Genomic DNA, 1153433 nt, shown 5'->3' with positions numbered 1-1153433 from the left:
CAAGTGACACTGCCTTCCATGTTTTCCAAAAGTCTGGTGTCACCTTTTCACCAATATCCCAGATGCTTGGTGATATATATATATACTTGTCACTATACCTTGCATTTAATGTTTATAGCCTGAGGTGTTGGCAATTCACCTACTATCAATACTGACCCACTAGAAACTATGGTCTGATGTATTAAGGGTTTTTACCCATTCTCTGTGGGTAAATGTGATGGACATATTAGGAAAGATTTTTATGAAACTAGCCATTTTACCTATCAGTGAACGAATTAAATACAGCCAAAATATCAAATATGAGTTTGATATGTCCTGATTCTCTACAGTTTATACAATAATTAAACTAGACCTAAAACATGAAACTAAACCCTGCATCTTTAGACCAAAGGCCATAAAACTGAAAAAAGTAAAAGGAAGAAGAAACAATATTTTAGTGGCATCCCTAAAGAACAAAACTCAAGCAGAATAATGTTAGCCAGTCTTTCTTAATGCTAGCTTGTATAACAAAGTTACATTTTATTGACGCCTTCAGTAAGAACAAAATTACTTTTTCACTTTCTTTTTCCTTTCTTTGAATGGCATTTTGTTTGTGGTTGTGCAGGTGTTTTTTCAGTGTTTATATGTTTTCACCGGTGAGGGCTATTTTTCTTTCAGTGGAGTTTTATCAGTTATTATAGGTTTAAACCTACAACCCCACAGTCTACTTATATTGTTACATATTAAACTCTGTTGCCTGACAGTCTTTATCCATAATGTCTGATATAACATTTAATGGATGTTAACTTTAAAAGGCAGAAGATTATTATATGTGTTTAATTGAAATACAATTACATGTGGCAGTATGAATTAATAAAAAGGTTATACTTTACACCACAAGTCACTCTAGTGTGTCAGGACGTGCTATTAGAGTAAGAATATTTAGCACAACAAATAAGTGCTGGCCAAAAGGAATGATAGGTGATGAGTGGTGTAGCCTAATAACAGAACATAACTGGATTTTGTGTTATTGACAGTAATTACCTGCTATATCTAAAAACAATAAAAATGAGTTTGGGAGATGCTCCAAAAGCAGCACAACTCTTTTTCACGCTTTTGGATGACCGTAGCAGCCTCCAGAACAGTGGGTACAAATAGTCAATGAATGTGAGTGGCCTAGGGCTGATGCTGTGGAGAAACAGTGCTGCATAAATAAGAAGAAATACTTAAACTATCTAGGCACTAAATGGTCAGAATTAGTATAGGGACTCATCATCTCACCATTGTACATTTCCCTTTGGTAATCACATAACTGCCAACATTTCTTCTCCCCTACTTTTGAACAATTACTGAAACACTCCAGTGACACCATCATTACCCCTTCATACCATCCACCCAGTCCTGCTCGCTCTGGTGCCATCTAGTGCTGTTTACTCATGTGTTTCCCCAGGGCTCTTGACACCACATTCTTTCTATCATATGCTGCCCCATGTTGTGACTTCCAGCGCTGTCACTGCTGATGTCCCATGGAGCTGTCAACCTGACATGCCTCTCCTTGTGCTGACAATTGACTCCTGCTACAACAATCCCACCTTCCACTCAAGCAAACCATTGACTTAAGTACTCACCGACCGGTGAGGTCTGGATAAACCTGTTAATGAAGAGGTTTCCAGCTAGTTTAGACCTGGCAATGGCTCTAGAGCCTATCAAGATTTCTTTTTTCTTGCGTTGCAGCTTTCAGACAATGGCTGCAGCTCTATTTTTCGTAGTTCCAACAACTTGGAGAGGGACAGTGGAGTAAATGTGGTGGCCATTTTGGAAGTGCCAAATTGTCCATGATTAGAATTGGCATGATATTTGCTGCCCAAGGTGTGCCATCCCATGTTGCATAATTGAGACTTCTTTTGGGTAAAATTCCCATTGCAGGAACGAAACAAATGAATAGTACATGGAGGACTGTTGTTTACATCACATGCAGTTTTGGAATATAGTTTTAATAGGAACTGCGTTCTTGCACCAAAAATAGAAGTTAGAACACATTTCATTCGAAAATATATTGCTAAATGATGAAACCAAAATTAGTATAGTAACATGTCCTCTTGCATATTTTTGGGGGGAATTTCGCATCATTTCTGAAAAAAGAAAATTAGCCGATTTTTGCCATGCCTATCTGATAAGTGTTACATTCTTTCTTCTACGTAGGGACTCCATTGCAATGAATGTGGTATACTATTTTTAGCACAGGTGTTGGGGAGTAGTATCCAAACTAACAAACCATCTTGGAAAGAAGGCTTCCCTGAAAGAAACACATTCTTCATAATAACTAAGGGCCTAATTACTAACCCTGGGCAGGTAACTCCGCTCCGCCAGCGGAGTTTGGGGAGATTTGCCTACGCCGCGCTCCGTGGTAAACGCGAATAGGAAAAAACTCTCCCTCCATGGTGGTGTGGAGTTGCTGCTCCCTCTCCCCTCCCAAAGTCTTTAAAATGTTAAAGAAGCCACACAGTGTTTTTTTTATTACAGAAGGGGAGGCGAGGACCGAGAGCGGCCAGCAAGGGGAGGCGGCAGACAACAGGTAAGTGGTTTCTTTTACATTTTTAAAGACTTTGGGAGGGGGGAGGGAGCGTAGCGTATTTCCACAGAGTTTTTTAAAAATCTGTGGAAATACATGTAGAGGCACTCTGCACTCTACGCCTAGGGTTACTCATTACGCTGGTGGTGGGATGGCCACTGTCAGCCCGTTGGTGCTGGTCTCACTGTCATCGGCCAAGTTCTAAATCGGGCTCTCGGTCTGTTTTTTGGAGGTCAAAAACCTCCACTGGACGAGGCTGAATGCTTCTGTCTGTCTGCATGAACAATGCAGAGGTGACAAGTCCTATGTGTGAAGGCAGAGTACAGCCTACTCAGTTGCAACTGGGGCAATGCCCAGCCCCCATCCTGCCAGTTAATGGCCCATCCACGCTCACGTAATTTTCTAATGTGTGGGTGCGTGGGAGGAATAAACAAAGGCCAACTTCACCCAGGCATGTAATCCAGTAACTGGCTGTAGGCATCAAACAGGGAAGGAAAATGATAACTTTATAAAAGTGGCATTTCAATATTGTAACCTAAAATAAAACGTTATTATTAAACAGGATTTTTAAATTACAATCTATCACACACCAAACATGAGAGGTTGACCATTCCAAAACAAACACTATCACGTATTAAATGTAATAAGGCAAACCAATGTTATTCTATCGGAGAGGTAGGCCTCACAGTAGAGAAAAATGAATGTAGGAGTTTTTCAAAATCAGGACATGTAAAAAATAAGGTACATGTCCATCCTTTTTAATTACAATGCGCCCTGCCCTATGTTCTATGTAAGGCTTACCTTAGGGGTGAAATACACTATAAAAGGGTAGTTTAAGGCTTGACAAAAAGGTTTATGTTTATATTGCCAAATCGAATTGGCAGTTTAAAACTGCATTCAGGCATCAATGGCAGGCCTGGGACATGTTTTCAGGGGCTACGTAAGTGGGTGGTACAATAACTGCTGCAGGCCAACTAGCAGCATTTCATTTACAGGCTCTAGACAAATGCTATACCTCTCTACAAGGGTTTTATAAGTAAATATAATATACCAACAGATGCATGCCAATTTGGCCAAGGTGGGAGTACACCCACTTGAGCACTGGTTAGCAATGATACATTGCACAGAGTCGCAGAGCCAATAAAAACGAATTTCAGCTGGTACCAAGGCACTGGATACCACTGGCTCAAATTAAGCACTGAAAGACAGACAACAAGCTCATAAAACTGCAACCTTTTAGATAAATATTTCAAATGAACCATTTTCCTTTTACTAAGTCATCCTTTTAGCACATCTTTAAACTGATCTATCAGGATAAATATGGCGAAGTATTCAGTAGCTATGAATACATTATGCTTTCACTCTATTAGGGAAGAAAGCTTTTCAAATATTTTCATAATATGCACTAAGTATCAGGTAAATCACAAAGGACATGACATAGCGCGAGTCAGAACTATTTTGTGATCACGCCCTGGGACTTAACTTAGAGCTCTCAATGTGGTTTTGATGAGATTTGGCCCTGTATCTTAAATTAGCACTTGCAGTATTCACTTTATGTGATAAAACCCACTGAGTCTACACAAACGGTGACTTTATTGCATGAAGTGGCCCTGGATTACATTTCCCTGAATTTTATTAGTCTGTGTAGAAATTACAAAAGGTGACAGTCTTCTTTGGCCGAAATTGAGAAATGACAAATCAGCTCTGATAGATAGCGTGCTGAGGGTAGATTTATGATCCTGGGCTGACATTTTTCATTTTTCCACCAGTTACTTGATTGATACGTTGTGTACGATAAATGCTGAAACTCAAGTGGCTAGGGGCAGCTTGTGTCCCCAGTAGCCTTTTCGCTGGTGACACCAGCAGCACAGTTCAAACTGAAAATAATTCACCTGGGGTGATTCAAGAGTGATTACACCAAAATAGATTTCATTACTAATCATCTCAGATGATCACCACACGGGTTTTTGATAAAAAATATAAGATGTAATGTTTCTATTAGTAATTTTGTTTTATTTACGAAAACACTGCTGAACCACGGTTGTACAAAGAATACAGACACAGCAATTTTTCAAAGAGATGCACAAGATTAATTCAACATTTAATGAATCATACAATAGGTAATTTACAGCACTTAACTGAGATGAAACCTGGAATATAATACTCATAAAGGTATGGAAACAAATGGCATTTGATAAAATATTTCTTTAACCCCTTGGGCGCGGCCCGATTCTGCGCCTGTGCGGCGTTTTTCAAAGTGGGCGGGTTCATGACGGCCCCCAGCCGTCATCAGCACACGCCCACCGCGGTGCATGACGGACGGGGGCCGTCATCAGCACCGAAGGGGTTAAAAAGTTTGATTTACTTTGAAGGTTCATTGGATTTGGGGGTTGGGGTTTATGTGTTGATTTATTTATTTTACTAAAACAAATTGAAACTTTACATTTTAAAACTGAATGTATTTATCCAATATGCTTTTAGATTGGTACCTCTGTAGCAGAGGTGACCAACATGAAGACGCGTGTTTCTCAGGGCGCCCTTACATGGTTTGAATTGTTCTCTGTTCTCTAACCCAGCAGCGACCCTTCCATATGGGTTATGGGGCCATGCCTCCCACCTTTTTCCCAGCAAGAAGATTGTCTGTCAAACTGAACAAAGGTCAGTCTAACAGACACTTGTCATGTTCAGATCATAAAGTCAGGAGCTGCACATATGTTGGATGCCCATGCTTCTGACTGCCTGGCTGAACTTTGCCAGGCTGAGGTTTTCACAGCCCTGTGAGAGTGACCTCCTCTCCCTGAAAAAAGTGCCTTGAAGGCCTCTCCCATGTGATGAGGGACTGTTTCTTTAATTGCCGTAAACATGGGTCCTGAAGTGCCCAGGACCGTGTCAATCAGTGACATCTTGTCACAGAGTGGGGCAGGGTGCGGTAAACAGTCTCACTGATCCCATCCCACTCTGTTATGAGCGAGAGACTACTGCCTTCCCTCACTGGCTGACCTTAGGGCAGCCAATGTGTGAAGGCATCAGTCCCAACCCTCCTGGGACCTCTGCGGCTTTCCTCTCTACAGTGAAGGTGAGTTTAATGTTTTTTATGTATGTTTGGTGTGTGCATGGGAGTATGATTGTATGTGAATTTGCTAGTGAGTGTTGAGAATGGGAGTATGTGCGTGTGTGAATGCATGGGGTGAGTGAGTGAGTATGTGTCCGTGTGTGACCCCCCTCCCTGGTAAAATACCAGCCACCACTGGTCTGACCGTGACCCAGGAGCAGGCTTGAATCCACTGTTCCAACACTGGTTTTGTTTCATACTTCCTCCATACATGCCCCTGCCTCATTTAGGGACATGTATGGGGTACTGAAAGTCTGGGAAGAGGCTTGGGCTTGATTCACAAACGGGAAAGTTTTTTTTTGTGCAAGTTAACTTTTTTTTGTTTTCACAAACTACGATTTCATAGCAAGCTTTTGACTTCAGAGAATTCTGCACCTAATAAAGATAGGGCTGCCCTATTGGGCCTCCAAAGTCACTCTTCAGAAAACTCCTAGACCTGTGGAAGGTACAGAAGAAGGACTACCCTGCTGCAAGAGACTGCCATGCAGTTTGAAGAACTGCTTTGCTGTCTGGGAAGTAAGATTGGACCTGCTTGCCTTCATCCAAGACTACCCAGAGTGATTTCAAGGGTCAGTTGACTGACCTCCGGTGTGAGTTGAAGGGACACAACAAGCTTCAGAGACCTCTCTTCAATTGTCCAGCAGATCTAAGGCAACTAAACCTCGTGGACCTGCAACTCCACCTGCCCAAGCCCCTCCTGCTGGACCCTGCTGGAATGAGTCCTGATTCCCAAGAGGCACCTCGCCATTAGTTCAGCATATCGCTGTGTTAAGGACTGTTCTTTTACTGTGCCTAGTTTAAAAACAAGGAGAAGTTTTTAACTTACTGCCTGCAACTGTATGTGTTTTAAATTTGGAGGTTGATCACGAGCTGTGTTGAAGGCTCGAGGGGGTAATTTTGAACGTGCAGAAATTCGGGTCAGCAGTCTAGTTGGAGACGCTGACGTCACCAATCGGCTTTATATTCTGCCGATGACGCTCCCTCGTTTGGCACCTCGCCATTAGTTCAGCATATTGCTGTGTTAAGGACTGTTCTTTTACTGTGCCTAGTTTAAAAACAAGGAGAAGTTTTTAACTTACTGCCAGCAACAGTATGTGTTTTAAATTTGTGGGGGGATCACGAGCTGTGTTGAAGGCTCGAGAGGGTAATTTTGAACGTGCAGCAATTTGGTTCAGCGTTCTAGTTGGAGACGATGATGCCACCAATAGGCTTTATATTCTGTGATGACGCTTCGGTGCAGCGGGTGTGCCGAAGGCAAGCCCGTCTGTGCCTGTCCGCGTCAGACCGGGCCCAGGGGCCAGGACCCCTGCCCAATCCCCCTCCTTCAGCCTTACGTATACTAGGAAACAGCTCGTTAAACTCAGAAGTAAGCCCAAAATTAAGTGTGTCCATGGTATTTCACCAGATAACTTGAGTGCTTCGTGCACTCACTGTGATTTTAAACTCTGTCCTACCCTTACACCGCGTGGAAGTACGAATGATGACAACAAAGTGAAAATGTTACTTGTGAACTGTCATCTCTACCTAAACATGCCACTGAGATATACTTACTAATTGAGGATAAAAGCCCGGACATACTGTTTCTCACCGAAACTTGGCTAAATATGGAATCTGATTACACCATTGTCCGAGCTCTGCCACCAAACTATGTCATCATTAGGCAAGACCAAGATAGCGGAAGAGGGGGGTATTGCTATTATTTATAAAAATACTTTCAGATGCAGGACCACCAATAATCCCCTATCTGACTGTAAGAGCTTAGCCTTCTCAATTAGTTTTTCCCCTACCAATACTTTTTCAGGCATTTTAATTTACCACCACCCGGGGCCTCTTCTCATTTTTGTAATAATCTCCCAGCTATTGTAGCCAATTTGGCAAGCCCGCTATCTAAGTTTACTATCCTGGGTGATCTTAATATACATTTCAATGATTTGTCGTCTAACTCTACTCTTGATTTTATTGAAGGCCTGGACACATTTAAATTTAAACAAAAGGTGACTGGCCCCACCCATGACCATGGCCATCTGCTTGACCCTATTTTTACCAATGCACAGAACCTTACGGTGGCTGACCCTATTCCGATCCAGTGGTCAGATCATTTTCTAATCCAATGACATGGACGCTATTTGACCCACTGCTGCCATCTGTAAAAACTAGAAAATAAAGTTGTATTTGGTATAAATTTTCTGTAGGAAAGTGGGTTACGGAGACAAATAACTCCGTCACAGTCCCCCAGGCCGCCCCTATTCTTTCCAATAATAACTTTAACAATTGGCTTGAATGTTCACTAGACAAGGTGCTTCCTAGGAAAGAATTCCTTCATCAAGTGGGAATTAATAAAAAAGCCTGGCATTCCCAGAATTTGAGGGAACTCAAACAATCGTGCAAAAAAACTCGAAAGAAAATGGAGAATGGACTATGCCGCAGAAAAAAGAGTTAAATACTGAGAGACAATTAAACTGTACAAAAAAACTTAAGACTGCTCAATCGAGGTATTATCATGAGAAGATTGTTTCTGAAGCTAATTCCCCTCACAAAATATTTAAAATAACAAAATCTCTTCTCACACTCCCTAGCCCCATTTCGGCCCTCGATAATCCTCAGCTGCGATGTGAGAAAATTGCAGAATATTTTTCATCTAAAGTACAAAAGATTTATAAGACTTTATCACATCCAAACCCTACTAATGATAGTGCTACTTTGAAACAGTTCATTCTTCTGGATCAGTTTCCCCTTCTCACCATATCCTCTACGCAGGAACTTGTTGTACAATTGAAATCGGGCTCGCCTTCGGACTCTGCCCCGGCGTCCATTTTAAATTTAATTCCTGAAATAATATCTCCAGTTGTACAGGATGTGATAAATTCCTCCCTTCTTAGTGGAGTGGTGCCCCCTCTCTGGAAACAGGCGAGGGTCAAGGCACTCCTGAAAAAGGCGAATCTCGACCCTGAGGACTGGGCCAATTATCAGCCCATCTCTCTGCTGTCTGGAATTAGTAAGTTGGCCGAAAAACATGTTAATTCAGTTTTGTCTTCATTTTTGGAAGACAATAAGTGACTGCACCCCTCTCAGACAGGCTTTAGATGCCAACAGGGCACTGAGGCAGCCCTCATAGTAGTAATAGAAGAGACCAGGAAGATCATGGATGACGGAGGTTGCCCTGCCCTGTTATTGTTAGACCTCAGCGCAGCCTTCGACACTGTCAACAATCAACTTATGATTCAGAGACTTACGGCCACATGCATCATTGTTGCCGTTTGCGATTTCTTAATTGCGAAAATTAAGGAATCGCAATTAAGAAATCGCAAAAGGCTATGCATTAAAAAATCGCAATTTTTTTGCGATTTCTTAAAATTCCTTAATTGCGATTCACAATTGCCTAGAGGCCCATAGGAATGAATGGGAAGTCATTCTCAATTTGCAATTAGCAATTTGCGAATCGCCAATTGAGAATGCAATTTCAAGGGTGCACCCCGCTGCACCCCTGAAATATAACTTTAAGTGCATTTTTCACACATACATGCCCCAAGGGCATGGTAACTTCATGGTAATTTACCTCTCCCTATTTGCGAATTCGCAAATTTAAAATGTTCATGCATTGCATTTAAGAAATCTAAAATTGTGATTTCTTAAATGCAATGGCAATTTTAGAAATCGCAACATGATTGCGATTTCTAAAATTGCGAAAAACATGATGCATCCCAATTTTGTCAATTGCATTTGCAAACGGCCGAAAATTGCGATTCGCACCGTTTGTGAATGCAATTGACAATGATGCATGTGTCCGTTAGGGAGGTCGGGGTAGCAGGAACTGCACTGCAATGGTTCCAGTCCTTTCTTGACAACCGCTGCTTCTGCGTTTATGAAGACAAAGCTGCAACAGGGTGCATCCCTCTGCAGTGTGGTGTCCCCCAAGGATCATTACTAAGTCCCACCAAGTTTAATATCTACATGAGTTCGCTAGCTGACTTGGTATGTCCTTGGGGGATCAAAATCATCACTTACGCCGACGATACGCAGCTAGTGGTCTCCCTTAGTCAGAAGGATAAGTCAGAGCCTGGTCTTCTTTCATGCTTGGGGAAGATCTCTGAATGGATGGATGAGTCATTCTTAAAGCTAAAGGGAGCTAAAACAGAACTAATGCTTTGGGACATACTGTCCCGATCAGCATTGACTCCTCATGGCCTAGTTGTTTGGGCCCGCTACCTGCCCCAAAGAATAAAATCAAGAGCATGGGAATCTGGCTGGACTGTAAGCTTGATCTGAAAGAACAGGCTTATAAAGTCGCAGCTAGTTGTTATGGGCTAATAAAGATTATAAGGAAGATTCTCCCTCTTCTTCCTTTCGCTGCTGATACTTTTGTGACTGAACTATGCAAATGCAGCATACCTTGGAGCTCCCCAGGAAACCACCAAGAGGTTACAAATTGTTCAGGACTGTGCAACCCACCTACTATTTAACATCCCGAAACGCAGTTCGGCCAGAACAGCTCTCATAAGTCTGCACTGGCTTCCCATTCAGGCCAGCATTAGCTTCAAAGCATTGTGCATCGTTCACAAAGCCATCTCTTGAAAAGGCTCCCTTCTGATACAGGTGATGGTTCAACTTTATCATCCTATCAGGTTGCTGAGATCTATGCACAAACGCTTACTCGTAGTGCCCATAATTAAACGGGTTCGAACAGGAGGTCGGCAGTTTTCATACAATGCAGCCAAACTATGGAACTGGATTCCTGAACATATTCGCCTGGAACCCAATTACCTTAGTTTTAGGAAACAGTTGAAAACTTTTCTTTTCGTCTGAAATGTGCTTATTGAGTGAGGTGTCACACCAAGAGCTGGGATGCCCTTGGGTAGCCATGCGCTATACAAATTAGTATTCATTCATTCATTCATACCCCAGGTCCCAGACCCATGGATGTTCTCAGCAGAAATAATCCTTGCATAACTGAAGGTTCCATCAAACCTGGTGCAAAGCCCCACAAAGCCTGGAAGCCTAGCTGAAAGCATCATCGGAACCAATGCAGAGCATTATGAAGCCCTGCAAAACCTTATCAAACAGCTAAAATCTTTATTGGAACGGACCCCAAGCAACGTGAAGCTTTAGAAAGTCTGACCGCACAGCTGATAGCTTAATCATAATGAACGCAGAGTGATGGTAGGCCTTGTAAAGCAGTGCTGGGCACACCTCCCTTCTGAGACATAAATAGCACCTCCCAGTGGACAGAAATTGGTCCTGTGCCCAACCTGCTCTACTTCACGGTCGGCCTGAATTTATGACTTTATCGTGGTCCAGGGCGACCAGATACCCATAGCTGGTGATTTCTGCTTCTTGCTGCTATTTTTACTAACAATTTTAAAATTCAATATCTCTGGTTCTACTGATTGGATTTTTGTTGTTCTTGTAACATTGTATTTAGTAAAATGTACTCTATTTTGCTAAATTGGTTTCTATTGTAGTGTTTAGTCGAGTACTCTGTACATGCTAATCTGCAGCAAAATCACAGGAATACCATTTGTCTATTGTCTTGCATTAGAAATTGAGTCTCTAGTTGGAAGAGGTATGCACCCTGTCCAACAAGTAGGGGCCACAATTCTAGCCAGGGTAAGTCACATACACACCCTAAATTAAGCAGTGTGTACCTTCTGGTAGCTTGGCATGGTTACATTAAGAGTCCATTAGGAGTCCATGTGTAAAGTAATCGTGCAACACTTAAAACAAAAAAACAGTGAAAGCAGCACCCAAAAGTATACAACACCTGGATAGAACAATAAAACATAATTTATTGAACAGAACAAGATCAAAACAACAAAACTCCAATCAGTAGGACCGGAGTTATGAATTTTTTAAGGATATCGACAAATATAGTGCTTAAAAGTATAAGGCCCCAACTGGGGACATCTTGCCTCTCTTGACTACGGTAAATCCAAGGGTTCAGGCTGACCGCGATAGAGCATGGCTCAGAAACAGGGACCAACCTTGTCCCAATGAAAAAGTACCTTTGGATGGGGGGTGCATCGATGTTGAACACCTGATGTGAGAACAGAGGAAGCGATACGTCGTTTCAATCCAGTTGGATATAGACAATGCATTGGTTCCGATCCACACAGTCGGTGATGCATCATTACCACACTCTTTACAATGAAGGCGATGCATCATCATCGAGCCGTGCAGCCGGCGATTGGATGTCTTTGTCCTCAGCGGCAATGCATCAGAGTCAAGAGGAGATGCGTTGGTTCCGACCAGCACAATGACGGCAATGCATGGACCTTGCAAAAAACAGCAGAAACCCAGTTCCAATGGCCCACGACTGGAATGGCACCACTGGGCAGGGCAGGACTCATAGTTGGTAGAGTTCAGAGGCTGTGGCAGGGTTGGTTGAAGTATTTGTTGTCCCTGAGACTTCAGAACAGAAGGCAAGCCAGACATCCCTTCAAGTCACTTTGGTTCTGGGGATATAGAGATGCAGTCCTTCTCATTCCTAGGCAAGGAGGGCAGTAGGCAGCAGGGCAGGTAACACCCCTTTGTGTGTGACTGTCTCGAGGAAATGTAGAAATAAATTCCAGCAGCCACCCACCCCAGATGTGTATTTAGAGACAAGCAGAAGGTACAGAATAGTTAAGTAATAAAATGTCAACTGTCTAAAGGAGGCATTTTGAGACTTACAACTTAAAATCCAACTTTACCATATGTTTGAATTTTAAATTGTCTGGAAACACCAAACTTGAAATATCCATCTTTTTCCAATTAGAAATTGCATTTATAAAATGTGATACGGTAATCCCAATGTTAACGTAAGGGAGAGATAGGCCTTACAGTAGCGAAAAACAAATTTATTCGGTTTTCACTACCAGGACATGGAAAACTTAAAAATGCATGTCCTCATTATTTTAAATACACAGTACCCTGCCATTTGAGCTGTCTTGGGCCTACCATGGGGGTGACTCATATGTATTAAAAAAGAAGGTTTGGGCCTGGCAAGAGGATTAACTTGGCAAAAACAAAGAGAGGAGTATCCACTATGATTTTGAAGAACAGACGTATCTGGAGGACCGGTTCTTGGCAAAAAGAAGGAAATTCATCCTTTTGATAGAAACCCCTCACTCACCACCTAGTGGTGACATGCTTCATCATCGGGGTCCACCTTGGCGTCCTAGCGACACCAAGGTGTGCTGCAACACCTGGACTACAGTGGAGCGGGTTGTGGCTGTAGGTGCAAAAAAATGTTAAAAATTGTCCTGGTTGTACTCAGAAAAAGTAGTTTTATTTTTAGAGCAACTGAACAATGTTTTAAAATTAATACTGGCGAGATCCTGGTAGGGAGGGTTACGACCAAGGGATCTCTATATGTGTTGAGTGGTCAACATGTTTCTACCATAAGGGCTATTGCCCGGTATTCGTCAGGACCAGAAAAAAACAGGTGGACAGGGGGTGCGTGCTCCCTAAAAAGCACACCCGTCCTTGATCCCCTGTGTGCCTACTGGCAAAAATTGCCAGTGGTGAGTGCCGCTCAATAAAATAAGTGAGCTGGCGGGTAAAAAAGAGACCTGTAAGGAGAGAAGGGTGGATAAAGAACAATCAGGTATTGAGTGATAGACTTACTCTCCTGTAACGTCGTGCAGTCTCTCAGTGCAATTGATATATAGTGCCAAATGAAAAGGGGGGGGGGGGTGGTTCTCCAGATATACGTAATACCGAGGTGGAGGGGTGATACTAGTCAACATCTATGGCAAAGGGTAGGTGCACGCAAGTTGCATGCAGTGCTAGCACGACCCAGGGGGGATTGAGTATTGGGTTTAAGATACTTGTGCTACACGGAACAGGTCTGTCACGTGGTGCCTAGGCTACTCGCAGGATATTTAATGACAGGGCGGAACCTATTCCATTACAGTTGAATGTACGGTGAAGTGAATTAGGGCATAGATGTAACTCGGTAGTGCTATATACATTTGTCAGCAACCGACTCAAACGTGTAAGTGAATAACATTAAATTAACAAACAAAAACAAACATACATGTAACACTGAAGGACACACTTAAGTTCAGAATGACTTGGGAATATGCTTACTCAAATGTGAGTGCTCTGCGCTTCAACGGGCAGGGCGTAGGGTCAATGCCTGTATAATAACAAATTCTGTAAGAGACAAACAGAGCGCGAGCGTTGTAAATCTCTGCGCCGCTCAGGACGCTGTGTGGGTGGTGGGCGGCGCCCTCGTGGACCCGGTACATGGATGTGTACCCGGGGCCTGGTATCATGAATCTACTTACAGTTTCAGGCAGGTAAGATCAGAGTCGACCTACTCCTCGCGTCCACTGCTCGGCTAGTAATTTCGAGGGCAGCTGGACGCGGTAAAGAGGAGTCGGCCGCTTCCGGGATTGGGCGCGGCCTGGGCGTGTAGGGGGCGGGGCTAACAGTACGCGGTGGCGTGCTGTCGGTAGCTAGGCTACCGTGAAGATACAGCCAGCAGGTTAGGTTGTATAACAACACATAGCAGGGTCGGTTGGCTCGCGGGGTTGCTCCGCAATGCTGGAAAGAAATGAAAACGAAGCGTGAGGTTCACGCCAGGACTTACATAGTAGAAACAGTTATTTACACAGCAAGTAGTTGTGGACATTATAATTTACACTGCGTTTGGACTGGAGACCAGTGTCTGATCACTGGTAAGTGAGGTGTCACAGTGTCAAAAGGAGCCTTATTGCAAGGTTTCTGAGGGTAATACATTTTAATAAATAAATAAACAAATTTACATTACTGGATCATGTGGGAAAAAGGCCCAACGCAGGGGCGTCAGAGCGGCTCAGTGGGGCCAAGGTGATTCATGCTATGGTATTTAGTAGTGTGAGGAACAATACGTTAAGCGCTCAGTAGAGCCAAGCCAAGCTGAGAACAAAGCCACAACCGACTTGAAAAATGACGATTCAATCATAATTAAACCAGCCGACAAGGGCGGGGGGCTGGTAATAATGAATAAGGCAGACTACGACACCGAATGCCAACGCCTTCTGGGAGACAACACCAACTACAGAAGACTCACAGCCGACCCCACTGACGACCTAAGGGTGGAAATAACCAATATGGTGGAAGCAGCAGAGGCATCAGGCCAAATTTCAAAACAAGAAGCGGACTACCTCTGCAAAACGGAGGGTAAGATCCCCTATTTCTACATAGTCCCCAAGATGCACAAAGGCAAGATCCCACCACCTGGCAGACCAATCGTGTCAGGCATAGGCTCGCTTCTGGAACCCCTGTCACGCTTCTGTGATTATTTCCTGAAAACCATTGTACAAAATACTGCAACCTATCTGAAGGACACAAAAAGCCTACTGACAATGCTGGAAGACATCAGGATTGAACCGGACCACATCCTTGTGAGTCTAGACATAGAGAGCCTGTACACTAACATACCCCAAGACGCCACCATCACAGTACTAAAACAAACACTGGACAACTCCACATGGGACCATACAACACCAACAGAGTTCATTGTAGAATGTGCAACTCTTGCTCTTAAAAGAAACTTCTTTGAACATGATGGAAAGCTATACCTCCAAATAGGCGGGACATCAATGGGCAGTGTCTTTGCTCCCAGCGTAGCGGGCCTCTATGTGTATGACTTCGAGAAAAAATATGTCATTACCCCCAATAACCCTTACAACACCCACATCAAATTTTGGAGGCGGTACATAGATGACGTCTTCACCATCTGGCAAGGACCGCAAGAAACACTAATGGAGTTCATCAGGTGGCTTAACACGTGTGACCCTAACCTGAGGTTCACACATAGTGTGGACAAAGACAAAATGGTCTTCCTTGATATTGAGATCGAAAGAGACACTGACAAGCTCAAGACTAAAACCCACTTTAAGCCCACCGCTAAGAACAACCTGCTGAGATTTGACAGTTTCCATCCTCGCCCCCTGAGGGAAAATTTACCTTACGGCCAGTATCTCAGACTTAGGAGGAACTGCAGCGAGTTGCAGGACTACAAAACACAGGCAGCAGACCTGACGGAGAAACTAACCAACCGAGGATACCCTGAGAAAATCACAAGGAGATGTCAGAAAAGGGCCAGAAATCAGCCAAGACAAGCCCTGCTAGAGGACACACCAAGAACAAAGGAAGAGATTCCACTTACATGCGTGACCACATACAATGCGGTGTCAAACCAGGTCAGTAAAAGTATCAGAAAACATTGGCAAATACTGAACACTGGAAATCACAATTGGGACAAACCACTTTTTTCTTACAAAAAAGCACGGAGCCTAAAAGACACCTTGGTCAACACCAGACCAAGAATGGACATGGTGACAACCGACAAAACCATCACCAACGCTTGGGGCCTTCCCCCAGTGACCGGACATTCCAGATGTGGTGACTGCAGCGTCTGTCACCTCACGAACAACACTAAAACTCTGAACCTTGAGGAAGGCAAAATCTGGCAACAAAGATCACACACTAACTGTAACAGCACATTTGTGATCTACCTTATCCGATGTAGCTGTGACAAGCCCTATGTGGGCATGACGACAAGAAAGGTCAAGCAACGAATAGCGGAACATCGTAGCACAATTCGATGCAAAAAAACGAACACCAGGCTCACTGACCACTTTCTCACAGCCCATCACACACCCAACGACATGAGATGGACGGTGATTGAGCAAATCCAACCAGGTCCCAATGCACAAGCACGACTGTTTGAAAAAGAGCAGCGATGGATCTATCGTCTTTCCTCCCACAAAATTGGGCTCAACGACAATATCCCATGGAACTCGGTCCTGAAATGAGACTCTATCCCTATGGTCACCAAGACCAAGAATTAACAACAGAGCTTTGCCACCTGATACTCTTAATATATTCCAAAGCTTTGCTCTACTGAGCGCTTAACGTATTGTTCCTCACACTACTAAATACCATAGCATGAATCACCTTGGCCCCACGGAGCCGCTCTGACGCCCCTGCGTTGGGCCTTTTTCCCACATGATCCAGTAATGTAAATTTGTTTATTTATTTATTAAAATGTATTACCCTCAGAAACCTTGCAATAAGGCTCCTTTTGACACTGTGACACCTCACTTACCAGTGATCAGACACTGGTCTCCAGTCCAAACGCAGTGTAAATTATAATGTCCACAACTACTTGCTGTGTAAATAACTGTTTCTACTATGTAAGTCCTGGCGTGAACCTCACGCTTCGTTTTCATTTCTTTCCAGCATTGCGGAGCAACCCCGCGAGCCAACCGACCCTGCTATGTGTTGTTATACAACCTAACCTGCTGGCTGTATCTTCACGGTAGCCTAGCTACCGACAGCACGCCACCGCGTACTGTTAGCCCCGCCCCCTACACGCCCAGGCCGCGCCCAATCCCGGAAGCGGCCGACTCCTCTTTACCGCGTCCAGCTGCCCTCGAAATTACTAGCCGAGCAGTGGACGCGAGGAGTAGGTCGACTCTGATCTTACCTGCCTGAAACTGTAAGTAGATTCATGATACCAGGCCCCGGGTACACATCCATGTACCGGGTCCACGAGGGCGCCGCCCACCACCCACACAGCGTCCTGAGCGGCGCAGAGATTTACAACGCTCGCGCTCTGTTTGTCTCTTACAGAATTTGTTATTATACAGGCATTGACCCTACGCCCTGCCCGTTGAAGCGCAGAGCACTCACATTTGAGTAAGCATATTCCCAAGTCATTCTGAACTTAAGTGTGTCCTTCAGTGTTACATGTATGTTTGTTTTTGTTTGTTAATTTAATGTTATTCACTTACACGTTTGAGTCGGTTGCTGACAAATGTATATAGCACTACCGAGTTACATCTATGCCCTAATTCACTTCACCGTACATTCAACTGTAATGGAATAGGTTCCGCCCTGTCATTAAATATCCTGCGAGTAGCCTAGGCACCACGTGACAGACCTGTTCCGTGTAGCACAAGTATCTTAAACCCAATACTCAATCCCCCCTGGGTCGTGCTAGCACTGCATGCAACTTGCGTGCACCTACCCTTTGCCATAGATGTTGACTAGTATCACCCCTCCACCTCGGTATTACGTATATCTGGAGAACCACCCCCCCCCCCTTTTCATTTGGCACTATATATCAATTGCACTGAGAGACTGCACGACGTTACAGGAGAGTAAGTCTATCACTCAATACCTGATTGTTCTTTATCCACCCTTCTCTCCTTACAGGTCTCTTTTTTACCCGCCAGCTCACTTATTTTATTGAGCGGCACTCACCACTGGCAATTTTTGCCAGTAGGCACACAGGGGATCAAGGACGGGTGTGCTTTTTAGGGAGCACGCACCCCCTGTCCACCTGTTTTTTTCTGGTCCTGACGAATACCGGGCAATAGCCCTTATGGTAGAAACATGTTGACCACTCAACACATATAGAGATCCCTTGGTCGTAACCCTCCCTACCAGGATCTCGCCAGTATTAATTTTAAAACATTGTTCAGTTGCTCTAAAAATAAAACTACTTTTTCTGAGTACAACCAGGACAATTTTTAACATTTTTTTGCACCTACAGCCACAACCCGCTCCACTGTAGTCCAGGTGTTGCAGCACACCTTGGTGTCGCTAGGACGCCAAGGTGGACCCCGATGATGAAGCATGTCACCACTAGGTGGTGAGTGAGGGGTTTCTATCAAAAGGATGAATTTCCTTCTTTTTGCCAAGAACCGGTCCTCCAGATACGTCTGTTCTTCAAAATCATAGTGGATACTCCTCTCTTTGTTTTTGCCATATCTCCTCCCAGGGGAATAGGAGAAGTCTCTAGTTCACTTTTGGGTGAACGAACTCCCTTACTCTCTTCTTTGTTTGGAACAAGAGGATTAACTTACCTGGTCAACATGGCAGTTTAAAACTGCACACACAGGCTCTGCAATGGCAGATCTGAACCAGGTTTGAAGGGCTACTGAAGTGGGTGGCACAATGAGTGCTGCACGCCACTAGCAGCAATCAAGTTACAGGCCCTGGGCATACATAGTGCACTTTACTAGGGAGATATAAGTAAATTAAATATGCCAATTGTTGATAAGTCAATGTTACTATATTTTTAGGGAAAGAGCACATGCACTTGAGCACTAGTCAGCAGTGATAAAGTACCCAACGTCCTCAAGCCAGCCAAATTTAAGTCAGCCAAACAGGAGGCCAGAAGGCAAAAAGTCAGGAGAAACCATGCCAAGGATGCCAGGTCTAACAGCATGCATTGGATCAGCAACAAATAAAGCTTACAATTAATGGTTCACTCAACTAAACAGATTGTTTTACACATTTGTGTAGCTCCTGGCAGTGTACCTTTAGATAACACTTGAGTATCATTTGAGTAAGATTTTGTATATTGCTCTGACCTTCTTTCAATAACATAACACTTTCAGCCAATTTCCTTTGGTCCAGAAGATAAGATTTCCCAGTCAGCAGAAGACCTATCGCAAAACATGGCAGTGCTCCTAGATTGGGGAGAATACATTGCATATCACCGAAGCCATGGTCTACAATATACTCTTCCTAGAAAGTATGGGCCTAGGAGAATGCATCAGGATCAATCCCCTCTGGTGGGTCACATGGTCATCTGTCAAAAGCCATACATGGGGAAACGTTGGCTGCAAGGTCGTACTGTGAAAGACTGACACTACACTCCCAAAAAGACAATGAGCAAAATGTTGGACACTGAGGAAAGCACACAGGCTTACTTTCCTGAGTTTGATGCAACTTGGAGAATTTGGAGGTCTAGGGCCCTCACAGGGAATGAAGAAAGTGATTTGGAATATATATTTTCTGATATCAAAAGAAAAAGATGATGGAGCTTCTTATCCCATTTGATACATGACCTGAGGGAGGTCTTATGGCATTGCTGCCAGTGGGTCTTGGAAAGCTACTCCACATGTAGGACTAACTGATTGGTATGGCAGGCCATCTGAAGACGTGTTCAATAAGTCAATAAGTGATGTCTGGGAGCATTCACCTAGCAGCATGCCCCAAACCTTTTTATTGGCCGCATCTGGAGCTGTGAATGATACTGTCCAAAAGGGCCCTTTCCCTTAAGCACCAAAGTATTTATGCCTAAAATAGAATAATTATGAAAACAGAAATGAAGAAACCAATTATGTGCAATACATTACAATTGAGCAAGAGGGTATATATATATATATATATATATATATATATATATATATATATATATATATTACCTACTGGCGGTCGCCAGTAGGTATATATAGTTAGGATTTTTTCTCTATGGGATTTTTGAAAATTCTATGTCTAATAACTTTGGCGTTTGTGGACGGAATTGGCTGAAATTTTCAGGAAAATGGAAAATTTTGTTTCTGAGCAGCCCTTGAAAATTTGGGGGGTGTTCGTCAAAGGGGGGCTGAGAAAAAAGGGGGGTCCCAAAACGTGTTTTTAACATTGAGTTTTCCATAGGGCGGTTGGCCTCACTTTTAGCCCGAACGGCTGAATGGATTTGCATGAAACTTGGCAAAATTGTAGGGACTGGTAGCCCGATGTGCCTTTTGTAGGTCTCAATATATGTGCTACAGTGGATTTTGAGAAATTAACGTTTAAAAAAAGATATATATCTGTAACAGCGGACCGGGCAGCGCTCCAGGACGCGTACTTTTCGCGCAACGGAGCTTTGTGAAGCGAAGCTGATTGGTTCTCCGGCGTCTGTCAACATTCCAAACAGTCCGTAGCGGCCGCCATCTTGTCTCTCGGTAGGATCGAGAGACAAGAGGAGGCCAAAGCGAAGGGGCAAATGACCATAAGGGGGAATAGTAGATCCTCGCTGACCCCGTAGGTTTGATGTGGAGGTTTTAAAAGTGCCCCGCGGGGCAAAAAAAAAAAATAATAATAATAATCGAACGGCTGAATGGATTTGCACGAAACTTGGCAAAATTGTAGGGACTGGTAGCCCGATGTGCCTTTGCTAGGTCTCAATATATGTGCTTCAGTGGATTTTGAGAAATTAACGTTCAAAAAAAGATATATATCTGTAACAGCGCACCGCTTCGCGTACTTTTCGCGTTACGGAGCTTTGCGAAGCGAAGCTGATTGGCTCTCCGGTGTCTGTAAACATTCCAAACAGTACGTAGCGGCCGCCATCTTGTCTCTCGGTAGGATCGAGAGACAAGAGGAGGCCAAAGCGAAGGGGCAAATGACCATAAGGGGGCATAGTAGATCCTCGCTGACCTCCTAAGTTTGATGTGGAGGTTTTAAAAGGGCCCCGCGGGGCAAAAAAAAAAAATAATAATAATAATCGAACGGCTGAATGGATTTGCACGAAACTTGGTAAAATATTAGGGACTGGTAGCCCGATGTGCCTTTGCTAGGTCTCAATATATGTGCTTCAGTGCATTTTGAGAAATTAACGTTCAAAAACAAGATATATATCTGTAACAGCGCTCCGCTTCGCGGAGATAAAATTATATCTGTATTACCTAGCTGTTGCTAACACCAGTTAGCGACGGCTAGTAGGAGATAGCGACCATCTTGGGCCCCACTTTGCATGTGAGTGATGTTTATCACTAATGACATGCAAAGTGGGCATGCCAAGATGTTAGCGACTGGAAACAGTCGCTAACATCGCTATCTCCTATTATCAACTTTTGGAAATATTCGAGATAAGCGCGAATATCTCCAAAAAGTAACAGCTGCCCTGAGCAGTTCTTAGCCATGTTATCCAATGGGAGGTGGATAACATGGCTAAGAGCATTAGCTCGGTAATGCATGAATATCGCGGAGTTTTCAGCGATATTAATGCATTGCGGTCGTTTTTTATCGTATTTGCGATAAACCTTGATAATAGCAAGGTTTATCTGCGATAATTTCTGACGGTAAAAAAATCTTTGCAATGCATCGTTAGGGATAAATATCGTTTAACTTTGGTAATATGCCCCAACGTCTGTTAACGTTCGATTCGAAGGAAATCAGGAAGTGTTGAAAAACATTGTCTGCGCCATCTTGTCTTTTTTCAAATGCCACACTTTTGTCGTGCACGGCAGCCATTTTAGATGCCTTGACCAGACCCACTCTGTGCACGCTGTCGATCCTTAGCATGGCTCCCCACCCTCGCAAGCATCTCACCCAGGCAGTGGTCACCCCCGCTGTCTGTGTTATGCATGGGTAATAAACCTCCCCCCATCTGCGCTGCTCTTCCCTGAGAATCACACCCTGTGCCCGCCCGACACCTCCCTTTCGCCCTATTCACTACCGCACCCTCTGACACTCCTTTTCCTCTGTGTCCAATTGTCCAGGCCGGTCCTAGGCTATCAGCTAGCCCTGCAGATGTAGTTTATGGCCACAGCTGTAAAGAATCACCCCTCTTCAAAGGAGTTATAGTAGATCAAAGTCCACACTCGATGAGATCCGTCACAGCAGAAGCGTTGCTATTATCTGAAAACCATCCTGTATTGTGATTGGGGAGGGGACCGAGCGTGAAGCGGAAGATTCCAGGGATGACTCTTTGTACATCAAAGTTTTTACAATTATGTGTCACATTAAAAATATATAGCACTCCGACAAAGTAGTAAGATTATAAAACTTTAATAATTTATAAATATATACAAGAAAACAAAAATAGTAATAACATATAAACATTTTTAGGGAAAAACAACGAAGTAGCGGTCGGCTGTGCGAATAGTCCCAACGCAGCACAACGTCCAGATTTCCGGCGTGGGGCGTCGCGGGGGGTGGGTCATCAGTAGCAAACTGTTGTGCGAATAGTTCCAAGGCAGCAGAACGCGCCGAAATCTAGATGACACGAAAGTGATGTCTAGTAAGTTGCCACCCAGCAAATAACGGCGTGGGGCGTCGCGGGGGGTGGGTCATCAGTAGCAAACTGTTGTGCGAATAGTTCCAAGGCAGCAGAACAATGGCACCAAGGTGATGTCCAGTAAGTTGCCGCACTGGTTTTGGTATCCTACAATGCTGCTCCGAATAACGGCGTGGGGCGCCCCGGGGGAGGCGGCGTGAACGGGCCTCTCCAGGTGGAGTCTCATCTGTTGTAGTGGGGCGCCCCTTTACCGTTTCAGTTGCCATTCCGTCCGTTTTTGGTCCACTGTGTCAAAAGCCGCAATTCAGCTGAGTTGCGCCCACTCTTGCGGTGCAGCGATAGGCGGCTGTCACAGGACTCTCAAAATGGCGGCAGGCTCTTTCCTTTTTGGGCCTGGTGCACTGAAATGGCCCTGGGACACCTTGGAAATCGGACGTTTGTCTGCTAGGTCTTGGACCCCATTCTCGAAAGCATCCCCTCCGCCTTGAGAATTCATCAAAAGTTTTGGGGGCCCCGACTCCTGCAGGCTTCTGGTGGGGAGCGGCTGCCATGATTGCTCGCGGAATGACCACGACGGAGCTACGAGATGGTGGTGCTCTCATGCTGACGCCAGTTTAGTCTGAAACATCCAGAAACAAGGTGGGGCTTTCATCGTTTGGGGGAAAAAAAAAGTTTTCATCCAATGAAAAGTGTTGTTTTTAGGTCATATGATCAAGCCTTCCATCATTAGGAAACCAAAAGTAAAATGAACCAATGAAAAGTTTTATAAACAAGTCACATGACCTGTTATGCGGCATAGGGTATAAAATGCGGAGAAAATACGTTGGCACGTCAGGCGGCGTCAGTAGCGGACCGATGTGCGAATAGGCCGAAGGCAATACAACGCGTCAAGATCCGGATGGCACCGAGGTGGTGTCCAGCAAGTTGCAGCACTGGTGTGGCCATCCTACAATGCTGAAAGTCGGCGTGGGGCGCCCCGTTGGCCTGTGAGTTTGCGTCAGTAGCGGACCGATGTGCCAATAGGCCGAAGGCAGCACAACGCGCCAAGATCCGGATGGCACCGAGGTGGTGTCTAGTAAGTTGTCGCACTTCTGTGGCCATCCTACAATGTTGAAAGTCGGCGTGGGGCGCCCCGTTGGCCTGTGAGATGGCGTCAGTAGCGGACCGATGTGCGAATGGGGCCAAAGGCAGCGCAACAATATTTTCTGACTGACACCACAAGGCGCTGAGATGCCAAGATCCGGATGGCACCGAGGTGATGTCTAAGTTGCGGACTGATGTGCGAATGGGGCCATAGGCAGCGTAACAATATTTTTTGTATGGAAGATACCACTAGGCGTTGAGATGCCAAGATTCGGATGGCACCGAGGTGATGTCTAGCAAGTTGCTGTACTGGTGTGGTCATCCTACAATGCTGAAACTCGGCGTGGGTCGCCCCATTAGCCTGTGAGATGGCGTCAGTAGCGGACCGATGTGCGAATAGGCCGAAGGCAGCACAACGCGCCAAGATCCGGATGTCACCGTGGTGGTTTCATAGTTGAGAGGCACTTCATCTGCAGTGGGGCGCCGAGATCCGGATGGCACCGAGGTGATGTCTAGCAAGTTGCTGTACTGGTGTGGTCATTCTACAATGCTGAAAGTCGGCGTGGGGCGCCCCATTAGCCTGTGAGATGGCGTCAGTAGCGGACTGATGTGCGAATGGGGCCAAAGGCAGCGCAACAATATTTTCTGAAGAGAAGACACCAAAAGGTGCTGACATTCCAAGATCCGGATGGCACCGAGGTGGTGTCTAGCAAGCTATGCAGTTGAGTTGTGTGCGCACTTGCGGAGAATAGGTCGAAGGCAGCATAACAATGTTTTCTGAATAGAAGACACCACAAGGCGTTGAGATTCGGTTACCACCGAGGTGATGTCTAGCAAGTTGCCGCACTGGTGTGGCCATCCTACAATACTGCTCCGAATAACGGCGTGGGGTGCCCGAAGGGGGGGGGAGCCGGCGTGAATGGGCCTTCCTAGGTGGAGGCTCGTCTGCTGTAGTGGGGCGCCCCTTTACTGTTTCAGTTGCCATTCAGCTGAGTTTTGGCTGCTCTTGATGCTACAGCGACAGGCGGCTGCAAGAGGACTCTCAAAATGGCGGCCTGTTCTTTGGATTTGGGCCTGGTCCACTAAAATGGCCCTGGGACACCTTAGAACTCGGACGCTCGATTTTATTTTCCTTTCCTGTACATGCAAAAAAAGGTAAATGCCCGGTACGTTACACGCTTCATCTGCCACGATGAACTCTCCAGAGGAACCGAAAAAAAATATAGTTGTGGTAACTATAACATGCATCGTCATATGGAGAGGTGGCACCAATTAATTATAGTGCTGCATAAAAGAGAGATTTGGAGGAGAACCCCTGACCTGCTAGTACATTCATCAAAGAAGTGGCACTGAGAGCTTCAGAGGCAAGGGAAACGGTCCCAAATATTTAGAAGAACTTTGGAAAGATTAAAATGACATGTTTAGATTGTGGCAAATTAATTTCATGTGGACAGATGAGTGTTACTCTAATAAATACAGCATATGAACATCATCATAGTCGATCGTTGGCAGAGACATTTTGACTATATCCTGGACCTGCCCGTCCTCGCCCAAAATGGCGCCGGAATAAATGGGACTCGTAACTCCTTGTTGTGTACTGGTTGCAGAACCTTGAAATCACGAGATACGTATGCAGTTTTGAAGCACATGGCGGGCGGGGACGAGAATTGATTGAATATTTCGACATCCCTATTGATATTAAGTTCTGATGTGTTATTGATTACTGTACTGTTGAAAGTTCGAATTAACGTCACCCATGGTACTTGCCCGCAAATGTATATCTAGATAATTTTATTGTAACTGGCCCTGTCGTATTTTAATTATAAAATGTACGTCCACCGATTCCGTAACTGTTAGACACCTTAGTTCTTGCAACCTAATGGCCCGCCCGTTACGTTCCTCTACAGTGTAAATGTCTATTCATCATATACGATTACAGTTTGCTCTGTGGCAGGCCCACGTGGTTATAGGCAAGTATTTGTATAATGAAATTTTCACAATAAAGGTTTTTAAAAGAAAACATGGTAGTAGTATATACATTGGTAAAGTTTTTAATAATAGTGACTGTTTTAGAATCATTAAAAGGCAAGTGAAATAAAGCAGACCAATTACATGAAGGGTAAAAGGTATAATACGAAGGAACGCAGTAAAGATAAATGGTCAAGGGCTGTTGTGTTTTCTATTCCTGCAACATAAAGTGATCGATAAGAATCTCATATTCAGGCGTATCGGCGACTAAGACAGCAGGTCGACCCTCTTTTGCTCAACGGCTCCGTCATGGGACGAAGAAACGCTCTTTTTCTCGAAAAAAGAATATATTTTACTTGCAGGACAGTTGTAAAATTTCCGGGAAAGTACATTAGCCTGGAACATTATAACATATATATAAGAAAAAATAATGTTCGGAAGTAATGAAAAGCGTAATTTTTAGGTCATATGACCAAGCCTTTCATCATTACAATAAGAAAAGTAAAATGAACCAATGAAAAGTTTTATTAACAAGTCACATGACTTGTTATGCTTACGTTACGCGCTGCGCGCCCCGGATGACTTCCGGATGCGCTAACGCGGCGCGTCATATGACGCATTACGCGACAACGCAGGTACAGAATATAGTCAAAATGTCTCCACCAACCAGCGGTCGGAACACAACCCCTTTCAGCAGGCTAAATAGTTCTGTTAAATGACAACAGAAGGGACAGGCAACAAGAACCATCAGTCAAAGAGGGGAGGGCTAGTTCTTCTCTACCGGGTTACATTGGGGCGCTACCGGAACTGATCGAATTGGTAGTCTACAGTGTTTCTGGATGTTTCAGACTGAAGCTGGGGTTAGCATGAGAGCAGCACCATTTTGTAGCTCCGTCGTGGTCATTCCGCAACCAATCATGGCAGCCGTTCTTTATCGTTATTTTGGGCGGGGTGGGTGGCGGAGCCGAGCTGTTTTGCAGCCATCATTGTGTGGAGTTCAGTTCATCTCACTAGTTTTGTATTTGTCATGAGGGGTTGTTCCTAATGTTTCTATTTTAGCGAGGTCAAAAAGAGATCCCATTAGTGGCCTACTGATTTTGCTCGATTCCTTTTCTTTTTTTTTACACGATTTTTCGTTATCTGCAAAGACTAAACAGAGTATTGCGACTCTGTGTTTGTTTGTAAATAGAGAATGAACCAAAGAGAACTAATTCTAAAACAGTAAATACTTGGATAACAATCAATCAAATGGAGAGAGAAGCAGGCACGACGGATTACAACGGGGGCAAAGGCCTGCGTTAACTACCTTTCACTATCTGCAAAGAGAGAGTACTCCTAATAGAAATGAGGGGGGGGGGGGCACCATTCAAAGCAGATCAGTGTGCATAAACGCGAAAATGTTTTCACTTACCACGTACTTGACATTCGACAGCTTATGATATTTGCTATTAAAAAACCATTGAAATTCACTGAAAAAACCATAGGTTATAGACCATATATAGTTAGGAATTAGCATTTACAAAACCTTGAAAATTCACTGAAAAAACCATAGGTTATAGACCATATATAGTTAGGAATTAGCATTTAAAAAACCTTATTTTACTCACACAAAACCATTGAAATTCCATATATAGTTAGTTGCACTAACTATATATCGCGCACCCGCAATCCACTGCTGATCATGTCACATATTACATCATTCATGACATGGTCAGTGACATCACTGATGACATCTCAAATGACATCATTCTTGTGCTAATACGATAAACCTCTTCAGACTCTAATATAACCTTAGATACACTCAGTGTATACAGACACTCACACACTGCCACTCATCCATGGAGTTACTCACACACCCAGTCAGTCATGCAAAGAAACAATCTCACCTCCATTTCTTCAACTATACAGTTAAACACACCTTACTTATTGAAACATATACTAACACATATTTACTCTCTTATACAATCCCTGATACAAGTTCACAATGATCGATACAACCACTCACTCATTCAGTGGCTCTCATGCACAGTTATTTATATATGCCAACTCTCACATGTACTGTGTTTTACATATGTACTTACTATGACATGTAGCATTGAGATATCCATTCACTCATGCACACAGTCAACTGCCTATGTAGCTGTTTCCACATGCACTCTTGAACTCATACACCTAGTGAATAAACTGCTCACACATCTATGCATAGAGTCACACACCTTCCAGCCACCCCCACACAAACTCAATCTCCCATATAAATACTTGGGCAACCAATTAATAACACATATAGCCTCTCGTATAGCTAATGATCAACACATGCAGCAGTTTACAGAACAACAGACATAATGATGCACAAATTAAGACAGTTTAGTCACTAACCCATGCATTCAGTGAGACACATTTAATCACTCACTCATACAGTCAGTCACGCACCTACTAAATCCTTCATCCAGACACTTATACATCCACTCATTCTTCAATATGTAAGACATATTTTAACTTTACAGAAACATACAGTCACTGGATGTTGTCATCAGTGATGTCATCAGTGATGTCATTTGAGATGTCATCAGTGATGTCATCAGTGATGTCACTGACCATGTCATGAATGATGTAATATGTGACATGATCAGCAGTGGATTGCGGGTGCGCGATATATAGTTAGTGCAACTAACTATATATGGAATTTCAATGGTTTTGTGTGAGTAAAATAAGGTTTTTTAAATGCTAATTCCTAACTATATATGGTCTATAACCTATGGTTTTTTCAGTGAATATATATATATATATATCAATCCGGTTTCTGCCTGGGCAGAGTATCTCCCGCACTCCCGGTTTCAAGTACGACTACAAGGCAATTATAGTCGTTTCAATTTTCATTTATTTTACAGCTCGTTACCAGCATACTCCTCATTTGAGGAGTATGCTGGTAACGAGCTGTAAAATAAATGAAACCGGATTGATTTTTTGGCAGCGGGGCCCTGCTGCACTCTTTCACGCACCGCCATGAGAGCACTCGGAAGCCCCTGTCTGGGCCATTTCAGTTGGATATATATATATATATATAAAATCCAAACCTGTTGCAGGAACCCATTCGGGGAGCAGTCACACATGAAATGGATCCAAATACTTGATTCTTCAGCTTGCTTGCAGGTTTTCAACACTCCTGTCCTCACAGGAATGCTGCCAAACGCGTTTTGAGAGACCAGGCCCTCTTCGTCAGTGGCAAAGTTCATCAATCACTGAAGCTGCCCCATATGTAATGAGTCCCCGCCCCCTGGGCGTGTACAATCAGGGCGGCGTTTCTGGGATCTGTAGTCCTCTGTTCTAGGAGAGGGGCTTTTGCTTGAGGTAATGTTGAATAAAAACCACAGTGGGTGTGAAAGTACATCTGTGTTGTCTGCAGGAAACCTGCTCTCTCTTTCAAAAATCAAAGCCGATTGCTTTTCTGTATGGGGAGCAGCATGTTAGCTGGGATGGGGTCCCCGGGGCTGGAATTGGCTACGGGAGGGGGGCCATGCAGCTTCCATCCCGAGTTAAAAAAAAATAATAATTGGGGGCAGGCCCTGGGGGATGGAGTCCCCAGGGCCAAAAAAATGCATACTGGGGGTCCCTGGGGGCCAACTAGCCCACCAGGAACCTCCAGTAAGGGCTAGGGGGCTCCCTTCCAGAGACGTGTAAAGAGGCCACACCCCTTTTTACACCTCTCTGCAATGGAGCCCCCAGTATGCAAGGGGAATTAGTTCCCCCCTGCAAACGCGCCAGGGGGCTGCATTGCAGAGAGGTGTAAAAAGGGGCATGGCCTCATTACACCTCTCTGCAACCCAGCCCCCTGGTGCATACTGGAGGTTCCTGGTGGGCTAGTTGGCCCCCAGGGACCTCCAGTATGCAAGGGGAATTAGTTCCCCCTCTGCAAATGCGCCAGGGGGCTGCGTTGCAGAGAGGTATAAAAAGGGGCGTGGCTTCATTACACCTCTCTGCAACTCAGCCCCCTGGCGCATACTGGAGGTTCCTGGTGGGCTAGTTGGCCCCCCAGGGACCTCCAGTATGCAAGGGGAATTAGTTCCCCCTTTGCAAACGCGCGAGGAGGCTGCATTGCAGAGAGATGTAATGAGGCAACGCCCCTTTTTACACCTCTCTGCAACGTAGCACCCTAGCGCATACTGGAGGTTCCTGGTGTGCTAGTTGGCCCCCAGGGACCCCCAGTATGCAAGGAGACTTAATCCCCCAACTAAGAACGCGTTACGGGGCATGTTTGCACAGTGGTGAAAGTAGCGGGCGGGCCTTGAGGTGAGATGTGTGCAAACACGCCCTGTGGCGCGTTTTAGGCTGGGGAATATATTCCTCTTCAATCCAGAGGTCCCCTAGGGGCCAACTAGTCCAACAGGTATCTCCATGAAGCGCCACGGAGCTGCGTTGCAGAGTGTTGTAAAAAGGGGGCGTGCCCTCTGAACACCTCTCTACAACGCAGCTCCCTGGCGCAAACAGGAGGTACCTGATGGGCTAGTTGGCTCACAGGTGACCTCAGGATTGAAGAGGAATATATTCCCCGTCCTAAAACGCACCACAGGGCGTGTTTGCACACATGTGTCCTCAGGCCCCGCCCCCTTCCTTCACTATTGAGCGAAATATTCCTCTAAAATCAGCCGAAGTGCGAATTCACATTTACTCACCTGTTATCATGAGAGATGTCAGTGCTGCATCTTTGAACCATGGACCGACCCTGAAAAGTCAATGTAACCATACTTACAGTAACTTGAATTTCCTTCCATAGGCTACCATTGACTGGTTTCACATGGAAATTTTTCTAAGTGTGGAGCTTTGGAAGTTTAAAAAATTCCTGTAAAATCAGCCGAACTACGAATTCCGATTTACTCACCTGTTATCAAGAGAGACCTCAGTGCTGCATCTTTCAGCCCACTACTGATCCTGAAAAGTAATTCTAATCGTAGTTACAGTAACTTGAATTTCCTTCCATAGGCTAACATTGACATGTTTTATTTGGAAATTCTTCTAAGTGTGGAGTTTTGGAACTTTAAGAAATTCCACTAAAATCAGTCGAACTACGAATTGCGATTTACTCCCCTGTTATCAGGAGAGACCTCATTGCTGCATCTTTTAGCCCACTACTGATCCTGAAAAGTAATTCTAATCGTAGTTACAGTAACTTAAATTTCCTTCCATAGGCTAACATTGACATGTTTTATTTGGAAATTCTTCTGAGTGTGGAGTTTTGGAACTTTAAAAAAATTCCTCAAAAATCAGCCGAACTACAAATTCCGATTTACTCAGCTGTTTTCAGGAGAGACCTCAGTGCTGCATCTTTCAGCTCACTACTGTTCCTGAAAAGTAAATGTAACTGTACTTACCAGTAACTTGAATTTCTTCCATAGGATATCATTGCCTGCTATATAAAATATATTTAAATGAACAAAATATATATTAAAAAATATTACAATTTCAATATTTTTAAAAACATTTATTTTTCAATTTATATAAAAAATATGTAATGTAATTTAAAAATAAAATATCTACAAATAAAGAATTTAAAATAATGTAGTAAATCAGTATAAAAAACATATAACAATACATTTAAAAATGATCATTTACAAAACCTTTGAAATTCACTGAAAAAACCATAGGTTTTAGCCACGTTATAGTTAAAACTTAGCATTTAAAAAACTTTAGAAATTCACTGAAAAAACCATAGGTTTCTCCCGTGTTATAGTTAAAAATTAGCATTTAACAAACCTTAGAAATTCACTGAAAAAACCATAGGTTTCACACATGTTATAGTTAAAAATTAGCACTTAAAAAACTTAGAAATTCACTGAAAAACCATAGGTTTCACACATGTTATAGTTAGCTGGACATTTCACTCATACAAACCATTGAAATTCCCCCGTTATAGTTAACTATAACTCGCGCGCCCGCAATGCACTGCTGACGATGTCACTTATTACATCACTCATGACATGGTCCGTGACATCACTCATGACATCACTGATGATATCTCAAATTACATCACTGATGACATCACTGATGACATCACTGATGACATCATCCTTGTGAAAGAGTGACAGATCTCTCAGCGTAATAGCGTAATATAACCCTTGATACACACATTCAAAAATAGAAACTAAAATTTTCAAAAAAAAATTGAAATACCAATTCCAGTTAGAACAACCTATTCAGTAATTCTAAAATCGACATACACATCCAGTCATTCACTAACAGTTCTATATGTAAATGTAAATGTAAATGTATGTATACTTGTAAAGCGCACTATCACCTTTCAGGCATCCTGGCGCTGTATACCGCTGTGGAACCTTCCAGGCTTTCCCTGTGAGATGCCCCCTAGTGGGCACCCCCAAGGTGAAGCCAGGCATCCTAGCGCTTTCGGGGCATTTGTATATAGGCACTCATACATGTATTCACTCATCATATGTACTCATACACCTATACATCTTATTACACACTGACACTCATCTATAGAGTTACTCACACACAAACTCACACATGCAAATAAACTATCAAACATCCATTTACTTGCATATGCAGCTATACACCCACCACTACACTTACTTCTACAGAATCGTACACATACTTGCTCTCTTAAACAATCACTTATATAAACACATACTTATTTATACAGGAACTCTTACAATCTCTCGCTCTCACATATACTCACTTATATACATCACTTATATACATCAATACTCACATATACTAGTTTAAAACATATGTAGTTACTCATAAAGATACTATTGAGACAGTGATTCACTCACTAACACACCCATACACACACTCATCCACTCATACAGTCCTGCACACATGCTGTCTTCAAAACACATACAAACAGTGAGTCACCCATTCATGCATCTATGCGGTAAGTAATACCTCCACCAAACCATACAGACACTCATACTGATACTCTAAAAACCAACTAATAACCCATATCAACACTCATGTAGCTAGTCACCAACCCATGCAGCCACTTATACACAAAGTGAGACACTGATACAGATATTTACATGTTTAAACATTACTCGCTAATACATGTATTCACTAAGATACACTTAATAAGTCAGTTATACAATCATTTTTACATGAAAAAACATCCATTTAGACACTTATTTACACATTTATTTTTCCATCGACCTTTAGATATATATATATAAAACATATTTATTTTTCAGACAGACACACATTCACAGGATGATGTCATCAATGATGTCATCAGTGATGTCATTTGAGATGTCATGAGTGATGCCATGAGTGATGTCACTGACCATGTCATGAGTGATGTAATATGTGACGTCATCAGCAGTGCATTGTGGGGGCGCACTTATAGTTAACTATAACGGGGGAATTTCAATGGTTTTGTATAAGTGAAATGTCCAGCTAACTATAACATGTGTGAAACCTATGTTTTTTCAGTAAATTTCTAATGTTTTTTAAATGCTCATTTTTAACTATAACGTGTGTGAAACCTATGTTTTTTTCAGTATATATATATATATATATATATATATATTTGTGATCAATTCAAAATAAAGTTAATATACACTAAAAAACAAACACTCTAATTAGCCTCTACCATAAACAGTCATAAGATTAGAGCAGTTTATATGGTTTTGTTTGTAAACCGCAAATGAACTGACCACAACATGAAAATAGACGCAGCGCATGCGAAATCTAGTTAAAGGGAAGCATAAATTGAGCCAAAAAGAGGCATTTCAAAAGAATTTCTTTTTGGTCCCAGCTGTGGAAAACCGTAGTGATATTTATTATATTGTATAATGCCACAGCTGCCTTTGAGAGGTTGATGGATAGAATAATATGGCCTTCATGGTAGGCCTAATTTATCTTGATGGCATTTTGTTTCACTTGCAAATGTCACAAAATTCTATCATCGTTTCTCAGGGGAGTTTCATTAGTATGCTAGCAGACGAAACTGAGCGAACCTGTAGCAGAAAAAGACACGGATAGCGACGGTAGTCATGGCTTTCTAATTACTGAGGAATTGCACGATACACTAATGTTTTCAAGATTAGCAAGTAAATAATTTGGATGTGCTATTTTGCATACTTTAGAAAGAATGACTAAAAAGGGAAATATTGTGTGATGGCTGATTAGAACTGTGAAAGGGGCTAGACAACGAAGAACCGGGCTCCAACACCAAAATATGAAATCACTTTCCTAGGGAAGCATGAATGAAAACCAGAATCCCCTTTAAGGTTGCCTATCCCATCCAAAAACATCATCCATGGTAAGGTCCTTAAATATCGCAGCAAACAAACACAGCGGCAGATTTATGTTGCCTGACGGATCTCTGCAAATCAGCAGAGATGCACCAGGAAAGATACGGCACACAAGTTTATCCTTGCGCCACCCATGATGCGCCGTATTTACAATGCGGCGCACCATGGCGCAGGAATGTCGCATCTAGGGCGTGAAGTTGGCGCAGTGCTGAAGTTGTGTTGCGTGCGGCACGCAACTCCAGCACTTTTCCAACTTGCCCTATCTCTAACGTGGTGCGTCAAGCCTTACGCCTGCTGCGCAGGGTTTTGACGCATCAGCGTTGGTAAAGTGACTCCGTGAAATCTTGTAGATTTCACTGAGTCACTTTTCAGGTGTGTTCCTGCGACGGAACGCCCCCCCTGCGTGGAAACACCCACATGAAACCTGAGACAGGTTTCATGTGGCGCAGGGCCTTACACCGTGACGCATCTCAATGGATGCGTCACGATGTAAGTGTGTCGCAACGTGGCTCAGGGTTTACGCCACCGCTGCTTCACAGAAGTGACGCAATGGCAGCCCAAAAGTGACGCAAGTCCGACATAAATCTGCCCCCAAGTACTTAAAACTTGGGGGCATGTTTACATGGGCATTTTGCCACAGGAACGTCAGTTTTAATTACGATACTGTGGCGCAATGCCCTGCTTCATACGTACAAAGTGGCGTGTAGTCACTTTTTGTGGCTTAACCCTGCTTTGAAAATATGGTACCCTTTCACACCGGTAGCTTTGTGAAGGGGGCATGCAATGGGTGAGGCTGTGGGCATTCCACTGCAACACCCATTGCTTTATGACGCTGCCCCAGATTTACAACGATCTGTATATCTGAGGTAGCACAAAAAACTAACCCCATGCAAGAGCAGGCGTTAGAAGAGCGAAACGAGGAGAAATACTTTTATTTCTCCTTGTTTTTGCTCTTTTATATATTTGCTGCATTCTGCACATAAAAAATCATTACATAATGACAATTTGCTAATCCTACATGTGCTGCTTTCTGCAGCACGCATAGAAGTAACAAATCAGCATTATTGATTGTTTATTTGCAGGAAGGGTCACCTTCCTGCTCACAAATAATCATTTCTTACAACGCAGCTTAGCTTGCACTATGGTGCAAGGGTGCCTGCATTGCCTCTAGGCAGCTCATTTTAGAGCCACTGCTACGGAAACACAGAGGTGCGATGTGTTGTTGCAAATACGGTGCATCCATGCATTATGGAACTGTTGGAACGCGGCGCTGACAATTTCGTCTCAGCTCCGCACTCCGACATTTCCTACACATAACCCTTGGCCTTTCTCTGCAATCATGTAGTAAAACCCTTCTCCAAATCCCATGAGATTGGGACACACATCGAGGGGTGATCCAGACCAACCAAGACACCTTCAGAAACTAGGGGGAAGATTAATCAACTGAGGGGCATATTACCAAGGGCCTTATCGCCGCTAAAGGAGCGATAATTTTATCGCCCTATTACCTAGCTGTCGCTAAGACCAGTTAGCGACAGCTAATAGGCGATAGCGGGCATTTAGGGGCCCACTATGCATGTCACCGATAATTATCGCTAATGAAATGCAAAGTGGGCGTGCCAAGATGTTAGCGACTGGAAACAGTCGCTAACATCGCTATCCCCTATTACCAACTTTTGGAAATAATCGCGCTAAGCGCGATTATCTCCAAAAGCTAACGCCTGCCCAGAGCAGTTCTTAGCCATGTTATCCAATGGAAGGTGAATAACATGGCTAAGAGCATTTGCTCGGTAATGCATGAATATCGCGGACTTTTCAGTGATATTCATGCATTTCAGCCGATTTTTATCGCTTAGGAGATAAACCTTGATAATATCAAGGCTCCTAAGCGATAAAAATAGGCGATACTCGGCGACCGCTAACCAAGCTGAGCGATATTTTTCGCTTATGCTTGGTAATATGCCCCAATGTTTGCCACTGCAAAGTCACACAAAGTTATGCATAGCAGCGCAATGTGTTTAGTTTCCAGGTGATAATTGTTTTGCACTGAAAAGTAACCCTTAGCGCCTTGCAAATAGAGGCTTGAGGTACATTGTACTATTTTGCACCAAGGAAGTATCACATAGGTGGTACATGGGCGTTCCTGTGCTATCACCCATGGCTTTGATGCAAAGCTCTAATTACGGAAATTGGTTGTCAGGCCATCAAAGAATAAAGCCGGTTTGAGGCACCACTAAAAAGGAGAAACGTTTTTTTTTCTCCTATCTTTACTCAAATTTTATGTGTGCTGTGAAAAGTTTGAAAGTTAGTCTAAGCATAGTATTTTATACAGTAAGTGCACCCTTCCAGTAAAAAACATATGCTCGACTTCATGCAGACACCTGTGTCGGATGGAGTAATGGTGTGTGCATGGCATTAGGCAGTGCTGGGACGAGAGCAGCAACTCTATATTTTAGTGTAAGACTCTGCAATGCTCTCTCCCCCAACATTGCTGTTCTGAGTTACACTATTTTTTCATAAATTTCCCCTATGTTCTTCAGAATCCCCTTTACACTCATTTATCTCAACCAGGACTCCCATCCGGAAAGTTGATTCAATTTGCAAAGCCAGGTTAGACAAGTATATTTACCCAAGTATGAAATCATATGGTGTGCACTAGGGGGGTGTAAGGGAGTTTAGAAAATAAAATAAAATAAAATAAAACAATACCAAATAAAATAACGTACCTGCCGCCTCGCTGGTCTTCTGCTCCTCCGATTTCACTGCTTCACAGGTTGAGGCCACCAGACTTCCCTACTTCCAATCCAGATGCTGCTCTCATGCTGCAGGCCACATGAGAGAACCACCAGGTTTGGCCTGAGGGGCTGGATTTGCACTCCCACAGGAGTTGGAGCCTGTGCCTGCTGTATCCAACTCAGCAACACAGCCCAGGTTGGAGACATCTCAGTGCGCATGTCAGTTTGGCTGTCCTAAGACAGCCGGCCAAACCCACTTGCACACTTGCTGGAGTGCCCACCACTCCTTCTCCATGCCTGTCGTCATGATGGCCCCACCCCCAAGATGGCTCTGTGCAGAAAAATAAAATGAAAAAAAACGCAGTTTAGAGTACTAACATGACCAAGTTTTACAATTGTGAACATTACCAAATCTCTCATACCCCCTAACCCTTTCCTCCCTACCCATAGTAACCACTACACGTATGTCAGACTGATTTGTATGTTGTTGATAATTCAACTAGGAAATGTGGCTTTATCAAGATGCGTAAGATGGTCTGAGTGTGAAGAATGGGAAGTGTCCCACAACTAGTTGTGGGATCTTGAATCATCTTTGTTGCATAGGGTGTCAGTAAGTAAACAGATTTAGGGCTCAAAGTTTTAGTTGGCAGGATAGGATATGGTCGGGATACCTGTTGACAGAGAGGATCGAAGTGGACAGTTTCAAAATCTCTATGTTGGGCAACCATGAGTCTTTCCCATTGCCATCAAGGTCTGCAATCTCCAATGACAATGAAGGACAAACAGTGGATTTTCTTTCTTCACTTTGCCACCAGAGTGATTTTGTGCCCTCCAGGTAGTTCCACATCAGTATATGATCACTCATACTTTGGTGCTCTAGGATGGCAATTAGAGGGAAAGCAGGATGAAGATGATATTGGCAAAGAGAGGGTAGCATTACATTGTTTACATATCTAAAACAATTTCTGTCCAGAAGATCTGGATGGCGGAGCTGCCCCACTGGTTATGTCAGAAATCACCAAGAAGGCCATATCAACTACAACAGTGAATCGCCATGGCCATTTTATTAAGCCTGGAACAAATCTCATTTTATGAAGTACTTTAAAAAGGAATCAGTAGTCCATGAGGTTAAAAGGCTTTCGGGCATGAAGTGATATCATTGCCAGTATATACTTTATCGTGACTTTTTCAACCAGATGGACCATGTGACGGATGTTGTAATGCTTAGCAGTGTCGAGTGATAAGTGAAATTCGCATATTTTCCCTTTGTATAACTATGAGGAATTTTGGGAAAATTAAGCACAATTATATGTAGTTTTTAAAAATGCAAATCCGTCAGTGATATTTTTTAATATAGCATGTGCTCTCACAACAATTTTTTATGTAAGGACACAAAAAACACAAATGGCTCCTGCAGCAGTTGCTCCTGTTGTGGTCATTCATGTTTCCGTGGTCGCTCCTGTTAATTTGACTTCAAATGGAGCCTAATTATGCAGCATGGTATAATGGCTTAGTTTTGGGAATTTCAAGTAACAAGAGTAATACCTGAATTATGCCGATATTATTTTTTCACATAGGGGCGTAGTAGGCATAGTGGGGCTACGCGAAGCTATGCGAAGTGGGCAAGAAACTACGTCCACCTATGCACTTCGCGTAGCCCCACTACGCGCCACCCGCCTCCCTCCCGCCCTCCCTAAATACTACCCGCCTCCCTCCCGACCTCCCTAAATACTTAAATAACCTTCTTAAAAAGAATAAAAAGAACTTACCTTGTCCGCTGCGTCTCCAGGGCTCCCCCTCGTAAGCGCGCCGCCATCTTGGATACTAATGCGCATGCGCAGCCCCCCGCGCATGCGCTTGTCTCGTGAGAAATGCGCATGCGCGGGCGGCCGCGCTTGCGCATTAGTGTCCGAGACGGCGGCGCGAATAAGAGAGGGAGCCCCGGGGACGCAGCCGACAAGGTAAGTGGTTTTTATTCTTTTTAAAAGTGTTATTTAAGTATTTAGGGAGGGCGGGAGGGAGGCGGGTGGCGGGCAACTTCGCTACGCCCACGGAGTGGGCGTAGTGTTGCCTGCTACGCCTACTTTGCAAATGGCGAAGTAGGCAACACTACGCCCACTCCATGGCCGTAGCGAAGTACTACGCCCAGGGTTACTTGTCATGTCTTTTCCAAATCCCAATTAACCTGGCGTGGTTGGGAGGAATTAAGTCTGGGAGAAGGGTATATATAATTTCTTCATGAGTGCAATTGTTCAAGTGAAGGCACACAGTTTAGGATTTTTTTATCCCGATTTAATATTTACTAGTCGATATTTTTGCCATCAAAGTTTTGCCCACAATCATTTTCTACCACAATATGTTTATGCCGGATACTTTGTCATGCAAAAATATAACAGTCTGCCTAAATATTTAGCATGCTCTAATTCTCACCTTGTTGATGTGGAGTTCCTTTGCCTAGTGAGTCCTGCCTGTTGACTTTACCAGTGCTCTGAAACTGGAAGCAATTACTATCTAACTTGTTAGATTAAAAAGCTGCTGGTTAACCTTTCCCATATTCCACCCAGAAATTCCCCTAAAGGAAACAGATTTTCTACCAAAAGATATAGGATGGATCCACGTAAATGAACCTGGAACGAGCAACACAAATATAAAAAAGACAAAGACTAAAAACCTCCACACCAATTCTTCACTGACAATACAAGGCAATACCTAAAATGCTCATACAAAAAGGAAGAATACATAAAAAACAAGTGAATTGTGGTGCACATGGCAATGATTGGTACAGAGTCAAACTTGTGAAACATTGAGCCACACTGCATTCAGGTAGTACATTTAAAGAGTGGCCCATCTTTACATCTCCAAAAATGGCACAGAATGCATATTTACTATCAAAAAATGGGCCCATATTGTGCTGTAGAGTAGGCTATTTTTGTTTTGGTTTAACTTGAATCAAGACTGAATGCTGTGGAAACTTTTCTTCATTCTTCTGCATATTGTTCCTCTTAGCAAAGACTTTATGAGCCCTGGTGTCACTTTCATGCCGCCGGTATGTCACTTTTTGTGACGCACCGGCGGCATAAAAAATGCACCATGTTGTGCCTTATTTACAAAGTAAAACACACAAGACGATGGACAAAATGTTGAACATTGGCAAAACATTCACCCCCAGTCACAGATCTAGCTTTAATCCATTGTTATTTTGCTCACCAAGCCACCCCAGTTCAGACATGGCCATATACAAATCAGTCTTCACCCTGTGCCTCATGGGAGCAGTCTAGCCCGAACTGCCAAGCCATGTCATCCCTGGACCAGAATCAAGCATCCTAGGACCGATTTCGGGGTTTCACCCCTCTTCAGCCAGAATAGCTTGACTCCAGTGGCTTAGTGGCTTAGTCCCTTGCTCACTTTGCCACTGGAGTCAAGCTAGCCTGGCTAATGATGGCTGATTAGCCAGGAACCAGTCCCAGGATGCTTGTTTCCGGTCCAGGGAAGACATGGCTTGGCAGTTCGGGCTGGACTGTTCCCATGAGGCACAGGGTCAGACTGATTTGCATATGGCCATGTCTGAACTGGGGTAGCGGAGTGAGCTAAAGAATGATGATGGATTAAACCCAGATCTGTTGACTGGGTGTGACTGCTTGCAATGTTCAACACTACATCCATCATCCCCTTTAGTTTTGCTTATTTACAAAGTGATGCATCTAGGCCGATGTGTCACTTTGTAAACCCCTGCGCCACATTATACCTGTGCCAGGTATAACATATGCAGGGTGGGCGTTCCTCCTGGAAAAAAGTCTTGTAGAAGTGATGCATTGAAATCTATAATTTTTAAATGTGCCACTTCTAGGACGCCATTGCGTCAATTTCTTATGCCTGCTTCTCAGCAGGCGTAAGACTGATGCAGACCCTTTCACATGTGGCTTGCCCCATGTGAAAGGACACATTGCTGGAGTTGTGTCTGTTTTCAGACACACCCTAGCAATGTGTCAGTTTTGTGCTGACAGATACGTCAGTCATACTGACTTATCTGTTCTTCCTTGCAACCTGATGCGTCAGACAGTAAATATGATGCATCCATCATGTCTTAAGGAGGGCGCAATGAAAACTGTTGCATTGCTGTTTTCACGTAGCGGTGCAGCAGTTTTCATAAATAAGCCCCCGAGTGTCTTGCTGTTCTTCTATACTGAACCTTGGGCAAAGCCATGACAGCAATCCTGTGCAAGGTGTAACCGGTCTTAAATGTGAGACTCCATTCTCCTCAAAGGTCGTAGGATTCAACCAAGCAAATGCAAAATCAGCATTCTAAAACTGAGATCCCCCATAATGTAAATTGGCAATGAGCACCTAGGCGATAAACCACACATGCTCTGGAGAGACAACTATGTCCAGTGGGCAACCTGGAGATTGCCTGTAGGATTCCATACATGGATGTATAGTGGTAGATCCCGAGCGATCACCACAGATGCAGACAGGGTGCAAACAAAAGAGAGGGACTGGGAACATTCAACCACATGCAGATATCGACGGATCTGGGTCCTTATGCTATAACATTAGCTCCTTGGACTAATGCTTGTTTTTTTCAATCTTTAAGTTTTGTAAAGTCTGATAAACTTATCACATCTTTTATCAGCATTTGAAAGTCTATATAAACCAACTTGGCATGATGATGCAAGCCACTAGAATGTATTTTGTACACTGTTCTCAAATGTCCTAGTACAAAAATTATTCTTTACTTGCTAATCCACTGTTAAGCCACAAGGACCACATTACCATTCTGACTCTAGCCTTCCTTAAGGTTCTCAAGGCCTCATTTATGAGAAGTGTTGCATCGCTGTGTGAAAGTAGAGATGCAATACTTCTCAGTGTGCCCTCCTTGCAAAATGATGGATGCGTCATATTTACTGTATGACGCATCATGTCACAAGGAATGACAGATACCTCAATATTACTGAGGTATCTGTCGGTGCGAAAGAGGCGCATTACTGGCTTATGACTGAAAACAGATGCAACTCCAGCAATGTGTCCTTTCACGTGAGGCAAGCCACATGTGAAAGGGCCAGCGTCACCCTTACGCCTGCCATGAGCCATGCGTAAGGTTTTGACGCATTGGCGTCCTAGAAGTGGCACAGTGAAATATGATAGATTTCACTGCGCCACACCTATGACCCTTCCTTGTGGGGGAATGCCCACCCTACGGACATGATACCTGATGTAGGTATAATGTAGCGCAGAGGTTTATGAAGTGACACATCTGCCTTGATGCATCACTTCGTAAATATGGCACAACATGGCACATTATTTAAGCCACCGCAGTGTCACAAAAAGTGACACAACAATGGCATTAAGGTGATGCAGGGCTTCATAAATAAGGCCCTCAGTCTTTAGCGTCTATTAGCCTAGTTTTTTTAGTAGTGCATAAACACAAAAAAAGGAAATGAAAATAAATGAAAAAAATACCTTTCACGAGGGGCATAAGAGTAACAGATTCATCAACTTTTAAAACATGTCACAGCAGAGAAATAGGCTTATATCATTAGTGTCACACTTTACCAAGTGAGGTTTGTCAGACTTGTCAGCCTTAGAGTGGTCATTCCCCAAACCTTTTGCCTTTACCCTTCACTTTTTGCTGGAATTAGTTTTTGTTAGTTCTAAGAATCTGTGCGCTTTACCACTGCTTACCAGCGATAAAGTGATTGTGCTCTTCACTCTAAGCATGGCACAATTGGCTCGCAACAGATTGGCATATTTAATTTGTATAGTGGTATACCATATACCCAGGGCCTATAAAGTAAATGCTACTAGTGGGCCTGCAGCAACTATTGTACCACCCACTTAAGTAGCCCCTTAAACATGTCCCAGGTCTGCCATTGTAACCTGAATGCAGTTTTAAACTTCCAAATCAACTTGGCAATATAATAGAATTGCTAAGCCTTAAGCTCCCCTTTTACTGCATATGTCACCCCTATTGTAGGTATTATGAAGCCCATATGACAAGGGGCATTGTGTAATTAAAAGGTTGGACGTGTACTGTTAAGTTTTACATGTCCCCCCCAATTAATTTTTCACTACAGTGAGGCTTACTTCTCCCATAGGATAATGTTGGGTTGCCTTAATACATTTAATAAGTACCAACGTTTGATTGGGAACAGGTAAACATTTCATATTTGGTGTCTGAGAAATTGTAATTAACAATCGTCTTTAATGTTAAAGGTGGTTTTTAAATCACAATTTTGAAATTGTCCCTTTTAGAAAATTTGAATTATTTCGTGCCCTAATTATTTGGTGCCTGCAGCCTGTCCTCGGTCAAATGACTGGGTGTAGTTGCAAATTGGACTTTGTTTATTCCACCCAGATAGCAACACAATAGAGGAATTTTTTGAGCCTGGATTGGTTATTAACCGACAGGAAAACGTTTTGGGGGGAAGATAGGCACAGCCCCACCTGCAACTAAGTAGGCTGTTTTCTGCCTTCTCAAACACACAATGCTTTTTACCCCTTCATTGTTCATGCAACAAACTTGGAACCAGGGCAGGGGAAGCAGGAAATTTCAAACACTTCAAAGGGAACTCCCTGGAAACTTCTCCAACTACAAAGAAAGAGAAGGCATCAGCTATACAAAAAGGACACTCAGACCCACTCTTCAGTTAACTTTCTGGGCTTGTGGTAGGGCTCTTTGAGGACTATGTGCTGCTGTGGTCTGCTGTATACTCTACAAGACTGCTTTGCTGCACCTGTAAGGACTGTAGGACTGCTTTGCTGCCTTCCTGAAACCTCCAGAGGCCTGCCCTGCTGATTGAGCACTGTTTCATCTCTTGAACCACATCACTAACAGATTAACACCAAGAGTTAGTTGACTGGCCTCCTGATCAGAGCCTCAGGGACAAAAAATGGCTCCAACTATCTTCAACCTGCACCTGGACCCAGCTTGAGTGAGTCCCCACAAGTGGTGCCCCTCCAGCCTCTTGCTTCTTCCTGTTGGAGTTTTTCAACTTCCAAAAAAGAGGCTAATCCTGAATGTAGAACTCTGCACCATCATTTTATCCTAGGGCTCCCTGACGATGATGCTTCCCCCTCCTCAGACACCGCCTGGAGCCTGAACTTAACCAAGTAAGATCGAACAAGACCCAATCCACTTCTTGTATCTGAATCATGCTCCATCACGGGCAGTCATATTTTTTGGCTCTGACCCCATCTCGCACAACTAGATGTCCTTGGTTGGCGCTTTGATCTTTTAGGCATTATATTTTCTTTAAAATTTTAAAATGTATAACTCTGGTTCTACTGATTACATTTTTGTTGTTTTTCTGTCAAAAATGTTTTAAAAATGTACTTTGGTTTTGTAAATTGTAGTGGGCTTTTTCTTCTGTTGTTTAAAAAATAAAATCTGATTGTGAGCTGCATAAATACTTTACACATTGCCTCTAAATTAAGCCTGACTAATTTGTTTGCCAAACTACCGGAGGGTTACGCACAGGTTAATCTAGTGAGTATTGTGGTTCAACCTGACAGGAATTGTGTTTGTTCCATGAACAGAGTTCACTCCCCATTCAACCAACAACCCAACTGCTCACAAGGTTGTATATATTCTTAAGGTTTAGTTACATCACACTAGGCAATGCTCTTAGATAGATGGCATATCTCAGTAGATAAATAATTATTTGTTCTTTGAAGCTAAATCAAGTGGTAATTTCTGTGTGCCATTCATGCTAGTTAGAGATCTTTTCAATGACTCGCTAGTATAAGTCTTCCTTCATATATTTATTTGTTAGGTAAATCCAACATGATGAAAGTGGGGGTAAATTCATCTAGAGTCCCATATGCAATTGCCAAAAATTTTTCCCCAAAAATTCAATGTGCTTGTGACAGTGTTCAGGGCTAGACATCGACCTGTGATCCCGTCTGGGTCTTCTGCTGTTCTATGAATGGGTGACTGTTTCTGAAAGCCACAATGTCAACACACACTAGAATATGTGTTAGGCAAGTGCCATTGAAAAGTTTTTACTTTCTCAGGCATAAAATAATCCTTGCTGGACAAACCCTGGATAGGATTAAAAAAAACTAGGAATCTGGAATCTGATAGTGGAATTCTTCATGCGCGGGGAGTCAGGATCAGCAAGTGAAGGCAACATGGAAACAAGTGAAGGAACACAGCTTTATTGTGATGCACCCTCCAGATATCCTGAATCATTTTTATTGTAAAAGAATAGAATAAGGAAACCTCACATGACAGGAAACACAAAATATTGGGAAAATCAAAATGGAATAATGTAAGAAACAGCCAAGATTGAAAAAACAGAAAAAAACACAAATAAAAACTTTAACTGGCCAAGCTGTGGAGAAGATTTAAAAACGCAGCTAGAAACCCTTAGGCAGGTGACATCCATATTTGACCCAAAGGAGGAACGGACAGCAGCTAGGAGGCCAGGAGCATGATTTGAGGCAGACCCAGGTGAGTGAAGCAACTGCAGGATTCCTGTGGCTATTTCTGACACCCGGGAATCGCAGAACCACACAAGGTACCTCGAATCTCATATGCCTAGGTGGTAGAGATGCTATTGTTTCAATAAAAAGATAGCAAACAAATGCTCTCAACTCTCTCCCACCACTTCCCGCATCTGCAGCAGCCAAACTTTAGGTTACCAAATGTATTCCATTAAGAAGCTTTATGGAGGGTTATGTAGAAGTCAAATATTTTCTTATAGAATTGGATTGCTTACTTATCTACCAAGTACTGAGTAGTGATTTGACTTATTAGGGCTGGACAGGCCTTTTATTCTACTGAAGATTTTCTTGGTGGGCTATAGCCCTTCAAAGTTGGATTTAAAAGCTCAGTGCCACTCCTGGAGCTAATGTCACTTTCCTAGGAGATGCATTGCTGAAGGTATGAGGAGGCTTCAAGAAAGTCAGAAAAGGAGAGAGTCAAACAGGAGGTAGTGTGAGAGCAATCAGAGGGAAAATAGAGTGAGGAGAGAGAATGGATGTATGGAAGATTGAGATAGCACAAAGAGATGAAGGGAGCCAGGTTGTTTTGAGCATTTTTGCCAGGGATGCTTTTAGTTACCAAGTCCGACTATGAGACTTATCAATTCATTAATCCTATCTTCAGAAAAAAGTGTTCCCCTACCCATCTTGTCCATTTCTCTGAGCATCATGCAATATCAGATTGCAGTGTTACCAAAAACAGCAGATAGAATTTATTTTCCGATTCTGAGTGCTTTGGTGCACTGTAACAGCTCATATAAATTTGGACTAAACAAATCCCATCACACCTCTTGTCGTTGTGATTTAGTATAAACAATTCTGAAGCTGTAAATATCTAAAAAATGGCTGCCTTGGGATGCTGAATTCATTTTGAAGAACACTGAAGGCTTGGAAACCATTGCAATCAATTAACTCAATTTAGCATTGTAAGTCCCTTGTGCTAATACTGGAAGACTGTAACAATATTTCTTGCATTTTGTTTACCCTTTTTTCTAGGATGTGGAAATCCATGATTTCCGATACTGGTTCACTTTCTTTCCTTCACATGTTACCTGCTTCAGATACCGGAAGGATTTTTTGCTGCAAAATGTCAGTCTCAATGGGGGAGTCAGTTATTGGAATACCCATAACCAAGAGTCAATTCTTTTGACTCAAGAGATGTGCTGGAATGTAAGGACGAGTGAGTAGGCATGGGTTGAAAAAATAGACAAAGAGTTAAAATGACAGGCATTCTTGCAAGTTGTGGAGTTACATGAGGCCTCATTAGTCAGGCAGCTAGTCCTCTGAGAATTAATTTCTGCACACTTTTTTTCCTATTTCACAGTGAATTTGCAAGCAAGTTTGACATTTTCTGAATGAAGGTTAGACAATATCCCTCTTCTAAAGATTTTTGTGTATTCTTCTGGACAATGATAGTTTCTTGCCAGTGTTGGTGGGCTCAGTTTGAAAGCAACACCAGTTCTAGAACTCTTTGTATGAAGTGTCACCCCAAGCAAGTGGAGTCAGGCATTTCTTACCCTCACTCTTCAGCGCAGGGCACATCTGCAAATTGCTTTTCCTTCTTTTGTTTGGCAGGGTAGCAGCAGTGTCCACATTTGGGTATCTGGGTGTTTTTTGGTGCAGGGTTGTTCATGTATCACTATCATGTCACAAGGTCCCCCCGCGGATGCAGAGGGGTGACTTGTACCCATGGCGGGATCACCTATGGCCAACCCGCTCATCTTGGCGTGTGTACTCCAATCAGTATCTGCTTCTGAAGTTGGGTGCTTAGGTCATTGCTGCTAATAGGTAGCAGCAATCTCCTAGATTCTTCCAAACTCTCTTCCACACACTCAATTTCTGAGCTAATGGCCAGCATTGCGGTGGTAAGGTAATTAGTGATTGCCCCAGCCCCCAAATAATTGTTTGCAGAGGCTGTCATAGTACTTGCATTTCTCTTACCCATTATGCTGGTCAAACGAAGGTTTCTTGCTGTGGAAGGGTGTTGGATAACCAAGTCTGGGCTTCTACCGTACACAGGCGGAACCTCAATAGGCGCTTTATAGCGCAGGAGTGAATCAGAGCAGGTGTGATGATGATCGGCCCGCCTCCTGGCCCTCAGGATCTTGGGATAAGCAGTCCCTGTGGTTTGCCTCCTCAATACAGCACTCCCACGCTGTGGGACCTCAATCGACACTTTGTAGCACAGCAGTGTGTTATTACACATAATTTTGCTGAAATTCCACATAATTACACAAAAGCACATTTTGTACACCCCTACATGTAATGGTATATTCAACACTCACCTGGTTATGTTCAGATTGGTGTTTGGACAAAATATTAAATAAAAAATATTGTGATGCAAAAACATTGTGTCTCGAATATCGGGATGTCAAAAATATCAGTGAGAGGCGACCCAGTTCAATGAGACGGAGATCTGGTTACTGGCACTCCCACTGCATTAACTGTTTTGCCGCTCTTCTGACAAACTTAGTGAACTGGATATTGAGCATCGGGCTCTCTGGGTTCATGGCTGGTAAGATGGCTTGGCGGCAAGAGCGAACACCAAGTTTGTTCCATTCACCACGTAGCAGCATCCTTCGATCGTTAAGTTGGGCAGTGCAAACACACGTCACGTACTCAATCGACTCCAAAGTACACCCACACGCCCTGCAGATTGTAATGTTGTTTGAGTGGCACCAATCTGATAGATGGTGCAAGGAAGGCCATTCACCCATCCTGAGGGCCCAAAATCTTTTTTTCCATGCTACTCTATAGGTGCACGATATATTTGGCACCACGGTCCCTGGCTTGAACCCTGATGAAACCGTCCAGGCGTGTTTGCGTTTTGCCAGTTGTTAATTCCCCAGATTTCTATTGCTTACAGCATTTGCAATCAATGTTCTAGGTGGCAGCGGTGTTTTCGTACCACTTGGCTGGTTGATATTTCTAGCATTGCCTTCAGACTTCCTTTGCTTGAAATGCAGTTTGTTTCACAGCTTGATAAAAGTGTCGGCCCCAAACCCCTATGTTGTAAAAGGCCAAACTCAAGTCTTATCTGGGCTGGGGATGAGGATTTTGGTAGACTCCATACTCGCTTGAAAATTCTTTAATTATCTTGTTCACCAGACAGGAGTCTTTCCCCAGCATAATCACCCGGCCATATTATAATTAATTGGATGTTTTAGCTTTCATGAGCGTTAGAAGAAGGGACAGATAACAGCCTCATAAGCTTTGTTAGCGCTACTTCGATTGACAGAGCCTTTGCACCGACCACTTCCTTCTGTTTGGAAAAAGTGCCCTTTGAGTCCATATAAACCCCAGATATTTTTAAGAGGCGGTGCTTTCAATGCTTTTGCCGTTCATTTGCCACCCTCAACTTTGCAGCTTCCTTTTCCCAAAGGTAATAGTCTTTGTCTTTGATAGATTTAATTCCAGCACATTGCAGGTTGTGTAGCAGCTGTTCAAGAATCCTCTGCAAGCCGACCCTTGTGTGGCAAAGCAAGACAAGATCATCTCCATATAGCAGACTGCTGACACGAGTACCGCCAAGTTTTGGTGGGTTTGAATTAACATCGTCAAGTAACTGTGGTAAACCTGAGATAAAGGGTTAAAAAGAAGGGGTGCCAACATGCACCCTTGTTTTACACCACAGGATGTTTTTGTTTTCCTTGAGATGTGGGATCCATCTCCCAATTTTTATGGATCCAGATGTTAGAGTGAAGCTGGATTATGGCCTTTCGGAGGACAGGAGGGATCCCCCATTTCTGCAGTTTAAGCCATAGAAGGCCCCTGAGCACCAGGTCTAAGGCTGCCCTGAAGTCAACAAAGCAATAATGGAGTGGCAGTCTTGGGACCGATGCTTTCTCCGTCAGTACTGATAGTGTAAGCAGATATGTTGTGGCTCCTGATTTTGCCATAAAGCCATTCTGATTAAAGGGTAAGAGGTGAATGTCAGCGGCCCAAGATGACAGCTCTTTGAGCAACAGGCTCGCATAATATTTGGAATTCAACATCCAAAAGGGCTATCATCCAGTAGTTTTTAGGGTCTGATCGCCTACCCCTTTAAAGTTTGGATGGATGATGGCTCCACAGCAGGACTCTGGAATATGCTGACTAGACCAACAGTAGGAGAATAGGGGTACCGGATGTTTGTCCCACAACTTGATATCCATCTTTTACAAGGCCTGATGAAGGTCATTTGGCCCGTGGGCCCCATCTGATCGGCCGCTGCTTATAATTCGTGCTTTTCTCGTTATCAGTGCTTCAGGTGCCTTTAATGCCTGGAACAGAAGCTCATCTTGCTGGTACGGGCTATTGATAATAGTTACGGCTTGTATCTGTGCGCCTGTGTATGTTAGTTGCTCTGGTGTTCCGGGGCGTGTTGTGCCCAAGGGGAGCTGTGAATAGTTAGGGATGGTCGAGAAGGCAGATGGTATAGGTTTAGCAGATTGTCCCTCTTGATTTTTGGTCACTTTGAAATGATCTATAAAAAACTGATACCCATTTGTTTTCGCGTTTATTAGAACTACTTTGCCCTCATGGGCCGTGTGTCCTCTAATTCACAAGAGAACAGAATACCTTTGGATTAGGGTTTTTACTTGCGGGGATTAATTTTAACCAAAACTGGTCAGAGCTTTTTCGTTTATCTCAGAATATTGTTTGCCTGAATGCTTTCTGGGCTTGCTTATAGTTGGTGAATAGCTGTGCATCCCCCGGGCGCTTCCGGGCATGTCATATAGCTGAGTTACGTAAGGTTTTTAGTGTTTGGTCTCTGCAGAAGTTAATAATAGGCTCCTAGTTGTAGTTTTTTGTGAGGGGGACAGGAATTTATTGAGCAATTAACTTGAAAATTACTCCCATGCTGCAGTGGACATAATATCGACAGAGCTCCTTCCACCTAGCAGGCCTTTGCACTTTATCATTATAGTCGTTATGGAAGAGTCTAACCGTTTTAACCTTTTGAGGTTCTCTGTGTAGATTCCGCTTGTTGTAGAACTTGTTGTCACGTGCCGGGCAACACTGGAAAACAGAATACTTGGGGGTAATGGTCTCTTTCTCCTCGTGCCATGATAGTATAATTTGGGACAGATGTAGGAGGTGAAATACCGAACGCAAATGCAGAAATTCGCAGAATTTCTACATTTGTTATCGCAAAAGAGCCCTGGGAAATGTGGAGCGGGAAAAAGCCAAGCGCAAAATAAGGATATGCTAAAAAAGAGAAGTCAATTAGCGATTCCTTATCTTGCGAATTTGACCCACCGACTCCCAAATTGCACCTCGCAATTTGCGAATCGCAAAAGAAATCACAGACCAATGTTAGAAAAATCGCAAATAGCGATTTTTTGCAAAATCGCTATTTGCGAGTCGTAAATGACTACCAACTCAAAGCAGCTGGGAACCAGGTGCACTGCATATAAACAGCCCCAGAATGCATCAGTTTCAACAAAATGGCGGCTCTCTATGTCATTGCAAGGCGGATGCGCATGCAAGCAGCAGCACAGAGGATGAGGAGGTGACAGGAACGCATGTACAGAATGCGCATTACCCTTTTCCAACTCACAGAAGAAGAAATTCATTTGACTTACAGGCTTTACCCCACTACCATCCTAGACCTGATACGTGACCTGCACCCAATCCTGGAGCACCAGACATGCAGGGCACACACAATCCCACCACATGTGCAGGTCCTTTGTTGCCTGCACCTACTTGCATCAGGTAGTTACCAGGGGGTGATAGCTGTGGATGGAGGTGTCTCCCAAAGTTGCCTGTCACGCTTCTTCAACACCTTCTGGATGCCATGCTTCAAAGAATACACCATAATATCCGGTTTCCCACCACGCAAATGGAACTACATAAGACCAAGATGGATTTCGATCAGATGGCCCAGTTCTCACATGTCATAGGGTGCATCGATGGGACGCATATTTCAATCTGCCCCCCCCTCTGCTACTAAGCACATATATTGAAACAGGAAATCATATCATTCAATCAACGTTCAGGTCATTTGTGATGCGTCTCACATCATAACTGATATTGCAGCGAAAGTCCCAGGGAGCACGCATGACTCCTACATTTTCAGGCACAGTGGAATCTATACACGGCTGGCTGGGCGAGAATTTGGAGAAGCATACCTGCTAGGTAAATGCATGTGGCACACCATGATGTATACCTTGGATGTATCTGTTGTTGCCTGTGATTGATGTTTCATCCTTTCCCACTTAGGTGACAGCGCATATGCAGTGCGTGCATTCATACTCACCCCATTCCTCAATCCATCTACCCCAAGTGAGAGGAGATACAATGCTGCCCATAAGTCTTCGCGGAATATGGTGGAGCGGACATTTGAACTCCTGAAGAGCAGGTTCTGCTGCCTCCACAAAACAGGAGGTGCACAGCAGTACTGCCCCGAGATATGCTGCAAAATCATTGCTACCTGTGCCATGCTACACAACCTGACCACAAAGAAGGGAACCCCAATTTAAATCACCAATTCAGACTCAGAGGATGAGGAATGTCCATGGCCACTGCACAGTGCAGCAGGTGTTGTAGGAGCAGCAGATGGGAGACACAGACATGCTGAGATCACACACAACTATTCCTAAGTAAGTAATGACATAAATCAGTTAATGACAATTGTTTAACGGTGTTTTATTGTCCTTACATCAGACAATATGAATGCACACCGCCTCACCATATTGCCCTCTGTGTGCCTTGAGTTGTGCAGCGTGGCATTACCACACTGCATGCACATTGTCATCCACTCTCACTGGGTCACATGGGTTACCTCACCCATCAGAGAATATCAGCAGCAGCATGGACTCATTTCCTGTGGCCACGCACAGCAGTGCTTCGCTCAGTGTGCACACTTCCCTCCCTTGAGGGCTGTTCTGCTGCTGGCCCTTGCCTTGCACTACGCCATCTGGGCTCAGCAACAGGTGGAGTTATGCTACTGCGGCTGCTGACCTGCACCAACCCCCTTGCATAATCCTAGCTGCAGTGGGCCATTTCCAACTGCATGGCCACTGTGCATCTGCTCAGGACAGATGTGGCAGTGCATAGGAAGTTGACCGCCTTTGTGTATCCCTCCATGCGCTGTTTTTTCCTGCGCCTTGCGCCACGTTCACTTTCCAATTTACTGCACAACAGCCTTACTGCATCAGTCATGTCCCGCATGCCCTCAGCAACAGTGGTGTTCAGTCCATTGATGCCCTCATTAATGTCCCTCATGTTCTTGTTCATGGACACCATCTGCCGATGCATTAATCGCATTGTCTTCCATTGCAGCCGCTACACCTTCACCATGGTGCCCTCAAGACGTGCGAAGACACTGGAATCATCACCCTGCTCAGATGGACTGTGTGCCCTTGGTCTGTGTCAGATACCACTGCTGTGGCTCAGCTGCATGGGTGACTGTGTTTCAGGAGACTGTGCTGGCTGTTCGGGCATGGTCTGTGAAGCTCCGTGCTCTCCTACTCTGCCCCCTCCATCTCCTGTAGGGTTCCCATTATGTGCCTCCTAGGTCTGGGTGGTGGTGGTGGTGTGACATCTGTGGGTATCTGGGACTCTTCCTCCTGAATCTGTTGATGCCCAGGTGCATAATATGTCTCCCTCTCTTCTGTCTGGGGTGCAGGTTCACCTGTGGATACAGAATGTCATTTACTGACTTGCCTTGCAGCAATTGTGATACATTAAATTACATGAGTTGTTGTTCACACTAACAGTCCTCCGCTTGGTTATTGACTAATGTGAGGCCCCTGCAATTCTGTTCAGAAATCTCACTGATATGCTATATGGATTTTGGGACTACATCTCCCATGATGCTTTACTGGTTGTTTGCAAAGTATGAACTGTAGTGGAATTCGGACTTGCTCAGGGGGATTAGGAATTGGGAATTGGGGGGGGGGTTCAGGCCATGCAGTGCATGCATCTTACCTTGTCTGGTGTTGTCTTGGATTGAGCTGTCCATGTCTCCTATGCCACTGATGGTCTCAAGCTGGAGGGTGGACTCCACAAAATCATCCAGTGGTGTGGTTGCAGGCGCTGTGGATGGTCCGCCACCTGTCTTGTTTGCTTGTTTCAGCCTGTTAGCTACCCCCTCCTTCGCCCTGGAGCGCAGGTCATACCAGCTCTTCTTCAGGTCGTCGATGGTGTGCTGGGTGACACCAATAACATTGATCTTGCCTTGTATTTCCAGCCAGATCTTTCTCTTCTGGGATTCAGGGACATGCAGGAATTTCTTTCCAAATAACTGGTCATGAGTCTTCACCACCTCTTCAATTAGGACCTCCTACTCCTTCTCACTAAATTTCTGCTTCCTTTTCCTATCTTCAGGCTCCTTTTCCTTCTCCTGTGTGTCCATTCTGTAGGCTGGTGTCTGCCTGAAAACTCCTGTGCAGCTTCTGGGTGTGTGCTCCTGCTCTCTGCCTCTCCCACAGCCTCAGCCAGCATGGGTGTGGCCACTTCCTGTGTTTGATGTCATCAGGGTTCATCTGGATGGCAGATTCGCAAAATTGTGATTTTTTAAAATTGCGATTACACTAATTCCGATTCGGTATGGGGGTTTGCGAGTTTTACTGACTCACAATTATATGAAATATTTTATGATTTTTTTTATCTACATGGCGGTTTGTGAGTTCGGTAAAAATCGCCATTAAGAACTCGCAAATTTCTTTTTACCTACATCTGCCCCTTTGTTGTTACATGAAGTGTAATCTAAGAATGATTGAGTGTGTCCATTTGCTCTTGTCCAGTTTGGGGGTTGATCCAAGGAAAAATGGCTGTTCAGTCTTGTATAACCCAAGCAGCTGTATTGTAGGACTATGTATTCTCCTTGTTTGCTATATCTGCTGCCGGTGGGCTTTGTTTGAGCCATGATATGTTGTTTTGCCCCCCGGATATATATCGTCAAGCTCTTCTGGGGCATCTTCAAAGAGGTTTATGTTAAAGTTGCCTGAAATTAGACAGAGTGTGGTTCCATGTTCACTTGTTAAGTTGCACTTGATCCAGAACTGATGTTCCAATTTAGACCTTTTCTCCCTGGCATTTAGTGAGATTTATACATTAATCAGGAGCATTTGTTTGATGGGAATGAAGCTCCTGATCCTGATGCTGGTGATCCAGTCTTGTTCAAATGCAATCTGTTTGATATTTATGTTTAGCTTGCTGTCAACATATATCGAAATACCACCCCTGTGTCTACAATATTTGCGTAGTCTAAAGGCGGGGGACTGGAATTCCAAATAACCTTCTGTTGGGATACTTGCCTCTGAGCATGTTTCCTGGAGGAGTATGATGTCATCATTTTTTTAAACTTTATCGTGTCGGGTGATTCGAATTTCGCAGTAAAGCAGTTAATGTTTCAGGAACATACTGTGAGGCCACGATGAGTGCTATTTCAATCATGGATACCCCCAAAGAGTGCAGCAGACAGCCAGGCCCAGTTGAAGTCATCATGTCTAAATTCTCTGTTGCTAGTTGATCATTTACTTCGTGGACTTGACTTTGGGCTGATTTTAGTATTGAGAAGGGTGGTTTACCATGGTTGCGGGGGGGGGGGGGGGGTCCGGGGTTTTACGAGTACCGACAGATACCGTGTTCCAATTGGGGGAAATATTTTAATGCCCCAGCTGTTAAATTGATTAGCCCTTGATGATACCAGCTCCTTTATTGCCTCTGATGAAAATGTGATTAGTGTAGTTTCAGTTATTTGATTGCCTTCAAATGGGTTTACATTCGATAGATGTTATGTCATTGGATTCCAGGTTACACAATTCCGGAATGAATTTGAAAAATTTGAGGATATTCACTCTATTTAATATGTCGTGCGGACCTTGAGTGACGTACTCCAGAGTGAATAACAATTTAGAGGGGAGGCTTGTTGTAGCCGGGACCCGCCGTGGGGCCATGAAGGTGCTCTTGACCTTTTTCTGTGTTTGGTCAGTTCTGCGGTGGAAAGTGAGTGGTCATTGCTGGGACCCTTCAGGTTCACCATCAGGGTGAGGGATCGCCTTATTGGGGACAATTTTACACATGTTTGCTGTGTCAGAGTTCTTTACGAGTGTTATTCGAAGTTTTCCTTGCCTCCTGGGTTTGATTCATCATGGGGTTGCTCTGTGACAACCGTTCACTGTTTTAACTTAGTCTTGCTTGCTGGGGTCAGGGGAAGTGTTGGAACTTAAAATCCTGTTGCTAGAGGGTTCAGAGCAAACATTGGCTTGGGGTCTATTTCTTGCTCTGCTAAGGGCTGAAGTTGTCGTTTCTTAGTTGTGGCTTCCCAAATGGCAAACTTCACAGGAGGCTGCCATGGAGCAACAAGAAGAGAGCAGCAGACCCAACTACCTCAGCACTAGCCAGGTTGTCCAGACTACCTGGGGAATAGGAAGGTCAACTTCAGTAAGGAGGAGAAATAGATCCTGCTCACTGAGGTGGCAGATCACTTGTAAAAGCTATTTGTAACCTCAAAATTCCCACCTAGAAAAAAAAAAGGCTATTTGGCAGTCCATAGTGGATAAGGTCAACAACATGGGACAAGTGAAGAGGACAGTCACTGACTTGAAAAAACGCTGGAACGACATAAAGCGCGTGACGAAGGAGAAATTAGCCAACAACCTGAAGGTAGCAATGCAAACTGGAGGAGGACGTCCAAGGCAACAGGAGGAGCTGGATGCCTTGGACGAGATGATAGCAGTTGTCATCTCAGAGAAGTTGATGGCAGGAGTTTCAGGACAAGACAGTGCAGCCCATGAGGAACAACAAAACCTACAGGGCAAGTGGTGACAAGGGACAATGTGGACAAAAAGGTCATGTTGTGCAGACAGGCTTGCTAAGTACCAGAGCTCCACTGCAGCATTTGCAGGGGGAAGGGCAGGTATATGGGTTTTGTACCATTAGACATCACATAAATGTAAGTCACACTGCCCAGTTACATGTTGCACAGCTCACTTCATCTCTGGCATGTTTCTCCCTTCCATGTGTGAAGTGCAGCACCAATCCACCATCACCTCTGTAAACTTACACTTATATCAAATGTACAACATGAGTCACACGAACTACAAGTCTCACAGTACCAAGTAAAATACATGGGGCCTCAGTCACAAGAGGACTGTACTTCCTGACCCTCACTTTTAACAGCACTGCGGTGGCCCAGGCCTCTCTATAATATCAATGAGGTAAGTAATAGCCACCCTGGGTGAAATTGAATGGCCTCATAGGTATGGATTAAGGAAAAGAAGTGCAAAGAGATGCCTTGCCTCGTATGGCCTCCCAGAAATTGGTCTGCATAGTAAGCCTCTTGTACATGAAGAAAAGTGACGTTCTGTGGCACACTGGGCTTGTAAATAAGCACCTCAGTGTGGTGGTGAATGTAAGTGATGCTCAACAGAAGACCATGTGTGTTGAAACTAAGGGGCTTATTTACAATACCCTATTGCCACCACAACATCTGTTTTACGGATGTTGTGGTGGCAATAGGGACTTTGCCTTATTTACAAGGCAGTTTTAAGCCATGTGAATCCTCAACTTGATGCCTACTGCTTACCCTTTTGATAACTTCCTGTATGTGAGGTGACGAGCCGACTCCAGGTCCATGCTGCCCTTGCCCATCCAAAATTGTGACCCATGTACCTGAAGGCCTTGGCTACGTGGTGGATGTGCCTGAATCTCTTCAGGATTATCCAAAACCCTTTTCCTGCCCTGGGGTTATGTTGTCTATTGGAGAGAAATGACACATGAATCAGATCAAGAAAATGTGTCACAAGTGTCAACATTTACATGCATTAATTACTATTAGCAGCACACGTGGCATGGCCTGACAACAACAATTGCATGTATTTACAAATCATTACCAACCATTCTGAGAAGCATGTCTTTCCCAAAGATAACAATGGTAAATACACATGATTTTAGCCTTGTAGGTACAGGAAACTGCAGTGTCTGACTCCACTACCATGGACCCATGTGCATATCAATTTAATTTTGTAACCAATGATCTGTCCCTAGGATGTTTAACTACTGTGAGATAAGGTTCAGTGCCAGCAAAGGACTTCAGGAGCAGGTAGGATCTGTTGGAGTATTTCTCCAGTGCTCTAGTTTCCCTTTCATCTTTACATCTATTTAACATGCATTCCTTAAAAAGACCCCAGTCACCCTTTTTAAGAAGATGTGGCCTGTTAAAAACATCCATGCAGGTTAGGGTGATGGGCAGCGGTTTTAATATAATTTATCCAGAGCATCTTTTAGCCATAGGTACACTCCAAACAGTCCTCAATCACGCTCTTGTTGAACCACAGTCTCTCATCAACCCAAACTGAGATCCAAAGTAACAGTGGAGCCAGGTTGAACAGGTCCTCCACATAGTCTAGGCCCAATTCCTCATGGGTGGAGAAAGAGGCACTAGTTGGACCCACTCCGGTAATTTTCTACATAATCGGTCCTCTTCTTGCTTGATCACTCTACACTATGGTACCCACAAATGGCTGCACTGTATGTCAAGACTGTGAGACATTTCATTCTGTAAATTTGCAACAGGGCAAAATAGGCTTGTTACCCACCGATAGAGAGAATATAAACAGAGCTCAACAGGCTTGTGTACATTTGGAGCAATGATTGGAAATGCAAGAAAGCCACCTGTTCTGTTGGTCGAATGATACACCCAAATAGGGAAAAGTGGGAACCCTAGTCATTTTTTGCCCCTTGATGTCAATAGGTCTAATTTGTGCGGACTTTCTCCCACAATCCATTTAATAGATATTTGTTACTAGATCCAGATCGTCCATGAAATTGATAAACCCGTCAACCAGAAGCTTTAACCCACTTGCCGTTCTGGCCATCAATACAGCGTCATCGCCATAAAGCAGGGTCGACACACTGACAGACTTTACCTTAGGCAGATCAACCCTTTATTCTATCAAGCAGGTGTTCAGGGTATTTATATATAACAAAACCAAGATTAGTGCCATCACATATCCCTGCCTGACCCCCCCGTGGGAGCCTAAATGATTTGTTGTCTTCCCCTCCATGCTTTATCTGACACAAGCATTTACGTTTGTGTGTAAGGCCCTAAGGAAATTAATCAGCTGAGCTGGCAATCCCAGTACCCCAAGAATATCCCGGATCTTAGACCTGTTAACACAGTCAAAAGCGCTACTGAAGTACATAAATGCAAGAAAAATGGGCCCCTGTTTCGCCACTACATATTTCCCTATTATAAGATTGAGGTTCAGGTACCCATCCTTTCCCTAAATCCATATTGGATGGGGCAGATAATATTGTTCGCCTGGGCCCAAGCTTCCACTCTCTGTAGGACAATATGACCTGCCACCTTTACAACTGAATTTAGCAGGGAAATTGGTCCATAGCAGGTGGAGTCTTGCTGGTTCCCCTTCTTAAACACTGGGACTATAGTAGCAGAATTGGGTCACAGCATTAAGAATGTTGGTCAGTAATGCAGCCCAGAGGTGTGGTTCTGCCTTGTATAAATCCATTGCTATCCCATCTGGGCCAGGAGCTTTATCAGACGGGCTGCCCATAATTGCTTCATAAATCTGCTCATAATCAAACCTGATCTCGAGTGGGTACAGGTTAACAGCATTACCCTTACACATGTTTCGGCAGTGCCCCCTTCTTGATGGTTTCTGGAATGATGTGGGTAAGACACTAAATGGAGTATTAGGAAGACATCTGAATGTAAGTATTGATTTGGTTATTTTTGGGGTAATGGGTTTCAATATTTCAGAAAGATTATCCAAGCTGCAAGAAAACTTACTATTCTTAATAATATAATTGGCCAGAAAAGAAATCTGTGTGAAGTGGGTAAGTCCAGTCCCTCCTCTACATGGAGAATGGCTGGCCTCAGTATTAAAAATTTACAAATTGGATAAAATGAAACCGCCTAGTAAAAAGTCCAAATTCTGGGAGATATGGGAAAACTATCAATTAAGTTAATATGCCTAAGGGTTTGGTAATTTGAAATGATAATGGTCGGTTCAACTTTCTTTCAGTCCAATGATTATGTAATAGCAATATGAAATCAGGTGAAGGCCTGTTAGAGTAGCCAGGATGGCTAGCTCAACCCATATCGGTAAAACCTTCAGAATAGTATTGGAAATAAGGGGTGCCCTCCTTCTTTAAAATCAAAGGGAAACTGCCTAAACACAGATCCAAGGCAGAGACGGAATAGGACTAAGAAGAAACGGGCCCCCGACAACTCCTTACTAACACTATTGCAAAATGAGGACAAAAAATAAATAAATAACAGCATTAACCTGGTTTATGGGAAGGTCTTTTCCAATTGTAGACCTTGTGGTAGTGGGTGAACCAGAGGGCTTCTTTGAGATCAGATTTCCACTTCCCTAAGGCTAATTTGTACGCCCTTCCAGCATCATTGATAACATCCTGATTTTGAGGTTTAGTGCTAATGGCCTCTAGCAGATGTTTACCCATTGAGCTGCGTGCTTCATTGAACCACCCCTGGGTTTACTCGCCATATCTCTTACGATGGCAATAGTAACGCTGTTTAACTGGTTAAGTGCTTTTACAGTTCATATAGGTGATGTTTTGAGAGCTAACAATGGGTCCATAATAATACCAACATTCAGACTAACTACAAGTTTATTCAGTTTTGCGATTGGGTGGTTGCGCCACTTTACCGTAAGTCCCCCTTCTTTCGTGGTTAAGCCAGTCAGGACTGGATCAGGATTTGCCGACCAGCAATTTAAACATCGCCCCGGGCATGGGTGCGGCGATGATTCGGCTCCTGCTGTGGTGCTGGTTGGGGCTGGTGGTCTGGTCTGCCCCCTGCCTTAAAGAAACATCCAAGGACTCCCACACAGCTGGAGCCGACAAGCAATTTAAACAGCCCCTCCTGGCGTGGATGTATGACGTTACAACGCATACTTTTACAACGCCTCCCTTTACCACGCAATTTTTACAACGCAGGATCCATTACAACGAACTACCATTACAACGCATGTTTTTACATCGCAGATGCCTTTACAACGCATGCCATTACAACGTAAGTATTGGTAAGTATATAATATTTTTAAAAATGTAAATTAATTAAAATTAATATAATTTAATTTAATTTAAATTTAATTTTACTTTATTTTTACCTTGTACCCCTGTACCCCAAAACCCAAACCTAGCCCTGAACCCTAAAAAGACCCCTTTACCCCAAAACCCAAACCTAGCCCTGAACCCTAAAAATACCCCTGTACCCAAAAACCCAAACCTAGCCCTGAACCCTAAAAATAACCCTGTACCCAAAAACCCAAACCTGGCCCTGAACCCTAAAAATACCCCTTTACCCCAAAACCCAAACCTAGCCCTGAACCCTAAAAATACCCCTGTACCCAAAAAACCAAACCTAGCCCTGAACCCTAAAAATACCCCAGTACCCAAAAACCCAAACCTAGCACTGAACCCTAAAAATACCCCTGTACCCAAAAACCCAAACCTAGCCCTGAACCCTAAAAATACCCCTGTACCCAAAAACCCAAACCTAGCCCTGAACCCTAAAAATACCCCTTTACCCAAAAACCCAAACCTAGCCCTGAACCCTAAAAATACCCCTTTACCCAAAAACCCAAACCTAGCCCTGAACCCTAAAAATACCCCTTTACCCAAAAACCCAAACCTATAACATTTTTAATAAAATTATATACTTACCAATACTTACGTTGTAATGGCATGCGTTGTAAAGGCATCTGCGATGTAAAAACATGCGTTGTAATGGTAGTTCGTTGTAATGGATCCTGCGTTGTAAAAATTGCGTGGTAAAGGTAGTTCGTTGTAAAGGTTGCGTGGTAAAGGTTGTATACCCCTGGCGTGGGTGCAGCGATGACACTGCTCCTGCTGCGGTGCTGGTTGGGGCTTGTAGTCTGGTCTGGCCTCCTTCCTTAAAGAAACTGCAAAGGACTCCTGTTTTGAGCTGTATCTTGCAGGTCATTGGCCAAAAATGGTTTAATAGAGAGAAATCCTGGGTATAAAGTATGGGTAACTACAGTATTTGAACGGTCTGTATGCTGACAACACAGTGCATACATGCCTGTGGAACTTTACGCATTGACCTTATGTCTCACAAAACACTACAAAGGTATGCAAATGTGTCTATTACAGGCCATTGGATATATTCGGCAGGAGTCAGGCATGCAACAGCGTTGCCATGTATGGGATCTTGGCATTTCCCAGATCCACTCATACGTATTCAGTTTACACTGGTGTAGGATTCATCACACTATAAAGTCAAGAAATCTCCCTTTGGGGTAAAATAAAACACACTTATGTATCTGCAATCAAACTCTCAAACATCCACTGTGAAGGTCTCACACGTCATTCCATAGAAACCCCAACACTAATCGGGTCAACTACCACTGAACTATCGAATCTTTAATATCCAATGTTCACACATAAGATAAAAACAACAAGCCAAGTCATGTGCAAAAATGGCAGGTAATCTCTATAAAATCATCAATTAAACCATTAAAAAGTGGTCACACTTCATACACATAAAATGTTTGTTTTGTTATATGCAAATGAATATAAATCAAGAATTAGGACATGTGTTCACCTTAGAGCCAGGTGCACAGTCCTCCTGCTTTTCACTTGTTAATCTCTCACAAGTGCATACTTTTATAGTGAAATTTGCATTTTCACTGAAAATATCCTGTTCTGATAGATATCATTTATATGCACCAGATTTTTGCTACCCCTTTTGTTTTTATACAATCCTGTGAGACTCTCGCGTGATCGTAAAGCACCTCATGGGAGTCCAATAATTTTTCATGCGAGTCTCGTCGGATGCTCACAAGATTGAACAATCCCCATTATAGTTATCCATCAACTCAACACAGTACTTATCTCTCACACACTTTCTCTCAAAAACAAGCGCCACAATATGCATTTATACTAAGGGAGTTTATGAAGAACTTGTCTACCCCTTTTTTACTCTTCACGATCCTGCAAGATCGTAAAATGTAGTTAAAAACCATATACTTTTATTTTCTGTACAATAGTTATCCCTTAGATGCCTCCCTTCTAAACTTTGAGGGACACCATGCCTTTCTATTGCCCCCTTATTTAGCTTTTTTACTTAATTTCCACAATACCTCCAATTTTTCACAGAAAACAGTAATGGTGGCCATTTCATTTCAAATATTCCAACAGCCAGATAATCTGAGTGGTCGCTCCCATGGGATTCACAGAAGCCTCTGGCTCTGGTGAGAGTGTGATGGCTCACAGGAAAAACTGGCCTCTCAACTAAGTATGGGCGAAATTTGCGAATTCGCGTTCGGCGAATTCGCGTTTGGCGAATTCACGCAAAATCGAATTCGCAATCTGCAAAATCCACGAATTCGTGCGAATGTGCGGATTTTTGGTATTTTGCGTGTTCGCGGGGTTTTTTGCGTGTTTGCGGGTTTTTTGCGTGTTCGCGGGGTTTTTTGCGTGTTTGCGGGCCGCTTGCATGGCGAAGTTACTCATGCGGTCGTGTATGGGCACAGCACCCTCTGGTTCATCACTGTCACCCTCTGGTTCACCACTGCCACCCTCTGCTTCACCCCTGCCACCCTCTGGTTCACCCCTGCCACCCTCTGGTTCACCACTGCCACCCTCTGGTTCAGCACTGCCACTCTCTGGTTCACCCCTGCCACCCTCTGGGTCAGCACTGTCACCCTCTGGTTCACCACTGCCACCCTCTGGTTCACGACTGCCACCCTCTGGTTCATCACAGCACCTCTGGTTCACCACTGCCACCCTCTGGTTAACCACTGTCACCCTCTGGTTCAGGACTGCCACCCTCTGGTTCACCCCTGCCACCCTCTGGTTCACCACTGCCACCCTCTGGTTCACCACTGCCACCCCCTGGTTCACCCCTGCTACCCTCTGGTTCACCACTGCCACCCTCTGGTTCATCACAGCACCCTCTGGTTCACCCCTGCCACCCTCTGGTACAGCACTGTCACCCTCTGGTTCACCACTGCCACCCTCTGGTTCATGACTGCCACCCTCTGGTTCATAACAGCACCTCTGGTTCACCCCTGCGACCCTCTGGTTCACCCCTGCCACCCTCTGGTTCACCACTGCCACCCTCTGGTTCACCACTGCCACTCTCTGGTTCACCCCTGCCACCCTCTGGTTCAGCACTGTCACCCTCTGGTTCACCACTGCCACCCTCTGGTTCACGACTGCCACCCTCTGGTTCATCACAGCACCTCTGGTTCACCACTGCCACCCTCTGGTTAACCACTGTCACCCTCTGGTTCAGCACTGCCACCCTCTGGTTCACCACTGCCACCCTCTGGTTCACCCCTGCTACCCTCTGGTTCACCACTGCCACCCTCTGGTTCATCACAGCACCCTCTGGTTCACCCCTGCCACCCTCTGGTACAGCACTGTCACCCTCTGGTTCACCACTGCCACCCTCTGGTTCACGACTGCCACCCTCTGGTTCATCACAGCACCTCTGGTTCACCACTGCCACCCTCTGGTTAACCACTGTCATCCTCTGGTTCAGCACTGCCACCCTCTGGTTCACCACTGCCACCGTCTGTTTCACCCCTGCCACCCTCTGGTTCACCACTGCCACCCTCTGGTTCATCACAGCACCCTCTGGTTCACCCCTGCCACCCTCTGGTACAGCACTGTCACCCTCTGGTTCACCACTGCCACCCTTTGGTTCACGACTGCCACCCTCTGGTACATCACAGCACCTCTGGTTCACCACTGCCGCCCTCTGGTTAACCACTGTCACCCTCTGGTTCAGCACTGCCACCCTCTGGTTCACCACTGCCACCCTCTGGTTCACCCCTGCCACCCTCTGGTTCACCACTGCCACCCTCTGGTTCACCCCTGCCACCATCTGGTTCATGACTACCACCCTCTGGTTCACGCCCTGCCACCCTCTGGTTCAGCACTGCCACCATCTGGTTCAGCACTGTCATCCTCTGGTTCACCCCTGCCACCCTCTGGTTCATCACTGTCACCCTTTGGTTCATCACTGCCACCCTCTGGTTCACCACCGCCACCCTCTACCGAGACCTTTTGTGACGCAGCGGTAGCACAAAAGATGCGCCATGGTGCTGGGTATTAACAACGTGACACATCTGAGAGCTGCATCACGGTGTAAAGCCCTGCGCCATCAGGAGGTGTTCCGGCGCAGGGGAGGGCGTTCCTGCGCAGGAACGCCTCCTAAAAGTAGCTGAGTGAAATCTACAAGAATTCACTCAGTCACTTTCAGGCCAATGCTGCGTCAAAACCCTGCGCCTGCTTGAAGCAGGTGCAAGGCTTGATGCAGCATTGGGGAGATAGGGCCCCCCAGAGCATTGCTGGAGCTGCGTCGCAAGCGTGACACAGCTCCAGCAATGCACTGCTTTTACGGCACAGATGCGTGACGCATCTGTGCTGTTTTTGCCACATGGTGCGCCGCATTGTAAATGCGGCGCACCTTGGGTGGCGGAGCTGCGGCGCACAATACCTGGCGCATCCCTGGGGATGCGCTAGTTATTGTAAATCTGCCCCTATACATTTAGCCAACGAGGGAGCACTTACTGATTAGACAGTAGAAAGTACTCCAGTTGAGTAGAGGTATTGCACATAAAGGTGGCATCTTCGTGGACAAACACTCACGGCGGGATTCATTCTGCCTCCTGTGAGATTCGTTTTTTGTGCCCTTCTGCCCTCTGTTAGACTCGTTTTTCCCTTGTTTTTGTGCCCTTCTGCCCTCTGTTAGACTCGTTTTTCCCTTGTTTTTCTGCCCTTCTGCCCTTTGTTAGACTCGTGTTTTGTGCCCTTCTGCCCTCTGTTATTCCCTTGTTTTTGTGCCCTTCTGCCTTCTGTTAGACTCGTTTTTTGTGCCCTTCTGCCCTCTGTTAGACTCGTTTTTGTGCCTTTCTGTCCCGTTAGACTCGTTTTTTGTGCCCTTCTGCCCTCTGTTAGACTCGTTTTTCCCTTGTTTTTCTGCCCTTCGTTTTTCCCTTGTTTTTCTGCCCTTCTGTCCTCTGTCACTCAGCACTCAGCACCACCACAGCATCATTCAGCACCACCACAGCACCAATCAGCACCACCACAGCACCACTCAGCGCCACCACAGCATCACTCAGCACCACCACAGCATCACTCAGCACCCCCACATTATCACTCAGCACCACCACAGCACCACTCAGCACCACCACAGCATCACTCAGCACCACCACAGCATCACTCAGCACCACCACAGCACCACTCAGCACCCCCCCAGCATCACTCAGCACCATCCCAGTATCACTCAGCACCACCACAGCACCACTCAGCATCACCACAGCACCACTCAGCACCACCACAGCACCACTCAGCGCCACCCCAGCATCAATCTGCGCAACCATTCAACACCAACTGATTCAAATATGTTCTCTCAATGTTTCAAACTTTATTACAAATGTCACAAAGAGATGTTAATATTTTACTTCTGCTCTTGGATTTTCGTCACAATAAAATACACTGAACATAATCTTCACAAAAGTTATTTACAAAAGTTCAAGCTATTGCCATTATAAATTAAAATCACTTTTATTTAAGTATTGATTATTTTAAAAAAATAAAAGCCATTGTAATTTGTAATATCAATACAGCTAAGTCACGTAAATACAAAACATGTTGCATTAGAAATGCTATAGGTGTCACATTTGCGAAAGTTATAACTATTGGCATTTACAAGACCAATAGCTCAAACTTTCCTAATGCGAGACCAATTGCATTGCAGATGCTTGTTTTTATATCTGTCAGTGCTTCCTGTTGAGGTTTAATTTTCGTGACAGGTGCCTCATTGCCTACTTGTAACTATTCTCTGACCCTGCTTCAAGGGTCAGAGCAGGGTCAGAGAATAGTTGCAAGTAGGCAACGAGGCGCCAGGAAGCACTTACAGGCTTACAGCAGCAGGTGCCCAAGTTGAAGTTAATTTCTTTGTAACCCTTTTGTAAAAGCTTACAAAAAATTAGCTTCAACATTTGCACCTGCTGCTGTAACCCTGTAAGTGCTTGGCTGAAAATTCCTCCCCGCTGATTCGCTGATTTTACCGCGATTTCGCGAGATTCGCGGATCGCGAAATCGTGGAAAATCCGCAAATTCCGCGAGCGGAACAAATTTTCAGCCCATGCTTACTCTCAACCAATAACAGGGCTCCATGTCTGATTCACGCTCTGATGGGACCCCTGCGTGGCTCTCCTGAACCCAAGTACCAAAATATACAATTATATTTAACCCTTAATATCTCAAACACTACTGAATGAATTACCCCAAATCACATAAAAGCATAATCTGCGGACGAAGATCTAGCTTCCTGCTGAATGTGGTGCAATTCCATTCAGCAGTTTTTGCTGTAACCATGTCTAAAGAAGTCTATACCTTTTGGGACCCCCCTTTTTTCTCAGCCCCTGTCCGAGAGATCAGTCCAAAGAAGCTGAGTTGAATGAAGTTATGTTTTAGAAAGTTTTATGGAGATTCGTCAAACGAAAAAGTAGACCTAATTATAACTATCTATCGGTGACCACTAGTAGGTAATATATATATATATATATATATATATATATATATATATATATATATATATATATATATATATATATATATATATATTCACTGAAAAAACCATAGGTTTCACACCAGTTATAGTTAGCTGAACATTTTACTCATACAAAACCATTGAAATTCCCATGTTATAGTTAGTTGGACACACTATAACTCGCGCGCCCGCAATCCACTGCTGATGATGTCACATATACATCATTCATGACATGGTCAGTGACATCACTGATGACATCACTGATGACATCTCAAAGGACATCACTGATGACACTGATGGATATCTCAGTGCTACATGTCCAAGTAAGTACATATGTAAAACACAGTGCATGTGAGAGTTGGCATATATAAATGACTATACATGAGAGCCTGTGATTGCGTAAGTGACTGTATGGATCAATATGTACTTGTATCAGTGATTGTAAAAGAGAGTAAGTATGTGTTAGTCTATGTTTGAATAAGTAAGGTTTTGTGTGTATAACTGTATAGATGAGGAAATGGGAGTGTGATTGATTCTTTGCATGACTGACTAGGTGTGTGAGTAACTCCCTGAATGAGTGGCAGTGTGTGAGTGTCTGTATAGGTGTATGAGTGCATATAATAGTGTTGTATTGATGAGTGACTGTATGTATGAGTGATTGTATGGGTGCATGAGTGGATGTGTGTGTAGACTTAGGAATCAGTGAGTGCGTATGTAGTAACTGGTATTGCTGTGTCAATGGTTTCTGGAATGGTAGTCTGTATTTAACACTGGGTATATCAAAGGTTAGATTAGAGTGTGAGGAGGTGCATCGTATTATCACATCAATGATGTCATCAGTGATGTCATTTGAGATGTCATCAGTGATGTCATCAGTGATGTCATTTGAGATGTCATCAGTGATGTCATCAGTGATGTCACTGACCATGTCATGAATGAGGTAATAACATCATCAGCAGTGGATTGCGGGCGCGCGAGTTATAGTGAGTCCAACTAACTTGAAGAACTGAAATCTTCCTTCTCAGGGGTCTCACTAATACAAAAGAACTTGGCACAGAAGCTGAAATATCAAAATACATCTATATTAAATTTAATAAGTGAGGCCACGCCACACAGAAGCCGTAGCAAGTGAATGAGGTAGTCTAAAGAATACAGAACACAGAGGTCTTTTATATGCTTAGGATTTACAAACTCAGCATAAAAGAAAGGGGCAGTCCTAGCTTCTGCAAGCATACAAAATACCTAATATGGACATACAAGATCTGCAAAATATTAGCCAATAGAAATACATCATGTAACCAGAATGTCCCCCTTACGTCGTGTTTCTGCCCAACCCATAAGTCAATCAATTACAGCACTTATAAGTCAATCAGTAATGGCAGAACATTTCTGTATGCAGTTAGGCCAGCTAGTGTCTGAGATTGCTTTCAAAGCAAGGACAGAGGGGGGTTTTCTACACACTGCAGTCCAAAGGGCAGAAACACTTCATGAATAGAGCAGTCTGTGTAAAGGCAACACAAATTGATGACAAATGTAAGATGGAGTCAAAATTAAAGAACCTCAGACCTCCCTTTTGCCATTACACAGGCAAATCCTAAAATTATTTTGCAAACATTATGTATTTCAGTGACTATTGACAATGCCAATAAAACAATAAGAATCAGTCTCCAAACACCAATTCCATGCAATCGCACGGGAAATACCCAGAGTCCGTCGAAGCCTCTCTGGCAGACTTCTATTGTCCATCAAAATCCTGTTTCTGTTGTTTTCTTCCGCATGGGCCTTTACATTCAGGCCTTTCATGAAAATGATGTTACTCAGTATCCGTTGGAGTGCCTTCCTGGCAAACACTCACAGCTCACTTGAAAGTCTCAATGTCTCAATGCAGGCCACCAATATTTCTTGTGCTGCAGGCACTACAGATAGTGTGCTCTTCATTGATCAAGGGCACAGATCATCTCATGCAGACCCAAGTACTATTAATCGGGAAAGAGCAACAGACTGTCACTCTCAGCAACACTTTCAGGCTCCAACACTCTCTATTCAGTGTCAGAGGATGCTCGGGCTGCTCTTTCATGGGCACCATAATGTAGTGCCTTTTGCCAATCTCAAATCCTCCGGTGCACTGTACTTCCGTTGGAGGCAAAGGAAAAGGGGTTGTGTGGCCAAAACTCAGTCCAAGGGGCTCAAGGGACTGCACACTGTCAGAGGTTAACCAGCACATGACAGGTGGGTGGAAAACTGAAGCCTCAAACAACAGGAATCCTTCTCTTTCGCTCTTTGCACTGAAATTCTGGTTCTGTGGCAAAACCATATCCTCCTTCTTTTCTGATGTTCAACGCCTTCTGATGAAGCAAGTACAATAGTTGTAGATATCACTGATGGCACGCTGGCGATCGCTGTCCAATCTTGCTACTTTTCTGGGTGCTGGGACTTTTCATCTGTTAACGGTCACTGATGGGATTGTGGGTGAGTTCCGCAGGTTATCATGATTTAATCCCGCAGAACCTAGTGACGTAGGAAATGTGACACAGTTGTTTCATTCAATTAAGTACAAAAACAGTTCATTGTACAACAAGGGACTGCAAGCAAGTGGCCTGCAATCTTTAAAGGAGTGGCCATACGTCATGGGACATTTCTGGTCTAGAACATACTGTTATTCTGAAAGAATACAAAAACAAAGGCAATAAGCAAAACAGTGCCTCTGATTTCTTCAATTGGGTTTCCATATGAGAGCATATCCTCTACCATCAAAGGGTAGATAGCGACATGGGAATTCTATCTGAATGGATGTCCTCACACATTGTGGCATTGTCTAATGGGGCAAACACATTTTTGTTCTCAATGATTACATATAGGTGTTCCTAAATTCCTTATCTAGAACACCTCAAAAGAGAGATCACATCATACATATTATCAGGGACATGTAGATACCTCCCTTTAATAATTGTGCATCAGGAAGACTATGCAATACAAAAGCTAATAATCAAAATGTGGAAACAAAAGAGAGGAACTAGAGAGTCCTGGTATTTCCATTATTTAAAATACATCTGGTCCATCAAAAATTAAAGCAGCAGAAAAAAGGACCTAAAAACCAAATTAGAATAGGCATTGAATTTGTCATATTCAAAAAAACTTAAAGTGTCTCCTATTGAGGTGGAAAACTTGTCTTACTATAGTATTGAGTCAGTTAACCAGTCCATCACTACCCTAACAGTCAGACTAAAAAAACATCAGAGTAGGCCTAAAGAACATTTTTGAAAACCAGACTGGTCATACAAAAGGGAATTATACATAATATGGGGTCTCTGGTACATTACTGCAGTCTGGAAGTGTGAACCTGAGCAATACACCAACTGGTGAAAGGAATTTTGAAAAGGGAAATGGGACTAGGAAAAAAAATGAAGCCTTGTTTCCTTTATGGCACAAAGCCATACACTACTTAGGAAGCAGAACAAAACTGACTAAGGTAATATAGAAATTAGGTCACCATGTACAAGAGTCACAAATCTATAATTTATCCTTACATCCAATCAGGATACATAATTTTAGGGCTGCCTGTTCCTTAAAGGAAGAGGCAGTACGTGACTAACAGCATGTGACACAGTTTGATTCTGTATATCTCTTTTTTATTTTCCTTCAAATACCATTAAAGCCAAATTTGACATACACTGGTGAAGTGTTGTCTTTTTTTGTTCACAGCACGAAAAATCATATCTGGGAAATATAGTATCAGCGCAAAAAAAAACCAAAAAACACACATATGCCAAGCCATCAGATATACGCACTGTATATCAAGCACAAAAAAGCATAGACAAAACAATAGCATATGTAAATAAGCGGTAACACACAACACTATTGCATGCACTTTTATGCACTGTGAACCTGCAGCCCAAAACAGAATATTCAGGCCTGCTTAATTTGTCAGGCTGCTTCTGACACACAGGACCAGCAGGAACAATTCATAAAAGGATAAAATGCAAAAATATGTAAAACGCACGAACATTTCTGCACATAACACACAAAATATCAACAGTAACAACCATCTTTTGAAAACATGCTAAACCTTTTTAACTTTCCAAAAACTTTTTCACAGACACTCTGCGTGTCCCGTGCGCCAACACCCTTTGAGGCCCTGCTTTTCCAAGCAATAATTTCTCCATCTCTTTACACTTACTCCTATCCTACCTCACTGACCTTAAGGTCAAAATCTGCCTTGCGGGCTCCTCAGCCCTCAATCTCTTCTCCACTCTAAGGCTGAAAAAAAGACAAAAAACCTTCCCAACTCTTTCTAACCTGCAATAACCAACCCTATTTAAAAACACATGATATAGATATTACTCCTGTTAGGGGCTACAATTTATTTCTATACTTAGATTATTAAAACAGTTACTGTGAATAATTCGCAGAACATAATAACACACATACCAGTTTTTAGAACAAATGGTTGTTTGCAATGGTACTCATTTCATCTTCCTTAAATGGATGAAGGCTCAGTTAGGTCCAGCAAAAGTTAAAACCTTCCACCCTGATATTAAACTCAAACCTCTGCACCAGGCACATTGTCTCACAGACCTATTTAAAAGGAAACCCAAATGGGAATAACCTGCACATTTGTATTATACCTAAATGTATGCATTTACTGAAGCCTAAAGCACTTTTAAAGCTATTGTAAATGGCAAAAATGCCCAAATTTTACCCAAATTCGACTTTGAAATTTGGGGCACTTAAAAATAAATATCCTATAATAATGTTACATATTAATCATCCTCAGAATGTTCTTTACAAATTGCAGAGATTGGGCATTAAACATATCTCCTGCAAATCCTGAGAAAAATGAGTTTTTCACACCTGCGTCAAGGGAAATTCTATATGCTAATTTCCTCATTATGCAGTATACCATAACTTAAATTAAATTATAATGCTAGGAGGTCACAGTATAAGTATTAAGCTTCATGAATAGTAAAAAATGAATTTTGTAGTACTTATTTTTATAACCCAATCAGTTTTGATGATTCCACATATTAAGGCTCTGTAATTCCTTGAATCTGACTTCATTTTTGCCATATAGGCCTGCAAAGAACAAAGTGGCCTGACCTCCCCAGGTCATTTACACATTAACCAGTTTGAACTGTAAGAAACTAGTTTTCGTCACCCGAAACTGACCTGCAAAGCCAATTTCCCTGATTGATCTTTATCTGAGATTGCCAATCAATGTTCAAGACATCGTTAACTTTTTAGTTTCCTTGCACTTGCCTTATCTTGTTTCAGCATCTGTTACGGTTTCTTTCTTTTTAACTGTTTCTTCATTACATGGGTTAATTATTATTTAGCAACTAAGCCAAGAATATACTTACAGAAATGCTTAAAGAAAGGAAAACCCTTAATTGAAATGTCTTCCGATAATACAAAATAATGAACCTTAGTTTTAGAACCTTTTTAAAACAACATTCTGAAATGCAAAATTTTCACCTGTGCAACTGAGGGGAAAATCATGGCTAAATAAATATTCCTGTTTATTTTAGCTTGTCTCTAAGTGCTTATAACAAGCTGGCAGTCTTTTTCAAACTAAAACATATCAATGCGTGTTCAATATTATTTTGAGTTCAGCAGGAATTTACTTCGACTGATCTGTTTGCCTGTTAATACCTAACACAATGTATCTAAGGAAAATGCTGTAAGTTTATTTTTTTTTTTTTTTGCAAAACACCCAATTTTGTTTTTGGGGGCTTTTTATTCCCAGTGAATGTGAATTTTAATTTTATCTTTAAAGCATTGTACATGTGCATAATTGCTTACTCTATAAATTAAATAGCAACATATAGCTATTTTAGCATATCACATGGTTCATTTCTGGATTTTTATTTCATTTCTGATTAATATTAAATAACTAACATTTTGCATAACAGACTGAAAACATCAAGAAAAAAACCACAAACACACATTGAGCTCATTTCAGACAAACAGAAAGGGGTCAAACACTCAGGACACACAATACGGCGCGCTTTTAGCCATGCATTTCGTGAATAGCGCCAACGCTATGTACTTACAGAAATTGCACTAATGGGAAAACCACATAGACATTTAAACACACATTTAACCCACAAACCAATACTCAGGACAGAAATAAAGGACAGCCCACAGACTGTACTTAAACCAAACCATTTGTAAATACTAGTTGTAAGTCATATTTACAAGAAACGCTTCTCAATTGTGTTCCAAAAGACTGCAAAAACAGCCCAACAGACTGATGTATGTCCAAGAAGCGAAAATACACTCAATTCACTAGCTTTGACAAGCAGAACACCAAAAATTGCTCTGCATATCTTCATTCATAAAATTGCACAGAACAAAGGATCCTTGTATGTATTCCCTGGGGATACAAAATCACCAAGGAAGAAATATGTTTGTAAATCTAAACCTATTTAGATATTCCCTCTAGGGAAGCCGGCTAATTTACTTCACATCACAACATGATACCTTCCAAAATAAAGCAACACATTCTTCTTATATGAGCTTTCAAACAGGCATGCCCAAAAATATTGCAAAATATACAATATTATAATCAAAATAGTGCTTAATGTATTTTTCGTACGTGCACCGTTCAACTAAACCAAATAGAGAAAATTCTCTTCATTACCTGTCTACACAAATTGCAATTCGCATATACAAACCTATACAAATCCAAAAGTTGGCCAACACAAATTCCAAAGTTCCAAAGCTACAGTAAGCGTTACTAAACTACCTTACTCTTCCAAAGCTACAGTAAAGGTTACTAAACTACCTTACTCTTACCAATCAAAAAGGTTATCCAAATTCTAACTGTCAAGTTCTAAATGACCTAACGGTCTCTTTGTTTTTTTTTAATACTCACGCCAAAAAGGGTTCTCAGTCAGGAGTGACATCATGTGGAGGATCAAAATCAGGAAGAGCAGAAATACACTGGGCTGCAGAGACGAAGAATCCCCAGAATCCCTGTGCACAGAGTACCTTCTTAGTAGAATCCTGTCTTGTCCTCCTCAGTAGCTTTCTGTCTCCTGACAAGATCACTCCCACAGAAAGTCACTTCTCTAATGAAGCCCGCGTTGGCCGTGCCATCTGAAGAACTGAAATCTTCATTCTCAGGGGTCTCACTAATACAAAAGAACTTGGCACAGAAGCTGAAATATCAAAAGACATCTTTATTAAATTTAATAAGTGAAGCCACGTCACACAGAAGCCGTAGCAAGTGAATGAGGTAGTCTAAAGAATACAGAACACAGAGGTCTTTTATATGCTTAGGATTTACAAACTCAGCATAAAAGAAAGGGGCAGTCCTAGCTTCTGCAAGCATACAAAATACCTAATATGGACATACAAGATCTGCAAAATATTAGCCAATAGAAATACATCATGTAACCAGAATGTCCCCCTTACGTCGTGTTTCGGCCCAACCCATAAGTCAATCAATTACAGCACTTATAAATCAATCAATAATGGCTGAACATTTCTGTATGCAGTTAGGCCAGCAGTGTCTGAGATTGCTTTCAAAGCAAGGACAGAGGGGGATTTTCTACACGTTGCAGTCCAAAGGGCAGAAACACTTCATGAATAGAGCAGTCTGTGTAAAGGCAACACAAATTGATGACAAATGTAAGATGGAGTCAAAATTTAAGAACCTCAAACTATAACGTGGGGATTTCAATGGTTTTGTATGAGTAAAATGTTTATCTAACTATAACTGGTGTGAAATCTATGGTTTTTTCAGTGAATTTCAAAGGTTTTTTAAATGATAATTCCTAACTATAACGATTGTGAAACCTCTGTTTTTTTCAGTGAATTTCAAAGGTTTTTTAAAAGAAAATTACTTTGTATATCGAGTTTGTAACTTACGATTTTTAGAGGTTTTTTTATTAGCTGTTTTTCATAACTATTATTATTAATAATTGTTTTTAAAAAAATTATTTGTTTAATGTATTTTTCTTTTTTTTAAATATTTTTTTCCTGGGGCGCTCAGGGTGCGTGCACCGGTAAGCTTACCCGTATCATTTTGTCTTGGAGCGCTCAGGGTGCGCGCACCGGTAAGCTCTCCTGAGAGTGCAGCGAGAGCGCTATTTCTGCGTTCGTAAAAAAAAATATGTATGAAAACTAAATAATAATGCAAGACATTCAGTACCATACTTATGAAAGTAGTATTTTTGATTTTCAGAATGAAAATGATTTTGCATTTCCGTAAAGCTAGCAAAACGTCATTTAGGCGCTGCGTAAGCGCCCACGAAAGCGCCCACGTTCGTGCTGCGTAAGCGCCCCCGGAAGCGCTCCGGTGCGCGCAGCGTAAGCGCGTCAAGTCATGTGACCTTAAAATAACAATTGTCATTGGTTGCTAACAGTTTTTTTTTACAAAGAATGAAAACCCCACCCATTTCCTTCACTTCTTCTTTCACTTTTGTGACTGCAAGACCTATTTTTTTCTGCTGAACCCTATAGGGATTAAAATGGCTGCTATACCCACCAGTAGCAGTGAGGACTCGGATGGGTTCATAGAGGAAGAGGCTCCTCAGCCCAGGGTAAAGGAGCACTTCATTTGGAAGTTTTTTTCCATACCAGCTGATAAAAAAAAGGTGAATGCTCCAAAGGTGGAGTGCAGAATTTGTCAAACTGTCCTTTCACGGGGTGACCCTACAAGGAAATACAGTTTTGGCAATTCGACGATGATTCGGCACGTTCAGAGAAGGCACCCCCAGAACTATGCCCGGGTGAATGTCAGGGCTCTGGCACGAGATGCTCCAAGGGATGGTGCTTCAACTTCGACTGGAGGACCAACTTCATCATCGGTGAGGGGGAGACCTGAACAGCTGATTCCTAATATTCAGCCTGTTTTTAATGGCATCACCATCAAATGTAAAGACTGTGATGAACTACTTTGTTACGGTGAACAAAGTATTATGAACATTGTCCGAACAAGAGAAAACCACTGCTGCCGTCCCTACCCCTAATTTTTACTCTTTTTTTTTGCTCCTGTTGAGCAGTTTGACATTCCCTGTTTTTGTTTTTGTTCACTAAAAAAACCTAAAAAGAAGAAAAAAATCTGTTCTTTTTAGAACTACCTCCAATTCTCCAAAAAGAGCTGTATTCTAAACAAATACAAAAGAAGTGAGTGAAGTGGAGTGCAGTGAGAAAGGGAAGGAAAATCAGTGAGGGAGGAAAAAAAGGGACGAGAGGGGAAGGGAAGTGAAGTAGGGGTATTGAAAGAAGGTGAGTGTGGGAGTATGGCTGATTTATAGGGTGTGAGTGTGACAGAAGAGGAGTGAGAGACTAAGGGGATGGATAGAATGAGGCTAACAGAAAGAGAATGACGGAAGGGGAGTGTAGAACTAAGAGGACAGAGGGAAAAAGAGAAGGAGTTAGTGAAATGGAGTTAGGAGAGTAAGGAAAGGGAAAAGAGTGAAGGAGCAAAAGAAGGGAAGAGACAGGATGGATAGTAAAGGAAAAGGTTTGAAAGAACGTGAGTGTGGGAGTATGGCTGAATTATACGGTGTGAGTGTGACAGAAGAGGAGTGAGAGACTAAGGGGATGGAGAGAATGAGGCTAACAGAGAGAGAATGAGGGAAGGGGAGTGTAGAACTAAGAGGACAGAGGGAGTAAAACAAGGAGTTAGTAAAGTGTAGTAAGAAGAGTAAGGGAAGGGAAAAGAGTGAAGGAGTGAAAGAAGGGAAGAGAGAGGGTGAAAAGTAAAGGAGAATGTCTGAAAGAAGGTGAGTATGGGAGTATGGCTGAGTTATAGGCAGTGAGCGTGATAGAAGAGCAGTGGGAGACTAAGAGGACAGAGACAATGAGGCTAACAGAGAGAGAATGAGGGAAAGGGAGTGTACAACTAAGAGGACAGAGGCAGTAAGAGAAAGAGTTACTGTAGTGGAGTAAGGACAGTTAGAGAAGGGAAAAGAGTGAAGGAGTGAAAGAAGGGAAGAGAGAGAAAGGAAAGTGAAGGAGAAGGTCTGAAAGAAGTTGAGTGTGGGAGTATGTCTGAGTTATACAGAGTGAGTGTGACAGAAGAGGACTGAGGGACTAAGGGGACGGAAAGAATGAGGCTAACAGAGAGAGAATGAGGGAAGGGGAGTGTAGAACTAAGAGGACCGAGGGAGTAAGAGAAGGAGTTAGTGAAGTGGAGTAAGGAAAGTAAGGAAAGGGAAAAGAGTGAAGGAGCGAAGGAAGGGAATAGAGAGGAAGGGAAGTAAAGGAGAAGGTTTGAAAGAAGGTGACTGTGGGAGTATGGCTGAGTTATAGGGAGCGAGCGTGACAGAAGAGGAGTGAGAGACTAAAGGGACGGAGAGAATGAGGCTAACAGAGAGAGAATGAGGGAAGGGGAGTGTAGAAGTAAGAGGACAGAGGGAGTAAGAGAAGGAATTAGTGAAGTGGAGTAAGGAGAGTAAGGGAAGGGAAAAGAGTGAAGGAGTGAAGGAAGCGAAGAGAGAGGAAGGAAAGTAAAGGAGAAGGTTTGAAAGAAGGTGACTGTGGGAGTATGGCTGAGTTATAGGGAGTGAGCGTGACAGAAGAGGAGTGAGAGACTAAAGGGACGGAGAGAATGAGACTAACAGAGAGAGAATGAGGGAAGGGGAGTGTAGAAGTAAGAGGACAGAGGGAGTAAGAGAAGGAATTAGTGAAGTGGAGTAAGGGGAGTAAGGGAAGGGAAAAGAGTGAAGGAGCGAAGGATGGGAAGAGAGAGGAAGGAAAGTAAAGGAGAAGGTCTGAAAGAACGTGAGTGTGGGAGTATGGCTGAGTTATAGTTGTACATTTCAACACTTTGAAACTCACATAGTATTCACCCATACCCCCAGTGCTCATTCCCCTGTAACCATGTTAACTCCCTCTTAACCCAGCACACAGTTCAGAAGTTCATCATACTATGTTGCAAAAGAATCCATCAAGGGTGTTTGACCTCTCAATGTACTAGCTAATCAAATGCAATGTTTCTTTAAATGACTTTTTCTCAACCATTGAAATGACTTCTTTCAACAAAAAAAAAGCATCCACCCTAATATTCAGTGGAGATTTTTAAGAAAGCACCAATCATTTCTGGTTTTTCAAGTGCACTGAATCTCACTCACTTTTTTTATCTTAATCAAAGTGCCATTTCATTTCCACAACTCATCTGAATACAAGCACATCTACCCTCAAGATGCCAAAAGTCTGGTTTGTGGGTCATAGCTTTGTCTTCTGAAGTGAAAAATGTCCAAGCAACAGAGGAATTTACAACCTTGATTTACCAAATGTGGACATTGTGTGGATTGGACAGAGAGGATTAAGATGCCACCAATTGATACCATTGGTAAAATCCTTTATGCATCTTTCACAGCCTGGCCTTATAATTGTGCACTGTGATGGAAATGACCTAGGCACTTTGACTGGGGTAGGTCTGGAAATGCTTTTAAAGGACCTCTTTGGGCAATTGATGTCACTTTTTCCCAAAACTGCCTTGGTATTTTCTAATATATGCCAAAGGCAAAAATGGAACTGGTCCAACCAATTTTGTCCACAGATTGAGAAAGCAAGGAAACATGTAAATAAATCTGTTTCTGCTTTCCTCAGAGACTATGGTATGGGTTCCATTTACCACAACAACTTGCGTTACAACATGCAAGGCATCTATAGGAGAGATGGTGTGCATTTTACAGATGAGGGGAAAAGAGTTTTCCTCTTGAATATGAGACTCTGCATTGGTACCTACTTGTAGGTCCAAAAAACACCCACATAACACAACAGCTCTTTTCAGAGCTACCCTACCTCTAAACACTCGAAATTATTTTTTTACTATAATTTTATACACTGTTTTTCCCTGTGGTGCGCTCAGGGTGCGCGTACCGGAGAGCGCACCTGGGAACGCACCCAGCGCTTACCCCACGAAAATTACAAAAAAAAAAATGTTTTGCCCTTCAGGGTCCTTCTAGACTCCCCTCAGAAAACCTAGGGGGTCAGGGGGTGTCTACTCTGCCCCCTTTTAATTATTTCCCCCTTTCTTTTTCACCTCTTGTGTCTCGATTCTACCGTGACACAAGATGGCGGACTCTCCGGACTGTTTAGAATGTTGACAGACATCCGACAGCCAATCAGCTTTCCGCTCGCGCACTCCCGTAGCGCGCCGGGTGCACTCCCCAGTACGCGTACCGGTGAGCGCTCGGAGCACGCCTATAGATATATATGTGTTTTTGAAGTTAATTTTCAAAAAAAACACTGGAGCAATTTTCACCAAATATAGCAAAGGCACATCTGCGTACCAGTCCCTACAATTTTGCCAAGTTTGGCGTAATTCCGTTCAGCGGTTCGGGCTGTAGACTTGTCTGACCATCCTATGGAAATTAACATGGGGAAAACACGTTTTGGGACCCCCCTTTTTTCTCAGCCCCCACTTCATGAATCCCCCCGAAACTTTCAGGGAAGCAGCAGAGCGGAGCTGGCCAAACAAAATTTTGGAAAATTACACGCAAATTCCTCAACCGGCGCCAAAGTTATTCCCAATAGAATGTTGCGGATTTCCTATGGTAGCTAGGTCCTAACTATAACTACCTACTGGCGACCGCCAGTAGGTAATATATATATATATATATATATATATATATATATATATATATATATATATATATATATATATATATATATATATATATATATATATATATATATATATCCTTCACATATATCATCCACAATCCAGAATGACGAAGGTGCACACCGAGTGATTGCACCAATTTATTGTGCAAAACAACATGTTTCAGCTATAGAGCCTTTGTCAAGTTTACACAATGTGCTCTCCTCACCGAAGAAATACACAGTCAAGCCATGGCCATTAAAAAAGACTTTACTTTGGATTAACAACTTAATTTTTTAGAAGAAATGTTTTCTATGTTGCTCGCATATTGGAAAAAATATTCAAAGTACATATTGACACAATTACAATAGCACAACTACGTTGTGACCTAGATAATTCAATTGATAATGCACATTTATAACCAGGCATGGTACGGAGTGTGACACAGTGTGTAATACGATCATTATATGGTATGTATGTACAAGTGATGGCACCAAGATATGGGAATGCAACTTAATGCATACACATATAAATTAAACAACAAATATAATGTTGAACAGGCAGATAGGCAATGGTCAGAACCACTTGAGATTACTAGAGCTCTAGACTCGAACAACGAAGGGAAACTTGATTCAAAGTGCCAAGGGTAGACAAACGTCCACTTGAGCAGACCCATCGATTGCATAAATATGCAAACTTTTGACCATGCCTACAGCGGCTTGCCTAAATATCAGAGGACTGCTACTGTCTTAAACATCAATGTAATCATTTTCAAAATATCGGACAAGTGCCCAATTTTTGATGCAACGCATAATGCTGCTGATTTAAAAAGTGCCAGTCACTGCAATGAATTGTGAGTGAACATTGTAAGTTACAGGGAAAAAGGGCTTGTAAGGGATAAAGAATGCTCTGATGTAAACCAATGTGAGTTGTTAACTCTTCGCTGCTATTCATTCCATACAGTGTTTTTGTATCCAGATCAATTATGTATCTAAATTCGAGGGTACGTAACATTTTTTCTCTGTCACCCCCTCTGATATATTTGGCAATACAGTTAATCCCAAAAACTTTCAGGTACGTGTTGTTACTGTTGCGTGATGTTTGGAAGTGACGAGCTACTGGATAGTTAAAATCATTGTTGGTAATAGCTTGCATGTGTTGTAAGATCCTCATCTTAAGTGGGAATTTGGTACTACCCATGTATCTCAGCCCACATGGACATCCCAAAATATATAAAGCAAATTCCGTAGTACAGTTAACATATTTGCGAATATATTTTGTTCTTCCATTCTTCATGATATAGCTTCTGCAGACCTGACTGTTTTTACATGCTTTGCATGAATTGCACGGGAAGAAACCTTCTCATTGTGTGCCCAACTAGCAAGTTGTTGTAGTGGGCTCCTGAAAACTATGTACCAGATGATCCCTCAGGGATCGTGGTCGACTGTAGATAATCTGGGGGGCATTTCCTAGCAAACTGCCAATTACTGGATCGGCTGTTAGAAGACTCCATTGTTTTCTTAGAGCTTTCTTCAAATTGAAAGATCTATTGTAGGTGGTAATTACTCTAGGTTTGTTGTCACTCATTCTCACTCTTCCTGTTTCTTTTTTTTTGAAGAGGACATCTACCTGTTTTACACCCTCCAGTTTTTTGCTGGCTTGTGTTAGTATATTTTGAGAGTAACCCCGTTTAGTAAAACGTTGTTTCATATTCTCCTGTTCTTTTTTAAAATGTTGTCCCTACTACGATTACGGCATGCCCTAAAGAACTCTCCATAGGGTATGCTGTGAACCAGTGGGGCGGGATGGTGACTGGATGCATGTGAGGTGCTTTTGCCGGCCATATCTTTTCGAATGATAGGTGTTGTTAATTCATCATTTTCAATGTGCATGGCTACATCTAGGAATTCACAGTGAGTTCTGCTTGTAGTGTATGTCAAATCATTACTTTATATATATATATATATGTATGGTATATCTCTCTCTCTCTCAATATATATATATATATATATATATATATATATATATATATATATATATATATATGTATATATTACCTACTGGCGGTCGCCACCGCCAGCACCAATAATGAAATATTGTCACAAGGAGGAGATGACTTGAATGATTCCACTACATTGATTGAAATTGACAGCACCAATAATGAAATATTGTCACAAGGAGGCGATGACTTGAATGATTTTTTTGATCAATCTGTTGATGGCGAATTTATCGAATGTTTGGAGACCATAGAGTTACAAGAATCATCATTGCAGACTTTTCATGAGGAAATTGCTGATGAGGACATGTTACTAGTTCTTTCAAATTTAGAAAATTCTGAAGAATAAATTTATATTTAGAAATCAAAAATTGTTTGAGACATTATTCATTTCTATTTTTAATTTATGAGGTTGTAGCGAAGTGATTGTAGTATAAAATGAGACTTATAGTATAGAGTGCAACATTTTTATGTTACATGGTAAGTTTACTCATATTTACTTCCCTTCTGCCACTATATTATCTCCAATGTGTATTTGACATCTCTTCTTCATCTCCGGCCTCCTTTCTCTCACTGTGTGTCTCCGATGCATCTTATCGCTGCTATTTTGTGTAATTACAGAAGAGAGTAAAATAAAATAGTTCGGAACGTGAAAAGGGGGCAAAGTAGAGTACCCCTCACCCCCTAGGCCTTTTCAGGCGGTCCCAAAAGGATCAGTTTCTGCTTTCCTGAGAGATTATGGTATGAGTTCCATATACCACAATAATTTGCATTACAACATGCAAGATATCTATCTCCTATTACCAACTTTTGGAGATATTCGCGCTAAGCGCGAATATCTCCAAAAAGTAACACCTGCCCTGAGCAGTTCTTAGCCATGTTATCCAATGGGAGGTGGATAACATGGCTAAGAGCATTAGCTCGGTAATGCATGAATATCGCTGACTTTTTAGCGATATTCATGCATTGCGGCCGTTTATTATCGCATTTGCGATAAACCTTGATAATAGCAAGGTTTATCTTCGATAATTTCTGACGATGCTTAGCGGTAAAAAATTCGTTGGTAAGCATCGTTAGCGATAAATATCGCTTAACTTTGGTAATATGCACCAACGTCTGTTAACGTTCGATTCGAAGGAAATGAGGAAGTGTTGAAAAACATTGTTTGCGCCATCTTGCCTTTTTTGAAATGCCACACTTTTGTCGTGCACGGCAGCCATTTTAGATGCCTTGACCAGACCCACTCTCTGCACGCTGTCGATTCGTAGCATGGCTCCCCACCCTCGCAAGCATCTTCCCCAGGCACTGGTCACCCCCGCTCTCTGTCTTATGCATTGGCAATAAACCTCCCCCCATCTGCGCTGCTCTTCCCTGAGAATCACACTCTGTGCCAGCCCGACACCTCCCTTTCGCCCTATTCACTACCGCACCCTCTGACACTCCTCTTCCTCTGTGTCCGATTGTCCAGGCTATCAGCTAGCCCTGCAGATGTAGTTTATGGCTCCAGCTGTAAAGAATCACCCCTCTTCAAAGGAGTTATAGTAGATCAAGGCCCACACCCGATGAGATCCGTCACACCACACGTGTTCCTACTATCTGAAAACCATCCTGTATTGTGATTGGGGAGGGGACCGAGCCTGAAGCGGAAGATTCCAGGAATGACTCTTTGTACATCAAAGTTTTTACAATTATGTGTCACATTAAAAATATATAGCACTCCAACAAAGTAGTAGGAATATAAAACTTTAATAACATATAAATATATACAACAAAACAAAAACAGTAAAAACATTTAAACAACGAAGAGACCGTGGCAATTTCTTTTGAATTCCTGATGAGGACATGTTACTAGTTCTTTCAAATTATGAAAATTCAGAAGATGTTGCCTGGGGGTGGGTCGTCAGTAGCAGTCTGTTGTGCGAATAGTTCCAAGGCAGCAGAACGCGCTGAAATCTAGATGGCACGAAAGTGATGTCTAGTAAGTTGCCGCCCAGCAAATAACGGCGTGGGGCGCCGCGGGGGTGAGTGAGTCCAGTAGGCACCACAGCTATTCTTACCGGCATTGCAGAATTACTGCTGGGGACAATGCCTGTGCTGTAGCAGGGTCACAGCAGAAACAAAAAGGATTCTGTTGAAGATGTTGTTGGTTTTCAATTTGAAAACAGTTCTGGTGTCAACTGCTATGCTAATGTAGTGGTTAATGTTTTGTTTTCTCTAGAAAATGTAAAAGAGGGGGAGGCAGTCCAAAGTTCCGTTAAAAGGGCAAAGGAAAGGATCGGTGGTTTGAACTATCAGTCAAAAAGGGGAGGGGGTGCAACAATTTTTCCTACCGGGTCACACTGTGCTTTCACCGGAACTGAGGTCTGCAGGATTCTAGTAATTCAAAGTGAGGCTGGCGCCAGCATGGGAGCGCCGACGTCCCGCGGATACAGTTTCGTCACTCCACGGGCGATCATGGCAGTCATTCCCCATCGGGGGTCGGAGACTCCCGCGGCTCCTCTAGAATCTTCAAGGTCGTGGAGGACTACGGTGGTGGAGTCAACCAGTGACCGAGCCATTTCTTTATGCTGGGCCCGCTCTTGCCAGGTCGACCGCCATTTTGAGAGTTCGGTAGCTACTGGCGATCGCGGGGTCAAATGAGCGGACGGGCTCCACCCTGCCGGGCGAGACGTTGCAGCATGGCCACAGTGGAAGAACCCTTTTCCGGGCGCCTGGAGCGCTGAGGGTGCAGCTGGGAAGCCTCCACCTGGGAAGGCGGGAGAGGCCTGTTCGCACCGTCTCTCCCTCCCAGTGCACCCCACGGCGTCTCGCTTGAGATTTGTTATGGCCGGACCAGGCGATGAGGACGAGGGGGGGGGTCGGAGGCATGTGCAAGACATCCCCCCCCAGTGTTGTCGCAGCCATTATTCAAGAAAGAAGAAGTGTCCCGTCCTTCTTCGGGCCGGGCTTCCGGTGGATGTCGGCCGGACGCCCCGGGCTCTGGCCCCATGAACGGGTTCCTTGGTTTATCGGCTGCAGCCGGATCCCGTCGGCCTCGGCCCCCCGACCGTTGGTGGCCGGACCAGAAGAGCATGTGGCGGGACTACCTGAAACTGTCAAGGGCCACCGCGGCCGGACTGGGAGAGAGAGGGGAGGGTCGAGGAGATATTCCCCCCCTGCAACTCTTCAGCGTTGTAAAGGCAATCCCCTGGCCGGGTCCCGCTGGCCTCGGCCTCCCCTCCGGCTACACCCTACGTTAGGATCTCCTGGCCGAGGCGTGGCAGCAGGACCCGCCTTATATGGGCTGCTCCCGGCTGGGCGTAGCCGCAACCCTGCCCCACCTTGGAAGTTTCCAGAGTGGGGGCGGATGTTCTACTGACTTGCATTTTCCCTAGTCTATCGATTTTTTTGGCGTGGCAGGCGGTGGGACAGCGAGGGGTGATTTGGTTTCTCTTACTGTTTTTCTGGTCTCTCACCACTGGCATATTTTAACGTTTTCTTGTTTCTAGGACATTAATAGGTTTTATCATTACGTTATGTTATCGTTTCTTTGTTCGTTGTTTAATAAAAGTTCATGTTCATCAGTGGCCTACTGATTTTCGTTTTCCTATTCTTTTCTTTCCAGGTTGTTTCATGCTAAAGTTTCTGTTAACAGGATACAGTGATCACTTCGTTATTATTGCATATGTCCTTTTCACTAGGGGTGCTCTCTGGTCGGGCCAGATGACGTATCTCTAGTAAATGGTCCGGGTGAAACAGGTGCATCAATCAGTGGGGAGTAGATAGGCATGACAGATTACAACGGGGGAGAAAGGTCCGCATTACGTACCCTTTCACTATTTGCAAAGATTTTCCTACGTATATTTGCAAACAGGGAATACCTCCAAAAAGAACTAATTCCCAAACAGTCAATGTTTGGGGAAACAATCAATCAATGAGGAACGAAATAGGCACGACGTGTTAAAGGTTTGCGTTACCTACCCTTCACTATCTGCAAAGGGAGAGAGAATATTCCTATTCTTCCTCGTTTGCAGGCAGAGAAGATTCTTAAGAGAACCAACTTCGAACAATTCAATGCTCGATTCAAACAATCAACAAGGGGTACTGTGAACACAAATGAACGCCGCTTATGTACATACACATTGGTATTATCAACAGGTTGTTCCTAATGTTTCTATTTTAGGGAGGTCAAAAAGAGATCCCATTAGTGGCCTACTGATTTTGCTCGATTCCTTTTGTTTTTTTACACGATTTTTCGCTATCTGCAAAGACTAAACAGAGTATTGCGACTCTGTGCTTGTTTGTAAATAGAGAATGAACCAAAGAGAACAATCAATCAAATGGAGAGAGAAGCAGGCACGACGGATTACAACGGGGGCAAAGGCCTGCGTTAACTACCCTTCACTATCTGCAAAGAGAGAGTACTCCTAATAGAAATGAGGGGTGGGGGGCAGCATTCAAAGCAGATCAGTGTGCATAAACACGAAAATGTTTTTACTTACCACGTACTTGACATTCGACAGCTTATGATATTTGCTATTAAAAAACCATTGAAATTCACTGAAAAAACCATAGGTTATAGACCATATATAGTTAGGAATTAGCATTTAAAAAACCTTATTTTCCTCACACAAAACCATTGAAATTCCATATATAGTTAGTTGCACTAACTATATATCGCGCACCCGCAATCCACTGCTGATCATGTCACATATTACATCATTCATGACATGGTCAGTGACATCACTGATGACATCACTGATGACATCTCAAATGACATCACTGATGACATCACTGATGACATCTCATTTGACATCATTCTTGTGCTAATACGATAAACCTCTTCAGACTCTAATATAACCTTAGATACACTCAGTGTATACAGACACTCACACACTGCCACTCATCCATGGAGTTACTCACACACCCAGTCAGTCATGCAAAGAAACAATCTCACCTCCATTTCTTCAACTATACAGTTAAACACACCTTACTTATTGAAACATATACTAACACATATTTACTCTCTTATACAATCCCTGATACAAGTTCACAATGATCGATACAACCACTCACTCATTCAGTGGCTCTCATGCACAGTTATTTATATATGCCAACTCTCACATTTACTGTGTTTTACATATGTACTTACTATGACATGTAGCATTGAGATATCCATTCACTCATCAATACACTCATGCACACAGTCAACTGCCCATGTAGCTGTTTCCACATGCACTCTTGAACTCATACACCTAGTGAATAAACTGCTCACACATCTATGCATAGAGTCACACACCTTCCAGCCACCCCCACACAAACTCAATCTCCCATAGAAATACTTGGGCAACCAATTAATAACACATATAGCCTCTCGTATAGCTAATGATCAACACATGCAGCAGTTTACATCACAACAGACATAATGATGCACAAATTAAGACAGTTTAGTCACTAACCCATGCATTCAGTGAGACACATTTAATCACTCACTCATACAGTCAGTCACGCACCTACTAAATCCTTCATCCAGACACTTATACATCCACTCATTCTTCAATATGTAAGACATATTTTAACTTTACAGAAACATACAGTCACTGGATGTTGTCATCAGTGATGTCATCAGTGATGTCATTTGAGATGTCATCAGTGATGTCATCAGTGATGTCACTGACCATGTCATGAATGATGTAATATGTGACATGATCAGCAGTGGATTGCGGGTGCGCGATATATAGTTAGTGCAACTAACTATATATGGAATTTCAATGGTTTTGTGTGAGTAAAATAAGGTTTTTTAAATGCTAATTCCTAACTATATATGGTCTATAACCTATGGTTTTTTCAGTGAATATATATATATATATATATAGAGAGAGAGAGAGTTGTATAAATGTTTGCAGTTATTGCAAAATGTTTTATGGTTATATTGGTATGAATTTCGTTCTGTATTTTATTGAGGTGAGTTGTAATATTTTGGAGTGAATAGCTGTAGGTCTACAAGTCCCAACATCCTCAGGCCCATGGAGGTAGCCCTGTGTTCCAGCCTGATTGCTTGAAGCTGAGTGGTGCTGCTTAGCGCTATAAAGCTCTACTCATTGTACCGCTGCATGGGATGAACCCGGGCAAAGGGCGGGCCCGTCCTGGACCTATTAGCACCAGGAAGAGGCAGTGCAGTGCCCTCTTAAGATCGGTATTTGGGAACCTACAGCTCGCTTAATGGTAAGCCTTCTTCTTATTAAGGCAAAGAGGGAAATGTTTGCCCAGCATTGATTCGTTTTATTCCATTATATTTTATGCTGTCGGTTAAAGGAGTAGCAAGAACCAGTGTAGGAGCACTGATTGCCATTCGTGTAACCCAAGAAGCTATCAGGAGCATTTGGGCTGACAATGGGCTCTCAACGTGATTGTATAATACCTGCAAAAAGACTAGTTTCCTAAGTATCTTTCCCCTTTTTAACTCCTACATAGCACCTTGTGAAGGGCAGCTAACGGTGTAATCTCTGGTTCTACTCCTTCTGTTTTGTGTTTCTCCCGGGTCAAATAACTTTAACTTACTCGTTGCCCCTGTCTTTTTCTAACACAACAATTGGGAAAAGGATGACCCTTGGTAGTCCCCAGAGAAAGTGAAAAGCAAGAAGGTTGCCCGACTGTCTGCCGATAACTCTACAATTGAGGAGATAGATGACCTCATTGCGGTGCTGAAACCAATTTTAAAAAACAAAAATTGAATCTCCCACATCTGGGCCCAAGGGTTGCAGGAATATTTAAAAATGATCATAAGACTAAGGCACCAAACATCTTTCGAAATTCAAAAAGGGTTTTGGCAGAAAAACTGAAAGAGTAGTCTGATGAAAATGACCCCAGTTTAGTGACATAGATCATGGTGTGTAGCTGAGTCATGGGGTTCAAAATGGTAGTAAAAATATTGTTGTTATTTCTGATGTATGATTCTCCAATCGTAATGAACCTTTGGCCAGGGCCGCAAGTAAGGATCAACCTGAGAATGCAGTACGAGTAATGTCATCATTTATCACCTTGAACGGCTGAGAGTGGGGAAAGAGTTTAAAGGCTGTCAGAGAAACTAATTATACAAATGGAGGATGAAATACAGAATTTGAAAATACAGGTATCCCTATTGGTAGAAAAAGTGGAAAAAATAGAAATGGAGTTAGGTGTGCAAAAGTGGAAATCTGCAGTGGTGAAAAGAGTGAGACCATGAATAAGGCCTGCTGGGATGGGGGTAAAAGTAGGTGACATGTGGCCGCTTACTCGAGACAAGGATGGAACACTGTCACAGGAATCATCCAGGAGAGGTAATCAATATGGTACAGATTGTGAGAAATCAGTGAAAATGCCCCACAATTCCCTACACAGGGACCCAAAAGTGGGAGGAAGAGCTCAGAGGGGGGAAGTGATCTACCTGATACCCAACAAATGGGCCTGAAAGCTGGCACCAAAAGGAAGCTCATTTGGAGTTAACACCTAGACAAAAAATAAGGTAATCCCCCTCCAAGGAACAGCTAATCTAATTACTCCACCAGAAGGATATTCATCACTAATGTTCCCAGGCTACCTGAAGGAACCAGGGCAGATAGTGAGTCACTAAAAATAAGGTAACTTACTGGATAAGGAACAACAGGCACTGCTGATCTATAATAAGGTCAGACCTCATAATTTTGAAACATTGCTCTATGCATGATGGGAGGTTTGATTATATAGCCGTTGAGATAAGGAAAGAGGAATACACATATGGCCAAGTCAACTTAGACCTGACATCCTAAACTCCGTGTATGCACCTCCAATGAAACCATATCAGCCACCTAGAACAAAGAATCCATAATGGGCCCAAACGAGCCAAACGTGAGCCATCTAGATAAGGCGTAGAGGCAATTGACAGACTCGAGAAGAGACCTCGGTTTGTGAAACTAGCAAGACATCAACCTTTTTCTTTACAACAAGAACACACAGCACAAATAGTACACACAAACATGACCATAGAAGGGGGAAACACGTCATTTGGGAGGAGCAGTAGCACAGCTAACTCCTGTGCAGAGCATAGTGAAGTACTGTTGGATGGGTCTGTATTACCAGGAATGTACCTGCCTGACTCTACACAAATGTATAAAAGGTTGATTAATGTGGGGAAACAATAATACAATAGGCAGGAACACCTTTAACATCAATTCCTGCACAGCAAATAAGGAATAAATCACAAGTTAAACTGCTTAGTCGGAATGTAGAAGGACTAAGATCTAAAGCTGAGTGGGGAACTTACACTGATAATTTTCATATTTGTGTTTTTCAGGAGACATGGGCACTCCAACCTATATTTAGGGGAGTAAATGTAAATTGTAGCATAGAGGCAGAGCAATCCTCAAAGGGACGGCCATGAGGAGACCTTGAGATATGGGTCAAAACATTAATAGTGTGTAGGATAAAAAGGCTAAGCTCCAAAACTAAGGATATTCTTAGCTTTGATATCAGTATTAAACACAGCACAAAATACAACATTTGAACCCCTGGATGTTATCCTAAATCTTAATCAAACGGAGGATGAGAATAAGGGTATGCATAAGTTACAAAATCCCAAAAGAACAGTTGATGAACAGAATGCAGAACAATATCATACATTCACCCCAGTACAGAGATCTGGGCCTAAATCCATCACTTTCTTGCTCAGCATTCCTTTCCAGTTTGGACCCAGCTATATGCAAATCAGTCTTGACCCTGCACCCAATTGGAACAGTCCAGCCTGAACTGCCAGGCCAGGCCCTACCTGGACTGGAAACAAGCATCCTAGGACAAGTTTCGGGATTTCAGCCCTCATCAGCCAGTATAGCTTGACTCCAATGGCATGGAGAGCACGGGACCCACGTCTGGGCACACCCATCCCACTCGCTGCCGTGGCTGCTCCCGAACTTCTCCTGCTAGAACTTTGGACATAGTCCCATCAACAACCTAAAACGAGAAGGTGAACTTCGTAAAAGCAATGCCTGATATTATGTGCCTTTTTCCTACTTTTCCCATTGATTCCTATGGTGTGTAATTGCGCACAAAAGAGATATATTTTCCAAACTTTTAAAAATATTACCTCCAAAAGAAATTTAAAACCAAGAAATCTTTTTTTGGTTCAAAAAAGTACATAAAAATTGACTTTATATTTACAAATTGGTCTCCGATTTATTCTTGAGTGTCTGTCTCATTTGTTTCCTTTATGCGTATAACAATGCTTAGCTCTATTTTCTGATAAACCAAACTGCTTGCATACACTACCACAAAAAGACAATTAGACTTATCTGCTTTTAACACTGGTTCCAACTGGGGATTCCCTGGACTCTCTACACTGTGTACTTCTTTTAAGTACACTATATAGAGAGGCAGTTTCCTAAACGATGTGTAATGTACAATCTTAAGAGACCGAGTGGGTGGCTTACTTAGTATCCAGGGGGCAGATTTACAAGCCCCTTGTGACATTTTTACACCGCTGTTGCGTCACTTTTGTGACGCAGCGGCGGCGTAAACCATGCTCCAAATTGCGACTTGTATACGGCAGATGCGCCACGTTGTAAAGCCCTGCGCCACATGAAACCTGCGTCAGGTTTCATGTGGGCGTTCTGTCGCAGGGTGGGCATTCCCTCGCAGGAAGCCCCTTAAAACTGACGCAGTGAAATCTACGAGATTTCACTGAGTCAGCTTTACGACGCTGCTGCGCCAAATCCTTACGACTGCTTGAAGAAGGCGTAAGGATTGAGGCACCATGTTGAGTATGGGCAGCCCCTGTGCATTGCAGGAGTTGCGTCGCTCTTGCGACGCGACTCCAGCAATGCGCCGCCCGTGCGCCTCAAGATGCGTCACGCTTCTGCCCCTCCTTGCACCATGGTGCCCCGCATTGTAAATGCGACGCATCTGTGGTGGCGCAAGGGGGGGGTTACGTGACGCATCTGTTCTGGCGCATCCCTGCTGATTTGCAGAGATGCGCCAGAAGTCGTAAATATGCCCCCCAGTATTTATTGCAGGACTAGTACATAAGGGTGAATATCATGAGTAATATCTAAAATGACTTTAGCGATATATAAGCAGGTGCAGAATATGCCTAAAATCGTTTACAGAGCAACCAGAGATTTACCCCAGTGAATAGTTATGAAATATGAGAGCGCTTTATGAAGGACAGTTAATGATATTGATCATAATTTTAATGAATCGTAATGTATTTTTATTGTATTTGTATATATTATAAATGACGTGATATGTACTATACCAGACTACTATGGAAAATTTATTTTTTAGACATGTGATGATATTTTTATGTGATGCTTTATGGTCAAAATGACAAAATAAACATATTCTGAGAAATATTGTGGTGATATAATATATTTATTTTAACTCAAACATGTATAACCAATGTTTGTTTAAATTATTGTTCATCGTAAAAAGTGCTTTTTTACATCTATTGATGATACTATAAATATTTGGGCGATGTTGTTGTAGTCCATATTGTGTGAATTGATTTTTTTGACATAGTTTATATTTATTTAATGATGAGAATATTTTCTGGTTCCAATATTTGTGTTTTCGATGTAAGTAAAAATTGATATTTTTAACAATGATATTTGTGTTCTTGATATTTGTGGTTTTATTAGTTAAGTATAGAAAGGCAATCAGTTAACAATAACTATTGTTTCAATATTGTATGCATCAATATTATGTCAGTGATCCATTCAGATAACCAGTAGCCTAGGTGCAACCGACAAATCTTTTGATTCATAGCATTTTTATTGTTCCAGCTGATTACATTTAGTTGAGATTCCTGCAGTACCAAGTAGCATTTTTTTCAGAACTATGGTGCTCACAGTTTTCATCTCAAATTATTACATAACTAATGGAACCTTACACCACATTTACACCATGAGTGAGAGAGAGAGAGAGAGAGAGAGAGAACAAATAAAGAGAAACAGTGTTGCGTGTGTGTGTTATTTTGTCTTCTGTCTCCTTTCATTAAGTCTAAATGTCTATTTGTGCCGAAGCAAATGATTGCGGTAATGGTAAATGAAAACGTGATAAATGATAAACACAATGTCACATAATAAACAGAAATAACGACATAATGTGATACACAATACTAATTTCCATGAGAAGGGTGAGACAACTTGCAGCACAACCTACCTACTTTTTGCTCTGAGCTTAAAATAATGTACTTGGATTGAAACCATTTAGTGGAGCTATAACTTACTAACCGTCAACATCACAATGGCGATTATAACACTGTTTGGTTGGTGAAAAAAAACATTATTGCGGTAAAAAAAATATTTTTTAATCCAAATCCAGTCAATGACATGCCATGAAAAGAAAGGTCTAAACTGGGACTTATATGAAAGGAGTTAATGCCAAGGCAATTGTAATCAGCTCAAAAACCTGTTTGAGGACCATTTGTCTCCAGACACTGACATCTACAGTTACTAACTCTTCTATGGACAATATCTGTTTCAATACCTTTATGGGCCATTATGAGATCCAATACATGAAAAATTGATTGATTTGAGAATCATTACTGAGTAGTGTGAATTAATACTATGCCCTGGACGGAGGAAAAAAAATATGTATGCAATGCAACTGCTACTTTGGGGTCGATTCCGATCCGGTAAAAAAAAACATTCATATGAATCATATCCGGAGCCCTCTCCGTACGACTCGTACACACGCCGTACGACCCGACGAGTACGATGCGGACCGGGGCATCAGGACGCGATCCGTACGGTCCACGTCAGGTAAGGGCGATTCGTATGGAAAAATGTACAATCACATACACACCGTACAGTGCGTACCCCCCATGATGCCAGGGGTATGCCCCGTATACCCAGCTTACATGGGGTACGGTGCATACCCCCCATGATCGAGGGGTACGCACCGTACACCCAGCGTACATGGGGTACGGTGCATACCCCTGTGATCATGGGGGATCCGCACCGTAACCCATGTACACTGGGTATACGGGGCATACCCCTGCGATCATGGGGGGTACACACCGTACCTGCGGGGGGCGTTCCGTATCGGTTTCGGTGCGAACTCTGCTTTTACGGCTGTCTTCAGCTCCCGTAAAAAAAGGGTCGTACGGTGCGTACCCGACACGTATCGTACTTGCTGGGTCGTATAAACCAGCCGCAAGCCGTACAGATGTCGCGTACAGCGGGTTCCAATGGAGACTTGTACGGGGATTCGAGTCGCACGGTCTCTGTACGATTCGTATGGAGTCCGGCTCCTGGTACGAATCGTACTTCTACGTACGTACGCGGGATGTTGCAGGATACGATTCGTACAGGAAAAACGCTCCGAATAGCTATTCGGAGCAGTTTTTCCCGAATCGGAATCGACTACTTTATGTTGTTGGCAGCTGCATATCACCAGCATTGCACATGGTCAAAAGAAGCATCAGCGTACAGCACTCATGTGGTGAAAGTAATGGTGACCTTCCTGCACAAAAACAATTGTGAGAGGTAATTTCCTCTTTCTATGTGTCCTGCAGAATGCCACATAAGTCTAAATCTAACTTAGTGTAGGAAGCTGGTGCTGTATATATGGTATACCACTAGGTGGTTAGACCATGCACAGAGTCCAGAGAGTCCCCCAGAAGTGTACAGGGTTCAACGGAAACCCAAAGTGCTCTTAGGCCAAAACAGAGGACATTTGTTGTGCACACAAAGACCAATAAATGACACACGACTCAAGAAAGAGATCCACACCATTTTTAGAAAACTAAGCTTTGCTCGCGATTTATTTTAAGACCAAGATCTTTTCAAAAAGGTAAGTACATTTTTAAATAGAAATTCGTTTCAGTTTCAAAAGTGGACACTGCAATTTTCAGTCTTTGCAATGTTAACCTATGAGGAAAACAATAATGCGGTTTTAGAGTTAAGTGAACAACTCACAAAACCAGTCTTCGGCTGGTCGGGTCTGCAGAGAGCAAGGTTCAGGTAGGCTCAAACACTGCACCACCAGTGGCACAGGGATGGTCGGGTGCAGAGGTCAAAGGTGAAAATCAGGTCCAATGTTACTCAATGAAGACTTGGGTGCTTGAAGACACACTGCTTGCAGGTAAGTAAATCAGTTGGAGGGGTCAAGCTTCGGAGGTTAAAACAAGTACAGGGAAGGACACAGGGCTGCACCAAACATACACCTCCAGCGGCACAGGGGCAGTGTGCAAACACAGTGTCAGGCACACAATGCAATTCAATTGAGAAACTCAGTTTGGGAATTAGGTTGCAGGCAACAAACTGGCAGCTGCATGAAGGACCCCAGGCACAGCAGATGTTAGTGTGGATGCTGTAGGTTGTAGGGACGCTATCGGTTGAGCTTCTCAAGGCCCAGGGCTTTGGGTGCAGGGATGTCCTTTGACGTCGGGTTTCTATTACCGGAGCTGGTCAGGGTTGGGGGGAGCATTTGGATTCACACTGCAGGAATCATTGTGGATTCCAGTGGGGGTCAGCCAATGCTTGACTTGGACTTAGGATAACTGAGAAACCTTTTCTGGATCTGAAAATCCAGATGTCACCAAAGTCCTTTATGTTGCTTTCTTTTGGAGAGAGCTGCTGTCCTTCATCAAAGGCAGGCAGACCTCCCAGGGGTTGTGGAGGTCGCAGACTGCAGGACAGATCTTATTTCTTCACGAGATCTTCGTAGGCTACAGACAGGCCTGTAGGACTAGGGCCAAGTCAGTGGGCATTGACAGTCTTCACTGCATGGTGCCTTCTTTGTCCTTTTTCTTCTCACGTCAGCAGGACCTAGTTTTAGGTTCTGGGGAGCCACCTAAATACTAAATTTAGGGGCCTTTTAAGGGAGTAATTGGTTGAACCAATGGGCACCTTACCTGGGGTGTCTACACCCTCAATTATGCCACCCTTCTATCAGAGGAGACATAGGCCTAGTCCTGTTTGGAGCAGTCATCATATTTTCAAGATGGCTGGGACTGAAAGATGTGCTTCACCTCACCCCCCGCCCCTTAGGGGGAGAGTTGGCAGAGGTGGTTCTTCCTAGTTTTTCCCGCTGATTTGTCTGGCTAAAGTGGGGGTCTAAACCAGAGGCTGCACTCAGCTGCTAGCAGTAAAGTCTGGGGATCGCATTACAAAGGTGCCAGGCCTTTGAAGCTTCCCTCTTGAGCACTGTACCCATCCTGGCAGAGGATCTGTGACACCTCCACCCAGAATGTGCTTTGTTCCCCGGTCCCAGAGCGTGGGCTCTCGACCCAGGGGTCCAGAAACATGTCCAGTGTTGCCAGGCTGCCTAATGCCAGTCTGTGACCACACCAGGGTTAGTAGGTTTTCAGGGGGGGCACCTCTAAGGAGTCCACTTGCACCAGTGTGGGTTTATTGAGAGGAGTAATTTGGTACCAAATGCTCCAGTGTACAGAGAAGCCATCATGGCGCTTTGGAAATCAAGTTGTCGAGTTTCCAGCTCATGTACTTTCTATGGCTTCCATGGCACTTACCAATATTAGGGAATAGACCAAATATTCTGGGGGCATATCTGCTCATACAGATATGCCCACACCTGAGATATAGTGTACCCTGCATGAGGCTGCCAGGCCTGCGAGAGGGGTTGCTTACCTATACCTAAGGCAGTGCTGGTTGACATGGCACACAGGCAGTGTGCCATTTCAACTTTGTCATTTTTCTCTGCACCAAGGCATGCAGGCTGCAGTGGCAGTTTGCATGGCCTTGGTGAGTGGTCTCTAGGGGACCCTCTTCTGCCCCAAAACCCTAGGTACCAGGGTACCATGTATTAGGGACTTACAAGGGGGGTCTGCAGTGAAAATCATGGTACAGTTTTAAAGAAAGAACACTGGTACATGGGAACCTGGACAATAGGGACCAAGTACTGTACAGCCAAAGTTGCAGCAGATACCTGCAAAAGTGGGGGTACTGCAACAGAACCCCATTTTCTCAAACTTAGGTTTTGTGTCACCCTTGCACCACCTTAGGCAGTGCACGGGTGACGCAAAACATTGATAAATATGGGTCAAAATGTCCACCAGCTTTAGATTCTCAGTCATTCTTCAGTAACATGGGCAAATACCCTATGGTTATAAGATAACATTGGCCCTGATTGTGAGTGGCTGAATGAAAAACACTATGATGTATGCAGAAAGCAAAAGATTCAGGGCCAGATGTAGGTAAATCATATTTACCGACTCTTAAATACCGAATTTTACCGATTCGGTATTTAAGAGTCGGTAAATATGAAGTACCGAGATGTAGGTAAATCCAGATGTGGATTTACCGATTCTTTAAAAGTCGGTATTTACCGATTCGGTAAATACCGACCGGTAATGCTCCATTCATTCCTATGGGCTTTGAAGCCCATAGGAATGAATGGGGCATTACCGGTCGGTATTTACCGATCGGTAAATACCGATTTTTGGCAAGGGTGCAGGGGGTGTCACTTTGACACCCTCTAGCACCCCCAAAAAAGGTTCGGGGGCCATATGGCAGGCATACCTGCCCTAAGGGCAGGTCTGCCTGTCATATGGCACAGGTGTGCATGCACACATGTGCATGCACACCTGAATCGGTATTTCACCATCAAATTGAATTTGATGGTAAAATACCGATTTCTTAGGCCTTGTGGGACTCATAAGAGTCCCACCTACATATCGATTTTACAGATTCTGTAAATATACCGGTCGGTAAATTTACCGACCGGTATATTTACAGATTCGGTAAAATTACCGATCGGTAAATTTACCGAACGGTAAATTTACCGATTCTGCCCCCTACATCTCAAATTCCTTTTACCGGTCGGTAACGGCCGAATTCGGCTGTTACCGACCGGTAAAACCCTACCTACATCTGGCCCTTCGTGCAGAATTCACTGACTACTTTTCTTCACCACAGGGGAAGCAAACAATTCCTTTTGTGGATTATCCTCTATTACTTATATAACGTGCAAACACATGTCTATTTCAAATGTCACTTTCATAATTAAGGTGGACTAGTTACTGTAAACCAATAAAAAGAAGATTAACACCCACATGCATCATTGTTCCATTTTGCAATTCCTTAATTGCGAAAATTAAGGAATCGCAATTAAGGAATTGCAAAATGCAATTCATTAAGAAATTCGCAAAAAAATAGCGATTTCTTAAAATTCCTTAATTGCGATTCTCTAATTGAGAATCGCAATTAAGGAATTTCTACACATTCATTCCTATGGGCCTAGAGGCCCATAGGAATGAATGGGAGGGCATTCTCAATTTGCAATTCATCATTGTGAATTCGCAAATTGAGAATGCAATTTCAAGGGTGCAGGGGTGTCCAAAAGACACCTTGTTGCACCCCTGAAATTTGCTTTTGGATACATCTTACACACACACATGCCCCAAGGGCACGTGTGTGTGTAACATGTATGCATTTAAAAGCATTTTTCTAGATTTTCGCAAATTACCATGAAGGTCAACTTCATGGTAATTTGCATTTCTAATTTCCAAATTCGCAATTTCTAAAAGTATGATGAATTGCATTTAAGGAATCTCAAATTGAGATTCCTTAAATGCATTCGCAATTTAAGAAATTTCTTAAATTGCGAATTTCTGAAAAAGGTTGGTGCATCCCAAATCAGGAAATTGCATTCGCAAACGACCGAAAAATGCGATTCGCACCGTTTCCGAATGCAAATTACCTTGATGCATGTGGGCGTAAGTGATTCTTTCCTGTAATGTTGTTTAACTATTTGCGTGCTCGTGATGGAACCGTTCCGTCACGAGCCTCGGGTGGGCTGTGCTGGTGACGGAACGGTTCCGTCACGGCCCGCTCGCCGCGCCTGCGCTGACATTCTAAAGAGCGGGCAGGGCCGTGACGGAACCGTTCCGTCACAAGCACAGCTCACCCGAGGGCCGTGACGGAGCGGTTCCGTCATGAGTACGGGAGCGCCGCGTGGCCCCGCCTCCCCCTTAGCGCTGCAGCGGAATAGCCGCCGCAGCTAAGGGGTTAACAACACTTCCATGTACTTTTATGTCAATTAGTTTTTTGTCAGCATGCACTACTTCACTCCTCCTTCATGAAGCTGAGGCCATGCAATTAGAAATACTTGGCTATGTCCCAGATTTGGCACCTTTTATGAAAGATTATTAACACAACGAGTTCTCAGACACAAATGAGTCAAAACTATTGTGACTAATGGACAATGTGCTGTGACACTGGATGCCCCAGCATTAATCACATAATTATGCCATGCCTGTCCATTTTATTTTGGTAATCTGTTTTTAGAATGTTCAGACAAACTCATTTTATGATTCAGGCTGAGTGATAACTCTGTCTGACCAACATTACAGTGATGACGCTGTTCTCAGCATCTTGGCTTTAAAATGGTGCACTTAGGGGCATAATCACAAGGACCGGCTATACCTATCGCAAACACCAGTTAGCTGCATTTTTCTTATCACCACCTAACCCTGAAAACTATTGGCATGTTAGTGGCCTATTAACTAGCCATCGCCTCATGGCGATAGTATCAGGGAACGGCAGTGAATACTGCAGCTAACGTCAGCGCGATGGCGTTAAGAAATCTGGCGTTAGCGGGCATACCTAACCATAGGCCCATTAGTGGCAGAAAGGTCCCTTTTTATCACCCCTACAGGTCTTTGACAAACAGATGCCTGTCATACAGGAGTCTGAAGGGCAGAAAGGATCAGTCATCTTTCTTCATCTTCAATCACCAGAAGTTGTGCATCGCTGAGCTTTTCAGACCTGAGCTCTTGGTTCAGTGGCAAGAGTTCATTTTTTGTGCGGTTTTCTGGATTGCATCTAAAAGCTGTGACCCACCTCTGGTCCAGTTACTAAGGTTGGTGTCATGCCAGCAGAGTCTCGTCATTTGGTTGTTTTTCTTCATCAGCGTCATTGTGTTGCTCAGAATAACCTGCTGCACTAAGTGCCTGTTAGACCTGGTACCATTGGTGTGGGTCTCCCTTCTGTATTTTGCTTTTGCCTCCTGTGTTTTTGCCATATTTTTGATGGTCTAGATGCTTTGGGAACTTTATCACTGCTATTCAGTGCCCAAGTGCAAGTGCGCCCTATTGTAAAGTATTGTGATGGATTAGTTGGTTTACTTGTCAGACCCTAGTACAGTGCACCGCTTGTGCCCAGGGCCTGTAAATCAAATGCTGCTGGTGGGCTTACAGCACTAATTGTGCCACCCACCGGAGCAGCTTGTAAGCTATGGTTCAGGCCTGCCATTGCCGAGCCTGTGTGCATCCTGGGGCTGCCATGTCGACTTGGCAAGTGCAATCACTTGCCAGTCCCTAAAACTTCCCTTTTCTACATGTTAGTCACACCGAAGGAAGGCCCAAGGTACCCCCATGAGCAGGGTGCATTGTATGAAAAAGGTAGGACATACCCTGATGTGTGTGGCCTGTCCTGATAGTGAATTACAGACAATTTTGTTTTTCACTATTGCAAGGCTACCTGTTCCCATAGACCAGATGGGTAGTTGTATTATAAAATCTTATAATTATAACTGACTTAGGAACCAGGAAGGAATCCGAGTTTAGTATGCCTGAACTCAGAATGATAAAATACATCTTTAAGATTCTGTGTTTGAAAATACCACTTTTAGAAAGTAGGTATTTTCTTGCCTAACCTTCCAATCCTGCCTCTGCAATGGTTGTGTATTCCATGTCTGATTTGTGAGTGACAGGGGCTGGGGTGGCTCCAGGAGACAGGGTGAGTCAGCACAAGGCTGAATAGACCTATCTGCATTGGGAGAGGAGGGAGGAGTAGCACCTGAGCCTGAATAGGGCTGTGTCTGCCTTCCACAATGCTGGCTCTGCCTCCTGTGGTGAGTCTGATGACCCTGGCCCACACTGACAAAGGAAGAAGTTGTGCACTGGCAGAATGCCTCTAAAACCGGTTTGGACAAGGGGCAGACACTCTCTGCCTTCAGAGACAACATATTTGTGTGTGTATAAAAAGGGGGAACTAGACCCCAGAACTTTACATCACTTCTGGGAATTAAGACAACCCTTTACTGAGGAGAAGAACCAGCGAAACTGAAGGAGGAGATTACCACTGTGTTGTGTGCTGTTTGGGGGTTGACCTGTAGTGGTTGCTTCAATGCCAAAGAAAGGAGAAAAAGGACTTAGTGTGCTTTCATCATCTTGAATAAGAATCTCCAAAGGCTTAAACTGTACGTGCCTCCTGCCTGAAGTCTCAGGGATACAAGACTTCACCACCAGCTCCCCCCTGAATTCCCTTGCTGGAAATTGATGTGCCTGCTGTTGTTCTGTACAAAAGGGGGTGGTGATGGACGGAGCATCTGAATCAATCAAATACTCACACCCAGTCAAAAGATCTGGGTTTAATCCATCACCGTTCTTTAGCCAACTCTGCCAACCCAGTTCAGACATGGCTATAGGCAAATCAGTCTGACCCTGTGCCTCATGGGAACAGTCCAGCCCGAACTGCCAAGCCATGTCTTCCCTGGACCGGAAACAAGCTTCTGAGGACCGGTTTCTGGCATTCCAGCCGTCTTCAGCCCGGCTTGCTTGAATCCAGTGGCAAAGTGAGCAAGGGACTCACGTCTGAGCATACCCTGCCACACTTATGGCGGCCAAAAGCGGTACAAAAGGGGGTGGTGATGGACGGAGCATCTGAATCAATCAAACACTCACACCCAGTCAAAAGATCTGGGTTTAATCCATCACCGTTCTTTAGCCCACTCTGCCACCCCAGTTCAGACATGGCTATATGCAAATCAGTCTGACCCTGTGCCTCATGGGAACAGTCCAGCCCGAACTGCCAAGCTGCTAAAGAACGGTGATGGATTAAACTCAGATCTTTTGACTGGGTGTGAGTCTTTGATTGATTCAGATGCTCTGTCCATCACCACCCCCTTTTGTACTGCTGTTGTTCTGGGCCTTCTAAGAGACCGCGTGTCGCTGGGAGCTGGAAGCTCAAACTCAACGAAGAGAAGCGTGTCGCCGCTGCAGCAGTTGATGTTGCATCACCAGAGAAGCATGTTGGAGGGCCTGTTGCGGTTTAGAAGTTCATCGAGCCCACCAACAAACTAAAATAAGCCAATGAGCGTCACAATGTCACAAAAAACCAATACATAAATACATGCTGATAATATTGCTCAAGAACCTCTATTTGGAGTGTATTGTTTGTCATCCCTGGTTCTTGTTCTAGGGTCGCCCTTGTGGTTAGTCACTTAGAAGTTCATTGAGTCGCCGCATAGCCGTCGGGCGCGTACACATCGCATTTACGTTGTCACACCGTAATCAAGACGCCATTTTGTCGCATTGCATCGGAGCGTCATCGCAGTAAGAAACCGGCGCGTCAACTCCCCACACAGTAAGGAAGCGAGCCTCAACTCCCCTGCGCAGCAGTAAGGAACTGATGCATCCACTCCCCTGAGTGTAAGGAACGGCGCATCAACTTACTGTGACCCTTTTGTTTGTTTTGTGTAAGGCATTCCAGGTACTGTGAGAGCAATCTAAAGTGAACTAAGCTATTTCTACCATTTTAAAGACGTATTTGGATTACAGTATTGTGGATTTTTGTCATTTGGTCTTGTGTTAAGTCTAGTAAAGACAACATTTTTTTCTAAATGGGTGTGGTGTTCATTTGTAGTGTTTTCATTGTATTACTGCGTGTGTTCACAAATGCTTTACACACTGCCTCTGAGATAAGCCTGTCTGCTCGTGCCCAGCTAGCAAGGGGGTGATCAGGGGTTATTTCGGGAGTGTATCCCCCTTTCCCTGACTAGAAGCAAGGGTCCCTATTTGGACAAAGTTACCTACCTCTGCCAACAAGAGACCCCCAAATCTAACAGTGGCTATGAACTAGTTGAATGGTGCAGAAGTAGTGAAGATATTTGTTGTCATTTCTCAAACATAACAATTTGTGGTCACTCACTGCTTTGTCTGACTTTCATTTTCTGTGACATTTATTTGCAACTGGTGAATGCTTTCAGCCCAAGAGGCCCCATCGATTTTCTGCCTTGCAGTTTTCTTATCCTTCATAGACTGTTTATCATTGTATTGTTTTCAAATAAAAATATGACAGTTATTTATTTGCACACCATAGAAGGAACACGCAGTGGGGTTAACTTAAAATCCTGGACTCCCCTTCCCTCCACAGAATAGGATGAGGAGGCCCTGAGTTCCCAAATCCCTTAGATATTCATAGCCTTAGGCTGCATGGGAGCTGCTTGAAGCTTGTCTTATGTCCCTGGATACAGAGCCTTATGCACAAAGGTACTTCCCACTGGCAAAAGCAATGTAGCTACCTGTCTAAACGTACCAATCTGCAGTTCACAGAACTGCACTGCCTGGCAATACACTGCATACCCTCACCAACCCCCTGTGGAAGGGACAGGAAACCCTTTACTACTCAAAGGGGTATGAACAAATGTCTTGTGTCTGCTCCTGCAGCCACAAAGTATGGTGTCACCAGATGCCAAGGCCACAGGTTAACCTTTCGAAAAGTGTAAGCTGTCACTTTCTAGCAGCTTACTCTCGTGTCGAAGCTACATGCATTGGGAGGAGGAGACAGCAGTTCCACACATCCCTGAACACTCTTCCCGATGTCGAAGTCTTAATGGACAAGTATTGGTTGCATTGTGACCCCAGTTCCTTTGAGAGGGTGAGCTTTAAGGATTTGGCCCATTGTGAATTTAAAATAGACAACTGCTTCCAATTTAATCTTATAAACTCAGAAATTTGCACCATAATGTCCAGAGTCCGCGTGCACAGCTCACGATTACTGGACATTTCCTTTGCAAATGATGGGCTGCTGGCAGCCCAATCCAAGGCCTTGTGTTGTCCCTCAGATGTTTCAGAGAAGGCTATTCTCATGCATTTTATTGTTTCATTGGTTCGTCCATTTGTTGGTGCTAGTTGTAGCAAAGCATGTTTATATTATTAAAAAACGGAAATTTGAGAAGGCTGCAATCTCTGCATCTGACACACAGCCCCCAGTTATTACGTAGGCAACTCCTGCCAAAAACATCATTTGTACAGAGGTCCTAATTATTGCATGTCAATACAATTCTAACCGATTAGTGGATGTTAAGATTCACTGACAGACAGGTGTGTCAATAATTGCCCAGATTTTATTGCAAGTAGCGCAGAAGGTGAATGCAGCTCAGCGTATGCTTGGCCTGCCTTACTATCCATTGTAGTATATATGAGGGCTTTACAATGTACAATACTGCCAGTGCTAATGCTTCTCCTTCTCGACTCAGCGTGCTGGTCTGCTTCTTTGACATATCAGAACATTGCACTATGGTCCCATTTGAAGTTTATGACAAGGCTGAGAAGGTATCCAGCAGAATATTGTGTGCTGTTAGGTCAAGAGGCTCCACTGCCTCAAGCAGTGCAGAAGAGGAACAATCAACACAGGATGATAACTAACTGATGTAATCATGCTATGTATCCTCAGGGGGTGGAAGGGCGGATAGGACTGCTCCAAGCCGGGCATGGGCAGATTGGCATGCCCACTCAAGTGCGCAGTGACTGTTTGGTCAGCCCACCCAGGCTGCCCAAAGCAGTTATGCACACTTCCCTGTTCGCAATGCAGGCTGCATTACAGCCTGCATGGAGAACATGCCCACCCCTCCGGCCCTGGCTGCATGACTTGTCCCATTGCCAATTACCAATCCCACCCCCGCATTCCAGCGTTGTGATTGACTCAGAGGAGGGAGCCTGGAAGCAGATGCAGGAGAGCAAGAGCTATGAAGACACGGGACTCAGCTTTGAGGTAGGACTTTGTTCATAAACTTTTTACAACACACGCTCACACACACACATCCCCGCATCCATGCCCCATCCAGTGTTCTTTCCGGCGTTTACCACCTCACAGCTGTCCAGCCCCCCAGCACTTGTGTGCCCATGCACAGTGGGCGTACCACTCGTGTGCCAAAGGCACATACATAGTTGCGACGCATGCCATAACATTGCAGTCCATTCCAATGCATACTAATACTAGGCACATTGCAATCGTAGAGTAGGTGTTGCATAGTAGAGACGCAAATATCACTATTCCCACTTCAGTGAGTGCAACCCAAAACTAACCTTTGCACCCCAAACCCAACCGTGAACTCTGGAATACCTTTTTGAGCCACCAAAACACACCCAAAAATCAAAATATACCCAAAAACACCATTCCATTGTAAACCTCATTGCACCCCAGGGTCTCCCATCCACCGACGGCATCCTATTCGGTGAACTCAAGTTCCACCTGAACAACCCCAGTGACCAGAATACCACCCCCTCCTGGGGAAGGCCCCTACATCAGGCACAAGCAGCAAGTTACCTCAACAAGCCACATAGCAGAACACACGGTCGAGCACGTCCCCTCTGCAAGCGGGAACTTCAACTACAGCCACAACACTGGACTCTCCTGGACCGACCATCATTTGTAACATCTCGTCTTCACCATGCCCACCGGATGCCACCACCATCATCGCACCCCCTCGCAGCTGGATCAACACCACCGGAGAACGTCACGTCAACTCCCTCTGCACCAACACTCCACCAATGCTTCCAAACAATTACACCGCAGCATGCAACCAACATCAATGAATCTCCAACAGCGCCGACATTCGGGCACCCCTCATGAACGGCACTGCATCAGTACCTTCCGCCTGCCTGATGGCATGCGTGAGGGTGACGCAGTGCCACAGGGATAGGCTGTCCCCATGTATTGATGGAGTTGTGTCATGGTTGTGACACAACTGCAGCAGTGCATGACTTTAGCACAGACAGATATGTCAGGATTCCTGACTTATCCGTCATTACTTGCATCATGGAGTGCTGTCCAGTGAATACAGTGCATCCATGCTGTCGCAAGAATGGCATAGTGAGAAGTGTTGCAATGCTGTCTTGTTGCAGTGTTGCAACACTTTTCATGACAGGGTCCCAGGAATGCGCACTATCTTATTGATGGTGCGCATTCCTGCACTGTAGTTTTGTCGCAGGGTAGCACTGGAACATTGCTTCCAGCGCTGTCCAGCACCAACATCTGCTGAGATGAGGCCCCCAGTGTTATCCCCATTTTTAAGACCAGCTATTTTCTGGTCTTAAGTAACTAGCTCTAACTGCAGTTAGAGACAGTTTTTTTGGTCTTCAGAACTTTAAGTATTCCCTTGTGAATATGGAGAAGTGGGGTTTGCGGACGTTTTTGCACTGAAATGCCACATCTGCATATAATTATCGCTAACAGAAGTGGCGATCTTTACAACGGACGTTTTCGCTTAAAGACTATCACTATCGGCTGTTAGCGACAGCATGGTAATAGGGCAATAAAATTATCGCCACATTAGCGGCAGAAAAGGGCAGCTAACGCAGCGATAAATCCTTGAGAATATGCCCCATTATGCCTTACGTACAGCAGTGATTACTTTTAAATTATTTTGTTGAAGCCCAACAGTGAAATTTGTAAACATTATTGTTATTCACCTGATTTCTTCTTAAAGGAAAATGAATGAACGCCCTACTGTGTATGCCAAAATAAAAAGACTGCATTTTAATAATCCAGCAATTCTAGGATTTAAGTGGGAAACGATTTACATCTTAAAATGAATATCTAACAGGAAATTGACTTTTGTCTGAGAGCTTTTTTTAGCGGATGCGAAAACAGGCTGAAAGAGATACCGTCTTGGAAATCAAGCTGAAGATATAGGTAATCCTTTCAATCCTGCTAATATATAAATCAAGATGGGGAGGACAAGGAGATTAAAGAGAAGTGAAAGCTCTTAACAGCCAATCCAACACCCCCCTTAAAAACAGTAGAAACAAGGGCCGGACTGGGAACCAAATCGACCCTGGCAAAGTGCTCGGCCGGCCCCCGGGGGGGTAGGGGGTATGCGACTGAGCTCTTTGCCGGGGCTGGTTTTCGGCCCATTTTGGAGCTATGCTGCAAATACGGCCCTGTAACAAAAACGGCCCCCAGTGGCCCAAAACCAGCCCCTCACCTTTGCGGCGCACCGGGGGATTGCCCAGTGCCCGCAACGGCCAATCCGGCCCTGAGTAGAACTGTGGCCCATGAGTTAGAAATTTTGGATGCAGCTAATTTACATGATGCTGGCCCAGAAGGGGAAATCACTTTACAGAATGAGCTCATGATAGTCCTGATGTCCTGATGTACCAGGGTACCATGTATTAGGGATTTACAGGGGGGGCTGAAGTGCAAATCATGACACTTTTTTAAGGAAAGAACACTGGTAGTGGGAAGCTGGACAACAGGGACCCAGTACTGTACAGCCAAAGTTGCAGCAGATACCAGGCAAAAAGTGTGGGGTACTGCAACAGAACCCCATTTTCTCATACTTAGGTTTAGTGTCGCCCTTGCGCCCCCTTAGGCAGTGCACGTGTGACGCAAAACATTGATAAATATGGTTTGAAGTGTCAACCAGCTTTAGATTCTCATACATGTGCAAATACCCAATGGGTATAAGATAACATTGGCCCTGATTGTGAGGTGGCTAAATGAAAAACTCTCTGATGTATGGAGAAAGCAAAATATTCAAAGCAGAATTCACCAGCTAATTTTCTTCACCACAAGGGGTAGCAAACAGTTCCTTTTGTGGATTATCCTCTGTTACTTATAACGTGCAAACACATGCCTATTTCAAATGTCACTTTCATAATTAGGGTGGAATATTTACTGCCAACCAATAAAAAGTGGATTAAGTGATTCTTCCCTGTAATGCTGTTTAACTACACTTCCATGTACTTTTATGGCAATGAGGAGATTTTTGTCAGCATGCACTGATTCACTCCTTTCATGAAACTGAGGCCATGCAATTAGAAATACTTGGCTATGTCCCAGATTTGGCACCTTTTATGAAAGATTATTAACACAACGAGTTCTCTGACACAAATGAGTCAAAACTATTGTGACTAATGGACAATGTGCTGTGACACGGGATGCCCCAGCATTAATCACATAAATTATGCCATGCCTGTGCATTTTATTTTGGTAATCAGTTTTTAGAATGTTCAGACAAACTCATTTTATATTTCAGCCTGAGCGATAACTCTGTCTGACCTACATTATATTGATGACGCTGTTCTCAGCATCTTGGCTTTAAAACGGGGCACTTAATGCCTTACGTACAGCAGTGATTCCTTTTAAATGATTTTGTTGCAGCCCAACATTGAAATTGTTAAAGATTTGTGTTATTCTCCTGATTTCTTTTTAAAGCAAAATTAATGAACGTCCTACTGTGTATGCCAAAATAAAAAGACTGCATTTTAATAATCCAGCAATTCTAGGATTTAAGTGGGAAACGATTTACATCTTAAAATGAATATCTAACAGGGAATTGACTTTTGTCTGAGAGCTTTTTTTAGGGGATGTGTAAATAGGCTGAAAGAGGTACCGTCTTGGAAATCAAGCTGAAGATATGGGTAATCCTTTCAATTCTGTTCATATATAAATCAATATTGGGATGAAAAGGAGATTAAAGAGAAGTGAAAGCTCTAAACAGCCAATCCAACACCCCTCCCAACACCCCCTTAAAAACAGTAGAACTGGGGCGCATGATTTACAAATTTTTCGTGCAGCTAATTTAGATAATGCTGTTCCAAAAGAGAAAAACACTTTGGAGAATGAACTCCTGATAGTCCTGATGCTGATTTAATACCAAGAGGTGGTGCATCATACTCAACATCACTTTCATGGTGTGTGCTGTCCAGTGTAGGATGTGTACTGGAAGCATGCTCTTCAAGTGCAAAGGGGTAAGATGCATTGGATGGGTGCTGTGCACTACAGAACATATGCAATGCTTTGCTTATTAGGTGAACTTTGATACATTGTCCCTTATGTGCATATGATTCTAGAAGGCGTTACTTTTTTACGCAAAGCAAGCCCAGTCTGGCTTTCTTAGCATATCAGGCTCTGCGTAGAGCATGTGGGTGCATGAGGTGATCTGCTCACAGTAATGAATCATTGATGCAAATTGGTTTTGGTGAGGAGGCCACCTTAGAGGTGCAAAATACCTTTGGTGTAGATAGTAGATACCTTTAGTAAATCTGGCCCAATATTTGGATGGTTACTGTGGGCAAAAGTAGGGAAGCAAACCCTTTCTCTGGTGTAAAGTAAAGCAACATGGTGGTACATTTAGGAACCTAGCCAGGCCCCCACTAGACCACAGGAAACGGTGTGCACACTGGGAAATGGAAAGTGGTTTCATGCAGAGAGTAGTAAAGGGTACAGAGACGGATCAATGGCAAACTGTCCAAGCTGGGAAATCGTAAAGGAATGCATGCAGAAAACTGTTATGGGTGTGGTACAGGGGATCTTGCAAGTGTGCAAAATAACAGATGAATAGTGTCTGAAAAAAAAACTAGCAAGGATATGCAACCATGAAACTGAGGAATGGTAAAGGTATACAAAATGAGAAATGGCAGGTCTGTGCAAAATGGGAATTGCAAGTGAAAACAAGCAGTAAAATCTCAGGAAGAGCTTAAACCGGAAATGGTGAGCAACACCTGAACTGGCAAAAGTGAGTTACTTTTGAGATGTCAAGGATGCAAAAAATGTAATCTTTCAGGGGTGGGCAAATTGGAAATTGTCAAGATGTGTACATGGAAAAGTAGTAAAAGGTGTGCAAGCCCTGATCTAGCTTTTGTGTGCAAATTTTGAATTGGCAAACTTGAGTGCACTGTGATGGAGCGAGATAGAAAACAAAATTTTGTTTAAACTCGCAAAGTCACATTTCCATAACATGAATAAAATTATTAATGATTTGTGATATGTCGTGCTAATACAACCTAGATTAAACTTTACACGTGGGGGGACTAAAATGTGTGCTCATAAACGTGCATATTTGTTGCATCTTTTTGTTCGTGTAAAATAATAAAATAATTTATTGTTTTCGTTTTTGTCATTACTAACTGCTGCAAACTTAAAAGAAGCATGTGCTTGTTTTGCTTTTCCTTGTCTGCGTGATGTCATTTCTACTATTCTAGGTGCATATGGGTCTCATAGAAAAACGGAGACTGGTAAATATAAACGCTGCTTTATTTGTTTGCAATGGCTAGGTAACATTTTGATTAATCGGGTGGGTTAATTAATTAGTAAACCATGGGGTGGATACAGAATATACTTTATTTCTTACATTAATACTTTTCTTGTGTTTGTTTTATACTAGAAAACATAAGTTGCCTGCTTTTGGGCCTAGATATTTGAGCCGCTGAAAAAGAGCTGATCTATAATTCTGCAGAAAGTCACGAGACGCCCATTCTGAATTTAGACGTTTATTGAAGCTGCGTTCACAAAGCAAAAACTGATGAGCTGACATCATTCTGTCGGACATGGCCAAGGTCGAAAGTGAACTTTTTGTCAGTCCTTAACTTGGCATCCGCGGAAGTTATACTGAGAGACTATGGAAGCTGCGAGGATGACTTAATACAAAGTTGCAATCGCAGGAAGCTTCTGGCTTCACGTGGAAGAGACAATGGTCTTTGTAAGACATGATTTTGTGGAACTTTTTAAGAATCGGGTGACATGTCACTTGTCACTCTCAACCAATGGGACGTCGTAGATTTCTGAAAACTTTCCTTTGCTAGTTTAGTTAGCGTAGAAGGGTATAAAAAGTCATGCCCTTAGGGTTGGGCTGGCTGCTGCTTTCTGACTTTCCGATGAGGGTGATGTGCTGCTGGACTTTGCGTGGAGCACGTAAGAATCCTCAAAGATCTTTACTTTAATTTCTGTCTATTTAGCTCAGTTAGGGAAATAGGTTTTAGAAATGCTAAACTTTATATAATTTCTTTAAATTTGATTCAATTGCTTAAATTGTATTTTTCTCATATTTCTTACCATCATGCTTGCTTTATTGCAAATAAATTTCATTTATAAAACTTACAACATATATACCATAATTTAGAAAATAAAATCTTACTTTTGACAAACAAGCTGGTCTTGATTATTTAGAAGTATAGGTTACCATTAGCTAGATCACGTCACCTATGGTGGTCGTTTAAATGGTTGGGTTTTATTCTAATGACAATATTCTTTCTGCAAATGTATAAAAATATATATAGTTTGTAGATAATGTGTATATAGATTTATTCTGACCACCTGATTCAGTAGGCCCAAAAATATATCAGGTTTATAAATGGGTTCATATTTAGTATAGAATTTTGTTTATAGGTTATGAAGTTGGGTAGCGTAGTTTATGATATATTTTCTATAGCCCGCTGGATCAATTCTCTGGTAGCAGAAATTGATGGTTGCTAAGAGGTAACCAAGGTAATATGTTGGTTGCTAAGGGTTACGTCATGGTATGAAATAGGATCGATGTTTTAACACATGTTAAGTTCGTTTTTCGTGCCTATCTGTAAGCTATACCGGTATAGATTGTGTGGCGAGAAATTAGTCACGCAAGCCATCTGTTCAGTTTGTAGTGATATCGCCGAGTATCACAAGAGGTATCGCCGTGTACCATAGTGTTGTCGCCGAGCAGCACAGTTTTAGGGCTAGGTCTGAATCTTGTATAGTGAGGATTTTCTAAGAAATCAAAGCAGCATGAGAATAGGGACAAAGCGCCTTCCATAAAACTCACTGTGATGAGAGTATTAGTTATATCCGAGCTTGAGTGAAGGGTAAAATTAACGTCGGTACATGATTATCTATAAACAGGTTAGAGTCCTGTACAGGTACATGTTTCATATCTATAAACAGATGAGAGCCCTGTACGGATAACGTCGTTGTTTTGCTAACGGTGCATGAATTCTATAAACAGGTGAGAGTCCTGTACGGATTTCATGTGTGTTTGAATTTAGGGAATTTTCCGTGTAAAAGTGCGAGTTTGAATTGTATTTTATGTTCAAGTGGAACTCTTAGAACTTTCACTTCGCGGTGGGTTCAGAGCAAAGCGAGTTCATAATTATACGTGTTAGAAGGGTGGGGTAAGGTTACTCTACCGACAATTGAATATTAACCTTAGTGTGAATAGCGCCGTCTATTCCGAAGTGTGGATACTTGAATGTATGTAAACTATCCTAATTAGTGAAACGAACAGATGTTGTCTTTATAGTCATTGTTAAGAATTAATTTACACTGAAAAGTGTCCTTAAAATGGCGCTGTGAAAAGATTTTGTGAAGGAGGGGTAAGCGCCAGGAGTGAGAAGCGAGAAATCGCAGCTGCTGTGTACGTCACAGAGCCGCGCTGGGATTGGGTGACCTACGTCACAAACAGTATTCTGATTGGCTCCTGAGTCTCTGACAGCCTGTGAGCTGATTGGTCCTTCGGAAAATCTCCAAATTTATTGGTCGAGCTGAAAAGTGACGCAGCTCAACTGCCATTGGCCTGTTGGTGTGTTTCGCGCACGGATTGGTTGTTTTGCGGAACATCCCGGAAATATTTTACGAACGATTTTGTGAATTAAATTTAACTCTCAAAAATGAGTTATCATTTTAAACATGTTGAGAAAAAGACAACATTATTTCAGAAATTTAAGAATTTATTTTCACCTGACAAGAAAATCGAAACGCGAGGTGGTAAACTACTTCATAAGTATAAAACACCTGCAGCATACATGGAAGGTGAATACGGATATCATACTGTCTTATGGTTCGACAGTTGGAAACGTTATACTAAAAATGACGGTGTTTTAGCTTGGCCTGATGATGGTTCATTTAATGTAAGAGTTTTAAGAAATTTACGAGAAAAAATGAATGCTCTTGTTCCAAAACCGAGACCAACTCAATTTGAAGCTTTAGTTGAGTGGGAAGACGAGATGTATCAGTTACAAAGAGAAGCTAGTGGAATTAAAAGACCTTCTAAAAATCCATCATGGAAAAGAGAAACTCATGAAGATAGATTGCGAATGTGGAGACAGGGAAATATGAGTGAAGGATTATATTTAATTCATGAAATGGTAATGGGTTCTCCTACAGGGAAATCTATGGAAAGTGAATCTGAGGATGCAGTTATGGAAGAAATATATACAACTGCTAGAAAGAAACAGCCTAATCAGCCTTTGAGACCTCCTAGATCATGGTCTACTCCGGTGGTTTCTACTGAAACTTCACCGAGTGCACCTCCAATTAGTGAAGCTCCTAAACTTTATCCAAATAATTGTGAAATCACTGAAACTCCTAGAAGATCAGAATTCGAGAATGCTCGAAATGAAGGTAGACATTTTTCAATGACTCCAAGAACAAGGGAACCTCCAAAAGATTATGCAAGAGAGACAAGAAATGTTGAGGATGTTGATTATAATGAATATTTAAGGTCTAAAGAAGAATTAATTAAAAGAATGACAAAAGGCATGGAAGCTGTCACAGTTCCAGTAACAATAGGTCCTGTTCAACCTGTATTTGATCAGAGAGATACAAACAAAATTGGATTAACTATTCCTTTAAATACAGAAATTCAAAAGCCTGCTGAAAAATTTTATTCAGACTTGACTGAATTAAACACTTCTAGATCGAGAATGCCTGATTTAACCTTTAATGAGGATTTATCTCCAAAAACACCAATGGGTGCTATGTCAGATGTAGGAAGTCCTGAAGTCAGGGTAACCACACCAAAACTTGATGTGGCCAAATTAAAAGCGAATATAGAAGAATTAATAATTGGAACAATTGGCCCAGATAGTTTAAATTACTATCGGGATGATGAACTACTATTCATTTGCAAAAGTATTCAGTGGAAAACGAAAAATAAATATGATCAATTAGAGGATTTAGCTGCAGAACTTGAAATCGATGTAAGTAAACAAAAGAATTTTGCAAAGCATTACAGATTAGATTTTTCAGAAAGTGACATTGAGAGTTTAAACTCAATGGGAAGAATAGTTCACATTAAAGATTTGATTGTCTATATCAAAAAGCTAGGAGAACTGAACAAATGGAGAGTGAAATGGACCAAAAGGAAGGAAGATGAAAGATTGGAAAAATTGTCAAAACAATTTCCAATGAGGGAAGTTGCAGGTGGAGGATATGTTCATGTCCCATGGTCAAGACAAGACATTCTGTTATTCACAAATGACTTTCCAAAATTGAGGGAGAAACCTGTTGAGTGGTACAGGCAAGTCGATAGATTTATCAAAGTGTCAAAAGTTCTGTGGATTGATTTAGATGGATTTTTTGACATTGTAGTTCCATCTGATCTTTGGACAGAATGTAAAATATCTATTAGTTGGCCAAAAGCAGAACCTGAACGAATCAAAGAAACAGGTGCCCCAAATCCACTTGTAATGGATTTCTATGAGAAAGTAATTGTTTGGATGAAAAACAAAATTCCACCCAAAGAAGTTGATTGGGTTAAAATAGAAAGAACAGAACAGGAAACAAAAGAATCAGTTCATTCTTTTTATGAAAGACTGTTGTTAATCTTTAAACAATACAGTGGTTATGAAAAATTAGATGAAAAAGACATGAGTCATTTTATCTATAGATTTGTTTATGGACTAAAACCTGAAATTGGAGAAATGATCAGAACTAGTATTGTCGGATGGCAAGCACTATCTGTAGATGATATTCTAAGAAAAGCAAAATATTGTAGTGATGAATTAGAAGTAAAACAGAAGAAGCTGAAGGAGAAAGCCATGTGGGCTCAGGTAAAGGTGGCTGAGCAACAGATTGCCAGCATGGGAAACAAGAACACTAATTTTGTTCAAACTGGAAATGCAAACCAGATACAAGGAAAGTTTAAAGGTAATAATTTCCCAAAGAAATTTAGCCCAAAGATAGAAGAGCTGAAACAAAGATTACCTTGTTTTAATTGTGGCGAAATTGGACATTGGAGGGACGAGTGTCCTCATCCTCCTAGAAACTCAAAGAATCCCTTATTGAATCCACAGATGCAGAATGGTGTTAACCTGCAGCAACAGCTACAGATGCAACAGGGGTTAAATGAATTTAATATTCAGCGACAGTTACAACAACAGCAACAACAACAGGTGAATAATCGTCAAGACCAATTACCACAACCACCTTTTCCGAATTGTGGGGGAGTTCAAAAATATAATCCAAACGTGGGATTTCAGGGATGTGAACAGGTAATAAAACCACAAAAACAGCAAAAGCAGCAAAAGGTTCAAATGCAAAACGCTTCACAACAATTTTTATTAACAGAAAGTCAAGACAGTGATTCTGATGATTATTGCTGACGGTGCCCGAGAGAGGAGGAAGAGTGTGTTGTTGGAGCCACTCTTGAGGTTGACCAGTCTGGTCCTTATGTAAACGGGAAAGTTAATGATGTAGACATCACTTTTCTAGTGGACACTGGTGCTACCCGTTCTACTGTTAGATCAGTGGAAATTGAAAACCTACCTCTCTCTGGGGATACCATCCAAGTTGTGGGAGTAAGTAATCAGCAAATTAAAACAGACTTAACTGATCCAGTACCAGTTGAAATTGGAAATTACAGAGACAAACACAGATTTGTGGTTTGTAACAGTAGTCCAGTAAATCTATTAGGCAGAGACATCCTATGTAAAATGAATTGCAGAATATATTGTTCTCCTGAAGGAGTTGAATTACAAACAATGGAGGAAGATGGTTTGTACAGAATGACAATGATGATGATGGAAGCAGAAGAAACAAAATTGTTTCCTGCATTCGAAGAAAAGGATTTACCTGAAGAGCTAAAAGAAACAGTGAAATCGGAAATATGGGATTTTACTGGGAATGAGATGGGTCTGATGAAAAACGTAGATCCTGTAAAAATTGCATTGAAACAGGGAATAGAATTTCCAAACACTCCACAGTATAAAATGAAAACAGAGACAATTGAAGGTATTACACCTATAATTGAAAAGTTAATCAAGCAAGGTGTATTAAAAGAAATGAAGAGTAGCTCTTGTAATTCACCAATTATGGGAGTTAAAAAGTCTAACGGAACATTTAGGATCGTACAAGATTTGAGAAAGGTTAATCAAATTGTCATCCCATGTTGTCCTGTGGTTCCAAATCCAGCAGTAATTCTATTTCAGATTCCACATGATGCTGAATGGTACACCTTTGCAATGCATTCTTTACTGTTCCCTTACATCCAGACAGTTATGAAATTTTTGCTTTCAGATTCCAAGGTAAGACCCTTGGATGGACAAGAATCCCTCAGGGCTATACAGAAAGTCCTTCAATCTTTAATGAATTGTTAAAAAGATCATTAGAAGATTTAGACTTACCAGGTAGGTCTACGATGGTGCAGTATATCGATGATTTGTTAATAGCTGCAAAGACAAGAGAAAATTGTGTAACAGACACAATAATTCTGTTAAATCGCCTTGCAGAAGAAGGACATAAAGTGTCCCCAGCAAAACTACAGTTTTGCAAACAAGAAGTAAAATATCTTGGTCACAGAATTGCAAAAGGAAAAAGACAAGTAACAATAGAGAGAATAAAAATGATTCAAGCAATGTTACCGCCAAGAACACAAAGACAGGTCAGAATGTTCTTGGGAATGGTAGGTTACTGTCGACAATGGATAAGTGGATTTTCAGTAATTGCAAAACCACTACAAAGATTGACCAAATCAGATGTAAAAGATCCAATTATTCTCAATGACGCTGAGATGGAATCTTTTGAGAACCTGAAAAAGAGCTTATGCCAAGCTCCTGCTTTGGGTATGCCAAATTATGAGAAAGATTTTGAACTGTATTGCAGTGAGAGAGAAGGATGTGCATTATCTGTATTAATACAGAGACATGGAAATCTAAAGAAACCTATTGCATACTTCTCTGCAGTTCTTGATCCAATTGCAAAAGCATTACCAGGATGTTTGAAAGCAGTTGCAGCTACAAGTATCAGCCTTGAACAAAGTGAAGGAATCATTATGGGATTTCCTGTGAAAGTTTTTGTGCCTCATTCAGTTGAAATATTACTGACAAGAGGTAAGACTCAACATTTAACAAGTAGCAGATTGACAAAGTATGAGAAAATCATACTGGGAGCAGATAATGTTTCGATTTCAAGATGTTTGAATCTGAATCCTTCTACATTACTGCCTGATTCTGAAATTGTTGATGACATTGAGACAGAACATGAATGTTTAGATGTCATGGAATTCTGCACAAAACCAAGAAAAGACATCAAAGACAGACCTTTGTCTGAATCGGATTTTGTCTACTTTGTAGATGGCTCATGCTTAAGATCCGAAGGAGGTGTCTTGAAAGCTTCATACTCAGTTTGTACAGTTGTAGATGTTGAAGAAGCATCATGTCTTGAAGGAGTTCGTTCAGCACAAGTGGCTGAATTGATTGCTTTAATTCGTGCATGTGAAATATCAAAAGATATTAGAGTTACCATCATTACTGATAGTCAGTATGGGTACGGAGTTGTGCATGATTATGGACAACTCTGGTCACAGAGAGGATACATGACATCGACAGGATCAACAATTAAAAATGCAGTTTTCATAAGAAGATTAATTGAAGCAATACAATTGCCAAAAGAAATTGCCATAGTCAAGTGTGCAGCGCACACTAGAGGAACTGATTATATTTCCAAGGGAAATGCCTTCGCAGACGAAACAGCAAAGTACTGCGCAAGGAAAAATTATTCATACAATCGGGAGAGGAGTAAAGAAACTGATTCAAATTCATTAATGCTAACAACTGTTGTAGAAACATGGCATGAGATTAGAGATTTACAAAACGAAGCAGATGATGAAGAAAAAGACCTATGGTTAAGATCAGATTGTAGACCACGTGAAGAAGATGGAGTGTGGGTTTACAAAGATGGCAGAATAGTCTTACCAAATTGCTTGATTGCTGACATGGCCAGATTATATCATGGTCCTGCACATTTAGGAAGAGATTCTATGGTCAGACTTTTTAGAGAAACATGGTTCAATACCAAATTTAGAACCATTGCAGAATCTTTTTGTCAAAGGTGTTTATCATGCCAACAAATGAATCCAAATAGAAAATCAGTGGTGGGGACAGGAATAATTGGTCGAGAGGGTGGTCCCTTTACCAGGTTACAAATAGATTTCATTGAAATGCCCTTACACAACTGTTTGAAATATGTACTTGTAATTGTATGCTTATTCTCAAGATGGGTAGAGGCTTTCCCTACACGACATTGTGATTCAATTACTGTAGCAAAACTAATGCTCAGAGAAATCATCCCAAGGTACGGTTTTCCAGTCACTATTGAGAGTGATGGAGGAAGCCATTTTGATAACAAACTGTTGAAGTTAATTTGTGAAGCTTTGAGCATTGAGCAGAAAATACACTGTGCATACAGACCAGAGGCATCAGGTGTAGTTGAACAAATAAATGGAACTATCAAAAACAGAATTGGAAAAATGTGTCTAGAGACAGGTGTTAAGTGGACTGATGCTCTTCCACTTGTTTTGATGTCATTAAGAAGTACACCAGATAAAAAGACAGGTCTGAGTCCTCATGAAATTTTAATGGGAAGAGTTATGAGGCAAGCTTTTGTACCTGTAGGTAAACTGTTGAGCATAAATGACAGTGCAATTTTGGATTACTGTAAAAGGTTATCTGATATGGTAACTTCTGTGTCTAATCAGGTGGGAACTGAAGCTCAATCAAATGAAAAAGTTTTGACTCATGATCTGAGACCTGGCGATTGGGTCAGAACGAAAGTACATCGGAGGAGGAATTGTCTATCTCCTAGATGGCAGAAACCTAGGCAGGTAATCTTGATCACTACTAATGCTGTAAAGTGCAGAGGATTGAAGCGCTGGATTCATCCAAGTCATACTATTCCCGTACCAACTCCTGAGAATTCTGATGTTGAAAGTGATACCACAGATGATTCTGATTCTGAAGCAGAAGACAGAACAGAAGGTGAAATAATTCCAGATTCTGAAGATCGACAAGAAAGTCGACATCTGGAAATTGTGCCAGTGAATGGAAATCTGACAAGAAAAGACTTAGAAATAATTGAAATAGATTCTGAAGGTGAAGAGAATCTATTAAAAGGAAAGATAACTGAGGATTCAGTTGTCTCTATTGAAGACAAAGAAGCTGAACCAAAAGAAGTTTCAGACCAGGAGAGTACCGAAAGGCAGAGAACAAGCTCTGAAGTAAGGAACAGAAATCCGAAATCTGGGAAGCTAGAGGTAATTGAGGAAGAGGAGGAGAACGAATTACCGAGTACCAGTGATGGAAGACAAAGTGAAGTTCCTGAAGGAGTGAAATTGCCGAATAGAGAAGTTCCTGAGTCAATTGAAATTTCAGACTACGAAACTGAAGAAAGTGACGTGGAAGGTGGAAGTGAAAACGGAAAGAAAAGGACTTGGAAGTCAGAATCAAATAATTCTGAACCAAAGAAGAAGTACGTGAGAAAAGCAGACTACTGGCCTGGTGGAAGATTGAGAGTCAGATTGATCAAAAAGCCAATAGAACAAGTTGAAGAAATAAGTAGTCAAAAGAGTCCAGGAAAAGAAGTTGGAGTTGGAAGAAAAATTGAAGTGATATCGAGAAAAGGGAAGAGAATAATTAAACCAAACCAGAAATACAAGTCTCCTGAGTGGACTTACTTAGTAATTCCACCTGTTATAGACATATATGATAGTAGTGAAGAAGAAAACGAAATCCAAGAAATTAGTGACAATGATTGAAGTACAAAATTATTAATTTGGCAAAAGGCTGAAGAAATCCTGTTAGTTGACACAAGGTCGAAGAAAAACTGTTTAGTAGAAGAAAACTTATGTATGACATAAGGTCGAAGAAATCTTGTTTAGGGTTATAAAAGAAAAATATATTTTAAAAGGGGGGTGTATATAAATTTTAAAATTTATTTTTATTTTATTTTTGAGGCTAAAACTAACCTAAAAATGCCTTACGTTAAGGAGAGCACTTCAAAGTGTTCTGTTTTTAAAAGATGCTGTAAGATGACTCTGGTGTGTCTGCTCATTTTAGTTCTGCTCTGGTTGGTACTAGCTGTGATTATACCTTTAGAAATGAATAGAGAATTACACAAAGTTAACATAACAAGCAAAGCTCTGGTTAGCCAAACTAAACATAGTGCATCTGCAAAAGTAATTGATCATCAGCCTAACATTCATCAAGATAAATCAATAGGTGATTTTTCAAGCAATACATTTACAAAGCTTTTGAGTGAATATGTAAAGGTAATGGATGCAAAGGACTGTTATGTCCGCGTTAAGTTACCTGCTTCTGTTTCTGAGGGAGTAACATATAATATGCTTCCTCTCACTTATGCTGTTACATGTAGTGTATTAACTAGTTTATTTTATCAAACTGGTCGTTTAGAATATTACTATTCAAATTATGATGAGATTTTTGCTAATGTTAAGATTGATAATGTTTTAAATAAGCATAAGAAAGCAAAACAAATGAGAGAATATTTCCTTGTTACTAACGAACTCACTTATGAGTATGCTTACAAGAATAATCTAACATGTAAATTAAGTGCTGAAGGAAAGAAATTTTTGAATATGGTTGAGGAGAGAAGAGCAATTTATAAGAGAAATGAATTAGTCAAACAGACTAAGTCTTCCTTCTGGCAAAAAGAGGATGAGAAATTAAATGGCAAAATGCTTGAAAATATTGCAATTCACATAGACAAACCTGTTAATGGAAAGCTTTGCATTAGAAGAGATAATACACTTTTTGACAATTATTTTGTAGGTGCAAGCAACTGTGAAGATACTTATCAGATTATGGGAGGTTGGGGATTTAAAGGTGGAAAAGATCCTATCTTTCCTGGAATTTATTTTGTTTGTGGTGACAAAGCTTACTATAACCTTCCAGACCATTGGTATGGAACTTGTTATGTGGGAATTGTTTTTCCTAAAGTGTTTCATGTTGACAGAGATTCAGAAGGATTGTTTAAAATTCATAATTATGTAAATAGAGCTAAAAGAGAAACTTTTACTGAAGTTCTGGGAGATATTTTCCAAGCTGTAATACCTTTTGTTGGTATAACCCTAAATGCAGGGAGAATCAGAAAATTGTCCACTATAGTTGATAGATTATCAACTGACACTGCTGATGGGTTTCAATTAGTGAATGTTGAAGTTATTGCAATTAGATCCATGGTAATTCAAGATCGTCTTGCTTTAGACATACTCCTAGCAAAAGAGGGAGGAGTCTGTGGCATTTTACATGTCCAACATTGCTGTACATATATTCCTGATGAAAGTAAGAATATTGAAATGTATATTAAGAATATTACACAAATGCATTCAGAGATAATTCCTTTAGAAGAAGAAGATTTTACAGGGAAACTTTCAAAAAGGTTTCAAGCAATTAAAAACTGGTTTCATAATATCGGAAGTTCAATTCTTGGCAAGATTCTGGCACCTTTGATTATAATAGTATTCATTTTTATTTTGACTAAAGTAGGTTGTTTGTTACATAAAAGAAAGAAACATTTGAAGGAAAAGAAGAGAATCTATAAACTCAGAAAAGAAGAGGAAAGGGAGATCGAGTTACAGGAGTTACATAGAGAGCGTCATGTTAATTGCAAAGATTATGCTGAAACAGACTTTTAGGTTTACTAATACAATTGAATTTGAATCGATTTCTTAAATTTAATTTTCCAAAATTTTGAGTGCTGGTGTGGTGATTTGTTAATCACCAGATGAGGGAGTTGATGGAGCGAGATAGAAAACAAAATTTTGTTTAAACTCGCAAAGTCACATTTCCATAACATGAATAAAATTATTAATGATTTGTGATATGTCGTGCTAATACAACCTAGATTAAACTTTACACGTGGGGGGACTAAAATGTGTGCTCATAAACGTGCATATTTGTTGCATCTTTTTGTTCGTGTAAAATAATAAAATAATTTATTGTTTTCGTTTTTGTCATTACTAACTGCTGCAAACTTAAAAGAAGCATGTGCTTGTTTTGCTTTTCCTTGTCTGCGTGATGTCATTTCTACTATTCTAGGTGCATATGGGTCTCATAGAAAAACGGAGACTGGTAAATATAAACGCTGCTTTATTTGTTTGCAATGGCTAGGTAACATTTTGATTAATCGGGTGGGTTAATTAATTAGTAAACCATGGGGTGGATACAGAATATACTTTATTTCTTACATTAATACTTTTCTTGTGTTTGTTTTATACTAGAAAACATAAGTTGCCTGCTTTTGGGCCTAGATATTTGAGCCGCTGAAAAAGAGCTGATCTATAATTCTGCAGAAAGTCACGAGACGCCCATTCTGAATTTAGACGTTTATTGAAGCTGCGTTCACAAAGCAAAAACTGATGAGCTGACATCATTCTGTCGGACATGGCCAAGGTCGAAAGTGAACTTTTTGTCAGTCCTTAACTTGGCATCCGCGGAAGTTATACTGAGAGACTATGGAAGCTGCGAGGATGACTTAATACAAAGTTGCAATCGCAGGAAGCTTCTGGCTTCACGTGGAAGAGACAATGGTCTTTGTAAGACATGATTTTGTGGAACTTTTTAAGAATCGGGTGACATGTCACTTGTCACTCTCAACCAATGGGACGTCGTAGATTTCTGAAAACTTTCCTTTGCTAGTTTAGTTAGCGTAGAAAGGTATAAAAAGTCATGCCCTTAGGGTTGGGCTGGCTGCTGCTTTCTGACTTTCCGATGAGGGTGATGTGCTGCTGGACTTTGCGTGGAGCACGTAAGAATCCTCAAAGATCTTTACTTTAATTTCTGTCTATTTAGCTCAGTTAGGGAAATAGGTTTTAGAAATGCTAAACTTTATATAATTTCTTTAAATTTGATTCAATTGCTTAAATTGTATTTTTCTCATATTTCTTACCATCATGCTTGCTTTATTGCAAATAAATTTCATTTATAAAACTTACAACATATATACCATAATTTAGAAAATAAAATCTTACTTTTGACAAACAAGCTGGTCTTGATTATTTAGAAGTATAGGTTACCATTAGCTAGATCACGTCACCTATGGTGGTCGTTTAAATGGTTGGGTTTTATTCTAATGACAATATTCTTTCTGCAAATGTATAAAAATATATATAGTTTGTAGATAATGTGTATATAGATTTATTCTGACCACCTGATTCAGTAGGCCCAAAAATATATCAGGTTTATAAATGGGTTCATATTTAGTATAGAATTTTGTTTATAGGTTATGAAGTTGGGTAGCGTAGTTTATGATATATTTTCTATAGCCCGCTGGATCAACTGTGAGCTATCAAATGTGTACATGCCAAGGCTATACAATCTGGAGACTGAAAGGAATGGGTAAACTGGGAATTTGTGGTTGTGTGCACACTGGTAATTAGTAAGGGTATAGTAATTTGGGAATAGGAAGGTTGTGCAAAGTCTGAGTCATGAGGGTATGATCTCTATGATGTGGCAACAATGCACAAACTGAAAACTGGAAAGGGAAGGCATGGGCAAAGAGAAAATTGAGAAGGGTGAACAAACTGCGAACTGTGTGGGGCCTATTCACAAAGGTAAACCTGCATGTGTAGGATTAGTAAAAGTACATTTGCTCTTACTCCTCTTACTACTTTGGCTTTTCACTATTTAAGAGTGCAAAGTCATCAAGCGTGCAGACTTACATGTCCCCACTGCCTGAAACACCGGGTGGATTCAGTAAAAATATCAAATATGCCAGTAAATCTAATACTAGTAGTGACTTAACCACTGTATTTGACATCCTGCTCACTTGGAGGAGACTTGGATTAGACCTCTTCATCAACTACCCAGCCACCGCCAGAACCAACCTACACGAAGAGATGAAAGACGTAGCCGAGTGGATGATGAACAGCCGCCTGAAACTGAACTCAGACAAGACGGAAGTCCTTATCCTTGGATCATCACCTTTTGCCTGGGACGACTCCTGGTGGCCCCCTGCCCTGGGCAGCGCACCCAAACCAACAGACCACGCACGCAACCTGGGCTTCATCCTGGACTCCTCCCTCCCCATCCACCTCCGTATTACCCAAGACCACCTCTCCTTCAGGAAGCAACTCAAGACCTGGCTGTTCGTGCTGTAGCGGACCCCTCTCCCCCAAGCGCCTTGAGACCCTCCGGGTGAGTAGCGCGCTATACAAATTTCTTGATTGATTGATTGATTGATTGATTGATGGTGAGTTAATGGTCCCAGAGTGCCTGGCAGAGAGTGATTAAGGTTAGTCAGTCAGTCAGTTTCATCCAGGGCAGATAATAGATTGAATCTGTTAAAAGTTGGGACACCAAAATAGTCATCCTGGGATTGTGTTAGATATTTAAACTTTAGGTCATAAGGGTGCCGGATTTTTGGCAGATAAAAAAATCAGAGTGGGAGGACGCTAATCCCTGTTTCACTTACAAAGTCATTTCCCGCCTCCCGACGAATCTTTCTAACCAATAGCGGGGATCTAAATCTTACAACAACACAGTCTCCGCGCAGGGACTTTCCGGAGTTTCCCACCCACTTCACCCGTCTTGCCATCTTAAATTCTTCAAACAGTGGGTTAGTCAGCCCTGTCCTCCCTGCCAACCAGTGAAGTGATTTGTTTCTGATCGTCTCCCAAGATTAGTCCTCTATGGTGCCAGTTCTTGGAACGTTTGCCAAAATGATTACATAGGGAGTTGCCTCTGGGGGAAGATGGAGTGATGGGCCTGAGCTGGAATTAATTCGAGAATGGCCTGACCGGGTGTCTGGAGTCTGATATAACGTGGGTGGGGGACAGGTTGGTAAGGATGCTACTTCTAGAATGATCTGTAAACTCTCGCTCCGAGAGTTGAGTCTTGTGGGGAGCATGTTTGCCTTATGAAGTGTGTGTGGAACTGGCCTTATTTCATTGCTCTCTGATCTTAATGGTTCTAAACCCTCCCTTTGAGAGTCCTTGTTTTTAGTTTTTGGGTGGGCTCTTTCCAGGGAAGTTAAAATACCCTGTTCTAAGCCATTGCAGCCAACCTCCCTCTTGGGTTCTTGATTGTCTGCGTTAGTGCCACCATTCTGAGTATTGTTACTACTAGTTACATGATTTTCTATGAGGGTTAACCTCCCCCTTAGTTGGTCTATATTGACTCTGAGACATAGGTCCAATCTTTCCACTAAGGTGGTTAAGTTCTTGATATCGTTAGTAAGTGAATCAAGAGTTTTGCCATTCTGATCTTTGGCTCTTTCTGGGGCCTTTCTTATTGCTGAGCTCATTTGACCTTTCTTAGTGGATTTCATTAATTTAGCCCGCCCTGGGATATTCCTTCCCGCCAATCCTGCCACTTTTGTAGGGTGTGGGGTCACCACCAGAGGAGGGTTCTTTTGTTTTTTCTGGGGTGGTTGCAGTGGGGACTCTGGATCACTTGTAAATATTTCTTCAGTGATATGTTGTATGGAGTAGTATACAAAGGGGGGACAATGTGGACAATATTTATCGGGGTCCAATGTACGTGTCCAGTGAGCAATATACAACAATAGTACAAAGTTCCCCAGGGGAGAAAAGCAGCCACTCTCAAGAGTGTATAACAGGGAATCAAGTAAACCCTTTACGGAATAAGGATGCCTCACACAATTAGAAGGTTGGACAACAATAGCCGTCCGTCCAAGTAACCGTATCGCGTCATCATTGGCCTCCTGCTCCAACGACAAGCTGGGGGTGCAATGCCTGCCGGGTAACACGTAGTGTTACTCTTTTGGTGGAGATCTTTTATTCCTGGCCAATGGGTGCATGTGTGTGAGGGACCTAGAAAGTGCAATTGTGAGCGTGAGTGAAAGTTAAAAGTAAGTCAGTAGAGTCCATTTGAACATTTTTAATAGGATGGCTCACTGCTTAATTAAAATTGCATGCACACACGAACGCCACACATTGTAGAGAACACTTTTCGTGCCGGGAGTCAGAATATGGATTTGGTGTTCTGTCTGAATTTTTGGTACTTACCAGCATAGCCCGCGCTGGTCAAACAGCAGCGTCATATATACCTTTTCCCGGTTCTGTCTGAATTTTTGGTACTTACCAGCATAGCCCGCGCTGGTCAAACAGCAGCGTCATATATACCTTTTCCCGGCAGCCGGGACGGAATTATAACCGGCGGAGAGCACAATAAAATCTTGCAGTGCATTAAGTGGCAAAGTCGGCCCGATTGGGGGACTCCCCGCCGCTCAGGCTTCCCAGGGACAGTCGGTGGGGCCCGACCATCAAAGGGTTTAGGGCAAGAACCAACGCAGTAACACTTGCTGTCTTGTAACACAGGTTGTATACTGAAGTTTCTTCAATTTGGGGGATACTTCACACTAATTGATGAGCAACCCTAGGTCCTGAAGAATCGCCATAACTGGCGTGAAACATGTCGACCACATCATAGGCGAGGGTTGAACGAAGCCGCATCACCCTTATTGTTGTGCTTCGCTACCCCTCCCTTTACCAATTTTAATTAAGCAGTGAGCCATCCTATTAAAAATGTTCAAATGGACTCTACTGACTTACTTTTAACTTTCACTCACGCTCACAATTGCACTTTCTAGGTCCCTCACACACATGCACCCATTGGCCAGGAATAAAAGATCTCCACCAAAAGAGTAACACTACGTGTTACCCGGCAGGCATTGCACCGCCAGCTTGTCGTTGGAGCAGGAGGCCAATGATGACGCGATACGGTTACTTGGACGGACGGCTATTGTTGTCCAACCTTCTAATTGTGTGAGGCATCCTTATTCCGTAAAGGGTTTACTTGATTCCCTGTTATACACTCTTGAGAGTGGCTGCTTTTCTCCCCTGGGGAACTTTGTACTATTGTTGTGTATATGTTGTATGGACCCATTTGTAATAGAGGCAGGAGCAGTAGCCTGAGTTGAAAGCACCTGTACTTCATGAGAAATTGGTACTAATATGGGCTGTGATGAGACCGCCTCTATTGATTCCTCTACCGAGGAAATTTGTTTGTTCAAGGCCCTCATGGCCCCGGTTAAATAATTTAAAAGAGATTGTTGTGAGTCTGTAGAGCTTCTTTTTGACGCGCTCAGCTTTGGGCTGATTGTTTTCCTTTTACCCATTTCTAAATGTACGATTGTTATATTTGTTATGTAAACAGTTTAATGGCACTGTTCTACCCAAACAATTTCAAGCACTATTCTTTAAGAAGATCTTTTAACAAAGCGAGCTAAAGTTAAATGGGAAGGTTACTAAGCAATTAGATCTTACTTCCAGTCCTTTCGTTGGGCGTTTTAGTCCTCAGTGCAAAGTCCAAGAGAGAGGGCCCGGCCTGGCCTCACACATGCACAGACGGGCAAGGACAGGCCCACCCTTGGCCCGGGCTTCGCCCGGGTGAGCCCACGCGAGTCCCGTGCCGTGGGAGCCCTCTGTGAGTTTTATCCCCTTGTGACAGCTGGGGCAGAGAAGATCACGCCGCACCTCTCGCGGGACTGCACTGCCTGATGGTAGATGGAGTCTCTTGGCAGTCGCGGTCCCGAGGTCGGCAGCAGCAGTAAACAGGCCAGTCAGCCCCCAAGGTCCCAAGCGCAGAAAGAAGGCAATCCGGCAGCGCAGAGTGATCACAGACGGTAAGCAAGGGCGAAAGGAATCAGTGCTGCGGGACGTATTGAGGTTTATAACCAATTTGGGTGAGAAAATTACTCTGCGCAGTGAGGTACCAAAAGAGGTGATGCGTGCGTGGGCGGTATTAAATTATTCAGTATAATAAAGAAAAACGGAAACGGTCGGATGACTATTAGCGTACTAGGCCCAATAAATGGAGGTTTTAAGAACCGGATCTAACAGTGACTTGGCGCAGTATTAATTTATTCAGCATAATAAAGAAAACCGGAAAAGGCCGGATGGCTCTGCATCAAAAAATAAAAAATAAACATACTTGGCCTAATACTTTGAAGGTTTTAAGAACCGGATTTAACAGTGACTTGGCACAGTGAGGGGAGGAAGTTTGAAGCACCTTAGGAAGTCAGTGCTGCGAGGGACGTATATACGTTTAAAACTAGTGATCATGAAAGATTGAAAAAATGAAAAAATTACTCGGCGCCATGAGGTGACAAAGAGAGCACAATGTGTTCGCTGGATGTGGAATCACTCTATACTAATATCCCACAGATAGAGTCATTACGTGTCATTGAACAAGTCCTTAATAAACGCCCATGTCCACACACTGTACCTACTTTGTTTATATTACAACTCTTGGAAATCTGCCTGACTAAGAACGTTTTTCTGTTCGAGGATCAATTTTAAGGTCAGGTACGGGGTACTTTGATGGGAGCTATTTTTGCTCCCAACCTATCTATCCTGACATTATCCTTGTGATAGAGTGGCAGACCTCCGTTCACTCTAATATAACCTTTGATACACACACCCAAAAATACAAACTAACATTTTCAAAACAATGGACATACCAATACCAGTTACAACACACCTATTCAGTAATTCCAAGATCTACACACACATCCACTTTTTCACCAACAGTCACTCATACATGTACTCACTCATCATATGTACTCATACACCTATACATCCTGTTACACACTGCCACTCATCCATAGAGTTACTCACACACATAGCCATACATGCAAAGTATCAAACATCCATTTATTTGCATATACAGTTATACACAGGCTACCACACTGACTTCTACAGAAACTTACACATACTTACTCTGTTAAACAATCACTTATAGAAACACCTACTTATTTGTACAGGAACTCTTCCAATCTCTCACTCTCACATATACTCACTTATATACACCAAAACTCACATATACTAGTTTAAACCATATGTAGATACTCATAAAGACACTATTGAGACAGTCATTCACTCACTAACTCAACCATACACACACTCATCCACCTATACAGTCCTGCACGCATGCTTTCTTGAACACATACAAACAGTGAGTCACTCATTCATCCATCTACAGACCAAACCATACAGACACTCAGACACTCAGACACTCATATTGATACTCAAAAAACCAACTAATAACCCATATAGATACTCATGTAGCTACTCACCAACCCATGTAGCCACTTATACACAAAGTGAGAGACTGATACAGATATTTACATATTTAAACATTACTCACTAACCCATGTATTCACTAAGATACACTTAATCAGTCAGTTATACAATCAATTTCACAAAAATATCATCCATTTAGACTCTTAAATACCTTTTTATTCTTCCATCGACCTTGAGATATACATATATAAAACATATTTAATTTTCAGAAAAACACACTGTAGACCGGGCTTGCGGATCAGGGCTGACTGGAATAGGGGGGTTTGGGTCTGGATCAGGTCTAATGGCTGTACCAGGTTGCACAGTAGGGAGTAGAAGAACACCAGGTCTTGCAGGTAAAGAGGGTTTTATTGGGATCACACGTTTTGTATTGAGCATCAAAGTTCTCCTGGTTCTAAACGAGAGTCTTTCCCTGGCAAACTGACTGGGATCCGTTTTGGCAGCGCGGGTGTCCTCTTCTGGGTCTTCGGGTTTCAGGGCTTGTCCTCAAGGTCTGGTCAGGGAGGTAGCTCGCCGCTCCGGAGCCCATGTAAAGGAAGACCAACAGAGAGGGAACCGTTAGTTCTACTGTCTTCCGGGGAGTGCACCTTTGGGGCCGTGTGAGGTGAGGCGGGGAGGAGTTCACCAGTGTACAACGTGCATGTAAACCACTGTCGGTGACGTGGGGGAGGCTTACAGACGGTGAGGGTTAAACGCGGGGTAAAGGAAACAGAAGGAAGGGAAAGACGCGGGATACAAACACGGGTCTATTTACACTATTTACACGCTCTTTCTTCCCGCCCACACCGCCATACGCTGCCGTACCTGGGTCAGCCACGCTCCTCCCCTGGGAGAGTGGCACGGCGGCTCACGGGGTCGTTGGCCTCCTGGCACTCCGTAGGTCTCGCCTCCTCCTCCTCCTCCGGGATGTTCTTCGGGGTTCCCTCGTTGTCCTCCGTGATCTCCTTCTCCGCTCCGTCCAAAACGCTCTCCGACACCGCTCCTCGCCTTCTCCTCCTCCGGGGTGATGTCACACACCTCGTACCTTGCTTCCGGGGGTTTATCCAGTCCGGGCTCGCCGACGTATGCAGGGGGAGTGGTCTCCTCCTCCTCCGAGAACGCCCACTTAAAGGCACCGTGTTCCTCATCCAGTTCGTCGAGTCCTGTATCCCAGGGGTCCGTCTGTAAGGAAGGAGGCACAACAGGGTCATTTCCGGGAGCCCACCACTCCTCGGTATTACTCCGCCTCACTTCGTTACACACACATTCACTGGATGATGTCATCAGTGATGTCATTTGAGATGTCATCAGTGATGTCATGAGTGATGTCACTGACCATGTCATCAATATTGTAATATATGACATCATCAGCAGTGCATTGCAGGCGCGCGAGTTATAGTTAGCTGAACTAACTATAACCGGGGAATTTCTATGGTTTTGTACGAGTGAAATGTCCAACTATCAATAACGCCCCTGAAACCTATGTTTTTTTCAGTGAATTTGTAAGGTTTTTTAAATGCTAAATTCGAACTATAACGTCCCGGAAACCTATGATTTTTCAGTAAAATTTTAAGATTTTTTAAATGCTCATTTCTAACTATAACGTGCCGGAAACCTATGTTTTTTTCAGTTAATATACATATATTTATTATATAATGTATACATGTGAAAATGTCTCGGTCCGCCTGTTTGCCTCGGTGGCATGGAAAAAATGGGTGGAACTGACGTCAGCACGCCGACGAGGTCCTCTTAGGACTCCGATTACGTCATACGGTGTTGCGAGTGGAGCCCTGCTATTATGACGTCCTCGTTAATGTGAGAGAGCTAGGAAAGAATTTTCGTGGAATGCTGGTGCAGGGGATATTCACCTAAGTGTTCAGGCTAGTCCTTTGGGAGCAACTGTTTATGTTGCCACTCCAGAAACCGAAACCAGTGACCCGAGGGTAGAGGCTCTGCAGATGGGACATGAGGTGGGGTGCCCAGTTGTGTGAACTGGTGGGGCAGTGAAGTGACAAGCATCACAACCAACCAAATGCCCTAGTACCAAAATGTAGAATTAGTGCTACAACGGTCTTCAAGAGGACCTGTGATGCCGCTACTGCCTCCCGTACCCTGGAGGCGGCACATGGGTCACGCGGTACTGTCATACTGTGGTGGGACGCACACTCGCGTTAACCTCTCATGGCACTGCTCCACACTTCAGGGAGGATGCTCTCCATTAGCTATGTTTTCTGATGACGTATCGCATGGCCTCGTCCAACAACAGAACTCCTTTAGATCCAAACAGATTTTTCCACTCTCTCACCGGAAGTGAAACCAGGCCACGGGGACACTTTCACAATACAACAGACGGGAATGCACTTTTCGGTAAAAAAAACACATTCCTTCCTCCTAATTAATCAAATAAATGTCTCACTGAATAACAGGGGCCAGCTTCGATCGGTAAACAGCCGTTACAACAACTTTTTTACTTTGCGATACCATTACAATGAATACATTACCAGGCATGCGTTGTACATAGCGAAGTCATTACTACACATTTTCTTAGAACGCATGGCCATTTACCACGCATGCCTTTACAATGAATTTTGTTGTAAAGGTATGTATGGTAAATGACCATGCGTTCTAAAAATGATCCACGTCGTTATAAGGAAACTGAGGCAGTACCTTTTCCTCACAACGACGTGCACCGCCCCTCAGAGACGACGTGAAGCAAGAACCACGAGTAGAGAGGAACCACAAGGAGTGAGAGGTAAAGAGGATTGGGCATGGGGTGTGGGTTTCCCTTCTAGGGTTTAGGGTAGTGCAGTGGTGTGTGGGTAGTGTAGGGGTAATGTTTTAAGGTTTAGGGTAGATCAGTGGTGTTTGGGTAGTGTAGGGGGTCATGCTGGGGGTAGGGTTTTAGGGTTTAGGGTAGTGCAGTAGTTTAGGGGTCATGCTGGGGGTAGTGTTTTAGGGTTTAGGGTAGTGCAGTGGTCTATGAGTAGTGTAGGGGGTCGTGCTGAGGTAGTGTTTTATGGTTTAGGGTAGTACAGTGGTGTTTAAGTAGTGTAGGGGGTCATGCTGGTGGTAGTGTTTTAGGGTTTAGGGTAGTGCAGTGGTGTTTGTGTAGTGTAGGGGGTCGTGCTGGGGTAGTGTTTTATGTTTTAGGGTAGTACAGTGGTGTTTGGGTAGTGTAGGAGGTCATGCTGGGGGTAGATCTAGGGTTTTAGGGATTAGGGTAGTGTAGTGGTGTTTGGGTAGTGTAGGGGGTCGTGCTGGGGGTAGTGTTTTAGAGTTTAGGGTAGTGCAGTGGTGTTTCTGTAGTGTAGGGGGTCATGCTGGGGGTAGTGTTTTAGGGTTTAGGGTCGTGCAGTGGTGTTTGTGTAGTGTAGGGGGTAGTGTTTTAGGGTGTAGGGTAGTGCAGTGGTGTTTGGGTAGTGTAGGGGTAGTGCTAGGGTATAGTTTTGGTTTTATGGTAGTGCAGTGGTGTTTGTGTAGTGTAGGGGGTCATGCTGGGTTCTATAGTTTTACGGTTTAGGGTAGTGCAGTGGTGTTTTTGTAGTGTAGGGTGTCGTGCTGGGGGTAGTGTTTTTTGGTATAAGGTAGTGCAGTTGTGTTTGGGTAGTGAAGGGGGTCGTGCTGGGGGTAGTGTTTTAGGGTTTAGGGTAGTGCAGTTGTGTTTAAGTAGTGAAGGGGGTCATGCTGAGGATAGTGTTTTAGCGTTTAACGTAGTGCAGTGGTGTTTGTGTAATGTAAGGAGTCATGCTGGGGGTAGGTTTAGTGTTTAAGGTAGTGCAGTTGTGTTTGTGTAGTGTAGGGGGTTGTGCTCTGGGTAGTGTTTTAGGGTTTAAGGCAGTGCAGTGGTGTTTGTGTAGTGAAGGGGGTCCTGCTGGGCTACTGTTTTAGTGTTTAGGGTAGTGCAGTGGTGTTTGTGTAGTGTAGGGGGTTGTGCTGGGGGTAGATTTAGGGTTTAGGGTAGTGCAGTGGTGTTTGGGTAGTGTAGGGAGTCGTGCTGATGGTAGTGGTTTAGGGTAGTGCAGTTATGTTTGGGTAGTGTAGGGTGTCGTGTTGGGGGTAGTGTTTTAGGCTTTAGGGTAGTGCAGTGCTGTTTGGGTAGTGGAGGGGGTAGTATTTTAGAGTTTAGGGTAGTGCGCCCAACCAGCCACAATATCTGTGGACAAAGGGGATCCTGACTTTTGAACGCTCCGCCAATTGAATCATTTGGGTCAAGGGCCCTACCACATCCAAGACCTATCAATTAAGAATGGGCGTAAAATCCGCTCCGATCGCGGATTTTTCGGATTTTCGGCAAATTCGCAATCCGCGAACGCTCGCGAATTTGTCGAAAATCCGTGAATCCGCTCGCGGCGGATTTTTTGCTTGGTTGCGGCGCGCGGCGTGGTGCACGGCGTTCACTTTCCGTCATTTAGCGTTTGCCGAGTTGTTTTTCTTTGCGAGTGACGCGCCATTTTAGATCTTGCTGCGTGTTCCCGCGGGAGTTTGGCGCCCGCGAATACGTAATCGCGGCTTGCCACCTTGCACAGCACACCTCGCGAGAGTTCGCAATTGCGAACACGTAGTTGCGGCGGAAAGGAACAATCTCGCACTTGCGAAATAGAGATTTTGCAATTTCGCACAAGAAAATCACCAGCAAACAGGATAAACCTTCAGAAAATTATGATTTTTATCAGAATCACTCCTCAGGTTGACATTTGCATGGCCTTTTTTTTTGCAAGGAGTCCATTTTGGGGGGGGGGGGAGGAAGGAAGTGCCCCACAGTCTCCAACTTCCTGTTCCTGTCCAGCAGGCTCCTCCCAGTGCTTTGTCCATCTCCTGGTCACTTTCATTTGGATCTGGAGCTGGAAGGATTACTTTTTGTGGGTGCTGCTGGATATTTGGATTTGAGGCCTTTTTGACTGTCTTTGGATCACTTTTGGATTAGAAATCAACTTTCACAAGTAAGTTTGTTTGGGGCATTACAGTTGCTGCAAGTAAAATTTTGAACTTTTTCAGAACATTAAATACATTATATTGTGGGTAGCCACAGTATCCAGTAGGACCAGGGTTGGTTAGGGGTGCATGATACAACTGTTTTGTTGAATTTAAACACCATTGAGGCCATGGATGGGCTGGGATTGTGCTGATTTTTGTCCTTTTTTTGGGCCTGCTGGTGGGGCCCTTTGCCCAGGGGTGGTGAGTGTTGCATGGGCCTAGTCTTTCTGTGGGGTGTCTTCTTGAATTTAAACATAATTGAGGCCATGGATGGGCTGGGATTGTGCTTATTTTATTGTTTTTTTTGTCGTTTTTGGGGGGCTGCTGGTGTGGCCTTTTGCCCAGGGGTGGTGGTGCATGGACTGAGTGTGCCTGTGGTGTGGTCTCACTCTCTTTAATGTAAACATCATGGATGGCATTGGATTGTGGTGATTTCTGGCTGTTTTTCTGTTTTTTGGGGGTGTACTGTTGATGTGGACTGGCCATGTGGGTGGTGGTGGTGGCCATCTTGAGTGCTGGCTGGTACAGGCAACATGTGCTTGGGGTGTAAGGGGCCATTTTGAGGAGAGGCAGTGTCTGAGGCCTGCACTTATTTTGCCTACTTTTCATCCATTATGCCAGGGGTAGTGAGTGTTGCATGGGCCTAGTGTTTCTGAGGGGTGTCTTCCTGAATTTAAACACCATTGAGGCCATGGATGGGCTGGGATTGTGCTGATTTTATTGTTTTTTGTCGTTTTTTTGGGCCTGCTGGTGGGGCCCTTTGCCCAGGGGTGGTGAGTGTTGCATGGGCCTAGTCTTTCTGTGGGGTGTCTTCTTGAATTTAAACATAATTGAGGCCATGGATGGGCTGGGATTGTGCTTATTTTATAGTTTTTTGTCGTTTTTGGGGGGCTGCTGGTGTGGCCTTTTGCCCAGGGGTGGTGGTGCATGGACTGAGTGTGCCTGTGGTGTGGTCTCACTCTCTTTAATGTAAACATCATGGATGGCATTGGATTGTGGTGATTTCTGGCTGTTTTTCTGTTTTTTGGGGGTGTACTGTTGATGTGGACTGGCCATGTGGGTGGTGGTGGTGGCCATCTTGAGTGCTGGCTGGTACAGGCAACATGTGCTTGGGGTGTAAGGGGCCATTTTGAGGAGAGGCAGTGTCTGAGGCCTGCACTTATTTTGCCTACTTTTCATCCATTATGCCCAGGGGTAGTGAGTGTTGCATGGGCCTAGTGTTTCTGAGGGGTGTCTTCTTGAATTTAAACACCATTGAGGCCATGGATGGGCTGGGATTGTGCTGATTTTATTGTTTTTGTCGTTTTTTTGGGCCTGCTGGTGGGGCCCTTTGCCCAGGGTGGTGAGTGTTGCATGGGCCTAGTCTTTCTGTGGGGTGTCTTCTTGAATTTAAACATAATTGAGGCCATGGATGGGCTGGGATTGTGCTTATTTTATTGTTTTTTGTCGTTTTTGGGGGGCTGCTGGTGTGGCCTTTTGCCCAGGGGTGGTGGTGCATGGACTGAGTGTGCCTGTGGTGTGGTCTCACTCTCTTTAATGTAAACATCATGGATGGCATTGGATTGTGGTGATTTCTGGCTGTTTTTCTGTTTTTTGGGGGTGTACTGTTGATGTGGACTGGCCATGTGGGTGGTGGTGATGGCCATCTTGAGTGCTGGCTGGTACAGGCAACATGTGCTTGGGGTGTAAGGGGCCATTTTGAGGAGAGGCAGTGTCTGAAGCCTGCACTTATTTTGCCTACTTTTCATCCATTATGCCCAGGGGTAGTGAGTGTTGCATACTTGCATGTCCCTAGTCTTCTGTGGGGTGTCTTCAATGTAAACATCATGGATGGCATGGGATTGTGCTCATTTTTCTGTGTTTTGACGATTTTTTGGGGTGTATAACTGAACTGATGTTACTCTGTCTTCCATTGCTTTTAGGTGCACAAGAAGACTCAAGAGAACCACCAGTGCCAGGAAGAAGTCCTGCAGCGGTGTGTGTGTGCAGCATAACGTCACGCGACGTCACGTCTGGACACAGAACCCTCTGCAACTCGTGCAACTGCTGCCTGCTGACCTGCTCTGAAGAAGATGGCCCCAAAAAAAGTAACCCGTAGCTCCTCTAGCAAGAAAGGTGCCAGTAAGGAGCAGAAGAAGCAAGTTACCAAGGACACTGGTGTGCCGCCCGCCCCTTTTTTTGGGAGTAAAAAAAAAGTATGCCTGCAGCAGCAGCAGCGGGATCTGCTGGGGACCAAGCTGGCAGCAGCACCCCCGCTCCATTGGGCTCAGTGCCACCACCACCACCACGCCAACTTAAGTCCAAGCCCTTGAGTGCTGCAGAGGCAGCCAGTATAGTTCTTCAATCACCATCGACCAGTGATGTTGGCTCATCGCAAGAAAGCAGCAGCAATGTCCCTCAATCAACACAGGTTGTTGTAGCTCATCTGACGAGTGTTGAACAACCACAGCCGCAACAACAATCACATGTGCAAGTACAAGCCCAAGTACATGTGGCAGGAGAGGCAGCGCAAGGAGATGCGCAAGCAGAGGTGCATGGAGGGTCACAAGTGCCCACAATAGTTGTTCCTCCCGAAGTAGGGGCACATCAGGAAATCGACAATCAAGGCGAGGTATCATTTGAGGAAGCCACTCCTCCTGATGATCCTTCATTGTCTTCCACACCCCTAGCAAGGAAGAGATCAAGGGTGGTGTCTACATCCTCTTCAAGCACACCTCCTTCTGATGATACGGATCAAACTTGGGAACCAGCACCACAGCCGTCTGAGAGTGAGGCACACCATGATCCAACAAAGGTAGTTAAGCGTAAAAGGAAGCTCGTCCAAAGTCTCAGAGTTATGGAGTGTGATGAGGCTCAACAAGAAGTGGCGGATACTGCTGCTGATGAAGACTCTGCCAACGACGACCCAGTCATCATAAAGGTCACTGCAGCCCCAGCGGGCATGCAGCAAACAGACATTTTGACCCTAGCCCGAAGAGCTGCTGAGCGTGATGATGATGATGATGATGTTGTCGATGAGGAGGCAGTGGAAACACCACAATCATTGGAGTTAAGTAGTACACCAACTCGTCCCGCTTCCATATTTCTTTCTGGCAAGAAGAGACCTCCGTCAACCTCGACCTTAATTAGTGGCGGTGAAAGTGCAAAACGTACAAAAGTTGGGCAATCCAGATCCTCCACTTCATCTGGCATTAGCTTCATGACCACCACCACCAGTATCGCCGCCTCCTCCAGGTCCCACAGACACTTCAAGTCCCCAGTTTGGGACTTCTTTACTGTTTGTCCCAAAAATCCAAAGTTTGCCATTTGTACCCTATGTAAGCTTGCAGTTAGTCGTGGTAAGTCAGGTACCAACTATGGTACCGGCGGCCAGAGAGGTCATCTTGAGAGAAAGCACACTGTCAAATGGTTTGCGCACCTAGATGCGATCAAGAAAGGCCAAATTCAAGGAAACGTTGATGTTTCATCTGATGATGACGAGCAGGAAGAAGACGTGTCAAACACTTCCCTTACACCCAGTACCCCTGTCAGCAGCACACCCAATGTGAGGCACACTAAGAGTGTTGGAGCGAGTGAGACACCAACGCACAAAAGTTCACCAGCGAGCAAAATTGGGTCAACGAAGTCATTATCAGCCCGTAAATGCTTGGTCCAGGGCAACATTAGAACAATGCTTACTTCAGACGTGCCATATGAACGCAACCACCCACTGACGCGTCTGTATAACACTAAGCTGGCTAAAATGCTAGCTGTGGACCTTCTACCTTTTTCTTTTGTAGAAGCGGTAGGTTTTCTTGAATTAGTGGCAACGCTCTGCCCTAAATGGAAGGTTCCGAGCCGGTTCTATTTTGCCAGAGTTGCGGTTCCAGCACTACATGAAGATGTGCTGGAGGCGATTGGGGCAGCTTTGCAGAAGAGTGCTGTTCACACAATACATCTGACAACAGACATGTGGACCAGTGGCGCAGGCGCTGATTACATGTGCATCACTGCACACTGGGTCTCTTTTTCAGGTGTTAAAGCAAAGCTAAACGCAGGTGTTGACCCGGACAAAGTTTTCAAAGCTGCTCGGAAACATGCAACACTAGCCATGTTTGGCTTGGAGAAAAGTCAAACAGCAGAAAACCTTTTGGAAGAGTTTAACAAAAAGGTCTTGAAAATGCTATCCCCCTAAAACGCAAGATTGGTTATGTTTCCACGGATAATGGCGCCAATGTAGTTAAGGCCATGTTGAAGGGTGACCATTTTAGAGTGCCGTGTTTGGCGCACTGTATCAACCTGGTAGTTCAAAAATTCTTGAGTGATAAACAGAGTCCAGCGTTCGAGGTAATGGCCACCTGCTGCAAAATGTGCAACGATTTCAGCCATTCTTTTAAGGCCCGAAAGCTTCTGTGGAGACTGCTACTTCAACGTGGAATGCCAGTGAAAGCACTCATCCAGGAGGTGGCAACACGTTGGAACTCAACCTTCTACATGCTTGAGCGTCTGTATGAGCAGTATACGGTACTCGATCACTATTTCTTCACAGAGGCTACATCTCAGAAGGAGGACATGCGGATGGGTGCGGCGCAATGGGACAAAGTTAAAAGCCTGACAGACATGCTTCGTCCTTTTGAGTTCTTCACGCGTGCAGTCAGCCAGGAGGACTGTAATTTGGGTAAAGCTATCCCATTGTTGTGCATGCTGGAGCACCAACTGATGGCGGTGTCTTCTGAGTTTGAAAAAGATGAAAAAAAAAGACCATTTTATTTTGTCTGAGAAATTATTAGAGCGCCTACGTGGTGATGAACGTCTTAAAATGATCAACTCAGAACAGCATTACATTTGTGCTACTATTCTGGATCCACGCTACAAAAAGGCGCTGGCAGGCGAAGCATTCTTTCCTTTTGCTGATGCAGATGTTCAAAAGTACAAACATTGGTTAGCCTGGTCAGCCAAGAGGTTTGAAAAAGAACGGCAGGTTATTGAAGGAGAAGCCAGTACATCAGCATCAGCATCAGCAGGCCATCCCCAGTCACAAGAATCCACTTCTGCACCTGTGGCTGGGGCACAAGTGACCTCTCAGCCGTTAAAGACACCGGCAACTGGATCATCTGCACCACACACAACACTAACAGTGGCTGCTGAGGAGGATTGGCTAAGTTTGCTTGGGTATGGTTCTCGAAAAAATGTCAAAGGCACAGCAAAAAGTAAGCAAAGTGGAGGAACCGTTGATGACCTTGAGTCGATGGTGCAGGACTATATGAATGACTCAACAGAGGTCTTTCTTAATGATGAGCCATTGCAGTATTGGCATGGCAAAAAACAATTGTGGCCACAGCTGTCCAACCTGGCTATAAACTATTTGTCTTGCCCACTCGCAAGTGTGTCTTCTGAACGTGTTTTCAGTGCTGCTGGTGGCATTGTAACTCCCAAAGGGAGCCGCCGCTCGCCCAAAAATGTGGAGCGGCTGAAAATGATCAAGATGAATCAGCACCTCATACCACCAGATTACAAAGTACGAGAAAGCACGCCGCATGAAGACGAGGAGGACGGCAACGTAGATGAGGGGATTTGTTCTCTGTTCGGTGGCACTGACCTCATCCAGCCTGAATTCGCAGAGTATGATGACGAAATCTTGTTCTTATTCCCTGACACCGAGCCCTGAAAATGAGACAATCAATCAAGAACTTTCTTTTTCGTCCTTATTCACTTTTATTCCTGTGTGCTTTGTGTCTCTCTTTCTTTGTTTTGCACAGTTAATTTAATTCAAACTTTAATCACCTAATCCCAAAAACAAGACCATCATCAGAACTGTCTTCACTTGTTTGCTTATTGATTTGAAGGTGCCGCAGTCTACATTCCTCAGGTTCACAAGTTCTTAAGAACATGCTCCTCTATCCTCCTCCTCCAGACTGCGATTTCCCTCAAAGCAGAGTGTTGGATTACGCCCAATGAAGAAAGACTCAGCACTTGTGGGGGTGTTGTACTTCTTTGCGGGTGAGTTGACGGATTTGGGACCATTGCTGTGAAGATCTAATAATGGACAAAAGTGTTTTGGACCAAATATGAGGTGGAAATTTCTTGCCGTTTTTTCTGACTTGCTTGCCTTTGAGGTGCTCTTTGGCGGGGTTCCGGGTGTTTGTGGGTAATTTTTGGTGTCTGGGAGCACTGCTGCGACAGTCTAATCTTGATTGCATTTGCTTTTCATGAAATCCGTGGTGGAAAACAGGAGTTATGATGATTGATGATGATGAATGATGACCTAGCTGCACAGCGCCGCGTTTGGACCGAAGGCCGAGAGATATTGTAAGTATGAGATTTAGCTTTTTCGCTGTTTGGGGGTGTTGTCGGGTGGTTTTTTCCGGGTGGGTTGGCGGGTCTTGCCTGGGGCATTCCTGGGAAGGTCTAATACCGGATAGAAGTGTTTTGGACAAAATCCTGAAGGAACAGCCTTTTTTTTGGTATTTCTTCTGTCATCTTGCTCAATGTAGCATTTTGGGGGGCTTCCTGCTGTTCGTGGGTGGGTTGCGGCCGGGGTCTCTGTCGAAGCACTGCTGCGACAATCTAATCTTGATTGCATTTGCTTTTCAGGAAATCCGTGGTGGAAAACAGGAGTTATGATGATTGATGATGATGATGACCTAGCTGCACAGCGCCGCGTTTGGACCGAAGGCCGAGAGATATTGTAAGTATGAGATTTAGCTTTTTCGCTGTTTGGGGGTGTTGTCGGGTGTTTTTTTCCGGGTGGGTTGGCGGGTCTTGCCTGGGGCATTCCTGGGAAGGTCTAATACCGGATAGAAGTGTTTTGGACAAAATCCTGAAGGAACAGCCTTTTTTTTGCTATTTCTTCTGTCATCTTGCTCAATGTAGCGTTTTGGGGGGCTTCCTGCTGTTCGTGGGTGGGTTGCGGCCGGGGTCTTTGTCGAAGCACTGCTGCGACAATCTAATCTTGATTGCATTTGCTTTTCAGGAAATCCGTGGTGGAAAACAGGAGTTATGATGATTGATGATGATGATGACCTAGCTGCACAGCGCCGCGTTTGGACCGAAGGCCGAGAGATATTGTAAGTATGAGATTTAGCTTTTTCGCTGTTTGGGGGTGTTGTCGGGTGGTTTTTTCCGGGTGGGTTGGCGGGTCTTGCCTGGGGCATTCCTGGGAAGGTCTAATACCGGATAGAAGTGTTTTGGACAAAATCCTGAAGGAAACACCAGTTTTGGCACTTTTTGTAAGTTAGGGTTCGTTAGGGTTAGCCCTAGCAGCAGGATTGCATGTGTTTCTGGGGGTTCTATTGCAACGCAGTTCTGGTGTTGTAGAGCACTGTTAAAGCGATGCTGGCTATGGATACTTTTGCTTGCTTGCAAGTGGTTTGAATACAATCCACGGTCTGTATTTGGGCCTACTGTTACTTTCAAAGTACGTTTTGTAACCATTTTTCTGCTAGGCATCGTTTTTGGAGATCTGATTGGGGTTCTTCTACATTTTCGTCTTGGTGGGAGCATTGCTGGGAAGGTCAAATTTTGTTCTAAAACACAGTTTACAGTACACCTACCTTGAGGGGAAAGATCCGCTATAATATTTTGGCCATACTTATTTATCCTTAAAAAGGTGACTCAGACAGAGCACGCAATTTCAAAAATATTGTACTGTCTATTAGGGAAATCAAAGTGTCACATTTTGAACCACACAGCGTACATACCTTTATTTATTTATCAGTGGTATTGTAATAGCACTTCCTGTTTTCCGTTCAATAATTACAGGCCGGGTTTCAGTCAACATCCGCCAGGCAGGCAGTGGACAGGGTGTCTTCTGTCAGTGGTCACCAACATTGATGGACGAAGCGTCAGCTGGAATGGAGGAGTGCCGCCAATAAGAGGAATTGTTTGCTGCATGCAACTTACTTACCAAATTCAAGGACAACTCCAACAACATACGCAATACAGATACAGTATCCATTGTTTTATTCTATGAGTGTGACTGCATGTGCTTAGCTTTAGTTTGTAACCAAAGATTGTCTTTATCTTCAATTATTGTTTGTCCATGCTCTGCTTTTTTTTCTTCTCTCAACAAAACCTACCCAAAAAGAAACCCCCATTCCCATCCATTTTACAAACCCTAACCCTCTTCCCCCGGGCTGTGTTGTTTTGCTTGATGTCTGACTAAAATGACATCAATAATTCCACACACTTGCTGTGGAGGATAAGGTCATAGCAACAGGCTGGTGAAGGAATACGAGGATATCTTCTAGACTTACTCAGCTTCAGTACTATATCTTCTAGTAGTAGTAGCCAATGTCAAATAAATTCAACGCAAGTACTAGTTATACTTGCAAGCAAATACTTTACCATTTGTTAGGCTACATTATGGCACTGTTCTGTCTGTCACCTGCTATATTCTCGATCGTACCGTAACCGTTGTAATGCTACAGTAAGGACAAACAAGGTTTCGTTTTCTTTTTTTCCATAGGCATGCAACTGCCACTGTGTCACACCACTAGTACCACCGCAATGAGGAAATGTCACCCGCCCAGGATTGACAACGTTAATCCCCATTTCACGTGGAGCCAGCCCTGGGCCTAGCCCTAATTTCTAACACAAATTACAGGTAAGATAAGCGTTTGGTGGGAGGTAGTATAATGGAGTATTATTTCGGAGTAGACAAGAGATTGACGGTTGTACTACTAAAGTCCTACGACTGTTCAGGAAAACAAAGTTACTGTTACACCCCCGCCCCCCACCCACCAGACTGAAAAGCAGTAAAAAACAGGTATGGTCAGATAAAGTTTAAAAATATATTTATGTAGCCCTAACAAAATAATCTCCCTCACCCACCCTAACCCCAACGATTGTCTTTGAAACGTCCCAAAACGATCCCAACTCCCAAATCCCACCCCCCAAAAGTCTATAAAAAAAGGGCAAGGGACACTCCACTACTGGAGGGTGCTGGTGCTGGTGCCTTTTGCGGCATGGGCATCATACTCCTTGCGGAGGGTGGCAAGCTCGGAGCGGAGGCCCTTAACCAAGTTCTTATACTTCAGGACCTCCTGCTCCAGGTTGGACATTCGGACTCGTAGGCGGCGTTGGCGTTCCTTGCAGCTCCTGTGGGGGGCAGCTGGTATTTCTGCTGCTTGGCGGTGGCGGTTGTCTTTGTTAGCCCGGCTCGGTCCCGCTGGCTTAGTCAGGGAGGGGGATGCAGCGGTCCCAGTCGAGGATGTTGTTGTTGCCCCGCTCGACTGCGTGTCCTCCTCCTCCTCCAGGGCCACCAGCCGCCGATATTCGGCGACAGTGGCCTCCAGCCTCCGTTGCCGGGCCATTCTAGCCTGCTCCCTCCGTGTTGTTGATTTGGAAGGAGCAACTATATGAAGAAAGAAAGACATAGTCTGTAACCAATGCTCCTTAGCATTAATAACACAAAGTGATTGAGCCGAAAGTTGGGTCACAGTACAAGTAGCAAATTGAAAGCACAGTACATAACTATTGAGGACAGTATCTATGTAACCTCCCACTTCTGCATCCTTGCTCTAACATTAGTGGTAGTTTAATGAACAAATTCTACGACCACTATGGACTTCCATTACAGTCGACTATGACAGTACACCAGTCTTATTCTTCTTCTTCTCTCTTGTTTAGGGAAATTGGTACGTTATCTTATGCAAGCCGGCAGAATGACATGGACAGCACAGTGAACTTGCACCCGAGAAAAAAAGTTGCACACCATGATGAGTGAGACAGACTTGCGTTACTGTACCGGTCCAGTACATGCAGGTGATGAAGCTATTACTTTTCTATTACGGGTGGCACTGAGAATACTCTGTTACAAGGGCTACTGCTTAATTAATTTACCTTTCACCCTACAGTGCAAATGAGTACTAGAAAAGGAAAATGAAGAAGCTAACTAATTTGATTATCTATCACTTCACATGGGACGTATTTGATGACATATGGGATGACTTTAGGTGCTTTGCTTAATATTGAGTGAACAGTGATACACCCACACATGAATGACGTACTACAAGTAAACTAAAGTTATTAAGAGAGGTACGGAGTGTCCACCGTAATAACCAGATATATGCTGTGATTGCAGACGCAATACAAAGTACTGCTACTATTCATGGTAGTATTGGACACATTTACAATTTCTTTTCCTTGCCTTCCCTGCACTGGAACGGACGTGCGGGTGCGGTGGTACATGCTCTTCAAGGTATCACTTACTTCATCTGGCGACCATCTACTCTCTCTAGATACACATGTGCTATCTAAGAGTCAGAGAATACCATGCTCCAGGCATCCATTCAGTCAAAGTATACGCACACATACAGTTTCTGTTTCACCCACCCAGGCTGCTGTCCTTCCACCCATCCTTGCTTCATCATTGACCCAGCCATGCACCATACCATATTCTTTCCTTCCCAGCCACCTCGGGGGCCAAGCAAACACATATCGTTCTTCTTTGCCAGCCATCATACAAGTTCGCGCCCCACTTACTTACACCCTTCTTTCGCTTTTCGTTCATCCCATCCATCACGTTCGTCTAAGAACTTATTGGGATTCTTCTCACCAAAAACTTCACAGCTAAGTCGAAGTACATTTCGAGGAGGCTACTACCTGGTTGATTTGTAATACACCCGTGCAGAAAGCACACTATGCAGTCTTCAATCTCAATAAGTAAGGAATATATAGCTTACCTGTTTCCGCCACCACCGTTTGAACCCCCACAGGACCATCCGCCGGCTCTTGCACCGCCTCCTCCCCAGAGTCCTCCGAGTCCTCGCCCAACACAGCCACCTCCGCGCTGGCCCCGTCACCAGATGTTACACCTACAAAGTACATTTAAGAATGTTAGAATACACCACTCACTACTATATAATATTTGGTCTAGGAGAAATGTTAAAAAAACTGAATACAATGTAATAATTTGTGACTGTCTACTCCAAAGTAAAAATGTCCCATTTTCCAGGGAAGGCTGTTGTCTTGCTGCACTTTTATGCACAACTGATGAATGCTTGCTTTTGATTTTTAACACGCACCACTTTTTCTCCTAACAGACAGAAGCTTGACTCCTAAGAACACGACCAGGATCAAGTTCAAACCAGGTGAGAGCTCGGCTCGACCACAAGAAATGTGTCCAATTAATCGTCAGCACTAACCACTTTTCCGTTTTCAGTTAAATAGTTTTATGACAAAGTAGATTTTAATAAATGTGTTTACTTTTAATAAAGCTTTTAAACTTAAATAGACTCTGTGGTTTTTGTTCCTCCAGACTAGAGTGGATGAGCTAAAGGTTTTGGAATTTTTGCAAGCATGAGTGCCTCTGACACTTCTTGACTGTGCTGTGACTCCGTACTCTCTTGTCCTGCGTACGATAATCTAGAGATCATTGGGGATCAATAATCGGTGACTTCGGGAGCTGAATGACTCTGCCACACTATCTAGTCAGTAAGGAGACAGTGCATAGAGCTATTGCTGAATAGAATGGGAGTCCAATGGAATTGCCAAATGTCCAATCTTAGTTAGCTACACAGACAGACTAATAAGAATAGTCTAGTAATACCACAGGGAGTCATATTCGAGGCAGGATAAGAATTTATATCCAGTCTACAAGAAGATCAAAGACGATTTAGAAAAAATCGAATGAGGAACGCTAGGAAAAAATAGGTACTCTTTATTAAAATGTAAACTTACTGGGGCCAGCAAAGGAGCCCTCGCCTGCCCGATCCTGGCCTGCATCCTCAGCACCCTCCTCCTGTGTCCTCTTGCCCTTGGGGTGAGCTGATGTACAACATGAAAGAAAGAAAGACCAGAAAACATGGATGAGATTTTTCAACCAAATCAAACATTTCAAAAGAACAATAACAAAATATTTTGGAGAAATAGCAAATAGATAGACAACTATTCCACGGGATCTATCTCATGTGGTATACTACGTTATTCGTATTGCCTGATTTGCGGAACGTTGACTTAGAAAGTTCCTATGTAACTCAATAAACAGACTACTAAAGAGGTTTGCCTAGGCCTGGCACTGCAGGCAGCAGTCCGCAGCACGCGAAGTGACAGACAAAGTCCATCCTGCTTGCAGATCAGTGAATACTCAAACTATCAATCCACCCACCACCGCCACTATTTCTTCTTATAGCCATGTGTCTAAAGGAAGGACTGGACTTCAGTCTGTTGGGGCTGATTTAGAAGTCCCTTGCGGCTCATTTTCCTCCATTGTTGCGTGCCTTTTGTGACGCAGCGGCAGAACAAAAGACTCGCCATGGTGTTGGTGCGGCGTATATATTAAAAAAAAACACATATGGGCATATGGGCGATGCATCACGTTGTAAAGCCCTGCGCCATCAGGGGGCGTTCCGGCGCAAGGGAGGGCGTACCTGCGCAGGAACGAATCCTAAAAGTGGCTGAGGGAAATCTACAAGATGTCAATCAGTCACTTTTAGGACAATGATGCATGACTCAAACCCTGCGCGCTTGAAGCCGACGTACGGCTTGATGCAGCATTGGGGAGATAGGGTACCCCAGAGCATTGCTGGAGCTGCGCCATCGTTGGCACGCAACTCCAGCAATGCGCTGCCTTTACGGCACAGATGCGTAAGGCTTCTGTGACGTTTTGGGCCAATGGGTGGTGGTGGCATGGCACACAATTACTGCCGCATCCCTGCTACTTTGCAGGGATGCGTCGGTAATTGAAAATATGACCCTTAGTGTCTAGCATTACGCAGTTCTTATCTTTACACTACACTCATACATAATTTCTCAGGCCAATGAAATGCTTCTGAACACAACATACAAAACAAAGAAGCATAGTAGCAAGCAAGGCTACTGAGAAGGAGAGCAGTGCACCTGAAATGCATAGAAGATTTTGAAATATAATTTACCTCAATGTAATCGGCAGCATTATTGCTCTTGGTAAAGAACAAAGATTTGCAAATAACAGAGCTGGATAAAACAGAGTAGTAAATGAATAGCTACTACTACTCACCAAGCCCGGGGACCTCTACGCCGAGCGCGTCCAGCAAGTCCCGTTCCCGGTCCATGACATCGGTCCAGCGGTGGGTGGCCTGGTTATATGTGCGCCGGACCCCAGAGAGCTTATACATGGCCCGGCACACCTTCTCCCACCGCTTGCGGCGCTCCCGGATGCCATAGCCAGTCGCGATCTTGCCGCCTCCCAGGATCGTCTTGGTGAGGCGGCGCTGGACGTGGAAGATGAGTGCCGCCACTTCCTCCGCGCTGAAGATCTCCCGCGGCACCACTTGCTCCCACCTCAAACGCCCGCACGGGAGCCGGGCACGGGGTGCGGGACCCTTCCCCTTCTCAGGGTGCTTCCCGGCTCCCTTTACCATGGTCTGGGCAGAAATACAGTTAAATGATAAACAAGAAATAGAATAGTGAAGAAGAAAAGAAAAGAGTTTAAAAAAGTAGTTTAAAAGTAACTAAAAGCAGCAGAAAACATAAAAATATAGAGCTAGAAAAATAGAGGGATAGATAATAAGTAAAATTAGATCAAATAAACTTCAAACAAGCAAAGGATGGCAGAGATTGAGAGAGGATAGAGAAAACATGCCCAGAACCATAGCAATGAATGAGAAACAAGATGGCCACGCCCGTTCACGACCGCGTGGGTAAGTTCGCGCGAGATTTTCCTCGCGAGCACGCGCAAAATTGTACTAGCGAGCAGCACACTTTGCGAGATTACACATAGCGGCCGGAAACGGAATTACGTCACGCAAACAAGATGGCCGCGCCCGTGTACGACCGATAGGGTAACTTGGCAAACGTATAGCTAGAAGCGCCTCGCGAACATACACGTCGCAAAAAAAACAATTTCGTATTCGCACGTATTCGCGGCTTCCGAAATCGATCTCGCACGGATTTGCGCCCCAAAAAACGCGCGAAATTGCAGAAAAAACGATTTTAGCTAAACTGAAAGCAATGAGCAGGTGCAAAAGTTCAAACTTAACATTAGTAACATTCAAGGTAGTGCTTCCTGAGGGGCCCCTCCAGAGTTTGCAACTATTCTATGACCCTGCTATGACCCAAACAGCAGGCTCATAGAATAGCTACAAGTAGACCATAAAGGTCCTGTGAAAAAAAATTTCACTGCAACAAAAAGCAAATTACAGATAAGGAAGGAAGCAGGTGCCAGCCAGACTGGAAGTTTCAAAATTACTGACACATTAATGACCCACAAATTAATTGATGGCAGTTGAAGAAGGGCAGGTGTGCTTGCTTTTTTCAACCACCATAATCTACAGTGATAAATAAACCTAATGGGTGGCAGTGAGGATGTACCAGAGGGTGGCATGGGTGTCCCAGAGGGTGGCAGTGGTGAAACAGAGGGTGCTGTGAACCTGTGATGATAAACCAGACGTAGAAACAACATTGTCGCGGCCGTTGCGAGCCGAAAAGTAAGTTCGCAATTGCGAACTTGTCCCAAAATCGGCGCGAACGCGCGCCAACACAAAAAACGGGAAAATCCGCAAATCCGCGAGAGTTCGCGTATCTTCGCGGATTGCGAATCCGTAAATCCGCAATTTCGCGTACGCGAGATCCGCTAGATCCGCCCATGCTTACTATCAATCCCTTTCTTGGGATCCCTCATATACTTGGAGAAAAATGTACATAGTTTCTCATCAATTTCAGGTGTGTGTGCTACCTTCCCCTTCAGTGAGGGTCTGGTGCATTTTCCCCTCATCCTATTTCTGACCTCCCTTTTTAAGGGGTTGATGGATTTTCCCCACCACATACTCTGCCACTTTGGTGTCAGGGGTCCACTCCGCAAAACTAGGATGGTAAATTTGGGTAGGCTCGAACATGTCCGAGTGGACCCCGTCCCCAACCGGGGACTGAGGGGAGTGGGACTCTGGACGCCAGGGACGCCCCGAGTCCTTATCCTCATCGGAGGAGAAATCGTCCTCCAATACACCCTCTCCCTCTAAGGGAAATCAGCCGTTAGGCTCTACAATAGTGGTGACAGCATTGCAATTTTCTCCAGGCTCCTCCTCCTCCCGGCAGGGTGCATGTTTTAGCATTCGCGCACTCTTGAGGAAGGTCTCCGTAAGTTTATCAAATCCTTATAGTGCCCCGCGTTATGCTTAACGGCCCTTTTATTCCCCATCTGGGAGCTACTTGACCCGCCACCACCAGATCTGGGTCACTAAACACCCCAGGGATGCTTTCCGACAGCTTATCAGCCTGATCCCTAAGAAGAGCCAGCGCCCTAGAAATAGCCAGAGAGAGGGCTTGGTCCACTGCTGGAGGGAGAAGTTGGGGGGCCATTCCCCCTCCACTTCCTGGTAGGAGGAGTAAAAATGGTATTCTGGAAAATACATGATAGCAGAGGGTGTGAGCACAGAACAAATGCCCTTAAAATCTTTAAAGAGAAAACAACACAGGGTTTGGCTTATGCGCAGCAAGGCCACGCCAAAATATTAATAAACGGTTCAAAAAAGGTGCAGTACTGGCGGTCTGTTATGTTTATTCTTAAAATGCTTAAGGCAGCCCCTCTCGCCGGTGCTCCAACAGCTGGGCTTTCCCCGAAGCTGTTATAAGAATAGACTTAGGCGCCATACCAATTACCACCACCAGGTGGCACTGGTCACTAACGTGGCCGTGATGGGAAATCACCGCGTAGCAGTGTCAAAATTAGGCGAGGGTTGGTCAGGAATCAAGCGGACACTAAAGGAGTGACCGGATTCCCAAACGCGCGTAAAGACCAGCGGGAGTGCTCGACGGAGCTGCCTCGCTTGGACCAGACGCGCCTGATAGGATCTCACCGCACACAGAGTGCACAGCGGGAGAAACTGCGAGGGGGAGAACGTGCTCAGGCAAGAGCCTGCTGCACAGGGAATATGAAACAATACCAAGGCAATAATGCTAATATCGTGCACAGGAAACTGCTATACAAACAGCAACGACGTCAGATTAAGCCAAGAATGTAGGATATGCACTTAACTGATGAGCAGTGAAGAAAGAGGAAGCGGAAGGGACGCCACAATATTATATACAATGGACTGTGATATGATTGGACTATAGTTGCCTTGGAGACTACCCCCTAATGGTTCATTGGTTGTGTAGTCGTTTTGTTTAATGATTGTTGTGTTACGTTTTCTTTGAACTGCTATGCAAATAAAGTGAGGAAAGATATGCATAATCCTCGCCTCCGTCCTGCCATAGAATTCATTAAACCTTATTCAATCTGATTTAGAAACATAGATCATATAAGTGTACAAAAAAAACTGTAAATCCTCTTTCCTAATACAATACAGTGAGAATTAATTAAAACCAGTAGGTAAAAATGGGTGTTACAAAGCCCGGTACAGAGCAACTTCAGGTTAACAGATTCGTAAAGTTCAATGTTTCGCAAGATCAATCTCATGTACTTCGTGCAAAATACGCAAAAAGGGGTCCAAGTAAGATGTAACGCTCTAATACCTGACCAGTCTGCTCTATATAAAACTGCAGAAAAACTTATTTGTTATGAAGTTTCCTAATTTCCTCATTTACTGCAGTCTCCTCAGTAAGAAATGCTTTCAGTTTTTTAATTTGATTCCATCAAAAAGGCATTCAGATGTGTCACACATTTGCCATAAATTCAGAATGTTAGCACTCTAGTTGTTCATTAGATCAATGTAGTAAAGCTACTGCTCTCCAGGGAGTTAACTGGAAGTCTACTGCTGGTATTGAAAGTGATTGTTTCAGTCTGCATGTCAAAATTCTCTAATGAAATAGAAGAGGATTTGAGATCGCACTTAAAACATGCCCTACATTTTCTTTCTGCAGCACTAACCATAATTTCTATGGCAAAATGAACCCCCTCATTTTGTTCTTTTTTAAATAAATGTTTTAAGTGTTACCAGTTTATTCCAATCAAGATGGCTTCAGGTGTGCCATCATTTTGTCATAAGTAAGACGGTTAGCTGTCTAGTTGTTCTTTAGAACACTCTGGGAAGCTGCAGTAGAACACAAAGGCATCAACTGACAGGATGCTCGTGTTGAAATATAACAGTAAGATATTTGAGATCATACTTGAAACATGTCCTAATTTTTCTTTCTACAGCACTAACCATAATTTCTATTACAAAAGGAACCCTATCATGTTGTTCCATTTTAAATTAAATGTTTTAAGTGTTACCAGCTTATTCCAATCAAGATGGCTTCAGGTGTGCCATACTTTTGTCATAAGTAAGGCGGTTAGCGCTCTAGTTGTTCTTTTGAACACTCGGGGAAGCTGCAGTAGAACACAAAGGAATCAACTGACAGTCTCTACCCTTGTTGGATGTACATGTTTTACTGAGAATGTCAGACTTCATTCTCACATGACTGAGAAAGATAATGTGAATTTACAGAAAATATGCTCTCATTTTAGCTTCTGGAGCACCATCCAAAACTCTATGGGACAAGCATGTGAAAATAGTTTTCTCTCAAACATGATTCATGATATCCCAGCAGAAGGTTTTTCACAGGGTAAAATCAACTTAGAACACACCGCATTTCCTGACATTAGTGTGGTACCATCAACAAATGAATTCTAATGTAAGTAAAGTCTGTTATCACCCTTTATAGTTCTCCTTTTGGTAACCATCAAAATCTTCGATTCACTACAATGCATTTTAATGGGGTACTATCATGTATATTGGTCCCAAGATGGCTGCCAGTAATTCCCTGGATGAAGTGCTGACAGCCAATCAGATCTCACTATGAAATCTGTGGTTAGGCTCCGCCCAGATATCAATATTTTTTTCTTTTTCAAATGTCTCAGGAACTACTGAATGGATTTACACTATTTAACAATAAGAGTTCTTTCTGAACCAAGGGCTAAATTTTTGCCAAATTTGGTGTAATTCCGTTCAGCAGTTCAGGCTGTAGCTGCGGCTAAAGATTCCTATCGCAAATTGCAAGGGGACCCCCCTTTTTCTCGGACCCCCTTTGACAAATCACCCTGAAACTTTCCAGATAGGAGCTGACCGGAGCGGGCCATACGTTTTCAAAACTTTGTGAAGATTCGTCAATCGGCGCCAAAGTTATTGTGAATAGAATGTTGCAATTTTCCTATGGTAACTAGTTCCTAACTATAACTACCTACTGGTGACTGCCAGTAGGTAATACACACACACACACACATATATATATATATATATTACCTACTGGCGGTCGCCAGTAGGTATATATAGTTAGGATTTTTTCTCTATGGGTTTTTTGAAAATTCTATGTCTAATAACTTTGGCGTTTGTGGACGGAATTGGCTGAAATTTTCAGGAAAATGGCACATTTTGTTTCTGAGCAGCCCCTGAAAATTTTGGGGGGGTTCGTCAAGGGGGGGCCGAGAAAAAAGGGGGGTCCCAAAACGCGTTTTTCCCATGTTAATTTCCATAGGGCGGTTGGCCTCACTTTTAGCCCGAACGGCTGAATGGATTTGCACGAAACTTGGCAAAATTGTAGGGACTGGTAGCCCGATGTGCCTTTTGTAGGTCTCAATATATGTGCTGCAGTGGATTTTGAGAAATTAACGTTTAAAAAAAGATATATATCTGTAACAGCGGACTGGGCAGCGGCCCAGGACGCGGACTTTTCGCGCAACGGAGCTTTGTGAAGCGAAGCTGATTGGTTCTCCGGCGTCTGTCAACATTCCAAACAGTCCGTAGCGGCCGCCATCTTGTCTCTCGGTAGGATCGAGAGACAAGAGGAGGTCAAAACAAAGGGGAAATAACTATAAGGGGGCATAGTAGATCCTCGCTGACCCCCTAGGTTTGATGTGGAGGTTTTAAAAGGGCCCCGCGGGGCAAAAAAAAAAAATAATAATAATAATCGAACGGCTGAATGGATTTGCACGAAACTTGGCAAAATATTAGGGACTGGTAGCCCGATGTGCCTTTGCTAGGTCTCAATATATGTGCTCCAGTGGATTTTGAGAAATTAACGTTCAAAAAAAGATATATATCTGTAACAGCGCTCCGCTTCGCGTAACGGAGGTTTGCGAAGCTGATTGGTCATTCTGTCACTGGGCTATAGTTGGGCTACATCTGGCTGATATTTGGGCTACATTTGTTTTTTTGTGTGTCTGGCGGCCATCTTTGGGCTACATTGGGCTACATTGGGCTTCATTGGGCTACATTCGGCTAATTAGCAAATAGCTCATCGCAAACTAGGAATGGTAAAGAATCGCTATTTATTCCTTAAAGTTCGCTATTTAGGAAATGCAAAAAACTTTGATGATACATATGGCGGTTCATCTCTAACAAGATAAGAAGCATAGGGATACATTTATGATGACTGGCGCATCACCAGGGATGTGTTAGTCATTCTGTGCCGCTGTTCCGTCACCTATGGTGTGCTGCATTTACAATGCGGCGCATCATGGGGCAAAAACAGCACAGATGCGTGATGTATCTGTGCCGTAAAGGTGGCGCATTGCTGGAGTTGTATCGCAAGTGTGATGAAGCTCCAGCAAGGGTCGGGGGTGCCCCTGTCGCAGGGTTTCTGTTCTCACACAGAACTGTGGGCAGAGGATTGGAACCTCGGCGAATGCATTGCTGGAGTTGTATCGCAAGTGTGATGAAGCTCCAGCAAGGGTCGGGGGTGCCCCTGTCGCAGGGTTTCTGTTCTCACACAGAACTGTGGACAGAGGATTGGAACCTCGGCGAATTAGGGTGTCCCAAAACTCACGTTAGTAATCAAAAACTCCTTAGCAAGCTAGGTACAGTGTCACATTGGATATAACAAACTCTCAATGTTTAGACAATCCAGAATATGAACTTATAGTACCTCAGGATACGTGGAACTCATGAACAGTCGGTCGTTATAGATTTCTTAGAAACCAGAACATGGAGTTAAGAAGAACAGATGTGTATTTGAAATGTTTATTTACTAATGCCGTCTTCTCAGGCGTAGTACCTTAGATAATAAAAGTACACATATTATCAGTAGCAAAATTACCAGCATAGTTACTAGTACATAAAAAGTGAATGGTGATAGTATGTTAACATGCTGTAAATGAATAAGAGTTAGCAACACTTATAAGCAGCCGCGGGCCGTGGAGGGAGTTACGGTGAGGCAGGGAGGCGGGGAGGGGGAGAAGCAGGGTGGAGAATACAAGTACACATATTATCAGTAGCAAAATTACCAGCATAGTTACTAGTACATAAAAAGCGAATGGTGACAGTATGTTAACATGCTGTAAATGAATAAGAGTTAGCAACACTTATAAGCAGCCGCGGGCCGTGGAGGGAGTTACGGTGGGGCAGGGAGGCGGGGAGGGGGAGGGGCAAGGTAGAGAGGGCTCCACCCTGCTTCTCCCCCTCCCCGCCTCCCTGCCCCATCGTAACTCCCTCCACGGCCCGCGGCTGCTTATATCTCACCCTCCCTAATACACATATTATATTATTTGCTAAGAAGGTCTCTTTGTGTTGGTTTAGGGCGTGCCCATACTTTAGTGTCTTAGATTTGAAGGAATCACATCAGCATACACCAGCTCTCTCTTCATGTGAACCGCATCAACTGTTGTGTATGTGTGTTCGGCAAAGCAATATAAAACCCGCCTCATGCCCAGAATTGGCAGAAGTTGCACTTATGTTATGAGTATGAAGTCGTGGAGATCAGACCTCATAACAATTCTGTATCGTGTTGTTCTTGAAACTTTAGCACTCGCTGTACAGATATAGTTTAACAAGTAAAGCAGATAGTAGACCAATAACATATTATTCTCATGTAAACCACGATGAACTACTAGGTGGAAAGCTAAAGCAACAACTAAGTGTCTTGTGCAGAAGTTGCAAAAAAGGAAAAATGGCGTTTAAACCGGTAATGAGCCCATGCTAACTTAACACGGTGTAAAGATATCCAGGACCTAGATGACACCTCCCCATGATCCGGAAACGAACTGAAAAGATAATAGAAGTGCCATCTCATGAGAGCAGATTGCAAGTTTATATGTGGACGGTCCGCAAGGTAAAGCATTAAAAACTAGGAAAATTTAATGCTAAAGAAAAATAAAACAGCCAAGTACTTTATCGAGTCTTAAGCCAATAGGCAAGGTAAATAATAAAAACTTGACAAATAAGTCAATGAATTGTCAATGAAATGCTAGTACTCAGCATATCAAACATGAAAAAGGTCTATGACATAACTGTGTATGCAAAATAAGCTGCAACAGCCTCCAATAGGAAGTCACCGTCTTCATCCGAAAACAGTTCAGCCATCCAATTTAAAAGCGGAAAAGAACATACGTGCTCTCTATCACCATCAGAGGACAGCTCGGTGGGTTTTCAAGAAAGCTCTGTTCCAAGAAAGACTGTGCTGCCGCCAGTAAATTCCAGGGACCAAGTAGTCCATGCATCAATGCCACAGCCATAATCCTTTCGCCAGGACAAACCAACTCGTGAGTAATGATAGGAGTCATCAGCTGATTAAAGTCGACGTCAGGAGAAACCGGTCCGCAGAGACACAAATCAATGGCCCAATCGAAATCACAGGTCAGGCAGTGAAATACAGGCTGGACACAGGTGAAGTAGGAGAATCGAAAAGATAATCCATATGCCGTGCTTAATATCGCCAACGGCATTGTGCCATAATATTCTAGCATGCGATTGCGGAACAGTGTCAGCAGCTGCAGGGTGTGAGGTTGCATAGGAGGGACATCCATATTTAAAAATGTAAAAAAGCACAAGAGCGTCCGCTGGTAATGCAAGTAAAAATGCCAATCCACGAACCAGAGTGGAGAAAATGGAATGAAAGGAAGCAGGGATGACTCCAAAGATTTTCTCAAATGAAGTCACGAGACCACTGGTAACAACTTTAAAAAAGTGCGCCAGGGACTTTGTGGAGGATGCGTTAAAGATAGTCGGAAACATGTTGCTGAAATTGAAAGGCAAATCTTAATTGAAAAGGGTGTGCACCTCTGTACGGGTGTTCGCTATGTGAAGTACGAAAGTTTCACGGGCCGAACTCAAGGCCACCTCTCTCTGAGACAAAAGAGCTCTTATTCTTGCCATGCCGTTGAAACGTGTCCCAAGGTTGGTATTTGTGGCCAGATTGAAAACTCCCTATGTTCATGTGTGGGAGGAAATAGAACATTTCTGCAGCAAATAACCCGTTCACTTACTGTTACGATAAAGGAATACTTTTAATTAACTCAGAACAATCTTCATTATTGAGCATCAAATAACTACCATTTTCCAACAACTTGACGTGGGGATGATAGCAGGAACTGGCGTGCCTTGCAACACGCAAGCCATATTTGGTCGGTGTTTGTTGCATGAACCGTGTAACTGTATGTGCCTACACATTAGTGAATGATCTGGCGTCTCAGTGCATTCCTCTCCATTCAGATAAACTTCTTGATCATCTTTGAAACATCTGTATGTGTATGGAATCGACCAGACCTCATGAAGAAAAGCACTACCTAAAGGTTCATAACGACCTATTGGTATATATTTCATACAATTTGAAAACTTATATAAAGCAAAAGGCAGCGTTATTAAACCGTGGATAAGGCATGTTGCCAAAAAACCCGCAATCCTCTGCTGATGATGTCACTGAGCATGTCATGAATGATGTAATATGTGACATCATCAGCAGTGGATTACGGGTAATAGTATCTCTAGTTTACTCCCCTATAGCTGTCTTTCTTTTAACATAAGTGTCTGTTTCCTTCCCTTATACTTACTGTTTTTGGTTCGCTTCCGGTTCGCGTACCGGCGAGCGAACTGGGAAGCGAACTAAGAGAAATAGAGGTTGGCACAGTTCCAAATATTGTACCAATTTTTTAATAACGGGGAGGTAGTTCTGAAAAGAACTTTTTTTTTTTTTTCTGAACATTTTTTTACTGTTTTTGAATTTTTCGGAACAGTTTTATATTTTTTTGGGTTTTTCTTGGAGGGGGCAATGAAAACGATTCATTGTAAAGGGCTCAACAGGAGCAACAAAACAAAAAAAAGAAGTATTTATTATTTTGGGCGTTTCGGACAAACATGAGCATGATTGTCAATAGCTCTGTTGATCAGAGTGATGCTTTTTTCTCCGTAGGAAATGAATCCATCGCAAAATACGCAGATGTGTTTTACATCACCAAATCTCATTTGTATATTTGGCACCATCTCCCTGCCCTCTGGTCCCGTTACTTCCGGTACAACAGATCTTCTGGCCATAATAGGGAGATTATCTAGGTCGTTCCGAAACTGTGCAGCACTGTAGTTGTTAGGATGCCACCTAGTCATATGGCGATGCATTGTGTAGTTTCCGAAACTGTATTTCTTGTCGGTCCCTCTGGACAGTCTATCTTGACATATAAGGCAAGTTACGTATCTTGCATTTACTTTTTTCTGACCTTTGGGAATTTTAAAAAATTGCCAAATGAAGTTTTCTTTCCGGTGAGACGTCCTGGGCTGCTCAGGCAAAAACTGACTCTCTTCGTGCTCGTCCTCCTGTTCCTCTTCTTCTTCTTCTTGTTGAATTATAACTTGAGCAGGTGGTTGTCAAAGCAAACCACGTCGTCCCTTACCTTGTCTTGGCTGAAGCCCTCTTGGACGACGTGGACGATTTCGCAGAGACGCAAGGGACCAACTTCCCTAATCTCTAATCTAAACTTACTGAATTCTGAAGTACACAGCAAGTATTAAACTAGGAACCAGGGAGGAGGGCCGGTACTGGACGTTGAAGAGAAGACTTTGATTCTTGCTGTCGACCTGCGAAGCAACAAGCACCAAAGACTTTAGTATTTAGGTCAGAAGGTTTTCTCTTCTAACTATGCTAAGGCTTCTTTACAACTCTATCTGTCTATGAGAATACCTAAAATCAGAGTGGCGATTTTTGCGAATCCCCTACCTGCGATCAGGAAGTTGTTGGCCTTCGTCCAGTATTTCTTTGATTGGTTAGGGTGACGAAGTCGTCAGACGTCCTCTAGGATTGGTGGTCAGCTGGTGAGATGTCGACTGGTAGGTCTAGAAAGTGACGCAAAATTAGGAAGGATTACTTTACATTCTTTTTAAAGACCCTTGCAAGTCGTCCTCCTATCTACACCTAAACTTACTTGATATTAACTTCTTGCTTCTTGGTCTGGGGGGTTCGTGTCGTTGTCTCTAGAAAGAACTATAAAGACAAACATAGACCAAGAGAACACCCAATCCTAAAAGTCTTTCCTCTAACACCCTTTTCTTTTTAGCAGCAGAAATTCAAACCATCATGATTATTAAAGCAGTTCTCAGTTTTTACAATTCAAGAAATGAATAGACAAATGTTCTTCAAAATACTAAGATGCATAAAATGTCCCAACAGTTCTCAGTTTAACAATTCAAGAAATGAATAGACAAATGTTCTTCAAAATACTAAGATGCATAAAATGTCCCAAGTCTTCTTCTTGCATAATCTTCTGCAAAAGAATGTTCCAAAAATTCTGTTGACCTTTCTTGCGAAGGGCGCCTTAAATCAAGTAAAGTACTTAGCTTTCAAATTTGGTTCCAGATGCTTGCTCCGGGAAATGAGAAGAGCCGCCGTGAAGACTTGCCAGGATCAGATGTACCTTCCGGTGAGTCACTCCAGCAGACGCGACCTTCTCCGTAAGAAATCTGAAGGCAAAGCGCCTTCCAGAAGGCTGGGTGCGGTTTAAATACTGGACCGCACCCAGCCGCTCCCAGCTACGCACTAGAACGTGCGCGAAGACGTTGCCTGCAATCCCGCTTGGATGCGCACCAAAAAGGAGCGTGCAGGGATGGGGGGACAGGAGGCATGCTGCCTGCAATCCCCCTTGGACGCGCACCAAAAGGGAGCGTGCAGGGATGCGGGGACAGGAGGCAGGAGACCTTCACAGGGGCCTCGTCTCACAGAGCAATATGCGAAGGGTAGAACTCGGATACTCAGAGTTCACAAGCCCCAAACCAATGCCACACAGCATAAAAGTGAACAACAGGTACAAAGAAACCTATGAGGTGAAAGGTATGACTAGACAAGATAAAAGTACACTAAATCACACTGACTTTTGAAGCGTGCGGGGAGCACGGGACAGGGGTGGGTTTTAATAAGGGAATAAACTCTGCACATGACTTCGGGACGGGATGTGTGGAGCACATCATGAGGCTGGGGACGCAGAACCATGACAGTACTCCCTCCTCAAGATCCCCCCAAGAACAGTGGAAATGGGCCTAGATTTCTCAGGGTGTCTTAGATGGAAGGATCGGACTATTCTAGGAGAGTTTTTCAGATGTTCCAAAGGTTCCCATGATCTTTCCTCTGGGCCATACCCTTTCCAATCAACGAGGTAAAAAAGTTTTCCCCTAACTCTTTTGGAATCTAAGATGGTCTTGACCTCAAATTCGGGGTGATCCTCAATCATGATGGAAGGCGGAGATTTAGAAACACGAGTCTGGGGATGGAATGGTTTGACCAGAGAGACATGAAAAACCGGGTGTATCAAGTATTTGCGGGGAAGAGTTAGCCTCACACAAACTGGGTTAAGTATCTTCTCAATGGGAAAGGGGCCAATAAATTTTGGATTGAATTTCCTGTTTCCCTTTAACTTTAAATTTTTAGTACTCAACCACACTTTATCACCAACAGTATATTGAGGTTGCTCAGTTCGATGTTTATCCTTGGCTTCCTTTTGACATTCTTTTGCTTTAGCCAAGTTGAATTTAGCTTCTTCCTGAATGGAGAATACCTTGGATACATAATCAGAAATTGCAGGTACAGAATCACAGGTTTTAGAAATTTCGGGAATGCTTTTGGGATGAAATCCAAAATTACAAAAGAACGGAGACACTTTGATAGAAGAATGTTCGGAGTTGTTATAGGCAAACTCTAAGGGGCTTAAAAGATCTGACCATTCTTCAGGAACACTAGGCAACATACAACGGAGATATTGTTCGATAGTTTGATTAGTCCGTTCGGTTAAACCATCAGTTTGGGGATGATAACTAGAAGATAAACGAACATCCATATGTAACAATGAACCCAGTTTTTGCCAAACCTTTGAAATAAATTGTGAGCCTCTGTCCGAAATAACCACAGAAGGAATTCCGTGTAATCTTATCACCTGAGTCATAATTACATGAGCTAGTTCTAAGGCAGTGGGAAGCTTTTTTAAAGGAATAAAATGGGCCATACGCGTGAACTGATCTACAACAGTTAGAATGGTATTAAATCCCTTCTTGGTTTCAGGTAGTTCAACGATAAAATCTAACGATATAGTATGCCAGGGTTGAGGTGGAATTGGCAGGGGCATTAACAATCCACTAGGAGGTTGATGAGAAGTCTTGTGTTGAATGCAAATACTGCAAGTTTCAACAAATTGCTGAACGTCTTTGACCATAAGAGGCCACCAAAAGGTTCGTTTAATAAGTTCCATAGTTTTCAAGATACTGGGGTGAGCGGACAACATTGTGTCATGGTGAAGATGGATTATGGATTTTTGGATCCTTTCAGTGGGAACGAAAATCAAGTCATGAACCATCAACAAGTTATCTTTCATATATAGAAAAGGATGATCTTTTTTCCACATCTCAACATCCTTTTCTTTCAAAGCCTCTTTGATGTCATTGACAATATCACTCATGGATATACTTCCCTGAAAACAAGAAGTTGGGATTACAGGGTGGACAATTTCAGGTAGTTCTGGGCCTTTGTCTCCAATTCTAGATAAAGCATCCGCTTTTAAGTTTTCTTTCCCAGGACGATAAGTTATTACAAAATTATAGTCATTGAAGAACATAGACCAGCGTAGCTGTCTAGCAGTCAGGGCTTTTACAGATCTTAGAGCTTGAAGGTTTCTGTGGTCCGTATAGATAGTTACTGGATGACGAGCCCCTAACAGGTAGTGGCGCCATTCTTCAAACACAGCCTTTATTGCCAATAATTCTTTATCAGCGATTGCATAATTCTGTTCAGCTTCAGACAATTTTCTTGAGAAGTATGCTATCGGGTGCATTTGGCCAGTATCAGAATTTCGTTGTGAAAGAATGCCTCCTAACGCATATTGAGATGCGTCTGCTTCTACGATAAACGGTTGGTTAGGATCTGGATGACATAAGATTGGGGCCATGGTAAACCTTTTTTTTAGGATTTGAAAGGCTTCATCAGCATCAGAGGTCCATAAAAATTTCACTCCTTTTCTCAATAACTTGGTTATAGGTGTAATGATTTGAGAAAAGTTTTGAATAAACCTTCGGTAAAAGTTTGCAAAGCCTAAGAAACTTTGAATTTGTTTCACAGTAGTGGGGCTTGGCCAAGTTGTTACTGCATCTACCTTTTTTGGGTCCATCTCTATTCCTTCGGGACTAATAATGTAACCCAGGAAGTCTACCTTGGAAACATGAAATAGACTTTTTTCCAATTTCACATAAAGTGAGTTCGAAAGCAGTTTTTGAAGAATGGCGCGGACCTGTTGTACATGTTCTTTCTCTGAGTCAGAGTAGATGAGAATATCATCTATATAGACTACGCAACAGATGTCTATAAATTCGTGCAAAACTTCGTTTATAAAAAACTGGAAGGCGGCAGGAGCGTTACATAGACCAAAAGGCATGACTTGGTATTCAAAGAGACCGAACTTAGTGCGGAAGGCAGTCTTCCATTCGTCTCCTTTTCTTACTCTGACTAAATGGTAAGCTCCTCGCAAATCCAGTTTAGTATAAATCTTAGCTTTCTTAATTTGGTCCAAAAGAGTAGGAATCAAAGGTAAGGGGTACCTGTTCTTAATCGTGACATTGTTTATCGCCCTATAATCTATACACGTACGCAATTCCCCCCCCTTTTTTGGAATGAAAAAAAGAGCTGAGGAGACTGGAGATTTAGAATGCCGAATGAAGCCGTTTGCGAGGTACTCATCAAGGTACTCCCTCAAATGAGAGTTTTCAGCTTCGGTAAGAGCGTAAATGCGACTGCAGGGCAGGGTTACTCCAGGCATTAGATCAATTCTACAGTCGAAATCTCTATGTGGGGGAAGAGTATTGGCTCTTTTCTTGTCAAACACATCAGACAAGTCCTTATAATCTGATGGAACCCCATCCAAAAGCAGTACATTGGGTGATTCGATTCCAAAATCAAAACCTTGAACCACATCCGTAGATCTGTCTAAGAGGAAACAATGTTCAGTACAAGTTGACGACTTAAAGGTGATTACCTTGGTTACCCAATCTATAGTTGGGTTATGTTTTACTAACCAGGGTATACCTAGAATCATCTTAAATTGGGGAGCGTCAATTATGTCGAATTGTATCCTTTCTCGATGTATAGGAGAACAATCCATTTCTAAAGGTTCAGTCTGTCTATTTACAAGCCCTGAAGTCAACTCCTTACCATCAACTGCTCTGACCGTTTCTGGGTGAGCCTTAATTACTGATGTAAAACCTAACTGTAGGAAGAACTGGGAATCTATAAAATTACCTGTAGCCCCAGAATCTATAATAGCTTCAACCTTTCTTGTGTGAGATTCAGGAAGCAGACCTCGGAGTTCTACAAGGATAGAAAAGTGTCTAAAACCAATGGGAGGAAGAGTTGAGGCCAAACTAGAAAAACTACCCGATAAACTGACCTCTCCTTTTACCGAGTTTTCTAGTTTTCCGACTTTTCCTGAGTAATGGCTACATCAGAGAATTTGGTTTTAAACTTATTTGGTCGAGTGGGGCATTCCTTTACAAAGTGTCCTGTCTTTCCGCAATATAGGCACTGATTTAAACGTCGCCTCTTTTCCTTTTCCTCCTTCGATAAAGGACCTCGGATAGAACCTATTTGCATGGGTTCTACCGAATCTGGTTTTGCACCAGTTTCTCGATTTGGAGCAGATCTTTCCTTAAAGAAAACTACCTTATGCTTTGACTTCCCTCTTTCTCCCTTTCTCTCAGAAATGCGATGATTAAGCTTAACCACTAAATCAATGAAGGCACTTATGTCCTCTGGGGGGTCTAGGATCTGGGTTATCATGTCTTTTAATTCCTCCCTTAAACCTCTGTAAAAGATAGAGACTCTTTTATCATATGGCCAAGCAGCCTCTAAAACCAATCGGTTGAAGGTAGATATATAATGTAAAAGATCAGAAGATCCTTGCTTTAAACCTAAAAGCTCATTGTCTGCCGATTGAACAAAAAGGTGTTTTGCAAACATCTTTTTTAAGGCCCTCTCGAAATCCTTAAAATTATACAAAATTCGATCATCATTCTCTACTAAAGGAACTGACCATAGAGCTGCATCTCCACCCATGTAGGATAACATAAATGCAACTCTGGAGGAATCATCTGGAAAAGCTGTGGTCTTAGCTATAAAATGTAAGTGGCATTGTTGTAAAAACACCGAGAATTTGTTACAATCCCCATAAAACCTCTCAGGAGGGGCTAAGGGGGTGGGGAACGGAGTCACCACTTGGATTCGTGTCGTGGAATCAGAACTGGAAGATGGACTCTGAAAAGTGGTTGGGTTCAAGACTGACTTCTGCTGGATTGAGTCTTGGAGAGAGGACACGTCCCTACGTAAGGCTGCGTTATCCTGCCTAATTGCCTCTAATACTGCGGCCAAATCCTGCATATTCACGTGGTCCATTGCGTCCGGGCGAAATTATCTACGTGGGCTTTGCCTTCTGTCAAAGCAAACCACGTCGTCCCTTACCTTGTCTTGGCTGAAGCCCTCTTGGACGACGTGGACGATTTCGCAGAGACGCAAGGGACCAACTTCCCTAATCTCTAATCTAAACTTACTGAATTCTGAAGTACACAGCAAGTATTAAACTAGGAACCAGGGAGGAGGGCCGGTACTGGACGTTGAAGAGAAGACTTTGATTCTTGCTGTCGACCTGCGAAGCAACAAGCACCAAAGACTTTAGTATTTAGGTCAGAAGGTTTTCTCTTCTAACTATGCTAAGGCTTCTTTACAACTCTATCTGTCTATGAGAATACCTAAAATCAGAGTGGCGATTTTTGCGAATCCCCTACCTGCGATCAGGAAGTTGTTGGCCTTCGTCCAGTATTTCTTTGATTGGTTGGGGTGACGAAGTCGTCAGACGTCCTCTAGGATTGGTGGTCAGCTGGTGAGATGTCGACTGGTAGGTCTAGAAAGTGACGCAAAATTAGGAAGGATTACTTTACATTCTTTTTAAAGACCCTTGCAAGTCGTCCTCCTATCTACACCTAAACTTACTTGATATTAACTTCTTGCTTCTTGGTCTGGGGGGTTCGTGTCGTTGTCTCTAGAAAGAACTATAAAGACAAACATAGACCAAGAGAACACCCAATCCTAAAAGTCTTTCCTCTAACACCCTTTTCTTTTTAGCAGCAGAAATTCAAACCATCATGATTATTAAAGCAGTTCTCAGTTTTTACAATTCAAGAAATGAATAGACAAATGTTCTTCAAAATACTAAGATGCATAAAATGTCCCAACAGTTCTCAGTTTAACAATTCAAGAAATGAATAGACAAATGTTCTTCAAAATACTAAGATGCATAAAATGTCCCAAGTCTTCTTCTTGCATAATCTTCTGCAAAAGAATGTTCCAAAAATTCTGTTGACCTTTCTTGCGAAGGGCGCCTTAAATCAAGTAAAGTACTTAGCTTTCAAATTTGGTTCCAGATGCTTGCTCCGGGAAATGAGAAGAGCCGCCGTGAAGACTTGCCAGGATCAGATGTACCTTCCGGTGAGTCACTCCAGCAGACGCGACCTTCTCCGTAAGAAATCTGAAGGCAAAGCGCCTTCCAGAAGGCTGGGTGCGGTTTAAATACTGGACCGCACCCAGCCGCTCCCAGCTACGCACTAGAACGTGCGCGAAGACGTTGCCTGCAATCCCGCTTGGATGCGCACCAAAAAGGAGCGTGCAGGGATGCGGGGACAGGAGGCATGCTGCCTGCAATCCCCCTTGGACGCGCACCAAAAGGGAGCGTGCAGGGATGCGGGGACAGGAGGCAGGAGACCTTCACAGGGGCCTCGTCTCACAGAGCAATATGCGAAGGGTAGAACTCGGATACTCAGAGTTCACAAGCCCCAAACCAATGCCACACAGCATAAAAGTGAACAACAGGTACAAAGAAACCTATGAGGTGAAAGGTATGACTAGACAAGATAAAAGTACACTAAATCACACTGACTTTTGAAGCGTGCGGGGAGCACGGGACAGGGGTGGGTTTTAATAAGGGAATAAACTCTGCACATGACTTCGGGACGGGATGTGTGGAGCACATCATGAGGCTGGGGACGCAGAACCATGACAGTGGTCCACTCTTCCTTGGATGTGGTGGAGGTGGTGGGGAAGCACCAGCTGAAGCTACTAAAGAAGCCATTGCTCAGTGATCACAAAGGGTCTTTCTCTCACAATGATGAAAGTCAGAGTGAGGAAAGAAGGAGGGATTTTCATCATTTGGGAAAAACAAGAGTTCTCAACCAATCAAAAGTGTTCATTTTAGATTATATGACCTAGTCTTACATCATTAGGAAACCAAAAGTGAAATGAACCAATGAAAAGTGTTATTACCAAGTCACATGACTTGCTGTGTTTACGTTAAGCGCTTTGCAGGGCCTCCCGGTTTGCTTCCAGAAACCTGCGCTTTGCGACTCGCTTCGCGTACCAGTTCGCTAACGTAGTACGTCATATGACGTATCACGCGACAACGTGAAACGTCATGCGGACGGGAGGCGTCACGATGTTGTTTTGTAACGCGGCACTTGCGGTAAAGAAACGTTTACCGGCTCGCGGTCTATTTCGCGGCATCAAGGTTAGCTAACGGGAAGCTTCCCGATTTGCGAAGCGGGAACGAAGAAAAAAAAAATTATTCATAAACATATAAAATATATTTTTGGATTTAAAGAAGAATACATTTTACAGCTACAGATATTAGCTGTTAAAAAACCAATGAAATTCACAGAAAAAACCATAGGTTATGGACCATATATAGTTAGGAATTAGCATTTACAAAACCTTGAAAATTCACTGAAAAAACCATAGGTTATAGACCATATATAGTTAGGAATTAGCATTTACAAAACCTTGAAAATTCACTGAAAAAACCATAGGTTATAGACCATATATAGTTAGGAATTAGCATTTAAAAAACCTTATTTTACTCACACAAAACCATTGAAATTCCATATATAGTTAGTTGCACTAACTATATATCGCGCACCCGCAATCCACTGCTGATCATGTCACATATTACATCATTCATGACATGGTCAGTGACATCACTGATGACATCACTGATGACATCTCAAATGACATCACTGATGACATCACTGATGATGTCATCCAGTGACTGTATAATTCTGTAAAGTTAAAATATGTCTTACATATTGAAGAATGAATGGATGTATAAGTGTCTTGATGAAGGATTTAGTAGGGGCATGGCTGACTGTATGAGTGACTGATTAAATGTGTCTCACTGAGTGCATGGGTTAGTGACTAAACTGTCTTAATTTGTGCATCATTATGTCTGTTGTTCTGTAAACTGCAGCATGTGTTGATCATTAGCTATATGATTAACTGTATGGGTTATTGATTGGTTGCCCAAGCATTTGTATGGGAGACTGAGTGTGTGTGTGGGTGGCTGGGAGGTGTATGACTCTCTGCATAGATGTGTGAGCAGTTGATTGACTGGATGTATGGGTTCAAAAGTGCATGTGGAAACAGCTGTATGGGCGGTTGACTGTGTGCACGAGTGTATTGGTGAGTGAATGGATATCTCAGTGCTACATGTCAAAGTAAGTACATATGTAAAACACAGTACATGTGAGAGTTACCATATATAAATAACTGTGCATAAGAGCCAGTGAATGTGTGAGTGGCTGTATGGATCATTGTGAACTTGTATCCAGGATTGTATAAGTGAGTAAATATGTTTTAGTATATGTTTGAATAAGTAAGGTGTGTATAACTGTATAGTTGAGGAAATGGAGGTGTGATTGATTCTTTGCATGACTGACTAAGTGTCTGAGTAACTCCATGGATGAGTGACAGTCTATGAGTGTCTGTTTACACTGAGTGTATCTAAGGTTATATTAGAGTCTGAAGAGGTTTATCGTATTATCACATGAATGATGTCATCAGTGATGTGATCAGTAATGTCAAATGAGATGTCATCAGTGATGTCATCAGTGATGTCATTTGAGATGTCATCAGTGATGTCATCAGTGATGTCACTGACCATGTCATGAATGATGTAATATGTGACATGATCAGCAGTGGATTGCGGGTGCGCGATATATAGTTAGTGCAACTAACTATATATGGAATTTCAATGGTTTTGTGTGAGTAAAATAAGGTTTTTTAAATGCTAATTCCTAACTATATATGGTCTATAACCTATGGTTTTTTCAGTGAATATATATATATATATATATGTATATATATATAGTAGAGCAAATTGCGCAAGCGCTTCGGGAGGGCTCACTGCTTCATCCGACCCTCCGGTCTGTATTTGGCTCGTCTGTAATGTTCACAGATTCCCCTGAGTTAAAATTGGGTCCGACGCGTTTCGGGGCCACAAACGCCCCTTCCTCATGGACTGTGCGCAGTTCAACACCATGTTCTCTTCACGCTAGTCAAACGCGTCTTAGTTTGAGCAGCTGGCGTCGTCCTCCCTGAGTGGGTGGAGTTTGGCAACACCGGGACTTCTGGTCAACGTAGTCCTGTGAAGTGAAACAAAATAGTAACCTTGAGTAGGTTGGCGTGTCTGCACTTTCATTACTGTCATTAAGATCCTTAAGTAGGATGGTGGGGAAGCTGCGGGCATCACGTTATTATTCAAATGGATGTTGCACTGACAGGCGAGTGTGTGTGTTTTCGCCTCAGTCTCTTAGGACAAGATACAAGTTCCGCCATCAGAGTGGAGCTCCTTCCGCGACCAAGGCTGGCCACCTGAAAATAGTAGAGCAAATTGCGCAAGCGCTTCGGGAGGGCTCACCGCTTCATCCGACCCTCCGGTCTGTATTTGGCTCCTCTGCAATGTTCACAGATTCCCCTTAGTTAAAATTGGGTCCGACGCGTTTCGGGGCCACAAACTCCCCTTCCTCATGGACTGTGCGCAGGTCAACACCATGTTCTCTTCACGCTAGTCAAACGCTTCTTAGTTTGAGCAGCTGGCGTCGTCCTCCCTGAGTGGGTGGAGTTTGGCAACACCGGGACTTCTGGTCAACGTAGTCCTGTGAAGTGAAACAAAATAGTAACCTTGAGTAGGTTGGCGTGTCTGCACTTTCATTACTGTCATTAAGATCCTTAAGTAGGATGGTAGGGAAGCTGCGGGCATCACGTTATTATTCAAATGGATGTTGCGCTGACAGGCGAGTGTGTGTGTTTTCGCCTCACCATGTTCTCTTCACGCTAGTCAAATGCGTCTTAGTTTGAGCAGCTGGCGTCGTCCTCCCTGAGTGGGTGGAGTTTGGCAACACTGGAACTTCTGGTCAACGTAGTCCTGTGAAGGCGGCCAGCCTCGGTCGCGGAAGGAGCTCCACTCTGATGGCAGAACTTGTATCTTGTCCTAAGAGACTGAGGCGAGATCAAACACACTCGCCTGTCAGCGCAACATCCATTTGATTAATAACGTGATGCCCGCAGCTTCCCTACCATCCTACTTATGGATCTTAATGACAGTAATGAAAGTGCAGACACGCCAACCTACTCAAGGTTACTATTTTGTTTCACTTCACAGAACTACGTTGACCAGAAGTCCCGGTGTTGCCAAACTCCACCCACTCAGGGAGGACGACGCCAGCTGCTCAAACTAAAATGCGTTTGACTAGCGTGAAGCGAACATGGTGTTGAACTGCGCACAGTCCATGAGGAAGGGGCGTTTGTGGCCCCGAAACGCGTCGGACCCAATTTTAATTCAGGGGAACCTGTGAACATTGCAGAGGAGCCAAATACAGACCGGAGGGTCGGATGAAGCAGTGAGCCCTCCCGAAGCGCTTGCGCAATTTGCTCTACAATATTCAGGCGGCCAACCTCGGTCGCGGAAGGAGCTCCACTCTGATGGCAGAACTTGTATCTTATCCTAAGAGACTGAGGCGAGATCAAACACACTCGCCTGTCAGCGCAACATCCATTTGATTAATAACGTGATGCCCGCAGCTTCCCTACCATCCTACTTAAGGATCTTAATGACAGTAATGAAAGTGCAGACACGCCAACCTACTCAAGGTTACTATTTTGTTTCACTTCACAGGACTACGTTGATCAGAAGTCCCGGTGTTGCCAAACTCCACCCACTCAGGGAGGACGACGCCAGCAGCTCAAACTAAAATGCGTTTGACTAGCGTGAAGAGAACATGGTGTTGAACTGCACACAGTCCATGAGGAAGGGGCGTTTGTGGCCCGAAACGCGTCGGACCCAATTTTAATTCAGGGGAACCTGTGAACATTGCAGAGGAGCCAAATACAGACCGGAGGGTCGGATGAAGCGATGAGCCCTCCCGAAGCGCTTGCGCAATTTGCTCTACAATATTCAGGCGGCCAGCCTCGGTCGCGGAAGGAGCTCCACTCTGATGGCAGAACTTGTATCTTGTCCTAAGAGACTGAGGCGAGATCAAACACACTCGCCTGTCAGCGCAACATCCATTTGATTAATAACGTGATGCCGGCAGCTTCCCTACCATCCTACTTAAGGATCTTAATGACAGTAATGAAAGTGCAGACATGCCAACCTACTCAAGGTTACTATTTTGTTTCACTTCACAGGACTACGTTGACCAGAAGTCCCGGTGTTGCCAAACTCCACCCACTCAGGGAGGACGACGCCAGCTGCTCAAACTAAAATGCGTTTGACTAGCATGAAGAGAACATGGTGTTGAACTGCGCACAGTCCATGAGGAAGTGGCGTTTGTGGCCCCGAAACGCGTCGGACCCAATTTTAATTCAGGGGAACCTGTGAACATTGCAGAGGAGCCAAATACAGACCGGAGGGTCGGATAAAGCGGTGAGCCCTCCCGAAGCACTTGCGCAATTTGCTCTACAATATATATATATATATATATATATATATATATATATATATATATATATATATCCCAAAACAATGTGATCCAGCAGGATTTGAGAGCGCTCCACAGCGTGTGCTTGCTCAGAGGTCGGATCCAGACCCAATATTTATTTTTAAACAAATGGAGCAGCACATCCAGGATTTTTCAAAGCTACTTTATTGAAGCTTCACCCCACCAACGCGTTTCAGCCTCAACAGGCTTTGTTCACGCCTGTTGAGGCTGAAACGCGTTGGTGGGGTGAAGCTTCAATAAAGTAGCTTTGAAAAATCCTGGATGTGCTGCTCCATTTGTTTAAAAATATATATATATATATATATATATATATATATATATATATATATATATATTTATGTTCCCAAAAAATGCCCTGCATATAGAGACGCACTCCACCAGCTATTGAATTACCAATTCCTTTATTCAAGAGGGAGCAGGGTTGCTTTCCTGATTATTTCTGTTCCGCCTGCCTGACGCGTTTCAGAGCCTTTGCGCTCCTCTTCAGAGGCAGTTTGATTGCACACAAGTTCAGGACATCCCACAAGGCTCTGCAGCATTTCATTATTCAAAAGGTTTCCGGTGTCCCTAATTAGCATATTTTCAATTAAAGTGCATGCTGGGCCCTGTGGTCTTTTTCCGTCCAAATTTCGTACCTCCAGTGGTGTGTGTCCAATTCAAAACTTTACAAGAACCAGTGACAGCCCTCCAGTGGGCTACAGGAAAGGAAGCCTGTTCCGTTGGTTTGCAGAAATAGCTGCGCCGTCATTCATCCCCGAACAGGTTCCGGTAAGACGAACCCTCATTTTGGGTGAAAGGGCAGTGCGACCTCCGACGGCTGGACCTGCCGTATGTTAATGTTCCCAAAAAATGCCCTGCATATAGAGACGCACTCCACCAGCTATTGAATTACCAATTCCTTTATTCAAGAGGGAGCAGGGTTGCTTTCCTGATTATTTCTGTTCCGCCTGCCTGACGCGTTTCAGAGCCTTTGCGCTCCTCTTCAGAGGCAGTTTGATTGCACACAAGTTCAGGACATTCCACAAGGCTCTGCAGCATTTCATTATTCAAAAGGTTTCCGGTGTCCCTAATTAGCATATTTTCAATTAAAGTGCATGCTGGGCCCTGTGGTCTTTTTCCGTCCAAATTTCGTACCTCCAGTGGTGTGTGTCCAATTCAAAACTTTACAAGAACCAGTGACAGCCCTCCAGTGGGCTACAGGAAAGGAAGCCTGTTCCGTCGGTTTGCAGAAAAAGCTGCGCCGTCATTCATCCCCGAACAGGTTCAGGTAAGACGAACCCTCATTTTGGGTGAAAGGGCGGTGCGACCTCCGACGGCTGGACCTGCCGTATGTTAATGTTCCCAAAAAATGCCCTGCATATAGAGACGCACTCCACCAGCTATTGAATTACCAATTCCTTTATTCAAGAGGGAGCAGGGTTGCTTTCCTGATTATTTCTGTTCCGCCTGCCTGACGCGTTTCAGAGCCTTTGCGCTCCTCTTCAGAGGCAGTTTGATTGCACACAAGTTCAGGACATCCCACAAGGCTCTGCAGCATTTCATTATTCAAAAGGTTTCCGGTGTCCCTAATTAGCATATTTTCAATTAAAGTGCATGCTGGCCCCTGTGGTCTTTTTCCGTCCAAATTTCGTACCTCCAGTGGTGTGTGTCCAATTCAAAACTTTACAAGAACCAGTGACAGCCCTCCAGTGGGCTACAGGAAAGGAAGCCTGTTCCGTCGGTTTGCAGAAATAGCTGCGCCGTCATTCATCCCCGAACAGGTTCAGGTAAGACGAACCCTCATTTTGGGTGAAAGGGCGGTGCGACCTCTGACGGCTGGACCTGCCGTATGTTAATGTTCCCAAAAAATGCCCTGCATATAGAGACGCACTCCACCAGCTATTGAATTACCAATTCCTTTATTCAAGAGGGAGCAGGGTTGCTTTCCTGATTATTTCTGTTCCGCCTGCCTGACGCGTTTCTGAGCCTTTGCGCTCCTCTTCAGAGGCAGTTTGATTGCACACAAGTTCAGGACATCCCACAAGGCTCTGCAGCATTTCATTATTCAAAAGGTTTCCGGTGTCCCTAATTAGCATATTTTCAATTAAAGTGCATGCTGGGCCCTGTGGTCTTTTTCCGTCCAAATTTCGTACCTCCAGTGGTGTGTGTCCAATTCAAAACTTTACAAGAACCATTGACAGCCCTCCAGTGGGCTACAGGAAAGGAAGCCTGTTCCGTCGGTTTGCAGAAATAGCTGCGCCGTCATTCATCCCCGAACAGGTTCAGGTAAGACGAACCCTCATTTTGGGTGAAAGGGCGGTGCGACCTCCGACGGCTGGACCTGCCGTATGTTAATGTTCCCAAAAAATGCCCTGCATATAGAGACGCACTCCACCAGCTATTGAATTACCAATTCCTTTATTCAAGAGGGAGCAGGGTTGCTTTCCTGATTATTTCTGTTCCGCCTGCCTGACGCGTTTCAGAGCCGTTGCGCTCCTCTTCAGAGGAAGTTTGATTGCACACAAGTTCAGGACATCCCACAAGGCTCTGCAGCATTTCATTATTCAAAAGGTTTCCGGTGTCCCTAATTAGCATATTTTCAATTAAAGTGCATGCTGGGCCCTGTGGTCTTTTTCCGTCTAAATTTCATACCTCCAGTGGTGTGTGTCCAATTCAAAACTTTACAAGAACCAGTGACAGCCCTCCAGTGGGCTACAGGAAAGGAAGCCTGTTCCGTCGGTTTGCAGAAATAGCTGCGCCGTCATTCATCCCCAAACAGGTTCAGGTAAGACGAACCCTCATTTTGCGTGAAAGGGCGGTGCGACCTCCGACGGCTGGACCTGCCGTATGTTAATGTTCCCAAAAAATGCCCTGCATATAGAGACGCACTCCACCAGCTATTGAATTACCAATTCCTTTATTCAAGAGGGAGCAGGGTTGCTTTCCTGATTATTTCTGTTCCGCCTGCCTGACGCGTTTCAGAGCCTTTGCGCTCCTCTTCAGAGGCAGTTTGATTGCACACAAGTTCAGGACATCCCACAAGGCTCTGCAGCATTTCATTATTCAAAAGGTTTCCGGTGTCCCTAATTAGCATATTTTCAATTAAAGTGCATGCTGGGCCCTGTGGTCTTTTTCCGTCCAAATTTCGTACCTCCAGTGGTGTGTGTCCAATTCAAAACTTTACAAGAACCAGTGACAGCCCTCCAGTGGGCTACAGGAAAGGAAGCCTGTTCCGTCGGTTTGCAGAAATAGCTGCGCCGTCATTCATCCCCGAACAGGTTCAGGTAAGACGAACCCTCATTTTGGGTGAAAGGGCGGTGTGTATATATGTATATGTATATATGTATATGTATATGTATGTATAGGTTTGTAGTTCACAGGTTTATTTCAAAAGGCCATTGCCAGTAACAGCTCTCTCTTCCACCTACGCGATTCGACCGGCAGGTCTTGGTCACAGTGTTAAACATTTGTCCTACTTTAGTTTCAGTATTTATACCAGAGACTCCTATTAGCACATTATGTTTCATTATGGGTCTGGTAGTTTAAAAACGTTTCATTAACGCCCCCCTGTGCCGGAACACCCACAAGTGGCGCTGGGCCTTACAACGTGACGCATCTGTGACCGTCCGGACCTGCTCCAGAACGGCCGCTCCCCCACGCTCCCTGACCCCATAGTCTCATCGTGCCTAACATCGCCTGCTGCTCGCATCGCACACAGCTGAATCGAATTGCTGCCGGATCTGGTATCGTTCACTCTGCCAACTGTAACTTTTCTATCGTTTTGGTGTTTAACATCGCAGCTTTAATTAAATGTAATTTGCGAAAATCAAAGTCTCATAATCTGGCGCTTTGAGACGCAGCGCCGCACTCTCTGCTCTGCATAGCGCATCATTTCTCAGGCTCATATTTACACGCTGGTAACATTGACTGCACACTCGGTGCTATTGCACATTTGCTTCCCCTGTTTAAATTTACCTCTGACCTCCATTTTGTTGTTGTGGTTTCTCTTGGCCTGCCTCTCCTTCCCCGATACCGCCTCCCAGCTGCCCCTCCCACCCGCGAATAGAGGGCTCACCTTCTCCACAGCCTAGCTGTGACCGTCCGGACCTGCTCCAGAACGGCCGCTCCCCCACGCTCCCTGACCCCATATTCTCATCGTGCCTAACATCGCCTGCTGCTCGCATCGCACACAGCTGAATCGAATTGCTGCCGGATCTGGTATCGTTCACTCTGCCAACTGTAACTTTTCTATCGTTTTGGTGTTTAACATCGCAGCTTTAATTAAATGTAATTTGCGAAACTCAAAGTCTCATAATCTAGCGCTTTGAGACGCAGCGCCGCACTCTCTGCTCTGCATAGCGCATCATTTCTCAGGCTCATATTTACACGCTGGTAACATTGACTGCACACTCGGTGCTATTGCACATTTGCTGCCCCTGTTTAAATTTACCTCTGACCTCCATTTTGTTGTTGTGGTTTCCCTTGGCCCGCCTCTCCTTCCCCGATACCGCCTCCCAGCTGCCCCTCCCACCCGCGAATAGAGGGCTCACCTTCTCCACAGCCTAGCTGTGACCGTCCGGACCTGCTCCAGAACGGCCGCTCCCCCACGCTCCCTGACCCCATATTCTCATCGTGCCTAACATCGCCTGCTGCTCGCATCGCACACAGCTGAATCGAATTGCTGCCGGATCTGGTATCGTTCACTCTGCCAACTGTAACTTTTCTATCGTTTTGGTGTTTAACATCGCAGCTTTAATTAAATGTAATTTGCGAAAATCAAAGTCTCATAATCTAGCGCTTTGAGACGCAGCGCCGCACTCTCTGCTCTGCATAGCGCATCATTTCTCAGGCTCATATTTACACGCTGGTAACATTGACTGCACACTCGGTGCTATTGCACATTTGCTGCCCCTGTTTAAATTTACCTTTGACCTCCATTTTGTTGTTGTGGTCTCCCTTGGCCCGCCTCTCCTTCCCCGATACCGCCTCCCAGCTGCCCCTCCCACCCGCGAATAGAGGGCTCACCTTCTCCACAGCCTAGCTGTGACCGTCCGGACCTGCTCCAGAACGGCCGCTCCCCCACGCTCCCTGACCCCATATTCTCATCGTGCCTAACATCGCCTGCTGCTCGCATCGCACACAGCTGAATCGAATTTCTGCCGGATCTGTTATCGTTCACTCTGCCAACTGTAACTTTTCTATCGTTTTGGTGTTTAACATCGCAGCTTTAATTAAATGTAATTTGCGAAAATCAAAGTCTCATAATCTAGCGCTTTGAGACGCAGCGCCGCACTCTCTGCTCTGCATAGCGCATCATTTCTCAGGCTCATATTTACACGCTGGTAACATTGACTGCACACTCGGTGCTATTGCACATTTGCTGCCCCTGTTTAAATTTACCTCTGACCTCCATTTTGTTGTTGTGGTTTCCCTTGGCCCGCCTCTCCTTCCCCGATACCGCCTCCCAGCTGCCCCTCCCAAGCTCCGCCCCCCTCCACTATCCATTTGAGGCAGATGTCCCATTGCGCAGCGTCCACGCGCTACGGCCGCGCCGAAGGTGCGCCAAAGGTAAGCCCGTCTACGCCCGTCCGCGCCTTGACCGCGCCCAGCGCCATACCCCCTGGTCCCCGCACCACCCACCCCTCCCGCATTACATACAACGCCTCCACCCTCCTAGCACTAAACCCCGGCCGACTCCCCAACTGCGCCCAAGCCGCACCTGGACACACCCATGGACCCTTCACATGCAATTCCTGCAAGTATGACGGCACCAAGACCAACTCCACATCCACAAACAACAAACAGAGATCCGACACTAACCACCTAAAATGCATCCTGCTCAACACCCGCTCGGTCCACAGACATGCCATCGACCTATGGAATCTACTAGACACCATTTCTCCGGACGTCGCCTTCCTAACAGAAACCTGGATGAACGCCTCTTCAGCTCCGGACATCACCATAGCCATCCCCGAAGCCTACAAGATCATCCGAAAGGACCGCACTAACCAAACAGGAGGAGGCATCGCCATCGTCCATAGGAACTCCATCCGCATCTCAACCAACTCTGACGACAACCTCACTAGCGCCGAACACCTTCACTTCCAGATCCACACCAACCCCAAGACCACACTCAGAGGCACACTCCTCTACAGGCCACCAGGACCCCGTGCACAATTCAGTGAAGACATCACTGACTTCATCACCCCACACGCCCTCCCCTCCGAGGACTACATTCTACTGGGAGACCTCAATTTTCACCTGGAAAAGAGTAACGACAGCAACACCACCACCCTTCTGGACAATCTCGCCAACCTCGGACTCAAACAACTATTTAACACCCCCACCCACAACGCAGGACACACTCTCGACCCTATCTTCACCTCCAGCAAACACATCTCCTTCAGTCACACTTCAGTTCTCCATTGGACGGACCACAGCTGCGTTCACTTTGTCTACAAAAAGACCACAACCCACAACCATCCTCAACCTACTCTGCAAAGAAACTGGAACAAAATCACCATCGACCAGATCTCCTCATCGCTTCTTCAAAACCCCCCTGCCCACTCATCGAACGCCAACCAAGCAGCCATTAACCTCACTAAAAAGACCCAAACACCAGCACCAGAGACGCCTTCAAAAACGCCACCCGCATACACCACCAACTGATCCGAACTGCCAAGAAAGCTGCATTCAAAGACCGACTAGACAACAACGCCCACAACAGCAAGGAACTATTCAACATCGTCAAAGAGTTTACCAACCCCACTGCCAACTCCAACGACATCACTCCCTCTCAAACCCTTTGCGACTCCCTAGCTCCGTTCTTCCACGACAAAATCGCAGACATCCACAACAGCTTCGACAACCAACCCGGAGACCAACCCACCCAACCTTCCACCGTACCTTCACCCCCCTTGAACATCCTTAATGACTGGAACCCAATCTCCACAGAGGACACCATCCGCCTGATGAACTCCATCCACTCAGGATCCTCCACAGACCCATGTCCTCACCACATCTTCAACAAAGCAGACTCCATCATAGCACCCTATCTCCAAGACGTCATCAATTGCTCCTTCAAATCCGCCACCTTCCCGGAAAGCTGAAAACACGCCGAACTCAGCGCCCTCCTGAAAAAACCCACAGCTGATCCCACCGAACTCAAAAACTACCGCCCCATTTCGCTCCTACCATTCCCGGCCAAAGTCATCGAGAAAGCAGTCAACAACCAGCTTGCCGCCTTCTTTGAAACCAACAAATCCCTCGACTCATCACAGTCCGGCTTCCGAGCCAAACACAGCACTGAGACCGCCCTCATCGCAGCAACAGATGACATTCGAACACTACTAGACAATGGAGACACAGTCGCCCTCATCCTCCTTGACCTCTCCGCAGCCTTCGACACAGTCTGCCACAGCACCCTTTTACAACGCCTCAACAACATCGGAATCCAAGGAAAAGCACTGGACTGGATCACCTCGTTCCTCGCCGCAAGAACTCAGAAAGTCCGCCTCCCACCGTTCAAGTCGGAGGCCACCGAAGTCACCTGCGGCGTGCCACAACGCTCTTCACTCAGCCCCACCCTCTTCAACGTATACATGAGCCCCCTCGCGGCCATCGCACGCCAACACAACCTCAACATCATCTCCTACGCTGATGACACTCAGCTGATCCTCTCCCTCACCAAAGACCCAAACACCGCTAAAACCAACCTACATGAAGGAATGAAAGAAGTAGCCGAGTGGATGAAGCACAGCCGTCTTAAACTGAACTCAGACAAAACAGAAGTCCTCATCCTAGGTACTTCCCCTTCCGCCTGGGACGATTCTTGGTGGCCAGCTGCCCTAGGAAAAGCACCCATTCCAACGGACCACGCACGGAACCTGGGCGTCATCCTGGACTCCTCTCTCTCGATGACCAGACAAGTCAACGCAGTTTCTTCATCTTGCTTCAACATCCTCCGCATGCTCAAAAAAACATTTCGCTGGATCCCCACCGAAACTAGAAAAACGGTCACCCACGCACTAGTTACAAGCCGCCTGGACTACGGAAACACCCTATACGCCGGTGCCACCGCTAAACTTCAGAGAAAACTCCAACGCATCCAAAACGCATCAGCCAGACTCATACTAGACATCCCGCGTAAAGACCACATTTCCGGTCACCTAAAAGACCTCCACTGGCTCCCTATCAATAAGAGGATAACGTTCCGCCTCCTCACTCAAGCACACAAAGCACTCTACGAACTTGGACCAGAATGCCTCAACACGCGATTATCCTTCTACTCCCCCCCCCGCCAGCTACGTTCCTCCAACCAAGCCCTCGCTGCGGTTCCACGCATAAACAAATACACCATGGGGGGAAGATCATTCTCCTACCTAGCGGCTAAAACATGGAACTCCCTTCCCATTCACCTCCGCCTCACTCAAAACCACCCAGCCTTCAGAAAGCAGCTCAAAACCTGGATTTTCGACAAATAATTCCCCACCCTTCCTCAAGCGCCTTGAGACCCTCTGGGTATGTAGTGCGCTATATAAATTATTTGACTTGACTTGACTGGCATCTCCCAGATGCGTCACGTTGTAAATACCCCGCAGCATGGCGCTGGCTTTGCGCCGCCGCTGCTGCGTCACAAAAGTGACGCAATGGCGGCGCAAATGTGGTGTACAGGGCTTGTAAATCTGCCCCTCTGTATGTAAGAGCAAAGTAACATAATGCTGCTATTGCACAAAGAAGTCTGACCCTAAAGTTGTGTTGACTGAACAGGTAAATTACAAGTCAAGTTTCAAGAGACCTTTATTGGAATTTCATAAAATTCATAAAAGCGACACATACAATAAAACAGTCCCATGATCTCTTTACAAGTCTATTTACAGTGGTCAGAATTTAAGATTGTTGCAGCTCTCGTACATCAAGTTTTCAAGGGTTTTCCATCATTTTACGGACACGACTTATCAGTCTCAAAAAGGTGCTAGTACGAAAAACCAGTTCATCAGTGTCCAAAGAAAGCAACATTGAATAAGATTCCCTTAAGGAAAGGGGTCTTCATTTTCTAAAATATGATGATATAAACCATTTAATATATTTTAAATAAAATTTACTGAAAAATAAGAAATGCAAATCATTTTGTGTGCTTATTCGTCACAAGGGCAGGGTTTGAGATGTGATGACTGATAATATCTCAGAGGGAAACACAATAGAAATTTTACAGTACCAGCCCCTAGGCGAAACAGCAACGATTTTTCCCAGTTGGTCATAGGGAGGGTGAGATATAATGGAAATGGTTGCCTAATCAATTCATTACCCATATAGGTCACAACTGATTGTTTAAGTGTTTCCTTTTCCATTATTTCTGAATTATAAAGTGCATATAGTGCGTGTTTTAACTCGTTTTTGTTTTTATACTCTATTCTGGATGGGTGAGAAAAGAGGTCTCCCCTACCCACAGCACACAGGGTCTTAAGGACTCCCGCGAGCCAGGGAATTGCTAAACCTTTTTTGCAACTGAGACAATCATTTATAATATCCTGCGTTAGGGCAGCCGAGTTAATCTTCCAGATCCTAAGCCAGAATAGGGCTGGTCTAGTCCTGATAAATTCACATATATAGGGCAAGTTTAGTTCCTTGTGACAAATGAACTCGGAGTAAGAGATTGGGGCACCCAAAATCTTTCTGCAAAAGCGATTTTCTTCTAGTTGTATGCTCGGGGTTTTTCCCAATCCCCATACCTCTGCCCCATACGTGACTACTGGTGCGCACTGTAGTTTAAAATAGCTTTGGTAGCGCCTATTTTCTTTGGGCAGGGCAAGCTCAAGATGAAATTGATGGCTTTTGAGAACTTGCCCGTGGAGTGGGCCAAATGCCCACTCCACGAGCCATTCGCAGCAAAAGCCATCCCCAAGTATGGGAATGTACTCACAGAATCTAACTTGTCAGTCCCCACATAAATGGTGTTGAGCTTCCGTTTCCCTGGGCCATATGGCATAATAAAAGATTTTTTAAAATTCACACGCAGATCTAAAGCCTTCATATATTGTGCAAAGGTTTTAACAAGTAGGCGTAACGCATTTGGGGTGTGGCCCATAAGGACCGTATCGTCTGCCTTTAATAAGAACCGGTAACGGTTGCCCTTTAATTTTCGGGACATTTGAAGTCACTTGTTTTAGAGAGTTGCTTAGCCCATTGATGTAAATGATAAAAAGCAGGGGTGCTAAAATGCACCCCTGTCTGACCCCTCTTCCTACTTTGATTGCCCCAGAGACTTTCCCACCCATCCCAATTCTAACTTCCGCTTTGAGGTCAGTATGGAGATAAGCCAAAAAGTTTACAAGGGCCTCGTCTAGTCCATACTCCAAGAGAATAGACCAGAGTTTAGACCTGTTAACTAAGTCGAAAGCGGACGAAAGATCCATGAATGCAAGATAAATCGGGGACGATTGAGCGATGTTATACTTGTCAATCACTAATTTCAAGCTTAAACATTGCTCCACCGTACCCACCGTGCTTCTAAATCCCATCTGACAAGACTCCAGCAATCCACAGTCTTCCGTCCACTCCAACACCCTATTATAGAGTACTCCCCCAAGGATCTTTAAAGTATTGTCTAAGAGCGAGATTGGTCTGTAATTAATCAGGTCTGACCTGTCACCCTTTTTAAATATTGGTACAATAGTGCTAGTGGACCAGGTGTTGGGCATGGGCACTAGGGGCAAACTGTTAAAAACATTAAGTAAAATCGGTGCCCATAGATCCGGGCTCCACTTAATAACGTCTATTGGGAGTCCATCGGGACCAGGAGCCTTGTTTCAAAGGCTCTGTCTGATGGCCACTTCTACCTCCTGGAGACCAATCTGCAGGCAGCACAATTGCCCGGGGACAAAACTTATTGTTTCCTCAGTTGAGGTGGCATATATTTTAGAGAAATGGTCCTCCCAGGCACTACTAGTTATAGTGCAGCTGATTGTTGTTAATTGTTTGCCAATATCTCGCATATTTCTAACGGCAGGCCAGAAGGAATCACTACTCTTCTGAGAGTTGCACAGTCGACCAGTGCTTCCCACTGCTCCGTCAGTAGTGCGGCTTTCCGCTCTGCAGTTTTAGTTTTATACATTTTTCTTGCTGCCTGTAAGTCTGCTGTGCATCTAGGTTTTGTGGATAATGCCTTGCGCAGTGCCCTATTTGCTGTCGAGCAGTCGTGGTCGAACCACCTGGGGTCTTTCTCTATCTTTGATATGGGAACTGACAGGCAGGATTTTATTACAGAGCATAATCTGCAAAAATCCGTAATTATCCTTAAACAGTTCCCATCAGTGGATAGGCAGGAGTTTATCAGGTGGGAGTGTTCCTTTGGCACAGTTTCTAGTATAACACCACTATCGACTCCCCTCCATTTCAGTCGCAAGCCATCTCCTGAAGGGGTGATGACTCTAGCTCCATGAGATTTAACATATATAGGGCTGGGGCCTAGTCGTAGGATGGCTATAAGAGGGTTATGATCTCCAAATGATGTTTCCAAAACTTTAGTCATTAGTATAAGATCTATTAGACGAGGGGATATGAAAATAAAATCAATGGTCGAAGAACAGTCTCTGCCTCTAAAAGTAGGGACATAGAAATTACTAGGGGTATATCCTGCTTCCATTGCGTAACTGAGAATATGCTCAGTTATCAGGTGATCTAGTTCTAAACCCCTTTGTTCAGCTTGGTCTAATTGAGATTTGTCCTTAGTCCAATGGTTCTTTGGGATTTTCGCGTTGAAATCCCCCCCATGAGGATCCCTATCTCCTCCTCTGTATCTATATTTTGTTCCAGATTTAGTAAAACATTGGAGAGCTCTATGAAATTCTTATTTGGGAGGAGAGGAAATCATTATTATAAAAGTTTATTAAATAAATCCGGGTCTGTCTCTTGTACTCTAAAACCTGTACGTTCGGGCTCATAGTTGGTATATCCCTGATGGTGCCACCAGCGGATATTCTAATCCCGATAAGTAGGCCGCCTACTGCGCGACCAAAATCAGGCTTGGTTGCTGTCACACTAAAACAGTGATAACCCTCAATATGTAAATTAACTGTGGCCCATGTCTCCTGGAACATGATAATATGTTTACCGGCCAGTATCTGTGCCCAATGCGGGTCTAACAGTCTTGGCTCTAGCCCGGCAACGTTCCAACTGAGAATTGTGAGATCGGATTTGCCAGTAAGTGGTTTTAAAATAGGTGCCTTCCTTCTTTCACCTTTATCTGTAACTAACTCAACATTTGTCAGCATGGGATGTCCATTCCCTTGTGTTGCTATAGATAAGGGAGTATGGTCATGAGCTGCTATCCCCTTAGCCAGTTTTATTTGGGTGAGTGATGAGTATTCCCCTGTTGGGCTTACCTCCTGAGTTTTTGTACCAACCATCTTACTTTTAAGTTAATCTTGATCGGCCAGGTTTGAAGACACTAATTCAAACCGATTGTGCGTTGGGATGTTATATGCATACCTCTCCTCACCTCGGGACATATTTTGATTGCTCTTGGTGTTACGCATATCTCTTAGTTCGAGCTGGGGACTACAATAGAAAAAAACCTAAGGGGAGGATAGGAACCCCTTCCCTATTCATTTCTGTGGTCCCTGCTCTCTCTAGGATAGTTCTAACTAAATTCGGGGAGGCGAAATTAAGTACTATACAGTCACCCCTTAGGCCCTTGTTTGAGGTGCCTTTCCAAGGCACTCTGCGCGCCATTTTAAAATCTCAGAATCGATGGTTGCCTAGTCCGGTCCTAACATTTAATAGGTGCAGTGCTCTGTTCTTTAGGGACGACCAGTGCTCTTCAGATTTAGACATAAGCGATGGGACATCCGCGAGCACCACTGTATATGGTGTCGATTCTGGTGGCAACTAAGGTGTCCCTTTTTGTTACTTAAGTCGAGCTCGGGGTTTCTCCGCTTTCGATCCTCCGTACCCTTACTACTGCCACGGTTTGTCCCAGCCCATAATGACTCACCCTCTACTTGTTGGGCAGGTACTTTGTTTATGTGCGGGTCTTGTTGAACCTTTCCAGTTGTTTGTTCCTTTCCTTAGTGGTTATATTTGCCTCATGCAGAGTACGTAGTTCTAAATCATTTCGGGGTGTCGGCCCACTAATTAATTTTTGGTTTGTATTCAAAGGAGGGGAAAGGGATTGTTCTATTACAGTCAGACGCGTATTAATAGCTAGTAATTTATCTAGTAAGGGCTGTAATAGTGCACTTATCTTCCCCTCTATTTTTGATACAATAATGTCATCGGAATCCTCTTGAGAATACCCAGTGATGTTATTTATTGTTGTCAGCTTAGGGGAAGTCATGTCTGCCATTACTTCTATGACCGGATTTTTTCTACTAGGCACATTCACCTTTGTTTTAGCTACTTTACGTGTGTGTTGTGTTGTTAGGGGGGCGCCCCCTGCTTTCCTTTTTCTAATTGGTACTGGGTCGATATCGCTCCTGGCTTTATACTGAGATTGCCTTGTAATTATAGCCGTGACCAGAGGTGGGGGCAATATTAATGATGTAGTTATTAGGGTCGTGTCTTTAGTATGGGATGGGGGTGGCATCTCTGATATCACTACTAACCGCTCTAGAGGCTGAGGTGGTGCTAGGAGTTCCTTAATTGAGCTGGAGCTCTTAGGTTTATCAGAAATTATTTCAGTGGTATCTATGAGGGCAGGCCCTGATAAATTGGGTCCCATAGAGGTCCTACGTATTTCAATGGAGAGTCTTCTTTGGGTGTATTCAATCTCCTTTATCAGGGCCGATTCTGCTCTACTGAAAAAGGCATCAATAGTGCCTGCCACTCCTTGAGCCCCTATTCGCTTACGCGTGCCCATGCCCTAATCTACGACAAGTGTCAACAATTTACACATACAGTATGGAAGAATGAGCGGGTAAACGTATTACAGTCACTAACCGATAGTCCAAGTCCTTAGTCGGATTTCAATATTTCCGATGTTACGTCCGTGGCCCAGCCCAGCCTCGGCCAGCCGCAGACGGCCACAGACGGCCCGCCCTTAGCCAGGCACGGCAAACGCGCAGTCCCACGACACGGAGACTTCTGGTGATTTTAAGCGCCTCCGGGCGCAGGATGTAGGCTGTCAGCTGCCGCCCGCAAAGGTAGTTGGGAGGTGTAGTCCCCCCTCCTCTCAGTGGCCGCGCTAAGGTGGAAGGCAGCAGCGGCGGCGGGAGGGAGAGCCACACGAGTCACGATGCTGGCGGCAGGTAAGGGAGCAGCGTCTAGGTTTGCCCCCAAGTCAATTTTGATTCTGCACTCCCTGAACAGGTAAATTACAAGTCATGGAGCTTGGGATGAATGAAGAGGTGGGTATCTGTCACACAAAAGAGACTGATATAGGTTTGTTCAAAGGAAGGTGACTCATTCGATTCACTGGTGAAGCCAAATGGGTTCATGCCTTGTATGTTGAATTGTATGAGCTATTTTGGAGTAGAATTATTTACTTAACGTAGCCTATACGTTTTGCTTCCTTCCAGACCTTCACAAGAATGAGATGATTGTACTTTGGCTGGAGGTTTGTGGTATTGTGTCATCGTTGTGACTCTGTGCACAATGATTCTGTATCCTTTCAGCCTGTTGCAGTTCGGCATTTTCCTCTATTATTCAAATTTCTATCCCATGAACACATGATAGAAGAATATACTGATTACTACAAGAAGTTTCTCTGGTTTAGCTCCTCATACACAAACCTCATTTGCTCTCAACAAAACTAAAATAATGTCTACAAATTTACTTTCTAGGATACTGCACAATTTAATATTCATTCAAACCCAATTATACATAACTTGGGTTATTGCACATAGTGCAAGGCGTTAAACGTATTTTTGAGGTGTTGCATTGGTGTATACATACTTGTTATTCAAAGACTACCTCTAGAACTCATGGCTCATGCCATTGTTTGCTTAGAGATAGTGGGGCCTCACCAAACTGTTAGCCCTGTTATTGAAAGGCATTCTGAATGTATGTCATACATCTTCTCACCAAACATAAACATTTAGTGAAATAATCTAATATCTACTTTGATTGTGCACTAGTTACATAGGTTCAAAAGCCATCACATCTTTACTTTATGTAAATGTGGCTTTCATAGGTGTAGCTTGGTTACCAATAAACAATAATTTGTCTGTGATTATGTCAACTGATATTTTAGTGTTAAATAGCCTCGCCAGAAGAAGCAGAGTCAACCAGTACCAATACATGAAGAAAATGATTGGCATTGTTTCAAATTATGATCTTCATTAGAAACAAAGCTAACGAGCCACATGCATTTATATTGTAAGGAAGACATTTTTGTTCCCAGTCCTTATGTTCTTTCAAATTCAGTAGGGGATGACTCCGTTGCTGGTTCCTCATAAGTCTTATAGTATGCAAAATATGCACTTGACATGAAATACCACAATTCAAGCATGGACCAAGATAACATTCGTTCTTCTGAATGACAACTCTTGGCCTGCCTATTTGTACAGGCTTTTCGAAAGGCATATCAATGAGCACCATTATTATTGTCTTTTGAAAGGTAAAATATCTAGGAATAGTGGAATACAAGTATCCCTGTGTTACAGTAGGCAGCATAAGTGCAGCATGGATGCCTAGAGGTATGTCTCATGAGTACAGTGCCATTATACTCAAACTGCCCCTTACTGATGAGGTATATGAAGGCTAAAAACTGTCTGGGTGTTGCTTGAGCTTCCTTTGGGAAAGGGGCCTGGCCTGGCAGATTGGCCTGTACTGTTCCTGTAAGAGGAGGAACAAAGCCATGTCTCAATGATCACAATAAGGTGCATTCTTGTGGTTCGCCCTGAACAAAAGGTGTACACTTGCACTTGGAAAAATGTTGGGAGTCAAAATCCTTCTTCTGCTCATTGCTGGAAGGGACAGCCAAGCAGGAAACTCTAAGACCTATACTCTTCGTAGGTGTGAAAAAGCGGGCCCATTTCCAATATGTAAATGCCAAGAATGAGTATTTTTTAGGAAAACTTTGCCCATGTCCTCATCCTCAAGAGATGCTTTTTTATGTGTCATTTGAAAATATTACTTTTAAACTTTCCTTCAGATGGTAGAAAAGTTTACAAACTTTCTAAAAAAAATGTAGGCCACCATCTATTGGTTGCAGAATGATTCCCCAAAACACAATTGCAGGTGTACAACAAAATGCTAAACTACAAGTTTTTCCAGGTAATCATCTGTGACAGTAGAGAGTCCTGTTTTTCTGTGGGGATGCAGCCATAGCTTCTGCACATCTCTCTAGCTCCTTAAATCACACCCAAATCTAGGCTCGTACTCCCACCAAAGATCGCCAAGATACTCCAGCTTCTAGCCACTATCTATTCCTCCTCTTATGCTGGGACCTTTTCCACTATTTTGAAGTGGGTCTCCTATCTTAAAATACATTTTGAATTGGCGATACCTTTCCTATGGAAATGTGATCTGGGAGGCAAGGGGTTTTTAGAAAGTCCTTTCTGAACCGTCTTTAGTGGCTTTCCTTTGAAGCCAGACTAGAGAAGATTAGTCTTGAAAGTGAAGATAGATGACCAGGAGGGGGCTAGCCAGAATGAGAATCAATTGTTTGCAGAGTACTGCAGTTAATCTTCTGCCTAGCAATCCTTTAAAATTGGGATTAATATTAGAAGTAATCGAAATCTAATGGTTTAAATAATGTTGGCATACTGGATTACCTATACACAGGGCCACTGCAAGTACACGGTTGTGCGTCAGTGGCGAATTTCACATAATTATAGATTTGCTATATTTGCCACACAATTCATCATCTGCCACATAATCTGCTGATTTTAACAATAACAAATGTTTTTAGATGAAAAGGTTAAAAAGTTGCAAAAAATGCAGCAACATATGGTGCCGCGCACTAAAAGTCCCTTTGAAAAGCTGGACTTGTCACTTTTATATTGCTTACTACTATATTTGGATATTAAAATGGTACTAATGAGGTGCAACCAATGCCCAAACAGTGTTACCAAGTTTAAATACAAGCATTTGCAATGCAATTGGTCTGGCCTTTGGGACTTTATATGTATTTAGCTATGAAGCACATTAGCCTGGGTGCTGAAACATCTACTGTTCTTTAACACAGAGGGAAAGTAAGCACCAAACTGCATGACACAGCAGGTATGGTAACACATGGAGAGAAATATTGCCTTTCAGCAGGAAATGGTATAGCCCAAAGCACTGTTTTTAATATAAAATCAGTGCCTTCGGTAGTCATATCACTGAAAATACAAGATTTGAAAAAACATATTGTCCATGTGTGCTCGTGGAAGACAATTTCTATGGACTGGAATCTAGAGAATGCTAAAGTGATTCTGGTATTTTACTGACCTCTGCTTGTCGTTTTCTATCGGTCTACAGAGCCCAAAAAGTACATACACATATAAGTATATAATAAGTATATACTAATGCTTGACCTAATAATGAAATAGTGAGGAAATGCTATTATAAAATATGCAGCATTAGGTGACATAATTCGCCTTTTGTTGCTGCCTAATTTAATCAGCCCTGCCACATAATTCGACCCTCTCCTACCTCCTAATTCTGAGGGCCCTGAATATGTATTATACATTTTACTTGTGTAGCATTCAGAAATTAGAATATCAGGCCCTTATTACATGTGGCACTGAAAATGGGCAGGTATTTGTCCAGCCGTGGAGCTTTTTATCACTGGTAACACAAGTAGCGCCTCTGCAAGACACGAGGCAGCTGATACTGTACAGCAGATTGCAAGCAAAGAATAAGATTGCAGTGTAGGAGAAGGATAAAGTGACAGGTTTGATGTTAGTAAGATGGCTGAGGCTATAAGGCAGGGGGAGGAAAAGATTCCTCCAAACTAGAAGGAAGATGTTCAGAAATGTTACAGTGATGCCAGAGATGTCACACGGGTTTCCAAATCGAATCAATACTTCACCTCAAAAATAAGAAAATGTTGAGACAGCAATGTGGGATTTTTGGTATGTATTTTTTTCCGAGTGGTGATCCAGTGAATCATTGGGCTGAAGAAAAATATGCTATAACACAGGCGGGGAAAAGATAATGAGGGCAAGACATGGGTATTCTGATTTGTGATCTAGAAAACCTGAAGATTAAATCACTATTGGCCACAGGTATCAAATTTGGAAATAGCGATTACAAAAATGCGATTTGCTGAGAATCGCAATTAGGTAATCGCTATTTCCAATGTATGAAACTCCATGAGTTTCGAATAGCAATTCCTAGTGGGTCGCAAATCGACCTACCTCATTAATATTGATGAGGTAGGTTGCAATTTGCAAATTCCTAGGAACCGCTAAAATTACAGGGATGGTGGCCTGCTGGGGTCAGCAGACCACCATGTCCGTGATTACTTTTAAATAAAGCATTTATTTTTTAAATGCAGCCTGTTTTCCTTAACGGAAAACGGGTTGCGTTTAAAAAACAAAATTGGGCCACTGCTCTAAAAAAACGTTTTACCAACCAATCCCAAAGGGGAATGGGTCCCTTGGGGACCCCTTCCTATTTGTGAATGGGCTACCATCAACTTGAAGAAATGCGAATGTTTTGCAACCGCATTCACAGTCACAAAACATTCATACATACCGTTCGGATTCGGTATTTTGAAGGGACGCCAAGCCCCTTCCAAATACCAAATCGCAAACCAATTTTGCAATTCGGTAACAGGCTACTGAATTGCAAAAAAGGGTTTGATACAAGTAAAAAGCCTTTTTTGCATTTGCAAACGGGCCGATTCGCAGAATCGTCCTGTTTGTGAAAGCAAAATTGGTTGATACATGTGGCCCTATGAGTCAAACGAGGTACTTGGAGAACCTTTTTCGAAGCAGCGCAGAGAAACTTTCCGCCACAATTGCGCAGAACACCTGCTTTAACAACACCAAACATGACACCAAAGGTGCATACAACATTTGCATCCACAATGTGAGTGGTGGAAAGCAAGCAGGGATATTCCACACTTTATCACTAAAGCAATATTTGGGACAATCTCATCCAATGTTTCTTACTATAAGAAAATCCGAGACATAAGATACAATATGTCAGTCAACTGTAAAGATAGTGAACGATCACAATGAGAACACCTGAAGGCAGCAGATCAGGGAAGATCAACATCACGTGTCTCATTCAGAAAGAAATATGCTTTTCAGGACATGCAGAATGTAGCATGTCAGTAGCTTTTCAAGGGCAGCAGGCAAGCATGACTGAGTAGGACACCTTCTCTGCTTTAAAACAAATAAATATATATCTACCGAAATTATTCAATTAATTGCAAAACAAATCACCCACGATATAAAGCCATTCCAAGGTGTAACAAGCATTGGTAAAACTAATTGATCTCACTTTGTCTATTCAGAATGAGTGATGTAAGTGGCTTTGAAAAGGCGGACGGGCTATATTAAAAGTACAGAAAAACTTTTTCTGTACTTTCAAGACAGCTACATTGTGTGATGCGGGGTATTAGAACAGGGTTAACCCATGGTAAGTCACTGAGACCTGGGTATACGTAGTACTGAAAGGAAGGGGTCTCAGTGAGAGAACAAATATAATTATAACTCTACAAAAAGATTTAAACAATACTAAATGAATTCAACACTGTTTTAATTCACAATGAGGAACAATGTATCAAATACATTAACATTTTGATGCATAGAATAGGTTGTACGGTGCCCAAGAAGGGGGGAGGGAGGAAGTGACAGTGTGAGGATGGCGTGATAGAAAATTGTGACAATAAAAACAAGAAATATCCAAAAGTCTTTGCTACAATCGTGTTTTCATTTCATTGCACAAAGAATGAGTCACTTTGGCGATATATACATGAACAATGTCATACTCCAATACAGCAATTACTGGCAAAAATGTGGGGAAGGAGTTGACTATATGGCTGATGTCGACGTTTCGACCCTCTGAATGGCGCAGGGTTGGTTGAGCCCTTGCAGTGGGGTCTTCTTCAGGACAGGGAAACGGGCGGGCAACCTGATAGATACGTATATATAGAGGATTTCATTAGTAATGACAAGGCGTGATGTATCAATTAATATAAAGGCAGTATGTTAAAATCACTATCGCACACATGGAAGAGCATACCGTTGTACTTGGCGCTCTATCTGATCTCTGCAGTCGTTTTCCAAGCGATTAGACGAACTGCAGATACGAGAGAGAAAGAGGGAACTTGGCTTAGACTAGAATGTAGGTGCATAAGGCACTACACGGGAATCATGGTAATTAAGATCAAATCTCACCGATGGTATCAGTTGTCCATAATTCATTCGAGATACATGGTAGAGAGTTGGAGAGCGGCCGACCGCGGGGCGGGGACACGGTTATATTCTGAAAAGACGATATGCATGTGTTTAGGATAGTAGGTACTATGCATAAAGTCAGTAGGTGCTGTTAATACAATGACATACGGGGTTTCAGCTTACCGGTGTCCTGATCGGATTAATCGGTAATGGTGCGTCCCCTCAGTGTAAGTCAAGATCTGGAAACGGGTAAAGACGGGCTTAGACAATAGTAGTTGCCACAAATGGTTACATTGCAAAATTCACCGGGCATACGGGATTGAACATGCATCGTTCAAATGCCAGATTTACCGGGCATACGGACTCACCAAATAGTTCAACTTTGACGGTGTGGAATGAGGCGCACCCTAGAATCGGTGGATGACCTGCGGAGGGAAATTGCACACCGTCAACCCTAGGGCAACAAAGCCTATCTGGTAAAGGATCAAATACAATATAGAGGCATTTGCAGCCTAACCTGCTGCGGCTTACCTCAAAAGCCGACCGAATCGGACCACGGGGACGCTGGCGTCTAGCGAGACGTTGCCGATTTCCTGGTTACTGACATAACCATGGAAACGGGTCGCGTGACCCGCGCGCTTGCTAATGGAGCGCGAGGACAGACTACGGTGGAACCGGGTGAGAGCCCAAATGAGCAATACTGATGAAATTAAATTCCGTCTGGGCTATAAAAACATTTACTCGCAGTTGACGGGCATTGGCCTCAATTGCAGCCGTGCTGCTATTATTAGTTTGGACTCAACGCACAAAGCAATATCCTCTTGTGGTTGCCATGGAGACCGACGCTGTGTTGAGCGGCCGGAGGCAATCACCACATCGCGGAGATACAATTTTGGACTTGTCATGATACATCGCGGGGCAGACATATCATTAATAATACAGTGCTTCAATTGAGATCCAACATACTATTGCTGGCGGCATCTTATAGCGCTGGTTCATCGCACCGGATGTGGCCATTTGGACATTATTATTACTTAAAGGAGTACCTCTCTGCAAGAGGGTATAGTCCCACTTAAAATATGTAAAACTCGTTGATAAAGTACATTTAGACGTTAATGGTAGCTGAGGGAGTACCTCTCTGCAAGAGGGTATAATCCCCTCGAGTATACATTAGACCATAAGCCCCACCACGATATCAATCACTCAAAAAGTGCGCTGTTGATCACTGAGCAATACATGTCACTGAAGGGCGTACCTCTCACAAGAGGGTAAAGGCCCTTCATGTTTACAGGACTCTTAATACCAAGGGTTAGAGACTACATATCACGTCATTGTTGCTAGCTGCGAAAATGAACTGTCGAATTCATTCAACCCATTTGCAATCGAATCAAAGTGAAGCATCCATTTGATTTCCCGGACATTTAGAATATTGGTGATGTTACCGCCCCGGGGACCCAATGTTGCCTTCTCCAGAATCACCCATTTTAGACTTTCAGGGGAGTGGGCTGCGGATTTGAAGTGATCTACTAAGGGCGCCCCTTGTACATCACACCTGATCCTACTCATGTGCTGAAGAATCCGCACCTTGGCTTTCTGTTGTGTTTGGCCTATGTATATTAGTCCACAGGGACAGACAATGGCGTAAATTACATTGGATGTATTGCAATTACTGTGGAACTTCAATGGAATTGTATGTTGATGATGGACAAAATCCTTGGTTTGGATCGTGGTGTCGCATGCCTTACAACTTCCACATCTGAAGTGGCCCAGGATCGGTGGAAGATTCCATAGAGAGGTGATGGTGGGTTCGTCAGGAGTAGATAGAAAAGAACGAACCACCTTGTCTTTAACACTCCTGGCTCGTTTGAATGCATGAAGAGGCGTTCCTTTTTGATTGAGGTCATCTGCAATCAATTGCCAATGTTTGTTGATTATCTGTTTGATTTGATTACTCTTGGTAGAGAATGTTGTTACACATACTATTCTTTGTTCTTCAGCTGGTGTCCTTTCTTTGGGGGTAAGTAACTCATCCCTAGGGTAGTACCAGGCGCGCTTTCTTGATTTTTTCACCAAGCGCTTCGGATACCCCCGCTGGTGAAGACGGTTGGTCAACTGTTCTGATTCTAGCAAATAGTTTTCTTTGTTCGAGCAATTACGACGGATTCGGAGAAACTGTCCGAAGGGTAAGTTATCCCGGAGGGCACGGGGGTGGTGGCTGTTATATTGTAGCAATGAATTGCGCTCTGCCGGTTTCCTGTACAATGTAGTTTGGAGAATGCCTGACTCTTCATAAATAGTGATATCTAGAAAGTTGATCCGCTGGTTGTCTGATTCACTGGTGAATTTTAGATGTGGTGATTGCAGATTGAGCCACTCAAGGAAAGTCGCCAGTTCCTCAGAACTGCCCCTCCAGATCAGGAGAATATCATCTATGTATCTTATCCATAGATTCAGTTGGTCTCTAAATGGATTCAGATCATTGTGTACAATATTCTTCTCAACCGTGTCCCCGCCCCGCGGTCGGCCGCTCTCCAACTCTCTACCATGTATCTCGAATGAATTATGGACAACTGATACCATCGGTGAGATTTGATCTTAATTACCATGATTCCCGTGTAGTGCCTTATGCACCTACATTCTAGTCTAAGCCAAGTTCCCTCTTTCTCTCTCGTATCTGCAGTTCGTCTAATCGCTTGGAAAACGACTGCAGAGATCAGATAGAGCGCCAAGTACAACGGTATGCTCTTCCATGTGTGCGATAGTGATTTTAACATACTGCCTTTATATTAATTGATACATCACGCCTTGTCATTACTAATGAAATCCTCTATATATACGTATCTATCAGGTTGCCCGCCCGTTTCCCTGTCCTGAAGAAGACCCCACTGCAAGGGCTCAACCAACCCTGCGCCATTCAGAGGGTCGAAACGTCGACATCAGCCATATAGTCAACTCCTTCCCCACATTTTTGCCAGTAATTGCTGTATTGGAGTATGACATTGTTCATGTATATATCGCCAAAGTGACTCATTCTTTGTGCAATGAAATGAAAACACGATTGTAGCAAAGACTTTTGGATATTTCTTGTTTTTATTGTCACAATTTTCTATCACGCCATCCTCACACTGTCACTTCCTCCCTCCCCCCTTCTTGGGCACCGTACAACCTATTCTATGCATCAAAATGTTAATGTATTTGATACATTGTTCCTCATTGTGAATTAAAACAGTGTTGAATTCATTTAGTATTGTTTAAATCTTTTTGTAGAGTTATAATTATATTTGTTCTCTCACTGAGACCCCTTCCTTTCAGTACATTGTGTGATGCAACATGACAAGCTAACTCAGATCACATCACACAATGTGTCGACCATTTTGAAAGTTTAGAAAATACTATCTTATCTTCAAGGCTCATCAAACCAATGCATAGACATTTGTGGCTGCATTATAGAGTAGACAGTAACTAAGTGGCACTGGTAATGGCGTAAGTATTGAGTATTTCAGAGTAACATTTACCACCCCATTGTACAAATGTCATGTGGACTGAGTCTCTGCCCCTGATTGGTGGTGGCCAAGCATCCTGGTGTAACAATATTTGCATGGGGCATATCAATGAAAAGTTTGACCACCAGTTCAAAAGAGATAGTAATGTTGGGCTAGTGGCCAGGTTGCGCCAGGGCATAGATCCTTATTTGGATGGGATCTTCTCCATGCAAATGGGGCCCTTTCCACATTGAATGAATGAATGAATGAAATAAAACTTATAAAGCGCGTACTTTGCCCAAAGGCATCAAGGCGCCTACAAAAAGGATCATAAAAGGCAAAACCAAAGAACTAGTGGTAAGCTTTGACAAAGAGCCATGTCTTCAGGGCCTTTCTGAAAGTTTGTATTGAAGGCCGAGTCCTAATTTCCTGGGGTACAATATTCCACCATCTAGGAGCAAAGCTGGAAAAGGCTCTACCTCCCCACTTGGCCCTTCGTACTCGGGGGACTGATAGAAAAAACTTGTTCGACAAGCGAAGATTTCTAGAGGGGGCATAGGGAATCAAGAGATCTTTTACTTCTCCAGTCTGTTTTCTGTTCAGGGCTCCATAGACCAAACAAAGAACTTTAAAGGAAATCCTGGCATCAATTGGAAGCCAGTGCAAGGATTTCCTGGCGAAAGTTGCTGATGACCTCCTGGGTAGGTCGAGTACAAACTTCGCCGCAGCGTTTTGCACGGTTTGAAGTCTTTGCAGCAAGCATTTATTGGCTCCAGCGTATAGGGCATTGCAATAATCAAGCCGAGAACCTATCAGTGCTACCACAGTTCGTTGCCTGGCTTGAACGGACAGATAGTGCTTGATTTTACGCAAGATCTCAATAATGCCCCAACAGGTCGAGATGGTCCTATTGACTTGATGACCCATGTCAAGGGCCGGATCGATCATGACCCCCAGGTTTCGTGCTACTAGGGTTGGACCCCGGCAGGTCCCCAGAGATGCGGGCCACCATTCCGGCGACCAGATATCTTCCTTTTCGCCGAACACAAGGATCTCCGTCTTTTCGCCATTTAGCCTCAATGAATTGTCAATCATCCATTGCGCGACTGCCTCCATACAGTGTCTAAATTTGGAGGCAGAAGAGCTAATAGGCTGGGCGAGAGACAGCAGGATTTGAGTGTCGTCGGCGTAGGAAACTACCTCCATCCCAAAAGATCTGATAAGCCTGGCCAGGGGGGTCACATAGATGTTAAACAGGATTGGGCTTAACGCCGACCCCTGTGGGACCCCACACTTCACCGGCAGGGATGGAGATAGGAACTCCCCCAGCTTTACTCTCTGTTCCCTCTGGTCCAAGAAGGAGGCCAACAAGCTCAAAGCAGGCCCCTCCACCCCTATCTCCCTCAGTCGAGATGTTAAGACGAATGGAGACAGGGTATCAAACGCAGCTGTGAGATCTAACAGGATCAGCAGGGTACTTGCACCCTTATCGACTGTGGTGCGGATGTTATCGAGCACCACAGTCAGGGCCGATTCCGTGCTATGACCCTTTCGAAATCCGTGCTCCGAGTGATCCAAAAGACCAGAGGTTTCCAGAAAGGATGAAAGATGCTGGTTAAGGTGGATTTCCAGCATCTTTGCTGGGGCTGGAAGCAACGAAATGGGGCGGAAGTTTTTAAGCACCTCCGGGTCCAAGGTAGGCTTTTTCAATAGGGGTTTCACAACGGCATTCTTCCATTGGGAAGGAAAAATGCCATCCCTCATGACCCTGTTCATGATCTGGAGTAAAGGGGGCAAAAGAATATCCTTACATTGCTTAAGGAGATTGAGAGGACAGGGATCAAGGGGTGAACCCGACCTAGTCTTAGCCAAGAGGACATCCAGTTCCTGCAGGGAGAGAGGAGGAAAGCTAGACAGAGGAACCAAATTGGGAGATCTAACAAACCCTGGGAGGGGAGGGACCTGAGGGGTGGAAACAGATGTTGAGGCCCTTTGTAGCTCTAGGGCCGAAACAATCTCAGCAATTTTGACATGGATGTATTGGGCGATATTGTCACACAGCTGTTGCGTGCACGTAACAGGGTCGGGGATCTTCAAGGTGGTCAATGAATCCACGATGTTAAATAGCTCTTTCGGCGAGGTAAGAGAGATAGTGAGATTCGAAAAGTATTCCTGCTTAGCTCTTAGGACCTCACCCCTATATTTCCTCAAAAGCCCTTTATGGGTTTCCCTATCCCGTGTGTCCCAACTAGTCCTCCAGAGTCGTTCCTGCTTTCTGCAGCCTTGTCTTAATAGTCTTAACGACTCCGAGTACCAGGAGCCCGACGGCCTTTTTCTGGCTACGTAGCGTAGGGAGACAGGTGCTAGCTCATCCATGGCAGCAGAGGTGGCATTTTCGAACCTCCGAACCGCTGATACAACTTCCTCCTCCATAGAAATAGCCATGGTGGGAATTAGGGGAGCTAGTAACTCATTGGTTATCCTCCTCAAATTTCGCCTGCATTCCATTCTACTAGGGCCGTTCGGAATATTATTAATAGGAGTGGTGTCCAGTTTCAGCGGGACAGCAAAGTGGTCTGACCAAGTGAGCGGGATAGGGGCATCAGTAGTCAGACGCCTATCATTCGAGAAGACCCCATCTAGCGTATGGCCCGCCTGGTGAGTAGCACCTTTAACTAATTGCTGCAGGCCACAGGCCGATAGGGTGTCCAGGAGAGAAAGGGTTTCATTAACCTCTAAATTATCTAAATGAAAATTCATATCTCCCAAAACTGTGACATACTCACAGCCAAAGTAGGGTTCTAAAAGACTAAGCAAATGCTGACCAAATTCTGCTCTAGGCCCAGGAGGTCTATATATAAGAATACCCATAAATGGGACAGCATAAGATGCATTAATAGAAAAGTGCAGGGCCTGAATGACTTCGTGGGGGGCTGATAAAGGGGTAATGCGACACAAGTGGGAATCCCTATACAAAATAGCTAACCCTCCACCTACGTGTCCTACTCTATCCTGTCTAACTAAGGTATAGCCGTCTGGTACTGCCTCTACCAAGTCCGGCCCAGAGGATTCTTTAGCCCACGTTTCGGTAATGAAGCCCAAGAGGGTCTCCTTTCCAAAACGAAATCCTTAAAGGAAACATTATTCTTAATTAGGGATCTCGCGTTAACCAGAAAGCCATGATCTCTACTAGTGCTATTTCCAAACTTATCTAAGAGACCTACGCTTGGGGGCCGGAGAGGTAGCTCAACTCCTGCACAACATGAGCCAAAACATGTGCAAGCGGGCGCGCTATGGAGAGCCTCGGGGGTGGACGAATAGTGGCAAGGTAACCGGGGAGGTTTGAGATCCAACAGGACCGGGTAGGAATACCTGGTATGACCACGTCCACTCTCAGTAGAGCAGTACGCCCCCTCCTCCAGCTCGTCCTTAGCGCGGACGGGCGAAGACGGGCTGGACTCTGGCGTGACTCCGGCGTTACTGCGGCACACCCGCCGTGCGCAAGCGCCCTTCGCTAACATGTTCCTGTTAAAATAGAGCTCAAGCCAGTCAACCTGACTGCTGGAGCGCTAACCTACTATGGCGTCCAGCGTCCCTTTCTGACCCCTAAGATGGCGTGTAGGCTGCCGAGGAGCGCACAGAAGAGCCGCTGAAACCGCGGTGTGGGCACAATTACGGTGCAAGAGTGTGGAATCCGTTAAAAACAAGGCATACAGTTAAAGCAAAAATTTTAAATCAAATACCAAAAACGGGATAATTAAAATATAGCACAGCGCTTTAAGCACAGCGTTACACGCAGCAGTGGGTTGCCTTCTCAAGGCTGACCTACCCTTCGTTCAGCCTTTAAATGCACTTCGCGCTCGCCTCAAGCCAGTCAACCTGACTGCTGGAGCGCTAACCTACTATGGCGTCCAGCGTCCCTTTCTGACCCCTAAGATGGCATGTAGGCTGCCAAGGAGCGCACAGGAGAGCCGCTGAAACCGCGGTGTGGGCACAATTATGGTGCAAGAGTGTGGAATCCATTAAAAACAAGGCATACAGTTAAAGCAAAAATTTTAAATCAAATACCAAAAACGGGATAATTAAAATATAGCACAGCACTTTAAGCACATTAATAGCTGTTCTGATTTGGAACATTACATTGTAAACCTAGGTGGCCTCACTGATCCTCCACTGAATGATGGCTACTCATGCAATTGAGGTCCTGTCTCTATTGCCATACGGATCCACCAGTTTTGGAAGGAAGGTTCAGAAGTGGAAGATAGCACACTATTCCCATTGGTCTGGTCTGGTCTGTTCTAAAGTGGTGTGTACGGAGACACCTCTAAGTCTCACTCAAGTCTACTGGGGTATTCTGAATTCTGGGGAGGATAAAAGCATCCTGACAACTTGGGGAGGTGGCTGTATTGGCCCCTAAAGTGAAGGAGGACACCCCAAGACCCCTTGTTGCGGAATGAGCCATGCCGGGCAGGCATTCTATTGGAGAGGTGGGTGTGAGCAGATAAAACTCACACAATATTCCTACCTTCACATGCAGAGATATACACTTTTTTAGTCAGTCAGTGGATCTTTGTACGCACAACACACCCATATGTATAGATATCCTAAATGGCCCAACATTTGCAGAACTTGATCAGGCAATAACACCAAGGTGTTTTTCTACCCTTCCTCTAAAAAACGCATGATGAGATATATCTTGTCAAATGATATGTTCACTTCCTTTACATCTTTCCTATTTCTCCCTTCAAATAAGTTTTATATAATTTACTTTTGTGTTGATTCATGCCAAAATAGGTCTCATTTTCCAGTCAGGAACATTGAAACAGCCATGCACGGTGTAACCCTTGTAAGTGAAGATTGTCATTTGAAGGGCTTCATTCTGAACACCCCACACTCCTAGCTCTTAATGGTGAAACCAGTAAAGACGCATAGCACAGATGTGGGACAATGTACCAATCGCACAGATTTAATTCATTGTAAAATGTTTGGAATGGTAATGGGTGTGCCAAATTGTATCCATATCTTAAAAATAAGTTTATCACATTTAAGGGACATGTGTGTAAAATCCAGTACCATAGCAACATGGTAAACCTCATTTGTCTTTCACATTGAGACTGTTAAACTAAAATCAGCGAAGTGCTCAAAGCTACCACCAATCTTTTACTTTAACAAATTTGACTGTCTGCATTTAGCAATTCGAATGTATACAACAGTTTCCTTTCTGAAGCCAGTAGAATAACTGATATATTCTGGTTAAATAATTGCTTAAGCAATGTGAAGCCGCATTAATTTTTTCTTCTCATTTTTGTTCTTTTTTTAACACTATTTTTACCTCCCTTTCAGAATCATATGCTAATGTGGATGGTGTCCAGATTAGATGTGGGTGGCTTCATTACTGTGAAAAGTTCCCAGTACTGAAAATTCTCTGTAAAGCCTGCTCCTAGCTCTATGCTTTGCAAATAAAGAACTGGCATCCAGTATTATAATTACATTTTGGCAAGAAAAGAGGAAAACAGTAGGACAGAAATGAATAAACTAATGATTAGGAAGCCAGTGTAAATCAATGCCTTCTAATCAAACAATCCTCCTAAGAGAAGACAGGATTGCAATGGCAAACAAAATACATATGTATATTGCACTCTTTGGAAACTCCTACTTCAAAGATACAGCAGCACTACTCTTACATCTAACTAGATTAAGGATCAGATGTTAGAGATGCAACATGAAACTATGCACCAAGGATTACAAGAGACAGTACACATGTATGCCATATAAGAAATACAGTGTTTAGTATTCAAAACAATCAGCAATAAATAGTCCAGAAAAATGTAAGGCATGATGTAAATTTGTATCTTATAAATTACTAGAAATATATTGGACCTACATTTCCCACAGAGCCACCATAGATAATAAAGCATTAATGAATAGCAGGGGGTGTGGCTTGACCACTTGTAAGGTAGCAGCTAGAACTCGGCACCCTGTAGTGTTCCGTTCTCCTCAGGGAGAGTTATTGTTACTGCATCCATCTCAATGAATTTATTTTGATGCCCTTCAGATGCTGAGCTAATGAGAAGCAGTGCAGTTGGTTTCTTTTACAACCCTGTCCGCTAATGTCTATATATTTTATCCTGCTTGCCACTCCTTCTAAACAACGTTGCACCCGCAATTTCTGTACTCGGTGAGCATGTATTTTATTCAGCACTCTTCAAAATATACATGGCGCTGTATATGGGCCTTCTTACTTACTTCTAATAACTGGGACTGATGGATGCTGGATGTTGAATAGATGTGTGCAGTGCTGTTAGTACTCTTCAGATCCCTGTCAGCCTTTAAGAGGTAGGCTCCTTTCCACTCTCCTTCAGACAATTGCAATGCGGACACCATTTTATATGCGGGTTGTGCTGTTTCGCTGATTCCACAGAAGGCATTCTACTCACACCTACATGTGAAAGCTTTTTGTTTCTCTTCATCACCTTTTAATGGGATAACCTAATTCAAATCAGCACTAGTGACTTTGAGGTACATTATTGAAGCTGCACCTTTCACAAAGACTAAAATTCATAGTTTACCTATCAGTATAAGATGGAATCATTGAGATTTTTATTGGCTCCTCTTCTCCAATGAAGCTTTGTTTAAACGCAGTACCTGCAAACCAGAATACATTACTTTCATAACATTCCTTCTCATAGTTGTGTATCGTTGTGTATAGGCAAAATCAAACCTTCATATCACAGGATTCTCTCACGGAAAGTCAACATAGCGGATGCTGTGGGATCAATGTCTGATAATGTGACTGGAATTCCTGAATCGGCTAGGACCACTTTATAATTACAACTTTCATACTCTTGGCCCTGGAAGTTCAAAAGAGACTAAAAAAAGGATCCTACTTCATAAACAAAACCACCACCACTTCTGACACTTGAGGATGTGATGGATGAGCTTAGAAATTTAAAGGCATTTGTAGTCTATACCAAAGCTATCATACAACAAATTGAAGATAAATCACTGACCCTCAATACAAGACTTGCTGAGGTGGAACCAAGCATCAGTGATGCTCAAGGTGTTGTTGCCAAAGCTCACTAAAGAAAAATTCTAAATACTACAGAGAATGTGGAAAATAGAAATTGGAGAAAGGATCTGTATATTTATGGAATTCCTGAAGGTGCTGAGAGATCAACCATGCTCTCTTTTTTACAATACAATCTTTCTAAACTTGTTGGCCTGTCATTAGGTACTATCTTCAACATACAAAGTGCTCATCACATTGGTTCAAGGTCTTCATCTTCCATTACTACTTCAAAAGCAAGAGGCATTATTGTCTTTTTTCTACCATACACATATATTATGTTTATTCTACAAGGTGTTAAACAAGGAAAATAAATATGGCTGGGTCAAAGAGTTTTCATTTCTCAAGATGTTTCTTGAGGTACAGTGGTTAGAAGAAAAGCGTATCCCGACATATGCGCCCTTTTTACTTGCACTTTGAGCTAGGAAGATTTGTTTAAGTTTGGTATACCGATGTTTTTCAAAGTCACTAAGAAGGACAAAACTAATACTTATGATTCTTACAGTAAACATCGCACACTCACAAAAGTATGAAGCATGGAGAATCAATGGAAATGTTGATATCTTGAGTAATTTGATCCATTTGTTCACAGTCATCTGGTTTACAAATGTCATGTTGTGTTGTAATAAGTTCTTTGGTTTGCCTCTTTTATGGTCTCCATCATATCCAAACACTGCATAAATACTAAATATCATACATGGTTTATGTATTACTACCTGGAATGGCAAGTGCTTATGTAGTTCCATTGAAAGGCAGAGAGTGATTTCACAGTTATCCCAGATGAAATGCCGTTTTTCTGCGATGCATATTTTTGGGGTTGATCAGATACTTTGCTTTCCAGCTCCTGGGAAAAGGAATGAGGTGGTCATTCTGTTTCATAAGTCATCACATTTGAAAGTTATAAATACTGAACGATCCCTTCTTGGATAGAAAATGCACTTCCAAACAAATAACGTGCAAAAAATGATCTATTTCCAATAGGAAATTTGTGGATGCCTGGAGGATTGTAAATCCATACCTTTTATGCCCCTGCACATCAGTCCACTTGAAGGATAGGTTATTGTTTTCTTTGTAAAAATGTATCCACATCTTTACTGAATGCTGAGACTAGTACTATTTTGATGTCCGATCAAGCCCAGTGACTATTGATCTAGATCTTAATTTACACAACCCTTCCTTAAATAGGAGGGCACTTCAAAACGTCTTCACTTTCTGAAAAATCGCTCATTGAACATTTTGAAGTGTTTGCTGAACATGTTTTTTCCTTCTTAAATAAGCCAGAGACTCCTCTATTCAAACTTGATTTTGATTTGATTTTTAGCATTTATAGAGCGCCTGGCTACACATAGAACAGTGAGTCCCCGCGCTAATTACTGATAAATTCTACCTATGGCCTGAGAAACAGGATTATAAAGTGGGGAAGAGGAGTGTTTTTAATTTCCTCCGGAATCCTATTTCAGATGGCTCCATTCTCATGTTCAGAGGTAGAGCATTCCAGTATTTAGGGGCTAGGTGCCTAAATGAGCGGCCGCCCATTCTGGCCCTAAGAATACGGGGAGTTTTAAACAACATCGCACCAGAGGATCTTAGATTGCGAATAGGGCGATGTATGGCCAGGAGGTTTTTGAGATAATCCGGGCCTTTGTTCTGGGCTATGCGATGAGTGTAGCAGAGGGCTTTAAATTTAATACGCTCCCTGACGGGAAGCCAGTGGAGTTTAGCCAAGGCAGACTTTCCTGAAGCTCTGCGCGGAAGGCCAAGCACTAAACGTGCGGCGGCATTCTGCACGCACTGGAGTTGGTGTAGTGCTTTTTGGCTTAGCCCCAACAGCATGGCATTGCCGTAATCAAGGTGTGGAGTTACTAGGGCGTGAACAATAGTTTTTCTGGCTACAGCAGGCAAGAGGTCCAAGACCTTTTGAAGAACCTTGAGTAGGCCAAAGCATCTCCCTGTGACTTTATTGACGTGGATCTTATACGAGAGGTCGGTGTCCAACATAACACCAAGGTTACGTACCGACTCCCTCGGAATGGGGGGGTCCCCAAGTTCACTGGGCCACCATAGTCTTGACCATGTAGATGTTGCTCTTCCGACCACCAACAGCTCTGTCTTTTCGCCATTGAGGCGAAGGCAGTTGTCATTCATCCACACTGCTACTGCTGACATACAGTTCGAGAAGTTGATGGCATCTTGACTGCGGTCGGGTGAGAGTTTAAACACCAACTGGGTGTCGTCAGCGTAGCTAACAATGTCCACCCCAAAAGTCTCCACAACGCGAGCCAGGGGTTCCATATAGATGTTAAATAAGGTGGGGCTCAAACTTGACCCCTGAGGAACCCCATGGCTTACCCTGCGTGGAGACGATTTGAAGGGGGGACAGTGTAGCTGAAAGCTTCTGTCAGCCAGGTAAGATTTCAGCCAGGCTAGCGCAGACCCCGTCACCCCCATCTCCATCAGGCGAGACAGCAGCGTGGAGTGCAGCACGGTGTCAAACGCTGCACTCAGATCTAGTAAGACTAAAGCTGCTGTCTCGCCTTCATCCACTATCTGCCTTATGCGCTCAGTGGAAAATAGAACTGCTGACTCCGTCGAGTAGCCGGTTCTAAACCCAGATTGAGATGAGTGGAGGTGGGTTTGTTCTTCTAGATGTTGCATGAGCTGTTTATTTGCAATTTTCTCCACAATCTTTGCGCAGAAAGGAAGAAGGGAGATAGGGCGAAGGTTTTGCAATTGTGAGATGGGGATGTTGGTTTTTTTTTTTAAGGGGAATGACCTGGGCAGTCTTCCATGCTTCCAGTACATGACACTCTTGAAAGGACAGAGTGATCATATGGCTAATATGGTCGATTAGCGTGCTCTCCATAACATCTTTGCACCGCGCCACTGGGCACGTGTCAGATGGAGATCCGGATTGTATGCTTTTAACAATATCCAGAAGTTCTTTTCTTTCTGGCGTTGTAAAGCATAATAGCCGAGATTTAGTTGTGGAGACAGCTACATTAGTTCCAGGACTGGTAGGAGGATTATTACTGGCTGTAAAGGTGACATGAATTTTGTCCACCTTATCTACAAAATAATCGGCTATAAGCTCGCATAGCTCATTAGAGTAGACGTCTTGAGCCTCAAGCCTGGACGGGGTCGTGAGTTCTCTGTATATTCCAAAGAGTTCTTTGGTGGGGTTGACTGCTGATTCAATTCTGTTTTTGAAATAGATGCCCTTTTCTGACCTTAATAGTTTGTGGTACTTTTTTATCTCTGTTTTATATTCTTCTTTGAGTTCAGGGGCATAATTCAGCCTCCACCTCCGTTCAAACGTTTTACACTTGGCTTTAGCCAGTCTGAGTTTTTCAGAGAACCATGCAGCTGTTTTGGATTGCCTGGTCAGGGGTTTAGAAACCCATGGTGCTACTTCGTCCAGAGCCCTGGACATCCAGCTCTCATAGCTGTTCCATGTTTCCTGAAGCGTGTTGCATTGGGACATGGAGTGGTTGAGTAAGGCGCGTTCGAAACGATCATGGGAAAATTTCTTCCAGACCCTACGCTTAACAGGTAATGGTCTTATAGATTTCGTTGGCGGGAGGGTTTCTTCTATTTCGAACGGAACAATGCAATGGTCTGACCAGACCACCTGGACTGGGGGTAGGACCTCAACACCGTCCCAATTAGAAAAGATGGGGTCCAGTGTGTGGCCCAGCTGATGTGTAGGAGCCGTACATAGAAGCCCAAGCCCGACCGAGTTTAGAGCTGTTATCACGGTTTGAGCCTCTTTACACTCTTTGTCTTCACAATGGAGATTAAGATCTCCCAAGACCAGGAATTTTTTGTGTCTAATTACAGGTTGATGTACTAGGTCCAAGAGTTGGTTTGCGAAATTAGCTGCACTGCCTGGAGGGCGATATATCAGTAGACCATTAAGCGTATTTTTGGGGTGTGTTTTAAGGGTGAACATACCGCACTCTGTATTAGGTATGGTAGCTTTAGTGAGAGAACAATCTAGTTCTTGTTTGTATATTATAGCTAATCCCCCACCGCGTTGTTTTTGTCTGTCTAGTCTCAATAGACTATACCCCGGGGGGATAGCTTCAAGAACCTCCGGGGAGGATGTATCATCCAACCATGTTTCGGTAAGAAACAGGGCATCCGTTTGCCTATTTTGCAGTAAGTCGTAAATCTCGACTTTATGCCTCCTCATAGATCTACAATTGAGTAGTAGGAGCTTTAATTTCGCTAATTCCTTAATCTCTCCTTTGAACAATGATAGTGTAGAATTACACGTTTTACAATGGGGAGGTAGAGAATTGGCCATAAATGTGTGGGAACAGCTTAGGCCCGATTTCTGGTTGAGTGACAGCAACTCTGAAGTAGTATAGCACAAATGATGGTTAGACTTATTTAACAGTGACTCACTGTTGGCTGGATCAGGGAGTCCTGCCCCTTGCCCCGTCCGTTCGCGGACGGGCGCAGACGGGCAGGACTCTGGCTTGACTCCGGCGCGCAACCGGCGCGCCCGCTGTACGCGTCCGCTGCGCGGAGCCATCGAAGTATGTTTTTATATGGCGCCTGAGGGGCAAAGTAGGAAAGCCCTCACAAAGATGGCCGCCACTGAGCACTTGTCCCAGTCCCTCAGAGATGCCGGCCCTAACTCGGCCAGTACGTGCATGCAGAGGCAAGTAGTCTGCCAAATGCAAAATCTATTTTAAAAGTATTTATGGGCGAGGATTCTGCACCCCGAAATCGGTGCGAGATAATAGCGCCTCATTGGGACACATTCAAAGCCGGTTTCATTATTCACCATGTAGCCTAACAAAAAGAAAAAAAGAAGCCAAAGACCTTTAACAGCAGAACAAATATTTAGAGATTCAATACTATTCTTCAAACCATATTGCCTCCAAAATACAATTGTCCAAAGTGAAGCTTGAATTTAATATGAAGTATATAGAACACGCAGCTTACAATTAAAGCAAAATAATATGTTGGGAAGAATAGATCAGATAATATGTTAGCCAATTATTTACTAATTGAAAAACAAAAATCTGATACAGCCTTGATAACTGACAAATAGGGTTACTCATTTTATAATGCTCAAGATATTTTACACTTTGTCGTTGATGTTTATAAAACTCTACTGACTCATCAGGTTCCTTTTTTAATTCCATTCAGGAATGGCCATGATCAAACAAAGGATTTATATTTATTGGAACAAGTCATTGAATGTAATGAGCTTCTTGAACAACAGCTCAACTTCGAAAAGGTAAAGGCTCCTGGTCCTGATAAATTTCCATTCAAATTTTATCTCCAACTCTCAAACGTTCTCGATCTCAAACGTCTTACCCTTTTTCACAACTTTCATTCTTTCAGGCAGGGTGGTGGGTCATTCTTAGAAGCCAAGCTTTGTTTCATTCCCAAGAAGCCAAGGAGCGAGAAGGGTGAGCGGAGGCCACATCAGCTTGCACACGCGATATCGACCCAAGGGCGAACACGCAAACCCACTTATGGATAAAGGGGGTTCTTCTAACAGCAATTTCTTCTACGGGAGCCTGGTATGCACCTCAACATAAGGCTACCTGGTACAATAAAGGGAGAAAATCGATGATACGTGCAAGAAGTACGCTGACCCTAACACAACCCTGATGAAATCGCCGGTAATGTATAATGCGGCGATGAAACATGTTGGTTTTTTATTAGAACAGGCACACGGCAAAGAATAAAATGGAAAGTGCTAGTGGAGCCCAGTTCTTCTTAACTGAATAGGTCCTATAACTCACAAGTTGGAGGTTAGGCCCTATCACTTAGGTGGGGCATTCACATCACTACACAGAGTTTCTTTTCTGAGCACAGTTTTTTATCCCCTTTATTTTCAAGGTTGGCAACTGCTGATGATGATATAGTGGGGAGTCAAGCGAGAACCAGTTTGACACATCCTCCTTGGTGGTTGCTCCCGTGAGGCGTTGCCAACATCCCCCTCCCCTTTTTTCACTAGAGAAGGGTTGAGCAACAGGGAAGTACAGCACAAGGGACTAATTGGTACACACACACGTGTTTTTAGACATGCATAGGTAAAGACAGAGTGACATGAGACACTGTAAGCAGTAGTAGGAGTAAAATACACCCACTACTTTGATGTTTCAAAAAACTGAAGTAAAGGGAAAGTTCACCTTGTTGTAAGGGCAGGCACATTGGTTTGAGTCATTCCCAAGAAAGGCCAAAATGTATCTTCTTGTGCAAATTATTGCCCAATTTCTCAACACTGATGCTAAAATCTATTCTAAAATATTAGTAATGCGAATTGTTGCATTTGCCTCCAAATTAATAGGTGTTGAACAATCTGGATGTGTAAAAGGCAGTTTTATTACTGATAATTCATGACCTTTCTTAAATATTGTCCATGGTGCATTCTGGTGCATTCACCCTAGCCATAGCTTCTCTAAATGACAAGAAGGCTTTTGACAGAGTTAAGTAAGATTTCATCATTAGAGCACTGCAATGGCATGGTTCGACCCAAATATTTTACAATATGTTAACAGTTTTTGCGCATCTCCTAAAAGTTCTATTTTTATTACTAATACTTAATCACCCTTTTAATCTCTTCAAGTTGCCCTACGTCTATCTAGCTTTTTATTTTATCTTTTGATCCTTTTCTAGAAAAACGTTGTTGTTCTCAGCAGATTTTAGTTTTTAATTATTCAAGGGGCGAAATAACGTTTTCTGCATATGCTGATGATCCATTGTTGTGTGTCTCTAATCCTGAACCTTCCATCCCCAAGTTATTTACAGAGCTAAATTATTTCTCTAAAGCTTGTGGTTTTACATATAACTTAAATATTGACAAATCAGAAATCATGTCTCTTAACAAGCGTTGTTTTCATGATATATTTAAGGACAATAACTTTTCATGGAAAACTACTAATATTAAAAGTCTTGGACTTTGGGTCTCCAATTCTTTTGAACAAACTCTTTGCAGTATTATGGATGCACATAAAACTAAACTTAGTATTCTTCCCAAAGAAAGGTCTCCTTTACTTTTATCTTGGTGGGGGAAGTTGGATAGTAATAAAAGGATTTGCCTCATTAATATTAGTTAGCATCTGTCTTTCTACTGGTTAAGTTATTATATTTTTTCAACACATTGACTGCATTTTATCTAAACTTTTATGAAATATGGCAAGAGCCTGAATTTCTCTCATAATACTCAAACAACCCAACCTAAGTGGCGAAGTAAACTTCCCTGATCTTACTAATTATTATGCAGCCTTTATGGGCCATTCTTTTTGATGATACTTCACATATCAAGACAATATGGAAACTCTTACAAAGTTCATCCTTCTCACCCTTTACGTGTAATACTATTATTCTAATGTCACAAAAAAATAAATGTCTCACATCTCCTTTAAAAACTATTCTTGTAAGATTGCTAAATCTTTGCATTTTAATATTGAAGTTGGTAGTCAAGATGTCATGCATTCTCCTATTTGGTACAATAGTAAACTGCATCTTCACAATACAATTCCTCATAGAGGAGAATGCATTGGCTATTCAATACTATTTATAGTTATCAATTATTTCTAGATGATTCAATTATTTCCTTTTATGAATTACAAACACAATATAGTATTTCCAGTGATTGCCATCCTAAATTTGATATATTAACAGTCAATATTTCCCACATTAGGTCGGAGTTTTCCGATATTGATCGATAATCTTTCACATATCCTCAATACTCTAATGATTTTGATACAACTCTTAGAATTGTCTTCTATATCACATATTTACTTTCCATACTACTGACAGAGCAAAAACATACTTTGGATTACAATGGGAACAGATTTAGGTTCTTCTACGTCCACTTGGGACAAGATATGGGCAAAAATGAATTCAGCTTCCCGTTTTGCTAGCACCACCCACATTTTAAATATTTTTTTTAAACAGACTATTCTTAACACCTTAAATCCACATAACATGAAGTTCATCATGGATCATAAATGTTGGTCTGTGGTGCACTGCATAGTCACTTGTTACATATGTTTTTCAAATCCCTGTTAGGTAGATCCTTTTGGACACAAGTTTGGAATAAGATTCTGGCATTTTATTCATTTTATTTTACTTTCCCCAAGGCATATATATTATTAGGTAGTGTCAGAAATCGGATTGTTGTTTAAGAAGGGTTGGGGCCCTTCTAAAGTAACAGCCACAATTTCCATCAGGGTGATCCACTAGAGTCACCATCTTAACCTTTGCTCAACACTCTGGTGGCTTGGCTCAAAAGCAGCCAGATTTGATTAGAAACAATGTGAAAGTTGACTACAAAGGTAATCTTGCTCCCTGAGGCGGAAAGCCGGGGATTAGAACAGGCTGCATCATTTTAATAAATGTCATATATCGTTGCTTATTGCACAATTGCACTTTTACCGGTTTCGCTCACCTTACCACCTCCTCCTCTCCACCCTCGAACCCTGGTCCCCGCAGACGATTAGGTGCTACGGTGGGACGCTCCGGGGGACAGCGGACATCTTGAGAGGACGGCAGGGAGCGGACTAGGCGGACTAGCTGTCTCACATTCCCCGCCCTCCTGGGTATAAATGTCATCAGCTACTCGACCGCGCAGCGGGCGCGCCGAAGCCCGTCTGTGCCCGTCCGTGCCAGACCACTGCCAGGCGCCAGGCACTATGGCAGCGTCTCACACAATGGCGCTCCCAACCTTGTGGGTACAATGAACCTTAACTACACAAGGCAAGAGCTTCTAGATCTCGCTCGCCATAATAATAGTCAGGAAAATTCTGACATCTTGCCCATCTGTTGTAAACACCAGTTTCCCACAATCCTTGAAGGACCCATCGCTTGTCGCCATTGTAAATTCCACAGTTTCAACGAAGGCACTAGTGTTCCCTGCCCTGTCACCCCAGTCACGGAAGAAACGCAGATTGATCATAGATGGACAGCCTTTTTGGCTAATGTGCGTTCCCTCCCTAAGCATGCGACCCACATTTGGGATTCGTCAACCTCATTGAAACCAGAGCTTGGGTTTCTACCAGAAACATTGATCAAAACCAACTCCGCCCCAGGAATTGCTACAGCCCTGCCGGAAGGTTATAGAATCCTGAAATTAGATAGACCCAAGACAAGCGGCGGCGGGATAGCAATCGTATACAAGGATCCCATCAAGGCAACCATCCTAGACCAATACATGAACACAGACTTAGAAGTCATTGTATTTAGGTTGGATCTTCATCCTCAACTCAGTTGGAAAGGCGCACTTGTATATCGCCCTCCGGGCCCTATTGCCACATCGCTTAATACTCTTTCAGAACTTATTGCACCCCATGTTATGTCCTCTAATAAATTAACTTATTGGGAGATTTTAACATTCACAGCGAAGACAGCCTTGACTCGGAGACCATACATTTCGTTGGAGAAATCTGTTCCCTGGGTCTGATCAAGAAAAATAATGGGCCTACACATAGCGCAGGACACACCCTTGATTAAATACTAACAAATTCTTCCGACCTAATATATAAAGAAACTTTACCATTAACCTGGTCGGACCACTATATGATTACTTTTGATTTAGCAGGGCCAAGAGCGAATTTACCGAACAAAAAACCTGGAGTACGTAGGTATAGGCATTGGTACAAACTCTCTCCAGTGTCCTTCTCAGAGGCATTTCATGCCTCCTTACTTCCCGCTGACAGAACAGTGGAGGAGCATCTCAACTCACTACATGAGGCCACCATTACTACGCTAGACGCTATTATTCTGATAAAAAAGACGGCCACTGTGGCACGCCGGCCCCAAGCTGCCTGGTATACGAAAGAATTGAAAGCAGGAAAAAGTATTTGTAGAACATTGGAAAGAACTTGGCGACGAACTAAAGCAATTTTAGACAGGGATAGCTTCAAAGAGAGACAGAGGATATACCACAAGAACATTAGAAATACTCGGAAGAAACACATTGCTACACAATTGGAACAAGCTGACAATACTTCTAAAACACTGTTCCAGATCCTCAATTCTCTTGTGAACCCTAAAGCCTGTCACCCCGAAGATGAGCCGTCGCAACTACTTTGCGATAACATTGCCAACTTCTTAACAAACAAAGTTGATGATATCTATGCTAAATTTCCCCTGTGCAGCTTCCGGGATTTAGAAACAGATACTTTTTTACCGAATCCTTTGGAAAACGCCAAGCCTTCCCTAAAAACATTTCCCCTCCATACTTTAGGAGAAACAGAAACCCTGCTCATATCTGCCAAGTCAGGTTCCCCCAAAGATCTCATCCCGGGAAAAATTGCAAAAACACTTGCGTCCACTTTGGCCGGACCATTGGAAGTAGTTTTTAACAGCTCCATTAATGCTGGTAAACTTCCAAGAGAATGGAAAGATGCACAAGTTATGCCAATAGGAAGAATCAAAAACTTCCACCGGACGTGATTACTAATTACCGTCCCATCTCCTTGCTTCCACTCTATAGCAAACTATTGGAGAAACATATTAACAAGCACCTCTCCTCCTTTGTTGAGATTTCCAACTGCTTGGACTATTCCCAGTCAGGATTTCGACCTAGGTACAGTACCAAGACTGCCTTGGTCAAGGTATTGGACGATATTAGATTGCAAGCAGACGGGGGTCGAGCAGTCATTTTGGTACTGCTCGACCTATCCGCTGCATTTGATACCATATCGCATTCGATTCTTCTGGATAGATTGAGTAAAATAGGCATTCAGGATAAAGCCTTGGAATGGCTGACTGACTCTCTCAAGGATCGGACCCAAACAGTTAACTTGGGCCCATTTAAAGCTAATACCACCTTGGTCACTAAGGGAGTCCCCCAGGGCTCCTGTCTCAGCCCTACGCTTTTTAATATTTACATTGCTCCATTGGCTGCTCTGCTTAGAGAGATTGGGTTTATCCCAGTCTCCTACGCAGAGACACACAGCTGCTCCTGGCCTATGATACTAATGCTCCTAACATCCGTGAAATTTTTTCGGAAGGCATGCTTAAAACCAAGGCATGGATGAATCGAAATTTTCTCCAGCTTAATACAACTAAGACGGAAATCATGCTATTTACCGAGGCAATTACCAGCTGGTCTCCGAGCTGGTGGCCGGAAGAACTAGGTGCGGCTCCAACCCCCAAATCAGTTGTAAAAAATCTAGGGGTTCTTGTTGATAACAAGTTAAACATGGAGGAGCACATAGCATCTATGAGACGATCTTGCTTTCATGCCCTCAGCCTCTTACGGAAAGTTTTCCACTTCCTACCCCTCACTACCCGTAAGACCCTGATACATGCTCTGGTCCTAAGCCGGCTGGACTTTAGTAATGCACTTCTCATTTCAGCTACAGACTCTGCCCTACGTTCTTTGCAGGTGATTCAGAACACAGCAGCCCGACTGGCCACCAATGCCTCTCGCTGCACTCCTTCCTTGCCCCTCCTTCACAAATTACATTGGCTCCCGGTCCGCAAACGAATCCACTTCAAAATATGCGTTCTAGTCTTTAAGAGTCTTCATCAACTGGGCCCGTCATATTTATCAAACAAATTGACAGTGTACACGCCTTCACGCAGGCTTCGTTCGGAAGGCAAAGGCCTCCTAGTTACTCCCCGTTTTAAGAAAACAAAATGGGGAGGTAGAGCCTTCTCTCATCTTGCGCCCAAGCTATGGAATCAGCTCCCTGAGACGCTGCGACTAAATCATAATTACCTTAGCTTTAGGAAGCAGCTGAAAACATTCTTGTTCTGAGTCAACTGATACTACCTCACTAGTCTTTAGCACGGAGATACCCCATGTGGGGCGATTCATGCGCTTTACAAATGAGCAAAATAAAATAAATAAAGTGTTTATGCAGTACACGGTTCAGATTAAAAAAAGAGGATTAGGCTCAGTCTCCGCTTACCTACGGACTTAGAAGAATTCTGTAGAAAAATGTCTAAGAAGATAAGGTTCAGCGGGGAAGGTAGCCTGGTGGGATCTGAGGAGGAGATATCGCCTTCGGGGAAGCGTGGGACAAAGTCACAGAGAATATTTTTACATTTTTGGAAGTCAAAATCTCAAATAGGACAAAGATGCAGGATGTACATGATGAGTGCTCCATGAGGCTCCTGCTACGAGGAGGCGATGAACAGGATTTGCTGCTGCAGAGAAAAATATAGCGGAAACTGCTGCAAAGTAAGTCCCAACTGGTAATGTACCTTAAGCATATCGACAAGCAGGTAGGTCCTGGCTTCCTCTCGGTTCTAAGTACCATTTTTTTCTATTTGGGCTATCTGAGCACCTTTAGCCCCACTTCTAAAGGTTCAGAAAAGGCACCACATGGAGGGTCAGGACTCACTCAAGCAGGGTCTAGGTGTATGTTCTTGATGGATGGAGCCTTTTCTCCCTTGCTGCTTTGATTAGGAGGCCAGCCAATGAGCCCTTGGAGCCACTTCTGGAAGTCCTGTATTCAAGGAAAAGAACAGGGCTCAAGCAAAGCAATCCCCCTGAAGTACACAGCAGGCCACAACAGCATGCAGTCCTCTGAGAGTTAAGGCAAAGTCTGTCTAGTGTTCGAGATGGGCAGGGAGAGAAGAGCTTTGGAATGGAACAGGGCAGGTAAGAGGGGTTCAGAGTAGTTTTTAGGGGCTGGGGGTTTGATGTAGTTTTTAGGGGGTGGTGGTGGGCTCGGGGTAGTTTTTAGGGACTGGGGGTTCAGGGTAGTTTTTAGTGGGTGGGGGTTTCGGGGTAGTTGGAGAGGTTTGTGGTAGTTTCTAGGAGGTGGGGGTTGGGGTAGTTTCTAGGAGGCTGAGTGGTATTTTTAGGGATCCAGGGTAGAGGGAGAGTGGTGGTAACCTTAGGCACAGATAGGCGTTTACCATGCATGCCTTTACCAAGAAAATATGTGGTAAATGAATGCATGGTACTGCAATTCGTGGTTAAGACGCGGTCATTGTAGAGACTGCGTTGTAACGGAAGGGGGGTAGAGGAAGTAATTGTTGTGACATACAACCCTTCTTTGAAGTTGGAGATACTTCTGAAGGCTTACACCTCAGAAGTGTTTCACCCCTCATCAGCCAGGATAGCTTGATTCCAGTGGCACAATGAGCCCAGGACACATGTCTGGGCATACCTGGCGCACATAGGGCGAGAAAGCAAAAGACACACAATTGATGGACGGAACCCCCAGTCAATGGATCTGGGTTAAATTCATCATTCATTTGCTCACCATGCCACCCCAGTTTAGACCTGGCCATATGCAAATCAGTCTTGACCCTGTGCCTCATGGGTACAGCCCAGATCTGTGACTGGGGGTGAGTGTTTGAAAAGTTTCAGCGCTCCATCCATCATTTCCTTGTGTTTGCTTTGTTTGCCCTAAGTTGGCAGGGTATGTGCAGACGTGGGTCCCTTGCTCACTTTGCCACTGGATTCAAGCTAGCCTGGCGGATGAAGGATGTTACCCAGAAACCGGTCCCAGGATGCTTGTTTCCGGTTCAGGGAAGACCTGGCTTGGCAGTTCGGGTTGGACTGTTCCCATGGGGCACAGGGTCAAGACTGATTTGCATATAGCTGGGTCTGAACTGAGGTGGCGAAGTGAGCTAAAGAATGATGATGGATTCAACCCAGATCTGTGACTGGGGGTGAGTGTTTGAAAAGTTTCAGCACTCCGTCCATCATCTCCTTGTGTTAACTTTATAAAAATGGCATTTTCAGAATTCTGACCTACAAGCTGACTTTACCATTAAAGATAATTTTGAATTACTATGCCTCAGCTACCAAACATGAGTCTCCTACCTGTTTCCCATCAAACGTTAGCACTTATTTAATGTAATAATGTAACCCAATGTTATCCTAAGGGAGATGTTGGCCTCACAGTAGTGAAAAATGAGTTTGTGTTTTTTTCTCTACCAGGAAACGTAAAACTTAAAAGTCCAACTATTTAAGTGGGCTGTTTAGCGTCTACCTTCGGGGTGATGTATTTGCAATAAAACAGACTTGGCTAGTTAGTTATATTGCAAAGTCGAATTGGCAGTTTAAAACTGCTGATGGGCTGCCATGGTAGGACTTTACAGGGTTACTTAAGTGTGTGGCACAATGAGTGCTGCAGGACCACTAGCAGTATTTGATGTCAGGCCCTGGTCATATGATTTACCACTTTACTAGGGACTTTTAGACAGAAAAAATATGCCAATCAGAGTAAACTAATTTCACCAGGTTTTAGGGAGTCAAGACAAGACTTTTTTGATCCTCCATAAATATGCAAGCACGTTAATTCTTCAAAGACCCATTTGCCTCTATGTTCTGTTCATAAGTTATTTGCCATCTTGTATACCATATAAGCCTTTCGTTAGACTTCATTGTTTCTCTCTCAATATATGTTTTACAAAGCAGTCTTTTTATAATCTAGATCTTACTTGTTCATTAGATTAGAGAAATGTATTAAAGTCTTTCTCAATTCACTTTTCGTTACCTCACACTAAAATGATAAAATTGCTCTTTCGTATTGTATAATATATTTTCTTATAACAGACCATCTACTGCTGTGTTTCTTTTACTGTGCATTTAATTACTCGGTTGATTACCTTGGATTGTTTGAGATGGTTCTGGTAAACATTTCCAATAAAGCATTTTTCAAATAAAAAACCCCCCATCAAAGAATAGATAAGACAATTTTATATTTTTTCTTGCTCAGAATACAAACTGAATTGTATTTCTATCGCTTGAGGATTTGTAAAAATTATGGGGTATATTACCAAGGGTGGCGATAGGCAATTATCGCCGGTTTAGCGTCCGTTTTCGGCCGCTAAGCGGCGATAATTCTATTGCTCTATTAGCAAGCTGTAGCTACCTGATGTTAGCGACAGCTTTTAGGCGATAGCGAGCGGTTTGGGGCCCGCTTTGCATGTTAGCGATATTTATCGCTAATGATATGCAAAGTGGTCATACCCAACCTGTTAGCGACTGAAAACAGTCACTAACGTCGCTATCGCCTATTAGCAAGGCAGGCGTAGTGATGGAAATATTCCCGCTATCGCCAAAAACCAACGCCTGCTCAGACCAGTGCTTAGCCATGTTATCCAACGGGAGGTGGATAACATGGCTAAGAGCATTTTGTCGCTAATGCGTGAATATCGCTGTATTCTCAGCGATATACACGCATTTCACTGCTATCGCTGGATATTTTAGCACAATGGAGAAAAACGTTGCTAATAGCATGTTTTCTCCGCTAGCATATCCAGCGATAGGCAGCGATAAAAAAATCGTCGCTAAGCCTATTTAGCGATAAATATCGCTACTTGTTGGTAATATGCCCCTATGTTACTATACGAACACAAGTTTTGTGGTCCCTAGACTGCAATCCGTGCACTTGACAAAATACCAATTGCGCTGGGTTAGGTATTTACAGAGTCCAAGCTTGCATGCCTCGTAATAGAAAACATTGTAACAGTAGTGCATGTTATTCTGAGTTCTGGACTTTTCGCAGATTTTACTTGGGTGAAAATCGAATATGCCAAAACCCCTGTGACACGCAGAGGTTATAACACCGAGTCAGGTAAACAGGAGTTTGCGCCCAACTTAGTATTATTTGCCCAGCAATCGAGCTTAGGTCCTTACTATTAATAATGTCCAAAACGATGGCGCTGCTTTAATGATTTGCGGATAGATGAAAGGCTGCGATTTCTCTTCCTGGGTTCTAACCTGCTAGATAATGTTGCACGTAGATCGCTGCAGGGGACACTTCTGAACTTTCTTTCTGCTACATTTCCTGTGCTTTCTAATATGGAAATCATTCTCTAATTTAGCAGAAAGCTCCCAGCATGTTCTGCGTGTCACCAAACCTCTCCTTCACCCAGACCTTTGCCCCACTCTGTCACCTCTTTCTTCCTTTTAAGCTTTTTTTAAACCTTTTTTTTCTGAGAAACTCTGTAGCAAATTCAGTACTTGTCAGAAGAATCGGGGACTGAAGAAAGTTTCAAAGAGTCTGGAATGTTTGCACAGAAAAATAAACTATCTTGAGTTCTGGGAAACGTTTACAAATCTCTCAGTAGCTTATATTCAGCTTCACTTATTTTATATGGGGCCAAATATATAAAGGGACAGGTCACAAATAGAGGTCACAAACGGTACGCTGGGGGCCTCATTTATCAGGACCCTTGCGCCGTTGGAACGTCACTTTTTGTGATGTTCCCTAGCGCAGAAGGCCCCGCCGGTGCGTCACTTTTAACATGGGAAAAAGTGACGCACCGGCGGCGCAGGGCCTTCATAAATCTGCCCCCATATTTTTATGGTAGCACAAAACCACTATTTTGGCTTAATGCTGCCTCCTTTAACCCCTTGGCCGCAGGGGTAATTCCCTGCTGTGCTGGGGAATGGGGGGGGCGTGCACAGCGCCCCGGTGCTCATGATGAGCTCGGCTCGTCATGCAGCACGGTGGCGCTGTGCTCATGACAAACTGAGCTCGTTAGGACCACACCCTTTTTCGTGGAACACTCAGCACAGCAGGAGAATTATCCCCACGTGTGAGCGCCACAGCGGTTATGACGAGCTCAGCTCGTCATGAGCACAGCGCAACCGTGCCTGATGACGAGCTCAGCTCGTCATGAGCATGGGAGGGGTTAATGCAGTTTTCTGCGTTAGAGAGGGCGTGCAATGGGTGTTGCTGGGGGCGTTCCCAGCAACACCCATGGCATTTTGACACTGCCACAGATTTACGAGAAATCGTAAATCTGAGGCAGCGGCAACAACATACGCCTCCCCAGGGGAGGAGTAAGGGAAGGCACATTGAGGAGAAATATCTTTATTTTATGATTTAGAAAAAGGAAAAAGCCTCTTGTAATTGTTTTTGTGCAGGAAGGCTTCCCTACCTGCACAAAAACAATCACCCCCTCAAAGCAGGCACACTTGCACCATTGTGCAGCGGTGCCACCTTGGCGCACGGCAATCCATTGGGCACTGGCGCTGGGGAAAAGGACAGGAATGTGCAATATCTCATAGAAACAGGGCATTCCTGCCCTTTTCTTTTGCCGTAGGGCAGCACAGCAGCAAGGCCTGCGGTGCTGCCCTATGTCAAAAATTCATAAACGAGGCCCTGTATTTTTACAACATATCTCTAATTTAGTGATGCAACATATGTGCTAATACGTAGCTTTGGGAAATCTCCAATCACTGGGGTTTGTAAATCCACCAGCCTAATGATTTTTTTTCTGCAGCCCTAGTGATCGGTTACCAACTCAACAATGGTGGCATGGTAGTTATCCCCCTTGAAAACTGCCTGCTGCTACCTAAGTCACCCAACACAAGTATCAAAGCAGAATGGGCTCCTCAGAGGACCCCTTCCCTTTGCAAATTATTTTGAGGCTATTCAGTTTAAATTAAACAATTTTGTGAGTCGGAAATACATTTATCACTTGTGAAATGGATTTAGTACATTGTTAAAAAGCAGTTTGTAGTTACAGACCGTTATTCTTTGTTGCACATTTTTGTATAGCACTGAGGCAACCCAAGGGTCACTTCTAAGCCTTTAAAGAGAGATGCTAAAGAGAACAGGCAGTAGGATAAGATAAGAAGATGTGACAAAGTCAAACTAGTCTAACACAGATCACAGTTAAGTTATTTGAGCTAATATAGTAATGCCACTGCTGAGTCTAAGCATTGACTCATGCCAAAATTCCAAAGTCAGAAAAACAGCATTCTACAAATCCCTAATCCTGTGGAAATTGTACTCCAAACAAAAGGATCCAGACAGCAATTTGCAAAGTACTGCACCACAAAAATGAATTGATCTACCACCAAAGCACTTGAATCTTGCAGGTGAATGGTGAGACTGTTTTTTGTATTCGACCTTCGTCCTTTGGTCAGTCACTAAGGCATCAGCAATCTATTAACACAGAATTGCATTGAGTCAAGAAAGTCCTGATGTACAAGGAAACATTTACTGAATTGAGGGGCATATTATCAAAGGGATTTATCTCCGCTTTTTTGGCTTTAAAAGCCAAGAAAGCGGAGATAAAATTATCTCCCTATTACCTAGCTGTCGCTAACACCAGTTAGCGACAGCTAGTAGGAGATAGCGACCATCTTGGGCCCCAATTTGCATGTCAGTGATATTTATCACTAATGACATGCAAAGTGGGCGTTCCAAGATGTTAGCGACTGGAAACAGTCGCTAACATCGCTATCTCCTATTACCAACTTTTGGAGATATTCGTGCTAAGCGCGAATATCTCCAAAAGCTAACACCTGCCCTGAGCAGTTCTTAGCCATGTTATCCAATGGGAGGTGGATAACATGGCTAAGAGCATTAGCTCGGTAATGCATGAATATCGCGGACTTTTCAGCGATATTCATGCATTGCGGCCGTTTTCTATCGCATTTGCGATAAACCTTGGTAATACCAAGGTTTATCTGCGATAAAAATCGCCGCAGCTCAGCGGTAAATGTTTGTCTCTAACCAAGCAATAGCGATAATTATCGCTATTGCTTGGTAATATCCCCTCAATCATTTGTTAAGTGGAAGTCATTGGAGCAAAATCAGAGTGGTTGTTATCTGATCTAAGGGGCATATTTACAAGGGCTTTATCTCTGCTTTTTTGGCTTAAAAAGCCAAAAAAGCAGAGATAAAACTATCACCCTATTTACAAGAGTGTGCTAACATGCATAATTGCATGTTAGCACCCATTTTCCCAAAGCCTCCCTTTGCATCTCTAATGAGATGCAAAGTGGGCGTCACTGGGCGTAAACCGGCTGGACAACCTTGCAAATATCGCTGATGTTCACATCGCGATATTGACAAGGCTGCCCCAACGAGAAATAGTTAGTTGAGCTAACTATAACTCGCACCCCCGCAATGCACTGCTGATGACGTCACATATTACATCATTCATGACATGGTCAGTGACATCACTGATGACATCACTGATGACATCTCAAATGACATCACTGATGACATCATCCAGTGAATGTGTGTTTCTGTAAAGTTTAAATATGTTTTATATATATTCCAAGGTGTATTGAAGAATAAGTGTCTGGATGAAGGATTTAGTAGGTGCGTGACTGTATAAGTGAGCGATTATATGTGTCTTACTGAATGCATGGGTTAGTGACTAAACTGTCTGAATGTCTGTATCAGTATATCTGTTGTGTAAGCTGCTGCATGTGTTGGTCAGGAGCTACATGAGTGTCTATATGGGTTATTGATCTGTTGCCTGAGTATTTGTATGGGAGACTGAGTGTGTGTGTGTGGGTAGGTGCGAGGTGTGCGACTGTGCATAGATGTGTGAGTGGTAATTTACTGGGTGTATGACTTTAAAAGAAACAGCTGTATGGGCGGGTGAGTGTGTTTTGCTGACAGATTGGATTGGATGTCTCAATGTCCAAGTAACGACACATGTAAAAGGCTGTGTATGTGAGAGTTGGAGTATATATATGACTATATGTGAGAATCAGTGATTATGAGTGTGGCTGCATGGATGAGTTTATACCAGTATTAGTGATTATGTAAGAGAGTAAGTATGCATTAGTATCGGTATAAATAAATGAGATGGTGTGTGTATAACTGTGTAGGTGAGTAAATGGAACTATGATTGATTCTTTGCATGACTGACTACAATGAGTGCATGACTGACTAGGATGAGTGGAGGTGTGTGAGTGTCTGTATAGGTGTATGAGTGCATGTGATAGTGTTGTATTGATCAGTGACTACATGTATGAATGGTTGTATTAGTGAATAAGTGCATGTGTATTTAGACCTAGGAATTAGTGAGTGCGTTTGTAGTAACTGGTATTGGTGTCTCGATGGTTCTGAAAATGGTACTCTGTATTTTACAGGGGGTGTATCAAATTTTATATTAGGGTGTGAGGAGGTGCATCAGATTGTCATGTGGATGATGTCATCAGTGATGTCATTTGAGATGTCATCAGTGATGTCATCAGTGATGTCAATGACCATGTCATGAATGATGTAATATGTGACATCATCAGCAGTGCATTGCGGGGGCGCGAGTTATAATTGGCTCAACTAACTATAACAGTGGACTTTCTATGGTTTTGTCTAAGTGAAATGTCCAACTAACTATAACGTCCCTGAAACCTATAGTTATTTCAGTGAACTTCAAAGGTTTTTTAAATGCTAATTTGTAACTATAACATCCCTGAAACCTATGTTTTTTTCAATGAATTTCAAAGGTTTTTTAAATGCTAATTTGTTACTATAAAGTCCCTGAATACTATGGTCCTTTCAGTGAATTTCAATGTTTTTAAATGCTAATTTCTAATTATTTTCTTCTTTAAAACTATAGTTTTTTCAGTGATTTTAAATTATCACTTTATTGTCAACCTAGTAAAAACAGCCAATATCTCCAATTTTCCAGCAATAGCTTCCACAAAAAATGAATTCCTCACAAATGGGAACAGCAACTAACGGTAATAATATACAGAGTAGATGTACCCGTACAAAAATTAACACAAAAGCACCTGTTCCCGATATTTTCAAGGAGCAGCCAAATCTGGGGTACAATCCAAAAACAGGGAATAAGCCACATTTGCAGTATGAATCTAACATCTGCATTTTACTGGAAGACTACCTACAATGTGAAAGGCATCGTAGCCTAGAATCACATCTGAAGCGCAACATATTTCATAGAGTTACTGATCACGCAGCTCAAACACCCATGAAGGCCACAACACGTACTGCCAGCAGCCTCCAGACGTCCCCCTGGACCACCCCCCTCCCTACTACCACCGAGGCAGTGCAGAACAGGACAGCCGACCTTCAGCCACACAATACTTGAATGTTGCCAGATCTGGCAACCAAGTATATGTGAAGGACGCAACTCACCCATCAATAATAACAATACATACAATACCAACTGTAGCGGTGATGTGTTGGACAGACCTCATTATACAGATTATAAATCTCTGCACCTGTATATATACTGCTGGTGATTGTAGTGTACAGAACAGATGCAACCATGTTACCTCAGGCAGTGGGAAAGTTCTTGGACATGTATCCATGTTGTCCTCCTCTGGAAGCAGAAGCACAGTGGGCTCGTCCAACGTATGCCAGTCCAGTGTAAGAATATGACTAAATAAAACGGGGCTCTAGGCGTGGTTCACTTGTGACCTGTGAAGGCCAACACTTCTGCCAGAGCGGTGGGCCTCACCCTGCCACGTAGCTGCCGCCATGACCGCGGGCCTCCTCGACACAGGCCCCCTGCGAACCAAGCAGCACAGCACTGCAGACATATGTCTGTACAGACTACTGCCTTTGATCTATACTGCGGACAGCAGGCCTCACATTTCAGATGGAGTAGCGATTGCAGATGACGCAGAGCAGTACCAAGATAAATTGCTCCCAGTGCGGCCACAGCGGACCACGCTTCATCGCAGGTTACGTGCACGCTCAGTGCCAAAGTTACTACTAACTCAGTGCACGATAAGTCATTGCCACGTGGCCGTATTGAGGCAGAATTCAATAGACAAAAGACATTGCTCCGAGTGCGGTCCCCCCTGGACCCGCATCATCGCAGGGTACGTACACGGTGAGTGCCAAAGGTACTACTAACTCACTGCACCATAACTCATCGCCATGTGGCCTTATTAAGGCAGAATTCAATGGACAAAAGACATTGGTCCGTGTGCGGCCCCCCAGACCATGCACCATCGCAAGGTACGTACACGCTAAGTGCCAAAGGTACTTCTTTTTTTTTTGTCCTCATACATGCCATCGGTAAACTCTCAAGATGAAAAATTCTCCACTTCCTTTATCCAAGCTCGTTATCAGAGACCGCCCTGATGGTGAGCCTAAAGGAGAGATAAAGTCCTTCCAGAGGTAGGGCTGTATCCTAGTCCCACTCCCGTTCACACCATCTGAGCTTGTTACTAGGGAGGACCGGACCGACAGACCCTCGGCATAATCATAGGACTGGTCTTACTTCTCTCCCTTCATTACTTCTCTTTCCAAGTCTCTAGAGCTCCCCAGATCTTATCGACACTAGAGGCATCACAAGCCATATCCGATTGACTTATCATAATAATTTTCTTTAGGCAGTCCGCAAAGGAGGGAGGTGCGTCCAGCTTCCAAGCTCTACAAATTTCCCTCCTTGCGATGATTACTACGTACAATGCAAATTTCGAAGCAGGAGCATTCAGACTATACTCTGACAAGAGACCAAAAAAGATTAACTTTGCACTTACTTCAATCTGCAGGCCCAGAACGTCCTCCAGGAAACCGCATACCTCCAACGAAAAGTGACCGATATTCAGGCACCCCATAAACATATGCATATCGTCAGTAGCAGGGTATTTACATCTGGGGCAAATATAGGTTGTTGTGGACATTTTGGAGAATTTACCTGGAGTCCAATACACCCTATAGGCGGTGTATAAAAGGTTTCTTCTAAGATTGGCTGGTTTAATCACTGCCGGCAACATAGAGAAGGAGTCACACCAGAGTTTCCGCAGGTCGTCCCCGTTTACAGAAAACACACTGGCCAAAGGTACTTCTAACTCACTGCTGACATAAAACTGTTCACTCTTCCTTCTGATGACTTATGGTACACTGAGCCAAAGGTACTTCTAACTCAGTGGACCATAAGTCATCAGAAGGAAGAGTGAACAGTTTTATGTCAGCAGTGAGGCATACCATCACTCGTAAATCACCCAAAAATACTTATAATATAAAAAGAACAGAACAATCGAAGTACATTAATATGTTGCAGATAACTGAATTGCTATATCACGTCATATATTACCAAATCTGAGAAGACAGAATTGAAAGAAATTTCACAGGAGAAGACACTTGACAAAAAATTTTACAGCTTCAGCTTGAAGATGCTTTCACATTGAGAAATTTGATCCTACGAATGTTTGCATCGATATACATCTGCAAGTTTATATTTAAAGTCAAGAGGAATCATCTGGATAAGTCTAAGTCTTGCTACGGCACAAAATCGAGTTTTAATATAAATGATATAAAAAAGCCTGTGATGATATAGAGTTACGTTTCTTTGGTAGTCAAGAGAAGTGTAGAGAAAATAACAGTTTGATAAGTTTACTTGGTGAAGAAGAGATGGAAAATAATAGTGATGTGAAGTTTCAAAAATAAATAAAGTTTAAAGTAGTTTCTGGTGAAAATCCCAACTAAGTATAATGTCCCTCAAATCTACACAACATCCTTTTAGTATCCTTGCTTCAAAAACTTGTTTTATGCCAGTTATAACTTTACTATAATGACCACATTCATCTTGCAAGTCCAAAGGAACACTGAATGGCAGTCTACACTGCGGACAGCAGAGCTCACAATTTGAACTATAACGTCCCTGAAACCTAAATATTTCAACAGTGTATTTCATAAATGTTTAATCTTTTGTTCCATCCACTTACACTGCGAACAGCAGGGCTCACAATTCACATCGAGTCGCAATGGCAGATGACGCAGTCCAATAGGCAAGAGACATTGCTCCCAGTGCGGCCCCCCCAGACCACGCATCATCGCTGACTGCGCACATGCTGAATGCTTCTGATGCCCCTACCTCAGTGCAGCACAACTCATGCACCATTTCTGATACAATATTTTGTGTATAATTTTAAATCTGCTATCATATGTCAGTGTATCACAAGTCATGAACCCTTTACCAGAGAATCGTTTCTGTATGATTCCATATCTGGTACCCGTACCTTAATGCAGCACAAATCATTGACCCTTTATGATTGAATCTCTGTCTGATCCAATGATTACTGTTGTACTTGTTGCCACCACCAACCATTCCTGGAGGGTTGGCTTACAATCACCCCACACGCATCCACCACAGACGTCACAGGACATGTGACCCTGTTAATAAAAAGGAGTCGAGCGCACATGCCCATACCCAGTTCCACTATCTATCTGTGTCCATGTGTTCATAATGTATCAAACATTCTGCCCCTAGGCCCTACCATATTACATAGTGCTCTGGACAGCGTATTCAACCATCTTACCTTTGACAGTGGGGGAAAACTTTAGTTATGTAACTTTGTCTCGGTCATTGTACATGTACGTACATAGAGACTGCATCATTAGAGTACTGCAAGAAGAGTGTATACTGAATTTATAAGTGCGTGAGGATCATCAGAGTGATTGTATAAGAACATATGTTGGTGCAGCCTAACTCCGATAACGACCTTGTCTCTAATTGGCTGCCCTCCATGTGCCAAAAACTGAAACTTCGACTTTCCATGGCCCTGTTTTGCTACAGCTGCAACACTCCACTGAATCTGCAATACACATTCATATCCACACAGATGTCTCATGTCCACCATCTTTCTTGTGTGGAACTACAGATGAATATAGGGTCAGTAATTCCCCGTACCTTCCATGTTGGCCATATTGTGGGACTTGGCTCACAGAGTGACACTTTAGTTTTGAAACCCGGGTGACGGTAGCACTCCAACACGGACACCCGCATCCAGTGTTGTCAGATTGTTTAAGGTTTCTATAGCCCAAAGCCAACTAAAAAGTAGCCCAAACTAACCCAATACTGCTACTTTAGGGAAAGAAGGGCAGGGACAGCGTCAAGCAGGCGGTGAATGCCTTGGAATTGATGTTGCAGCAGTATGCCAAGTAAATCTTTGTCTAATAAAGCACTTTAACATACTACTTTTGCTGAAGCGCTGTATATATATTTATAATCTGGCAACTAGCACAAACCAAAATTGCCCCCGGAATCTTTCTTTTATATTTTCACTCGATGCGAGGCACAAGATGGCTGCTAACACTTCCTGGTTTCAAGTGTTAGCAGCCAATCAGAGTACACTTTCTGCTTTGAAGAGTTAGCAGCCAATCAGAGGCAAGCTCGTGCTCAAGAGTAAGGCACCGACCAGATATATATATATTTTTCCCTTTAATACCTCAAAAACTACTGAATGGATTTACACCATTTCAACAAAACCGCGCTTTCTGGACCAAAACCTTTCTCCCTACTTGACTTGACTTTCTCCCTACCAAATGTGGCGTAATTCAGTTCAGCAGTTTGACCTGTAGCCTTGTCTAAAGTTTCCTATGGAAAATCCATTGGGAAAACACGTTTTCACACCCCCCTTTTTTTTCAGCCCCCCTTGACCAACCACCCCTAAACTTTCAAGATAGGAGCTGATCAAAAAAGAGAAACTTTCTAGACAATTTTGTAAAGAATCGTCAAACGGCGCCAAAGTTATAAGCAGCTCCAGGAGGGGGGTAGAGCAAACCCCTCCCAACATGAGTGAAGCCCCGAGGGCAGCCCCAGTGAGCCCCCATGATTACTTTTTAAGAAATGCCCGGGACCTACCCACCCGGGGTCTCATTAAAATAAAACACGGGAACTCGCAACCCCAGCGCGTATTACGCCGATTAAAAAAAAAAAGTACGTAGTCTCTCCAAAGTGTCCCGAATCCTACCATGGAAATAAATGCTTTAAAAATGCAAATCCATTAGAAATCCACTTAGGGATCATAACAGGGTTCTCTTTTGGCACTACGATTCCCAGCATGCAGTACAAGGCTGCACTATGTAAATCTCACTTAGGGTAATTGAATAATCATGCGTACCTTAAATTAGAAACAAAAGAGAGCCTCTTCTTCTGGGGTGTGAGAAGCAAGCCTCTGATGAGATGCAAGCCACATCGAAACGTGTCAGGCAGCAATTTGTTTTAGGAACACGGCGGAGCGCAGGAAATATAAACCGAATAGTGGACTTTCAGCAGAGTGCCCTCCCGAATAGCTTTCCGGCATTTGTTTGACAAAATATATGTATATATATGCAAACGCACTCCCTGGCACGCTCTTAGATGGGGATTGAATTCCCCTTCGCTGCTGGGGGTCCTTTAGGGGCCAACTAGCCTACCTCTTCCCTCAAGTAAGCCCCACACAGTGGGATTGCTGAGAGGCGGACAAAGGCCTTGCTCCCTTTCCCCACCACTCTGCAAACGCGCCTCCTGGCACGTTCTAAGTTGGAGTATTAAGTCCCTTTCGTTTCTGAGGGTCCCTGGGGGCCAATTAGCCCACCATGTATCTCCAGTAAGCGCCACACACATGGATTGCTGAGAGTGGTCTGAGGCCATGTCCCCTTTTTACACCACTCTGCAAACGTGGCTCCCAGCGCAATGCTGCTCAAGGGATGAAGTCAACTTGTGTCCTGTGGTTCTCATGACAAAAGAGGACCTCATCGCCCCACCAGCAGTTGCACGTTTGCAGAGTGGTGTAAAAAGGAGCATGGCCTCGGATCACCTGTATGCAATCCAGCTGTGTGGTGCATACTAGAGGTACCTGGAGGGCTAGTTGACTTAATTCTCCAACTTAGATCACGCCAGGGTGCGTGTTTGCAGAGTGTTGCAGGAAGGTAGCGGGCCTCCAGCGAGATGCAGTCTTTTAAAAATATATATCTTTAGAAGGGGGGCTGTGTGTTAGTATTTTTGGGGCCCTGGGGACCCCATCCCACAGGGCCTGACCTTTGTAAAAAATAAATAATAAAAAACGGATTGGGAACCCATCCCCCGGGTCATGGGGTCATGGTCTCCGTTTTATAAATATATTTATAGGGAAGGGAGACCGCGTGGCCCCCCCTTCCATGGGCATCATTTGGCCCCAGGGACCCCATCCCCCGGGGCATGGCCTCTACTTTTTAAAATATTTACAGGGAGGGTGGGCTGCGTGGCCCTACTTCCCTGGGCCACTGTTGGCCCCGGGGACCCCATCCACCGGAGCCCGTCCATTCTTTTATTTAAGAAAACCCAGCGCGTTCACACTAAGGGGCTGCGCTAAGAGACGTGCACCCTTGGTATTCACACTAGGGGGCCGTTCTGATAGACATGCACCCTTCATGTTCACACTAGGGGTCCGCTCTAGGGTCGTGAGTTCAAACTTTTTTGAAAAAAAAGAAATAATAGCGTTCACTTTAATTAATTTTCATTTGCCTTGGGGACCCCATCACCCAAGGTATGGCCACATCTACAATTTGTTTTTCTTTTCAAAGGGGCGGGAGTCATGAGGCCCCCCTCCTGGGGCACTCCTGGCCCCAGGGACCCCATGCCCTGGGGCCAGCACTTTGCGTTGGGGATGGTGGGGGGATCCCCATTGCCCCTCCTCCTGCGGGAGCCAGCATTGCTTTTGAGCAAGGGGAGCATGCAGCTCACCTTGCTCAAAAGCAATCCTGCTTTGCTTCGTTGAAGCAAGAGCAGGTTTTCCTGTTCTCACTTCAACGAGCCAAAGCAGGGTTTGCTATGGGAGGGTGGGAGCCATGCTCCCGCTCTGCCATAGCCAACAGCAATGACTCCTGTATTTAAATATTCAATGCCCCGGGGAGGTGGTGGTCCCTGGGGAAGTGTGGGGCTCGAGCCTCACCACGCAAATTATGTATCTGAGCCCCAGGGAGGTGGCAGTCCACGAGGCCCCCACCCTATTTTAATAAGCCCCAGGGAGGTGGCGGTCCCTGGGGCTAGTGGGGACCTGTGAGGCCCCCGTCATTATTGTCATAAAGCCCTGGGGAGCTGGGGGTCGCCGGGGCTGCGGTGGGCCCAGGGGCCCCCGCAAATTAATTTGGCATTACCCCCGGGACCTGGCCAACCCGGGAGCTTTAAGAAACAAAGTGCAGGAGCCAGCGCGTAATTTTGAAAAATTGTTTTCAGCCGGATTTGGGCACCCAGTTTGAAAAAAATAAATAATGTTTTGGCCCTGCAGCCCTAGGGGGTCAAGGTGTTTCTACCCTGCCCCCTTTTCTTAATTTTTCACTTTTTTTCCCCTTTTTCTTGTGACACAGTAACCGAGTCACAAGATGGCTGCCAACACTTCCTGGTTTGGAGTGTTGGCAGCCAATCAGAAGTCCTCTTGTGCTCGGGAGGAGTCACAACTCCTCCTCTGTGCTCAGATATCGATATTTTTCTTTTTTTAATTTCTCAAAGAATACTGAAAGGATTTACACTGTTTAAAATAAAGGTCACTTTCTGGAACAAGACCTACCTTTTTGCCAAATTTGGTGCAATTCCGTTCAGCAGTTCGGGCTGTAACCTGTTTCAAAATTCCTATGGAAATTAACGAGTTTTGGAACCCCCCATTTTGCTCGGCCCCCGCTTGAAGAATCATCCTAAAAACATCAAGACACGAGCTGACCGGAGCGCCCCATTCGTTTTCAAAATTTTGTAAAGATTCGTCAAACGGCACCAGAGATATTGGCAAATCAATAAACGCTTTTCCTATGGATAATAGGTCCTAACTATAACTACCTGGCAACCTGGCAACCGCCAGTAGGAAATATATATATATATGCATAACTTCTACGAGCAGCCGCCAATAAATAGTTATAGTTAGGACCTATTTTCCATAAGACAAGTGTTTTTGACATGCCCATAACTTTTGTGCCGTTTGGTGAATCTTCACGAAAAAAAAGTGCTCCGGGAGTCTTATTGCATATGGACAGTTATGGGGGATTCATGAAGCGAGTGCTGAAATCGCGACACATGCGTTGAAAGGAACGCAGTTCGAGAAATGGATGTGTTAATGAGGCAAGTTATGTGTCCAAAATTGATTTTTTTTTTTGCACGCACGATATTTGTGATGATAAAGCAATCGCTACCACGCCCCCATGTAATGTTGCAGCCACATCGCAACTATCGTGTTGTTGGGGGGCGGAGCATGCCACGGCCGATGGCGGACGCGTGATAGAGACCCTCCGCACTAACGCCCCAATTATCCTTTAAGATATCCAGCTGGTGAGAGCCTACTCGGGTCCAGGAAGCGGCCGCACACAACAGGAGGCCTCCGCTGCTGTAATCCGGGGAAACGGTGCCGCGGCGGCTATTTGCAACGAGTGAAGGTGTGCTCGTGAACTAGGCCGCGCATCCACAGCCTAGGGTTGCCTCAGCGGCCTCTTTACGTGCTAGGGCGTGCGGCCGGTCGCGGCGACCTTGGCCCGGCGGGGGGGCAAAGTGCCGCGAAAGGCGGTGAAGACATCGCGGCCCACCTGCGGAGCGGCGGGAGGCGACAACTCGGCCTTCGCGACCGCTTGCCAACTAGCGGAGCCTCCCAGCTATCCCAGCTGACCCATTCCTGGAGCGTGACACAGGAGCCCTGGGGCCTGACTTCACGGAGACTCTGCAGCAGCCACTCACACAGAGGGCCCCAACAGAACTAACCTGAAGTGCCCCAACCTAAAGAACCAAGCAAGTGGAGAGAGGCTTTGGGACCCCCTGGAAACTGGTTACTGGTGGTGACCTGGGACGCCCTTACTGGTGCGGTCGCTGCGGTGGCATAGCGGTGCGCACCTCCGGCAACGCGGGCCTGCAAGTGGTGAGAGGCCCCTACTTCCATAAGATAACAGTCACTGGCGCTGTGGCTGACCGGGTAACAAGACGGAGTTGGGAACTGGCAGGGTGACGCTTGCAGCCTTGGCGGCCTGGATAGGGAGATCCCGGTCTGAGGTGGCTGTGTAGTGGGAGGCCGAACGACATAATCACACCGCATTGCACCACCGAGATATAGCGGGGGTGCGCAGAGGGTGTCACCCGAAGACTTGAGAGCAGAATGGGCAAGGGCGACAAGACCCAGACCAAGTTGCCATTCGAACAACGTCGCGCCAGGGTCCCGGAGGCGCAGATGATGGAGTCGGTCCCGCAGGCGAAAGGATCTGAAGGCACGTTCTGCGCAGACATTAAAACGCTGTTGGTGTCGATGGAAAAGGGCCTCCAAGAAAGCATCGCATCGTTAGGCTCTAAAATAGATGCCTTGTCTTACCGCATGGACCGCATGACCAAGAGAGTAGATAAGCATTCAGAGAGACTGGACATGGCGGAGAGGCGCATAACTGAAGTCGAAGAGGCACAAACGGAACAAGATAAATTCCAAAAGCAACACAACAGAATACTGCAAGTCATACAAGACAAGGCGGAGGACTTGGAGGCCCGCTCTCGAAGATCGAACATTCGGATCACGGGAGTGCCGGAGACCACGCACACAGGAACAATGGAGCTCTTTGTTGAGAAACTGCTGACGACGCTGCTGGGAACGGAGGTGTTCTCCCCGATGTTCATAGTAGAACGAGCACACCGCATGCTGGGCCTGCGCCCGAAGCCGGGAGCACCCCCCGAGGCCTATCATAGCCAAACTACTAAATTACAGAGATAGAGACACGGCCTTACGGTTAGCCCGAGAGAAAGGAACTCTACAATACGAAGGCTCAGATATCTCTCTATACCCGGATTTTACCGCGAGGGTGCAACAAGAACGCAAACAATTTGCTCCGTATAAGAGACAGCTCCGTGACCTGGGATTGGACTATGCTATGCTTTATCCAGCAAAATTAAGAATCAACCGACAAGGCCACTCACACATTTTTACGGATCCCAAAGACCTACACAAGGCGCTGAAAGTTTGGACGAAGGAACGCAAAGGCAGCCCCAGGAGTCAGAACGATGAAGAGGACGCAGGCAGCCAGCTGGACAAACTGTACTGAAACGACTGCACCGACCAGTGGTTCTGCTAAATATGGGTCATCTGGCAGATGGCGGCGTGCTTCGCCGCAACCAGGAGCCCTGGCATAGCCATTTGGACCGCGTGGACACTAGAGTATTTCCAATCTACGCCTCTGTGAGCAGTGCTAACATCTCCTGATGATTCACGATATTGGTGAGACTGTTCTCATTTGCATCTTCCCGCTGCGCTTAGAGCTTACACGTTTAACTGTTTCTTGTATATGTGCAGAGATTCAGGGCAGCAATTGACTTACTCGAACTGGATATCCTATTGTTAAGGGAAGCGCTGAGCTATGTGCATGTTATAGCGACCCGTCTGTCCCCTGATGGCTCGCACTGGCGACACCCGCAATGGGCGTCGGCGGCAGGGGTGGCAACTGAGTAGTCACTGCAGGGAGTAAGCGGCCGGCCCACCTGGCAACCTTGGCCCCCGCGCTGTGTGCACTGTTGATCCCACTACGGGACTGTTTGAGAGTGACTGAGGCAAATTGGGAGGGGGACATTACCATGCTAGGCCATGTTGGGGTTGGTCTGCTGTGGGAAGGGGGTGGAGGGGTATGGGGAACTCTTTAGCAATGATATTGCAATTTGCAGAAGTCTGTGAAGTTATGTTGGGGGAATTGTATGATCTGACTGTGCACAATAAGACCAGGTTATGTATGGTTGCTCATATACACGCTCACTATCCACCACTAAGCAGTAATGGATGACACCAGCACGGATGGGTATTCACCGCACTCACCTAAATTGACTGTTCTTACCTGGAATGTCCACGGCCTTAACGACCACCGTAAAGTCAGGAAGGTAGTTAGCTATCTGCAGCGCCAACACATTGACGTAGCTTTGCTGCAGGAGACACATCTCCCGACACATAGCTGCATGCTCCGTCACAGAGGGTTAGAGGGCCACATTGCAGTAGCGGGGTTCACCACTAGCGCTAGAGGGGTCTTGACGTGGGTTAACCCAAAATCAAAACTGCAGATCCATACACTGGAAGCGGACCCTGATGGGAGATTCTTTATATCTAGGTGCTACGGCCCAGTGACGGACATGGTAGTAGTCAATACATATGGCCCTAATTTTGACTCACCGGACTTTTACAAGACTCTTACGGTCAAGATCAGACACTTGAACCATACAAGCCTACTGTTATGGGGGGGAGATTTCAATCTCACTATGGACCCTACTTTAGACAGATCCTCTGGTCCTCCTCTGGACAGATCCGCTGCTGCCCTGGAGCTGCAGAGCACAATTACCTGCCTCGATCTGGGAGATGTGTGGCGGTCCAGGAATCTGCAAAAGGGAGGGTACACACACTTCTCTGCCTTCCATAATCTCCACACTAGGATAGATTACTTGCTGGCTTCCTCCTCCCTACTGAACCTAGTGAAAGACTGCAGAGTCTTGCCTAGAACCCTGTCGGACCACTCTCCGGTCCTCATGGACTTTTAAACACCAGGCAAACTCATACCGCCATTTACTTGGAGATTCCCACTAAAATTCACTGCTAGATCCGGTGTTTAAGGGAGAACTAGCCGAGGCCATAGACCTGTTTTTTTAAAGGAATATAGGTTCAGTCGATAGCTTCCAGGTGGTATGGGATGCCTTTAATGTTTATATTCGGGGAGTAGCAATGTCAAAGCATTCGGGCATTGTTAAAGCTCTAAGACAGAGACTGGCGGTCCTAGAGGGGAAGCTAGAAGTATTGAAACGCAGACAGTGCCTCTACGCAGATGACGCAGTGAGCGCTGAAATAAAGACACTATTGGAGGAGTACCATGAGGAGGCGGACAGGGAGATCTGCCACATGAGCAAATTCTCCACTGCTCGGGTGTACGGGGAGGGGGAGCGCCCGAGCCCGGTATTGGCCAACCTTGTGAAAGGGATGCGGCGGCGCCAACACATTCCTATGGTCCACACTGCTGCGGGAATTCCTACTACTTATGAGAGAGAAATAGCTGAGACTTTCCAATCTTACTATTCGCACTTGTATTCCTCGAAAGTGGGGGATATGGACGAGGAGATTGATGACTATCTCAGTCATATAGATATTCCTTCACTGGCCGATCATGACAGGGAATTCCTTATGCAACAGATTGATAAAGACGAGATACTGGACGCGCTAGCTGGTATGAAATCGGGCAGCGCACCAGGAGTTGACGGCCTGACGGCGGGCTTCTACAAAACCTTCAAAGATCAACTATTACCACACCTATCGGCTCTCTTCGACGACATATGCGTGGAGGGCAGCATGCCACACTCAATGAGGGAATTTACAACAAGGGGTGGTGATGGACAGAGTCTCTGAATTAAGCAGAGTACTCTCACCCAGTCAAGAGATCAGGGCTAGATCCAACACCGTTTTTTAGCTCATTGCACCATCCCAGTTTCAGAACCTGGCTGTATGCAAATTAGTCTGTCCCTGGCCCAGTGCATCATGGGAACAGGGCAGACCAGACTACAAAAGCCAATTCTTACACTGGGAAGGAAACAAGCTTCCGGGGACCGGTTTCTGCCACTTCAGGCGTCTTCGGCCTGGCTTGCTTGAATCCTGATGGTGCAATGAGCAAGGGACTCACATCTGAGTATACCCTTCCACGCTTAGGGTGGACAAAATAATTTACAACAAGGGGTGGTGATGGACAGAGTCTCTGAATTAAGCAGAATACTCTCACCCAGTCAAGAGATCAGGGCTAGATCCAACACCGTTTTTTAGCTCATTGCACCATCCCAGTTTCAGAACCTGGCTGTATGCAAATTAGTCTGTCCCTGGCCCAGTGCATCATGGGAACAGGGCAGACCAGACTACAAAAGCCAATTCTTACACTGGGAAGGAAACAAGCTTCCGGGGACCGGTTTCTGCCATTTCAGGCGTCTTCGGCCCGGCTTGCTTGAATCCTGATGGTGCAATGAGCAAGGGACTCACATCTGAGTATACCCTTCCACGCTTAGGATGGACAAAATAATTTACAACAAGGGGTGGTGATGGACAGAGTCTCTGAATTAAGCAGAGTACTCTCACCCAGTCAAGAGATCAGGGCTAGATCCAACACCGTTTTTTAGCTCATTGCACCATCCCAGTTTCAGAACCTGGCTGTATGCAAATTAGTCTGTCCCTGGCCCAGTGCATCATGGGAACAGGGCAGACCAGACTACACTCAATGAGGGAGGCGCTTCTGGTTACCATCCTGAAGCCGGGAAAACCCCAGGAGGAGTGCAGCTCCTATAGGCCTCTGTCGCTGCTTAATGTTGATGCTAAGCTGTTCGCAAAGGTCCTGGACACTCGCTTGGCCCTACTCGTGGACGGTCTAGTTGCCCCAGAACAGGCGGGATTTGTCCAAGGCAGAAACTTAGTTTATAACATACGTACCGTCTTGGGAGTGATTCAACATGTCAGGCCAGACGTGAAAGCGCTAGCTGTCTTCCTTGATATGGAGAGGGCCTTCGACTCTGTGGAATGGCCCTTCATGCGCAAGGTGCTGCAATGTATGGGCTTGGGACAGCCTTTTTTGCAAATGCTGGGGGCACTATCATGGGCCGAAAGCGCGGCTCCGCATGGGGGATCTGGTTACGGACCCATTTCCTGTTAGCAGAGGCACCAGACAGGGATGTCCTCTCTCCCCCCTCCTATATGCCCTGGTGGCTGAGCCGCTGGCCTGCGCCTTGCGGGAATACCACGGAAATGAAGGTATAGGCTTCCCTGGCTATAGGATCATAGTTTCGATGTACGCCGATGATACCTTGCTATACATTCATGACCCAGACAAGAACTTATCGTCAGTGCCCCGAGAGGTGGTGCGATTCGCAGCACTCTCGGGGCTTCGGGTCAACTGGACCAAGTCGCTCGCTTTTCCGCTCACACCGCTCACGCAACAAACGCAAATGGAATACCCTCTCCATTGGACCACAGATACGGTTCGATATCTGGGGATACATTTACACACTGATTCGGAAATTCTCTTTAGAGCCAACTACGGCACGACGATGAGTAGATTGGAGGATGATGTGGCGCAGTGGAGCAAACTTCCACTATCTCTTATGGGACGCATATCCTTAATGAAAATGGTCGTGCTCCCGAGATTCCTGTTCTTGTTCCTTACCCTACCAATAGTCCTCCTCAAATCATTTTTTTCACGCCTACAACAACAAATGACGAAGCTGGCTTGGGCGGGCGGCCAACCACGCGTCAAATGGACAACACTTATTATGCCGTACGAAATGGGAGGACTGGGAGCCCCAGACATGGAAGCGTACTACAGAGCAGCACAGGCGTCACACTTACACACATGGCTACACGGCGACAGAAACATACCTCATGTGCGAATGGAGGCAATTTTTTCACGACCAGATAGACTCCCTCACACTGTTTTCAGGGTTACTGATCGTAGAACAGGCATCCTTGATTCCCTGACAGCTACCAATCATGCATGGCACAGCCTATTGCGGATGCAGGGTGGGGTACTGCTATACTCACCGACTATGCCAGTAGATTGGGCCAGGTGGCTCCCACCGCTCATGGAGAAGGGAGTGATTGCAGCGCTGCACACCCTGAACATACACACGGCGGGAGACTTATTTGTAGATGGAGTGGTTAAGACATGGGAACAGGTATTGGGCTCCAGCGCACCTCCTCCGCTGCTGACGCGCTTCCAGTTTCACAGGGTGCGCAACGCTTTGGGTGACCTATTAGGTGAAGACATGGCGGAGCCCCCAGAGGTCCTTGAGCTTACACATGTGCTCAAAACCACAACACCTAGAGGGCTGCTGTCCAGTATATACAAACTCACACAAACGCCTACCCATACACCAAGGCGCGGCTGGCGTGGCAGAATGACCTGGGCCTAGCATTAGATGATGACACATGGCGCTACTGCTGCACAATCACTAAGAAGGTCTCTTTGAATGGCAGGCATAGATTAATCCACTTCAAATTCCTAAACAGAGTATATTATACCCCGGTGCGGCTTTTCAAATATGGCCTGCGGAATTCGGCATGTTGTGAAAGGTGCAGTGCCACTGAGGCGGATTTCCTACACCTCGCTTGGCAGTGTCCGGGAGTCTGGGGCTTCTGGGAGAAAATCTTTGCCGAACTAAGTTCACTAACGGAGGTTGAGATTACACCTGATCCCCTGATGGCTGTATTGGGTTACACTAAAAAACTACCTAGAGCGGTTAGGCGACTGGTTGATATGGGCCTTCTGATGGCCCACAGAGTGCTGGCTTGCTGCTGGATGAGGGGCCCATTACCAACGCCAAAATGCTGGGCACACGACATGCTATATTGTTGTACTCAATCCGAAAACTATAGTGAACTGCAGCCCCCCACCAGCAGGCCCAAAAATGTTTGGAGTCTCTACCACACATACTTGATGAGCAAGCGAGACGGTGACGCGCCCGCACCGCCACAGGGAGTGGGGTGATGTGAGGTGTGAAAGGGCTGGGACAGTTCTAGCAGTTGCTATCATGTTATAATTGCACGTATATTACGGTCTATCTTACCAACTAGGAGATACATAATTGTGGGAAAGCGCCGCCTGCCCTTGCTAAGGGTTGTTGGCTGTTTGGCTGTGTATGTTGGCGACCTATCTACCGTAATAGTGAGAAATGTACGTCGATTGACGGCTATAGTCAGATGGGGGGGAGGAGGGTCTTTGTTGGGGATTGAGATTGCACATGGATGTAATTTTACTGGAAATGCAATAGAGAATTAAAAAAAAAAAAGCTATTGTGTTGTTGTCACAAATATGGTGAAAATAAAAAAATATATATACATTCACACACACACCCTACTTTTTCTTACATACTGATAAACAAACGCACACAGGCTCTCATGCACCTACTAATACGCACCCAGTCAAGGACTTGTACACCTGCTCACAATAACACTTCACCACTAATCTATGTACTCAAACACTCATGCGCTCATTCGTTGATCCAATCAGAGACTCATACTCATACATACAGAGCCATTCAGAGACTTGTCCACCCATGTACAGACCCACTCAGAGACTGATACACCTACTCACAGACCCAGTGGGAAGATTATGGACCTACTCACACATTTAGTGAGACATTGATGAACATACTAGCAGACCCACACATACTGATACACTCATTGAATTATCCCATGAATGACTTAGGCACCCAGTTACAATCCCTCTCACATATGCATGTACCCATTTGCAGACCCAGTCAGAAACTCATGCAGCCATTTTTTGACCCACTCAGACAATCATACAATTATATACAGACCCATTAACAGACTCAATCAGAGATTCACAAATCTACTGACTGACCCACTTAGAAACTGAGGCACCTATTCACAAACCCACTCAGGACTCATGCACCCACTCACACATCTACTCAGATACTGATGCACCCACTAACAGACCCACAGATACACTGATGCATTCATTGACATACCTATAAAAAAGACCAAGACCCCTAGTTACAAACCCACTCACAAACTCATGCACCCATTTGCTGACCCACTCAAAGACTCATGAGCCCACTTGGAGACCTATTCAGACACTCATACATCCATGTACAGACCCAATTAGAGAATCACATACCTGCTCACAGACCCACTCACAGACTAACAGACCCACTGCTCTCAACGAATCACCCAGGCAACACTCATGCACTCATCGAGGCACTACTCGTACACTCATGTAATCAGCCAGGCACTACTTATGCACTCATCCAATCACCCAGGCACTACTCATAAACACATCCAGTCACCCAGGCACTACTCGTGCACTCATCCAGTCACCCATTTAGCTGTTGGTGTTAAATCACCAAGACAAAAGGCTATGGTGATAAATTGAATTCAATACATATTAAGTACTTCAAATGGAACAATGTCGAGGGACAGTATTTTCTTTTTAAATTAGGGGGTGGCTATCCTGCTTGAATAAGTGTCTGATATATTTGACATGACATATTCTGCTAATTTATCCCCTATAATGTAAACCATCACATACAAAGATCCTTATGAAATGATTTTGGATAACAAAAAACTCTAAGTGAAAAAAGAAATGTGGGCAGTATAACCATTTGGATTACAATTCATCTGCCCAAATGAAGGCAATGGTAGAGAACCACAAATCCTTAACTGAATATTTTAACAATATGTACCTGCAGCTTTGTCAGCAACCTATAAAAATTATAATTGAGTAACAATATATTCGTTTTTATAGCATTTTTTTATATCCTTTTTAAATAAAGTGGAATCAACTGCATCTAAGTTAATTTTTATGGTCTGCTTTGGCATAGGAACAACACTCTTGCCATTCATTCACTGCTATAGATCACAGAAAAAAGAAAAAAGGAAGAGATGGCAAAGGTAATTTTTCCTACTCCCCTGGTCATTATGATGAAACAATTAGGGCCTTCATTTGAAATTACTTCAGCGCCTAATCCTTGATAAATAATTTTAAACGATCTTTCAAATCAAATATAAAATACTGCTCATAGACGGTCAAAATAAAGTATTGAATTCACAGAATGTCTCTATAAAGTGCCTCAATATGAATATTTTGTATACATTAATAATTATAATTGCATATTTTAATCCCTTTAGTATTCATTGATGATTGTCGCAAATTGTATTATCTCTGAGGTGGCAATACGTGTTTTTAATTTCTGCATTAACAATTCATGTGTTCAAGGTATTTTGTTCTTCTTTGGGGCTCAATCTTAGTGCTTTCAACACTGGTGGCATGGTGGGAAAAATAACAATGGATTAAACTCAGGTCTGCTGACAGGGGGTGAATGTTTGCATTGTGCACAATTCTATTCATCATCTATTCTTTTTTCTTTTGGCTAAAGAGAGGTGATACCCCATAACCGGTCCCAGAATGTTTGTCTCAGGTCCAGGGAGGTCCTGACTTGGCAGGGTGGGCTGGACTGTTCCCATGAGGAGCAAGGTCAAGACTGATTTGCATATGGTAGGGTCAAAACTGGAGTTACATGGTGGACAAAAAAACAATGGACTAAACCCAGATGCACTGATTGGGGGTGAATGTTTGCATTGTTCAGCGTTCTATCTGTTCTTTTTGCTTTCAACATATTTATGACACAAAATAGACTGGGTTATCAGTTTAAATAAACAGCAATTTTGTAGGCAAAAGAGGATTGCGTAATGGTGGATACAGCATGACATGCAGAACAGCATTGTTCATGAACTAAGTTTGCTTGCATATTGAATGTAGGTACAAGGTTTATATTACTGGTTTCAAATATTGTGAAATCAATCATTAGCTGCTGCTTTCTTTTCTAATTATATGTTGGCAACTGTAGAAATTACTCCTCATGAAAAGGTAAATCTCCTTGAAGCGCATAAAAAACATGTATTGTTACTGTGGAAGTTAAAAGCACCTCAATTCTCTTTGAGGTGATTAAAACATTTTGCAATCATTGACTTATTGTGAAAAATGCAAAATAAATATGCAATGGCATAATGTTAAAAAACATATTAAACCACTATAATATTTAATAAACTACATTCACTATTGGGAATAGTATATGAGGCATTATTTTGTTTGCATTTCTACAACAAATAGGAAGGTGTTAGGACTGAATGGTATTGGACCCCTGACTAATGATACTTGAGACAAAGCACCACCGAACATCAAGAGAATAAATGCAGATAAACAAATGCTATTCATTTAAAGAACAAGTGTCCAAATAGATACTGCTATTTCTAGCAAAGACAGAACTCTCACATGACCAATCTCTATTCAAAGACATTCCTAGATCAATGCTTTATCACTATTTAGAAGGGCTGAGGCCAAGCCCAAGAAGAAGGCAGACCCCTAATTCCACCCTGTAGACAGATATCTGTTCCCCAAAATGCATTGAGGGGATCATGTGATGGGACAGACGTCCAGGACTGTGGAGGATGTCTGATATATTACATCATCCCATAGGAACAACAAGAGGAGCACATACATCCAGGTTGGCTGCTCTCAAAGATAACAGCTCCACCTGACCTTAGAAAGATAATGGCCGGCATCTCTGGTTTCCATCTACAGACATCACTGCACCCTCTGTGACAGGAGGCTTACGCTTAGCACCGAGCCTGAGTAGATAACTAAGGAGCTCTGATCCAACCCAGAGGATGACTTTTGGCACCCAAGGACCTATGAAAAGCTCTGGCAATGTTTGGACTTGGTGGTGTCCCTCCAAGGCCCATTGTAAGGCTTAGAAGCACACTCATGGAAGCAAAGTCGAAAAGTATGGGGCTAGTACCCCACCAAGAAATGAGAGATCAAGGGAGACCATTGGACTGATTGAGCAAATGAGGTTTGGCCTGGGCAGTCCCTACTTGAAACCCACTACCTCTGCAGAGAGTGATCCCATAAAGATCAGTAGGGTTGGGTTGACAGTGTGTGGTGATGTGGTGTGTGGAAAAAGCCAAGGGACAGCTGAAGCCCACTGCTAAAGGAGGCACTGAGATGTAGAGAAAGCCCCAAGGAAAGCAGAGGGCACCCACTGGAATCTTTATAGACCAGTAGGGAAGAAGAGACCCAGATCAAAAGAGATGAGGAGGTGGGCCTCAACCCCCAGAAAAATAAGTGAGACCCAGAGGAACTAAGCATACACACCTTGATGGGGAAGGACAGGAAACTCATGCACTAATACTAGCCTTAAGAACCAATAAGAGACATGCAGACAATTGGTCCTCCCAATGGCTTAGCACCAATCTCTGACAGAGAGTTAACTAGAAGGCAATTGACCTGGAAAAAACACTCTCCACATTACAACGAATCTTCACCCCGTCAATCCCTTACACCTGCTTGTGCAGGAAAAGAAAGGGGGGTGTAGGTTCACGAAATGCAACTACAAATCATCTAGTGATTCAAGATATTAACCTTATTCAATAAATGCCCTGATCCTCATTTTGAAAAGAAAACCCCAGGTTTCCCCTCAACCTTTAAGATCATAAGTGATATAGGAGCGGCACACTGTGGAGGCACTCAACCAAATACATATTTTGGATAAATGTTCTTTACATTCTTACTTTGCTGCTGTATATATCAGAAACTTAACAGCAGCCCATGGGTCCTCGATCCTCAACATCATCCCTCTGTTTTTACTGGTCACAGAAATATCTAAGCACAGTGATCTACTCTATAATTCATATCTCATTGTTAAGCAACCATATCTCGATTCCAACCTAGAATCTGTAGTCAAAAGGAAATTCCTGCAATTCAGACATCTTTAATTCACTTTGGCTCAGTTTGAGAAATCATGGAATCCTACTCTCATGAATAAGAGCTCTTGCAATTTATGTGGTTATAAACAAGAAGCAATATATCAAGTTTTATGCATCAGTCCTATTTTTTAAACCCGAATTTCTATCTACAAATTTGTTTTATTGAGGCAAATGTTAGAACAACTAAAGAAGCAGTTGAATTTTGTTTTTCCAATCAAGTCCATTTATTTGTAAATGCACTAATGAGATTTTTATACTTGCCTTATAAATGTTCAACTTACAAAAACTCTGACGGGGCATGCAATGGTTGTTGCTGCGGGCGTTCCTCCGCAACACCCATTGATTTTTGACGCTGCCCCAGATTAACAAGGATGTGTAAATCAGAGGAAGTGCCAAAAACTAACACCATACAATAGCAGACATTAGAATGGTGAAATGAGAAAAAATAGATTTACTTCTCATCGTTTTGGCTTTTTCCATGTATGTTGCATTCTGAAAGAGCTAAACGTCAATAATGATTGTTTATGTGCAAGACGGTGTCCCTTGCTGCACATAAACAATCATTAAATAATGCAGCACACATAGAAGTAACAAATCACCAATATGTATTGTTTATGTGCAGGAAGGAACACCTTCCTGCACATAAACAAACATTCCCAATGGTGCAAGCTTGTGTGTGTTGGCGCTAGGCAGCTTATTTAGCACCATCGCTATGGAAAACAGAGTGGCACACTGTATTCTTGTAAATATGGCACATTCCTGTGTTTTGGAAATGTTGGAGCATGTCGCAGCCAAATTTGGCGCAACTCCCCAATATGAGAGCAGTAAAGAGCAAAATATGAGAGTAGTGAAGTATTGCGCCACACAGTAAAATGTTCTTATAGGTTGTTTGGAATGCTGATCATGGTTCACATAGTTAGGGATGGCATGAACTACAGGACACCAAAATCACATTAAACTCAACAGTCCATAAATAAATTGAAAAGTTTTCTCTGATAATTTCATAGAACTGAACATCCCTGTAAAATGCCTAAGAACCTTCAAGGGGCAACCAATCTGGAGGCCACTATAAGCTGTGTACTGGAGACTCATATCCTTTGGAAAGGTGAGAAAAGGGTGAGCTTGCCTCTGGGCAGAACTAAGAATGATGTGATACAGAGAGGGAAATTGGTTGTGATAGAGGGGCACTGGAGTGGACAACCTATACCAATACCAATTACATCAATTTTTTCCCCAAACCAAAGGCAAGAAAAATGTCTTCGGCATGCCACTTTAGAAGTTGTGTTCTGCGCTACTGGCCCAACAATAATGGGATGAAATCTGATGTTCGTAATACATGTGCAGAAGAAAGATCCCAAAAGAGAATGTGAAGGATCCCTGCACCATTGCTGGACAAAAATCATTGAGCACCCAGACCTTCCTAACTGGGCGAAAGAGAACAAACCGTTGATAACTGGAGATGCTGCCACGGATAACCTTAGCTATGAGAGATGGATGAGATCTATAGGGGAGAAATTGACTTCTGGGGGAGCCAGAAAATCTAAATTCAAACAAGGGAAAGTTTCAGCTCCTTGGTTCACTAATGAATTAAAAAATACATTACGAACAGTTCGTAGACTAGAACGAAAATGGCGTAAGCATTATAACAATGACGATCAGGATAATTTTAAAACAGCAAGACGGAATTACCATGCATTAATTAAACGTACCAAAATAAATTACTTTACAAACAGGATAGAAGCCTCACAGAACAACCAAAAGGAAATTTTCCATATTGCTAAAAGTTTTCGAAATCCTAAATTCCTATCACAGGAAATACCACCCTCACAGATTTTTTGCAAATTACTTTGAACAAAAAATTGTTAGTCTTACCAAAAATTTCCCACCTATCCCTTTAAACAATGAAAACACGGTACAAAGTAAAAACCACGGGATCACCAGATGGAACACCTTCCCTATAATTGATCTGGCAGACTCCTCACAAACGATGTCAAAAATTAAATCTGGTTCGCCGCTTGACCCTTGTCCCCCCTCACTGATCCAGGCAATTAAAGATGAAGTGAACCCCATGATTAATACCATTGTCAATGCATCACTCCAATCTGGAGAAGTTCCCATCACCTGGAAGACTGCGATAGTAAAACCACTGCAAAAAAAGACCTTACACGATCCCTCTGTTCTAACTAATCTGCGACCCATCTCTCAACTCCCCGCTCTATGTAAATGTGCTGAAACCCTGGTTAATAAACAGCTCTCAACATTCTTGGAGGCAAATAATATTCTACATCCAAATCAGGCAGGTTTTAGAGCAAACCACTCTACAGAATCAGCACTACTATCAACAACAGAAACCATAAGAGCTGCATTAGATCAAGGGAGGAAGGCAGTTTTAATCCTCGTCGACCTATCTGCAGCATTCGACACGGTGTCCCATGCCATTCTATTACATCGCCTGGTTGAGGCTGGCATAGGGGGCACCGTGTTGAAATGGTTCAAAAATGTTCTGCTGCATAGAAAACAGATAACTATGTTAGGACAGTTCCACTCGGAGGAGAAAGAGACTGGCTCAGGGGTGCCTCAGGGCTCAAGTCTGAGCCCTACTCTTTTCAATCTTTATATGGCGCCCCTGATCAATCTCATTGCTTCCTATGATGTGAGTACTATTGCATACGCAGACGATACTCAATTGGTCCTGGTTCTGGATGATGATACAGAAAAAGCCGAACAGGTTCTGAAAGAGTGTCTGACTGCGACTTTCAATTGGATGCATGACAATCACCTCAAATGCAACTCTGCTAAAACAGAGATCCTACCATTTGGGAAAAACAATCTCTTTTCTCCACACACTGGTTGGCCATCTGATGCGGAAGCCCCCCCAAATACCATCAGTGCAACTCGAAATTTGGGCATAAAATTTGATCACATGCTTTCTTTTAAGCAACAATCTAAAGAAGTAGCTGCCGTCTGTTTCAACATCATAAAAGGCCTACGTACATTTTTTGAGAACCTGCCTTTGTTTGCCCGCCGTACAGTAGCAATTGCTTTAGTAACATCAAGAATTGATTACTGTAATAGCCTGTATGCAGGAGTGGCAAAATCGACCCTGCATAAATTACAGATGGTTCAGAACTCGGCGGCGCGGCTGGTCCTGAGGTGGCCCAGAAAATCATCAGCATCAGCCGCTCTAGACAAGTTGCACTGGCTTCCCATTCAGAAACGCATACTATTTAAAATCCTTGTGATTACATTTAGATCTTTCCACAAACGCGGTCCAAAATATCTGTCCAACAAATTTCAAAGATACCACCCCACCAGAGAACTCAGGTCAGCCACGGCTAACTTGATGACTGTCCCCAAGTTCAGACTTGCCACTAAGGGTGGAAAATCACTGGCAGTTCTAGGAGCCAAAGCCTGGAACACACTCCCTGCTCACCTTCGCTTAATCACATCAGAACAGATCTTTAAAAAATCCTTAAAAACATGGATTTACAGATTAGCCGAATCAATTTGCAAATCTCTTGTCTAAATTGCATATAACATCTCCAACTCAGCCAAAAAACCCTGCTAATCCACTAGCAATGAAATCGCAGCGCCAAGATGCTCCTTGGAGTGACAGTGCGCTATATAAAAACCCCCAACATCAACATCAACATAGACAGGAAGGGAAAACTAAAGGAATTAGGTTCAATAAACACATGGGGACATTTGAGTTTAGGCTACACACACTTCTCTGTGGCACACAATATCTATGTGAGAATAGATGAAATTCTATTTTAACAGACAAACATCTTTTGAATGCACTGGACAAGGATGAGAAATGCTAACAGATGTTGTCTGATTACAGATGGGTCATGGGGATATTCAACTGCCCATCAGCTAGAGGGGAAAAGCAGGGAGGTTAAACAACTCTATGTGAAGTGATGTCATTTTATTTTACACAGTGAAAGAAAGAAATAGCAGAATACATTGGCCCTGATCCACAAACTGCATTGTGTATTATGTAAATAAACACCACAGTAGTACTACTAATGAAAACATGCAATTTACAAACTTACAAGAGGAAATCTCCAGCTCCACCTATCCTATCATTTCGATGCAGAGTTCTTCACAATTGTATGATTACCACATAGTCGTAAATATGGGAGGGAATAAGGGTATGGCTGAAAAATGTGGAATACCTACTACTTTTGTAAATAATGAAATTAATTTAATTTAGTCTATATATCAGTTTGTAATTTTGTATATATATTTTAATATAAGCAGTTTAATTTTGGTGGATATTTTAATGCATCTTTAAAAAATAATTTTAGTTTAACACATTTAGATTAATTAAATATTTAATTCCAAATTAAGTTGCTAGTGTTGTCTAATTTTTTTTAATTTGGCCTACATTTAAACTAAATATATACCATTAATTTACATTAAGACCTAACATAAAAAAAAAGAAAATTCTAAAGTGTAACAAACTTTTTATATTTCCCACTCCCTAAAGTGGCAGAGAACTCAGCCTACATATGAAAAGTGACTAGAAGTAACGTTATACTCATAGATTTAGCTCCACCCCCTGTTTCAGGAGGTGGAGACATGTGGGTCTAGTTTTAGTAGTCAATTTGCACATGGAAATCATGAATATCCAAAAGAAGTAAAATTACTACAAAGTGTAATAGTAAATTAACAGTTGTAGATTTACTCATGTTTAAGTTTATCTTTGTGAGTAAGCCTCTTTACCTTCTGAGACATAGACATCCTAGACAAGGAGGCATAGAGCAGGGAAAACTCACAGGCTTCCTCACATTACAACAAATCTTAAACGGAGTGGAGGAACCTGATCCTCTACTCAGACTTACAGTCCACACAAATGAAACTGGATTCATATGAGGGGTATATATATATATATATATATATATATATATATATATATATATATATATATATATATATATACATATATATATATATATTCACTGAAAAAACCATAGGTTATAGACCATATATAGTTAGGAATTAGCATTTAAAAAACCTTATTTTACTCACACAAAACCATTGAAATTCCATATATAGTTAGTTGCACTGACTATATATCGCGCACCCGCAATCCACTGCTGATCATGTCACATATTACATAATTCATGACATGGTCAGTGACATCACTGATGACATCACTGATGACATCTCAAATGACATCACTGATGACATCACTGATGACAACATCCAGTGACTGTATGTTTCTGTAAAGTTAAAATATGTCTTACATATTGAAGAATGAGTGGATGTATAAGTGTCTGGATGAAGGATTTAGTAGGTGCGTGACTGACTGTATGAGTGAGTGATTAAATGTGTCTCACTGAATGCATGGGTTAGTGACTAAACTGTCTTAATTTGTGCATCATTATGTCTGTTGTGATGTAAACTGCTGCATGTGTTGATCATTAGCTATACGAGAGGCTATATGTGTTATTAATTGGTTGCCCAAGTATTTCTATGGGAGATTGAGTTTGTGTGGGGGTGGCTGGAAGGTGTGTGACTCTATGCATAGATGTGTGAGCAGTTTATTCACTAGGTGTATGAGTTCAAGACTGCATGTGGAAACAGCTACATGGGCAGTTGACTGTGTGCATGAGTGTATTGATGAGTGAATGGATATCTCAATGCTACATGTCATAGTAAGTACATATGTTAAACACAGTACATGTGAGAGTTGGCATATATAAATAACTGTGCATGAGAGCCACTGAATGAGTGAGTGGTTGTATCGATCATTGTGAACTTGTATCAGGGATTGTATAAGAGAGTAAATATGTGTTAGTATATGTTTCAATAAGTAAGGTGTGTTTAACTGTATAGTTGAAGAAATGGAGGTGAGATTGTTTCTTTGCATGACTGACTGGGTGTGTGAGTAACTCCATGGATGAGTGGCAGTGTGTGAGTGTCTGTATACACTGAGTGTATCTAAGGTTATATTAGAGTCTGAAGAGGTTCGTATTAGCACAAGAATGATGTCAAATGAGATGTCATCAGTGATGTCATCAGTGATGTCATTTGAGATGTCATCAGTGATGTCATCAGTGATGTCACTGACCATGTCATGAATGATGTAATATGTGACATGATCAGCAGTGGATTGCGGGTGCGCGATATATAGTTAGTGCAACTAACTATATATGGAATTTCAATGGTTTTGTGTGAGTAAAATAAGGTTTTTTAAATGCTAATTCCTAACTATATATGGTCTATAACCTATGGTTTTTTCAGTGAATTTCAATGGTTTTTTAATAGCAAATATCATAAGCTGTCGAATGTCAAGTACGTGGTAAGTAAAAACATTTTCGTGTTTATGCACACTGATCTGCTTTGAATGCTGCCCCCCAGCCCTCATTTCTATTAGGAGTACTCTCTCTTTGCAGATAGTGAAGGGTAGTTAACGCAGGCCTTTGCCCCGTTGCCCCCGTTGTAATCCGTCGTGCCTGCTTCTCTCTCCATTTGATTGATTGTTCTCTTTGGTTCATTCTCTATTTACAAACAAGCACAGAGTCGCAATACTCTGTTTAGTCTTTGCAGATAGCGAAAAATCGTGTAAAAAAACAAAAGGAATCGAGCAAAATCAGTAGGCCACTAATGGGATCTCTTTTTGACCTCCCTAAAATAGAAACATTAGGAACAACCTGTTGATAATACCAATGTGTATGTACATAAGCGGCGTTCATTTGTGTTCACAGTACCCCTTGTTGATTGTTTGAATCGAGCATTGAATTGTTCGAAGTTGATTCTCTTAAGAATCTTCTCTGCCTGCAAACGAGGAAGAATAGGAATATTCTCTCTCCCTTTGCAGATAGTGAAGGGTAGGTAACGCAAACCTTTAACACGTCGTGCCTATTTCGTTCCTCATTGATTGATTGTTTCCCCAAACATTGACTGTTTGGGAATTGGTTCTTTTTGGAGGTATTCCCTGTTTGCAAATATACGTAGGAAAATCTTTGCAAATAGTGAAAGGGTACGTAATGCGGACCTTTCTCCCCCGTTGTAATCTGTCATGCCTATCTACTCCCCACTGATTGATGCACCTGTTTCACCCGGACCATTTACTAGAGATACGTCATCTGGCCCGACCAGAGAGCACCCCTAGTGAAAAGGACATATGCAATAATAACGAAGTGATCACTGTATCCTGTTAACAGAAACTTTAGCATGAAACAACCTGGAAAGAAAAGAATAGGAAAACGAAAATCAGTAGGCCACTGATGAACATGAACTTTTATTAAACAACGAACAAAGAAACGATAACATAACGTAATGATAAAACCTATTAATGTCCTAGAAACAAGAAAACGTTAAAATATGCCAGTGGTGAGAGACCAGAAAAACAGTAAGAGAAACCAAATCACCCCTCGCTGTCCCACCGCCTGCCACGCCAAAAAAATCGATAGACTAGGGAAAATGCAAGTCAGTAGAACATCCGCCCCCACTCTGGAAACTTCCAAGGTGGGGCAGGGTTGCGGCTACGCCCAGCCGGGAGCAGCCCATATAAGGCGGGTCCTGCTGCCACGCCTCGGCCAGGAGATCCTAACGTAGGGTGTAGCCGGAGGAGAGGCCGAGGCCAGCGGGACCCGGCCAGGGGATTGCCTTTACAACGCTGAAGAGTTGCAGGGGGGGGGAATATCTCCTCGACCCTCCCCTCTCTCTCCCAGTCCGGCCGCGGTGGCCCTTGACAGTTTCAGGTAGTCCCGCCACATGCTCTTCCGGTCCGGCCACCAACGGTCGGGGGGCCGAGGCCGACGGGATCCGGCTGCAGCCGATAAACCAAGAAACCCGTTCATGGGGCCAGAGCCAGGGGCGTCCGGCCGACATCTACCGGAAGCCCGGCCCGAAGACGGACGGGACACTTCTTCTTTCTTGAATAATGGCTGCGACAACACTGGGGGGGATGTCTTGCACATGCCTCCGACCCCCCCCCCCCTCGTCCTCATCGCCTGGTCCGGCCATAACAAATCTCAAGCGAGACGCCGTGGGGTGCACTGGGAGGGAGAGACGGTGCGAACAGGCCTCTCCCGCCTCCCCAGGTGGAGGCTTCCCAGCTGCACCCTCAGCGCTCCAGGCGCCCGGAAAAGGGTTCTTCCACTGTGGCCATGCTGCAACGTCTCGCCCGGCAGGGTGGAGCCCGTCCGCTCATTTGACCCCGCGATCGCCAGTAGCTACCGAACTCTCAAAATGGCGGTCGACCTGGCAAGAGCGGGCCCAGCATAAAGAAATGGCCCGGTCACTGGTTGACTCCACCACCGTAGTCCTCCACGACCTTGAAGATTCTAGAGGAGCCGCGGGAGTCTCCGACCCCCGATGGGGAATGACTGCCATGATCGCCCGTGGAGTGACGAAACTGTATCCGCGGGACGTCGGCGCTCCCATGCTGGCGCCAGCCTCACTTTGAATTACTAGAATCCTGCAGACCTCAGTTCCGGTGAAAGCACAGTGTGACCCGGTAGGAAAAATTGTTGCACCCCCTCCCCTTTTTGACTGATAGTTCAAACCACCGATCCTTTCCTTTGCCCTTTTAACGGAACTTTGGACTGCCTCCCCCTCTTTTACATTTTCTAGAGAAAACAAAACATTAACCACTACATTAGCATAGCAGTTGACACCAGAACTGTTTTCAAATTGAAAACCAACAACATCTTCAACAGAATCCTTTTTGTTTCTGCTGTGACCCTGCTACAGCACAGGCATTGTCCCCAGCAGTAATTCTGCAATGCCGGTAAGAATAGCTGTGGTGCCTACTGGACTCACTCACCCCCGCGGCGCCCCACGCCGTTATTTGCTGGGCGGCAACTTACTAGACATCACTTTCGTGCCATCTAGATTTCAGCGCGTTCTGCTGCCTTGGAACTATTCGCACAACAGACTGCTACTGACGACCCACCCCCAGGCAACATCTTCTGAATTTTCATAATTTGAAAGAACTAGTAACATGTCCTCATCAGGAATTCAAAAGAAATTGCCACGGTCTCTTCGTTGTTTAAATGTTTTTACTGTTTTTGTTTTGTTGTATATATTTATATGTTATTAAAGTTTTATATTCCTACTACTTTGTTGGAGTGCTATATATTTTTAATGTGACACATAATTGTAAAAACTTTGATGTACAAAGAGTCATTCCTGGAATCTTCCGCTTCAGGCTCGGTCCCCTCCCCAATCACAATACAGGATGGTTTTCAGATAGTAGGAACACGTGTGGTGTGACGGATCTCATCGGGTGTGGGCCTTGATCTACTATAACTCCTTTGAAGAGGGGTGATTCTTTACAGCTGGGGCCATAAACTACATCTGCAGGGCTAGGTGATAGCCTGGACAATCGGACACAGAGGAAGAGGAGTGTCAGAGGGTGCGGTAGTGAATAGGGCGAAAGGGAGGTGTCGGGCGGGCACAGAGTGTGATTTTCAGGGAAGAGCAGCGCAGATGGGGGGAGGTTTATTGCCGATGCATAAGACCGAGAGCGGGGGTGACCAGTGCCTGGGGAAGATGCTTGCGAGGGTGGGGAGCCATGCTACGAATCGACAGCGTGCAGAGAGTGGGTCTGGTCAAGGCATCTAAAATGGCTGCCGTGCACGACAAAAGTGTGGCATTTCAAAAAAGGCAAGATGGCGCAGACAATGTTTTTCAACACTTCCTCATTTCCTTCGAATCGAACGTTAACAGACGTTGGTGCATATTACCAAAGTTAAGCGATATTTATCGCTAACGATGCTTACCAACGAATTTTTTACCGCTAAGCATCGTCAGAAATTATCGAAGATAAACCTTGCTATTATCAAGGTTTATCGCAAATGCGATAATAAACGGCCGCAATGCATGAATATCGCTAAAAAGTCAGCGATATTCATGCATTACCGAGCTAATGCTCTTAGCCATGTTATCCACCTCCCATTGGATAACATGGCTAAGAACTGCTCTGGGCAGGTGTTAGCTTTTGGAGATAATCGCGCTTAGCGCGAATATCTCCAAAAGTTGGTAATAGGAGATAGATATCTTGCATGTTGTAATGCAAATTATTGTGGTATATGGAACTCATACCATAATCTCTCAGGAAAGCAAAAACTGATCCTTTTGGGACCGCCTAAAAAGGCCTAGGGGGTGAGGGGTACTCTACTTTGCCCCCTTTTCACGTTCCGAACTATTTTATATTACTCTCTTCTGTAATTACACAAAATAGCAGCGATAAGATGCATCGGAGACACACAGTGAGAGAAAGGAGGCCGGAGATGAAGAAGAGATGTCAAATACACATTGGAGATAATATAGTGGCAGAAGGGAAGTAAATATGAGTAAACTTACCATGTAACATAAAAATGTTGCACTCTATACTATAAGTCTCATTTTATACTACAATCACTTCGCTACAACCTCATAAATTAAAAATAAAAATGAATAATGTCTCAAACAATTTTTGATTTCTAAATATAAATTTATTCTTCAGAATTTTCTAAATTTGAAAGAACTAGTAACATGTCCTCATCAGCAATTTCCTCATGAAAAGTCTGCAATGATGATTCTTGTAACTCTATGGTCTCCAAACATTCGATAAATTCGCCATCAACAGATTGATCAAAAAAATCATTCAAGTCATCTCCTCCTTGTGACAATATTTCATTATTGGTGCTGTCAATTTCAATCAATGTAGTGGAATCATTCAAGTCATCTCCTCGTGACAATATTTCATTATTGGTGCTCTCAATTTCAATCAATGTAGTGGAATCATTCAAGTCATCTCCTCCTTGTGACAATATTTCATTATTGGTGCTGTCCATTTCAATCAATCTAATGGAATCATACAAGTCATCTCCTCCTTGTGACAATATTTCATTATTGGTGCTCTCAATTTCAATCAATGTAGTGGAATCATTCAAGTCATCTCCTTGTGACAATATTTCATTATTGGTGCTGTCCATTTCAATCAATCTAATGGAATCATACAAGTCATCTCCTCCTTGTGACAATATTTCATTATTGGTGCTCTCAATTTCAATCAATGTAGTGGACAATTCAAAAGAAATTGCCACGGTCTCTTCATTGTGAGCCATTTTATTTTGAAATTGCTTGCTGTAAATTGCAGAAAAAAATAATCACTTTCATTTATCGTTTTTAGTAATACATAATATAAAACTAACTTTATCAAGTATTTAGTATAACAGAAGGACTGCAAATAAATAACCGAAAACATTTTTCAAATTATCTTCAAGTGTACAACATAGTTCCCCTTACAAATTAACAACTCACCTTTTTAAAAGTAGGAGAAGTGTTAGTACTGTGTAAATCAAACACCAGAAATTCACCACCAAAAATTCCTCACAAATGTACCTCAGACAGTAGTATCACAAAATGGCTGTGGTTTCCTCTCATTTGACATATATACATAACCAATTAACTTTCATTACACACAAATACAAAACCAAAGTAACATTTTAATTGGTTCTAAATTTCAACACTTTCAAATGTGTTTTCCCCATGCAATTTTCCATAGGACATTTACATACGTCTACAGCCTGAATGGCTGAACGGAATTACACCAAACTTGGCAAAATGGTACATGAAACCTAAGAGGTCAGGAAGGATCTACTATGCCCCCTTATGGTCATTTCCCCCTTCGCTTTGGCCTCCTCTTGTCTCTCAATCCTACCGAGAGACAAGATGGCGGCCGCTACGGACTGTTTGGAATGTTGACAGACGCCGGAGAACCAATCAGCTTCGCAAAGCTCCGTAACGCGAAAAGTACGCGAAGCGGAGCGCTGTTACAGATATATATCTTTTTTTGAACGTTAATTTCTCAAAATCCACTGGAGCACATATATTGAGACCTAGCAAAGGCACATCGGGCTACCAGTCCCTAATATTTTGCCAAGTTTCGTGCAAATCCATTCAGCCGTTCGATAATTATTATTATTTTTTTTTTTGCCCCGCGGGGCCCTTTTAAAACCTCCACATCAAACCTAGGGGGTCAGCGAGGACCTACTATGCCCCCTTATGGTCATTTGCCCCTTCGCTTTGGCCTCCTCTTGTCTCTCGATCCTACCGAGAGACAAGATGGCGGCCGCTACGGACTGTTTGGAATGTTTACAGACGCCGGAGAACCAATCAGCTTCGCTTCACAAAGCTCCGTTGCGCGAAAAGTACGCGAACTGGAGCGCTGCCCGGTCCGCTGTTACAGATATATATCTTTTTTTGAACGTTAATTTCTCAAAATCCACTGAAGCACATATATTGAGACCTACAAAAGGCACATCGGGCTACCAGTCCCTACAATTTTGCCAAGTTTCGTGCAAATCCATTCAGCCGTTCGGGCTAAAAGTGAGGCCAACCGCCCTATGGAAAACTCAATGTTAAAAACACGTTTTGGGACCCCCCTTTTTTCTCGGCCCCCCCTTGACGAACCCCCCCCAAATTTTCGAGGGCTGCTCAGAAACAAAATGTGCCATTTTCCTGAAAATTTCAGCCAATTCCGTCCACAAACGCCAAAGTTATTAGACATAGAATTTTCAAAAATCCCATAGGGAAAAAATCCTAACTATATATACCTACTGGCGACCGCCAGTAGGTAATATATATATATATATATATATATATATATATATATATATATATATATATATATATATATATATATATATATATATATATATACATACATGCATGTATGCCTGTATATATTTCTATAGTACAAACCTAGCCAAAAGGCAGGGGAATGCTGTACATCACTGTAGACAAGATTAAATTGAACTAGAAAGAGGAGAGGAAGCTGGGTTATGAATGGTACAGATTTGTGAGGTAGCGTTCTTTAAAGAGGTGACTCTTCTAGTCTTTCCTAAATTGTAACAACATTGCAGCTATCTTGATAGATATGGAGATGTTGCTCCAGATCCTGGTTGAATAGATAGAAAAGCGATGCTGTTTTTTTTTCTTGTTTTATTATTACACTTCTATGTCTGCAATTTGATGGTGTCCTGGCTGAGATTGTTCTCAGATCCACCGGAGATGGTGAGCTTGTCTGCAAGATAAGCGGGGGTGCTGGTCATGAGAGCTTTATAAATCTGGAAGTGTGTCACTGGACCTTCTCCAGGCATTCAATACACTGGACTGCGGCTATTTGTTTAAGGCACTGGCCAAATTTGGGCTACCGGAAGATTATCCTAAATGGCTCCGTCTATTATACCAAGCCCCTATGGCTCGGGACCGCACTGGGGGCCATATATCGGATGCTTACCCGTTTTTCCATGGGACCAGACAGGGGTGCCCATTATCGCCACTTTTACTTATACTGGCGCTGGAACCCCTGGCTATTAAACTGAGGGCAGAGGTACAGGACCTATGTATCCTGATCGGAAACACTATACATCTTTTTTTAGCCTACGCGGATGACATAATCCTATATGTCAAAGTTCTCTGCTCAGACTCAACGCCCATGGGGTAGATATTCGCTGTCTTTGAAACCATATCGGGCTGGCCATTAACTCGGCGAAATCTCACGCTTTTTTCTTCCGGGAACAGCTGTTTTCCATGATAATTCCCTTCGGACCAGTGGAGATACAAGTTGCCCCACAGACTTTTAAATACCTGGGAATACAGATGTACCGGGCACCCACTGATTTATTGGATGGCAACTTACACAGGGCAATTAGAGCCCTCCGCACTAGTACTGCCTTCTGGATTATATTGCCATTGTCAGTAATAGGTAGGATAGCCATTACTAAGATGGTGGTCCTCCCGAGACTCCTCTATTACTTTACAAATTTGCCGATACTGCTCCCACAACGTACTTTCAAACTTTTAAATACTTTATGGATTGATCTAATTTGGGGGACCGGCAGACGGAGGATTAGCCTCAAGAAGCTTCAACTCAGCACAGCCAAGGGGGGACTCGGGGTTCCTGATTTTAGGGCCTACTATTATGCCTGCCAATTGCAATGGCTCTCCTTCTAGACGGCCGGACGTAACCTCCAGGAGATAGGTTACACCGAGCGCGACATAGCAATGGGAGCCTTGCACACGCTGTTACTACCATGTTGTAAACGCCCCCATCAGCTCCCTGCCTTATTACGTACGGCACTGCAGTTTTGAGTTACATATAAATTAAACGAATGTATTAATCTTTTTAATCCTATCATGGTTTGACTCAATAAAATGCTATCATCAGCATACTGTAGGTATTTAATTTCTTTACCCATTACAGCAGGAGAATGCGACATTACATCATTAAAATGGGATGGGAGATCAGACATGAATAAATTAAAAAGACAAGGAGCGGGCACACATCCTTGCTTTAACCCGACATTCGTTTCAAGACGCCGAGTAGTGTGTCTACCGTCGCCAATTTTGACCTGAACCCAGGTTTTGGAGTACAATAATTTAATCATTTTTATAAGAGTTTCTGATATACCCCACTTCATTAACTTAGACCAAAGAATATTTCTGGGAACCGAGTCAAAAGCGGCTTTTAAGTCGATAAAACATATGTACAATTTCTGTTTCCTACATATCGCTCTTTCTCCTAGTAAAGACAATAATATCAAGTTAGTAAGAGTCGATTCTCCCTTCCTAAAACCTGTTTGAAAAATAGGGATCAGTTCTTCTTTTTCCACCCAAGTTTCCAACTCCTCCAACAGACAGCTTGCAAATATTTTCGCATCTACTTCTGTGAGGGTAATTCATCGATAATTTGCAGGGTTCTCCTGGGGCCCACTTTTATATATTGGCTGTATAATGCTGCCCTTCCATGAATCCGGAATACAGCCTGAGATAAGAATGTCATTAAAAAGGAGCTTAATAATTCTGCCCAGTACCTGATTTTAGCCTTAAAAATAGCATTCGGAATTCCATTAGGGCCGGGTGCTCCATTTAATCTAATTTTAAGAAGAACTTTTTTAACTTTGTCCACCGACCATAACTCAGTATTCATAGGGGTCGATTCCGATTCGGGAAAAACCGCTCCGAATAGTTGTTCGGAGCGTTTTTCCCATACGAATCGTACCCTGCAACGTCCCCCGTATGTACGACAAAGTACGATTCGTACCAGGAGCCGTACTCCGTACGAGTCGTACAAGACACCGTACGACTCTAATCTCTGTACGATTCGCCCTCGGAACCCGCTGTACGCGACATCTGTACGGTTCGCGGCTGGTTTTTACGACCCAGCAAGTACGATACGTGTTGGGTACGCACCGTAAGACCCTTTTTCTACGGGAGCTGAAAACAGCCGTAAAAGCAGAGTTCGCGCCGAAACAGGTACGGAACGCTCCCCCCGGGTACAGTGCGTACCCCCCATGATCGCAGGGGTACGCACCGTACCCCTGCGATCATGGGGTGTACGAGCCGTACCTCATTGTACGATCGGTGTACGAGCCGTACCCCCATTGTATGATCGGTGTACGAGCCATACCCCATGTACGATGGGTGTACGAGCCGTACGCCCATTGTACGATCGGTGTACGAGCCGTACCCCCATTGTACGATCGGTGTCCGAGCCGTACCCCCATTGTACGATCGGTGTATGAGCGTTACCCCATGTACGATGGGTGTACAAGCCGTACCCCCATTGTACGATCGGTGCACGAGCCGTACCCCCATTGTACGATCGGTGTACGAGCCGAACCCCATGTACGATGGGTGTATGAGCCGTACCCCCATTGTACGATCGGTGTACGAGCCGTACACCCATCGTACATGGGGTACGGCTCGTACACCGATCGTACAATGGGAGTACGGCTCGTACACCGATCGTACACCAATCGTACAATGGGGGTACGGCTCGTACACCGATCGTACAATGGGGGTACGGCTTGTACACCGATCGTACAATGGGGGTACGGATCGTACACCAATCGTACAATGGGGTATGTCTCTCGTACACCGATCGTACAATGGGGGTACGGCTCGAACACCCATCGTACATGGGGTACGGCTCGTACACCGATCATACAATGGGGGTACTGCTCGTACACCGATCGTACAATGGGGGTACGGCTTGTACACCCATCGTACATGGGGTACAGCTCGTACACCGATCGTACAATGGGGGTACGGCTCGTACACCGATCGTACAATGGGGGTACGGCTCGTACACCCCATGATCTCAGGGGTACAGTGGGTACCCCCGTGATCATGGGGGGTTCGGACCGTACGGTGTGTATGTGTTTGTGTGCTTTTCCGTACGACTCGCCCTTACCTGACATGGACCGTACAAATCGCGTCCTCATACCCCGGTCCGGATCGTACTCGTCGGGTCATACGGCATGTGTACGAGTCGTACGGTATGTGTACGAGTCGCACGGTTCACGGTTTCAGCCTTGCAATACGTACGGATCGCGACGATTCGGACGGATTGACGGAATACGGATTGTACTTCGCGACTCGGACGGATGGGTACGATTCGTACGGAGAGGGCTCCGGATACAAATCGTACGGACGGTTTTTTCCCCGAATCGGAATCGACCCCATAGTGTCTGGTGTATCCTTAATATCAAAGCGGTCCCACCCTTCACATGGCTCCATTTTACATTGGTGGACAAGACATTCAGACACCTCAGTAAGTTGGCTTAGGGGGGTTATTTTCGTATTAAAAAAATGTATCCAACTAAGTTCATCTATATTGGCACTTGTATTCCTAAAATTTCCATTTTCTAAGTTATTAATAAAGCCCCAAAACAGTCGCAAATCCTTCGATTTACATGCATGGTGGAGTTTGGCCCAAGTTTCTTCATAATATAATTGTTTAGCCCTCCAAATTTCATTCTTGTAACCCCTCTTTAGGTCTTTAATCTTCAGTGATATTGCGAAATAATTATTCCCATTTGCTTTTCTATATAATGATCTTATTGTTTTGTTAAGGGACCGTTTCAAATATAATAAACAGTGACAAAACCAACCCCGGTTCTTAGGAATTAGGGTTACACCCCTAGTTGGTTCCCTATTAGGGAATTTATTCAATAAGGAGTCACACAGAGTGGGCCAAATAGCAACCATTGAAGTCCCTTCAGAGTGAACTGTCCGGCCATCAAGAATTAAAAACGAGAGAAAATCAATAATATCTTTCTTAGATTTCTCACTCCATATTAACCTTTTTAGGTTAAAAGCGACCGGGGCTGTTCTTAATATTCTGGTTTCTGATAAATACTTTCTTAATTTGATTTCTATTTTGCTTTTGAGTATGACTGTGATGGTATTTAAAAAAGAAACTCTTAATCGATGGTTGAGCGTTGATATTTGGCATTTTGTTAGACTTCCCAGGGATAATGGGAGATAGGGGGGATGCATTCACCTCAACCGACTCGGTCGAGCAGTCCCTTGTTAAAACCTCCCTCTCCGTTTTTTCCATTTGTTTTTAACTGTGGCCCCACTTTGGATAATGCATCCGATCTCTGGCGTTGTTTTAATTTCAGCAGAGCGCCGCGTTGACGACCGGATCTCATCATCAACTAGCTCCTAAACGGGGCAACGAGTTTTGGGAGTGGGTATAGCTTCCAGCAGCGATTTTTTCCCCTGGCGCACAGGTTCTATCTGTCTGCGTCAAACTAGTTTTCAATGGCGTCGGTATGATTACTGACCAGCACTCTGCAACAGCCAGATCTCTGCGGCACGGTGGCAATCGTTCTACAAAAGGTTCACCAGGGGGTCTACTCAGGTCCGCTCATGACCGCTCGAGACCAATCCCCTGCTCATTACGCCTTACCACGCCTGCACCCCTCCCCCCCTCGCTCTTCTCTCAATGCTCGCTACTTGAGGGCGCCCTGGGGACGGCCGCCAAAAGCGCGGGGGAAAGTGCAAGGGGTGAGTGTGGGGAGCGAGCAGAGAGTTGTGGCCAGATTGCAGTAAAAGCCTGGGCGACCTCTGCACTCTCAATGTTTCAGCGTGTTTTTTTTGTTTGTTTGTTTGTTTTTTGTTAATCCCAGCAGTCCCCTGCGGGTCTCCTGCAGGTGGAGGGGCTGCGTCAGGGCTGCGTCGGTCTCGTGAGGCAAAGAAAGCTCGAGGGAGGACTGACCCGCGCTGCCACACTCGTCCTTATCTCCCCCTCGCAACACCTCAACTCGCCTCACTGCCTCGTGGTGCGTGCTTATCCATCTCCCAGGAACCGTCCTGCAATGCAACCAGAACCTCCACTTGCCACTCTCTCGTTCGCCGGCCACCGACTTTCTTCACCTCGGCTAGCTGTGCGGCTCGGCTCAGCTCGGCTCGGCTACAGCTACGGCTTTTTGGGCAACTCCGCTCCTCTCCTCCGATCTGCTATACCCTCAGCCTCACAATCTCCTGTTGCTACTCAGCACTGGAAGCGTACTCGTGGCTCCTGCCGCACTGGAAGGCAATTTGAGACTCCCGCTGCACTGTGGGGCAACTTGCGGCAACTCGCGGCTCTCCGCCGTGCTGTGGGTCAACTCTCGGCTCACCACGGTGCTCAGATGTGCCCGGCGTTCTGTGGGGCAAATTGTGGCTCTCCGCCGCACTGTGGGGCCACTCGAGGCTCTCCCAGCTCTCCGCCGTGCTCAAACGTGCCATGCGGCTTTTACCGCGTTTAAAATGTGATTCACGGCTCCTTTGAAGAGGATTAGCGCGTCCTACCGCGTTGAGAAGTCCGGCTCACGGGGCTCACGGCTCACGGGAGAGCACTCCTGCCTTCAGCAGCAACGGCGGTGGCTTCTGGCGTTCTGGCGTTCTGGCGAAGTCGAAGTAGAAAGAGGACCACTGAGGTGTTTCTGGGACTCGGTGAGAAGGCTCATTTCTGCTGTGATACAACGTGAGATCACCAATACTATGGAGGAATGCATTTTAGGCCTACATAAATCCCCCTCGACGCACAAAGTACAGTTCTGATTTTCCAACCTGTCATTGATCCTAGCAGTAAGGGTCATCACATGCGGTGGAAATCTATGAAACCACCCCCTACATATGTGGCATGGTGAAGTGTTCAGATGGGGAAGTGCGTAAAGGTCAGTTTTAAGGCGTGAGGAGGCCAGAGGCCTACGTAAAACCCCAATAGAGTTGGAGTGGCGTACAACTCTAGAATCCTTAAAAACACAAGAGGTGGATGTGGTGGAACCTCGTTTCAACTTACAGTAACAACCACGGACCCCATGAACCTATATAGTACACGTTACTGATATGTATGTTTTTCTTTCATTGCTAGATCCATATACTAAAAATCTCTACGAGGGATATGTATCTTCAATTACTTATACCACTGTTGGTATTAGACTGCATACATCAGTTAACTCTGTGTAGATGGCCTATTTTCTAGGTTATTTACATGTTCTGAATGGACTGGAGTGCGGGGGGAGGGACTTATTTTTTGGGGAAGTTTTGTTTTATTAATGCAGACAATGTCAATTTATGGTGACATATGCAAGCCAATTTGGAGGACATGAATAATTGAACACTGCCATGTATGTCCTGGACGTTTTTCCTTTATCGAACCATACCCTTATCCACCCACCGGTGCAGATAGTAATGTTGTGAATACTAGTGTAAGGGGTGTGGCATCCTATTTTGCGGCACAAATATAAAGAATATATGTAATTGCTACAGCCACGAGTTGGGGAACCCATCCTGTATGTCTGTGATGGATGATACTGTGTTGTGTTGTACAATATATAAAAACTGCTAATAAAACTCTGTTTCGCAAAAAAAAATGAGAGCTTTATAAATAATGCAGCTGGTTTAAAAAATCATACATATTGGCAAGGAGAGCCAAGGAATTTCTATCAGGATGGGGTAGTGCAAATGACAATAGAAGAAAGCCCCGCCATTTGATTGAGATCGCAAGGAAGCAGATGATAGAAACAGTTCTCATGTTAATAGATACGGATAAGGCATTTGGCCCTGTGAACTGGGAAATAGTGTCAGATATTCTACAATATATGAGGGTTGGATCACTCTTTCTAGGTGGGATATATACAAACTGTAAATTGCCATTGCTAGAGTTATATTTAATTGACAGGTTACAAGTAACATCCAGATTCAGTGAGGGACAACAGTAGGATACCCTCATCCCCTTGCTTTTTACTCACCCATGATGACAATCCATAAAAACAGACAAGTTAAGGCTAATATTTTAGAGCTGCCACATTCAATCTAACTTCATTCACTGATGACCTCTTTTGTCACTAATAGACCTCGTTAACAGACCCTTGATATAGCTGTCAAACTGCTGTAGGATTTTCAGGGTTTCGTAATAAATCGCAGAGTCTTATACTAGACCCCTTATGTTGAGTATATGATTATTCCCCACCTGTGACTGTGTGCTATGGAGAGGTATACGACCATTAGAATCAAAGTGGATGATTATGGTTTTACAAAATATACTTTGTTAGTTACTGGGCCTAACTGCCAATGCCCCAGTGAAGAAATGCTTTCCCCGTTAGCTGAAGGAAATATGCAATAATTTCATTTAGGCCACTAGACACCAAAGGTTAAACAGGAAACAATGCAAAAACACTTTAGGAAGGGTGGTCTGAGGGTCCTTCATATTTTGCCAAACTGTCAAGCATCTCAACCTAGCTATTTTGTGGAGTGGCTGTATGGCAAATCTGATCAACTCTGGTACTATATCGACCAGAACCTACCCAACTATCTTCTTGGAGAGGTACCTTGGGTGCCTCTGGGCCAATGAAAACAGAATCTATATATATATCAAAAGCCACAAGCGTTACATTAGCCACACTGGACCACTTGACACACAGGGCATAGCTAACCTCTCACCCTGGACTCCTTACCCTGCTGTTTCAAAATGAGAATTTTGCTGCGAGGAAAGTTTGCTCCCAGTTTGAACCAGGGAATAGAGAAGGTTTCTTTAGGGTGACTGACCTTTTTATGAGGGGCACTATAAAAACCTTTGCAGAATTTATGGAAACCTACAGCCTCCCTGAAAATGAATGCTTCCACTAAATAGAACAATGGAGGTGAAAAAGGGAACAACACAAGATCTTACTGAATATGAGATGTCCTACAAAAACTCACTAACATCTAACTCTTACATTCAAAGACATATTCTATTTTAAAGACCTACCCCAGCAGAGACAAACATTTTGTCAGAAACAATGGGAAAAAGAGATATGGATTAGGCTTGACAGTATATAGGAAGATGTTTTAATTAGGGCAAGTGACTTTTCCAGGAATTCAAATACAAAGGGACAAAATACAATATAGGTGGTATTACAAGCTACATAGTTTACTCACAATAGACTGTGGAAAGTCACGAGAATTCTGAAGAGGGTGTGAGTACATATTCTCTGGAAATGCCCAAAATCATGCACATTTTAGACAGGTGTATTAGATGCCATTAGAGAAGTAATGGAATGAAATTGGAAGATGTCCAGAAATTGTATTTCTAGGCAAAGAGAAATCATGGCTATAACCATTACATTCCATCTAAGGCAACATTATTTCACAGCTCCTTCTTGTAGCAAAACATACAGAGACTTTGGATGTCAATTAGACATGGGAAATTGAACTATTATTGCATAGGTCTCAAAAGAATATTCCACAAGCTATGACTAGCAGTACTGAAGGATGTTAGATGTCCAACCTGTCCCAGAGTCTTAGAGTATTAAGATTATTTGATACCTATAAGTATGGGGACTAATTAACAGGCCATGACAAGATGCTTATATCATCAGAGGACGATCATGGACTTGTCACATATTGCAGTGGAAGAGCAGGAGGATCTTGGGGTTGGGAGGTGGCATGTATGAAGGGCGTCAATCATAGGGGGTTCAGTTCTGATTGAAATATAAAGTGATATTAAGTTAGGGAATCTTTTTTTCCACCTACTAGATTACAAGAATCAGGGTTCAACTGGATTTCCACAAATAATTCTGTCCCCAATACAATGCTAATGATTCTCTGTAATGGTCCAAAATTATTTTTAATAAATATTTTATTGTCTGAAGTAAACATTGTGTTTGGGTGAACAGAATACTATTGCTGGGCATGTTTTTAAAGTTTTAGAGAAGCAGAGAACACACAGTTATTGAAAATGGTTCAAGTTATATGCTAAAACATGTAATTAAGCAAGCAATTCATTCATAAATGTAATGTACTGGTCCTTCAACATTGTACTTATTGGTCAACGAAGCTGTGTAATTTACTCTAGCATGAGCTGCTGGCCTGAAGTCCAGCAGTAGTAGAGAAAGAGTGACTGATCACCGCTTCATACCTAATGCTGCTTCTTAAAATGCCAGCTAAGTTGAGCTATTCATTTTTGGAGAAGGCAAACTGCTCTAGAAAGTGTGTGGGAGGGTTTCTGAATCCCTCACATTGCAGTTCTCCACTACATAGCTGCTACAAGTGTTTATCATTGCTGACATCTTCTGGCTTCTTCCTATCATCCTCTGGTGCTCCAGGATGCTGGTCTTGCAGTATGACCCAATATACTAAGGTACCAGTGGGGGACTTCATAAAGTGTGATGATCACAAGGCTAAGGAGAGTCACAGAGGTCTTCAATAGTGGTTCCCAGTTATTTAGTAGGTCACAAAGATTTAAGGAGACCTGTCAAGGCCTAGAGACACTGAATGTTAATTATGACCTGGTGACTCACATTTGTTGTGGTAGGTACTAGATTGAGTGTGGGCCATTCAAATGACCTGCATATCTAAGATATCCATGATCCCCATTCCCCCTCATAACACCTTTGTTTAACCAGATGTTGAGAACTGTGTACACAAGTATAGGGAAGAACAGTAGGAATATTGGTGCGGTTTGAAATGTAGGCTGGTCAGGCACCCCATTGATCTCAATTTTGTCTCTAAAAGGCAACATTATGGGAAGCAATGCAGCAACAGCAAGACTTGGTGGCAACGTTTTTGTTTGGCTTCTGGGCATTGCTAGGGCAGAACACATTCTATCTTCCTTTTCTACAGCAGTTCCAGAGTGGCTCTAATTTCCTGAGTAGGTTTATGGACCTGGTCCTTCGCATTCAAATTATGAGGTAAGGCACTGAGGCAAGGCAATGACAATGACAGTGGGAGACACAACTCGGAGAATGTCTTTAAGTGGCCTCAAATCACTCCATTATGACCTTAAAGCAACATCACTAACATTTTAATCTAGCAACGTCTGTTGACTCCTGTGGATCAGAAGAGTGTACTATAGTGGACTTGATATCATCAGTTTATTTTCTGTTCTGGCACTTACAGATTATTATTTTGTTTCAAGGGCTTGGCCCAATGCGTACGAATTGGTACGAATTGGTAGTGACCAACCAGAATGATGTCCTCATATATAAACCCATTCCTACCCATAACAAATCTCTCGCATGACCCATAACTGTACAAAGAATTTACTAGTTCAGTGGGTCCTAAGCCATTCTACCTCCACACATGTGATCAGGTCAGGGAACTTGGTTTCTTGTATGTACTGGATACCAGAATAAGGAAACCGGGGTCAGATCATTTGAATTCCCAGACTGAACCTTTTCAGGTGAGTTTCTAGAATACTTTATGACCCTAACTAAGTGTCCAACAGAAATATTAAGAAGTGTTTTATTGACTAAATAAATAATTTGATGTGCAATAAAAGCCACACTGCTGGGTGCCTTTTGAAGTTTTAGACAAATACAAAACACCCCAAAAGTGTCAAGTTATGTGCTCAAACATATATGTATGCAGAAATAACAATTGATGGACAGAATGCAGAACAATGTCATACATTCACCCCAGTACAGAGATCTGGGCTTAAATCTATAGTTTTTTGCTCACCAGACCATTCCAGCTTGGACCCAGCCATATGTAAATCAGTCTTGACCCTGCGCCCAATGGGAGCAGTCCAGCCCGAACTGCCAGGCCAGGTCCTCCCTGGACTGGAAACAAGCATCCTAGGACCGGTTTCGGGCTTTCAGCCCTCATCAGCCAGGAAAGCTGGACTTCAGTGGCATGGAGAGCATGGCACAAACATATATCTAAGCAGTGTATTCACAATTGTTACTGAATACTACATAACAAAATATAAATATATCACATCAGAGTGGAGGCAGGGGAAAAACATGGCGGCCGGCTAGGTAGCGGGTCGCGGGTGTCAAGAGAGTGGCGGTGCGGTTGGAAAAGTGCTGCGCGTTTGGTGCTGGTAGACATTTATCTGTTGAAACTCTTACCTTGGTGAGCGGCTTCGAGTTATGTTGGTGACTTAAAACACCCCCGCTGAAGCTCGGCTGCGGCTGCGGCGGCTCCGATATTTTGTTTGTTTGGCTGCCGCGCTCCCGCTAGGAGGCAGTGGGAGAGAGCAATCAGCCGCGGACAGCCTGTCGAGTGTCGGGCAGCAGTGGAAGTCTCGCCTGGGGCTTGGATCCGGCTCTGCTATCGTGCTTGTTGTTCTGCCGAATACCGGCAGCTGCTGCAGAGGTCCCGAGGAGAGGAGAGGAGGAGAGGAGGAGCCGTGAACTGCTCGACACGGATCGGCTCTGTAAGCTGTGCTGTTTTCTTGTTTTCTTGTTTGACCAGTAGCCGGTTGCTGGTTGCTGGTTGCTGGTTGCTGGTTGAGGCTGACGGCTTAATGCCCTAATGCCCACTGCTTAGGAAAACAGCCACAGTCACAGTCACAGTATTGTCACCCCTGTAACGGGGGCTTGGGAAGTCAGGAGTAGCAGTTTGTAGCTGCTTGGTTGTCAGATTGGATTTTCAGCGGCGGCGGAGGACTTACTGGGAGGTATTGGAGGTACTGAGGCACTGAGAGGAGGTATAGACTTACGGAGCACACTATCTGATAAATTGGATGTGGTTTGTTCTGTGGCCACAGCGTTTCTCTCACTTTTCTCTCCCTGTTGTTCAGTACGTATCTCATATTGGTTTTGTTATTGCCGTTGCCATTACTGTTACCGCTGTGATCCAGCGGTTTAGACTCTCTGCCGTGTGTCGCATGGCGGAGACTGAAGGATCTGCACAGCTTTGGGAGGAGCTGGATGAAGATGAAAGTGTCCAACACCCTGTAACATCTACCCGGTCTGCTACTTGGAGAAGAGCAGCATTAGAGCTGAATAGAGGTCTCTGGAAGGGCTGTCATTTAAGCTAGCTGACACTAGGAATTTGGCAGACAAGACGGGGGGAGCTGAAAGGGAGCTCGAGGTGGAACAAAAAGTAGATAGTGGGAAGAATAAAGTAACAAACAGAGCAGAATCCTCCCGGTACCCGTTAAGAAGCATTAAGAGAGTCGAGTTGGGGGTCCCCTCAGATAAGCTGAAAGATCCGCAGAAGGTGGTCGACCGGGGAGAGGAGAAGTGGGAGGTGCCTGTTAAAAAAAAGAGCTGGAAAAAGAGGCTTAATCATCAGTTAGTAACGACACCTTCCCTCACTACTTTCTTTAAACCTGTTCCAAAAATTCTGGTTTTAAAACCGCAAGACACTCAAGATAATCAGCAAAAGTCCCAACTTGACTCAGAAGAGGACTTCAGTTTAGCAAATAACTTAGAGAATATAGTAGCTCAAGACTGGTCACGACATACAACTCCCAATAGATTTCAGGTCTTCACTATGGAGGGGGAAGGTGAGCTGGTGCAAGCAGCCGGCACGGTCAACCTGGATATGCCAATAGAGTCAAGCGTAGTCTCAGGAGCGGACATAATTGAGATCTCACCGCAGTTAAGTGTGGGATTAACTGCTGGAGCAAGTTCACAGGGTGAGATAGCGGGAGGGGGCGTTGATTTAATCAACACAGATTCAGAGAAGGGTCACGTGGATCCTGAACTTGATACATCGGATCTCTCGGTAGTGGCGCTCCTCAGGAAGTTGGAGAGGGATATTCATGAGGGGTTTGAGGCGTCGAATAGAAGTTTTGAAGACTCAAAGAAAAACCAGGAGAGTATTAGAGCCTCTTGTAGCCTACTTGATACTAAGTTTGATATTTTGCGTGCCCGCACAGAAGTTCTGGAATCAGAGGCAAAAGTGAGGAGGGAGAGGGTCTTTGATAACCACAAAGAGATTCTTGCCATTAAGTCGAAAGAAAGTGAGACAGAAGATAGAGTTGAAAGGCTAGAAAATATGCAGAGAACGAATAATCTGAAAATCTTAAAATTACCCGAAGGAAAGGAGGGCTCTGATATCAAGACTTATATAGTACACTTGTTAAAAACAGAGTTAGAGCTGGAAGAGACAGAAGAAAGTTTACTTAAAGATATACAGAGGATTCACCGAGATCCCCTCCGGTTGAACCCAAACCGCTCCAAACCTAGGAAGATCTTGGTTAATTTCTTGACTTACAATCTGAAGGAAAAGATCTTAGCATTGGCTCTAAAAAGGAAAAGTAAACAATAGATGGAATTTCTGTAGATGTTAGATCAGACCTATCACCTGCTACAGCAAATAGACAGTGGGAGTTGGGAAAGCGCATCGAACCGCTTAGAGCACTGGGGGCCACAGTTCAATTGAAGTTCCCAGCCTATTTGAAAGTTATGTGGCAGAATAAAATGTTTACATTTCGGAGTACTGAGGAGGTAGATGACTTCTTGGAGCAGTGCCAAGGAGAATAGCGAGCTCAGCACTGTTGATAAACTAGAATTTTTGTTGGTGATGAAGCACCGCCACTCGAGGGCATCCAATGGGCCTACTGGCCTTGGATGTTTTGGTTGGGTTTTTCCAGGGGAGGGGTTAGGTTTTGGTTGAGGGAAGGAGGGGGGGTTGGGGGTGGGGGGTTGGGGTGATGACTGGGAGGCGGAGGAGAGGGTGAGGAGGGAGAAAAATGAAAAAACATCCTCAGGAGCATTCTTATCACCAGTCTAAGGAAAAGATGGGATGGCAGGGATGAATGGGGTTAAGCCTGTGGAGCTAAGGTTCCTTACATGGAATATTAATGGTTTGCGAGTGAAGTCTAGGAGGCAGCTGATTTTGAAGTATCTTGTAGATTCCCAAGCACATGTAATAATTTTACAGGAGACGCCCCTGTCTGCAAATGAGAGTAAGGACATCTTTTCTTCTCAGCGGTGGATTGCTAATGCTTTCTATACTCCCCAAGAGATAGTGACAAAAGGTGTCGCGATATTGGTTAGAAAGGGGGTTAATATTTCTATGGAAGAAAAGGTGGCGGATAAGAGTGGAAGATGGGCGATAGTGAAATTGAGGATGGCCGGGAAACAGCTAGTTGTTGTTGGTTATTATGGGCCAAATGTAGATGATGAAACCTCTCTGGATGAGGTAGCTGCAGAACTGCTGGATTTCTCTGGTAAAATAATCATGGCGGGAGATTTCAATGTTGTGTTAGATCATAAATTAGATAAGTCAAATAATAGCAGGGCAATAGTAAATAGCAAAATGGCAGCTAGGATAAAACTTCTTATTGCTCAGCAGGGTCTGTGCGATATTTGGAGAATAAAAGCAGGGAAGAAGGTAGGATACACTTTTCATAATAAGAAATATAACCACAAGTCTCTTATAGACTATTTTTTGCTTGATACAAGATTGAAGGATGAGGTTGCAGAAGTGGAACATCTGGGGGCGCACCTCTCTGACCACTCGGCTGTGGCTTTGAAGTTAATATTAGGAGCGGAGGGTTCGTCTTCAACTTGGAGGCTGGATCGGACAGTCCTCTTAGATATGGAATATGTAGGTATCTTGAGGAGTGAGGTACAAGCATTTTTTTAGGTTAATGAGGGCTCGGCTAAAGTGGAAGTTGTCTGGGACACCTGTAAGGCTTTTTTGAGAGGGAGGTTGGGAGCACAGGGCGCCAAGAGGAGAAGATTATACCGGTGGAAAGTTCTGGATTTGGAGACGGAAATTCGCACATGGGAGGAGGCAGGTGTAGGCTCAGGGAGGGGAACGCTGGGTGAGGAGGAGGCAAAGAACAAGTTGTTTGAGTTAAAGCTAGAATTAACATCTATATTATCACAAAGAGTTAAGGAAAAATGGGAGGCTAGTCAGCTAGCGCATTTTTCATATGGTGAAGGGTGCGGTAAATTGTTAGCTTGGAAAGCTAAGAAGGACTTGCTTCGGAATCAAATTAAGGGGGTTAAGATTTCAGCTACAGGGTCTTTGATTACTGATAGCAAAGGGATAGCAGAAGCCTTCCACACATTTTTTGAGGATATATTAAGGGAGAGTTTACACCCGAGGCTAGAGGAGATAGAGGGATGGCTGCTGGAGATAGAGCCACTTGCCGAGGATCTGAAGGTGGTGCTAAATAACGACATAACGATAGAAGAGGTGGTTAAGTTTATTAAGGAGAGTAAAAGGGGGAAGGCAGCAGGACCAGATGGCCTCCCCTCTGAAGTCTATAAGGCCCTAGTAGAAGAAGTGGCTCCTGTATTGTGTAACTTATTTAATCAAATCTTTATGGGTGGAGCAGCTATACCGAGTACATGGAATGAGGCCATTATTTCTTTGCTACTTAAACCTGGCAAGTCCCCAAGATCGTTAGATTCGTACAGACCTATATCACTCCTTAATTGTGTTTATAAGATCTTCACAAAGATTCTCGCTGATAGGTTAAGTCTAGTGATTCCTAAATTGATAGATCAAGATCAAAAAGGCTTCATTAGGGGTCGCTATCTAAAAGAACTAACTTTCGCTCTCATAGGCATTATAGACATGGCAGTTACAAACAATCTTCCCTTGGCGGTAATCGCTTTAGATGCCGCCAATGCCTTTGATCGAGTTAATTTTGTTTTTCTAAAAAATCTCTTACAACATCTTAATTTGGGAAAGAGATTCACTGACTCTATCTTTTCGCTCTATGACTCCCCGACATCCAGGGTTCTGGTTAATGGATTATTAACTCCACCCGTGCAAATTATGCGCGGGACGAGACAAGGGTGTCCTTTGTCACCATTACTGTTTAATTTATATATAGAACCACTGGCTGGCAGAATAAGGAGCTCAAACAGGATTCCGCCTTTTGGGGTCGCAAATTGGTCAAAAAAAATAGGCCTCTATGCAGATGATATTGTTATTTTCTCCTCAAATTTGCAGGATTCTTTGGATGCCCTGACAGATATCACCAAGGACTTTGGAGCTGTCTCTGGTTACAAGATCAACTAGGAAAAAACTGAGATTATGGCTTGGAACTTGTCCACAGAGGGGTTAGTCACTAAGGCGGATATGAGATACCTGGGAGTGAGGGTTACTCACAAGATTGCGGATTTGGCGAAAACGAATTTCTTTAGAGTTAAACAAGAAGTTTCGGCCATGCTTAAAGGATGGATGAATTTACCTTTGTCGTTATATGGCAGAACCAATTTAGTGAAGATGATGATCTTGCCAAAGGTAACTTTTCTGTTTGAGGTTATTCCGCTTGGATTTCGAAAGGAGTGGTTAGCTAAGCTCCAGAGCGAGATAGCTTCTTTTATCTGGGCATCAAAGGGGTCACGACTTTCGTGGAAAAAAATAAGAAGGAGGCTTTGTAAAGGAGGATTGGCTGCCCCGGACTTGCAAATGTATGCGTGGGCTGTTGGGTTGAAAAATTGTAGGATGCTATTGGGTACCCGCTTTCAGTCACCAATAGGAGACTTATTTGGTGTGATGTTAAAGAATGGTGGTTATACAGACTTTGGTTTTTTGTATAAGTTCTCAGATCCTAAGTTTTTTAAAAAGGTTAGGTTGAAAGTTCTATATGATTTGGCGGAGATGTGGTACAAGATTAGGAAATTCTTAAAGATACCATATTTGAGTTGTATGGCTCCAATATGGGACTCACCAGGTTCTCCGCCTTGGACAAAGGATTTATTGGCAATTCCATTAAAGAGAGAAGGCTCAGTTCGAAGATGGATTGACCTGTTTCAGGAGGGGAATCTGTTGGCATGGAGTGAATGCCAACAACGGTGGGGGCAAGTCTTTTCAAGGTATAAATACTTGCAGATTCAGAGCTGGGTGAAGGGCGTTGAAAATCGAATTGGAATACAAAATGACTTTGAGGCAAAATTGGCGATGGAGGGGTCTTTTAAGAAGAAGGTGGCCTTGTGGTATTGGTCAATTTTGGAGATGGAAGATGGCCCCTTCTTACTTCCGGAGGTCCTGTGGGAGCAAAGCTTGCCAAAGATTGCAACGGAAAACCAATGGCAAGTATCTATGGCTATACTATACAGAGTGGTTAAACCTGCGAATTTAAGGAGAAACCTGCTGTTCACAATCCACAGGGCCTACTGGACTCCGCGCAGATTGATGAAATTTAAATCAAGCAGAGTGTTGGAGTGCGCAAAATGTAAGACCCCCAACGCCGATGACGTCCATATGTTTGTCTTTTGCCCAGAGATAAGAGGCTTTTGGCAAGATGTGAGTAACTGTTTATCTCAAGCTCTGAACCTGCAAATAGAGGTAAGCCCCGAACTTATAATTACTGGGAGGAATGACCTAGAGGAAGATAGAATTTTATGCTATATTACTGGCATGTAGAGAACTTTGCAAGTTGTGGGTCTCTCCCATCTCTCCAAATGTTTTGGATTGGATAAAGTCAATGAGATATACAGCGAAATTAGATATGTTGAATCACACCAGGAAAAAACTAGCATTTTGGGTACCGTTTCTTTTACGTTTTGGGTGATTGGGCATGTGGGGGAAATTTTGAATTATTTATTGAACAAAGCAACATCAATCATATGATTAAGCCCTAAGCCTTTCTCTCTAGTATTTGGGTTGACACTCAGGCTCCAGGAATGAGGATGAGATGGGCACATCGGATGGGTCAAATGGCATCAAGGGTCTGGATAATGCGCTGGCCGGTCTCTGTGGAGGTGAGCCCGATGCCTCTCCCTTGATACACTAGCATATGAGATACAAAAAACCCAGCAGGTGGAACAGTTAGTAAACTGGGTGGTGAGTTGGCTAATGAGGATAAAAAAAAAAAAAAAAAAAATATATATATATATATATCCCATCAAAGTTCAAGACAGTTGGTACACAAAATACATCCAAATCCAAGGTGTGCATTTCTTGAGGTGATTTCTCTTTATTTTTCTTAAAATAATTTTCTGTATTTTCCCAAAGGCAAAGAGACACAGCCAACGCGTTTCGTCTCCCAAAAGAGACTTCTCTAGGGCGTCACAATGTATTATTGCAAAATTTCATGCGGTGTTTATATACTTAAATAGTTCAGAGAATTCCAATATTCAGAAGGCTTCAGTAAGTTTTAAAATTTCAGCAAAGGCATAAAAACCCGCTCCATGTGTAAACCTTGTGTTTCAGTTAGATAAGCTGGTAATGTGGCAGTAGGGTCATTGACAGCTGATTGAGCTCCTAGCATGAGGCCCACCAGTTTACAAGTCTCAATAATATCATCTTTGTTACTGGTAATGCTGTCTCAGTTATACTATTCAGTCTTTGTGAGGGCATGGTGCTCTGGCATGACTGTTGTTCAGATCCCCTTCACATTGGTCCCTGGTGGCACCTCTTCAGGCATCATCCTGCAAGACATGGGAGGTACACATACAGATGAGCATTTCCTTTTAATGTCTCAGCCCAATGAGCTTGAAGTTGTGATGATCGCCAGCCGGATTGGCTAGTCCAGAATGTAATTTCTAGCAGAATGTGGGTCATTAAAGATAGAAAAGGCATGTGGATGATGCCACACTTCTTTTCACAATTAAGTCTACTGAGCCTGGGAATGCAATTGCTGTAACAGCCTTGATGAATCAGGTTGCTAGTCATCATGATGTAGGGGTACTTTTGTTTTTTAATCTATTTTATTGGCATTTTTAAAATAAACAACCATCACAATCATTGGCATTAAGTATCAGCAGTAGATATACAGACTGTGTTCATAAAAACAATGTTAGGAATTCATTGGTAAAGAGCATCACTTATACATGACAAAACTTCAGGACCACAACACCGTACATCGGGGAACCCATCCATTGAGAATTAGCTGACAACCTCCCTACCATCCGGGGGCCCTACTAACTACTCCACCAGAGTCTAATCTTAATCTTCCTTCCAGCCCATAGTGCGTCAGTGGTGATCAGGCGGTGAGGTGGCGTCTACGTCCCCAGTCAGGACTCCTCCATTCGTTGGGCTATTTGCGTCCTCATCCTCCGTAGCATCGCGTACATATCGTCTATCTAGAAACAGGGACCAAACGTTTTTGGGTCTATTACAAGGGGGCAGTAAGTCGCTATGGAGCTCCATCTGCGTACTACAATATGTCATTTCCCTGGTGCACTGTGCTAGCATAGGGGCTGGGCCTCGCATCCATGTGAGGGCAACACATCTTTTAGCGAGAAGGAAGGCCATATTGACCAGTCTTCTGTGTACCTGGCATAAGGGTTTGGAATAGCCCAGTATGGCTAATAATGGGTCAGGTGTCACTGTCAGCTGCGTGATCTCGTTCACTTCTTTGTACACTGAGTGCCAAAATGTTAGGATATCCGGGCAAGACCAAGCAACGTGTAAAAAGTCAGCAAGATGGTCCCCACATCTCTCGCAATTAGGGCTGTCCCTCAATCCGTATCTATGTAATCTTTCAGGGGTGTAGTAAGTACTGTTTAGGTATTTAAAGTGCAGCAGCCTATGGCAGCCGTTCAAAGATACCCTACTCGTACTCGTACAGCAGTACTGCCATGTCTCTTCCCCTAGGTCAATCTGTAGATCGGCTTGCCATGCTAGCCTCGGCTTGGCGTATTCCGCTCCTCCTCTCAGAGAGAGCTATACGGTACAAGTTGGTTATTAATTTAGATGGGGTCTTAGCATTGACGACGTAATCAAAAGCTGCAACTACCGTGGGTTCCTCCATGTCTTCCCCTAACAGGTCCCTGAGAGCGTGTCTCACTCTGTGGAACTGGAAGCGCGATAGCAGTGAATGAGAATTGCCGTCTGTTTCGATCTCACTCCAGCTGCGGGCCCTGCCCTCTGCAAACAAATCACCCATGGTATCTATATGCAGCACACTCAGAGCATCTATGACCCCCTTATCCATGCATGGGGCAGCCAGGTGCACCAAGCTATGGGCGCCTTCGGGGTGTAAAGTAGACTGCACGCTTGAGTGTCAATCATGTGGTGCCACGCGTGAGTGACTGCATTCAGAGAATCGAGGAAACCCGTTCTTCGATCTCGGGGTCTGGCTAACAGCGCGGGCAGGGGCGTCGGGTCCGCCACAATCAATTTGATGCGTATGTGTGGAATATCCACTGGGACATGAATCCAGTGATAAGCGTGTGCGCTTTGCGCCGCACGATCATATAGCTCCAGATCAAGGGCATTCAATCCTCCCGTCGCGTATGGACGCACCAGTATTTTGGATGACACTCTAGGCTGTTTCCCCGCCCATGCCAGCCGGACCATTAACGATTGCAGTTGACGGAAGAAGTGGCTCGATAACACCATCGGGAGGTTGCTGAATGAGAACAAAAAACGCGGCAGCACGATAATTTTCATAAGTGAGATCTGCCCCAGCAGCGATAGTGGCAGGGCAATCCATTTTTCGACATCCTCCTCCAGTTTAGAGACGGCCTTCCCATAGTTCTCCCGGAGGACTACCTCCGAGTCCGTGTGTAGTCGGTTCTCCAAGTACCGTACCGCGTCCGTAGTACATTGGATGGGGTATTCCAGGTCAAAGGGCCACGTAACTGGCGTAAGTGGGAACATAGGGGACTTCTTCCCATTTACATGGATGCCTGAGAGAGGGCTGAATAGGACCACCTCACGGAGCACCGCCGACGGGTCTCTGACATTTAAGAGGGTATCGTCCGCGTACGTTGACAAATTAGATGTGGGGAATCGAATGCCCCTATGACTGTGGTACTCGTGCAGAGCGCAGGCAAGTGGTTCTGCTGCCAATGCATATAGGATAGGGGAAAGGGGGCACCCCTGCCTCGTGCCTCTCCCTATCTGTATGGGGTACATGATGAGAGAACCTATTCGTATACGAGCCGTACGTAGCGTGGCTAGCAGCTGTAGAAACAGCTCTCCCACACCCATGCGACTTAAGACCTGTCTCAGGAAAGGCCATTCAGCAGAGTCGAAGGCCTTTTCCATGTCGAGGAAGACCGCAATCACAGAGACTTCCAGCGTGTATGCTGGAACGCCGCGAAGACCGTCCTAAGGTTATACGTGAGATTAATAGTGGGGACAAATCCAGCCTGTTCTGTGGCCACCAGTGAAGCTACCATGGGGCTGAGCCGGTTGGAGATCAATTTAGTGAAAATCTTTGCGTTCACGTTTAATAGCGACAGGGGGCGGTACGAAGCGCAGTCCCCTGGATCCGTTCCCGGTTTGAGAATAGCAACCAGTATTGCTTCTCGCGGAGTAGGCGGCATAGTGCCCGTATCTGCCATATCCTCAAAAAGGGTTAGCAGATGGGGTATCAGTAGATCAGAGTATGCCTTGTAGAAGGCAACAGTGAGGCTGTCACTTCCCGGCGCGCTACCAGACTTCATTGCCGACAATGCCCACACTATTTCCCCCCTTTCGATCGGGCGCGCCAAGTACTCGCGGTGTGTATTGGAAAGCCAGGGAAGCTATATGTGAGTAAGATAATCAACTATGCGTTCCTCTGGAGCGGTGCCTCGTGAGGCATACAGTGTCACATAATACTCCCGGAAACTCTCCGCAACTTGTGCGTCCGAAAGCAATTCTTCGGTCGTTGGGGACCTCATTACAGGTGTTGTCATTCTGTCCCGGCCCCCCAAGGGCAGAGCTCAAAGCCCCTTACTCGTGGAGGGGGCAGATGGATACTCGCAAGGCCACAAAAAGTTCCAGGATCAGCAGCAGGGCACCAATGACACGTGGGGTATCTTCCAGCCGCAGTCGCTGTGGCCTTATGGGAAGTAAAAAACACAGTTGATGGACAGAATGTAGAACAATGTCATACATTCACCCCAGTACAAGGATCTGGGCCTAAATCCATCGTTTATTTGCACTCCACACCACCCTGGGTTAGACACTGGCTATATGCAAATCAGCTCTGACCCTGTGCCTCATGGGAACAGTCCAGTCCGAACTACCAAGCCATGTCTGTCCCAGACCGGAATCAAGCATCCAAGGACCGGTTTCTGGCTATCAGCCTTCATTCAGCCTGGATAGCTTGACTCCAGTGGTGTGGAGAGCCTGGGACTCACGTCTGAGCATACCCAGCCCACTCGGGCGAAAATTGCAAAAAACACAGTTGATGGACAGAATGTAGAACAATGTCATACATTCACCCCAGTACAAGGATCTGGGCCTAAATCCATCGTTTTTTTGCACTCCACACCACCCTGGGTTAGACACTGGCTATATGCAAATCAGCTCTGACCCTGTGCCTCATGGGAACAGTCCAGTCCGAACTACCAAGCCATGTCTTTCCCAGACCGGAATCAAGCATCCAAGGCCCGGTTTCTGGCTATCAGCCTTCATTCAGCCTGGATAGCTTGACTCCAGTGGTGTGGAGAGCCTGGGACTCACGTCTGAGCATACCCAGCCCACTCGGGGTGAAAATTCCCAAAAACACAGTTGATGGACAGAATGTAGAACAATGTCATACATTCACCCCAGTACAAGGATCTGGGCCTAAATCCATCGTTTTTTTGCACTCCACACCACCCTGGGTTAGACACTGGCTATATGCAAATCAGCTCTGACCCTGTGCCTCATGGGAACAGTCCAGTCCGAACTACCAAGCCATGTCTTTCCCAGACCGGAATCAAGCATCCAAGGACCGGTTTCTGGCTATCAGCCTTCATTCAGCCAGGATAGCTTGACTCCAGTGGTGTGGAGAGCCTGGGACTCACGTCTGAGCATACCCAGCCCACTCGGGGTGAAAATTGCAAAAAACACAGTTGATGGACAGAATGTAGAACAATGTCATACATTCACCCCAGTACAAGGATCTGGGCCTAAATTCATCGTTTTTTTGCACTCCACACCACCCTGGGTTAGACACTCGCTATATGCAAATCACTGAGAAAGAGGGGTCCCAGTAAACACACACAATCTTATTTACAAACCACAACAGATAGTTCAAATAAATCAATACAAAAACAAATCAGCTCCCATTGTTTTAATTCCAATGAAGCAAAGCCAAAAAATTGGATGACATTAAATTGTATAGAGATAAAAACTTTTTAGTTACCGTGCCCTGGGGAGGGGGGTGGAATAGTGCAGTGAGTAATGGGAAGGGTAGTGACATAGAAAACAGAGGGCCAAGAGGCCACACAATAGTAGATAACCAGTACTACAATTTAGATATAGATGACCAAAGGTTCAAATATAACATAAAAGACCACAGGCTTCATGGGTTTAATGAATAACACAAATATTGGAATGAAGCTGGAAACAAAGGGAAATGGTCGACATTTCGACCCCTTTACAAAAGCAGGCTTCAATTGATCCCTTGCAGCGGGGTCTTCATCAGGACAGAAGACAGGGACACAGACCTGTTTAATACATTAATTGATACATTAGGGTCAACTCCCAGAGCAATGATTCCTAGAACAATTAAGCACATCAAAATAACCGAAAACAAGACATACCATTGATGCTCATTTTCAAAAGGCGAAGAAAGAACTGCCAATCGTACAGGGCGTAGGAACTGGACAATAAAAACAACCTCTAGTCTCTCAACTGTTACAGTGAATAGTAGGTCAATGGTAATTAGGAGTAGTGTCATTCTGGAAGGAAAGGAAGGGGGATTAAAGAGAGCCATTCTCTGACAATTAATATAGCTAAAGGCATGCCTGAATAAGAGTCAGTAGACTTACACACTGACCGGACATCACTACTTGCACAAGCGTGCAAGACCCAGGGTTAATCTAACATTACAACACAAAGACCACAAGGAGACAAGCCTACCAGTAGCCAGAAGAATCAGGAAAGTCCCAGGCTCTCCACACCACTGGAGTCAAGCTATCCAGGCTGAATGAAGGCTGATAGCCAGAAACCGGTCCTTGGATGCTTGATTCCGGTCTGGGAAAGACATGGCTTGGTAGTTCGGACTGGACTGTTCCCAGGAGGCAGAGGTTCAGAGCTGATTTGCATATAGCCAGTGTCTAACCCAGGGTGGTGTGGAGTGCAAAAAAACTATGGATTTAGGCCCAGATCCTTGTACTGGGTGAATGTATGACATTGTTCTACATTCTGTCCATCAACTGTGTTTTTTGCAATTTTCACCCCGAGTGGGCTGGGTATGCTCAGACGTGAGTCCCAGGCTCTCCACACCACTGGAGTCAAGCTATCCAGGCTGAATGAAGGCTGATAGCCAGAAACCGGTCCTTGGATGCTTGATTCCGGTCTGGGAAAGACATGGCTTGGTAGTTTGGACTGGACTGTTTCCATGAGGCACAGGGTCAGAGCTGATTTGCATATAGCCAGTGTCTAACCCAGGGTGGTGTGGAGTGCAAAAAAACGATGGATTTAGGCCCAGATCCTTGTACTGGGGTGAATGTATGACATTGTTCTACATTCTGTCCATCAACTGTGTTTTTTGCAATTTTCACCCCGAGTGGGCTGGGTATGCTCAGACGTGAGTCCCAGGCTCTCCACACCACTGGAGTCAAACTATCCAGGCTGAATGAAGGCTGATAGCCAGAAACCGGTCCTTGAATGCTTGATTCCGGTCTGGGAAAGACAAGGCTTGGTAGTTCGGACTGGACTGTTCCCATGAGGCACAGGGTCACAGCTGATTTGCATATAGCCAGTGTCTAACCCAGGGTGGTGTGGAGTCCAAAAAAACGATGGATTTAGGCCCAGATCCTTGTACTGGGGTGAATGTATGACATTGTTCTACATTCTGTCCATCAACTGTGTTTTTTGCAATTTTCACCCGAGTGGGCTGGGTATGCTCAGACGTGAGTCCCAGGCTCTCCACACCACTGGAGTCAAGCTATCCAGGCTGAATGAAGACTGATAGCCAGAAACCGGTCCTTGGATGCTTGATTCCGGTCTGGGAAAGACATGGCTTGGTAGTTCGGACTGGACTGTTCCCATGAGGCACAGGGTCAGAGCTGATTTGCATATAGCCAGTGTCTAACCCAGGGTGGTGTGGAGTGCAAAAAAACGATGGATTTAGGCCCAGATCCTTGTACTGGGGTGAATGTATGACATTGTTCTACATTCTGTCCATCAACTGTGTTTTTTGCAATTTTCACACCGAGTGGGCTGGGTATGCTCAGACGTGAGTTCCAGGCTCTCCACACCACTGGAGTCAAACTATCCAGGCTGAATGAAGGCTGATAGCCAGAAACCGGTCCTTGGATGCTTGATTCCGGTCTGGGAAAGACATGGCTTGGTAGTTCGGACTGGACTGTTCCCATGAGGCACAGGGTCAGAGCTGATTTGCATATAGCCAGTGTCTAACCCAGGGTGGTGTGGAGTGCAAAAAAACAATGGATTTAGGCCCAGATCCTTGTACTGGGGTGAATGTATGACATTGTTCTACATTCTGTCCATCAACTGTGTTTTTTGCAATTTTCACCCCGAGTGGGCTGGGTATGCTCAGACGTGAGTCCCAGGCTCTCCACACCACTGGAGTCAAGCTATCCAGGCTGAATGAAGGCTGATAGCCAGAAACCGGTCCTTGGATGCTTGATTCCGGTCTGGGAAAGACATGGCTTGGTAGTTCGGACTGGACTGTTCCCATGAGGCACAGGGTCAGAGCTGATTTGCATATAGCCAGTGTCTAACCCACGGTGGTGTGGAGTGCAAAAAAACGATGGATTTAGGCCCAGATCCTTGTACTGGGGTGAATGTATGACATTGTTCTACATTCTGTCCATCAACTGTGTTTTTCGCAATTTTCACTCAGAGTGGGCTGGGTATGCTCAGACGTGAGTCCCAGACTCTCCACACCACTGGAGTCAAGCTATCCAGGCTGAATGAAGCTGATAGCCAGAAACCGGTCCTTGGATGCTTGATTCCGGTCTGGGAACGACATGGCTTGGTATTTCGGACTGGACTGTTCCCATGAGGCACAGGGTCAGAGCTGATTTGCATATAGCCAGTGTCTAACCCAGGGTGGTGTAGAGTGCATAAAACGATGGATTTAGGCCCAGATCCTTGTACTGGGGTGAATGTATGACATTGTTCTACATTCTGTCCATCAACTGTGTTTTTTGCAATTTTCACCCCGAGTGGGCTGGGTATGCTCAGACGTGAGTCCCAGGCTCTCCACACCACTGGAGTCAAGCTATCCAGGCTGAATGAAGGCTGATAGCCAGAAACCGGTCCTTGGATGCTTGATTCCGGTCTGGGAAAGACATGGCTTGGTAGTTCGGACTGGACTGTTCCCATGAGGCACAGGGTCAGAGCTGATTTGCATATAGCCAGTGTCTAACCCAGGGTGGTGTGGAGTGCATAAAAACGATGGATTTAGGCCCAGATCCTTGTACTGGGGTGAATGTATGATATTGTTCTACATTCTGTCCATCAACTGTGGTTTTTGCAATTTTCACCCAGAGTGGGCTGGGTATGCTCAGACGTGAGTCCCAGGCTCTCCACACCACTGGAGTCAAGCTATCCAGGCTGAATGAAGGCTGATAGCCAGAAACCGGTCCTTGGATGCTTGATGCCGGTCTGGGAAAGACATGGCTTGGTAGTTCGGACTGGACTGTTCCCATGAGGCACAGGGTCAGAGCTGATTTGCATATAGCCAGTGTCTAACCCAGGGTGGTGTGGAGTGCACAAAAACGATGGATTTAGGCCCAGATCCTTGTACTGGGGTGAATGTATGACATTGTTCTACATTCTGTCCATCAACTGTGTTTTTTGCAATCTTATGTGTAGTAAGCACTCCGCCGCGTCGCACTACTGTCAGTATGGCCACCGGTACCGCTGCGCCAGGCACTCAACACCGCTCAAGGCTCCAGTGCTGGCCAAGTGCACCACAGCTCCGTCGGCTCTCCTCAGCCCCATCTGGGACCTCAACTGCACATGTGAGTGCCCAGCACCATCTCACACAGCCACAACAGAAGTCCCAGGGCTCCCGTAGGCGTGAGGGGCACTTGCAGACCACAGCCGGGGCCGCAGAGCCCCTTCCAGGACCACAGGCCGCGTTGTGCCGCCCTCCACCACCGCTCTCGCGCCCAGGCTCACCTTCACCATGCGCGGCAGACGAGAGGTGCCACACAGGCTGTCTCTGCTCTCAGGCCGTGGTCACGGCCCAATCCTCCATGCCGGGTGGTCCACTCCGGGCCCTGGGTGCTCGTCCACCACCTCCCAGCACGGGAGGCGTCGCCTGTCTCAGTGGCGTACAACTCAGCTCCTGCACGGACTTTCGGCCCAGAGGGCAAAGGCTTCAAAGTCCACCGCAGCAAGCTCTCTTCCGTAGCGGCAGGAGCCCCTCCGGCAGGTGTGGGGAGAAGGTCTCTCCGAGGATCCTTGACTGCCGAGGCCCCCTCCGCAGACTCAGGCAGATGCTGCCGCGCCGCTCATGTCGGCCCGCCTCCTCCGCCCAGGACGCAGGTCGCAGTCGCCCTTCGTGCCGCTAGGCCCCAGTGTCCGCTACTATGCCAGCAGCGGGGAGCAGGGGTCAAACTCGCTCCCTCCAATGTCCGCGGGAGTCCAGCATTGTGGGGCCGTGACTAGGGGTCCTCCAAAGCAGATTAACACGCAGGATTATTGCAGGATAGTTGATGAGACGGGGGAGTTCTCGGCTCAAGCAGCCATCTTGGTTGCGAGCTAGCTTCACCCCCTGATGTAGGGGTACTTACCTTGTTTTGCCAACTCCAAGTCATGCCATGGCATTCTACAAGTGCTTTATAAAAATATAAAGGCAACCGATCCATGAAGCCATTCTTAGATCCTGCTTTAGAGTTTGGGTGTAATGGAAAACTGAACGATTTCAGGGGTAAAAATCTAGAGGGGAAATCACCAGTAAAATTCCTCCACAGTGGGTAATTCCATATGGGGTTTGCCTCCAAATGTAATGCTACCTCAAGAAATCACAGGGTTTTTCTATTATGACCCCATTCTAAATCATGCCTTTAAAATCTATTTTCATGACTATATATCCCTATCGGGTGAGTAAGGGAGGTTGAACCTCAAGTGTATCCTCCAAAAGCTACACAACAAAAACAACGTCACATGAGGGTATTAAAGTTAACATGAACTTATTGGGTTTTTTGTACTTTGTCAAGATGAGGGTCATCAAAAACATTTTGAGAGCTCAACTTATCGAGGCATGCTTCATCATTTGGCAATCTCTCACACCGGTGGACTCAACCGAGGTAAGCTAATTTGACCTGGGTAGTTCCTATTAATCTATGCTCAGAACAAAACACTTGGTCCTGTTTTTGTGGGCAAGAAAGGACATATTTAAAATATACCTAGAGGAATACTCAAAGTTTTTTCATACGACAAATATATCTGGAATGTTTAAAAACACTAAAAGAATGTCGTTGCATGGTGAAATACAATAAATCACCTGACCTGGGATCTTTGCATTACCAACATGTGTCGACCAGTATTCAAGACTAAAAGGTCTAGGGACTTCTTCAGAGTAATAAAGAAATGGTATGCATTTAGACCATGCAAAAAGGGTAAAAACTAAAGCCCTACTGGTCCCTCTGTTAATTCAGCTACACCACAATCTTATGAACATATGGGCTATATGGCAAATTGTGGGGGATGCCTTCTCCATAGTCACACATTCATCAGAAGGAAAGGCATGAGGGAATCACCTATCAGGCCCTGTCACTGCCGTAATGTACATTGTACATTTTCAAAATAAGGCAGGATCTAAATGCACCATTGAGAAAGTTCTGATGGTTTGCAATCACTGCCTGGTATGCAAAAATCTGCAGATCAGATTCCAGAAACTTGTTGGCTGAGGAAGTCTTTTCCTGGAATGTAAACTCCCTGGGTAATGTCGCTGATATCATTAATAATATTGATTCTAAAGTACTGTATAGCAAAAATTGTTATCAAAGATGTCATCTTCGTTTTTTCAGGATGCAGGAAGGAGCCAAAATCTTTGATAACTGATTGTTTGTGATGCAATTACCCAAGCAGGCAGTGACAATTTGGTCTGAGTTTCCTTTTGTACATGACATTCATAAAGTTCTTTCACTCTTAAACAGAGTAAAAAACATAATTTCCCCGGGTCCAAATGCTCATATTCTTCAACCTCTCTTTCAGAGAGTGTATCTATGTTATGGTACATGCAAGCACATCTGTATGGCTGTACATCCACATGAATTTGAGAACAAACATTCTTCTTCAATTTGGCTTTAGAAAAGAAAATGTTTGAGAAAAGATACAAAATAAAATAAAGTATCAGGCCACTGATGCATTGGAGTGCCAAATTACACCTTCCACTGATGACAGCCCTAACATTATACATTCAGGCCATATCTAGTTTTGTGTAATCTAAGCTCAAACAGAAGACCAATTAAATGAGTTACAGAGTAAATGCTCAAAACTGCTAATACCTCTTTGACCCTTACTGATGAACACCATCTCAGTTAGGCTAAGCTTGCTCCTTTATAATGTGCCTGCCAAGCTTTGCCAGGGTAGACCTGGTAGTGGTTGAGGAGAATTGGTCTCTTCTTTGCAAGACTTAAGATAAACAGAGTAACTATCTTGAGATAGGCAATATTTATCTTTAACCTTTAAGTGTTAAACAATATGATGGTGTTGCATGGTGGACAATCAAAGTTTAATGTCTTAGGGCCATATGTATCAAGCTAATTAGCATTCGCAAAGGCTGAAATTCTGCGAATTTCGGCCTTTGCGAATGCTAATTAGCAAAGTGGTATGTATGTAACATTTTTGATGCAAAATAAGGAATCGCAAAAATTGCTATTCCTTATTTTGCGATTGCACTTAAGGAATCACAAATTTTGCGATTCCTTAAATGCAATGTATCAAAGAAAAAAAAATGGAAAAATGCCCATATGTATTCGCAAATTACCACCAACTTCTAGTTGGTGGTAAGTTGCGAATTCTTTTCAAAAAGCTTTTTTACAAAAAAATAAAGGTTCCATATGACGCCCATACGTGCCCTTAGGGCATGTATGTGCGCCATATGCCCCCAAATGTCTTTTTCAGGGGTGCAGCAGAGTGTTCTTGAGACACCCCTGCACCCTTGAAAAAATTCCTAATTTGCGATTAGCAAATTGCTAATCGCAAATTAGGAATGCTAAGGAATCGCTATTGAAAAGCGATTTTGTACATACATACCGTTTTGCATTTCCTAAATAGCGATTCCTTAAAATTCGCTATTTAGGAAATGCAAAATAGTTTAATGATACATATGGCCCTATCTATCTAAATAAGGTATCTATGAAGTACTTTTCCTTATCATCTTTGATAATAGGACAACAGGTGTGGGGAGTGTGGACCTTCTATGGAGTATGGGACTGTATGGTGGCTGCTAAGGAATGGATATTTACTGCCTTCACCATGAATCAAGCAGCAGTGGTGGCAGCATACACTAAATTGATGGGTAGGAGTGAACAGATTCATTTTATTTTGTGTCACTGCAGTGAGGACTACTGCTCACTCCTTTTGAAAGTTCTGCTGCTGTGTGTTCAATTCACCCTCAGCCTAAATTGGTTTGCTGTGAAGTGTTGTGCAGCGGAGGAGTAGTGTATCTGCACTGGGTTATGTGTGCCTGGGAAGGGAACATTACAGGGATAATGCAGCACTGATCAGTGAGTGAATGAGCTGGGTGTATGTATGTCCATGAGTGATACAATACATGGAGGATGTAGTGCTGTGCAGACCGTGCATGTAAATGCATTTACTGGATATGTGTGTGCGTATGAGTGGTTCAGTACATAAAGGATGCAGTGCGGTGCAGTGCATGCATGTTAACTGCATATTCTGGAGGTTTTCAACCATTACAACGAAACTTTTACCACGCAGTGCTGTTACAACGCAGGTTTTACCACGCATACCATTACAACGCATTACACTGGGGGGCGCTCTAGGATAGGGAATACGTTTAATTTACTATCCAACACCTTCTCTACTATCCACGGGGACTGGAGTTGGAATAGTAAATTAAACTATTCACTATCCAGCCCCCCCAAGTGTAATGCGTTGTAACGGTATGCGTGGTAAAACCTGCGTTGTAACAGCATGCGTGGTAAAAGCATGCGTTGTAACGTCATACATTCATTCTGGATGCATGTGTGCCTATGATGGCTCCAGTACATAAAGGATACAGTGCTGTGCAGTGTCTGTATGTTATATAAATGAACTAGGTGCAAGTATGCTTGAGGAAGGTACGATACATAGAGAGCCCTGAGTTCCATTTTGGGAGACTCAGGTTTGCATGATGAAACATGGAAAGAAGATAGAGAAATCCCCCAGACACATTTGTGTAATGCTTTATTTCAGTAAGATGGGTGAGGCCGACTCTTGTCAGGGGAGAACCTGGTCCCCCTGTACACTTTAAATCATGCTTTTTAAATAAGTGAGCTGTCACTAGGAAGGGGTCTAGGTTCATCTCAGAAATCAGATCGGGCTGAAAAGAGATTCATAAAGAGTAGAGCTGGGGCCCTGGGCGAACCGTATGATGCACACATCACTGTGGCTGACATCCAGGTGTCAGCTCTAGCCACTACAATTGCTTTTGTTGTGTGGCTATCAGTTGTGGGTTCAATCCTGCAGTGAAAGACTGCTTTTCAGAAGAAAAGAGAGGAGAGGAGAGGAGTGTACACTTTAAAGGAAGCAGACCCGCAACAAAAAACCTTCAGAACTCAGACTCTAAATCACATTTGGGCACTGGAAATGGACTACAAGAAGGGGAGTTTGGGACCCTAAAGGTTTTGCCTGTAGTTAGACCTGGGGTCCAAGGCCTCCTAATCGCCCTGCTGGGTGAGAGGAAATGACTCAGGGAATCTAAGAACACTTTTCCTGGAGCCTGGAGCACCCGTGCCCTCCTGTTTGTCAAGACCAGAGTGCCCTGTGAGGAAGAGGAAAGCTTTGGAGGGATTGAGGTCCATTGGGGAGGCCTGTTGAGTAGGCGGCCTTTGTGAGGTGTGAGGAGATGGCTGCTGTACCAATTGGGTCATTGCTCATGGGCAGCACACAGTCAGCGACCCACCATATCCTAGAGGAGGGCTGCCATGAATTGAACTATGGGTTGTGGTCCGCGAATCAGGCTGGTGGCGCACATAGTGCCAAGCCAGCGAGAAGAGACACCCTGAAAAAACTGCTGTGTGGTAGCGGCCGCGGCATTCTGTCCTTAGAAGCTGCTGCCAAGGACTTCACTGTGCTGATCGGGCAGGAGCTGAGTACTGCAAGGATATGATGATCCCTGTATGCCAGAGGGGGTAACAGGGAGCATCAAGAACTGCGACCTGGCCTGCCATCACCGCTGGAGAAGTGAGCACCTGAGCACCGTCACCCAGACAAAAAACCCACATCAGGATCATTGCAATGACTTACACAGAAGACAGATCGAATACCGTTGGAGGAACCGCTAAGTAGCTCTTTGTGAGGGTGGCGGCATTAGAGGACGTCTCTACCTGCTGATTGCAGCGCACTGGGACCACGTGCGGTGAACTCACCTGAACTCAGATGCTGCCCATGGTCAGGGTATGCTCAGGCACTCCAGACTCTTCACACCTAATGGTGGGGTTAAGACTGATTTTGGGCTTGTCGTCTCTGGGGGAAGTTACTGCTAGTTAGCACTGCAGCCCTGGATACTGTTGATTTTTAATTAGAGTCAAAATGGACTATTGAGACTCGGTGTACTAGTGAGACATACCCTGAATCTTATCTATAGTAAATGGGGAATAACCAATATCGCTAGAGCTAGGAGGGACTGGGACAGGAAATCACCAAATAAACACGAGAGCCCTGACCTCAGTTAGTACTGTGAGATTGTTTGCAAATGTCATATTTTTCCTTTGCGTTGGTTATTTTAGAGACCATTTGTATCCAATCGCTGATTTTGCCTATGTATGGAAAGAACTCCAACAATTGATCGCAATAATGCACTACACAGCACAACATTTTTACTTTATAGAAATATTTTTGCTTCACCACTTTCTTCTTTGAATAAGGAAAGGTGCTCCCAAAATCCTGTATTCAGAATAAAAAATATAGATGAAAATTGCTAGAGCAACTAGCTAAGTCTAGAAAACAGTATTATAAGCTGGTTCTCTAGCTACTGATGCCCAGGCAATTCTCTAACAGTTTCTCCTTACATGGTTTTACCAACTCAGATTGAGAATCTCATTGACCGTCGACACTGCATGATTTAATTAATTAATGGGATCACATTCGTCCGTACTAGCAATGTGACCAGTCTAGATGGAATTCCCTGTGAGCTTTATAAACTGTTGGGAGTATCCTACAATTATTCATCACCAAAATACATGCCAGAGCAAGCATGCCTTGATTTTAGTATATCACCAAGGCATTCATTATAAAAAATGTAGCACTGAACCTCTGTGTCCGCTAGAACCAATGACTTCACTGAGCACTGATGCTATTGATGCTAATGTAAATTTCCATCTCTTTCTAGTTTCACCGTGGCGATATAGGTTTATCCTAGGGCAGGATAGAAGTCAATACAACAATAACTGTATCACTTATGGACTGGGAGGTAAATCAGTGTTTTTCTTATGATGGACACTAAGAAAGATTCTCACCACAGCGGGTGTTGATGAGTATTGGATGTCATAGGCAACCTGGAAATACATGCCACATTTATCAACATGGTTGTATGGACAATGTACCAGTCTTCTAAACCCATGTGTCTGTTAAAGTCTAATGATCTACTACATTTTTCATACTCTGTGCTTTGTATTTGGATCCCTTTTCTGGTACTTGCTCCTCAATTATCTAAGGCGCCCTCAAAACAATGTTGTAAATACTTCCCAAATGATCAGCATTTGTGAAGGAATAGCACATTCATATTGCCAGCCCAATTGTAGTTTATCAGTGAAATAGAGTGTTTTATATCAAAATTTCTATAATTCAAAGACGATGAAACACCAATTTTCTTGATGGGGATAACCAACTACAAGATACATAGGTTGCAAACAACATCAGCTAATCGGGTATTATACTTACTGTTGGCCCTGGCACCATTGGCGTGGGTCACCCTTCCATTTTTTGTTGTTGCCTCCTGTGTTTTTGCTCTGTGTTGGACTCCTTTTTGCTGGTCTAGATGCTTTGGGCACTTTGCCACTGCTGTTCAGTGTCACAGTGCAAGTGCTCCCTTTGTAAATTGTTGTTATGGATTAGTGATTCCATGATTGGCATATTTGATTTACTTGTCAGACCCTAGTGTAGTGCACTGTGTGTGCCCAGGGCCTGTAAATCAAATGCTTCTACTGGGCTGCATCACTGATTGACCACACACAGAAGCAGCCTATAAAATGTACCTTTGGTCTGCAATTGCAGAGCCTATGTGCATTCTAGGACTGCCATGTTGACTTGGCAAGTGAACACACTTGCCAGTCCCTAGACCTTCCCTTTTCTACATATTGGCACCCCTAAGGTAGGCCCAAGGGACCCCTGTGGGCAGGGTGCATTATATATGAAATTTAGGACATGCCCTGATTTGTGTGGCATGTCCTGATAGTGAACTACTGCCAAGTTCGTTTTTCACTATTGCAAGGCTACCTGTTCCCATAGGACAGTATGGGGAGTTTGTTTATAACAACTTACAAACATAACTGGCCCTGGGTACAAGGTGGAAAAATAAAGTTTAGTACGCCTGAACTCAGAATGTTAAAATGCATCTTTTAGTGAGGGTGATTTTTACATTCTGTGTTTGAAAATACCACTTTTGGAAAGTAGGTATTTTCTTGCCCAACCATCAAGCGTGCCTCTGCTAGGTTTGTGTATTGCATGTCTGGATTTTGAATGACAGGGGCTGGAGAAGAGCAGCAGCTCCAGAAGTCTGATGAGTCAGGGCTGGGCTGAATTTAGAGTAGGGGGAGGAAATTACCTTTCACCTGCATGGGCCTGGTCTGCATTCAACACTGCTGTCTCCACCTCCTGCTAGGAATCTGCACCAGTGAGAGAACTGGTTTTGCCTCGGTACAGACACTCTCTGCCTTCAGAGAACTAAAAATGTTGGTGTTTAAAAAGAGTGGCCCAGACCCCAGGCTTTTAGATCACTACTGGGAAATCAAGATGAATACTGCCCCGCTGCTGTTTGTTGTCTGGAGTGGCCTGCAGTGTCTGCATGCTACCAAGGAAAGGAGAAAAGGACTTTTGCTGTTTACTTTGTCACCTGCGTGAAGCTGAGCTTGCCTCCTGTTCTGAAGTCTCAGGGGCACAAAGACTTCCCCACCAGATCCTCTGAATTTCCTTGCTGGGAATTGTACCGAATCGACGCATCGCATAGAAGTGCCAAGACTGTCGCATTGTTGGGGGCCGAAGTAAGAAACAGATGCATCAACTCCCCACGCAGTGAAAAATCAACGCATCACCACCTCTCCAGTAAGGAATCAATGCATCACCTCCCCTGCACTGCAGTAAGGAACAGGCGCATCACCTCCCCCAGAGCAAGGAATCGACGCATCACGTTCCCTAAGTGTAAGGAACAGATGCATCGCCTTCTCTGCGGCTATTTTGTTTGCTTTGCATGACGCATCCAAGGTACTTTATGAGAAAATTGCTGCATCTGCAATTTACTTTGACCTGAACTATTTCTACCATTTAAAAGTCATATTTGTATTACTGTATTGTGGATTTTTATCGCTTGGTCTTGTTTTGGTTTAGATAAGGATTACTTATTTTTCTAAACTGGTGAGATGTCCATTTGTAGTGTTTTCACTGTGTTACTGTATGTGTTTACAAATGCTTTGCACACTGCCTCTGAGATAAGGCAGTGCAAAGCTACCAAAGGGGTGAACAGGTCTTATTTTAGAAGTGTATCCCCCTTACCCTGACTAAAAGCAAGGGTCCATATTTGGAAAAAGGTACCTACCTTTGTCAACTAGAGACCCCCATTTTAGTACACTTACTAACAAACACACCAAGTTGGTTTGATTATATTTTTACCTAGTGTTCAAGGAATTTGTAAATGCTTTAGGAAAAGGGGAGCATTTAATTTTGTTAACTAGGGTGAACCTTAGAAAAAGGGTTAGCCCTTTCTGTGTCCATCACATGTTCAGTGCACTTCAAATTTGTAGCTGCCTTATTTTTACTACACCCATAACTGTAATAATTCACATCATAGGATGCCCAACTGGGCAGTTGGCTTTTCCAACTCTCACTTGCTTGGGGTGGTTGAACACAGCCCAATTTTCACTTCTATGTTTATTATGCTGTTGAACATAGGATGCTCCTCCTCAGTTATAAAACCTGAGCTAAACCCTCCTTTGCTAATATTCATTTATCTTCATGAAATCCTTTGCTTGTGTTATAATTTACTTATCCCCATACCATCAAACATGGATTAGCTTCAAGTTAGTGCATTATATTTATTGTATATTTCGGGATATGTTTAGGTATTTCAAATTTGCAAAATGTTTTTATTTTAATACTGTCTGTGAGAACCATTACTGTATGTTTTTTTTCCAGTTTTAATGCATGTCAGCTCCTGTGTCACACTTACTTGCAAGCTATTTCCTAGCTTCATGATGAAGAAACAGGTAAGTAATATACTAACTTGCAGTCCCTTGGCAGCGATGTTTTTAAATTTACACTTTTGGCTTTATTTCCTCACCCCCTAGTAGATCATGGCCAGAATAATTTGATCCTCTGGTTGAACTAGTTTTTTTAAGTCAGGATATTTGACTTCCATCAATTACCGTTATCTTTTATCAAGGATGGGACCAGTGACTGATAATCAAATTGACTCATTTTAAACTCACAGAAGACACTAGACATGAATGCATTGATATCTAGATATCGAAAGTGTTACACCACTAACACACTCTAGAAAAGTTCATCACCTAGATAGAAGAGCAACAGCGGCAGATCACTGCAGATGCCCTTGTGGGATACATATATCATAAGTCACCTTTAGCAAATTGTATATCTGTACATCGCTGGAATTGAGCTTTCCCTACCCTACAGAATGACAAAAGAAATCTTAATTGTGAATCTATCTTGAAAATGAGTGTGTTTTACCAGTGCAGGATTGAGTATGTTTACAAAGCCCATTTTCAGAATTTGCAGGATTGTACAAGGGCCTAGCTTCCAGGGTCACTTGAGGCATGCACGTCCACTATTGTGTTTTATTTACAAGTTTGATGTCTGTGTATTTGTGTCGCGCCTCTTGTACCATTGGTGTAAAATCTGGAAAGATCTCCATAGTTGATCCCTGATAAGTGAGCAAACCACGCTCCCGGGCCAGTCTCAGCACAGCATCACGTTCTTGATAGTTAAAGATTCTGGCAATTATTAATCATGGAGTCGCACCCGGCGCTGGTTGCGGCCCTAGTGTACGATGCACCCTCTCTACTGCAAAGGTGCTTAAGAAGGCATCTCTGCCGGGGGTCCTTCCAGCAACAAAATTCAACTTGCCTGTTTGGGGTCTGTGTGGCCTATTGTGCCCAGTTGCACCCTGTCGGGTGCCTGAAATAGCAAATCTGTAGGTCTCCACAGGAATCTACATAGGTGAGTGACGTGAGAGCAGCACCCGTGCATTCAGTGATGGTAAATGCCCCTCCCATGCCTGCGTAGCACCCCCTCCCCCCGGGAGCCAAGGAGGGAGCCTGTTCCACAGTCAAGTCAGCAGTCACCGCCGCTGCACCAAGTATTTCAGAGGGAGCAGGTACATGGAGACAGCCCCCACGTGTTATATTTATTTATTATTATAAGTCTCTCCTAAATTCGATTTTCCACCTACCCCTCTTTTTTACTGCTTTATACACCAATTGCGCATGTAGCAACCATGTGTGGTGTCCCCCTGCCATGTCCGCTGCAGCAGACGTGTTGGGAAGGCCGGGTCATGCTATCCTGGTTGGTAGGTGTTAGAGACCGGGAACAAGGCCACCCAAATAGCTGGGATACAATTCGCACACTTACATATTAGCGCGTTGGATCGCCTACAGAGATCTTGTCACACCGCCGGCCGCTTCCATAATTGCTCCGTATCTCCCAACGGTGCAGCCAGCGGGACCGTGTGCAAGGCCTTGCCGCCCACTGTGATGTAGCGGTCTAGTTATCCGCTCGCGCGTCACGCCATGACATCAGCGGATATCCTGTTGCGGCCATTTTTGCCATTGGCGTGCGAACCCCTGAAAGGTTAGGAGCGCGAGTCCGGCGCTCCCAGAGAGTTATATTTGAAATTAAAATAAACAAGTTTATCAACGAACCTGGCTAGGAGTGGTCTGTGCAGGGCAGCGTGGGGCAGCTCAGCAACTTTACAATGGCACGAGGCAGTGAGAGAGCCAGCCGGCCGGTTGGCCTCAGAACCAACCACAAGGCATTGGAGTCTACGAGCCCAACGTCCCTACCACTCGCCCGCACTAGCGGCATCCGAACCCACCGGCCAGACAAGATACTACCGGGAGCGTGACAGAGACACTGCAACCACGCAGCCAATCCACCGATCCACGTGCGAGGACCGCCAGCTGGCACCACGAACCCTGACACGCGGGAGAGTCATTGAAGGAGTGACTCCTGCGAGCCCCCGGGTGAGCTGGCGCACCGAGGCGACCATCGGGAGGGGACTGAAGGTCAGCCCCAGGAGGGCGGAGAGACAGCGGAGCACACACACCGTGACACTAGCCCCCTGAGCGGTGAAAACGTCCTGGAACCACAGGCCAACGACGCCAGGATCATGAGTGCGCAGACAAGTTCTCTGACGAACCCGGTGCCCTTCTTGCCCAAAGTGGGGGAACCGGAGATGCCCTGGGAGGACTGGAAACCATATTTCCTCAACTACCTGTCGGCATTAGAAGATGAAGGGGAAGAGGAGTTCTCAAGCGCACGACACAAGAAAATACTACTACATAACCTAGGCCCGGCGGGCCAGCGTCAATACCTCCATCTTGTCAAAAAGGAAAGGCCAGCCACGGACATGGACGTATTTCAACACGCCTTGGAAGATTTAGACGCACACCACCGGCCTGTCGTCTGCACAGCAATAGACCGATACAATTTCTTCCAGAGAAAACAGGCGAAAGGGGAAACAGTAGACGAATATGTGGCAGCACTACACAAGCTATCCATCACTTGCAAGTTTGGCGCACTGCAAGAGGAACTAATAAGAGACCAGATAATTATGCATACGGTCAACACATCCGTGCAAGAAAAAGTGTGGGTGAATGGCGACGCACCCCTAAAAGAAGTCGTGGCCTTAGTGAAGAAGGTAGAGATGTTGAAAAGGTGCGCAGAAGCAGCCAAGCAAGAACACATCAAGCAGCAGTGTACAGGGTAGTAGACAAGAAAGCAACGGATATAAGGCAAGCCATGGGACAGACAGGAGCACGTGCCAAGCAAAGATTCACACCCAAACCGAACAGACCGCAAGGATTCAGGACTTGGAACAAGGACGCATGCTACAGGTGCGAAAGCAGCACACACGCGCCCAATGACAAAGGGTGCCTGGCGTTCGGGGCCAAATGTTCATACTGCGGTATCGTGGGGCACTACGAGAAGGTGTGCAGGAGGAAGGCATCGAGGAGCGAAGTCCGTATATTGCTTCAGAGTCACGCAACAAGAATGAAGAGGAGGAGGCAGAGGAAGACGATGAAATCCTGATGGTAGGAGAGCAAATCCTTGGAGTGGAATGTCACACAGATACGAAGCCCAAGTGTGAGATGATGATAGGAGAGATACCAATCACCATGGTGGCCGACTCTGTATCACCATACACGATAGTTCAGAGAAGCGTATGGGAGAGGGAGTTCGCAACCAAGACCAACCAGCACCTACTACCGTCCGACATCAATCCAGTGACATTCACGGGCGAACCCATCCCAATGGTGGGATACTGCCGGATGCCATTTGAATTTAAAGGCAGAACTACAAGCGGAAAACTATACGTGGCTGAGAAGGGGCCGTCAGTGTTGGGATGGAGAGACCAAGGAGCCCTCGTAATAAAACTAAACCCGGGATGACGCACACAGTTCCTCATGACTACCGAGGCGCAGGACAACGGTGTGCAGAGATGGCGGGAAGAATATCCAGCCGTGTTCCAGGAAACCATAGGACGGATGCCGAAATTCACGCACAAAATCTGCTTGAAGGAGGGGGCGCAACCCTCATGCCATAAAGTTCGCAACATCCCGTTCAGATGCAGAACCGCAGTACAAGAGGAACTACAGAGGTTGGAAGAGAACGGAGTGATAGAAGCAATCGACAGCGCCGAGTGGTTGGTGCCCTTGGTGGTTGCTCAGAAGCCAAATGGAAAGGTGAGGTTATGCGTGGACCTCCGCGAACTAAACAAGAACATTATCGCGGACAAGTTCCCCCTTCCCAAAATTCACGAAATGCTGGCGAAAACTAAGTGAGTGCGATGGTTCACCACGATTGACCTGACGTCAGCATGCCACCAGGTAGCGTTACACAAATCGTGCAATCACCTCACAGCGTTCATTACTCCATTCGACTGTTACAAATTTTTAAGGATGCCATTTGGGCTGGCCTCAGCGGCAGCGGTTTTCCAAAAATTGATGTATCGCCTGTTTCACAAAATAGAAGGTATCCAGTTCTTCCAAGATGACATTTTGGTGATGGGGACAACCAGAGAAGATCACGACAGAAAAGTGAGAACAGTTCTAACCATGCTAATGCAGAATGGTCTAACAGCCCAGTGGGAGAAATGCAGATTCGGGGTTAATTCCATCACGTACTTAGGGCACGAAATCAGCGATCGAGGGATCGAACCAAAAGCCTCAAACGTGGCGGCCATCAGAGACTCTCCCACTCCAGTGAACAAAGAAGACATCCGAACCTTCCTGGGGATGGCAGAGTTCTATAGTAAGTTTGTGCCCTACTTTGCCTCAAAAACTCACGTCATGCGACAACTGTTGAAGGACAAGTGAACGTTCAAGTGGACCGAAGCGAAACAGAGGGAGTTCGAGGAGATGAAACTGAGTATATGCGATGCTGTGCCCATACAAGGGTTTGACCAAGACGCCCTTACCATATTGACCACAGATGCCAGCGACCGAGGACTAGGAGCAGTGCTGACGCAGCGCACAGACGATGGAGGAAATGCCACAATCAGCTTTGCATCAAGGGCCCTGGCCCCGAATGAACAGAAGTTTAGCGTCATAGAAAAAGAAATGCTGGCGGCTGTGTGGGGCATGGAGAGGTTTCGGCAGTTTCTGTGGGGCGGAAAATCTTTACTACGCACTGATCACAAACCCTTAGTGAGAGTGCTCACGTCAAGCGGACACGACCATGCGACACCCAGGATAGCTAAAATGACGCTAAGGCTATTAGACTATGTGTATGTAGTAGAATACATACCGGGCCACAAAAACAAAGTAGCAGACTTTCTGAGCAGAACAGCATCCAAAGAGAGAGCCGAGGACCAAGCCCTCAGTGAGTGGGAAGATTACGCCATAGCGAACACCGGTGACCCTAATAGAGCCATACGCGCCCTGAGTGGGAAGCGGAGTATGCTAAGGACAGTACGCTCAATGCTGTGAAGTCATACGTGACCACGGGGTGGCCGGACAAAAGGCTGCAAGGTGGTGAAGTGAAACAATATTGGGAAGTCCGTGAGGAGCTCTCCATTGGCGACAATCCGTGTTTCCTCCTGAGGGGCGCCAAAGTAGTTCCACCACAGTCTTTGACGAACCAACTCTTAGCCATAGGACATGAAGGCCATCTTGGCATTGTCAAGACCAAATGGAGAATGAAAGAAGACTACTGGTGGCCAGGGATGGACCTACAGATTGAGAAGTATGTCCGCGCTTGCGAGCAAGGCAGCAATGCAGACAAGACCCAAAGGATGCTATGCCCCCCCTCAGGATGTACGACTGCCCAGAAGACCCGTGGGAAGAGATATCCATAGACATTCTGGGGCCAATTCTAGACGGACAAGGAACACCGAAGTACATCACTGTCCTTATAGACAGGTACTCGAAGTGGCCGGAAGTGGCCATTACAGAGAACACAGAGACAGAAACGATACTGGCTTTCCTTACCGACACCTTCATAAGAGAGGGCATACCAAAAGGAATACTAAGTGAAAACAGGCCACAGTTCGTCTCTACTAAATGGGATGCGTACATGGAGAGGAATGGCATAGCCGTGAGGCGCACACCTATATACCACCCCGCGGGTAACGCCCTTGTGGAACGATTCAACCGGGTAATCATGGGATTGGTCCAGGCAGCCATCAGCCAGGGCAAGGATTGGGAAAAGGAAATAAAGAGACTAATGTGGGCGTACCGCATCACGCCTACAGCCACGGGGTACAGCCTGTTCAGGGTTTTGAGAGGACATGAACTGTTCACCAAGGACAATGTTGCGTGGAAACGCCTAACAGTTCAAAGCCATTGGTCACCGGCTGTAGTCCGGAAGAACCTAGAGAAAGCTCAGGCGGTGTATGCAGAACATTATGACAAGAAGCACAATACCAGGGAAACAACATTGGAGAGAGGAGAATGGGTGAGAGTAAGGAATCCCACAGTAAGGAAGAAGGGGGACAGCAAGTTTACTCCGCCTTTGCAAGTCATGGAACCGTACTCAAGATCAGCACTCCTCAGTGACGGCAAGGAGTGGTCCCAAGACCGGATGGCGAAGTGCAACCGCGTCGAGAGTCGAAACGGCGAAGAGGAGGCGAGGATGGACGCAACAAAGAAAGGGGAGTTCCCAGGGAACAACAGAGAAAGTGATGTCACCATGTAGAGCAGGAACGACGAGGAGGCGAGTGCAGGACAGGAAAAAGAGACTGAGCAAGAGATCCAGGACCCTGGGGACGCACAAATGTATGAACCTATACAACAGTCTCCGGTCAAGGGGACCCACAGCATACAGACACGCAGAGGCAGGGAGATTCACCTCCCCCGAAGATTTGAAGCGTATGACATGGCCTACAAGTAAGACTGTTCCTTTTCATTGTTATTTGCTGAAGGGGGGAGATGTGATGTAGCGGTCTACTTATCCGCTCGCGCGTCACGCCGTGACGTCAGCGGATATCCGGTTGCGGCTATTTTTGTCATTGGCGCGCAAACCCCTGAAAGGTTAGGAGCGCGAGTCCGGCGCTCCCAGAGAGTTATATTTGAAATTAAAATAAACAAGTTTATCAACAAACCTGGCTAGGAGTGGTCTGTGCAGGACAGCGTGGGGCAGCACAGCAACTTTACACCCACTCGGAGCCCCTCCCTCAGGCTCACCCGAGAACTCTGTCGTCTTGGGCCTCTGAGGGCCGGGTCAAGCCCTACAGCGCGCAAGCCCGATCACTTTATTATGGGCACCGATCAAGTCCGAGGTCAGCGCATTCCACAGCCGCCTGCCCACGCTATCTGCACCCGCTCGGCTCGGCTCCTCAGCCACCGGTTATGTAGGCCTCTGGTGGAGTAACGCTGACGAAGGCTCTGGAGATTTGGAGTCAGGCAGCCATCTTGGTCACTGGCTCGGCCACGCCTGTTTTTTATTTACAAGTTAAACAAAGGGGCAGCAATCCCAGAGTGCAAACATGCATTAGTCAAATATGCAGCCTGGCTGGGGAGTCACACATAGTGGATTTATTATTTATTTACTTCTATCACATAATGACATTGATTGGATGTCAGGCTTCCCTGCTCTGGTGTGGATGATTTCCTGATGGATCAGATGTCAGTTCCCTACTACATATCACAGGGGCTCCCATCCGTCATTCAAGGCGGTTATCAGAGTTTCCCTCTACTAGCAGTCATTTACTTGCAAAGTGGTACAAGGCTTCACAGTTGTCTTTGTTGGTGGGTTTTAGAGATTCCCACGTGTTGATTTTGACAGATGCAAATGATAAAACTTAGCAATTCATTTAATTTAACTTGAAATATATATGTGGCATAACATACATATATTTTAGAAATGTCATCACTGGACTTAAGGGGCTGTAAGTTAGTGATCTTGCATAAGTACTTTCGAATTGTTGCACTGTTCTAAGACAGTTGTTATACTACCTCAAAGTACATAATGGAGTTATGTGTGAAATTTATCTCACTACATGGGCAAAGCTGCTGTCCTTTACAAAAGTATCAAAGTATCACTCAAAGTGTCAACAATGAGGCACTGGAATGTCACATATAAACCCTCAGAAGATGAAAACATGTCACACATAAGCAAACTCAAATCTTTGCAGTTGTATTGATCCTACTTTCAAAGAAGGTTCGGTGTATGTTTTATTTGCACTTCTTGGTCATTGTGAAAAACAGCATACTTCGAAAGAATTACATTGATCCAATATTTGAGCTGTGAGCTACTCAAATTTCAAGGTAACCTAAAACTTCTAACCTGAAATGGTAGAAAAATCAAAACATCCCAGGTAAACTGTCTTGAATTTTAACATTGTGAAGCTTGATATTAACGTAATAATATATAGTTGAGAGTTGCTGACTGGATGCATTCATCATAAAGGCCCTGATGTACGACACTGGCAGGGTGCAAACTCTGCACACGTAATTATTATCATCATGCATTAACACCCCACCAGTTGCATGCAATTATAAATTAATCCCCATGTGTTGGGTAATAACTATGCCGCCATGGTAATAAAGGGTGGAACTCCAAATTATATTCCCTTTCCTGAGGGTTAGGTCTGGCAGTGGGAGCACTGGGTGCTCCCTCCATGTCAGGTACAAAAGTTAGGGTGGAGCTAGCGATGAGATGTGGCTGTTATTGCAGCCGATGTATCCTGCAATTTAACTGGTTAGGCTTATCGACTAGTAAAATCAGGCCCCCCTTCCTGCACATAAACAATCAATTGAAGAAAATGCAGTTTTAAAACTTCTATGTGTGCTGCATTAAACTTCCGGCTTCCTGCACATAAACAATCTTCCCCTCAACACAAGCACCCTTGCACCATGGTGCAAGGGTGCCTGCATTGGCGATAGGCAGCTAAATATAGTGCCACTGCAGGAGGGAGCGCAGGGTTGCACCATATTCTTGAAAATATGGTGCAGCCCTGTGTTTCTAAAGTGACAAAGTGTGTTGTTAGCCTTCTTGGTTATTGACATGCTTCGCCACTTTCTCATAAATATGCCCATAGTATGTTACTTAGCTTTTGGAAAACTGACAGCAACATTTAGATGCTGCCCTGTAGATAACTTTAGTTATTTAGTTCCCATAAAAGAGCATTGCGATCAGCACATTCTGAACAGTGTTTCAATATATCTGTGGCAATCGACAAAACAGTGTGCAGACAGAATATTGAGATGGAAAAGTCGACTTACACAAATCTTGAATTGGAAATATCGTGACACAGAAATATCGACAGCAAGAATATCGTGGTCAAGAATATCAACTTTAAGGTAAGAAATATTGTCTTTAAAAATATCGGTCATTAATATTGTTTGCAAAAAATATAGTTGCTGCGAAAAGTATACCAGAGTGTGTGTTGTTTGTATGTGTGGGGGGACATACCCCACAATCCTAGAAAATCATTAGTCCGAAATCAAAGAAAAGTGAAATCAACATGATGGCATGTAAAAATGTGCCATCTCTAACTAATAGGGAATTCTGTATAGTGTTCAATGTAAAATATTACATTAAGATCTAGAGTTCATAAGTATGTTAAGTGGTTCAAAATGTTGTTAATGTTGGTTCGTGGTTGTTAGCATTCTTGAATATAGTAGTGTATATTTGTGGGTATTTGGTAACTGTGTCACATTTTCAGAAACAGAGAACATCTTGGCAATGTTGGATCTTATACAGAAACTGAATTTTACAATATCAATCACTAAAAATGACACAGTAGTCACACGATAACCATTTTGGCTCCTTTAATGAGCAAAGATCATGTATTCTAGCAGTGGAATAATACTTTTTGTCCAGATTATTTTTATTCACTTAGCGGCCAGTTGTCTTGCCCAGAAGTACAAAGTATTTATTTCCATCAAGTAGTATACAATTGATTGTGTGTAATAAGCTTTCATTCTTGAAAAAGAGTAACTGAAAAGAAATGTTTCTGTTACTGCAGTTAGTTTGTCAGAGAAAGTTCTTCGCATTATCTTACAAACTATCAAAATTGCTAGTAGTCTGAAAAAAATGTAAAAAAAATCACATAACTGTAGTCAAATAGAAATATAGTACAGGTAAGAGAGAAAGTAATTTTCAGGGATGTGCTCTTAATCCACCTCAATTCTTTTTATATAAATGTACATCTGATTACATATACAAACATTTTGAAAGGACTGTGAGATATACATTTACTGGTAAACAACAGGAGAATGAAGAATTGTTGGTGATTTTAGAACATTCATTTAAAATCACACAAATATATAAGACCTTATTTTAACGTTTCCAGTTGTTGGCACTCTTTTTTTTGTTGTGTAGCCTCTGTATCTACATATGTATATATCTCCTCACTGGAGTCAAGTGATTTCAAAGTCAATGCTGGCAACAATATGTAGTTTGAAAGGAGAAATACATTTTTGACCAAGATACTGTTTAAAATGTTTTTGACATGCAGAATGAGTGAAAGTAAAATATTCGGATCTGTAATCAGAGTTGGTTGCATCAGCCAGGGAAGAGGGGGGCATCTTTGTAAATACTGTTGCAAGTAAATCTTTGGACACACTTGACCTAATACCAAAAGTAACTAATATCATTGTAACTAAACCACAGCAAAGTATAGTTCCTTGAACACAATTTCCATTAACGTTTTAAGTCTACAAATGATTTCAGTGGGCCAAAGAAACACAATTCAGAATTCAGAACTATTTTTCTCTGGGATTCCGATTAGTGATATTTCACCACTACACCTATGATCACAAACCACCAGCAACTAGTTCTTTTACCATTGAAGCTATTGTGAACAAAATTACTTCTGCCCCATACAAATTATCTTTCAGATTTGCCAATTGATAATGTAAGCTTCTCTTCAAAACTCCAATGGGAGGAGAAGATTTTATTTTATTACGGCTCTTAATTAGCAGCACAGCCACCAAGCATATAAATTATCATGCACTTCGTGCTAAAATATCCAGTTTGTTTCACCCCATCAACTTACACGCACAGCACTTGTGTGATAATGTTGTATCTGCGTGCCTGTAACCTCTTTATCTTGCTGGTAGACCTCAGCATGGGGCCTCTACTAAGACCTTGACAGCATTGGTGCTTTGTGTACTTATATTCAAATATGTAAATATGATCTACACAATAAAACAGTTAAAAAATGGTGTAATTTATTTGACATTCCATTGGTGTGTCTCTTGTGCATATTTATAGAATTTTGTTTAAAATTTGTAGCCAAAGTTCTTTCCTGTTTGTGTTGCACATGCCTAATTTTGTAACGTAACTTAAAACTTCAAAAAATGAACTCTTGAATATGAATGAAAAGTATCATTCAGAGCAGTTGCTTCAAGCAACAACTGTAATTTGTTCCTTTTTGAATCCATTTGTGTCTGTACAATATTTTTTCAAAACTTCCAAAGTTCTTGATATGTATATGCACATAATAGTTCTTCATATTTAAATAGTGCGAGTCTCATAGGGTAAATACCAAGAAATACTCAGTAAAGTCACCTGTGGTAATTCATCAAAAATATAGTCTGTAGTTGCTTTTTTCTGGCTATACCCTGGTCGTTGAATGTGAATGGGGGTGCGGGTGAGGATGGGGATGGGGCAAGGTATTATTTTGTCCTCCAGTAAAAGTATTGAATGTGTGTATCGGCTGAATCCCGGGTATAGTGCTAGGAATCATTGTGATGGTGTTAGGGGTCATCAATGGGATGTCATCTGGTGACCTTCTCATAGCTAGGGTGTAGTCTGGGGGGCAGGCGGTCCGAAGCACCACCTCATGTGGATGGATTGATTCACATTCATGATCCAAATCTGTGTGCTTCATTTGGAGGGACATTATTTCCTCTTCTTGTGCATGAGCAATATCATTGGTCGTGGTGCGCTGGGGACTACACCTCCTGTGAACGTCATGTCTCCTCTTGTCTTTCTTGTAGTATAATGCTGCAAATGCCAGAATGTTCAGGAACAGCAATGATGCTCCTACAGCAATAGTAACACTCAACTCTGTTGAATAATCCCGTTGATCAACTGAAAATGGACTCGGTTCTTGCTTGTCATCCTGTTTAACTGTGGGAAAGGCTGATGTAACCGGCACTGGATGCTTTCGCGTAGGCCGAAAAGTAATATCCATTGATGGCACTTTTGTTGTTGTTGAGGTATACTGAGATATATCATTTAGGTTGTGCAGATGAGGCACTAGTTCTAACCATAAGTTTACTTTGTTGGCCCGATAATGTTCTTTCACGCGTGGTTTTAATCCAATGTGAAGATACAGTTGATCCTTTTGATTATACCTGGTCCATGCCACTTCTTCAAAACGATTTGGCTTTGTGTGGATGAATTTTGTATCTTGAGGAACTGGTTGATTTGGGTCCCTGCAAAAATAATGAGAAATATTTACATTAGCGAGAATGGTATTGACTCTCCTTTATATTTGCTTTCTAATAGACTTTTTTGTCACCTTTTCAACATTATTCAAATTTTTTTAATATTGATAAAAAAATCGAAGTTATTTGTATATACTCTAAGAAGATTGTACTTGGAAACATTACTACACATGTAGAAAACCTGTGCTACATCTGTGAATATTGGTAACTGAGGTTCAGTTTATCTCTACCCTCAAATCCGGAAGCAAAGTAATTTAGGTAAGCCTGTTGTTTTGTTGCGGTAGGTCAATTTGAAAAAGGGACCGATAATGAATAATCTAGTGCTAGAGAAACCATATTGAATGTAGATATAAAAAGAACATAAGGTCTAATATTGCAAATATTAATGTATATTGTATATTGTTTCTCTCAAGATCAGACTCCTCACAGAACATCATCAGTTTTAAACTATAACACCTCAAACAATAAATTAAAAATATAGTAATATGTCTGTTCCAGCATCATAATGATTTGAGTAATCTTGCTAGTCCATGCACACTCCTTGGTACTGATTTTATCTGCCCTGTTGTTCCCTCAAAACACATTTACAAAGAAGGGAAACGTCTTTTCGGGATTTATAACTAGGAATCTTACATTATAAACATGACAAACTAATGAAAAGCCTTACGTTGTAAATATAAATGTTGCTCAAATATGTTTAGTATATTTTTATTTAAAAAAGGGGTAATATAGTGGAAGCATGTAATTAGATATAAGCGTAATAACCTCTGACCCAAAGAATGAATTTTTTTATTTCAACCTTGTCTTGGCCATTAACAGTTTGAGTACTCATCCTTTAAACTGCATTCAAACAGCATTCTGTGATTTAAAACTAATGTTGCAAAAATTAGGTACAGCCACAACCATAATGCTCCAAGAGACCTAGAACACTCCAAGTGGGTTTCATGCAAAGAACCTAACATTTTAGATTAAAGAGTCTTTCCTCAAGCTTTATTTATTGAATTTTATAAGGCAAATATCCATACATTGACAGTATTACAGCTATAGGTTACCATGGATATACATTTTAAGATCTATTGCACAACATAGTTTCAGCCACTGAATGGTCTCCTAGATACAAACATAGTATTTCAGTGATCAATTCATTCTACTACAAAATTCAAGTCATCGTTGCCCAATAAGATCCCGCATCCCCAAATATCTCAAACACCAATACATGAATGGTGATTTGAAAGCTGCATGCTACATATATGGAACAGAGCTAACTAGTAGCAGGCGGGGCTTTGGGACGGAGTATCGGGTATGGACGGGCCAGTCAACGGCTCCCTGCAGCTTTAAATCTGAAAGAGATGGAGCGCTCGAGAATGAGTGGGTCATGTAAAGCATGGCAGGCCTGGCGAGAGGAACCGCACTAATGGGCCTCAGATATATTTGAAGTTTCTGTAACTGTTCAAAAGAATATCCGCCATCCTTTCCATAGTTATGGCTTCCCATAGTCATGCATGCCACTGGGATATCGAGGGCATTTCTGTCTTCTTCCATGAAGCCGCCAAGGCCATCTTAGCTGCTCTGAGACAAACCCACAGAATCGACTGATCGCCAGAGGGTTGGTATTTAAGGGGGAAACATCCATTACCACGCGGGCATTGCATCGCAATGCCTTTACATCACTGGTATTAGAATGCAAGTTGTTACAACGACTTGCGCTGGATGGTGCTCTAATCTAAGGAATAGAATGACTATTCCAACACCTTCCCTACTGTACGTAGACTGGTGTTGGAATAGTAAATCATACTATTCCTAAATCCAGCGCACTCCAGCGCAAGTCGTTGCAATGACTTGCGTTGTAAAAACTGCGATGTAACGTACCTCGATCATTTTGATCCCGTTGTAACGTCACTTAATCGCTTAAGGGTCTCATCCCACAGTCCAAAAAGGGAAAATCCTGGTGCAGCTGGGACCGGATACCCCAAAATATCCTTGAACTGAGCTAGTATTTGAGACCAAAAGGTTGAAGGACCGGGGAAAATCCCCCATGTAATTTGAAAATCCCCAAGTAACCTGCATCCCCTTTTACAGGGATCAGAAATGTTTGGATACATTTTTTTAAGTTTGGTAGGGTACAGATACCAGTCAAAAGCACTTTATAATGTGCTTTCCTCTTCCTAACAGAATGAATAAATCAGGGAATATCTCTCCATAGTTTCCACATTTTCTCATCAGTGATCGTCTCCTCAAGTGTTTGTTCCCAAACAGCTATGTGGCAAGGCCTAGATGTAGAGGTGGAGGTTATCAATAGTGAATAGAAGAAGCAAATGCAAATGTGAGGATGTCCCATCCATGAAATAGATCAGATATGGTAAGGCAACCCCCTTTCCTCCAGAGGTAGAAAGGGCCGGGTGTAAGCACAGGTGTAAATGCTGGGTTAAAGCTTATAGGGGTAAAGGGTTAGAAGAAAGTAGCCTACTCAGTGGATCAGTTCACTGCATCCCACACCTTAAGGGCTGTCTTAGTGGGTGCATTAAGATTGGCATTAGGGGGCAATTTGACTTCTGCTTCCATTGAATATCTCCTAGGTATGGGCCCATTCCAACTCTGTCCATGTGTAGCTAGTGTTTCACCGATTCTCATAGGGATCATTCTGAAATCACCTGCAATTGGGCAGATATGTAGAAAAGTTGGAAGTCAGGTGGAGCCAGTTCGTCAGCATCTTTTGGGAATGTAAGCAATTTATAGGTATGGGTTACCAGGGAGTAAAGAGCAGGGCAGAAGTGACCCTCCAACTCAATGAGGAGCCCTTGGAAAAGGTACGGCAACCAAGGTAATACAGTTATTTGTATTACATTGATATACATGGACGCCCACCCCTTAAAATCTGTCTTAAGTTGTAGGAGCAGAGGATAATTTGCTCTGTAATGTTCAGCCACTCTGGGGGTGCTCTTGATGTCCAGGTAGGTGAGGTCTATTTAGCCCAGTGTAAAGGGGTGGAGTTAACTAGTTCCTCCTTCTTGTGGGTGGACAGCGTCCGGTTAAGAAGGAATGACGTATGTAGGTGAATGTAAAATCCTGCCACCCTCTCATATGATTTCAGTTCAAGTTGCAGGGCAGACCGAAATGTCTGAATGGATGTAAGTGAAAGCAATACGTCATCTGCGAACGTTGAGATTTTATGTTCTACAGATCCAAATGGGAGGCCTTGAATTGGTTGTATGGCTTGCACCTTGACAGCTCGGGGTTCAATACTGAGGGTAAATAAAAGTGAGGATAATGAACACCCTGTCTTGTGACTTACTCTAGAATGAAAAAATCTGAGCCCACCCCATTTACCAGTACCTGCAACTGCATATTGGCGTTTTTGGCTTATACTATGGGTATAAACTGTTCACTAAAGACACAGCTGCAAAGTGTATGGGAGAGGGACAGCAAATCCACCTGAAATGAACTCTATTTTGGAATCTAGTGCCAGAGGTACTGCCGGAATGCTTCTTTTAGGAGCTTTTCTGACCCGGTGGACCACCCTCAATTGTCATGTGCTTTCCACCCTAAAAACAAACCAGGACTGATCCAGATGTATCAGGTCTGGCATAATTTCTTCCAATTTATTGCCCAATGTCTTGTTGTAAAGTTGTTCTGGATTGTTCTGGAGAGTTAGAGAGGACATTGTTTGTTTTAAAACACAGGCTTTTGTTTCAGGTACATAGCGGATATAAATGTATTAAATTGTTTTGTTTTTTATATACACAGATTTATGATTTCACGTAAATAGCGCATATAAATTAGAGAGTTGTTCATACTTTTAGGGTTTAGTATAGGATAATTTTGGTTCGTTAGAAACTGCGTGGCTCCAACAGGGGGTTGAATGCTGACAGTATAGGTAATTATTTTGGTAATCAGCTTGCATAGTAACACGGGGCGAGCACCATAGGGTTAAGTTGTAGCGTATATAAGCACTCTTATTTTCGAGCAATTTGTACAGTGTACCTCATTGTATTTTTCAGAAACCTCTGAGGAAGAGCGTAAGGCTCGAAATGCATCCGGTTGTATGAACAGGGTCCACCTCGAAGTTTATTTTACTGCACGTGTTGTTGCTTAAAAAACCTGGATGGGATAGCAGCAACATTTGAAAATGCTAAATGAACATCAAAATTGGAATTTCCGCTGTCTCCGATTGTTTCTACAGAGTAACTATGGATTAATATTTGTGATTACAATGTTGAAGTTTTGAAAAATATGGATGAAAAAGTAACATTGCAAAGGGCAAAAGGTCCCATAAGCAGCAGTGCATCAGCTTTTGGCGCGTCAGTCACGCGCCTTCATTTTCTCTATTTATCTAATAGTGACCGGGGACGAGTCACTCAACTGTTTGCACGTAACCTAAGAATATGCTCGATTATATGGATTACCAGCAAGGGAAGGAGTGCACCCTGACTAACTTTCTTGTTGTTGTAAAGTTTGGCATCTTGGTTCAGTAATGCAATGGACCTGAAGCACATAGGTGAAGATCGTTCCTGAGTGTTGGGATGACCGAAATCAGTGTCTCACCCATTGTACGCATCACCCTGCGAGCATCGGTTATGTAATTAAAAAGGGTAGTCAAATGAGGCATCAGATTAGAGTTAGAGGTGTTATAAACTTGGGCTGTGAACCCATCTTACCCCGACGATTTGTGAACCTTAAGGCAGTCAATGGCTGCCTTAACTTCATAATCTCTGATGGGACGCCCCATAATCTAATTTTAGTCAGCAATCACCTGAGGAAGTTTTACTCAAGTCAGATAGTCCAGATGTGCAGTGTCCTACGTGGGCTAAGAAGAATAGAGACATATATAAAAATCACGGAAAGCTCCCACTTTACCTACCTCTGAAGTAGCTATCTCTTCAGTCTCCAAATTAATCTGACCAGTGTATTCCTTCTCATGTTTGGCCCTGAGTTGCTGCTCTCGATTAGATCCCATCTTCTTTCCCTCATTTGCATATATTGCCTGCAGCTTCCCAGTAGCACCATGGATTTCTGTTGTAGTCACACGGTCGGGGAGTCCTTATGATCCCGCTCTGCCAATTGAAGTTCAGATTCAATGGCTAGTCAGTCCTGAGATTTCTGTTTAATTAGGGTAGACAACAATGAGGTACATTTCCCCCTTAAAAGCGTCCCATGTGGTGGAAGGCATAAGATCGTTCATTTGAAAGAACTCCTTTCTGGTTTTCTGTAGTTTGTTGTGAAAGAGGAGTTCCCTAGCAGGAGACCCCAGAAAAAATCACCAGCGAAATTGGCGCTATCTTGCATCCCACTCTAGTGTAAGCTCTACAGGGGCATGATCAGAGAGTGTGATAGGGTACAATCTGGTCTCCATGATAGAATATTCTAAAGATTTACTTATGAAGGTATAGTCAAGTCAAGTGGACATGCCGTTGAAGTGTGATAGGAATGTATAGTCCCAGGTCATAGGGTGAGTGGTCCTTCAAGCATCTATCAGACCTACGTCCAGGATGGCCTGTTTCAGGGGTTTAAGAAAACTCCTAGCATGGGATCTATGTCAATGTGAGCTATCTAACACTGGGTCCCACATAAGATAAAAATCCCCCATCATAATGACCTCCCCTTCTGCAAACCCCATAAGGGCTATAAACGACTATAGGGGCATATACCGCAGATATTGTATACATCCGACCAACAATGGTTCCTTTAAGCAACATTATTCTTCCTCTTTGTCAGACTTACACCCCACTGGTTTAAACATTGAAAGAGAAATGGAATAATAGAGCCACCCTATTGTGCTTAGTGGGAGCAGCAGATCTATAGATCAAGGGACATGCCTTGTGGCAAAGTCTCTGATTGTCACTACGCTTGAGATGTGTTTCTCGTAAAGCTACTATATCAAGTATCTACTCAAGGAGGTATTTCCAGGGTTTATGATGCTTGGCTTAAGTATTTAGACCTTTGATATTCCATATCACGGTAGTTAAGACCATAGTATCTCCTAATAAACATGCTCGCCTAATAGTCGTAGACTGGACACTGACTGTAGTCCCCTTCTGCCCCTGCCCCGAACACATAAGGAATGTAACATCACTCCAAAATCTCCCTCGCCCCTCACACTGCCTCCCACCCCGGGCAAAGTAATGCTCTCCCACTCATGTAACATAAAGAAGAACAACAAAAAGATAACACTCGGGAACCTACTTCCCCAACAAAAATGAGTTTTTACTTCAGGTTTCATAGGCTCAGGCATTTAGGTAATTCTACCATGTGCATCTCAAGTTCAAGGCATGCTGGTGTTAAATAGTCAATTGCACCATGTAGATAAGTGTTAGAAATAGGGGTCTCTATTTGACAGTGGTATGCACTCTGCCCAAATAATGAACCTTCCTTCTAGTCAGGGTAAGTAAGTTAAACACCCAAGATAAACCCTGCTCCACCCCCTTGGTAGCTTGGCATGAGCAGTCAGGCCTATCTCAGAGGCAATGTGTAAAGCATTTGAACATAGACACACGGTAATACAGTAGAAATACTACAACTGGACACCACACCAATTTAGAAACATAACCAACCTTTATCTACACCAAACAAGACAAAAATTACAAATATCCAACATACAGAACTCAAGATATCACTTTTTAATGGGTTTAAATTCTGTCCATAGAACTGTATGGATGCATTGATTGAGCACAAAGTACCTTTGGTGCATCAAAATCCAAGTTGAAAAACAGCTGCAGAGGAGGGAAGCAGCAGAAAACACAGCAATGTGCTGATTCTAGAGTTCCAGGGGAATGGAGGCGTCAGTTCTGCGGCACGCAAGAGAAGTGTTGCATCGATTCCTTACTGCGAGGAGAAGCAATGTCTCAAAATCCAAAAGGACTTCCTTTCTGAAGGGCAATGCACTGGGACTTTTGCCGCTCAAGTGTGATGCGAGGAAAGTCTTGATGTGCTGGGGTTGATGCGGCTGCAGCAAAACAGGCGCCGCGTCAATTCTTCCGGTACAAAACGGAGTGGTGATGGACAGAGCATCTGAACCAATCAAACACTCACACCCAGTCAACAGATCTGGGTTTAATCCATCACTGTTCTTTAGCCCATTCTGCCACTCCAGTTCAGACATGCAAATCAGTCTGACCCTGTGCCTCATGGGAACAGTTCAGCCCGAACTGCCAAGCCATGTTTTCCCTGGACCGGAAACAAGCATCCTGATGCGGCGCGTCAATTCTTCCAGCAGCGGACCGGGGATGCCTTGATTCTTTCAGCCGTACAGCAGCGCCTGCGTCAGAGTCAGACAGGAGGTCTCTGACGTTATAGACACGGTGCTCTGGACTCAAAATGCAGCAGTTCTTCTGGTCGCAAATAGGCGCTGTGTCTATTTTTCAGCTGCACCGCATCAATGCATTGGTTTTGCATTCGCAATGGGATTTTACGCTGAAAAAACTTCTCTGGAAGGGCAATGCAAGGATATTTAGTCTTTAAAGCAGCCAAACCAAGGGCCCAGAACTGGAATTGGGACTACTTGGCACGACAGAACATCCAGCAAAGGAGTTCAGGGGGGCTGCAGATGGTGTCTTTGATGGACTTGAAACTTCTTAACAGGAGGCAAGCACACACAAGCCCTTGGAGAATCTTCTCAAGCAGGATACCAAAGCAAAGTCCAGTCCTCGTCCTCTCCAAAACAGAAGCAGCAACTCAAGGCCAACCCAGCAAAGCAACACAGCACAGTGACAGTACTCCCCCCTGACAGCTCGTCAGCTCTTCCTCTTTGCGTCTCCTCTTGCTCCTGAAGCGTTCTAAAAGTCTGGGGTTACAGCTCCAATACTAATACCCCTTTTGGCCTTTGAAGTAGGCATACTTGAAAGGATAGTCTTTGCATTGTACAGATCCGGCCTTGCCATGTCCTGGCTCCAAAAACACTACAGGGGAGTGGAGAGAGCATTGTGAGAAGCCAGGCACAGCCATATTCAGGTGTCAGTGACAACTCCTCCTATCGCTCTTGCTTGGTGATGGGCAATCAGGATATGCAAGGCACACTTCAGCTCTTAAGTGACTGCCTAGAGTGAATGCACTAACATCCCAGCTGTCAGTCTAAACCAGACACTGATTTCACACGCTGGCAGAGGCACAGGATGGTAAAGCAAGAAAATGCCCACTTTCTAAAAGTGGCATTTCAAACACACAACTTAAAAACAACCTTTACTAAAAGATGTATTTTTAAATCCTGAGCCCAGGGAGCTCAAACTTTAAATCTGTAGCTCTTCCCAATTGAAAGTTACACTTGTAAGATGTTGCAAGGCAGCTCTAATGATATCTGATTGGAGAGCTAGTTCTTGCAATAGTGAAAAACAATATTGGCATTCTTCCACTATCACGACATGTAAAACACATCAGTACATGTCCTACATTTCACATACACTGCACCCTGCCTACTGGGTTATCTAGGGTCTACCTTAGGTGTGCCTTATACACAGAAAAAGAGATGATTTGGGTGCCAAGTCAACATGACAGTTTAAACCTGCACTCACAGACACTGCAATGACAGGTCAGAAACACGTTTACCGGGCTACTCATCTGGGTGTCACAACCAGTGCTACAAGCCCACAAGTAGCAATTGATTTACAGGCCCTGGGCACACACTGTGTAATTTACTAGGGACTTACCAGTGAATGAAATATGCCAATCATGGATAACCAATCATAATCATAATTTACACAGGGAGCACTGCTCAGCAGTGGTAAAGAGCCCCAGAGTACACAAGCCAGTAACAATAACGTCCATCTTACAGTCAAAAATGCAGGAGGTAGAGGCAAAAAGCCTGGGGAAACCATGCAAAGGATGCCAGGTCTAATGGTAAGCACCTACCATCATGCATCTTAGAGGTCTGCCCCTAGAGGTCAGCACAAAACTGCAGGGAAGTACATGATGGTAACTTCACTCACAAGTTTGCTGGTCTGGTAAGGCCTTTCAACAAGACAAGCATAATTTGTGTATTATAACTAGTTCTCACGGAGATCACAGAAAATATTGTATAAGTTCCGCTGTGGCATGCCAGCTTTAGGCCCTAAATTTCCCTTGACACTTTATCCATCACTGGGATTGCCATTACCCCTTGTCTGCTCCACTTGCTTGGCTCGTAGCTGGTCTGTACGCGTCACCTTCGGATCCTTGGTGCTCAGGGGCTGACACTTCCAAGGTCTGTGAATTGATGGGTCTTTTTCTGATAATCGAAGGAGAGGTCAAACATTTAGATCCATCTTATTTGATGTGTTCATGGTGGAGCTTGTCTGTGAAAGCTTAAATTGTAGTAGACGGACCAGTGTATCAGGGCTGATATCTTAAAATAGTGAGCACCTGGTGCCTTGGAATTTCCGCTTTCCGAGCAGCTTGTAATAGCGAGTCCTTCACTTTAAAGGAATGGAGTTTCATCGATACATTCTCGGGCCGTCAGTGGACCCACTCTTTGAACTTGGTCCAATTTAACCTTGGTTCGATCGTCACCCAGGAGCAAAAGAACATGCCCACAACAAAGGCCTCTAGATCAGGACCCTCTGCCCCCTTCACCAAATTCCAAATTCTGATGTTGCCTCGTCATGAAGAATTTTCCAGGTTTTTGCATTTCTACAGGGTGTTTTGTAATTGGGTCCTAAGTAGGTCTGAGGTGTTCTCTATCTAGCCAACTCGGTGTTCCAGTCCATGACCCTTAGTGTCGAGATCCAGGGTGCGGGTGCCCACTGAGTCAACATCTTGTTGTAAGCCAGTGATTTTGGAGTTGATATCAGACTTGGGAGCCTCAAAGGAGAGATCCGCCTTCAGTTCTTCTCATAGTTCCCTTTTGATGTCATGGAGGGAGGAAAGGAGGTCTTCTTTGATTAGTGCCAGAGTCACCTCGGGAGATGGAGGAGAGTGAGTCTCTGGCCCTCACTGGTGTAAAGTAGCTTGGTACCCTGTTGAATTGTGCCTTTTGTTCTGGGGCATAAAGGATGTAGATGGGCACAAAATAGTGGTCCCTAGGGAGAGTAATGTTAGAGAATGCCTCTCCAGAGGTCATGTTGAGGATAGACGATCGCCGTACTTTCTACCGCTACCAAAGCCCCACGGGAGAGGGAATTGTTGGGTGGTTGGATCCCAGAGGCAAATTGGAATATTGTAGGGTTCAAGGTCTCCTCGCCACATCTCCCACCATTATAGCTAACAATATCATGCGGTGTGGGCCCAGGCATGAGTAATGCAGTGGCAATCTTCTAAGGAGCAGGGAGGGTGACCATGGTGCTCCTCATTGATACCCCTTCCATAGCAGCCAGGCTCCAGTCTTCCAACCCTGAAGTTAGCCCCTTGCTCAGGAGAGGTGATGCGTCTGCAGCGACAAAATCACCTGGCGCTGTGGGCCCAGTGATAATAGTTGCACAAAAAATTCAGGGGGTCTTTGCATTCACCCAATCACGAGTGTTAGCTCATGTTGTTCCTGCCATGCTCCAAGATGCAGTGGCCGGGCCCGAGTATTCCATCTATGCAGAAGGTGGTACACTGCCGGCATGCTGCTGAAATGAGCACAAATCGCTCCGCCGCAGATCTGCCCTGTGGCGCAGTCACCATATTAGGGTCAGGCAACCATGTATGCATCTACCTCCTAGGCCATTCCCATAGGCCTTTTAGTCCTCAGCTTACCACCATCAATCCAATAGGCAGGGTCTTTGTGCCAGATCAGTAACTTGCAGTCTCTTTAGTGTCCACCAGGTGAATCACCGACTCCAAGCAGCCTATCTTGTCTTAGTCGATGAGTGTCACAGGCTGAATTTGGCATTGCTGTTTGTCTGATCAATGTTAGTGCTTGTAAAGTGGTCCCCACTGTGCAGCCAACATCCTTACCAGTGGGGCATGTTGAATTGGAGCTATTTGAGGGGATAATAAGCATTCACCTCGATTTAGTGATGAATGCAGCTGAGCACTGGTGGATTACTTCCACTTGGCCTTGACGTTTGGCCACACCCCGTCTTGTCCTATTTTTTTATTGTCTAAAGAGACCTTCTGGAAAAATTTTCTAACCATCCATTGTCACATGTCCCCTTAGTTTCAAAACGTTCTAACGTGTGTTTTAAGTTTGGGACAGTATTGTTCAAGCAGCTCACTGTTAGTTCAAACACGGGGACAGTGCCTATGCTGTGGCTCTCTGATATTCATTGAGCCTAGTGGGTACAGGTTTAACTTTGATTTTGAATGTCCAGTTGGTATGGCTGGGCTCCAATCTATTGGTTTACAAAAAAGGACACAAAATGGTGCCCTCGTTGACTTCTATAACTATAAAAGGAGTGAGAACCTCAAGGTGTACAACATTGGGAGCTAGCTAGTAAGCTACAAAGAAATCTTTTTTGCTGCTGATGCACTAGTCAGATTCTGTGCACTTATTCAACACAACACTAATAATCATAGTAGTACTAAGCATGTTTACAGACTACTACTACTAGTACAAACAAAAATAATATCAACTTGATTACCTACACGACTTCCTACAACAGATTTGCCATTTTGAAACCATGCAAATTGGTATTATTCATCTTATTATCACTCAATGTATTGATTTTAGAATGATGACTGACCAAGTCAACCATTTCAAAATATAAACTGGACTGCATGTTGCAGATCTCACAGTGACCACTTAGTTTGTTTCTCCTGAAAAACATAGAAAAGCATGAAAATATATTTATAAATTCAAAAACAAGAATATTTACTATTGTCCTCAAATATTTGTGATTACTGCATTTTCGGGCACACTTATGGCCTTAGCAGGCCGTGAGAATATAAATATAGGCATGTTAGTGAGGAGGCATGCAGTGCACCTGTCTGTTCAATGGGGGTTAAAGGGGTGTGAAAGGTAGCTTCAACATATGAACACTGCCATTCTTGAATTGTTGCATGCTGTACCTGAAGCTGTACTGGTACATCACTCAATGAACAGCGATTTCAGAAATGTTATATGATCATTAAAAACGGCGTGGATCTGAACATATTTTAACATCAGGGACGTTTTCCTAATAAGGGGCTTACACGGGATTGAGAAACAGAAAAAATATGTGGAGTGTATTGCACTTTGACAAACTTGATTTTTTTTTAAATTGTTGAATGTTTCATTAGACTCTACTCCTAGTAGAGTACTCCAAGCAACATTCTCTTATCATCTTTTATTTTTCATCCCATTTAAAATGGCTTTCTGTAGCCACTAGTAATGTCATCCATCTGCTACTCTTTTTTAAAATCATAGATTTTTGCATGGACATTTGTTCGTTTTCACAGCTTCCACCATTCTGTCTCAGGCTGACATCTACTGAGGAGACAGCAGATACCAATGCATTTTATCCATTGGGGGAGGCTGGTTTACTCAAGAGGTTTCCAAAGCCCAAGATTCTCTCACATGCAATCTATAAACAGAAGGCAAAGCGGTACTGGCGTAGCCAGTGCTAAATGTATGCAGGTGGTGAGCACCAACACACATTTTTGATTTAAAAAACATATGTTTTCATAATCCAACTTAGAGGCAGAGCTAGAGAGAACAATGTGGAAAATCAAAACGATGGAGGCATTAAAAAGATGGGAAAACAGTGACAAACATAAAAAGAAGGTACAAATTACCTTGAGAGAGGAAGATTACAGGCCATATTTATCAAGGGTTTGGACCTGTGCAGTCACAAAAAGTGTCATTCAGTATGAAAATGTCTGCAATTCATTCTTAATGCTTTATTAAAAGTAATTTACTGATGGAAAGTTGCTTTAGACCATTCAAAACTTTAGTTTTATTAAAATATCATTGGCAAACGGGCGTATTTGTCTCTAAGAAGGATCAGGAATTCTGAGCTACCAATTAATAAAATCATGCACATTTACAGAATAACCTACAATATGTAAGCAATTGCATCAGGCATTTAAATATCCAGATTTGCCCCCCATATGTGTTCTCTGAAGATATCTTGGTATAGTGACTCACTGTTACTATGTAGTGGCTCAACAAACTCAACCCTAGCACTATGCTCTGCGATTGGTGTTAGGAAAAAAAGAATGTAATAATAAATAGTAAAAGACACTTAGTTAAACCTTAGAAATTATCATGGTAATTTCACTTATTTCTTTGCTAGTAGTTTGATAAAAATAACTCACACAGTTTTTGAGCCAGGCCATTTAGTGATTGAGACATCAGCTAATTGTTAACAGCCCTCTGTGGTTCTGTCATAACAAACTAAACAACTCTTCACCTTCAGAGGAAGCAGGGAAATAACAGTTTTGGGTAAGCGGGGTCAGGCTAACCACAATATAACCCTCTTAGTGGATCCAATATGCCAGATTCTTTTTTTTTTTTTTTTTTTATCTGTTTTCATTGATTTTACACAACAATCAGCGTAGGCATCTTAACATGATACAGTAACATAGTTGTACATGGCAGAATGACATATATTTGCAATCAGTGTCGAAGAATACACAGCTATCGTGCCAAAGCATTATGAGAATCCTCGCAAGGCACTGTTTAATAATCTGTCATCAGTAAGTAAATCTCCGGTTGCAAACTAGTACGGATAATTTCCAGCTTTTGTTCCTATAGCAGGAGTCTAATAATACATACCATGAGTAAACACATCAAGTAATGTTCAATGCGTTGACAGCAACTCAACTAACAACTTACCGGCCCTCCCTCCCCCTCCACGCATGTCCGGCAATAAGCATCTACAATAGCATTTTTCACATTTCCACCGTTAGCCTCATGTGTATCTCGGTTCCACAATCTGACTCAGATATATTGTGCAATCTTGTGAATTATACAATGTAACAACCCATGGATTTTTTGTTTTAGCTGTCCCTTTTCTGTCTTACCTCTTTCTGTTGTGTTATGTTTCTCCTTGTCTATGCGCCGGGACGCTCCTTGGCTGGAGCAGCTGTGCGCACAATAAATCATTATAACATAACATAACATAACATAACATAACATAATGTAAGGAGCCCCTGCGTCATATAACAGCGGTCCAGTCCCTCAAACTAGAATGTCTGTGTACTCTAGTAGGATAATATATCTATTGCGGCATACTCCTCCATCATTGTATTCCAGCTCGGCGAGATAGGTCTTTTCCTTAGCCCCCTATACTCCTCTGTTTTTACTTCAGCCCCTTCAGCCCTTCTCCATCTCACCACTTCTGCATGCCAGTCCTGTATGGATGGGTCTCTAGCTGCTTTACATTGTGTGGTTATAGCTCTTTCAGCCAGGAGGAGCGCAAGATTAGCAAATTGGGAGGCTGGGTTGCCCTTCTTTCCACGAGGCCCTAGTCCCAGTATGCAATATTCCAAGGTGACTGCATGGTGCACCGGGACTACATCAGCTAGTAGTTTGCACACTGTCACCCAGTAATACCCTAGTCGGGGGCAATCCACACCATGTGCACCAATCCCACATTGGGTGCATGATAGCGCGGGCAGGCATCAGTGGCTCCAAGAAACATAGTTTTCAATCTGTGTGGTGTTAAATAAGCTCTGCGTAGCAACATCAATTGGATACATTTAAATCTAGGATTGCGAGACACCTTCCTGGGGTAACCCACTATAATATCCCATTCCTTAACTGTAAACTCACGGTCTACATCCCCTTCCCATCCGTCACGTATTAGTCGTAAGGAGATCGCCGTCTCAGTACGAATACCGTGGGTGAGCCATTTAGTCAGTCATGCTCCATGTCCCATTAGATATTGCATGGCAAGTAGGGCATTCGTGGTTGATTCAGTATCACCCGGCGGCCATGTGATGCGTATATATCTGGATGTGTGGAAGATTGTATCTGGGGCACCGTGTATGTACACAAATGTTTCATGCGGCATTAGGACACCCTCCGAATAGACCTTCCCAATCGTGGTGACTCCCGCATCCGTCCACGCCCGCAGATAATGATTAGTAGTCAATCCCGGTCTTGTAGGGATGCCCAGTAGCGGGATAGTGGGGGCATACGGTATTATCCGTACAGTGTATCTCACCGCACTCCTCCAATAAGTAATGGCCAACTTCAATAAGTGGGACGTCGCTGCCGGTAAGGGGGCCTGAGGTAGAAAAAGCCTGTAAATAATCCCCTTGTCCCTGCTCATAGTGTCATGTCCAGTTCTTGCAAGTTAAGTCCTGCAAGCCAATAGGCTAGCCATTGCAACTGGCCAGAATAACAATAAGGGCGTAGATCTGGTACTCCCATCCTTCCTTGTTTCATAGTTAATTGCAATTTTGCTAGGCTGATACGTCTTTGCCCATTGCCCCACACCAAATCTATCACCAGAGAGTTCAGTACCTTAAAGATCCTCAAGGGGACTAGGATAGGTAGGTTGGTAAAATAATAAAGAAGCCGCGGTAGCAGCACCATTTTCATGATGGTCACTCTGCCCGCTACTAAAAGGGGAAGTGAGACCCAAAATTGGATTTGAGATTTGAGCGCAGCGATCGCTCGTGTTAAATTGCCATCTAAGAGGTCCGTGGTATTGCAATAAATCTGTATTCCAAGGTATTTAAACGTATTAGGCGCTATTTGAAATGTCCAGGGGCCGAATTGAAAGGGACCATTCCGCGCCGATCCATCAAAGAAATACGCATATGACTTTTCAGCATTAATAGCCAGTCCAGAAAGATCTTGAAACGACTTGAATATGGAAGGTATTGGGTGCGGGTCAACCTCCATGTCTTTGATATAAAGAATAAGATCATCTGTGTATGCTGAGACAGTGTGAGATGTGCGACCCCGCGTTATTCCCTTACAGGTTGTAAAGGCACAGAGTCTGTGCAAAAGTGGTTCAAGAGCCAGGATAAACAACAACGGCGACAAGGGGCAGCTCTGCCTGGTTCCCCGGGCCACCCCATATTGTCTGGAGATGTGCCGGCCTGTATGCGCCCGTGAGGTGGGGTTCGTGTAAAGTAGTCGCACCCATGCTATATATTCATCTGGTATACCAAATCGTGCAAGGGCATAGAACATATAGTCCCAGCGCAAAGAGTTGAATTCCAGTCTTAGATCAAGGGAAATACATCCCTCTTTGGTACCTGTGTCAAGTGTGCCCAGCATGACCCGGTGGAGTCGTCTGATATTAAGCGCCGTATTTCTAACCGGTACGAACCCACATTGATCAGTGTGTATTAATGTAGGAATAAACTGACCGAGGCGGGAAGCAAACAATTTGCTCAGAATCTTATAGTCCGTGTTCAGAAGTGATAGAGGTCTGTAACTTGAGATAAGTAAACCGTCCTTCCCTGGTTTTAATAAGGAGACCACCAGCGCCTGTAGGGCAGAAGCAGGCAGCCCACCCACTTCCAACGACTCTTGATATATACATTGCAAGCAGGGAATCAGCAGGTCAGCATACACCGCATAAAATTCATCCGGTAAGCCATCACTCCCTGGATTTTTATTATGGGGTAGAGCTGTAAATACCTGACAAATTTCCGCCCCCGTTATTGGCCTCATCAGCTCGTCTCGCTGTTGCTGTGTAAGTTGTGGTAGGTGTAGCCCGTTGAAAAAGGGTTCACAATCAACATCAGTAAGTCCAGGAAGTGGACCATAAAGTCGTTCATAATAGTCCCTGAACGCATTATTGATGTCTAATTGCGTATCCACTACAGTACCTACGCTGTTTTGAACTTCCAATATGGGTGTCGGGGGAGGTGTATTACGAACCAATCATGCCAGCAGCGGCCCTGACCTGTCTGCCTGTGTGTGTTGTTTCTGTATATATAGTCGGTAGTCGACTACACGTAGTTCCTCAAATAGTTCAGCGTTTTGAATGTTGGCCTCCCCCAGTTGTGTCAGCTGCTCACCTGTCACGTGGGTCTCCCCTTCCAGTGCCGCCAAGGTGACCCTCTAGTTTTGTGAGCCGTTCAATTAGCGCAATTCTAATACCTTTCTTAGTGCCTATTGCCACTCCCCTGATGACCATTTTAAAGGCATCCCATTCCGTTTGGCGATTGCTAGCAGATCCTGCATTGCCATTTTCCCAAAAATATTGATCAATCGCTTCCGACAAGGCACGGCGGAAGACCGGGTCTTACAGCATAATGGGCTGCAGCTTCCAAGTCAGAACTGGAGTTGGGACCTTACCCCAATGCACAGTTAACTCCACTGGGTTATGGTCCGAGAGGGTTTTACCGATATGCAGTACAGAAGCAATAGACCCCAACAGGGCCCCGGAACAGAGGAACCGATCTATCCATGTGTGCAGCCTGTGTGGTGGTGAGTAAAAGGAATACTCCCTGAATTCTGGGTATTTAGCCCACCATGCGTCCCGAAGGTCCCAACCCTCTGCCCATCTCTTAAGTGCCTCGGCCTGCTTTTTGCTTTCCGTAGCGTGCAATGGGGGGTGGGACCTGTCAAGTCGACATCTAAAACAGCATTAAAGTCGCCTCCTATCACCCAAGGATACTCAGTCCAGTCTGCCAATGCTGCGCTTAGTGTGGTTAGGTACTTGTCTTGATCAGTGTTTGGTGCATATACACAACCTATGACCACATGAGCCCCGTCCAACAGTCCATGAACACATATGTGACATTTATGTCTATTTTCTACTCTAGGAGTCTGAAAGGGACATTGCTCCGCATCCACACCGCTGCCCCCCTGGAGAAAGCTGAGTACGTAGCAGCAAACAGTTGCCCCCTCCACTTCTTCTGCAGTTTGGCTACCTCATCAACATTAAGGTGAATTTCTTGCAAATAGGCTACAGCAACTTTCCTTCTATTTAGTAGAGCCAATACTCGGCGCCTTTTATGGACAGAGCCCATGTCCCTCACATTCCAGGTGCAATAAGTGTATTCGTTATTCAATGCCATCACAGAGCAGAAAGTGAAGTAGCCATGCAGCATGTGGATACCAAAGTTCTGTAAAAATAAGCTGACTGTGCGACGAACATGCATTAACATATACATTACCCAATACTAGGTTCCCCCGTAGAACATCAGAGGACCAAACCTGAAACAAAAATCCAACATGGATTCCAAACAATAAATGCCTAATCGCAATCGCCTGGGGGGTGAGGCCAGAAGTGCGCCAGTTCGTAGAGGCAATGTATCGCCCATTTGAAAATGTCCTGGATACATTAGTATATTTCCCTATACAGCTTAGTTATACTAGACCCATTACAGCAGTCACCAACAGTAGCATATATTGTGCATTGCTCTATATACGTTACCACTCCCGGACCACAGGACCACAGCATCAGAAGGCCTTGGCAACCTGTGCCGTAATTGAAGGGAATAGCATTATGATAGTTTCTGCATCAGAGCGCACCGTGTCCCCATCCGAAGAACGCCCAGAAGTCTCTGCAGTCTAAGCATCGTGAGCAGCTAGCGCCGCCGCCGTCAGGAGTGCATCTTTCTGGCTGTTCGTGATCTGTTCCAAAGTTGGGCCAGCGTCCATTGTGTTCCGAGAGCTGCCAGATCCCAGTCTGGGCAGCACAGTAGAGTGTATCGGAGAGGCCCACCGTATCTGTCCTGACGGAAGTGATGTCTGAGAAGTCCCAGGTGTAAAAGTTATTTTGAGCCAGTCCACCGCCTCCTCTGGGTTTTCAAAGAAATATGATTCTTGTCTGTGAACAACTTTCAGTCTAGCAGGGAAGAGCAGCATGTATTTCAAGTTACAGGCGCGTAGGGTCTTCTTGGCTCCCAAAAAAGAAGCTCTCGCTTTCTGGACCGCAGGGGTAAAATCCGGGTAGAGAGAGATAGTCTTGTTCTCGAAGCGTATGGGAGCATTTTCTCTAGCAGCTCGTAGGATAGTGTTGCGGTCTTTCTAATGTAGTATGCCCGCTATCAGCAGGCGGGGCGGTGCGCCTGGTTGGGAAGGTCTGGGAGGCACCCGATGGGCCCTCTCCACACTGTACAGGGACGTGAGGCCTTCCGTCGCTACATGATCCCTTAGCCAGTCTTCAACGAACTGTGTAGGGTTGGATCCCTTGCTGCGCTCTGATATACAAAGGATGCGGACATTATTGCGTCAGGACCTCCCTTCCGCATCATCCACTCTGTCCTGCAGGTCTTTTCATTGACGTTGGAATTGTTGGAGTTGAGCAGAGTGCATGGTCTGCTAGGGGTATATAATCATCTAGCGCTAGTTTATTGGACTTGACCTTATCTACTAGTTTCTTGTGATCTGCCTGGAGTAGGCTGAGGCTGGCGGACATTGTTCCCATACACGTCTCTAGAGCCGTTCGCGAATCCGGTATTTCCTTTAAGATTAATTCTAGTTTTGCATCATGCGGATCTGTGCCTGTGGGAGGTATCACTTCATTGTCTGAGGCATTGGAGGGGTCACTGCTAATTGGGAGCTGAGTTTCGATGCCAGCGGTCGCATCTGCCTGCTTGCTCTTGGTGGTGCGTCCCATCTCGCCTCGCCGTCCGCCTGTCCGCCTCTGCTCCAGTATGGTAATCTGATGGACCACCAGGGCGTTATATCCCACAGTGCGGCACACACCAACCAGTTCCAGTCTTCGTCGCCCAACAGGCCGTCCACAGCAAAAAGTCCAGCAGGTCACAGGTCCTGGATCTTGACCATGTGCTGAGTCTGCACCCCTCGCGCTCAATGCCAGAAATAGCGGCCCCCGTGCCTTCACTGAGCAGTAAAATAGCCCCAGCAAGGACAGTTTCCACTTAGTCACTGCCTGACCCCTATAGAACACCACACTCAGGGCAGCATCATCAATAGGACATCACCAATCTTTGTTTTTGTGGTCATTATCCTGGGGGCAGGAGCACAAGCAGGCAGGGGGGTGGCAGAAGAGCACTCTATTCCATGCCCACAGGGTCAATATCCACAGCAAATGGAGGCAGCGAGCACAGCACTCTACAGTATGGCCTCATGTACCTCGTGGCCTCCCGTATGCAGCGGGACGCCGCAACGCCCGACTCTGCACCAGAGCAGCTCCACCACACTGCCTCTCGGTCGTGGTCACCGCAATCCGCCGAGTTATGCCATAAGCAGGGGGGAGGGAGGGTTAGTGCGGCCACCGACCTCGCGCTCCGCAGCGCCAGTCCCGCACTTGCTCCCACACCTACTGGCACGCTTCACCGCCTCGCCTGCGTTAATGCCGGCTCAGGTCCGTCCCGCCCACAGCCACCCTGTTTGTTGCCGCAGGTTTTAATCTTGCTTTGTGAGCCGGTGGAGCAGGCGGGCACTACAGGCCACCACCACCCCACCCGCGATCAACCCGATGGCAGTAATCTTCGTGATGACACCACCCACGGCCCCCATATACACCGCGGTGATCACAGCAGGGCAGCGGGTCAGTCTCGCTGGGGACATGGCTCCTCCCCTCTGTGCTCCTCGGCTCCGCCGTTCAGGATCTGCACATTTCGCCAACAGGATTCAGCTACCGCATGGCGGTCAGGAACACAGCCGCCAGGTCCAGGAGTGCTCCACCACGACAGGATGGGCGACCCAGCCGTGCAGGTCCAGTATATGTCAGGATAGTTTGCTATTGTCAGGGTAGGGGACGGAGCTCTTTCAGCTCACGTCCTCCATGCCTGGTAGTTGGCCACGCCCCATATGCCAGATTCTTTGTGGTGTAAATTTAAAAGCACGTATGAGTAAGGAAAAGGATTTGGAAATGCTTATTCATATCTACACATTTCACAGGCAATTTCTGGATCTAATCCAGCAACTCCTCCCTGAAGTATAACAATGACTGAAATATTTTTATACATTTAATAGACCCTCCTCATATGTAAGTGACATCTCTTTAAAAAAATCAGTGACGATCATAGGCTTGTGAATCAGCTTCATATTTCGCACAGATGTCCAATTGAGACCTTAATTCAATAAATTATATGTAAATACAGACAAGGAAAAAAACATTAATTACAGGAAGTCCTCATTAATCGTTATGTTTATATAATTGTCTAACAGTACTAACATGTACAAACTGTAATGAAAAGAGCAACCATTGATATTTTTATTGGAAGAATTTTTAAGGAGGTACTCACCCTGTCTTAGCAAAATTTGTCCAGTATGTCATTACCACTGCACTTAGCATGACATCATTTTTGGAAAAATTACAAGGAAACAATTCAGTAGGTCCAATCATCGGAATCCCAAACACATAGGGAACTTCATCTCCATGAGCTGCGTCAGCCCAACCAGGCACCTGGTCAGTTTGGCAATGATGGTAAAAGGCATAGAAATATGTGGGAGAACCAAAGTTTGAGTGAAGGTCCGCTGTTGCCACTGCTGGAGCCACCCACTGATGATCTGTAAACAAAGCTAACAAGGTCTTTCTTCTCGTTTCAGGATTATGCCGGTCCGCCCAATCCGTATACATAAATTTGATGGTTTCCCTCATAATATCTTTCCCTTCTGTGTATCCATATAGGTTGTCCACAAAATTTGAAACAGTAAAGTCAAAATCGCTTGCTGAAATGCCATCCTCATGGTCAACAATACTTTCCACAAATTTTAAGCCTTCTCCTTGGTTAACTCCAAGCATGATATCGTAATTGAGGAATTCCCCTTGTTCCATCAGAATCTGAGGGTCGTCAGGTATCACATCTCCATCAATCACGGGTCCAAAGGCTATGTGGTATCGTGCAGGTTGAATGTCCTGGTCAACAAGCTCTCTATAAGGCCTTTTCTGTAGACATTCTATTAATTCTATAGTATCTGACATGTTACATCCAACTTTTGTTGCCAACATCCTGGCATATTTGGCAGGCTGGAAACTAACTGCCCAGCTGGAAAGAGCAGTTCCACTTTGAGCGATGGCCCTTTGAAAGAGTCCTGTGGGAAAATAATAAATAGAAACATTGATACAATGATTTACAACTCAAGTTAAAATAGCATGTACTTTGATATGAAACAGAAAAGATTATAGGGACATATTGTTGCTTCCATAATGTCTATCTCCCATGCTATATTATTGTAGAAGATATAAGCATTTTCCCAATACATTCTACTCTAAGAAGGTTTGACTGTACCTCACTCTCTATATTGCTTGTAGAATAGGCTTAGTAGACACATCTTTTTTGCATTACCATAAGCCTAATAAGAGCATGTATTCATTGGTACTGAAATTATATTAGCTTTAAATTTAGTAAGCGTAGGAGGGATTTATGGGCAGGTTTTGTCTCATTTCCATTACGTGTATGCATGTCACATCATATTGTTTTATTTATTGCAATTGTGTGTGTGTGTGTGTGTGTGTGTGTGTGTGTATGTGTGTGTGCATGTGGAGTGGTGTGGCTCACTGGTTAGAGGCGGCAGACCCGGAAGCAGAGAACGACCCGGGACCAGGGTTCAATTCCCGACGCGGCAGGGTCGTGGACCAGGGTCAGCGAACTCGACAATTCTCGCCTCGGTGCCTACTCTAACCAGGGATCACACTCGGCAACTCTGGGCATTAAGCTTGCCTCATCTCTACAACGGCCCCCCACAGACGCCGGGGATGCCTGGTTTCACCTTGGAGATACCCAGAAGGGACCATCTCACAGGGAAAGCCAGGACGGGTTCCCCAGCGGTCTCCAGCGCTGGGACGCTTACGGGCAGCTGTGCGCTTTACAAGTCCAACACATTTACATTTACATGTGATTAGAATCATAGATACATGCATTAGAGAGAGCATGTGTGCGACAAAGACAAATAATTAAAGAACCATAGCCTTTACTAATAATTATGTAATTTGGGGAGATACTCAAATTCTCAATATGCAGTAATACTTAAGTACTGTCAAGTTTCAAATGATTGCCATTGTTAATGGCCTATAATTTATTTGTGAACCAAGCTCTTGACCTAAGAACAGTTACTACTACATGCAAGTAGTGTTCAAGAGAATAGTCAAACAAAATCAATCTACACAGTTACATCCCAAAAAAAGAGACATATATTGCACAGATGAACATCTAGTCTGTGCTACATAGGTATGTGATAGTTAAAACCGGACCAATGGTCAGTTATTTGTACTTCCAACATGGCTACCGAGATTGTACATAGTTTAGGTAGAAGGTTGCAGGGGATTAGTAGTCTATGTTTTATTAGGGTACCTCATGGAATTGCCAAATAATACTGAGGATGGTGCAGGGGAGATAATATGATGGTATTTACTCTGTTCAAGGTCACCTCCTGAAAAGAGGGTCCTCACTTAGAAATATACTTTAGAAGGAATAATTCGACTTTCATGGGCATTTTTCTAGCGAGTGTCACGGTTGGCTAGCAATTTATAATTAGGAAGTTCACCATTTTTAAAAATCACTTATCGTGCCTAGAAAACAAGCTAATGAACTGCAAACAATTTGTGTGGTTCATTGACAAAAACAATTGGCACACATGACAAATATATTGAAAAACAACAGGGAATTAATGATTCACTCTGTGAGAGGTAATTGTGAAAAGTCCCTGTGAGAAGGTCCAGGAGCAGTCAATAAGGTATAGGGCCTGAATTGTAAGGCCTGTGGTCTTTCCTCTCTGGTGTCCTGGAGACTCCTTACTGTGGACCCCCAGAGTGAAAACCAGGTACCTCTTTTTAGCCCATGATCATAAGGGTAGCAAGGCAGAGCTAGGCACGAATATAATACACACATAATCGAATACCTACAGACTGAAACATGGAAATGTGTGGGATCATCATTTCTATGCCATGCATTCTCCCCTTAGTTATGCGTCCCCTGCTGGTCAGCATCTGTGAGTGTGAGGTATTAGAATGCTGATGTGCGCCTAGTGGGGTGAATTTCAGTTAGAGTGCATGGGCTGAGCAGCAAGGATGCTGCTCCCATGGGGGCTTTCCTGATACCTTGTTACGATCTGCTACCTGTAACCCAGTGGCAGCTCCTCCGCTAAGTCAGAGGAGTGTCACCCCACTGCTCAAAAGGAAAAATAAAATTATAATAACATATCGTTATTATCATTTTATTTTTCCTATTGCAGTCAGTGCCAAGGCAGAGCTGGCCAGAGTAGGGGGAGGAGTGGTTTGCACTCCCTAAGTGCTGGGCAAACATTAATGCGCACTTTGCATGCTCTCCGCCAGGCTACAATACACAGCCTGGTGAGGAACATGCACAGGCTTCCTGTCCCTGTCTGAGCGCTGATCCATGGCACTCAGACCAATCACATTGATGTACTGCAGGCTCAGGGAAGCCTGTGTGCCTGGGTGCTTCCTGCTGTCAGCCGGGACTGGAGACAGGAAGATAGAAGATTAAGAGGACGGAGAAGAGACAGTGCCGGCTGCTCCAGGTAAGCCCTTTTTTACTTTGTTTTCCATTCCGAAAGAATAACAGCCTGCAGTCTTGGGTGTTCAACCTTCATTTCACCTATTTATTCTAGCACACACCTTCTAACAAGCAAAGCAGCAGATGGACAGCCCATCTGACTGTCAGCAGTCTACTCAAGTTAGGTGTGCCTGGCTTATTGGACCCGGTTCAACTAAATGCTGTCTCTAGAGTGTACAATGAACGCACTCTTCTGCATTTCTCAACTGAGGGGTGAAGGAGTACGCCTCAAAACTCTGCCAAACCCCTGGATATTTGGATGCTTCTCAGAACTGTAAACAAGTGCCTCCTTAACACATGAGGAGGAGCCAAGAGAAGTGAGTATTTGTGCATTTTTTTAAATTCACACAGCTGTGAGTGCATTTTTTTAACGTTTTGTGTCAGAGTCTCATTTATGCCCTAACAACATCAGAGGGCCTAACAACAATGGGGCATATTATCAAGCCTGGGCGATAAAATTATCGCAGCTTTATCGGCAGAAAACTGCCATCTGATGTTGAGAGATGTTTTGAACTGCCCTCTGGACTGCATAGTGATTCTCTTAGCCCAGCAGGGTAGTTCAGAAACCAAATCTCATGGCTCAGGGAAATAGAATACATGCCAAGTAACTCAAGCTGAGCAATGTTGGAAAATTTATATTTTATATACACGTGACCCTTTTGAACATGGAAATATTCATGTCAATCAATTTTCTACATTGAGATAGTCTAAAGTTGTATTATGCAAAGTTTTCATCCAAAGTGCAAATACACGTAGGTACTAGAGACTTACACTTTTGTCAAAAAGAAATATTCTTTTTGGAGGCCCAATTAAATTATAAGGCCTGTATCATAACCAAACAATTCTATGTTCCATTTGCAATAGGTGTGTGTAGATACCAGGCATCAGACATCAGTTGTCGTAGCTCAGCCTTCACATGTGTACACACATGTTCATATATAACCAGTTCACCCATGTTTCGCAGCAGCGAAAGTTACTTTAAAAGGCAGGCACTTGAGGTTATATCTCAAAATCACTATAACAAAACTTACAGTGGGGGAGACGCCATTTAAGTGCCACATTCAAGGTATAGAGCTCAAAAACGAGCAAGTCCAAAATTGAAAAATATGGAGGGAGTTTACAGTTCTAATTTCACTTTTTCACAGGATAGGATATTGTTTAAAAAAATCTTTTAAGGCATTTAGATATTGGCCACAATTGGAATGAGCAAATGATCATGTGTTTATGAGCTTATGGAGCCAACTATTTTTAAAGACAATAGGACAGAGCACTACACAGTACTGAAGATGAAAAGTGGGTTCTAATTGTTTTAGATCTAAAGAAATGCTGGATCCCTGTAGAACCTTAGATTATGACATACAGTTGTATAAAACAAAATATCTCATTAGGTTTGCTATATCAGATCAATATGGTTTGTGATAAACATCTGTTAAATAGCTATGCACACCTTTTCAATTACATATCAGTGTTGAACACATGTGCAAGGACAGAATTACCAGGAGCCATGTTAATGACCCATTTGAGTAATGAAGTGAATTAGGTTTTCCAATTAATTTACTTGTGGGCTTAGGAGGAGCAAAGATGAACATTTCTAAGAGCCTTAACCGAATTGGTTCTTTGTCCCTGCAGACTAATGATAGGCTTTAAGGTCTGCAACCAAAATGGCAAAATAAAATATTACCTTTGTCTTTTGGGAATTCAGCTAACCTTGCTTCATACACATCTACCAAAACTTGTGGAGGTAATTACATTGACCCCTGAGAGATGTTGAACAATTTTAGCATCATCTTCATGAGAATGGAATTTGACATTGAATAACTGCTATATGGTCATGAGTGGCACTGTATTAAAAGTACAGCGAAGCAGAAAGGACTCTTGTTTTATTTAACTCAATCAATCAATCAATCAGTCATGCCATTTGTATAGCGCACTACCCACCCGGGAGGGTCTCAAGGCGCTTGGGGGGGAGGGGTATGCTACTGCTCGAACAGCCAGGTCTTGAGTTGTTTCCTGAAGGCGAGATGGTCCTGGGTCAGCCGAAGGTGGATGGGGAGGGAGTTCCAAGTCTTGGCAGCCAGGTAAGAGAAGGATCTTCCTCCGGCGGTGGCTTTTTGGATGCGTGGTACGGCTGCGAGGGCGAGGCTGGTGGACCGTAGCTGGCGGGTGGGCGTGTAGAAGGTCAGGCGGTCGTTGAGGTACTTGGGGCCCAGGTCGTGAAGAGACTTGTGTGCGTGGGTGAGGAGCCGGAACGTGATCCTCTTGTCGACAGGGAGCCAGTGCAGGTTCCTCAGGTGGCTGGAGATGTGGCTGCGTCGGGGGACATCCAGGATGAGTCGGGCGGAGGCGTTCTGGATGCGCTGGAGTCTTTTCTGGAGCTTGGCTGTGGTTCCGGCGTAGAGGGCGTTTCCGTAGTCCAGTCGGCTGGTGACGAGTGCCTGGGTGACAGTCTTCCTGGTCTCGGTCGGGATCCAGCGGAAGATCTTGCGAAGCATACGCAGGGTGTTGAAGCACGATGAGGAGACGGCGTTGACTTGTCTGGTCATCGAGAGGGAGGGGTCCAGGATGAAGCCCAGGTTGCGTGCGTGGTCGGTTGGCTTGGGTGCGGTGCCCAGGGCTGGGGGCCACCAGGAGTCGTCCCAGGCGGAGGGCGAAGATCCCAGGATGAGGACTTCCGTCTTGTCAGAGTTCAGTTTCAGGCGGCTGTCCTTCATCCACTCGGCGACGTCTTTCATCCCTTCGTGTAGGCAGGTTCTGGCGGTGTCGGGGTCTCTGGTGAGGGAGAGGATCAGCTGGGTGTCGTCGGCGTAAGAGATGATGTTGAGGTTGTGCTGGCGTGCGATGGCTGCGAGAGGTTTCATGTAGATGTTGAAGAGGGTGGGGCTGAGTGAAGATCCTTGCGGGACGCGGCAGATGATTTCGGTGGCCTCGGAGCGAAACGGGGGGAGGCGAACTCTTTGTGTTCTTCCGGCAAGGAACGAGATGGTCCACTCCAGTGCCTTCTCTTGGATACCGATGTTGCTGAGGCGCTGGACTAGGGTGCGGTGGCAGACCGTGTCGAACGCAGCGGAGAGGTCCAGGAGGATGAGGGCCACTGTTTCCCCCTTGTCGAGCAGAGTCCGGATGTCGTCGGTGGCTGCGATGAGGGCGGTCTCGTGCTGTGGTTGGCTCTGAAGCCGGACTGCGAGGGGTCGAGGGATCCGTTCTTCTCGAGGAAGGCAGTCAGCTGTCTGTTGACGATCTTCTCGATGACTTTAGCAGGAAAAGGGAGGAGCGAGATGGGGTGGAAGTTTTTGAGATCGGTGGGGTCCGCTGTGGGTTTCTTCAGGAGGGCGCTGATCTCGGCGTGCTTCCAGCTCTCTGGGAAGGTGGCGGTGTTGAAGGAGGCGTTGATGATGTTCCGGAGTTGGGGTGCGATGGTGGAGTCGACCTTGTTGAAGACGTGGTGTGGGCAGGGGTCGGCCGGTGATCCGGAGTGGATGGTGTTCATCGTGCGGGCTGTGTCTTCGGTGGTCACCGTGGTCCAGGTGCGAAGGATGGCGGTGGGGGGCGTTGGTTCGACGGTTGGGTGCGTGGGTGGGGCGCCGAAGCTGTTGTGGATGTCGGCGATCTTGCGGTGGAAGAACGAGGCGAGGGAGTCGCAGAGGTCTTGTGACGGAGTGATGTCGTTGGTGCCGGTGCTGGGGTTGGAGAACTCCTTGACGATAGTGAAGAGCTCTTTGATGTCGTGGGCGTTGTTGTCCAGTCGTTCCTTCAGGGATTTCTTCTTGGTGGTGCGGATGCGCTGGTGGTGCTTGCGGGTAGCGTGTTTGAGGGCGGTCATGTTGTCGGTGGTCCGGTCGAGGAGCCAGGCTTTCTCGAGGGTGCGGCAGGTCTTCTTGGAGTCCTTGAGGTCGTCGGTGAACCAGGATGCCTTCTTGCTTCTGGGTCTGCTGGGAGGGTTCTTTAGTGGCGCGAGGTCATCGGCGCAGGCGGTCAGCCACTGTGTGAAGTTGCGGGCTGCTTCGTTGGGGTCCGTTGTGTTGGCGGGTGGGCTCTGGCTGAGGGAGGTGGTGAGCTGGTCTGCGGTGATCTTGCTCCAATTCCTGTGAGGTACCTGTTGCGGGTGGTGGTGAGTCGTGGATCTTTTGAAGCTGAAGTGGACGCAGCTGTGGTCGGTCCAGTGGAGTCCGGTGGCGTGGCTGAAGGTGATGTACTTGCTGGAAGAGAAGACAGGATCAAGCGTGTGGCCGGCGTAGTGGGTAGGGGTGTTGACCAGTTGCTTGAGTCCGAGGTTGGCGAGGTTTTCCAGCAGGGCGGTGGTGTTGCGGTCCTTGTTGTTCTCCAGGTGGAAGTTGAGGTCCCCAGGAGGATGTAGTCAGTGGAGGGGAGGGCGTGCGGGCTGATGAAGTCTGTGATGTCTTCGCTGAATTGTGTGCGTGTTCCCGGGCGTCTGTAGACGAGGGTGCCTCTGAGGGTCGTCTTAGGGTCGGTGTGAATCTGGAAGTGGAGATGTTCGGCTGCGGCGAAGGAGTCGTTGGCGTCGGTCGTGATGCGGATGGTGTTCCTGTGGACGATGGCGATGCCACCTCCGGTCTGGTTGATGCGGTCCCTCCTGATGATCTTGTACCCGTCCGGGATGGCGATGTCGGGTGCAGAGGAGGCATTCATCCAGGTTTCCGTGAGGAAGGCGACGTCCGGTGATGTAGCGTCGAGGAGGTTCCAGAGTTCCACGGCGTGTCTGTGGATGGAGCGGGTGTTGATCAGGATGCACTTGAGGTGGTTGCTGCTGGTGTTTGTCTTGGCGGGTGCGGGGCAGGGTCGGAGGCAGGTGAACTTGCAGGTGCAGCAGGTGAAAGGTCCATGGGTGCGTCTCGGGGTGGCTCGGCAGCAGGCGTGGGTCCGGCCGGCATTGAGTGCGTTGAGAGTGGCGGCGTCGTAGGTCAGTCGGGTCGTCTTGCCTTGGCGGGGAGGGCCAGGGGTCCTGGCGCTGGGCGCGGGCCAGGCGCGGACGGGCGCAGACGGGCCCGAGCCAGGTTTATGGCTCTCTCTGTTTGAAGATTGTATTTAGAAATCTATTTGAACTGAACTGGTGCCTCCTTTTGTGACGATGTAGAAGATTAACTAGAGTTGCAGAGGGAATGATCAGTGCAAGTTTGTTTATATATGTCCAAGTCACCCAGCTCTACAAATAAATAACAAAAGGTTTGACCCTGCCCATATCAATAACCAGATCAAATTCAAGCACTGTCTTTTCCCCTCAATCCTCTACATCAGAGGTTACTGATGCCAATCCTCTGAGAAAGAGGACCCAGGATATCATTGGCCATGGCTCGCCCATCTTTAAATGGCTCTGCTGCACTTCACCCATCACCCAACAGGATGCAGATGACACCCTACATTCCATTATTTGTAGGCAGTCACACTCTGGTGGCCATTGTGACCTTAGGTGTCCTGCTCTTTGAAACCGAGCTATCACTTTGCCTTGTGGAAAAACGCCTATCATCTCTCACACTGCTGCCAGAAAGGCAAGGTCCAACACTAATACTTCCAGCAGCCATAGTTGTACTGTTGGATGACTTCCGTTTTGTTGCCTCACTATAAAAGGGGATCACACATAGAAGCAATTCCAGGGGTTACTCTTTGGGTTTCCCTTTAATTATGTTTCCAGCACAGGGGGTTTTCATTTCCTACTTCCTGCTTATAGGTCTCGACAGGGAACACAATGGAAGCAATGCAAAAGCAAGGGGCACTGAACTGGCACTGGACCATAGCCGCATCTTGTTATGGTTCTACATACTGCCCTATAACTCTCCTGGTTAACACATATTTGCTTGCAAATCTTCTAAATCTACGGTGGAATATGAATAGTAAATCACATGTGAGGGAATGTGCAACTTTAGGCTCCAAGAGGGTTCCCGGTCACTTTATTTGCACCAGCTTAAGAAGCAAAGTTGTATCGCCATTGTGGTGTCTAACATAATAGGGCCACGATTTAGAACTGTTAAGGAATCACAGCTAGCAGAACAAAGTTTCTTGATTGATAGTTTGGAGACCCCTGACATCAATTTTATGGGCCTAGACTTACAAATCCAATGAGCATGGTAGATGCTACAGAAGTTACATCCTTACAGTACCAGTCACCATACCTCTCTGAGTAAAGGATCTGCAGAACCGCACAAATACATGTTTGTACAAACCTATCCTCGCACTCTATGGCACCTGAATGATTTACTACCTTCTTATTTCACTTTTCAGAGGCATGCTGCCTTTCTGGAGTCTAGCTCACACACAAGATGTTTCCACTTCTCTTTTCCTTTTGTGTCTCCACTGGGAATAGTATTTAGCAATGAGTGCTAGTATTTGCCCCAAAGCAGTGATCTATAAGTTTCTAATAACCACATATACTTCCAATTGCATGTCATTTTGCCATTCCTATTTGTACAGTGTAAAGAAAAGTCTTAGATTGAATGGAATATTTTATATGTTTCTAGTTAAATACTACAATTGTCATTCACAGGAGAAAATTCTCAGTTCAACTACACCACACTGCTGATAATATAGTGTTGCTAGATAAACAAACTCATGCCAGGTCTTATATTGAGAAAGGACTGTTATCTACAAGTGCATGCTCCAAAGTGACCGTATTTCATTAACCAACTCTTAGTCTCAAATCCACTCCAACTGTGGTCAATGTTGATGTGTTTTGATTTTGATAATAGAAGGACCTGTCCACCTCAGCAGGCCACGCATGTTTCAGGACCATCACAGGTAATAGTTCATATGAGCCATGAGCTGCCATCAGGAACAGGCATTTCATAAACCCCTAAAATTTACACTTCATAAGAGAAACCTATCACAGATACCAATGTTTGCCAAAGACTCAAAAGCATCAGTATCTCCCAGCTGAATGTAGGTAGGACACAACACACATGAGCCTCAGCCTGTGAAATGGGTACAGCACAAGAAATAGTTAATCACAGTCACTGGTGCAAGCAGGCACAGTTTCTAGAAGCAGATTGGCAGATATTCAGTAAGGGATTGTTTCGGTTTCAGTGCTGGCATTGATCATGGTCTGTGCTAGGCGTTTTACTGGCATGGTTTGCATCTCATTATATCAGGTTTGTTCCAGGTTTTAGCCCCTCCTTTAATAGGAAATGTACCTTCAGTTTCTAAAGAAGTATCAAAGTTCTACCATCATACTCTGAAAATATTCTGTATAAAATAGTATATCCCATTGCAATTACTTTATGAGTAATGCTATCTTTTGGTAGAGAGGAAAAATATAACTTCCAATACCCTCTGCACGTTGTGAAGTTCCACGACGTGAGGAGGGCATTGAACATGCGGTGTGACTACAGGGAACCCCTCCCGTGCCATTTTGAGCACACACAATGATGAAAATCGATACCACTGAGGTGTGTTTTGTATAAAAACCCTGATTGAAGGGCTGAGTTAAGGTATATTTGCATGGGATCAAGGGTCCTGAAGAAACCCGTATAGACCCCTTGGAGGGCTAATCAAAAGGCTTAAACATGTTGACAAGTATGCAGCAAGGAAGTATGAGGGGCTACTAAAATTCCCTAACACCACCATCCCAATTTCTCTTTTTATTCCTGGATTATCCAGGGATAAAGGAAAAAGGGCAGATCAATCCGAGCTAGTTTTAGACTTCACAACCTGCACATTTAATTTCCGTGTAACCCTCTATTGATTTTTTCAGTGTTTGTTTTGTCTTCCGCTACCCTTAGCTCCACCCCAGGCATTAGTCTGTACAGGGGTGTTAGTTAGCAAGCCCAATGATGAAGCATGCCTCAATTTGTGGTTGAGGTTGAGGGCAGTTTTTGAAAACAGGGCACATGCCACTTAAACGTATTGAATGTGTAAACTACAGTCCTACCTCCTTTTGTGTGTATACAAGTTTATCCAGGGGAGATTGGGTAGGATTTTACTCTCTCCCCCTTCTAGAAGCGTGTTAGACTAAATTTCATATTGCCAAATGCACTTCTTAGGATGACAAATATTTAAGCAGATAATCACATCCAATAAAACCAAAGCAAGGAAAAATGAGGGAGCAGAAAAATAAAAACATTTATTAACCATGAACTAGCATAGGTTGTTGCAATGTATAAAGTAATGTACCGAGCTAAAAAGTGTATATAAAAAATATAGAAGTAAGAAAGACAAAGAAGATCGATGGGAGGAAGAAGGGATCATTGAAGGAGCCAAAAACACAACAAAGACAGGTAGAGCAGAATGCAAGGTATGAGGGAAGAAAAAGGGAAGGAAAGATGGAAAGAACGAAAGAAAAAGGGAAGAAAAGATGAAAAGAAAGAAAGGATGAAAGATGAAAGAAAGGAAGAAAAAGAAAGAAAGAAGTGAGTGAAGTAATAGGTAGAAAATTATTGGGGTGGAGTACTAAAATGACTACAAGAACTTACACTGTGAAAAAAAATGCGTCATGCTTGGAAATCATTGAGATATTTTCTGCCACTGACACCTTTTGAGATGTTTTCTTCAACTTATATTTCAGAAAAGAGGTATACTGCAAATATAGCTAGGACTGTGCGCAGGTGTTATCATACAAATGTAATACTGGGTTAATCAAAACTCATAATTTCTGGAGACCTTTTAGGCATGAACCTATCACTTTTCTTTGAGTTCAAGTAGAATATTTCTCGTGGGAACTGTATGCCGCGTGTGCAGCACTAGCAATGCTCACGGTGTGATTTACAGAATATAAATGGCCCTAGGTACCTCACGAGTTATACTGTAGCGGAATGCCTCGTGATGGAATGCACAGTGTATGGGAAATCTATGTGAGATCATTTCTACTTGCTAGCAAAATGCGAAAAAACGCATTCTAGATTTTGACACAGACACATACCTCTGCATAATATATGCTTAAAACCTATAATTCGCAAGGAATTACAACTACTGTACAAAGAAAAAAGTCATGCAATTTCATTCACCCATGCATTTAACTTAGATAAATATTGCTATATTTATTCCTAGGAGTATTACTACATTTTTTAGAAGACAGAAAATTGCATGCTGTCATTGCAATAATATTATGACTGCAATCATTTTAGTTGTTCACTCAAAACAAACTGAAAATTACACACAGTTAACTTCACATTGCACAAAGGATAGAGGCATGCAGACACCAAAATATTCAAAATGTGCATCCTGCCGAATACCTTTGGTTGAATTACTCCAGCGGTTACCTTCAGAGTAATGGGACAAAGTCAACAAATTGACACAAGAAGCACCAGCACCAGATCCAAAAACAGTGATCCTTAAGGGATCACCGCCAAAGAACCCAATGTTTTCACTAGTCCATCGTAGAGCCTGAATTAGATCGAGGAGGCCGTAGTTTCCTTTTGCAGCTTGATCACCAGTGCTCAAAAAACCTAGAAAGCAGGAGACAAAAATATGACGAATTAATAGACATCTTGTCTTCCCAACTATGACATGATAAAGGTATACATTTCAATACATTCTTGGCATGTGCAACATGTGCAGTTTGTTTGGCTTTACATCTGGTCCAAATTGGACTTAGATCTTGTCCAAATTGGACTACATTGGTTAAAACCACATGACCTTCAGCATCCATTACATTACTAATCATGTTGTGGGTGGTGCATAGGTGCCTCCAATATTACTGCAAGGAGCACAGAGACACCTATCAAAAGGAGTACAGAAAATCAGCAAGGCATCAATTTGTTGTTCAGGGGTGACAAAATATTTTACACTATTTTTCTCATTTGAATGATCTGTGCAAAGTACTGTGCAAATTTATTTCCAGTTTACTTTGGTTTTGCTAATGCAGATCAAATAGGGATTGTAACATTAATATTTTCATATTTATCACTGTCCTTTCTTCCTTTTCAAATTCAGACGTCTCATACCGTTCTCATCTCTCGATATGTTCTACAATGAAGAATCTATATATTTCATTTGTATGTTTGCAATGACAAGGCATTTGCTTGAATATCACACAAAGAAAGAATTGAAACACTGCAAAATACTTCTCCCTCAATCAAAATATTTATTTTGTATTAATGCAAGGAAATATGGAATTTGTGGTAAATGGATACACTCCACTTTACTAAATGTGTAAGGTGGTCAATTGAAAATGAAAATGAGACCCCAAAAATCCAAGCTAAATCAGGGAACTTTAACTTCTTTATTGTCATTATCCCTTTATCCTTCTACTCGAACATTCAGGAGATTACATTGATGCCACTCTTCCTTTTTTTCTTAAACATTACTTTTTCATGCATCTTCCACTATTTCTCCTTCAGTTTATTTCAACTGTAGATTTAAAATGTTAAAACTGTGCTAACAAATCATGCTATTATTTCCCTTTGCCAACCCTTCTTGCCTACTCCCTTTTAGTGCGTGATCTCTCATCCCTCTTTGATTGTTTGGGTGCTTCAAATTTCTCTACTCATCTTTGGTAACTCCGAACTCACCACCCAGTAGATGTCTTTCTGCCAATTTCCTGCCTCAAAACGATGGACTGGAATATTTGCGACTGGCAGTAGCTAAGATGTTTCAAGCATTTCAACCATCACCTACTGTTGTGTTAATACCTTCCCAAAATGTCCCTCGCCACTTGGTCAACATCACTAATAAAGACAAATTGCAAAACTTCAAAGAAGTTGTTCCAAAGATTTTGCATTTCAATATTTTCCTTTCAATGCCTAGAAAGCAAACTAGACTGATCTGGCAGGTGTTCCTGTGACGGTCAGACAGTGGCGGTCTGTTAGGCTCATAGAAGAGCTTAACATGCAGACCGCTGCTGTCAGAGTGCTGACAACACCTACTTGTATGGTGGGGCATATATGCCACACCATGCAGAAAATAGGGGTGCAAATCCAGGGGGCACTACAAGTGCCCCCCTGCATGCACCCCCCAGGCCCAGGAGCGACAGGGCCCCCTTAGTTGCATCACCACCACATGTGACGGTCTGACAGTGGCGGTCTGTTAGGCTCATAGAAGAGCTTAACATGCAGACCGCTGCTGTCAGAGTGCTGACTACACCTACTTGCATGGTGGGGCATACATGCCACACCATGCAGAACATAGGGGTGCAAATCCAGGGGGCACTACAAGTGCCCCACTGCATGCACCCTCAGGCCCAGGAGCGACAGGGCCCTCTTAGTTGCATCACCACCATGCTTTTCATAGCAGGCTCGCCACCATGGAAAAGGTGGTGGTTTGGCAATTCCTGATATGCCTGGCTGTGTCGCAGCTGACCTGTTGAAATATTACTATGCCTGACGGCTACGTGACCACAGCATCCTTGATCCCCTGCAGTCACATCGGTCCTGTGTCGGTCCGACAGTTGCAATTGTAATACTGCAGGCAAGCCTGCATTGCGGCGGTGGCTACCCTGCCACCACGGGTTTGGCGGTCCTATGGACCGTCAAACTTGCAATAAGGCCCTTTATAAGAATTATAAAAATCACTTGGCCAATGCAATGATTGGAATCATTGCAATTACACAGCCATCTTAAGAAAATTTGATCTAAGTAAAATTTGGCTGAAAAAGTTGCCTTTCAATAATAGAGCACAGGTAGTAAGTAAATGAAGTAAGAAAGAAAGAAATTATATTAAAATTATTTTATTTCATTTTATGCATACTTCACAGGTAACAGTAAAACATTTTCCAAATTTCAACGTTCCTTGTGAAACATGGCTTTTAATACCACTGCATTTATTAGTGATAATACAACCCATATACTCAACTCATTGTGCCACTGGACAAACTATCTACCAAAGCTGAACTCAACCTGAAACAGTGCCTGACCGAAGTATTTCGTTGGATGGACACGAACCACCTGAAATGCAATTCAAACAAAACAGAGATCCTCCCTATTGGCACAAATATCTCCTTTTGTCCAGCATTATGGTGGCCGGAAAATTCTGTTGCCCCCCCCCAGACTGTGTCATCGGCCAGGAACCTCGGCGTAATCTTTGATTCTGACCTGTCCTTTGATCAACATGTCAGAACCGTCGCAGGCAAATGCTTCGGAATGATCAGATCCCTGAGAAAGTTCTTCGACTTCCTCCCCATTGATGCCAGAAAGACGGTGACAGTCGCACTCATAATCTCGCGACTAGACTACTGCAACGGTTTGCTTGCAGGAGTCAAAAAAAGCACCCTCCTAAAACTGCAGAGCGTACTTCACACAGCTGCTCGTCTCGTCCTGGGCCTACCCCGCAGATCCTCCATCTCCGCAGCACTTCATTCACTTCACTGGCTCCCCCTTCACAAAAGGATTCTATTCAAAATCCTGATTATAGCCTTTCGTGCCTACAATAAGACTGGCCCTAAATACCTAACCAGGCGCTTTCCCCACTACGTGCCCAGCCGTCACCTTCGTTCAACTGATGACAACCTCATCCTTATTCCGAAACACAATCTGAAAACGAAAGGTGAAAAGACCCTCAGCTTCCTTGCATCTAAAGCCTGGAACAAACTGCCCAAAACCCTCAGACATCAAACCCAGGAAAAATCCTTTAGAAAGCTGCTAAAAACATGGATCTTCAAACTCCCGGACGCTTATTCCAAAGCTTCCATCTAAACCTCCTGGACTGGTTCACTTAGGTTCCCAAGCGCCAAGATGCTCCCTCCGGAGCGAACGTCGCGCTCTAGAAATACCACACAAATATCACAAATATCAAATATATATTATGCTTAGAGCGCAAAAACCGGGCAATGTCCTAATGTTAGCATTCATTTATCAAGTAAATAATTGAGAAAGATATTGGTGTAACTTAATTTTCATTTAACAGATATTAAATATGGATGAATACCGTAGGATGACAGAAATGTTAAAAATATATATACCATAAAACTGGGAGTCCTAGGTATAATGTTATAATTTACTCTGCTCTTCGCTCAATTAACCGATTTAGGTCCTAGGGTCGTCTTTATGAAGACTGAATTAACTGATGTCTTAACAGAGCACGGTGCCCCTGCTAAAATGTCACTCACATGTGCAGACACAATGCTTGTGGCATGGAAATTCCATACACTCACACATCCCACAACTCAGAAACAGATCTGCAATGAAGGAATCAGGATCAAGAAATAGAAACAAAGTTGAGGTTAGCAGTATCAGGAAGGCATCCTACGACACAAAAACTGAAGATAAAGAAAGGAGCACTTTGAAATGTTGTAAACAAATTAAGAAATGGAAGCAGATGCAGTTAGGTGTGGCAAGACTGAATAAATTGTGATGGGGTGCATACAAAACCATACAGAGAGGAACTACTGCAGAGAATAAATGGATTGCACAAGCAATAGGTAACCCTCCAGGTAGTGTTAAAAAAGCAAATGTGTGTAGTTGGAGTGTCACTGCTGTGGATTTTGAAGCAGTGATGGAAGGCATACAAAAGCTCCTTTATAATTCGTTATTTTCAGGGGCTGTACAGTTTTGCATGCTGGAATACACCATGCCATCTGCAGGAGATGGAAATGTAGCTCGTTAAGGAGATAATGTACATTCTAGTTTTGGGTCTCAAAATCCTCTACAGGGGTCAGGCCTGGGTGTAGTTCACTGGGTTTTGCTACGCAGAACTCAGCAAAGGGACAAACAAATTCTGCGAAATTCCGCAAGTGGCGGAGTGTAGTGCGAACTGCTATACGCACTGATCTTCCTGCCACTCGGGTAGAAATTCTACCCGACTGGCAGCTCACGCTCGCGACCTTACCTTTCGTGATCACGAGCAGGGGAAAAACTCCTCTGCACCACGTGTAGCGAGTTTTTGGCACTCCGTGAGCTCCGTGGAGCTCGGAGTGCCGAAAACTCCAGAAACGGAGTGGAGTTCACCCCCCAGGATTAACCGGAGTAGGTTGGAAGCTGTAGTCAGGTAGGGCTTTACTGGCCTAGATAGTTTACTGTGAAGGCCCACTAAGCCCTTTTGCAGTGCAAGAAATAGTTCTGAGACGAGTTATACTTGGGAACCACTGGTGTGATCTCCCTCACAAAGCAGCAGAATTTTTCTACAGTTCTCTTTAGCCAGAAAGAATGACCAATGTCTGTCAATTTATTTGTGATGCTGGAATAGATTCAGGGGGCAGTGAAAAAGAAAGGTAGCCACTGGACCTCTGGAGAGCAATTCCAATAACAGGAGTAACTGTAGTCCCTCTCTTCCAGAAGTGTCGTCTTTTTTTCAGGTGTGAACTTCCCAGGTCCAAGAGTGTACTGAGAAGGTGGTGTTGAGGAGAGGTTATCCTATGCAATGGCCAAGTGCTTGGAAAGGTCCATAACCCAATCCCATCTACTTACTCATCACTTTTCTGTTAAATAATCCCAGAGTCCCGACATCTAAAAGGGCTATTCCCGTCTATCATCTGAAGGCAGTCTGACTCCCCCTTAGCCACCCCCTAAATCACCCATACCCTGAGGTACCTCCCTTCTGTTAGGGTCAACATTTGGCTCTCTCTCCTGCTGCAGTTTGAGTCAGAACGTCTAGGAGGCACCATGAAATGAAAGGGATCCTGCAAGCTCCAATTGGCATCGCAAAGTCAAAAGAGGAAATGTAAAGGATGTTCTTTGTGCTAACTGTGGACCCTGCCTCCCTTGTAGATATGTAGTTTGTTGTACTCAAAAGGATGATGGACTCTTCATGGTAAAGTAGATCAAGATACTTTATTTAAGTTAGTTAGTTAAGATAATAAGTTAAGATGTTAACCCCATCAGGAGCAGCTGTCCTGCTGCTCAGCCCTCACTCAACTGACATTCCTAGTACAGTAACATTCCAATCATCCAACAATCTATATGACATACTTACTAGCTGAGCAGCAGGGAACTTAAGTTATAACATAGTTCCTCTGAAGTATCCAGTAATTGACAAGAGTCCTGCCATTTTAGGCTAAGAGACCAAACCACTGTTCTTTTAGAGTAGCCAGGAATGTGTATTGAGTGGGACTAGGTGACAAACTGGTTCTAAACCAGTTTTGGTTCAGGCAGCACGGAGTACACTTTTGCAAATGTACTTTTGTACTAAGGTTATCAAAATCTACATTCACAATTAAATTTAAAACTATGAAGAAAATAATTTTGAATAGTTTTCTAGTATTTTGCCAGGTGAAGATGTGAAATAAAGATTTTAATAAGACCTAGGCCTGTTCAAGAAAAACATAGCCTTACCTCTACAGTGAAAACATCTTTGTGATGTTTATTCAATGTGAAGACACATGATTTCAATAATGAGGGTGCCACTTTATCGCAAAGTCACTTTTACTTTCCAAGTGTCACCGCATTTTCATCTTCAGTCCAGCCAGAGCACAATGGTACTTCTGGTAGCCATACATTCTTGTCATATCTGTGGGTGGTGTGAAAACAGGCTGCATCCCAGCTAGGAGATTGATCTTCCATGCCACTGGTGTAATTCCTGCACTAACTTATAGTGGCCTTACTGGACAATTGTCTGAAGCCAATTTTCCAGTAAGTTTTTTGTGGGCAGACCACATGCACTGTGGCACTGGGTTAGCATTATCAGCACACACAGTCCTTCTAATAGCAAAACAAGGGTCCAGAAAAAGGTTAAAAATACCAGTTTGGTCAAATGAAAAAGACTGATTTCTGGCAGACCTCATGCCGATCTCATACCATGCTTGAAACTGGGACTGATTGCCATTACCGTTTTTCATGCTCTACAGAATGAAAAGAAATCTGCAGTGGAATCATGGTGGGAGAGTTGAGGCACCCCGGCCAGATCAGCTGACTCCGGAGTGCTAGGATCCTGGTTCGGTCACTGGCATCAGCTCAGCTTAGCATCATGTGACTCTATGCAATAGCTCGCTTAATCTACGCAACTGCCCCCAACTCCTTGAAACCCTTGAGGGTTAATATGTTCGTGCTTTACAAATACAAAATACAAATTACTTTCATGATATTGATTTTCTATAGAGCTATCCTTGCTCCAGTTGATAATGGAAGTCTCACCTCTGCTCTTTCGTGGCATATAATTCTTGAGTTTCTCTGAAGAGGGATGCAATTTTTGAGTTTAACAGAGGTTTGTATAATTGTAGAATGCATCAAAATAACTAAAGTACTGGAAGCAAACATACTTCTAATACTCACCTGCAGATACCCTGCTGCCAAGGTTTGCACTGTTTGTGGGCTAAGTTTGTATCTAAATCAAAATATAAGAGTTTTTAGGGTGCATGCTGAGACTAGTCAGCGAGAAGTTAACCAGAAAGACCATGGGGAATGACTGATGATCAGTGCAGGGAGATGGTATGGATGAGTCTGCATGCAAATTTCCTTGCTTGTGGGTTGTGGTCACACACAGGACAACTACAATATGTTAACGAATAGGAGAATTTCAAACAATACTGGTGCATGAGGACATTTGTGCTGGATCCTAGTAAATAACAAGGGAGGGCAGGAGGTTCACTATCTGAAAGATGAAAATATATTGCTCTTTTCCTCTAATTTTAAATCCTCTATGTCATATGTCTCTTCTTTTGAAATCTAAATTTCTGTTTACTGCTGTCCTTTTGCATCTACATATATAAATGTAATTAATTAGATTCATACCAGATGGGATATTGAATGTATTGACACAAATTTAGAATATATATAATATGCCAGTCTCTCCTTCAAATACACTTAAGTCAATAACTTGAATTTGAATGGGACAATATTTATTTGCAAATTGATACTGGCAGTGGTAATGTTTATAAATTAACATTGAATCCAAGTGACATACGTCTGTCAACAGACAAAGTCATATTTATTGACTCATACATTATTAAACATAGCAGTCATCCTTCTACTCATAGCAGCCAGTCATTTACAACATATCTTCCAAGATTTCTTTCATGTGTAACTATTGTTAAATAGGGTATTCTGTTGTAAGGCACACATTCAGACATAGGGGCACCCCATTAATGCGGATGGAGGGGGCGCAGCTTCATCAGGTGTGGAGGAAGTCGGAGGACGAGAATGACAGGCTGGTCTGTTGCCCTTCTACTTCCAATCTATGCCTTTAGAAGGGCAGCAGAACATTAGGCAGATACAAACTGGATATGCAAGGGGGCAACTTCAGTTTCCCTCAAATGTCATATGTCCAGTGTGCCTCTTAAAGGCAGTAATAAGGTAGCCAGCAAAGAATTGACATACTTCTCTGTGAGTTTACTAACAGTGGGCAGAAGAGAGATGGGGCGATAGTTTGCCCAGTCTTCGGGGTTAAGTTTTTTTTTTTTTAACAAGGCCTTAACTTTGGCCTGCTTCCAGGTTGGCGGCACCAGGCCTGAGGTCAACAAGGCATTGATCACTTCCTGAATGACTGGGGCCACAGTGTCTGACACCAGATTTAATTTGGTAGGGGGTGCAGGGTCATTCGGAGAGCCTGATTTTAAGTTTCTTAAGAGACTCTGAGTAGTAGAGAGATCTATAGGAAGGAATTCATTAAGTTGGATTTGGGCCATATGAGAAGCTAGGGGGGGTCCAATGGGAGAGGGCTGAAAGGAGGAATATATGGTAGCAACTTTGTTGAGGAAGAATTTGGCGAGTTCCTCACAACGTGCCTGGGCAAGTCCTGGGTCTTCAATAGGTGTAGGAGGGGTGACCAAAGATTTAAAAATTTTACAAATTTCTCGAGGTGAGTTGGCAGCCATGCTAATTTTGGTCTGAAAATAATTAGATTGGGTAATTTTAATCTCCTCCTTATACTTTTTTAGGGCAAGTTTATAGTTAACTTTGTCATTTTCGGAGTAGTGTTTTCTCCACTTCCTTTCTTGTTGCTTGCAAGCGAGCTTCAATAGTTTCAGGTCCTGGGTATACCAGGCCTTCTTGTTCTTACCACTTCTGTGGGAGAGTTCCACCTTTGGAAGAGAAAGATCCAAAGATGCCTCCACCCATCGATTAAAGGACATATCGGCTTCCACCGGCTCCGATGGAATTTTAGGAAGGGTATTTTTTAGATTAATATCCCAAATTTCGATAGGGAGTTTGGACCATCTCCGACATAACTGCTTCGTGAGTTTAGTGTGTTCGGGTTGATTCTGAAAAGGCAGGGAGAACAGTAATAGCGAATGGTCAGACCAAGGGATCCGAATCGCATCGTCATAGCTAAGGGACTCAACGTTGGTATAACAATGATCAAGAATGTGTCCTGCAGAATGTGTTGGATCGGTAACTAGTTGTTTTAGATGGAGAACTTCCAGACCAGTACTCAGTTTTATAGAGGCCGGTGCATCTGCTTCGTCTGCATGGATATTAAAATCCCCCAGAATAGTAAAGTTGGGAAAAGTACTAGCATAGTTAATAGCTGTGCAGGAAAGATCTTCACAGAATTGACCATAAGGGCCAGGGGGTCTATAGATCAGGATTCCCGAAAGAGTATTAGTAGGAGAAAAGGAGATAGCAAATTTGAGGCTTTCAGCTCCAGAGATGGAAAGATTTTCTATTCGGCATCCGAGGGCATTCCTATAAATAATAGCAATTCCACCCCCCCGATCATAAGATCGATCTTGTCTATGTATGGCATAGTTGGGAGGTAGAGCCCGCACAAGATCTGGTTAGGAGCTGTCATTTGTCCACGTTTCCGTGAGGAAGAGTATATCTAGGTCTCGTTCCTCCACTAACATGGCGAGCTCAGTCGCGTGTTTAGGTAGGGAGCGGAAATTGAGTAATGCCAAACGGTATATGTCAACACCGGCTCTCGTACGATGGTGATTTTCAAGGTGAAGATTATATCTGCATCCAGAGCAGATATTAGGGGCAGAGGTGTGAGCACCCAACAAGGTACAGTTCCCAGACACATGATTATTAAAGGACAGCAGCTCATTGCGGCTGTAGGAAAGAACAGGTCTAACCTGTATTGAGGAAGATAGCATCCTGGCCCCTGAGCCCGGTCTGGCCCGGACGGGCACAGACGGGCTTTCCTTAGGCGCTCCTTTGGCGCGGTGTTGGCGCATCCGCAAAGCGCGTCCGCTGCGCGGAGGAAGTACGTATGGTTAAGTACTAGCGCTGAGTGCCTTGCGCCTCAGAAGCTAGACTGCACCCTGCTCAGCAACCTGGGAGATCCCTCCCTAAGATGGCCGCCGCGTTCCTATACTTGCCTCCGAGATCGAGGCTGGACTGAGCCCTCAATCGGCGCAGTCAGTAAAGTAAGGAAAGTATTATTTATTTAAAAAAATGCCACCAAGGCTAAAGGAATAGAATAACACAAGAAATAACGATTTTTAAAAAACGAACTGGTATAAGTTTCCAAAGTGTGCTGAGGTGGTGTGTGTCTCCCGGCTTCCGCCTCAGGAGAATGAGCGTGTCTCGCGAGCTGAAACAAATTCCTGGTTAAGTACTAGCGCCGAGTGCCTTGTGCCTCAGAAGCTAGACTGCGCCCTGCTCAGTGGCAACAAAAAAACACACTGGCACTACATATCAAGGTAACACAGGAAACCAACATGAAACCACCAAAGCACAACACCAACCACACTAACTATAGTTGGCACTTAGGTGCTATTTTTAATTCAAACATTTAAATTCATATTTCCGGTTAAACTCTTGATATGGTGTCATTTCTTTATTAAAATTGACATTTTTCTACATTGGTTTGGAATTTTTCTTGTGTCGCATTTTCACTTTGTTATTGTTTGAGTACTGCATAAGAGCTTTACACATTGCCTCTAAGTAAAGCCTGAGACTTTTGTGGTTCACCCTGACAAGGATTGTGATTATAAATTGAGGTGGGTTCTCACCCACTCAACTAATATGCCAATTTATTACAGTCATGTGCACTCAAATCACTGCATGCGTGCATTGAAATGTAGTTGAAATGAAATACTCTTGGTGATTCTAAATGGAACAGAAGATCTCTTGTTCTATATCCCACTGGCTTCAGACCACTTTATGCTGAGATAGGACAGATTACACTCTCTCTATATGATAACAAATATGGACAGACTTTTGAGAAGTGATGACCAGGAAACCTCAAACCTCAGAAATGGAACGAATTCCAATAGGAACATCATATAGGTTCCATTAGAATTACCAGTCCAATCAATGGTCAGATGAGGATTGTTTGCTATATCTTTGATCCTGTGGTCTTAGATGCTATAAATACATCAACTCTGTAGGGATGCTATAGCTGAAAGGCTTGAATATGTATTGATGTATGTTCTCACTACTGCTTTGATTTGTGGCCCCATTAGTGAGGCGTTGCCCTGTTAGAACTACCTCCTTCAAGCCCATCATTTCCAGCATGAAGTTTAAATCTCGGAACATTTTACTTTTGAATGTACAGCTGGATTGTATTGTTTGATCTTGAATATGAACAAGAGCAAGTCAGGAACTTCTCAGAGTACATTGTACTACCAGCTTAAATAACCAGCAAAGGCAAAGCTCAAGGTTGACCTAAGAGAAAGTTTCACCTCATGGCCTTAAGGGGGCAGTGAGCTTCACAGGCTCACTACCTTCCTCTAAATTGGAATGTCGATTGTATTTCAGTTGAATTTGCTTCAGGTGAACTAAACTTTGGTGCCATATGTCAGGGTTGACAGTACCAAGTAGCCCTTCTTATAGATCAAGCTCCAGAATCCTCCATGTTTGCAATAAAACACAAGTGGCTTCTGGACAAGAATGGCAATAGATATTTTTTCTCAGAAATAATTGGGCTCTAGTTCAATTTATTATTGATTGTCAGTTCATGGGAATTATATAAATTGACCAGCTTTTCTTTTGCTCTTATCTAACCTCCACCGACGCTTGACTCTGTCAATGAACCAACTCTTGGTTTTATTTATAAAGACCTTAAAGTTATTTGGTGGTCAAGTCCACATTGTAGGCTGGGAGGTGTCCAATCCATTAGCACCACGTTGAAAATTTAGAACAGTGAGTTAATGTGCTCCCTTACAAGTACTGATGAAAACATGGAGTAACACTCCTCCATGGCTTGATCGCCTATGTAAATGTTAAAGAGGGTTGCACACAGCACACAACCCTGTTTGACGCACCTCATATAAATTGTTGTATACATTAGGCCCAGGCTGAAGGGTTCAACATGGCCCATGTGTCCTTATACATCTCACCACTGATATCTTTTTCCACAGAATGATTTTTCTGGTGTCAAATACGACTGACAAGACACAGATGCACAATCTCTTTCATATACGGCACAGTTCAACAAAAATACCATGGCCTCAGTATTGTGCCTTGTTGAAGGCCCGACTCTAAACCCGGTTTGAACATAGGGGACTATACCACAATTGTCATGCCACTCCAATAAATTAGTCATCGAGATATTGCAAAAGGCTTTCATACAGGGGGAAAGCATGTATATCAGAGAAAGGTTTGAAGGGAAAAGTAATAAGTTTGGGGGGATGGGAATTAATATGGCCCCTTGCCATATTGGGGACTTGATCCCTGCCCTGAGCAAGATGTTCAGTACAACAGCCCATCAAGCAACATGCCTTTTAAAAGATTGTGGGACCATAACCAATCTAGGCCAACAGCATTTTCAGGCCCAAAATTATAGCAACAGTAGCATCAGTGGTAATGTGGAACAGAGAAGGCTTATAGAAGACTTTCAGGAATGAAACAGGGACTTTATAAATCTGATCCAAGTTGAATTGGGGATATCTCTATCATGGTGGCCACTGGTGGTTTGATATGTCCCTTTGACCATTGCTTTCCAGAGTAGCTGGGGCTTTCCATTTTTCGTGTAGTTGTAGGGGTTTTTACATCCCTGCCTTTCCTTCTGAATCTAGACCCTATAAAAGCACGAAACTAACTTGAGTATCTCCTGACTTGGTGGATTTTGTGAAAGGGCTTCCTGCAGGCAACCCTTAATTCGCTATTAAAGTGGGTTACGATTTACCACGTTTCAACCTAAGCCACTTACCTGTATTTGTAACAGCCTTCTACTAATGGCTAACAGTAAATCATATTGTGTTATTCTATCATATGCCTTTACATTTGGAATGACATGAGTGTGCCATTGCTTGCTCAAAGAGTAGGAATATACAATTTTCAAGTTTGTTGCTTACCATCATGTCTCCATCAATTTCCAGCTTGGTGCCTGAATACTTTGTTGCATCACACTCTTGGCTAGGGGTCAGTAATGAGATTACTATGATTGCTCTCAGTTGGGACAGGTGACACATTTTCTTTAAATAAAAAAAGAGGACAATGGACCTGATACCAATGTATAATTAATGATTGAGGCAGAAATTCCAAGAGGCTTCCATTTTGCTCATTGCGTGCAGTTCTTGTTGTGTAAGTTTGAGTTGTTATTGTGTTGTATTTTGTGGATGTCATTGTTGTGCTGCATTTATCATTAGAGTAGTTTTGTTGTGCCGTGTTGTGTTCTAAGATCTACTTATCTGTTTTTGTCCTATTACTGGGCTGAGCTTTTTGTGTTGTGTTGTGCTGTTTTGTATTGCAATGCATGTTTATTTTTTGTGTTGGGATTTGTGATTGTGTTGTATTTTAGTGTTAGTTTGATATTTTATGATATTGTGATCTGTTTTATACACTGTATATTAGTTGTTTTTGTTTCCATTATTTTAATGTTTTTCTTTATTTTTATGTTGTGTGTTCTGCAGTGCTTGCAGGCTTTGATAAATTCAGCTGCTTTGCAGCCGAAAGCAGCATATTCTGTTAAGGTTTCACTGAAAAACAAACATTTAAAACTGCTAAGAAAAGTAACTACCGTTTAATTTACCATATGCATTTCAGGTAATTTAAACCTTTTTCTTCTGACAAGGATTTTAAAGCATACTATTTTTTCTTCCATTAAAAAAGTAGAGATTGGCATAGTTATTTGTTACAAAATTGATTTTGTCAGCGCTTTTTAAATTGGGCTGTCACCTTACCTACAAAGACTTCTCCAGAGGCTGCTAAGTCTTAAGAGAAGTGAGCCAAAAACATGATCATTTGGGACTCTTTATCAAAGCAGTTTACTGCACTTGTTAAGGTCAGGGCAATCTGAGGTTTTGTGTGTCACAATTAAATGCAATTGTATTTTATCTGAATTTTTATGGGAGAAAATTGATCGCTTACTCCCTGACACTGCTTAAGATTGTTAATTTATGTTAAAGAAAGTTAACTAGACGTGTTTATTTGAGTCCAATGAACCACTTCATGGGACTACCATCCCTATATATGGCCTGGCTTGACAGTGCAGCTGTTGCCAGACAATTAAGTGAGGACCACCAGAGAGGGGCTTTGGCTCCGCCCACACGTTTGGAGCCAGGAGTAAAAATTTTTGACTGGGCATAAGTTGTGTGCTTCTACAAAAAAAGTGCTTGCTCTCCAACCAGCTGTGATCATTTTGTTTATTGATCCAGCTACCTGAGCTTGAACTTTTTGGGGCACACACATGACATTGTAAAGCTAATAAAATGTCTTAGATAATGTTTTTCTTTGAGCAGTAGGAAAGATGGAGGTTGGGCTGTCATGTTTGTTCAGGTCTGGCTTGAACATTTAACTGTCACCTGACCTTTTGACCTTAACCAAAATGTATCCACAGTTCTTGGCTTCCGCACAAATACATATCCGTTCCCATGCCATCTACTTGTAATGTTTCAGATTACCATACAACCTTCCTTTCAAGCCAGACCTATTGGCATTGCCAATGTTTGTTATTTAATTCCTTCCCCACTATGGAATTTCAGCATGGCACTAAAAGGTTCATATTCTGTTAAAATGTGGAGAGTGAACATTTGCTTTGCTAATAGATGTCCTAACCACACTTAGACCTACAGATTCGTGAAAGTAAAGGCAAGTTAGCCGAAGTACTCATGTTAACTCCAACTTATGTCGTTTTGCATGACTTTTGTTTGTGACTCTCCTTAACTTCAGGAACCTTCTAAAATTGCATGAGGTAATCTATGAAGAACACATTTCTGGATAAAAGTTGTGACTGGGCCACACAGTTATACCGTCTGTAAACCTATATGAATCTAATATGGTTTCTAAGGAATTTACACAGGAGAAATAACGACCACAATATTAACAAATGTATTTAGGCCGACTGATGACTTTTATCACAGAAATCACAATAATTGAAAATGCTAATGAGAAACTGACAGCTAACTATATTCTTCTTCGTGCAGTAAATGAAGTTAGCTTTAATATGTGTGCTATAAAACGCAAGTGATGAGAGAAAAACATGTACAGAAGACCATACAAGAAGTAATGTAAAATGTAAAATACAAATGTGAAAAAAAAGGTTTGACCTTGGAGGGCAAATACAAACTGAGCGAAGTGACATGAATAGTAAGTATTTCATTAACATCATATCATTATTACTGACATTAGCATTGCTTCAAGTAACATTATAAATGATGGATCCTTAAAATATTCATAAAATAAGGGAAGCAATTGTATTGCCATATTTTACAATTAAATATAAAGTCAAAATGGGTAACCATTGAATGGCATTTACATTGGCAGTCATCACAGTAGCATAAATCACAAAAATGTATTGATTTAACAATTATGCTATATTTATGCAATCTGTATAATATTCTACCCGAACGCCTTGGCAATAAAAAATACATATGCATAAATGAGGGAATATATTCCCAGGTTTTTGAGACATTCATCCAAATTCTGCATAAGAGAAGAAATGCAACAAATCTGGGACATAAATGCAGGCCCAGCAAAACACCATAGGAATCTGTACTGGATGAGGGTGGTAACATGTCTGTAAACATGTCTGGGCGTGGGGTGTGAAGACTTCTTGAAGAGATGCTTGTCCAACTTCTCTCTGAAAGAAAGGAGGACCTGATCAGTTCTGATGTCAATGGATGATCCAGATAACAAGAGTATCTTTAGCTTCTTGCATCTTTTAGCCTCAAATCTCGTGCTCTTCTGGCTCTGCTGTGGTTAGGTTCTTGGTCAGATGTGTTGGAGTGTTGTTGACGATGGCCTTGTAAGTAATGCACCTGGTCTTGAAAATGACAAAAACCTGGATGTGGACTCTGTGCCCTACTCACGAATCTATCCAGGCATCCAAATGTGTGTTGAATGCCTTTTAGGGGTGTCAGTGTTATGTCTCGGAGTTGAGCAGAGTAATGCCTACATGAAGGTGAGGACTTCAAGAGGAAAAGCTGGCGGCATGTACTCATTTATTATGTTATATGGAATGGATTGAATTCCAGATTGTAGTCTTGGACTGGGGCAAGTAAATGGATTTCACACTATGGGCCACATGTACCAATATTAGGATAGCGATTACTTAATTGCAATTTTCTGCGAATCACAATTAGGTTATCTCTATTCCTAATGTATGAAACTCCAAGAGTTTCATTTAGCGAATCCCAGGGGTCTCAAATCAGTCTGCCTTATGAATATTAATGAGGTAGGTTGCTATTTGCGACCCATTAGGAATTGCTAAATTCATGGGGATGGTGGCTCCAGGGGTCAGCAGAACACCATGTCTGTGCTTGCTTTTCAATAAAGCAATGATTTTTTCTTGAAATGCAGCCAAGGAAAACGTACTGCTTTAAAAAAAAAAAGAAAATATTTCTTTACATTTTTTAAGAGCAGGCAGAGGGTCGTAGGACCACTGCCTGCTTTGAAAACAATGTTTGTACATCATTCACAAAGTGGAAAAGGACCCTTGGGAACCCCTCCCCATTTGCGAAGGGTATCACCAACTTCTAGTCGGTCGAAAAACATTTTTACATACCACTGTGATTCAGTATTAGGCAGGGACGACCTCAACATGCTCCTTCCTCACATTGAATCGCAAACCCTATTTGTGATTCGGTAATAGGTAACCAAATCTTAAACAGGGTTTTGGTACATAGGAAAAGCCATTTGAGACCTTACAAAAGGTACATACATATTGTCCTATTTGTGGCGTGTTTACATAATTGGAAGTGCAGAGAAAGCAAAATGAGTCTGCACAAATTGTTATTACACAAGAATCAACAATATGACAAAATCATCCTGCTTAATTTTATTTTCCCAAAACATTATTCAAGGGCTAAGATGTATTCCTCATTACACACTGGGAATGGTTTGAAAGCACAATTTATGATTTACCTCTTTGAACTTCTCTAATATGGACTGACGTAAAAACTGCTTTCCTCATTCCATGTAACAAAATAAGCACAGCTGTGCAAGTGGATTTGCCCTGCTGTTGCACCAGTTTATTGTTTAAGATTGTGCCCATAGACCGATGTTAGAATGTGCACATGTGGAGCAGAGAGAGAGAGAGAGAGAGAGAGAGAAATAAAGAGAGAAAGAGGTTGCTTTGGCTTCTACCCTCCCTTCAGCAAATGTGAAGGCTTCTGCACTAAATTATGACATAAATCCTAGTGCCTACTGTTAGTCTCATTTGGAATGTATAGCTAATTTCACTCTAGCCATTCACTTTTTGAGGAGGTCATCTTACATTAGGCAATACTTAATGATTCCATTTGAATGACAATCTAAGACAGATGCCTTAACCTAATGTGTGATAGCCACAAAAACAGGCCAGTCAGATGAGGAACACCACAAGAGGACTGATTAGGAGTCTCAGTGCTTAATGTGACCTATGATTCCCGCTAAGGCTACCACACTTATTTTTAGGGACCGGCATGAGAGAACACAGAAATCAGAAAGATGGAGAAAGAGACAGATGGAAAACTATTATAAAGGCAGCAAGCAGGAACCTGCAAGGGTGAGAAAAAGGGGAAAGGAGTGTCTCTTAGTGGATTAAAGAAGCATGAGTTGGACTAAAGATTACCAGCCTTGGTATTCAGCAAGCCACAGCCGCAGGCTTTTAAGTGGCGCTTAGGACACCAGCACTCATTGTTTTACAAATTAGACACTGAGTGTAGGACACTGGCTCTCTATCTAGTGCAATAAAATGAACTATGCTGTGCAGAGAGTCCAGTGAGACCCATATTGGTATACAGAGAAAAAAATAGATAACACTAACTTCTGGTAGAGTGGGTGAGCAATTAGGCTTATCAGAGGATAGTGCTAAGCATGTGTTGTACTCGCAGAGCCAATAAAAGAAACACACATTCAAAAATAAATCTGAGACCAATTATACAAATAACACAGATTTGTTTGTTATTTTTCAGGCCAAGAACATTGTTCTACAGTAAGTACGTGTTAGAATATCTGTTTTCAAAGTTTGAAAAATGAATTGCTTTTGTGGTCAATTACGCACAATTGAAGTCAATGCGAAGAAATAAGAAAATGCATATATAATTATGGAGCTGGATTAAAAGGTTCACCTTTGGGATTTAAGTAAGTAGCAAAGCCAGGCCCAATGGTCCACCAGTTAATGTTAATGTTATGGGTGTCTTATATAGCGCTCGGCTACTCCGAGGAGTGTCCCGGTGCTTTCAAACCCACAGCAGACTAACAAAAGACAGAAAGAAGAAAGAAAAGAAACATCAGATCATTGTCCATAGAGCCACGTCTTCAGACCTTTTCTAAAGGCCAGCAGATTCGAGGTACCGCGAGCGACAAAGGGAGGGCATTCCACAGCTTGGGAGCCAGGTGTTTAAAAGAACGCCCCCCCACCCTTGCTTTCCTAACAGAAGGAACAGTGGCCAGACCAAGAGATTCCGATCTTAGGGATCTAGCTGGCTTGTAGAAAGCAAGGCGTTTCTGAATATATTCAGCTCCCACAGCATGGAGTGCCTTATGCGCCAGCGTAAGAGTTTTAAAAACAATCCGCTTACGAATAGGGAGCCAGTGTAGGGAATGTAAAAGGTCCGAGGCTTTCACGCGACGAGGCAGACCAAAGACTGCCCGAGCCGCCGAGTTCTGGACCACCTGAAGTTTTTGTAATAGATAGTCCGGAAGACCCAAATACAAAACATTTGAGTAGTCCAGCCTAGAACAGATGAGAGCCTGGACAGTAGTCTTCCTATGCGCAAGCGGGAGCAGGGGAAGAAACTTGCGCAACATTTTAAGGAGACCATAGGAAGTACCCGTCAGACCAAGGATCTGGGACTTAAGTGACAGGCAGTTATCAATTTTGACCCCCAGATTCTTAGCAGCCAGAGAAGAGGACGTGGGCGGGGACATGCACCAGTGTATTCTCGAGCACTCCACATTCACCCAGGAGCAGGGTGCTGAGGTCGTTGGTAGCTAGGGCTCTACGAAGAAGGGGGCCACCTTAAAACACCCTTCACAAGAAGACTTAAAGGTAAGTCAGAGGGGAGCACAGCTGGTTTGATGGTGCCCAGGCCGTGAACATTAACAGGAACAGGCAGCTTAGAGAGATAATTTCAGGACAGCTGGGCCAATCATGAAGTGGGTCTCAGGGGTCTCGACATCCTTCAATGAATGCTTGCTTCCTGGGTAGTTGGAGTCCAGATTGGACTCTTCAGCTTGATGAATGCTGCAAAGGGTCCGCTACCACGGGTATTAGAGTGGCACAGCTCTGGTATGACCGATTGTCTCCAAAATTGGGGGTAGACAAATCTGACCCTCTGGAGCTAGCGTACCTCTTTTGGTTTGGGCACTGCGTTGAAGAACCCGGGGAGCACCAAGTCGATAAAACCGGATTCTGTGGTTAGTTGTCTGCAGGATGCAGGGAAGTGGTACCGCCACTGTAAGGGACTTATTTGGTGATTTGTAGAAGGCTGGAGGAGCTCTCGGGTTCTTGGAGGGCTCACGGCTGCAGGACGAGACAGCACACCATATCTGTCAAGTCCTTACGGCAGCAGGCAGTGTTTAGAGCTAATTTTCTGCAGCAGGGCTTCACTCCTCAGGTTAGCATCTTTTCTTTCCCTTTTTCTTCTGTGTGTGTGTCGAATCTGAATTCAGGGTCCCAGGATACCACCTAAATACTAAATTTAGGGGTGTTAAAGGGGGAGACAGGTGGTAGCCAATGGGCTACCTAACTTTAGGGTGTCTACCTTCTAAGTGACCACTTCCTGTGGGATGAGGCACTACCCTAACCATAATTGGCCAATTCCCTCACAAACCAAAATGGAGGGAAATGAAAAGTGGGGTCCACATCACCTGCCCACCTTAGGGGTGATGCTGGCTGAATATGGCCCCAGAGTCTAATGTACATAATTTTCCTGCCTGTCCTCCTGCCAGATGAGGAGCAGGAAAGCGGGTTTGCTATCGTCCCACTAGCTGGAGTTGTCTGGATCTCATTTCAAAGGCAGCATCACCTTTGAAGCTTTCTGACTTTGAAGCCTAGCCACTCCTGGGGAGGTGTCACGCACATTTGCCCATAGCAGGCTTTGTTTCTGGCCTCTAAGAGCGCTGGCCCTCACCCCATGAGGTCAGAAGCATGTCTGGTGGTGGCAGACTGGCTAAGACTAGTCAGACACCACACCGGTGCTTGGTAGGTTTTCAGGGAACCCTCTAAAGGGTCTCATGTGTGCATTTATTAATAAATCCAACACTGGCAGCAGTAAGGATTTATTAAGACAAGATGTTTGGCACCAAACATCTTAGGGTACAGTGAAGCCATCATGGATCTAGGAAACTTGTAATGACAAGTATCCAGCCCATGTACTCTCTATGGACTCCCTGTACACCTACAATATCCAAGAATGAACTTGATATTGTAGGGTCATATCTGCTCATGCAGATGCGTTCACACATGGGATGTAGTGTACCATGCCTTAGGGCTGTAAGTCCTGCAGTAGTGTTAACTTACCTATACCTCATGCAGTGTATGGGGGCATGGCACAAAGGGCTGTGTGTCATGTTGACTCTTTGGTTTTCTCTGCACCAAGATATACAGGCTACAATGGCAACTTGCATAGTCTTGGTGAGGGTTCTCTGGGGTGGAACAGTTGGCACTGTAGCCCCAGTGGGCCCTTTCAGGCCCAATGCCCTAGGTACCAGCGTACGATTTACCAGGGCTTTACAGGGGTGGCTGAAGTTGTGCCAATCCAGGTACAGTTTTAGGAAAGAGATCTGACACTGGAAACTTGGTTGGCAGTGACACTGTCTTTAAGTTCGAAATCACATCATACACTAGGCAAAACGTGGGGCTAACCATGTCAAGAGACACTTTCCTACACTGAGAATACTTGTGTAATTGCTAAATGGAGTGTGCCCTCATTCATTGTTGGATCATCAGGTATTAACAACAGTCAGTCCTGTCATTTGAATCCTGTGCAGATGCCGCTTCAATTGCAACATATCAACATTAGCAAAAGGGGAAGCCTTTTTCAAACCGGGTTCAGTTCTAGTTCCATGCAGCCATCCCTTTCAGGAGTGTCACTCAAAGGTATTCATAAATTAGACCACGTTCTTCGAGACAACAGATTAGTACCATTCCCCTTTTTATAAGCTGAATGTGGTGTACTTCCATTGTATCAATGGTGCTATATCATATGCAACTAGAACATAGAATGGAAAGTGCCCTGAGAAGATTTCACAGGATTAAAAACACCACCTATTGCTCGGTATTTGAAACTCTGGGGGACAATGAAAAGGATTAGTGTTTTCCCTGTATAATACCATAATACCCCCATTATACTCCTACAACACAAAAGGGACAGCAAGGATATACTGGCAAAATAATTTGAAGAAGAAATACACTCTGGGAGACTGAAATCTATTGCTGGCCAATCAAGATAAGTCCTTTCAGAGGCAAAGCTTACATTTTTAAATTTCAAACTATTTCACAACTCATAATGGACCCCTAAGAAACTGTACCGTCCTAGGTAACTCCTGTGTGTAATACAAGTGTGCCATATACCATGTCCGATAGTATTGTATAGCTATAAAACTGGGTTGAAGAATGAATTGGTGTAAATTAAGGGAAATAATGCATTAAGAGTTTGAACCCACCCCGCAATTAGTCCTTTTGCATGACACAATCTGACCATGTAGTAGTATCATTCATAGGCACCGATGGACAGTCATTTCATTGGCAACAGCTAGGTTATATATATTGAGGCACTGATCAACCCCACTCCCCACCAAAACACGAATGGCTGCTGGAATTGCAACAAGTAGTACAAGGACAAAAAGGGAAAATAAATCTATTCATCAACTAGACATTTAGTTTGAAATTTGGAATGACTGATTGAATTATAGGACCACTGGTTAGTGATTGATACTTGTAACTTTGTATACCTAAGTATGTATTAGACCTCCCTTTTTCACCCTCTTTTTTTCTGCACACATGCTAACAGACGACAGAGTGAGGGTTCCTTATCCCTAACTATCCGCACCACCTCTCACTATCACTCTGATTCCTTTCACCCTTATTCGGATTGATAACCTACCTCCTTTCCTCCTTCCTCATTTGTCATCTACTGTTTTGTAATATAATGCAGTCACAAACTTGTATTACAGATTTGCATTCCTAATACTAATTAGCACAATGTTGACTTTCATAAATTGGATGAGGCTGAATCTGTAGTATAGTGTTGCCAAGCTGCCTTTGAAATGTAGGAGGATAATACTTAAGCCAGTAATAGGGCCCACCAATAGGTTGATTAATGATTCTATTAGAGGCTTTTTTTAAATCAAAATCAGTGTTAAAGCTGGTGGAACAAACTTTAAAATAAATCAAGAGTGATTCAAATCAGTGGCCATTCATGGGAAGTCAAGTGTTGTGGTAGACTGCTGTGGTGTATGTTTATGAAACACTTTGGCCTCTTTTGTAGATTAGCAGAACACAAAACAATGAAACTGCAATCTCTGTGTTGGTTATTGTATAACTGCTATTGGCAGAGTTCTTGGAATTCCTATTCAGAGGCTTAATTCCTCCACAAGAATAAGATGTATGACCTAGTAATCTACCCCCCAACTATTGGAGTGCAATGTGTGCCCTTGATTATTGCCACATGCCTAGAAATCTCAATTTTACCAGCATGTAATTCCATAACCTTCAAAGTAATAGCTTATCATGCTATGTGAACAGATTTCTCTTCTGTACTTATGTGAGAATTAATGAATTTGTGTTACAGCAAAGAAGGAGACATCTGTGTGATTAGCCTAATAGACTGAACTTGCAAATATGCGTGATGTGAGTATTTTCTCATGCGGTGAGATTATCTGAACTATGGCATTAGCCTTCACTGCAAGGCAGGGAGTCAGAATTAAAAAGAAAAATAAGACCTGCGTGCTTTAGAAATAGTAAGTGAGCATTTATAACACAGAGCTGTTTGACAAGACAATATGCATTTGAAGAATATATTGTACAACAAATACATTTTACACGTGGACTCTGATTGCTTCAGATTGTTTATTTACCCAATTACCCTGGTTGCTACATTAACAAAGTGATGTAATACTGTATCTTCAGAGTCTATAAAATCAGTCGGTACGCAGACAAAGGAGTCTTGAGAAGCAATCTAGCTGTCAAAAACTGAACACTGACAGCACGGATGTAAAGGTATTTAAGCCCACATCAAAACTAATAGAATACCCATAGACTCAGTCAATGTCACAGCATAAAGCCATTTCATTAATGAAGAAAAACATTGTGCACAAAAGCATTTCCTCACATTCATACGCAAATAAAATTTTCACTAGGGGATCACAGAGATTTTGCATTACATTTTGATTTAGCTATAAAGTGGGGCATAATCAGTGCAAATATTGTTCCACTTTTTAGGTGACCTTTTTATCACTCTTTCATTAGATTTTTTTATCACCTTCTTACTGATGGGGAAAATAGTGCAAACATCAAAGTATAACAGTTGATAGTAGAGTAAATGGTGCAAAAGACATTTGCACCCAATCAAGGAGTAACACAAATCTCTGACGGCTAGAGTTTCAAAATGTTTTGTGCACTTAAGTTCAACTTAGGAGTGCAAATAAATATATTTATGAGTGTAAGCTCACATTTCGTTGATTTTGCTTACATGTAATATCACAACAAATATATGTCAAGGTGTTTGTTGTAGTCATGCCAGGGCGAGGATATACGATTGATTGAGCAGGTGAATATCATATACCAGTGAGTTTCGGGTATTCTAAAATTAGTGTCAGGTGAATTCATACTCTGTATGCTGTTAGAGAATGACTCCTTTCAAGGAGAGTATTTAGGGGCACATTATCAAGAACGGCGTTAAAAAAATCGCTGGTTTAGCGGCAGTTTTATACCGCTAAACTGGCGATAATTTTTAACGCTGTTCTTGATAATATGCCCCTTAGTCCTTTTCGAAGATGGGAATGTGAAGGGATCGCCCACAAAAATCGTGGGGCTTATTTGAAGGTGTTTTCTTATTGTCTTATTGCGAAAACAAGTTTTATAACAGGAGTTCACTTTTCCAAAATATTTACACATGTGAAAATGTACACCTTATTATATACACGTGAACATGTTTTTCTCAATGTGCAACTTTGAATTTTTAAAGAATACCAGAACTATATCTGCAAAGCTGCAACAGTCACAACGTCTAAGGAGCAAGGAGGGAATTCTCTATGAATTTCAAGAAAGTAGGAATTTTACTCAAAAGAAAGATGTAAGTGTAGTGCAGAGAATTGTAGACTTTTTGAGAAACTGGCTCTTAACAGCACTTGAGGCTGCAGAAGTATTGTAAATCAGCCTACAGAAGCATTCCTGTCCAAATCTTGGATCACATATTTGATAGGAAGAGAAAAGGCATACATTTACATAATAGGCAATATATTTAAAGCTTCCTTAACCACTTGGCTGCTAAGGTACATCCCCCTCTTCCCATTGACTTTCCATTGAAATCAATGGAAACTCCATGACGAGTTACCCTTGTCATTAGCACTGAAGGGGTTAATTGAGAAGTTGCCAGATGAGGAGAGCCCTGTAACAATAAAGTTAACACCAAGAAATTTAAACCATTGAAACACTAACATTTATCAATTAACTCACTATGGCGTGCAACCAAAAAAGATCAGCGAAATGTCTACTCAATCAATAATGTTGATTTTCAAAGCCAGGCTTTCCTTCAACTACAGGTTGCTATGTAGAAAGTCCTGGCATTATTTACTAACTAATTTGTACATAGTCCACATTGGAAATGGTTATGTACAAATAGGAAGTGTTGAATTATCCTAATAACTGAAAAAGGAAAGAAAGTTGTCACATCACGGTCACCCAATCAATGTTACAGTCTAAAGCAGGAGAGTTTAGAGTCGGTCAATGTCAGCCAAACCGGTGCCTGATTTTCATGCGATTCGCAGAAGATACACATGCATACTATGGGGCCAAGTCACAAAAGCATTTATGAGTATGGAATATAGCATTTAACATGCTTTTGTGAATTAAACTTTGTGAATAGTACACAAAACTCCCAGCTCCCTATTAGTAAAAGTGCAAAGAAGGCAGACCCAATTCTCTCTTTGCTATTATTTGAATATGTCCATGTTATTCCCATTTAAAATTGTGTTAGGAAATTCACAAAGACCTTTAAGAGTACACAAAAGAGTACTAAAGGGTCATTTCTGTACATTCTCTTACTTAAAAGGCCCCAAAGTCTCTGATAGACATTATTTACATATATGGTAATTATCCCGAAGATCTCAACTAGATCCTGCATTACCTAACCCACCTTGGATACCATGGTCTAAAGATGGTATTAAAATTATCACTTCACAATACATTAGAAAGACTAGTACACACTTTAATCCACAAATAGCATTAAGTAGGTAGTACTGAAATACTGCAATTAGTCTAATATTTGACTACATCTAGCACAAAGTAATGACTCCCTTGTATTTGCCGAGTTTTAGTGGAGAAGAATATGTAATTCCGAGTATTTGTGGCGAAGAATATGTAATTCAAATCAATATTTTGAAGGTGGGGATTTCAGAGGAATCAAAAATGGTGGTATATGAATTTCATATCATTACATTTAAAAAAGGTGCACCTTTGCACAGATCACCCTTTTAAATTCTCAAAAAGCAAAGGGAGTTCTATAATATGGGTTGTGCTGGTGCTTCTACATACTTTGCAATTTTATATTGAGACTGGAGGCTTTCATGATGCTAAGTAAATCATCGCAATGCTTTGTGCTGCTTTGAGCCATGGGCACCATCCTTGGCTAATAACCCACAAGGTTGTTTCTGAAATGCACACTTACGAATTGATAGATCTTGTGGAGAGTTCTGAATTTGATGCTTTGTTTTTGCAAACCATTATAACCAAAATCATTTGAGCAGTAAATGTGACATGACATGAATTTTCACCTTGATGACTTCAGATAGAGGTGAATGCACATGACTTTTGACCCGGGTGACAAGCTATTGCACCTCTATTTGATAATTATCTGTAAAATAGAGGAGGTAGCAACACACCTTGCAGATCTATACCAGTGAGTGGTAACAGATACAGACAACAAGCACAAACCACAGCAATACTTCATTTTAAATGGTTATTGACGAGATTGGTTAAATCACAGAGACTACAACGTAATCCACAAGAGTTGCAAACAGCAACATAAGGTAAAACATTGCTGGTCCGGGTCACTCCAAAATGATGACCCTACACTTACATTTTTAAGATCCCTAATTCACAGAACAACTGTACCTGATTGGAAAACGTCACCACCGGTGGGTAGCCATGTGTGCAGAGTATGACTGCACAAGTTGCTACATAGTTACAAATTACACCTTGTGCTGCAAGATAGGGTATATTTGTTGGGTAGTGAACGATGCAAATATTGTGAACTCCTGCAATGATGTAAATATATTGATATTCACAAATATTTACAGTGCATTTTCAACAAATCTTTGCAGTTCTAAACTTAAACCTATTAAATTCAGAGAGAATGATGCAAAGTGTGTGGGGTAACACACACCAATCCACCTTCTTAGAAAGGAATCCGTGAGAAGAAAGACCCAGTAAGTAAGCCTACAAATGCAAATGTTCTAAATGAAGTAAACAGGTCAACGCACTACATGTATTTGGATATCATACATTTAAATACGAAATTCAAAAGCTTTCAGCCAATACTCTTTTAAGCCTGGTACACTGGTCACTAGGTAGAAAAGTATTTTGCATATCTTTACACCTATATATGTTTGTGCTTTTTTTCACATGAATTGGGCCCTGATCCCATCAATGTGCAAATGACAGTACATGAAAAAGTACCCAGCTTATGTCCAATGCAGGAAAAGTGCCAGTCTGTGTGAGGGTGGGAAGGAGCACAGGTAACCATGATGGAGTGGCTGGTTCTCCCGCCAGTGTATTAGGGTATGCGGATGACCATTGCAACTTCTGAAGTTTTACACCTTCGCGAGACTACTCATTCCCTTCCTCTTAAGTGTCTCAGTGCAGAATGCCCATGTACAATCCTACCAAGGGGGCCTGGCCCTCCATTGCTTATCCTGGTTTCACATGTGAAGACCCAACCATGAAAAAGTGTCAGAGCTCCCAAATGAAAGCAGATATGGGATTATATATTTTACCTTTAGCCCTCATAAAGGTTCCACTAAGAGGAGGCCTTCCAAAAGTGGCAACATGGAGCTGTGCCACATATCTTCAAATGCATAAGAGGTAGGCATTCCTCCATTTTCCCATTGGTCTCTAATCGTTTGTGCATGATTTCTGAATGGAAAGTTTTGCAAGCGAGAATAAGGATCCATCCTTTTCATGAGTCATGATGTTATGTAAATGAGGAAACACCTCTTTAGGATTGTGCAAGTTCTTAGTTTGTTCACATGCTCTTGTGGAAGTTGTACTGTAAAAGAGGTTGCTCGCGCTTAGTTGGCATCTTTTTTACCATCATTCAGGGCAAGGAGGAAAAAGCCTCGCACTCCTGCCAATTTTTAGTTCATATGGTCCCAGAAATATACTTTGTAACATATGCATTTTTTAGTTGACTTTTTGTTGTTTCTTTCATATTACATACTACACAATGTATCACTGCTACATTTGCTGTAATATTATTGATCAGAAAACTTTACATGATGGGGGAGCGAGTTCCTGTTACCTTAGGGCACAAGTTACATTAACTTGAGATAATTCTAACTGTAACTGTTATTTTTCTATAGTTTTGTGTCTGTAAAATCTTAGCCCAAGTGTAACGTCCCTGTAACCATTGGTGTGTGTCTGTGTGTGTGTGTGTGTGTATAAAATATCTGTATATATATATAGATATATATCCACTATGTTTCAGAGGGAGAAAATAGTCAGAGACACTTCCTAAAGGGTGGAAAGACAGGAAAGCTTGGATGGTTATGTCACCAGCCCACAGTCATTGACTGGAACAAAAGCAATTAACCTTCATAACAAAATAAAAGGGTTCATACATCCCATAACTTTTAAACATCTTCCTTAAGCCAAAAGCCTCCAAGATTGAGTTGATTTTCGATTTGCAGTTTCGCAAAGCGTGGACACTGCATTATTAAAAGTTGAAGTTAAATAAAAATATATATTTTGCACCAATGATATTTATAAAACGTTTAGTTTCTGTGAAATGCTGGAATTGGCTAGCCCCTATTTAGATAAATACAGAAGGTCAAACCCGGAGTCCCCATATCGGCGAAAAAGGCTACAATTGCGCCCAAGTTAATTGCGGCTCGCATCATTCCAGCTACATCTGTGGCAATTTCAAATAGGTGCACTTCAATTAAGGAATAATAGGACTGCAAAGTAATTTATACTCATGGATTAGATGTCGTCAGTGAAAAATTACTGATTAACTCAAAGTGGACCTCTGGAGTCCTGATAAAGCTATTTAATGGTGGTCTCAGTTTCACGGCCTCTCTTCAATTCCATTCAGAGGACACAGCCATTACTCTGTGAATTCATATTTTAAATTAAAAAATATGCTTATTTTGCACTTAATGTGCATTGCTTTCCGAAATGCCTTTATAAATGCTTTGGCAATGCTGTATCACTGAGTTAGGAAGTGCTGTTGTGCTAGGTGATTCGAGTCCCTGTTCCTTATGACTTCTGCAGAATGCCTGCATACTGCTAATTAACACTAAATTATATTTTGGTCAGAGGTTCTTCATGAAGATAGCAAGCATGTGTAAAGGTTTTTAGCGCCTTATCAATATTGCACCAAACGTCATTTCCATGGAATTATAATTCAATTTTAACATAGTGCTTACTGCAACCGATGTACTGTTTCAAGGCATTTTAAATGACAAGTGTTCCTAAAACTGATTTATTGGCCCTCAGTTTATCAAAACCAGACAAATGAAAAGCTAAGGTGGCCCTGTGATGGTGCATTGCCATCAGCGAGCACTAAAGTAACTCAACCATCTAACCATTCTTACCTCAGAGATGTCAATGTGATTGTAGCCACAATTGGCACTCATTGGCCAGCTGATAAGAAGCCTACAGAGAAGCTGGAAATGTTTTGCTGTGACATGATGCTCAGACTGGTCTCATACAAGTACCTCGCATAACTTTCCTATGAACTCGCCTAGGACTAGTCACTTGCAATATCATGCACAAATATTTTACAAGCCTTGAGTAAATTCACATATTTACCTGAAATTTTGGGGAGTCAGGCAGATTATGCACAGCCCTTCTTCTGTAAGTTATGTTATATTGATTTGTATAGTGCACTAAGCACCCAAGAGGGAAAACATCGTTTACAACGCATGCGTTACAACACGTTTCATTACAACGCATTTTTACATCACAAAATCGATGACAACGCATGTCATTACATCGCATAATCCATTTCAAAGCATTCCCCAAAGTAACCCCGCAGCAGAGTTAGAATAGTAATGGCGTTGTAATTGATTATGCGTTGTAACAACATGCGTTGTAACGACATGCGTTGTAATGTATTTTGCGATATAAAAAATGTGTTGTAATGACATGAGTTGTAACACGTGCATTGTAAAGTGTCATATTCTTAGCTTTCTGGCGGAGCTCAAGAAGTGAGGCGCATCCGATGAGTTCTGGGCCTGTATTAGTTTTAATGATATATTATGAATATATCAGCCTGTTGAGTTACCTAGGTCTGTTCAGAGCTCAAAAAATGATACTTTGCTTATTCTTATTTTCATCGTGCCTAAAACAGATTCCGCTAGTATAGTTTTGAAATGCATGTTTTTAGAATAATTTAGCATCAATATTTGATGATCGTGGAACGTGATGCAAGCAGGGATTTGCATCCACCCCTTGGCGTCAGCCTACAAAAGAAAAATGTGGGCCTAATTTTGGATTTTGGCGGAGGGGTACTCCTTCATAAATGTGACGAATATCCTGTCTGTATCTGTTAATTTTATGACACTGCACCCACCTGCCAACCTCTGAATCGGGCCCTTTCTTTGGGAGACATCAGTAAAATGCCTTTCAAAGTTTGAAATGAATGCCTTTAGAATTTTACAGATAAGAAAAACAAATAAATACTTCATAATAACTTTGCCTGGCTATTTCTTTATTCTGGGTGAGGGATTCAGTCGGATGTATGACGTTACAACGCATACTTTTACAACGTCTACCTTTACATCGCAAGTTTTACAACGCATACCATTACAACGCATAATGCTTTTGGGCGCTGGATAGTGAATAGTTTAATTTACTATTCCAACTCCAGTCCCCGTGGATAGTAGGGAAGGTGTTGGATAGTACATTAATCTATTCCCTATCCTAGAGCGCCCCCCAGCGCTATGCGTTGTAATGATTTGCGTTGTAAAAGTGGTGTTGCAATGGTAGTTTGTGGTAAAAGTTTTGTTGTAAAGGCTGTATACCGATTCAGTCACATGGCAAACCCTTCTATCCCTCCACTATCATTTTCAACCCAAATAATAGACTCCTATGTGCACTGCTCAAATTAAATTTGCATTTCCCTATACTGATTCACCACTCATCCTTTTTGGGTTCCGGAGTAGCGCGCTATTCGCCGAAAAAGCGATTCGCCGCCTCATCTGGGATAGCACGAGTTGTACAAATGCAATAAATGCAATTACAATTACATTCTTGTCTAAGAAATGGCCACTATACTTATATATCAAGCTATTATAATGAACAAGAATCAAGGAGTCATTTTCAAAATAACTTCAAATGGACTGAAAGAGGTGATTTTAAAACGCAGAAAACACCTTGGGGCAGATGTATCAAGATACCATTTTGCGAATCTCAAATAGCGATTTTTAAAGAATCGCTATTTGAGAAGTGCAGAATGGTATGTATGTAGAAAATCGCTATTAAGGAATAATTTCCCATTCATTTCTCTGGGCCAGGAGGCCCATAGGAATGAATGTGAAATTATTTGCAATTTGCGATTCGCAATTTGCTAATCGCAAATTGAGAATAATTTCAAGGGTGCAGGGGTGTCTTAAGGACACCCTGCTGCACCTCTGAATTTGACATGTGTGTGCATATGGCGCACATACATGCCCAAAGGGCATGTATGAGCGTCACATGGCAGTTTTAGAATTTTAAAAAAGTGCATTTTGAAAAGAATTCGCAAATTACCACCAACTACATGTTGGTGGTAATTTGCGATTTCTTAGTCAAAAATCGCAAAACTGAAATGCTTAATACATTTCAAATAAGAAATCGCAATTTGCCATTTCTTAAATGCTGACGCAATATTAAGGAATCGCAAAATTTGCGATTCCTTAATATTACGAGGCTTTTTGCATGATACATTCCAAATCCCGTTTTTTTTTGTCGCAAACGCTGCTATTTTGCGAATCGCAGCATTTGCGAGAAAAAAAACGGATGATACATCTGCCCCCCTTTTATCTTATTGTAACTTAAAGAGCTCGACCTGCAAATGATGTCTGCCATTTGACCATTATGAGCATCTTAGAAGCAGGTTACATGTCTGGCTGTGCTCCTACGTGCCTGGGTAAATCAAGTTACAAATAATTTTGATTAGACATAGAAATAGGACTCTAGACTTGGGCATATGCACGCATTTAAAACTCTTCTTTGTACTAGAAGGAACAAGTTGGCCATATTTAATGAATTTCGAACCAACCTCGTCACGTGTTTTTTTTTTCACAATCTAAAAACATCTGTGGGGAATGCCCAACGGGACAATATTAGTAAAGGAAGTAGAGCGTAAGGAGGAGGAGGTGTTTGACTGAACACAATGAAAGTCTCGCGAAATAAATCTAGTTCACTAAGAAAGAAAATCTTTAAAATACAGCCCAATGCTGGCCTCACCTGGGGAAAAAGCAAAATGTTTTAACAGAAGAAGTCATTTTGTTCCTGGATGTAAAAAGGGAAGTACAGAGAAATACATGTTCAGGCTGTTACAGGCTGCAGGCACATATGTGATGTAGCAGAAATGACCAGAGAATTAATTCTACTGCAAGGCTACATTGGGAGCGAAAATCTGCGATGCACTGAGCATGCGCGAAGTGGCGAGTGAACATTTTTAAATCTTGCTTACAGGATGTCCCCCTTCTATGAAAGTTTAATTACAGAAATGGGACTCACTGTTTCAATTTTTAGCACAATATTTCAAATTTACTACCGTAAAAGCCATAATATTAATGTATAGAATATATTCAATTATTTCAGGGTCAGGTCTAGTGTGCAGGTGACACATTTCTTTTTTGCAGCAAATTGAGCAGGGACTGTAATATTGAGGTGTGAGGGGAGATTAGAAGGGGCTTTGGATAGATATGTCTACGACATTGGTAGGAAAATGAGTGAGGAAATTAAATATGATTTTGGAGCAGCAAAATAGTGCCATTTCACTGAGAGACCTGGAAATAGAAATTGACTCTATTTGTTTTGCAAAGAAATTCATGGCCACGTCCACCTGGTGATGGTGTCCTAGTGGTGTGGTTATTTGTGGTGGCTGGAAAACCATTGGCAACATTGAGCATCCCTAAGTGGATTCTGACTTGCAAGTGCAGTAGAAGGAAGGGGGGGCTGAGGGTAATGGGTGAGTAGCAAGGCATCATTTACCAGCTAATGATGCATTCCGTTTTCTTCATTCAAAGCATCAGATCTGAATTAAGCCTTGGGGGAGTTTGCGGAATTCTGCTACGTGGAACACCACAAAGTATCCAAAAGACCCTGCGACACAGAATTCCTAAAGTTGCATAGTGCTGTATATCTGCACATTTTTAGCACCAGGAGTTTGTCCTGCACTGTAAAATCAGCACGAACGACACTTCAGTGTCGCCCAAGAGGTCGCTGCTACTTTCTGCCACTCAAGTAGATATTCTACTTGAGTGGCTGCTTCCACAATATGAGCGGCAGCTTTCACAATGCAATTGGTCGTGAGCTATTGCACCTCAGTGCACCACAGGCCCTCGCATCCACCGACTACATCCTACTTGGAGACCTCAGCTTCCACCTGGACAACCAAAATGATCCAGACACCTCCTCCCTCCTTGATAACATCATCAAAGTAGGATGTAAACAGATAGTCATTACTCCCATGAACACTGCAGGACACACACTCAACATCGTCTTCGCCACATGAAACTGCATCTCCTACAGCCACACAACCGAACTCCTCTGGACCGACCACCACTGCATACACTTCACTTTCAACAAATCAACCGCACACCAGCACTCCCACCGTTTACCCCACAGAAGTTGGAACAGAGTCACAGAAGTCCAATTCACCACCTTCCTCAACAACACATCACCACCGATATCCTCAGACATCAACACCACAGTATGCAACCTCCACAAAATAATCGTAAACTGCGTTGACACCCTTGCCCCCTCAAGAAAGCCACTGACAAACAACACGTCAAGAAAGCAAGCTTGTTCAAACAATGAGTTAGACTCCCCCTGTACCTCTGATAACCAATAGAGATCAGCTCTGGAGTACCCCAGGGCTCCTCCCCAACCCCACCCTCATCAACATCTGCATGGCCCCCACAAACTCAACATCTTCTCCTCCATCGACGACACCCAGCTGATCCTCTCCCTCACCAAAGAACCCACTGTCTCCCAGAACAACTTCGATGAAGGAATGAAAGCCGACCCTGCTTGAATGAAGGACAGCTGCCTGAAGCTCAACTCGGACAAGACTGAAGTCCTCATCCTGGAAGCCTCCCCTCTACTTGGAATGACTCCTGGTGGACCTCTGCTCTAGGAAGCTCCACCCCCATGAACCACGCACGAAACCTCAGCATCGTACCAGACTCCTTGACCACAATGGACCGCAAGATAAACACAGTCTTTTTCGACTGCTTCAAAATACTCCGCCTGCTTTGGAAGACCTTCAGATGGATCCCCACGGAATACAGGAAGACAGTAACTCATGCTGGCATCACCCAGAAACTCCTCTGAAGACTCCAGAATGTCCAGAATGCCACACCAAGGCTAATCCTCAACATCCCCGGCACAGCCACATCAATCAACACCTCCATGAGCTCCACTGGCTCCCAGTCGACAGAAGAATAACCTTCAAACTCCTCATCCATGGATACGAGGCTCTTCACAATGCGGGACCCGGATACCTGAATCACTGCCTCACATTCCACATACCGAACAGACACCTTTGCTCTGCCCAGCTTTCCCTGGCTAACGTTCCAGGAATTTGCAAGACCAGAACTAGAGGAATGTCCCTACTTCCCCTCCACCCTGCCTATCTGCCCATCCACCTCAGGAAATCACCCTCACTGATGCAATTCAGGAAGGCCCTCAAGACCTGGCTCGTCGGATGAACTCAGCACTTAGTCTGATCTGCTGCACTCCCCACACAGCGCCTTGAGACCCTCAGGGGTGAGTAGGCTCGCTTTACAAACCCTGATTGAATGGCAACTCAAACTATTTAACTGAGCGATCAGGCAGTTCTATATAACAAGTTTAAAAAAGAGGGAATTTTGGAGTTTGGTGGAGTGAAGCTCCAGCATTTACTACCACACACCACAAGCTTACCATTCATTTGTGCCTACAGAGCAGTTGCCTCACCACTAGACACAGAGATCCCGGTCAAGCATGCAAGTATCTCTAAATATATTGGGTGATATCCTCTATGGAGTGTTGAGGGTGAGGCCTTCTCTCACTTAGGAGGGTGGTGGACTAACCGCCAGGGCCGAAATGAGCCCAATGTCACTTTTCCCTTGAAATTCAGAACTGGGGGATTTGTGAAATGTTAAGGCCTGCAAGAGGAAATCACCGTATTTGTATTCTAATATTGTATTGTTGATAGTAAATTCCATGTTCCAGAGACAATTGACCCTACAATTTAGCTGCTTTTTCCCTATATTGCACATTTTAAATCCAGAGATGGTTACTTCATCTTGGAAAAGGCAGCTATGAGCACCTCTAGGTACACTTCTAAGCATGGCATTATTTACGTTGCTGTTATAGCTAGAAATAAATTGAATACTGTGCAAAAATATGGGTGGCACACAAGAAGGGGGAAGTGAGCCAAAGGTAGAGGGTGAAGTTGTGTCAAAGGGTGAAGTAGTAGGGTATGCAGGTAGTAATAACCAAAGAAGCATCATTGATATTCCCCACTACACTACATGTTCCTACCCACAGACGACCCTTCAGTTAGCCCTCCTTCAACAAATACTCTCTTTGCTCTGTTTTCATACATTCTTTGCATCCATAAAGATTTGTATTTGTATTTTTCCTTAATAGTTTTACACTATGCATTTCAAAGCCAAATGGCAGAATAAAATAACACCCTGAATGTATGATAACCGCGAAATAGGGTGTATAGCTTGTATTGATGAACAATTTGAATTTATCTTTTAGAAAACAGAGTATACCTTTGAAATGAAACCTCTGTGAACCCATGACTCACAGTTTATGAGTCTTTTCAACATTGGATACATTTCAAGACTATGGGTGACAGAAATCTCTTAGGATCATTGCAGACTTACGCTCCTGTATGTTCCCTCTGATGAAGACACAGAGGCAGATTTATAAGCCCTTATTGCCACCGGATCACCACTTTTCTGAACCCTCTTGTGTCCTAGAGCAATTTCCCATATTTAGAAGGTGGTGCTAAGCCACTTAACATGGCTTAACGCCACCTTGTAAATATGCCCCTTTTTCACGCAGTCCTCTGCCGCAAAGGGTCGTGCAATGGGTGTTGCAGTGGGCGTTCCACTGCAACACCCATTGCTTTTTGACACTGCCCCAGATTTACAACACTGAGGTAGGGCCAAAAACAAACGCCAGGCAATACCTGGTCTTAGTATGGCAATACGAGGAGAAATTATTAATTTCTCCTGGCTCGTTTGTTGCTCTTTCTATGTGTGCTGCATTCCGCGGCAGGATGCCTGCTCTGGCGCTTGGCAGCTTATTTTCCTCCATTGCCAGGGGACACACAGAGATGTGCCGTATTCTTCTGAATACGGCACATCCCTGCATTTAAAAAATGTCAGAGCCTGGCTTGGCCAAACTTGCCATAGCACTGCACTCTGACATTTTTTTTGTAAATGTGCCCCACAGTCTAAATGTTGTTACTTTATTAAATAAATAAATAAATAAATAATAAATAAATAAATTGTGTTTAATTTTCTTTTTAAAGGAGAGCGTGTGAATATGATTGCATCGATGAAGGACAGTGAATTCTTACACTAAAGATAATGGCTGAAAATAGGCTTGTTTTTTATGCCTATTTTAAAGAACAGATCACTTTTATCTGATATCTGTAAAAATCCAAGAGGTGGAGTATAAGTTACCCATGCTTTATTAACAATGGCGTGCATTGAATTTCAAAATGATGTCCAGAAGACACAAGCGAATAAATTAAAATTCTGAGAAAATCCCTTGATAATGCATTTCATTAAAAAAAATATTTTGGAAAATGTATGCTGTGGTCTTGCATTTATTTTTTACATTCATATTTTTTAAACTGAAGTTAGGAAAATGTCCAGTTAAATTCGGCTCTTGGGGCCTTCGGATTTGCATCGATTTAGTATAAAGAAAAAATATGTGCCAATGCTTTTTGAAGTCATTGCATTCTAAGATGATGCATTGGCATCTCCCTAAAGATTTTAAAGTTATTCTAGCTTCTTTAACTTAGTTAAATCTATTTTCTGACAATGACCTAATAATATTCATTAACATTTTAGCAACTCATTCCATTGCACACATAAAAGTCATATCCATTCTAATATTATAAAGAGAGAGCCCAAACCTTTGAGGCGGGTAATCTCAGTAACCACAGCACCAATCACAACACCCAATACAGCGTTGGAAAGGGCATTTGCAGAAGAAGGACATAGGCTATGCAGATGGCCACCATATACATTTAAAAGGTAAAAGAACCGTGCCAGCAAAGTAGTCCCTTATGGGCATGTCTGCGTTGTGCTGTGGGCATGGGCTGGGGGCGTGACTAACGCTGGGGGCGTGTGGTATGGCCATCATATCAGCTGATCCAAAAGCTGCTCGCGCTTTCTCAGGTCCTTGCCTGCTGCCGCCATCACCAGCGGCGTGCACGCTAACTCCGCCCCCTTGGAGGCCACGCCCCCTTACCCGCCCTACAAATGTGCATGCATAGGACGCGCAGCGGACGAGCGCAGCGGGAGCGCCGTTTGCGCGCCGAAGGCGCGCCTAAGGCAAGCCCGTCTGCGCCCGTCCGCGCCAAGACCGCGACAGGCGCAGGTAACTCTGCCCAACTCACTTCCCGCATCTCCTACCAACCCAGCGATCTTCTTCAACTACAGCCCTCTAGGCATTGTCCATGCATACTTGACCCAACCGCACTTTTAGGCCTTCTCAGTTGCAAACTCTGCCACTGGTCCGCTGAGCTCCACTCAGCCGTCCCATCAGCCAATTTACTTCAGGCCCCTCTACCCTCCTTCAAAGGTGGCCTGATCAACGCTCGCTCCATGTGCAAGCACAACCAAGACATACACGACCTCATCTCGGAGTCCGACCTCGACTGCCTCATGATAACTGAGACATGGCTTACAGCAGATAGTAACCCCGATATTGCTGTTGCTCTTCCCCTGGGCTACTCCCTCTTTCGGGAAGATAGAGCCAAGGGCCGAGGTGGAGGTGTTGCAATTATCCTTAAAGATTCCTTCCACTGCCACATCTTTAGTCTAGAGCCTTTGAGAAAAACTGAAGGACTAGGTTTCTCTATAAAACTGAACGAACACACTTCGTTCTCTGGCGGACTTATCTACCGCCCACCGGGCAATGCATCTGAGTTTCTCGACTCTCTGTACGATTCCTTAGGACAACTCTCCCTTAGATACCCTTTCTTCACCCTCCTTGGTGATTTTAACCTCCATCTAGAATCGAATACAGATACCCATACCATTAATTTCTTACAAACCCTCGAGATGTTCAACTTTAGGCAACTCATCACCTCACCCACCCACTCTCTAGGTCATACCCTTGATGGAATCTGCTCTAATTTCCCTTCCTTGATCACCCTTTCCCCTCTGCCCCAGATTTGGTCTGATCACTCCCTGATCCCATTCCATATCCTGAACAAAATCCTACCCAATCGTGACAAAGTTGCCTTCAACCCTGATAATCATATCAATTGGAAAAAGGTCCAGGATAACATTGCTCTTAATCCTTCAATGCTAACTCAAGTTCCCACTCTTTCCGGCAATGTCGACACTGATGCCGATCTTTTCCAAAACTGGATTACTCAAGAAATTAAATCCAGAATCCCGCCTTCACGCCCCTGTACCTCCCGGCGCAAAACCAAAACTAAAATTAATGCCCCCTGGTTCACACCAGACCTTGCAAAAATGCATCTTCTATGTAAAAAAGCAGAAAGAAAATGGCGGAAGACATACGAGGCTACTAACCGCTCCTCCTATATTACAACAAGGAAAAACTACCTCTCGGAAATCAAACTGGCAAAAAAAAAACACTATGTCAATGCCATAAAAAACGCAGGCCAAAAACAAAAAGTTCTGTTTTCGATCGTCAAATCATTCACGCATCCAAAGGCACTCCAGCCAGAAATTCCCCCTTCCCAGAAATTTTGCGATCAAATTTCTGATTACTTCGAGGAAAAGATTGCCTCGCTCCAAATCAATTTCCCCCCCCCCATTGCCCCCCCAGTGTCCCCTCCATTGGCCCCCCCAGGCCCTGCACTAAGTCATTTCCCCACTGTCACTTTTGAACAGTCGAAAAAAGCCATCCTGGCCTGCAAATCTGGTGCCCCGTCCGACCCTTGTCCCCCCATGATACTTCATCAACTTATTGATGAGGTCAACCCGACCATCAACAGCCTAATCAACTCCTCGCTTAGCTCAGGATCAGTACCCAACCGTTGGAAAAAAGGGATCGTCAAACCCCTTATGAAGAAAGCAAATAAACCCTTGACGGATCTCACCAACTTCTGCCCTATTACGCTACTCCCGGCCTTGGGTAAAATTACGGAACACCTAGTCCACAACGAGCTGAAACGTTACCTGGATGACAACAACCTTCTCCATCCCCAACAATCCGGATTCCGCCCCAAACACTCGACAGAAACTGCTCTCATTGAACTGTCCGACACCATAAAAACTCTACAAGATCAGAGAAAGAATTGCATCCTTATCCTTCTCGACCTAACGGCGGCGTTTGACACCGTCTCCCACACCATTCTCATTAGTAGACTCAGGGACATTGGTATCTCCGACACCGCCCTATCCTGGATTACGTCTTTTCTCTCGGACCGTTCCCAAACCGTCACGCTGGGCCCATTCCACTCCAAAAACAAACTTGTCCCCTCAGGTGTCCCGCAAGGTTCTATCCTAAGCCCCCTCCTTTTTAATGTATACCTCATTCCCCTCCTCAACTTGATAGAATCATTCGGCATACCTGTCACTTCGTATGCCGATGATACACAACTCATTGTGCCACTTGACAAACTATCTACCAGAGCTGAACTCAACCTAAAAAACTGCCTGACCGAAGTATTCCGATGGATGGACAATAACCATCTGAAATGCAACTCAAGCAAAACAGAGATCCTCCCGATTGGCACAAATATCTCTTTCTGTCCAGCACTATGGTGGCCAGATAAATCTGTTGCCCCCCCCCAGACGGTGTCGTCAGCCAGGAACCTCGGCGTAATTTTCGACTCTGAACTCTCCTTTGACCAGCATGCCAGAACCACCGCAGGCAAATGCTTCGGAACGATCAGATCTCTCAGAAAGTTCTTCGACTTTCTCCCCATCAATGCCAGAAAGACGGTGACAGTCGCACTCATAATCTCGCGACTGGATTACTGTAACGGCATGCTTGCAGGAGTCAAAAAGAGCACCCTCCTTAAATTGCAGAGTGTACTTCACACAGCTGCCCGTCTCGTCCTGGGCTTACCCCGCAGATCCTCCATCTCTGCAGCGCTTCACTCACTCCACTGGCTCCCCCTTCACAAAAGGATTCTCTTTAAAATCCTGATTATAGCCTTCCGCGCCTATAACAAGACAGGCCCCAAATACCTCACCAGGCGTTTTCCCCACTACGCGCCCAGCCGTCACCTTCGCTCAACCAATGACAACCTCATCTTTCTCCCTAAATACAATCTGAAAACGAAGGGTGAGAAAACCCTCAGCTTCCTTGCATCTAAAGCCTGGAACAAACTCCCTAAAACTCTCAGACAACAAACCCAGGAAAAACCCTTTAGAAAGCGTCTAAAAACATGGATTTTTAATCTTCCGGACGAGTACTCCAAAGCTTCCATCTAACCCCCTGGACTGGTTCATTTAGGTTTCTTAGCGCCAAGATGCTCCCTCCGGAGCGAACGTTGCGCTCTACAAATACCCCTCAAATATCAAATATCAAATATCATATCGTGGGCTGTGGGCGTGTGCTGGGGGCGTGACAAACGCTGGGGGCGTGTGTCCGCCCTTCATGCCATGTGAGTCATACATAGAAGCGCCAATTACGTTGCTGCGCAGCATCAAGGGGCAAGCTGGGGACCTGACACACTGGGGGTGTGAGAAACGCTGGGGGCGTGTGTCCGGCCTTCATGCCATGTGAACGCAATTGCGCCGCATCAAGGGGCACGCTGGGGGCCTGTGAGACGCTGGGGGCGTGTGATACGTTCCGCCTTCATGCCATGTGCGTCGTACATTAATCAGAAGATTGTCTGCTGTGGCCGTGTGCTGGGGGCGTGACAAACGCGTTCAGCTGGAGGCGTTACTGAAATCTCTCATTCAACAAAATTACAGGCGCCTGCTACCATCAACCAGGGCTCTAGCCGGGCTCAGGCGGCGGATCAGTAAACTAATTACACGCGCCTGATAACATCAACCAGGGCTACAGCTGGGCCTCAAGCGGGGGAACACGCACCTGCTAACATCTAACAGGCCTGCATCTGGGCCTCAAGCGGGGGAACATGGAAATGAGCGTGTCTCCGGGGACAAATACTGCAGCCTCTCCTACTCACTGTCACTCAATTCTCTCATTAAACGGATTTACCCGCGGCTGATAACTCTCTCATTCAACAACATTACACGCGCCTGCTAACATCAACCAGGGCTGTAGCCGGGCTCAGGCGGCGGATCACTACACCAATTACACGCGCCTGCTAACATCAACCAGGGTTGCAGATGTTGTCTAACGCGAGATTTTAAAATGAATTGCCCTTGCCAAATACACACATTACACACATTCTATTTCATACCAGGACAACGTCGGGACGGGCTGCTAGTAGATAATATAAAAGTGAATGCGAATTTTATCATTTCTGTCCACACAGGAAATTCTATACATTACTTCATTCAAAATATGTGATTGTAAACTAATATATTTCAAAGAGCACTGCAGTGGAAACTAAGACCTCTAGTCGGTGATAGTGAGTCTCAGCTATTGAAACAAATTTAATTGAGAATTACAATCAATTTTAAAGTTAAAAGATGGAGAGCCATGTATGGAATGGGATAAATAACATCCTGTTGTTCAATCCATTACTATTGCCAGTCACAATGGAATTCCATCAACATATAGAGGAGCAGGCCTATAGACCCCATGTACCCTCTAAAGCCACATGTCTTTGTGGGGGCATGCAATATGTTTCTTAGATTTAACAAACTGGAATCATATGCAACAAGAAGAAGTGAAGCAGGCCTAGCTTGACAACTTAAAAGTTTAGTGAAATGCATGTCTGAGGGATAGAAAGTTTAGCTATTGCACCATGCTAATGTAGTATATGCCGTTTTCATTTAAACCAATTATTTTGTTATCACATAACATATTTTGGCACCAGACATTTGCGGCAGTATTATGTCTGAGAGGGTGTGAGTGTGCGTGTGGCCACCTGACAATCAGGCTTCTGCGGCATGCGCTTTTTGCCTGTCACTCAAAGGGTCTAGGACTATACCACGGAGGCAGTACTGTACAACTAAAGTCTCATATATTGACTGGCAAAATCAAGTGTGATTGCACTTAAACATAAGTAGAAACAGGAAGACAAAAAGCATACAGTGATGTTTTCTCTTTCTGATTCCGGAACATGCTTCTATCGGGTTATGTTCTGTAGCAAGCTTAGAAACCCCATGTTCATGTTCATACCCACAGTAGCTTCCTTAAATGTTGACCAGACACCTGTGAACCAATGATAGTCATTTACAGTTACGTCTTCAAGACAAACGCAGCATGGTTGGATGCCCTTACACTCACAAGTCCATAGAAGATCCCTACCCAGGCTCATCCATACAGGCACTACAGATATTTGAAGGCCCACCTCTTCAATACATCTAATGCACAACCTTCCAAGTGCATTTTTTCCTTCTCAGTACCCTTGTAATTTTAGCAGTGGAGAACAAACTTGCTTGTCTAGGTAAATATATGTTGAGATATGGGGATGTGAAGAAGGTGATCTATTCCAACAGACAAGAATCCCTCATGTGACCTTGTATGGACCAACACGAAGCTCACAGGGCCTGCTCATCAGCAGCACCTCCATTCCAAACAATATATAGTTTTTCCCTGAAAGAATAGTTCAGGCTTAAATGACATGCTAAGGTTTAATTTAATTTTGTTCATAACGCCCACACCAAAAATCCTTTTGGATGGTCATTTACTGTCTAGAAGTTCTGTCCAACCTGACGGAGTCAAAAGTGTTTTTTTCTCCTACTGCAGCTGGACCAGATTGTCTAGGAGGGTCCTCTTGAAAAATTGGAGAATCCATTCATGGCACCTCCAAGAATAAAGTCATATCAAAAGATAGTGCTAAAGCTGCCTTTTGTTCTTGAAACTATTTTTTAGGAACAAACCCACATAACTAATCTCTTCTAAGTTGGTCAGAAGGTAACATGCATTGGCCCTTCCTGGGTTTAGAGGCAAGCTATAGTTACCTCACCGAGGGTCCTTAAGTCTCCCAGCAAAGAATGTGAATACCAGTTTTGAAGTGATGAGTGGCAGAACTGGTTTTCAATCAGTCTCAACACAGGCAGTCTAAAGTACATTTTTACAAAGCTACTTTAATGATTAAGGTATAAAAAATCTGATATTGCCATTAAGTTGTATTTAAAAAAATAAGTAAGAAATTCATTTGAATAATTTTCATAGCCCTTTTATAAATAGTCTGCAAAAAAATCCCAGCGAGGCTTATAAGAAAAAGTATAGCAGGCCTAGACAGTGAGATAACCTTTGGGTTCACTATGAGAGCACACTAACCCCAACATGTAGTGTGCCAAATTCATACAAATTCATACAAATGAGCCCTGTAGGCTTACCTGACACACATTAGGGGTGATTTATTAATATAAATCAATTGGCTTTTCCTACATGGCAAAGGCAATTTTCTCTACAATATGTTCACTGAGGTCCAAATAAAATGAAGCCTAGACAGAGCAAGGCAGAGATTCAGTCAGTAATACATTTTAGTCACAAATATAGGTGGTGTAAATATGTACTGTAACCACATGTAACATTTAACTTTCCATGCCGTAGGTGCACTTTAAGTATCATTTACAGTGGACTGATTGGGAAGTTAAATAGGCTAAATAGAGAGTTCCACTTGACTACTGGTTAGAAATGATAATGTACACAGAGTCCTGCAACAAGTAAAATTAGGGTCCAGAAATGGGCAAAAAAAATCAGGTGCGACCTTGCAGAAATGGAGTAATTGCTACACTAATCTAATGCTGTTCAGTACTAACAAACTACAAAAAATAAGTTTTGATGCATATCTCTTTTGTAAAGATCTGTTTTTCTAAAAATAATTTCCCACTAAAAAATAACTACTTTTGTGATAGAATAATGTATTTTCAGGCAGGTCATATATTTTGGTCTGACACATAAAATAATGCAGAAGTTGATTTATAGCTGTGTAGTTCATCACTATTCAGAGATAATAGACATAATACGTCTAGACTATGGCAGTACAACTGAATGCACTTTAGCCATCAGATTTCAAATGTATGTAGCATGTTGTTGTACCCTACTATTGTCTTAAGCAATCAAAATATGGTTGAAACCTTGTGAAACAAACCCTGCTTGATATCAAGCCGATAAGATTTTCCAGTTATGGAAAAAAGTCACGCACGTCATTGACATACTCTCTCTAAAACAAATGTAAAGGTTTTCGACCTCTGATAAAAAGGATAAAACGATTTTTTTATGGTTTTAGCGACTTATAACAGAAGAGGTTTCTGGGTGCGTTCTTTTTTAAACTAAAAGAGAAATTATTATTTCACATGATAATGAAGAAAAATGTAGACTTTTGTTGCATATTTATTTTAGTAAAAAAAGCAAGTCAAGTTGACCAACGAAGCCCTTTAAATAAAAAGCAGATAAACAAATTATAAAACAGCCCAGCGTATCCATCGTTGTAAAACATACCTGACTTCTAAATGCAATCGAATTCTATTCATTCCAACAGATTGCAAAAAAGGACTTTCATTTAGGTTATATTTTTGTTTATTGAACTGAAAACAATTTTCCTCCTTTGCTAGGTGTTTTATCTTCCCTCGGGGTACTACTGCTGGTGCTTTTATTTATCTGAAGCATCTCATGTTTTGATATAAGGAGGTCAAACACGGTTTTCAAATTTAGCCAGTGGCAAAGAGCAAACAAAATGTCACGGCGGTCATTTAGGTCCTTTAACTGAAAGCACTGGCCCTGTTATCCTTATTTAACTTTGTGATAAAATGATTGGCTAGAAAATGATTTCCTTACAGAATTTTATTATTTTTAAGAGGGCTCATAGAAAATGGATTTCGAAAGAAATTTCATTGTTGAGTAATCCAAACTTTAATATAGTTCGAATGGACTTCGAGAGATTAGGAGTCTTTCTGGGACAAGTTCAAATCAAATTTGTTTGGGAACAGACAAGCTATCTGAGCGCCTTTTTTAATTCCCTCATCTTTCTCACAATAGTACTTACCGTGCATGCAACAAACACTATATATATGTCAGGGTCATAAATGGTGTTTTATCTTTCCCCCCTGCTATCCTTTCAAGTTGCGTTGGCAAAGCAAAGAGCTCTGAGCAGAATAAAATGAAATCATAAAGTTTAAATAGGAGGCAATAATATTTTTTGCAGCCCTGCAATGCCGATTAAAAGATGCGACAGACTCCTTGCATTTCTAATTGGTTTTATATGTGTTGTGTTCTGTCCTCAGGGTTCCACATTGATAAATCTTGTTTTGGCTGTTCATTTATTCTACACGAGTGCCTCTACATAATGAACTTATCATTAACAGCACAGCCATGTTTATATTGCCACAGAGCTTAATTTCACTGCTCTGTGGAGTCCACAGGTGCATTACAGATCCAAAAAACACAAGGTAATATTGTACCACTAATTGCTGTCTAAATATGTCTTCATTGTGTACTAGCTGGATGTGTCAACATAACTCAAATACTCAGTTGGTGTAAGACTGTTGTTAGCTGTTGACTTCATAAAACATTAATGGAAAAGTGCCAATGTCTTAGGGAAAATGGACTACGACACTGACACTTTGTTATGGTAAATGCTAAAAAAGAGCTGCTGGTACTTTGTTGGTTTACATACTCTCTTTGAATTACACTGATGTGTTGACTCCAGAAGAATGAATGCCTTACGCCTTTTACAGTGCGGCAAAGCAAGCTCACATATAAGGGACAATTACTCCACTCGCAATAATTTTAATAATGTATCTTAGGTTTTTTGCCACACCAGTAACCCTAGACTAGGCACAGTGGTTTTAAGGGTTCCCTGTAGCGGATACACGTAAAGGCCAAATTCATCGTTTCCATGCTTTGGGAAAGGGCTATTGTTTCTCATCACTCTATTAAAACAGTCTCATGGTTCTTAAAAAATGTTGTCCTAGAACACTGAAAACATCCTAATAAAGTTCAGCTAAAATATGTTTAGATTTCTATGCAGAAACATGAAAAAAACAAAATCAGTGGGTTATGGTGAGAAATGCAACCATACCTTTGGCAATGTACTGCCCATGACCTCATACATAATGTCCTAGATGACACCACACGATTTACATCATAATTCTGAAGTGATGTTAGAGTTAGGTCATGTATAATAAAAACAAACTGCATTTAAAAAGCAAAACACCACTCAAGTTTCTGACCTGCTTATGATCTCACAAATTGCATCACTCATGACATGTTAAATGACATCACTGATGACATTACTGATGATGTCTCAAATGGCATAATTGATGACATAACTGATCATATCACTGATGCTGATTTTTCATGTCAAGCAGGTATAGATAATGCTATATGCCTATTTCCAGACCAATTGGGTTAAATCCATGTATTTGGGATATTCTGCACAGGTGTTTTTCTTCATTGTCATTCTAAAATCCATTCTATGAGGCTTGAAGCAGATTTTTTCTCATGTCAGTTTCACTGCACTATGGTTATAACATGGAATGTACACTTTGCCCATTAGCAACACATTTAGAACTATGTGCTAATTGTATACTTACTTTAAATACCATGGGCCCTATTATGATGTTGGGGAGAGTTTCCTTTGCCCGACATCGGCGGCGGTCCAGACCGACTAATTAGGATTTGACCGACCACTGTCCGGTCACATTCCTATACTTTACAATGAGAGCATGTATTCCGGCCGGAATACATGCTCCTATTGTAAAATAGGAGGTGCAGTTCATCCCTGCACCCCGTGGCAGGCAGTTCTAGGTTCCTGCCACAGGGTGCAACAATCATCAGGCGGGCACCATAGGTGCCCCTATGGCCACCAACATGCTGTGGGCCCCCAAAGTCGAGTTCCAACAGCCTTTCTGTGTAGGAAAGGCAGGCACTGAAAGGCTGCCAAAATCTGACATATTTAGTCCCTCGGGCAGAAAGTGCTGCCCTGGGGATTGCTGACAGCATTCCGACTGGCGGACAGGGCTCTCCGAGGCCATCGGAAGCCAATCGGAAAGACCGGTCGGATTCCTTTCTGACCGCCTTTATTGTAATGAGACGGGGCAAAGGAATCCGACTGGCGCATTACAATGCTGTCGAAAAGGATCCAACCAACATTCAGGACCTTTTCTGACAGCATCTCAAACGGCCCTCATTTGTGGCCTATTTATTTTTGCTTCCCTGGAAAAAAAATTATAAAATGTATAAAGTGATTTTTGTATTTGTTTTCTTCCTATGTACTAGGTAATGAAAGATAAAAACACATTGGAAACAGCAAATTGGGATTGGGCAAGTGCAGATGCTTTTTGATCCCTAGATTTACGTCTTTTAAATCAATTGAAGTGCTGAAGTTCATTTATTACATATTTGAATAATGTCACTATGAAAATTGCCTACAGCATGCTAACCAAGAGTGTTACACCCACTTCAATTGAACATGATCCCAAGTGGGGTCTGTTCTCATTTATGCAATCCCTTCGGTGAAAAAGTCACCTACTTGCAAATTGGCTCCCCTCCCAGTGCAATATCTTGCAATGCGTCTGTAAAACAATTCTAATGTTAAAATGGAGACAACTGACCTAGAATTCGCCCTAGAGGGCTGCTCTCCTATATCCACAGTCAACTTTTCCTCGTTCTCTCATTTGTTAGGTTTTGCAACATCAGTTTTCCTATGGCCACTACTTTATCCTGTCCAAGTGGTTGCTGAATTTTAATGAACTGTCTCCCTTTGACAAATGAGTTGTTGTTTAAAGTAATGCATTCCGCATGTTCAGATTAAGTACTCCGGAATACCAGAAGGCTGCTTACAACTATCTACATAATACTATGGTATTAATGTTTGAGCCCTCTCATTTTCAAAGAAATATGGGATGCAAGAAATACACCCTTTAGCATTTTGTTTCTTAAGAGGCCATTGAACAGTGCTATCTAAAATGGAACGATGTGCCAAACTACAAATTCCCACTTTTATTTCTTAATTGGGCATTTTAGCACACATCTGAAAATTATGTGATGTGAAATTACTAATCTACAATAGCTCAGGATTAGCATAAAATAACGGATTTGCTGCATTCTGAATTTTGTATCATTATGTGTCTGAGACTAGTTAGAACATTATACAAAATTAATCTTGGGGTTCAAAACTTTCACACTTTTTTTGAAACTTGATGGCATTTCTCACATTGCTTAGTTTTCTGAATAGGTTTACCAGTCATGAATCTGCTGTCAGTCACATTTTTAGAGGGATAGAAATAAAAGAGAAAAAACAAAAACAACTACCGCGTAATAGTGCTATAATGTCAAGGGGTGAAGTCAGGTTTTTTTCCTTCAATTGAGGGACCTACCTGATTTTAGATTCACCTACTATCTACAAGTTTTCTCTCAAACCCTCTTTTTTTGTTCATTTTCACTACATTTTAAGTAATTTGTACAATTTGATTGTAATATATTCTATCTAGGACACATTGTATACCTTTTAAACATCTGTAAAGCCTGTCAAGTCTCAAACAGACCACTTTATTTTTTCCCATCACCTACTCTGCTCATCAAGTGCGTCTGGTTTTTAGGTGATCATTGGCCTCCTATAGTTGGAATCATAGTAAGGTTCTAGTCTTTTGGTTTGTTTTATATTTTCAAATGCACTCTTATGGTAGTAAAATCAGAAATGTATGTTCAAAGGGCACTACAAGTGTTAACATATATGAGGTAAAATGGGCATGACAATGCCGGTTATTATTTAAGGTGGCTGGTTGCCAACCTCAAGGAATAATAGCAATAATCTGAATGCTAAATGTCACTAAATTAACCTCAGCTCAAATAATCTTTTGGCTATGGTACAGAGCAGACAGGCTTAACTTAAGGCAATGTGTAAAGTATGCAGTACCAAAACATTAATAAAATTAAAATATAGAAACCAAAAAAATCCTAAACTGAATTATAAAAATGTTATACATTTAATTAAAAACAAAATACTCCACAACGACAAAAATACAATTAGGGGAACTGATATCTAAGTATTTAAATGTTTAAGTAAAAATAGTGTTACTAGCAGTTTATGGAAGGAGTAGATCGATATCAGGCCGACTGTAGTGGAGCATGCGTCAGACACACCAAGCGGATTCAAAGATTTTACCTTTGAATTTATTTGCCTGAAGCTGTATCCAGTGGGACTTGTATCAGAACCGGAGCCTTTGCCCAAGATCCAACTCTTGGAACTCCCTACTTTTCATGTTTCCTAGAACAGCTCCTCTGGCTCAATTTTTGGCTCATAGGAACTCGGGCAGAACACCTCAGCATCAGGGCTCACTCCAGCAGAGACCACAGTAGGGTCAAGTACAGGTCCAACTGGTACTGGAAAAGTGGTTAGTTCAGGAAAAAGGCCTCTTACAGCTTGTTGTGCCCATGAAGCTACATAGGAGGTCAACAACTGACACTTTGCATTCACTTTACTGGGTTCAAGAGGGAGCAGGTCAAGTTCCTTCACGGTTCTCTTCAGGTTGCAGCAAACAAGGTCTAGCTCTCTTACGATATTCATCCATTCCAGAAAGTCTCCTTAGGAGGGGTTCCATTGGGTTAACTGCCTGTGTAGAGTCTTTATTTCCATCCAGATGTGTTGCCTGGGAAATGAGCATTCCACTCCCCTGTGTCCACTCCAAATTAGTTTGAGGGGTACTTTGCCTCCCACTGGCTTTAGAGCAAGCCTGGCTAGTGTGAATATGTAGAGCAACGGTTTGCCCTTCTGCAGGTCTCACTTTAAATTAACCTATGAATGGGCAAGACTCATCTCTGCTCCCTTCAAGTTAGAGAAGCTCCTGGACCATCAACACATGTCTTTTCTGAGCTGAAAGGGATCACATGCCCCACACTCAGCCCATCCTTTCACCAGGCATTGGCATGTGTCAGTTTCTGGAAAGAAAATTCAAACTTCATTAAGTTTATACAATGGCCAGGCAGTTGCTGGCAGGCTAATGCAAATTAACTGAGAGGCACTTCACCTACATATTCCCGGACCTTGAAATTGTTGACACTGAACCAGTGTTCTGTTTATCTCTTACAGTACGCACACGTCGTCTTTTTGAGTCCTGGGCACTGCCGGGTCGGAAGTATCACCGGTGGAGCGACTTCCCCAGAGATATCTCTTCTCACCATAGCCCTGAGGAGTCGCGGGAGGACAATCCCATATGCGACGAAACACGTGTTGGCTGGATTGCTCTTAAGAACATTAAAACATCATACTTCTCATGAACCATATGACGAATTGTTTGTTTATCCAAAGGTTTTGTTTCTAAATGTACTAGTGTCCACACTGACACATTTCTCTATACATAACTGTTGTTTGCAAGGGTATTTTGTTGCGAGTTTCCTGTGTGCTGGCCCTGGCTGACACACAATTGGGGGTTTTAGGGCTCATCCCCTCACTGCACCACATTCCCACCCAGATATAATTGCGTCTACTTTTAGCAGTGGGCCCTTTCTCTCCCTAACTAAAAACCCTTTTGAAACTTTTTGCCCTGCTGTTTGAGCCCAGTTCCACTGCTTAAATCAGGACTAACAGAGTGACTCCTTGGGCTAGTTGGCAGGCCTCATGATAAGATCCCCAGGAACAGAAAGGAAGGCTCCAACCTTCTTTAACCTGCACTTTGATCCAGCCTGGGTGAGTCTTAATCCCCAAGTGGTGCCCCTCCAGTCCTGAACTCGAACTCATGGTAGTTGTAATGAAGGAGACCAGATAGCCAAAAACTCAATCTTGGGACTTAGAATCTTTTTTTTGCTGAAAACTAAGAACCAAAACAACATTGGAGAGGACATTGGAACAAACCGGTCAGACTCACTTCTTGGAATCTATTGCAATGTTCTTCTCCACAGTGGTGGTGTTGAAGGTGCCCTGCTAGCCACAACACAAATCTTAGAACTTAGAAATGTTTTGGCTAAAAACTGGGAACCAAGAGGACACCAGAACCAACATAATCGTCTATCTGCCCAAGGAGCATCGCCAGCCGACCTGTCTTCACAGCAGATGTCGCTACGTTATTCTCCACAGCAGTAAATTCTGTGAAGTGGTGATTTGCCAAAAAGGTATCCAGCTGTCTAGAACTCTCATTGCGTACAGCGTCTGGCCTTGCCCCGCTGGAGATTTTTGACTTCCAAGGCAACTTCGTCCATCGGCTCATCGAAAATGCTGCCCCCTCCCCGGACACTCCTGCAAATTGCCCCACTACACTTCTACCTATTGTAAATTAGTTCTGCTTCCAAAGGTAATCGCCAACAGGCTGAACCCGCTCTTTGAATTTGACTTGCGCTTCATTGTGGTCAGCCGTATTTTTCTACTTTGACCTAGTCTCACATGACTAGATGCCTGCGTTTGTCACTTTGATCTTTTAGGCGCTAGTTTTTACCTTAAAGTTTCGAAAATTGATAACTCTAATCCTACTGAGTGGGTGTTTGTCATTTTGGTTTCAAATAATTTATAAAAATGTACTCTATATGTCTAGATTGTTTTGGAAATTTTCTTGTATTATGTTTTCACTTCATTACTGTTTGTGTGCTGCATAAATACTTTACACATTGCCTTTAAGTTAAGCCTGACTGCTTTATGCCAAGCTACCATAGGGTTAAGCACAGGTTAATTTAGTGACTTTAGTGGTTTACCCTGACAGACATTGTGGCTATTGCCTGAGCAGGGTTATAACTCCACTCAACCAATAATGCAAATGCTCACACATACAATTGATCGTGGTTGTTTCTTTGGGTAAATCTACCCTTCTTCAGCACAGCACACATGTCCTACCTATTTCTTCACAATCTGTCAATATAATTCGACCTATTTTATATTTATGTTGGTTTAAATGAGGAATAGGCAGAGCCTATATTATAAACACTCATTATATATAAAAAAAAATGGTATTATTATATCGAAGGCCATTGTATGTTAGAGCGTTTGCATTAGAGTTGCTAAGCAGCGTAAAATGTAATGTTTGTATTCTATATCTTAGTTACGTACTTTTATTGAATTGAATTCAGTCAACAAGGAGCTATTGTACAATAGTGCTTAAAACAAAGTAATTCCATTTGCTATATTGGCTGCTAATTATTCATTGGTGTGAAGAGATTAATGTTTGCATTTACATATTGATTAATATTTATGAAGCGGAAGCCATCATAAGACAGCATAAGTAATCATGATGTTTTATTTATGGGCAACATGAAAGCATCTGATGAATATCAACGCTCTAATGAATGAGATAGAAATTTCATAAGCATTTTTATTGAAACATATTCACGTATGATACAAATGACATGATTTCCATACTATACAATGTATTTCTCAGAAAGTGAAATACATGTGTAAGAATACAAGACCTACTAACTTGGGAATTTTGTGTAAGCTTGTTTATACATTTTAATACTTACATAATTGGAAGATAAGGTTTTCAAACACACGTTTTTTGTTATTTTTTTCATCAAAATTACAAAAAGTATTATTGAACTCTGTAAATCTTTGGTTTCATAGAGCAAGGATATTTTACATACCACTAATTTAGAGTAGCAAGTCTAATTCATGTTGTAAAAGGATTTCCATCCAAAATATGGACGTTATTCTTACAATGGACAGATGCAATTTAAAAGGCGGCTAATTGTCTATAAAGTGTTAACAGAAATAAACAGTCAACGCTTGCGTTAAACAGTGTGAAACCATGGGCAAAGAAGCTCGGGCAATCTTGCTCTACTCTGCCACCATAGACTTTGGCATGGCCATAACCAGGGTACAGACCCACTCCTTGAACCTGGCAATGGGCTGCCAAATAGATTGGGTAAGGGAAAGTGTGGACTTTCAATAAAGGTAGCTGGCAAAATTGTCAGTGGTTGGCCATGGTCAGCAACACAAAACAGTCCAGTAGACATATAGCTATTGGGGAGAGGATATGGCCTAACGGCTAAGGTGGTCAATCAAAAATTTGGGGAACCAGGTTCGAGTCTCGGCAGTGACACTCAACATTATGTGATTCTGGGCAAATCACTTAATCTCCCTGTGCCTAACAAAAATGAATGAGTCCTTGTGTAACATAACTGGTGCTCATGTAAAGAGCTCTGATACCTTTGGGTCAAGTTCAGGCTATATAAAACTCAGAGAAAAAAAATATGTATATATATATCTGAAGAAAATAAGGAAAGCTTTTAAAATTTGAAACCATTTCGAATCCCTGTGTCAGCGTCCGATTTCTGGAAGGAGACCGGAGTTTTTGTATATGTTTATATTTATATATATATATGTTAGTTTACGCTCCAAGACGCTTGCAGGCACCAAATGGAGAAAAACAGAATAAGCTGTTCTGCTGTTGTGGATATTGTGCTTTATTAAATTAAATAGTGCAAACGGTCATTACGGGTTTCGCCCAACGCAGTGGCCTTGATCACATGAGCGCTGATCAGGTGAGTGCGACATTTTTGAATAGCACCAGAGTATCATGTGACCAGCTGTCAGCTGATGTAATGAACAAGAAAAAATACTGCACATGATATAAGTGCCAAGTATCACATCCAAATTGAAAAAACCTTAAAACATCATAGCTGCTCAAATGCTAAAACCAGGTGCAATATTTCCAATTTACAAGTGATAATGCAATGTATAAGTCCAATTCGAAGTAGACAATAGATTGAATGATATAATTGGATATATCATCAACCCCAAAGGTCAGTAATGTGATCACTATGCTTAAATGCATATTTAATCAAAAAAACATACACATGTAAATATTACCACAGAATTTCAAAAAAATCGATCAATGTTAAAAACATTCTGTGAGCACCTGGAAAATATGTGCAAAAAGCAATATTGACAGTACAAATACATGTTTCAATAGAGCAGCAAATCTGTTATCTATATAAAATATATAAAGCACCTACAATTTCTGTCCATCTCCACTACAACTATAGCTATGCATTGCCTCTCCCTATTATGAATCTTGGACTGGATAGATAGGGGTCAGTGTAAAAAGTCTTATCATTCCTAGTTTTACACTTCTTTGTAGATTAATAATCTTCTGGCGCACAATTTACATTCAAAGCATGTTTTTTGATTACGGCTTCTGTGTATAATAATCTAGTCAATTCAACTGTAGGAGAATATTTGCTCTTATCTTCAGTAATTACATTGCATTTCACCTGTGCCATCACGTATGCTGTTCTAGAAATGGTGGATGAATATGAGGACAATTCTCACAGTCACTCTCACATACTCATTAACCAATTATAAGACTCGAGTATGTTAGAAATCAGGATTGGCTGTCAGTAAATATTGTCCTGGTATAGAATACTTGTGATTTAGCTTAGCTTTTAGGTCTTGCATGCAAGCAGTTTTCTTTGTAAGATGATGTCACCTCTGGGAAGATACATCAATAAATGGACAGGGTAGCAGTTCACTTTTCCATCAGAGTACACATCACAAATCGGCAAAATAAATAGCATATAGTTTAAAAGAGTGTGTTTCTCCAGAAGTCAAACCATAAGTTTTCAATCTTCAGAACAATAACGTGAGGTTCTCTTCAAAATATGGCATTATTATTACCCACTCCCAGATCATTGACAGTTCTTTCATTGGATCAGGAGGAAAATGTGTTACATTTCTTGGTGTAAAATGGAATCTCCAATGTGTAAAATTCGTACTCTCATGAACATTTTATTAAAGTCATTACAAGTCTAAAAATTGAACTACCCTGCAATGAGAGAGATTAAAATTCATGCAGTATTATTGGTTTCGATCTATCTGATTTTAGCAATTAAACTGTGTTTTACATTTTTAGCAAAGGTACACAACCAATTCCCTTTTATGCTGTGGTCAATCCTGTATCTTACAGAATTGAATTTCAACAATTGGCCAAAATGCAATACCGTGATAATAAAAGAAATGACATAAAAATACACATGTAACCTAGTCTTCATTAGCAATAGCCACATCTTTCATACTGTCCAGTTGTAATTCCCAAAGTGTGAAAGTGCACTGTGAATAACATTTGCAGTCTCCACCAAGTCTCTTAAGACTTTGTTAAAGGAATGAACTCACTCCCTAGATATCTGTCAACCCCAGAATATGAGGCAAACGTGGATCATGTTTTTACCATGAGCTGTTCCTTTGCCAATTTGACTTAGGACAAAACACCACTACCTCAGGCTTACATTATTAATCTACAGAGCAGTTTTTGATATGAGACACCATCCAGGCTTCACTAATATCAAGGGAATGGCATTATTCCTCTGATGAGTTCCAAAGAGACAGAAACACACACGCGAGGAGGGCCCAAAGCAGCATGGATGTCAGGCAGAGAGCAGGATTTCTTTTGATAATAACCCAAGAAGACCTCCTAACAGATGTTGGGTTTTCTTTATAGCGGCTGATGAGGTACAGCACTCACAGGTTCAGATTCTGCCAGGTGAACCTGCAGCATTATCAGCAAGTACCTTTAGCATTGCGGTGTGATGCAAGAGCACTGGAATATGTCAGAGCAGACATTTACTTTCATTCAACAAGAAATTAGTAATAGTGAACATTTGCCAAAAATTATCCCTGATATAAATAAATGCAATATTCGCCTCTTTTTTGATGTAAAATAATGCTATTAACATAATGCTAAAACTCTTTCTTTCTAATAGCAAACTTGAAAACAGAACCTGTTCTGATTTTATTAAAAGAAAAAGAAAAGGTGGTTAGTTTTGCCGTGCATAAAAGGTTGTTGCTGCTTCATATTGGTTACTTTTTTCTTTTTTTCAATTAAAATTAACTTTTTACCATTACAGTGATCTCAAGGAACTGGTGGAATTCAATATCTCTAACAGGTGTTCACAGTGTGATTATTATAAATAAGATTAATAGTGCTACAAAGTACAGTAAATTATATAGGTATTCTTTACCATTATCAGTTTATGGTCGTCGATTACGACTAATTTAATGATTTTTAATGAACTAATATGCCCCCTTTATTATTGTATTCAACATGATTTACAAAATGTTAGCACCACAAGCAAATGAAGGTCCATGACGGAGCTTGTGTCTCTGAATGAAGTGGGCTCTATGCACAGGCAGCTCACTGAGTGCTAACTGCCTGTAGTAGGAGCTTCTCCAACCAAATCGGGCTAGGATCTCTGGAGGAACTGTGCTCCATGCACAGTCTGAACACTGAGCTCTGACTCTGCGTAGTAGGGGCCTGGCAGATAAAAGTGCTTGCCTACTGCTAGGCCCTGCAGGCAACCTTTCACCCCCGCCATGCACAGCCTTTGTCCCCCGAAACTCATTTTCTTAAAAAAAATATTTTTTTCTCCTGCGGAGGTCGGTCCCACAGGATCATACAGGGGGCTGTGCTGGCTCCCACAGAATTGCTATGAATCAGTGATGATCCCGCAATTTATTTAAAAGATTTTGGTCCCTTGGGGGGTGCCCTCTTAGAACCCAAACCAGTGGCTAGGGGTCATGGTATCCCTAGCCTGGCCTTTTCTATATGCTGTTGTTAGACCTGACAGCCTTAGGGGGGTCTTTCCCACAACGTTTTGCCTGCCTCCCTCCATTTTTCTGATATTAGGACTCTGCACAGCTTACCACTGCTAACCAGTGCTAAAGTGCTTGTGCTTGTGCTCTCTCCCCTAAACAAGGTGATTATGCTTCATCCCCAAGTGACATATTTCATTTACTTATAAGTCCCTAGTAAAGTTGGACCTCTTGTACTCAGGGCCTGTAATTTAAATGCTACTAGTGGGCCGGCAGTGCTGGTTGTGCTAACCACTCAAGTAGCCCTTTAACCATGTCTCAGGCCTGCCACTGCAGAGCCTGCGTGTGCAGTTTACACTAGCCAGGCGACCTGGCAAAACAACCTTATTGGCAGGCCCAAACCTTTCCTTTCTATACATATAAGTCACCCTTAAGGTAGGCCACGTATAACCCACAGGGCAAAGTGCATTTTTTTTTTTAAAAAAGCAGGACATGTACTTTAGGTTTTACATGCCTTGGTAATGAAAAACTCCCAAAGTTGTTTTTCACTTTTGCAAGACCTATTCCTCCAATAAGATAACATGGAGATTACCTTATTACATTAAGAGATAAGACCCCCCTGGGTCTGGTGTCTCTGGAATCACAATTTAAATCACAACTTATGGTGAAGTTGGATTCTAAATTGCAATTCTGAAAATGACACTTTTAGAAAGTTGCCATTTTTGTTACTTTAGCCATTTGGTACCTGATGCTGGTATTTGTGTATTCCCTCTAGACAGCCACATACAAAGGGAGCTTAGGTGTGACTTGATGGGCCATCCTGGGAGATGGGAGGGAGGAGATTGACACAGCCTCACACTTACATCTGACTAGCCTGTGCCCTATCCACACAAAAAGGGCTGCAAACCCCCTGTAGTGAGTCTAGGGTCAGGACAGGAAGGGAGGATCTCTGTGCACTTCATAGACCCTTTTTTGAAGTTTCCCCCACTACAAAGGCACAACTGGGTATAAGTACTAGATCTCTGACCCCATGCCTTCTGAACCTGTGACCACCGTGCCAGGAAGAAGATCTACTGTAATGCTAAAGGACTGCCACTCTGCTGGACTGGTGTATGCTGGACTCCTGTCTTGCTGTGTTTCCCTGCAGCTTGCTGTTCGCACTTACCTGGCTGAGAAGGACTGGAACTGCACCACTTGAACCCAGAGTGACTCCAAGGGCTGACTGGCCTGATGAGCTGACGTCTCAGGGACATAAAAGATTTCCAACCAGCCTGCTCCAACACTTGGGCACTGTAATCTGTGAGTCTCCCCTGCCAAGTAGCGTCACCCCAATCCTGGCCCCTTGGAAGTACCACACAGTTTGAAAGAAACAACTTCTGAAGTGTATTACAAACATAAAATCAATTAAGGCCTCCCTAACAAGTAAGCAAATGACATTTAGTCCACACCAAGCTGACCAATTAATCATAGGGCTATGAACATCATACCACACAATACTAACTCTCTCACTACTTATATAGCTCTACATGTTCCGCAACATAATCCACATTACTCTATATGATTTACAGCCCCATATCATGCTAGTTGTAAAAAAAGCTACCAATTATTCATTTTCTACACCCCCAAAAAGTGAAGTTCACTTTCCTTGTGTAAGACAGGAAAGTCCAGATATAAATATGGAGTGCCATATTCACAAAGGTAAGCTTGCCTGTGCAGATATACACAAGCAGATCTACTTCTACACCTAGGTATAAATGTTCACTTTTTTGCTATTCACTATTTCTCAGTTTGCATAGATTGTTACCAGCAAGAATGGTTGGGCGAAATGTAAACAAATCCAGAAATAATGTTTGAACGCCATGTTACTTCCCATGTTTATCCCCTTCCATGCACACAGTAGTCACTACAACTGACCATATAATATGTTGAACTAATAATGTTTTGGCCTTTTCATTGTTTTGCTATGTATTGTATCTCTGAGCAGCACTAATGCCACCTTTGTTATTTACCAGCTACTACCCATATTTATCAATATTTCATGCCAAACAATGCAGAAAGCCACCTGACTGTGCTGCATGAAAGGGAAAAGGCAGGAAGGAGCCATATTTAATATTAAACAGCACATTCTTGCTCATAAACTGCTGCCTAGTGCCAACACAGGCACACTTACACCATGGTGCAAGGGTGCCTGCATTGTAAGGTGGATAGTTTTTGTGCATGAAGAAGAACCTTCCTGCAAGACAACAATCCCCAGAGCCATTTTCATCTTTGTAAATGTGTTGCTGAATGCAGTACACTTAGAAAGAGGAAACAACAAGACATTTCTCCCCATTGCTCCTCTGGCGGCGAGGCATACATTTTGATGCAGTTCCAGGTCTACCAGTGTTGGTAAATCTGGGAATGTGTCAGAATGTATGGGTGAATGCATGGGAACACCCACGCTCCACCCGTGGCATGCCTGCCTGCTGCAGAGTAATGCAAGAAAATGATTTGCACTGCCTGCAATTACTATAGATTTATCAAGCCACACAATGCCACGCAAGGTAGCCTTGCATGGCTTGATAAATCTCATTAGGCTCAGCGTCGGCCTTGCGTCCCCTTGCGTCGGCAAGGGCAGTGCAAAACCTAGATAAACATGGGCCTAGATCCCATTTGTTTGTGCTATAAAATGATCAAATAGTGGAAGGTGATTTAGACACAATGTAAATTGATACTTGTATAAATAATAGTACAATAGAAACAAAACAACAATACAAAGAAAAAATAATATTAGGAGAAATATTATAGTAGGAGAAACACATTATGCAGCCACTACAAAATAGTAAATACATTGCAAAATAATTGCCAGTTTTATGTATGTTGATAAGTCGATAAAACGTCCTATATGTTTATCAGTAAGAGTGGCAAGACTATGCTATGATCAGGCTTAGCAATCTTCAATCATCTTAATGAATTATTAACAGTATTTACAAACAGAACATAAATAGGGAGCTCTGAGTACACTCTTTCATTTCATTTGAAAGAGTGTTTTATTCATGGCAAATTACATAATTTAAATAATTAATCTCTATATCAACATAAAGTGTATAACATAGACTATGGATAAATGATAGCAAACAATCACATTAAAGAAATGAATATGTATTGAAAAATGCTCACTTGATATCTAGAGGAATAGGAAAAGCATGTTCCACAGAGACCATGCAAGCATTATAAGTAATTATGAAAAGACTTAAGGGCATATTTACAAGCTCTGTTCCATCGCAGTTGCACCACGCAGTGTGGTGCAAGAGTGACACATCACAAAAAAGAGATTTAGGAAGTCACTTAATGTCACTTTGCTTGGCCCTGAGTGGCTCCAGGAATCTGGAGAAATGCAACACAGCGTAAATGCTACATTGCGTTTCTCTGCCCTGGGAAGCAATTCCATGGGCATTGAATGTTTTATCCCATGCCACTCTCAAGGGTTTGGGTGCCTTCCCAGATTTACAAGTACTCATAAAACTGGGAATGTGCTGAAAAGATACGCCTCCCCAGGCGAGGTGTAACAAGGATAAATGTCTTTATTCCTCTTTGTTACTTCCTCTTTCTGTAGGGGCTGAATTATGAAGCACATATAGAAAGAGGAATATGCCTATCAGGATCATTTTTGTGCAGGAATGTCCTTTTGTGCACAGAAACAATCCTGCACGCAACACAGGCACCCTTGCACATGGTGCACAGGCACTCTTGCACCATAGTGCAAGGGTGCATGTGTTGGCGCTAGACAGCCCATTGTGTGCCAGTACGGCGGGAAGTCCGGAATGTGCCACATGCCTTAAATATGGTGCATTCCTGCCCTTTCCCAGTGACGCAGCACAGCAAGGTGACTTGCCGCACTGCCCTGCACCACTATTTCATAAATATGCCCCTTAGTCATTAGTTTACTATCTATTTTGAATTTTAGAACTGAGATTGAGCCCCTCTATTCACATCAACTCCTTTCACTGTGGGAGATTCATTCTAGATCTACCCAACAGCAGGACCTGAGACTGACACTCATTCTCCATGCCCTGGTAACATGATGCAGTGATATGGATTCAATGTTCATACTAAAGACTTTGGGGCATATTAGCAAGAACCTCGTTAAAATTATCACTGTTTTAGCAGAAGTTTCCTGCCGCTAAAACGGCGATAATGGGCTTGCTAATTTGCGTAATAGAATTCCAATAGAAGCCCAGGTTAGATGTGCAGGACATCTAACCTGGGCTTCTATTGGAATTCTATAACGCATATTAGCAAGCCCACTATCGCCATTTGTGATAGTTTTAGCGAGGTTCTTGCTAATTTGCCCCTTTGTTTTTATCTGTGTGAGGTTTGGCAGTATCATTACAAGTACCAGAGGAAGTAACAGAGATTAGATGGTAAGATGCATGCTCTCTCCTGTTCCGAGCTGCAAAACCTAAAATATTGTTGTTTTTCTGGGCACCGATTTCACCAGGTTTTAACCCACAAATTTGTACCTGGAAAACACCCAGGTCAATACAATACTACTGCACAAACGGCGGTCCTAACAGAGATGCAAACTCCCAATTGAACCTGAAAACATGGAGGCCATAGTGTGATACTTAAGGTATCCGAAAACTAACACAATAGACTATTTTCAAATATGTTATATACAGTTTCGTTTGCAGCCTTCACATTTAGTTATACTATAGTTGGCATACAGGCCATAACCAAAAGACAGACAGACACACATACACACTCTCCCCCCTCTCTGTGGTAAAGGTATCCTTGAATTTTATGCTGATCTGTCATATTTATAGGGCTTCTTACAGTTCAGTGCAGTTTTTTTGTTTTCTAAAAAGCACCAATTCCAGACGGATGTATGACAATACATCGCATGCCTTTACAACGCGGTATTTACAACGAATACCATTACAACGCATAGTGCTTTTAGGCGCTGGATAGTGATTTATTTAATTTACTATTCCAACTCCAGTCCCCGTGGATAGTAGGGAAGGTGTTGGATAGTAAATTAAATATATTCCCTATCCTAGAGCGCCCCCCAGCGCAATGCATTGTAATGGTTTGCGTTGTAAAAGTTGCGTCGTAAAGGCACTGCATGGTAAAAGTTGCGTTGTAAAGGTTGTACACCATTCCAGACAGATCGAGGTTCAATGCCTACACACTGTATAAGGATTTTGCAACATAGAAAGGCACTACTTCTAATGATCAGACTGACATAGTGATCAATAACAAAAAACATTTTCTTCAATTGGCTTAACAGTGACGAATTGAAGTGTGATACTTAGAGAAAAATATTTGAAAATGTTCTTGTAAAAATTACGCAAAGATTTTAAATTTCGAAGTGGCTCTGTATGGAGGTAGAAATGTGTCTTTGAATGTATACATTTATCTTCGTAAGCGTAGGAGAATGATACATCGTCATAACATTGATAACACACTTTAGAATATTAGTATTTAATATAAAGGCACTTGTTAACATGATTCTATAAATGTTATAGAGGCTTTCTTTTAAAAATCAGAGTGCTAACATTCCATAACAATGACAATAGATGTTGAAATCTCTACTGAGTCGTAGTACCGGGCCTTTTGAACATCCTGGGACAAATTTACCAAGATTTGCACACCAAAATACTGTAACAAAATGTCCTGCATTGTCAGATTGCCCAAAATGTGTGCTGCATCATATGCACAATGTGTTTCGGACCAATGATGTCATTAGCATACGAAAATATATCTGTGCTTGAATGACACTAAACCGAATGGATCATTATGCCAGGGTACAAAGGCCGATCTGTAATATTCCCTTCACACAAATAACTGCTTAATGGTTAATTATGAGATAATTCATTTTCCCAATCATTACATACTATTGGCCTTATCAGGTACTTAGGGTGGCGGTCCGAACACTGCCACCACCGAGGCCCCAACTATAGTATTTTGAGTGCAGCAGTTGGACTGCCACAGGACCACCGCCTCCACCGGGACCTAGGATCCCCTGGCAGTGGGCAGCAGTCAGGAGCAGTAATAAACTGGCTGTGCTGCTGTGGTACCGCCGAGCATATTATGAGTTGCCTGTCCACTGCCTATTTCATGGCAGTGAGCCTGCCATAAAAAGGGTGGTGGAGAGACAACCCCTACCACTCCTGGGCCTGGGAGAGCATGCAGGGGGGCACATGTTAACCCCCTGGAATTGCACCCCTGTTCCTGAAAGCTGTGGCATGCATGACATGGTGTATGCCACACCATGCAGGTATGTGCAGTCGGTGCTCTCATGATGGCGTTCAGCATGTTAGGCTCCACTAGGAGCCCTACAGACCCCCACAATGAGACCAACGCAGCACTCTCCCGTCTGCCTTGGATTACACTCATGCACACTATGGGCTTTGCGGACTTTCCTATTGGCACTGTGGTTGCGGGCCAACCGGAGGACCATCAAACTCCTAATAAGGCCCTATGTGTTGAAATCTCAGATTCCGGCTTTCTCTTTTGGCAACAGTTTCTCCATCTTTCTTTTCCATTGTGAGTGTTTACTCTGTTGCTCTTGGTGAATGTCTGATGAGGAAAAATAAGCGCTGGTCTAAATAAATTAGTGACGGGGCCCACAGGCAACCACCTCCTCAAATTAGGCACTGTATGGAAACCATGAGTAGTCAGTAGTCACATAGACATACCCATCTTTAACCCCAGCAAACCCAAGACTTGCATTTTTTACTGAATTTAGTTTCAACAGTTTAGTTCTTTTTTATGAACTGTATTATTGCTTGATTGGCTTTTTGCATACAACATGTTTGGCATTATTCTCCAGGGAATGCACTGCTGTCCAAGCAAAGATACACTATCCTTACCATTTTGGAGCATTGGTGTATGTATTTGGGTCTGTCAGAGTGGTGTTGAAACTCAGATACTGCCAACATCAGGGTTCTCCTAATTTGCATTATAGCCGCCTAATTAGTTTGTTACACTGCACCAGTCAGAATCAGAATCAATGCGATTTTATTACGGGCAGAATACGACCATAAAAAGACATCATATAGATTCCATTAAAAACAAATACATACAATAATCATGAAACAATATAAAAAGAACTGCAGAAAATGTGCAAACTCAGCAGACCTTTCAAAGCTCCCATCTAATTACATACATCATACAGTACAAACAAAATTAAAAAAAGAGAAAGCAGATTGCCATGTGCAGCACAATCAAAGTAAGGCTCTTATTCTAATATGCAGAGCACTTTTTTCAATGAAGTTTACAATTGCAAAACATATCTCTACAGAGCCCAGTTGTTGTAAATAGATCAGGGAGCTTCTGTGTTGTCTAATATTTAGCCGTTTTAACACTGGTATTAAAAACCACTTCCAGGGGATATACAAAGAACAGAAAAATATCAAATGTATAAAACCTTGTGGAGTACAATTATCCCACGGGAAATTGGGAAAGAATTTGAACCCAGTGCCCTGGATCGGAAAAGCACAAAGGAAATGGAGTGTACTCAACCTGTATATGTATAGGCATTCTTATAGAGCGCTATCACTGTCACCCACCGGGCATCCTGGCGCTTTAGACTGTTATGACACAGAGCGAGATTTTACCAACTTCTGATCTATTTACATTGTTCTGGGGAACAGGTGGGTCTTTAGCTCTTTTTTAAAGATGGAGAAAACGTCCAGGCCCCTAAGTCCCAGCGGTAAAGAATTCCACAGCCGTGCTGCGGCAATCCTAAAGGAGCGTCCACCCATCCGGGTCCTCCGAAACTTGGGTACCACAACCAAGTGAGCCGATGCTGATCGGAGTGTTCCTGAGGGGATATACCATGAGAAAAGGTCCTGCAGAGGGGCCGGGCCTTGACTGTGTAAAGCTCTAAATACAATACACAGAGCCTTGAAGTTCACCCGTTGAGAAATTGGGAGCCAATGAAGGTCCCTGAGTGCCTTGGTGGAAGAGTCCGAGCGACGTCGTGAGAGTGCCAGTTTAGCGGCACAATTCTGAATCCGCTGGAGTTTTCCTAGCACAGTAGTTGGAGCCCCCAGTAGCAGTGCGTTGCAGTAGTCAAGACGACTGAGGATTATGCTCCGCACTACTTCTGGTCTTGCCTGCGCCGGTAGCAGGGGTAGGATCTTTCTCAAGGATCCAAGTAAAGCCATGCACGTAGCCACCGTTTTATTTACTGAGGTGTCCAGTTGTAGATCGGAACTAAACATGACCCCTAGATTCCGAACCGAGTCAGCAGGCAAGCTAGTGCCTAGGAAATCAGGAGGCCAAAAACCCTGTGGTAGGGGTCTAGGGAACCGGTCCGAGGAGCAGTGTAGTACCTCGGTTTTCGAGCTGTTGAATTGGAGGGAGTTTTTCCCTAACCATTCTGCCGTGGCCCTCATGCATTGATGGAAAACCTCCTGTGACACCCCGCCCTTACCCTCAAACGAGAAGATAAGTTGGGTGTCGTCAGTGTAGTTGGTAACTGTTATACCAAACGACTTGATCAGTGTGATCAGGGGACGGAGGTACAGGTTAAAAAGAATAGGGCTGATGGCCGAGCCCTGGGGTACTCCCTGTCCCACCCTCTTGATGTTAGATTGGTAGGGCAATAGTGCAACTACCTGGTGTCTTTGCTCGAGATATGACACCAACCATTCAAGGGCTGAGGAGCCTGACACCCCCGCCTCTGTCAATCTCCTGATCAAAGTAGCATGGTTGACCGTGTCGAACGCGGCCGACATGTCGAGCAGCACTAAAAAGGCTGCCTGCCCCATGTCGGCCCGCGTCCGAAGGTCTTCAAGAACAGTCACCAAAGCTGACTCTGTCCCGTGTGCTGGTCGAAACCCAAACCTCAAGCTAATCAAAAAGAATCTGTGTTAAGTATTCCAGAAAAATGCAAGATACAGTTCAAAGTCACTAGATTGTCCCAAGTCTAGTAAGCTCTTGCTGTAGGCATATTGTAAACTTTCTCAAGTCTCTTTGTAGAAATAAAATCATAGTATTAATATTTAATCAATTCCTTACTATGATGGGTTATCATCATGGGTTTAGCTTAAAGATCTTTGGGATCCACGTAAAACAATCAGGGGATCCTAATGACTGCATACAATGCAAGGCAGTCCCTAAGAATCAATCTCAAAAATGCTTTTACCGGGGAGGACCAGACCTTAACTTACGAGAGTAAAGGTGAAAAATGGACCGCATCTTCCAAATAGTTTAGGCCTAAGTCAAGGTGGCCAATAAAAGAGGCTATTGAGGTGGGGGTTCAAAGCAGAAGGTTTACAAATTTCTTTTCCAGAGTCTGAAGAAATTTCACTGCCATATGACCGCATACTCCCACGCCATAAAGCCCCATCTAAATACATTTACTTTTACACAAAAGCAACATTTCTGTTGTTATGTTTGCACCCAACGTTAAGGAAAATTAGAAAATTGCCTCAATGTCACCCTGAAATTAATGTGCTCTGATTCTAAGCAAGTGCATCCAGTTTAAAGAGATGTTGAAAGGTATACCTAGAGTGTTAAAAGTTGGAACTCTCAGAATAGTAACCCTCCTCCACCATGTGTAACCTGGATTTCGTCTTTCTGGGTCCCGTAATCATCATGAAAGATTTTGCAAAATTGCTCATAAAGGTAGTAGAAGATTCCAAGAGACTCTGCAAACTGTTAGATGTTTGCCCTATAAGTACAGCGTAATCTGCATAAAGGAGACAGGGAACCTTCCGTACATCCACTACTGTAAAATCTTTTCCAGCCTTGGTCAAGTATAATTCCAGACATTAATGTAAAGGTGGAAATGAAAAGGGCCAACATGCATCCTTGGCTAGCATCACTACTCAATTTTTTTAGAAGGGCAGTAAATTCATCAATTTGGCCAAAACGGGCTTTGATGGTGGTGTTAAAGTGCAGCCTTTTCAGGACATCGACTAAGGCCCTGTCTCCTCCCATAGATTCCATCATAGTACATAACTTGGTACAGTTTACATCATCAAAAGCACAGGAGAGGTTCATAAATACTAAGTGTAAGGCACCTTTCCTGGTTTTGACATACTTCTCAGTGCCTAAGCTTAGGCATTGTTCCACTGTGCCCACCCCTGGACGGGAACCAAACTGAAGTAGTGGAAGAATGTTTTTAGACTGAGCCCACTGTTCCTATTGTTTTTTTTTTTTTGTAAATATTTTTTTATTGCAGCAATTTTATTATATAATATTAATTTATAATAAAATATAAATCCAAATAGTTTAGGCCTAAGTCAAGGTGGCCAATAAAAGAGGTTATTGATTATATTATTTTTATTTATTATTTTTTGTTATATAGTTGGATATATTAATTAATATAAAACCACTGTTCCTATTGTGTGAGAAGAACTTGAACCAAAATCTTAGAGGTGGTATCCAATAAAGATATGGATCTATATCAAGCTGGGTCTGATTTGTCCTCTTTTTAAAAATAGGGACACATGCAAAAACATTTTAAATGAGTGGGGCCCATAGGTCAATATTCGATTTAAAAGGTTTGATAAGAACTCCATCCAGGTCTGGGGCTATATGAGACAAGCTCTGTTGTATATCCGCTTCCACCTTCTTATAGTCTATAGAGAAGCTTAAAGCAGTAAGGGCCCTCAAATCAGTAGGGGGACTGAAGGGCTCAACCCCAATAGTAACCAAGTCATGTTTCTGGGTAAAATGTTTAGAATAATGATAATGAGCAACTCAGGAATGAGATGGTATTACACAATCATTCTTAGCCAACTTGCACTCTGAAGAAAATGACGGTTAACAATTTCCCAGAAGCTAGAATAGTCCTTAGTCTGAATTGCTACTTCTAGTTTATCCCAAGCTGTTTTTGTATGTATGCCCTTCTAGCAGCTAGGCTATCTTTTTTATAATTTGCTGGCCAAGTAGATTAGGGGCTCATGCTGCTGGGAGACTTCTAATGCTCATTTCAATTTACAGTGAGCAACACTATAAGGCTTGTTAAACCATCCACAAGCATGGTTATTTCACCGAGGCTTTTTATCAATAAATATATTGGAGACCCTTAAAACAAAGTGTCCCAAACCCGGTCATAATCACTCTTGATCAGCATCGGAGGACAGGCAGGTAGTTAGTGCCAACTGCTCTCCTGACATTTACTTTGTCCCATTTTAATCTGCAGCCATAGTTGGTTGGGAAAGTCAGTTCACTCCTGTCTTTTCTTTGTTGCCATCCACATCCAAATTCATTTTTTATATCAATAGACTATGATCACTCACACAATTATACCTAATTGAAGAATCATCAATTAATGGTGCAAGATTGCTCATGACTGCACCAGGCATGTCCTAGGAGTTCCATGCCCTTCTAAAGAGCCTCGACCTTCAGCCTCATTCCTCTATATGGTCTTGGGACTCCTCTGTGGCTTGCAATATCCTTATCATGTATGTCAGGGTTGTACTTTATCCTATATATATTTGAAATGATTAATTTGCTCCACATGTGGTTCTTTGATCATCAACCCACCTTTGTCATATTGACAATTAGTTTTTTAATATATCACAATATACATTTTTTTAGAATTGTAAGTAGCTTTGGCATTTGTGCAGCACTGTGCTTTATTGGGGACACAATACATACATAGGTGACTTTTATAAACAAGTGAATAAATAAAATAAAGAGGTTAGAATTGAACACAGTGTCTTGTATTACGCAGAGACAATGAAGTAAGAAATGCGGATAAGAGCCAATTCGGTGGCCAGTGACTTGTAGGAGACTTCTGTTGAAATTCAGTCATTCATCCGATATAGCCATGAAGTCATATTGGCTTGTAAGCATGACTGAAAAACAAAGGCATCACAGACTTTTCTTTATGAGGATAAACAATACCCAATTGCTATTTTGAGACACCAAGAGTAGACGTTTTTCTCTACTACACTACTATATTTGACACACTCTAAGATGCAGACTTTTGGTGGAATTCTAGCCTACTGCATCTCTCTAAAATGATGAATATCCCACATGACGGTTATAGTCAGTTTCAATCAGTAGCAAAAACACAAATTAATTTGCGATTAAGCAAAACTCGAGATTTCGATGAGCTCATAAAGCAAGTTAGGTTTTGGGGTATGAATGTATCCACCTAAGATGAACTTTCTGCTAATGGTCCTAGACTTTCTCTAATTAATGTGCCCCATGCCTCAACACTGATTATACATTCTTGGGGGGACCCGCTGATGGCTGATGGCTAATGGCTGACTGTATTAAAGTTAGTGTGTGGTCAATATTAAGCTTATCTACATGATTTGCCTACCTGAAATGTAAGATTCCCTTATGCAAAGGTGGCTTCCTAGATAGGGCCTTATTAAGAGTTTGGCGGTCTTCCTATAGGACTCAGGAAGTCCGCCAAGCCCATGGTGGACCCACCTGCCCGATTCTGAGTTAAATCCAGGGTGGGCAGGTGGTATCATGGTGGCGGGTATGTTAGGCTCATAGGAGAGCCTAAATAGAATACCACCGGAATGACAGCGTCTTCAGCAGGCTTTTGCATGGTGCGGCATGCACCAAGTCGTGAATGCCACACAGTGCAGACATGACCATGCACGTTTAGGGCACATGCACCCCTATAGGCAGATGCGCCATGGGCCCCTGTTGAGGGCCCCTTTCCATGCCTTTCTGTCAAGCATTTCATAGAGGGGTCCTGGCCATGAAATGCTTGGTGGAAAAGCAGGTTGGAATCTGCTGGGAGCGCCGGCATCCACACTGCCATGATTTTCGCCTGCTTTCCACACTGCCACCACCGTGGGATCCTGGGTCCTTTCGTGGCGGTAGTCTTGTGCTGGTCCCACTGCCTCCATAGTAGTATGGCAGTCGGACCGCGACAGCAAGTACCATACTCGTAGTCAGGCCCATAGCCATAACACATTGTAGTGCCTTACACCCCTAAGCCTTGGGTAGGAGAGTTTTTTTCTACAAAAACACTAGTGTAATTTGGTTGTTTGGTAGCGTTCTCACATATTCAGAGCTCAAATTCATCTTTTAAACTCTGTAAATGTTACAAGCTCAGTGTTAATTCCTGCTGCTAGAATTTCAACTCTGTAATTTTGTGTATTGGTTATGTTTTCCAAAGGGACATGATTGTGTCCAATAGATGTGTACAAAAGACGTACATGTGCAGCCGCGGCCGGTAGTGGGAGTACCGGCCGGGCTGTGATGTGGGAAGGGGGAGGGGCAGGGTGGGGGGTAGTAATGTATGGATTGCGGATCTTAAAAGGTAAGTAAACATAAAAATAAATAAAACGAATTTCGTTGCACACACTGCATCCCCAAATGCGATGCAGTGTGTGCAAAGAAATTCTTTTATTTATTTTTATGTTTACTTACCTTTTAAAGTCCGTAATCCATACATTACTACCCCCCCCACCCTGCCCCTCCCCCTCCCCACGTCACCGCCCGGCCGGTACTTCCACTACCGGCCGCTGCTGTAACATGTGTCCCAAGTGCAAATTATGGAACCATCTCAGATTATAGTTTGCATTCAGTACATTGCTTTCGCCCGAAGGTTCTCAAAGAGTCAAAAGGGTCCTGTATTTGTTTCCTCCTTGACTGAAAACATCCTGTGCTTCTAAGCTCTGCATGGTCATTTCAAATGATAATTTAAATTGTGTGCGCTTGTTAAAAATAATTCATTATTACACCACCTGTAAAAGATTCACATACCAACTTTGTTAGAATGAACACATTTGATTCCAAATGAGGCTCAAATTAATCTCAAAGGAAAACTGTTGGAGATACAACATATATTCTTCCTACTTGTCCTATGGCTGAGGTTTCCTTGAAGAAGTGATTTGATCTGATGTCCATAACCTTAAGCGAGGAAATTGTGATGTCTACCACAAACTGTACTTTTGTGTACATAAATGCGATAAGTACGGAAAGTGATTTGTCGAGAAGTTGCTGCACGCCTGGACTCTTATAATTTGGTTGATTTGGCTATCAAAAAAAGCTAAACCATGTATATCCAGTCACCCGCTCACTGTAAAGAATTGAAACTTGTATCTATAGCCTCCTGAAATATAGCAGTTTCTCTGGAGCATGCTTCAACCAGTGCTTAATTTGTGCAAGTGTTTAGTGGAGCTCAGCACCGGGACTTTTTTCATAATACCAGTGCATATTTGTGACCGTATACCACATGGTGAGGCATTCTGACTATTTGTAAAAAGAGCAGATCTGCAAAGTGTTTACAAATTCAATCCATATTTACAAAACCTAATACAATTAGCACGTCCAGGCTATTCTTACAACTTTGAGTGACTTGGAAAAGTCCAATATGTCACATTTGTAGGATTATGATGGTTAACAGTTAGCATACTGGTATTTAGCAGTGCTGGTAGGAACAGTGAGTGATGAAAGTTGCAGCAGCCTCCTGAGAAATATTTCCGGCCCTGGATCTTATTTATTTTTATTTTTTGGTGTGCAAATAATCCACTGGCTGAAATTCATTTTCAAAACTTATAAACATTTGTTAAAAACCATCCATCACATCGTGCAATAGCTTGAGCACATGTAAACTTTATTATTAGCTTAATGATTTAATTTTTTTCCTCGAACAAGATCAAACAACCACATTAGACTGCAAGGGAATAGATTAAACACATTTGGAAATCTCCAAAATGTGTCCATATCCACAAAACAAGATGGAGAAAATTTAGCATGGTTTTACAAAAGGATTAAGCAATTAACTTGACTGATTGTTACTTAACTAGGTCAGGAAATTCCTCAAAGGCCAAAATAGAGCACATACAGTCAAGATGATTTTCTCCTGAAGGATAAATGGGTAGAAAAAGTGGAGACATTCAGAAAAGAATGTCACACTTTTAAATGTGATGTACAGGCAGACTGAATGCATCAATGTGTGTGGTAGGGATATGCACTGTTCTGGAACTGTGGTGAGTCACTGTATATCTACACACCTCCTTGGAGAAGATTATCTTCTTTAAAAAAGGTAATAGCTCATATGCTGTTTGACTACTGTGTAAATGATGGTTTTCCCTGTTTTAATAAAAAAATATATACACCATTGTGCATGCCTTTGCTGTAACCCCTAGCCAATCAGATGCAACAATCATGCCAATTAATTAAAGATCTGGCAATTTGAGAACATGCTGAAAATGTGTGTGCCAGCTCACTGGCGGTAAAGATCTAAGATTCCTGCAAGTTGGCAGCAGGAGCTGAAAATGTCAAACAGCTCCTGCTTTAACCCCAGAGCAAGAGAAATGCTAGTATCCTTGTTACTGCACAGTTAATGGTCGCATCAGCACAGCTGTGAATGGACCACTCGCAGTGGCAAGAAATAACAGCCGAGCATTGACAACAGTGAATGAATTAAGCATTGGAAGCTTGGCAACAGAATAGTTACTATTCCACATAGCAGTGTGCAAGATTATAATTGTGTTAGTTCCATTTGATTCCATTTATTTTGATTTAACTTATGGAAGTATCCATAAAAATGAAGAATATTGCCCTACCCTTTCTTAGGTTCCCCAGGGTGGCAAATTAGCCCCATGTCATCAAGAACACCTTCAGCCAGTCCTGCTTTTTAGGAAACAGCATACAGACACTGGGGTTTGTTGGCCCAGATTTAGTAGGATACACACAATTGGAAGTACCAGAATGAAGAGAGTAAAAAAAAATTGGAATGGCTCAAGCTGCTTCTAAAAACACAGGGCATTAGTTAACACTTGTAACGTATTTGTTACAGTATCAGCATTTACTGAATATCTGTATGACCGTATGCAGCACTTCAATAGCAGTATGTAAGGCAGCAGTTTTAAGGTACCGCCTAGCGGTGGCACTGAAATACTACAGGAGGAAGAAAACAGCCATTATGTAGCATAAAGAGCAAAATTACACTTTGCCCCAAGTGGTGAAAATCCTTGCACTGTTACTGTTTATAACTACATAATTGGTCATGACATGAGCAGGGGCAGGAGGAACAGGACAAGAAAGACCAGGACCCAAGAGACCAGGACCAAGGGAACAAGATTAAGAAGTAGCACCTTCACAGGGATTAGGGCTAATAAAAATCAGGTGAAGCAACAGGAGCAGGACCAGGGCCTAGAGGACCGGAAATAGAATCAGGATATTTGGGTGGGTAGCAGGATCAAGACCAAAAGGGCTTGGACCCACATGGTCAGACCCATGAGGACAAGCAGGGCAAAAACCATTAGGACCAAGGTCATCACCAGGAGACTCCAGAGGACTAGGATCAGGAGGACCAAAACTAAAAAAGTCTTAAAGGACCAGCATAAAAAACTAAGGACCACTGACCAATGATCAGAAAGGGTTAAGAGAAGGTGGATCAAGTGGACAAGGGTTAGGTGGACTCATACCAAGAGTACCAGAGGAACCGAGGGGCTGGACCAGAAGACTAATAGGGACCAGGGTTGGTAGGGAGACGACGAGCGAAATAAGAAGGACCCAGAACAGGACCACGGTCAAGGGCTGGAGGAGAATTAAGATCAGATGATTTTTTAGATTCAAGTATCTATATTTTCTGTCAAACATAGTCAATGCTCATCCTTGAGATAATAGCTTAGGCTATTCATGATTGGCTCTGCAGTGCTTACTTTGTGCCAGTATTTTATGTGGTTTTCTAGCACTCATTTTTAGAAGCTAGGACTTATTTTTCTTAATGACACTTTGAATCAGAGCAAGAGAGTGACAGTGAAAATTGAGAATGAAGGTAGAGTAAAATAGTTAAAGAGGGACAAATGGAAAAGGGTAAGGAGAGAGGTAACAGACAAGAACAATATGGTAGTCCAAGAAACAGGCATGAAATGGAACCAAGACTCATTTGACAAATGTAAATTTCTAAAATATTTGTGACAAGAAATACAAGTTGCAGATGCTGATTACTTTTATATATATTTCTGATTGTTAAACATATTGGACTCAATTGAAATCGTTTGATATGTACGTAAGCAATACCTATTTGCAGAAAAACTGATCTGAGGGCATAAATTCACCAATCCTGCGTCAAACAATGAGGGGACATTTATGCTCCTAGATTGGAATTTACAAGCTATGAACCAGTATGGCTAATTGCCCGCAGTCATGAGTGAAGGGGTAGGTGTGAGAAAGTGGGTATTCTGCAGGCATCTATGTGAAATGTAGTGAGCACCCACAAATCAATTCGTTTCTGTGTATTCACAAGCATTTTGTGAAATGCTCCCCAAACTGGAAAACACTTACAAACATACTCCTGCTAAAAGGTGACATAATGCCTTTCCAGAGTGGGAAAAATATAATGCAAAACATGGCATTATTTTCAAAAGTGAATTATTCTTTGTGTAGATAATCCACATAAGAACATACAGTGGACAGTGAGCACAAATGAAAATTTCTGATTTACATATATTTCCATACATACTCTTATTGTGTTTTGTTAATCACATTCAAATATGTAAATCTATAGAATTCAGAGATGGACATCTGTGATGCTTAGTTTTACACAATCTTTGTGAATTAAGATCATCATAAACAGGGCATGTAAATTGTTCAACCAAACTAATGAACAGAAGTATTTCCCTGCATTAAGCACCTTGTGCAATCAACTGTGTTTAATTTGCCTGGTATAAAGGAGCCTTTTAGCCAAAGCTGCTGACTTTTGGATACATCCAATGTAGCTATAACCCCAACTGTCTGTTTTATTGCAAGGCTCTGTTTATCAGACATACTGCCTCCAACTACAATTGTAGACTTTTTAGACTCATCCTATCACTGGCATAGCTAGATCTTTGGCCGCCTGTGGCGGTCCCTGCATTTGCCGCCCTGAGGTGGCTGCATGTAAGTGGGGGGGGCTGGTGATTCCTGCATTTGCCGCCCCGCAACGGCAGCAGGTGAGAGCTGGGGGGGTCCCACCCCCAAAACTCATACCACCTGGAGCGGACCCCCCCCCCCTTTGCTACACCACTGCATCTTACTTAGAGATGTCGGTCTATTCTGCAAACTAACTGTATATATTGTAATATATTAGAACCTACATTATCAAACTATAACATAAATAAATAGTAATCTACCTGCTCAAGTTGTAACCAACATGCTTAACTGCTAATGTCATGCTTAAAGTGCTTCATACCTGTAAATACTCTGGTACTCTGTATTCTGCATGTTTATCTTACTCTGCACAGCACTCTAAAACTCTTGGGTCATTGTCTCGCTTTATAAAGCTCACAACTAAATAAATAATTAAACTGAGGAACTAGGTTTGAATCCCCAAATACAGTCAGCATCCTGTGATTCTGGGCAAAACACTTAGGGCCAGATGTACAACCCACCAATTTGCGACTTGCAAATTGTGTTGCATTTGTGACTCCCAATCTGCGACTCCCAAATTGAGATGTACAACAGTGTCTCAGACACTGTTTGCGATTTCTTAATGGGGTCACAAATTGAATGCCTCCATAATATTAATGAGGCAGGTTCAATTTGCAACCCCAATAAGAATGGCTAGCACTCACTGATGATGGCCTGCTGGGGTCAGCAGACCACCATGGCTGTGACTGCTTTTAAATAAAGCAGTTTTTTTTTTAAATACACGGGATGCATTTAAAAAAGAATTTAAATTAAACTTTTCAGTTTTTATTTTTTAAGGGCAGGCAGTGGTCCCTGAGATCACTGTCTGCCCTTAATAAATATTTATTGAGCCATTCAAAAAGGGTAAGTGGTCCCCTGGAGACCCCTTACCGTTTGCAAATGGTTCACCACCTACTTGAAGTAGGTGGTAAATTGCGAGTGTTTTGCGACCACATACAAATGCGAGTCGCTATTTGGAAGGGACACTCTTGGCACGCCCCTTCCTAATAGCGAGTTGTAAACCTCATTTTGCGAATCAGTAAAATTGACTGATTCGCAAAATGAGGTTTGTACATGGCCATGCCCTAAATTGCAATCGCAAACGGGCCGATTGCCCATTTGCGACCGCAATTTAGGGTCGTACATCTGGCCCTTAATCTCCTTATGGCCAACAATTGTGCACCATAATCTGGTGCTCATGTAAATCGCTCTAATTCCTGTGGGGCCATGTCCATGCGATTTAAAAATGCAAAAAATAAAAATAAAATAAATGCCCTATCCAAAGGTTTGGTGACATAGTCATTACATGAAATTTTGGACAATTCACACCTTGCTTGAGAATTCAACCAGTCAGCAATTCTTTGCTTGCTCTCTCAAAGCTATGCCACTGCAGGTGCCAAAAAGCTGATGTCTGCAGGGACCACTTCCACACAGCTAACAGCACCTGCATGAACAGGCACTAATTAATGAATGCTTTGTGTTTACACCAGCAGCTGCAAAGAATTCCTGCATCTCATTGCAAACGGCATGAGGGAAATGCATGTCCTGAATGCATTTCATATTTACTGGCAATGAGTCACCTGGGGGTCTTTGCAAGCTGCCAAGTCTGTTGCAGATGCCAACAAGTGTTTAAAACATTGTACATTCCTGATTTTCAGGTATTCCAATCTGCTAAATTACATAAATGTGTATTTGGATTTATTCACATCATCTCAAAGTTTAAACTCCACAAGTCAGCAAAGGATTGTAGATTTTCACACAATGAGCTAATTTTATTTTTCTGGTTTTGCAGACCAGGTTTAGAGGCTTCAAAGCACATTAAATAATTAAATGAAATATAAGAGCATTGATGAATTTGAGTTACAGAGGAAAGTAAAACACTACTTAGTTACAAAAAAAGAAATACAATTGTAATGTATCATAGATTCCGACATCTGCCCCCAAATGGTGTTAATAAAGTTTTTACAAACTCTTCTGCATGAGTATGACTCAAAAGTTAGCAAACAGAAATATTGCAAAAAAGTAAGAAAAGGTTACCACAAGTTTCAAAGATGGATTGCATTAAGTATTTCAGAACAGATCTACCAAACAAGCCCATGGCATTTAAGAGAGAGTAAAAAGGATCTACACAGTGGGAACCCCAGAATAAAAGTAGCTGTGAGGAGGCAGGCTGTTAAGAATAGCAGATAAAAGGACTTAACGTGTTTATGCTTGGCAATATCAGTTCAGTAGAAAATGTTATCCCTTTCCGGAATAGAGAACAAAGAGGAATTAATCAGAGAAGAGTAGAAATGGAAGCCCATTCAGTGAAGGCCTGAACCATGGCATATTGTTTTTTAAATGATGGTGCCTCCAAGAAAAATGTCTCATCACACTCAGTTCTGCTGGGACCTCAGTTGGGCTGACAGAGCACTTTTAGGCCCACTTCCAAGGGCCCACTTCCAAGGGCCCAGGACTAGGGTGGCACTACATGGGAGGGGAAGTGTCTCACAACTGGGTCCTGGTGCTGGGTACAAGTTTGTTGGAGCCTCATTTGTTCCTAAGTCTCTGATCAGTAGGCCACACAAGTAGCCATTGGATTCATTCTGGTGGTCCTGGGTTTGAGATGCAGGTCCAGTCCTTCTCACTCACGCAGAACGGCAGAGGGGCAGCAGAGTAGGGCAGCAGCGTGGCAGTCCTTCTTGAGCAAAGCATCATGGCAGGTATTCTTCTGAGTCTTCCACAGGGCCAGATGTGTACTGAAGAGATGGTTCTAAGGATCCAATATTTACACCTGGTGCCCACTCTGAAGTAGGGAAAGGTTTTGGAGGTGTCCACCCCCCAAGGTGTTTGGCATTTTCTGTCACCCTGCCTGGGGTCACATTAGACTGGTGTAAAACCTTTTGTGAGTGTGTTCATGCAAAGCTCTTGTGATGTCCACAGGTGTTAGATATCAGCTTCTGTCCATTATCGAGTCAGAGATGGTCCATCCTGTCAACATATTTGGCCCTTTATCTCACTATCTGAGAGCAATACACAAAGACCAGCTGCCAGCTATACCTAGTCATTTGACCCACGGACAGGCTGCAGGCACCAAATGGTTAGGATAAAACAATGCCCCCTTTCTGAAAGTGAAGGTTTCAGCCTTGTAACTTGAAATCAACTTTACCATTAAAGTATGCTTTTAATTAAAAATATTTAGATATCAAACTTGACTTGTCCACCTGCTCTCAATGGAAAATGATGACTTAATAATGTAATAAGGAAGCTGAATGTTATCCTATGGGAGAGGTAGGTCTTGCAGTAGTAAAAAATTTATGAAAGAGTTTTTCACTACCACTACAGGGATATGTAAAACTTAGAAGCACAAACCCAACCTTTTAAATACACTACACTTTGCCCTATGGATTATTTAGGGCCTTACCTAGGAGTAACTTAAATGTATTAAAAAGGAAAGGTTAGGCCTGGCAAGAGCTTTATTTTACCAGGTCAAAATGACAGTTTAATATTGGACACACAGGTTGTAATGGCAGGGTTAGACATATTTTACAAGGCTACTTAGTTTGGTGGCACAATCAGTGCTTCAAGTCCGCTAGTAGGATTTAATGGACAGGCCCTGGGTATGAGGGTACCACTTTACTAGGAACTTATGAGTAAATCAACTGTGCCATTTGGTTACAATACAATTCAACTATGGTTATGGGAGAGCCACAAGCACTTTAGCACTGGTTAGCAGTGGGTAAGTGCACAGGGTCCTAAGGTCAACAAAAACAAAATCAGCAAATATATGAGTGGTCAAGGGAAAATGCTTGTGGGAAGACCACCTTAAGGCTGACAGGTCGAACACCCTTTGTGTATTCTTCCCACCCAGTACCACAATAGAGGGCCTGAAGTTGACAGGATGGCCAATTCATGACTTGATATTAGGGTGGGGCTGTCATCTGCCGAACTTGCGCTTCAATAACTCTGCTTCAGCTCACACACAGAAAATTTCATACTAGCCTATTGGGCCTGCAGGCAGACTGGGGCCAGTGCAGGGAGGTAGGAAATGTCAGGTACCTCTATAGGGAAAAGGTTCCAGAAGTTTCTTCCACTTCAAAGTTGTCACCCGGTATTAAAAGGGGATCCTTAGACCCGCTCTTCAGTACACTCCTGGACTGTGGCTACTACAGAAGGACTGCCCATCCAGCCTGCTGCCCTGGATATACCTGACCTGCAGCTGAACCTGCCTGAGGCCTGCCCCGCTCTCTGGGATGGAAGACTGGACCTGCACCCTGCATCCCAGGCTGAGATGACTCCAAGAGTGAGCTGATTGACCTCTGTTCTGCACTACAGGGAAACAACAAGCTCCAGAGGTCTTCCTTCAACTGCCTAGCTGACGACCTGCTGCACTGGGCATGCCTGAGGCATGCTGGAATGAGTTCCTGATCCCGAAAAGGTGTCTCCCAGGCCCTATAGTACTTCATGTGGCATCAGTCAAGCTTCTCCATGAAGAAAATAAGAAATTGTGAAGTTTTGGGATTTTAGCAACCACAAACGGGCCATTTGTGTAAGAGCTTGCCTCCCACACTGACAGCCAAGGCGAAATGCCAGTGAACCAGACTTTTCACACTACAGCAACCAGCAGCAACAACCGGCAATGCAAAATCTGCATTTCGCTCTACAGCACTGAGAGCCTCCAGTAACTACCAGCTCCAGCAATGGCCGTCCATGATGCCTGACAGGATCTTTACCCTATAGCAAGGATCATCTGCGATGCCTGGCCTACTATTCCTGCTACAGTCAAAACCATCCGCAACACTCTCCCTGCTCCTTGCGGTCTCCTCCACTGTGAACAGACCTCTTCTAGCTGGACAATAAGAGGGTGGCTTTTTCAGCAGGACTAACCTTGTCACTGTATCTGGCCTACATTCCAATGTGGTGGTCTGGAACTTACGACTTTCACCCGGTCTCGCACCACCAGATAGCCCCGAGTGGCGCTTTGAAAAGGATAATGGCCGTTGCTTGAGTAGGGTTTTACCCACCCCTCAACCAACAGCACAATTTCTCACATGGGGTTACTAGAAGACAACGCTTAACTACTGGCTGTAAGCTCTAAAATACTCTTCTCAAAGTAGAAACTCAAATGAAAGAATTGTTGAAATTCAGGGGACAATGGGATGTGGTATACAATTGTTGCACAGCTACCTAAAATCTCAAGGGAGAACCTCAAAAAAGAGTGAAGCAGTAATTCATGTATGTCATTCTCTTTCACAGACAGTCATTAGAGATGTGACCATACTAAATATCCTTAGCAATCTTCTTCTATACAGAGGTTTAGAAAAATAAAAACAAGAGATATAATAGTGTTCCTAACATTCATTTATAGGCATAGCAATTATATGTACATTGTATGAAGTAAATCCTTGATTTACAAATATTTGTAGTTAAATGACCTACAAATCAACCAGTTGTGCCACTGACCAATTATAAACGTATGCAAAAAGAACAATTAATGGACAGAATGGTGAACAATGTCAAACATTCACCCCAGTACAGAGATCTGGGCCTAAATCCATCATTTTTGTGCATCCCATGCCATTCCAGTTTAAACCTAGCCATACGCAAATCAGTCTTGACCCGGCTACCCATGGGAACGGTCCAGCCCGAACTGCCATGCCAGGTCCTTGCTCAATGTGCCACTGGATTCAAGTTAGCTTAGCTGATTGGCAGATTACACCCTGAACTCTACCACTCTGCAAACACGCCTACTGGCACACTACTATTTGGGGGATGAAGTTTCCTTGGTTGTTGAGGGCAAACTACCCCTCCGGTTGCCTCCAGCAAGTCCCACATAGTGAGTCTGCTAAGAGGTCTTCGGAAGCTACTCCCCCTTTCTGCACCACTCTGCAGACGCTTCTCCTGGCATACTACTGGTTGGGGAATGAAGTTCTCTTGTATGCTAAGGGCCCTTGGAGACCAAGAAGCCCTCCTAGTACTTTCTGTAAGTCCTACACAGCAGGATTCCTGAGCTGGTCAGAGGCCCCAACTCCTTTCCTCACCACTATGCAAACACCATTGCTACTTAAAAAAACATAACAATTCACTGAAAAAAAACCCATACTGTGACATATGTTCGGTATTCTTTTTCCTTATTGAAAAAGAAGGGTCACATTTTGATTTATTTCCTGTACCTTGTAACCATTGTTTTGTTACAATAGCACACTTAAGCCAACACTCAACTCCCTTCATGTGTAAGTATTTGAGTCAAAATTTGATAATGCTTCCATTAATAGATGCAAAACGTTTTATGAGCGACGACATGCGCATATTGCACGTGCACTGTGGTGATTGCGTATTATTTTCTACAGAGTTAATATCAATTTCCATGTTTATTGTATGATTGGCCTATAATTCATAGATAAAATGCTGCACTTTTTTCCTAACAACTTACACTGGCAGATTTGGATAATTTTGTCTATGTGGCTGTCCATGGAGTGTAGCCTAAGTGGTGAATTATAGGTGCCCAAACCTTTAGGACCCCAATCCCAAAATCTGTCCACAGAGGGGGTAGCTATTACAAGAGGCATGGAGTTGACCACACATGGTAACTACTGGTGAAATAAAGTCTGAACCCTAAGGTTTTCCCCTGTTAAATTTAGGCAGGTCAAATCTGGAAACGTTTAAATGTTGGAGAAGGCTTGGTAAACACCGGCACATGCAGATATTTGTAATTAAAAATGTACTTTGTGCTCTGAAGTAAGCATTTCTCAAACATCTATAACAAACTCTGGCTATAAATGGAGAGGATTTCTGTTAAATTGAATTTGCTAAATTCTATCACTAAGCTTTCAAGTTGTGTGCCATTGGCGTGGTTAAGAAATTGTATCCAAGCTCCTTCAGGAGACTCTGTAAATGCGAAGTATTCATTCATGCAGACTCAATAAAGGTGGCAGTGGCGTAGCTAGACATACCGCCCCCTAAACTTGCTGCCTGGGTGTCGGTAATGGGTGGTGGCAGCCGGTGGTCGACCTGGTCCCGTGTGTGGGGGAAGGGCGACGGACAACTTATTCTCGGGGATGGTGGCAGTCTCACCACCACCCAAAACAGTGCCTCCCGGGGTGGACCGCACCCCCTCTAGCAGCGCAACTGAAAGGCAGTGATCAACCAATCACTGAAGTACTTTGGGATACATATACCGAACCAAAGCACAGTTAATCAAATCTTTCTTTTAAATAGTATCACATTAACACATGAAAAATATGTGCAAACATTATTGGAACATGCATAAGTATTGTAATTGTGCATGTAAGACAGTTGATTAAACTCATGGACCACTTTTAAAGAAAAAGCAAAGCATACAATTCATCACGATTATGGTTCCCACGATATTTGTGGGCTAAAATTCTACCATGAATTCCTGATAAAGAAAGATTTATAGGCCAATCATACAATAAACATGGAAATTGGTATTAACTCTGTAGAAAATAATACGCAATCACCACAGTGCACGTGCAGTAAGCGCATGTCGTCGCTCATAAAACGTTGTACATCAAACTGGTAACTCACTGGCTGAGCACCAGCCTAGAGCTGTTCAGGTCATCCAGGGATTACTCAACCTTGGCTCATCCTGAGGTTGGTAACATGAGCATAATTGAACTGGGCGACGAAAATAGCTATTCAATTCTGTTGTTATTATGCACATCCTAAATAATCATTAATGAATACACAAATATCCAGAATAATGTGCCATATAGAAACACACACAATTGCTGATTACCAAGAATTGACAATAAAGGAAAAGTTGGATTCCAGAGATGCAGGGTTTTCAACAAATGGTTCCCAGGCTATGGAAAAACTTGCCAAATCCATGTAGAAGTCCACTTCAAGGCTCCAGTTTTATAAAGATCTATAGCAACTTCTGCACCTAATTTAGATTCTATCTCAACCTTGCACAATAATTAGATCTTTTTAAAGTCAGACACTATGCCCGTTACTCACTATGGGCCAGATGTAGGTAAATACTATTTACCTATTCTTAAATACCGAATCATACCGATTCGGTATTTAAGAATAGGTAAATAGTATGTAGGTAATTTTTCAGAAAATTTTACCGAATCTGTAAAATTCGGTATTTACTGAATCGGTATTTACCGATTCGGTAATTGTCTTTCATTCCTATGGGCCTGGAGGCCCATAGGAATGCATATCAATTACCGAATCGGTAAATACCGATTCGGTAAAAGGGGGAAAACATTGAAGGGTGGCAGGGTGTCACTTTGACACCCTGTTGCACCCCTCAATTGTGCATGGGTGCACATGTTGCAGACATACATGCCCTAAGGGCATGTATGTCTGCAACATGGCACTGAGGCAATTTGCATAAAATTGCCTTTTGTTTTTTTTTCGTCAACTTGTAGTTGGTGGTAAATAACGAATCCTAACATGGGATAAGCACTCATTTAAGTGCTCCCTACATTAGGAATTCGGTAATTTACCGAATCGGTATTTAAGAAATCGGTAATTTACCGATTCCTTAAATTACCGATTCGCTAAATTACCGAATCCTTATTTTCGGCACCTACATCAGAAAAGCCTATAACCGGTCTGTAATGGCCAACATTCGTTAATTTCGGCCGTTACCGACCGGTAATAGCCTTCCTACATCTGGCCCTATCTCATTTATTTATAAATATAATGCATTCCAAATTTAAATAATAAAAACACTCTATCCAGACTACTATAAGTTCCTGTTCCTAACATATATGTACTACACAATATGCATGATAGATAATATTTAGGATCGCCAGAGTCTTCAGGTGTGAAGTGTCTCCTTATTCAGTTTGCTGCAGATCATTTCACAATCGGTCATACAATTAAGCAGAGAATTACACACAATGTGAACATGTTCCCTGTCCCTCCTTATCACAAATCGAGGTCTCTGTCACCACAGTGTTCTTTAAGTAACGTTTTTGAATGGAAAATTCCATGAAGTCAGGCACAAGTGACTGTGACTGCTGCAAATGACCCTTTCAACCTGCCTCTTGCTGCAGCTCCCTCCATGCCCCAGTGAGCCACTGGCTGAAAATTAAATGCTTTCAAAACCTGCAGCCCCGAGCAATGCCGGCAGAGGCTCAAGGTCGAATTAGTTCCCTGCCTTTCATGGTGATAGCTGTAATCTGCTTCTGATTGTAAAGAATCATTTGCAATTTGGAAAATTATGAGCAAATGCTCAACCTTGACAGAAACTGCTTTTATTATTCATTATTTACTTATTAGATAGAAGCCCTGTTGTATTAAGGTTGCCGCGAAATAAAACCCAAGAACTCAATTCTGTTACAGAAATGTGCAAGTGATTACTTTTAAATGGGGAAGAGAGAGAGTCAGAGGAAGGCCGTGGAATCAAAAGAGTTATGCATGAAAATGAGCTGTGATAAGATAATACTAGAAATAAAATCAAGGCAAGCAATATTGCAATCTGTACACTGTAAGGTATTCTAATTTTGTATTTAAATTGTATTTAGTTGTTACTCAATACTTGGAAAAATCTATCTCTCTATCTACCAACCTACCCACCCATCCATCTATCTATCTATCTATCTATCTATCTATCTATCTATCTATCTATCTATCTATCTATCTATCTATCTATCTATCTATCTATCTATCTATCTATCTATCTATCTATCTATCTATCTATCTATCTATCTATCTATCTATCTATCTATCTATCTATCTATCTATCTATCTATCTATCTATCTATCTATCTATCTGTCTGTCTGTCTGTCTGTCTGTCTGTCTGTCTGTCTGTCTGTCTGTCTGTCTGTCTGTCTGTCGATCTATCTATCTATCTATCTATCTATCTATCTATCTCTATCTGTCTATCTATATATCTATCATCTATCTGTCTGTCTGTCTGTCTTTAACCGCTTTGATGCGGCGCACATTTCCCGCTGTGCGGACAAATTCTATGTGTGCGAAATCAGACAGCCGTCCGACGCACACGCCCACCTTGACATCAGACGACCGGAGGCCGTCCGACTCATGGAAGAGGATATATATATCTGTCTGTCTGTCTTTCTGCCAGTCTGTCTGTCTGTCAGTCTGTCTGCCTTTCTTTATTTTGCAACTGTAGAACACACAATTACCCATAAACTATAGACTCTGAACAATGGGGTAGTTCATTACTTTCATTGCTTCCCATTCAGAAGATTTGTAAAGCCTGAGGCTTCGTAGTCAATATATGTGGATGTCTATATATTGGCCGACATTGATACCACAGTCCTGGACCATCCACCGAGGTCTAAAATTCCACCACTGTACTGACAAGCACCAAGACACTGCTGTCTCATCAATGGGATATCCACAAACCTCACACAGTGCTCCTTTATTTTGCTTTATTCAGAACATTGTCAGTCCCAAGTATTTCAACCCAAAACAGGCACTGATTTCCCACTACTGAGACTTCTTTAGTGCTTTGACAATGCAGCAGTGATGTCTGGTGAGCTTTAATAAAGGAGGGGCATAAGTACCTGTTCCAAACTGCACAGAATAAACAAGTCCAACTTCTTCTAAGGGGTTTCCCTCCATAGCATTTTTAAATATTTGGCGCTAAAAAGTGCAATGTACACGCACTTTTCATTAGATCTGCTCTGCAACATCAATGCTCCCACTTTAGGTCCAGCCGCACTTCAGCTCTGCTTCACGTTTTGGCCCACTCCATGTCCATCAGCTCCACTTTTTCATTACTCAATAATAGAGTTCCCACACTCACTTTGTGCTTAACCATTGATAACTTGCTACATGACCAAGAATCAAATTGCTAATGTATGGAGTTTGTCACCTTGTCATTTGCCTTTCATTTTCAAAACATTGTATTAGTGTACAAGCCAAATGTTGCTTGCAAATTAATTGTAATTTGGTTCATGACCCTGGGTGTATATCCACCCAACATGCCCAGAAACCACTTCTGTGCCCATTACACCTGGTAAGTTTGAGTAATTGAAAGATAAGTCATCAGTGGAAAAGGCCTCCAGCTATCGACTCAACAGGGACGTCTACTACCACCAGTCTTGAGGTGCAATTAGATTCCAATGCAAAGCTAACATTCTTCATCACCTCCACCACTACTGTGTCAAGATCCAGATATCAAACAGTTGGAAAATATACCACTTGTCACAGCACTAAATCACAAATGCACACTTTCATAAAGAGGAACCTAGACTACTATACCAGGCTCTAATCAGCCAGATTCCATAAAACACTAACAAGCTGGATGTGGATCAACTAAACACAAGAATCTATCAACACTAGATCATGTGGAAATACATATTGTTCCCTTCTTCCCCCTTCTCCATGCCCCAAACATCTGGTATTTGACATTTTAATTTCCTGAAGTCATGTGACCAGGTCCTATCAATCTGTACTCTTTTTAAAGAAAAAAATGTTTGCTGTAAAGTTGCCATGGCTAGCAAGTTGGCATGTCAGCAGTAAATGAGTGGAATCGTTTTGTGCTGTTACACAAATTGAGTTATTGTGAACAAGAGTAATAAACATACGCCCAGATGCATGAAGCTATAAACCGCTCGCAAAGGGGCAGATTCTCAGAATCTGCCCCTTTGCGACAGGTATTTTGCATTTGGGATGCATCATCCCAAATACAAAAATCGCAAATTGAGAATTCACTAAATTGCGATTACTTGCATTTAAGGAATCTCGAATTGAGATTCCTTAAATGCAATGCATTAAAGTTTAAAAAATAGCGATTTCGCTAATAGGGCTCGCAAATTACCATAAAGTACAACTTCATGGTAATTTGCAAACACTTTGAAAAATGCACTAAAGTGCATTTTTCAAAGTTTCATGTTACGCACACACATGCCCTACATATGTGCACAGATCAATTTCAGGGGTGCAATAGTCCTTTGGACACCCCTGCACCCTTGAAATCGCAATCTCATTTTGCGATTCGCTAATTGCGATTCGCAAATTGAAAATTCTTCCCATTCATTCCTATGGGCCTCTAGTGGTATTCCTTAGTTGCGACTCGCAATTTGCGAATCGCAATTAAGGAATTTTAAGAAATCGCTATTTTTAAAGTGATTTCTTCTTGCATAGCATTTTGCTATTCCTTATTTGCGATTCCTTGTTTTTCGCTAATAAGGAATCGCAAAATGGATGCTTGATGCATCTGGGGGACAGTTTTTCTTGTTCTCTCTTATTTTCATGTGGTGGAAGCATTGTAATATGCCCGGTGGTGCAGGTGGTGGTGTAGAGTTTGGTGGGCACCTAAGAGAAGCTAAGCCAGTGTTTTTCTGCACTGATGATATTACAAATGTATGTTATAGATGTGGACTTGTGGGCTAAGAAATAGCTAAGATATCTATAATGATGATGACAATTTACTTGTACTGATGAAGAGTATTCACCTGTCCTCCTTGTAGGCTTGATAGGTCTCACTCAACAAGTTGAAGTGGTACATGATGGTAAACTTTCATACTGATTTCACGTAAATGAGAAAACTATTGCTTCCTAGAACTTCTCACATGACTCTTGGCTATTATTTAGCTATATGCCCTAGACATATAGTATGATTTCCACTCTTTATGGGATATGACCCAAATAACTGAATACATTTTGTACACCCATTTATGCATTATAAATTGCCAGATAAAAAAAAATCTTCCTTTAGAGTTAATGTTTTCAACTTTTTGATGTTACCTTATTCTGTCCAGAAATAGGGTTCACCCCAATGTAAACACCTACTAAATTCTTTATCTATAAGGTGGTTTGCTTGATCAATTACTTTAATTGATTAGATAAACATTAAACATTAAAGTTGAAGTAGGAAAAAAATCTGACTCCACTGAGTCACTTTTCTTCACCTAACAATCAAAAGCACCAAAGATATATAACATAAACCTGACAATTTTGAATGAATGACTTAACTGCTCACTCTGCCTATGCCTGGAGCAAGATCCATCCACATGACATTCAGGCACAATAGTAATGCTGCATTAAGCGGCATGAAGAATGACTGCATCATAAAGGAAACATTCCTTTATTTGATAGGATTAACCTAAAATTGTATTTTTGAAAATACTTATTGACAATGCTATAAGAAGAGAGTTTTGTAGTATAAAATATTGTGTTACCTTAATATCATAGCCAAATAAATGAGGAACATATATTGACCCGTAAGTGCCCAGCTGGAGGTATAGATTGAGGGGCAGATTTACAAGCCCCTTCTGCCACTTTTGCGTCACATTTCCGATGTTAAAAATGACGCAAAACTGGTGCAAAGCCTTGTAAATTTGCCCCTTAGTATTCTGAACTTCACTTCTACATACTTTGAAAAAAAATAATATGTGTATATATATATATATATATATATATATATATATATATATATATATATATATATATATATCTTTACTGTAAATTTATGTGGAGTATGGTACAGAATCTATTCACACTCACAATTCCATACCAGAACTGAAAGGGTAAGAGTGCCAAATAAAATTATCAATCCATATGTCTAGCCATCTATCCATTCAATACCTACATCCAATCCATCCATCCATCCATGCATCAATCATCCATCTTTTTAAACAGGAGCACCAGTAAACAGATATCAATACATTACAGCGGTTGTTAATTTCTAAGGGGTGCAGGGCACTCATGGAGCACGGTACATTTTTTAGTGCTGTCAGCACATAGGCTGCTAAGTAAAATGCTAAGTATATTGACACAATACTCTGAATCGGTTTGCGCACCTGAGCACTGTAGTAATTATCCAGTGAAATGGGGACACCAGGTTGCTGTGGCAGCTATTACAATATGTGTTCTTTGTCATTTTAGAATTATGTATGTTAGGCACAACCTGTTGCTGCCTTTGATGTTTCACTTACACATACAACCACATGTCAAGTGTCCATGTTCTGATTTCTATTCCTAACCCATCAATGACCCATAACTTTGTAACTTATTTATGCATAAGAAGCATTAGTCTAAAATGTTATCTTAACACACTGTGAATAGGAGCTTTTCCCTAAGTGAGTCATAACATATCGCAGATGGGAGTGACTCATCCTACCAGCCCAGTTATTTAAAATAGAATTCTGAAGACAGACAAGCCGGATGTATGTGCAAATTTCCAAAAATATCGTTCTTGACTTAGCACTATTGGTTTTCCGGAGGAATTTAGTAGTTCACCGGTCTCAAAGGCTGCCGGAAACAGAAGGCACACTGTCTTGTTCCTTTTGCATCACTCTCGAGGAGATGACCAGGAGTGATTTGGTATGTGAGGTCATAACTAGTACATTAGGGGGGGTGAATTATACTTAGCTCAGGTAATTATAACTCTTACATTTCTATGGTTTTGTACGAGTGAGATCTGAGCCTAACTATAATGCTCCTGTAACCTTTGTATTTTTTGGTGACTTTCTAAGGTTTTTTAATTCTATTTCGCAAATATAACATCCCAGTAACCTTCATTTTTTGTTTTTTTCATTGAATTTAATTTACATGCTATTACCTAACTGTAACCTGTAAATTTTGAGAATGGGTGTGTGAGTGGATATATAGGTCAGTGAATGGATGTATGAGTGGCTGTATGGGTCTGTGAGTGCTTCTGTAGGTGTGTGAGTGGGTGTGCGAGTGGCTTTGTGGGTCTGTGAGTGGGTGTCAGACTGCCTGTGTGCGTCTGTGAGTGGGTATGTGAGTGCCTGTGTGTGTCTGTGAGTAGGTGTGTGAGTGGCACTATGGATTTTGGGAATTTGCATAATTAGGGTATTTAAAAGGAAGACCCATGGACTCCACTCTCACCATGACACAACAAGAAAGAAACCACTCATCACAGTCACTACATATCAGATTGCGCTCCATTAGATCAAAGATGCATTTACATCCATTAAAGATTTCAGATGATTTTCTAATGTGGAATACAAGAGGAAATACATTTGATTTGCCTTCACCAAGCCCACAAAGTTATGAATATTTGTGTTTTACTGAGGTGGACCTTCAACTGAGGCACCTGCTATGTTTATATTTGTGATTGTTTTCCATTGAGGTATAATTTCTGTGAAATATGCCCCAGGGCCAGAATGGAACGGCCTTTTTTCCAAGAAAAATCCCCGGTTTTTCCCAAGAAATTTACCCAACTGGAGTAGTTTCATCTGGTTAAGTAGTAAGCGCTACCTCGTTGGGTAAATGTCTTGTGCATATTCTGCACTACAGCTGCGTAAAGGACTACATGGTAATGTTTCCAATGACCTTGTGTGAATGTAATGTCGGCAATGTGATTATACATTTAGCGTCTTCACCCAAAATTCTGTGATAATGTGAATCCTCAACAAGAGAAGGTGACAAGACTGTAAAGAGGTGTGTCTCAACCAAACAGGGGTATTTCCCTTTTACTAAATTAAGTAAATGCTTCTTTGGTGGATATGCCCTCGTATTCCTCTGCATCTATAACGTGTCACCAAATTCAGGAGGAAATACGATTGGGGGCCTTTTGTTAAGCTGGCCATCAATGTGGGAAAATGTGGGAAGAACTGTGCATGCTAGTAACTTATATGGGGAGGGGGGCTGGGTGCCCCCTTCCCCAGTCTGATTTCGGCCCTGGGGACCACATCCGCGGGGCCTGACTACAATTAAATGGGAGAGGCTAAGACTCCCTGGGTGCCCTGGAGCTTACCCAGGCACCCAGTGTGCTATTGGACTATGGAGGAGCCTCAAGGCCCCTGGTGTCCCAGCCAGCTCCCCGCCTCATGCAGGAGCCGGCATTGAAGTTGCACATAGGAAGCTGCTGGAAATGCAGCTCCCTGCATGCTAGAGTAATAGTTTCATCTCTTTCCCTGCCCACATATCTGCAGGCAATGAAAAAGATGAAAACTCTGCTCCCAGCAAGTGGGTGCACTTTGATAACTTCCCCTTGCTGGAAGCGTAGTGTTTTTCATGCAAAATCAAACAGCTATCTCCCGAGTGTGGGCACCTCTGGAGATAGCAGGAGATGGCCCTGGGAGGTGGTGGTCTCCAGGTCCGTTAATGGCTCTAGAAGGGGGGCTGCGTGGGCCCCTCCTTTGTTGTGCATGGTCCCCAGGGAGGTGGTGGTCCCCGGAGCCCGGGGGTTCAAGCAGCCCCTTTCTACCTATTTTTGTATGCATAGCCCCAGGGAGTTGGTGGTTCCCAGAGCCTGGGGTGTCAGCATGGCTCCCCCGCAATAATATGGTCATGAGCACCGGGGAGGTGGTGGTCCCCGGGTAATTATTAAGCCCTTGAAGGGGGGAAATGTGTTGCTCCCGCTATTTTTATAATTAAACTCTGTATGTCCAAGGGACGTGGCCCACCCTGGAGCTACAATTATAAAACTGTGGGAGACCAAGCTTGTTATTTATTTTATTTTTTTAACTCATGATGATTCGTGCAGTTTTCAGTAAATGTAAACGAAAATGCATTTTTGCCCTGGCGGGGTCCCTCTGTGACACGAAGACCAAGGCTAGGGGGATTGGGTATTTGTACCCTGTCCCATTTTCTTTTTTTTGCATTTTTTTAGGGGACTATGGTGAAGCTGAGTCACAAGATGACTGCCAACACTTGATGGTTGAAGTGTTGGCAGCCAATCCAAGCTCTGCACAGCTTGTGATTAATCGTGAATGCTTCGCAATTGTAGACATACAAATTTGGATTTTCTTTAATAGCTTGCAGACTACTAAGCTGATTTACAGAAAATAACTGAAAGCATAATGTGTAGACCAAAAGCTACATTTCTGCCAAATTTGGTCTAATTGCTTCCAGCTTTTCAGGCTGCAGACGTGTGTAAAAAGTCAAGGGAAATTAACATAGGAAACACACTTTTGTTTGATCCCCCTTTTTCTCTACCCCAGCTTCATGGATCACCCCAAAACTTTCCATGCACAACTAGAATTAGCTGTGCACTATTTAAAAATAAATATACTGAAGATTCGTCAAAGGCACCAAAGATATGGCAAGACAAAAACGCCTTTTCTATATATACTAATACATATATATATATATATATATATATATATATATATATATATATATATATAATATATATATATATATATATATATATATATATATATATATATATATATATATATATATATATATATCACTCCACCAATGCCAGTACGAGCGTTGCTGCTGTCACGAGCGGTCCAGGTCAGGTCACCGGCAGACCTAAATATTTACTCCGAATCAGCTCTCATGCAAAGAAGTTCACCTGGACACTCAGCGCTTGCTAATAATCCTTTATTTCGACAAGAGAAAAGTCACGACGCTAGACATTTCTTGGACATACACATGCAGGATCAAACTATGATGCGTATGGTGGTCATAGATTGTGTTGACCTGGGAGTAAGAGGAGGCAACTATGAGTTATCATTAAGAAAACTCGAATCTAAGTACATCATTGATTTTCAATGCATGTCCCCGATGGGGTTAAATATGAGTGAAGAATTATCAGTCCACCTACATGAATGAGAAATGTACAATATATTATAAGATGTAGGAGGTTAAGTCAGCCATCTGTTTTGATTTTATTATTTTAATCTTTTTAGATAGCATTGGAGAACTAGGTGACAGTTCGTATGATATCATCGGGATGACATTGACCTGCTTTGAGGTCTGGTTCTGGAAAATTATGCCCACTGGGACAAGAACTTTATGTGGAACCTTATGAATCATCATATTGGTATTATTAATGTTGCAATTATACAATATTGGGGGCCCACTGGGGCGTGATCCAAACGTTGTGAATATTGTGAATATTGTAAATATGTAAATATGATGAATATACCGACTCCCCCACTTGGGCAAAATCCATGTTTTATGACGATGAAGTTGGAAATACCTAATGATCAAAGGAGTTATATGTACAATATGCTTATCATCGAACTACCCCGTATTAAATGTCACTGTGTTAATACTCTTAATATCGGTACAATATGAACACTGTCAGTCGGTATATCTGAATTAAGTGTACGTAATCAAAAAACTTGAACAATATTGAAATGTATTTTCTACAAATTATAGAATCACATAAGCTATAATCATTACATGAGGATTAATATTTATGCAGGAAAATACAGCATAAGTTGTGTATATTGAAATATTCTCGATGCATTACACTGTTCAGTTAGGTAATTGACTCGACAAAGATGTCCTCCATGCCTACACTGTTTGTCACATGATCTGCACTTAGGGTGTGTTTTGGAATTTTAAAAATGGCTGTTGTTGTCGGCCTGACGAGCGCGATCAAGCCGTAATGGTGAAACACGTCGTGACTTTTCTCTTGTCGAAATAAAGGATTATTAGCAAGCGCTGAGTGTCCAGGTGAACTTCTTTGCATGAGAGGTGATTCGGAGTAAATATATATATATATATATATATATATATATACAAACACCCACACACACCCACACACACATATTATGGTCCCTCCCTACTCTCAAAAATGGTAATAAATAGTACAGTACCATATATCATATATATAGTATCATTGCATGCATGCCTTACCTTCTTGCTTTTTGCAGAAATAAATCAAAGGTTTTGCAAGGTCCAGAATGAAAAACCTAAACTGTGCCCACTGGTTGTACAATTGTTTAGGCAGTAATGTATTTGTTTTTCCCTTATTCACATCCTTCTGAGACCTTTTCTTAAGCTACCTGCTTATTAAAAATACTAGATTTTTTCTCATTGAATATAGAACCAGTCGCCTCCAATGACATTTTTTACCGATATTTTATTTCTGGGAAGATGCTGAATTGATAAAGAGGTTTAATTGTCTGTCAGTGTACCTTATGGTGCAGTTGCCTCATTTACTTCAAGCTCGAATCTCATTAACAGACCAATTCTCCCGGCTTCCCTCCGTCTTGAGGTGGGCGCTTAATTAGTACAGTCTCTGCAATTCAAGCAAATACAGCACACTTTCTCTCCCTGTCCTCCTGACAAATCTAATAGACTATTGATTTTCCATCCTCAAAGAGATCAGGCTCCACTTTTACCATTCAATCATGATATTAGCTGTCCATTAACTTGAATTCCCTACCCTGACAGCTTGTCGACACCTCAAGGGCTGCCCACTCAGCCAATCAACACCCCGAGAAAGCCTGCAATAATGTATCCCTGGGAGATTCTGCGCCAAGGCCATTGTTTCTATCTTGGACATTTCTAATCTTTTATTCATTCCTCTCCTTAGCATTCATATACAATCAGATGAAAGCGCCTGCCTTGCTGAATGCATAAGTACATGTTTGTGATGTTCTAGGAAGAAGGATGTCACTGCTGGAATTTGAACTTTAAAAAAAAAAAGTAAATTGTAGATTACCTGACACATATACGTTTCATTCATTTTATCTTTGCGGTTCTTTTCCAAATTGTTTTGCCGATCTGCAATTTGGAACTTGCAAAAATAAATTTAGATCACTTTATTAAGTAAGACTTGTTGCAGTAAGTTAAGGTAAATAATGTTAAAATATGTGCTTTTTAAATTGACTTTATAAACCACTACAGTATTATGCTGACACACTTCTACTTTAATGAGGGTTGTAACTCCATGAGCATTCACCATCATTTGAACAGGTCAGTACATTTATAATTAACCCTTCATTTTGCTTTGGACACTGCGACACACATTTATTCAGATCTTGGATAAGGACGAGACCTGGTGCAGATGTATCAAGGTCATTTTTAGTCGCAAACACTGCGATTCGCAAAAAAGCAGTGTTTGCGACTAAAAATTCGCAATTTGGAATATATTAAGCAAAATGCATAGCAAAATTAAGGAATTGCAAAATTTGCGATTCCTTAATTTTGCGTAAGCATTTAAGGAATCGCAAATTGCGATTCCTTAAATGCTATGCATCAAGCATTTCAATTTAGCGATTTGCCCTTAAGAAATCACAAATTACCAACAACTTTTAGTTGGTGTTAATTTGCGAATTCTTTTACAAATGCACTTTTTGGCATTTGTAAAGGTGACATGTGGCGATCATACATGCCCTTAGGGTATTTATGTGCGCCATATGTGCACACATGTAAATGTGAGGGGTGCAGCAGGGTGTCCTCAAGACACCCTTGCACCCTTGAAATTATTCTCAATTTGCGATTAGCAAATTGCGAATCGCAAATTGCGAATAACTTCCCATTCCTTCCTATGGGCCTGCTGGCCCATAGAAATGAATGGGAAATTATTCCTTAATTGCGATTAGCAATTTGCTAATCGCAATTAAGGAATTATAAGAAATCGCTCGAAAAATTGCGATTTTCTACATACATCCCAAATTGCAATTCTCAAATAGCTATTTCTAAAAAATCGCTATTTGGGAATCGCAAATGATGGTGATGATACATCTGCCCCCTGGTTCTATGTGGCAGTGGAGTGATTTGGAGTGTACATTTTGTATGATCCTCAATGTCAGTTCGAACATGAGGTTCTGTACATAGAGCACTTGTGTCGAGGGTGTCCAACTGAGGCTGGACTAAATAAATCATCCTATAATTGGGAAGGGAATGGGATGATGCTATTTAGGTGATTGGAACACATCATGGCCTTCTAGTGGCTGGCCAAAGTCTGGAAATGTCCTTAGAATTAATGATGCACACAAACCCCTTTAAACCATTACTGAAACTCTATAGATACAAATGTAGTTTATTCCTTTTCTTGCTATTTAGAAAGAGTCCAGTGTATCTAAGTTCGATGGTGAGCAATTTGACCAATCAACTACATTTCATCCTTGTTTGTGAACTCAGTTTGCTAATTATTGGATTAACCTTCAAAATATTAAAGAAAATCAGGCAGAAGGAATAGCAAGATGATCTAATGGCATTTTTAGTGCAAGAGATAATAGAAGATGCTCTCTTTAACTGGGCAATTAGAGCTCTCCCACAGTATGATCTATGAATGTATGTTTTATTTATACATATGTTTAAAAGTTTATGGTCTCACACTTTTGATAGAATCCTCTGGAACGGAACATTCTACAGTCTCTTTGTTGTTTTGAAGCTTCCACTTAAATATGCACTGATTAGCTCCTTGGGTGACATATCAATTTTTGGTTTAATTTATCAGTTTTCCACAACATGTATTTATTAGGTCTCTATTAGATACCTACCGAGTTGATCGAAGTCATCTTTGTACAAAACATCCAGAGAAATTCTTACATATTTCATGTCTTTGTACCAAAGCACTTGACATCCACCAGCTGCGTGTATAATTTCCTTTTTTACATAACAGAATTTGCAGAGTTACAACAGCTTAGAAAATGACTGATTGTAGAGTGCATGGAAGTAGTCCTATCTTGTCATAATGTAATTCACTTTTAATCAACATTTATTGGGAATTTCCCTTAATAATTTTTGAATTTTATAGGAATTCCTTTTGCGCAGACCAGGCCCTAATGGCTGTGTGAACACAACATACCAACTGCTTACAACACAACAAAATAACATTGCAATAATGCACCACAACACACGCAACACGAAAAACAACAGTAGACATACCCACTACAACAATATACCACCAATTAAATATACGTAAACAGTCATGATCACGTTACCACCTCCAAAGCCTGCACTCATATCAGAGTGGTAAAAGAAACTTTGATGAAGCATTGCCTTAATGACCCACCAAAGATATAAAATAGTCTTTGGCCGGAATACACAGTTTGTCTTAGGCCTGCCACTGCATCTTGTTTTTCAGTTTTAAACCGCCATTTAACCTGGCAAAATAAACCTTTTTCCAGGTGTAAACTTTCCTTTTTAATACATTTAAGTCAACCTAAGCTATGCCCTAAAGGCCCATAGAGGGATGTGCATTGTATTTAAAAAGCAGGACACGTGGGTTTACGTTTAACATATTCTGGTAGTGAAAAACTATGTTTTTCACTTCTGTAAGGCATACCTCTCCCATTGGATTACATTGGTTTACCTAATTAGATTTGGTAAGTGCTAACATTTGATTAGTAGCAGGCATATCTTGTTTAGACTCAAATGAATTGGAATTTAAAATCCTTTTCAATGGTAACGTCACATTTTAAGACACAATTCTGAAAATGCCACTTTTAGAAAAAGTTAGCATTTTCCTGCCCTAATAATTTATGTGTCTCTACCAGTGTCCTGGGTCACATGATTGTGAATTGCTCTGCTGTTTTGGTGTGTATTCCTGCCTGACAGTAAGATAAAGCAGACTGGGTGAGGGCAGTATGGGCCATCCTGCCTTGGTCTCTGGGGGCTGAGCTGTTCCCTGCCTCGCTTACACTTCAAAGGGTGTGCCTCCAGCATGCTCAATGGAACTTGACACACACCTTTTGTAACCTTAGACTTCATGGAGCCTGGAAGTGGAATTAAAGAGTTTTCCAGAAACCAGATGTGGGGGTAGCCCAAGATGTACCTCCATATCAAACGCTGGTGCCAACTATTAATACTGGTCCCCCCAGAACATCTCTTCAATTCAATCCTGAACCTGTGGATATTAAAGAAGAAGGACTGACTTGCTCTACAGGGGACTGCCCTACTACTTGCAGAGGGCTGCCCTGCTGCATGAGGACTGCTTTGACCCACAGGATGCTGCTCTGCTGCTTACGAACTGTCCTGATCTCCGAGAGGGATGACTACTGGACCTGCCACTACCTACATCCCAGGGTACCTGAGTGACACAAGGGTTAGTTGGCTGACCTGTCCAAACAACAGGTACACAACAAGCTCCAGAGGACTGATGTGCTGCTTGAAGCCTGCCTTATTCCCCAGAGGACTGGCCTACTGCTTGAGGCCAGTCCTGGTCCCCAAAGGAATGTCCTGCTACTTGAGGCCTGCATTGACCCCCAGAGGGCTAGCCTGCTGATTGAGGACTACCCTGTTCTCTGAGAAGGAAGGCTGGACCTGTTCCATTCATCCCAGGCTGCCAGAGTGACACAAGGGTTAATTTTCTGACCTACTGTCTGAACTTCAGGTACACAACAAGCTCCAGAGGACTGCTGTTCTGCTTGAGGCCTACCTTGTTCCCCAGAAGAATACCCTGCTGTTTCTGGCCTGTCTTGTTCTTCAGAGGACTACCCTGCTGCTAGAGGCCTGCCTTGTTCCCCAGAGGCCTGCCCTGCGGCCTGTCCTGTTCCACATAGGAATGTCCTGGTGCTTGAGGCCTGCATTGACTCCCAAAGGGCTGGCCTGCTGACGGAGGACTGCCCTGCTCTCTGAGAAGCAGCACTGGACTGCTCTCCCCATACCAGGATAACTGAGTGATTCCAAGGGTCAGTTGACTGGCCTCCTGTCTGAGCTACTGGGACACAACAAGCTCCAGAGGCCTCCATCCAACTGCCCAGCTGACCTGCTGCATTGGACATGCCCGCATCAGTAACTGGACCTGCCTCTGCTGGAGTGAGTTCCTGATACTCTAGGGGTTCCTCCCCAGGTCCTGGACCCTTGGCTGGCATTAGTTGAACTCCTCCAGTGAAGAAAGGAAAAATCCTTAAGTTTTGACCCAGTTGCACCAAGACTCAGTCACCTATAAACAGCCGCCGCTGCTGCAGGTAAGAGTGGTTGGACGGTGGGGCCATCTGGGGGGGGTGATTTTGAGGGACGACCGCCAGGTAGAATTAAATAAATAATTAGTTTTCCCTCATGATCGTCTCTCGAAATCCACCCCAGCCAGCCCGACCGCTCTTACCTGCAGCGGCCGCAGCGGCCGCAGCTGCCTATAAATCTGACTTGTTGCACTGCAGCAACCACCAGCGAAGACTGGCAACACAAGATTTGCACCACCGCTATTGCAAATACAGCTCACAGTGACCGTCAAAGCTAAGCTCCCTCAAAGTCCATCATAGACACCAGGCCTGCAGTTCACACTACAGCGCCAACCATACATGACGCTCTCCTTGCACCTCGTGGCCTCTTCCATTGCAGACAGAACGTTTCGTGCGAGACTTTGAGGAGGTAACTTATTCAGTGGTACTACTCTGGTCCCAGTATCTGGCCATGCTGCTTTGCTGTCAGCCTTAACTTCTAACCTTCCCCTGCTATAGCATAACTTGAACCGTGAATGGCACTTTGTACTTTTAGGTGCTATATCTACCTAAAATGTTGAAATAGCTTATCTTATGTCCGACTTATTGGATTTATGTAATTCTTGTAACATTTTATTTATTTCCATTTGAACGATATTTCTAATTTGGTTTGGGATCTTTCTTGTGTTGTGTTTTCACTTTATTACATTTGTGTGCTGCATAATTATTTTACACAGCGCCTCTAAGTTGTACCTGACTGCTCAGTGACAAGCAAACAAAGGGTTAAGCACAGGTTAATTTAGTGACTCTTTCTGCTTCACTCTGACAAGGATTTCAGTTGTTGCCTGATAGGGGCTTCCCCCACCTTCAACCAATAACCTGATTTCTTACATCTAGAATTGTGAAGTTCCCACCAAATTGTGCAAATGCTATTTGATAGCTTGACTGAACAGTCTATGGCCCTCATTACGAGCTGGTCCGAATAGGTGGGTTATTTGCCAGTCGTGGTGAATATCCTTACCTCAGGACTAGATATTTACCAAGCCTGGTAAATTCCTCCTATTACAAGTTTTGAGAGAAAAATTGTGCGTAATATGAAGAATCTGTCTAACCACAGCAAATTCCACCAGTTTTGCCTTTTTACTGGCCCATGGCCCGTAGATAAATTTCACCAAGTTTGACCTCCCAGAATTAACGAGAGGGGGGGACTATGAGGATATCTTAATTATCACTCAACCCGTAATCCCAGGGATTGAAATTTAGCCCTTAACTTGTAATAAGGGCCTTTGTGTTTAATATGAACCACATTTGCCCACATTTGAACAATGTGTCTTAGATATCTTACTTCAGTTATTGAAATGTTGAAAGGTCTTACCAGTAAACCATTTGAGTACAAAAAAGTCAATGATGCCATTTATGTACTTCTGTTGAGTCAGAACTAAAATTCTCATCAGTAGGTCCCATGTCTCCCTGAAGACTCAAGGCGGTGGTACATCCAACTCATTTTATGATAGCCAAATGTCATAAACACTGCTACTTATTTAATTAATCATATCATTGTAAGCACTGTGTCACGTAGTATGGCAGTGTTAACCCTTGGGTTGGGGCTACAGATCAAAGGATTTTAATATAGCACTTTTAAAATCATCAAATATTTTCTTTTGCAACTCCTGCTGAATCATACAATGTATTTTGACCCTGCTGTTACCAAGAAAAATCAGCAAGCACCCTCAGACCTACTATTAAGGAACAGCATTTTAAGGACACAGACTGAAGTACAGGTTATTTTCTTCAAAAAAAATCCATGTGAACAGTACTGAATTAAATGCTCAGGATTTTCTAGCTCTATGCAATGACATATAATCATACATATAATAAATGTAGAAAAAACATAGTAGCTGCCGCAGGGAGACTTCTTTTCATTTACCTCTTGTAACAGAAGTCACTGCTTGCATCCATAATACGTTCCCAGGCTGTATAATCTTACCACTCAAACTGTCGTGGGTTTGAAAGTTATTGATTTTTTTTCTAAAAAGGAGACGGTATTCCATTCGTATTGCCTGACCAAGATTTATTTCAAATCTGCCATAGAAGTTCACCTCAATTTCATTGGATGATTTAACCAACGTTTATTGCTCAGTGATACGTTTTCCCAGTAAAGCCTGTGGTGTAACTTTTTATTTTTCAGAGTAAAGACACAGCCCTTGCCTGCTAGATATTGAGATTTTCTGTAGCTATCTGACAAATCTGTTAAATTAGCTTTCCACGCATTATGTGCAATAAAGAGAACAAAGAATGCAAGCAAAGCTTCCATGAAGTCCATATTTCCATAAAGTACTTTCAACAAAAGTTACAGATGCTCAAAAAAACAACCAGCAAAATACGCTGTTGTACAGCAAGACATTTAACTGGTGGTAGCTACTTTGTACCTTCACAATCACTTTAATTCTTTATATTTTATAATGTAACTTAATAAGAGGGAACGCACACTCTTACTAAATGACACTAAGTATTTCGTGTGTCAAGCTGTAAAATAGTGTTGATTGTGTTTTGCTACCATTGTTAACATTGAACAACCCGCATGCAGGTTTTTCATTGGAAGGTATTCAAATACTTAATTCATGCATACGACAACCGTGCAATGTTTGTGCTTTCCATCTAGTTTTTTGGTGTGACTTTTCAGTCAATACATTTATTGAGTTGTATTTGAAACAGACTAACAGATTTGACTAGCAAACAATGTTTATAAAATGTTAATTTGTAGGTAGGTATGCTGTCACTGAACACATAAATGTGGCAAATTCACCCTGCTGCTTGGGCACCGCAGATCTGTCACCTTTTGCTAGACCATATTTTTATATTATCAGGCCTCCGTGCGCTGTGGCACTGCAAACGATTGCCACCGGGTGTGTGCTCAAGCCCTAAAACTGGTAATAGTAAAACTGAATTCCCCCAATTGGTCTATTTAATCTTCCTATCATTCCATTCTAAGTGGGACAGAAAATACACAATGGCATGGTAGTTACATCATATGTGGCCTGCAGTGTGTATTTACACCACCCACAAATACGACAAAAATATATAGCTGCGGGGTAAAGTCAGGTCTTGGCCCAAGATGGGTGCTTTTCTCCTGAAACCACCTGGTGAGAAAGCAATGCCTACGCTGCTGCCACCTTGTCCACAGAGTGGTTGCAGAATACAATGAGGTCCGTGCTTTCGCATCTCCGGGGCTAACGCAAGCCTTGCAAACCCGGAGAAACATACTGCCTGCTGCAACGTCCTCTCCTGTTCCCAGCCAGGACCCGGCATTACAGCATGAGTTGCCCTCTACTGACCGAGGCGCTCGCACCACCTCATATGCCGGAGCCCCCCAGATGTTCCTCCTACATGACCCACTCCAGGGCCAGAGGACACTGCGGGGTCTTTTCACCGGCAACAGTTTCTCTCCCCAGAGATTGGGTTGCTGTCCAGGCCACTGGTGCACATAGCCAAAACCTACTACTCACTATTGGTGGCTCCTGCTTGACCCCTGAATGCGTGAACACCGGCCGCTTCTGCTCTAAAGAGGATCCTGGCTCTGGAGTTGAGCGCAGCTGTGATCGGGGAGTCCCTCTTTCTTCTAACCCCTCTGGGAAGCCTCTATTATGCCTGTCTTTGCCTTTCCTGGCCTGCTAGCCATCCCTCCCTGATCACTGTGGAAACTGATACACATTCCAGACAACTCCTCTTCACTGATGTGATGGGCTGCTGCAAACAAAGCCCCACTGCTGGGCCACCAGCGGCCCCCACCATACCAGACACACCCCTCGATAATATCCTCATGGAAATTGCCTCTATTGGTACCCACCTCTCCACCACGGACATGAAAATCACAGATTTTACCCAGGAACTATGGTGTATCAAAACTGACTTTGGGCTTTTCCATGCCAGAGTGGACTCATGGGATCAATGCCTCACTACTGTGGAGGGGAAGATAATGAGACCGTCCATCAGGATGTTAGGCACATCAAACAAAAACTCATTGACCTGTAGAACCGGTCTCGCAAGACAATATGTTTTTATGAAATTCCTGAGAAACTTGAAGTACCAGCTAGGAGTGCTTGCGTGATCTCATTCTGAAACTGAGTGAATTGTCCTTTTCCCGTCTCTTGAGATCCAATGAGTGCACAGGATATGGGCCAGCTGACCACCTACACCCGGCACCACCTGGCCCTACCCCATCATTGACTGCCGTCTACAGTATTCCCATACTCAAAAGATCCTTTTCGTATGGATGGATACCGGATCCATATTGCAGCTGACTTTTCCTCAGATACCCATGCCAAGTAGTGGGCCTTCTTTGCACTTAGCTCCCAACAGAAAAAGGTAGACATCAAGTAGGGCCTGTTGGAGCCTGCTGTCATGTGGATCACCAGGGATGGATGCTCAAAACCTTTTCATGATCCACAGGACTTGGCCTATTTTCTGGACTCCCCGTGTGAGTCCAGCATGGATACCTCACTCTCCCTACCCTTGCCTGTGGATTCCTCTGCTGCTCCTCCACATGATATGCATTGTCAAGGACACCAGCAGGACCAGCCTTTATAGAAGTTCAAAGAATGAGAGAAATTGGTAAAACAGTTGGGGAACTGGGGACAGAGCCAAATCTTGGTCCCCTTTGAAGCTGACTTCCTCTTTAAGCAACTACACCCATGAACTGCATCTGAGACTCATCCTCAACAACGGAACTTTTGAACTTCAATAGAGATGATTTGCATTTAAAGGGAATGTCTATGCTGTGATCCTTCGTATTTATGTTAACCATCTGTGATAGCACTTCCTAGTTCCCCTCACCTCCCCACCCACCATATATACCCCTCACCCTGTGCAGATCTCTCCCCATGCCCGGCACAACAGAGCTTTCCTCCGAGCTCACCCCACCCCCTCATGACCTAAAGCCTGCCCTCTTTGTTCTTATCCACTTGAGAAATCTTAATGCTGTTGTGTTGAGCAAGATGCCCTTTGAGATCTCTTCAGTTTTCCATGTTTCTTATGTATGCTTTTGCCCTACATGTTTGAAATGGTTTGTACTGCTTATCTTTGTGTTACATCATGTAGCTACAAACTGTGATATAGGAGACAGTCTGGGCAGCCTTCTCTATTCCCATCCCGGCACTACCCTCGATCATTTGCCCCCCATCTGGCTGTATGACACCCACCATTTTGCTAGCGAGCACTTCCCTCCCTGACTTTTCCCCATACCCTAGCCCCTCTGGCACTCAATATCTCCTTCTTCCAAAATCACATTGATGTCTCATCCCCTTCTCACTGACGCCCTAATAGACTTTACTACTCACATATATTTTCCTCCCCGCCCGCTTTGCTGGGATTCAGCACCTCATATCCACCTATGAAGGCAGTTCCGTGGGACCCCATTACACTCCTCTCCCCCAGACCCTGTGCCAGTTCATCATGGAGATCACCAGGACCACGGGTGCTGCTGTGACCCATAATCTGTACCTACTATGTTCTTCCTGTCTGGCCACGCTCCTCCATGCCAATTGAATTGTATTGTAATGTACTGTGCCAATTGTACTCTGAATTGTATACTGCCAATTGTATCTTGTCTGTTGCATTTTACCAATTGTATTTCAACACTTACATCTGGCCGCACCTCCACCTTCTAATGTTCTGGCTTATACCACCATCTGTATTTGTATTCTTGTACAATTCCCTCTCCCTTGCCATACTCGCTTCCCTCCGCCATCCATTCAGCCAAGGCAGATGCACATTTCATTGTTACATAATATAGTTATCATCACCCGCCAGCACTCGACCATCTCTCCGGATGGCCGTGTAATAATCTGAAAGCCTAGACCAACCAAAGACAGTTAAGTGAGTGGTATACACATTCCCTCTGTAACTGCATTGAGTGCCTCTCACATGATAACCACACACTCCCTCCCCAACTGGTCTTCGACCCCCATAAAAAGGCCACCCCTAACTCACTATCCACTAACTGCCACCCCTCCCTCTCCTTCGACTCCTTTACCCCTATCTCTTCCCCCTCCTGATTGTTTCGCCTTTCATCTACCTCTCCTCTCCATTTTCCACTCGTCTCTATGCCAGATGGTGGTGAGTCGGCAATTGATCACCCCGACTACATCAACGACGCTCACAAGCATACTGCACCCCACCATCTTTCTGTTCCAACAATGAAGTCACCTCCCCTCAGTATTGTTTCGTTCAATGTGAACAGACTGATGAACAACGTGAAGCATAAAAAGTACTGTCCTACCTATCCTTGCAAAAGGCAGACATTGCCTTCCTACAAGAAACCCACCTCCCCCCCAAAGAGACCGATAAACTTAGGAAGGACTGGGTGGAGAAGATCATTTTTTGCTGGAACTCGCCTGATGCTTCTCCATGTCATCTTCCGATACAACCCCACCCCAGATCACGATGGAATGTGGCATGGCCATCCTTATACATAAGGTTTTGTATGCTGCTTCAGACTTGAACAGATGATGGAGGCCACTATGCCATAGAAACACTGAAACTGGCTCTAGGATTATGTGGATCAGCTCAGTCTATTCCACCACAGGCCCTAAGTTCCCATTCCTGTCCCACCTCAATTGGCTGTTAACTGTGCTTTCCGCCCTCATAAATTGTTTGGAGTGGACTAGAATTTGCCTCCAGATCGCATTCCAGACTGACGGGCACCACAGATAAACTAATGAAGCGGACAGAGCCCTCATATGCGAACCTTGAAATGATCATGGTCTTTGTGACATTTGGCACCTCTTGCACCCGATGAACAAGGAATATTCCGTGTAAATTAAATGTAAATCTGTATTTGTAAAGCACAAACTAATCACCGTTACGGGTCTCAAGGCGCTGGGGGCCATTGTGGAAATTAAGTGAGCTATTGCTCAGAGTCACATGGCGCTGAGCTGCCACCAGAGCCGGGGATCAAACCGTGAACCATGTGCTGTGAAGTCAGCTGCCCTAGCCGCTGCACCACACCTCTCCAACTCTCCTTCCTTTCTGCAGTCCATGGTATGCAATCTCGGATAGACTACTTACTTGTCTCCCACCTTGCCTCGCCCACCATCCAAGACTGTACCATAATGGGGAGCTTATAATCTGACCACTCCCCGGTTTGACTGACTATTGACTGTAACATACAGTTTCCAATACATATACCCTGTCATTTTAATGTAGGACACTATAGATCCCCTCAAGAGAAACAATGTCTATGATCCCACAAGACTTCACATCTTCCTGAATACCGGGGGACTGTCTCCCCCACAGGCCCTTTGGGGTGTAGCCATGGAAACACTGCGTGGACAACTGATGAGGGTTGCGGCAATGGCTAACAAACTATGAGCTCAACACCAACTTCTTTTGGAATGTGACATTACAACCCACACCAGGGCATACACTCTAATGCCTTCAGTACAGAACAGATGTGCCCTAGAAAGGGCCAAGATGGAGCTCATTTCGCTCTATAAATCCAAAGCAGGATATGACGTTTACAGGCTTAAGGCCTGTCACTATAAACAAGGGGAGTAGGCAGGGCCACTACTGGTGGCACAACTACTTCAAAGGGAAGCCCGACTGCTATTCCAGCCATCAAGAACACTGCTGGTCATACAATTTGTAACCTGGAGTGCATAACAGACACTTTCGGGGGATTTTATATCAACTTATATAGTTCTAGACTTCATGACCATGCAAACTGGACGGAAACTTTCTTAGTCAATCTAAATCTTCACTGCCTCAATGACGAAAGCAGCAGCCTCCTCAACTGGGAGATCCCTAAGGAGGAAGTGACACAAACCATTTCCAATTTACATTATAATAAAGCCTCTGGTGATGATGGTTTCCCGGGGAAATTCTACAGATGGCTCAAAGATGATGCGCTGGGCTTGCTTCATAAGATCTTCTGGGAGGTGGAGCTGACCAACTCTCTCCCCCTCAGGGCCAATATGGAAATGATCACAGTTCTACCTAAGCTGGGCAAGGACCGATGCTGTGTAGGAGTTACCACCGAATCTCTTGTTTGAACACTGACATGAAATGTTTTGAGAGTATTCTGGTGACATGACTGAAGCATGTTATTCTGAGCTCAGTCCATGATACCCCAGTGGGTTTCATCACAGGTAGGTCTTTGTGCAATCATTTACATACTATGGCCCACCTTCCCAGGCTCTCCAGAGGCTTGATGCAGAGATGGCATTTCATTGAATAGAATGGGTATACTTATTCAAAGTGTTACACCGTCTGGGCACGGCGGACACTTTCTTCACGAAAGTACATTGGCAATATACTAACCTGATGGCTCAGGTCAACTGTAGGGACTGCCTATCAGACACCTTCCCCCTTCACAGGGAGGAACAGGCAGGGTTGCCCATTTTCTCCGCTACTGTTCCTGTTGGCCATGGGTCCTCTGGCAGCTGCCATCCTTTATTCCCTCCAGATAATGGGTATCTCGACCATTGCAGGTACTACCAAGATCATTTTATATGCAGATGTAAATGTAAATGTATGTGTCTTGTAAAGCGCACTGCTGCCCTGAGGCGTCGTGGCGCTGTAGACCGCTGGGGAACCCGTCCTGGCTAACCCCGTGAGATGGTCCCTACTGGGGGATGTATGACATTATGACGCATACTTTTACAACGCCTACCTTTACAACGCAATTTTTACAACGCAGGATCCTTTACAACAAATGTCTTTACAACGCATGATATTACATCGCAGATGCCTTTACAACGCATGCCATTACAACGAAAGTATAGGTAAGTATATAATATTATTAATAAATGTAATTAATTAGAATTAATTTAATTTAATTTAATTTAATTTTAATTTTACTTTAATTTTCTTATTTTTAAATATGTATATATATTTTTAAAATAATGTAGGTGTTTTAAAATAATATTCTAACTCCATAGGGGAGTAATACTAGGGTAAGTGCTGGATAGTGTAGGGGTAAAAATTACTATTCTTACTCCAGGGGGGTGTAATAGTAGGGTAAGTGCTGGATAGTTTAGCGGTAAAAATTACTATTCTAACTCCAGGGGGGTGTAATAGTAGGGTAAGTGCTGGATAGTGTAGGGGTAAAAATTACTATTCTAACTCCAGGGGATTGTAATAGTAGGGTAAGTGCTGGATAGTGTAGGGGTAAACATTACTATTCTAACTCCAGGGGGGTGAAATAGTAGGGTAAGTGCTGGATAGTGTAGGGGTAAAAATTACTATTCTAACTCCAGGGGGGTGTAATAGTAGGGTAAGTGCTGGATAGTGTAGGGGTAAAAATTACTATTCTAATTCCAGGGGGGTGAAATAGTAGGGTAGTGCTGGATAGTGTAGGGGTAACATTTTTAATTAATAATAAAATTACTTAAATACATTCTTTAAATAAATGATATATTTTTTAAATGTATTAAATATTGAATATTTAATCAATTATAACAAAAATAAAAAACATTTTTTATTATAATTATATAATTACCTATACTTACGTTGTAATGGCATGCGTTGTAAAGGCATCTGCGATGTAATATCATGCGTTGTAAAGGTAGTTCGTGGTAAAAGTTGCGTTGAAACGGTTGTTCCCCCTACTGGGTATCTCCAAGGTGAAACCAGGCATCCCCGGCGAATGTGGGGGGCCGTTGTAGAGATGAGGCAAGCTAATGTCAGAGTTGCCGAGTGTGATCCCTGGTTAGAGTAGGCACCGAGGCGAGAATTATCGAGTCCGCTGACCCTGGTCCACGACCCTGCCGCGTCAGGAATTGAACCCTGGTCCCGGGCCGTTCTCTGCTTCCGGGTCTGCCGCCTCTAACCAGTGAGCCACACCACTCCAGACAATATTCTATTTACCCTCTCAGACATCAACAGATCTCTACCAGCCCTAATGTCCCTCATCGCCTTCTTCTCCGCGCTATTAGGCTGTAGGATCAATTGGGACAAGAGTGAAGTGTCGCCCATGTTGTGCATCACAGTGAAGGTGGCTATAGCCGTATTCTCATTTCAATAGAAGCAATGGCGACTTGAATACCTTGGTATCCTTATCAATAGAGGCTTGAAAGACATGGAATTGGATAATCTAGAACCCCTTGTAGCCAAAATTAAGGCAGATTACCAGAAATGGACACATCTCAACTTTTCGCTTTGGGACAAACTACAAGTGAGTGAGATGGTCTAGCCCCCATCCTTACATATGTTCTGGGTATGCTGCCCCTTCTGGTCCATACCCCCACCCCCCGTGCAACAGACAAAGATATCAAATAATCACTAATTGCAGTGAATGTTTGTGTTTACATTACGTCTGTGATCCATGCATATTGAACTATGTGCTTCTGTTGGTACTTGCCCACACTGTATTTCTCTTGACCGAAAAGGTCTGCGCTCCACACAAATTGAACGTAGTGTTGTCACTGTTACTTCCCCTGATTTCAATTTACTCAAAACATCAGTCAGTCCCATGTACGCCTTACTGTAAATATCCCCGGTTACGTTATGCCTGTGATTCATGCACATTTCACCAATATCTTCATCCAAATCCTGCTCACAAGTTAATGCTTTGTTATGTCGATTTCGTCATGTCCGCTCACACAGACGAGCAAACCTCTCTAGTCTTCCATTCCCCCACGTGACACTTCCTACCCGGAAGTCTTATCCTAGATCCCTATGCCCGATTGTTCTGGTAAGCTGCACACAAACGTGGCGGTCTCACCCCGATTGAAACGCCAGCATACCGCACGCGACTGTGGCGGTGACACATTCACTGCAGCTCCGAACCTCCGCAATTAAGGTAAGCATCCACAGGTCAACTACTTCCCTTTTGATTGGCTCTTCGCCCCACCACCACTAATTGCAGCATTTTTCGCCCATAGAACGAACCCGCTCAGGAGATTATCTCCATTGCCGATGCTCCGACATGACATGGCCTTTTCCGACACGCATACCTTGGATACCCCTTTTACCAAGGTAACGCCCGCCCCTGACACTGGTTCCCCTCCCTCTCTCTCTTCTCTGGCACGCTCTTACGCGGTTTATTCAATCCCCTTAGGACTTCATAAATATTCCAGATGCTTGATTGCTTCAGCAAACGACGCTACTCCTGAAGATGGGACTAGCATATGTTTTTCCTCCTCGCCACACAGCTCCTGACAAATCTCCCCCACTGCATCTATTGATAGCCCTCGTTAATGCTTTCTTTCCCACTCCGGCTTCTCACCCAGGTGGTCACCTGACTCCTCCCCCAACATCATTCTTCCCCTCACTACCTCCCCTTGCAGATCCACACGTCAAGTCTGAGATGCTGCATGTCGTCTTTCAATTCATTTGATAAATCTCTGTACCTTCTTAACCTATCCCTGAGGCTCCAAAGCCGTCATTATCGCTTGCTCCCAGTCCCCCCTAACTCCCGACCCCTCTCCTTTTTCCTTATACAGCACTGAGACAATCACACAACCCTGTCCTGATGATGATCCTCAGTAACTGGATCGAAATGTAGTCGACTCTTCAGCACAACTAAAGGCGCAGCCTCGGTGGTTCCACGGAATCATTGTAATTTCTTCTCACATTTGTTAATCTATGGAACCACCTTATTCACTGTATATATTTGCTCACATTAGCACATAGCGCTGTTCTCGTCCGCTGACCACAAATTGTCACTTGCGTCGCCATTATTTGTGTCACCTACACAACCAAGCACCAAGTTCAATTTGGGTTGTTCACGCATTCTTGCTTACAGTGCTGTTATAATTGCATGTTTACTTAGGTTCATTTCTGTTCTTAAATACATGATGCTGAATGCACATTCCTTAAAAAATCAGCCCAGAGTCTCCCGGTCTCTCCTTTCATGTAAATTACTGTACTTGCATGCCTAACCGTCCTCCTTAACTATACCAGTTGAGATATTGTTGTTTACTTTACATACCTGCCCTAATCTCAACACGGTTTACGGGTTACACTCCTGTTGTTAAAGACAAGACTAGTGGGCCTGCGGCAGGGATTATGTCCCTCACATGGGTAGCCCTGCAAACATGTCTCAGGCCTGCCAGAGCAGAGTCTGCAAGTGCAGTTTTAAACTGCCATGTCTACCTGGCAAGTGCATCCACCAAACCTTCCCTATTATTGCATTTAACAAACCCCTAAGGTAGGCCCAAGGTAGCCCAATGGGCAGGGTGCAGTGTATGAGAAAGGTAGGATATTTACTGGTGTGTTTTACATGTCTTGATAGTGAAATACTGCCCATTTCATTTTTCGCTATTGTAAGGAGTATCTCTCACATAGGCTATCATTGGAGCTGCATTGTAACATCTTACAGGTGTAACTTTGAATTGGGAAGAGATAGATATTTGTAGTCTGGATTCCCTGAACTCATCTTTCTGTGAACGTGGTTTTTAAATTTGGTTTAGACTGACAGTTGGGCTGTTTAAACATTCACTCTGGACAGTCACACAAAGGGATCTGAGGCGTGCCCTGCATATCCTGATTTCCCATCACCTGGCTGAGCTATGGGTGGTGATAGGAGTTGTCACTAACACCTGAATAGGGCTGTTCTATTTCTACCCCCTGAGTGTGTCTGGAGCTAGAACAGGGCAAGGCAGGATCTGTGCACTACAAAGACTATCCTTTAAAGTATTGCTACTTCATAGGTAGAAAGGGGTATAAGTATTGGACCTGTTACCCCACATGTTTACAACATTTCCGGACTGAGGAAACTGCCAGGAAGAAGAGGAGTTGCAGAGCTGTTAGGAGGAGTACTTACCCTTTGCTGTGCTGCTTTGCTGGCTTCGCCTGCAGTTGCTACTTTAGTCTGTGAGCAGTGAAAGATCTGGTCTTTGCTTTCTGAAATCCCAATTTTAAAGTTTTCCAAGGGCTTGTGTGTGCTTGCCTCTTGTTGGAAGTCTCAGGCCCATCAAATACTTCATCTGTAGCACCCCTGAACTCCTCTGCTGGGAGTTCTGACCTGTCAAGTGGTGCCATTGCCAGTTCTGGGCCCTTGGAGGTGGTTTTGCTGCGTCAAGAGCTGAAACTCTATGCATCGCCCTTCAGCTCTGTTTTTCCAATCTATAGAGTTCTATGGACTGAATTGCGTAAACCTGTAAAAAGTGATATCTTGAGTTGTGTATGTTGGATTTTTGTCGTTTTTTTGGTAAGATAAAGATTTGTTATTTTTCTAAACTGGTGTGGTGTTCATTTGTAGTGTTTTCACTGTGTTACTGTGTGGTTTATGTTCAAATGCTTTACACATTGCCTCTGTGATAAGCCTGTTCATGCCAAGCTACCAAGGGGATGAGCAAGGGTTATCTTGGGTGTGTAAGTCCCTTACCCTGACTAGAAGGTAGGGTCCCTACTTGGACAGGGTGCATACCACTGCCAACTAGAGACCCCCATTTCTCATAATCTACCAACTTTTTTTTGCACAAATGCCAATAAAATCACTACATAACTTAATTGACTGCTGATGATATGTGTGTCGTAGCTGGAGTTTGCAGGTGTTAATCACTGCAGTGATAATCCAAATTCTGTTAGAGGGCACTAAATGAGCATTTTTTTTAGCTAGGAATGTAATTCTAGTATTTTGCTATAGAGGGTAATAAAATAATAAATACATCTTAAAAGTTTACCTAAAATATGTTCTATACTAATATCCCCAGCAAACAAGAATATTATTTTGTCATTTATCTAGGAGATTGGTGAAGAACATGCACATATTTCTTTGGAGGCAAAGATTCTGTGGCTGCCTGTTTCTACTATTATGCATACGTTTGTATTAATCTTTTAGAACGGGGAACGTAATGTTTACCTTTCAATACAATTATTCCTAATACAACAGCCGAATGTGAGCAACCTGAATGAAAAAGAAGACGATCCACAATTCCCAGTAGGTCCTCATGAGAGTGATTGTACATTTAAGAGTAAGAGAAATACAAAGCCAGCAGCAATATCATGTTTCATTGTGTTCAGCGGCAGCCTGTGTTTGTTAGTTGAACCAATCCTCCTGTGAACAGTGTTTTGTGGTTCACCCATTCAGTGGCATTATTAATGAACACAAACAGATCATAGAGTCAGGAAATTGGCAGTGCCTGTCGGCCAGAACAAGCTGTATGGGTCTGACATGGATATGCCTGGTGCCTTCATCCTCTGACACTTTGTTGTAGTCGGGTTGCTGAGAAAATCATTTAGCTGTCAGTCATCCTCTAGGACTTGCTACTTCTTGTGATACCCATTAATTGAAATTCTTTTTGAATTATAGTCCCACACTGCTTAATTATTTCTCTATGCTGTGAGGAAACCATCATTTGGAAACTGTGAGATTAGTTTTCATCAAAGGGTCATTTTTCTTGTGAAATATAAAATGTACTGTTTGTTGTTAAGTCTTTCATGTGACTGTGTTGATGCCATTATTAGTACTAGATGATGTGCTGCTTTTTCTGATGCAGCTTACAGTCTGCCCTTTCCCATTACCCCACTCCACAACTCATTGAATAAACTATTTAACTGATGCCTCCATCAATCTGTGATGATAGGTAAACGTTACCCCTTGTAACGGATTCGGGCACATTGATGTATGCATTATTCTACAGTTACCATTGCTCTATATAGACACACTTGCAGACATATGAATTGCATATTTGTGTTCAGTGACATTATTTTTATTGTTCAAACAGTTTATAAATGCTTGTGCTCTGTATGTCACCCAGTCTGAACAGAATTCATGTAAGTGAAATAGGTGCCCATTCCAAATTAATTCCCAAAATCTCCAGTAACCAACAGTCATTTGTGCTTAGGATTTTTTAATTTAACTATTTGAGGAGCCAAACCTTTTTTGCTTGAACAAGGTGTATGTTCAACATATTCAAGAGTTTAGTGATGTTCTTATGAAGAAACAATTAATGTCTGCTTTTATATTTCTTGTGCTGGAAGCCATCTTTGTAAGAGTAAAGTCGGATTTAAAATTTTACTTCCTATAAGGACGGATGCTTATCAATAACTTCTCTTTTGTCAAGAGGATGTACTTTCTACTAAATAAGGAACTACTGAGGTGAGATATGGACCATAACTTCTTTCTGCAGAGTGATACCTTAAAAGAAATAACCAAGCAAATAGGAAGATTTATCAGGAAAACATATACATGGGAAGAAAATATATTTATGGCACATATATAAACATCTGGGTCATGCAGATGGGCTGAGTAAGCTTACATCTGACTGTGAATGACTATTGTTTGTTTTTATTTGCTCCATTTTGTTCTATTTTTTTACAAAAATCATACTGTCTTTGTGCAAAAGGCAGCTTTGCTTGCAAAACGCTCCTGCTAAATAAGTTTTAAAATTCTTTGCCCAAGAAAAATATATAGCCACTGGTAATAAGAAGCTCGTGTTTTGAGATCTTGTTTCAAATGTCTATGTAAGTACCTTTGGTATTAAATCCACAATAATAAAATGGTTTAAAGTATATTGAGCAATTGCAAATGTTGAAGTTATCTAGTATATTGGAAGAAATACAAACTATAATTTCAATTTCTGAAAGAATTATGAGTAGAACATTTGGTTAAATAGTTAATTCACATTCTTCCATTCCATCTTGCATCTTTTTGCCACAATTAATTTGCCTTGAAATAAGCATATGTTGGTTGCAAACTCTTGGATATTACTAGAAATCCAAATTGATATACTTTTTCAACTTCAAATGAAGTAACAATTAAGTATCTACTCTTTGCAGTTTCTGAAATAAAAGAAAAATGGCAATGCGTAACAAAGAGGTGGCACTGGTGCAAACTTCTGGCATGGTTCATAACCTATGAAGCACTTATGCTCAAGAAGTACCCCTACTGATTCACTGACTTTTCTTTCATGGTTCCAATTTTACATTTGTTCCTTAAGGTATTTACACTGAAGAGCAGTACAAACAACAAATCAAAAACAATCAATGATAAAAAGAAAACTGTAAAGTGCCAGGTTGCTTGTATCTATAAATTATATTTTGTACATGAAAAAGTAAAAAACCTATCAATGGCTGTACATGCCAGTGACGTTTTCAAAAGGAGTCAAGAAGGGGAGGGTATGGAGGAGTAATGAATATCAGAAAAGAGTGACTTCTTTTATTGAGGGACCTGCAAGAGAGGAGCGTGGATAGGAATTAACATGTATATTTGACAGAGCATGAGGGATGGTTGCTTAGTATGTTCTGCAAATGTTATTGTTGGAAAGAAAAATGGTATATGAACACCATTGTTCACCATTGTAACATCACACTGTTTCACAATAAAAGCCATTTTTAAGAGCATTTCTTTAAAATGTAGAGATAAACAACAATTTGTATTGCCACAACTATTGTCAATAGCTGATAGCCCCTGTTTATGGCTGTAATGTCTGCATCTTCTCCTTGTGTAAGCCATCTTTTCCAAGTCTCAAGCTTGAAATAAAGCTCTGTACTGCTACGTGATGCTAAACTCTTTCACAGATAAAGTGACAAGTAGCCTGTTTTGTGCATAAGGAGGTAAGGAAAAGACAAGAGGAGTAGGAGGTCTGGTCTCTGTAGAGACCACATATTTGCATGTGTCTGAGATGGATGTACAGTCCTTTGGTGTGTTTGGATCTTTGTTACACATGCTCTATCACATTCATGCAATGCATTTCTATCAACCTCGGGCTAGACCTTGTTTACTTTCTCAATCTTCTACTTTTTCCTGCATGCATTAAGGCCTTCAATCTTCCCTCAGTCTACTACTTTGAAGATCTTCCCCCCAGTGGCAGCATTGCTATATGCAGCTGAGTCCATTCTCATTGCCAACATTCCAAAAGTGTAGAAGTGCAGTTAACAAATACAGGCAAAAGACTGTGAAAAAATGGCTTGAAGTTAAACACCCAGAAGACACAAATAATGACCTTCTGGAAAAATCTGGGTCAAAACCTCCAACTTCAGGGCATGAAACGTTTAAGAATGTGAACTCCACCACCTACCTGGGTCTAACGAAGACTAGTAACATGAACTGGAGCGCACCATTGGAAAGGCGATTAAAAAATCAGAGGCATCATTTAATGCTATCCTGAAGCTAATGATCACTGACATTAAATGTTTGCATATAATATCGAAACACATACATTTCGACTTCCTATGCTTAACTAAAAGAAGCAAAAAATACCAAGAACACAATTATCGCTGTCAAAAATATAGATTTTTACCTATCGGTAACAGGAATGTTGTTACCTTTACATATATTATATCAAAAATATTGATTTAAACAATATCAACTACAATATTATCACCACAATAATTGAACAACCACTCATAAATAGAAAAATAAACACTTTTTTACAGAAAATAAACCCAAAATGTGTTACACATATATTTTCATTAAATTAAAATATATTGCATCAACAAAATATTTACCATTCACCACCACAAATGCTATATCCAATTTCTTAACAATACAAACCCCCAAATAAATTACATTTACATAAACATTTAAAAATCACCTTAAATCTTAATCTTAATAAATATATGTACAAATAAATTTAAGTCCAGAAATATCAAACTATATATCACTATATATTATACATCAAATATAAAACCTAAATTAGTGTTTACTATGGAAGCACTCAACTGATATAAAAAAATCTTATTAATCTAAACCAACCAGTACAATAAACCAACTTAAACCAATAAAAGGCGCACTCATTTAAACAACTAAATATTTCAAAAATGACACACTCTGCAAGATGAAGAAACTGCTGGATTCTCTCACCAGACCATTAACTGAAAATGATATACATCTCAATGACTGCCCAACCAAGTAAGTAAAACTTACATTATATTTCAACTAAAAGATAACTGTTTTTAAACTTAAGAATGTATAATAGCAAATAAATATAAGCACACTCTCAGACTTCTTTCTCTTTACATTCTTAATGAAAAAAATCTACGACTTGAAAACCAATAAACTGCCAGAAAATAACAACTATAACAAACCAGCAAAAAGATATGAAAAGTAGCTGTGCATAAATTAATACAAAAGTATAAAACTCCTAAATAACAAGCAAAAGTAAACCTAAATACCTCAAAAAAGTCACCAGTGAGACCCCTCCTGTGCCTAGAAGATATCAAAACATACAAATACTTGAACATTTAACAACAGCTCACAATGAGGAACCTTTCCTTTTACATGACAACCTAAATAATGAGACACAAATCCTAATATTCTCTACAGCTGACAACCTAATAAAATTTGCCAATGTCAACCTGGATAATTTATGGAACCTTTAAAATGTGTCCCAAACCATTCAATCAAATGTTTGTGATACATGGTGAATATCAAAACACAGATATCCCATGTATATATTCCCTAATACCAAATAAACAAAGCAGCACTTACTACAAACTCTTAAACCATAAGACATAAAACAAATAACTACTATCCCCAAAAAATAATCATGGAGTTTTAACAAGCAATGATTCAAACCATGGTGAAAATGTACCCCCTTAAAATGCTGTTTCTATCATTTAAATCAAAGTACATGAAGACACCCCAAAATTCTGCGCTAATTGTAGAATATTCCAGAAACAGACAATTTGCCTTTGAAATTACAAAAATGATATTACAAGCCTATATCTCTGTCAAGAAGTAGCTAGCCACTACCATTTACTAATAGAAAGCCCTTCATACCAAAAAAATGAAGACAAACATATTCCCCTAATGGACTATTTAGGAGACACAGGATTGGCAGACTGCATCAATCTGAGCACAGATGTTAATCCGAATTCCAAATACTATGGCGGAATGTCTATGACAGCACCTTGGCACAGGAAGCCAAAACAAACAAGGCAGTGGAAAGATGGCACAATGTCATCCAATGTAGGCAGAACTCAACCTACACTCTACACATTTATAGAAACTTTATCAAAAAACTAAAGCTACCAAGAACTACGAATGAAGCAATCTGTTAGCTGAATTGCCCCCCTAAACTTAGCAAACAAACTAAAAGAATGTATGGCATGCTACAATTTTGAGTCAAACTCTTTGTAAATAACAAAACACTACGTTACCTAGAAATCATGGCCAAAAGCATATTATAAAAAAAAATATGAACCTACCAAAATCTTGAAAAGCTATGACAAAATCTAAACTAAGATATCAAACTTTTTTTGAAAATAAATATAATATTTTATTAGATCAGCCAAACAGTTATTTAAACTGAAAAATACATAACACATAAACCAAACTATTCCATATAACAATCAGAACATTTTGACATAAACAATATATTATCACATTTCCAATCCAAAAGAAAACTTACTGTTCTATAGCTGCAGACATATCCATGTAATACAAAAATAGAAATTCACCAAAAAAGAAGTAAATAATATCCATAGATCCCCCTCCAAAAATGCAAAAATATAATTACTCCAGTAGAAATCACTTGAAGTAAATCATTGTATCTAAGTTCCATTAAAAAAAACAGAATAAGTATTTTCAAAATAGAAATGCTCCAGGAAACCCCCAAAAAGGAAATCAAAGGAAAAACCATGAGTTTATTATAAACCAAAACATATCAAACAATGTTATAAAAAGAATTAATACATAGTAACGTATAAAATTAAATATTATTATAAAATATATACAATTAATGTGTACTAATGTAACATATGGAAAAATTATGTTGAGCATATGTATATAAAAAAGCTAAGAAATGTTAAACATTTCTTAAAGAATGGGAAAAAAAGTTGAAAATGTACAACGTGCAAATGAAGATAAATATAATTAAAACATTTACATAATAAAAAAATTGGTATGTACTTACTTAATATGTAATGGTTTTCACTGGAAGTATATATGATTATAAATGTAAATCTATACACTAAATATAAATTGAAAACATAAATACAAATAGAAAAATGTGTGACGTCTTTTTGGGAACAAAAGAAATGTAAATAATATTATTATTAGTTACACACGTATAACTGACCGTTTGATATTGCTACTCACCAACAAAAATACTAAAATAAAACAAAGCATTTCTGCTAAAGACAAATAAAAGTATAATAAATATTTTTCAAACTCAAATTTAAATTATTCCAAAAATGTGTTTGACACTACAGGAGTGACACTTACTATTCCCACTCCAGTATACCCATATTGGGGAAGTTGCTGGACACAAAAGGAGTGACATTTACTATTCTGACTCCAATCTAAACCAATTTGGGAAAGGTGTTGGACACTGAAAGGGTGATAATTACTAGTCCCACTCAAATTTAAGTATATCAGGGGAATGTGTTGGACACTAAATGGGTTACGTTTACTATTTCTACTCCAATATAAACCAATTTTTGGAAAGTGTTGGACACTAAAAGGATGACATTTACTATTCCCACTCCCATCGAAAGCAGTTTGGGGAATGTGTGGGACACTTAAGGGGCGACATTTACTATTCCCACTCAAATCTAAAGTGATTTGGGAAGGTGTTGGACACTAAAAGAGTGACATTTACCATTGCCTCTCCAATTTTACCATATTGGGGGAAGGTGTTGACTAATAAAGGGTTGAAACTTGCTATTCCCAATCAAATCTAAATGAATTTGGGGAAGGTGTTGGACACTAAAGTGATGGAATTTACTGTTCCCACTCCAATCTAAGTATATTAGGGGAAGGTTTTGGACACTAAAGTGTTGACATTTACTATTCCCAATGCAATCTATACCAATTTGGGTAAGGTGTTGGACACTGAAGGGGTGACATTTACTATTCCCACTCAAACCTAAAGGAATTTGGGAAAGGTGTTGGACACTGAAGCGGTGGCATTTACCATTCCCTCTCCAATCTAACCATATTGTGGTAAGGTGTTGAATACTAAAGGATTGAAACTTGAAATATAAACCAATTTGAGGAAAGCATTGGACACTGAAGTGGTAGAATTTACTATTCCCACTCTAATCTAACCATTTTGGGGAAAGGTGTTGAAAACTAAAGGGTTGAAACCGCGAAATCTAAACGAATTTGAGGAAAGCGTTGGACACTAGGGGGTCGATTAGGATGGCGCCTGTCTGGGGCAGGTACCGTCCGCCACAAGGGCGGAGGAACCGTGCCCCCAATTAGGATGCACCTGCCACAGTGGCGGGTGCATCCCGCATTTTTAACATTGCTGCGGACGGTGCTTAAAGCACCGCCCGCCGCAATGCTAAAAAGGCATGCTGTGCGTTACAAAGCATAACATGACAGGCACCGCGCGGTGCCTGGCATGTTGTACTTGGAAACGCAGGGGGTGCCATAGGTAGCCCCACGTGCACCCCCCACCCCCCCTTTACCCTGGGGCCCGCAACGGGCCCCCAAACCAAAGACCGTATGCCTTTCTGTGGCAGGCATACACCACAGCCCATCGCAATATGGCAGGCGGTGTCCACCGCCACCATATTAGAGCTTCACCGCCACGTTTGCAAGCCGACCGCGGCGGAAAAGCAGCGGACGGTGTTTCTGACCGCTGCTGTCCTCCACGCCATTGTAATATGGCGGGGGGAAATTGAGAGGGGACGGGCACGGATGGCCGACAGATCGCCACCGCCTGCATGGCGGTGGCGATCCGTCCGCCATCCTAATCGGCCCCTAAATTGGTTGAATTTACTATTACCACTCCAATCTAACCATTTTGGGGAAGGCATTGGACACTAAAAGGGTGACATTTACTATTCGCATTCCAATTTGAATATAAACCAATGTGGGGAAGGTGTTGGGAGCAAAAGAGGAGAATTTCAATATCCCCTTTTACATAAGGTAATACAAATGTTAACATTTTATATACACCATCATTTCTCCATAATCACACAATTATTTCTTATATACAATTATCTAAAATGTTATATAGAACACTAAACTACATAGCTTTATATATATAGTTAATTTTTAATATATTAAATTAGTATTTTATTGACTATTAAAAATACGTATATTGTTGAAAATACATATTAACATTTTAAAGAAAATCATAACACAAAATGAACAATCATACAATAAAAAAATATTTTAATACATTTTATGTATTAAAAAATTAAAATAAAGAATTTGAAAATGTCTATCATTTTGATTTGTTAATTTTTTTTACAATATTAAAATATATACATATTTTATAAATCAATGAATATAACATAAAAATATATAGTAATATAAATCAATATATAAATATATTATAAAATATAAATATATAAAATGTAGCAAACAAACAAATCAAACAAACTAAACCAATAGGCTGTTATACAATTAAATGCATTTAAAATTAGACACTTTAAATTAAAAGCTACAAGAAAGTCACAGAAATAAAAACAATATAAACATAGCAAAATGTGACATGGGAAATGAATGTTCACAAAAAAGTATTAGGCCTCACTGAGACACATGGGGTTCATATGAAATCAGACACTCTGGGGTCGATTAGGATCGCGGACGGACTTGAGCCCGTCCGCGACCCCTGAGGAGGAGGGAACGTCCGCATGGGCTGCGGCGTTCCCTCCGATCTGATTAGGATGTGACCGCCAGGGTGGCGGTCACATCCTCTATCTCTAACATTGCGGCGGGTGCAGCTTCAAGCTGCACCCACCCCAATGTAAAAAATGCATGCACAGCATTTGCGTGCACAAAGCGGCAGGCACCGCGTGGTGCCTGCTGCATTGTGCACGCAAATGCAGGGGGGTACCATAGGTACCCCCTTGTGCACCCCCCACCACCCCTTCACCCAGATGCCCGCAACGGGCCCCCGAAGTGAAGGTCCGTATGCTTTTTCACGGCGGAAAAGCCGCCGTGGAAATGCATAGAATTGCAGACATCCTAATATGCCTGGCGGTGTCTGATAGACACCGCCAGCCATGTTAGTGCTTTTCCGCCTTGGTCGCCTTCCGACCGCGGCGGAAAAGCGGCGGACAGATTGTGAGACCCACCAGCCATCCTGATTTGGCGGTGGGTCTTTCAGGCCTCCTCGGCGGATTTCCCGCATACTCCGGGCCGGCGGTGGCTTCCGCCGGCCCGGAGTATGCGGAAAATCCGCCATCATAATGACCCCCTCTGTTTGGAGGATTGCTTTTGTCAGGGGTAAAATATAAGTTTTCCGGTAAGTTTGTCACTGGATTACTTTCATTTGCTAGTTGCTTTTTGATTGACGCCACAAACATGGACTGCTTGAAGAAAGTTATAGCTGGAGGTCCAGTCCCTTGAAGGAACTTCAAAAACTCCTCCAATCCTTTAGTTAATTCAAATTCCTTCAAACATGCAACAAGCATCCAATGTTGCAAGAGGGTTTGCCCTTATCGACGAGGTAACAAGTTAATTGGGAGAAGCGTGGCTCAGTGGTTAGAGGCGGCAGACCCAGAAGCTGAGATTGACCGTGGACCAGGGTTCAATTCCCCGCTTCGGCGGGTCTCGGGCTCAAAAGTTCCACGGACTCGACAATTCTCGCTCCGGTGCCTACTCGAATCACGGGGTCACACTCTGCAACTCTGGGCAATAGCTTGCTTAATCTCCACTACGGCCCCTTGCGGCGGGATGCCTGGCTTTCACCTTGTGGACACCCTGCCGGGGTTTCCCACAGGGGAATACCAGGACGGGTTCCCTAAGCAAGCGCCAGGATGCCCTTTGGGTGACAGGTTTGCGCTATATAAGTACACCTACATTTACATTTAATTGCAGAGATCCACAACAGACCAAACTACAGACCTTACAGACCACATTTCACCACAAAACTTAAGTTATAGAGTGTTCTCAGATTCCAAGCCCAAATACTTCCATGAGAGAAGTTCAACTGCAACAAAGTAATTTGCGAACAGTGAAGTCCAAAATACTTCAGAAAACCAAGTCCTTCTAGCAGAGTCTTAAGTTGGAGGCCTAAACAAGAGTAACTTCAGGATAAAATTATTTTCAATTGCATAAATATCATGAAAAAGACTGAATATGTGAAATAGATTTTCAGAACATATAAATAATGTGCCTACGGTGTGAATATGTTCGAACACGGCAAGCACGAGAAAGTAACATTTATTTGAAAAAAATGTACTATGTAACCTATACAATCCTTTGATGATGTAGTGCCAGCAAAGGAGTTCAATTTATTTAGTATATATTTAAAGTCAATTTATGTATTTACTTCCAGAAATGGAACACTGTAGGTAGATGACCTGATCATTGACCTGCTAAAACTGAATAAAAACTATTGTATTTAGCATTCCTTTATTCATTTTTATGATTATTTAATAGGAAACACTGTTGCATTAGCTTGGTGTAACAATCTTATAATTTAATTCATCCATCCTAATGGTTTTCAGTTCCACACCAGTATCTGTTCAGTCAAGCGAATACAGTTTATTTGTGGTTCCTCATATTCCAAATATTAACATTACCATGGCAAGATATGTAACATGGAGAACGCCTCACTTTAAACGGCTTACAAAAATGCATCTATGCGGCAGCAAATTTCTATCCTGGAACCTAGGTAATTAGTTCTGGAAATGTTAATATGGTCAAAGTAATTTCAAGCACAACAATATCAGTCTATTTAATTAATGATACATAAACTGTTGTCAAGCTTGATTCAACAACACTGATGTCTATCTGAATACAAGCATCTTATAACATCTTAATTTCTGAATTGCTGGGAAGTGGCAGTGTTTAAGAACATTATAACAGATGTTGATATGTTCATTGAAAACAGAGATCTTTTAGAAATGCACAAGTATGAGTCATAGCTTAGAGGGTGTCCATACATATTTCATATGGATACAGTTGAATCAGAGAGCCATTAGTAGCCTGCATGTCCTTGATCCGTAAGAACATCATTGAAAACAACATCTATGATTTTAATCACATCTGTGATTTTAATGACCATATTGTCACCGGATAACCATTTTTCAATTTCATTGAGACTGTTTATGACTGCAACTACTTGGCATCACCTGAATATCAAGTGTGGTGAGACAGGATTCAGTCTAGACTTTCAGAGTAACCAATTGCTATGTACATGAGCTCAATCAGATGCATTATGTATTTGCATATCCTGAAACTTTTGCAAGGATCTAGCCTTTTTTTGCCTTATTTTGTAGACAGGAAACCATTTTATTTATTTATATAGTGCCTGAATCAACCCCCGAAGGGGTATCTCTGTGCTGCAGACAGGTTGCAAAAAACGGATGAACAGAATCAGAATACATTAGTGAAATTACTCACAGAATGGTGCAGATAAATCTATGTATCCACAGAATTGGGAATAATATTAACTGACATTGTGATGTGAAACAAGGCTGTGTCCTTGCACTTCTGTTGTTTAATCTCTATCTTTGCGATTAAATTCACAATTGTCTGCCTGGTGTTTCATTCCATCCTATGTGTTGTATTTCTCTGAACCAAAACATCTGCTACTCCAATAACACTATCCTGCTATATTGCACTCTTCTGGGCTTACAGAGGACCCTCAGTGTTGTCTTTAAACATGCTGGCCTCAATGCAGTGACAGTAAATTTACTAAAGACCTGGGTGATGTGCATCAGTAAAGGGCCAAGTAGAAAACTGAGTATGAAGTTAAGCTACTGTATGTTTTGAGTTAGGAATACTTGGACATTTTTGGTGAATAGAACTCATTTGAGGACTAATTATAGGCTGCAGAAAAATAATGTAAATACTAATGGTAATGCAGCTTGACGTTTCAACATTAAACATTCTGGCCTGAAAAAAAATAATGTGTTAAAATGTTATTCAATTAAACAGTTTACTTCTTTCGACTATATCTTGCTAATATTTGATTGCCAAAGTGGATGGAGGAGCTCTCAGAATATTCTTCCACCTGTCATAGTCTGTTTCCAATGTGTGTTGCAGATAGAATTCAATATTATCTCAGTGTGATGGTTTTCTGTGATAACCACATTTAGCTGGGTGGTAAAGTTGCTACAGCTGTTGTGAATTATTTCTTAGGCCTAACTTACCTGGATTTCTCTGACAACATGACACTAAATTCAGTTTCTTTGCATCCTTTTTGCGCAAAGTGGTGGACAGATTTTGAGCATGATGCTATGTCTGGCAACTAAGGTGTGATAGGTGAAAGTTTGTAAATGTAAGTAAACTGAGCCTACATGCCGAGGGCACAGACGTACATCAATGAGAGCTATTGTCAAAAAGTGGGTATGATCTATACAGTTACTTGGCTGACAACCAACTTTAGCCCTACTAGCAAACGCACCACATGTTGTTGACCTAAGCCTTACCAAAATGCAAAGCCAATGGGATCCTTTAAAGGAATTCCTTGAGATGATAGGTTCCTGGCTCACATGAGAATAAATCTGAAGTACACATCCAGCGATTTTGCCTCTTTTGAGATCAGTGTTAGTTTTTGCACAACATGTAATGATGATCTTGGTAACACATATTCTATTTATAAGTATATAATGAATACTAATGAAATGATAATCATTAGTGCAATATGTAAAGATTTGGAGTATTTCCTATGATTTTTTGGAATGGATTACAAATTTTGTTTTTACCTTTGTCTTTAATTGTTGAATAAATTGTGTTAATTTGCGTTGATGAAAATATGGTTTTTCAAAGTTTTGTTATCTTGAATCTTCCACAGGATTAGGGTTGTATGTACTGTAAAACTAGCATGCATAGACAACTACATGTAACTGTATGGTGAAACAAAGGAATCCGGTGTAAAGTGTGTTGCAACACAAGGCTAACCTAGGAACATACACTGGTTAAAATTGGACATGTAGGCAATTGTCACAATGGAACTTGGATACCACATTTGCCTAAATGAACAACAAGCTCAATAAATCATGATTTCACATAAGAGGCCCAATGCCACTGAAACAGAACCCAACCATGCACTAAGAGTAAACATGGACACATTAAACAAAACAAAAAACAACTTCAATGCACAAAACCTGGAAAAAAGATTCAAACAATTAGGCAGGTATCAAAGATAAAATATAATCACAAACAAAAAATATTTATAACATATATCTGTATTAATATCCACTTTTTTATTCCTTTAAGCTAAATTGCAATGACATACAATCACCTGTACACACTCCTCTGCCAGAAGCTGCTTATTAGTTACTCTCAAACCAAATGGAAGAGTAAAAGCTGCAGTCTCTTTTCAGTAACTGTGTCCCACATCTTTAAAAACACTCCCATGGATATCTTCAAGACCCATTGCCTAATTTGTATGGTGCCAGGGCCCTTGTCAGGAAGCGACTGCAGCATGTACCACTCTCCCCTGCAGCACTGACTGCCAGTGCCATACCAAAACAACTACTGACTATCCCACTCACAATTTCAGACTATTCCATGCCCTAAAAGCAAAACCAATTACTTGGGCAGCAGATATTAGTGATTTGCTCTGGATAATTAATTAATAAACTACTGTTGTTGTGCTCAGTGTTAAAATCCGGTTTTGACAATTAAGTGCTAGTGTCGAGCAATGGAAAACACCGGCTCAAATTAAGCATTGGCAAGTCCCCTACAATTGTGCTTTCGAAACCAGATTGAAAGCACATCTCTCTTAATAATATAAATTGGATCATGTAAAAGATATCAAGTACACACAAAGGAAACTCAATGCTGCCACACATGAAATGCCTGATCATAAAAATGTAATTGCCCGCTTTCAGGAATCACAATCCCTTAATGTCTCCATCGTCATGGGTAGGATAGATTGTTCTCTCCCTAGTTCCTACCCTAAATGTATAAAGTAAATGTTTGTCTCATTCAATGTGGTCATTTCGATTTTCACTTGTCAAGATATATAAATAGCACTTCTGATTTTTTTTCTTGTCAAGATGCATGAATTGAATTTCATAATTTGTGAAAGCTTTCAAATGGAGTCCACAGTGATCTGACACTGTTCTGTGCATTCATGATGCATTAATCCATAGCACCACGTGCTTTCATTGCCAATTAGTGTACTTTGTGTAGATCAAACAAGTGAAGTCCCAAGTCAAGAGGGTGAATGTCAAACAATGTTGCTTTTTTTGCCAACAACCATAAGAATATTGTAACTTTGCAAAGGAATTTTAATCTGCAGGACCTGGCATGCTTAAAGCCGAAAAAATAGGACTGGCTGAAAGTCACCGCCATGACATAGGGCGGGTTCACAGTGGTGCACTAATACTTGGCAACTATAAAATATAGCCAACAAGTGTAAAACAAGTAAACTCACCAAATTGTATATTCTACAAGCCGGCATTAATCATAATTTGAAAAGTGCCTTGAAGTGCTTTTTTTTTTAAAGAATCCCACCTCTACTTAACCACGTCCATAAAAATAATGCTGTCACATTCAAGATCTCATAAATAACTATATAAAATACATTTCATTTGAAACCATGAATTAGAGTAACACCTACTAGGGATGTCCATCACTGAATCTTTCAGTGGAGACCAAAAATAGAAATACCACCCACACGAAGTATAATGGTGTGCATATTTCCGGATAGGAAGAAAGATGGCACAGATGTAATGTGTTGTCCAAGTGAGTATACAGCAGTTAGAACAAACACACAGCAGACTTTTAAATCAGTTGGTTTGTGATCGTTGCACGAATGTGGACATTTAGAATACACCATGGAAAGATCAGACTTGTACTTCATTAGCTACCAGATGAGTCAGAGTGCCGCCTCATCGGTCACATCCTCTATTTTTAACATTGCGGCAGGTGCGGCTTCAAGCTGCACCCGCTGCAATGTTAAAAACACATGCATTGCATTTACATGCACAAAGCGGCAGGCACCGCGCGGTGCCTGCCGCTTTCTGCATGTAAATGCAGGGGGGTACCATAGGTACCCCCCATGTTCAACCCCCCACTTCCCTTCACCCAGGGGGCCCGCAAGGGGCCCCCAGAGTGAAGATCCGTATGCTTTTCCACGGCGGAGAACCCGCCGCGGAAAAGCATCTATTTTACGCCATCCTAATATGTCTGGCGGTGTCTGAGAGACACCGCCACCATATTAGAACTTTTCCGCCGCGGTTGTAAGCCGACCGCGGCGGAAAAGCGGCAGACTGAAACCAAGACCCACCAGCCATCCTGATGTGGCGGTGGGTCTTTGGTGGGTCCTCAGCGGATTTTCCGCATCCTCCGGGCCGGTGGTGGCTTCCGCCGGCCCGGAGGATGCAGAAAATCCGCGATCCTAATCAACCCCTAAGTTTGAAAAAATAGAGTTTTAACTGAAAAATGTGCTAAGTAGCAAGATAGGCAGATTAGTAGATGGATAAGACAAAAAGAAAAATGAATCAGAACAAGACAGATAGAGAAAGATGGATAGAAAGAGGCAGATAGAGGCAGATGGCTAGGGACAGATAGGGATAAGTAGGGACAAACAGAAGTTATAGACAAATAGAGACTGAGACAAAGAAAGAAAAAGACAGAAATAGACAGCAAGAAACATACTAAAGATAGTGTGATGTGTATGGGTTAGGCCTGGGAAGAAACACTGCCATTTTACATGCACTTGTTTCTTAGGTTGCCTTCTTTTCCCGTGAATGGCTTTTGACACACATTTGCTTGTGTGACAGTGTAGGATTACTTTATTCAAAACCATATTGCTTACATTTCTCCTTCATAAGTACACTCTCACAACACCGTGAACATTTAGTTCAAGGCCCAAAGTCCATTGTGCAAATGTTGTAGCTGGTTGTTTGTCTGTAAAGCGACACAGGTATCAAAAGAGGATAAACAATGACAGTCTGGCTGAGGTCTTGAAAAAGAAGCATGAATGTGGTAATTATATCTACACATGCATTTCTGTGTCCAAATCAGAGGACCTCTCTGCTGTCACTGTGAGATTGCTGTTTGTCAGATTCTCAGCCCAGCTCATTCCTGTTTTCCCTGTGCGAGGAGGGATGTCCAACTTGTGACGAAGACGGGACCCGAACACATTCACCCATACGTAGTGGGGAGTTAGATCATCCAGTAGGGGATTTTGGCAGATCACCCAACCAAGGTAATTAGGTTAGAAAGATCATAGAATAAGCACACAATACACCGCAATTGTATGTCTGCATCTATATACTGCTTTAGCACAATGGTGGAATAGTTTATCATTTATACTGTTCTCACTTTGCTAATCGCTTTCATCTGCTTCTGTCTATTATTTATTGCAGTGCATATATTTTACACAAGAATCACAGAGGTTCAATACATATTAAAACTCCTCTGTGCATTTCTTGTGTATCTCTCTGGGTATGCACAAGTGACAGAGCGAAAAGGTTCTAGATCTGTTACCATGATTCCTTGGGGAGTCAGGGTTGTCATGATCTGAGGTTGTCACATTCATTTGTCACCCTCTTAGGATTAGGGGTCTTATGGAGGCTCTGTGAGCAGCAGGACTATAGGCCAACATATCCTGAGGGGGTGCATAGAATCAGTAGTGAACCATACCAACATTTATGCTGTCCCACAAACGCACAGTTTCAACTGAAATAGTTGAAATCGTACGTTAATAGAGACATACATAAAGAGAGAGACAGAATGAAACAAAAGGAGTTAGAGAGTGATGTACTGATAAAGATGGAATGTAGAAATAGAGGCAGCTGGACAGTTGTGTTGTTGTTTATATAGTGCAAACTAGACCCGAAGGTATCAGAGCTCATTACATAAGTAACAGTTTCATTCCAGACAAAATACTTCTTTTTCTGTTAGGCACGGGGGATTAAGTGATTTGCGCAGAATCACAGGATGTTGATCGTCCCTGCCAAGACTCAAACCCGGTTCCTCAGCTTTGAGGACATCCACCCTAGCCATTAGGCCACATCCTAGAGACAGATGGTTAGAACTAGAGTGAGACAAAGATATAGACAGATAAAAACAAAGGGGCTGATTCACAAAGGTAAACTGAGACAAAATTCAAACTTTATGACTTTAGGTAGTTCCAAAGGGCATTTACGAGTAGTAAAGTTAGACTTTTGTCTCAGTTAAACTTACATTTTGGACTTAAGTTTAACTGAGACCGTAACTGAGACAAAAGTCTTACTTTACAACTCGTAAATGCCCTTTGTGAATACCAAAAGTCATAAAGATGGACTTTCGTACCAGTTTACCTGGGTGAATTGGGCCTAAAGGCATTTAGAGGCGGATTACAAACAGATACAGTTAGAGACAGTAGGAGATGGAGACAGACAGAATTAAAGTCAGAGAGGAATAGATAAAGATAAAAACGGATGGGCAGAAGCTAGATACAGAGACAGATAAGACAGGGGCAGATGGAAAAAGAGGATGATACATAGAGAGTTACAGATCGAAACAGATTGAGATAGGGAGACCATGATAGAGGCAGAAAGGGATAGAGACAGTTTGAGATAGAGACAAATACAAACAAACAGACTGATATATACAGGCAAAATAGATTGAATTAGAGACAAATATGAAAGATAAAAGAAAGGCAGATATCTAGAAATTGACATATAAACAGCTAGATATGAATATAGACATATGAAGACAAAGGTGGGCAGAGACAAACTAAGAGAGACATGTATCTTTCAACTCGTAATGACACATAGAGATACAGACACATTAAGAAATAGAGACAGATTCAGACAAGCTGGAGAATGATAGCAATCAACTATGCCATGGTTAGAGAAAGATAGCAATTGACAGAGGCAGGCAGAGATAGACCCAGAAATAGAAGCAGGCAGACACATAAAGACAGATACAGGAGACCGACAAAAGTAGATAAACAGAGAAAGATAGTGGTAGAGACAGATAAGTACAGAGAAATGGATAAATGCAAACGTGGAGAAACTAATAGATATAAACTGATGAAAAACAGATAAACACAACAAGAAGCGGAAAGAAGGATAGAGAGACAGATACATAAGTACAGAGGCAAATAGAGATAAATAGGGAGAAAATAAAAACAAGAGTAGATGCACAAAGACAGACAGTGAAACCAAATCAGCTGCCCATAAAACAACACAAAGGCAGGTGGATTGTAAAAAAATATAATGTTTTTAAATGATCTGGAATGGACAAAGCACAAAGTTACCTAAGAAAAAATAGTATAAACACATAAGTGAAAAATGTTAACATCTTCTAGGACAAAACCCTCTGCTAGAAATTGAAAGCAAATTACAGTTTCACAAAAAATGGCTCTGAGTCCACAGGCAAGAACACATCATTGCCAACCAATGAAATATAATTCTCAGGTACATAGGCCAAATGCTCTCGCCCACCTCTACTGACAAGCAAATTAGTTAATGGCTCACATATTAACAGAAGAGACGTAGAGCTAAGAATACCAAGAATACAAATGGCTCAAAGAGGCAGAAATAGTCCCACATTCTATCTATAGCCTTGGAGGCTGATCCAACTTTGCGAGACAAACTAATCAATGGCAAGTAACGGCTGACCCAATCGCAACTTTCTCTATGTACGATTATAGTTTCCAGTGCTAAAGTGCTTGTTGTCTCTCCTTTAAACATGGTCAAATTGGCTTTCACCTGATTGGCATCGTTAATTCACTTCTAAGTCCCTTGTAGAGTGGCATACCATATACCCATGGCTAGTAAATTAAATGCTACTAGTAGGCCTACAGCACTCATTGTGCCACCCACTTAAGTGGCCCTTTAAAACATATCCCAGGCCTGCCATTGTATCCTGAATGTAGTTTGAAACTGCCAATTCAAATTGGCAATATAACCCCCCTTGTAATGCCTTAAACTCCCATTGTATTGCATATACGTCACCCCTAAGGTAGGCACTAGGTAGCCTACAGTACTGGGTGCATTGTAATTAAAAAGGTTGGACATGTGCTTTTAAGTTTTACATGTCATAGTAGTGAAAACTCTTAAATTGGTTTTTCACTACTGTGAGGCCAACCTCTAAAAATACAATAACAGTGGGTTGCTTTATTAGATTTAATGATAACTTTTGCTTGAGAATCGGAAAGCATTTCATGTTTGGTCTCTGAGAAATTGTAATAAAACATCCTCTTTATTGGTAATGTTGAATTTTAAGTTACAATTGTGAAAATGGCAATTTTAGAAAGTTGGCAGTTTCCTACCCTCAACTATTTGGGGCCTGAAGCCTCTTCTGGATCACATGACTGTGTGTAGTTGGCAGTTGGACTTTGTTCATTCCTCCCAGAGAGCCACACATTATTGGGATTAGGTGTGCCTATATAGCCGATGAATTGGCAGGATGGAGGGGCAGAACTGGACACTGCCCCCTTTGAAATTAAATAGGTTGCGCGCCACCTTGACACAAAGGACTTGTCACCACAGCATTGTTCATGCAGTCAGGAGCCAGAGCAGGGGAGTCAGGAAACTTCAAACACTTCAGAGGGAATGCTCTAGAAACTTGTTCTACTTTAAAGAAGTCACCATGTATAAAGATGGGAACCTGAGATACACTCTTCAGTTCACATTCTGGACCTGCGGGATGACTCTAAGAGGATTGCCTGTTGGTGTGGCTTGCTGTGGACACCACAGGACTGCTTTGCTCCACCTGGAAGCAGTGCTTTGCTCTCTGGAGTCTCCTTTAAACTCTCTGAGGCCTCCCCTGCTGCTTGAGTCTTGCTTCATCATTTGAACCCAGGACTACCAGAGTGAATTCAAGAGCTAGTTTGCTGGTCTCCTGATCACAGCCACAGAGACATTTAATGGCACCCACAATCTTGAACCTGCCCCAGGACCCAGCCTTAGTGAGTCCTGAGTCCCCAAGGTGATATATATAAGTTTGCTTCCAAGAGGTGCTCCTCCAGTCCTGGACCATAGGTTGTGGTGTTAAGTGTGCCCAGATAGCCAAAAGCCAAAAAGAACCAAGTGATTGGTTTAGCAGCATTACGAAACATTAGTGGCATTGCCTCAGTCGAACCCCCAGGCTAAGGGTTAGTCACAAAAAAATAGGATAGGTGAGATTCAGCACAGGATCAGCAAGAAGTGGAGAGCAGATGCCACTTGTGACCACAGCGTGCTAGTTAAACTCACCTAGCAGGCTATCCTTAATATCATTCAATAATAAGAACGCAGGCATTAAATACCCAGCCTCATGAAGCAAGTTTGTTCTATATACTCATTCAGGAATAACGATCCTACGGTCCAGTAAGGGTTGGAGGTGGGGCTAGGCTTCTTAACATTTTATCCAACTTGTCCACAAATGTTATCCCTCCAGAGATTGCTTTGTAGTGAGAATCATTCAGAAAAAAGTTCACAGCTGCCTGAATTGACAGAGTCCCTTTTTTAACCAATGGGTGATGAATAATCTTCTGTGGTCATCAATTAGCTCAGGGTAAACACAATCAGATGGGATAAGGACTACTGAAATAGTCCACAAATATGGCACTTGTTACTAGAAGGACAAATAGACCATTGAGAAAGAAGATCTAAAGAAAAGAAGCTGCCTATTCGGATAGAACAAAACTTAGTTTGGTAATACAAGGAGAATGTATTATTATGTATTTTTGCACTCCTCTTTTGCCGTAGCTCTCCAATACAAGGTCCACATGCTTTCTGCCCTTAAAAGACCAGCAATACTTTTTAAAGATTCCTTATGGAGCACTATGTTTAAGGAACATTTGAAGCACTGGTGCAGAAGAATTTTATTCCAGTACGTTTTTGAGCTTCAAGGCATCAGAAAGGGCGAGCTTCCAGGGATTTTGAGGTACTGAGTTGCTCTATGATTATGATTCCAGCCAAATTAAGTTCTTCAGATTGCCATCTTTTGCTACATGTGCTCAATGCAGATATTTAGGAAGGCTGTTTTTCTCTGCTAAAGATTGATTGCACAACATTAATTGCAGCCTGATCTGAGCTGCATAGGTATGGTGAGGGAGCTTGAACAACGATCTTAAAACAGAACTCTGGGTCGAGTTTAAAAAGGTTCCCAGTTTCCCCAGAAACGCTTCCAAGTCATAACCTAGTATGCAAATAAGTTCATGTTTTCTATCTTCAGCAGGGGTTCCAAAGTAGGCTGTTTTGTTTGTTTGAAGATGGTATGCAAAGCAATTTTAAGTGAGACGGCATTGGGTTTTGGTGAATTTAAGTGTCCGCCTTTGTCGTTCAGCCAGCATCCCAGGTATATTTATCTTGATGCTGCAATCGGATGGTGATTACTTACATTAGATGTCCGCAGTTGGCGCTTTGATCTTTTAGAAGCTATATTTTACTAAAACCTTTAGAAATTCATTACTCCGGTTCTACTGATTGGATGTTTGTTGCTTTCCTGTCAAACAATTTAATAAGATTTACTTTATATTTCTAAATTGGTGTGAGCTTTTTCATATGTCACTTAATTGCGGTTTTTATGCTGCATACATTCTTTAAACATTGCCTCTAAGTTAAGCCAGGCTACTTTTGTACCAAGCTACCAGAGGGTTAAGCACAGGTTAATTTAGTGAATTTTGTAAATTTTGTGGTTCGCCGTTACAGGGATTGTGGCGGTTGTTTGAACATGGGTCACTCCCCTCCCCCAACTAACAACGCAATTTCGAACACAATTTATGTCCCAATTGGTAATCTTATGCTAAATAAATGTGAATACATGTTCCTTCTTGAGTGAGCATGATTAGACTGAAAGTTCTCTTACTATGCAGTGAAAAGATATTTGTGTGACTGAAATCAAACTTTAATGGGGGAACTTTGCTTACTAAGTCCCAAATTCCAAGTAAGGCAACTAGGACTTACTGTATGGAAATCAACCAGTGTTCCAGTACCCAGTTTCCTAGTTGCATGAACACTGCACCCAGTTTTACCAGTCTGAAAGAATAGCAGATAAAATCACTTGAGTCCTTGGCTGCAACGGCACTCAAGTCTCTGTCCTGTCCTTGCAAATCTTTGTTTTAGGGAAGTGAGGGAGCTACCTGCTCCACCTGGCCATAGCATTGTTTTGCTCCACCCCACCCTCTGAACCTTTTCCCTCCACCCCCAACTAACAGGGTGTTGGACTTGGCCCTTTTTGCAGGTTCATGCCTGAACTTTTTGCCTTCCTCCTGTATTTTGTCTGACCTGTTTTTGTTGGTTTTTATGACTCTGGGCACTTTACCACTGCTGATCAGTGCTAAAGTGCATCTGCTCTCCCTATAGTATTTTAATGTATGGATTAGAGATTCCATGACTGGCTTGTTTGGTGTACTTGTCAGACCCTTGTACAGTGCACCAAGTGTTCCCAGGGCTTGTAAACCAAATGCTGCTAGTGGGCTTGCAGCCCTGGTTGTGCCACACATAGAAGCAGCCTGTAAAAGTGTGTCTCAGGTCTGCCATTGCAGAGCCTGTGTGTAGTCTGGTACTGCCATGCTGACTGGGTAAGTGCACCCACTTACCAGTCCCTAAACCTTCCCTTTGCTTCATATCAGACACCCCTATGGTAGGCCCAAGGGCAGGGTGCATTGCAAGTATACGGTAGGACAAGCCCTGATATATGTGGCATGTCCTAATAGTGAATTACAGCCATTTTCGTTTTTGCACTGTTTCAAGGCTAACTATTCCCCATAGGGCAGAATGGGCAGTTAGATTATTACATCTTATACTCCTAACTGACTCAGGGAACATGGTAGAAATTTGAGTTCAGTATGCCTGAACTCAGAATGATAAAATACATATTTTACTGAAGTTGATTTTAACATTCTGTGTTTGAAAATACCACTTTTAGAAAGCAGGTACTTTCTTGTCTAACTATCCAAGCCTCCCTCTGCTAGATTGTGTATTCATTGTCTGGAGTTTGAGTGACAGGGGCTAAGGAATTCCAGGAGACAGGGTGAGTCAGCGCAGTCAGCCCAGTGGTGAATAGAGAGATCTGCATCTAGATGGGAGGGAGGAGCGTGATGCATCGTAAGGTACATTGACTCAAGTGTCGCCTTTTAAGATCTAAAAGAGATCTCAGCTAATTCTACCATTTTAAGTACAGTATTGTGGATTTTTGTCGCTTGTGGTCTTGTGTTAAATCTATATAAAGACTTCTTATTTTTAATATACAACTTGTGTGGTGTCCATCTGTAGTTCTGTCACTGGATTACTGTATGTGTTCACAAATGTTTTACACACTGCCTCTGAGATAAGCCTGTCGGCTTGTGCTAAGCTACCACGTGGGTGAGCAGGGGTTATTTTAGGAGTGTACCCCCTTACCCTGACTAGAGGCAAGGGTCCCTATTTGGCACAAGTACCTACCTGTGCCAACTAGTGACCCCCAAATCTAACACAGGGCATGGAATCTGCAATCCGCCAGTCCCATGTAACAAACATAAGTGCCTTTTTGGACAAAAATCAAGAACTTCACACACCTTTGTTGTTGTAAATAAACCTTGTGTACCCTAGTCAAAATATGTTGATCTATTTTGCCCTGGTTTAAATATTTTATGTAATGCAAACACCAATAACATCCATTTGTTAAATTCCTTACCAGGGTAGCAAAGCTGGTGAAAAAATAGTCTGTCCTACTTTTACATAAGTGTAAAGGTTCCAGATCAGTCCAAAGTAAGTTTTAACACAGAAATAAAGGGTTGCAGTCTGAAGATTCAACAATCTAATACAAGAAGAAGTCTCAAACAGAAACATAAAAAATATTTAAAGGGCTAAAGTAAAAAAAAAGGCAATGTAAGCTGTTAGACGGTGGTTGCTTTAAGGCATTTGACTCGGATTATAGTTCATAATATTTTATAATAAAAACGTGCATGCAAATACACAGAAAAACAGGATTCAATTCCACTGCAAAAACATAAGAATACCATTTCCAATGCAGTGATCTATGGTTATTTTCATATACGTTAGCTGGCATTCATTTCAAAATAATCACCTTTTTGTCCAAAGCCATATTGCTTTTAAATAGTATCCGCTCTGATGTGAGCACTTCCTTTAAATGGAACAACACACTCCCCTACCTCAATCAACCAAGATAATATCTCTTCTATGCTTTTGATTGATCTACTTCTCTACTCAAATGCACAGAGATGCTTTATGGGTAATGTTTTCTTTAATTATAAACTAAAGCCTCCACACACAAGATACCGTACATAGCAACCATCATAAACCATTATTTCTATATGAATTAATGAATTAATGAGAGGCATACAAGTGAGTTCAGAGGAAAGCCGAAATGTGACTTCATCATTGGAAAAATTATGAGAACAATAAAGGAGAATGAAATCTGAACATGCCATCTGCTAATGTAAACATCGTGCTTAATACCATCACTGATGCACATTTCAGAATTCAAGTGCTGATTATGGGATGTATTGAAACTCGTTTTTAGGTCTCATCTGCAGACAGCTATAAGCTGTCTGTTGTTCAAGACTTATTGTGTCCGCTTTGGGTCAGCCCATTGCTAATCACTGATTGACCTTCTTGTCAGTCTCATATGTGTGTGCCACTTTTTTGATGACATATCTTCCACTTAATATGTTATTGTCCCTCCCTGGAGCATAGCTTCTTTACCATCTTTTTAAATGGATAAGTTGTAATTTCACAAGGCTGACATTATTGCCCTACTTTTTTCTTTTTGCCTCAGCTCTTCATGGGAGTACCTGTTCTTGTTTGGCTCTCCCTCAATGTGCTGCTTCCCCTTCACATCCAACCCCATGAGCTTGGTATTGCTCTCCCTGTATCATCTGTTTCTTCCTGCAATCTACCTTGCACCACCAGGTCTATTTCCTCTCAATCTCTCATCTACAGCATTGGCAATAGGCATTACTTAATCCGAAAGGTCAGCTAACACCTTTCAAATGTGACCCATGCTTTGCCAATGCTTGTTCTCAAGCAGTAGTTCAGGTGGGTGCTCAGCGTTTGACTGGCATTTAAAAAATTTCAGTGCGGTACAAGGCGGTGATTGCAATGCATACAAAAGTATGAGCCACTGACAAATCACTCATGACTGCATTCCACTCCAAGGTTGTTTGTCACTCATTCCTACGGCCGGTTTTAGTGCTGGTGGCGCCAAATGCGACAATCATTTTTGGCGCCCCACACCACTAAACCGCCTCCTCCAATTCTCTCACTTCCACAGGGCAAATGTGCCCCATATCTCTCCAATGATTAATTATTGCTAAACACAGAGCCCCCACCTGAGGCCAACGCCCCCTCCACAGGGAAGCGCCCAGCACAGCCGCACCGGTCACACTGCCCTAAAGCCAGCCCTGCTCATGCCTCTTCACTCAGAGACCTGTATAATGCAAATTAGGCTTGATCCATCTCTGATAGGAACAGTAGAGCCACATTTGCTTTATTTGCTATGCCCTGTCCCCTTTGAACGTAAATACAAGCAACCCTGGACAATTTGTTGCCTAGTTAGCCTCATCAGTGAGCTATAACTTGAGTCCTGTGGCAGAGTGAGCACAAGACCCATGTGTAGGCATACCCAATGCATGTAAGGTATGTCATTGGCAAAAACACAGAAGCAATAGGGGCTGCCTAAGTAGCTGGCAATTGCTCGGGAAAACATTCCAGTTCATCATTTTGCACCCACTGTTTACTTCCGACAGAGCCCAGAGTGATTGCCAATCGATGCAACTTATGAAAGAATTCCACTGATCACCTTTGTGTTCTCCTTGTCTCCAAAGTTTCAACAAATGATAGATGTGTCACTTAGTTTGTAGGAGGAGAGTTTGTATGCAAGACTTTAGAGTGACAAGAGTGAAAATGCTGATGCTGATTTACAGTTTTGTAAGTGGGGTCCTCCATCACATACGTGGCGGAGTACCTTGACTGTCGGTCTAATGTTCCACCTGCACTATTTAGGCTTAGTAGGCCAACCACCTTTCTCTCAACGGAGCCCCAGACAGAAAGCTTTCCTAATGGTGGTATGGAGTAGGGTCTGTTGGAAGAATGGCATTTAACTGCCCCCTGTATTTAGGGTGGACTGTGTGGTGCCCTTTTTTGTGTCCATCACGCCAGGTAAAAACTGGCATTGAGAGACAGAAACAACAAAGAATTACCCCAACACCTAAGGAAAAAGCTCCCTCTGTGTGAGCATCATTAGGTATTTGTTTTTCAGTAACATACTTCCACTCTTGTTTTAAACATACATTTTAAAAACATTGGTAAAGTTTGTGAATGGCCATCAAAACCAACTGTGGCTGTCCACTTTACCTGTTGAGCTTGACAGGAAACCCCAATAACAGCGATTCCTATTAAGGTACAAAAATCACTGCTGCTGTCCCGGCAGTGATATTTAAATTGGGCGGACTGTGTCGCGTCAGAGTGGCGAATGTAATGTTCTTCAAACACCGTGAGAGACTGTAATCCAACCTACAAACTTTAGATAAGGCCCTAAGTTTCTATTCTATACAGAATTAATAGATGTAATGTCACAGACCAAATAAGGACATAATAAAAATAACTGTTGAGGTGTAGCTACCATTAATGCAACAGTTGCAGTGCCAGGGGGGGGGGGGCAGAGCTATCCAGGGACTGCAGTTGTTTCTGTCAACTTTTCCAATCAGGAATAGTTATGGCTGACTTCCAGGCGACTCTTGCTACACCGTCACAAAACTCTGAATATGGAAAAGATATTCAGTTACAAATTGCACAAGCATTGTATGAGATTATAGGCATAGTTAATTCCAATGATACTCACTCTGCAAGTTTTCAAGTTTGTTCTGTTATTTTACTTAAGTAACTCAGGCTTAAGTTGAGTCTGTAAAAGCACCTAAAATAATGCATGAATTGAGTACTGAAGGGAAAACCAGAGGTCATTAAAGAGAATCAGAAAATAACCACCAGATTTGGCAAGAAACACAAATGATGCAAGTGATAGAAGCTTGAGTAACTGGGCTGTAGAGAGAAAGAAAGTAAAAGTATCTAACCTTGAGGTTTTCCTGCAAATGACTGTGTGATGACATTCTGATACCCAGTGGAATTACAAAATGGACAATTAGCTTGTAAAGCTCACCCACTGAAGCACAGTGTGGTGTTAACACAATCCCAGCAGGCCATGGGCCATTTGACCCATTCTAATAGGAATATCCAGTCTGAGGAGCCAAAACCCTTAGTAAAACAATGCACCCACCCCTAAACTTGAAAATTGAAACATCTGCCTCACTATATGCCACTTAGTACTTCTTCTTGAATTTACCTTGTCTTTCAGCCCTTTCTTGAATATTTTGTGCAAGCCAAGCTAACGTCACACTAAAATAGCAGTAAATCTGCATTTATAACTACATCAGAGCAGTTTACCCCTTTTTCCCATTAACAAAAATGTACAGTAGTACGCTTAGAAAGCAGCACCAGTCACAGGTTTCTAAGCATTACAACTAATATCATGTGACATTTTAGGATCAGGCTGTTTCCCCTGCGTGGAACTGCAAGTAAAGTACAATTCAACACTGGCAAATGGCTACCTTTCATTCCAATTGCATCTTTTATGATTTTCATATTTTTTCTTGAGGAACATTTTTTCCCAATGAGAAAACTCTCTTTCTACACCTTCACTATGGTTGAGGGTGTTTTCTGTAGCACTCCTATACTAAGAAGAGATTTTCTATTTTGCTGGTGCAAATCTCGGACCATTTACATTGTTGGAAAAGGTCAAAAATGTGTTAATGAAAGCTCACAAACGCATTGGCTTGGGGGCAATCATAAACTCTAAAGACAAACCACTCCTTATTCCACCCACCCCTCCACCCCATTCCATGGTCCCTAGCACAGCATAATTGTATGTAGTCACAATGCAATTATGCATTTGTAAATGTCTTTTCACTTCTTTGCCATGGAACCATTTGCATCGTTCCTTTATGGCCAAAAAGGGCATTGACAATTTTGGTTACTTTTGCTAAACCTTTCCATACTGCTTCCTGACTGCTGCAGAATCATTATGCACAGATGAAAAACACAGTTAGCACAATTAACACGAAAAACTGCCAGTTCTGAGTGCCCCTCACATTGGCTGTTGTGACATCCAACATAATCCCTTTTATAGAGATTCGAATTTGTTTCTGGAACATTGTATATTATGATTTTATAAATTCTTTATCACTCATATGAACATCAAAATATCTGTTCATTTACTGCAACACATATTCTGTTTCTAGAACTTTTAGTTTCCTAATTGTTGTCAATGTCAACATATTGAGATGTATGCATGGCCTATAGGTCTATTATTTCATCAAGGGACAAATCAGGAGAAAGAGCTGATTCCTGGGGATGAGCTGGTATCCACTGGAACAAAAATCGTCTCTGAAAGTGCAGCACGTGCAGAGGTAATGATTATGGATGGCAGTCCATTGCAAATGCTTACTTAACTGTATCAAGACATTAGTATGATCTTAGTGCACAGATTATTACCCCTGAAAGGTGTCTGATTGAGAGTAATGTAAACATGAATATTTAATTTGTCTGTGGAACATAGAACTGTTTATCTTCATAAATAATCTCATTATTTATTCAAGCCATTTCTCCTAGGAAGAAATGTGTACCTGCTATAATAGGTTAGAAGAGAAAGTGATTAGATAGCAACATTTTATTGTTTAAGCTAGTGTCTTAACCTAACTGTGAATTTACTCTGCACTCAATCAATACTGTTTCCACTAATACCGTAATATCCTGCCCAGGCAGGAACTGGGTATGATTTAAATAAAGATTAAGATGGCAAGAACAGTTGATGGTCTCTTGCCAAACATTTCACTATCTCGATTTTTTCCTGTAAAAGGGAGATTAGCTCTGAATGTTCTGCTTGCAAAGGTGAAGGACTCAGTGGCTGTGCAAAATTGCAATGTTATCCCTGCAAGAGAATGCACATTAATTGTATTGATCCCTGTCTGCAGGTCATATTTTGAAATGTGAACAGGTCGTTTAGAAATTGAGAAATTCCAAAACAGACCTTGCCCCTAGCAAGGACGGTCACTTGATTAGCGGCACCTTCAGAATGATATCTCAGTATCAAGTCTGCTTTATCATTTAATTTCCTGAATGAAACAAACAGGTTATTATCTGAACATATTTTGTGGATTTTGTGGATACATAAGCTGTGTGTTGCAACAAAATTAGTTGAGTGCATACTGGTATGCGACTGGTAAATAGCAATGTGGTTTGCACTATAATGACATTGTTGGTCAACATAAAGAAATGAAAGAATCTTTAGTGATGCTGCTCAGATCCAGCTTGGGGCAGGGGGGGCGTGGCGGTAAGGATGTATGACGGTACAGTGCTTTTACAACGCGTACCGTTACGACGCAGGTTTTACAACGCATGTCGTTACAACGACTTGCGTTGGGGGGCGCTGGATAGTGAATAGTTTAATTTACAATTCCAACTCCAGTCCCCGTGGATAGTAGGGAAGGTGTTGGATAGTAATTAAACTATTACCTATCCTAGAGCGCCCTCCAGCGAAGGTCGTTGTAATGACTTTCGTTGTTAAACCTGCGTCGTAACGGTACTTCGTTGTAAAAGTTCCGTTGTAAAGGACGTTCCCCGGCAGTAATAGTGAAGAGCTTCTATGGATGAGAAATGGACTCAGTGAGCAAGGTCCAAGCATGGAGTAGAAATGTGGATCAGAATGGAACTGTTGTGGTCAAATGCAGTAGATCTTAAATGTACCTCTCTGTTTCACAGAATTTAGTTCCAGGTTCAACAGTGTGTGGTGAGGGGGAGTTGGTGTTCCACATTCAAACAAGTATTCAGAATAGTCACATTAACAAAGCCCTAACAAAGTTGTGGGCAGTGAAATCGAGCATAATAAACTGAGTCTTTTGTTTGAGCAGGTCATTTAGCAAGCAGGCTCTTAGTTTCAAGCAACTACTTTGTTTTCTTTGCAATTCGCCTGTCCTCACAGATGTCACCGGGAACCACCTGTCCGGTGAATTGATGTTTGGGGTTCTAAACAGTAAGAAGGCATGGACACTCATCTTAGCATTTTTTCCTTGTGGTGCAGGGAAATCAGTAACATTGCTTTAACAACTTTGCAATTCAATGTGCATCAATGAAGTATATTACTTGTGTGCAGAAGGGGAGAAACTACTGTACCTGGTGCCAGTGGCATGTTGGTGGTTCAATAACACCAAAATGGGCCTTTCTGATATTCAGCCTAGGCTATGGGTTTCCCAGTGATATTCATTAGAATTTAGTTCAGTTTTCTCACAAAATGTAAAAAATTTAGAAATGTGTATTATGAGCGGCTGAAGTAAAGCAGAAGTTCTAAACCTTCATAAAATATACATTTGGTAAAAAATATCAGAAAGGCCAGCTCCAAGTAAGTGGCTATATACTGACATCATTTTATCTTCTAAATGTGGGTAAGATCTTTGCTTCCACAACATATGCAGGCCGGCTGTGGATGATGTGCAGGCTAAAAAAGCGCAAAAGCAAGAAGTGTCTAATGTGAACATTTCCATCCATATTTTTAAATTTGCATAGTGATAGGTGAGGATATCTGTTCTTACACATAAGTGTTAATATAAAGTTACATGGGAAAGACAAGTATACAAAGCCAAACTAGTCATCTTACCAATATGGTTGTACCCTGAACAAGAGTAGAGTCCAACAACAACAGTTGCATATGCCAATCTGCTGAAGTGGAGAAATAAACACTGTGCCTGATGGCAGTGACTGACAGGTGTTTTACTCTCCGGAGGTCTGTGATGGTCATGGCAGCCCTATTAATATATATTATAAACACATGTCAAGAAAACCTGCCTTTGCCATGTAGAAAAGATGACTTTTATATATCGATTTAGTAGTCCCTATAGTGTGCCTTGTAGACCAACAAATCTAGGTGCCTGAAAATTAAAAATGATGCATGATAGATATTGGAAATAGTTGCTTAAACAGTGATAAGCTGCAAAAGTCTGTTTGTCACTGTGAAGGTAGAGCTGTGTTTTCCATGAATATACTTGAGTGATCAATAAAGTTATTTTCCAAAGTATTTTTAATAACTTTAGTGAATATGTAACTTCATAGAACTTTAGTTTGTTCTGTTTGAGAGTACACTGGTTAAGAACAGGTTTCCCTCACCACCTTGCTCTAGAGCAGTCGCCAGAATGAAACTTACTGACTGGCTGTGAACATCCCTCCTCCTGGAAGCCAATGGCATGGCCCTCGGCAGTAGGATCACTTAAGTGATGTTAACAGTATCCCCTTAGTAAGGATTAACCCTCTGGATGTGGGAAAGGATACACTGACAACATAAAAGGCAGCTTTCACAAGTCTTGATTTTAGGAGCTACCAGGGACTTTCTTCATATGTCCCAGCAGGGTGGAATCCAGTTCTAACATTAATAGAGGAAAGGACACCTGGCCTCCACAGGGAAGTGTCTAGAAGGAATAACTAGGCTGTTTTGGTTGGACAAAAGCACTGGCAATATGTATGAGGATTCCGGGAATGTTTGAAGTAAACTGACTGACTGTAGCTATGATTGGGTGTAAGGAATTCTCCATTCACAGACCCATGCACAAGATAAGGTTGGCTCCTCAACCCTACCTTCTCAGACAATGGCACCTTGGAGAACAATATCCTGAATAGAGAAGTATCTGTCTGCCTGCTGGAATAAAGAAACCCAAGGACTCCAGATGTCTGATGGCATCCAGGGACAAGAACTGCTACAGGAACACACACAAACAGAGGTATTACTCCCTACAAGAGGGCCCACACACACACAAACAGAGGCATTACTCCCTACAAGGGGGCCCAGCTGACCACTGAAAACTGGACTCTACAGGCTGGGGAGATTTCAGTGGCTTGCAGCTTTCCCTGAGGATATGAGGCTTGCAGAGAGGACTGGAGTATGTTTCCCACCAGGTGGAGAAAAATGGCTCTTTGTCACTTTTCACTTCAGAAGAACCAGAAAAAGGTGCAGAAGCTTCCCCTGGGAGGGCATGTCCCAACTTTGAGCTTATGGCCGGAAAGACAAAGCCTTCAGCAGAACTCATAGCAAAAGTAGCTGACGTTATAGAGCCCTGTTGGCTTCAGCTTCCAGCCTTACTCTGCTGGTGTGTTTCAAAAAAGTTTAAAAGTAAAACCTTGGATAGTTTGAGGGGGCTAATCTACTGCACTAGTATAGCAACCATGGGGGCTACAGAATCATACTTTGTTGAGCGATGAACTTTTGGTGCTAAAATTAAAGGTTTCAGTGGGAGCTAAACAACAACATATTGGACTTCTTGATTTGTGCATCTGACAGGCTTGGATTTGCAAAATTGTTCTAAGTCCGAAGGTAAAAACTGTACTGTCCCCTTGCTTACTCATTGTTCTTTTCATCACAGCTGCCATGAAATCACACATATTGGCTGGACAACTGCAAACTCTGAGTTCTAATAGTCACTTTGATTTTACAAGCCACATGTTGCCTAAAAACTCATATCTCTAGAGCCCATTTTTGGATTTTAATATTTTGCTTCCTATTTACTTATTAGGTTTCACTTGGTTTTTGTTTGCCTGACTTTACAATTGCTTGGAACTGCTTGATGTTTACATGCATAGCTTCTGGGCATTACCTGATGCTTGTGTTATTTGTACCAGGGATTTCACTGAGATTCTCGTAGAGCTCTGTTGTGACCTATACAAGGCAGTGTTTTAGGTTGTTAGGAGAACCTCCCTATGAAATTAATAACCCAATTTCTCATAATACATCCTCCATCGTGTTAACTTGGGGGGAGGGTGAAATCCTGAACCCTGTACCTAATCACTCATAATGAGTAATTAGGTAGTGGTGATTTCTTGTAATAGATCACTCTGAATAGATCCCAAAGTATATTGGTTCTACTTCTTAACTACTTTTACTTATGGAAATATATTGCTTTTTCATTCATTATCATTCTTATATTGATCTTTACAGTACATTGAAATGAGTGTAAGTTCAGGGTCCTGACACCCTTTTGTGCCTAGTCCCTGCTATATCTGCTGCATAAATCTTCAAATAAACATAAATAAATAAATGAAAAATAATAAAACAAGTAAATTAATAAATGATATCTCAACATATTCAGCTTGAGATTTAGCACAATTCTTCTGAAAAAATGAAGTCATCATTAACCTTTGGGATATTTCAATCAAAGGTTCTGCATTTAAAGCACATTGCTTTTTCCAGTAGCGTCAATATGATGACATTCAGTGTCGGCTAACTACTAAAAAGTATTAAGGCATTAGGTGCAGCCTGCTACTTGCACTAACCTTTGTCTCATTCATTTATCATGAGCTGTGAAATTTTTGGCTTCCCATAAAATACACTTACAAAGTGGGTTGCGAGGGTAAGATATATGTAAAATATATAGGGGCTTATCAAGAGTTTGGCGGTTTGTGAACCGCCGTACTTATGTTCATGGTCCGACCACCGCGAGTTTGGCAGTGTGACCACCATATTACGGGCGGATTGCTATTGAACCACTGATACCACCAGCACACGACAGACCGCTGGGGCCACAGTCGGGAAAAAGCAGCTGCCATAGGGCAGTACGGAGCAGTTTATACGTATTACGAGATGGCTTTCTGGCGAGAAGACCACGGCGGTGGGACTACCAGCTTCAAGTTGGCGAAAAATTAGTGTTTTGGGGTGCGAATTCCCCTCTTTCCTGTTCTTCCCATCGGAGTTCTACACTGAGCCCTTTCTTCAGGTCCCCATTCACCGCAGCAGCTTCAACCATGAGGATTAGGACCCTGTTCGCAGCGATACAAAGGTAAGTCCTTTTTGTGCTATATACCCCTTGTCTGGACTGTCCACATATGGGCCAGACTTCAGCAATGGGGGCGGGGGTATTTTTCCATAAGTATCATGCATATGTGGGCATTAGACACATATGCAGGTGAAATGTTCACACAGGCATCGATACATATGGAAAAATAATCTCCGTAGCCACCCTGCTGGTACTGTGGAAAACTCATAACATACTGTGGTCCACTGGTGGAATTTGCGTTCGGGTGGTCTGACTGCCAAACTTGTGATCAGGCCTATCGTGTATAAGCGAACATAAATTTCTAAAATAGACATTCCAGCTGCCACATATTCATCTGTTTCTAAAACTTTGTGAAGAAATGGCATTGGCTGCAATGGATGTCACCTAATCCAACAGCAGATGCACTAATAGATTCCCTGACAAAATTAGATAGCAGCATGCATTTCAAACCCCAGAAACTATATTTCTTGGATTGGTTAAACCATCATTGCTTCTGAATTGCACTGAACACTCTGGCTAAACTCACATAAAATATCTGAAATTCTCTAATCCTACACATCAGTGGCCTGAGTCATGGAAATATTGTAATGTCTGCACCTGCAGGTTAACAATGTTACCTGAATGCATATTTCTGAATGTTTGGATTTCACAAAGATTTCCCAGGTTACACATAGAGTCATGTGGCAGTTGCAGATTTCCAGACATACTATTTGAAAGTCTTTCTTCAAAATTTTCTTTTGCAAATACTCACATGAATGTCTGCAAAGACAGGCGTACACATAGTACAATTGCATGGGAGGAAATATTAGATCAGGTCAATGTCACCTTGTTTTGCCATTCAGAAACCATGGGGCATATTACCAAGGCAGCCGATATTTTCATCGCCCTATTAGCAAGCTGTTGCTAACATCAGTTAGCGACAGCTTTTAGGTGATAGTGAGCGGTTTGGGGCCCGCTTTGCATGTCAGCGATATTTATCGCTAATGACATGCAAAGTGGGCGTACCCAACCTGTTAGTGACTGAAAGCAGTCGCTAACATCGCTATCGCCTATTATCAACGCAGGCGTAGCGATGAAAAAATTCACGCTAAGCGCGAATATCGCTGAAAACTAACGCCTGCTCAGACCACTTATTAACCTGCATATCCAATGGGAGTTGGATATTCAGGTTAAGACCCTATTGGTGTTAATGCCTGAATATCGCTGGATTCCCAGCGATATTCACGTATTTTGCCGCTATCGCCGGATATTTTATCGCATTGGAGATAAACGTTGCTAATAGCATGTTATCTCTGCGATAAAATCCGGCGATGCGTGGCGATAAAAAAAAATGTCGCTAAGATTATTTAGCGATAAATATCGCTAGTTGGTGATAATATGCCCCCATATTCTTCCACAAGCAACCTCTTCCCCGGCAACTCCACTAATGATGGGGTCTGTCATAAAGTAGATTTTTATTTTGTGAAGGAGGGACAATTTCCAAACTAATATTCACAGCCTGGTTAGGTCTGAAACCTGTCCTCGGCGAAACTCTGCACAGTCCATTTTGGCAATGGGACCAGAGAAACTCTGCACAGTCCATTTTGGCAATGGGACGAGTAGCAAGTGATTCCTTACAAAAGTTGAAGGTAAGTGAAAGCAGCACCAATACTTTTAAAGACAAGGAAACAATACAATAACATTCCATAATCAATTTAAAAAGAAAGAGAAAATGTTAAAAAAAATGCTAAATTATCAAAACCAGATAGATAGGGGCCCCGGAGATATAATATTTGTAAGTTTCTATGGCAAAAAGTGCAAAGAAAACAAAGCACCAATGAAAAAAGTCAATTTACAGTTAACCGGGACCTAGGTGAAATTTCAGGGTGACCAAAAGGAGCAGTGGCTAGATATGCCTAGTGGGTCATGTTGGTTAAAGGTTTTGCATTTTATCTAACTGTACTCTATAAACATATCAAACTCTTTTAACGACGCAAGGTCCAAGTGGAAGCTGGGTAGGGGCCTTCAAAGTCAGATATGCTGTTGTGGAGCTCCTATTGAAGCTATTGGTTTTAGCGCTAAAAGCTCATAGCGGGGCAAAGCTGAACTTCGTAGCCAGCGAGGATGCTTTCCCACAGGGATAAATTTGCCACCTTGCTCCAATCCAAGCTTTTACCTTCGGTGTTTGTACCGGCAATGTGCAGCAGGTGTTGTTTGGTTAAAATTATGGTAGCAAAGAACATGTTGGGCCTGATTGACAAAGGTAAAGTTACACTAAGTGTAAGTTCATGTTTTTTGGGAACTCACAAAGGAATTTTAAGAGTAGTGGCTTAACGAGTGAGGGGCCTCTGCACTCGTGTTGGAGACTTCGCACACTTGGAAGAGACTCCACACATGAAAAGATCGGCAGTCGTAAAGATACTACTCAAAAAATTCGTTTGTAAATTAATAAAATCATAAACCTGCACTAACATGTAAGTTTAACTTTGTGAATCCGGGCCTCAGACTTTTTTGATGCGCTAAATTGGAAAATACTTTGCACTATTAGCAAGTATTACCCCAAAACGCATACTCAGGTGCTAACTGCTCACCCAAAAGTTGTAAACACCGGGCAATCACAAAGTATAGACTACACAATAACCACCTTATTTTAGTAGATTATTGGTGGTTGGCCCATAAATGGGGAGCATTTATATATTTGGTGTGGCTCACTGGTTAGAAGCGGCAGACCTTGAAGCAGAGATCGGCCCGGGACCAGGGTTCAATTCCCGACGCGGCAGGGTCTTGGGTCAATGTCCGCGGACTCGATAATTCTCGCCGAGGTGCCTACGCTAACCATGGGTCCCACTCTGCAACTCTGGGCAATAGCTTGCTTAATCTCCACAACGGCCCCATCAACGCCGGGGATGCCTGGCTTCACCTTGGAGGTGCCTAGAGCAACCATCTCACAGGGAAAGCCAGGACGGGTTTCCCGAGCTGTATACAGCTCCAGGACACTCCGAGATGGAGTAACAGTGCGCTTTACAAGTATACTTACCTACCTATCTACCTTTTCATCAGAAAATCTGGTGTGCCTATAGGATCAACCCTGGACTCATTGAAAAGCTGACAAAGAGAAATAGAAAGAAGAAATTTGGGGAAGCCTAATAAGAATTGCAAACATTTGTAATACAAAACCTGGGAATGTGGAAATATTTGCAAATAATTCCGTCAGCACAAGGGAGGTGCGTTGCTAATTCACAGTTCCTATTGAAGTTTGATGAACATAAGTAGAAGTAGGAGAGGAGCGAGTGTTATAAATAAGCATGGGCCATAAACTCCACTCGTATCTCATTTTTATATCAAAAACATTCCATATCATAATACTTTTGAATGTTGAAGAGTTGCATATTCATTTTAATCCAACCAGTCAGATTCACCCTGCAGAATACATGCTTTACACCTAATAATCTATGCTAATCTTGAATTGAGAATTTAAATTGATAAATCACTGGAGTGAAGCCAACTTTCAGGAGCCAGTTATGGTTGTCAAGAAGGCGCATTAGTCCAGAGGAAAATCTACCCTTTTCAATTTTTCATCCTTGCAGTCTAATCTAGGGGGGAATGTAATAATTTATGTTAAAACTTTAATTGAGAGCAGTTATTTGCCCATTAGTTTGCTTTCCATTTGATTAGCTGTGCATCGTGCATGCCTGTGGATCTGTGAATGTCAGATGCTGTGTATGCAACACAGCCACAGCCCTGTTTGTCTTTTGCTTTTCCATCTACAATGCATTTACAGGTTTCTGTGGCTTCCCTGCGAGGGTAATGACTTTTCCTGTACTCCACTAAAAATATATCCCCACAAATCAAGCAAAAGCCGGTCATAGACTAAGTGGCTGGGAAGATTTACATTCTACAGCTAACCCAGTTATTACTCTGTAGAAAACCCCGCAGCATCAATATAATGAATCCCTCAACCTCTGCCGCAAGCGCCATTTTTCTTCCCAACCTCATTGGTTCCCAACATTCTGCTTGACCTTTTACAATCTGTGTGCCGCAGAACTTCATTACAGCCTTTTAATGATGCACAGAATGGCGCACAACACCAAGGTCGCAGCAGATTGCCTAGCGTGAACCTCGTCGCCGACACCGGAATATTCCGCGAGCCTTCGTTTAGAGCGGCGGAGAGATCCACTGAAGAAAGGAGGCCTTTGATGCCATGGAAGTCTCGCGGGGATGTGACTATATTAAAACAGGAGCCATTTGTTCTAAGAGGATTTAATAGCTACAATGCAGTGCCTTAGGTCCCATTGCTTATAAATAGATCAAAGGCATGGAACCCAAAACTTTCAATTTATAAATATTAAAAAATAGTTCAATTTTAGAAAATTACAAGAAAGTGAGGGAAGGAGGAAAAGGAAATCGTCAATGGTTTTTCAGTCTCCCATATGCACATGAATTTTAGGGTCAGTGTGGGGCATGGACCGCCTGCTATCAGCAAGAATATAAGCCATCTTCCCCACAATAAAGCTTATGGGAATCAAAATAGAGCAAACCGAAACCAACATCTGCACTTTCAGCCTGATTCATCAAGCCGAAATCGGCTCGCAAAGGGCCAGATTCTGAGAATCTGGGCCTTTGCGAGCGCTATTTTTGCATTTGGGATTCGTCATCCCAAATGCAAAAATCGGTAATAGCAATTTCGCTATTTTGCGAGGAATTACATTAAAGGAATCTCTATTTGAGATTCCTTAAATGCAATTCATCATCCATTTAAAAATTGCGAATTCGCAATTTTGGCCCGCTATTTACCGCGAGGTCAAACCTCGTGGTAAATAGCGAAAACTTAGATAAATGCTTTTAAAAGCATTTTTCTAAGTTGCATGTTGCACACACACATGTCCTTTGGACATGTGTGTGCGCAACACCTGTTTCAATTTGCATTTAAGGGGTGCTACAGGGTGTCCTTTGGACACCCCTGGCACCCTTTAAATCGCTATCTTATTTGCGATTAGCTAATTGCTAATCGCAAATAAGGAATGTGTAGGAATCGCATTTCTTTATGCAATTCCTACATGAATCCCGTTTTGCAAGTCCTTAATAGCGATTCGTTATGAATCGCTATTAGGGGCTCGCAAAACGGGAGATTGATGAATCAGGCTGTTTGTCTTTCAGAATGAATCCCCCTGTGCACTCTTTTCTATTTCATGCTGTGCAGCAAACATACATTCAATTCCATTCTTAATATACGTGATGTACTGCACAGGGCAGCTGTAATGGATGCAGAAGTACCAGAATGTTGCTGTATGTATTGTAAGGACATCTGCAGACCCTGCCATCATTAGTAAAATAACCGTGCCAATGCTCTAAAGCCTATGTATTACACTTAACAAGCCACATTGGGATGCTGTGCTGACACAAATGGCCCCTTATGTTGAGTAGTAGTGAGTATCGAGAATGTATGTGCTCTCTAATGTAACCAATTGGAGATCAAATAAATCCATAGGGAACATTTGTCATTTTTTTTAAAGTATACATCTCGTCATGTGTGCTTCACAGGTACAGGAGAAACAGAAAAATATGCAATTGGGACTTTATTTTCATTGCCCCACTTTGTCTCCCATCCTGGTCAATTTGGAGCCTTTGAGGTTAGACATTTGGGCACAGAAAGAACAGTAAAGTTGTACTATATAGAGCATTACAATGATTTAGCTAAGGTGCATCGTATTAGATTGGTGCTTTTGTAGATAGATGGCAAAACACTTGCCATGAAATGTTAGCTGATTTCAAATGTGTTTGCAGTGTCTTCGATCTTCATAAGTTAACTTATTAACTCGAATAAATCTAAAGTAAGAATGCTTACTTTTAGTGTTATCATTCTCACATTAGAAAGATTCATCAAAAACCAGTCAGGTTGTAATAGCTGTGTTACTGCTCATCCGCTCATAGGATAATCTCATCCTTAGTTATATCAATTTAATGTGTGCTTTATAGTATGTTTGGTTTATTTATGCAGGGAATTCAATTCACCTTTCCATCATCAGCTATAAACACATTATCACACTGAATGATTAGTTTAAAGGAGCTTGAAGACATTGACTCACGTCTAATCCACAATAGAAAGCAAAGAAAGAAATCAGTAACTAAATCTTCATCTAATATGCTGCATTCATCCCATGCTTATCAAGGTCCTTCAAAAGCTAGGATCTGATAACAAACTAAGTGGATGTACAAATTGGAGGAATTCAACAATTGAACAGAATTGAGTAACTTGATGACAGCCACAACATGTAGGGGCAAATTATGATGCGGGCGGAATCACTTCCGTCCAACACCGACTCGGTCATGGGACCGACTGACAACAAGTCGGCGGTCCCAACCGCCTCATTAGGATGCTACCGAACACTGTTCGGTTGCATTCCCATATTTCACTAAGGGAGCATGTATTATAGCCATAAACTGGCCGTACGGCATGCTCCCAAAGTGAAATGGAAGGTACGGTGCATCCCTGCACCCTGTGGCAGGCACCGCAAGGTGCTTGCCACAAGGTGCAGGGATCAACAGGGGAGCACTATAGTTGTCCACTCGCCTCCAACTGAAGGCTGTGCACCCAAAGGGGCCCTGCTTGGGACCCCCAAACAAGCTTTTTGACATCTTTTCCATGTCAGATAGACTGGCATGGAAACCATGTCGGAAACTGTGATCGTAATCTCGAGGGCAGAAAGACCCGGCCTTGAGATTACTTGCCGGCTTCTGACTGCGGATGGGCTCTCCAAGCCCATCGGAAGCCACCCGGAATGACTGGCCCGAGTCCTTTCACCGCCTTCAACATAATGAGGCAGTCAGAAAGGAAACCAACATGCTAATTTCGATGCAGCCCTAAAGCCTCCAACCAAAGGCTGGAGCCTTTTATGGGCCGTACCGTAATCGCCCCCCATGTGCTGAATCGGCAAAATACCGTCTTTATTCTTCTGAAGTTCCTTGGGGAATATGTGCTTCCCACTGTACGTTTCCTACGGCAATTTTTATCTAGAGAAATCTTAGAGTGCCGAATGTTCATCTAGAACAAGAGCTATATTTGTGGCAGCACAGAGGGCCGCCTTTATGACGGGTACCGGTAGAGATGGGATACTATTGTAGGAAAGCTTTAAGAGGAGCTCACTGTGTATCCAGACACTTGACATTAGCAAGCCGCCCCACCCAAAATTAGAGTGGGGCATTCCACTCACCATTAGGAAGTGGTAGGTGATGGCACCTCTCTGAATGTATGCTCATGCTCAGGTGAACAGGAAGCCATTCAAACACTTTCAATTAGTCCCCCAAGCAGGTCCCACTTCAAGCAATGATTCCCCTAATACGAGGCACAATTAGTCCCAGGCTAATTTGGCCCATGTCTGGTGGAGTATACTGTCAAGTGAAGCTGATGTGCCTCTACCTAAGAGTCCTTTAGAACTAACCGTTATTATGCAATTTCACAGTCCACATCTGAGTAAAAACAAACTAAAAAAATCATTGTTCTTACATTAATGCTCGTGGCATAGGTTTTTTGCTCAATTTCCAACATGGATATGATGCTTGAAATAATGATATCATTTTTAAAGTCTGAAAATTCTAAAATTCCTACAGTTGTGAAAAGGTTAATATGTGTCATTCTCTCTCTTTTTCTTTTGTCCCATTAAAAAACTTGTATCGAGTTTAGATGTGACCGAACTGAAGTATGTGTCTCAAAAAAAGTTTTGGACATTTATGAAATCCTGCTTCCTATTAAAACTGCTATTAAGGTTATTAATAATCAAAATGTAAAGGCTCTAGATAAGGGTCTTCCACATTATGAAAAGTGAAACCCTAATGACATGTCACAGCTCTCCAATGTGTGTACACACATCCCCTGGCTCTACCTGATAGTGTTGTCACATTTCAATCCACACTCTCATGAATAACCCCCCTGTGTCTCTCTTCTTTAGACATAGTTTACATTTAATTTTGAATTATTATTTCAAGTTCTAATGGCACGGATTATTTGATTAGAAGTGTTTTTTATTTACGTAGTTGCTATTTTCTTTATGTTGTGGCATAAATGTACTCCTTGAAATGCTTTTCTATTGTAAAAAGACCCTCTTACAATTCTTTATTAAATAATGATTTTCAGTTAGCCATTATTGAAACTATTTATAGAAGATTTGTAGTCAGTGTCAAACTGAAACCATATCTCCACAATGTTTCACTGCATAATCCTTAGAACTCTAACATTAACGTAATGGATACCCTCCCTGTGTATGTTCACAGCATTTAAAAAGAGGATATGAGAAAAGAAAGAACATAAATGCTGTATTTCAAGAGCTTTGTTATCGTTGATATTTTAACCAAGGGTCCCTTAGGGGGCACTAATGGAAGCATTAGCAACATGACTTTTAGCCAATAGAACCAAGAATTGTTAATATCTAATCTTAATTGGAAGTATTTTACTATGAAAAAGAATGAATGCAATAACAAGAAAGAAGTGTATGTTGCAATCACCTCTTTCACCATTCAATCAATCAATCAAACATTCATAGAGCTTGCTACTCACCCGTGAGAGTCTCAAGGGGCTAAGGGGATGGGGAAGCAGCTACTGGTCGAACAGCCAGGTCTTGAGAAGTCTACTGAAGGTCAACAGGTCCTGGGTCTGAAACAGGTGGGCAGGGAGGGTGTTCCATATCTTGGCGGCAAGGTGGGAGAATGATCTGCCAATAGTGGTCATTCGGCGGATGCGTGGGACTAGGGCGAGGTTGGCGGAGCGTAGCTTGCGGTTCGGGGTGTTGAAGGACAGTCGTTCGTTGAGGTATGCTGGTCCGGCATTGTGAAGTGCTTTGTAAGCATGGGTGAGGAGCTTGAAGGTGATCCTCTTGTTGACCGAGAGCCAATGCAGGTCTCCCAGGTGGGTGGTGATGTGGCTGTGGCGAAGCAGTCCGAGGATGAGGCATGCGGAGGCGTTTTGTATGCGTTGGAGTCTCTTCGGGAGTCAATAGAACTTGATTATCAGACAATATGACCTTTTTCTGAGAATTAAATGTATTTTCTTAGTAGTTGCTCTTTTCAAAGGACACGTTTTTTTAATTGACCCAACCAAAGATTGGATTGTGGAAACTCAGAATATTTCCAGTGATTAGCTATCAGCATGCAAAGTCAATGTTCTCTAGTACAGTGAAACATCACGTTGGAAGTTGGCTTTCCATAAATATTCCTACCAAAGTCACGAATGAATGCATACACAGGCCAGACGACAGTCAGTGAATGAACAAAACTGTTTATTACTTCTAAAGAAACAATTAAATTCACTTTATAAAAAGTCCTTTGATGACCATATTTGATTATAAAATGCACTATAACTCTCCTCTCATTCTTTCAAAAGTCATTGACTTGTGTCAATTGTAGCATTCAGGAACATATTTTACCCAGAGATACCACAGGAATGGGCCTCCACTCTACGATACTCAAAGGTATTGACAGTTCAACTTCAAATCTGCTGTTCAATCCTTCATAAAACTGCAGTATGCCTTAGCAAGAACTTGAAAAAAATGGTCTCATGTCTCTCACCCTGCTGGAACTAAACTAGCTCCCCTTACAGTCCCACCTCACAACTGGCCCTCCAAAGGCTGTCAGCACACACTCAGTCAGGACGCAATTAATGTTAAGACAAAGAAGCTGAAAAAAGGTACAGAAAACAATGCAACAGGCTCCAATTTAGGAAAGAGCTGAAGACATACCTCTTTAACCCCTTGCGCGCTAGCGGTTTTCCCGCTGTGCGCTGGGTTTTTAAAAAAAACGCGTTACATGAAGAGCTCAGCTCGTCATGAGCGTGCGACAGGCGTAACTCATGACGAGCTGAGCTCGTCATGAGCGTGGAAGGGGTTAAAGAGCACTAAATCTCGATGAATTTACAGTGCACTTCCACAGTCACCACCCAACTACCACTTCTCTCACTCGTTGACTTTATCATTAACTTTGACCATGTGCGGTTCGGTTTGTGCGGTTCCAACATGCATATATACATCCGCTTAAGCAACATATACACATTGACTTGGACTGCATGAATTACCATGCATACACCATAAGTATGAAGTGTCATCCTTACAACTAACCTCTCTCACTAAACAAGCAAGATGCTTACCGTGTCCACCCTGAATCAGCCTCTATGGGCCAGTCCACTGATGAATGCATGCTTCTCAAGAACAAACATTCCACATATGTAAGCGAGAACCTAGATCCAGAATGCCTTAGCAAAAAAGGATAATCAGGGTTTGAAATCTCTCAGGGGGGCATTGAAGACTTCACTCCAGAGGTGGTCCCTTCTGTGACACACCCATGCTAGATGTTGTATTAATCACTTGCCTGCTGCACCAAAGCAACTTCTCCTGTACACTGCACTACAGCACAGAGCCTCTCCTCTCCAGAACAGTAAGATGCATCTGGAAATGCTCTGCAAAAATTATTTAAGTGCATTTGTTTTTCTGTACCTTTGTTATGTGTTGGCCACCTATACTACATGTGGTACTTTTTTGTTTTGATTTAATCGCTTTTGTGCATCCAATACAGTCCCAGCACAGTTTCCTATTATCAGTATTGTGAGATTGTGTTTTATTGCCGCTGGCGTGCAGTGCCCTGCAGTTTTCCATGGATTGTTTACACAGTCAGTAATTAGCTCTCTAAATAATAAAGGGCTTGAAATCTCTTGCTGCATCCACTGCCTCCTGTGGATCAGCCATCTGTGTTTTTCTTGATGTATTTCCTGCCCTTGGGAAGTTGCAATGGTTGAGTTATTTGATTTATGGGGAATTCCGTTTTATTATATTGTTACTGATCTGCCAGGAGCTTTCCTTTGTTTTTTGCTGCATATAGACTTATTACTCACTGGATGTAGTTCCTGCTGGCCATTTTTGTTCTATGTAGTTGTGCTATCTCGTTTTATATATATCAGAATCCGCTGATATATATTTGAATTAATACTACCCTGAATCAGTGTTTTGCAGCATTGTTTCCTTTCACCACTCTAGTATCATGTAAATTCAGGATTTTTAGGTACTTGATAGACAGCCAATGCTTTGTATTTTCCTTCCCCAAAGCTGGAAATGTTTGATTGTTGTGTTTTGTTCTGTGAATTGTGCTGTTCTGCAGGTAAGAGGGTGTCCCTGAGTGAATTTATAGGAAGCGTTCCATAGCACAGCAGGTAAAATATAGCTGCTTTTGCAGGGTGGTTGGTGATACTTTGCTGCATTGAGAACAATGTTTGGTGCAGATGTAAATCAGTTGTTAGCTGTGACGACTGCCAAATATTCTGCAGTCGAGCAACCAGACTACAGCCAAAACAGTAGCATCAGGTTTAGAGCACCAGCTTGAGTCTATGCCGCATGAGTGATCAGGGATGTATGACGTTACAACGCGATATATTACAACGCACTCCGTTACAACGCATTTTTTACAACGCAGGATCCATTACATCGCATGCCTTTACAACGCATGACATTACATAGCAGATGCTATTACAACGCATGCCATTACAATGTAAGTATAGGTAAGTATATATATTTTTTTTTAAATGTAAGTAATTTAAATTTAATTAATTAAATAAATTTAATTGTTTTTAAATAATTATTTAGTACATATATTACTTTAAGTGTATTTTTAAAAGAACTTTTAATAATAAAGAACTATTTTTAATAAATAATAAAATTATTAAAATTAATTTTTTTAATTAAAATAAAAGATTGTATTTTAAAACTAAACCCTAAAAAAACCTGTACCCCAAAACCCAAACCCAGCCCTGAACCCTAAAAATACCCCTGTACCCCAAAACCCAAACCCAGCCCTGAAACCTAAAAATACCCCTGTACCCCAAAACCCAAACCCAACCCTGAAACCTAAAAATACCCCTGTACCCCAAAACCCAAACCCAACTCTGAAACCTAAAAATACCCCTGTTCCCCAAAACCCAAACCCAGCCCTGAAACCTAAAAATACCCATGTACCCCAAAACTCAAACCCAGCCCTGATACCTAAAAATACCCCTGTACCCCAAAACCCAAACCCAACCCTGAAACCTAAAAATACCCCTGTACCCCAAAACCCAAACCCAGCCCTGAAACCTAAAAATACCCCTGTACCCCAAAACTCAAACCCAACCCTGAAACCTAAAAATACGCCTGTACCCCAAAACCCAAACCCAACCCTGAAACCTAAAAATACCCCTGTACCCCAAAACCCAAACCCAACCCTGAAACCTAAAAAAAACCCTGTACCCCAAAACCCAAACCCAACCCTGAAACCTAAAAATACCCCTGTACCCCAAAACCCAAACCCAACCCTGAAACCTACAAATACCCATGTACCCCAAAACCCAAACCCAACCCTGAAACCTAAAAATACCCCTGTACCCCAAAACCCAAACCCAATATATTTATTTATTTTTAATATTAAATAAAATAATTAAATAATGTTAAATAAAATATAAAATAAAATTATATACTTACCTATACTTACGTTGTAATGGCATGCGTTGTAATAGCATCTGCTATGTAATGTCATGCGTTGTAAAGGCATGCGATGTAATGGATCCAGCGTTGTAAAAGTTGCGTTGTAATAGAAGTGCGTTGTAAAAGTTGCGATGTAACGGCTGTTTCCCGTGATCAGCATAGGTTTGATGCACATCTTTTAGAACCCGCTGAACAGGAGCGGCCCGTGCAGGTAAGAACGGTGTGCTGGATTGGGGGGAGATTCGAGAGACGACCATGAGGGAAAATGAAATAAATAATTAATTTTCACTCATCGTTTTCTGTCGAAATCCCCCCAACCTGGCACCACTGCCCTACCACTCTTACCCGCACGAGCCGCTCCTGCCAGTGGAATGGCTGCAACTGATGGCCCTGTGGCCATTAACCGAAAGAAGGAGATGATTGAGGTCCAAAAGGCAGACAGACCTGCTGTGTAGTCAATCGTCATCAAATGCACAAAAATGTACTGCTTTAGAAAGGATAGAAGGCCGCTAACATCTGAATATCCAAAATGAATGAGTGAGCAAAACAATCAGGCGTGCTTGTTTTGTCGCAGTGACCCTGGCACCCTAATAGGGCATATATTAATATTTCAATGTTGACAGTGTTTGGGGTGATTTCTTGATGGTTATGATATAAATGCTGAGATGGTGCTCATCAAGGGGATTTGTAATTGTCTATTACAAAGCTAAAGGTCGAAGTGGAAAATGTAACCTCAGACACACACCTAAACATTAATAAGAACAGATTTATATGCAAAATGCCACTGTTGTTCCCTTCCTTTTGTCAGCATTGAATGCGTTGCCAGAGTTCAAACAGCTGAGTCACTGGTACTTTCTGAGATGGTCAGCTAGTTGTGAAAATCTGGAGATCTCATTGTTTGTGAGTGCGACCGAGGTGTTATTGGCTGTCATTGACTAAATCCATTCTGATGGTGTTTGAGACGCATTCTGAAGTTAAACCCGATATTATTTGTAAAGCGCGAACTAATCACTCCTAGAGTCTCAAGGCTCTGGGGACAGTAGGGGAGATTAAGTGAGCTATTGCCCAGAGTCACATGATGCTGAGCTGATCTGCTGCCAGTGATCGAACCGTGAGCCCGTGCTCTGGAGTCAGTTGCCCTGGCCACTGCGACACACCTCTCCAAGAGGTTAGAAAGCTTGTGGTGCCAGAAAACGTCAGCTTTATTGCCTAGTGTTGCTAAAAGTGTCAGGTAAGGGGCCCTTGCTTCCCTGGTTCTATCTGAATTACTTGGGTTGCAATATTTGGACACCTGGCCCAGTTTCTCTCCAAAGAGTGGTTTGTAAAAAAAAAAGTAACATAATCATTCAGTCTAAGTCTTCTAGTAAGACACAGAACATCCCACTACGAATGTTATTTGAGGAAAGGGGTCTAAATATGGGTGACCTTGGAGCATATTATCAAGGGGGTTTATCTCAGCTTTTTTGGCTTTAAAAGCCAAGAAAGCTGAGAAAAAATGATCTCCCTATTACCTAGCTATCGCTAACACCAGTTAGTGACAGCTAGTAGGAGATAGCGACCATCTTGGGCCCCACTTTGCATGTCAGAGTAATTTATCACTAATGACATGCAAAGTGGGCGTGCCAAGATGTTAGCGACTGGAAACAGTCGCTAACATCGCTATCTCCTATTACCAACTTTTGGAGATATTCGCGCTAAGCGCGAATATCTCCAAAAGCTAACACCTGCCCTGAGCAGTTCTTAGCCATGTTATCCAATGCGAGGTGGATAACATGGCTAAGAGCATTAGCTCGGTAATGCCTGAATACCACTAACTTTTCTGCGATATTCATGCATTGCGGCCGATTTTTATCGCATTTGCGATAAACCTTGGTAATACCAAGGTTTATCTGCGATAAAAATCGCCGCAGGTCGGCGATACATTTTTGTCTCTAACCAAGCAATAGCGATAATTATCGCTATTGCTTGGTAATATGCCCCCAGATTCGGTAAGTAATTTGCGTTAGAACAATATAAAAGCAACAGCAGAGATAGTTCAGTGTGACTAACATTTGAAAATACAAAATACACTCTGCAGCATTTACTTGAAGTATGTATTGCATGTGTGTAGCGATTTGGTTGGGTGTACTTTACTGCAGTCTGCTCGGTGATCTCTACAGCAAACCCTCAACCCCCTGAGCGGGCTTGGGGTTTGTAGAATCTCCCTGTAGTTCCACCTCATGTGTATATCCTCATATGTGCAACCATAAGATGCTGCTTAAAGGGACCCTTGTGAGTACGAGAGAATTCTTTCTGACACACATGGTTGTTACTGAAAATAATCCACCTATCAAACTAAAAATAAGCATTTTGTATTTAGATCAACTAAATATAAAATGCTTTTTTTAATCTGAAATGCTTCCTACTTGAGAGAAGGCTTTGAAATGGACATATATAGTCATGCTGAAAGTGATCAGCATGCTTTTCAGCCGGGTGTACCAACAATTCGTGGGAAATGAGATTGATTCTTTTTAAAAATTAAAAAAATAAACCTTCACTGTAACGTAAGAATTTTGCTAATTCGCCCGAAAAGAAACTCAAGTCTAGACTCACAGATACATGCACGGAGTTATATACGACAACATGCAGAGACATAGAAACACCAAATGATGCAGAAACAGATACAAACAGATAAACAGTGACACAAACCAACATTCATAGCCACACACAAACACATACACACAAAGATATGGAATTACATACTCATACACTAACCATGACAAACAGGAAGGTTCACAATTACTCTACCAAAATGCTTGCAAACAATTACTTTTTGATGCAGCGCTTGAACTAGAAAATATATAATTACACTCAATTAAAAAAAACACATTCTTAGGGCAAGAAACTCCTTTCACCCTCTCAATTGGGACATGAAGGTTTGCTTACAGAGGCTAAGTTTCTGCGCCTCACCACTTTCAAAGTTCACCAGCCGCCACGACTAACTATCTATCTATCTATCTATCTATCTATCTATCTATCTATCTATCTATCTATCTATCTATCTATCTATCTATCTATCTATCTATCTATCTATCTATCTATCTATCTATCTATCTATCTGTCTGTCTGTCTGTCTGTCTGTCTGTCTGTCTGTCTGTCTGTCTGTCTGTCTGTCTGTCTGTCTGTCTATCTATCTATCTATCTATCTATCTATCTATCTATCTATCTATCTATCACAACCAGTGCTGCCATTCAAACACTTTTAAGTTTGTGACTTGAACTATCACGTTGCAGAAAAGTGCACTGACACCTTAGTATAGCTGTGCTATATAAAATGCGAAATCATTTTTTTTAAAAATCTAAATTGGTGTCACCTCTTGAAATTGTAATTTTGCTGTAACATTGGGGCAAGAGGGGGCCTGCAGTTACCGAGAAAGTAGGATAAAGTCAGCATCTCTGTCTATGACGTGTAAACGTGAAAGGCCACAAAGGCAATCGCTAAGTGAGGCTTTGCTAGAGCTAAAAGAGGAAGGGAAAATCTATTTGACCACAGAGACAAATGCAACTTCACAGGAACTAATCAGGGGCGACTAAGAAGTGAAGGGGGAGATAGGATACTGCCCGTGCCAGTGAAAATCCATTTTTAAGCCACAAGCCTATTGAGAATTTCTGAACATGGCAGCTGTTACTTTAATCTCCGACAGCTCCTTTTTTAAGATGTTTACCAGCAGCTCAAGCTACAGTACTCTCACGAAGCGTGAAATACATGTATTTCTGCAAAAATGACAGAATTGTTAGATTCAGAGATAGGATTCAGTCAGATATCAGGACTTACTAAGAATGATGGATGTTATTGATTGCACTTCTCCAGAACTCTCAAAAGCAGATGACAAAGGCATTGCACAAAGAAATAAAATAGGATGCATTTCCACTCCCTAAATAACCTGTCAGTCCTGACCCTTTCCTTTTGGATTCAACAGCAGATATTGTATTCAATGTGGGCATAGAGAGGAATAGATTACCTGTGTGCTGCTAAATGGGGATTTTGAGCAGAGGGGAAAGAAAACTAGACAGTTGGAAATTGATTAGCACAGAAAATGCATAGAGCCAAAACAACATACTTTTTTTTCATTTCCACTGAATGTCTGCAAAATTCAGGTAACATGCAATTTTCAATGTGGTGTCTTCAAATCTAATGTATTTTTCAATTTTTAGGTAATGTAATGCAAAGTGTGGAAAACACACTAATCGCATAACACCCACATTGGTCAAAATGCTGCCAACTATGCATCAAAAGGCACAGGAAACAATGAAAACAGTAGTGAAGAAGAAAAATAGATATCATGAAAACATCCTGTGACATATAAAGAGAAGCAGGATGACTTTAGATTGTACTGGTCAAATAATGTCATTGAAAGTCAGATGATTAATCATTAATTAGGCTAATGGAACACCCAAGGTTTTGAGGCCAACTGTTGGAGAGAGTGGATGTGTGCTTCTGTGCATCAGGGTGCAGCTGAAACAAGTAAACATTGCAGGGCTGAGAAAAGGATACCTGGTACATGTAAAAGAAATGAGTAAAAAAAAAAAGGTTGGAGCGCCAAGCTCTTCTCTGTCTGATGAATGTGTGGGACTGTGAAAGGTAATTCAGCTGCATGACATCCCCAATGAGATGAATAGAATAGAAATTATTAATTTGAATGATAGCTGTGAAAAAATATTACATAGAAATTCTGAGAAATTCCATCTGATACCAGTTTGTAAACTTTTTTAGAGTACTTGTTTTCTCATGTTTTCTGACATTTGATTTTCAGGCATAAACCATAAATTAACAAAGCATAACAATGACTAACTTTCTTCTAAAGCATCTTCTGTTAACAAACTGACCTGATATTGTTGCTCACCAGCCTGACAGTCAGTGGTGTGCAATAATAATAATATCCAGCACATATAATTGTAATGGGATAGAGGACCAACCATGTCCAGAGACATATGGCTGTAGAGAAGGATAATGTGCCCCACTTACAAATGTGTATCATCGTTATCTCGTTGAAATATATAATGAAAATGTAATTGTAATCTTGATGATGATGAATAAAAAATCTTTAAAAAAAAAATAAAAAAAAATGTGTATCATGTGGTCTTGGAGTGCCACAAAAGTAGCCAACACCCTTTATTATTCTGTTTATAAATGAACCATGGGGGTATGCGTTTTATAAATAGTTATGCAAGAATTACCATTCTTTAACCTTTATTTTGACCACTCAATGTACATGTAATGCAAATGCCTGTACTTTTGTTAGCCCTAATCAGGACTGGCGTGAAGGTTTATGTAATTTGTGCTACCAAACCCAAATCCATACAACGGTTTCAACCAGTTCAATCCGTTTAATATTGTTTGAAAGGGTTTGTATTTTTTGCTTCAAATTAGTAAGAACAAATTGATGGCTATTCACATTTTTAGGCCATCAAGTGAGACTGCTGGCCTGATTTAGAGAAGGACAATCTTCACTCTGTGCATCTGGGTAATGGAGAGCATTACATCTGCCAGCCTGATGAATAGAAGTCTCCCATAGTTAGAGATCCCAGCGATACCTGTACTTCAGAGTACCTGCCAATTCAGTGGTTATTCCAAAGCAGGAGACATTTGATGGATGACTGCCTTCTGCTAGGAGGGCATTCACCAAAATATTTTGTTTTTCAGAAACAAACTCCCTCTTGTTTCTGATAAACGAAAAACAGATGAACCCAACCCCTAGATAGTTTTCTCTCAGGGTGTGAGAGTCATCATTGTTTGATCTGTCCATGGCTACCAGGTTTTCCTGGTGGCGACAGGCAGAAAAATAAAGAAAACAGATTGTCATCTCTAAAAAGGTCAAGCGGCTTGACGTCCTTACTCAACCAGCCCCTACAATGTCAGAGTAAGTTTTCCAATGAAGGATCCATCAGGAACACTGCTGTTGGAAAACGTACAGTCTACCCAACTCAGAATAGAGCATGCAGACCAATGGTCACATTTGTATTGATATCATTAGTGGCACTTATCAATGACATGAACCCATGATGAGAGCACAGCTCCATAGTTCAAGCCAAACAAATGATCAATAAATAAGACATTTCTCAGCTTTTTTGTAGTTGCAAGATCCCTAATTAAATCACTGTAGAAAATGCCAGGGGAGATGTTGTTACCATGGTAAAGTGGCTGAAAAACTGGGAATACTTACTTCAAAATGAGTGGGGCTAAGGGAGGAATAAGGAGGGTTTTATGCAGGGGGATGGAGGGGATTAGGGAGGTATATGCACCCATCCGCAAAAGAATAATCCCTTTGCTCATCATAAATGCACTTTCATAGTTACTACAGCAAAAAATGACCCAGAAGAGTGGTACATTTACAGCAACTTTCTCCTTTTGAAAATAAAGGAGCGAGATTAAAATATAAACTGATAGGAACTGAAGTTAAATTAAATTCTTTTATTTAACCTTTCAAAAATATAAATAGATTTAATTAATGTTAAAAAATATATGTAAATGAGACATTGTCTTTTTTAAATGTTTACATGAATTACATCAATTTAAATGAGTTCTGTAAATACCTTTCAATAATGTTTAATACATAGTCTATAAATATTCATTTTATAAGTGGAAAACCTTGTTTCATCCCCTGAATTCAGTGGGTGGTGACATACAAGTCTACAATTTTGAGTAACTTTACACTTGAATGATGACCATCAAAAAGTTGTAAAACTATTTAAACGTGTAAGAGTAAGTTTACTTGTAGTAAATATAATTGTATACATTTAGCATGGTGACTAGGGTTCACTGAGTTTTAAATGCATACATTCAATTTTTATGTTTAGGGCCTCATTCACAAACGCTTTTTATGAGTACATTAAGAAGTACTCCTACAGTACTCTTTTATGCACTTTGTGAATTGTCCCAAAATATTAAAAATGGAAATGAAATAGGAATAGTCAAGGAATTGTCACATACAATTAGTACAAAAACAAATTACTGTGCTCTCTTTGCACTTTGACTAATAGGGATTTGGATGCTTCAGCAGCAGTTTTACACTAAGGCATGTAGGAGTATATAAAAGAGTACTATTGTTGTACTGCTTCCTACTACTTCCTACTACTCCTTCCCATATTCACAGTTAATTTTGTAATACGAGGTTACATATTCTGATATACCAAAATCAAATGGGTAGCACAAAGTGGCTATGTTATTACTTCACTACAGCTGGGTAATAATATTTGCAAGTAATGGTGAGACTGCAACAAATAATTAACAAGCATCAGAATAACAACTAAAACTAGCAACAGCTACCATTATTCCCAATCTGAAAATAAATACATTCTTGGTGACAAATCCCAGCTTTAATAAAATATTTGCTCTGGTGGTCAGAAATCTGACAGTATTAAGATTACATGTTTCAGGAAGAACTACCTAATACCAAACATGATCACATCACAGTATTTCAGCATTGATTTAATCTTAGGTGGCAGATTCCCTAATTATCAGTGCTATTTACCACCAACTATACAACTATAATCACCAATTATCACAGCACCTCAATTTTGTAATATGGCTCTAGTGGTCAGACTAATTAAATAAAAAGTGTTGCTGGGTAGTGCTAACAGTCCAAAATTGTGTTCATGATTCCTATCCTAACAATCACTTTCTCCCTTTGGCCGAAGCTTTCCTTTTTTAAAACAAATATTGAAGAAATAAAGAAAACAACAAGGGAAAAAGGAAGAAAGAAAGAAAAAGAAAGAAAGAAAGAAAGAAAGAAAGAAAGAAAGAAAGAAAGAAAGAAAGAAAGAAAGAAAGAAAGAAATATACACCCTTATAGTTAAAACTGCTAATGTGGAACATGCTTTGTGAATGGCACTGTGAAATATTTTAAGGGTGTTATTGAAATCCTGTTTTTTTTTTTAAATAAAACAGATACTGCAACTATCTATTCTGTAATGATATGATGTTCTTTTATATTGTGCACAACCAGTTGTTAGTCTAGCCACTCACCACTGTCAGCATTCTTGGGGTGAGTGTCTTAGCGAGTGATTCTGAGGTGAAATTAAGCCACATATTTATAAGTGCAACACAGAAAATTGTGAAGGGTCACAATAGATTTAGCGCATATACATTTAGGAGGCATTTGGAACTATTTGGGGATTGTCCTAGTTTTGTGCATGTATATACTGAGAGCAGTTAACCAGTGAGTTTTCATCCTGGAGAAATACCAATTGTGAGACCAGCTGACCTTTAGATCAGAAAATTATATTACCCACATTTTCCACTGACCTCCCCCGTGCCCCCCACCCACCATCTATCATTCTGCAATAATAAGCATCTATTATCCGGCATACACCTTTTGTTGCATAGCAGCTTCATGCCTGGATCCTGCATTATTAAAGGGTTAACTCCCCGAGGACAATCTTTCAATGCCTGATTCTACTCGTTGCATCATCCCTGCGCTCTCTCATGTCAAGTGGCAATTTTATGAAGATAAGCCCCGCTGCCAGCGATGAGCCTCCGCTGTGACTGGCTGATCAGCGGCTCCTGGTGAGCCAGGAAAATGCTTATCATAATTCTCACTGACCCATGAGATAGAAATTTCCTGTTGCAGTGTACAGGTTTTGATTTTGTTTTTTTTTGGCCATTTATTTGTTTTACATATAGATAAGCAAGCTAAAACAAAGTGAATATTTTTTTTAAGTGGCACACACAAAGTGTAGCAGTTTCTGCTTAATATAGCTATTTTTCTTAGATAAACTGTTTTTATAAAGCCCTTAACATCATATTGTTGCTGTTTCCAAGTGTTATCATTTACAGGTTTTACTTGTAAAGAATAATTAGATCACTGGAATGTTGGGAGCTCCATTGAAGACAATGGAGTGCTGCGTGCTTCTAATGGCTGGTCGAAGTCCGGAGCATCAAGATGCTATTGTTGTGAACAGGGCCTCATGGACCGAGGGGATTTCAACCACCTTGGGCTCCACAAGGCCTTTGTTTTACTATGTAGACCATGGGGCAGAATTTTCTAATACCCTTATAGCCCTCCGTATCAGGCTATACCGGCCATTAAAGGCCCCCTCCCTTCTTACCTTCGGGTCATCCATTTAGCGTTGAAGCAGGATGGTATAGCCCTCTACAGAGGGCTATAAGGCTATAATGAAACCTGAAACTCATTAAATGTTAATAGTTTAATTTATTGTAAACTAGCAATGTGGTAAAATGTGATTTTTAAAAACCTTAAAATGTTTCCATCCAAAATTTAATATCACATGCATTTTTTCTTCAAAATATGTTTCATATTTAAATACATATTGTCGATAAGTCATCCCTTTTGTCATGATCACCCTCCTTTTTTGACCGACTGACTCAGCTAACCAGGCCAGGGACAGTGTTCTATCCTTCCAATGTATATGGTAATTGGTGTAATTACAATTGGGTCAGACAACGCAAATGTAAGTCCGTAGTATATGGTAATGCATGTAGGTTTATAGACTTCAGTGGCTTAATGCACTTAAGTGTGTACTGCTGTTGGGTCTGGTCTAATTTTAAAGTCAGCCTTTCCTACCCTTGTAGGCTGGTTTCAAAATAAACCTGTTTCCGAATTCGACTTAGCCATTAAAAGTACTTCTAAAGTCCAAAATTTGTATTACATATGTCACCACTAGGGTCTGTCATTGATGCCCCAAGGGTAGGTTACCTCATTGCAAAAGCAGGGACAATTTAAAATATGTTTTATATGCCCTGGTGAGGAAAAAAACAGCCAAGGTCATTTTTCCCCATTGTAGGGCTGCTAGCTCCATAGGCTAACATGGGAAGGCGTTATTAATCTTTAATAAAGTGTAATCTCTGACAGGAGCCAGCTAGCAACTTAATTTAAAGTATCAAAATATTAGTTACAATACATCCAACAACTTGCTATGGTTAGATCTATTATAACTATTGCAGGGAAGTAGTTTTAGAACTTACTTTCCTAAAGCCACATAAAGCAGCCCAGTAGCAGCCACTCCTGAATAGCCAGCCTCTGACAGCCTGAGCCAAGCTACTCCCTGATTAGGCTGGAAGGGGAGTGTAGGGAAAAGTTAGCCACACCTGTGGGTTTGGTTATCCAGACCTCAATGCCAAGGAGAGACAGCCTCAATTTTGATTTTTAAAAAGATGTGCATTCTGGGACAAACATATGCCACACATTCCAAGAAGTTGCAGAGAGTGGCAAATTAAACCACTTAAACCCCTTGGTTGGGGTGTCTCCTCCTCTTGGCATCCCGGAATGGGGAACAAATATGGGAGAGCTGCAAGAGCACCTCAGATCACTGCCTGAAACATCTGAAGAAGAAAGACTGCCCTACTGGACCCTTGGGCTGCACAACCGAAGACTGAACTCAGAAGGACTGCACCTGCTGCACTTTAAAGGATCCACACTTAAATATCTTTGCCGCACTTCAAAGATAAGGAGCAAACTCTCTGACCAGCAATGGGTAGAGCAGTGCTGGACAAAGCAACATCCATTATAAGGACTACTCCAGCTGACCAGCTTCATCTGGATTTCTCTGCACTGACAAGGATCATTGTGGGAGTTGGAGTCCTAGACCCCCAAGAGGCAAAACAGAGCTTCAGAATATTGACTGGTGTTGTGCACCTTTTCTCACACTCAAGGAACATTTCAGAAGAAGATGTGTAAGTTTGAGAACTCTTTGCAAACTTTAATGAGAAAGCTTCAGAAGAAGGCTAGGCTTATCGGGTGAGTGAATGGGTGTGTAAGTGGCTGTATGGTTGAATACATTTTTGTTTAATAGATGTATAGGTGAGTGTGTGGCTGTGTGAGTGTTTGTATGGGTGGGTAACTGGGTGTATGAGTAGCTGTATGGATGAGTGAGTGGATGTGTGAGTGCCTCTATGGATGAGTGAGTGGTTGTAGGAGTACTTGTATTGGCCTGTGAATGGATATGTGAGTAGTATGGGTGTGTGAGTGCGTGTATGAGAGGTTGTATAGGGGCTTGGGTGAGTGGTACTATGGAGGATGTGATCAGTGACGTCATTTGAAATGTCATCTGTGATGTCATGAGTGATTTCACTGACCATGTCATGAGTGATGCAATATGTGAGGTCATAAGGAGTGCACTGCCGTGATGTGAGTTGTAATTTGCTCAGGTAACTATAACTTCTAAATTTCAATCAGTCTGTGAATGAGTGTGAGATTATATGAGTGGTTCTGTAAGTGGGTTAATGATTGTCTGTGTGGATATGTGAGCAGGTGTACATATGTGAGTGGGCCTGTCAGTGGTTGCATGAGTGTCTGAATGGGTCTGTGAGTGTCTGTGAGAGTGTCTGAGTGGTTCTGTGAGTGCGTGCATGAGTGGGTTTGGGAGTGGGTGTGAGATTGAGTGTGCATGGGAGTGGGTGCATGAGTTTCTGAGTGGGTCTATGAGTGTGTATGAGAGTGTCTGAGTAGGTGTGTGAGAAGGTCTGTACGTGGGTGTTAGAAATGTGGGTCTGAGGCAAAAATACAGGGGACAACTACACCAAGGATGCCAGGTCTAACAATGGGTGTGTGAGTGATTGAGTGTGTCTATGAGTGGGTGTATCAGTGTCTGAGTGGAACTGTCAGTGAGTGTGTGACTGGGTGAGTGGGTGTCTGGGTGGATATGTCAGTAGCTGTGTCAGTGACTGAGCCAAAACGGAACTGCACCTGCCCCTTTATCCAAAAATAGTCCACAGTTTTGCACAAAATATCTACCCAAGTTAAGTACTTTCGACTGGTTAATTGCTAAGTGCTACCACCTTCGATAAATTTCCAGTACGTATTCTGCACTACAGCTGCGTAATGGAGCACAAGGAAATGTCACCAGGGACCTTTTGTGCGTTTTGGAAATGTGAGTGTTCTCCCTGTTTCTTTATCCAGAAATATGTGATAACATGAACTTTCCTATAGAGAAGATGACAAAGAGGTAAATCTCCTCCAAAGAAGGGTCCTTCCTCCTAACTATATGAAATAAGTGCTTCTTTTTTTAATTGAGATGTCCTCATATTTCCCAGCAATAACAATGTGTCACCAAAACTGGCGGGAAAAGCGTTGGGGCCTTTCGTTAGGCTACCCATCAACCTGGCAAAAGGCGGGAAGACCATTGCATACTACTAAGGTGGATGGGCGGTCCAAATGGGCGGACCTTCAGGTGATTTTGCACATTTGTATACTTGTAGTGATTTAAAGGGAGAACCATGGACTCTGCTTTCACCAGATAAGGGCCAGAAAACACCGTACTCATCACAGTCCCTACACATTGCTCTCCAATAGATCAACAATGCATTCATCTCCACAAAGCATTTCAGATCGTCTTTCAGTTTGGGATTGCTGAGAAAACACACTTGCTTTGCCTTTGTCATACCCAGTAGGTCAAGATCATTTGTTCTTTACAGAAGTGAAGTTTCAGTTTTGGCACCTGCTATGTTTATATATCTAAGTGTTTACCATTGAGGTTTAATTTCTGTCACTATTTAGCAGGTCTTCATGCCAACTCTCCCTGCAGCAGTTCTTTCCAGCTTGCCCGCAGTTTGCTACCCTCTGCTGCCTGTGCACCTGATGCCCTCTGTTTGTGCCTCCTGCTCGTTTCTTGCTTTGTTTTGCATTTCCTGCTAGTTTTTCTGCCCTCCATTTTGCCTTTTCTGCATGTTTTTCGGCCCTCTGTTTTGCCTTTTTTTGCTTACTTTTCTGCCCTCTGTTTTGCCTTTACTGCTTATTTTTTTGCCATCAGTTTTGGCATTTCTGCTTGTTTTTATGCTCCCTGTTTCCCCCTATTCTGCTCTGTTTTGCCTTTTTTACTCGTTTTTTTCTGCCATGCCTTTCCTGCTCATTTTTCAGCCCTCTGTTTTGCCTTTTCTGCTTGCTTTATTGCCCTCCATTTTGCCTTCTGCTCATTTTTCTACTCTGTGTTATGTCCTCTTCTGCTCTGTTTTACCTTTTTCTGCTCATTTTTCTGCCCTCTGTTTTGCCTTTTCTGATTGTTTTACTTCCCTTTGCTTTGCCCTCTTCAGCTCTGTTTTTCCTTGTTTGCTTGTTTTTCTGCCCTCTATTTTGCCTTTAGTGCAATGTGGGATTTCAGCCCCAGGGACCCCAGTCTGGCCAAAATTCAAAGAAGGAGGGGGACCATGCCGCCCCCTACCTGGACTAATTTCAGCCCCGGGGACATCCTTTCCAGGGGCCTGGCCACATCTACCAGGGTGCCCTGGCCCCGCCTAGGGTATCCAGAGTGCTTTGATGGAGACAATGGGGAGAAACCGCAATGCCCTGCGGTCCAAGTCAGCTCCCCATCTCCTGTGGGAGGCAGCATGGCTCCCACACACAGGGAGCTGCTAAATCTTCAGCTCCCTTCATGTGGGTGCAATTCTTTCATCTGTTTCCCTACCTGTATGACAGCAGGCAGTTAAACAGGTGGGAATTCCATTCCCAGCAAGCAGAAGCAGTTTGACAGCTGTTAGTGTTCGCTTTCACTTGGTGGGAGCTGTCACAGCTCCTGGCAAGTGAAAGCAAACTGCTATCCCCTGAGGGTGGACACCTCAGGAGACAGCAGGAGGTGACCCTTGGGGGTCATGGTTCCCAGGGCCATTAATGGCTTCCCTTCTTTAGTATGCACAGGCTGGCGCCGGACAGGTGGTGCTCCCATCTGGACTGTATATGGCCCAGGAGAGGATGGCATGGCCCCCTCCCTTTCTCAAATATGCATTGGCCACCGTAGAGGTGGTTGTCACAGGGGCACAGGGGTCCACAGGTCCCCCAAGCAGTATTTATTTAGCCCCAGGGAGGTAGGGCATGCGGCATATGTAAGCCCCAGGAGAAGGGTTCCATGCAGCCTCCCTGCTCTGTTTAAAATGAAGCCCTGGGGAGGTGGCGGTCCCTGGGGCTCTTAGAGCCAAATTGATTCAGCCCTGGTCAGGTGGGGGTTCAATGGGGATCATAAGACCCTCAGGAGGGGGCCCCATGCACCTTCCTCCTTTATTTGTTTTAATCTATGTGCATGCCTTGGACCTGGCCCACCTGGGGGATTTTTAAAAACAAGCATGGGAGGCCACACTTATTTTTTTGCCACAAATTTGTAAATCCATCATAATTCATCTTTTTATTGGGAATTAGACTTGAAAACATTTATATAGAACTTCATGCATGACCCACACAAATGGATTATAAAGAAATTCCGCACTGTCACTCTCACAGCTGAAAAACCATCAGCATTCTCTTTTCTCTAAAATGTTTCCTAATTATTGACAATAGTACAGCATCTCATGAATTTCTCTACCTACCATGGAACATCCATATCTAGGTCATGCATTGCAGTTAGTTCTGAGTCTGTCCTTTTCTTAGTCTCATGGCTAGTAACAACCACATCCAGATTCTTGATCTAGCGAGGCAAATTCTTCTGACACCCCTTCTGAATTATATTGATTGACATTAGTGGCACAACTGAAACTATGGGGCAGTAGCTTCATGCTATTAAGCCTAACTTTGAAGATTCAAATTCCCATGTGTTTACTTTAGAAGCCGCAAGTCGTGGTGCACCCCAACAAATGAGATATTCCATTCCATTGACACAGCAAGATACCTTCGTGGAAATGAGTGCTTGGTCTCTCCACCAGAGGGAGGTGCCCCCACCATCCCTGACTGACTGCTAGTTCATCAAGCTAATATGTGCAGAGCACCTAAAGGCTCTGCAAACAGTGGCAACAATACTCCACCCTCCATGCAACCAGTTGGCTGACATTAAATTAAACATGTAAGTGTCTATGTGCAAAGCGATAGTCATTGTGAGCACCGCTTTTGCCTTTATATATCCAGAATAGGATTTCACACATCATTGGTATAAAATATTTAAATATTTTTTGTCATGGTATAGGCATGGAAAAATAGAGGTGTCAAAACAAGAAAGTCTTTTACATGAAAGTACGTCTGTTTATGTAGAGATAACCAAAAAGAGCAAAATATGTTTAAAAATATTTTTCCACACTGATTAATAAAAAAGTTTGCCATCTCAAAGGTATCATAAAATGCTATATTTGCCTTTTCCAATGAAGTGGCAATGATACATGACTGCCTGTCATCCACAAGTAATATTGTTGTCAGAAACTTGATAAATGGCATTTCTCACAGACCACTGCTCCATCCAGACTTGTAACAAATCATCCCCCATTTTTCATAGCGGCAATGAGGGGACAAGGAGAAAAATAACTTGAAGAAAAAATTTTGGCTTCTGGATTTCTTTTACAAACTATATCAAACAACTTAAATGCTATGGCAAGTAGTGGATATTACATGCATGATATTGGGCACCAGGAACATAAAAGGTTCTCCTAGTTACATCTTCAGGGCTTTCTTCTTCAACAATTTCACCTCAGATATTTAATGTATGGTGTTATATACCATGAACAATGGGTGCTTCTTTGTCATGTAACACATGGCCCTTAAGCCCTTCGCTGCGGGGGTAATTCCCCCACGGTGCGGGGGGTCTGCGGCACCGCTGTGCTCGTGACAAGCCCAGCTCGTCATGACTCACAGTGGAGCTGTGCTCATGATGAGCTGGGCTCGTCACAACTCCGCCCACTGAATAATTCTCCCGCACAGGCAGGGAATTAACCGAGTGTGGGCGGACTGTGGCCGTTATGACGAGCTGAGCTCGTCATGAGCACAGCTCCACTGTGACTCATGACGAGCTGAGCTCGTCATGAGCACCAAAGGATTAATTAAAAAGTGAAGGAAATCTACTCCTATATTGTTACTACTATGTTCACAACTTTGTAGCAATTCACAAATATTCCGAGTAGAACTTCAGAAATGATTCAATATATTTAAATATCTGAAAACTCCAAACTCCAAAATGTATGCATGTCGAACCTCCACAAGGCTAAATATTCAGCACAAGTAATTAATTCTGAAATATTCACTTTCACATGTTACATGTCCCCCATTAAACATGAGGGTGTTCCATCTTCTTTCTAACCCTGGGAAAGTACTTACTGCTGCTTATCTCCTAAGTAAATGTGCATATATTTCTAAGGTCAGAAGCAACATATAAAATGATGTCCACAAGCCTATACATCTTTAACTGTTTACGTCAATTTGCAAGGCACAGACCCTGGATAATGCCTGCACTGTCAATTGCTGTGTAACCTGCAGAATGAAAATTCCATGTACTATAGATTTGTGACACTCCCAAAAGCACTTTACACATAAATGCTGCCAATGTTTATTTTGTACCTCAGGGTATAGAATGCATATATTCGTAAAATGGTATTTGAAACACATTGGTGCTCAAACCTTTTGTGAATAATGTCTCCTGTTTCTGTCTTCAACCTTGTCCAGCAGAATATCAGAACAACAACTGTAAGTATTGGCAATGTGTTTATCTTAATGTAGTCATCCAAAATCAGATTTATCTTATAGAGTCAGAAAATCTTTACAAACAACCATGTTCATGGAATAGTTGTACCCTTTATTTGCAGCTCTACAATTAATATGTGTCTATGTGTTGGGGTGCTTGTGTCTGTGCTCCCAATCTGGTGTTCATTGAATATGTCTCAACTGTGGGCCAATTCACAATAACATCCATAAGCAAAGGAAGTAGTACTACATGAATATTCTTTTATGTACTCTAACATGCCTTGGTGAAAATGCCCCAAAATGCTGCACCTAATAAAAAAGCAAAGAGAGTGAAGTCTATTTTATTTATACGAACCGTATGTAAATTAATATGGAATATTCCCTTTCTATTTCTATTTTAAGATGTTTTGGGGCCAATTAACAAAGGCATACAAAATAATGTAAAAGAGCATTTCAGGTGTATATCTTTAGGTACTCCAAAATGCCCTTGACCCCACAATTTCAATCAGTATGAGAGTTTGCTGGCACATATGCATGCAAGCAGATAGCTGCATGTGTTTTTTTTAAGGAGTCCTACATATGTTCTATAAGATCTAAAATACAATAGATTTTGAAATGCTGTTCCGAATGCTTAATTTCTGGCTTACTGGAACAGTCAAATCCCCCACACACCATGATTCAACACAGAGTCGCTTTGCAACAAAAACAATCTGACAGTTTCTGAATAACAGGACAGAAACCATCAAGACACTCAAATCACGTGGGTGAAATTGATCATTCCTTAATCAGTGGAAACATCAGACCTGTCAAATCATATAGTATGCTATTTGTCAAGGTGAAATGACAAACTGGAGAGTCAATGAAAATAAAATTTAGTTTTTCTTTTATTGAAAATGTGGTGCTGTTGTGTAAAATATACTTCTGGAATTAGTATCACTTAGGGAGAATGTGTCTCCTTAGCACAAACAAAAACACTGTGTGTTCCTATAGGACACTGCATGTTCACTGAATGTCTGTTTTGGGTCTCACCACATCCTGAAAACTTATACAGGGCTAGAAGCAATCCCAGACTTCAATTGTTCTTCTGGGGTCCCTGAAAGTTCCCTTGACTGCTGGGTTGCAAGGTGAGCATTCACACAATATGTTTGCACTACCTGCTTTATTGATATAGTGATCACATGGCTATCCATGACATCTGATTGGAACGGGAACTTTGACTGTCCTGGACGGCCAAAGGGCCCCCCCATGTCCTTACCAAAAAAATACTTTGGTCTCCTTAATGTCTTGTTGCATAGAAGAAAGAGTAATAAGAACTGTCAGCCATCAGACACCCTCCCAGGTCAATGTCACATATGGTCTGCTAAATGTTTGCCTCTTTCTGAATGTCAGGCATGTAGGCTTCTCCAGCATGGCCTGTGTGCTTCTGAATACACTTCTGCACTTGGAGCATACAACAGGTATTCACTCAATTGTGTGAGGGCATGTTCATATGCAAAAAAGCATGTCCACGTTGTAACCTTGTAGAGGTTTATCCTTTAATTTCAAAAGTAATGCCGCTCCAAATGCACAATGTGACTTATGTGAACAGAACACACGTTTCTTATGACAGCATCTGGTCATCCTCTTAGTCCAGGTGAATGCAAGCTTTTGATGTTCAAAGTTAAAGCAAAATCGATATTTGGACAAGCAATCTTAAGTTCTAGCATAATGGAAAATCTGGATTTATGCAAAAAAGTTACCATAACTGTTTGGGCATTATTTAGACTGAGGTAATATGCCTATTATACCGAGAGTCAATAACTGCAGTGCATGTGCAACCTCTTAGAAAATGCTTCAGAGATTAAGCTTCAGAAACAAAGAAGGGAAAATAGAAATATGATAGGATCAAAGAAATCCATTAGCAAATCAAATATTGTACAAGAGACATTATTTTCCTGTTCCATAGTTCCCTGCAACTAGAGAGATCAGTATGGAAATGATGTAGAAGGGTAATACCAGGATTTGCTTCTACCTCATTTCAAAGAAAAACAAAAAAATGTTGAATTCAAACCTGATGTCCCAGACATTTGAAATTCCATTCTTCTGAATTTCCAAGATGAGTTCCTTGAGTGATCAAGAAATTTCAAAATACAAATAATAGAAATTGGGTTTCTGGTTGGCAGGGCTATGCACCTTGTCCAATCAGGAACCACAGTCCTACTCAGGATAAGCCAATAACTCACTCTAAAATAACCTGTGCTCACCCTCTGGTAGCTGGCAGAGCAGTCAGGCTTAACTAAGAGACAATGTGTAAATAATTTATGCACACAACATAGAGTTTCACAGTAAAACAAAACTAAAACAACAAAAAAACAATAAGCATAAGTCAAGATATGAATTTTTAAAGAATAAACTGTTGTATAGTGCTTGTAAACAAATAGCGCAAACCAATGCTATCTGGCCGCGCTTCACTGGGGCAAATTCAAAAGTTCAGGATGACTGCAATGGAGTGCAGGCCGGATACAGGGACCAGCTTTTGCCCTCTAAACAGTACCTTGGATGCTTCGACTCAGAGGGCGATACGTCGCTGTTGATCTTGAAGATGGGGCGATGCATTGGCTCTGAGCTGAGCAAAATCGGGGATGCGCCGAGAGTCAAGCTGAGATGAACACCGGGACTGTCGGTGATGTGGTGTCGGCGGTTCATGCAGCAGCAGCAGCGATGCAGCGGTTTCCAAGGAAATGCACTGGTTACGATCAGTGCAGCATCACCGATTTGTGGATTTTCTGGGTTGCAGCACTGGAAACTCACTTCCAAGGGCCGAGGACTGGACTGGCACCACTTAGCAGAGCAAGTGCTGGTTGCAGAATGAAGTCTTTGATATCCATGAGACTTCAGAAATAGGAGGCGAAGCCAAAAGCCCATGGAGATACCTAGGTTCTAGGATGTAGAGATGCAGGCCCAGTCCTTCTCACTCCCACGCAAGAAGCAACTGGCTGCAGTCCCTCATGGCAGCACAGCAGCCCTTCTTCCTGGTAGAATGCCCTCAGTTCCAGAAGTGTTTTGATTTGGTGGTGCCAGAGGGCCAGTACTTATACCCATTTGGGCCTTTGAAGTAGGGAGACTTCAAGGAGATGTTTTGAAGTGCACAATACACTGCCTTTCCTGTCCTGGCTCCAGGCTCACTCTAGGAGGTGTGCAATCCTTTGTGTGGGGCAGGATACAGCCCTTTCAGGTGTGACGTTTCTGCTCCTCCCCCCCCCATCCTGCCCAGAATGACCCATCACCATGCAGATGGCTACTCAATTACCACCTATCCTTCCGTTGAGTGGGGCTGTCTACAGGGAATGAATGAAGTCAGCTGTCACCCATCCCAAACGTGTATTCCAAGACACTGGCAGAGGGCAACGGTGGTCTAAGCAGGAAAATGCCAACTTTCTAAAAGTGGGATTTAATTACTGCAATTTGAAATACAAATTCACATCAGTTGTGTCCCCATCTCTTCCCAATTGGAAAATACACTTATAAAATATTAATAAAGCAATCCCATTGTTATCCTATGAGAGTTTAAGAGTATTTCACTATTAGGACATGCAAAATTGAAAAGTACATGCCCTACTTTTTAAATACACTACACCCTGCCCATGGGCTGTGCAGGGCCTACCTTAGGTGTGGCGTATGTGTAATAAAAAGGAAGGTTTAGGCCAGGTAAGTAAATTAACTTACCAGGATGACATGGCAGTTTAACAGTGTACTTACAGGCTCTGCTGTGGCAGGTCTGAGACACGTTTAACATGTTACTTAAGTGGGTGGCACAATTAGTACTGCAAGGCCACTAACATTTCATTTACTGGCCCTAGTGACATGGAGTGCACTTTACTAGGGACTTATATGAATGAAATAGGATAATTGTGGGTAAGCCATGTTCACCCACATACACTTTGCCACTGGTTAGCATTGTCAAAGTGCCCAGATTCCGAAAAGCCAGCAAAAACGAATTCAGCACAACAGGCAAAAACAGGAGGTCAGAAGGAAAACCACACCAAAGATGCCAGGTCTAAGAAAAAACATAATAAAATTGGGGCACATAAGATACGAAAAATGTGGTCAGAAGAAAACAGGTAAGTGGAAAAAGTAGGAATAATAAAAAGAGGTTAGAGCAAGAAGTTCTAAGATATATGCAGGGGAAAATATATGAGGGTAAAAGTAAAGTTGTGGTGGTAAGGCATCGACAGGGGTTGAAATTAATAGGGTTAAGTAGGTGTAGAAATACGAAAATATAGTTACTAGGAAGCATAGAAGTTGAGGTGAAAGAATATGAGGAGCAATACAGATTGAACATTAGAGGTAGGGGAGCTGGGCTGGTGTAGGGTAGAGTTTCAAGGCTATAAGCAATGGTAGATATACCAGGGCATAGTTAGGTATAGGGGTACTAGACTATACATGGTATTATTGGCACAATGGAGATCGTAGAGGTAAGTCTAGGGTATAGACAGTCTCAGAGCTTCTAGGATAAGTGTGTTTGTAAACATAAGAGTATAGGCAGGTGTACATGTGTTAAGTTGTAAGGAGAGGTACTAGTGTAAAGGTATGGGCAGAGGTACGAAGGAATAGGGTTATAACATATTGTTTCATTCTTATATTGTGTCTTATTCTCCAGAATCACATACTAGTCTCACCCAATATATTTTGAAGGAAGTGTGGTGCATGCAAAAATCATTTTAGAAAATGTGGTGAAACATACACGTCAAATGGATTTACGAAGGAGCTGTAACACACAGAGTGGATTTCTTTTTTTACAGAGAACACAAAGGTACACGAGGAGACCAAGCAGGATCTGTGTACTCAGAGATGACAGGAAAATTGTCGTACTGCAGGGGTCTGGCAGTTCGTTTCTGCCACCAAAATCAATTTCTAATTTGACTACCAAATGACTGCAGGTTACACAGCATACATTTCGACTGGTATGTCCAATTAAAGTCCAAAAGGACCATATGGCTGTCAGATTTTCAGGATAACACTGACTTTGTAATGATTTCCATTTATATTCCTTGCATGATCATATGTATTTTGGATGTAGCATCAAAATCTCCCATACATCCAACCATATCGGATTTACGGTTCACAGCCCTGTGTGGGTTGTATTGATTTATTCATGTTTCAGGCACGTGTGTGAATAGTGCTTGGTAAAGAATTTGTAAGCTTTTTTCTTAATGTAAATCTGTAGTGAGATATTTGTTAGTTAGTAGAAGAGCGAAGAACCCAATTTTGCCCATTTCTCATCCTTATGCAAAAGTGGTCTGTTCCAAAATAATTTTAGCAGCGTCCTTCCCTGTTGCCAAAGAACTAAATATAGGTGTTTGAGAAATGTGTTTACTAGTATCTCTAAGGGTATGCAGTGATTATAAAAACGAAATACTAGCATATATGGGAAATGAAAAGTGGGAGAAAGATGTAGGTACTAGCAAGTAGGATGGATACAAATGTATTATGGTAAAATTGCTCGAAATTCTAAAATTAGGTGACGAAACTGAGAGGAGGCAGTGCAACCAGAGAGCAAAGGAAGACAAATTGTTGGACTGTCTTTTTAACAATGCAAATTGGTGAAGTGTTTGCTAGGAGAAAAAAAATAGCAAACTGATCTGAAGGATTGTATCAATAATTAAAATGAAGGTCCATAGAAGATATGTAGGAACTAAGAAAAAAAATGTGCCTCCCCCCACCAAAGCTCACTTTGTCATTTGGTGATGCCAAGGTTCTGTTAGCAGGAAAAGAGTGATGACAGCGTGAATGGCTGAGTCATGAATATATGTATATTTATTGACTATGGAACAATGATTCTATAGTGTACAGCTGGACTTAAACAAAGGACGTAAGGAGCCACAAGGGACAGGCATTAAACGAGGTGACAGGATGATTGGTTTCAAGGACTCGTAAGCGGAAGTGTGCAAGGCTGCGGAGAGGGGCTTGCGCTAAGAATTAAGGCAGAAACAGCTGAGGGCTTGATTTCAATGGAAATTCCTGGATTTAGGAAAGAAGTAACAAAGTAATTGCTCTATGATTAGTTAAAAACATTTATGAGTTTTTAAATAAAGTAAAAAGCGTGCAGCGGTACATTAAAAATGTGTTCATCTTCCCTCCCTCTTCGTTACAAAAATGTTTGATATTCTTCAGAATGATCTAAACATGTCACATTAATGAAGACGAGCTCCATATAAATGCAGCCCTTGGCTTATTTATGGCATAGTGTCCACTCCAAATGCACTCCATTTTTCATTCCAGTTAGTTTCCGAAGGTTATGTCAGCAGAAAATCAAAAAGCAAATATATATATATATATATACACATATGAGCAAAAAACAAACAGAAGACTGTCACAGACAGTGCTTAATTTGAGCCGGGGGTTTCTGTTGCTCAGCACTTGCACTTTATTGTCAACAATGGCGCTTTTAAGAGTCTGCCACATGGTGGCACTCTTTGTTTAAGACAAGCACAATAACAGTTGTTTATTAATTCAATATGCATTAAAAATGATTAATACCTGCTGCTAAAGCCATTCTTATAGTTTTGGGGGCCTGGTCGGAATGGTCACAACTGTGGGAGTGTGATGGTTTGTAATTGTGTTGTTAATGTAGTTGGCATCGCTGACAGTGGCAATGGGCAATGCCGGTGGATGTGACCTCCTGATGGGGGCACTGGCACTTATTGTTTTTTACAAATTAAGTACTGGACAGGGAGAGACTTAGTTCACACTCATCTTCAGTTCTTTACTATGCCCAAAAGTCATTTTGACATTAATTGATAAGGGCACATTTGTGCTGCACCAGATTTTCAATTTGAAAACTGCCTCCTGACATTTTTATTTCTTACATTCCTATCCAGTCCCCTGCAAGCCTGCAAGCCTCGGACTTTAGCAGCTATGACTTCCCTATTAGCTCCTATTGTAAGGATTAAGTCCAAGATGTTAGATTGTTATGTTCCTGAAATGTGTCATGAACGGCCTTGACACACAGCACAGTGTCAGGATTTGATAACTGCACCTTCTCTCTTCCATTTTGTGGGGGAAATACATAAATGACAGCTGTAATACACTGGAGAACAGGCTGTAACACTATCGGAATGTCCATTCATATATGGCAGAAGGATGTATGACATTACAACGCATGCTTTTACATCGCATGCCTTTACAACGCTTGCCTTTACAACGCATAGTGCTTTGGGGCGCTGGATAGTGAATAGTTTAATTTACTATTCCAACTCCAGTCCCCGTGGATAGTAGGGAAGGTGTTGGATAGTAAATTGAACCTATTCCCTATCCTAGAGCGCCCCCCAGCGCAATGCGTTGTAATGGTTTGCATTGTAAAAGTTGCGTCGTAAAAGCACTGCGTGGTAAAAGTTGCGTTGTAAAGGATGTTTCCCATGGCAGAATGTTCTAATATGGCCTTATAGCCAACGTCTGTTAATCCTGACGGTCCTGAATCCTAGTTATAGTTCTGAGCTAAAGATGAGGGCCTACAAAAATGCAAAGGTCTATAACTACTCTATGCCAGCAGTCAGAAACCCTCGTTCTTTGCTCGTTTCCTCAGTCCTATATTGTCTTTCAACTCTTCCAGCTTTTTAGCTGCCATCTGATTAAAACAGGCCTACTTTCTTTCACTTTCGTTTTTCCTCTTCCTTCACAGCCAAACAATTTTCCACTGTCATCTGTGTTTTGCTTGTTTTTTCACCTACCTTTCTAACAATGCAAATGTTCTTCGGATCTGGTTCTACTGTCTCCTCTAAGACTGCTCAAGACTCAATCACTGGATCCTTGCTGAGCCACTTTTACAGATTTCCTCAATTCTACAATCACAGATTTTAGCTTTTCATTCCATTTGTAGTCAGAACACAATATGGGTATCAGTATCTCTGCTAGAAGGTTGATGGCCTAATTCACAAAGGTAAACTTACACTTTTGTGCAAGGTCACTCTTTTTCAGTATTCACAAATATTTTAATAGTAACTTTACGACTGCGGAGAGTCTGCAGTTGGGGTGACGAACTCCGCACATAACAAGATAGGTCAGGCCTATCTTTTTATGTGCACTACCCTCCACCCCAACCGCAGTTACTATTAAATTGTTTGTCTGTGAATACCAAAAAGAGTAAATTTACACAGATGTGTAAGTTTTACCTATGTGAATTGGTCCCGACATCTTTTTCTAAATTGCTCTTTCATTTCACTTCCTCCGCCCTACCTTTGCAAAACTATAAAACTTGAACAGCCACTGTCTCCTCTCATCCTAGCTATTATTTTCCACCACTGACCATACTATTCCCTTACACGTTTACTCTCAAAAACAACCTAGCAGTTCAAGATACAGGCCCGGACTGGCCGTAGCGGGCACCGGGCAATCCCCCGGTGCGCCGCACGGGTGGGGCCGGTTTTGGGCCCCCGGGGGCCGATTTTGGTACAGGGTGCAAAATCGGGCCTGTACAAAAATCTGCCAAAAACCGGCCCCGGCAAAGAGCTCGGCAACACCTCCAACACCCCACCCCCCCCAAAGTGGTGAGGGGGGCCGGCCAAGCACTTTTCCAGGGCTGTTTGTGGTTCCCAGACTGGCCCTGTCAAGATATATTTGGATATGTTTGGCTTTCTTTCACCAAGTGTACAGAGAAGAGAATAAATTATGACATGGAATGCACCAACAGTAATTTGAAGACGTTCACACTGAATACCGCATTTGACCTTGCTCTTTTGTACTGTGTATTGTTAAATTCTCCTCTTAATTCGGATGTCATCCATATTTGCACTTACAACCACACAATACCCTCTCAATGATAACTGTTCATTCAAAATTGTGCCTTTTCTGTTTTAGTTTTGACACTTGTGATATCCCCAATTCTATTAATCCTTTGCTTCAACACTATTTCCCTAAATGCCATCAAAGTTCTCACCCTCTTTATGACTTCGCTGTTAGGGCATATGTGTGTGTGTTTGTATGTGTATATAGAAATGTTTTTTCTGACACTTTTAGAGCATAGCGTCAATCACTTAAAAATAGCGGTTTAGTGAAAGTATTGTATAAGATAAATAAAATAATAAAATGCTTAGAATGGGTGAGGTACAGCAGCATAATGTATATTTAAATGTTTCTATTAACTTGACACTTAAATTCCCCCTGAGCATTCGTCAAACAATTAGTCACCAAATATTTGTTAAGTAGATATGTGGAAAACTGTTTTGCTTACATAAATATGATTAGTCTGCACAAAACATTCTCTCTAGAGACATTTTTCTTTAGAGACTTTGACAGGGCTCCAATGTAAAACAATTTCCACTATACTTTTAATAAGCCTAGTAAGAAATATGACTGCATACAACAATTACAGCACACAGTAATTATCAACAGTTACATATCAATTACAATATTTGTTTCATAAATAGGAATGATGCCCTGAGCCTCGCTACAATTACCAAACTGCACAACGTTCTAGAAGGCGTAAATGATTATACATCACTTCACATATATTTTTAATGTATATGAAGACATTTATATTTTGCAGGTAGTGCTACAGGAAGTAGGTTACTGCCGAATTTACTGACAAATGTTTTACAATGGTGCACACCAGAGGCATTGTCAGAAAGAACAAGTTATATATGCTACACCAGTGAATAAAGCTGCCTACCTTGCTCCGTTGTGTCCCTTCCCATCCTTTCGTGAGTGAAAAGATGTTTCTTGGTGATATTTAGCGCGTCTTGCCTATGGCGCGCAGGAGGGACCCTTCCACAAAGCGTCTGCAGCTTCATAGGCACCAGTGGCAACACTATTTTCTTTCCGAGTGATCGGCTACTGCAGACCGCCACCCGACCCACGAGAGGAATTTCACTGCTGTTTGTGACAGTCCTGCACTGTTAGGAGAGGCATGGACACTGTGCCGGTGCCTCCGGTGATGCCCGATGTGGGTATGTGTGGCTGGAAGTAGGGGCAAGCAAGGCAGTGTGGTTTACATCTGGGTTGCCCGCCACACTTGACCTACGCTCAGTATTTGCCGTGACACTGTGTGGACTTGAAAATCCAGGCCATTCTCATTTCCTGCCCCAGCAAGACAACGTGCTGCATTGTGGTTATTGCAGTCTTTCTACCTCAGCTGCAGTGGATATGAGTGAGCACACGAGGGCCAGGTGTGCGCAATTCCTACGAAGGAGGGGCTGGACTGTTGAAAAGCACCAAAGCAGTCTGCACTAACATTTGTAAACGCTGGGCATTTGATAAAGGAAGATGTTACTTCCGAAACGCGTCATGCTAAACCAGTGAATAAAGCTGCCTACCTTGCTCCGTTGTGTCCCTTCCCATCCTTTCGTGAGTGAAAAGATGTTTCTTGGTGATATTTAGCGCGTCTTGCCTATGGCGCGCAGGAGGGACCCTTCCACAAAGCGTCTGCAGCTTCATAGGCACCAGTGGCAACACTATTTTCTTTCCGAGTGATCGGCTACTGCAGACCGCCACCCGACCCACGAGAGGAATTTCACTGCTGTTTGTGACAGTCCTGCACTGTTAGGAGAGGCATGGACACTGTGCCGGTGCCTCCGGTGATGCCCGATGTGGGTATGTGTGGCTGGAAGTAGGGGCAAGCAAGGCAGTGTGGTTTCATCTGGGTTGCCCGCCACACTTGACCTACGCTCAGTATTGGCCGTGACACTGTGTGGACTTGAAAATCCAGGCCATTCTCATTTCCTGCCCCAGCAAGACAACGTGCTGCATTGTGGTTATTGCAGTCTTTCTACCTCAGCTGCAGTGGATATGAGTGAGCACACGAGGGCCAGGTGTGCGCAATTCCTACGAAGGAGGGGCTGGACTGTTGAAAAGCACCAAAGCAGTCTGCACTAACATTTGTAAACGCTGGGCATTTGATAAAGGAAGATGTTACTTCCGAAACGCGTCATGCTACACCAGTGAATAAAGCTGCCTACCTTGCTCCGTTGTGTCCCTTCCCATCCTTTCGTGAGTGAAAAGATGTTTCTTGGTGATATTTAGCGCGTCTTGCCTATGGCGCGCAGGAGGGACCCTTCCACAAAGCGTCTGCAGCTTCATAGGCACCAGTGGCAACACTATTTTCTTTCCGAGTGATCGGCTACTGCAGACCGCCACCCGACCCACGAGAGGAATTTCACTGCTGTTTGTGACAGTCCTGCACTGTTAGGAGAGGCATGGACACTGTGCCGGTGCCTCCGGTGATGCCCGATGTGGGTATGTGTGGCTGGAAGTAGGGGCAAGCAAGGCAGTGTGGTTTACATCTGGGTTGCCCTCCACACTTGACCTACGCTCAGTATTGGCCGTGACACTGTGTGGACTTGAAAATCCAGGCCATTCTCATTTCCTGCCCCAGCAAGACAACGTGCTGCATTGTGGTTATTGCAGTCTTTCTACCTCAGCTGCAGTGGATATGAGTGAGCACACGAGGGCCAGGTGTGCGCAATTCCTACGAAGGAGGGCTGGACTGTTGAAAAGCACCAAAGCAGTCTGCACTAACATTTGTAAACGCTGGGCATTTGATAAAGGAAGATGTTACTTCCGAAACGCGTCATGCTACACCAGTGAATAAGCTGCCTACCTTGCTCCGTTGTGTCCCTTCCCATCCTTTCGTGAGTGAAAAGATGTTTCTTGGTGATATATATATATATATGTACATTTCAACTTAATAATGTGAAAAACAATTAAGTTCAACAAGTCTAACATTCATGGGCCAGCTCACCCTACTAGGATTTTCTGCAAATGAGAGAAACATTGTAATTCATAACTTCCTTGATGTAGACATTGACCCTAGGCCCCTTCTTGCCATCAGTATTCTGCAAAGGGATGATGTAATGAAGTTCCTATTTGTGTAGTCAGCTGCACTATGAAGTCTTGGATCTAGTACTGCTGGACCACTTACTACCTCAGGCTACAACTGAAGTTAAAGAACGTCACACAAGATGTACCGACAAACACACGCGGCATTCAGAGCAGGCCGGCACATGTGCAAACATGCAATATCTCAGCATGTATTACATTTCTTCTAATTAGAATCAGTAACTATGCCCAACTGCAAAGTTGCATTCATCTTTTTTCCCTTCTGCTCTAGAATCAGCAATCCCTTGTTTAAATCTGCATGTAAATTGCTAAAAGATATGTCCCATTCTTATCTGTCACTGATGACCATTTGTGTGACCATAGTTTTCAATACACAATAGGTAGCTCTGAAACACACCATACGTTCTTATTGATTGGTTCAGGGCAAAGTATGTGGGCACATCCACATTTACCAGGCCTAACCTAATACTCTGAGTTTGCAAACATTGTTGCAAACTGCTACTCCAATCTTCAGAAGATGTGGACCTAAGTTACTGTCCATAAACTTGGTCTCAAGTTAAAGTGTCATTTCACAGACAGCCTGACCATGTTTCAGTTTTTCTTGGTAGGGTGGGTAAGCATCCATACTTGTATCACTTCTCCAGATGTGAAATATTTCAATGCATTCTATTGCAAAAGGTAGTACGTACATATTTATTTCCAAATGTTTACTTTAAACAAAATTCTTCTTTTAGTTGAAATACAGATTGCAATTTCCCTATTGCTATACGTATTAATTCATTTTATGGGCACAGCTATCTAGTTTAAATTCTTGATCTACATGACTGTTCAATATATTTTCCATTTCATGCATTTAAAAAATGTGTAATTATTTTGCCAATAACATACAGGCAGACCATTACAGTGACCGGAAAGACATTTTGTTGTTAATTAGAATGGCTATTCCTGAAATAAATATGCAGCGCTGGACAGTATTGCCAGGATGTTTTTTGAGTATGTGGCACTTTAAAGTATTGCCAGGATGTTTTCTAAAGGCATACTTACAAATTGATCCTATAAATCATCACACTCAAAAAATGACTAACTTTGTACACTAATTTCAGTACACCATTTAATTTTAAGAGCTTTCCTTGACTCCGTCTACCTTACTTTACTTTCAATATTGGCCCCATCTATTTATTTTTCCAGTTTACTGCAGCGTAAACATGGACCAAAAGAATTAGAACACATTACAATGAAAGCAAATGTTACCAGTGTACAGTGAAAGACAGTAATGCTTATAAACACTGAAGCACATAAGACTAAGTGGATAATATACAAGGAATATTCAAGGGAAGGGAGTGATAAAGGAGCAGGACTGAGCAGAATGTAACATGTAAATAAAATGAAAACCAAGGCACGAGTAGATGACATTAGAGACAATCAATGATAAAGGTAACAATACAGGCAGGTTGAGCATAAAATTAAATGATCAAGTGACAGAAGGATCAGGTTGAAATAAGTTGATGAGTTGAAAATGAGGCAATTATTTGTGAACTTTTATGTATTGACGTTTATGGCTATTTTTAGCTGGACAAAGGTGTTTTAAGCCACAGACTTGCAGGTGATTAAGGTAACACTACAGACAACTTAATTGCAGTACAGTAGCCAAGCATTAACAAAGAAGAAAAGAAAGTAGAGTTAGATTGTATTGTCTTTGTAGAGCAATAAAGTTGAAGGCTCATGATAGAGGCCAATAGACAGTTAGAAAGGTACACTTTCGCCCACCAGGTCAAGACTCATACCATAATGTCAGGTTAACTAATGGCAATGTAAAAAGAGTTATTTTGAATAAATCCTTTGCAAATGTATGCCAAGCGTGTTTGAAAGGGCTAGCATACAGCCATTTTCCATACATAGCCTTTGGCTTTGCTTTTCTTTAAACAATCAAATTATCATGGATACACTAGGTTTTTTGGCTGCTTACATTCCCAATCCGTGCTGCATGCTTGGGCAAAGTACACTATTTATATTTCATGGCCATTTTTTCGCTAGTGTTTAGAGATTACATTCAAATGCAAGGGACAGGAGTTGCCCATTAGAAAGCTATACTAGGTGTATTTTTTTCCTGGAAGAATTATTACCACAGTTTTGTTGACTTGCTTAATGGAGTCATTTTGCTTACCAACTAATTTTTCAACAATATAGTCCAGTGTAAGGTAAGTCCTGTGGACAATTTATTGTATGTGATCAGGGTGGACTAAATTACTTGATGTGTTCCCTAAGGCATACAATTATCCCACCTCAGGAAATGAAAGAAATTGTTATTTGTGAAGTTTTTGCTTGTGTGGATCTCCTACAAATCAGTAGAATCTTTTCAAAACAGCACCCAAAGCTTTGTGACTAAAATCAGCAATTTTCAGGATAATTACACAATAGTGTTTTACTTGTTTATCTCATTGGTACAGCAATGAATTAAGCAAAAAGCCATTATTTCACAAACAATTTATATTGCTAACAACTGTAATGAATCATGTCTTAAAAGCACAGCAGATGCTTTGAAAGTTCCTCCTCCACGGCCCCATGAATCCAAAATGCAAAAAAGTACTTTTATTAACTCTAATTGCTTTTTGATAACACTTTTGATTATTTATCCTCCTGCTCCATTATGGATTCAGACTTCTGCTTCCAAGGTTTTAATTGCTATGTGTTTTCATTAATCCGATGCCCTTAGTTGACTGTTTAGTTAATGGTGGGTTTGCCAATCAATTATTCTGCTGGCCCATGAATCAAGCCAATTAGGTAGACTTTTCTCCTATCAAGATGTTTTAGTTATCTTTTCACGTTTGTTGTAGGAGAGCCTACATCTAATACCACCACCAAATAAACAAATACCAGTTTCCCCTCACCTCAGAAGTATTGTACAATAGAATCAATCACCAAACTCTGTAAAAGGAAGTACATTTCAGAAATGTCTTAAGCATGTCACTGTGACCGAGTGTAAACTTATGTGACCTCAAGGACCTCCTGCACTTGGTTCTGTTCCTTAGCAACTATTTCTCAAGCGAACCTTAGGAGAAGCTTTAAACAGACTCCCAATGGCTCTTTAGAGCTCACTGCTTCAGTGCCTAGGCCTAATTAGAAGGACTTAAAATTCCCTTTACCAAGTACTTGAAACTGCCAGTTTTGACTCGAATGATTAGCAACCATTATGCTGTTGCAAATTAAGATGTTTTATACGCATGGGCGAGTAAACTGGGGCATGTCATTAGTTCCCACTCCTGTCACTATAAAATGTTCTCTAAAATTAGTAGCCCCAGCATTTTTCATATACTTGATTAAATCTGAAGAATAAAAGCATCAGACAATAGAAGCTGACAAGCTATAAACTTACAACTACAGAAGTGAAACCATAAAGTATGCTTGCTCTATCATTGATCAAAAATTCAATTCTCATCTTCTTTCTCACAGGATACCTTTACTGAGTCAGAATCTGCCAAATGTATGATGTTTCACACGCCACAGTATGGATATTTGTGTGAGCATCGTCTTTCTCTTTGATAACTTTGCAAACAATTTAACCTTCATAAGCTTGGAAGTGAAACTGTGATTGTTATACAATAATAATTTTCAGAAGAAGGAATGGCAGCAGGATATCAATCCTCAACCTACAATGAAAGGAGGCCTACTTAAAAAGACAAATCTATATCCAACTTTCAATTACAATGCACATCTCAATCCTGAAGATGGAAGAAAATATTGTATAATTACATTGCAGCGTTAGATATATGGTGGCAGCAGCTATCTCTGCATAAATCATATCAGCTCATGCAATAATTTACCCACACTGCCTGCTTTTTTTTTTATCGACCATCTGTCGGTGAGATAGCTCCTGCTAGATAATAATTTAGTACATTTTATTACCATTCATATATGGGCTGAGCTGTACGTAGAAGGATGCATGCAGGGCCTACCACAGTGGAAGATGTTGCATCATAGTTATCAGTGTGTACTAAAAATGAAATCACCACCATGTCAAATGCCAGAAGAACTCTATTTTTTTGCAACCAATACGTAGGTTTGTTAGTCCCAGTTGGAAAATCCTGCATTTAGGAAAAATTGTAAAGATTTTCATTACCAATGCCCAAGTATGAAGAATGCCAAGTACATATCAGTAATAGACCACAGTGGCACATGTGGCAAATCCATTGCATATATTCAAAGAAAGGCTTTAGGAAGAATGTGCAAAATATTTTGTATGCAAGTATAATCTTGTCAAAATACTCATTAGGCTATGCATATGTTTGCATAATTTTTGTTTGCAGCAGCCTTGGTTCAAGCCGGCCCATGCGTGAATATTGACATTGAGTGTGTAATGTATCTGTATGTACTATGCGCTGCACCAGCACCCTTCAGTGGGTAATTTTAGAAAATGTACAGAAATTACAGGAGTTATACCTTCTGTGTCTTGTACATCTCACCTACAATTTTTACACACAAGCCCACACAAGCCAAATTTGCACAAGACTTTTCATTTTCCAGGAAATTATGCACAATTTCACCCACATCTAGTTTTGTGTTGCAGACTATCGCTGGCATGATTAGATCTGGATATTGATGGTGGGTTTAAATAGCAGTTCCTTACTCCATATGGAAGGTCAGAACATCAAGTACATCTATATTGGATGAGAATGTCTCTTGTAAGAGAAAGGGCATTTGAATGCAATAAACTACATTTTATAAACAAAACTATTTTACAATCCTCCTTATAAAGGTAAATGAAAATAATGCATACAATTGATAACAAGCATATTGTTTTCGTCACTGGTGAAACATAAAGGTGTAAGTTAATGCATTTTACATCACAAGATAACTACATTAAATTAATGATGATTCTTTACTAATAGCCTACTACTATAATGCTCTTACTAATATACCTCATCGTGCATTTACTATGTATAGTTATTACTATCTCTACTACTATTTTAATTATAATATTATTAAAAATAATTGCAATAATCCAAAAGCTTTACTTTAAATAATATTGATAATAATTACAATAACACTCATAATACTAATAAACTTGCTATTACCATTTTCCCCTGAATTAAAGTTTAAAGAGTTCAAAGAAATGAAAAGCATAAGTTGGCATCCAAACCAATATTCAGAGTAAATCAGTTTGAATAAAAAAGGTATCTAAATTATATAGTACTGTCCCACATGCAAGGTGTCTAATGCAATGTAGGACATATATTCTGTGACATGAGTTACCTTCTCCCTATAACTACCAGGCTCAGCATCTTACAACCAAAATATTATATATTGTTGGAATTGTTCACCACCACTTGGTGGTAATATAATGATATGTTATATTTAACAAAAAGTGGGTTGGAAATAATTCTAAATCAACAGTATGCCTCCACTTAGAAATACAAAACGATTGTCAAATATATGAGAAGGAACAGTACAGTGTGATAGGCTACTGATGAAGGCAAATAGTTTATCAAGGGCAGTTTCAGTGAGTAAGCACCCGAGAGGTAAAACTATGCTCATAGCGTACCATTGAAGGAGTAATAACAAACACGGATACCATTTCCATAGAGAAAACAGATATCCTTTAAGAATATCAAAATACAAATGGTATTATCATAGATTACAAGAATCATTAGTTTCCCCAGTAACTGTAGGCAAATAACTACAAATGTCATCAATTGTTTGCTCTTATGGAGATTCCAATGGCTATTTTATGTCACAGTTCAATAAAGCAGAATCCCGGTTGATGTAGTGACTGTGCCATGTTTCATTCAACTTTGCTAATCATTTATAATAAGCATTTCAGTGGAGATCCCCCCCTTGTAGTTTGCAAAGGTGTGTGTCTCTATGTGGGGTGCTGTTATGTTGCAGTGAATATGTAGCTAGTTGAGAACACAATGATGGGCACAGAGAGTTTCAAATGTTAAACTGCTCAACTCATCTGTTGGCCCTGATATCTGAGCACTGAAAAGAGGATAATATTGAAAGCTTTATAAAAACATTAAAAACATATCTATATATAGAGAGTGCATACTACTATTGAGGAACATGTCTCTGACCAGCAAAGCTTTTATGTAAGACTTGCAAGGTCAAATGGAGTGAGGGGTGCACATTTTGCCTCATAAAGAGAGGTGCTATGTAAGTGAGCCAGGAAGGTACGGTCCCTCTGAAGCAGTTGGTCCTGAAGGGCCACCCCATAACAGGCTGGAGGATCACAGGCACAATCTCAGGACTAAATAGCTAGAGGTAATTCTATAAAGAAAAAGGCCCGTGGAAAGAATGTGGGTGTTACACCAAACCCCTAGGCAAGATCAGTCCTCCTTCAAAAGCATGATCTCAAAATTAGGGATGAAAAATAGTTTTTTATAATTATCACCAATCCATCATTCAGAGAATGTTTGGGTCTACCAAGTTATTTAGATAGCTTGCTTTGTGAGATATTATACTAGCAATGAAAGGATATGGATTGGTTTTTTAATGAAGAAAATATCACATGTGGTTCTAATAATTTAAATGTATTTCACTACAGGAAAACAAAGATTTAAACTGCAATTTGTGAGATTTGAATAGATCTATGAGACAGACATTTGTGTTTCACAAAACTAGTGGTTTCAATCAATTTAAATCAGAAAGGTGTGGGTGAAGAGTATCCCTCAAAAGGCAGTGACAAGGGATATCAGAAATCGTACACACTGCCATGGGAGGTATGGCCCTCTGCATTATAACACAACCGGTATTTATAGAGTCTAGCTAAAAATCAGTTTGGTAATTAAATATTTAATCTTTGCAACAATTTGCTAGGGACTGAACTTCCTTCCTCCTTGCCTTTACCTTAATTAGCAGTTGACGAAAGAGAAATCAATGGCAACCCACCAAAGTACCAAGGTGTGGTAGCATCTGGAAGAAGAGGTTGTTGACTATTTTATATACAGTTTAAACTGGGCTTATGGATCAGTTTATTATGCCCATAGACAATCTTAGTGTGTGCTTTTCTCCATGTTGACTACAGTATTGTCAGTTATAATACCACTGATTTTTTCCAGGATCTTAAACCATGGAATCTGTTCTACCATGGTCATCAAAGACAGAGTGCCAGAAGTGTATGGTGATTTGCATGTGAAATAGAAAATAAATGTGGCAATATTCAATGACAGCATAACGGTGCACACATTGACTGAATGTTCATTTCAACCAAGGCCCACACCTTTTGTAAGCTCCTCTAATGCTTAAATCAACATATTGAATAGAGGAGATGGAATAACCAGGTGCACGTAGAATCCTAGGGATGGGCATTTTGGCTACACAATATATATTTTTGATACACAATGAGTACAAATTACAAACTGTGACTGTAAAGATTAAGGCAATTCCTATAAGGTCCAAAATCACACATACTCAAATCCCCAGTGTATGTCTGTCCTCATCTGTCAGAAAGAGTTTATTACCAAAGCAACCTAGCATTTTAGCAGTTGATAAACTGTAAAAGTGTTGTGATTTGCTTGTGGTAAGGAGACATTTTGAATCAGGTAATTGACAGTGAGCGATTAGTCTTCAATTCAATCATATTTGGCTAATTAGCATGCCTTAAGCCTTTACTTTGTGGCACAGAGCATCCAGAACTGCAAAGTGAAATCTTTTAATAGTATTATCAAATTAACTTTTTAATGTATTTTTATTGTTTGATAAAAGAAATAGTGCTTAAAAAAGAAGAAAATGTACAGTTCCTATGCAGGGGAAGTAATCCATGCATACCAGGTGTTAGCTGACTTTCAAATTTCTAAGTTTCATTTAGATTACAAATGAAGTACTAACTATGTCATCATGTTGTTAGACCAAAGTGTCAGTCACATGAGATTGGAGTAACGTTTACTCCTGTGGTCAACATGCACATGAAAAATAGAGAGCTTTTTTATGATTTCAAAAAGATAACAAATTATCCCCAGACCCAGAAAACAAATTTCCACATACCTGCAAATGAAATGCTCCCCACAAATATAAGGAAAAGTGCATTTAGTAGCAAGGGATAGGATTTATTGGAGCCCTCACTTTAGTGGCAGTCTGAAGCAGGAAATTGATGCAGCAAAGCAGGACATTAGTAATGCTATTGCCTTTGCTAATTCCAGATTTATTGCACACTCTGACAAAGTCTGAAACATTCCATTTTTCCTCTACAGCCCTTGTATTTTCCAAGAAGTTGTGCAAATTCAGCACTGGCCTCACTTTAGAAACACAAAATATTAAACACCAATTGTGTGGCCGGTCATCAAATAATAAGTACACCTTTTGGATACAATTTTGACTTGTTTTGCCACATTTGCATAGTTTCTCCAAGGACCGGTTTTCCATTGCAATATGATGGAAAGAACTGAGGTTAAAATAATTGAAACTTTCTTCATATCACATTAACATTTGAATTCTATATGGGTGATGGATCATGGGTTGCCAAGGGAAACAGAAATAAATTAATCTATTTCATACATCTAGATACTTTGCATGTTTTATATTTAATTTACTCATCAGATCTTCAATTCTTGCAATACTCTAAGGACATATCCATGAATTAATGCCTGGGCTGAGGTTAGATTATGTTGACAGCACTTGGACACGGCCTGAACATCCAAATACACAAGGGATGCCTCATTAAATAAATGGTACTATAATATATTTTCAAAAAACAACTTCACAGCAGACGAGAAGAAACAGTAAATAGTTCCCTTCACTAACTATGCCTATTTTATATGCAATAGACCAGGGCATGCAATCCTTGTATACAACTTGAAAAGGTCTATGAGTGGCCTCATTAGTTTCCAAATATTCACACCCATATTTATTCTCACATGCTTCCTAAACATTTGTGCTAAGAGCAGTCTCTCAAGTATGTGGCACGTGGTTTGAAGAGTCTCTGCTATACACACTGTCAATGAAAGTACTACCCATATAGGTCACTCTGCAATCACACACTATCTACCTAACAATACACTAGTAAGTTAAGTGCCTTATCCCTTTTTGATAGGCTCCATACCAAGGAACACCAACAAAAAATAAGAGCACATATCTCATCCTCATCTACGTCATCAAAACATTAAACTTATAGCCAACATAGCGGACACTCTTCCAGACATAGCACCCCAACGGAGTAGTGTGTGGCTCGTGTACAAATGTGCTTTGACACTTCATCAGGGGTAAGAAGTGCTATAGAAATGCACTTACAATGTAAGAAGAAAACAACAGCACTACACTACAATATGTATTGGGTCCAATGCAACTTCCTGAGCAGAGGGTCACTTATTCAGCAAAAAGAGTAATTTTTGAGCCATCTTGTTTATTTCTTTCATACAATATTAGCCTCTGGCCATTTGCAAGGTATGTTTGTTGTTAGTACTTCTGAAGATTCTCATAGGAAGAAAATTATTTATGTGCAGGATACAAAGGCTGCTTTGACGGAGACTTAAATCAAAATGCTTAAAATAACTTAGCAATGAACTACAAGCTGCTTATTGGAGTTTTTATTTGCAGTACACGTTACACACCCATGCTGAATATATGCAAGCAGGAGTCTTCTGTCAGATGGAGGAGGAAACCATGTACTTAATTGAGGTTTAGGGAAAAGGATATTGCTACCAATTATTATTAGGAAGAAATCATCAAATGTTCTACTTATAAAGATTATTGCAAGCCATCCCAGAGTTGTGATCTTATAAAACAAGTATTCGCAATGCAATAGGTCTCACATTTGCGAGAATTTAAGTTATTGACATTGTAAATGACAATGCCTTTTATTTATTTGTTTTGCTAATTAACACATAAATAAAATGCATTGTCATTTACAATGCCAATAGCTCAAACTCTTGTAAATGCAAGACCTATTTAAAGAAGAAGCCACCATTGTCCCACAAAGTGAAAGTCTGCATGGCACGCTGAATGTTACAGGGAAGCATACCATGCCTGCAGAAGGAGAAACTCATTAAAGAAAATAGTGCTTACAGACTACAAAAGACGTACCGTGTAACAACCAAAGTAAAAGAGCCGGTCTTCATGGGAGGTTACAAATGAAGACCAGGCGATGCTAAGGAGGGACAAACTAGCCTATTAACAAATCAGAAGTCAGCATTTACGAAGGGCAAAGACACATACCAATTACAAATATGGGCTGAGAGTGGGCGGAGCTTCTATTCCATACTCCAATACAGCATGCCACAGAGCAGCGCATGCGCTGCCCATGCTCGACCTAAAAAACTCAGCCTTTGGTATTGTTCTATTGGGTCACGTGGCCTCTCTCTCTCTGTAACTCTCAATAATGAGCATGGTGGTACTTTCTTATATGTGACAGTCTAGCTGTGACATTAACGTATATTGGTGACTGGAAAATGGCATCACTAGACTTGTGTATTGACCTATTGCACTTCACAGCATAACTCCTGCTGCCTGGAGACAGAGTGAAAAGCAATCTTTCAAGTACAACAGTAGCTGCTGGCTGCTCAAACAATTACAAAGAAGGTTAGCTGTTCAGATTTCTTTCTTTTGCCAATTGCTTCACGGAAAATGCATAGCAGCTATTTATGCTCGTATATTTAGTTTGTGGACGGCTGTTGTTCAGTACTGTACATTACCCTTCGTAAAGCTAAAAAAAAAAAAAATGTCCTCACAGCACAGGATATATTTTGTATTCAAGGGGCATACAACATTGTTGGAAGTCATTTTTGTAAGTTGTTCTTTCCAGCAAAATGTTTTGTAAATCATTTTTTGTGCCTATTTAGTGAAATATAGTACTTCAAATTAAATCTACAGTCTGGGTGCGTTTTGTTAGAGAATTTCCCAAAGAGATATTTGATTTAGAAGCATCAGTTTCATGAAATTGCAAAAGGATATTGTTTTCTCAGTTATATAATTTTTCCTCTTCGGCATACATTTCCCATACTAACTGTTAGAAATGGGATTTCTGGTTGTCTAGGACACGAGCCTAGGCCAGGCAGAAACGACCACTCTAGTCAGGGAAAAGGAATTACACACTGAAGATAACTCCGGCTCACCCCCTTGGTAGCTTGGCACGAGCAGTCAGGCCTATCCCAGAGGCAAAGTGTAAAGCGTTTGCGGAACACACACACACAGCAGCGACACAATAGGCTCACCACAAAAGAAACTCCACACAAGGTTATATAAAAATAGCCTTTGTATTATCCATAAAACGCATCAGAACAAATCACATATATACCCTGTGCCACCAGGCACTTGGTACTACTTTACAGGGATTATATACATCACAGGGCCAAACGGGCAACTGTCATAACATCACCACTCACAATTAGTGGAGATAACCAGTAACTACTGGTAAGGGTGCACTTAGCACCCACACGTTAGGCATCCATAATTGCACCACAGGAAAATAAACCTGCAAAGTACACACATTACCACCACAGCATAAACACATTATGCACAGACATCATAGTATTACTGAGCATTTGATGCAAAATATAATCAGCAGAAATGCAGGGCAACTTCACCACACATACCGAACCTCTTAGGCATAATCATAACACATTGTATGCCCCCATATCTCTGAGAGCCCACTGGCCGCCAAATGGCAGTCCCAGCTCCTCTGTGCTCTCTACCCGGACTGTCAGGTAGTTCTATGGAGAATCCTTACTCCACCCAGGCTCGGGGGACTCCGTTGATGTTCCACCCCGCTATCACGTTCCCAAGAACATGAATGCCCCCGGAAAGTGGAGAGACCTCAATTAGTCTTGTTTGCGCCACAGAGATTGCTCTTGCCACCAAAGCAATGTGGAGTTGCCATGCGGCGCAGCTCCCACATGTTGGAAATGTGGGCCTTGTTTTGTGTTACTCACGCACTCGAGTAAATTCTGCCTAGGGCCCCCTCAGGGCCGGAGAACATCAGGCGGCCTGCATCCTCAAAGGGGCACTGCTGCTCTGAATTCCTCTCTGTGGCCTCGGAAGCCTGCCAGCAATGCCCCGAACCAGGCTACAGTCGCCTGACCCCCAGTGACAGCCAAGTCCTTCCCTCAGCATCTGTTTTCGTTGCAGGGCCCCGCCCACAGTCAGGCAGAGTCTCCGCCTGACTTACGGCCCACAGGGAATTACGGAGCAAGGTCTCCGACCATTCGCGAGAGCTGGCACAACTACTCAATCTGCGCCACAAGCCCCCTTCAGGGCTCCAAACACCCCAGGGCACAGCAATCCTGGGGCGCCCTCCACGGTGCTTCTTCTCCACTGCAGGAGAAAGGGACTGTATTCACAAGTGCTCCCAACCACTCCAGACCGCTTCAGGCCCAGGTTCAAGGAGATAAGCAAAACAAGCAGCTCTGCCTGTCTCCCACTTCCAGACACCAGCAGGGAGCAGGCAGTGCTTTTTCTTCAGGAATGGCAACGGCAGAGCTGGCACAGGAAGGGCAGGAAACTGGGTCTTCCAGCCAGCACAGCAGACCCCTCAGCTGCCAAGCAGGATACCAGGTCAGTCCCTAGTGGTGGTTCCTGCTGGCAGTCCGGCAGCCAGCCGGCCACAAGTCCCAAGTAAGCACAACTGCACCCCTCATATGGGGTCACAGTTCCAATACGTATACCAGCTAGGTCTATGCTCTCTCACTAGCACAGGGCTCTGTGCCCGGTACAAACCTGTACTGGGGGAACTTATAAACATTTTTCAGTGCACAAACACCATCCTTTGTTAGTATAGGCTCTAGCCCCAGACACACCACAGGGGGTGAAGCAAGCATTGTGGAAGGCAGGCACAGTCATATTCAGTCCCAGGTGCTGCTCCTCCCACCACTCCAAATTCAGCTTGGTCTATTCAGCCTCGCCCTGACTCACCCATCCCCTCTAGAGCCACTGCACCTCCCCAGTCTCTGTGACTCTGGTGCTGGACATGTAATACACAACAGGCAGGCACAAAGACACATAGCACACAGAAATGCCCACTTCTAAAAGTGGCATTTCTAAAATAGTGATAACAAATCTGTGAACGCCATTACGCAGCATTTATGACCACTATTCCAAACATACCAAACTTGATCACGCTGCTCATCTAATATCAGGAATTACCACTGAAACACAAATAAAGGAATTCCCAATCCTATGGGAGGGCAGCCTCACAGCAGTGAAAAAACAAAATGGCTGTTTGCTATTACCAGGACATGCCACACAGTTAAGACACATGTCCTACCTTTTACCTTCAGTGCGAACTGCCCATAGGGCTAGCTAGGGTCTACCTTAGGGGTGACTGATATGAGGTAAAAGGGGAGTCACAGACATGGCACTCACTTAATGTGCCATGTCACAGCTGCAGTAAACGGTGTGCACAGGCCCTGCTATGGCGGAGGAATGAGACAGGTTTGAAAGGCTACTTTGGTGGGTCGCCAAAGCAGCGCTGCAAGTCCACCAGTAGCATTTCACTTACTGGCCCTGGGTATCTGAGATACCACTTTACAAGCGACTGATAGGTAAATTAAATATGCCAAACAGGTGTAGATCAATCTTACCATGTTTATCATAGAAAGCACATGCACTTTACACTGGACAGCAGTGATAAAGTGCCCAGAGTCCTAAAACCACCAACACCAGGTCAGTAAAAAAGGGTCAAGTCCAACAGTAACCAAAGGGAAAATGCCTTTTTTAAGTGGGGTCACTGTTGGACTAATGATATTTTTTTCTGGGCAAACTGATATAGGCACTTCCATTCCATAGCAATTGGGTTCTGTTTGATCTTGTGAAAAGTTTTTACTTTTCATATACCTAGCCGTGAGAGAGTTTAACAGTTAATTTATGGTTGCAGATGTGTGTGTACACATACTTTCCTGCATTCCTGTTTCTTAAGTGAGTAACACTTTTGCAGAGCTGTCCCTAACAAGCCAAGAAAACAGTACATAAGAAAAAATTTCTATACAATCAGATACTTAATCGAATGTAGACAAAGACAGCAGGGTTCGATTGGAGAATTCCATAACACACATAGATTATAGATATTTGTGAAATATGTTTCTTCATGATCTTATCTCCTGCAATCTAACTGCCCACCAGTACCGGCTTCAGGGCGGTGCAAATGGTGCCATCGCACCAGGCACTGAGCTTAGGGGGTGCTGCATTCTGAAATTTTGTATGGATTTAAAAACACCTGTGTCAGAGATGCTTGTGTGTCTAGATTGTTTGAGGCAATAATAAATATGTCAGAAGAACTCTGCTGATCAATGCACCTGCTAGAGAAATACAAGTTTAGTTTAATAGCCCTTTTAACTCATCTTAAAGTAGCGCAGATGGTTAATGTGCCTGCTGTGAAGCACATATAACATGCATATCACAGAATTGTACTTTACATAGCTAGCTCAGTGGGTTACTGCTTTAGTCACAGAGAATTTTGTTACATGCCCTTCATAAGTTATAATCCCTCTGATGAACTGGCATCAAAGCATTGCATGTGAACTGCACGGCAAAGGATTAGAACCTTACATTTTACCCCAGTCTTTTGTTATCCTATGTCTGCTAAAACGGGTTTGTTTGGGTAGAAATAAACTTTTATCAGTAAAGGCAATGTACCCTCTGTGTTACGTTTTAAATCCTGAGTTTGCGCTTCTTCAGACTAAGCACTTAAAAAATATATTGCCCACCAGTAAGGGGGATTCCTACACCTTGATGTCCTCATTTTCTTATGCAGCTTTCCGTGCACATTATAATGTGTGTGCAATGTAAAGTGCAATGACACCCTGCATTGGTATGAGTAGCCCTATAAAAGAAGCTAAAACATGTAGGAGAGAGGCTATAGAGAGTTGAAAGACACCCTTCGAGGATGGCGGTGAAGAAATACGTGGAGAAGGAGGTCATAAGTGCGTGTCAACAAAGATTGTCCTACTGAGTGCCATCAGTACTAAAGCGGGCCCTACTGCCCATTATAGTATTACTTTATCTACAGTAAATCATAACAGTCGAAGGTGGTAGACTCAGACAGGAACCCATGGCTTTTAGGGCATGTAGTGCAGAATGCCATCAATAATATGTACAGTATGCACATCATCATTTAGCTATCTCTTGGCACTTGGATGACTGAATGATTACTGAAATGGTTCACCAGCTCAGTGTATCATTTATCCCTGGTGCATTGCTTAACCCTTTCCATGCTGATGACGCGGCGCGTTCTATTGAGCGGGCGGGGCCATGACGGAACTGCTCCGTCATGAGCACAGCCCAACCGCGGCTGATGATGGAGCGGTCCCGTCACCAGCATGTGGCCGCCGCGCGGCCGCCCCGCCCCCTAAGCGCTGCGGCGGAATAGCCGCCGCAGCGATGTGGTTAAAAACAATGTCACAACAGTGTTGTACTCTCTTATCCATAGTCAACAAAATATTTTGTTGCATCAGTATGGTTGCACAGGTTGGGGCTTATCATAGTGCTCAAGCACTAGTTTGGTGTTGGATGAACTGAAACCTAAGTTCTCCTGGTCAGTGTACTGTAAAGCGCTGCAGAGCCAGTGCTCTTTTGACTGGAGCACAAGCTATACCTGGTGGAAGAGCGCATAACAAGGGCTAAACCAGTCTTGGGTTACTTGATTTCCGGGTCAGGGGGGACCTGGCCTGGCAGTTGGGCTGGGCTGTTCTGATTAGAGCAGGGTCAAGGCCAATTTGCACATGGCTGGGTTAAAACTGAGTTGGCATGTTGGACGAAAAACAATGGCTTGGGATGCGGCCTAAACGACTTGCAGTGGCTGGGACTTTAACAGACTAAAAGCTTCAAACTAAAGACGGATAAAGTAATGCAGGCAGAAAACATTCCATGTGACATTAGAATATGCAGTCCAAACATGGCATGGCACTATGCACAACAATATGAGATACAGCACGATTCCACAAGCTGTACTTTTCAACCACAATGGTTGGTCTTTGGATGATCGGAAACTAAGAGGCATATTATCAAGAAAGGCGATAAAATTATCGCCGCTTTAGTGGCATAAAACTGGCGCTAAAACGGTGATAATGGGCTTGATAATATGCTCTATGGAATTCCAATTGAATCACATGTTAGATGCCCTTCACATTTAACATAGGATTCCATAGAGCATATTATCAAGCCCATTATCGCCGTTTTAGCAGCAGTTTTCTGCCGCTAAAGCAGCAATAATTTTATCGGCTGTCTTGATAATATGCCCCTAAAAGTCATATTGAAAATATCATTTTTCTGTCCTCCACAATTTATTTCATGCCATTTCCATAAGAACCGAAAGTGGTTAATGTAGACCATGAAAATTACCAATCCCTGAAACTCATTTTGCAAATGAATCCATTTATTGTGCGGAGCCGAATCCCGATAATGAACAGGCAGGTTCGGAAACATGGAATAATGAGGGGGATGTGTTAATTAAGTCGGACCACCTCAAGTTGATGGTCCAATCTGGCACAGGGGTTTGCTTGGACCAGATAACCACGATCATTGATTGCTCGTGCAGGCACTGTCCTTACCACTACCCTCAGCACCTCTGCTAATAGAGTATTTAGAAAAAAAGGTGCCATAATCTATGGTTTTGACAACTCTACTCAATGACATACCAACATTTGTTCCTTGGGTTGTACAAGTTTCATTCTTCTCTGTACATTTTATGAAGAAATTAAATCCTAGTCATATTATATAAAAGGGATCTGTCTTTATATCAAGCCAAATATTTGCCTGCAAATCAAATGATTACACTGTTTTTGAAACCAGATAATATAAATCAAAACCAAAGTAGCCTGCCTTTTAATCTATTTCTTAAACACAAATTCTTTACTTTGGTAAACACTGAAGAGATAAATAGTGCATACAACAGTGCCCTAATGGAAACAGTGCTTTTTTATATCTTTGCCACTGCATAATGCGGCACACTGATTTTGTGTTTGATGGCACTCTCCGCAATTTCTGGCATGTTGGCAGATAGGTCTCAAGCTAGGTGTTGTGCTTTTAAGTTACGCATGGTGGTTGGGTGGGAGGTAGGGCACATGGTAGGATACTGTTTCTTTCTGTTTCTGGACAGTCAAGGTCTGCCTTTCACAACTGGCCAGTAGCTTGGCCTGTGTAATCCTCCAGGCATCCATGTAAAGTTCAATCTTCTGTCCACGCGAACATTAGACCCTTCTTGGTGCGCCTAAGAAATTTGCCTTCAAGAAAGCATAACTATGAAGGAGCATGCAATGTGGGATCCTGGATGCTGTAACGATGGATTTAGGCCCAGATCTCTGTACTGGGGTGAATGTATGACATTGTTCTGCATTCTGTCCATCAATTGTTGTTTTTGTATTTGCAATGGGGACACCATCTTAAAAATGTGGGAACACCCTCTCCATGAGTACAGCAGTGTTGCAACATCACTCTTGCATTCAGGCTTGTGGAATGGTCCATAAAGCATATTCTTTCATTCTACCCTGTACTGCCCTTTCTGAAGGATGAAAAACAGGAGACTGCTTTGATTTTCCTATATTTGCATACAATTTAGAATCTCCTAATATGCCTACATTGTCCGTATCATTGCATAGTAAGTGTTGCGCATGCACCGTTGTTGTCAAGGGTACAATGATTTGATTATCTCGTTTCTTGTTTATTCCGATTAACATCTTATTGGTCCAAAGTTTAAAGAGCTGCTGCCTTGACAATGTCAACAATGAGTTTTCTAGTCCAGTGGGAAGGTATCACAGGTGTATACGACAGCCTCAATTTATTTTTTCTATGAAGGATCAAACAAAGGCATGACGAAATTAGCAGCCATGACTGTCACTGTGCTTCAAATCAAATGGGATTTCCGCGATTTTTAATTGCAATCAACATTCTAGCATATAAGTAATACGAACCAGCAATAGCTAAGGAATCAATTTCATCTAGCAACGTTTGTGTTATTGTTTTTGTTTTCAAACACGATCTGATGTTCTGAATTATGCATGTTATTGAGTGTTCAGAAGTATGCATGGTTAATGTTTCCAGATGCATATTTTAAAAGAAATACATCTTCGTAAATACACACTGAGGAAAAATTTGTGAAACCTATGAAATTTATACAGAACATATTTTCAACCTATAATTTAAGTGGAAAAATTAAACTACATGCCATTAGTGGACATTATCAAGCAATATCACTAGGTAAGGTCGCTCAACATATGCAATAAAAATTCAAAAATGTAACATCTACATAATGAGCACAAAAACTTCCAAAGCTACTTCCAGACCAGCAACCAAACTGAAAGGGATACTCCACCCAAGAAGGGCGACCCCCACCCACTTGCGTAAAGTCACGCAAGCTGCAAACATGGATCGATTCACCAACCAGGACTTTAAATAACCAGGGATCTACTCACGTTTTCCTGCTTGATTTGAAGTAATAAAAATATATTTCTTTATTCGTTTTTTTGCCAATGGAAAACCATAAAAGTAATCAAAATATACATACACATTTGTATAAAAAAGGAAAAACAAGTTAATACTTTAAAACAATAATATGACCGGAGTCCTGTATGATTCTTAAACGAGATATGAAATAATAGATCTCATGTAATTTTCTTTTATCTTTTACAGGTTGTCCCCATGTCTCATAATGCACTTTAGGAAGTTAAGTACATGATAGCAGGTACGTTCCGAGTCCAACATCTGAAGTGCTAGCATGGCTGGGCGGCATTGTTTGTAACCCCAGCCCTTTAATAAAGGAAATAGCCAGATTTTTCTATGGGTATGGAAAAATTTGCAAAACAAAATTGTATGGATACATGACTGGTGAGACCTGTCGTCACATGGGCAGAGGACCAAGTTTGAGTCCCAAGTGTTCTTTTCTGGAAAAGCCACTAGTCTGTGAAAAAGATTCAGTCTGAACCTTGTCAGGAGCATTTTTTCATATGTTGTAAATTCTAATGTCAAATAGAGCTGGATTTTCGGATTATGCTGTATCGTATTTGCAAGGATCGCAGATTTTTTGGTCGATAGCAGAGTCAGCCTCAGGGACTCTAAATGGCTCAACGCTATTAGTTTCAGATCTTTCTTAGATATTTCAGTTAATTTTTCTGGAGTGGAATAGTACTTTTGTAAGCCCAGATCGGAAAAAAAATGTCTGATATAGGTAAGCCATGCTATTTTACGTACGCCGTCCAGTGCCATGGAGTCCTGTAAGATGTTTTTGGTCAACAGGTTATTGTCCGACAACCAGATTCGTCTCCAAAGTAGCAATGGCTGAATCTTTATCAGGTCTTCTATATATGGGATTCCCAGTTCCATATGGGAAGCATAGATGGAAGTGCCTTTTGGTGTAGATAAGAGGAATCTCATCAAAGTATTTTTATTCTATTTGCAGTGAACCAATGGGTGTGTGTCCCCAAATCCCTGCCCCATAGAGGGCAATGGCTTGGCATTTTGCAGCATAGATCTTTAACAATTCGACCGGTGGTCGCTTTCCGAGTCTTTGTGAAAAATTCATCAGAGCTACAATTGCTCTTTTGAACTGATGTCTCCTGGCTTCGATAGCAGCCTTCCAGTTTAGACTTTCATCTATCATGATGCCCAAGTATGGATACTGTGAGGTCCTTTCAACTTTTTGGTCTTTTAAATAAATAGACTTTGTGGGTTTTCGTTGTCCGCCAGCTACCATAACAAATGTTTTTTTTACATTTATATGTAGGTCCAGGGCGCCCATGAAATCGGCGTACTTGGATAGAGATTTCTGGAGCTCAATAGGGGTACGTGCTAGAATAACTGCATCGTCCGCGTAAAGCAGTGCGGGGATCAGGCGATGTTTCACTCTGGGTAGGTCCTGCCCCCCCCCTCAGCATCGTCTCCTCCAATCCGTTGGTATACAGGGAGAAGAGGAAAGGGGCTAAGACGCATCCCTGTCTTACTCCTCGCTCTACTCTGAATGATGCAGTCAGCTCTCCTTTTATTCCGTAACGTACTCTTGCAGAAGCTTCACCATATAGCTCCCTTAGAAAATCCAAAAGGGGCAGGTCCACCCCTATTTTTCCAAGCAGGGTCCAAAGCTTCGCATGAGACACGCAATCAAACGCGGAGGACAAGTCCACGTATACCATGTACATTGTCCCTGCCTTTGCGTGGATGTATTTAGAAACTATCATGCTTAGGTTAAGGGCCTGTTCCACAGTTCCGAATCCTTCCCTAAATCCGAATTGTAGATCCGAAAGGATGTTTTTATCTTTTGCCCATTGCTGTAATTTTTCTAGTACTACTCTGCCAACTACCTTGCCCAGAGAGTCTAGCAGCGAAATAGGGCGATAACATTTCGGTTCTTGGCGATCCCCTTTTTTAAAGATGGGAACCATGATGGAGCTTGACCATGACTCCAACAAACCCATTTTCGGCGCTGCGGTGCAAACTCGGGTGAGTATGGGGGCCCGGAGATCAGGAAGATGTTTAAATAGGTCTACTGGGACCCCGTCGGGGCCAGGTGCCTTGCCGCTCTTACTCAACTGGAGTGCCATTTCGAGATCTTGTAGCTCGAAAGCTATCGCTATTGGGTATACTACCGGAGGGACACTGTGTTGGAGTTCTCCTGTTAAGGGTGTTAGTTCAAAAATTTTTGAAAAGTGGTTTACCCAGGTTACCTCGTCGATAGCAACGTCGATCTGGGGAGTGGAATCCGATAGGAGGGGAGACTTCACTAATCGCCAAAAGGACTGACTGTCTTTCATGAGTGCGCTTTTATGCAAATTATCCCATAGAGTCAGTTTCAGCTCCTTTTTCCTTGTCTTTCTGGCCTTATTATACTCTCGCCTGAGATGTTGTATCTCTAGCTGATCTCTGCTCGCTTTACCAAGCGCCTGTCTTAAGTTGGTTTGTGCCTTAGTGCATTCATGGTTGAACCAACCCGTAGTAGTACAGCTGTTTTGTTTAGGGGTTCTGGTCAACAGTGTTTTTATTTGATCTAGTATTAACTTAAAATTTTTCAAAATTAGATTATCATCTGATAATGGATCTAAGCATGTCATTATGTTGTTGTAAGCAATCTTTATTAGTGTGCTAGTCAGCTTGTTGGGGTCCGCCTTTTCCCATTTTATGGTGTATCCGTTTCTTTTGCCCAATTCAAGCCTATTTTGGGAGAGAGTGTTTGCTATTTCTGTCAGGTGAGATTCTGGGTGGTTCAGCTGTAGATTCAGCCTGAGAGCAGAGTGATCACTTAGGATGTTTTCCATAATTTTAAAGTCCCTACTTAGATGTTTCAGACCTTCTGTCAAGACTATATAGTCAACTGTAGTCTCATGCCCCCTCCCCCGGTAGGTCGGTTCTAGTAGATTCTTTGTTAGTTGTATTGGGTTTATTATTGATAATTCCAGATCTGAGAGTAGGTTGTTCAGAGCTAGCCCCGTCCGTGAATGGAGGAAATGTACGAGAGGATTCTCGTGTTCGTCCACCATTCCACAGATCTGATTACCTGATAAAGGGCAGGGGTGTAAATTAAAATCCCCTCCCCATAATATATGAAAATTGCCCTTTTTTTCATGTAGTTGTCTCTGGTGGGCAGTTTTTTCATGGATTGAGGAGAGAATGTTAAGTAAATGGTCATCCTCTAAATTATTATACAGATTTATTAGGATAATGGTATGTTTTTTCCCTATCATGAGTGAGAACAGTTGGAAATTTGGGAAAGATTCTACCTTTAGTACCTTTAGGTCTGTTATTGTGTTGGCTATATAAGTTACCAGACCCCCCCTGGGTCTGCCTGCAGTACTTGGTAGGGCAGGGGAAAAGTATGTCTTATAACCCATAAGATGTAGGGCCGTCATGGCCCATGTTTCCTGTAGGCACATAATTTTACCTTCCTCCAAAAAGTGGGCAGCAGAACCATCCTCAATTTTCAGTCGAATGCCTGCGATGTTCCAGAAAATAACGGGGATCCGTAATGTATTCTTTAATGGGTCTGCCGTCTCACCCCTTGGTGGATCTGGGTCTAGGGCAGGAGAAGCCTGTGGGGGGTTCGGGGTTCGGCTGGTGGTCAGTCGACCATTTCCAGGCTGCTGAACCGATTCATGGTGGGAATACCCGACCACTTTTCCCAGTGTGGGGTTTCTCTATAGATAGATCTGTATGGTTGGTAACGCGATCTACCCCACTGTTCCCAGTTTCTGCCTCTATTCTGTGGTCCCACGGTCTGCCACGAACCCTCATAGGGTTGGTAGTTCTGATTCGCTGACCACCAAGAATTATCGTGGTCTCTCTCTCGTTGAGATGTTTTATACCCAGCGAAGTCTTGTTCCCATGGTTGTGGGACTGCTTTATGCCAAATATTATCAAATTCTTGGGAGTAGTTGTTATTATGTCTTTTTGGGTAGAAAAAGGAAAGGGTTTTTTTGTCGATCCCACCACTTGTATTGTGGTATTCCCAAGAGCAAATGTGCTCTACTACGCTTGGGTCCTCAAAGGTGATCACTATACAATCTCCCTGTATGCTTTTTTTCCTATATCCCACCCAAGGGGTCCTGCGTACTGATGTTATCCTACTTATCCAGGTTGGCGGAGTGGGTCGATTTGTGTTCAACCAATGTTGTACCTTATTTTTTAACGACCAGTTTGGTTCTGCCCCCTCCCCCGTTAGTTCAGGTACCCCTGTCATCACTACCACGTATGGGCATGCCTCAGGTGGCAGGTTTAAGGGGGGCCTGCTACCAATGGTCCCTCTCATAACTCCTTTGTTTAGTGGGGGATTTGTTTTTTTGATAGCGGGAGATTTGGGGGCTGGTGTTTTTATAGATGGGGTATTTGGTGACGGTGTTTTTGGTGCCGTATTAATCTGAGGGGGAATTGTAAGAACATTGGGAGAGGGTTTCGGTACTGTGGGAACTTTTGCTATTATAGGACCCTTTGCTGTCAGTTGTTGTTTAGGCGACGGGCAGGCAAAAGTTGTAGCTTTCTTTTGTGGGCCTAATGTGAACGAATTATTTATCCCCGCTTTTTGCAGTCCCTGTATGATTTTTGGATTAGGACAGCCAGCGAGTTTTGTCAATTGCGACTCGATGTTAAGCAGTCTTGTTTCTATTGGGCGAACGTAGGAATCTAGCAGGGAAGCTATTTCCTTTATTAGCCTTGATGCTCCGTTATCCTTACCAATTATTAAAGAGGAGGGGGATTCTTGGGTGATAGTATCTATGATGTTCTGTGGTGGTTGATGGATCGTTACGCAGTTATTGGCTGGATCAGGGATTTGGTAAGATGGACCTACCGAATTTGTGATGTCAATCAAATCAGTCTGATCGTCCGTGTCCTTATTTGCAGTGTTATCTACCTTTTTAGTATCTTTCCTTTTTTTTACAGCTCCCTCCCTCCTCCCTCTTGCTTGTCTTACTTCTTCCGGGGTATTCTCAGGGAATATTTCAGGTGTTTTCTCTAACTCGCTTTCTGAGAAAGTTACAGAGAGTTTTGAGGCTGAAAGGTCTACGACATTTGGGAGGCTAAGCCTATTGTTGGCCACTATGGTTTGAATTGGGGGAGAGTGTGTTTCTGGTGTTCTTGCAATTGCTAGTAGGCCCAATGAGGATCGCCTTGCAATCGCAAGTTCAGTTGATACTCTACCCTCAATCAGGCTGATACTTTGGTCAATGAATGTATTAGCTTTAGTGATAAAGTCATCCATTGGACCCAACAGTTGTTCTCCTATCCCTGTCTTTTTCATTTTTTTTTGTTTGCTTCCCCTCGTGTTCATTTTCACTAATATGGCTGTACCAGGACTTTAGTTGATATTATTAGATGGATAGTTGAATGCCGAGAAATAGCTTGTGTAGGTTCCTGTGATAGAGGTGCATAAATGTAAAAGTTAGGGGAGGGGCCCGGACCGGTCTCTTACGTTCTCGAACGGCCTCAAACGGCCCGCTCTTTGCCCGGTCTTCGCCCCGCGCGCGTATTAATTATATACTTGTAGGCGGTGGGCGTGTCCGTGGGCGTGTCCGCCGGGGGAAGAGGAACCAGCTAAGGTGCGTGGAGAATGCTGGTCCTCGCAGTCCCCCGGCTTACAGATGGTATTTGCCCCAAGCCTCTACCCTGGGGACTCTAGCTGGGAGCGTTTGGATGGTCCTGCCGATTGCAGGACTCGCTCACACCATTTGAAGTAAGTTTTAACATTTTGGGGTATTTACAGGCATAGCATCAGCTGTATCACTCAACAGGAGACCGCATCACAAAGAATTGTTTACTGGTGCTATCTCATGTGAATGGTGGAAAGTTAAGGCAGTGCTAATACATATTTGTTCATGTTTGTCTTGCGCCATTTTGTCATAGTGATGGTGTCTTCTGTATTTTTGTGGTGCGGCTGAGGTTTTTATGTTGTATTATTAAATGTGAATATGTTGTGCTGTACAGCAACTGTTGTGTTGGGTTCTATTTTACCCTTTTTGTTGAGATGTGCACAGATGTGTTTGAACTGTGTTATTTGGTTTGTGTAAGGTATGCTTTGTTGTTTACTTTAAATATTTCAACAACTGCTGCTACATTGTTATTGAAAGGTCCTGTGGTAAGCAACCATTACCCACAGTCTTCGAGGGGAAATAGAGCAGCTCCATCTCTTCAACTACTTAAGACGTGAATCAGCACTAAACAGTATCAGAGACTGTTGTTTAACTGATGCTTCCTAGGTCTCAATCTCAAAACAATTGTGACTTACACTATTTAAGATCCTTGGCGGTAAGTTAAGGCAGTGCTTGATGCAAACACCTTTACCACAGAATAATGAAAGCAGATTTCTTGAGGGGTGTTAGACCGGACCTGACAGCCTCAGAGTGGTGTTCCCCCAAACCTTTTGCCTTTTCCCCACCTGTTTTTCTGAAATCCATTTTTGTTGGCTTTAGGAATCTGTGCACTTTACCACTGCTACCCAGTGCTAAAGTGCTTGAGCTCACTCCTTAAAACATGATGAAATTGGCTTATACCCAAATGGCACATTTAATTTACTCGTAAGTCCCTAGTAGATTGGTACTACATGTATCTGGGGCCTGTAAATCAAGTGGTACCAGTGGGACTGCAGCACTTATTGTGCCGTCCGCTTAAGCAGTACATTTAGCTACCATCTTGACATGAAAAAGTAAACCTTTTGCTAGGCCTAAAACTTCCTTTCTAGTACACATAATTCACCCCTAGGGTAGGAGGCCCTAAACAACCCTCAGGGCAGAGTGCAGTATATTTCAGAAGTTGGACATGTACTTGTACATGTAGTTTTAAGTTTTACATATCCTAGTAGTAACATACCTCTCTCATAGGATAATATTGAGCTACCTTATTACATTTAATATGTGATAACTTTTGTTTGGGAACAAGAAGAAACATCATGTTTACACTCAAATGAATTGTAATGTAAACAATGACACAAAGGGGGGACTACGTTTTGGCATGATGGCCATCCTGCCAGTATGGGGGTGCAGAGCTATGTACAGCCCAACGTACATTTCATAGGGTCTGCCTCAGCACACTCACAAAGGACTTGACACTAGCAGTTTGTAACCCCAGACATCATGGAAGCAAAGTTGGGAGGAAGGACACTGCTTAACCATCTGTAGGGGGGAAACTCCAGAAGCTTTTCCACTTCAAAGCTGGGACAGATATAAAAATTGGACGATCAGGACGACTCTTCACTACACTCCTGGACCTGTGACTACTACAGAAGAATAACTGCCATGCTGCCTGAGGCCTGCCCTGCTCTCTGAGAAGGAAAACTGGACCTGCATCCCTGGCAGAGGGACTCCAAGGGTCAGGTAGCTGACATCCTGTACTGAGATACAGGGATACAATAGGTTCCAGAGGCCTCCCTTCAACTGCTCATGTGATGTGTTGCACTGGGCCTGCCTGGACTTGCAACTGGACCTGCCTGAACCTTGCTGGCCTCTAGTGGAGTGAGTTCTGATTCAAAAGAGATGGCTTACAAGGTCCTAGACTCTTGGCCGAGTTTAGCTCCTCCTGTGAAGAAAAGGAGAATTCCTAAAGTGTTGGTCTCTTTAGGACTAGAAAATGCTAAGATGTTGCCACTTACGCCAACCATCGAAGTGAAGCGCCGTAGGACCTTAGTCTTTTTTCTACAACGGACACAAGTGACGACCGGCAATGCGAGATCTACACTTTGCTCTACAGGTAGGAAAACTCATGTGATCACAGACTCGGGCGCAGAAGCGAAGAAGCTCTCAGGATACTCACTGTCAGGGCGTCCCCTGATAGCAGCCTTCTGAAGGGGGGAAAGTGGGTCCTATGAACCCCTAGACAACCCCTTGCAGGTGGGTGCAGTCACTGACTGCAAGTGTCTGCAAGGGGATCTCTAATCCCCTTTAAAAGTGCAGGTTGGTTGCCGCCTGCACTGTGAAACACAGAGCAGCTGCTTTAAAGCCACTCAGTATTTCACTTGAATGCGCTGCCTTCAGGACAGCACGAGTTTGCAGCTACCCTGGGGGCAGCACACTCTATGTAATAGGGCGCACTTTCCCTGTTTGCAACCGACACACTTGTTTTAAGGTGTGCCAGGGCACAAACAGGGAAAGTTAGCCAAAATTAGGCTTATGGAGCACTCCCTATACCTGGGGAAAAATACTTGCATACATTCTGTGAATGTAAAACAGAAAGAAACACACACTAACAAAGAAGTGATTTGGATTGGTTGAGTTTATTTGCAAAGGTACAGTATATCTTGCCTTCCATTCATTATCCTTTTATCTCACATGTTCCCAGCAGGGATGTAAGCAAAATATGACATGAAAATAATAATACTAGTTAATATTATCATTGGCTTTATTGTTATTCATTATTATTATAATTATGATTCATACCCCTAAATGTAGCTGCACTCATCATAATAGGCTCACAGCTAAATACAGTTGTCTTTATTGTATAATTTCATATATTTAGAGACATTAATAGTATCAGAATCACCTGTTGGCGTTCTCCGCTTCAATTGTCATTAGAAACTTATTGAAGCACCTGTGTTCCAACCTTTGACCTCTATCATACATTTAGCCATCTTTAATACAGGTGGTAGAATAATGAGTTCACTTATAAATTGGTCTTTTAAGAGGTTTGTGTTGGTGTCCATACATCAATCTACAAGCCCACAAACTCAAAGCTTCAAATATATTTCTAGTCAACAATTAATAAAAAAACAAAGATGTAGTCAAGCAGACAAAAATGTTAAGCAGCAAGAATCTTCTCAGTCTCCTTGCTGAGAGAAGACAGACATGTAATGGATTGCAGGTGACCTTTGACTGCATCACACTGCTGACCTGAGGCTCATGGATATGATGGGATTTCACGCAGAAGCGTCAGCCTAGCCCTGTGCCTGGAAGGCAGGAGTGCAGGGGACACACCATTTTAATTTCCAAAAAATGAAGAACTGGTTTGGCAAATGTCACAGTGGTAATAGAATAATTAATAATATATATGTGTCCTCGGTTGCATAGGATGTCTGCCAACTGATCCCAGGAAGCAGACATTAATAAGAGCAAAGTTTTTTAATGGCTCTTCTATTCTTAAGGAATCATTAGGGATGAAGCATTCTTTTTATTCATTTATGCATGCTAAAAAGTATGGTGTACACAGGGCTGGCATTCTTGATAAATTGACACTTGCAAGTTATTTATTTCTAAATGATTTGTAACTGGTTTCAGAGAAATCTGCTAAGTAATTTAATCATCTCAAATGATTCTATGTTTACTTTTTATGGTGTTACTCTGCTTAGTGTGAGGATGGAATTGGCACCCTGTGCAATGAAAGTAGCAATAAATATACAATGAACAACCACCAATGCTGAGATGTGCTTGAGTTATTTGAGGACAACAGTGTCTGGCAGGCATGGAGAAAAGAAAATATAGGTTCAGAAGCTCATTAGGTTAAACGTGGCATTGGTGCCAGGGAGTGGTGGGGGTACAAGGACGAGGAGTCATGTTTAACATTGGTGACATGTCATTAATAGCGATTTTTAATGTGCCATCCTCGCCACCATGTGTAAACATTCAAAGAGTAGGGCCCTCATTTACGAGGCCCCTAGTGACACATTTGCGCAGCCAGAGTGTCACTTTTTTCACTCTCTGGTGGCGCAAAGTTCCGCAGCATATTTACAGGTCCACGTAAGGCCACTTTGCGTGACTTTTCATGGCCTTCTAAATATATATGTAATATATATGTAATATAATATATTTTGAAATATGTGCCCCTTTCACGCAGAACACTGAATGAAAAGGGGTGCTCCATGGTTGTTGCTGTGGGTGTTCCTTTGCAACACCCATGGAATCTGAAGCATTCCCAAATGTAACGAGAAATCGTAAACCTGGGAATGCATCAGTTTTTAACACCACCCCAGCAGTGGCGTTAGGGAGACAAAACAAGCAGAAATATCTTTCATTCTTCTCGTTTGTTCCTCCTTCTATGTCTGCTGATATCTGCATCACATATACAAAGAGGAAAACACATCTTGTGATTGTTTTTGTGCGCCATTTTTGGTGAAAAAGGACAGGAATGCCCCATAACTCATAGATACCGCACATTACTGCCTTTTCTTTTGGGTGCAGGCCAGCGCAGCAAGAATCCTGTGGCCCTGCCATGTGCCAAAACCTCGTAAATGAGGCCCTAGAAGTTGGATAAGCAAGGCCATGTTAATCTGTTGGCTTTAAAGTGGTTGCACAGTTTTTGAAGCTATGCAGGTTGAGCCCCGCTGTCAGTCAGACACTTTGCATGTCTATTCCCATGCTGGCAGGAGGGTCCCATGATGCAATTAATCAATGCATATTCTTCGTCTGCCATCTGCTATTTCTACAACAAGTGGTGAAGTGCACCCAGGTTGCTGTTGCTCTACATATAACAGTTCATAGAGCTGATAGGCCTACCTTCATACTATGCATAGTAACACACAGTGTACTTTTCAACTGCCTTGTTCTTTAACAAGAGGTAGGTGCTTTAAAGTAAAACAAATCATACTGAAGATATAATTTTACAAGATCTATTCACATTTTGTTACTGGTCACCCTTATGGATTTAAATCAACACAAAATTACAGTTTGTCTCACGAAATTGATACATGGTATTCATTTATATGGTAACCTGGATTGCCAATTTGTTATGGAGATACATTATAAGAAAGATATTCATTAGATTTTCTCAATATTAGTCCTATGGTCTTAACCGCATCGATGCGGCGCATATTTCCGCTGTGCGCTAATACTAAACGGAAACCTATGCGTTATGAGCGTACGAGAGGTGTACCTCATGACGAGCTGAGCTCGTCATGAGCGTCGAAGGTGCTCGAACATTGAATTGACCATCAGGAACCAGAGGAAACAGAGTGCCTTTAATGTTCAGAGATTGTTTAACGGCGAGTGTATGCACCCAGCTGCATTGAAAGGGTCACACAAGATTTTCAGGTTTTTAATTTGCAAATCTTTAACAGAAAAAAACATAAATATGGTGAGCATCGCTAGGTGTCCATGACATTATGCAGAGATTCCTCATCATCAAATAGAGTTACTACTTGAAAACATTGCAAGCTTTCAACAACCACCACTGCCACCAACCTCAGTCAGAATTTGTGAGTGCTAAGACTAGTCTGAATTGTAAACCAATATATTACCCAAATGGGACATCACAACGGACACAGATTAGACCTAATACTATGTAAAAGGATAACCAATTAATATATTTCCATCTGACTTACATTGTGGTCTCACCAGTCAGAAATGTGCCTTAATATATTACTATCTTGCCAGAAATGTAGCTTTTATATTGAGAAGGTGGAACCCTTGGCAAAAAATGAACACAACCTGAGTACTCCTGAACACAGTTGTTAGAGAACATTCATTCAATAACTTTGAAAATAACATAACAGTTCTAAATAAAAACAGAAAAACAGAGACAGATGTAATGAGCAATAAGACAAATAAACAATTACCATCAGAAAAGGTGAACTATAGATATGAATTCTTAAAATTGTAAGGTAAAAAGTCCCTGGAAAAGTGAAGCACCATAGAAAAATATCAGTTTGTGGTGACCTGGCCTAGGCACCATTCCAAGCTGACCATAAAGGAGCAGTTTTCTGATACATCAAACTGGTCATCCTGCTCAAAGTTTTTACCTTCTGACCATAACTCTCAGTTATGGAAGTCAAAATCTTCCAGAGGGGCAAGGCCCAAGACTGAATCTGGTGATGGTCCCTTAAACCCAGATTAGCTGTCTTTATGCTACCACAAAACCTATTGGTTTCAGCACAAAAAGCTCTATGTGGGCTATATTATGTAGTTACCTATATAACTTCCCTGCTGGGACAAATATATCACCTTGCCTCATTCCAAGGTTATATCTTTGGATTTGGGCCTGATTACAATCACAAACATGACGGATATCACATCCACCATATTACAAGTTCCTTTATAACCTCTGGAACTTGTAATACAGCAGACAGGCTATCCGCCACATTTGTGACGGAGTATCCCAAACCACCAAAATAGTAATCAGGCCTTAGTCACTTTTTTGGTTCTCAAAATCTTCCAGTAGAGAAAGGGTTGAAGCTGTAGCCAGGCATGCTCCAAAAGGCCAAGGTGTCATTGAACCATGTTCAGCATTACAAAAAGTTTGGTGATGGACAATAATATTTTGCTTGCCTACACTAGGTAAACAATCCCTGGCAAGCTCCAGGACTTTGTCCCCACCTCCATAGTTTGAAATAAACACTAGACTAAATTCCACTTTTCCCAAACTTGAGGTAAACCTAACCCGGGTTCCTCATTCACCCATCACGTCTGCAAGGCCTGCTTTTACTCACCAAAGCCCAGATTTACTAAGGGTTTGTTTGGCCTTTGTGTCATTCAAGGTGACGCAAGGGCAACCTAGCCCGTAAGTGATATTTACAATGCCACATATAGCCACCTCACATGGCTCTGTGTGGCATAGTAAGTCTGGAGTAATGCAAGGCAGCGCAATTCGCTGCTTTTGCATACTCTGCCCCGGGAAGGCGCTCCATGGGTTTTGCATGGGTGTCCCCACGCATCCACCCATGGTTTTTGGGGCATTTCTAGATTTACAATAATAGGAAACTTGGGAATACGTGAAATTCTCCACCTTCCCAGGAGAGGCGTAACGAGGAATATTATGTTTATTTATCCTTGTTTTTTCCTCTTTCTATTTGTGGTGCACTCTGCCTCAGAAAATTACTTTGTGCAGGAAATGACACTTCATGCGAGAAAACAATCCTGTCTGCCACACAGGCACCCTTGAGGTAACATAGTGGTATAGGTAGTGTCAAGCCTGCCCTTTTTTGACACCTTGTTCTGTCCCCATCCCAAATGGCTAGTGTTTGCTACGTGTGCAGTTGTTCACAGCAACCATGTCTTCATAGGCTAAGAGACCAAAAACTGTCCTCGGAAGAACAGGTATATTAACTCCAAGGTGGAATGTGCACTGAGACTCTGGAGGTGAGGTAAGTGTCAAAACTAGTTGTGAGTGAGTCTTAGATCAAGCTGGAAAAAATAGGAGTTAATAAAGTTACCTTTACATTAAACCTAGCAAAAATCTGATTTCACTATTACATTTTTTTTAAGTGAATGGATTGCTAGTTTCTTCCCAGAGAGAGATATGAATTAAGGATTTTTATCATGACTAGGCTAGTTCCTGAAGAATGCAACTTTAATCTTCACAGTGACAACAGCATTTGGCCATTAGTCAAAGTGATGGCTCCTCCTATTTCAAAGAATTATTGTACCACTTTTGTATATATTAAGTGCCCTGTCAGTTGGGCCAACAATTCTTAACATCCTAGGGGACTGGCATGAGAGTGGGAGATCCCCTACAGGAGCCCTATCTTATAATTTATGCTGACACCCTTAGTCTCCTGGGTCATGGAATACATAGAGTCAGTCGAGTTTTACTTCATTTTAAAGCACTTCTGGAGTTAGGACATATGTCTGAAGGCTCTAGGCTGCACTGAATTTTGTTACTAGGTTCTGTGATTACACTTAGCTGGTTTGGAGATAGAAGAAAGATTCAAATTACATTTGGTTTAATATTGAAAACTACATATATGTTTGTATGACATTAAAAGGGGATACCATCTTAAAGTCTTTAATCATTGACTTGCACTGTTTTTTGATTCCAGATTTTTACTTAAATTATTACAAAGATAGCCATCTTGACTTTTCATGCATGCACGGCTCATTTTGTGTTAGGCTCAAAGTGGGGGATTTTGTGTTTTTAGGGTTCAGGGGTTTGTATGTTGGTAGTATTTTGTAGCATCTGTAATAAAGTACTTTTCCTTTTTCTAAGAAAAGGCATTGACTTGGCACTAATTAATTGAGTGTTGTTTGTTGTGCTTCAGAGTTCTGAGTTTCTAGTCAAAAGCACCCCCTGAGTAAGCCTTGGAGTATTTTTTCTAGCTACAATGAGAGTTAAAAAAGAATACTTGGTTCCCAGTATGGGACACCAAGACAACAGAGGCAAAAGACCTCGGTTGTTACAAAGTCGACTCAGTACCCACTTTCTACCTAGAGACCCTGTGACCGAGGTTGCTAGCAACTATATTAACACTATATGGTCTGACAGCAGTTCTCATAGTTGCACAGTAAAAAAAAACGCAATAGTGAGCAATGCACATCGAAAGATATGAATGAATACATCTACAAAAATCTATCAAACTAAAGTAAGAACAAGGCCCTCTTTTTAAATAACAAAATCCACATTCATGAAATTTTCCCATCAAAAATTGTTCCATGTAATTTCTAATTCATCTTAAAGAGTGGTTGTTGCCTCCATTAACTCCATAGTTGGAAATGCAGAATTTGTTAAAGTCTTCACTGTTTTATCACTTATTATGCAGGTTATTCCCTTGGCATCAAATGCAATAATAATTTAAAGCATAGGGGAAATTTCAAGTGATAGTGGCAGTAGTTTAAAATGTGTACTCCCAAAATGCTGTTATTTACATCTTAGTTATGTAAAACACAATGGAACAATCACTTCTTTAGAATCCATTATATCAATGATTGCTCTAGTCTGAAACAGTGAATCAATTTTCTTACAGTTTATGGATGTGCAATTTTTATATTTCACAGTTCCCTCGGTATCTGTCACATTCTAAAGCCACATGCAGCCAACCTTTGAGCTCGTTGTTATCTGAGACACTCAAAATGCATTTGATTGTTGGATCAAAATTCAGTGGGGACACTTAGTGATCTCAGCTGTCAATCCCAAGCATTTGGAGATGCCTGATACAAAGAAAGTGCATCACCTATGATGCATGACTTCAGTGAGACAAAGGGTTCTCTCCATTAGATGAAGATGTGCTAAACCAGGTTTAAAATGAACTCCCAGTTTCTTTTATGATTCTCATGTGGTGTGAGGAAGGCCATTCATTCAGTTTTTCATAAACAATACAACGTGTCCAAAAATACAATTTGAAAGTGTTTTGACAGGGTTAGGTAGATGCCTGGGATGTTATGTTTGCACAGATTAGTGATGTAATAAACACTTTGAGGTCTTTCTAAAATCTAATCTGCAAAATTTACAACATTTTTTAGAATTTTCAGTTACTGTTTTCTATTGTATTGTTTACTAACATAGTTGATAATGTGTGCAAGTAAGCTATTTTCTAATGTTGGGTAGAAAGGAATAGCAGAGATATTTAGTTGACTTTGGTGTTTTCATGCTAAAAAGCAGGATATTATAAAAATTATGAACGAGTCAAAGCATAAGAAGTTTTTTCCACATTGAAAGAGAAAACATTGAGTTGCAGTGAAGTGTTAGATTAATGAGTAGATGAATCAAGACTTGTGCTGGTAAATGTAAGAACATTCAATAATCTTCTGTCCATTTTCATTACATTGTATTTATAAAGTGATATAATGAAAATATTTAAATATATAGCCAGTAAATTACCATAAAGGGCATACAGGGCTTTATGAAATTAGGTACAGCAGTGTACCGCAAGGATCATCGCTCAATCCTACGCTCTTCCACATCTACACAACACTACTAGCCGCTTTCGTTGGACAGCATGGACTCAGCATTGTATCCTACGCCGATGCCACCCAGCTCATCCTCTTCCTCACGAAGGACCCCGAAACCACCAGACTCAGCTTTCAAGAAGGAATGAAAGACGTTACAGCTTGGATGAGCAGCAGCTGTCTGAAACTCAACCCGGAGAAGACAGAAGTCCTAATCCTTGGACCCGACCCTCTGCGTGGGGCAACTCCTGGTGTCGTTCCACCCTCATCACCCCCACGGACCATGCCCAGAAGCTCAGCATCATACGCGACTCCTCCCTCACCATGGACCGACAGATCAATGCCGTTGCCTCCACCTGCTTCAACACCCTCCGCATCCTCCGCAAGACCTTCCAGTGGATCCCCCTGAAGCCAGAAAGACCGTCGCCTATTCACTCATAACAAGCAGACTGGACTTCGGAGATGCCCTTTATGCTGGAACCAACAAATCCCTGCTACGCAAACTCCAGACCATTGAGAACACCGTGGCCAGACTTGTACTCGGTCTCCCACGGCATGAGCACATCACAAAACACCAGCGAGACCTCCACTGGCTCAGCTTTAGGAAGAGAGTAACATTCAAGCTACTCACATATGCCTACAAAACCCATCCACAACATCAGACCCAAATACTTCAATGAGGGTCTCCTTCCACGTACCCAAAAGGAACTTCCACTGTGCCAACCTTGACCTGGCAGAAACCATGCACATCTGCAGAACCAGAGCAGGTGGAAGAGCCTAGCACCTTGAGACCCTCATGGGTGAGTAGCGCGCTTTAAACCCCCTGAGTGATTTATTGATTGAACAAAAACAAGGTACATAGAAAAAAGTAGTCCTTATATCTTTGTTAGTGGGTAGATAATGAAGCAAACAGCTGCAAGACTCAGAGTGAGTGACAAAAACTTAAAATAATCCAGAGAAAATACATAAAAAGCAAAGGTGAGAAAATACATAAAAAGCAAAGGTGATGGGACTGGGAAACAAAAGCCCCCAAAAAACATGCAGCAAAATGACCAAATGAAACAAACATTAAGAAAGCCAATAGTCTCACCTTTGGGAACTATTGACCTTTTCAATATATTTTTGCCATGCTGCACAACATCGCTGATGCTTTGCAGCATGGCTAAAGAGGAAAAAAGCCTATTGTGTCATATTGTAAGCGAGCAAGTCACACATGTGCATGCCTACTAAATCTTGAAACCACAATTGTTCCCTTTTTAAACTTAGATTGGCAAATAAAAACAAATGTAAAAGCATTTTTGGGGTAAGTCGGTCGGGGAAGCAATATGAGCGGGGGCTCAGAATCTACACAAAGGGTGAATGAGTGTTGAAGCATCATTGGGGGCCAGAGAAAAATTAAAGTTGTTGTTGATGGGGAAAAAATATTAAGGGTACGGAGGGAGAGCAAACAGGCAACAAGGAGAGCAACGTGGAGGGCTTAGGTATGGGAATAAAAGTAAATGTCCAAGAAAGACTATTGTGCGGGTCTGGATGGGGAAAGAAAGGAGCCTGGGTGGGGGGAGGCAAGGGAAAGAGATACTCTAAGAAGAATGCAGAAAAATACATGCACTCTTGTGGAATGCTTAAAGAAACAGAAAAAAGTAGCACCTGAAAAAGTGAGCAGTGTAAAGACATAGTAATGCATACAAATGAGTAAAAGCAAGCATAGTTGAGGGCAAAAAAGCCAACCAGTGGTAACCAATGGTAAGCTAACAATATGTCTTACAAAACATAGCACATTCCCTATCGAGTAGGTGATACCGAAAAAAAAGAGCACAGGAAAAAAAGGAAACACTATTACTTTCAAACAACCAAAGTTTAAAAAAGGAATATTAAAACATAATATATAAAGAACAAATTATCTAAATGTGTCCTTGTTAAGAGGCCGGGAAGGTGCAACCTGTTATATGATGTTATCTAATGCTGTAGTGATCCACATAACAGGTTTGAGGATAGATAGGCATGTTTGTTTTATTACAGGTCCATGGAGCACATGGAATTTCACAATTAGTTACCATACTTTTCTTGCTAGGTATACTCATACACATCTATCTGTATTTAATCATGTTTTTCTATGACTCTGTTCTATCGTAAAGACATAGAATGGTTAGATGTCTTATTTGTGTGTGGTGCTGAGACTCAGAGAATAACTGTGTTTGTACTCCACCATATTATAAAAAAAAAGATTATTGAATAAAAGAAAAGTGACGATAAGACATCAATTATTTTTTAAATAGAACATCTATGGCATTCGCAGGTGGTGTAAGGGAATCACTGGATGTGCCAGAGAGCAAAGTCAAGGCAGGAATGAGGTTTCTTTCCATTTGTAAGACATCAAGAAGAGCATATTTTAGTTCGGTCCAAGACACCAATGCTTCTAGATTGTTAGTAGGGGTATATGAAAGTTGAATTGTTTGAGCATAAATATGCGAACTATGAGGAAAAGCATGCAAAATTATGTCAAATGAAATCTGTCATTTAGAACTATGTTAGAGCATGAGGTTTCTACTTGTGCCGATTTTGACAAGAAGAGGCATTTCACTCTAAAAACAAAATCACTGTGGTCCCTAGCCACTCATGCTGTGGTTGTTTGGGTTGTTCTTGCACTATAAGTTTGCTGGGAACTGCCAAGTAATTACGTGATGTGGTGTAGTGACACAACTTTGCGAATTTTTGGGTAGCAAGTGTAATGCGACATTTTCAAAATTTGGCTGGTGTGATTTAAATTTCTGTTGGGCTTAGTTATTGGGATGAAAGATAACCACTTACCCTGTCAAAGAAGGATGATAAAGTGTTTTCAATGTACTCCACAACTGAAGACTAAATCAGGAGGCATGTATATAGTAACTTAATGCAACCCCCCTAGAAGGTAGAAGGGATACAGTGGTCATGACTTTAGTATGTGCCATGGAAATCTCAGTAAACTAACTGGACATTTGACCACACAGAGGCCACCAAAACCTTTCAACAAAATCTCTTGCGTAACCTATTGGTGACATAGGCCAAACTTAAGATTGATCTTTCACAGATATGAAGGTAAGGCCAGAATCAACTCAAATAGAAATGCATTCACAAGTGAAAATGTGTGTTCCAGATTTAGCAACATATTTAGGGTATAACATAATATTCAGGAGTGTAAAATAAAGATGAAAAGACAGAACATAATTTGCAAAAGTGAATATGTACAAGTGTTACGTTTAGATTCAGTGGGGCGTCTGTTATGGGAAAAACTTTCTACATTTTTAGCTATACCAAGAAATTAAGGAATCCCAGATTCACGGTGAACTCGTTTCTGCTTGATCTGAAACAATGGACTTGGGTCGGTCTAAAATTTTGCATTCAGTCTTAGACTCTTCCAGAGAGAGAAACATCGATTCACCAGAGCAAACAAGGACTCAGGGGGTTTATGAACAAGTCTCCACAACTCCAGACACTCTAATTGTATGTTCACAGCGAGGAAGAATTGATGAAGGAAACCCTCCAGGTGGTAAAGAATTCTATTGGACTGGAGGATCAGAGATCAAGGTGCAGCTCTGTTATCATGTCTCTAGCAGTAAGCGACACAAGTAAGCAAGAACAGCTCTTCTTTTCTTGTGCCACTCATTAGCTTTACTTAAGCTAATTATCATGCACATTTATCACAGTATGAGACCATCAAATGATGTGAGGCCTGTTCTAGTGCTTTTTAAAGTCAGTTTCCTTCTGTTTCCAATATGTCAAGATCTTAGCTTGTGTAAAACATGGGTGAATTTCTATGGTTTCCCTCTTGCTACAACCACATAGATTTATAAGGTACTAGTGTTGGGGACACTGAGCCAAGCAGAATGATATTGCAACAAAGGATTCACCTACACGGATGTATTCACAATTATTTTGCTAATCAAGCTTGAGAGCAGTCCTATCTTTTACAGGCAGGAGGATCTGCATTTTATAGCGGATTTTTTTTCAAAGACACATGGCCAACTATCTCTCTATACTTGACATTGACAGAACTAATAGTAAAATATTTAACCAAAATATATTTTCTAAATAACATTGCAAAAATCACACTTTGTGTTTGCCACCTTTCAAATGTTAGGTTTATATTTACTATTACCTTCAAGATAAAATATAACTTTACGAGTCTTACAAAGGCTTCAAGTACATTCCCTGTAAGCCCAGTGAGGATATCAAATTTTTGCTAGGTCAACTTTTAAAAGTTATATAAATGTGACTACTATCCTTAGGTACATGCTGTCAAGTTACACTTTGTTTTAGCCTTTATACTTACTGCCAAAAGTCTACTTGTTTGTTGAATGTCAAGCCATAATCATGGTAACACTAGTCTGTGGTGAATATAGGGTTAGCCGTTAAACAAAGATCCCTGGATTTACCACAGGTTTGTGGGTCTCAGACCACAGCACATGTAACACATAATGCAGAGTTCACGAAGAAAAAACAAATGAGGGGACAACACATGGCAGTGAGACTTTGCGTTGTAATAAACAAAGGGAGCCCAAACTGGAACCTTGAAGAAATGTGGGCATTGGATGATAAAGATCCCTTCCATGACACAGGTCATTTGTGAGGTCTTCAAATGCAGTGCTAGTGATTTCAATCAAACTTGATAAAGTAGGAATTATTGCAATACACATTTAAAGCAGGAAATTTAGAATTGGCATATTAGAAGAGAAGAGGACATTAGTTGATCAGCATCATTCTTAATATTCTATCTTCCCGGCACTCCAGCCTTGTCAGATGTGTAGGACTATTTCCTGGTTCAGTGCATGCCCCCTGAGGCATTTTTATTAGTTTTTCCATCCTTTCCACAGTGGTCGCCTGGGGTTTCATTAGCACACAATAGGGTTGCTGCCCCAATTTGTAGAACTACACATGCAACTGAAATGTTCAAGTTATCCAGTCCAATGTGCTATAAAGTAGCTTCCACCTCCAAAAAGTGTGTTACAAATGCACTAATAAACATGAAAAGATTTCCTAATTGTGAGAGATGTGGGACAGACAGTACCAGGGCAGTCAGAATGTACAAGGTGTAACCAAGTTCTGGTATTTAGCTCCTGCCTCTCAGGTAGTGATTCAGAAAAGGGGGTGGTGATGAACAGAGTGCCTGAATTAAGCAGACCACTCTTACCCAGTCCAAAGATCAGGGCTTGATCCATCACCGTTTTTTAGCTCACTGCACCATCCCAGCTCAGAACTTGGCTATATGCAAATTAGTCTGTTCCTGTCCCAGTGCATGATGGGAACAGGGCAAACCAAACTACCAAGCCAATTCTTGTACTGGGAAGGAAACAAGCTTCCGGGGACCGGTTTCTGCCATTTCAGGCGTCTTCGGCCCGGCTTGCTTGAATCCTGATGGTGCAATGAGCAAGGGACTCACATCTGAGTATACCCTTCCACGCTTATGGTGGACAAAATGATTCAGAAAAGGGGGTGGTGATGAACAGAGTGCCTGAATTAAGCAGACCACTCTTACCCAGTCCAAAGATCAGGGCTTGATCCATCACCGTTTTTTAGCTCACTGCACCATCCCAGCTCAGAACTTGGCTATATGCAAATTAGTCTGTTCCTGTCCCAGTGCATGATGGGAACAGGGCAAACCAAACTACCAAGCCAATTCTTGTACTGGGAAGGAAACAAGCTTCCGGGGACCGGTTTCTGCCATTTCAGGCGTCTTCGGCCCGGCTTGCTTGAATCCTGATGGTGCAATGAGCAAGGGACTCACATCTGAGTATACCCTTCCACGCTTATGGTGGACAAAATGATTCAGAAAAGGGGGTGGTGATGAACAGAGTGCCTGAATTAAGCAGACCACTCTTACCCAGTCCAAAGATCAGGGCTTGATCCATCACCGTTTTTTAGCTCACTGCACCATCCCAGCTCAGAACTTGGCTATATGCAAATTAGTCTGTTCCTGTCCCAGTGCATGATGGGAACAGGGCAAACCAAACTACCAAGCCAATTCTTGTACTGGGAAGGAAACAAGCTTCCGGGGACCGGTTTCTGCCATTTCAGGCGTCTTCGGCCCGGCTTGCTTGAATCCTGATGGTGCAATGAGCAAGGGACTCACATCTGAGTATACCCTTCCACGCTTATGGTGGACAAAATGATTCAGAAAAGGGGGTGGTGATGAACAGAGTGCCTGAATTAAGCAGACCACTCTTACCCAGTCCAAAGATCAGGGCTTGATCCATCACCGTTTTTTAGCTCACTGCACCATCCCAGCTCAGAACTTGGCTATATGCAAATTAGTCTGTTCCTGTCCCAGTGCATGATGGGAACAGGGCAAACCAAACTACCAAGCCAATTCTTGTACTGGGAAGGAAACAAGCTTCCGGGGACCGGTTTCTGCCATTTCAGGCGTCTTCGGCCCGGCTTGCTTGAATCCTGATGGTGCAATGAGCAAGGGACTCACATCTGAGTATACCCTTCCACGCTTATGGTGGACAAAATGATTCAGAAAAGGGGGTGGTGATGAACAGAGTGCCTGAATTAAGCAGACCACTCTTACCCAGTCCAAAGATCAGGGCTTGATCCATCACCGTTTTTTAGCTCACTGCACCATCCCAGCTCAGAACTTGGCTATATGCAAATTAGTCTGTTCCTGTCCCAGTGCATGATGGGAACAGGGCAAACCAAACTACCAAGCCAATTCTTGTACTGGGAAGGAAACAAGCTTCCGGGGACCGGTTTCTGCCATTTCAGGCGTCTTCGGCCCGGCTTGCTTGAATCCTGATGGTGCAATGAGCAAGGGACTCACATCTGAGTATACCCTTCCACGCTTATGGTGGACAAAATGATTCAGAAAAGGGGGTGGTGATGAACAGAGTGCCTGAATTAAGCAGACCACTCTTACCCAGTCCAAAGATCAGGGCTTGATCCATCACCGTTTTTTAGCTCACTGCACCATCCCAGCTCAGAACTTGGCTATATGCAAATTAGTCTGTTCCTGTCCCAGTGCATGATGGGAACAGGGCAAACCAAACTACCAAGCCAATTCTTGTACTGGGAAGGAAACAAGCTTCCGGGGACCGGTTTCTGCCATTTCAGGCGTCTTCGGCCCGGCTTGCTTGAATCCTGATGGTGCAATGAGCAAGGGACTCACATCTGAGTATACCCTTCCACGCTTATGGTGGACAAAATGATTCAGAAAAGGGGGTGGTGATGAACAGAGTGCCTGAATTAAGCAGACCACTCTTACCCAGTCCAAAGATCAGGGCTTGATCCATCACCGTTTTTTAGCTCACTGCACCATCCCAGCTCAGAACTTGGCTATATGCAAATTAGTCTGTTCCTGTCCCAGTGCATGATGGGAACAGGGCAAACCAAACTACCAAGCCAATTCTTGTACTGGGAAGGAAACAAGCTTCCGGGGACCGGTTTCTGCCATTTCAGGCGTCTTCGGCCCGGCTTGCTTGAATCCTGATGGTGCAATGAGCTGGGATGGAGCAGTGAGATAAATAACGGTGATGGATCAAGCCCTGATCTTTGGACTGGGTAAGAGTGGTCTGCTTAATTCAGACACTCTGTTCATCACCACCCCCTTTTCTGAATCGTTTTTGGCCACTATAGGTGTGGCAGGGTATACTCAGACATGAGTCCCTTTCTCACTGCTCCATCAGGATTCAAGCAAGCCGGGCCGAAGAGGCTGAAATACCAGAAACCGGTCCCCGGTAGCTTGTCTCCTTTCTGGTGAAGAATTGGCTTGGTAGTTTGGTCTGCCCTGTTCCCATGATGCACTGGGCCAGGGACAGACTAATTTGCATATAGCCAGGTTCTGAGCTGGGATGGGGCAGTGAGATAAATAACGGTGATGGATCAAGCCCTGATCTTTGGACTGGGTAAGAGTGGTCTGCTTAATTCAGACACTCTGTTCATCACCACCCCCTTTTCTGAATCGTTTTTGGCCACTATAGGTGTGGCAGGGTATACTCAGACATGAGTCCCTTTCTCACTGCTCCATCAGGATTCAAGCAAGCCGGGCCGAAGAGGCTGAAATGCCAGAAACCGGTCCCCGGTAGCTTGTCTCCTTTCTGGTGAAGAATTGGCTTGGTAGTTTGGTCTGCCCTGTTCCCATGATGCACTGGGCCAGGGACAGACTAATTTGCATATAGCCAGGTTCTGAGCTGGGATGGGGCAGTGAGATAAATAACGGTGATCGATCAAGCCCTGATCTTTGGACTGGGTAAGAGTGGTCTGCTTAATTCAGACACTCTGTTCATCACCACCCCCTTTTCTGAATCGTTTTTGGCCACTATAGGTGTGGCAGGGTATACTCAGACATGAGTCCCTTTCTCACTGCTCCATCAGGATTCAAGCAAGCCGGGCCGAAGAGGCTGAAATGCCAGAAACCGGTCCCCGGTAGCTTGTCTCCTTTCTGGTGAAGAATTGGCTTGGTAGTTTGGTCTGCCCTGTTCCCATGATGCACTGGGCCAGGGACAGACTAATTTGCATATAGCCAGGTTCTGAGCTGGGATGGGGCAGTGAGATAAATAACGGTGATGGATCAAGCCCTGATCTTTGGACTGGGTAAGAGTGGTCTGCTTAATTCAGACACTCTGTTCATCACCACCCCCTTTTCTGAATCGTTTTTGGCCACTATAGGTGTGGCAGGGTATACTCAGACATGAGTCCCTTTCTCACTGCTCCATCAGGATTCAAGCAAGCCGGGCCGAAGAGGCTGAAATGCCAGAAACCGGTCCCCGGTAGCTTGTCTCCTTTCTGGTGAAGAATTGGCTTGGTAGTTTGGTCTGCCCTGTTCCCATGATGCACTGGGCCAGGGACAGACTAATTTGCATATAGCCAGGTTCTGAGCTGGGATGGGGCAGTGAGATAAATAACGGTGATGGATCAAGCCCTGATCTTTGGACTGGGTAAGAGTGGTCTGCTTAATTCAGACACTCTGTTCATCACCACCCCCTTTTCTGAATCGTTTTTGGCCACTATAGGTGTGGCAGGGTATACTCAGACATGAGTCCCTTTCTCACTGCTCCATCAGGATTCAAGCAAGCCGGGCCGAAGAGGCTGAAATGCCAGAAACCGGTCCCCGGTAGCTTGTCTCCTTTCTGGTGAAGAATTGGCTTGGTAGTTTGGTCTGCCCTGTTCCCATGATGCACTGGGCCAGGGACAGACTAATTTGCATATAGCCAGGTTCTGAGCTGGGATGGGGCAGTGAGATAAATAACGGTGATGGATCAAGCCCTGATCTTTGGACTGGGTAAGAGTGGTCTGCTTAATTCAGACACTCTGTTCATCACCACCCCCTTTTCTGAATCGTTTTTGGCCACTATAGGTGTGGCAGGGTATACTCAGACATGAGTCCCTTTCTCACTGCTCCATCAGGATTCAAGCAAGCCGGGCCGAAGAGGCTGAAATGCCAGAAACCGGTCCCCGGTAGCTTGTCTCCTTTCTGGTGAAGAATTGGCTTGGTAGTTTGGTCTGCCCTGTTCCCATGATGCACTGGGCCAGGGACAGACTAATTTGCATATAGCCAGGTTCTGAGCTGGGATGGGGCAGTGAGATAAATAACGGTGATGGATCAAGCCCTGATCTTTGGACTGGGTAAGAGTGGTCTGCTTAATTCAGACACTCTGTTCATCACCACCCCCTTTTCTGAATCGTTTTTGGCCACTATAGGTGTGGCAGGGTATACTCAGACATGAGTCCCTTTCTCACTGCTCCATCAGGATTCAAGCAAGCCGGGCCGAAGAGGCTGAAATGCCAGAAACCGGTCCCCGGTAGCTTGTCTCCTTTCTGGTGAAGAATTGGCTTGGTAGTTTGGTCTGCCCTGTTCCCATGATGCACTGGGCCAGGGACAGACTAATTTGCATATAGCCAGGTTCTGAGCTGGGATGGGGCAGTGAGATAAATAACGGTGATGGATCAAGCCCTGATCTTTGGACTGGGTAAGAGTGGTCTGCTTAATTCAGACACTCTGTTCATCACCACCCCCTTTTCTGAATCGTTTTTGGCCACTATAGGTGTGGCAGGGTATACTCAGACATGAGTCCCTTTCTCACTGCTCCATCAGGATTCAAGCAAGCCGGGCCGAAGAGGCTGAAATGACAGAAACCGGTCCCCGGTAGCTTGTCTCCTTTCTGGTGAAGAATTGGCTTGGTAGTTTGGTCTGCCCTGTTCCCATGATGCACTGGGCCAGGGACAGACTAATTTGCATATAGCCAGGTTCTGAGCTGGGATGGGGCAGTGAGATAAATAACGGTGATGGATCAAGCCCTGATCTTTGGACTGGGTAAGAGTGGTCTGCTTAATTCAGACACTCTGTTCATCACCACCCCCTTTTCTGAATCGTTTTTGGCCACTATAGGTGTGGCAGGGTATACTCAGACATGAGTCCCTTTCTCACTGCTCCATCAGGATTCAAGCAAGCCGGGCCGAAGAGGCTGAAATGCCAGAAACCGGTCCCCGGTAGCTTGTCTCCTTTCTGGTGAAGAATTGGCTTGGTAGTTTGGTCTGCCCTGTTCCCATGATGCACTGGGCCAGGGACAGACTAATTTGCATATAGCCAGGTTCTGAGCTGGGATGGGGCAGTGAGATAAATAACGGTGATGGATCAAGCCCTGATCTTTGGACTGGGTAAGAGTGGTCTGCTTAATTCAGACACTCTGTTCATCACCACCCCCTTTTCTGAATCGTTTTTGGCCACTATAGGTGTGGCAGGGTATACTCAGACATGAGTCCCTTTCTCACTGCTCCATCAGGATTCAAGCAAGCCGGGCCGAAGAGGCTGAAATGCCAGAAACCGGTCCCCGGTAGCTTGTCTCCTTTCTGGTGAAGAATTGGCTTGGTAGTTTGGTCTGCCCTGTTCCCATGATGCACTGGGCCAGGGACAGACTAATTTGCATATAGCCAGGTTCTGAGCTGGGATGGGGCAGTGAGATAAATAACGGTGATCGATCAAGCCCTGATCTTTGGACTGGGTAAGAGTGGTCTGCTTAATTCAGACACTCTGTTCATCACCACCCCCTTTTCTGAATCGTTTTTGGCCACTATAGGTGTGGCAGGGTATACTCAGACATGAGTCCCTTTCTCACTGCTCCATCAGGATTCAAGCAAGCCGGGCCGAAGAGGCTGAAATGCCAGAAACCGGTCCCCGGTAGCTTGTCTCCTTTCTGGTGAAGAATTGGCTTGGTAGTTTGGTCTGCCCTGTTCCCATGATGCACTGGGCCAGGGACAGACTAATTTGCATATAGCCAGGTTCTGAGCTGGGATGGGGCAGTGAGATAAATAACGGTGATGGATCAAGCCCTGATCTTTGGACTGGGTAAGAGTGGTCTGCTTAATTCAGACACTCTGTTCATCACGACCCCCTTTTCTGAATCGTTTTTGGCCACTATAGGTGTGGCAGGGTATACTCAGACATGAGTCCCTTTCTCACTGCTCCATCAGGATTCAAGCAAGCCGGGCCGAAGAGGCTGAAATGCCAGAAACCGGTCCCCGGTAGCTTGTCTCCTTTCTGGTGAAGAATTGGCTTGGTAGTTTGGTCTGCCCTGTTCCCATGATGCACTGGGCCAGGGACAGACTAATTTGCATATAGCCAGGTTCTGAGCTCGGATGGGGCAGTGAGATAAATAACGGTGATGGATCAAGCCCTGATCTTTGGACTGGGTAAGAGTGGTCTGCTTAATTCAGACACTCTGTTCATCACCACCCCCTTTTCTGAATCGTCTCAGGTAGTGAGGCAGAGCAGTCCAAGCCTTACTCAGGGGGAGTTGCTGTGTGAGACTCAGAAGTAAGCAATGCAGCCACTAGAAGTATCATAGTAGGTCCAAAGTAGTTTGTTTTACATTTTTATGCTATGCTTTTCAGATGACTCAAAATTCTTTTTCACACCTTTTAAGGTGTGCAGATAATATATACAAGACAGTTTCACAGCTCTAGAACAGAAATCCACTGCTGACTTTACCAATCCCAAAGTTAGACAATCAATAATGATCACATCAGTATTATCACATACATCCCAGGCAAGGAACATTCAAGGTATAACATTGGGAATGGGTCTTCATCCTATTTGCTGGGTTGTGGAATTTATATGACTGTTGAGAGCAGGAACTCCAAATGAGTGATAGTTTAATGCCACCTCTGCCTCAAGAAGATCAGGTCTAAGAACTACAATGAGATTTTGATTCCCATTTTAATATGCTTTAAAGTAGATCCACACTTTTCCAACAATTTTGTTCTGTCCCTAACCACCTGATGGGTGTTGCATGGTGAATATGTTCTAGATATTTGTCATAATTTCTGTGGGGATTGTTTCTTGGGTTTTTGATTTCTGGGCTATGCTGAATCTTGCAGTGAGGAGTAATGTTGGCGAGTGATGAGAGGTAGTCTAGATCCCTCACTGCTGGCACAGGGCATAAGGTATATAGCACTGAGCATAATGGAAGATCTCAACCCAAAATCTCTTTGATAAATCACCTCTTTTCTCCCTCCAAAATGTTTGCACCACTGAGCAACTGCTTTAAATATGTTCTAGCATGCTCTCACACCCGAACCTCCTCCAACATTGATCACGCCCACCATGCACAGCACACAGCCTGGCTGGAGCAAAATACCAGAGCATCATAGTCTTATATAAATGTAGTGAGGCTTTATCTCACCTCATTTTGGACACTTTTTCGTCACCTGGTTATTCATTTTAGATAATTTTTCAGGCATCCAGTAGGACCTGTGTAAAGTAAAAAGATGATTTTTCCTAAGGGGTGCAGAAACTATAACATACCATAAATAAGGGCAGGATACTTGCCAAAGTTGTTGCAAGTCTTGTGCCGGAAAGATGTTCTTCCAGATATCGCCTGGTGTGGTAAATTCAACCTCGTCCCTCTGGGTCAGGTACCAGTACCATTTCAAAATTTCTTTTCAGGCTGGATCTTTCTGTATTTCTTCCTCCAGTTTCCAAATATGTTCTGAATTTATATCTTGTTCTTTAGACCAGCTAGCCAACTGATAGTATTTGAACCTTGAGATTTCGGTGTTGGTTCTTTCCAATAGTAAGTCCCAGCTCTTTAAATTGCCAAGCTCTAAAAGTTCTTCCCAGTTCTCTATTCCTGCTTTTTTTGAACGACCTGCTAGGGAGTCTTTCAGGCATTCCAGGGTTCCCTGTGAATTCAATATTGATACTAGCTGACTGTAATATAGAAACCTCCATACTCTTCTTATCTCGTACCATATTTTTCATGCTAACCCCAGAACCTTTAATTTAATTTTTTTAAAGTACTTGGGGTGGCCAAACTTATAGAGAGAATGGTCATAATCAGTAACTGCTTTCCAATATACAGAGTAAAGATCATGCAGTCAGAAAAGATTCCTGATGTTCTTGAAATGGAAGGCTCTATAGTACATCATACGGACTGGGTTGGCTATGACCCCTCGATTTTTCTTTTGGCAAAGCTTTTTCCAGGCTATCGTTACTCCTCTGGTGGCCCAGATGAAGGCATTTATTTAGCTCTGAATCTTTCTTATCCAATGTGGTTTGAACTCCAAAGGAAGAGTGTTAAATACAAAAGTAAACTTTGGCAGGATCGCCATTTTGATAACGTTGGCTCTCCCCATAAAAGTAAGAGATAAACAGCTCCAAGATCTTAATAACTTCTTCATTTCTTTTACGTGTCCCGACTAGAAAACTTCTACCGCCCCAAGCACTTTTCTTGAACCTAGGGACCACCAGGTGGTGGGCTTCAACTGAGCGTAGCTGAAGTGCGGGGAGATACCAGCGAAGATTTTCCTTAACCCTTTGCATGCTGATGACGGAACCGCTCCGTTATCAGCTGCGGGTGCGCTGTGATGATGACTGAGCGGTTCCGTCATGGCCCGCTCGCCGCTCATGCGCGGCGCGAATTCCGCGCCTGCGCTGAGCATTCTATTGAGTGGGGCGGGCCATGACGGAACCGCTCCGTCACAAGCACAGCCCAACCGACGCTGGTGACGGAGCGGTTCCGTCACCAGCATGCGCCCGCCGCATTTCCGCCCCGCCCCCTTAGCACTGCGGCGGAATAGCCGCCGCAGTGAAGAGGTTAAAAAAAGACTGGCACTATATCATGAGTTTCTTTAAATGCTATCAAAGGGCTTTAAACTCTATGCATTGCTTCACTGGTAACCAGTGTAATTATCTAAAGGCTGCAGTGGTTGGTTTATGTTTAAGAATATTCAACAAAAGACAGGCAGCAGGATTTTGCACAATCTGACGTTTAGTCAGGCATTTAGGCCTGCGGTTGATCAAAAGACCATTGCAATAATCAGCTCTGGATAAGCCCAAATCAGTGATCACCAGCTTACGTAAATCAGCTAGAATAAACGGGAGAATCTTTCTCAAAAGCTTTAACATATAAAAAGATGCTGAGGTAATCTGGCTCAAATGACCTTCAAAGGTAAGCTTTGAATCAAAGGTGACACCTAGGTTTTTTACTTTATTTGAGGGGGTGGGCAGCGAGACCAGTTCAGATGGCCAGTGGGTTGGGGACCAAAAGGTGGCATTGCTGCCAAAGAGTAGCACCTCAGTTTTGTTGAAACTCAACTTCAAACAGTTAGCAGCCATCCAGTCTCCAGCTGGGCGGAGGCAAGTATAAAACTGAGATGTCGTGTCTGATGGTGACCCTGTCAAATACACCACAATTTGGGTATCATCAACTTAGGTTATAGCTTAGAAACCCAATGATCTAATCAGCTGCGCCAAAGGGGCAACGTAAACGTTAGAAAGGGTAGGGCTCAATAATGAGCCCTGAGGGAACCCACAAGGTAGTGTAAAATTGTGTGAATTAAATTCAGAGAGTGCAAAAATTGTTCTCAGTCAGACAGAAAGGATCTAAGTAGGGTGAGAGGTTTTCCTTTTATGCCTATCCTCTCAAGGCATTCCAAAAGTTTTGTGTGACTGATGGTATCAAGTTCAAGTGCAGCAGGAAGGTCAAGCAGCACCAGTGCTGCATTACCCCCTGCATCGACCGTCTGCATAATCTGTTCTGACACAGATATCAGTGCCAGTTTAGTGCTGTGGTGTTTCAGGAAGCCAAACTCGGTGGCGTCCAGGAAAGCATTTGTCTCGATATATTCAGATAGTGCTTTGTTCATGGCCCTCTCAGCTATCTTAGCGGGTAAAGGCAGTCTTGAGATTGGCCGGTAACTATTAGGGTCAGCCCCATCAAGATTAACTTTCTTTAGAAGGGGAAGAACTGATGCTAGTTTCCATTTAGTAGGAAAGATGCCTGAAGAGAACATTTGATTAACAAGCATTTACAATGCAACGGTCTCGGCATTGCAAAAGTTAGAGCTATTAGCATTGTAAATGAACGCGAGTTTAAGGTCTTGACATTGTAAATGACAAGGTCTTTTATTTATGTTTTAAAAACCAAAACACCAATAAAAGTCATTGTCATTTACAATGCCAATAGCTCAAAGTCGCGTACTGTGTATGCCAAACTACAGTAGCCTCCTGATGAGTGCCTTTTCACTTAATTTTTTTCCAATGAAAGCCCTGGCATTTCTTTTTTTACAAATTAAGCACGGGTGGTGTCCGTGTCTGCATGGCAGTGGTGGTGTCCGTGTGAGCATGGGAGTGGTGGTGTCCGTGTGTGCATGGGAGTGGTGGTGTGCGTGTGTGCACGGCAGTGGTGGTGTGCGTGTGTGCACGGCAGTGGTGGTGTGCGTGTGTGCACGGCAGTGGTGGTGTCCGTGTGTGCACGGCAGTGGTGGTATCCGTGTGTGTATGCCAGTGGTGGTGTCCGTGTGTGCATGGCAGTGGTGGTGTGCGTGTGTGCACGGCAGTGGTGGTGTCCGTGTGTGCACGGCAGTGGTGGTATCCGTGTGTGTATGCCAGTGGTGGTATCCGTGTGTGTATGGCAGTGGTGGTGTCCGTGTGTGCATAGCAGTGGTGTCGTCCGTGTGTGCATGGCAGTGGTGGTGTCTGTGTGTGCATGGCAGTGGTGGTGTCCGTGTGTGTATGGCAGTGGTGGTGTCTGTGTGTGCATGGCAGTGGTGGTGTCTGTGTGTGCATGGCAGTGGTGGTGTCCGTGTGTGCATGGAAGTGGTGGTGTCCTTGTGTGCATGGAAGTGGTGGTGTCCGTGTGTGCACGGCAGTGGTGGTGTCCGTGTGTGCATGGCAGTGGTGGTGTCCTGTGTGCAGGGCAGTGGTGGTGGCCTCAGCAGCAGATTGGCATCTTTTCACATATTGTTTTTTCATAATTTGGTCTCTATATCTGATAGAGCCACATACTTTTGGAGCTATGTGATTCTAAGTTTCACACGTTCTTCTGACGTTTTCTCACTTTGGAAACTTTTTCTTGCTCTGGGTGCTGTTCTCTGCTTCTTTGGTGTGACACGACTTTCTTTTCACACCTTCTCACATCTTTTCAACGCAAGACAAAACCACAAAGTCCTAAGTTCCCTCTTTGGAAACATGTGCCAATTATTGTATTCATGCTTATTTCTTACACCCTTGAGGAAGTCAGGGTGGTGACGAAACGCGCGTTGGCTGTTTCCGTGCTACAAAGTCAAGAAACCGGAATTCTAATCACATCAAAGAATTTGCACTTTGCTAATGCTAAGACTGTTTGAAACATAACTTCTGTGTTTTTGAGGCAATAAATCACTATTGAATCATCCAATTCTATTCTGTTTACTAAATTCCTGTGATAGAACATTTCTCTCATTATCATATGGGGTTTCCTTTGCTGTAGAAACTTAATCACAAAGGGCCCGATTCACAGAATGAACTTAAGACTAAATCCTAAACTTACTACTATTTGGTATTCACAGAATGCACTTACTACTTTCGGGATTCACAGAGTGAACTTACTACTTTCGGGATTCACAGAATAAACTTACTACTTTGGGTATTCACAGAATAGATTTAAGACTACTAACTCTAAGTCCGAAATCGGGGAGTAAATTCCGGCCCGGAGGCGGAGCTTCCGGCTTGGGGGCGGAGCTTGCGGCCCGGAGGCGGAGCTTCCGGCCCGGAGGCGGAGCTTCCGGCTTGGAGGTGGGGATTTTTGCCATGCTGAAATCTCCAACTTTGGGCCGCAAGCTCCGACTCCGGGCCGGAAGCTCCGCCTCCGGGCCGGAAGCTCCGCCTCCGGGACGCAAGCTCCGCCCCCAAGCCGGAAGCTCCACCTCCGGGCCGGAATTTACTCCCCGATTTCGGACTTAGAGTTAGTAGTCTTAAATCTATTCTGTGAATACCCAAAGTAGTAAGTTTATTCTGTGAATCCCGAAAGTAGTAAGTTCACTCTGTGAATTCCGAAAGTAGTAAGTGCATTCTGTGAATACCAAATAGTAGTAAGTTTAGGATTTAGTCTTAAGTTCATTCTGTGAATCGGGCCCAAACTGTACGTGTAATATTCAGAGTGCCGGGGTTCTGTCTTTTATGTATTCTTGAATAAGTCATTATTTGCCTTGTTCTAACCAATACTCTGGGTAGTAGCGTATCTCACTATATCTGATAACACTTTTTTTGAAGTGCGACACTATATCCACCCCTTCCGTGTGTGGTTCGTTGTTCCACTCTAAACTGATTTAACTTTGTCCTGGAAAAAATGGCCATGGCATTACAGAAAGTTTGGCTTTCTGGAGTGTTGGCTGTTTCAGGGGGTTTGGCTAACTATTTTACTGTAGCAAATAATTCTTTAGACAAATTCTTAGCTTCTATTATGGCTGAAAAGAAATAACGGGTCATCTCCTCCTGTATTAGTCGTTTATAGTCTAATAATGATTGTTGATATATGGATCTGTCACTTGTATCGTAGTTGGCCCTCCACTTCCTTTCCAAACGGGGACAGTTCTGTTTTTGGAGTCTAAGTTGCTCAGTGAACCAGGGCTCTGAGCGTCTAGCTCCTTGGTTAGTGATAGATTTTTCAGGTAAAACCTGATCAATTGAGTTATGAATCCACTTTTCAAAGGCAACTGCAGCTATGTTGGGGTCGTTATTGTGTTTTGGGGGGTTTAAGGCAAGAGAGCCTTCAAGAGTCACAGGTTCGATTTTGTTCCATGGTCGGAAGCGTCTAGTATGCTTATTTCTTAAATTTTGAAATCCTAAGTGATGAGGAGAAAGAGAAAACATAACAGCTTTATGATCAGACCAAGTGAGTGGGAGTGATGGAACACATTACAGAGCACTGTTATTGGAAAAAAATACCATCCAGTAAGTGCCCTGCTAAGTTGGTGCTACCGGTTACTTGCTGAGTAAGACCTATTCTATTCATAGTGTAAATAAAAACAGCGTCCCTGTCTGATGGATCTTCTAGGTGTAAATTGAAGTCACCTAGAACCAAGTAGCTAACCTTCAACCCCTAATAAAATGCAAGCCCAGCTTGGAGAGGGAGGGAGTATCAGTATATAATGTATGCACCTGAAACTGTTCCTTCCAGTACCTAGTCCTATGCCTTGAAAAAAATAAAGGACTTTCAAGCACTGGGCATGTGCTTTGCTCTTCAAAAGATATACAATGCATAGGGTTTTTTGAGAAAAAAACATTTCTCCTTGCAAATGTCTTCCTCAAGGAAGCATTATGTTTTGACAAAACGTCTGGTAGTAGTGCTTTGTGTCACAAACTATGGGTGTTTAAGCTGATCCGCACTAGCAACACCACAGTAATGCCCCGCTGATGATAAGCAACGCAAAGCAGTGCAAAGTGTTTTTTTCTGCTGAGAATATGTCTCCTTTCCTGCTCAAAATTCTTTCAGCACTAGAAAGTAAATACCATGCCCCATTTTGCTCTGGCATAGGGTTTTAGTAAATCTGGGCCCTACTGATGTGACAATACTACAGATGGACTTGTCAGTGCTATATAACACTGCATTAGAAAGCAAGCCATGCAGATATACCTCGACAACTATAATAATAAAATGTCTGCCATGGACGTACACTAGTTAAATGTGTAAGTGAAACCCAATGGCATCTTTATGTCTCCCTGTTCCATGTTGCATCTGTTAACAGCAAATACATTATCAGTAAGCTATAAATGCACTAAAGAAGAGGGCAATGTCCCCAATTCTTGTTATCCATCTTTTTTATTCCTCTGTATCTGTGTGAATCTCTCCCCTGTCTCTCAAGGCTATGAAACTATTATTGGAAAGCCACACAGGACGTCAGAAATAAGCACAGACCTCAAAGACGCACAAGAATGATAGATGCAGCCGCGCCATTTCTCAAGGCTAAAGGATGTTATTGAACAATAAAGGTCACTCTCCACTGGGTACCTCCTCAGGTTGAAAAAACATGGTGCAGTGTTTCTGTGCTCTAATGCAAAACAAATACATTTCTACCCATTTCAATTCGAGAAAACTGCTGAGCTTTACAACTGCATATTCAGTGGTGGGTGAAAAAGATTATGGCATCAGGAAGTTTGATCACTACAAATATCATGAGAATCCTGTTTTCAAATAATGGATTCCAAAAAGCACTTATCAATCAGCGCAGCTGCCACATGATTAAGTGCATGGTGCCAAGTAACCCTAGGTCATGAATGGTACCATTTATTTCTTGTACTTCGTGATTGAACCAGCTACAGCTATAAAGAATATGTGTGAAAATGCACCTGCACATTTTAGGTGTGGTATTCCCTATACAGGAAATCGTTTTTTATATATATATATATATATATATATATAATATATATATATATATATATATATATATATATATATATATATATATATATATATATATATATATATATATATATATATATATATATATATATATGAGACTAGAAACGCTCCAACCCAAGAAAGAAGAAGCGGGAGCCCAGAGGAGAACAGGAAAGGAAGCCTTTATTCACACGGTAACAATCCTGATGGCGGCGAATGCATTTCGGCGTCTGCCTTCGTCAGCGCCCAACACCAGCATAACTCCTAAGTGTAGTTCCTCCCTGCTTCCATTTACATGGTGAAACCGAGTTCGCCCCTCCCCCTTGTTAATACAGCTCAACAGGTGCAGTCCGTTCTCCATTCTCCGGACTACAACTCCCAGGGTGCCTTGTAGTACAGGTAGCCCAGGATGGTGAGTAAAGTCTTGTGGGGGGGTTTTCTTGTTGAAATTACCGAAGGAACTAGTAAAGCAGGGTGAGATGTCATGTCCCAAGTTCAATCAGGCAACCCCTCGGGTCTCCTCAGACTGCCACAGCCTCCCGAACCAAAAGTCAATAGTGCAGGGACTAAACTGCGGATGCAGAGTGCCCACGAGGGAGGTACAATACCTCCACTGCTCCTCTCATTCAGTGTGGGTGGCGGGAACCGGACAATGCCATACCTGGAACAAGCAAAGTGCCGCGAATATATTTATATATATATATATAGGTACCATTTGACAAACCTTCACCCTAGTTTCAAAACTATTTTGCCACTCACTTCAGTTGCTGTCTGGCAAGTCTCAGGGGGAATTGTCAAGTAAGGGCCAAGTAAAAGAGGGAGTCCCAAAATGTGCTGCAACACATGCGATTACAACGCGGGTGTTACATCAACCACGTTGTTGCAACGCAGGCCATCGTAAGTCATTTCTATGACTTTTTGTAGTGGACGCGCTTGACTTAGGAATAGTATAATTTAGTATGCCAACTCCAGCGTGTGCAACAGTAGGGAAGGTGTTGCAATAGTAAATGTAAATGTAAATGTAGTATACTTGTAAAGCGCACAGCTGCCCCAGCAACGGGGCGTCCCGGCGCTGTATAACTCTGGGGAACCCGTCCTGGCTTTCCCTGTGGGATGGTCCCTTGCTGGGAGTCCCCAAGGTGGAGCCAGGCATCCCTGGAATTGGTGGGGCCGTTGTGGAGATTAGGCAAGCTAATGCCCAGAGTTGCCGAGTGGAACCCCTGATTATAGTAAGCACCGAAGCGAGAATTATCGAGTCTGCTGACCAAGGTCCACGACCCTGCCGCGTCGGGAATTGAACCCTGGTCCCAGGCTGACTTCTGCTCTCAGGCCTGCCGCCTCTAACCAGTGAGCCACACTACTCCACTAGTAAATGATACTATTCCTTAGTTTAGCCCACCCCCTACATCAAGTCGTAGAAACGACTTGCGATGTAATGGCTTGCGTTGTAACAATTGGGTCATTGCAATGACTGCGTTGTATTGACATGCATTGTAGCACATGCAATGTAAACGCTGTTTCCCCACAGGCAGTGATACAGTAATATAAATTGTAATAGCATATGTTACTTTAAATGTTTTGAATTGAATGTTTGTTTTTGGTTGGGAACGCATCACATAGATCAGTCGCGGTTCTTGCAACATAGCCGGCAGATTCCTTATTTGGATTAGGATCCACGGCAGATCTGAGTGAGAAATTAGGAAAAAAAGATTAAAAAACAAAAAGAGCCATTTTTTGGGAAAAGGGTTGACTCTGAAAAGAGTCTATTGTGTTTATGGTGTGCAGATGATAACAACACAGAACAGGATACCATCTTTTAAGTGTTTGAGGAAGACCCTGTTGCCATTATAAAATACCCACTCCAGGAGGGAAAAATATAAGCATACTGTCAAAGATGTGTCCTTTTTGTGAATTGCTTTAATTTTCAGAGAACAAAGCTCAGAAAAGCTGAAAGCCTAGTTCTCGCTTTCATTTTTAAGTCTGATATACGCTAAGTCCTTTTAATATATATATATATATACATATATCTCTCCACCATCCCCGCTTAATGATACGCAACAACCATTAATTGAACTAGACATGAACAGTTGGAGATTTGAGACTGATGTAAATTCGGGGAGTAAATTTAAACCTAAGTCTGTTTTTTTCCCAAATGTTCAATGTGAGGCAATAGACATATTTGAAAAAGGTGTTCTTTCTGATTTGCACAAATTAAGATCCATTAAAACACCTGTGCTGCTTAAGAACCTTACTACCCCCCAGATTATTGCCATTGAGAATCTGAAAGCTGATAACAACATTGTCATTCGACAATCAGATAAAGGGGGGAATGTTGTTGTGTTAAGCAAAGAAATGTACCTGGAAGAAGGGATGCGACAATTACAGGATGCTACTTGCTATCAAAAATCTGAAAGGGCGGATATATCTAGATCTAATAGTATATATCGAGAAATGTTAGTCGAGTGGCGTGAGAAAGGACTGCTTGAGTGGGAGGAATTTTACTATCTGTACTGCCCAAACCCTCGCATTCCAGTACTTTATTTGTTGCCCAAGTTGCACAAGAACTATCAGAATCCACCAGGGAGACCGATTGTCTCCTCAATGGGCTCTCTTCTCGAAAATACATCGAGATTTATTGACTACTTTCTCAGAAAGTATGTGGTAGCACTTCCCTCGTATCTTAGGGATACCACTCATTTTCTCACCTGTATACATGGCATACATTGGGAAGAAGACTTTGTCTTCATCACCCTGGACGTCGGTAGCTTATATACTGCTATCAGGCACCAACCAGGGATCAATGCGATAAGACATTTTTTGAAAACTCGGTCTATCTCTTTGCTGGATCATTCCAACATGATTGTACAAATGATTGATTTCTGTCTGACAAACAATTTTTTTGTCTTTAATGGAACTATATATAGACAGTCACAGGGCACCGCGATGGGCACCTGCTTCGCCCCAGGCTACGCGAATTTATTCATGGGCTGGTGGGAGGAGCAGGTGGCCGCACCAATGGAGGAATTTAACACCAATGTTGCCCTGTGGCTGCGCTATATCGATGACATTTTTGTCATCTGGAAAGGATCAGAACAATCAGCTGCCGAGATTGTGGGGAAACTCAATGATAATGATTTGAATTTAAAATTCAGTGCCGACATCCGTAAGACCTCTATTGTATTTCTGGATATTTCTGTATGCATTGTGAACCATAATATTGAAACCAGTTTACATCATAAAAGTACTGCTGGCAACAGCATTCTGAGTACAAACAGTTCTCATCCACGGAATTTGGTACAAAGCATCCCCTATGGGGAATTATTACGTGCCAGAAGAAACTGTAGCTCTACTGCAACATTTGAACAAGAGAAATACACTATGTGTAGAAGATTTAGGGAACGTGGCTATGGTGAAAAAACAATTTCGGAAGCCTGTAAAAGGGCTAATGAACTTGAAAGAAATGATCTGCTTTTTCGTGGAAAAGAAAATAAAACACAGGATACAGTAAGATTCATCACCACATACTGTGGACAAGTTCACAATATCCGCCAAATTTTTAAAAAACATTGGCATGTCCTCCTAAGTGATGAACATTTGAGAACAGATCTTGGTAGTAATCCCCAAATTACTTTCCTGAAAGAGCAGATCACTCAAAGATGAACTAAGCCACAACTATGTGACTGAGATCAATAGAGAGACTCAACCAACTCACAGAGGGTTCAAATGCTGTAACAGACGCAAGGCCTGTAGGAACAGTGTCAATTGTGAAAAATTGGAAGTTCCAAATATGGGCAAGGAATTTGAGATTAGGAAACACTTAACTTGTAACACCACACATTGTGTATATCTCTTGATCTGCCCATGTAAGAAATGGTACGTGGGGAGTACAAAACACGAGGCCAAAAAGAGAGTTCTGGAACATCGTCGAGCTATTGTAAATAACAACAAACTATACCCAATAGCTAGACATTTTGGCACTCATCACTATCAAGATGTAACTGGATTACGTATGGTTGTAATTGATTCTGTTGACATGGGTATCAGGGGAGGAGATAGAGAACTGTCCTTACGTAAACTGGAATCATTATATATCATTGAATTTAACAGCATTGCACCTTATGGTTTGAATGTTTCTGAGGAATTGGCAGTACATCTTCATTGATATTTAATTTATGAGCATTATCTAAAACAGTATCACAGTCATTGCGCTGAGAACATTTTAAAATAATTTTTTATTCTCATAGGTGCTGTGAGGGAGTATAACTTGATGGCCACTGGTTGTGCAGACATATGGTGAAGTACCTTGAATGACAATGTGTATTTTGTCATGTTTCATAAGTTACATTAATTGAGCCCACTTGGGCAGAATCATCTGGACAGTGCACATATAAGAGGAAGTTCAGCTACTCGGGATAACACTGATATGAACAGGACACGGCAATATGAATGGCACAATTTTTGATGATTTTTTGGACAGATCCAATGTATGTTGAATTAATTTCATATATTCATGAATTTGAAGCCCACTAAGGCATAACGAACATTGCACTGAATTATATGGTACCACCTATATGATTTGTTTAGAGGCTACAATTGCCATGATAGGCAAGGTTGGATTGCTAAAGTAACCATATGTGTAAAGATATGTGCCAGCTGCCGACGAAAGAGGTCTCCATATGTCATAAGGGTTGATACAACTTGAAACATGCGTGTTGACTTTAAAACAGGAATTATGTGGAAAATTTGTAAATCATTCAGCCCACTGGGGCAATACAAATTGTGAACTGCACTGATTTATATACATCAGGTTCATGTAATGGTTTTATATGTAACTGTTTCATCTGGTCAACATTATGTGTTTCACCCTTCAAAATGGCCGATATGTTTACCGATACAAAACACAGCACTTATTTTACTGTCCTATGTTTATTTTCATGAATTGTGTACACCGGGTGATTTAAATTTGATTATGTGCACAGAGGCTCTCGAACGTGATCAAGGCTTAACCGCCGAAACGCGTTGTTTGTTGCCGCAATAAATCGCTTTTTGCAGAAGGAAGGTGTCCGAGCATCTTTTGCTATATTAAAAGATCGTTCAAGGATATATACATATATATATATATCAGTCAAAACAGGTTGCCCCAGGTGAGGAGGCCACTCCGAGTTCTCATCATCCAACGAGGGCCCCAGCAGAGACAACTTGCACATGTCCATTAAAAAACGCGGCTCAACGCGTTTCGGGCCACCGCCCTTGTTCACGAGCCTACTGAAATGAGTGAACAGCAACATGTTCTGTTTTTGACCATCACCTTTTTAATAACAAAGCCCGCCCCCCTGGGCGTGTCTTCAAGCCACACTTGGCCTCGGCACCCGAGTGCCTTCTGGTAATTGCAGTCATTAACATTTTGTTACCCAAGTGGGTTGTGCTGTTCGATATTTGCAGTTTATAAAATCCCAAGTGGGTCAATGGAGAGTGAAAGGTGGGTCCGCTGGATTATGTCCCCCACTCGTTTTTGACGAACTCAGCTCCATCGTGACACTGGGAGTTCCCAGTGCCTGGATCCGTACCGCTGCGGCGGGCCTGCCTCGCGACCGAGCATGGCCGCAAAATATCAGTCAAAACAGGTTGCCCCAGGTGAGGAGGCCACTCCGAGTTCTCATCATCCAACGATGGCCCCAGCAGAGACAGCTTGCACATGTCCATTAAAAAACGCGGCTCAACGCGTTTCGGGCCACGAGCCTACTGAAATGAGTGAACAGCAACATGTTCTGTTTTTGACCATCTACTTTTAATACCAAATAGGAGCTGAGTAGGTCAAAAACGAGTGGGGGACATAATCCAGCGGACCCACCTGTTCACTCATTTCAGTAGGCTCGTGAACAAGGGCGGTGGCCCGAAACGCGTTGAGCCGAGTTTTTTAATGGACATGTGCAAGCTGTCTCTGCTGGGGCCCTCGTTGGATGATGAGAACTCGGAGTGGCCTCCTAACCTGGGGCAACCTGTTTTGACTGATATATATATATATATATATATATATATATATATATATATATATATATATATATATATATATATATATATATATATATATATATTTATTCTTTTTTTTTCTCAACAATGTGGCTGAATTCACCAGAGCATCACAGCAGTGGGTGCGGACGTTCGGCTCAGTCAAAAGCCAGGAAGCATCAATTTTTGTACAAAGAAACGCCGCACTCGGGAACTTTAAGTTTTTTAAAGTTCAATTAAACAGACCCCAGTCTGCACACCGGCGCGTTTCAGCCTTGGGGCCTTGGTCACGGTCTGGGTTAGCCTCCTTCAGCCCCTGGAGTTTTTCGGACACTGCATTCACTGGCTTGTGATATTGTCAATAATATGTTGGATTAGTTTATAGCACTATGTTAATCACAACGTAATACGGTTTTCTCATTGGATGTATTTGTCCACCTATATTGGGGTGCGTCAGAGACTATTTTACATTTGAAAACTACAGTCAATATTCACACATTCAATATTTTTCTGAAAATTATGATCACATCACACATTTGATATAAAAAGCTATTTTCCACTACTTCTGGGCTGCTGCCTTCTTTCTCCATGCCCGGTGCATTTATTTAATTCTCACCCAGTGCCTTCATTCCCCTGCAGCAGGACTCTGGTCACATTTTGAGAGCACTTGGATGCTTTTGTCCTCTGCCGCTGAGGTGCTATTACTCTTAAGCACAATTGGCTACTTCCTCCAGCTGTACAAAAACAGTTGGAAAGGCAATGGGTGTGACTTGTTAAGCACAATATAACCCAGACCTATTTTCTTTGCAATGCTTGTTTAAACCTGCTCCATGACTGGCTCACATGTGCGTATGCACACACACACGCATGCACACACACACGTGCACACACACACGTACGTTGTAGGATGTACCTAACCTCATTGTAATGTAGCTTGAAAAATATTTAATTAAGAATATTTTGTGGAGGTTGGTTGATGAGGACATAGTTAGAGGTAATCAAAAAATGCATCTCTGATATAAAATTGTGTTGAAGCATTACTTACCATAGGGTAGTTATGCAGCTTCACTATGCACGGAGGAAATGTATTGTCCATGAGCACTGAAGTGGAGCCAAGAGTGATCATAAAGTCCAAAATGCAATCCAATTATTTTCTGACCCACCGTCATTTAGATTTACTAACATATGGACAACGTACATAGAATTATAAACCCTTCAAACCTAGTCTATTCGAAGAAAAACCTTCCCCCGCTTCCGGCTCCAATAGCTTGTCTTCGTGAACCCTGCTTCTAAGCTGATATGAAATAGCTATTCACCTGTTTTTTATTCCATCACCTTAAGTACTTACATTTCATTTGCAGTGAAGCAGTCTGCCATGAATATTTATGAAACGCTTCTGCAGTCTTCAGCCAACGTGGGCGCTTTTCTTCCCAAAGTCACTTGCGGATTCACGTTTTGCTTTTTATAACTAAAATGTTACCCATTTAAACTGATTTCACCTGGATGACATATACATTTTCCTCTGGGCAGTGCTGACTGCAAGTCTAGAACACTATACTGCAAAAATGATGGTATTAATGCATCATAACACTCTTTTACTTGTAATTGGCACAGCAAATCTTTGCAGGTATGAGACATGCTCAGCTATATATGACATCATCACTCTTGCACTAACAATTTATATGGTACTTATTACTTTACATTTTTTGAATTCCATATGTATTTTTGTCAGTGATTTTCCCTGAAGGAATAAAGTACCTCATTAGCGGCCAGCCCCATACAGCTCCGCACAGGTCAGATCTTGGCTCAACCTACCAAGCCTGCTCACACAGTTATTCACGCAAAAAATGATATTAAACTGCCCCCTGCCACGCCCAAGAACAGCGACTTGTCTATTTACTACCTAAACACTCGCTCCTTGTGCAAACATCAGCTAGAGCTATTTTCGTTGCTGGACACAAACAGACCGGACATTCTTTTTATGACGAAAACATGGCTCACTCCCGATTCCATCCCAGATACTCTAGCGGCTATCCCCGATCCTTACTACATCTTGCAGGTGAACAGAGCAGCGGGCAGAAGAGGAGGGGGCGTTGCGGCTATTATCAACAAAATGTATCAGTTTACTTCACTGTCCACCATCCAAGTCCCGCATACTGAAATCTTAACTATAAAACTGGAATCACCCCAGTTTTCCCTAGTATGCATGGTTGTTTATCGCCCACCCCAATCTGTGCCAAATTTCCCCCATGCATTTGGGGATTTGACTGCACAACTTGTGATCAACCACACAAGGGTGCTGATAGTTGGCGATTTCAATTACTGGCCCGAGAACAGCAAGGAAGATTCCTTATCTTGTGACTTTACAGACACTTTGGTCAGCCTAAACTGTACCCAGCACATACATACAGCCACGCACAATAAGGGCCAAATTTTAGACCAAGTGTGGAACCAGAACCTAACTATTTCACCTATAACTATTATTCCTTGCGCATGGTCCGATCACTACCTGATCATGTTTACGATTTCGATTATCAGCTCAGCTACCACCTCCAAACTAGGCAGTATGACAGCCAGGAATTGGAATCGAGCAAATATAGAGGAATTTTATACTATATTAGCCAACACAGCCCCTCCGACTCAAGATGTTTCAACCTCCAGTCAGGCTACCAATCTTTCCATTTGGCTAGAGAATGCTTGCAACACAGTTGCCCCTCAAAAAAATATTAAAACACGAAGACCCCACGACGCCCAAAAGTGGTTTTCCCCAGAGCTTAAAGAAGCAAAATTAAAACTTCGACAAGCTGAACGGAAGTGGAGTTGCCATTACAACCCCGAACTTAAACTAGTTTACTTACTCCTCCTCAGAGCATATAAATCCTCCATACTTGTGTGCAAAACGGAGTATTTCTCCGTACAAATTGCGAATTCAGCTAATAAGGCAGAGGAAATTTTCGCAATTGTAGAGGAACTTACTAGCTCGGCCACAGTAACGGCACAGCCCGAGCAATCTCAGCAGCTCTATGACTCATTAAACCATTATTTCTTCGACGAAATTACTGCAATAAAAGCAAGCATTCCCCATTCTAACACTTCCTTCACTCCTAGTCCCACCTGCCAAACCCCTGTGGCTTTCAGTCAATTTTCACCTATTACTGTTGATTCTTTCTCTGAACCAATGATTAAAGTCAAGTCAGGCTCCCCTCTCGATAGCGGCCCTCCCCACATCTTGCATGCAGCTTTCATGGCCTGCCCTGAACCCCCTATTTCCCTCCTCAATTCTTCTCTTAGCAGTGGACAGGTTCCGGAGTCTTTCAAAGTGGCAGAGATTCTTACCATCCTGAAGAAACCTGGTGCAAACCCTCAGGTCATGAGTAATTACCGCCCAATCTCCCTCCTACCCTATCTTGGCAAGATCTTGGAGTCTCATGTAGCAGGATGCCTGAGAACCTTTGTAGAAGCATCTTCTCTCCTAGATTCCAACCAGGCCGGATTCCGTCCCGCCCATTCGTCCGAAACAGTCATCCTGGCGGTCATGGACGATCTTCGCCGAGGAGCAGATCAAAACATCTCACAGGCTCTAATTCTCCTTGATCTCTCGGCAGTATTTGACATGGTCGACCACACCATCTTGGTCGACCGTGTCCGAGTTGCAGGGGTCGGAGTTCAAGCACTGAAATGGCTCCAATCGTTTCTGTCAGACAGGTTTCAATCTGTTTGCCTGGGCCATTACAGCTCCACGAAAGGTAGACTCCCTTGTGGAGTCCTGCAGGGTTCCTCTTTATCTCCCCTTTTGTTTAACTTCTACATGCAACCTTTGATCACTGCCTTGAGGGAGAGGAACGTGCTGGTTTTCAACTGCGCAGATGATCTACAACTAATTTTCAACTTACATTCCACCAGTTCATCTGAATCCCACTTGCGGGATACTATGACTTATATTAGCAACTGGATAAACCTGAACCAACTTAAGTTAATCCCGAATAAAACAGAGTTGATCCTGACTGGCGGCAACAACAGCCCTTGGAACTCCAACTTTTGGCCTATCCACTTGGGACCTTCTCCCGCCCCGGCAGTAACGGCGAAGAGCCTGGGGATAACAATAGGCAAGGATCTATCTATGAACCCACAAATCCACTCAGTGGTTTCCGCTTGCTTCTTTATGCTGAGGAAAATAAAGAAGATAAAATGATTCCTCTCAAAAGAAGCAGCCACTTTGGTAGTCCAGGCGTTAATCATTTCCAGACTGGATTATGCAAACTCACTGTATGCCGGTATCCCAGCCTATCAAGTGCAACGCCTACAACTGATACAGAACCATGCAGCCAGGCTTATATTCCAACTTTCTTCTCGCCACCATGTCAAACCCCTGCTGCAACAACTACATTGGCTCCCTGTGAGCCAACGGTGTGCATTTAAATTAGGCTGTATTGTCCATAAAGCTCCGACGGACACCGGCCCGGTATTCATATCCAGTAAGATCAAGAAACACAGTCCCTCCCGCACCCTTCGATCATCCTGCCAAAGTCTCTTGAGCATCCCAAGATATAAACGAAATAAACATGGCGGGCTGTGTTTCTCAACGCTGGCTCCCCAATTTTGGAATTCTCTCCCTATCACCTTACGACTAACCGACAACTATCTTCAATTTAGGAAGCAGCTTAAAACTTGGCTATTCACGTCCGCCTATCTCATCTAACCCACTTTTGCTGTAGCGCCCTGCCCTCCAGCGCCAAGAAACCTACCCGGTGTATGTCGCGCTATAGAAATAATTTTTAACATAACATAACATAACATAATATTAGATTAATGACCTTTGCAACAAAGGTCAATATGTGACAATATAATTGCAGGCTTACTTCATGAAGGGGTCAAATCGCTTTCATCTTTTTACAATTTGGGCCCTCGAGGGGGGCACAGAGTTGGACATTAACATTAAACATCTACCATCCTAAGAAACTGAAAAAGTGTGATACGTGTGACTATCCCAAAAAAGAGAAATTAACAGAAGAGGACATGTGCATGAATGGGCTGCAAATTTAACCAATAAACTCTGTTTTTCCTTGCTCAGGGGTTTCCTGTATAAGTCTCAGCCTTTTCCATTGTGCATGTAATGAAAAAACATTTCCAACCTCTCTCAAGGTTTGGGTTTAGAAGTTGTTATACAAGTCATTCTGCGGGTGCCCCCCGCCCCCAACGTTTTACCTGCTTACCTCTACTATTTTGTTGAATCTTATTTGCCATAGGGCTCTTAACACTTTAACACTGCTGACCAGTTTTAAAGTGTTTCTCCCCTAAACATGATGACATTGGTATATACATGATTGGCATATTTAGTTTACCAATACATCTCTTGTAAAGTGGTATATCATATTTCCATGGACTGTAATCTAAAAGGTACTAGTGGGCCTGCAGCACTGGTTGCGCCACCCACACAAGTGGCCTTTCAAATCTGTCTCAGGCCTGTCATTTCAAGGCCTGTGTGTGCAGTTTAGCCCACTTCGACTTTGCATTTAAAATAACTTGCCAAGCATTAAATTCCACTTTCATTACACATAAATCACCCCTAGGGTAAGCACTAGGCAAAAGACACACAAATGATGGACGGAATGTGGAACAAATCAAACATCCCCCCCCCAAATCCCAGATCTATGTACTGGTGACTGTTTGACATTGTTTGACATTCTGTCCATCAATTGTTCGTTTTGCATTTGTCACCCTGAGTGGGGCGGTTATGCCCTGACATGAGCCCCATGCTCTCCATGCCACTGGAGTGAAGCTAGCCTGGCTGATGAAGGGAAAAGCCCCAACACCGGTTCAACGATGCTTGTTTACAGTCCAGGGAGGACCTGACCTGGCAGCTCGGGCTGGACTGTTCCGATTGGCAATTGGATCAACTAGAGACCCAATTTCCAACAGAAGTCTTGTGTCTTAATTTTTGGGAGCACACATATTAATTTGGACCTAAGCACTGGATCTGGTAAAATTACGTGGAATCAGGAAGAGATGAGTTGATAATTCAGATGATCCAGAAAGAAATGAAGATCAAGTTTACCAGAGATCTATGATGAATCCAAAGAATTGGCAAGTATTCACGCCAAGGCACTGTGTCTCTTCGAAGCACAATCATAAAACTGAGTGCAGTGGAGTGCCTGAGGACAGTGCAGAAAGGTGACAAATTCAGATGTTAACAGTGTAGTGCACAAACTAGCTCAATAACAATATATCACTACAGCTACAAACTTCATTGGCACAAATGCCATATTGAGAAAGAGACCCTTTTTCTGCAAGGTTAATGATGCCAATTGGAGTAGGCCAAAATAATGCAGATTGTGGGTCTCCTAAAGTGCTGTATTTTCTCCAAGATATTGAAGTCTCGAAGAACATAGAGTTTGGGAAAAGTACTATTTTACTAAGGACTTTAATTTGCTTTTTTCCTTCAAATTGGAAACACAATTATTTTGCCTTTTTGTCTTATTCGCTATAAATACGGAGGAATCTGACTTGCACTACCATATTTCTTGCACCATCTAACAATAGTTAATGTAGGGCTATGTTTTCCAACATTGATCTAAGAGGGCCTGAATTTAGGGATATCCACATGAATGTAAATGGCAGTCAATTATATAATCATTACCTATCCTGAAAATCTCACAATTCTTCGATCCTTGTTAAAAAACTTTGGACATAGCTTATTTAGGTGTAAGATTATAAAGGCAAATAAATCCGGAAGGTTTTAGAAAAGCCCCTGGAAATGTTTATTGATACCCCAAAGTTTCTACTCTCCAGGTTTTCATCTCATTTTCAAGACCCACCAGCCAGATCCTACTCCACTGGAAAATATAGGTTTTATTACCATAATTTACAGACTTTTAAGTTAGCTTTTTGCATGCAAAAATATAACAATCATGATCCCAAAATTCATGAACAGATATTGCATGTATACTTTTTCCACCCTGTACGTTTTCATGCATATATAAAGAGATTGAGAGTCAGGGTTAGAGTTCATGTTTAAATCCTTTCCAAATATATAGTTTGGAGGTTGGGGCATTTAAAAAAGCTTTCACTTTAATTTGTTTGAGTGGGTAGTGTCTTTGTCATTTGACAGAGAGATAGAAATAGAATGCCTGTGTGTTTGTGTCTATTTTGACGTGAGTATTTGACTGTGTGTCGTTGTGTTTGTGGAATTGAGGCAGAGTGAGAGACGAATTGTTGTAGAACAAAACTCATTTCTTTTTAAGAGCCTACTACTGGACTGTGTTATGCATGAGACATTTTGTGACACAGCTTCAAAAAGAAGCATTTTATGCAATATCTACAAGTTCAATCTGTATTACAGTCTGGGATTGATTCTAGGATTGACTATAAAGCAAATTTTGGTAACCCTAACTATAATGAAAGCTATATTTATTAAAGTTAAACTCTGCAAACAATTTATCATTATATGACACTTGAAGAAGAAGCAGTCAAATCACTGAAAATCCTGAAATCAATCGAGCAGGAGATACATATTTAGGCAGCAGGCTTTGAATACATCCAGAATGTGTGAGGTTTTCAGACTGTTTAATTGAGTAATGTTCGCATGGTGATCACGTCATAGTTGATATGTAACAATGACTGTAAGTTTGCCAGAAAAGGATAATCATAGTCCTAAAAATCTGGAATCTCTCAGAACCATTTCACTACCGGATGCCAAATATGAAAAATATAAAAAAGAAAAAAATTGCCCAATCGCATTCAACGTGAATGAATCTCTTGACTATTCCACTGATTCGAGCTGTGATGGACCGTTCTCTCTGATCTACACTTGCAATGCGCCTCGCATAGTGTCTTGTCTTAATGCTTCAACTATTGATGCTCTTGCAATTCTTATTGCTCCGGCAACAGTGGAAGACATAGCTAATGTATTCTATCTTGATGGGATTGTCTATTTGAGTCTGCAACTTATTTAGCTGAAGGCTAAAACATTGTCTTGAAATGTTTTAGTGTAAGATACAAAAATGCAGCTAAAACTAATGTTATCATTTTCAATGCCTAATCAAGGTTATTTTAGCACATGTTAAACATTAAGAAGTTGCAGTTTTTTTTATCTTTAGCACTTACTGCCAGTGAGACTATATTAAGCATCTTCTAGTGATAAGAGAAACAAATCTTCTCTTTCAGAACAGAGCCCCAAGACATTCCCATGTAATGAATGACTCTATTAGAGTCAGTTCATAGAGATCTATCTTCCATCCTATACATTTTTCTCTTACAATACACAATGAGCAGCAAATAGCAACTTCTAACTCTCAGCTGGAAAAAATACAAGCCCTGGCTGTTTGCATTTGTCTGCACATGCCTTATGCTAAACTGTGTCTAAGAAATAGAGGCAGGGATCATGCCTCCGCGTTGAAAATGGTGCAGAATTGATATTCCCGCAGGCGACACTTCAAAAAGAACGTTGGACCATAAGTGTGTGCATAATTTAACAGGTGGTGCCATGCAAACAAGGAATAAATAATTCTCTCTGAGTTTTATATGGTATACAATGCAGCCTGCAGGCATTTTTTTGCCAATGAGATATCTACATTGTTGTCTGAAGAAACCCAGATAGCTTTTCCCAATTGTGTAGCAAAGCAGAAAAACCTTTACAAATAGGGCAAACACATCCATGGGAGTTACATTTGCACATCATTCCTGAATGACAGTATATGTTGTAGCAAGCAGGACTCAGACCACCCATAATGTACTGTATTAGGTAATTGTGCTAACACTGGGGGATTCTAGAACACCCAGAGGCTGTGGGCAAACTGCATTCTAACAACTCACTTACAAGGCTGAAGGTTTTGGGGATAGGCTTATGAGTTAATTATTCTACATTGTTTCTGAATGCACATACGCTTTACCACCCCAGCACTGCAATACACCTCAGTTCATTCCGGCATTATTGCTGATAAATCAATTACTTTTCAGTATGCATCACCTCACCGAAAAAGCCAGCTCACATCCACCCATGCTTCCAGTATACACCACCATTCACATTAACTGGCACCTACAATTTGTTAGACTTGTTGGTGGAGCCCCTGTGAATAATATGCTGAGGATTGCCCCCACCCTAGAACATCACCTTCTCAACCATAACATTACCTCAACAAACCTTCACATTTAATAACTGTCAGCCGCTGGGGTACTGGCAGGGTACTACTGAGAGGGGACTTCTGGAGGAGATAAGTCCCATGGTTTCCCAGGGTGCACAAGTATTTGGGATATGAGTTCCTGGTCAGACACATATCCCTGGAGTTCAAGAGAGTCAAAAGAAGCTGAGGAACAGAAAACTCAACAGACAGACTCAATCAATTATAACTCAGCCCTGTACCATGCACAGTGTTCTTGTAAATGATGTCATTTGAAATGCCATGAGGTTTGTTATGAATGCAAGGATTTAATAGGCCTTGAGTGATATAATATGAGAGAGTGTAAGCAGTGAATGGTTCAGGCACCGGTGATAGTTGATGTAGTCTGTCTTTCGGATTTACAATACTCTGTAATAAGGTGTGCAAGCTATAAAAAGTTTCGGTAGAGGCAGAAAGGATAACTTTAAGGTATTGCAATTTATTTTATTTTTAAAGGTTTGTGTAATTTAAGTGGTTAGTTGGGTATAGTTCAGTGGTGTAGAATGAAGTGGCATACAGTTGTGTGGAGTGGCATACAGTGGAATACAATACAGTTTCATTTTGTGGAGTGGAGTGGGGAAGAGTGGCATAACGTGGCACTGTGTGGAGTGCAGTGGTATGGCATACAGTTGCGTGGTGTACAGTGCAGTGGCATAGTGCAGAGAGGCCTAGAGAAGGGGGTTGCAAAGTATAGTGAAATGGTGTACAGTGCAGTGGCATACTGTAGAGTGGGGTAGGCTGAAGTGGGCTCCAGTAGAATGGCGTAGAGTCAACTGGCATACAGTGGAGTGGGTTACAGTGAAGGGGGTACAGTAGAGTGGTGCAAAGTAAAGTAGAGTGTCGTAGAGTAGATTGGTGCATAGTAGAGTACAGTGGAGATCAGTAGAGTGAACTAGAGTATAGTGGTTTTGAGTGGCATACAGTACAGTGGCATTGAGTACAGTATTGTAGAGTCCAGTGTCGTTAAGTAGAGTGGTGTAGAGTAGTGTGGTGTAGAGTGAAGTGGGGTAGAGTAATGTGGGGTAGAGTAGAGTGGTGTAGTCTAGAGTGGGATAAAGTGCAATGGTGCGACTAGAGTGAATTGACATTGAGTGGAGTAGAGTCCAGTGTAGTTAAGTAGAGTGGTGTAGAGTAGTGTGGTGTAGAGTGAAGTGGGGTAGAGTAATGTGGGGTAGAGTAGAGTGGTGTAGCATAGCGTATCTTGGTATAGAATGCATTGGCATTGAGTGGAGTAGAGTACAGTGGCTTGGACTGGTGTGGAGTGGTGTAGAATGTAGTAACATACAGTAGAGTGGTGCAGACTAGAGTACAGTGGCATACAGTGGTGTAGAGTAGCATATAGTGGAGTAGAGTAGAGTAGAGTGACATAGAGTGAAGTGGTGTAGAGTAAAGTGGGGTAGAATAGAGCAGGGTAGATTAGAGTGACATACAGTAGGGTGGGTAGGCTGAAGTGGGCTCCAGTAGAATGGCGTAGAGTCAAGTGGCATACAGTAGAGTGGGTTAGAGTGAAGGGTGTACAGCAGAGTGGTGCGAAGTAGAGTTGCATAGAGTAGATTGGTGCATAGTAAAGTACAGTGGAGTTCAGTACAGTGAGGTAGAGTATAGTGGATTTGAGTGGTGTACAGTAGAGTGGCGTTGAGTATAGTATTGTAGAGTCCAGTGGAGTACAGTGGCTTGGAGTGGAGTAGAGTGGTGTGGAGTGGTGTAGAATGTAGTAGCATACAGCAGAGTGGCGCAGACTAGAGTGCAGTGGCATGCAGTGGTGTAGAGTAGCATATAGTGGAGTGAAGTACAGTGGCATATGGTAGAGTGATGTACAGTACAGTGATGTACAGTACAGTGGCACTGTGTGGAGTGGGGTAGAGTGGCATAGAGTGACACTGTGTGGAACGGAGTGGCATGGCGTACACTTTAGTGGCATACAGTACAGTGCCATGGAGTGGAGTGGCCTAGAGTAGAGTGTTGCAATCAAGAGTAAAATGGCATACAGTGCAGTGGCCTAGAGTAGAGTGCAATGGCATACATAGAGTGCAGTGGCATAGAGAACAGCGGTGCAGAGTAGAGTGGTGCAGTGTGGAGTGGCACAGAGTGCAGTAGCATATAGTGCAGTGGCGTAGACTGCAGTGGTGCAGAGTTGAATACAGTGACGTAGAGTGCAGTGGCGCACAATGCAGTGGCATAGAGTGCACAGACATTTTTTCTTAAAATTGGTGTCAAGCTTAACCTTCTTCAGTAGTACTGTTCATTGGCTTACTTGTTACACACAACCTAGCAGCCATTTTTTTCTGAGAATGCAAAGCTGCTCAGTCATGTAAACACAATGAGCTGTAATCTTCTAATTATTAAAACAGTTAACTCTGTGGAGTGCTCTGATTGGTGGCAGCTCATCCACATATCAAATCAACCCTGTGGGTCTCACATTTCTAAAACTGCCAGTATCTTTTTCGACAGTATACATCTCAAAATGCTGAGAAGATGCAATAGTTTGATGAGATGCTATGAAAAAAAACCAGAAGTGGGTTATAGGACTAGAGCCAGCTAAAATAACCTCCAAGCCACATTTTGAAGTACACACGGCCCGAAAGGCCCAGAATGCAATCCGTTCTCACGCAGATGACGCACACCATCAACATTTTTTTTTTAAAGTACAATATTTTAGTACGAGAGAACTTTTAAACTAATTCAACTAAATGTTATTATAGTCACATCGTGATTTGCACTTTTTTGTCAACATGTATTTTTTCGAAGTATTTATATGATACATATAGACAGGCATTTGGAACCTTGTATTACAATTCTCAATTAAATTTGCTAAACCTAAAAAATGCAGTTCCAGTCACCCTGCATCCACGGTTATTAAATCAAAGTTAAAACGCACTGCTAAAACAAACAGAAATACTTTTGTTCACGTCCTCGTTCTCGGCTTTTATTAGAAATAAACAAAAAACCGCATTGTTCAATGTGGATGAAAACGAAAGTTCTCGCAAGAAAGGAAACAAAGCGTTCCGAGTGTAACGGTATTGAAGCTTTTCAATGCTTTCTCCTCCCTTTCGATGGAAAACAGAGAAACATTTGCTGAACCGAGAAAGCCTGGGAACAGAAGCCGCCTCAGGTCACGTGGGCGCCAGAAATTGCTGTCGCCATAGCAACAGCACAGTGATAAATTAGCCTGTCTCTGCTAAGCATTCCCTCCGACTCTGTCCTGGAAGGTGCCGTGGTGAAGCTTTCCCATTTTCAAGTTAATACCTGATTGAACTTATTTGTTGGACTCACTGACGTGACAGCTTGGGTTTCATAGCGCCGGTGATGTGTTTCAGCTCTTTTTTTTACAGTTTAATTAAGATTGGTCAAACAATCTTGATGGCTCTGTTATGTTAAATAGTTTTTTTTTGCATTCTGATGAGACCTTGTCTCTCGTCATTGAAGACTTCCGTGCTGAGGTTAATGTGAATTTATTTCAGGTCTATTTAATTTCATATTACATACTCTCTGCTCAGAATGAAGATAAAAGACTGGACTTTAACAGTGGCAGGTATGAAATACAATGGCCCAGATCCGCACACTGCATTTTGTAGTATGTAAAGTAGCACTGCAGTGCTACAATTCACAAACCTATAGCTGGAGATCTCCACCGTTCATATATTTTCGGGTGGGGACTGGGGAACACCACCACAGTGGCGAGGATCCTTGTACACACACCGCCACAGCCCGTGCAGGTATGAATGGTGGGGCAGTAGGGGAGGATTTCCACAGATGAGGATGGGGGGAAATTAATTATATATTTAATTTCCCCTCGTGGTTGTCTGTCGAATCCACCCCAAACCGTCCCCATCGCCCCACCGCTCTTACCTGCACAGTCCGCACACGTAGGCGCATGTTTTAATAGTAAATATAGGATGCTAAGGGGGAGTGATTACAAGAAGGGGAATGTTGACTAACTGGGAGGGGCTTAGGGAAAATAAGGCGGGTTCTAGGGAGGAGCATGCTAAGACACACCCACTAAAGTGCAAGATCGTTGCTATTCACAAACCACACTTCCAAAGTTATTAAAGGCATAAAGGTGTCAAAACAGGTGAAAATGTACTCTTGCCAGCCTTTAATATGCCCAAGCACCACGCAGGGCCCACCACTGGTACTGTAACATGATCCTGTACAGAACAAGCATTGGCAAAGCCAATAGGTCTGAGTCTTTTATTTAGCAATATTGAATGCTTAATATATTTAATAAAACATTGTACGTATGAGTTTAGGTTTCATGTGCAATGGTGCTTGCACAAGTGCTAGGTTTGGCATGTAATTGTTTTTGCAACTTTTTAGCAAACATATTGTATTCAATGCATACTTCATACATATAGAAAGGGGGTTCAGGTCAGTCTTCTTCCACTGTTGGCTTGAGACATTCTTTAACACACCTTGGATATTCCCACAGTAACATTTTATTCTCATGTCTTTCTACAAGCTTAGTTGCTTTTTGTGGAATGCATGAGCAAGTACTTAGTAACTGAAAAGATGACTGTCATCTCACATTTGATTATTTATCTAATTCATGGATTGCATATAGAAAGCAGGCTTTTTTAATTTGTCATTTTGTTCTGAAGTTTCATATAGCGCGAGTTTGACCCGAAGGTATCAGAGACCTTTACATGATCACAAGTTGCATTAAAAACTGACACATTAATTTTTGTTAGGCACATGGAGATTAAGTGATTTGCCCAGAATCACAGGATGTTGAGCGTCCCATGCTGAGACTTGAACCCTGTTCCCCAGGTTCGAGTCCGACCGCTCTAGGCTAGCCAGTAGGCTACAACCTCTTTGCCATCGGTGGACTAGGAGACAGTCTCTGTATAACCCAAGGACATAAAAGACCCTGTACTCCTTTTATCCATAGCGCCATAAGTGTCAGCCAAGCTAGTCGAGGAAAGATGCAGCTTTAATATTCAGGCGACAAATGTCCTTTAAGGAGAATAGAAGTGCCTGAAACCAGATGTTATACATAGCCAACATATGTCCTCACAGGAGAATACAATGGAGCTGGAAAGATGTAGTCGTTCTATACTACCAATAGAGATCATCACAGAAGAGTACAATGGGAGTAGAAAGCTTTTTGCATCATACTAACAACAGTGGTCCTCACAGAAGAGTACAATGTCTGAAAAGCCGCTGTTGCACTTAACTACCATTAGAGCACCTCACATAAGAGCACAAGGGAGATGGAAAACTGCAAGTTGAGCCACAATACCAATAAAGGTCCTCACAGAAGAATGCAATAGAAACAGAAGCCTTGTAGCACTATACAACCAACAGAAGTTCTTACATCAGCATGCAATGGCATCATTGTCCTTCCTGGTGTCTACTTACACTTTGAAAAAGCAAGTTATGCTGAGACACATAACCTTGATATTTTGAGAAAATACACATAGCACTGCTTTGCACCAAGGTCAGTGTTTTACCTCAAAAGAGAGCAATACACAAACGTATTAACTTCTGAAGATCTCGTTTGCCATAAATTGACTTTCACATTGCATTTTTCCTTTCATTTTAGGAATTAGGATGTGCACTCTAATGAAGAATGACAACTGCACATTTATGCTGGGATGACTCTAACAACCTGGAATTTTTGCACACAATGAATACATGTAGCAGCTACACCAATGTATTACCAAGAAGTGCATGGGCTGCAAAGCTGCTGTAGTTCCTCAAGTTGTTACTAGAGGTCTCTCTCAAGTCAGATACAACTGCTTGAAATGTCAGTCACAAAGCTGAACCAGTAGAGGCTTCAACCTAGAAATGTGTGTATTCATTCTTGCTACTCTAATGCCTTGCACTCATTTCTCTAAAGGATAAAGAAATATACCAAAGCTGGCTGAATGGTGATGAGTCAACATTGCAACTAACAATAAATGTCTTGAGTGTTGTGGAAATAGCTGATGACACCCTATTATACATATGAACTAGCAGTCACTGTAGATGTAGATGTCTATAAAATATAATTTGTGTGGACCTATTTGTCAATCACAAAGCAGAGGGGGTGTGGCTTTAATCTAGCAATTTGCATGTACGTTATTATTTTATATATATTTCTTAAGAATAAAGAAACATACCGAAGTTCATACTGTCATTGCAACTTACGATAGGTATCTCCAGCTAGACAGCAGTCACTAGGGAATAAAAGTGTCTAGAACTCTTTATTGTGGGGAACCCGTTAGGTGTATGTATGCATGCTGCTTTATACTACCAACACTGGTCTTCACAGAGTAACACAATGTAGATGGCAAACTTATTGCACTCTACTATCAACTGAGGTCCTCAGATAAGACTACAATGAATCTGGAGATAGAAAACTAGAATAGGGCTATACTACCAATAGAGGTCCTCACAGAATAGCAAAATGTAAATGTAAAGGTGCAGTATCGCTATGAGACCAATATAGGTCATAAGTGTTAAGTTTCATTGGTTCTAGGAACAGGGATGTTGAATATCAAATTGCCTTTTTCCTCAACGTAAATTTGAGTTATATTAAAAAAAAATGGTGTGAATTGAGCATCCAATTTGACCAAAAGTAATACATTTCTTTTTAGAGGTACATTCTTAGATGAGAAGGTGTATTTTGCGATGGGAAATTGGCTTGGGCAGAACATTTCTTATTTTTAATTCTGTAGTATATGAAAGCCCTGGGTGTAATTCGTCAAGCCCTAATGGGTAAAAAGGTATGTTAAGCAAATGGCTTGTCTGATGTGTTTGCACACCAAAAATCGGTTCATAATGCTACGAAGGGAAGCACATTCACAAACTTAGTAAATAAATTAAGACAGGCTTGGTAGCCAAGACTTTAGGGGCTTATGAAATGAAAAGTGATCATGCATACCTTTCAAAACAAGTGGTAGAGAATTCTAAAGGGCAGATTCCAGTACCAAAAAAGAACATATACCAGGTTTCTGGTGTACTATCCCGGTCTGCACCAAGCCAACCTTTCAAAATGAGTCCTGGTGATAACCATGAACATTCACCCTGTTATCATGCATAGACTGCCGAAAGTGCAGCAGGAAGCATGTGGCGGCCCGATGGAAATACAGAGAAGTTGCTTACAAGCTGCTCAGTGTTTCACAGTTCAGGGCAGTGGCAGCCACCTGAACTTTAAAGAGGAGACACAGTTCCCCCTGCAGGCAGGTGCAGTGACTGACTGCACCTGCCTGCATGGGGATGTTGGGTGGGAGTCCATTGGCCCCTGGTTTGCCTCCTCCAGATGGTTGCCCATTGGAGGCCCACTAACAATGTGCCACCTGTCAGTGTGCCTCCTAAGGCCTGTTGGCCTCTGTGCCCACATTTTTAATAAAGCATGGGCATAGAGGCAAAGTGGATCACCAACTGCATACGGCAATGCACAATGCACATGAGGGAATGCCCTCACAAGCTAGTGATAGCACTAAATGTATATAAGTGTTATCAGTACTACATAAGCAGCTGCACAAACATCTGCAGGCATTTCTGTAATATCATAGTGCCCTGGGGGCTCACAAAGCAGACCCAAATACCTGTTGCAACCCACAGCACTGTGCATAATATGGCCTTAGAAGGCTAGCTTGCTCCATTACAGTAGCTGAGAAGGACAGTTAAGGGTCAGATGTGTTTTGCAGAAAGGTCATAATGATCCAAATAGAGCAAATGGAGACACATAGATTTGGCAGAAAAGTGTTTTTTTCAGTTCCTTTCAGTGTTCACTGCAGTTGATGTCTCTGAGGGCAATGTCTCAATGGATCTCACTCTTGATTTTGTGGCTGAATGATGCTGGTGAATTTGTCACCTTCAACAGAAGGACAAACACCATCAACGACTACCAGAAAACACGAAGCTAGAGAAAGCATGTTTAGTGCATGTATTTATCTAGAATTATGGAGCACAAACATATCTACCTTGCAACTCAGCTCTGTAAACTGTAAGGAGGAAGAGATATAAAAAGATGGGATGGTGGATGTTGGTGGGTTTGATCGTGAAAGCAGAGGAACTGAGAGGGGTAACAGGGATGGGACCAGTGCTTGTGGTAGCTACGATTGAGGTATTAGTGTAATTTGTAGGCATAATGGGCGAAAGATAGGCAGGGTAACTTCTTGACTGTCAAGAAGTCATACATTGATGACAGATGGCGGGAGGCAGAAATATTATGTAAGCAATAATAATATTATTTGGATGTGGGCTGCATGTTATAAAAGACAACTAACTGTAGTTGCAAAGTTAATCTAGGTGGCTATCACTTGCTGATCACAACATGGTTGTGCTGTTGGTTTGGCAGGCATAACTGCTTGTGCAAATATTGCACAGGTGGAATTAGTGTGTGCGCAATTGAGGTAAATAATGTTTGTTCCCATTTGAACATGGGAACAGGTATTGGAAAAATGTGTGAAATATATTTTAACCTTTTTTAAACATAGCTTCTAGTATGTGCTGAGTGCAAATTATTTTCTGAGCGCTCCATGAGAGTGCAGAGAAAGAATATTGAGTGTAAAACCTCACATTACGATAATATCAAAGCAAAATACAGGGACCAAAATATCAACATGAATGTATAGGCTTATTATACTTAACTTCATAGGTATGTACCTTGATGACATATATATCTACTCTCTGGATTTGTAAGATGTTGTCTAGTAACACTTTTCCACCATATGACAATATATTGCTTGTATTGGATAGCCTTAGGTACACTTCCAATAAAGAACGTGTTTAAAAATGCCTATAAGCACCTACCGCAGCAATAGTTTGGTCCTCTAAATTGTGACTTTGATATTCTGGTGACTCCAGATTTTAAACATGTTATTCCAACCCTTTGTCAGGACAATAAAAATCCATAGTAAGTGCTTGTGAAAAACTCTGTTCAAGAGGTATTAATGTGCTTAAAATAGATAAAAATAAAGTTGGTTTGTTATTCTACATTTTGTACACATAGGGTGATTACAAGGTCAGATGTTATTTAAAGCATCAACACCTATTACCGATTCGTGGGGAATAACTTACAGATTTTAGTGTTTAAAGCAGCAGGTTTGACCTACTGAAATTTAATAAAGGTTGAGTTATTGAACACATCCAATAGTTGTCTGATGCATTCAAAACCTTCAAACTCATAAATCCGACCAATGCGTAAATAGGTCTTTACAGATGGGTCAGAATAAAACAACCCAGTAGTGATCAGGCTTGTAGTGGTGAATTGACCCAATTCACATTATTGGCCAAGCACAAACGTTAGTGCACCATGGTGTCTATGTTGCCTTAAATTAAATATGTATGTAGACTTGTATGTCTTTGATTGCTTCATAGAGCAAGACAAAAATATAAAAGTAGAAGGGTATAGATAGAAAGGTTAGGAAAGCATGAAACATAAGACAGTGATATAAAGCTCAGGGGAGAAGAAAGATTTCGATCCCTGTATTATTTTGTCATTTTTGATGCCCTCTAGTCTCACATTATAAAATCCACCAACCCCTGGACCACCATGCAATCCAAACTTAAATAGATTAAGCTTGTGCAAATTAGTAGAACATCATGACACATGTCACAAGAAAGCAAATATCTACACTGTGAAATTTCAACAAAACCATGCTTCATTCCTAAAGTACCAGAGGACCACATTTGTCAGGGATGTGTGTGAATCTGAAATTTGTGAAAGAGATCCCAGAGGGATACAGTCCTTTTATTTAAAAGGTTCCCAGAAAAACAAGGCACATCACAGCTCTCTTGCATGGTCCTAACTCAAAACTGTTGTTTAGAAATCTCAACAATTTATTGTGAAGTCCAGCAACCTACAGTTAGCAATGCCAGGTGGGTTCTACATACATAAAGAAATGTGTTCAATAGAGAAGTTTCTTTCATTTTTTGTGACAACTATTGTACATGAAGACAAATGGCAAGATTAGCATCAAGGGATTGAAGCAGGAGAAAACTGTGTAAAAAGTAAATTGTGCTCATTTTGAAAATGTTAGTTTGCACATGGAGTAAATTCTGCAAAGCAAGAATATGCACTAATGCTAATAGACCAAACGGATCAGGCGCAGTCCGGTAGCAGTTTTGGTCAAAAGACCCAAGCATAGAACTTTGCTTTGGCCAAATTCTGTGCAAACAAAATTTAAGAAATCCCTGCTGCCACTGTTGAGAAATCCCTGCTTCCACAATTGTGAAATCCTTGCTGCCACTGATGTGAACTCCCTGCTACCACTGGTGTAAAAGCCTTGCTGCCACTTTTGAGAAATCCCTGCTGCCACTGTTGTGAAATCACTGCTGCCACTGTTGTGAAATCCCTGCTGCCACTGTTGTGAAATCACTGATGCCACTGTTGTGAAATCTGTACTCCCACTAGTGAGAAATCACTGCTGCCACGTATGTGAAGTCACTGCTGCCTCTATTGTGAAGTCACTACTGCCACAGTTCTGAAATCCCTGCTGCCACTGTTGTGAAATCCCTGCTTCCATTATTGTGAAATCCATACTCCCACTGTTGTGAAATCGCTGCTGCCAATGTTGTGAAATCGCTGCTGCCACTGATGTGAAATCCCTTCTGCCACTAGTGTGAAGTCACTGCTGCCACTATTGTGAAGTCACTGCTGCCACTCTTGTACAATCACTGCTGCCACTGTTGTGAAATCGCTGCTGCCACTGGTGTGAAATCTCTGCTGCCACTGTTGTGAAATCACTGCTGCCACTGTTGTGAAATCACTGCTGCCACTGTTGTGAAATCCCTGCTGCCACTGTTGTGAAATCACTGATGCCACTGTTGTGAAATCTGTACTCCCACTGTTGAGAAATCACTGCTGCCACTTATGTGAAGTCACTGCTGCCTCTATTGTGAAGTCACTACTGCCACAGTTCTGAAATCCCTGCTGCCACTGTTGTGAAATCCCTGCTTCCATTATTGTGAAATCCATACTCCCACTGTTGTGAAATCGCTGCTGCCAATGTTGTGAAATCGCTGCTGCCACTGATGTGAAATCCCTTCTGCCACTAGTGTGAAGTCACTGCTGCCGCTATTGTGAAGTCACTGCTGCCACTCTTGTACAATCACTGCTGCCACTGTTGTGAATTCGCTGCTGCCACTGGTGTGAAATCTCTGCTGCCACAGTTGTGAAATCACTGCTGCCACTGTTGTGAAATCGCTGCTGCCACTGTTGTGAAATCACTGCTACCACTGTTGAGAAATCACTGCTGCCACTACTGTAAAGTCACTCTGCCACTGTTGTAAAATCACTGCTGCTACTGCTGTGAAATCCCTTCTGCCTCTATTGTGAAGTCACTCCTGCCACTATTTTGAAGTCAATGCTGCCACTTTTGTAAAATCACTGCGGCCACATTTGTACAATCACTGCTGCCACTGTTGTGAAATCACTGCTACCACTGTTGAGAAATCACTGCTGCCACTGTTGTGAAGTTACAGCTGCCACTTCTGTGAAGTCACTGCTGCCACTGTTGTGAAATCACTGCTGGCATTGTTGTGAAATCGCTTCTGTCACTGTTGTAAAATCACTGCTACCACTGTTGAGAAGTCACTACTGCCACTGCTGTGAAGTCACTGCTGCCACTGTTGTGAAATCACTGCTACCACTGTTGAGAAATCACTACTGCCACTGTTGTGAAGTCACTGCTGCCACTGCAGTGAAGTCACTGCTGTCACAGTTGTTAAATCACTGCTGCCACTGTTGTGAAATCCCTTCTGCCACGGTTGTGAAGTCACTCCTGCCAATATTGTGAAATCACTGCTGCCACTTTTGTAAAATCACTGCTGCCACTTTTGTAAAATCACTGCTGCCACTGTTGTGAAATCCCTGTGGCCACTATTGTCAAGTCACTGCTGCCACTATTGTCAAGTCACTGCTGCCACTGTTGTGAAATCCCTGTGCCCCACTGAAATCTCTGCCCCCTCCGTGCAGTAAAAAAAAGTCTATGAATAAATGGCAAGAAAATCGCTGATGAAATCATACGCTTTTTCCTCTCAAGTACACCCAAACCTGTGCCCAGTTGGAAATGGAGCAAATTGTAAACAGTATTTGTAGGATTTACAATTTTTTAGGTATTGAGCTAAAATAAATTTATTTTTTTGCCACCACTCTGTCACACCCAGTGTTTACCTACTTTTTCGCACCTGCAGACAATTTGCATCTCAGCAGTTTACACGTAGGAAGTGACAGTGAAGCCCAAATTACGCCAGGCACGTTTCACTACATTTTCTTTTTGAATTATATGGATTTATTTGTTTTAAATGTCTAAGCAAGTCAATTTGCCAGAGCTAAAAAAAAAAGTCTGTGTGGCTGGCAAAAAGTCATTAAAATTGCATCAAAAAATCGTTATGTGCTGTTTCATGAAGAATAAAAAAAAAGCATCCTGCACAAAATGTGGCTTAGTATTCTTTGCAGGTGTTTACAATTAGGATGCCGTACACCTTTGCCAATGTCATTCACCATCCTGCTAAGTGAAGGGCACGCTGTTCTGAGCAGTGATATGTTATTGTTTCTACCAGTGCTATACTGGAGCCAGGTAGGTCACAGGAAAGGCTCAGCTACTGCTTCTTGAATTTGTTGTGCAAAAGGCTTATTAATCAGTGTCCAATTTTCTCAAAATTCACTGTTCCCTCCTTGATGGAGCCTGTCGAGGCTCAGCACAGTATGCTAAATTAGAAAAGGAGCAAATATTGAACAGGGAATGTGATATATAAAACGACAGTGATATATTTTTCTTTTTGCTGATGGTAAACTTGAAATAATTTTCAGGTCTGAAAAAAAGACTTCAACGCTATACCTTGGGAAAGGCAACTAAGCACTCTGGGGCAGATGTATCAACATCCTGATTTGCGAATCTAAAATAGCGATTTTTTAGAAATCGCAATTTGAGATTTGCAAATAGGGATGTATGTAGAAAATCGAATTTTTTTGCGATTTCTTAAAATTCCTTAATTGCGATTCGCAAATTGCGAATCGCAATTAAGGAATAATTTCCCATTCATTTCTATGGTCAGGAGGCCCATTGGAATGAATGGGAAGTTATTCTCAATTTGCCATTCGCAATTTGAGAATCGCAAATTGAGAATAATTTCAAGGGTGCAAGGGTTTCATAAGGACACCCTGATGCACCCTTGAAATTCACATGTGTGCGCATATGGCGCAGGGCATGTATGCGCGCCACATGGCACCTTCACAAATGCAAAAAAGTGCATTTGTGAAAGAAATCGCAAATTACTTTGCAATTTCTTAATGAGAAATAGCACAACTTGGGTGCTTCATACATTGCATTTTAGGAATCGCAAAATTTGTGATTCCTTAAATGCAAACGCAAAATAAGGAATCGCAAATTTGCGATTCCTTATTTTGCACTCAGATTTGCTATACATACCATTTAGCAAAAATGCGTTCGCAAACACCGTAATTCTGCGAATTTCGGCGTTTGCGAACGCATTTGTGCTTGATACATATGTCCCTCCATTTCCACAAAATTCCTTATTTTTCCTCACTTTTATTGCCCGTGGGTGAAGGAATTATAGAGCTTTACGCCAGCGAGGAAAGCAGGCTGTTACACTTTCTCTGCCAAGCTCTTGTTTTCCCTAAACCGCACGCCGCACAGCCTACGAAAAGGAAGCTTATTATTGTGGACATATCTGAATTAAACAGCTTTCCCCACTGTTCCAAGCGGCCCCAACCACGGCTCTCCTTGGCAGCAGAACTGCTTGCCCTCCGAACCTGCCAGCACTCCTGTTTGTTTTATTGATTTCATCTCCACTGCTGCAAGGGACGCTGGCACCTGTGGAAAATATGTGGCCATATTAAATGGATTACATTAAAAAAACCTAAATATATGTTTTTCCTTCTGTGGCCTACTGGGGGAAAAAAAGTCTTAAAAGAAGTGGATATGGCGAAACGGCTCAGCTGCAGTTATATATTCTAGTTTCAGGGTTTACCACGATGAAAAACAACTGTGCGGTCTTTTGGGAGGAAAACAGTGACCCTGGGAGCTCTTTTTATGCAGTGCCTGTCAATATATTCTTTGGAGGAGGTGAACGCACCAGACTTCCAGATGCAGTTTGTCTGAAGGCAAGGTCACGGGGTCACGGCACAGCAGAGGTGGCTGAGACACCTGCGGGACGCACATCATCCTTTTTAGGGCAATTATTATCATTTCCGCCATAGGCAGGCACTTCCTACTGGTAATGCGCATTTTAAATTATGTTATACTATTTTATTAGTGTTTTGTTCTTCAAAATTAATTCTTCATTCACTGCTCATCGATAACTCGGAGTACTGGTTAAATGTATAATTAAGTTATGACGTATTTTTACTGGCACTGTCGGCGTCGCTCGGTCCGTGTGAACTTTTTCATTATTGCTCCATAATTTGCATATTTCACACAGTTTCGCGTAACCGAAATTTAACAAAATGTTGAAAATTACACCTGCACTGCATTTCCCACTATTTTGTGCTGCCAAGTACTGGCTTGAGGAGAAACTATTTTGTGAGAGGCATTTTCTCTGTGAACCACTCCCCTTGCAGGTATCTTCTGTGACTTTTGGACGTGTCCTCATATTCGGGTTTTATTGATTTTACACGTATTTTCACATAATTTTCCAGACATTTGAAATTATTTTGGGAACTAGGTTACGCAATTTCTCACACCCTTAGAAGGAAGGGATTCAGGGGCATATTAGCAAGCCTGTGCGATAAAATTATCGCCGCTTTATCGGCCGAAAACGGCCGATAAAGCGGCGATAATGGGCTTGATAATATGCTCTGTGGGATTCCAATCGAAGCCCATGTTAGATGTCTTCACATCTAACATGGGCTTCGATTGGAATTCCATAGAGCATATTAGCGGCGATAATTTTATCGCACAGGCTTGATAATATGACCCTCAGTTCAGTGTCTCCCTAACACAAATCACCTTTTTCCCAACATAATTTCATTAAAGCGTAAAATGCAACAACTGTAAAACATTTGGATAATGATGGTGACTTTTTGAGGGGACAAGTAATGATATATTTAAAGTAGGTAAGGAGTATCTGTACTGTTGCCTTCAGTGCACTCTGCGAAAAGCCCTCGACTGACCGTGGGCTCAGGGTGTCCCCACCTTTTCCTCAGTACTACTAGCCCCAAAAGAATCTGGGTAAAGGCTATGTCTGTGCCCAGCATGAATTTTGCATATGGTATGAGAATGGATCAACAGATACCTTAACTGGGGCCGTATTACACAAAGTGCCCCAGGGGTGCAACAGGCGTTTGCGCTCGCTTTGCACGCTCCCGGGTCACTTTGATAATACAGAAGGGGCCACAGACGCTTGTGTGGCCCCTTCTGTAATACTGAGGGCGATGGCGCACATACAGCACCAGCGCTTTCTCAAGATGGCGTTCCCTCATTTGCATGGGGGCATGCCCTATGAAACTGAGGGTATCCCCTTGTCCCTGAGGGAATCCCTCAGGCAGTGTGCCTCCTGAGAGCAGCCCTCTGGAGGGGGCTAGGACCACCCAGACATCTCTGTGTAGGCGGATGCAGTCAGTAACTGCATCCGCCTGTAAGGGGGATCTCTAATCCCCTTTAAAGGAGCAGTCAGGTTGCTGCCTGCACTGTGAAAACATGGAGCAGCTTCAAAGCAGCTGCTGCATTTTTCAAATGAATGAGATGCCCCCAGGACAGTGCGAGTCCACGGCTGCCCGAGGGCAGCACATTCCTCATAATACAGTGCAATTACTTTCATTGCACTGGGCGCATCTCGTAAAAAGAAAAGGTGGTGCATGTATAAGGCAAAAAGAACAATTGATGGACAGAATGTATTCACCCCAGTACAGAGATATGGGCCTAAATCCATCGTTTCTTTTGCATATGTCGCCCTAAGTGGGAAGCCCAGACGTGGGTCCCGTGCTCACCACACCACTGGATTCAAGCTAGCCTGGCTGATGAAGGGTGATGACCTGAAACCGGTCCCAGGATGCTTATTTCCAATCCAGGGTGGACCTGGCTTGGCAGTTCGGACTGGACTGTTCCCACAGGAAACAGGGTCAAGACTGATTTGCATATGGCTGGGTCCAAACTTGGGTGGTGTGGTGAGCAAAAGAATGATGAATTTAACCCAGATCCTTGTGACTTGGGGTGAAAGTTTGCATTGTCCAGCATTCCGTCCATCAATAGTTTCTTTTGCATGTACAATGCGGCCCCTGGTGCAGCAGTCTACAGTGCCCTGCATATCCAAGCCAACTACCCGTCCACCACTGAATTGTGTCACAGACTTGGACTGTGCTTAGCTGGCAGGGGGCATTGTTATTGACCACGACATTTGTCAGCTAATCCTCCCTCTAGATCCTCCTACACCTGCTCACAGAGTAAGTCTTTGGCCAAGCTAAATATGGATACAAAGTTGTTCTTCACAATGTGCATGACCCTGCAGGTTATGTTTTCGTTTTCATGTTTTCTACTCTGTGCAGGATGCCCCTGCACAGTAATTTCTTTTTCCTCTCCTATAACAACGCTGGGCTAGCTTTTAGATGCCAGATTTCTCTTCTATACTTTGTTTGTGTTGGCGTAGAAGAACAGTGGCAGAAATCATCTGTTCAATTTTCCCATTGTGATTGGGCACTTCTGTCCACCTAATTTTATTGAGTAATGGGGAGTCTTCCAACACATCAGACACCTGCTAGCTTTTCAATCTTGTCAGGACACTGTGAGTGTCTGTATAGTAGAAGGTCAGTCAGTCAGTCAGTCAGTCAAACAAGCTTTATTCGACGATTGTCATAAAAGCAATACATTAAAACAATTCATGCAATAAAAATAGAGATAAAATTCACACAAATACTACAAAAGCTAAAATTAATCAAGATAGGAAAATTTCATCAAGACTAAGTACATCAAGAGTCATAAGTTAATCATAGCATTGCTTATCCCTTTAAACATTTACTTCTAATGACCCATGCCCATCCCAGAAATGTGTTATAGACAGAGGGGTCCCAGACTAAGGAAATAAATAGAGTGAAATATGCAAGCAATGAAAAATAAATTATGAAAAAGTTGACAAAAGTGCAATGTTTTATTCACAGCGCACTATTAACCTTTTTATGATTTTGCCAGGGACCTCTGAGCCCTTATAGTAATTGATTTTCACTTTCCTCCTGACCCTAGGAGGTTTGCCCTTCCCTCACATGTCCTGATGAAGACCCGCCGTGTAAGGATCAGTCCTCCTACAAACCATTGGGTCGAAACGTAGACTGCCATCTACCCGGTACCTCTTGGGGTTCAGGAATTCACTCCAACAGAGGCCAGTAGGGCTCAAGCCTATGCAGTTGTAAGTCCTGGAACAGTCAGTTGCAGCTGGGCAGGTGCATGAATGCCTCTGGAGTTGGTTGTGTCCCTGTAACTCAAAACAGGTGTTCAGCCAACTGACCCTTGGAGTCACTCTGGTAGTCCTGGGTTCAAAGAGATGTCCTCTCTCCTTCAAACTGCCAGAAAGTCCTCAAGCAGCAGAGCAGCAAGCTGAAGAACAAGGCACGCCTCAATCAACAGGTAGGTCCTCTGGTAGCAGCAGGGCAGCCCGCTGATAAGCAAGGCAGGCCTCAACCAGCAGGACAGTCCTCTGGGGAACAAGCCAGTAATTCTTCTGTAATGTCCACTGAAGAGGTGGTCTGATGCTCCACTGTTTATACCTGGTGCCAGTTTTAAAGTGGAAGAAACTTCTGGAGATTTCCCCTCTGGAATTTCCTTCTTCCCTGCCTAGGTCCTAAGATGTTTGGGATGACAAAAGCACTGTGTCAAGTTCTTTGTGAGTGTGCCGAGGCAGCTCCTTTTAAATGTGAGTGGGGCAGGGAACACATCCAGCCCTCCCATGATGGCCCTCTCCCAGCTACACACAGGTCCTGCTGTTCATGCCCAGGCCTAGAGGTACTCCTGTTGCAGGAGCAATTCACAGGCCCAGGCAGCTTGAAACTCCTAGAAGGCATCAAAGTGGCATTTTCAAAATTATAATCGAAAAAGTGTAACCCAATGTTATCCTATGGGAGAGGTGGGCCTCACTGTAGTGAAAATTAATTTAGGAGTTTTTCACTACTAGGACATGTAAAACTTACAAGTACATCTCCAACATCATAACTATAATGGGCCCTGGCTTATAGGCTGTTTAGGACCTACCCTAATGATGACTTCTATCTATTGAAAAGAGAAGCTTAGGCCTGGCAAAAGGTTTATTTTGCCTGGTCAAAAGGACAGTTTAAACTGCACACAGGCTTCAATGGCAGGCCCAACACATGTTTAAAGAAAGGCTACTTAAGTAGGGTGGCATAATAAGTGTTACAGGCTCACTAGTAGCATTTAGGTTACAGGCGCTGGGTACATTTAGTACCAGTTTGGACATATCAGTAAATAAATGTGCCAATTGAGTGTAAGCCAATTCCACAAGCTTTTCAGCACTGGTTTGAAGTGGTAAAGTGCACACAGTCCTAAACATCAACAAAAACTAGGTTCATAAACCAGGAGGGTTGTAGGGAAAAAGTTTGAGGGTGACCCTGCAGAGAGGGCCATGTCCAAGATGACAGCTGTCTCTGTCTTTTTCAAACCAATCAAGCAGTTGGTAGAGGAGGATCAGGTAAGCTGTACCAATCTGCCAGATGGAGAGGGTATAGGGGGGCGTGAGTGCGCACAAACACACAAATTGTTCTCTAGTCCTTTGCTGAGAAAGGGGCAAAGGAAAGTAGCTCCAACTACAATGATTACACATTCTGGCCTCTCGGTCAGCCTTGGAAGTCTTCAGTGCACAACCAATTGCAAAACTAGCAATATCCAATAGCTCCTGCTCTTGGGCAGGCCAGAGAAGGGAAATGTAGCACATATTTTTCATGAGAATTTTGTTGCTACCATTTTATGGCTAGGAAAGTTAGGATAGGCAACTGGCACCACCTGAGGATGAGGTTTGCTTACCATCACATGGCCAAAAGGTGGAAAGCGTATGTTATCTAGTCAGATTTTATTTAGAATTGAAATTCTTGGCAATTCACAAACTGGCTAGCAAATGTAATTATTCACATATACATGTGTTTCCTTGTTTTCTTTGTTATATCTCTCAGAAACCACTGAATGGATTTGTGTATATCTCTATTAACTGAAGATTGTTAAGGTTTTTTTAACATCATACAAATAGCATTCAATAGATAATCATTGTTGGAAAAAATTCTGGATCCCCTGTCCTAAAGCAAGCCTACAGAGGCAGAGGAATCAGTTGCTTAGTGCTCTGGAAAAATGACATGATTGAGGTATCAAAGTGAGTACAACTGATCAATACATAAATGTCTTTAAAGTGCACTTTACCGCTCCTGTGTTAGGTCCTTCAACAACAAAGACCTTTGGATTTTAATACAAATATACCTATAATATACTTATTTATCGGGGCTTGCAGTCATCTCTTTTCATCCACTTGTCAGCTGTTGTGCCAGTCACATTTTTCTTTTACCCACAACATACAGCATGGGTTAGTGTGTCAGCCCTCTTTGGCCATTGGTTAAATTGAATGTATGTGACAACATTCTGGTCTTTCATAAGGAAGGCATTTACACACAAAGTAGTTCCTTCCAGGGCGAATTTTAGTAATGTGTGCGTTTTGAGTCAAAAAAATATTTTAACAAGCATCATAACAAAACAACCATTGACAAACTCAAAATAAAGGCAACCACAACAGGCCAATTGGCTTTGTCAATGCTTCTTATATTTGCCAAAGAGTCCAAAGAGAAATTGAACTTCTAACTCTTAAGACTCAGAGCATGCTAAGACTTCAGAAGATGTTTCATGGCTTACACTGAATGTGCATTGTGAATCTGTTATTGCTTATTGCATTGCGGAAACAGTAGAACAATGTTTCATATATTCATTATCTCCAATTTTGACCCCATTCTCCCTTCATTTCCGAGGCAAAATGTTTCATATATTCATTCTCTCCACTTGTGACTCCATTCTCCCTTCATTTAGGGCACGCTCACACATCTCTTGGCAGGTTTTGAGTGCCCACTCCCAGCTAATAACTGTTGATGTCCATGCGCGGCCAGTACAGGTAAGAGCGGTGGGCTGTGGGGGCGGGCCAGGGAGTCGACAGACGACGGGATAGGGAAAATAAAATAAATAAATAAACAAAACCACGTAATTTGCGCTCGCCGCATCACTGAGTTGGCGTTGCAGCAAGCGCAGGGTAAGTGGTTTTATTTATTTTCAATTTTATTTCCCCTATCTTGTCGTCTTCCCCCACCCTGCCTGCCCCTGTCCCGCCCCACTGCGCTTACCTGTACCGCCGCGCCTGTTGATGTCTTATCTGTTAATTTTGAGCATAGCAGAAAGTACACATACACCCTGCGGTCGCATACATAGGACGTCTGGTTGTGAAATGATGAAAGTAGAATTGGACTCCTCGCAGTCTCACATTTTCCTACAGAGGAAGCGTAGACATCGGTAGGGACGAGGAGGGATGGAAGCACGTTGGCTCACTGACATGGTAGCACAGAGTGGCAGCATGGCAGGGAAGGTCAAGCTTGCTGAAGGATCTGATTGACATGATGTTAAGGGTAAGACATCAATCATGCTGTTGTCATTGAACAGTGATTAATGACTCACAGAAACAGCCTGCTACTCTGGTCACTTATTTGTGAACATTTCCCAAGAACTGGGTCACATGAAGAAATGTGTTGACTGCAGGGACTTATATTATTCCAGATAAAGATTAAGTGTTAAAATAATGCATTACAATGCCAATGTGGGCATCAGCTTGTTAGCCCTACATGACTGTATGTGGGTTTCTGGGTGGCTCAAGTTAGTGAACCATGTGGACAGACCGACAGACATGGGGCAGGCTGATGGACAAGCCAAACAAGCAGACAGTCTAAAGGCAGAGAGATGGGGAAAGATATAAATCACTAGAATTTTCAATCGGCAGCCTGACAGATTAGCAGGAGTAGAGACAGTTTAAGCCAATTTAATACGTATTTCTATGCTGCTTTTGCTTCAAAGGGCAATCCATGGAAATGAAGCAATATTAGATACCATGAGATAGCACACAGAAACTAATGAAGAATAATAAATGTGAACATTATTTTGAAAATGTAGTATTGCTTGTCATTTAGGATGATGGATGTGCCAGATAAAACCTCATGCATGTTGGCGCGAAAAATGACATTTTCATCTCAATAAAAAGAGAAGATGGGGGATTTAAAACTCAGCCAACCCTACAACATTTGGCCATCGTGATAGCATTTTCTAGAGACTCAAAGAGAGTCCATATGACTGATGTTTCTGTAAATGGTACAAAGTAAGCAGGATGATGGAGTAGAGATTACAGTTTCAATATGACACTGGAAACATTAATTTAGGTGAAATAATGTTTCTTCTATATCCGCGATTAAAAATTACTGCCAACACATATAGTCGGTTGCCTTTCCTCTTCCATTTTAAAAATGGAATGTGGCTAATGCTCCTTCATTTTGTTTTCTGTCGAAAAAGTTCACCATCTGGCTTGGATACCCTTCTAGAAACATTCCAAATCCGCTTTGTGTTCCAGTCTGTCCTAATACAGCCCTGGTAGGACCTCAAATACTTTTTGGCTGCATATAGTGGTCTAAGATTCATTTACCCAGTGATCAAAGCACCATCTTTGTCTTTGCCAAATCTGTGGGTACCACAGTATATGCATCATTCTTATTTTGGTAACTCTTCTTTAAACTTGTCCATTTTGATATTTACCTCGAAATCTTTTAATATCGCTTGATTATATCTGAATCTGTTTGAATAGGCATTGACAAAGGCGGTAGGTCTTAGCCAGTATTTAATTTTCAAAAGAAAGCGTGCTGGCGCCTGAAGTGCTGCTCAGAAGCCAGTGGTCAGTGCAATTAAACGTCGGCTTACTGAATACCAAGGCTGGTAGTCTTAAATTCACCTCAGGCCTCTTTACTCCACCCCAGACACTCCATACCCCTTTATCTAACTCTTGCAGGTTCCTGCTTTCCCCCGGATTTCCAACTTTCTCTTCCTCCATCTTTCGGATTTGTGTGTTTTTCCATTACTTGCTCTCGGTAAATATCTGTTGTAAATGGCCTCCACCAGCAACCACATGCTCCAATTTATCTCTGGTCTTGGGTTTGAAAGGCTGAACCATTGGCTTTGCAAATACTACTTTATTTGCATTTGCATGTGAGGGCACTGTCCATAGCACATACAGGGCCAAACTGGAAATCGAAAGCAGCCATGGCAATATTGTCGGACTGGCCCCCCACCCTGCGGGGGGACAAGTGTGAAGCACTGCTGCTTAACAAAACCGGCCCCCAGCAATGCTGCTTTTGTTAGGGGTGGGCCAATATTGCAGTATCGATGCAAAACTGCCCCCCAGTATCAAAACTGGCTCCCACCACTCCAAAACTGGATCCCACCCTTTCAGGCTCCTGAGCAAATGCCTGATGCCCTCTACAACCAGTCCAGCCCTGGGCACATGTGAATGTGTTGTGGGCAACTTTGCAATAGATAAAATCCCATTTCAAAATTGCTATTAATGTGGAAGTCAGCATCATAAGCACTGAGCATGTGTGTGTCCTAATCCATGAGTGCGTGTGTTATGACACATACATGCACATGCATAGTAACACATGGAAGCCACTTTTCAATTTCCATGCCAAAATAGCGGACAGCAATTTTAGAACAGCATATACACTAAAAGAATCATTGAAAACCAAGGGGCTCATGAGTGCAAAAAAGGAAGTGAGCAGCGGCTGGTTAGCACTTTCCAGTTTCTAGGTCAAGAGTTATTTAAATACATGGCGGCATGGCAGAGTAGGACAAGGTGCACTGAGGCACAGGTGTGGGCAGTAGAAACAGAGCTGAAGGGCCACAGCAGCAGACAGGAAGAGAGCAAGGAAACACATGCACTGCCATTGAGTACTCAATGCAGACTAAAAAAGAGCCCTACCAAGTAAGCAGTGGAAGCATGCAGTTCATCAGATTAGGGCACTGTTAGGCCAAAATGCTACTGGGAGGGACAAACACAAGAATAGGGAAGAAACCAGCGAATCAGAAGCGAAGACCTGAGATGGGCAACAAAGTCATCCAATCATGAGCAAGGGGCTGACAGAAAGCATGCTTAAGTAAATATATGCTTTAGAATCAATACGTATATCTGAAGAGATATAGGTGAACAGATATCTAAAATATGAAATACATAGCTAAAATAGCTAAAACTGTCTGTATGCAAGACAATAATGTCATGTCGAAAGAGAGCAAGAGCATGCCTCTTTTTGTCAAGTACTGTTCAGCAGGTTGTGGTGGCATTGGTGGGTTCCAGGTTGGACTACTGCAATGTACTTTATGGAGATTCTAACAAGGGCCTCATCCAGCGCCTTCAGGTTGTGCAGAACGCGGCCGCGAGATTCGTTCTGGCACTACCTAATGCATCCTCTGCTACAATGGCTAGGAAGAGCCTGCATTGGCTTCCCATACAACAGAGGATCTCATTTAAGCTCCTGTGCCTGGCCTATAGAGCTATCTTGGCTGTCCCTTGGATCCCTTGGGTTCCCTTCTAACCCGCCATGTCCCTAGTAGGGCTCTCCGATCTTCTGAGAGGAATCTGCTTGTAGTTCCCCGCGCGAGGAAGGCCAGATGGGGTAGTAGAGCATTTTCCATCGTTGCCCCTCGGTTATGGAATGCCCTCCCCCTGGAGATTAAGGCCCAACCGTCCCTGGCCCTTTTTAAAAAAGCGCTCAAAACTTGGTGCTTTATCAAGGCCTACCAGTAAGGATTCATATCGGTTCCATCTAGCATTTTCTTTTGGTTAGGCGCCTTGACGCCCATTGGGCTTAGTAGCGCGCTATAAATCGGATTTCATTCATTCATTCATTCAATCTATAGGCATACATACACAGAGTATTAATTATAAGAATGTTAACATTTTATTCATGTAGCATTTTTGCCAAAGGTCCTTACATAGACATTTTTATATAATTAACCAATGGGAATTGATGTCAAAATGCAATAGCGACAGTGAATGTAATCACTTTTCTGACTGTAAGGAGTACCCTGTAAGGTAGACCAAAATACAGAGCATGTCACCCACGGTGTTAAAATGCAAATTATATAGTGTTTTCAAATCTTAGTTTCAGTAGAACCGTCCACAGAAATGCAATTTGTGCCACCTTATTGTTAGAATTCCTAGATAGATATTTCCCCAAAAATGTTTTTCTGTCATTTTGTGTATTTCTGAATTTGGTAAGGAATGGGGATGCATTTTTTGCATTGGAGTAAAGGTAGAAATCTATTTGAAAGGTTCAGCCAATTTGGCACTTGTCATCACCTATGCTTTGTGTTCTTGCATTTCTGAGAACATGTTTGTCAAATGAGAGTATCATTGTGGAGCATGTCAGCAGATACCTGTGTGTGCTTTGCTTAAAGGAGTAATGCGTCATATGCTGTTATGTTATGCTATGTTATAGGAGTTTGTCAAGTGAATAGGTGCCCAAAAAACGGGGCTTCCTAGCGCTGGACCTAGAAGACATACCAGCATCAACTTTTGGTACAAAAATATCGACTGAGCACATGGGTCGCAAGGGCAGGTATGGTGATGTGAGATTGAACAGGATGGGGGGACCCCTTGGAGTGCAGGGTCATATGGGTGATGCACAGGGTCTTAAAGTGTATGGCTTGTCTACAGCAAGCCAGTGCAGATTACGAAGTAGACCAGATGTGGAGTTTGAATTTTAGGAGAGAAAATAGCCGTCTGGCTGCAGCATTCTGGTCTTGCTGGAGTCTTCTTGTGACAGATTTGTTGGCTCCTAGGTACAACATGTTGCAGTAATCTAATTGGGACAGAATTACCACCTCAATAATGGTTTGTCGAGTGTGTGGGTCAAAAAGTCCCAGGATGGGTTTGAGGCTTCTCGAGAGCCCAAAACAAGTGGCAGCTACAAATTTGGCTAGAGCCTCAATGGACAAGGTGTTATAAAGCCAGACTCACAGGTTTTTGATGGAGGAATTCCCTTGGGCCTCCCACTAAACCCAAGTCATCTGCTGTGGCCTGTCCATTCTTACCTGACAACCAGATGCATTAATCCATCACATAGCTAGGTATCAGCTAGCAATACCAACACTCAGCAGAATGGCTGATGGTGGTTTCAATTTACCCATTATACACATTGGCACACATTTCCAAGTTTCTTAGCTTGCTTGGCTTAAAAAACAACACTGGCTTAAAGTCACCCTGATGATTTGGTACTTGTTATAAAAGTGCCTCTACATATGTGTACATGTACCCATGTTGTAAAAGTGCCTCTACATATGTGTACATTTACCCATGTGTTTGTGTTTTTCTATTCTAGACAGTGTATTTTTCTATATGTCTAGCTATATGATAGGTTTTCTTATGTCTCTAGGTTTCTATTTCATAATTGCACCACTTTCTGTATCTACCTTCATGCGTGTTAACAACTGTGCTTTTGTTGCTCAGTGTTTTGGTTTGTTTGTATCACCATCTGTCTTTTTGTGTATTGGTGTTCTTTTGCATGTGTATTTAGTTTAATTTATTGAGTACACATTTAAACAAGAAATATTGTACATTGCATCATAAAAGGGTTCAAGAAACAAAACGTGTGGTAAGATATATCAATGGTGCCTGTGATTAATGCAAATTTATCCCATACATAAATGGCAAATAATATGCAATTAATGTAAGATTTATACATAGGGAAGAACAGCTTTCCTTGTTCCCAAAATTGAAGACGTGGTGTTGATTAGGAGTCAATGCAATTCTGCATATCAGTCTGAATTATCTCCTAAATTCTCCTTAAGTCAGGTGTCTATCCCATGAGGGCCAAACCCAGATACCCACCAGAGAAACTATGATTAGGAGCCCCCCTCCGCTAGATTGACAGGGCTGAAATATTTTTTTTCATGACTCTGCCCCCTGAACATATGAATAGTTATTTCTATTAACTCCATGGCACACAGGGAATTTAAAGGTGCCGAGCTGAGGCTCACTCAGTTAAGTCTTTATAACAGGTATTTGCTTCGAACGTACCCAATTTGTGTCGTCTTGCTTCCAAACCTTGAAGCCTCCCAAATTTGACACTTAGAAACCTTTCACATACTCTTCATCTAGTGTCTTTTCCGTTCCTCAAGTCAATAAGGTGGTGAAGGACATCAACGTCTAACAATACCTACCCCAACAAATGCTTCAAATTCTCAAATTCTACCGCATGTGGCGAAACAATAAACCTGATGAAGTCAAAGTTACTATTGTAACAATATTAACATGTGATTTGCAAAGAAACTCATCAACATCCTGCAAAGACTTCAAAGTCAAGCAGCAGAGCAGGGTGTGACTAGTGAAAGCATGACCTCATGATACCTACTATTAAAAATAGTCCACTAGCTCCAGGTGCATGCCAAAACCATGCCCAAAGTTCTCTTGACAATACAATACATACAATTGACTGGTGGACAAGGGCATTCTACCTGGAGATATTAGCACTCACCTATCTGCACAGGTTAGTAACCTGTGCTAAACACCCCTACACCTGGTTACTCAATCTCCTTCAGAATTATTCCAGTTTCTGATATGATATAAATTAATTGAAATATGAGTTATATTTGTTCATGCCTTTACATATATTAAATTGGAATGCTGTGTAATATTACCTAATTTCCTATATTATAAGTAGGGCTGCTGCAATTATGCAGCTATGGAGTGTAAATAATGTTGCATGGTTGACTAAATTAAGCGACAAGGAGACTCAAATTACACAGTATTATGCAACACATTTTGTGGAGCAATTATCCCACCATTTTGTCATTTTAACACTCACTGATAAAATATAAACTAAACACTATCTGAAGCATGATGTATTTTTAATAACCAAGTATATTCATTTATCAGTTCCGATTACAATGTTCATTACTTTATATTTTAGTCTTGCATAGAAGCACGGGTAAACAAATGTACTAATGCTATCTTTTATAATTCATGTATATTTCATTACTGGACTTATCAAAACACTCAATTGAATGGGCAGACCTCTTGCAATAAAAAGTGGGCTCTTTTATTTTGCTTATCCCTGTTGCCTACAAGGACCTGTCTGGTCTTTATTTTGGTGCTTACTCTGTGTCCACTCACTCAGCCTCTCAAAGCACTTATTTTCATTAGTGAACAGCCTTGCAGAATGACATTTACATTATGTCCAGCCTGATTGTTTAATATTTAAACACAATATATTTTTTTTGCTGTGGCCACACCCACACAATTCTAATGGAGTAAATATTCAGAAACATTGGTAATGTATTTTCATATAAAATTTTCACTTCTAACTGGAAACCTGAATGATCCAGGTGCGAGTGCTGCAATATTATAGCAACGTGCACCTGTATTCCCTAATAGCCCATGACATGGTAGGAAATAAAGACATTTTCCCGAAAAATAATTAACATAAAAAGAAAAGGAACAGATGTAATTTGAAAATAGCTGTATTCCAGTTCAGAATAAATGAGTGAAACAATGAAAAAATATACACAGCATTGATGAATGCAAATCACTAACATTTACATAAAAATGTTTCCCAAATTTTAAGTTCCTCTCCTGTACACCTGGAAGATTTTGACTAATTTAACTATAGATATGTCTCTGTAGTACATCTGTGTATCAATGACTTAATTTGTGAGTGAAACTAGGGGCGTAGCTTGGTCAGTAAGCTTGGGGGGGGGGGTAAGCTTCAGATTTCCCAACAATCACCTGGGTTAAAAAAGTATTATACGAACAGCAAAGCAGGAGGAGGGGTCTTATGTATCAGTAGGAAGGAATTGTGCATCTTGGGATTCTGGGATAAAGAAATTGCTAGAAAGTTTTTAACCTCTAAAGTGACAAGCCATGAATACGGTGAAAGGATAGGTCGGATTTTGGCGACAAAAATCCGAATGAAAGATTCTGCTGAATATATAAAGGCAATGGAAGATTCTCATGGCAATATAAATCACGATCAAGAAAGTATATTGGGAATTTTCCAAACTTATTATGCACAACTGTATGCGAGGGAAGACATTGTAGCGCCTGACGAGCAATGGTATGATAGGATATTCACAGATTTGAAAATATTAGACCCTGGCATAGTAGATGAACTTGACCAACCGATAACTCTGGGGGAAGTGGAAATTGCAGTGAACAGTTTAGCATTGGGCAAAGCCGCAGGGCCCGATAGGCTGCCTGCTGAAGTGTATAAACGTTTTATGTATAACATCAAGGATGAGCTACACCGGGTAATTTTAGCTGCTCAAGGTGGCAATCCCCCTGCTACATGGGCCGAAGCAACAATTGTAGTGTTTTGCAAAAAAGATAAACCTACTGATAGGGTAGGGTCTTATAGACCTATATCCTTGTTGAATGTTGACAATAAGATTTATTCAAAGATATTGGCTATTCGACTTTCCGGGGTAGTGTCATCTTTAGTGTCCAGACATCAACACGGGTTTATTCCTAAAAGAAGCACTACTGAGCACATCAATAAAGTTATCACCCTGTTTGATTTGGCTTCAGTTAATAAAAAAAAATTAGCGCTTTTCCTATTAGACGCGGGAAAAGCGTTTGATCGGGTGGCATGGGAGTATTTATGGACCTTAATGGGAAAAATGGGTTTTGGTCAGAGATATGTTAAGGCCATCAAAACACTTTATCTCCAACCCAAAGCTAGGATATCCACTTTGGGCGGACTATCCGATGTGATTAATATTACAAGAGGGACCCGTCAAGGTTGCCCATGCTCCCCCCTTTTATTTGCATTATATATTAACCCTTTTATTGAGTTACTAAGCCAGAACAGGTTAATCCCCCCCTTTATAGTTGCAGAGTTTTCTTTTTCTGTCTTCACATATGCGGACGACATTGCAGTTGTGACGGAAAGCCCGGAAACTGCCAGTTTGGAAATTGAGAAGCTAGCTAAAGAATTCGGCAGGATAACGGGATATAAGCTTAATGCTTCTAAAACACAAATACTTTGTTCCAGTGCTATAACTTGGGGGGATGAAAGGGTGGTTGATGAAGTCACATATTTAGGAATACGTATCAAAACGGACATGGATGAGTTGGTTAATGTTAACTGGAGTAATGTTTTCCATAAAATCAAAACCTCCTTGGAGAAATGGGAGCGGTTATACTTGACTATTATTGGTAGGACTAACGTCATCAAAATGAATGTTCTCCCGAAAATTCTGTATTTATTCCGATCAATACCCCTGGATTTTCCAAAACCTAAATTGCAGGCGCTACAATCTCTCTGCGGTAAATTTATTTGGAGCCCCGGGAAACCCAGGCGGGCAATGAAATATCTTACATTACCAATTGAAAGGGGCGGAATGGGGGTACCTGATTTTTTCTTGTATTATGTAGTATGTTTTTTGTTAAAAATGAGATTTTTGTTAATAAGAGATGCCCAGGAGGACATGCATAACTATCCCTCTATATTTGAGATTTTGATGGGGTCACAAACCAAACAAGTGTTTTTTAATGAATTAGATGGCAATTATTACAAAAGGACACGATTCAAGGTTCTTATAGGTGCTCATAAAGTTTGGAAATGGGTGGCCCGTCTCATTGATGTAAGGAAAGTCTCATATTATACTCCATATTGTTTGGTCAGTTTTTTACCTATGATATTTTCGGATGGAGTTGCTCGGAAACTACAAAAAAAAGGGGTATTTAGGTTGGGAGATTTTTTTTCGAATGCAGGAGAGTGTAAATCGTTCTCAGAAATGAGTGAAGAATTTGGGTTGACCAGGGATTTTTTTTTCAAGTTCTTACAGATACGAGATTATTTTAATAGACACAAAATTTCTTTCAGGGAACATAAAATCGTAGAAGGTATAACACAACAAGTTAAGATAGGGGTTCTTTATCGTATGTTTTTGGAAGAAAAAACTGATGATTTGGACAAAGTACAAGGAAAATGGAGGGAACTACTGGGAGACAATGATATTGAAGTGGAAAATTTGATTTTGATGTCTAAAGATGTACTGATGTCCGCTAACTTAAAAGCGCAATTGTTCAAAAGCCTCTTTGATTTATATTATACACCGTTTCGAATGCTAAAGTGGGGAAGAGGTCATGATGGCAAATGTTTTCGTTGTAAAATGGATAATGCAGACTGTATACATATTTTTTTTTCCTGCCCCATATTAGGGAAATTCATTCAAGATATCGAAAAGTTTGTATCTATTATCTTAAAGGTTAATCTAAAAATTACTCCTTCAATGATGATGTTAGGAACGACTCCTGAGGATGGTCAAAATAAGGAAATCACCGGTTGTCGACAGTTTATTTTTGTTATAATGACAGTCGCTAGATTATGTATTGCGGCAGAATGGCTTCAAGAAAAACCTCCATTATTTCAACAATGGCAAGCTCGATTATACAAATTGTATAAGCTAGAGTGGAGTCTTTTTTCGTTATCTGAATCGAGAAGAAAAAAAAGATTGGGATTGAAAATTTGGGGGGCTTTTTCTGATTTTTATGAGACTTAAGTATGAATAATGAAGCGGCTATAGTTATGTATATCTCCTATTCTGTGCTTTACCCTCTTCTTATCTGTTAGTTGTATCTGAGTAGGTGCGCTTGTGTGTTCCATTCCGCCAAGGTTGGAAAATTGTTTTGAATTATGAATTATGTAACGGTTATCTTGTGTATTTTGTATGTTTAAGGTTTCTTTCTTCCTTGTCGTGTTCCAATAAAAAATATATAAAAAAAAAAAAAGGAAGGAATTGTGAGGGGTGCATTTAGTAAAATAAACATTCTTAAGAGCTTTAAAACAGAGACAAGAGTGTGTGTGTTTTTGTCTCCATGTGCATGTAGAAATCCCAAGTGAAAACCGAAGTACACCTCACCATACATTTAAAGCACCTGTACCCAACTATATACTACAGAATAAATTTGTTAGGGGGTGTAACACTCCAAACATCCCCCTTATGCTTCGCCGCTGAGTGAAACCTTCATATTATAATTAAAACCCAAGTCCTTCACAAATCTGTTCCTTTATTTAATGCTATGTTCAAACTATTGTATGACACTGGTCATTGTCCTTATCATTTCTTCTTCACACCAGCTTTTTCTTCTAATGCAAAGTACATTTCTGCATTCAGCAAAGTCTACTTATTGTAAAATAAACATTTACTATGAGCCTGCTTGTTGCTTTTGCTTTGAAAATTAAAGTATTTATTCTTTTAAAAAAGGCGAGCATCTTTGAGTTTTACATGTTATACACTAGAGCCAGTGCATCAAATGCAGTTAAAATGTTGCTATATATCTCTTCTTAAAGAAATGCAAATTAGTATGTATAATTTATGAAAGCTGAAACTCTTGCTGAACTATATTCTGCTATTTAATCCCAGAACTAACACTTCCTATACTAAAACGTGAAAATAAATACTCTTATAAATAATAAAACAATATTTACACATATAAATGAAAGTACAAACAGTAATTTACTTTCCTCTTACATCGAACAGTCACAGGAAAAGCATTGCCAACTGATAGAAGCTTGATGATTAGTCTAGGGAATGTGTGCAACTTTCATGGTTTGAGAGCGAGGTTGGTCGCTGGTGTTTCCCTCCCTGGATGCCTTTTATGCTGCACCTTGCACGGCCCCCTGCAAACACCTAAGGGGCATTTGTCTTACTTAGTGAGAATCAGACTACTTACTACTGGCCTACATAAAGTCAGAATAGTTACTGCTAGCTTACATAAGGTTGGAATGCTTACTACTAGCCTACATAGGGTATCAATTTCACCACTGTACAGTGGCAGCCACCACTAACAAAGGGTGGTGGAGGTGGGCGTACTGCGTGTGGGAGGCACATGTTAGTAGTAATAAAAAAAGAACTTACGTGACGCTGCCGGCTGCCTCCCACGTCGCGTCACTCCTGCAGTCCTCTTCCTGGTCACAACAGCCGCTGGGACAGACTCCCATCCAATCGTGCGCATGGATTGGCCTAAGCAGGCTGGAAAGACGCTCTGCTCAGGTCAGGGAGTCTGTGGGGTTTCTACAGCCCAGCTGCTAAATGCAGACGGGCTGGAGAAACCAAAGTGCACATGTGTGTTCTGGTGAGCCTGGTCGGCCTGAGACTAGCTCCAGGTGCATGCCAAAACCATGTGCGAAGTTCTCTTGACAATACATACGATTGACTGGTGCACAAGAGCATTCTACCTGGAGATATTAGCATTCACCTATCTGCACAGGTTAGTAACCTGTGCTAAACACCCCTACACCTGGTTACTCAATCTTCTTCAGAATGATTCCAGTTTCTGACATGATATAAATTAATCGAAATATGAGTTATATTTGTTTATGCCTTTACATATATTAAAATGGAATGCTATGTAATATTACCTAATTTCTTATAATATAAGTAGGACTGCTGCAATTATGCAACTATGGAGGGTAAATATGCGCATGTAGAGAGTGAACAAGCACTCCTCCCCACTCTCATGCTCCACCCCTCCATGCACAAGCTGGCTCAGAGCTGGCGAATACAAAATAAAACTGTTGGTATGTTGTTTTATTTTTCATTAGCTGGCTCTGCGCCAGGCCGTGGGGCAACACTCCTGTGCTATTGAGGAGGAGCTGCTGCTTAAGCACATTATATTTCCAATTCAATCAGTTGTAGATTAGGTTTTAATGGTCCTGAGGAATTGCCTTGATCAATAATGACCAGCCAGTGGCAAGAAACACGTTGATCCCTTTTTGTTTTTAAACACATTATTTGAGCTGAGAAGGATCATTATGTCCTACACCGCTGCATATTGTTTTTACTCATGACAAGAGACACCAGCCTAATAAACATTTAATAGGTTACTCTTAGTCATCTTTTATTCAATTTATCACTAATCTACAAACTCAGCATCTCCACACATATCTCATCATGGCTAACAAAATCTTTCAAAGACTTCGTGAAAGGGCCCCCTTGAGGGGCCATTTGTTATTGCAGCGCCAGCCTAACAAGGAGCTGCCCCATGATGAAGAATGACACCCAACTGGGTGTGTGAGGGCCCTTGCTTCTGATTTATCAGATCCCTCCGCCATGTTTCCTCCCCAATTTTTTTATACTATATGAAACAATATGCCTATTATTTATACATTGACTCAGGGAGCATGTATGCTGGACCTTGAGTGTGTGTGCCCTCAGTCTCTCTCTAGGATTTGAAGTCAGAACCACATACATGAACTGATTAGGAAGAGACATTTAGAACCATTCAAGGACTGACTCTGACTCTGTATAAAACATTATACCCATTCGAAGTCACAGGTACTGGATGTTACTCCTTAAATTCACCTGTAGCATTTATCTGAAAATAGTAACAACTAGGTTTTGACTCTATTTTGACTACAATAACAGTGCTAACAAATTTGATTGAGTGACTGAATGAGATTTGTATAAAGCACTGTAATGCCAATGGGTGTCTTGGCACTAGAAACTGTTGTAGAAAGATCTATAACCCCTCTTGGAAATGTTAGTTTGAGAACAACCAGATTTTAAGCACTTTCTAAAATGGATATGATTGGTCTGAGATTTAATATGCAAAAGAAGAGTTGTCTACAATTTACCAGTGGTAAAGGGAAAACCTCTGCCACCCCATGAAGTCCTTCTTGCTTTAGGTATCACCAAAGTTCTTGCAGATGTGGAGCGCAGTGTCCTATTTGGAACATACCACTGGAATCTAAGCTCAATATATTCAGGACCACAATTGTGTAGAGCCTTAAAAGCAACCCATTTATTTATAGGCAGCCAGTGAAGCTTAGGTAATGCCCGTGATGCAGAGTGAAACTTAGATGAAGCTTTGCAACTGTATTTTGAAGAATCCGGAGTTTATCTAATAGTTGCTGTCACAGATTGAAATAAAAAGCATTGCAATAGTCAATTCTTGATAGTACTAAGGCAACTATTACTGTTTTCTGCAGCTGAAAATGAATACAAGGAAAGAAGCAGGACATAGCGACCTGGTTGTGACCTGATTGATCAGGTCTGAAAGAGTCAGCTTACCATCAAATAGCACTCCTAACTTCTTTTGCCTTTCTAGTAGAGAGCCGAAGAGCTCCTAAATCCCAAAGCCACCAGATGGGGGACCAGAAGGAAGTATCATTAGCAAACAGAAGAACTTCTGTATTTTCAGAATTAAGTTTAAGGCAGTTATTTTTCATCCATTTTCCAATTCCCATCACACAGTTATAAACCTATTCACCATCTCCTGATTGTCACTTGAAATGGACACAACAATGTATGTATCAACTCTGCATGATACTAACCCGAAAGATCAAATCAGTCTAGCCAGATGTGAAACATACACATTAAACAATGTGGGACTAAGCGAAGATCCCTGTGGGACTCCGCAGGGGAGAGAGAATGATTTAGAGACAAAATCATTCAGAGTGACTGACTGTTCTCTGTCTGAGAGAAAGGAACTAAGAGAGCCAGAACAGAGTCCTGATTTGATATGATTCAATTTTGGAGACAAAGTCTATTAATCTCTTTTTGAGGCACTTTTAAAGATAGAACACATTTTTTGAAAAAGGTAGTTATGTGGATCTCTATTTCAATATTTATTATTTACTTTGGAAGCTGACATTGCACTTTCACAAAATAACTTTACAATACTTTAATGCATTGGAAGTATTACAATAAATATATGAGATAATGACGATGTAAAGAAGGTGAAAAGAAAGACAATCAAGGTGAAAGAGAGAGAAAAGGTGGAAAAGAGATGCATATGCTTACAGCCATTAACATATAGGTGTTGCATTTGATTAGATGCTTAAAATTCATGAGCTTAAATTAACTCTCACAGTTGTTCCTCAGTGGAGTAGAAAATGGCCTACAGATAGTGCCAGCATTTAAAAGGAAAGCTATAATCTCATTTACAGACTGCAAACAAAGCAAAAGCTCAGAGTACACCATAATAAGTCCAGACTATAAGATTCCACTGACTGCAGAATCCACGCTCCCAACCCTAATTGCATACAATTGACTTTGAGCAACCATCTGCACCTATTCATTGTCTACAAGAGAGGGCACAAAAAAGCCAGGGTATGGGTGAGAGAGTTTGGCATGAGTGCTTCTTTTTAAATGTGAATTGCCTGACATCACCTTGTTCTATTACACTGTTTCCCCCCTAGGTTATCTGACTATTTGGTATTTACTGAGGAAAGTCTGCATGTCTTCAGGACAGCATGGATCTAGTTTTTGGAGCACTACACATCTAAGTAAATCACAGTAAATAATTAGGAGAGATCAGGAGGGTCCAGGGTGGTGTGTACTGTGTGGATTCCTCTATCTGGTGTTACACACAATGAACATCAAACTGACAATGTAGGCAAAACAACCATTTCCCTCATATTTCTTTGTGCCAAAGTTACATAATATTCTGGGATACACACATTTCCAACCACCCAATATTCAAGACCAAATAAAAGCCCTATCCTCTTGTGTGGGTAACTCCAGGGAAACAGCATTGCAGTTTGATAACGACCACTAGCTTGGCAAGTACGCATAGGTTCTACTGGCCTCCAAAGACAGAATCTGCCTCACATTCTGATGTAGTACAACATACAGGATGATTATTGTTTGCTACTCTTATTCACCAAATGCCAGAGATGTCCACCTTTTACCATGTTGGCCATCAATAGTGTCCACATTTACCAGGGTCTTCTACCACCATTCTTATAATAACCACAATAATTCCAAGGATACTGAAAATATGGCAAGTATTCTAAGTTATACCTTTATGTCAGGTGTGGTGACATGATATCAGTGATGGCTGCCTAATACCAGAGCTACCATAGTGCATAGAAAGCCCACAATATACCAAGCTGACCTCCTAATGTCAGTTCTACCATATGGCATATATGGTCACAATATACAAGAAGGGCTAGCTGTCCTGGGGCCTCATTAATGACTGCAGTAAAAGACAAACATGCAGCTGCTGCGGTGGGGACTATTCAATAGCTTTGTCCTGTGCTTTGTCTATTCAGTGTGTCTAAAGGAAGATTGCACAGCTAATGCTTTAATTGTGCTGGTTTAGTGTGTGACCTGAACTAGCACTCCTTGGAGTTTTCCTCAAGTTACCAATAGCCAGTATGATTTGAAAATGCCTATCTAAACGTCATGTTGATTTTGATTGCAGAGATAAAGGAAGACCTAGTGTAGTGTCCTGTCATTGAATTTCATGTGTGATAACAATATCAGCCATTATTTGGCATTTATATCTAAGGCAGCAGAGAGATCAAATGGGGTCATGAACAAAAGGTAGTGGCTCTTCTGTATAATGGTAGATAGAGGTGCCTTTAATGACACAGATGGTGGCTATTTCAGTTCCATGCTGCAGCATGGTATAGAACGTGATCTGAAGTCTTGTAGGATGGAAGGAATGTTAATTTGTTTTTTTGATTGATTAAGGCGGGCTTAACCTAAGTAAGTACAAAGAGTTCTGACAGATAGGGCAGTCCTAATTCCTCATCAGCCATGAAAGCAGAGATAGAAGCAAGAACTGCTAACAAGCCCCTATAGAACCCAATTTCAACCACTTGAAGTCCTATTTGATTAACAGAATTCCATACATCATTACATTGTGTGGCTACTGGAACAGATTTGGCCTGATATATCTTAATCAGGGCACTCAATAGGTTGCTACCGTTGCTGGGGGAGAAAGAAAAGGGTACTCCCACAGTTATTGACAGAGCTAATCTCTTGAATTTTATCAAAGGGGCCTACGTAGACCACTCATCAAAAACCACCCCTAAATAGGTATCAATCTGAACCCGAGACAGCCTATTACCCTGAATATGAAAGGATAAAAACTTGGTCTTTCTGGGTCCCAGCACCATTACCAATTAATTATTCTAGTTGTTAGAAAGTTCTACATTAGTAGTCATATATCGCACAAAACAGTCAAGCAATATCTGGAGACTCAGGGCAGTTCTTGCCATTGGGATGGTGTCATCTGCATATAGCAATGCAGGGCTCTAGTGGGAACCTATTGGAGGGCGCGCCACCTGCTTATCAAGTAACTAAGTTCCCAAGTCGTTCACATAGAAAGTGAACACAAAAGGGGCCATTATACACCCCTGTCTAACTCCACTCCTCAAGAGAAAGGTTCCTGAACAAGACCCATCCATATTACATATGTCCCTAAGTAACTCACTAAGAAAGTAAATGATAGCTGTAACCAAGCCCATATCCAACAAAATCAGCCAATGTTTGGATCTATTTGCTGTATCAAAGTTGGAAGCTAGGCCCATGTATGCAATTAACAATAATTATTGTTTTGCCACAGTGCACTTATTGATCAGCATGTAGAAATTTAAACACAGGCCACAAGTACCCAGGCCCGAACGGAAGCCATACTGTGAATATGGTAGAACAGACCCATCCTCTGCCCATGGCATGGCCCTCTCTAAGATCCCCCTACCCATTACTTTGAGAACTGAGTCTATCAAAGAAATGGGCCTGTACAGGGAAGATCTTGAGTCATTTTTATATACAGCGATAATAATAGACTGGGACCATTAATGCGTAGGCAAGTACATACAACCAAATTAAATAGTTGAGTTAAAATAGTGGCCTATAGTCTAGGTGACATTTTAAACAGGTCAGTGCGGATCCCGTTAGGCTATTAGCCTTGTGGTCTGCCATTCAATTCTATTGCTATAAACCCTCCTCCAAATTAAATGTTAGGTCATTGAAACTAGTGGTTCAGACGTGGAAGCACAAACTCAGCATCATAGATGCCCTCAAAGTGCTCAATGCATTTCTCAGGGGGAATGTGAAAGCCAATGGAATGAGGATCATTCCTGCTGAATAGGGGGTGATTAAGTATCTCCCAAAGTTTTCTACTGTCAGCCTTAGTTAATGCCTGCATCAAATCAGACCAGGTATCCTCTTTGAGCTCCCTTTTCCTCCTCTCTATCGCCTTTATGTATAAAACATGTCTGGAAGATTTTAGACTCTGATCTTTGGGCTGAGCTTTGAGCTCAGACAGTAACAATTTATGGGCATCAGAACAATCTTTGTAGGATGGGACAGTCTACCCTTAACAACTTCCTCAATCTCGTGATAAGCACTCCTAAAAACATCATCATCAAACAAGCTCCCTATGCACAAATCAAATTCCTTGCCCTTAGCAGACACAAGGCTCTTCAATAAGTTCTCAACGATAATTTTGGACAACTTTATTCTTCTACCCTGATCAATTTATTTGCCGTCCAGCTAGATGGTGGTTATTTGTACGGAAGCTTGGACAAACAAATTACTAATGCAAACGTAAATGCAATAATGGTCACTAAAACCAGAGACATTTATATCAAATGGGCCTAACAAATTCTGTACAGATGTAGTTACAAAGATGACATCTACATTTAAAAATGCTTTAGTCATGACACATTCCAAATTGAACTCCACCAGAATATTATTCTAACAGGCTCCAGCTTGACTGTGCTCAAGGTGTAAAACATGTTCACTGTACATTTGGTCACAGAGAGTAAAGGAATTTAAACATGGATGTATATTACAATATCCCACTAAAATAGAACCCTGGGAATCAATGTCCAATAACTGAGACTGCAAGGCAAAAAGTATGCAGCAATAATTGGGACCATTAGTTGCAGAGGTCGGTTGATAAAAATATCTCGAGGGCAGAGGCTGGATGGTAGAAGAAAAAGCTATCAGACTGGCAAGATTTATGACTGTGGGGACAATAAAAATTAGCGACTACACAATCCCCGTCATGGATTTTGGGAGAGGGTTCTGCACAGTTGACCCCCCCTGACCATAATAAGCCTGTTTGCCTGTCTGTGGCCTTTACTGCCCAGGAGGGAAGCCAATGACTCACTTTGTTCATTAAGGTGTGATAATCTTCCCTAGTTCCTTGTTTTGAAACAGGAACCCCCGGTAAGTATCACAATGTAAGGAGCCAATGCATGTGGAAGATGTATAGACACATATGGGTGAAGAGGGCCATCTTTGCTTTTTGCAACACCTCCCAGAAGAGACCTGACAACATCCATATTTCTGGTGCCATTCTGATGCTCTGATAGCTAAGAGTGCTTATGTATGCCAAAGCAAATTTTTGGTTTACTGAAGGTTCCAGTCTGCTGGCCGGGTTGGTAGAAGACATAGTCAGAGAACATAACACAAGCTCTCCTACAATCTCTGAGCCCCCCTACCCCAGCCCTTCAGAGACAGAATTTACAGTATGCCCTGTGGAAGACAAATTAGTTTACAAAACTGCATTAGATTGTTTAGACTATCCTAAATTGAAGAATGTTTATCTAAATATTTCTCTAGACATTTACCAACCACAGCCCCAATCAAAGACTGAAACATAGGATCAAACTCTCTAAAATGTGTGTTAATAATATAGTCACTGAGTACTCTCTGGGTATTGCACACCATGGGGGCCTGCTGGACCAGTCGGCCCTTTGGTTTTGTCGCAGACCATCCTATCAGTGTTTCTACCCTTTTGCCTTTTTTGCACTTTGACCCTGGAGGGCCACAATCCACAGGAGAATTCTTGGTCTCAGCCATTGCCTCCAGTTGGTGAACACCTACTGTAATAGTCATAGCAGGAACTGACTGGGATATGCACCTTCTTGCAGCACCTTGGCTCGTGACGTTATTACTCGGCAAAGAAATATCAACAGGAGTAGCTACAGGGGTTACTGCTGAGACTGTGGGGTCAATCCGAATAACCAACGTCTGCTCACATGTTTTGATTTTGTCAATAATGCCCCAGCAGCTGTAGTTAGGTAGGAAAGAATCCGACATTTGGAGAGGCCATTTGTGGAAAGATCCTTTTTTGCTTCCCCTGTTAATGAGTTCCCTGCATCAGTTGAGGTTCTATTCCCTTTGCCCATCTTTCAGCAAAGATGTGAAGACAAAGTACATGGAAAAATCGGGGGCCCCCACACACCCAAAAAATGAACACCAGAACGAGTGAGAAATGATAGATCAACAAAACGTTTAGAAGATATTATCAAGAAAGGAATACTATGTCCAGCTGTAGACCCAACAGGGGTGGTCCAGCCCAGCCTCTGCTGATGGGCACAGATAGGCCCGATCTTTGTCTTGTTATTTCCCAGGCATATCTCACACAGCGGGCCTGTTCTTGAGCTTAAGAGTGCGTGTTCGTGTGCCCCGTCCCTGGGAGACATAGTCCCACCCCAGCCAGGCAGAGTTCAGAGTTGTGGCAATTGTGGCCAGGGAAATGCGTTTGAAACACACCCATGCTGCGGGCCGCTCTGGTGCTTAAGAGTGTGTGTTCTTGTGCCTCGCCCTCCCTGGGCTCGTTGGTCGCTGGGGAACGTAGTCCCACTCCAGCCAGGCAGAGTTCAGAGCTGCAGCAACTGGGGGCAGGGAACTGCTGTTGAAAGACACCCACTCTGTGGGATACTACCGGCGCTTAAGAGCATGTGTTTGTGTGCCCTGCTCTTCCTGGGCTTATTTGTCCCTGTGGGGCGTAGTCCCACCCCAGGCAGGCTGAGTCCAGATTTGTAGGAATTGCAGGCAGGGAACTGCCATTGAAACATACCCACGTTGCGGGCTGCTACTGGCGCTTAAGAGCACATGTTTATGTGCTCCATTCTTCCTGGGCTCATTGGTCACTAGAGGAAGTAGTCCCACGCCAGTCAGGCAGAGTTCAGAGTTTTGACAATTGTGGGCAGGGAACCACCACTGAAACACACCCACGCTGCAGGATGCAACCGGCACTTAAGAGAACGAGTTCTTGTGTCCCACCCTTCCTGGGCTAGTTGGTCGCTGGATGACGTAGTCACACTCAAGCCAGGCACCATTCAAAATTGTGGCAATTCCTGGAAGGGAACTGCTGTTAAAATTTCAAGTATATTATGTCCTGATTTAGATTTTAGCGAACAGTGTGTTACGTGGAACGTAAACACAACCCTGTGGTGGGCACACTTGTATGACTCAGCATAGCTGATTCAAAGGAAAGTTCAAATCCATAAGTTTACAGCGTTTGCATATGTTTAATGAGTTCAAGGGTTCATTATGCGAGGCGTTACATCACGCCATATGTTCAATATAGAGTAATCCCATAACGTGTAGTTCAAAGTATGCTCCGATGCATTTCGGACTCGTGTAGTCCTTTGTCAAGGAGCACTCTAGGAAGGATACAATAACATCATTTTAGATCAACGAGAAGTGGACCGTAATCAGATTGTGCACATGCGGTGAAGAGGGTGGTAAAGCAAAGTGAATACATGCAATTTGAAAAAATGAATACATGCGGGTAGTTAAAAAACGGGTGTGATTTCCTAATCATGCAATCGTTGTGAGCAGTGTGGGTCCGTGGTTTTGTGAACGGGAACGCATGCGGGCGTAATAAACAGGTGGGGCGCTTTTTAGTGCGTGCGAAAGTTTACATAAATATGAGGTTAAAAGATGTGAAAAATGTGGCAGGTCTAAACAAAAGGTGAAAGGTTCAAGCGCGAATGAAATTAGTAATGGGAAGTGTCTTACGCTTCCACATCAATATACAGCTCACATCAGTGCTGCAGGGGGTGATAAAACAAGCCATTAGCGGTTATGAACAAACAAAAACAACTTAACAGAGCGGTAGCCAGAAACGCCTAGCGGTGGTGGTGACTTACTGTGGAGGTTCAAAAGAGGTGGACTACGTGTCTCGGGCTTCGCGTAGGTAATGCGGAGTTCGAGAGGAAGTGTGCGGTAATAGAAATAGAAAACAGACATCCCATTAAAGGAAAAGCGGCCATCTTGTAGAGGTGAAAGTGAAAACACCTAGAGGTGTGCTGCAATAGTGTTAACATAGCCTGTAAAATAACAATAACTGTAACAATAAACATGCAGAATGCGGGTTCAACGTATCAGGCAACCTAATCATAGGTAGCAACTCAGTTCAGTCCGATCATTAAGCCCAAATGGCTTCAAAGATTGGAGTTTGTAAATCCACGATGTCTCGCGTTGTAAGAGGGTCTTATTGTTGTCTCTGCCCTCATGCGGGGTGACCATTTCCAGTACCAAATACTTCAGTTGGGCTATGCTGTGATGCGCCTCATTGAAATGTGTGGCCAAACTCGACTTGGTGTTCTTAGTGCGGATATTTGATTTATGTTCGTTGAGTCTGGTCTTAATTTTTCTGCTGGTTTTGCCAACGTAAGCCTTTCCGCACGGACATTTTAGTAAGTAGATCAGGTTGGCTGAGTCACAAGTGGCGTCTACTTTCAAGGGGATCGCAAAACCTTTCATCGGATGGTGAATAGTACTGCCTCCGATTACATTGTTACAATTGTTACAATGATGGCACGGTCGTGTGCCAGTGTGTTTCTTCGGTTTGACAGTGGGTTTCGATAGGATTTCTCCAACGTTCATGGGTCGGTTATATGCGAAGATCGGAGGATCCTTAAAAAGATCCCCGAAATCCGGCTCAGAAGACAAAATTCGCCAATGTCGTAAAATGATTTTTTTATACGCCTTACTCACAGTGGAGAATTTAGAAACTAGTGTCAATCTCGGATTCACATCCTTTTTCTTGCTTTTCAAAGCTTCGGTTCTTGGGACGGTGAGTGCTCTGTCTTGCGCTTCTTTGACAATAATTTCAGGATAACCTCTCGTGGTGAACCTAGAGGTCATCGTCTGCATTTGAATGTCTCTTCTGTGTGCGTCTGATACAATCCGGGTAATTCTCAGCATTTGGCTGAATGGAAGATGTCTTTTGAGGGAGTCTTGGTGGAAGCTGCTATACAGCAGGGTGTTATTGCGATCTGTTGCCTTGCGGTATAAGTCTGTTTCCATACCGTCTGTAGTGAGTCTTATGAGTACATCCAGGAATGTAATTTCTGTAGATGAGATGTTCCAGGTGAACTCAATGCGGTCGTCCATGGTATTCAGTTTGTGTAAAGCTGATTCCAGGTGCTCCCTGGAACCAGTCCACATGAAGAAGAGGTCATCAATGTATCGTGCGTATAATTTAAGGTTGTCATTCCAATCCACGTTCTTTTCAATATGGTTGACTTCAAAGTTACCCATGTATATATTCGCGTATGTCGGCGCGGCGCAATTGCCCATTGCCATCCCCGACATTTGTAAATACCAATGGTTCTCAAAGCAAAAGTAACTGTGATACAAGGTAAAAATCATAAGTTCTAAAATGAAGGTTTTCAGTGGATCTGCAATGTCTGATTTCAATAAAGCTGATTCGATAGCTTCAATTCCCCCTGCATGGGGAATGGAGGTATAAAGACTCTTAACATCAGCTGTGCATAGTAAGATTTGTTCACCTTGTTTGATTTCAACAGTGTTTAGTCTGTTGATGAAGTCAGTAGTGTCGCGAATGTAGCTTTTTAGATTTGTTACCATAGGTTGTAAGTGGCGGTCAATGAATTTCCCGGTAGGTTCATGAATTGACCCCCGTGTGGACACGATGGGCCTGAAGGGTGGATCCATTAAGTTCTTATGTATCTTGGGCAGCATGGTAAGAGTGGGACTTTTTGGATGTTCCACGGTCAAGTATCGCTTGGTTCTATCATCGATGGTGTCATTTACTCTGGCGTTTTCAATGATGTTAAGTAACAAAGTTTTAAACTCCTTAGTGGGGTTGCCCTCCAATGGTAAATAAGTTTCAGCGTCAAAGACGTGTTCTCTGGCTCTACGAGTGTAGAGATCCGTGTTAAGAATGACGAGGGCGCCACCCTTATCCGCTTTTAAACATTTGATAGATTGGTTGTTCGCAATGTTCTTCAAGGTGTCATGTTCCTTATTGGTGATGTTCCTGTGTTTGGTTTTATTGTAATTGATCTTAGCGATATCCTGACGAACTAGGGTTTCAAAAGTGTCAATACTCTTATGGCTGCTTGGAGGCATATAGTTGCTTGTGGGCCGTAGGCCCAGTAGTTGATCCGGTTTGGTTTCCACCGTTGGTTCCAAGATTTTCTCAAAAAAGTGTTTAAGACGTAGTTTCCTGGTCAGTTTGAACGTGCTGACTTCTAATTCAAGTAGGTTCGTATTGCTGGTTGGGATGAATGACATGCCTTTTTGTAAAGTTCTGATTTGATATGGTGAAAGGTTGGTGTCAGAGATGTTTATAACTAACGATTCTTCCTCGTTTTGGGTTTGGTTTGAGGTTGGCTCTTTCCGTTGTGCTTTCTTGGGTCTTTTGCCCCGTCGGGGTCGTCGGTTCTGTCTGGGCCTAAATCTAAAAAAGACTCCGCAGTAGTTGTAGATGAAGTGGATGCTTGGGTCGGTTGATCTTTAGGGCTGGTGCGTTCCGTTGGTTGTTGTCTTGGAGGACGATTAATGGTGTCGCTGTCTGAGGATGAGGTATCGGTATTCTGGGAGTACGGTTTATTTCTTCTTCGTTGGGCGTAAACTTCCGCCCAAGTGTAAACTTCCCCAAGCTTGTAGTCTAAGATATCACGCCGAAATTTGCGTAACTTTCGTTCGTTAATCTCCCTGGTGTGACGATCGATTTGTCGGTTGATGTCTTCCAATGTTGTGCCAAGTTCCTCAGGGGTCATGAGATCTTTAAGTTCGTTTTCAGCGGTGCTGATTTCCACAGACAGCTCTTGGAGGATGCCAGACAGTTCCTCAATGATCAGCAAGATTAGGTCCAGGCTGCACTTGTTTAAAATGGCGTACCATTTATCAAGAAAGGCTTTGGAATTCTTGCAGAGGGAAGGCTTTAGCGCAATGCGGAGGCCGCGGGGAATACGGAGTGATTTGTGATACTTGATAAGTGTGTTCGCGTGAAGTTTTTGGTTCACGCGTCGTTTCGACAAGTAAAGCAATTGCTTGATACATTGTTCCTTTGTCCTGCTAGTGGGTGTCTGGGTTAAGTCGTCGTTGATCAATGCGTAGATCCTTTCCGTTGCGTCGGAATCAAATGCCAATGTTTCGGCATGTGCTTCGGTGGACTTGGAGATGTCGTCGTATTGCATTATGAACGGTGATCCAAGGGGCGTGCTGCCAGCCTGCCAGGCAGTGAAAGTAAATATCAAATTGAAGAGAGAGGCGTAGGCGCACAGCAATGTAAGGTAAACACAAGTTGTATGGGGGAGCTGATGCGGTGAAACAAGATGAAGGTGCTCCAACAGGTGACGTAACTAGCCAGAATACGTCCAGTGGATAATAGCGAACAGTGTGTTACGTGGAACGTAAACACAACCCTGTGGTGGGCACACTTGTATGACTCAGCATAGCTGATTCAAAGGAAAGTTCAAATCCATAAGTTTACAGCGTTTGCATATGTTTAATGAGTTCAAGGGTTCATTATGCGAGGCGTTACATCACGCCATATGTTCAATATAGAGTAATCCCATAACGTGTAGTTCAAAGTATGCTCCGATGCATTTCGGACTCGTGTAGTCCTTTGTCAAGGAGCACTCTAGGAAGGATACAATAACATCATTTTAGATCAACGAGAAGTGGACCGTAATCAGATTGTGCACATGCGGTGAAGAGGGTGGTAAAGCAAAGTGAATACATGCAATTTGAAAAAATGAATACATGCGGGTAGTTAAAAAACGGGTGTGATTTCCTAATCATGCAATCGTTGTGAGCAGTGTGGGTCCGTGGTTTTGTGAACGGGAACGCATGCGGGCGTAATAAACAGGTGGGGCGCTTTTTAGTGCGTGCGAAAGTTTACATAAATATGAGGTTAAAAGATGTGAAAAATGTGGCAGGTCTAAACAAAAGGTGAAAGGTTCAAGCGCGAATGAAATTAGTAATGGGAAGTGTCTTACGCTTCCACATCAATATACAGCTCACATCAGTGCTGCAGGGGGTGATAAAACAAGCCATTAGCGGTTATGAACAAACAAAAACAACTTAACAGAGCGGTAGCCAGAAACGCCTAGCGGTGGTGGTGACTTACTGTGGAGGTTCAAAAGAGGTGGACTACGTGTCTCGGGCTTCGCGTAGGTAATGCGGAGTTCGAGAGGAAGTGTGCGGTAATAGAAATAGAAAACAGACATCCCATTAAAGGAAAAGCGGCCATCTTGTAGAGGTGAAAGTGAAAACACCTAGAGGTGTGCTGCAATAGTGTTAACATAGCCTGTAAAATAACAATAACTGTAACAATAAACATGCAGAATGCGGGTTCAACGTATCAGGCAACCTAATCATAGGTAGCAACTCAGTTCAGTCCGATCATTAAGCCCAAATGGCTTCAAAGATTGGAGTTTGTAAATCCACGATGTCTCGCGTTGTAAGAGGGTCTTATTGTTGTCTCTGCCCTCATGCGGGGTGACCATTTCCAGTACCAAATACTTCAGTTGGGCTATGCTGTGATGCGCCTCATTGAAATGTGTGGCCAAACTCGACTTGGTGTTCTTAGTGCGGATATTTGATTTATGTTCGTTGAGTCTGGTCTTAATTTTTCTGCTGGTTTTGCCAACGTAAGCCTTTCCGCACGGACATTTTAGTAAGTAGATCAGGTTGGCTGAGTCACAAGTGGCGTCTACTTTCAAGGGGATCGCAAAACCTTTCATCGGATGGTGAATAGTACTGCCTCCGATTACATTGTTACAATTGTTACAATGATGGCACGGTCGTGTGCCAGTGTGTTTCTTCGGTTTGACAGTGGGTTTCGATAGGATTTCTCCAACGTTCATGGGTCGGTTATATGCGAAGATCGGAGGATCCTTAAAAAGATCCCCGAAATCCGGCTCAGAAGACAAAATTCGCCAATGTCGTAAAATGATTTTTTTATACGCCTTACTCACAGTGGAGAATTTAGAAACTAGTGTCAATCTCGGATTCACATCCTTTTTCTTGCTTTTCAAAGCTTCGGTTCTTGGGACGGTGAGTGCTCTGTCTTGCGCTTCTTTGACAATAATTTCAGGATAACCTCTCGTGGTGAACCTAGAGGTCATCGTCTGCATTTGAATGTCTCTTCTGTGTGCGTCTGATACAATCCGGGTAATTCTCAGCATTTGGCTGAATGGAAGATGTCTTTTGAGGGAGTCTTGGTGGAAGCTGCTATACAGCAGGGTGTTATTGCGATCTGTTGCCTTGCGGTATAAGTCTGTTTCCATACCGTCTGTAGTGAGTCTTATGAGTACATCCAGGAATGTAATTTCTGTAGATGAGATGTTCCAGGTGAACTCAATGCGGTCGTCCATGGTATTCAGTTTGTGTAAAGCTGATTCCAGGTGCTCCCTGGAACCAGTCCACATGAAGAAGAGGTCATCAATGTATCGTGCGTATAATTTAAGGTTGTCATTCCAATCCACGTTCTTTTCAATATGGTTGACTTCAAAGTTACCCATGTATATATTCGCGTATGTCGGCGCGGCGCAATTGCCCATTGCCATCCCCGACATTTGTAAATACCAATGGTTCTCAAAGCAAAAGTAACTGTGATACAAGGTAAAAATCATAAGTTCTAAAATGAAGGTTTTCAGTGGATCTGCAATGTCTGACCGTGCCATCATTGTAACAATTGTAACAATGTAATCGGAGGCAGTACTATTCACCATCCGATGAAAGGTTTTGCGATCCCCTTGAAAGTAGACGCCACTTGTGACTCAGCCAACCTGATCTACTTACTAAAATGTCCGTGCGGAAAGGCTTACGTTGGCAAAACCAGCAGAAAAATTAAGACCAGACTCAACGAACATAAATCAAATATCCGCACTAAGAACACCAAGTCGAGTTTGGCCACACATTTCAATGAGGCGCATCACAGCATAGCCCAACTGAAGTATTTGGTACTGGAAATGGTCACCCCGCATGAGGGCAGAGACAACAATAAGACCCTCTTACAACGCGAGACATCGTGGATTTACAAACTCCAATCTTTGAAGCCATTTGGGCTTAATGATCGGACTGAACTGAGTTGCTACCTATGATTAGGTTGCCTGATACGTTGAACCCGCATTCTGCATGTTTATTGTTACAGTTATTGTTATTTTACAGGCTATGTTAACACTATTGCAGCACACCTCTAGGTGTTTTCACTTTCACCTCTACAAGATGGCCGCTTTTCCTTTAATGGGATGTCTGTTTTCTATTTCTATTACCGCACACTTCCTCTCGAACTCCGCATTACCTACGCGAAGCCCGAGACACGTAGTCCACCTCTTTTGAACCTCCACAGTAAGTCACCACCACCGCTAGGCGTTTCTGGCTACCGCTCTGTTAAGTTGTTTTTGTTTGTTCATAACCGCTAATGGCTTGTTTTATCACCCCCTGCAGCACTGATGTGAGCTGTATATTGATGTGGAAGCGTAAGACACTTCCCATTACTAATTTCATTCGCGCTTGAACCTTTCACCTTTTGTTTAGACCTGCCACATTTTTCACATCTTTTAACCTCATATTTATGTAAACTTTCGCACGCACTAAAAAGCGCCCCACCTGTTTATTACGCCCGCATGCGTTCCCGTTCACAAAACCACGGACCCACACTGCTCACAACGATTGCATGATTAGGAAATCACACCCGTTTTTTAACTACCCGCATGTATTCATTTTTTCAAATTGCATGTATTCACTTTGCTTTACCACCCTCTTCACCGCATGTGCACAATCTGATTACGGTCCACTTCTCGTTGATCTAAAATGATGTTATTGTATCCTTCCTAGAGTGCTCCTTGACAAAGGACTACACGAGTCCGAAATGCATCGGAGCATACTTTGAACTACACGTTATGGGATTACTCTATATTGAACATATGGCGTGATGTAACGCCTCGCATAATGAACCCTTGAACTCATTAAACATATGCAAACGCTGTAAACTTATGGATTTGAACTTTCCTTTGAATCAGCTATGCTGAGTCATACAAGTGTGCCCACCACAGGGTTGTGTTTACGTTCCACGTAACACACTGTTCGCTATTATCCACTGGACGTATTCTGGCTAGTTACGTCACCTGTTGGAGCACCTTCATCTTGTTTCACCGCATCAGCTCCCCCATACAACTTGTGTTTACCTTACATTGCTGTGCGCCTACGCCTCTCTCTTCAATTTGATATTTACTTTCACTGCCTGGCAGGCTGGCAGCACGCCCCTTGGATCACCGTTCATAATGCAATACGACGACATCTCCAAGTCCACCGAAGCACATGCCGAAACATTGGCATTTGATTCCGACGCAACGGAAAGGATCTACGCATTGATCAACGACGACTTAACCCAGACACCCACTAGCAGGACAAAGGAACAATGTATCAAGCAATTGCTTTACTTGTCGAAACGACGCGTGAACCAAAAACTTCACGCGAACACACTTATCAAGTATCACAAATCACTCCGTATTCCCCGCGGCCTCCGCATTGCGCTAAAGCCTTCCCTCTGCAAGAATTCCAAAGCCTTTCTTGATAAATGGTACGCCATTTTAAACAAGTGCAGCCTGGACCTAATCTTGCTGATCATTGAGGAACTGTCTGGCATCCTCCAAGAGCTGTCTGTGGAAATCAGCACCGCTGAAAACGAACTTAAAGATCTCATGACCCCTGAGGAACTTGGCACAACATTGGAAGACATCAACCGACAAATCGATCGTCACACCAGGGAGATTAACGAACGAAAGTTACGCAAATTTCGGCGTGATATCTTAGACTACAAGCTTGGGGAAGTTTACACTTGGGCGGAAGTTTACGCCCAACGAAGAAGAAATAAACCGTACTCCCAGAATACCGATACCTCATCCTCAGACAGCGACACCATTAATCGTCCTCCAAGACAACAACCAACGGAACGCACCAGCCCTAAAGATCAACCGACCCAAGCATCCACTTCATCTACAACTACTGCGGAGTCTTTTTTAGATTTAGGCCCAGACAGAACCGACGACCCCGACGGGGCAAAAGACCCAAGAAAGCACAACGGAAAGAGCCAACCTCAAACCAAACCCAAAACGAGGAAGAATCGTTAGTTATAAACATCTCTGACACCAACCTTTCACCATATCAAATCAGAACTTTACAAAAAGGCATGTCATTCATCCCAACCAGCAATACGAACCTACTTGAATTAGAAGTCAGCACGTTCAAACTGACCAGGAAACTACGTCTTAAACACTTTTTTGAGAAAATCTTGGAACCAACGGTGGAAACCAAACCGGATCAACTACTGGGCCTACGGCCCACAAGCAACTATATGCCTCCAAGCAGCCATAAGAGTATTGACACTTTTGAAACCCTAGTTCGTCAGGATATCGCTAAGATCAATTACAATAAAACCAAACACAGGAACATCACCAATAAGGAACATGACACCTTGAAGAACATTGCGAACAACCAATCTATCAAATGTTTAAAAGCGGATAAGGGTGGCGCCCTCGTCATTCTTAACACGGATCTCTACACTCGTAGAGCCAGAGAACACGTCTTTGACGCTGAAACTTATTTACCATTGGAGGGCAACCCCACTAAGGAGTTTAAAACTTTGTTACTTAACATCATTGAAAACGCCAGAGTAAATGACACCATCGATGATAGAACCAAGCGATACTTGACCGTGGAACATCCAAAAAGTCCCACTCTTACCATGCTGCCCAAGATACATAAGAACTTAATGGATCCACCCTTCAGGCCCATCGTGTCCACACGGGGGTCAATTCATGAACCTACCGGGAAATTCATTGACCGCCACTTACAACCTATGGTAACAAATCTAAAAAGCTACATTCGCGACACTACTGACTTCATCAACAGACTAAACACTGTTGAAATCAAACAAGGTGAACAAATCTTACTATGCACAGCTGATGTTAAGAGTCTTTATACCTCCATTCCCCATGCAGGGGGAATTGAAGCTATCGAATCAGCTTTATTGAAATCAGACATTGCAGATCCACTGAAAACCTTCATTTTAGAACTTATGATTTTTACCTTGTATCACAGTTACTTTTGCTTTGAGAACCATTGGTATTTACAAATGTCGGGGATGGCAATGGGCAATTGCGCCGCGCCGACATACGCGAATATATACATGGGTAACTTTGAAGTCAACCATATTGAAAAGAACGTGGATTGGAATGACAACCTTAAATTATACGCACGATACATTGATGACCTCTTCTTCATGTGGACTGGTTCCAGGGAGCACCTGGAATCAGCTTTACACAAACTGAATACCATGGACGACCGCATTGAGTTCACCTGGAACATCTCATCTACAGAAATTACATTCCTGGATGTACTCATAAGACTCACCACAGACGGTATGGAAACAGACTTATACCGCAAGGCAACAGATCGCAATAACACCCTGCTGTATAGCAGCTTCCACCAAGACTCCCTCAAAAGACATCTTCCATTCAGCCAAATGCTGAGAATTACCCGGATTGTATCAGACGCACACAGAAGAGACATTCAAATGCAGACGATGACCTCTAGGTTCACCACGAGAGGTTATCCTGAAATTATTGTCAAAGAAGCGCAAGACAGAGCACTCACCGTCCCAAGAACCGAAGCTTTGAAAAGCAAGAAAAAGGATGTGAATCCGAGATTGACACTAGTTTCTAAATTCTCCACTGTGAGTAAGGCGTATAAAAAAATCATTTTACGACATTGGCGAATTTTGTCTTCTGAGCCGGATTTCGGGGATCTTTTTAAGGATCCTCCGATCTTCGCATATAACCGACCCATGAACGTTGGAGAAATCCTATCGAAACCCACTGTCAAACCGAAGAAACACACTGGCACACGACCGTGCCATCATTGTAACAATTGTAACAATGTAATCGGAGGCAGTACTATTCACCATCCGATGAAAGGTTTTGCGATCCCCTTGAAAGTAGACGCCACTTGTGACTCAGCCAACCTGATCTACTTACTAAAATGTCCGTGCGGAAAGGCTTACGTTGGCAAAACCAGCAGAAAAATTAAGACCAGACTCAACGAACATAAATCAAATATCCGCACTAAGAACACCAAGTCGAGTTTGGCCACACATTTCAATGAGGCGCATCACAGCATAGCCCAACTGAAGTATTTGGTACTGGAAATGGTCACCCCGCATGAGGGCAGAGACAACAATAAGACCCTCTTACAACGCGAGACATCGTGGATTTACAAACTCCAATCTTTGAAGCCATTTGGGCTTAATGATCGGACTGAACTGAGTTGCTACCTATGATTAGGTTGCCTGATACGTTGAACCCGCATTCTGCATGTTTATTGTTACAGTTATTGTTATTTTACAGGCTATGTTAACACTATTGCAGCACACCTCTAGGTGTTTTCACTTTCACCTCTACAAGATGGCCGCTTTTCCTTTAATGGGATGTCTGTTTTCTATTTCTATTACCGCACACTTCCTCTCGAACTCCGCATTACCTACGCGAAGCCCGAGACACGTAGTCCACCTCTTTTGAACCTCCACAGTAAGTCACCACCACCGCTAGGCGTTTCTGGCTACCGCTCTGTTAAGTTGTTTTTGTTTGTTCATAACCGCTAATGGCTTGTTTTATCACCCCCTGCAGCACTGATGTGAGCTGTATATTGATGTGGAAGCGTAAGACACTTCCCATTACTAATTTCATTCGCGCTTGAACCTTTCACCTTTTGTTTAGACCTGCCACATTTTTCACATCTTTTAACCTCATATTTATGTAAACTTTCGCACGCACTAAAAAGCGCCCCACCTGTTTATTACGCCCGCATGCGTTCCCGTTCACAAAACCACGGACCCACACTGCTCACAACGATTGCATGATTAGGAAATCACACCCGTTTTTTAACTACCCGCATGTATTCATTTTTTCAAATTGCATGTATTCACTTTGCTTTACCACCCTCTTCACCGCATGTGCACAATCTGATTACGGTCCACTTCTCGTTGATCTAAAATGATGTTATTGTATCCTTCCTAGAGTGCTCCTTGACAAAGGACTACACGAGTCCGAAATGCATCGGAGCATACTTTGAACTACACGTTATGGGATTACTCTATATTGAACATATGGCGTGATGTAACGCCTCGCATAATGAACCCTTGAACTCATTAAACATATGCAAACGCTGTAAACTTATGGATTTGAACTTTCCTTTGAATCAGCTATGCTGAGTCATACAAGTGTGCCCACCACAGGGTTGTGTTTACGTTCCACGTAACACACTGTTCGCTATTATCCACTGGACGTATTCTGGCTAGTTACGTCACCTGTTGGAGCACCTTCATCTTGTTTCACCGCATCAGCTCCCCCATACAACTTGTGTTTACCTTACATTGCTGTGCGCCTACGCCTCTCTCTTCAATCTGATTTAGATTTTGGCAGACAGGTTACTCCATCTCAAACAGGATGCCTGTCCCGTCTGAATTAAAACAAGTGCTAAAGGATATAATGCACTTGTCATATGTATGTAACCCTTCCGCCAGTCTCTAAATCATTCTTTTTTTCTCTACGTCAAAGCCATCTCTGCCACTGTTCCTTCTTATTTTGAAGAGCTTATACCTCACTACTCTACTAAAATATCTCTTCACTCTGCTTCTGAAAATCTCCTCCTGGTACTTCTAAGAATCCTACTGAACTGAACTATGTGTATATTGTTGAAAATCACACAACGGCACTTATTTCCTGTTAATGAAAACAGTTGAGCACTTCAGCCGTTCAAAACATGGGTGCTTTATGATGGTAGACCTAAACATTGTTTACTAAAGGGTTCCTATTCATTCTAATATTCATCCTACTCAAAAAATACCTGCATCTTTTACTATAAGGAAGTGGTTGAAATATATCCTCTTTAACCAAAAGTGTCTTTGAGAAACATCACCTTTGAACCCAGGATGATTTTCGCCTTAGAAATTATTCTTCGTTTCCTAATGAATTCCACAAAGTCAGCTTTTCTTTATTTCATTCTCTTGGTTGTTGCTTCTAGGTGAAAGGGGATATACATAACCATTACCTCAGTTCCATTTCTACTGTTTTCCACATTTGAATAATGTACCATCCCTCAGGGCATGCAGCAGATACATGAGTAACATCTTATCAGATAATACCTTTGGTGATATTACAGTAGAAAACACCCCATGTTAACAGTTTCACATCAGTATTTGTGTAACTGTATACCAGTTGTTTGCACAAACATCAAGTTGTCCTTAGTGTATATATTTGGAGAAACTAGTTTAATTAGATTCAAATATTAACATTGAGATTCAAGGCCTACTATTAATTTGCTAAGTTTCAAAACATTGAACCTCAAGCTTTCCAGTGGCAATCAAAATGTTGACTATGGGCATTTCACAAGCTCTGTTGGTTAGAATGTATAAAATGTAGCAAGATTATATATTTTTCGTAGCAATGTGATATATGATAAAGTGCCATTTAAATGTATTCCTTAAGTACCAAGGACACAATGCATGAAAAGCTTTTTCTGGGTATGGTGTATGGCTTATTTATTTATTTAAATTCTATTATATAGCGCTACTCGACCCGGGAAGGGAATTAATACACCTTACAGTATAGATTCACTTTACCTTGACAAATGGTATACAATCATAAAAAACATCTTACTTAAACTAATTTACATAAAGTTCATTAATTCATTTCAGCAAAAAATGAAATGTGGTTGTCTGTGGAACAAAGATGGTGAACTCAGGATATATAGGTGGGTAAATGGATGAGAGATAGGGTGGGCCCATACCAGCACCTTGTAAGGCATTTGGCATGAAAATATTGTGATTGATGCTGTTTAGGTTTTCCATCAATTATGTGGGTGTATAATATGGACATTTGCATAGATAAGTTAGAAGAGTGTTCCAGGGAAAATAAGAAGGTGATGTTTGGAATGTTTGAATAATTTAAGTCACTTGTAATTACATTGGCCTCGTTCCAGTCCAGACCCTCATTGTGAAATTCAGACCTGTCTCAGCAACATTAGGAACAGTGCAACTGGACTGCTAAGCCAGGTCCCTCTGAATAGGAAGCAAGCAACCCCTAGACAGGAGTTGGCCTACTTGGATATTGTTAGTGATGCGCAGCAGAATATCCATGGGGCACTGTGCACAGGAAACCCATCTGGGCATACCTGGGCTTTTAAAGCTTCACACTGAGGAAAACAAACATGTGATGGTTGAAATAATCTCAGCCACAGAATGCAAGATACATCACTTATGATGCCTAAATAAGGAACTACTGGTCTGGTCTGGGTTTGCTTGTGTTTCCTTCTGGAAGTTCAGGTTTGACTCTGCCTAATGGAGTAGACCCAAGACTGATTCACATATGGCTTGTCTCTGTCTGGAATGGCACAGTAGGCAAAAAACCTGTTGCAGGGATCCTGCTCTCACGCAGAACTGTGCATAGAGACTTGGAACCTCAGTGAATTAGGGTGTGCCAAAACTCACCTTAGTACCCAAAATCCCCTACCAGACTAGCAATCAGTGTCTCATTAGTTCTTACAAACTCCCAATGTTTAGACAACCCAGAACATGGACTTAGAACACCTCAGGTAACGTGGAACACATGAACACTCTTTTGTTATACCAACATACCAATCCAGAACGAGGAGTAAATGAAGACACCTGCACATTTGAAAGGTTTATTTCTAATGCAGTGTTCTCACGCGCAGTATCTTAGCTAATACAAGCAAATATATTATAAGAACCAAAGTAATCAACATAGTTACTAGTCCATAGAATACAAAGGGAGAAAGCATGTTAAAATGCTAGAGGGAAGAAGGCTAAATGGCACCTAAATCTTACCCTCCCTTGCTAGTATATTATATTATATCTAAAGAAGGTCTCTTTGGGTTTTAGCAGGGAGGCCCCATACCTCTGATCCTAGTGGAAAGGGATCACATCATCTTACACCAGCTCTCTGCATGCGAAGCATCATCAAGTGTGTGTGTGTGTTCTGTGCAGTGCAATATTAAACGCGCCTAAAGCCAGAGTTAGCCGCAGCTGCATATATGTTATGTCTAGAAAGTGCGAAGATCAGACCTCACAACAACCACTGTGTTGAAATAACCTTGAAGGCCTCAGCACTCACTGTACAAACAAAGCTTACCAAGCAAAGCTGATACAATAGCAAAACATATTATTCTCGTGTGAAGCAAAATATTCTACTAGGCTCAAAGCTCTAATAACAATATGTGCCGTTTGCAGAAGTAGCAGAATAGTAAAATGGCATTTAAACTCCTAATAATCTCATGCTAACTTAACACAGTGTGAAGGCAAAGCATATCTATATGACAAAACAGAGGATGAAATTGAGTTAGTGGCTTGAATTAATAAAAACATTAATTATTTCACTTTCTTGTTTGTTGCAGAAGAGTGGTCTGCATATCATTTGAATATGACGTGAAAACTTACTCAGTTGCCATTTATTTGGAGATATCTTTATGATTTTGGGGAAAATGTTCTTGGGACCCCTTTTGGAAATTTGAGATGTTAATTAGGCCTGGCTGAAATTAAAATGACACCAATATGTGTAATTTCAGGAATTTCACGTTGCACTTGTTACCAGAAAATTTCCCAAAATACTGCATTGTGCCACTTTACTTAACTACAGGCCATTCGCTGTAAACATTTTACCATGAACACACCATTCATGGAGAAGTGTGGCTCAGTGGTTAGCGGAGGCAGACCCGGAAGCTGAGATCGGCCGTGGACCAGGGTTCGATTTCCCGCCTCGGCGGGTCTTGGGCTCTAAAATTCCACAGACTCGATAATTCTCGCTCCGGTGCCTACTCGACTCACGGGGTCACACTCTGCGACTCTGGGCAATAGCTTGCTTAATCTCCACTACGGCCCCTCGCGGCGGGATGCCTGGCTTTCACCTTGTGGATACCCTGTCGGGGTATCTGACAGGGGAATACCAGGACGGGTTCCCTAAGCAAGCGCTTAGATACCGTGTCGGTGATTTGCGCTATATAAATACATGTACATTTACACATTTACCATTCACTTCTTTGCACTTTTTTTTAGCACAATATGAATTTGATACATTTTCCTTTAAATGAAGGAATCACATTTAAAAGAATTGTGTCATTTTGACAAAACCTTGCATAATTTTGCCATCATTTTGTGCAATTATGTGAATTTCGCAGTTAGTGTTACGAAGGTTTATTTCCATTACATCATGGTCATTCGTTCTTCAATATTGCTTTGTACTCTCTAGGAGCTCACCACCATTTCCTCAATATCAATGGATTATTAACCTTTTGATTTCTATGGGCCCTTACTGAATCACCACAGGATGAAAGGGGTCCCAGCCAAACAATTTCCACGGTTTGGAACTTAAAACAATTAAAAAAAATACAGTAACAAGAATTAATTAAACAAATTAACCCAATTTGAAATGTTTTATGTAATTTAAAAATAAAAAATATACAAAAGTAAAAATTAAAATGTTAATGGAAAACTTCTCTTTTCAAAAGATGAAATGATAAGCTAGACTTCAGCATGTCATTTGCTATTTTTTGTCCCTAATGTAGGCTCTTGTTTTATTAACATATACTTGTGCTTCAGTTGAGGACACCTGTTGTTCACATTAGATACTGTTTGCAGGACTTGGAATGCTTCTATGAATCAAGCTAAGGATACCAACTCTGGGCCTGATTATGATTTTGGTGGTCCTGGAGGGGGCACCACGCCCCCACCCCCTTCAGCAAAACCTTTGATGAAGGTGGGAAAAGATCTTAGCTAAAAAGGTCCGAAGTTCACATCCAGGAAGCCATTGAAGTTGATCGGATGCTACTTGGCATCAGATCAAGTGAAGATTTCTAACCTTGGTCTGAGACTCTTTTCAGAAAGATGGGTTCTACGTCCCAGCTTTTAGGGTTAGGCAGAAGTAGTACACTCTGATACTAGTCAAGAGTTTGAGGACCTCTGGAACAGCACTTGGGTGTGATGACTCATCCACAGAAGCCACCAGCAGGGTCCACGGCAAGACCAGTTGTAACTGGTCAGCTGGACTCTCTCAGGAAATGGGCTTACTACAGTTTTTCTGTCTCTGTAGATTAGCAAGAGGTCAGTCAACTGCATTGGAATCAAATTCTTAATCAGGACCAGCCCTTAGAGTTCTCCTCACAGGTAACAAGAGCAGGTGCAGTCCTTTTTTTGTCTTTCACAGGTCCAGTAATGTTCCGAAGAAGATGCCTAGGGGTGCCCCTTTTGTGTCTGGCACTAGCCTGTGGGTGAGATTGACTCCTGCCCTCTCCCTAAACAAAAGGTTAAAAGTTACCAAAGGTGACCCTACCTAGTTTTCCAGCAATTTCTGTGTGCCCTACAGCAAATTATCCCACTGTGCCCCAATTTACCTAAAACAAAGAGAAGTGCAGAAGCTATCCACTATTCATTTCAAATCTACTTATGAGGCCATGGCCGTCTGGAAGCAGATAAATACTGCGAATAGAAATTAGTTCTCATTGTCATCCTGAATAATATACAATTATTTTACTGCAGATCAACAGTTCTATTTATGCTGCTTGGAGTCCTCATAAACAAACTGCAGCTGTAAAAATGGTATAGTGAATTTGGCGGCTGTTTTACGTTGTGTTTGCTTATTTTATATTCAGCCTTGAACTGTGTGTGGGGATTTTTTACTTGAGAGCATGCCAGGTACGGATGAAGACTGTAAATGGGATCATAAAACACATGCCTTATTGCTTTATTATTTTCTATTTTTCAATGTAAATATCATGACAGCTGCTACTGTAAATCCTGCAGTGCAATCAAATCAAGTGGTAAGTGTTTTTCATAGGAACCACTGACACAAAGAACTTACATTGGAGAAACTGCTGGCAAGGCAGCTCCACTGCGGCGCGCGCGTGCCACTGCAAGTCTGGTTTCTACGTGATCGCCATGAGGGGGCATTCAGCTGTCAGCTATAAAATTTGCCACTCTTAGTAACCTGATGTATAATGTTACCTACCGAAGAAATATCAGCTACGGTTGAAAGTCGCTATTTTTGCAAATCATCAACCATGCAGCCTGATTCATCATTGAAAAATGGGCTCGCAAAGGACCAGATTCTGAGAATCTGGCCCTTTGCGAGCGCAATTTTTGCATTTGGGATTCATCATCCCAAATGCAAAAATGGCTAATTGCGAAATCGCATATTTGCGAGGAATTGCATTTAAGGAATCTCTATTAGAGATTCCTTAAATGCAATTCATTAACCATTTATTATTTGAGAATTTGCTATTTCTGGCCGCTATTTACCGCGAAGTCTGACTTTGTGGTAAATAGCGAAAACTTAGAAAAATGCACATTAGTGCATTTTTCTAAGTGGTATATTACACACACACATGTCCTTTGGACATGTGTGTGCGCAACATCAGGCTAAATTTACATTTCAGGGGTGCTACAGGGTGTCCTTTGGACGCCCCTGGCACCCTTGAAATCGCATCCTTATTTGGAATGAATGGGGAGTCATTCCTTATTTGCGATTAGCAATTTGCTAATCGCAAATAAGGAAGCTGTAGAAATCACAATTAAAATTGCGATTTCTACATGAATCCCGTTTTGCAGGTCCTTAATAGCGATTCCTTAATAATCGCTATTAAGGACTCGCAAAACGGAACAATGATGAATCTGGGAGATGGTCTTACCTCATATTTTGCGAATATATGGCAATTGTCAACATTGCTATGACCTACTATTGTCGAGTAAATTATGTCTACAAGACCCCGGCTAGATATTTTATATTGGTATCTGAGTAATGGAGCCGGGTGCAGAGACATTTTAAGACTTGGGCAAAGTGGTCTCTGGCCCAGGGCCCCAGCCTTTCAGGGGGAACCTTATAGAGCCAGCTCTGTTCTGCTGAGAGTCTTGTCCTGATGACCCTGAATAATTCTTAAACTGATTGTTTTAAATACTGTTCTCCTTTAATGTGTTTTTAATGTGGGTATATGTGTGTGAGTTAGGGACATTTTGCAGAGAAATGCTGTGTTTATGTTTCATGCAACAGCTATAAAAAAGTTTATTTTAGATCAAAACAGGACCTCACATATGAGAAAGGGGAGGGTATCACACAGATTATTTGCAGTGACATTAGTGAGCTGCTGCTGTGTTACAGTATTGAAAACACAAGTCACTATCCCTGACTATTAGATATAAACACATTAAAAATGTGGAGGAGTGTGTCAGTGCAGTGGCAGTGACATGGCCAAAAAGGGTATGAAAGAACTGAAACTGGATCATAAATTCAAAGCTGTTCCGAACAGGGGTCCCCAAAATCCGTTTGACCTAGGGCCCCCAAAATCCTTAAGACGTCCCTAGCTGGGTGGTGTAGGTGGGCCACAACTGATTATGTTGCAGGCATGGTGTTCCTGTTTTGGAACACGTTTGCACTGAGTGCCATGTGAATAGGGTCTCAGTGATGAGGAAGAGCACTGTAGATTGGTGGATGATTTCTGACACCTTATAGTGCAGTGCAAGAAACAAGTTGAATCTGAATGTTTTGTTTGTGGATGCTGTCTGCAAAGTAGAACTATGTTGCATACAAAAACGTATTTCATGAGTTATCTTCTGGTGCATGGGTGGGGCTGCAACTTCAGCTCCGCCCCTAGTCTGGCTACATTCATTGGGTTCCTGACATATCTGATTGCAGTAAAAACATGCCTGATTATGGTGTTTGCACAATAAGGCATGGTGGCTCAACAAATTTTACACAACAATCGTCCAGTATCCACATTGCCCCAGTATGTAAACCACCATGGACAGGCCAAATCTCACAATTTGTCTGTATTTAAAAAGTCAAATCCAAGCCATGATACTTAAAACATTAAGTCACGTTAATTATTGTGACAATAGATAAAGAAGTACTGTGCTGGCTGCTTTTCATGCTTTATAATCTGGAGCAATCGAACTTTGGAGGCTCAAAAGTAAGATATGCACAGGCAAGAGAACCATATAATACTAGAGCACATGTATTGCAGATGAGCACCATAACACCAGTGAAAGTAAGTATGTTAAATCATACTGTGCAGTCTATTGTGATGTCACATAAGGCTAACTACCATTAAATGCCTTCTGAACACTAAGTAAACATATCCTCTTGATATAATACATTTTTAAATTATTACAAAAGTGGTTAGAAACATAAAAAAACACATTAAGTTGTGCTGCTTTCTGCACAGTGCCATGTGGCATAAAATAAGACCCCAAATGCTGTAAATTCATTTATGGGTAATCAATGCCAACAGCTTAGTTAAAAGAGACTGGTCAAGCTAGATTAGAGATGTAAAAGAAATGCATTTGCTAGGGCAAAGCTCCAAGAAAACCTTTTGCTTCTTGCACCCTATAAGGGCAAATACAATTCTCCCATAAGTATCATGTAACTTACCATCTGGTGGCTCATGTACAGCTCAAGACTTACCCTGCCCAAAATGTGAGCGTGTGATACAAGAAATGCAATAGATGTACAGTTAAGAAATTAAACATTTAAATGTCTAATGAATACCTCAATAATTGAGGAGATGTGGACCAGTAGCTGACCTTGGAACATGGGAAATCAGGTTTGAATCCCAGACTTGGATCGATGTTCTGTGATTCTAGGTAGATCACTTACGGCATAGTTATGAGTTGGCAATTCTTTGCAGCAGAGACAGTTTTTACATAAAATAAGGAATAACTGCTCATACAGGGATTTACTAAGTGCGTTATAGGCCCAAAATACCTCACAATTTCAGTGCAAAACGGCAGACATTTTCCACCTGCTCTGAGTGGCCGAAAAGTGTCTTCCTGTGTGTTGTGAGGGCCAAGGATTGAAGCGACACTTGTGCCTGTCCGGTGGGACCATTATCTGCTCCCCCAAACTTCTGCAGGGGAAGGTGAGGATGGGGCAATGCTGCTGCTGCCTCTGGCTTCTCCCTGGCAGCAAGTCTCAAAGGTCTGGGTCTGGGGTTTTCTGACTTGATAATTCCCGGCCTGGACACACTTGTAATTAGGACTAAAAAATGTGCAACCTAGTCTGGTTTTGTTGTAAAGACAACAACAATATAAAAGGTAAAATGTGAGAAGAATCTCATTAGAGACCTCCCATCATCAGCCAAGGTAAGTGTGAGTATTGTGTGGACAAACAAGTTAACAGATGGCTTTTGTGATTTAGGAAATTTTCCCTCAAACATAATCAATTGCAAAGAACGAAGTGAGTTTTCCTATTTAGAAACTATTGGTGCGAAATCTGGGAGAAGATCAATGTTGAGTACAAAATCTTGATGAAGATGCCAGTGCTCTCCTGCAGCTGATGTCCAATGCAAAGATGTCAGAGTATTGAAAAGTCTGCCTAAGAATTTATTGTAGTACTTAGACTGACTCAGCAGGTAAGTCAAAGTAAGTCTTTTAAAATTATGAATAGGAGTATCTCTCAGTACTAGCTTTAAAACTTGACATTAATAGCTAGAGGCATGCCCAAGCAAACTTTAAACATCATCACAACTTATTTCTATGAATTCAATGCATGTGGAAATAGTTTCTGTGTAACAACTACTGACTATGGAGACAAGTATAAAGCACTTCATAAACAAGGCATTGGTCAGGATTAGATGCAGACAACATTATCTGTGCTTCTGCCTTATCTGCCTTCAGAACCACATAGCTCAATGGCACATGCAACAATTAAAAATGTTCAAGATCTGCATAGTTAACACACCGTGTGCAACAGAAGATCAAGGACTCTACTGTGCTTAGTAGTCTGTCAGTGAATTGGGTGATCCTATACTCATAGCAAGCATTCAGTCAACAAGAATTCAGTATTAAGTTGGAACAATTCTTCTCATTTGGTGTACAGGTATTTATAGGAAAAGCTTAAATATAACGTGTATGAATCATAAACCTTTTTTAAGCTGATCTAGAACCTGTTTTAGGCTCATCATTGTGACTACTTAACAGGAAAACGAGAATTGTTCATTTGTGGACTTAAGAAGTTCTATACAGGTGTTTTCCATACAGATCCATTTACATTTCCATATCTTTGTTTCAGGTAAAATTAGACATGGTGTATGTGATTCATAGAAAAATGATTTCAGGGAATTCCCATTTCACCTAAACTGTTTAATGGAAATTTCATAATGAATGACATTTCCTATTTCATAGAAACTAATTCATAGAATTTCTTTTAGTTCTAAATTAGCTATTGCGTGTTTATTTTTTAAGGTTTAAATACAATAGTTTCAGGTCTTACTTACAGAAACAGTTTTATCAGAGGTGTTTGTTTCAGTGCTTTAGTTGAGAGGACATTATTTCAGATTGATATCTTTAACATTGGCAAACAGTTGCTTTATATGTTTTTTTATTCCCTGACCCCTCACCTCCCCTAAATACCATTGACAACCCCTAAACAACAACAATCACTGTTCCTTAAAATCCCCTCACCATACCCAAATTCCACCCATCCCATAACCTTAAAAATACCTTCACCACCCTTAAAAACCACCCATCCATGCCCCCCTAAAACCACTCACTACATCTAAACGCTACCCATCCCTGAACCCTAAAAATCCTTTCTACATATACACTCCACCCATCACTGAATCATTAGAACCCCTCACCTCCCAAAAACTCCACCTAATCCTGAACCCTGAAAACTCTTTATCACTCATAAAAACTACCAATCACTGAACCTTAAAAACCCTCACCAGCCTTAAATTCCACCTATCCCTGCACCCTAAACACCCCTCACCACCCCTAAACTTCACCAATTCCTCATACCTAAGAGAACCCTCTAAGCCCCTTTCCATGCCTGAACTCTATTCATTCCTGCCTCCTAAAAACTCCTTTCCACACCTAAACATTCCCATCTCTAAACCCAAAAATCCATCACTAGTCCTAAACTCCACCCAAATTTGGATTTTTCTTTAAATTATATTTTCTCTAAACTGTTTCCCTTAATTTTAAATTCATTTGTATTTCCTTAAATTGTCTTTCTTTAAAATTGTTTTCCATGATTTGGATTATTCCAATGTGATTTCTGAGTTTTAGTTTGTTCACGAATTCACATACATCAATTACACACAACTCTTTGTCGAACATTGGCTGAAATAAAGTAATAATTGAATCCCTTAAAAATATATAATGTAGACACAAAATGTTACCAAACTGATGTGTTGGAAATTGAAAAGAGTTCTCTGAGCACTGAATAAATCACGTCTGATGTTGAGGTTCTGGTATCAACTGTCCTTTATTAGAACATCCAAGCAATCATTGCCATTACTGCTTCTCTCTTTATTCCTTGCCAACACATGTTTCGTATGTTACCGTGTTGTTCACAGCAGACTTCATCATGGCATAAGAAAGTAGTCAAGACCTATATTGAAGCCCAAATATGGCAATGTAGAAGATACCAGGCAAGGTAGCCAGACAATGGCTTTGAACGCCAAAGGACCTGAAACACGCCGGGACCGCTGTCCTTTCCGAGATTCACTGAAGCTACGATAACCTATATGAAGTCTTTACTATTGATTTTGGTAATATAAGAATCTATTGAAACCATTGTCCACTGGAATTATGCAATTGTGCGGTCGTGGCAATTTTCGCATAGTTATAGATTTGCTGCATTTGCCATATAATCCATCATCAGCCGCAAACAAATTGGTTTTCAACTCAAACAGTTCAGAAGTCACTAGAAATGCAGCCGAATGTGTTATCGTGCAGTGGAAAGCCTTTTGCAAAGGTTGCCTGGTCACATCTCTGTTGCTTGTTGCTATATTTGGGTATTAAACTGGTACTAATGAGGTGCACCCAATGTCCAGACAATAAGAACAAGTGTAAAAGGTACAAAAGAATGAAGTAATACTATTAAAAATGTGTAGCATTACGCCACATAATTAGTCTTTTCTTGCTGTATAATTTACTTAACCCTGCTGCATAATTTGGCCATCTGTTCAACTATCTACATTTAGGAACCCCCACTTGCTGGAACAGAACCCCCCATCACTGGGGTAGCCTTCTCTAGCCTTCCAAGGAATGTGAGACCCGGCTCCCCTGCTAACTGTTGCCCTCCACACATATTAAGGGAAGCCTTCCTCACTAGTCTGGATCCTCCTCTGGCGCTTTTGAATAACTCACGTAAGCAGAGCATTGTCCCCAATGTATTTAAAGAAGCAGAAATCGTCCCCATCTTAAAGAGAATGGAGCAGACCCTTTAGCTCTAACAAACTACTTTCCCAATCCCCCTCCTCTCCTTTTTAGCCAAGGTTCTGGAAACCCATGTTGCTAACTGTCTCAGCACCTTTATTGAACACTCCCACTACCTTGTCCCCCACCAGGCGGGTTTTCATCCGGCCCATTCCAATGAGGCCGTCATTCTCACGGTCCTAGATGAACTTAGAAAGGGCGGCGACAAGGGCATGATTCAGGCCCTGGTACTCCTTGATCTATCTGCGGCATTCGACACGGTCGACCATAATCTCCTGATCGACTGTGCCAGTACCGCCAGAATTCAGGGCCTGCCCCTTAAGTGGTTATCTTCCTTTCTGGATGACCGCTCCCAAGCTGTACGTCTCACCCACCTTTCCTCCCCCAAGGTTAAGCTGACATGTGGGGTGCCACAGCGCTCTTCGCTGTCACTGCTTCTCTTTAATCTGTACATACAGTCTCTCTTTCGCTCCCTCAGAAAAAGGAAGGTCTGCACCTTCAACTATGCTGATGATCTTCAATTGATATTCGATATCGATGAGTCGTTCTCTTCTGTCCCCAATTCCCAGTTCACCTTGCGATCCATAACCGAAATGAACAGCAACCATTTGTAATTGAACCTGGATTAAATGGAGCTGATTCTAATTGGCCAGCCATCTAACCCCTGGAACTCTAACTTCTGGCCAACCGAACTGGGAAACCCCCCTTCCCTCGAGTTCAACCAAAAGTTTGGGTATCACCACTGACAGTGATTTCTCTATGAATGCCCAGATTGGGACATATCCATTAATACGATTGTAACCAGTGCAAAATCAGGCGGGCAGACTAATCTACCACCAACCTAAATGGCATCACGTACCCAGTTAATGAAAAAATTACACTGGCTGCCGGTAGCCGAACGCAGTGCCTTTAAGCTGGGCTGCATCATTTTTAAAGCTCTTCTTGGCAACAGTCCAGAGTTTGTTTCCTCTCAGGTGCAGCTTTATGTCCCCACCGGGTAGCTTAGATTCTCCCACCAGAATCTTCGTGTCATTTCTTCCTTCAAACACAAGGAATTTGGGGGACTATATTTTTTTGTCCCAGCATTCCGATTCTGGAATTCTCTCCCTCTGTACATTAGATCACCTACCCCTTAAGCCCAGTGCAGGAAACTGTTGAAGACCTGGCTGTTGCTTCAGGCATATGATTGAGCCACTCAAGCAGTAGTACCCTTCAGACCCCAGCGCCATGAAACCGTTTGGTGTACGTGCGCTTTACAAGATCTTTTAACACAACATAACATTTCCTGCCACATAATTCAGTAACCCTGCTTATAAGTTGTTGGTAAATTAAATGCTACTGGTTGGCCTGCAGTACTGATTGTGTCTCACACTTATATAGTCTGTTTACCATGTCTCAAGCCTGCCACTGCAGGGTTTCTGTGTGCAGTTTACACTGTCATGTCCACTTGGCATTTAAAACCCATTGCCAAGCCTTAAACTCCCCTTTTATTACATATTTATCACCTCTAAAGTAGACCCTGGGTAGCCCATGGGGCAGGGTGATTTGTAATCAAAAGTTAGGACAAGTACTTGTAAGTTTTGCATGTCCTGGCAGTGAAAAATACCCACATTTCGTTTTCACTACTATGAGGCCTACCCCTGTCATAGGATAACATTGGGAATTCCTTATTCCACATAATACGCCATAATTCCTGATTGAGAGGCAGTGAATCTGTCATGTTTTAAACCTATGGATTTGTAATGATAAATCCTCTTCAATGTTAAAGTCAAATTTATCATTACAACTTTGCAAATGCCATGTTTAGTAAGATGGCATTTTCTTGTTCTAAGCCCTTTTGTGTCTGCAGCCTGTCTCTGATCAGTTGGGGGTGGGTGACAGCTGGACTTTGTGTATTCCCTCTGATAGCCACACACAAAGGGAACCTAAATGTGACTTGATAGATCTTCCTGGGACGATGGGAGGAAAGGTGCTGAGACAGCCTCACACTTACACCTGAATAGGCTGTGCCCTGTCCATACACAAAGGGCTGCATACCCCACCTGTAGTGAGTATGGAGCCAGTGCAGGAAGGGCTGGGACTGTGCACTTCAAAGACCTGTCTTTGAAGTCTCCCCACTTCAAAGGCACAATTGGGTATAAGTACTGGCCCTCTGACACCATGACTTCAGTACACTTCTGGACCTAAGGATACCCTGCCAAGAAGGAGGACTGATATGCTGAAGGACTGCCACTTTGGTGGACTGCTGCTGTGGAGGAAATGCGTTCTGCTGTGCTGACCAACTGCTTGCCGCTCTCTTCCCCTGGGTGGGAAGGACTGGATCTGCCTCTCTTCTCCCCAGATCACAGAGTGACTCCAAGGGCTAGCTGGCTAGTCTCTGGATTCGAAGTCTCAGGGACATAACAGATTTCAACTTAACCTGCTTTTACACCTAGGACCATTGGAAGTGAGGCTTAGGTGTTCCGCTACAGCACCAATGCATCCTCTGATTCAAGAGCAGAATGGTCACTGTTGCAGGAGCAGGACTGGCACATTACACTCAGAACAACCATCAGAACTACTGCATCAGAACCACAGCATCGTCGCCAGTAGAGAGATGATCAAATGTGCCCCCTTGACTGTGTGCAGAAAACCAGCACACCAGCTTCGGAACAATCGCATCTCGGAACTGGTGCATCGCCATCGTTGCGTGGAGAACGCTTAACTCGGCTGCACCCAGCATCTTCGCTGTTGCAACCAGGATCAAGGTACTTTTGTTCAACGGGCCTTGCGGGGTTCCTGTATCTGGCCTGCACTGTCTAGTTTCAGCGCAACCAGATAACCCCAATAGGCGCTTATTGCTTCTAAGTGCTATTTTCGCATTTAAACCTAAAAATTCAAATCTCGACATTTAATTCTTGGATTTCTTTCTTTTTGGTCTTGTTTTATTTATAGAATTGAGTTCTATTTTTCTAACCTGGTGTGGAGTCTTTTGTGGTGTTTTCATTGTGCTACTGTTTGAAGTATTGCACAAATATTTTACACATTACCTCTTAAGTTTAGCCTGACTTCTCTGTGCCAAGCTACCAGAAAGGGAGCACAGGTTTATTTAGGTTGTGTATGTGACTTACACTGACTAGGATTGTGGTTCCTGCTTGGACAGGGTGCATACCTCTGCCAACCAGTACCCCAATTTCTAACTGTCATATAATACATTCTGTAATAAAATGGTAGGCTAGAAAACACATTTTATGCATAAAACATCAGCTAACTATTTGAGGACCTAAAAGCTATAAGAATGGCTTGGGCATCAGGTAATAGTCATTTTTCATATATTTTGAATTAATAATTAATTGTTGTGATGTGCCTGTCTAAATTAGCCAGACATAGCCACCTTGAGGCAGACTGTCACAAGCCTCGGTGTTGAAAATTAAGTACTGGTGCTGAGCACCGGAAACCACCAGTTCAAATTAAGCACTGCTTGATGTACACATGAAAGAGTGCTGGTGCCCAAAGCTCTGAAAGAATTAAATGTTCACTTACGAAATACCAAGAATGTGCAGAACTAATTCCACCTCATGCCTCTTTAATCCACTAATAGACACTCCCTGCCCCTCCAGTTAACTCTTACTGGTTCCTGTTTTCTCCCTTTTTGCCGTTTTTTCCACCCTTTTCTCCCTCCGTCTTTCCTATTTGTGTGTTTTATCCAACTCTTCCTCTGGGTATATGTCTGATGCAGAAAAATAAGTGCCCGTCTCCAAAAATAAGTGCTGGTGCCCCCCAATGGCAATCACCTGCTCAATAAAAGCACTGATTCTCCCTCTTCTTATACCTAAAACTGCCAATGTCAAAACCTACACCAAGAGCCAAGATAGGAGAGAAGGGAAAGCAGCTTATCCCATCACAAAGACCACAACCCCTGCGCCTCCCTCTCCTCTGCTGAAATCCATCATACACCTCCTAAGGAAGCTTGTCTGGTTCTGGTTTAGTGACTTCCATTAGCTACCGTGCTTTTCCTACAGACATCCAGACCTTTCCTAGCAAGGAGAGGAGATAGCTTCTCTCACCCTGTCACTTCTGCACACTGAATGGTACCAGGAATAAATATGGTTCTTCTGGGGTGCCCTCACCTGCAGCCTTGAGGAATGGTGCTGCCCATGCCACCATGTCACCCTTACCAAGCAGGCTTCACCTAAACGTGTGATTTGAATGTTCACAGGCCTACGTCGTTGAGGACCAGTAGGGGTGATTATTGTTTTGAAGGGGTTACAGTATTTGTTGTCCATTATAAACCATCTTGCGACAAAGTTCTGTTAAAAATGAGGCTGCTTTCAATTTCATTCTTTTGTAATATACATGTTTGCATGTGTGAAAGTGTAGTAATTGATATATAAAGCAAGTATGAGCCCTCTGATATAGGCCTGGTGCTTTGACCCTTCCAGTGTCAGGTGCATTTGAACTACAATTGCTATCCATCTCACTGGAATAATACATAGTAACATTTGTTGTTACACTACATACAAATGGCACCTTTTCACCTGTTTAAATTGCATCCAGATCCTACACCGTGGTCCACGTGACCTGCTAGATTGAAACAGGTGGTCGTAATCAGAGGCAACCATTGCAAAAGATATCCATGATATTCTGTATTTCTATCTGACAGTTTCTTGTGTTGCAGCATACCCTGTAAGCTCTCGGTTTGTGTTTTGTTTTATAAGCCATACTGGGATCAATTTAGTTTTTACAGTTTTCTGTAGGACAGCTGAGGGATTGGACATAGCATTCAAAATAGGTTTGCAGCTTCTCTTTGTTCACTAATGGATGGGCGAGTCCTTCTTTTCTGTCTTTCTTCATTAGTTTGTTTTGATAAATAGTTTTAACAGCACAATCTGTGAAAGAAGGCAGAAGCCAGCCAATGATTCTCCCTCGGCTCTGCCAAATGCTTTTCTTCATTTGCCAAGACAGAGGGAGACAAAAAAGCTGTGGACAATTGCCTTGTCCCTCCTTCTCGGCCTCCCATGACACTGAGGACCATTTAAGGAGGGAAGGGGAAGGCTGCTGTTTTCCTTCGTCTACAGCCTATGCTTCTCTCATCCCTTCTGTAATCAACATATTGATGAAAGGGTAGAAGAAAGGCTATAGAATAGGAAAATGGGATGGTGAGAGCATCAGGCCTAAACCAGTGTTTATAACCCTCTGCCTTGCCATTGGTTTCAATGGAGCTGTCAACATTTTACTGTTGTAAAACCGATAAAGTCCTCAGCATCTCGATATACCTTAGAGCCATCAAAGGCCAGAGCCGAAGGCGAGGGCCTTTAACAAGGGAGCGGACCTTTAATGGCTGGTAGAACCCGCTACGGAGGGCTCTAAGGCTATTAGAACATTCCGCCCCTAGGGGGCAGAGTGTTATAATTTGTAAAACAAAGGCCTCACTGAGCCCCAGGGGGTTGAAATCCCCTTGGGCTCCGTGAGGCCTTCTGTTCACAGCAATAGGTGTGAACAATCATTAAAATGTTGATGCTCCAGGCTTCTACCTGCCATTAGAAGTCCGGAGCACTCCATTGTCTTCAACAGAGCGCTCAACATTCCAATGTTCTAATAACTGTTAAAGGCCCTAGTTTATCTGAGACCTAGGTTAGACAGGCCTCCAAAGGTTGGTATAGCCCATTGTAGTGTTTTGCAATATTAGTACATTATAATGTAGAGATCTCAATGGAAGATAATAAACATCCTATCTCTATATAGGGCCCCCATTCTGCTCAAACCCAAAGCTAGAGGGAACACATTCTTTATAAACACCCTTTTAATTTTAATTTCAAAGGTGGGCTTACAATTCTACTGTTTTAATGCTTTCTTTACCTTTGCTTTGGTATTCCTAAGCCTGGAGCCTCAGGCGAAAGCTTTGCAATGGTCCCTGTGAAAAACAGGGCCCTTTTATTCTCCATAGTCCTAAACACAATATTTGGGGATAAATGTTTAACGCTAGTGAGGCTACAGTGACTGTATGTAACTGCTCCACATATTAACTTTTTATATACATAACTTTTAAAAGTACTGATTATTTGACATTGCCATTCTAGTCACTTTTAAGTTGTTTTGTGCTGATGCAATTTACAGCAGACTCTTTGAAGTCTGGCATAACTTCACAAGTCACTCAATAAATAATGTATTGTCGATCATACTCTCTGAATATTCTAATGACCTGGAAGCTGATCGGCAACCGTATTCAACATGTATAAATATATAATGGAATTTCTAAAAAATTTACGTCTAAAAAATGTTAAGGATTTTCTACAGCAACAAGCCTTGCTTTTAGAACAGGATCAAGTCCTGGGAACTTACATTTGTCATCCATGATGTAAATGGATTAAATACAAAGGAAGATCACATTTTAATTAAAACAGTGACAGTAAATTAGAATCTGCTAAGCAAATTGCCAATATGCGCATCTATTAGGTGTACAGCAATGAACTGCAACACATTTATAAAACATTGCTTGAATCTCATTTCCTCAGCAGAAGCAAAGGTTAGCTTCCTGTAACACAGACTTGTCTCAAATTAAAAGATAAATTGTACAGTCTGTTTAAAAAAACAATTCCAAGCTTATCATTTAACCACCTCACTGGGTCAATGTGATGCAGTCCAATAATTGTGCGGTTAGAAAATCATTCTATTGAGTAGGGCCTGAGGTAAAGTGCAGCTTCAGCTCTTCACTTGATGAAGTGGAGGAGCAAACTGCAAGTGCAGAGGTTGTGCTGCTGGACTCTTTTGGTGTCTTTGTGGTTGGGGCGTGGTGGCGGGTGCTTCACTCTGGTGGCGACTATCCTTTATTCAGTGATTTCATTTGTAAAATATTAAGTGCCATGGCCACGCGTCGAGAGCCCACTGCACCTTACACCACCAATTGCCCCTGCCAGAACTGGCAATGACAGGATTAACACAACTACAAACCATCAACCTTCTACAAATGAGGCAATTCAGACCATTCCAGGCCCCAGAGCTATAAGAATAGATTGGGTGGCAGGTATTAGTCATTGTTAATGTAAATTGAGTTAATAAACAACTGTAGTTTTGCGCATCTCTTTATAAAACAAACAGCACCACCATGTGGCAGACTCTCATAAAAGCTGGTGTTGGGAATTATGTGCCGGTGCCCAGCACCAGAAACCACCTACTCAAATTAAGCCCTGCCTGTATTTCAATTGAGTTCTTGGTCATGTCAGGTATTGATAGACAATGTTAGCCATGCATACATCAGGACGTATTTTACCATGTTGCCTCTGTTGTAAGGGCTCATGACTAATCGGAGCAGCAAGACCTATTTAGGCTTCGAGCCTTACTTAGAATTGAACAGATGGGATACTCTCTTAAAACATGGCAGATGTGCTGTCCGCTGTATTACAAATGCTACTGACTACAATGCACTTGCAATACGACAAACTGGACATTTGCCACATGTGTGACTAAGTACTCCCCTAGATTTAAGAGGGCATTAAGATATGTGATCCATTCATTGCGCTGGTTGCTCCACTTATGGTACTCGTGATCTGCTTCTATCCAGTATGTGATGCTGCCTCTTTAAGCTAGGGACCTATTCACAAAGGCTTTGTTGTGCGTATGTTTGACGTGTTTCTGTAGTACTCTTGGCTTACTGCTAAACTCCAAGAGTTAGTCACTTCTGAAATTCAGACACAGGTCTACAAGAGTAAGTAACAACAGAAAGCTTGTAACTTGGGCCAGGCCCTTTGATTGTAGAAACTACAGTCACCTTTCTAAGTTTTTCAAATTTAAAAAAAGAATAAAAGCATATGAAGTAGTTGATTTGGTACATTGGTGCCATTAATAATTATATGTAGGGCAAAGTGCATAATATACATGGCCAGTTCCTGAAATTTTTTATGGAAAGGGTGGCTAGATTTGGAGGTCATATCCTTACATCATTTTCATGTATCCACCTTTACCCAACTTGCTGCACATTTTGTGGAAACACCGTTCTGGTGACATGTCAGGCCAGTTTGGTTGTATAGTGTCAGACTAGTGCCATGTGCAGGAGAATTCTGGAAACTACTACAACCTCCCTCCTTGTAACAATCTTCTGATCCAGTGAACAAATAGTAGGCATACATAACCAAACAACAAAGTGATGGAAGAAGTATTGAAATTAATCTCAACCACTGACTCTTTCTTGGGACTGCATTCCAGTTCATCATGTCGCCCACTGTATCACTCTTAGCAGAGATCACCCAAATTCAAATCTGCCTTGGCTCTGCTACTGTAGGAACAAGCCAACCAGTATTTCCAGGCAAACCGAAAATTGTAGCCCTTGCAGAAATACCAAAGTACAGCCCCCCTCGAATATTTCACCATCTATAGGTAGGTACATTTTCCATGCAGGATGGTGAAAAATGTGGAAATGCTGCAGGGGAGATTTAGCAACTCCAATTCCTGTACCAATTTTCTGTTTCCTGAGGCATCACAGGGCACAAGTAAAATTATGATGGTTTTGCCCACATCTTAAAGAAACAGATACTAGCAGTATCTGTAAAATTAACAGAATATTGCATTAGAGTTTACTTCCATGTGCCAAAGTGGACCAATGGGAGATCGTTGAAGCCACTGTTGTGTCTATATTGAGATAGTCATAGGCGAGTATTTGTACAATATTCATACTTTATCCATTAGGAGAATGTACAGACATACCAGCCCCTGAGCCTAAGGCCACGGCACCTTTCAAGACTCCACATCTTCAAACCATGCTAAGAATGGGCCAGGAAATTGTGTATCGTAGTAGAGCAACATGGCGGAAATTTCATTGTGAGTAATTTTGTGTGTACAAACTGCCACTGTTATTCCTGCATCTAAATCAAGATGCATCCAATGCACAGGGAGGAACTCACCCAACAGTTGAAATACATGGAAAGCTACCAGCCAGGCATAGTGAGAATAGGCACAAAGAAGTAATGCAGTAGTTCTGCACCTGGTGCAGTTTTGTAATACAGTATCTTAAGCAAATATTAATGGCATATGGCAAATGTTTGAGTTGAAATTTCTAAACTATGAGTTTGTACCTGAACCAATGCATAACTGCTTTGCTGGAAAAAGTTGTGAGATCTGAAAGGCTGAACAGGAAATGGCTTGACCTCTTCACTGCATCACAAAAGAACATATATAGGAGAATATTTACTAATCTTTCACACAATGTAGGGCAGCAAGCAAAGTTAGTGCACTGCATTGCGTGAACGGGAGAGAGCAGAACTGCTTCATATTTACATAGCTATGGAGCGTTTCTGCCCACTCTCCTTGGAATGGTACACTGCATGTTGCCTAGTTCCAATGCAGGCACCCTTGAACCATGGTGCAAGGGTGCCAGTGTTACAGGTAGTACTGAATTTCCTTCCTGCACAACATAAATCCTTAGGGGCATCTTTCACTTTCTTTGTGTGCTACAGAATGGGGAACATGTTGAAAAAGATAATAATGAAGAGAATTAAAGATATTTCTCATCATTATGCCTCACCGCGGAACGAGTGGGATTTTAATGCATACCCAGGTTAACTAGATTTAGTAAATATGGGAAGGCATCAAAATCCATGGGTGGATGCATGGGGACATCCACGTTTCACCCACAGAATGCCTCCCAAGTTTAATTTCCGCATAACACGAAAGCAGCTGAGTTGTGTTACATTTCTTTACAAAGACATGCAAAGCAGCACAAATCATATATGGCTTTTTGATAATATTACTGAAGCCTTTGTCTGTTTCTTCTGTCACCTTGCACAATGCAAGGACAATTCAAAATCTTCATGAATATGGATCACAGTTTAGAAGCAATTGCTGGATTGTGGTTATTTTGTAGCATTGAATTGCTTCTGTACCCAAGCCCTGCCTCGCATGCCCTCAGTCTTATTATTTTATCCCTAGTCTGAATTATGTTGATCTCCAAAACCAGTTTCAGTGTCATTACTTGATATTCAGCTACCAAAAATCACATTTAATAATGACCTAATATAATGTAAGTGCTCTAGGTTTATAAAATCTACCTTTGCAGATTTCTTCTTCTATTTTGCATGTATCTGCTAGCTTTTTGCTGATAATCAGAGATGGGTAAAGCTCAACATTATACCTGCAATGTTGTGTATAGTAAGAGAACTTCACCCTTTACAAAGTCATGCAAAGTTTCCCAATTCTGCCTAACTTTATTGGAGACAAAGTTTAGACCGCCTGGCCTACAGTCAGATGACCAGCTCACTCAGATAGGTACACTCTCTTCCACAGAATTGTTTGCACCTGACTGTCACATATCAGCTGACTGGCACCAGTTAACTGTTGCAGGGGCACAACAGGGGAATTTCAATGACCCCGCAACATTTAGGATTACTCATAGTCCTTACTCGCAGTTAGTAATCAGAATAGACAGATCATCACACACCTTCGAGGGTAAGATATTAGGCAGAGGCAATTTTAAGGGCATGTTATGTGTGGACACAGTCTACTCCCTGCCCTTAGCAGTGGCAGGAATACTTTACGTCTAGGATTAAAGGCCACTAAGCCACCCTTGGCATGTCACACACTCCTATTCCTAATTTACTAGTAGGAATGACCATATCTCTGTCAAAGATATGTGATATATTTCTCTTTTATTGCTTGTGTAATGATAACTTTTCAGTCACAAACAAACCTTATAAATTACCCCTGAAAAATGAGAGTATGTCCTGTAATTAGACAACATTATGGTCAGTCTTTCAAATTTTAGCAAGGTGTGGCTTAGATGTTTGGAAATTTACAGCAACATACAGAAACATGTATTGTTCATTAGGTAAGTGTACACTTGGAGACAGGGTCTGACCTTTGACAAGTGAGAGAGGCATGAGTCAAAACTCAAACTTCAGATGTCAGTCATTGTGTCCTGTCCTTTTAGTATGGGCACTGATCTCATCCTATGTACCCAACCATTTCAATCGCAATGTCCAGTGAAATGCAAATAGTGTCACTGTTGAAAATAATGGTCTGCCGTCTTAACTTAACAAAGACACATAGTTAACTTAATGTCAATCGATGCAATCACTCAGAATAACAGGAAAAGCAAATGCAATGCATTTCCCTTGCAAACTTTATTTAAAATTATAACAATAAAATGCTGCATCTTGGCAAACAACGAGGCCTTGTAGTGTATGTGAAATGCTCCTGTGCACAGAGGTCAAAGTAATGTGGTTGAAACTCTAAAGAGCATTTGAAAGGCAGAGAATACAAAGTGCTCTTTGGGTCCAAGAATGCTGAGTCAAGCTGTCACCTGCTGATTCTGCTATATTTCGTATGTGATTGTAATATTTATGATTGACCTAGAAAAGAATGCCAGGAAGCTGAGGAATCCAAAGTAGGGAGAACTCAAATTTTCGTTTGGATCACCTGCAGTACTGATCAGTTAACTGAATTGTCTTTACTGACAAACAAGGTGTTCTAAGCATTCTAAGTTTAAATCACCGGCTTTCGTCATTCTTGGTTAGATAAATTAAGTCCCACTATTCATTTGGATAACATATCTGGATAAAAATATATGGAATGATGGAAGTGCAGCATAGGAAATTTCAACACTGCAATTAAAAATATATAAATTGTCAGTCAGACACTATAGATGTCTATCGCCAACATGTAACACATTACAAACAATTTAGTTTGCTGTCTAATAGAGGTCTAGGCAGCTATGTAAAGTGTAAAACATCAATTAAAACTGAAAGGAAACAGGGAGACATCAATAGTATGTAAAAGTTGTATTGATCGATCAATATTGAGAAAAATATTGAACACAATGAGTGAATCAGCACTATTTACTTGTATGTGGGTGTAACCCTAACATTCGTTTGGAAGTCAGTGCTTGTGCAAGAAGTAAACGGCACAAATGGCATGTGAGAAAGTGTACAAAACAGAGAAAATGGCACAGGAGATAGAATTTGGAAATTGGTTACAAAACAAATTTTTAAGTGAACATAAATCATTTAACAAGTTATAGAAACCAATAAATGCCCAAGAATAGTCTAAGGCGTTTCAACGTATATGTAATTCAGGTCATCAGCAGGACTGTGTTACAGAAAATTCAGTTGGTGCTGTAGGAGATTGAGATGTAATCCATGAGGTCATTTTAAATATTGCACCCAAGGATCAGTGTGCACAAATTCAAGTGGGACCAGTATCTTTAGGGCTGCACTCTCGGTCTGGAGTTCACAGAGGGAATCGTGCTTGGGCCATCCGAGGCCAGCGTCACATTGAAGGTGTACGGGTCAAGTGAAATTGATTGCCCGTAGGTTGTGTTTGATGTGTTAAAACATTGCAACTGTGGCATCGATGAAAAGGTGTCCACATCGTGGAATTTCAGTTATCCAGAGGGGGTGACTCTATGGCAAATCCAGCGTGAGTCTGGAGTTGGAAGGGGCCTATCATTAATGCAAGCACCCTCCTAATTGTGGCCGGGACGGTGTACTAGCCAAGCACGATTCCCTCTGTGCACAATTTTCTTAAAGTAATTCTCTTTGTCACACATGATGCACAAACATCTGCATGTAGTTGTTAATTTGTATTCCTTAAAAGTTACTCTCCAGCACTATAGAAGTTCAGTGTGCTACATACAAAGTCTAAGTAGTCTTGATTCCACCTCAGGCCTCTTTAATCCACAACCAGACTTCCTGTGTCTCTTTATCCACAACCAGACACTCCGTGTCTCTTTATCCTCCCTGCTATCTCTCTTGGTCACTTTTTTCATCTTTTTCTTCCTCTTACTTTGCCCCTTCTGTGTATTTTTTCTCTTACTCTAGATCAAAGTTTGATGAGGCAAAATAAGCTCTGGTCCCCTAACAAAAGAGCGCTGGTAGGCCCCACATGCAAACATCGACTCAAAGTAAGCACTGTTTCCATATGATTCCTCCACAGAACAGCTTTTTCTCTCTATACACACATTTCTTTAGTTTTGTGATGATGAGGTGCACTGACAGTTAGGTGAAGGATGTTCAGGTATGTAAGTGGTACCACTAGCAAAGAAAGAAAACATACAAAGAGCCTGAATCTACGTCGGCAGACAGAGCCATGTTTTGAGGTGATTGACAAGTATTCAAATTAACAGCAGAGACACAAAAGGGGCCAGGGAGTATCATGCTTAAACACAGAGTACACGTGGTACTTAAGGTCTAATTATTCAAGTGGCACAGTGGTGCCCACTAAGATTCTAGAATTATGTCTCTATGACTCGAGAAGCAATATTTTCTTTAGACTAAAACCCTCACCCACCTTAGGGGGCATGCTTCGTGTGTTGTATGTTTGAAATTAACAGCATCAAATGGTAATGCTTGGGGTATGGATTTCCACACATTTGGAGTATAGAGCAGGAATTCATAATATCTATTTTGGTGTTTGATATTATAAAGCACTATGTCTCACTATTGAGTCAATTCAGTTCCATCAGGTGTGATGCAAAAAGTGACAATATGGGCACAAGGTGTGGGGAGACTTTAGTCACGACACTTGGTTTGCAACTCCTGACCGACATTCTTCAGTTACACCCCTTTGAAGGCAAAATGAAATAATTTACTTTACATGAGTTTCATGAATTTCATGTAGTTTGGTTCTGCCCACAGTCCAGAAGGCCCAGCTGTTGACTCATGCTTTCCTGAAGTGAGGACTGGTAAGCAAAACAGAGGGAGAGGCAGCATGGGGTAGTCTGATGTTCAGTGAGCACTTACAAAGAATTTGCAGTGTGTAATGTAATAAACCTTAACTTCTTAACTGCAGCGCGAATTCCGCCGCAGTGCGGTAGTTCTAATCAGTGGGCGGGGCTGCGTCGGCCTACAGACGTGCGCAGCACTAGCGAGGTAGTGCCTGCGACAGCCGTTGGCCAGCGCGAACATGGAATGGGTTAAGGGGCATACACAATCTCATGATAAGAGGGGGCAGAAAGGGCATTATCCACTGGTCCCAAGCTTTTTCAGAGTGCGTATCCATGCTGCCTAATTTTTGTATATAGCTTTTGAAGCAAGCCCACCCTGTTTATTCATGGTTGCTAATGGTTTACACTACAAGATGGTGTCAGATAATGACAAATCTGGGTGTTTTCATGGATAATAACCTCTCCATGAAATTGCAAGTGGCTGATCCCTTTAGCAGAGCAAAAAATGGTCCTCCAGGCCCTAATCATATCCAGACTGGACAATTGTAACGTGTAGTAACTAGGTGCTCACAAGACCCTGGTTTGGGGCCTTCAGGTGGTGCAAATACCGCAGCAAAGCTGCTCTTCAACTGACCAAAATTTGCCTCTGCTGCTTTGTGAATTGCATTGGTTGAGGATCATTAAGTGCATTGAGTTTAAAGCCTTGTGCTTCATGTTTAAAGCCAAACATAAGTTAGGACCTCGCTGCATTCAGAAACTGGTGGCTCCCTCCCAGATGACTTGTTCCATAAGATCTTCAAATCAAACTCTGTTCTCTGTACCGAGGTTCCATTTAACCCACAGGAAAGGCCGCTCCTCTGCATATGTGGGCCCTAAACTGTGGCACTCTCTCCCCTCAGCTTTAAGGAATTGTAATTCACTCCTGAAAACCTGTTTTAGCTTTTTTATCAGACCTGTGCACTATCCTGCACCGGGAAACCCTGTGGGGTAGCTGCGTGCAGTACAAATTGCATTACATGTGACACTTTGGTCTCAGGCTTCACAAAAGCTTTATTGTTCCTAGGCCTACAGAGGGACTTAAGCTCAAAGCAGCTTGCATTCTGATGCTTGTGAGGTTTGCAGAAGCTGAGGTGATGCCCAGGTAAGATCAAATGGAAATTACATACCTACACTTGGCGTAATTTTTAATTTAGTGATAGAGTGTCTGAGACCCCCAAGGCAGACACTGTAGGTTTTAAGACTCCTGTCCTGCCCATATTTTAATGCATAGACTACCTATGCATTAAAATATGGGCAGGACAGGAGTCTTAAAACCTACTGTGAAAAATGCCACCCATAAAAGGTTCGATCAATCCACACTACAGGGCTGTTAGTGAACCATTAATTACACTAACCAATGCGGAGTGAACATTTCCCATGACCCTAAAAGGCCTCTTCTATACTATATCTAGTTTAGAAAGTATTCAAATAAATGTCTGCATATTCTAAAATAATTAATTTTCCAAACAATTTAATTCAGTTAAAACAAAACAATATTCCATCCCCTAAAAAATATCTAAGTGTGAACACATATAGGAAAAAGAGATACTGGGAGTCCTTTTTATCACAAGCATCACCTTTTAAGGTTGCTTTGAAGATAAGAGACAGGCCAAAGTGCAGCTTTTTCAAAGATTCCGGCAAAGATCCAGATCTATGCTTGTGACCTATTCAATACAATTTACTCCTAATGATGAATAAAGGGCCTCCCATGAAAAATTCATTTGGGCTCAGTACTTAAAGGTTTAAAACTGACATTCAAAATTAAATGAAAACCAATAACTCGTGGGCTGGGGATTACCATGGGAATCAGGCTGCCAGACACCTTCTGAAATTAAAGTTCTGTGTTTACTGTAGGATATCCACTGATAGAAAAAATCATGACCTATTTTAATGAGCAGCCACAATGAACAAGAAAAGGCTTCATCAAAGCGAAGCCTGACTAAATGCTGCCATTTAACTACCAAGCCACAGGTAATCCTTGAACCTGACCAGCAATTATGGTGTGTTAGATTACAGGATATGCAACATTTGGGCAAACTGTGTATTGCTAGTCTTACCAGCATGGTAAGATAATTAGCAGACAAATTAATTAGAAAGCACAACATCAATCAGTCTAATCACTATTCCGGAACAACATGTTAATTAGAAGTAGATTCAGACAGAAAAGGGTCTCCGAAATTCTGCTTGATATTTTTTCATTTTTCCTGGTTTTGCTGGAATCACAGATTGGGAAGGAAAGACATGAAACCAGTTGAGAGGGTCGCGCCATATGGTATTTGCTCGGGTTTGTTGTCCTGAATGTTTTGTGTGCTTCTAACAACTAACAACTAAAACACATTTTAGAAAAAGAAAATATAATGCGTAAGAAGCAGGATCGAAATAAAGTAATATTGTGGTGGATATTACTTTAACCCACACTGCACTTGGTACTCACAGAAGCTTGGGGCCTCCTGTAGGTCAACCTCAACTACTGATGTTGCATGTGATTATCCTGATCTGCTTCCTAGCTGCACTTCAAGGGGCGGTGATGGGTCGCAACCCTTTAGAAGTGCCATGAAGGTATCATCAAATGTGATCATAGTTACTAACACCATTCATTCTCACAGGGCCCAAAGATACACTTCACTACTTAAAAAGTGGTTCCATAGTTGAATGCCAAGGTACATATCCCTTCAGTCTGTTTCAGGAATGCTAGGATTAAGTTTGCGTGGGCTCATGGTTCCTCCCAGTGTTCCCACATCCTGGTGCTGCACAAAGATGAATATGCACTGAGACCACTTGAAAGTGTTACAAGTTACACTTTGAAGATGTATGGGTGGGAGCGTGTTATATCTTGACCATTGGACAAGGTTGCATTTACAAAATACTTGAATCTATTTGTTGAAAATTGAACTGACATTACCCCAATGTATGCATCACAGTGCCTAATCACTCTTGTAACCTATGGTTATTTTCTCAAGTGAAATAGATCTTTAGGTGAGCTAGGTACATGGTATTTAGATTATTTTGTCTCATGCCGCTAAGTTGAATAATTCTCTGTTCTCTTCTCAAATGCAAATACTGAGGTATTGGCCTACATGACCAAAGACACTTCTCCAAAAAAATGATATCTCCCATTTCAACTAAACCACATGGGCATGAAGGGAGGAATACTATTCAATACAACAGTGAAGATATCAGATTGTTTTACCTTAAATTACTCCAGTAGTACACAAGATGCCTTTGTCTGTAACAAAAGTTGTTAAAATTGCAGATGTCAGACCTCACCTTCATCTCCAGCAGTTTTTCCTAATTCTGGGCATCACTTTCTTCAGAGTGAATAATAAAAGTGAGGACTTTAGGAATTGACCTCAGAACACCATCACACTGCCACTTATTAGCAAAATCTGCCAACACTGTATATATTTGGTTTCAATGGTTCTTACCATCTCTCAGTCATTGTCTTAACAGCACTTTCCAGTAGAGATATTTGCTTCCCTCTTGGATTCAGGTATTATGTTTTAAGTTATAATCATTTACAGTGGTTCTACCACAGATCTTTGTCCATTGAAATGAAATATGCTCCCTTCAATCATAAATTTGCAATACTAGGCTAATGCAAACAACTCCTTTATTATCTTCAAGCATTACAAGTGAGACTGCTGCAAATCGATGACATTCACATGTTCTGGTTGCTTTAAGAATTTTTTTATTTTGATTCTACAAGTGTCTGTAGTTAACGTTAACTGTTTTACTTTGTCTTCTGCTATTGCTACTCTTGATATCAGTGATTCTAGTTATGCCTCCATGCTGTCCCACACTCTGCCAGGCTCTTCCCAGTTCACCATTACCACCTTCTACCTGTGGTATGCCCTGACCTCTCTTCATCCACTGCTTTCAAAATCTCTGATGACTACTTATGTGGCCAAAGCATATGACAGCTCTAGTTTTGTGCCATTCTCAATAGAATTGGTATGTACTATTTATTTTAGTTTTCAAATGTCATATCTCACTCCTATGATGCAGCAACAGTTGATAACAAAAGAAGGGTCTTTGAAGTACACAGAGGTCCTTTCTTCCTGCCTTGGCTTCAGACTCATTACAGGGGTATGCAGTCCTTTGTGTGTGGCCAGGATACAGCCTATTCAGTGTTAGGCTGTGCCCAGCTCCTCCCTTTCATCTTCCCAGAAAGATCCATGAAGTCTCCCTAAGGTTAACTTTGTGTGTAACTGTCTAGAGGTACTAGTCAAAGACCAGCTGTCACCCAGCCCAACCAGTGATCAAAGACAGGCAACAGATGCCAAATGACTAAGAGCAGTAAAATGTCTACCTTTCTAAAAGTGGCCTTTTCAAAATAGTAACAATAGATTAAACTTTGCCATTATAGAGATTTTAATATTACCATTCCATAGGTACTAAACATAACAAAGATACCTTCTCTCTATTAGGAATTACAGCTTATTAAACATAATAAGGAATCGTGAATGTCATGCTATAAGAGGGGTAGACCTCACTATAGTGAAAAAATTAGTTTGGGAGTTTATCACCACCATGAAAAGTAAAACGTAAAAGTACATGTCCTATCTTTTGATTACATAGCACCCTGCCCTCTAGGCTACCTATGGTGTACCTTAGGGGTAACTTATATGTAATAAAAGGGGAGTTTAAGGCTTGCCACTGGGGTTTTAAATGTCAAGTCAACATGGCAGTGTAAACTAAACATACACAGGCACTGAAATGGCAGGCATGAGACATGTTCAAGGGCTACTTGAGTGCAGTCCCACTAGTACCATTTAATGTGCAGGCCCTGGGAACATATAGTGTATTGTGCTATGAAATCAGCAAAAATATAAGGCAAGCTGGCAATAAATCTGGGGAAGACCACCATAAGGCTGTGATGTCTAACAATTACCCACTATTGTGATGTAATAAAGGACTTCCAGGCCAAGCAGGCAGGGCTCTCTGAGAGTGCAGCGCTGCTTGTCTCCTGCTCATGAAAGGAGAAAACAAAACTACAGCAGGGGGAATGAAGGCAGGGAAGTGATTGGGGTTGGACAAGGCTGGCAGGGAAGGTTTTCTTTTACCTCTTTGCACAGAGAACCATAACAGAGGCTGTGTTGTAGCAGCTGAAAGCAGGGGCACATGATTTTGAGGGCCATACATAAAATAAAATTATAGATGGGCAAAAAGTAAATTACGGGGATGTTTTTCACTTTGGGGTTCTGAGTAACATCACAGACAAGTTGAGCTTTGCTGTCTCTCAGAACCCTGAGGTGAAAAACATCTCCATAATTCAATGTTGCCCATGTATAATTCTATATGTTATCTGCCCACATCAGTCAGCACCCCAGCACTGATAAAATTATTGGAGAGCACCAATATTTTTTTTCTGCTGGAGAGTGTGGTAAAGCTACCATACAAGTTGAGCTGCTGAGTTGTTACCCTCATTCATCCGCATTCGTCATAGTCTCAGGCCTAAGCACTGTGTTTCCTCACATTTTCCATAGCAGCATTGGTTGACCACTAAATGCCTTATGTTATGTTCACTTTTCCTAAGCTGCTCCTCTTCAGAGTAATCAATGGCTGCCAAGCCCCGCCCTGGGACTATTCATGCATCAGCTACAATGCAATGTACCTTACTGTGAAAAGAAAAATACCCTACCGTTAGCGGGTAAGCATAAGGTATGGAGGGTAAATAACTTTTTTTCAACTGTCGTATGAGTATCGCTTTCGCCCTTCCAGACCAGGTAAAGTCATCATGTGTGCTGCGTATCTAACAGCGAAATGGAGCAGTGGAAGCGCTAACGGGGAATTGGTCTAATACAAAGTTTGGAATAATGTAATTCTATGTTTCCATTACTGCTTATACATTTCGCTCATGAGCTAAAATGTTTTGTGCATGTGCTAAAGAATTTTGCACACATATACAATCTAAATATAATCTAACTCCAAATATATGGCACACATGAACAAAAGTACCTAGCTGTTTGTCATGCAAGAGGTGCTGCAGAGACATGTGCAAAAGTAATTTGAATATACAAACATATCTGCACTTTTTGATGACACAATATATATAGTCTAGCAAGCAAAATGGAGCACAAGGGAAATTGCACCATGGTATACTATTATAATAGACTTTGCTATATTATGCTTGTAAAATTTACAAACATGCTAACTATATTGATGATCATGTTATAAGGAATTTTTATTATATACATAGTAAAAATATGTATTTTATTGATTTCATATTTTGTTGCATTATATCGATTCGTTTTTTATCATAAATGAAAACAAGCCAAGCAAAATGAAATAAATTCTCACAAAACAGTCCCTGCATTTATTATTTATGGTATTTCATGCAAAATTTAGCATCCTAAAAAACTAGGTGGAGAAATGTAACTTGTTTATTAGGATTCTAAAAATGCTTTTCATACAATCAATTAAGGAGAAATAATAGATATCAAACTGATCTATAATGTACGCCTAGTAAAAATTCCAGCTTCTAAACAGAAGATAAACATTCATGACAGATGATCAAAGAATCATGGATGTTCTTTTTTTTTTATTATTCAATTGAATCAACAAGGATCGCCTGGAAATTTGTCCTTTGATGTCAATTCATAGCCCTTTACAGTGTATCGAAACCAGGAGTTGTATACAGAGCTCAGATCATTGCGGCTAGAGAAGGCCTATCTGCCAGAGTGACTTTCCTTGGTGGAGATGATTTATGGAGTCCATTACCAGATATCAGACCCGCATAAACAGTGGAGTGAGAAGAGGGATGCTGCGTGGTAAGTCCCGGCTGCTATCAGTAGCGGTACTACTGCCTTTCAATGCATTTTAATTAGATCTGCTCTGCTTTCTCCTGATAATATTGCTGAGCGCGCATGTTGACAGCGGCTGTTGCACTTTATTTTTGTTCTTTGTTTATTAAGTTGAAGGCTCGAATACCGGTCTTTGCCGTTGTTGACAGACAAGCAGCATCTGCACAGATGCTCAAGGTGATATAATGTGTCCATCATACGTTAAGTGATGCAAAAACTGCCTGACGCAAGCATGATTATACAGGGTTATAAATTAGAATCTTTAAAAATGCTGAAGAATAGGAGCAAGAAACAATGCATTTCAATCAAGGTAGCATTTTTTTGTGCATCCCCATATTTTTAATGTCTCCTAGGCAAGGTTTCAAAAAGGGTGAGATTCCCTTTTCGTCTCTCCTTTCCCCGATTTTTGCTTTTCAAGTAGATCATTGTTCTCACAGTATTTTAAATAAAAACTGATTATACCAAGACATGGATAGCAGAGATTCAAGGAAACTTCAGAAATAGGTCGGTTTGTTTTTAAATTCTATTTAAGTGTTAAGACCCTCTGATAGTTTGTACTGCAGGTAAGATCTTGGAAAATTGTCAGCAGTGTCTGTGTACTTTATTCTGAATGGTGTCTCAAAAAATGTATACATATTTTTGGGTGACCGATATACACTACAATAACAACACAAAGAACCCTCATTCAGCTGGAAGCTCATGTCTGTCTTTTTAAAGAAAATTTCCTATAGACCTCACTCAAGCAATGTCCGCCCACCCAGATCACTTCTATTCACCACATATTGTAGACATCTCCAGAATAAAAATAGAAATACATGCATGCCCACATACACTAACATATACATACATGGACACACTGGTGCACACATGGAACAGGCATGCTCATCTCAGTGCACTGAGATACTGTTGCTGTGCGAAAAGCAGCACATGGGGAAGAACGACTTGGGTACTGATGGAGAAAGTAGGTGGATGGGGAGCAGTACGTGGGAAAAGAAAATAGCATTTGTGTCAGTATGGCATAGAGGGAACATGGTTTAGGGCAGCAAAAATTGTAAAAAAAAATGATGCTTACAAATATGGAAACATGTGCATATCTTTCTACCTAACAGGGGGCAGGTAATCCTAGAAACACATAAGAGCTTCTAAAAAAAGAATATATTCATATATTTGAAGCCACAAATGAACATGGTGTGATACACCACAGTACATGCAAATTAAACTATAATTTCATTCTTTCACTAATGAGATTGGGTTCTCACTGTGTGGCACTTATTATCTGCTCTGATGCAACAGTGTTGATGATGGTGATGCTTTTTTAAACCCAATTAGGAATAAACTGTTGACAAACTTGCAAATGCATCAAGCCTTTGGAGTACTAGTGCAATTCACCACTAATATAGTTAAACTATTCATTGACTTATAAATCAATAGATATATAGTACCTTTGAAAACCAAGGGGTCGTTGGGTTGCTTTCTCAGATGTGATCCCCAAGAGTGATGACCTCTGAGCAATTTTGTTGTTGTAAAAAGCCCTTGAAGCTAAGTGCTTAGCCAAAGGCTTTTGCTTTTCTGTGTGGTGTGTTATTGTGTCCTAAAGAGTAAGGGTGTTTAAGATAAATCTAAAATTGGTTGAACCAGAAATAGCAAGAATAATGTTGCCAATGCACTGAGGAACATACATTGCTACTGTATGCACGTTGCTTTCATGCCTGAATTGTGGTTGATTCTGGTAGTTGGGTAACCAATCTTATGCTTTTCCGATGTATACTGAACAGGTCTAATTGGATACAACAACCTAACAAAATGCCTGGGTCTATCCATATAAGCGTATACTGCTGAAACTCAATGTTCCAATAAATATCATAGGTATCTAGGTATTTGATGGTTTTACACCAAGGACACAGGAGAGCTAGATCCAATCCGTATTTTCAGGAAAGTAAGTATCTTTATAATTGATTTACTTTTACTTGTACATATACGTCAGATAGGGCGGCCTATAAAGAGGTCTTGCACAAAAATAAAGCCCATTTAAGGATGGCCAAAGCTAAGTTTCTGGAAGACACCTTGGCTAAGGCTTCTAATAAGTCGCAGACTCTTTTTAAACTGGTCAATAATCTAGCTAACTCAGCCTGCGCAGTGCCAGCTATTCCCCCCTCTCTGGAACTGTGCGATTCGCTGGCCTCTGCGTTTGAGGAGAAAATCAGGACAATTTTGAATGGATTTTTGGCTTCCGGTCAGCCTGGCCCGTTACTGCCTCTCTCCTCAAAATCTTTCTATTCTTTGGATTCTGAGTGGGTCGACGACAAGGAAGGGCAACCTCGGCTGTCCTGTTTTCCCATCCCCTCTTTGGAGGAATTTTGCGTACTGGCCAATTGCGTTTCCTCGGGTTCACCACTTGACCCAATGCCACATAAGATCTGGAAGTCATTCCAGGCAGAGCTGTTTCCTCCACTTTACACCATCTGCTATCAGTCGTTGGCTACAGCTTCAGTCCCAGACAGTTGGAAGATGGCAGTAGTAACACCTTTGCTAAAAAAGGCTTCTTTGGACCCTCTATGTCCGGCCAATTACAGGCCTATTTCGCTTTTACCATTCCCGATAAAAATCATAGAGAAGCTGGTCACAAGAGCCTTATCCAACTTCCTTGAAATCAACTCTTGTCTGCATGTAGCCCAATTCGGCTTTAGGCCGGCCCATGGCACTGAGACCGCCTTGGTTGCCGTGTTGGATGATCTACGAACGCGTGTCGACATGGATAAGGCAGCATTCTTAGTGCTGCTTGACATGTCGGCCGCGTTCGACACGGTGGACCACGCGGATTTACTGGGCCGCCTTCGGAGAGCAGGTGTAACCGGCTTGGCTTTAAGCTGGTTAACATCTTATCTCTGCAACAGACAGTAGGCCGTGGCGTTGCCACCGTTTCGTTCAGCCGTGCGTCAGGTGAATCAAGGTGTACCTCAGGGGTCAGCGATCAGTCCGATCCTCTTCAACCTATACCTCCGACCCCTAATAAGTTTGATAAAGTCATTCGGCATATCAGTCATCAACTATGCCGATGACACTCAACTGATTTTTTCATTTGAGGGCAAAGAGACAGTCTCGAGGGACACCTTCCACCGGTGCATGTCGGCAACAGCAGAATGGCTACGTCTCAACTCGCTTCAATTCAACGGATCGAAAACCGAGGTTCTTCACTGCTCCTTGGATCGGCTTCCTCGCCCGCTGCCGGACGACTTTTGGCCAGCCTCTATCTTGGGTACGGTGACCGCGGCCGAGTCGGCTCGCAACTTAGGGGTCTTGTTTGAGCCTAGCCTGCAGCTTGACGCCTCTGTCAACAGGACCACGGCGACTTGTATGGGCTTGCTTCGAGCCTTACGAAAAATCTTGCCGTTACTTCCTCTAGGAGCCAGGACAGAAGTGGTGCGTAGTACCATCCTCAGTAGGTTAGACTACTGCAACACACTGCTTCTGGGGGCTCCCAATATCCTGGTATCAAAGTTACACAGGATTCAAAATATGGCAGCCAAATTGGCTCTATCTCACCCACGTTCTGCATCGTCATTGGCAGCACTCTCTGATCTCCACTGGCTACCTGTCCAGCAGCGGATTCTTTTTAAGGCCTCATGCCTTGTCTTCAGGGCTTTGCATGGACTGGGACCAACGCTGCTTCAAAATCTTTTCTCCTGGTACCAAGCCGCTAGACCCCTGAGGTCTTCTTCGGCGTTCTTGGTGAGGGTCCCTAAGATTAACAGAGTGAGGATGGGCGGCCGTGCCTTCAGCTTTGCGGCCGCCAAACTGTGGAACACCTTACCTCTGTCGCTGAGGAGTAGGCAAGATCTGACTTTCTTCAAGAAGGATCTTAAAACCCACCTCTTTCCAAGAGCAATCTAGTGTATTACACCTGATGGATTGTTATGGTCACAGCGCCAGGATACCCTTTGGGTGGCAGTTGCGCTAAACAAGTATACATACATACATACATATCCTGGAAATTTAGCACAGACTTAGAATTTCTGACCCTGTGTCCAATTTCTCTTCCATCTCTACTTGTGCAATTATTCCATCCCCAGTGCAATCTGTGTCAAAACATTATGATTGCTCAATAACACATTACAACATGACCTTGTACACACTGTTCCTTTTTCTGTATGCTTATTGTGGGTTCTAGCCCAAAGGCCACATACTACTCTTACTATGCTCCAAGGTGTTTGACCAAATGTAGCAGTGCTTTATAGTTGTAGCCATTCTTGCCTGGTTATGGACTGGTGTTACAAGGAACTCCTTCAAAATAGACCTTATTACCTAGAGCTACTGATCTTGCTATGTATAGTAAACAAACTGATAACCCAACTAATCTGCTCAGCTCTCTCTGTGATCTCTACACTGCAAATCCTTTAAAATTATATTAATGATTTTACCACCCAGAAGTAGGTGTGGAATGTGGTTTCATACAAAAACTAAATCTCACCCGAGATTACGCTACTCATCTATCAAATATCCCCCTTTTCTGAAACTAGCTAAGAATTCTAAATATCCTATGAAATCACAATTCTACATAATATATACCAGACCTAACTGTTTATAATAATAGAATTATTTCTTTATTATCATTCCGCTTCAGGATGGCCAACATCCTGGTTGCAACCAATCTCTGTCTGAATCTAATCATATTGCTAGAGCTATATATACATAGAACATTAGTTTCACTATTTGAATTACATAGAACATTAGTTTCACTATTTGAATTATGACTGTAATAAATACCATTAAGAGAATTCTCTACCCATATTTAGCTAAATGTACTAACTACTATAGCTGATTATCTGTAATGCATAATTTATTTAAACTACCTAACTAGTAGTTACATGTTACACAGACCACAATGCCCACTTCTGCTATAGCTACAGCTATATCTGCATGTAAGCATATTGTCTTTCAGGTAGATGAGCAGCATATGATAAAGGGTGTATCGTATTCACCCTAAAGTTGTTTCTTTACGGATATTTTTTAGAGGACATATCTTAAGCTAATCTCAAACCTTTCTATAGCACTGAATTCACAACTTCACTGCAGCACCAGTGAATTCACCGCCAAAAATGGAATGTCAGAAGGAGCAAAAGAAGCAATTTAATTCAGCAGTGGGCTGCATAGCCACAAAGGAGGGCTCTATAAGGGATTCTGAGCCACAAAGGAGGGCTCCATAACGGATTCTGAGCCAATGCCAAATTCCATGATCATGCAACCTGTCTACAAGTCTGGGAAGGAAAAAGGGAGGAGGCACCAAGCAAATGGTACAAGGTCAAGAACAATAAAAGATAAAGTGTGATTAAAGCGAGTGGTGCAGTAAGTGTGGTTTCACAGGATACAAAGATGTCTAGTAAGAATGGTCTTATATGCATGGTGCAGCAACACTTAAAATTTGTTTTTGTAAGAAATTACCAGCGGGAATTGACAACAGTGAAGTCCCTTACTAAAAACATGAAATGGTGTTGTTCCTCTACTGAATTATTGTAGAACTGCTTTAGGGCACTAGCTGCCATAAACACAAACAATATCACTAACCTTGGCTTCACCTACAGATAATATATTCATATTATCTTTCTATGTATAGTTGTAGCTTAATCTGCATATATGGCCATGCTTCCAGAGAAATGATGCCATAGTAGCAAGATTGTTGTTTTAAGTCACAGTCTAGACCACATGCGGTATCAATTACATGAATCCCTAATGCTCCCTTTGATCATCACTGATTTTTCCAGTGGTCTATGGCACCACATTCTTCCTTCACATGTTACTACACATTGCACTAGGCCAGGCTCTCCTGCTAGTTGTAAGTAGCTCTACTGTGACCCGCCCAGTGTACTAAATTAAAAGCTTTTGGTTGGCTGATTTAGTATATTGATACCTAAATTGAAAAGTGTACATTCAAGACAAAAATTTGTGCATTTTCTGAACATATAAACTGATGTTTGGAGAAACATGGTTGAATTGTCAAAATATATTTAACTTTTGTTAATAGTATACCTTGGTGGCAGGGTCCTTCGAGCTATTGCTATTATGTATTACCTATGTAGAGGCATTCTAAACTGACAAAGCCTTTTTTACATTACTGCTGGCTACCCTGCCTAATGCACTAAAGTGATCATGGCTAATAATCTTGAATGGTGTGGCTACTAATGTAATCTTGTCTGATGTGATCACTATTACAATTCTAATACTATTAGTAGCTCTGGATGATTTTCATTGATCATTAGTAGCTCTTGTTACAGAAAAGGTTGAAGACCCCTGCACTAGACAAATACATCAGTGGTCCCTATTAACTTAACACTGCTCAAGAGAGGATAATACAATTACATAACTTTACTTCAAATGCCACCTTGTGTCTCTTATTCCAAAATGAGAATAAAATAATAACCATTCTAGTCTTAGACAATCATGTGGAGAAGACAACCCAGGTCAACGGCTGACTGTCAACCACGCCCTTCTGATGATACCGGAACATTAACAGGATGTCCATTCTGCATTTCCCCATACCTGTATAATATATTGAAATACCATTTCTGCAAATGCTCAGTTCAAGGATATTATTCAATATATTTCAACAGCACAGTCAGAGGCATAACGCAAAAAGATGAGGCTCTCCTGCTGAATGTGACGAGGGGCCTGAGTCTCCCATATTTCATAGGGATTCATTCCCCTTGGACTAAAAGGAGCCCTATCTGAAGGGATAGTGCCCCCTGGAGGTTTGAGCCCCATGGGCCTCATTTATGAAAAGTGACGCATTACTGCGTGAAAACAGCGATGCGTCACTTTTCCTTGCGCCCTCCTTGCGACACCAATGATGCGTCATATTTACAGTATGACGCATCATGGCGCAAGGAGTTACAGATATGTCAGTATTTATGACGTATCTGTATGGCGCAAAAGTGACGCATTGCCGGAAGTCCAACTCCAGCAATGTGTCCTTTGGCCTGCGTCAGTCTTACGCCTGCTGTGAGGCAGGCGTATGAAATTGACGCATTTGTGTCCTAGAAGTGGCGCAGTGAAATCTTATAGATTTCACTGCGTCACTTCCATGACCCTTTCTTGCGTCAAAACGCCCCCCTTGCATATATTATACCTGGCGCAGATATAATGTGGCGCAGGGGTTTACAAAGTGACACATCTACCTAGATGTAAATATGGCGCAACAAGGTGCATTTTTTACGCCACTGCTGCGTCACAAAAAGTGACGCACCGGCGGCGTAAAAGTGACGCACAGCCTCATAAAGGCGCCTCCTTTCCACCCATGAGGACACACATCACTGCATTATTCTATTAGACTGGTTGGAATGAATACATTTAAGAAGCAGGTATGGAAAAACGGTCCCCTTGCTTTCCACATAATTATATCTGAACTTCATCATTACTGACTTCCAGAAAATCCCACCCTTCAAATCACCTAAGTGAATTTGAGGCCTCAGATTTGTGTGGCTGAGAATCGTAGTGTAGTTTGCATGCATCAGGCATGGCAACAGCATACCCTCAACACCTTGAAAGAGAGGTATTTTCCACGAAAAACTTTTAGCTCAGACAATAAGACGTTTAACAAAAGCAGAGCAAACACTTCCACTTAATTACATTGGCTACAGGACAAGTCCATCCATCTTCAGATGGCAACAAGCGTTCACATGTGCTGGGCTCACGTGAGCCTTAGAATGCTGAACCCACCTCCATTTCATTTTGTTTCCTCCAAAAGCCTGTCCTGTCCACTGCTTCTAAAGCTGCCGTAAAAAAGATAATGGTCACAATAAGCATAGTCCCACCCACTCCTTACCTCCCATTACTAACCAGCCAATCAGGACCAGGCAAAGCCGTAAAGGTCAGTTTCCACCTGGAAAGCAAATGTTTGTCTGTCGTAAAGGGAAGACTTGCAATTCAAGAAACCCAGGGGCATATTATCAAGGGGGGCGATAGGCACTTTTCGGAGGTTTAGCGGCCGTTTTCGTCGGCTAAGCGGCGAACATTCTATCGCCCCATTATTAAGCTGTCGCTAACAGCAGTTAGCGACAGCTTGAAGGCGATAGCGAGCGGTTTGGGGCCCGCTTTGCATGTAAGCGATATTTATCCCTAATGACATGCAAAGTGGGTATACCCAAACAGTTAGCAACTGAAAGCAGTCGAAAACGTCGCTATCGCCTATTCACAAGGCTGGCGTAGCGATGGAAATATTCCCGCTATCGCCAAAAACTAACCCCTGCTCTGACCAGTTCTTATCCATGTTATCCAATGGGAGGTGGATAACAGGGCTAAGAGCATTTCGTCGCTAATGCGAGAATATCGCTATATTCCCAGCGATATTCTCGCATTATGCCGCTATCGCTGGATATTTTAGCGCAATGGAGAAAAACGTTGCTAATAGCATATTTTCTCTGCTAAAATATCCAGCGATAAGCAGCGATAAAAAAAAAGTCGCTAAGCGCATTTAGCGATAAAGTTCGCTAGTCGTTGGTAATCTGCCCCCCAGTTCTCTGGCTTTCTGAACAAAATAAACTGGAGGTACCAAGGAAACAATTAAGAGGTTTTTTTTTAGATCGCTGGGTTATTCCTTTTAAAGGATGGAGAAAATGATTTGCTCCAGCAAGGCACCAGGCAGCGGACAAAGAGCTAAATAGTTCCAGCAAGAAAATTAAATGAAGTCCACTTGCTCATTGCACTCAGTCTATTCTCTTAAATTCCTGTGAAAAAGCCAGGTGGGCCAGGTGCTTCACTATGTTAACTTAATAACAAAACGAGTAGGGTCCATTGTGGCCTGGGGTGCATTAACAGGACCCTTTACTGTGCATTAACAGAACCCTTTACTGTCTGTTGATGTTTCTCAAGCAATCATTTTATGGATGTGTAGCCAAACCTCTATTTGACGAAGTATGATATCAAAATAAACAGGAATATAAAATGCATCCATTATCCAACCACTGGCGAATGTCCTCACCATTTTAAAGAACAGAGGGGCATATTACCAAGATGAAGCGATATTTATCGCTTAACACGGTTAGCGGCAATATAATTATCGCCGAGCTCCGCCGATTTCTATCGCAGATAAACCTTGCTATTATCAAGGTTTATCTCCAAAGCGATAAAACCGGCCGTAATGCATGAATATTGCTAAAAAGTCAGCGATATACATGCATTACCGAGCTAATGCTCTTAGGCATGTTATCCAACCACCATTGGATAACGGCTAAGAACTGCTTTGGGCAGGCGTTAGATTTTGGAGATATTCGCGCTTAGCCCGAATATTTCCAAAAGTACGCCTTTGTAGGTAATAGGAGATAGCGATGTTAGCGACTGTTTACAGTCGCTAACTTCTTGGCACGCCCACTTTGCATGACATTAGCGATAAATATCGCTGACATGCAAAGTGGGCCCCTAGATGATCGCTATCTCCTACTAGCTGTCGCTAACTGGTGTTAGCAACAGCTAGGTAATAGGGCGATAAAATTATCGCCGCTTTAGCGGGAAAAATCCCCTCTAAAGCGGCGATAAGGCGCTTGGTAATATGCCCCAGAGTGACATGTCTGTGTGGGTGATAGCAAAGCATTGCTTTAAACCAATGAACATAGACACCTACCTGCACCCCTACTAAGCCCTATTTTTTCATTACAGTATAGATGCTGATGATTTCTAGAAACACACGCTTTTCTATATTCACCACTGGTTTGACAAATGATTTAATAAAGGTATTTTGTTGAGAATAACGCCGCAGGGATATTTAAATATTTATAGGTAGCAGAGTGTATTTATTCCGCACTCTCTGTCATGGAGCGCTGTTTCAGGGCTGATTCGATTTCCTCATCGTTTCGTTCGTCCCCTTTCATATATTTTAGCATTTTAATAAAACAATAAAAAAGTTTAAGAATGCAGCATATTTTTTCTTGCTTTGGAAATAAATTCACCCACCCCACCCGAACATAAAATCGTGTATTACTTTATGGAACAAATAGGTTAACGATTTAAACATAGCATTCCCTGCACTGCCTCTTTCCTTGTTTACCATCCAGCAGCCATGGTGCTGTAAAATCCTCAAAATTATTTTTTTTGTAATCTCATACATAAGCATTCTCTGACAGTACCCATATATCAAACAACTGGGGAATTTACTGCTGCTACCATGAATGCCAGAATACCATGCAACTGCTCTATTTAATGGCGCATAGCAATCAATGCAACACAGCACCAGCGACGTGTGTGAACGCACTGCAGCATACTGAAAACAACCAGCAAAGACTAAATTGCTTTTGATCTTATGAATGATTCTAATCTTCTGCAAGACTTTTGTTTTAGCATATGCTTTAAAGCGTAATCGGCATCCCCCTGCCTTTGTTATTTATGATTTGGGTATGAGTGTTACATTTTTGGCCTAGTTTTCAAGCAAAGGAAAGAGAGATGACCCCACTAGTTCCAGGGAACAGGGTACTCAAGACATATACAGCCAAAAAAGGGAAATCCCTGGAAGCCAACTGTATCTTTTTTCACATCACCCTCTCATTCTTTCGTGCCACGCTTTTGTAGAACCAACTTCTGTCCCCAATATATTTTCAGACTAAAATGCAGCGCTTACAATGTTTTTTATTAGTATAAAAAATCTTTTTCTGCTTGTTTTAAAATTTCCGAAATATTCCCGAAAACATACACATGAACAATAAACAATAAATGAAAACAGATTTCCTGAATACAATTTATACATTGCGGGGCAGATTTATGAAGGCCTTGCGCCGCCGGTGCGTCACTTTTTCCCATGTTATAAATGACGCACCGGCGGCGCAAGGCCTTCATAAATCTGCCCCTGCATGTCCTCATGAAACGTATTTTTAAAATCAAAAAATGCACAACACATAATAACAGGTCATTCTAGTTACCCCCCTCACTAAGCAAATCTAATGCTCTTACTGAACCTTAGTACGATCCAATAGCCCTCTATATTTTACGCGGAGCACTCGGTACAGGAATTCCCATGTATCTGAGGCGACACGCAATTCTTCATAGTTTTAGTTTGAGTTTTGTCGAAGTTTGCATCTTGTAAGCAGTTCTTAAATAAATTCATATTTAAGGAGGATGAGAGAATACAAACTAGAGTAATGTGTAATTTGGTAGCAGAAAACTATCTGGCAGCCAATTCACTGAGCTCCTCCACAGATAAAAAGTGAATTTATCACCTATTAAAAATGTACAGATGTACGGAAATGCCTCTTTTTGCACGATCACCCCAATTTGTTTTGCAATGCTGCTGCAGGTTTATTGACCATGTGCACTGGGACTTTGCTGACCATGCCCTGCCCTAGTGCAGCTGCTATGACCCCTAATTTTTTTACCATACTCCAAATTGTCATCTTTAACTTAAGTATAAGTTCCTAGTATATGGTACAAAGTGTACCCAGGACCTGTAGTACAAATGTCACTGGTGGACTGCAGCACCCAGGATGCCACCCACTACAATGACTGGGGAAACGGCCTTTGCAGTGCGGGCTGAGCCACGCATGCCATTTCCATGCAGGCGGAACAATGCTTGCCTAAACCGCGCATCTGCCTTAACCACGCATATGCCCTAACCACATAAGGCAGTCAGCGGTCTAGATGTGCGGATGGGCAGGTGGGGGAACAGGAAGGATTGGGAGAGGAAGTTTCAGTACATGGTCTGGTAAGTGGGGCTGGAGCCAGGTTTGGGGAGTAGTTTTTGGGGTGAGATTGGTTTTAGGTCGAGGGGGTTGGGGTAGTTTTATGGCAGGGGGCAGGGTTTTAGGGCTTAGGGCGGGGGAACTGGGGTAGTTTTAAGGGCTGGAGCCAGGTCTTAGGGCTTCAGGGTGGGGGGGCAGTTTTCAGGGGTGGGGTTATTTTTAGAGCACAGGGGGGGAGGGGCTGGGTTTAGGGTCGTTTTTTGGCAAGGGGCAGGTTTTAGGCATCATAGCCGAAGGAGGTGAAGAAGCAGTTTTCAGGGCTGGAGTTCTGTCTTAGGGCTCAGGGCAGGGTGGCTGTGGTAGGGGTAGTTTTCTGAGCAGGGGCCAAGTGTTAGGGCTCAGGGTGAGGAGTCAGGGTAGTTTTAAGGCTGAGGCAGAGTGGATTGCAGGGCTGGGGTATTGGGTTTTAGGGCGCAGGGTGGGGGGTGGGGGGCTGGTGATTGCAATGTACCACGCATATCCCTTTAGCAATCATGCCTTCACAACAAAGTTTGTTGTAAAGACATGTGTGGTAAAGGCATGCATGATAAAGATGCAGTTGTGGTTCCGACCACAATGTTTAGGCATGGTTGGTTTAGGAATGTATGGTTGTATCATACAACCCACGGCCAGTGCAAACATGATGGCCTATCATGGTAGCCTAGCTATGGCATTTTAAAAACTGTAATTCAACCTGTCAAAATCAACTCTTTTGACAGGTCAAAATCATCCTTTTAAGTTTTAATAAGTCGCCCCTATTTAGACCTTATAAACCCTAAGGCAGGTGAAGACTACTTAAAAGTAGGACATGTAGAAACTTAATGTAACACATGTCCTTACAGTAAAAAGGCCCCAAAAGCTACTTGCACTGTAGCCAGGCTGGATATTCCATAAGAAAACACTGGATTACACTATTACATTTATTAATTCAGATTTCAGTTAGGAAACAGCTAGACTCTTTTCAATAGTCATTTGAAATCCAATGTAAAATTGAATTTGTGACAACTACTAAGGGAACAGTACTTCTAGGAAGTACATTTTTTCAGCCTAAGGCCATTGGAGGTCCATTTGCATGACTTCCAATGGTCATGTGGCATCAGCATAGCCACCTTGATGACCTTCCAGAGCAAAACAAGGACTGGGGTTGAGGAGGTGTTCCTGATCCTCTGGCAGGATGACCAGTGTGGCTGTGCCACTTTAAATATGCATAAACGCCAAGAATTGATCAAATGTGTCACAAAAACAACACTGAACCTCCATTACCACAGAGGAAACCAAAGCAATCATGAGGACCATCCAATCCGGCGCTCCTTCGAACATTTCCTCCCACCATACCTTTGACAAAGATTCAAACCCATTAGCAAATCTCTCACCCCCGTCCTCAACACCTCCATTGACACAGCAATCTTCCAGGAAGCCTGGAAAATTGCAGCTGTCTACACCCTCCTGAAGAAACCCTTAGCAGACCCAGCCAAACTTGTGAACTACCAACCGATATTCTCCTTGCCAAACCCAGTCAGGGTATTAGGAAAAGCCATCCACAGACGCCTTGCTGACCATCTCGCCAACCACAGCTCCTTGATGTCACTCATTCAGGCTTCAGACCTAACCGCAGTACAGAGTCAGTGCTCATTGCAATGACAGACGATATGCAGACAGCCCTCGACAGAGGAGAAACTGCAGCACTCTATGCAGCTTTCAACACAGTCTCACATCTCATCCTGATCAGATGAATTCACAAGGCTGGCATCCAAGGAACTGCCATCAAATGTATCTGCACCTTCCTTAATGGAAAAATACAACCAGTCCACATGATACAATACCCTTCAGAAGCTTAGAAACTCATTTATGGAGTCCCACAAGAATCCTTGCTCAGCCTGACCCTCTCCAACATCTACGTGATGCCACTGGCAGGCGTTATCTGCGCACAGAGCATCAAAATACCCACCTACTCTGACAACAGAAAACTGATGTTTTCCCTCACAGACAAAACACCCAGAACCAGAAAAACCTCAACTCAAGCATAACCAAAGTGGCCACCCGGGTGAAGTCCAACTGCCTCAAACTAAACAGGGATAAGACTGAATTGGTTATCTTCAGAAAAAAGCCTCTCCGTGGGACTCCGCTTGTTGGCCTAGAGACTTTGGGCCCAGCCTCAGCACACAAGCAAGAAACCTCAGAATCTATTTTGACAGCACACTGGACATGTCGGCCTTTGTCAACGCTTTCAACACAGCCTGCTGCCACACCATAAGGATGCTGAAAAAGATATTCAAGTGGCTATCTAACAACACCTGGAAAACCATAACCTAAGTACTCATCACCAACAACAGACAAACTATTGGAACACCCTTTCAGAAAGTCAGAGGAATCAACAACTAACTCACAAAAACACTTCAGACCTTCCACAACACAGCAGCCAGACTGGTCCTCAATTTCCCATGATGGTCTCACATTACTCCAATCCTAAAGGAATTTCAATAATTACTGATACAGAAGCACACACAATTCAATTTCCCCCCCACACATACAATTCACTACTCAACATGGGCCCAGACTACCTGGATAGCTGCTTGCAGTTCCACCAACCAACCATTTAGACACTTGCACACATCCCATGTATGCGCAAAAGCAGAGCAGGAGGTTGTGCTCTCTCATACATTGCCCTAAAGAGTGGAAAGACCTCAGTCATAACATTAAAGCCTCGTTATCTGAAGATATACAGCCTGATTCATGTAGCTAATAGCGCTCGCAAAAGGGCCAGATTCTGAGAATCTGGCCCTTTGCGAGTGCGATTTTTGCATTTGGTATTCACAATCCCAAATGCAAAAATCGCTATTTAAGAATTCGCATATTTGCGAGGAATGGCATTTAAGGAATCTCTAATAGAGATTCCTCAAATGCTATTCATGACACAAAAAAAAATTGCGATTTTACACTTTTGGGCCGCTATTTACCGAGAGGTCAGACCTCTCGGTAAATAGCAAAAACTCAGAAAAATGCTTTTAAAAGCATTTTTCTAAGTTGCATGTTGCACACACACATGTCCTTTGGACATGTGTGTGCGCAACATCTGTTCAAATGTGCATATTAGGGGTGCTACAGGGTGTCCTTTGGACACCCCTGGCACCCTTCAAATCGCTATCTGATTTGCGAGTAGCAAATTGCTACTCGCAAATGAGGGATACTCCCCATTCATTCCTATGGGCCTTTTGGCCCATAGGAATGAATGGGGAGTCATTCCTTTTTTTGCGAGTAGCAAATTGCTACTCGCAAATAGAGAACATGTAGGAATCGCTATTGATTTAGCAATTCCTACATGAATGCCGTTTTGCGTGTCCTCAATAGCGAGTCGCTATGATTCGCTATTAGGGCCACGCAAAACGGCCCGTACATGAATCAGGCTGATAGTTCCTCGAGTAGGCCCATTCGAGGCAAGCACAACACACCTGCAAAGCGCTGGTGATAGAGCTCTATACACATGCACACAACATAACATTTTAAAGTAAAGAAAAACAAAAAGCAATGGGTTTATTTTTGAATATTTCGAATGTCTTGGGTTAGTTATTTTACTATTTATGTTTGGTATAATATGACACATACATGCCTCGATTGATATCAACAGGCTTTATGTTGCAAGCATAATATAGTGTAAATATGAGAATGAAAATGTGTAGGGTGAAAATCATTTTAAAAGTAAGGCATCTTTTTGGAGAAAACAAAAGGAGCAAATAAAAAGTACACTTAAAAATCGAATTCGACCATGTAATGTTGTTGAAGCAAGTTATTCAACTATTAAGGTACCTCAGGTCCCTGCAGTTTTTCCACCTTTTATTGTCAGTATAACATCTCTTTAAAATGATTCCCATGTGATAACTTAGGATAGGTGCTTAAAGGTCTATGGATGTCATATTCAAAGTAATGTTTAAAAAATCCTTCTTGGATGGCTACCAACTGCAAGAGGCAATTTAATTATTGTCTGCATTTGTAAAAGGTGCGGTGCAGGGTAGATGCATTTGAGAGGAAGTTGAAATATCACCAGTGACTTAAGTAGCACGTGGGACCTTCGAATCTTTCCTCTGAGAACCAATTCCGCAGAGCACTATCTGAAACACGATCAATATCCAGACCAGAATGATTGGAGCTGAAAGAAGAGGAGAGGGAAGAATGGCATAAAACTGATTCATGAATGGGAAACACGCATAATTATCAGATGCAGGTGAGGCTGGTCCATCTTCAAGTCTCATTTTAATGGTGGCTGTCAGGAGGAAATAACCCAAGGCTGACACTGACCTTGGAAAGCTGCAAAGGTTTCTGGTTTACTCAGATGATTTTTTTACGGATCTTCAGTGCACTATTAACCACTGACATTTTTAAGAGAAAATGTATCCTTATCATTTATTGTGAAAATAATGTTTTTCACTAAGTGTGTCCTGTGGATTAAAGGAAGTTCTACCCATGCCTTAAATGGTCATTTAGAAACTGGGCGTGCCCCCTAGTGCTTTCCACTTCTGGTCTGGAATTCAGAGGTTGTGGATAATGTGCATTTGGATTTCTGTATGTTATTTAAGAGATAATACGCTTCATACTATATATTTTATATACTTTGTGTAAACAGCCCTTGGCACTGGTAACTTACTAGAGCCATGTTATCTTTTATTTATTCTGGGTCCAAGGGAAAGACAGAAAATAATTGAGCTATTTTTGTCCATTGAGTATTTATTGGGCTAGAAACCACACGTCTTGGAAAATCTATTATAAATCCCATCCTGCTTGGCCTACCATACTTAACATTTGGTGCTGCTTCTAAAGGAAATCGTTTCTAAAAAGTAGCGTCATCCCACGGTTGAAATGAACACTCGAAATTGATCATACTTACAAATGTGTAATAAGATGATAGGAAGTGGAACACTCAGAATTTGCCAGCCTGAAATATTAAAAAGGGCACAAAACCGTTGGCCACCAATGGAAAATAGAAATGGACAATCAAAAGAGAGAACTGTGGACAAGGAAATGAAATGTTGCAAAAGTCCTCTGTTACTGAACCCAAATTGTTCTTTGTGGAATAGGATTTCACACATCCCCCCCAGAGTCAAAATTGCCGACCACTGAAAAAAGAAAACTAGCTATCACTGTTGAGGATGCCAGTTCCGCATTACAATCCTTTTGACATCTAATATTTCAGAACATCATACCCTCACACACTCTATAATTTGTGTGGTAGTCCATTAGTCCTCAAAATCTCTTGAAACAGGTTATCGATCTAATAAAATTTTAATTTTAAAACCAATGAACTTTATCATCCAGATATATAATACTAATACAAATAGATTGACCATATTTTATGAAGTGATGTCTCATAAGAAAGACAACTATCCAAAGGGTAGCTAGAAAAAGTGAAAATTCTGGCACATCTCGTCAGAAGTAAGTGTGGAAGATGCAAACAATGTGATGCAACTAAGCTCCATGATAAAGCCAACAAATATGTACCAAGGAATTCAGACATAAAATGATTAATAGTGTAACCAAGCAGCACAAATTTAGCCAAAATGCACTGATTGATATACTTTTCTTGACATTACTGAGCATTATAGAATCTGGGTCTTAATTTAATTTTTTTATAATTAAGCAAATAAGTAATTTGTTAAACTTAAGAGCTGTTGTTGTTACGGTTTGTCCGAATATATCTCCAAACAAATTAAGTGAATGATGGATCGATAGTCCAAGAGAGCTTTGATATATTCACTTAATTTCTTGCCCTACCACTAAATTTCCTAGTAAGTTAGGGACCCATGACTCACACTCATTTTCATTATGATACAAAATTATGTGAATATAGGAAACATTGTCACTCCTTCCCAATCGCAAACAGGAGTACAGAACATTTTATCGCGGGTGCATAAAGTGGGAAAAAAAATTCTATTGGCAGCCTTTTGAGATGCATATCTTGCATTTTACCGTATTGATAGAAAAGCTTTTCATTGATTACATTCTTATTTTATTGACTGGGATCTAGAAGTGAGTACATTATTCAAGGAGATCTTGATGACAGGAAGTGGTATGCTCAATCTATGAACCTCAAAACTGGGTATGATGTGACTTCTTAACCCTTTATGAGGACCTTATCAGTTCTAACCACCAAATAAATGAATTACAGAACCAAATACCTCAGAGAGAAAGTGAGTATAATATGTGAGTGGTGAGTCAAGTGAGCCTGTTTTTGTTTCCTGATTGTATCTAAATGAATTGCATGACAATCACAGATTCCTTTTGGAATCCTGGATTCCTCTCCTTTGAGGATAATTTGTTGATGCAATTTATTTAACTTTCACTTGAGGTTAGCTGCTTCATTTCAAACTAGAACTCTGAACTGTAGGAGTACCAATGGAGTAGTCTCATATTCAAGGAAACTGGACTGGAAGCTGACCATCACCGAGATAGTATATACAATGGATCGTGATTTCATTGTTACATCAAACTGATCAGGTATTGTGTGTTTTTCGAAAAACCCAGAGCAGCGCTATTGATTCAATCTTTTTGTCTAAGAATATGGACACCCTGAAATACATGAAGAAAAATAACTAACCAAACTCCCAGGCATCACAAACATCTTTTAGAAACATTTTTATTAGTCTTTGACCAAACTAGGGAAAAATAAAGAAGTAACAAATCATAAGCATGCCTCAAATACGTGGCTGAAAAAACATTGTATTTCTTTGGAATGTTTTTCCTTTTCCTTAAGTCTTATTTAAAGAGTCCAACTCTACTTTGCAGCTGATAGGTTAGTACAACTTGGACATTATACCTATAAAAGACCCTAAATGTTCTTTACAATGTATTTTAGCAGGGTACTAATAAAACTTTACTGTTCCAATTAAAATGAGCAGGGACATATCTTGGTCAGTAAGATTGGAACGTTTTAAATTCTGATTTCCAAGAAAGCAAGCAGAGCACGAGGGGGGCTTATGGGGCAGTGCATATTGTTAGACACAATGGGGCAGATTTATGAAGGCCTTGCGCCGCCGGTGCGTCACTTTTAACATGGGAAAAAGTGACGCACCGGCGGCGCAAGGCCTTCATAAATCTGCCCCAATATTTTTCGAATTAACCAACATTTTTTAAGACTGTCACAACTGATGAGAGCGAGTGTGTGTTTGTGTTTTTGTCTATGCAGATATAAAAAATCCAGGTGAAATCCAAATGCCACCTCAATATACCCCACTGAAATTATTTGTACCCAACTATTTACAACAGAATACATTTTTAAGGGGTGTATCACCCCAAACACCCCCCTCCTGGAGCTACGCCCCTGATAATGATAAGGTCTGACTATTGAACAAAGCCTTATGCCTAATATCTACATTAAAAAAATAAAGTGAATTAAGAACAACATTGAGACACTCATTCACAAAACCACAGACTTGCATCAATTATGCCTTTTCCTTCCATTTTAGTAATTCTACACAATAAATGTAATAGCAGCATCAGGTGGCTCAGTGGACTAATGCATCCACTCCAGGGGCCTGTATTTGACCTCATCGTCACAGGTTCAAATCCCTGTGAGTCCACTCAGCCTTTCATCCATCTGCGGTTGATAAAATGAGTACGTTGGGTAACAACAAACATCAGTTATTCAGTGCCAAGGTACCTACAGGTGAACGTGCGCTTTACAATCACCCATGTTATACAAAAAATGTCTGCTTAAATTATGACAAAGTTATAATCCAAATCAACAGGTACCACAATGCTAATATGCTTTGTAATTAAGAGCTGTTTGATGAAAGCTAGTACACAGGAACACTGAAAATGACAAGAATGCGAGAAGCTGCTGTTTGCTGCGATTGTTTTGTTTTAATTTTAATTTTGCTCTGAAATACAGTGGCAAATTCCAGTTTTCCATTTCTCGAACACCTCTAGACAAAATGATTCTCTTTAGGTATTATGAGGCATGCCACATTAGCCTGAGTCTAAGGACCCCCATATTCTGGCAGATCATTGAATTGAAGAACACCTAAATAAACTGATATTTACAAGATCACCGAAATTTGGTCAAGTGTGGAATTGTGGAGGCTTGGAGTCAGACACAATCCTTCTGTTTTACAACCAGTTTTTCAGCTGCTCAAATTCACCTTCCTTCAACGTAACACATAAAACTGCAAAGTGCACTTTGAGATAAATACATTACTAAATACATTCAGTAGAGCCCAATGCCAATCGAAGGCCTGCCAACTTTCAGATACATTTTCCCAAGTGAGAGGAGGTGGTGGTTTAACAAGGCAGGGTCTGTGGTGAGAGAGGGGCTTCATGCTGAACATTGACCCCCCATCCCCTCACAAATAAAAAATTGTCCTGCCGAGTTTGCAAAAATCTCAATAAACATCAGCAGTGCCAAGTTTCCCAAAATTGAGCTAGAAATCCACACCACACAGGATTTTCCAGCTCTTTTTATCTTCCAATATGGGATATTGGGTCATCACCGGGAGACCGTGTGAGCAGGGACAATTTTTTGTGACACACGGTGGGACTGTGGGGCATAATACCAAGGGTGGCGATAGGCAATTATCGCTGGGTTAGCAGCCGTTTTCAGCCGCTAAGTGGCGATAGTTTTATCGCTCCATTAGCAAGCTGTCAGCTTTTAGGCTATAGCGAGCGGTTTGGGGCCCGCTTTGCATGTCAGCGATATTTATCCCTAATGACATGCAAAGTGGGCGTACCCAACCTGTTAGCGACTGAAAGCAGTCGCTATCGCCTATTAGCAAGGCAGGCGTAGCGATGGAAATATTCGCGCAATCGCCAAAAACCAACGCCTGCTCAGACCAGTTCTTAGCCATGTTATCCAATGGGAGGTGGATAACATGGCTAAGAGCATTTAGTTGCTAATGCGTGAATATCGCTGTATTCTCAGCGATATTCACGCATTTCGCCTGATTTGTATCGCTTTTGAGATAAACCTTGCTAATAGCAAGTTATCTCAGCGATAAAAACCGGTGATGCGCGGCGATAAAAATATTGCCGCTAACACTACTTAGCGATAAATATCGCTATTTGTTGGTAATAAGCCCCTGTGTGTGTTGACAGGTCTTCAATCCTCCAGGACCATCTGTACATTGTGCGTGTTCACTGTACTACATGAAGTGTTAAGAATAAGGTGGCAGAAAGTTATAATACATGCTTTAATTTTTTTTAATGCACCATCCAGAAAGAAGATCATTTATAACACAGCGAGAGAAACCATTTGAATTGCAGCAGGTATAGCCTGCGATGCTTATGAAAGATTACTGTTGTAAAGAACACCACAAATGTACTTATGGACCTATTCCAAATTACACTTTACATCGATTAAACCAAATACAAATTAAACCCTTCTCTGTCCCTAACTTTCAAGGTCGCAAAACTTGAAGAATGGGTTCGTTTGTTCTAAATGCACATACTTCTCTGCACAACTCTCAACAATGACTGTACTATTGAGGGCCAGGGAGAGAAACAAAGGCAAGTTTGAAAAAATATTTATTAGCATAAGCAGCTAGATTCATCAAGCCGAAAACGGCTCGCAAAGGGCCAGATTCTCAGAATCTGGCCCTAAAATCTGGCCCTTTGCGAGTGCAATTTTTGCATTTGGGATTCATCATCCCAAATGCAAAAATCGCTAATTGCGAAATCGCATATTTGCGAGGAATTGCATTTAAGGAATCTCTATTTGAGATTCCTTAAATGCAATTCATTAACCATTTTCTAATAGCGAATTCGCTATTTCTGGCCGCTATTTACCACGAAGTCAGTCTTCGTGGTAAATAGCGAAAACTCAGAAAAATGCACTTTAGTGCATTTTTCTGAGTGGTATGTTACACACACACATGTCCTTTGGACATGTGTGTGCGCAACATCTGGCTACATTTGCTTTTCAGGGGTGCTACAGGGTGTCCTTTGGACACCCCTGGCACCCTTGAAATCGCATCCTTATTTACGATTAGCAAATTGCCTTTAGGCCCATAGGAATGAATGGGGAGTTATTCCTTATTTGCGATTAGCAATTTGCTAATCGCAAATAAGGAAGATGTAGGAATCGCAATATTTTTTGCAATTCCTACATGAATCCCGTTTGGCAAGTCCTTAATAGCGATTCCTTATGAATCGCTATTACAGACTCGCACAACGGGACTTTGATGAATCTAGGTGTTAGCAAGGTGGGCCTGCTGCAGTTGTGACCAGTGGATATATACATAACTAGGTTGTTAGGCTAAAGAGAGAGTGTGACAGTCTTGTCTGGGCCTCTAGAGATCCCGGGTCAATACTTTCCTATTCTCTCAGAAATGTTCTGCCCACTTTGATAGTTAGGAACAAAGAACGAGGATTTACTCAATGAAAAAAAAACATGAATGCATGCAGTGCAAGAGTAACCCAAACAAAACAATACATGTTTAACGTTTAACATTTCCAAACTAATTTATTTAAAAAGAGGAAAATGTGATGAGCAAAATAGGACGCAGATGACAAACTCAAAAGCAGATGTGAGGAGTATTGCAAAATCAAAGATAGATCTATGGGAGACACTCAGGGGCTTAATTATGAGCCCTTGCGTCACTTTTGCGCAGAGGGTGCGTCACTTTTTGTGATGCACCAGCGGTGTAAAAGATGAGCCTTGTTGCAACATATTTACAAAGTGACGCATCTAGGTACGGTGCAAGAAAGGGTCGTAGAAGAGACGCAGTGAAATCTATGAGATTTCACGGTGCCACTTCTAGGACACAACGTGTCAATATCTTACGTCTGCCTCATGGCAGGCTTAAGAGTGACGCAGGCACATTTCACACGAGACTTGCCCATGTGTAATGAACCATTGCTGGAGTTGCGTCACTTTTGTGACACACTCCAGCAATGCATCATTTTTGCACCTACAGATATGTCAGAAATACTGATGTATCTGTAACTCCTTGCGGCATGATGCATCATACTGTAAATATGATGCATCATTGGTGTGGCACGGAGGGCACAATGAAAAGTGATGTATCACTGTTTTCAAGCAGCGATGCGTCACTTTTCACAAATGAGGCTCTCAATGTTAGTCTAAGGGTTGTCCTTTGTACCTGAAGCTAAAGAGAGCATGGTTGGCTATAAGTGATGGTTTACCCTTTACCACATATAAAAAACTTGAAGTTAAGATAATCCTCAAAATGTAAGTCTATAAACTGGGCTCTCCTAGACTAAAACCACACTTTCACAGTACAACTGTAGCTTCAAACTTCACTGTTGAAAAATATGAAGTGGGGTGGGCGGCTAGAATATATCTGGAGGTTACTTTTTGCAGAGACTTGGTAACTTTTCCCACTCATACAGAGACTATTTCAGAATTACGTCCTTATCTTATTATTCTAGGACTCCAAAACTCTTAGGAAAATTTCTTGAGGTCCAGTCCATGGGTTCAAGTTGTGAAAAAGCTCTCTGCCATTTCAGGTTAGGTCCAGTGCAATATGTCCAGTTTCTTCTGGTCCCTGGGATTTATTTGTGATAGAAATTGGGTCTCTGGTTGGCTAGGGTATGCACCTAAGCCTGGCAGAACCCACCACTCTAGTTAGAGCAAGTATGTTACACAACAAAGATAACCTGTGCTCACCTGCCTGGTAGCTTGGCACAGAGCAGTCAGGCTTATCCCTAGAGGCAATGTGTAAAGCATTTGTGCATCAAACTAAAACAAGAAACACAATGAACACACCACAAAAGAGACTCCACACAGGATTACATATATAGATATAGTATATTGTGCATAACACATAGACCAACAATTGCATGATTCCTAAACACTGTTCATAATATGCAAATACTGGGACAATACTCATTATCCTGACCAAGCAAGAGCTAAAAATGGCATCCATTATAACCTCAGGGCACGAAATGCAGCAGATTAGGTCAGGTAAACTAACCTAAAATAACGAAATTGTCACATGTCATAAACTGCTAGGGCTGCATGCACTGGGTGCCTATTATACGTACTACGGTAATTTAACACAAAAAGTGTTGGTTATCCCGAGCACAACGAGGGTAAAATGAAAAAGATGCAGCGTATCCTTCCCAAGGTGTCCTCCTTTCCTGGGATATTACATTGAGGGGCATTTAGCAATACCCATTTAGGGAGATTATTTTAAAGTCCTCTGTGAGTGCTTGGAGAGCACTTGAGAGTTTCGCATTCCTGTCCGATCAGTGCAAAGGAAATGCAGCGGTTGCCTTAAGAGTGATGGGGCGGCCGTCAGGTCCGTATGCAAACAGTAGATGTTGCGGGCCCCCTCAAAGCTGCACAGGAACTTGATTTTTGTGCGCTGGCTGGTTGAGGTTGTCTGCAAATCTCTGGCATGGGGCAGCAATGTCGTCCGCTGTCCTCGTCTTGCGGTTGAAGCTTCCAGTGGCACCGTCATCGTGGTTAGGCCACTCTGGTTGGGGCTGGAGGTCCAGCCAACTTCCACCGACTTGATTAGCATGTGTTGCTGCATGGGGTGGGGGCCACTTTGAGAGGGTTTTTCTGGTACAGCAGCATTCAAAGGAGCCATCAGACTGTGCCTAAGAACAGGGTCCTTGAGAAATCAAACACAGCGAAGGACAATTCTCACGCACAGATGTAGGAGCTGGACAGACGCTATGAATAGGCCTGTTGGGCTGGGGGTAAATAAATGCACCACTAAACTGGCCTTTCAAAGTGCTGAACATGCGCTAGTCTTTTAAAAGGTCAATCAAGCACTCACCACACACTGAGGGGGACAAAGGCCAGGAGTAGCCAACAATGCTGGCACTCTGGAGAGGACACCCGGGGTGGTACGAAGAGGTGGACAGGCCAGCACAATGAAGCAAGTAGGCTATATCGTGGTTCCTCATGGCAGCTCAGCAGTGCTTAGTAAAACCAAAGTCAGGGAGTAGCTGGCTGCAGTTCAACAAACAGAAAAGCAATCCAGTGAGTCTTTTGGCCACCCAGCAAGTTGCATTAAGCAGAGCAACAGCATAAGAGAAGTCCAGATGAGATCTTTGTGAAGAGCTGAAGTCCTTCTAACAGAGGTTGAGTCCCAGTCCCAAAAGTGCTCTAAAAATATGGGGGCATAGCCCCTGTACTTCTACTCCAAGTGTCTTTGATGTAGAGGTGACTTCAAAGAAATCTTAGAAGTGCACAACACCCTCTTTCAACTTAGTCCTGACTCCAGACATACAGTAAGGGGTAAATTAGCCCTTTGTGTGAGGGTAAGACACAGCCTGCACAAATGTAAGTGTGCCCTCCTCCCTCCCTCCCAGCATATGGAGACTATTAGCATGCAGATGGATGCAGATGCCTCTCCTGTCACACCCAGCTCTCCTTGTGTTGAGGCTGTCTGTGAAGTATGCACAACGTGTAATTATCACTTTGCCCTACACATAGATTGGAGTCAGGCTGCAAAGCACTGGAGCTATACGCACAGAGAAACTTTCTAAAAGTGACATTCCTAAAATAGTAAAGCAAAATCCATCTGCACCAGTAAGCAGGATTTATTACTACCATTCTAAACATACCAAACATGGCAACATCACTCATATCAGGTTAGGAATTACCACTTAAGCAAATATAAGGGAATTCCCAGTTCTAGCCTATGAGAGGAGTAGGCCTCACAGTAGTGAAACACCAAATTGGCTGTTTGTCACTATCAGGACATGCCACACAATGAAGGTGCATGTCCTATCTTTTACTTACAATGCACCCTGTCCATAGGGCTAGCCATGGCCTACCTTAGGGGTGATCTATATGTAGTAAATAGGGGAGTTTAAGGCTTGGCAAGTAGTTTTAAATGCCAGGTCAATGTGGCTGTAAACTGCACACGACGGGCATGTGTGGCAGGCATGAGACAGGCTTAAAAGGTCGTCTGTGGGTGGCGCAAGTAGAGCGGCAGGCCCACTGGTACAATTTATTTTCAGGCCCTGGGTTTAATGTATACCACTTTCCAAAGAACTTACATGTAAATCAAATATGCCAAACAGATGTAAATTAATCTGTTGGACCTGACCTTTTTGCAGGGTTATCCTCAAACCTTTAGTCTTCTTCCTCCTATTTTTCTGGCCCTCTTTTTTCTGGCTTTAGGACTCCGAGCACTTTACCCCTACTAATCTATGCTAAAGTTCATGTGTGCTCAGCCCTAAAACTTGATATGATTGTGTTAGAAATCGGATTTCTGGTTGGCTGGGTTATGCACCTAAGTCAGGCAGAACCCTTCACTCTAGTCATGGCAAGTAAGTTACACACCACGGATAACTTGTGCTCTCTCCCTGGTAGCTTGTCGCAGAGCAGTGGTATGTACAAAAATATGGATCTATGCCAAGGTCTAACACAGCAGCCAAGAGGATTATTTTTTTGCAGCTTCAAAATCAGCCTACATTGTAACACCCTCTTGTGAATTGTCCCTGCATTCTTATGAGGCCATTCCAATGACAACCCTGAGCAAGCAAGAGGAAATTATATTCAACTGGTCCTGCATAGGCAGCTGTCCGTGTTTAAGCAAAATAAATGTCTTTAACCAGAAAAGGGATTTCCGCCAGCCTTGTTGCAATTTAATTTTGATCATTTTGTACTTCTATTCGTCTGGAAAATAGCTGTAGAGGGTGCTCCCAAATGTATTCTGCACCTTGCTGAATGCATCACCTTAAGTTTGTCCCAGCTCTGCCTTGTCCAGTACATTTGACAAAATGAAACTAAAGTTGGTAAAAAGAAATAATAGCAATTTCAGTTTTGCTGCTGTCCTTTGTCTAGATGACTATACCCGCTGGGCCATCAGCTTGTAGGATAAATTATTCAATAGCAGTTTTGAACGTAGTCAGGATAGGTGTGAAGATTAGAGTGGGGAGTCCGATCAGTGGGTACCAAAAAGGAGCATAATTTTGATTTCAGGCTTGGTCAGGGGCGGCTCCTCCATTATGGCGGAGGAACGTCACCCCACTAAAAAAGAAAATCATATTAAAACCACTTTATTATCATTTTATTTTTCATTACTGCCAGCTGAGGTTAGGGCGGCGTGGGGCTATCCTGCAGAGCATCACGCTGGAGGAGGTGTGTTTGGGCACTTGTGAGTCTGTATGTCTGTTTGGTGGGCCATATCAGGCTGGCCAAACAGACATGCGCACTTTTGTTTCTCCAACCCAGCTGTGTTGTACAGCAGGGTTGGAGAAAAGCCCCAGGCTTCCTGGGCCTCAGCGAGCATCAAGTCAGGCCAATTAAGCCAATCACAGTGCTGCTCTCATGCTGGTATTATCAGCATGAGAGCAGCACTGTGATTGCCACTGGGAAGCCTGTGCAGCAACGGAAAAGGAACACTGAGGCGGCGGCCGCAGGAGGAGGTGAGTTTTAAAAAATAGATATTTTCCCCTTAAACCTCATCTCCCATCCTTCCTTGTTGCCTCACCACCCCAAAATTGGAGCAACCGCCACTGGGTTTGGTTTGGAGTTGTTATCAAGTGAATGGGTGAATGGTAGAGGTCAGGATTACAGTAAGAGATGACCTACAAAAAGAAAGAGCAGAGACAGAAATCGCATTTGAAAACATGTCCATCAAACCTTCATAAGGATTACAGATGCAAAACATGAGCAAGCCTGCCAAAAGCCTGAAGGTGGAAGTGTTTGAGAATGCCTTTTACAGATGACCAGGACGCATCATTATATTTGCACGGAAGACACATGCACGTGATTTGTGATTGAGCTACGATTCCTGCATTGCAGTTTGGATAATGAAGTGCAAATGTTGGGGACGATTTTATCAGTTTTGTGCAGCAAATGAGTTCAACCAACTTTCTTTATATCTACCAACTGGCACAGAAGTGTGTATTTCATGATGCAACATTAAGGTTTCCTGCTGACACCATAAAATGTTAGTTCATTATGTTTGCACAGACAGATACAATTTTAAATAAGTGAAATACTTTTATTATTTGGTTAGATATTGATTCTCTGTCGCCCAGAGATGGGCATTTCGGTGCTTCTCAGCAGGGCAGGCAGAAACTTCCTCTTGCCTCTTTCAAATTGCTTTTTTAAGGAAACTGTCGAATATTGAAAAATACATATTCTTTTCATTAACCAATATTTACTTCCTCTGTTTCTATAACATGTGTACAATTAACACAATTATTGCACTCATAACTTAAAAAAGGAGAGATATACATTTCCAGTGGTAATGCGTTGGGTGGAGGTGGCTGGAGGTGACGCGGGGGAGCTCAGGAGGCAGAGTGTGGGGGTTAAGAATAATATTTTTTTAAAGACACCTGAAGCTGCTGCCTGCCTTCCGCGTCGTGCCTATTTCCGTGTCCCAGCATTCACTGGGGCAGCATCAGACTCCCTGTGTAATCCCCACACTTCTCTCATGATGAGAGCTGGGCTGGGATTGGCCTGAGATGTTTCTCCGGCCAGGCTGTTCAATACAGCTGGGTTGGAGAAACCTAAGTGTGCATGTGTGTTTGGCCAGCCTGAGACTATCGGCTAAACACACTTGTGCGCTTACAGTGCAGGACCCAGTCCTCTGCCCCTCCCTACAGCACTGGCTTAGTGCCAGCAGCTGGAAAGGAAATCAATATTAAAATATAATTCTACTTTTCAGCTGCTGGCTCTGAGTCAGTGGGGTGATGCGCCTCCGCCATTGCGGAGGAGACACCGCTGTGAATTTCATTGGCCAGGTCGCTTAGTAGAAATCCCTAGTACAGACAACACTTACAGTGTGAACCAACAAAGTCTTTGCTCTGTGCTCTACGTCATAATACAACATAGCCCAAAATGGCCAGCCACAAGCAGTTGCGGAAATGTACTCTACACTTATTAATAAGAAAGGTTTCATTCTGTGAATATTTGGGCATATGGTAAAGCAGAGATGGAGACCTGCAAGGACAGTATATTACAGCCTTTCCATTTATTTTTGTAGTTGGCCAGTATAGAGACGCCTTCCTCTAAAAAAAAAAAAGAAATTAAAAAGAGTTTGAAAAACCAGAAAATGTCACACATCATAAAAGAAACATCAGGGTACATTTAACAGTCTATATTAACCTATGCGCAGCTAGCACATCAATAACTATTACTTCAAGAAGATAACCTTTCTACATCGGCTCCCCAGACTCATTTGCATTTGTGGTACTGGATGTTCTGCTCTGTTTTACTCTGTGACTCAATATCTGCCAGTGCATCTTTTCTGACCCTTAGAAATGGTAAGAACTAATAATTCCATCCGGCATACTGGGCTCTTCGGTGAAGCCACAGTAGTATCTTGCAGACCGCGTAACAGTTGCATCAAGGGCAGATACCACATGTCGGCTAAATTGTGGTTCTCCATCACCCACATACGTGAATTTACATGCATGGTTTCTGAAGTTAGTTACACTCCAGACCTGAAGTTCAGTAGAAACACTGTCACCTAGCACATTTATAAAATTAAACTGTTTTTGACATGTTGAAAAGTATGCTTTCAATATGACTAAGTCACCCATTAGTATTGACTTGAATCCCACAAAGACTAGGTCAATAGTTTATCAATGTCAAATATGGAATCAGCAGTGTCTCTGCAGGAAGAGACGCCAAAGGTGCTATTTAATACGTAAGGCTAAAGCACCCTTTCCATTTTAACAAGGTCTCCTTTATGACTATAAACAACTTTTTAATCTATTGACTGGGTAATGGCATTGGAAACCAATATATAGCAGTCTAATATGGATCAAAAATAAATTCACTGGTGGACATAGATTGTTGGTGGGCTGAAGCAATCTGCACACAGTGTCCCCAGCATCTTTTCACCTCGACAAATCCTCAGAAATGGGTTTAGGATTAGCAGATGTATTATCAACAATCACTAGACATTTACTATTGTATGAAAGGTCCCCAGCCCAAAGGTTTCAGAGCACACCTGAGTTCAGAGCAGTGGTGTGACAAAAACCTAAGGCAGATCCCCTGCAATGTAAGGTGAGGGAACTCACATTACCCAATCTGTAACTGGCTTGCTGCTTCGGAGCTTTTTGTTTGCAGCTGGCCAGCCCATGGCAGCCCCTTTGAGGTGAACTGTGTGGGCTCTCTGGCAGTGCGAGTTGGCTGCAGGGCCCTCCCTTATACCCTTGGTCTGTGCATCCACTATTGAAGAGAACTGTAGCTGGGCCTGCTATTCCCTGGGCCCGAGCTCGGGAAGTGCTACCCAAGGCCAGATTGCCTTTCTTCCTGGGGTACCAAGGATTAAAAGAAAATAGGATATTTTACAGGTGAACAAGAATGCTAGTGGGATAGGACCTGTGCTGGGGACCTGGATGTAGAACATAAAAGGTAAGTTAAACATCTTTACTAAATGAACATTAGAATAGTTGGAACTGGAAGATGTGCTTGAGTTCTGGCTGAAGAATGTTGTTGCTCACAATGCTATACATGCCTTGGTAAAGGGATGTTTAGGAGTGACCCCAAGGAAGCCATTAAACTATCTAAGAACTTTGGGGGCATTACCATTTACCAGCCTATAAGGGAACTGATTCTCTCTACTCTCCCGGCCTACATGCAACACAGCAGTTTGTTGGTAACTGCTTTTCATTTTTGGTGCAAGAGTATCTTCTAAAGGCCCATTTAGATCATCCACCTAAACTAACTTTGACTTGTAGTCTTCCATTCTTCCGTAGTCAATCTTCCAACAACGTTCACTTTCTGAAACAATTTTTCCCATGTTGTCTTATTTTAGTTTTTTACTTCTCTTATTAAATTGACTTTTTTTATTTTGATATTGATTTGATTCAGCTTAAATACTTCAAGACTTATGAGGAAAAGTCTACGGGTTTGTACCACAGCTACCAGAGTTAGAACCTAATTTTATCATTGAAAGTTCATTTACCTACGGTCTCATTTTGACCTTTGACAATAAATACTCCAGAATGCCACAATTACCAACTGACAGGGCAGATAGTCACTTTGCAATGCTTTGCAAATGGAAGTTTGCAGACCACTGATGCATTACCTTGTTAACTTGGGAGGCAATCACACTTTGTCACCCTTTTCTGTTAAAATATGCAGTGACTCATGATGTGCACTCTGAGAGTCAGAAAGCTAATTTGCTACACTGAGGTTTGTTTTTTCTCTATCTCAAGGCACAGCAGAGTGTTTAGGGGAGAAATATGTTTGATACGTCGCCCCTTTGATTGACTAATGGGAAATAAATATGTATGATCTGAGAAAAATAGATACATGTTTACTGTTGTTTTTCACACCCAAAGTAAACCATATGCTATAACAGTCCATAAATTAATACACACCTAATAACATTGTCTTTTCTGAATGACCATTTTGCCATTTAGAAGATGCACATTCTATTCAGCCCATCTTATTTCCCTTTTCCACATCACCGCATACACAGTTTCCCTCTGACAAAATCACATCACCAGGATTTGCTGTCATGTCATGGATTACAGCAAATCTGTACCCTAATGCCAATCTTATTAACTGGCCTATACAATTAAGATAATGTCATTCAAAATGGTGGTTCCCTTACCATTGTGCAGGGTCAGGCTCAGGTCAATTTTACATTACCATGGGGTGTCTATCTAACCTGCTGGAACATTCAAAGCGAGGCGAATTAAAGTGAGTGCACTGACATAAGAGATGAATGGAGCCAGGTGACCTTGAGGCATCTTATTTACAGGAAGCAGTTTTTGGGTGTAGCACTGTAGTGGTGCTAACAGGAATCTATATCCCTTCAAAGAGAACAATGCCATTTACTGATAGGGATAGTTTCAGTTGAGGGAACTACTTCAAAAGAAACTAAGTGGAACTATGTTTGAGCAAAGTACAGTTCAGAGTCAGTCAGAATGCGTCAGAGATTTGTATTCCATACTTGTGATAGCTACACAACCACAATAACTAGGAATGATACATGGTTATGTGGTGTCACAACTTCACAATACCTGTGTATGAAAAATCAGAAATACATTTGACGGATGATTTTGAATCTATTCACTTCCATTTATTTCCAGACTCAGTTTGTTCCATTGTGTAATGCAGCAAATATGGTGCAAGATCAATTAATTAATATTTAGCTAAGGAATGTTTGGTCAATATGCATTCAACTGGAGACTGTGTGCTCTATTGGAAAACAAAACTGCAAGTCCTGCACAATCATTTAACGTCAGTGGCGGTTCCTCCGCTAAGGTGGAGGAGCGTCGCCCAACTGTCAGAAAGCCGCAAAAGAAAGAAAAAAATAAAATGAAAATAGCGGAATGTTATTATCATTTCATTTTGTCCTCCTGCTGCGGCAGTGCATGCGGGGGCGGGCAGAGCTGCAGGGGAGGAGTGGTAGAACACTTGTGCGCAAAGACTGTTTGTGCCATCCAAAACAGTCATGCACACTTTCCCTCTTCTTCGTGCAGGCTGTATTACAGCATGCATGGAGGACATGCCTACCCCTACAGCCCCTGGCTGAGCGCCTTGTCACAGCGCTCAGGCCAATCGCAATGCTCCATTATAGCATTATTATTGACTATGGGGTGGGAACCTGGCTGCCTGCTTTCTGTTCCGACCTGGAGTCAGAAACAGGTGAGCAGGAGAGAAGCCGCGGGACCCAGAGGTGGCAGCTGCGGCGGCAGCAAGTTAACTGTTATTATTTTTTTCTTTTTTTCAATGCAGCCCATACCCCCCCCCATGCCCGCTCCCCACCAGCGAGCTGCGACGGCCGCCCCTGTTTAAAGTGCTTGTTCAATACGCATTTAACTGAAGGCCATGTGCTCTATTAGAAAAAATTGCATGTCCTGAACAGTCAGCACTTTTAACAATATGCATTGTATTGCACAGTTTGATAGTAAAGCTGAACCTGCAAGGGATTCACAGAAAGAAGAACAGGGAAAGTACTCACTCAAAGCGAGTGCTACTTATAGCAGCTACACACCAATCGTAAGGTAGTATTAAAGCTAGCTGTGCGAACAGCACTGAGGAAATCTCCAGAGCCCTTTATATAGTGCCTTCCATTTGCAGAGGATCCAGTAGATTGATATGTGCAAGATTCAACAATCACAACCCTTAACAACAGAACACCTTCCTTGCTGTGATTCATCATTTTAACCATCCTTAACAGTCTTTTGTTGATATGGATCATCATATGACACCGTTGCATCATCTGTTCCCTTTCTCTTTATGATAAGCTACTTCTCCTGTCCCATCCCCCTTCCTGCAAACTATTACAACATTTTTAAATTCTCTGTTATATTATCTCCTTGTTCACTAAAACATCTATTACATGTTTTTAACATTTGATATGAGCTATTTTTGTTCCTAACTATACATTTTCTTCTGGGTGTCAAGAAATGTTACATTTTCTTTATTCTAGTGAGATTTATTTACTGCGTGTTTTATTTACATCACTGTTTGTTTTGTAACTCCTCAATAAAGCCTTTTCAAACAGTAACAATCTGAGCTCTTGTTTTTTTATGAGTTCAGTTATTACACATACTTATTACAGTCCAATGATGAATGCCCAAAAAGTTTCTCTTCTACACCCAGTGCTTAATTTGTAACAAATTAAGTGCCAGGAGGCCACTGTAGCTCATCTCTAAATTACACAAGCAGAGCCACCGTGTGGCAGGCTGTCATACGTGCGGGTGTGGTAAATGTAGTGCCGAGCACCAGAAACCACTAGTTCAAATTATGCACTGTCTACACCTGAAAATGATGGTCTTCAATGAGACATGCAAATTACATGATGCGAAACACATTGGAGGGAACATGCAATTGTCACATCTTTGCCTCTCTCTCCCAATTCCAACAGCTCTCTTCCACAAAGGACAGCTTCCACTTTGTGAATTGATACCACTCCCTTTCGTAAGCCAGGATCCAATCAGTGATTTGCAACCACAGTTCCACCAGCAAACGATTGTTATATTCCATTGTGAAATGCACTACACCATATATTTATAACAACTAAACATTCTTTCACAAAGTTTTTTTAACTATACATTTTAAAACCTTTTAAAGCAGACGCTAAAAAAGACAATGAAGCTTACTAAATATGTTTTCACCAAACTTGATTTAAAAAAAGCAACATAGTATTTTTTATGATGAACTGCCCTTCTTCAGTGCAATGTTTTAGTATTTGTCTTTGCAAACTCAGAATTGTGGTGGTCATTTCAAATGGAGTGGATTTAGCAGTTAATAATTTCACCTAGGATTAATACTGATGCCATGCAATGCTGTATTTTTCTGTGGAAGAAGTGGCTACCCATTCTGAGTTAATGAGGCTGGAAAAGAGTGATAACTCATTTTAATGCCAGTTTGTGCATCCCTTTAATGCAGATGTTCCATCTTTCTGACCAGTGTCCCCACATTTTGTCAGGTGAAAAATTATTGGGAGTGAGCAAAGGTTTCAAATTCTAGAATTACAATTCAGCTGTAAACACCCATTTGTACACGTTTAAAATTACAGGCCCACTCAAAAAGAGTTAATATATGTTAATTTTATTTATGCTATGCTAGTTTCACGTGGATTTAAGAAACGGTTGTGGAGTCCAAAGACAGCAGCTTTGTCCTCACATAGTTGAGGAATGTTTGCTCGACTGTAATTGTAAAATGCAAAGAGGTTGATTTTGCAATTACCATTTTTTTTCTTCAAAACCACATGCCAAGTTTGCATTCTTTATACAAGTCAAATAAATGAAAATAACAGACTTCATGATCACTAATACTCGTTTCCACCAAGCTCGTAAAGAAATTATGCAAATCATAGCCTACATGTGTAAATGGAGTGCATTTATCTGGACGGGTGATGGTTTATTAGGGGGCGGTTTTCTGTATTGTCGTAATTGCCAGTAATTGTTTTGCAAAGGTTTGAAAAATTACTACTTTACTACCTAAGTGTTCATTTATTTTGGTATTCATTTATATTTGTTTTGTATTTCATTTGTTTGTGGCCATTATTTCGATACTTCCATGGATACGCCAACTTCCGCACATCCACTTTAAACCTATTTGTGCATATTGTACACGGAGGGGACGAAACAAGTGCAGTGGGGTGCTGCAAGTAATTTTGCTGCGCCGAATTAGTTTCGAAGCACACGGATGCAACATATTTACAACAATGTACATCTGTTGCATCTCTGTGCTTCACCAGCGCTGACACACAAACTGTTGCCATGCACCGGCGCAGGCACTCTTGCACCATGGTGCAAGGATACCTGCGTTGTGGGGAGATTGTTTTAGTGCAGAAAAACCTTCCTGCACATACACAATCAATTGAGTTGATTTCCTCTTCCAATGTGTGCTGTAGAATGTAGCACTCTTTGAAAGAGGAAATAAATGAGGAGAAATGAAAACATTTCTCCTCGTTGCACTTCGCTACGCCACCCTAGGGAGTAGCATTCTGACGCATTTCCACGTTTACGATTTCTCGTAAATCTGGAAATGCTTCCGTGGACATGGGTGTCGCGTAGGAACACCCAGAGCAAAACCCATGCCACGCCCCTAACACGCAAAGTGTTATGTGAAAAGGGGTGATATTTACAAGCACAGGTAAAGCCACGCAGGCTGGCTTTACATGTACTTGTAAATATTACTCAGCAGGTTGTGCTGCTGGTGCGTCATGCAACGTGACGCACCAGTGGCGCACAGGTCTTGTAAATCTGCCCCATAGTTTGTAGCCTATAGGCACACACTGCGTGTACACCACAACTTTGCCAAATGCACTCCTTAAAACAGTTCTAGAGCTGGTGCAGTGTTTTCACCACCTTAGTGGTAAATGGTTGCTTTTAAAAAAAAACTTCAATGTTTGTACTACTTTAGACTGCAAACATAGCAGCCTATGTCAAAACATCTAAAGTAAACATCATAACATAACACAATACCATACACAAAGTAGTATGAAAACACAAAACATAATGGCATATGACAACAAAATAGTCAAAACAATACACATCTTAAAATGAAATGCAACCCAACAAAACCACTTTGCAATAATTCAGCACAAAATCACAACAGCATAAAAAACAGCAAAACACATCCCCAAGTCACCAAACTTCTGCAGAGCAAATGTGTACAAAACCTTTATGTCACTCATAACCACCCCTAGAATCCTGATTTCGTAGTGCGCTGGTAAAAGGTGTTTGGAGCAAGCACTGCCTTTCATTACCACTAAGGACATGATATAGCGACAGTCATAAATCATTTTTGATCTGGCAGCTGAAGTGTCTAAAAATGCAAAAACAATCTTCGTGAAATAGTGGAAAAGAGAGTAAACACTTACTACTGAATTCAAACTGTCAGGGGTTGAAAAGTAGACACTGTGATTGGCGGTATATCCTGAGTCCCAGAAAAGGCAATTCACATACATGTTTGGTATGTATAAGCTGCCTCTCAGTCAAGAATATATTTTTATGCTCCAAGTCTTCAGTAGAAAATTGGCTATACAGCATTCAACTGTAATGAACATGCTAAATGCATATTGGAATACCTCTTGTTCTTGAGCTGGCCCCATGAATCAAAGGGGAGGTATTTAGATGAGCTTTATTAACCATCAGCAACCAGAGGTTCTCCAGGGCAAATGTGTACAAAGATGAGACAGACAGATACAGAGAGACAGTGAAAGAGAAAGGTAGAGTTAGTGAAATAGCTTTTGAGAGACTGTGTGTGTGTGTGTATGTATTTGTGCGTGTGTGAGAGAGACAGACACCATGTGCCCAATTCACAGAACTAACTTAAGACAAAATCCTAAACTTACTACCATTTTGGTATTCACAGAAGGCACTTTAGGACTCCTAAATGCCTTCTGTGAATACCGAAAGTCTTAGAGTTAGGATTTTTCTCAGTTTAGGAGTAGTATAGTTAGGACTCCTAACTTTACTACTCCTAAATTGAGAAAAGCCCTAACGTTAAGACTTTCGGTATTCACAGAAGGCATTTAGGAGTCCTAAAGTTAGGAGTCTTAACTTCTGTGAATACCGAAATGAGTAAGTGCCTTCTGTGAATACCAGAATGGTAGTAAGTTTAGGATTTTGTCTTAAGTTAGTTCTGTGAATCGGGCCCATAGAGACAGAGAGAGATATGATAGAAGGCAGATGTGTATGTATTTGGATGAGCTAGTGTCAGAGAGAGAATTCCCAGAGAGACAGAGAGCGAGAGAGAGGAAGAGGGAGAAAAGAGGGGAAGACAGAGGGGCCTTTCACAAACTGCATTTTGTTGTACGTTTAGTAGTACTACAATAGTACTACTCACATACTCCAAAATACTATTCACAAATGTATGTGCAGAGACGTCAGTTTCTGCCTTCCCTATCTTTTCTATGTGGGGAACGCTGTAAAATTATGTGTAGCTTTTAGCAGTAAATGTGGCAGAAACCTGGTGGAGTAGCTCGGAGAAGGGGTATGCTTTTTACTAAATGGGGCGGATTAAGAATGGTTAAGAAGGGAGTTTAGGGGGTAAGGAGGTCTTCAGAGGGGTCATGAAAATACTCCCACAAAAAAACTAACTGCATTTCTAAAGTTACTACAGCTAAAAAGAACGCAAAAGTACACCAGCCACCCCGGTAAATCCGGCACCACACATAGCTAATCATACATACTTCAACACAATCCAATAGCAAATAATGGATGTAGGAAATGAAAGCAGCATCTCATATGAAATAATGCAAAAAAAATAATAATTGTGAATTTTAAAAGGTGTGTATATATATATATATATATATATATATATATATACACATATATTCATGTCATCAGAGCCGCTGTGTTGCCCAAAACGCGTCATGGCGGTGGTGCAGGGCTTTATTTAAAATAAACTATCAATGCACCGAATCTGGGTATGCGTTCCTTATTGGAGTGGTGTAGGAGTGACACCAGACGAAGAAAAGCAGCAGCAGCATATATTCATATATGTATACATATTCTCTCTGTGTGTGTATACATATATATATATATATATATATATATATATATATATATATATATACATATATTCTGTGTGTGTGTGTATATATATATACACACACACACACATAGAGAGAGCAGTCAATAATATATGTGTGTATATATATATGTATAAAGTTTGTGTGTTGAAATGATGTTCAATTTTAAATTATTTCTCTTGGCCCCTGTGCTGTAAATGTTAATGCACAATAACTTGGAACAAGTATGCCTCTAGCACAGATATTGTCATGTCCGTGATTAATTTCCACTCATACCTTTTTAATATGATTCATAAGGAGATCAATTCTAGTGGAAATAGAGTAGAAGCCCTGCTCTATAGCTTTTAATATATTGACAAGATAACAAATTATCCTTGGAAATAAACAAAGCGTGAAGTTAATTCTAAATTACTTGGAGAATGCCAAGAGCAATTGCTTTCTCAAACATAAATATTTACAGTAGCAGCATGTTCTTCTAGCACTAGCTGCGAATAGACACTATTTCATATAAGATTCCATATGGGATGAAGCAGGTTATTTTTTATCGTCCTATAATTTCGGTTTGTATTTATCTTATCTGTAAACAACAATGCAGTAGCATAACACAAAATGATGGGGCCACCCTGCAAAATGGGAAAAGAGACCCCTGAGTTTCCCATATCTCACAGATATTCATTGACCTTGGGCTCAGTGGGTTTCACCTTAAAGGGTTGCAGGGTCTCTGAAGACTTGGGGGCTCCCTGCACGGCAGGGGCTGCGAATGCCTGTGAGAATACTCTGCAATAATGTATTATCTGCACAGGCTACCAGGATCATAGCTTCCTGGTATTGTCATAGTTTGATATTATATTTAAAACAAGTACCTTCATTATCCCCCCTCCCCAAAACAAGAGGTTTTTGCAGAGAGATTCCAGCCCACCTAAGGCTATCACAGATAAACTCAGCACAGTGCCATTTTAGGGGCATAAGAGACCAAAGTCGGTGGGCCAGTGGTGTATCAACCATTGTAACTATCAACTTGAAAAGCTGGAAATAGGCAGAACATTTCAAATGATGGGGTTGTTGTTGGTTGAGACTTTATTAAACATTCTCTCCCTATTTATTGAATCTGGTTGTACAAGGTCCTATTATGGTTTAGTAGGAAACTGGACCCAAAGAATGGGAAATTGGGTTATAATTCACCTTTCAAAGAGTCAACAAAGAGGAGCTGCTGCATTGGAATATAGATGCTTATTGTATGAAACATCATGAATTAAAGTTAGGTAGAATAAGTTGTGTGTGTTTCATATTATGCTCATGATGAGGCTACCAGCGCCCACAGCCCATTTTCCTTTGGGGTGATGACTGCGATGCTACAGTGTTTGTTTTAACTGTTCAAACTATTATGAAGTGCATACTGTGTTACTTTAGGAAGTACCTGTGCTCTGCCGGTGGAGTAAAGAGTACTGAAAATCAGAGTATCAGGTGAGCCAATTTACTCATTTTGGTGTCATGGGTCAAACAATCTGTTTCTGTTCTTTATGCCAAAATCACAGGATGAGGTAAGATCCTCTAAAACATCTGTTAGTCACCAAATGAAAAAAAATAATACTTATAAAAAATCATGTGAACAGATTAGCTACCACCCTTTCTCCAATCTACCAACCCTGAGCAAAATATTAGGTTTTATGGCCACACAACTAATACAGGATCACTAGTGTCATGTCCAAGCTATCCTTCTTTTAGACCCAAGCATGGGAGTGAGTAAAATCTATGACTAATGTCTAGTACCATGCTGTGTCTGGCAGTTTTCTTAAATGCAGAGGGCTAAAAGATTCTCCTGAAACTTCTAGAAATGGAGGTAGGGTGTCAGCAATGGTGCTGGATAGGGTAGGATACTTCACCTTGTCTTTCATGTAGTCACCACTGTATACGAATAAGCAGTCTTTGCATCAACAGCTCTGGAGTGAATGTTAGGATCCTGCCCCCACATGTCACCTGAATGCACTGGTTCTATTGTTGACACATCTGAGCCAGCCACTACAATTTGGAAAACCCCTAGACGCCATCGAACTCCAAGTCAGAATGCGATTTCTGCTCTGAAGACTTTTTAGAATGTGCTTTATTGGCACCTTCTCAACCTCTTGTTCTACGAATGTATGATGATACCACGCATACCAAAACAACACAATATTTTACATTGTGGTTTTCACAATGCAAGTCATTACATCGACTTGCGTTGGAGGGCACTGGACTTAGGAATAGTGTGAATTACTATTCCAACTCCAGTCTACGTACAGTAGGGAAGGTGATGGGATAGTAAATCACACTATTCCTTAGTCTAGAGTGCCCTCCAGTGCAAGTCGATGTATCTACTTGCATTGTTAAAACCACGATGTAACCATTACGCGTTGTAACGGTTGCGTGGTAAAGGATGTTTCCCTTTTTCTACAGATAAATCTCATTGACTGTCATAGTGGACACAAGATCGCATGCAGTGCTACACAAAACATTATCAAAACATAAACTTATAAATAAATGGCATAGAAAATCATCGGCCAAAATATCCTGCTGAATTCCATTTCAAAATGACAACCATAAGTGGGCTCATATAAAATCTCCTTCCAAGGGCAACTTTAAGGGGGTCCTTATGTTCAGGAATATACTTTCTGGCAACATATGAACAGTCTTTATTCTCGGTCTTGAATTATTATGCACTCTTCCTTATAAATTCCAATGTCACTTACAGATGTCCCTCAAAACAGCCAGAAGTGTACTCTCACCCACAGGTCAAAATAAACATTCAATAATTCACAGCAGTCCAAGTCTCTCATCCTGGTGTGTTTTGCACTGCTTGAAGAAATCTTGACTGCCAGTTTTAGAGCCAAACCTATTTGGCATTACTGTAACCTAAAATATGTGTTACCAGCGACCAACCACAGATGTGTGATTTCTTAAAAATACTTATGGCAAAATGCAATATAATGTTGTGTATATGCAAGAGGATTCCACTTCCCTGTGGGGCCTAGGTAGTACCTACTCAGGGTCCTAGTCTGAATAAGCAGGCCAGAAACCCTGTGTTATAAAAAAGATGATCCAAGGCTGAAGAAAGATTCATTAACTGGGCTTGGGCATAGGAAGCTGCCCTTCACCTAGAGTATTACAAAGGGACACACAAGAAACCTGTGGCAGAGTATTGGCAAGGAGTTGGAGCCAGCTACTCCAACACAAGAGCACATAGAATATTATGGAGATACGCTACTGGACAACCACCCACGGTCACTCTACTGTGGGAGGACACACACAATTGGGGTAACGGCAAGAAGACCCACTCATATGCGTTTAGGTCACTAGTCTTTTGCACCCCGCCCCCCCACAAAGATACATCAGCCACCAGTGTAGAGAAACAGAGAGGGCCAGCCCATTGTAGAACTCACTTGTGAACCTTGTTTGGTTTAATTGTTTTAGACATACTTAGTTCTGTATTAGCTAAATGATACTAATACAGTCAGACACTTTTGGATTCATCCTTCTGTAAAATGTAACAATGATTAACAGAATATCACAATTCTATGTTAAGACAAATGCACTGAAAAACATTGTTGAAAAAAAGATAAATAAAATGATTATTGGAGTGTCTGTCTTTGGTTGAATGTGGTGGTTGGGCAGTTATGGATAACCTCACTACATTTGTCAGGGGTTTCCTAGTCATGTTACATACTACATTTGCAGTGAAACAGGAAGAGGGTAGCTTAATAACTTTTACACTGGACATTTATATTATATTGTTTATCAATTAAAATGTAAAAAATTAAGGGTAAATATGGGGGTGGCTCACCGATTGCTGTTTGAATTTCATGAAACTGGATTTTACTCAGGATACCCAGGACAGCTGATTACTAAATACCATCTAATTATATTTTTAAATATGGAAAGTAAAGACAGCACAAAGGCTGCACGTCTGAGAATACCAATCCATTCATTACACAGAATCTAGTGGTTAGAGGGTTGTCATAAATAGCACCCAACAGGCTGGCACTTTGCATGCAGTAGGAAAAAAACATTCATTCCTCACATTTAATGAAACAAACTGCTACTGGTTTCCGAAATAAACAAGTACATTTTTAAAAGTGGCTTGCTGTTTATTCATTTTTTTAATCACTTTCACTTACCACAGAAATGTTCTCATTTGAGATCATGATTGCTATTTAAATGTGCCTCTACAATGAAGTAATCCTAACCCTCTTAAGTGCAGAACCATTTCCCCCCTGTGCTGAGCCTTTTTTTGCAGCATGCCACACTTAAACCTATATAATTGGTTTTCTTAAAAAAATATCCAGTCCGAATGTGCTTCTATTTTCCCCACATATTGGGGATTCTACGGGTAATCAGGTTTTGTGGATTAACTTTGAGGGAGCTGAGAAAATGGCTAAAATCTAGGACTTTTTGGGGAAAGCTGGGAAAAAATGATGTGCAAGAAAGTGTGCTTTTGTTCTAAAGATATCATAAAGCAAAAGTGTTTCTGTGCTAATATCCCCCACTTAACAGCTTTTAGGAACAGTTGCAATTCTCAAAGTGGTAGTCAACATTTCCTACTACTTGCCATTTGTCGAGACATTCCGATATTTCCATTGAATTAGATTTTTGGGAGATGTAAGCAGCTGTGGTATCTGGGCCCAGAGTCATTGCCAATGCAATAACAAAGGTCCCAAACATTTCCAAAAATAGACAGTCTGGCTGTTCAGAGTAGTGTGGCTTGTTTCAATCCCACTTCTTACGTTCCCAGAATGCCCTGCAAAATTCAAACATTGGTAAAGACACATACGCTTTCATGTTTCTGTGAAACAAAGTTCCAGAGTCTTTACACTAGTCCTTCACTGCAGCAATCCCACACGTTTGCTCAGAGACACATGGCATGAACCATACAAAACCTGTACTATGTGAAGTCAATGTAGTGTTAGTGTGATCTTCACATGAGTCCATTCCTAAGAGGATTTTTAGGTCCTCCTTACACACCTTACGTAAAAACGTATCTCATATGTTACATGTTTGTGAAGGGGTCAGTTTGAAATTTCTGTGCATTTGTATTACTTCAGAAAACTGTAGCTTTTGCCTTAAAAGCCCTGCTTTGTCTTGTGTTTCCCTCACTGTATTGATCTGGATATGTTTGGGTACAGGCTTGTGCCCCACTACTCTGATCTGTTGAAGGAATCTTGTTTCGTGTATCTTTTTGATTGAAGTAAAGACCAAGACCTCTGTCCGGCTGGACATGTCCTTCTGAATATAGAATCGATTGTGTCTATATTTATTGCTCTAAGTGTATTACTGTTTGCATGGGACCACTGTTGTTTTGAAAAAGTTTACTCCCCGAGGTCCCTTGCTGATTTACTTGGGGTCCCCTTGTTGACTTTAATATAATATACCCACACATGGGTAGCATAATTTTTAATGGGAGACAGTTGGAAACGCAGGGTAGTAAAACTTCTGCATTAAACTGAAAGTGCCAAAGATTTCTGCCACACAACTATGGGAAAAATAGTGTTTTTGACCCATAGTTTGATAGTTGTGGTGCATACTGGTAAAGACAATGTGCTGGGATCCATGCAAGCCACGGCTTTCTGGATTATACTGGGTCTTTAGTTTTCAGAAAAGTTCAGAGTTCATAGGATTCCTTTGATGATGGCAGACCCAGAGGAAGAATACTGTAGCCAAACCCAGAGGAAAAAAAGAGGTAATTGAGTGTTATAGGCTTAATTCTGGAATTTGCAGCTATTCTGGGTAAGAGCATGTATTGGAATCCATGCAAGCCTGGATTCCCCTGGTCCACGGGGTATTAGGAAAACCCTGGGTTAATGGGGCTCCGTATTTGCCAGCTGTGCAGGAAAACAAATAATGCAGCCATTTACCATTGAAATTGACTCACAAATTGGGATTTAACCTCTCTCTGCCAGCCTTTTTGTCAAAACTGCACCCAATTAATCCAGTTTTTCTCTCACTTGCCATGGGGAATGGCACCAGGGTGAAAGAAAGACTGAATGGGCGCTAGGGTTTGGGTTGTAGCCTAATGCCATAACAGACAGATAAAGTGTTCCCTTATTTGCATGGAGTCACGCACCAAATGAGAAACCGCACCCTCATGTTCATGGCAGCTCAAGATGAGCACCAGCATCATTCGTAGTGTAGAAGCAACTGCACAAACAAGCACAAAAACCTTTCACAAAACCAAATGTTAGTGGGGGCAGGGACCTGTCACCAACACCGGTGCTCTCTCGAAGGACTTTCTCTAATAAGGTCCCAAGTGTTTAGTGTGCCTTCTGCTATACCCAGGGAGTGCAGATTATGGTAACTCCTCCAATGGGGACAGAATATTGTAGGTGTTTTAGCAGTGGGGATGTATCCAGATTTCGAGACGGGCTGTTTCAATACTTTTAAACCAAATGTAAATGTATCACAGGTATAAAATGGCCTTTCTGACCCCCTGGAGTGTGGGTTTGAGGTTGAATCCCACAATCTGCCCTTTGTGAGACAGAAAAGCGGTTGAGGATTTAGAGGTGGGGATATAGCCCAATGCCAAGAAGTGCTGGTCCCAATCACATTCTGTTTTTTTTCAACATATATATCTCACTGGCATCTAGAGGTGAAGTGAGCTGGAGAGAAAGTAAAAATTTCCAGGGGGCCCTTGGAAGTTGGGGGACCCTGGGCAAATATCCCCCTTCTCCACTCCTTAAAACATCTCTGAGAGGGCTCGCTGTCAACTTTATGAGGGAAGACGTGGGTACGTTTCCCAGTCTGACCACAGGGGAAGCATAACAAATGTTTTTCCTTTAGGGACTAGGGTACAGCCTGATACTGGGACAGGCTGAACCCCACTGCTATTACTTTAATTTTTTTAAAACAGCTACAGTCTCCAGTTAGATTTTTGCTACCATGTGGTGGGCAGATTGGAGTAAACACCCTAACACACCGTCCAGGGGAAAGATATACATTTGGTGAACCTGTTAGTAGGTGGAGAATTTTTCCTGGGGCACTCCATCCACCTTTCAAGCTCACTCAAGGTCCAATGGGAGAATCCATGTCAGGGGATCACCTTCCTGCGGCAATCCATGAGGGGATCCAGAAGAAAGAGCTTGCCTTAGAAAGGAGAGAATCTTTTCAATGATTCCTCTCCCATTACATTTGGTTTGTGGGGTCTGAGCTGTGCCCCCATACAAAATGAAAGTAAAAGGTGTCAAAAGGCTCTGTTTAATTTCACTTTCTATAGCGATAACACCGGTGCACCATGCACTATGATCATCATTCACAAAGAAAGCCCCAATCTAATGGGAAAGCTCTTCCCCAGCAGCCCAAGTGCCTCCCTTTGGTTCAAGCACTAGGGGGATTTTCTGCTCATATTGTGTGTGGAGAAGATGAATGTCACTTCCGATGCATATAAGTACTTTAAACAAATGGTGACTTGAATTGTGTACATGCATGTGCATGTACAGGTGTCCAACCTGCCTTTATTTACTCAGAAGTAAAATTTGTATTTTCCTGCCTGAAAAGTATCTGTTTACACACTCCACTGTCCCTTCTACATGGGAGTTTTTTTATTGCCCCACCATTTGTTGTATATGTTTCAGAAAAGATGTAACAGTTTATACAACACACACAACACCTCAGTTGGTCTTAGAATGAGAAAGCTAACAATCAGAATTGGTTCCATGCCGAAGGAGCAAGAATTGTGAAATAAGTACTCATTCTTTTAGAGAGTCTTGTAGAATGCTTGATTTTGAGTTTTTTGGATTGATTACTTCATCCGAAACGTGGTGGCTATCCCGTCCACCTTATTACAAGTGCATTATATACTATGCCAGTTGTAATAAAGTTGACAGGTAATCCATTAAGTTTGTGATGGAGTACCCGTCCATCAAACTCTAAATAAGACCCATAGTCTCTCTAAAGCAATTTCTGCATGCATAACATAAAAATGACAATCAAATTGCATTCATAGTACATTTTAGCTATATTTAAAATAAGTAATACACTTGTTGCTAGAGAGAACGTTGAGTGTAAAGCAAAAAACTTTTTTCCCTCACTTAAAAAAAAATATTAGAGTTCCAAATCTTCAGTGTTTAAACCAGTAGAATAGAACCCAAAGTCTTCTCTTATATAGACACATCTGTAAACAACCTACATGGGTTTTGGTTTCATCACTACCTTTTTCTCAATTTGCAAAAAGGAGCATATTGTGTAAAAAAAAAAAATAATAATTCATCAAATTCTTAACCTCTTCCTACTTTTCCTTGCAGTAGTACCGCTAGTGTGAAAATGTCATGGGGTTTTAAAATACAAACAACAAACATCTTCATGGATTGTACATTTTGAAATCATGTTTAAATATATGTACGCCATGGATCAATAAAAAACACTTTTAAGATTCCTCCTCCTGTTTAGAACTTGCAGCAATAGACAAGAGAATAGACAAGAGAAACGTTTTGAGCTACACATTAGCCAGTTGTGCGGAAAATCAAAGATTCTAAATCAGTTTTCTCCAGCAGCACGTCTCTCAGTATTGGTACTCTCTTTGATCCAAATAGCACTTTACCTCAACATGGATTGTCTAAGCTGAAGGCTATGAGCTCCTTGTTAGACATTGGCTCACTAAGAGCCAATCAAAAGGTAGTGTTTATGTTATGTATCGATTTATGGCTTCAATATAGGCCTTCATTACAACTGGATTAGAAAATAGCCCAGATTGTCCCACCCCTGAAGTTACTGATACCGACACCTTTGGGCGTGGGGAAAATAAAGCCCATTAACAGTCTGACGCTGAGGGCACCCTAAGAATGAGGAATTACTAGGGACATTTGGCAGACCTTATTTTCTCCCAAATTTTCTCATGGAAATTATGTCTGTTTCCGCAACCAAATTCTCTTTGGGAAAATATCAGACCCACGCGAACACACCAGGTTATGATTTGGCTAGTAACTGCTTTACAAGTGCCATTGGAATTTGGAGGCCACTTGTACTGACGACCATAGTGTAGAATGATTAAGAATGGTCTCCGATATTCAAATAATGCAGAGCTAACCAAATAATATTTAAATATTAGTTGAAACATTTAGAATAATTGGTCAGAGATTCAAAATTATTTAAATTCAACAGCTGCAACTTTAATAAGTGTCTGAAGGGGCAGGCAAATGGGGTCATTAAAGTTGGGCACAACCTCCCTTAAAGCCAGAGATTCTTGGTGTTTTCACCGCACACCATTTCTGTACTTTTCATAAACATGTAGGTGCTAGAGGCACTGTGGCTGCTGTCAAGGAACATGCGCTGGCTTTGATACAGGTTAAGAGAATCATTTGGGAAAAAAGTGGGTGTGTTGCAGGGTAGCCAGGATGGCAGGCTCTCTGCCTTTTGTTATAATGTAAAAGGGCATTTAACACAACTTAAATAATAGTGCAAGTTAATTTCTTTGGACTGTTTATATACACTGTATTATGATGGTATTTGTGAATATACTCTTTTCTTTGATAGCAATTGTTATAATGAGCTTTGGTTCTCTGTTTACAGTACACATACTGGAACTTCAATTGGATTGTTTCATTTCCATACTGTATCATGTTTCGGGGCCTAGCTACAGTAGTTATGATGATCATTGATTCTTCTTTGTTATTTATGGCCATGTTTCTACTTATACAGAATTTATGATTTGAATTGTTTTGTATTCCATAGTGGCACAATAGCATTTACCCTGGGAAGGATAAGGGAGTTAAGTTGTAGCAGGCAGGTCATTTTGTATTAAAGCTAATTTATTTCACCTCATTGCCTTGGCAGTGGTACTCATAGACTAGGTGGGTGGGTTTAGTTTCTCGCTCGATACCCACACACCATGCACATTAGTAATGCAGTTGTGTTAATGCTAGATGAAATCTCTTTTGGTCATCATTTTGGGGTGCTTGTGGTAGCCATTTGTAGGTTGCAAGATGAGGTAACATTTCAGAAATTGGGTGATTTGTTGTTTCAGATTAACTTAACATGATCACAAACTCATATCAAATCAAATAAGCTTTATTCGGTTTGCCAAGAATAATCAAGGTGTACAAATACAAAAACAAGTGTATCATTAAAAGTCCAAAATATCACAAAGTCTTGACAATTGACGTCTGACTTAACACCATCTTTCTTTGGCTAAGCTATGTTTTACACAGATAAAGTTACATTGAACTGTAGGGGAAAGTGAGGATGCAACCAAAACCCTTTGCACTGCAGTGGAGGGACTTAGTGCCCCTTACTTTTAAATGCATTAACGCACTGACGTTTTTGGACAATTTGCGGGCTAACCCCAATTTATGGTGCATTGGGAACCAATGCATTGTTGGACTGTGTGAATTCCTTGCACGTTATGTGCATGGAGAACAGTTTGTTCAGCATATGTGCTTCATCCAGGGACCTTGCTCCCGTTGGTGCAGCAAGTGAAGTGCAGTCCCAGAGGCCCAATGAACCCTGATTATTGCTGCATTTCACTGTTCAAAAAAAGCAAGTGGAGACATTTTGTTAACTGCACTAGGGACCATGATACACTGCCTATTCCACTGCTGCCCTCTTAAGCCAAGGTTGTCCGTTTGTCAGGTGAAATTGTCGTTTTTGTGTTGTGCTAGTGGTTTTTCTCAATTGTGAGTCTGGTCGTATGTAAATCAGGCTTCACATATTTAAGTTCATGTTTACATTGGGGCTCTATTGCATTTATATCTTCATGTTGTTTTGAGCATGCTTGATATGCGGGTTTGCACATCGTTATAATAATGTATTAACATTTTACCTCAAATTAGCATTATGACAATCTGTCATACAAAATGGCTTCATCTAACAGTGACGTGAGCGTCTGCCAGCAAAAACTAATTTGCACAGTGTTTCTTCAATGTCGCCTAAAATTGGGTGACCCTCTTTGTTTGGGATACCTACATTGTACGTCAACGTCCTTAGAAAACAGAATCTGAAACTTGGACACATATAAGGCTGCAAAAACAATTCCACAGCTTTGCTCATGCCTTTTGCCAGATATTCGGTGGGCCAGGCTGACCCGTTAGTGTTACTCTCTTAAAAACATTAAACAAAAGACACAATACTAAAACATAATCCTCCAGCATCTGATTGGCAAGTGAACTCATTCAAAACCACTTAGGTCCACTAACTGAATGTTCCCCTCCTAGTGACATAAAGGAAATGATGCAGTGTGTGGAGAATACCATTGTACAAGAAGTGTTTAGCTGATTGTACATATCAGTTTTAGATTACATTTGTGGATCACAAGTGTTTTAAACTCATTATCCCCACAGTGGCTGTATTTATTACTCAAAGATGAAAGGACTGAAGTCTGTTTGTGTCTCGTTTGATAACTGCCCATTTTTCTCGGCAGGGAAAACTGCTGCTAATTGCACCGTTATATATGTCAGCCCTCTCTCCTACCATTTCACACTCCGGACGGTAAATATGGGCAGTTTCCTATGTTTTACATAAAAGTTATTTGTTTAAAAAAAATCAATATTTAGCAATGTAGCATTGCATAAATGGCAAAAAATATCACAGCAGCATATATACAATGGGTTGCGTGCCAATGGTGTCACTGGTCGCACATGCATTAACATGCAGTGTTTGCTGGCATGATTCAACATTGGTGTCTAAGACTATGGCAAGCAAGTGTTATCTTGCTTAAATATTTGCTTGATGCACACTCTGGAGTACAAATCTTCACCAGCAGATGACCGCCCAATGGTCAATCATGCAATATGTGTAATTTCTACAGAAATATCACACCTACTAATGTGATTGCCTTTTGGCTATTGTTTGCATGTTTTTATAGCACTGTGGTCCCATGAAAAAGAGATCATGTTCCTTGCCATCACTTTTGTTACTCTGACTTTGCATTGAATTCTAGCTGTATTTGTGCTGTCCCTGCCCAATGATGACCACTCTTGGCGAATTATCACAGGATTAGTGGAAGATTTGGCATAGGAGTCAGCGTTGTATTAACAGCATCATTCGATGCAAAATACCTTTTGCTGCAAACGTTGATAGGTGCGACCTTTTCATGATTTGGGCCAATCAAATTGAGAAAGGCTAAAGCATGGAGAATCAATGATCATATCTGGAGCCAAATGCTTCTTTTAAATAATACAAAACTCTGCGGTACAAAGGTGGTTGTTGTTTTCTGCTTTTGTAATTTCAATTCGTTCTTTACAAGCTGAATTGCAGATGGAGATACTCAAAAGACCAGATTGACTTCATTTGAGGACGCATTGAATGACAAGGTAAAACTTACAGAAACACTAATTTATTTTAGAGTGCAGCTTAAAGACATTCTTTTGTGAAGACATAAAGCATTGTGAAACAAGTTTGTGCAGAGTGAGTTTGATTATGAGCAGTTCCATAGCCCAAAAAGTCTGAGATGCATTTAATTGACTAAATTATTAAAAATATGGAAATGCTCACTAAGCAGCAAAGATGAGACAGGCAGTGCCCCTTTCATGCAAATTCAAAAAAAGTCATTCTTTAACCAGCTTTTAATCCTGGAAGCTCTGTTGAAGCAAAATGGTTCTATTGTTTGCATATTTGACTTCCTTAATAATCTTAAACTCTGTATATTGGTTAAATTGATAAAATGAATACTACTGTCCAAACTGAAAAAAACCCTTGCAGTATAATTAGTATTATTATTCTGTGAGTGTTCCATGGAAACAGTGTTATTTCTGGGACTCTTTAGAATGAATTGAGAGTTCTACCAGTGCATCTATGTAAGGCCTCACGATTGCGTTCATTGCCAAAATGAAAAGGCAGGTACATCTGCGCATGTAAGTATTTATTTTTTTACCCAGGTACCCACTAGGAAATTTCCAGAATCATTTTTTTTTAGATAAATTTATTTTACCACAGATCACAGATACTCTGTTTTTCACTTAATTCTGGTGGAACAAAAGAAAAAAATAGTTGGTTTAATATACAGCACCTTAACACTGTGGGGACAAGTGCAATTTTCTAGAAAGCACATTTTAGTGCACATTATTTCCACAAAGATTCCCAAAGTGCCAAAATGTCACAGTTGTGGTACCTCTTGCCTGCTCTTTAGTGACATTAAGTGGGGGCTTAGATGGAGTTTAAACAATTTTGCTAATGTTCTTTCTATCTTGGCATTGATTGATTCGACCCATAAGAGCTGCTCCATTACAAAATACTCTTAGCATAGAGTAAATAAAGTTATATGGATGTTTCTACACTTGAAATATCCTGTCAGTGTTTTTTCGAGACATAGTATGTTGCCTTGCCAACAAGCCAACGATTCCAACACACCCGAGGGGGAGCAATTTCATTAGATAGCAATTACCCTAAAGTTGGAGTGAAACAATGCACAGCAGTGTGTCTAAAGGAACAATTACATTTTCTTTTTAAACGTTTATACTGGTGAGTTTCAGGAGAACCTAAAGATCGCGGAACATTTTTAACCCAGGGCAACAACCTGGAGGAATATATCGATCAAATGTTTTGCAATCTCCAGAACCTCTGCTCTTATTAGCTACATATTTTTGGAAAACAATGAATGTTTCAACAGTCTCCTGAAGAACACTCCTGCATGCAAATTGTCGAGCTAAACAAAACTTAATAAACATAGAATACATTTTAGTTTTGAAATTTAGAATGCATGACGTTAATGTGCTATCATTCAGAAACCATATTCATAAATGTTCAGAAAGCAAATCTCCATAAAATCATTGCTTCCACGAAACAAATGCTGTTCATTTGGTTATTTGGAACCTTCTGAAAATACATGCTTCGCATATTTGATTACTTAAGCAGCACTCAATTAAATTAATCGTCTAAACATTGTGGTACATTTCAGCGTATCTACATCTTTGAGACTTTCCTAGTAAAACGAAGTACCAACAGAGCTCTGTAGACAACATTTTTTACAAACTTCTCTTCCCTTCACTAAAAGCACTGAAATTCACAGTGGTCTAACTAATGTTGCAGGGTTTTTCACAATGCTTGTTTTATGCCAGAAAAAAAAACTATACGCCGAATAAGGTAGATACCAGCTGAACAAATCATCGGCTACACAAAAGCTGAGACCAAGACCAAGTCAGTCTACCCAGATTTGAAACGCCTTTCAAAAAAATATGTACAACTTATACCATATGCAAATACGAGAACGTACACATTCCAATCAGAGTGACACTTGTCACAATCACAGTAATCTAGCATGACAACACAGTCCAACAAGAAAAGGGTGACAACATTATTTTTCCTTTCAATCCTAAAATGCATTTCAAGCAATATGATTTTTTTTTTTTGCATATCTTCATATTTCTAAAAATATCCATCCTAAAATGACTTACAATAAATTGAATCCTAAACATGGTAATTATGCACAACCAAACTAAAGACCATAAAAGTCATATGTAAAGCTGAAATTAACACAGTTTTAAATTTGGCATCATCACAATTTTTTCTGTAGCTCACAACAGGTAATAGAAATTGTAAACATTTGCTTACCAAGTACCCCGAGTCGGTAGTTGACCGTGATGACTATCACATTGCCATAACTTGCCAGAACACTGCCATCAAATAGATTTCCAGTGCCTTCCATGTAAGACCCTCCATGAATGTATACCATCACTGGCTTTGGCCCCCCACTGTCCCGAATGTCTGAAAAAGACAATTTGATAACATGTTATGCAAAATATTGACAGAGAAATCCAATAGTCTATGCACACCCCATTTGTACCTACCAGCTTTCAGAACTTAAAGTTTCTTAAGCGACACATTATGATTGTTGAAATAGATTCTAAATGCATGTTAAAATGAGGTGCTTGGCACAACAGCCCAAGAAGCATGTAGTTCAAATGTGATTCTAACTTGATTGTGGATTGTCACAGTACAGTACAGTGTCAAGTTTAAGAGAACTTCCAAACCCTCAGCATTTTGGCACTTTTTTGTGAAATTGGTAATGTTCTAAGTGTGAAATACAGGATAAATGTGGAGCATCATAGAAAGTCCCGAAATTATACGATTTAAGTGTCTTTAGGTCTCCATTAGGGATGTCTGGATGCTCAGTGTATGCTGGGTGCAGTGGAAAAGGCAAGGAAAATTAACTAGTGCAGATGCTGTTATACTGAGTTCCATATCAAATGCCTGCATCAAGTCAAATTCTAAGGTCTCCTTAAGGTGTGGGTGTTTTGAACTCTAGAGCATCCAACAAATTGGGTCTAAGAAGTCTGCTTTCTCTAACAAGATATTAGGAAACGATTTTCAGGATTTTTTTGATTTGTTGGGCATTAAATGTAAAGAAGTCTCAAAACACAAGAGGCCAGAAAATGAACTGTTGGCACACACAGCATGGGGCTGTGTTACAATGTGCAATCTGCTCTCTAGAAACAGTTACACCACAGGCAAATGAGTGCATTCGAAATATATAATTAGCTGTGAATTGTGTAAACAAAATCTTTAAAAACATTCATGTGTTGTCCAAGTTTCCACCATGGTTAAGATAATAACTGAAATATTTGTCATCGAAATTATAGTCACCACAGATTGTCTTTTAATTTCCTATAAAGAATGCGGGAAGTATAATGTAGGAGTAAATTATTAATCTGCAAGTCTTAACTGACAGTTCACAGCAGAATGTGCAGACAGCTAATTGCATGTTTGCTGGTAGCACAGAGGGGGATTGTTGTCGAGCTCTTCCTTAATTAACATTACATAGAATTAGAGAGGACAAACTGTGTGCAGTAATGAAATGTTTATGGTACAGTTAATCCTCTTCCAAAAAATAAGACTGCTTGGGCCTTTTGTGAATAGTGAATTGTTTTCAATTGAGTGAGCAAACAGAAAGAAGAAACAGTGAGCACATGTCACAAGTTCCATCCAAGTATTTTTGATACAGGTACACTTCTGGAGAGATTTGTTTTCTTTGGATGAATAGTACCTTGTTAAAGTCTGCACAAATGGTGGGTTTTGCTTTCAACACTGAGTTTGGCACCAACATATTTAGTTGACGTGAGTTTAAGGGAATGAGAATTTCAATGGAAAAGCCTTGTGAACAGGCAATAATATATTTGCCCAGTGGGCTTCCTCAACGCATTTGATTGGTTAGTTACAGAAAGTTCATAAGTTAAGTATTAGACATTTTGCTATGCCTATTGGATACTGAAAATTCTGAGAACATCCTATAAGGTGTCACAGCAGCACACCATAGCATTAGAATTTCTCCTTTTCTCAACCTAAGGCTACGTTCCTAAAGAAAACCTCTGTTCCAGCTTGTACAGAGTCTTAGAGGAAAATGTGATGGTATACCCAATTACACATTTCTCCAGGTAGATGCACCCCTCTTCTTTATCAATACAATGTAAACAGTATCTTATGTCAAATGAATGGAACACACATTGAAATTGATGCAAAAGGGATTCCACCTTCCATCATTTGGCATTAACAGAAGACTGATCAATCACAGTGACCTCATGATGTACCTCTAAGAAGTGACTTATGTGTTTAGTTTCAAAGTACGTTCTCGTGCCTCTAACTTATCTGGTCGTGAATAATCATTTTCTGTGATTGGATGAGAGGCACGATATATTACATAACTACCAATTCTTATGGTAAAAAAATATATATGGTTTTAAATAGGAAGCCATATCCTTTGGTGTTTGTTGAAAATGTGACAGTGTCATTGAAAATGGAGCTGTGACCCTAAATGTGTAAGAGTTTCCACTGGGAAATCCAAGCACAACATGTGTGTGTCTGGTATTTCATAATGTTTGCTCTTCTCTGTTTTCCTGCACCTAGACATGCCGATTGTTTGGACCCTTGGAAAATGTTAACATTGGTCCATCCATTACAGCAGATAATGCATACTGACTTTACAAAATATTCTAAGAGAAGGGCGCATAATTGATAGATGGTGATATCTAGATGGTAGGGTCAAATATTTCTTATTGTGTACCGGAACCAACACTTCATTATTCCATATTTCAGGGAACCTGCCGAATTAAGTATAGCATGAAATTATACTTTCCACATAGGTATCCAACAAACCACTTGCTACCTAATTAATGAAGTGGACAATCAGTCCGGATCACTGTATGAGACCATCTGAAAAAAATAGCACATCCTGTGCCCAGTGAAGATTTCTTACAACAATTTTACTAATCTAATTTGTATTTCTTATAATTGATGATATTTTTGAATTTCTCATTAGCCCCTTTATTCTTAAAGCCTTAATTGCCCGAGACTCTCGAATCAACCACATACAGTTGGGTTTTCTGCCAAATATGCTATTTACCTCTTCCTCACTATTAATTGAAACCCAGGAATGTCCAGGAAATATCCAAATTTAAGGCTCTACTTAAAATGTCATGTCACTACTAGAATGTTACATCCAGTACATTCTCCGTACAACCTTGCAACTAAGGGACTGGTACCACTGGGCCTTAATCACTGTGCTAGAACAGAAATATGGGAAAATACATAATTAGCATATTCTAAAATAATTGTCAAAGTGTATCCATTCATAAAAACATTTGAGAAACAGAATGGATTGCAGTCCCATAGCCCTGAACATTGTTTCAATGACCGAGAGAGTTAATTTCACTGGCAGTCAATTTAAACTGCACTCTTGGGTCTCTAAAAAATTGTAAATTGATGTTAAATATTCTCTAAGATATGGTCCAGGCAAATGCTATGATTTGTACTGGACAAAGCTATGTCTACCTGACGCATATAAATAAGATAATTTCAATGTTTCATTAATGATTGATGAGAATGAAAGTTTGCCACTACTTTTTAGACAGGAGATAAATGATGTGTATCATTAACTGTCCTAGACTGATGGAGAAAATTCAGTTAGGCGAGTCAGCAGTTGGAAGTACAAAGGCATAGTTGAAAAAAGGAAGTTTGAGGGGCAGAATTAAAAAAGTTTTTGGACATCTGCTTGTAAAGGTTGAATGAACTCTCATGTTTCAGTCCTGCTCAAAGGAATGCTCCCTCAGACTCTCCAGTGGTGGTAAAGGGTGCAATAGATATGATCAATTCCTTTCACAAACAATATATTTGTGCTTTGTATTTATTTTTTTATTTTGGAGACATATCTTTCCACGGGTGAAGTCATAAGACATAGTTAATTTTCCCTAGAAGTTTTTCTAATATGAAAATGATGTAACATGAGACCTATTGTATACTGTCAAATTGTTTACATTATTGTCCTCAAACTACTTAGTTGAGTTTATCCATAACTCCTCTAAAACCCTGACGTCTAGTCATATATGCTTTTTGTTTCTTATTATTGTGTTGATCTTTTATTAAACTTGAGTGGACATGGAAGTTAGGAATACTTTATTTCACTGTTGTAATAGGAATTTTGTTAGGCCCACCACCTTTCTGCACTTTCTCTGATGCTTGCCATTTAAATGTGAATCAATGTAGTAATGACAGAAGCATCATTGCTATAGTGAGAACAGTTTCCTGCAATGTACATCTATTTTTTCCTGTGTTTTTTTTCAGTATATTATTGTCGATCTGGATAGCTCAGGCGTTACTTCAGAACTCATGTTGAGTTATTCTCTTGGAGAAAAAAACTCCCTAAAAGCATTTATGTCCACAGAATTATCAAGTGATTTATAATCACACTAGACATAACAATGACTTTGTCAAGAACAAATTAAAGACATGTTTGCAAAGACATTGAAAGTTATAAGACAATGTCTGAGCTCAATAGAGGCATTCAATGGCACGTTAGGACGCAGAGGGAATGCAAGTAATTGGGCCACATGTCTTAGTTGGTATGGAGGATGCATACTGCAATTGGTAGAGATTATTTAACAAGTTGTGTCTACACTATGTTAGAAGTGTGTCTAATTAGTGAATAAATGGTGTGTTGCTATTAAGACTAGATTAGTAATGCCTGGTACAGTGACTGCTTTGTACAGTAGTTTGGCAATCAGAATCTATGACCTATTATATGGTACAGTTGTGGTGTATGTTCTACATGCCTTTTGACACACTGAGCTTAGCACCTTGTCTTAGCTTTCTTTCATTGGGAGATGAAACAGTAGATATTCCACTACACATGTGTTGCATTAGAAACTTTACTCAACATACCTTTAAGAGTGAATAACAGTTTGGAGACTGTCAGTAGGGTCTGACAAAACAAATGTGCACTTTGTGAGTACACAAATACATCAATACATACAGGAAAGGTTAGAAAACATGCAAAAAAGTGCACATCGAGAATAAAAAGGGGAGAGTGTTAGTTCAAATCCGAGGGACAAAATCCAGTCAGGAGGAGTGGATGCACTATATCAAAAGCTGGTTGCAAGAGACAAGAAGGGTTCCTCTGGACATATACTGACTTGCATAAAAAATAGAACTTAAAAAACACTCAGTCTTTAAAAAAATGACAACAAGCAAGAAGACAAAACACATCAAAAATGGGGAAAAATTCATTAAGAATGGGTACAAGAAGTCAAAAAAAGAAGGGATAAAATATTTTCAGGGATCCTTGTCATGCAAATCGGTTTGGTGGCATAAAAAATACCTTCATCCTCTGCACCTTCATTATCCCCTAAATCATCTGTGTGTTTCTTTGTAAGGGGACCTAGGATTGAAACGGAGAAAATGGAGGAAAAAGACAATTCAAGAATATAGAAGACTGAAGAAAAAGATAGCAAAAGTCAATAAGACACTCCAAGAAAAAAAGAGGTTGGGACGAGTGCTGGAAAGAAGAATTGCCAATTCAGAGTACTTTTCTACCAGTAGCAATAAAGTACCAGTGGGCATTCATACCACAGTGAGTGACTTTGTGATTGCAAAGAGTGCCCTGTCTCTCAGAGGAAAAATGAAAAGAGAATAATAGTTCATCCTACCGCTCAGAAATCGATTGCGAATTTTGTCTAAACAGACGGATCTAACAGTCAGTCTAATTTTAAATGTACAGTTCAAGAAAAAAAATGCCATTTTATACTAGACAATACTGTTCATAGAAACAAAAGAAATACAATTCCCACTCTCAGAATGTAAACAACATCTGATGATGGAGATATAGCCTGAAGAGTGCAGTCACGACAGTCTTATACCACAAGAACATTGATGGTTTCTCAGTAGTCATGCATGTTGCGTCAGAATACACATACACATTTTATAAGCCCTTAAACTACTCACTGCCATACTATTTTATCAACTACAAGAACAAGCCAAGAACTGAGGCACAAACACCGTTTGTTGGCATACCAGGTGTGTTTTCAATGATGGCAATATTTATTTGAAAAAAGGGAATATGACTTTTATGACATGACTCTTTACTTTCCTCACACCAGCGTGCAAGAATTTTCTGCTAATATAACCGGGTAAGACCACCAATAAATCTTCGGTTTTAATGCAGTGTAATAATGGGTTGTCAGTATAGTGCCATAAATATTCAGGAAATATGCCACGAGGGGGAAGGTCAAATGCCAAGCAGAGGTACTTGCAGAATGTCATGTTTTAAATCATCGGATATGGGCCACAGCCTTGCCAAACGGCACCAGGGATCCTTCAGTCGTGTGTTTTCTGACGACAACTTTTCAGCAGTAATGTGGCATGCAGATAGAAAATGGCGCCGACGTGGAAGATGGGTTGCAATGCAAGCCAAGCCACACAGTGAAAAGCAACATTCTCCATGCATAAAACAACAGACACAGCTTGAGTGAAACGAGGCGACGTGAGCTTTCACCATGCATGATGGCAACACAATTAACGAATCAGCTGGATTATTTTCTCTGATGCAGTCGTGGAGATATATTTACAGCCTCTAGGACCCTATAAGAGAGCGGGCATGAAGTGTTGTTTACAAAGAGCGTTGTATAATCTGAATTCATATTTAAATGTGATTGTCGGCTGGAAAGTGCAATCTCACAAGGCCATTAGCATCACATGTTAGTGATGATTCGTGCTTCTATATAAATAAACAGCAGTTGTGGCTGTCATCAGCTCTGGATGCGGCTTCAAGGGCATTGCAGAAATAGTGAATTTATTCATTGCGTTTATTTAACCACCCCGAAATCTTATCCACTTAGATTCAACATTTCCAATAGATCGTTGCATTTTATATATCGTAGGGCAAATGTGAACTTTGCAATTCCACTTTTTCCAAAATGCAATATCATTTCAGTTAAAGGACGTTTTTAGGGTTCATTTTGTAGCACAAGCTGAGCCAGTCAAATATGCAAAAACATTTTTAAATATTAAATATTTTATACCTTCCCACGTTGCTAGTGAGGGCCGATTTGAGAGATGTTTGGTAATGAAAAATGAGTCAATTCTGTTGGATGGAGTAAGTCTGCCCTGTACTGACATACTCCAACAAGTCGGTGGTAATGACAATAGCTGTAATTCTGTTGTCAGTAATTCCACTGAAACAAGAGTTTTCACCTCTCCTGCGAATGTCTGAATGACCATCAATATTTAACTCAGTCCCTAAACCAATCCCTATCATATAAACAGTAGACACAAATGCAGGTGTTCTTCAAAATCCCTGGTAGAAAACAAGCCAAAACACATACTTGTGCAGATAACTATAATACATAATAGTCATTACTCATAGGCTTGGTCTGTCATCCAAGTCATTACATAATACTATTTAACGCTTGATCTGTCATCTAAATCATTACTTGATACTATTTAACGTCCTATTACTTACCAGTAATCTTCATTATGCCCAGTCCTGTTGTCCTTGTCCCACTCATTACATAATGAGATATATCTATCTTGCATACATACCCCAGCCCCTCTCACCAGGAGTACATAGGTGTACTTACCCAGCATTCCTTCTGAACTACCAAGCCCCAATATGAAGGCAAGGCATCTGGGAGAAAGGGAGAGGGTTATGAATGGGACAAGGACAACGGGACCAGGAGTTACGAAGATTACAGGTAAGTAATAGGCTATTACCACCAGGTCCCTCCTGTCCTCGTCCCATTCATTACATAATGAGAACGCCCAAGCAACACACCGGCACTCATAGCAACAGAAACACAAGGACACAACAACCACAGCAGCACCCAAGTTATTAATTGGAACAGAAATCAGGAATTCAGGAGTTCACAGCCTGCAACCCCCCAATCCAAAATTAGTATAATCTCACAGCAAATTTCTGGATCCAATGACGCCACACAAAAGTATTAGAGGATGCCCAAGTAGTGTCTCTGCAAATCTCAGACAGTGAACCCCCCACAATTCTGTTTCAGAACCTGCCATCCCCTGCACCCTGGCAGAGAGTAAGCTAACTCAATAACCTGCTTTAGGCAATGACCAATGGATAAAGGAGAGGTCTTCCGAACCCGGGAGAGGACCCCAAAGTAAACAAACATGGAGTTTGACTTCCTAAATGGACTGGTATGATCGATATATATATGCAAGGCCTTCCTGACATCCAGCAAAGACCAAGGTAGATCATTCCCGGACTCCTGCTCTACCCTCAAAGCAGGCAAAATAGGTTTCTGTGAACAATTGAACTGAGAAGCCACCATAGACACAAAAGAGGAATCCAAACACTAAACAACTTCCTCCTCGGAAAAAAAAAACAGGACAGGTTCCTTTGACATCAGAGCCCCAACCCACCCAGGCACCAGGCCAAAGTGATGGCCACCAGGAAAACAGCTTTCAAGGAGACAAACTTGATGTCCACCAAGTCCAACGGCTCAAAGGGAACCACATCCAAAGCCCTCAAGACAAGAGGCAGGTCCCACAATGGGAACAAAAGTCCTACCAATGGAAGAGACAAAGAAACTCCTCAGCAACCATGAGACCAAATCGTCCACATCCGACAAATTCTCCCAAAAGGGAACCAAACCCCTTAATCGCAGCCCACTGGACCCGCAAGGTCGAAACTGCCAAATGTTTCTCAAAATCCTCCCAATGAAACTGCAACACCTCAGAGGAGACAATTGAAGAGACCCACACCAATGCTAGAAAATTCCCCCAATGCTTCCCATAGGCCTACTAGACTGCTGAGTGGTCAAAGGCAAATGCTCGGGGAGCCCCTTCGGCTGCGGCCCCCTCCTGAAAACCTCCACAATGACAGTCGCTGGCACGGGAGGGGCAACAAGGAAGCTGATTTCAGGGGAGAGGGGAAGCAGGGAACCACGCCGGACCCTACACCGCTAGGAGCTTATGAGTGGAGAACAAAGATTGCTGAGGCCAAAAGGAAACCACCAACATAAACTCCCTGAACTCCAGCACCAGATGTGCCAGAAACCGGGGAATCAGAGTAATTGGCGGTAAGGCATTCAGGCTGGATGGCAAAAAAATTGTCAAGGCATCAACTCCTCAAGCCCCCACCTGCTGAACACAGGTACAACCATGGGTAATCTGAGCATTTGGCCAAAGAGCAAACAGGTCGAGGAAAGGAACACCAAACCTCCTGCACACCTGCTGAAAGTCCTCCTAGGTGAGAGACATTCGCTGAGAGGGAGGAAAGAAGCGACTGAGAGCATACACCACTCCGTTGTCGACCCCCTGGATTTGTACTGCCAATGAAGAGAAGTACTGCCCTTGCTGTGTGTCTGGGGTTAGCCTGCTATTGCTGTTTCTGCCAAGGAGAGGAGAAGGACTTTGCTGTGTGCTGTGTCCCCTGCTTGAAGGAGATCTCCAAGGGCCTGAAATGTCCTGCCTCCTGTTCTTAAGTCTCAGGGACACAAAGACTTCACTCCCAGCGCCCATGAACTCTGCTGCTGTGAGTTCTGACCTGTCAAGAGGTGCCTGTGCCAGTGTTGGGCCTCTGGAGGTTGTTGCTGCTGTTTTGCAGCTGGAAGCAAGAAGAACCTCAAAGAACTACAGAAATCGACTCATTGAAGGATCCCGGCTGCAGATAACCGATGCAGCACCGGTCGATGCTAGATTTCCACGCATCGGATTGGTCACGAAGAATCTACGCATCTCCTCCCTAACAGACCGGATTCGACTCAACCCTTCCTCTGCATGCAGCGGCACTGTTGCATCACCTCCCCAAGGTCTCAGGAGTGTTGTATCTCTTTGTTTTCCGACGCTCCGGCTGTTTGACTTGTGAATTTTGACGCGTCTACAGGTACTTTGGTGAAAAGTCATGCATCCATAGTTTTCTATGGTACAAGTTCTTGAAACCTTTTGAAAGTCATATGTTTAACTGTGTATGTTGGATTTTTGTCGTTTTGGTTGTGTTTAGTTTAGACAAAGGTATTTTATTTTTCTAAACTGGTTTGGTGTCAATTTGTGGTGTTTTATCTGTGTTACTGTGAGTGTTGGTACAAATACTTTACACATTGCCTTTGGGACAAGCTTGTCTGCTCGTGCCAAGATACCAAGGGGGTGAGCAGGGGTTATCTAGAGTGTGTATCCCTCTTACCCTGACTAGAAGCAAGGGTCCCTAATTGGACAAAGGTACCTACCTCTGCCAACTAGAGACCCCCATATCTAACAGGCCCCTATTATTGTCATGTCTTGAGAAGGCACAAGTTGACATTTCTAATGGTTCGGCAGGAATCTATGATTCCTCAAGGCTGAGCAATACACTTGTAGATTGAGCAGGAGCTGCACCCTGGATGGAGCATGGAGCAGCCAATCATCTAGGTATATTGGTGAGGATGCATATCATTGATCACGTTCTCCTCCGAATATTCACTGGATCATGAACCAAGTGCTTAACGTATATCCTAAATTTATAAAGGCTGGAATGAGAGATAAAAGCGCAATGCTCAAGTCATCCATAATCTATAGAACTTTGAGAGTTTCCTCATTCCTTAAGGTCCCAACCAAAATGTCCTTAATGTATATCGGTTGGCTTACATACATGACACGGGTGTTGGGGGACATGAAACCAGGGATTTTAGACCAGTTAGGGAAAGAGCTAAATTCAAACCTAAGGGTCTGATTTAGCGTTTACTCGTCACAAACTTGATGGATATCCATCCGACTTATCACGGGTGCATTTTATCCTAATGCACTTGTAAAATGGTGGAAATCGTATCTGTCACATTTATGCTTGAGTACAAATTCACCAAACTCTAAACCAGGCCCCTAGAGCAAAAACGTTTGCCTATCCCCACTAGGACTCATCCACAATTTGAAATGACAGAGAAGAGGAAGAAATGGAATAAGGTTACCAAGCTGCTGAGAACAACAGTAAAATCAGCTTGTGAGTCATAGCTGTGAATATTTTCTTTCAAAACAGATTTCCAATGCTTTATACATTATTTGACATTCAAGCTGATGACTACTTAATTTCTTTTGAAAATCAAAACTCAAAGGAGCCTGGCTGATATCTAATTATCTCTATTGACATAAGCTTGGAGCAATTGAATGTCTCTCTCAGACAACACTGGATGATGACCTGTCACTTCATCCATATAAAAAACATTCTTTTCAAGCCGAAAATATATTTTAGATTATGCCGAATATGAACTAATTTCAGCATTTCTAGCTTCTGTTTGCCTAAAATGCACAAACCTTAAAGGAGCCATCCAGTGAATAATGTCAAAATAGATCTCAAAACCCCACTTGACATCAACAAAATATGCAATATCCTAGAATGCCTATTGTTGGTGATAGTTAGGGATGCAGGACTGGGTAAAAATAATTGTTTTTTCTCTACACTGGGCAGCCTCTTTAACAGAGAGCAATATTATGCAGATCTTAAAGGTAATTGCCTGTTTAGAAATAATTGCAGTCAGTCCCATTCACAGCCACTTACAATATTGGGAAAACACAATTCCCATTTTGTTATGGGAAGTTGTTGAGTGTTGGCCCTCCATTGCAATGTGTATAATAAACAATGCCGGTCATTAGAGCAGCACTTCAGAGAGAAGCACACCTTGCCTCCCTCGGCTATCAGTCTGACTGCATGGTCTGCTCTCCATTATGCAGGATAATTGCTATGAATCCCAGAAATGCATGCATATAGGGTTAGTGCTACATACGAGCTAAATTCTGGGTTTCTTGGAAATCATAAAGAATTCCAGGAATTCTTCAGGGAAGTTGTGGTAGTCGCAGATTTCCAGCAGTTACCAACTGTAAACATGTTAGCACATGCATGTCAACAGGTAATTCATATGTGCAGTTGCACTTGCAATGTGTTTTGTATACATTTTCACCATTGACAAAACATTTTGCCAAAATGGAGAAACTCCTTTAGGTATAATCCATTATCTGGGTATTCCCCCTTTCTCTCTCATTCAGCAAACACGTTTCCTCCTGCCCTAAATGTAGTAAGTTTTTGACCTTTTTCATAGTGGGAAAATAATTGAAAATACTCATAAACGAGTTAGGTTTAGTATTACACCAGCTTTTGCATGTGCCAAACCCTGGAATGCCCACTGCGCATCTATGTGATATTCATAAAAACAGTTTATAATAGTGGTATAATCTTAGATGTTATTACATCAATTCTGAAGTGCAAATTCACATATTATGAATAAATACATTACATTTACATTCGTGCTGTTTCTGGACATAAATGTCCTTTAGCTACAAAAATAGTTTTGTGGATTAGGCCTGTACACAGACCCTCAATGTATGAGTTGGTGTATCTGATGAGGGTTGGGTATGCAAAAAAATAGTCCAACCTCTTATTGGATTATTTCGGTGAATGCACTGGCCTTTGGTTCAGTCAAGCAACTACATTTGACAAACACCTTCATGGCAGGAAGGCACTGGCAAAGGACCTCATAGCGAAACTGTCAGCCAGTTGGGTGGCTATGGGTGCCTTTATTGCACCACTGACCTTCTTCTTGCAGGAGTTTATCTCATGAGGAATCCTGATGGACATACAATACATCCAACCATGAAAGCATACATAAATGAACAGCACACAATTTCTTGTAGTCAAGCATTGGAATAATTTATGCATTTTGCATTTTGCTTCAGAATGACCAATGCATTTAAAAACTGTTTCATGTGATGACAACCATGAGCAGCCCTTAAAAGAAATGGTTGGGTTCACATTTTTGGTGCAAAGTGGAACTGGCAATATAATGCTTTCCAACGATGCTACTGCCACCCAGTCCCACCCTACTTCACAGGATAGTGTACTGCTAGCTTTTATAGAAGATTGCCGATATAAATAAGGGAAATTCTTTAGTTCTGCGGACCTGCTGGCCTTGCGAATTTCTGAAAGTTGGGTATCCTTATATTATCCAATGTTGGTCATTAGTGATAGAATTTAGCCTTGCTCCTAAAACAGTCTATTTTTCAAAGAATTAAAGCAGATATTTGTCATTGTCAGCTGCTAGAGCCAAGTAAAAATTAATTTTGTGTTGTGGTACTAGAGTGACCCATGCAGGTAAGAGCTGTAGAGTGGTGGGTCCGGGTTGGGTGGGGATTCGACAGATGACCACGAGGGAAAATTAAATAAATAATTAATGATCCCTCGTTGTCTGTCGAAACCCCCTTCCACTCGGCCCCAACACGCCGACGCTCTTAGCTACACGGGCCGCTCCTGGTGTGGCATCTCAAAAAAATTAAACATTACAGTAGTTGAACATGAAAATAATATCCACTAAATGTTTTCTACCATGCATCTTAATATATAGCCCGAATTCATGTCTGAAGAATAATGTGATGGCAACAGTGCATTGACAGACAAAATCACATTAGTAGAAAGCCGCAGATTGAGGAACCTGTCCTCACCATTAATGAATATTGACATCCTTTATATTTTCAGATAGAAGTGTAAGCAAATGCTTCCTGACTATGGGGCCGTTTATCAGCGTAAGATGGCTATCCTAAAAAAAGAGTTTACGCAGAATCTGGAGCAGCTTTAACTGGAAAAGGAATTAAATGCAGCCTCCCATTTGAAAAGCATACCCCATAAAGGCATACTTTGGGTTGTGATCTCTCATAAATATTTTGCAAATGTTTCAGCAGGGTTGCAAATTCTTATGAGCTATACTTAATAAAAGGCAAAGCCAAAAAAATAAGAACCCATAAAAAGCACAAAAAGGGCCTGATCTGTCCTATAAAAAACAAAGACCGCTGGCAAGTGTTTTTGTTACTTGTTTCTTAAGTATCAGTAAAAATTGATCTAATCCTAAAAAATAAAAACCTCTAAATAGTGATGAGTGAACGAGTAGTTTACTGTTATTATTTGCAAACACAAGACAGGACAATATCAATAAGAAACTGAATAATAAGAGTTCAAGAAGACCCTTAATTAGTCATTAAGAACTTGGGGGCATATTACCAACAACTAGTGATAATTATCGCTATGTTGGCTTAGCGGCAATATTTTTATCGCCGAGCTGCGGCAATTTTTATCGCTTGGGAACCTTGCTATTATCAAGGTTTATCTCCTAAGTGATAAAAATTGGCCGAAATTCATGAATATCGCTGAAAAGTCAGCGATATTCATGCATTACCGAGCTAATGCTCTTAGCCTTGTTATCCACCTACCATTGGATAACATGGCTAGCGCGAATATCTCCAAAAGTTGGTAATAGGAGATAGCGATGTTAGCGACTGTTTCCAGTCGCTAACATTTTGGCAAGCCCACTTTGCATGTCATTAGTGATAAATTTCACTGACATGCAAAGCGGGGCCCAAGATGGTCGCTATCTCCTACTAGCTGTCGCTAACTGGTGTTAGCGACAGCTAGGTAATAGGGAGATAATTTTATCGCCGCTTTCTTGGCTTTTAAAGCCAAAAAAGCGGAGATAAACCCCCTTGATAATATGCCCCTTGGTGATCAACCATGGGTCCAGGAGAATGTTACTTTTAGGTAATTCGGAATGATTATGGAGAAGACTGGCCAAAAGGAGCTCATAATTGGAACCCCAGGTATTGCCTTATGATCTAAATTCCTGGTGTTAAGGGTAACTACTAGTTTTTTTCTAAATCTGTGAGCATCTCCAATGTAGTATGCTATTGTAAATTAACTTTATCATACCCACTGTGGACGGACACTGGTTTTAGAAGACACTTTTCTCTCTTATAAACTCACAGAATGGTCTCCCATCAATCCCATGTTTGGATGGGTATGCTGGCATACCCAACAATGTAGATCATAATAAACCAATAGAACATACGCACTCATTTGGTACTATTTGAGGCATCTGAAGAAGTGATGTATCAAGTAGATATTAAGGTAGATTCCATTCAGGATTGTAACATTTTTAATATTAGTATTGTAAAACTAATGTAAGGAACAACAAAGCAAGAACTGGGGATATAACCCAGAACCTTCTGAGAATAAGTGCAAATATGAGCCTGCACTGTAGCAGCGCATTACTGAAAGAAAGATCACCAAAGAGGCCTGCATTTGATAGGGGGGTACTTTCAATCCACAGGGGCTGCCCTGTTTGCCACCACACTTTGATGCACTCACTACCCTCTATGGCAGCTTCTTTGCTTCTGCTTCTCCATCTGTAACATGGCAAGGGCAAATAGGGAAATAGTTTCCTCATTTGTATAGGGTCATGTGCCCATGCAAATGAGGAAATGCCCCATTAAGATAGAGCCAGACCTCTTCTGTATTGTAAGAATCTTTCCTGCTTTTCTTCCTCACCAAGTGCAATAAATAGGATGTATTATTATTTTTGATTCTTTAAATAGGGCACCTGTTATGGTGTCCGGTTGTGCCTCTACAAATCTGTATAACATAACATTATGGGGCCTATTCCAATGTATTTGTAAGTAAGCTTTTGAAATGGGTTACTCACATAAGTGACTAGTAGATTTATTATTTGAAAGAGGGTCAATCTGTGACACTTATGTATATGTGAATATTGTTTCGTACCCTTTGAATTACATTATTTGTTTATAAATTTCCACAAAAAAAGAATACACCCATTGCTGATAAATTTTTCATTTATTCAATTTTGATGATATAAATTGATTTAGAAAATTCATACACTTGAGTCCATTACTCTGGGCTCTCATAAATCATATTTGTAAATTGTGTTTCACTAATTTGAAAAATAATCCCTTGTAGGCACTTTTACCTTACAATATTTTGTTACCCAAGCCCCCAGGGGTATATCGGGTTGCCCAATCAATATAATAGTACAATAGAATGGTCCTTCATTGACATTTGGCAGCTTTAATGTAGAGATTTGCTACAGAAATATTATGCTTTAAGTGTGATCAATGAATATATTTATTAAAATGTTATACAAAATATGTTATTAACTTGGAGTGTGACTTCTACGTTTGCCAGAATATTCATGTATTGTGAATGTAGAATATATAACAAACATACTTCCTGTAAATGAACTACATGGAGTGTGATTACTAGTTGTTTGTAATGCACTAATTACACAATGATGTCATCATATGCAAGCCTACCCTTTCCTTCAACAATGCTGTGTATTCAGGAGAGATGGGACAATATGTTACATTGATAGTAAGCAACACCCTAAGTACTAGAATGCCTTATGTTGGTGATGATAATGAATCATCTAGCTAATGAATTGCATGATCGCATTGACACTTTACCATAGCACTCTAATATTTGACACAATTTCTTTTGCTCCATTGAAGACAGACACAAAGACCAAAACATCTGTTTGGCTCTGGGGATTAGTTATCAGCAATAAATAAGCCAAGGATCAATAATTGTGTAAGAACATTCAGACACGGGTGAGTGTATTATGTGTGAGTAATAGTAGCATAAACAAACCAGCGGTGGCCCCTCCATTAGGGCAGAGGAGTGCCGCCGCCCCTGCCACCACCCGCAAATAAAATGATAATAAAAGAGGCTTTTAACCTGTGTTATTATAGTTTTATTTTAATCCCCCAGACCCACCCCAGAACTCAGGAGTCTTGGGGGCGGGTCCAGGGGGATGAAACTGTGTTAGGGGAGCGGTAGTGCACTCACTTGTCCCTTCACTGCACATGAGGTGTTTGGCCGAACGTTTCAGCCCGACTAAACATCTCATGTACAGTGAAGCTTTCTCCAGCCCCAGCTGCATTACTGGGGCTGGAGAAAGCAGGCACAGGCTCCCAGTATGCCTGGCAGTACAAATGCATAGCGCTCAGGCCAATCCTGATGCTGCTTTCCTGCAGTGTCGTGATTGGCCACTGTGCGGTCTGCAAGCCGGTCCCAGAAGCAGGATGAGCGTAATGGAGAAGATGACAGAAGCAGTTGTGATGAGGTACGTTTATTTTATTTTATTTTATGTTTTATTTTGTCCCACGAACTACCTCCAGCTCCCTCCTCCGCCCCGCCCCACCACTTTAGCAGTGGACGGGCAGCGACTGGAACAAACATGGTCAGCATATGAGAACAAGGTGTATAAACAGAGGAGACATTGTGTAGTCGTTTCTTTTTAAACATAGTTTATTATATTGTTTAAGTCATAAATATTGAAACGTTGATTTGCCAATGCACTCTGATTCCACATTTCTCTTTTTAAATGATTATTGGGTCCTGACGCCAAGGTCACACCTATAAAGTTTTACACCATCCACCCAGGGCAAAAAATGTTAATACACACTCCAAAATGGACTTTCCCCAAAAACGAAGCCTGCTATATATGCATTTATGATAATGTGTAAAAATAAATGAAGTATTCATCAGTATAAATATGCAATTTCTAACTTAAAAATAACCAAAGTCAGGGTGTGTGTTTGGCACATACTTCTTTTAAACAGCTTTGTCTTGACACATAAGTCATTTGCTATCATTTTTTGTTGACTAGTTTGCTTAACGTGAGATGGGCTAGTGTCCTCCGGATCACGAGTGCCAGTACCCTCAATTATGCTAATATTTCAGTGCCAATCACTGCTGCCACCTGTTGTCAGGGACAAGGAACATTGTTTACAACGAAACTTTTACCCCGCACTACCATTACAACGCAGGAATTACAACGAAAGTCGTTAGAACAACTTTCGCTGGAGGGCGCTGTTGTATAGGAAATAGTTTAATTTTCTATCCAACACCTTCCCTACTATGTACTGGGACTGGAGTTGGAATAGAAAATTAAACTATTCCACTATCCAGCGCCCCCCAACGCAAGTCGTTGTAACGACTTGCAATGTAATCCCCGCGTTGTAAAGGCATGCGTGGTAAAAGCATGCGTTGAAACGACATACATCCTCAGGGACATCGCCTATTCTCTCAGCAGGCCTTAGGTTGTGTACCAACTTTTCCTTGGTCCTGTGCTTGTAATCATGGCGACACTTATTACTTTCCTCCAGAGTACCGTTTGTTGGTGCCACTACATTGACTTTATCAAGAATACATTTCCAGAAGGCTGCTCTTTTTGCCTAGGGGAGCCTTGATGTGACAAATAGATCTTTCTCCTGTGAACCTCATCTCCCTCTTCCTAAAACTCTTCAGAGAACCTACTCAGTCATGAATTGTGCCCTCCTTCTTGATTGACGTGTTTGAAAGTCAGGATTTTTTGTGCCACTTTTCGTCACATTTTAATATTCACATTGTCTGCTGACATTTTGCAAGACGGGTAAAGGCGGAGGATCTCTATCCCTTTGCTCATACCACGAATCATGATAAATATAGTGCTTGGTTCTATACGATTCAGGGAGATAGCACTATATGTTTTTCAGCATCAATTTTTTTAAAGCTGGCTGGTAAATGTCATTTTGGTTGAAGGCTGGTGCTATTTTTGACCATTGTCAGTGCACAATGGTTCAGTGCCTGTGAAAAATTGCCCAGCACTTGTGTAATTAATGTGTTTATTATGCCCCAGACTCCTGATCCTAACACAACCTCCAAAACAGGAGGAGAGCTAACACTAACCATTTAAACCAGTGCACATTGTCTTTTAATAAATGATCTGTCAGAAAAGTTTGGTTAGTGAATCAAAACTTACTAACAATAAGACTTGTGTTACTCGGACATCAGGTCTTGCTTCAAAACACAATTAAACCACAGCCTTCAGAGAGTAGACCAGCTCTGCACTTAGCCTGCTTCATCAATACTCATTAAGGGGAGCGCTGACAGGTGGAAGATGCTGTACTGTGTGGAGCATCTTGTGACATTGTCAAGATCTTTAAAAGGGCAGTAGACGAATCACCAAGCTGCCAGGAAAAAAGTGATAAATAGGGTACATAATGATTTCTTTCTTTAAAAGATCTGGTGGCTTGTTGACATTTCATAATTTGCAAGGCCTTCAAATAGTATACTATGCAATAATTGGTGCTGCAAACAGGGATTTGGGATCCAAATATATTATATAACAGGTAAAATTCAACCAATGTGCACGTTATAGAAAGCATAAAAATGCATCCTTTAACAGAGCAATGATTTACCCAAAAAAGCATTATTTGCTTTTCAGCTTTGCTCACTGTCTGATGCTCCTTGTTTCTAGGGCTGATTTCTTTTCAAATATTGCTCACATTTGCCTTGGCAATTGCTTCCTACATGTCACATCTTTTTTCGTAAGTGCAAAGAAAACATTCACAAATCTGCATCTAAATGTGCTTGTTCATTTTATCAAGAAATCTCAGCATGTGAATATGTCATGGTTTGGGGTTTCACTAACACACATATGAGACATACTTGCACCAGTGGCAGCTCTCCAGTTAAGGTGGAGAGCGTCGCACCCCTGCCAGCATCTAAAAAACCTGAAAAATAAAACAATAATAACACAGGATTAAAACCCGTTTTACAGGGGGCGTGGCTTAGCGCCCGGGACGGATGGTGGTTCCGGGGTAGAGCTCCGTCCACACCGGAGATTTTAGGCGGTTCCAGCCCTCGCCGACAAACATGCTGCGCAGCAGACGGCATCGGAGTTCTTCGAGCTTCATTTAAGCTATTTGCCATCTCCAGACTCCCTCGACTTCGCCCTGCAGAACCCGTTTTGTTCCGGTCGCGGCTCTGTTTTGGCCGCGACCGCCATTTTCGGCATTTCTGACGGCGCTCGTCTGAGGAGCGAGTCTATAACGCATGCAGCCTCCTGATACCGGCGCATCATTAAAAATGCCACATTCCTTCAGGAAATAAGGACAAACCCTCACAGGCTCCAATGGTGACTCTATTTTCTTTTTGAAATCGTTTTTTTTTTTTTAATGCTGCCTGGATTGTTGTCTCCTCCTCAGCTTTGGCAGCCATCTTAGGTATTACACCACGTCAGCCTGTTTAACGCTTCCAGTGCATTGCTCATTCTCCTCATTCTCATTGTGCTGGTTTACCAATTTTTTCTGGCTTCTCTTTGGATCCCATCCTGGCTCCTCCTCCTATTGACTTTGCTGGTCTTTATTAATAACTGCAGTGATTTCAATTCTGGCTGTGACCCTTTCTGCCTTTGTTTTCATGGCGGAGTGCTCTGGCAAAACCCCCAAACGTAATTATATTAAAAACTCGAAGCTTTTCACTGAGTTGGCTCATTTAGAAGCTTCCGCAGACCCCTCCATTTGTGAATCGTCTTTAACCATGGATGCTCTTCCTCAGTCAGGATCGAAAATTAATTCCAAGAGGCTGAAAAAGAACCCACCCTCTCCCCCAAAGCCTACATCAGTCATTTCAATAGAGCTTCTCCTTGAGAAAATAGGAGCACTACGTCCCTTTATGGATGAGACAAATTCCAAGCTGCAAACATTAACTGATAATTGGTCCCTAATGGATAACAGGGTCTCCACGGTGGAAAAGACTGTCTCATCTCTCCAGGAAGCCGCCACCAAGGTGGTCCACATGGATACGCAGATCTCGTCACTCCAGAAGCAGGTGGAGGACCTTGAAAACAGGAATAGATGCAATAACCTACGTCTCTACGGCCTGAAGGAAGGTTGTGAGGGGAATGATCCCATTGCCTTCTAATATCTCTCCTGCAATGAAGCCTGGAGGTGTAATAATGTACTTTCTTGAATATACAGATTTGCTGAAGGTTCTCCTAGCGGCTAAAGCTACACCTCATCTCACTTGGTCAGGTTCCACCTTATTTTTTGCCCAGGATTACGCCAAAGCTACTGCCTCACGTCGTAAAGCATTTCTTGACATGAGAGCGGATCTGCGTTCTATTGGAGCCAGATATGGTCTTTTTCACCCTTGATTATTCAAAGTCACTTATAATAACAAGACTATGACTTTTGAGGATCCTCTTCGACTCCGAAGTTTTCTGAATTCCTGTGGGTCTGCTGGCATGGAGCTTTCCGGCCCCTCCTCTGCATTTCCACCTTGACTCTCGTTATCACTATTTTCTGATTACTTTGATACTCATGGTTCCTAGTTTTATCTATGCTGTTGTGTTTTTAACTCCACAGGTTCCTCAGTTGTTTGCATAACTCTCTTGCTCATCGCCTGCACTGGTTTATTACCTGTTCTTAATATGTTTAATCTTGTTTTTTGCCTGAAATTATGCCGTTTGCTTGTTTCTAACCTCATTGTTTTCCTTATTTTTTGCAGATGATTGTTCTGTGTTCCGTCATATCTCTCCGGTTGGACGTCTTGGGGCCACGTATACCTGCCCTCTGTTGGTTGGCCTTTCCTCCCTCCTCTCATCTCCATCTTTTCTCCTCTGTGTCCTGCCCTTTGACCGTACTCATTCCCCAACACCCTTTGTAAGTACCTCCCTGCATTTCCCGTTTCCATTGTTGACATGCTCCCTATTGTTTCGCATGTTCTCGTCTTGATTTTTTCTTTGTTACTATTGGATATTTTGGTGTCGCTCTTCCTTAGGTTGCTACTGATCTTATTTTTGATTTCATTATCTCACTCTCTCACTGTTTATCAACTGCTTCTCTCTTTTTCCAGCTTTTTTCTGCAATTCTCTTCCACATCATCTTTTCTCTCCTCTTTCTTAAATATACACTTTTTCTCCTGTAATTTTTTACTATTTCCTCCCTCCTTTCTTATTTCTTCACTTCATAATGCCTTCTCTTCTTCTTGGCTCACTCATGACCTCCCTTCTTTATTCCAATACCTTTCCTCTTTATTGCCTTTCTGTACTGAGTTTTTTCTATTCTTTATTTCCATGGCAATTTTGCTCTCTATGTTTTTACACTCAATTTTCATACTCTTCCTATTTTCCTTCTTTCCCTGCTCTACAATTTCATCAATCCACTTTATACTCATTTACAAGGCTTCGTTACACTTCTTTATCTTTCTCATATTCTCTTTTCTTATCTTTAATTGATGTCTGTACGAATTGTTTCTTGGAATGTTAAAGGCTTAAATTCTCCTATTAAGAGGCAAAGAATTATTTCCCATTTAGCCAAGCTTAATGTAGATATAGCCTTCTTACAAGAAACCCACTTATCTGACCTTGAAGCTGTTAAACTGAAAAAGGGTTGGGTGGGAGCTGTTTTTTCCGCCCCCGGTGATGGTAAGAGAAATGGTGTTTCCTTGTTAGTACGCAGGTCTTTTTCCCATTCTGTTTTGGCATCTGAATTTGACCCCGATGGCAGATGGTTATTTGTCAAACTCTCTTCGAAAGGCACTCCATTTTCCCTTCTCAATGTTTATGCTCCCACTGATGGAGATTCTGCCTTTTGGTCTTCATTTTCCACTCGTATCACTGAATGCATTGCTGACAATTTTATTCTATTCTAGCAGGTGATTGCAATCTACCCCTGGATCCCTTTTTGGACAGACATTCCAAATCATTTTTTGTCCCTAACAAGTCTCACAAAACTTTCTCACATGCTATCTCCCAGCATAAACTTATTGACGCTTGGAGATTATGTAACCCCACTTCCAAAGAATTCACCTTCTACTCCCCAGCTCATCAATCGCAATCACGCATCGATTATGTTTTTCTCTCTCACCATCTGTCCCAAACCCTTACCCGAGCTGATATTGGCCCCATTTTGCTGTCTGATCATGCCCCGGTTACGATTAACATTGACATCTTACCTAAATCGTCTGGCCCGAAGAGATGGCGTTTTAATAACTCCCTCCTTCTTGACCCCAAGTTTACTTCCTCCTTCATTGATTTTTCATTTGAATTTTTTAACATTAATGATACACCCTCCTTGGCAAAACATACTATTTGGGATGCATATAAGGCCGCAGCGAGGGATTTCATTATCAGCCATGTAACTGCAAAATGAAAGACTGCCCTCAAGTACACCAGCGATCTCTTACTCCAGATTAAAAATTTAGAACATGCATTTTACACCTCCCACTCCCAGGAGAGTTTGACTGCCCTTGTAAATGCCAAGATGAACTTTAACAAACAATCCACAGAGGATGCTTCTTTGTATTTATTAAAGTCCAGTTCGAAATTCTATGGTGGGAAAAACAAAGCGGGAAAGATTCTTGCTAATTATTTGAAGGTTAAGCAAAACAAACTGAATATTGAATCTGTATTTGATGTTAATTCTGTCCTTAAGCATAAAGACGCTGATATTTTGGGGGAATTTTCTCGCTTCTACTCCACACTTTACTCCTCTGAAACCCAACCTTCTGTTGATTCCCTTAATGCCTTTTTTGCTACCATCCAACCGCCCTCAAACTTCCCTGTTGACTTATCTGAACTTGAAACTCCCATCTCTCCTCATGAATTACACACCGCACTTCATTCCCTCAAGAAAGATAAAGCTCCAGGCCCAGACGGTTTTACAGTCGAATTTTATTTACATTTCGAGAATCTACTATTACCCAAGCTGTATTCCCTCCTTGATTCTTTCACAGCTGCTGGTGCCTCCTCGGGAACCTTTTCCGATGCCCACATATGCATCATACCCAAGGAGGGAAAAGATACCCAACACTGCAAAAATTATAGGCCAATTTCATAGGTTAACATTGACTATAAAATTTACGCCAAATCCCTTGCCATTAGATTAGATCCCTTCCTCCCAGAACTCCTTGGCCCCGAACAATCCGGCTTTGTCAAAGGTCGCTACATCACCGATAATACCAGATTAGTTTTCAATATCCTCTCCAAATCGTCACGCCTTACTGATCCCCTGGCGGCCATTGCTTTAGATGCCGAGAAGGCTTTTGATAGAGTTGAATGGACTTTCCTTTTCTCTGCTTTAAAATGGTTTGGATTCGGCCCCCATTTCATTTCTCTCATCTCTTTCCTTTACTCTAATCCTAGAGCAGCAGTTTGTGCTAATGGTCTGATTTCTCCCTTTTTTGATTTGCGCAGAGGGGTTCGTCAAGGTTGCCCCCTTTCCCCTTTCCTCTTTAACCTAGCCTTAGAACCTTTCCTCTCCAGACTCCGCCAAAACCCAAATATTCATGGTTTTCTCACCCCCCACGCACATGTAAAACTTGCCGCTTATGCGGACGACATCCTCCTTTTTATATCCAGACCTTTGCTTTCCATCCCTGCATTCCTCGATGAAGTTCACACTTACTCTCAACTTTCGGGGTATAGGTTGAACAATGATAAATGCGAAATTCTTCCTCTTACCAAATTCACTTTCAAACCCATTTCACTTGGAGCCCAGCCCATATTAAGTACCTCGGTCTGCATATTACCCCTTCCCTCTCTGACACTATTTCACTTTGTCTTACTAAATGCACTCAAAAATTGTCTGACCTTACCTCCAGATGGCACCCCCTCTACCTCTCATGGTGGGGACGTCTTGATACTATCAAAATGATGCTATCCCCAATAGTCCTTTTTATCATTTCCAACATTCCTCTCCCAATCCCTGCCAAGTTCTTTAAGCAAATTAACACCATTCTTTCCTCTTTCCTGTGGTCCGGGAAGAAATCACGGATGTCCTTATTCAGGTTACGTCTTCCCAAATCAGAAGGTGGGGTACATTTTCCAAATTTCCCTGATTATCACAAAGCCTTCCTTCTGAAGCAAGCTTCCCTTTGGTTGAAGGATCCTACCACTCCTTCTCCCATCTGGGTTGAACTTGAACGCCTCTTTATATCGCCTTTCTCTTTTGCTGAATATTTGTCCTTCTCTCGTAAACCCCATAACCTTTTAACTCCTATACACAAATATACTACCAACCTACTGCTATCCACCTCCCCGGCCCCTCCTTCCTCAATTCCAGAACTCCTCAATACTACTATCTGGCACAATAATAGTGTCCTTATTAATCAGAAGCCTTTTTATTGGAAGACTTGGTCGGAGCGGGGTCTGATTTGGGTTTCCCAACTTTTCCTTGGTTCTGATTTTAGATCTTTTCCGGATCTAAGTCGGACTTTCTCTCTCCCTCCCTCTTTTGCTCGTAAATTTCTAATCCTCAAAAATGCGGTTACATTTGCCTACGATTCCCTCTCCTGCCCTACTAGTTCCACTAGCTCACCGATTCCGACCTTGCCACTCCACTCCCTTTTACTTGCAGATCCTACAGCATCTTCCATTTACCAATACTTGCATAGAACCCCCTCCCCCCGCCTGAAATATACAGTGGAGGAGCAATGGGAATCTGAGTTTGCCCTCTCATGGCCTGTTTCTCTCTGGGACAAAATCTGGTCTAAACTTCACAAATCGTCTAGATCTGCCTCCCTCACGCAAACATTATTCTTTATATATAATCGGCTCCTGTTCACACCATCTACGCTGCATAAAAGATTCCCTTTGACCCCAGATGTCTGCTGGTCCTGTTCCGCACCTCTGGCCACGTTATTTCACATGCTTTTCTCTTGCCCCCTCACACACGCTTTCTGGATCCAGGTCTGGAATCAAATCAATACCATCTTCCACACTAAGACTCCCCTTGCCTATGAAAACATTTTCTTGGGTAGCCTGTCTTCCATTTGGGATAATGTTGAGTCAAATACTCACATTATCGACTTGTTATTAGCTGTTGGTTTCCAACAGATTACAGTCAATTGGAAGAACTCTAATAACATCACGTTTAAGGCTTGGTGGTACAATGTTTGTCACAACCATAGACTTGACACAGCTTTTGTTCACCCGCTATCTCTCGCCCCGAAGAGACATGACGTATGGCTTCCAGTAACTTTATATCTAGATGTTTGTGCAAAACGCTCCTTTCACCTACCCCCTCTTCAACAAGAGGTTTCTAAACCCCCTTAAATGCCTTCTCATTCCTTTACCTTCTTCACAGTCATTTTTTTTTTCTTTTTACCATTCCCATCATGAACATTACCCATCAATGTGTTACTTATCTGATAGCTTTGTAATTCTCATACTTGCCTTTTCATTGTTATGACTCAATCCTACAATTGTAATTTGCTTTATTTACTCTTGACAACGTGTTTCTTTTTTTTTTTCTATGTATTGACACCTCCTTATATCCTAATAAAATTATTTTGAACTGAAAAAAACCGTTTTACAATTGTTTTCTTTTTCTTGTGCTAAGGCTTGGGGGAAGAGCTAGGGTAATGTGAGACCCGGGGGGGTGTTGGGCACTACTATTCACTAGGCATCTGGGTGTGGCTGGTTGTCTCACACCAACCAAACCCACATGCGCAGTGAAGCTCTCTCCAACCATAGCAGCATTGCTAGGATTAGAGAGAGCAAGCACTGGCTTCCAGTCTGTCCGGGTGTGCAGATCATCGGCGCTCAGGCCAATCCTGAAGCTGCTCTCATGCATGAAAGCAACAGCAGGATTGGCCACAGGGTAGGCTTGGAACCTCTGCCTTCCTGCATGAAGAAAAGAGGTGCAGAAGAGCATGACGTGATTCTTAAGGCAGCAGGTAAGTTCCTTTTAATATATATATATATATTTTTTATTTGCCTCACTCGTCCCTCTCCCCTCCCGACACCCTACCCGCCCCACCTCTCTTACCTGATACGAGCCGAACCTGGCTTGCGCTCATAAAAGGCAGCATTATATTTTGCATTAATCCAATGTGCATCAGTTGAAAATTGGTTAAAGTTGTTACAAGGCTGTCATCAGACTCAACTATATATTCTCATCATGAGTGTGCCTAAGATAGAGGAAGTGTCCTCAACTCAATTTTATTTGTGGCCCTGACAATAAAGGTTGGTACCAGCTGTCAGCACCAAATGCACAAATTGTGTGTGTGTTTTTTATGGCAAATCATTCAATCCGTTGAGAAACTGGGACATTTATTCTGATTGTTCAAAAGGCTGCCTTACATCCTAAAATGGCACCTATTTTTATGTACAGAACAGCGGACATAAGCCATTTGCCTCGAAATCATGAATAGACCATGGCGAGCAAATAAGGGCGGATGAAAACCTTGCAAGTATTCTAATAACTCTATGATCAAGGCCACAGAAATTATTTAGCCGTTGACCAAATTATGCAATACTGGTGACTAAATTAAGCATCAAGAAAATGCTAATAGTGTAACACTATGCTGCACATAATGTCACAGTATTAACTGTCCATGCTATCTAACACATATTGATACAAATGACATCCCAAATGTTTAGAAAATTACAAAGGTTTCTTAAAAAGAAAAAGTACACATTCATATGATCCAATTGAAAAAGCTATTCACCAACAAAAAGTAATTTTGTCTTGCAGGGAACCCACAGGAAAAAGTTTTTAATTCATTGCTAAAACAGCCCTTTCTAATTATCAGAATAATATAGTTTATGTAAAGCTTACAATTGTGCACTCAGTAGAAAACACGCCTTCATGTGCACATTTCATTTGAAAAAAGTGTGCCTCTTTTATTCTAGATATCCTATTTGTTTTAGTACTGATATTCACTTTTGGTGTACTCTGTGTCCACTCTGTGAATCCCTCCTAGCGGTTATATGACACATCCAAACATGCCTAAACCACGCATTCCTTAACAACGTGGTCAGAAGAACTATTGCATCATAGCCACACGTTCCTTTGCCATGGAAATCTTTACAGCGAATTGCTTTGGTGAATGCACCGGACTTTGGAACAGTATAATTTACTATTTCAACTCCTGTCCATGCAACAGTAGGGAAAGTGTTGGACTTAAAGTTCAATGCCGCTTTCTGTAAGGCATGTCGTTGTAACGACAATAATGGTACGGGAATGTGTTGTTGAGACAAATTTGTTGTTCTGACTGCGTTGCAAAGGCAGCGCAAGGTTCGGCCGTCGTTGTAATTGCTGTTTCCCCTATTAGCACCTATTTCTAACCAGAAACAGCAAAGAACACATAAAGATGAGAGGCAACACATAAGGAAGAAAGGTCAATGTTGCTTGAATATTTTTTGTTATTTCTTCTCTTTCAGTCTTGACAGTATAACAAACAGACGTGTTTCACACCCAGACAAAACCTCTTCAGGGATTCTCATTAGTCCTGCGTCTTTTGGCGTCCATTGACTAAGATGGGGCAGGCCGAACGACATTGCCGAACAGAGTACTTTTTAGGTTGAGATTAATGTTTCTGGAATTTACTGATTGCTTGTGCGAACTGGGAGATACGCTGGTTTGCAATATACTGCCGACCATACGCAGGACTAACGAGAATCCCTGAAAAAGTCTTGTCTGGGGGCAAAAACACATTGGTTGCTTCTGTTCGTTATACTGTCAAGACTGAAAGAGATGAAGTTATTCAAGCAACATTAAACTCTTCAAACAATCTTGGAATTGACCTAAATGGATGACTTGATGTTAAATTGACCTTTCTTTCATATCTGTTGCCTTTCATATGTTTGTGTTCTTTCATGTATATTTGTGTCCATTTGGCAGCTGTTCACTTGGGGAGGGCAATATTGGTGTTAAGAAACGCATTTGTGACTCTGTGTGGTGGTGCAGTGATTGAGCCTGCCTACCTGCCTTTATCTCTCTAACCAGAAACAGCATTAAAGAGTTATATTTTAAACTACAAATGCATAATGTACTTGTGTAGGAAGGTGGCACTGTGAAATTCACTCATGTTAGGATGGCAGTGCCTGTGATGTAACAGCCATTTGCCTAGACAATGAAGCTAAACGTATTCATGTCAAATAGGTGGTAAAATTGCTTTGATTTATATTTAAATCTATTGAGAATCATTTCATGATACAAACATAAGCCCTGAGTACATTAATTGGGGACATGAAAAATGTCTGTGAGGAAGATTCACCTCAGTAGTACCATTTTAACCCCTTCCATGCTGCCGCGATTCTGCTCCTGTGCTGGTCATTCCAAGCGCAGGGGTGGTCATGACGGCCCCCAGACGTCATCAGCACACGAGCACTGTAGTGCATGACGGCTGGGGGCCGTCAACAGCATGCAAGGGGTTAATATCCAAATATGTAGTAAAAAACTGAGAGGCGCAAAGTTGCTGCCATGGTTGTGGACCAAGTGTAGCACATATTTTGATAACTTTTGATATGTTTGAGCTAGAAACTAAATATTATGCATCAGAATGTGAACTATACGGCACATGCAGCTGAACTAAAATTATTTAGAATAAATCATGACCGCACCCTTTCCTTTCTCCAGTGGCTCTGTCAGCAGTGAGCCAACATTCTCTTGCTTTTTCCCTAGTAGAATTTAGAATCCCTATGAGATTTGAGCACTATATACTTGCCTCAGTCCTCCGCAAACGCAAAGGAAATTTACATTTTGGCAGAGAGATTAATGGAATTGAGTCTAATTTGCTAAATGTCTCTAAACTTTACATGATTTCACATAACGTCTTTAAGACAATATGCACTTTGTATATGAAGGTTTTGTAATATACCAACTTGAGACATTTTCTTCCTGAATCAGTGTCCTGCTAGTTTCTTGCAAGGCTTATCATGCGAGATGGGAGCTCACTAAAAAAAGGTTGCAAGTGTTAATGGGCAAACCACATTAAAATAGAAAAGTTTCATTTTAAATTATATAGCACAATTTTCACTGAATTTTGCGAAGTATTCTGTGAAAAAGATAACATAAACATATGTGTACATCCCTAGCCCTCGTGTGCTTCTCTTAAATTGACAAACACTTCAATTGTTTTGATAACATACTTGTAAAAATCTAGAATTGTCAGTACATTTTGGCATGTTAAATGCACACCTACCTAACATGTCTTGAGCTTGTAAGGTTTAACATCAAAGTGGAGAGAAATATAAATTCTCCGAGCCTGTCAGCAGAATAACACACAGGGCAATGTCTACTTGTGGATAACTTTATGAAATATGGGTTGCATACTCACAATGGAGTGAAACCTTAGATGTAGGATATGTAGTTGGTGGGATGGATAGTGTTTTTTAACATTTTACCTCATACTATGCTTTAAATGTTGGCTAGAATTCAGTCAGACCATGAGGTAGTATACAAAACATGTCTGACACTGACTTGGCTTTTAAAAAAGTAATGAATAGCTGGACATGGACAGGAAATCCATTGCTGACTTGGCCAAATTATGCCCACTCCTATTCTGGAGCATAAGATTGAGCCCAGAACTGTGCTCTAGAGGAAGTTAGCTCCCTTGATATATCGAACAAGATAGACTGGATAGAAAAACAACAAACACCCATTAGAATGCATTGGGGTAAGAGGCCAGTGAGATACTGCCAACCCCCAATCGCCATGCAGCAAAAACCAAGTGAAAGCCCAGTATTGGCACTGGATAGCCCAGATTGAATACAACAACTTGTCGAGGGGTAGGCTAACAGCAGAATTTGTTAATTTGAAAATGACTAGATCCCTGAAAGACTACCTTGACCTTATCCAGTCATCAAGTGATAGGAATCTCATGCACTTTAGATTTGTCGCACTTCCCCTGAACTCCTTTATCAGCATTTGGTCTTGCAAACAATCACATTCTAAGTCCTCTCCTAGCTGCCCTGCCCAAAATGAATTAATTGCACATGTCTTATTTGCCTGTCCAGCATATTCTCTTCCAAGAACTAAGGGCTAGATGTAGGTAAACAGTATTTACCGATTCGTAAATACCGAATTTTACCGATTCGGTATTTACAAATCGGTAAATGCTATGTAGGTAAATATTCAGTAAGAATTACCGAATCGTTAAGATTTGGTAATTACCGAATCGGTATTTGCCTATTTGTTGGATCTCTAAAAGCTATTCCCCTCTGGATTCCAATGATACTTTGGAGCTCAAAGGGAACAGAAAAGCTAGAAAATGCACCTGACAGTTCTCAAAGCTTAAGAGTAGCAGTGCTTCCACTCCTTTGTCCATACACAGGAGGAGTGTGAACATTTCCGACTGATCAGATTCCCCCTTTATGGAGTTTGCATAATGTAAATCCTTGGCATCATCTATAATTTGTCTCTCTTTGCCCCTGTAAGAAATTGGGTTATTGGTTGAGGGAGGTGGGTGCCCCACTCAGGCAACAACCACAATCCTTGTCAAGGTGAACCGCACAAACCACAAAATTAAACTGTGGTAGATACACTGTTAGTGTGGTACAAAAGCAGTCAGTTTTAACTTAGAGGCAATGTGCAAAGTATTTATGCAGCACTTAAACAGTAATTATGTAAAAACACAACACAAGAAAAAAACACAAGGCACCACCTGTGGTCATCTGGTCATGCTAGACTGGGGAAAAGTCACAAGTTAAGATCTACCACGATTGTACGCTGGTTGATACAGAGATCAGGTTAGTCCAGCTGAAAGAATTACCTTCTCAAAGTCTGGTTATCAGTGTCCCGTTCGCAGAGGAGGAGGCCGCAAGGAGTAGGGAGCGCATCACAGATGGCCATTGCCACTGTGCAAAGAGCAAGCTTGGCACTGTGGGCTGTCGTCACTGTAGTGTGGGCATCACGGACAGTCGTTGCTGGAGTTTTGAGTCAGCGGTCACTGCGGGCTGTCGTTGCTGTAGCACTAACTACAGATATCACATTTGCGGTTGTCGCTGGTGGCCATTGTAGCACAAAGAGCAGGTCTTTGCCGGTGCTTTCCATTGGTACTCATTGCAGGTGGCATAGTCTGATCACGAAGCGGCCCATTTGCGGTAATGAAGAGCCTAAACTTCAGAATGTTACCATTTTTTCTTGGGAGGAGCTCGGACTGATGCCAGCAAAGGGTCCAGGACTTTGGGGGCACCTCTTGGGTATTCAGAACTAACACCAGAAGGGCTCAGGCAGGTCCAGCTGCAGGCCCAGGCAGGTCCAGTTGCAGCAGGCCAGCTGGGCAGTTGTAGGGAGGCCTCTGGAGCTTGTTCCGTCCTTGTAGCTCCAAATAATTCAGCCAACTGACCCTTGGAGTCACTATGGGTAGCCTGGGATGAAGGTAAGCAGATTCAGTCTTCCTTTTCACACATCAAGGCAGTGCTCAAGCAGCATGTCCAGGAGTGTTCTGATGAGTACCATGGAATGAAGTTAAGCAGGTCCAGTCTTGCTTCCAAGACAATAAAAGCAGCATGTCAGTTCTTCTTTTATAATGGGCTCAGTTGGCACTTACCTTTTGACTTAGAACAAAATTTGAAGAAAATGTTCTGAGAAGTTCAAATTCAGCGGGGAGCTACTGGAGAATGCTGTGGTGAAGATGGCTATTTTCAAAATTAGGCGTATATTTGCAAGGGCTTAACGCCTTAGGAACGTCACTTTGTGCAACGTTCCTGTGGTGATAAGCCCTTTGCCTTAATATAAGGCGGCGTTAAGCCACTTAACATGGCTTTATGCCACCTTTCATGCTACACTTAGCGTGAAGAGGGTGGACAATGGGTGTTGTGGTGGGTGTTCCGCCACAACACCCATTGATTTTAATGCTGCCCCCTATTTACAAGGGGGTGTAAATATGGGGCAGCACCAAAACTAATACCAGGGGAAACCTGTTTTTTTACATGGCAATACTAGGAGAAATGTTTCATTATTTCTCATTTTTGCTGTTCCTCTGTGTGCTGCACACATAGAAACCGCAAATCGGTTGTTTATGTATAGGATTATGTGCCTTCCTGCACATAAAAAATCCTAAAAAATGACGATTTACAACTTCTATGTGTGCTGCACAATGCAGCACAAATAGTAGTTAAAACTCTCTATTTGTGATTGTTTATGTGCAGGAAGGGACACTTTCCTGCATATAAACAATCATTCCTTCGATGCAGGCACCCTTGCACTATGGTGCATGCGTGCCTGCATTGACGCTAGGCAGCGGAGTTTAATGCAAGCACTAGGGAAAATGCAGTGATACGATTGTAAATACAGCGCATCCCTGCATTTTCAGAATGACTGAGGGTGGTGTTATCAATTTTTGCTTAATGCCACTCTTCGCCATTCACTTGTAAACATGCCCCTTAGTCTCTTTTATGGAAGTTGGAAATCTCCAGTTGGATAAAGCTGGAGGTTGTAGCTGAATAATGTTACAGGATGCCCGATCCCCTTTTGTGAAGGACTGCTGAACAGGATTTGCTGCGGTCAAGAGGTTTGTAGTCAGAGCTGTCATGAAGTCAGGTTGACCGACTGTGCACCTTGGACAGATAGATGAGTAGGTTGGTCCAGTTCTTCTCTCAGTTTTCAGAGCAGTTTTTGGCCAAAAATATTTTAAGTCTCAGGTTATGGCTTCTGGCTTATTGAACACCTTTAGCACCATCACCAAGGACCCAGGACTGGATCGGGCACTACTTGGGGGTTAGAACTCACTCAGGCTGGGACCAGGTGTAGGTTCCTGAGGCTCTGTTCAGGAAGTCAGCCAACTAGCTCTTGGTAGTCCTGGGTTCAAGTGACAACACAGTACTTAAACAGCAGTGCAGGCTTCTGGGGGTTCAAGGCAGTCTCCAGACAGCAAAGCTGTCCTTCCAGGTGACTCAAATCAGCCTTGTGGGATACACACCCGGCCACACCAGCAGGCAGTCCTCTGAGAGTCCTTCCACAGGAAAACAAAGTGAATGGAAGAGTGGTTCTGGTGGTCCTATTTTTATATTTGAAGCATCCTTTGCAGTAAGAGAAGTTTCTAGAGAATGTATTTTGAAGTGCTTGATGTTTCCTGACTCCCCTGCTCTGGCTGTATTAGCAATGCAGTGGTGACAAGGCCTCTGTGTGAAGGCAGAGTACAGCCTAAGTTGCAAGTGGGACTGCACCTAGCTCCACCCCCCATACTGCTAATTGATGGCCCATGCAGGAATGCCTAATCCCTCTTTTGTGTGACTGTCTGTGAAAAATAAACAAAGTCCAGCTGCCAAATACACCCAAGCATGTGAACCAGGAGCAGGATGCAGGCACCAAATAGGGCAGTAAACTGCCACCCAAAAAAGTGTTCAGCAACAGAAGACAAACATCTGGATGAGACTGCGCAAGAAAAAAAGCCACATCCAACAACCCCTCTTTACCCAGCACCGATTCAACAAAGCCACAGGGACATGATTTTTTATTAAGACATGCATTGATGATTGTAGGGCAGTGTCCTTTGTGTATGGTTATCCCACTCCCCCACACATTTTGTTCCACTTCTCTCCCTAAAACTGATATATGTGAATTGTTAACCCTAAGTGGAAAGTACCACTGATACCCAGGGCCTAGGAGTTGAAGGGGTGACCAGGGCCTGAAGTAATGTGTGTACCTCCCTGAGTGACCAAAGTAAACAACTGACAGCAGACCTGCCAGTAAAGAATGCAGAAGCAGTGCAAACTATTCAAACTAAACTTTGATCTCACCATGTATGGCAATGTCAAAGCACCTTTAATTTATATCATACATCCCTAAAGTAGGCCTCCTGAGCCCAGGAGGCAGGGTGCAGTATATTAAAGGTGAGGACATGTAAGTGAAAACTCATATGTCCCTAGAGTATCCTTTTCAATTAAAGACTACTATAAATGATCAGCCGTTCATAGAATAACATAGGCTGGCACCTGGGAATTGCCGAGGTACCCAGCTCCATTATGGTACTGCCAAAGTATGTTGTGTTTTGTATTGAACAATGTGTCACATAACCTCTGGCATGATATGCACCCAGGTGCTACCTTAGAGGTTTCCCACCTGATTGCCCCAGCCTTTTCTGTGCTCTGTCTGGCAGCCTGCAGCTGCCACCACCAAGACAGGGAGCTGATACCCTACCAGGAGTCATGAACACTCCCAGGAGTAAGAAACCAAGGTCTGGATAGGAAGGAGGTTACACCTCCCGCCCTGACTAGATGACTAGTGAAGTGGCACATCAAGGCAGTGAGCTTCAAAGCATTCAAGGCCTCTGATATGCATTGAGGCTGCCCTCCAAAGGAGTAAACAGCCCTCCAAATACCATGGACGTCAATTCAACAAAATGCCATGGGTACTGGAAGTGATATTGCATGCCATTTGACCTTTACTTTGACTCACACACACACACATGCTTGCACATACTAACACATTCACACACTTCAGCACACATAAACACAGTCTCACCCACAAGCATGCATACAGCATACATTTAACAACATTTTTTACTTACCCTAGCTTCCACATAGAGTCATATTCCAGGTTATGAACTTCCTTTGTTATTACACTAATATTGTATAATAAGAAAATTGATAGAAACCAGGCAAGTGGCGGTCCAAACAGCATCCATTAGGAAGAGCTGCCCCAGTGTTCCAGGAACTGATTTTGCCACCTCTAAGGCCAGGAGCCGCAAAAGCAATGTCAGGGGTAGCAAGGGGCAAGATAGGGGTGGCAGCTGCCACACCTGGTGACCCCTAAATGATGTCCATGCCCCTTGCCCAGGTGCATTTGCACCCAGGTAGGTGGGAAAATTATGTAGTCAAGTGGTGTACACCCCCCAGAAGGCTAGCCACATCCCTAGTGTGGGCTACCTGATCTGCACAGCTGCGGAAGACTTCTGCCATTTTTAAAAATTGTACCATAGTGGGTTCTGGGTAGAAAATGTGACACACACCCTCAATGTGATATTCTAAGGGACACATTAACTACTGGGGCTAGTAGCCCATTGACCACTTGCCCCCACATCCTTTAAGCCCCTATATCTCGGATTTAAGGGGCACCCCTGACACCAGAACCTCAGTTCTGATGATCTGACTTGCAGAAAAGGACTGAGAAGAGACCTGTGTCTGCGTCAACAGAATTTGCACAAAGCTAAGGCTGCACCTGTCGCAACCTTCCTGGAACTGCACAACTGTGTCTCATTCCAGACCAAAGACCGCTTTACCCAGACAGAGGGTCCTCTTTGAGAGGCAAAGGCAACTCCAGAATCCCTTGGACTAGTGGCACTAGTCCTCTACAGTCTGGAGGTAAAACAACATACCGGAACCAAAGAATCGCTTGCCATCTAGCCCTCCAAGAGATCACCCAAAAGTAAATGTTCCAGTCCATTGTGGAAAATCAGTTCGGACCTCCAGCAAGTTTCAGGTGGCTACTGCTTTTTCCTAGACCTATCGACATCGAAGTATCCTTTAGATGACCTTACCACTGCCAAGGTTTGTTGATGGCCAGTCCCATAAACACCACCTTTACTTGATGCTGCAACTTGAAGGAACACCACAACACTTTTAGCTGACAGCAGCAAGGGCTTCATTTTCATCTTTTGGCACCCATTTCCCTATCAGCACCATGTAAACTGTAAAACCAACTCCACCACAGCTCCCGCTTCAGCATCTTGGACAGCCATCACAACTGCACTCTGCTTCTCTAGCCAGATAAAATCAAACTGACTGTTGTGGCTTGGTCCTGTGACCTGCATCAGCTTTACCCTCCTTGGGTTCAACTCAACTCAATCTGCAAGTGACTGATTGCCACTAGTGCTTTTTCCCATTGACTGCAATGCTAAACTTCTGCAGTATTGAATTGCTGTGATTAATGTTTCCTTAAGAAAAACATCATTCTGGTTATATATGCCTCATTGTGCTTATTTGGATGTCTAAATAATGTAAAAATCTGTTTTATTGCTCTTTGCCACCCTACTAGGACTGAGCTAAGGGTTTATTATTGTGAATCAAAGGACCATCTTTGGGGTATTGTGAGAGTATTACATAGTACAGCCTAACCAGCCAGACTACACACTACTCCACTTTCCTACAATGATAGTGAGCCATACTCTATTTACTTGAAGAATGTTCTCATGCAAATGATGAAAGGGATCTTTATGTCCAAGACTTCCTTCACATTTGTGATATTGAAATGTTTGCATGGCCTCTTGTTTAATGCATTGTGTAATAGACAAATATCCACACACGCAGCAAATGCACATATTTCGGCACCCAGATTTACGTGCAAGCAGCCATTAACACTCAAATCCGAATCACAACCTGGATACAAACTGGACACAGTAGGTTTATATCAGTAAAACCCGGTAAAATTAATTGATGCAAATATCACACATTCACTTTTTGTGTATCTCTGGTTGAAGATGAACATGCACTATTAGGGCTTTATCTCCAATTCAGAAGTGCTCAATCAGAACATGGTGCTAATTATGCACAAGGGGTGCTACTTAAGAACCTGGCAATTAGCTAACCCCACAAAATTTCTATTTACCTGGTGCTTAACTTACACTCAAGATACCGCACAACTTATGTTTGAGGGACTCGATGTTCTTGAATTTATTTATGTTAATACACACACAAATAAATAAGCCTTGAAACTGTCTCAAGTGGCATGTGGGTTCTACATTAATTCATCAAATTAAAAAAATCCATAAATATTTGTATTAATTAGTACAAGTACATGAATAATATTTAACCTAGTTCTGTATCTTGCCAGTTATAGATTCAAGACTTCAGTACTGACTCATATTCTATTTTAGCAACTTGTTTGTCCAGTCATCCTCGCCAAAGTACTTTTCAAGGTGAAAAGCACCTCACGATTTTGGAAAATCAGCAATTAGAACATGTGATTATTATATATCAGGGTTAGAACTTTATAGGTACGAAGTTCATATTTGTCTCCGTATACTAATCTGGGAAGCTTATTTCAACCGGTGGAGCCAGACTGCCCCCCAATCCTTTAGTCAACTGTAGCCCTATCTTCAACTACAAGGCCACTGTGGGATATGCTATGGACGTGGAATGTTATTGTCATTGACATAGGATTATGTGTGACTATGCTATTGATTATTAGAACACTAGTGTGATTGTGTTCCATTGAAGCAGTGGATTGGTTCAAGGAAACTTATAGCTAGTACAGATCTTTTGCCCCAACTTTCCAAAGTAAGTGTGTCACTTTCTTTTTATGAGTTGGCTAAATGCAACTCATAGCTAGTAGAGATGTTTTGTTCCAACATTCCAATGTCATTCTCTTTTTTCCATTTTAACTTAGAACATTCTACACATAATGGCTGATTACAGTGTTGGTCGGAAAGGCTCCAAATGGGTTTCGGATTCTCCAAATCCGATTCAGAACCTGTTTGTGACTGAATCTGATAGATTTCCGAGCAACCGATTACGATCCTGGGAAGCTGTTTGGGCTATCCAATTTGTTTCAGTATGGCATTCGGCCAGCTCGAGTCATTCGGAGTTGAATCATACAACTGTATGGATATGGTTTCCAACCAAACGATTACAATGGCCAATTCTGACAGCTGTTCCAATTTGGTTTGCCTGACACAAAACAGCTGTTGGAATCTGACTTTGGGGACCCGTAGCAGGCCCCACTTCACCATGAGGCCTCTGGTTGGGGCCCGTGGGGGTACTTATTGGACCCCTCTTGACAACCATGCACAGTGAGGCAGGCAACATGGGGTGCCTGCCACAGCGTGCAAGGTTTTTCCCAACCACCCCTTTTTTTAATGGGAGCATGTGTTCTCGTCGGTGCACAGGCTGCCATTGAAGTCAATGCGAGTCCGACTGAACGATATTGGGAAGCATCATAATAGGTTGGTCGTACTCGCACAACCCAATTCGGTTGGAAACGATTCTGAAACGGGTTCGGTCGGAAGAGTTTCCGACCAACATCATAATCGGCCCCCTAGTGTGTGGAATGTGATAAAAACAATATAGTCCTTTCATCTTAGTCTATATTGGTTATTAAAACTCTCACCTGTGCCATTGGCCCTTTCCTGAGACTTGGGCCTATTACTCTAGTTTGGGATCTAAAAGAATCTCAAAGGGGGAATGAGTGGAACCATGAGGTCATCTGGGTATCTCTAGTTGAGGTTGATGAGTACCAGATTTCAGCACACTGAGGTCACTGGACACATTTGAAATGCAGGTGGAACAGAGGCTGATCATTTGCACTAAAAATATGTAATCATGAATACATTGTTGAAACAGTAGCCATGCTAGGCTACAGATCAGCATTCGCTGTTTTATTATTAACACATTAATATAGCTCCCTTCTGCAATCTTACCATCAACATGTTTGATTGGTTTGTGAAAATGAACTTACAACAAAATAAAAGACTGTCATACAATGACATGAATGGTAAATAGCATATATAGCAAATGATTATGTACTTTAAACATCACAAGTTAAACCTCACACATTTTTGTGTGTTCAAAATGTTTTCCAAAAGGTATTAGAGCAGATGCAGGGCTTGCTGGAGCAGAAAAATAATTTGCTGTGGTTAACACAAAAATACTTTGTTTTTTCAGTCTTTTTATATCTTTCTCTAATGCACTCAATAGCTCTTGATTGCTTTGTAGCTGGGTCACAATATATATGTGAACACATATACAATTTATATACATGATTTGGCAGGTATTTCTGGCTACATTCTTGGAGTCATTTTGATACAAAGGCTAGCATTAGAAAAAGTAGTTGTGCCAAAAATTGTAAGCCAGATTAAACAAATATATTTTCAGTGTACTTGGAAGCTTTCAAAGACAGTGTAAACAGAAAGAAATGTACACATTGATAGAAGTGGACATTTAAATAGAGCAAAAAAGGGGACAGGTGTACTGTAGGGCTTGGTAGAGCATGAGAACTACTGTAAATCAGCATTTCTCCTGCCTCTTCATACGGGCACTGACCCACCCCATTTAGTGTTAGGGGAAGCAAAAGGTTTGTACCCATGTAGTGTGAACTGGCTCTGCAGGCACAGACGTTTGATCCGACTGCTGGATCACCATACCATAGTGACTGCCATCCTGCCCTTTTTAGGGTGGAGTGCCCATCACTAGGTTTCCCTGGTTGGCACAACCATTTGAGGCATTGCACTCCCATGTAGGGAATTCAATTAATAAACCAGACAGACAGGGAGAAAAGACTCTCTCCACACCAAAAAAATCTGTGCTTTCTTTCTGGAGAACAAAATGCTTTACTGATCAGTTGCAGCTATGAGGGAGAATGCTCAGCAGAGTTCAATACCACCACACCAGCAGTTGCACAAAGGCTATAGATTTCCTGTAGCAACAGGCAGTTCTCTAAATAAAATGTACTTGAAAATGGTGTTCATATGAGGTGAGTTCTAAAAGTAAATGCTCAAATAAATTGCATAATACTTGCCTCCGTAGTGACTTCGACCTCTGCCTCCATGAGTAGAAGAATGGGTAAGAGAGGTGTGAATGGGTGACTGCGAAAGCAGTATGAATGGAATTTGTCAGAAGGATAAAAGCTTGCCGGTGATCTCCAGGCATGGTCTTACAGCTATCTGAATTGAGGGACCCAAAGGCCCAGGGACGTGGTATGCTGCAGCTGAGGGGGAGCACAGTTGGTCCCCGAGAATTGACTGGGGATTTATAGTAAAGGGGCGATGTCCGAGTGCGCACTGGGAGGCCTGGGATAACCGAGTATATTTCACCATTTTTCATGGATGTACGTTGTTACAACGCATGCTTTTACTACGCATGCCTTTACAACGCAGGTTTTTCAACGCAAGTCGTTACAACGACTTGCGTTGGGGGGTGCTGGATAGTGAATAGTTTAATTAACTATTCCAACTCCAGTCCCCGTGGATAGTAGGGAAGGTGTTGGATAGTAAATTAAACTATTACCTATCATAGAGCGCCCCCAGCGCAATTCGTTGTAATGACTTGCGTTGAAAAACCTGCACTGTAAAGGCACTGCGTGGTAAAAGTTGCGTCGTAAAATGTTTCCCATTTTTCATGGATACAATGACCTGACACGGGAATGGGGGATGGGGTCCTGTTCAATGTTATCTTTTTCCTCTTTTCCCTCTATTTTGGAATTTGAATACTTATCTACCTGAGATTCAAATGTTGCCACCCTCCCCTTCTCTCATCCCGTTGGTTGACCTGTGACTTGTTGATAATGCCACTTATCTTCCTTCAAAGTGGTAGGGGGGTGGGATGGGAAACATTGATCTCCCTTCAGTGGATTCCTGTGAAAATGCTGTCTATGTGATTCCTAAATGCCAACAAAGTTAAATAAAAAATACAAGAAAATACTAGCCTCCATTATTAAATCACTTAGAAATGTCTTTAGTGCAGAAAGATTTGCTAATAATAATAATCATATTAATTACATGTGAAAACAGGATTATAGCATGTGAGACGTTGATAACAGTAAACACTTCTAGCATTTTTGTAAAAAAGACATATGGGCATATTTACAAGGGGTCATCGCCATCAGAAGGTCACTTTTTGTGACGATCTGGTGGCAATAACCTTTTCATCTTGTTTACAAGTTTGCGTTGAGCTACTCAAACGTGGCTTAACGCCACATTGTTAATAATGCCCCTATTCATGCAGCACTTAGCGTGAAAGGGCCTGGCAATGGGGGTGGCAGTGGGCGTTCCACTGCAACACTCATCGCTTTTTGACGCTGCCCCCATTTACATGGCTGGCATAGATAGGGGCCAGCCCCAAAAATAAGACCAGGGAAAACTTGGTTCTGAAGTGGAGCAATGAGGAGAAATTATTGCTTTCTCTACGTTTTGCTGTTTCTATGTGTTTTGCATTGTGGAGCACACATTGAAAGTGCAAATTACCATAAGTGATTGTTCATGTGCAGGAAGGAGTCCCTTACTGCACATAAACAATTATTAGAACATGACGAGTGCAACTTCTATATGTGCTGCACACATAGAAGTTACAAATCGGCATTTGTGTTTGTTTGTGTGCAGGAAGGAACACCTTTCTGCACATGAACAAACATTCCCTGCAATACAGGCAACCTTGCATGGTGCAAAGGTGTATACGTTGGCGTTAGGAAGCTAAATCAGTGCCGGCGCTAGGGGAAACTCTGGGGTGTACCATATAAATATGGTGCAAATCCTTTTGTTTTCAGAATGTCGGAGCGCGGGGCTTCTGATTGTAGCGTAACACCTGCGCTCCGCCATTCTGTTGTAAATATGCCCCATAGTGTGGCAAATGCTTTCAAATAAGAATGTCACAATTCTTCTTTGCTCCTCTTCATTTTACTACCTACTGTGGAGTCAACAGAACTGATACCCTCAACCATCACCATCAAGTTTTACTTAAAAAATAGTGAGTGGGTGAACCCACTATAATGACCTGTACTTTGATGTGCACGCTATGAAGGTTGGGTATGCTTGAAAATGTAAAAGAAAGCCGATCTTTTTATTGTCTTGACTGCATCTAAATAATGTCTTTGAATACCTAAATATACAGGTTTATGGCAATCCCAAACAATGGTTCTCTGTTTATCAACCTCAAAAGGATTAAAAGCAGAGTCGGTTGACCAAGCTTTACACCTATTATTTGCAAGCTACACACATGCATACTCAATGTCAGCAACACGTACTTAACCCGCTCAGCTGCTTTCAAGTGATCTTGCTGCCTAATCTTATGCCCCAGTTGGGTTTTTGTTAGGCTTTGCAAGGTTGTGGAATCATTGCACTACCAAATGTAGCTTGCCAGTCTGTACCTCCACAATTGTTGTGTGAAATGAACATTTACATTGTGCAGTATTTTTTGTATTCCTAAGTCTCCAATGCTCTTTTCTGAGGTCTGTCATTTGTTTGAAAAAATCATAGAGTCATCTGGCAAGCAGTCTCTTACATACCAAAACGCACATCCATTTTTATCACATTAGAATTAAATCCTGCATAACCACTGGGAATTAAAGAGCCAAGTTCAGATTCCGAACTGGAAACACGTCTGTAGGTCATCTTGATATTTAAAGTGGTAATAATGGAATGCCTTATGTTTTAAGGCTATAATTTTGATCATTTTCAAATGCAATTATCTTAGTAATAACTTTGAATTTCCAGACCCGACTCGCTCAGTGATTACAGAGCGAAGTTATCAGCCGTGATCAAGAGTGGCTGCGAAATTAGGTTTTTAAATGTTCCAGTGCCAGGCCAAGGCGCGCAAGGCAGAACCGCAACCGCGCAATCACTGTGAAAGTCTGTGACTAATTAAAAATTGATATTTCAAGTATATACCCACTTACTTTCCAGTTGTAAATACATGCAAATAAAAAAATACAGGGCCTGATTCACAAAGGGTCTCCGCACTCATTGCGGAGACCCGCCACTCGTCGGAGAGTGTCCGCACTCACGGCGGAATCTCCGAAATGAGAATTCTCATTGCGGAGATTCTGTGGTGACTCTCTCATGACTGTGAGGCCTCCGCCACTTGTGTGGAGGCCCTTTGTGAATCAGGCCCACAGTTTCTGGTTTCAGGGTTAAATATAGCACAAAGGCTATTGCCTTAAGAGAAAGTGTTACCTATATTCAGGTTGATTGGAAAGGCTCTTCTTAAAACTCTTTGAACAATGCCACAATGTGATGTGTAGACCTCACTACACTCTAAATAGAGAGGACAGATTATCCACTGCTTGTTTGCAAATTTCCTGCATTCACCCAACTCTAAACCCATCCCTTAGCACATTTACATTTACATGCCAACAGTAGGGGGCAAGTCTTAAAAGTATTTCATGTATGGCAATAATACCCTCATTTGAGAAGAGATGTTGCTCTGCTTAAGACATTCTTGACACTATGCTTCAACATCCATGACAATCTAAAAACTGTCTTTTCTCGACAGGAGTACAGTAAAAACTGCAGTAAATCAGGCAAAATAAAACTAAAATTGCTTACTCAACTTTAAACTATGAAGTATGTTCACCAGCACATTTATCAAAAAGATAAAGTGACTTTTGATTGATTAGTTAGAACACTGTTTATACGTTTTCAAGCCACTGGAGGCAGTGACCCAGTGAATAGGGAGGTGGCATTAAAAAGCTGAAGACAGGCTTATGTTCACTAGGCCTTTGTGGAAAAAATGCAAAATCCACAAACAAACTACACAATATTATGCATTTTGTACGTGAAATGGTGGCTTTGTTTTCTTTTTTTGCTATTTGTTTCAGCATGAAATGCATCCTTATGTCCATTTTTAGTGCAAACTCATATATGACACGATGAACAGCCATTGTTCAGTTTGTTCACATTCTACTTTGCACCCGCAAAAGGTTTTGTACCTGAATGAAGTCTAGCTCACACAACATGGTGTAATGGTATATTCTCGGGCCTTTCACATAACAACCATAACGCCAACTGTCGGCAATTATGCGAGATTAGTCTGGTGTAAATACAATTTCACCTAGGTCTAATTTTCACCTACCATAAGTGCTGTGGGATTTACTCTATCTCTTGAATTGCTCTGACGCAGTTAAAGTCATCATCACCAAGCAAGGTTCAGATCCTTTGAAGAGCTTTTAGGAAAGTAAAATAGGATGTCAGAAGATTAAATCAGCCAACACTGAACTGCAATAACTGTTGAAATGAAAGATTTACTCAGTGAGAATATAGCAGTATTTTCCAGCCAAATGAGGACAAAAAAAGGAAATGAAAGATGCAAGGACTACATCTACCACTATGCAATGTTGCCTTATCAAATGCCATCTTAATTGTAGTCACACACCTATGAAAAATTCTGTACTGCACAATCTGTGTTTGAACCAAACACTCATGAATAGAGCAATGAGAATGTGTACTACAAAAGCACCCAAAAATCATACTAATGACAGTAACTGTGACCCCAATGACTCTAATCAATCTGCCCAAAATAGCATCTACTCAGAATAAGATCATTGCTTAGTAAACAGAACAATGTGAATAGACCGCAGGGTCTCCATTTGCAATTGATCATTCATGCCATCAATGCTACACACCACAAATGATCTCTATTGTAACCAGGCCTATTGAGGATCCAAATGTAAATCATTTCTGAAACCTGTAGGCGTGCTTAGAAAAAAAGCACAATTCATCAAATGTTTGTGCCTTTTTCAACCTTAGATGATAAATGACCCGCAAACTGATTTAGCTTGAGAGAAAACACATGATTATATCCCAACCTGATTTGTATAATTGAACTCCATGTTATAATATTTATAAGCCAGCAAGAAATATTGTGATGAATTACTTTATGCACTGTGGCTGGTAGGGCTTGTTCCTTATAAATGCAAATGAAAAACATAAGTAAAAATGGAAACAACCATCAATACCAGAGTGTAATTTCAACTGGTTAGATGTCAACAAATAGATACATTGCAAACTAAGCAACCAGGAGGTCCAGATCTGTCTTCTTTAATAGGGACAACACACTGACACCCCTTAAGGGCACCGTGCAAACTGCAGCAAGTCTCATCCAGGGCCTGAAGAAATATGATAACATCACATCCTTCCTGATGAAACTCCATTGGCTCCCTTTGCTAGCGAGTATCATCTTCCAAACCATCTGCATCATTTCTCAAGTCATCACAGCCAGCACCCCCACTATCTTGCACACAAGCTCACGGTACATTTTTTTTGCAGAGTTTTATATAACGCGAACTTGACCCGAATCGGGTATCAGAGTGCTTTACATAGCACCAGTAACGTTACATGAGGACACACATTCATTTTTGTTAGGCACGGGGAGATTGAGTGCTTTGCCCAGAATCACAGGAGGTTTAGCGTCATTACCGAGACTCAAACCCAGTTCCCCAGTTCCCCAGGTCTGAGGTCAAGTGCCCTACCCGTTAGGCCAACTCCTCTCCCCTGATGGTTCTCAGCACACCCACAGGCACGACATCATTGTAGAGTAAGGAGAGTATAAAAAATAAAAAAAGGCAGCAGACTTTTTCTATTTATGAACCCAGGATTTGAAACAACATCCTATATCCATCAGAACACCGCTCCAATTTAGGAAAGAGTTGGAGACTCACCTCTTCAAAGAACACTACATCACAATGAATTAACGTTTCATAACTCAGCTACCTCCCCTATCACTCAGTGACTTTATGCTCATCTTTGATCACGTACAGTGCTCCATTGCTCTTTGGCTAGGTTTATGCTATAGAAACACCATATATATACCTGCATACAGATAGCATTATGTGTTCTTGGGCACATACTTTACCTCCATATGTGAGCCTCATTTATATTTAGGGGTATTTGTGAGGAACTAGAATTAATGAAGTGTGCCAAGACAAGACAAATAATACAAAACAAATTTCTGTAATTCTTGGGCGATTGGGACCTGCACGAACAGCATCAGTTGGCACCTTGAATTAAAGGTTTTGGATCAAAATTTACAGAATAAAATTGATCCAAAAATGTCTCCATCACCCAAATTCTTAAGAGTAACACATTAATTTGTATTAGTGCTTTATAGCACACTTTGGATGTTTCAAAACTCTGGAAGTAACAGATGCTACTATCACTTAATATATGATACTCCGATACAGTACTCCGAAGAATGAGAACCTGCCTCTTGTTGAATCTTGAATTTCAGACCTTGAGAATGCCGCACTTCTCAGTGGCAAACATTAAGCTCACTGAGCGATTCCCAGGTCTTGGCATTTCACGCCCTATATAAGCAACCTACTTTAGAAGCATCAAGAGAAAATACATAAGAGGAACGGACAGAAAGGAGAGATTCTGCACTGACAATGGTTTGCTTTCAGAAGGAGAGAAATGGTTGAAAGATCACCTTGTACTGTACCAGGAGCAACCTGGTTTTGATCTGCCTCAGAGAGCTATTGAGATCAGAGAGCGCATTTAATATTAGTGCAGCAGTGCAGGCCTGCTATTAAATAGGTCACTATACTTTGGACTCTTTCAAACCTCCGGTGCATTTAGTTTTATACACTGACATGAAATTTATTATTGCATTCCAGTCAAGGGGACATCTGGGCATTCATCATACTGGCAAAATGTTCACTTCAGAAAAATATTTGAGCCAGTGCTTGCAACGGGCACGCTTTTAGTGGGAGAGCACGGAGGTCTGTCCATTTAATGGGGGTGTACCATGATGGGCTTTGGTAGTGCATTTTTATAAGCCAGCAGTGCATAAAGTGAATTCAGTTAACCAGATATTTCTTTGAGTTAGTGCTTTATTTTCAGATAGCACAGCTCTGAAACAGTGAGCAAGATCCCCTTTTTTTCTGAGCTTTTAACAAATGGTTAGTAATGTCAGAGACAGGAGCACAGTACTAAAAGTGCACAGACCAAAATATGAGAGAATCTGAAATTGTGTACAGCTAATAGGGTCTAAGATGTTCAGAGGAACTTATCCTAGACAGATAGTATATAACACCAAAGAAGGTTTGGTGGTGTGGTAATTGGAACAAGCTACACAGCTGAGAATCTTAAAGAGGCTCTGGTGTATCTTAGAAAGTCATTGGAGGCTTTTGTGTGCCCCACTGACGCAATTTCAGATACAGTGCTCTGGTTACGCTGGAGCTACACTGGAGAAGATATTGGGAAGCCAATGTAGAGTGCATTACGAACGTTCAAGTGAGAGAATTTGCATGCACTGACATGTAATTATGCTGGATGAGGAGAACATTTCTTTTCAAAAGAAGCAGCTAAAGAGAGCGGACAGAGTTTACTACATTGATTTGAAAGTTCATTAATGTTCCTTCCCCCAAAACAATGCCTAAATACTTTACTTTGTAGCTCCAGTTAAAGTAGTATGGCAGCCAGCAGGTATAATTGATATTGATTGTGTAGGCTTGAAGTATCGAATTCCAAATATTTATGGGACTGAATATCATTACAACAATATTGAGGGACAAAATATGTAAAACTTAGTTTCTATACATTTTCTTTACCTAACTGCACAGATAGGTACCTTGGTGATGAATACATTGGAAAAGGGAAAACATTGTAACCAAATGGTCACAAAGTAACTAAAGGAGTTTTAAGGCCATTTATGTGCCAAATATACCTAAGGGCCAGTTATGAGTTGGGTAGTGTGGAGGGAATAAAATTACCAGACCAGGAATTATTATTCGAGTTTGTAATTTTTTACGAGTTAAAGACTCCCTAAATACGGGAACAACAATTCAGACCCGGGGTTAACAAATACTTTAATGCATGCTCATCCCAAATTATGGAGACTTTTCCAATCCCACATCCCCCGGCTGTTAAGATGGTAAATGAAAGTGTGGGAGCCAATGAGTTTGACTTGGATGGGGTTGTGGCTCAAGTGTTCGGACTGGCTCTTCTGTGTAAAATTGCATCTAATTAAATTAAGCAAGGTGTTCTCGTCACCGATAAATTCAAGGCAGAAAAACTGGCCATATGTGATTGACTGAGGTGAAATTCTCCTAACAATACAACTCCAACTGACTCATTATAGGTCCCTTAATATCAACGGCCTCTTGAAGAGGATAACATGAATGGCCCTGTCAAATGCAGTGGATATGAACAACAGGGCCAAAGCTGGCGCATTATCAGTGTCCCGAATACAGCAAGCAGGAAGCTGTAACCCTAACTAACTAGTTTAAAAACCAGCCTGAAGTGGATCCAATAGGTCAGTAGGTTCAATGAGACATCAGTCTTTTAGCCTATAGTTTGAAGAAGCGAGACAGGTTTGAAATTTAGTGGATTGAAAGATCAATGCTAAACAATATATGGACTGGCGAATGCTCATCATGGAGTCCCGCCAATATATGGGGATGCAAGCATTTTAATTACTGTTCTTTATCCTGCCTAATCTATGACATGCATTCTATTTTGGTGATATAAGCATCTAGAAGTGGAAAATGTACCCCAGTGTCATTTGCAGGAAGGTTCTTAGTTGTGCAGACGCCCATATGCTACACACTCATGCATAAATTGAGTTGCTACAATTACTATTGCAGACATTTTCCACTCCTTTGCAGAACTCTTCAAAATTGATTCAACATACGATGCATAATCGTGATTCTTTTTATTCGTATTTCATTAGATGCAATTTGCATATAAGATACAAGATTGTTGTACACAGATTTTCAAGATGTCAATCTATCTTGTGATAAACAACTCCGCTTGTAAACACCGCTCATTCAACACGGACGCAAATAGGGAATTTCCATTCAATTTTTTCTTCCATATTGACAGGTTGACTTGGATCACTGTATCAGTTTCTAGTGGTTATTATTGATTCTACGTCTATGGCACAGATGAATGTATTTATTTATTTAATTTATTTATTTAATGCGATTTTATATAGCGCGAACATTACCCGAAGGTGTCAGAGTGCTTTACAAAAGAACCAGTGGCGTTACATAAGGACTTTGGATTACATGAGTTACATAAGCGATACAAACAGAAAAAAATTGCAAATGTGCAAGGTGTAAAGTCACTCAAGGAAGAGATCAAAACAGGAAAAAATTGCACATGTACAAGTTGAAAGTGACTCAAGGAAGAGATAAAAACAGATAAACTCTAAAATCACGCAGGAATGGTAGTAAGTACAAAAGTCTACTACATATACTTGTGGTTAGAGTTCTATATATACAAATAGTAAATTCACACAGGATTACATTTTAACAGCAATTAGGCTAGGACAATTATATAATACATATTTACATATACATATATATTTAAGGCCGTCCACCAAAAATGATAATCTATAGATGGGCAATGGATAAGGGAGGGGATTCAGGTGTGACACATGGAACAGGCATGGAGTTTGCCAATGTTGGTTTCATCAAAGTGGAGCTAAGTATAAAAGGATGCTGGAGCCAGCAAACAACAGGAAAAGTAAGTGCCCCAGTAAAAGTGGGTCAGAGGGCACAGCCAGAAGCATTACAGGGTCATACAAAATGTTCAATTGGGCCCACATCCCCATGAATTACAGAGAACAGAAAAGGAGGTAACAAAAGGCAGCACATATACAAATCCAAAGTTTTGTGGTTGTCCAAAAGTGATTCTGTGGTTACAAACTCACAGATTCTAGTCCCACAATGACATGACCAACTATATTAATGCCAAAAGACAGAATTTTAGAGTCCTCAGATGTGAAAGCACTTGAGCTGGTAAGGGAGCAGAATCCATACATTTGGACTTAACATTACATTTTTGGGCTGTTGCTTTGCTTTCACTGATCTGGGCCTCTTGTTTTTTGCCTCTGATGTGGCTGCAGCCTACCCAAAAGAGCCTGGGTTGTTGTACTATGTTCAATGGTTGAAGATTTTGGGCCATATGTAGAGTGAAGTGGTGGAGAGAGGCGTTAGCCTTCTTGGCTTAACACTTCTGAATCGCAAGGATGCACCATATTTACAAGAATGTGGTGCAGCCTGGCGTTTTCCCCTGCAATGGCGGTAAGTTTAGTAACTTAGGGCCCGATGTAGGTAAAACGCATTTACCGATTTTAAAATACCGATCCGTACCGAATCGGTATTTCAAAATCGGAAAATGATATGTAGGAAAAAATAGTCGGAAAATTACCGAATCGGTAGCATTCGGTATCGAGAGTCGATACGTACCGAATCGCCAACTACCGATTCGGTATAGACCGGGTCGGACAAGTCCGAATCGGAAAAAAAAAAATGCGGAACCAACCGATTCGGTAAACGCCGAATCGGAATAATAAATACGCCCCATGGGCCGAAAGGCCAATAGGAAGGCATTATACATTCCGAATCGGTATTTACCGAACACATTCGGAAAATACCGAATCGGAAAATACCGATTCGGAGAATGCCGTTTTGCCGAGCAGGTTGAGTGACACTGAAGACATCAGCCAATGAGCTGTAAGCACCCTCCCCCACAGGGTGTGGCAACCCAGGCAGGTGCAACTCATCAGAACTTTCTGGAAAGCTGCCTGAGCTGAGCAAACACAGAGAGAGCAGCATTGTGAGCAGGATCCCTGAGAGACATGGACACCAGCACAGAGAGCCAGAAGGCAGGGCGTAAGCGCAATCCTAAATTCAGCACCATGGAGCTACAAACTTTGGTGGAGGAGGTGGTGAGGGTGCACACCCAGCTATATGGCAGGCAGTCCCTGACTGTCCCGGAGAGCTCCAAGAGGAGGCTGTGGATCGACATCGGGGAGAAAGTGAATGCAGTTGGTGTCACCCACAGGAGCCTAGACGACCTCAAGAAGAGGTTTTATGACATCCGTGGCGTGACCAAGCGCAAACTGGCCGACCTGCACAAGCAGGCTGGACTCACTGGAGGAGGAACAAACCGTGCGCCACCCCTCACTCAGCTGGAGGAACTAGTGGCGACGACCATCGAGAGGGCCAGTGTCGTGGGCGTTGGGGACCTGGATAGCTCATCCCGAGCTACAGCTACAGGTAAGAAGCATGCGCAACTTGACACACCATACCAGACACCTCCCCTACAGACCCAATGCACAGCCAAACCCCAGGCCAGTACAGCTAGCAACAGACATGAGCAATGCATCGTGCTAAATGTACTCAGCAAAAGTTACCAAAAATGCCACAGCAGAAGCATGAGATAAATAACTGTAATACAGCATCAACGTGTTTGTAATGAGATGAGCAATGCTTTAATAGTTGTGACTGGAACACATTAGCACCCACTTGACAAATGCTTCTTTGTACCTAGGGGCACCATCAGGCGGGGGAGCAGCATCAGCTCCAGCACCAACAGCCAGTGCGGCAGTGGCAAGCACCAGTGCAGCAGCACAGGAGGAGGAGGACAACAGCTGTGCCCTGGAAAATGAGGAGGACACAGGGCATTCCCTCACAACTCCACACTCCCCCCGACTGTCTCAGTCTCAGTCGCCCTCATTGGTATTCTCCCCGGAAAACACACCACCACAGAGCCACCCTGCACCTGCCACTTCCCCGGCCCGGAGGAGAATAGTAGCTCCATTAGTCATCATGGAGGGGGCAGCGGGTCAGGCTCCTGCACAAGACCCCGTGACACCAGCGACACCAGAGCACACACAGCAGGGCAGCAGAATACCACGTAGGCCACGTGCTACCAGCAGCCCAATACCAGCACCGGGAGGCAGCGGCCTTCGCAGGGCTGGAGACCAGCATGGTCACAATACAGAGGATGCAGGCGAAATCCATCCTGGCCTGCCATCGCCAGTTGCGCCTGCACAACCTGCAGATGGGTGAGATGACACAGGGCTTCAAGACCTTCGTTGACAGCAACAAAGAAATAGCGACATCAATTGGCCGAATGACCACTGCCATCACCCAGCTCTGCAACAGGTTGGATGACCATGAGCTGAGTCGTCGCAGGGATGCACGAGTCACCAACAGGTCACTCAACCGCCTTGCGGCTGCGACTGCCCAGCTATGCCAACGTGGGGCAAACATGGAGGCCAGCCTCACACAGAACATGTCCGAGGTCACTAGGGGCATGGGCCGTATAACAACAGCCATGGAGACACTACTCATCTCCAACACCGTAGTGAATCCCGTCCTGGGCGAGGCTGGGGACAGCAGCAGCCGCAGCAGCCCGGCCAGCGCTGCGTCAGAGCCGCGCCGGAGCAGCAGGCGCTCAGCTGAGGCTGCAGGGCATTCTGAAGGGGGTGAGGTTCATCCCAGTGGGCCTGCTAAGCGCACCAAAAAATAGGACAGCCACTGCGGGTGAGGCAACCCGGACATTGGACATTCCTACCCCTTGTTGTTTAACTTTTCTTTTGTTGCACATCAGTGCAGTAACGTTGATGCAACATTATTAAATTTAATTTCTGAACACATACATTGACCTGTTTGTGCATCTGTACTCACTCAGAAATAGTTGTCTGTGATCTCCTGACGCCTGTATCTGCCGTCAGATGGTGCAGACACTCCAGCAGGTAGTGGTAGTGGGACAGCATTGTCATCGTCAGGGTCCTTGTAGTCGGACAACTCTACCTCAGTGCCTTTCCTGACTGCAAGGTTGTGCAACATTGCACAGACAGCAATAATCTTGCAGCAGGTGATGGGGGTATATTGCCTTGCACCTCCGCTCTTGTGCAGACATCTGAACCTGCTCTTCCAGATGCCAAAGGTCCTTTCCACTACGTTCCTCGTGCTTTTGTGGGCACGGTTGTACCTCCTTTGGCTGGGTGTTGAGGGGTTGAGGTAAGGTGTGAGAATGAACGAGCGTAGGGCATATGCACTGTCGCCTAGAAGGAGAAGGGGTAACATTACTCACATGCATACATGTATTTCACACTGCAATTTTGGTTATGGGGGTCTGACACTGTGTCTTACCTAGGAGGTATCCTTCGCCAAATTCCCCTGCCATCAGCCGTGCATAAATTCCGCTACTCTGGAAGATATAGGAGTCATGGGTACTCCCCGGAAACTTTGCAACCAGGTCAGTGATCACACACTTGGCATTGCATATCACTTGCACATTTATGGTGTGCCGTGACTTCCGATTGCGGTATACGTATTCGGTGTCAGCAGGGGGGCAAATCGGTATGTGTGTGCCATCTATGCAGCCAATGATGTGGGGGAATCTTGCCATCTGATAGAATTCAGCTTTTGTCTGTGCCAGTTCTGCATGGGTGGAAGGGAAGGAAATGTAGTGGGCCATCCTCTGGATCATGGCATCAAGGAACTTGTGGAAGAACCTTGACAGGCTGCTCTGGGTCACCCCTCCTGCCACAGCAACTACACTTTGATAGCTGCCTGACGCCAGCAGGTGTAGGCAGCATAGCACCTGCACCTGCACAGGGATTGCATGTGCCCTTGGGGTGGGGTGCTGCAAGAGGGGTTGGAGGTCCCTGATGAGGTCTCTGATGGTGTCTGCCTCCAGCCTGTACCTCTGTAGGATCTCTGGATCTGTCAGCATGCACAGGGTCACCCTCTGCCTGTACACCTGCTCCTCTCTCTGCCATTCCCTCTCTCCTTCCTGCTGTAGCCGTAGCCGTCTTGCTATGACATAGAAAGCTGCCATGTTGCAAGTAGAACTGCATTTTGGGTCCTTTTTTATAGGTTGCACCTGGTTACCACCTGATTCCAATCCATGGTAATTTCCGACTCTGAAATACCGATTTTGGAGCAAAATCGGTATTTCTGTGCTTACCTACATCTCAATCTTAGGGTTTTCGCATGGAATCGGATTTTCACCGATTCGGAATATATACCAAATCGGCGATTTTACCGAATCGGAAAGTCACCGAGTCGGTCAGATTCCGAATCGGAAAAAAGTAGGAATCGGAAAAATCTCCGATTAGGTAATCTACCGAATCGGAGAATTTTTCCGATTACTACTTTTTTCCGATTCGGAATCCGACCGACTCGGTGACTTTCCGATTCGGTAAAATCGCCGATTTCGCAGGATTTCGGCCTCCTACATCCCGTTCTCTCTATTCCGATCGGTAACGGCCGAAAATACCGATTTTCGGCCGTTACCGACCGACCTACATCGGGCCCTTAGTGCCAACGCAGGCAATCTTGCACCATAATGCAAGGGTGTCTGCGTGCAGGGGAGGATTGTTGCTGTGCAGGGAGATGTCCCTTCCTGCACATAAACAATCCTAAAATGCCATTCTGTCACTTTCATGCGTGCTGCTTCATGCAGCACACATGAAAGTGACAAAATTGCATTTTTTAAGTGTGTTTATGTACAGGAAGGGACACTTTCCTACACATAAACAAACAATGGCATTTTGCTTTTTCCATGTGTGCTGCACAAGGTAGCACATATAGAAAAAGCAAAAACGAGGAGAAATAATGCATTTGTCCATGTTTCGCCCTCTTAAAACCAGTGTTTACCTGGTCTTAATTTTGTTGCTGCCTCCTATGTACGCCACTCTTGTACATAGGGGGCAGTGTAAAAATAAATGAGTGTTGCTGTGCTACACCCACCGCAACACTCACTGCCCACCCCTTTCACGCTAAGCCATAGAGTGAAAGGGGGCCGTATGTACATGGCAGCAATAAGCCATGTTAAGTGGCTTAACTCTGACTTGTATATTAGGCGCAGCCCCTATCGCCACCACAACGTCTCTATAGGTGACACTGTGGTGGCGATAGGGGCTCGTACACATGCCCCTTTGTTTTCTAAATTATAACTGTATCTATTTAAAGAGATCTCTCTATGGGCAGAAGCTCCACTCGGCTGCCAAGAGTAGATATGGGAAAGTAGTATATCATCTTTCATTTAATAATGCATGTTTACCTAGAAGCACCCGCTACAGGAACATGTACTTAGCCATGTCAAATATAATATGATAGTTCATCTCTAACTTCTAATTATAAAATGCAAACAAAATAAATATCCCAGAATATATCTATCAAGGGCTGCAAAAATATGCAGTGAAGTTAGTTTCTAGCTCCCCTGTATGCCTATTGAAATTATAATCAAGAGCAATATTTTGTCATTAATTATAATTGTTCTATTATTCAGCAGGTAGTTCAATTAGACTTTTATGAAGAGAACCAGGTTGAAGACTACTTTCCTAGGGCCCACCCGCAGCACGATTGCTCTACAGCAGAGTCTCGAGCACCTTTGAGCTTTGTTAACACCCGAAGAGAGCCAGTAGAAGGCGTGCACCAGTTTTGTCCCACAGAAATAATATTCCATTGAATTTAATGAGATTAACTGAGAGAGACAGAGGTAGAGGTGGGAGGCAGGATAGAGCTAAGCCTAGCTCAGATAAGAATGCCGAAACTTGGTTTTAGGTACATGGAACAGTAAGCCAACTTTTATGTCAGAAGGCATATTTTTAAGAATATGAAGTGCACTGCAAAGTCACAAGTGAAGGAATACAATCTGCTGCAGTTGTATTAAGCGATACAAAAGGGGATGATGGACGGAGCGTTTGAGCAAATCAAACACTCACCCCCAATCAACTGATCTGGGTTTAATCCATCACCATTCTTTAGCTCACTCAGCCACCCCAGTTTAGACATGGCCATATGCAAATCAGTCTGACCCTGTGCCTTATGGGAACAGTCCAGCCCGAACTGCCAAGCCATGTCTTCCCTGGACTGGAAACAAGCATCGGATTCATAATCCTCATCAGCCAGGCTATCTTGAATCCAGTGGCCAAGTGAGCAAGGGACTCACGTCTGAGCATACCCTGCCAACTTAGGACGAACAAAGTGATACAAAAGGGGATGATGGACGGAGCGTTTGAGCAAATCAAACACTCACCCCCAGTCAACTGATCTGGCTTTAATCCATCACCATTCTATAGCTTACTCAGCCACCCCAGTTCAGACATGGCCATATGCAAATCAGTCTGACCCTGTGCCTCATGGGAACAGCCCAGCCCGAACTGCCAAGCAATGTCTTCCCTGGACCGGAAACAAGCATCCTGGGACCGGTTTCGGATTCATAATCCTCATCAGCCAGGCTATCTTGAATCCAGTGGCCAAGTGAGCAAGGGACTCACGTCTGAGCATACCCTGCCAATTTAGGGCGAAGAAAGCGATACAAAAGGGGATGATGGAAGGAGCGTTTGAGTAAATTAAACACTCACCCCCAGTCAACTGATCTGGGTTTATTCCATCACCATTCTTTAGCTCACTCAGTCACCCCAGTTCAGACATGGCCATATGCAAATCAGTCTGACCCTGTGCCTCATGGGAACAGTCCAGCCCAAACTGCCAAGTCATGTCTTCCCTGGAACGGAAACAAGCATCCTGGGACCGGTTTTGGATTCATAATCCTCATCAGCCAGGCTATCTTGAATCCAGTGGCCAAGTGAGCAAGGGACTCACGCCTGAGCATATCCTGCCAACTTAGGGCGAACAAAACAATACAAACTGGGGTGGCAGAGTGGGCTAAAGAACGGTGATGGATTAAACCCAGATCTGTTAACTGGGTGTGAGTGTTTGATTGGTTCAGATGCTCCATCCATCATCACCCCCTTTTGTACCGCAGTTGTATTAAGGGCAAGGGAGTAGACAGAACATTAAAATGCCCCCCATTGTGATTCTCTGATGTCACAGGCTGAGTAAAACAAGAAAGTGTAACACTTTCTGGAATGGTTTTCTTCCTGCTTATACCCATCTATCTATCCAGTCACCCTTTCACTCTTCCCTCCACCCATATTTTCATCCTTTCTTTCGTCAGACCATCATTTCATCATTTCATACATCTGCCCAGACATCTATCCTTTCATTCAGCCAGCTACAATATATTTTCCAATCTTCATTATGTGACCCTTCTAATCACACACAAAGCCATTGATCTACCCATATCCATCCTTTCACTCTTGTATCCATTCTTCCTATACCGTCAATTCATTATTTAGCATCTATATACCCTTCCATCCATTAATCCTGTCATCCTTCATCCTTCATCCTTCACCCATGAACACTTACTTTATTTTTTCTTTTCCACTACCCTTTCTTCTAAACTTTGTCCACCTTTCCTTCCTTCCACAACTTCCTCCTACCCTCTTTCTCCTTTCCAACATCTTTCCCCTCTTTCATTTCTCTCTTGCACTCACTGTAGTTACTGCTCTCTGCTAATTTTCGATATTTTCATAATTTCTTTGCCTCGTGGTTCACGTAGCAGTCCCTTACTTCCAACCCCTCAGCACTGCCCTGGTATTCCCTTAGAGCATTTTATGCGTTTTGGTTTTCCTGCACAACCACAGAGAGAAGCAGTCTATACAATGAATAGGCATGTTGATGAGACCCAGGTTATCAGGCCATTGGGGCCAGGGCCGGACTGGCTGTAGTGGGTACCAGGCATTTCCCCAGTGGGTCCGAAGGATGGGGGCCGGTTTTGGAAGCCTGGGAGCCGTTTTTTTTTACGAGTGGCAGGTTTTGCAGCAGTGCTGCAATATCAGCTGCCTGTAACAAAAGCGGCAGTGGGACTGGTGCTTCCCACGCACACCCCCCCCCTCCATCTTGGGGTCCAGTCGAGCTGATTGCCAGGGCTTGTTTCAGTTCCCAGTCTGGCCGTGATCAGGTCCATCAGAACCCACACTTAAGCTTCAAAAGCAGGTATTTCACAATGCTACTGATTACGATTGATTAGGGATTACAGCAGTGATAAACAAGTATACACTTTTGATGCTTGAGCCAATGCACATCTTCTAAATGTTTAATAATACCTTATGACTTGCTGTAGGGATATTTGTGTGTCTGTCTGTAAAAGACCAGTGGGAGGACTTGTCTTGAATGTGTGCTTTCGGAGCTTGTGTCTAGAACTGGCAGAGCTAGTATCCTGTTTCAGAGGGATATTTGAATCCCTCTCCTGAGGAGTGCCTTCCTGCTGGAGAAACCCGTTCCATGGATGTAGGGGCCTGTGGAAATGACAAGAGCCTTTATGGTGAAAGGTGGGTCCCCAACATGCTCTGATGAGGCTTAATGTTTGAGAGACTGAATTAAGCCTGTACATAGTAAGAGCTGATCAAGGAGATTGACAAGGTGAGCGTCAGTGGCACTTTCCTAAAATCAACCTTAGAATGATACAGAGGGTTTTAAGCATATCTCTGCTATTTGAATCTTAGTGACGGTAGATCTTCTGTGTCAATCCACTTTTTGTACATTGTTCCGGGATATGGGAGCTTCCTGCTCCTGGTTAAAGAATTACACCCAGCAGTTAATGGAGCCACCACCTGCAAGCAACCTCTACCAGGACCTGATACACCAACCAGCATTGTTTGCAAAAACCTGAGCACTTCTGCAGGGATGCATTTAGAACCATAAAAAATATTGCATGAAGCTGTACATTTTGAGAATGCTTAGAGTTGGCAAACTTGTACCATGAAGATTTTATTTGTGACAATTGGGGTATTATTCTAATGTTTTATGTAGTCATATATTCTTGAAATCCACAAGAAGCTAAAAACCTGGCTTTTCGAGTAGTCGCAATAAGTCCTAGGTGTGGCTAGACTCACTCCTGCTCAGCACCAGAATATCCTCCCAGGTGACAGCCCCCTCCACAAATCTGCATAACATAACATTCCATCCCTGCTACTGCTTGCATCTTTCTTACTACAGAGAAGCCTTACAGCCCGCTGGCAAGGGCTATACCGATTGTTAAAGCCCCAGAACCGGAGTTAGAGGCCAGAGCCATAGGCGATGGCCTAGAACGAGGGAGAGGGCCTTTAACAACCGGTACAACCAGAGGTAAAGGGCTATAAGGCTATTAGAATATTCTACCCAATGAGGGTAGAATATTTTATATTAAAAAGGGAGAAATAGAAAGACAATCACTGGAATGTTATAGCAGAAGGCTTCCAACAGCCAACATAATCCCTGAACCACACATCTCTGTTTTCAATGGAGCTCCCAACATTCCAGTGTTCTAATTTTAGTTACAAAATTTTGACATTCAGTTTTTGCTGCAAACAGCTCCAGAGGAGCATTTTCTTCAAGCCTAACTAACTAAAGGCACTTATTCACAGCATGCCTCCACGAATGAAAACAAACCCACAGGGCAATAATTCTGTACATAGGACCATTAATCAGCAATGTTTTCAAATTATATCTGAAGGCTCTGTGATCCTTTACTTAATAATAGCACTGTGATTCAAGAAGATTAGCACCATATTATTACTCACGGTAACCCATTACAGGCAGCTGCCCTTTCCTGCTAGAATAATACACGGTTCTTTATGAGATATAATCAAATGAGATGCATACAGATTTCGATTAATCATATTCTTGAGTACACCAGCATGGTTTATAGGATGCAGCAAATGTTGTTGGGGAAGAAAACTACCTCATTCCATTGTTGTGGTGCTTGCATTTCACTTCCATGAAGTGGAGGTATGTGATGCTGATTTGAAGGATGGGGTTTCCAGGTCATTAATAGGGAATTAGAAGAGTGAAGATTTGTTAAGGAATTCATATCGGCAGTATTAGAACATTGGAATGTTGAGAGCTCCATTGAAGACAATGCAGCGGGCGATACAGCTATATTAGCAGTTCGGAAATGTGCAACCCCTTGGACAAGTCTGCTATTAATACCAGTGAGGTTTATGAGCCATGCAGCTGAGGAGAGAGATTGTCTTTTGTAACAATGTTGAGCTGCAGCAAGAGTTGAGTGGCAGTCAGTCTCATTTGAGGGCAATGGAACTATTCACACGATCCCAAAACAGAGTGGTTTGTTTTTTAACAGTGTTGACTATTCATAGTTTCTACATTAAACTATGAGTAAGTGCATTACCATATTATTATTTAATTTCGAAGTACAGGATGCCTGTTTTGAAAGCCCACAGTATCTTTTGCTGCATATGTTTGCTAACTAAATATTGTGCATTGATGAAATTAAACAACAGATGTATCATTCAGGTCTGCGATTGTCTCAGGGCAGAATTTTCTTAAGAGCTCCAGTATAAAAATGGAAAGTACATAAAATCTGCTCAGCAAATTAACCACAAATATAGTTTATGGAAGAAATACTGATTACAGGTTAGCTGATCAGGTGAATATAAATAGTTGAAATACAAAGATATACTTAATAAGCATGTTGTACTTTATACATAAATACCAAATGTATTGGTTCATAAATTATAAATAATGTTAAACGGATATGTATTTTAAAAAAATATTTTAATGTAATAAATTAAAGTTTATGTGTCATTATATATAAATATGTGTGTTTCATTAAAAAATAATGTAAATTTTCGCTTAAAATATTTTAATGTTAATTATTATTATATGTACCATGTGATTTTCATTATAATGTCAATATTACCGGCCACAATATGTTTGACCATGGCATTTGTGAACTTCACATTATAAAAATGTAAAGTTTTTATACAGCTCCTAATTCCTTAATATAGGATGTATCATTGTACAGCTGTCTCATATATTTTGCAAACCAAAGTTGATTTTAGGCAGGGCCACTGGAATTATGTGGCAGGGCAGCACTAAATTATGTGGCAGGATCAACTAAATTATGTAGCAAGAAGAGGCAAATTATGCCACCTAATTCAACACATTTTTTGACAGTATCACTTCATTAGTCTGTCATTTTTATACATGGGAATATTGTCTGGGCAAAGATTTCACCTATTTAATACTAGTTTAACAACCAGAAACATAAATAAGCAACTGGAAGATGACCAGTTTACCTTGGTGAAGGGTCTTTCAATACACATGAACATGTATCACCATGAGTTTAGTATCTATTCATCTGTTTGAGCAAGAAAACATTTTTTGTTGTTAAAATCGCCAGATTATGCTGCAGATAATGTATTATGTGGCAAATCCCTAACTATGCAAAATAAGCTGTGGCTGCAGAATCGCATAATTCCAGTGACCTTGAATTTAGGTGTCAAAATAATATGTAATATGACCTTTTAATGGTTTAAATGGAGTTGATGAGGGTGGAATGCCCGATGGACTCTTAGAAGGTTAACACAAAAGGCCACATCCGAAAGTAACAGAATTGGTTGATAATAGAAGTGAAGGGCTGAATCTGGAGTATTAATGAAGCTGAAATGCCACATGCCCAATATTTTCAGCCCCAGACATTTCACCTGCTGGCAGCAGATAAAAAGTGCTGGAGAGAAGCATGTGGAGAAAAGTGCAGAAAAAACATTGTTATGTGTTATTAACTATTTTTCAGGGTCAATATCATAACTACCCAGTATTCTTGCAACCCGGCCGTAACAACGGACACGTGTATCTGAACTTCTAAGTAAAGATAACTGAAGAAACATTCCTATATAAGTCACAATTGGACCCGCAACCATAATACCTGAAGGTGCGTGCTTTGTCAATGCTGAATATCAAGATCCTGAAATTCTGAAATTCTTAGAAGCAAAAAAATAAGTTATGGTTGAAAGCAAAACATCCGATAAGGTGTAGCATGGAACAGGTAGTGGACAAACTCCGCACCCTGTGTTTACCAGTGACTTGCAAAAATATTTCATCAGTACTATGCAATTATGCCTTAATCCCCACTGAATCCAAAATGACCATGGGGACTCAGTTTTTCCAGTTCAATTTATGCATGGAACAAAAACTTAATGGGAATAAAAGCTCCTATTTTCCACCTGGTCTGATCTGACTTATCAACATTTCCATATACAATCCAGATTTTCCAGTCAGTAAAATCAAGCCTGTTGTTGTTGCTGCAGGAAAATCCAGATGCTTGAACACCAATCCTGAATAACTCAGGGGGAGTCGTATCGCTTTCAGGAATACCACTCTGCATAATCAGGTTGAAAGAGTAGCTTAACTTGTGGATTGCAATGACGTGACCAAATCGAACTAACAATTCTTAGCTGCTGTCAAACTTCATCCTTCTATGTATCTCCTTCAACTTTCTTGTTTCTACAGCCCACCATCTCTTTAATGATTATAGGACATAGAACACATTATATGCACAAGTGCACTGTGTGAAAGTTATTAGAGTAAAAATAGATCATTACTGATCAGTAAGTGAGCTTCCTTCTCAGCTTTCAATAGCCAAGCAGCAAGTAAATTTGTCATAATGTTAATTAGTACACTTGTAAGGAAAATTGGTGTCAAGCCAGCAACATTTGAAATCTGTTCTCTTCTACTTTTAATGATTGAATACTACATTAAGGTGGCTAATAAAAATGTGCTATAGATTTAGTTTCCTTGCTGGTCGATAGTAATGATTGATATATTCATCAAAGAAAAGTATAGAAATTTTATGAGCCTACATTTGCCTGTCCTCTGGTCAAATCTGAAACCAAGAGATGCGTTAAATTATACCTACAGATGATGAACATTGTAAATTATATGATGTCTTCAGATATTTTCTTTTAAATTAAGAAATGAAGGGCTAATTTAGAGAAGATCAATATAATTATATTAACTCATGTCTGTACAGATTTTCTGACCATTTCGTCAATTAAGAGGTTTTTTCTATTTCAATCTAGGAGTGTTATTTTTATTTTAGCAGAGAGGCGCATTCCGGAGTTGACCTGGTAATTCTCCTTTAAGTTTGCCCCTTCAACAATGTTATTCTTGGTAAGCAGATGTATTTCAGTAAATACACTTTGGTCAATGATTTAAATAATGTGATTTCATCCTCAACATTCTCCAATCAATTTTACTTATAATCATACATTTTTAATACACAAATTATTTTCTTAGAATTGATATCCATATTTTTTTCTATAAATCTTCACCTACGGCCTCAATACAAGCACCCAGGAGCAGAGGGTTTTAATTCAGCACCTATGCAGGTAGCAATAAAGGGAGTCCTGTTATCTTCATGGGTCTAGAGATAATGGGGATTATTAATTCCTTGAGAAATCAGTCATTAGTGGGGGGATTGATAATTATCCATCTGATTCCCATATAATGCGTCATTTTCCTGCATTGTTTATAAAATCTGTGGGGAAAGCATGAGATCTCTGCACATCTCCTAGTGGGGCCAGAAACGTTATCATGAGCTCTATTGTGAATTCTGATAACTTTGTAATAATACTGGTTATGCTGGTGTTCATAGTGCGTATGTAATAATGCATGCTTTGGTGGTGCATAGAAGCAGTAATGACTTTCCTCTTTTCAGAACCTCAAACTCTACTTGAGTCCTGCTTCTAAAGAGTGTATAACATTAGTATTACTGAAAGAATGGCTAAAGTAAATTGTGCATGGTGTAGAAATTACTAAAGTTGAAGCAGCTTTTTAAAATAGCCATCAGCATGTCTTTTAGATCTCATGTTGTAGGTGGTTCACATCAGATGTACATAATTGAAGGTATGTGCTAAGACTAGACATCTTGTGTGGCACCTCATGTGGGTGCTTTTGACATTTGCAGCACCCACACTGTGTAGTTGTGATGTTCACAGCAATACCTCCTGCCTTTCTTTAAAGTAATGGTCTTAAAGGACTTTACTTCACACAGAAGTTTAGAAGAGATTTTCCAATGCAAAGAGTTACCTGCCTGATAACGTTCTATACATTTTTAGTCCTGAATAATCAACATCTCCATCATCAGCTGGGCCCCTAATTACTAAAACATAGTCAAATGTTGTCAAGTAATATCACAATCTACTTGTAAAATGCAGATACAATTCCATTGTCAGTATTATGATGATGTGGTGAAATGCACAATGCACTTCAGTTTAAGACTTTAATATATCATTCAAGTTTTGTCTTTCTCTAAAAGTAGAAAGATGTTCACTTTGAACTAGTGATGCTCTGGTGCTATGTTAATTTTAATTACAGAAGTTGATCCCCTAGTTTTTCCTGAGGCTTTCATTGCGCCTAACATTTTTGTTGACGGTGATGTAGGCCGGGTCTTACTTAGGACAGTGCTCCGAGTATAGCAGAAGGGCATATGTAAACTTGTGATATATGAATACTGGGACTTGTCTGGATTTTATTTATGTAAATAACTCTTTCTTCCACTTAGTAAGCAGTAAAAGGTCTATTTACAAAGGAAAATCTAAATATATTGATGTTCTACAAGTAAATTTATGCTTACCCTTTTCAGTAATTATACTCTTTTTGGCTATTCATCATTTACGGATGTAACGTTAGTCAAAATTGTGGACTTACATGTTCTAACTACCTGAAATATGAGGTGGACTCAGTAAAAATGTCTAATACAATCATAAAGTTAATACTACTTGTGACTTTATGACCATATCTGACATTCCACACACTTAGCAGAGACCGCAGCAATCGGTAAATGTTTAACGGTTTATTACACTTTAAAAAATTAGAAAAAAAGACTTTAATGTTAAATATTAATGTCAATTCATCTCAAATATAGAACAATTTACAAATTTCACAGCTTTACAAACCTACTTTTGAATAAAACTACATTATTATTTTGATTACATTAATTGAAAAATATGTTTTTCTGAAGTTTACAGTAAAATAATTCCCACCTAAATAAGCTAAAATTATATATTTTTATTCTGTAGTAAAAATTGTAAAGGTATGTCTGAAATTAATTACAAGCATTGTAATTATTATTTTATATATATATTAATGTGAAACTCCTTTGTATTTGAAAATGAATGTAATACAATGTTTTAAAATAATACATTTTAGCAAGAAGTAGAATGTAGTGATACTTTAAATAGGTTAAATAATTCTAATTATTTTCATAGTAGTTCCCATACGGTATTATTAAAGTTCCTTCCTGCATTGTTTTTTTGTGTGATATGTGTTTTAGTGCAAGTGGTGTTGTGTGTTTCCTGCATGACCCATTGCAGTATTCCCTATGTTAGCCTAATTGTGTACATTGTAGGCCACATTTTCTTTTGCACACGTTACTATATAAACACTCTTGCTTTTGTGGCACATTGTATTTTCACACGGAACCTGCATATTTGTTTTCGTGTTCTGTTCTTTTCCTGAGATTTAGGGCCTGATTACGATGGCAGTGGGACCACCACCGTCAGGCCATAGGTGGAAGGTCCGCCCGCTCCACTACGACGGAGGGCGAATGGTGGGCTGGCGGAGAGACCGTCCACCATGCATCCGATGGGCTCAAAGAGCCCTTTGGACAGTCAGACGGACTGCAATCCCCACATCAGGCACCGCCATAGGGATTACAATGTCGCGTTCTGCTAGTCGTTTCATGGTGGTTAACCCGCGTTGAAAAGGCAGGCAGTAATAGACTTTGGGGGCTCCTTGCTGGCCCCCTCCACCCTTGGTCCTCCGTTATAGGCCCTGGGGGCAACATTCCTGCACCATGTGTCAGGCACCGCATGGTGCCTGCCATATTGTGCAGGGATGTTTTATGTTTTAAGTATTTTTTTTTTGTATTACGGCGTGTGCTGCAGTCTGCATCTACTAATCCCAGAGATCTTTGATATATAATCATCTAGCTTTAGTACATGGGAGGGGGGTTTAGAATATTCTGTCTTATAACGTGACAGGGCCTTTTATAATATATGGTTTATTGACCATGCTACCAGTATTTGTATTATGCATTTTTTTCTCATTGTGCCACTTGTACTACATTTCAGAGCACAGTAGTTTAAATAAATACTCTAAACTGCCTTTGTGTCTCCTGGTTATCTTATTGCGGGCAAGTACGAGTGAGAGAGTGAAAGGGTGTGTTCTGTTACCACCATCCCTGAGAGGGTAGAGAGTGTTGTGTTCTGGGATGCCAATTCACTTGTTTTTCAGGTAAGATTAGGATGGCAAGTGAGGCACTTTAGCTAGTCGGACTGTGGCTCACAGGTACTAAGATGGTATGGTAACTCATTCCCTATATGCTGATGTTCTATGAAGCCACACATAGGGGGTCATTACAATGGCGGCGAGACCACCACTGACAGGCTGTCATTGGTGGTCTCAATCCCATCGGGACCACCTTCACCGCCCACCACATTAGGATAGCAGGCGGTGTGATGGAGGTTGGAACCACTGACCGCGACACATCCGACGGGTTCCTTGAGCCGGCCGGTGCGGTGGAGGGCCACGCAGTCGCTGCATTGGTGGCCGGGCCTACCAGGCACTGCTGTAGGGATTATGATGTCCCTCCCTCCATCCTTTCCATGGTAGTTCACCCGCCATGGAAAAGCAAGTGGAAAGGGACATTGGGGGCCCATAGCGGGCCACCCTTCCCCCCTGGCCCTAAGCTGTGGGCAATGTCCCTGCACCATGTGGCCGGCACTTCATGGTGAATGCCATGTAGTGCAGGGATATGAGTGGTGACCCCTTTTTGTCTTGTGGCATGTGATGCAACCAGCAGCACATGCTGCAATACAAAAAATAGGCAATGCAACCGCCTCTGTGGCGGTCGCATCATAATTCCTACTGTGGGACGGCCGCCTTGTAGGCGGGTGATCCCAAATAGGAAATCAGGCCCATAGTTCTGTTCCTGAGCAGAATCCCTGCAACAGTGGTTGGTAATGTATGGTACTGGACAGACACCAGCTTTGAGACTGAGTACATTTACAACCATTTTGGAACTACATAAAGGCAGTTTGTGAATAGCAAAGCGCTTAATCTATTGTAGGTAGTCATTGTCCCATCCTCAACACTTCTCTAGGCCTCTCGTAACCTTTTCTTACTACTCTCTTAATCCCTCTCATTTAGAAGTATGGATTCCCCATTTTCCAGCTACTCTCCTGACCCTCCCACATTTACAAATCAAATGTGTGCATGTGTGGAGAGCTCCACCGTTGGGCAGAGATCTCTGCAGAGAAAACATTGTAGATGTGGAAGCGTATGCCTCTTTTTTTTGGTTTGTCTATAGCATTTTATGGTATGTAAGTAGTACTACTGTAGTACCACTAAATGTAATACAAAAAGCAGTTTGTGATTGGGCCCTATGAGTTAGATCATGGATTTCATATGAGATATTTCATTAATGGTTCTCCTGGTAAGTGTGATGTCTCGTTTTGCAAGGAGATTTCATATTCCTAACAAACCCCTCTTCTTACCTGTCTTTTCACATTTTGTGCTTAGGGAGGCGAATGCTAGCTAGTGATGCATCTCAGTTTTTATAGTATGACAAAGTGATATTGCACTGTCAGCCAGTGCCTCTTGAGTTTAGACACATGCATACCCCCAATAAGTAACTCTCCGCCCAAATTAAATACATCTTTCACATAAAATGCTTCTTTGACTTACGATGCAGTAACGAATTTGGGGACATGAATTTTTGAGGGACAATAAATACTTGGATGAATATCACTAGCTCTGGTAGATTGAGCAGGCCTGTGCCTGATACAATGTTGCTCATGTTGTGTGTGTACAGAAAAACCCTCACAAAGCCAGTAAATGCAATTTACAATATCAATCCTTTAAATAACTAGTGACTGTACCACTGATTTAAAGTTTATCTGATTGAATAAGGGATTTTATTCCACAGAGGAATCTAGTATTGTATTGAGATTATCTTGCTGCAATAAAGGCAAGTAATTGATTCAAGCTGGGATTCAAGTGGTGTGGAGCATTCAGAAAGGGTGAGTTCTATTAGCTTAGCTCAGTTTGAGATGTTGGAGTGACAGCCAAGACAGAATCTCTATGAGGGTCGGTACCAAGCATGCTATGTTTCTGAGAGTAACCTTTATATACAGCACAGTATTATTAGCCTAACAAGATGGAGACAGTGGAAGGCCTCATTGAGGAACTGAGGGGTTTAACCACTTCCGCGCTCACGACGAGCTCAGCTCGTCATGAGCGACGATGCTCGTACGCTCATGACGAGCTGAGCTCGTCATGTAACGCGGCTTTTTTTTAACTGCAGCGCGCAGCGGAAAAAACGCTAGTGCGCATGCGGTTAATGTATAAACTGAAAACCATCGGCAAAAGGATGTGACAGTATGATACTCATTGAGACAGGCCAGAAGGGAAAGTTGAACAATTTTTTGTGCTTTGAGCAATTGCCTAGATACGAAGAAAGCCATTTTAGAACTCTTACCAATGATCGTTACTGGCCTCTACTGCACCCATGACATCGACCTCGCTAGGGGATCAGGCTGATTGTCTTGACGAATGGCTGCGGCAGGCCAGCAATAAAGTTGCCCCTTTTAAAAAAATCAAAGCTAAGCGCCCTCATGACGCACAACGTTGGTTCACGGACCAACTCAAAAAGGATAAACTTGCCCTGCGGCAAGCTGAACGCCGTTGGCGCCGCAATTATGATCCACAACTTAGACTCATTTATACTGATTCCTTAAAATCTTATAAACAACTGATTTTGACCGCTAAGACGGCCTATTTTTCTAAAAAAATACTGGACTCTAACAATAAAACTAAGGACATATTTTCAATCGTTAATGAACTGTCCTTGCCAGATCGAGTCACCCCCCAACCCCAACCTACCCAATCTTTGTGCGATTCGCTAAATTCTTATTTCATTGAGAAAGTAGCAACCATAAAAACCAACATCCCAACCCCCGCGTCCCCCTCCCCTCCTCCTCTTCCCCCCAGGAACACTAGTATCCTGATGGAGTTTCCTCCCATCTCCCTACAAGACTTTTCTTCTCTTCTTCATAAAGTCAGCTCGGGGTCCCCAAATGACTGTTGCCCCCCGCAGATTCCGAGAGAAGCCTTCCTTGCATATCCTGGTCCCCCACTAGCATTACTAAATAACTCTCTTGCCACAGGGGAGGTCCCCTGCTCTTTCAAGCAAGCTGCCGTGCTCCCTATCTTAAAAAAAACCAACGCGGATCCCACAATACTGAGCAATTACAGACCCATCTCCCTCCTTCCCTACCTAGGAAAAATTTTGGAGACCCACGTCACCCGCTGCATGAGTTCCTTTATTGAAAAATCTTCTTTCCTGGACCCCCAACAAGCAGGTTTCAGACCCCTCCATTCCACCGAGGCGGTCATAGTAGCAGTCATGGACACCCTCAGGAAAGGTGCTGATAAAAACCTTTCTCAGGCCCTTGTCCTATTAGACCTCTCTGCTGCATTCGACACGGTCGATCACACCATTCTGATCGACCGTGTCCATAATGCTGGCATACAGGGAGTGGCCCTTGACTGGCTCAAATCATTTCTGAACCAGCGATCACAATCTGTTCACCTCTCCACGTTCTCTGCACCCAACACATCCCTTACCTGTGGTGTCCCTCAGGGCTCTGCTCTTTCCCCCCTCCTCTTCAACTTGTATCTTCAACCCCTTTTAGTCTCCCTCCGTAAATCTCCGGTCACCATCTTCAACTACGCGGACGACCTCCAATTAATTTTTCCTATTGACTCCCTCCCTTCCTCCCGCCTCAATTTTCAGTCCATCATGCTGACCATCGCAGAGTGGATGTACCATAGCCAATTAAAGTTGAATCCCACTAAAACTGAGCTCGTTCTGGTGGGGGGTCCTACTCTCCCATGGAATTCCACCTTCTGGCCAACAACTCTGGGGACGGCACCTACCCCTGTGAGTACAGTGAAAAGTCTGGGGGTGATCATCTCGGAAGATCTTTCAATGAGACCGCAAATTAACTCTGTCACCTCAGCCTGTTTTTTCCACCTCAGGCGGATCCGCAAAATCAGTAGGTTTCTCACTAGAGAAGCCCTGATTCAAGTCATCATTGCACTTATCACCTCCAGGCTCGATTATGCCAACATGCTGTACGCGGGGATTCCGGCTTGCCACCTCCACCGACTGCAGCTGGTGCAGAATCAGGCTGCTCGCCTGATCTTCCGCCAGCCTAAACATCAGCACGTCACCCCCCTCCTCCGTAGTTTGCATTGGCTTCCTGTCTCCAAACGCTGCACCTTCAAGCTGGCATGTTCAGCCTTCAAGGCCCTTTCGGACACAGCCCCCGCGTTCATTTCCTCCGTCTTGACTCGTCATATTCCCTCTAGAGCTCTCCGCTCAGCATCTCTCAACCTCCTTGTGGCCCCCAGATTCAAACGGAAAAAGCATGGTGGTTTGAGCTTCTCGGTTCTGGCCCCTTCTACTTGGAACTCTCTGCCACCCTCACTTCGCCTATGCCCCCACTATGACACTTTTCGCAGACTACTGAAAACTCTGCTCTTCCAATCTGCGTACCAATAAATAATTCCTCCGCCCAGGTCACCGCTATTGTCATTGAGCGCCATGAAACCGCTGGTGAAAGTGCGCTTTATAAATAATTTTAACGTAACGTAACGTAACGATCGTTGGTTCTTTTTTAGAACAGATGCATGATTGACTGTGTCAAATGCAGCTAACAGGACAAGAAGAATGATGAAACGGGGTCGACTTTTGTCTAAGATGCGCCTTGCATTGTCCACTTTGTGAGACACATGTCTCTCTATGCTGACGAGGGCTTCATAGTCAGGCCCCAGGCAAAAATGAAGACACTCTATAATGTAATGGCTACACGGCCACGTGTTACAGCAGAGAGGCTGGAAATTAACAGGTTGACGTGCAAAGAAGCACCATGGTCAACAGATGCTCAGGCCATCTTTGACACAACAACCCAGAGTTTGTGTTGCATAGAACTCCAGGGGTTGCATACACCATGGTGTCTGTCAGTATGAGGTGGAGACTCCTTAGAAAAAATGTTGACCAGGAAAAGTATTATTTCACAGGTTGAGCACTGCATCTAGCCAACATGATTAAACTACAATTCTTCACGGCCTGACACTTCCACTGGCACCACGTACACTTTCAAAGGTACTTGTCATTAGTAAGGCAGCTTGTTCAGGATGTTGGCTGCCTTTTATGCTAATATGTATTTGCCTTCTCAACTTTGGAGAGGTGCTGAAGTGAGGAATAACTTCTCTATGTAGTTTATATCAACAATTACTCTATAACATACATATGTAACACAGAATCAATATGGCATTTAGAAAAACATTTAAAGTGCCTGTTGAAGCCGATGATGAAGTGCATTCTTTTATGAGCAGGTGATGGTGCATTTTACAGTTAGAATAATAATCTGTTTGATAGCAACTCTCATACACCATATGCTAAAGTCAATATATTTTTTGTCAGTCTGAATTCACTAAATCATTAGCTAGCATTACCCCACCTCATTTTTGGAGTGGGGGGAGTTTTATACTGCGCAGGCTTGAAGCAAAGGTATCTGGGCGCTTCACATGAGCGCCAATTGCACTACACAAGGACACATTCATTTTTGTTGGGCACTGGGAGATTAAGTGAATTGTCCAGTATCACCGGATGTTGAGGGTCCCTGCCGAGACTCGAACCTGGTACCCCAAATTTGAGGTCAGCCGCCCTAGCCATTAGACCACACTCTCTCCCCGTCTGCATCCACTAATTTAAAAGAAAATCATTGATAACATCTGAAGAAGCACAGGCATGGAAATGTACAAAACACACTACATACCTGTTTGTAACCTGCAATCATCTTGTTACCAATTGCAATTGATGAAAAATGAATTAACCGTAACTTAATGTCAAGTCGAAATGCATATTTGTCTAATGCGGATTTTAAATCCTAATAATGTTGATGGTATTTTAAACCGCTCAATATTTTTACCTAAAACAGAGCATTCCTTCATAGCTGGGTCTTGAGCAGTTAAAGAAACATAAATGGTCTTTGGTGGGAGTGAAAAGGTCAGCCTGTAAACTCCAAACCTCTTCTTTTCAAAAGCACTCAAGCACTTAGGAGAAGTACAAAGGTTTCTTTGTTTATGAATGCCTTGTCTTTTAAGTTCCGCACTGGCAGTGGCTTGACATTTAATTAGAGCTTTTTCAGAGCCTATTCTGCCATCCCATCATGTCCAAAGTATAGTTTGCAAAAGGAAGCTGGTGTGGCGTTTGTTTTGACAGCCTGGGTCTCTATTTCCAGAGAAGCTCACAGTATTTCACGTGCTAACCATTGTTCGTTTAACAGCCACACATCTAGTCTTGGCTATTGATGCCAGCATGTCCTGCTATGATCAAATAATCAAGAACTTCGTGTACACTCAATGTATGTGAAATTGGAAAACTGCAGTTCTTGACTACATGTGGAGGTGGTTAGAGAAAAAGCAGAAGAAAAGTATGGTGGCCGGACTAACATTTCTGGATGAGCAAAAGTCCAGAGAAGAATGAGGGTTGTGTCTATTTCAGACAAGGATTTAGTTTAATTTCTATTTAAACCTTCTCTGGATTGACTGACACAATTTTCACTCAATATCTGCTTGCATATGTTCTGCAGTTTGGACGAGAAAGTGTATGGGAAACCCCACTTATATTTTGTTGGTATGAAGGCAAAGGTAATTCTAAAAATTAAAAAAATATTTCCATGTGGGCTAATAAAAGAAAGAAAATGTTAATTGCCAAATAGACTATAATATTAGGACAGTTGAGTGTCTATTCTATGGACAATCCACAATAAACCAAAAAATAGCATATATGCTGGAAAATACAAACATCATTGTTTGCCCAGGCACACAGTTGCAGTTTTATAGAATCACTAAAAAAATGCGAAATACAACTCAAATTGTAAGCCTAAGCTAACAACTTGTAGTATTCATATCTTTTTAAATTGGTCTCTAAGATAGCAGCAGCCCATGGTTTAGTCCATGGAATTACAAAAAATACAAAGATTCAGTTGCGTTTAATTGAAACTTTGGTGTTCACCTCCTCCTCTCCTTGACTTTAGTATTCATATTTCTTCCTACCATGCTCAGCTTTTTTGTCTACAGTCAGAGTTCACTGGCAATGCCCTTCACTTGCTCTCTGCCTACCTTTCTAGCCAACATCACTTTGTTCACATGGGCACCTCCACGCCACAAAATATCCCTATCACATGTGAAGTCCCATTTGTCCAAAGTGTCTCCAGACATTTTCAACCTTTGCCTGGAGTCACTTAATGCTGTACTCACAAATAGCAGCATCGAGATTCACCAATATTCAGAGTATACACAACTTTACTTGAAAGACTTCTCTGCTTCATATATACAATGCCTCTAACACTGCTTGCAAATCCTCCAGGATGTTCAGCACCTACCGCAAGCTCGTCCAAACCAAGACAGTAGCCCTATTGTTTGCCAAGATCAAAAAATAAAATACAATACAAATCTGGTACAATGACATGATCCTTGACACCTTCGAACCGCTACTCTCACCCAATGCCAAATTGCTTGCATTCACCCCGGACACCAACCTCCACCTCAAGGGAAAAAAGTAAGACGGCCTCTTACCAACTCTGTCTTCTAAAAAATCTAAAATCATTTCTTCCAGAAAGAGACTTCATAAATGCTGCTCAAGTCCATTTACTCTTGCGTCTGGATAGCGGTAATGCTTCGCTGCATGGCCTCGAAGACTCCCCAGTGGCACCCCTATGGGGCAATCTACAAGCCACACCACATCTTATCCAGGGCCTGAAGAACTATTGGCACACCACCATAACCTGAGGGAACTCCATTGGCTCCCCTTGCCAGTCCACACCATCTTAAAAAGCCATCACAACCAGAACCACCATTTATCTTGGAGATCAGCCCACCATCTCCGGTGTTTCTCGGCATACCTCTAGGTAGGATGCCATCAGACTGCAGACTAAGATGTGTAAAGAAAGAAAAAACAAGATAACAGGCCTTTTTCATCAATGCACCCCAGATTTTGGAACAATATCCCAGGACCATCCCAATGCAGCTCCAGTTTAGAAAGCAGTTGAAGACTCACCTCTTTAAAGAACACTACATCTCAGTGCATGAACCATCCACGCCTCAGCTTCCTCTCCTATTACTTGTTGATGATAAGCTTGCCTTTGGATTGGGAACAATGCTCCACTGCCTTTTGGCTAGGTTACACTATAGAAATAACATATACATACATTCCTATGTAGATACCAATTTATTTTTGCATTGTAACACCTGTTGTTGGTTGCTACGTAAAAAGCCTTGAATTTAGGTGTTATCATTAATCATATTTTTAATTTTTTTTTACAGATTTTTATATAGTGCAAACTTGCCCCGAAGGCATCGGGTATCAGAGCTCTTTACATAGCACCAGTTGCCTTACATGAGGACACAAATCATTAAATAAATGAGTTTGCATATCCTAATAGTAACAGAAAGTCATAGTTCCCTAACTCCAAACAGAAAAAGCCAGGAGATACGAAAGATAAAGGATTTTGCCAGACAACCCTTCCCTAGGTGCCCTATCACAGAGCATTTCAAAAACATTGCGGACAAGATATCAAGAGCAAAATATCATGAAGGGAAATAAATATAGATACAAATGGATTTACTATACTTCACACAGCATAAATGTTTATCTTAAAGATACATGGATGTGAAGTTAATAAGAGTAAATTTGTACTTATGCATGCTTACCGTCACAAAATGTTCGTTCAAGGACTTTCTACTTAAAAGAGCTGGATGTCCAGTGCTTACCTGCAACTTGACCCTTTATTGTTCAGTAAAACTTTATTCGGTCTATTACAACCATCAAAGTAACCAAATAAATAAGACACATCATAATAAAATCCAAGTTATACAGCATCTAAACACCATCTAAAAACCGATCATCCTCACAAAGAGCAAAACAATAAAAACTAGCATTTTTTCAAAACTTTCTAAAACACAATTTCAATTTAAAATCCTAAAATATAAAAATATTTGATATCACATGATTTTTCATCTAATGTTTCTCTGGCGACTAATACGCTTGGTCTAAACCTCTCGCTAATCATTACATTTTAGGAACTCCTTAACCTTTTTTATATATTTCCCCATGGCACAAGCTATATCTAGGTTACCCATTTCCAGTAACAGGTTTACTGCTTGGTACCTATTTTTAATATCATACTTTTTAAAAATCGGACATAAAAATTGTATTCGCAGTTCTAACAACTTCTGGCAATCTAATAAAATATGTATGATATTACAAGTTGTTCCTAAAGTGCAAGTGCATTTTCCTTAATTATTTAGCATAAAGCTTTTTACCTCTTTACTCCCATAACATGAATTTACCCCAATTCTTAGTCTTAACACTACGCGCCTTAGCTGGCAACTGGGTAGCCTATCAATATAAGGGAGATGTTGATCTCTTTGGCACACTCTGACCATATGGAGAACTGAGCTTTTCCTAGAAAGATAGTCTTGATCCTGTGCTTGGGCATCTTAAGCTCTCTCCTATTGATCTCAGGATGAAGGGACTGGGGTCGCAGTTCAATCTTTAGCTGAAAATAAGCATTGCGGACTATAACTCTAGTTTCTTTTGCCCAGTTTAAATCACTTTTTATAATTTCATTCTGGCACCAGTGTGAGATTTTAAGATCTTGGCCCAAGCTCACACGTTGCCAGAATCGTAGTAGGGCCATACACGTTATAATACCCCATGAGGTGGTTCCCAGTTCAAGTCTCACTGCCTGTACCATAGAAGATTTAGGCAGCGAAAAGAGATTTTTCAAACTGTTTCCCTCCTCAACATCCCAGCTATTTTTGCCACTCAGATATAATATCTCAGGACCATACAGGAATTGCAACTTGACCCAAGCAAGACAGAATTGCTCTTATTTCAAACAACAACAAAAGAGGAAATGGTACAAATCTGACTCAATTACATGAATTTTGACGGCTTCACGCCCCAACTTTCACTGAAAGCCAGGTCACTTGTAATTATCCTGTACACCAACCTGGCCCTCATGGAAGACGTTCTTCAAAAAAGACAACTTGTTACCAACCCTCTCTTCTAAAGAATGTGAAACCATATCTTCCAAAAAGGGACTTTAGAAGTGCTGTTCAAGCTCTTGCACTCACACATCTCGAAGGTGGCAATACGCTGCTCAATAGCTTCTCAGACTCAACACTAGCATCTGTTAAGGACTTCTTACATGTCACAGCATGTCTCATCCAAGTCTTTATGGGTTAATTTGCCTTGCAGCCTGCACCATCATCAAAACCTGATGCATCATTTACAAAACCATCACTACCAGCACCCCCCCGCTTATCTTGCAGACAAGCTCACCGTCTCTGGTGATACTTGGAGCACCCACAGCCAGTACACCATTAGACCACAGATTAAGCAGTGGAAACAAAGAAAAAAACAAGGCAGCAGGCATTTTGGATTTATGCAGTTGTGACCAGCAACACTTTACCAATCAGCAGGACCCAAACTCTCTAATTTAGGAAAGAGTAGAAGATGCTTCTCTTCGATAAACCTAATTCTGCATTACTCCACAAACCAGCTGCCTGACCAATCACTTATGACGTTATGCCTGTCTTTGACCCTGTAGAGGGCTCCGCTCTCTATTGACTATATATATATACAGTATTGTGCACATAAAATGTATTATCACAATTTTTATGTCTTTGATAATCTGATATATAACCCCATATAGCCCTGGCACAAGTAATTGTATATATATATATTTTTTTTAATTAGTAATACATTTGATTTTAAATCTTTTTACTTTAAACCATTTCCAAACAAACACAAAGAAGATTATACATTATTAAATATCTCACTTTTAACTATGTTTACTAAATATTAAAATTAAAATTAAAATAAGAATAAAAATGTTAGCGATTGTGAATATTTGTATTCATTTATATATTCTACTGCAATGGACAGCAGATGGACCTTTGCTGCCGATTTCAGGTCTACATCACTGCATGTGGATGTGTTAATTTATATAATGTATCCTGATTTATGTATATTGAGTAACCAGGATGTCTGCAAATCCTATAAATCAGACTCTTCATGCTGTTCCCCTCTGTGGTCCTAGTACTTGGAACCACCTGGGAGTGAGTGACCTTGCACAGCATGGAGGACTTTACCACAGAGGGGCAGGGGCAGGGATGGCTGCTATTTACCTCTTTTCTTAGTGGTGCAGCAGCCTTCCTTGTTTTCCTGCTTCTGGAAGGCCATTGGAGGGAAAACTAAGAGCTGGAAAGGACTTGTTGTGAATGGGCAGCATCAATTGGGTTTCCCAAGCTGTCACTCAGAAGGCAGCAGGAAAACAGTATTCTCTGCAGCCTCATGTCGGAAGTATGATGTTATAACGCATACTTTTACAACGCATACCTTTACAACGCATTTTTTACAACGCAACATCCATTACAACGCATTCCAATACAACGCATGCCATTACAACAAATTTTTAAAAACTACCTTTACAATGCATTCCATTACAACGCATACTACCTTTACAACGCATACCATTACAACGCATAACATTACATTGCATGTATGGTAAGTATTGGATAGTGTAGGGGTAAAAATTACTATTCTAACTCCAGGGGGGTGCAACAGTAGGGTAAGTGTTGGATAGTGTAGGGGTAAAAAATACTATTCTAACTCCAGGGGGGTGCAACAGTAGGGTAAGTGTTGGATAGTGTAGGGGTAAAAATTACTATTCTAACTCCAGGGGGTGCAACAGTAGGGTAAGTGTTGGATAGTGTAAGGGTACTATGCGTTGTAATGTTATGCATTGTAATGGTATGCGTTGTAATGCCATGCGTTGTAGTGGTATGCGTTGTAGTGCCATGCGTTGTAATGGCATGCGATGTAATGGATGTTGCGTTGTAAAAGTTTTGTTGTAATGGTAGTGCGTTGTAAAAGTTGCGTTGTAAAGGTTGTTTCCCCTCATGTCCTATCCATGTTGTGCAGGACATCAGTATGCAGGGAGTTAGCAAAATATATTAGCCAGCCCACGGAAAATTCAGGGAATTACAAAATTATTTGTTAGGTACAACATTTTCTGACTTCGCAAGAATATGTGAGAGATTACAATTGTACCTCACCCTTTACAATAACTAAGGAGTCAGGCACGCGTTTGGTTTATAAATGTCAAAAACAACTATGAGAACTTCGAGAAAAATGGGCATAGGATTACAGCGCGCAGTTCACCGTGTGACCCACAGACATGGTCACATGTACCTATATGAAGCTCCCAAGGTCCCTTGTATGCTGGCATGCGGTAGTCATTCCTATACATGTCAGTGTGTGCCATTGGTAAACAAGTTGTCACCATCCACAGTCCCTCTATTCACCACTGTGTGGACATTTTTGATGTGATATTTGAAGTTGTCAGAAAAGTGAGAATACCGAAAGAAGGCTGACTAGCTAGCGATAATTTCCATTTGTCAGTTTTTCGACCTCAAAATATGACATTAAAATTATACAAACAATGCTTATTTAACTTCAGTATAAAAAATATGTGTAGACGAGTGGATTTGTTAATCTGCAAGTGTTACTTTGGGCAGAAAAAAATGTTTATGCCTCCTTTGAGCCGAAATAAAGTTGCTGATTGATTGAGAAATGTTTATGCATTACTTGTAGTTGCAACACTTGTGAAGCATTTCTCTATTATATCTATTTCTGGGCAGAAAACCAGGACATATTGCCGCAGCCTGAAAACTGGTCCTGCAGCTCCATCTTAGGTCTGCACTGACAACGTCTCCTAGGCAACGAGCCCGTGCTCGCAGCAGCACAGTGTTTGTATGGAACGTGATGTGGAAGGCAATCGGAGGTTAAATTCAGAGGGGAATTGTCTCTAATGTTTGCGTCTCACTGTAAAAGACACTATTCTCAAAATGAAATTGGGTGCGAGAGTGCAAGTCGTTCGCACTGTGTTTTTTTCCCAGGGAGAATGGATGCAACACGGTTCATATAATGTATGTGTATGTTTGCATGGTTTGTCGTGTGTTGTGAATTTCTTTCTACGGCTACCGCTCTTTCCCAGCATGCAGGAAAAAAGAAAACGGACAAATGAAACTAAATGCTATCACGAAAAAAGCGCGTTTTGCAATTGATGAGTTCACCTCACCGCATAATAAAAAAAATGAAAAAATCGGCAGTATGCAAATACGATATTGTGCAAGGGCTAAAATGTATAGGAAACCCACAAAAAGTGCCATTCACAGTAGAGAAGAAAACATTTCACCAGCAGAATACATTCTACAATGTTTGTTTGATGATGTCAGTTGGGGCTTTAAACAGCCAGGTCAGGCAAAAGCGGTGTGGCCAGGTTTGGGGGTGGGGAGAGGGGGGGTGGGGAGGGGGGGGGGGGGGGGTTGTTGACAGACGATGATGAGGGGAAATTAAAAAATAATAAATTTTCCCTTTACACTGTCCACTCGAAATCCCTCCCCCCCCCCCCCCCCCCCCGCAATGCTCACCGCTCTTCCCTGCACTGGCCGCTACTGTTTTAACAGCATGAAAAACACACCAAATTTGCATTTCATAAAAATAGGTGTGCACTGCATATGCATGCAAAGGTGCGTCGTTCATATCTTTGCACCAGGCACTGGGCATATTGCAAGTCACTTTCCCCATATGCTTGGCTGTCTGATGTGGTTCATGAGAATAACTTTTGATAGATCCCAGCAGCCCAGGAGGTAAGCGGGCCCTGCGGCATGGTGGAGGGCGGGCAACCCCTGGGCTGCCAAGCCCATCAGTAGCCCCCATTCAGCCCAAGGCCAATGCATATCTGTGACATATGGGATACTATAGGTTCCCCTCTCAAAGTCTGCAGGGGGGGGGGACTATCATTTTGCATGCCACCGCTGCAGCAGTCACATTCAGAACGAGAGTGTTAAGCGGTTTGTAGAATATTAGAGGCTTATTTTGAGTGGGCGGTGTGCTGGAAAACAATTCCATAGAACAAATGCTTGTACCTGGAAATACCTGCTATCCATGCCCAACGATGAAAGTATAGGACTTCCGGGTACAGGTACAGGGCTACGTGAAGAGGTCTTGTGGCTATTATGGAAGAAACACCTCAGAAAGAAAATGTGCTGCAGATCAGTAGAACCCCTGTATTTCTGTGAACCGAAGAGTATTCAAAATGGTGGTGAGGTGTTCAATCCAAGGAGTCTTGGAACATGCTTGGAACATGCCTTATAACACAGCTGTTCTAGGACTAGCCTATGCGGAACCTATTAAGTTTTGTAAAGAAGAAGAGCAGCCTTTGGGTCCTTTTCAAAAGAAAACAGAACAATTGGACCACATTTCAGATGTTATTGTACATGGGAAATGTTGGCATATGGAAGAAACTTTGACCCTGACTAGGACGATTCAGGACAGCAGTAAAGTGCATCAAGCCAGATAGACTTAATCTAATGAACCTGTAGTTGCCCAAAATGACAAATTTCAATTTCTGACAGGTTGAATTTAACAATGTTTATGTGCATCTGTTCCTAAATAACTATCACACAACTGATACATTTAGTGGAACCATTGCCAGAGGTTTGATTCAGCCTGATGCTAATCGACATCTTGTCAGCACAGTTGTAAAACAGCAATTTGAGAGCTGGTTCTGGGCCACAGTGGCACTGCACCCGCAGCACCAATAAAAGCTACACCGCTCGTATAATGTAAACTTACTCTGTAATACCCATCTATGATGGTGACATGTCTTAGTACATAGGGGACAGTACAAACTTTGGGGTCGATTATGATAGCGGACGGACCTGCGTCCGTCCGCCACCCCCGAGGTGGAGGGACCGTCCGCAGGGGAAGCGGCGTTCCCTCCATTGGAATTAGGATGTGACCGCCACCCTGGCGGTCACATCCAGTATATTTAACATTGTGGTGGGTGCTGCTTTAAGCAGCACCTGCCGCAAAGTAAAAAATGCATGCTGTGCATTTGCATGCACAAAGCGGCAGGCACCGCGCGGTGCCTGCCGCATTGTGCATGCAACTGCAGGGGGGTACCATAGGTACCCCCCATGTGCACCCCCTACCACTCCCTTCACCTTGGGGGCCCACAACAGGCCCCCAATGCAAGACCGTATGCCTTTTCGTGGCGGCATTGCCGCCACGGAAAGGCATAGCCCACAGCACATCCTAATACGGCTGGCGGTGTCTGATAGACACCGCCACCATATTAAAGCTTTTCCTTGCGACTGCGGCGGAAAAGCGGCGGACGGTCTTCCCGTCCGCCACGGTCCCCCCCCGCCATTGTAATATGGTGGGGGGAAATAGGTGGCGGACGGGCAAAGATGGCGGACGGATCGCCACCGCCTGCATGGCGGTGGCGATCCGTCCGCCATCCTAATTGACCCCCTAGTCTGGATAGCCAGAGCCTTTGTGTTTAGTGGGGTACCTCACAACCCTATTACCCGTTTAGCACGGCGATAATTTTCATGCAGTGCGGGGCGTTCTATGTTTGCCTTAATGCTCAGACCTCATTTCAAAGATCACAACCTCTCCTTTTTCGAAAGCCATACCCCTGCAACCTAACAATATATAACCTTCAATAGATCATCTATTAATCCCACCAAACATCTGCATTAACTCACAATCCTCTCTTGCCCCCACCCCCACTGATTACACCTAACTCCTATTAATTTAATCTGCCATAAAGAAAGTGGAGTGAATGTGTGGAATGGTTTGCTTGAGTGCACAAGACTAATACCAGTAACCAACACTACCGATAACACTGGACTATCAACTAACCTGCGCGCTGCCCAGAGTAAAGTGCTTCAGTGCCTTGTCAGGGGTAGTAAGCACTGTATAAACACAATGGATTATCCACAAAATGTTGCCAAGCAATCCCAGATTTAGTTTGCAGTTAGTACACAAACATTATATGGCATTATCAGAATGATTTTAGAACAGGCGTGCATCTCTATGTCACAGTCATTAAAAGTGTTGCCAATACTGTGCACAAGTTACTATTTCAATATTTCTGAAAACCTGCCCAGACCGAAAGCACAGCTATCTCTCACTTTTTACTTGTTTTTTTTCCCTTTTCCCTAGCATTTCAATATGCAAAAACCATTCACATAAATCATAATTTCATTAACTTTACTTGAGCACGACTGCCTAGGCAGCTATGTGATTGCATTGGGGATTTATAAAGTTCCCAATATGTCATTGGAATGACCTTCAGTTAAATAGCCCAGAGGGATGCATTTAGTATGAAAACTAGAGAATAAATTGAGAATTACAGGTAAATTAAAGAATACAATAGCCCTAATATTCCAGTGCCGGCTTTTAAAGATTACAGGTGGGAGGCTAATGAGGTAGACTGAAAGAATGAGTCACACTGCATTATTGGCTTAATGAGACACATTTCTAATGTGATGCTCTGCATAGGGATGAATCAAGGAAAGCTTCATTAATTGGATTTCCTTATTTTCCAACCTTATATCCATTCAATGGTTTTATTTTCTAAAGCCCAGCAATACATATGGTTTTCGAGCATAAGGCTCTTTACTATAATCCCCTTTACAATCCCCTTCCAGTGGGGATAGGGATTTGCTTTCAGACGGGGTATTATGGTCAAGAACGTTTTATAATAAAGTCATATGAAAGGAAACGTTATTCGATAGAGGAGAGCTCAACAATGCTAGAACTAAGTTTATTTTTGATACACTGACAGTAATATGCCACCAAACGCGGTGGCAATAGCGCTCACAATATAATGATAACAGCATTATAATGGCTCTGTTAGTATTCAGGGACACATATGTTAACAGATTTAAGAACACTGGATATAAATAAGAAATGAATGAAAAGTGAATGTGCGGTGTGGATATTGATTTGACGACATTCAAGAACGATTACATATACAGGTCTGGGGGACTGGTGGATGCACAATCCTGTTCCCAAAAAAAATGAAACAATTCTTCAGGTCTAAGAATTGAGATAGTGATAGGGCCAGGACCATGGTATCAAAGATAAAAAGGTTCAACTCACCTCTTCTTGCAATCCTGTTCCAGACTATTTCTAAATACAGTTGAACTACTGAGAATATTGATAAGGCTCACTCCTTTCAATCTTAGCTTGTCCCACCTCCTCCCTAACTGGAAGATCAGAAAATGGATGATCAAAGAGGGTAGACTGGGATGAGCCTTCTTTCCTTTGAGAATTTCTGAGTCGCATCTCTCAATTTGGCCACGCTTGTGGGGAGAACATGTGAAGGTGAGGGTAAAGGGTGGTAGGTTGAGTGTAGTGTCATAATTCAGCTCATCCCCATCCCATCTCCTCCTTTCACAGCAACAAGAAGATATTGTTTGTGATGTCTGAAGGGTCAGGTCTGGGAGTAGAGAACATACCACGAAAGTCAGCCATTCCAGTTCATATCTCCAGATTGCTAAATGGTGTCTGAGAGTGAACAAAGAATGGAAAGCGGAAAAAGAAAGAAAAGAACAGGGGAGGGAAAGGAATGTGCTGTGTCCTATGAAGGTAGACACCAGGAGCCAGGATATATATTTAAGTCTTCTTTAATAAGTCTCCAGTTTAGGTTACGACAGTCTTTACTCCAGCCAGCCTACTATGGTACCAGCCCCACCAGGAGCAGCCTGCCTAGCTGCTCAGCCCATCTCTAACTGCCAACACTCATCCACTCAGGCACCCAGGCATTTCAGGCATCACAGGCATACCAACATTCCATGACCAACTCACACTCTGGCTGAGCAGCTAGAGGCGGCAGGGCTGGAGTACATGCAAATACATCTTAGTAGGGTATAACAGAATGATAGTCCCTTGCAGCAAGGCCTAATTTGATTAAATATATAAATAGGTGCCATGGCCCAAGATGCCCTTAGTTATTCACTTCTGGTGCTTCCTACGGCCAGCTCCGCCCGCAGCTGGTGCTGCAACTATCATCCTCTATGTATTTTTGACATTGTTCCTACATCATACTTATTGCAACAGACATCCCTTCATTGATCCCAAAGTAATTTTGTACATTACTTTAGGAACACCAATATATGCCTTGCATTTGGCTATTTGTTCTGCATATCTCAGAGACGTTAAAAAGGCATGGGCAAAGCGGGCAATTTCCCAGGGTCCCCACCTTTGAAGGGTTCTCTGGGAAAGTGAAATTTCTCTTTTGCTCACTTCTGTGTATTTCTGCATCTCGGCCTTTTACATTAAGACTTGTTAACACAGGGTTATGATTAGCAGAAAATGTGTAATGATATTCTAAGTTATTCCAAACAGGGGACCCTAAAATATGTCTTACCCAGGGCCTCCCAAAATCCTCAAGATGATGCTGGCATATCTAGAATTGCATAAGTATTCACAGACTGTTTAATCATAAGTTGTTCCACATTTGCTGTTAGTAACTTTTTCAGTGATGTGTTTTACTTTGTATTCTGAAATGTGTCATATCAAATTGATTGTAGAAGTACAAGTTCAAACAAGTTCTTCAATTCTATTTAAAAAAAATACATGTATTTGGTGCCTGCCTGTCACAGGTCAAATTGGGAGTTTGTATTTGATTTGGCAAGGGCTTTAAATCTTATACTAAATATAGCCGTGCCAAAGTCAGATCAGCCTGTCACAACCACATCACTGAAAAATTATGTGGGACAAAAGTAGGAAAGAGTGTATAGACCTAGACCACCTTATTTCAAATCATCAAATAGGAAGCAAGATATTGACTCACCCTCTTTGGGCATGAGGGGGCCAGAAAGGAGGACTTGTGTGCAACCAGTGCCTTCCCCTTCTTTGTGGTAGTAGTGCCATCCTTGGAATACAAAAGTGTCCGTGTTATTTACAGTCAGCAATGTTGTTAGAGAAGGTGTTACTTTTGTGCAAAATATACATCTGTGCTGGCATCGCACATTCAGAAATTTTTTGAATGTTAGCTTCAAAATTACATCCTGGTGCTTTAAAATGAGTACCAGTGCCGAGTCCAGGCAATCGCCTCCTCAACATAAACACCACCTCCCAACATTTTCTACTCCCTCCTTCTTTTGCTCAATTTTCAATATTCAGCCTCTGACCCCATAACTGTCCTACCAAGCTATCCTGATTACATGTGTGGTGTGAAGACTCTGACTATTCATTCAGACAAGTGAGCAGCAGCAAAGAAATAGGGGGCAAAAATAAAGCACAGGGTTGCTTGATCTTAAGCATTTTTAATGAGTGGAAACTAATGTAGTCATTAATGTTTAATGGTCCAAATAATTAGTAAATGGAGAAGTCAGGGAGGTAGTTCATATAGAGGATAAAGTTACTCCTACATAGACATTTAAACTATTGTAATACAATGGCAATTGAGTGAACATAGATATTACTCACTTCACAGGCTGTCTGCCTTTATAAGGTCACGGAATTCTGAGGTGACTTGCTACATGTTAATTAAATATAGTTTTGAAGGGAACTGTCTTTAAAACATGGCATCCTGCCCTGATCCAGACATAATAATAGACCTGTTACACTGTTAGTCAATGCAAGTAACGCATAGGTATTTTCCTGCCTTATAATTTAAAACACATATGTACAGCTTAGTATAAACCCACGTGCTTTTATGTTTTTGTAAGCAGGTTAGAAATGAATACAAAACTGTGACCTCTTAACTATAGTATAATATATCATTTCAGTTTTTCACTCTAATTGGATTATGATTTACAGGTATCTGTGTAGGCAGTAGAGTATTATTTTGCATATGATATTTTCATGAACCCTGTCTTAGAAATGGCCACTCAGTTTCACCAGACATGGTCATTTTCTTAATTTCTAATACAAAACATGCTTAGTTCCATGACAATATTATTGCTACTGAAAAATATGAGTTAATAAGATTAGTCAATACAACTTGAGTGGAGGTATGAGGTTTTCAACATAAGTTCATGGTCCACTGAAAAACACGAGTGAAAATGCTCACTGAATAAACCATAAATAACAACTATAATTGGCAAGGAGGCAACCTTGGTTATGTTTATCACATGAAGCTGCAAAGAATTGTGGGACCAAGTGCTATGTAGGAACATTGGTTAATTTTTATTATTATTGTGAATGTTCTCTTCTCTAAAGTAGTACATTCTGACATATTTTACTTGATTATAGCCTCCTTTTCTGATATCCCAGGGAAAATGAGGTCTGCTTATCTATACCACAACTGGAGGTTTTCTATGTGAAGAGCAACCCCATCACTCCAACTAAGGTACACTGGTAAAAGGAGTATGCTCAGGTGTATGTCAAACTTGACAATATTTATTGAAAGTACATTTTTATTCAAATATTAGAATTTGAAAATAGACCTTATGGATGTGGATAGAAATCCCTGCCAGATAGTGCGTATTTCATTGCAGAAAGGAGTAAACGTTTATTTCCTTCTGTTTTCTTTGGCCTGAATATACATTTTGCCTTACAGCAGGCGACACACAGTGTGACGTGCCCATTTGTAAATTGCCACCAAAAGGGAATTAAACTTTATTTTAAAATGTTCCTGTTAGCAGAGCCTATAATGCCAATTTTTATGTAACATTCCTCCAGCTTAATCCATACTAGGTAGACATTTCCAAAAAGTATATTTATTTACACTGGCTAATTGTTACCTCAAACTAGTTACGTCCTAAAATATCTTTTACCGACTCATATATTTGTTAAATTGACTATCACATGGCTGCTTTGAGAACTTTGTTACACACATGAAGATCCATTAAGGTGTTAATCAGCACAGATGGCTAAGGTCTTCCCCTCAAAGGGGCCAGATCAACCATTGATTCCAAGCTCAATCTGTGGTGCCTTCTTGTGTCTGAAACTGACAATCGACTTTTTGGATGTAGGAAAATTGGATGACCATGGATACCTATATAAAGAGAGTCCTTGCATATGTAAAAAATAAGATAAGAGTCTTCAAGACCAATCAGCAAAACTATTTAGGGTTTTGAGAATTGCATTGTACTGAAAATTAAAAGTGAACTTGCTTAGTGAATGGCTAGTATTGCTGCAAAGGGTACACAGTAGGTCTGGGGTTTTCTCTCTGTGTATCCCAACAAGTTCCCACAAGCATTGTAACAATTTTGAAGAACAAACTACTCACTATCCAGAAAGAATTATACATCTAACTTAACAAAGTGAATGTTAGTATATGATGCGCTTATCACATAATTTTACTAATGTATTTTCTGTCAATTAATACTAATTCAAGTTAAAATTTACACTTGGTATTGATGATAATTGTAAAAGAGGAGAGTATGGACACAACTTCCACGTCTTCTGCTTAACATTTTAGTTTATATGTGAAAACAATTCACATCACCTGCAGTTTTGTCAGCAATTAATAATTATACTGTCTCATTTTCTATCTGTGCGTGAATGCCTCAGCACATATGACAAGTATATAACAATAGCCTCTTTCGACAAGATTCTCCATTTGGTCTAACTGAGCAAACTATGCACTGAATTGCAGTGGAAGAAGAACACATTTATATGGCTCTCATTTCCTGGTGGTTTCACAGTTCATGAAAACTTAAATGAGAAGTATATGTTATGCAAATCAATGTTTTAAAAAATGGCTAACCAATGAAATTGATTTTATGAATAATATAAAAGGTAACTAAGTAGGACCTGGGACAAAAATCGGCCAATAATTGATAGCAGTTAGTATGACACGTGGTAAACGTATCAGAAACAGCTACACATCACATCACATGCTTGTCTGTGAGGCATTTTAATACTGTGCTGCCTGGGTCAGTGCATTTTAATAACGTGTCGCCAGGGTCAATGCAGTAGCACTGTTCAAAAAGAGGAATGCAAAGCTACAAGGTTTCTCAATTTAAATCCTTGGGAACTTATAAGAATTAGGACTTCACAAAATCAATGGCTTTCATTTGTTAATGACATTGAAAAGGTCGTGTGATCTGCAACTATGTGTAAAATCAATCACCCTCTGTAATCTTCATACTAGAGTGTAGTAATCATGGGTAGACTGAAGAAAATATGCTGTCTTTACAAAAAAATAGACTTAATGGTACAAGTGGTATATTACTCCACTTCGGTTTCTGAAACGCTATGTATTGTACATTTAATCTATTGAGAACTATTATATAGGTAAGGATTGAAACTGTAAAATAAACTAAGCACCGATTTATGAAGATTGCATATTAAAACTACAGATTATTTTGATTTAAATATTAGTTGACTTAAATTGAAAATGTATGTAATAAATACATATGGTGTCAATTGTATGCTATGTTGTCTGGATTTATTGTATTGGCCTATTAAGCCTTTGTTGAATTAAAAGCTGACTCAAACTTTGCTTGGAAGTAATAGGCATATACCCTCCACAACCAACATGAGGGTAGTCCCCTAAGCATTAACTTTCATTCTATTGCTGCCCTTTGGTTCTGGACTGCAAGAATACAGAGAGTATTGCACAACACTTGCCAACTACTTGATAGTTCCAACAAGAAGTATGCATAATCCCATGCACAATGGGGTATGGAGTTAAACAAAGTTCTGTACATGTTTAAAAGTAATCCACCACAAGAGCTCAACTAAATAATTTTGGTGGAACAGAAATCACCTGAACGTTGTGATCATGTTAAAGAAAGATGGTTGGACCCCTAAATATTTCAAAGCAATATATGAAACAGCTTGAAAAATAGGCAGTACTCTGAGTGTACTCCATCCCATAATGTTTTTAGTTTGATTGTGCCATTACAGACATGGGCCAATCATATGCACATTAGTCTTGGTCCCGCCACAAAAGAGGCAATGCAGCTCAAAATGCTTGCTGATTTCCACTCAAACTCAAACAACTCCCAAATGTTCTCTGTCTTGTTGAGTCTCATCAGTGAGTTGGAGCATGCTCTCCCCCATCCCTGGTGTTACCCCTCACAGCAGATATAGTCATACAGTTTAGTCTGGACAGGCCTTTTTTTAAGGGGGTGAGCCCAAGATTAATATGCGTGTGATTGGTATTTGTCTGCAAAGAAACAATGAACAAGAAAATAGACAGTATTACTGTTATCAGTGGTATTGTTGGTACCTCTGCTGGGTATTGCACCAGAATGTAAATCAAATAGTAAAGTGATGCATATCAACTACTGAAATTCTATCCTCACTTCCTGTTAATTGCATATGGTCACCTAAATAAATATAACCCAAAATTAGGATAGATACGTAGGTTCCAGTTTGGCCTTATCCAGAACACCTCAGTGTTGGCTGTAACTATGCAAATGGCCCAGTATATAAAATAGTCCATATGGGACATTCCTATTTACCACATCTTGGAGACATATGAGAACATTTTGTCAACCCACAAGATGAATATTTATAGGCGGTCTACCTAACTACAAGATAAATGCCACTGTAATAGTTTTAGCCACACTATCAGTTTTGTGAACAAAACATTTTGCTTTAGATAACTAAATTATGAATGGGTGACTTCCATGGTCACCGCTTTAAACATATCTGTTAAATGCTTAAAAAGGTGATCATTTTTCTATTGATTCTGGGTTTAGGCCATCAAGTGAAACAACCAGCAATCAACTTAGTGTGGGTCAACCTGCTTATCAGAATAAGCGAATCTTAAATCAATTTTTAAAATGGTTCTTGGAAATCAGTACTATTTCCCATCCTATGTCTGCAGAATGTTTGGAAAATATTCTTCTACTAATTAAGGGAATAAAGGAAAAGTGTGGAACAATGATATTCTATCTAATTAAGATAACTGATGTACTAATCAATCGCACTGAAAATTATTTTTTATGGACCTCGCATTTGGGACCCACGTACATGAATTTTAATGCAGAAATGGAGACCTGCAAGGGACTGCAGATTTTCACCCCTGCCTTCTAAATAACTTCAATATTTTAGTTAGTTTAAAGCAGCCCGTGATCCTTTAACGGAAATGGAAAAAGAAATCAAATGGAAGAGAAGTTATCACAGACCATGAACTAGTCCCCTTTGCAAATCAGCTCACATTGGGTTTTGCAAAATTACCAGTAGTTTCTGAGCACAACTGCCGTTATAAACCATTGACATACACATATGCAACTTTCACATTGGATGGGAATACCACTTTCCTGCTCCTTTTATTTACTTTTCTGAGTTGCCAAATGGCTTTTGTACATTTAACAAAGGTGTTTTGTGGCTGCAAACTATGTGGTTTTGTGGTTCAAAGGCTTTGTGACTGCAAAATCCCTTTGTACATCAGGCCCTTAAATCTGAATGTCATTCCTGAAATATGTAAATGTTTTCTAGTCTAAGTTGTTAATGCTTATAGATTATTTTGACTTGCAAGGCCCATTGCAGATGGTTCCCTTGTATTGTAAAACTAAATTTACCACTGGCATCCCAATACTAAAATATTTATCACACACTTGAAATTGGAGTTCAATATATTCAATAAGGATAAAAACAGAGTGCCATATGGAATGTGCATTTTTTTTCATAACAGCTCATCTATCATATCAGTTTTAAAATGTGCCATTCAAGTTGTTTAATCAAACACAAAAACAATTTTAGAATTTTCAAACCTTCAAATGATTTGACATCAAATAAAACAAAACAGCACTCCACTAATAATGTTCCCAAGATTTAAAGCATTTAATCTGAATGGTATTTTCTAAGTGCTTTGAGTGGTAATGCTCAGTCAAACTCAGTCTGCTCTGTCCTTCACCAAACAATATGAATGCAGGTAAGAAAGTTTTTGTGAGCTTTCATTTTTTTCCATTTCTTTATATTTTCTGTTTCACAATCTTTTGAGGGTCTCATTTTTTGAGTAACCATTAATGGTAGCCTAAGCAATGAGCATCCTTGACAACAAACACAACATAACATGTATTTTATATTTAGGTTTTTAGGTATCACCAGATTTGCCCAAAGAGACACCAGAGAGAAACTTGAGCAATGGACAACCTCCATGCATGAGGACAAATGAAGGTGTAGTACTCATCTGGTCATTAAGAACCACAATTCCGCACCGACAGAAGTATGAGAATGGACCTACAGACTCTCCATGAAATGAGGTTATCCAGCAAGGCCACTTTGTATGAGACATAGGATGTTATTTAGAGGGTTGATAGATATATGGCATCTGCCAAATAAAAGCAGATGCTATTCTTACATTTCCCCAGCCGCAGGTGGGGGAACCATTGACTTATTACTGGTGAACCCTCAACTGGCTTCATAACTGTTGTCAGGCAGGCTGGAATCTCTCAAAACAGTGGGCGGTTCTCCACTTGTGGGGTGGAGGCATCGATCGCTGCTAACCTGGTGGAATACGCGCCAATTTGTAAATGGACCCTATAGTCAGAAAAATAATGTTCCACTTGAACACCCAAACATGCAGCAATACAGGTAAGTACAATTGTCTGGTCTAGGACCATTGCCATCTTATACTGCCCACTGGACATTTCTCAACAAATATAGGCAGGTCATGCAAGTAACAGGACAAAACCAGAAGGAAAGTGTTGCCTTATCACTCATTTTACTCTCAAAATAACCTCATTTTTTAAATATATTTCTCAAAAATAAGCTCACATTATCCCATTACTGCCACCAAGTGGTGCCATATATGGACCATAAACAAATTATAGATAGGTAGCTGAATAAACTCAAACCCGGCAATGAGGATTGCATCCTTGGACATTGGCCAGAATTAAATTGGTGACTTAGAGGAGGTATTCATTTGAGGAATTATTGAGTCAAGCACTGGTATTTATTAAAACAGCAATGGCTTGTGCAAACTTTTGACAGAGAAAATAAGATAAAGGGATTGGAATTCACCTTACTTTAGAGCATTTGTGATACATTCTGATGAGCAAAAAATAAACGTGAGTGTTAAATTCCAGTCCCTTAAAAATTTAAATATCATTTTTAAAGCGACTCCATCTTTACTTCACCGGCTCTGAAATGTATTTGTTTATAACTTACAAAAAGTGATATCTGCTCTCCAACATTCCCTTATTTATGTTTCTTTTTAGATCTGCCTGATATAGATGCTTAATTCTATATGTGTTTTACCGCATGGATGGATAGCGTTGAAGCTTATTAGAAAGAGACATTGTTTACTTTTTTCTTGAAATGTATATATTTTATTTATCTCCAGAACATTTGTGAAACACTTTCTGTTTTGTAAAATCGGTGTGTGTGCAACTCTGTTCGATATGGATGTATTTGTTTATTGCATAGATAGATTTTGATGAAGCTAATTAAAAAGAGGACATTTGTACCTTTTATGAATTATATGTATATATTTACCTTACTTTAGAGCATATCAGAAAAACGTATGCAAAAAAAAATGTGCGCGCTCAATATCAGTTACTTCAATAATTAAATTCTCTTTTGCTTTCCAGCAGCTCTTTTTTTATTTAGATCTTGTGCTAAATGGATTTTTTTATTTCTATAATATCTATTTACTGAAGGTTTCAAACGCAAAGACACGCACAGTTTACCTCTGTAGACCAGCAAGCCAGCTGCAGATGATCTCCATCGTATATAAAAGAGATGTTAAATTCTACATACGTTTTACTGCATTCATAAATATAATCCTCTGACTTTTATATTGTGTTGACTTTGCTCATGTCAACATGCTATGAAATTCTATGGGCCGCTTTACATTCATAAATAATAAAAAAGAATGTTTACAAAATATGTGTGTGAAAGGAGAGCAAAGAAGTTTGTGGCATCAACAGGATTACAGGATTACAACTTGCACCTAAAACATGACTATATATATATATATATATATATATATATATATATATATATATATATATATATATATATATATATATATCCTTTTTCTCACGGTTCTTACTGCACCCGGTAACCAAAAACAGGACAGACTCCCCTTTCTTTCTATTCTTTCTTTCTATTCTTTCTTTCTATGGATATATATATATGCAGACAGCACTGAAACGCGTCGGGATTGCAAGTAAAAGGAACGGGACCTGACTCTTCCTGCGCACGCAATAAATGATGGTTTATAACCTACCTGCTCCCGAGTGATCCTTTTGCTGCAGAGCATCTTGGAAGAAAAAATTACACACGACAGCTTCGTCGTGGAAAGGAGCACCGCCTTGACAGTGAAGGAGGGAGCCGTTGGAGGAAGGGGCCGTCTCGCCGTGACTACCACTGCTGAGTAAGGCGGGAGCAGGCTGCAGCATCAATGAGGACAGAGTCAGAGAACGGGGCACACTTCAGTGCCTGAACATCGTGGTGGTTCACTGCAGCCTCTACGAACTTGTTTAATTATATGTATATGCGGAACCCACTGAGGGAAAAAAATTATTATGGCAGACAAGACTTCATATCCCAGAATCCAGTAGGAGGGATCACGTGCTACTAAGCCACTAATGAAACTTTACTACAAAAGAAAGCGGAACCTGCCGTGCCGCATTGACAATTGTTTCCCCAGAAGAAAGTGCAGACAGCACTGAAACGCGTCGGGATTGCAAGTAAAAGGAACGGGACCTGACTCTTCCTGCGCACGCAATAAATGATGTATATACTAATATTATAAAGAGAGAGCCCAAACCTTTGAGGCGGGTAATCTCAGGAACCACAGCACCAATCACAACACCCAATACAGCGTTGGAAAGGGCAGTTGCAGCAGAAGGACATAGGCTATGCAGACGCCCACCATAAACATTTAAAAGGTAAAAGAACCGTGCCAGCAAAGTAGTCCCTTGTGGGTGTGTCTGCGTTGTGCTGTGGGTGTGTGCTGGGGGCGTGTGGTACGTTCCGCCCTTCATGCCATGTCTCATATCGTGTGCTGTGGGCGTGTGCTGGGGGCATGGGCGTGTGCGGGTGCGGGATTACGGAGAAAAAAAAAGAGAGCGTTGTGCCCAATATTTCATTGTTTTTTCATTCCCAGGTTCGGTACATTCCAGCTCCGGGTGTCCACCCTGCTCCCTTTAAATACCCCTGCACCCCATAATCATAACCCACCCTTACTCCTTAAAATACCCCAACACCCTTAAACACTAACCCATCTTAACCCCATAAATATACCCAGTACCCCAAAACCCAAACCTATCCCTAAACCCTAAAAATACCCCTGTACCCCAAAACCGAAACCTAGCCCTGAACCCTATAAATACCCCTGTACCTCAAAACCCAAACTTACCCCTGAACCCTAATAATACCCCTGTACCCCAAAACCCAAACCTACCCCTGAACCCTAAAATACCCTTGTACCCCAAAACCCAAACCTAGCCCTGAACCCTTAAAATATCCCCCAAAACCCAAACCTACCCCTGAACCCTAAAAATACCCCTGTACCCCAAAACCCAAACCTAGCCCTGAACCATAAAAATAACCCTGTACCCCAAAAACAAATCTACCCCTGAACCCTAAAATACCCCTGTACCTCAAAACCCAAACCTAGCCCTGAACCCTAAAAATACCCCTGTACCCCAAAACCCAAACCTAGCGCTGAACCCTTAAAATATCCCTGTACCCCAAAATGCAAACCTACCCCTGAACCCCAAAAATACCCCTATACCCAAAAACCCAAACCTAGCCCTGAACCCTAAAAATACCCCTGTACCCCAAAACCCACACCTATCCCTAAACCCTAAAACTACCCCTGTACCCCATAACCCAAAACTATATCTGAACCCTTAAAATACCCAAACAGCCCAAAACATATACCTCAGTACCCCAAAACATATACCCCTATACCCATACTTACCTTATCCAAACATTAAAAAAAAAACATGCTTTTACCATTCATGCATTTACAATGAATTTCGTTGTAAACGTATGCGTGGTAAAAGCAAATAAAATGTAATGCCATGCGTTATAATGGTATTGCGGAGTCATTGTACTTTCGTAATGAAATTATGCGGAGTGATGGTATGCGGAAAGAAAGTTGCGGAATAATGGGTGTTTACCCTCCCCCGGTAAGTACATTGGTGGCACGGCGACCCACATCTCCAGCAACATACTCATATTTTTTCACCACCGATTTGAAAAATGCACAGGTCTCTCTCATTGATGGCCAGCACCGACATACACTTTTAGACACACCTCCCGCCACAAGTTCTAGAATTGCGAAACTTTCGAGCTGGGGAGCTACGTTCGCATCTCGGCATCAGCTCAACATCCTGTGATTCCAGGCAAATCGCTTTGTCTCCCCGTGCCTACCACAAATAAATGTGTTCTTCTGTATGTAAATTGTGCTCATGCCATGTTGTCGAGTTCGTGCTATATAATATTGCAAGGAAAAATAAAGTAGGGAAACTCGAGTTCACACACTACTGAACGCGCACTCTTAAGTGCATCAGCAGTGCACTGTGAATCGGAGCGTTTCACAGGCCTGTCACAGATAAGAAATGCTATCAAAACGAAATCCTACAAAACAATATACTACTGGCCGGCAGCAATTCATACCCGGACAACGTCGGGACGGGCTGCTAGTATATATATATACACACACACATAGATACATACATACACACATAAATATGTATATATACGTATATATACATTTATATATATATATACATATATATATATATATATATGTGTGTGTGTGTGTGTGTGTGTGTGTAGGTGTGTGTGTATGTGTTAACTATAAACACACCAGTAGGATCCATGCGATTATTCACATTTTATGAGATTTTACAGCATTTTTATGTATAGTAGTGAAAGATGAAGTAGGCACGGATATTGGGTATGTGGAAAAAAAACACAAGCATTCTATTCCGCGTGCCCCATTGTCAGTTTAATGCTAAGCCTATCACTGAGGTTTATAAGGCGCATTACAGTGCCTGCCAATGGCACATTTGTCGCTGGAACCACACACCAGTTCTAATGCTACAATTGGCTTACGCTTGGGCCGTGACTGTTGTCAAGCGATTCCTTTTCACGCCGCCGCCGTCGAGTGCGGGCTCAGAGGACCGACGACAGCCATCTGCCCTTCAGGAGTAATTTAATGAAATCTAACGGGAACCGCTTGCTGTAGGGGAAATCAAATACTAGGACTGAATCCAGGCGTTGGACTCAAACTGCAGCTTTATTGATTAATGCCCGTCAAAATAAAGGGCCTGGCTGCCGAGCCTTCACTCATTAGTGTTTACACCGCTTCCGTTGCTAGGCCATCTTTCCGTGGATTTGTGCCAAATGTTTCTCTATGAGCAGTGGACAGTGAGCTGTATCGGAAGCACTGATTGGCAGTCTCCTAATTACCCTCCCTCCAGGTCAAAAGGCTCCCATTTATGAAAGGTTTCGAAATATCGCGAGAGGGAGGGGACATGGTTTCCTAGCAACTTCAAAGTTCATTTTCATAGACAGCAATTAAAGGTAACCCCAAACTAAGGTTATAGCTGTAATGGTGCATTGTGATGTGCAGATGGGCACATGACTTCCACCACCAAACACAGCTGCAGTTAAAGTGGAATGCCGTGCATTTAAGGAAAGTTATGATGTAACATTTTCGGAGGTGTAAAGGGCTGTTAGCAGTGAAAAGAAGGATATTGTTAAATAGGCTTCCAGACTGTGGGACTGGTTTCCGTTGGGAGTCAGGAGGGTGAGCCTCAGCACAGTGACGTAGTCAGTGTGTCATGGGCTCTAGTGCTAGGAAGGAAACTGACTGTTGCTGCTGTTTGAAATGCTAAATATATCAATAAGCAGGGCCCATAGGGCCATGGTGCTACTGTACCTGCTGCACCATCTGAAATGACGTCCCTGCTTCAGCAACTGCATCATTTTGCTTTGAAGTGCTTGCGCTTTCCTTTAAAGTGCTTGAACTTTGAATAGGGTATGCTGACTTTAGGAGCCTGTGTCACTGAAACAGCTAGCCTTAGAGAGAGAATTTCTTCACATTGATTGTTGTTAGTCACTTACAAACGGGGAACCTGAAATTTAGGTCACAACTAAAACAATACATCTTTAACAACTGAGTCTATGAGGTGCTACGAAGGTTCCTTGTCCCACTCAGTGGTACATTATTATCTCTGAATTCATGTGATATAATATAGATTTGTGGAAGTTCAAAAACTTCATTGACAACGTTTTTTTTTTTTAACCTACCCTAACATAACCTAACCACGTGTAGAGAAACAGGATGGTTTCCCAAAAGTCTGAAGAGGCACAGTAGGACATGAGCTTGCATGAGTGGTAAGCTCCAATTTGCACAAAAATGAGTTGGATCGGGCATGCCCTGAGTTAAAGACATTGGAAGCTTATAAAATATACTGCCATTTTGCACCTGTGCAGCTCTTAACAGTTTGTTTGAGTTACAAACGTAGCACAGTTGTTTTATAATGTCCTGGGATTAATGTTGCAATGTATGCTTGTCTAAGGTGCTGGGTTTTGCACTTCGGAGTTAAAGACCTACTTGACCAATGCATTTTTGTGCATTGTGTGACTTTCCACCATTCATACAATATCATTTGTCTCTAGTCTTTTTATTTGTTAAGGATGTATGGAGCTTAGGTCAAGTTTGCACAGTTAGATGCTGTGTGTTTCTCTGTACATGCAGCAGGGAAACATTTAGGAATGATCATATGGTATGTGCATGCATCTTATGTCCCTTAGGTAGCATCAGCACTCGTTAAGCCCCGGCTGCATTATTGCCGTGCACATGCGCAGTGGCTTAGACCCTCTCATCCTGTGGGATTAATGATAGCGTATCCGGAGGGTCACCGCTGGCTCAACTTTGTGATCTTCTGTTTCCTACAACATCAAATCTCCAGCGACTTAGGCCCTTAGAGCTGTTTTATTGCTTTATCTACACAGTGGCTTTATCAGTAAGTGTCCTGTTCGGAAATGGTGTAGGAAGGACATAATATATCAATTGCATCTAAGTCCGCCCAACTTAGTCACATGCAATGTTCCCTATAGTCAAGAATATCCGTAATTGTAACACAGATAAGTAAATTATATATACCTCAATGTATTCATAAGGTAGAAGGAATGTATCACTCCACTGGTACTGAGCGAGGACTGTTTATATATATTTTTTAATGTTTTATAGAGTTTTATATAGCGCGAACCTGTCCCGAATCGGGTTTTTGAGCTCTTTACATAGCACCAGTTGCATTACATGAGATCACATTCATTTTTGTTAGGCACGGGGAGATTAAGTGATTTGCCCAGACTCACAGGATGTCGGATTGCCGAGACTCAAACCCAGTTCCCCAGATTCGAGGTCGACCGCCCTAGCCGGTAGGCCAACTCCTCTCTCTATATATGTTGGGATCTCTCAGGGCAGTTGCATAGTGCTGCAGCTGTATTGTTCCCAGTGACTCACTGGGATGCCCTACTCTAAGAATCATTGGCCCCAGTCCTAAAATATTTTTCTACCAGTAGGTGTCACTTAATCAGTGCACCTGGCTTACTCCTGAACATCAGGGGAAAGCAGAGAGTATTACAAGAGTAAGTCACAGCACAATCTTTGTGAATCGGGTCCTTCATGGGTACGCTGGGGTACAAAGGCAAATGTCTTAACCTTCCCCTCGGGATTAACATTGGCTCCCCCACTGAGGAAGGCCGGCCCATCCACGGCTCCTTTTGTGCAGCCTGGAAGCATAGATCTACTTCTGTATGTTTATTGCTTACCCGCATTAGATATCATCAGCTTTTGGCAACCGGTCTGCAGTTCTGTCCTCCAGCGGAAATGGTCTACAATATGATACCAATACACTGCACAAGGTACGCTGACACATTTTTTATCAGTCCTTAATAACTGTTTTGTTGTGTGAGCATAGTGGTTATGGTCATAAAGTAATTTATATATACAGTAGAGATTGGACATATATAGGTATATGATTTTTGCTCTGGAAGAAAAACATTTTTAATCACACAATGCATCATCATTTACGAAGAATTCTTAACCAACAGATGCATTAGCTGAAGAACAAAACAGCCACAACATAGGAAGGCAACACTTTACAAAGGGCTAGTTTCAGTAGTGTTGACATAATGGGTTTACTTGAGTGGGATTATGTACCCTGAAGGTGTCAACATTGTTGCATTAGCTAAGGAAAACTTATTCTGTGTCCAGTTCTTGAAAACCATGTGTTAGTTAGTGGTAAATTAATGCTCAAGCTATTATTGTCAATATTTGGAAAACTAGATCATTCAGTATCTTTGAGTTCTATATAGCGAGAACTAGACCCGAGACATTGGGTATCTGAGCGCTTTCCATGAGCACCAGTTTCGTTACAGATGGACGCATTCATTTTTGTTCGGCACGGGGAGATTAAGTGATTTGCCCAGAGTCACAGGAGGTTGAGCTTCGTTGCGAAGACTCAAACCCAGTTTCCCAGCATCGAGGTCGACCGCCCTAGCCGCCACAACTTTAAAGAAGGTTCCATCTATTGGGATCCCATTGGCCCAGCAGAGGGATTCTTAACGAGACAACTTAGTAGCCCCTCTCACAGAGAGGATTCACGTAGCGTGATATTGACTTGAATCAAAGTAGCAAATAAGCCTGGCAGCGCTGCAATGCTGAGGTCGTTTCGGAGGCACCGTAGGGAATCTTCAGCGTCGGCAGAATGCTGATTGCAGCATTCTTCGAAAACAATTCCTGAAATGGAATTGATAATGACTAAGGGATAGGGCTATACAGCCGGCTCAGTAAGGGAAAGTTAATCAATGAGTGAGAGTGCAAAATGATGCTGGTTGGGAAGGTGCGAAGCAGAGGTCGAAAAGGTATTGAGCTATAAATGGCAGTGAGGAGCCGAGCATTTTTGCCACCCATAGTACGTGCAGGTTTTTAAAAGAATTCTGCATATCATGCAAATTACATTTACAGAAGTGTGTGCATGGCGTTAACCAGCCTGAATTGAATTGGAATTTAAAAGTATTTATTGAGCGCACGATTACCAGGCGGTTTCTTGGCGCTGGGAGAGTAGACCCTAGGGAGCAGAAAGAGTGGGAGCTAGGGTGAAAAAGCCTGTGAAAAAAGATGAGTTTTGAGCACCCTTCGGAACTCAGGATATGTCACTGTTGACCTGATGGCTAGAGGAAGGGAATTCCAGAAGGTGGGAGAGTGTGCTAGCAAATGAGAAGAGAGTAGCAATGCCATATCTTGGTAGCTATTGTGCTATCCTGCTCTCAGCCTCTCATGTCGCATAGAATGCAGCTTTAGATACGACATTGAGTTTCGTTAAATATTCGTAAATCTGCCCTGTAGTAAGCAACAAAAAATGCAAATTAAATTCCACATGAGTCACATAAGTGAAACAAAATTTTTGATCTATGTTTCATAAGACTGACACTTATAGAGCACGACAACTACCTCAAACAGATGTGTCCTGGCGCTAATACGATCAGTAGTGTGTGGATGGCAACCCGGATGGCAAAACACCTGGCCAAATTATTCTGCCATAAAGAGCCAGGTCTTAACCTGTTTCCTAGAAAGAGGTTCTGTATCAATGTTGCGGAGATCACTTGGCAGGGAGTTCCAAAGTTTTGTCTCCCCGACCAAAAAGGATTTCCCCCCCAAGCGAGGCTTCTTAAAGCGAGGTTTCATGTAAGTTGAGTACTGATGTTTCAACATGGTGTGAGAATTTTTCTTTTTTAATGTGACGGAAGAACTGTGAATTTGTATGCCTATTTTACTGAAAATAATGAACTCCTCCCCATTTAAAAAAAACTTATTTTGCAAGGTCAGCAATAAATGTATATGGCCACAGACTTTTCTCATGTAATGTTTTACACGTTTCCTGAACAGAATCTCTGCTATTTTTTTTCATCCCATAAATATGTGTGAAGAATTTAAGAAAGCTGCAATATCTTTATGTAACTCAAGACTTATAATTTGGCAAATATGTGTAAATGTCACATAGGTTTGTCATTCACGACTTTGAAAAAATTCTTTAAAATTGTATTTTTGCTCAAGAGTTGTTCTACCATTACGTTCACATTGGCTGTGCCAAAATATAAACAGCCTGGGGATGCACTTTCCTGGTGCAAGATTAATAGGTTACCACCTGTGGAAACTTGCATCTGCATCTGTAATGCCTGAGTGTCAGTATACTGGACTTTCTGCAGCCAGATGTTTGGAGTTAGAGTCAGGGAATAAGAGGTTAATGGAATGCCTGGGCATGGTGCTCATTTTATCAATCCTGAAACCCTGAAAATTGTACTCTTTTCATCAACTATTGAAGGATGAAATGCAGAGTTATACCAACCACGATTTTATCCTGTGAGAAATGTACTGTTACATCTCCACAGCATGTTCTTAACACTCTGAAATATTTCACATTGCTCCTCCTCTAGTGATATGGGCAATGCCAATTTGTAGATTCTGGAAAAACTGACACAGAAATAGCTTTCCTCGTATGGATTTTTATATTTAGCATTTCTGTGAATTTATTCAAAGGAATAATTTAATTATAGACTTCAAGTGAGTCATCACATTGCAGAACTGCCTTAAGATGTGTCAGATACTCTTCCAACATATAAACAACCCCAAACAAAAGTCCCAAGGATGCCCAAACTAATAAGCAGATCGTCAAAAAAATCCTGTAGCCCAGGGCCAGCAGCTGACTTGCTAGCCACTGCTAATTTTATTCTGAGCTCTGCTCATGTGGCCTTTTAACTGCAAGGCTCAGTTCATTGAATACTCATGTCACTGGAAAGTCATTCTTCGAACTGTGCCCTGCAGAGGCCAAATGTTTTGCAATGATTAACAACGGTTGAAATATTTTAGGATCCACAGCCTCTTCTCCAGCTGTTGCAATGACAAGCTAAAAATGCAAGTGCACAATGCACATGTGATTTAAGGGATGGCGACTTCGCTGCTCCTAATTGCTCTAAAGATCCGAATTGGAAAAACCATAGGATGGTTAAGAAAGGCTCTTTGCGGCAGGACTATAAAACGTAATTATTTCCCACAAAGGTGGCCATTCCATTTAGAGCTATGAGCAATAAAGGCCCTGCCATTAGCAATTAGTCTTCTGCACACTTAATTAGGCTCACAGAGATAAAGATGCCTCTAACTTTAATGATGGATCCCATATTTCTGCCTGGGCTCAATATTCTGCAGCTAATTGTGTTGAAAGTCCTTGTGGTTCTTAAACCCACATAGACTGCAACATAGGGCACCAATCCCATAGTCACAAGATGCCACTTAACATTAGAGTGGACCACACAATGCATCATCACATTTTGGCTTAACCCATAAAGATATTGTTTTCCTGCAATTGGGAGCTACCACGCCTCCATATCAACAATAAGCTTTAAATAAATGCATCCAGGAATGTCTTAGATTTGAGTAAATTCACTTTTTCTGATTTGTAGTCCTCTTGAAAATCCTGGAGCCTACTTCATGTGAGACTTGGAAGGACAGAGAGTCTTAGTAGCTTCAAGACAAACACGAACATCTAGTAATGTGCACTGTAACAGATCAAATGTGCATTCCAATGTAACCTGAAAGATGGCTTGGTCTTCATGCATGTAGCGCCTCATTACATGGTCACTGGTAATGCCAATTCTGATGGTAACAGAGCATTAGAAAATACCACAGTAATTATTCATTCCTAGAGAATCTTAAGGGGGATCCTATCTGCAATTAATCCAAATAGTCCGAAAAAAGAATAAACAAATGGTTGCCATGTTTCAGACGGTATACAACCTTTACAACGAAATGTTTACCACGCACTACCATTACAACGCGGTCATTACAACGCATACCATTACAACGCATTGCGCTGGGGGGCGCTCTAGGATAGGGAATAAGTTTAATTTACTATCCAACACCTTCCCTAGTGTCCATGGGGACTGGAGTTGGAATAGTAAATTAAACTATTCACTATCCAGCACCCCAAAGCGCTATGCGTTGTATCGGTATTCTTGTAAATACCGCGTTGTGAAGGTATGCGTGGTAAAAGTATGCGTTGTAACGTCATACATCCGTTTCAGACAAGTACCCTTCAGCACCTGGCTACAAAACACTGATACAGTATTTAAAGTAGGGGTGGAAGGGCACGGAAATCAATTAGGATGGAGCAAACACCAATGCAAATGAGACCTGTCCCAGTTACAAGGATGCTGGTGGTGATAAGCTCTATTTACTACAAATGGTGATTACCAAGAGTGGATGAAAAAGCAAGGCAACACTCATCCTTGAGTAATGTTGCGTGGAAAACCCTTATGCTAGTGCTGCCTGCTGCAAAGCCATACTGTTTGTTTCTGTCGTTTAGACATGAATCTAGGACTATAGGGTCAAACAATGATCTCTTCTGCAGATGCAATAATCCGCTAAGCCTTTATAGCTCACCTCGATGAGAACAAACGAGAACCAAGTACGAAACATTAGCCCACAAGGAAGACTCATGAGGCAATTACTTCTTCCACATGCCAACAAGGTCCCTTGTAAACCTGACTTATCATAAAAGCTTCCACTGTTGAGGGAATTGGTCAAGACCTTCATGTTTTCTTGTATGCTAGCCCACTACTGTAAATTTGTAGTCGAGTGGGAAAGCTGGTATTAGACCTCAGTAAGCAATGTAAACACTAGACTGCATCTTCCTCTACCTCATTCGAACTTTATCCATTCTTGATTTGCCTACTTTTTTTGTATCATTGACTTTCATGGTATGTGCCATCCATTTACACTGTGATGTTCAACTTCAATGGATGCTATATGGACAGGTCCAAACACTGTGATTCAAATCTACCCTATAAACATCCACACCTATTTCCTAGGAGAGGAAAAACTTTTTTTGCATACAAATCTGTAACATTTTAAAAACTGGAAAAAAGCATTGCTCCTTCTTTGGTATAAAGGTATCACGATATAGACAATGATATAATAGGTGTACACCAATATTATTGAAGCAAATTAGAAAAACCACAAATGTCAAATATTGTTCTGGCCTTTCTTTCTATTCACAATTCAGTTTTATGTTTTATCTGTACCTATTTGGAACTTAGACTCTTAAGTTGTTTCTATTTTACATTGTTTTGTTTAATGTATAAATCACCACCTTTGTAATTTATTTAAACACAAAGATTTTAAAAGTACAAACATAGCTGAAAAGTAAATGACTACTGTACTAAATGGAGGAGTAAAGAAGAGGGAGAAAGAACCGTTGTGCAGGCGGAATGGGGGTTTATGTTCTGTCAATTTTTCTTGGTTACACTTGGATGAGGGGTTGCCTATAGAGCAGACACTTCAGTGCCATATCTGTCAGGGATGAGTAATGCATTTGGTAAAATCTACAAAAAGAAGCAGCAGATCATATGGCAAAACATGTTTATGAATTGCTGATCTTGGGTTTAGTACAAATGTTGATACAGCCATTTATCCTTGATCGTATCTTCCCCTCCTATCCTGAAAACTCCTTCCTCACATTAAAGCTACCATTTAGACAGTCGATTGCGTTCAGTCTGTGGGACCAGATTATCCTGTTTTCCTAGGAACAGCATGGCACTGTACACATTTTACTGGCCTGGTTGCCTTCCATCTAAATAACACAGAACAGGATGGTCCTTTTTATGGGGTGAAGCAGCAAGGTACCGCAGAAAACAGTTAAAAGGAAATGTAACAAGCATTTGCAATGCAATAGGTCTCGCATTTACGAGAGTTTGAGCAATCGGCATTGTAAATGACAATGCATTTTATTTATGTGTTGTTATTAAAACAGATAAATAAAAGGCATTGTCATTTATAATGCCAATAGCAATTTTAAAGGGTTAGGAGAGAGCGTGTCCTGTCTGCAACAGCAGGCAGGACAAAGCTGTTTGAGACACTATAATTAAATCCTACCGAGTAACAACACATGTAACAGAGGGTGTCGCCATGGGAGGTTACAAAATTGGACAATGTTGTACTAAGGAGGGAATACTAAGCCTATTTACCAATGAACAGCCACAGTTTACAGTGGACAATGACACAAGCCAATTAAATATATGGGCAGAGAGTGGGCGGAGCTTAACGTCCATACTTTAATATGTCATGCCTCACAGAGCAACGCTTGGGCTGCCCAGGCTCAACCTAAAATGGAATGGAGTGAATGGAAAAAAGAGAGTTTGAAATGTTCTCCCATGGTATTGTTCAGCATTCTTTTTATTCATGATCCAGACAAATCTAAAATGGCTGATGGTTTTCTTTTCATGCTACAATGTATGCAGTTGTGATTTTAGCATTTGCATCTAGTGAGGCATGTTTCAGGTACAGATTTGCTCATTTAACAACCTATTTCTGTTTGGCCGAGGTGAAAATGTTCATCAGGGCGAAACCCTTTATAGTATAGCTCCCTTAATTATGGATTAGATTGGAAATGTATGTAGTCCCACCATTGGGAAAAGTGCATTGTTTTTTTTACCAGTTGATGAATAACCTCCAAAAGGAAGTGACTACAAGTGTCTAATTGGCATAATTTCCCCCCAAATATTGCAACATTCAGGAACATTAGGTGAAGCTAAAGGTTTGCCCTGGTGCCTTTCATTACTTTTCTGTGTGAGAGCACACCTCATATAGGAAAGCTAATAGAGATACTGCATGAAACTGGTTCAAGTACAAAATGTCCCTCAAAGGAACAATTTCTGGTCAAACTAGTTTCTCAAGTGAAAATATCCATGCAAAAGTTTGCGTTATGTGAAATGGCAGAAGAATTATAAAATTTGCGTAAAAGTAGTAACAGGCCTATAGAATATCCACAAAAAAGTACATGTTTTCAGATATCCACTTACTTTACAGACTGGCCCCTATGAAAGCACACAAAACTGCTCTTAGTACGAAATGTGTATAATTTGTCAAATTAAATTCCCCCTTTCTATTATTTTGCACAGCTAATGCCCACTTAGATGTGGAATTCAGCCCCTACCTGTTTACACATTATCAGAAATAATTTTCAACAGCTTAATGACATAGTTAATTAGATGAAACTTGCACCCCAACTGCAAACAATGAGCATAAACATGCACCTGTTATAAAAGTGAGCAAAATGTCTATTCTCCTTTCTCTTTTAACACAATCCCATCATAGAGCTACTGTTAAGTCCACTTGCATGTTTGACAAAAATAGATAAGGGAAGGATTATGGATGATCTCTGACTACATTTTCACCTGTTAACAAATTACATTTTTGAATTGACATAACATTTCAAAATCTTCAGGAAGACTGCGATATCCTAGTGAGATTTTGAAAAGAAATCATGATTGTGCATATAATGACCACTCAATGAAAGGGATTCATTGGCACTATTCATTCCATTTTTTTCTACCAGGAAAACATACAACAGCTTCTCAAAATTAAAACCTAAAGATCATTACACACTCCACTGAAGTGCACCAAACCACATGGCTCCACACAGTTAATGTAATCCGATTCATCAAATCTCTGCTTTTACTTCTGTTCACCAAAAATGTCAATTGCCTGAAACACTCATTTTCCGTCCTTCAAGCCTGGATGGCAGCGGTGTACCTGACACCAAACCCATCATAAACAGGGTTTATCTGTATCCACAACAACTGCAGACAAGCCTAAGACCATAATTAGCTCAGGACTAAAAATTCCAAAAGTTTCACCCATCAACTCCAGTTTTGGATTGGCCTTTCAGGCAGTCAATTTGAAAGGGTCAGTGTGTGAGGCACCTTTTCCTGAACTGCCCACACAGTCACCCTTTCAAGTTCGGCCATCTGGTAGTGCCAGACTGCCTAAAAGACTAGTCAACCACTGATCAACTCTTCTGAATGTTATCTCAACGGGTTCAACTTGGAAAGAAGTGGAGTATGCTGACAGCAGAAGCAAACTCCATCCATGCAATTTATGCGGACCGATGCATATCAGAGCAGTGGGTGCTTGACAAGTGCTCTAATATTAAAAAGTGGGACGGTCTATGTCTAGTGCATAGGCTGTGGCCTAGCCGCCCTCTAATCAAAGATCCTGATTGTGAATCAGATGTTAAGGGCTCTGAAAATGTAGTGATACATATGCAAAGGGAATTTTCCTTGAAAAGGTACCAATCACAAAGTGCGCTTGATTTGGATCATTGATGGTTCTACCCGACAGAACCATTTTTTATATTAACCATTAATTACCCAGGTTCTGAGGGACACGGGGTCACCCCTTTTTCTTTAATTGTGATTTGGATCATTAGCTACATCTATATGTAGAGTAAATTAGGTATAAAATGGGACAGTCTATGAGTGTGAGATAGCTCATAGAAGCATCATCATCCTCTAGACATGCCTCTGGAGACATGTTTCTATTTATTAGTCTTCGCTAAGAAAGCCCAAAGATTGTGATGCCCTATTGTTTTCCATTTGCATGAACACTTGAAATAGTTCATTCACATTTAAGATGTTTTTCTGTCAATTCACAAAGGTGTCATATTTGCACTGGCATTTTGATAATTCTTGTCATTTTTAGAACACCATTGCTAGTGCAGCCAGAGGCCCTACAAATTATGACAGATACAATCTGTCTAGAGCTAGCTATTAATTAGTCACTAATCCATTCATTCTTTTACAAACAGATCCAGTAATTCATCAATGAATCTCCTTATTCAATCATACATGCATCTTTGAATTCACTCACCCTGTACTTATGCACAGACCAAGTCACTAATTGATCTACCCCAACACTCACTTATACCTCCAGCTGTTGACTCATTATCATAATCAAATCCTCTGTATTCGGTTTATGTTTCAATACCATTAAAGCATATAAACGAAAACCCACAAAAACAATAATAAACATTGCATTCAGTAGAAGTTAAAAACTCCGAGGCTATAATTAATGATTCATCCTCTAAACTCCATGTGCAAACTGTAGCTCTTAAAACATACTACATTTGTGAGAATAAACTCATCTGCCAACATCTGTAAATATGAGAGCCAGGAAATCTTGTAAAAAAACCTTACCTCTTGAATAAAGGAACAATAAAATCCCCCTGGATGCATCGTACAATTTATAAAACATTATGAAGAACAATGTATCCTGTGGAGACCTATTGTCACAGGGTTTTAAGATTATAACAACCCTCTACGAATGCCCTCCAAATAACTCTGCCCTCCCCAATTCAGAAACAGCTTCCTTCATGTACCCGAGCAAGCGTATTTTTGGGGCACCATCAAGTGATAAACAATCTCTCATAATTAGACTATTGAGATTAAGCTCCTCCTTGGACCACATCCTGCTACAACTCAGTAATGGGTGGAGGGCTATCTGATCATTAAGATACTTGACACCTAGCTCTTCATGCACACAGGTTGATGTGGTTTGGAGGACATAAAGAATGTGACTGAGGAACTAATTTTCCTCAGTCTGGAGATCATTAGAGGCAAGAAAACCCTAGATATCACTCCCATACAACGCTTTTGAGACACACTTGACCTAATAGATCTTAACTAAGACCTTTAGGGCTAGATGTAGGTAATTTTAAATTACCGATTCGAAAATAAAGAATTTTACCGTTTTGGTATTTTCGAATCGGTAATTGCAATGTAGATAATAATTTGTTAAAAAATACAGAATCGGTAAGATTCGGTATTTACCTGGAGGCCCATAGGAATGAATGTCAATTACCGAATCAGTAAATACCGATTCGGTAAAATTGGTAAAAGGTCAAGGGTGGCAGGGTGTCACTTTGACACCCTGCTGCACCCCTGATTAGTGCTTGTGTGCACATGTGGCACACATACATGCCCTAAGGGCATGTATGTCTGTCACATGGCACAGGTGTAAATGCACATATTTGCATTTACACAGGAGTTCCTTATTTACCACCAACCAATAGTTGGTGGTAAATAACGAATCCTTAAAGCACAAAAGTACTGTTTAAAGTGCTTCCTACATCTCATTTACCGAATCGGTACATGATGATTCGGTAAATACCGAAATCGGTAAATACCGATTTGTTATTTACCGAATCTGTAAATATACCACCTACATAGCAAAAGGCTATTACCGGTTGGTCACGGCCGATTTCGGCCGTTACCGACCGGTAAAAGCCTACTTACATCTGGCCCTTAGTGGTCTATTACCCAGCCTTGATGCGAAGCTAAAAACAGCACCGACTGACTTTCTAAGCTCCTGGTACTTGGCAGAGATTAGTGGCTTCCAGCTGTGTTTGGTGTCAAATAACACCGCCACATAGGGAAAACTCCTGACTTTTGCTAATTTATGCTGATTCATGGTAAAAGTCTTAGTTCTAGCTGACTGAGGCCTCAACGCCATTATGTATGATTTGGTGAGGTAAGCAAGCAGTTCTAAATTTCCCCATGAAGGACTCAAAAGAGTTCATAAGACTTTGCAGATTATTTACCGAACTTGTAATCAAAACGGTGTCGGCTGCACAGAGAAGTTCAAGGAGGTAGCGCAAACCTATAAGTGGACAGTCTACATTTGCGTCAATCAAAGCTTGTTCTAACCCATTTACAGAAAGGGAAAATAAAGAAGGGGTGAGGAAAGACTCTTGTCAGACCCCATGACTCATTTGAAAGCTGTTAGTACAGGCAGAGTCATTTGAATATATAACTCTTGCAGCACTATTTGCATTAAAGTCTTGCAGGAAATAAACTATATTAGGGTCCCTCCAAACCCCAAAAGTATTTTCCACAGCTTGTCACGGTTAACCCGATCAAACGCAGCCATGAGATCCATAAAGGCCAGGTGAACTGATTCAGAACAGACAATTCAATTCTTCAATCATTCAATTATTCAATCAGGCATTCATCTTTGAATTCACTCACCCTGTACTTATGCACAGACCAAGACACTCACTGATCTACCTATATTCTCACGTATCTCATTACTGGCCAAGAAGCACTGTATCAAAAACTTTTTCAGGCAGGAAATGTTAACTTTTTTCGCATATTGCTGCCTAGCCCTCTATTTGACCTCAGGAACCGATTTATCTAAAATCCGTCCATCCATGCTTTGAAACTTCAGCCACACAATTGTGAGGATATAAATTGACTTGTAAAAATGTGGTCACTGCTTTGTGAATCAGAACCTAATGCAATTCTTGGTGGACTAATGTGAAATGTCATTTTGATTATCGTAGTAATTTTTGTAGGACTGAGTTTATATTACCATATCTCCCTGTTATCATCAGAATTACAGAACAAAGAATAGGGAGTAACAAACCTAGAGTTGATATAAATATTTGAGATCACCCACACCTATGGGCAATAACAGCTGGTAATTATCCTCCCTGTAATTATAGGCCTGAGTTGCAGGTGAGGGTGCATAACAAGAGGTGTAATTAACAGTCAATTGTTCTCCCTCAACGAATTGGGAGCACTGTGAGAGCAGGAACTAGCTCTCATGTGAAGATTTTGGAAGAAAAACAGCTTAATCCCCCCCCCTCTCTCGGACCTTTTCCTCTTCAGTAGCAGCCTGTTTACACATGGCTGACCAAGTGCCTCCCTTTGATTTTGCTAAGGGGGAAGTTCAATCAGCATGAAAGTTAGCAGTAGTAGTAGTAAATAATAATAAGAAAATAATAATCTTAGTAATAATAACATTTACAATAATAGTAACATACTCTCCTAAATATGAGTTGAAATGGTATGCAACAATGGTTTGTGGCTGGAAACTATTGATCAGTCACCGACACCTCAAAAGAGCTGTAAGTCATTTTTAAATAGGAAGGTGTCCCATGGGCCGCCTTCTTGGTGGTAAATCCTGTCCCGTTGAGGGGGAGCAGGCAGTAGTCTGGAGTACAGCTGCTGCTCCTCCCAATACATTCCCAAATTGGAAACTATGGGCCTGATTACGATGATGAGCATCCGACCGAAATCGTTTACATAAAGGGACCAGCCGACAGGTAGTCGTGGAGGCGGTCAGAAACTTGCCTCTTTGCATTGCGGCTTGTTCTGTGGCCTAGGAAAAGGGCTGCAGCATAAGCCCAAAGCCAAAAGGCGTGTTTTTAAACATCCCTACACCCTGTGGCAGGTACCATGCGGTGCTTGCCACACAATGCAGGGATGTTCAGGGGGGCACCACAGGTGCCCTCAGGGCCTGTAGCAAAGGGTCACGGGGGACAAGGGCCCTGTTAGGGGCACCAAAAATGCCTTTCCTACAGCTTTTTCATGTTGGAAGAACCGACATGAAATGGTTGGGGGAAAGCTGGATCGCAATCCCCACTGTAGTGCCTGAGAAGGCATCACCTCCATTGTGGAGAATGCGATCTGACCAGCCAATGCCGTTGGAAGGTGTTGGTCGGGCCCTCGAGCAATGTGGTCCAACCAACCGCATCGTATTGCGGCAGTCTGACCGCGGACAATGATCTCAGTGAGACCAACGGCACATAGGTGTCGGTCCCACTGACATTGTAATGAGGCCCAATGATTTTATGAAGCAGCACTGGTACCTTTAAAGAACATAGGAAGGAACATGGGATACTTACAAAAAGAAAAATCTGGTATGGGAATGCAGTCACGGGGAAAGTGGTCTGACGGTCTTTACGAGACACCATCACTGTGTTTGTAGCCAATCACAGTGATTTGCACATAGCGACCTACCTAATTGAATTTGAATTTAAAAGGCTTGTATAGCGCAACGTACACCATTACGGTTTCTTGGCCCTTTAGCGGCATGCAATAAAACAGGGATGGGAACAATTAGAGTGGGAAGGCCTGAGTGAACAGAAAAGTTTTCAGTCCCTTACGAAAAAGGGAATATTGTTTTAAATTTCGGAGGTGATCCGGCAGGGAGTTCCAGAATACCGGAGCCAGATAGGAGAAGTTGGAACCTCCCCATTTTTTCCTGGTAAAACGGGGGACTTGCAGTAGGGCCTGATCCGACGAACGAAGGTGTCTGACAGGAACGTAGTTGGTTAGAAGAGAGGAAATGAAGGCCGGGGCCATTCCTAGTCGTGCCTGGAAGACCATGCACCCCATCTTAATTAATATTCATTAGACAGGTCATTCTGTGGTTCCCTGCAACTGAAGGATTTGCGATATGACATATAAGTACATAAGTCGCACTGCAATATCAGAGGCAGGTCGCAAAAAGTTGGTGCCCCGTTTTAAACCACATTTTGCTACCTGTCTCTTAGTAAAAATGGCATGTGTGTAAAAATACACCTAAACATAATATTAATTACATATATAAAAAATAATTTTTAGGAGTCAATTCGACCATGCTTTTCTAAGCGAAAAATACTGACACTTTAGCATCACAGAACCTACAAACAGATGATAGTGGAAATTTGATGAAAATTTGCAAAGAATAGAGAACAATCCATTCTAAGAGTTCGGAATGTGCAAGTATTTAGAGTCAGCCAATCAGCTTTGCAGATGAATTGACCAATAACGTAATCACGCAGTCACTGTGGGGACGCTTCTGAAATATACTTGTACCAAACAGTAAATCATATTTGTGAAAGCACAATATGGATACCAACAGAGTCATACGGGTTGGGGGTGACAGTGTGATGCTGTAAAACACTGATAATGAATACCCGCATGATGACAATAGATGACGGACTCATCACTCAGGCACCGACCAGATTTCATCACATCATATCACAATGAGCACAATATTGTCCGCAGTAAGTTGTTTCTGTCTCTCCGAAGCCTTTAATCTCCCTTCTGGGCCCCAAGTGTCCAAACCCCGTTCGTCAGCTCAGCACATCTCGTGTGCATAATTAGGTTAAGTCAGTGAAGTTTCTTGTCATGTCATGTTAGATCACTGGCAGAATTGCTCACTGCAGAGCTACAGAACCATGTGGAGTGTGGAAAAATGCCCAAAAGAACAAAACAAATTAATTTGAGCTCGATATTCATGAAATAATTTGTGTAAATAAAACTCCGGTGGGCTGTACGTTAAATCCACTCATTACGCAAAAACCACGTAAACGAATCCCGCGATCAGATGCATACATTTGAATAATTATATTTAGATGTGCGTGGGCTTCTCTGGCGCACGTGACTGCAGGCACACTTACATTAAAAAAACAATGAAGCGAAATTTTTCAAACAAATGTTTGCCAATATAAAATGTATATAACACGTTGAATTAAGTCAAAGAAAAACTATTTAAACACAATTGGTTAAATAACGCTGCATATTTGGAATTTATAAACAAGTCTCTGGGGAAAATTGCTGAAAACAACTAATTAAAACAGCAGTGGCAGGCTGCAGTGGAATGAACAAGAATGCAATAGTATTTGTTGATTAGGGTGCACATCAACTATGCTGGAAGTAATGAGCATGTAGGGCCATTTGCATGTTGGATAGCTTTGATCCAATATCTAGTTCATCACAGCCACCCACAAAAATATCGACTCTAAAATAATGACTACTTCTATCTCATGAAGGTAAGGATATATGCGTTATTATACATTCACTACTCATAAATCCACACCTATGTACCTCATACACATTGGCGTAGTTATCTTTGGTTCAGCAGGTGCAGTGGCACCAAGGCCCAGATGCCAGAGGGGCCCACGGAACCCTCCCTGTATTTTAAAATTCAAACAGCCGCCAGAGGATCAATTTCTTTCCTAGCACTAGGTCCCACAACACAACACACTAGCTTCACTAGAGCATATAAATATATATATATATATATATATATATATATATATATATATATATCGCACCCAAGCCGTGCTTTTCCAACTTGCCAACAACACAGCAGAAACGGACACAAACCCGAGTACTACCCAAAATACATAAAGAGCCACTTAAGCCACCAGGGAGACCCATTGTGTCATCGAGAGGGAGTTTTTTGGAAAACATGTCTAGATATGTAGATTTTTTCCTTTAAGGCTGGGTCCAAAAACTCCCCTCCTTTGTGAAAGACACTGGGGACTTTCTGCGTAAATTGGAGAAAACAGTATGGAATGATCAATATTCCCTGTTGACTATGGACGTGTCTAGCCTGTACACTTGTATACCTCAAGATAAAGGAGTAGAAGCATGCAGACACTTTTTGGAGAATAGGTCAGCCTCCTACACTGCCCACACAGAAATGTTGCTGTAAATGATAGCTGTTTGTCTCAAACAGAACTACTTCCTCTTCTATAACAAAATCTATCATCAAATCCTTGGAACCTCTATGGGGACCTGCTTTGCGCCATCATTTGCAGGTCTCTAGATGGGGTTATGGGAAGAGGAAGTAGTTAGTCAACTCACACCTTTCAATGAAAAAGTTCAGATGTACATCAGGTATATAGATGATATCTTTTGTATATGGAGTGGGACGGAAGAAGAGGCAAAAGAGTTTGTGCAATCATTGAACACAAACAATTTTAATCTACACTTGACCCACAACTGGTCCAAAACCACTATTGAATTTCTGGATCTTAAATTATCCATAGAAAATGGCAGAATTGAGAGCAGTCTTTTCAGGAAGAGTACCGCAGGCAACAGTTTGCTGTGTGCTGACAGCTGCCACTCTAGTGCGCTCATCCAGAGTATTCCGCTGGGCGAGCTCCTGAGAGCGAAGCGCAACTGCAGCACAATGGTCAAATTTGAACAAGAATGCGAAGCTATGACTGAACGTTCTGTACAACGCGGTTATACTCGCAAAACCATCAATAAAGCCTTGCAAGAAGTAGCATTACGTTCCAGAGAATCGTTGTTGATAGAGAAGATCTCAGCAAGCGATGAACATAAAAATAGTGACAATCAGAGTTTGCGTTTTATAACTGCATTCAGCAAACAAACCCATCCGGTACGAAAATGCTTGATCAAATTTTGGCCAGTTCTCAGAACAGACAAAGATTTGATTGATTGTATAGGACAGAATCCACAGATGACGTACAAGAGAGCTAGATCTTTGAGAGATACTCTTTGTAGAGCAGTAGAAACCAACAAAACAGGGATCCCAGGAGTTCAAGGTTTCTACACCTGCAGAAACTGTAAAGCCTGCAAAAACAGCAGGAACAAGAAGGAATGCATCCTTTCATCAGTGAGTAGTCCTTACATCATCAAAAAACACACCACATGCAATACAGAGTATGCGGTGTATGCACTGTTCTGCCCTTGCGGTTTGGCCTACATAGGCAGTACAATTCACAAGGCCAAAATACGGATCCTAGAGCACTTACGTGCAATAAAGAACTTAGACAAAACATATCCCATAGCTCGCCATTTTCATAGTCATCATGAACAAAACACCAACCTTCTCAGTTTTGCTGTCTTAGATTCGGTCAAGGCAGACGTAAGAGGAGGTAACAGACTGAAAGAACTCCGCAGACTGGAGTCTAAGCTGATTATACAGTATAGGGCGCTTACCCCGCTAGGCCATAACCATGATGAGGAGCTAGCAGTACATCTTGGGTAGTAGCTGTACCTTCTGATTATGCACTAACAAGCCTTCCGTAGGTGTACCAGAATTGTAAATGAAGCCGCAGAGTAAATGTTTGTTTTTAATTCTGTTTGATTTTGCTGTATTTTATTTTGATGATTCTCGGATAGAGAGATGACACGTTGTTATTATTTTTTGTTTTTTAGATGTGAACCGCTTTACGCTGAAGACACGAACAGAGTGTATCTTACCATGCACCTGCTTTAGTCCCATTGTGGCCCTCGATGATTTTTTGTGCACAAGCCCACTTGGGCTATATTTATGAACTTTCATTTAATTGTTGTACTGAGAGGGGCAACTGTCTCTGTCACATGCCCACTTGGGCTTTAAATTATGATTCAGTGATTTTTTCACGTATGAGATGTTAGGCAACTGGACATTTTTCAGTTTAATCGTGTTTTACAGTTGTTCCCTACAGTCTAGCTTCTGACAATTGCATCAGGCTATTCAGCACGAATGGATCTCATTTTATTTTTTCATTCATTTTTCATTTATGAATAGGTCTTCACAAGTGTAAATAACAGCAAGCTGAATGATAATGCGGTTCTTTTATGTTTACACTATTGCACTGATCAATTACGTGTTCTATCATTTATTTGATTTAATAGATGTTTAGTTTCACGTAGACACTATGGGCCCGATTCACAGAACTAACTTAAGACAAAATCCTAAACTTACTACTTTTGGTATTCACAGAAGTTAGGATTTTGTCTTAAGTTTGTCTTAAGACAGACTTAAGACAAACTTAAGACAAAATCCTAACTTAAGTCTGTCTTAAGTCTGTCTTAAGTCTGTTTTAAGACAAACTTAAGACAAAATCCTAACTTCTGTGAATACCAAAAGTAGTAAGTTTAGGATTTTGTCTTAAGTTAGTTCTGTGAATCGGGCCCTATGTATCAACAAGCTGTTGAGTCTGTTTTCACTTACACTCAATATCACGTGTTATTTAAAAACCTATGCAGCATGAGATCTAACACTCATGACTAAGGTGCGTCTGCACTGAAACGCGTCGGGTGTATTCTTGCGTGTAAGACCATGATTTAATAAATCCTCGTCTGCTGCTCAAAGAACTCAGGTTTGTGTCCGTTTCTGCTGTGTTGTTGGCAAGTTGGAAAAGCACGGCTTGGGTGCGTTATGGAGAGGCTGCCTGCCTCGTAACGGACCGCTTTCGTCAAAGCGGCTGGGAAAGGGCGTTGCGAGCGTTGCTCGCTTTTGTGACTTTGATATGTATATATATATATATATATATATATTATATCGGCTAAGTAAGCAAACTAGCATAACTATTATATGCGTGATTCTTTCTTCTTATTTACACTTTATTTACAATGCCAAAATAATAAAAAAATATAAAAATGTTAAAACACACAAATGGAAAGCTTACCTACCACTCTATTTCAAAAGCAATTACACACATCAGTGTCTGCCCCTATTTAGTGGTCAATTAAGAGTTACATGGTGCACAGTTCATGGAATTAGAGGAGCCGGAATCCCAAATTTGGCTGGTATTGCACCTCGCACGGTGCAATTATGAGTTGGAGTCACTCGAGTGGGAAAAACCATGAAAACCTGGGAACACACAGTCCTACACTGTATGGTAACCCACTATACTAGGTGTTTTGCTGCTCTCATATACAACCTATTCTGAGTAGGTTGTAAATGCAAATGGGACCAATCACACCTCAGTTGTTGGGTATTGGGTAAAATATGAAACAGGGAATCAGAACTCTTATTTTTGTTGATCACAGCCTCCCCTTGTGACAAATTGCGCACTCCTGGGCTATCACTTTCTGAACATATTTCCCTCTTGTTTTTTTTACCAAGATTCAATTACCCGCGGCTGTCATTTTGGGTGGTGGCCAACGGACAAGAGATAGGTGGGATGTGGGAATTTGAATCAAAACTACAGAATGAGGCCCCCAAGGAAAAGGAAGGTAGGTGCCTATTGGTACTGGACTTTGTTAGAAACCGAAGATAAGAAGCTAAAAGCTCCATACGCGACGATGATGGAGCCACAAACAATTTGACAACTTTCCCTAAAATTACTTTACAAGGTGTTTAAACCCCCCAATCTGAAAAGTAATCATTTCTTTACTATCAATAGGCTAACCTCAGAAATTAGCTAAGTTCTCACCAGAACCGATCACAAAATGTTGCAGATGCGGCATGCTAAGAGCCGATGACCTACATATGTTTTTTGAGTGCCCAAAACTACAGGAGTTTTGGCAGGCCGCCGAGAAATATGTTTTTCCGTTGAATATAACAATGAGCCCAACATTGGTACTGGTGGGGTTGGTGGACTGTTCTAGTCAGCCTCTATAGGCAATCAGGAGGGATCTCCTCCTTTATATGATGCTTTTAACCAGGAGAGAGATCTGTAAGCGATGGACAAATCCTCTCCCCCCTCAGGGTTTTGACTGACTCCAGGTGGTTAGAAATATATGCAATGGGGATACTGGTGTCGAGGGGGGCCCTCACAGTGTGATTTGGGACGATTTCCGGAGTTGGCCTGGAACAGCAAGGGCCTAAGGCGGTGTCCTATGATTACAACTGCGTGAAACCAGTAATGAGGAAACTGGGAGGACTGGATTAGCAGGGTCAGATGTTTAATTGCAAGCAGCCTGTGGACTGAATACGTTGTGTATTAAGGCCTGGTTTTGCAGACATTGGCTATATGAGGACAAACAAAAAAAGATAGATAAACCTTAAATCAAACTAAACAGTGGAAGCAACTATGTGATAAGAAAACTGGACACAACAATTATTTGATTTGGCTGCGGTGCTATGTCCTTTGTCAACACTAAAGATCTTCTCGACGAGGGCTTGTGATGTGAAGTACAGAGTCAAGGATGCGTCATGCAGTTATGGCGATATGTTTGTTCCAAGGAGCTTCAAGACTGCAATGAGGAGTCTGGTGTCATCGTCAAGGCTACCATCGATGAGGGATGTGAGAACCTGCAGCATGGATACATTGTGCAGCGACAGTTCAGATGAGGCAACTGGCTGCAATGTGATGAAGGTCTTTGTAAAGGAGCAGATCCATGCAGCAGCAGTGATGTGTCAGTTCTGCTCAGGGTTACAGCATGCAGCAGAGGAGGTGCATCAGTTCCACTGTATCCAAAGTGACTGACAGAGCACCTTAGGTCCACCTCCAAGGGTCCAGGACTGGGATGGAAGCACTTGTCAGAGTAAACTCACAGAGGGCAGAGTCCAGGTGCTAGGTTCAAGGTTGTTTGAGCCTTCTGTCTATGAAGCTAAAGTCAGGATGCTAACTAACTAGCACTTGGAGTTACTTTGGGGACCTGGGTTCAACAGATGCAGGTCCAGTTCTTCTCACTCAGGTAAGAGGGCAGCAGATAAGCACAGCAGGGCAGCAGTTCTTAAGAGCAGCAGTCCAGCAGAGTGGCAGTCCTTTCAGCAGCACAGCAGTCCTCCTTCCTGGCACAGTACCCACAGGTCCAGAAGTGTACTGAAGAGTTGGTGCCTGGGGTTCAATATTTAAACCTGGTGCTCTTCCTTTGGAAGGTGGGAGAAGCTTCTAGTGATTCCCCTTTGATGTCCCCAGTAATCCTGCCATCCCTGCCTTAGCCACAGACTATTTAAAGGGGGTACGTAGCACTTTGTGTGGAGGCAGGACACATCATATTTTAGTGTAACTGGGGGTGTGCCCAGCTCCACCCTCTTCTTCTGGCAGTGATGGCCCATCCAGCCCCCCTGCGCTCTCTATTGTGTGTGTGATTGTCCAGTAGAAATACACAAAGCACAACTGTCAGCTTAATTCAGTCATGTGGCCAAGAGGCAGCCTAAAGCCACTAAATGGCTGAGGCAACTTTCTAAAAGTGGCATTTTCAAAATTGGAATTTAAAATCTGAGGTTACCATAAGAATTACAATTTCAAAGGCATCACACATGAACTAATTAGCTGCTCCCACTTGGAAATTACAGGTTATTAAATGCAGAAAGGTAGCTCCGATGTTTTTCTATAGGAGAGTGAGGCCTTGAAGTGAAATATGAATGTGAGTGTTTCACTCCCAGAACATGTAAAACTTCAAAGTACATGCCCCACTTGTTAACTACATTGCAGCATGTCCTGTGGGCTCCTTAGAGCCTGTCCAAGGGGTGATTCATATGCCTTAAAAAGAAAGGTATAGGCCAGGCGAAGGGTTTATTTTGCCAGGTCGAAATGGCAGTTCAAAAACTGCATACACAGGCTGCAATGGCAGGCCTAAGACATGTTAAAAGGCTCCTTAAGTGGGTGGCACAACCAATGCTGCAGGCCCATGAATTTGCAGGCCCTGAGTACACACTGGAACATTAAACTAGGGAATTACAAGTAAATAAAATGGATCAATTGGGTATAAGCCAAATTTGCCATGTTTAGAGGAGACCGGACAAGTACTTTAGCCCTGGTTAGCTGCAGTAAAGTGCGCAGAGTCCTAAGGCCAGCAAAACTAATTCAGCAAAAAGTGGTGGATAAATGTAAAACGTTTGGGGGTGACACTGCAGAGAGGGCCAGGTCCAACAGAGACCATAGGTTCAGTTCCTTTAGAAGGTCATTACATTCCAAGTTAAAGTGGATTATCCTTTTTCCAGTAATACATGGTCACACCATCACCCTCCCTACAACCTGCTTAAATCCTTGGAGCCTAGAGCCTTCCTATGATAAAGATAGTACTTTTGCGTTTTGCAGACATGAGGAATAGAAGGATGTATGACGTTAAAACGCATACTTTTACAACGCATACCGTTACAACGGGACTTTTACAACGCAAATACTATTACAACGCATGTATTTACAACGCATTTTTTTACAACGCAGGTACCTTTACAACGCATACCATTACAACGTAAGTATTGGTAAGTATATATAATTTTTTAAATTGTATATTATTTAAAATTATTTTTATTTAATGTAATTGTATTTAATGTAATTTAATTAAATTTTATTTTATTTAATTAATTTAATTTATATTTATTTTTATTTTATTTTTTTCTTGTACCCCTTTATCTAAAATTCCCAAAACTGACCCTGAACCCTAAAAATACCCCTTTACCCAAAAACCCAAAACTGACCCTGAACCCTAAAAATACCCTTTTACCCAAAAACCCAAAACTGACCCTGAACCCAAAAAATACCCCTTTACCCAAAAACTGAAAACTGACCCTAAACCCTAAAAATACCCCTTTACCCAAAAACTGAAAACTGACCCTGAACCCTAAAAATACCCCTTTACCCAAAAACTGAAAACTGACCCTGAACCCTAAAAATACCCCTTTACCCAAAAACTGAAAACTGACCCTAAACCCTAAAAATACCCCTTTACCCAAAAACTGAAAACTGACCCTGAACCCTAAAAATACCCCTTTACCCAAAAACCCAAAACTGACCCTGAACCCTAAAAATACCCCTTTACCCAAAAACCCAAAACTGACCCTGAACCCTAAAAATACCCTTTTACCCAAAAACTGAAAACTGACCCTGAACCCTAAAAATACCCCTTTACCCAAAAACCCAAAACTGACCCTGAACCCTAAAAATACCCCTTTACCCAAAAACCCAAAACTGACCCTGAACCCTAAAAATACCCTTTTACCCAAAAACCCAAAACTGACCCTGAACCCTAAAAATACCCCTTTATCCAAAAACCCAAAACTGACCCTGAACCCTAAAAATACCCCTTTACCCAAAAACCCAAAACTGACCCTGAACCCTAAAAATACCCCTTTAAAAAAAACCTAACATATAACATTTTAAATATAATTATATACTTACCAATACTTACGTTGTAATGGTATGCGTTGTAAAAGTACCTGCGTTGTAAAAACATGCGTTGTAAAAAAATGCGTTGTAATAGTATTTGCGTTGTAAAAGTTCCGTTGTAATGGTAGTGCGTTGTAAAAAATGCGTTGTAATGGGTGTTTACCGGAATAGAATTGCCTGGCCTGCATTTACTGAATACAGAAAGCACAGCTGCAGGAGGTAGAAGGAAGGCAGGGAAGATGGTGGAGGTTGGTTGGGGGTTGGTTTGGGGTTGCAGGTAATGTTTTTTAAATTTGGGACAGGAAAGAGAGGCCGCGTTATGTATGTTTCCCCCATTGGTCCTCTGCCCCTGTGTAGGAGTTGAAAGCCAGGGAAGATGATTTTGGAGCCAAGAAATTATAGATGAGTAAAAAGTGAATTACGGGGATGTTTGTCACTTCCGGATTCTGCGTTACATCATAGACAACTTGAGCTCTGCTCTCGGTTTCTATTTGGTGTCACTGAGAACCCCTCGGTGTAAAACATCTCCGTAATTCACTCTTACCCATATATAAGTAGATTCACCATCAGCAGTAATTTTTAACCCTAGTGCAATACAATTTTAGTCTTTAGAACTGATGTCAGTAGCCGGGCGGGATGTGCTGCACCAAACCTACTCTTTACTAGGGAAGAAGTTACTGCCAGGTGGATTAATAGTTTGGTGAAAGAGATGTGGAATTAAGTCCAATAGTATGGGGAGAGTGAATGCTATTTGTTGTCCAGTAAGATGTCTAGTACTGCCCCCTTCTTAGAATATTTCCTTATTTAAAGCATGGGGAAAAAATGTGCAAGTGGTTTCCACAATCCATCGTTAATGGGTACAAAAACAATCCTAGGTAGTCAGTCAGTACAATTTCAAGAATTATGTCATTCTTCAACTATGTATTGGCACCTATAGTGAAGCTCAGTTTGTTTGAATCACTGTCTTCTTGTGACCCATACAAAACCTTTTTTAAAATCAATGTACAATGTGTGAGCAAATGGCCCAATGTACAAGTTATTAACTTGGGCATACATCTATTTTGTGACACTCACAATAGACCTCATATAACCTCTTCTAAATCGTTATTGATCTGTATGTAGCTTGAGAAAGATGGTTATCCAGTGTGTGAATCTTAACTACCCAAAGTCCCTCAAAAGAAGGTGCTCATGTATTTCATTTAATGCTCGTTAGACAAACAGATTGCTCAATTTCTCCCAGTTATCTCACAAACCTCTTTAGTCTCCAGGAACTAATGGTATAAATTCCAAATTAGCTCACCAACGGATGGAGTCATTTTTTGTGGCGCGGCTTTGTTTAATAAGCAGTTGTACATGCACAGTAGTGCTTCTGAACACACTGCTTAGCAATAAAGATAAGGGTGGGATTTAAATCTCAAGTGACAGGTTGGAAGGACCTGCTCTGATTCTGAACAGGCTCATCTGCACTGTACAGGGAGGGTATGCTTTCACAGCATGGTCTGATTGCTGGGGCTTATGAAGCATGAATTCCTATACTCATTTCTGTTTTTATTGACTTGGATTTTAAGGTAGCTGAATATTTATGTTGCAGATAACTTAAACTCTTTTTTCCTGTTTTTCTGGGGTTTCTGTTTCTATAGTTTCTACATTGCCATTAGTAATACTAACTAGGCGTAAAGCATTTGAGTGAAAAACTATTCTTGTGAGTTCCTGGTCTAACGAAGGCACTACAGGAGTTTGTTTTTAACTCTGTGGTCACTGCATGGACAGCATGATCAGTGATATTGGAGATTTCTCAAGAGTCACATTGAAGTACCCATCTAAAAAGGTGAAATGAAGAGCAAGTTCAGATCAGTGGCTGGTGTGGCATTGAGAAGGATGGGAGAGCTTAAGGGTGCCATTTGGAGGGAGTCCAACATTCTGAAAATTAAAGACCCATTTTGACACATTTCAAATCTATCTAAATATTGAGCTATAAGAACTTGAAAAAAATCTGGCAATACATAGATTGGTGAGTTAGCACTTGCCACAAACACCTTTCGGTTTATGCTTCAATCCCAATGAGCTAGCTTAGTAGGTTGAACGCCTGCTGCAGTGTGCTGTGAGTACTCTGCAGGTTGCAGGTTCCAGTGGCAGAAAGATCATTTGTTGGTTTAATGCACTTGCTGCGCATGCCACCAAACCTGCGACAAAGGCTGTTTTGAGGCTCAGACCCAATGAGAATTCACAGAAAGTTGAGGGTCTGCTGCTCCCTTCTCTGTTTGACCTTCTTTTTAATTATAACCTCAAATCGAACACATACACAACGTGTTTCAAATCAGCAGTTAATCACATCGTTAGGTGAAACAATTAAGATATGGGCTTGAATTACACATCTGCCTTCTTAGCTGAAAAAAATCTATATATTGTAGAAAAATGAAGTGGAAATATATTTACTGGTCATTGTATTCAACTGTTAACCAAGTGTGAAGAGAGTGCTGTAGAAAGCCCACCTGCCTGCCCACTCTGAACACACAGATGTTAGGGCTGCATACACCACAGGGATTATCCAGCCTGTAATTTACCAGAGGAATGCGGAATTGGAAATATTGAAGATTAAAGGGTGGATTATCTGTTCAGGAGAGGTGTTATTTTGTATTAATGTTATAAGTAATATAGATTTTTTTCCTTTGGGACTTTTATAACTATAATGTTGGTCATACAAGCCTTAGGTGACATCACATGTTGGACCATCACACAGCAAAAAAGAAGACGTGGGACTTAAGGAGGCCGGATGGCATTTGTTTAGTAGTACCAAATAATTTTATGTTGGCCAGTTCTTTTTTAAAACACAAGACTCTCTAATCCTTCAGGGTTGAAGATGAAGAGAGTAAACGGTAAATACCTTTACCATATCTACCCGGGCAAGGGAATACTAAGTGAATTGTATAAACTTTCTTCAGACCCTGTCTTGAAAGGCTGAAGGCTACCAATGGCACTGAAGTTTTCAGAATTACACTTGGAAGCCATTCTTTTCTGGTAGTGGAAGACAGGCACTAGTCACATTATGTCCAACTTCTCTTATTAGAGCTTGGCAGTCACACTCCCTGCTTTAATAATCCATGTTAAAAATGACACCTATTTACAGACCTAATAGTGTATACTGTACCTGTGATTAACATGTCATATATATGGAGGATCCAGAGATGTACAACTTCACAATGATGCTGTGAATTTTAGACTTTCTTCTCTGAAAACTGTTTTGATTTATTTAATCATTTAATCAGCAATGCTATCCTCTACCACTTAGAATGTCTTAGAGTATATCCATAAAATACCGCAGACTTTTGTGAACAAAATTGTAATCTGAGAAAGCCACACAACCATTAATGATCAGTGAAGTACCAGCATGTCAAAATAGTTTACTAATTTAGAAATGTGCAATCGCTTTAGCTCCAAGGGGTATATCCCACTGCTTGGTATAATTAGTAACTGTCATGTCACTTAATTCAAATCAATTGTCACATTAATAGCAGCGTATCCTAATTGATTCTCAGCTGAGATCATCACTGGAGATCTTGTAATTAGCAGCACTGAGTACATATTGCCCGAGCAGGGAAAGTCAGCCCTTAGACACTCTGACAATGATGGCTAACAGTGATATTTTACTTTCTTGCACAGTGACAGAAGGCAGATGATAGAGAGGCGGCTGGAATATTCATTTTCTAAGTTTCTAATATTTTAGGACATAATTGGTATGTTTGTGACATCTGTTAATCAAAGCTTGATCATTGTTTTTTTCTTTCGCCCCTTGCAGATGTAATGTGAAGCAAAGATGTACAAAATAACATTAAAGTAGGGGGTTCAGAATAACAGAGACAAGATTAACTTGTTGAACTGCATGATTGTCATGCATGTACTCTTTTGTTAGGATTCACAAAAAAACTGTCCTGTTCACGAAAATCAACAAAAATTAAGGTTTTTATCTCTAAGCCTAATATTCATGTGTCAAATGTTGCCCTTGTAGAAAATTTGCTGATTTATATTTAAGGTGAACTTGTGCCTTAACTTACTGTACCTTAATGTACTCTTTTACTAACAAGGGAATATTTTCCAAGTGGAGAAAACCTTCCAGAATGTACTGCTGTCTTTTTTCCAAGAGTATATACGCATGTTTTATAGAGTATTTATCCAGAACAATGAATGCCTACTCAGAAAGTTTAGATTTTGTGAATGTTACAAACAATTTTCTAGGTTTCATCACCTGCTGAAACGTACATGATTTCCAATTTTACCAATGATAGCCCTACTCTTATGGCAGTGGAATATCTGCCACAATTAGAGATTTTCTCTTGTGGGTCTTAAAAGATATTTGTAAAGGATAGGTGTTGGGGAGGGAGAGAGGGAGAGGGAGAGGGAGAGGGAGAGGGAGAGGGAGAGGGAGAGGGAGATGCAGAGGGAGAGAGAGAGGGAGAGGGAGGTGCAGAGGGAGAGGGAGAGGGAGAGGAGTTGGCCTAAAGGCTAGGGCGGTCGACCTCGAATCTGGGGAACTGGGTTCAAGTCTCAGCAATGACACTGAACATCCTGTGTTTCTGGGCAAATCAGTTAATCTCCCCGTGCCTAACCAAAATGAATGTGTGTCCTCATGTAACATAACTGGTGCTATGTAAAGCGCTCTGATACCCGATTTGGGTCAAGTTCATGCTGTATAAAACTCTGAAGAAAAAATATATATATTACAAAATACTATATTTTAGCTACCAAATGAAATGATTCATAAACTGTTTGTGCACATAATCTATGAACATTTTGCTTTTGATTTTTAGATAAAATGTAGTTCAAAATCTAGCACTGAACTTTGTTTAACAATGATAAGGTATGCAATTAAAGAGATTTAGGCACAGCAAGTATTACATTTTATAGCAACAGAAGGAAACTTAACAATTCTTAGAAATCCACTTAGTTTCATCCGTTCACTATGAAGTACTTAAAGGGAACTCCTCATTTGTCTGTAAGAAATTAATACTTGGAGAGGGAGAGAAAGATCAAAAACCTCCTGTGTGGTGTGATTGGGCTCCCCTAAACTAGTAAATGGGACCTCACCTAAAGAAAGAGTCCTGTCCCTAGGTGCACTCAATCTCATCTTTTGGAAAAAATGTACAGGATTAGGAATTACTCTTTAGAGTTAGGGAAAATGAAGGTGGAATTTATAACACTTCAAATAATATCATAGCTAAAGGATAACAAAAAACCTAGAGGTTCAAATGATGTTTTATTTAAAAAAGGGTACACATTCACTATTAGAAGGATTATTATAAATGAACAAAAAATGAACAAAAGATTAAAAACAAGGTAGAGCAGTCCAAAGAAAAGTAATTGAAGACACCATTTCCCAAAACTTGTATTGTACTCTTTCCTATAACGTCTAATAATTGTCATGCACCATCATAGAAATCTCAAAAGCACCCAATGCAGAGGTGAAACCAACCCACAAATGAACAATGTCTGAAAGCCCCAAGGATTACGTAAGGAACCAGTGGTCACCATGGATGTAGTAACTTATTTTGCTTTCAGAACTGAAATGTATCCAATTTCTAGAGGAAACTTTTATTACGGAGTAGAATTCACTGACTGACTTTCTGACATTACTTAGGGAAGAAAATTCTGCTGGTGAATAAAAGTATGATCCCAAATCTTTAGAAGGTGCCTAAACGAAGCAAAATCAGTCCAAAGCGTCAAAGACGCAGAATCTACAGTTGCTGATACACTGAGGCAAAACACTCCAAGGAAGGAAACGTCTTTATGACAAAAATCCTAAGATGCCACTAAGTGCTTTTCACTGGCAGACAAAGAATACATGGTTGCTGGATGACTCTAAGCCTTCCATCAGACATTACTCTCCTTCCAGTTTCCCTGAAGCTTATGCAGCAGTCTATCTTCGAGGTTCTCTGCCTGTTGGGGGATTAGTAAACAAGATACATCCAACTTTGTTTTTTACTATAACACTGTTGGGCACCATGGCTTTGTTGACGTGTTCCCACCTGATTTGGGATGTGGCCTTCCCTCGAAGGCGTCTCAAGGCAAATTGCAGCTGTGCAATGAGGGACACATAGCACTTGTGTTATCATTATCACAAATTTAATGATGAAGGAGCAGAATTTTCATCTCACTTAAAAATGGCTGAGTCATTCCTCACTACTGACTTGCACCTTTTACAGAAACTAAAACTCAGTATCAAAAGAAACTTTAAATTAGAGTGACAATAGAGAAAATGAAGTGCTTCACTTATAAAGACTACGGGGCGATTTATATGTTGACGGTAAGCAATCTGCCATGATTAAACAGCTCCGATAGAATAAGCGCCGCCAGAGGCAGACCTCTAGTTCCACCCATCTAAGTAAGAATGCAGAGAAGTAGAGATCAGTTTTCACTGCCCGTCACTATCAGTAAAATCCTGTCTGTAAGGGGCAGTGAAAAGTGCTAAATGCTCCTTTCACCATGAGAGAGGACTCCCATGGAAAGGGGAGCATTGTCTTTTTAAAAAGAAAGCAGTTTGGTGGAAGGCTTTGTTAGATTGATGGAGCTGTGCACCAGACTTAAAAAAGCATTGACAGAAACGGCTGTGATGACAGTTCCCACCAATGCTTTAGAAATGACTGCCTGCTTGGCGGCAGCTGCGGCCGGTAGTAGGTGTACCTGCAGGGCGGTGACGTGGGGAGGGGGAGGGACAGGATGGGGGTAGTAATGTATGGATTACGGACCTTAACAGGTAAGTAAACATATAAATACTGCATCGCATTTGGTGATGCAGTGCACACAACGAAATTCGTTTTATTTATTTATATGTGTACTTACCTGTTAAAGTCCGTAATCCATACATTACTACCCCCCATCCTGCCCCTCCCCCTTCCCACGTCACCGCCCTGCAGGTACACCTACTATCGGCCGTGGCTGCTTGGCGGACATTTTTATAGTTGGTGGGTGAAGTAGTCTCACCCTGGCGGACATTAAGTCCTCCGCCAGGCCATGGAAGATTACTCCGTTTGTCGAATTAGTATTTATCTCTTTGTCTCTAAAGAAGGAAATATAGGGGTACTTTTTACTTAACTTAGGGCTGCTTCTTGCACATTTCTGAATTTTACATTGTTCACAAATAATTCCAGGAGTGGTAATGGAAATCCCTGGAGTATTCCAATTTGCAAACTATAATCAATGGAATTTCTTCCAGGTGGAAATTTGTTAATGTGTAAATGGGCATACATTTACACTTGTATACATACATTTGAATTGAATTGACATACATTTTTCCTACAGGATTTTTTTTTCCTTTGGAGAAACCAAATCCTCAATAATGAGACAGAATGAAAGCCCATCCTCCTATTTACTGAGCTTTGAAAATAATGTACACCCTCATTTAGAGGGTGGGGGAGACCTGCCATGTCAGTAGCAGCTATGGCCTTTTCTCCGGTGGTGTAGAAATGTAGATAAACTCCACTCCACAGTGGCGGTTGCTCTGTGGGATGGTAATCGAATCTAAACATTTTGTGACAATACTGTGAGCCCACCTGTAATTGTAAAACTGAGGTTTTTAATTAAGTTAATGGAATATGAAGTGAATGCCACCCATCCTGTCAGCTCACCAATCACTGGAGAAATAAAGGGCATTCCTTATCTATCCAACCTAAAATCACTAATCTACAACTAATATCTCTCCATAACCTCAAAGCAAAATATGTTCTTCTTACCATGCATAGAAAAACATTTACAGACTGACATTTCAGCTGTTGGTCATTTTACTGCCTACATTTCAGCTGTTAGTCATTTTACTGCCTAGTGCCAGGATATGACATTTTGATACCTTTGTTTGTGATTTATTGAATTATTAATTTTTACATACGAGGTTACTGCTATTCCAATACCTTTCTTATTAAATACTGCTTCGTATAACTATTTCATCCATACTTAAATGTAACAATAGATGTATACATAATTCATGCTTCATAGAGTACTGGATAAAAATGGATGTTTGTGAGCGTTACTCTTGCAAATCATATTATTACCTACATTTTATTATATATAACAATACATGATTTGAACACTATTGTTGTGCAAAAAACATTTGATAAGGATGGATTTAACAAATCTTCAGAACACACGTTCAGCATATCAAAGACTCATGGCTTAACTGCTTGCTCAGCCCTCCAGAAGACAGAGCTGAAAGGTCCTGTTGGATTACAAGGATTAGCTGCCATTTTGCTTTACTTACTGTGCACAGTGATATCGGTGTGCTTATTCCAACAGGGTGTATGGATGTCCTACTATACATTTGTGCAGCTGGATGCTTAAGGTCTGAGATTTAATATCTACATGAAATAATCCCACTTCTAAAGCTGACTCTTCCGCACTTCGCACCGGTTGCAGTCATGGGTAATGTTGACTCACTAATTGTTTGCAGATAATGCATGAGTGCCATAAGATATATATTTGCAAGTGGATGCAGACGTGTCAAAGCCTTGATATGTCCCATTTCTAATGATGATCCTCCCAGCCTTTCTGTGTATTTACAGGTGAATAATGATGTCCTCGGGTTGTTCGGTCTGGATGCATAGGCGCCAGTTGATGGCTAGACCTCAGAAAAAAAAGACTGCTACCTGGATCTAGCTATCTGAGATTCAGCTCGGAGGTCCCACTAGTTATATAACATGAGCAGAGGGGCATGTTTGACACCAATTTTTTTTTAAATAAACAAGGGCCTACAACTTTTCTTTCTACTCCACCCCAGCAGACTTTATCCAAAGGCACCAGAACAAAGTACCATAGTCACAGGAATTGCCTTGGAAAACAGAATTTCTGCTACCCACATTGCATCATCTTGGGCAGTAGGTCATATGAAGCTAGTCTATTTACCACTGTAAGCAATGCTTAAGTAGTAAAAGAATACGTTGTGGTGCGCAAAGTTTTCTTAAGCAGGCTAAGGCCAGCCTTACTCAATGTTGGCATGCCGAATACCAGTCTTGATTTCACCTCAAGCCTCTTAAATTCACCACCAGACACTTCCTGCCTCTTTATCTCACTCTTGCAGTGTCCTGCTTTCTCCCTCTGCCACGGTTTTCCCATCTTTCTCTTACTCTCTATTCCCCCCCTAGTGTTCACTTCTCTCTCTTGTTCTTGGTCAAAGTCTGATGAGGAACAGTATGTGCCAGTTCACAAAAAAGAAAGCCGGCGGGCTCCACCTGCAATGACCTGCCCAAATTAAGTGCTGACTTTAGGTATCCCTCACCACAGATAAGTAGTGCACTGTGCTGCAGACTTTACATACTTCACCACCATCCACAACTGTGACAGAATCATCATTACAGGGGCATGGTTTGAGTCCTCACATTTCAATCAATCAATCAATCAATCAAGGACTTCTAATGCGTGACTACTCACCCGTGAGGGTCCTAAGGTGCTGGGGGGGTGCTGAGTCTGCGGTTCAGTTGAAGAGCCAGGTCTTGAGGTCCTTCCTAAATTGCGGCAGCAATGGTGATTCCCTGAGGTGGAGAGGCAGGAAGTTCCAGGTCATCGCAACAAGGTAAGAGAAGGATCTTCCTCCAGCCGTGATCTTGTGGATCTATAGGACGGTGGCCAGAGCCAGTCTGGTGGAGCAGAAATGTCTGGTGGGGGTGTAGAAGGATAGGTGGTAGTTGAAGTATGCAGCTCCGGCTTTGTGGGGGTCTGTGTAGACCTGTTTGGAAAGCTTGAAGGTGATCTTATTGACAGGTAGGCAGTGAAGGGTCTCTCATGTGGCTGGTGAAGTGGTTGCGGTGTGGGATGTTCAGGATGAGTCTGGTGGAGGTGTTCTGGATGGTCTGCAGTTTCTTTTGGAGTTTCTGGGTGGTGCAGGTGTAGAGTGTGTTGCCGTAGTTGATTCTGCTGCTGACGAGCACATGGGTGATCGTTTTTCAAGAGCCACTTGAAGATCTTACAAAGGCGATGGTCCATGTGGAAGAAGGCGTACATGACGGCATTGATTTGGCAGTTCAATGACAGAGAGGAGTCCAGGATGATGCAGAGGTTTCGTGCATGACCCATGGGGGGATTCCAAGCACTGAGGGCCACCAAGAGTTGTCCCAGGCAGAGGCGTAGGAGTCCAGGATGAAGACTTCAGTCTTGTTTGAGTCAAGCTTTTGCCAGCTGTCATTTATCCAAGTGGTGACTGCCTTCATTCCATCGTTGAAACTGTCCTTTTGCACATAAGCTGCATAATAGTTCAAATACAAAAGAATGCCTCATTGTGAGCCAGAAGTCCTAGTGAACGAATCTGCCATCCTTAAACCTATGAACTTCTCTCCTGCCACATGCCTCTTTCTACCACAGAGTAGCCACGTTCAAGCTTTTCGAATGCCCATCACGTCCCCAAATAGACTTCATTGACCAAATAAATATTTGCTCTTATCACCATCTCCTGAATTTAAAACACTAACAAGACTTTACAATCCCTTTGAGGACTAAATGAACAGAACTACCATATTTCACTCCACAACTAAAGTCAACACACTTCTCAATAACCTGAGCACAACTCTGAAAAGCACTATCAAGTCAGCACTCCATTGAAAATATGTTGTGCCAATATCCAAGCTCTCTACGAATGTGTAACTCTAAGAGCATAAAGACAACAAATGCTAGACTTTAGACACTTTGCTCAGGATACACACTTCTTATTTTGACAGACAATACATCAACCATTACTGAAGAATCTAAAACAAAGTACACTGTCTGTTAAGAGCAGTGAAACAATACAGCATCCATGGCCTTACCATCCCATACCTCACTTCACAGGCAAATGTTAAATGAGCAGCCAGTTCTACACACAGAAAATAAAAAAGATCAAACACCACATTGAAAACACAAAACAGATCAAATCCCTCACCACCATTGTACTTCTTGATGAATGGAAGTAAGTCAACCAATGGAAATTTTCACCATTAGTGCTACTCTTAATGTCACCTCCTACAAAAATGACATCATAGTCTCTTTCATTATGCACGCTCCCACAAAACACCGTCTGCCCCTCCTCATCATTTGCAACTCCCTAAGCCTTTTGTTTGCATTCTCAAAATAGGGCAGCTCCTACCACTGATGCATTACACTGCAGCTACAATAGCCATGTCTATCAATACTACTCAGCTTCAGGCTTAAATGCAGCACTAAGACAACCAACACCCAAGTTGTGGACAAACCCACTTCTTAATTACTTCCAGTAAACCCCCTGTCTCCTGATCTTGCTTTATGTGATGGCAGGTTTTGGAACATCAACCACAATGTGTGAAATAGGCAGCTAAAATTAAGTTGATAGCCTGATAAACATTTGTTGGAGCAGTGCAAGTACATAAACAGCACACAGTATGGTCAATGGGTGGTCTCAATTAAATTTAGAAAAATCCTAACCATCCCATAAAAAAATAAAAATGTAGGTTTTTTTAAATATATATTTGTTTTTGAATTAACTATTTCACAATGTTTGTATTTGTTTGATGAATGCTTGTTTCCCTATTTGTGTGTACTGTGTACTGTTTTGAGGCTCAAATCATCCAACTGCTAAGGCCAGGGTAACCAGATTCAAATAATGACTCCGTGGGGGTCCCCAAATTCCAGTAATGCTTAAGGGGCGGGTCCACAGAAGTCAAAAGTTTGTGAACCACTGGCCTAGACTTCCATAACTGCATGTGTGTTAGCCCCCATCAGGGACCACTGCATGCTTATAAATGTTGGTGAGCATTATGTAAAAGTCCTCAAATCCATAACCAAGGAAACCATTCTTTTGACTTTGAGAGATAAGGGGAAGTGAGGTTGGTCGAGCCACCTCATTTGGCGGAATGCGGCAAGAGGTAGGTTAATGGGCTGCGCTATCCATAGCTGCTGATTTGAATGAGCCACCCCTATTACTGCTGAAAGTATTATGCTTCCACTGCTAGTGAACTTAAAAACACAAACTTGAGGTTCATGCTTTAAAGTAGCTGGGCCTGGTGGCTCAGCGGACTAATGTGTCCACTGAAGTGGTCTACGTTCGAGCTCAGGGTCATAGGTTCAAATCCTTGGGTCCACTCAGCCTTTCATCCATCTGAGGTTGAGAAAATTAGTACAATTGAGTTGGATACCAATCAATGTTTGTTATTCAGTGCCAAGATAGCCTCTGGGTAAATGCGCAAATTACAAATACATGTTATGTTAAAAAAGAAAGTGGTATGAGGACAATAACGTAAACACCACAGAACCGACACATTTTGATATCATTGCAAACACAAATTGATGTGTAGCAGAGAAAGTGAAGAAAGTAATCTAGTCACAATTTCAAAACTTCTTTTTTAAAGGCCACTAGAAAGTCATTCCGCGCCTCCATTTGCAGAGCCAGCCCCAGCAGTCAGCTGCAAAGCATTTTTTTTTCAAATATGTCAAACATTGAATTATTAGAGAAGAAACTGTACGAAGGGTAAAAAGGACATGTCGACATAGTCTTACTGTAAGCTCGAAAAACAAGATTTTGGGATATGTCAAAACAGGCAGCGTGGAACTTTACTAAGAAGAGCAAAGTCGAGCATATGTCGTTGCAAAGGTAATGAAACACAAGCATTTGAAATATCTTTGTAAGATTTTTTAACACCCTCAGTTCTATGGACCAATACCTCTTGCTGTGCAGTCAGGCATTAAAATTGGACTTTATTAAATTGTATTGGTACCTAAATATATGATACAAGCTTGAATGCAAAGTCAATTCAGGTATGGTATATATCAGTTTAGTAAATCATCTCTTAATGATATAAACAAGTTGTACTTGAATAAAGACGCAATTCCATTGAGGTAATATTGTTGACCTTAATAAGAATTATAGACCAATCTCGTTGCTTCCTTTCCCTGCAAAGATTGTTGAACGTAGGGTCAGTTCATTATTGTCTAAACATTTGGAGCAACACCAGCTGCTGGAAGATTTGCAATTTGGCTTTCGCCCTGCCCACGGGACAGAGACGGCCATGGATGAGCTTCAAATGCGTGCAGACAGGGGTCAGGCTACGGCTTTGATTTTGCTTGACCTGTCTGCCGCATTTGATACGGTAAACCATGAGATTCTCCTGCATAGATTGCAGGAAGCTGGGGTGAGGGGCTGTGCCCTGCGGTGGTTCCGCTCCTTTCTTGAGGACAGACAGCAGGCTGTGGCCCTCCCCCCTTTTCAATCTGCGTTCTTTCCAGTATCACATGGGGTTCCTCAGGGCTCATCTATCAGGCCTATTTTGTTTAACCTTTATTTAAAACCATTGGTCTCCCTGATTATGTCCTATAAGATCAATACGATTAATTATGCGGATGACACTCAACTGATCCTCTCCTTTGAGAGGGAGGATTCAACATCGGTTGAGGTTTTCCATGAGTGTTTGAGGGACGTTGCTGGCTGGCTACAGGTCAACTCCCTGCAATTCAATGCAGGTAAAACCGAATTGCTCTTCTATTCGGGGAGTAAGATTCCGTACTCTCTCCCTGACAATCTTTGGCCCCCAGAATTTGCCACTAGGGTTTCTCCTGTTAAAACAGTGCGCAACCTAGGTGTTATGCTGGACAACAAGCTGTCTATGGAGGCCCAGGTTGCAAAAACGGTATCCTCCTGCTTTGCCCTGATTAGGTCCCTTCGTAAGATCATGCCGCTTCTACCTTCCTCTGCTCGGGCCATGGTGGCCAGATGTATAATTCTGAGCAGACTCGACTATTGTAATGCACTTCTGCTCGAGTCTCCCAGTTTCTTGCTTGATAGGCTCCAAAGAATTCAATCAGCGGCGGCCAGAATGGCCTTGGGGTGGCCTAGAAGAACATCAGCATCCGCGGCCCTGGCCGAACTTCATTGGCTCCCCCTCAGGCAGAGAATACAATTTAAGTCTCTCTGCCTTGTTTTTAAGGCCCTCCATGGGCTTGTACCCAGAATGCTGCAAGCTAAATTTGCATGGTATACCCCTGCCAGGGCTTTGAGCTCCTCGTCAGCACGTCTGGTGAGAGTCCCTAGATTTAAAAAAGTCAGGGCAGGGGGAAGATCTTTTGGGGTGGCTGCGGCCAAACTTTGGAACAGTCTACCTTGGGAGATTAGGCAACTGGATAAACTTCTCCCGTTCAGAAAATCCGTGAAGACTTGGCTGTTCCCTATGGCTTGAGTTGGCTGATTTATTTCTGTTCCCTCGTTCATTCTCTGGAGCACCAGCGCCAGGATGCCTGCAAGGCGACAGTGCGCTTTATAAGTTTTATAAATAATAAATAAATAAATAAGAAAACAGTAGCAAAAGCGAATTATTTCCCCCGTAGTTTTATATAGCGCGAAATTGACCCGAAGTTATCAAGTATGGGAGCGCTTTACATGAGTACCAGTTGCACATTCATTTTTGTTAGGCATGGGGTGAATAAGCGATTTGCCCAGAATCACAGGATGTCGAGCGTCATTGCCGAGACTCGAAATCGGTTCCCCAGATTTGATTTCATCCCGCCTAGCAGTTAGGCCACATCGCTCCGTTAGCATTGCTTAGAATGTGTTTCACTCTGTAGAGAAGTAAGATTGCCTTGCCTCTGTTTATTCACAATTAAAGTTTCATGCCTAAATCGATTTGCTCACGTGGGTAAATATATTTCCGATCAATTTAATTTTGTGATCAATTACTTTTATAATGACCTTTATGATGCAATATTGGTTGTGAACATAATACGGGTTGTCTATGAGAAAACTAAGCGGATATCCAGTTCTTGGCTGTGATCCTGAAATAGAAAATCCTTCTCAAACTACAAAAGGTATGAGGATTTTATTATAATTTTTTTTGCAAAACATTCTATGGTCTTTGAATTATGGTGTAGGAAAGGGCTCTCCCCTAACGTTTGGATAAAGTCAATTTCACTGGGGATGCGTCATGAACGTTAAACTCTACAGGGGGATAACTGCAAAAAACCTCTTTGTCACCCGCCGCACCAAGACAGCTTGATCAGCTGTAATAAAAACTACATGTAGGCCCTTTTCTATTCCATGAGAGTGACCATTATGTTCAAGGTAGTCTCCAAATCTGACCACTGCGACGCCTTCTTAAAAGTATACAGGCGCTATTTATGAGGCCTTGCGACAGATTTGCTCTGCTGTTGCGTCACTTTTCGTGACACATCGGCAGCGTAAAATATGACCCCTGTTGCGCCCTATTTACAAAGTGACGCATTTAAGCAGTTGCGTCACTTTGTAAAACCCTGTGCTATGTTACACCTGTGTCAGGTATAATGTATGCAGGGGGGGGGGCGTTCCCACACATGTAAGACTTGTAGAAGTGATGCAGTGAAATCTATGAGATTTCAGTACGCCACTTCTAGGATGCAAATGTGTCAAAACCTTACGCCCTTCCCGTGCATTGCTGTAGTTATCACGCTTCCGCCGAAACTCCAGCAATGCGTCATTTTTGCGCCGACAGATACGTCAGTAAAACTGACGTATCTGTCATTCCTTGCGACCTGATTCGTCATACGGCAAATATGACGCATCCATCATGTCGCAAGGAGGGCGCAATGAATAGTGACACATCGCTGTTTTCACGCAGCGATGCTTCACTTTTTATAAATGAGGCCCTAAATAAGAAGTGTTCGGACTTGCGCAAAGTTCAAAACACAGTAACCTAAACTGTTGCTGATTTGACTTAGGAAAGATAAAAAGCTCAACTTGTTGAAAATCTACATGACTTTCCTTCAATGACACAAGTTTGATTCAAGTTCTTACAGTGTCACGTCAAAGAGGAAGTCTCTTAATGATAAGACTGATGTTCCTTCCTTTAACTTCCTGACTCTGGCCCACTTATCATCGCCTCTCATAAGCACCCTACATTAAATATTATTTCCTGAGTACCTGGAGTGTTTCCGGAATTGTAGAACTGTTGAACTGTGAGGCTTCAACAATGGATTAAGAAAAATAAAACACTTCCCACTTTGAAGCAATCCCAAAAAGCACCAGAAGAGCAAGCATAGTCAGTGAGATAAACCATTGACCCCCCCCCCCCCCCACACACACACACACACTTCCATGTTCAGGTGTCTTTATTAGTTTCTGCCATTATTCTTTCTCACATATTTTCCCTTTTTTCCATCTTTCTCTGCTTCATGTTTTCTTCTATTCCATAGAAATTACAGCTCTGTTGTGCCTCTGCTACTATCCTTCCTTCTATTCCTCTCTTTCGCTTATAATGTCTCTTCATCTCCCCTCTCACTGTTTCTTTCTTTCAAATGTTCATTATTTCCACACTCTCTTTTTTTGGTCATTTGTGAAATTGGTAGCCCCCCCAAGCTGTCATGTCGTTCTCTTACATGTTAATATGGGCCTCTGTGTACAGTCTATGATCAAATTCAAAGAAGACAAAAAAGTGAATACATCATTTAATGTGATATCAGAGGAGACCGACTGTCTCCTAGTGGTTCGCTGTGCACTTGTCCATCAACTTCTAATAAATACAATAGCTCTCAGGAATCCCATCGAGACACTGTCATTTCCATTGCAAATGCGGATATAATCACTGCCTGCAAGCGTAATACACCGCAATAGGAAAGCCTAAGCAGGGATGTCCGGCTCTCGAGGGTATATGGGCTCTGCCCTACCAAATCTTTTTGCCATCACTCTAGAGATCCGAGGTGCAACCTCCTGCTCCAAATCCTCAATGGGCAGGCAAAATCCACGCTGAACCTGCTCCCGTGAAGTAGCTGAGCTATTTTGACTTTAGGAGGTGGGTACACCACATCTGAAAAGGGGGGGCCCTCGGCCCCCCCGCACGCATGGCGGCGCGGCGACCGTCGCCCCCCCCCTTTTTCCTTGTGGTCATTCGGCGGTGGGGGCGTGCCCTGGGGGGGTGCGGCCCACCGCCGATTGGCCGGCGGCCCTCCTGACCCGGATTCAATTTAAGTGGTTCCGGGTCAGGGGGTGCGGGCGATAGGAGGGGCCGACCGGCCCCTCGGGAATAAGAGGTAGGGAGTGCCCAGGAGACCCCCTTGTCCCTGGACGCTCCCTCGCTGAACGTTGTGCCCCGCGTTCGGGGCTTCTTTGTTTTTTAACTGTTTTGTTTTTTGTATTTCAGGCGGAAAGAATACAGGCGGGAGAGAGCGTTTGGCTGGGATCCTGGTTGTTGGAGGATCGATGCCGAGGAACTTGTAATTTGTGCTTTTCTTCGCAGGCTTCGGACGTCCGGGGGTTTTTTGGAGCCGCGCTGATCGCCACGTGGGGCTTGCCGCATTGTGTGAGCGGAGGGACGTCGGGATCAGCCCTTCACGAGTTGCCGCATTGTGTGAGCGGAGGGACGTCGGGATCAGCCCTTCACGAGTTTCCGATCATCAAGTGTGCAGAGCGGAGAGCGTTGTAAGGGCCGGCTTGAGGCTCCATAAGGTATTGTGCGGGGCGGTGGGGGATTCGGAAACGAGTAGATCGCTGCCGACTAATTGAAATTGTGTTGAGGAGGTGGTAGTAGAACAGCCGGGTGCATATACGCCGTTGTGATATACCCTCCTGACGGACTGGTGATTGTGCGCTGGGGAAACGGTGGATTAGCATTGTAAAATATATGTCTGTTCAGCCACTGGATATTCGCGCCCAGTTGAAAAGCAGTTTTGGCGCGCACTCGATTCAAACGGCACATCAGGCCGGGGAGGGCTAATTTAAATAAGCGGAATAAGATTTGGAGATAATTTTGCACGTTCTGCTAAAGGAAGCGAAGCAGGGTCGACCAGGGCAGCACCTGGATGGGAGACCCTTCGTGTAAACCACACATAGGCTAGGAATAGCGAGTTGGTTATTCCTCACGTCGTTTTTTGCAATATATGTCTGTTCAGCATTATTTGTAGGGATAAGTGGAGTGCTTATTATGTGATAGATGTTATTGGCATAAGGGGTGTTATTGTGCAATTTACTGACAATTCAGGGTTGGTGTAAACGGAGACAGCTTCGGTAATTTAAGTGTTTAGGAACAGTGAATTGAATTTTTATACTGCTTCTAGGCCTGTTGTTCATTAAATAACAGAAGGGGACAAGGGTTGGTAAGAATTTAATTCATTAGGTGTTTTAGGCGCCCCCCCTCCTTTTTTCGCTGGGCTAACAGAGAGCGTGTTGTGCTATTATCTACACCAGGTGTTAATGCTTTTATCCATTTCAGGCACCTAACGACGTTGTTCCGCGCAGATTCACTCAGCTGACCTGACATTATTGGTGCAATTCAATTCCGATCCCACCGGGACTACGCAGGATTGACTGGTCGGTAAGAGGGGTACGGGGGGCTGGCATTCATCGCTCCTGGTGGCCGCCGGGTGGGTCTACGTTAGGTTTACTCACCCCTTACATAAGCGGACAAGCCGCTAGTGTTGCGGTCGCCGTTGCATGGTGCTGAAAGCCCCCTGGTGACCCTCCATCTGAAAGGTACACACAGTTGGCCTGTTGGGAAATTAAGAGAGTAGGCAGCGGGTGTTTTGGGGTAAGCATCATGCCAGGCCCAAGGGGTGGAAAAAGGGGGTCCAACATGGAGGCTATGATGCGGGCTATGATGCGGGAGATGAGTGACATTAAGCAACAGCTAGGGAAAGTTAAGGAGCTGGAAGCACGGTTTAATGAGAGAGATGGTGATGCCCCGGGCCCATCCGGGAGGCCGATCCGCAAGAGGGTGGCACCAGTGCCAAGGGGGGAATTTGTCACCCCGCAAGGGAAATCTAGGTCCAAAAGACCCAGGGATGCGGCCCCCACCCCAGGCCCAGTAGATCCGTTACCTACCGCGCCGCCGGCGGTGGTCCCACCCCCGCATGTGCCTACACCCATTGCCCCCGTGGTGCCGGTGCCGGCAGGTCAACCAGTAGACGCTGGGTCTGCTCCCGCTCCGGTGCCCTCAATCCCGGGTACAGGCTCGCCACACCCGGCGCCCGCCCTGCCAGCTGTGCCAGGACCACTGGGCATAACCCCAGTGGTACCTGTTGTCCCGGGGGGTAATGTAGATTCAATGCCACCCGAATTGTTATCTCAGTTAACGGCCATGATGCCATGGCTCCAAAAAGGGGGAGCCTTCCCGAATTCGGTAGACCATGCGGCAGAGGCGGCAAGGTTTGTAGAGAAAATCAGATCGGCACCGGTCGCCGACAGTGTTGCATTGCCAATGTCTTCTCCCCTTGCAGGTCCAAGTGTTCCCCAGCCGGACGGAGTTAAAGGGCAGCTGCCCCCGGTGCCCGCACTTGGTAAGGAAGTGGCATTGCCGCTCTTGGGGGACGGTGTTATACCTTCCAGGAGCGAAAATCTGGCTCAGCATGTGTCATTAGCTGTGAAAGAGATGATTTGGGCGGATAAATACGTGTACATTTATTCTTTGTTGTTAGATAATAGGGAAATGGAGCAGGCAAAAGCATTAAAGGAGTGGATGCTCCCAAGTGAATGGAGGGCGCAGTGTGCTAGATTTAGGGTTGAGGAAAATCTCAACAATTGGATGCAAGCATGGGCTGTATTCACGGCAATTAAAGCTGAGCGTCCCCCAGATCTACAGGCAGCATTGGCATGCTACTCGAGCAGGATTGTGGGGTGGAGTCAACAGTATTCTGGGGAAGCATGGAAGGGTTATGATGTCAATTTCAGGAAGGCTTTGGAATTCAATAGATCATTGCCATGGGACACGGTAGATTCCATGGCTTGGCACAAACAGTTCTCTGATACTGCACCTCCCCCTCAGTTCGGTGCGGGCAAGGTGTTCACTAGACCGCATCAGCCCTTTCGGCCCCCCCAAACGAGTGAGGTACCTGGGAAGTTTAGGGCAGGTGGGCCAGAGAAAAAAGGGGTGTGCTGGGATTTTAATAGGCGCACCTGCACAAGGGCCGCGTGTAAGTTTAGACATGCATGTTCCTCCTGTGGGCACCCCTCTCATCCAGAAACTACCTGTAGGTCCAAGCAAGGTAACACAGGTCAGAGGGGTAGGGGAAAGCCACTATAAGTCAGACAGGTTAGGCCCCCCCACTCCAGTGGATGTGGTGGAAATGATTCCATGGTTGAACAGATACCCAGACCACACATCGGCCACCCTACTACAAGAAGGTTTTTCTAAGGGTTTTAGGATCCCGGCTGGGGGATACACAGGCAATGCGCACTGTAGAAATCAATTGTCAGTCAAGCACAATCCGGCTGTTGTGGCCGCCAAAATTGACACGGAGCTATCATTAGGCAGGATAGCTGGCCCTTTTACTGAAGTGCCAGTACCCAATTTTGTGTGTTCCCCACTGGGAGTTGTCCCCAAAAAAGAGAAGGGGCAATTCAGATTGATTCATAACCTGTCAGCACCTAGGGGGACGTCACTGAATGATGCCATTGACGAGGGTATCTGTAGTGTTAAGTACGCCTCTTTCGATCAGGCGGTTACCTTATTACAGGCCACGGGACCCGGGGCGCTGATGGCGAAATCAGACATAGAATCAGCCTTTCGCCTCCTCCCAGTCCACCCGGCGGACCAACATCTTTTAGGTTTCACCTTTGGGGATAGGTTCTACATGGACAAATGCATGCCTATGGGTTGTTCGATATCTTGCGCTTACTTTGAGATGTTTAGCTCCTTTCTTGAATGGGCCATGAGACAAGTGACGGGACATCAGCAGGTCATGCATTATTTAGATGATTTCCTCTTCCTGGGGACAGCGGGATCTCAGGAGTGTGCACTGGCATTGCAGGAATTTTGCGTGCTCATGCGGGCTTTTGGGGTCCCTCTTGCGCCCGGGAAGACTGTGGGCCCGACCACCTGCTTGGAATTCCTTGGCATCGAGATTGACTCAATGGAGGGGTGTTTTAGATTACCTAAGGACAAGGTGTGCAAATTCAAGACATCGCTACAGTTATGCCTCCGGAAGGAGAAGGTCACTTTGCAGCAATTACAGGAGGTGGTAGGGCAATTGAATTTCGCACTGAGAATCATCCCCATGGCTCGCCCTTTCTCTCGCTCCATCGCTCACGCGATGAGGGGGCTGAGGGAAAAGCACCACCGCACTCGCCTATCGTCTGAAATTCGCCAGGATATGCTTATTTGGATGGCATTCCTGGAGGATTTTAACGGTAGGGTGGTCTGGCCCGGCCCGCTCACAACATCAGCGGAGTTGGGCCTATGGACTGATGCGGCCGGTGGTGTGGGCTTTGGCGCCATCCTAGGGAACAGGTGGGTCGCTCAACGGTGGCCAGAAGAATGGAAGACATGGGGTCTGATCAGCAACATTGGCTTCCTTGAACTCTTCCCAACATGGGTTGCACTGATGGTCTGGCCCGAACACCTATGTAACCAATCAGTGGTGTTTTGGTCAGATAACATGACGGTGGTAGAATGTATCAACCAGCAGGGGGCGCGGTGTCCTTTCATACTTCGTCTGATCAAAGAAATTGTTCTGCGGTGCCTTAAACTGAATGTTAATTTTAGAGCCAAACATGTCCCGGGTGTCCTAAACAATGCGGCTGACTCCCTTTCTCGCTTCAAAATGCAGGTTTTCAGGGAGTATCTTCCCACAGCAGACCCCTCGCCAGCACACTTCCCAGCAGTACTTTGGCAGATTGGTGCCCCAGATTACAGGACCTCGTGGTCGCTAGCCTAGCCCCCAGGACCAAGACGGCTTACGAAGGGGCGTTTCTGTCTTATTGTTCTTTCTTGGGGCCACAGTGGGAAGCGCTTTGGGCGGAGGAGGATGGCTTTGCAGCCTATTTAGAATGGATGCATAAGGAGGGGCGCTCGGTGGCAGCTGCGACCAGACATAGGGCAGCGGTGTCATTCTTCGCTCAAGCTAGGGGCTTCCGGGATCCCACTAATACCTTTATGATACGTAAGGCTTTAAGGGGATGGCGCCGTATTCAGGGACACCAGAAGGATAAGAGAAAGCCCATTGGATTGGCCCGGCTAACAGCCTTACTGGGCACGCTGGAGACTGTTTGTAGCTCGGAGTGGGAGGTGCTTCTTTTTAAGGCGGCATTCTCCTTGGCATTCTATGGGGCGCTGAGAATTAGCGAACTTGTGGCAGGTTCCAAGTCAGACCTACTGGGCGGCTTGCAAAAGGCTGGTGTGACGATAATGGGGGACACCATGTGGGTGAATATACAAAAATCAAAAACCGACCAAGAAGCTAGGGGTCACACCATAGTTCTGCAACGGGCCCCCGCCAACCCGTGCTGCCCGGTGAGGCACGTAGAGTTATTCCACGGACGGTTGGTAGGGTCAACGGGCAGGGCATTGCTCTGTCACGCCGACGGGAGCCCCTTGACCAGGTATCAATTCAGGAAAGTGTTGGAGATGGGTGTTAGGAAAGCTGGTCTTGACCCCAAAGATTTTGGCTCTCATTCCTTCAGGATTGGGGCAGCAACTGAGGCGGTGGCGGGGGGCCTCCCGGTGGAAAGAGTGAAGACAATTGGGAGATGGTCTTCAGAATGCTATAAACGTTATGTTCGGGTTGACATGCTATGATTACTTGTCACTCACGCTTGGTCTCTTTCCGCTCTCTTACAGTTTCTCAGACCTGTTACGCAGGGGGGGAATTTGTCGTCGGGCACCGGCAACATTCATCAGCACGGAGCGGCGACCAGGAGATAATGAAGAACAATGTCTGGATTGTTGGTCATTCATATGTGAAGAGAGCAGAATGTGTCTTCCTGTCAGGTGACAAGAGGAAAAGGGCGGCACAACTAGGGTTGGACATCACGTTCTTTGGCAGAGGGGGGTTATGTCTTCACGAGTTTAGGGGATTCTTCCAAGGGCTTTTAGCACGCCAGCAATCTCCACCGTCAGTGGTGATACTTCACCTTGGGGAGAATGATTTGGCAACACTGGGCAGGCGCATTCTGATTGAGGAGATTATCTCAACGGCGGGTTGGATGGCTAAGACCTGCCCCGGGTGCACACTAGTATGGTCACAACTCATACCTCGACTACAGTGGCGGGGGGGTCATTCGGTCAGGGCGTTGAATCACTCGGTAAAGAGGATCAACACACGGTTGGATAGGTTGTTTAGAACCCCCTTGTTACAGTCAATACCTCATGGGTGCATCTGGGGTCACAAGTATTACTTGAAGGACGGGGTTCATTTGACAGAGGAGGGTAATGTCCTTTGGTCTGACAATATCTGGGCTTGGCTAGAGGGTTTTGAAAGGAGGAGGGTGTCCTTAGGCAGGGGCTAGAGGGGGAGGCCAGATCGTCGGTTAACAATGCTGGCCTGTGGCGGTAAGGTCATTATCGGTGAGCACATATTTGAGGTCTGAGGGGGCGGGCATCATCCTATGGAGGTTCCCGCCCGGGGGGAGGGGCCTGCGGGCCACTCCCAGAACTCCAGGGGCAAGGTAATAGGCAAAGGAGCGCGGGTAGGAGTAGTTCACGCTTTCCTTAGGCTGGTAGCCACCCCGCGCGCGTGGACTCATGACGCCACCGGCGCAGAGTAAGGGCCCTCCTTTAGTGGGTAAATGGAGTTTAGGGCGTAGACCGGGCAATTCCCGGGGTAACACTGCGCATGCGCACTTCTAGGGGGGAGGCGCAGCTTGTAGGACCTGACACCGGTAGTGACCCTGCCATATGGCCAGAAATGTACAAAAATCAAGTTTAGGATGTTTAGTTTAAGCTAGGTAACAACATGTATTAGAGTTTTGTTAAGGTCAGGCTCTCAAACTTGTTGCTAAGAATTGTATAACTAAATGTCATGCTGATTTTTGTATTCATTGTTGATTATGCAATTAAAACCTTTTAATTTCATACTTTAATAAATACGGCCGGGCGACTAGCGCCCGCCTTCCAAAAAGTAAAACATGTCTCGTGTCCACGTTCCTGGGTGTTGGGTGCCGGATTGGGGGGGGAGGCGGCAGCTAGTCGCTGACCATGTGAAAAGGGGGGGCCCTCGGCCCCCCCGCACGCATGGCGGAGCGGCGACCGTCGCCCCCCCCTTTTTCCTTGTGGTCATTCGGCGGTGGGGGCGTGCCCTGGGGGGGTGCGGCCCACCGCCGATTGGCCGGCGGCCCTCCTGACCCGGATTCAATTTAAGTGGTTCCGGGTCAGGGGGGGCGGGCGGTAGGAGGGGCTGACCGGCCCCTCGGGAATAAGAGGTAGGGAGCGCCCAGGAGACCCCCTTGTCCCTGGACGCTCCCTCGCTGAACGTTGTGCCCCGCGTTCGGGGCTTCTTTGTTTTCCCACCCACCATCCCTTGTAACAAAGTTTGGAGCAGTGTTATGTCTGGTTTAATGGTAAGTTTCGAAGGTACGGACCACAGGAGAGAATGGTCTGTTGATATAGGTTGTGATGCGTTTGTTTAGGAATTGTTCCCCTTTTTTAGAAAAATATGTGTGAAGTGAATTGTATTTGAAGCTATGTGTCTTTAGGCCTTTTTTCCCTTTGTAGCTATACGTTGATATTGTTATTTGGCGAAACATGTGTGAAGCGAATTGTATTTTAATGCAATGTGTCGTTAGGCCTTTTTTCCCTTTTTAGCTATACGTTGATACTGTTATTTATTAGCCAGTGTAGCTGTCCTTTAGAATTTTTCCCATAGGTCGTCGTATTTATTAGGTATGGGGCATGCGGTAAGGTCATTATCGGTGAGCACATATTTGAGGTCTGAGGGGGCGGGCATCATCCTATGGAGGTTCCCGCCCGGGGGGAGGGGCCTGCGGGCCACTCCCAGAACTCCAGGGGCAAGGTAATAGGCAAAGGAGCGCGGGTAGGAGTAGTTCACGCTTTCCTTAGGCTGGTAGCCACCCCGCGCGCGTGGACTCATGACACCACCGGCGCAGAGTAAGGGCCCTCCTTTAGTGGGTAAATGGAGTTTAGGGCGTAGACCGGGCAATTCCCGGGGTAACACTGCGCATGCGCACTTCTAGGGGGGAGGCGCAGCTTGTAGGACCTGACACCGGTAGTGACCCTGCCATATGGCCAGAAATGTACAAAAATCAAGTTTAGGATGTTTAGTTTAAGCTAGGTAACAACATGTATTAGAGTTTTGTTAAGGTCAGGCTCTCAAACTTGTTGCTAAGAATTGTATAACTAAATGTCATGCTGATTTTTGTATTCATTGTTGATTATGCAATTAAAACCTTTTAATTTCATACTTTAATAAATACGGCCGGGCGACTAGCGCCCGCCTTCCAAAAAGTAAACCATGTCTCGTGTCCACGTTCCTGGGTGTTGGGTGCCGGATTGGGGGGGGAGGCGGCAGCTAGTCGCTGACCATGTCTGCGAGAGAGTTGCAGGCTGAAATTATGACCATCAGCTGTATAGCTGAGTAATGTGACACCATGCACCACAGGATAGGTAACAGTCCATTGCTTTTAGTTTGGTGACTGCCAGCACGTCACGGGTGAGTAATGCGCTTTACAAATGTCTTGATTGATTGATTGATTGATATGTTGCAAGCTTGCGTTGTCAACTATATTTTACATATGTATGAGCACAGGGCTTTACACGCTTGATCTCCTGCTTGAGGAGGAGAACAATTGATGTAGGTGCAGAAGTCATAGCAGTAGCCATAGAGCCAGAGCAGAACATCTGTATTAGCAGAGGAGTAGGAGATGGGAAAAATAGTTCTGCAGTGGTTTCACATTGAAAATGTTGGTGTGTGTGTGTGTGTTTACTGAAAGTCTCAGGCATCTGTCACCACCCCACATATTGGCAGTGTCACTGGCATAATATGACCCATCCCTGGCATAATGGAGGTTTTGACATAATTGCTTCTATTTTTGTCCTACAGTGGGGAAGCTTTAAGGAATGGAATCCTCCCCCTGATAAAATGATGGCCTTGAGATAATTTTCTAATTCTTGGTGTATTGAGGGCATTCTTAACATAATGATGTTGGGCCTGGCATAATAATGGGAACTTTAACCATATGTTGGCCCCAGCATAATAATGGGAACTCTAACAATATTCCTAGCTTCACTGGCATGCTGGTGCTCACCTCTGTCATAATGGTGGCACTGGCGCAATGGGGTAATTCTAGGAAATATAGTGGGCATTTTTGTTGTGATGATGGTCACTCCTGGCATAGAGTTGGTCCTGGGACAAGGCTGGTATTCTTGTAAAGCATATTGTGGACATTCGAGGCTCTATGAACCATATCTCTGGTATAATTATTACAGTGGTAAAACGGTACCCATCCATAACACATTCTGTGCATCCTTGACATAATTATAGCCATCATTTACATGAAGGTGGAATTCTACGTCATAGTTCATGTAAGGGACGAACTGCCCTACATATGAACTATTTGCCCCTGGCTTTTTAATATGAGAACCCTTTTATCAGGACAGATTAGATGTCACTAGTATTGACTAACCCAGTTCCCTTTAAAGAATGCTGCTTGATCTATCTCTCTAAGGACAGACTTTGCCTGGAAAGTAAGAGGAAAGAAGACTTATCTGCCTAGTGTGCTGGAGAATTTCTGTCAGCCAGACAGAGACTAATGGAATCGCAAGGTAATTGTCACAGCCCAACAGTTGCTACAGCTGCAATGCACTCACAAGCTCAAAGTCCTCCCACCATTATAGAGGAGACAAAGACAAACACAGATCTCATTGCAGCCATTAGAAAAGAAGCCACTTACAAAATAAACCAATCATGAAAAATTATTCACCCATGTACAATTATAACATCTACACTACACCAACTGAAGCTCTGCATTAATCAAATTGAAAAGCTAATTGACGTGAATTTTACCTACCGGCCGATGACTATGGAACCACCTCTGGAGACCAGAGCTACTTTCCACTTTCCACTGGAAACTATGCTCAGCTGACCAAACAACTAAATAAAACATGCCCTCCGGCCCACAAGAAACCAGCATGGGGTTTAAATTATTGCCAATGACTACAGATCCCAAACTCCATTTGGAATTCAAATAGTTGACAAAAGACAAAAACTCTACTGACCAAAATATCCAAAAAAGTGGCATGTGGTTTGTATAGTAATAGTAGTAGACAAAGTCTCTCCACTATTAAACCTATGGGGATTTCACAATTACCAACGGAGATAACATCACTGGGAAAAGCTCCACTAAAAGTAAGGTCTTGGCAAAGGCTAATATCAGATTTGTAAAGTTTGGCATGCATGTTTCCCTTATTTTAGGCTTCAGTGCTATAATTGATCAGAATTAGGCACTTTAAGCTATGAAACACTGAGTTTTCTGGTTATTAATTTAAATAGAACATTATGGTTATTTTATTTTTATAAAATCATTGTGGTTATTTTTTCACTTATAAGGCAGATTTTCAGATGTTTTGCTTTTTTGCTGGTGTTCTTTTCTATGAGTGGTTAATTCGTTTAGGGGATGCTCTACAATGTAAAATGGTACAATGTTCCTTTGTGAAATAGGTTTCTCCCTTTAGACATGGAAAGTGTGCCATGTTGCACACAAATGTGTGCTATTCTCAGCGTAGGCGTGAACTTGTTTTGAAGCCGGTGCTCCATCATTCAATGTCGAAGGACTAGAAGCATGTTGAGGAGGTGGAATGATCCCCTACAGGTTGTGCAGTGTGTGATGGCACCCAATTTTGCCGGGAGCTACCTGAGGTATGACTTGTTGTGTCCCTGGAACCCTTGTGCCCCCCTCAGTGTGGCGCTCTGTTCGTCATTTCATATGTGGCATACAGTGTACCTCCTAATTGCCAGTTTGTACCAGTGATCATGTCCCTAACACAGCACCAGGGCAAAGGTATCCCCTTATTTGCATGATGCCCCACTCATGGACAGCCACTTGGGATTAGACAGGCACAAAATTTGCACCTGCTTGATCCCCACAAGTGTGCAGTCCGTCGGATATTAATAAATTGTTCCAGCAGTGAAAAAAGAAAATCCATTATGCCCCAATCATTTTAGGAAATATGACCCCAAGTCTTTGGGCAGGTTGGGTTACCTACTTCTCATTTTGATTGTAGTACTTGCTTTCCATGTCCGGTATGGTCAGGCAAATGTGATGGTTAACTTCGGGAATTAGGGCAGATTGCATGCCCTTCACAAATTTAACGGATATCTCTTCCACTGTATTACAAGTGCAATAGGGTATAATACAGTTGAAATGTAGCAGGTGGAGTATATGTCACATTTATGCCGGTGTATCCCATTCGCCAAACTCTAAATCAGACCCTTAGTCACCCATTGGTGATGTCATAAATGGTCTAATCAACAGCTGTTGGAGAAGTAAGTTTATTTCCTGGCTATGTCTAAAATATTTAGCAAACAGTGCAAATTGTTGTAATTGTGTATTAATTTCGCAGAACAGAAATAATATTTTAACCTCATTACTGGACATTTTCCAACATGAGCACTAACTGACTTGCTCTAATACTGATTCATATAGGAGCACATGAGCGAGCAAAGGGTTTATAACACTGACAATATCAAAGGCAGCAAAAGGGCAGTGTGGACGATGTAAAATAGATGTCTGACTAAGTGGAGGCTATGGGACTGAGATATCCATGCCAACGAGGTCTACAGAGTGTATTGCAGATATCTGCTATCATGTGTGGGAGGTCTAACAGCATGGCCAGCCACTAGGACTTTGGTGAGAGTTCAACCATAAATGCCTATTGACATGTGCGCTTCACTTCGAAGTGGATAGTCAGCTAATAAACCATCTGCACTCAACCTATACATATTTCACTTTATTTATGGAGAGTTGTCATACAGTGCTATGTGTTTCCTTCGTGCAAACAGGTGGCTGTGTACCCGTACCCTCTGCACAACTTCAGAGCGAGCTGCACCATGCCAATGATACCTTATGATTGACAGCTACTTGCACTCAAGGGTAGGGAAGTGTGTGAAGCCCATCTGCAGGGTCACTGGAATAATACAATACTGTAGCTGCTGCTTTTTCGCCTTATTATAAATTTGCCACATAATCTATCGAAATATTTGCCCTGGCAGTGTTACCATGAGTAAAATCACAAGAAATTACTAAATAATGAATTAATACTACCAAAAAATTCCCTGTATTATGCCAAACAATTTTCCTTTTCTTGCAGTATAATTTAATCAACGTGCTGCAGAAATTCATGCTTTCCTGTCTCATAATTCCAGTGTCCCTTCTCACATGCTAGTGTGTGTATTCATCTGGCTCTAACCCTAAGTGAACCCCGATCATTACATGACTATGATCCATACCTGCCAACTCACACAATTCCACTGAGTGACACATGTTATTGCCTCCCATCACAAGGTTTCCTGGTGAGCAGCCGATATCACATGGTGGCAGGGAAAACGAGCTGAAAGCCACTGCAAATAGTGTTTTTCCGGCAGGGCCGGACTGGGAACCGAATACGCCCTGGCAAACTACTCGGCCGGCCCCCCTGGGGGGTATGGTGATGGTGCGGCCGAGCTGGTTGCCAGGGCAGGTTTCGGACAATTTTGTTACAGGGTGCCGAAATTGCCGGCCCCGGTAAAATAAAATGGACATTCAGGGGCCCAAAACCAGCCCCCTCCCTGGTGGCCCACCGGGAAAATACTCAGTGCCCACTACAGCCAGTCCGGCCCTGTTTCCCAGCGCTTTAAACTGCAGTTGTCCATTAACCCTTTGCGTGCGTCGGATGGCCCCCGGCCGTCCGATGTCATTGTGGGCGTGTGCGGAGGATGGCCACTGGCCATCCTGACCACGCCCAGTCATAAATCACCAGCACCGCGGCGGAATTCGCGCCGCGGTGAACGGGTTAAGGGATGTGAAAACACCCCAGGACTAGGGCACCAGCCTCAGCAATCTTTTTTTTATTTTTTGGGAAGTGGGGTCCTGGGGGCGGGGTGGGGTTAAAAAGTGCCTTGTAGGTACTTCTCGGCATGAGGCCCCTCCCTGCCCCTTCAAAGACCCGCCCCTCCTCACACAGTGAGATTGTTCTTCAAGTTGTCAGGTATGATCACCTGTCTTTCAAATCCCACATTATTTGCTTCACCCCACCCAACGCTAACAGAGCTGCATAGCACCTCTGTGAAAGTCATGGAAGTGTAGGAGTTTGAAAAGTATCTTTCAAATAATGACATTATCAACCTTCCAAGACTCATGCACTGCTAATAAATTACTGTGACCATAGCATTTGGAAAACAAGCGCTGTGAGAAGGTAACTGCTTAATGCACTGCACACTTTGTTCTTCCCTCTCTCTGGGGTCCTTGGGTCTGGCTGACAGATATTTGTCTTCCGCCCTGCACTCCATCCTGCTTTCCAGCATCCTCACATTTATTTTCCGGAAGTGAAAGATGCCTCATTTCCTCCGTGATAAATTGTGACGGAGCTGCATTCTAAATACAAGCGGAAGAGAGTGAATGTTGAACTCGCGGCCCCCAAGTCCCCGAAGAAGACACAACGGGCGCCTTTATCGACAGCCCAGACCTCGCTGACAACCCCCTGCCTGAGACAAGCAATTCACGAGCAAGGTTAATTGGCACGCGGCTGCTCACATCTGATTAATGAAGATGCACAAACTAATAACAAGTTTATGGCACTTATTAGAGCATGTTTCCCGTCGATGCCTACACAGCAATGACTTGTTAACCTTTCCTAGATACAAAATGGCCGCTTTGGTCAAAGACATCTTTCTCCCGCGCCCTCGGGAGAAGGGCAGTCAGAGCCGGATCTCACTTAGTGTAAACTGTTAACACATCTCTGTAATTAATTAGTGCAGCACGTAGTCTCACAGCAGAAAATATTTTCTAATTACAATGAATTTTAAATGAGAGGTCACAACGCAGGGACAAGAGTAAAGGCTGTTTAAGAACTGTATTTCAGCTGCAATAAACATGCAGCAAAAGGGATGGCAATTTCTTTTTAGAGATAAACATTGATTGTTTATTTCCCTGTCCACTTGGTTAGAGCCCATCTCAGCAGTTTCCTTAATTCAAGAGATCTTCTATCATTGCTTTTAATACATAAAAACAATAAACCTAGGCCAACATGGATTTTTACAGAAGAGATGATTTTATGCTCTATTTTAAATTTTAATAAAGCGCCTTTAGGCTAATTATAGCTTCATAGCGCTAACTGAATGGTGATTTTATGTTTTATTATTGTAATGTCTGGCGTGGTTATGCCAATCGGTGTAACCACTCGCGTTACAAATAACGTCATTGTGATGGCTATGTCATGATGTTCCTCTCGTTAGAAAGGCTTATCGTTAACAAGCCTTCGTCAAAAGTGACGATTCCCAACCCTATTTATGAACCATAAAAAGATGGAAGTCCTTGGACTATATAGAAGATGTGCCATTCTGTCTTTTCATTCAATATGCTGACTGACTGTGAGTGGCATAGAAAGGTCAGGGGGTACACGGTGCGGAAAATTTCGTGTCACCCCGTACAACATGGCAAAAATATGTGTTTAAAACACATATTTTTGCCATTTTGTCAACCCCCTCAGTGATGACACTTGTCACCCCTGGCTTGACAAAATGGCAAATATATGTGTTTAAAACACATATTTGTGCCATTTTGTCACCCCCCGCAGTGATGACACCCGGGGCGGCCCGCACCCACAGCACCCCGCTTTCTATGCCACTGTGTGTGTTATCCCCACCACTTGATTCCACATTTGTGAGCCCCCTGAAGGCGCTGCATACGTTCTGTTTTGTTCACCACTGAGAAATTAAGGCAAATGTAGTTGCATGGCATGTCGGTTGGATTGTAACCTTCTGTGTTGCACATTTATTCCATTCACTCGCAAATGTAAACAAATCCATGATAACAGACCTGGATCAGAATGAGACATTCTCTGCTGATTGCCTTAAACCCATGAATCTGCCCACATTCAATGGAATTAGCAGTAGATGTTCATTATATTTGTATTATAGCACTTTCCAGAGTAAAATTTACAAAGGCATACTTTGGCCATACAGTGGCAATTAGATATTTCTCCAGGGTGTGTGATGCTAATAGAAATAACATTATCCAGTGCAGGTACTTCCCATCAACCAGGATCAGAAGAAAAGAATGTTTGAAACAGAATGTAATGCGGTCAAATACAGAACATAAAATAAAAGTAGCCAGACACAGTTAAGAACTATTTGAAGGTACTCTCTGTCAAACGTATGGCATTTAAAAGAAAAGCACAATTAAACTAATGTATTTTAACCTTAATGATCTCTTTAATGAGGACTTTTGAAAGAGAAGAACGATGGGCATGTGTTGGTTGTGTCAGCCACTTGAGTGGCTGCAGCAGCACACTCTCGCAATAGATCTAACGATCCTCAATCTCAAGAGTGACTTGTTCATACACAACAAGGGAGTTAACATTTAGTCTAGGATCCACAATAGATTGTTGGATACTTACATATTTGATGGCGTCCTAAAATCCAAGTATCCCGATGCAGTGTTGGTGGTTCCATTTTCTGGAAATTGCTTCAGAAGAGCATAAAAATTCAAGAATTCACCAATAAGAGGCCAGTAATTGTTTGTTGGTTGGGTGCTCACTGCTTATTCTGCCTTCTGGATTTCCTGCAGGGTCTGCCTGAGTTTGCTGGGGGAGGTGACTCCTTTAGCAGTGAGGATCTCCCAATAGATGCAAGCTAACCATGATCTTTTGATGTATGCTGGTTATGGTTTGCCTTTCTCTTAGCTATAGAGGACCGCGTGCCAAGGACCCGGTATGGACTTCACTTCTGATAAACATTCTACAGATGATGGTTTATGAATCAGACTTAGTTTTCCAAACCGTGGCATCTTGATACTACCTCTTTTTCCAACTGTATTAGACAATTTTTTTTTCAAGATTGCCTCTCAGTACTTATCTTCTTAGTTCTGATCCGGCCTAACAGCGATGGGCAAGGGCAGGAGTCAGTTCCGACAAGTTTGAGCATCTCAGCTCCCTAGAGAATCCTTTCACTATTACCTTATAATACCAGATCCATTATTCATTGTGGTGGTTTGCTTCCCACAATGTTATCTGCTGTCTTTTTTTATTATCGGGTGAAATTGTGTCTATAAATTCTCTGTCTGTGTCTTATCTGTAGCTCATAATCAAGAGTGGCAAATGAACCTTATCTTTTCCATTTCATGAGATTGGAACTCAGAAGGGGAGAATAAGAGGGAGAAGAGGGCGGGGGAAGGAGTAAGACAGACAAAGATGGAAGGAGGTGAAGAAAGAGGTATAGTGACAGAGAGAGAGAGTGAGCGAAAGATATAGAGAGAGCACGAGAGAGAGAGCACTGCTCTACAAGCTCCAGTATTTGTTTTATTATTTTACATCGCCTGAAGCATAGCCACTATGAACGAATTGTAGGTATTAACAATTCATAAACACTCTAGAGGTTGGGATCAATCCGGTGTACATAGAAGTTAAGGAAACACGATTGTTGTTATTAATCATAAAAAGTAATACTATCAGTATTATTAATAAAAATAAATAATAATAATAGCATTAATAATAATAGTAATAATAAGAATAAAAATAATAATATTTCTGTTTTTGTTAACAAATGAACTCAAATCTTTTATAAAGGATAATGACTCCCAGTGATTTGCTTTTATTATTAAAGACTGTTCTGACTTCTAGTTTGCATGTTTATCAAGTTTCATGAGGTAAGTCAATTCTCATCTAGTGCTGTCTGTTTTCTGGTAGCTCTAGTTGGTTGCAATATGTTTCCCTGTAAATTAGCCTACAGACATCCTCAGACTTTGGTAGTTTGTTGCATAATAATCCCCCCAAAAAAGCTAGCCTTTTTCATGACTGCTTGCACTACCAGAGTTTGTGTTTGTGGGTGCAATAACACCCCAAGTGCCAGACCTCCAATCATTACCAATCAGCAGTCAAATGTGCGGTTAGTGGGAGTAAGCAAAGCAGAGTGTACATCAGAACAAGCACTTAGGGCTGCAGTATCCATAGGTGCAGTGGCACTAGGGATCTGAGCTCCTAGGGATCACTGAACCTTGATTATTGTTGCATTTTATAACTCAAACAGCAGTCGGGGAGGGTATCTCCTTCCTTGCACTAGTTACGCCACTAGTGACACACTGGTTACGCCACGGCAAGCACTGCATAAAAACAGACATCACTGACACCACTATCGCCTCTGCTGTATTAAACCACTGCTGCTATATGGTATCACTCTTTTGTTAAACGCAGGTCCTTTGTTGCAAATATAAATCGGCTACATATCAACATGAATTTAAAAATGTATCGGCTTTGGTGTGAACTGCAAACATGCCTCAAACATTAAATACGTGTATGCCCTGAATCCAGTTTGTCATAATTAAGGTGTCTTTTTCATCACATCGTATATATATTATGATACACTGTGGTACATTATTTACAAGGTGTGATATATATATTTATATATATATATAACACCTATTTCTGGGGAGTAATATCTGAATTTTCATGGCTATCACACTAAAATCTGCATGGTTCAGTAAATGTTGGGCACCTTCCCCTGTTAAATTTCGCCATGTTTGACCTGCCGAAATGTAATGAAGATTGAGATATTCAGCACACCCAGTAATTACCGGAAAATGTAAATAACACTCGACCCATGACCAAAAAAGGGTTTACATAGACGTAAGAAAACAAGAACCCACCTGTAATCAGGGCCTATGTTATATCATATATACCTTATTAATGTAAACAACAAAGAGGGATGCTGTTCCCATGGGGTGTGGGGAAGGCGCCCAAGGGTGGATCAAGGGAACTGAACACAAGGTCCCAGGGAGGGAATCCCAATGATCAGATGTGAATACCCTCAGACACCAAGGAGGGGTTCACCATTTAGTGCTCCTCGTCAAGCCGGCGCTGCAATGCTTGATGCATATGGCCATGTCTGAACTGAGGTGGTGTGGAGTGCAAAAAAACAATGGATCTAGGCCCAAATCTCTGTACTGGGGTGAATGTATGACATTGTTCTGCATTCTGTCCATCAACTGTTGTTTTTGCATTTGTCACCCCGAGTGGGACGGGTATGCTCAGATGTGAGTCCCATGCTCTCCACACCACTGGAGTCAAGCTATCCTGGCTGATGACGGCTGATAGCCAGAAACCGGTCTTAGGATGCTTGATTCCGGTCCAGGGAAGACTTGGCTTGGCAGTTCGGGCTGGACTGTTCACATGAGGCACAGGGTCAAGGCTGATATCCATATGGCCATGTCTGAACTGGGGTGGTGGGGAGTGCACAAAAACGATGGATTTAGGCCCAGATCTCTGTACTGGGGTGTTAGACCTGGCATCATTGGCATGAGTCTCGCCTCCATTTTTTCTGTTTGCCTCCTCTGTTTACGATGTTTTTGCTGGTAAATGCTTTGGGCACTGTGCCACTGCTGATCAGTGCCACAGTGCAAGTGCTCCCTATGTGAAATTGCTGTATTGATTGAATTCCATGTTTGGCTTATTTGGTTTACTGTCAGTCCCTAGTAGAGTGCACCAGGAGTGCCAGGGCTTGTAAATACAAATGCTGCTAGTGGGCTTGCAGCATGTGTTGTGCCACCCACAAGAGCGGCCTAGTAAAAGTATGTCTGAAGGTCTACCATTGCTAGACCACGTGCAGTCTGGTACTGTCACGCAGACTGCGCAAGTACACCTACTTGCCAGTCCCTAAACCTTCCCTTAACTTCATGTTAGTCACCCCTATGGTAGGCCCACGGGCAGGGTGCATTGTAAGCATAAGGTAGGACAAGCCTGACAAGGTTGGCATGTCCTAATAGGGAATTACAGCCATATTCGTTTTTCACTAGTGTAAGGTAACCTGCTCTCCATCAGTTAGAATGGGCTGCCAGGATTATTAATGCTATAATCCTAGCGGGCTCGGGGAGCATGGTGCAATGTCGAGTTTGGTATCCCTGAACTCAGGGTTTGATAACGCATCCGTTTGTGTGGATGGTTTTTGGACTCTGTGTTTGAAAATAGCACTTTTAGAAAGTAGCTATTTTCTTGTCTAACTGTCTACCGGTCTCTGCTGGTTCTGGTGTGCGTGTGACAGGAGCTGGGTGGCTCCAGAGGTCTGAATGAGTCAGTGTGGGGTGAGTGGGGCATTTGCATTGAGAGTAGGGGAAGAGTAGCTCCTGATAGCCTGCCCTGCCTGATACAATGCTGGCTCCGCCCCCCTGCCAGGCGACTGATGACTCTGTGCCTGCCTGGGACTTTCCTGGCCCACCTCCTGCCGGGCAACTGATGGCCCTGCCCCTGCCAGTGACAATGCTGGCTCCGCTCCTGCTGGGCGGCTGAAGACTCTGCCCTGCACAGTGAATAGGCCAGGTGCTTCGGCCTGGCAACACCCACAACAAACCCAAGATGGGGGGAAATTCCCCTGCATGGACAAAGGGATCAAAGCCAAAAAGGGGTATAAGAGAAGGACCCCTGAACCAAGAACTTAGATCACTTCTGACAAGGAAACCTGAACCAAGGAGAAGAAGCCTGCTGATCTAAGGACTGCCTACCCCTTCTGCCAGAGTGCTGTTTGTTGGGGGAATCCTGCATTGCTTCTTTATTTTTGCCAAGGAACCAGGAGAGAGGAACTGTGTGTGTACTCTCAATCTTTGCTAAGAAAATCTCCAAGGGCTGGAAGAGTGCCAGTCTCCTGTTGAAGTCACAGGGCTAAAGGACTTCATCTGCTTAAAGTGCTGTTTGCTGGAACTTGTGAATCCAGCACCTCTGAAAGAATCCAGCAATCTCGACGCCGACGGACGCCGCCGAATCCAGCTCGACATCGTGAGTAACGGCTCCAGTGTCCCGCTTCCTCGACGCCGGCCGCCGGGCCCGATCGACGCCAGCAACAACGCCAGTGAGTAGTGAGTTCGGCTCCAGCTCCAAGTGACCTCGTGTCTGCACCGCTGCTGATCGCATCGACTTCGAGCCCTCTCGACGCCGTGAGCGCTGCTCACTCTTGCAACATCGACATCGACGACGCCGTATCCTGCTTCACCTCGTGAGCGCTGCTCCTGCCTGACTTCGGTCGACGCCGCTGCAAATCGCCCCGACTCCGAGGCCCGATCGACGCCGAAGACGCGACACCGGACATCTCGACGCCGCTGATCATCGAGTGCTTCACTTTTCCAAGGTACTGTGTTGTTGGGGTCTGTGCGACTCCGGGCTCGACGTAGCGCTCCTCGCGGTCGACGCCGAACCTTTGGATTAACTTTGCCTCGACGTCGTGTGACTCCCGTGTGGGTTACATTGTTGCCAAGAACTGGGTTTTAAAGAAGAAGAGTTGCCTTTGATACTAAAGACTTTGTGCTAAGAAGAAACCGTGCTTGAATTATTATTTTTCCTTCCAAGAGTATTTATTAAGACTGTGGTATATTTTTGTCGTTATTTGGTCTTGTGCTAAGCCTTATATAAAAATCCTTATTTTTATAATACTACTGTGTCGTGTCCATTTGTAGTGTATTCACTTTATTACTGTATGTGGTCATAAATGCTTAACGCACTGCCTCTGAGATAAGCCTGTCTGCTTTGCCAAGCTACCAAGGGGGTGAGCAGGGGTTATCTAAGTGTGTGATCCCCTTGCCCTGACTAGAAAAGGTGTGTCCCTATTTGTCAGAAGTGTATACCTCTGCCAACTAGAGACAGCCGCTTCTAACATGGGGTGAATGTATGACATTGTTCTGCATGCTGTCCATCAACTGTTGTTTTTGCAATGCTTGATGGGCCCCTCAAAGGGGGCAAGTTAGCAGAAATCTTTTGATTTAGCCATATAGTGAATGGAAGTGAGAGGGATGGGTGTAGGGCGGTGCTCAAGTGAATTAAAAGAGTCAAAGGGGTGCAAAGGAAGGATTTTATCTGGTGGTCCCCTTCACGCAATAAAAACAGTGGGGATTTCTGTTGTAATAATGTACTAAGATAGCTCAAAAGGTCAACGTGTTTCAAGCCTAGATGCCATGAGGGTCATTGGCATTTCTTCAGGACTGGGTAAGTGTACCTACCCTACTCCGGATTTTAAGCAGAAGATACTTGTAGGTAACCAATCCAAAACAGTTCACCTGAACCCTCTGCCGTACAGGAAGGGAGATGCAACCCTTTAGCAGAGATCGGGATACCGCCTAGGGAAGGCATAGGGCTGCACCTTGCTGTGGGAAACCAAGTGAGCCACATGGTGTATCCTCTGGGATCTGCCCTCCTCTGCTGACCAGTAGATAATTCATAATCAGCTTGCTGACAGTTTACAAGGACAGCGGTATGTCTGGCATTCACGAAATAAAATGCATTGATGCTGCTCTAAAGTAAGGTGCCACGGTTTACTATTAAAATGACACTTGCAAATGTACTAAGTGGTTTTAAAAAAAATGGAAACACTTTTATATAGCGTGAACTTGCCCGCAGGTATCAGGTATCCAATCGCTTTACATGAGCACCAGTTACATTACACGAGGACACATTCATTTTTGTTAGGCGCAGGGAGACTAAGGGGCATATTTATAAGCCCCTTGCACCACTTTTGTGACACTTTTCCCATGTTACAATTGACGCCAAAGTGGCGCAAGGGGCTTATAAATCTGCCCCTAAGGGTTTTGCCTAGAATCACAGGATGTTGCGCGTCCTTGCCGAGATTAGAACCCGGTTCCCTAGATTTGAGGTTGACCGCCCTAGCCGTTAGGCCACATCCTCTTGAATAAGGTGTCTGACAATAGTCTGTACAGTGCAAACAGCTACTTCCCTTGGATAACATTTTCCTATGCTACTTCCGAGATAATAAGAAAGGGGCCTGCTGTACATTCATGCTGTGCTTTGTGGAAACTAGCTACAACAGGATTTTTTTATTTAGTTGACAGTTTTATTTTTTATTTTTTAGAAAATCAGATCTGTCAGACCTTCTTTTTGACTTCTTGAAATGCCATCTGTTTTTAGAAGTATTGAATACTCCTGAATAATAAAATGTAAAAAATGTGATTTGAGTGTTACAAAAAACACACCCCTGTGCAACGTCCTTTCAATAATTGGAGAAGTGTCGTGGAAGCCATGTAGAATGGAAATGCACCGCAGATTCTCGGAATTACTGTACCTGCAAGAAGAACGGTATTTCTTAAATGTCAGTTGCCTTAATTGAGTGATCCTTGGTGTGCAGATGCAGTGCTTTGCAATCTTCCAGAAGCTTCCACAATACAGGCGTGGCGTGGATCCATTTTAGTAATAGCCTACTACTTTAGCTGATGTAGTGGTAAATTATCGACCCGAAGAAGCTGTCATGAGGTTTTGCAACTTTTCACTCAATGCTGCTCAAAGGGCCAACAAATGTTATGGAATCACGTCTCCAGCGAGGAAATCTGTCTGGAGCCAGTTTAAACATCAGTGACCTGGAATAGTTTAAAGTGCCAAGGCTCAGAAATTAAATGGACACTTGAATTTTAATTGTGTTTGATAATGTCATTGTAATTGTATGATAATCTTTGAGTTCAGCTATAAATAAAATCAACTAAACCTGTTGAAAATTGAAAAAATGGTTGAAGGCCTCATGTAGCGGTGGAAGGTTTCGGAGCACCCTCCAAAAATGAGCATCTCAAACCCAGGTTTGTCAGAAATTTGGAATACTTTCTGACCTACCAACCACTGCCAGTTCCAAAATGGCCGCCCTATACGAGCATAGCATTCTGGGCCAGTGCATGGTAAAAAGTACACCCAGAGCATGTCAAATGCAAAGATTTTTAATGAGGGTGTTTTTGCCCAAATCAACCAGTAATCTTTGTTTGTTTAACATGCTTCACACTGGTTGGCTTTCTGAGTTTGAGGGAGGGGTTACTCCATCACAAACGCGAAGCATATCCAATCAGCCGTATTTCGAGTTCCATTGGATATAATGGAACTCATAATATGGCGGGCGATATATCTGTCACGTTTGAGATGGAGTAACCCGTCAGCCAAACTCGTATTCAGGCCCAGACAGTGCTTCGGGCCTGTTGGCAAAAAAACACTTTTTTCAAAAAGTTGCTGCAGGACCAGCTACAACCCTTATATTTGGCAAGTGGGAAGCACCTGTATTGGAAAAGGCACGGCCTCTGCTAAACCTGCAGTTTGACAGACTACCCGCCAAAGAATAAATGATGCCCTAAGGATCACCCACATCTCACCAAACAGACGCGTTCACTTTTCCATTTCCAGCACAATCAAAACAGTTCGGATAAATTTAAAAAAAAAAAGAAACTTTTCCTCCTATTAAGAGCTCTTACTGCAGGAAAACAACATAAATAGCCAGGAAAAACAGTAAAGACGAGTGAGCAGGGAGAGGGGTTAAGTGGGAAAAATAAGAGAAGGGTTTCTATAATGTAAAGAACAAAGAGGAAGGCTGGTGTGATTTTATGGAAATCTCTCACTGCGAAGAGGATGAGGTTTATCTTCCTGGCCGCTCTTTGTTGGAGATTAGGGAACCTCAGAACGGTGGAAGACTAGGGTTTTCTGACCATAATTAAATCATGCCTCTTCAAGATGGACTCTGGGAAAGAACAGCACAAAGTTGTGCTCTGAGATACAATCAAGCGGGCCACCATAAGCAACCAAATAAAGAATTCCACAATACAGCGATCAGACATAAGACATTATGTTACTTGAATCTAACCTTTTCTAGGGACGTTAGGAGTCCTTGGGTAAGATCACTGCTCCTGACCCTAGGCTGTTCTACACAAAGTTCAAGTTTGTTCAAATCCCAAAAGCAACCGAAGTCAGAGTGTTGTAGTGCAGACTGGAGAGCGTGAGCTCAGAGTATGGTTGCATGCGGGAGGTTAGCCGGCTTCAGAATCAACCAAGGAAGGATGAGTGGTCAGACAGTGGAACACAGGATTGTGTGAAGACAGCGGAAGACAACCTTGGCCCACCATTCTTTGCATGGAAGATTGGGTAAAGCATAGGGTTGGCGTTCTGATTCAATGTAGATTGCAGTTTTGCTCTGGTTAGAATTACATAAGGTGTTCTCAGTGGTTAAGCAATCTTTGGCTATCAGCAGCTGGGAGGGAGAGAGAATTTGGTGCAGGGCCGGACTGGCTACCGGGCGTTTTGGAATGATGTTGAGCTGGGGGCTGATTTCGTTGATGGGGACCTGCGTGTGCTGAACGAAATTCGTTTTGCTTTGCTTATTTCGAAACACACGCAGGTCTCCATCAACGAAAGTAGCCCCCACCGCAGTAACATCAGCCCCCACCTTGGCAGCATGCCAAAACGCCCGGTAGCCAGTCCGGCCCTGATTCGAAGTAAGCTGTGTGTCAGTATCCAAAAGCAATCTCTTCAGCAGCTCCACACCATCCCTTTCACCGAAGGCCCAGCTATTATGTTATAGAAGCCATCAAGAAAACTATTTTCTAATAAGGCTTTTCAAAACAACTGAGATAAGGTAGATTACAGTTAGAGCTTAATTTGTGCTGGTATTTGCTGAGGCTCGGCACCAGGACATATTTGTAAACACTGGCGCATATATTCAAGAAACCACCACATGGTGGCACTGTGTGTATATTTTTTGCAGTGTTTATTAGTGGAGCATATAACTATTTACTATACTGTAAAATAAATGACAAAAATAGGAAAAAAAAAGGTTTAAAGTGACATGTGGAGAGCCAGAGCTGCATTGAACCTCTAAAATGCCTTGGGCCCTGGCCTTGATTTTTCAAAATTAAGTACTAATTAAACCCATCTAGTCTTTATATTTTGTGATTATCTTAAAAAAAAAAAAATATTTTACAAGGTTCTCAAGCAGAGCGGTACAGGGAACATAAAGCAGCCCTGGCAATTTTGCCTGGCTTGCCACCCCCTCCCCAAGAGTGGTGGGGGGTGGTGGGGGATTTTCAAGTATATGCACTGCTTCTTTTGTTACTGGGTGCCGATATTGCAGCAACGCTTCAAAACTGACCCCCAGTAACAAAACCGGCCCCAAAGCTGCAAAACCGCCCCCCACCCTTCCAGCCTCCCGGATAAATGCACGATGCCCGCTACAACCTGTCCGGCCCTGTCCTCCAGTTAGGGTAGTGGTGTTCTGATGCAGTGTTTAGCATGAGTAACCGTAAGGGCGAAAGAGGGAGGGAGCTTGTTGCAAGAAAAACACACAAGGTGTCCTTTCCCACAACTGAGAAGCTATTCTTCCACCACGAGAGAACCACCTAAAGCCACAGCTGGAGGCAATTAGTCATGGGAACACTGCAGCATCTGCTTGCAGCACTGACACAGACTAATAGGTGGAGCAGACGCACTTTACATCTTCTTCAAAAGTCAAAAGGAATAATTGTAAAATTATAAAGGGGAGACGATGCAGCATCATATTTCACCGAGGCAAGACCCGAGTTCATTGAAATATGCAGTACTTCAAAGTTATAGTCTTGTAAAATATGTTTTTCCTATGCTTACTGTGTGAATATACTTTTTGCTTGAAGTTTGGAAATATTTTTACTTATGCATTGAGCTATGTTTCCAGAAAAATGACAAAATCCTGATTTTCTGGGAAAATGCTTTAAATTGAAATTGATTTTCTTCAACCACTTCTGCAGCTTAAATAATGGGAAAGAAACACCCGGTATTACACAAATATTTGATACCAGGGCCAAAAGGAGGAAAGGGATTTAGGATCTAGAGCAACAATATAACAAGCACTTTGTATTTATGAAAAAGAAAATCTGTTGCATGAATAACATAAAAAAAGAATGATTGTTGTGCTTTAGTTACTCTACCTTTCTAATAGGAACAGAACTTCGATTTTGCCTCCGAATTAGATTACCTACCACACTGTGAAAGAGTAGATAGTTGTATCTTTTTATTCGATTCCATAAAATGCAAACACAGCAAAAACCGCACTTTTAGTTTGTTCTATATTTTGTCAAGAGTAAAAATCTTTATGTAATCTGTACTGAATGAACCCTGTTTGCTACATTTCCTATTTGTCAACGGAGGGTACTTTGCAAAAAAAAAAATGGGTGCCTAATTTTTTCACTCGAGGAAAGTTTGCATATTCTGCCCGGAGACTAACTGTGCGCTTGTGATATTGTCAAACTATTTATGAAACTGCTGGATGGATGCACAGACAGCAATGTAATTAGAGCTGTCAGTCCCTTTAATTTGGAAGGCAAGCACTCCCAGAAGGAAAATGGTTCTGGGCTGATGGGACACGAGATGAGCACATCATGGAAATTTGCATCCAAAATTCACTTTGTTGATGAGACTATTAAAACAAGAGATCTATATTCCAAAAATTATGAACTGATTACTCATCCGTTCTGAATATGTGAATGCGGGATTCGAGTAATCCATGTGTGAATGATGTGTTTTCAACCTGCCCTGTTGTTAGACAGCAATAAAGCCTCAAGAGAATTGTATCGGAGACTCTCAACCACAAATTCACAGTATACGGTGTATATTTCTACTCCGCTCGTGTGGTTTGGTGGATAGCATCATTATTGGGTCTATCGCTTAAGTGTTCTGTTCTCTAAGTGGTCTAATGTCCTCGACCAGGAGGGACACTGTCCGGGTAGTGACAGTCATGAAGAGGGTTAAAATTATCCACACGAGTGGAGCATAAATATACACTGCATACTGTGAATGTGTGGTTGAGGGTCTCTGATACAATTCTCTTGAGGCTTTGGAATATTGACGCAAGTGATTCATTCCCCTTTGATTACAAGATCGCTAACTTCGAAAGCTCTGCTTCTCTCTCCCCTCTCAACTTTTTTGAGTTGGACACCAATAGCAATTGACCAGGCATGTTTCACTAACATGCACCATTGGCTGGGTTTCTGACTGCAAGGACTTCATAAAAGGTGACCTTGAGATCCTTTTATTATGCCTAACATTACAACACAAGAAAGTCATATTGGTGGGGTAGTAAATACTTCCTACCTGAATAGTTGCATCTCTATCCACAAGCTACCTAGACATGTTTGCATCACCGGACTCCTACTCGCACACATATCACGTATACACAGAACCAGATCAAGAGAATCGGCATTGTCTTTCAAATCTCTTAAAGTGGAAACAACCTCCCACTCCACATCAGATCCTCTTCCTCTCTTCTTGAATTCCAAAAGAAGCTGAAGGCCTGGCTTTTTAATTAACCAACCTAACTTAGGCAGGGCTAGGCACACACACTTGCTCTGCACCAGGATAGTGCACTTTACAAATACACATAACAGAACCCACATGGATATCAGTCTATGTGCATTCATAAAAACCCTCTCTGACATCATCACGGCCTTGATCCAATGAGGTACTGGTACTGTAGGACAAGAGGAAGCCATTCAGAGCCAAGGCTAAACATTCCCCAAACAAGGAAGAGATGTAGAGGAAGGGTTTCATCACAGGCAAGTACGTTTTCCAGGGGAGAACAACTATAAAATAATGTGCCAGTGTGCAAAAGCATAGTTGTTTATGGTACGACCCCAAGATATTAGAACAGAAAAATCACTGCACAGAGATGCTTTAAGGCAAGGGCAAAATGGGCATTTCAGTAGGTGTAGCCGTACAATATGTAAAAATATGCCAATGTAAATGCCAATACGCAAGCCCAGTCAGGCATTCTAAAAACCTTTCCCAAAGTACGACTGGAAAAGTGGACCTGGCTCAGCTTTACATGGGTGACCTGGAAAAGATTTTTGAATGCTAGAAAGTCATACACTTACAGGCATGCAACTTTTTAGGCTTGCAAGTGCAAATTCATGACTTTTGATTGCAGATCGTTCCTCCAGAGCTAGGCCAAAAAGTGCTGCCTCTGCTTTTAAGAGATGCAAGTCTTAACCCTTTCGCTGCGGCGTCAATTCTGCCGCAGCGCTAAGGGGCAGGGGGGCCGCACGGCGCTCCGACGCTGGTGAGGGAACCACTCCGTCACGCCCCTCGAGTGGGCTGTGCTTGTGACGGAACGGTTCCATCACGGCCCCACCCGCTCAATAGAACGTGCCGCGCAGGTGCGAAATCAGCGCCGCGTAGGCGCGGCGAGTGGGCCGTGACGGAACCGCTCCGTCACCAGCACAGCCCACCGAGGGGAGTGATGGAGCGGTTCCGTTACCAGCGTGGGAGGGGGTAAGGGAAGTTCTGGCACAAAGACAATATACCCTGTCACTGTCATAGGGTATTCTACAACTGTTTTTGCACAGTGATGGTTTTATGGCAGAGCTTTGAAGCAGAGACTATATTTGCTGGATTTATTTGACCCCATAACAGCTCAATAAATGCAATGTATGTCTGTTTGTAGGTACAGTTAGATATTCCCACGACACCATGACAGCAATGACCAAAGATGGTGCTTAGTAGCAATTGTGGGTATGCACACTACATGGGAATGTGCATCTGCCCACCATACCACATACTCTTACGATGCAGTTAACCGAGTCGTACGTCATTATGAAACCACAGTTGGAATACAGTAACTTTGCTGCACTTGGCTTCACATATGCTTGAAGTGGTCAATGCACCAGAGAGTACCAACCAGTAGCATTCACACAATAACTACGTCCGGTGCTATCTGCATCCGGTTTTCCCATTCCACTGTAGTAGAGCATGAACAGTTGTGCTGGGTCAGCCTGGAGCCCTGCTCCTGTTTTTGTGAGATGCAGTGTCTAAAGCACTTACACATACCTCGGAATTTTACTACATAAATGCATGAACTGCAGACAGAAGGGCTTGGAAGCAGAGAGAGACAATCCCCACTCACTGTTTCCGACTTGTGCTGCGTGCCTTTCATGGATTAAGTCCAGGGCTGGACTGGATGTAGCAGGCACCAGGCATTTTCCCGGTGGGCCGGAAGGGTGGGGGGCAGTTTTGGACCGGTGGGGGCCCTTTTGTTACTGGACGCCGGTTTTGCAGTGCTGCAAAATTGCCCCCTTGTAACAAAAGCACAGCAGCAGTGTGTGTGTTCCTGCCAACCCTCCCCAACCCGCCAGTCAGAAGTAATTGCCAGGGCTAGTTTGCCATCCCAGTCTGGCCCTCATTTAGTCCCAGAATTTCAGAGTAACACATATGCATTCTCTTCTAGACGGTGCAAAAATAGTGTAGGCTTGGCCCAGTCAAAGCTAGGGCCACACGCTATTTAAACAGAAACATCACAGCACCGAGACGTTTTAAGGCAAAGGCACATTGAGCAATTGCCCAGGGCCCCATTTTCCATGGGGACCCTGAGTAAGTTAACTTTCTACCTAACTCACATCTGATTATTTCTTCATCTCTCCCTTTAACATTTTATTCAATCCTGTTTGACATCAGGGTGCAAGAATTATAAGCAAATGGACCATACAATACAAAGTCACTCAAAAGGAGGTTTCCAAAGTATGTCTTGCCCAGGGGCCCCCAAACCCTTAAAATTACACTGTCACAGCATGTAATCTCTTATATATAGACAAGAAGAGCATTCTGGCAAAAATATTACCTTAGTAACAAAAATTCCAATTCTGACCCAGACTCTAAAATGTATGATTTTCAAACAAATACAAGCCTTAACAAATCTTGAAATGCCTGTATTGTTAGTCATTTGTAACAGGGATGAGGGGTCATACATGAACACCACATTTATAGCACTATAACATACATCATCAAAGACTGTCTACATCAATTTCCTTTATGTTACAGCAAGGACACCATACATACTTTAATGTAGATATGAAAATGTATTAGCGCTCATTTGACAATCATTTGATTTTGTCAGGATGAACAGATAGTTAAATAACAACACTACTACTACCAGTATTAATATTAATAGTAATTATAATAATACAATTATTATAATAAAGTAATAAGTACTAGTGCTAGTTATAATAGTAAAATAGTAATACTACTAATTATCTTTAACCGCTTGTCCTATTATGACGGATCCACACCGTGAGCCACGGGCGGCGTGTGCTCATGACGGCATGGCTCCGTCATGCTGCTGCTGCTCCGCCCACGCGGCATTAATTCCTCGCCTATGTGAGCGAATTAATGAGCCGGCGGGGCCGTGACGGAAGCACGCCATCATGAGCACACGCCCCCCGTGGCTCATGATGGCATGGTTCCATCATGAGCGCCGAAAAGCGGCGCCCGCCCCCTAGCCCCCAGCGCCGCGTGGAATTTGCGCCGCGGCCGAGGGGGTAATTTTATTATTGGTAGTAGTAGCAGTAATAATAATAAAAAGCAAATAATAATAATACCAATACAATGAATCATATTTTCTATTATTATTATTATTGCATTGTTTATACTACAGCTACAATTACAACTATTACTGCTTATTACTTATACTAATAATGCTAATAATAACTCATAATGACAATGATGTTGATTATGAAAGGCTTGCTATTGCAGTTTTACCAAAGCTGAAGTGGTGTAAATAACAGGTATTACTATAAACCAACCTAATGGTTCATGTTATCAACCTGGTAAAGATGACCCTTCATTGGAATCATACCTGTGACCTTCAAGCTACTTCCATACCTCAGTCATAAACACATCTTATCTTCTCTTTCGCCTGAAATAAACTTTAAATAAAAGCTATTTGCCTTGAGTGTAATCCCATTACCTAGAAAATTTCCATTTCTCTGAAAAACAAAATGCTTAACCCACATATAGGTGATGCATTCGAGTAATATACCCTTCAGGGGGCTAGGGCTCCCTTCACAGGACTTCCAGCTCCTGTCACTTTCTGCTCATCAAGGACACTGTCCAATCATACAGAAAAGGATTACATTAAAAGGCACGAGACACTCTGATTGCCATCTGTGAGATTACAGGGCGGTAGCTAATGTCTAATGACATTGGACTTTGGTAGCAACTGGAGTGAAGCCACCGGCAGAGGCGTGATTAGAGATGCTCAGGCATGTAACAAGAGGGTGGCTGCACTGTGGTCAGTACACAAGCGCAGAAGACACGTGTTCCAAGGGCAAAGGAGTAACCCATTACAGTTATTCAATCTAGAAATTACTAGAGCATAACTCGTCATTTCAAGCACAAGGGCAGCTGAAGTGGAATGATGTGACGTGTTAAAAGATGCCTCAAAAGTAGCATTCATGAATGATAATTCTGTCCATATTCAGGCATTCATCTGTGCCTACTTCACTCAAGGAATACTGTTAGGTAGCATGCATCATTTGTCCATGACCCCTCTGCTTGGGGAGTTTGAGTGTTATAGGCAGAGGAAAAAACCTGTTTTGCACAGGAAATAACAACATAACAAAAATGAAAAACAAGCATAGGACCCAAGAAAAAAGAGATGCAAATCAAATACCAAACAAAAAGTGAAAATATCCACCGAAGACTTGACTATGAATCCCAATTTTCACATGAGAAACGTGTACATCACCATTGGGAAAAAAATGTACTACACCCCTGGGTGTAACATTTGAAGGGCGTGCCACTATTAGCTTCAGAAAATGTCAGTCTTAAAGTCCTCAGCCTTTATACAGGAGGCACGTCTATAGGACCCTGAAATACTCATGTGGATTATTGTTATTGATCTTTTTTCAGCATTTGACAAGGTATCATCCCTTGATTGCTTGGTTTTCTACAGCAGAAACAGTGCTTAATTTGAGCAGGTGCTTTCATGTGCTCAGCACCGGCACTTCTTTCACAGGGCTGGGGCTATAATTTCTGACCCTGCGGGTGGTGGTCTCAATATTAATTGTTCAAATTCAAATTAAAAAGAATAACATACATTGCATGGTCACTGGCTGGCAAATGTTCATAGACAGGCCAGCATACGCCTGTCCCGGCAGGCATGATTGTGTATCACCACGTTAGTGATGATGTCATCACGCCAATCACAAATCCAAGAAGTCATCAACAAACTATGGCTTGCATTCTAGTCACCGAGTCTGCTGCACCCTGCCACTGCCTGAGCCTAAGCCTCCCATTGGATAATTGCAGCTGGGAGCTGGCTCATGACAGCGTTGAGGCAAGGAAGCTGAAAGAGCACATTTGGAACTTGGGAGTGAGGGTTCTTGAGGAAGAATAAACAAAAGTAAGTGTGGACTTTCCACTTTCTGGGTAGCCTGAGCTGCGTAGCGAGAGAGGCACATCCTGCAGCCCTACATTGCAGCGATCCTCAACGTGCTCGATGCAGCTGTGGACCAACACAACTTTTGTGCGCCATTGCGTCACCTGTAGAATCTGTGCACTGCACCGCAGCATGGTAATTGCTGAGCATGCGTAAGTCCAGTAGGCACCACAGCTATAGTTACTGGCATTGGCAGCATTACGGCTGGGGACAATGCCTGTGCTGTATCAGGCAGGGTCACAGCAAGCTGAGCAGTGGTGCCGATGCCGTTGCCATCCCTGGACCTACTAATTACAGGAAGCACTAGCAGTGACATCACTGGCTGTGCTCGAGCAGCCGTCTGTTCCACAATAAACCCAGTCATACTGCACTGATTAATATATGCAAAAAAAGCATTTTCATTTGGTGTGCAGGAGTAAAGAGGAGAAAGAAACAACAGGAGAGGAGAGAGATAAGACAGAGCTAAGTAGAAGAAAAGGAGAGCAAATCAGATACAAAGAGAAAGCAGCCATGATGTGAAGAAGAGAGCATTAAGAAGAGAGAAGATAGAATGAAAGGATGTAGAGAACAGGACAGATGAAAACAAGCAGACAAATGATAAAACGGAGACACAGCTAATCACTGCTAGAAGAGTGATAAAAAAGAGCCAAAATCGAGGGGAGAGAGAGCAGAGCATGGATAAAAGTGAAGAGGAAAAAGGGCAGGGCTCGAATGAATTGAGGGCAAATCAGAAATACAGGAAATAAGGTAACACACCAGGTGTGACAAAGATGATAGAAAACAATTAGAGAGGTGAGAGGATAGACTCTTAAAGCAAAGACTTATGGGACAGACAACAGATCAAGGTTAGAAGATAGAGACTGAGGCAGTGAGAATGTTGAAAGTGGGGCTCACCGGAGGAAGAAGTGAGCTGTGGCCTCCTTGGCAATATTTTCAGCACCTGCACTTCTTTTTTTTTTACAAATTAAGCACTGAGCAGAAATCATCTTTGGAGGTTAGTACGCACCTGCGGGCACGTTTGACAAGCACCACCACTGTTCTGGTGCATGCTGGCTTCGCAAAATCTGGTTGTGAAGTGATATTTAACTAGCTTGACCCTGCTGCATTTGATCAAGAGGATCGGAGGTGAGGCCTGCGTAGCAGTGAGTCAGGAGACTGTCAGAGAAACGGTGACATTACCCGGTGACTGAGTTGCAAGGATAGCAGAAGTCGGACAGGGACTGAGCCGGAAGCCAATGTATCTTACAATAGAGAGCTGCCCAGCCCTGGCCTGACGGAAGTAGTGACACTTAATGAATTTTGACTGAGGAAGGGTGCATTGAGGACTAGCAGCAGAACGACCTTTGGCATGGACTCTTTTATGAGTGCACAGCTACGGTGAACCACTTGGTGGTGATTGCCGGAGGTTGTGATGGAAATAGACAGCATCTGGCACAGAACTGTATATTACTTTTGGTCAGGCATCATAAGCTGGTAGTCAAGTGTAAAAAGGTGAAAACCAGCTTGTGGTAAACATAAAAACTGTGGAAATTAAATGAAGATATGTATATATATTTAGGAAAAAGATAGACAGACATGCAGGTAGGCAGACAGGCAGGCAGGCGGGCGGGTGGGCGGACGGAGGACGTTCGGACGGACAGGCACGGGCAGGCAGGCAGGGAGACAGACAGACAGACAGACAGACAGACAGATAGATAGATAGATAGATAGATAGATAGATAGATAGATAGATAGATAGATAGATAGATAGATAGATAGATAGATAGATAGATAGATAGATAGATAGATAGATAGATTACTGATGTGATTGTCTGTGTTTTCTTGAATGTTGATTTTTTGTCTTTTTATAGAATCACTTGTCTGAAAGTCCACAAAAGCAACCAAAAAGCAGCAGTGCGGTGCTTTAAAACATACATAAATTATAAATCTATTCTAAAGGACTGGTATAATAAAGAGTGATTACATAAACAACAGCCTTCTACTTATGGCCTGCACTGCTGAGCCAAGCTACAAACAATTGCACAAAAGCTACATAAAGCACTCAGATCATTAATCAGTTAAGCATTTCCACTGCGGTCCTTAACGTATATGTGGCACAAGCCTAAAAATCATATGGTTTTACAACTCTTTTGACCCTCCCCAAATTATTGACCACAGAAGCCCCTTTTAGTTCTGACTGTAATAGAGCTTTATTCCTGCCAAATGTATTGTTGCTGAAAGAGAGCAAGCATACAAAAGCATCCAAGAAATAGGAACAGAATGTAGCTTAGTTTTTGGATTCTCTTTGTCTGTTCCATAATGGCTCTCTGATTGGTGGGATTTGACGCCGCACTTGGTATGCCTTCACCTGCGGTGCTGTGCTTCATGGTTCAGGACAATGACAGCAGTTATTTGCAGCTTTTCTAGGAAGCAGAATTTTCCTTTACAAAATGTAACCCTCAATCAAACGTGCAGTGATCTTTTATTCCATCTGAGTTTTTTGTCGAACAGTTTATTTTAAACTGAACCACAATCTGTTCCAGTGTTTTGCTGACCCTTTTCAATAAAAAGAGTACAGTGTACACTCAAGCCATGTAGTGTGTATGTCACATTCTTCTAAGATTTCTGTGAATTCGTTATGTTGTACTGTTCATACTGTATAGATCATGGAATTGTATCATATCTATATAGCTACTGGTTGAAAAAACGCTTTGACGCCTCGCCAGGGGTAGTAAGCGCTGTATATATTCAATTACAATTACAATACAATATGAACATATATGCAATATTGGAGGGTACTTTCATCTTCTCGTATAAAACTACAATACATAATAAAGTTCAGTGAATTCGTAAAAAATATTTGACAAATTGAAAACACCTATCACTCTAACTGTGTTTATTCCACCGTCCTTAAATATGGAAATTATGGTGCAGTTCTACTGCAAGAGGAAGTATTGATACTTTACAAATTATTTTCTTTCTTTTGAGGTATTATCTTCCATTTCAGTGTTCTAAAAATCAGAAAGGGGGATAACGCAGGAGTGCCGCATGTTTTCCACATTCAAAGATGCAAAATTGAAAATAGGATGGGTTTCCTTACCCAAATATTTGTAAATTTTACCAGGCACAAATTGTGTAGGGAGAAACTCTGGCTCTGTGTAAAAACTGTACACAACTTTTAAACCCTATCCGTCCCCAAAACCTTTTGAAAGCCCTTCACTGTCATGGCTACCAAGTAGAACATCTCATGCGTGATAACTTCCTGGATTTTATCCAACAACAATAATTAGATTGAGAATCTTCATCAATTGCTACCAATGGTACAAGTTAAATTGTAAATTCTAGAATGTAACTTGCTGTGGCTAAAAAGGCCTAAATATTAAGTGTGACGTGTGATAAGCTACCAGCTATGCAGTGGACAAAGTAGTGTATAAAACAATTGACTGCCCAGATTCAGTCAAGTTGCCTAGGAGCTCAATGAATAACACTTAAAACATTGTTAGACATAATTTTTTTTTAATGACACATCATTGCATGGGCGTCTCTCACACTACCATATCTGTAGATACTGCGTCAACTGGAGGCTGGTTTAATAAGGAACCATGATTGCACCAAATTGGCATAGTCACAAAACCCCTAAATTAATACTGACAGTGCTGTCAGACATATTTTGCAAAAACTGCTTCCTCCTGAACCCAAGTGGGCATCAGTCCTGACAACAAATTTAAAGCAACTGTTGGAAGGTGGATTATTAGTAGGGGTAAGTATGAAGGTACCACTAGCAATATGCCCACCAACGCAATATAAGGTCCAGACAAGTTCTCAATACATTAGCCCATAGCTCAACCATTGGTAGCTGGCTGCGAGCAGGCAGGCTTAACTCAGGAAACAGGTATGTAAAGCATTTAGTAACAGCAATACATTAAATAAGTAAGATACAACACACAATAAGAATTCCACACTGGTTAAAAAAAAAAAGACATATTTTTATCTTTAACATTACCCCAAAATGAAAAAAATCCACTAGAGAGAAGCGGAGATATCAATTTTTAAATATTAACCACTTTCTAGTGCTCAAAAACATATAGCGCCAACTTGGGAAATCTGGTCCTGCTTGACGGTGACAAAGTCAAAGTTTGAGTACGACTGCAAAATTTTACGTTCACACTTAGAAAGTTTTCTGGAGAATTTTCTCTCGACAGCGAGCAAGGCACTTCGTCAGGTCAGATTCACAGCGAATTTGCTGGATTTGTTCCTGGACATCTTGAACTCCAGAGCGTTCAGCAGGACAAACCTGAAATCCAGGCTGAATCGCTGTTGCAGCTTTACTCTCGACATAGGGTCGGTCCACTTATGAAGCTTTTTCCAAAAGTTGTTGCAAACTTCTCCAAAATGCTGGAACTTCTTCATGAAGTTCCTCTTGAGGGTTCAAAGTGTCTAAAACAAAAATCCAAGGACTCTGACATGGTCCTTGGAAATTTGGAACTACATTTCCCACAATGCACCTGGCCAAATCCTTAAAAGTCCACTGGACACACTCCAGGCTGGGGACTTCTTGAGGGAGATGGTGCAGGGAAGTTCTGTTAACCTGTTGCTTTCAGAGAGTCCATTCCCCAAACCTTTTAAAGCAAAGCAAAGTCCTCTGGGCTACAGTTCCAAGTGTGCAATAGGAGCGGTCCTTCAGTGAGCAATCCTGTGCGGTGCGGACAAGGGTGCCAGCAGGGCAATCCTTCTTCTTTTTTTAGTTTCAGGCAGGAAATCTGAGTTGCTATGCAGCTTTCACATATTTATTCAATGATCGACAAGCAGGGTGAGCACCCCTGTCCAATGAGGGGCAGGCTGCCACCCAAAAGCATGACAGATTCCTCCAAAGTGTGGCACATTCTTGTCCCACAAAGCACTGCACTTTAAAATTCAAGATGGAGATTTCCTTTCCTTTGGAGTAAGAGTTGACTAAGCCAACCTACTTGTGTGGCTCATTTCCATTAACACTCCCCCTCCACACCCAGCAAATTCCATTCCCAGGACTGCCATTTGGCTGGAGATACAGGAAGAGGGGGGTAGACCTGCCTGACATTCCTTACTGCCCTACTCTCTTTGAAGCCCAGTTTGATTTACCCAGCCCCAACCTGGCCTGTTCTCTGCAGCTGCAGAGCTTCCCCATCAGATAACCTCTGCTCTATGCAGGTCACTAATCACCTCATCAACTTAGCCAGTGGCAGTTTTCCATCCCCAGGGCATTTAAAACATCTTTCATAATGTCCCTGCTTATAATTACATGGCACCTCACCCCTGGGGCGCCTAAAGGAGACCTTGGGGTAATGTATATGTAACAATAAGCAGACCCCCCAGGATATAGCGGCATGGAATAGCAAATTTAGCGGCACAAATATGGAAATTTAGCGGCACAAATAGGGAAATGTAGCGGCATTTTTGCGGCACTTTATTTTACTCCTAATCATTCATTTTCAGCATTAAAACAATGGAACCTGTTTTAGCAGAGTATTCCGCTCTGAAATAGGCCCTGTGAAGTCATTTCCTTTGATGTCCCTTCCACTACCCCTAGCATTTTAGTGAATTGACGCCCATGCTCTAGTTGGTCATGTATTATTCTAACGTAAAGCGTCCTGTTATTGCAGTTCAATGTTCATCTTATTGCACCAAGTCTTTTTCTTTAGTCGCAATTCTTCAAAGCTGTCTGAAAGCCTACAGTGGGTGAGCTGGTTCTATGTAAATTAAGGTGTTGATAGTATGAAGGAATTGATCAAGAAGGAAAGATACAGGAGAACTAGCATTTGAGAAAGAGTGTGTAACTACGTTTGTTAGCAGAGGATTATTATTTTCTTTACAGTAGTACTCACACACCTTGAGCTAGTTCTACGTGATGAATAACCAGCAGCCTTTCAGGGAGAAAAAGCTACCGACTTTCTGCACTGTGACTGCATAAGCATAGGTAAATTCTGCTAGTGCAGGAAATGGGGAAAACATACTGAGGAATCTTGCTGAGTCTGTATAATCTGCATATTATGCCTCTCGTGGCTGTTTGTTAATTTAATTTCAGAACATCTCACCAAAGTCACTCTGCGGGACCTAAGAATAGGTCTCCCTAGAACATCGTCAGATGAACAGACCACACAGGGGATGGGGACCACGTAGGAATTGATTCTTGCTTATCAGGAAGGGAAGTTTGGATGAATTAATACGTAATGAACTGGTAAAAAATGAAGTACTCTGTCTCGGCAAGAAGGAAGCAGTGCCCACAGGGTCTACTCATGGGTCAAAGGGTTCTTGACTGATATTTACTTGAGGCGAACATCATGTCACCTCCCAATACTACCAGTCCTTCTCAGAAGCCCTGCTATTCTTTTATCGACAGAAACCACAATTCCCAGCAGGGCAGCTCACTGTAGTTTTATTTGAACAGTACGATGCTGTCTCAGCAGCGCTGCTATCCAGTGTGACAGACCCAGTACTTCACGGGTAGGCTGCGCAGTGCAAGCGAGTTATACCATGTTTTTACTGGGCAAGACCAGGAATATCTTAAGGATTTTGGGGGCCCTGGGCTAACCAGATTTCGGGGCCCTGTTCGAAACTGTTTTGAATTTATGAACCAATTTCAGCAGTTTTATGTCCTCTTTGGCCAGCTCACTGACATTGCACTGGTACACTCATCCAAATTCTAAATATGTTTACATCTAGTATTCAGAGATAGTGATGTGTATTTTCAATATGCAGCAGCAGCAGCAACGGTATTTAAAAAAATCTGTTCAATAATTATTCAAGTTTAGGGCAAAACCTTCCGCAGAACAGAGCTGGCTCCGTCAGGGGGCGCCCTGAAAGGCTGCGGCCCTGGGCCGGAGCCTACTTTGCCCATACCTTAAAAAGTCTCTGGGCAAGACCAGCACTCCAAAGCAGAGATGATGTACCGGTACCGATACTGGTCTAATACTTTTCAGCAGAACACCCACGCCACAGTTTTCAGCAGGTCTGATAAACTATAGTTTGGCATAACGCTCGTTCTATCAGCAGGGCTGCCATACATATGTTATATAGCATTTATTCTCATTCGCCTTAAAATGTCAAGCAACAGGAGAAAGAACATGGGCAGGCAAGAGTGCTGTGGGGCATTATAATACCAGAGGTATTTGCAGCACAATCACTGCATGTTTTCGGCAACAGCAATTTCTAAGTTCCGCCGAGAAATAATTCCCTGTCTAATGCTCTGTGAGGAGGGAGACGGGGTTGCATTCTTCATAAAGATATTATCTGCAAATGAGGCCACACTACCCACCTCCTTAATTTTCGCGGGTACTTTTGTAAAAATGCAGCGTTTTTACATAAGTGCCGATTTCGCGGGCACTTATGTTAAAATCGCGGCATTTTTACAAAAGTGCCGATTTCGCAGCGAACCGCAAAATCACGGAATACTGGAGGGTCTGAATAAGGTAGATTACTGCTTTGGAAGTATCTTTAATTGCAAAGTCGAATTTCCATATAACTTACTTTCAAAGATAGTCTGCGAAGCAGGGCTGCCTTTAGAAATGACAGCAGGCAACACAGTAGTGCACATTCCAGCGCAGGAAATCTACTGGGCCTCTAAACCTCCCCACACACTATTATATATTAGGGACTTATAGATTGTTCGAATCCCCCCTTGCCTTATTATATACTAAGGACTTGCAGGGGTATGTCATTGCCAATTCAAATCATACCTAATTACCATATACCATTTTCATCAGAGCACAGGCCCTGGGCCTAGTTAGCAGAGCCCAGGGCACAGTCAGAGTCAGTTACCAGTCGTATTAGTCAAACAAGCGCAAAAAGGGCGACTTTCTCACAAGGGCCTACAACAGAGTGTGCTAGTTTAGTATTCTCGTGTTCATGGTTGCAGCCGGGCATTGATTCCCCAAAGGTATCCATAGCAACTCTAGCTGAACTTTGGTCCTTTGCAGCAGACATCTTTACAGAGGGCTGCACTGCAAACTGGTTGTGTATGACGCTGATGAGTATGCCTTGCACCTTTCTAATGTGCATCGTTGCTGTGATTTAGTGATGCAGCTTCTGTGCTGATGAAATGGGTGTGGGATGTGGTACTGTTACACTAGTTCTGACATAAAGCATGTAATGTGCACAGGATGATGAAAAGTATACTTTAGGTAGTAATATCTACGACTGAACATTTCAAGGGGTCTGTATAGCTGATGCCCATGTGTTTTGCCCTCTTGATGGGCAAGACTACACGTATTATTTATACATGACATGCAATGTGAATCACATTTGTGTACTGTGGGGGATGAATAAAACATCATCATTTGCTATTTATTCATTTTGAAAACTTCTCTCTCTACGACATATAAGAAAGCCAGTACTCCCACGTGACTAGCCCTATTTTACTTGAATTTAAAATACTGGAGTTGACTTACAAATAACAGCTGAAGCTGAAGCAACTGCTTCATGTTCCATGTGTTTATATCGGTAACCTGAAAACACACAGTTGTTCTCAGCCAAATATAAAGTTCTTTGTTCTCTTGTTTTTGTTGTAAGAGTGGGTTAAAGTAGAGTGTGGGTAATATTCAGTTAGTGGTGTTCCTGACATTTTTGATGTACTTGGTATACGTTTAACAACTATTCTGAGATTCCTGGTGGTCCCAAACAGAAAAAAGAACACTGTACCGTCGGCTAAATAGAACTGTTGGTCTAAAGCTCTTACTCAGACCTATTCGGTCAGGCCATCAGTGTAGGTTTCAGATGGATGGGCCAGCGGGGCCTTGCTGTCGAAACACGACAGTCAGCCTGACTCATAACAGAGTGAGCGGACCAACAGTTTGGCGGATAGGGCATTCTGCCACATTTGTGATAGAGTATCCTGTCGGCCAAGCTCAACATTGCACTCTTGATCTAAATGCAGAGTATTGAGGGTGCACACGAGGAAATAATATTGAAATATTAACTAATGTGTACTTTAGACCATGGACTTCAAGGAGTGGGGATACCTCAAATGAAGATTACGTACCTTGCAAGTAGTGGCGGCCGGCACGGTAAACAGGGTGAGGCGGGGTTGGGGTGGGGCGAGGTGGTGGGGTAAGTCGACAGACGAAGGATTAGGTATAATTAAATAAAGAAATAATACATATTCTGTCATCTGTCGGCTTCCCCCCTGCCACGCCCTGCCCCGACTCACCACCTCACCGCACTCACCAGAGCCGCCCGCTGCTGCTTGTAAGACTGCATATGACACAGAGGTTCTTCATCTAGCATCAAGACTGGAGGTTCGTGGTATTGATGGAGTCTCTTGGTTTTGCCATTATCTTGAAGCAAACCATGACAAACACTACTACTAAATGCCATTTGGTGACACTGATGAATCAAGGCCATGAGAAGGGCATAACAGAGACATCACATCCAAAAGAATCATGCTCACAGAGGGAAATATTGTAAAGTACTTATTAAGAAATCCCCAGAGTAGACAGCACAGTTTAACGATTTTAAAAGTCGAAATAGATTAAAGAATGATGATGGGGAGATGAGGCATCTTGCAAAGTATTACATGAAATTACTGATTTCAAATAAAATCTGTAAACTCTAAAAGGAAGCATTTCTCCATACCAAAGGAAAATTAAATTAGCTATGTGCAGTTTGGCAGGATAACTTTAATTAGCTTATGAATTAAATTATTTTGAACAGGACAGGGAAATACATAGGCGTTTTACAAAAAAAAACATATTTATTTTACTTTTAAAGAAATATAATTTAACATCTCAAGGAGCAAATATTGCCATTGAGACTGAAAAAATACATTTATTATCACAATTTTTTTATCAACAATTATTTTCAAAATGTGGCAGGAGGAACCTCCATATGTTACATATATGTTGTATATGTAAACTAGTAGGAAACGCTTCCTTGCTGTCTTAATTACTTCATGATAGGGTAACTTCCTAGTGATCTGTTTATCAAGGATAAAGTTACAGGTGACAGCATTAATTGGTGGTAACACATTTTACTATTCTAGCAGCCTAATAATGAAGACAGTAATCAAAGGACCAGTTTGATTTATCAAAAATAACATATCAATATATCACAAATGTTTAACAATGCAATGGCATAACTGGCAATCCTTCTTACTCACTAGAAATCGGTGGTTTGGTGTGGTTCATCAAAGATTGAGTATAAAATGAATTAATATGTTTTTAGTTTTAAATGTATTTTATTGTTTTTTTCAACACAGGAAATAACAGACATTTTGGCATCTTGCAAAGACTGGCGGTATGTGATGCTAACGGGACAGACTAGCAAGTCTTCCCTAAGTGAGATATAAAGAGCGAAGCACATACGCAATTAATATGTTTTTGTGATAAAAAAAGATGAAGGTTTCATATTGACTGCAGGAAGATTAAATACCAGTATTGGGTAACCCCATTTTATAGTGGCTGCAGGAAGATTAATGCAGGTGGAAACATATGGAAAAGCAATGTGCTTCTGTACAGAGTATCTAATTGAATAGGTAAGTGTGTAGCAGGTTATGAATGACCCAACAGTGGCTTAGCAAGGGGGGCGATCTTCCCCGGGTGGAACGAGTTTTGGGGGCGGCGGCCACCCCCCGCTCTTACCTGTTGCAATTGCGGGGTGGCAAAGAAACACAGGAACCACCAACACTCCCCCCACGCTCTAAACCTGTGGCCACTTTGACCCGATTTTTGATTTTAGATGGGCTCTCTTACATGCAGGTTGAGGGGCCACAAGTTCAGTGTGGTGCTACTAATGGATTTTGTATGTTGTACGCACCGGGGAATGGTGCCTTGGCTGCTGAGCAACGACCATTAGTCTATTTGATTATTCATTTTACACTGGCTAATGAACACACCTTGTGATCAAAGTCAATTTAGGTGTGTGCAAAGAGAACCATGTAAAAAAATACCAGAGTTGATAAGTGCAGGAGGCAAGACTCTGGCCAAATAGGTGTACCATGAAAGATATTTCAATATGCTCTGAAAGTGTCTTCTGCTGGCTAAGCTTGGTTATTAAAGTTGAGTGAAGAGTTAGATTGCCCTGGTCTTTCAGAATCCAGAGAGTTTCATATAAATCTTGATGTTTAGTGGGATTTCTATCTCCCTTCACATTCCCCTGGGAATGGAGAGCAGCTGCATTTTAGAAAATCTGATTCCTCTGATTATATTTTAGTCTTTGTAATCTGACTTGCTGTGGCTTGGATGGGTATGTGAGAGTAATAGGCATTTAAACAAAGTCTGTATCACAGTTCGGAATTGTTTTAGGCACTCCGGAAGATCAGAGGAGTTATTGATGACTTGAGCAATAGGATGAATAATGTCATTGTGGTGTGCTGAATAATTCAGTTGGACACACTCCTTACTGAAATATAGAAAGGTCCTTATGCACACTTATTTCAGGTGTATATGGGGTTCATCAAAACAGGAATGGAAGAAAAGGTTGTAGGAATGGCGAGTATACCACCCCACACTGTGTAGTATTGAATATCTGCACTGCGTTTTGATTTGAAGACCAATAAATGTGTATCTAGACTGTTTTCAGTTCCCTTTTATTGTAGGGCCTATAACATTGTACGTTGCTCAATAACTGCACATTTAGAAAAGAATATTGTGACATATGCCCCCATAGTGAAAGCTAGTAAACTATATTTTTCTATAGGTGTCTTGCGACAAGTGAAGCAGAGTATGGATGGCTATATAGAGGGTAGCCCTCTGCTGCTGTGGATAGATTTATATTTGGGGGTAGATTCACAAAAACATTTATAAGTACTGGAAGTAGTACTCTAGGAGTACTCAATGGCCATGTTCAATCCCTTCACGTAAAAATGCACAAAGGGCACAGTCCTTTCTATCTGCACTAATTCCATATGAACATTCCTAGGGGAATGTTTAGATGATTTAGGCAAAGGCATGTAAACATATGGTTTATTATGGTTGCATCAGAAAATATTGCAAGGCACATACAACACTCTTCATAAACGAAAATGAAACTTGATTAATGCAGGCAACTGCTCAACCTTCTTACCATAAATGATCTTGTTAATAAGGTGTGGAATGTGCATTCCTGCAACTCTGATCCAGAGGCAGCTCAGTTCAAATTGCTATTAGCTATGTCAGAGCTGCTGTTGTTGCTTAAATATTTAATCTACATATTCTGACTCAGAGCACAATGGCTACTCATATGAACTAATTCACATGCTGCTTGTCTTTGTAGTGTAGGCCTCACATTAAATGAGAAATGCCAAAATGATTCATCTGTTTACAACTGACATGAGTTAAATGACAAATGCATTTTTAGGTCGAGATAATAACTATATAAAAATACAGCAATAATGGATTTTCTCTCAGGCATGTGCACTTGAAATACATTACTGGTCATGACTGCAACATCAATACTTTCATGCAGACTTATTAAAGGAAAAGTTTCCACTTCGCTAGACAAATTGACGGAATCAGCAAGGTGTGGAACGGGCCCCTCAAGGGCAGTTACTTTCAATTTCTGCACAGCCCCTAACAATTTCTCCTATAAGTTTTGGCAAAATGTATCCCTCTGCCAGAGTCAAACTCATCATTGTCAAAGTTGGCCTCAGGTATGTATTGCCTGCTAGCACAACTGAATGGCAGAAGGCAGAAAGGCACTAAGCATTGTAATTTACAGGGTGACCAGTGCACACAGGCATTCTGGAAGTGTTGAAATGCCTGCCTTGTTAGAGTAGGGTACCAAGGCTTTGAGGTCTTCTCTAATTGTATTGGTCCTATATGAAAAATTATGCCTTGGGAAAGGTAAAGTTTAGGACTGGGCAAATGAATAATACGCCGGCGTAATTAGCCAAAGTCTTGAAATAAAGGGCCATATGTATCAAGCAAATTCGCATTCGCAAAGGCCGGAATTCGCAGAATTTCGGCCTTTGCGAATGCGAATTTGCTAAATGGAATGTATTAAGCAAAATGTGGTTCAAAATAAGGAATCGCAACATTTGCGATTCCTTATTTTGCGATTGCATATAAGGAATTGCAAAAATTACCACCAACTTCAAGTTGGTGGTAATTTGCCATTTTCCTGAAAAATGCCAATGTATGCATTTTTCAAAGTGCCATGTGATGCACATACATGCCCTTAGGGCATGTATGTGCACCACATGTGCACCCATGCTTATTTCAGGGGTGCAACAGGGTGTCATTTGGACACCCCTGCACCCTTGAAATTAAACTAACTTTGTGATTAGCAAATTGCGAATCGCAAATTGAGAATAATTTCACATTCATTCCTATGGGCCTCCTGGCCCATAGAAATGAATGGGAAATTATTCCTTAATTGCGATTAGCAATTTGCTAATCGCAATTAAGGAATTTTAATCGCTATTAAGAAATCGCAAAAGGGTATGTTGATACATATGGCCCTATGTCATTATGCCACTTCACATGGTTTGCGCCATTCACTGTAAAAATGTACAGCAAAAATGGTCTATTTTTGATAAACATTTACCACAAATGCACAGGAACAACAGAACAAGAGCAGCTGTTTTTCTTGGTGTCTTTGTTTAAATACATCCTCACACCAAAAATTTACACGAGGAGCCATTTTCCGGTGCAATATAGCTAGTAATGATGGATTCGCATTTTGCATACGTTTGTTAAAATCTCAATTAATTACACAAAAGCAAATTACTCAAACTTCGCACACCCCCTAAAAGTGTATTCTAAGTGGAAAGTTTCAACGCTGATATTTTGGATCTGTCATAGTATAGCGTATTACAGTGTAAGGTCCAGTAGTTTGTTACTGATGGAAACAGAGGGACGATATACGGATCCTCTTCGCTGACCCTTACATGAATTTGCTGCTGCAAACATGGCAGCTACATTTCAAATTCAAAGTTCAGTTTTGTGAATGGTATACTTTATACAATCCAAAGCTTAAGTAGAAACTGTAAAATTAAGTACCAGTCATATATAAAAAATATTATTAATTTAGGTTTACTATACTTTCTTCAGTGTGTCTAAAGCTCAAGCATACTCATATGTTTTTAATGGGCTAAACTCAGTGGTGGCTCAGCTGAGGAGGTTCTCTCCACTGCTGTGCAGCAGTGAAATAAAATGATATCAGGCAAGTCTATCAGTAGCAGTCAGCAGTAGGTGTTTCTGTAGGGCGGTGACGTGAGCAGGGGGAGGGGCAGGGTGGGGGGGTAGTAGTGTATGGATTACGGAGTTTTACAGGTACACATTACACATTGTGATGCAGTGAGCGCAACGAAATTCATTTTATTTATTTAAATGTTTACTTACCTGTAAAACTCCGTAATCCATACATTACTACCCCCCACCCTGCCCCTCCCCCTGCCCACGTCACCGCCCTACAGAAACACCTACTGCCAACCGCTACTGAAGTCTATTAGCATTTTATTTTGTCCTGCTGCAGCAGCTTTACAGGGCGGGTTGGGACTGCTCTGACACAGGAGCAGGGGGAGTGGTGAGCACACTTTGAAAGTGCGCATGAATGTTTGGCCCCCTCTGAGGCCGGCCAAAAATTCATGCACACTTTGCATGTTCTCCACCCAGGCAGCATTACAGCCTGGGTGGAGAACATGCCCTGTCTCCAAAAACATTGGTCTATGGATCTGCACATTACGCTGAAGCTCTTAAAGAATAAATTGATTATTTGCACATAACGCTGATGTGCACAGCTTTTAAGGAATAAATTCATTATTTGCACGTAACGCTGATGTGCACAGCTTTTAAGGAATACATTCATTATTTGCACGTAACGCTGATGTGCACAGCTTTAAGAGATAATTCATTATTTTGGACAAAAAGTTTACCTGCATAGCTACAAGAATTTGAAATTGTATATCACATGTTAAATACTGTCCATTTCCTGTTTTAAGTGTGTGTTAGTTTTACTACCAATATCTCTCTATATAATTTAATGTTACTTGTGTATTGTTCAGTGATTTTAGACAACAAGATGCAATTTGATCCCCCTTCCAAATGTCTTCAAATTCTGGTATACTGCGTTTGGACCTACATAACTGCTGCACTCAGACCAATCATAACACTGCCTTGCAGCGTTGTGTTTGGCTTAGGGAGCCTGGATGTGCTTCCTGCTCTGTTCCAGCAGTGCTGAGGGACAAAGAGGAAGGACGCAGCCGTGAAGTGAGGTTATTTTTAAAATTTGTTTCTTATTTTTGATCTCCCTAAACCCCCCTGCCCCATCTACCACCCACCACCCCAATATGTGTAGGCCTCTACTACTACTACTAAAAAATCCCCTAAATCATTATACAAGATAACCAATCACTAAAGATTTTCAAGCCTACTTGTCACTGCTTTGCTTTAGGGATCAAAGTAAGGTTCATGTAGCATTTAATCTGTTTCTAGAAACGCAAGATATAGCCCCTTCAAAAAATGTAATGGTGCTTAATACAGCATTACCAGTCAGCTAAGGCCATCTAAGCACCTAGAGTAATTAAATGAGTACTTTGAGAGGAAGATAGCATTAAATGGCATATTTTTTCCAGTGTAACATAGTGATTTGTCTGCATGGGTGTACCACCGATGAGCAAGAATGTCAAAATGACTCAGAGGCTTGATTAGGGCCATTATAATAAAAAATAGATCTAAAAGAGAAAATGAGAGGCATAATTAGAAGGTAGCTATCACATCTTTTCTGAAAATATTATATTTATTACTCAATGATTTCCTTTGAGTATTAAGCATTAATGTATTCCCTCCTCTTTTACACAGCTGGAAACACATTTACCACTACTACATCTGCAGGTAATTCTTGGGTGCCAAACTACATGGCGGAAATTTGTGAATACCCATTTAAGGTATGGGTTTCTGTGTTTTTTCTCAAATGCCATTGGCAGTGGTAATAGTCCAACAAATAGCATTTTATGTATTAGAAATGTTACCCTTAGAAGTTGACATGTTATACACCTAAATGGAACTCAGGTACCTAAAAACATTTTTGAATCTTGTCCACAGAGTGTCAGAGGGGTGGCAAGCATGTTGCCAGTGAAACACAATAAAGGAAAAAAGAGAGATACAAAAGTTACCTTCACCTTGTTGCTGAAATAATGCAAAAAGAACACTTCTGCAATCCAATAAATCATACAGGTTTTTTTTTGCACTGTGAAAATGTGAACCGTGATGCACTTCAGCTCTGCCCTCAGTCTGCCCTAACAATGAACCAAGGGGGAAGGCTCTTGTCTTAGCACATTACATTGTGTCTTGCATAACTATATCTGCATAACCCCAGGAGAAGTGAGCTGCTGCCAGTTTTCGCACATGGGCCCTTTTGTCTGCTGCTGAAAATGACCTTGCCTTTGTTAATTATGCCTTTCACTATTTACGCTTCCCGCCTCTGTGTTCTTTTCGCAGGCATATCTTCGGGGTCTCCAAGGAACGTCTATGTACTCGGCTTGTGTGAACGATGCCAAATGTTCTGTCATTACAAAGTCAAAAGCAAACAGAGAGCTTCTGATGCAGTGGGATCAGCTATTCTGAATGTGGTCATGCGTGCATGCCTCATTTTCAGTAGCGGCTCCTGGTGGGAGTGCTGCGGGCGGTGGGGCGGGGGGTAGTAAACTCCGGCGTACAGCCGAATGGAGGTAAGTACATAAACAAGTAAATAAAACAAATTACATTGCGCACACTGCATTGTAGTGTAGTTCCTATCTTCCCAATAGGCTCTGCGCATTGGAATAGTACCTACAGCAGTAAAGGCCTAGGCCAGACGTTAACTAGGTCTACTACTGTCGATACTAGACTTAATTTTTGGGTTTGCCAGCTAAGCTCAGAGTTCGCTAGAAACTTTCTCGAATGTTCAAGGAAGGATTAACTCCCCTGATTAGACAAGAAGGGATTTAGTTTCTGACAACCATAGAACATGACAACTTTGCTCTCCCCTAATCAAGAGTCAATCTCAAGAGTCGTGTGAGCACAAGGCAATTATTTTACTCAGTCAGTACGTGCATTCTTAGTCTCATCAGAATGTAGAGAAAAGGAAGAGACGGGCGTGTTCAATAAAAGGTGTTATTTATTGATCAGTCTCTTTTCTCGTACAAGAGAAATGGATCGATATTATTGCGATACTTATAGTTAAGTAAAGTGCATACATTAAAAGCAATAGTATAAAATAATACTGTAAAAACATTGATATGGTTTCTGAGCCATATGATGTTTAAAATGATTAAAATATATTTACATACACATATACATTTGACTAAACGTGCTCAACTGGTGTTTCTAAATACGCCTACCCCGTGTACCTGACCTAAGTCTAATGCGTGGGCGGGAATAGAAAGTTACAGTTTAAGTTAAGTTTGTTTTTGCCAAGTGAATAACTAAAGAATTCTCTGTGAGGGGTTATTCAGTTCTGTACCTGGAATTTAGGATGAATGAGGAATGGTATCTCTTTCTCTGCTCTCGATATTCCAGGCTGCCTGCGAGGGCTACCCGGAAGCGCCGGTGCTGGGTCTCTCGGCTTGAGATAGCAGCGCGTCTCTCAGCGCGTCAGGAAGGCGGGGCTGCTGCCTGCGGGGTCTGCTTCTGCTCTCGGCTTCGGCAAGTGTGGCTGCTCCGTCTTGTCACCACGCGTGTGTTTTGCATAGGGCAAGATCGGCAATATTTATACCTTAAAGGTGCCGGGATTGACGTAAGGATGGACATAGGTACGTCAATAAAGATGTCATACGACTTGCTCGTTAGCACATTCTTTACTAAAGTTCTCTGTGAAATCAAAACAATGGCCGCACGGATTATCCAGGTTGTCATAGGTTTGATTTGTTATGAGAACGTCGTATGCCTTATCAGGGGCTGGAGGAATATCGCTTGTCTAATTAGATCTCAAGCGTTATGACCTAATCAGATAACACGTTCCTGTGCCGTAGTGTGACTGCGTCAGATAACGGTATCTGCATCATGGGGGATTTCTTGCCTCATGGGCTGACTGTTAATTAACTAGCTAGGTAGTTTAACCAGAATAGGGTCAGGAATAGGGGGATCGATTCAGAACCTATAGAAATACACGACACCCACTCCACGCTAACTATGGTCATATCTACTAATCTATGCATAGTATAACATAGTACAACATACTATAGAGTATAGTGTATACCTTACCACCCCAAAATACATAAATGCATTTTGAAATTTTCAAATATACTGAAAAATTGCAGTCATATATATTGTATGCACTTAAGCTATGAATTAAATGCAAAAGTAAACACGCATTGTTATGCATTATTGCTTGTTGGTATATGAGAAATACACATGAAATGGCTCTTAATATGGCTATACAGAAAAAAGTCGAAACCATTTCATCACATAAAATATACTGTGAACATACCAGTGGGCAGCTAAAGTCTATATAAAGTCTATAAAGAATCTAAAAAAATAGAAATCTTAGTTCTCTAGGAATAGTTTCTTACTTTAAGCAGAAGATCAGTGTCCCGGGAAAAAATATATAGAAAAATATTTTTAGGGGCTTGCTGAAAAAAGTTGCTGTCCGTGAACTGGATCGTAATTGTTCATGTGACTTTATTTTTAAAGTTGAAGGCCGAATTCAGGGAACGCCGTGTGCGAGTTTACTCAAAAGTCTCTATTTCTGTTCCGGAGAGAACATCATATCATTCAGGCTTTCGAAAAAACTGTCAACAGCTTCATGGGAAAGTTCCACTAAGTCGGAAATAGGGGTAACCATGCATTCATGCGCATGATTGTCTCCATTGACATTCTGATTTGCATTGCTGACAGAAGGTCGTACCTGTTCGATGCTGCTTTCATCTTGAACTTCACTACTCTTCAATCGCAGTGGTGAAGATTCCAGGAATGCCGTCATCAGAATTGGCAGCCTTTGAGGGCAGCACAGTGCGTGAACCTTGGTAGGAACCAACAGTGTATCTGCATCCACTGGCGCATCCGATTGTAGCGTCAGACAGGTGTCTAACACGCATTCTTCTCCGCATAGCAGACACCTTAGTACAGGTAAAACACACCTTTGCCACATTGGTCGAAATGATAGAAACCAAGTCATGTTTAGGTCTCTAAGCCGGGAGAGTCCCAGGATTTTTGATATCCGGTCCCGGTATCCAATGGCTAGGATCGTATCTTCCATTGTCGCGAGAGTTTGTTCTGTGACATGGGTTGCCATAACGAAAAATAAGGACTAGGAATAGGATTCCTGCAATTAGTCCCAGGATCAGGGGAAGTCCGCCAAAAATCGAATGGACGAAATCTGGAAAAATACCCAGTATGGCTTTGAATGGTGTTAATGCCATCGAAAATACTGTCTTAAATACCTTTGAGACCCCAGTGGTATCAGAAATATTTAAGATTTCGCTCAGGATTTCCGCGAAATGTACGGGGGAATTAGTTGATAATAATGTATGTATCTCTGCAGTCGTCCTTGCGACTTGTAGATCATATGTTTCTTTTGATGACGTGAGCCTTGTAGGCGTCTGAAGAAGCACTGTTTTCATTCTGCTTAAAGTGTCTATTCGAATAGAAGTAATTTTCAAACTGGGCCATGCCCTTGCCTCCCTGTCTGGAAAGGAGCTGGGGAACAAAGATCGTCCACAGCACTTGACCTTCGCCGTCGTAGTGACGAGATAAGGAGTCCCGGGCATAAGACTGCAGCATCTGCGGTCTACAATAAGAATATAACTCCCATTATAGAGTCTTTGAAAGAATGGTTCTATTTCAGTTGCAGGTGCGCCTTGCTGGTGACATGAAAGGTTGTATGAATTCCCTTCACAGGCTCCGTGCAAACTAATACCGTTACACAGAAGCGTGCCGCTCAGTGACATAGCACAATTGTTGCCACTAAGAAACACTTTCTGTCCTTTGTTACTGACACATGCATGTGAATAGGGCAGGTTCCAAGTTGTTTTAAGGTACCCTTTTCCCAATTTCTCGTACATGCCAGCCTGTATATATTTTTGGCAGTATTGAAACCTGAAGGTTGAGATTGGAATCTTTATGATTCCGTGGATTATCCATTCACTGACAGGTCGTTCTGACATTGTCATTGGTAATCTTTCTAGTTTTTCAATGCTCAAGATTGTATAATCAGCACCCTTCTGCGCCATACCGATTTGTCTATCAGTAAGGTTAAAGATTTGGAATAGTGACGTAGTGTTGATTAAACGCCAAGGCACATAGCCTGAACGCAGATTTTGTAACGTCCAGCCAAGCTGTACGATAGAACGCAATTGTGACTGACCATGTTGTAATAACAGTAAGTCTTGCGATAATATATCGATTGCTGAAGACACAATGCTGTCCAATGAAAATATTCTGGAGGACAGAGTCATTAACCCATTGTCCACTACAGAAAGTGATTTTTCCAAATTAATACGATCAATTTCACGTATTCTCTCTGCTGTTTCAATTTGAGTAACCTTCCAGGCCTCATTGTATGCTGCATATACAGAGGCTGCTATGAAACGCTTATGACGCTGTTTGCGTGGTCCCAGTATGAAATCACGCAAGTCAGCACCATCAGTAAGTAAAGTTAGGTGTTGCTTAATTTCAGGCAGTGTGGAAGTTTGTAGCCATTGAAGGCATAATTTGCCCACACTGTAGGTTGTTATTATCCCTGGGTGATGTCTTTGGGGATATCTAGGGTCTGGCCTGGTCATTTTGAAACCCTGTGTTTTATTCAGGAATCTATCTTGACAGTTATTTGTATCTGTGGGCCAGATCAACCATTGTTTCCAATCAGGATGTGTTCTGTTTTGGTTAAGTATATGGTTTATGTCTATTCCTTCATCTGTATCAGAGTTATTGCTAAACATCGTTGGCTTTGGAATAGACAGGTTATTTAAATCTTTGATTTTGGCTAAGCCAAGACAGGTGGTTTGTTGAACAGTGTCATTTAAAAATATCATTTGTTCTGGGATCATGCAGGCTCTAAACAAAGCTTCTATACCCTGTACTTGCCATTCTTTTGTACCCCAAACACTTTTCAAATCAACATTTTTGTCCCAATAATCAAATCCAAAAGTATTCATTTTTTCAAAGAACGAATCAGAATAAATCAATTTTGTGTTGGTTATCATGGTTTTCATCCCTGTCTTGTTTGACAATTTGTAATAAAATGTTTCAGCATTAGTTATGTTAAAACCTGAAAAATATGAATATTTGTCATAAACGGTTCTAGAGCTCCCTTTTGGAGGTGTAGCACAATGTTCCCATTGATTATAATTTAAAACATTTCTAGGTTGTGCAGATTTATGCAAGAAATGGTTACCATAATGGTTATAGCAATACATACTATCATAATTTGTAGAACCCTGCAAATAATCATGTTTTGTAAATTTAGCAGACATTACTAAGTCAGACATCATATTGTTAATACTTTCAAAGTCCCAATCATCAGCAAATGAGTTTGGTTTTGCAAAGTCACTCAAGGAGATCTTGATTTGGTGTGGATATTTCAGGATCTCGACCGGACCATAAATTTCATAGTCAGTGTTGTCCCAGGCTACCCCACCAGGTATTGGAATTGCTGTGAAGTTGGCTGAAGAAAGTTCTGAAGAAAGTTCTCTTTTCTCGACGTGTGAAGATGTGTGTGGTTTGAGGACCAAGTTGATGTTCTGACTTGCTGTGTCCATTTTAGCATATTTTCCCTCAATGAAGCGTCCCAAGGTAAATACCATGATGAGCCAAAGTATGAGGATAAATGCACCAAAACCCACCCAAAATTCAATCCATGGAGAAATCAGATATGTTTCTTTTAGTTGTTTCAAAAGTTCCTTTGCTTTGTCTTTAAAGGATTTTGATGATGTCTGTGTCTTTTGTTCGCTGAAACCGTCAGAGGAATCATCGAAGTTGATGAAGTAACCGGATGCAGTTCTGTCAATTGTTCCAATTGGTTCAGGATTTTTGTTTCTTGCATTTTCACTTGGTACTTCTGTATAGATTGGTGTGTCTCTACTAAATGTCTTTATTTGGGTTTTCAGAGGTCTAAGTTCTATTGCCTTGTTGCATAGTCCTTGTTGTTCTTCTGTAGGCGTTTCGAATGTGATGAGCCTCTTTGATAGGACCTCTGTACTGGTAGCAAACCTTGGTGTTCTGCTACTTATTGGGAGTCCACTTGGCCTACTGTTTGTTATCGGCCACATGTTGTGGTTTTACCAGGTCGATGGATACAACTCGGTTCTCCTTTTTTCCAGCAAGTGGCGGTAGTACAACTGATCTTGTCCCGTTGACAGACAAGACAGGAACTGCTTTTCTGTAAGAAGGCCCAAATTCCTTCTTTACCGCGATCTTTTCCCTGACTAGATCCCCGACTTTTGGAATCCAGACAGGTCTTGCTGGGACAGGTGGTGATTCTTCAGTGGTTGTTGGCTGTTGTTTCAACTGTATGTTGCTCAGGTCTTTTCTTGTTTTGTTTAAGTCCTGCAAAATAGCCAAACGGTCTTTGACATCAAAGGTTTTTTCTATTACCACTGAAGTCTGACTATCAAGGTCAGAGATCAACATCCTAGTTCCGAATAATAATTCGTACGGACTGAATCCCTTCAGAGAATTTCTTGGCAAGTTATTTAGACTACGTTGGACACTTATTAGATGTTTGACCCACCCAGCTCCCGAACCTAATATCCTTTCTATTATAGATTGCTTTCTGTCTTGGTTTTTTCTTTACACCATCCCATACCCTCAGGAAGGAAGTGAGAAGATTCCCGCTGGGCTGTGCTCATTTGGCCATTCTTTCCCCCCCCAGGCTGGATTGCCTGAGAAAAAGAAAAAAAAAAATGGTCGAACGTAGCATGCTCTTAGCGTATATGCCATTTAGACTCGCAAATCTTGTATAACAGTCCGGACGTCAGCCAAGTGCTGTGGATCTACATTATAAGTGGGAACTAGCCTGTATATGTTAATCGCAAGCCATTCTTTTTAGTGGAGATGTTATCTGCCTTGATACGACGAGGTATTAAACTGCTTCTCTCCCCACTGCGATCTCTGTTGCAGTTTGGGCAGTTTTTTACAAACATGGTGTAGTGCAGGCTCATGCCTGGCCACCAGTACCGTGATTGTAATTCTTCCAGAGAATCTTTAATTTAAGGTGTCTGTGACCCTCGCCCATGTGTGCGTCTGCGATTAACAAGTTTCTCCTGTCCATGTTTGGAATCACTCTATCCCCCACTCCAGGGATTCGAGCAAAAGGGACGGAGTTTGCATCGATTATGTATGTATAATTGAGTGGATAGTTGATCGGTAACGCTGAGCAGTCGCCTTTTGATGACGTTTTCACCGCCAGCAATGTTTCGCCGTCAATGTATTTTAATGTACGCTTTTTTCAATCTACGGGAGCCGATTTAGTGGCTGCCGCTGCGGCTGTCTCAGCCAATGAATTCCCCACAACGTGAACGCCATCACGCTGATGACTCAGTGAGTGAGTCACGTGAGTCTTTGTTAGTTCTTTTTTCAAAAGAGCTATTTGTTCCCAGAGAAGTCTCTGCTTTATTGGTGCATCTGTGTCATCTTTGTAACCGTTCTGAATCCATGTCTGCAAGTCCTTGTTATATGCTTTGACGCAGAAATATGAATCTGACACTATAAGCGTCGGGAATTCGCGATCCGCATTATCTAGCGCCATTTTCAAAGCTAATATTTCAGTTTGTAGTTCTGAATTAGTTTCTACTGAGTGTGATTTTGTTAATAGAGGTCTTAGTTTACCTCCGTGCCACACTTCTTTTGTAATCTCACATGTGGGATTGTATGCATGTTCTCCCCAAACGGAGGGTTGAGCATGTCCGTCTGTATAGATTACACAGGCGTAATGTCTTAGAGGCAGAATGTCGATTGGCAGAGGATACGTTTTTTCATATTTAAGATTTTTCAATTCTTCTAGTTCTTAAAAGACTGTCAACCAGGCAATACTTGATAATTCATATCCTCCGTACTGGATTTTCAGATGGGCAATTCTGGATTTTTTGAAGTTGAATTTGTAACCCTCTGCAGCGAAACCAAGTATTATGGTGTTCACTCTTTTCAAGTGAGTTTCCAAGTCATCATCTGTTAAGTAAATGTCATCGACATAAGATAATGCTTCATCATCATATTGTTGTAGTAATTCTGTTACTCTCGCTGAGAATACCCCCGGGCTGTTCTTGTACCCCTGGGCTAACCGACAGAATTGTTTTTGAGTGCCATTTACTGAGAAAGCTGTTAAATATCTGCTCTCTGGTGCTATGTTTTGACAAAAGAATCCATTGGAGATGTCCAAGGTTGTTTTGTATTTTTTGCGCACTATGTTATTCATTAGTGCAGCACTGTGTGAGTTTTGCACTGCAAAAGTTTTGCAACATGTGTTAAGGTGTCGGTAATCCAAAACTAGACGGTACGAATTGTCTGGTTTGGAGACCGGAAACAAAGGATTGTTCATTTGTGAGGTGCAAGTTTCAATCACCCCTTGGTATTCTAGCTGATCTAGTATTTCATTTACTTGTTTTTTAGCTTCTTGCTTAATTGGGTACTGCCTTTGTGCAGTTGGTTGTGATTTTAACTGGACTTTGTGAGGAGGAGAATCCTCATCCCATCCTACATGATTTTTATATAAAGCAGGTGCTAAGGCCACTGCCCACTTTCTAGCAAGTGTGTATTTTTTATGAATCGGTATTTGATTCGAGAAGGCAGGCATAATTACTTCTTCGCCATGAGGGCACTCCCTGACAAACTCTGGTGGCCAGTCTTTTTCAGCTAGAAGGATGTCATAGCCCTTGGATAGGTTATCCCAAAATAGTCCCCTTATTTTCCTAGTCTTATCTCCCTCTAAACGTAATGTTATCTCGTATATTTTGTGGGGCTTGCTAACTCTGGTATCTGCAGTTTCCACTTGAAGGTATTCATTCGTGTCCACTGTCTCCAGATGATTCATAAGGACTTTGCGAGCTATGCTCACCTCTGCTGCGCTGTCTAGCATTGTCTGAGCCCACTCTCCGTTTTTCAATTGTGTCCTCAGTATTCTCGGCATTGTTAACTACCTTGATACTGGCTACCTTCTTTTTGGGAAATTGTGATTTCTTTTTCAGTTGAGCAGGTTCCTTGTCTTTGGACTTGGCGTGCTCTTCTGATCGTCCTCTTCTTTCCGATTTCTGCGAGGAATTCTGAAAAGATTGAGAGGGACGTGTATCAATGTCTTGATATCTATCAGGTTTTTTAATATTATCCCTATTTCTAAGGTTATATCTATTCCCAGAGGGTTCACTCTGAGGTGACCTTTGTCTCGGGTTTGGAGATTTCTCTCTTCGCCTAGGAGACCTTCCTCTGGACTGGAATTTCTTTTCTTTAGGATTGGATTGTTTGTTCCCATCCCAGTTCTTTTTTGGTGAATTATTATTATTATTAAAAAACATTTTTTCTGGACTTGTAGTCAGTTGCGGTTTTACTGGTATTCCACCTAGACTATCTCTGCCTAGTTCTTCATAGGATTTTTCTATGATTCTGGCAATTTCAGCTGGTTGGTCTGCTATATCTGTCTCTTTTAACCTCTGGCGGATCGCCACGTTTGCTGCTTCACCCTTTATGTTGGCTAGTAATATAGCCGAGACCTGCTTGAAGTCTTTCAGTAATTTCATACCAAGAGTTAAAGCAGGTTCTGGACCATATTCATCTTGAATTTGTTTTAGCACATCTGGTATCACCGAAATGGATGGGACACCGTGCGTTTTTGTGTAGATGGAAGCAAAGACTGTACCCCAAGTGTCACAGTCCTCAATGTGTGGTGCGATTCCCATTGGGAGACATATAGTCAGAATTCTGTGCTTTTCTAGCGGGGTGGTGTCAGGAAACACCGCCTCTATTTGGGTAATTTTCTGTGCCAACCAGAATGGTATCTGTTCCCTTTTAGCTGGAACCTTACCTAGGCAGGATTGGATGTTCTGTGGTGTAATTTTATTTGTGTTCCCCTGGTGAGGGGTCAGCTGTGGAAGTTTAATCGCTGGCTGAATTGTTGAAGTCCGCATTACATACTGAACTAATTGTCTGTGAATTTTTAGTAGTTGTTTTAGCTGTATTAATAGCTCTGGTGCAGTCATCTCGTCGATGTCTGGATGTGGTGTGTATCCGGCTAAGACCGGCCACGTTGCTCCTGGTCTTCCTAAAGGACCGAGCCTTGTAATGTGATTATTATGTTTTAGGGCGCCATCAAATAAGAGCAAATGCTCTTGGAATTTGAGTGGTACTTCCACCTCCTCGAAAGGAGTGTACGTTTCAGGAGGTTCCTCTACTTTGTAATAGTGGAAGTACTTTGTTACAGCATTTGCTGCTGGAAAATGTATCCATGTATAGTATACCTCTGTCTGCCGATATTCGTGTGCCTCAATTACGAATATGACTGTGCCACCTCTAGGTGTCAGTCCATTTTCTATAAGTTTTAAGGTTATAGATCTCCTTTTGGCGACCTGGATGAGTATTATATCCGGGTCTGCTGTTTGCATGGTAGCATCAGCATCTGCTATTTCAGTAGCTAATCTAATTGCCTCTCTTTCTCCATCACTGTCTCCCATTTTACTGACAGGATGGTATTATTTTTATTTGCAGATCAGGTTTCTTTATGGAAACAGAGATTAGATGCACAATATTCTGGAACTGTTTTATCCTTCAACGTTGACTAGACCAAGAACCATACATAGGAGTTCCCTCCTGCGAGGTTTTGGAGGATATAATAACCTTTCACCCACTCCAGACGTCTTTGGAGTATTTTGGAAAAAGGGGTCTGAGTGAGAAAGCACGACTGAGTTACTCTAAATGTCTTACGTTAGTTTTATCGCCCTTTCCAAACGCGTTGGGCGCCATGTAGTGTAGTTCCTATCTTCCCAATAGGCTCTGCGCATTGGAATAGTACCTACAGCAGTAAAGGCCTAGGCCAGACGTTAACTAGGTCTACTACTGTCGATACTAGACTTAATTTTTGGGTTTGCCAGCTAAGCTCAGAGTTCGCTAGAAACTTTCTCGAATGTTCAAGGAAGGATTAACTCCCCTGATTAGACAAGAAGGGATTTAGTTTCTGACAACCATAGAACATGACAACTTTGCTCTCCCCTAATCAAGAGTCAATCTCAAGAGTCGTGTGAGCACAAGGCAATTATTTTACTCAGTCAGTACGTGCATTCTTAGTCTCATCAGAATGTAGAGAAAAGGAAGAGACGGGCGTGTTCAATAAAAGGTGTTATTTATTGATCAGTCTCTTTTCTCGTACAAGAGAAATGGATCGATATTATTGCGATACTTATAGTTAAGTAAAGTGCATACATTAAAAGCAATAGTATAAAATAATACTGTAAAAACATTGATATGGTTTCTGAGCCATATGATGTTTAAAATGATTAAAATATATTTACATACACATATACATTTGACTAAACGTGCTCAACTGGTGTTTCTAAATACGCCTACCCCGTGTACCTGACCTAAGTCTAATGCGTGGGCGGGAATAGAAAGTTACAGTTTAAGTTAAGTTTGTTTTTGCCAAGTGAATAACTAAAGAATTCTCTGTGAGGGGTTATTCAGTTCTGTACCTGGAATTTAGGATGAATGAGGAATGGTATCTCTTTCTCTGCTCTCGATATTCCAGGCTGCCTGCGAGGGCTACCCGGAAGCGCCGGTGCTGGGTCTCTCGGCTTGAGATAGCAGCGCGTCTCTCAGCGCGTCAGGAAGGCGGGGCTGCTGCCTGCGGGGTCTGCTTCTGCTCTCGGCTTCGGCAAGTGTGGCTGCTCCGTCTTGTCACCACGCGTGTGTTTTGCATAGGGCAAGATCGGCAATATTTATACCTTAAAGGTGCCGGGATTGACGTAAGGATGGACATAGGTACGTCAATAAAGATGTCATACGACTTGCTCGTTAGCACATTCTTTACTAAAGTTCTCTGTGAAATCAAAACAATGGCCGCACGGATTATCCAGGTTGTCATAGGTTTGATTTGTTATGAGAACGTCGTATGCCTTATCAGGGGCTGGAGGAATATCGCTTGTCTAATTAGATCTCAAGCGTTATGACCTAATCAGATAACACGTTCCTGTGCCGTAGTGTGACTGCGTCAGATAACGGTATCTGCATCATGGGGGATTTCTTGCCTCATGGGCTGACTGTTAATTAACTAGCTAGGTAGTTTAACCAGAATAGGGTCAGGAATAGGGGGATCGATTCAGAACCTATAGAAATACACGACAGCATCACGCAATTTAATTCATTTTATTGATTTACGTATGTACTTACATCCGTTCGGCCGTACGCTGGAGTTTAGTACCCCCCACCCTGCCCCTCCCCAGCCCCACCTCACCGCCCCACAGCACTCCCTCCAGGAGCCGCTACTGCGCATTTTGATTATGTAAATAAAATACTCCTACACTTAAAGGTACCATCTGGTGAACAGGAAAAAACTGTTCTTAGCCCAGTCTTGCAACACTAACAATCACCAGCAAGAGGCGATCTAGAATGTAGCTTTCTTTGTTGATGTCTCAGGCATCGTGACATCATTCACTGCGTGGCCCCTTTAAAGGTGGCGCCCTCCATCTTGGTAAAGTGGTCATGTTATGTTATCAGTATTTTTATAGTGTGCTAATCACCCATGAGTGTATCTAGGTGCTCTGTAGCTGGTGTGTGAAACCAGCCCTGTGGGCTTACTCGAAGACCAGGTCTTCAGGTTCTTGCGAAAGTCAAGAAGGGAGGAGGGGGCTCTGATGGGTTGTCTCAAGCTTGATGGGCCAGATACGAGAAGGTGTGCCACCTGCTCTGCTCTTGTGTATGCGTGGTGTGTGTTTATAGATTTCCGATTTATATAGTGCCGCTCATCACCCGTGAGGGCATCCAGATGCTGCTCATGGGAAAGATGATATTGATTTGCCCAGAATCACAGGGTGTTGCGCTGACACAGAGACTCAAAACCGGATCCCCAGCACCTGAGTCGGTAGCTCTGGCTGCTGTGCCACATCCTCTCCACAATGGAGTGAGAGTGGCATACTGGCATAGTGGAGGTGTCTAGAAGGTTGGTGGAAGTGAATATGTCTGTTCAGGAAGGCTGGGCCAGTGTTGCAGGGAGCTTTGCAGAACAGGAACTATTTTGATGAAGAATAATACAACTTCTCTCATATCAAATATTGTTTTCAAATTTGCTCTCATGCCTACTTGGGGCCCTATTAGACAAATTTTGCACTACAAAATACAGGGGAAATCTTTTTGTACTTCTGTTCATGGAATTGTGCAAACAAATCTTACTACGATCAAAATTACAAAAAAGGGTTTGCACCATAATAACGTCAAGAAAACAGATTTTGGAACTGTTGCTGATGATACATATTCAACACACTTTAGTTGCTTGTAAATCAATTACATTGTATCTCAGAGATTTCAGCCTTGTCCTTAGACTTATCTTTAAAACAACGAGTAACTTATTTTGCATTGATTGTTCCACTTTAATAAAAATGGCTTGGCTCAAACTCTTTCTGAGCATGTAATAACGTGAAAAGGGCAAAATAAATCTGAGATCAGTCTGTGGCATATTTACTCTGATTCAAATGTTGTTTTCCCAATTTTGACAGTCAGCAAAGCAAGAATGAAGAATGCTTTTATTTGAAACATGAGCCAGGCAAATAAACAGAAACATATCTAATAATACAATTAGTAAACACGTATAACCAAGAGTGTGAGTGAGGGAGTGTGTCTGGGTGGGTGTGTATATGTATATATATATATATATATATATATATATATATATATATATATATATATATATATATATATATATATATATATATATATATATATATCCCTTCGGGATTGCATGCTCTCCTGCAGTACCTAAAAGCAAAGCAAAGTTCTGCCATTTGGAACTATCTAATAAAGGAGTTCAGAAATATAATCTTCTTGAAGAGAGAAATAGAAGGGAAAATATGTTTAAAATTTAAAAAAAACCTGAACCAAGTCCCTCAACAAAGAGTAGAACAGTTTATTCGTTTGAATATATGACCCTAGCAAGGTTTCAATAAGCCACAGGAGGAGGAGGTTTTAAGGGGATGAAAACAACAAACCTTGCTCCAAAGGGGGAAAAACAAGTAAATACTGCCTTCCGTCAGACTCAGAGAGATTATTCAATTTTCACTGTTTTACTAGGATTGGAAGACATAAAACACCTTCATAAAAATGTGTTTTATTGTAAATGAAGACTATTCTTTTGAGTGCTTTGTTTTTTTCGATTGCCATAGAACTACATCTATCAAAAAATAAATAATATTTAATTAGGATATCAACGAATCCAAAACAACAGAATAGACTATAAAAGCTGCTCGTGTGATTTTTCATTGACATTTTAAAAGAGCACAGAGAGTAGTACTTGACTTCAGTTTTTATCATTTATTTATGTATTCAATTTTTCAATTTCCTCTTGGTCTTTATATGCTGCATATATTGCAGCTTGACAACAGCAAGAAATACAAATGAATGCAGTGGTGTGTAAAATATGCCATTTTGATAGGATTCCAGTAATGTCACACACTTTCCTAAGGAACATTTGTGAAACTGAAAGGTTTTTTCTTTTAATGAAAATGTAGCAGTAATCTCACAAGGAACTAGCGTTGGCAAAACATTTAGATCTTTCTGTTTTTTTTAATATGCTATGGCAAAGCTGAGAAGTCTGGCAGTGTTTTTGGGGAAGTGTTTGGTAATAGTTGGACACCTGTGTACTCACCCAGCTGTCCTTTAAAGAGAGTATCATAAAGAAACGAGCTATTGGTCTACAACACAAGGTAAGACACCTTAGCTGAACAGGCTGCATCAGCAGAGTTAGGATGTACTCTCAATAAAGAGCATTTTAAAAAAGGAGTGAGAAGATGAAGTTTTAGTTGTAAATGGTGAGCTTAAAAGAGAAGAATAGCAAAATATTGCACAGTAGATACTTTTGACAATGGTCAGTATTTTTCGTGGTTTTGTAAAAAAAAAAAGACTATAAGTGTGGATGCTTGTGTTTGGAAACAAATAAAGCTGTAAAACCAACAGCATGTTACAAAAGCAATGGACAACACATTAACGTGCAAGGGTGATTCGTCAACAGCCTTATACTGTTGCAAAGACAAACAAGACATAAGCCCTGAACAAAAAAGGCATAGACCAGCAATTACAGGGAATTCACAACAGTAAAGAAAAAGGCATAAAAAAGCACACACTGACACAATTACAATCTACAAATCTTGTTTCATCTGCACACTGATAAAAAGATTACTTAAGTCAATCTTCAAAAACTATTTGGGAGACAAATGGGACAACGTAACCATTCACATGGACAGCTCATCTAAGCGCTTGCAAACACCATGAAAGATCCAAGCAAGCCTACGGTTGAAGAGGGCTTACCCACATTTCACTTTCTATATCACTTCACAGATGTATATGTTTAAAGTATTGGTAACATGAGGTCCCACAGACAGCTATGACTGTCTGTAGCAAGACCTGAAAAGGTGTACTATATATTTTATTATCTGACCCTATAGTCCAGCAAAAAGCCTTGAAAAAGACGCATGTTGTTGTTTCTTCACACTGAAACGATCTGATACGCTTATCTAGAGTGAAGAAACTGATTTGCCACCCCATGATCAGTGTATTAGTCACTATACCATTAAAATTAAACATCCAGCTGACAGTAAATTTATTAGCCTGTCCTAGATAGAGTAGAATTACAAAGCTAAATATCACTCCACCCTGACAAAAATGTTATCCAGCATGCCATTCTCATTCCTTCTGTTGCCGGGCAGAGATTCTACCGCACATCAGAGAGGTGCTCTATGTTGGCCCAAACAGTGGGGCGACTGTTGAAATGGGGTCATTTCCCCAGTGAATACAGAACAAAGCAGGTATACATGTCCTCAGTTTCTATATTGTCACTGCTTCGACTGATATTGGCATCCGTATTGCGTCACCAGCAAAACTGGGTGATGACTTTAAATGCTTGCTAGCAGGGAAAATATGTTGGCAGAGCAAACTAAACAGACCCAAAGGTCACTGCCTAGTGGATTACATTATTACACCTCATATGTTTTATGGTAAGTCAAAAGCTTGAAAAAAAATCTGGTTTCCATATTGTATACTTTACCCATTGTCCCCCTCTCTATATTTATATTTGCCTCAACGTGAAAGTTATTTTAATTTATACAATTTCTTACTAAGTGTTAATCTTTAATCTTCTTTCTTTTGGACTCTAAAATATAGCAAATGCATCTCCGGAAATGTGATCTCCAGTCCACATCTCCCCTTCTTTTGCCTGCCATCAGAAACATTTCAAAATCAGGTCAAATAAAAAGCTCCTTCTTTATCATCTTCTCCAATTTCTTGATGAAACTGAAGTCTCTAAAACCTGGACCACATTCATCCACTCATCATGACCGTCAAGCAAAAAGCACATGAATAGTTATTATGAGTATTCAATGTAAGCTGTCCCATCAAGCTCCATATTAACATAATACTCAATTCACAACAGATACATTCTTTGAGGATCTAGACCGAGTCTTGAATTTCACCCTATTCTCCACCCTTTTCATGGACCTTGCTAACTCCATATTCAATATGAAGAATCACCAATTTTCCATTATTTTCAACCAACGTGAATTGGACACTTATTTCTACAACACTCACTCACATCACACAACATTTGAATGGATTTCTACACCTCCACCTTTAACTGTTTCCTTATGTATTGTGAATATCCATCATCGTCTCCCTGACCTCTCTCCCTCAATAGAAAGTTTCCACCAGACCGAATCCTAACTACTTAGACCAAATGCCTAATGACCTAACTCCTCTTAAGTGGCACTCCCATTGACAGTTTTAATAATGCAAGCATTTTTTACTTCAACTCCAAATTCCCAATGGTTCCAATATACAATTAATCTCTGTCTCTAGATTGGGCCTGGCTATACTTAACTATGTTTACTGCCAGCAACTTAACATCATGCTCCTATTCTCTAATACACTAAGTCCCATTTCTCCTTCACGCAGATGGAGTCATTTTGCCGTAGATGCTCTCAGGAAGCTATCTTTCAATCAGTCAATCCATTCTGTACCTAACTTTATGCATTGAGAACATAATTCCAAAACTATTGGCCATCTCAGATATACACCTTATTTGACTATCTTCTCTCTTCAATCCCTCTTTCATAACAGTTTCCACAACCACAAGCTTCTTCTTGGAATTGCTTATCATTTACATGTGGCAAAATGTTATGCATCTTCATAAACTGAGCGGGAGCGGATTTTAGTTGACACTTATTTTAAGTAAGGGAATTTGGCTTGTGTTCAATGCAAATATCACCTAAAAAAACTATATTAATAGCAATGACATTGCATTGATTCTAGCCTCTATTTGTGATCTGGTGTCCATGTGGCAAAAGCGAGGAGTATCTTCCCCACAGAGAGGGCACCTAGTAGGTAACACCTAGTAGGTAAGTGTAATTTGTGCAGGACACTGACCTGTTTGTGACATTCCTCTATATCTCAAGTATTTGGCTATCATCACTAGAGAATTTGGAGGATGGGACATTTTTTAGAGAGGAGACTTTACATGCAAATGCACATTGTCATACCTTCGCCTGCAGCTCCAAACATTGAGCTAACATCACAATGTAAACAGTAGGCAGCAGCATACTACTGAAAAGCATGGCAAGAAGCTGAAGATCTGGCTTTTCAATAAAGGTGCTTGGGGACCACACACCTACCCAAGCACCTGTATATTCTCTCGGGTGATAAGTGCGCTATACAAATCAACATAACATAACATAACAAAATCATATTGCTGTCTTTTGCTGAAGGGATCTTCTTTCAATATGTTACAAAGTGATGGGACTGTGGTAGCCTGGTAGGATTGGACTTTTAATTTTTTTCTGCCTGAGAATTGCTCCTTAAAAATGTTAATCCCATCACTCAGTCACACAATACTTGGCTATTCGAGGTCACTGGAGAGTTAAAGGCTCTGTTCTGAGAAGAGTAATCAAAAGCTATCCTAATCTCTCCTAAATCGAGGTGTAAAGTGTTCATTCTCTCAAAGAGTCATTTTTTCCAAAGGGAAATTAGATTATTTGCACAAAAAGAGAGTGAATGTAATCATATCAAACACTGGGGCTAAATCTGACTGACAGCTTGATGAGGAGAAGAGAAATCGTATTTCAGTAGCTCATTTTCAACCATGATTTATTTATACTGAACTTTGTACAGGTACTCCACAAAATCTTGTATTATAAAAAAGCATGTATAACATCCACTATGAAAATTCATGTGTGGAGTCACTGTGCATGCATGTGATATTGTGTGTCATGTATTCAACAAGTTATGGAATTACCCAGACTCCTATTTTGAAGATAATACAATTTACAAGTTTAATTTGTCAGCCTTAGAGGAAGTAGGTAGCAGTAGAAAACACTGCCTGCCCCACTTTCTGCCCTATTGTTTTGAAAACTGAAAACCTTTTTTAAAAGCATCAGTGGTTTCTTTAGGGAAAATAAGCTGTTTTAAAGAAAGTCTGTTGCCTTTTCCACAGTAAGGAAATTAAATTGTATGCACCGTACAGTTGCACATTTGGGAAAGTCAGGGCAGCTGTGCAATTGTGCATCTGTTGTTTTTCTTCACCATGAGTAAAACATTTTTTCCCCAGATTGGAAAGTGCTTGTACTGTACTCCAACACATATTAGGGGTGTTTTCTGTTAAATCCAGGGAAAATAATTTACTGGTCTAAATCTCTCACATTTTCATGATGGAAAAGTGCTGTGCCGAAGAGGAGAATCCCAATGATCACGAATAGATGTACATGTAGACATTTACTAAAGCCAAAGCCAATCATCTCCATCTCGAATCCCATCTTAATTCATCCACTTCCCACTCACTATATGGGATTTATTCTGTCATAATATTATGCACCTGTGGGGTAATATGATGCAGGTAAAAATGTATCTGCACCTACAAGGTTGCCTCTTGTCAAAGGTTTGGAGACATGTTACATCCATTTTGGTTGTAAACTATCTTTTGTGAGTGTAAACACCTTGTGAATCAGACCCATTAATCGCTAAATTTACTAAATTCGAATTTCCAGCTACTTTATCTGCTTCTACTCTAACCAATTCTGTTGTTGTAGCCTGAATTTTTCCATGCAAATCTTATGCCATTATAATATTCCAATATCTATATTACGCTATTAGGCCCCTTTAGTTTCCATGACAATAGTTTTTTTCAGATACCAACATGCATACTGAAATTGAAGAGATTTACATGTCTTGGAAAACCAATTCCTTCTCAATGTTCTCCTTGGAAATTTAAGGAAAACAGGAAAAAGTCTTTGACCATTGTAACTTCAGGGAAAAATGGGAATTGGGGCAAACATGTGATGCCGGCTCATTCAAGCTGGTCATCTTCTGGTGCAGATGTTTGAGGGTTTAGTGTCTTGTTTTGTGGAATAAGTTCACATTAAGACATTGTAGCGATAGCTTTCGTCTGACATTTATGTGCAATTAGTCACTTTTAGCTTGACGCATTGCACTACACATTGGTGTAGATGTTTTGACTTTAAAGTTATGATTATTTCCTATCACAGTAATTTATAAAAGGAGCATACACCTTTATTCAAAGGGGGTAAAGATGCATAAAAGTATAACAGGATCGGGAGACTCTGCAAAGGTTCATGGTTGAGGTTAAATTTGATTTCAAGCCAGAGAATCTAAAGTGATTCTGAATTTGTAATTCTTATCTAGCAAATACCATAAATGCACTACAATATACTCTACAGTAAGATAATTCATTTAGTGAGTGTGCCTACTCTAAAGATATCTGTGTAACATTCAGTCACCCTTGGGATTTAGCTTTCAATTCTTTAGAAGTCATCACTATGGCAACCAATGATTTGGGAAATAAGAAAACCTGTCGTAAACCATTAATAGACAATTTACAACACATTATACACCGTGAATGCCTTCTCATAAAAGTGTATCCAGTATGCAAAGTCAATAAATGAGAAAGAGGTGGGTAGCAATACATCCTTTAAATATTAAATTCATATAAATCCTTTAAATATATTTTTCAGTTCCAATGCATAGCTTGAAAGACACTGTTCTTGGATTTCAACTTTCTCAATAATAAAGCATAGCTGATCTGCAAATAACCAACATCCATGCCAATTAGATCCAGAAGAGATAGGGAGATAAATGTAAATGCAATGCAGTTTGTAAAGGCAATTATGTTAATGTTATCTAATTGCTATAACTGAATTGGAAAACAAAACTCGAGATGCCTACAAATTACTAGAGCTACAGAGAATAGCCAGATGTCTTTAAACTGGCTCTAACTCAGTTCAACACTACTATTAAGTACTCCAATTGAATATACTATCTGAGAAATAGAGTGAAGCAAGTCCCCAAAGGTATTTCTTAGTACTTGCTTATCAATCTAGCTACACCCCACACACAACAACATATCTTTTTTGTCCAAATACTTTAATATTATTTTTGGCTTTATTTTTGTTCACAGGTTCTTATAGTAATAAGACTCAACATATTTCAAGAAAGTATGTAGAACTTTGGGTGTTCACAGGCAGAGAACAATATCACCTGTAAATATTAAATCGTATGCATAAATATCAGGTTTATTCTGGGCAAACGTGGATCTTGATCCACTTTTTGATATATGTCCTCCATGTAGAGGTTAAATAAGATTGAGACTGACACACACCCCTCTTTGACATTGTTTCCTATATCTGTTTGGGATGAGAATTGATGCTAACTCATGTTTCAGCATCCAGGTTCACTAGCAAAACCAGTACTCCTTCATCTAGTCACAGGGAACATATGCAAGGTAAAAGAGAAATGTGATGTATAGTTTAAATTCCCAGCTTAAGTAATAAAATAAAACAAAAAAAACATGTTAACCCAAAATATTGCGGTTTAAGCATAATTTATTTAGGTTGGATGCACTGGCCCTCACCCTGTTACCCATTAGGGCAATTCTGTTTTTAAGCTGGTCAGAAAAAAAGGCTATTCATTTGAGAGGGGTGGCTACTAGCAACTTAATAACTAAAATTTGGCCAGGTAAAAACACAGTCCTAGGAGAATCATTGCTCAACCATTTATAGCTATATCACAAGTCGCAGTCAATATCCAGAGAAATAAGTGTTGGGTTCAAGCATTACCAACATTTTAAAACTAAAAACATAACACAATAAAATTCCAAAACCAATGTAAGAAATATAGTTTAAATTAACAAAAAAACATCAAGATCATATACATATGTTAAAGGGAACTGGAGAAATTAATTAAACACAATATTAAGGAACATATCACCTGTTGTAAATAAACTGCCATTGAAAAAAACAGCCAGTAGTTTGTTTGAACCCAAGTACAATTTCAGGGTGACTGTGCTTGATCAGAGGCCAAAGAAATCAAGTTGATGAGCTCAATCAAAGTTGTTACTTTTGCACCCCTTTAGGAAATTGGTATGGGTGCCAAAAGCATAGAGCAGGACAAAGCCAGAATTAATGGCTGCCGAAGGTGCCTTGTCATTTAGATAGATTTGCGACCTCTCCCACTTTAAAGGTTTTGGACTTCTAAATCCTACAGCGAGGCAAGGTTTGATGCTGCAGCCAGTCAAGTCAATATTAGGCTGAATAACTTTACTGCAAGGGGCACTGAACTTGTTTATTGGCCGCCGAAAAGCTCTCAGAGTGGTTAATGTGGTATTCTTGCCTATAAATGGTGCAACCTTCCTGGGTAAGCCTCATGACCTTGTTGCAGTCTTCAAGAAATGACTTAGTACTGCTTTTCGAAAACTGTTGTGAAGTTCCTATCAGGTCAGTCCTGTAGATCCTAGCTCCTCAGGGCAAGTTACTAGGCACCATGTAAGTCTCTAGTCAGGTTTCCTCTAGGGTCCACTCCTCTCTCTTGTAAGTTGTTCCCTCTTGCAATCAGGGGTCCTGCTTTTTGTATCCCTAGAGAAGGTAAACATGAGGCCAACCATTTGTCCATTGAAGAGCCATCCCAGCCCATGAGTGCCAACGGAACGTAGGAGTCCTTGTGTTTTTTAGTGAGCTCTCTTCTTCAAGCAAGAGTCAGGAGGAGTCAGAAGTCTTCCTCCAGCAGGACCTTCCTCAGATATAGTCTTAACAGCTCTGGACATTTTCTGAGGAGGAGTTGTTTGATACCAAGTATTTCCAGTGCACTAATCATTGACTGGGTACCATTTAACCAGTTTCTAACTATTTTCCAATAGTTCCCCACTTCCTTTTGAAGCATTTCATTTTTATGTTACTGTACAGTTACTTAGAAGCCTCTGTTCAATGTTGCAGAAGGAAGCCTATGCCCACCAGATAGACCTGTCTTCAGGTCCTTGGAACTCTCCTATTTAGGTGAACTCTCTGTCCCTCTTGACTGGGTCCAAACTGTTTTACTCCTCCACTGTAACTGTGGCCTCCTGTCTAGCAGGGTCCTGTGAATTAATCGAAGAAGCACTTCCTGGCATTTCCATATCAAAAGAGGTAGTGTTATGGTTGTTCTTGTTCTGCTAACTGTTCCAGCCCACTCCCCAGAAAGCTAACCCTTGTTAAGTGGTCAGCAGCTAATACCCCATGACCTTTCTCAGTTTTGAGTGAGGCCATTGTCTTGTGAGCCAAGGCTGTAAACTCTTCCAGACACAGATGTGTAGCCCAGCACCAGAGAGGTGATTAGTGGTACAACTGGTTTTCAGTCATTTCTGGCTCAGATGGCCTAAAGAACATTTTAATAAAGTTACTGTTCTACTTGATCTATAAAAAATCGGATTTGACCATATAATGAGATTTAGCAAATTATGCATGAAATAACTGTGAATGAGTTTGCCAGCATTTTTCCAGGCAGAGATGGAAAATTACATATTTTAATCAGACCTCGGTTTGCTCTATGAAAAATTAATCTGCACCTATACGGTTAAATGGCGTTTTGACCTTCAGTCACTATGGAGGCACACTTTTCAAATATATTGTGTGCCACATTATTATTTATTAGATACCCTAACTTTGTTAGCTTACCAAGCACACTTTAGGGGCTATTTATTTTATTTAGTATACAGAAATACATTTCTCTACATTGCAAAATTTACTTTTTCTTGTCATGTGTTGCTCTTTTAAACTACAGCTCTGCCAGAGCACAGTGATGCTCCTGGCAGTCATATACCCTTGTCATGTATGTTGATGTTGTAGATGTACACTGCAGCCCACATATGATCTTTAACTCATGCCATTGGTGCATTTTCTGCACCATCTGCTATGGCTTTACAGGTAAGTTAAATTGGCCGCTTTGAGGAAAGCAATTTTAAACTACAATTTAGGGCAAGAACGCAAGCACTGTTACGCTGAGTAGGAGTGTCGCTGTGCACTTATTCTAATACCAACAACAAATAGGGTCCATAAAATTGTGAAAAATCTGGAATACCCATACAGAAAAGGTGAATGCTACAAGTGAGCTGAATACGTAAATATCCATTTAAAAACAACATTGCATGCTTTCAAAATTCAATAGAATTCCTGCATTTGTAACCACAGATTTACAGCTTTCATTCTCATAATGCTTTCCGAGGTGCAACGCAGTTCTCCCCAATTGATCCTTTTCTCTGCATTGCTGACTAGTAAGTAAGGATCTAATTCCCATTGCTGTAGCCATGATGTAAGCAGAGCACTCACATAAAAATGGACTAATCATTGGTAATTGAGAATAAAAAACTAATAAACTATCTTTAGAGCGGAAATGCTCATAGTGCAAAATGCAAGTATCATTCAACAAGTATACTCATGACAATTGGTCTTCTGAAGCTTTTGTTTACTATTTTCAAAGAAGAAAACAGTGGGTAGTGGAATTGACAGTAGCCTCTCTTTCTATTTTTATTGCATTTGTAGCAATTAAGTGTAATATGTTACTATTGTGCTTTTATGTCAAAAGTTTAAATTGATTTCTTGTTGCATACTGATGCGTTACTCGAAAAGTACTTTAAATATTTTAATATGAACCAACAGATCAAAATAATAAATCAGCATTTCAAGGTGTTGGATATCAAAACATATCTCTCTGACCCAAACACACTTGATTTTTGACACAGTGTCTCTAACTGGTATGATGATAGAATATGGGCAATGGAGTGATCATGATATTGTGCTACAACCAAGGTGATCATGTGTTCTGTGCTAATCGAGCGCGGTCCTACACTCTCTAAATCGAAGGTTATATCTTCACCACAATCCAAATGATTGTTGAAGAATTATAGCAAATATCCTCAAATTATGAGACTAATCTAGTCTAGAGTAAAACAGACCAATCTCATACAATTATGGAATAAAGATCCCCTTGACATAGGGTGACCAGAATTTTAAAGCCAAAAACTCGGACATTTCACAAAAATAGAAGAAGGACTACAATTTTACTTCAAGCGATGAGACTGCCCCTCAGCAGAGAATTACAGAACAGGCAGTAAGAACATACATAAAATGCAATTTTTAAGCCCAGTAGCTTGCCTGTTAATTAAATTGCGTTCTTGAAACAACTGCTCAGTATCCCAGCTTTGTAAAACATAAAAAACACCTCCCACCATTTTCAGTCGACCATCTTCAAAAACGGGGACATGAGCTAAATTTCCTGAAATTTGCTGGGACAGCTGGTTAAAAACAGGGACCGTCCTGGCAAAACGGGGACGCCTGGTCACCCTACCTTGACAGCCAAATTTCTCAACTATTGCCCTGAAGAGTCGATTGTATCAGCCATATATGCTAGGTGGAAGGGCTGCACCACCAGTGCTTAGAATACACCTATGGTAAGCTGATCAACAAGGCATTTTTAAAAGGCATCAAAACTATTACACCTTTCTAAAAGAATAAGTTAAGATTGTGGCTTGGGTGATATTAAAGCATCCTCAGCAATATACCGCCTATTTAACCATAGAACATACAAAGGGCCATGTGGGTAAGCAAGATAAGGTGTTACCTTTAGATCATAAATTCAAATCGGACAGAGACTACTTCACTCTTCTACCTTTCCCTTGATCATTGATAGAGAAGCAAAAAAATGTGTAACAGTAACATGTGTTATATACAGAGCTTCAATAAAAATGGTATTACTACTGTAGAAATATTAAATTACAAACAGGACATTGGAATGTTGGGAGCTCCATTGCAGACAACGGAGTGCTCCCTGCTTCTACGGGCCGGTAAAGGCCCGCAGAGCAACATTCCAATGTTCTACAAAGGCTTCTCGAAGTTTGAGGGGATTTCGATATCCCCTCGCGCTTCGAGAGGCCTTTGTTTAATTTGTTACAACATTCTGCCCTCTAGTGGCAGAATGTTCTAATAGCCTTATAGCCCTTCGTAGCAGGGCTATACGGCTATTAAAGTCCCGCTGTTTCGTTAAAGTCCCTCGCCTTCGGCTCGGGCCTTTAACGATTCAGCTGGCCTTTAATAGCCGGTATAGCCCGCTACGGCGGGCTATAAGGCTATATTGTATATGTCTAGGATTGATATTCTTAGAAAGAAATGGTTGGTGTAAAATGGGCGCTGAATCACTAAACATTCCAGCAGTAAAAATGGGTGTGATATAGGATACTTTATTGGGTACTATTTGTGGACACACGATTTCAGAGGAAACATTACAATACTTTGTTTGTGTCTCCATAATGCAACACAACATGAAGGGAATAACCAATAGCATTATTTCAGTAAAATACTTTCATGATGATTGATGCAGATTTATTTTTTACACCTGTATATAGTCAGCAGATTATTTTTGCCATAACTTCTATCATTTTTTCCTTAATTAGAATGAATTCTACATGCGCATCAAACATTTCTTCATCTATAGCCCTACACAATATGAGCTTAATAATGCCCAAATTATTTTCATGACAAAAGAGATGCAATTCATGATTAATTGTAAAAAAACATGCTACTCTTACATATATTTAATTATGTATGGTAAATGTATTCATTTTGTTCAAATTCGTAAGCATAATGTGTTAAGCCAGAAGCAATATGCAAATAATGTGTAAGACAATGATGATTATTAGCAAGTAAAACATGCCTACATTTGCTTTCTTGTAATAATGAATGTGCTTTATGAGACATGGGGACAAGAGTAATAGGTACTGTTGATCTAAGAGACAAGCATATTTTACCCAGCAGCGCCAGCTCTGAGCCACTGCAACAGCATGATATGCTACAGAAATGCTAAAATGTGGTATAATTCTAAGAATATACATAGCAATTGCTGCAAAACACTGGACTGCAAAGCAGTACACAAAACTAAGGCGGATGATACAGACACAGCAACATATTCTAGCTGTAGCAGGTATGTCTTTCAGTGTGCCACTTTGCACCAAAGCACCAGTGAGAACTTCATTGTTTTTTTATCCTGAAATGTATTGAAGCTTGAGAGATCTATGTTGCTCACTGTGTTGGGTTGGGAGAATTCAACCCGTTCTTTAGGTTCCCAATGCTACTGTACTCATAGCTGAAAGCAGCAAAACAAGAAGTACCAAGACCCATCAAACACAAAATCAATGAAGATGTCTGGGTAGTATTTTCTGCCACAATCTGCACTGCCAGCTACCTGGCTATGCGAGGTTGAGGTGATACTCATGCATCTTGGGGCCTTATTATGATGTTGGTCAGTAAGCCTCTGACTGCTCATCGGAGGCTTACCGACCAACATATTAGGTTTAGATTCTGACCCCAAATTACAATGTGGGCGGTTGGAGGGTAAACCTGCAGGTCAATTTGACTCGGTTCCAATGGCCGTCGGTCGGTCGTAAAGGCCTCGTAATCCCTTACGGACGTTGTTTCTGACGTTGGGATTATGATGTCGGTTTCTGACAGGCTTTCCATGTCGGCCTTTCTGACAGGGAAAGTATGTCGGCAAGTGACTTTGGTGGTCCCTAGCAGGGCCCCATCCCTCTGTGGCCTACATGTGCTGCCCTGACGGGGAACCTATGGTGCCCCTTCCACATACCTGCACCGTTTGGCAGGCACAGTGAGGTGCCTGCAACACTGTGCAGGGATGTTTAGAAACTTCCTATGGGAGATTGTGCTGTGGGTGGTTATTGACTGCTGCACAAGCTCTCATTGAAAAATGGATGATTCCTGCTGCACCATGTGTGGTCGCATCCATATTAAGGGGGCTGGAATGGCTGACCTCTGGTTGGTCGGTTCCAAATCCACCACGGTGTTGGTCGGAGGCAACTCCAACTGACATTGTAATCAGGCCCTTGGTGTAGTTGTCAAGTTACCCTGGTTTGGTTCCTACTCCAGACTAAGATGGAGTCTGGGGTAGTATAAAAAGGTACCGATGACATGAGCACTAAAGCAACATTATTGGTACTGCTGTAATGAACTTTTTTGTAACGAAATAGAAGTTTGGGGCACTTGTTTGTCTGTGAGTGCCAAAAAGTTCATACATTGGCATAAACTAAAAACTGTGAGTAAATCCTAGAAAGTCTGATTTATCTGTGCAATGTTGGATTTATGTTACATTTTCACACACAAAAATGTTGCCTACTCATACGGAAAGGCCTATCCACTTGGATTAGTTCGCAAACGTTATTCATGGTGTTTCCCACCATGGAACCACATAAAATCTACTCCACATAAAGGCATGCATAATTTTGTTTCCAGAGCATGAAGAGACTTTCGAACGGGGAAAATACTGTCAGTAATCTGACATTGCCATTCATGTCCAACATTAAACTTGAATCACTTATGTTTGCTCTGATTAATTTCTTCACTCTTTGTGCATGATCTCTTTTAATCTCATCCTGTATAAACTAAGATTGAAGCTGTTACTTCAATCCTTAAAGGAAGAATAATTGTAATCAGATGTAATTAAAAGCCAATTTGTAATTTACAAGATAAAATACCCTGAAAACGTGTGATATGGCAAGCCATCATAACATATTGTGTATTTGGAAAGCACATTTCCCCCTGAAGGGAATCTTGACACTGAATAAAAGATGTTTATTGTTATCCCACGTTATCAACCTCAGAAGGATGAAAGGCTTAGTTGACCCGTAGAGATTTGAACATGTGACCACGAGGTCGATACAGGCCTCCACAATGGATGAATTAGTCCACTAAACCACCAGACCCCGCTAATCATCAGGGACTTCATAACCAAACAGAGAAACAAGACTGACATTAGAGGTCTTTCAAAGCTCACATAGCTTGGAGGGTTCGTGCAGTATCATTTTAATTAGACAATGGGCTCAAAACGCTCCTTGCAATTATTGCCCATGTATTTTTCTAGATCTACATTTATATCTATTGAGGAATTGATAAACTGAATAGCTCTATATAGCAATAAGTCATAAATCAGAACATTAGCAGTTGGGATACATACAGGTAGAGCTCTTGGTGTGTATAACTGGAAACATGAACATAAATCCACAGGTAAATCCTTACAAGCAAAATTTATAATACAATAAATGAGTTAACCGGATTAGGGTCCACCTCAACTTTCAAGGTCATAATAGGAGTGCATGGTCCTAGAAAGTGCAGTTTCTTAAGGAAGTGTTTTTCCACAATGATAAAGGGCTGCCGGTTAAAATGTACCCCCCATTTTAGCGCCATATAGTGCTCTATCAGCAGATCGGGTATGCTGATGGCTAAAATTAATAAAAGGGCAAATGAATAAACCTTGTTGATCTGATATTGCCTCCGACATATGAGTTAGAGAGCAACACTCTTCTTCACTAGGAGTCTTAACCATCCATTAGAAAGAACGGTGTCCGTTCTAGCTCTTCCACAATCTCGCACCAACTTTCCCGCCGGATATGGCTATTTCTACACGCTAGTGTTAGAGCTAGGTGTTCTCCGATACAAACAAGAGACACCACAATCCTGTTCCTGTTGGTTTCTGCATTCAGGTAAGCGAGAATTCCCTTCCCCTCACACGGAGCTGATCACACCCCTTTTTTCAATCATAACACCTTTCAGAAGCTATATAAATTCGTGCTTCTGTTTCTTTTAGACTTCCAATCATAGGACGGATGTACCCTCCCGTCTTCTCCAATAATCAGTGTACTTTTACTGATACTCCTTGGTCATTGTACCCGTATAAAGCCAGGTTGGAATTATCACCGGCTGCCCATTTTGTTTAGTTTCCCTGTTGCCAATTTCTTGTTCAGACTGAGTTTATTTTTTTTTCTTTAATACCGTCCTTCTCATCCTCCCCACAGAACCCATCACACTAACACTACTGACAGGTATTTTAACTAGGATCTACTATGCGCGGCGTTATTTCACTCTTCTTGAAATCTGTCCGACATACTGTTTTCTTCTAATTTATACCTTACTGTGTATGCTATCTCGAGGCATTCTCTAACAACGACCAAATACAAGATTGTTGGGCTTGTTCCCGCCCTTTCCATTAGTTTACTTTACCGTTTCTGGATGTAGGCTGGATTTTGGCCTTCCCGACTACACAATAGTTTTTAATTTTAGATTTTCTTTATGACATGGTATGCTTGCTGAATAACATGTGCTTTCAACCAAGGAATGTGGTCAGATCCTAGTGCTCATGAATGTTTTCTGTCGGTTTCTGGATGTAATTAACTTGAGGTTCCAATCAGCACAGAATAGGCCATTTTTTGATTTGTGGATTAAATTCTTAACACCACGGGCTAATGAAGTCGATTTTAACTGTTTCCTTTGTTCGCTAAATCACGCCTTTGTGGCGAACAATTGATTGACCAATAACGGGACCACGTAGCTTATACTTATTTGCATGCAACAATTCTGGTAATACACAATGTTCCAAGAAGTAGGACTTGTTCATTAATTTAAGCGCATCACGGGCTAAGGATGTCCTTTTAATTATGTTTCTTTCTTATCGATTCCAAAGGCATTAATCAATCGGCATAGAACGGGACTGCTTAGTTAATATTTGTTCGCATGCCACCGTTTTGTATTAGACAATGTTCCAAGAAGAAAGGAGTATTTCATGATCTGTTTGCTACTAATACCGATTACTGTTGCCCGATGTTTATATATTTTGATGTCTACCCACCCACTCATCACAGCATTTATTCCTCTGTGCTTTTGCAATTTTTCCCTTTTTCGTTACAGGTTTTGAATTGGACATTCCGCTGTTTCACACTAGGGCTTTTTCTATGAACTGTGTGTTGTCACATTTACTATGTACCTTTTCACTTTTATATAGGGGTTTACACACATGTGAGGTGTTTTCCTGTGCTTGTCACCCCCAAGTGTGCCAGCATCCCATGTTTGCTATTCTATACTGTACTGTATCATTTGTTTTTCCACAAGCCCTGAAGAGTCAATGAGCTATCGGCTCGCTTGACGAAACATGTGTCGGCTGGTTCAGTTGTTTTTGTTTTGAAATCATCCCTCCAGAACAGGAGGGGTCTAATACATCGAAAAAAGACAATTTCTACATGTGTCTACCTTGTCTCATTACTACAACTTATGCTCGATAGTTTTCAAATACATGGGGAAAAAAAACTTGCATGATTAACCCATTATAAACGTGTGCACAGGATTTGTGTTTTATTCAATTGGCTGGGCCCTTGCCAACCTATACAGAAGTTTTTGGGTCTCCTCTGACCTTGTTGCACCGTTCTTATCTTGTCGCTTTTACCTAGACTAACCATTACCAGCATAGGCGCCACTTTTTCTTGTACACTTCAAAACCCTAAACGGAATCTTCAGCACTTATGAAATGTAGTAAGATAACCCAGTGTTAGTCAGTGGAAGATATAGGCCTTACCAGAGTAGAAAACGACTTCAGGAGTTTTCACTGTTAGGACATGTAAAATTAGACCACATAGGACCTAATTTTTAAGTACCATGCATACTGCTGTAGGAGCTGTTAAGGCCAACCTTAGGGATGACTTATAAGTATTAAAAAGGAAGGTTTAGGCCTCGCTAATGGTTTATTTTGCTAGGTTTAAATCACAGTTTAAAAACGGAAGTGGGTGGCCTGAAAAATGTTTTAAAGGGATACAGTAGAGGGAGGCAGAATAAGTGCTGCAGGCCCACTAGTAGCATTTACTTTACAGACCCTGGGTACATTCAGTGCCACAAACCAGGCACTTTAGCACTGGTTAGCCATGATAATGTGCTAAAGCCCAAAATAATGAAGTCAGCAAGAATAGAAGGGAGGAAGGCAAAGGGTGTGGGGACTACCACCCAAGGGTGTCAAGTCTAAGATGTACTAAACAAACTAGCCAGTTGATATTGCAGGATGCCTATTTTTACAATTCTTAAATTATTTGCATAACAATGTATTTTATTTCCATTGTACAGATTTCACACCTGTCCTCATCTGAGCACATGAGAGGAGATTTCTTTTCAAATTTTGAAAGTGAAAATGAATGAAAGGAATACAAAAACTCTATCCATACTTTAAAGAGTTAAAGAGATGTTACAAAGCCACTTGACGTTACATGTGTGTGTCTGCGTGTTTAATTGCCTGCATTATACCTTTCAATAATACTAATCTCTCATGATTTAATACCGACCAACCATATTCTGAGAATGGAATTACCAACATTGAAGTTATTTAATGAATTGCATAAAATCGATAAGAGTGTACTTACAGGCCACGCATGAGTTTTCAAACATTTGACTGTCTTGCTTCGCACAGATGCACACAACAAGAGCAGTCAGTGGCTCAGCTGCTGTACCAGCTTAAGCAGCAAGCAGAATGCAATGCACAGACAAATAAGCTACCACAGTGCAAAAGAGCATCAGGGGTTTGCCTTTAGGATGCGATGGACAAATGCTGTGCAGAAATTTTGATATGTACACATTTCTCATTAAATGGTGCCCAATTCTAATGAACTATAATTCATCTAATTCTAGTCAGGTCAATAACTAGGTTTTTACTGATGTTAATCTAGGGTTCCTTTCAACAGCACACATTTTCATCATAGCCCACTCCCGAGGGCTATATCGGTTGTTAAAGGCAGTGAGCCCAAGTTATAGACCCGAGCCACAGGCAAGGTCCTGTAACGAGGAAGAGGGCCTTTAACAACTGGTATAACCTTAGGCTGAAGGCTATAAGACTATTAGAACATTCCACTAACTGAGAGTAGAATGTTCTAAATAAGAAAGGAAGGAAAAGGAAGATAAACATTTAAATGTTGGAGCTCCGGGCTTATATGAGCCATTATAAGCCCAGAGCTACTTCACTGTCTTTAATGGAGCTTTCAACATTTAAAATGTTCTAATATAGCCTTAGAGCCTGACCTTGCGGGCTCTACCGGCCATTAAAGGCCCGCTCCAGCGGTAAAAGCCCAAGCCGATAGCGAGGGTCTTTAACAAGGGAGCGGACCTTAATGGCAGTAGAGCACGCTCGGAGGGCTCTAAGGCTAGTAGAACATTCCACCCCTAGAGGGCAGAATATTCTAACTAGTCAAAATAAAGGCATCTTAGAGCCCGAGGGGGTTTTAATCCTCTTGGGCTCCAAGAGGCCTTTGTTCATAATAACAGCTGTGAAAGTAAAACAACATTGAAATGGTGCTCTCCGGACTTCTACCAGCCAGTAGAAGCCTGGAGCACTGCATTGTCTTCAATGGAGCGCTCAACATTCCAATGTTCTAATTATGCATAGATTAACTCATTATCTCGAATTCACAGCTTTAACTTTTACAATTTACAAGTGTTGAAAAGTGTGAAGTAATACACCATACCCATAAAATATACAGACATAAATGTGGGAAAAGATGGCCTTCTCATTCCTTTAACAATCAACACGTCTATGAAGATCATCAAGTCCTACTCTATTTTATGATTTATATGTTAGAAATTAGAATGGACAAATGTATTTTTAAGTCATCTCATTTAAGGCTGCTTCAACAATCTCATTATGTAATAAAAGATCTTGACATCTCATAAGCAATTGATGTAATTGTTTCTATAATATATGATACCTCCATGGGGATACATTGCAGTGATATGAACAACAGAGAAAAATTACATTTGATGAAAGAGGAGTACCATTAATGCTAATCTGCCTGCACTGGAGTTGCCTGCTCTTGATTGAGGCACCTAACATTGGGACAGATTCACCAACACATGTGTCAAATGATGCCCAGAGAAATTCACTCTTCTATTTATATGAATTAAAAATCTTTAGGAAATAGTAACACACTATCAGGCTACACCTGGAAATTCGTGATGCGTACAGCTTTCTAGGCTTACTACTGTAAGATTTCCTTTTTTGACATTGGAATTTCCTCATTATGAAATTGTATACATTTCGCAAATATCCACTGTTAAAAACCATTGCCTTTATATAATGATTTATTTTTTTCTCCAATATATTTTCAGTGTATGGGTCAGTACCTTTTTGACCTGTCCTTAATGAAATGTGGAACTTGCCCTCTGTGCTCTGTACAACGTACATTACATCTTGAATTGTATTGATGCTTAATTTGTAAGTGCCAAATCCCTTAGCAGGAGGCCACTGCAGCTAGCACCGCCCATTGACCCTTCCAGCGCTGCCAATGTCATTCGCAACACAGCTACTAACCATCACATTCATACAATCATACAAGTGTGACAGTTCTGACTATTTCAGGCCACACAAAGCTTTAAGATTAAGCTTGTCTACTGGCATTAGTAATTTTTATGTAAATTGAATTACAGTTAGCTCACATCAAAAATCAAAAACAGACAAACAGCTCCACTATGGGATGGACTGTCATAAGTGCCGGAGTAGAGAATTAAGTGCCCCTGCTGAGCACCACCAAACAATGGCTCAAATTCAGCACTGAACTAGATGCATTGTCTTATGAAAAGCTGGAGGAACAGTCTTAGATGTGGGTGGGAGTGGGAGAATCTGGGGGCTCCAAGATTCAAATGTATTGTTGCTTTCTGAAATAACCTGGAGCCTCTGAAGTGGGCAATCCATGAGCTATAGTTTTTGTACAGTCCAATCAGGACAAATCATGGCTAATATTGTTCCAAGTTTCATTTAGAAAAGACATACTTTTTTCTCAGTAGCTTTAGTAGCCTTAGGTGAAAAAGGAAGGCGCGCTCTCTTGCTGCGAGTGGGGAATGCATGCCAAGCAGTTCACCACAAGCCCTAAGGCAGAGTCTCTTAATGCGTGGCCCAGGTCTGACATTGCAACCTGAATGCAGTTGTAAACTGCCAATTTGACTGGGCAATATAAGCCCCTTGTCAAGTATAAAACTCCCCCCTTTTCATTATATGTAAGTCACCCTTAAGGTAGGCACTAAACAGTCGATAGGTCAGGGTGCATTGGAATTAAAATGTTGGATATGTACTTTTAAGATTTACATGTCCTTGTTGTGAGAAAACACCAAAAAGTCATTTTTCACTGCTGTTAGGCCCACCTTTCGCATAAGATAACATTGGGGTACCTTATTACATATAATAAACGGTAAATTGTGATTAGGAGCAGGTAAGAAAGTCACATTTGGTGTCTCAAGAATTGTAATTTTAAATCCTCTTTGATGGTAAAGTTGGATTTTGAGTCACAATTAAAAAATTACTCTTTTAGAAAGTTGACAATTTCTTGCCCTAACCATTTGGTGCCTTCTGCCTGTTTCCTGGGTCACATGACTAGGTGTAGTTGGCAGTTCGCCTTTGTGTATACCTCCTAGTCAACATCACAATAGAGGGTATGTGTGCTGGTAAGACTGACCATCTCTGATATGATAGGGGGGCTGGTGTTGTCCCCTATCACACTTGCAGTTTGAAGGCATTGGCTCAGCTCACATACAGAGGTCTTCACACTAGCCTACTGTGCTGACCAGACAGACTGGGACCAGAGCAGGAAGGCAGTGAAGGGATAAGAACAGTTCTCTTCACACACATAGCTCTTCACACTAGCCGATTGTGCCACCCAGACAGACTGGGACCAGGGTAGGTAGGCAGGAAATTTCATACACCTCTGTAGGGGGAAACTCCAGAAGATTCTCCCACTTCAAAGTGGGCCACAAGTATAAATATTGGCTTCTGAGATCCACTTTCTTTTTTTTAAACAAATTTAATTTGTTTTTTTAATTACAGCACTCGATATGGATACACGTGTACAGTAGTTTTGAGCATCAGCAGCCAATTTTTAACCGCAAGTTGTGCAATTGGTAAAGTTTGCTTGTAGTACATAACTTGGAGTACATTAACAGGTATCTTGTCTATACATTAGAAATGGTCGATATTGTTTCAACCTGTTTTAAGAAGAAAAACACTAACTAAAACTAATGACGGGTGCAAAAATTAAACACATATTCAATGAAAGTCCTGCTTAGGTGAATTGTTCCCACTAGTGTGGAATGGTATAGGTTACTTTCTGTTTGAGTTCATGGGATGTTGGGCTTCGGGAGAGTGTAGTGCTAACTACACTAATTTGTGCTTTCATATCAGACTGTTAGGAGGGCGAGGGGGGCAAGGTGGTTAGGATAGCAGTAAGTGGTCCAGTCATATTTATTGTGGGCAGGACTATGAATGTATCAAAGTTATCTGTTTTAGATGTTAACTGTGTCTGAAGCTTTGAAAGACTAGTAATAAATCCCAACTCATTGATATAGGATTCTTCCATAGAGGCGTAGATCCCTGTATTCTCAATGATCGACATATGAGTTCCACTCTTCAGATCACTTCTAGACTGTGGGTTTTGCGAGATAGAAGAACTGCTGTGAAGTCTGCCCTGCTGCTCAAGCTCCACTTTACTGACCACAGACTGCTTTACTTCCCAAGGCATGCTTTTGCTGCACCAGGACTCTTCTGCTGCTGTGAACTGCCCTGCTGAATTCAACCTGCCTGTGTGGACCCAAGGCTCAGTCAGCTGGCCCACAGTTCAAAGCCACAGGAACATAACAGGCTTCTGTGGCGTAGATGTTTATCCACGCATATTGACCCAGCAATATGCAGCTCACCACTGACAACAGCCCAGTGAGACACATCTCAGCTTCGGCACTGATGCAGCACAAGTCCTCACAATCTCCCACTGACAGCTTTCAACACAGGACCTCACATTACAAACTCTGTCTACAACTTCATTGACTACACCTCTGTTTAATGCAATTGTATGCTGGACCTCACCTCATCAACACCTCCTCGCTGCCGGCCCAAGTAACTCAACACAAGGACTCCATATCTAGAGACCCAGGCCACAAGGTATTTTGTCAGCAGACTGAACTCCTGTATCCGGCCTGTGCTCCCTCAAGGTCAGCTGGAAAATGTGAATTGGACTCGGCCTTCCATTACCAGATATCCGCCGTTGACACTTTTTGCTTCTTACTACACAATTTCTCCAAAATCTTTAAAATGGCATATCTCCGTTTTACTGATTGGATTATTTACATTTTGTGGTAAAATACGTTATTACATTTTACGGTATTTTTCTAAGTTGGTGTCTGATTTTTCTTCTGTTGTGTTTTCACTTTATTACTTTTAGTGTCTAAGTTAACCCTGACTGCTTTGGTGCCAAACTACCAGAGGGTTAAACACAGGTTAATTTAGTGACTTTGGTGGTTCTCTCTGATGAAGACTGTGGCTGTTGTGTGAGAGGGCCTCTCACTCTCCTCAACCAACAACCCAATTTCTCACATTAATCAGTTTTTACAATAAAATATTTGACTGATTTATCTAAAATGCACAAAACACCCATCTCAGAAGGCAAACAGGTATCAATCCATTGTGCTTTCGGTTTACCAAAAATGCCTCTGTTTTTTTCAGTGTTTAGTATTAACCAATTGGCCAGGAGATATTAAATGACCTCAACCTAAAACACAGGTGCATCTTGTGCATTGCTGCATCTTACATCGCAGAAAGATGCTTGTGGTAACTCCAATAAAAGTAAACAAGAGCCGGAGCAATACATGACCGTAATTCTCGCACTATTGCTCAACGTGCATTTTTGATTAATCTGAAGAATCTGATTGTATATTGGTGCATCAGCGGAAGATTGTAATTGCATCCCGGGTTATCAAATAAACAGTAATATCATATCTATAAATTAGAACAAAGCAATTGAATAAGTAGCTGTAGATTTATCTCTGATACGGATTCCAGACTAGGACCCCACATAAATGACATTTACTTTAGTAGGACATTAAAGGCCGTGATTACAGCAAAAATGCAATATTGAAAGTGCTTGCACTTCAGTATGCAGCTTCATTTTAATCAGGGGTCTCCAACCTTATCTGTAACAAGAGCTACTCATGTTCAATAAAGATTATTCTGAGCCAATGATATTGCTGGGGCTGTTTAGAGTAACCTTACATTAGTGGTCACTCTATGCAGGAATGACAGCGTTGATTACCTCAGTGCATCAGGCAGGGTTGCCATTAGTAATGAAAGAAAGGCTTATTCAACTTGGAATGTAGATACGTTTTGGACATTCAACCATTTTTCTTCAAACATCATCCTATGAGCTCTGAAAATACACACATTCTCATCGCGAATATGCACTTTTCAATTTTTGAATACATATGTTAATTCATCCAAGCAATAGCCTCCAGGTTAGGTGGCTTGTCTGCACATAGAAGGGCTACTTAGAGGTAGCTGGAGAACCACCAGTAGCTCACGAGCCACTCGTTGGAGATGCCTGTTTTAACTGATAAAGCCGTAAATCAGTACAATTGTATTTTACGTCTACCTGTTATCATATGAATCCAGTAATCCTAACTCGAAAATCAAAAAAGGATTTAAAAATCAACATAGCATCAAATGCAGTTTTCCTGTGGTCTTAAGTCTAGCATTATTAAAACTCTATTTTTCTTCAAAGGATAGCCACTTTCCTGCAGTTATGGGTTTAATATCCATTTTTTAATGTCCAATTTTCTCGCAAGGATTCTAAATGTTCCCTCGCGGTAGAAGAAACGATGGAGTGCGGTGTTATATTATAAGAGCAGAGAAGGAATCTGATAAAACAGAAAGCCCTTTAATACAGCAGGACGCCCAGTGCAGCAATTTTGTTCTATGCCGTGATTTCAATGCTGCCCGGGGCATTGGCACAGCCGGATATATTACACCCTGTGTTGTGCAGCAAACATTATATTAGCCTTTTAGAAGGGTTCCTGTACATCCTCAATTTCTTTCTTTAAATGTGTAAATCCCTCTGAGATGCTGCTAAACGGGTTCAGAAGCTGCTATGAATGTAAATGCATTGGAAGAAAAGTTTTCTTATAAAGACAGCTAGTAGCATGTACTATAAGGTTTTTTATGGAATGCTTCAAGCGGGTGCATATGGGACATAATCACAGTCTTCGAGGTTATTTTTGTACTATAAAAGACTGCAGGAATTAGACCCAATTGAGAGCGACGACGGATCTGTCAGAAGTTTTTTGTCGCAGCGGGAACCCCGGTTGGTATTCATGCGCCCTGCCTTTTTAGCCAGCGGTGTTTTTTCAGTCTTTTGTTCTGTACCCTTTCAAGGCCTCTTCTTCTAAAGCGAAACCCTGTTACTGTCTTGTCAGAAGAATTGTGCTAATGTTCTAAAAATAAACACTTTTATTTCCAAAGTGGGTGATGCAACTTTATCAGACAGAATCTCAACACTCCTAACTTTCTTTCCATTCAGTTTCAGTAATTGTGTTCATACCTACCTGTCCGCCTCGTTTGTTCACATCCATCCTTAAAATTTGGCGGTCCAGGGAAGGGATAAAAACCTAGCCCACCATCACTAACGTGCACCACTAACAAGCAGCCTAGAGCGCTCCTTTGTTTGATGATGTCATCTTAGGATAAGAGACATATTGTGACATTATTCTCCAGATCCCCCCTTTAAGATAGGTGCAATTGTGACTCACAATGGATTCAACTTCTCCCATATTTTTTAATGATAATCTTAATATTACTTCATAAAATATGTCAAATCCCTAATCTATATCTATATTCTGCAATTGCAATTGTAAATTAAAATTGTAGTTACAGCAGAACCAATAAAAAACAACTGGAGCTATTTAGGCATGCCAACTAACTAGAATCCAGCTAGACAAGAGTTAGTGATTAAGTAATGTTTGATCCTGACACACTTATTGTATTGGACACTCCTCCCCAGTCATCCTCATTTTATTGTATATTGTGCTACTAAGTGACTGAAAAGTCACACTCGGTGCCATTACAAGACTCATGAACAAACAAATAATCAACCATTATTGCCCCTGCTGAGGGGAATAACAATTGTTAAGGCCCTGAACCAGAGTTACAGCCTTGTGCTACAGAGAATGGACTATAAAGAGAGTGAAGGCCTTTTACAACTGCTATGGCTATGAGGCAGAAGGACTATAGGGTATTAGAACATTTGGCTCACTTTAGAAGGGAGAAACAGGAAGACAGACACTGGAATATTAGAGCAGGAGGTTTATACCAGCCATTGCACTGGCAGTGGGTCACTCTACTATCTTCAGTCGCACTGTCATTGTTACATTGTTGTAAGTAGCATTACTGTTACATTGCTGTAGACAGCCCTTCACTCAGTGGCGTAACAAAACTTGAGAGGGATCCCCTGCAAAGTACATGGAGCCCCACCCTTCCGGATTTAATTAGGAGCTCTCAGGTTAGGGTACTGTGCTGGGGGTCCCCCAGGAGCTTGCCCCCTGCACTGCAGGGGCTGAGGGAGCATATGTTACACCACTGCCTTGACTCACAACAACAATAAGCTGAGTCACCAGCATGTTTACTGGCTCATAAGCTGTTTTATCTCCCATCAATTTCTTGTATTAATGCTGATCCCGTAAATTGCAACTGTTCGATTATCTAGTGATTGTCTTGTTGCAAGAGTCTCTTTCTCTGAATCAGCAATCAATCTATTGGCTCCATAGAAAGGAAGTTTTTCTGCCATCTGCATAATGATACTGTTTTACAGTGTTTTCCTATTTAAATTGCAGGTTTCAGGGAGAGGTGATAGGGTAGGAAGAGGAACAGAGATTACAAGTGAAATAAGTAAACAGACAAAGCATAATCATAGCTTGATTCACCAGATGAAACTGACAGTTCTTCGGTAAATCAAAACCAGAAGTTATGATTGACTGGAACTACCTTGTTTAGAAACGGTCTATAGGAATATATGTAGTGAAACTGTTCTTTGCAGCTCCATCGATCCGTTAGAAGAAAAGCGGTGATCTGCCAACAAATGCCAAGATAGGGAAAATTACCTAGAGGAACAGGTGCCACCCACAACATGTATGATCTTTATCAGAACTGGCACACAACTGTGAACCTGGACTTAACCAGAACCCAGAGAGCACTGGTGGGGAATCACCCAGAGCTGCAGAGGACCTCCTTGACCGATCCAACATAATGGGCATGAAAGCACATACCTGGCTTAGATTGAGAGTATGCTGATGAGGGAATAAGGCAACAAAATGGCCGACACTTTGACGAAAGAAAGTAATAAAGTCATCCAATAAATATTCCTCCATGAAATTAATATATCAAAATTCTAAATATATCACCATTGTTTATATTATGTTACGCAGTTGCAAATGAGGTGGAAATATCATCCCACCAGTGTGAGAAATTGGGTTGTTTGTTGAGTGAGGTGTTAACCTTGCTCAAGCAATTGACACAAGCCCTGTCAGGGGGATCCACAAAAGTCACTAAACTAACCTGTGCTTAACTCTCTGGTAGCTTGGTACAAAAACAGACAGGCATACATTTGAGGCAATGTTTGAAGTATGTATGCAGCACATAAACACTAATACAGTAAAAACACAACACAAAAACAAGTCCACACAAATTTAGAAAACTAGAGTACATTTTTCATAAATTATTTGACACCATAATGACAAAAATCCAATCAGTGCAACCGGAGTTTGGAATTTTTAAAGTTTTGGTAACACTGGTACTTAAAGGAGGAAAGCAACAGCCATGGGCATCTAGTCGTGCGAGACCGGGTCATAGTAGAAAAATATGGCTAACCACTATGGAGCGCAAGTCCGATACAAAAAGTGGATTGGGACTGGTTGGCGCTTACCTTCGGACTTAACATTTTTTTGATAAAAAGTCTCCGAGAAGGTAGAAGTTCAGTGGGGCAAGGCTATAGGCAGTGGCCGAGGAGGAGGCGTCATCATCGGGGAGCCGCTGGATGAAGTTGTGGTGAACATTTCTTCATTCAGACTTAGGGCCAATTCATCAAAGTCAGGATTTGTGAATCCTAAATAGGGAATTTTAAGAAATCGTTATTTAGAATTTGCTAATCCCTATGTATGTAGGAATCGAAACAAAAATTGCGATTCCTACAAATTCCTTAATTACGACTCGCAAATTGCGAATCGTAATTAAGGAATTGCTTCCCATTCAGTCCTATGGGCCTTGAGGCCCATAGGAAGGAATGGGAATTGCATACGCAATTTGAGAGCACCAAATAGGTACTTGCAAATTGCGCATGCAATTTCAAGGGTGCAAGGGTGCCAAAAGGACACCCTGTTGCACCCCTGAAATTGAGATGTTGTGCACATGCATGTCCCAAGCACATGTGTGTGTGTAACATGAAACTTTGAAAAATGCACTTTAGTGCAGTTTTCAAAGTGTTTGCAAATTACCATCAAGTTCAAAATTATGGTAATTTGCCATCCTTAGTTGCGAATTCGCAAATTGGAATTGCATCATGCATTGCATTTAGGGAATTGCAATTTGCAAAATTGCAATTCCCTAAATGCATTTGCAACTTAAGTAATCGCAAATTTTGCGATTACTTATATTGCGAATTTGCATTTGGGTTGATGCATCCTAAATGCAAAAGAACTAGTCGCAAAGGGGCAGATTCGCAGAATCTTTCTTGGAAGAGGGATGAGCCAACAAGAGTTCCAAAAGGCCGAATACTACTTTAGCAAAGATGACGGATCAGGATTTGCTGTTGTGGAGAAGAATGAAGCATGAGCTATTGCAAAATCAGGCCAACTGGTGATGCACCTTGGTTGGATAGACAAGCAGATTGGTCCTGGTCTTCACTCGCTTCTCAGAGCAGTTTTTAGTCAAAAATTGTCTGTCTCACATTTTGACTTTTGGTTATCTAGTATCTTTAATACCACCAACAAGGGTCCAGGACAAGAGGGTCACCATTTGGCAGGGTTAGGACTCACTTAGCCTGGGCCCAGGTATGGGTTCACGATGGTGGGAGCTTTTCAGACCCTGAAGAAGCTCTGCTCAGGAACCCAGCCAACTAGTCTATGGTGTCAGTCTGGGAGTCCTGGGTTCAGAAGAAGAGTAGGGCTCAAACAGCAGGGCAGGTGTATAAGCGTTAAAAGCAGACTCTAGGCAGCAAAGCAGTCCCTGCAGGGGCAGCAAAGAAGTCCTGCGAAGTACACAGCAAGCCACAGCAGCAGACAGCCCTGAGAGTTGTTCCAGAGGTCCAGAAAGTGAACTGAAGAGTTGGTCTGAGGGTCCTATGTTTATAACTAGGAGACGTTTCTAGAGAATCCCTTTGGAAGTGCTTGAAGTTTCCTGCTTACCTTGCCCAGGCTCCAAGCTGGCTGCATGAACAATGAATGGACTATTGAGTTTCAAGTGAGGCTGTGTCAAGCTATGCCCCACATCCTGCCAATCATGGCCCATCCTGCCACCAATGGCCCATACAGCCACATCTAATCTACCGATTGTGTGGCTTACTGAACGGAATAAACAAAGTCTGACTGCCAACTACAACCTGTCATGTGACCTAGGAACAGACTGCAGGCATGAAAATGCCAACTTTTTTATTGGTATTTTCAAAATTTTAACTTAATATATGACTTTATCATTAAAGAGGGTTCTAAATTATAATTTCTTAGGTACCAAACACAAAATGTTCACCTGTTCCCAATCAAATGTAAGCACGTAAAAAATATAATAAGGCAACCCAATGTTCTCCTACGGGAAAGGTAGGCCTCACAGTAGTGAAAAATGAATTTAGGAGTTTTTTACTACAAGGACATGTAAAACATAAAAGTACATGTCCAATCTTTTACTTACAATGCAACTATCCCTATGGGCTACCCAGGGCCTAACTTAGACATGACATATGCAATAAGATGGGTGTGGCAGGGGGGTTATATTGCTGAGTCCAATTTGCAGTTTAAACCTGCCTTCAGGCAGAAATGGTTGACTTGGGACATGTTTTAAGGGGCTACTTCAGTGGGTAACAACGTGCTGCATACCCACCAGAGCCTGGGTATATGTTATGCTACTCTACAAGGGAATTATAAGTAAATTAAATATGCCAATCAGGTGTAAGCCAATTTTACCACATGTAAAGGTGAGAACAAACACACTTAAGCATTGGTTAGTAGTGGTTAAGAGCACAGAGTTCTAGAGTTGACAAAAAATTATTCAAGCAAAAAGAGGGAATGTAAAGGCAAAGTGTTTGGGGGAGGACCACCCTAAGGCTGATATGCTTAACAACCAGGACCAGCATTACCATCCAGCTCAGCCTTCTCTGTTCACTAGCATATTTAACAGCGTATAAAACACCAACCAATTACATCACATCTCAAAGGGTGAGCAGAAGAGCAGACATGTGCATATAGACAACATACCCCACCCACTTCCTTTGTGCAAATACAAAGAAAGCTAGCTAGCATCCTCTGGCTAGGCAAATTGACTTTAAAGCAATCCAAGCCCCATGACTAGTGATTTGTCAGGAGAAACCCATATCTAACTAGGTCACCATACTTCAAATTGGCAGAAAGGCTTTACCATCCCTACCCTCAAAACGTCTTTCACTGTGAAAGCTCCTTCTCATGGCAAAGATAGGGAACTTGTTTCCACCCACTATTTAAGTTCAAAAAGATTTTATTAGGCAGAGAAGTAGGCATAAAAAGAAATAAAAGGAGAGGAGAAGAGGGGGAAAAGGGTTGACAATAAGGGGAAAAAGTATATAAAAACAAAAAAAGGGAATATAAATACATTCGCAAATACAGTAAATATAATGATACAAAATAGTCATGAATAAGAAAAAAGTGCAAGTAAATCTAGGCATGAAAGTGATTACTGGATTAACAAAATGCAAAAAGGAGAGAATGAGTACATATGGAAATATAACAATAAGGGAATGATAAGGCAATCAAGGGGGTTTGAGAACTTCTTGTTGGGCAGGTAAAGGACAACGGGAGGTAGCAGAACATCTGTCCAGGTACAGAACAACAGGAAGCCATAGAGCCGTTCTCTTCGTAGCTAGCTGGGGGGGAAAACAAAGGTAGTGTCCAGTCTGTGATTATGACAAACATTATTCCACCATGCTTGGAAGGAAAGGTTAGATGAGGATTTCCAATGAGTGGTAATCTGTTGAAACGCAACAGCCAGCAATAGATCCACAATACGTATATCAAACTGAAATATGTCCCAGCAAGGTGAAAGGCTGCCTAGAAAAATGGGAGCACGGGAGAAAGGAATGCATGTTTGAAATATTACATTGATTTGAGCCCACACCCTAAGCCAAAAAGTGTGAACAAAGGGACATAAGAAGAGCATGTGGAACAGGGTAGCGGATGGAACGGAGCATGACCAACATATATCTTGGGTGGAAGGGAACCTCTTATGAAGGGCAGAGGGGGTAAGGAGTAATCTATTGTAAATGAAGAACATGGATTGCGTGAGGGACGCCGTTCTGGATGATTTGCGTATCTTGAGCCACAACTTGTCCCAGGTGAGCAAAGGCCAAACCATGTCAAAGTCGTGCTCCCACTGTAATTCCACCGTGGATTTGGGTCTAGGGGTGTCTGCCACGTGAAGGTGCTTATAAATGGCCGAAGCTTTAGGAGTTGTGCGAAGTAAAGAGTGTAGGCGCAAAGCAGGAGTAGGGGGAATGGAGGATGTCTGCGCCTGCGCAAGTGATGTGTACACAGCCATTACCGCCGTTTTGAGCCGAGAGTAATTAGGAGCGAAAGAAGCAGGTAAGGCGTATACCGCTCTAAGGTCTGAGAAAGAGAGAAATGTAGAATGGGAGAACAATTGCGAAACCCACAAAAGACCCTTCTGCCTCCAGGACTTCCAGTAGAAGGGTTTAGAGCGAATGAGGAGGTGAGTGTTGTGCCATAGGAAGGAGGAGAGAAAATCCGCAATAGAGCTAGGAGGGGTGGGGGAGGAAGCCAAAAGGAGTTTGGTCGTAAATCTGTGAATGGGTGTGGAAACAGAGGAGGGTTTACGAGAAAAAGCGAGATATTCTGCAAAGGAGAAAGGGGAAAGGAAGAGGCGTTCCAACTTGACCCACAAGGGGCATGGGTCGTCAGGATCCTGTAGCCAGAACGACGCGTGCCGGAGTAGGAAGGCTCTTTGATATGAGGGGAAATCTGGAAAGTTGACCCCGCCCTCAGAAGTAGGGCGAATCAGTCGTGCGATGGACATTCGTGGCTTTTTATTGTGCCAAAGGAAGTCTGACAGAACGGAGTTAATCTTTTTAAATGACTTTGCAGCGATAGGTACAGGAGTATTGGATATGGTGTAAAGGATAATTGGGGTGAGCATCATTTTAATCGTGTCGAGGCGACCCCACCAGGAGAGGTAGAGAGGGTGCCATCGAGCAGTGAGATCAGAGATTTTCTGAATGCACTTATTTAAGCATAAGGAAATCGTATCGGGTATGGAGGGAGTGATGTGCAAGCCGAGATATTTGATGTGAGAGGAATTCCAGACAAAATTTGAGGCAGCGTAGTCTGCTTTGAAAGTAAATTTGGTCAATGGCAATATCTCACACTTATCATGGTTAAGCTTGTATCCTGAGATTAGGGAATAATCCTGGACCTCTTCCAAGAAAGCAGGACTGGAGGAATCTGGATCAGAAATGAACAGTAAAATGTCATCCGCGTATGCAGCAAGTTTGACGTGGGAATCAGTGGAATGAAAGCCATGTATATTGGGATTTTGGCGCAACCTGGAGAGAAACGGTTCCAGGGCCAAATTGAAAAGGAAGGGAGAAAGGGGGCAACCCTGACGTACTCCTCTACCTAAGTCAAAGAATGGAGAGACCTTGCCATTAGCACAAACTGCAGCACGCGGGTGAGAGTATAAAAGGGAAACCAAGGAAATGAAATTAGGGCCAAATCCAAACCATGTGAGAGCATGAAAGAGGTAAGACCATTCCACCCTATCGAACGCTTTGTCTGCGTCCAAGGCAAGTATATACCATATATATATATATATATATATATATATATATATATATATATATATACCACCCACTATAATAATAATTGACATCCATCTTGAATTCAGAGAGGAAAATAATCTTTGATCTTCCCTCTAATGTAAATGTTTCAACAGACCACTCTTAAAACTAACAAAACACATCTCATGTAGCACAAGCTACAACCAATACCATGTAAAACATGCACATGGAAAGAAGCACCCAATCTGACACACCACATAATTGACACATGAGTAAGTAACTGAGCAAAAATCACAATAACCTGATCACATATTTCAAACTTATAAATTAACAATTAACTGTAAAATACATATCCACCGAAATGACAAAACACTATGATGTCTTAGATCGCCTAACCCTATTCCATAGCTGAAATGTGCATCTTCAGGATGAAATAAATGACAGAAAGATACTACTCCTCATAGGGAGAAGGCAAACAGTAACTTTCTCCTCCTGGGCTGAGTATCATAAATGTTTTATTACGGGCAAAATGCCATCAAGGTAAGTGGTACCATAAGTGGCTTCTTTACCCACTTCCTGGGAAGAACAAAGTAGTATAAATTCACTGCTACCCCTCCTGGGCACAGCAAACATACTGTAACATATCTACCCTCTAAACACCGAGAGCAAAGATACACATAGCACATTCTTCTTGGGTAGAGCATAAACATATAAAGTAGGTATTACTTCCATTCCCACAAACGGGCATCATCGAATATTCACAATTTCCCTCCACCTGAACAACACACACACTTAGCAATACGGGATAGAAAACACACAGATAGTAACTAGAATCACATTGCTTGTATGTACAGACAGCAGCTGCTCCTCTGCTAAGTTTGAGGACCGTCACCCCACTACTTTCAGAGCAGTGCATCAAGGAAAAATAAAATGATAATAACACATTGTTATTATCATTTTATGTTTCTGCACAGAGCCGGGTTGGAGTGGGGCAGGGCTGGGCTGGTTCGCAGGTGGAGGAGTGGTATGGGCACTACTTAGTGTGCATAATGGTTTGGCCAGACGTCTTGGGCTGGCCAAACGATCATGCGCACTTTTAGCACCTCTCCACCCGACTGTGTTGCACAGCAGGATGGAGAGCTGTCCCAAGGCTCCCAGGCACTGTCTGAGAAGCCAAACAGACTGCTCAGACCAATCTTGATGCTGCTGTCATGCTAGTGACAGCAGAGTCATGATTGACTTAGGAGAGCCTGGGAGCTTCCTGCTTCCGGGAGTAACGAGCTAGAGAAGAGGACGGAGGAGAGGCAGCATTCTTTTTTTCAACCCCTGACTCCCTCGACCCAGCCCCCGTTTCTTAGCAGCCGCCTCTGCGTACAGAAGACGTGTATAGAATGCCAGGTATAAAAAAAATCTTTGTATGACTTTTCACATAAGACCGGATTGGCATTTTGTTCCTTCAGGCTTTTCCCAAGGGGGCTGGAGCCTGTGGAGGCCAGTTTTGAAGGTTGAGAGCTGCTGCCTCTGTCTCTAGTTCCCTGGGGCTTATGTCCGTACGCAAAAAGAGAGGGAGAAAGGGAGCGAGGAAGAGAGAGAGAGAATGAGAGAGAGATAGAGATTAGAATGACAGTAAAAAATGAGTCAGGAAGGGATCGGGCTGGTGTGATCATTTCAAAAGCTGCTGATTTGAACAATTTTGTCGCAAATGTTTTTTGTCCCAGTCGGGCACCAATTCCATATCAGATATCAAACATTTAAAATAACACTGAAAAACAACTCACAATGTATAAGCACCCCATTGCTGCATTCTATAAAACCATCAACTAAAATGAATTTTCAGCTATAATTAATGCCTACTAATAATGAGGATATTCCAAGTGCAATACATGTAACTGTTGCTGGACCAGTATCCTGATGCACCTATTACCCAAATGAGTAGCTAAAAGTAGCAGAACATGACACTGTTCAAAGTTCAGATGCGTTATTTCTAACCTGTAAAATATCACCACGTACAGCACAGGGGTAAACATTTTATTCACTACACTATTAAACAAGTACATGGTAAACATTCTCCTTGGCAAGAAGCATAATAAAGAAGACAGTAGAAGAATTCAAATCTGGAAAAAAGCCTGAATATTATAGGAATGTGCTCATGCAAACAAGTTACCCTCTAAGATAGATAGAAAAGCACAGCACTATGCAGCACTCTGGACAGCACAGCTTCCAGTCTCCAAAACCCTGCTCTTAAATACTTCTTGATCAAAGTGATGGGGATTATATATTCCCTGAATGTGTCTGTGCAACCTTGTACATACAAATGTAGGTGGATAGGATACCCTGCATGTTAAAGAGTGCACTCTGTCATATAGTCAATGCAGCAGGAGCTGATGTGGGCGGTAGTTGGTTTTTAAAGATATGCGGTACAGGAGAGGATCTCAACCATCCTCATAAATCCGGCCACTGTTTCATCTGTTCAAATATCAACATTCTCATAGAACTCACCACATGAGCATTCCATTGAACGACATGCTCACGCCATATGAGCTAATGTCAAACCAGTTACCACACTGTACTGATGGACTACACCTACAGACAGTGTAGGACGGCATGACATTTCAAGCACGTTTTCTACTGTGAATAAGTGAAGGTCTAATAGAGACCGCATGCAAGGGGACCAAGCTCCAGAGAGTGGAAGCAAAGAAGATCTTGCATGCCAACATGAATGGTTATCATGAATTTCCAGCAGATTAGAACATTGGACTGTTGACAAATCTACTGAAGACAATGGAGTGACTCAGGGCCAATAATGGCTTGCATACGTCTTCTTCTCTAACATGCCAGTGTTTGTTTTTTTGTTTCTTCACTTTTTTAGTTTACAGCATTCCACCCATATTGGGTGCTAAGTTCTGATAGTCATATAGTCTTTCTGCCTTGGGATATATCAGTTTTTGAAGACCCTCTACCTCATTATAGGCCAGTGCCTGCAGCTCGGGTCTATAACTCCAGTTCAGAGCATTCAACAGCAGTTGTATGTCAGAACAACTCATGACTTTATCACGCAAGGTGTTACTCCACAGTCTTTAGAATGAATACATCTTTACCACACATATTGTTACAAAAACATGCCTTAGGGAAAGTGCTGGACTTTGAAGCAGAGTAATTTACTATTCCAACTCCAGCCTGCACAACAGTAGAGATTGCACTGGACTTTGACGTCCAACACCACTTTCTCTAAGGTATGTAATTGTAATGATATGCGTGGTAATGGAATGTGTGGTAAAGACGCATTTGCTGTAACAGTAGTGCATGGTTTGTACAACATCGTAAATGCTGTTTCACTTTAACAACTTGTACAGCCCTTGGCAATAAACTATAAGGGTTTAATATAAACACTAGTGAAAACAGCATATTCTGAAAATGTAAATACTAGTGGAGAAGCAGACAAGGGCAAGTACTGAAAATCTAGATAGAGGAAAAGCATGGTGGGACCAAGGTAGGATTGTGTTTGACTAGAAACCTTTATTATGAAATATGTGGTTGAAATGTGACCTTTGGACCGCCATGTCAAACCCTGAACAGTGGAAAATAAACAACGATTCACTAATTACCTATGAAAGTTAAGTGTGCAACCTAACAATATTTAGCTACAACAGAAGTTAATGGTTTGATAGCTCCAGAGTTAGTTTTAATGTTTAGCCCACAGATATAATTATTTGAACAAATATGTAGAGTTCGGAATTGATCTCTAACAACTTAATTAATAAAGCTTAAACCAGTTCAAGTCTGTTAGTATTTATTTCTATAAGAAAGATACATTGAGCTATGCTGTTTTTTCCTGCATTTCCTTTTGTTGGTCCATGTCTTATTTCTATAGCTGTACCTAAAGGCGAATCAAAGCATCTACACATTTTGAATATAATTAGAGTACCATACTGTTTCTTTTCTATTGAACATTATTAGTAGGTGCACGAATCCAATTTCCCTCCAGGATCCATCAGCTTATCACATATTTCAAACACACAGCCGTCACAGACCTATTGCTTTGCTACTTATTTGAGATAAACATCAAACCATTTGAAGGAGAAAAGCATCCTTGTTGTGAATTACCCGATAGCTGTTTCTTTGAGTGTATGATCCAGTTTTATCAATTCCATCTTGTAGGCAATTTTTTCATGTGTTTATGTAAGCTAGGGAGAATTGTACACAATGTTGCATACATATTTTTTGTCTGTACCAGAAATAACTTCTGGGCATGGTTTGTACTTAGTCACTATTTCAAAATAAAAAACAAATTATACAATGAATTCTAGTTCTGGAACTGGTGGCATGAAATACTAACATTTTTATAATATGAAGCTACTTCATTTACGTTTTCATTCTGTATAAAGTGATGCAAAAAACATAGTAAACACAAAGGAAACCATATCTAAAATAATTGTTTTTTTTACCATATATTTTTTTTTTGTGTGTATGGTAAAATATTAAAGGGTTTTTTAAGTTGAGATAATTGATATCATTGTCCTCTCATTGGTCCAAATTGTGGCACTGCTCTTAAGAAGTGTAGGTTCTTATTACTGGAGATTTTTACAAAGGCATGTTCACAGGAAGTTATGGCTCAATAGAGCATTGTTCAGCATACTGTTTAAATCAGTTACAGATTTCGAGTACATGTCCCAACTGTCACAATGGATCAGAGCAACTGTGAATAGACTCTCAATTTAAATTGAAATACCATTTTTAGAATTCTCCTGAATCAGTGTGCCAAGTGTGAAGATAATTCTGCGCTAAATGTTACCTCAGCAAGGTTTTCAGAGGACACATATTGCAAAATCAGCAAAAGATGTTCCCCAAAAAGCATTATTTGCATGATAATCCTGCATTTCAGAGGTGAGAACAGATGTTTGATTTTCCAGTTTGGTACAGTACATCACCGTTTATTATGGTCACAGATGTTTGATGTTAAGACTCTTTGTAGCTGTTTGAGTGCAGTGGGCAGATGGATGGATCAAAACTGCATAAAACTTAACTCATCAAGATCAAAGTTATTCTGTCCGGCAATAATCCAACATTCTGGTCCCCGGACTGGTGGCCTGAGTAACTCAGCACTTTTCCATCGCAAATCTAGAAGGTAAAAAATCTGGGTGTCTTGATAGACAACCGATTATCATACATAGCACAAGTGAATAGAGTCACTTTGGCTTCCTATTTTTGCTATGTGTTCAGTCAAGACAATTGCTCAGTTCCTACCTTTTGATTTGATAAAGACCGTTATTATTACACTAGTTCTGTCTAGAATAGACTATTGCAATGGCATTTACCAATACCTACAAATAACATCCCTGAATAAACTTAAAGTTTTACAAAACTTGGTGCCTTGTATGTTGATGTAGGTCCCTAGATATGGTTCGGCCTCCAAAGCCATAAATAAATTGCACTGGCTATCGGTAAGGAAACGGATAGCCTTTAAAGACCGTTGTACAGCCTACACAGCACTCCATGCCCCACTTATCTAAAAGATAGATTCAGATGGTACCTTCCAGGAAGGAATCTTCGATTCAGCTCAGCAAGACATCTGGTGGTTACCAACCAGTGACTGGCTGCCAGGAGAGGCAGTATCCTAGTAAGCTGAAAGGCCCGGGACTGGAACGGGTTACCTCTGGAGTTAAAAATCACCCCCTCTTTACTGATTTTCAGGAAATATTTAAAAAACAGGCTTTTCAGGCGTGAATAGTGTTCCGTGTTTTCCTATCTATCATTTTAATCATTTTGAGCAGTGCCAAGAAGTGCCAAGAAACCCGCGTCATTTGTTTGTTCTTTATAAATAATAAATCAAGTCAAATAAAATTATTAATTTCTCATCAAACAAATTATCGATCCATAAGGCATTGGAATTTCTGTGTGCAAAATGACCTAATTAGGAGATCTGGCTCCCAGGAACGATATAATGGCAAGATGATTTTTATATATGGAACAGGCCCTAATGTAGAGGGTTACCGGGCTTACCAAATGTGTATTTAATTCCCCAGGAATGATGGCTATAAGGTTTCATGAGCACAGGAAGTGTTAATCAAACAATGTTTCAACCTTTATTTATAAGAACTGGTTCTTTTTTAAACCTTGTTCTGAAACAAAGAGGGTCCCCAATATTTCAGTTTCCAGATCAGAAAGCCATAACTACAGTTGGCCATCTTAAAATACAGCTATACCAATGAGTTTGAAAATGCACAGGATCACATAAAGGTCAATTGGTTTGGCTAGCTCGCAGAAAGACTTTCACATTAAGGGTAAGAGTTGAAACCTTGGACTGAGGGATGACATTAATGAAGTACTGGAATCTGTGAATTTCTTCATCAGTGCAAAAATAGACCTTTAAAAATATATAATCCCAGACCATTGACATGTCCTCTTGATGAAATTATGCCAACGTAAGTAAAATAGCTTTTGGCAGACCTTTAAGAAGTATATGCCAAATATTCTGAACTATTTCTGAGCTACTTGAACTTCATTGCTAAATAACAAGACACAGTGGACTTTCCGCATTAGATTAGTTCCCAGTGTTAACATTAGAATTCAATTTACATGAATTAAACTGATTTCCTATGAATCTCCAACTACCTGCATAAACTAATTGCACAAAGTAGGTTTAGGCGTCTCGCCACATATTCTGACTGAGGGATGTGTCTGCGTTTGATGATTTATCGTTATAATTCTGGGCACAAATATTAGCATCTCTGTGCAAAGTATTTTTGTGTTGATTTCCTGATCTGGCATAGTGGCCAGTTTTGTTGCTGGTAGGAGGAATAAGGCATCTCACTGCTTCTGGAACTATAAATGTATAAATGCACCCTATTTTCTGCAATTTCCTAGAAATAGTCGAATACAACATTTTCTATTATGTCTTTGAACTCAGCTGATATGTAACAATACATGAGGATTCTAAGAGAAAGTTGAATACAGAAAGAGGTATATAGAACTCAGCAAAGACTTAGGAAAGGTTCACAAACAATGAGAAATGGAAGAAGAATCTCACTAAAACTGCATCCACCACAACCAACCTTGGTATCTTCAACAAATTGTTTCTGGCTCAAAAATTACACACACCCACAGTCATATTTCCCACCCCCAACCCTTGGGACAGGCAACAGAGTCGGACAAAGCCCCAGGAAAATGGAGCAATCACAACATCATTAACTTCAGAGTCAAGTTACTTGTCAATAACGATGGAATACATTTGACTTGCTAACACACAACTCCCATTTCTGAAAATCCCCCTAAAAAATGCAATGTTATGACATTCATCTTCTACAGCTGAATGTCTACTACATTAAATGATGAGATACTACAACAGGATTAACCACAGGAATAAAAATACAAGTCAACATACCACAATGCAAGTGGAGGATATCAAGGTCTTAACAAGACAAAATATTATTACTCTAGGTTAACAGCGCCTACATGGTTTGCTTTGGACGCCTTATTCATAAGCTAAATGATACATTGCAGATATTCGAAGAGGTTTCAGGCTCTTTTGTTGAGGACTGAAGAGACATATTCATCCAGGGCTCTTATTGTGTATTTTGTCGCGCTCCGTGTCCTATATAGGCCCCTATATATCACTCCCGGCCCCTCTCACCAGAGGTTACCCAGACTTCTGCCCCTATTCTTGTTTATCTTTGTTTAATGGGGTCTCCTCTGCTTCTACCCTCCCTGGACTGGTCACTGTGACTTGACCTGGATGATGCTGGGGACCACCAGACATTGTATTTTCTCCTAGTGGGCCGCTGCACCAAGAGCGGAAAAGAGTGGGCTTACCCTTCTCCATTCTTTCCACCATGAGGGCTTGTTTCCCCTCCCGTCCCCTAAAGTTTGACTTTTCCCCCATTTAAGCTGTTTAATTAATATTTGCTACCTATTTGCCCATTTTCTGAGTCTGTTCTTCGAGATCTATACTCCGCTGTGCTTGATATTTTTCTTCATTTTTGCAAGCCCCCGAGGGAATGCCTGGTATGCAGGTTGATTATGAGTTTGCATTCTAAATCATTGATTTCCTCACCCTGCATTTCGACTTACTATGTATTTCGATGTTCCACTCTTGTAGCAGTCATGGAAAAACTCAATAAATAATTGAAATTAAAAAAAGGAAGAGCTCACAACATGACCAGCAGAACCCCCCCCAAAATAAAACAACTCCACAATCATAATTGAACTGGACAGTTCATCTAAGGAACTCCAAAGATTCTAGCAGAATTCCCCATTGAGAGTGCCAAATCACAGAAAAACCACTATCACAGGATTTCTGTGACAATATATGCATGGAATTGATCTCTAAAACTGAAGATTGAAAATTACTTTAAATATAACACAGCTATCACCCCTACACGACTCAATAACCACACAATGTGAGAACTCCAGTTATTCACCACATAATTTAAACACCCTCTTCTTTTTCCAGACAATCAGGATCACCCTGAAACCCAGCACCTCAAAAATCATTTAAAAAATATACCTCACTCAAATGTAGCAGGGGAGGTAGCTAGAAGCTTACTCTTCCCTGGAACTGGTTCGTATCCTCCCAAGTTGAAAAACTCCTTCATTATACCACTGCTCAAGAATAGCCTCAACACATAGGACCCAACAAACTGCAGACCAATATCTAATGTCTAATTCCTTGGTAAAATATTAGAAAAAGCAGTATTTACTCAGCCTTCCAAGTTTACTTTGGAAATTATTAGACGTCATGAAATATACATTGAAACCAAGTACTGTCACAGAATCAGCCCTCATAATCCTATGGAATGACCTCAAACTCACTGTGGACCAGAAGAGAGTGGCCATTATATTGCTACTGCACCTTTCAGCCACGTTTGACATTGTTCACCAACACACAGTACCTAAAGACCCCTTCATCTTGGAGTACATGAGAATCCTCTCAAAATGGATTGCGTCATACCTCAAAGCCTGACAAAGCTCGGTGTAACTACCACAATTTTCATCAGCCTCAAAAACTGAAAATTGTGGCATCCCTCAAGGGTCCTCTCTTATTCAACAGCTACCTAACCACTTAGCGAACTGTTTAAACTCACCTCCTACAACTATATGGAACATACACATGTTAAAGATTGACAACTGTGTCATTTACTTAAATGTATCAATGATGAGTGACCACCAAAAGCTAAACATTGCAAAGACAGAGATCCTGACAATGGCACAGACATCATAGTACTTCCATGTGGCACAAGGACCTTAATGCCCCTCTAACTATATCAAGAGTGGTAAGAAACCTAGGAGTAACAATGGATTTAGACCTACCTTGAAATGTCAATAAGCTCATAAGAAGCACCTTCTACACAATGAAAACCCTGCAACGCATCTTTCCATACGTTGAATAGTAAAAAAAGCAACAATATATACTCTTACTCATAATCTCCAAGCTCCACCTGTAGTGTAGTTACTATATTCCCAATAGGCTCTGCGCATTGGAATAATATATCCTATAGCTATGGCGTAGGACTTAGGTCAGTAGGTCTCTATTGAATATACTAAACTTAATTGTGAGTGCCAGCGAGCTCAGAGGTCACTAACAACTTTCTCGAATTCACTAGAAGGGATTAGTTTCTGACAACAGCATAAACATGACAACTTTGTTTCCCTAGGGCTGGAATAACTATCTTCAGAGTTGTAGAAACAAAAGATAAGTATTTCACTCAGTCAATCGTGCATGCTTTGTTGCTACAGAGTTTGCAGAGAAATAGTGAGACGGGCGTTTTCAATAAAAGGTTTATTGAATAGTCTTCTTTCTCATGCAAGAGAGGTGAACTGCTACAATCATTAGACAGAATGCAAAGTATAATGCGTACATCGAGAATAGTATTATAAAATAATACTGTAATAGCATTGTATAGTTTCTAAGCCATATAAAAATACATACATAAATAACACAGGCAAAAATACTCAACTGGTGCTTCTAAAATACACCTACCCCAATGTACCTAACCTAGGTCTAGAACGAGGGAAGAAGTAAGTATGGTCTTTAGCATGGGTTTAGTTTTCGCCAAGAATCTATCAAAGGTTTCTCTAGGTGAATGAAGGAGGTCTGGTATCTCTGTCTCGGGACTCAATTCCAAACACCCCGCAAGGGGAGTCAGAAACACTGGAGCTGGATCCTCAGCAGAGGAGGGCAGCTTCCTGATCAGTGCGTCAGCTGGAGAGTCGTCTTCCTTCGGCACTTGCTGTAGCGAGCTGCGTCGGGCAAGTAGGTCGTCCAACTGCTCCGAAACCGCGTGCTGTGCCTTAGCAAGTGAAGGTATATTTATACCTTGAAGGTGTTTAGGCATGCCAAGTTTGACGTAAAGTCAGGCATATGAATGTCATGAATGAACCCCTAAGGAATAGATGCTCATTGTAAAACTGAGTTCTTGGAGAAATCAATATTTAAGCAAGGGGAAGTCCCCAACGGCTTAAGCTGTTTTTCCAAGAAATCACTGTGACATTTGGTGAACGGATGGAAGTAGCCATGCCTGTATTTTGGTTGCATGGGCTATGCCTAAATAAGGGCTTGATTTCTATGCCTATATAAGGGCATGAATCTGGAAAATCCATTCGGAATCTAAAACGCCATACAACAAACCGACTTGGCACTCCCAGTTTCAGCATATGAACATACAGCTACAATCTAAAATGCTGCAGCAAGATTCCTCCAGTTCCACCCGGCACTGCATGACCTAACCTAAGCAACCAATCCACTACTTGTAGCTATTGGAGGAATGGTCAAGACATTTTGCACTGACCCCAGAGCCTCCACAAGAACTACTATACCAACACATTAAATTCATTCAATACATACAAAGTAGGAGACAGTACTCCATGCTTGCACCACTGATGATCATGCTGCCTTAGTGTAAGAAATCCATAGAAGCCACGCTCTCTCAGTACGGGTCCCAAGGTTCTGGAAATTCATACTAGCCATGATTCAAAGCACCCAGCAGCACTTAGTTCAAAAAAGATGTGAAAACAGGTTTGTTTCTAGGATAACCACACCATTTCATCAACCTGAGATAGAACCTAGAATAATACATGTTCCTTCATAATCTACAGTCCACAGATAAGCAAAACCCTGACCAGTACCCCATACTCCTGTTTGCCAGGACTCTAACAACTTTCTATGACCATGTTAGTTATGAACAGCTGATCTGTGTCTAGTCTGGGTATTATTACATAGTAATGTGAATTTGTAACCCTCCTGCTTGTCAGTAATATTCATATTATAACACCCAGATTGTAATTCAAACAGGCATCATAATATGTCCGTTATACTGCTTCACCCTCCTATACTCACAGACAACATAACAGCTGCAAGTAATATCTATCACCCAGTACTGTACCAGTGCTCATCAACAAACCACCCATCCTCATTTCAACAGACGTAGTACTAGCCACTGACTACTTTAATTTAGTCCACTACTGCAGGTCCCAACTAACTGAATATGATAACCACTTTTTGACATCTCACAATGAAACTCAAAAAGAAGTGATGGTAACAAAGTCCCTACCAACAAATCCCCTGATCATCTCTTTCTCCAAACCATGCCTGCTGAGGACTATAAGTATAAACAAAAATCTCAGAATGGACACCCTGTGTGGTAACCAATGTAGTGATCTTTGAACACAAATACCATAAAGGGACATGCTAAATTGATTAAAGCTATGCGCGTACCAAAAGCCATTGCCTGCATACCTATCTCTCACGCTTCTTCACCCATCACATTGCTCAGTGATGTGTCCCATGACACAATAACCACACCTCAGTAGTCATCACTCAATGCATGAAAACACTTCCCACATAACATAAGACCAAAACAAATACAACACCCTTCCAACAACATACCATGCAGTGTGTAGCATGCTACCCATGTAAGCAAGTGCTTCTGCAGGCCACATAGGGGGTATTAAGGGCAATTGAAAGCCACAGTATAATACAATGCAATACAATACAAAGCATGTTTATTGCCAAGGTTTGGGGATGACAAGTGTCTTAAATAGTTGAGAAAGTCCAGTAGCAGGACATTATCACAGTAAACAGTGGTAACAGCCCTCGTGATTAATTGTTAATGGGCACATATTTGACGTCCATAAACTCTTACAGAATACTGTGTGAATAGGTAAATGAAACTTTTAACTTGACTTATCTCAACCAATATCCAGTGAAGAAATGTTGAAATGTGTTTTATGTCTTGGGTTCTGTCTACAGTAAAACACATCCTGGCAGGCTAATTAGTTATTTCTGTAATTTATATTTTGGTTTTCATGTGAAACACGTGAAACAGGATACAATAGTCCAATTTAGGGAATTCAGCCACCTCTTCCTTCTTCAAGTGCGACTCTGAAATACGCCTTATTGCTTGTTCCTACAACTGTGAATCTTATGACAGATCAATGCTGATCAAGGAATAGGCACCCAATAATGTGGTTCGCATATTCACACAACAATAACAGGATACAGTTCTTCAGGGGAAATCTTTAAAGATGTACTTGAAACGTATTTTTACACAAATAAAACAACACATTTCTCCTATTTTGAGAAAAATATTTCAGATTGTGCCTTGACAACACATTGAAGCTCAGGGATAAAGAGCTAAACATTTAAAGTTCAGATTTTCTGTTTCTGATTTATCACAAAGTGCAATCTTACAATATATTTTTGAAGCAGAGGCACTCATTCAAATGTCAAAGATATTTTATCTGTGACAGAGAACAAAACAGTGTCCAGGGCAACATAATGCCAGATGTGACATATTGTTAGCCATTGCACTTTGCTCTTAGCATAACAACATTAAAAACAAGTTTAACCAAAGAAATCAGAACTTTCTCACAACCTCTCAACACCACATGGACTCTCTTGTGGAAGCTCTACTTCAGGCTTCTCCAGCGAGTAACTCGTGAGCTACTGGAACTTCCCAGCTACCTATCAGTAGTTTTCCTGTGTGCATTCCAGCCTTCTATAATTGCAACTTTTTGGTTGGTTAAATTGGCATATGTATGACAAAATTGTGTATTCCAAGATGAAAATGTGTGTAGTTTCAGAACTCTTGAGCTGATGTTTGGAGAAAAATAGTAGAACTCCCAAAATATATGTAAAGGTGAGTTTTGAATGATGAATCATGTGTGAAGACTTATTGCTGATATGATTACTTTTCTGCTGGGGCACTGCAGTTGTGGCTAGCCTGTATTACCTATGTGTAGGCATTACAATTTGACCCAAAAAAAGAATTACCCCCCTGATGGACTGAGGTGATCACTGCTGGGAATCTTGGACATAGTGGCCACGAATGTGATCTTGTCTAATGTGGACAACACTAATATTATTAGTAGCTCGCGATGATTGTCATTTAACATAAGTAATTCCTATTACTTAAATGGTTGGAGACCCCTACTCTCTTTGCACAACAAGCATTACCTGTTCACCTCTTAGAAGAGAAAGATTCAGTATCCCCAAAGTATAAGCTTATTGTGAATCAAGAATGCAGCCATGGGAATTTCTGCCTACCTGCCAGAGCTTCTTCAGTGAGGAGATTCAACAAGGCTCCCACCAAACCAGCATTATTTTTAAGAGATGTAAACATACTCTGTGATCTCATGGCTCCCCTCTTTGTAATGTGAGACTTCCAGACTCATGTCATAGCTTAATGTTTTGAAGGTGTATTACCAGAAGTAGTGGTCTTCTAATTATGATTGATTTCAAAACTGTGCCAATTACAAACAGTCTAATTCTAAAGTGAAACTTTTAATGATGTAAGCTCTTTAAACCACACTCGGGATCATTTGAAACCTTCAATAACTAAGTCTTCATAGTCACCCTCTCATATGAGATACTGATCATTCAGAAGTCAAATTCCTACCAGCAAACTTGCCGCTCTGGGGGGATGTGACGAACTGAATAGTAAATGGCAGTGTGCACATAATTTTCAATCTAGGCCTGGTGGAGCAGATGTGGGCAGTATGTAGCCTGATATGTTGGACAGAAAATGTATGATCAAGTCAATACTGGCATAGGAAAAGACCACAGTTATAAGATAAATACGGTGTGGCTGCTACCACTGTTGCGAAAAGAAATTATAAATCAAAGCTATTCCATCAAGGCTAAGGCTAATGGCCACCAAGTTTGAGATGTGATTATGGTAATTGGATCTAATCCATTACAAAGAGATAACTGTGGTGTGGGTTTGTAACCTGCTACTTTAAGAATGGTCCTTATCAATGGCTTGATTTGTAATAATGCATTTTGATAACATATCTCACTAGATCTCTTAAAGGTTTATCAATCCTCCTTCATGAAAAAATGCTTTCTCTTCCTGAAAGAAGCACACACGTACTTTAATATGGAGAGGACTTGTGAGACATGTACCAGTAAATTGATGCTGTGTTCCATTTCGAACATCATTGTAAGCGAGGACCATCAACTAAGGCACTTGACAGTAAACACTATTAATGCTCTTGAAAGGTAAACTGGAAATCGGCTGCTCTTCAAGGAAATGTTACCTTTTTATTACCAGTATATTTTATTGTATAGTTTTGTTATAGTTTGTATGGTTAATATTGACCAAACAAAGTTTTACTTTCTTACTTACCAGATGTCTCAACAATTTTTGAACTAAACAATTTCATGCTATGGGTCTAAATGTTATGACCACCTGTCAAGCAACCTATGATTTCCCTCTTCCTCTAGCAGCTCTGAAGGACCTACAGAATAATCTATTTTAAGGATTTGTCCTTGGCAATGTAACCCACCACTACACTATCCAAAACCTCTCAACTGCCCTCCCACAAGAACAATATAGAATTTGTAAACTACACCTCTCATAAGACCTTGATAAATGTCTACTCCTGCAGCATTTTAAACGTTATCTTAGGTATCTGCTGAGTTTCTACTTGCTATGTGTAGAACACCATTCCCCTGGGGCAAGATTTACACTTCATAACTAAGTTAATGAAAATTGCAATTTTCGAGTGCTGATAATATTGTAAACAGTTTATTGTTGTAATGTGTGTACCAGTAAGGACTTCTCTTTGCAAAATGCTATCTTTGCTGATTGATTTACATACACAAAATTCCATGACAGTATTTCCTTCCAACATTAAACATATATGTAAATGTAAATTGATACTTGTATAGCGCGCTACTCACCCGCAAGGGTCTCAAGGCGCTTGTACGAATACCGCTGTGGAACCCATCCTGGCTTTCCCTGTGAGGTCTCCACTCTTGGGCACCCCCAAGGTGGAGGCCAAGCATCCTTAGCGTTGTGGGGGCCGTTGTGGAGATTAAGCAAGCTATTGCCCAGAGTTGCAGAGTGGGACTCCATGATTGGAATAGGCACCGAGGCGAGAATTATCAGGTCCGTGGAATTTTGAGCCCAAGACCCGCTGAGGCGGGGAATTGAACCCTGGTCCCGGGCTAGACCTCTACATCAGGGTCTGCTGCTCTAACCATTGAGTCACAATTCTCCCATGCTAATGACTCAGTAGCTAATGACTTTCTATGCAAAATTTAGCAACCTAATAGGCTGAACTTATCTGGTACAAACACATTTTTAGGTTGCCTTCAAAATCTACCTTCATTTAACATTGAAATGGAATTTACTGTGCCAGCATTAAAAGGAGGAAGAAATATATTTTACACAACAGCTGATTAAGGAGCCAGAACATACTGCATCTTGCCATAATAATAAGACAGCCAACATCCTAATGGTTTTCAATTGTGTTAGTTGGGAGGTAGGAGTAAGATGTTAGTTATTCTAATTGTTGCAAAATGCAGTTTCTATCTATCTATCTATCTATCTATCTATCTATCTATCTATCTATCTATCTATCTATCTATCTATCTATGTATCCATCTATCTATCTATCTATCTATCTATCTATGTATTACGAATGAATTCAGCGGTCTATGCTGCTTTTTCAGCTTATTCAAAGCATTTCTTGTGCAGGAGACTGGAAGACAATGAAGCCTTGTTCAGAGCTAAACAAGCACTCAACATGCTAGTCCACGAGCCTGCTTGTCCTTAAGGTTGATAAGATAATTTTCAGCACTTAGCCATCTTATGGCAATTTCAGCACATATAAAGGGAAGTCTGCTCTTTACAAGGATAGCAATAGAAATGCCATGGTAAATTCAGTTTGATACATACAGGCTAGTTAGTGGTATAGTTTGTGAATTTATTTGAACAATTTCTCACCTATTCTTATGAGAGGCCGTAAATCACCACCTTCTTACCTCATGTCCACATCAGAGAATGTTGGTGCCAAAAAAGGGTTCCTAGATACTCATAAATTATTTAGAGTTGTATTTAAAAATGAATGTAATTTGTATAAAAATGTCAACAAGCACACATAAACGGAACTTGGGACAGGAGAAGATGCTGGGTGGTCTGTAAATAGCCCTTAACTATTGAGAAGCACTGCCACTAGCCAAATTAGAATACCTTGTTATACAAAACACAGGGAAGCTTCCCTTGGTCAGTCTCCTACTTGCCACTTTTACCGATGTCTAACCTATTCAGTGGTCGAGGTTCACAGGCAGACGACAAAGTGATATGTGTAGAGTATGTCACAATAAAACCTTTGTGAATTGAGCCAATAATGTTTGGTAAAAGTATATTTTTCCAAGCTTTCAATAAAATTGCGAGTGAATCTCAGTCAAACCCAGCTAATTTGTTAATCAGCCTGAACCTGCTGTATTATGTTTTTCAAGCTGAGTTTTTAGGATAAATTGATATTATGTCCATCGTAAATGTGTACATCACTAGCCACTCCTCCATCAAATGGTTTTTCACTGGTCAAATCATGACATTCATCATTGAATACCAACTCCACTCCTTTGAAATCCTGACATCCTGAGGTGCATATACCAGCATGTGATAGACCTCAATAACTGCCTCATAACATTATGTGCCCATGAGTCAACTGAATTCAACATTAGTACTTTGTTCCTCTGTAGCACAAATGTGCATTTACACAGCAAATCTACAATAATCACAGAATTACAGTAATAGTGTAATTCTCCATTAAACACGTCTAACTCTATCACCCATGGGCTTGGAATCCATGGTGCATAGTTCTGAGTCATAGCCAATCAGAATTGTCTTTTGGATTAGAGAAGATGCTATATCTGATGTATAATGAGATGGCCTTCAATCATATATTCATATTAACACTTTTCTGATATCATCACATAATTACAGTGTTTCTTCCAATGCATTTGAAGCTAAGTTTCAGGTTAAGTTTGAAGATGCATTGATGTATAAAATACTATTTAGGAACCTTTCTATGGAATACACATGCTTATGGCTTTTGAGGGTGATTCGGGAAGCCACAGTCCTGTTCCCTTGCAAAAGACACAATTTCCTTCCGCTGTGTTCTGTCCAAGAATGGGTATTCCCTGCCATTTGGTTTGTGGCATGAACTGGATATCTCTAAGCTGTGTCAGACAAACTTTTCTCTAATGAGTAAAATACGTTTGACCCATGTAAATAAATGATTATATTTACCTTTTTTGCAACATTGTTATATTTACATTGTTACACATTTGATCATTACAATTATATCTACAACATAGCTCCCGAGAGTTTCAGTAATCCCATCCTGTTGCTTCTTTTTGAGATGTTCTTTACATCCCAAAATCCGGTCAGTATTCTAAATTTTTCCTATTCCACTTTTTAATGTTTTGTCCCTGTGTAGTTGTTAAACTTAATGTCATAGACTGAGGAGACATCTTGTAGCAAATAAATATTAAAAGCATAATCAATATTCCATACTCCAGTTTAAATATTTTCACTCATTCATCCATGACATGAATTTGGCACTGTGACCATGAATCACAAACTCTATGCACTCTTCTCGGTTAAGATTTGATTTCTCTGTTTGGAGGGGGAGACTTTCATGAGTCCCTATAAGTGAAAAGTGTTACAGCAAACTTCTTGGTAGTTCAGAGGTCACTGAAGCAGAGGAGTCGCTGATCTTTTAACCGAAGGTGTAAATCTGAATTTTTACATGGGACAGAAGATCCTACTAATGAACAGGCATGTGTTGGCACTTTTAAAATTACTGACAACACATGCTTCCAAACCAGTGAATGGGAGGTTTCCTCTGAAAAGAGAGATCCACCATGCACACTACACGACCAATGTCACTACAACAAATATAGACCAATTAACAAAATGTTACGCTATCTCTCTAATACGTTTCATGGTGTGCAAGGTGGTAAAGCATCTAAAGTTAAAAGTATCATAAAAACATACAAAATATATAAACAATGTGTTGGTGTCATGACTTTAACATTCAATAAAAAATATATTTTACTCACTCGCAATAGTCTCACGTTTACCAATAAAATTGAATTCATATTATTATAAATGAATATACCTGTGTAAATATAAAAGAACAAAATAAGCAAACTCCCAAAAATAGACTTAGTCCTCATTCTACTTCCAGTGATGATAGCAGGACCTAAAATATCCCCAGGAAAAAAATAAGGCACCTTGAAGTTTTTACCTGGGGCAATTTTACTTCCATATTATCATGATGATGGCCTACGTACTTAGTGTTTCCTGCACATTTTTAGTCTTTCTGACTGCAAAACTCAAATGCATTATTTTTTTCCCCTAAACAAAACCTGAAAAATAACCTTGTGGTGAAAAACTGTGTGCCAGATGATATGTACCCCCCCCCCTCCAACCATGATGTTGAGAATTTAGACCAATATCAAAAACTGCAAATGAGAGCATAACAGAGAGAACAAAAAGAGACAGGAGGTCTAAAAACGTAAGGTTCTGGAAGGAATTAATTACATTTATTCTCTTTCTATACTGCACTCATTGACATGCAAGCCAACCCACAGTTACAATTCCACTATTACCTACAACTCCATTAAATGAAAATAAGTGCTCATCGTCGTAGGAGCCCTACCGCCTTCCATTGGCCAAGAGCACTGCGCGGAATGTGCGTGACTGTAATGGAATATTAAGGCAGTCAGCTGTATAGTTCAGCCGCTCCTAATTCCCCTTCCATGAAACTACTAATGACTATACATTATAGTAATGTTCTATAATTTAAATACATTGAAAGCTATGTGCAATTGCATGATTCATTGTGTACGCACATTGATGTACAGAGGTACTATGTCATTCTAAGACATCCTTACTGCTCTCTTGGCAGTGTTAGTGAAATAGGTTTATAAACAATAAATGCCATAATATAAACTCCATGCAGGATCATTCTACCTCTCCACATACTGAAATCACCAAAACTAAAATGCTTCTTCGTGAAAATATATGTAATACATTATTTTTGCCACTCACTTGTGTCTGTGGTGACACTTCTCTAAAAATAAATGGGTATTTGGTCAGTGTGGTGAGAAGATCACTACAGGAGCATGCAGTGTTAATAGTACGGTGTTATCCAAGAAAAGGATGAAAGGAGTGGGTGAGAAAACAGGAGGGCATTAAAGGGGTAGTTCGAAAGAGAGATCCTTTTACCTAACAGGGTCCATATTGTACATTGTGCCCAAGGGGAGCAAAGGGCATGTGCGTCTGCTTTGAGCGCTCCTCGGGCACAATGGTATTACAGAAGGAACCACAGATGATTGTGCGTCCCCTTCTGCAATACGTTTAGCTCTGGTGCAGATGTTGCACCAGTGCTATCACAGGAGGGTGCTTCCTCATTTGCATGGGGGTGTGGCCCCATGCAAATAAGGTAATCCATTTGCCTTTGCACCCGCACCGTATTACCAACATGGGTGCACTGCAGAGACAAACATGCCTTTAGGAGGCGCACTAAAAGTGCACCACAAAAAGGTTCCACACTTTCAGTATGCTTCCTAAAGGCAGCCCTCGGGGGAGGGGGGGACGGGGTTCTATGAACCTCTCAGACATCCCACCGTAGGCAGGTGTAGTCACTTACTGCACCCGCCAGCGAGGAAATTACTAATTCCCCTTAAAAGTGTAGACAGGTTGCCACCTGCACAGTGAAGCACTGACCTCTGAATGCAGCACGTTCATTCTAATATGGTGAACTTTCCTTGTTTGCGCAGGGCGCACCTTTTGAAAGGTGCGCTGTTGCACAAAAAGGAAAGTGCGCCATATTCATAATACGGCCCTGGTGTCTAACTCCTGCAAAGATGTCCTGGGCAAAATCTCATTCTCTATCTGAAAGAAATTGATTTAATTACATGCCACTATTGGGGCAGAACACTTTTTTATGCTATGGTTGATTTATAGCTTGTTCTCTGGGTTCCTCAGCTTCACACTTTGTTTCAGTGAGAACTTTACTCCTGGTCTTTCTTCAACATGATCTTAACTCAAGTCACCTGAACTTCCAAAGGACAAGATGGGAAACAACCACTGTCTCACCTGCCTGTACATGCCCAAGAATGAACAAAACAAAAGATGTTGCATGCCTCCAAAAAAAGGAGAATATACCTTTTTAGTTCACAAGTGGACCAAAGCATAATAAACTTCTTACTGAACTAATAACGTACCCAGTTGTTTTACAGAGAACCGAGCCATGTACACATGTATGTATGTGTGCCTATATATATATTATCAATGATGTCATAAAATATGTCATGAGTCATGTAATATGTGGGGTAATTAGAAGTGCCTAGTGAGAGCACGAGTCATAGTTACCTTAGTAGATGAGTTATAGTTACTTGAGATAACTATTACTGGTGAATTTCAGTGATTTTGTACGTTTTAAACAGCATGTTATAACTGACCTCTTCACCTTCACAAAATGTTTTAGCCCCAGGCGGGTTCCCCCTGGGACACACCACTAGTCCTAGGGGGCATATTATAGATGGTTTTTAAAAAAACCTGGGCCTGAGTTCTGAGTCCTAAGATGGCTGCTGCCACATCATTGTTGATGTGATGGCATCCAATAAGATCTCAGCTTGAGATCTGTCAGCTACATGGGTAATCCGCTACATAATATATAAAGCGTTTTAGAGCATCAATTGTTCAAAAACTACTGAAAAGATTCACTTAAAACCACAAACAGTACTCTCTCTGGACCAAAATCTAGTTTTCTGCCAAGTATGAGTGCCACATGTGGTCTATATCTGCTCAGCAGTTTGGGATGTAGCTGGGTCTAAAGTTCCTACAAAAAAAGTAATGGTGAAAATGCATTTTGGGGCCACTCCGTTTTGTTGGCCCCCACTTGATGGATCATTCCAAAACTCTCCATGCACAAACTAGACAAAAAGTAGCACTTTTTGGAAAGTTTTGTGAAAATTCATAAAACGGTGACAAAGTTATTAGCAACACAAAAAAGGGATTTCCTATGGAAACACAATCCTAACTATAACGACCCTCAATGGTCCTAACAATAAATACTCTCAAGGTGAGCATGACTTATTCAGTAACCTACATAGCATATATTCAGGGAGATCTGTCGGGCAGTGCGATCAGTGCAGTTGCACCTGCTGCTGACCTCAGGGGAGTTGTGCTGTTTTAGTAATAACTTGTGGGTTTTAAAATCACTCGCTGCAGAGTTCCTTGTGTGTAGGACAGTTTTCAGAGAACAATAAAAACGTCAAGATAACTCTGATGATTAGTGTTCCTGCCAGGGAGATAGCTAGTTATTTCTAGTGGAAGTTCTGACTTATAAAGTAGCACAGAGGGTTAATATGCCTGCTGCAAAGACTGTGTTCCAGGCAGATCACAGAGATGTATTTTATTTGACTAGCTCAGTGGGTTTCTGCTTTTGCCACAGAGAAAGTTTTGCTACTTTCAGTTCGTAAATTACAATCCTAATAAAGCACATTAACCTATGAACTCTCATCAAAGAGCTGCATGCAAACTGCAAGGAATAGGGTTGAAACCTTATGTTTTCCCCTGGTCTTTCAATATCCCAGTGTTGCTAAAAAAGGGTTCCTTTTGGTAGAACTACATTCTTATTAGTAAAGGTAACCCCAACCACTATAGTAAATGTTAAAACCAGAGTTTGTGCTTCTTCAAACTAAACATTCTTAAAATATACTTCCTAAAGGTATGGATGACATGTGCTTCCTACACCCTGCAATCTTCATTGTCTTATGTTACATTTCCAATAGACTGATTAAGACACATATATGATTTGTTGTCCCTGTATAATGTGTGCATGCTTTTAAGTGCTCTGACGCCCTACACTGGTATGTGTAGCCCAATAAAACAAATGAAATGCATGTGAGAGAGGGGCTATGGAAAGATAAGGGGCACTGTTGGAGGGTAGCAGTCAGGGAATCCCAGGAGAAGGAGGTCATGGGGGAGCCAAAAGAGATTGTTGCACCGGGCAAAAAAGCACTAGAACCAGCCCTGCATATATGCTTGACATGCTTCTTAATTAAGGATCTGTCTGATCAGTCATTTTTCGTAATAAGGAAAAAATTAACCAATTGGCCAAACAAGAATTTTATCAATCAATAGTTTTTGAGGGAATGTATTGCTTCTTCTTTTGTGTTCCTCTCACCCCTTAACTTGCTTTCTCTATAAGATTTCTCTCTCAACAGGAGTCAAAATAGTACAATTCAAGAAAGCCATGTTTTTGCTTGTCACTTCTCTATTGGAATTGAATGAGTGAGTGAATAAGTGAGGGAGTGATAAGTAAGTGAACAAGTGAGAATGACTAGGAAAGTGAGAAAAGGACTGACTGAATTAGTGCATTAGTGAAAGAATGGGTGAAGTGAAATATATATATGTATATATATCTACATATACATACTTATATATGTGTGTATGTATATATATATATATATATATATATATATATATATATATAGAGAGAGAGAGAGAGAGAGAGAGAGAGAGAGAGAGAGAGAGAGAGAGAGAGAGAGAGAGAGAGAGAGGAAGGGAGAGGGTAGAGAGAGAGCAACATACCTTAACTCAACCATTTCCCCATTCTATATTGTATATTACAAATTCTGCACTGTACAATAAAAAAAGATTCTTTTAAGCAGGCCTTTTAATATTTGAAAAAATAAAATCACAAAGTTCTATAGTAATAAAGTTCATGGAGATATACTGAAGGATACTCTGATGTGCAAATGATTCTTTAATGCAAAAGATTTTAGATAAATAATGATGAAATAGGCATGTATTCTAATCGTAATAATAATACGAAACGTGTCATGCAGCACAGAAAATGTCAAAGGACTGCAATAATTTTAATTATTAGAACACTGATGCCAGAGCAGAAAATAGATATTAGGAAAGTCCAAAAGTCACAAGGACAGCCACAACAAATCTTTTCCTAAAATCACTGGAGCCTCTTCTTGGGAGTCCAGAGGATTGTTACTAAAAGATGCCGTAAAGAGCCTGCCATCAATCCTGCTTTGCGCCAAGTCGGTGCAATGGGCACCTTCCCCCATCTGAAGTAACACGATCTGACAGAATCTCTCTTTCGGAGCCAGCTCAATTGTTCAGTGACATTTACTGTATCCAAAGAGTGCCACTCATTGCTTTGTTAGAACCCAGCACCAGCCAGAATCACAACAGAAACATATATATGCAGTTTAATACATTCTTCCTCTTACAAAAGATTGTGGCCTAGAAGGCGTTGAGGAAAGTGCTGCATTGGCAGTGCTTAATTTGAGCAGGTGGTTTCTGGTGCTCAGCACAGGCACTTAATTGGTTTCAAGTGCGTGGCACCAGGCACTTAATTGTCAACACAGCACTTAGGACAGTCTGCCACATGGTGGCGCTGCTCATCTAACTTAGAGATGAGCAGAACAATGGTTGTTTATGAAAACAAAATACATTAAAAACTGCTAATACCTGTCTCCCCAGACATTTCTTTAGCTTTGGGGACCTGGAATAATCTGATCTGTCGAACTTGCAGGCACAAAAGATGGTTAGTAGTTGTTTTGGCAGCGATAACAGGGCTGATGGGTGGTGCAAGCTGCAGAGGCATCCTAGTCAGGGCCCTGGCTCTAATTATTTTACAAATAAGCACTGTTTCCAAATGGAATAAATGCAGTGACAACGGTTGATGTCGATTAATAATATTCAATTTTTCAGCCCATGCCGCAGACTTTGTTGACAAGGATGTTTTCTCTGATAGTGAAAAAAAATGCACAAACCTTCTCCCAGTTTCTCCAAAGAAGAAAACTTCACAAAAGCATGCTGCTTGCGAACAGCTGGTGCAGCTGTTGATCATTTGTAATTTTAATGGACCTTGACGAGCAGCAGATAATATTTTATAAAGGGTCATATTGTTAAAGAGGGAAGGAGATTTCATCTCGGTCCTTTTTTCCAATGTTGCCTTCAGAAACCTACTATAATGCTGCACCTGAGCCCAGAAAGCTTGTGTTTCTGGATCAATTGACTTATCTCCAAGACTTGAGAAGAACTGCAAGCCTCGGCCACATCCATTCTGTTGAAATGATGTGCCCTATCAGGAGGAGTAAGCTATTGATACAAGAGATTACATTCCATTTCAGCCTGTGGCAAGGCTTGAAATGCCTTCCTTTTGTTTAAATCTTTTTTATTAAGTTTCAAGCAGGGAATGCTACAATAGTCTCCATATGCCAGAGTGAGCATTGGATTAAAAGGAAAAAAGAGACATGTCAACATAAACAGCTCTGGGGCGTGGTCAGTAAGATTGGGGGAGGAGGTGTGAGCTTCAGATTTTCCGACAATAAGGCTGGCATATAATGAAAAAATACATATTATTACAAGCAGGGTGCATGGGAGGGGCCTAAGGGGCAGTGGAAAGGTATAGGAATGCGAGTTTGTGTGTATTTTTGTCTGTGTATATGTAAATATACCTGCTGAAATCCAGATGACAACTATACCCGAATGAAAGCACCCATCTACTTATCAGAAGATACATTTATTGGGGGGGGGGGTTACACCCTAAACGCCCCGCCCGAAGTTACGCCCCTGAGCACTGCATGGATTCACAGCACTCTTGCCATATCCAGAGGTGGCGTTAAAGTAGGTCTAAAATACAAAATAAGGGGGCACCGTGCAAATAGTGTAACCACAGGGAAGTCGTGGATGTCGCACAAGGGATGGAAAGATAACCCTGCAGGGGGTGGGGAGGGCTGGAGTGGACGGGTAAAACAAGCAGAAACATGGTGCACCTTGGAAAATGACAGATATACCTTGGGCGATGAAGATCACAGCAAGAAGACAGCAGTGAGGATGGAAGGGTGTGCAAGGGAATGGTGACTGTGTGGCAAAGCAAAGCTCCTAATGGTCATGGCAACAAATCAGGATCAAGGTAGTGTCCAACGGCGGGAATGAGGGGGTGGCCAATGGCAGCCATACAAACATGCGAACAAGCCCCAAAGGATGAACCCAAGGAGAGAGGAGTATCGATGGAGACCCACCCAATAGGCTGGGTCTGGGGCTGTTAAAGCCCATAACGGGATGTCACAGAGTAGGGGGACCCAAATGACAGTAAATACACGTTCCTGGTCATTTAATTGGTATAGCAGCTGTTTCTGTGTCGCTGGGGTCGCCACACTTTTAAGCCAGACCCTCGGGAAATGTCTTCCTTTAATCGTTTTGCACCTGGTATGTTAGTCCCACACAGCCAGTCATTCTAAAAACATAACAGTGAAAGCAGCAAGCACTGACACAGGAGTCCTGAGCAGTGGTTCAGGGATTTTGCATTAATTTTTCCCTGTTAGTGTGCTGTCCAAGATCACAGGCATTGTACTGCTTATGATCCTTTGAGTGTGACATGAATGAGGAAGACATATTTTGGATATCACCATAGCCCTCTTATTTTTAAACACCACTGCTGATGTAGCAGGGTCCCTGTCTATGCTGACAAGGTCCAGTACAACTGCCTGATGTTCTGCACTCATTCTCAGCACCCCCTGCTGATAGACACTTCCATGCTGGGTCCAAACGGGGTGAAATTTGTGTATTAGATGGCTGATGCTTTGTAATGACATAGTAGGCCTTTTGCGAAACTAGAAATAATTGTGAGTGGCTGTTAGGCTATTAATGAGTTCAGCATATGTTATGTATATTGCTGCAAACCTTTTCTTCTTCCATTTTGTTAACTGAATCACTTCATTACAATGAACAAGGGGAAATTTGAAGAAGTGTGCTGCCTTTGCATAGAAGGCAGTAAACCAGGAGTCATTACATAGCAGATAGTGCATCAGGAGTCATTACATCACAAGCATGTCTTGCTAGACTTGCACTGGGAACCTCTACAAAGCATTTGGCATTTCTGTTTAGGTCAAACACACACAAAATCACAAACGTTTGACAAGTAAAAACATAAAAGGCCATAATAATATTACATATTAATATTTAAAATAAAATAGAACCTTGTATATATATATATATATACATATATATATACACACACAAAGTTAAAAACAAGATTTTTTGTATATATATATATATATATATATATATATATATATATATATATAAATAAATATAAATATTGAAGTACATACATACATTTGGAAAGAACAAACATATATATATATTCACATTTAGAAAGGCGAGATCGCTACGTGACCAAGTAGTCCATAGTTATCTACGACCTATTGAGAAGCGACAGGGCACGCTGAAGGAAGCCCATGGCTTCTTTCCGTGTGGGAAGTGCAAGGCCTGCTCTACAAGTAAAAGAACTTTGAATTATGATGTCCCGGGACATAACAGAGGAAAAAAGATCAACAAATTTATGTCTTGCCATTCTGATCATGCGGTCTATTGTCTAGTATGTCCATGCATGTTGAGGTATGTGGGAAGCACAATCAATCCTGTCAAATTGAGGATACTGGAGCACATGCGTGCAATAGCTAATAAGGATTTTACTTATCCTGTAGCGCGCCACTTCTCTATCAAACACAACAGTGACAGGAATCTTTTGAGATATTTCTGTTTGGACAGGGTAGAAGTAAATCCAAGAGGGGGCAACAGATTGCTTGCCTTAAGGAGACTCGAGTCCCGTTATATCATAGACCTAGAAACGAAAGCACCCAAGGGGTTGAACATGGGAGAAGAATTGGCCTCACATTTGGGTTGATAATGATGTGAAATATGAAATGAACCAGTATTAATATTGACTTGATGATGATTCATCTACTGTTTGATGATTTTTTGATGGTTTTAATTGGTGTTGAGACTTGGGGTATATGATTCCACCTGTATTAACTTTTTGTTAATATACATTGCTTGATACTGAGTTCCACCTTGCCAATGCCGATCCACGGCGATATTTTCCTGATGTTTCTATCAATGATTAATGATATGATAGATAGATTGAAGTTTGTTATCATCTTAGCCCTGCAACACAGATATTAATGGTTGTCTGTCCTTAAGTTATGCGGGTAATGAATGGGATGATGAATTTGCCGATACACGGCTTAAATTGCGGTGTGACATATGTACAAGCAATGTTTGGATTTTCAATGTATTTGCACATTACAAGATGGCGCTCATGAGGCGCTTTTGTTTAGTCCCTCGTTTATGCCCATGATCTATGGGAAACATAGATAATGACTCTGTTTTGGTCGCGCTGATGTAAATACTGACGAAGGGAGCGTTGTCTCCAGAAACGCGTCTAGCGAAATAAACTTACCCCTGCTGTAAGCAACTGCCGTGCTGTGGAGTGCTTTTCTATCCTAATCAACCCGGCTGGGTATTTTCTTGGGATATTCTGAGCTTTTATATATATATATATATATATATATATATATATATATATATATATATATATATATATATATATATATTTTACGCTCACAAAACCTTATCACTACGATAAGATAAGACAGCACTCCGGCAGTTACTAGGACACAGCTTTATTACAGCAAACAAAAGTTTCGGCGATAGCCTTCCTCGGTGTTTCTTACCGGTACCATGCAGTTTGGAAATTTAAAAGCTAGTTCGCCAGAAGTGGTAAACAACAACAAGGGACTTTCCCTTCCTTGCACCACACTGGGCGCCATCTTGGAATGGGTTATATGTTTCCGAAAATCAGAGTATTTATGTATATATGCATATATATACTTTCTTCCACTGGAAAAGGTTACAGGGACGTTATAGTTAGGAATTAGCATTTAAAAAGCCTTATAAATTCAGTGAAAAAAACAAAGGTTACAGAGATGATATAGTTAGGCTCAGGTTTCACTCGTACAAAACCAGAAAAATTCACCAGTTATAATTAGTTAGCTGTGCTAACTATAACTTGCGCTCCGGGAATGCATTACTTATGACCTCACATATTACATCACTCATGACATGGTCAGTGACATCACTGATGATATCACAAATTACATCACTGATAAAATCATCCACAGAATCTCTGATGCACCCACTCACACCCCAATATAACCTACCATACACCCACTCCAACTTCCACACTACCATTCTCAAAATCATTTACACATCCATACAAGTACTTACACACCCTCTCACTGATTCATAGTCTACACACACATCCACTCAGTCACCCATACATCCACTAATACACCATATCACTCACTAATACAGCTACTGATATATACAATCATACACCTATACAGCTACTCAAACACTGTCAGTCACACATACAGCTACTCACAACACCTATTCACTCACGCATAGAGTCAATCACACAGCCACTTACTCACCTATACAGCTATACACTCAACCAATCACTTATTCATAGATACTAAAACATACTCACTCACCTATACAGTCACTGACACAAGCACACACTCACCCAAAAAGCCAATCTCACAATCACTCACTCAAGCTTACAGTCATTCATATACTCCAACACTCACTTATACTGACTTTCACATATGCAGTTTCTTACCCGTATACCACTGACACATCCATTCACTTACTGACACAGCCATACACACAAACTCAGCCACCCATACAGCCCCTCACAGATGCACTCACTAACCCATACAGCCACTGACTCACCAACTCACTCATTCATGCAGGTACTCACACAACCTTTCACCCACCCACACAGGTTTTTTAACTACTAGTCGCGTTTGCACTGCAGAGTGGTGGAGAAAGGTGGATGGTTCTCTGATCAGCTCTCAGGAATCCCTCTGTGTACCAGGAGGGCTTCTTGGCATCCAAGGTCTCTCAGTAAAGTGGACTTCATCTCCCAACCAGTAGTGCACCTTCAGTCACGTTTGCAGAGTTGTGGAGAAGGGGGGCATGGCCTCTGAAGACCTTGTAGCAATCCTGCTGTGCCGAACTTATTGGAGATAACAGGCTGGGCAGTTGCCCCAAGGACGTCCTTGGGGGCCAACTATCCCTCCTATTACCTCCAATAAGTCCCACACAACAAGATTGCTGAGACCTTATAGGTGGCCACACCCCCTTTCTCAACCACTCTGCAAACGTGCCTCCAGGTACACTACTAGTAGGGGGATGAAGTCCCATTGGCTATTTAGGGTCCTTGGGGGCCAAATACTCCTCCTGCTACCTCAAACAAGTCTCAAACTGTGGGTTTGCTAAGAGGTTTTTGGTGGCCACGCCCCCTTTCTCCACCACTCTGCAAATGCACCTCCTGGTGCACGAATAGTAGGAAGATGAAGTCCCCTTGGCTCTTGAGCGCCCTTGGGGACCAAATAGCCATCCTTTTACCTCCTGTAAAACCCACACTGGTAGATTTTTGAGAGGTCGGCAGAGGCTTCGCCCCCTTTCTTCACCACTCTGCAAAGACGCCTCCTGTCGCACTACTCATTGTAGGAAGGAGTCTACTTTAGTGTACTGAGAGGTGCGTTTGCAGAGTAATAGAGAAAGGGGGAACGGCATCCGACCACCTCTCAGAAATCCCACTGTTTGGGGCTTACTGGAGGTAACAGAAGGTCTTGTAGGCCCCAAAGGACCCTCAGTAGCCAAGGGCCTTCCATTCCCAGCCAGGAGGTGTGTTTGCAGAGTAGGGGAGAAAGGGTGTGGGTCCTCTGGTGAGTTGCTGTTTTTTTTCTCTTCTTTTTCTATATTTTACTTAGGGGGCATGTTGCCCCCCTTCCATGGCATTATTTTGGCCCTGAGGACCCCATCCCCTGGGGCCAAGCCTTTCATAACAATAAAATTAAATTCAAAGGGGAAAGGTCTGAGTGCCCCCGGGCCATATACAGCCCCAGGGACCCCATACCCTGAGGTATGCACTTTTTGAATTATTGTTTTTTTTTTTAAGGGAGGGGGCTGCCCCCCCCCCCCCCCCATGAGGCAGATTTCAGCCCCTGTGCTACTATCCCCTGGTGCCAGGCCTTTATAATTTCTTTTAAAAGAGGGAAGGGTGCGTGCGCCCCTCCTCCCCTGGCCAATCTCGGCCCTGGGGATCCCATCACACAGGGCCAGGTCTATTTTTTTGTTTTTATATATTTTCTTGAAATGGAGGGGGGCTGAGCAACATCCTCCCAGGCCATTTTTGTCGGCGGGGACCCTATCCCCTGGGGCCAGGCCACTTTGCTGGGGACAGCATGAAGAGCCTGAAGGCCTCACAGTCCCTGCTGGATTTCCGCCTCCTGTGGGAGCTGGCATTGCTTTTACACACAGGGAACTGCTGACATGCAGAATAGTAATAAAATGCAAATAATATAAGAATGTCAAATTACAATTCAATGAAATCTCTTGCAGTTGTAATCTTTGCAAGCTTAGAAAAAAAAGCTTTTTTATGTACAATCTTTTGCCCGTAGCATGTCAGAGGCGTAGAAACCACAGAGATTGTGAAATCCATTCATGTTGGACTGCCTGCTGACAAAGACAAAGCAAAGTTGTTACAAGCTCTTGAAATAGCTACTTAGGTTCAGGCTTGGAGCACGGCTCCTCTTCTGGCACAGACGCCGAATTCAGCAGTGGCTGCGAGGGTGGTGCGCGCGTAGCACGCGTCAACGCCCATTGAAATTAATGGGCCATTCGCGCACACAGTGTGCCAGGATAGTCCATGTGGACTTGACAGTAATGGGCCAATGCAGCCTGATTCAATCTAGGTATTGAGGAAGCAAAGTGCTCCCATTTAACATTTCTGCCACAGCCAACGAAGAGCATCTGGCTAAGAGGACAGTTCATCTGTCCACATTACCAGCTGCAACATCTGGGTAACGTGGGCAATGCATGCACTTTGCAAATAGGCAACATTAACCAAGCGGTAAAGCCAAGACTGGCCAGTTACTATTGCTTAACTTTCTATCTTATAAAACTGGATGAAATGGTTAAATACACTGTCACTAAAAAGACCATGGATGTGCAACATATTAAAAAACAAATAAAAAATGTGAAAATAAATAAACTGATAGTCAAGAATTGAATTGATGGTCTGCTCCAACAGATATTTTTAAGATGTCAGTCAAATTAGCTTAAACAAAAGGTTGAATAGTGGTTTAGTGTACATTAGGCTTTATTCACGAAGGAGACAAGGCCATTTAATGTGCACATTCTTACGATGTACATGTGTGTCACGAAAATAAGGAAAACCTTGGCTAGTATTTCAAAGAAAACCAATTTGGAGTGTATGCAGAATACACATGGACATAACTGGTGAACACCTATAGATGTCAATTCACCAACATGCCAGGGGTAGCAGAAGAGACTTCACCTGCCTCTTGACCTTCACTTTCACTCACACACACATATGCTTATACATACACACTCACATATACACACACTATGCCTACACATGCACACACATTTACAAATAAACGTTCTTTCTCTTACATAAACATACTCAAAACTGCAAACATGCACACAACATGCATACATTTAAAATATTTTTTTTACTTACCTCAGATGCTAGGGAAAGTGCCGTTCCACCTATTTGTACTCTCTTTTTTAATTAAACTAATAGCGAATAATGTAATATTATTCACTATTAGTATAATGCAAAATTTGCAAAAAACGAGGTGGGTGAAGCCTCCACGAAGTCCATAAGGACGAGCTGCTTCTGTTCCTGCAAATGATTTTGCCATTTGCTGACCTAAGGGTTGCAAAGGCAGTGCCAAGGGTTGCTGCAGCGCCCCCTGGCGATCCCTAAATGACTTCCATGTTAAAACCCTCATAATAGTAGAGTTTGAGTATTGAAGATAACAAAGGAAATTCCCACAAGAATTCACGGAATGAATTTACACTCGAATGTTTCAGGTGGACATCAGGCAGAAAGTATGAGGCAGTGTGCCAATGTCCTCTATTCAAATGCTAATCCTGAACCAAGTAAAGTGCCTGCTGAAAATTCAAAGCTGCAGAACCTTTATATTTGGAATGAATGATCAAGTGAAGATGGATAGGCCCCTTTCAGCTTTTGAAGTATTCCCTCACGACCTGAAAAATGCTAAGAAGGGCAAATGAGATCTGTGTCATTATGATTGTCCCCGAACCATTTTCGCAAGAGGACCAAGTGCCCTTGGGCTAACCTTGAAGTTTCAAGTAGCAGCTACAAGTTTAAAAAAGTTTTGAAATATGTTTACAACATAAGCACCACGGAAGCTGTGTGTATTCCACTAAAGACTGACTGTGCCCCAGTTTCCTGGCCTCTTTGTGGCATAGCTCTGGCTATCAGCATTCTATTCAACTAACCACATCAAAGCACCTCTACTCTCTATTGAACATTTTTAAATTGAGAGCTGCTTCTGAGCTCAATCTATAATTTTCTCCTGAAATAGGAACATGTCATCATCTAGATCACCTTCCACAGCAAAGCAGTATTGGAGACATGTATTTCCTTTAAATAGTGCATTGAAGGGAATGCTTAATCACCATCCTGCCTCTTTAATAGCAGGAACTATGTGATACATCTGAAGGCTAATAGAAGGTTGGGTCAAGTACAATTGGGATAGGAAAACAAGTAATCCAATTAAAGGCTTTTATCAAAAAGATTATGAAAATTCATTTCAATAGGCTCTCTGCAACAGAAAATAGTGATCAATCCTTTGACAAAGATTATAGGAAAGGCGGTCCTTATATCTTCATTAATGCTTAAAAACATGAAAGTGTTTGCTAGTACTCAGGATGAAAACATGCATGGAAATAGAGACCAGAGGGTGTTATGAAAAAAAGGGATCACTGGTCTGACAGTTCATTCTTTATCAAAAGGGAGCTTGTTCATTGCCAGTAGGTGGCAGATAAAGGCAGGCTGATGATTCTATTTCAGAGCACTGCCTTTCAGGGAGCTAAGCTCATATAGCAAGTGTGCAAAGACACGTCAACATAGGGTTACCTTAGAAAAATTCTGGTTGGGCACAAATATTAAAACGACTGCTCACCAATTAGGTCTCTTAAACAACAGGCCTTCTCCTATTAATTGGAAATGTCAGTTGTCTTGCTTGAGCGACCTGCTCGAAAGGATGTTTACACAAGTCATGCACTGGCAGGAAATGTACTTGCAGTCACAATTGCAAGGTACATAGTGAACACCTTAACATCTTTTTGCAGGGAATACTGACTTGTACAAACACACAGCAGAACACCTTTACAGTTCCAAAGCATCTGCATTGCAGGGATGCCTTTGTTATGCAGAGCTCCTTGTGCTATTAGCAGCAGCAGATGCAGTTTTGGCATCATACCATACACACCACATCTATACAGACAGTCATACATCCATGCATCACCATAATTTTGTCCTATGAAATAGGAACCCAGTGAAGCATGCTTAGGCATTTTATATTAACAGTTCCTCATAAATGTTCATGAGTGGCAACATCATTTTGTTGCCATGGTGATAAGAGCTTGTAACTGAGAACCTTACTTAAGAGTTTGTCGGATGGTTTACTCTGTCACAAATGTTATGCTATCCCAATCACCATAAGTGTGTTATAGTCAATGGAATTTGTAATACGGCAGACAGGATATCTGTCACATTTGTGATGGAGTAACCCATCTGCCGAGCTCTGAATCAGCTCCTAAATCTGGAGTCTGAGTCGTTGAAAATTAGTCAACCTCTATAATTTTCTTCAGATACATTTCCATAGGAAAACTTGAGCACAATTTATCTTAGGAAAAGAGACTATGAAGAAATAACATGAAGTATTCTGGAATACAAACTCTAACATTGCATGATATGTCTCAGATCAGCTCGTAAACACATATGTTATGATGAAAGGAGGTAATCCATTAGCCAAGGTTAGGTAATAGATTAAAGATTTAGTGTTCTTAGATGTTAAGATGGTCTTCTAGTAAGTTCTGTAGTACACTTGTAATTAGCCCCACCAGGAGCAGCCTCCCTGCTGCTCAGCCCATACTCCAACTGACACTTCACATCATAGGCATCCTCACATTCCATTACATCACCATGTACACCAACATTCCACACAACACATTCACGCTGACTGAGCAGCAGAGAAATAGGAAAGATGCATTATACCATAAACCAGATACAACAACTTTCCCCGGTGGAATGGATATTTACCAAGAATTGTGCAACTAACCAGAACTCTGCAGGATTTGGAATGAGTGTTTAAGAAATCCAGATATATATCGATAACCTGCTATGTGTCACTGTGGTTGCAATCTGCACTTTACCAATGAGGCTGAATAAAACTAAAACCCCTCTGATGTAATTCAGCTTTCAAGAGACAGGGGGTGCATTTCAGCCCAGACCGTGCCACTGTTCATTACAGGAAACACTGTGGAACATAGCATTACTTTCAACCACCATGGGCAGAACTGTTGAAGAACTATGCAGAAATAGGGGGGCGCTAGAGGGCGCACTGCGGGATGGTTGCCTGATGTGACAGCTCCGCCGCTCAGGCACAGGGATCGACGAATATAACTGTGCAGCGGACTCCAAATTTCGATGTTGTGACAGCAATGCACGTCGGAAGATGGTGTGAGTCACTGGTGCTGAATTTCACGTTGTGTAGATAGGCGAGAGAAGCAGAAATTGTCTTCGGGTTTTGACGGCCTTGCCAGCATGGCGCTTAACAAGATGGCGGCTGCCAGTGCGCGGAATATTATCGGGACGCAGTGAGTGATATGACAGGGCGGTTATTATTGCACGCTGGCTTGTGGAACTGAAATTGGCTGTGGAGTGTGATATTATCCTGCGGGAGTTTCTGGAGTAAGGGATGATGTGATGATCATTCGCAGTGCACATCAAGAGAGACATACGGACTGGTGGTGTGACTCGACCTCTATGCATCATGCTAAGCACGCAACTGACACTCACCCAGTGCTTTAATTTGTGAGTGGAGAACGCTAATATTCATGCTCTGCCACCTAGCTCCTCTGGATTTGTATATATGCATGCGCAGAGGCGTGGGGACTTTAGTGGCTTCCCGTAAATGAGCGCGAACGCCCAGCGCAAAATGGCCTCCGCTGTGTTAATCCCCTACTACGAAGCACTGGTGTTAAAACGGCCGTTGAAAGCGTGCAACTGAGGCAGGATTGTAGACCTCTGATTAAGCTATGAGCAGAAAGCATGTGATCTGATACTGGTACTGCACTATGACGCTGATGTATGTATTGTGATGCCAGAAGAAGTTACAAAGTTAATGGCGGCCACCCAGGCGGCATGATGAGGGGTGCAGACCGCGGCGCTACGATGCTTATTGAGGACATGTGGAGGTATTTCGCCCATTCATAAGTCGCACTTCACTAGTTGTGTTTGACGGTTGGACTGTCTGACAGGAAGAGGCATGTCTTACACGTAAAGGAAAAAATGCAAGCTATGAGCTAACTGCAGGTCCTGGAAAATGATGCTGTCTATGATATGGTGCTGCACTGCTGATACCTTAGACCATATCATTTAACAAGTGTTCCCGTTGCTGATGCAGCGCTTCCAGAGGACTGTTGCTATAACAAGCACCATATTTTAGCCGGTGATCTCTGCAGTTGACACTGGACGTCCTAGGGGTATTGCTGTGTGACGGTGCTGGTGGATGGAGGCCTGAGGCTAAGCACTACTTCCAGATGTATAGAAGCACTCTGCCCTGACTGCCCCCGACACGTAGGTGTATACATTTTCTGCGGCCTGGCGGTTGCACTGGCATGTACTACTGCTCTGAAGAGGGGTGGGTCGTAAGCGGGAGTGGCCCACTCAGCGGGGTACGGATGGTGTGCGGAGCCCCTTCTAGATCATCGTGGACAGTGATTTTTTGTGTCATCTGCGGGCAGTACTGGTGTTCCTAAGCCTGAGAAAACCAGACAAGCAACAGCCTAAACTCACGTTTGAATAACGGAGGCAGGCAAAGAATGCAACTGCCCAATCCGACACTGAATTGGAAACAGAAGCCACAACTAGCAACGCTATGGATTCCGTTCTTAAAGCTATCCAATCCAGTCTACAAGACATTAATGGAAAGCTGGATCACCTCACTCAACGCGTAGACCACATGGCAGCGAAACTAGACAAGCAAGGGGAATGCTTGGATGATGCTTAAACTAGAATTGCTGCGGTTGAGGACGAGGCCCATGCCACGACCAGTAAATGTGCAGGGATGGAAAAGATACTAGAATTTTAAAAAAAATAAAGCCGAGGACTTGGAAGCGAGATCCCGCTGGAATAATGTTCGAATCGCAGGCCGAATGGAAACGTATGTTGAGGAGATGCTTCGCACGATCTTTGGGGCAGAACACTTTTCTTCTGTATTTATCGTAGAACGTGCACATAGGTCACTAAAACAGCATCCACCGCCGGGTGCTTCTCCTAGGCCCATAGTGGCTCGCATCCTGAATTACAGAGATAGGGACATTGTCCTTAAGATGGCTTGTGAAAAACAACAGGTGTCATATCAAGGTAATAAACTGGAGTTTTACCCGGACTTCACGATGGCGGTACAGCAAGCTTGTAGGGAATATGCTCCGGCCAAGGGAAAGTTGCGTGAGCTGAATGTGGAATATACCATGCTCTATCCAGCGCGATTGAAAGTGAAATGGGATGGGCGCCCAACGATCCTCCAGTCACGAAAAGCTGCTCAGGATTTCATGAAGAAAATTCTCACCAAACGTAAAGACCAGAAGTGCGCTGACCAACAACAGGAATCGGACTAAGATGTCACCATAAAGAACTGTCTCATTGACTAGCGCTGGCAATCTGGAGGTAGTTTTCGGTATATGCTAGGGCCATTAGACCCTGATGGCCTGAATGCTGCAGACTGCATTTAAACTGCTATAATTATATGTGGTGAGTACTGTGCATGAATAATAACCATGTCATATATCAAGCTGCAAGATCATGTGCTGCTCATGACTGTCGTGATCCTGTGGCGAGATTTCGCACCCGTTAGCACGGAGGGCACGATATAGATGGGCAACTGTGAACAATATATGGTTCTAAAGACTGACCTAGAACTTTGATCGCAATTGCCACATGCGTAGAAGAAGTACCTGCCATCCGGTCCCGATATGGGTTTGGGTGGGGAGGTGGTTATTATATATTCTACAAACATTTTATATTTCTCTTGCTGACCCGCTAACCTCCCTGAGCGAAGAAGGACCACTGTGTGACATTCACTATTGAGAATACGCCTCTGATATATGCTCCGCTCTGGACGGTCGGAGCGGACTTGGTGGCAGTACATCAGGTTATGGTGTATGTCCAATGCTCGGCCTCTCATATTTGACCTGCTTTGCATACTATGTTCCCGACTTGGACCCGAGCATTAGAAGGGCCGCTCTTTCATTTCAGGGAGTGAATTTATTGCATTCCGTGACAGACAACAAGAAGTGGTTTTATTGTATTGTCATCCATCCAATGACAAGTTGTACTTTGAGCTGTGATATATACTTGTATAGGCCCTTTGGCACTTATGTTAGCTATATACTTGCACGACAATACCACGTTCCCTTTGGGGGGCGGGGTGAGAATTGCTAATGTTGGTACGCTTTAGTGGCATAATGTACACACGCAAGTACTTACTAGACAAAATGTAACACGACGTTGCATGTAAGGTTTGAGCTACTGCCAACTTTCTAACATTCTGTTTGATTACGATTAGTCTGCATTTACAGTAGAGTCCTAACCACATGCATTAATTTGGATGGTGATGTGTGACCATGGCGGACCCTCACGAGGGAGTTCCCCATGACGTTTTTGCTGGGATGGGTGGTTTATTCTAGGGTTTGTCTTTGGCATGATTGGGATGCTAAAGTGGGTGGGGGGAATTGTTCTGCGGACCAGAGTACTTGAGATGCATTGCTGATATCCAAACTGTTTATGTTTTACATGATATGATTCATATTCTTCCACACAACAGACATCGCACCCAGATGGTACCCTTCATAGAAGTCACAACCCGCTGGACTATAACTTTATGTCATAGATAGGCCTAATACTGAATCAAAAAACACACTTAAATCTGCTCACGTGGAACATTAGGGGGCTTAACAACCCCCACAAAATAAGACAAATGTTCGCATAAAATGATAGATTACATATTGATATTGCTCTATTGCAAGAAACACATATCGCTCCACATACTGGTGATCACTTGGGTCGTAAATGGGCTGAATCTATTCACAACTCAACATATTCCTCGTATTCTATAGGGGTCACAATCTTGGTAAAAAAGGGTACGAATTTTGCAATTAAGGACACTATAGCTGACAATGAAGGGTGTTATATTATTGTTACAGGTAAACTTCGAGGGCAGCAGATCGCACTTATCAATACATATGGCCCAAACACAGATGAGCCTGCTTTCTATCATGAGATTTGGCAGAAATTACATGGGATGTTAGGTAAGACCCTGATATGGGGAGGGGATCTTAATCTTGTGCTAAATGAGCGCTCTGACAGATCAGGTACCACTACAGAACCACACCGTAGGGCGATGGACAAGGTTCTAGATATCATGTTAGAAATGCAGTTACATGATATCTGGAGAACCCTAAATCCGGGACATATGGGAGCAACTCACGCGTCGGCAGCAAACAATAGCTGGTCACGTATAGATTATTGGATTGGATCAAAAGAGGTACTGCTTTGGACAAGGGATATAACACACCTACCCAGGACAATATCCGAACATATTGTCAGTTAACATACCATTTTATGTCCTACCTCCTTAAAGCTGGCGATTCAATGCGAAAGCCCTGTCAGACACAGTAAACAAAGACACTATCACCACAGCCATCACAGACTACTTTTCGTTAAACGTGCCCACTACTGATGATCCTTGTTTATTATGGGAGGCGTTCAAGGTCACATTGAGGGGGGTATGTATCAGTACAAATGCAGGTATTCTGAAAGACATACGTGGACATCTCTCTAGATGCGAATATCAGCTGAAATCCCTAGAGAGCGAATACGAACTTACACAATGTCCTCAGATATTAGGGAACATTAGAACTGTCATTACAGAGTATCAATCATTTGCTGAGGAAGAAACTTAAATACATAGCAAAGCGCCCTGCCGCTAGGGCTTTCGGTGAAGGGGGACGACCGGGCAGAGTACTAGCATCAAAAATTTGCGAAGGCCGATCACCCCAGGCTGTGCTGTAAATTAGAGGGGAGGACGGTAGTGTGAGGACTGAGGCAAAGGGTATATTACAGGGATTTATTAAAACATACAGCACACTATACGAGTCCCAATATACGGCCCCATCCGCAGAGATCCTGGAATACCTGGCAGACGTGGAAATAGAATGGCTATCGGATACACAACGGAAATATTTGTCATTGCCAATTACTGTAGAAGAGGTCACGGAGATTATTAAATCGCTACCTAATGGTAAAGCCCCAGGACCAGACGGGTTTACATGCGAATTTTATAAGACATTTGTGGACCTGATAGCCCCTCATCTAGTTGCTATGTATGGAGATGCATTTGATAAGGTGGTACTTTCTCCCTCCCTAAGAGAAGCTGTCATTGTTGCCCTTCTTAAGCCTGCTAAGGACCCCGAGTGTTGCGATTCTTACCGACCACTTTCACTCCTCAATGTAGATTCCAAAATATTGGCCAAATTACTAGCTACAAGATTGCAGCCCTTTATGACCAACTTGGTCCTCCCGGATCAGTCCGGTTTTATACCGACTAGATCACCTGCGCACAATACTAGCACACTGTTCGCACTCTCCCATTACATGATTCCTAGCACGAAGCCAGCTGCAGTTATGCTGGATGCTGCCAAGGCATTTGATTCCATAGAATGGTCATATTTGCTGATGGTACTCCGAAGGATGGGCTTCCCCTCTATATTTATTCAATGGGTCCAACTACTGTACACAAAACCAATAGCTCGCGTTTGTGTTAATGGCTATGTTTCAGACACAATAACTGTAGCGCGGGGACGAGGCAGGGATGCCCTCTATCCCCATTATTATTTGCACTAGCCCTTGAGCCCTTGGCGTGTAAAATCAGGCAAGGATATCACTACTCAGCTATTCAGTTTCCACAAAGACCCCTACATATCTCCCTGTATGCGGACGATATGATGCTTTATGTCCGTGATCCCGAACACAACTTAAACCCCTTATTGCACAAATATATTAAATTTGGGTGGCAATCAGGTCTCCAAATTAACTGGGCAAAATCATCAATTATCCCGCTTCCAGATACCACGCACCCTCACCCCACAGAATTCCCTTTAGAATGGCAAACAGAACCGGAAAGATACCTGGGAGTTTGGTACCATCGTGATCCGGAAGTTGTCATTAAAACTAACTATGGTAGAGTGATTAGCACGCTAGAAGACAAAATTGGTCGCTGGATCCAACTGCCCTTATCGCTAACAGATAGAATTGGTATAGTAAAAATGGTAATCCTACCAAAGCTCCTCTACCTTTTTAATAATATTGCAATTTCTCCCCGAACAGCAGTTTTTTGTCGATTGTCATCAGTAGTGACTAGACTAATATGGGCGGGTAAACAAGCCTGCATAGAATTGCGAGCTCTAACACTACCATACTCCAGGGGTGGGTTTAAAGTACCTGATTTTCTGCTATATTACCTGTGCGCACAAGCGCAGTATCCACACTATATCATAGACTTCAAGGGGCGATTAGGAAATGATATCCCACTTATCCAAATGAGCCTCCGCAATTAAATACGTTGCAATTGATAATATCCTCCCCCAATAACAAACACTTAGTATCTAGGCTGTATAATGCAGCACAAGAGGAGATTGCCAACACACCAAGTAAAGCGCTTACGCGATGGAACGAGGTTCTGGATGAATTAATCACGGAAGAAGAATGGCAGGTAGCCTGTTCCTTTACAGAAATGTTAACCCCCAATGGCAACTTGAGTATACTGCATTACAAATATCTGCACCAAACCTATTTTACCCCGGATAGAATATATAAATATGGTTTACGTCAACATGCGAGGTGTAGGCTATGTGGGACTGATATGGCTGATTTTGTACATCTTGCATGGTTCTGTCCATATGTACAGGAATATTGGGAAAAGGTTACTATATCACTGGGTGAGATGGTGGGCATTGAAATCACTTGCACTGTTCGAACTTGCTTACTGGGGCTTTTGTGCACAGTCCAAGCCGCTAAACGTAAATGTTGCATGGTAGCTTTGCTCCTGGCGAAGCGTAGGATTTCACTGTGTTAGGACAGTAAAGACACTCCCAAATGTAACCAATGGCTTCGTGAGAAGTCTTACTGTCAAGACACATGAAGAAGAATTGCCCACCGGATCACATCCAAGAGACTATTGGAAATATTTAACTGAGTATTTAAATGCAAACACGATTGCGTAACTGTGTTTACCAAATGTGTCCGTTGTTTCCTTTTTCGCACTGTGTGGTGATTTATATATACTATATCATTGCATACTACTTGTAATTGGATGCTGTAGTACAATGGTTTGTAAGTTTGGTCATTTCAGGCATATTATGTCTTTTTTTGAAAATGATAATAAAAAGAATTTAAAAAAAAAGAACCAAGCAGAAATATTCTATGTCCTCTACTTTTAAAGGATACGAAATTGGTGGCTACCTTGTTAAATGTCTGCTTTCAGAGACTCTGCATTTTACAAACCAAGCTTAGAGGAAACAAGGAGTAGGGTAAGGAATAGATGATTTAAAAGAGACTGGCTCCTCTCTCAATGTGACTGGGTATTTAATTTTTTTTATTTTACTGTGGGTGTTTATATTGTATGAACTTATTTTCAGAAAGTACTCGACATCCCAAAAGGATAGCTAGCCAGCACATGAGACTAAAGAGACATACAGGGTACCTTTGCTATGTAAATGTACGACAATAAATGTACACAAATACAGAAGAAACACAAAATACAAACAGAGGGGAGAGGAAAGAAATGGAAGAGAATTAGTTTAGGATGGAAGGAAGATTGTTAAGAGTTTGATTTACATAACTTCCCTGAACTGTACCCTAAATGAGCACTTATGAGTGGAAACTGGGGGTTATTAAAAGATTGTGGTCTGTATCCTACTGGCTTATGCATTCTTTGTGAATTTTTGGGATTACTCAGCAGGCCGATGTTCTCCTGGTAGTGTGTCTTCCATGCAACAAGTTCAGTTTAGAGGCAAGGTAGTCAATGTGGTTACACACGTGATAAGGGTCTCATTTAGTAATTTGTGTGTGAAATAAAAGGCTGCTAGGTCCATGCATGCCCTCACCTCTGCCTCCATGGCAGAAAACACCTGCTGTATGTAAAGAACCTCACTTCTCTGTTGGGTATAATTTTGCCAACAATGCAACCAGCTATGTGGTGGGTGCTATTTTGGAAAAACAGAATACCTGGTGGACTTCAATGCTTGTTTTGCAGAAAGGAACTTTAAAATAGTTTTTTGTGCTGGCAAACAAAATAAAAATTAACATTTACTTCCTAAATTTCCAGACCATTTATTTATACTCCTACCTGGGGACTGACGTCCTGAGCAGGAAATATTAGTGGTAGAATCCACGCCTTAAAAAAGACTGGGATGCACCACTGTAACCTGGCAAAGCTATGGTGGATGGCCCATCTACTCAAGAGTCAGCTGCTAAAGTCAGCGGACATTCGACTGTCAGTTTAACGAGTTCAAAGTAAGTTAATGTATCCGTGGTTTAGAAGGTGGGAATTACATTGATCTGTAGATGAGTTCCTGCTCAGCCAAACCTTAATTGAGGCCCTAAGAGAGCAACTCATACCCTTCCAAAAAGAGGTCATTGTTTTTTAGCAAATCATGAACTCCCACCATTGCTTGATAGGCTAACAGATGTTTCTCAATAGACAATGCAATAACAAATATTTTTAATGTACTCTTTAAAACCATTTGTTTTGAACTTTTTATTTAGAAGCCGTGGCAGGACCTGAGCAACAAAACTGGGCCTATGACAGTGAAACCACCCTGGTCAGCCGACCAAAAGGCCCTATAGCGAGTCATACCCTGGCTCCCGTGAACCTAGACTAGCACATGTGGTGTATTCCTTCACTCAACTGAGAAGACTTGTTTGACTTGTCATCCTTATTGTAGTCTCCCCCAATCGTGTTGCATACCTACCCCTATGTTTGCTGATCTTATTTTTGCTTTCCTTAAGACTCTACACACTATACCACTGCTAACCAGTGCTAAATTGCATGTGCTCACTCCTTAAAACATGGTAATATTGGCTTCTCCCCAGTAGGAATACTAAATTCTGAGTAGAGTGCTTCTTCATGGACACAGGGCCTGTAAATTGAATGCTACTTTTAGGCCTACAGCCTTGGTTGTGCTACCTACTTAAGTAGCCCTTCAAACATGCCTCAGGTCTGCCATTGCAGGCTGTGTGTTCAGTTTTAAACTCCCATTTCAACCTGGCAAAATAAGCCCCAACCTTCTTTTTTAATACATATAAGTCACCCGTAGGGTAGGCCATGGAGCGCTGGGAAGGCAGGGTGCAATGTATTTTAAAAAGTAGGACTTTTAAGTTTACATATCCTTGTGGTGAAAAACTCCTAAATTTGTTTTTCATTACTACAAAGCCTACCTCTCCCATAGGGGTTACATTGGAGTTACCTTATTACATTTAATAAGCTGTATTTTCCGAAGGCCAGCAGGTAATGAGTTTATGTTTGCATGTTTGATGTCTTTTGAATTTTAATAAAAAATCCTTTCTAATGTTAAAGTCTGATTTTAAATTACAATTTTGGCAATACCACTTTGAGAAAAAAGGGATTTTTACTACCTTAGCCATTTAGTGTCAGTAGCCTGTCTCTGGGTTACAGGACTGGGTGTCGCTGACAGTTGTGTTTTGTGTAATGCTCCTAGATAGCCATACCCAATAGAGAGCTTAGGGGTGCCTGGATGGGCCATCACTGGAGGGTGGGAGGGCAGAGCGAAGCAAAGCCCTTCTTACACTTGACTAGGCTATGTCCTGCCTCCAAACAAAAGGCTGCATAACCCCTGTAGTTAATCAGGAGCCAGGTCAGTGAAGGCAAGAAGCCTGTGCATTTCAAAAGACATTTCTAGAAGCTTCTCCCACCTTCCAGAGGAAGGGAACTACCAGGTATAAATATTGCATCCCCAGGACCTTTCAGCACAGTATTGGAAGTGAGGATACTCTGCCTGGAAGCAGGACAGTGGTGCTGCTGAGAGGACTGTGACTCTGCTGGACTGCTGCTCTGAAGGACTGCTGCCCCACTGTGCTAACCTGCTGCCTGCTTGCCTGGTTGAGAAGGACTGGACCTGCATCTATTGATCCCCAGACCCCAGAGTGACTCCAAGGGCAAGTTTGATTACCTCTTGACTTGAGTCTCGGGGACAGAAGGTTCCATCAGCCGTAAACCCAGCACCTGGACTCTTCCATCTGCAAATCTACTCAGCGAAGTGGTGCAAGTGGATCCTAGAAGTGGACCTAAGGTGGTATGCCATCCTCTGTGGACCCAGCATAACTGATGCATTTCCTCTGTTGCAGGGCGCAATCCCAAGCAGAACCTACTCATCACTGCTGCGTGGATCAGAACCATTGCATAGACCCGCATCACAGCCTGCAGCTTCTACAGAACTGGTGCTGCGTTGCATCTTCAGTGCATGCCCTTGCATCCTTCGTCAACAGCAGCCTTGACGACGGTCTCCAGATCGCAGCTCCTCTGAACTGATGCATTGCCCATACTGCGTGATGCAGCCTCGACACTGGACTTCATGTCACACACCTTTGTCAACTGGATCTTTGATGACAATGCAGGACCTTGCATGACAGCCTTGTTGCAACTTGGAACCGACTCATTACTTTAGCTGCCCGACTAATGATTGACGCGAGTCTGCGCAATGCTCAACAAACCAGAATTTGTTAATTTGTTCAGCAGGCCTAACTGGGGTCCTATAGTCGGCCCATGCACCAGCACATTGGCCTGAACTTGTGACTTTGTCCCTGTCCGGAGCGAGCAGATATACCACATTTGGAGCTTTGTGCTTTATGCTGCTATTTTAACTGAAATCTTTAAACCTCCGTCCGGTTCTACTGATTGGATTTTTGCCGTTTTGGTCTTGTTTAATTTATTCAACATTACTCCATCTAATCTGGCATTGAATCCCTTTTCATGTGGTGTTTTCCCTTTATTACCGTTTGATGTGTTGTACAAATACTTTACACATTGTCCCTTAAGTTTAGCCTGACTGCTCTGTACCAAGCTACAAGGGGGTTGAGCACAAGTTAATTTGGGGTTTGCTTGTGCCTTACCCTGACAAGAATTGTGGTTGCTGCTTGAAATGCAAAGCGGTGTCACGGTATAGAAAACGATTTGCATTTATCCGTCAGTAAATCAGGGCCTACCATAAAAGGATGCAATAATGACTGTTTGGGAATTTCAAAAGTACTATGGAGTTGTTATTGTAGATGCTTTCTCTAAAAACCTTTCATTTCAAATGCTACAACTCATTAGGGCAATGCAAGGAGACATTACTGGGTATTGGCGGACTCAGAGTTTAATCGGCTGAAAAGCTTTCCTACTACATTTTGCAATGTGCAATAAAGCAAGCAAGAGTGGAGTTTCCATGCTATAGAGTAGACAATGCACTTTTTTGTATTTGTTATCTATTAATATTGCTTAATAAATCAGTGCACAGAGTGGAACATTAAATTCCTGCACAAAGCACTTCCAAATGGGTATAGTTCTCCATTTTATGAAATGAATCCCCTAATTAAAAGAAATGACCAATAGGAAAAAGTGTGTTACTAGACTTCCTGAAGACATTTCATTCTCCAAATTTGAGCGAGATACATGTTGGTATTACATGACACGTGGCTCGTCATACTGTGAGTGATGACTGATGCTGGTTTAAGACATTTAGGGGGCATAATGTGATTCTTGATCAAAATGGACCAAACTATACTGAGATAGTGGCTGGTGGTATAACATTTCTCAAACAATATAATCCATGACTGACTTCACCCTTTACTTTTCCATGAGGACTTTTGTGATGCATGGTTCCCTGCTTACTTTTACTCTCAGTGGAAAAAAACAAGAAATTCAACTTAGTGGTTATCGAGTTGTATGTTTATTCAGACTAGTGCCTTGTCTCCTGTACAGACAGTGAAATGGTGTGTTAAGTGTCTTTTAAGTGAATATTATGCCTGTCTCCAAAATCTTGTCTGTGATGACCACAGCTGACTTACTAACTAACACGTCTCATCAACATGGTGTTGATTGTTAAATGATGGGCTGGCGAACCGTGGTTCGCATAAACATCAGGGCAGTTTAATTATGACCCAAAAAATGGATTATTGATCCAACACAAACTGTGCCACCTGTAGGGTGAAATGCCACTGCAACTCCAACTTCATATACATACAGTTAATTTTATATTCTTGGGGATTCAAATTTATATGCTCCCCCGTAGGGTATAGAACTTTAACATCTCCCCATTGTTGACACAACTAAAAGACAACATCCATAATTTGACCACTCTTCCAAATGTTATCCCTCCCTAAATTGTTTATGTGCCATGTAAAATTATCATTTAACCTTTTTTAACAAGGTGAAAGCCATCCTAAGAAGATGTTTGCATGCTATATTTGATGGTGGATTGGGTATGGCAGATATTCAGATCTACTACTGTGCCTCCCAACTTAAAACTATTGATGAGTGGATGTTTGGTGACATGGATGATCCAGCACTTACACTATAATTGTACTATTTCAAGACACTAATGCTGCTCATCTTTTATACCACTCCATGTTCCCTAAAGACCCTCCAGAGGCAAACACATTCTTGTTAATGAAGACTCACATTTATGGCAGGCTGATCACCTGATTTTTAGTGCGGGCTAGTTCCACACTGAATAATATGTGTTTTTTCACAACGCAGTGCGCCACAGGGGCACCACAAGGTGCTACTCCTTTGCTGCCACTCCAGTAATTTTCTACTCAAGGGGCAACTTTCGCACCACATACGGTCTAGACCGACCACGATCCTTTGCGCTGAGAAAATCTGGCAAGGTGCCCTCCTAGCACCTGAAAATCGCACTAGAGGAGGCCAGATCTCACTCGTGCTCGACAACTTACCATTGGCAAGGCGAGCATGAGAAAAAACTCTGTCAAGCGGCGGTAGGTGAAGTTTGGCTGGAACTCCGCTTTACAAAGGTAACTCAGAGTGGCCAAAACTCCACCAACTATGCCGGTGGTGCAGAATTTATCACCCACCCCTACTCTCCACCCACAGCAAATATGGGGTGTTGTATTGCCACACTTACTGTACTTTTCTCAACTCATCAATTTAGAAGTAGACCATCAGCTGAATGTGGAAACAACACTGAAAATGTTTGTGAATATGTACAGCGTTACATCTCAGCGTGTGTTCAGAACATTTGTAATTTCTAGTTCTCTGACAACTCTATACATAAATACCTCCAATACTTTTAGATGCCATATACAATGAGAGGAAAAAGGTTAAAACACCACAGTCCTTTGGTAACATTTGCAAACATCAGAACCACTAGATCCTGGCTGTAAATTAGAATTCAGATTTTATAAGTACAGAAACCACTTTTGACACACATCAGTTATATGTACACAGGAAACAAAATATAATCATTATCTGCCCTAAAACCTACATACAACAGTCAACATGAAATTCTGGCAGCTACATATTTACTTTCTGTGTATCAAAAGATTCCTTCTTCTCTCTTTATAGTGTGGTAGAACAGAGTGTTTCAGCTACAGCATATTCTATGGGGATACATATGAGAAGCTGCTAATACTTTTTTGCTAATAGTGTTTACAAAATAAATGCATAGGATTGCTAGGTTTTTAACTAACCAGCTGCAGCCTTTGTATTTATGGTATAAATGTACATATGTTTTGCTAAATGAACAATGGAGAGAATCATTGTGATTTGCACCAATGGTGCAAACTTTGTGATACAAGTCACCAATCTTTAGGTAGTGGGATATAGGTGGAGGATTCTAAATGCATTTTAGGAATGCAAAGATGAAAATCTCTTATTACAATTGAAAACACTATCAGTAAATTGTGGATTCAGGTACTTGGTATTAATATCAAACATAAAAAAACAGAATAGTGCTCAGGTGAAACGGGGAAAATGTTTCACAGTTTTACAATAACAATGGGATAGGATTTATACAAATGTATATATTATGATAACGGGGCTCTCATTATGCAGTGACATCATTTCAGATAGCTCCTCACTTTACAAATATTTGAACAAGATTATAGGCCATTCTGTTCATTTTCAAAATAGGCCACAACAGAGAAATTATTTTACCTTCAATTTTTGTTTGTCTGTTTCATAGGAATGGAAAACACATATTGTTATCCCATGATGTAGCACAGTATGTGCCTGTGATATGGTCAGCACAGATTCTTTACTAATGGGAGTAAACACTTGATGAAGGTATACATGCACCACCTTTCATCTTAGCCACCTAACAATCACCCCCCAATTAGCCTGGGGTTTTAGTCATGAGGAAATATATCTTATGTATTCCAGACTAAGCTCTCCTTGTAGACTACTAAATTTGTAGATTAGAAAAAAATGGATGTATGTCCGAATGGAGGTGTAAATTTCCAACCATATGTTTGGTTTTTTTATGAAAAGGAACCAACATCTATCATTAATACCAGTAGGAAAATACAAAAAGATTATTTTGCTTCCCAATCATACGCCTCTAGTTTTATGGGCCTCTTCTCAAAAGTACCTTCAATGGTAAAAATACGTCTAAGACTAAACTTACATTACTCACACCTGCAAGGAAGCCATGAAGAGATTTCTGGCAGGCGTAGGCTCTTTTAATGGGGTGGAGATCTCTGCCACAAGTGAGCAGTGGGGTTGAGGGTTCTACTGGGCATTCCAGAATGTGGTTATTAGATGTGCCATCTATCTGGGTTTTTTACTGGCCTGGCATGCATATTTTTAGTTCCAGGCCAATCTAAATATTGGAGAAACATAAACCTACACCAGCAAACAAGTAAAGCAGTTGAAAAGAGGCTTCTGAAACATTGCAAAATGATTACTATAGCAGAGGGCTATTTTGCCATGTTACAAAATAATCTTGACCATTTTATACAGATGATTTTTAACCTACCAGCTCTTGGCTGCTACATAATGTGAAAGAGAAAGTATAGTCACAGGAATAAAGTATTAAAGCAGAATTTGTAGTGTGAAAATAAACACACCAAAAAGCAAATATCAATTTGTTGCAGAATACATTTAACGTGAAGCAAATTAAAAATACTATAACGCATGCTGACTGTTCAATCTTTACTGCAATGATCCGTGACTTGCAAACAATAAACATTTGCCATACATATCCCCTTTTAGCTGATCCCTATTTATTTTAGGGAAAGATATCAAAACAAAAAAGCCAGTTCTAACTTCGTTGTTTTAGCTGCAGCTGTAATTGTGTTGTCACCAGCGTTTAACCCTGGTGACTGGTCCTATAGGCAGGCATTCAGACATCATAACTCTACTTAATAATGTACTCAAGTTGAGCAGCTACATAAATTTGTTTTAATAGTCGATTAGAGACATTACCGCTCGACTGTACTAAGGAAATGAGAGGGTAGCTTTTATACACGGATCACCCACTTTTGTGTATCATATATTACTTTTATTCTTGTATAACCAATTTTTTAAAACTTTATGAAGCAAAATGCTTTAGTCTAGCCCTTTCCAAAACAAATAAAATAGTTCAGTAATGGATCAAATAAAATAAAAAATATTCTTCCCCAATTATTTACTGGGCACACTACACAGTTACAAACATGTCACCTACATAGGGGCTTACCATACTACAAACTGAAAGACACATGTAACAGTATTGTGGCAGAACGACTAGTTCAAAAACAGATGTAAACATATTCATGAGGTAAGACTGAAGAGGTGATATTCATTGCTAAGTTAGAAAGAAGTGTTTCCCTCCTTGCTAAAAGTCATTTTTAGATGGAAAGAGAATATACATTAACAACCGAATTAAGTAAGAGCAACAGGAGGTTCAATATGAGGATGAGTGGTATCACTAAACTTGTCTGGCTGTGGTGTATCAATATGGTCCCAATATCCTGCCTTTCTGTATGATATTGTCTTATCCCAATATGTCCCTAGACTGTGGTAAGGCCAACAAGACTTATGTGAAAGTGAAGTTAAAAAGGTCTAACCAAAGTCAGCAGATGGCTCAGTGAGATGATTGCTTACCACTGAGACACGCAGTGATGTTCAGATCATGTGTTTGCAAGGCTGACTCTGATTTCCGTCTTTTTGGGGTAAAATGAGTACCACTGAATTGGTTAACAGTAGCATCTGTCATTTACAGCGCTTAGAAACAGTATAAGTGTAGTACGAGGAAGTACATAAGAAACAAGTTAATAATCATTTATTTTATTCTCTCCTGCGGCTTTGTCCTTTTAACATGGGCATGAAAGACTCAGAGTTTTGGCCCACAAATGACAAGCATAGGTTAGAGATCCCCTATATTGTGGAATTTATCATCTCACACATGGCCTTTCATCTATGCTTACAATTAAAACATATTTTCAGAATGGTAAATTTTCACCATTGGAGGGCACATTAGTTGGGATCTAAAATATTTATGGTGGCATTATTTAAGACTACATGAACTACTTTTCCAAGAATGCCATCCCAAAGTAATTGTGCCAGTCAGCACAGTAGCAAGGGTGTCAAGGCAATAATGGAAGTATGCATAATGGGCACCTCTAACCCTAGCTGACAAATGAAAGACATTCTCAACTGGGACACGGTGGGCCCGCCCCTCATGGCCTTGGGCCCTGTGCCACCGCCCCTGCTTCAAGAGTCACAGCCGCACCCCTGGTGCCCAGACACTATTCTTTGGCGCCTTCAGTTATATATCTCTCCCTCAGACATATTTTTCATTTCGGTGCAGAGTAAGACACAGTGAGGTGCGGAGTTGATGATGAAGTCATGAATCTATATTTATGAGTATGTGAATTTATCCCAGTGTGAGAGGCGGCGGAGGTTGCTGTGCTAATTACATATGGCTGATGGACTGCATAATAACTTCGACTGCAGTGCTGCGCCCTGGATGAAAGCATGTAAATTACTGCAGACTTTCATTCGGTGAGTGTATGACAGCACTCTTTATAGTGCCTTTGCACGACATGTTGTGGCCGATTCACAAAAGCATTTATGCATACGGGAAGTAGTATTACAGGAGTACTTGTTCCACAATTTTACATGCATTTCAGAATTGACCCTCAAACGTCAAACTCCCTCTTTAGGAAAAAGTGCCAAAATGCCACCCTTCTTCCTAATTGGGTAAATGTGTATTAATATTCCCATTTTATTCTCATTTTAGATGTTTGCGGCCAGTTCATGAAGACATGTAGGAGTAGGTTGAAGAATACTACAGGAGTACTACCTTGTTTATTTTGAAAAGCCCTTGTTATTATCCCCTTCTGACTCTGGCATTAATCCTCATGCCACCACCACACTATGGGCATACTCTTGGTGGAAACTCCCAGTTCTCATTACACTAATCATGTTAAAAAACAATGACATTCGTGAATGTATAATGACTGAAAATGTTTCTAAAGAGAAGACACTGTGTGAATTTACTGTATATGTTTCCAGAAACTATGCTGTAATTTTTTCCAAAAATGTAAATAAATATAATTTAAATTTTTTTTAAAAAAAACAATAACATAACGGCTTTGCTGCTCAAAGATTTTGCAATTAGTTGCTGTGACTTACTCTTGTAGAAAGGCTAGCCAGCGGTGGCCCATGCAGGTTAGAGCGGTGGGGGAATTTCGATGGACGATGACGAGGGAAAATTATTTATTTCATTTTCCCTAATCATCGTCCGTCGAAATCCGCCCCCCGCCCCACCGCCGTTACCTGCACGGGCCGTGGCTGCGGCTAGTTTACTGCTGAATTCCTGGAGCAAGTCAGAAGTAATTTTAGCTTAATCCTGGAATTCCGGCATAAGTCACCAGTACTTCAATGGCAATTCAAAGGAAAACCTTTGTGAATGGGACCTCATGAGTTTTGATGGCTAATTAACACATATGTATTCAGTCATATACAATGTGCAGAATAGCAAAGATGGACTAAAATATCACCACTCCTAATTCATGCATTCTCTTCCGTATGATAACATGGGGATTTAACAAAAACATTTTACTGTTAAGAAATACAAACACTTTCAGTTTTATAAAATATCTAACTATGTATCCAAATTACCCTTCAAATGTCATCAACTTTGATAGGGCCGAATGAGCTTGACTATTTTTACATGACATGTTTTGGATAATTTCATTGCATTTTTAATTGCGGCTGCATTTATTCAGGTCAACATATTAATGTATTCTCAGTTGTACCAGCTGTAATTTAAAAGAACGTATTATTATTCCAGGAAAAAGTGGCATGACCCAAATTACCATTTTGTAATCCCCAAGCAAGACTAAATTGCTGAACACAATAACTTCAGCATCCATCTTCTGCTTTCTTGCACTTTCTTTTTAACTATATTGTCAGCTCCTCCCTGGTGTCCACTTTCGTATTCCTGTTTGTAATTGCATTCCTTTTATTTAATTTTAATGAGTACCTTTCACTTTTTAGCACTTCCACCATTTTATGTACAATGGCATTGTCTAACACACGATCAAGTAGAAATGTAATGTTATTCTATTGTTTTGTGTTATGTCTATTACTTTATTTACTAATTTACTGATTAAAACATTCCAAATGACCTCACATGTGGGCTATTTTGAAGGTAAATCACAGGCAATTGATGAAAGTGATAGGAAAGAAAATGCATTTGGGCTCTGAATGAGCATAAAGTGTGGTTGCTAAGAGTGTGGAGGCATGCACATATTGTCAACAATTTTCTACACAGAGCAAGTCAAGAATTATATTGAATGAAAGAGGTCTGGATCCAGCAGAATAATTTCTCAAGGCTCTCCCTCAACATAGAACAGACTAAACAAGAGAAGTTAAAATAGATATCTCTGAGTACCGGCTTTGACTGTCTTATATAAATATCAGAATGGCAGATCAATGAATCAAGGCTAAGGTCATAACATCATCACATTCTTCCAAGGTCATTAAAATGCTTATCATCGAGTTTAGCAAATCTAAAACTATCATAGAAATTTAAGCAGATTACTCCATTTATAAAGCACATAATATCAACATATTAACAATAGTATGATTAATGTGCATACGTATAAAAACAATGATTTGTTGTATTACCATTATTATTATTATCTTATTATGATCACCATCACCAATACCATCATGATATTTTCATATTATTTTGATTTGATTACATGCAGGAGGTCCTAAAAGGGATCTGCCGTCAAAAACCAAACATCAAATGCTATATCCTCTTTAAAGTATGGAAAGAATGAAGAGCTACACATGTTGGAAAAAATAGTGTACTATTTGTACAGCTCACCCAAAAAATGCCTCGTCCAGAAGAGTTTAATTATGTGAATGAATTACATTTTCTGCTGAAAAATTCACTTTCTAAATGAGGACAATATATGAAAATGCATTTAACTATTTCAAATAGTTTTTTTTTGTCCATGCTTCAGTTTAACAAAATACCAAAACGTGACAGTATTCCCAGTTACACCATGTTTAAAGGGAATGCAACACAATTAAGCACTGCTCTGTCAACAGCTAATCTAAAATGATGGGTCTTTACTAGAATGTAATATGAATGTATGGCCTAAACAATAAGACATCAATGAAAGATATGGCGATCGATTAAACGTTCAAAGACAAATATTAAATAGATATGATAAAAATTGTTATGTATTTTTAGCCATTACTTTGCCTCCCTATTACAAGTTTTATAGAATGTATGGTTCTCATAAATCTACTTCTTATAGAATGCACATTAGATGTGTTTTATGTATTCTTCTGAAAGGCTTTCGGTGTTCCTGGAATTCATGGAAGCAAAATAGACAATAGGTGCTTCTTGATGACAAGTACCCAATGAAATCTATGCAACTGCGTCTGATGTGTTGGAAATGTGCACACATCTCTTAAACACAATATATTAGTTATATAAAGTCTGGGTTCAAACATTAGCTGAAACTATGTTCAGTAGTCCCGGCCTTAGTGCATCGTTTAAGCTTTTGTGTTTACAGTATCTAGGATTAATGATACTCTGCCACTGCCATTCAGGAGGCTAAAGAACCACATAAACTGATGCCAGCACACCCAGCATATGTTCTTGTTACACAGATGGAATCACATCTAACTTGTTTTTTAAGTTTAGGAAAGTCATCCTCTTGTTTGGAAGAAAGACTCTTGCATTTATATAAGTGTTTCTTCACTGTTGTCACCAAACACAAGTGAATCCCTGTTCTTTCGTTTACAGTATGAACACTCTATCCATATTAAATTCTGCTTCTTTTTCAATCAGCTATATTTGCCCATTGTGTCACTTCATACATACCTCCTTTTCTACAAATTCTCTTGCCGGGTTTTCTGGCACATTCCTTGGATATTCTTTTGACTGAAAAATGAATAGAAGACTACAAAATAACACGGAGCTCCATCACAGACAGTCGGAGCATGCATCACCACTAGCTAACTTTTTCATTTCCTGCTTTTCTTTTTTTTTTTAGGGGAGGGCAGAGTCTCAGCTTGTGGTGCCTGCACATGCAATGGATAGATAATGCAAATTCTGAAACGTCAGTGGGTAGGAATGAGTGTTAGAACCACCTTTTGATGTGATACACGTGCCTTAGAGGAACAGAATGAGCGTGGACAGGGACACTGCAACAGATCTGCACACAAGGAAAGCGGCATGCACAGGTAAGATAGCGTGCAAACAAGAGAAGCCATGCATGCTACTGAGACACATGAATTCATTTTGTTAGAAAGTTTAATTGAAAGAAAGATCTCCTGTTTCTCCATTGATTAACTCACCATCCTCAGTTGGTACGTATATATTTAAAAAGAGGCAGTCTTCATTCTGATCCTGTACGTAAGAGGTAACTACATCCAGGTTATTGGTAAACCACACAGGAAGCATGACTTCAGGCAACCGGCCCTCTATAATGTTCTGTGGACAAACAGGAGCAAACTGCGTTCCATTTTTGATCTCAGGCCAAGGAATTGGAGGTTCGGGAGGTTGAAAACGATGCTCCCCTACTGGAGGGGCAGCGTACGGAACACCAAGAAACTGAATAACTGGCCCCAAAATTTCATTGTTAAGTTCCTTCTTGACTCCTCTTATCTTGCCATATGTGGTTGTTACCACTGGGTCTGCATCGTCGAATTTTTGGCAGGATACAGCTGCAGCTTGGAGCAAAAATCCAAGTACAGAAAGAACAAATGTCACATCCAGCCCTGTGTGTAATCTGCAGGCCTTAATCCCTCTCCATACATAGTCCAGCCATATGTATTGTGGATGTGCCATGGTCCCACATGAGTTGTACAGTTTCCGTAAAGCAATCCTATTTGTTTCCACTTGTGCCCAAAGAGGGCATTCAAACAAAAAATGCCAGGCTTCAAAAAGAAAAGACTGTCACAGAAATTTCAAAAGGCTTTTCACAGGGCTAGTATCTTCCATTGATTTCACACTTATAGAGGCTTCATCTTCACCAAGGGCTGCAGCCAATTGACAATTCTCTTTTCCACAGTAGCAGTATGAGCAGGGAAAAAGGAGTCATTTACTGCAGATGTCCGTCTTATAAATCAGCAGTTCTATACCCTGGGAAAAACAAAACAAATCATTAGAATGAAAGGCCTTATATTGGCAGAAAAATAAGCAGGTATTTTGCAGGTTTCTTAGTATGCAGACTTGAGGCATGCTACTGGAGTGCAATTACAATTACATAAGTATTTTCTGTTAAATATTGAAACTGGTAGTTGCTAATGTTTTTTTTTTACTGTACGAATTGTTTGATCTGTTGCCATCCCCCAAAGTTCTACCATCACCTCATGTACATGAGATACCCCTTTGAAAATGGTATGCCTCATCTCATTTGCTACACACCACACTAATGTTCAAGAGACTTTAAATTTGAACAAATGCAAAACACAAATATGATTTCTTTGTGTACAATTGTGAATCCTGTGGCTCAGGTGATTACAAATCGAACTTCGCAGACATTTCCAAATATTTGTTCAAATGGAAACCCACAAACTGCATTATCAATCATTACACTAATTGAATGTCTTTAATATGCTAGCATAGATAAAAGAGTGCGTCAAATTAATACTTGCTAACAGCAATGGCTTTTTTCTTGTACTCATGATTTTATTTCCTGTGGCAGCAGAAAAAATAAAATCAAAAAACTCTAATCCATGCCAGATCAAAGCATTTTTTTTTAAATGAGAAAAGACCTGAAGCGTATACTTTCAACAAAGCTCACAAAACATGCTAAATCACTCTCTTTGTCTCCTATAAGAACCTTGCAAAAATAGTCCTACAACAATTACACCACAAAAGAACATGACTAAATATAAAACATCTGGAAATTCCTGAGAACGAAAATTTGCATTCTGAAAAAATTCAGAGGTTTGCTCATGAAGTTAAGAGTGGCCTTTGGTTAAAGCAAATGATAGAGAGACAAATAGGCTCCAGTCGAAATTACTTTATACTGTTATTCCCACATTTGCTTCTATAACATCTATGGAGTAAATTAATTTATTTAGCTATTAAAGGGATACATAAAGGATACAGCCCCATTCACCAGTGGCTTCGGTAATCACAAACAAACTCAGTTGATAACAAGTTGCTTGTCAATTTTGAGCATCTTCTGCAAGCTTGCAAATCACATGTACCACACTGATTTGTAAAAATGGTGTGGTGAACAATAGTTTAAATATTAAATGAGGCAAATGACATTGAACATTTCCTGCACCCACCACTATTGCATGGGTATAAATCATAGTGCTAGGTTTTAGATTACGTTAACATTGTAAGGGAGGAAGGAATTATGAACCTCACCCTGTAAATCTATGGCTTCTTGGAAGATGACAGTGGGAATATTCTGCAATGATTAAGTCCTTGATGGACTTACATCGCAAAGGCAATTACAATAACAAGATGACCATTAAATGCAGAGTTTCCAAGCAAATGTGTTATTAAATATAAGGCCCTGGGAGTTGAAACTGCCGACAATAATCAAAAGAAAATTACTAAGTAGTAGAGTCTAAATTTTAATTGCACTGACTTGAATTATAGAGGAATTCCAGAGTAAATAATAGTGAATCAAGACCATTTATCGTTATGAAATTAGATGTAATACACTGTATAAAATCAAAGAAGTTCACTGTGGGGTGGGGGGGCAGGGATAATTGAACGATCAGGCATGCCTTCTGAAAGAAACTATCCAAATACTTATTAAATGTACTACATATCACTTTAAGGAAGTTTGTTGATCCTTACTCAATTCCTCAATCTCTATTCAAACTTGCATGTGATTCATAATAGAATGGAAACACTTTAAAACTGGCATCTAGAAGTTAAGTGGGATAATATCTGTGGTTAACCTTTTTCTTTTTTTCTTGAACTTGCAAATGTATTCAAAATGGCAAGTGTGTTTACCTTTTAAGTCATGCAACACATTCCTTTTTCACACTCATTATGCTTCCAAAACCACTTTAAATGACATTTTTTTTTTCTTTTTCTGGAGTGTTTAGATGTTCATTCTGTTTACTCCCACCTTGTCATAAACTCACTTCCGGGTCAACAATAGGAGAGAAGAGGGGGGGACCGGGAGCTTGATAAGGTCCAGTGTCCGTGCTCCTGAATGAGTCGTTATATCAAACTGTATAGATGCAGAAAGAGAGAGGGTAAAGGGTAGATAAAAGTCAGAGGGAAAGGGAGTGAAAAGAGGTAGATACTATTCGAAGGGGAAGATCAAATCTTGCCTCTCTTTTGCCCTCACACACCCTGAAGGATGTCATGCTTCATCATCGGGCTTTTTTATGCTCCTCGTCAGACCGTCGCTGCAATGTCTGTATCTACCCATGGAGATCCTGATATGCACCCTAAGATTGACTCTAGGACACCAAACCATTAGTGACAAGGCGACTAATGGTTAACCCTATGTGTGTGTGCGCCCCCCTCATTCTTAATTAGACGTGCACTTCATTTTAGGTCCTGAAGAAACGCCACTGATCTTTCTGACACACAGGCGTGAAACATGTCGACCTTTTGACCAGTCACATAGGCACATAGAAACCTCATGTGACACACTAACCTGTTGGTTTTTTACTATACCAAGGACACCATATAAATAAAAGCACCTGGATGCCCTTAGGTATTTTTAACTCACTAGCACGCACCTCTTCACTTAAAAGAAATCCTCCCATTTCCTATCCCAGCTCCCACACCTGCATGCATCATACGGCGTTTTCTCTTTAAAAGATCTCCGCCAAAGAGACCCTTCGGGGGCCCGTCAGACATTGCAGCGCCGGTCTGACGAGGAGCATAAAAAAGCCCGATGATGAAGCATGGCATCCTTCGGGTGTGTGAGGGCGAAAGAGAGGCAAGATTTGATCTTCCCCTTCTGGAGTGTATCCTTGAGACCGGGGAATAGTATCTACCTCTTTTCACCCCCTTTCCCTCTGACTTTTCTCTACCCTTTACCCTCTCTCTTTCTGCATCTATACAGTGGGTGACATTCACGCACCCACTGGTCATGGAACTGTGTCCTTTTTTGATATAAAAATAAACTCACTTCCAACAGAGACTTCCCACTCAGCCTCATAGAGTCAGAATTGCACAATATCTAGGCGGCTGAAATCATACCACCTTTTACGAAGCTGCATTCAGGTCTTCTAATATTGTGAAATTAGGATACAAACTATACAATTGCCCTCCTCCTTCCTTTTGATGTTTGGATTATGTTTTGGAATATATTGAGTAAAGAACATATTTGGAAAGTCTACCATAATTGTATCTATCATAGAACAAATATTGCTGTGATTACAAGGAGTGTTTGCGTAGTAGGAAAATTTGAGTCAAATTCTTCTCTTCTCTTTTACTTCCAAAGGTAAGAGAACCAGCAAATCTTCAAGCACAAACCCAAAACGTTTCTATTAGCATGTTTCAAGAAAAACATGCATTATCCCCTGTGGGCCTGCTTTTATTAGTCATCCCTGTGTCTTCTGGAGGTTATCAGTTGGGACCAGTGGCCTGCCTAAGAACTCAGCATGACATAAACTTCAAGCTGTGTTACCACCACAGCTATCTTCACATTTGCTCCCATTCTGACACTAGCCTATTCTTGTTCCCTTTTGTTTGTAGGGAAAAGGACAAATGCCTAGATGTACCTGAATAACTCTACAACCTGATTGCGCTCCTGTGTACAGAGTTAAGGACCATACTGTGATCAAGCTGTACACAAGACAGTTCTTTACCCCAGGATGACACAGTTCTGTCTGACTTTTCCCCCTTCAGCCAATGTACTGCTGAATTAAACTCATACTTTGGACATACCCAGACCTCAAATACTGCTAGACAGCCTCTCATATTGTTGTCTCTAGCCTTCACCAACTGAACTGTAATGCTTGCAGTTACTTGCTCAGCTTTCAGTATTGCAAGCAAGAAGAGTGGCATGCACATGCACAAACAGTTTTCACCATTAGAGCCCCCCTATACATGGTGTCAACATAAATACATGCAAAAAAGCACTGTTGTAAGTTGCAGGTGCACAAACACCAACGGTGCAGTCACCCTTCATCATTTTCAGTACTCGGCTTGCCCGTACCCTGAGTATCTTAATGAATAAAGGGTACTGCTATACCAGCAGCATATCTTTACTTTTCTGTACAGTTGGGCTACACAACTGTAGATGGTGCAAATGCCCCTGCTCTCCTACAGAATCACATGTAAGGCTTTATAATTCATTTTAAGTGCAGAATGGGGGTATGTAGTTACTTTTAAGATTATGGAATAAGCACCAAGATAGGTAACGCAGAACGTTGTCCCCATTCCACTTCAGTACTCTGAGAGAACTGTTAATCAGTGGTTTTCTGGGCCCCAATCTTCTTTTTGCACATTGTTCTAGTCGTTCATATCCCGAAATTATGATAAGCTGTTCAAAACGATGAAAACCATCTTGAATATTTCTAGGTGACTACTCTTTCATTTCTCACAAAAACACAACCTCAACTCCCCCTCTGGTGATGGGTTACAACCCGAAAGAGGGGAGAATCTATTCTGAGAGCAACCTTGTCCACTATCTACCTATGGATTCATAAAGGATCAGATGCTCACATGACTACTTTAGTAGCACTAGAAGGAAATGCTTTTCTATGCAGAAAGTCTTAAAACTATTTTTACATATATATTAGAACAAAGTGTAGGTTTCCTTTCTAACCTCAACTAATTAAAATTACATTTTTGAAATCAGTATGACAAATGTATCCAACTGTGATAACTTATTGTTTTACATAATCAGAATAATGTTTGACTTCGGGAACTAATGACAGTATCCTGTGTGGACAGGATCCCCTGGATGCTCACAGTCAAGAATGTGTTGGGTAAGTTAGGACTGGCTGCCCATTGGAGTGACCCAGAAACCTTGAGTCAGATAAATAAATCTAATCTTAAAGTTGTGTATTGGGGTTTTATCGAAACTGACCTGACAATGAATTGCAAGGGATCACTTTCGATTGATTTTATGAATTTTAAACAGACTGTGCTATTTGAGCCCACACTGGATGAAATCAAACCTCCTCTAGCGAGGAAACTATACCTACAGTTTAGGTATGGCTGTCTACCCCTTAATCACGTCAGACGGAATTGGAGTAAAGGAGGGGAGAGTGATGAAGAAAGTTGCTTCTGCTGTCAAGGGACCACTAAGTCACTTGTTCTCTTCTTCTGTCCCCTATACTCCCGATCCTGACTTAAATGGATTGCCCCCTTCTGTAGAAATCTGGGAGTTAGGAGACACAAGGAGGCATATAGAATAATGAAGACAAATACAATGCGTATGATTGTATTTTGTATAGCAAAGTTTTTAATGGCTGTATCGATCAGGCGTACTAAGTATTCCTCAGAAAGTTTTAAGGGCATAGCTGTTATGAAGTAGCACACGGGTTTTTAAATTGTTACATTTTTTAATACTATTACAAATGTAGTTTTAGCATTTATAACCATTTCTCATAGGCAAACCAATGCAGTTTGTAACTGAAAATAATGATGTAATTCTTATAAGTAAGCTGCTACTATATGGAACCTTTTCCCTTTTGCACAAACACCAATGCACTTTGACTGAACTGTCTTGCTGTGATTGTAAATAGGCTGTGACTGTTTATTTATATTGAAATGTCTCATTTATATTGTGTGTTTGTTTTTGTCTTGTTTTATGGTGTACTTTTATGATCCGCAGAGATCGAAATAAAGTCTTTTGATTGATTGATTGTTTGACTAACTTCTGAATATGATACATAATCTGGTTTTAATAAACTTAATAGGATACAGTAATGTTCATGTAGGTATACAAAATACTGTGAACATTTAGATTTTGTAAAGCATACCAAACATGCAATCTAAAATGTTAATAAAATTAATATATCTTATTGTGCATCAAAGCGCATGCAACAATGTTGAAAATTGTCGGAGGGATCATTGTACAATATAAAGGATAGCCCAACAGTGTGACTGACTGTGTTCACACATTGTCTGGTGACATTGCTCAACCGTATTTTGCCAAATATAAACAAGTGAATTTCTAGTATGATAACTTCTTTCTGTGTCTTGCATTTTTGGTACTTGCTATATCATTCTCAATCCTACTTCCCATTTGAGGATGGCCAGCATCATTCTCATTAATAATCTTCTGTCCAATGCTCTTACTTTGCACTTATGTCTGATGCAGTGTCATCTGGCCGTTATCTTTATATCTATAATAAATAGCCATATGAATCACCTCATGTGTTCCCCTTTCTCATTTTGTATCATAACGGTTGAGCAAAACATTGAACAGAATTGTGTATTCTTTCAAAATGATTGTACCAAATAGCATAACCATATGCAAAGGAAAACACTATTTTCTTCTCACACCATGCTCTAGAGCAGAGGCGACTAATGTAGGTTTTGGAGGGTCTGATTCATGTCAGATGTGACTTTGAAAATAAGTTATATTTATATTTGATAACACTGATTCACTAACATTGAGCTATGAATGGCTGTGACTAGGGGCCTGATTACGAGTGTGACGGTCCGAGGAGCACCAGACTTGTGGGAGCATGACCATGGCAAACCAGCCAATGCCGTACTACAGACCGCCGTATTACAACTTTGGCAGTCGGCTGCCATTGCACTGCTGCAACCGCCATTCCCTGGCAGTCCCAAAGTGGTCAGGGGCTCACAATATGCTGGAAGTACAGCTGCAGCACCGCCATGCATATTACGAGTTTCAGGACTGCCAGCGGTGTCATGGAGGTTTGTCCTCCATTAAACTGCTAGCAGTCATGAATCAAAGGGGGCCTATATTCCTCCCTTGTGCCCCATGAACCCTTGTGCCCCATGAATAAGGGTGCATGCATTGGGGCACATGCTGTCCGCCCGAGCGCAAACAACTTGTAATCTGGGAGGCAGGTGACAGCCCTGTTTGGCAGTCCTGGAGCTGGGTGGTAGCATTGCGGCCAATTCCAGGACCGCCAAACTGGTAATTGGGCCTTTAGTCTTGATGGTCTTCTGGCTTATGTCTGAGTTCCATTTGTGAAAATAGGGAAATGGTGAGTGGACAAAAGGGCCCAGAATTTGGAAAGGAATGCAGTAAATGACACATGATTTTGTGACTTTTGTGTTATTCTTGATTCTGGGCCTCAAACTTGTAAAAACAGGCAAAGGGGGCAGTGATGCCTTCAGAAAGCAATGAAATGGGGCATGGTACCACACTAGTAGGAATAAGGAACAATATGTACATTGAATATGACTTTTATATTAAATTAAAATAGAATCATTGTCTCCAAATGTACATCACATATGAAAATTCACTCTAGTATTCCAGCACTGTTTGAGAATTGAAGGATGGGCTCTCAAAGGATATGAAATGCCCATTCATGGTTTACCAATAGGTGAATTTGTGTTTATCACTTTTATTTTATGAAATATGCAATGAATTTGCATCAAATTATTTGTTATCTGTCAAAGTGTGGCAACACACATGCAAATCATTGAAACTGTGACACTAATAAGTTACTGAATTATACAACTGATTTTAATGAAATGCTTACACATACATCCTCAAACTGTTGGTTATGGTGCTGCCTTATGTAATTAATTTGCCCTCTGCTTGTCACTTCTAATGGACCGTTTTGCATGATGCATCTATAATTTCACTAAGCTCTCCTTCAGTTTCTTGGTTTGCAGTGGCATTCATGGTTTAATGGCAGGTAACAAAATATATGTTGTTTGCACTGGCAAAGAAAATCTTTATACTAGCATTTTCCTAGCTAATTCTGTCTCTCCTATAATATTATTGCACTACTATAACTGTGTTTTTAGTCTAAACTGTTTTGTGGTCTTCAGTGTGCTTTACAAATTAAAAAAATACACAAGCATCTACTTTACTATCAAGGTTCCTAAGTACCATCCTCAGGAGAAGGAAAATCAAAAGGACTACCGCTTTCTGACAAAGAGGTATACAGTTTGCATAAACTGCTACTATGGAACTTTAAAGTGCATTAATAAACATAACTCAGCATCACAACAAAGGGTGATTAGTTGACAGTGTCATACACTCAAGAAGATTGGACCTGAATTGAACATTAGTTCAATTAAGGAAACAAGCAAACCTCTCCTCTATTGTTGATATGATTGATCAATTGAGCTGAAATGAATGATAATACCTCAGCCTTGAACTTGATATCGGAACACATGTAAAAAAATTAAGAGCATTTATTTGGTTCTGAGAATGTAATCAATCCCACATTGCGCAATATCAACAGCCCTTGAAGTAGCTAAATCATTTATATATGTGCTCTGTTAATAGAAATGTCCACATAACAGCATTTACCCCTTCATTTTTGAGAACCCGGGGCACTGCCTATGCACAGAATATTTTGGAAAGAGACTTGGAATAGCATACCAACAAATGAGATGTGGTTGTTCTCTTGAGACCTCAGACTTTAATTGGCTGCTAACATCTATCCATGTACTCTAGTAATGAGTATATAATAAAATCCAAATGTGGTTGTGAATGGAGAAAGCATCAAACTGTGAGGCTGTGGATTTGTCTAGTTGAATGTTTGTGAGATTTTATCATTTTATTTTACTGTTTACATCACACTGTGGAGCTGCATGCACCATGTATCTTTCATGGACCTATTTAGAGTTCTTGGAATGTATGCATGTAACTACCACTTTTTGCATAACAGGATAAGCAACACTGGTCAAAAGTCCCATGTAGTTAACTGTTCAAAGCGGGCACATTTTGTGATCTGTATGTCACATGTTTAAATGTCAGCATTTCCAGTCCAGCCTTTCATCCAAAAAGGTAAGAATACCATCAAATTGGGGTACAGGAATATATAGGGCCTTATTTATGAAGGCCTTGCGCCGCCGGTGCGTCACTTTTAACATGGGAAAAAGTGACGCACCGGTGGCGCAAGGCCTTCATAAATAAGGCCCATAGTATTTGCACTGCTGAGGATGAGGCAGAAACTATAGTATGAAACTCCTGCATAAAACACAATATTGGTGTTTATTATCATCAACCTGAGCATATTATAATGTAGTTCTCCAACCGTCAAATTTGCAGAATGTATGCTGAAGGTGACAGGCTCTGCGACGTCTCCAGTTATATTGTTGTGCAGCACAACAAATTAGATCCTTCTGAGGAATCAACAAAAACATTTTAAACCAACTTTGGTGATAATAAGATCTTGTGTGAAATTCTTGCAATCTCAGCCACTGGTAATTATTTTGGGCCAAATCTCAGTACATCACGGTTGTGCTCACTGTATCACTACTAACTGGTACCAAACAAATGCTGAGACAGTTGAGAGTTTCTGTTCTCTGTTCATCATCCCGAATCCCAAATATTTTTGATGGGCTTTGGAGCATACTTAAAAGCCTTGGAATGCTTTGCAATAACCCACTTCCCTGTGATGGTCAAATTTTGATTAACTGGATGTTTAATTAATTGATTTAGCATCTTTGACTGTGGATGAGAATGAAGAAGCATGCATAGGCATAGCATTCTAATCAGAATGAAAAAATGACACAGGTATTACAGATGCCTGAACTTGTCTTCCAGTTTTTCTGAAAGAAAAAGTGAATTTACTTTTATATCTAAACAAGAGAGAATCAATATTCAATGATAATTACAAAATCCTGAATTCTATAACTGTTAGTCAAGAAAAAGCAAGAGATGGAGACTTTTGGATTTTTACCAGTCATCATGCATGTGAAAGTGGTAGAAATATGGTAAAATAAAATAGGTACAATATTATACCCTAACAGGTTTCTACTTGAGAATCCTGCAGTAATTTCCAGCTTCTTTGAATCATGAACTGCAGCTCCTAAGCCAGGAATTTGAAGAAGAACAGGAATATTCATAAATGTTTGGAGACAAACAAAGTGATGATGTAATCTTTACATTAAAAAGTCTATCTGCATAGAGAGCCTTATCTGTTTGATAAAGACTGGCTTGATTATGAGAACGTGATCTTATAGACATGTTTTCACACCCAAAGTTGAAGTAGTAATTTTAAAATATATCTACTCTCTTATTCGAATCGAGTAGATTCACAGTAGAATAAAAAAAAACACCTGACGCACACACTCTCATTTCATCATGCGGAATTCACAATTCCATTATCTCATGCTAATTTCAATGAAGTCATCACAGCCCAACCATCAGTCTTTGCCACCATGGCCTAATAGGTCACTTTACTCGCACATGGAGGAGTACAGCGTTGGTGTTAGGGTTAGTAAACATTACATACACAATGTGAAGCTCTGGCTGAGAAGTCCCAAAAAATGTATTATTCATCACACTTTGATTTCAGAGTAATCTGTTACTATTCATGCATGCCAGTGTCCTCCTCTATATTAGCCAGTGATGTGTTTACTGAGATCATAATAGACTTATGGCATGATATTTTTAAATGAATAAATCACAACTCATACACTCCAACAAATATTATGATTGTTTCCTGCTCATTCTCACCTGTGGAATGTTTTCACTCTTAAAGGTCACATGGGCAAATATGCAACCACTGGAAGGTAGGGATGGGACAGGAACAGGTTTATGAACACCCAGAAATAAATACATTTGTGAGTAGTCCCAAACCTTGAATGTCCACTCCCTTCCCCAGGAATAGATATCAATCATAGGAAGACCTATATGAGAGCAAATATTTGAATGAGTCCTATTTTGTAAAATGCAGTTTTACATTCATAACAAAAAATTATATTTGAATAGGTATGTCAAACATACAAGAGCTAGCGTAACATGTAAAAGCATAATGTCAGGTGTCCTAGCCTCAGAAAAAGCTTATCATTCAATATTCATGAAAATGAAAATGTCCTCAGTATATTTTCTCAGCTCTGGGCTCGTAAATGTATTTCTTGTTTTCTGCAGTGCTCCTGCAGCTTTAGTTTAAAATCTACTGCAGCAAGCTCATCCTTCCAATATCATTCAGTTTTGACCGATGTGTGAATAGGGTGATTAGTGCAAATCACACATCTCTTAAAACAATCAACAATAAGAAATATATCTTTCTAGGGAATCTAGAAACAGGAAATACTGAGTGGAACATGCACCTAAGAGAGCCCCACTTTTTTCTGGAAACATACAAAAAACTGAACTTTAATGTGTCTCACTAGCACTTCTTAGGACAAATGGGTGGGGTGGGAAGACGACACACACACACATACTCTCACGGGTACACTTATATGCACACATACCCATAAAAACAAAGGGAGGAATTTACTTTAAGCATTATCCCCTATAGGAGGCTGATAAAATCATTGTATTCAAGCAACACCTGCCACAGCATTAGCAGGCTCATAAGAAAACTCATAAATCATTATAAAAGTCTGTTAGTACATGCATGCTGCTCTATAGAGGGATTTATCTTTATTTAGAGTCAAACTGCTCCAGAAGAAGGTTTACAGAAGCATGCCAATGTGCAATAGCAGATAGAATTCCTACACTTTTACATATATTTTCAGGAATGCCAAATATATTTTTAAGTAAAAGCTATATGAGTATGAATGTATGCACATATTCTTGATCTCTAGTTCTATTCTATTAGAAGGTAAGAACATGTTTTTAATACCAAACCTCTACGCATTTACAGCTGGAATAATGTTACATAGAAAGTTTACTCTCAGTTATTCTGGTGAATGGTTTAGTAAGAAAAAATTGTTAGTAAAGATCTAGTAAGAAATAACTGTTAAAATAGGCTGCTGTTATTTTATGAACAAATGACCAAACATTCTTCGAGAATTCAATATATACTGCAATGCTAATGTTAAAGACATTCTGTTTGGTGCACTTGAAAACAGTCTAGTCCTAATTTAAAAAAGGTTTTAATCATTCCCCTTCTTCCAGGTTTCAATGTCGTTGGTAAATTTTCTTTCCAGACACCGACTAATATTTGTCTCTTGAGATAGAATTTACTTCATACTGATAACTTCCATGAATATGAGTCTTTATGAAGAGACAGTATGGCTTTAACAATATGTTAAGTAATGTCTGGTGCTAGGAAGATCACATTTTTCCAATTTCTACACCAGTTTTATCCTGTAGTTTATGATAATTTGTATATATTTCGCAGAATTCGTACGAAAAGGCATACAATAAAAAACATTTTTAAATGTTGTTGCCTTCTTTAAACATTTTCCTTCCTTCCAGATAAAATAGGGGAAGAAAGGCACTTTGTTGTCAGGTCACATTTTAGGTAGGTATGTAATGAAGCTACTGCATGAAATGCACCCTGCTTAAGGTCTTTAAAGAAAGAAGGATTGCGTTTCTGTGTATGCTAGTTTTACAGTCCAAAGGATTCAAGTGAAATTTAAAGTCTAGGATTACATCTTTAGAAGTTCAGTTGTTGCTTAGAAAGACATCATTAAACCATACTACGGTCGTCTACAGAACAGATTTGTTCAAAACAATGTTATTCAACAAATGTTGCTGTTTCTAGAAAAATGTCCATGTTACACTTTTCACTAGACTATTTGTTCCACAATGAATTTGATGCTTAACTTGTGTTGGTTTTTTAAACTTCCTGTTGTAGAGTTTGATGCAAGCATCAATAAAACACAGTAATTCAATCTATGTTTTCTTTTCTTTTGGCTTCAGTTTGATAGGTTGAAGCTCACACTTGTAATATATGGAAATCCCATTACATTTTAAATATGACAGCTATAAAGTTTGAGTAGTCTCTGTAGGAGTAAACATCTAAAAGTCCCACAAGCTTTCAAACTTCAAATGGTACAGCTAAAGCTATTATGCTGACACCGCTCTAAACTATAAAGTACAACAATGGCAGCCGAAAGGTCTTGTGCGTTAATTCGGGAACAATCATTTAAAAAATATATAAACAGAAATTCTGAACATTCCTCAAATCTTTTTCATTTGAAGCCACTTAGATGTTTAAAATTAATAAAACAAATGACTTTCAAACTCACTTTCTTAATCTACTAAAAACTATAGGTTTATCTTTTGAGGACAAAAGTGTGACTAAATGTAAAGTATTCTCTTATACGGGACAAAGTTCATTCCTAAGAGGATTCCTCATTTGGTGTGAAGTGGCCCTAAAACAAAATAGACTCAACAATCAATAATAATACTTGTCACTATACTTTTGACCTGTTGCTGTATTGTGCGTAAGTTACTAAGTTTAAAGTGCAGAATTCAGGTTTAAAACACTTGGTTGTATCAGGACAATAATTGTACATTGGTGAATTGGTGATTAAACATGAAGGTGACAGTTTTATAATAACTGTCAAAATGATTGCATTGTGTCTAATGGCTCCAGAAAACAGTTAATGACTTTGTCTGTGTTTTGTAAGCCAAATTTGACTTGGTGAACCAAAGCACATTCCGACTATTGAAAGTAAATTGTATGCATGATAAATAAGCAATTGTTTGTGAGTTTTTGTATGTGGGTGTGTATATCTCTGTGTGTTTAATTGTGTTTTGGATATTCTGTGTCATACATAGCACTAACATTATGTATTTCAATGGTTTATGAACAAGGATGTAAATGGTGTTGCCACTCAAAAAACAGTAGGTATCACATAAATGGTGCAAATGTTATACATCAAATGTACAAGGGTACTGAAATAATCTGGCATACAGGTTTAATGTAAAAGATAGTAATCTCATTACCCTGCACATTAAGCTGTACTTATATGGTCATCAATAATTGAGGCTTCATGCATTTTTGCAAAATGCCTAATACCTAGATATATGTATCTGGGATGTATGCATCATTCATAAGAATGGGTAAAAATACCTAGAGCAATTTTGTTGTTTTGGGAAGGATGAATTAAAGGATTGGAAGTTTGTGATTCCACTAATCGTTTGATAACAGTGAGCAAAATGTTTTTTTCTTGTAAGTAAATAGCATTTGCACCTTTTAGTCTTTTTTACTGTCGTAATTATTTAAAATGGATAAATAACACTTTTCACAACTGTAGATTTTAGCTTTCATTAGATCAGTTAGGGTTCAAAGTTTATTTGCCAGCATTTCTATTATGTTTATAGAGTTTTTGTAATATTTAGTCCAAATGAGCAAGAATTACATAATGTATAAAATGCATGTGTACTTTTATAATATGTTTAGGGGCATTATGCCCAGAGAGGCATGGAAGGGTGTCAGAACACCAGGTACCATTTTTAAACTTTTAGTGGTGGAGACAATGATCGTCAGAGAATGCTGGAGTGGGTGTTGCTTGACTATTGTGCTAGTTATGAGTTGAGGTTACAACCATACTTAATTTCATGTTTTTTGTAACCATAACTCCACTCTAATTGGGGGTTTTCCAGGAATATTTGAGGTTTGGTAACCTTATCTTTAAGTGTAATCATTAAGCTAACCATAACTTAAAATTAAACTTGCACGTTTACAATGAGAATATATATATATATATATATATATATATATATATATATATATATATATATATATATATATATATATATATATATATATGGTATATACAGTTAAAGATGGTAAATATTTACTGACCAATGACATTTTTGTAGAGCAATATTTTGTACAAAATAATGTGATGACCAAACTTTGCCACCAGGAGTTGTATGTCAGACTATAAATTACATTCTCGAAAGGAGAAATCTGCGGAGAAAAAAAATATTTTCCTTAACTGAAAATTATCAGTGAATAATAATTCCATGGAGACCCACTTTCATTGTCAACTAGGTTGGGGAAAGGAAAAGGTTTGAAGGTTCTCCTAGCTCTTGGAATCTTTTTAATAATGCATTCAGAATGCCCGAAATATAAATATCACAAATAAGTAAAGTAAAATAAAGTTTTGTCCTCGCATTGTCCAAATCCACAGAGCACAGTGCCTAAATTTAAGAAAGAGTAATCTCATACCTGCTCCTTCTCCGGGAATCTGGAACTCGCTGCCTAAGGATTTACGTGACAATCACTCATTTCATCTCTTCAGGAAGAAACGTACACTTCTTCATCTCAATAAATCCCTAAACCTTCCCCCCCTAAGCCGTCTGACTGGCCAGATGCTCCTACCCCACACTCTCCAGATAAATCTGATCATCACTACCTACTGCCTGTGGGACAAACTGTTCCTCTTCTCTACCCACTTTGCAACACCCTGCCATATCTACCTCAGAACTATATCGTCCACATATTCTACTATTGTATACTTCTTGTGTATACTGTAACTATGTATTTTTATTTACTCCATTTATCTGTATTTACTACGTATGTAACTTGTGTATTTACTCCACGTGTAACTCATATAAGTGCTGCACTTCACTGCACCCTACTGGACTATCTCAGAACTATATTGTCCACATATCCTACTGTCTATCATATACTTCTTGTAAATACTGATACTATGTATTTGTATCTACTCATGTATTTGTATTTACTCCATGTGTAACTCATGTAACTAAAGCTTTGACAACTTTTTAAAGCACTCTGATGGCTTCGGGTGAATTTTGCGCTATACAAAACTTGATAAATAAATTTAAAAATTACGTTTTTCTTTCCCTACTGATCTGTAATAAACAGTAAAAAAAAACGTTAACTATAATTGAAGCATTTGCTCCAACATAAAGTTGTCTTAAACATTTTCAACTGCATCGGGAGCCCCATTTTTTCAAGTACAGCAACCAAAAAATTCAAGCGTAACACATCAAATGCTTTATCTGCATCTAAAAGAATAGAAGCCGTTTGAACTTTGTTGACTGATACATAATCAATGGCCTCCACCAAAACATTTATATTGACATAAAGTTGCCACCCTGGCATAAAGCCGTTTTGATCTCTATGAATGATTTTGGTGATTACTTCCCAGTCACCAGTCTTCAGCAAGCTCTGCTTATGCACCCGGGGCAGACTTTGAGGAGCTATTGACGCGGCAATACTAAGCATGGCCACCTCATCCACAACCGCATAAGAGTAAGGGGCAATGTGTGGCAGCTACTGAGGGTCTGAACCTCTGACATCCAGACATTTTGGCAGTGGTAAGCCCCAACGAAGGGGGCCTGTCAGCGGGGAGTACAAATGGGAGGTGTAGTGGGCCTAGGTCCTGCTGCTCTTGGTTAAGCCCCAAGCTCACAGAAATGGCCCAGTTTGGTTTGGGTGCAGATTACAGCCCGAGTGAGATCCTGTCCCTTCTCTGTTACTGCAACTCTGCCAGTAGAACATCCTGCCACTGGGCAATCATGACCGGCCAAGGAGATCCTGGCAGGGGGCAAAGAAGTACAGCTGCTTTGTCCCACGCCGCCAAGGTCTAGTAAAAGTCTTAGAAGCTCTAACCTGGCAGTGACAAAACTGCAGAGAGAATGGTAAGGTGAGATGTGGTTGTAGCACAGTCGCTACACCCGGAGGATGGAGACAGCCAGACTAGGTCTTGACAGGATTTGTCCCTTTGTGTGTGAGCCCGGCCTCTCTACCTACTGCACCTGTTGCAATCCTGCCTGAATTTGAATCTCAACCTCTAAAAAAAACAGTGTGCATTAAAGTAAGGATGCCACGAACACTACTGCAGTTTAGTTTGCGGTACGGCCATCATTTGGATCATCCTGCAGATAACTGCAGGAACATGAACTTGAAACAAGGTGTCCACCTGGTGCTGCTCACTGGGATCCAGGGTGCCTTGGGTGTGACGGACAGTACCTCAGCAAGTATTTTTGCTGTGGAGCCTTAGGGTAGCGTGCTCATGCCCCCCCCCCCCAGTTTCTACGGACGGTGCTAAAGCAAGACGTAGGGCACTTGCCACCAGACATACAGTGACCTATTATTACACAGTGCAAACAGCCCACAGACACATAACCCCAGCCCCTGTCCTCCTGACCCCATCTCCGGCGCTGATTTTACACAAGCAGTTCATATCAGCCCATATTATCATGTGCTCAGAGAGAACACAACGGTAGGTCAACATAGCATCAACAAGAAGGAGGGGTGGAAATAAAGCCTCCAAGCTGTGTCTACCATCACCAAGGCTGAGGTGGGTGAAACCTTTATTTTGCAAGTCCCATCCCCAACAGATGGCACATACACCTCGATATCGCTCTTGCACTCACCATTACCTAAGGGCCAGAGGATCACAGATTTTGACTTAACCTCCAATAATCCATCTTCTGTTAGCAGGGACAGGAAATCGATGCACCCTGCATCCTGCCCCTCAGCAGGCGACTCTCAGGTGCCCTTTAGTGCCATACAAGGAAGAGTTCATGCTAACCATGGCCTCCTGGACATGTGCCACACAACACTGAATACCTCAGCCTAGGTCCATGCTGCAGCTCAACAGGAGGATAATGTATTGCTCCTGGAGCAGTTTTTAATCACTCTATTTCCTCTGGAACAGAAGTAAACATCACCAAAACTTGAACTAGGGAAAAGGTTAACAGGAGTAATCCCTTATTTAATGCGGCTAACATGGGGTGTCAGTCCAGCACTACTTAGTCCATATGTCCAGTTAACTGACTGGAACAATAGAACCAGTAACTTTGCATTCCACCTGATTCCTTCTTCCCCATTGAGTCCCATCAAGTTAAATTTGCTAACCTCCAAGGCCTTACCCTTCATTTTGATCAAGGGAGCTTGGACCTGCTTCACTGGCTCATTCTAACCTATTGCACAATTCACCCAGTAGCCAGAACGATTGGATACTCAAGCATAATCTCAGTACTAACCTCTGGAATGCCTTGCTCAAACATTTGGATGCAGTGTCAGCATCCCTGTCCTATCTCAACTTCAAGCTCGATATGAAAGTGTACATTCTTAGTGCACTAGCAGGCCACATTATGGGAACTGCTGCCAAACTTTCTGCTTTGAATTCGGATTCCGCTACTGTGTACCATAATTGTCCCAGCACATCCACCACTGATGTCATCGCTAGTATAACTGAAAAGTTTAACATTATTCTAAAGCGGATTTTCTCAGTGTCCTTTCCACAGATAGTTTTATCCCTGAAGCAATAAGATATCACAGGCTCCAGGACGATTCCTGCATATCCCTTGGGGCTCCAGCAAATTCATTGACTGCAGGTGAAGCTCTCTCCTTTTCTAATTCTGATCATGCCAAGGCATTACGAGGCCCACTTGGGAGCAACCAGCATTATTAGAAACTGATCCCGCCAGGTGTTACACCTACCAAAGAAGGCACCTCTGGTGCTGCTTCTCCTAACTCATGACTTACTAATAATGGCCCTTTTTCTGACAGCAAAGACTAAAACAAGAAAGAAGTACAAAAGGCTTTGCAAGGCAAGGCAAAATCATAGCACTAGCCACTCCTTGTTTCTTCCAAGCCTTGCTTTACAGGTTGTCACCAGCAATGACCACTCAGCTGGCTTGGTTACCACTCCCCTGCCTCTAGACGAGCATCTCTCTAGTGACATTAAAATCTATCCCCTATTTAATCCTACCTCAGCACAAATGCCGGTTCACGAAGAGGATACTGCCAAAAAGAGGCGACCCAACTTCTGCCACACCAGCGTGTCTGTATTTCCAGCACCTCCTTCAGGTGAACCCGATTCATCAACAGGCACTGCTAACACCATCAACAGCCACTCTGTAAACTCTGCATCACTATTGTTGGTTCTATCATGCATCCCATGAGGTGGAATGTCTTGATTCCTACTCAGCTCAGATCATAAGCAGATTTCGCACCCGATCCACCAGCACTCTCCAAACCGGCAATTCAGCCTGCCATCCATGTATCTGTACTTGGTCATTCTCATACAGAGCTCCCTTTATTCAGATTCTCAAAGGCCCACTGCCACTACCAATCATCTTCCATCCTCTGTGAGGACTGTAACAGCTCCTCTGAGCACATGGACCAAAAACATTGAGCAATTGGAAGAAGCGGCACAGCAAGTGACATATACTCACAATTTCTCAGCAAATTCAAGTTTATTTCACACTAGGTTTCCAGAGGTAAACATGATATTCTCAACAAGAGTACTATTCTAAAACTGCTTGGGTTAGTGGCTGATACGAGATACTTTAACTCCAAACACCTGGATTCCATTGAGTTCAGGGTGAATTCATCCCTAAAGGATAGTGGCATCACTATTACCACATGGTGCACTCCAGCCCTGACTAATTCAGTTTGGCAGGTCAAGGACACCTTCTCTACATGGAGAATTGAAGTATCACCTGTGTTGCTACTTCATTATCCTAGCACTGGGTCATTCTCAAGATGTTACCTCGCAATCCCAGTGTTGTGAGTTCCCTTTAGGGCCCAACTCATTTCCCCTTGAGTTAGCCTAACTGCAAGTTGTAGGCTGCTTTGCTTTGCACATGTTACACTCAGCACATTTATTTTTGTGCCACAATATCTTTTTATCAAAATACTGCACATGTTTTTGTTGCTTCTTCTCTCTGGGACACAGTCTGAACATCTCGTACAAGGTCAAACAACACTGTGCTCGGTTAGCAACGTAGCTTGACATTTAATTGCAACATAAGTTCACATCTGCTGTTTTCAAAAAAGACACCTTGTAACATATACACAGAGGCATGCCATTTGAAAACAGAGAGGGAATTCTTGCAGAGTAGAGGCCCTGAAATCAAAGTGCCAGCCTTGCGCATAGTGAGTTCAGATATATCACTGTGCCCACGTAGTGAGGATAGGCTGAGGCAGATCCATCTTTAAACGCGGTAGGGCTTCTCATTGACTACAGTTTACTTGTAATGTTACTCATTTTGCTGGCATGCATATGTTTTATAGTTGCCGCTGAGTTATTTTATAATACAGCACAATAATCTCTCTCTATATATATATATTGTAAACCGTTCCCATGTCTTTGTTTTATTTATTATGGACATGCATGAGTGAGAAAAATAAAAGGTAAGTATCTGTTTCCATGATTCCATGAGGGTCCTAGAGTGTTGTGTTCTGGGGAGCCAACTCCCCTATAACTCTGAGATGGTTAAGAGGGCAGGTAAGGCCCTAAGAGGTTTTCAGGATTGGGGTTCATATGTACTGCTGTGTTATGGTGAGTCCCAACATACTGATGTTCCATGATCCCAAGCATAGTTCTGTTTACATGGAATCCCTGCAACACCAGCAGTTTGCACATTATTCCACAAGAATGTGCAGCTTGCCTCCATGAGCTCCCACTCAATCCTATGCTTGCAGGAAACATCAACCGTTTTCCTGGCCATATTAATACATTTAGATCACTCCATCTACCAGCCATTTAATCTTCTGGGTACCCTAAAGGGAGCTTGGTGACTTAAGTTTCAACCATGGCAATGCAAACATTTTCTATTATGCTGCAGATCCTCCATTCTTCCAGATCCTGGGACTTGAATTTGCCGCAGGCTCATGACTAGGCTCTGTGAACTTTAGCAATAATATCCCAAAAGCAGATAGAGGCAGTATCTTGTTGAAATTGGACCATGATCTGGACTATCTTAAATCCAGAGCAGGCAAGAAGTTGAATATGATCTGAGGAGGCAACTTCAATGCTCATCTTTGCCCCCCTGAACTCAAAGAGGCTTGTGACATAATTGACTGTGAAGGGAATCCTTCTCTTTATGTTTCTCATGATGTATTTGGTAGCAACATTAGCAATCTGACGATGAAATGTAATCTGTGTCTTGTGAATAAATACCGCTGTATGAATGTTTGTTTTTTCCCCAAATGTTTGTGACCTGACTTTGGAATTGATTTTATTCTACTTTCTTCCAATCTAACTGTTAGGGCAAGAGAACAGTTGGTATATAATCTCTCCATGAGCAACTATCTCCCCAAATTCTTGTCGTTGACATCAGTACCTGGCAGTCATTGGCGGGTACCTCTAGGATAGTCACTAGTATTACTGATAACAAAAGAAAGGGCACTTGCATTAAATTGGAGTTTGTTAATGCCAAAACTCTTACATCTCAGCTGGTTAAGGGCAATTGTCTCTGTTCAAGATCTGTCTAGATGCCGAGGCCGATGCAGCTATTATCAAGGACACTTTCACCAATCTTTCTAAAGCAGTGTTGTCTGCATTACATAAGGTGCCCCATGCGGGCTCTGGCAGGGCAAGGAGTTGGTATGACACAGCATGTCCCATGAAGACATACCACCGTGACTCAGGGATTTTGCCTCATAACCTTATTACAAAATAATTAGCAGAATCTGCTGCATGCTGCCTGTGCGGTCTACCATTCTGTTTAAACTATGTCCATCTTGCACATTTAAATTCTTGGTATACTCAAATACTATGGAACTGTCAAACCAGGTACTTTCATATTAATTTACCATGTAATGTATGATTTATTATCAGTCATTTTTCAAATGGTACTAGGAAAATAATTCCTTTACATATTAAAGGATCCTAAAAATGATTTTTTGAGGAATTGTGATTTAGACATTCTAAATGTGAATTAAATGGTATTAGCTGACCACATAAATCAGTGCCTGTTTTCTATGAAGAAACCAGATACATTATGTTGCGTAACCTGATAAAATGACAATTATGGAAAACAAGATCGGTTAGCAAACACAGAGGCAGGTGGAGACATATCATGTTTGCTGACAAGTCAGCGCTATTCCCTCCTGTAATAAAAATACATTGATAGATGTGTGTGGAGAATTCTGCATTTAGCTTGTTAAGGAAATTGTTGGACATTTTACAAAGGTGCCGAGTGGCATTCTCCATTGCATTTAATTCTCTGATAAATTGTTTTCAAACATTAGAGTTCTAGCTATGTTAATACATGTAACACTGATGCGGTTTCCAATCATTAATATGCTCTATTCTGTGACATAGCGATGAAAGATTATATTACAATGTTGAGAAATTTCATTCCAAAGTGAGTTTTAGGCACTAGGGAAATGTTGTTTTTAAAGAAATGTCAACATTTAGTAACCTACAAATTTAAAACTACTAAACACACACACACACACACTGGGCATGTTTAAATGGTCCTTGTGTAGCGGAGAATAAGGGCCAACTTCAAACAAGAAAAATGTGTGCAAGTATTATGGCCCTGATGCATTCCCAATTTTTACTCACTTTTCCTGTAGTAAAATCCAATGTAGGTGTCATTTTTTTGTATCCACTTCCAAGAACAATTACTTCTATCTTATATTAGAATTTACTTTGTCAGGTTGTTGCTACTTTGTACTATAGAAATCAGTTCAAATACCCTCCAGAAATGCAGAATGGTCCTAATGCTCCAGATAGCAAAAAAGTAGCTCAGTGAGAGTGTTCATAATTGTCCTTACAGTTAATGGACAGTGTTAACAGGTGGTGCTGCTCCACTTAGGCATATGCATTAAGTAAAAAAGTTCTGCGGTGATTAGGGATCATTTTTAATACTTGCTCTTTGGTAGGCTCAATATAGATAAGCTCCCTATTATACATTATATTGATATTGGAAGTCACCAAAGAATTCCATAACCAGGAACAGTTAAAGGTCCTTCTAAGGTCACATAATTCCAAGAGGACTTGCAATGTACTTTTTCTGTAAGGAGGATTATTTTATTCGTTGTAATACATGGTCACACTAATGCTATCCACCCAAATCTAATTTGAAGTCTTAGGTCTATAGCTCCTTCAGATTCACCTGCTACAGATAGTGTGGAAAATAAGTGGAATAGGTAGATTGTGACAAAACAACAGTCATATTTCCTTTTTGCTTTTGGGCTAAAACACTTTAAAGCAATGGACTGCCATCATGTGCTTTAAAATGCAATTTTGCACATGCAGATAGATCACAGCTTTCTTATATTGCAGCAGTGAAACAAGCAAACCATCCTACCAAAACCCTAAGGAGCAAAGATTGTGGATACTCAGGATAGTAATTGCACATGATGAGGCGGTGCAATACTAGTTTGCCTGTAATTGTATTAATGGCTGTTGATGATCTGCCAGAAGAAGAGTGTCTCTTGGCAGCAAACATTTTGACGTCACAACTCAACTACATTAAAATACAACAGCAGGGAAGATGTTTTTCTTTACATTATTGACATAATTTGTATTCTATAACCAAAGGACTCTATGCAACTTACATTGCAGGGCCTTGCCAAAATTAGTTCAAAAACTTGGCTAGAATATGCTTCCCTTTTGTATTGCTGTTTTCATTCTTTTAACTGCTGCTATAATGACTATACCAGCCAAAGTAAATCGGTTGTATAGGAATATTACGTTCTGACACTCTGCTTGTGTGTTTTTGGAAACTTCGCTTTAAGGTTCACCACTTGCCTCTATTTTTTTTACCACTCTCTTCAGATTCAAGTTGTTTACACTGTATACCACCCACACTATGATCAGGCAATGTAGTTTTGGGTGTCCTAGATTTAAAAGTCTATTATCCTCAATGCACGTAGCAAAAGAACACATACCCCCAAGCGAAAACTTGGCATAGAAATGTGGCCCACACTGAACGTTTTCCAAGTCAATAACTTACATAATAAATGGCCTGATTTACAAAGATACATTAGATCTAAACATATGTTTATTACCTAATTTACATTTTCTACTCCTGTCCGGTAACCATGAAGTAAAAATCAGTTCAAAAACCCTCCAGAAATGCAGAATGGTCCCTATACTCCAGATAGCAAAAAAGTAGCTCAGTGAGAGTGTTCATAATTGTCCTTACAGTTCATGAACAGTGGTAACAGGTGGTGCTGCTCCACTTAGGCATATGCATTAAGTAAAAAAGCACTCTGGTGATTAGGGATCATTTTTAATACTTGCTCTTTGGTAGGCTCAATATAGAGAATCTCCCTATTATACATTTTATTGACATTGGAAGTCACCAAAGAATTCCATAACCAGGAACAGTTAAAGGTCCTTCTAAGGTCACATAATTCCAAGAGGACTTGCAATGTACTTTTTCTGTAAGGAGGATTATTTTATTCGTTGTAATACATGGTCACACTAATACTATCCACCCAAATCTAATTTGATGTCTTAGGTCTATAGCTCCTTCAGATTCACCTGCTGCAGATAGTGTGGAAAATAAGTGGAATAGGTAGAGTGTGACAAAACAACAGTCATATTTCCTTTTTGCTTTTGGGCTAAAACACTTTAAAGCAACGGACTGCCATCATGTGCTTTAAAATGCAATTTTGCACATGCAGATAGATCACAGCTTTCTTATATTGCAGCAGTGAAACAAGCACACCATCCTACCAAAACCCTAAGGAGCAAAGATTGTGGATACTCAGGATAGTAATTGCACATGATGAGGGGGTGCAATACTAGTTTGCCTGTAATTGTATTAATGGCTGTTGATGATCTGCCAGAAGAAGAGTGTCTCTTGGCAGCAGACATTTTGACGTCACAACTCAACTACATTAAAATACAACAGCAGGGAAGATGTTTTTCTTTACATTATTGAAATTATTTTTATTGTATAACCAAAGGACTCTATGCAACTTGCCTTACCGAAATTAGTTTAAAAACTTGGCTAGAATATGCTTCCCTTTTGTATGGCTGTTTTCATTCTTTTAACCACTACTATAATGACTATACCACCCAAAGTAAATCGGTTGTATAGGAATATTAAGTTCTGACACTCTGCTTGTGTGTTTTTGGAAACTTTGCTTTAAGGTTCACCACTTGCCTCTATTTTTTTACCACTCTCTTCAGATTCAAGTTGTTTACACACTGTATACCACCCACACTATGATCAGGCAATGTAGTTTTGGGTGTCCTAGATTTAAAAGTCTATTATCCTCAATGCACGAAGCTAAAGAACACATACCGTCAAGAGAAAAGTTGGCATAGAAATGTGTCCCTCACTGAACGTTTTCCAAGTCAATAACTTACATAATAAATGGCCTGATTTACAAAGATACATTTGATCTAAAAATATGTTTATGACCTTATTTACATTTTCTACTCCTGTCCTGTAACCATAAAGTAATTTCTGGCAGGTATAACTGCAATTTTTCAAGTGTGGGTTCTCTGCTAGAGTACGGAGAACAAATTAGGAGGTGAGCGTTCCAAAGTGTGATTTGCATAAAAGGTTTGGGAAGGTCCAAAATCATGCATTTGTGGGCATTCCCAAACTCATTTTACAACACTTTCCACCCTGGAAATGGGCAGAGGTTTACTCCAGAAAAGGACTGAAGTAACTCCCCTTCCAAGGTTGGAAGGGGAACACATCACAAAGACATTAGTGGGAGCATATAGGAAGGACATGGAATGCTTGTTTATTCCAAAATATAGTAAATGTACAACCAAACATAGACACAAATATACATGTACAGATGTACTACTTGTTTGTGAATTAGGCCTTAAATCTATTGAAACCAAATGCCTTTGTGGATACTGCAGGGAGTAAAATGTTGTAAATGGCCATATATTTACATGGAAAGGGTCCATTGAATAAGATGGTGAGCAGTCATCATAAGGCCATTTGCATGCCTATTGAACTATGTTTTTATCAAGGACAGTTCCTCTTGATTCTGTCCAATACTTGTACAAATGGACAGCTATATATTTCCAAAAGCTAAAAAGTTGTAATGTTTTGTCATGCTCTAGTTCCTTAACTATGCAGTTTAAATAATAGTACTAAACTTGCAATTGTATCCGGGGAATCCAAAATTGATTGAAAACATCAGGAAGAAAACAGGTGCTTAATCTTTATTGTATGATGTTGAAGGTATTCTCATTCCCTGCAAATATATTTTAGAGCATATATAATGCACTCACTCAAGTAATTCACATAATACATAAGTGTGACTGCCCAGCCAATACGAATTGTTTCCATACTTATTTGATATCAAATAGCAAGCTCCACCATCTACACTATTTTATTTAGATACATAATGAACGTGTATTTTCTAGTATTTTCAAATTTCACATTAAAATTAAGGTTCCTCGTTTTCTGCTTTTACAGACTTTTAGAGATAAACACAGATGGAAAGCTATCAGGTTCCTTGTCTGTATTTGTTTTTTAAATACTGAAAAAAGTATGTCTCCATTGTAGAGACTCTCTGTACTGTCAGGTGGGATTATCAGGACAACGAATGTGAAGATCAAAAGCTTAGAAGTTACATAGGATAGGATACAGACTTGTATGCTGTGTAGTATGATCATACATTGCCATAACAGGAACCCTGAGGTTGAAATATTAGAACATATTACATTTTACATGTTCAAAGTGCAGTTACAAATGGAGACTGTTTGCAATTAGAATATTTAGGTAACGTTACTACTCAATTTGCATGATTACCATATCTAACCGCAAATGTTTTTAGCTCAAAAGATGAAAATAATACTGTCAGATAATGTGCTGTATTATTTGCCATGTTTGCCACATAATTTAGATAACATTATGCCTAATTGGGCCCACTGCACCACATACCAGAGTATGTTTGACAAAGCTACAGAAAACTCTGCAGATTGATTTGATGCTTAGCATTATGATTTTTACGTCCATATTTTACAGGTAACAGTAAAATATTTTCCAAATTTCAACGTTCCCTGTGAAACATGGGTTTTAATACCACTGCATTTACTTGTGATAAAACAACCCTAATATGGGGTAATATATATGCTTACAGCACAAAAAACGAGCAATGTCCTAATGTTAGCATTAATTTATCATTTAAATAAATGAGAAAATATATTAATGTGACTTCATTTTCATTGAACAGATATTAAATATGGAGGGATACCGTAGGATGACAGAAATGTTTAAAAATAAATACAATAAAACTGGGAGTCTTAGTTATAATGTTGTAATCTACTCTGCTCTACACCAAATTTCGCCATCATGCAAGCAGAACCTACCAGACTAAAATATAAAAGTCTTGTGTCAAAGTTAGTTTTCATCATCCATACCAAAAGATTATTAAAATCTCCCTCTGCAGAACTGAATCTCCAGTCCCGTCATTTGCAGAATTTCTTTCAATGTTTGCATCCGGCCAATACTTTATACTTCCAAACCCTGAGTTGATCAACTCTCCTTGCTGAAGTGGTGGTATAGCGGTAACCTAGCAATGGCCAGACTGTTTGCTGCACTAAAGCCTATCAAAGGACCTAATATAGCACTATCCTAAGATGCAAATGTTGTTTCTTTCTACAGTCTTGCATCCTTAAATTGCATGCTATCTCATAAAATGCTCTTTAGATTCCTAAATTCCGGTATAAAAAACTGATCTTTAGGTAAAACTTCTGATGGTCACCTCTCCTCTAGATAATCTATTAACCCCACCAAGCACCTGCATGAACTCACATGCTCCTCAAACAAATGATCACATCTAACTCTTATTAATTTAACCAGCCACAAAGAAACTGAAGTGAATGTATGGAGTGTTTTGCTTAGGTGCACAAGACTAATATCAATAACCAATAATAGCCAACAATACAGGACTAACCACTAACCTTGGGTTCCATAGCAGCATGCTGCCCAGTGTAAAGCAGATTAATGCCTCATCAGCTGTAGGAAGCACTATATACATTCAATTACAACTACAACTGGGCTTATTGAGAAAAGTCCGTCCTTTCAGCCCAACCTTTGATTTGAGAAACATCAAGGTGCATTCCATCGTCTGCTTTCAGCTGAACATGCTAGAATTCACATCAGTAAGTTGCTACAAGCTAATTTGAGCAACCTAACTTTAATGGCTAAATTGCTGGATACTGCTAAAATAGATTGGGAGAAAAAATTGTATGTTGCTATTTCTGAAGAAATTTGGAAACCCACCTCAGTATTGTGACTGGAATGAGTCAAAATCTAGGTATAATTTATACTCAACAGAAAAAATAGTACATGCATTTTAAAATGCATGGATTTCCCCTCAAATGAGCCTAATACTTAGTTCACTAATCCAGAAATAAGCTACATTAGTAATCATATAACAATGTGGAATGTGAGTGCATCATTTTGTTTGCTCTTATGAATGCTTAGGCTGGGTTTGGTCAAAGAGAAAACCAGTAAGGAGGGTTGAAGAAGACCCAACAATCCAATTGCTTTCACCCTCCAGTCCAGCAACTACAAAATTGGCTCTGATAGATACAGATGCCTCCGCTTGTTATTCTTCATAATTTGATTCACTGCAGAACTACAGCTTCGACCCGCCTTTTAGAATCTGTCAAAGTCACATGGTCTGTAATATATCAAATGTGCTTTCAATTTTATGGTGAAGGTCTGAACCTTGAGTTTTACTTTGATTTGAGGCAACTATGAAATACACTTTTCTGGTGAAATACTTTTATGGGGTTCATGGCTAGAAAACTGTATTTTTGCTACGAAATTTTCCAGAGGAACGCAAATGTGCCATTTGGACGTTTACAAAATATATACTAACTTCCTAAGTGTGAATTACGGAACTATATGAGGTATGTATTGTCTTCTGTCAACTGCTTTCAGCATAAAGTTTCATCACTTCAATAGCTGGAAGGCTATATTTCACCTCTTCTGAGAGACTGCCTGTGCTTATACATGGTACAACTTAATGTCAAATGACTATTAGAACTGTCTGGATGAAACTAAAATTATATCGAGTTACTGAATCTGGCTATTTTTGAAGAAAATTAACATACCCCCTTTAAGCCTTCATTACAAGGGCTAAATTCATATCCCTCTGTAAAAATGAGTTTGCACGGGATCAGATTTATGAGTTGTATGACAATTATGACACTCTTGCAGTTTTCTCCTGGTATATTTTAATAGGCCAAAATGTATCAGGATATTGATAGAGAAAAAGGTATAACATGGAATTTGGTGTGAGAAACACTAATTCTGCACGTTGTGCCTAATTTTATTTCCTGCTGAAAAATCAGAATAGGAGGTATTTACCGTGTGTGTAAATATTTGACCCAGTTCTACACAACCTGCAATGGGGCCCCTAGTGAAGTGATTAAAATTGATCTAAATCTAAGCACAATTTATGTCACCAGCAAAATATCATGATACACAAAGCTTGAATTGCACACAAAATTATGACATGAATCTGAAGGAAGGTTAGGTTTGTTTGGAGATACAGCACATTGCAATCTAGTCTCGCACATATGACCATTATTTATTTTGAGGCTGAGGATTTCCAGAAGGATGTATGTGATTGAATTAAATTGATTCTTTGTCAGGAAATTGTACTGCATCCAAAATAATAATTTACAATTACTTTTTTCCATTTCAGTCTTCACATTTCTATCAAAAAGACTGGTTGATAGAAGCAATTGATGTAAAATGAAATTAATACTTAGCTCCTGAAAATCACCTTTTAAGTTATCTATTGAGTGTTGGATAAAAAATATCTGATGTTTGGTTTTTGTTAAAAAAAGTCAATCTCTGCAATCTGGTGCAAGACATATCATTTAATTTGAATTAGTAGTTAGATCTCTATGATTGAAGCAATGTATTCTCATACATCAGCGTGTAAACATTATTGTGCTCTAAGTTCTCACCTGTAGGTCCTATTCATTTTGCTTTAGTCTATTATGTTCGCTGTTCTGTTTAAATGCTGCCTCAGCCCAAGCATTGATTGCTTCAAACACTTCACTACAAACTGTCTGCCTTTAACAACAATTAATACCAGCTACTTTACCATTTTGAAATCCTTCCTACCCTCTTTCTCCTTAGATCTGCTCTTCAGCTTAGCTACACTAGCTGAATTCTATAAATCTGATTGGTTAGTGAAAATTAACTCAACGTATCAGGTTGTCTTGAGTATTCTGAAAATTTCACAATTACATAAAATACCCAACCAATGTTACTGGAGGGACAGAAGTATCTAAATGAAAAAGAAATCTTTTGCAGCAGCTTTTGGACTTATTGTCACAGACAAAGGATTCAAAGACTACTACAACAAAGCAGGAAGTCATGGTCACAGTAAACAAAGGTGCAGAAGAACCATAAGATAAAGGATGGACAGAGCTTGACAAATTCAGAAGGTAAGATTAAAGAGGCTATGAGAAGAACTATTCACAGAAGACCACATTCCTTTGATGTTCTACTTGCCCATCAGTGAGTAGAAAAGAGCAAGAAAACCAAATATCAACATATCTAATAGTGTTTTGCAATTTACTTTTTTCATTTAAAAAAGGAACACTCCTCTGTCTTCATTAAAAGAGGAGTTGGTTTAAATGTGGTAAGTGTGCTTTCATAATTTAATCAGCTGGTTTATTGAATGTGGAAAAGGTAAATCATGTAAGGAGGAGCAAAGAGCCCAGAAGCCAAACTCCATACTTCACATTATCCTGACTACTTTGTATTTCAGGAGCCCAAGAAAAAGAGAAGGGACCTTCGAAGTTTGTGATTGTACTAGATATGCCTAGTTCCACCCTGAGCTCCTAACCTGCATCTGAAGTATTTCATTTATTTACTTAAAGCACACTTCTTATGTGCCTTGATTCAGAAATAAAGTCTAGAAAATCCTGTTGTCCAAAAAACCTCACCAGGCATGCTTCACTCCTATGTCAAAAGATTGTTTTTTTATTTCCCAATCGAATGCATTGATTAGAGGAAAACTGCTAACAAAACATCACAACATCAAAGAATTAACTTGCTATTTTAAAGATTCTAATTTGTTTCCCCATAATCCTTTATTTTCAAAACCTAAATAATCGTTAAACAAAATCCTTCATATAACACCGTCCAGGATTTGTTCCCAGAATCCCAACATAAAAAACTCCCATACATTTACCCACTTTCCAAACTAATAAGTAATTGTATGAGTTCTCAGCTAACAACTATAATTACTGATACTCTATTTGTGGAATGTCATTTTTAAGGGCAATCTACAAAACATAATCAATAGGGGAAAGGATCACTTGTCCTGCTTAATGAATGAATGCAATGAATTCCGGGTGAAGAGTGGCAGAGACAGCACATGCTGCGAGAACGGAGGCGAAGGTCTGAGTACAACCTCCCTCTGTATGCCCACTTCCCTGAAGAAGCAAATCCTGCAATGCGTAGAGGTACAATGCGACCTTCTACTACCCAAAGAATCAGGTTATAAATTTACCTATTCTTTCACTTTTACTCACTGCACCTTTTACTGGTCCTGAAGAAAGCCTACTGACCATTTGGCGACTAAGGCTGAAACATGTCGACCTTTTTTTCACACTAACCAAGTGCGCTAGAATTCATAATCGATTCCATAGCTGCACAAATCAATTTTATAATTGTCCGACTCCAGACTCATTAAAGTTAATTTTCTGGCTGTTCCGGGCAAATTTTAAGATATCACCACTTTCCACTCACTTTTCCACGACCACTACTGCCTTAACCAAAGGTAAAGCCTCCTGGCGGAGGGTGCACACAAAAGAACTGACCCAAGGATTACGCACTCACGTGTTTAAATGAGCGGGGACACATCATATACCGCTACGTGAAACCCAAAAAAACACGTGTATGAGGGTCTTTTATTGGGAGACACCCACTTACCTACCTGCAGACCTTGGTTTAAGCAGGACAAGTGATCCTTTCCCATATTGATTATGATTAACTGAATGGAGACTGAAAGGATCCGATCTCTCTCTCCCCCCTCCAATTGATTATACAAATCTACAAAACACCCAGGTTTCCATGAATATGCTGAACCCAAACAAGTGGAATCTGAACTTCGTAAAACCCTCCAGTTTCGATATCCCCACATGAAGAATATACTTTCAGCTGGAGAAATTCCTGCTTCTGTTCTCCTTCCAAATCGTAGGTGGTGGAGAAATTTCACAATTAATTAGTTCCATTAATAAACATGTTTTGCTAGTGAAGTCAAGTAGGCAAATCCAATGTTTCAGTGTTTAGTTAATGTTCACTGCATTCTAATGAACCATCTCCTGCTCCTTCTGTGAGAAACCAATGCCACTATCTTGAATCCTTTACTTGCACAACTGGAATGAAGCACACTGGCACATTCTATGCAGTTATAAATTGAATTTAGAGTTAACAAACCCTCCACCAAATCTTAGCTCCATGAATAAAAATGTGAAAGATAATTGTCCCTAAATTCTATTCTTCCCAATCAAAAGCCGAATCAACAAATGCACCTCTTCCTAAATGGAAGTATAATTAACAATAAATTGTGAATCCAGTCCACTAAACTGGACCTGTGAGACATGTTGTTTTGTAAACAAGATAGTGGATACTGCATTTTAAGAAAAGGTATCATTTTAAGGTATGTCTCTTGACATCCATCTAATTGAAATTACTTTTCCCTAAGGGCCTTTATAGCTTTTTCCAGTCTCTTTCCCAATATTCAAATTTAAATGTATCTGAAAATCCATTCCTTCTCTTTTTCACTTGAATTTGTGATCTGCAATAACGAAACGGTTCTGTGTGCAAAAATGAACCCCAAATTTGTATTAAACTGGATCATGTGTGATTACTATTTGAGGATTTGGCCAAGCTGGAAAACAATGAAACATAAGATTAAAACATACAAAAGTTACATATTTTAGAAACTGTAGTCCTTCCCTAAGTCCTTAAACATCTATCTAAAGAAACATATTAATACAGAGAATGGATACAAGAAGGCAGAGACAGCATTTTCAGAATGACATTATTTGAGCATCTACTGCCTTAATTTTTATTTTTCTGTTTAGTGGGGCAAAGTAATTCCTATTTCCTAGGAGTTTTAATCTTTTTGAAAACATCCAGATGTCAAAGGATTTCAGTCTCACTGGTGAAGCCAAACAAAATCACATCATTAAGAGGTTTCTTAATGCCGTCTAATTAGTATTGTTCTGAGTTACCTAAACCCCTTTGGAGCCCATTCCAGTGATCGTCCCAAAACCAACACAGGACTTTACATTCTTCCCAATAGCAGATGAAGGAGTTATTTATTTTCATGCTTTAGAGGGAATAATTACATTAATAATTAACCTTAAGTAGGAAAGTCATAAAATATATTCCCTCCTTTGTTATTTAAAAACTAAAAGAAATAACAATGCCTTCTTAATAGTTGTTGATTTCGGCATAGCTTAAATATGGATTCTGACATTTAGATTAAGGCTGTCACCAGGCCAATGTTCTTAAATGAAGACAAAAATATTAATTCACACAAAATATGGCAGATAGTCCGGTCCGTCGTCTCTTAGTGTGGTTTATCAATTTATTTCAGACAGTTTAAAAGCAATAGAAATTGATCAACTGCCTAAACTACACAGACGTATCTAGTCTTGAGAGACTCACAACTGCTACAATTAACTCAAGTCTAGGTTAATAGAACACAAGGATTTAAGGCAGGGCCAGCTTTAACAGTTGTACCCCACAAACAGCAGAAATTGACAATCCCGAATAATAATAATCAATAAATCATGGGTAAAATCACGAAGACAGAATTCCTTCCAATAATATATTGGCATATTGATATGTATTTCAATGAGATTCCCACGGAAGAGAAAATAGTTTAAAGTTAAATGGAAAAATAGAATGACAGTTCAGCGGAAAGTTTGGTGAACAGGCCCCAATGTGACAGCAGGACTTTTGTATTATATTGATCTAATATGAGGTTGAAAATCTAACTTGAATTATTAGATTACTTTTCGTTTCAACAGGAACCAGAAGGCCAGCAAAGGAAATCCTACATACACTTATATTTTCCTTAAACCCTTAGTTTAAGCTGATTAAACCATAAGTCCAGAGTTGTATAAGATCATTGATATGGATGCTACATGCTCTGCACTTAAATTCCCGAACCTTCACTGAATGATTGTCATTAATCTCAAATTTGAAAAAAATATGTTCTGTTAGAAACTTTTTTAAGTATTACATGGCTGAACAGTCTTTAACATCTTGCAAAATCTCCTAGCACATTTTTTAAATCCTTCTGTCTCAAGTCTGAAAACCTAAAAAAAGTGATCAAAAAAACTTGTCTGGAAACCTATACTCTTCCAAGTGCAATACAGTGTTAATGACCGCTAACTATTTCTAACTGCTCAATAGCCCCTACAAAGCCTGAGGCTGAAGTATGTATTGTTCTAACAGCTTCTCTTGCATGCAAGGTATGGGATGGAAGAGTAATCTATTAACTAAAACATCAACTTTGTATTTAGAATTTCATTCCATGCTTATATAACAGTCTCTGGTCTTGGTATGCTTTATAACTTTTTCCAAATCAGTATTTTTTATTGATGTAACCTGTCAACCTTTAATTTTGAAGATGGATTTATATTCATAGTTTGGAGAAAAAGTATCCTAAACAGAAAATATCACTTATTGGGATAAATAGATTAAAGATTTGAAAGTCACACAAATATAAAACACAGCATAGAATGTTTACTCTTTAATTGCACCAGGCTTTAGACTGAAATAGATGGCTTCTGTGAATTGCTGTGTGATTGGGGAACTATAAGTGGGCACTGATACACATCTGCCTTAGCTTTTAATGTACTGAGTCACATGTGCAATCAGTGATATTGTGCATTTTGTCAGCTTCTTTACAGTACTTTTTAGAATCCCAGCCTTTCAACAGGTTAGTCTATGTTGCACGTCCACAACTTTTGTTATGATTTAAAGAGTGATTATTGATACCAACTCCATTCACCTTAAAATCGTCATTGATTCCACTAAAAATGTGTAATGTCAAGTAGAATCTTATCTGTAGATGAAAGGAAACTCAAATATGCAGGTGTACCACATAAAATTATGATCCCCTACCTGTAGAGCTCTTCTTAGATTTTGAATTGACATTCTTTACAATACAAGATTTTTTACAATAAAAACACAATTTTTCTTTAAATTTGACCACTATAAAGATAGAAGACCAAAAGCACTACATATGTTAAATTACAATAACTTTTTGCATATAAAGTAAAAGTGCTGCAAATGAGAAGAATTAACTAGGTATACATGTTGCTCTGTTGAATAAAGGGTACTTCAAAAATTATGGATCATGTAATGAATTTCCCAGCAGGATAGGTGTGACTAGCTGAATCCACCTCATCAATGTGGGGTACCGAGAGAAAACACAAAGATTATGAAATTCTGCAGACCATTTTGCCACTCCCTAAATATATTTTTATCCTGGTTTGAACTGTGAAGGACCTTGACATACTGATTTAAGTGTTTTTTGTTTAGTTATTCCAACAATTGCCTGTATGATGCATGCAGCTAGAATTAAAAAGATGTGAAATGCATTTTTTATGTTTTTAGATGAAAGGAGCCTGACAGCTACATTCCATTGTGCAAATGTTAAAAGTGTTTATGCAAAGTGGACTACATGCTACAAAGTTGTAATGCAGGGTTCCGAATGAGCCCTACAAGCTCCCCAGAAGCAAGATGCAACAACCATGTTCAATAAAATCCTCATTGCACATATATTGCAAATGTTGGGAGTACATTAGGGGGCAAATAGAGAATGGATCCACAATTTTTTAATATAATACTATACTGTAAAGCTGTACATGTGTTGTGAAATGTGTTAGTTTGCACTGGTTATTTGGACTTAATGAGAAGTGGGGAGAGGTTGTTGAGTGGGGTGAGGAAATGCCAGGGGAGGAAAATCTTCCCCATTCATCTATTTTTCCTAGCAAACCTTGTAGATAGTACTTTATTTTGGTTATAGCATTGTTCATTGCTTAAATTAGCTTGCTGTCCATATTCCTGTGTATGTAAGGCTGTAAGGTCAATTATCTACAGCTCATGCTGTGCTCATCATCTTTCCACTTTTGTGACCTAATTTTAGGAAGTTGGTACACCTGCTGTGATTCCATTGTGAACATCATTTCGTAGGGGAAAATATATTATTTTACCTTCAGAGAACTGTTGGCATTCTATTCTTGTGATTCTGTCTCTTAGGATTATATTTTTGTGTGGCTCTCTCCATTTTATTCACATAAACATGTGTCCCCACTCAATTTTGGCCATATAGTTGTATTTCCCCTAGTGACAGTGTAGTTGATCTTCCTACCATGAAAAGGCCTATGACATGAAGTTGATGGTTTGAAGACTATGCTTCACCTTTAAATCTTGCGGTTCTTGTAGGACAATTTTAGGACTACTGTTTTTGGCAGTGTCTGCAATCTTACTGTGCTCATAAGCTCAATTGTCTTAAGCTTGTTTTGTTATTTTTGTGGTTTCTTCAAAGTAGATTTTTCTTTCTTGGGTAAACAGAATATTAGCGGTCGGACCTCGATAGAACCTGTTATGAATGTGATGTAACTGAAACATTTTCCTTTAAAATGCTCATGTCTTCCTACAAGTATTTAATGTTCAGCAATAAAGTAGTGTATTGTACTCTGTGTCATTACGTAGTGGGTGTAATCAACTCTCTGTCACTTCCAATCAATTTCATGTCAAGTATTAACATTATAAGTATATCTTCTATAATATGTGATTATATATGTGTGAAAAATGTCAGCCATTGTCAAAAGTAACTTAAGTATAGGTTTTACTGGAAAAGATTTAAAAAGAATGTGTTGCAGTTTGCATTATTATTGAAATATGTATGTAGAAGTATCAATGTCTTAGTTTTGAAGTATGACACCATTATTCCATTATAAATTTAGCCAACAACATGTTCTAATGGAAATGTTTCTTACTCATGGAACTTTCCTACTTCAAATCAATATTTTTTGCTTGCAAGTATTTAATGTACTTTCAGTTCAATTCAATTAAAAAACCTTTATTTGGTCTTAAGAACAATAGACCATAAAAGTACATAAAAATAATGCACAAAACTGTAAACACACACAGGAGTTTAAAATAGTAGTATTTAAAAGTACTAAAAGAGACTTTTGAGGTATGAGACTAACACGTCAGCTAATACATTAGATATCCAATCGAGCTGAATAACATGACCATAAAATTACATTAGAATATTACACATAGCTATAAACACACAAGCAGAATTAAAATTAGCAGAAGTTAAAAAAGTGTTTAGCGAGGTGCACAGGGAGCAATTCAGAATTCAAAAGTTGTATATCTGAAAATACATCAGACATCAGAAAAAAAGGGAACCTAAGATGCGAAAACAGAATCAGATTGCAGTGAGCTGTTACAGAATAAAGGATAAAAGCTGGGATTGAACCCCCAAGAGGGGGGGATAGAGAGAGGGTAAAAAAACCTCAGATAGGGTCCGCCATGTGCTCCTTCTATCCCCTATTAAGTAAACCCTACGAATCTACTGGGTTCAATGCACTGTGCCATGCTGCGCACAATGCTCTGAAGGGCTATCCCAACATAGATTTGATTTTAAATTTGTATTTGATTTTAAATTTGTAAAGCGCAACGAATGCCCGGAGGCGTCTTGGCGCTGTAGACTCAGGGAGTGTAGCACTAGTGACCAGTGAGAGCTAAATGACAGTTTAGAAAAGCCAGGTTTTCACTTTTTTTCTGAAAGCTAGAAGGTCTGAGCTTTCTTTGATAGATGGAGGGAGAAGGTTCCATAGCCTGGCAGCTCCCAGCATAAAGCTCCTTCCTCCCCATCTATTCTGTCTGAACCTAGGCACCTGCAAAAGTCTGCGTTGTGCAGATCTAAGACTCCTAGAAGGGATGTAGAGCTTTATGCGTGAAGTGAGATAGGCAGGACCCTTACCATGCAATGCCTTAAATGTAATGCAAAGAGTCTTGAATGCAATCCTCTTTTTAACCGGAAGCCAGTGCACTGCTCCTAAATGATGTGCCACTGGCTCATGCTTAGGGATGTTCAGTAACATCCTGGCTGCAGCATTCTGCAGGCGTTGCATCTTTTTCAGAAATTCGGTTTGGATGCCAACATATAATGCATTTCCGTAGTCTAGTCTTGAGAATGCAAGTGTAATTACCAATGTTTTTACTGCCTCTGGCGGCACGAAAGGTAGCACCTTCCGTATCAATTTCAGACATAGTATGTCTGGTCCTAATTGCTGCTTTCAGGAAGGCATAGACAGAAAAGACAATTTCAGGGGAGCACAAGGGTTGTAAGTGAAGGAGAACGGGACTGCAGCCGCAAAGGCCTAGCCTCCTCAATGGGGGAATGTGAAAGTGCTGTTGTGCTAAACTGTGCAAATTGCAGAAAAACATAACATGCAACAAAGATTGTACAGTGTGATTATCGCAGGGACAACAGAAGACTGTGTTCCCTTCTGGATCTGAAAAATGTTTAAAAAAGAGAAACCAGTAGATTGTCCCAGCTCTGAAGTGGAAAAGTAAAGATCGCTCCCATCTAGACAACTCCATAGCCAAATACAGCAAGGAGTTGTCAGTGTAAAGGAGACTATAGTATTGCAGCACCAGGGGTTTGGATAGCTCAGATTTCAGCCTGATATTTGCTCTGTGAGCCTTAAATAATGATTTCACCTCGAACTTAGCGTTATTTGGACTACAGCTGGGTTTAGAGTACCACCAGGGTATGCCGAGGAAGCCAAGAATATCTCATAAATAGCTCAGCCGTGGTATGGAGAGAGCCTTATCCAACGTCATGCAGATGGATATAATATCCTTACAGAGTTTGGCAGCTGGATTCAACCATATGCTAATCCATAATAAAAGCTGCTTCATCTTTATCGTATCTTCAATAAAACCCTTGTTTAACTGGAAGTGCATGGTGAGAATGGGGGTAGATGGGTGTGTACTTAAAAAGCCCTCAGAGAAAGCAGTTTTGCTCTGCCTGATTGAGCCGCATTTGCTAAAACTCCTAACTCCCGTTCCGTAAGTGGCCATGCTGATACATTGGGAGTCTAACACTTTCAAAGGTGGAGACAGTGTCCCCCTATTTTGTGGTCTGATGAGGTTGCTAACTGAGCCCGCAGTTTTGCTTAACTTGGTACAGACCTGAGCACAATGGGGATTCCATGACTCTGAGGAACTAAAATTGAATCCCATGTAGACAAAGTTTGCAAAGGACATCAAAACATGCCTGTTAATACAAATTTTATAGAGGCAAGATGGCGGCCAGAACGCTGGCCGAGTGAGCTGGTCTCAGCAATTGCTCCTCTGTATGACCCCCCAGCCTTGAGTTATTCAGCGCGGGAGGCGGCAAATCTATTTGGGACATACCTTCGTGTTCAAGTCTATTTCCGATGAGATGCTCCGTCGGCTTTACATCAGTCAGAACTCATTGCCGATCTGGGTGATTTTAACACGGTGCTTCTCTGATTCCAGCGCGTCAGTTACCCGTCAGCGTTTTCAGCTGTACCAACTAATCCAGCGCTGCTACGGAGGAGCTACAATGCCACCGAAAAACCAAAGTCTCCCGAAAAATCCCCCAAGGGCTGTGGGCAAATCGGCAACATCGGTAACATCGGTAACATCATTTGCAGTGACTTCACCATCCCCACAAACAGAGCCCTTAAAAAAATCCCAGGCTGACGTTATCGGTAAGCCTTTGAAGAATGCGAAGGCTCTCCCTTCTTTGATGCCAGCGATGTTTAAAACTCGCGGAGGCTCTGCAGCTAAAAACCTTCAGACTCCGGCTCCACTTAACTCTGCAGGCGCCCCTACAGGCGCCCCCATAGCTCTGTTGTTGGATACTGCAGCTCTTGCTACCGGTAAGACAAATTTTACCCCAACTGTATCTTCTTTGGTAATTACCCCTAAGAACATTGCAGGGGGTGGCCCTACTGGCGTTCTGACTCAGGTAGAAGAAGAGGGGGTGCCTGTAAGCTCCAGGGGACAGGCAGCATTTTCTGACTCTATTTTGGTTCCTAGCTTAGATCCTTGCTCACAGCCCTGCGGGATTGTGGGAGATGTAGTCCCGGCTGTTCCAAATAATGTTCCTGACGGAGAAATAGACAATTTTTTCTCTCTTTCTGGGCACACGGGGTCCTCTGCAGACGAAAACTGACTGGACAAAGATTGGTCGGATGTGGAAGGCAGTGAGTTGGGTGACTGGCGTACAAATGATGTTTTGAACAGCATGGAACTTTCTACAGTTCGTAAGTTACCCCACGATGCTGGTAATAGTTTAAATTCTGGACCTCTCGCCTGGGACTATTCATTCTCTGCTCAGCCTGGCTTACAAGATAACCCTTCTTTCCCAGTCTCAAATGTTCAGGATCCTAACTCTAATCTCCCTCCAGGTGAGATGACATTGGGCATTCTATATCAAGCAATAATGGCTCATCGGGAGGAGGCACGGCAGGAGAGCGCCCGTGCACAGGGGTCTTGTCGCAGAATACAAAATTCTTTGCGCAGAGTGATGAAGACGTGTGCGGACATTGCAACCAGGATCACAGAGGCTGAATCCCAGATCTCTACCCTTGAAGACGATGTAGTTGCCCAAAACTCAACAATTGACTCAATTCAGTCTCAGAGGCTTGACATTCAAATGAAACTTGTTGATATGGAAAACCGGGCACAACGTAATAATCTAAGGATTTTGGGGTGCCCGAGGGCACGGAAGGGTCGGATACCCAGCAATTCGTAGTGGCTTTATTTTCAGAGGCATTCCCGGAAGTGAAGGAATGGGATTGGCAGTTAGAGATCCAGCGTGCCCATCGATTTCCTTTTAAACTTAAACCACGATCAGGCCAAACCACTAACAGACCCCGTGCTATTTTAATTTGTTTTCAAAATTTCCTAGCCAGAGAAAGAGTTTATGATCTGGCCAGGCCAGATAAACAAAGATCAGGGAAGGGCTGTCAATTTTTTGTTAGGCCAGACTTTTGTCCGGCCACGGTTGAACGGAGTTGGCAGCTCCTTCAGCTTATTGCCCCCTTTCAGTTAATGGAGGCCCAGGTTTTTTTGCTCTTCCCCTCCAAACTTAAGATCATTCATCAAGGCCAGACCAGATTCTTTGAGTCTGAAATTCAGGCGAAACTTTTTCTGGACTCAATTTGAATTGACGAAATATTGTAGAAGTATGACTATATGTGTATAATATAATCTTTTTTTCTTCTTTTTTCTCTTTCTCTCTGAGGGGCAATGTTTCTGTAGGGGAAGGCGCTGTAGTTCCGAAAGGTTGTAGGTATTCTCTTTTTTTTCTTCTCCTCTATGGGGCATACCCTACATTTGTTGAAAACAAAAGTGTTTTTTTTTTTGGGCGGTAACTCTGAGGAGGGTTTTTGTTCACACCAGCTTCTCCATCACTTGGTCTTCGGTCCTGTTGCCTAGATTGGGAGGTGGGGGAGTGGGGGGTGTTGGGTAGGAGGCAGGGGTGGAGAGGGGGCTTGCTGGGGGTTGGGGGGAGGGGTGGGGGCGCATTTAAAAAATCAGCTTGAAAAATTCTTTTTTTGTTATGGCAATCATGTAGTAAAACAGCTGTTTACTTCATTTCTGATGTTTAAGTATACTCACTTTAATGGCGTCACTTAAATTGCATATAGCCTCATGGAATGTCTGTGGTTTGAATAATGGCAAGAAACGGGCTTTGCTTTCTCGAATTATTCAGGGTCTCCGGCTGGAGGTTGTGTGTTTGCAAGAGACACATGTACCCTGGAACAACCGAAGTTGTTTAAATATGGCTGGCTTTGATGTAGTAGTATGTTCTCAACAGACTTCCATGATAAGAGGGGTAGCTATTTTGTTAAAACGTGGAGTGGGCACATGTGTAAGATCTAAACAGGATACTGCAGGTAGATGGGCACTCGCTGAGCTCTCGTTTAATGGTAGCTCCTTCACGGTTTGTACTGTTTATAGTTCAAACTCTGATGACCCCTCAGTCTTGGATTTCTTAAATGTAGAGTTGGCCTTTGTGGGGACTTTAATATTAATTTACCTGCTAGCTTTAATTTGGTTGAAGGCCAGAAATATGTGGGTCTAAAACCCAAGGTTTTCAGAGCCTTACAAGCTTTGGTACAGGAGCATTCAATGGTAGACCTGTGGTTTCATCACTGGAAACATGTTGATGGTTCAACTTATTTCTCAGCCCCACATAGAAAAATGGTTCGCTTAGATTATTATTTTTTGTCTGATCAAATTGCTGATACCACTTCAATTTCAATTATGCCTAGAATAATTTCAGATCATAATTTATTAACTATCAGTTGTACTTTAAAAGGGACAGTAAGAACACCAAGATCATGGACATTCGAGCGAAAATTTCTATTGGATGATATGTATATAGATCATATGAGGTCTTGGATAACTGAATTCTTGGATATTAATAGAGGCTCAGTTTCCAGTGATGTTCTGTGGGATTCATTTAAGGCCGCAATTTGCGGTGAGACCAAAAGTGTTTCATTCCATCGTCAGAAGTTAGTACAAGCACAGACTAATGAGCGCATTGATGAACTGCGTCGTGCAGAGATTCAGCTCACGAGTGCGATCAGGGATGGTGACGACATAGATCTCATTCAATTGCGTGTTGCTTGCATTAAGTCATCTCTCCTGGAGTTCCTTGGCCAGGACCTTGCTGCCAAATATTTACAGTATCGGTCAACAATGTTCAAGTTGGGTGAAAGGTCAGGCAGGGTCCTTGCCAAGCGATTCCAGCAGCGGTGCTTGGCTAATCGCATTGTTAGGATTCAAGATACTCGGGGCCAGATCCATGATAGTCCTGAAGGGGTACTAAATGTGTTTTCGGAATTTTATCAGTCTTTGTACACTGAGGAAATCAGTGACCTTATTATAGAGCAGGAATTTGATACCTTTGTGGCCGACCTCAATACGTGTAAAATCTCTGACTCTCAGAATTCCTTCTTGGCCGCTCCTATAGGGTGGGACGAGGTAGAAATAGCGCTAAATTCCCTGGCTAAAGGCAAAGCAGCTGGGCCTCATCTTATCCCTCTAGAATTCTATTCTACATTTCGGGCAGAGATTTGTGAAGACCTTCTGACAACATTTAGGAAAGCTCAGCTTGGGATTACTCCTGATTCCTGGCATTTCACAACTATCATTTTAATTCAAAAGAGAGATAAGCCAGTTTTGGACCCAGCATAATTTCGTCCGATCTCGCTTATCAATACGGATAGCAAAGTATTCTCAAAAATCCTCGCTGTTAGACTTGCTTCAGTCATATCCCCCCTGGTTTCAATCCGCCAGCACGGATTTATACCGGGAAGGGATACGGCGGATCATGTACGTCGAGTTATTGCTTTTCTGGACTGGGCCCAAGTCACTGAGTCTCCTCTAGGGTTAATCCTATTGGATGCCGAAAAGGCATTCGATAGGGTTGCCTGCGGGTTTCTGTGGAGAGTTCTTCAGTGGAAGGGCTTCTGTCCAAGTTTTATACATACTATACAATCATTGTACATTACTCCCCGGGCAATGCTATCCATATCAGGTCTTCTTTCAAGTTCGTTCATAATTGGCAGGGGCACAAAACACCCCTGTTATTTGCCTTGTAAATTGATCCATTTATCAATAAAATAGAGTCCTCTCCAAATATAGTTCCCGTCAAAGTTAATTTACATGAATTTAAAGTATTGGCTTATGCCGATGACATTGCTGCTTTAACTTCCAATGTGTCATCCTCATTTACAGCCTTACAGGGGTTGGCTGATTTCTATGGTCAACTATCAGGGTATAAGCTAAATATACAGAAAACCCAGGGTATACAAACTACCAATATGGGTCCATCCGACGCACCAGTGGTTCAAAGCGCTAAATTTCTGGGGGTCGAAATTATAGCAACAGTGGAACTATTACCGGAAATAAATATTTTGCCAATCATTGAAACAGTCAACGCTACTTTGTGTAGATTAGATAAGTTGCATCTTTCTTTATTTGGCAGAAGGAACGTTTTGAAAATGCTTGTGTTACGTAAGTTTTTGTATATCTTCAGGACAATTCCGCTGGAATTTGCTCAGACCAGCCTAACCCGAGCAGAAAGCTGTTGTAATAGGTTTCTGTGGGGTTATCATTGCCCTCGGAGGGCGGCAAAGTGGATGCATTTGCCCTGGAATAGGGGGGGTGGTCAGTCCCCGATTTGCTGTTGTATAACTGGTCGGCCTTGCTGCAACATCTAGCTGTACCTCTTTTTGGATCAAGAGCCCCAACTTTACCACATTGTTCCCCATCTATTTTTGAGATAGGGTTGGGCGAGGACGCTAAAGGGGTCCTCCTCTCGATCCTGGAACCCAGTTACTACAAAAAACCCAAATTCAAGGTGATTCAAACAATGTATTCAGTTTGGAGGAAAATACGACGGAAATGGGCAATTTCAAACCACAACTACTATACACCTTTGGCGGCTGCTAGGTTATTACCTTCTATTTTTCAAGACTTTGTCACCATTAGGTGGAGAATACATGGTATCTGTATTTTAGGGGATTTAGTTAACAGTGGTAATATTGCTTCTTTTGCATTTTTAAAAGAAAAATTTGGCTTAGGTACTCATGAATTTTTTAAGTATCTACAAATACGCAGTTATATGGACAAACTTTTGTTAAGCACCCCTCCTGCATTTCTTAAAAACTCACTTATGGAACTTATTTTGAGAAAGGCCCGCATTGGGGCTTTGTATCAGAGTTTATTAACAGGTTTACCAGACAATCTCTCTTCTCAAAATACTAGACTGGATATTAAGCTAGGTAAGAGTGGCATTGATATCCCATCAATATTGAAGTTGGCTAATTCAGTACTAATTTCAGGAAGCTTACGCTCCCAAAGTTATATGGCCCTTTTCGACCTTTATTTCACTCCGGTTAAGATCTCTAAATGGAGTGGTAGTAAGGGCCATGGATGTCCAAGATGTGGCCAATCAGCTGCTAATGATGTCCATATGTTCTTTACATGTCCGAAATTGGCTTTGTTCTTTCAAGATGTTCAATTTTGTATTACTAGCGCCCTCAAGATTCCTGTGATTATTTCAGCCGAGTTAGTTATAACAGGGTGTGAAAATGATTGCTTATCTATCAGATCAGTCCATGAAACTGCTTTTTTGTGCATCGCTATGTCTGTAATTCGTCTAACCATAACTTCTGAATGGATTAATCCTATTCCCCACCGTTTGTTAATTGGAGGGCAAGGATTCTTGCTCTTCATAATTTGGAGTCAGCTGTGTTTCAAAGAGGGGGTAAGAGGCGGTGAGAGAGGGGGTTGAAAATATGGGCTCCATTTACACATTGGTTGCATAACTGAAAGCCATGAATTTGTTAAGTCTGTTCTTCCTTATTTTTCATATTGTACATAGTCCTAATAAGCTAACTCTGTATATTATTAATGGATTGCCAGAATATTTAGTTTTTGTTTATAAGAGATGTAACAAAGTTTGTTTTCAAGCTGAACAATAAAAATATATATTTTTTAAAGTTAATACTAATGTTATTTAGTTTTAGTTTACCTGGGCCACAGGACATGATGTGTGACTTAGAATAATTAGTGTTAAGGTTCAGCTTATGCATAAAGGAAACAAAACAGTCAACCTGGTGTCTCAAGGCTTTTGGGGTAAGGGCCAACAATACTGCATCATCCGCGTATAGCAGAGCGGGAACCGGGGAGCCTGAGATTCTAGGTATATCTGTGTGGGAAGAGGCTATGTGAGCTGTTAAACAGTTAATATATAAAATAAATAGAAGAGGCACACATATGCAACCCTGCCTCACCCCACTCTTTAAGGAAAATTCAGAAGAAAGCTCGCCAAGAGGAGTTAAATGGATACGGGCAGTGAGGTCTGAGTGCAGACGGTATAAACAATTCTGCAGGGTGGGGAACCATGCCTTCATTCTGCAACATTAACCAAAGTTTGGTTCTGTTCACTGAATCAAAGGCAGCAGATAAATTCATAAAAACTAAATAGATGGGGGAACTCTTGGCCTTATATATTTGGAGGTTGTCATAGCCAAATTCAGACATTATTCATTCATACCTAATTTAGGTTGAAACCCAAATTGAAAAAGGGAGAGTATGTCCTTATCAGCTGTCCATTCGACCAAGCAGACGTAAATGACTCTGTCAATGATTTTGATCATACTATCAATTAGCAAAATTGGTTATAACACTTGGGCTACGATCGATCCCCTTTTTTTAATATGGGGACTATTATTGCAGAAGACCATGAGGGAGGGATAAAAAGAGATAGGGAAGTGTTAAAAGTTTTCGTAATGAGAGGGCCCCACATTTCGGGCATGGATTACACCAGGTCCATTGGTACTCTGTCTGGGCCTGGGGCTTTCCCTCCCTTACTGTGCTGAATGGCCGACCCAACTTCCTCCAAAGTTAGAAAAAAATGGGGCGAATTCTGCCGCGGCGGAAAGGAGTGGCTGCTCTTCAGTGTGGCACATAGAGGCAAAATGGGTGCCCCAGTCCTCACCAGAGATGTTATGTTGGAAGGGGGGGGTTAATCGGAGAATCCCTGGACAATATTAATTTTACTACGTCCCAAAAGGATTTACCATATTGATATTTTTAGATGAAAGGAACCTGACAGCTACATTCCATTGTGCAAATGTTAAAAGTGTTTATGCAAAGTCGACTACATGCTGCAAAGTTGTATTGCAGGGTTCCGAATGAGCCCTACAAGCTCCCCAACAGCAAGGTGCAATAACCATGTTCAATACAAATTCTCATTGCACATATATTGCAAATGTTAGGAGTACACTGGGGGGCAAATAGAGAATGGATCCACACGTTTTAATATAATGCTATACTGCAAAGCTGTACATGGGTTGTGAAATATGTTTCATTTGCACTGGTTGGTTGGGCTTAAGAAGTGGAGAGGAAGGGTTGTTGAGTGGGGTGGGGTAATGCCAGGGGAGGAAAATCTTCCCCATTTATCTATTTTTCCTAGCAAACCTTGTAGATAATCCTTTATTTTGGTTATAGTATTGTCCATTGCTTAAATTAACTTGCTGTCCATTTTCCCGTTCATGTAAGCCTGTAAGGTCAATTATCTACAACTCAGGCTGTGCTCATCATCTTTCCACTCTTGTGACATAATTTTAGGAAGTTGGTAAACCTGTTGTGTTTCCATGGTAAACATCATTTCATTTGACCTTCAGAGAAATGTTGTGATTCTATTCTTGTGAGTCTGACTCTCGGGATTATATTGTTTTGTGGCTCTCTCCATTTTATTAACATGAACAAGTGTCCCCACTCATATTTGCCCATCTATTTGTATTTCCCCTAGTGACAGTGTAGTTGATCTTCCTACCATGAAAATACCTATAACATGAAATTGATGGTTTGAAGACTATGCTCTTCACCTTTAAATCTTGCTGTCCTTGTAGGAAAGTTTTAGGACTCCTGTTTTTGACAGTGTTTGCATCCTTACTGTACTCATGCACTCAATAGTCTCACGCTTATTTTGTTATTTTTGGGGTTTCTTCAAAGTAGATTTTCTTTCTTAAGTAAAATGAATCCTAGCCATCTGACTTTGTTAGAACCTGTTATGAATTTGATGTAAATGAAACATTTTCCTTTAAGATGCTTATGTCTTCCTACAAGTATTTAGTGTTCAGTAATAAAGACGTGTATTGTACTCTGTGTCATTAAGTAGTGTGTGTAATCAACTCTCTGTCACTTCCACTCAATTCCACGTCAAGTAATATCATCATAAGTATATCTTTTAAAATATTTCATTATGTATTTGTGAAAAATGTCTGCCATTGTCAAAAGTAACATAAGTATAGGTTTACTAGGAAAGATTTTTAAAAATTGCATTGCATTTTGCATTAATATTGAAATATGTATGTAGAAGTATCAATGTCTTAGCTTTGAAGTATGACACCTTTATTCCATTATCAATTTAGCCAACAAAATGTTCTAATGGAAATGTTTCTTACACATGTAACTTTCCTACTTCAAATCAATATTTTCTGCTTGGGAGTATTTAATGTACTTCACCACAAGACATTTACTTAGAATGGAAAATGACTGTCATCTGCTGACAGTTGGTGTGTCAATTAAATTTCCAATTTTCTTGATCATTTGAATGAACTGTTCTTGTACGGAAAAAAATGTTCAAACACATCATAAGAAAGGCCACCCCACAGACTGATACAGTATAGTATGAACTAGTCAGTTTGACCAATCATTTCTTCACCTTAGTGTGTAATATAATTTAAATCCAGACGGGCGTCGCACTACTCATTTTGAATCTAAAAGAGGGGTGAGGCAGGGGTGCATTCTGGCCCCTCTGCTGTTCACAGTTTACATTAATGCCCTTGAACCTGTGCTTAAGGAAGCGACCCCTGACATACCACGCATAGGGGAGACTTGTGTACCGGTCCTCCTATACGCGGATGACGCTGTGCTTTTGTCACGTACAGGGGTCGGGCTCCAACGGTTATTAGACTCCTTTGGTCTATTTATGAATTCCCTAGACCTTAAAATAAATGCTAAAAAATCACAAATAATGATCATGGGAGGTGGCTCACGGTGCAAAAGAGTGAAAACTTTTTATTGCTGTAAGGAAGAACTACGCAGAGTCTCCACTTTTCCGTACTTGGGGATTATTTTTGAGGATAATGGTAGCTGGGGCCCACAAATAAAAAATAGAAACAGCGCCCTTGTAAGAACATCGTCGGCTATTATGGGCTTTAGCAGTAGATTGGGGGCAAGGCCAATTTCAGCCCTTATGAACATCTATAAAGCCCAGTGCCTGTCTGTCGCCACCTATGGTTGTTCATTATGGGGCTATGGTCCGACAGACTGTCTTCAAGTTACAGAGAACACATTTTTTAGATCAGTCTTGTCTGTGCCCCAATCTACGCCATCTTACTCTGTCCATTCTGAGTTGGGGGCTGGTTTTATAACAGACATAATCAGAGTGGCCCCTTTAATTATGTGGCTTAAAACCTGGCTGAATGACGAACTGTCTCTTAATCGGTCTATCTTCAAAGATTGTCTCTCGCTTGATAATGCACATAAAATCAAGTGGTTGACCTATGTAAAAAATGGGTTCAACGTACTGGGAAGACCTGAGCTTTTTTCTTCACCGGATTTAATTACACATAAAGACATAGCCATAACCAAAAGGGACATGTATACGAGGTTGACATCAGTAAGAGAGGAAAAGGAGCTCATAAAACCAACTGTAAGAGCTAACCTTTTGGTTGCCAATCCCCCTGGTCCAGAATTATATCTTACCTTGGTTAACCGCCCCTTTCATAGGTTCCTTTTAACTCGCTTCCGTTTAAACATGATACATTTGATATTAGGTCTATATCCAACATGGTGCAAGCATGATCAGTCATTACCATGTTCCTGCGATAATTTTTCTCCGCAGGACACCATGCACTTCATGATGTTTTATGGCCATTTCATAGAGGAGAGGAGAAAGTTTCTTGTGCCTGTTCTTAAAAAGGCAGGGTTTTTGCAGGTTAGGCCAGCACTTCTTTATCTGCAGCTTTTAAATAACCCTAGTGTCATCTTCCATGTAGCCAGTTACTTGGTGGGCGCTGTGCGCTCAAAAAACAGGTTCGTGGGAAATGTGAGATCAACTACATTCAACGGAGAAGAGATCAATTTATAGTGTGATAAATGTTGATTTTAGGACAATGGAGGAGAGATCATTTTATATTGTGATAAATGTTGATTTTATGAAACTAATGATGTTTTTTTAAATTTTACTCCTTCCATTGTTTTTAACACGATTGACTTTTTAAAAAACCATTGAAGTATATTTTAAATCATGAATGATGTGTGTTTTTGTTTGAATTGTTGACACTGTGTATTTATTGTACCGCGCCTTTTTTTTATATTGATTTATCGAAATAAAGTATTTTAACTAACTAACTAACTGATAATTTAAATCACCCTCATGCTAAATTACAAGTGATGAATCAATTGAACCAACGATAGAAAAATTTTGAATCTTTCTTTTTCCTGCTTTCTATCAAAGAATGTCACATCATGGAAACAACCACTAGGGCTAAGACAAAAGTGACTTCTGTATGTTATTGAGCTCAGAAAAGCTTGAAACATCCTACTCTCCCTAGAAAGATCACAATTACAAAAAAATACACACTTTGCTAACTCACTACAGGTTACTCACGACTTTTGAATTCATAAAGTAAATGATGAAAATTTAAAAAAACAGTGTAGACTAAACAGTAACAAAAAAAACTCTGGACTATTTTAATAATGTATTTGAAGGAGAATCATATCTGCCAGAAACAATGATAATGAATATAATCACAATAAGAGAGAGTCACTCTATCAGAAACTCCAGTTGAAGGTCACAGGTCTCTTTCAGGTGGGAGGCTTATTTTATTTCTTCAAAACAATCTCTGCCAATAATATGCACGTATATTAATATTCATAACTAAAATGCACTAATATACATGCATATATATAATTCCATCAAAAAGTATTTCCACAAAATGCTCAAACCATTTTACTCCAAGCAATAGCAATTTACTGTATGTAAACTTTTTGGGAGCCTTTTGGCCAGAAAATGGTAAGAAACCTTCTGCATGGCCCTACTTAAAATAACAATGTGTGCAACTCAACAATTCCCCTTTCAGGCCTCATTCAGCTATGACTGAGCTTGAATAGTAAAGGTAGGGGTCTGAAATGGCTTGAAAGCGATAGCTCTACATCAGTCACATGTAGGTGACACAAACACACCTGTGGAGCAAAATAAATAGCCATGCATTGTCCAGGCCTAACTGCTCAAACACCTCATCCTTCTCAAGATCCTCCAAAACTGCAAGATTCCAGGTGAAAGTTCTCTCTCATCCCTTCACCTTTGGAAAACGTTCCCCTAGTACATCTCAAACTCCCACAATGTTCTGGCCTTCAGAAGAAACCAGAAAACCTGCCTACTGTAAATTTCAGAGCCCCGCCACATCACTTAATTTCATTGTTGTAAAAATCTAAAAGTCATTGAGTTATGCACTGTGAACTATACAAATACAAATAAAGAAATAAATGGGCATTAATACCAGAGCCCACAGGGAAGTGGAAATTCCTGAGAGGGTATATTGTTCTAATGGAATCCCCAATATGACAATGCCATATTTTATGGAAAAGTGGAGATTGGGGCAGGTGTTCTTTTTGATTAAATTGCAACTGGAAGTTAGTAGAGTATATAATGGTGTGTCATCAACTTAGGGCCCGATTACGATGCAGTTAGGAAGGCCTCTTAACAACATTTGCTCCGTCCGAATCGGATCAGGAACATGTCTTTCCGACCGAATAGAAAAGGTTTCCGACCGACCGATTACAATGCGAGTTAGGCATTAGGAACATCCCAATCTGAGCTTGACTGCATTCGGAATGACTAAGCCGTACGGATCAGAATCGTAGGACTCTACAGGCCATGTTTCTGAACAACCAATTACAATGCTGGATTCAGACAGCCTTTCCGAATCGTACCATCCGACTCAAATCGGCAGTTGGAATCAGACTTTGGGGGCACGTAGCCGGAGCCTTCCCAATCTGGCCATTGGGGGTATCCATGGGTCCCCCTTACCAGCCATGCACAGTATGGCAGGCAACAGGGGGTGCCCGCCACAGGGTGCCCGATTTTCCCCAGCCACCCCTTTCTTCAATGGGAGTCTATGCATTCGGTCGGAACATAGGCTTCAATTGAAGTCAATGGGAGTCCGACCCAAACCTATCTGAAAGCATCCGGATGCATCGTAATCGGTCCTTTGGGCTCTCCCAATCCGAGTCGGTCGGAAACCATTTCAAAACCAATTGAGTGGGAATACTTCCCTAACCGCATCATAATCGGGCCCTTATGGTTTTTACACTGTTAACATTCAAAAGAATTCTATTTTTACAAAAAGAAAAAATATCCAGTGGGGAGAAATAGGTCAAATGCAGTCAGTTCAAAATTGATGTGCACACCTTCATCCACGCATGGGCATTAAAGTGTGACTTCGAAAGCGGATATTACAACCTTACAACTACGATGGAAATGTATCAATTGTGGAAGGGCTGATAGCCAAGGTGATCTCCACACCCCCCTCAAATCACATGATACTTATTTAACCCCCTGGCTGCGGCCGGTATTCTGCACCTCTGCGGCACATTCCGATCGCGGGCGTGGTCATGACGGCTCCCGGCCTTCATCAGCACACGCCCACCGTAACTCATGACGGCTGGGAGCCGTCATCAGCACCGAACGGGTTAAAGAGTATTTTCTTCTATATAGCACTTCAGGATTTTCTATGCACTGCACATGGTATGTATCCCTACACCCCAATCTAATGGGCCTCCAATTTATCAAACCTAGAAAGATAAATGGCCGAGTTGGCCTTGGCAGGATTCACACTTGCTACCTGTAGACGGTAGCATACGTCATCTGGGAGCCTTTAACTCGCTGGGCCATCTACCAGAGTAAACACATATGCTTAGCAGAGTTGGGAAGAAAACATATGGACGTATGCCTGGCCAATCATCTTTCATGCAGTCAAAAATATGCCAATATTTGAACCAGCGATAAGACACGTCCAGCATGTGAGTACTTGCTGCAGAGATCTTTGTATATAATATGAAAAAGATAAGCACATCCCAGCGAGGTGCACACTGTCTTACATCATTCCATGAGGAATCAAATAAGTACCACTTATTTATAAAACAATTCGATTTGTGCTGTGTGCTACAATAGTATGCCAACTATCTACTGAAAAAGCACAGGGTGTGTGAGCTATGGTTTATGTTAGAACCATCTATCGGATTGGTCTGGTTTCTGCAAGCACACTTTTCCCTCGTGCTCTCGTTTTACTCTTTAACACTGTAAGATTTAACATTCATTTTCCAGATCCCACTTCTCTGTGTGTGAAACTCTTCCTGCTTCTGTAGACGGGGTAAATGTCATCTCAGCAGATGGGGCAAATGTCATTAAAGTTCCAAAAGGCAAAAAATGTTTAGATGTTTACTCCTCTCAAAATCTGAATGGTTGTATTAAAAATGCAGAAATGGCCGCTGTGTGCTATCGTCGAAAATCTCACATTCTTTAATGTTCAACAATTAAACCCAGAAGCCACATAAACGTGATTTGCCTCAGTAGTTCAGCCTGTGGGGAAGAAAGATGCTTATGCGACCAGAAACTGCCCTTGCAACATGGGTCTGGTTTGATCCGTGCAGATATCACGATCAGTACGATACGGTGGGTGTAATAATGACAGGCCAGGCTCAGACATACAGGTGTTTCACTGTGTGGGTGGGGAATGAGAAAGAGGGAAGTGATGTGTCTTTGTTAGTGTGTGTGAGCGAGAAAGAGGTGCAAATCTATGTTTGAGTGTGTGTGACAGCAAGGCAAAGTGTGTATGTATTTACATGTGTGCAAAAGCCATATTGTTTCTGTTCGTATGCTTAAGTGGGAAGTAGAAACACGCATACACAAGGGGTGTGTGTGCGTGCAAGCGAGAGTGTGTGTGAGAGAGAAAAGAAAGAGGAGACATCATGTGTGTGAGAGCGAGAAAACAGAGACAAATACATATGTTTTTTTGCATTTTTTAGCTAAGGGGTTAGTTTACCTCTGAAAATAGCCTTATATGTCACTTTCCACATTCTGCCTATGGTGGTATTGAAAAGTGTGGCCATACCCTTAAAAAAGTGCAGCACATGAAACTACAAGGGGTGTTTTTTCATTGTTGTGCGGTCACATGAAACGCTTTGACTGCCACAGTCCCCAAATGGGGAGTGTATGTGTTTGGGTCTTGCTGGGAGGTCGAGCCACTAGACAATGCACTCTCTCCAGGAGTAAAAGCCAACAAACAATGTTTACTAGATGGTGCACTCCACGAGACTGCATGCAAGGTTGAGACTGCATGCGGTGTTCACCATTTTGATATGAAAACGTTTAGCTGCCAGACATGCCCCCAAACGTGCAGTCATGACCTGTCACTTCAAAGCAGCTGAACACATGTACTCACCCTTGCCTCTACAACAACTATGCGGTAACAGAGGGGCCATGCATGTTATTAACCATGTATGTAGTCTTTGTGATATGTCTTGTTTGCTGTGGGTACCCGTTTCTAACAGAGAAACCACAACATTTTCCTGAACGACAGGCGTATGGGCGAGAGAACTGCCTTCCCAGCTAATTCTAGCGCCTACACATTCTAACTTCTATCCGCTGCAAGTGCTTTTATTTGCTGGGAACGCCGCCCAACCAAACTCCTGGTGAAAGAATACAGGGGGGGGGGGGGCTAATACGAACTGCCTACTACATCTATAGTAACACACGTGCCCTTGGAATGCAAGAGCCATGCCCTGCAACAGGCTGGCAGGTCTGCTGTCACGCGCATCTGCTGGGCACACGGTACTGCGGACGCCTCCAAAGGTGTAAACTGTACACAAGTACCCTCACGTCTCACGGTACAAATCCGGTGCCAAGGACTCTGCCCACTACAGAAAGACAGCGTGAAATGCCGAACCTCCAGCCTGCGCGAGATCTGATTGGGCCATCCCCCTCTCGGTGTCTGTAATTGTGTGTGTGTGTGTGGGGGGGGGGGGGGGGGACTCTCTCCCTGCCGCACCTGCCGCATATCTGATGGAACCTCGTGCATGTAATGAACACCCCAGCGTGCCCCGTCCTTACTGCAGGGGTGAGACGGTTTTTGCCAATTCACTGTGATCCGGCGAGGCACACAAGTCAAACTGTCATCGCTTTGGCAATTCCGACAGAATGAAATAAATGGCTTGTGGTTTTCCTTCGTTTTTTTTTTTTGTTGCGTTGTGAGCAAGCCCACCTTTTAGATATGCCTTTTCAGAGAGTGTCTGCCTGACTGTGTACAAGCAAATATCTTAAAGGGTGGGGTGATGGGGGTGTCCCGCTATTACCACATTACCACTAATTAATCTCCGAAACGCCTCGCGCAAGAGTAGAAACGCACGATCTGGGCTTGGCGCGTGTGCACGATGCTGTGTGCAACCAGGACGTCTCCGTGATGCAGACGTGACCTCAATTTCCTATTATCACAGGTGCATTACATATCTTTTAAAAGGTGGCTCCAGGCTTCAGCGAGGCCCCACCGGATATACCCATCCCACAATAATGCAATATCTGGCGTGTGTGAGCCCAGGGTTGCGCCGATTCCAGTGTATAAAACATCTGTATGGTCTAGAGCGCCTTATTCATATTTATAGCAGCTATATATTTCCTCATCATATGAATGCATTTTTAATGCCGGCGTTCCTGAAATATTCAAAACCTAAAACACAAAAAAAAGATGTTTTTGGAAGGCCCGCCGCTTATATTTCGTAGCACTGTCCCTGGACAGCATGCAGAAATCTCATAATCGGTTTATTTTGATTTCAAGTTTCATCTACATTATGATTGATACGTATTTGTGGCAAAGAGCTGATCGTCTGCTAGCTCGGTGCTGCTGCACTTTTTCTGATATTCGGAGTTAAACCAAAGCGTTACAGACCGATTAATATTAAGTAATCTGCCTGATTAATTTTAATTAAATCAGTTAAACATTGATTTTCTGTCAGTGGGTAAGGGCGGCGTTGCAATGGAATGGCCAGCGGATGACAGAGAGAGAAGGGGTCCCACTCATGCCCCCAGATTGCAAAAACGTGAATACGGGGGTCCCTGTCATTAAATAGAGCCCAGAAGCCGGGCTTCGGGGCTGCACCGCTCGTGGCACGGTCGGCGCCTCTGCAGAGAAGTTTCCGTGGTGATATTGCGCGCGGTACGTGATTGGGAAGGTATGCCATTCTTCAAACAAAGGCACCTCTCTCTCACTCACACACACACACACCCACACACACACACACTACATGCAACCCGGCCCGTCAGTCTAGAGAGCCCCAAGTGCCCCCCCTCCCTCCCTTGCCACCCTGAACCTCTGCTGGGCGTCTGCCAAGCGTACTGACAAGATCACAGGGCACCGTGGCAAGCCTGGCACTGCCAACGCTTTAACCACTCGCCCAATTCGCACAATCCTCTTAGGGGGGCGGCGGGGGCGCAGTTTTCCTGGCCGTCATGATTTCATTATCTAGAGATCAAGGCTGACAGAGAGAAACGTCCAGAGGGCTCACAACAAGTCACGACACACGAGGAGATTTCGCTAATTTTTATCGCGTCCTTTACCAATAAATAAATAAAAAAATAAAACTCATGCAAACGGTTGCCATACAATACATTTTCCATTAAAACTTCAAGCACACGCACTGTATCGTTTTTTTGGGGGGATAAGACGCAGTTACTTTGAAATACAACATATAAAGGGAAAAGGTACAAATTCACTGCGCACTTAAAAGCCATGAAAATGATGGTGCGCCCATCCAGCGAAAGCAAAGTTGCAGTTGGCACATCTCCTTGTGAACCCTTGCAGATATTTACCAGTTTTTAGGAGCCCCCTGCAGCCGCCCCAGTCGTGCAGCGCCAGCTGGGGTCCCCGCACCTGCTTCCAACATCCTCATCCCAAACCACCGTCACCCCCGGACATCTCCAAAGTATCCATCCATGTCCGCGCATCCCCTCTGGGGGTAGCAGAAAAGGCGCCCCGCCAGCATCCGTGCCGAGCTCTCTCTCCCCCGCCGGTGAAATCCGCACGGCCAGACGCGGTGTCTCCGCCGGCAGCCAGCCACCAAGCCCCAGCAATCCGCTACACCTACGAGCTCCCCGCCGGAGCCCCCTCCATCCACCGGTGCGTCCCGGGTCCGCGCGCCGCGGGCAGAAGGAGCAGGGAAAGGGCCTAAAACGGGATATTTCGGCCGCCGCATGCACCGCTCGCCAACACGCAGAGAGACCCCCGGTTTTTCCCCCGAATACAGGTTTGAACTTCCATTCGACGGAGCGAGGTGAAAAATGGTGCTCAGACGCGCCAAGCGCCGGCCGCCGGTACTGCAGCCGGCCCGGCGCGCAGCACGGGCGGCGGAGGCGGCATCCTGACACTCAGGGAGGAGGCGGAGCGAGGTACCCGGACCGGAGGCGAGGAAGGTGCGGGGCTCCCAGACTGCAGCAGCAGCAGGAGGAGCGCACCTATGGGCTCTCCGCCTCGGCATCAGTCGGCTGGTGCCGTCCATGCACATCTGTCCACCCCTGGGCTCTGTCCCTCAGGGCTCCAGGGAGCGTCGGGAGTCCACACTGCAGCATCCTCAGAGAGCCGCGGAGTTAAAAGTGCGGCTTTACTCGCGATTTAAAATGTGAAAGTCCACGGGGCAGATTTACAAGCCCCTGCGCCACTTTTGCCTCATTTTTAACATGGGGGAAAATGACGCAAAAGTGGCGCTAGGGGCTTGTAAATCTGCCCCCACATGTTTAAAATGTCGTCCTAAAGCAGCCGACCCCTCTTTCGGATAGGGGTGACATATCACCTAGTCAGTCTCAGCGGTGCTACAAACTTTAGTGGACTGTCGCAGGCGGAACGGTAATTCCTGTCACTACATTTTTTCAATGGATGTACGGGCTGTATCATGAACAGGTGCGCTGGCTTAATCAGAGTCGATTGTGTTTATTTGCGTTTGCAGTGTCTAGACTTTAAAAAACGTAACTCGGAATTTCTCGGAGTTAATGGCTGAATTCCATACAGTACAAGTTGGAAATAGAACGAGACAATCCCTGCTGCTCACGGGTCCGATCTGTGCTGCCTGCATTTCATGTACTAGCGGGTGACACCAGGGCTCGAGTCGGGGTACCACGCGGGTAGACGGCGCCCCCCACTTATTTTACTGGGGGGACACCGTCCCCCCTGCCAAACAGCTGGACTTCACTCTTTAGCCTCTCTGGGACGACGAGCTTGGCACCTTTAGTGACGTAACTTCCTGTTGTGACGTAACTTCCGGTGACAGCGTCCCCCCCACTTCTTTTTTTAGGACTTGTGCCCTGGGTGACACTGTGAGTTATACAGGTGGACTATTAGGCTCCTCAATTGCATAAAAAACGGGTTCTCGACTAGTATCGGGCACAGCTGCAGTTAACTGGGAATATTTCAGAGTTAATGCATGAACTTTAGACAGACCAAGTTATAAACAGAGAGAGACAAGGGCTCAAGTCTTAAAAAAAGAAGTGGGGGGGACTAACCAAGTTAGGCAGCATGCAAGTGACATCATGATGCGTGTCATCGCACGTGGCATCACAGCCCATGACCTCACAGGAAGTGACATCACAAGAAGTGTAATCGGATCTTAAGACCTCACACATATGTTTAGCAGGTTTATCATTGGTACAATTAAGCACAATATGAGATTCAGCAAATGACATTTTGTATTGGGGTTGTGCCAAAAAATTGACACAATCTGAAGCAAAATCTAGGCCTCAATGTATACATTAAAAAAAAAATGCTACCACAAAGAAATTGGCTGCAGCAACAAATGATGGACGGAATGCTGAATAAATCAAACATTCTCCCCCAGTCAAGAGGTCTGGGTTAAATCCATTGTTCTTTTGCTCACTACGCCACCCAAGTTTGGACCCAGGCATATGCAAATCAGTCTTGACCCCAGGGGTTGCTACTCTGCAATGGCAGAGGAGCATAGCCCCCTGGCTTGAGGCCAGCAAGTACAAAATAAAACAATATTACATTATTGTTTTGTTTTTAAGCAGCTGACTGCGTATCAGGGAGGGCGGTATCGGAGCATGGGACGGGGAGGAGGAGTGCTTTGTGCACTCTCTAAGTGCCCATATGTGTTTGGTCGGCTGTCACAGGCCGGTCAAACACACATGGGCACTTAGGTTTCTCAAACCCGGCTGTATTGAGCAGCTGGACTGGAGAAAACCCACTGACTTCCTGACCTGAGTAGAGCGTCTTTTCATACTGCTCAGGCTAATCCCTGTGCCGCTCTTGAGCAGAGCAGGGATTGGACAGGGAGTCTGTGACATAGTCCCAGTATCTGCGGCGACATGGAAGAACCAACATGGAGCTGCAACGCAGGAGGCGTCCGGCATCAGGTAAGTTTAACTTTTCATTTTTTTAATTGTTATTAAACTGCCTCTGTGCCCCCCCTTCTGCACTCCCCCGCCTCACCACTTTTTCTATGTGGCGGCCACCACTGCTTGACTCTGCTCCTTATGGAACAACCCAGCCCGTACTGCCAAGCCGGGTCGTCCCTGGACCGGAAACACGCATTCTGAGACCAGTTCCGGGTATATCACCCCTCATCAGCCAGGCTAGCAGTGGCACAGAAAGCAAGGGACCCACATCTGGGGATACCCATCCCACTTTGGAGAAAAGTGCTGTGGCAACAAATGAATGGAATGCTGAATAAATCAAACATTCTCCCTTAAGTCAAGAGATCTGGGTTAAATCCATTGTTCTTTTGCTTTTCACGCCACCCCAGTTTGCACCCAGCATATGCAAATCAGTCTTGACCCTGCTCCTCATTGGAACAGTCCAGTCCTAACTGCCAAGCCTTGTCCTCCCTGGACTGGAAACAAGCATCCTGAGACCGGTTTCGGGGTATATCACCCCTCATCATCCAGGCTAGCTTGATTCCTGTGGCACAGCGAGCAAGGGACCCACATCTAGGCATACCCATACCACTTAGGGTGAAAATTGCTGCAGCAACAATTGATAGACAGAATGCTGAATAAATCAAAACGTTCTCCCCCAGTACAGAGACGTGGGTTAAATCCATTGTTCTTTTGCTCACTACGCTACCCCAGTTTGGACCCAGCCATATGATTGTTCCAGTCCAGGGAGGACCTGACCTGGCTGTTCGGGCTGGACTGTTTCCATGGGGAGCAGGGTCCTGACTGATTTGGCTATGGCTGGGTTTAAAGTGGAATGGCAAAACATGGTGGACTTAGCCACAGATCTCTCTACTGGGGTGAATGTTTGACATTGTTTATCATTCTTACCATCAATTTTTCTTTTTGCATTTTTCCCCTGAGTGGGGGGTATGCCCAGACGTGGGTCGGGTGCTCTCCATTTCACTGGAGTCAAGCTAGTTTGGTTGATGAGGAGGTGGAACCCCAAAACCGGTCCCAATATGCTTGTTTCCAGTCCAGGGAGGACTTGGGCTGGCAGGTCGGGCTGGACTGTTCACTTGGGCAGCAGGGTCAAGACTGATTTGCATATGGCACAGTTTAAACTGGAATGCCATGATGAGCAAACAAAAAAAACCAATGGATTTAGGCTCAGATCTCTGTGCTGTGTTTTACATTCTGTCCATCAATTGTTCTTTTCACAAAGAAATTGGCAACAATGAGAACCATGGCAGTAAATCTGTTCTGCTTAATTGGTTCCAAAGTTTGTATTTTAAAATATCTTAGTGTGCCCAGTAAATCCTAGAGAATGATAATAATGCTAAGATAACTGTATAGGTTAAGACATTTGCTGGAGTGATTTGTGTTTTGTCTAGTCCCAGTTTTGAATTCAAGTAGCATAGAGGATTAATGTGTCACCTACTGAGCACATCATGTAACATGCAGATGACAGATTTTCATTTTATGTAGATAGGTAAGTGGGTTACTGCTTTTAACACTGAGATTCTATTGTTCATTTTGCAGTTCACAAATTATAATCCTTCTAACATAGCACAGTGAGCTATGGCGGTCATGTGACTTCTGTAACCCTCACTGCCCTATGTAACACACCCTGTACATTGATATGCAGACATATAATTTAATGTCAATGTATAATGTGTTTGCGTGATGTAAAGTACCCCGACATCTTGCATTGGGATGAGGAACACTATAGAAGAAATAAAACAAAATACTGGTATTTAAATTGTTATTTGTATAATACTGGTACTCACCAACACATCTGACATTCTTACAGTGCATGCAAATCTTTTAGATACAGGGACTGAACAAAGTCAAAACCATGCCTCTCTTAAGCACATGTGAAGTAAGAACAAGTTGTGTGCCTTTGTTTCCCCTCCAATGCATTTGTCTGATGGCTCCCTAACTTTTGCCTTTTATTGGGATCCAGGTGGAATAAATAATAACAAAGCCTCCTCGCCTGCACATTGTTGCCTCGAACAAAAGCAGACAAGATGCAAGAGCTGCTGAATGTGTCCTGTTGTCTGAAACGTTGACTGGGACAAGTTCAGATTATTTCAGTGGGGCCCAACTTCTTGGCAGGGGGCACGGCATCCACTCAGTGAAAATAGTGAGTGGACACCATCTACCCACGTATACTCCTGAACTAGTGCCCTGACCTCTGCTATCTGCATACAATTTGTGCTGTCTGAAATTCATGCATTAAGTTGTTGAATTTTCATGTTCTATGCAAAACAAAAGGAAGTAGGCAGCTTAGTATAGAACTAGTGCAGTTCCTCAAGATACTACCCCTGGTTATTAGAGTCCACATGAATTTCAAAACAGTTTGGAATATTCTTAAGACATCAGTAAAGATCCTTTGCTGGAAATGTATGTTACAAAAAACACACAAATGCCTAGACCACTCTTTTTTTAAAAATGATTATCATTAATTTGACTCCACTCCTTACGCTCTCCTTCCTTCCTGCCTTTCTTTTCCTCCTTTTGATTTTGTCTCTCATTTATTGAGATCAAGTACACATCAATTTAATGTGTTTTTTGTTGTGATGATGTTTTTTTGAGTTTGTGTAGATATATTGTGACATGTTTTGTTTATGAATTGGTTTGTATAGTATTGTAAATATATGTACAGTTTGTCCTATCTTTGCTAATGAATATATATGTAAAAAAACTTTGATAGTAAAAAAAGAAGTCAAAGGTATAAAATATAACTACCAGGTCAGAATTCAATAAAGAGTATTCTTGACCTTCAGTAATTGTTTTTGTTCTTTTTTAAAAAAAAGAGTGGTCTAGGCATTTGTGTGTTTTTTGCATATATAAATGCTCCAGCCTTGTCCACGTCCAAAAAGGACCTAACTCCTTTGGGTTACAAAGGAAATGTATGTTAGCCACGTGGAAATGGTGTGTGCTATAGCAACTTTCTGATCCCCCTCTGGAGTTTCCACAAGCTTTTAAAAATTTGGCTTTTCACTAAATCCTAACTCTGTTCTCTATGCTTTCCTTAATTCTTAGTGCAGAGACAACTCTGAGTACTTATTCGCACTTTACAAAATTAAAAAATAATGTATGGGAGTTAAGATTAGGGCCTCTGGAATAATGTAATATTTACGGCTTCAGTGCTTTCCACATAATTGTAGGTTTGCCTCATATGGCACATAATCCAGCATCTTCTTCATAATCTGCAAATGTTAATAAAAAGAAATTGTTTCAAGATCAATTTGATAAAAATGTACTGAAACATGTTAGTGGAGGGCTCGTTGCAAAGGGTGACTAGTCCACTTTTTGTTGCTGATTGCTGTATTTAGATGTTAAGTTGGTCCTAATGGGAATGAAACCTTTGTCCAGACAGTGTTAACATGAGTACAAATTTCAAAATAATATAAGTAATACAAGCACAAAATGTGCCACATTATATTACTTATTTTGCCTTTTCTTGCTGCATAATTTAGTTCAGGCTGCCACATAATTTGGTCCTCCCCAGTCTCATAATTGTAGTTACCCTGCTTAAGGCAACTACTGAACTGCGATAGATAATGTTCCAGTTGTGTCCTGGTACTGGCTATTAGTGTCTAATAGCAACTAGTGTGTTAGTTGAAGTTTTATTCGAGCCAAATATTTCAACCTCTTTTTTATTTTTGTTTATTCATTTTTCTTTTGCCGGAGATCAAATTTCAGTGTCCAAAACTCCAGATGCTGAAAATAGACCCATTATAAAGAGTGTACAACAGGGATTTCTATAGAGCTTGATGCATGCCATTAACCATCACCATAACTATCAATATAAATCCTATAGATCCAAGCCCAGGTGTACTGTCCCTAGAAGCCCCTTCCATGCATATTAGGAAATTAATTATTTTTTATTAGTTTGTTTTATAGCACTGCCAGATCTCAGAGGGTGCTGCATTACAAAGTTCAATTTAGATTTTAGGTGTAGGTAATAGGAGCATTAGAAATATTTGCAGAACATACGCAGGCGTTAGGATGTTCTGTAATACATATGTGCCATGTGGGTGAATTTAACGTGGCCCAAAAACATCTTATTTAGAAAGGCTGCACTATTAAACACAGAGCCCTTTTATTTGCAGACAACACTATTTTAATTTCTCAAACTCCTCGAGGTCTGCAATCCCTCCTAAACTCATTCCAAACATATTGTAACAAGAAAGGCCTAGAGATCAACACTAATAAGACCAAATACAAGGCCATAAACCCACACAAAACATTTAGGGGGAATCTCTTTTTAAATGATCAAAAACTAGATTCTGTACAGAATTTTACTTACTTGGGAGGTTTGTTAGATTCAAAACTTTCATGGAAAATCCAAGTAGAGAAGAGTAAAATGATACTCACACAGAACAGTTTGCCTATTGTAAAAAAACATCGGGCGAGCCTTAGTAAGGCAGTTACCCCGGCACTTGAAGTTTTTAAGTTTAAGGCCCAGTCTGCAGCGCTATATGGGGCAGAAATAGGGGGGCCCATGTCTAGGAATGTTTTTATGAATAGTGAAAATAATTTTTACAGGAGTCTCCTGAAGCTACCAAAAAGTACACCATTAATACCTTTAATGTTAGACCTAAATATGAAGCGCACATATCATTTTGCCATTTTGTGTCCATTATCATTATGGGTGAGACTCTGGTGTACACCAGAGTTAGTAGACTATAGAAACGGACTTCAAGAAATAATGAGATTGGATTTGAATATTTCTAATGTTTGGCTAAAACACGTGTGCACATGGCTAAACAGAATTGGGCTGTCTCAGTTCTGGGAAGATCCCTCAAGCGTGATGGAAAATTCGAAAAAATTGTTGAAAACGACCTTTTGGGTATATATAGTACATAGCTTGTCGAATGATCACACAGGCGGAACCTTGACAAGTAATTTTCTTGTTTTTAAGGATACTCCTTGTTTCAAGGAATTCTTAGACGAGGTTCGACCACCTTTGGCTAAAAGCCTATACATGAAATTTAGGTATGGAATGTTGAAAATTAATACAATCTTAGCTAGGTGGTCAAACACCAGTGAAACAAAGATCAGCGAGCTATGTTTCTTGTGTCAAAATAACACAAAAGAAGATGAGTCACACATTCTCTTTTTTTGCCCAGCTTACGAGATGGCCAGGAAAAAATGGATTAGGCCTGTGTGTAATATTTTAGGAGTGCGCTCATACAAGGAGGCAAATTGGATCATTAAGTCTGATCCTAGGCAAGTGATTGTCTTCGGAGTTAGCAGATTCCTATTTGCAATAAGTTTTGTACGTAATAAGAAAGGCCTGAATTTATAAATGAAATTGTAATGTGAATTATTTTTCTGTACTTGAATTTAATGTTGCTATCTTTCTGTGTTTATTAATTTGTTTGCTCATATTTATAAATCTTACAGCCAATAGCAATCTAGCAACTGGTGAGGACAATTTTAAGCAATGTTTTATGTGTTTTATATAAATAATGCCTTTCTAACTAATTTATAGATTATATTGAACTGATTTCCTAACCATATCCATATTATCTGCTAAATCATTGACCTCTCTAAGTACAAACTGTATCATGTAGTTGTGTTTTTATGTATCTTTTATGGCTCGATTGTGCCGAAATAAAGATTATAAATGAAATGAAAACTTAGAGTCACTCATGTAGTACTGCTGTGAAATGTTAAACTCCAGGTTATTACCGCAGTGGAACTTAGGCAAATTGTGAACATGGCTGTTATTGCCTCTAAGATTCTAATCTAGCATCGTTTTACAAGGGAAACATCTAGTTTAATATGCACAAAGCTTAGTTATTGTGTTTCTTTGTTACTAAAAGTTAAATCTTTGTTTTCTGATCACAGTTAAATAGTTTTATGTCTACTGTAGTTGAAAGCAACACATGACATAAAGCACATATTCAGTTGTGCAGGGTGTAATATGCTATTTGTTAGAATGTGGTTTATTATTAGTGATAAGTAGTGACTTACCATTGGTAATAAGGCCACAAAACAATATAAAAGGTTTAGTTAGGGACTCAATGAATTACTCCTTTGTTCAAACATTGGTAGCTGGCAATGAGGAGGCAGGCTTAATTTAGGAGACAAGTGTGTAAAGCATTTAAAAACACCAATACATTAAATAATAAGACACAACACACAATTAAATTCCAACACCAATTTATAAAACGGGGTTATATTTTTATGAACAAATAGACACCAAAACGACAAAAATTAAATGTAGTGGACCAGGGATATAAATTTGTAATGCATAATCACGTTCTAATGCTTAAAAACCTATAGCGCCACATTGGGATATTTGGTCGTGCTTCACTGGGACAAAGTCAAAGTTTGAGGCCAACAGCGATGCAACCTTGGTCGCATACGCTAATTGGGAGGCCTCGGTCAAAATGTTACCTTCGGATGCAGTCTTTTTTCTGGAGCTTTTTTATCTCGATGTCCAGCAAGCCTCCTCCTCAGGATGGATTCATGTCGATGTTGCTGGCTTTGTTTTCTGCGAGGCCCCGGTCAAATCCTGGAAGTCCCGAGCTTCGGAGCTTTCAGTGGGATGAACCTGAAATCCAGGTGGGTCACGGTTGAAGGTATCCGACTTGACTCTGGACATCGAGTCGGTCACGTTCTGGAGCTTTTTACCCAAAAGTTCCCAAGCTTCACCCAACTTCTTGATCTTCTTCCAGAAGGTCTCCTTGAGGGTTTAAAGTGTACACAACACCAATCCAGGACTAGAATCTCTGAGACGGTCCTTGGGATGTTGGGACTACAATTCCCGCAATGCACCTGGCCGGATCCATAAAAGTCCACTGTACGCACTCCAGGATGAGGACTTCTTGGTGGAGATGATGCAGTTGGGCTCAGTTAACCCATAGCTTGCACGGAATCCACTCCTAATCCTTCTTGAAGCAAGGCAAAATCCTTAGGGCTGTAGTCCCAGAATGTGGAGCAGGTGCAGCCCTTGAGAGTGCAGACCTTTGGGGTGCAGATCAGGTCTCCAACAGGACAGTTCCCCTTCTCCTTGTAGTTTAAGGCAGCAGATCAGAGTTGCAATGTAGCTCTTCCATATTTATTCACAGTGTCGGGGCGTCAAGCAGGGGGGCACCCCTGGCCAATGGGATGCAGGGTGCCACTCAGGTGTATGACCACTTCCTCCAAAGTGTGACATGTTCTTATCCTAGAAAGCATCATTCATTCTAACTCCAACATGGAGAAAGTCTCTCCTTTGGGGTTAGATCTGGCTAAGGCAACTCTCTGGTGTGGCTAAGTTTCACCAACACACCATTTCCAACCCCCTGACTAATCATATTACTGAGGCTCATGTGTGCCTGGGGGTGCGGGACGTGGGGGTCAGCCTGTGCTGGTTCCAAAAGCAAATCTCCCTTTGAAGACCAGTTAGGCTCCCCCCCCTCTTCCTGCTTTTTGCTTCTGCAGCTAAAATTCCACACCTATGGGAAATCCATTGTCTACTCTGACAGGAAACTTCACACCTCATCAAACAGCTCTGGCTCAGCGTGGGAAAGGTTGGCCAATCAGATGAGAGAAGTTGGAGAGCTTAAGTTTGGCTCACAGAAAAGAAAGATTGATAACTTCTTTCTGTGTTAGTTATTACAAAAATTAACAGTGGCAAGTTGTTGGACTTATCATGACTAGCATTTTGATACTTTGAATGTTGTTTTCATCTAGCTCCTGTCAATATTTATGCTTAAAATTTTTTATAATGTTAGCCTGTGGAGCTCATTATCTACAATGGGTAAAACGAAATTGATAGTTTTCCCTCATAAGGGCATATAAAACATCTTTTATAATATCTCTGCTTATAGTTACATGGCACCCTACCCCTGGGCTGCTAGCTAGAGGAGACCTTAGGGATGACATATGTAAAATAAGCTAGATTACTACTTTGGAAGTACCTTTAATTTCAAAGTCGAATTTTCATATAATTGCATTTTAAAAGCGAGGTTGGCTTTTAAAATGACAGCAGGCAACTCAGCAGTGTATACTCCAGATGGTGGAAATCTACCGGGACTTTAAGCATCCCTGCCCTCTTCTATACTAGGGACTTAAAGGGAGTTTTAATCAGAGCACACCAGGGTCTGGTTACCAGAGCCTAGGGCACAGTTAGAGTAAAAATAAACAGCACCTAGTAGTCAAAATGGGGGCAAAAAGTGGAGGGACACAGCAAACAGGTCCTGATTTCTCACACTACTTATCACCATTGTTGAGGGAGGGGAGAGGCATCATAACTGACTCACAGCTTCACTTCTCGTGAGTCCAGTCCCTTCCCACACTCAATAAAGGCAGCAATTTGTAAGTACACTTACTGGATCGGCAAGTAAGGTTTAAACAAATAGTGCCACTGTAAGCAAGATAATATAGTCAGAAGCAAGAAATGGTATGATATCCAAAGGGTAACTAAGTCACCGGATCATCCCAGTGATTATTGTTATGGGTGGTTTAGCCAAAGACCTTTTAATTAGGACTAGAATATCTGAAGTAAGTGGACTATTGTTTGGGTAGGGCATCCCATATCTTGGCCACACGAGAAAGAACTTTGAAGGGTGAACATTTTGTTGAAGTGAAGTCTTTTGAGAAGAAACATGTATTTGCTTCTTCTAGTCCTGTTTTTGCTTGATAGTTGAGGTTTTTACAAAGTAGAGAGGAAGACTTGGGTATTTGGTATGATATGTGAGCCAGATTGCCTTATTAGTGTATCTATAAAGATTCCACTACATGTTTAAAAAAATTGGAGTAAGTCTTGAATTGTGTTCTATCAGTGATCAGCCTGGCTACAGAGTGGAAGATATTCTCCTAGAGTAGAGTTAGGAGAGTACTGCCATACTGTATTACATGGGTACTCGCAGACATTTTTCCAGGAACCCAAAAGTATGGCCTGTGGTATGCCAGAATGCCGCATTGATGCCAGCAGGGTGGGAGTGGGGCGTTTGTGTGGAAAAGGGGGAGTAATATGGGTATATGGGAAGCAAATCATGTACATGGTGTGAACATTGAGTCCTGGAGTTATTTTGAGGGTTTCATTCCACACTGCCCTCTAAATTAAGCCCCAAGTCTCAAGAAGAGTCATAGGTTTGCCTATACTGTATTATACTGTATCTTATTCCCCATCACTCTGCGACACCTTGGGGTAAGCCTTCTCTTCTTGCTATCTGTACCATGAGAGGGTCAAGTGTTAAAAGGAAGCAATTTGATTATTGAATTGGAATAAAATAAAGTTGCACAATGTGAAACCAGACTACCTGGATTCACTTGCGGCCGTATTTACCTGGCTGGCCCAAGCCAAACTTAAATGTAATGAGGGAAAATCGGAGATCATACTATATGGCCAATTTCCGAACCAATTTACAGAATTAGTGTGGCCTCCTGATTTCCCCCGTCCCCTCTCTGAAGGTGGCCCAGCCAAGAATCTGGGCATTTGGTTCAATGAGGATTTAAGGTTCTCAGAGCACATTAAAACACTGACGGGTGCTTGCTTTGGGACCCTTAAATCTCTGGGCAGATTCTTCCCTTTATTGCCCCAGCCGGCCAAAGAGACGGTCACCAGAGCCCTCATATTGTCCCGCCTAGACTATGCTAACGTTCTTTATATGGGCTCCCCCTCCTTTCTGCTAAACTAGTTGCAACTTATCCAGAATGAGGCCGCGAGACTTCTGCTGGGCATTTCCAGACGCATCAGCTTAATATCGCAAATGGCCACACTCCACTGGCTGCCGGTGGCCCAAAGAGTTCAATTTAAGGCTCTGGTTCTCACTCATAGAGCCTTACATGATATTGGCCCCGCTTATCTCAAGAGGAGAGTGGCTTTTCATGTCCCCAGTCGATGCCTTAGGTCGGCTTCCCAACGTCAGTTGGTAATTCCCCGCTTCCGGCGAACTAGGTTGGGTGGTCAATCGTTCTCGGTTAAAGCGGCTACCCTTTGGAATTCCCTTCCATTCACACTCAGGGATACCAGAGACCTTAGCTGCTTTAAATAGCTCCTTAAAACCCACTAATTCAATCAAGCTTACTAAAATGCCGTTTCCCTGGTTTTTTATGTGGTTTTGCTCCACGCCAGGATACTCAAGAGTAATTGTGCGCGTAATAAATACCCATATAACAACATAACTCCTGGCTTCCCCGCTTGACCAAATTGTGTGATTCTAGGCAATTGTTTTATTTAAATTTGCCTCCTCTTTCTTCATTATCACATATAAGAGCACTTTGAAATAAATGTTTTCAGGATTTGGTCTGTACCGAACCATCTCTTGTGTTTCTTTTAATTAATTATAATTTTGTTCATGTATAATAACAACACAGACAACACAAAGGGGTCCACATGACAACTGAGTTTCCTCTTAGTTCACTTTCCACATTGTTTTCAGGGTGGGCAGAGGCATGAACGTTGGGACCAATAACCCCTGCTTGCTCCAGGGCCCTTTGAAAGGGGTTCTGACGAACAGGTACTTGAGGGGAAAATCAGCAACCCACATCTGGCTTTGAATACTATCATAGGTGCAAGTCTTGTAGTGTAGTTCCTATTATCCCAATAGGCTCTGCGCATTGGAATAATACCTTCAATAGTATAGGCCTAGACCAGACGTTAACTAGGTCTTCTATTGTCGATATTAGACTTAAAGTTTTGGGTTTGCCAGCTAGCTCAGAGTTCACTAGAAACTTTCTCGAATAGGCAAGGAGGAGTTGAACCTCCCTGGATAGACAAGAAGGGATTTAGTTTCTGACAACCATCGAACATGACAACTTTGCTCTCCCCTAATCAAGAGTGTATCTCTAGAGTCGTGTGAAAACAAAAGACAACTTATTTTACTCAGTCAGTACGTGCATTCTTAGTCTCACCAGATTGTAGAGAAAAGGAAGAGACGGGCGTGTTCAATAAAAGATGTTATTTATTGATCAGTCTCTTTTCTCGTACAAGAGAAATGGATCGATATTATCGCAATACTTATGGTTAAGTAAAGTGCATACAATAAAAGCAGAAGTATAAAATAATACTGTAAAAACATTTATATGGTTTCTAAGCCATAAGGTGGTTTAAAATTGATAAAATAGATATATACATACATACATTTGACTAATCGTACTCAACTGGTGTTTCTAACTACGCCTACCCCGGTGTACCTGACCTAAGCCTAATACGTGGGCGGGAATAGAAAGTAGCAGTTTAAGTTAAGTTTGTTTTGCCAAGTGACTGACTCAAGAATTCTCTGCGAGGGGTTATTCAGTTCTGTACCTGGAATTTAGGATGAATGAGGGATGGTATCTCTCGTCTCTGGTCTCGATATTCCAGGCTGCCTGCGAGGGCTACCCGGAAGCGCCGGAGCTGGATTTCTCGGCAGGAGAAAGCAGCGTCTCGTTCTCAGCGCGTCAGGAAGGCGGGGCTGCGCCAGCGGGGTCTGCTCTGCTCTGGGCTTCGGCAAGTCTGGCTGCTCCGATCTCGTCACCACAGCGTGTGTTTGCTTAAGGCAATACCGGTAATATTTATACCTGTAAGGTGCCGAGATTGACGTAAGGATGGACATAGATACGTCAATAAGGATGTCATACGACTTGGTCGTTAGCACATTCTTTTGCTGAAGTTCTCGATTAAATCAAAACAATGGCCGCAGGGTTTTTCCCGGGGTGTCATAGGTTTGATTTGTTTTGAGAACTCCGTATGCCTTATCAGGGGCTGGAGGAATATCGCTTGTCTAATTAGATGGCAAGCGTTATGACATAATCAGATAACACGTTCCTGTGCCGTGGTGTGGCTTCATCAGATAACGGTTTCTGCATCATGGGATGGCTGCTAGTTAACTTGTTAACCAGAACAGGGTCAGGAATAGGGGGATCGATACAGAACCTATAGGAATACATCACAGTCTCTGTGATTAGCATTGGTAGAGCTCTGTGTTCGTGGTCTGCAAGACAGTCCTTCAATGCTCTGGTCATTAAAAACCGTGGCCAAAACCTTTTTTGAAAGCTAAAAGTGTTCTAATGTCTGGTGAGAACAACTTTAAGGGTGTAGAGTTACCTGATCCTAGTGGCAGTGACGTCCCCAGTGTGTGGTTCTCACTCCAGAGTTGTGTGCAGGGGTCTCTCCTTCTTTTTGTCCCAGAGCTCAAAGCAGGCAGTAACAGGTCATCTGGAGTGGCAGCAGGCTTTAGCAGGGAAATAGACCCAAAGCAAATGTTCCCGTCCCAATTAAGTGACAATCTCACCGTCAGATGTCAGGGTTTCTTTTGGCCTTTGACAAGCATCTGATTGCAAAATGAGTTAGGATCAGGTCATTGAGTTTCAGGTACTTGGAGGCTGTCAACACTCCCTTGCATTCTTCCTCTTCTTGTTTATCATAGTGCACCAGTTATGATTTAAGTACCTATCAGGTGGTAGGGGGTCTGACACCAGCACTTGTGTTGACTCCAGCTGTGCTCCCTTTCATTATCGTCAGAATTTTGAGTATCCCTGCAGATTCTGAAAGTTTACATCAAAGAAATGCAAGGAAACCTCCCAATTTTAGTTTAAGTTTGAGGTTAGCAGGGCCTAGTGGGTAGGGCAACATCATGAGATCCAAGCAAGGCATACCACCAATGGGTGTGTAGTTTTCGGAAAGGTCTGAGTTTGGTAGGTTTTCTTGGGTGGCCACCTAACCTGGGTCCAAAAAGGGCAGCTCGGCCCATTGCCAAGTCAGGATATTTTTGTGACAGGAAATGTTGATGTCTCCATATTGTGTTTTGGGCCCTTTCCTGTCGCAGGTGCTAGGACTACCCACACAAGTGAGGTACCATTTTTATCAAACGACTTGGGGAATGCTTGGTGATAGGAAATTTGTTGGTCCCACAAATTCCAGAAGTTTTCATCACTGAAATGTGAGGAAAATGTGTGTTTTAACCAAATTTTGAGATTCTGGGTTAGAAACCCTGTTGAGAGCCATGCAAGTCACCCCTTTCTGGACTTTCTCTCAGTGTGCTGTTTTAAAAAAGGTATTGGATTTTTAGGTTTTTCTAGGTGGCAGCAAAGCTAGTGTCCAAAATCCACAGCTACTCACTTTGCAAAACGAAGGGTCAGGTTTAAGTGGAAACATTTGATGTGTCCATGTTGCATGTTGGGCCCTTTCATGTCGCAGGCTCTAAGTTTATCCGCACAAGTGAGGAACCATTTTCATTGGGAGACTTAGGGAAACACTAGGTGATAGGAAATGTATGGCTACCCACAGGTTCCAGAAGTTTTCCTCAGAAAAATGCGCGTAAAAGTTGGGTTTTTTGCCAAAGTTTGAGGTTTATATGTGCATCTGGGTAAGAAAACATGGTGAGAACCGAACAAGTCACCCCAGGCTGGACTCCCCCTAGTGTTTAGTTTAAAAAATGTACAGGTTTTCTTGGCTTCCATAGGTGCCAGTTGAGCTGAGGCCCAACATGCACAGCTACCCACTTAGCACAAAAAGGGTCAGTTTTGATTGGAAAACATTATGTGTAAATGTTGTGTTTTGAGTTCATTCCTGTAATAGGCATTAAACCTACCCACACAAGTGAGGTACCATTTTTATTGGGTGACCTGGGTGAACACTGATTTGTAGTAAATCTGTTGTTCCCCACACATTCTAGAGGTTTTCCTCACAGAAATGTGAGTAAAATGTGTATTTTTAGCCAAGATTTTAGGTTTGTAATGGCTTCTGAGTAAGAAAACCGTATGAGAGTAAACCAAGTCACCCCACCATGGACTCCTACAGGTGTCTAGTTAAAAAAGACAGAAAGGTAGGTTCTCCAGGTTTCCCTAGGTGCAGGCTGATCTTGGGCTCAAAATCCACAGCCACCCACATTGCAAAAAAAAGGGTCACTATGCAGAGGAAAAATATGATGTGAAAATGTTCCTTTTTGGGTCCTTTTTTCTGCCACGGGCACTAGGCCTACCCACACAAGTGAGGTGCCATTTGTATTGGGAAACTTAGTGGAATACTGAGTGGCAAGCCATTTGTGGTTCCTGAGAGATTCCAAAAGTTTCCCTCAAAAAATGTGAAGGAAATAAGTGAGTTTAATCAAAGCTTGAGGATTGCATGTGCTACTGGGTAATATCCTGGTGAAAGCCACGCAGGTCACTCCAACTTGGACTCCCCGGGTGTCAAGTTTTAAAAAATCTACTGGGTTGCTACTTTTCCGTAGGTGCCGGATGAGCTAGGGAGTAACATCCACTGCCACCTGCATTGAAACAAAAGGCTTCAGTTGCCAGAGGAAAAACACGATGTGTCCATGTTGCATTTTGGCCCTTTCCTGTTGTGGGTACTAAGCGTAACCACACAAGTAAGGTGCCATTTTTATCAAGAGACTTGGACGAAAGCTGGGTTGTAGGGAATGTGTGGCTTCCCACAGATTCCAGAAGGTTTCCTCACTGAAATGTAAGGTAAGTGTGTGTTTATAGCCAAAAATTCAGATTTTCAAGGGCTTCTGGGTATGAAAACTCAGTGAGAGCTATGTAAATCATCCCAACCTAAACTTCCTCAGGTGTATAGTTTGTAAAAAATGTTCAGGTTTGCTAGGTTACTCTAAGTGTCGGATGTGCTAGGGCCCAAAATCCACAACCACCCACATTGCAAAAAAGAGTCACGTTTTAGTGGAAAAATTTGATATGTCCATGTTGTGTTTTGAGCACTTCTGTCATGTGCGCTAAGTCCTCCCACACAAGTATGTACCCATATTTATCAAGAACCATGTGACACCACAGAATAAAAGAACATTTGTTATTACCAATTAGATTTCCATTAAATTGTGCCTTTCAAATGTAAGCCGGTGTGTAAGAAAGAAGACATTTTGAAAAATGCCCTCTGAATCATAAGCTAGTATGAGTTTCCACAAATTCAGGGATGTAAAAATAACCAGTGTTTCTACACTCAGTATCTGAGGTCCTACTACTTATAGGATGCATTTTCTCTGTTTGCGCCACCTTCAAAGAGGTGCTCTGCGTGCAAACAGGGAAAGTTCGCCCTATTAGGCTGAATGCGCTGTCCCCAGGGCAGCCACAAACTTGTGCTGCCCTGGGAGTAGAGCATTCAAGTGAAATATGGAGTTGGTGCTTCAAAGTCGCTCTGCATTTCACTGTGCAGGAGGCACCTGCCTACACTTTTAAGAAGGGAGAGAAGTCCAGTTGCAGGCAGGGACAGTGAGTAACTGCAATCCCCTGCAAGGGGATGTCTGGGTGGGTCCATATGCCCCCCTTGGCGCCTTCCAAAGGCTGCCGTCAGGGGACGAACTGGCAGACATGTTTTTGCGGAGTCATTTAGTATTTTTCCCCCAAAAAACAAATGTATTTATAATTCTGCTATTCTTTTAGTCCTCTTCAGATAAATCCACAAACCCTGGGTACCCTTAGAATCCCCATGATGTTGGGGAAAAAAGGATGCAAATTTGGCTTAGATACCTTAAGTGGAAAACGGTTATGTTGGTGTATGTGCGTGAAGTATTTCAAATATATAAAAAAGGGGCTTAGCATGCTGGGGGAAGTATTAATAGCCAAAGGATTAAGGATTGGATTGATTTTACTCCTTTGATGATAAATATCTGCCTATTGTTAATTTTTATGATATGCATACTCATTTTCAAAATCTTGAGATGTCATTCCAGCATAGGTGAGAATTACGCGAAGGACAGAACTTTCTCTTTACTGGAGTTGCTATTCCTGCTCTCTCCCTGCTCAGGTGCATAGGCAAACTAATTAAAGTTTTATCCTGATCAACGCCCTTGCCACGCAAACTCTCAACTCGCTCAAACTCTTGCTCTTATTGTATCTCAATGGAGGACTCAACAAACTTATCGCCTAAAGGCACCCCTTCATCCGCCATTAGTATATTCTCTAGTACTAATAAAGCATCAAGCAAACGTCTGAAGAAAGACCCTCCCTCTCTTCCCAAAAAACCCTCTTCAGTCTCTTTAGACCTAATATTAAAATAAATCAGAGTTCTACACCATTTGTCATAGAAACCAACTCTAAATTGCAAGTTCTAACTGACAGATGGTCATGTCTGGAAGACAGTTACCAGAATGTAACAAAACATTGAATCTCTAAGTTCATCTAACATTAAAGTAGATGCTCTTCAATCTCAAGTGTTGACGCTCCAAAAACAGGTCAAAAATCTCAAAAACAGGAATAGACAAAACAATCTTCATATATTTGGGTTACCGGAAGGCTCGGAGGGCTCAGACCCTATCACTTTCTTCAAATCTTTTCTTCCAAAAGTCCTTAATTTACCAGAGGATACCCTTCTCAACATCCAACGGGCTCACCGACTAGGCCCTGTGTCTGCAATGACTTCATTTACAGTGAGGAAATTGAGAGGGGTCATATTGTATTTTTTTGGAATATGCTGACTTGATCAAGATTCTGTCAGCTGCCAGAGCAGTCAATCATATTACCTGGTCAGGTAACCCTCTGTTTTTCTCTCAGGATTATTCAAAGCCCACTGCGGATAGACGCAGGAGTTCCTGGTAATGAAACCGCGCCTTCGTTCTATTGGTGCATGCTACGGCCTCTTTCAACCATGCCTGTTCAAGGTGACCATCAACAATAAGACCACCCCGTATGAGGACCCCATAAAACTTAAAAGTTTTCTCAACTCTTGTCATGCAGATTTTATGGACACATCCTCATCGCATAATATGTAGATGTCTCTGTTTTTGTCATACCTTGGTTTTTTACACTTGTTCTACAATGTTAACAACTTTCTCTGTATAAAATTAGTTGATGACACTGTTTTTTCAATCTCTTTGAATGATTATTAATCTCCTTTTTTCCTTTACAGGTCATGTCTCCTTGTTGTACTTCCCTTGTGTTGTACTGCTCGTCAGTTCTGCTTTCCTTCCCTCATGGAGTCGTCATTGTTCCATGTGGCCTCATCTCCCCCCACCTTCCATATGTCTTGGATTACTTGTAAGTACGTTACTTGTGTTTTCTTTATTTCTCACACTAATTATCTCTCTTTCTTTACTTGCATTATTCTCCTTCTCTTCCCTCTCTTATTGTTTTCTTTGCTATTATCCACGATGTATTTATTTTTCCTCCCTTCCTTCTTTTCCTTATCTTTTGATTTTTTTCTTCATTGCACAGGTATTAGTAGCACATATCCCTTTTAAAATTACCTCCATTAAGGCTGGTAATGTTTATCATATATTCTGCTATTTCTCTTTCTTTCTATGGCTTTAAAAATTGTAACCTTGAATGTTAAAGGCTTGAATTCTCCCATCAGGAGGCAAAGAGTTTTATCCTACTTATCTGAACTGGATGCTGGTTTTGTTTTGTTTCAAGAACCCATCTTACATAAGCTGACTCCTTGAAATTTAAGAAATGTTGGGTGGGTGAAGTATTTTTTTCACCTGGTGATGGTAAAAGAAATGGAGTTATAACCTTATGTCATAATGCACTACATGCTCAGCTTATTTCACAGAATGATGGTAGATGGTTGTTCACTAACATAATGATTGGGAGAAACCCGGTCTCTTTTCTCAATGTGTACGCTCCTACCAATGGTGACGTTTCCTTCTGGTACAAAATATCCAGTCTGATTGCACAAAATATTGCAAAAATGTTCATTCTTGCTGGTGAATGCAACCAAATAGTCGTTCCTTTCCTTGATCGAAAAAAGCAAAGTCTCCTTCATACTGACTAAAGCACATAAAGCTTTTATACAATCTACTAAGCAACACCATCTAATAGACACTTGGTGACTTGGTAAGCTGGATTTACAGGAATACTCATTCTACACTTCACCCCACCAAACATAGTCAAGAATTCATTACTTTTTTATTTCACATAATGTATCCCAATCTTTACTTTCAGCAGACATAGGTGCTATACTTATTTCAGACCACGCCCCTGTTTCCATTCAATTAGATTTTCTCTTCCACTCAGACTATCTCAAAAGATGGCGATTTGATAACTCCTTAATTTTAGATCCAAATTTTAATACTTCTATTGTGTTATTTTTTATTAATATTTTCAATTTAATAACACAGACAACATTCCCTTTCATACAATTTGGGATGCTTTCAAACCATCTGCATGAGATTTTATCATCAGATTCGTATCCAATATGAGGAAGGGAGCCCAACTATCGAATGCTCTCTAAAATAAAGGAATTAGAGCATTCATTTTATACTTCTAAATTGAAAACTTGTCTTGCAAAGTTACCTAAAGCCGAAATTAAATACAACAAAGATACTACTGATAATGCCTCTTTATACTTATGAAGACTACTGTGAAATTCTATGGAGGACAAAACAAACCAGGCAAATTATTAGCCAATTATCTTAAGACTAAACAGAGTAAGCCACATAGAGATTCTATAATAGATGATAACAACACACCAAACCACAAAGATGCTGATATTCTACTTGAATTTGCTCAATTCTATGAAAAACTATACACACCAGAAAATGCATCCACAGATAAAGAGGTTTCTCTCTATCTTTCCTCTATTTCAAAACATACAAATCCCCTTATAAATTTGGATCTCCTAGAATCTGATATCACACAGACAGAAATGCTTACTGCACTCAAAACCCTAAAGAAAGATAAGGCCCCAGGTCCAGATGGCTTCACCATTGAATTCTACATGCATTTCGCCCAAATACTCCTTCAAAAACTACATAATCTCATTTCTTCTTTCACTGATTCTGGCATCTCCTCAGGAACCTTTCAAGAAGCCCTGATATGTCTCATTCCGAAAGATGGTAAGACTTACGTTATTGTTAAAATTACAGGGCGATCTCAATAGTTAATATAGATTACACATTTTTTTCTAAAACTTTGGCCCTCTGAATTGAATCACATCTACCACATTTATTAGGCAAGGCGCAAACGGGCTTAGGTAAGGGATGTTCTCTTACTGATAACACACGTTTATTTTCTGTTAATATTTCCAAATCGTCAAAACACATAAAGCCTCTTGCCGCTATTGCTCTAGACGCTGAAATAGCCTTTGATAGAGTGTACTGGCCTTTTATTTTTCAAAATTATCTCTTTGAATTCTTTGCTCTATTTGAATCCCAAAGTGGCAATCTTCGCTAATGGTCTCACTTCTCCTTACTTTACTCTGCACAGAGGAGTGAGGAAGGATTGTCCTCTGTCTCCATTCCTTTTCATCCTAGCTTCAGAGCCATATTTATCTAGATAAGACAAAATCAATCTATTACTGGTTTCATTTCAAATTTTCAACACATTAAACTAGCAACTTACGCCGATGACGTACTCATGATCCTTTCTCAACCTCATCTAGCCCTCTCGGCCTTTCTGAGATAGGTTCATTCCTATACATTGGTTTCGGGCTATACATTAAATAAAGAAAAATGTGAACTGTTGCCCCTCACTAAATACACCGTTGAAGAGGACTTTTTGGTCGCTGGCTTTACCTGGAATCCTCAACAAATTAAATATCTTGGTTTCTGGTTTACTTCGTCGAATAAGTTATCAATATCCATAAATTTTCATAAGTGCATAGAGAACTGACTACCCTCATAACTAAATGGCATCCCTTGTATCTCTCGTGGTGGGTCTGGCTTGACACCATTAAAATGATGTTGTCTCCTATTGTTCTATATGTTATTTCTAATATTCCAATTTCCATATCATCGAGATTCTTTCATAAAATAGATTACATCCTCATACCTTTTATATGGCTCAACAAAAAATCTAGAATGTCACTACAAAAACTGTCACGCCCCAAATCAGAGGGTGGTGTTAATTTCCCTGACTTTCCTAAATATCATGAAGCCTTTTTATTAAAATAATTATCTAAAAGCCTGTCTGACTCATATCCAGATTCTCCATTATGGATTGATTTAGAGAGATCTTTCCCTTTCCCCTTTTCTTTTCAGGAATTTCTGTCCTTTCCACGAAAACCGCAAAAACCTTCCACACCAATCATCAGTCATTCATATAAAGTTTTGAGCACTCTCCTTCACTTGATCCCTCATGATATAGATACATTTCTTACTTCAGCTATATGGCACAGCAAATTTATACGCATCAAAAACAAACCAATTTATTGGAAAATGTGGAGAGACAAGGGCATATTATGGGTACATCAATTATTTGATAAGGGCACCTTTATTACATTTTCAAAAGCACAATCCCTTTTTCAATTGCCTACCTCATTTCAATGCAAGTTTATAATTCTACGCAATATAATATTGGAATCTCTTTTCCACTTTAGTTCCCTAGTTTCTTTATCTTCCTCATCAGACTCTAATTGGCATAACTTATTACGAACTACACCAAAAGCCTCTACTATGTATTCCCACTTATCACTTTTCGACATTGAAAGAGAAAAAAAAATATGGAACTCTCTTGGGAACTTGACCTATATATTCAATGGTCTATTCCCCTATGGAATAAGATTTGGTTGAAAATTAGAAAATCATCCATAGTGGCAAGCACCACACAAACCGTTTTCTTCATATATATTATATTTCTCTTAATAGCAACTCAATTGCATAAGTTCCATGCTGAGATTTCTGACCCTTGCCAAAAAACGTCTACAATTATGGTCCCCTATTACGCAATTTTTAGATGATAGTGCTAAAAAATTGTATGCTCCCACTCCTTATATACATGAAGTTGCCCAGTCTCCTTGAATCCTCTGATTTTGTCATTTTTGTTTTATTGCCATGTCTCCTTTTTGCCATACTTGTTCTAGCTTTATATTAATTGATGTTTTAAGCCTTGCCTTTTTTGTTTTGTTTCCAGTTACAAACATATTTTTAATTTTTATTTTTGAGCTCTGTACTATATTATCATTGTTATTTTTTCAGTGTAATTATTGGATTTTGGTACATAGAATGCAGTGACGTTTTTGAAAAAAAGACAAAATAAGTGCCAAAATTAAACTGCATTGTCCACCAATTTTCAGTTCTGCACTTTCAAACTTGTCATTCTTACCACAAAGTATGGAGAAAAACAATATTGAAGATTATTTTGTATGCTTAGCTTGTATGCCAAGGTTGCATTTCACCATACACACATTTGTGATAGTGCTAGGGGTAGATGTGACATTAGGGCCTAAGCCGCTCATTTTGGACCTGAGTAACAGGTTCCACTCTCTGTGTCAGCTCAACATCTTGTGATTCTGGGCAAAATACTTAATCTCCCCTTGCCTAAAAATTAATGTGGCGTTGTGTGATGTAGCTGGTGCTCTTGTGTTGGCACTGAATAAAACTGCAAAAAAATTAAAAGTGCATCAAAGTTCTTTACACGGTCCCACGACATAGCAGTGAATATTCCAGAGACCTGTATGTTGCTCATTCCAGTCAGCCCCCTACATCTTTATACAGGGATTATAAAATATTTTCCACAGAATGAGGAATAACACGCAGAACTGTGAATACTGTGCCCTGGTGCCTATGTCTTCTCTCCCACATCCAAACACATTTCCCACCTGCTTGGGACAGGTGGTAAATGTGGGGTGCCTTTTTCTTCCCTGTGGTTCAGAGGGTGGGGTGACCAGAAGGACAGGGTGAATTTTGATTCAGTTGGACAAGTGTTTCCTCCTCCCCCTAAGCTGCTGTCTGCATGTGGGCAGTGGCTGGGTGCAGCAACTGTCCGCAACAAACAAAGCATCTAGAGCCAGATGTTAGAAGCATTTTACCGCAAACGGCCCATGGGGCTGTTTGCGACTGGTAAAATGCTTTTTGGAGTGTACCAACCCTATTTTGAAAGTCGGTAACCTATTTCCGACTCACAAAATAGGGATTGCGAGTGGCTATTTAGAATCGGCGTGTTAAGGCCGTCATTCATAATAGCGAGTCGCCGGGCCTTGAATGAATGTTTTGCAACCGGAATGTGACCGCAACATTGATATTTTTCCGACTCCTTGAAGGAGGTGGTAACCCATTCGCAAACGGGAAGGGGTCCCCAAGGGACCTCTTCCTCTCTGTGAATGGGGGCGGCAACATTTTCATAAGGGCAGGCAATGGTCCCAGGGACCACATCCTGGGGCAGATTATCAAGAAGGGCGTAAAAAATTATTGCTGCTTTAGTGGCAGAAAACTGCTGCTAAAGCGGCAATAATGGGCATGATAATATGCCCTTGAGAATTCCAATAGAAGCCCATGTTCTCACCAGAACACAGGCTTCTATGAGAATTCACAATGGTATATTATCAAGCCCATTATCGCCGCTTTAGCTGCAGTTTCCTGCCGCTAAAGCAGCGATCATTTTAACACCCTTCTTGATAATATGCCCTAGAGTTCTTGAAAAATGAAAAGGAAACTTTTCAAATTTCTTTTTTAAATGCATCCCGTTTTCCTTTAAGTAAAAAGGGCTGCATTTCAAAATAAAAAACTGTTTTATTTAAAAAGCAGTCACAGACATGGCGGTCTGCGGACCCCAGGAGGCCACCATCTCTGGGAGGGCTAGCCAAATTCAAATGGGTCACAAATTGCTACCTGCCTTATGAATATTAATGAGTCAGGTCCCTTGAGGCCTATTGGGAATCACAAACAGCGTAAGTAAGTAATATTTTATTTGCAGATTATTTAAAATCATTGCAATTTACATAACATGTCTGGGTAAGAAAAGATTTATAAGTTAAAATAATTAATTCATTAGTTATTACGTTTTCATTACTTTACAAAAATACGGTAGTCTGAAAGAGGCGATAGTCCATCAAGTGCTCTAAGTATTTTGACAACGAGGGTTTTTTTTATTTAGCAATAAAAGGAAACTGACGCTTGGTTCAACTGTCAACTTTCAAGAACCTCATGTCAAGGTTCCCTGCCCTGGGACTGCTATTGTCTTTCTGGGGTGGCCCATTTGGTGGAAGTAAAGTGTTCACTTGTAGAAGGAACTTGGCGGCCCTGCAGGAAAGCTGAATTGATTTGCTGTTTAGTAATGTCAGCACTGCAAAACGGCATGATCGAATATTGAGTGCCCAGAAGGAAGGGCAGAGTCATTTCTGTCTTAAAGAGTTAGCTGCCGGGCAGATGCAGAGAAAATGTACCAAGCTTTTGTCAAATCGACTGCAAAGTAGGCAGAGAGAGTTGAACCATCTTTGTTTCCAGGGCGGCACCTGGTCATTTGTGGAAAGGCACCCATTCTTGTTTTTAAATAAAACTGCTAGATCATTTGAGAAATGTATCACATAATGTATGGTTGGGGCCCCCAGCTGGTGTAAGATTGTAAGACTGACAAGCTGTATTTTTTTCCGGCCAGTTCACCTTCGTCCATCACCCATGATTTTAAGATGGCGGCTTAGTTGGCGCGTTTTTTAAATGCTGCGTGGCTAATGTTTAGCTCCCAGGCCTCGAGTAAATTGACAGATGACAACACATGGCGGAGCACTGTTGGCCAGCTGTGTTTGATCGTATGCTGGCTTTTGGGAATCCCAAACAGTGTAAAACACACTGTTGTACTTTGCAGTTTGCGATTTCCTAATAGCGAATCGCTATTATTTGCTACTGGGAAATCACAAACACACAATTTCCAACATCTGCCACCTAGTCTGTTGTTCCCAGACTGGGATTATCAGGCCCTAAGTTTGCAGGCCCAATTTCACCAGGCCTGGAGACATTCAGAAGATCATAGTTACAGGTTACAGTATCCCAGGGGGATATCACACCGTGAAACTCATAATGAGGGTCCTAAAACTACCAAACAACAATAATGATGTGCAACATTTCCCCCTAAAATCCTACATGCCCAAATACACCTGGGATCATTTATTGCAGCACACTCCTTACAAGTCTGCACCAGGCATTTAAGGACCTCCATCTAGCCCTAGGAACAATGGAAAAGCGATTAAGCAGTAATGAATTGAAAAGAACTGTAATTGTCAACGATTGCCTGATAAAAATAACTTAGAAAAATGTACTCCTGCTACAAAGGCAAGCATTGTATAGGTTGCTGTAGCTACCTTTCACAGACAACAGTAGCACATCTTTCTGAGCACTTCACTTCTTGATAATTGCCCTCTAAAATGCAACGCCATTTGGCTATGATTTTCAAGAGCTGCACAGATGAAAGGAATATTTACGTTCGAATGTTTCCTCCCTATTTGAAATACATATTCAATAAAGTTGTTATTGTACCTTTTGTCTTCTTTTAAGCCTTGACCTCTCAAGGTACATCATCTTTTTAATTACATTAAATAAATTATTGTTAGCCATCGCTACACGCTTATGACATTTTATCTGCTGTGCAAGCCCCCATACAGCATACGCTGTAATTAATCATGCCTTACAGAAAAGTCAGTTTATAAGTAGAATTTGTTAAAAACTTGGTTGAAAATGTAACAATTTATATGTTGTAGTTTAATGGTGAGCGCCATTTCAAAGTGCCCTAATAAACTCAGTGGGAACAAAGGGGTATATTACCAACAACTAGCGATAATTTTTGTCTCTAACTTGTTTAGAGACAAAAATTATCGCCGCACATCGGCGATTTTTATCGCAGATAAACCTTGCTATTAGCAAGGTTTATCGCAAATGCGATAAAAAACGGCCACAATGCATGAATATCGCTGAAAAGTCAGCGATATTCATGCATTATCGAGCAAATGCTCTTAGCCATGTTATCCACCTCCCATTGGATAACATGGTGAAGAACTGCTCAGGGCAGGTGTTAGCTTTTGGAGATATTCGCGCTTAGCGCAAATATCTCCAAAAGTTGGTAATAGGAGATAGCGATGTTAGCGACTGTTTCCAGTCGCTAACATCTTGGCACGCCCACTTTGCATGTCATTAGTGATAAATATCACTGACATGCAAAGCGGGGCCCAAGATGGTCGCTATCTCCTATTAGCTGTCACTAACTGGTGTTAGCGACAGCTTGGTAATAGGGAGATAATTTTATCTCCGCTTTCTTGGCTTTTAAAGCCAAAAAAGCGGAGATAAACCCCTTGATAATATACCCCAAAGGGCGTAATATTTAGAAAATCACAGTAAAACTTTGGCACCTGTAAGAAAATGGGTTATTAGTTGGGGATGATGTGAGTCCTTCCCAATGAATAAGTCCAAAACATTATCAGGTCGAGCACACAAGGTCAATAAATAAATCTGGTAGCTATGACACAGGACAGACAGGCTTTATTTAAGAAAAAGTGTTCAGTATTTAGAAGGACCAAAACAATAAAAAAAAAAAAAAACAGCACAATTAAAATCCCCTCACCAATTTCAAAAGATAGACAGAAATGTTATAAGAAAAACACCTAAATGACTAAAATCCAATGAGGGGAACCACAGTTCGATTTTTAAAAAAGTTTTAGGACTTAATGCATCAAGAAAAGTAAAGCACCAATCAGAAGTCACTGAACGTTGTTGACTTGAACATAGGCACAATTTCAGGCTGACCACAAAGGAGCGCAGGTCAGAAAATCAAGAAGGTCACGCTAGGCCAAAGATTTTAACTTCTGTCTTAGTCTCAGAAATGGAAGTCAAAATCCTCAAGCTGTGCAAGGCTGCAGGCTGAGTTGGGCGAAATCCACTCAAAGTCAGATGCCCGTTGGACTAAGTCCCGCTGAAGCCTCTGGTTTAGGTGAGAAAAGCTTAGAGCTGGAAAAATCTAATTTTGCACAGCAAAGGCTTTTGTGTTTGGATACATTTTGCATTTTCACCCAGTCAAAATTTCTATTTTCGCACTTCGTCTCTTTTTTAGTGCTCAAAATCCACCAAGGGTGCAAACCTGGAAATTGTGTCTGATAAAGTCCTCTGGAAGATAGACACTTTGCTTTTGGTCTCTCTGAGCTGCAGAGGTCTTGGAAGCTACACATCTTCAGCTGTTCTGGAGTAGTTCCTCTAAGTCTCTTGTGAGGCTCCCAGATCCAAAGGGACAACAATTAGGGGATAGGGCTTTCTCTAGCAGAGGCCACCAACAGGGACCAATTCAGGTCCAGTTGCTACTGGTCAACTGGTCACTTCAGGAAAAAGGCGTCTTGCAGCTTTTGTGTCCTAGCAGCCACACAGGTAGTCAGCCAACTGACCCTTGGAGTCCACTGCTCAGCCTAGGTACAAGTGGGAGAAGATCCAGTCCCACAGGTCCCCACAAAGGTCCAGACTGCTGGTCCAACCCTATTCTGTTCTGTCATGGGTATAGATGTACACTGATGAGCTGGCCTCTGGGGCTCTTCCTAACCAATGGGAAGAGAGTTCTCATGGGCAACCCTTCTGCCTTTCGCTGCTGATCCTTTTTTGCCATACTGAAAACTATGCCACAGTGCACTATTCTGAGTAAGTTGTAATTAGGAAGTGCCCTTATACCATTGGAGATGGCTGGTGTCCAAGCCAGGGTTATGTCTAGGGAAATTAGCAGACTCCTTTTCCTCAACCACTTCAATTTGCTACTGGGTCACCAATTCCTCCCACTTGGCTGGTGCTAAGCTACCCAAAGAACCAAAGACTTCTCCTAAGCAAGTCTCCATTTTCACTTAGGGGTCGATCACAATTCGTTAGGAAAGCATTCTAATCGGATCAGTTTTAGAATGTTTTCTGAACGACTCGGATCGGGGAGTCCTACAGAGCGATTTTGATGCATCCAGATACGATTCGGTCAGACTCCCATTGAATTCAATGGGAACCTGTGCTCCGAGCAAGAACACAGGCTCCCAGTGAAAAAAAAGGGTGTTTAGGGAAAATTGTGCACCCTGTGGTGGGCACCCCAACGGTGCCTGCCACACTGTGCATGCATGGGTAGGGGAGGCCCAAGGGTAGCCCCACTGGCTAGATTAGGAGGGCCCGGGTGAAGAGGGGCCTGCTACCGGCTCCCAAAGTCAAATTCCCACAGCCGATCCATTTCAAACCAACCGATTCGGAAAGCCTGTCCAAATCTGACATTGTAATTGCTCAGCTGGAAATGAGCTCCATAGACTGCTACAATTCGGCTCCATCCAACTTGGTTACACCCAATGCCTTTCGGAACTGAGTCAAACAGTTCGAACGCTTCCCAACCATCGTAATCGCTAGTTGGGAAACGTGTCCGAGGCTGGTTCTGATTTGGATTACACTGAATCGAATGTCGTTTGGAGCCTTTTCTAACAACATCATAATTGACCCCTTAATTGTGATTGGGCAAGTCTCATCTTGGTCCCTTTCCGGTTAATGAGGTCCCCAAAATCTCTCCAGTTTCCCTTCTGAGAGGGATCACATACCTCACACCCAGATCTTCTTGCCAAAATACCAAGCTATTTTTCTGCTTTCACACCTGATTGAGGGTAAGCACTGACAAGTGCCAGCTGCTGGCAGGCTAATGCTAATTAGCCAACCAGAGTTTCATTCAGACGAAGTCTAACTTTTTAAAAGCTTATTTTACTAAATAGTCATTAAAAAAGTAAAACTTTAGAATTTAATTGGCTTTTTAGTAAATATCAAAAAGGTTTTTTGAGGCATTTTTGTAGCTTTTGACAAAACAGATTTAGTAAAATTAGTATGTTAATTGCACCTAATTTTCCTTACAGGGTCAGTTGCAGCCCTGTACAGTGAAAATGCCTTCTAGGGGCGATTCACTGTCGAAAAATGCCAACACTAAATTCTTGCATGTATCACTTTTAAATACTAGGCACTCTACCTTGTGGGCTACAAGGCATACTTCTTTCCTGTTAAAGGTGGTTACTTTGGCAGGTTCGGCAACAGGTTTAAAAGTTGCAGCAGTCAGGCTACACAGGTAGTCCTGATAATTTGTTTCTCCATGTTAGCCTAATGAGTGGTGCAATAGGTGCCACAGTCAGAGGCAACATTGAACTTTCTGTGAAATTGGTGTATTTTCCTGTACCTATTGTTATTGTTATTGTTATTTTTGATTTGTAGCGCGCTCAATCACCTACAGGCCTCTAAGCGCTCGGGAATCGATGGTAAACAACAACTTTGACAGTACAGAGGGCATCCACTGGCCTACGTGGCTCACAGGACTCTCCTGAACAACAGCGTTTTCAGCCCCTTTCTGAAACGTAGGAGGTTTCCTTCCTTTCGTAGTGGCTCAGGTAGTGTGTTCCATAAATGCGGAACCAGCACCGAAAAGGCTCTACCGCCCTTGGTGGCAAGTTTGTACCGAGGGCAGACAATAGCTGAGAGTCTGAGGACCTAAGAGCTCTCTTTGGGCTATACATTACCAGGCGATCTTTGATGTAAGCAGGTGCCATGCCATAGATGGCTTTATGGGCGATGCACAGATTTTTAAATTCCACTCGCTCCTTAATAGGGAGCCAGTGGAGGCTTTGTAGCAGGGGGGATGCTTTAGTGTGTCTTGGCTGTCTGAAGATAAGACGAGCGGCATCATTCATCACCACCTGTAGCCTATTTATCAAGGTTTTTGGTAGGCCAAGGTAGAGGGCATTTCCATAATCTATGCGTGAAATCACAGTAGCTGCGACGATGGAACGTAGCATAGATTGGGAAATGATAGGCACTAATTTCCGTAGCTGTCGGATGATATTAGTACAGCTGTCCACCACTGAAGAGATTTGGCTGACCATAGAGAGGTCACAATCCAGTTTGATCCCCAGGCTCTTCACGTTCAAACTGGGTTTTGGGGCTGGACCTAACTCTGCGGGCCAGTAGAGGTCACACCATGGTGAGGTGGTAGATGAAATAACCAAGACCTCAGTCTTGTCTGGATTGATTTTTAGGAGGTTTCCTGTCATCCACTGGACCGTGTGTCTCAAAATATTCTGAGTGTGGAGTTGGGCGGTGTTTGTATTGTCAACACTCAGCAGCAGCTGCGTGTCGTCTGCATAGTTATATACTGTGCAGCCCATACTCGCCAGGGAGGCAATCAGAGGCTGCAGATATAGGTTAAACAGCAGTGGGGATAGGGCCGAGCCCTGAGGTACCCCACATTCTATTTCTCCCACGGCGGAGATTTCTTCTCCGAGTTGAGTCCTTCCTGACAGGAAGGACTGCAACCACTCGAAAGCCCGGCCTTTGATGCCAAAGTCACTCAGCCTTTCCAGTAGCAGCGCATGACTGACGGTATCGAACGCCGCTGAAAGGTCTAGTAAAATCAGGGCGCTCGGTTTTTTACCGTCAGCCAAGCCTCTCAATTCATCCAGCACCGAGAGCATCACCAACTCGGTGCTGTGGTGTGCTCGGAACCCTGCTTGTCGTTCGTGAAGCAGGGAGCGGGACTCCAAGTACATGGACAAAGATTTTAATACATGTTGCTCCAGTACTTTAGAGAGAAATGGTAGCTGAGAGATCGGCCTATAGTTTTTTAGTATTGCGGGGTCTGCGCCAGGTTTTTTCAACAGCGGTCTTACCCGCGCTTCCTTAAGTGCTGCTGGTAGTTGTCCTAATTCCAGGGATCTATTTAGGAGATGGATGACTTGCTCCTCCAATAGTGGACGGGCTGCCTGAAAAACTTTAGGTGGACAAGGGTCCGCTGGAGATCCAGATTTGATTCTGGCCATCAACTGCTGCAGGCTCAAGATGTCAATCTCTGGAAACAGTGTGATGGCACAGTCAGTTTGATTTTGGGGGATTATAGGTGTAGCCATTCCATTAAGCGGCCCATTTTTTATGTCCTGGATGATGGTTCTTACTTTCTCCAAGAAAAAATCCTGAAAGCAATTGCAGTTTATGGGAGACTGAACGCTGTCTGGTTTTTTGGTCAACTCCGACAGGATTTTAAAAGTCTCTTTCTGCACGTTGACTGCCTTACTTAGACGGGATTCGTAGTACTCGGCTTTGGCAAGGATGATGTGTTTTTTGTATGCGTTCAAGGAGGCACGGTAGAGGTTCCTGGCTGAGTCCAGTTTAGTTTTCCTCCAGCTTCTTTCTAGGGCTCTGAGTTTCTTTTTATGGTCCCTCAGTGCTGGCGTGAACCAAGGGGCATCCTTACCCGGGCCTTTTAGCGCCTTCATTTTTATTGGCGCTATCTGATCAATAGCTAGTGTCAGGGAACGCGTTAAATCCGCGTATTGCTGATCTAGACTATGATCTAAGTTCGGGGGCAGTCTCTGGGCAGGAATACCTCGGTCAGGGTCCTCAAATCGACCTCTGCCCATTTGCGGGTTTTCCTAGCCTCCAATGTTGGTTTGACTATTTGGCCCTTAATACGTAGCTCACAGGAAATTAGGTAGTGGTCAGACCAAATACATGGGGCAACTTCTTTCAGCGTTAGTGAGGGGTCTGTAGTCCATACCAGGTCAAGGGTATGACCTTTGGTGTGCGTGGGGACATTCACGATCTGTTTAAAGTTTAGCGCTGACATCAAAGTGTCCAAATGGCGCATAGGAGCGTCCCAGTGAGGTTTATCCCAGTGCAAGTTGAAGTCTCCTGTGACTAAGATTTTCGAGTAGCGAGTACAAAGGTCAGATATGATGGGGGCGAATAAGTCCTGAAAGGTTGGGGTTGCGTTGGGAGGGCGATAGACCGCTAACACCACCCAGCATGAGCTGTTTACTGTGACTTTCACCCCAAGCAAATCAGCCAGGTCGACTGTCTCTGATAGTAGGATTTCTACTGACAGCATCTTTTTGAAAATCACAGCTACCCCTCCTCCCCGTGTGTTTCCTGGGCGGTTTTGCCATAAAGCATCATAGCCGCTGGGGAGGGCGGCCAGGATGTCTGGCATTGAGCTCTCACTCATCCAGGTCTCTGTTAAGGTCAGTATATCAGTGTCGTTGTTTTGCAACAGGTTATAGACCTCGACGTGGTGGCAGTGGAGTGATCTGGTATTTAGATATGCTATTTTCAGGGTGGAGAATGCATCTTGATGTATAATGTTCAATGGTTTGTAGATAGCATGTGTTCTTAGTATCTTCAGGGTGTTGTTATCAAGGCAAGCCTCACCCTTATCCAGATTACGTAGGTCTTCCGGGGTGTAGGAGCGCATTAGTCCAGAGATCCCTGCCCCCGAGCCCGTCCGTGCGTGGACGGGCGCAGACGGGCTGGACTCTGGCGCGACTCCGGCGACGCTCCGGCGAGCCCGCCGCGCGTGCCCGCTGCGCGTCAGCATGGCTGTCTTAAATACTGTTCTAGCGTCCTTCTGACAACTAGAGCATCCAATCCTTGCTTTGGATCCTTGCCCTCACCAAAAATGTCTGCCGTTCAGGCAGTGTGGTGCCCTTCCCTGATAGAAAGCTCAACTCTAAACACAGTAATGTGGCGAAAACGGGTGCAGGTATGCAATCACAATGATTTTTAAAAGCAGGGTACAGTGCCTAAATAATACAGCAAAAAACCGGACAAAACGGGGATTTTTAAAAATTCAGTATTTCGCTCTCATTAAGTGTACAAGTAATATACATTTAGCGGAAACACCTATACTATGGCTTTACTAGAAAGTATTTGCCATATGGGATTAGCCAATTTCATTGTGTTTTAGGGATCAAAGCATATATAGTGGGGGATTGAACAGCAGTGCCACCGTGCGAAGAGTTCAAAACCCAGTAATACTAGAGGTGATCACACAAAAAGAGGGATTTTTCACAGCATGTAGTTATGCAGAAACCAGAGAAAGCAGCATTTTCATAAGTTTTGCTGACTGACATAAAAAAATAGGTATTAATATTAACTTCCTATTATTATAACTTAAGTGAACTTCCCACATGTTATATGATGCTATACCATGGTATGTTTTGTTATGTTATGTTATGCTATGTTATGTTATGTTATATGTATGATTACCTCGCAGCCCTAAGTTTTGCCTCAAAGTGCTGAAAGTGAAGGGACAAGGATAATGTAAAGCAAGGAAAAAAACAGAGGGATTTGAAAATGAATCTGAGCACAATAGTCTTCTTAACCTTCACATAGTTTACTACTGCTCATTAATTGTACCCTTTCTCCCATGCCAGAACATTACTGCCTTCTCATCTGCTCTATGTCCTCCATTTCACCATTTCCACCCAGTGTTCACATTTCCAGAAGTTGTAGACAATGCCTAACCCCTTCAGCCTTCCTAGTGTAAAAACATATTTATTTCTAAGTGCTTCTCTATAAAGAGAGAGAATGAGAGAGTGCTTCTCTATAAGGGTTAAAAGAGAGAGAGAGAGAGTGGATATATAGGTGTGAAACATTGTTATAGGGTCTATTATAGACATTTGTTTTGACATCTTAAACCATAAGTCTAATGGTAGTTTGGTATATAAATGGATCCAAGATCCAGACATGGTCATGGAGGTTCATTTGACATAGGTGAAAGTGAGTCCAGTGCCTGACCCTATGCCCCGTCCTGAGGCCACCACTGTCTACTTGTTTATGAGTATGGGGATAGGCTGATGGCAAAGCTCTGCATTGAGCCTCTGTATGCATTTAACCTACTTTTTAAATTCCCTCTTCCATCCAGTACAGACCACAAAATAAAGAACACTCTGTTCAATCTGTAATATTGTTTACATATGGTGGGGACTGGTGGCTTAGTGGACTAATGTATCTATTATATTGGCCTGTGTCTGACCTCATGGTCACAGGTTCAAATCCCAGTGCATCCACTCAGCCTCTTATCCTTCTGAAGATGATAAAATGAGTACCATTGAGTTGGTTAACAACGAACATCCGTTATTCAGAACCAAGATGCCTATGGGTGACTGTGCACTTTACTACTGCACCTGGTATGTTATTTATCCAACTGCATGAAGAACCTCGACTCTCTGGAAATTCAGGACTGTCAACTCACATGGAGCCACTGTGCAGCACAGGTATAGGCACTCTTCACACTGTCCCCCAATGGAGTGCCAATATCAAACAGTGCGTATTAGATGACCTGGAAATACTGTACACAGTTTGGGTCTCCAGGAGACCTGTAGATGCTTGGCAGAGTTTTTCTCTAAGGACCAGGTTATAAAACCTCTCCAAATTTTGTCTTTACCTCCTTCAGCAATGCTCCAAGCCATAAGAATGGAAACTGACGTTGCTGCCTGGAGCGCTTTAGCCTTAGATTTTGGGGTGGGATCGGAAATAGCGCAACCCAAAAAGTTGCCACCTTGAGTCAAAATGAGATAGTGAGAAGTTAATTGAGATGGGCTCAATATGTCAGAAAGACTTTAAGTGAGATATGTAATTGGATATTAGAAATAGCAAACACGAACTTACACATAATGATATCTAAAGCAGAGCTGCATGTATTAGTTAAAACATGTGCCAAAGAAAATGATATGAGGTATCTGAGCAGTAAAGTATCTACTCAGTATTTGAGATACTGTTGGCAAAATAGATAGACATTTTCATATATTGATGCCCTACCAAATTCAGCCATAAGATTTGCATTTTTAAAATTTAGAGTTGGGGTTAGTCCATTCCTTCCATGTTCTTCTGCAAAGGCAGTACTTTTAGATAATAATGTTAATAATATAATTTGATATCGCAAATGAATCAATGCTACAGGGGTATCCCGCTCTCGCTCAACTCAAACCTAAGTATGAGATCTAAAACAGTACAATTTTTAATGCTTTCCCTACAATGGTGTAGTCAGGTCAAGTTCGAAGAGAGAAAGGCAAACTGTTCCATATGGTGGAAGTCACATAAGAAAAGGCACCGCCACAACATCTAGATTGTCGAATGAGTGGAATCACAGCAACTCTTTATCACTTGGAATGGAGATTCCTAGTGGGAAGATAGCGCTTGAGTTTCTGACAAAGGTATTGGGATCCTTTTCCCTGAAGTGCTGCTTCAGCAGTAGAGATAAAAACAAAATTCATCTGGGGTGCTGAGAAAGCTGCCACAGTCCTCTCAGGTCTCAGTATCTCTCACTGGCATGCAGGTGCATCTCCAAATTCTTTTGGAGATGCACCTGCGCGCCAGTGAGAGGTACTGATTACATCCAGAAACACATGTGTCTAGAGATTCACAGCACTAACCTGCACAAACTTTGGAGAAACACTTCAACAACAATTCAAGTAAGAATTTAAACTGAACTGCATTTACCATAAAGCGAAGGGGCAAACTGTGCTGGGAGGCTAGGCAGTGTGCTTCCATCCCCCTTCTGTTTAATGTTTATATATTGTTTATGTTAATGTGTATTCAGAATTTTTAAAGACTAAGGTCTAAACAAACATGTTTTTGACTGACTGATTACTGGTTGATGGCAGCTGATCAGAACATTAAAAAGAACTGGTTGTTTATGGTGCCGTCAGGAACTCTGATTGGATGCCATCTTCTAATAAGAATGAGTCTCAATGTTCTTGTCGCAGACTAGTTTGTATCTTGCTGGAAGGGTAGGTAGGTAATTTCTCAGCAGTTTATGTCACTGCACTTGCTGCCTTGTATCTTTGTGTTTTTTTATCCGTGGCCCACAGAAGTATATCAGACTGTTAGACATGACATCCTTAGCGTGGTATTCGCCCAACCATTTGGATTCACTCCTCCTCCTCCTGTTTCCTGAATTCGATTTTAATGGCATTGGGATTACAGCACTTTACCACTGCTAAACAGTGCTAAAGTGCTTGTACTCTCTCTGTCAATCGTGGTCAATTGGACAACACCTAATTGGCACATTTAATTTACTAGTAAGTCCCTGGTAAATTGTATTACCAGTACCTGGGGACTCTAAATTAAATGCTGCTACTGTGCCTGCATTACTCCTTGTGCCACCCACTAAAGTAGCCTTTTGAAACATGTCTCTGGCCTTCCACTGAAGCCTGTAGTGCAGTTTCAAACTGCACTTTCGACCTGGAAAAATAAACCTATTGCCAGAACTAAACCTTCCTTTTGAATATATATAGGTCAGCCCAAAGGTATGCCCTAAATGGTCAAAGTGTAGGGGGCATTGCATTAAAAATGTAGGATATGTGTACTTAAGATTTACATGTCCTGGCAGTGAAAAACACCTAAAGTCCTGTTTCACTGTTGGAAGGCATATCTCTCCCATTGATTAACACTGGGTTACCTTATTCCATTTAAAAAGTGCTAACTTTGGATTAGGGGAAGATAGAAACATACTCTTTAAATTCTGATTCAATAAAATGTCAAATTCTCTTTAATGCTGAAGTCAGGTTATACGTCACAAATCTGAGCATGCCACATTTAGAAAGTTATACTACCAACAGATTGCCAATACTGATTACTCTTTACCCCACTTATTTTGTCTGAACACTCTCTTTATTGATAGTGATTAGCAATTTAGTAATTTCCACATTTTGAAAACAATTTGGAAAATTGTCAGATACAGAAACAGATTACAAAAGACTTTCATACATAAAAAAATCAATAAAAATTATTAACAACCCACCTAACATACATATACACAAACAAAACAACAAACATATTGATTGTTTTCAGCATTATATTATTTGAACACCTGTCATTTCAATTCTATCAATGAAAGAACCTTTACAGTCCTACTTGCACTTGCCCAAACAAGAAGACACATGTGTTAGCATTCTTTCTAAACATTTGTAACTTCCTACATCAATGAGCTATTCAACCGTACAACACCACCATCTTTTAACCAGAGAATCAATTCACTAAATGTAATCTATTTCCTTGACTTTCATGTCTTATTTATTTGCTTGTAGGATTGCATTGGTGACGTTGATGAAATCCAAACCCGTCATATTATTCATGGGTTCTTTTCAGGACACAGAACTGATACACACTACAGAAAAAACACAATAGCTTCATCATTATTTACACAAATAGGATGATATTTACATATTTACTCCATATGCTATCCACTTCTCCAACAGTTACCTCCTATCCAGCCCGTGGTGACCAGCAATGCAAAGATATAGCAACAACCATCCAATGACGCCTCACCAGCTCTTCACACTAAAGCAATGACCACCCTCAATGCCAGGCCTGTTCTTCTTGCCACAGTGACGACCTCCTGTAAAGCTTTTTCTGCTCCTACTGTCCTCCTCCAATGCAAATGTTACTCTTACGCTGGACTCAGAAAGTAACTCTTCAGCAGGGCTAACCTGGTCCATGTATCCAATCCACGCTCCTTTGCGGTTGGCCTGACCTTGTGACTTATCCCAGCCTAGCGCGACCAGAAGACTGCGAGTGGCGCAATGTGCTTTTCAGTGCTATATTTATCTAAACATTTGAAATCGAATACCTCCACTTTTACTGATTGGACTTTTTGCATTCTGGTATAATTGTATTTATTTACTCTAGTGTCTCTAAATTGGATTTGGATTTGTCTTGCATTGTGTTTTCACTTTATTGTGCTTGATGTGTTTAATACATACCTTACAGTTTGCCTCTTAGTTAAGCATTACTTTTTGCCAAGCTGACAGAGAGTTCAGCACAGATTACTTTAGTGACTATAGTGGTTCACTCTGACAAGGACTGTGGTTGGTGACTGAGTGGGGCTTCCACCCTCCTCAACCAATAACCCAATTTCCTATAGATAAGAACCTGTTAGTTCATGTTGTGGTCCATTTCGTTATATAATTGACCTAAAAAAGAACATTTTACCCAGTCCTATTCATGACCTTAACTAATTTCATCCCCATTTGGTCTGATTGGGTGCTCCATGTTTAACTAGTTACAGAAATATGTAAAGCTTCTTCTACATTGGTGTCCATATTACATTCCATGCCCCTTTCTTTCATCTTAATTTTGTGTTATACTCCTCCTTCAGAAGGACATATTTACTAAAAGATGTCTTCAGTAACATATCAATTTTATGGCCATTTTCTATGCAGACCCTGTCGTGGTGTAGGTAAATATTAAATACCCAGAAGCAAAACTATTTCTTTCCACTAGAGCTAGCTTTTAAATTTATTGAGAACACTATGACAACCACATTCTTCACTATCGCTGCCCCAGCTTATAATGAAGTTATCAGCTTATACTTTACGCTCCATTTCTTTGAGGCAAGGGTACAACTACAAAGTGAATGATAATCCTCCAAATGAACTTCCAAACCCACCCAGCTCCCCTAAATTACAAACTTTTGGGTAATTGCAAAAACTTTTTCTAGTCATTATTCCAAATATTTTGACCCAGACGAACCACATTAAGATTTAAGCAGAACAATTAGAGTATGGATGTGTATGTATTATGTCTATGGGCTGGTTATTACACCATCTGTGTTCCTATTGTTGCAGATGACTATTTTCTAGTTCTTACTAGTATAAGTTATATTGCTTTAGAAGTTAGAACTTATATCATTGCATCAAGCCACATCTCTCCACTAGTCTACATGCACAGATATTGTTTTAAAAGTGTGGTGTTCATGCATTCAGACATCTCAACCCAAACTAAGTATCTTGAACAAACATCAGTCTGGTAAATAAGAAGACTAGCTTGACCCCTCCATGTTAGACAGTGTATGGATGGCTGAGGTCCTTATTGTAAACTCAGTGTAATTCAACAGCTCTCTGCATGCCTCAGGAATTATCCTTGATTCACATTTGTTTTTTGTTTTTTTCAATCAAATGAACTTCAGAGGTTATCATCTAGTTCTGGACACCTTAACCTTCAAGAATACCCTTCTGGTATAAGGGTCAATTACTATGTATTCAGTCCATAGGCTGGTAAATTGAGACAACTCAGTTAATTCCAATTGCATTAAAATCCTCCTTTCATGATTTCTCTACCAAACCCTTGTTTAGGATTTTCTCTACCCTGGTGCCTGTTACTGTACACAAATGGTTCTCATGTTTCAGTTGTCTCACTTCTGATCCTACCTATTTCATCTTCTGTCACTTTTGAAATGCACCCCCCAGTCCAGACCCTCCTAAACTCCAGCACTCATAAATGTACGTGTTGATAGGTCGCCATACTTCTTTTTCCAGTATCCCTTTTCTGATCATGCAATTGAAGTATGTCCAGCCATTGACAAACTACTTTGAGCTGTTTTATTTCTATTTCTAAAGTAGAGCTTATCACTCCTGTTATACAGGGGTTGATAGTACATTTGCAGGACTAAATATTCTGCTTATCCATATGTTCGGAAAAGGGAGAATAGCTCTTACCAACCTGGTCAAACTCACTAAACTTCCAAATCTCCCAACCTTGTTCTTCCCTTGTTTTATTCTTTACAGAAAAGGAGCAGCTCCCTGTTGGAATCCTTAGCCCCAGATACCTCACTGTATCTAACAATGCCTTATTACTGGTCCTTCCATCTCTCTGTTCCATTCCACAGGGTTCCTCACTGTCATTCCAGAAGCAGCTGCTTGGGGACAGTCAGGCAGACTTATTAGCATGTCCTCATTACAACTTCATCCCATGTGTCAAGACGCTTGAGTTAGTGGAACTATTTCTTACTGGGTGGCAAACAGCTCTCTGATTGGCTTATGGCCTGGGGAACTAGTTAGGAGCAAGCACTTGACATGCTTCCGTTACAGCTCCCCAACCAGCCAACTACATGTGGTACTCAGCAACCGCCGCTGCAAATTCATTAACTTACTGACGTTTTTGGATAGTTGATGTGTGATTAGACAGACAGTAGTCAGACAGTAGTCAGACAGGAAGTCAGGCAAACTCTTCAATGGCGCACAGGCCATGGACCACGTTTACTGCACCCCTGTACATCCCACAGCCTCTGCACCTTTGCTAAACCACCTTTCCTACATTCACATTTATAGAACAGTGCAGAAAACCCCAAAAGACATCTCATTTGACACATTTATGTGTATTCCTTTGTCAGGGTGCAGAACTATTTAGTTTAAGGCCCCGGTCAAATGATTTGAACACATCTGATTATTCTCAAAAAAGAACCCTATATGCATCAGTATAACTGTAAAGTTCTTTTTCAGAATTAGGTAAAACACGCACTTGGTGTTGCATACCTTTCACACAAAAATGCTGACTTTTCTTGATAGTTCAATGTACTCTCACATAAGTATCCTTATTGTTATGCTACCATACCAAGTGCAAGCATTTGTATACAAAAGTTTTCATACAACACAATGAAAGATAAATCAATTATGATACAGCATATTTGGGTAAAAAGGAACAACTAAAATCACTTAAGCCTCAACAGTTTTCACATCACAATCATTTCATAATAACTATAACTGCCTTTCTCAAACAGAACAATCTAAACATAACCTGACAACCTCATGTACACAATAAGGCATCAGAGTATGCATCAAGGCACTACCAATTAACTCACACTACCCTCCACCAATGTTCTCTCTAATTTATTTCCTCTGTGTGCAGCAGTGTAGGGTCCCTGAGCGCTGCAGCCATGACTATGTGCCCCAGGAACCAGACTGGGCTTGTGCGCAGCACCAAATATCACTCCAAACATTTGCTTAAAAAAACTGAAAAAACAGGGCATTTCCAAACATACAACCCACTTTAAGGGGCTTAAGGCCGTTTTGCAATTTGGATACCCACGTATTGACATGAATTGTTTACACAGGCAGGTACACTTCTGGTTTAAAAAAGCACAAGACTCAATCGTTTGTACCATCATAAGATTTTACTAAATATTTTTAACTGGAGCACTGTTCATTGGGTGGGGAAATGTTGAGAGCCTATACAAGATTACATATACACAATAAGTACAAAAATTACATAACATATGAACAATTTGAAGTGCAAGCTACTGAGGAATATCAGGCTATCCCGTCAGAGATAGTTTGTGAAATGTGTGACATCCAGGCAAACCTGGACTGTGGGAGAGGGCCATTCACACAAGTCAAGTACCATCGCTAGATAGGTGACATGGTTGCTTCTCACGTCGATCCTTGCCATTTTTCCAGTGCTGATAAACTCTGTCAAGATCAACTTTCCCATTCAGGAGGTAGGCCTTTGTCCTCATCAGCATATCAAAATGCTTCTATTCTAGTCTATTTCTCAATTTACTCTTGATAGTTTTCATGAAGCTGAATCCTCGTTCACAATCTGCACTAGATGCCTTGTACAATTACTCATACAACGTTTTCCTAAACATACCACATCCACTGATGCCCAATACCACATCCTACTCTAGAATGCAATTTCCTCAGAACAAGTAGTGGATGACCAACAACCCAATTCAATGAAATTTTGCACATTTATCCACATACATAGTGCACAACAAAGCTTTTCATCTAGACATCAATGATTGTATATTTATATTAAGCCACACAATCCACAGCTAACAGTACATATTAAATAGCTTTACTAATCAGATACAAAGAAACAGCCACACATAACCAATAAATAAACATTTCAGAACTGTCAAAAATGAGGTTAGTAATTTGGGAAGAGCTTTTCCCTTCGACTTTAATGCACAGTCTGGTGAGGCTACAAAACAGTTTGATGAGAATTTCTTTTCAACCAATGGTGCCTGCGGCACAACAGCAGGCAATTTCTTACAGAAAGGTCTGTCAAGTCTAAGCAGTACCAAAACAACAGTAAAGTTAAAACCACATCACAATATAAATTCCAAGTCAATTTGCAAAAATAAAATCAGCAAAAGGATGCCTAACAAGATGCCAAAAAAATACTGAAGCCTTCTTCTCAGTGGAAAAAAGTTCAGAAGGGATTTTAATAGTTGTCGTGCTGCCATGCTGAAGTCTCCCGACCCTGTCCTGTTGCAAATATCTTCTTATGGCTGGGACAGATACTCCTTTCCTCTCCTATGTCCCTGTGGTCTCTTTCCAGTCAGAAATCCTTCAGGGTCCGGTCCACAGTATTTAGCTCAGCCTTACTTGAGCCAGTGAGCCAATTTACTATTTCTGTCCTTGTAGAAGCAAAGGAGGCCAACCACCTGACTCTTAAAGAGCAGTTTACATCCCTGGTTGCTAGAAACAATCAAGTAAATATTGGCCTTTCTTTCTTCCTGAAGTCAGCAAGAGTCCTACTCTCTTCAAATGTTTTGTTGTGGTTCCATTAATGACCAGAGGAAGAAAATGATGGTGAGGTGGCAGTCTTACACCATTCACTTGCCATTGATTGGAGAATTCCCTACACCTAATCCTAACAACATTTTAGGAAAATTCCCACTTCTGTTTCAAGCAACGTTGGAACCCTTGCATATACTTTCATCCAAGATGGCATCTGTCTTTTTCCAACTTGAGGAGCCTTGTCCCTCCTCTAGCCCCTCCTCTAAGGAGAACAGCAGCTCAGAGCGTAGAGAGTCTAGGATGGCTCTGTGTATAAATCCTTTCTGTCCTGAGATTCTATTTGGGATCTTCACTGCATTAGGAAGAGATGTGAATGCTGTCCTTTGTTTTGCCAATTGTTTATATTCCCTTCCCAGATAGATCATCTCTGCAAAACGGCCAGAGTTAACATTACTTCAGCCTCCCTGCTACCTTAGGCAAACCATTGTCCTCCAGGAGAAGAGTCATAAACAGCCAGGCAGGCACCTGAAGGTAAGCTGCCATGCAAGCCTGTTCCAAACCAGTTTACTCCCAGACAGTACACCTTTGCAAAGTTACTTTTCCACAAATGTTATTAAAAATATAATTTTATCTGTGAATCAGATATTTAACAATAAGAGTAAAATGAATTTGATCATCCATTTACCATTTTACCAAATCATGTTAGATAACAGTGTCTTTTATGCATGTCAAGTCCTGCTCATGTAAGATTTAGCTTAACCAACATAGTGCCAAACAACTTTTTGTAATAGTTCAATGTGTGGGTATACTTTACCTCAATATCAAGAATGTCTTTCTTTTTTATATTAAGTATTAATCCCTTTGGGCTTACAAAGCACATTTCATTAATTACTTAGCAAATATATAAATTTCAGTTTCCTGTAGGCAAAGCACAGTAAGTGACATGAGTTGCTTAAGTGCATTTAAATTGCTGTCCAGCCAGAACACAATGGTGCTCTCCAGATTCATAACATTTGTCACAATTGTGAGTTGAGTAAATATTCACCATAATCTACTTATGACTTTTAACTTTCACAATGCATGTGCATTTCTGTGCCATCTACCATGGCATTACTGCAAAGTTATGTAAGCCAATTTGGTGAGACCAAAGTCCAGTAGATATATTTAGGGGGAAAGCACATGGCGTGGGCAGCTGTGTTAAGTAGTGTCATACAACAGCACAGTCCTCAGTGTGGTTGGTGTGAGAGTGACATCCTTCCTACTACATTTGTAGTCCAGAGAATGTGAACAAATTTATTTTGAAAAGGGGAGGAAATTTGTTTCCCATTGAAGACCACTCCCTTGGACTGCAAGAGAGGACCTTTCTTTGAATCCAGATTTCTTTTCACTGACACACACCACAGGGTATGCAGAAAAAAGCAAACATTGAAACTTAAAACCAAAAGGCTCAAGTTGCTTTCAGTTTGGCAGGTGATTGGGGGCACAGTTTGGCCCCTCTAGCAGTAATGTGCACTGGAGAGAACGGCTGGAAAGGGGACACTTTCCCATCTGCAGCTGTACCTCTCCACAGTGGATCCCAGATTCAGAATTAACTTAAGAGGGCCATACCTGAGCAGGGAACCATCCACTAACCGCCAGATAACTCACACAGAGGGGCCATACAGGTTTTCTGCCCCCTCCCTCGGGAACTGAAATTGTGGGAATCTACCAATCCCTTTACTAAAAAAATAAATATTTAGCTCAAATCTGCCCTCTAGGATGGCACGCTAGACACCACAGTTTCTTTCATTTTTGAATAACAAAAGAGGTGTGTTTGGTGAACCATCCTTGTATCAGGTTGCACCTCACCCTAAAATCCACACAGCCTTTCTTCTCCTTCCAGGTGGCAGATTTGGGATTCATCCGCAATCTGCTCTCCTCCAGTGGCCAAAAAGCACATTACACATCAGGGCTAGATTTTTCTATATAAAAAAGGATGGGGTGTGGTGGCCTGTCCTGAGATTAGGTTGGACCACCATTCCAAAATTACACGCAGTCTTTCTCTCACCCCCAGGGAGGAGTACATTGTGGGATTTAGCCCAGTCTATCAGATTAAAATTACTGGTAACTGCCAGATCCGAACATTGCTACTTGAACAATAAGGAAACCACTAGCCTCCTTCCTGTCGATAATGGCATACTCATCCAAGAACAATACTGATGGCGAAGATGATCAAAGGGGTTAGGGATATGAGCGTAGGCACATGGGATGTTGGTGGGTTATAAGCTCACTCACCTCATCAAATGCCGACTGTCTTAAGTGTTCTGTAGTCTCTTACAAGTGAAGTCTGTTTTACACTTCATCTTGCTAGAGACAAGGGACTCGTTGTGAGACTGGTCCTGTTCTAATGTCCAATACTTAGTTGTTAAAGCTTCACAACATGAGTAACCAAACAGAAATAAGGGTCCGCTGGGGATTTGTAAATAACTCTGCAAAGTTTTAAGAAAAGGTAATGCATACTCCAGTATGCAAGTGGAAGGGGCAGAGCAAAAATCTAAAGGTACTTTCTCATGCTGAACAAAGAAATCTAATCTCTCTAGATAATCAGTAACCCAGGGCCTCTGGAAACAACACTGAAAGCGGTCCAAGAGTGCAAGGAATGTCTTTGAAGAGATTCAAGGATTCATGAAAATTCTTTTACCTAACAAGGCAAAAAAAATTCTAAGAGGCATGTAAGAGGCATCACAAACATGAAGAAGCTGAGAAAACTAACTCTGTACCTGGCTTAAAGATACTTTCACCTGAAGCGCTGAGAACATAGGTAAAAAGCAGAATACAAGCAGAGGAACATGGATGAAGATCACAGTGCAAGCAATGGCTTCCTCTGATCAACAGGGAGGAAACCTGACCATGCCATGGGTGTAGCTTTTATAGCCTGTGAGATATTTGAATCAATCAATAGATGCTCAAATTCTGGAGTAGACCCTCAAATTCCAGAATCCCTAAATATTGCAATGGATCCTTGAATGTCTCTATAACTTGTAACTCAGATAGGGCATACTGTTAGTGCTTTTGGATGACTGCATGGGAACAGGACTGACTGTGCTGATGATGCCTGTGTGGGTCAGAACTAGACAGCAAACATGTGGCAGCCACAACTATCAGTGGTATGACCACTTCCACACCAGCACAGATGGCATCCAGAGTGGCAATGCCTGTGCACGATGTGGAAGGGGTGTCCAATAATGCACCTGAGCAGAAGTCGATGAAAGGGAGGGGAAAGCATCTGTGGCAATCCATGACACAGTCTGCTGTTCATGAGAAAGGGGGTAGCAGAAGAACACTAGCAACCAGACGCAGGTTAAAAAAAAGGAATGGGGATAACTTGTCCTAACATTGGGCCCCACTCCCTACTACCAAAGCCCACACAGTATTTCTGCCCATGTGGGAGCAGAAATCACACTAAACACCAGAAATAGAGGGGCATATCACCAAGAACCGGCGATAAATATCGCTAAGCGCACTTAGTGCAGGGTAATTATCGCCGGCCATCGCTCGTTTCTATCGCTGAGATAGCACGCTATCAGCCACGCTTATCTAAAAAGCGAAAGAAATGTCAGCGATAGCTACATATTGTGCGATTATCGCTGGAAATCCAGTGATAATCGCATAATGATTGGCGAAACATTGGTGATAGGGCAGGGCAGAATTAACCCTGATATCCACCTTCCATTGGATATCATGGTTAAGTCAAACTACAAGCACGCATAAGGAAAGTAGCGATAACCACGGTTAGCGCTACTTTTCTTATCACTATGCTTGTTAGCTTGCCCATTGATAATTGGAAAAATGTCGGTTAGCGACATTTCTCCAGTTATTCTGGGAAGGAATGCCCACTTTGCATCTCTTTAGAGATGCAAAGGGAGGCGTAGGAAAAAAGGGTGCTAACATGCGGTTTTACATGTTAGCATCCTCTTGGTGATAGGGTGAAAACATTATCTCAGCTTTTCGGGCTTATGAAGCCAGAAAAGCGGAGATAAGGCCCTTGATGATATGCCCCAGAGTATTTTTAAAAGGAATCAGTAGTCTCTACTGGGATTTCTTTCCCCTGTGCCATGAAGAGAGAAGTGGAACCCTCCACTCTTCTGCCTAAGGAAGCACACAGTCTTGTGCTGTAGGTGAGGGCTGCATTTGGTCAGCCCTGCTTCTCATTCTGTTTATCACTTTTTTCCAAATAGTTTATTGGGCTTTCTGATCATCCGGCCTCTGGGGGATAAATACTCCCCAGACTCCCATGGGAAAAAGTGGGAAAAGGAATGGGGTGGGATGCTGAACAGGGACAGCGTCAGGCCCCACTCCTGGGCCCCACACGGTAGAATGGTCAAGCATACACACTATGGTGCAAATGTGTGTGCATGGTGCAATACAGCCAGAAGTGTACTAACGATTGGTAAGTGAGCAACAGTGAGGAAGGGAGAGGAGGGATGGGGAGACAAGAAGCCTCTGTACTTAAGAACTTAACGCCTGCATGATCAAAGCTGAAAAGCTTCAGAATCACATAATGATGTCCTTTCATACAAAAAACATATAGAAAGAAAACTCAGAACAGGATGACACTATTGTGCCATACTAATGATAGGAATTGCTATTCAAGTGGGTATAACATAACATGACATTAAATAGCCTAAAATGACTTGACATAACATATTATAACATAACAAAGCAATACATAACATAACATAACAAAACATAACATAACATTAGATCGAGATCCACCACATGCCTTATACCTTGGCTTAAAAAAGGCTTGACCTTTAAAGTAGCAGCCAAACTAAAGTTCCCAAATTAAGTAATTTCTCACCAGTTTCTCAGACACTCTATTGCTCCCTCTTGAAAAGTAGATTCCATTTAAATCATCATCCAAGTACATAAAACATACGGTGTTAAGGTCACTGTCACACGAAAATTCGTTTTCACTATTTTGTTCCACAGAGAATACTGAGGAGGATTAAATATAATTTATAGTACTTACACTTAGGCAAGATATCTTAGGCAGCAGAACTTTCTCCTACCTACGAGTTAAAATTTCAAGTAGATTTCTGAATGCAATGAAGTGTAACGAAAATCATTTTTATTTATATAGAAAAAAACACTTTCCTTTGAAGAATAAGATCTGGAGTTGTCACCAAATATACCTTTGGATATTGCTTGAATATATTTGAAATGTTTTACCATTGTATAGGAACTTAACCTAAAATACCCCAACATCCATAAACCTGTTACAACCGGACCGAAAGCATAGAGATGCATAGTTTATTGTGTCTTTAACACCAGTGGCTCTTCATTTAACAGTTTTCTTTATGGTCCAAATTGTTTTTTAACAACTGTGTGATCTGTATCCAGTCTTCAGTGTGGAATTAGCACATTCACAACAAATCAGTGTTTTTTGCATGACCATTCAACTCTAAATCAGCCTTTGGTTTCCCATGAAATTCAAAATATTCCGGCTGGGAAACTATTATTCATGCCACATAGATATACCCTGACTTTCTCTGCTGCTGTATTCACTGATGTTCTGTTTCTCAGTTTTATAGGCTTGACATGGATAAACAAAGCCCATCAGATCAGATATTGATTGATGCTGCTCTAAATGGTAACAAGCAGCCACCCAAGTTAAAGTGACATGTTCACTCAGGAAACAGCCTTTACAAAGAGGTTTTTACCACGTTGTACCTTTACCACGCCTTTTTACCACGCAATGTTTTAGAACACATATGCTTTCGCAAAGTATGCCTTTTCCACACATTTAAGGTAGGTTCAGGGATATGGGGGTCTCCCCCACAAATACATTGTTTTTATATATTAATATTAATATATATATATATATATATATAAACAATGCTTGATAAAGGCATACATTGAAAAATGTGGGGTGAAAAATGTGTGGTAAAGGCATGCAGAGTATTTCCCTGTGTTGTTCCATCATACAACCGCTCCCTCACATTCTTGGCAGGGTTACATACTCACAACTTCTCATCGGTGTCTCGTTTGTATTAGTAGCTGTAGTTCGTGGGTAACAGTATTCATTTTTTGGGTACCAGGGCATTTTGATCATCAAACCATGACCCGGAGCAAGAAAGAGATAAGCGGAAAAGGAAGACAGAAGAAGGAAGATAGATAATGGAAAACAGTGACAAAAGAATAAGCAAGGATGAAAAAGAACCTTGAAGAGTAGGAGACCGGAAATATAGGCTAGTGTAGGAGAGAGGCATGAGATGGATTCAAGACCAAATGGCCCAGTTAATCATCAATAGTGACAACATGTCAGTGACAATGTCAGGCTCCATTAAAAAACTCCTGCTGCTATTTAAAAAAAACCCAAATTAAGCATTAATGATTCCCATATTAAGTATGAATGATTGACATATAAAGCATGTGAAATGAATTGCAGGGCTTGAAGCCATAGGTAAAATGACAACAATGAGCCAGAGTGTAGGATCCAGAGATATGGGGCCTAAAGAGTGATCAGAGAAGGTGGGTCAAGGGTGTAGAGTCATGGAATGGTCCCAAGCTCCAGAGACAACGTCATGGCAGATGTGAACTCTAACTGACAGCCAGACATTTCCCTCTGGGGGCCAATTGGTGGCAGCAGAAGCTTTTATGGGTGAAAAATAGTATCAATCAATGAGCCAAACATCTTTAAGTATACCTGCGCGTGTTCTTCTGCCAGTGCGGCAGAGGCAAATCCTCTGCCACTCTAGTGCCAGGGTGCCCTTTGTGCCAAGCCCTAAATATTTCATAAAAATGACTGCATTGCATTAGATTCTTGGTGAAGCCTTCAAGTTAAAATCACACTCCATTCTCTTCGTACCACATTTGTTGAGATATGAAATATTGACACAGAGCCAGCACACTTAAAAATAAATTGTTGTTAGTTATATTTAAACTAAACTCAGTAAAAATTGTGCACACAGCTTACTAAGGGTGCACAACTTCAATAACCAAGGAAAGTCATCAATAGATATGAACAATGAGCTGGGATAACTGGTTCACTACAAGGGGAGGGGTTCAACGGTGAAAAGATTGCCTTTTAGGATCATGTTCAGAAGTCTAGGCATGCTATGATGGCTGAGGTTAAGAGGCAGAACTTTCTATGAGTCGGGCTGTTTTAGATGAGTCACCTGTATTCTAGAATCACTATTAGTCAATGTTGAAAAGATAAGTTGCATAACTTTAGAACATTATTGAGAACTCAGGACCTGATTTAGATCTTGGCATCCCTCCGTAGCAGTGTTTACAAGTGCTCCATCAAACCGACAGATTGCCACCTGCTGTATTTAGCTGGGCTGACTGATCCTCAGTCCGCATTGACAGTGTTTTCTGCCGCATAAGCGGCTCACCTCCTTTGATGCAATGGACTCCTCTGCTGACTTACATTACTCCATTGCTATCAGTGTAGTGGGATTGTGCCAAGCCTATTTAGATTACTCCGTTGTGCTGGCATTGTCCTAGGGGCAGATTCATGATGGCAGGAATTCATTGCAGGACACATTCAAAAGTGTACTATTCCTGTAGCTTTTGGATTGATGCTAGCATCATACCTCTGATGTGTTTTGGCTAATTGTTTTCACCTGCATACCACACTATAAAACACACTCCATTTCAGACCATGATCCTGTGACTTTCCATTGCAGCAGAACATTGTTGTGGAGAACTTTTTCAGTGAAGTCAGGTTTCTTTTTTGCTTTCTCTGTTTCTTGTTAATTTTTTCTTTTTTCTTTTTTTGTGTGGCTTATCAAATTTATTTAAGTCTATTATGTGATAATGACAGGGAGGAGATATCCTGTTTTATTGAGAGAGAATTGTCAATCATGATCGATGAAATTATTAGAGTAGAGCCACAATTGTTTGGAGCCCAGATACAAAAACACATCTCTAGCTCTGAAAAGGAAAATGTGGACCAGAATAGTGACAGAGTGAATGCTATAGCAAGCAAATTGAGCATACAGAAAGAAATCAGGAAGAGGTGGAATGACCTGCGGGGAAGAGTTTGTTCCCTGGTCTTCAAGCATTACCTGGAAGGCCAGAGGACTGGTGGTGGATTTCCCAACCCCTCTTACAAATAAATCCCTAGCAGGAAAATGTCTTGCAGATCTTACATCCAAAAGGCTTGATAGAAATCCCTGGTGGAGTGGAGACTGGTAAGTTATACTTTTGAGTGTATCACTAAACCTAAATGGTGTTTTCCTTATAATCTAGCTGTTGTTAATATGTTTTGCACCATTTGTAAACATATAAACAAGTGTAATTAGAAATTTACACCATTATTATTGCTTTGCACGTTTTACTAATAGTTAATATGTTTAGTCAATTAGTGTTTTTATATTTTTGTGCCTTGTTTGTTTGGTTGAATGCATTTTGTTGAATTGAAGAGTACAGATTTCAATCTCCATTAATTTCCATATGATGTTCTGGTGCTTGTAAGTGATTTTTCACCTATTAACATCTTTGATATATGTGTTTTATATTGTAAACGTCTGTTTATTCTTAATACATGTTTTTACTAGGTATGGTTAACTTACAATTTTGCAAATGTTGTCAACGTTTAATTGAAAGGACTACAACTACCAGGATGCAATTCATCTGGTTTGCTAAAATAATATTGCAATGGTATTGGTCATTCTCTCTTTTCTTTCATATTTTCACATATGTTAAAGTGTTATGTATTTATCAATCTCTATTTGATGCTATGTTTTTATTTTTTTTATTTTGTATGTTGCCATGTTCTTGTTTCTTCATTGAACAAATGTCATTTGTTTCGCGAATCAAAGTTTGTCGACTTAAAAAAATTATTGTATGTTTTGTTGTTTGTTGCATATAAGTTTATTTAAAAATGTTACTTTGCAATGCTTGTGAGAGGACAAATTGGTTCTAGGAGAAAGTAGGAACTGCAGCATCAAGAAGGAAACAACGGGAACACTGCGAGTGACTTCGTTACAATGTTTATATGCCTACTATGCTATTTTTCCTACTAAGTTGTATAATTGTCAGAATTTTACCCTGCTAGGCCTTGGAATGATTTCTTTAAAATTGTTCATCTATACTATGTTGTGTTGAATCTTTGGTATAATTTATGAATTCTTTCTAATTTTTATTTTTATTTCATGACATAATATTACATGCGTTTTAAGTAGTTTTGTGTTCAATTTAAACTGTTTTAGTAATTTATTATAATACTACAGAAAGATATAATAATTATATTAATTTTCATATTCCTTTTTGGTTGCTTCATTTTTTGCTTCAAACCCATTTAATGTATAATCCAGAATTTTGAAAAGGTATTTTTTTCAAATTTATAATAGGTTCGACACCCAGAGTACGAAGACAATCATCTGACACTGGTACTGATGGTACCTCCAGTCCAGGAACAAGCCTTCACTGAGGAATCCACTTGTGCATGTCTGGATGACAGCTACAGTAAGTCTTGCTTGGCCCACACCTACACCTCCCACTACAGCTGTTACCACGCCTCAGTCTCTGGATATCTCCTCTTGCTGCATCCAAAAGAACATCATACCAATCTTTTGCCCCCAGTCCAAGTTGCTGTTGATCCAATCCCACCACTAGCTCAAGGTTAGCCAGTACCCAGTGGGATGGGGCACACTGGATCAAGGGCACAGGGTAGTGGGGGTAAGGCTCATGAGAGGGAATTTATGGGCCAGTAAAGTGAAGTCACTGGGTTCATTGTCACCAAGGCCACCATCGGCCAAGTCTTGGGTTCCCTCAATCAGTCCCAAAACATAACGGGTTGGGTCCTTACAGAGCTCTGGGAGATGAAGCAGTTGTAGAGGGAGCACAATGTTCAGGTGGCAAATCTCGCTTGAACTTAGGATCACTGACTAGGGTGCTTCATGATTGTTTTACCCAGGCCTTTTACAGTATCACATTTCACTGTCAGTGGTCCACCAACATCTGGACATACTACATCTGCCTTAGCCACAGAAAGGGTGGCCCGCTCACAAGAGTAAACACCTACACCCACCTCATTCCCTGCAACTGTGGATCCATCTGTCCACCTCAGGAGGGGACATTCATCCGGACCAGAAGGAGAGGATGGCAAGCTCTCCAACACCACCTGAAACAGACGCAGAACCTAATTGTCTCCAGTGTGTGACTAGCATTCAATCTGTGGACTATTTTCTGGACACATTTATCTTTTTGATGTCAGTTGTATTTTTTACATGGGATTTCACACAGTTCTGGCTCTTCAATAATAGTGTAATTCACCATGATTGGCTTTCTTTTTGTTTTGTTGAATTTATTACAAAATATAAGTACAAATACTGGTGTATTTCTTTTCTTAATTTGTTCAATTGGTTTGTTTCATCATTCATTACAAAACTTTAAAATTCAAAAGATTATCTGTTCATGAATATATTTCATGTAGGTAATGCTTTTCACATTTTTCCAAAAAGACACAAAAATTATAAAAAATGACAAATCAAAAAGCTTTATTTTATTAAATTGGAATATAGATATTTTAAATATTGTTTAAATACATTAGAACCATCCCATAATCCAAATGCTTCATGCTAGTATTTCATTTACAGCTCTAGACCATGCCAGCATGGAAGAAAGGGATATAATCAAAATATTCTGATTCCAGACATTGCTACCATGGAAGAAAGGGTTATAATCAAAATATTCTGATTCAATAGGCAACTATTACTGATTTATGTCTTCAGCTGGAGACAGATCTTCTGTTCACAATTGGAATCCCACATCAATGACACCAACAGTGAAAATATTGACAGTACTCCATTTTGTGGCCACAGGATCATTCCACTACACTGTTGCATTATCTGTTGGAATGTCACAAACATTTTACAGTGGTGTGCTACAAGAAGTTCTTTTTTCAATGATAAGACACATCAACAGCCATGCAAGTAACCTCTTTTTTGACTTTCCTCACAAAAATGTACTGAAAAGTGTGTTTTTTGCCAAAGTTTGAGGTTTATATCTTCTTCAGGGTAGGAAAACTTGGTGAGAGCCAAACACGTCAACCCAGGCTGGACTCCTCATAGTGTCTAGTTTAATTTTTTTTTACAGGTTTTCTTGGTTTCCATGGGTGCCAGCTGATCTAAGGCCCAACATTCACAGCTACCCACACTGCAAAAACATGGTCTGTTTTCATTGAAAAACATTATGTATAAATGTTGTGTTTTGAGTTCATTCCTGGCATAGGCAATACACCTATCCACACAAGTGAGGTACCATATTTATTGGGTAACCTGGGTGAACACTGAGTGGTAGTAAATTTGTTTTCCCCACACATTCTAGATGTTTTCCTCACAGAAAGTGAGTAAAATGTGTATTTTTGACCACGGTTTAAGGTTCGCAATGGCTTCTGAATAAGAACACTGAGTGAGAGTAAACCAAGTCACTCCACCATGGACTCCCCCAGGTGTCTTGTTTTAAACACTTGGCAGGTTCTCCAGGTTTCCCCTAGGTGCAGGCAGATCTAGGGCCCAAAATCCAGAGCCACCCACATTGCAAAAAAGGGCCAGTATGCAGAGGAAAAAATGATTTGTACATGTTGCATTTTGGGCCCTTTTGTCTGCCACTGACACTAGGCCTACCCACAAAAATGAGGTGCCATTTGTATTGGGAAACCTAGTGGAATACTGAATGGCAAGACATTTATGAACTTTCCCTCCCAAAAATTAAAGGAAATGAGTGAATTTAATCAAAGTCTGAGGACTGCAAGTGCTTCTGGGTAATAACCTGGTGAAAGCCACGCATGGCTTCCGCCGGCCCGGAGGATGCGGATTAACCGCAATCATAATCGGCCCCTTAGTTTGGCTGAATGCGCTGCCCCAGGGCAGCCGCGAACCTATGTTGCCCTGGGGGTAGCGTATTCAAGTGAAATACTGAGGGGCTGCTTCAAAGTCGCTCTGTGTTTCACTGTGCAGGAGGCACCTGCATACACTTTTAGACGGGAGAGAGTTCCCATTGCAGGCAGAGGCAGTGAGTAACTGCAACCGCCTGCAAGGGGAGGTCTGGGTGGGTCCATGTGACCCCCTTGGCCCCTTCCAGAGAGCTGCCATCAGGGGACGCACTGACAGAAATGTTTTTACAGAGTCATTTAGTATTTTTCCCAAAAAAACAAATGTATTTATATTCTGCTATTCTTTTAGTCCTCTTCAGGAGAATCCACAAACCCTGGGTATCCTGAGAATCCCATGATGTTGATGAAAAATGGATGCAAATTTGGCTTAGATACCTTAAGTGGAAAACGGTTATGGTGGTGTATGTGCGAAGTATTCCATAAATATAAAAAGGGGCTAGGCATTCTGGGGGAAAAGCTTAATAGCCAAAAGATTAAGGATTGGATTGATATTCCTGTTTTGATTGATGATAAATAGCTGACTTTTGCTCATTCTTATGAGATATTTTGCTTCTAGAATATGTGGGCAGTGGAGAGTAATACGGTCGAATCTGCACCCGCTGAATTCCTTGAATTTACAACAGATTTAACCAGATCCAATAGAGGGAGACCTGGATTTCAACAAAGTTAGATTGCAGAGAAATTAAAATATCATCAATCAGGATGTATTTTTGTCTATTACATGTAAGATTGTTCAAAGAGCCAGAGCTAATGTATACTCAAATAATAGACATTATCAAAGTCTATTTAAGCCCTAACCAGTACTGAATATTTGAGGAACAACTAGTATTAATTGACAAAATACTTGGTGGAATGTGAAAGCTACTGTTAGCATTTTATGATAATATGTGGAGATTTTAATGTCTCCTCCAGTAGGAATAGGACATGACTTCAATAGTGATGAGGAGGCAGCCTGGGGCATTCCGGCACCGGATATTCAAAATTCCATCAAAATGAGCAACTCAAGAAGGGGAAGGCTGTTCTCAAATTTGTTAAGTAACTCACATCTCAGTTTCCTTAATGGTTGAACCACTTCAGACAGCCTGGCCATGCCCACATATAGGAGTAACAAGAGATCCAGTTTGATTGATTACATCTAATTTAGAAATGAACTGTAGACCTGGTTGTGGATATGAGAGTAGTGCAGTGCCTAGAGAGTGACCATGAGCACTTTGTTTTAGATGCAAAATCACCTCAAGAGCTCAATCTGCTGCACTATGGACACCTGCTTTCATTACAGATGTTAATAGTAGAACAATGAAATGGAATGCATAACAAAATCTAAAGGATAACAATGTGCTGATGGATACTATAGAAAATAACCTATCTGCATCGCTATGATTAAAGATCCTCAAATCATTTTAGACACCTTTAAGATTAGTTCTAAGAAAGTCTCTCTGCTCAGGTCAGCTCCTTGCAGGAGGTACACCGCTGACAATACGAAGTGAAGCTCGTTTGACGCGTCCTACAGAAAGGTGAAGTCTTAGGTCTCCAAGGTGCAATGCCTGCACCATTTATGTTATAGCGGTAATTGCAAACACAACAGTGATGGACAGAATGTGGATCAATGTCACACATTCACCCCAGTCCAAAGATCTGGGCCCAAATCCATCGTTTTTCCACTCCACACCACCCTGGGTTAGACAATGGCGATATGCAAATCAGCACTGACCCTGTGCCCCATGGGAACAGTCCAGTCCGAACTACAAAAGCCATGTCCTTCCCAGAACGGAAACAAGCATCCGAGGACCGGCCCGGTTTCGAGGTAGCACCTCTCATCAGCCCGGCTAGCTTGATTCCAGTGGTGTGGAGTGCCTGGGACTCACGTCTGAGCATCCCCAGTACACTTAGAGCGGTAATTGCAAACACAACAGTGATGGACAGAATGTGGATCAATGTCACACATTCACCCCAGTCCAAAGATCTGGGCCCAAATCCATCGTTATTCCACTCCACACCACCCTGGGTTAGACAATGGCGATATGCAAATCAGCGCTGACCCTGTGCCCCATGGGAACAGTCCAGTCCGAACTACAAAAGGCATGTCCTTCCCAGAACGGAAACAAGCATCCGAGGACCGGACCGGTTTCGAGGTAACACCTCTCATCAGCCCGGCTAGCTTGATTCCAGTGGTGTGGAGTGCCTGGGACTCACGTCTGAGCATCCCCAGTACACTTAAGCGGTAATTGCAAACACAACAGTGATGGACAGAGTGTGGATCAATGTCACACATTCACCCCAGTCCAAAGATCTGGGCCCAAATCCATCGTTTTTCCACTCCACACCACCCTGGGTTAGACAATGGCGATATGCAAATCAGCGCTGACCCTGTGCCCCATGGGAACAGTCCAGTCCAAACTACAAAAGCCATGTCCTTCCCAGAACGGAAACAAGCATCCGAGGATCCACATTCTGTCCATCATTGTTGTGTTTGCAGTTACCGCTCTAAGTGTACTGGGGATGCTCAGACGTGAGTCCCAGGCACTCCACACCACTGGAATCAAGCTAGCCGGGCTGAAGAGAGGTGTTACCTCGAAACCGGGCCGGTCCTCGGATGCTTGTTTCCGTTCTGGGAAGGACATGGCTTTTGTAGTTCGGACTGGACTGTTCCCATGGGGCACAGGGTCAGCGCTGATTTGCATATCGCCATTGTCTAACCCAGGGTGGTGTGGAGTGGAAAAACGATGGATTTGGGCCCAGATCTTTGGACTGGGGTGAATGTGTGACATTGATCCACATTCTGTCCATCATTGTTGTGTTTGCAGTTACCGCACTAAGTGTACTGGGGATGCTCAGACGTGAGTCCCAGGCACTCCACACCACTGGAATCAAGCTAGCCGGGCTGAAGAGAGGTGTTACCTCGAAACCGGGCCGGTTCTCGGATGCTTGTTTCCGTTCTGGGAAGGACATGGCTTTTGTAGTTTGGACTGGACTGTTCCCATGGGGCACAGGGTCAGCGCTGATTTGCATATCGCCATTGTCTAACCCAGGGTGGTGTGGAGTGGAAAAACGATGGATTTGGGCCCAGATCTTTGGACTGGGGTGAATGTGTGACATTGATCCACATTCTGTCAATCATTGTTGTGTTTGCAGTTACCGCTCTAAGTGTACTGGGGATGCTCAGACGTGAGTCCCAGGCACTCCACACCACTGGAATCAAGCTAGCCGGGCTGAAGAGAGGTGTTACCTCGAAACCGGGCCGGTCCTCGGATGCTTGTTTCCGTTCTGGGAAGGACATGGCTTTTGTAGTTCGGACTGGACTGTTCCCATGGGGCACAGGGTCAGCGCTGATTTGCATATCGCCATTGTCTAACCCAGGGTGGTGTGGAGTGGAAAAACGATGGATTTGGGCCCAGATCTTTGGACTGGGGTGAATGTGTGACATTGATCCACATTCTGTCCATCATTGTTGTGTTTGCAGTTACCATTTATGTTATGTCATAAAGTTTTATAGAGCGCTTGTGTACCAGAGGATGTCTTGGAGCTGACCTAAGTAACTGAAATCTGACAAGGTGGAAGATTTTATATGGTACTATAACTTAAAAAGCCACGTTTTCAGTGCTTTCCTGAAATGTAAAAGATTTTTAGAGTTTTTCAGTTCAGATGGAAGGGAATTCCACAGTTTAGTGGTTCATGTTACAAAGCTTTTACATCCCAACGGGCAAGTCTGAACTTTGGCACCTCAACATTTCAGCATAAAAGTCACAGGGGTGTGTACCAAGGAGTCTCAGACATCAGTAAATGAGGATCATTTTAAAAACCTATGAAGAGATTTCAAAGGTCAATTATGGAACAAGAAACTACTTTACCATGAAGTGGTATGGGGCAAACCGAGGAAGGCGTGAGAGAAGAAAAACAGAAACAGCTTTTCAGCTCAAATAGGAAGAGTTTTAGGGTGTGGAATAAACATTCAAGAGTATCATATCAATGCTCAGGCTTAGGTGCAGCTCTTCAAGACCTTCTATCAGGCCAGTGCTAAACTATTATGTCCTTAAGCAAACAGAAGACTATCTTTGCATGAATGGCTTATTGTTCTCCGTCCAGAAACAGAATGAGCGATTGTAGCTCAGAAGGCCAATAAAGCACCCAGACTGACTTCCTTCGAGCTGATATGTTTCGCTGTAATTCTAAACTTTGGTTGATGGTTCTAACCAGGGTCTTTAATGCTGTGTTAACTACTAATTCCACTTCGCACTCATTCCAGTCCGCTGTAATTATTCCTTTACCAAAAAAGGGCAGTAATTTCCTGCCCAGCAACTACCAGCCAATATAACTTTACTAAATGGTCTGCAGGCCTGGGCTGACCAAAAAGCAATATTAATTGGTGTTCAAGCATGGTTCTGTAAAGGAATGTGTACTGTTGACCAAGCTACCAAACTATATATGAATTGTGTCAAATATGCCAAAACATATAAGCCTCCTTTATACTTCTTGTGTATATACCAATGGTTCCCAAACTGTGCACCAGGGTAACCCCGGTGTGGCGTTAAAACTACCCAGGGACATCCCACATGTCTTTGGAACGTAGGTAAGGTAGTTGTGCTGAAGAAGATTTTTGTAATCTGAAAGTTTAAAAATTAAGAGTTTTTTCCTGCCCTGAATAACCCTTAATGTATAAAATATTCCCCAAAATGCATACTTTTTAGAGAGGCACCAGTGAGGGTGTGCATCAGAAATGAACGCAGTGGAGGGTGTGAAGTTTCTGGCAGGCCCTTGGCTGTCTTTTTCCTTCTATCATTGGTCAGCATTTGTGACTGAGGGGGTGATTCATAGTGAAGCCAGTGCTCGCAGTCTAACTTTCTTCCTGTGGTAGTAACACATTCTGTGTTGCACTAGAGTGTGTCCCCAAAGAAAGAGAAGGCTGCTCGCAGACACATTGACGTCCCTCACAGCAGCCATTGGCCCGAACCGTGCACAACAGGGCAGAGGTAAGAGAACCATATGCTCCTGTAAGTGGCCTCTGTATTTTTTGCTCGCACGGCTACCACCTTCAGGGCGCTCACTGAGACTTCAAGGGTTGTAGGGAGGAAGCTGGTTGGTCATGAGCCACAGTGACACGTTCAAAGTTGCCATGCTACAAAAGAGAGTCTTTTGTTGACTGCGTCTCTATGTGTTTTACTGTAAGGATGATAAGGATGATAATGATGACAATAAATATAATTATCGCTTCTGTAATTTATAAACACTGTAAATAATAGGAAGTACTACTTCTAAATCATTTTACTTACCACAGGGTGGAATGCTGACCAGCAGTGAACATGCTTTTTGAGCTGTACGCGTTGCAAATGCAATAGATCTTGGGAATTTAGGTTTTAGAGTTGGGTATTTTGTAAGGGCTCCACATAAAGAGTGCAGGCACTTAATGTCTTATAGTGTTGTCCAAGTGCCTGACACCATACAGTAGGCGTCAAATCTGCTATGAATGTAAAAAGCCACATTGGCTTCCATGCTCATCCACTCACTGACCTCTCTGCTGGCACTGTCAACATTGAGTGGCTTTCCTGTACTTCTCTATAGGTAACTCAGAACCCCCAGGCTTAGGTCCCACACAGGAGAGCTGCACCTCAGGCCAGGGACTCAGACCCTACAAGTGCAGGTCACAAACAGCAAACCTATCCATCATGGCATAACTGACCAATTAATGTTTTTTATTAAACAACTGTTTTAATTGAGTTACAAATATAATTATAATACCTTCATCGTCTTCATCCCAATTAATTTCAGGGAGAAAAATGTAAGTACTTACTTACATCTTCTCACTCGATAAAAAAGCAACAGGATAGGGAGCCCCCGACCAATGGTTAATTAGGTCAAGGAAGGAGTGGGTCGAAAAATGTGGGAGCCACTGGTATAGACCGTTTCATCTGGTGAACAGATCCAAATCGTGGAAAGCTTTGGAAACCTTAGGAAGGGAATAACTGCTATTTGAAGCCATCAAAAATGTATATGAGGAAGCAAAGGATGTATGACGGTACAACGTGTACCGTTTCAACGCGTGCCTTTACAACGCGTCTTTAACAACGCAAGTCGTTACAACGGCTTGCGTTGTTGGGCGCGGATAGTGAATAGTATAATTTACTATTCTAACACCAGTCCCCGTGGATAGTAGGGAAGGTGTTGGAATAGTAAATATACTATTCTTTATCCTTTAGCGCCCTCCAGCGCAAGTCGTGGTTACGACTTGCGTTGCAAAGGACGCGTCGTAAAAGCACTGCGGGGTAACATCCGCGTTGAAAAGGATGTTCCCCGGAAACGAAAGCCTGTGTGCGCTAAGCTGATGGAGAATGTAGTGATATCTTTAATATCCCATCAGGAGTGTGACAAGGGAGTGTGCTTGCCCAATTATTATTTTTTCTCTTCTTGAATGACGTTGAAGAGTATTTAGGGAAAGAGGGCCATGGTGTTTCAAAAATGTGCAATCAACAACGGTTATTTTATTTCTTGCAGATGTGTCAGTTATCGTATCATGCTCTCAAATTGAAATGAGCAAGTCTCTTGCTAAATTCGAAAAACTTCTTCAATATCAAGGATCTTCACATTAACTCTTTGAAAACAAAGATCATAGCAATTTTTCCATCACCACCATTTAGAAGTCATCAAGTGGTAGGTAGAAACCTCCTTGAGCAGTTTGAATTTATGATTACTTAGAGATCTGTCTTAACCCCAAATTGAGTTGATCATATCATATTGATAAGGCATCAATATCATATTGATAAGGCATCAACCAACCTGAAATGCTCATCGAACACTTAGTGCCGGTATCAGCAATCCTCCCCTACAAAATGGTAAATGGCTACTTAGCACATATGAATCAATGGATTGGTGTAAAACAGTTTGCTGCACATTTATTTCATCCTGAAATATGCCAAAGTGGATGGTTAACTTACAGGTGATCCAAGGGAACGCAGCGATGAATAATCTAAGCTGTCTCCCCGCCTGACAAGCCAAATGGCACCTTGGGACAACTCATTTGGTGATACAATTTCATTTAGGGAGTTTTTACCATGGACCATCAGTCTAGGATTTTTACTCACACCTTTTTCGGGGTTGAGGGTCACCAGGCAAGCCCTCAGTTGCTCAGGCTTGCAACCGCCTGAGGGACTAACGGGGTAATTGTAAAGACTCCTGGGGTTTGGCATAGAGCACCCTTACTGTTCTCCCTGACATGGTAACCTTATGTACCCAACTGCCTCCAGATTGTCCTTCAACTCTGCCTGCCATGCAAATAAACAATTAACACACTCAGCACAGTAAGCAAAACTCTGCTGTTGGCATGCTAAGATAGGATAGGGTGGGTGACAGTGTTCCAGCAGGGAACAAAGAGGCCAGCACCTGGGTGGAGTTGGTATAAGTGCCTGGCCCCAGCCCCCCTGGTGTTGGAAATGACACACAGAGAACACCGGACTAGAGGGACTCCAGCAGTGGGTCCACACCAGTGGAACACAGTGAGCGTGCCAGAATGCGGCACTAAGGGGCCGCCTACTTAAGAGGGTGTCCTGAGTGCGCCGCGGGCAACCACAATCCTGTGCCTTGAATATAAAATTGGTGGCCAAACATTGAGTATTATCCTCCCAGCTTATAGGCAGTTGGCTGTTGCCTCAGCAGTATATGGTGCTGAGCTATAGAGATATAGTACCACCAAACAGCTGTAAATTATTGCGAATCATTTTCTCAAATGCGTGTTAAAACTAGGCTTGGGCATACCTCTTACTACCCTGCTCTTGGAGCTGGGATTACACCCAATTTCGGGAAACATCCTTTACGACGCAACTTTTACCACGCAGTGCCTTTACAACGCAGGTTTTTCAACGCAAGTCATTACAACAAATTGTGCCGGGGGGCGCTCTTGGATAGGTAATAGTTTAATTTACTATCCAACACCTTCCCTACTATCCACGGGGACTGGAGTTGGAATAGTAAATTAAACTATTCACTATCCAGCACCCCCAACGCAATTCGTTGTAACGACTTGTGTTGAAAAACCTGCGTTGTAAAGGCATGCGTAGTAAAAGCATGCGTTGTAACAACGTACATCCCCCAATTTCGGATATTATTGCCCTTGCTCCTGTGATGTACTGATTGTGTCTAAATAGAAATCAGTATGGGGCATCTTAGTTAAAAGCTATGATTGAAGCATCAGAGCTTTCTAAACTTCTAAACAATGCATGGGCACTTAAGGTTAAAAGTACCTTGAATGAACTAGGATATATATAGCCATCATTGGGCAAAACAGCCACAATCAACCCTGAAATTACCTAAAGGGTAAAAGATGTATTCTTCGATTTTTAACTTTAACTTAAGGCACGCATAGCATCTACATGCTCTTCCAAGCTGACTGCGAATTACCTCCTTGTCAAACAAGCATGGTGGTTAGAAAAGTATCTTAATGCAATATCACCTTGAGGCAAATCCATCTTCATATATTAAATTCCAACAGAGTGTTTTTTATACTAGATCCTACTTGTTTAAGTTTACATCTAATCAATGCATAACTGAAACCTGTGATACTGAGTTTGGGGGGTGTAATTATATGTTACATTTTCTTCTATTTGCACCAAAACCAAAACTTTACATTATAAATGGTTAGTGCCTTTATTCAAGCGGGTTTCTATTTCAGCTGATAATACTGCACTTGCATTTTGTTATAGGATAATGTTCCACTGATTTATATGACTTAGCAACTTACCTCTAAGCAGCATGGACTAAGATGAGAAGTTCAATGTTAGCCCTTTCATTTGTGATTTTCATCTTAAGGGCAGGCCCAGAATTATTATTCAGGAAACATTACGAGTGAATGTTACTTTTTATTACATTTACCTTTGGTTAACTTGTTTATAATGTGGGGATCTCTGTTATTAACTACAAATATATCAGGCCTAATATTATGTGGAAATATCCTAATATTTTTGGATGGCTGCGAGGCATTAGAATGCATTTTAGTCTATGAATTGTGGATGCTCTTTTAAAAATTTCTGTTCTATTAATTATTGTTTTTAATATTGAGAATTTCAGCATCATGCAACTGTTATGGCTTATGTAGAAAACATGAACAGATTGATTGATTCATTCATTATTTATTGCAAACTGTATATAATGTTGATAGGGAGAGGATGTGGGCTAACTGCCAGAGCTGCCGACTACACAGCTGGGGATCGAGATACGAGTCTCGCGGTCAGCTCAACGTCCTGTAAATCCGGGCAAATCACCTAGTTTCCCCGTGCCTATGGACAGTGCCTGGGTACCCTCATGGGTGAAACGATGTGCTATACAAATCCGCTTTTCGGTGCAGATTTACAAGTCCCTTGTGTCACTTTTGCACCGCTGTTGCTGCACTTTTGTGACGCATCGGCGGCGTAAACTTTGCGGCCCATTTACAACGTGACGCATCTAGGGAGATGCGTCACATTGTAAAGCCCTGCATCGCATTATACCTGCGTCATGTATAATGTATGCAGGGTGGGCGATCCCACGCAAAAAGCCATGTAGAACTGACACAGTGAAATTTACAACATTTCACTGTGTCACTCTACGCCTTCACTGCGTCAAATCCCTGCGTCAAAATCCTTACGCCTGCTCAGACCAGACCCAGAGAGGTGAGTCCCATTTAAAAATCCTTGCAGTTTTACAAGCCCCTTGCGCCACCGATGCGTCACATTTTGTAAATCTGCCCGTCTGTTGTGATACATTACTGGATTTGCGTCGCTTTCATGAGCAACCCAAGCAATGCGTCACTTTTGGGTCAACAGATGCATCAGATTTTCTGACGCATCTGTCAATCTTTGCGCCATGGTGCGCCGTATTTTGTAAATACGGCGCATCCATGGTGACGCAAGGGTTTTGCATGGTGGCACAGGGAAAGTGACAGATCTCTACAGATGCGTAATTTTCCTGTAAATCAGCCCCCTTGTATCTAGGAGTCCTGGTGTTGTAACTGTGCTGGGTGAAAATACAAATGTTTAACGGTGCATTATGATTTCTATGGTTTTTACCTACCTGCCTTTGTTTATACTATAAATATATTTATATATTCTGAGATATCTTTGTTGGGTGGTGAATTTACAAAACTCCCCTAAGTCTGGCGAGATAGTTGCACCTTTTTGGCAGCTCTAACTGTATTCATTTGAGCTAATCTTTGGCTGTACATTCTTATCAAATCATATTGTCAATGAGGTATGGGAGCCCAATTTTCTTTTTGCAAATGGGGTTAGCCAGTGCCCTGTTATTTTGGGAAAGCCTGTCATTATTTTTAGTGCTCCAATGATTTTTCTATTGTCAGGATCAGGGGTAAGTTTGACAGATATAAAAAATATTAAACAATTATCATCCTGCTTGCTTGTTTATGGTGTGTAAAAAAATAAAGGTCTTTACATGAACACTAGTTTTACATGTGAAGGGAAAAGAAAAGCAATGTATGTGTGTGATTTTTTACCAACAAACTGTTGTTGTACACATTGTTTATGGATTTCCCACAATGTGGGGCAATAACCCTAGTAGGAGAGAGAGTAAAGAGACCCACACCAGGGATGTTAGGTAATGTGTGAAGTTCTGTCTGCATTTGCCTTCCAATTCTATAAATCAGGTAAAGTTGTAAATGCCTGCCAGGTGTATGCCTTTGCATACATGTTCCCTTTTGCAAAAGTCCCTGCTTGTCGAGTGATAAACTGACATGGAGAAGACTTTTACTGATGCACAAAGCAGGACAGTCTCTTGTCCAAGAGATGACAGTGAACTCACCATATTAGCGTCTAATTTGTCAGCATGACCTCAAAACCGTGCAAAGTCTTTCCTGTCACATTATCTGACAGTTTAGCTTGTGAAGCAATCATAAAAAATATGTGCCAAAATTAAACTGCATGGTCGACCAGTTTTCAGTTCTGCACTTTCAAACTTGTCATTCTTACCACAAAGTACGGAGAAAAACAATATTGAAGATTATTTTGTATGCTTAGCTTGTATGCTAAGGTTGCATCTCACATGTGATAGTGCCAGGCGTAGATGTGGCATTAGGGCCAAAGCTGCTAATTTTGGACCTGAGTAACAGGTTCAAGTCTCTGTGTCTGCTCAACATTTTATGATTCTGGGAAAAACACATAATCTCCCTTTGCCTAAAAATGAATGTGGCATTGTGTAATGTAGCTGGTGCTCTTGTAAAACACTCCAACCAACCTTCAAGTTGTGTTGGCACTGAATAAAACTGCAAAACAACTAAAAGTGCATCAAAGCTCTTAACAAGGTCCCACGACATAGCTGTGAATATTTCGGAGGCCTGTAAATAGCTCATTTCAGTCAGCCCCCTACATCTTTATACAAGGATTGTAAATAATTTCCCACATAATGTGGAATAACATGCAGACCTGTGAATACTGTGTCCTGGTTCCTATGTGTTCTCTCCCACATCCAAACACATTTCCCACGTGCTTGGGACAGGTGGTAAATGTGAGGTGCCTTTTTCTTCCCTGTGGTGCAGAGGGTGGGGTAAGCAGAAGGAGAGGGTGAATTTAGATTCAGTTGGACAAGTCTTTCCTGCTCTCCCCAAACTGCTGTCTGCAATTGGGCAGCGGCTGGGTGCAGCAACTGTCCGCAACAAACACAACTTCCAGGGCCGGATTTATGAAGCATTTTACAGCCGTGGGCCGTTTGCTACTGGTAAAATGCTTTTTGGGGTGAACCAACCCTATTTTGCTAGTCGGTAACCTATTACCGACTCATTCATTCAATAACTTTATTCGGTTATTATTCAAAAACAACCATAAATGTACAATACAATACATATCCATTAGAAAGTATAAAAACAGGTTACAGCAAAATAGGCATTATTAAAGTTCATGCATGTATTGATTTTCGTGACTTAAAAACATTTCTAAAAAAGGAAGACACAGATGCAACAGTAAATATGTTATCTAACATCTGGATAGCTAGAAAAGCAGGACAACACTGTCTCAAATTCATATACTTCAATATTGGCAGTATCCATCTTTTCCTAGGAATTGTGTAGAATTTACAGAATAACAGGATGTGCATATCTGATTGATTTGACATATCATCACATGGGCATTTATTAAGCTGCCTTGTCCAATCATTCATAATAGGAAAACTTAATAGTCTAAATAAAATATTTAGTCTAAATCGTACTAGTAGGAACCTTTCAAAGTCTCTCATCTGTAATTTACAATACGGTTGGATATCGCTTGTAATCATTATTAACTGATGTGCGACCGCAGTGGTTTTTGTTATTTCCTGTTTTATTCTACCGACTCATAAAATAGGGATTTCGAGTCACTATTAGGAATGGGCGTGTTAAGGGTATCCATTCCTAATAGCGAGTCGCAGGGGCATGTATGAATGTTTTGGAATGTAGTTGTACAACATTCATATTTTACCATCTCCTTGAAGGAGGTGGTAACCCATTCGCAAACGGGAAGGAGTCCCCAAGGGACCTCATCCTCTCTGTGAATGTGGGCGCCAACATTTTTTAAGAGCAGGCAGTGGCCCCACAGACCACATCCTGCTCTTCAAAAATAAAAAGGAAACTTTTCATTTTTCTTTTTTAAATGCATCCCGCTTTCCTTGAAGGCAAAAGGGCTGCATTTCAAAATAAAAAATAGCTTTATTTTAAAAGCAGTCATGGACATGGCGATCTGCTGACCCCAGCAGGTCACCATCTCTGGGAGTGCTAGTCATTCCCAGTGGGTTGCAAATTGAGCCCTGCCTCGTAAATATGAATGAGGCAGGTCCCTTGAGACCCATTGGGAATCGCAAACAGTGTAAAACACACTGTTGTACGTCGCAGCTTGCGATTTCCTAATAGCAAATTGCTAAAATTCGCTATTTGGAAATTGTAAAGACGCAATATTGTACATCTGACCTCTAGGGGCACATGCATCAAGCATTTTTGCCTTCGCAAATGGGCCGATTCACAGCAAACCCTATTTTGCTATTCGGTAACTTGTTACTGAATCACAACATGGGTTTGCAAATTGCTATTAGGAAGGGGCGTGTTTAGGGCGCCCTTCCTAATACCCAATCGCATGGATATGTAGGAATGTTTTGGGACCAAAATGCAGTCGCAAAAAATTTGCATTTGTCCACCTACTTTAAGTAGGTGGTAACCCATTCGCAAATGGGAAGGGGTCCCCAAGGCACCCCTTCCCCTTTGTGAATGTTTGTAAAAGCATTTTTTAAGGGCAGGCAGTGGTCACGTGGACCACTGCCTGCCCTTAAAAAAATTAAAAGAAAACCTTTCATTTTTGTTTTTGAAATGTATTCTGTTTCCTTTAGGGAAAACGGGCTGCATTACCCCCCCCCCCCCCCCAAAAAAAAAGATTGCTTTATTTAAAAGCAATCACGGACATGGTGGTCTGCTGACACCAGCAGGCCACCATCCCCGTAATATTAGCAACTCCTAGTGGGTCGCAAATTGCAATCTACCTCATTAATAATCATGAGGTAGAGCGATTTTAACTTCTCAGGAACTAGGTATACACAATTTACAATCTTGATGCATGTAGCCCTTAGTCTGTTCTTACCAGACCAGGATAATAGGGCCCAAATTTGCAGGCCCAATTTCACCAGGCCTGGAGACATTCAGAAGATCATAGTTACAGGTTACAGTATCCCAGGGGGATATCACACAGCTAAACTCATAATGAGGGTCCTAAAACTACCAAACAACAATAATGATGTTCGAAATTTCCCCCCTACAAATCCTACATTCCCAAATACAACTGTTCTCATATATTACAGCCCACTCATTACAATTCTGCACTAGGAATTTAAGGACCTTCATCTAGCCCTAGGGACAATGGAAAAGCAATTAAGCAGTAATGAATTGAAAAGAACTGTAATTGTCAACGATTGCCTGAAAAACAATAACTTAGAAATATGTACTCCTGCTACAAAGACAACCATTGTATAGGTTGCTGTAGCTACCTTTCACAGACAACAGTAGCACATATTTCTGTGCACTTCACTTCTTGATAATTGTCCTTTAAAATGCAATGCCATTTGGCTAGGATTTCTAAGAGCTGCACAGATTAAAGGAATATTTACGTTCAACTGTTTCCTCCCTATTTGAAAAACATATTTAATACATTTGTTATTTTACCTTTTGTCTTCTTTAAAGCCTTGACCTCTCAAGGTACATCATCTTTTTGTTTACATTAAATACATATTGTTTGCCATCAATACACACTTCTGACATGTTATCGCTGTGCAAACCCCCATACAGTATACACTGTAATTAATCATGCCTTACAGATAAGTCAGTTTATAACTAGAAATTGTTAAAAACTTGCCTGAAAATGTAACAATGTATATGTTGAAGTTTAATGGTGAGGGCCATTTCAAAGTGCACTATTAACCCAGTGGCAACAAAGAGCGTCATATTTAGAAAACCAGAGTCAAACTTTAGCACCTGTAAAAAAATGGGTTATTAGGTGCATTTAAAAAAAATAATTGAAATGTTTTTGTTTTATATTTTTAAGCGCAGTTAGTGGTCCCTGGGATTACTGACTGCCCTTAAAAAATATTATTAGAGCCAGTCACAAAGGGGAAGATTCCCCTGGGGACCCCTTCCCATTTGCGACTCCATTACTACCCTCTTGAAGAGGGCAGTAAATTGTGAATCTTGAGAGTCGCTATTAGGAAGGGAATGCCCCTTCCTAATAGCGAGTCACAAAAGACTATTTTGTGAATCACAAGTTTTTTTCGACTCGCAAAATAGTGTTCATACATGGCCATGTAGGTGTTTGCGTGCGCAAACGGGTTGCCACCTGTTTGCACATGCAAAAACTGGTCGTACATCTGGCCCTTACTCTCTTCAAATGTTTTGTTGTGGTTCCAGTAATGACCTGAGGAAGAAAATTGTTGTCAGCTAGCAGTCTTACACAGCACTCTATTTTGGAAAAGGTGATGGACATTGACTGGAGAATTCCCTACACCTAATCCTAGGAACTTTTTAGGGTTTCAAGCAACTACTAGAAATCTTGCATATACCTTCATCCAACATGGCATATGCCTTTTTCCAAATGCAGGAGCCTTGTCCCTCCTCCACCCCCTCCTCTAAGAAGAAGAGCATTAGCCTTCTGCCCCAGTCCTGGAGCTTTTTTCCTCTCCAGCTCAGAGCGTAGATAAAGAACCTAGGAAGGCTCTAGGTATTAATGCTTTCTGTCCTGAGATTCTATTTGGGATCTTAAACTTCATTAGAAAGAGCTATGAATTCTGCCCTGTGTTTTGGCAATTGTTCATGTTCCCTTACCAGATAGCTAATCTCTGCAAAGCGGCCAGAGTTAACACAACTTCAGCCTCCCTGCTACCTTAGGCAAACCCTTGTCCTTCAGGAGAAAAGTCATAAACAGCCAGGCAGGTATGTGCACCTGAAGCAAAGCTTTCATGCAGGCCTGCTCTAAACCAGTTTACTCCCAGACAGTACAAAGTTACTTTTCCACTAATGTTATCAAAAATAATTATCTGTGAATCCGATGTTTAACAATAAGTGTAAAATGACTTTGATCGTCCATTTAGCATTTTCCCAAATCATGTTAAGTGACAGTGTATTTTATGGATGTCAAGTTATGCTCGTGTAAGATATAGCTTTACCAACATAGTGGCAAACAACTTTTTGTAATTGTTTCCTTGACACACACTATAGGATATGCAGACAAAGCTAAAATTGAAACCTAAATCCAAAAGGCTCAAGCTCCTTTCAGTTTGACAGGTGATTGGGTGCACAGTTTGCCCACCGAGCAGTAATCTGCAATTGCGAGAACAGTTGGAAAAGGGACACTCTCCCTTTTGCAGAGGTACCTTTCCATAGTGGATTCCTTCTTCAGAATTATCTTAAGAGGGCCATACCTGAGCAGGGATCCACCAACTAACCACCAGGGATGTCACACACACAGGGACCATATATTTTTGCTGCCCCCTCCTCCGGGAACTGAGATTGTGGAAATTTAGCCCAGTCTATTGTTCCCTTTAGTAAAAAAAATATTTAGCCCAAATCTGCCCTTGAGGATGGCACAATAGTACCACAGTTTGTTTCTTTGTTTTTTATAAGGAGAAGTGTTTGATGAACCATCCTTGTATCAGGTGGCACCCCACCCCTAAAGTACACACGGTCTTTCTCCTCCTTCCAGGTGGCAGATTTTGGATTTAGCCTCAATCATCTCTCCTCCAGTGGCCAGAAAACACATTATACTTTAGAACTAGATTTATTTATTTATAGATGAGTTGTGTTGGCCTGTCCTGAGATTAGGTTGAACTCCCACCCCCAAATTCCATGCAGTCTTTCTCTCACCCCCAGGAAGGGGTAGATTGGGGGATTTAACCCAGTCTATCAGATTAAAAGTACTGCTAACTGGTACATGCTAACATTGCTTCTCAAACAATAAGGAAACCAGTAGTTTCCTTCCTGTCTACAGTGGCTAACACATCCAATACTGTGAACAATACTGATGGCGAAGAGGGGTAAGGGGAATAGGGATATAAGCGTAGGCACATTGGGTGTTGTTGGGTTGTAATCACAAAGCTCATCTCATCAAACCCAGACCCTCCTAGGTGTTCTGTAGACTCAAATTCAATTCAATTCAAAATAACTTTATTTGGGTATTGTACACAGATAATAACCCTAAAAGTACAATTAATCAATCACAATCAAGATACAAATATTAAAAATATCAGGAGGGTTACGTACATTGTAAAAACGTACCTTTTAAAATTCATATTATAATGGTTTTCCGATATCTAAAAACAGCTTTTAAAAAGGCAGAAACAGAAGCAACTATAAAAATGTCATCCAGTTTCTGGATTGCCAGAAATGCAGGGCGACATTGTCTTAGTTCCATACTCTTTAATACTGGAACAATCTATCTTTTCCTGGGTATCGTATAAAAAGTGCAAAAGAACAAAACATGTATGGACGACTGAGTCGACAGATCATCACATGGGCATTTACAAAGTGATCTTGCCCAATCATTCACCTCGGGGAAGCTTAGAAATCTATGCAATACGTCTAATCTAAGGCGTGTTAATAAAAACCTATCAAAATCCTTCATATCTAGCATAATATAAGGCTGGATGTTTTCAGTAACCAGAGTGAGATGGTGTGCCACCACAATAGTTTTGGTCATTTCATTGGTTATTCTCAGATCACTCAAATGTGTCATACAAAGATTTTTGAGGACCTTTCTAGGGACCTGAAACATTGATAAAGGATCACTGAAATATTCCGGGTGGACTATTTATGATAAAAACATCTTTACATATTGTAGCCATCTTACTTTGTTCGCCTTATCAGTACTCAGACCATCCTTTAAAATGAAGCGGTTAAAATCACACACGTCGGCGGGCCAGACACTGTGCCACAAAAGAACAGGTTGAATCTTAATTACATCTTCCAAATACAGGAGACAGAGTTCAGTGTGGCAAATGAGTGTAGAAACACTGTCCGGAACTGCCAGGAGGTACCTAAGGAAGGTGTTTTCTGCCACCTGTAAGGTGGTCACATTTGCATACCCCCAAATGCCTGCACCATAGATTGCAATTGCTACGCAAGTGGCCTTGTAAAATGCACAACAATTCCCCTGCCGGCCGCCTGCCCATTTTCCTACTGAAATTTGTTAATGCCATTAAGGACTTACAGAATAGGAGCCTTCTAGTTTTAATGGCGTTACACCAGGAACCAGTCTGGTCAAACAACATCCCTAAGTATGGAAATGTAGCTGTGATATCTAAGGCCTTCATGTTAATACAAATTAGTTTTTTCTTTTTATTTGCCCCAGGACCACAATTAATTGAAAAGGTTTTAGAGCAATTAATTGTAAGGCCCAAATCTGTCATGAATTTTGAGAAGGACGTTATCACCCTTTGCATAGCAATGGGCGTCCTGGCCTTCAGAACTGCATTGTCTGCATAAAGGAGTGCAGAGATAGATCGTGCAGCTTCCAGGGGCATATCCCTGCACTCACACAGCAGTGTATTTTCTAGGCCGTTGATGTATAACGTAAACAGGAATGGGGCAAGGACACAGCCTTGCCGCACCCCTCTTGAGATATTAAACACCCTAGTACAGTCCCCATTCTTTCCAAATTTGACCTTAGCCCTTGCCCCTGAGTAGAGCTGCCTAAGGAAAGAAACTATATGGTCCTCCACCCCCAACCTTTCCAAAATTGTCCATAACTTTGCATGGATGATGCAATCAAAAGGTGATGTTAGATCAACAAACGTTAAAAACAGCTTCTCTCCCTTGGCTTTTGTATATTTATCTAAAATAATATGGAGATTTAGAGCCTGGTCAAATGTACCAAAACCCTTTCGAAAGCCGTATTGTAGATCACTAATAATTGATTGCTCGTCTGCCCATGATTGTAGTCTATCTAAGACCACACACCCAATTATCCTAATGGTGGAAACTAATAAAGATATGGGGCAATAGCAGGTTGGACTTGCTCTGTCACCCTTTTTAAATATGGGGACAATGATGGATTCGTACCACGTTATTAATAAACACCTAGAGCATTATGCGTTGAACAATTGTGTGAGCAACGGTCCCCAACGCGCCACGTTATTTTTAAACAGGTCCACCGGGAAGCCATCCGGGCCCGGTGCCTTTCCACCCGTGCTGGCTTTAATTGCTAAGTTGATGTCTTCCAAAGTAAAACCCATGTCCAATTTCTGGAAGGAGGGTAAAGAATCCACATCAGGTTCTAATTCTACCGATGTATGGTCTGTTATAAGTGGGTCGCTATAAAGTTTAGCATAATGTAATACCCACTCTTCCTCCGAAATATTAATCTCTACTGTCGCTTTAGGATCATCATTAAAGAAAGGGGCATTAACCGCCTTCCAGAAAGCAGCAGTATCTCGATTCACAACAGTTTAGAAAAATAAAGGTATTTAATCTAAACTACACAAGACCAAAACAACAAAAATCCAACATACACAGTTCAAGAATATTGTTGCAAAAGGGTTCTTAATGTTCTTAAGGTTAGCGATAAAATTATCCACAGTTGCGTCACGTTTTAGCCACAGTACCTTTGTTAGCGATAAAAAGTTCCAAGTGCAGAAGCTGTAACAGGCGATGCGTTGCTCCTGAGACCCTGGGGAGGCATTGGCCACAGCCCCGCTGCAGTAGCAGGTGTGTTGCGATGAATCCGGTCTGTATGGGGAGGAAGACCACTTGTATGGAGTCCGGTGCGTAGGTTCTGTAGGAAGTTTTCTCCCGCAAAGGCATGATGCGATGATTCTCGGGTGTTGCGATGATCTCCGGGGCGACAATGCGCGGTCGAGCGGCGATCTTTCTCTCGCAGTTCCTTGATGCGATGGCTCTGCGACGATTCTCACAGCGACGTGATGCGATGATTTCACCCAGCGATGACAGGCTCTGCGACGATGTTCGCAGTAGCGGAAATGTTCCCGCTAACGAAGGGTGCGACGTCTCCAGGCAGCGGCGACAGGCGCTGCGATGATCTCCGTCTTCGTAGCGGTGGGAATTTTCTCGCTTGGCCGGGTTGGCGATAGATTTTCTGTAGCAAAGTCTTTAAAAGCTTGATTTCCAGCTCCCCAACACAGGTACAACTGCCAGAGGCACCACACATGGGCCAAGCACTCCAGGAAGGACAGAACTCTCCCAGCAGAGCTCAGGGTAGCTGGGGGTGAAGTCCTATTGTTCCTGGGACTTCAAAACAGGGAGCCAGCTCTTCTCAGGCCCTTGGAGATTCCTTCAAGCAAGGGGACACAGCACAAAGCAACGTCCTTCCCTTCTCCGTGGCAGCAAAGCAACAGCAGGTCAGTCCAACTGAGCAACAGCAGGACAGTCTTCCTTCTTCAGTTTCAGCTTTCTCCTTGGCAGAGGTTCCTTCTTGATTCCAGGATGATCTAATTTTCTGTAGTCAGGGGTCCTGTACTTATACCCCTAAAAGTCGTTGTTCCCTTTGTGCAGGAGGGCTCTGAGCCCGGTCTGAACCGATTCTGGGTGTTCCTTGAGCACTTTGTTTTCCTGGCTTCTCCTTTCCTTTCAGAGTGAGTGGCAGGGTGCTAACACTTTCCCTTTGTAACTGCCCCATGGCACAGCTATTAAAATGTGAAAAAGATTCAGTCTAAACCTAATTAATAAAAATCGCTCGAACGCTGGGATTGGCCATAACAAATATGGTTCCATGTCTGGGGAGGTTTTAAGCATCAAAAGTGACCTCACACTAGCTTCAGCAACTCTTTCTCTTCTCTTTCCATCGTTTTAATTAGAAGGAAAGAGTGCTTTACGGGTGTACAATCCTTTTTGGTGATCCCCTCGGGCTTTAAAACAAGTCCGGACGTCCCAGCTCGCTAAAACAGGTTTTTAGATATGTGATCCGGGGGATATTAATCATGTGGTCTAAACTAATAACCTCTTTTAAGATGTTGTTTGTGAGACCTAAATCCTTATTAAGCCGGCATAGTAACCAAAAAGTAAGGGGACGCAAGGCCAAGGTGTCACTTAAAAAAGGAATACCAGTTTCTTCATGTACTGACAGATTCGCAGTCCCCTTTGGGACGCTCAGTAATTTTGTTTTCTGTCACCTGGAGACTGTCGAGACCAGAATATCTCCATATGTCGCTCCCGTAGCTTGCTATTGATAGACTTTTGGCCCGATACATTTTTAATATAGCTGCCACAGGTCGGTTGCCCGTTTTAGCTGCCAAACTAAATAACGCACTGTTTGCCCTGGTGACCTCACCCCTTTTTTTTTTTTAGGAGATCAGCCCAATTGAGTCGATGATATAATAGGACACCCAAGTAGGAAAAAGTTGAACAATTTGGTACCCTAACTCCGTTCACCATAAAGGGATACTTTTTTTTCGGACACGGCCCTACCTGCATCACATAAGATTTGGTGTTGTTTATGGATAGGTCACACTTAGCCATAAAACCATGAAATGCATTAAGTAGGGTTAGCAATCCTTTTGCGGTTCGGGCCAAGAGGACTGCATCGTCCGCATAAAGCAGGATGGGCAGTCCTCGCCGCCCCACGTATGGAAAGTCGGCCCCTGTGTCTAGCAATGAACCTTCTAGATCATTAATATAAAGGTTAAAAAGGAAGGGGCTAATATGCACCCCTGCCAAACCCCCTGTTTCAATCTCAAACTTCCTGGAGACCTTCAAATCAGTGGTATATCTAATATTGGCCTTGGTAGCCCTATGAAGATCTTTCAGGAAGTCCACCAAAGATCGCTCTACTCCCATGGCCTCCATGGACTGCCATAACTTTCCCCGGCTAACGCAGTCAAAAGCAGAGGAAAGGTCCATGAAGGCCATATAGATAGTCCCGGAACGAGCGATGGTGTACTTTCCCAAGATCAAGTAAAGGTTTAGGCACTGAGCCATGGTCGATTGACCTGGGCGGAACCCATACTGGATATCCGAGATGATCTTATTTTCCTCCGCCTAGGTACACAACCTCGTTAAAATGACTCCACCAATAACCTTTACAACAGAATCAATCACAGAGATTGGCCTATAGTTCATCGTACAGTTACGATCCCCTTTTTGTGGACCGGTAAGATAGTTGAGACTCCCCAAGATGCTGGACAGCCTTCCTTAGCCACAGCATTCCCTACTGCAGTAAGGATCCAAGCCCAGAATGAAGGGTTAGATTTAAAAAGGTCAGGAGGAATACCATCCGCTCCTGGGGCCTTTTTATTAGTAAGATTGTTAATACCCTGCTCTATTTCCTTAACAGAAAACACCACTGCTTCTTTGTCCACAGTCTTGTCAGGCAGATTTATGAAAGTGGGCCCCTTTTGAAATATACTAATACAGTGCGACACCCATTCCTCCTCTGTGATGTTGGAGGCCACTTCTCTGACCCCTTCCGTTAAAAAAGGTGATCGGTTGATGGTGCTCCAAAATCTGGAACTACTAGATAAAGTCATGGGATCCAAAAGTTCCCTCCATAATGCTTCCTTCATTTCTGCCTTGCGTTTAACCAGAACATTTTTGTAGGTTTTTCGGAGCTTACTGATCAGGAATCTATCCCTAGGTGATGATTTCAGGCCTGCCTTATGTTCTCTTGCAGCTTTTGAGCAAAGACAGCAGAACCATTTGGGATCACTGGACGTATTACTTCTCCCCCTAGCAAGTAGCAAACCCCTCCACTTTAGAAGCAATCCCTTCAAAGGATTTTAAGATTCCTGTGGCTGATGATTCTTCATTAAGGCAACAGGAAAATTCCGCCTTAAAAGCAACTTTGAGAGTAGCTTGAAAGAGGGACGGGATTACTTGACTCCATTTAATACGCCGCCCTCCATTAATGGGTTGTAAATTATTACTGCCCCGTACTTTGCCCTTTTTCTTCATGATACTCCATCCTATAGTCACACAAACATGGTTATGTCGCTGTGTGCACTTGGGATTATTGAAAAACCCTGAAGAAGAGCTAGGCTAGTTCTGGATAATAAAATATGATCTATAAAAGAACTAGAACCTCCGCCCTTAAAAGTGGGTTCCCTTTGTTTGCTAGATGGCGGGGCAAAACTCAGTGCAGAGGTTAAGTCTTGCTCATCAAGCATTTCATTTAGGGCATTGCCCCGTTTGGTGTGTTCAAAGTGGAGTCCCGATATCAACGGGCAACCCAATGTCTCTAGGGCATTTAAATTAGGTTCGCCACATGGGTGGACATTGAAATCTCCTACAATGACCCTATTCTTCGTGAAGGGACCACAACTCTGTTTAACATAATTATTTAACTCAGCAATCCCACAACCCTCTTCATTGCGTTTAGCATTATAAAAGTTAATCACATGAAGGGTGCTTTCTTTTTGACCCAGGGTAATGGCCTGTATATTTCTATTATTAGTGGGGATAACCCTGATGCTGCATCTTAGGACCAATGAAACAAAAATTGCCAAACCTCCCATGGCTCTACCACTGGTCGCTCTAGTGGCTGGGACAAAGAAGGCTCTGAACCCCTCCAGCACAATATTACTGTTGACAAGCCAAGTCTCTTGAAGACAGATGAGCGAATAACTGCTGACGAACTGCACCCATAAGGGGTCTGTAACTTTTCCTGCCAATCCTGCGATGTTCCATGAGAGCACATTATAAGCTTGCTGACACTCCTTGATACCCACGGTGATCTACCGTGGGGGGTCAGGCAGTATTGATACAGTGAGATTTTCTTCGTGGGACCCGTCAGCAAGGATAGACCCTGGTTCATTTGGTTTGGCCACTACTGTTACATGTTCAGACCCTAAGCTAACTGGTGAGGGTAAACTAGTTTTTAGAGAAGTGCTCTTAATGGAGAGAATTGGGGTTAAGTGTTTCCCACAACGTCAATCACAGTCATTAAGACCGGAAAGGGCTGCATATCGGTTTGATCCCACAAAAGACGGGGGAAACCTGTGACCTCCCCAAAGAGGTTCCCATGATGACTTCAGAGGTGATAAACCCACTCCCCGTTGACCTCTATGGTGAGGTGTCCTATCATGATGTCCCCCGATCGGGATATCAAATCGGGCTAGGATCTTTGACCTGTAAAAGAAGCCTAAAGGCAATATTTCAATGCCCTGCCCCCCAAACTCCCCCCCGTATTCCACATCCCTGAGTATTCTTTCTACTAATATTGGGCTATCAAAATTTACCACAATGCAATCACCATTTCTAGATTTCCTTGAACTACCTATCCAGGACACACGTGGGCCATAATTACATTACGTCCCACCATTAAGCCCTCCGCGGTATTACAAGACAGCCAATAAGTAACCTTATTTTTCAATTGGCTGTATTCCTCTTTAGTTCCCACAGAGAGGGGTGGTACATTACCCAGCACCAGCACAAAGGGTGTTGATTGCGGCGGTAGGTCAATGACAGGGAGTTTGTCCACATTTCTGGGTGGCTTGTCAGTAGATCTATTTCCCTCGGCCTGTGATAGTAATGGAATTTTAGGTTTATGTTGCTGACTGTTAGCACCTACTGCTTCTATTTTGTCTGCGACCCCCAGTAAATTAGTTTTTCCTTCTTCAATCCCATGCTCCTTATCGTTAGTATTCATCCCCTCATCATCTACGATGATTGGGGTGGGGCGAGGCATTGGTGGTGGATTTATAATTTCTTTACAGGGATGTATCGAGGGACCGCCCACCTGGAAGCTTGCTGATAAACTTTTCAGCATTTGGCTATTTTCACAGGTTGCCTGTTGTAACTTTCCCATATACTAATTTATTATTTTCGGCCTTTCTATAAGTGGGAGCATAAACGATTTTAACAGCTGTTCCACTTGGACAATAAGACCTACGACGTCAGTAGAATTGGGGGTGGTGTGTGTTGAAGGCTGAGAAGTGGCAGTAGCTACAATTTGTGGCAGAGCTAGAGTAGGAAAAATATGTGTTGTAACTGGGGTGGGCTTTTTGGGGGGAATTAGTTTGACAGGTTTACTTGTAATCTTGGGTACTTTAGATCTGTTACCCGTTTGTCCGCCCCACCCCTTTTCCTTTTCCCCAGTTGTTTAGGGCACAAAGCTGTCATTTTCTGAGGATCGGCGACGATGACCTTCTTAGTTTTTGTTATGATGGGCCGACTATCCTCAAGCGAGGAAGTGCACTCTGATGAGGTGTTCAGGGAGGTAATTGTGTTACAGCCATCTGGTCTTATACTCAAGTTTCTCGGGCTAGTCCCATTATATCTTGGGGTGTCAACATGGTCTGGCGTTACCGCATTTTTAATTTTACCCAAAGAGGACCGCCTTGGGTCTAACAATTCCAGGGATAGCCTCTTCTCAGTGAGGGCTATCTCGCGCTCTAGCACGACTGCTGCTCTAGTAATGAAGTTATCTAATGTCCCTGTAATGCTGCCCCCTATCATACTGGGTGCCATCTTCCTCATCTTCCCAAATAAACGGGCCAAGGTCGACTATTATAACTTACACAGAAGAGGCAGGGCATACACCAGAGTCCACAGTAAAGGTACAGCAAGCAGAGTAATCAGTCTTGGGCACCTAGAAAGACAAACAATCTTGCCTCGGTGCGTAAAACATTAGAGGGGTGGCCCAGCCCGGCCTACTCTTGCCTATGACGGCCACAGACGGCCTGCCCTTTGCCCGGGATTAGCCCGGCTACGCCCGTGCGCGTCCCGCGATGCGGGAACTCTGCGCCCCTTAGGATGCGCCGCCTGGCGCCAAATCCTGTGGTGGGCGGAGTCAGCCGCGGTGAGCGCTGGATGTTGTGGTCTCCCCCTCGGCGGCCGCGCACGGGTGGTGGAGTGCAGCAGCGGCGGAGGAGACCGGGAAGAGATTGCAGGCGGTAGGCGAGAGGTCCCAGGTGAGCAGGGCAGAGAAAGGCAAAAGTCCGTATAATCACACATAATGCCTTATCCACTTGTATCCTAACAGTATGATAATAGCTGTTGTTATGGGCCATCTCTACTTTCCCAAGTTTTAGGTAATTGGAAATATAGGTACAGAGGCCCCCTTTTGCCCTGTCATGTTTCGAGCTAACAGCCGGTGTATGCAGTGTTTTAAAACCACACAAATGGATAGGTTCTTCGGCCCAGGTTTCTTGTAGGCTTAATATCGCGTAATTATTTTCAAAATCCACCCATACTTTATTAGTCACCTACGTTTTTAATCCTGCCATGTTCCAGAACATGACCTGGCAATTATTATCTTTAATGTTACTGCCTTCCATCATGACCCTTATCTATAGTGGATTTAATTACATCTTGAGAAGTAGTGCTAAGTACAAAATCATCCCCCTTCTCTACGCAATTGGCGACTATATTTAATGGTTCATCTTGCATAGGATGTACTACATTAAGACGGTTTGAACTATTGGATAATAATCTCTTCTGCTGTTCATCAGCAGGTGAATTAATATTACCAGCATCAGTGAGGTCTCTCGGACTCAGTCAATCCTCTTCCTCAAGCCCATATAAACTGTCAAAACGGTTATGAGTGGAGATGCCAAATTGATTGCTTTAGTTTGTTGTAGAATTCCCCCATTTGAACCTAGATGGTTTCCAGTTTTGGGGTGGATAAAAATAGCCCAGATGGACAACGCTAATCTCTATAGTATCTATAAAGTTGTTCCCTACACTGTTTAAAATCAACCTCACCAGATTTGGTGTTTTAAACATCAATACAATGCAGTCCCCTTCAAGATTCTTTGGTCTACTCCCCAACCAACTCACCCTTCTTACCATCTTGAAATCATTAAATAATTTACCGGTTAATCCAGTTCTGCAACCCAACCATTGTAGGGACTTGTTCCTTAAGTTCACCCATGTTTCTTCCCCCACATCAGTCACTGGAGGTACATTAGCTAAGACCACTACATACGGTGTAGCAGCTGGGGGTAAATCTAGACGCGTAGCATGTTGTCTCCCAGAAGTTTGGTGTATTGTGGTCAAATTTTTTGTTGGAGAATTTGTAGCTGTCTTCAATGGGGATTGATGGACCAATACATTGGTGTCTAGTGTGTTTTGATCTACTGGACGGGATACTGTTAATGAAGCTTTGTTATTGGTAGTTGCAGAACCCATAGATCTTGAATGTGTGATAGGGGTTGGCTGATCCCGTCTATCAGTGCGATCATCAAAACCTATTCGGTCTAGTGAGGTTGATTGTACAATATCTAGGTATTTAGTTACTGATGCCTCAATAAAACTGATTCTAGTTATTAGACTACCAATACTATCTCTTATCAGACTATCTAGGGCCTCAATTTTTGTTTTTAGTTTTCCTACCTCCGCTTGAATTTGCATATTTGTACTGGTTATTGCCTTTTCCCAATTTTCAGAATTATTAGCTAGTACAGGCTTAGATTTTTTATGAGCCTTTTTTCAGGTTTTGGGGGTAGTCCTCTCTGCCGCAACGAGATCCACCGCTCCCTCCCCGATGGACCCTGGGCTAGTGCCATAGAAATTGCCCGGGTTCCTAGCTCGTTTATTAGGTGGCTGCTGTGATACTTCGGGTTCATGCTCGCTATCCGTCAAGTGGTCAGAAATATTCACCACACAGCCATTATTACCTATTTTACCTTGTTTACCTCTATAATCTCCCTCTAACACAGGGTTAGCTTCTAATAAGGTACTTTCATCCATCCCGACCTTCAAGGCCTCTTCAACTGTGTTAATCTGCTTTTCTATGGCACCAACAGCGCCAGTAAGATAACTTAATAACTTAATAACGACTGACAAGGGCAATCTCCTGCACTAGCTGTTTTTTTCTTCTGAGCTGACATAGTTTTACATTTCCCTATGTTGCTCACAGCTTGCCAAAAACAACAGCAACCTTGGTAATAATAATTCTTTAGGGCAACCAAGCAGAACAGTTAATCCGTTAATCACACTCTTTTAAATAAAAGTATCAGGCAAACAAAGTTCAATGACCAGTGCCAATACTGTTCTCAGTCATTAATACTTTCTTTGATATAGCTTACACCTTCTGCCGCTTTACCCAGTTAAATGAGAGAGCTCAAAGTCACAGTACCTTCAGAGGAAAAGTGAAAAAGGAGTCAGATCCGTGAACCAGCCGGGCCTCAGTCGGCCACGGACGGGCCCTCATAGCCCACGCCATCTATGAGGGCCTCCGGCACCCTCCGCTGACATGACTCTCTTGTGCCACGCTAAGCCCCCTGGGGCTTGTAGTCACCTTTGTCGTTCCCCTCACGGTGGATTTGGCGGAGTATAGGAGCCTGACAGCAGTTCCCCACACGGCATGGAGCAAGACCGGGTAAGGTGGTGTAAGGGCACTAAGCTCAGAAAAAAATGCCGGTCCCCTCATGGCAGCCTCTGTGTAGAAGTACGTCCAGTGCTGTGGGAGGGCTGCGCCGGCAATGAGGGCCTCCGGCGCCCTCCGGTGACGTGACTCTCTGGTGCCACGCCAAGCCCCCTGGGCTTAAAGTCGCCTTTGCCGTTCCCCTCATGTCGGATTTGGCAGAGTATAGGAGCCTGATAGCCGTTCCCCTCACGGCGTGGAGCAAGACCAGGTAAGGCGGTGTAAGGGCGGTAAGCTCAGAAAAAAATGCTGCTCCCCTCACGGCAGCCTCTGCGTAGAAGCGCGTTCTGTAGCCTCTTACAAATGAAGTATCTGTTACACGTGACCTTGCTAGAGCCAAGGGAGTATTTGTGAGACTGGTCCTGTTCTAATGTCCAATGCATAGTTGTTAAAGCTTCACAACATGAGTAAACAAACAGAAACAAGGGTTCACTGGGGATTTGTAAATAACTCTACAAAGGTTTAAGAGAAGGTAAGGCATAGTTCCAATATGCAAGTGGAAGGGGAGAGCAAAAATCAAAAGGTACTTTCACATTCTAAACAAAAAACTCTAATCTCGTTAGCTAATAAGTACACAGTACCTTAGGAAACAAAAAAGAAAGAAGTCCAAGAGTGCAAGGAATTTCTTTGAAGAGATTCAAGGATTTATGGAAATTCTTTTACCTAACACTGCAGAAGTTCTAAGAGGCACCACAAGCAGGAAAAATCTGAGAAAATTAACTCTGTACCCGTCTTAAAGATACTCTCACCTGAAGCACTGCGAACATGAGTGAAAAGCAGAATATAAGCAAAGGAAAATGTATAAAGAGCACAGTGCAAGCAATGGCTTCCTCTCATCAAAAGGGAGTAGAGGCAATCACCTGACCATGCCATGGGTGTAGCTTTTATAGCTTGTGAGATCT

At 42.1% G+C, this 1153433-nt stretch overlaps 1 protein-coding gene across 3 annotated transcripts; it reads right to left on the bottom strand.

Moving 5' to 3' along the window:
* Window positions 1-298845: 298845 nt before the first annotated feature.
* NLGN1 (neuroligin 1) lies at window positions 298846-1070079 on the bottom strand. Of its 3 annotated transcripts, XM_078665701.1 has the most exons (8): window positions 1069659-1070079; window positions 1012992-1013778; window positions 1012516-1012575; window positions 731994-732053; window positions 726959-727111; window positions 334877-335089; window positions 322431-323220; window positions 298846-301478 (listed from the first exon to the last, which is right to left on the bottom strand). In XM_078665701.1, the coding sequence occupies exons 2-8, from the start codon at window positions 1013482-1013484 to the stop codon at window positions 300653-300655; spliced, it is 2595 nt and encodes an 864-aa protein (XP_078521827.1). In that variant the 5' UTR covers window positions 1013485-1013778; window positions 1069659-1070079; the 3' UTR covers window positions 298846-300652. The 3 variants fall into 3 exon arrangements, with proteins under 3 accessions (XP_078521827.1, XP_078521828.1, XP_078521829.1); XM_078665702.1 differs by lacking the exon at window positions 1012516-1012575 and having other exon boundaries at window positions 1069659-1070077; XM_078665703.1 differs by lacking the exons at window positions 731994-732053; window positions 1012516-1012575 and having other exon boundaries at window positions 1069659-1070077.
* Window positions 1070080-1153433: the final 83354 nt, after the last annotated feature.

This window comes from Lissotriton helveticus, chromosome 11 (assembly GCF_964261635.1).
Source record: "Lissotriton helveticus chromosome 11, aLisHel1.1, whole genome shotgun sequence".
Lineage (NCBI taxonomy): Eukaryota > Metazoa > Chordata > Amphibia > Caudata > Salamandridae > Lissotriton > Lissotriton helveticus.
Note: the sequence above shows the minus strand (reverse complement) of the source record. Positions and strands in the feature narration are given on the sequence as shown.

Bases quoted from the DNA above. Each gene is read 5' to 3' on its own strand.
- NLGN1 (XM_078665701.1), bottom strand. From the start codon at position 1,013,484: ATGGCACATCCACAATACATATGGCTGGACTATGTATGGAGAGGGATT. The intron at 732,054-1,012,515 runs GTATGTATGAAG...TTTCAATCCTAG, and splicing joins GAGAATTTGTAGAAAAGGAG to GTCCCCTTACAAAGAAACAC. The intron at 301,479-322,430 runs GTGAGTACCTCC...TTATTTTTGCAG, and splicing joins ACAAATTTTGCTAAGACAGG to GGACCCAAATCAACCAGTTC.